Source organism: Schistocerca serialis, chromosome 1 (assembly GCF_023864345.2).
Source record: "Schistocerca serialis cubense isolate TAMUIC-IGC-003099 chromosome 1, iqSchSeri2.2, whole genome shotgun sequence".
Lineage (NCBI taxonomy): Eukaryota > Metazoa > Arthropoda > Insecta > Orthoptera > Acrididae > Schistocerca > Schistocerca serialis.
Window position 1 is genome coordinate 792,469,317 of NC_064638.1, and position 1,153,433 is coordinate 793,622,749.

The 1,153,433-nt window shown below is 42.8% G+C and overlaps 1 protein-coding gene and 1 non-coding gene across 2 annotated transcripts; both read right to left on the bottom strand.

Moving 5' to 3' along the window:
- Positions 1 to 120,899: 120,899 nt before the first annotated feature.
- LOC126483707 (probable 3',5'-cyclic phosphodiesterase pde-5) lies at positions 120,900 to 915,648 on the bottom strand. The gene is made up of 16 exons (XM_050106800.1): positions 915,577 to 915,648; positions 452,970 to 453,059; positions 412,187 to 412,342; positions 385,821 to 385,858; positions 377,784 to 377,980; positions 342,986 to 343,124; positions 259,312 to 259,544; positions 251,604 to 251,837; positions 248,840 to 249,053; positions 237,888 to 238,090; positions 216,099 to 216,336; positions 206,614 to 206,772; positions 203,253 to 203,422; positions 201,669 to 201,780; positions 193,981 to 194,061; positions 120,900 to 122,913 (listed from the first exon to the last, which is right to left on the bottom strand). The coding sequence occupies exons 1-16, from the start codon at positions 915,608 to 915,610 to the stop codon at positions 122,650 to 122,652; spliced, it is 2,562 nt and encodes an 853-aa protein (XP_049962757.1). The 5' UTR covers positions 915,611 to 915,648; the 3' UTR covers positions 120,900 to 122,649.
- Trnas-gga (transfer RNA serine (anticodon GGA)) lies at positions 430,997 to 431,080 on the bottom strand. Its single transcript is given in 2 exon segments — positions 430,997 to 431,031; positions 431,041 to 431,080. It is a non-coding gene; the product is annotated as a tRNA-Ser (tRNA).
- Positions 915,649 to 1,153,433: the final 237,785 nt, after the last annotated feature.

Genomic DNA, 1,153,433 nt, shown 5'->3' on the forward strand with positions numbered 1-1,153,433 from the left:
TAGCGTGGTACTGCAAGGTTTACTTGGTATCAATTAAAAAGGTCGCAAGCTGAACAGCAGCTGTGTCACAAAATGATCCAGTATCAGTGAGACCGCATATCATGTTCTGTGTTTTGATTTCATTAATTTTCATCTTGTTCACGATAAACCAGGTGTTAGCCTCAGGGAATAGGACTTCCGCTTGTTGAACAGTCTGAACAACATTTTCCCCTTTTGAAACAATAGTTGTATTATCTGCCACCTGCGAGGTGTGTCCATTGGAGTCTATATGATAAAAATTAAGAAATGAAGAACAACAGACGCCCCGTTGCGAAATCCCCGTGGCATCTCGTCTTTTAACTTCATTTCACCTGAGTCTGCTCCTTGCACTGATGCGATCTGTCGTCTTTTATTAATAAATGTATGTTCTTGATGGCAGAACTTTATTCAACCTTACGTTGCCTATTAATAAGAAACTTTTTTTCTTAATAATTTCCTTTTCTTCTCAGTTAGACGCTGAATGAAATGTGTAACGGGCATATAATTCGTCGGTATGTGCTCTCGGGTTGAATACGACTGCGCGTCTGATTGATTTCTTGTCCGATGAGCAAACGCTTTTCCGGAACCATGGCAACGTCCACGAACCGGCAGAAACGCTACAGTGGCACTTCTGCCGCAAGACAATACTGTGTAACGTATTAGAAGAGCAGCTCGTGTAGTTTAGCAAGACATTTGAATAAGTAGAGAGTGACATGGTAAGTACTCAAATGATGCATAAGAAAAGTAGCTATACCAAACGAACTCCTATACTGTTTCCAAATACAGCAGCAGTAACGTGTGGAATGCTGTTTACCCGATAATTAATCATGTTTTTGAACATGTAGCATTACTGTTTGTATGAAACTTTATTTGAAGAGCGTTTATCACTAACTTGAACACGTTAATAATCGGTTAATAAATTGTTCCAGTGGCCATTGTAACTAAATATCTGCTCAAGTGGTGCCAAAGCAAATCAAAGGATTAGTGTGAAAAAGTTACACATCTCCAGGAAAGATTTTAGAAAATCTCACAGCCGTCATACCAATCTGGAAATTTTTCTTACGTTAGTTACAGAACTGAACTGCTTGCATAATAGACTTATATGATACAACTAGACGTTTAATGGAGTTCAGTTCTGTTTTTTATTTTTATTTCCGAAAATAGAAGTGTTGACTTGGGTAGTAAGAACAGAGAATAAGGAATGCAGCGAAATGAAAATTGTAATTATGATTTTTAAGTCAAGGAAGAAATTTTAAGCAATGGAATAAAACGAGTAATTGTAATGGAAGTTAAGATATTGACATGAAGATAAGACAGCTATTTGAAAACTGAATATATATAGTGTAATATATTTGTGTGATGCGGCTGTAGCGAGTGAGAGCGAACTACAATTAGGAAATAGGGAGAAAGGAAAAGAAAAGGGTAGACTCTAAACTACGATGATAATTTAATGACGGATTTAAGACGTGCAAAGGAGCCTTGCGGATTTGCCTTTAAAGCGAACAGAAGACGAGATAAAGGAATAATGTTTATTTTATTTTTTATGTTTAACGTACTATCGATAACGTAGTCGTTGAGAACACTAAGGCGTTGCGAAAGTGTCTGTAAAAGTTGGTATATGGAAAACATAACATTGTGAACGAATCACTAGAAATGAATGGCATTCGTACTGCAATTAGTGCCCTTATGCCCGGTGATAATTTAGGCGCATGACTGTTAATTGACTAGTGCACAAGCAATGTTTAACACGAGATACGAGTAAGTAAACGTTTAACTTCCCATCACAGGTCATTGCTCGTTAAATTTAGTCATTGAGCTAAAAGCAACCACCCACGTCTGTGCCGCTGTCACAATAGCGAATACAGGTCCCTTCCCTGTAACCTAGTCATGCTACGTAAGTGTACAACCTTCAGAGAGTTTCAAAGCTGACACGCCGTCCTGTGCCGTGGAAGAGATCATACGTCACGTGATGTCAGAGCTCCTCGATAACTGTCCCTCACTGCAAATGTCATACACATAATTTTTGCATTTACTGTTCTGACGTCACCATCTTTCGGACACTCTGGAACAACATGATGGGAACTATACTGTAGCAGAGTCTTAAAGTTTTAAGGTAGATGCTAAAGTTTTAGAATGTTCGCATAAATACGACAGCGCATGCGCCTAATTAAAAGCAATTATGCATTTTTGGCTTGTAGCTTGAGTGAGAGGATTCGTTTCAGGCAAGTAAGATAATACGTCACTGAAATGAGAATGAAAATAATTGATGGTGATTAATGCTAATTGAATTATGTGGAAGACTGCGCCAGTGGTATAGAGTGCTTGGGAGAAAGATACGACAGGACTCAGTTAGTAGTATGTTATATAAGATATGAAAGCGAGAAACAAGGCGTTGAACGGATACGCTTTGTGTTTATGGACTGTGCAGAACAGAGGGTATTCGAAAATGGTTCCTGAAGGGATGGAGCCGTTGCAGAGGTAGAACACTAAGTTATTACCTTTGCTTTGGTTGTCTGGCAACGGTTTTTTGTAGTGTAGCATGTTCCGATAACCGATTAGCAGAAAGAAGCGACGTAGTCTGACGGGCTTAAGTAGACCCTCGTTTAACAGCATTCCAAGGGACCGAAAAATGGCCAGTTCGGTTTAACCAAGTTCGAATTAACGAGGTTTTTTGTAAAAATATACGACTGTTGAGTTTCACTTTTGCTCTTGTCATGGATATCAAGACTGAGGGTGGTCTTCTTTCAAGACCTCTGAGAAAAAATAACAACTGCACTGCATATGTACAATAGTATTTCTGGCATTCGTTTAATTAAGAAAGTATATTACATATCGTCAAATGCTTGTCGTCATTTTTTCTTCAAAAAATACAATTACTTACGTATTGTGGAACTATATTGTCCCCGTTCAGTAGTGCATCATGTAATACAACGAAAGATAGTCTTATGAAGCACTTTAATGTAGTACTCTTTAACACACTAAATCAGAAGACACGTTTTAGTTTACAACAATTATTACGCATTACGCATTTCACTTCTATGCATTAATTTGAATAAAAGTCTGTAATTGTTGTTTTCCTTCTACTGGTCGTAATATCATGGCACTGTCTGAAGGTAACACATCCAGAGCAGCCCGAAACGCCATGGAGACGTTGGAAGTGGCAGCAAATATGTCGAGAACAGCAACTGCAGCTGCAACTTGAGCGCGGGGTGTTGGTGTTATATTTTCCTCCTGAGTAGAGGAACACTTCATTCTCTTCTGTAACCTCAGCAGAAATGATGACTGGGACTTAGACAACACAGATGTTGTCGTCTGCCTGCCTCCATTCTACCACACTAACGATAGAAGAGGGCACCACCTGGAAGTAAGCCTGCAGAAGAGTAGTTTCAGAATCCAAGTTGTATCCGCATTATAAGATCAGATATTGGCTCATCGGTGTCCTCATCAGTTTCGGGGACGTTATCAGTTGCTGTGCAGGCCTTTTTAAAGCAGTTGGTTAAGGTGTCTGTTGTAACTTCATCCCAAGCAGCAGATATGTTGCGGATAGCTCGCAGTACATTCCAACGTGGAACTGTTTCTTGTAATTTGAATGCGTTGGTGGCAGCGTTAACAAGTCGGCTACTTCGTTGAGGCCATTATTCCTTGATCCAGTGGCTGCAAAAGTCTCGTGGTGTAAACTGGTATGAAGACAACCTCGATGTTCGGAAGTTTCAGGTAATCAAACTGGTGTGCGGAGCAGTGGTAAAAAGTTAGCGAAATATTTCTCTTCCTCGTAGCTATTTGTTGCTGAACCTTCAAGAGCCAGCTACAGAACAGTGACTTCATCATTCTAGCTTTATTGTTATTCTTTTAGTGGCATGTAAGATTGAATTATTTGACATTTTTAAAACAACTTGGTTTTTTGTGATTTCCAATTACTGATAGTTTGAGGTTCTCAGAGACATCTAGCCTCTCCTTGCTGCGTTTTCCTCCACGACATTTTTTGCCCTTGACATATAGTGCTTTTTCAGGATTCAAGCTATAGAAAACGTCGGCTTCATCCATGGTAAACATATCTTTTGGGTGCAGGACCGCACGCAGGGGCTGGGGGTGGAGGGGGGCGGGCATGGTGGCGCGTGCGCCCTCCACCCGAAATGTTTGGTCATATACTAAATACAATGGAAATTTTCTAGTATCATAATGCTTTCTTAATCTTATTCATTCATTATTAATTCATGATTATGACTGAAAGCCAAGTGAAAGGAATTTAAGCTGTAAAGAGGTTGATGAAACACAGCAGAGGAAGATTCACGAAACTATATGAGGCTTCAACTCTTGTACAGCAGAGGAGATGGTGAACAGTTTCATAACGTTGCTAAATACGTATTTGCCTAAAGATTTCCGTGTAGTTTAAAATAGATCACCCAAGGACTGGTTTGAGCTAAATAGCTGCTTCCTTTGTCTCCAGTCACAGTGCCGTACTTACGCAAGGAAAAATTTAGGTGGAACATGGCTGGGTCTAAGCTGCTTCGGAACAAAACAGAATAGACTCAAGGTTATTATGTTTGTTCGAGAACTTGTCTAAAGTAAATAGATGCCTTCACGTACAAAGAAAATACCGAATGATTTTGACTTTACTTTGTAACCTTCTGTTAGTTTCTTTGAATTTTTCGAGGTGTTTGCTCTTGTACTGCGTACTGTGTGAGACTGATACTCCAATAACATATCTGTATATTAAATAAATATTTATCTAGCAGTTTTGTGGAGATTTGATCCAATGACACGTTTATGGATCATTTTAGGCGAATGAAAACAGAAAATAAATTCTTGTCGACTTATCCGATGTATTAAAACGTTTATTTATTTATTTCATTCGTGTTCTGTAGACCCATTAGCGATAAATCTCTTGGGTGTAGAACGTGTCATTTACATATATTTGAGACATTTGTTTATAATAATAGGTTGTACAATGAATAATATATTACATAGAAAAAAATGTTTACAATAATTGTTTTTTGTAAAAAGTTACTAATTACATTGAACAGACTTACAATAGATCAAAATCAATTCACATATTCTCATACAAAAATTCGTCCAGTGAGTAAATGGTTTTACTTAGAAGATATTGTTTAAGTTGATCTTTAAAAGTAGGTGGATCAGTAACTGACATTTTTATTGCCTGAGGGAGAGCATTAAATATTTTTATGCAAGAGTAGTATACTCCTTTTTGTACCATCTTGTGTTCTTTTGTTCAAGATGTAGATCATTTTTTACCCTAGTTTCATAGTTATGATACATGCTGTTCATTTAAAAAAGGGAATGGTTTTTACACAAGAAACACATGAGAGAGAAAATTTACTGAGATACTGTTGTCAGTATTCTCAGCTCTTGGAAGAGTTTCCTGCAGGAATGTCTGTAATTCACACCACACAGAATCCTAATGTCTCTTTTCTGGGCTATGAGGATTTTGTTTGCCTTTGGCTGGTTTCCCCAGAATATAATTCCATAGGTCATCAGGGCATGAAAATAACCAAAATAGGCAGCTTTCAAAGTATTTAAGTCACTGAAGGAAGCAATCGCACGAATAGCGTAAATTGCCGAGCTTAGTTTTTTATGTAGGTAAGGAATGTGTAAGGACCAATTTAGATTGCTATCAACAAGTAAACCCAGGAACATTGTTGACTGCACTCTTGGTAAATACCCATCATTGTATTAACCGAACATATATTATAATTTAAAAGACACACTAGATAAAATTATCATTCCGATTTGTCCTCCTCCCCCCCCCCCCCCCCCGTCCCTCGTCCCCTAAAAATAATCCGGTGTGCCGACCTGCTCCCGTAATACAAATGAAAGCGCTTGTGTTGGAATTCCCACGTCCACTCATTGGCATCTTCTCCGTTTACTATATGTGATTCTCCATAGATACTGACAGCACTGATTTTATGCCTCTTCTGGAAACATCATAGCCAGTCTTCAGAACACACAAACCCACATATTCCCTTTTCTTGGTGATTTAAAAGCCTTTTTATGGTGCCGGACAACGGAATTCGCTGTGAGAGCGTGAGTAGAAACCATATATACAGCGAATCCTCCACTACTTCATGTTTGTTTGATGTCTTGTGCTTGCCACTAAATGAATAGCTTGCCTGTATTTTCTGTCTTGAACTCATTATCGATGAGAGAGCAGACTTTGGGATCTCAAAGTGCCCTGAAACCTGTGTTTCAGTCTTCTCTCCACTGTCGTCCATATGTAAGATATGGAGCTTTTGTTTTAGCGTCAGAGCATTATGAGCTCGTTTCTGTTTCACCAGCATACAGAGCGACAGGAAGAAAAACATATTCACAAAGAAACAGACAGAGGAAGCTTTATGTATAGTTGTGTGTCGCGCACTGTGTGTGGTCTACTGACCAATCCCTCTTTCGCCGCCGTTGCGTCGTACGATGTGGGAGGAACACGTGAGCGTCAAGCAAGTGATCTGGCCACTGCTGCGAAATTACAGTGCAATACATTGCTGTAAAACATTATGTGAGATGCATAACGGAAAATACCGTAGTACACAGCACTACGTAGGTACATACTTACTTGAGTTAGACGAAGAACAGGCTATGGCATATACAGGGTGGTTCATTGATCGTGACCGGGCCAAATATCTCACGAAATAAGCGTCAAACGATAAAACTACAAAGAATGAAACTTGTCTAGCTTGAAGGGGAAAACCAGATGGCGCTATGTTAGGCCCGCTAGATGGCGCTGCCGTACGTCAAACGGGTATCAACTGCGTTTTTAAAATAGGAACCCCCATTTTTTATTACATATTCGTGTATTACGCAAAGAAATATGAATGTTTTAGTTGGACCACTTTTTTCGCTTTATGATAGAAGACGCTGTAATAGTCAGAAATATATGGCTCACAATTTTAGACGAACAGTTGGTAACAGATAGGTTTTTTAAATTAAAATACAGAACGTAGGTTCGTTTGAACATTTTATTTCGATTGTTCCAATGCGATACATGTGCCTTTGTGAACTTATCATTTCTGAGAACGCATGCTGTTACAGCGTTATTACCTGTAAATACCACATTAACGCAAGAAATGCTAGAAAATGATGTCCGTCAACCTCAATGCATTTGGCAATACGTGTAACGACATTCCTCTCAGCAGTGAGTAGTTCGCCTTCCGTAATGTTCGCACATGCACTGACAATGCGCGGACGCATGTTGTCAGGCGTTGTCGGTGGCTCACGATAGCAAATATCCTTCAATTTTCCCCACAGAAAGAAATCCGGGGACGTCAGATCCGGTGAACGTGCGGGCAATAGTATGGTGCTTCGACGACCAATCCACCTGTCACGAAATATGCTATTCAATACCGCTTCAACCGCATGCGAGCTATGTGCCGGACATCCATCATGTTGGAAGTACATCGCCATTCTGTCATGCAGTGAAACATCTTGTAGTAACATCGGTAGAACATTACGCAGGAAATCAGCATACATTGCACCATTTAGATTGCCATAGATAAAATGGCGGCCAATTATCCTTCCTCCCATAACGCAGAACCATACGTTAACCTGGCAAGGTCGCTGATATTCCACTTGTCGCAGCCATCGTGGATTTTCCGTTGCCCAATAGTGCAAATTACGCCGGTTTACGTTACCGCTGTTGTTTAATGACGCTTCGTCGCTAAATAGAAAAGGTGCAAAAAATCTGTCATCGTCCCGTCATTTCTCTTGTGCCCAGTGACAGAACTGTACACGACGTTCAAAGTCGTAGCCATGCAATTCCTGGTGCATAGAAATATAGTATGGGTGCAGATTATGTTGATGTAGCATTCTCAGCACCGACGTTTTTGAGATTCCCGATTCTCGCGCAATTTGTCTGCTACTGATGTGCGGATTAGCCGCGAGAGCAGCTAAAACACCAACTTGGGCATCATCATTTCTTGCAGGTCGTGGTTGACGTTTCACATGTGACTGAACACTTCTTGTTTCCTTAAATAACGTAACTATCCGGCGAACGGTCCGGACACTTGGATGATGTCGTCCAGGATACCGAGCAGCATACATAGCACACGCCCGTTGTGCATTTTGATCACAATAGCCATACATCAACGCGATATCGACCTTTTCCGCAATTGGTAAACGGTCCACTTTAACAAGAGTAATGTATCACGAAGCAAATACCGTCAGCAATGGCGGAATGTTACGTGATACCACGTACTTCTACGTTTGTGACTATTAAAGCGCCATCTACCCCAAAGCGAAAAAAGTGGTCCAACTAAAACATTTATATTTCTTTATGTACTACACGGATATGTAATTATTAATGGGGGGGTTCCTATTTAAAAAAACGCAGTTGATATCCGTTTGACCTATGGCAAAGCCATTTAGCGGACCAACCATAGCGCCATCTGGTTTCCCCCTTCAAGCTGGACGAGTTTCGTCTTTGTAGTTTTTTCGTTTGATGCTTATTTCGTGAGATATTTGGCCTGGTCACTATCAATGGACCACCCTGTATAATGTGGGGACCAAATTCCAGTTTGAAGTACGAATTATCCGAAATTTGGAATAAGCGATAGAATTTTCGATGTATTTCGGCAGGGACCGAACATTTAGTAGGTTTAACCGAGCTTTCGGTTTTTTCCGATTTCGAAATAACAAGGGTACAAGGGTACAAGGTACAAGGTACACGGAGACGGAGGATGGGGAGGAGAAATCGTGGGCAAAGATTGGATCAAATGGTTCAAATGGCTCTGAGCACTATGGGACCTAACATCTGAGGTCATCAGTCCCCTAGAACTTAGAACTACTCGGTTAGACCGTCAGTGAGAGAGCACTTCGATTTCCTGCTGCTAATAAGGCGAGTACACCGTTCGCTTGTTACACATTTTTGCGAGCTTCAAACAGGTACAACTTATTTTCAGTTATCTGGGTAGTTACTATTTTATTTTTGTAATTTCTTGCGTGTTTGAGTGCCTACTAGACACAACCTTTTATTTTAATAACAGTGTAGTGTACAGTATCGCCGTTGCTACTGACCCTCGTATCGTACAGGCTTTTGTTTGTTTGGTTAGAACAGCTCAGTGTCGGTTAGACCGTCAGTGAGAGAGCACTTCGATTTCCTGCTGCTAATAAGGCGAGTACACCGTTCGCTTGTAGGGTAAACATAGTCATGTGTAGGGACTGTGGTTGTTGTGAGCGGACGCAAGGAGAATTGGCCACTCTTCGGGGGCAGGTGGAGGCTTTGTCTGTTAGGCTCATCGAGCTCGAGGCGCAGGCGTCGGCTCGTAGTGGCGTTGGGGCAACTGTGGTGAGACCTATGCCTACTTCGGTGGCCTTGGAATCGCATGGAACCCCTGATGTCGCTGCGTCTTCCGGCAGTGAGCATCTTACCGGTCAGCCATCACTCCAGGGTGAATGGCGGACAGTGGTGGGCTCGCGCGTGCCTGGCCGAAAGGCGAAGGTGGGATCTGGCCGCGTGGCAGCTGCCTTACCCCTTTCCAACAGGTACGGGGTGCTTCCTAGTGGTGATGACATCGTTTCCGAGCCACCACAGGATGCCTCGTCTGTTGGGCCAGTGGCCGATTCTCCGGCAAGGTCCCGACAGTCACAGAGGGCGGGCCTATTAGTTATAGGGAGCTCCAACGTTAGGCGGGTTATGGAGCCCCTTAGGAAAATAGCGGGTAGGTCGGGGAAGAATGCCAGTGTGCACTCGGTGTGCTTGCCGGGGGGTCTCGTCCGTAATGTGGAGGAGGCCCTTCCGGCAGCTATTGAACGCACTGGGTGTGACCGGCTGCAGATAGTAGCACATGTCGGAACGAATGACGCCTGCCGCTTGGGTTCTGAGGCCATCCTTGGTTCCTTCCGGCGGCTGGCTGATTTGGTGAAGACAACCAGCATCGCACGCGGAGTGCAAGCTGAGCTTAATATCTGCAGCATAGTGCCCAGAGTCGATCGCGGTCCTCTGGTTTGGAGCCGTGTGGAGGGTCTAAACCAGAGGTTCAGACGACTCTGCGACTATAATGGTTGCAAATTCATCGACCTCCGTTATTGGGTGGAGAACTGTAGGGCCCCCCTAGACAGGTCAGGCGTGCACTACACACCGGAAGCAGCTACTAGGGTAGCAGAGTACGTGTGGCGTGCACACGGGGGTTTTTTAGGTTAGAGGGACTCCCCCTTGGGCGAAACGATAAAATACCTGACGGCTTACCAGAGAGGACATTATCATCGTTGATAAAGAACGTCCGTCCTCAGAGACCAAAAACAGGAAAAGTCAACGTAATATTGGTAAACTGCAGGAGTATCCAGGGCAAGGTTCCTGAATTAGTATCTCTTATTGAAGGAAATAGTGCGCATATAGTATTAGGAACGGAAAGTTGGTTAAAACCGGAAGTGAACAGTAACGAAATCCTAGACACAGAATGGAATATATACCGCAAGGATAGGATAAACGCCAATGGTGGAGGAGTATTTATAGCAGTAAAGAATTCAATAATATCCAGTGAAGTTATTAGCGAATGCGAATGTGAAATAATCTGGGTTAAGTTAAGTATCAAAGGTGGGTCAGATATGATAGTCGGATGCTTCTATAGACCACCTGCATCAGCAACCGTAGTAGTTGAGCGCCTCAGAGAGAACCTGCAGAACGTCGTGAAGAAGTTTCGTGATCATACTATTGTAATAGGGGGAAACTTCAATCTACCAGGTATAGAATGGGATAGTCACACAATCAGAACTGGAGCCAGGGACAGAGACTCTTGTGACATTATCCTGACTGCCTTGTCCGAGAATTACTTCGAGCAGATAGTTAGAGAACCAACTCGTGAAGCTAACGTTTTAGACCTCATAGCAACAAATAGACCGGAACTTTTCGACTCCGTGAATGTAGAAGAGGGTATCAGTGATCATAAGTCAGTGGTTGCATCAATGACTACAAGTGTAATAAGAAATGCCAAGAAAGGAAGGAAAATATATTTGCTTAACAAGAGTGATAGGGCACAAATCGCAGAATATCTGAGTGACCACCATCAAACGTTCATTTCTGAGGAAGAGGATGTGGAACAAAAATGGAAAAAATTCAGAAACATCGTCCAGTACGCCTTAGATAAGTTCGTACCGACTAAGGTCCAAAGCGAGGGGAAAGATCCACCGTGGTATAACAATCATGTACGAAAGGTACTACGGAAACAAAGAAAGCTTCATCATAGGTTTAAGAGTAGTCGAATCATAGCTGATAAGGAAAAGCTGAACGAAGCGAAAAAGAGCGTAAAGAGAGCAATGAGAGAAGCATTCAACGAATTCGAACATAAAACATTGGCAAACAATCTAAACAAGAACCCTAAAAAGTTTTGGTCATATGTAAAATCGGTAAGCGGATCTAAATCCCCTATTCAGTCACTCGTTGACCACGATGGCACCGAAACAGAGGACGACCGAAGAAAGGCAGAAATACTGAATTCAGTGTTCCGAAACTGTTTCACTGCGGAAAATCGTAACACGGTCCCTGACTTCAGCCGTCGCACGGACGCCAAAATGGAAAATATTGAAATAAACGATATCGGAATTGAAAAACAACTGCTATCACTTAGTAGCGGAAAAGCATCCGGACCAGACGAGATACCCTTAAGATTCTACAGTGATTATGCTAAAGAACTTGCCCCCTTTCTATCAGCAATTTATCGTAGATCGCTGGAAGAACGTAAAGTACCTAGCGACTGGAAGAAAGCGCAGGTCGTTCCCATTTTCAAGAAGGGTCATAAATCAGATGCGAATAATTATAGGCCTATTTCGCTTACGTCAATCTGTTGTAGAATAATGGAACATGTTTTGTGTTCTCGTATTATGACGTTCTTAGATAATACAAATCTCCTTCATCATAACCAACATGGATTCCGCAAACAGAGATCATGTGAAACTCAGCTCGCCCTATTTGCCCAAGAAATTCACAGTGCCGTAGACACTGGCGAGCAGATTGATGCCGTATTCCTGGACTTCAGGAAGGCATTTGATACGGTTCCGCACTTACGTTTAGTGAAAAAAATACGAGCTTACGGAATATCGGACCAGGTTTGTGATTGGATTCAGGATTTCCTAGAAGAAAGAACACAACATGTCATTCTTAACGGTTCAAAATCTGCAGATGTAGAGGTAATTTCGGGAGTACCGCAGGGAAGCGTGATAGGACCTTTATTGTTTACAATATACATAAATGACTTAGTTGACAACATCGGTAGCTCCGTGAGGCTATTTGCAGATGACACGGTTGTCTACAAGAAAGTAGCAACATCAGAAGACTCGTACGTACTCCAGGAGGACCTGCAGAGGATTAATGCATGGTGCGACAGCTGGCAGCTTTCCCTAAACGTAGATAAATGTAATATAATGCGCATACATAGGGGCAGAAATCCATTCCAGTACGATTATGCCATAGGTGGTAAATCATTGGAAGCGGTAACGACCGTAAAATACTTAGGAGTTACTATCCGGAGCGATCTGAAGTGGAATGATCACATAAAACAAATAGTGGGAAAAGCAGGCGCCAGGTTGAGATTCATAGGAAGAATTCTAAGGAAATGTGACTCATCGACGAAAGAAGTAGCTTACAAAACGCTTGTTCGTCCGATTCTTGAGTATTGCTCATCAGTATGGGACCCTTACCAGGTTGGATTAATGGAAGAGATAGACATGATCCAGCGAAAAGCAGCGCGATTCGTCATGGGTACGTTTAGTCAGCGCTAGAGCGTTACGGAGATGCTGAACAAGCTCCAGTGGCGGACACTTCAAGAAAGGCGTTACGCAATACGGAGAGGTTTATTACCGAAATTACGAGAGAGCACATTCCGGGAAGAGATGGGCAACATATTACTACCGCCCACATATATCTCGCGTAATGATCACAACGAAAAGATCCGAGAAATTAGAGCAAATACGGAGACTTACAAGCAGTCGTTCTTCCCACGCACAATTCGTGAATGGAACAGGGAAGGGGGGATCAGATAGTGGTACATTAAGTACCCTCCGCCACACACCGTAAGGTGGCTCGCGGAGTATAGATGTAGATGATGTAGATGTAGATGTACTTAAACCTAACTAACCTAAGGACATCACACACATCCATGCCCGAGGCAGGATTCGAACCTGTGACCGTAGCGGTCGCGCGGTTCCGGACTGAGCGTCTAGAACCGCATGGCCACCGCGGCCGGCAATCAAAGATTGGGTTAGACAGTTTGTAGTATGGATGGATACGAGTTCAGAGATAGGGCACTGAAAGAGGTAAGCCGGAGGGTCTGGACACTAATGAAGTGTGTGATTAGTCTCCTGAAAATTTGCAGGATTTATTGAGGGTCTTAGTGCAAGCGTATCGTAGCGTGGAAAGACAGTAAGAACTGGTCTAAATCAGAACTTTTGTAGTGGTACTCCCAGTGGCTGGGCTATCGGGGCAGTAGTAACCCACACCAATGATAATACGGTGTGGACGCAACTGGTGGTATGACGAGATTATGGATGTTGATAAAATATCGATATATCGACAGCTCTTTCAAAAGATATTTATACATTTCGGCCATAGCTTCCCCCGATACATCGATATCAACATGACAGGATTGAGTACCGATATTTTTATTTTATATCACCTTTTTTTACAATTTTCTTTAAATATTTGAAGCTGTTCTTTTGAAATTGTAGTAGAATATAATTGTACTTTCACTGTGTGAAGGAGTGTTACTACTTTTTGAGCTTTCGTCAGGTCCAATCTACCACTTTAACTGTGTGAAGTAAGTATGTGTGGCACAAAAGAAGAAGTCCTATTGCACTGGGGGATGACGATGTGAATGGAATAAAAAGATTTCCTGTGTGAAGACTCAGCACACCAGGGAACTTGCGTGCTATTACTTCGCATCGGCATTCTTCAAAAACAGTTGCTGAAAATGATGAACAAAAATCTGAATGACAAGATTGGTCTTTACGGTGGACGGAGACGTGTGAGGGGAATTGCTGACGAGCGCCACCAACAGAAACGGCAACGTTTAGCTTAACTACGTAATTTTGACATTACGACTGCTAGGTCGCTGGCTTTGGCAGAAATGAAAAAAACAGGAAGTTGACATGAAGTGTTCTCGACAAATCCGATATATGATGAAACCGAATGAGGGACCCGTCAGACACCTTTTATTGTGCCACTTCCGTGTGATTACCATTGTTAGAATAGTGGTTAACGCCAAGCGTGAACGTGCATCGTTTCCCTTTCTATTTCAAATCTTGTTCTAAGGGGGATAGACAGGTTGCTAGCTTGTCGACGTACAGAATATCTGATAATACACTCCCGGAAATTGAAATAAGAACACCGTGAATTCATTGTCCCAGGAAGGGGAAACTTTATTGACACATTCCTGGGGTCAGATACATCACATGATCACACTGACAGAACCACAGGCACATAGACACAGGCAACAGAGCATGCACAATGTCGGCACTAGTACAGTGTATATCCACCTTTCGCAGCAATGCAGGCTGCTATTCTCCCATGGAGACGATCGTAGAGATGCTGGATGTAGTCCTGTGGAACGGCTTGCCATGCCATTTCCACCTGGCGCCTCAGTTGGACCAGCGTTCGTGCTGGACGTGCAGACCGCGTGAGACGACGCTTCATCCAGTCCCAAACATGCTCAATGGGGGACAGATCCGGAGATCTTGCTGGCCAGGGTAGTTGACGTACACCTTCTAGAGCACGTTGGGTGGCACGGGATACATGCGGACGTGCATTGTCCTGTTGGAACAGCAAGTTCCCTTGCCGGTCTAGGAATGGTAGAACGATGGGTTCGATGACGGTTTGGATGTACTGTGCACTATTCAGTGTCCCCTACGATCACCAGTGGTGTACGGCCAGTGTAGGAGATCGCTCCCCACACCATGATGCCGGGTGTTCGCCCTGTGTGCCTCGGTCGTATGCAGTCCTGATTTTGGCGCTCCCACCTGCACGGCGCCAAACACGCATACGACCATCATTGGCACCAAGGCAGAAGCGACTCTCATCGCTGAAGACGACACGTCTCCATTCGTCCCTCCATTCACGCCTGTCGCGACACCACTGGAGGCGGGCTGCACGATGTTGGGGCGTGAGCGGAAGACGGCCTAACGGTGTGCGGGACCGTAGCCCAGCTTCATGGAGACGGTTGCGAATGGTCCTCGCCGATACCCCAGGAGCAACAGTGTCCCTAATTTGCTGGGAAGTGGCGGTGCGGTCCCCTACGGCACTGCGTAGGATCCTACGGTCTTGGCGTGTATCCGTGCGTCGCTGCGGTCCGGTCCCAGGTCGACGGGCACGTGCACCTTCCGCCGACCACTGGCGACAACATCGATGTACTGTGGAGACCTCACGCCCCACGTGTTGAGCAATTCGGCGGTACGTCCACCTGGCCTCCCGCGTGCCCACTATACGCCCTCGCTCAAAGTCCGTCAACTGCACATACGGTTCACGTCCACGCTGTCGCGGCATGCTACCAGTGTTAAAGACTGCGATGGAGCTCCGTATGCCACGGCAAACTGGCTGACACTGACGGAGGCGGTGCACAAATACTGCGCAGCTAGCGCCATTCGACGGCCAACACCGCGGTTCCTGGTGTGTCCGCTGTGCCGTGCGTGTGATCATTGCTTGTACAGCCCTCTCGCAGTGTCCGGAGCAAGTATGGTGGGTCTGACACACCGGTGTCAATGTGTTCTTTTTTCCATTTCCAGGAGTGTAAATCAATACTTAAAAAATACAGCTCTAAAACCGCCAATATATTTAAATGTGCAGCCGACATTTTTGTGGGCAGATACGTTAATACTTTATCCGTCGATATATCGATACTTTTTCGATATGTCGGCATCATTTAATGATAGCTTTTAAATATCGACATATCAGATTCACGGTATTTTTAAAAATATCAGCAGTCCTCGTTGAGATCAGCGGCGATGGACTGATTATTTTCTAAACGAGTGAAGTTGTGGGATCGGATATGTACAGTGGGGTAAGTACCGGTTAGGATTATTAATAGGATTGTGGGGATAAGATACTGATTGGAGGAGTACCGCGATTATCCTGAGGGTTGTTCTTCAAGCGAACAATAACAACTATAGAGAGTGGAATTCGCTTGCATTGCTGTCTGTCCAGAGATGATCTGATAGAATAGTCGAGCTCTAGAAAGCTTTTATTGTGATCGAAGGCATGGATCCTCGGGTGGTTTCCACCTTAGAGTCTCGTGACAGCTTAAACGTATCGGAAGCATAACCGTAACTAGGAAGTAAAATGTTATGATCACTGAATTGATAATTCCCCGTCTCAATTCTGATCATTGGATCAGTCATCCGGTATCATACGCCGCCTGAAAACTCTCTACAATTAATTTACAGTCGCGTGCAATACACCTCTCTCACACACCTATCATTAGACGTGTTCTGAAATTTGTACGCTACAGTTAACTTTCCGTGATACGATGCTGTTGGCGTTCTGTGGAGGGTATTGAAACTGTGTATCATGACTGGAGTGTTGTGTTTACATGTGCCAGTGTATCGGCCAACATCTCGGCGGCGGAGCGCAGGGCGATACGCAGTCCCAGAGAAGATGAGGATACTGTCATTCTACCAGCAGACAAAGGGAACGCGACGGTGCTGCTAATAGCGGCTGACTACTGGGACAAGACTAATTGGCTGCTGCAAGACCAGGCCTACAGACAAGTGGAGAAGGACCCTAGCTGTGACTAGAAAGACCATCGATCTTCTCAACAACTCGGGTCTGAACCAGCACCTGATAAAAAGGCTTTACCCCAGAGCTCCAGTTCCACCACAGTTATACGGCTTCTCCAAGATACACCACTACGGCCGATAGTAGACACGATCAATTCTCCTACCTATGGTATAGCCAAACACCTGGCACAACAACTCAAGCCTCTCGTGGGTAATTGTCCCCACCACATCAAGAACTCCATGGAGTTTGTAAGACACTCATGGAGTGGCGTCTTGACAAAAATGATATTATGATCAGCTTTGACGTTACATCCCTCTCACGAGGGTACCGTTAGATGGCTCCTTTAAACTACTGGAGAATCATTTTGACGAAGACACAATGGAATTATTCCGCCATGCGCTCACGACCACGTATTTCCAGTGTGGGGACAAGTTTGACCAACAGGTGGATGGAGTCGCTATAGGACCCCACTGGCACCATGTATCACCACTCTGTACGTGGAATACTTCGGGGGTATCGCCTTGGAAAGAGTACGCGTTAAACCCAAGGTCTTTTATCGGTACGTGGATGATACTTTCGTGATCTGGCCGCACGGCGCGGACACTCTAACGGAATTTCTCAACCATCTGAACAGCATACACGAGAACATCAAGTTCACAAAGGAATTGGAAGAAAATGGGTGCCTACCCTTCCTCGATATCCTAATAAAAAAAAAAAAAAAAAACGGATGGCACTCTGGGGACAATCGGTCTACCGAAAGAAAACACACACAGACCTGTATATCAGAGCCAACAGCTGCCATCTCCCAGCACAACAGAAATCCGTGCTGAGTACCGTTGTTCACAGAGCTCATGACATATGTGACAAGGACAGTTTATCTACTGAGATTCAGCACCTGAAGGATACCTTCCAGAAGAATAGATACACCGAATCGCACATAGACGCGCTCTTAAGATGAACAACAGGAAGAAGAAGGAGAACCATTAGGAAGAAGAAAACAAAAAAGGTCTGGCGTTCCTCCCGCACACAGGGCCACCCACAGCCAACATTGCCAGGATACTGGAGAAGAACAAGATAAAAATCATCTTCCAGCCTCCATCAAAAATGAGAAATACGCTGGGCTCAATGAAGGACAACTTGGGTCTAAGAACACCGGGTGTCATAACATTTCCTGCGAATGTGGGAAACAATATATTGGACAGACGCAGCGTTGCGTAACACAACGCATCTCTGAACATGTGAGAAGCGTTCGCCTCGGACAAAAGTGAAGAACACACGTTTCAGTTTGAAGAAACCAAAAGACTGTGTAGAGCGAAAGGTTTCTGGGACTCTATTATTAAAGAGGCAGTGGAGATACGGGTCAGTGATAACCTGGTCAATCGGGATAGTGGTTTCCAACTCAGCATCACATGGAACACAACATTATCAAGAATAAGACGAGAGCGCACCGATGGAGGCAGGTCGACGGCGGCGGATGGAAGAAACTGACCGCACCGAGACGAGACGCCAGTACCCTCTCCTCTTTCACCTTTTACTTTCCCCACCTTGGGGAAGCGTATCGAGGAGTTTATAGCCTGTTGGCTTTTACTCCACAATGTATGTTGTGTGTGTGTGACTTTCTTGGATAGTTTTGACTCTCTGTGTATTGTGGTGGTGTTCTGATGGTGTCTTGTACTTGCCAGAGGTTGGCGAGATGTTGGATATTTTAAGAATTGGTATTAGGACGTTGAGATTTTGGGATTTTTCTCTTCGACTTAGTCGTCGAAGATTGCCATAGATGATTTGTGCTTGTCATGGAACAAGTAATACCAACCTAGGGAGTGGATGAGGTTATTTCCATATCTGGAAGAGCTCTCGTAGGAACCCTTGCTAGATCTTGGAATCTTTCTTTGAAGAAGAGGATTTCGGCAGCGGCGTGCAGATCGTCGATGGGAAATCCCATGAGTTGATGCAGTGCCCTCCTGAAGGCGCGGTTCTACAGTCTCTGGAGTTCGTCCAGATGCTGCTTCGCTGCATATCCCCAGACAGGGCACACATATTCCATAGCCGGGTGTATGAGTGCCTGGTAGACATTTACTCCTACAGAACAGGGAAGGGAGTTGGTTGTGTTGAGGATCGGGTATAGGATGAACATCCCGGCGCAGACCTTCCTGTGGACCTCGTCTATGTGGGATTTCCACATTAGTCTCGAGTCCAAGGTTACGCTGAGATACTTTGCGCATCTGTGCCAAGGGAGTCGGGATCCATGTACATGCAGCTGAAGGGGAGATGGCGTTGAGGGGGTCTGCATCTCCTGAGCCTCTGGGTGATCGCATAGCCTGTGTCTTTTCAGGGTTGATGGTGATGTGCCAGCGATGGGTTCAGGTTTCTGTGTTATCTAAAACCCTTTGTAGCCAACGAATGACCAGGTTCTTATTCGCATTTCGAATGTAAAAGGCTGTGTCGTCAGCGTACTGTACAGTGTGAACCAAGGGGGCCATGAGAGTGTCCGCAGTGTACAGACTGTACAAAACGGGCGCCATGACCGATCCCTGTGGTACCCTAGCACGAATACGCCGTTTGGCGGAGACGGCTGTTTCTACCTTGGCAGAGAAAGTTCTGTTCGTGAGATAGCTTTGGATTAGTCTGACTATGCTCCCGGGGAACCCCTGTGCGTATAACTTGTATAGTAGCCCTTTATGCCATACTGAGTCGAAGGCTTTGGCTACATCAAGTAGCACTATCCCGCAGTTGCCTCTGTGGTTGAAGCCCTCTGTGGCTGCTTTCACCAGTCCCTTGATCTGTTGTGAGGCAGAGTGCCTCTGTCGGAATCCGAATTGGAAATCTGGCAGAAGTCGCTTGTTGGTGATGTGATCTCGTATGCGTATTAGCAGGAGGCGCTCGCGCTCAAAGATCTTGCTGAGAGTTGGCAAGAGGCTAATCGGTCTGTAGTGCTGCGGGAATAAAGGATCTTTTCCTGGATTGTGTATTGCGACCACTTCCGTGTGTTTCCAGTAAGCTGAGAATTTGCGGTTACGAGTAATCTGGTGGAAGACGTTCGCGAGGTGCTCGATAGCCGAGGGCGGAAGGTTTTTAACTAGCTGGTTGGTGACACTGTCTTGTCCTGGCGCCTTTTTTGTAGGGAGTAACCTCATTACTTTTGCCACGTCTTCAGGGGCGAAAAGTGGGGTTTCGTCCTCTGGGTCCTCCTCAGCATTGAGGAAGACAGCCAGTTGACGACGGACTACCTCATCATGTTCGTCATCCTGGGGTTCTGCCGCTTGAAACTGCTTCTCAAAGGTGTCGGCGAGGGCCTTGGCCATTTCAGCATGGCTGTAGGCCAGTCCCTCTCGCCCTGCAGTGGCGGCAATCTAGCACGTTTTTTGGTAAATTGCTTGGTTGCTTGCCATAGTGTGTGATCGTCTACTTTGAGGGCTGTGAGGCGGTTTTGCCATTGCTGGTTTCTGTGCTCATTGAGCGCTACCTTCGGCTCTCTCTCCAGACTATTGAGCAACCTCCTGGTGGCCTGATTTCTGGTGATGTTCCACTCTTCTGGCACTCTGTTCTTGTGTCGGATTCGGGCTAGCAAATTTTCCGGGAGTTGTGCTTGTGGGGGCGGGCTATCCCTTTGTGGGGGAGTGGCATTTTCCGTTGCCTGCAAGATGGTTCCTGTTTGGTCTTGTAGCGCTTGTTCTACTGTTTTGGCAGTAGGTGGTGGAGCGCGAGCGATATCAGAGGCGACAGTTTCTCGGTATCGCTCCCAGTCTGTACGTTTGTAGGACGACTAGTACCATGGGAGTGCTACCCTTCTCCCACATCGACGTCTAGAATCACTGGGTTGTGGTCGGAGAAGATTCTGTTGATTGTCCTAACGACCAAAAACCCCGTGATCCTCCTAGTGAGGGCTATGTCTAACATGTTGGACCTACTTCCATTTTTTGGAAAATGGTTCAGCTCAACTGGGCCCCATGTTTCGAAGTGGTGGTTACACGCTAGTCGTTGCAGTTTGGCGCCTGCTCTGGAGGTTACTCTAGAGTTGCAATTGGGGTCTTTGGCATTGAAGTTGCCTCCTATTATGAGTTTGCGTTCCATTTTCCCGAGAGCAGCTATGTTCCCTCGTCTATCTCGTCTTGTGGGGGTCGGTAGATTGCAATAATTGTTAAGGGTCCAGTGCCAGTGGTTACTTCCACTACCACTGCTTCGATTTAGTTGGTAGCTGGTAAGAATATCTGGTGGTGGGGGATTCATCTTTTTATGTATATAGCCACTCCTCCACCTTGGGGTGGCCTGTCTTTACGGTAGCTAACGTAGTTGGGAACTGTTGCTTTTATTCCTGGTTTTAGGTGGATTCCCCCATCATGCATTTGTCGATGGAGAACTCCTCCATGAGTTCTCTAAACTCCACCTCTTGATTAACAATGCCATCTGCATTAAAGATGCACATTGTTAGGCCTTGGATATTTGGTCATCTATCCATGATGGGGTTTTAAAACTACTGAGGAAGTCACAGAGGGGAGCGACAGCTGGATTGATGCCTCAAGGGCAATGAGGATCTGAGTGTTCTGCTTCTGGGCCAACCTGAATTCCTTCATCCTTCATCATTTCCATGGTGAGGTTCATGGTCTGGAGCATAATGCCTAAAAACTGATCTGAGGGGGTGGACTGAGTGTGGGGTTCCATAGAGCTTCTTCTGTCTTGGTGGACCTGGTCATTGTTTTTGTGTCTTTCCTGGAGTTGTTCTTGTGACTGTGTTTGGTGTTGTGGTGACAGGGCTACGTTTTCATGGCTTCTTGAAGGAGAAACCACTTCTGTGTTTGTTGTCCTTGTTGTGTGTGTGGTCTTGGTTTTAGCCAAGTTTTGTCTGTGTTTGTTGGCCTACTATTTTGTCCCTTTGTGTGGTTTGATGGGGTGGTGGTGTCTTGTTTTCGTGTATTGGGGGGGGGGGGGGGGGGGGAGCGGCCTTTGCACCCTTTGTCTTTTGTGAGTGTTTTTTGTGGACCTCGCAGCCTTGGCACCCTGCTGTGTGGTTTTTCCTACAAGGCGCACACCTGGTCTGCGGGTCCAGGTGTTTCATTGTGCAAGTCCTAGTGTCGTGGTGTTCGTCACATTTTCTGCAGCACACAGCCATCTGGCAGTGGGCAGCTATGTTATCCGGTCCCTGACACCTGAAGCATTGCACCACCTTGTTCTTGCGGTGGAGTGGCTCCATGTTGACAGGGACTGCCAGAACAGCTTTGATCTCGCGCATGTTCTGGGGTGTGTCCAGAAGAATGACTTGAAATAATGGTTACTTACTCTCTGCCCCATTTTTGCCCATATGCTCGACAGTTTTAACAACAAATCTCTGTGCAGACAGATTTGTCTTAAATGCCTGGGCAGAGAGCCATCTGGGGAGATCCCTAATGACAAAGTTTTTGCTTCTTGTCATGGTGGTGGGGAATGTGTAGTGTGGTATATTTTTGTCTGTGAGGGCATTTTTTATGGTGTGGTAGTCTTCTATGTTGTGTAGTGTGATCTTTATTTTGTCCCTCCCCCCCCCCCCCCCCCCCCCCCTGTTGGTTTCGCTTTGAAATTGTCCCCCTTGAGTTGTGTTTTGATCATGTCGTGGAGTTCCTCGTTGTTGCGGGGAAACTTTGCGACGATCAGTGGGAGGCTATGTGATGTGTGATTCTGTGCTGTTGTTTCGTGTGGTTCGTGTGATGCATCGGCCACAGCCTGAAACCTGTTCAGGGTGGGTTCCACTCCCCGAGCAGGTGGAAGTCTCGGCTACTGAAAAGTTTTCCTCACCAGCACAAAGCCCTCCGAATCCTCTCCGGTTTTATGGTTCCCTTCCAGGGCAGCGGTTTCCTGGTTCTCTTCAAGGGCGACGATGGTAGCTCAGGAACCACAGGGTCCTCAGGGGTAGGGGGTAGGGGGCGATTTGGGTCGGGGGAGGGGTGGGATTCCTGCTCTTTTTATGTCTGTCCTTTTTGTCCTTCTTTGCCCGCCGCTGTGCACTAGAGTTGGTTCAAATGGCTCTAAACACTATGGGACTTAACATCTGAGGTCATCAATCCCCTAGACTAAGAACTACTTAAACCAAGCTAACCTAAGGACATCACACACATCCATCCCCAAGGCAGGATTCGAACCTGTGACCGTAGCAGCCGCGTGGTTCCGGATTGAAGCGCCTAGAACCGCTCGGCCATCGCGGCACTGCACTTGAGTGGAGGGGATTTGAGGAACTTGGATCAGGGGGGGGAGGGGTTGGGTAGCAGTTTCGGGTCTGGGGAGGATTTTAGTCTGTTGACGGGACTTCTGCTTGTCATTTAGGATTAGGATATGTTGGCCGAGTCGGTTTTGGGCGTTGGCAAGCAGGAACGGACTCAGGATGGGGAAGAGAGGGAGGGGATCGCAAATACTGACAATGTAATTATTTGCCTGTGTTTTACGTGAATTCTCATTTTGTGTAGACGTCGCAATGTCCGGAGCGGAAAGGGGGGTTTCCGCCCGGGGATTGCCAGTTACAACCTTTGTTGCCACCGTTGGGTTTCCTGGTTGTATTGGTGGCCCTAATAGAATGATGGCAGACGCGGAGTTCTGGACGGGGGCGGAGGAAAACCTGTCTTTGGTTCCGCGGCCTGCTTCCAGGTCCTGGCCTACTTTTTCCCTATTCTTGGGGAGAGCAGAGCCTAACTCTGCGGCAGCCGAAATGCGCGAAAAGGCAGGCGGCGGGGCCCGCGGCAAGAGAACGCTGGCCGGAGTGGCTATGCGGTTCTAGCCGCTACAGTCGCAGGTTTGAATCCTGCCTCGGGCATGGATGTGTGTGATGTCCATAGGTTAGTTTGATTTAATTAGTTCTAAGTTCTAGGCGACTGATGACCTCAGAAATTAAGTCGGATAGTGCTCAGAGCCATTTGAACCATTTGAAAAAGAGAACGCGCCTGGTGTCGTAGGCGGAAAGAGACCGCTGCGACCCCAAGGCACCATCCAAGATCGACATCCCAATTCAACGAGAAGATATGAAAATTCTGCTGTTGGGCGACGCTATGCAAAACTTCCCAAGTGCCGTTTTGGTATGCTGCGAGACCTCGGTGCAAGTGCCCGTCAATGTTTTAATAAAAACAAAGCTGGAATACACTCCTGGTTGTACACCCGTGCAACCGGCGGCCGCAGCTCCCTTCCCCCCTCCCCCCCCCCCTCCCCCTTGCCACCCGCCGCCGCGCCGATTCCGCTCGCGCCTGATTGGCCCTACTGGCGCCGAGGATGCAGAGAAAAAAATGGCTCTGAGCATTATGGGACTTAACATCTGTGGTCATCAGTCCCCTAGAACTTAGAATTACTTAAAAAATGGCTCTGAGCACTATGGGACTTAACTTCTAAGGTCATCAGTCTCCTTGAACTTAGAACTACTTAAACCTAACTAACCTAAGGACATCACACACATGCATGCTCGAGGCAGGATTCGAACCTGCGACCGTAGCGGTCACGCGGTTCCAGCCTGAAGCGCCTAGAACCGCACGGCCACACCGGCCGGCGGATGCAGAGAAGCTCGTGGTCCAGTAGCTATAAATATCCGGACGAGACATGAACCCGACACTTCACCTGAAAATGGCAAGTAAGAAACTTGCTGAAACGTTGCTGGAGAACAACGCATTGACTCGGCCGTCAACCCGAGAAGATTTTGTCATCGAGATTCGCCGAGAAAGCCTGCATTCTCAGATATTTTGCCTATCTCAAACAAATTGCAAACCAGGTGGAGTAGTTTCGTCATGGCTAGCTGTCTCAAGGATATCAGTAATTCTGATGGAATGTCGTCTACTCCAGGGACCTTGTTTCGACTTAAATCTTTCGGCGGTCTTTCCAATTCTTGTTGCATTCTCAAATCTCCCATCTCACCTTCATCCACTTCCTCTATCCATTCTATAAAAGTGTGTTTCACTTTTTTTTTCCTTTTAGCGTCCTTCATTCCTCCTTTCAGCTTTCCACTCTTTGCTTGATTCTGGCTTGCCGTTTGAGTTCGTGATATTTCTACAAATGCTTCTCTATTATTCAAAGTTCTCTTTAATTTTCCTAGAGGTCGTATCTCTCTTTCCTCTTTGTGCAGCCTTGCATTTGTCCTCTAGTCATTTCTGTTTAGCCATTTTGTTTAGAAAAGTAAAATTACATGTCACAAATTGCACGAAAAATAACTTTGCGCAAGTTTCCACTAATTTCAAAAAAATGGTTCAAATGGCTCTGAGCACTATGGGACTTAACATCTGAGGTCATCAGTCCCCTAGAACTTAGAACTACAGTACTTAAATCTAACTAACCTAAGTACATCACACACATCCATTCCAGAGGCAGGATTCGAACCTGCGAACGTAGCGGTCGCGCGATTCCAGACTGAAGCGCCTAGAACCGCTCGACCACAGCGCCACTTTTTCAGATCTACTTCTATTTCAATATCTGATATCCAAATAACAGTTGCAGCTGTAATTTCCAGCACATCACCACATTTCCCAGAGTATCTTCTCCTGGAGCACTTTTTGACACTGGGTTCCACGGTCTGCTCTGCTGCTCCGTAGCCACATGCAGGGCCCTCGACGACACCACATCGGTGTTGTGCAACCCTAATTCTGACGTGGCCTGTACTGATCTTGTTTAAGCGGCACCAAATCTTGTTTTGTTGCAGACACACTCCAGCAACCGGTGTGGCAAGAACACCTCAAGTGGACGGCGCGCCGTGGCGGAAGCACAGGTGCCAACCGTGTACAGGCCGTGCCGCAACCTCCAGTCGCCCGCTGCGGACTTCCTGGAGTCCTCTTCCAGTTCCAGCGGAGTCCTCATGCTCCCCCCTACGCTCAAGTAAGACCTACGAGGAGCGTCCAATAAGTAACGCAACACATTTTTTTCTGATAGCAGGTTGATTTTATTAAGGATTCCATTACTCCATATTATTCTCCACTCTTTTGGCTACTAATCCCTATTTTCCAACATAATCTCCGTTCAATGTGACGGCGTTACGCCAGCTTACTGGGAGGTGCTATACGCCCGCATGTTACCACTCTAACTGGTCGACGTCGGGGCCAACGCCTTGTTGCGATGATGACAGACGGCTTGCTCAACGACTCATCGTGTTTTTGTTCTCTGGCAGGTCCCCGTAGGCATTCCGTGTGCGCCTACGGATATCTGCGATGCTCTAGTTTCCCGCCGAAAGAAGCCCAATAACAGCTCTCTGCTTGGAACCGACCCCCGTTACAGACTTCATTTTGAAAGCCACGTATAGTGCCACTACCTATCGGAACTTCAAGAAACTATACGGCTTGAAGCGGGAATATTCCACGATGTCCCACAACGAATTCATAATTTTTTCAACATAAACTTGCCGAGGGACAAAAAAGGTGTGCGTTACTTATTGCACGCTCCTCGCAGATTATCCCGCGAGGCCATCGCGTTAAGATTTTCTGCAGCTGCTTTTGTGGTTTATAATATCTGTTCGTGTATTCTGCCCCTCAGGTACTTCATTCAGCCGCTACTTTGCAAGACAAAGAAATGGGGTTCCTTGTAAAATGTATCTACTATCTTTATAAGAGGAGAATACTCCTTCCTCGTTTTAGACAAGTTGGTTGGTTTGGGGGAAGAGACCAAACAGCGAGGTCATCGGTCTCATCGGGTTAGGGAAGGACGGAGAAGGAAGTCGGTCGTGCCCTTTCAAAGGAACCATCCCGGCATTTGCCTGGAGTGATTTAGGGAAATCGCGGAAAACCTGAATCAGGATGGCCGGACGCGGGATTGAACCGTCGTCCTCCCGAATGCGAGTCCAGTGTGCTAGCCACTGCGCCATCTCGCTCGGTTTTTAGACAAGTCTAGGGTATTGTAGGTATCTTTATTGCTTTCTAAAACAGTTTCGTCTAATGCTGAACTCGTTGCTGAATCTGATATGGTATACCTCCCTCTTACGCAAAGTGCCCTTCTCTAACCTCCTGTCTGATGAGTTTGTGTGTTACTGGCTGTACTACAGCTTTTATTCTACATATTACGATGCTATAATCAATTGCAGCTGGGGAAAGTTGTTTAGGACTGTCATATTTAGTGCAGTTTCGTTATCATTTGATAAAATATGGTCAATATCAAGTTTAATTTAATCGGTTCTAGCCAAGTCCATTTACTATTTGTTGTTTTGTGGAAGAATTTCTGTAGGACAAACATATTTTTCTCGGCAAATTGTGATGAAGTTTGACCTATGTCATTTCTGGTATCTTATCGAAAGTTACCCACTGAAGAATCGTTCTTTATTTTTTCCCATTTTCGCATTAAGATCCTCTTTCATCTTCTTGCAGCGGTACTTATACAGACGTTACCTACTACTAGGAGTGTGAGTAATTGTTGTATATGTTTGAATTATCTGCATGAAATATTTTTAATTTCGTAAGATAGCTTGTGCTATTCTATTTATACTCATATTGTTAATCTTACTATTTACAATAAAGGTGACGTTACAATTTCCTTCTGTATTGTTCTGCTGACATAAATCACTTGACTTAATTTGGGGGAAGGCTCGTCAGAGAGGTCCACCTCACGAGCGTCTATGGAAGTGATTCCAGTGGTGGTTTCCCGTTGCCTTCCACTGATGATGATGATGAAATGATAATGAGGACAACACAATACCCAGTCCCTGAGCGGAGAAAATCTCCGACCCAGCTGGGAATCCGAGCCCCTTGGCATCACAGACCGCCGCGCTGACCACTCAGCTATCGGGACGGAGAGGTTTTTTTTTTTTTTTTTTTTTTTTTTTTTTTTTTTTTTTTTTTTTTTTTTTTTTTTTTTTTTACGGAAACAGTTAATTTTTCGACGATATCTATTATGACAAAAAATGTTTCTAGTGAAATCCCGGGTAAACTGCCCTTATGCACGTTTTAAGCAAGGTCAGTTTTCGAGACATTCTATCTGGAATATTGAAAATCCATTAGCCTATGAGTTTGGCACAGTATTCAACTTCGATTTTGATTCAGTTAACTCTTCTCCACAGCTACTTTCCATATATATAGCACATAAAAGTTATTACTAAACCTGAAGATAAAGAGAGTAAGATTACTTTTAAAGCTGATATATATTTATTTATTGTTTCAATTTATTGGTTCTCTGTTGATGCCGAGGTAGCCATCTCGGTAGTGGAAAGTCGATACGACAATGTGTTTGAGGCGACTTTTGTGTCAGTAATTACGATACGACTGTAAGGAGAACACAGCACCCAGTCCCCGAGTGGAGAAAGTCTCTGACCCGGCAGGGAATCGACCCTAGTCCCTTTTGGTTAGCAATCTGACATTTATTGATTCAGAGCAATTCCTCTAAACAGTTTTGTGTTCAGTATTATGCATCTTAATATCGGAATCAAAATCATTTGTTATGAGAATTATGACTTACCATAGAATTAATCAATAATTACTGCCCTATAGTACATTCACAGTCAACATACGTACAACACATACACAACTAAAACACCACAATAAATCATTTATAATGAGAATTAATAATTACTGTAGGATTAATTAATAATTACGTAATGATGGAAGCTGAAGAAATGAATCAAAAGTTGTTTTACTGCCGGGACTCGAACGAACGAGTCCCGGCAGTAGCACAAATTTTGATTCATTTCTTCACCTTCCATCATTGTCGTAGATAAAGATGAGACTTAAATGTCTCGGCGAAAATTTAATTATAATAATTACAGTCTTTATAACACATTTACAATCACCGTATGTTCAACACGCACACAGCTAAAGTACCACAATATCTGTTGAACAGATAAGCTGTTTTACATAATTATTTACAGAAAACAATCCTCCAGATCTTCTTTCAAATCTCTGAGAGTCACTTTAGTGCAGTTTTGTCCTCGAAAGATTTTACACAGTGTTGTGCAACGTAATCCTTCATGCACTTGCATTTTCTTCCGAATCTTGAGTGCAGTCGCATGAAATTTATAGTAACGTTTTGTCTGAATCTGGTGGGTGTTTTCGTGCATTGGTGCGAAAATTGACATTCGCTGCATACTTCGAGGAAAGCAGTGTCAAAGTTTTTATCATGAGGGCAGCCTCTTTTTTCGAACAGCGGAGTGGCCTTTTCATGCGAATTGGAGTGAAAACTGATATTCGTTGCACGCTTCTTGGAAATAAGCATCAAAGATGCTTCTTTTTGCGAGCAGACGAAGGGTTTGACGGCAAGTCAGCATAGCAGTCGTCACTATAACGGTCTTCTGTAACTACTAAACACAAAGCACTGCTCATTCGTCTGGCAACGTTTCTGCCGAAATATTCGTCGCGTTTCTCTGCTTTATCAATTGGTGCTTCTAAGTTAAAGAACGAACTTCAAATATTTCACGTGTTTTTTTTTCCTTTCAGCCTCGAAGTCACATTTTTTACCACCTCTGAAATTTTTCTTTTTTTTCTAAACTGAACGGGTGAGAGGAAGACGATCTTAAACGTCTATCATCGACTTTTTTAATTAAAGTCTTTACATTACATTGCTTCAAATATTCACATCGCCATTGTGGAGAGTTGTCAGTACTGACAGACAAGCAACACTGAGTGAAATAAAAGCAGAAATCAGTGTGCAACGTATCAGTTAGGACAGTGCGGCGAAATTTGACGTTAATTGGCTGTGGCAGCAGACGACCGACGCGTGTGCCTTTGTTAACAGCGCGACATCGCCTGCTGCGCCTCTCCTGGGCTCGTGACCATATAAGTTGGACCCTAGGCGACTGGAAAATAGTGGCCTGATCAGATGAGTGCCGATTTCGGTTAGTAAGAGTTGGTGGTTGAGTCCGAGTATGGCGCAGACTCCACGAAGCCAGAGACCCCAGTTTTCACCAAGGAGCTTTGTAAGCAGATGGCGGGTACATAACGCTGTGGCTGTGTTTACGCGGAATGGACTGGGTCCTCTGATCCAACTAAACCCGTCACTGACTGGAAATGGTTATGTTCAGCTACTTGCAGCCATTCATGGACTTCACGTTCCCAAACAGTGATGGAATTTTTATGGATGACAACGTACCATGTCACTGGGTTAAGAGTTGTTCGTGATTGGTTTGAAGAATTTTCTGGACAGTTCGAGCAGATAATTTGGCCATCCACACCGCGTGATATGAACCCCATCGAGCATTTACGGAGCATAATCGAGAGGTCAGTTTGTGCACAAAATCCTGCACCGACAACACATTCACAATTATGGACAGCCTTAGAGGCACCATGGCTTAATATTTCTGCTGTGGACTTTCAACGACTTGTGGAGTCAATGACACGACGAATGTCTGCACTTCGCCGGGCAGCAGGAGGTCCGACATGATATTAGGAGGTTTCTCATGACTTTCGTGACGCCAGTGTACATTTACAGCAAATAAAACAGGTGGTAGGGTCCACCATCATTCTTCTCTCAGTCCATGGAAAAGAAAAATTCAAAAAGAAACACTGCATAACAGAACAGACTGAACTAGTGTTCGACACAGTCTCAGCTATACTGGACACGTGGAAGGAAATCACAATGACAGTGGCAGGGGAACGATTAGAAAATTGCAGTGAAATGCAGGAAGATCTGCAGCGGATAGGCACTTGGTGCAGGGAGTGGCAAATGACCCTTAACATAGACAAATGTAATCTATTGCGAATACATAGAAAGAAGGATCCTTTATTGTATGATCATATGATAGCGGAACAAACACTGGTAGCAGTTATTTCTGTAAAATATCTAAGAGTACGCGTACGGAACGATTTGAAGTGGAATGATCACATAAAATTAATTGTTGGTAAGGTGGGTGCCAGGTTGAGATTCATTGGGAGAGTCCTTAGAAAATGTAGCCCATCAACAAAGGAGGTGGCTTACAAAACACTCGTTCGACCTATACTTGAGTGTTGCTCATCAGTGTGGGATCCGTACCAGGTCGGGTTGACAGAGGAGATAGGGAAGAGCCAAAGAAGAGCTGCGCGTTTCGTCACAGGGTTGTTTGGTAAGCGTGATAGCGTTACGGAGATGTTTAGCAAACTCAAGTGGCAGACTCTGCAAGAGAGGCACTCTGCATCGCGGTGTAGCTTGCTGTCCAGGTTTCGAGAGGGTGCGTTTCTGGATGAGGTATCGAATATATTGCTTCCCCCTACTTATACCTCCTGAGGAGAACACGAATGTAAAATTAGAGAGATTCGAGCGCACATGGAGGCTTTCCGGCAGTCGTTCTTCCCATGAACCATACACGACTGGAACAGTAAAAGGAGGTAATGACGGTGGCACGTAAAGTGCCCTCCGCCACACACCGTTGGGTGGCTTGCGGAGTATAAATGTAGATGTAGATAGATGTAGATGTAGAAGGAGGACTTGACGGTTTCATGCTTGGGCACCTGACGTTGATTCCAACAATGCTGAACACACAAGAAATTTCATCACGTTGGAAGTATACGAAATATTTCCACGTACTTAATTACCCTTTTCATTTATATGAAGAAGCAACAAAAGCTGCAAAAATTATGCGTTAGCAGAAATCTATTCCAGTTCTCTTATCTGTAAAACTATTCGACTTGCTTAAAATATGCACAAGACCATTTTGTGTAGAATTTTACGAGACATATTTCTTGTAATTGAAGCACTCTTCCAAAAATGAACCATTTCGTGCAAAAATTTAAAAATGAAAGAAATTAACTGTTGGGACGTCGTGGTAGTGGTGATGGAGGCGGTCCGCGCCTTCTGTACAGGGGAAATTTGGGGTTTGTTACTACTACACCCCATATCAGTATTTTCCAGATGTTCGTAGACTTTATTAATTACAGTATATGCACATTTACGACCCTTTTTTATGACTAATTGTCTGGGGTATATGTCATAGTTTCGGAAATGTTCAAAAGCTTTTGGTGATGGTCTGTAATCATTGCAGGCGGGATGAGAACGTGGCGTTTTGGGTAGGAGAATTGCCTGAGTTGCCGCCGTCCACTGCCCCCTGGGCTTAATAGCGAGTTCCAAGGAAGTCGCACGCAGCAACAGGGCCTCCGAGAACCCTACACACGACACGGTCCACTACCGGCAGCACCCAAAGAGTTTGATGAGGCGTTGAGGCATGTGGACAACACTGAAGCACAGCAGAGCTTGCTCACGGCATTATCAGATCAGGCCTTGGTGCTCTGAATTTCAGAGTCTGGAATCAACAGGACTACTTCTCCAGTGAATAACGACATTTATACAGTATGACAGAAAGTCAATTATTCTTTGTTTCCTGCGACAGCAGCGTTATTGGCTAGTGACGTTATTCGTGGTAACCAGTTCCTATTTTTCTGTGGTGATATCTGGAATGGGGTGAACACAGCTTCGTGAGGTCCCACGAAAAACTACTAGTATAAAAAAAAGTAGTGAAACTGACGCGGAAGCCGCCCAAGTGGCGTCAAATAAAAAGGCCTGCAGCAAGCTGGGAACCACTGGCATTTATTTACTCCGTCTTTTGTATACTTTAGTTTGTAAAATACATGCAAAATGCTGAAAGTAACTCCTCTACATCATAGTCCTGCGTAAATATATGCAATAGCTAATCTTCACCTGCACGAATACGTCCTGACTGATATGTGTAAAACCGTTGGTCTTTCTCTGGTGATGGTCTGGAATCACTGCGAGTGGAGGGACTTCAGGGACATGGTTCCTCACGAATCCCAACAAAAGGTAATCGCACGGCTCTTAATCTAGTACACGTGAGATATAGCGTAGGAGCATATGAGCATATGGTAGGATTAATATAGTTTAGCATCCACTGATTCTGAAGTTTCCGGAAACGTGCGACAAAGGAGGCGGCATGAAGTCGGCCATGGCTTTCTGCAGAAACTCTCCGGTATTCATCTGAAAGGGATAAGAGTGAACCGAAAGATCAAACCGAGCGAGATTTCGGCATGGTAAATGCACTGGACTAGCATTCGGGAAGCGCGTGGTACACATCCCCAACTGGCTATTCAGATTCAGATTTAAGCTTTCCGTTATTTCCTGACACTTAAGGTGATGGGTTGTACTGAAACACCTAATGGTCGAGAGTCGTAACGAGGGCACCGCACCGCCAACAGCCGCGTCGACGTCCTGATAATGCTACCAGCAACCCACCGCCATGTGCCTGCTTCCGCGCCCAACATCTCCGTTGGGATCCACTGACGTAAACGCTTCCCATATCCGATAATCTCATTTTGCTCTAAGGGATGGACACCCACTGCTTTTCACTTTACAAAGAAATTTTGTCACCACAAAATGAGCACACTATCGTGTGTGGCTACCTTACAGAGCAGTAATACCCCCAATTTCCGAGATAGTATGATTATGGTGAACAGTAACAGGACTAGGTTGATGAAATTCAAGGTGACAAAACTCGCCCTCCCCATCACACGGCCGCCCGGTGTGGCTGAGCGGTTCTAGGCGCTACAGTCTGGAACCGCGCGACCGCTACGGTCGCAGGTTCGAAACCTGTCTCGGGCATGGATGTATGTGATGTCCTTAGGTTAGTTAGGTTTAAGTAGTTCTAAGTTCTAGGGGACTGATGTCCTTAGAAGTTAAGTCCCATAGTGCTCACAGCCATTTGAACCATTTTTGAACCCATCACACGGTCTCATGATCTCAATACTGAGAATTCCGCCATCTGTTGGGACGGGAGGAACTAGAGAACAGCAGACAGTACAGAATTAAGCTTCCAAAGTTTGACCATCGTTCAGTGCAGTGGTCTCGGTTGTATGACAAGGTATTGGTCGAATATAAGTCACTGTTAGCCGGGCTGCAGATCTGCGACTGGACTACAAGTGACCCTCTGCCCCTGCAGGAGCGGCGGGGCCCGGCGGCTGGGCGACAGTCCGTTCCAGCGGTTCCAGCGCGCGCAGGAGCGGCAGGCGGCGTGCTGGAGGCCGCAGCCCGTGCTCACCACGGCACAGGCCAAGGACCCCGCCCTCCCAGGCATCTCCATGCAGCGCCGCGCGCGCGTCATCGCCAACTCGGTGAGTGAGCGCAAAACACTTCTGCGTGTATAAACATTCCATATCCGGTCACTGGGGAAATAGTAGGTATTGGAACTCAGATATTTCTGTCAGTTTTACGAGGCTTGCCCAGAAAGTAATACAGCTCATTTTTTTCTTAAACATTTCTTTATTAAACATCATTATGTTTAATCACACACGAAAGCATGGTGTTTTATCTACACACCTTATTTTTCCACGTAATCTCCATCCCGTTCTATGGCCTTCCTCCAGCGCGGAACAAGAGCGTGTATGCCCTGTCGGTACCAGTACTTGTGCTGGTGGCGGAGCCGGTGCTTCACTGTGCGAACTTTCTTTGCTGGTTGACAGATGCAGCGCCAACTGCAGAGTCGTAATGCGTCTGTCCTCACGAACGACATCAGCTCGCTGCAACGTGTCAGGTGTGACAGCCGTGGATGGTCTTCCCGGCCACTGCAAATCGTGGAGCTCCGCTGAACCGCCCTCTGATGACCTCACCCTCCGCGCCCAGCGACTAACTGTACTTCTGTCGACAGCAGGTGCTTCATAGACTTTGCACTAGCGTTTGTGAATGTTCCCCACAGTTTCTTTCTCTGAAGTGAGGAATTCAAGGACGACACGTTGCTTGTAACGTACGTCACCTACAGACGCTATTTCGAAACTGTCCTGTGGCTACGTTGTCTGATGGACGTGACGGAAACTTGGCGCGATCACTCAGGAGCCTGCAAATACACTACTGGACATTAAAATTGCTACACCAAGAGGAAATGCAGATGACAAACGGGTATTCATTGGACAGATATATTATTCTAGAACTGGCATGTGATTACATTTTCACGCAATTTGGGTGTACAGATCTTGAGAAATCAATACCCAGAACAACCACCTCTGGCCGTAATAACGGCCTTGATACGCCTGGCCATTGAGTCAAACAGAGCTTGGATGGCGTGTACATGTACAGCTGCTCATGCAGCTTCAATACGATACCATAGTTCATCAAGAGTAGTGACTGGCGTATTGTTACCAGCCAGTTGCTCGGCCACCATTGACCAGACGTTTTAGATTGGTGGGAGATCTGAAGAATGTGCTGACCAGGGCAGCAGTCGAACATTTTCTGTATCTAGAAAGGCCCGTACAGGACCTGCAACATGCGGTCGTGCATTGTCCTGCTGAAATGTAGAGTTTCGCAGGAATCGAATGAAGGGTACAACCACGGGTCGTAACACATCTGAAAAGTAACGTCCATTGTTCAAAGTGCCGTCAATGCGAACAAGAGGTGACCGAGACGTGTAACCAATGGTACCCCATACCATCACGCCGCATGATACGCCAGTATGGCGTTGACGAATACACGCTTCCAGTGTGCGATCACCACGATGTCGCCATACACGGATGCGACCATCATGATGCAGTAAACAGGAACTGTATTCACCCGAAAAAATGACGTTTTGCCATTCGTGCACCCAGGTTCGTCGTTGAGCACACCATCGCAGGCGCTCCTGTCTGCGATGCAGCGTCAAGGGTAACTGCAGCCATGGTCTCTGAGCTGATAGACCATGCTGCTGCAAACGTCGTCGAACTGTTGGTGCAGATGGTTGTTGTCTTGCAAACGTCCCCATCTGTTGACTCAGGGATCGAGACGTGGCTGCACGATCCGTTACAGCCATGCGAGTAAGATGCTTGTCATCTCGACTGTTACTGATACGAGGCCTTTGGGATCCAGCACGGCGTTCCGTATTAACCTCCTGAATCCACCGATTCCATATTCTGCTAACAGTCATTGCATCTCGACCAACGCGAGCAGCAGTGTCGCGATACGATAAACCGCAATCGCGATAGGCTACAGTCTGACCTTTATCATAGTTGGAAACGTGATGGTATGCATTTCTCCTCCTTACACGAGGCATCACAAAGACGTTTCACCAGGCAACGCCGGTGAACTGCTGTTTGTGTATGAGAAATCGGTTGGAAACTTTCCTCGTGTCAGCACGTTGTAGGTGTCGCCACCGGCGCCGACCTTTTGTGAATGCTCTGAAAAGCCAATCATTTGCATATCACAGCATCTTCTTCCTGTCGGTTAAATTTCACGTCTGTAGCACGTCATCTTCGTCGTGCAGCAATTTTAATGGACAGTAGCGTAATACATACGCAACATTTTGCGCTCGTAGCATTGTTTACGGCTGAGAAAAAAAATGCTGTGCATTACTTTCTAGGCAACCCTCGTGATAAAACAATCATGAGAAATGAATCGTTACATACAACACACGACGAATAAGCCCTTAAAAATATTTACAGTTTTTGTTATTGTTGCGGTCTCCAGTCCGAAGCCCTCCAAACTACTCAGTTCCGTGCAAGCATTTTTATCGCAGCAGAACTACTGCAACAATTTTCATTCCCTCCTCCCATTTTCCTCTACTACCAAGTCGACGATTCCTAGGAGCTGCAAGTTGTTTCCTATGAACTGATCCGTTCTTTCCTTCACAGTGCGATTCAGTACTTCATCAGTCATTTGATGTACCTATTTGATTGTAAGCTTAAGAATTCTTCTGTAGCATCACACTTCGAAAGCTCCTATTGGCTTCTTGTCTAGACCGTTTATAGCCCACGTTTCGCTTCCGTACGAGGCTACACCCCAGATAAATATATTTGGAAAATACTTCCGAACACCTAGATTTATATTCGTCGTTAATAAATGTATCTTTTCCAGAGAAATGCTTTTTTAGTTGCCAGTCTATGATTTGTATTCTCTCATCTTCAGACGTCGTCAGTGTTTTTTAGCCCAAATAGCAAATTCATTTACATATTTCACTGTTTCATTTGACAATCTAATTCCTGAGCATGCTTGATTAAATTACGCAGGGCGTCCCAGGAGAAATGGTCGATATTCAGGAATAATGAACAAGTGCGCATAGCTCTTAAGGTATGCGTTTTGGAGCCCATGTTTACTGGATTTTTTTTCTTGTTTTGCTCCGTACTACTTCTTCTCAAAGTATGAAAAGCAAACAGCTTGCAGTAAAAGAGATTTGTTTCACAGTATCGAAGATGAAGAAGTGCTCGAAGCTCTTTTTAAGGTACGCGTTTTAGAGCCCATGTTTACTAGACGTTTTTGCTTCGAATGGTCGTTCCTGTCATGTCCCCGAATATTGGCCATTCCTCCAGGAACAGCCTGAACATCTAGATCTACGTACATACTCCGTAAGCCACCATATGGTGCATGGCGGGGGTACCTTGTACCACTGTTAACTATTTACTTTCCTGTTCCACTTGCATGTGCATCTGGACATGGTTGAAAGAACAGACACGACATATTCATATAATCGGTTCGTCTCAATGGGCAATGAATTCACAGCCGTCAGTGCGAGTGCACAGTCACGTTCGACCTCCAGCGGGAACATAAAATTAGCGAGCATGAAGGACATGGTTGGCTACTGCGGTTAGGTGGCGCTAGGTAGCAATGTGAGCCGGTCGGGAAGCGCGCCGGGATAGCCCGCGCATTTGCGATACCTTCTGTGCCTGGGTGGCGCTGTGGTTAACGCAACTAGCTAGTAAACAGGAGATCCAGGCTTCGAGTCCCGGGCCGGCACACATTTTCACTCGTCACCGCTGATTCTGCATAAAGTTCCGATGCAGTTTATATCATTAGTTTCTTCCGTTTCCATTCCTTTCTTCCCCCTCCACCCCTAGTGTACAGAATATATATTACAGGTATGGATTATACTTGTGTCTGTTCTTTCGGGCATGTCCGAAACTTTCACATAATTTCTCAACAGTGTTTCGCGGAAAGAACGCACTCTCCCTCCAGGATTCCTATTTGAGTTCGTAGAGAATTTCCGTGATACTCGTGCATTGATCACATCTGCCGGTACCAAATCTAGGAGTACGTCTCTGAATTCCTTCGATGACTTCCTTCAATCCGACGTAGTGGGGACCCCAAGCATTCGAGCAGTACTCAGGCATGCGTCGCTCAAGTGTTCCGTATGCAGTCTTATTTATGGATTAGCTAGTATGCTAGAATTTCCTATTAAACCAAACACAAACATTCGTCTTCCCTACAGCTGACCTTATGTGCTCATTCAATTTCATACCGCTTTGCAACGTTACTCCTGAATGTGTATTAGCGGCAAATGTGAGTTGGCGTTTAGAATCAAAATCGACCCTTACAATGCAAGAACATCATTGATAAATTTATGGGCTGACACAGCTGATGTGAATGCTATTAAATGACTGTTCAGTTAATTGGTCGGTGTTTGAAATGTTTTGAAATAGTATAGTTGGGTAACGTTCTATAATCTACGAGTCAGAAGTTCGAGCGTGGAGGGGAATCTAAAAATTCTGAAAAGAGAAGTGCAATGGCTCAATCTACTCTGATGAGCCAAAACATTATGACTCCCTGCTTAATAGCTTGTTTGTCTGTATTTGGAACGAAATACATCACTGATTCTGCGTATCAGGGATCCGATAATTTGTTGTTAAGTTTGTGGAGGCATATGGCAGTAGATGTCTTCGCATAGGTTATTTAATTCGTATATGCCGGCCGGTGTGGCCGTGCGGTTCGAGGCGCTTCAGTCTGGAACCGCGTGACCGCTACGGTCGCAGGTTCGAATCCTGCCTCGGGCATGGATGTGTGTGATGTCCTTAGGTTAGTTAGGTTTAAGTAGTTCTAAGTTCTAGGCGACTGATGACCAGAGATGTTAAGTCCCATAGTGCTCAGAGCCATTTGAACCAGCCATTTAATTCGTATAAATAACGAGCCGCCGATTTGTGTACGCGGTGATGGCGTGCGATAGTGACCCAGATGGGTTACATAGGATTTACACCAGGCGAATTTCTTTACCGAGACATCAACGTGACTTCACTTTAATGCTCCTCAAATCAATGTAGCACGGTTCTGGCCCCGACACACGGTCTATTAGACTACTGAAAGATGACGTCGTCCTCGGGAAAGGCATCAAGCAGATAGGATGCAAGTGGTTCGCAGCCGTTAGTATGTCTTCGATTACTACCTCAGGTCCCATGCAAGCGCAGCAGAATGTCTGCCACAGCATAACACTGCGCTCAACAGCCCGCACCTGTGGCGCGCTCCACGTTTCGAGCCGCCGTACTGACCGATGACGGCGTTTGTAGAGACAAACATCGACCTAGTGTAGCAAAAACGTGAATCACCGAGGGGAAGAGCCGACAGGTTTCCGTTGATCGACGGTCGAATCCCGAAGGTTCCGTGCCCGCTGCAATCGTAGCTGACAATGTCGTTGGGTCAACATGTGAGCACAATGCTGCGGAGCTCCATATTCAGTAAGGCACGATGAACAGTGTGCTCCGAATCGCTTGTGCGTCCGCCACAACTGTGCTCTTTCTGCAGAGATGCCACGGATCACCATCTATCCTACTTTACAGAGCAGATAAGCCTCCGAACCCCACGTTCTGTGAAGAGTCGTGGACGTCCAACCATTTAGCGCCTAGTGGTAGTTTCGCTGACCTTCTACCTCTTTCCGTAGACGCTCACGAGAGTAGCAAGTGAACATTCGACCAACTTCGCCATTTTCGAGATATTCGTTTACAGACCCTGCGTAATAATAACACAGGTCTGCAAAAAAGAATTTTTATGTCAGCTGCATAAGATATTTTTACTGAATTATATGTTTTTGAATGCGCTGATTTCAGAAGTGATCTTTTCCTATCACATAAGGTTTTTTTGCAAATTCAGACTTAAAAAATTGGTAAAAGCACTCGTTTATTCAAAATTATCAAACATAATACTTTTTTACAACCAATGAAACATTATTTTGAGACATATAATAACAATATTATACTTATTCATGTTTTTTTGAAACCCTTTCTTCTTTTCCTTGATACTTCGCCGAGTCCTTTTCCGATTTCCATCTTTAGTACCCTGCTTAAGCATCCAACAGCAGTCAGCAAGAATAGTGACAGCCCATCTTCCTTGGTACCATCTCTCGATATTGCGGACATCCTGGTGAAACCGCTCCTCCTGTTCTTAACTGTAAGCTCCCAGATTTTCAGGAAAACTTTCTATGTGGGAGTGTAAAAAATGGACCTTCAAGCTCATCTTGCAGCCTTGAGCTTCGTATGCTGCTAGCATCCGTTGAAAAAAGGTTTTGTAGTCAGGATCCTTAGTATTTCCCAAAAACTTTCGCACTACATCCTTGAACGATACCCAAGCTTCTTTTTCCTTCTCATTCATACTTTCAACAAAGAGGGCGTCGGTTAAAAGTTTACTTATGTCGGGGTCAGTGAAAACTCCCTCTTTCAGTTTTGCTTCTGACAACTTCGAGAATTTTGTACATAGATATTTAAAACAGTCCCCATCCTTTTGCAGCGATTTTACAAATTGTTTCATCAATCCCAATTTGATATGGAGAGGGGGCAACAAAACCTTTTGTGGTGTTACCAAAGTAGTATTGATAACATTTTTCTCTCCAGGTTTTTAAGTTTCTCGGGGTGGCCAATCACTTTTAGTCCAATGCTGTTCTGTGGCTCAACTGTCCTACATGCATAAGAGGCCTGCTGACCCAAAAGCATCGTGAGTATTTTGAAGTCCCCACAAACTATCCATTGATGGTCCTGATATTTGATTTTTTCCAGGATAATGGCCAAATCGTTATAGTTTTTGTCCATATGCACAGAATGTCTCATCGGAAGCGATGCAAATTTATTTCCATTGTGCAATAATACTACTTTAAGACTAGTTTTGGATGAATCAATAAATAGGCTCCATTCAGATGAATCATACTGCATATCAAAGCAATGCATGAGTCCTTCCAACTCATTGCATAAAACTAAATTTCCTTCTTTTGAGAAAAACTGGATGAAACGTCCCCTTTGAACAATTTATACATGACTGTGCTTAAACTGACACACAATATTTTGTTAGCGCAACGCAATCTGACTTTCAAAATTCCCTACAAAAGAATAGCCCTGACTAACATTAAGCTATACCTTTCACAAATCACTTACCTCACAAAAATCTTCGCTGCTCAAGCTACTGCAATACAGCGAGCGCCACTACTGCCAGCTAAATAAAAGATTCAAACTATGGAAGGCACTAACTACTGATAGGGATAGTTAGCAAAATGAAAGATATTAATAGAGAACAAACAATGTATTTACCTTAATATCATCAAAAGTCATAATATATATATAGCAGTTCATCACAAATTACAAAACTCCGCCATCTCTCTCCCCACATCCACCACTGCTGGCGGCTCACCTCCAACTGCGCAACGCTACGCGCTGTTCACATCCAGCTGCCGCTGCCCAACACTACAATAGCGAGTATTACAACAATGCAAAGCAGCCACGGACTGCACACAGCACAGCCAGTGATTTTCATACAGAGGTGGCGTTACCAATAAAAAAACCTAAACAGCCTACTTACATAGCCCCCATGCTCCCCACAAAAAATTTTACAAATTGGTTTGGGCAGTGGCCAATACAGATTTGAAAAAATTTTTCATAATTACAATAACAAAGATATCAAATGCACACACTTATTGATACAATGTTGGTCAAAAGCTAAAATTTTCTCACAGTCCATAAAGACAGTCCTGATCATTCATCATGGTGAAATAGTAGTGTTTTTCTCAAAGTCTGAGCAGTAGAAGAAAATGCACACGGAAGTAGTGGATTTTCATGCAGTCTTGAAGAAGTAGTGTTGTCCTTCCAACGGAAAGACAGCGCTGACTCTCGACATGCAGACAGGTAATGGGTCACAACAGAGCAAACCCACAACAGAGTCATTCGAAGTTTTGAAGAATATTGGTAGGTAGGTCATCACAGAGTAGACCCACTGTAGTCCTGGTAGAGAGTATGGTATTGGTGGGCCACCAGAGGTGCAAACCCACTGCAGTCCTTGTAGAAATAATGGTATTGGTGGGCCATCAAAGATGTATACCCACTGTAGTCCTTGTAGAGATTACGGTATTGGTGGGCCATCGAAGGTGCACACCCACTGTAGTCCATGTAGAGACGACCAGCAGCCATCTGTTGCGACTGTGCAGGTGTACAATCACCATCGAAGAGTCTTGCGGAGAATATAGCAAGTCCATAACCACCACTTGTGCACTCACAAAGTTTTTGGAATTGTCCTTAGAACCAGCAATGCTGTTATCCAGTCCCTTGCTGAATTAGTAACACATGTGCAAACACTAACAGTCCCTACTTCTCACATATTGTCCATATACTATGACCAACAGAAACGTGTGCAGTGAAATGTAACTTACAAGTTAATAATATCATGAACTGGTGACAATTACAATTTTATAACATAAGAATACAATAACAAAGGTACAAAATACATCATTAAAAACATAACAATACAGATAACATTTGTAGTACAGGCTTTACAAAGGAATCGAACTAATATATACATCAGTGGAATTATGACATGAGTACATACATAAAAGATCACAATAACTTTTGAAACATCAACTTCACACATGAGCATTAGACAGAACAGAATTAATAATGTCTAACATCTTTACAAAGTAAATAACATATTATTAATGCCAATTATATTCGAGGATAACAGTATTCCTCATCATAGTGAATGTAGCTCAATATTAAAAGAAGAAAAAATTCTATGAAACTACACAGAGACAGGAAGAAAACAAATACACAAGGGTACACAACCACATAGTGGGATAACACCAATAGGAAAGGACAGGGTTCGTTTTCAGTGTAACATTTGGTACTGCAGTCCAACCCAAAACTTCATATATCTTTCCTCTTATTTCATCCTTTGTTTCCACCAAAAAAAAATTCTATCTAAGCATTCTTTCTGTATTTATATGTTCACACATTTCTTACCTCAACATTCATTTCCAAGAAAATCCTACCTAAACCTGTTTTCTGTACTTTTTTTTGTATAACTTCTCAATGCATTTCTTCCAATTCATCGCAACTCATTCTCTTAGAGGCTACCCCCTCTTAAGCTAACTTAAATCTACTGAGCTCAAATGCTAAACTAAGGGACGAGGCAATGCAGCAGCACAAAATAAGCAACACAAACAGCAATGGCCAAAAAAATGGAAAATTGCAAAGCAAGCTACAGTAAATCTAAATTACCAAGCAATGCAACATTACAACTAATAGGAACCAATGTGCAGCAACAAGAAAAATAAATGAGTAGTAAAACTGGCTTAGCAGAGTAACACAAAGTCAAATTCAGTAACACTATGCCTGGCAAACAGCAGTAACTTATACCTAAACATGACATAGCTCAAGCAGAAAAAATATTACAGTAAAAACAACAATGCAGATAAGGGAAATGTATATTCATATCTTAATGTCTATGTAATTAAAGTGGTGCACCACAACAACTTATTGTAAAAGAAATATTACCATGTACTTGAAAAGAATATTATGTATGCAGTTACTGTTACTAGTCCCTTCTTATTGTTCTTTCCTTTCCAAGTTCTCCTTTTTGAAGAATGTGGATCACAAAATTATTATTTAATAGATCTGTTGACAGAAAGTGTTCACATTAGCTAATGCTTTTAATTTTATTTTATGAAACCAATGCTGCAACACAGCTGGAAAACAGATGTCAAATGAAATAAGCAATTACGCAAACCAAAGCATAAAAACATCATTCAATAGCTATGTGGCATTTTGTAAGTCAGTAGCTCTCAACTCTCATAGAAAGACACTTGTCATTATCAGGTTTGCAGATGTAAGAATATTTCCCATCAATTCATAAGCATTTCAGTAAATATCATAAATTAAGAGCTCCCAAGTTCGACCGCGTCGTTTTTGCGATGCTTTCTACAAAGGAACGTCAATAGCGAGGATAATGGCCTCCCCTTTTTTTTTTCTACCTGTGCCGCTGAAAGGCTAATGGCTTTTTTTCGGGCGGCTGTCGCCCAGGTGGGTGCCCGTGACGCATTACGTGCGGTGGTCACTTAACTTTCTTACGGAAATATTTACGACAGCAGTTTCCGCTACAGTGACAGTCTCATACACAAAATTTCACGGGTCGAGAATTTGCGTTGCAAATGTGTAGAAACAAAATCTTATCAATATAACAGTGTCATCTACCTCAAACATACTTTAAAAATCATGCTCCCTTACGAAATACGACATTCAACGCTCTCATAGTATCACAATGGTTCCGAAAAAATATGAACAATTCACACAGTGCAGACAAAATACAATTTCATAAGTGTGAAGTTATCCAACTGTGTAATTACGTAAACATGTGTCACTGACATAGTAAAAAGAATGTTTGTTTTTCTGTCAAATAATCAGATAGCTGTGTAATTCTGTGTTAGAGAAATATGGTACCGATGTGTCAAGTTGTATAAGCAAATACCATATTAGCTAGGGCTCCTTGTGCTTGCCAAACACATTTTACACAAAGTAAGCGTGTACCCCTCTGAGGATTAATGTAATTATACCCTCAGGTGTTACAGATTACACCAATGGAATGAAATATATCACGGAAAACTTTCTTTGTAATTCAAAAATCTTTAAAAATAAATGTTTTAAGTATAAAATTGATCACTCAAATACATGTACTGTAGTGCTAAACTGTGCTTCTTGTAACATAATCTCTGTGGAAGTGTCGTAGTTATCGTCCTCCGAAAGCTAAGTTCTGCAGAAGTCAAGTCAATGTACTTACCTCATGATAAACAAAAGTGAAATGCTTTGCGTATAGATATCGTAGTTATTATGCTTATTGGCGTGATGGAGAAAGTACTGTACAGTAACGTATTGTTGTGCCACGAAAAAGACTGTCTCATTGTTGCTATACCACAAAAGTTACTACTAAAACATGTTTTTCTTTCCAGAAGAATTCAGAAAACTGTGCAGATATAAAACAGATACACCGCAAAAGCAACATTGTAAATTGTCACTCATTAGTAGCGTCGTGATAAAAATCGTGTAGCTGTCACATAAACTAACCTCTGTGTCATCTGGTATCTCTCAGAAAGCACTTTAAATTCAGAATGTATTTTCAAATAAACCAAAATGTTGCATTAAAATCTCATTAGCAGTACTGGTAAATGTTCTAAGTATGTGAGCCTTATAGTCGTTACGTAATCGTGCAACAAACAAGCAAGAATGTACACACACAATAACACTGTGACGTCTGTTCACTATAACAATGCATTCGTCATTTCTGTTTAAATAAGTTATCTTGGTTCTTGATTGGATATTTAACTTCAAACATTGTTGTATGTTAACAGATTCTAAGTCTGACAAAGCATATTAGTAATGTGAAGCGAAAAATTTTATGACAAAGACTAAGTTAAAAAGCAGATTATCTTTCAATAAACGGTTTTACATGTGAAATGTGGTGTAAACCTTTACTCTTCCTAGTACGCAGAGTTTCAACTTCAACGCAATTATCATGTGGTATACGTCGGATTCTGTAAGGTCCATTGTAAACTAGAAAGAATTTGTGACTCAAGTGTTTCGTCTTATGTGACAATGAATGAGCTTTAATGAGAACTTTCTGACCAATATATAATTTCTTTGCATTTGCTTTACCGTGTAGTTCTCTCCTTTTGTCTGCTGCAGATTTTATATTTTTAAGAGCCAAATCAATTATGTCTTTGTGTCGAAGTTTACGTGTATTCGGGAAAGGTACAGGCTCTCTGATTCTGTTCGGTGGTTCTTCATTCTTCAGTACAAGAGTAGGTGGTAAGGCAGTGGAATCATGAGGCATTTCATTCAGCACATTTTGAAATAATTGTAGATATCTGTCCCAATGCTGATGCTTTCTGTGACAATAAAGTCTGCAAAGCTTATTGATTTCTTTCATAATCCGTTCAGACGGGTTGCAATGTGGTGAGTACAATGAAATAAAAACAGGTTTGATTTTATGATTCCGAAGCGTGCGTGACCAAACAGCAGATCTAAATTGCGGTCCGTTATCTGAAATGACTTTAGCAACGTGGCCAACTTCACGTAAGAAATTTTTAACAAAGGCGTTGGATACAGATCGTCCAGTGGCTTTACGTAACGGAGTGAAAGAAACAAATTTTGAAGTAAGTTCAACAGCGACTAGAACGTACGAAAATCCATTGGATGTTCTGACAAGCGGTCCCAAGAGATCAACAGCAGCAAATTCTTTTAATTTAGAAGGAATAATAGGAAACAACGGAGCACGATGTGAGACAGTAGATGGTTTCGCCTTTTGACAAAGTTTACAAATAGACAAGACTCTTCGAATTCGCTTTTCCATATTGTTAAAATAACAAGTCGTTCGAAGAATATGATAACATTTTCGTGGGCCAAAATGTGCGTAGCTGAAATGAATGTACCAAATGAGCTTATTAACAAAATCGTCTGGAATGCAAAGTACCCATAGCTTGTCATCAACAGTGCAGCGTTTGAACAGTATGTTGTTTCTAACCAGATAATAATGCCGAATCTGAGTGTGTGTCTTTTCATGCCATTTGCTCTTGATGTCTTTCCAAATCGGATCTTTATCTTGTTCATGAGCAATGTCCTTTAAAGATGTGGTGATGAAGTTTTCAAAGGCGACTTTCTGAATGTAAAGAATACTGAAATTTTTCTCGAGGCTGCCTTCTGTGGTACTTTTCTCAAGCCCAGCCGGTACGCGTGACAGTTAGAGTTGTGGCGATTCGTGAATGAGTCGTTCATTTGAACGACTCTAAATAAAGAATCGTAAGAATCGAATCGTGATACGGACGAATCGTCGTTCAAAAGAATCGTAAGAACGATTGCGTGTTTCCGAGTCGTGACGATTCCAAGTTCCAACGATTCATCGATTCTTAGCACGGTATGATTCGAAGGCAACTTCCGAATCATGCCGAGTCGTGCCGAATGATTACGACCGCCAGATGGCAGTCAAGTGGACGATGCGTCCAACAAAGGAACCTCGGAACGAACAAACGAAGTTCGTGGGCCGTAATATTACTCGTGAAAACCAAGCTGACACTTGGCGGTGGCTGACGGGAACAAGCGTAAAGGCATTTCCCATTTACTATCGCTACCATCAGCCACCGCGCCGACGTCAGCTTAGTTTGCGCGAGTAATACACGAGCTAGAGGTGACAGAAACGATATACAGCGAGTACACAGCTCCCAATACAAACGATTAAAATAAAAAAATCCAAGTATGATGAATAAATACGTACCTCTTATTTGTTGCAGATGCAATGCAAAACACACACACCTTCTTTACACACGAGTAATAGCACTTGGATTATGTATTATATTTCGCGTATCTCGAAAACGGCCCTAACGATTTGAATGAAATTTTGTATTTAGACTGGTTTTTGCTTTTTGAGTTCGCCTGCATAGTTCCATTCTTTCGTAAAAAGTCAATTTTACAATATATATATATCCCACATAGTTCCATTCGTAAAACTTTGTTAGTACGTATTGAATGTAGCTAAGGTTTTGGTTTTTATGTTTATCTATATATAGGTGTCTTTCCTTACAGCACGCGATATTACACAAAAGAATTTTTTTAACTAAAAACGCGAATTTAGTGATGGGAACGGCTTTAACAGTTTGGATAAAATTTTATATTTTGATATGGATTTTGATTTTTAAGTTTATCTATATTGGTGTGTTTCCCGAAAAAACTCGATTTTACACAAAAAGAAACAGAGCTAAGCTCGGTCTTCCACACATTATGGTAATAACAAGAGTTATATGCACATTACAGCATTGGATTACTGATTACTTGCATAACTGTATCTATGTTTCTTGCCTAAACACAGTTCAAAGCAAGTATTGTCACAAACATATACAGTTCAGGCTCAGTTCGCGTAAAAGTTCTACACACACGCAGTTTATAAATTATAGTTCAAAAACATTATCTTTCTTAATTTCCTCGAAGTTAGACGTCGTCGTAAGTCAGTGAGAGTATTTCCAGCCCTTGAAAAAACACGCTCACACGGAACAGAGCTTCCCACCACACACAAGCGTCTTAACATGAGCTGGTAGAGTCTCGGGTAGTATATCTTATGTTCACTCCACCATCTAAAAGGATCTGCCTTTCTTCCTAAAGGCTGAATTTCGATATACTTGTCGAATTGTATTATTGTAGACGTCATGGGTGTAATAGTTTGACTCGAAGAGCGTTGAACACTGGAGTCAAAATCTTCCCAAAATAAATCTTCCTCTGTGTCTGCTGATTGTTCCTGTTCCTCAGGCTGTTTTGCCTCATCATCGCTGGATATTCTTAATACTGCAGCTTTTTGTATAACAGACTGTTTTGCTTTATTGTACGAATTTGTTGACAGAAACGCTTGCTTTTTAAATCTGGGATCAAGCAAGGTAGCTTCGGCCAACATAGCTCTATCCTCAATATCTTTGAAACGTCTGTCAAGTTCGTCCTTGATTTTTCTAATAACAGATAATACCTGTCTAGGTTTGTTGGCAGTATCGTATTTCTCAAAATGTTTTCTCAAGCACCGAGAAAATAGAATTAGTTTAGATATTGTTACTTGTTTCTCAGAACTCACATCCTCAGTGATATGTAAAAAAGGCTTTAAAATTTTGCACATTTCTTCGAGCATTTCAAAGTCTTCCTTAGCAATTACTATTGCAGGATTCATTATTGCTAAAGTTGCAACAATAGCATCCCTGCTCTTCACTACACTTTCAAACATTGCCAGGGTTGAATTCCACCTTGTTGTTTTACAGTCTGCTCTGGAAGACCCATTTGTTTTTGTACTTCCTTTAATTTTGAAAGTGCATGGGGACTGCGTTTAAAATATTCCACTGCTGTTTTCACTTTTATTTGCAGCTCTTTTATTTCAGCTATTGCATTTTGCACAACCAGATTTAGGGTGTGAGCGAAACATGGAATACTTTGCCACTGCAAATATCTCGCAGCTGAAATCATATTAGTGGCATTGTCAGTAACAATTGCGACAATTTTATTGTCAATTTCCCACTCGTGACAAACCCTCCTTATTTCGTGGGAGATATTTTCGGCAGTGTGTTTTTCATTGAACGCAAAACAATCAAGTAACGCGCTGCATAATTTAGGGGTTTCATCTAAATAGTGCACAGTTATTGCGACATAATTTTCGCCAGCAGCCGAAGTCCAACTGTCTGTAGTAACACAACACGCAACAGCTTGAGACATGTTTGCTTTTACTTTCTCTTTCATGCTATTGTACATTGAATCCAACAGTGCGTTCGAGAGAGTCTTTCTCGAAGGTAATACATAATTTGGATTTAGATTGTGTATCAGTTCTCTAAATTCTGGCTGTTCAACTATTCTGAATGGGTGAAACTGCTTCACAATTAATTTCAGAACAATTCCGTCCAAAATTTTGACCTTCGACACTGGTAGGGGTCTCGTGACGAAATCACTGATTGTGCTCTGTCCTGTTCTCTGTTTTTTGGTTGGTGGCTGAATCGGTTCTTTGGTCGACGTCGAGGGTATAGAATACGATGTTGAGGGCACTATGGCAGACGTTGAAAATAATGATGTTCTTATTTCAGTAACACTCTCCACTTCGTCTTCAATAACCAACTGAGGACCTTCGGGTGTGAGAACAGCAGTAGGATGCTGTGTTCTCAAGTGTCTTGCTAAATTGGAAGTCGTTCCAGCTTTGAAGGAATAAATACTAGAACATATTTCGCATTTAGCACGACCAGGGTTAATTTCTAGAAAATATTTCCAGATAACACTTTTTTTTCGCTTATCACGATCCATTTTAGTGACAAACACTAACACTTTAACATGCACATATACAAAGAAGACGACAATCACTTCTGTTTACGACGACGCAAGTAACTCAAGAGATGATCAAAGTATATAAACATTCCTGTTTTCTGCCCTTTTCGGGAGAGCCAACAAACGAAGAAAAATAAAGAACATGTAACTTATATTCTTTCAGTTCTTACGCAATCATTTTCTTTTTCAACGAATTATAGTATGTTTACAGTAGTTTCCAATTATTTGCAGCACTTTTAAAATCATGTATAATTTATTTGATCCAACCCTAGGATAAATGTCGATTGTTATGAACTCAGTAAAGTTGTAACACCTTGCCACTAAATCATTACGCGTTTACAGCGTTACCAACCGTCCGGCTTTTTCCGAACATGTTCGACTTTTTTGTTCCTTTTTTAATGTTCGGCGGAGTTTTTGTTTTTTAGAAATATCCTCCTTTGTGGAAACAAAGATGTATTTAATCATGTAACGAAGTTCAGTATAGCGTAATTGAATTGAGGTATAGGTTGCAAACTCTTGGTTGCATGTTTTTCATGAGATTCGCTACCAATGGTGTGCCTGGATAAATCTTTCATTCATAGTCGAGGTTAAGATATCGCTGTTTGAGATATTGTAATATGTCTACCACTGTCTCTTTCGCGCTCTTAAGGCCGTATTGCACGTCGCACGATACGCCTATCGCGTTCACCTACGCATCAGCTCCCTAAACGTAAACATCGGAAACTGAATACCGGTTCACGTTGCCCGATCAGACGATGCACGGATGATAGTCCTCACGCGAATACGTGCATCCACACTAGATGACAACACCATGCGAAACTCTTAGGGAACCATCTGATTTCTTGTGAAACCGTTCATTTTAATTAAATTTTCTGAGAGCTTAAAGTTCATATTTATTAAGTAGTCGTTATATTTTTTTTTGTCATTTTTATTGAGTAATTGTTCTCTCATATAGCTATCACCGAATTATGCTACAGTATTAGTGTTCTGTCTTATGGTCTCAACTATTCGTTTTATTTTATGGCACTTAAGTTGCACAAGCTTATATTTATCGAAATTTACATTTATACAGCATTTCGCCCATGGAGGACGCATTGACAGTCGAGATCCTGGCCTGTAACCCTTAAGATTAGGGCAGGATGACGTCGACGAAAAGCCAGACGTTGTTGGGTTTAAACCATGACTGGGAAGAAGGGACAAAGGCAGACGTGATGTGACTCATATCATACTATCAATGAAGAAGTTAAGTCCACACAGTTTATTCATTCATTTCGTGATCGGACCATCTCACCGACTTCTGTCAGTTTCTCTTTCCTGGCGTACTAAAATAAAGCAAAATATGCAATCAAATCAGACGTGACCTTTCGTCAATTTTAACACATTACCCATACAAATCGAAAATGACACTTGTAAAGTCATATGCATGATTACTCAGAAATAAACGATTGGTGGCGTATCTTATCACGATACAGTGGGTCGTGGGAGGAATACAAACACCTTTCCTCGCAATATGCCTGAATTAAGACGATTAATGCTTGTTTGATCCATTCTATTTCTAGAATAAGAAGCAATCAAAGTACAAAGAATCTCTTTCGAAAATAGCTTGAGTAAAGAAAGTCTGCTGGAAAAAAAATTGTTTAGTTGTTATATTTATAAAAATTTGAAGAATGGACAAAATCTTCAATATAAAAACTTGAAGTTGGGATCTGGACACAGAGGTTAATAGCAACAGTAAACCATAAACAAATAAGCAGAAAGCTGACTGCAGTACCCCCTTGCGTGCATGCGCGAGTTATTCCTATATAGTGCACATGCGCGGATTCGTATCATCCTACGTTTTTCTGTGCTCTTTCCAATTCCACAGCACCTTATATTTCATAATAAAGCAGCTGTCATCCCTCACACACTGCAAATTTAGCTTAACTTTTGTTTCGTCGAAATACACAGCATAGGTATTTTGCTTTTAATTTGTCTGAGAACTTGCTTCTGCCACTACTATTTATGTGAGAAGACGACATACTTCTAAAGTGTAGGATACAATCGTATACAGCGACATTACTTCACTGCTAATTTGCTAATTCTGTTAGTTCAACCAGTGCTGCCACTAAATGGCTGTCGCACTAGACTATTACAGAGCCTATATAGAGAGAATATAGGCTCTCTATCCAATACCTTTCTTGGCGTATCGCCGTGTAATACCGTCTTTAAACAAAAGCTTTTTAATGAATAATTTCAAGTTCGAGTTTCGAATGTTATCCTGTTCAGATTCATATTAAATTTTAGTGAGGTAATGTTGTTGTATACGATTGAATCCTACTGTTTAGAAGTATGTCGTCTTCTCAGGTAAATAGTAATGACAGGCAAGTTCTCAGACAAATTAAAAGCAAAATAACTATGCTTTGTATTTAGAAGAAATGAAAGTTAACCTAAATTTGCTGTGTGGGAGGGCTGTCAGCTGCGTTATGAATTACAAGGGTGATGTGGACTTGGAAAGGCATCTTAGCACAGAAAAACTTAGGATGATATGAGCCAAACCACGTCTGCCTCACTGCTAGATTTTGTTGCTATAAAACAGACGTCTGTAGTTAGATACGTTCAAGCCACACAACCAAACTGGCATACCACGTAATTTTGCACCACCTTTCGCATAAAATCGATTCCTCTTTCCTGGCATACTGAAATAAAACAGTAGAGGCAATCAAATCAGACGTGACATTTCATCAATTAAGGCATTACACGTATAAATCGAGAATCACACTTGTAACGTCATATGCATGTTTACTCCGAAATAAACTATTTCTGGCATATGTTATCATGACACCGTCCGATTCTAACCTCATTGACAATTTCAGACATGTCCTGCCATCTGTGAGTAAGATGTAGAACTTTTTGCATTCCGTAAGAATCGTGCCATCGCAGACTAGAATGAATCGTGAAAGAATCGTGAACGAATCGTAGGAATCGATTCGCAATGTGAGATTGAATCGTACGAATCGAATCGGGAAAAAGAATCGTGATGCCCAACTCTAGTGACAGTGCGTCCGCAACAATGTTCTCCTTGCCGGGAATGTAGACTCTTGTGAAGCGGAATTCTTGCAGAAACAATGCCCAACGTTTTAACCTGTCATGATTTAATTTTGAAGACATAAGAAATTGTAATGCACGATGATCACTGTACACTTTTACGTGCTTACCAGAAAGAAAGAAACGGAATTTGTTAAATGCCCAAACGATAGCTAAAGCTTCTAATTCAGTAACGGAATAATTTTTTTCAGATTTTGTTAGCACTCGGCTAGCAAAAGCAATGGTTTTCTGAATGGTAGTGTCATTTTCTATGGCTTCTTGAAATAAATGGGCACCAAGACCGACTTTAGAAGAATCCGTGCTAAGGCAGAAATCTTGTGACAGATCTGGATGAGCTAAGATTGGCGCGTGAAGTAACGCTTTTTTCAAAGAATTGAATTCCAACTGTGCTTGTTCGTCCCAGTTCCAAATAGTATTTTTTCCAGTGAGAGAACAAAGTTTTGGTGTAACAAGAATTTGCATATTCAGAAAACGACGGTAAAAATTTACGAGACCTAGAAAACTGCGGACTTGTCTTTTTGTGGATGGAACTGGAATGGCTCTGATTGGTTCTAACTTTTCAGGATCCGGCTGAATGCCTTCAGAAGAAATAATATGTCCCAAAAACTACACCTTTGTCCTACCGAATTCAGACTTTTCCAAGTTAACTGTAATTCCAGATTCTGCAAAAATACGTAACAAACTGTTGAGGATGCGATTATGTAGTTCCCATGAAGCTTCTGCTATTAGAATATCGTCCACATATAAGGTGATGTGACGTTTTAAGAACTCAGGTAATATGGAATTTAGCCCGCGAATGAATGCTGCTGAAGAAATGTTCAAACCAAAGGGAAGTTTCCGAAACTGATAACAAACGCCGAAACAAAGGAAAGCTGTGTATTTTCTACATTCTGGATGAAGTTCGATCTGATAAAAGCTGGATCTGAGATCAATGGAAGACAACACTTTTACACCATTAAAATTTTGAAGAAGTTCTTCCAACGTTTGCGGCCTGTCTGTTTCAGGAATAATGATCGTATTGATTTGTCTCGAATCTAAGACAAGCCTGATCGATCCATTTTTCTTCTCAACAACATGTAATGGATTGTTGTATGAGCTTACTGCAGGCTCAATAATGCCCTCGTCGAGCATAGATTGTATTTCTGTTCTAACACGGTCCCTATAATGTGCTGGAATTACATATGGTCTAACACAAAATTTAGTATGCTCACGAACACGAAATTGGTATTGAAATACCCTTGATTGTTCTTGTTTTATGAGTAAAAACTGTGGAATGTGCTTGTAAAATCTCAAAAAGGTCCTGCCTATCAGTGTCATTACAATTCTCAATTGTTTGAATTTTATTCTGAATTAACTTATTAGTGTCAAATGCGCCGTCGATATCATCCCTGTCAGTACTTGCAGAGTGATTGTTAGTGTCTAGTTCCGTAGAAAAGTCCGAACTGTTGTCTAACAGAAGGTAAAGCCGATTAATTTCCTCGTCATGGTTTGAGAGCCAATCTTCAAATTTCAAAGCTATTGACTTACCTTCCTTCTCTAAACTTATTTTAGCATCGTGAAAGTTTAAGATTGCTTTGAATCCATTCAAAAAGTCTACTCCCAATATAATTTCCGTCGACAATAATGGAACAATAAGAAAGTTCGTAGAGAAGCTGTGGCTTTGACAAAAGAATTCTAAGTTGGTTTGTTGGCGTACATCTACACTTTTTCCAAAGATTGCACCTTGTAATTTAATCTTACGTAACGGAAGTGTGGGGCAATCGTTCGATTTGTTGCATTTGCTAAAGGCTGTTTCACTAATTACTGAGGTGGGACTGCCAGAGTCTAGTACTGCCGTAAATTTTACGTCATTTACTGTAATGTGAATCACAGAATATGCAATATTGTTATGTTTTATGTCGTGTTCCTGGAGTAAGATGTCCCTAATGTCTTCCATTTTTACGTAATTACTAGCTACGGCAGCTGCGTCGTTAGTGTCACAAGAACATTTTTTTTTGGCTGCCAGCGGTGTGAGTCATTGCCTATCGTCTCTTTGTTGGCGAGCATCGTTATTGGGATTTGGAGACCTAACTTCTACAAATTCACCGTGACGAGAGGGCCCTGCCCTGTTTAAATCCCGCCAGTTCTGATGCAATTCAGGTCTGTCGTTACGATCACATCATCTGTCGTCATGTCGGTAGTTCCTGTAGTTTCTTTCTTGTCGGTTAAGTGGTGGAGAATTTCTCCCTGAATCGTAACTGCGCGCTGGACCGTTGCGTCTAAAGTTATTCTGTCTCCCTTGATAATAATTATTTTGGTTCCCAAATTGTCTGTTTCTCTGATTGTCTCTGTGATAGTCATTACCGCGGAGAGGTGATCTTTCACTGTAATTATTACTACTCTGCCAACGGTTGTAATACGGGTGATGTCTGTTTCGGTCACGATTTGTGTTGTGAGAATAGCCTTGTCGCGTCCAGTTATTATTTCTTTCATCGCGGAATTGCGACTGATGTGATCTGTAATTGTTGTGCTCCTGCATTCCGCGATTGTCAGTGTCACTTTCCAGTTCTTGTAACAGTCCCTGAAAAGCTTCGATGTCGTCTTTGCAACGTCCTGCCAAAATATTATGTCGTAAATGTTCAGGTAATTTGATTAAGCAAATGCGGATGAGTTCTGAGGGGCTGTATGGGTTTGAAAGGTACTGATTCTTGTGCAACATGTCTTCAAAATATTTCACAAGACTGGAGAATTCAGATTGTTCGAAATGTTTCATCATTATGATACCATGGTTTACTCGGTCTTGTGTGGCTTGAGACCAATATGCTGAGAGGAAGGCATGGTAAAATTCTCCTTCACTGTGACAATCGTGAATGACCGATCGCATTCTTACAGCTGGTTCATTCTCTAAGTAGCCACACATAAATTCTAATCTGTGCTCCAATGACCAGTTGGGAGGAAAACAATGAGAGAATTGATGGAGCCACGCTTGTGGATGAATGTCGTTGCCGGAATTCTTAAATGTTTTGAATTTACGTGTAGTAATGAACAGCTTATAGTCAAAATCATCATGTCGGCGAGTCACATGTCGGTCATTGTTACGTCGTGTCGGCTGTTCAATCTCAAAATTCGGTGCACATTGCCAATTTCTTTCATAATTTCCGAAATGCCCTGTGTTATTATTTTGCGGCTTTTCCGTATTTCTAAGTCCCTCTTCCCGTGATGGAGCGCGAGTGTCCTCTGAAATACGTAATTCTTGTATTACCTGTGTCATCTGATCTTGTACTTCCCGGATTTCTCTTTGGTGTTGTGTATTATTTTGGTTCTGATTTTGTTTGAATTTCCAATTTGTTCGTACTCTTCTGTGTCATTAAAGACTACCGGTCTTGCGTCAATCAGATTATCATCTACCTTCATAGATAAATTAGTGAACTGATCCAAAAGTTCAGCTACTTTCTCCGATAGTGTACTTATTTCCTCAGTGTGTTTTTCTGAACCAAGTTTCAGATTATCTACTGTGTCCTTAAAGTTTTCCTGAGTTTTTGCAAGTTGCGTAACTGAATCGGTAGATGCAACTGAGTCAAATTTAGCTTGCAAGGTCTCATGATTTTCATGAACAATAATTTGCAGTTCTTTTATGGCTGCTTCGTGATTCTGTAATGCATTTTCATGCCGCGAAAAAATAGGTTGAAAATGCTCACAAATTTGAGTTTTTACATCATTACAGACTTTTTGACATTTCGATTCAATGTTATGTAACTCAGTAGTTAAATCTTCACGCGTTTGTTCAAGAGTTTGTTCCAATGAGTCTAACTTTTGAAGCTGTCGCTGTGTTTGTCTCTGATTTTGTTCCAGTGTGTCTAACTGTTGCTGTGTTTGTCTCTGATTTTGTTCCATTGTGTCTAACTTTTTGAGATTTTGTTCCACTGTGTCTAACTGTTGCTGTGTTTGTCTCTGGTGTTGTTCCATTGTGTCTAACTTTTTGAGATTTTGTTCCACTGTGCCTAACTGTTGCTGTGTTTGTCTCTGGTGTTGTTCCATTGTGTCTAACTTTTCAAGCTTTTGTCCCATTTGTTGCATTAATTGTAATAACAATGCACTGGTGTCTGAAACATGTTCCTCAGTGCTTTTTGGTAGTGAAGTTGCACTGGCAACATTCACATTTTGACAAGCGGAAAATGTGTCTTGACTCATTTGAGAAAACGGTGAGAACCCAAAACCTGAGTCTGCAGTATTTGCAATATTGTGTTCTGTCATTCCCGATTCCTGAGGCGAGCTGTTGCTGACCAATCGATCGATAACGTTTCCCTGTTCACTACCTGTTTCACTGTCTACACCATTGTTTGCCGCCCGCTCCATTTCCCTATGCACAATTACCAAATTACTGCTTTGAACATCAGTTAATTCACTACTCGGTGGCGCTAACACACTGCTTTCGTCTTCACTGTCATTTCTCAGCTTACTTTGGAGCCTAGTATTACGTTTTTCACACGCCATAATTGTCACAATATTTCACATGATAACACAGAAAAGCACAATTTGAAGAGCAAAATAAAATAACATAGCAATGGAAATAATGTCTACTTAATTGCCAGCGCAGCTGCAAAATACTTGGTGCAAATCTACATGCATGCCACAACTGTTTTACTGTACAACAATGAAAAACTACAACTACAAAGGAAATTCTCTCTATGATTACGCACTATCAATAAACAATAGCTACACCAATTACACAAACTACAAGAAAAAAATCAGAAGATTCCAGTGAGGTATCCTGGCAGGGTCGCCACATGAAACGTCCCCTTTGAACAATTTATACATGACTGTGCTTAAACTGACACACAATATTTTGTTGGCGCAACGCAATCTGACTTTCAAAATTCCCTACAAAAGAATGGCCCTGACTAACATTAAACTATACCTTTCACAAATCACTTACCTCACAAAAATCTTCGCTGCTCAAGCTACTGCAATACAGCGAGCGCCACTAGCCCTGACTAACATTAAACTATACCTTTCACAAATCACTTACCTCACAAAAATCTTCGCTGCTCAAGCTACTGCAATACAGCGAGCGCCACTACTGCCAGCTAAATAAAAGATTCAAACTGTGGAAGGCACTAACTACTGATAGGGATAGTTAGCAAAATGAAAGATATTAATAGAGAACAAACAATGTATTTACCTTAATATCATCAAAAGTCATAATATATATATAGCAGTTCATCACAAATTACAAAACTCCGCCATCTCTCTCCCCACATCCACCACTGCTGGCGGCTCACCTCCAACTGCGCAACGCTACGCGCTGTTCACATCCAGCTGCCGCTGCCCAACACTACAATGGCGAGTATTACAACAATGCAAAGCAGCCACGGACTGCACACAGCACAGCCAGTGATTTTCATACAGAGGTGGCGTTTCCAATAAAAAAAACTAAACAGCCTACTTACATGGGTACATTCTTTTTCTCGGTGTCTGTACCATGAAAATGAGGTGCCAGTTGCTAAAAGGTTTTTGTTTTTTAATCTGGAACCTAACAATTCGGCTGCATCTTTGAAAGACCTAAATCTCTTACTACATCTTTGAGCTCACTTTGAGAAAATAGTTGAGGCCTTTCATCTTCATCTGAAGAAAAATCTGAGCTTGATTCACCCTGAGGAGATAATGTAACTTCGTCCTCCAACCCACTCGGGTATTCATCCAAATTGGAAGGTGGCTGTGGGATAGGTATTTCAGAGCTATGGGGCACTGGACGTATAGCTGAGTCTAAGTTAGGATAACTTATGCTTCTTTTGTTTTTTGAATTGAATCTCTTTACGTCAACTGAACAGAAGTAACAATCAGTGATATGGCTGTTCTGCTCACGCCATATCATAGCAATTCCAAACCGAAATGCATTTTTCTTAGCCTTAAACCACAGACGAAGATGTTCTTCACATCTTCTACACGCTTTATGCGGGCCCATGGTTTATCCTGATCATCAAGTTTTAATTTAAAGTAAGCGAAATAAACTTTCCTCACTTATGTTTTTCTGTTGACTTTTAATAGTGTATTCACCACAGATATAACAAAAACTGTTTGGAGAAATAACACAACCTCTTGTAGCCATGACTAGACAGAAACAACAGCACTGTTCATTTGAATAGCAGTATGTCTACTGATAGTTTCTCCTCATTTTATGCGAGATACAAATCGTCATTTGACTTGTCGAGCGATAAAACTGAACAATAAGATTGTTTGCATTTGCTTCTGGCGCCCAGGAGTTCACGGTAGAATCTGCAAGTGGTAACAAAGAATAGTTAATATTGTAAATTTTTAAAATTTAAGTTTATTTTATCAATTATAATTGATATAATTTTTAAAAATTATTAAATTAAAAAAACACAAAGGTTTATTACTAATGGACATAAATACTGCAATATACATAAAAACCTATATGACAGAATTGTTTGAATATTTTTCCTGCTTTTGGGAGGTCAGATCTATAAGAAAAAGTTAAAAAATGCTATGCAGTTTTTTAGTCGCAGACCTGTGTAATCTGTCCCTTGTCACAGTTGCTTATCTCAATGGATTACCCCAATTGCAGCCCATATCTTCGCTAGGATTATCCCTCTCCCGTGTCTGCTCCGCTTACATACTTTTTTGTCGCCACATGTGTCCACACCGCCACCTGGCGGCATCGAACGTCGGGGTGGGCAGTGGTCATAATTTTTTGGATTATCAGAGTGCATATAGTGCCGGTCAGTGAAGTGGAAAGACGATGATCATTTGTGGTCAGAGGAATGTAGGGTATAACGAGAGTAGGATTCGTTGTGAGTGGGAAGGTAGGGCAGAGAGTGAGTGTAGTTATAGGATTGTTGTCATCAGAATCGATAGCAAACCAACGTCAATAAAAATATTACAGGTATACAGGCTGATACCACAAGCAGACGATGAAGAGATAGAGAAAGTTTCTAAGCATATTGAATTTGTAATTCAGTATGTAAAGGTAGATGATTAAGCAATAATTGTGGGAGATTGGAATGCGGCTGTAGAAGATGTAAGAGACAGAACTATGGGAGAATATGGGCTTCGTAATAAGACCGAGAGATGAGATAGACTAATTGAGCTGTGCAACAAATTTAATGTAGTAATTGCGAATACACTATTCAAATATCACAAGAGAAGGCAGTATACTTGGAAAAGACATTGAGGCACGGGAAGATTCCAGCTGGATTACGTTACGGTTCGCCATAGAGTTTAAAATCGGAATTGGATTGTAAGGCGTACCCAAGAGCAGATATAGTGTTAGAAAGATGATGAGGAGTAGACCGAAGTTTTATGTCTGGGATCCGTGCGGATAGGAACGATAGAGGAAATAAATGGTTCAAATGGCTCTGAGCACTATGGGACTTAACATCTATGGTCATCAGTCCCCTAGAACTACTTAAACCTAACTAACCTAAGGACATCACACAACACCCAGTCATCACGAGGCAGAGAAAATCCCTGACCCCGCCGGGAATCGAACCCGGGAACCCGGGCGTGGGAAGCGAGAACGCTACCGCACGACCACGAGCTGCGGACGATAGATGAAATAAAGACGATCCAAAGAAGAGCAGCACGTTTAGTTACAGGTTCGTTTATCAAGCGCGAAAGCATCAGTGAGATGCTCAGACAACTGCAGTGGCAGACGCTGCAAGAGTGGCGTTCTCCATCACCGTGGTTTACTGTTAAAGTTTCTACTTTTATCTCACGCGAAGACCATGAATATGAAAATTGATGGGATTCTAGCCCACAAAAAGGCTTACCAGTAAGCAGCCTTCCCACAAACCATTCGCGATTGGAACAGGAAATTAGGTAAGGGAAGTGACACTGGTGCACAAATTACCCTCCGCTTGCGGAGTGTAGATGTAGGTGTAGAATCGTTGCGAAGAATCGGTATGGAAAGAAGTGGGATACTAAAGTACTGAGGAATGGTGATGAGCGTTTGAAGTGCTCTAAGGCTCTAGATGCTGTGAATGGCTAACACAGTAGGCAGTTCGGTTAAACAGGAATAGTCATCCCTAAAAATAAAAGGAAAAAAAAAAAACGACGAAGAAGTCTTGGGCAACAAGAAAAATTTCAGTAGATCGACGAAAGAAGGAAGTAATGTTCAGCGAAAGACAGGACTACAGCAATATAAGTCATTTAGGAATAAAATAGTACATCTAGATCTACATGGATACTCTGCAAATAACACTTAAGCGCATGGCAAAGGGTTCATCGAACCATCTTCACAATAATTCTCAAGTATTCCACTCTCCAACAGCTCCCAGAAAAACGAACATCTATATCTTTTCGTATGAGCTCTGATTTCTTTTATTTTATTATGATGATCATTTCTCCCTAAGCAGGTCGGCATTAACAAAATATTTTCGCAATCGGAGAAGAAAGTTGGTGATTAAAATTTCGTGAGAAGAACACGCTGCAACGAGAAGCACCCTTTGTTTTAAAAATGTCCATTCCAAATCCCGTATCATGTCCGTGACACTCTCCCCTATTTGATAAGAGTACAAGACCTCCTGCTCTTCTTTGAACTTTCTCGATGTACCCCGTTAATCCTGTCTGGCAAGAATAGCACACGGCGCACGAGTACTCCAAAAGAGGACGGATAAGCGTAGTGCAGGTAGTATCTTTAGTAGATCTGTTGCATCTTTCTGTTGCAACTTCTAAGTGTTCTTCCAATAAATCACAGTCTTTGGTTCACCTTTCACACAACATTTTCTATGAGATTTTTCCAATTTAAGTTGTTCGTAATTGTAATTCCTAATGAATTTACGGTCTTTAGATTTGACTGATTTTTCATGTAACCGAAGATTAACGGATTCCGTTTAGCACTCATGTGGATAACCTCTCATTTTTCATTACATAGGGTCAACCGACAATTTTCTAAATCGTTTCGCAAATTGATCTGATCTTCTGATGACTTTACTAGGCGATAAACGACAGCGTCATCTGCAAATAACCCAAGTCGGCTGCTCAGATTGTTTCCTAAATCGTTTATATAGATATGGAACAGCAGAGGGCCTATGACACTGGGGAACGCCAGAAATCACTCCTGTTTTACTCGATGACTTTCCGTCAATTACGACGAACTGTGAACTCTCTGACAGGAAATCACGAATCCAGTCACACAACTGTAACGATATTCCATAAGACGCAATTTGATTATACGCCACTTGTAAGGTGCAGTGGGAAAAGCTTTTTCGAAAAATACTCGTAGAAATACGGAATAAAATTGACATTCGTTGTCAAGAGCACTCAACACTTCGTGTGAGTAAATGGCTAGCCGTGTGTCGCAAGGACGATGTTTTCTAAATCCGTGTTGACTGTGTGTCAATAGACCATTCTCTTGGAGGTAATTTATAATGTTCGAACACAACGATTCGTGATTTCCTGTCAAAAAGGTCACACTTCGTAGTAATAGACTGAAAGTCATCGAGTAAAACGGAAGTAATATCTGGCGTTCCCCAAGGAAGTGTTATAGGCCCTCTATTGTACCTGGTCTATATTAACGACATAGGAAACAATCTGAGTAGCCATCTTAGATTGTTTGCAGATGATGCTGTTATTTACCGTCTTGTAAAGTCATCAGATGATCACAACGAGTTGCAAAATGGTTTAGATAAGATATCTGTATGGTGCGAAAAGTGGCAGTTCACCCTGAATAAGGAAAAGTGTGAAGTTATTCACATGAGCAGTAAAAGAAATCAGCTAAATTTCGATTACGCGATAAGTCACACATATCTGAAGGCTGTAAATTCAACTAAATACTTAGGGATTACAATTACAAATAACGTAAATTGGAACCATCAAATAGATAATATTGCGGGTAGAGCAAACCAAAGACTTCGATTCTTTCGCAGAAATACTTAGAAGGTGCAACAGGTCTACTAAAGAGACTGCTTACAACACACTTATCCGCCCTATTCTGGAGTATTGCTGTGCGGTGTGGGATCCGCATCAGGTGGGACTTATGGATGACATCGAAAAAGTACAAATAAGGGCAGCTCGTTTTGTATTATCGTGAAATAGGGGAGATAGTGTCACAGACATGATACATGAATTGGAGTGGCAATCATTAAAACAAAGGCGTTTTTCTTTGCGACGGGATCTTCTCATGAAATTTAAATCACCAGTTTTCTCCTCCGAATGCAAAAACATTCTGTTGGCACCCACCTACATAGGGAGAAATGATCATCACGATAAAATAAGAGAAATCAGAGCTCACACAGAAAAATTTCAGTGCTCGTTTTTCCCGCGTGCCGTTAGAGAGACAGCTTGAAGGTGGTTCATTGAACCCTCTGCCAAGCACTTTATTGTAAATAGCAGAGTAATCACGTAGATGTAGATGTAGATGACGGGTCTTAATACGGTGCCTTCTACCTCTTCCCACTACATTTGGTGTCAGAATAGCGGACGTTGTCTGTACAGTATGACGTTAGAGCCCACCACCTGCATTAGTCACAAGATGTGGTGAGTTTTGAACAGTTTTCTTTTGAGCGTTGGACGTTTACTTTCTTTTTTGCGTTTTTGAGTGTGGCTCATGGCAGGCCATTGTAGATATTTTGCGAAGGCATATTAATTTTTTTGTCAGAATAAGTGCTAGTGTGTTTGGGGCAGTAAGATGTTGTTTTTCGTAGCATTTGATTAGTTTGATATTGGTTTGAGTATGATGTTACTTAGTATGATGATACTGAGGTGTAGGGAGTCGGGTAATTTCTGTACTTAATTGCTTTGTTTCGGGAATAACGGGGAACGAAAGTAACACAATGGCAGAGTCAGGGACGCATGGTGTGTCGGTACCAGAAGCGGTACGGATTTGGGTGGAAAAGGTAGCACAATTGCCAGCGGACAATACGCAGTTGAGAAGTGAATTAACATCTAGAAGTGAGCGGGAAACCGCATGGGATCAGTCATTTTTGCCTAGGGTGTCGCAGCTGGAGATTGATCCAGCTGCCGCGAGTTTAATTATTCCATATCCTAGCAAGGCATCTAAGGATGTGCGTTCGTTTGTGGAGGACTTGGAAACTGCAGCTGTGATGAATGGTTGGTCTGATGATCAGTTGTTGCATGTAGCCACGATTAGATTAACGCGTGAAGCGAAGACATATGTAAGGTGTTCTGAGGCCATATGGAAGGCAGAGCATTTCAAGCAATTGAAGGAGAGGCTTTTACAAAGGTACAAGAAACAGAATAGCGCTCGGTACTTTAGAAGGAGGTTGAGTACAATGAAGAAGAGATAGGGGGAGACGGTAGAGAAATTTGCGGACAGAATAAGAGAAATTAACGAGTAAACTTACGACTTGGGTCAAAGCGATGAAGCGAATGGTGCTCTGTTGCAGGAGGCCAAGCAAAGGGCACTTGTATTTTTGAGGGGGTTATCGGCGCATATGTCGCGGAAAGTGCGTGAAGGGACTCCGAAAGATTTGTATTTGGCCATTCAGCTGGCAATCCAATGTGAGGAAATAGACGTGGCAACGGGGGTATGTGGTAGACAAACAGTGTTTACAGCGGATATAAAATGTTACAAGTGTGGTCGTACGTGACACGTGCAGAGGCAATGGTACCCAGTCTCCGAGGAATAGAGGAAGGGGTGGAAACCAGCAGCATGGAGGATGGAGAAGTGGAGTTAGTAGAGGTGGACAATCGTTAAACGGCAGAGGGGGCCCAAGATCCACCTAAGCGAGCTCCCGTTTAATATCAATGCTACAAATACATACGCACAGGAGGAATGTTCAGTGGTAGGATCCATAGGAACTAAAACGTTTAATATTTTGTTGGACAGGGGAACAAGGGTCAAGAGCTACTAAGAGTTTAATGGGACGAAGGAAGTTAGACCCACCACATTATAGGTTGCGTGGAGTGGGGGATAAGGTGGTCACACCTTTGGGATTAGTGACAGTTGACTTTCGCATAGAGAAAATCCGATCTGATGCATGCATTAAGGAAGTACTATGGGTAAGCGAGGGCTGCGACATGATCCTAGGAGTAGATTTCTTGCATCAACATCATGCCAAAATTGATCTTGGGCAACGAACTGTGGAACTTGGTGGAATGTTATTTCAGCTAGGGGAAACTGTTGTCGATGCAGAGCTGTCGCGAGGGGTGTTCAACGTAATGAACAAAGGAATTGAACCGTGTACATTAGGATTAAGTCTTAATTCGCATGAGTGTGTGTCTGGTGGCACTATGAAGTCTCTTTGGGTAAGTGTAGAGTCAAATCTACCTATGGGTACAGTGTGTGTTATTGAACCGTTGGAGGATAATGAATTTTAGGGTCCATTGAGTTGTTTTGTGAAACGTGGTATTGTACGCGTACAGGGGGGGAACGACGGGCGAGTAGTTCCTGTGAACGTGGATAATTTTAGCGCTGTAGACGCGAATTTAAGAAAAGCTTTATCAGTAGTAAATTTGGATGTGCCAGATGATGAAGACTGGTGTTCTAGAGGTAGGTGAAGCGATCAACCACTAACTGCCAATAGAAATGGATTGCATGACAAAATTAAGCATTTGAAAGGAGGAGAAAGAGAGCATATGGAAGAATTATCGTGAGAATTTAAGGATTTGTTTTTTCCGCGAGGACCCTTGCCAGCAACTCTATTAGTTCAACATAGGATACCAACAGGGAACGAAGCACCTATTTACCTAAACCGTACAGAATACCGAGATATTTGCAGCTGATTGTAGAGGATTTCATTGATCAGCAGCTTGCGGACGGTTTTATAGAGCATAGTAATAGTTTCTGGGGAGCGGGCATTGTCGTTGTGCATAAAAAATCTATGGATGGAACTAAGAAATACAGGTTCTGTTGCGAATACTGATACCTCAATAATAAGACAGTAATGGACGCATACTCCATTTGGCCGGCCAGAGTGGCCGAGCAGTTCTAGGCGCTTCAGTCTAGAACCTCGCGACCGCTACGGTCGCAGGTTCGAATCCTGCCTCGGGCATGGATGTGTGTGACGTGCTTAGGTTAGTTAGGTTTAAGTAGTTCTAAGTTCTAGGGGACTGATGACCTCAGATGTTAAGTCCCATAGTGCTCAGAGCCATTTGAACCATACTCCATCCCAAACGTATCGGAGACTTTGGATCACTTAGGGCAGTGCCAGTGCTTTTCTACAATGGGTTTGACAAGTGGTTATCATTAGTTAGAGGTTTGAGGTCCAAAAATGCGTTTTCTACTCCTACAGGCCAGTCCCAGTACATCAGAATGCCATTCGTTTGAAAATAGCTTCTGAAACGTTTCAGAGGTTGCTAGACAGTGTTTTGAGGGGTTTGAAACCACGGTAGTGTCTTCTCTATTTGGATGAACGTATAGTGTTTTCAAGTAGTATGGAGCAACATAGACAGTGGTTAAGGAAAGTCGTTATGAGGTTAAGAGCAGCTCGTTTGATATTGAGCCTGGAGAAGAGTCATTTTGCAATGGAAGAAGTCAAGTATTTGGGTCATATTATCAGTAAGAACAGAGTGTGAACAGATCTGAGGTTGGTACAGGCTGTAAGGGATTTTTGGGAACCGAAATCAGTTAAGGAAGTGCAGTCATTCATCGGAATTTGCAATTTCTGTCGAAAATTCGTGAAGGGTTTTGCAGATTTAGCACAGCTGTTGACAGGATTGTTACGGAAGGGTGTGAAATTTGTGTGTGATTGAAGAGGGTCAGAATGCGTTTGACAAACTGAAAGTAGTGTTAACATCAAATCCGGTTCTTGTGTTTCCAGATTTTGGAAATGAGTTTATACTAGCATGCGATGCATCAAATCAAGCATTAGGGTGTGTTCTTAGTCAGTAAATTGATGGTAAAGAACATCCTGTAGCCTATGCATCTAGGCAGTTGAATGAAGCAGAGAGGAATTACTGAACAACGGAGAGGGAGATGCTTGGCGTAATCTATGGAATCACATATTTTAAATGTTATTTATATGGGAGAAGATTTCGGGTAGCGACAGATCATTCTGCGTTGAAGTGGTTGTTGGGGTTGAAGGATCCGTCCACTAGACTCGTTAGATGGGCTTTGAGGCTTAGTGAATTCGACTACGACATGATACACAAGCCTGGGAAGAACCACGGTAATGTGGATGCACTGAGTAGGAAGGTGGCAAAAGTAGAAGTCATAGGTTATGACCTAGCAGTATGGCAAGAATAACAGGATGTGGACAACGATTGTAAATTGTATAGGGCACAGCCACAATTTAATATGTACGACCGTCTTTTGTGCAGGGAAACGAAGTTAGGACCAAGGGTAGTAGTGCCAGCAAAACTGAGAGATGAGGTTTTAAAGGAAGTGCTTTATCATGTGTTATCTGGTCATGGAGGCTGTAGAGCGACGAATAAGAGAGTGGCGGAGAGGTATTGGTGGAGAGGTAGGAAAGTAGATGTGGATCAGTATGTCAAGAACTGTATACCATGTGCCCAGAGAGCAGATTTGAGTCGGAAACAGATACCGCTACAACGATTGCCGGAAGTGACATGTCCATTCTCTATGCTGGTGCTTGATGTCTTAGGACTTTACAGGCGAATACCATCAGCGAACAGATTCGTTCTGACAATAATAGACCATTTTTCGAGGTATGTGGAGATGGTGGCTATGCCAAATCAAGAGGCAGCAATGGCTGCACAAGTGTTAGTAAACAACTGGATTTTGAAGTTTGGTGTACCGGAGACAATAATTACTGACCAAGGGATCAACTTCATGTCGGATTTAATGAAGGAACTGTGTTAATTGTTGAACGTAAAGAAGTTGAGGACGAGCGCGTTGCATCCACAGGCCAGCGGATGGACAGAACGGGTACACAGAACAATCGGGAAGATGCTGAGTTTTTATGTGGATTCTCATAACCGTTAGTGGGACGAGTATTTGAAGTATATTATATGCGCATATAATGCAAAAATCCATATAAATACCTTTTTGTCTCCATATTAGGTAGTGTACTGGCGAAAAATGCCGTCATCGTTTGATTTGGTGAGGCTATGTATACAGGCTGTTGCATACAGGCTGTTATATAGAGATGAATTTTTCCTATTGTTTTTGGGAAGTATTTCTGAATTGAGTTTTTTGTTTTTGTGGTTGTATGTCATTGTGTTGCATTTTTTACTTTCTGTTTCTTTCACACTAATCTGAAGCAGAAATCGTGAATATACCAACTCAAATGCAATATATGTGATGAAAGGTACATAGGTCAGACCAGGAGGACATTTGACACTAGATGCAAAGAACATGCAAGAGCATAGAAGTATAGGACATATCATTCAATTTATCCAACACCAACATAAAATTACAACCAGAGACACAGACATGGAAATCATAAGGATAAACGACAACAGAAAACAAGTCCCTACCGTTCAAGAAAACTACCATATACAAAACACAATAGCAGAAAAGAAACAACTCATAAATGATCAGATCAGCTTGGCAAACTACACACTCTTTAAACTGATTCACTACTTAATATAACATTAAAAGTACACATACAACCACTGGCTCCATTTAGCACCACCATTTCCTCCCAGATCTGTCCCATAATCACCATCCAGGCCCTCCTTGTCTCTTCCCTCACTCCCCTCCATACCCCCCCCCCCCCCCCCCCGCTTGTAAAAAAAAGAACCGCTCCTCTCACGTCTCTACCTACATACAAGACAATTTCTAGCTAACTTTCTCTCTCTCATACACACACGCACACACACACACACACACACACACACACACACACACACACAAAATCGTTTCATAGGTTGGCAACACTCACAACGTGAACAAAAACAAACGAATAGGCATAAACACTGTGGCAGTGATGAATGGATGAATGAAAAAGAGTTAAGAAAGTCAATTGTAAATAGTGTAGCGCAGGAAATAACTCAAAATGTCAAAAACTGCCAAGTGCATATGTGAAAGGAAGCCTGTCGACACCAACCACTCCTAGCGAGAAGGGAAGGAGCATCCAAAGAAGAGCGGCGCGTTTCGTCACAGGATTATTTGGTAAGCGTGATAGTGTTACGGAGATGTTTAGCAAACTCAAGTGGCAGACTCTGCAAGAGAGGCGCTCTGCATCGCGGTGTAGCTTGCTGTCCAGGTTTCGAGAGGGTGCGTTTCTGGACGAGGTATCGAATATATTTGCTTCCCCCTACTAATACCTCCAGAGGAGATCACGAATGTAAAATCAGAGAGATTCGAGCGCGCACGGAGGCTTTCCGGCAGCCGTTCTTCCTGCGAACCATACGCGACTGGAACAGAAAAGGGAGGTAATGACAGTGGTACGTAAAGTGCCCTCCGGCACACACCGTTAGGTGGCTTGCGGAGTATAAATGTAAATGTAGATGTAGATGTAGATTATCTAAAGAAACACTGTAAGTAGCTTACAGACCAACTTTATAAAGAAAACGCTGTTTTTAACCTAAATAAAAAAAAATTACAAACGTGTGTGTCCAATTTACAGAATACCACAGAAGATGCTTTATAAATAAAAGCGAAAAGCGTTTGGTGTAATTCTTTTTAATTAGGTTGCAGTCAGCTCAAGACAGATAACCTATAATAACAGATGTTAACAGCTGCTGCGGAAGATGGCCACACACACAAAAGCTTATTTTATGTCGAAACGGTACATTTTCGGATATGAATCCCTTGTCAGGACTTTTTATAGTAAGTCCCCTGTACTACCTGTGGAGCCCTGTGACAATAATTGTGAAACAGAGCAAACCGTGGATATAGCTTTTGTGTGACCATACGTCCAGTGAGTGAATACACTGAAGTGACAAAAGTCACGTGACAGCGGAGTGCGTGCTCGTGCTGCTGTGGCCAGATCGCTAGCGAGTTCGTGGAGTGGATGCGCGGCCTGGGCTCGGAGGAGCGGCCGTCGCTGTCGCGGGAGGACGTGCTGGCGCTGTTCGCCGTGCAGCCGCTGCAGCCGCTGGCCGCCGGCGTCGCCGTCTCCCTGCGCGAGCTGCCCTCGCTGCCGCCGCCCGTCGCTGCCGACGCGGGCCAACAGCAGGTGAGACGCCCAACCTCTAGCTGGGTTTCCACACACAACTACGAGGGAATTTAATAAGTAAGTAACACATTTTTTTTCTCGGCCAAATTCTGACTAAAAAAAAAATGTGGAATTTGTTGTGGGACGTCGTAGATTATTCCCGCTTCAGCCCCTATAGTATCATGAAAACTCCGATAGGTGGCGCTTCTATACGTAGCCTTCAAAATTCTGTCTGTAACGGATGTACGTTCCTAGCAGAGAGGTGTCACTGAGTTTCTTTTGAACATCGCAGATATTCATGGGCTCTTGAAGAATGTGTACGGAGACTTCGCAGTGAACAAAGGCACGATGAGTCGTTGAGTGAGGGGTCTGTCATCATCGACCAAGGTCATACAAGTCTATCCGATCTCCTGCGTGCCGGCCGACCACATGTAGCGTTGACTCCTGCAATCTTGGAACGTGTAGACACTCTCATTTGAGGTGATAGACTGATCACAATCAAACACCTCGTTGCACAATTGGACGTCTCTGTTGGTAATGCTGAAATTCTCGTCCACCAGTTAGTATACTGAAAGGTTTGTGTCCGATATGTGCCTCGCTGTCTAACAGAAGACCATAAAGAGCAACGAAGGGCCATTTGCGCGGAATTTCTTGCGCGTTACGAGACTGATCGTGAAATTTTATTGTCGAACATCGTCACATGCGATGAAAGATGGATTCATCACTTCGAACCGAAAACAAACCGATAATCCATGGAGCAGTTACACGCCATCTCTCCTCCGAAGAAAAAGTTCAAAGCCGCACTTTCAGCCGGTAAAGTCATGGTGACAGTCTTCTGGGAGTCTGAAGGGTTTACTCTGTTTGATGTCATCCCTCAGGGTGCAACGATGAACTCGGAAATGTATTCTGCTAACCACAGGAAACAGAAGAAATGACTTCAGTTGTTTGTCACCACAAAAGTGGAAACGAACTTCTCTTTCTCAATCACAGCAAGGCTTGGCACAAGTCTGCGTACTCGAGTGGAGCGCACAAAACATCATTGGACCGTTCTTTTTCGTCCACCCTACAGCTCGGATGAAGAATGCCCTTCGCAGGCAGCAGTTCATGGATAATGGGGAGATTATTGACGCGTTGAGACATTGGCTCGGAAGTCGACTGGTAAAGTGGTACCATGCCGGCAAACAGACCCTCCTAGTAGGGTAGCGTACTGCTGTCGCACTGAACAGAGATTATTTTGAAGAATAGTATTTTGTAGTCGAGAAAGTGATGAACAGTATGGTCAGATTAGAGATGCAATACGCGCTCGAGTGAAACGTTAAGCGACATTTCGATATTTGACATGTGGCAATTACCTGTCTTCACCCCATTACTTATACCATGTCCTCAAAACTACAGTTTCAATGTTCTTGTGTGATCTGTTGAATGCTTTTTACAATACCCTGAAAACTCATGTGAAACTTAATATTTTCACTCTCATATTAGTTCCCGACATTCCCGCTAGGTGGCATGGGCAAATGAGTTATTCCAACAGTCATTATGAAGTCATGTGACGATGGAGAGAGTGCGCAGATTGTTTATGGTCTCATCGAATCCAAATCCGCTACTGCAGCTCAGAGACAATTCAGGACTAAATGTTGCAAGTCACTATTTCAAGGACAGACTGTTATTGATTGGTACAATCGTTTCATAGAGAGTGGCTGCATATTACTTAGGACGCTAGGTAAGGGTCAGCCAGCAGCTTCTGACGCAGTAATTGGAGAAGTTGGGCAGTCTTATATTCGTAGTTCGGGTAAACAAACGAGACGTGCCAGCTTAAAACTGAATATGCCTTGTGTTACAGTGTCCAAGGAACTACGGAAACGCACGGAAACGCCTTTCATTCAAACCTTGCAAACTGGAACTGTTGCAAGCTTCAAAAGAAAGTGACAAAGAAAAACGAGTTAAATTTTGTCTACAAATGTTTAACAAAATGCAATGAAGATGATTTTTTAATAAAACTGTGTTCAGTGACGAACCCACCTTCCGTACTTGCGATGAAGTGAATCGGCATAATGTTCGGTTATGAGGTGAGCAGAAACCAAGTCACGTAATCGAACATGTACTGGACTCGCCTAAGGTAAATGTTTTTGCGCTGTTAAGCTGTAACAAGACTTACGGGGCTCTTTTTTTTCTGAGTCAACGTCACTGACGCGCCGCGCGATCTCAGGCGCCTTGCTACGGTTCGCGTGGCTCTCCCCGTCGGAGGTTCGAGTCCTCCCTCGGGCATGGCTGTGTGTGTTGTCCTTAGCGTAAGTTAGTTTAAGTTAGATTAAATAGTGTGTAAGCCAAGGGACCGAGGATCTCAGCAGTTCGGTCCAATAGGAACTTGCCACAAATTTCAAAAAATGGTAACTGACATATTGTTCGTAAACATGCTTGGACATTATATAATGTCTCAATTGCAACACCATATGGTCACAGAATTTATATTCCAGCAAGATGGCGCGCCACCACGTCTTCATCGTGAAGTTATCGCGTATCTCTTTAGAAATGTGGCGACTTGGATTGGACGTGGTGGAACAATATACTGGCCACCACTATCACCTGATTTAACTCCAATGAACTTCTGTGTAAGGAATTTCATTAAAGACAGGGATTTTGTTCCTCCGGTTCGGGGAAACGTCGACGAGCCGCGACGACGGATAACACGAACAGTTGCGACCATACACCAAGGTTGGCTTCATAGGATTTGGTAGGAAACTGATTAGAGATCGGACATTGTCATGTTACAAAAGATAGCGACATTAAACTTTTGTCAAGAAAACTTGAAGACACACTTAATTTAGTGCTGCATCAAACATTCCCGTAATTTATTTAATTTTTTCACAATTAAAGGTTACTTTTGTATAACTAATTTATAAATACCCTGTATAGTTGATTTTCTTTATTAAGAGGTACATTCAATCTGAAATTATGCTGCTACCAGAAACCTTGTTAGTTCCTTTCTCAAATTCACTGGACGAGTTTTTAAGACTACTGAAGACGCCAGTATATTAAAATCTGAAAACATTCGAAGAATTAAATGAGCTGCTGTGTAACTACAAACCACTTTTCACTAATCACTCAGTAACAGGGGAGAACCATGCAGAATCGGCCGACTTACAGCACCGGCCGCTACTATGACTTCCCCTTTTGCCTCCAAACGGCAGAAGCGAACAGTAAGCAGAAGCAAGCTTGTGTATCCGCGTGCACTGGAGTAGGACATCTTCCTTTCTTCGGTGCTTTGTCTGCACTGAGTATTTGATGGTATCGCTGTAGCTCGTAGCACACGGTAGATATTTTGTGCCCTGTGGTATCCGCTTTTTTTTCTTTTTTAAGGGTGAAATGGTTAATTTGGTTGCTATATCTCCGCTACCTCTGCCATGTCAGGAATGACATCTACCAAACGTTCCATGAAAATTTCTATAAAAGAACGTGCAATATGACTGGATCCTACTGCACGTTTGTCGTGCAGTACCGGGCACCCGACTGTCTCTCAGTATCGGCCAGAAGTAGTTTCAGCTTTTAAATTATATTTCCTTCTTCTTACTTTTTTCAGACTGAAATGGCAGGAAAAAAGTATAAACTAAGAGGAAAATGGAATGAAGAGTGCATAGATATGGCTATGAGCAAGGTTATGTCTAACAAAATGGCCGCGAGGCAGCTGAAACATTTTCAACAATTAGAAAAGATCGCCACTGAAGAGAAGAGATTAAAAGCAGAAAAATAAAGCCTGAAAGACAGCTGAAGAATGCTGAACTTAAATCTGGTGTTTCAAAATAAAATAAACGCGCCAAGAGTGGCCATAGAAAGCAATTACAAAGCGACGAAGAATACAAGAATTTGCTGAAGTAATGGATCAACAGAATAGACTGAAACGTGCATTGTGTTTGGAGTCATTTGAAAAGACTCGGTGCTTTATACGAAGTATACAGGATGGGCACATATTGGATTGTGGATAAGGAGAATATTTTGTATGTCATTTGCGAGAGCTAAGCATTGGAGAACTGAACTGAAATTGTAACAATAAGTTCCCATGCTTACGTTTTCTAATATTATTCGATAAGTATGCAGTGAATCATCTACAACCCCTATTACCACAGGAAACACGACGATGTATACTGCAAGACACTTTATACAGCCCTTATATTAGTAGCTCTTTTACTTTTGATGTAGTGAGGTACTACAAGAAAAACATAAAAATCATTACACTGTGCTGTTCATGGAACATATACTGAGGAGAGAAAATGGGATATTAATTTTCCGGTTAACCACCGCAGTTACGCAGTAATGTCGAAAAACGTAACCCGGCCGATAGTGCGCGACATTCATCTACTTGCTTACTCACACACAAATCTTATCAATGTATCATATATTAACAACGCCATATATTTTCACCGTGTAAATTAACCATTGCGGCCGCCCAGCCCAATAACGTCTATACGTCGTTTGGAAATTTGTGGTAAGGTCTTATGAGGCCAATCTGCACCAAACTGCTAAGGTCATCGGTCCCTAAGTTTACACATACTTAATCTAACTTAAACTAACTTATGTTAATGACGACACATACACCCATTCCCGAGGGAGATCTTGAACCTCCGACGGGGGGAGCGGCGCGAACCGTCACAAGACTCCTAAGACCACGCGGCTACCGCTCGCGGCAGATATCGTTTCACCACATGTCGAAGACACTCACCACAGCCCTCCTCAAACACCTAACAAGTCGTACAGTTTCCGAAATGCTCGTGCCGAGCCTCCGGATCATCACAATCTGCCCTCGAGCAAACTCAGATAGTTCACACGCCTTCCCCATACTACACATGGACAGCATACTCAATCGTAATACATGCACGAAGCGTGTGTGGCTAGCAGTCATTTCTCGCCAGGTGACGCTACTATCACCTGGATGAGTTTATATCAATACTAGGTCGTTGGTAATAATGTTTGGCTGATCAGTGTACTCAACACGTATAAGTTGAGGCGGATTACTATGGAACAAATCACAAAATATACGGTGAAACTTAAGTCACAGAAAAACAGAACCTGAAAATAGGACTGGGACAATAAGAACACAGGTCACCATGTTAATAAATTATTATCTGAAACACAGTTCGCCATGTGTACTGTTTTGCCGGCCTGCCCAGCCTGTGACGTCCGACGTCTGTAATGAGAGATGGCCGCCCAATTCCACGATGTCTGGACGTGGTTTCACCTTTGTTTCGCCACGCGTTGAATACACTCACCACGGCATTCCTCGAACATCCGACAAGTCATTCAGTTCTCGAAATGCTCTTGCCGAGCCGCCGGGCCATCACAATCTGCCCTCGGCCAAACTCAAATAGATCTCGCGTCTTCCCCAATTCACACACGGACAGCACGCTCACTGACATTACTTGCACCGCGCGTGTGTCTGACTATCAGTGATTTCTCGCCAGTTGACACTGCTGTCGCCTGGACGGGTTTATATCGATAGCAGGTTGTTGGTCATAATGTTCTGGCTGATCAGTGTATATCTCAAAGTACAAATTTAGTTCCAATGTCATTCAAATCCCAAACAGTTCCTTAGATACCGGGTACATGAACTTGTATGCATTTGGATTTGGACAAGTGTCGATTTCAAATGTTCTATTATACAGCCATCAGTCTCGCTAGACGCCAGCGGTGGTGGACCTTATGGCCACCCGGTACGATTTGTACATAGTCTACAGCGCTCCAAAGCGACCAGTGTGCTCTTTTAAAGCGATAACCAATATTTTGTACGGAGAGTTTCCTTTTCTTGAGTAGTCAGTGAGTTACGCCGTTAGCGGTGTCGCACGACCTCTTTTTCCCGTTGTTCACGTTGCACGACCGGCTGGGGACACGTGTGTGCCCGCAGAAGTCGACGCGGAAGCAGCTGCGGCAGGCGGTGGTGTGTGACGCGAGGGCGCAGAGGCGGCCGGCACGGCTGGTGGCTTTCGGCCGCTGCCTGCCCGCCCCTCTCCGCTGGCGGCCACCTCACGACTCCCCGGCAGGTGGCGCAGGCGCGCGGCGCTGGCTGGCTGCCGGGCCGGCGCCCCCGCAGCTCGCCTCCATGGCCGTCGTCTGGGACGGCATCACGCATCTCAGGTCGGCTGCCCCAACTCTCAGTGCACAGTCGATGAACGTCACTGTCGCCACTTAGCTGTAGTGTTCGTGGCATACGCTGTCTGATCAAAAGTATCGAACAGGAAATTAACTACTAGATGTCACCAGCAGCGGGCTGGCCAATATAAAAGCAGGTCGGGAGTGTCGCGTTGACAGTAGAGAAGCGGTAACAGCAAAATGGATCGGTGAAGGGAGCTCAGTCGAACGTGGACCACTCATTGGATGTCATCTGAGTAACAAATGGTTCAAATGGCTCTGAGCACTATGGGACTTAACATCTGTGCTCATCAGTCCCCTAGACTTAGAACTATTTAAACCTAACTTAACCTAAGGATATCACACACATCCATGCCCGAGGCAGGATTCGAACTTGCGACCGTAGCAGCATTGCGGTTCCGGACTGAAGCGCATAGAACTGCTCGGCCACAGCGGCCGGCCATCTGAGTAACAAATACATCAGGAAGACTTCAACCCCTCCAAAGCTCCCCAAGTCGATTGCTGGTGATCTGACTATGAATTGGAAAACTGAGGCAACAGCCGTAGCTAAACAGAGACCAGATAGACCACATGAACTACATGAGCCGACAAAGTTGACCCTCGACACAATGGCTGATGGGAGCGACCGTACAGGCATTTCCCATTCACAGTCGCTTCTTTCAGCCGCCGCGCCAAGTGTCAACTTTGTCTGCACGAATATTACTGACGGATACGGACAGTCTAGCACTTCGGAGGGTGGTTGTAATCGCATGGAATCGGTGGAAGGAATCCATCGTGAATTCCAAATTGCTACCAACATCCCAGCTGGCGCAGTTACTGTGCGTAGGATGTTAAAAACTTCTCAAGTCACACATTTCTGTCGTCCACGCTGGGCGATGCTTGAAGTGGCGTAAAGTGTGAGGCCACTGGACAGTGGATGACTGGAAACGAGTGATTTGGAATGATGAATCACGCTATACACTGTGGCAATCAGATGGAAGGTCTGACTTTGGTAAATTCCTGGAGGCCCTTACCTACTGTCACGTGCAGTGCCAACAATGAAGTACGGAGGGAGTGGTATTACTGTACGGCGATGTTTTTCGTGGTTAGTATTGTGACCAGAAGAACCTGCTTTCTTCCTACTACAAAGGTGAGTCGTTTGTTTGGTTGGTGAGGTGGAACATCGAACTAGAAGACATCAAATATTAGTTCAGTTTATTACATAAATGAACAAAAGATTTACTTAACTTTGATACCCTTCTTTACCACAGGAGTACTTGATAATTTACAACTGTCACTGACTCGCAATGCATCATTTGATGCACTGATTAATAAACTGTTCTCTTGCAGTACAATGATTAACGTATCCGAAAGTTATTGTATCGCAATCTCATTAACTGTCTGTCCTATTACTGATGATGGTTCGTTCAGCTGAGGTCACAAACTGGGAAGAGCTCTTGCCAGCTCTGCTCTATACTGGTTCAAAATGGCTCTGAGCACTATGGGACTCAACTGCTGAGGTCATTAGTCCCCTAGAACTTAGAACTAGTTAAACCTAACTAACCTAAGGACATCACAAACATCCATGCCCGAGGCAGGATTCGAACCTGTGACCGTAGCGGTCTTGCGGTTCCAGACTGCAGCGCCTTTAACCGCACGGCCACTTCGGCCGGCCTGCTCTATACTGACCCCACTGCAATGTCGCTGCCGTGCTGGGGGAGAGGCGTGGTCTTGAGGAGCGCTTCACACACTTCGTTGCGAACTGCAGCGAGCCCTCGCGAACGGCTATGGTATCGATTCGCTTTGCGGACTTGATATGCGGCACCTCGATGTCTGGACGGTACCACAGTCAGGGTGTGGTCCCCTTTTGGCCCTTAAGTAAACACTACCTCTGGAAGGATATGAGCACATTTTCCCGCACTGTATACTGCTTATAACAGAGGAACAATTCTGAAACAATAATTATTTATATCAGCATGACAGTCCAGCCGGTCATAAAGCAGCATCTTTAAGGCAATGGTTTGTGGACAGTAACATTCATGAAATGCGTACACCTCCCCAGTTTCCTACCTGAACGCAATGTAACATCTTTGGCATGAGTTAGAACTTTGACTTCGCTCCAGACCGCAGCATCCAAACTCACTACGTTCTCTCGTTTCGGCTCTGGAGCAATAATGGGCTCAATTCTTCCATAGACATTAAGACACTCGCTGAAACTGCCTCCAGCACAGTTCAGTCTGTCACAAAGGCGAAGGGTGGGTACATCCCATACTAACGTCCACTAATAGGTGTCACATACTTTTGATCAGATAGTGTATGTTACGCTATATACAATGATTAAATAGACAAACGAACCGATTAACGTATAGTCTGTATGCATTTCGCTCAGAACTGTCATCAACAAAGTAAACAGTTTACCTCAGTTGCCAAAGTGCGTGTAAGCATCTTCCTATATTTCAGTCGATATTAGCGGTCGCAAATTTAATTAATTGCAGTCGTTAAAGATTTTATTGAGGGGGAGGGGGCGGGGGAGAGGGGGGGGGGGGGAACTCACATGCAGGTGGACAAGCGATGGTTAGGAGCTATGACCATGTGCCTGCTACCATGCCATGGCCCGGTTCGATCTAAGCACAACTTCAACGTTGTTCATTCGTTATACAAATAGGTAATAGAATGTGTGGGTTTATATACACTCCTGGAAATGGAAAAAAGAACACACTGACACCGGTGTGTCAGACCCACCATACTTGCTCCGGACACTGCGAGAGGGCTGTACAAGCAATGATCACACGCACGGCACAGCGGACACACCAGGAACCGCGGTGTTGGCCGTCGAATGGCGCTAGCTGCGCAGCATTTGTGCACCACCGCCGTCAGTGTCAGCCAGTTTGCCGTGGCATACGGAGCTCCATTGCAGTCTTTAACACTGGTAGCATGCCGCGACAGCGTGGACGTGAACCGTATGTGCAGTTGACGGACTTTGAGCGAGGGCGTATAGTGGGCATGCGGGAGGCCGGGTGGACGTACCGCCGAATTGCTCAACACGTGGGGCGTGAGGTCTTCACAGTACATCGATGTTGTCGCCAGTGGTCGGCGGAAGGTGCACGTGCCCGTCGACCTGGGACCGGACCGCAGCGACGCACGGATGCACGCCAAGACCGTAGGATCCTACGCAGTGCCGTAGGGGACCGCACCGCCACTTCCCAGCAAATTAGGGACACTGTTGCTCCTGGGGTATCGGCGAGGACCATTCGCAACCGTCTCCATGAAGCTGGGCTACGGTCCCGCACACCGTTAGGCCGTCTTCCGCTCACGCCCCAACATCGTGCAGCCCGCCTCCAGTGGTGTCGCGACAGGCGTGAATGGAGGGACGAATGGAGACGTGTCGTCTTCAGCGATGAGAGTCGCTTCTGTCTTGGTGCCAATGATGGTCGTATGCGTGTTTGGCGCCGTGCAGGTGAGCGCCACAATCAGGACTGCATACGACCGAGGCACACAGGGCCAACACCCGGCATCATGGTGTGGGGAGCGATCTCCTACACTGGCCGTACACCACTGGTGATCGTCGAGGGGACACTGAATAGTGCACGGTACATCCAAACCGTCATCGAACCCATCGTTCTACCATTCCTAGTCCGGCAAGGGAACTTGCTGTTCCAACAGGACAATGCACGTCCGCATGTATCCCGTGCCACCCAACGTGCTCTAGAAGGTGTAAGTCAACTACCCTGGCCAGCACGATCACCGGATCTGTCCCCCATCGAGCATGTTTGGGACTGGATGAAGCGTCGTCTCACGCGGTCTGCACGTTCAGCACGAACGCTGGTCCAACTGAGGCGCCAGGTGGAAATGGCATGGCAAGCCGTTCCACAGGACTACATCCAGCATCTCTACGATCGTCTCCATGGGAGAATAGCAGCCTGCATTGCTGCGAAAGGTGGATATACACTGTACTAGTGCCGACATTGTGCATGCTCTGTTGCCTGTGTCTGTGTGCCTGTGGTTCTGTCAGTGTGATCATGTGATGTATCTGACCCCAGGAATGTGTCAATAATGTTTCCCCTTCCTGGGACAATGAATTCACGGTGTTCTTATTTCAATTTCCAGGAGTGTAGGTAACTCAGTCGACACAATATAATGATGGTCACTAAATTTTTTGACAACTATTGTAACAATATCACCTTCAATTCGCACTCTCATTCCTCACAACTTTATACAAAATTTTTTTCATTCCGGATAGTGCAATTCTGGGATATTCCCCATTAAATTCACGACAATTTTAACTATAACAGTGTATAAGATATCTACTTTTTTCTCGTGATTACCTTGACACCTTATTACCATTTTCCCGTGCATGGCTACTTAATATGAGGGTTCAAATTTTTCAAATAGCTCTGAGCACTATGCGACTTAACTTCTGAGGTCATCAGTCGCCTAGAACTTAGAACTAATTAAACCTAACTAACCTAAGGACATCACACGCATCACGCCCGAGGCAGGATTCGAACCTGCGACCGGAGCGGTCGCTCGGTTCCAGACTATAGCGCCTAGAACCGCACGGCCACTTCGGCCGGCAATATGAGGGTTGCCCAGAAAGTAATGCACGGCATTTTTTCTCTCAGCCGAAAACAATGCTATGAATTCTAAACGATATGTATGTATTATTTGAAGTCTCCTGAGTGATCGCGCCAATTTTCCGTCACTTTCGACAGATAGCGTAGCTGCAGGACAGTTTCGAAATAGCGTCTGTAGGTGACGTACGTTACAAGCAACGTGGCGTCACTGAATTTCTCACTGTGGGGAACATTCACAAACGCTTGTGGAAAGTCTTTGGAGCATCTGTTGTCGACAGAAGCACAGTTTGTCGCTGGGCATGGAAGGTGAGGTCATCAGAAGGGGATTCAGCGAAGTTCCATGATTTGCAGCGGTCGGGGAGACCATCCACGGCTGTCATACCTGACATGTTGCAGCGAGATGATGTCATTCGCGAAAACAGACGCATTACGACTCGGCAGTTAGCGCCGCATCTGTCAATCAACAAAGGAAGTTCACACAGTGAAGCACCGGCTCCGCCACCAGGACAAGGACTGGTAGGGCATACATGCCCTTGTTTCGCGCTGGAGGAAGGCCATTGAACAGGATGGAGATTACGTGGAAAAATAGGGTATGTAGATAAAACACCTTTCTTTCGTGTGTGTAATCCATTATGTTCAGTAAAGAATTGTTGAAGAAAAAAACTTCGGTGCATTACTTTCTGGCCAACCCTCGTATTTTCTCTCTCATCACATTTCCAATACTTTCCTATAATCCTCATTAATTAAATATTTTAAAATGCACTAATATTCAACGTAATTCTGTTCCTCAACGTTCTGTCTGTCTCCAGTAGAATCCAGCGACTCACGCTTTCATCCAAAAGCACACGCATTCGAATCCAAAAACTTTGCCTTGGCAGCATACAATGCCCAATGAATTTTCGTCTACTGAAGAATTTTCATCGGTAGATAGGGTACGCTTGCACGCACCATCTTCTGCACAGAAGCGCCATTTACTTTCGCTAGTAGAATTGCCGGGTTTCTCAGAACGTTGGTGTCTGAAGTGAACGTTCAGCCGTCGGGCAACAGTAAAATGACTCATAATATAAACGAACCATTCATCCTCCTTCTAGTCCATCTAGTTTCTATCTCCTCCGCCTACTATCTTTCTTTCAAATCATACCTTGTCCTTTCTTTTCTTTTCTTCCGAAGTATTCTCCGCCCTCCACTTGTCCTCTTCCAGGAGGCTTGCATTACCATGTCTGTAATGACTATTTCCCACCCTCAGATTTTCTGAGATGTCCGTAAATGCACAGTCTTTTATGTTTAATACTAATCTGTAAGACCTTCACAATTCATTCTTTTGCTTTCATTAAGCGCCAATACTCAATAGTCACACAGAATTTTAATACTCGTCGTCTACCACATATTCCTTTTCAAATGACACTTTTCTAGCTTAGTTTTCAGGTAAACAATATTTAATTATAGCACTGAAATTAGTTTTTCATGAACTTCCTCTCCCTTACCCTTCTCACAACCACATACGTAAATTTCTCGTAGTACGTTGCATTTAACAATGCCTCTCCAACAAGCAAATACCGTTCCTTCTTTCTCGGAGACAACGATTATCCCGCAGTTCAACATGCTCTTAAAGAAGAAAACGAATGCAGAATAGAAATGGCAAAAACACTAAATGAACGATAATTGAAAGTAACTGTATTTTGTTTAACAATAAAGGAAAAACTAAATTTATTCATGTCGTATGGAATTTGTTGAGGTCAAAGACTGTTTCGTGAATTTAAGAATTTTTTTTCTTTGTACCAATATTTATTAGCATATTTCGGCAGGGTGCTGTCATCATCAGATGCTTTTACAGTAACATGTAACATTAATCTAAAATGTGATGAGTGCTATTCCTGGGTATGCCAGTGAGTTAATAAAGAAAAAAAACGCAGGATATAACAGTTTAAAGTAGTTTAGAATTGTGGTTGATAGCAGATTAAAAATGGAGACAAAGCTAGATGGTAACAGTTGTTTTGTATATTATAAGGATTTATTTAAGAATGTGGAGATATACTAGATTAATATAAACAACAAATCCATCGACTGGAAAAATGAAGTATATACAGAAATAGACGAAAAGTGCAATTATTACACAAAGATATTCATGCAAACTATAAAACTAATTGCAGGTATAATGAAAGCAAGAGAAAGAAATCTCATATGCAGTAAGGCAGCTGCTAAACTGAAGACAAGTGTTCCATGCAAACGATAGTAAGAAGATGACAGAACATGCTGCACTGAAGAAAACTATTCGGAAATGTTTTCAAGTGGAGCTAAGAAGCTGCAGTTAATGCGTGAAACAGGAAACAGTTCAGTACTACTAGTTTGCAGAAATTTGTGTTGGACAGGTACCACACTTCATCAGTTAAGATAGCAAATGAGAACGTAACTAAAACAGGGAAATAAATTTTACCAGTCTTTTGTAGTTCTTAAGATCAATCAGACACGGATAGTGAATAATAATAATAATAAAGACATTACGGAAGTAGTGTCGGATGAAGTGCATAAATCCATTCGAGGTTTGATGGAAGTCAAGACGACTGGATGTTTTAATAGCAGTGGTTAGGGGTGGAGAAAAAGTAATAGACATTGACTTTGTAAAATGGTTTATAAAATATATGCAGAACGAAGCAATTCCTCGAAACAGGAGTAATGCTACAATTATTGTTCTTCGCAAGAAATGACACAGATGAGTCATAAAAAGCTGTAGACCTGTCGGTCCCCTCTCCTTACTGCAAAAGATACACGCCAAAATTATCACCAGCCGATAAGAACACCTGACTTTAACCAGGCAAAGAAACAGTTGGTTTTCGAAACGTATATAGCGTAAAATGCCAGTTTCAAGTCACGAATAAAATGTTGTAGAACAAAGGAATGAATATGAATCAACATGCGTAGACTCCTAGGAACACCTCAGCGGACGCAAGTTTATGTGGTCATTTGTATGAATATCTCAAGAAAAAGATGGTCGATGATTTAAAACACATGTGCTTTGCTGTTGATGTGGCAGAATGTATGTTCCCTTAGAATTAAATGTGTAAGGAAAGGTGTTTCCTTCAGTAAATCATTACAAGAGTATTTTTAAGGGCATTTATTAACAAACAAAATTTCCTTAAATGATATTTTTTTATGGTTTTAGTGAGTCTTTCATCTGGAATACGGTCTACTTGTTCTTTCCATCTTAACTGACACTGTTTTATTTGTGTCAGTTGTATTTTGCATATTCAGTTCAACTCGGATGTCATCATTTCTCTTTTTACCCATCAAGGTATATCCAGCCACGTCCCCAAGGAAATTCCTTTCACATGCTTCTATTCTCTTTTCATCTCTCATCCTAAGAGTCCAGTTTTCGCATCCATAGAGCAGTACTGCTGTAGCCATACCCTTACAAAACTTTAGCAGAGGGTCTCCACGAATTCCCTTCCCAGCGTTCTTTATTAAGTTCCTGAGAGATATTTAAATAGGTCTGACTTATTTTGTATTTCATTGTTCGCCTGTGTGTAATACTGCGCTCTAAATATTTAAATGTAGTAAGTTGCTCTATTATCTGCTTGTCAATTTCAATCTTAACTCGCATGGATTGGTGTCCTAAAAATGCCACTGATTTTGTCTTTGTGATGGAGTTTTTCGGATTGTATTCTCTGGCTATTTTACTTAAATTAAAGACAGATTCTTGTAAGTCATTTTCATTCTTATTACTTGGTTCTCAGCAAAAAGTAGTGTGCTAACATCCACATTGCTATTCTTAAAATGTTTTATTGTCTGTACACAAGTTTTGTTTACATGACCGATATACATACTAAAAAAGTGGATGGTAGAGGACACCCTTTTCTAACTCTTTAGTTTATATCAGTATATTATGCCTGCTGACTGCTACTTGAATTTGTTTTTTGTTATTCATATACAGCTCATATAAGATGAGATAGAATCCCTCTGTTTCTTAAAATGTCCCATAGTTTGTTTCGATTTACTTTATGAAACGACTTTTCGTAGTCAATGAAGGCAAAAAAGTTGGTAGACTGAATTCATGGTGTTTTTCTATTAGCTGTGTCATATTTTTATTCGTGCAATAGATTTGATGTAAAACAACTGACAATACTGTGGATAAAAAATGTTGAGTTTTGAAATTAAGTTCACCCCTTCCAGCTTCCTGAATATTTATGGTCATAGGATATACAAGAACGATTTGGCCTTAAGGTTTCGAATGTATCACATTTATCCTAGTGCGGCTGAAAACCACAGTTTTGGAGAGAAAGGGCTGTGAGGATAGGTCGCGAACAGCCGGTATACATTACATGAAATCAGCGAGCAGCTTGCAGCTACGGGAGCAGGGGTATGATTTTTCATTAGGAGGTGAAATGGTAAAACATTTTTGAAGAGAGATGCATGTTTGAAAATTTACAGATGCTCATAAGTTAAAGAATCTTCGAACTCAACGAAAGAAACAATAGAAATACATTACGTGTCCAGGTCACTAGTCATACTGCATATTTCCGATAATCAGTCACATGGACAGCTTTGTCCTTTGCTACGAAAAGGTCTGCCACGGTGAAAATTTTGCCTATTTTTGGGCTTATCATTAAATGTTGATGACGTTTTATTGCACCACACTCACAGGAGTCGCTCTCTTTACATCCCCATTTCTCGGGTCGGTAGTACACCATGTGACGCCTGTTCTTAAGCGGTTAAGCGCACCCATATCGGAGACAGTAGATAATTGCCAGCATGCTGTTGTTCTTTAGGCTATTTTAGCGTCTGATCAATAAAGTGGTGCGATAAATTTTCTCTCCATATTTCAGGAAGCTCATCTAAAGAATTGCTCATCCACATAAAACTTGGCCAGGACTTCAGTCAGTTATGCTGTACTTGGTAGCCGCATAACGGGTGCCCGTGGTCATCATTTTCTACCTTTCGGACTCAGCTGCAGCTTGCTTTCTGATTGTGGTTGGAGCTATGCGGACAATGGCAAAATTTGTTGAACTAGCTCCGGTTTTAGGCAGCCAGACACCATGCTTACTGCCTCATTAACTGCCTCGGCGTGTGCAGCCTTGTACCAGACTGGTGCTGCAGACTCAGCTGCAGAGAAACTTAGTACGAGAGCCGATATTCTCATAATTTGAAGTTGAACTCCTCATTTCACGCTGGTGAGTTTTTCGGATGATGTTATTCCTCGCTTACACTTTTCCCTTACGTTTTTGACAATGGTTACGAAATGTCACGTCTCCTGTTATGTCGGATACCCAAATATTTCGGCTAATCGTCATGGTTCAATTCGTGACCCTATCAAACCACATTCGTGCGCCTTTATTTCTAAGGTGGAAGGCACGCACCCTAGTTTTACAAGGATTTGGCCTTAGGAAATATTCTCTGTAGCAGACAACTAAATCTTCGAGGGTCCGCAGTAGTTTCTTTCCACTTCCTCAAACGATTTTCCTTGTGTGACCACGGCAGTATCATCGGCATATATCAACTGTCTCGTCTCAGTGATGATAGATTGATCGTTCGTATAGAAATTATTCGAGGGTAATCCCAAAAGTAAGGTTCCTATTTTTTTTTATAAGTACAAAACTCTGTTTGCGTGACAGTTGCTCACACTGTTATGAAGAGAGCTTCACGCGTTGTTTGTAAACATGCGCACGCCGCGATGAGGCGCTGTCTTGGCGTGGCAGCCGTTGAGAATGTGAGAATAGAGCTCTCGTTGGATGTTACCGCCAAATGCAAATTACGCGCAGTTATTCGGTTTTTGAACGCAAAGGGCACTGCGCTAATTGAAATCCATCGCCAATTGACGGTAGTGTATGATGGGTCGTGTATGATGTTCGTAAGTGGTGTAGAGAGTTTGCAGCTGGTCGGACCGAAATCACGACGAACAAAGAAGCGCGGGAGACCGTCAATTTCTGAGGAGACAGTGTTGAACGTTGAGCAAAGCATGCGTGAAGATCGGCGGATCACCCTGGATTGTCTCTGCACGTTGGTTCCTGAGGTTTCCCGAAGCACCGCTCACAGAATTTTAACGGAAACATTGAACTACCGGTAGGTGTGCGCAAGATGGGTGCCACTCATGCTGACTGTGGACCACATGCGGCAACGAGTTGATGCTTCCCGCGCATTTCTTCACCACCATGCAGCCGACTCAATTGTCACGGGTGACGAAATCTGGGCATAACACTTTACACCGGAGACCAAGCAACAATCACACCAGTGGCGGCATCCTTCTTTGCCAAAGCCGGAGAAATTCAAAGAAAGTCATGACAACCGTTTTTTGGGATCGGAAAGGGGTATTGTTGGTCGACTTCATGCCCACTGGGACCACAATTAACGCTGACAGGTACTGTGAGACTCTGAAAAAACTCAAACGGGCAATTCAGAACCGGAGAAGAGGAATGTTGAGCAAGGGGTACACATTCTCCATGACAACGCTCGCCCACACATCGCTCGGCAAGCCGTTGCTCTCCTGCAACAGTTTCAGTGGAACATAATCGCCCACCCACCCTATAGTCCTGACTTGGCACCCAGTGACTATCACCTGTTCCCTAGGTTAAAAGAACATTTGGCCGGAAAGCGATTCAGCTCCGACGACGAGGTGAAAGAAGAGGTTCATAACTTTCTGAACAGAATGGCGGCGAGCTGGTATGGCAAGGGCATACAAAAACTGCCACAACGTCTACAAAAATGCATCGACAGGAATGGTGATTATGTCGAAAAACAGCTAAATGTTCAAACTGTAAACTGATGTAAACCATTGTAGAAACAAACAGGTCAATGTACTTATAAAAAAATAGGAGTCCTTACCTTTGGGATTACCCTCATATTATAACATTGGTGACGGGACACTGCCTTGGGGTAGGCCATTCTTTTACCAAGTCAGGCTGCTATTCCTCCCCTGTAGCGTCACATAAATACGTCTATCTTGAAAGAGTCATTACATTAATTTTGTCATTCGGAAGTTCTTAGACACGATACAAAATTTAAGGAGAAGCTGTTGGTGGTTGACAGTATCATAGGGAGCCGACAGACCTATAAAAGCTACTCCAGTTACTTATTTCTGTTCGAAGCCATTCACTATGCTCTATGTGAAACTGAGTATTTGGCCGCAACATGATTTACCAGACATAAATCCTGCTTTTTCTGGTATGATTTGGGTCTCTATTGTGTCAAAAATTATTCTGCCAAGAACCATTCTTTCAAGTCCCTCGTTGAGATGACACAGAAGTGACACGGGCCTGAAGTTATGTGGATCTGTAGGTTCTTTCCCTGGTTTTAGCAGTGCTACCATCTTGGATTTCCTCAGTGTTTCAGAATATGCATGGTAATGATACAACTATTTATTAACTGTACAATACGTTTTAGGGCTACAGGCCCAAAATGCTTTACCTGTTCAGTGGGAATATCATCCAAGCCAGCAGCTGTCTGTTACTTCATTTCATGGATCTTTCTTAACTCTTCAATACTGAATGGTTGGGATTTCACTCTTTTCAGTTTCAGACGGTATTTTCCCCTATAGCAGAAGACGGTGAGCTATCCTGTTAGGAGTTATTCCAATTAGATCAGATGCTGGAGTCTTACGACAGTTGCAGAGACATTTTACTCGCTTCCACGCTTGCCGTCTGTTTTGCTTCGTGTCGAGATTCATTACCAGTTTGAACCGTCTTTACGTTAGCGTTGTTGATAGTGCTTGTAGGACCTCTTATGCTGCTTGAAAAGTGTTTTCTGAGAAAGGATCGTCGTTGTACATCAATTGGTGTTGCTCTAAAAGTTCTTTAGATTCGCCTTTCAGGCTTGCAATGTCTCCAGTCCTACAGCCCGTCGGTATATACTTTCTATGTATTTTTTTCACCAGTAGAACAAAATTGGTATAAGAGATGGTACGTGGTTCCAACTACTTGATTCCTAGGGGCTAATTCTTCTGTAAAATCCTGAAATCCTGATTTTAAAAAATTAAAGCGTGTTTTAAAGGGATCTGCTTCCGATTTGACAGTCGTACTGACTATACAAATTACTGGTCTGTGTTGTGTCTGCGGTAGCGGGTATCCCACAGTTTTTAATGTCTGGCCACCCATTCCGTCACTAACAAAGATATTGTCCGTGTTGTATCCTCTGTGTCATCTCCCGGCCGGCCGGTGTGGCCGTGCGGTTGAAGGCGCTTCAGTCTGGAACCGCGTGACCGCTCCGGTCGCAGGTTCGAATCCTGCCTCGGGCATGGATGTGTGTGATGTCCTTAGGTTAGTTAGGTTTAAGTAGTTCTAAGTTCTAGGGGACTGATGACCACAGATGTTAAGTCCCATAGTGCTCAGAGCCATTTGAACCATTTTGTCATCTTCCACTGTTGAAGGACGCGGGCTGTTTCGCCTCTCTATTACTTTTAAATTCCCCACTTCTGCCCACTGTTGTAGTCTCTCACCATTTATATCTAATTCAGAGTACCCCCAGGCTGTTCTATGGCAGTTAAAGTCACCAATAACAGATTTTAGAGGCTATGGCTGAAAATTTTTGGCTCGTCAAAGACGAAATCTACAGGTTTCTAGAAGGAAGTTACCGTACACAAGCTGACTTCGACAGTGAGACTCTCGATGTCGTTTTTACAAGTTAACACTGCCGAAATTAGTTTAATGCACTTTTTAGACTTAACTTCCATACCGTTCAGGAGCTCTCTCTGGTATCAGTTTCGTCGCCAGAACCTGAGGTCTTCGGCTTTCTGTTACTTGGTGCGTTTTCTGGAGTTGGTGGAGATCACATTTTGTTTCTTTGCGCAGATTACATAGTGAGAATTCCTTATCTGCAGAAACGCTTTAGATATTTATCGAAGTCGTCACTAAAGCTGGCTTTGACAAAAGCCTTTTTAGTTGAACAGAATAGGTTTTTTTGATGCAGTTGTTGCTCCGTTGTTGAAAGGATTAGCCGACGTTGTCCTTACCGGGGGACGCCTCACTGTTTTCAAACAATCTGAAATGCGAAAATGCTCCTTCTTTGTCCGTTGAGAAAAACAATGAGACATAGCGACCTTTTCAGTAAATCCAGTGTGGATGACGAACTGCGACTGTGATTTAAATTGACGATTTATCTGGTAATAAATATGCAACCAGTCTCTGAAAAAGCGACTTCTTTGTACCAACGTGTGAAGAATCTGGATGGAGAAATGTTCCTTTGAAAGAATAAAAGTACACCATTTTACTTCATTTATTAATTTTGTAACTAACACATTCCCAAACAGTGCCTAGACATAGTCATGCTCGAATAAACAGTTAAATTATATTCCATTTTCACATTGTTATTTGCCGCTCCTGTAGTCATTTTCTAAATTAATCTTTCTCGCTACGGCAGTCCACGGTATTCTTTGTAGCTGTCCGATTAGTACTATGTTTCGCCAACTGATGCTACTGACTGAGAATGGCGATACTGATTTGCGCACTGATTTCCTTTGTAATTACGCGTACCCTCTGCGAACAAACCGAATAATTTACTCATTGCTATTATCCTACTAGTTGCTGTAAACTTACAGTCTTACACTCCTGGAAATGGAAAAAAGAACACATTGACACCGGTGTGTCAGACCCACCATACTTGCTCCGGACACTGCGAGAGGGCTGTACAAGCAATGATCACACGCACGGCACAGCGGACACACCAGGAACCGCAGTGTTGGCCGTCGAATGGCGCTAGCTGCGCAGCATTTGTGCACCGCCGCCGTCAGTGTCAGCCAGTTTGCCGTGGCATACGGAGCTCCATCGCAGTCTTTAACACTGGTAGCATGCCGCGACAGCGTGGACGTGAACCGTATGTGCAGTTGACGGACTTTGAGCGAGGGCGTATAGTGGGCATGCGGGAGGCCGGGTGGACGTACCGCCGAATTGCTCAACACGTGGGGCGTGAGGTCTCCACAGTACATCGATGTTGTCGCCAGTGGTCGGCGGAAGGTGCACGTACCCGTCGACCTGGGACCGGACCGCAGCGACGCACGGATGCACGCCAAGACCGTAGGATCCTACGCAGTGCCGTAGGGGACCGCACCGCCACTTCCCAGCAAATTAGGGACACTGTTGCTCCTGGGGTATCGGCGAGGACCATTCGCAACCGTCTCCATGAAGCTGGGCTACGGTCCCGCACACCGTTAGGCCGTCTTCCGCTCACGCCCCAACATCGTGCAGCCCGCCTCCAGTGGTGTCGCGACAGGCGTGAATGGAGGGACGAATGGAGACGTGTCGTCTTCAGCGATGAGAGTCGCTTCTGCCTTGGTGCCAATGATGGTCGTATGCGTGTTTGGCGCCGTGCAGGTGAGCGCCACAATCAGGACTGCATACGACCGAGGCACACAGGGCCAACACCCGGCATCATGGTGTGGGGAGCGATCTCCTACACTGGCCGTACACCACTGGTGATCGTCGAGGGGACACTGAATAGTGCACGGTACATCCAAACCGTCATCGAACCCATCGTTCTACCATTCCTAGACCGGCAAGGGAACTTGCTGTTCCAACAGGACAATGCACGTCCGCATGTATCCCGTGCCACCCAACGTGCTCTAGAAGGTGTGAGTCAACTACCCCGGCCAGCAAGATCTCCGGATCTGTCCCCCATTGAGCATGTTTGGGACTGGGTGAAGCGTCGTCTCACGCGGTCTGCACGTCCAGCACGAACGCTGGTCCAACTGAGGCGCCAGGTGGAAATGGCATGGCAAGCCGTTCCACAGGACTACATCCAGCATCTCTACGATCGTCTCCATGGGAGAATAGCAGCCTGCATTGCTGCGAAAGGTGGATATACACTGTACTAGTGCCGACATTGTGCATGCTCTGTTGCCTGTGTCTATGTGCCTGTGGTTCTGTCAGTGTGATCATGTGATGTATCTGACCCCAGGAATGTGTCAATAAAGTTTCCCCTTCCTGGGACAATGAATTCACGGTGTTCTTATTTCAATTTCCAGGAGTGTATATTTCATCATGTCAGCAAAGTGTATAGATAATGTTGGCGCGTCACAAACTATTATACGCGACTGTACAGCGCGAAACCTGAACAACGACCCCTTCCTCGCAAAAGCCTGTGACTGGTAGCACTTGGGTATTGTTGAACGTGTGGAGACTCAGCCGGCGACAGCGGCTGGCCCAGAGACAAAACTCTGACTTGCGACAGCGGCTGGCGTGGAATATCTGAGGACCTGCAGTCGTACTATCCTCCGTGTCCTCGGTGGCTCAGCTGGATAGAGCACCTGCCATATAATTAGGGGATCCCGGATTCGAGTGCCGCTCGGAGCACACGTTTTCAACTGTCCCCGTTGACTTATATCAACGCCTGTATGCAGCTGGGAGTATTCATTTCATTGTAATTTCACGTAACGTATTGTTGGTTGTTCTTGGATGTGTATTCTCTTTCGATTGTTTACTACCGTCTCTTTCTACTGGAACCGAACAACGGTTTTCACAAATTCATTTTTGTACTTAAAGTACGCTGTATTGAAATAAATAATTAAAAAACAATATTACTAGGGTCATTTCAAAAGTTCTGCACACTGTAAAATACAATTGAAGAAAATAATTTATTTTAGAAAATGCCCTTACAAGCCTTCCGTATAATCTCCATTCTTGCTTATGACAGCTTCCCAACATTTTGGAAATTTCTGTATTCTGGATAGAGCACCTTCGCTGTTAAACTGTCTGATTTCTCGGGTCACCTCACTGGAAAATTCATCAAGTGAACAAAATGTTGCTTTTACTTACATTTGTGAAACATGTCATGGACTCATATCAGGATTATATGGTGGGTGGGGAAATATTTCCCATCCATATCCGTCGAGCGTTTCTCTCACTGGTAGGTCAATATGTGGTCTTGCATTATCGTGCTAAATGAGGATAACATTGCATGTCAGGATTTCTTTGACGAAATTTCGGACGCAAAACGTTTTGCAGAAATGGCTTGTATTACATGCCTGTTACAGATGTACCCTGGAGCACTCTGTAGCTACGACCCCATTCACCTCATACACAAACATAATCATCGGTTTGACCTTTAATTGTTGGCGGCGGAATTTTTTCGAGCATGTGTAGTCGGAACTTTCCCACTGTGACGACTAAGACTTGATTTCTGGCACAAAATCTCGTATTAGGTTTTCAAGTGCACAATCATTTTCAGAAACTGTTCTCCTTCTATTCGATAATGTTGAAGCTATTATTGTAAGATTCTTTTGCAACCTGCTTCCTGTTCCTCACTCAGATCATGTGGAACCCATCTGACATGAACTTTTCTCATCTTTAACTTTTCTGCTATGTTTCTATAAACTAAAATGACAGACATTCTCTTCTCGTATGCAACTTCCTCATATATTTTTCGTTAATCCTCTCTCAAAATGTCATTAACAATAATTGTAGTCTATTGCTGTTGATGGCCATCCACTTCTTGGGTTGTCCTCAGTGCTTACCTAACCAACATTCACGGAAATGAGAGAGCCACCTCGATACAGCGCTACAATCCACTACACTATTCCCACGCGCCTCTCTCAAAGCGTTGTAAATTTCCGTTGTGTTCCTTCCACGTAGGGATTCGATTTTGATGTAGGAACGCTGGTCACTACGTGTAATACGACCTGACTCTGTTTCAGCTAGCACACTGGACTCGCATTCCCGAGGATGACGGTTCAAACCCGTGTCCGGCCATCAAGATTTAGGTTTTCCGTGGTCTCCCTAAATCGCTCCAGGCAAATTCCGAGATAGTTCCTTTGAAAGGGGCCGGCCGCTGTGACCGAGCGGTTCGAGGCGCTTCAGTCTGGAGCCGCGCGACCGCTGCGGTCGCAGGTTCGAATCCTGCCTCGGGCATGGATGTTTGTGATGCCCTTAGGTTAGTTAGGCTCAAGTAGTTCTAAGTTCTAGGGGACTGATGACCTCAGATGTTAAGACCCATAGTGCTCAGAGCCATTTGAACCATCTGAACCTTTGAAAGGGCACGGCCCATTTCCTTCAACATCCGTGACACCATCCGAGCTTGTGCTTCGTCTCTAATGACTTCTATGTCGACGGGACGTTAAAGCCAATCTTCCTTTGTTCCCCCTTTCGATTTCAACTTCCATTTAATCGCAACATAGCCGCACGAATAAGAAAAAAAAAAAAAAAAAAAAAAAAGCGATCGTCACGTCTAAAGTTTGGATTTCAACTTGATCACGCGACCGTAACGGTCGTGCATGCGCAATATGTAGGGCTTTTTGAAGTAAATCTCTTAGATTGTGATTAATTTGTATTTGCATTAATATGATCGCGTAAATTTCGCTGGAAACTGTTCTGTTAACTATCAAGAACGATTACGAAAACACTAGAGGATACTGTATTTTGATAACAATTTCTGATGAAAATAATGAAATTGTCTGGTTTTGGTTTAATTCAATAATTAAACTCTCCAAAACTGCCTCACCTGTGTTGCAACAGAAAATACCCATACGGTTCTTTTCCCTTTAAATTAGCGGAAGTAAGATATAAATTTGAGGTTGAACATTATACTCAAAATGCTTTTCTTTAGAAGTGCAGTAGATGACACGAAATCTCACATTGTGGACTCACGCACATTATGTGCGCAGCTGAGAACGTAGGGACACAGATAAAGCCCGCAGTCTGCGAGCCGAACTGACGCGCAGAAAAATGGCTCTGAGCACTATGGGACTTAACTTCTAAGGTCATCAGTCCCCTAGAACTTAGAACTACTTAGACCTAACTAACCTAAGGACATCACACACATCCATGCCCGAGGCAGGATTCGAACCTGCGACCGTAGCGGTCATGCGGTTCCAGACTGTAGCGCCTAGAACCGCACGGCCACCCCGGCCGGCAACTGACGCGCAGTCCAGCGCAGTTACAGGCGCCCCTGGTGCACACAGAGAACGTTTGTTAGGCCGCTAGTCAAGTTGCAGCAGTGCCAGTACCAGAAGAACGTCGCGCGCCTTCCGGCCTTGTCTGCAGTTTTTCTCACACGATTACAATAAAGTAATTGGTAAAAAAAAACTGGATTCTTTCGTATCTTACAGCGTTGTTCGTCAGCTTCGGGATGAACTACCTATCATTCAGTTAACAGTGATAGTTACGTAATGCTTAGGAAATACATACCTCACTTCACGAAAGTCGAATAGTGTGCAATGACGAATGGAAGTGGCGAATTTTGAGTAACGCGTACATTTCTCTTGTTGCCTTGTTAAAATTTGCTTCTTTGGCTGAAACAAACCACAGTTCTCACAATGTCACTTCACTAATATAACAATGCATTTACAACTGCGTAAGAATCACGATGCAGTGGTTTATTAAACGAGGAAGATAGAAAACGTCAGGTCAATAGCGTACAAAGAAGCACATTCTCGTAATAAAAATATAATTTCTTCAGTTATATTGTTGCAAAGTCACACTACGTCTTATTTCAGTAGCTATCGACGAACCTTAAAAATTATATTATTCACTGAAAAAATACTGCAGGTACCCGTATATTGCGGTCGATAAGAAAGTTCTGCGTGTTAACTATAGGACAGAATACTCTCGTCTTTGTGTGCTATCATTTGCGAAAATCTCGTTTCGATATCTCGACCTGTTTATGAGATATGAGGGGTATTATGAATATTTCATTCTGTGTAGTTAGCAAGTGTGAGCGGAGGTGGATGTGTTATGTACAGTCCATTTCCACGAGATTCCTGATAGCCATAAATCTCCTCCAAAATTTACGGAAACGTTCAATACGTTTGCTACATTTCACATGCAGCAGTGTATGCTGCAATACGTAACAAACGCAAATTCATAGCGATTCCTATTTTTCATTGTATACTTAATGAATTTCGTGCAGTGAGGTAAGTGAACCCTAAACACTAGCATCACGTAACTATTACCATTAACGAAAAGATAGGCAGTTCGTCATGAAGCTGATATACACTGAAGAGCCAAAGAAACTGGTACACCTACCTAATACCGTGTAGGGCCCCCGCGAGCACGCAGAAGTGCCGCAAAACGACGTGGCTTGGACTCGACTAATGTCTGAAGTAGTGATGGAGGGAACTGACACCATGAATCCTGCAGGACTGTCCATAGATCCGTAAGAGTACGAGAATGTGGAGATCTCTGCTGAACAGTACGTTGCAAGGCATCCCAGATATGCTCAATAATGTTCATGTCTAGGAAGTTCGGTGGCCAGCGGAAGTGTTTAAACTTAGTAGAGCGTTCCTGGAGCCACTCTGCGTTAAGTGTTGACGTGAGGGACATCGTATTGTCATGCTGAAATTCCCCAAGTCCGTCGGAATGCACAATGGACATGAGTGGATGCAGGTGATCAGACAGTGTGATATGTGTTACCTATCAGAGTCGTATATAGAGGTATCAGGTGTCCCATATCACTCCAACTGCATACTCCCCACACCACTACAGAGCCTCCACCGTCTTGAACAGTCCCCTGCTGACAGGAGGGGCCATGAGTTCATGAGTTTGTCTCCATGCCCGTACACGCCCATCCTCTAGATAAAATTTGAAGCGAGACTCGTCCGACCAGGTAGCATGTTTCCAGTCATCAAAAGTCCAATGTTGATGTCGACGAGTCCGGGCGAGGCGTAAAGCTATTTGTTGTGTAGTCACCAACGGTACACGACTGGGCCTTCGGCTCCGATAGCCCATACCGATAACGTTTCGTTGAATAGTTCGCACGCTGACACTTGATGATGCCCCGGCATTGAAATCTGCAGCAATCTGCGGAAAAGTTGCTCTTCCGTCACGTTGAACGATTCTCTTCAGTCGTCATTGGTCCCGGTCTTGCAGAATCTTTGCCCGGCCGCGGCGATGTCGGACATTTGATGTCTACCGGATTTCTGATATTCAGGGTACACTCGTGAAATGATCGTACGGGAAAAATCGCAACTTCATCATTACCTCGGAGATGCTGTGTCGCATCGCTCGTGCACCGACTGTAACACCACGATGAAAATCACTTAAATCTTGATAACCTGCCATTTTAGCACCAGTAACCAATCTAACAATGCGCAAGATAATTGTCTTATACAGGGCTATTACAAGTGATTGAAGCGATTTCATAAGTTCACTGTAGCTCCATTCACTGACATATGGTCGCGACACACTACAGATACGTAGAAAAACTCATAAAGTTTTGTTCGGCTGAAGCCGCACTTTAGGTTTCTGCCGCCAGAGCGCTCGAGAGCGCAGTGAGACAAAATGGCGACAGGAGCCGAGAAAGCGTATGTCGTGCTTGAAATACACTCACATCAGTCAGTCATAACAGTGCAACGACACTTCAGGACGAAGTTCAACAAAGATCCACCAACTGCTAACTCCATTCGGCGATGGTATGCGCAGTTTAAAGCTTCTGGATGCCTCTGTAAGAGGAAATCAACGGGTCGGCCTGCAGTGAGCGAAGAAACGGTTGAACGCGTGCGGGCAAGTTTCACGCGTAGCCCGCGGAAATCGACGAATAAAGCGAGCAGGGAGCTAAACGTACCACAGCCGACGGTTTGGAAAATCTTACGGAAAAGGCTAAAGCAGAAGCCTTACCGTTTACAATTGCTACAAGCCCTGACACCCGATGACAAAGTCAAACGCTTTGAATTTTCGGCGCGGTTGCAGCAGCTCATGGAAGAGGATGCGTTAGTGCGAAACTTGTTTTCAGTGATGAAGCAACATTTTTTCTTAATGGTGAAGTGAACAGACACAATGTGCCAGAACTGCGAGCTCGCATCAACGATGCTTTCGAACTCATTGATGGGGACATGCAGCGCCGAGTGTGGGAGGAACTTGATTATCGGCTTGATGTCTGCCGAATCACTAAAGGGGCACATATCGAACATTTGTGAATGCCTAAAAAAACTTTTTGAGTTTCTGTATACGTGTGCAAAGCATTGTGAAAATATCTCAAATAATAAAGTTATTGTAGAGCTGTGAAATCGCTTCAATCATTTGTAATAACCCTGTATAGGCGTTGCCGACCGCAGTGCCGTATTCTGCCTGGTTACATACCTCTGTGTTTGAATACGCATTCCTATACCAGTTTAATCATACAATGAAGGCTTTCACGACCGGCTGTTTCAGCAGCTGAGAATTTTTCCGAGTTTTATGGCCGTGGTCCATGGAACTCTTCAATCCCTGACGTTTCGTCTAAGGCTACGTTGAACATCTTTGGAGGTGCTCCTGGTTGTGCTGAGTCTTGCTGACTGACAAGTCGGACGTCGAAGAACGGCCTAAATACTGTGAAAAGTGTGCGTGGTATGGATGTCACGTGATAGCAGAGATAAACCTTGTCAAAGATAAAAAATTTTACTATCGATTACATCATAGTACGTCAAAGATAAAACTTCTCATCGATTATGCAGCGCCACAGTTGATATATCACATGAGTTTCATGGCTTCTTCTTTTCTGTTAAAATTATCCCCATGTTTATATATTTCGATGGCTTCTCTATATAGCCGTGGATAATAGTTCGTCATAGTACATAAAACTCAAGTTTCCGAACATTTCACTACGTGAGCACGTGATTGAAGAGCATGTTCCGCCACAGCTGATTTGTCTGTTTTCCCTAGTCGGCAAAGACTTTTATGTTCCTTTAACCGTGTATTCACACTTCTCTTTGTAATTCCAATGTAGACCTTGCCACACGTGCACGGAATCTTATATACAGCACTTGCAGAGGGAGGGGGGCGTTTATTCTTAACGGAACGAAGTGCTTGGCGTATTTTCTTAGTTGGTCTGAAAATCGGTCGAACGTCATGTTTCCTTAGAATCTTGCGCCTCCGAAGATGTCCAACGTAGCCTTGGCCGAAACGTCAGGGATTGAAGAGTTAAATGGACCACGGCCATACAACCCGGAAAAATTCTCAGCAGCTATACCAGTTTCTTTGGCGGTTCAGTGTATAAGGCTAAAAGTAACAAAGATTCAAAATAATTCACAAAATAGTTTTTGTAATATCGATTTATAAAGACTGCAGAGTAACCACCTTTCTGCCAGAGCAGCGCCTCAGCCACCGGCTCCGGCTGCGCCGCAGCGGGCAGTCTCGTTCATTCTGGGTAGCAAGCGGCGGCGTTTCCGTTGCCGTGAGCTCTGCTATCCTGCTGCTACTATGCTCTGCCGCATAACATAGGGATACTCTTCACGCAGGTTCAAGTCGTCTCGCTCTGACCTCCAGTAAGCTGGTCACCTGTTTTCTTTGTGTGGTACAACCGGCAGCGTGGCTAATGCTTTCGGTCCCTCCACCAGCTGATGTTTAAAAATTCTCGGGTCTCCTTTTCGTTTTCGTGACCAGTGTTGTCGATTGCTGGAAGTTATAGACGCTGCGAGTGACGGGCGCGGCCTGTGGCGGCAGCTCGTCGCGCCGCTTCTTGCAGTGGCTGGAGCGCCGGCGCCGGCAGGAGGAGGCGGGCCTGTGTGCGCACGCGCAGCCGCTGCCGCCGCCCGCGCCCTTCCTGGTGCAGCGCGGCCTGCAGCGCCCCGCGCCGCCCCCGGAGCCAGCCAGCCGGCCGCCGCCGCCGCTGTCTACCCGCCTCTCGCAGCGCAGGCACACGCTGGCCGCCGCCTTCGAGCTGCTGCCGCCCGCTCACGAGGGCGAAGGCGAACCCGATGTGGCCACGCTGCGGCACCGCTGCTCCGTCCAACACTGACGTCGCCTTCCAGCAAGTCGAGTGTGGCTATTCATTGTGGCAGCCAGACGGCGACCAGAGTGTTTGCGAGTTGGTTTCACGACATGAAGCTACAAACGAGTACATAGTCAGGCTCTACAGTTTCGAATATTAGCTAATTTTTACGGACGTTGTATACCACTATAACGCGTTATCTGTAAATGTAAAAGGCAATGCCCTGACTGACGGACTTATTATCGCTCAGGCCAAAGCGCTAAGGATAGAAAATTGAAATTTGGAAACGTTGTTGACCTTATTCTGTAGGTATCGTTTAAGGAGGGATTTTTGGAAATTACGACGCCTCTAAGGGGGTGAAAGAGTTTTTTTTTTTTTTTTTTTTTTTTTTAGTAAGGGTGATTCATAAAGCGTTTGCAAACTGACATGGCACATAGGCATAGGGCATAAAAATGGTTCAAACGGCTCTGAGCACTATGGGACTTAACTTCTGAGGTCATCAGTCCCCTACAACTTAGAACTACTTAAACCTAACTAACCTAAGGACATCACACACATCCATGCCCGAGGCAGGATTCGAACCTGCTACCGTAGCGCCTACAACCGATCGGCCATTCTGGCCGGCTAGGGCTTACAACAAGGATGAGTAATCACCGGGGATCGCAACCGCCCCGAGAGGGCGCTATGCTCACGAGAGGCTCTTGCTGTACAAACACGTGCGGAGCGCAGGAGATAGTTGTCTTTCATGCCCTGGAAGCGTTGGCATTAACATGGCCAGCTACTCGCACTGCGATTTAGCTGACATGCATTTGATTTATGTCACAGCCAACTACAATGAGCGAGAAGCTGTGCGTTAGGATCGCGATATATACCGACAGAAATGTGCCACACATTTTTTGCATCCAGTATCCCCGATTGTGCGAAACTGGCTCGTTCCATGCGAACAAGCCGGATGCTAGTCTCCAACGAACAACACGGAGGTTGCGACAGAAGAAAGCATTCTCGAAAGGGTGCAGTGTATGTCTTCAACAAGTACACGAGGTCTGTCCCTCGCCACTGATATCCCTCAACCCCCCGTCTGGCGCATTGTACACGACGAAAGACTGCATTCGTTTCATTTCCAGTGCATCCAGGAATTGCAACTGGGGAACTATAACAAGTGCATGGGATTTGCGCTGTGGTTTCTGCAGGAATCTGCTGCAGACCGAAGGTTCATACCGAGTGTCCTCTTCACCGATGAGGCTGCATTCTCACTCGATGGTGTGATGAAGGTTCACAACCTGCTTACGTGGACGGATGTGGACCTACATACTATACGTACGCAGGCCTCACAACGTGAATTTACTGCTAATGCATGGGCTGGCATCGGTGGAGACTGTTTTAATGGGCCGTACATTCTCCCGGACCGACTTGATGGTGGCACGTATCTCATAATTTCTGCAAGAGATACTGCCGGATATGGTGATTGATGTTCCCACGCGTATTCGTCTCGTATTCGATTTTAGCACGACGGGGTCACCACGCATTTCAGCAGACAAGTGAGGCACATCCATAGGTAACCATTCCCGGCCGTTGAATTGGTCGTGGTGGGCCAGTCGCATGGCCACCACGATTACCCGATCCGTCCCCAGCCGATTTTTTCTTGTGGGAGTATCCGAAGGGCCTTGTGTATGAAACACATGTTACGTCGCCGGAGGACCTAGTGTAAAACACTGTTGCCCATAAGGACGTCTTCGAGACACGTCAGGTATCTTTGAGAGTGTGATCCGTTCAATGCGACGTTGATGTCAGGCGTGTCTCGATGCATCTGGACAAAACTTAAGGCATCTCCTGTAATGGATTCCATTTGTAGCGTGTGACTAAATAACTGCAACGCCATTTAGTTGCTCCAGATGGCTTTTCCCATCCCCAGTTCCTATTTGGTTACTGATCTTTATTGTTTGCTTGATGTGCCACTTCATTTTGTAAACGATTTTTTTAATCACACAGTATAAAAGGCAATGTTCTGACTGACTGACTTATCATCGCCCTGCCCAAACCTCTAAGGATAGAAACCTGAACTGTGGAGAGATTCTTGATCTTATACTGCAGGCATTCTTTAAGGAGGGATTTTTCGAAATTCCACCCCTAAGGGGGTGAAATAGGGGATGAAATGTTTTTTGAAAATATGTCACTATAAATGCAATTTTGAAGCCAGAACTACGGAAATTGGTGTTTGGTTTCTGGGTCAGAGATAAAAAATACGTGCTTCAGGAGCTTTGGAAATTCAATCACTAAGTGCATCAGAGCTTTTCTTATTTTAAAAAGTAAGCCATTATTAAAGTACTAATAAAACATTTTTAAAGCTACCACTATGAAAACTGGTATTTGATTTGTTGATTAAAAATGAAAAAAAACAGTGTTTTCGGAAGTTCATCCTCCACGTGAGTGAAGCACTGGATGTAAATTATTGTGAAAATATATCATTATGAAAGCTTTTTTAAACTAAATCCAAGAAAATTTGTATTTGGCTTTTTAGTTAGAAAAAAGTGCATGTTTCAGTGTTTTTGGAAATTCAGCCCCTAGGGGTAAAATAAGGAATGAAAATTTTTATGAAAATATCTCATTACGAAAGAATTTCTAAGCTAAATTTGAGAAAACTTGTATTTGGCTTCACTGTTACAAACTAAAAAAATACGTGTTTCAGCATTTGTTGGAAATTGAAGCCTTAAGAGGGTGAAAGAGATGAAAATTTTTATGAAAATATTTCTTTGCATTAAACATGCTTAAAGCAAATCTATGGAAACTTTTATTTGACTTCCGAAGAAATGTGTTACAGTGGATGGAAGTTTCTATGAAAATATCACCAGAAGAACTGAAAAGGTCGGTTAACACAGATCTCCGACTCTATCTGCCAGAATCGCTTTTTGGTAAGAAATAAATTCAGAAAAGATCATGATTCTGTTGTCTGAATTAGCATGCAAAGTTTAGAAGCTGTTGCGAAGTTAGTCATTAATCAACTGCCTGTCTCTTTTTTTCCAAATAGCCTCATGTTGTGATACAATTGCCATCCAGTTATTACTACTAAGGACAAAAATATGATGCGAGAATCAGTGCAGTCAATTCTTTTTTCCATGTTAATATTAAGTCGCTTTCTTGTTTGTTTGTCTATTCAGTACAAAGTTTGCAATCGAGTTTGGGCTAACTTCCCGATGAGCTAGATTTTAAACATAGCTTACAACTGGATGTCAATGCAATATTAACTCACTTTTTTGTTGGTCTGTTCGATAGGAGTGGGGCTGGAGGTGAAAAAGGTTGGTAACGCCTTACATCTAGGCTAGCTTGCACGACCAGCAATTGCTTAGGTAGTCAGAATATGTTCCAGGTGGTATGCGAGTGGATGGGCATGTCTGAGCAGAGAGAGTGGGGGAGTGGAGGTCTTGTCTGTCTGCCTGTAAATTGTAATTTTGTAACTGATTTTAAACTAACTTCCCAAGGAGCTAGAGATTTCAAATTTTGAACATAACCCATAACAGTATGGCTATTGGAAGTTAGAGGCGATGGTGAAGCATTTTATAACTCTGAGATTTATTCCACCTGACTACCATTATAACTAAACCGAATGCTGGAATGTGATAATATTCATGTATCTGTGCCAGTGGTTAGTCGCTTGAGAGCCTCGGTACGACATAGATTGTATTAAATCGGGCTCACAGCGGGCCAGTGTCCACCTAAAGTTTGTTACATCTCGTAAACACCACAAACCACGACCTTTATATTTCTCGAAGATGTTTTTCTCTGAAAGAAAGTCCTGCTCTCGATGCTACTCACTGTAAGCAATCTTGGCAAGCAACATATCAACCAAGTAACATTGTAATGAAAAAGGGTTTTGCAGCAAATAAGAACACCGACCTACCATGATAAATGGCTCTGAGCACTATGGGACTTAACATCTATGGTCATCAGTCCCTTAGAACTACTTAAACCTAACTAACCTAAGGACATCACACAACACCCAGTCATCACGAGGCAGAGAAAATCCCGGACGCCACCGCGAATCGAACCCGGGAACCCGAGCGTGGGAAGCGAGAACGCTACCGCACGACCACGAGCTGCGGACCCATGATAAATAAAACATAATTCATAGGAGCAGTGTCGTTCAATAAAGCACATGTTACAACTGCAAGGGATTGCTATTACAATAATGTTTGGCACCTGTAGTTAATCCGAGAGCACACAAATGACAGAGTCCCGTTCAAATGACAGAGTCTTGCCTTACGCGCCTTATGATGACACTTCTCTCATTTATGTTCATAAATTACGTTCTCAATGAATCTGGCTCTATCCTTCAAAACAATGGAATATACGTTAGCCCCTTCTAGAACAATCTGTATTCTCTTTACGTACATAGAATTTAGATGTCGGTTTCACTCAGAGTTAAAGAATTAATTTTGCACTGCCATTCGGGACTTCTAATGATGCAACTACAACAAACACTCGCTCACCTGAACATTATCACATTACACAACTAATTTAGATTCGTTTAACTGCAAACGACTCTAAGGCCATCTTGCGTACAGTAAAACCTTGAAAACTTATAGGAAATTCACACCAGCGCCAAGCCATGCAAGAAATCACTTAACCCATGACGATGAGACTGTATCATGATTGCGATACGCGGTTCTACCGTTGTTCTAAAGTTCATCACAGTATGAGACTTCGTATCATTCAATCAAAATCACTGCCTCGCGTACAGTTTTACTGGCGTATTAAATTGCGGAATAACCTGTTGGTACTCAACAGTTGTTCCATACATTTGGAGCAGTGCCTGGAAAGCCATTTGTACTGTGAAAGTATTTACTGACCGCATAAAGTTAGCATTTCATCGGAGCGGACAGATACGGGTCTGTCCATCATGAAGGACCCAGAGCTATTCTCTATAGCGAAAGCGTCAACGCCAAAACTAGCGATCTGATCCACTCAATTCGTACCTCTGTGCCGATGAGTAATCACATCGTTAGTCGTTACTCGTTTTGTAAAGTAATAAAAGAAAAGAGGATGTAAGAGAGAGGATGGTTTTCTTAAGCCCTGTCCTCAATTACGTGCTTTAGATTACATTTAAAATGTATTTTTCTTAACCTGACGGATTAAGAACAAGTTGGACTGTTTTCTCTCGACGCCGATATATCTCAAAATCGTTATCGAAGTTCTACAGGGCGGTTCCCCCTCAGCATTCACAAGCCCGCGTGCTGTCTGATACCGGAACGGTACTACTACGCTGAAATTGTTCTAGAGGATAGTAGAAACCTATCGTTTTCCCGCGCAACTGGTACTCCCATCTACATCCAGCCACGTCAAACAGTGCTCCTTCCCACTTGAGATGACTCAGAGCCTTCTATATGATAGTCCGCTGCATGGATGCTCACTGCCTTCTGCATTCTCTCATTTACACTTACTTTGATTAATAACAACAATTTATTAATTCACGTTGTCTTATGGGTTGCGTGAATAAGTTTGGGTTAAATTTGGGTGTAACCCTTATGTTCTTATTAATAAAATTACTATTGATGCTTTTAAATGAAATACCGATTGTGCATTGTAGTTGCTACCACACAGTGCAATATTAACTCACATTATTGTCTTGGGTGTGTCGAGCGTAGTTTGCTTTCCATTGTAATTTCCTGATGAGCTAGAGACTTGAAAGTTTCAAAAAGCTGAGAATTGGATGACGATGCGATATTAACTCGCTTTTTTGTCTATTCTGTGGGGAGGGTATTCTGAGTACACTGCAAGTTCCCCATTTTCCTGTTCCAAGCGCGAATGACTCGTGGGAAGAATGATTGCTGGTAAGCCCCAATGTGAACTCGAATCTGTATAATTTGTACCTTCACGGAATTTTTGCGGTATATACGTAGGAAGAAGGAATATATTGGGTGCGTCCGGTGAAGAGAAACCGAAATAAACCTGAAATTTATCACATGTGTCTGTTCTAACCTCATCAAAACTTTTGTAATCGACTGAAAAATTTCACAGACACAAGACTAAAAAGCAGAAAATAATTATTTAAATAAAAATGAATGTTTAACACACCACTTTTCTAAATTTGACTAAAAAGTGTAAAATAGTTTCCCTAGCCCCATACAGGTTCCTAACTCCATACAAATAGTTCTGAAAATTTATGATTCTGAAATTTTAATAGCTTTGAAAATATGCATAAAAGTAAAAAAAAAAAAAGACTTGTGGCATATTCAATGTGTAATTAATGAACTAATATTAGATCTCCTTACTATTACACTACTTATTGGTTGATACATGAATAGTTCACATCCTTACTATTATCTACTGCATGCTCCCCACGTTGTTTTACTTTAAATCTTCCAAGTATTTTGACGGCTATTAAAAATTCACAGTCACTAATTTTCAGGCCTGCCTGTATGGGGTTAGGGATCTGTATGGCGCTAGAAGAAATTATTTTACACTTTTTAGTCAGATTTAAAAACGTGGTATATTAAAAATACGTTTCTATTTAAATAACTACCGTCTAATTGGCTTATTTCAAGATCCTACCTTATTTAATTTCGAAGTTTTCAGCTTATGACGAAAAGGATGGGATAAATTGCCAGAGCAGCACAGTTCTTTTCAGATCCACCAACTACAGAAACTTAAAAATGAAAAGCAAAATATGTTTCGTAGAATGAAATACTAGGGGGATTCAGATGAAAACCATAATTATTTATTATTAAACGAATGAAGTACTACAGAAAAATTACAGACATTTAATTGCTCAAAATATTCCCCATGATGTTTAAACCACGCATTCCATCGCTTCGGAAGTGCATGGATACATCGAGTGAAGAATGCTTTTGTTTGGAATGCAGTTACTCATGCATCGCGTTTTCACCTCTTCCATGCTTCTGAAATGCTTGCCTTTTAGAGCTTCCTTGAGCCGTCTGAAGACGTGAAAGTATCTCGAGGTAAGTTCAGTTAAAGAAGGTGTGTGTTATCTTCTTGCCGGCCGAAGTGGCCGTGCGGTTAAAGGTGCTGCAGTCTGGAACTGCAAGACCGCTACGGTCGCAGGTTCGAATCCTGCCTCGGGCATGGCTGTTTGTGATGTCCTTAGGTTAGTTAGGTTTAACTAGTTCTAAGTTCTAGGGGACTAATGACCTCAGCAGTTGCGTCCCATAGTGCTCAGAGCCATTTGAACCATTTTGTTATCTTCTTGCAACAAAACAACTGCAGCCAGAAACAATTATCGTTTATTCCTGATTGCAAGGTGAAGATGATTCGTACCAGATTCGAATATGAATGGTCACTGTTAATCCCCTTTCCATTTAATGCACCAAAATTATTCATTTTGCATTCCAACAGAGAATGAACATCGCTTTTCCTACTGAGAATGAAGTGTGCGATTCTTCCAATTTTGGCGAAGAGACATGACACCATTTTCTGCTCGATCTTTTCGTTTCAGTTTGGTGACAGTGCAACCAGGTTTCGTCTCTGGTAAAAATTATGTCCAGAAATACATTGCCTTCGATCTGGAAAGGGCGGAAAAAATCCTCACAGAAACAGACGCTAGGATCACTCAATTTAGCAGTCAACTGGCGTGATCCCCATGTTGCAGACACTTCATTGAATGGTTGTTCATCATGCGCAATAATATTCAATTTATAGCGACTAGTTCATTTACGGTATACACCCGTTTTCCTTCACAAGCTCTTCCATTGCAACGGGGATTACATTCATCACTACGCAGTATGCTCGGTCCGGGTGCGATGCGTCTTGCGCAGACGTTACGCCCCTGCACCGCTCGTACACTTGCTGTGGGAACATCCCCAAGTGACACTACTGTGCTTTCACACTGTGATGCATTTCCACAGCTTTAACAGCTTCAGTACTCGAAAAGCGTACCACAGATCGGTGCTCCAACGTAGTGCGAGTCGAAAACTGAACCGTCATGTTTGCACTGACACAACTTCCTTTTCTGTGATACAACAAGAGGCTAACTCCTATCGACTACCAAACGAATAGCACAACTTTTGGGAAGTTTATTACACTTTTAAGGCGTTAATATATATATATATATATATATATATATATATATATATATATATATATATATATATATATATATACACTCCTGGAAATTGAAATAAGAACACCGTGAATTCATTGTCCCAGGAAGGGGAAACTTTATTGACACATTCCTGGGGTCAGATACATCACATGATCACACTGACAGAACCACAGGCACATAGACACAGGCAACAGAGCATGCACAATGTCGGCACTAGTACAGTGTATATCCACCTTTCGCAGCAATGCAGGCTGCTATTCTCCCACGGAGACGATCGTAGAGATGCTGGATGTAGTCCTGTGGAACGGCTTGCCATGCCATTTCCACCTGGCGCCTCAGTTGGACCAGCGTTCGTGCTGGACGTGCAGACCGCGTGAGACGACACTTCATCCAGTCCCAAACATGCTCAATGGGGGACAGATCCGGAGATCTTGCTGGCCAGGGTAGTTGACTTACACCTTCTAGAGCACGTTGGGTGGCACGGGATACATGCGGACGTGCATTGTCCTGTTGGAACAGCAAGTTCCCTTGCCGGTCTAGGAATGGTAGAACGATGGGTTCGATGACGGTTTGGATGTACCGTGCACTATTCAGTGTCCCCTCGACGATCACCAGTGGTGTACGGCCAGTGTAGGAGATCGCTCCCCACACCATGATGCCGGGTGTTGGCCCTGTGTGCCTCGGTCGTATGCAGTCCTGATTGTGGCGCTCACCTGCACGGCACCAAACACGCATACGACCATCATTGGCACCAAGGCAGAAGCGACTCTCATCGCTGAAGACGACACGTCTCCATTCGTCCCTCCATTCACGCCTGTCGCGACACCACTGGAGGCGGGCTGCACGATGTTGGGGCGTGAGCGGAAGATGGCCTAACGGTGTGCGGGACCGTAGCCCAGCTTCAAGGAGACGGTTGCGAATGGTCCTCGCCGATACCACAGGAGCAACAGTGTCCCTAATTTGCTGGGAAGTGGCGGTGCGGTCCCCTACGGCACTGCGTAGGATCCTACGGTCTTGGCGTGCATCCGTGCATCGCTGCGGTCCGGTCCCAGGTCGACGGGCACGTGCACCTTCCGCCGACCACTGGCGACAACATCGATGTACTGTGGAGACCTCACGCCCCACGTGTCGAGCAATTCGGCGGTACGTCCACCCGGCCTCCCGCATGCCCACTATACGCCCTCGCTCAAAGTCCGTCAACTGCGCATACGGTTCACGTCCACGCTGTCGCGGTATGCTACCAGTGTTAAAGACTGCGATGGAGCTCCGTATGCCACGGCAAACTGGCTGACACTGACGGCGGCGGTGCACAAATGCTGCGCAGCTAGCGCCATTCGACGGCCAACACCGCGGTTCCTGGTGTGTCCGCTGTGCCGTGCGTGTGATCATTGCTTGTACAGCCCTCTCGCAGTGTCCGGAGCAAGTATGGTGGGTCTGACACATCGGTGTCAATGTGTTCTTTTTCCCATTCCCAGGAGTATATATATATATATATATATATATATATATACACTCCTGGAAATGGAAAAAAGAACACATTGACACCGGTGTGTCAGACCCACCATACTTGCTCCGGACACTGCGAGAGGGCTGTACAAGCAATGATCACACGCACGGCACAGCGGACACACCAGGAACCGCGGTGTTGGCCGTCGAATGGCGCTAGCTGCGCAGCATTTGTGCACCGCCGCCGTCAGTGTCAGCCAGTTTGCCGTGGCATACGGAGCTCCATCGCAGTCTTTAACACTGGTAGCATGCCGCGACAGCGTGGACGTGAACCGTATGTGCAGTTGACGGACTTTGAGCGAGGGCGTATAGTGGGCATGCGGGAGGCCGGGTGGACGTACCGCCGAATTGCTCAACACGTGGGGCGTGAGGTCTCCACAGTACATCGATGTTGTCGCCAGTGGTCGGCGGAAGGTGCACGTGCCCGTCGACCTGGGACCGGACCGCAGCGACGCACGGATGCACGCCAAGACCGTAGGATCCTATGCAGTGCCGTAGGGGACCGCACCGCCACTTCCCAGCAAATTAGGGACACTGTTGCTCCTGGGGTATCGGCGAGGACCATTCGCAACCGTCTCCATGAAGCTGGGCTACGGTCCCGCACACCGTTAGGCCGTCTTCCGCTCACGCCCCAACATCGTGCAGCCCGCCTCCAGTGGTGTCGCGACAGGCGTGAATGGAGGGACGAATGGAGACGTGTCATCTTCAGCGATGAGAGTCGCTTCTGCCTTGGTGCCAATGATGGTCGTATGCGTGTTTGGCGCCGTGCAGATGAGCGCCACAATCAGGACTGCATACGACCGAGGCACACAGGGCCAACACCCGGCATCATGGTGTGGGGAGCGATCTCCTACACTGGCCGTACACCACTGGTGATCGTCGAGGGGACACTGAATAGTGCACGGTACATCCAAACCGTCATCGAACCCATCGTTCTACCATTCCTAGACCTGCAAGGGAACTTGCTGTTCCAACAGGACAATGCACGTCCGCATGGATCCCGTGCCACCCAACGTGCTCTAGAAGGTGTAAGTCAACTACCCTGGCCAGCAAGATCTCCGGATCTGTCCCCCATTGAGCATGTTTGGGACTGGATGACGCGTCGTCTCACGCGGTCTGCACGTCCAGCACGAACGCTGATCCAACTGAGGCGCCAGGTGGAAATGGCATGGCAAGCCGTTCCACAGGACTACATCCAGCATCTCTACGATCGTCTCCATGGAAGAATAGCAGCCTGCATTGCTGCGAAAGGTGGATATACACTGTACTAGTGCCGACATTGTGCATGCTCTGTTGCCTGTGTCTATGTGCCTGTGGTTCTGTCAGTGTGATCATGTGATGTATCTGACCCCAGGAATGTGTCAATAAAGTTTCCCCTTCCTGGGACAATGAATTCACGGTGTTCTTATTTCAATTTCCAGGAGTGTATATATATATATATATATATGTGTGTGTGTGTACTTAGTTTTATATAATCAACAGTTTTCATTCTGGCGAGATATAGTGCCGAAAATTTGTGTCCTGATCCTGAATGGACGATCCCAGCTCGTCAGATCATCAAATGACCCAGCTGAAATTCTCGCGTAATTGAATACACTGCTTTATTTTCTCATATGATTGTACGAGGTGTGTTTCTTAACTAAGTACCGTTTTAAAATTTAAAAAAATACATGCTAAGATATCTTAATAATTTTATTTTTACATGAAAGCCTGTACCTTAATCTACTTTTCTACATAATTTCCGTCAATATTGAGGCACTTGTCATAACGTTGTACCAGTTTTTGAACACCCTCCTCATAGAAGCCTGCCGCGTGACTTGTTAACCACTGCATCACCACTGTTTTGACTTCGTCATCGTCTTGAAGACGCTGACCGCCCAGGTGTTTCTTCACGGGCAGGAACAGATAGTAGTCACTGGGTGCAAGATCGGGGCTGTACGGAGAATTATCTATAGTTTCACATCGAAAAGATGTGATGAGATCTTTGGTCTGATTCGCCACATGCGGACGGGCGTTGTCTTGCAGCAAAACGATGCCCTTGCTCAACTTCCATGGACTGTTGCTTTGATTCTGGTGAGACGTAGGCCATCCATGTTTCATCGCCCGTAACAATTTGGCTTAAGAAACCATCACAGCCGTTGTGGTACCGCTCAAAGAAAGTCAATGCACTGTCTAAACGTTTGGTTTTGTGCACATCCGTCAACATTTTCGGTGCCCAACGTGCGCACAATTTTCGGTAATCCAAGTGCTCGGTCACAATGCCATACAAAACACTACGAGCAACATTAGGAAAGTCATCCTGCAAGGAGGAAATCGTAAAGCGACTGTTATCTCTCACCTTATTGTCCACTTCCTGCACCAAACTTTCATTAACGACCGAAGGACGTCCACTCCGTTGTTCATCATGCACATTTGTGCGGCCATCTTTAAATGCTCTCACCCACTTTCTTACCATTCCATCACACATAATGTTTTCTCCGTAAACTGCACAGATCTCACGATGAATATCGACCGCTTTTAGGCCTTTAGCACTAAGAAATCTTATAAAAGCCCATACTTCACAGTCGGCGGGACTCACGATTATCGGTGGCATCTTAAACACTCAGTACAGGCCGCCCGGAGTGGCCGAGCGGTTCTAGGCGCTTCAGTCTGGAACCGCGCGACCGCTGCGGTCGCAGGTTCGAATCCTGCCTCGGACATGGATGTGTGTGATGTCCTTAAGTTAGTTAGGTTTAAATAGTTCTAAATTCTAGGGGACTGATGACCTCAGAAGTTAAGTCCCATAGTGCTCAGAGCCACTCAGTACACAACGTAAACAAGGAAGAATCAGACTGTAATGCCGTCAGTTCGTAGATTAAGGTACAGGCTTTCATGTAAAAATAAAATTCTTGAGATATCTTAGCACGTCTTTTTTAATATCAAAACGGTACTTACTTAAAAAACACGTCTCGTATAAAAACTGGCCTTTTCGTTCCGAGAAATCGCATGAATTACGACCTTGACCTCCGCAACAGTATCCTGCGCAACGAAAGAGAAGATCCGTGACCGGTCTCCGTCTTTTGGTTTCTGGCAACAATGGTTACCAGCGACCTGTAGACAGTGTCTACGAGCAAGGGGACTAACCAAAGACAACGTCATTAGAAATTGTCATCTGTTCTGTTTTCCTCACTGCAGGATAACGGATTACTCACGACAGTCTGCGACGGCAAAGTCCTGCATGTGAGTACGGGGGCGGGGAACTGGTGGACTATGTTTCTTAGATCATGAGTCCCCATTTAGGGCCGCGCACTATGCCCATAGTTTTCCCAGTAAGTACATTACATCGCTGAACTACGCTCGGGAAGATCTGCAATGGTGTTGTGACATCGGTGTAACACAATTTATTAAACAAAAGACAAAACACTTTTGAAGTACTGTGAAAAGTGTGATACACAGACAACCGCGTTATAGCCTAATAGTCAGGAGAATACATGAACAAGTCCAATCGATTTCAATGTCTACAGATTCCGTGGCAATTGTCATAGTAAGAATGACCTCCTGATGACATTCGAATAGTATCTCCCTGGAGTCATCGGACTGAATCTGTTGCCCAAAGCCGGCCGCGGTGGTCGAGCGCTTCTAGGCGCTTCAGTCCGGAACCGCGCGACTGATACGGTCGCAGGTTCGAATCCTGCCTCGGGCATGGATGTGAGTGACGTCCTTAGGTTAGTTAGGTTTAAGTAGTTCTAAGTTCTAGGGGACTGATGACCACAGATGTTATGTCCCACAGTGCTCAGAGCCATTCGAACCATTTTTGTTGCCCAAAGCAGCCGTCTCTATATAACACTCCAGTTCGGGCAGTGGTGCTGCTTGGTACTAAGATTTTAGAAAGGAATGCCTACAGAGGCTGTCGCAGCACCGCGCTACGACTACTGGAGCTCACTAACCACATTCAGATCAATACTGTCACACTGTCTGTACCAAAGGCGGAAGTTGGATTAGACAGGGCACAAAGGGCTCTAGATCTGTTGATCAGTGTAAACATTTCAAGAAATTTCGAATTCTTCAGTTTTCCCGTTGCCGAAACAGTCTTACATGCACTTACATTGCTCTGAGATTTTGTTTTAGCTTTGTGATCCGCTAAAATCCGTCACATAAAATGATTTTATCATGGTTCGGTACACCAGCAGTCTGCAGTGCGGTTTAGCAAGCAGATCATTCATAGGTTTTCCTCATCAGTTAAGGTTGTTACGTTACAGGAACAGAGAGATGTACGGCGTGAACGTCTGGACACAACATTGGGATCTAGCGTTGTCGGTTCCATTAATCCCTACTGACATGTAATTAAGAGCTCTCTCCCACAGTTCCAGATAGACCCATAGTTTGCATCGAGGTAAGTTTATCATTCATCTGTAACAGAGGCAGCAGTTTCCTATTACGTGAGGGTGAACCATCATCCTGTAGGTGAGGCCATTATTAGTTTTAAAACAACGTTGCGTTGTGCTCTAGGTAGGTGCATAATATCGTAGCGTTTTTGTTTTGCATGTTGGTCTTCCGCTTGCTATGGGTTTATTTATCGATAATCATCTTTATTTGTAGTTAACTGTTACTATTTGAGTTAGGTATTGTCATTTTGGTCAAAAAAATGGCTCTGAGCACTATGGGACTCAACTGCTGTGGTCGTAAGTCCTCTAGAACTTAGAACTACTTAAACCTAACTAACCTAAGGACAGCACACAACACCCAGCCATCACGAGGCAGAGAAAATCCCTGACCCCGCCGGGAATCGAACCCGGGAACCCGAGCGTGGGAAGCGAGAACGCTACCGCACGACCACGAGATGCGGGCTATTGTCATTTTGTCATTTGGAGATAGTGAGTGGAGCTGTGGACGCTAGAAAATGGGGCTCCAAGTGAAGTAATCGGAACATTTCCCACATATTCTTCTATTCGAGTTTAGTAGAGGGTTGACAGCAGCGGAGGCAACCATAAACATTTGCGCTCTTATGAGGAAAATGACACTGGACAGAGCACGGGAAGAAAATGGTTTTCTCGTTTTAAACAGGATCCTTTTGACATTGGTGACTCTTCACGTTCAGGAAGAGCTTCGGTGTTTGATGAAGATCGTTTGAACGCATTACTCCACAATTCTCGGTAACAATGTATTCGAGAACTGGCAAACATAATAAACTGTGATCATTCCACGAAAGTGTGATATTTTTATGCAGTGGGGAGGGTTCAGAAAGAAGGTGCATGGGTACTAGATGCTCTATGCCAAAATCATAAAAATCAACGCGTGGCGCTCGTCATCAATTGGCTCGTGAACAACACCGACCATTCCTGTCCTGTCTCGTTACTGGTGACAAGAAATGGTGTCTTTATGCTAACATAAGGAAAAGAAAGGAATAGTGACCCCGCACAAAGCAGCAAATCTCTGTACAGAGACCCGCTCGCATCCACAAACGATAATGTTACGCAGCTGGTGGAACAGCGACGGTATGGCGTGCTAGGAATGTAACTATCAGTGATAACGTTCCTTGTGAAAAGCTGAGACATCTTGCAGATGCAATCCAAGAATAATGACCGGGAAGATTGCGTGAAGCTACACTGCTTCACGTTGAGGCCCGCGCGCATTCTGCTAGACTGACGAAAAACGCTGTACAGGAGTTGTGTTGGGAAGTCATTCTGCACCGACCTTGTTCACCTGACCTTGCGCCCTCAGATTTCCCCCTTTCCGGGTCTCTATCGAACATCCTTCAAGAAAATCCTATCCGGATGGAAACGAGCTCCGAACATGACTCGACGAATTTTCCAGAAAAACACGTGATTCATATAGTCGCAGAATCAAAAGTTATCCCAGTGTTGGCAGACTTGTAAATAGTGAAGGAGACCAAAGTCTGTGTTATGTGTGTACATGGCACTCATCATGATTGACTGTCATCACTCATCAACAGCACTGTCACAATATCAGTAATGGCAATGCTTGTATTTTTCCATAGTTTTGTTTACTAACGGATCAGTTCTAAGAAAATCACCATATCAAAATCTATTTCATCTTCAGCAGATTGGAGTTTACGGCATTCTAATTTTCAGGTTGTTCTGCCTGTGTAAATGTACGTTATAGATGCCACACTGACTAGTGAACTGTATTACCCACCGCAGCTACATTATCTCACTCAGCGGTAGTCCTGTAAGCAGAGTGTCTGCTACTTATGTGTAATATAAGTCACCTGTGCCTTAACAGCTCCTAATAAGCATTGGAATTCTCACTTATTAAAGAGTAGCAAATTTAGTAGTTGTTTTTATAGTTTATATTAAGACCGCCACATACTAAAGTGGTGCATCCCCAAAAAGTGTAAATACATAATTATTATACCACATTACTTGCATAATACTTCACGTTGAAACTATTTCGATAATCACGTATGATCTCAAAGTTTTAAATCTTTGCTATACCAGATTAAGACGTTTACCACAGATTCAGTGAATATCCTATTGCAGAAAAATATGACTGCAAGAATGACAACTGGAATTCCCTCTCAGAAACAAAAAAAACTTGTTAATGAAAAATACTTGTGCTCGTATTGATTTGCAGTGGAGAAAATCGTATTCTACTCGTCTTTGGCAAGACAGTTAAACAGTTAGCACGTACATTGTGCTTGAAATTATGCTTATTATGATTATTTTATGTCTGCACAAAGGTGTATCTAGTTTAAAAACGTAAATAGGTAATTCCATCTATGAATGTTAACATAGTACAATATCACACAGGCCGGCCGAAGTGGCCGTGCGGTTAAAGGCGCTGCAGTCTGGAACCGCAAGACCGCTACGGTCGCAGGTTCGAATCCTGCCTCGGGCTTGGATGTTTGTGATGTCCTTAGGTTAGTTAGGTTTAACTAGTTCTAAGTTCTAAGGGACTAATGACCTCAGCAGTTGAGTCCCATAGTGCTCAGAGCCAATATCACACAGCATGGTTTATCCGTGCTCCACATTTTCAGTAAATAGCATGAGAACGAAATCTGTTTTGATTCAATTCTTCTTGGACTGCAACACACTTGCAGTAATCATGTTATTTAAATCTAAAATAACTTTGTGATTTATATATCAGTAATCACCTGGAGCAGTAAACCTCTCTGAACTGCATCAGTTGTAAGAATTTTTAATGTGTCAGTACATGGCTGAAAGAACGAGCGCTATCAACTTGACAAGCATACTAGCTGCTTCAGATGGTGCCTGCTGATGAAATTCATGGAATCCATGAAAATCAACGAGTGGAACCATTCCAAATCGCAGATCTTCTCAGTCCTCATTTTAATACATTTTAAGTCCACACAGACCTTGTAAATATAATATTAGGCAGAGTAGGTATCCCCTATTCAATTTACATAGTCGGCGTTAAACAACGCACGTCAAAGCGCGGTGCAGCTGTGAGTGCTGTACAAATGTTCTTATTTTGAATCACGAAGCGAACTCTGTTGCGGCTGCTCCTTGAGACATGATATGCTGTACTACCTTAATATACTACCTCCAAGTGTTTGCTTAGTTACAAGGAGTATGAATTACTGTTTACATGTCGAAAACACCTATGTCTAGATGTATTAGGACAACGATAAACAATATGTTGATAAAGACGGAAATCTTATTTTTATAAAACGTGATTTACTTTAAATTCTCTCCACTGCAATGTAGGCACGTTGCACACGTTATCACATGTTTGAAAAGAAAATATACATCGTGCGACACTTTCATGAAGAGTATTTTTATTTCTTGTACTATATCGTATCACATAGTGAAGCGCTCTTGCTACGTTCTGTGCACCCTGTTTGTGTGGATGTTTGATATACTGCCAAGATGAAAAGCGAAGATCTAATCATCCTTGCTATGTCACCTCCTCGTCCCTTTACTGTAGAATCGTTGAGCTAGCTGTCATGCCTTTTATGTGATGTAGTAAGCATAACACTACCTTGGTAGCATAATGTGTAGTATCTGAGAACAGTCCGCCTCCATAGCGTAGCGGTAGCGTTACCCCCTAGAACGCAAGGGGCCCTGGTTCGATTCCCGACAGGGGACTGTGTGTTGTGTATCCTTCATCAACATTGACTCGCAAGTGGCCGAAGTCGTGTCAGCTAAAAACGACTTGCAATACGGCGGTCGAACTCCCCCAAATGGGGCCTCCCTGCCAACAATGCCATGCGACCGTTTCATTTTTTATCTGAGAACAGATTTCTTTCAATCTTAAAACTGAAAAAAATTATATTCCACTATAAACACGCCTTTCAGGATTCATAAATACTATCCAAAACACTATGCTTGGGTATGTCTGAAATTATTTTCCACTGCTTTTATGGTCACAACATTAATTGTGTAGATGGCTGGTACTGGATAACTATTAAATCTCTGTTCAGTTTCTCAATGGGGCATTAGATAGTAATATTCATTTCTTCTGGCCTCTACATCAACACAATAAAGAAAACTCCAGATTATCTGGTTTAATGTGGACGCTAGATTGCACAGATAACTGTAAAACACACATAATCCAAACTACACATATTTTTACTGGATTCTGTTGTTTACTGCTACATGTCTCGTTTGAAATTCCACCGAAATATTTACACGTTCATCGCTTAAAACACACTGTATTTCGTTATTACTGGTTTTCAACTCAGTTTGTGGACATAACCTCCAGTTTTCTCTGTTTTTGTTTTCATTCAGCTGTTTTCTGAGGATTTTTCTAATTTTCATTGGTACAATAAAAAGAATTTTGTCGAGGATTCTCTAATAACAGGTCAACGCATTTCTATGTCTCCATATGTGACAATGGATTCTCCTACTACCTAGTATTTGCTCTTTTCCTTTACCAAACAGACATTGTTCACTGACCTGTCCAAATCTTAGTTCATACGCACAGCTACATAACCACTTGCAGATGTCTCCTTCATCAACGTCTTCACAATTAAAAAAATGATGTTTTAAACGAAAATATACTTTTTAAATATAACAGACTGTTTTTTCCTATTTTCAAAAATCCCACTAAGCATAGATACACCACAGATTGAACAATCCACACATGCATAATCCGGAACTTGCTGAATTTCTGTTTCACACTCATTGCTCATTACTGCAAAACTGATAAATACGAAAATACATATTGGTGGTGGTATGGGTTTAGGTGTTCAGGGGAGTTGTTGCTCCATGGAGTCACATCAAGCACTTGCTTATAACATTGTATGTGGCTGCTTAAGCATTATGATATTGGATCCATTGGCATCAGACTATAGAAAAATTAGTATAATTAATTGCCTGGAACCAAAACTTTCTTACTACATTAACTGCAATCTAAAGAACTCTAATATGCCACTAAAATATAAGCACCACATTTTACCCTGGAAAGTAGTCAACTAAGTTTAAAATGCATTTAATATTATTTCATTTAGGCCTATTAGTATCAACTGAAGCCTATGGGCCACTTTTTGAAGAAATGTTGTAATCATAAACATTTCAAAAAGATCAGAAGAAATTCATTCCTACGTCACTGAATCACTGAACACTTCCTTACCTTGTCACTAATACTTTTTGGGCCTTCTATTATATGCTAATACTTGAAAATAACAACTTCATTTTACCTGATTTCGAAAATAAGAATGAAAATATTTTATCCTGATTTTATTGTTCTGTGACATATTGGTCAAATGGCCTAAAATAAATACAGTAGTTGCCATATGATTACAAATTAGAGTAGAAGAATGTGGGTAAAATGTATTGAAATTTTTCTGATGTAAAAATTCAAAGATGAAATTAAGTGCTTTTATTATATCGATTATTGACTGTACAATGAATTTTGGTCTTGTTCAAAACTACTGCACATTTAAATAAGTTTTTGAACAGACATAATTATAATACTGCTGCTATACAAACTATAAGAAGAGGGGTTTTAATTTATTTAAAAATCATATATTCACAGCTCAGTGTTTCACAGGTACACAAATAATGCTCTTAAATGCTGAAAGATGAAATGATAAAGAGATTAAAAATATTTTTATATTCATTAATATATAAAAATAATATGTATGAGTCAACAAAAAATTTGTAAACATGCAACATGTGCTGATATAACTTGGATCTACATGGGGACTTCAGAAAAGTATGTTACAAATGCTAAGACCATTGCACAACAGGAGTGAAGGATTAGCAGAAGAGAGTTCATCATTTGAATTTCCCGCTGACACAGTTCCATTACAATACAGTTAACAGGCACACCACAGTGAAGGTGTGAAACAGCACAGCAACTAGAAATGTGCTCCAAAGGTGAAGTATGTGGGACAGTATGATCCTTGTGAACAAAATGTCTAAATTGCATGCAGACTGACTGAAATTCTGGCAGCTGTAATGAAATGCTGCCAACAGGTTCACCAAGGCCATACAGATGTAGATGATGCTGCTTAGGGAGGAATGCCATCGACATTGACCACGAACGCCAATATCCAGACAATCAACGAACTGATTCAAAGGAATCGCACATTTTCTGATGATGAGGACGTTCATACAGCATTTCTCGAATGGCTCCATGTCAATGGTGCAGATTTTTATCATTGGAGAACAGAACAATTGGTAGAACCTGCTGACTGTTGTTTTCAGAGACTTGATGACTATATTGGAAAATGGTATCATGTATTTGAGTCACTTTGAAGTGTAGTGCAGCGTTCAATAAAAGTTACCTGGTTTGCCACAATAATACATAACTCACTTTTTGAAGTCCCATCATATAATATAGATCTGTAGGAGAAAGAAGAATAATGTGGGTATGTTCTCATAATATTGACAGATGTAACAATAAATCTCTAATGTATGACTTACATATAACATAATTAAGATATAATTATTAAACAATCTTCTACCATTTTCCTGCAAGTACAGTTTCGTAGGAAAAGTGCATTGCACTCAACCTAAAAATTCAATCATCAGAATAAATGAAGCCTTACACACATATATATCCAGTACAGATGCAATGAATATTAACATAGATTAATATTATCTCTGATGTATATGATAAATTAAATTTTAAATTTACTTGTAGTGTACAGTAGACTTTGTAGAAACACTCTTTATATAGGAAATGTAAAAATGGAGGTACATTTTAATTAATGGAAAAAAACTAAGGAAAAATGCAAACCCTGCGCAACAAACATTTGGAAACAGTTCTTGGACCATGAATACAAATGGACATACAAAATTCTCAGGCTGAAAAAGAAACAATGCCGAAATAACTCACCATTCTCTTCAAAACAATTAAGTATGCACTGACACTGGTGTTAAACTGATGTTTCATTAGCTTTTTGAGAAGCTTATAGTGCATGAACAACAGGCTTATATTCCTGAGAGAGACAAAATTGTTTTGTTTAACAGATCAAAAGAATAAAATCACAAGAAAAGGATGGTAATAAGCCACATGCAATCATTTTAGGAAGTAAGACTTTAAAATTTGGAGATAATTTAAATCTCAAACATAATTAGAAATAGAAGTTATAAACATTTTAGAAAAGTAAAAAATAAAGAAATATAACTGCATTTGGAATAGTGAAGTTACAAACTCATCAGAGATCATTAGTACATGTTTCATGAAAATTACATCAGCACAAAAAGTGACAGTGTAATATAAAAATGTTTACAGGTTGTAATTGTGACAGACAATATACAGTTACTACATTCTGAACAAGGATATGGTACTGAATGACATCAACTCGTTAAAACTCTTCATTATAAACATACATTTTAAATAAGATAATTTAATTCTCACCGCGAAGCAGATATCATACTGCTGTGATGAAAAACTAAATTCATTTTAAATAAGATAATTTAATTCTCAGTGTGGAACAGATATCATACTGCTGTGATAAAAACTAAATTCAGAGAGAAATTTGTAAGCCTTGTTTGATTAGAATGACAACAACGTAAAGTATATGGAAACAGCCTAAAATTTATACCTGTAAGAGATGGTTACAGCAGTCAAATGATTAAAATCACTGGGTGGGCAACAAAGTGACATACAGGCACATGAGGCCTTATTTTCCTGAGGTAGATACTTTAGGAGGATAAAAACAAGTGTACCAGACACTGTGATATGTAGTTCCATTATACATTATAAAGTACATGTATGAAAATAGACAGATAGTACATTCTGGACCTTGTGAGTTCCCTTTAGAGATTATAGCTAGTATAAAATATAAGTACATAAAACTAGTACAAGTTATTCAACACAGAAATAGTTTGATTTAAATCAAAACAGATCTATTGGAAGGATTATCAATAGTTACATTTTAGATCACATACTACTCAAATCACCTGACTAGTGCTATATCAATATTTACAAACACATTTTCTGATGTTTGATGTTCTCATATGTACAGAAATGTATATTCACATATACTCACATCATGTATGTTTCCCAATTGAGGGGGAATTATTTTAATTGTTATAGCATCTATGATAGGAAAATTTATTTCTAATTGTTTCACAGCTGATTTTATATTATGTAAATATAACAACATATAACATTAATTTATTTACTGTATTTGGATATGACAGTTCTCATTGGTTATGATAATAACTGAAGTAAAACAGTTTTCCATTATTACAATTTTTCTTCGAATTTTATTATAAAAATCTCATAAGACATACACATTAGTTTAGTTTCAGATTCACTGAAGATATTCCAGGTAGTAGTTAAAACATATTTTAACTCAGATACTAACTGTTACTAGAAATGTGTGTGGCTTGAAATAGCAGTCTACATTCTGAAAAGACAAAGAAATCTTACCTAATGTCATATTTGAGCCTGTCAATAAACATAAGTTACAGGGGATACATAATTGTAAAAAATAAAGTAATATGTGGAATCGAAAAGTATATTATATTCTCTCTTTACAACTCAGATTTATGCATGGCATCAGGATGTGACAATATTTTACTCAAGGGTTACAAAACACAGTTGCACATATTGTGCAGTCTGTGGTATATAAATCTGCCATTTAATAATATCAATCCTCAGTCCAAAAAAAATTATAATATATACCATAATGTTACACAGTGGGTTGTAAACATTAGTAAAAGTAAAGAACTGAATATGTGAAAGAAATAGCAGGGCAGTTTCTTGTAATGTTAGACTGTGCGCACAAGGAGCCAACTCATTCGAGAAAGAGGAGTAGGTAAATATTAAAAAGAAATATTGTACTTGTTCATTATTGTAGATCACTAAAAGAAGAGATCTGCAAAAGAAATACATAAGAATACAACAGGCTCACTGATGAAAATTTATTTTTGATGAGTGAACTCAATATATTTTCAATAGAACTGCATTATGATAGGGGGAATGAAACAATAGTATTTTTTTCAAAATCAATCAAAAATTTCTGCCCCTAAAATTTGACTCAATTTATTTAGTCTTTTGTCTAACAAATGCAGATAATATATGAGTACTTATTTGAAATTTATGATTGAAAAGTAATCAAAATGAAATTCTGTAAGTGGTGTGTTGTTTGCAGAACCTGAAGTAACAAATAGTGAAAATATACCAAAAAGCTAATAAAATGAAAGAAAACCAAGGTACAATGTAAAGACAAGAAGGTTGGCTAAAAACTGAAACATGTGTGCCACTTCTGATCGACAAGAATAAAATTGTGGTATTACCACTGATGGAAACATTACTTTGCGGTTTGCAAGCAATGCAACCTGGAAAATGTCACTGAGGGATATAGTTTCCTTCTAGGATAAAACTATAGCAGTCCACATAAAATATGAAGATCCTATAACATGACACACTTGTTGATGAACAGCCATGAAGTGTAATTAGTGTTTTTAATATAAAGACTACTTAGATATGTAATAAATAACTGACATGAGAAATGAGGCCCGTTTCAGCAGATATTTGGCTGTTTACAAACAGGAACTTAACAAGTTTGATAGTCTGCATGTCTCGTACCTCAGAATGCAACATCATTCTCAATCAAGACAACATCATAGAATCTATTTGTGTAATTGGAAGATTATACTTCATATCATTTGGGTGGGTTAGCTGATTTAGCTATATATGACTAGAACAATGATTTAATAATATTAAATAAGTGTTTTTCCTTTTTGCAGAAATTTTAGGTTTTTAAATACATGTCGTACTCCACATTATTTTTAATGACAAACACTATATAGCACAGAACTTGAAAATTGTATAGAAGTTCAGTTATTTGAATGTGTTATACTTCTTTTCATATCCAAATACGTGAAGTCCAACATCACAAAAGAAAATTATAGATTCAAGCCCACATTCAGGACATCTTACAGTTTATTTACCATGGAAAGATGAAGATGTTTCTTTAGTATTTTTGTTTGTTGTTCATGAGTCATCTGATGGGGGTCATACAGTATTCCACTCATCATACACTTCAGGTATTGTTGGTAGTATCGCTATTTCTGCTCGTCATTTCGTCATTTGCAAGGGGTGGTGGTGCTGCCTGAGAAGCGAGCCCTTGAAGAATATCATTTACTGGCTGCAGAAGACCTTTCGCCCGACGTAATTTATCCTCTTCATCGATCTTTCGCCATCTTGCCAAATTGGCGTGACATTGGTCAAGTAAAGGTTTCGTCTCTGGTATCAGTTGGTGCAATAAGGAGTAGCATGGTATACAGATGCTGGTCAGGAATCCCACCTGCAAAGTAACAGTTGTTAGTGACCTCATGATTGTCTGCTGTTAGATGGACAGCGACAATGCAAATAAAATTATTTAAAATGAAACCAAAGAAGATCTATGAATTCTATCACATTTAAGAAATGAATTAACCAATAATTATACATTTTTAACGTTACTGTGTTGTGGGTGCAAAATTTATCTATGAAAATGAGAAGAAATGTAAGTAGCTGTTGTGATGGCTGTGTTTACACGGATTTATGAGTCTGATTTTGACATCAGTAGTCTGAGAGAGAGCTAACTTACTTGTTATTCAAGCAAGCAACTAAATTTCTTCTATTAACAAGGAATACGAGTCAATTGAAATTTCAAGAAATGATGAAAGCACTATATTCTTTAAGATAAGACTTATGCTATGACTGTAATAAGATATATTAATGTCATCAAAGTGTTCCACGTTGGCAAGTTTTATTTTAGGTGCTTCAATATGACATAAATGTCGAAACTGGCTGCTAGCGCAATTAGTAAATAATAATACAGCCTACTACGGTCCATGTTTTTATTCACAAAATTTCTAGAGGCAGTGCTCCACACAGATACAAAATTATTCTTTAAGATAAACCATTAAAGTGAATTGTTCTGCCAGTCATTCGAAGACGAAATATAACTGTCTTATTTCATTGCCAAAAAGTCACAGGTTGTAATCACAGTTACTTTTGGGGAGGCAATATTTTTATTTCTCTAACTTACAGGCGCCAGAAGCACTGCCATAAATTATATGATTATGAATGAGCAATTTTTGCGTTTTTCACTTTCTTCACCTGCTACTGAGGGATCTAGTTTATGTTTGGTCTGGAAATACGTAATTTATTGATAATGGAAGAAAATAGCCAGGCCTCTAATAATTTATTAAATTAACCTAGTAAATGCAACAGACCATTATGACGTTTGACACAGTAACAAAATACGGTATTTTTACATATTATTCTGGAGTATTTCGTGCTGATGATAACACAAACTGAACGAAGTAGGGTTCTTGGGTATGTTTTAAAAGTTTCTTAAGGTAAAATTACTAAATATTAGAGATGCGACATTACGGTTCCTACAACTTCGTTCATTAAAATATCGTAAAGCAGTAAAAATCGTTGGGAGATTTTGTATAATGATCCAATGTATACTACCCATTTTATTTGAAGTATTTCTTTCCCATCTCTTCATTATTTAAATCGTGCCCCATTTTTCCCAAGAATCTTCTGGCAGTTGTGCATATCCTTGTCCCATATTTCCAGTAGGCCTTCGAGCGAAACTGGGACAAGCCTAGATCAATAGAAATTGCTTTTTGGATATTTGAAACCGCTACAGAATTTTGACCAGCAGATAGGCAGGCTGCTGTATTTCGTGTCTTGATAGGAATAGAGCAATATTAAAGCCAGCTGTTATCAACAATAACAGTGCTCTTCACATAGCGAGAAGCGCCGGTATTTCTTGGCATCGCAAATATGATGTTATACCTGTTCCTTTGTCAAGGTGTGTGGTTTCCATAGATATAAAAGTAACTTCTCTATTAATATAATACTGCTGCGATTTCCTATGTCGGTTAACAGAACGCTGAAGGTTTCGTCGACTAATTTCCATACTAAAGTAGTAGTCTGTGATACATGTCTCCCGCAAGACAGCCATGAGAATATGTGGGCACGATATTTATAAATTAGCCAATTCCTTCTACACCTGCACATTTCCATGAGAGTCGTGACTCGTAGTACACCTCAGCTGCAACAACAGCGTTTTGTGCACCGGAAACAATGGGACCCACAGAATTCTTCTGTAGACAATTGAAGCCCAATCGGAACTCTGCGCAACATTTTCCTTGAGCAAGGCAGGTATAAAACCAATACCAGCTAGTGGGACTAAAGTTTCTTCAGTAATTACCAACTTCCACGACTTTCTGGAACCAAAGAGAGTCGTGACACAGGATTGATCCCATGGCCTCCAAAACTCCTTTTAATATAAGCAGATATCAGGATAACAGTGGTAAGGGACACCTGGTGGACAACTAAGGCCCAGCTCCCTGTTTCAGGATATACAGCTTGGTCAGAAACAGTCTGAAAAGTTTGTAAAGGTATTGCAGGGTCGATTGTGCTGAAAAATAATTGTTAAGAAAAAAAATTCGATACGTTGTTCTGTTTCCGAGTTAATTAGCATTTAAGTTAGCCAATCAGGCATTTGCGCATGAAAAATCAAGCGGCTTGCCAGATGCAATATTAGTGTCAATTGTTGTCCTAGCGTAGGTGATCGTCAGCCTTTCGCTCGGGTTCGATCCTTACTACCGTTCCACGAACAAATTTTTCTATCGTTCTCTTGTTCGATTTTAGGAAACCAAACGACGAACACGTTTGGTGACACCGATTCTGGACGGCCACTGGAATTTGCACGCAACAGCCTGATTGGCTAACTTCAATATTAATTAACATTAATTAACTCGAAAATGGGACAACGTATCGAATTTTTTTCTCGGGGAGCGAAAGGCTATTTACAATTTGTACAGAAACCAGATGGCAGTTATAAGAGTCGAGGGACATGAAAGGGAAGCAGTGGTTGGGAAGGGAGTGAGACAGGGTTGTAGCCTCTCCCTGATGTTATTCAATTTGTATATTGAGCAAGCAGTAAAGGAAACAAATGAAAAATTTGGAGTAGGTATTAAAATCCATGGAGAAGAAATAAAAACTTTGAGGTTCGCCGATAACATTGTAATTCTGTCAGAGACAGCAAAGGACTTGGATGAGCAGCTGAACGGAATGGACAGTGTCTTGAAAGGAGGGTGTAAGATGAACATCAACAAAAGCAAAACGAGGATAATGGAATGTAGTCGAATTAAGTCGGGCGATTCTGAGGGAATTAGATTAGGAAATGAGACACTTAAAGCAGTAAAGGAGTTTTACTATTTGGGGAGCAAAATAACTGATGATGGTCGAAGTCGAGAGGATATAAAATGTAGACTGGCAATGGCAAGGAAAGCGTTTCTGAAGAAGAGAAATTTGTTAACATCGAGTATAGATTTAGATGTCAGGAAGTCGTTTCTGAAAGTATTTGTATGGAGTGTAGCCATGTATGGAAGTGAAACATGGACGATAAATAGTTTAGACAGGAAGAGAATAGAAGCTTTTGAAATGTGGTGCTACAGAAGAATGCTAAAGATTACATGGGTAGATCACGTAACTAATGAGGAAGTATTGAATAGGATTGGGAAGAAGAGGAGTTTGTGGCACAACTTGACAAGAAGAAGGGACATGTTCTGACGCAGCAAGGGATCACCAATTTAGTATTGGAGGGCAGAGTGGAGGGTAAAAGTCGTAGAGGGAGACCAAGAGATGAATACACTAAGCAGATTCAAAAGGATGTAGGCTGCAGTACGTATTGGGAGATGAAGAAGCTTGCACAGGATAGAGTAGCATGGAGAGCTGCATCAAACCAGTCTCAGGACTGAAGACCACAACAACAACAATTATTTCCCAGCACAACCCTTCTCTGACTTTTCGGCAGTACGAAGAGTGTTGCGAAAGGCCTCACAAAGAATGTACATCGTCACATCCGATTTCTCCATCTCTTCCAACATGAAATACTATTTATGCTCGGAGTTGTTGGTACTAATGGATCGTTCAGTCATTGTAACACAGACCTGCAGAAGGCGTGCCATGAATCTGTAATTCGCAGCACGCCTTTCTTCTTGCTCCGTCCACACAGAGACGTCGGCGTGCTATCGCGCTGGTGCTTGGCTGCAGCGTTTGTGGCCAGTGGGGCGGCGCTATACGGAGAAGAGTCAGTCACCTGCTGTACTACCAGTGAGGACACATATTCCGGAGGCAAGTGCTATGAACGAAGAGGCAGCAGTCTGGGAGTCTGTGGCGTCGCCAGTGGGCAATGCAGGGGGTGCCCATGCTGGGGCGGGGGCGGCTCCGGCAACTGAGGCGGCCTACACTCGGAGGTACGGTCAGCGGAGCAGCAGATGCGGTGACAACAATACGGGCGAAAGTTGTCGTACCTGCATCCGATAAGTAAGGGTGAGAAGCCGGGCCAGTATTGCGGCATTGGGCCGACTCGTCTCAAATAAGCGTAGCAGGCCGAAGCTGTCATAGTGGCCACAATTACAGTCACGGGGTTAAGAGGTGCATGAGAGAAGTCAGTTGGTGTATGACCAAGAACGGGAAGTCTTCTCCAAGCCGGCACGCCAAGGATCTGTGTATGGTGCATCGCTAATGCTGAGTGAAGGGCGTGGCCACTGTGTAGACTCCAACAACCTACTGGAATGGTTGGTGTCTTTTCCCGAACCGGAAGACAGTGACGCCAGTCGAGGAGAAAAAAGGAGCTTCTGCATTTAAAGTGTAGCACTACTGCAGCTGACGGCTGCATCTTGGTGGTTAAGTGATCCTCTTTAGCGAATAGTTGCTGCGTACTAGCAACGCATTGAGTGTATTGGTTAACAAGTAATGTTACACGTGGGAAGTCCTTGGTTGTAGTCCGGAATGTTTTGTTTGTTGTGTGATGACATGCTTTCTCACGCAAACGTGTTCCCTAAAGAGGGCAGCCATTTGGTTTTGTTAATTACATGCCACTGACGCGATTGTTTAGAACGTTTTATGATAAAGAAAGTAATCTTGTCTTATTATGCTGTGAGCATGAGTGATTTGTTTTAGGCCATCTCTATAAAGGAGGATAGCTAGTTGTTATGCTATGTGAAAGTGATTCATTTATATGTTTTGCTGAAGAGAACACTGTATGCATAGATAGTCTGTAGATATTTGATATTAGCTTGTTGTTGTGAGTAGTTGATGATTGGCGTCACCATAGACCAATTTTTAGCTGCATGCTATGTGGGTGGTCTTAATTAAGTCTCTCTTGTTTCATATGGAAAACTGCAGAAGCTATTTTTTTACATTGTCTCTTCCTGTCTGTGGCCAAGGACCATATTTTGTAATTGTTATAGCTGTTGCCCGACAGTGTGTGCTAATTTTAATTCTATTTCATTGTGCTGAAGTCATTTTTTTTAAAGTCTCTAGTCTAAACTCTGTTGCCACGAGCTATATTCGACTGCAAATTAAGCTTTGTTTAATTATTATTGTACTGTTGCCTACAACATTTTATGTTTAATAAATTAGTTGCTAAATTGAGCCTACACCTATACAACACACAGCCTGAACTCCACTTCAACCAAATCCCACGCTACAATGGTACTGCTGAATATTCTCGACATTGAGACTGGGTCTCTTTTGTCCTTTGCCGATCTGAGACACTCTTTCATCTTCTTGATCGGTCTGCAAGTACATTTCCTAATAAAAAACTGAAGATCCCAGGAGCCATGGCCAGATAGCAGTGTACCTTCGCACATGTATAGTCCATCAGAATGCATCTAAATGATTAGAGATGTGGGAGCTCTTGATGGCACAACGTTACGCCACAGACATTCTGTGTCTTCATGTGTTACCTCTCATGTGACAGTATCGTGGTGCTGTTTTTCAACAGGACAATGCTTGTCCACACAAGGCATGGATCTCTATGAAATCTCTGCGTGATTTTGAAGCACTCCCATGACCAACAAGATCCACAGGTGTGTCCCTGATAGAACATGTGTAGAAACAGTTACAACAGTTGTGAGCGAGCTTGCCTCAGGAAGGGATAGAACGGATTCTTGACAACCTTTGTAACCGAATTAGTGAATGCAAGTAGATCAGAACAGGTAAATTGTCGTATTGATAAGTGGTCCCAAGTGCTTTGCAAATTGTATTCAATTTTGTAATCAGTGCTATTACTCCAGACACTCTCTTAACCTGTGAAGATTCATTTCGTTTCCTCTTCTTTTCTAGATGCTCCCCTCTTTTTTGGCAGGCAGTGTCCCCTTTATGCGCAATATACGTCTTATTCTATCAGCTTTGGAATGTATGGCAGAAAGGCCATAACTGACATTTCTTCTTCTGAAGTATCACTTTTCTGGGTGTTTGGATTCGCCATTTCTCATATGCCTGGTGGGGTACCCATTACTTCTCTTACTTCTCAGAATGCATTCCATGTGTTGGATTTCGCTTCCGAGTAGTTGTACCTCACATATTGGTCTTGTGCGCATTATCAAAATATTAATCATTCCTCTTTTTTTCTCAGGTGATAATCTGATAACTCTTTAAAGCATTTGTCCGCGCGTTTCGGTTTTCAACACACGCTGTGTCCCAGTTTCTCATTATTCCGCATAGCCACGACATCTAGAACATGTAACAGTTGGTCCTTTTCCACTTCACCGTGAAGTCACTCACCATGGCTCTACACAAACAAGGTGTTACCAAAGTATCTGTACCACATCTTAGGTTGAAAGCTGCCAAGTCCAGTGCCTGCCTTTCGAAATGTTCTATAAAGGAATGAACAACCACTTGAGTAAGTGAACTACCCATGGCGACGCCTTCCTGCTATTACTAGAAATCGCCATTCCAAATAAATTAGCTCGTTGGAAGATAGAGTTTGTAGCTTGGTGATGTTCTGCAGCAAAATGGAACTGATGCGATCCAGAGAACCACTAAGTGGCACTTTGATAAACAAAGGCTGTTGATCCAAGTTTTAGGTTCTGCAGCTTCTCAGTGAAATAAGCTGAGTCCATTATCTATGTGTCAGTCTTTCTCGTTTTCAGCTGAAGCAGAGGGGCCAAGTATTTATCCAGTTGATATGCTGGTGAGCCAGGAGTGCATAGGTCTTAATGGTACATCATCTTTATGGATTTTTGGCAATCCTTACAGCTGAGGTCTTAGGACTTCCGTGTTGCACAGGTTCCTCTGTATGTGCACCGAGAGACGAGATGCATTGATGAACCGATTCGTGTTCCACATGATCCGCTGCATTGGAACTGCACTTAACTGTCAGTATATCGTCGGATATAGTGAGTCACGTATCTTCTGCTCATAAACTTCGGTCTTCAATTCAATGGTCGCGTTTCCCCTGTCGGATGGCAGTATCAATGCGCTCTTATCAGTGTTACTGCTCTTTATAACATGGAATGCTTCTCTTTCAAGGCTGCAAAGGTGGTGATTTTGATCAAGACAATATCCGGGAGCTTTCTGTGCGTATTTCCTCGATTTTTTCACATGAAAGGGTCCGGATGACCACTTCAATGTTAGCAGTGACAGCCTTCGTAGATACAGTTCTGAGGATGATAGCGAAATTCCTTCCTTTTTGAAGAACAGTTAGTTCCTCTTAGGCCAGTGGTCGTTCATTTAAATTCACCACTGTGGGTGACATGTGAATCGACTTGTCGATCTGCTGTCTGTGTCTTTCACACTTTTGCTTTCGTCGCTCTGTGCAGTGGTCGAATTCAGTCTGCATGTTACCTGTAGACATGCTGTCGATCTTAACCCAGTCGTCTGAACGCATGGTTTAGTGAGTTGACAGAAAATGTCTACAAGTTGCTCACAGTTTTTGTCAAGTCTGTCCGCAATACATGAATTCGCTCATAATGATCAGATCGTTCCATCCTGTTGGAGTTACGACGGACCTAGGCAGAGGTGGTGTTTATATTTTATGAGCATAGGTGTCGTCCCTTTATCCCAGCACGGCGATAAAAAGGTGAGAGGGGACGGGTTCCCTTCCATTGGTCAAGACGTCGGTACCGTCTTAAAGTCCCCGTAGAGGTGTAATACAAAATTGTTGACGTGTTGCCCGTTGGCTTCTGTCTCGGGATCTTCGACGGACAATTGTTTAACAATTTTGCTGACATTGTTGAGTACGGCCTTCCTACAACACATCTGAAAGGTGACGGACAGAATAGACCGTATATTACGCAAACACGATGTAAAAATCGTTTACCGACTTACCAAACAGATCGTAAGTGCCTCAGATCGGCAAAGAACGAAAGGGACCCACTCGTAATGTAGGGAATGTACCGCATACCGTGTGCACGAGAAAAAACAATGTTGGAAGACGAAAACCCTCAAGGTAAAGGGATCCTGGATTCCTGTACTGCAGTGACCTACCGCTACGGATAACAAGTGGAGAGCCACTTGATCAGGGGAAAGTCTCCAGACAATGGCGCATAAGGTACATATGATCTTCGGCCACGGGCTCGACTCCAGTCCGCCACTAGCAATGGCGAACACCTGGCATTCTTGCTGACGAAACGTCAGGGAACTTATTCAAGAAAAGTCGGCTAAAGACCGCGAGACAAAAGCCAACAGATAATACGTCATTTTATTTTCCAGAAACTTCCTGCAACGAGCTACAGTTTTTAAATAGAACTTTTTTCCCATGGCGTGAATGCTGAAGGGCAGGTTCAGGTGCCTAAAGTTTTTCCCTATCCTTCACGCCCACAAGCACTTTTCCTTCACGAAGTACAGGGTGTTTCAAAAATGACCGGTATATTTGAAACGGCAATAAAAACTAAACGAGCAGCGATAGAAATACACCGTTTGTTGCAATATGCATGGGACAACAGTACATTTTCAGGCAGACAAACTTTCGAAATTACAGTAGTTACAATTTTCAACAAAAGATGGCGCTGCGGTCTGGGAAACTCTATAGTACGATATTTTCCACATATTCACCATGCGTAGCAATAATATGGCGTAGTCTCTGAATGAAATTACCCGAAACCTTTGACAACGTGTCTGGCGGAATGGCTTCACATGCAGTTGAGATGTACTGCTTCAGCTGTTCAATTGTTTCTGGATTCTGGCGGTACACCTGGTCTTTCAAGTGTCCCCACAGAAAGAAGTCACAGGGGTTCATGTCTGGCGAATAGGGAGGCCAAGGCACCATCTTGCATAAACCACGAGGTGTTCGCAATATCGTCTAAGGCAGTTTGTACCGCCACAAATTCACGAAGAATGTCCAGATAGCGTGATGCAGTAATCGTTTCGGATCTGAAAAATGGGCCAATGATTCCTTTGGAAGACATGGCGGCCCAGACCAGTACTTTTTGAGGATGCAGGGACGATGGGACTGCAACATGGGGCTTTTCGGTTCCCCATATGCGCCAGTTCTGTTTATTGACGAAGCCGTCCAGGTATAAATAAGCTTCGTCAGTAAACCAAATGCTGCCCACATGCATATCGCCGTCATCAATCCTGTGCACTATATCGTTAGCGAATGTCTCTCGTGCAGCAATGGTAGCGGCGCTGAGGGGTTGCCGCGTTTGAATTTTGTATGGATAGAGGTGTAAACTCTGGCGCATGAGACGATACGTGGACGTTGGCGTCATTTGGACCGCAGCTGCAACACGGCGAACGGAAACCCGAGGCCGCTGTTGGATCACCTGCTGCACTGGCTGCGCGTTGCCCTCTGTGGTTGCCGTACGCAGTCGCCCTACCTTTCCAGCACGTTCATCCGTCACGTTCCCAGTCCGTTGAAATTTTTCAAACAGATCCTTCATTGTATCGCTTTTCGGTCCTTTGGTTACATTAAACCTCCGTTGAAAACTTCGTCTTGTTGCAACAACACTGTGTTCTAGGCGGTGGAATTCCAACACCAGAAAAATCCTCTGTTCTAAGGAATAAACCATGTTGTCTACAGCACACTTGCACGTTGTGAACAGCACACGCTTACAGCAGAAAGACGACGTACAGAATGGCGCACCCACAGACTGCGTTGTCTTCTATATCTTTCACATCACTTGCAGCGCCATCTGTTGTTGAAAATTGTAACTACTGTAATTTCGAAAGTTTGTCCGCCTGAAAATGTACTGTTGTCCCAAGCATATTGCAACAAACGGTGTATTTCTATCGCTGCTCGTTTAGTTTTTATTGCCGTTTCAAATATACCGGTCATTTTTGAAACACCCTGTATGAGAGCTGTATGGGTAAATGTAAATGTCATTGTCGGTGACTGTAGTGGACGTGTATGCAGTGTAATGTCATGCTGATGTCGGAGATGATGAGGGGAGGGAGAGGGTGAAACGCGGTGCCGACACATAGCCTACTGCTCTCGAAGAGCACCAAGGGGATCGTAGAGCTGAACGGAACAATCCGACAAACGGATCGCCGTCAACACTGTCGCCTGCCCCCAATTCACGTGACACAGCAGAGAGATTTCAAATTTAATCCGTGACTTTGACGCAAGGACTGGTGATCAGGCACTATACGGCACCAGCCGTCATGGTCTCTCTGCCGTAAAGGGAAAAGGAACATTGTCAACAGCGTGCAGCGTGCCCAGGCGATCACCCAACCAAGCACTGGACATGCCCGACTGACTGGAACCTGTGCATCCACCTCTGCATGGCCGTTGATTTTTTCATAATGCATATCATGTACTTAAACCAACTGTGTACAATTCAACTTAAATCCAGTTTCTATAAATTTTACCTAGGAAGCTAAAGCCGTTCAAGTTTTAGGGGTGGTCGCAACACGCTGTAGGTAATTGCCTGTTGTCAGATGGATGTTCCGGTGGCGGAATGTTCATTTAAGTGAGTTGTTCAAACGGCTGGCCATTTTACTTAATGGAAAGCTCAATATGCTATGTAACCGAACTGCAAAGTTATTGGTGTCGTGAAGCGACGACATTCACTTATGTGTTGTTTGAAATCATCTGAAGTTGTATGTTAAGAGGCAAACGTAACTCATTAGATATTCCCAAAAAAAATGGCTCTGAGCACTATGGGACTTAACATCTATGGTCATCAGTCCCCTAGAACTTAGAACTACTTAAACCTAACTAACCGAAGGACATCACACAACACCCAGTCATCAGGTATTCCCACAAAAGTAAATCTGCTGGGGTTAAATCAGGCGACCAGGTGGAATGTCCTGAGAATCACTGCGTCCTAACCATCTTTCAGGAAATCTGTTGTTCAAGAAGTACAATAACACGTGCAGAATGGGCTGTGTGGCCATCATGCTACATTGCCATGCAGCCTCTAATGTCTAGACTAGCATTTTTAAGGGGAGAACCTAAACGGCCAGTGATATAAGTACGATACATCTCACCTGTCATAGTAACTGCTAAGTAATGTGGACCAATCTACAAAGCTTCCAACACACGTTGGAAGTTGCTTTGTCGCCAGTCACAATACCTAGTCTCAAAATTATACTTTCTTCCTCCTATTCTCAGTTGCAAGCATATTGGGAATATATTTTTTTACCAAGTCATCGGAAAGGTATTCTGAAGGTCTCACAGTCTTTGTCTAGCTGAGAGAGCATGTTTGGGAGTGGTAGTGCGAGCCAGTAGCAAGAAGTGCGGCCGCGCTGTCACAGCATGTGACCGCGTGAACGACAAAGAGGCTGGTGATAGATTTTATTGGAAAATTGTTGATTTGTAACGTGAAACAAAAGGACGTTGTGGCAAAAATAAAAGAGCAAGACAGGTTTACCGTGTAGCGCTAGGAAACGCAATTTCCTCAAAAAAATTAAAACTGAATAAACGGTAAAACAAAAACATACCAAACATCGCTTCAGCGCTTCGTCGAGTTTAAATAAACCATGTTTCTCTTATTCAGAAACAATTTTCGCACTTATCAATAATAATTGGAAACTCCTGCGTTTTCGATCATAATGAAGAAAGTTCCATTGAGTAGAAAATAACAACAATAACCGAGCGAGGTGGCACAGTAGTTAGCACACTGGATTCGCATTCGGGAGGACGACGGCTGAAACCCGCGTACCATCCTTATTTATGTTTTCAGTGATTTCCCTAAATAAATTCAGGCAAATTCTGGGATGGTTTCTTTGAAAGGGCACGGCCGATTTCCTTCCCCATCCTTCCCTAATCCGAAGGACCGATGACCCTGCTGTTTGATCCACTCCCCCCAAATCAGCCAACCAACCAACAACAATAATTATGTATATTTTTTACGTTTGTGCACGCGAAATCTACTTACATCAAAAGTAATTGCTTAGGTCCAGGATCAACAAATTTTTCTTACTCATAAAATGCAATTTGTGTTTTGTATGGATATAAAATACACACCGGACTAACACTGAACTATGCCCAGTTCTGATTGTATGAAAAACAAACTAACTAACTAACAAAAACCAAAGAAGTCGTTGGCTCCCAGTTTCTCTCGCTACGTTCATTTACATTTATTTCCCTACTACTGCTACCAATACTATAGGTAATCGTACCATTTACTACCGCATTGAAGTTTTGGTAGAGCGTGACACAAGGCTGATCTGTTGCTGCCTGTGTGTCTGGCTGATTTCTACCTGCTGCTTTGGCCGTTGCTTCCATATTTTTGCTATGGACGACTGATCTACTAGTTTGCTTTCAAGTTGTTTTCTGATACTCATTGTCATGAAATGAGTTACGAAAGTATGGTGAGATTCAGGGCTTGCATTTCGGCTGCTTGGCGTAATATTTGCTTGCAGCATTTTCAGGTCTTTAATGTGTGTTTACGTGTTTGACGGCCGTTGTTCGTACTTGGTACAAAATGGGGTTTTCATTAGTATATCCGAACAGCAGACATCTTCAATACATCACAGTCTCATTTGTTTAAACTATTCCAGGATTTTCAAATATATCTGAAATTCTTCTTTGTTCAGTTCTTTCTTATTCGGTAGCCCTGCATGCCACGTGGAGCATGTGCAGAAAGTTGTGCTCTTTTCATATAAGTGATTATGGTATGAGTCGAAATAATTACAACAAACAAACTGAAGACTCTATGATTTATTTATATTCCCATGTCACTGATAAATTTATGTTTAAAGATACGACTAACTACCTGGTATCGTTTACATTTTGCACTTTGCACTTAACTTCAATTATGAACTCTCATGCATATCCTATATTCAGCAGGCACGTTAGACAATGCGAAGGAATAATTACAATCGGTATAAATTTTTCCGAGAGGTGCAATTAGCAGTAAGATTTTCCTGTTCTTTGAATGCTTTACAAGTATGAAGATAAATGACGATGTGGAGAATCGCAAACTGCTTGCTAGTTATCATATTTTGTTCGATGTGATTTTTTCGGTCTTTATATTTCAGATTACGTACAGAAAGTTGTTAGGATATCGGATGGAGCCATACCTGCTTGTTGCATAGGATAAGTTTTCCGAAACAGGTTATGAAATTTCTAGAAGTAACTGTGATCATAAAATCAACTTAAATATTCACAATTCTTTTCGTTGCACAAAGTAAGCAATAACTACTGTCGAAAAGGTTTTTGCAATACGACCAGATTGCATTATAAATCATTTCTTGAGTGAAAACTTTGTGTAGAATGGGGTGCTTACTCAGGACATTCTATCTGAAGACATACTTTGGGCCGTCCGCTGTGGCCGAGCGGTTCTAGGTGCTTAAGTCCAGCACCGCGTGGCTGCTACGGTCGCAGGTTCGAATCCTGCCTCGGGCATGGATGTGTGTGATGTCCTCAGGTTAGTTAGGTTTAAGTAGTTCTAAGTCTAGGGGACTGATGACCTCAGATGTTAAGTCCCACAGTGCTTAGAGCCATTTGAACCATTTTTGAACATACTTTGGGTTCTCAGAAAAATACACAAAAGAGTAGTTGGCTTACAATATTAACGGACGACATACAGTACCCACCCAGGAGCTTCTGTGGCCCAGTAGTCTATATTAAGACGATTCACTTCACCGTAATTTTTGAACGTAGATTAATCAGAGAACACACCACTAATTGTAAGACGTCTGGGGTGAAATTATTCACGCGCATTGGCAGGAAGTAATTCTCTGACTAAAATAGTTCCTGTGTAGCTCATGTGTCAGGGACAGTTGGTACGGTGAAACTTGTGACCCTCTATTATTCGCCACATAGATTTAAGACCTATACTAGAGACCGCAACAACTTCTCGCAAACTGTCATGAGGATCGTCGTGTATTGTGGCTGAAATGAACACTTCCATATAATCACTTTTTGCTGGTCTCCGTCCATTACCGCAACGCCTCCTTAACTACTTGTTTCTCGGAGTCGTTTTCAGAACGTGAGAGATCGGTCGGCGTATCTCATGGTATAAGCCATGGCTCCTTCGCTGGTATCGTGCCGGCGTTCGTCGAGCATCAGCAACATCTCAACGTATTCGTTGGATGTGTACGCCATATTTACTCCACGTCAGTATCTGTGGCAGACAGAACCACGTTTGTTTGTGCATTCCGACTTGTTCTGTATGCGGCACTGTAAGGATGCTTTCTACAATCAAGGCGAACCTGACCTCAAACAGCACACTGAGGAAGCTTATTGTTCCGTGATACAAGCAATTTTGTTTGCAACATGTTTCACCCACCCCTAAAACTTTGAAAGTTTTAAGCTTCATAATTAAAATTGATAGAAACTTTAAACTGATTTGTAGACAGTTGCTTTAAATAAGTGAGACACATGATCAAAATAGCAGACATATTTAAAAATTATAGCAAATTGTTCTAACTTTCTGAAAAATAACAAAATAAACTCTATGCATAACGGCGCAGGAGAACTAACGTTTCTTACGTTTGCCTATCTACAGAAACATTCATTTCGCGTATTTTTTAAAGTTACAGAGAAAAATACGTTATCTGATACACCTCGTATAAGAAATAGAGCATTTTGCTGCCGAAGGACTTACAAGCCCAAGTTCTGTAGGAGGAAATATAACGTCTGGGAACAGATCGAAACCAAATAGAATAGTAAAATGTAACGAACTGTGGGAGCGAAATGGATCCCTGATAACGAGAAATAAAATAAGGAGCTTAAAGAGCAAAATAACAGCAACGACAATTAGTGGGAGCAAAGGGATTACCTTTGAACAGTGCCAGAGAACAGATGAACGCTGATGTTTTAGAAGGTACAAAGGGGAGAGCGAGAAATAAATGTGAACTTTACAGAGAAGGATGGAGCTTAATGACGCCCCTCGCTGATTTGTTGAGTTCCGTCGCATCCGACCGAGAGATGTGGAGATCTTTGCATGCATCTTCACACACTGATGGTCTTGGATGGCTGATCAACTGCAGCTATTCACCAGATGGGTGGGACAGGGACCGCCTGACAGACTTACGACGAGTCTAGCTCTCCAACCTTCACACCGACCCACTGCTGTTTTCTCGAATCAGGTGGGAGCACCACGGTCCCTATTTACTGGGACTGACAACTCATTGCTACATACTCGAAGAACTTCTGTAGTGTACCTATCGCTAAACACAAATGTAGGGGCGCGATAATTAATGTACAAATAATCTTCTACCGCGGGCAACCACTCTGAGATATAGTGGGAAACTGATTAAACTGCTTCTTTGATTAAAAATTCGAATTAACAATGCATTTGTTGTTTTAATGTATGAAATTCTCTATTAACCGCTTCATGTAATTTTTGATCATTTTCTAAAATTGATTGCTGTTAGTTCTGGATACTAGTAATGATTGCTGTTAGTTCTGGATACTAGTAATGATTGTGGATGCCTGATGTGACGGGAGAGGCAGTACTTAACATTTCCCTGCGCCAGGATAAGAGAAAGAGGGCTACTACATGACCGACGCCCAGCGTGGATCTAACAAAAACAGCGTACTACTGATTGGGAAGACGGTCAGTGGATGATGAAGACGATTCACTAAGGCGGGGATAAAGTTATGCTGCAAAACTGAATGTCACTGTCAAAAATGGTTCAAATGGCTCTGAGCACTATGGGACTTAATATCTATAGTCATGAGTCCCCTAGAACTTAGAACTACTTAAACCTAACTAACCTAAGGACATCACACAACACCCAGCCATCACGAGGCAGAGAAAATCCCTGACCCCCCCCCCCCAATGTCACTGTCGTTTGCTGCCCTGCTATGTGCCTTTATGTTAGCTGATTAAATTTCACACAACTGATAACGAGCACTAGAATTTTTGTCTATAATGACGCGTTCCCCACTCTAATTTCGTAATGAAACTATTGCTAATAATCTTTGAAGTATTTTCTTACACTTTCCCCATGAATCTTTTGCTGTTGGAAGCTCTTTATACTATGTGAAATGGCGCACAAAATATTGGAATTAATTACTTTTGATGTTTCGTTGCACGTAGACCTACATAAATACAATTTTGGGAACATGTAAACAAATTGACTGCAGGAAGAACAGTGGTGAAGGTTTAGGCGTCTACTGCCACGCGATCCTTCTAATTTGGCTCAAAGTACCTAATGCATTATGGAAACGATGGGTGCTGTGCAGTGTTTGCTGTATTGTAGCGAGTTGTACTTGGAATTCGTGGATGCAAGACTGGAGCAGCTGCATATGGCGAGGGAATCAAACAGCGAGCATAAAGGTATACAGCACTGAATCCTAACCACGCTACAACGAGTGAAGCGTATCTGAAGAAAGTTGTTGTTAAATGTTCATAACAAATTCGCATCATTAATATCAAGTGCCACGTGAGGCTAAAGTTACTATTTTTGTTGAACGGATACAGGTTACTTACACATAGTTAATACGTAAAATGAATGAAATATTGAAACATTTACCCCATTACGGATACAATCAAAACGGGGGGAATACGATAACATTCCACAACAATGGCGTACACGCTACTTGTAATTTAAAAACACTAGACGGATTCTCCCAACAACGTGAACAGTACTGCTGTAAAACAGTTTTCCAATCAGAATGCACTTACATTATTTACCAAATATAAAACTGCTTATAACGAGCGGTCCCCAATCAGTTACGCCAGTACCTGCAGGTGTTGATGAAGTTGCAGAGAACGATAGGAAGAGCATGGTTCAAATGGCTCTGAGCACTATGGGACTTAACTCCTGAGGTCATCAGTCCCCTAAAACTTAGAACTACTTAAACCTAACTGACCTAAGGACATCACACACATCCATGCCCGAGGCAGGATTCGAACCTGGGACCGTAGCGGTGGCGCGGTTCCAGACTGTAGCGCCTAGAACCGCTCGGCCACTCCGGCCGGCCAGGAAGAGCATGATAACACGCTAAACACACTGCATGGCCTCAAGTTAAGTGGAAGAATGCTTAAGCACGTGATTAAAGACTTCTAAATGAGTGCATGTGCATCATAGGCAGGCCACAACAAATTCAACCTCTAGTGGCACGAGAACTCTTTTAGCACGTTGACTGCCCGATGCTGTGGGAGGAGTTGCACAGCCCCAGGCCACAGACGATTTTAAGGAAAAATTTGGAAATTACACAAAACCTTACTTCATCCTTATTTACACATATTCCTTATAGGACAAAAATGTGAAAAAAACGCTCATGGGCGTAGATACGTAACATCTCAGTACAGCATGTAAACACTGCTGCACGCTAGTCGTTCCCCAATGAGAATTAGAAACTAATTGTACACATCACGTATACTATAACCAAAAATAAAAGAAAAGTAGGCGAGTAGAGTTGAGGATGGCTGTGCAGAGCAGTCATTGCGTCTGTGAACAAGAAGGTGGGAAAAGGTGTCACAGAGTGTGTCTGTCTTCATCTTTCGGTTCAAAGCTTCAGAAAAATTGACGCATCTGTTTCGTATTTTTTGTTGTCTTTTTCTTGTGTAACTGCCAGGTAGTGACCTTTCGTATTTCATGTTTTGCACCAAGAGGTTGTGGTAATCTTTGTTGGCTCCCCTAGAACATTGCACAAGATATTGTACCCGGTTTCCTGTACACCGACGTCAGCTCAATCAAGAAATGCAAATTAATGTACAGTGCTGCAAGAAATCTACAGTAGATCTGTAATAACTAACAACTGCGACCAAGGCTAAACTGATAAAACTTCTCCAATCCGAGATCACATTTACAGCCAGCGTTCATCCATAGTATATGTTCATTAACAAACCATGCGTTACTGTATCTCTATTGTACACACGCTATTCTAAGATATGGCGTGCTAAACGAAGTGGAGCGTGTATCGCCGGTGGGCAGATAGCGTCAGCCGTGAGGCTCTGCTGTTTCTGCCGGTCACCTTATGGTAGTCAGCGTTTTAATATGCTGGCCCGAGGATGTGCTGTTGTTTACGAAATGAAAACCAAATTAAGAATATTAACATGAAAACAAAATGCTAAGGAGAAATATTCCATTAGACGAAAAATTCGTTGTTTGCTTTCACGTCCAAGCGAGTGTGTAAAAATAAATTCTAGGTGGTGAAAATCGATAAAGCTGTAGAAACTTAAAATTAAATTGGAGAATCTTTGAATCCTTACTAGAATACGAACTCGATTTTCAAATATTATCAGCCAACAGTAATAAACAGTATAACGTATAGTATGGTTCAAATGGCTCTGAGCACTATGGGACTTAACAGCTGTGGTCATCAGTCCCGTAGAACTTAGAACTACTTAAACCTAACTAACCTAAGGACATCACACACATCCATGTCCGAGGTAGGATTTGAACCTGCGAGCGTAGCAGTCGCACGGTTCAACGTATAGTAATTTACGTCAAAGTTGTAATACTGTGTTTATAAGGAATGAATTGCAGACACATAAAGGGACTGGAGTACTGTACAACATATTCTAAATTAACATTTTCGTGGGACTTTACTTGAGGAAAATGGACTTTCTAGGAGTGAACTGGAAAACTAGAAAAATACTGATCGTGAAAGCGCAATTCTGTTCTTGCCAACCGTATACCAACGGCCACGATTCAAGGCTATCGGTCTTATTATGTGTTAGCCGATTTTACATCACAATAAAACACGTTTTCTGTGGATAGATGTAAATGATACAGAAACTCATGTAATCCCTGTAAGTCTTATATTATTTCTCGTCATTTGTTCAAGGTGTTGAAATTACTGCGTGTCTCAACCAATTTAACTACGTAATGTCCATGTGTATTCGCTCTCAAGTTTCTTTACTCGAAGCAAGACAGAAGTTAGTGACCTTGGTGGTTGTGGTCGCTAGATTCACCAACAACAGGAAATCTTTCGCATTTAGTTTCCTGGTACGTCCTTATAAAGTGAGCATAGCGTTATCACCTATGGTAACTTGAACTACAAAGAATTTATTGATTTCGACTCTCTCCGGATCAGATTTTCAGATTTAGTCCCTCTTCTTTTCATTTTTCGCGGATGACTGTTTCGAAAGGCAACTCTCAACACATTTACAGGTGGTCATTAAAATAGTAACACAAGTAAACACGAAAATAGTATTTATTATGCATGTACTGTATAGTACGAAGAATACTTGACTGAATTTGTAATTTGACGGTACAAATGGTGTGAAATTTAGCAGTCAGAGGTTCCTCCTCTGGCAGCAAGAATGACTAACCGAGGTGGACGTGACATATACTGGAACGTCATTCCATATTTCCTGAACTCCGTGCCAGAGTTCATCAACTGTAATGGTTGTCGAATGATGACATACCACTCTCTCAGCATATCAGGCCCAAATGTGTTCAGTAGGTGATATGTGGACAACATGGTGGCCAGGCAACAGCAAAACAGCCCCTGTGTCAATGTAGGCCAGGCATGCAAGGGCATTGTGCGGCCCGGAACGGTCTTGTTGAAAGATAACGTCATGAAGACCTCACAGACAGAGTACAGTCACCGACTTAGCACGTCAGAAATGTATCTGCAGCTGTCCAAATTACCGGCTATGCGCACTAGTGGTGATCGTGTTGTGTATCCTGTGGCGCCCTGTTCCATCACGTCAGGCACTGGGCTGTATGACGAAGCGTGCGATTGCTAAAGTTCGTTCCTCTCTGAGCCTCCACAAGCGGCTACATTCATCGTATTGCTGTATGCAGAACAGGAACTCGTCTGGAAAGACGACATGGCAACACTGCTGTGTCAGGGTTGTCACAGGGCGCATAACAATCAGCGCGCTTCTCTTGGCTAGAGAGTGAGGGAAAGCCGCAACTATTGTCGTCTCCGCAGACGTTGTCGCACTGTCCTTGAGGACACTTGATTGCTGCAAATAAGCCGAGTTCCTTACTCAAGCTACGTTACCTCTCTGAACGATCCTGAACAGCGGAGCGAACTGTCTCTGTCCTCTCGGGTACTAGTCACATGGGGCAAACACATTTTGCCTGACATTACGTACTGCTCTCTGAACTCATTGATTCTATATTCACATTACAGTTGTTGGATCCCAGTCACCGGGGGCAACGTTACCACGAAACGCTGAACTGCAGTCTCGTTATGCCGTGCTCCAGTAGTGACGTAGGTGTAGATCCTACCACTGTCGAATTCAGACATTTGAGAGTACATGTTTCTCCTTCTTAAATCAGACATAACAGATCTGCTCGAAACCAACCAACATTAGAATGTGATTTCTGAATGAGGGACCAGCAGCGTAATCTTTCCTTATATACAGAATGTAGTTGGCATTACCGCTACCTCCACTGTGCGGTTGTGCTGCAATGCTGATAATTTTCACTTCCAAGCCTGCAGCAGACTTCACGTCAATTTGACGTTTGTTGCGTAGCATGATGCTGAAATTATAATGGTCATCAGTACGTTCTGTAGAAATAGATTCTACCAAACGTGTGCGACGCCCTTGCTCGATTCCAGCAGTGACCTCACGCGGCGGCCATGCAGGCGTCTCTAGGGCCTGCTGACTCGGCGGATTTGGCCGCGATGGATGAAAGGTATCTGATGGCGCCGGCGGCGGGCCGCATACAAAGGAGAGCAAGAAGGGTCAGGTCGATGGGTGGCGCATTATCGCTTACGGAGCGGTTTGCTCACTATTACATCTTTCAGTCACATACGATACATTGCTAAGCTACGGACTTTACACATGTTTATAGGAAATCACAGAAATAAAATCTCACGTCGCAAAGTTCCACGTAAAAAAGTGCACATAAAGATTAAATACCTGTAGTTAACAGAATTAATACAATATTCTGTAACCCTGTCATCTGCTCTACATCTACATCTATACTCCGAAAGCCACGCGGTCCAAGGCGTCTTGTCGCGGTCCAAGCGGCTCCCCTCGTCGGAGGTTCGAGTCCTTCGGGCATGGATGTGTGTCGTCCTTAGCGTAAGTTAGTTTAAGTTAATTTAAATCGTGTGTAAGCTTAGAGACCGATGACCTCAGCAGTTTGCTCCCATAAATTTCAAATTTTTATACTCCGAAAGCGATAGAAAGTTTTCGAACAGACAGGTAGCAGTATGTCGTCCTGAACGGGGTGGCTTCAACAGAAACAAGCGTAACTTCAGGTGTGCCCCAGGGCAGCGTAATAGGTCCTCTGCTTTTTACAATTTACATAAACGACCTGGTTGATGGTATTGACAGCGGTCTTAGACTGTTTGCGATGATGCTGTAGTCTACAGGAAAGTAGTATCACACGAAAGTTGTGAACAAATCAGTGAGGATTTGCAGAAAAAAAATGCGTGGTGTAATGACTGGCGTTTATCTCTCAATATTAGTAAGTGTAACCTACTGCGTATAACAAGGCGAAAATCCCCATTAATGTACGAGCACAAAATAAATGCCCAGTCTTTGGAAGCGGTAACGTCTGTCAAGTATCTGGGTGTGACTATTCGAAATTATATCATATGGAATGATCAGATTAGACAAGTAACGGGCAAGGCGAACTCTAGATTGCGGTTTATTGGTAGAATCCTGAAGCGATGCAGGCCTTCAACAAAGGAAATAGCTTACAATACGTTAATTCGTCCAGTCTTGGAGTATTGTTCATCTGTATGGGACCCTTATCAGTTGGGTCTGATTCAAGAGATTGAGAAGGTCCAAAGAAGAGCGGCAAGATTCGTGACTGGCACATTTAGTCATCGCGAGAGCGTTACAAATCTCATAGAAAGTTTGAAGTGGGACACACTTACAGATAGACGGCGCGCTAAACAGAAGGGGCTGCTCACTAAATTCCGCTGTGCGGCTGGTCCCGGCAGAGGTTCGAGTTCTCCCTCGGGCATGGGTGTGTGTGTTTGTCCTTAGGATAATTTGGGTTAAGTAGTGTGTAAGCTTAGGAACTGATGACCTTAGCAGTTAAGTCCTAAAAGATTCCACACACATTTGGACATTTGAACTAAATTCCGAAATCTGACCTTCACCGAGGATGTAGAGCATATATTATTACCACCAACTTTCAAATCGTGCAATGATCACGATTCAAAGATAAGGGAAACAAGAGCTCGTACAGAGGCGTTCAGACAGTCTTTTTTCCCTCGCGCGATCCGCGAGTGGAACAGAGGGGAGGAAATATGACTGGCGCGAATTGTGCCCTCCACCACACACCGCTTGGTGGCTAGCGGAGTATATATGTAGAAGTAGATGTAGACCTGGGGCAGTGTGGCGGGGACTACTTCTGGTACTACTAAGCGATCCCCTCTCTCTCTTTCCATTCGCGAAGGGCGCGTGGGAAGAATGACTCGGTAAGTCTCCAAATTAGCTCTAATTTCTTAAATTTTCTCGTCGTGGTCAATTTGCGAGACGTATTTGGGATGAAGTTCAAATAGTTCAAATGGCTCTAAGCACTATCGGACTTAACTTCTGAGGTCATTAGTCCCCTAGAACTTAGAACTACTTAAACCTAACTGACCTAAGGACATCACACACATTCATGCCCTAGACAGGATTCGAACCTGCGACCGTAGCGGTCGCGCGGTTCCAGATTGTAGCGCCTAGAAGCGCTCGGCCATCTCGGCCGGCCATCCGCTTTTCCTACTGACTGTTTTATGTGATCATTTTATTTACAGTCACCCAGCGTAGATACTCCTAGATATTTTACGGTGGCAGTTATGTCGACATGCCAATAAAATATCCAAAAATTATATAAAATGCGTATCGCCACGAAGAAATTATTTATCTAAATATATGCTTCACCATTTTAAAATTTCTTATTTTGATCCATGTCGTCTATATAGCATCACACTAATAATTTACCGCGGGTCTGCGCATCTATTCCCTCGTACAAATAGTAATAAATCTTCAATGTGCACATCCTCTCTTTTTCTGTAGTCGAGTGTTTAACTACTCATCCCTACTGCAAATTTGGATGGCTCTTTAAATAAAAAAGAGCTTGTAATAAATCATCACTAGAGTGGTAATTAGAATAGGTAAATTTTACGTTTCCCCATCTTACCAGTTCAAGCGATGAGTACATTACGAGCTAATACAGAAATGCAGATACACTTGACACATTGGTAAAAAGACGTTAACCAAGAGAGCAAGACCACAGACAAAACCTTAGAACGAGGCTAAGGGACAGTAAAATCCTCACCAAACACAGCAGCTCAATCTCTCTCTCTCTTTTTTTTTTTTTTTTTTTTTTCAAAGAAGTATCGAGTATCGGAAGACGAGGGTGAGATATGACAAAAAAAATGTGTGGGAAATCTTATGGGACTTAACTGCTAAGGTCATCAGTCCCTAAGCTTACACACTACTTAACCTAAATTATCCTAAGGACAAACACACACACCCGTGCCCGAGGGAGGACTCGAACCTCCACCGGAACCAGCCGCAGAGTCCATGACTGCAGCGCCCTAGACCGCTCGGCTAAGATATGACAAATACATATTTTAGGAAGGTGGTGTCCGATATAGTTTAAGGCTTTTACCTGTTTCGGTCCACCTGATACTGATGACTGTCTGTGGAGCGAAGCTAACTGTATGGAAAGGAAGTTTCATCACGTGTCCTTGGGGGTGAATCAAGACTTTTTCAAATACAGCTGACAAGTAGCAAAAAAAAAGTTTATATCTACGAAATCAACCACAATAAAACCTTTCGCTTCTCAAAAAAACACTTTCGCGGGGCACTGAGTGACTCGTAAGTGCTGTATTAGTTGACTGCAGGGAATTTAATAAATTTTCAGATCAGAGAGTACGGTGTATGTATGGAGCAAAGCAAATGAATAATTGTAAAAGGAAACTTATCAGACCATACTAAAACAGTACAGTAAAATGGTGTCAGAATTTGTATCTGTTGCGGAGTATTGGGGGAGGGGGTGAGGGCGGGAGGCATTAACGTGTGTGTGTGTGTGTGTGTGTGTGTGTGTGTGTGTGTGTGTGTGTGTGTGTGGGTGGGTGGGTGGGTGGGTGGTGGATGCGTGGGTGTTTTTAGAGTTTATGGGTGCTCAACGGCGAGGTTAGCAGCGTCTTGGCATTTACTTGCATTTATTAACCATAACGTTCAAAGACAGTAACCTCGCATTTTTTTAGAGCGTTTATGAAGAAGAGCCGACAAATAGGGTGTCCTGTCGGTATTAAAATGATGCCGAGGTAACGGCCCTACGCCAAGTGAATCTGAACAAATGGGTAAAATAAAAATTTATTTTGGCGGAAAAAGATCCGAACTGGTAGCGAAAGAAAGCTTCATTATTCAGTCTAAATGAACCAGAAAAATTACTGTAATTATACTCGAACTTTTGAAAGAAATAATATAAAGAATAAATCAAAAGGTATTAAAAGCATTTTTGACCCTGTAAGATTTTGTTTCTTCACAGAAATGTGGACGAATGTTAAAGTGCAACAGATCTGTTGTTTCTCTGTTAGCTTTCGTTAACATTTACATATTTATTTACCTCGTATCATTTATTAACGGCATGTGAATAACAAATACCGTCAAATCGTAAAAACACTCAACTGCGGTTACAGTATTTTTTTCCACCAGGGTTGATTGTGTTTTGCGCGCAGTTTGTGGTCATCACCCTGCTCGTATTCTATAGCGGTCTCCTGTATGCGATCTGTCTGGTATCCTGCCGTAATGAGGTATTCTTGGTATCACGCCGTTATGTATAGCCGGCGCCCACTCTGCCCTTTGATGTGCATTTTTATCCATCCCACTGCGTGCGTGCCGTAATTCAATTTAACGAACAATGAACATCCTCTCTGTGTTTGCCGGCAGCGATGGATGTACAGATTGTTTCTGGATTATAACTCTAACATAAACCGAATTCCCCATTCCTATGATGACACCCTTTCTTCGACAGACTCCTTAATTTATTTCAGAAGCTTTGAGCCTACACGATTAACTCATTATACGTAAAGTAGAATCATAAAGTCGGTTAGAAACTCTAGAAAATTAAATCACGCTAGCACAGAAAGAAAGTATCCGAAATTACGATGTGTTTCCAGTGTTTACACGTGCGTAAATAATATAAAGAAATGTGAATTACGGCGATGGTTTTAGTGTAATTATCCAGAAAGTAAGTCTTAAGTGTGTAGGACCGCTCTTGTTCCCTAAATATACAAACGATCTGACGGGCAGGATGAGCAGCAATCTGCGACTGTTGTGCTGGTGGCGCTGTAGAGTACGGGAAAGTGTTGTTGGTGAGTGCCTGAAAGTGGATAGCGCCCGACTCAGACAGCATTTCTCTTTGGTCTGACGAATGTCAGCTTCCTCTAAACATCGAAAAAGGCAATATGGATGAGTAGAAAAACAGCCTCACAATGCCTGAATACAGTAGTAGTGGAGAGCTACTTGATACAGTCACGTCCAAGCGTAACGTTCCAATGCGATACACAATAGAGCAGGTCATAAAGTCGTTTACAGGGAAGGTGAAGGGTTATCTTTGGTTAATTGGGAGAATTATAGGAACGTGTACCTCATTTATAAAGGAAACCGCATATGGAGCACTTGTGTGACCTATTCCTGACTACTGCTCAACTGTTTGGGATCCCCAGCAGTTCGCATTAAAGGAAGACATTGAAGTAATTCAGAGACGTGCTGCTATATTCGTTTCCGGTACGTTTGATCAAGAAGTGAGTATTATGAAAATGTTCTGTGAACTCAAATGGGAATTTCTTAAGGCACCTAGCACCACTGTCATCTGGCAGACGTTGAAATTTAAAGTGCTATATACCAAATGTCCATTATTCCAAAATATATTACACGTATTTGTATAATACGTTCTGTACTTCTTGTACTTCAGGATACAACCTAAAGGTTGGACAATTATCTCCATCGTCTTCGTGAGGAGGAACTGATTGTCTAAACTGTTACTGTGGTGGCCTTATAAAGCCGATAGACGGCTTGTGATTGGTCGTTACTTACGTAATGCCGTTGCATATGGTGTCGAGCTAGTAGCGTAAACATTGCGACGAATATATCTGTCTCATCTCTGGATCGAAAGCTCGCCTCCAAGCACCGCTAAGATTCTATAAACTGTCACGGTTGAAGTTCTTTTCACACATTTTTATTTTTACAGCCTTTTTAATTACAGAATCCGAGGATGTAGGATCTTGGGACAAAACTTTTGTTTCATCAAACATTATTTTGTGTTTGTTTGTAAGGCTGAGCTAAGCAACTGCAGTTTTCTCCAGTTCTCGATTTTCAATATATCATTGATGTTCTGCACAGAAATCGGAAACGGCACGAATAGACTGACCGATGTAACTGCTTCCACACTCACGAGGGATGTTATAAATCCCAGTGATCCTCAGTCCGAGACTGCCCTTAACAGGGCGTAGCATTTCCTTTACATTGTTAGGATATCGGAAAGCAGGTCTTATTTCTCGTCTTCCCACTATTCCGCCTATTTTGCTGGATGTACCGCCGCAGAAACGATGGCGTACAATCGGTATCTCATTACGTGAATGTTCAATATTTTCACGTTTTCTTTTCTTCGAGAACGTTGAATTCATATCACACGAACCATAGCTGTTGTTTCGGAACACGTACTTCAGATAATAAATTTCGGAAGCAAAGTGGTCCTCGTCGTCATTCTAATACTTTACATACTTGTTAACGATGTGGAAGCAAGTAGCCCTTTGCTTTGCTCGACACAAGTTGGCAGCTGTTCATAAGCTGCAGGAAATCCCACTGACTGCTGTCAAGCTATTGTAAAGCTGCTGCTAATGGGAATGTTGGTAGTCCTACCAAGGGGAACATACCGCAGATACTAAAGGAACGCCAAGTATAATCCTCTCTCTCGTCCAGAGGAAGTATGGGATCTACCACCATTGCTCGTCTTAACTGTAAGTGATGTGTCAGTGGTCGATCCAGGGGCCGTGCATGGGGAGGCAAGGACCAGGCCTAACGCAGGGCTCTACACCCATCCCCATCACCAAAGTTTCATAAAACGCAAAGATTGTTGTCAAATGTAAAGACAGTCATGGATGACAGGGGAAGTGAGATTGAAGGCAGTAAATCGAAAGCTGAACTTCAGAATACTGTTCTCAAATGTTTGTTCATAAAGGAGAATCCTAGGGTACTGCACTTGTTTATGTCTTGCGCCAATGCCTAGATGTCTGAGGTAAATACAGTGTCAGTGGCGTTGAGAAACAGCTGAAGTCGCTCAAACTTAACAAAGCCCCACGGTCCGACGGAATCTCTATCAGATTCTGTACAGAATATTTAGCTGAGCTATACCGTCTTTTAACATGAATATAGCATGGCTATGTCAAACAGAAAACTGTGCCAAGAAATTTTAAGAGCACACAAGTCACACCCGTCTACAAGAGGGGTAGCGAAAGTGAATCACGAAACTAACGTTCACCATCTTTGGCGTCCATCTGTTCCATAATCTTAGAATATATTTTGAGCTTAAACGTAATGAGTATATCGAATAGGAGACCATCTCCAAGTCAACCAGCATGAATTCCTAAAAACATATTTCATAACGAAATCCAACCCGCGCTTTTGTTACGTGACATCCTGAAAGACGTGGCTCAAGGCAGCCATGAAGATGAACTATTTATTGATTTCGGAAAAGGATTAGACTCGGTACTACACCAACGTTTATTAGTTTCTCGATGTCTGGATAATGATGCTGCTGATTCCGCGACTCAAGTTCAATTAGCGAAAAACAGCTACAGTTCCTTTTTTAAAACATTTTTAAGTTCACACGACCGGTTTCGGCCTTTATATCATCCCGTTATCAAGTGCATCTGAAAAAAGCCAAGGAAAAGAGACTTGTTCAAATGCACTTGATAATGGCCTAATATGAAAGCTGAAGCCCGTTGTGTGGACTTAATAAAGTTCTAAAAAAGAAAAAAAAACCTGGAGTGGCTTTTCGTTAATCAAACACCAACGCTTGTGAACAAAAGTACGATCACATGAGGAATCAAATAAAATTTGTCAGTGGATTGAGGATATCTTGATGGAGAGAACGCAGCAAACGGGGGGCGTCAGTAAGTATTTCTATGGCACCGTCCAGACATTGTAGTGTCTCTCCAAACTTGTCAACGTGGATCGATACCCCAGGCATTAGTGAGGACTTGCAGCAATCCGCAACAGCCGTTGTGCCGGCCGCTGGTGGCCGAGCGGCTCTAGGCGCTGAAGTCTGGAACCGCGCGACCACTACGGTCGCAGGTTCGAATCCTGCCTCGGGCATGGATGTGTGTGATATCCTTAGGTTAGTTAGGTTTAAGTAGTTCTGAGTTCTAGGGGACTCATGACCTCAGAAGTTAAGTCCCACAGTGCTCAGAGACATTTGAACAGCCGTTGGGAGGCACTCCAGAAGACCACGCCTCCCTCTTAGCGTAGCAGCATCCTCACGTTGAGGTCGAGATACAGCTGAGCATGTAAGAACTTGGCCCAGTTCGTGACCTCATCTGAAGGACTCAACGTCATAGTGTTGGACCAATGAATTGTTAAAGTTTCTAATGAACTTGTACTGTGGTAAACGTTGAACATTGTACCTCAAGAGAACAGTTAGTTAAGTAGTGCATCAACTATTGCTTTATTAGCCAATGACACAGTTTGGTGACCTTCTCACAGAGAAATCAAAGAATCCACAGTTATGGACACAAGATTGTAATTTCGTCTGGTTGCAACAAATGGCGAAGATGATACACGTTTGACCGGCTCGTATTTCTCGCCAGCTGCCTGTCTGTTGCACACGTCTTTTTTCTAAATTTTTGTTGCTCTGCTTCTAGTCAGTCCTATCATTGTGCGTCCAACAACATTTCGCCACGTCTGAGCTGTCACAGGAAATGTCTCTAACCGAAATTGCACAGTTTCAGACGCAGCAGATTTTGCGCCTGCTGCTCAGTGTCAGCCAACAAACAAGCAACACTGCCGCCGGCTGCTGCTCAAAAATTTCGCCCAGCCAGGTCGAAGAATGGTCGGACTACAGAGCGTAACTAAACGCAGTCTCGTACTTCGCTAAGTACAAAATAACAGGTATGGAGCGCAATGCTTACTTTTTGTCCATTGTTCGTCCTGAAGTTTTCCAACTCTGTGTTAAACTGAGCACCTAGACTGTTTCCGAGGAAGTCACATACGACCGCCTTGTGAAATTACTAGGTGCTTATTTTGACAGTAAGATCCACGTAGCAGATGCACAGTTTAAAATTTTTGTCTTAAGCAGCTGCTTTCTCAGAAAGTCAAATAGTAGATATCCGATCTCAAAGGTCTCATCAGGCACTGGAAATTTAAATGTTCGTGTGGAATTAACTATCGCGAAATGCTAAACAAGCATCACTGGCAGACGTTACAAGAGAGGCGTTGTGAATCACGGAGAGATTTACTATTGAAATTTGAGGACAGTACTTTTCAGGAGGAGCCAGGCAACACATTACTTCCCCGCACACACATCTCGCGTATTGACCACGAGGAGAAAATTCGAGAAATTAGAGCCAATACAGAGGCTTACCGACAATCATTCTTCCCATGCACTATTCGTGAGTGAAACAAGGTTGGAGCGATCAGATAGTGGTACCGAAAGTACCCTCCGCCCCACACCATTCGGTGGCTTGCGAATTATGATGTAGATGTAGATGAAATAATGTTGCTTGATGGTATTACACAGAATATATCTGATGCAGGTATTTACACAGCAGTTCTAAAACTGCAATATCTTCTGTCCACAGCGTAATCTCAAACAATTGTGAACTGAAGAGAGGTTGATTCGAAGGCGTCTTGTGTTTCAGTTGCTCATAGTGCACCAGACTCTCGTTTTCATATATAGAACAGTATTCAAGTAATTGGTTGGTTGGTTGTTTGGGGAAGGAGACCAGACAGCGTGGTCATCGGTCTCATCGGATTAGGGAAGAATGGGGAAGGAAGACGGCCGTGCCCTTTCAGAGGAACCATCCCGGCATTTGCCTGGAGTGATTTAGGGAAATCACGGAAAACCTAAATCAGGATGGCCGGACCCGGGATTGAACCGTCGTCCTCCCGAATGCGAGTCCAGTGTCTAACCACTGCGCCACCTCGCTCGGTTTTCAAGTAATTAAAATAGTGCTCAGACAAACAGTAAGAACAGCAGAAGTAATAATTTTCAGTCTCGTAGCACAAGGCGTGCGTCACAAAACTCTGGGAGAAAATCGTGTTCTCAGACCTTTTCGAGATATGATCAGAAAGATTGTCCAAACTGCAATGCTAGTTGCTTTCAAAGTGGACTTGTGTTTACGCGGCAGGCAGGGCAAGGGCGACAGCCGCCGCCGTGATGGCACAACCAGTTACTTCCACATCGCAGAAAGCTTCCTCTGCAATACGTCGGCTTTTTGTTCACTTAAAAGTGGAACATAAGACAATAAAAGAGTTGCAGATGGAGACTGGTGCTTCTGTTTCCCTGATAAAGACATTGATGTCACAATCTATAGCCCACCACTACAGTATCCTACTTCTATTTTGTCTGCCTACAAAAGACCAGAAATTTCAGTTCTTGGGGTGTGCGGCTTACCAGCAACTTTTCAGGGAGTGACAAAGTGTGTTTCATTTTATGCACTCAATTCTAAAAGCAATGTAAACATCTGTAGGTTAGATTTATTTGGTTTATTCAGTTTTGCATTCACAACAATATGTTACAAATCAGTGTTTCTGGGCCTCACACCAACGTTTCTGACTTGTGTCGTAAGCATAAGGAACCATTTGAACTAAGGGCGAAAGACTTTGAAGCGCACGTTTCTGTGAAGGACAATATGCAGCCGCACATTTTTCATGCACGATCTGTCCCCCTTGCAATATATGAGCCAGTTGCTCAGGAATTTCAAAGATGACAAGAAAATGGGGTTATCAAACCAGTTTCTCCAATCCAATGGACATCACCTTTGACCATTCTGAAGAAGCCTCCATGTGGTTTACGTTTGTGTACTGACTTTAAGGCAACAGACAACCCATAACGTGTAGTGTATTCTTTTCCATGTCCGGAGGAGCTGTTGGGCAGACTGGGACAGGGCAAATAATTCTTGAATATAGATATGCTAGAGGCATATGTACAGTTACCTCTGGATGAACAGTACAAGCAATACTTTGAGATATACGCTCACTTAGATTTGTTTCAGTTTCAAGTTCTTTCTGCAGCTGGCTTGAAGGGCAGGGAAAAATGCTCCTTCATCTAGGAAGAATTGAACTATTTAGATCACGTAAGAAACGCACTGGGTGTACATCCAACCATATCACATATGGTTGCGATTGGAGATCTGCCGGCGTCCCCTAACATTAAGGAGCTTCAACAGTCATGGTGAAGCTCACCTATTATATAAAATGTATTCCACTTTGCGCAAATTGCTATTCCACTTTACTGGCTGTGGCAGAAGAACGTTCCTTTTGTGTGGCCCAAAGAATGTCAGAACACGTTTCAGCAACTGAAAGAGAAATTGTTAGGTCGTAGATGTTTCATTCACTTTGACCTCGACAAAAAAAGGCTCGAAAACTCTTAGAAAGCTTGAAAAAGAGGCGCTGGCCATTATTTATGGTGTTAAGAAATTCCACCGGTATTTGTACGGTCGGAAGTTCTATTTGCTGACAGATCATCAGACTTGTTCAACCCTGACAAGACTGTCTCACCTGAGACAGCGCAGAAATTGCAACGTTGGGGTTGATATTGTCTATTTACCAGTACCAGTTGCTGTACAGGCCCACTGCCTAACATTTGGACGCCGATGTGTTGTCTCAGCTACTGATCGGTAACGACACAGCATTTGATTCGTCTGAGGGATCAGGTTTTCCGATAGATTCTCACGATACTGAATGTCTTCAAAATTTGCCCTCGACTTCTGGCGTGTTAATGCAACAACTGCTTGTGTCGCCGCTCTTCCAGTTATTTTGCAATAAGCGTGCCATGGGTGGCCACGCAGTTAAAAAGAAATTCTCCATCCATTGGTGTGACGTCATTTTTCTCATCTTCAAGCGCTTTTTGTGTGATCAGGTGTTCTGCTATTGCCTACAGATAACGACGATGCGCAGGTTATGATTCCTACAGCGGGGAAGTTCCGTCTTTATTGCACCAAGCGCATCGCGGTCCAGTTCGCAGGAAGGAACTCGCCTGCCGTCGTTGTCTTTGGCAGGTCTCAGATTGAGCAAATGACCGCTCATTGCAAAGTTTGCGCAGAAAGTCTGTCAGCTCCGCCACTACACTTTTTTGAGAAGCCACGTCCTTTCGACTGTGGCAGCGCACTCATTTCGAAGGTCCTTTCTGGAAGACGCGTTGGTTTTTAGTGGTAGACGCTTACAGTAGTTTCTTTTTTTGCCACTACGACATCCACAACTACTGCAAGTTTGATATCGGTGTTTTCTTCTGCAGCAAACGGTGTGCAAACTTTTCAGCCCTCCTCTGTTGTGATTACGGAGTGTGGTGGCGGGAGGCAGGATAGGGGTGCGGCATTGACACATACATGGCAAAGGATCCCTCTCAGACCCCCTCCCCCCCCCCTCCCAAGTTCGAGAACACCCTAACACCACTGGTGCCCCCGCGCTACTTGGTTGATTAATACAGAGGTAGCCAGTGACTGATTCCTATGCGCCAGCGGGGCGGGCATCCCTTTCGACACCGCTTAGTTTTCGCGTGCAACCAGCAGGCGCTAGTCGAGCGACGTAGAGCCACGGGGCTGAGTGGTGCCAACATGGTTGGCTGTCACGCCGGCACCTAGGAATCAGGGACATTTTTAAAGCGACCAATGAAGGTGCGCGGGGGAACCGAGCGTGTTAGGATGCTGCTAAACTGGGGGTTCTTAGTGACACATTTTGCCACGCATATGCCAATATCGGGCCCCTAACCCGCCCCTCCCCCTCCCCCAACACACACACACACACACACACACACACACACACACACACACGCACACACACACACACACACACACACACACACATTTCGTAATCATAACGGAGCAGGGCTGAACAAGCTTATATACCGTTTGCTGCTTCGCATCACGTTCAAATTTCGTCGAATGCTTTAGAACGGTCTTTAGTGGTTTCACGTTGACCACCAGAACAAAAATTGCAGTCGCGCTACAGTCTTAGCGCGTGCGACCACGTTCAGAGGGACTGCAGGCCCACGATGCCCTTGGGGAGCAGTTGAAGCGTCTGGGGAGTGTCAGCAGTGTCAAAGGTCGTCAAGAACGTCCTCCTGTTGCTCACGGCACTGCGAACTGTCGCTTTCGTCCGCATAATGTGTGGGCGTCAACGCCCCAAGGGAAGGGATGGTTTCAGTGACGCCCTTTATGTCACCCCATGAAACCTTTCCGTCTCGATTTTGAACTGCAGTGTGTCTGAAACGCTTTCCTGGGTCACCCGTAAGAAAATCGTGTGATCACCGCGTTGGGCATCGCGATCGTAACCTCCATGGCAGAGGCGCCAGGAGGGTAAGAGGAGTGGTGACGACCATCCGATCATGTGACAGGCCCGTGATGGCGTTGGGAAGAATTGTGATGAAATTTAGCGCCAATGTGATGTCATTAGCGCACCTTACACCTCACACGAACTTCTGAGGTCTATCCTTTTTCTCACATGTGTCGACACCATGCTCTTTAAAGCGTCGCCGAGCCCGGAGGTAAAGTCTCAGGGGGCCACGCTTTTGCACCTTTGCAGAGGCATGTTGCAGTAACATTTGAGGCAAATTTCATACAGCCGAGTTGCAACGGGAGACAATTAAGGGGTTTCAAAAAAGTGACCCTTTCATTGTGCTTGGCACTGTAAGTTTCTTGACTTCTCCTGATTTACTTACAAGGGAACCTCCCCATCGCACCCCCCTCAGATTTAGTTATAAGTTGCCACAGTGGATAGGCCTTGAAAGATTGAACACAGATCAATCGAGAAAACAGGAAGAAGTTGCGTGGAACTATGAAAAAAATTAGCAAAATATACAAACTGAGTAATTCATGCGCAATATAGGCAGCATCCAGGACAATGTGGGTTCAGGAGCCCCGTGGTCCCGTGGTTAGCGTGAGCAGCTGCGGATCGAAAGGTCTTTGGTTCAATTCTTCCCTCGAGTAAAAAGTTTACTTTCTTTATTTTCGCAAGGTTATGATCTGTCCGTTCGTTCATTGACGTCTCTGTTCACTGTAATAAGTTTAGTGTCTGTGTTTTGCGATCGCACCGCAAAACCGTGCGATTAGTAGACGAAAGGACGTGCCTCTCCAAAATCGGAACCGAAAACATTTGATCGCAAGGTCATAGGTCAACCGATTCCTCCACAGGAAAACACGTCTGATATATTCTATACGGCATGTGCGTCACATGACAGGAATATGTTGTCGACCCACCTAACTTGCACACTTGGCGAATGGGTAAAAAGATTCTTCTACCTTGCCCGATTTAGGTTTTCTTGCAGATGTGATAATCACTCCCAAAAAAGTGATGAAAACATAAGAGTTTGTCACATAAAATGCAACAAATGACTTGTCTGAAAATAAAAAATTAAATTTTTCACCCGAGGGGAGACTTGAACCTAGGCCCTTCCGATCGGCAGTTGCTCACGCTAACCACGGGACCACGGCGCTCCTGAGCTCCCCTTGTCCATTATGCTGCCTATGTAGCGCATGGACTACTCAGTTTGTATATTTTGCTTGTTTTTTCATAGTTCCACGCAACTTCTTCCTGTTTTCTCGATTGATCTGTGTTCAGTTTTTCAAGGCCTATCCACTTTGCCAACTTATTTAGTTATAAGTTATCTGAGGGGAGTGCGATGGGGAGGTTCCCTTGTTAGACTACATTCCATTACACTTTTTCTACTTTTCTTGATATTCATCTTGTAACTTCTTCCAAGACGTCATCATTCCTATTCAACTGGTCTTCCAAGTCCTTTGCCGATTCTGACAGAACCGCAAAGTCATCGGCAGACATCGCGTTTCTGTTTGTTCTCCGTATAGCTTAATTCCCTTTGCAGATATCTTCTCGATATCCTTCACTGTTGCTCAATGGACAAACTAAATAAGGTATGTAATTTGACTTATCCATCACTACACTTAACTCTATACTGTTATTTTTATAAAAGCCCGTTTCATCCATTCTAAAGCTATTTTTTTGTACCGGAGACCCAAATGATGATGCTGTTAAAGCGAAACTCGTAATAAGGGATACAATGAAAGAATTACTGACCAACGCAGTAGTATGTTACTAACTCTTGCCTAATGGCCCAGTTAGTGCACTCAGCCTTTGTGAGACAAACTGAGGAGCTACTCGATCGAGACGTTGCGGCTCCGGTCTCGGAAACTGACATACGGCGAGGAGAGCAGTGCGCTGGCCATATGTCCCTCCGTATCCGCATCCAGTGACGCTCAAATGGTTCAAATGGCTCCAAGCACTATGGGACTTAGCTTATGAGGTCATCAGTCCCCTAGACTTAGAACTACTTAAACCTAAGGACATCACACACATCCATTCCCGAGGCAGGATTCGAACCTGCGACCGTAGCAGTCTGAAACGCCTAGAACCGCTCGACTGCAGCGGCTGGCATCCAGTGACGCCTGTGGCCTGAGGATGACACAGCGGCTGGTCGCTATCGTTGGGTCTTCATGACCTGTTCGGGCGGAATTTAGCTTTTTAATGCCCCGTTTGGGACTCCCAAAAACCCTCCAGTTCTTTCAAAGTGTCTTGGTTCTATATCTTTAAATTTCTATATTTCGGCAACTTCTTAGCTTTTAATATGCAATTCAACCAATAAATTAAGGTCAGCGCCCACATCACAGGCAAGACCGTGTAGAAAACAAGTACGACCTACAGATTCGCAAGAGTCATAAAGGAGGTAATATTTAGTAAAAAATTAAACGTTTGCTTGGAACAAAATGTGTTTGCACATCCGTGTCTTACAGAGTCGTGTTTCCTGAAAGAGGAGATGATGCTCTGTCGTACGTTCTTCCCTTTCGAAGTACAAATATGTCGTCCGAGTTAATTGATTAAAACATAGCTAAATGGAACAGCGTGCACACTTGACGAGGGCAACATATGGACTCGCTGTATAATTTCGAATGTGTCCGCAACGCTGTAGCCCAGTATCAGAAAACAGAGCGATCAGCGACAGTCAATGGCAGGTCATACATTGTGGCAGTCGAGTGCGCGGAGAGGGAAATGCAGGACGTCGTTGTGACGTGCGGCGGTTAACGTTTCACAGTCGCGCTCAGTAACGCCAAGTTGACGGCTCTCATACTTTCTCCTGTCGGGTACGAGTCTGTATATAACCTTTCACAGTCCATGCAAGGTGCGGGGGGGGGGGGGGGGGGGGAGGGAGGGAGGGAGGGAGGGAGGGAGGGAGGGAGAGAGAGAGAGAGAGGAAGAGAGAGAGAGAGAGAGAGATATTCCTCGTCAAAATTTTGCCACAGGCTATTCCATTCCACTGTTTTTAATCTCTTTATTTTCCATATGGCTAAGTCATAATTTTTAGGTTCGCGTCCAGTGTTTTGTACTCAGTTTCGTCGACGGTAATGTTAACACTCGATACACGTCATTAGTTGTGTTGCGATGGGACTAAGTTAATTGCTTTTACACGTCTTGTCCACTTTCTTCAAAGCCATTACGGCTTGACGAGCTCTATTTAATAGTATTCATCTTGCGCTTGATTTCCGGTACGGTACAATGAATGTTTACACAAATGCGGATATCACATACCCCAATTAAATGTACGGTTCAACATTCAGTAATAGCTGTTTTCGCTTTTGTTTAGTAGAATCGTAAGATGTAATTTCGCAGATATTAATTACAATGAAAGGTTACTGAAAACGCATACACTGCTTTGCGTACAAATTCGAAAGTTGTGGGGCAACTGGATACTCCTGCTGCAGGTGGGTGTGTCAATCAAACTACCAGGGGTAGCATAGTGAGATATGCAATGTGCAGCAGTACCTTTTCCCACCGACAGTGCATCTACCCTAGAAACGAATGGTCTGCTGTTTATCCGTCCTTTTGACGATGAGACGAAGTACTGCTGTCAGCTATAGTTCAACTGTGCAGAGGATTGCCACACCCTCACACATACCGAATAGTTTGAAACGCTGTCTGACAGTGAACGTGAGCTAGCTGGACATATTACTACTGCTAAACGACTTAAGAATTCTTTAGCAAGTTAACGCGGGTGAAGGAGTCACAACGTGCCGCCATTAAGTATATTTTCATTTTGTCCGATATGTCACAGGATTAGCTATCAGCCTACAGACTACAGCCACTCGCATGTGGTGGACCGTTTCGGAACGAACAGTAAGTGTAGACCGCATTTCGATGTCGTAACTGTGAGACACTGAAGTCTGGGATAAGAAGTTTTGCTCATGGTTTGTCAACGAAAATCCAAGTTTTCATCACTGTTCAAAGAACTAACATAGGACATTTGGCGACAGCGATAGTATGACAACCTCGTTTTTTGATTTCCTAGTGTTTCTCTACTATAATGCAGCGCCGTCTCAAATGTCCCTGATGTATCATACGATAGCGTCTTTTACAGTAAAACTGGCTGTGGAAGAAAGTACGAATTGTTTGTGGACATCCAGAATGAACGGTCAGAGTCATTCAAAACTCGGAGGATATGTACAACGGTGTACGACCAATCGCTAGTTATGACTCCAGATGGATGACGTCCATGTACGACCCAGAAAGTACGGTGTTAGGTCAAGAAGAGGAGTCGAGTCATCCAATAAAGTGAAAATGCGAAAGAAAGTGCTTGTATGGTTAAATATCTTTAAAGGGTGAAAATGTTGCATGTAAGTTTGTTTCAAACGTGGCAATGTGTTTGATATTCTGTGACATTTCAGCATCTAGTGGCAGCGTGCATTCCACTACCATCATGCGTGAGGGCAGGCAGTAGATTGACAAGGGTTATGTGCAACGACGAACAAATAAAGGAACAAATAACTTGGTAACATAGAAGGATTGTCTCCATCTTATCCGCAGACAGTACAGCATTGCCCACAATGCTTGTTTGTAACAACGGCTCGATATATCCTGGTGCGGGCTAGAGGGGTACAAAAACGTCACTGTGTTCAGTTTCATTGCCGAGAAAATGCAAACGCTTCAGAATGCAACGAGCACGTAAAAGCCATTGCTGACTTGTGGACTGGGAAAATAAGGTGTGTTTAGTCCCACTTTGGTCCACATTCAACCTGCCCTATTGTGATCGACGCATGTATAGCTAAACTGCTCTGCAAAATTTAAGGTCGAGGTAGGTAAACTAACTTTGAATGTTAACTACTCGATGGAAATGAATGGAACTACTGGAGGATGTTGACACACGTCCCCAGTTGGCGTACGTGGCGGTAGGTGGAAGGTACGTGGCGTGAGGTCAGCGTGAATTTAGCGCCAAATGGGGCTGACGCGCAACATGAGGCAGCTGAAGGAACTGGAAAAGACTGGGTGTGTCAATCAGCGAGCAGTTACGGTGCACTGTGGTGGTGTCCTTCATTACAACACGGCCCGGAGACTAAATTTCGATGACTTCACATAGAGAATAATCACGGGGAAGCAGGAAAAAAGACGAAGTATGGCCAGTGTAACCTAAGAGTTTGGTATTGTTCACAGCATTGTTTCACGTGCTGCGAAGCGTTCCTTAACACAGACACCCCAGCCTGAAGGAAGGAAGGAAGGCCGGTCACTGTCCAGTACAGCAGCAAATGACCACGACATTGTGTAACAGGCAAGAAGGAACTAATGCCAAACAGCAGGTGAAAATACTACGACGCTTAACTGAACTGCAAGGCACGCAATCTAACGCTCCAGAGTAGCACGGCGACTGCATGGAGGGAGGCTCTTTGCCCAACGACCAGGACGTTGTATTCCATTGAGACCCACACGCGATGGTACGAGGAGTATAGGGACCGGACCAATGAGGAGTGGAGTAGCGTGTTCTTCTCAGATGAGGGAAGAGTCAGTCTGGGTAGTGGTTCGGGACCTACGCTGTATGACGAGATGTGGGAACACGTAATGAACTCATGAACACACCCAGGAACACTATAGGACATGATCGTTTTGGTGGCCCAAGTATTTTAGTGTCGGGAGACATAATGTTGCATCGGCGTTCTGACTTCCAAATCTTTGAACACGGTACACTTCCTATTCAGCGTTATTGTGACACTGTGCTACGTCCTCATGTCCGTCTTTTCAGGGGTGCTTTCGGCCCTGACTTCGTTTCTGTAGATGACAATGCGCGACCACATCACACAGTGCAGGCGGACGAGCTCTTGGAAGGAGAGGATGTTCGCCGAATGGACTGGCCTGCTCGTTCCCCCGACTTAAATCCACTCGAGTAGTTGTGGGATGCTTTGGGGAGATCTACCGTGTCACATTAATGTGCGCAAACGACCTTTCGAAAACTGTCAACCGCGATGGAACGCCCTACCGCAAGAACTCCTTACCAACTTTGTGGCCAGCATGGGAGCGCGTTGCAGAGCAACCATTGCCGTCTGTGGTGATCACACACACATTTAAGGACAATTTTACGCCCTTTGTAACCCCCAGGGGACTATCAAAAGTCACGATGATTTCGATGTAATTATCGTCTTTCAGTAAAAGACTAATTTCTGTTCGCTTCAATCGTATTCCTTTCAGTTACCTTCTGTACTATACCGTACGAGTCCTTTCCATAAGTGGTGATCTAAAAGTTTCCGGTCGAAGCCTGTACGGCTCAGTACAGCTCTGTCAATCAGGCAAAATCGCCGTGAGCACTGAGGCAATCGTCCCACTGGTGTACCAGGCTGAAGATACCCGTTTGATAAAACATAGTGTCCTGCTGCGTGAAGAAAGCAGTAACTTACTGTTGCACATCCTCATCCCAAAGAAATAGTCGACTTTCGAGGTCAGTTTTTAGGGACCGTGGGCGTGATAATCGTATGAGGAGAGATCGGGCCTGTAGGACAGGTGCTCAAGTTTCTCCCACTTGGTGTAACATCAGGATTACGACATTTGCGAGAAGGCGACGTGCGTTGTCATGAAGCAGCAGCACAGGAAGCGGAACTTGGCGCACGTTTGACAACGGTGGTTTTCGACAGACATGTTGCCTCATATATTGTCTTCATTCTCCGATGAATGTCTACCGGTGCTTGTTCTTCGGCTGCCAAGAAAAGAATTACCGCACATTGGTTCCGTTTGGACGCATGTGGCAATAACGTCGCCATAGTTCACGTTGCCGCATTTACCGCATGCACATCGGAAAGACACGAATGCCGCACTACTTGTATACATGTCGGTGCTTATATACAAAAACCGGAGTCGCGTTACGTTGCATACACGCTACATGAACGTTCTCAAACGGAAACTTTTTGACCGCCCCTCACACCTGTATGTATTGTCGAAGTTTCATTGAGCTATGTTAGTTGGCAGCGATACATCACGCTGAAGTTACTTGTGTCCTTAAATTTTGCTCGCTGATGCGTTAGGCGGTATGGTTATGAGTTTGGTGCGCTGTTGAACAGCAAAATGAACAAACGGCAATTGCGATGGTTTGGAGTAACATTAGACAGCAACTAAAAACTCGACTTTTACGAACCGAACGCAGCCTCAAGATTTTCCACTGACTGAAGGTGGTCTTAAAAAACCCTAACTACTGCAACTCCTTCACATAATTAATTTCTCACACCGTACTTCAGCTAAACGGTTCCCAATTGCATGTGGCAAGCAATATGCAAACTTTCTTCTGCATGTTTGCGTTACGTTTCGCCCATCGAGCATGTCCGTGTACATAGCTGGTCGGAAGCATGCCGTCTTGCTCCTTTGGCAACCATTTCACTGCTGTGTGAACTTCCATGGAAACAGCATAGAGAAACATATCCAAGAGCTCAGTAATTAATTGCCACGACGTTTAGAGGCTGTCATTACAACATGGTGGACTTGCTATTCTACTGTCAAAGTTAGATGTCATTTCTAGTTCCCTAATTCTGATAATGTATCCATTGTAATGTACCTAATCTCCGAAGTAAATTTTATTTTAGTCTTGTGAATTTTCTCAGTGTTGTATTTGTCGCAAGCGGTAGTACTGTTGAATGCTCATCATGTTGGAAATGAATAACGTAGCTGCAGTGGGTTTCAAACTACTCTTACAAGTATAAGGCCGGAAGAAACCCTTTTATCTACTGAAACTAGAAATAAAACTTCATAAATGTTCACTAAGACGTACCAGAGATTGAAGCACTCAGTAGAATCATAATACTATTAAGTGAAAATTGATTGTAAACACAAATCGACCGCAATGACATTCTAGAAGCCAAAGTAACAGGTTACTCGGAAAGAACTTTAATATGCTTAGACTTTCGTTCCAAAATTTCTTGCTCAAGATTACACTGAGAATTATAGCTGGATTACTATATCCGCTCGAAATACAGAAGTAGGTGACAACCCTTTTCTCCAGTTATTTCGAAATAGGTGGATCATGCACTAATTACGAAACTGGCGTCAAATTGAAACTACGGGAGCCATATGACCTTTACTTACAAAGCTGGAGAAGATAAAAAGCCACTTACAGTAAACGATTTTTATGATCTCAGAAAAAAATTGCGAACTCCTAAAGTGTTATTTTATGTGAGGAACATTGTTTAAGTGTAATACGTCTGAGATATCAGTATGGTTCCGAGAATGAAAAGGATCATTTTATTAAAGGTACGCACGGATAAATTTACCTCAAGCACTGAAAGAGTCGATCATGAACCTCTTTACATGCTTGTTACCTGGGCAACCGAAAAGCAAAGGGCTCGATTTTGAAGTAAAATGCGTCGTTCGTTCGAACAATTAGCTCTGGTGGAAACTACAGTGATTATTCCCGAAATAAACAACTCATTCAGATTTAATCAAAGACGACAGTTAACTGATTTCGCATTTTTGTTTGATTCATCAGTGTAACTGGTTCAATGCGGCCTTCTACGAATTCCTCTCCTGTGCCAAACCCTTTATCTCAGAGTTTCAGTGTAGCACTTGTCACCCCCGTCCTCAATTATTTGCAGTAAGTAGTCCAATCTCTGTTTTCCTGTATAGTTTTTACCCTCTACAAAACCCTTCAGTACCAAGGAACAGATGTCCTACCATCCTGTCCCTTCTTCTCATCAGTGTTTTACATATATTCCTTGCCTCACCGAGAATGCGGAGAACCTCCTAGTTCCTTGCCTTATCATTCAACCTAATTTTCAACATTGTTCTGTAACTCAACATCTTAAACGTTTCGATTGTCTTCTGTTCCTGTTTTCCCACTGTCATGATTCACTACAGTATAATGCTGTGCTCCAAACGTATATTCTCGGAAAATTTTTCGTCAGATTAAGATCTATGTTTGACAGTCGTAGACTTCTTTTGGGCGTCTTTGCCTGTCTGTGCCAGTCTCCTTTTTATATTATCCTTGCTTCGTCCGTCATGCGTTATTTTGTTTCCAAGGTAGCGAAATTCCTTCACTTCGTTGTCATAAATTTTGACGTAAGCTAATATATTTTCTGCTATTTCCCATTACTTTCGTCTTTTTTCGATTTACTCTCAATCAATATTTTGTACTTATTAGATTGTTCGTTCCATTTAGCAGATCCTGTAATTCTTCTTCACTTTGTCTGAAGACAGCAATGTCACTAGCGAATCTTATCGCTGATATCCTTTCACCCTGAATTTTAATACTAGTGTTGAACCTTTCTTTATTTCCATCATTGCTTCTCCGATGTATAGATTGAATAGTAGAAGTGCAAGACTGCATCAATGTCTTCCACACTTTTTAATCCGAGCATTTCGTTCTTGATCTACAATTCTTATTGTTCCTCTTGGTTCCTGTACGTATTGTAGCTTATCCGTTTTCCCCCATAGGTTATTCCTATTTTTCTCTTAATTTCGAACATCTAGCACCATTTTATGTTGTCGAACGCTGTTTTAGGTCACAAATCCAATGAACGTGTCTTGATTTTTCTTAAGTCTTGCTTCCATTATCAAGTTCAGCTTCAGAACTGATTCTCTAATGCCTTTTCGAAAGCCAAACTGATAGTCATCTAACAGGTTCTCGATTTTCTTTTCTCGTCGGCAAGTTGGACGATAATTCTTGATCTTATCTACCCTTGCTATCTTATGGATTGTGTGAATGATAATTCTGTCAAATTTAGTAGTATGTCTGCCGTTTCATATATTCTACGCACCAATTTGAGTAATCGTTTGGTTAGACTTCCTCCAAACATTTTAGATATTCCGCAGGAATATTATGTACCCCTTCTGCCTTATTTTATTGCTAGTTTTCGAAGCTATGTTCAATTGACTGTAATAATGGATCCCATATGTATCACATATCGACTCCCGTTTCTTCCTCAGTCACATCGTCAGACAAGTGCAGCCTTCAATGTAATCTTTCTATCTACCCGCTCTCTTCTCCGAATTTAACAGTGAAATTGCCGTTACACTCTTAATGTCGATGATCTTGCTTTTAACTACGACGAAGGCTATTTTGACATTCCTACATGCTGACTCAATCTTCTGACGACCATTTCTTTTGCGATTTCAGCGCATTTTTCATGCAGCCCTTTCGTTTTGTCTTCCCAGCACTTTCTATATATTTCATTCCGTAGGGATATATAGATCTGTATTCCTTGAATATCCTTCTCACGTTGGTCAACTAAAGTATTTTTTGTGTTTGCCATCGTTTCTTCTCAGTTACCTACATTCTACCTATGTTTTTCCAATTTCTGTAATATCCCTTTATAGAGATGCCCATTCAAATTCAGCTGAGCTACCTACCGTGGTATTCATTTCTCAGTATCTACAGTCTTAGAAAACTTCAAACATACATACTCGTAATTATTCCTCAGTATTTAAGTATCCCTCTTCTATTCACACTGGTCCGCAGCTCGTGGTCGTGCGGTAGCATTCTCGCTTCCCACGCCCGGGTTCGATTCCCGGCGGGGTCAGGGATTTTCTCTGCCTCGTGATGACTGGGTGTTGTGTGCTGTCCTTAGGTTAGTTAGGTTTAAGTAGTTCTAAGTTCTAGGGGACTGATGACCATAGATGTTAAGTCCCATAGTGCTCAGAGCCATTTGAACTATTTCTATTCACACTGATTCTTCCGGACGATTCCTTTAAACTTTAGTGTGCTCTTCACTATTACTTGTTAATTGTGATACAGGTCTATATCTACCCCTAGATATGCTTTACAATCCGTTATCTGATTTCGGAATCTCTGCCTGTCAATGATGTAGACCTTCTGGAATCTTTCGGTGACTGGGCCTTTTCCAAGTATACCTTCTCTCCTTGCGATCTTTTTGAAGACTATTTCTATTGTTATCTGGAAGTTACTGCAGTACTCAAATTTTATCCTGTCTTATTCTTACGAAGTAGCAGTATTCACCTGTTCAGTGTCCTTATAAGTTTATCCGGCTTTTCATCGTCTGCTTGTGGCGTCGGCATGTATGCCTGAACTATTGTTGTAGGGGTGGTTCGTTGACGATTCTGATGAGAATAACCGTATCACTGAACTGTTCGCAGTAATTCACTCTTCTCCCTACTTTCTTATTCATAACGAATCCTACTCTTGCTATGCCATTTTCTGGCTCCTTCTGATATTACCGTATATTCATCTGGGCAGCAGTTCTTATCTTCTTTCCATTTCACTGCACTGACCCCCACTGTATCTAAGACTGAGTCTTTGCATTTCCGTTTTCGGATTTTCTATCTCGCCTACCACATTCAGGTTTCCGGCTTTCGACGCCCCTACTAGTAGAATGTTACTCTTTATCAATTATAGGCCACATGTCTTGTGGATTCACATTGTGCTCTTTTAATGCAGTGGTTTCCATTGCTTTCTGCCTCCTTATGCTGTTGATCATTGCTTCTTCTTCCGCCTTTTAGCGGCTGTTTCCCACCCCAGTGGCAAGAGGGTGCTAAGACACGCTGTCAGCTCTTTCGTTCTCCTTTGACAAGGCCATTGGGAAAATGAGGGTGACTCCCTATACCGGAAGCACTCGATCGCCATTGCTGATAATTTTTATGAAAAATTTAGACATTGGCTCGATTGGAACCCAGGACCCAGTAGTTTTGATTATCAGTCAAAGATGGTGCTCCGAGACCACTAACACCATATCAACTTCGAAATTTGCTATGGTGCATCCATGCTTGGACAAGATGTACAAGAACCGATACATTGTTCACCAGATCTGTACATAACACACAGAAACGGATGATAAGCTGCTCCAGTTAATTACTCTGGCAGTATAAATCCAGGAGATGATTACCATTATAGGTCATATGCTTTCGAAAAACTTTTGTTGAGGTCAAACTTCAACGCTTGAGGTTTCTCATAGTTCTAGATGTTGCTATTCTGACTGCAGAAATAATCGTCACGTACAACATGTGTGTGGAAGGTGGTATCATTTTGGTAGAGAAATCACTTCATAAATTCCATGCGAGGAGTGAAATTGGGAGCCCCAGTGCCTACCCTTTCTGAAGGTGGTACACCTACAGGTTTGTGCTTAGGCAATATTCTCTGGACGGTTACGTGATGTGTGGCAACTGCAGGGTCAGAAGTTCCTTTACCTATGCATTCTCGATATCCTTTGTTGTCATGTCACGCACTATTACACCAACATAATCAACACGAGGTCTCTATTTCTCCAGGACGTACAACAACGGTATTGTGGAATAGGTGTCTCATGGTAGGAAACCGAGTGTCCTAGATATGACGAGCAGATCTTCAAGCGTCACTCGCCTCACCGTATCACACAATCATGTGCAGAAGCTCAATCAGATCGTAAATCACGCGGTATATATAAATAAAAACAGGTAGGGTCAACTTTTGCCTTGGAAACACAGGGTGGCCTATAGATGTGGAAGTAATCTTTTAAAACAAAAAAGGCGAATGAACAAATATAAAATTAAGAAATGTTAGATGGGTCGGTGAGGAACGTGTAAGGCTACGCTACCAACATATCGACCAATTTGGAAGCCACCATATTGAAAGCATGATGTAATTTTCAATTTGAAACTGGGTCATTTCACGTACAGCTTTATTCACTCTCGTGTTATAGCTGGTGTTTCTTTCTTACAGTTGCCGTGAAAGCTGACGGTGTTAACACAACCTGAACGCTTTTAGATCATCCTGATATCTGGAGAGAGAAGCGAGCACTCATGTTACCGCAGAGGATTTCAGCCAACGTCAACCAGACAGAACAGCCATTACCCACAGTGCGGTTGTCGAACGTCTTGTGAAATGCCTTGAAATTCTCTCAGTCGCAGACAAACTGAAAGATGGACCCTCAGGAACGGCTACGGATGGGGCAACACGAACCGCTGTTCTGCCATCACTCTGTATGAGTGCAGAGCAGAGTATTCAGAGCACCTCACAAGGCAACGGTGTCAGTACTACGTCAATAATAAGAATTTTGACCATACGTTTATGCTACGCTCATAAAAAGCAAATGTCACGTCTCACCTAAAAAGATCCTGATGATCGGGTTCAGTTTGCGAAATGTGTGCCACGCAAACTGGACGGAAACCGTCGTTTCCACTATGTTGTATTGTTTATAGCTGTAGCTACTGTCTATATTAACAGGGAGGTAAATAAACAGAATGACACATGCTTGTGATGTCAGCCCACAGGAGTGGATTTATCGACGTTAGCTGATGCATCGAAAGAGATGATTTGGTGTGGTGTATGGGGTTCTTGTATTGTTGGGCCCTTCTTCATTCGGGGTTCACTAACAGCAGCCAGTCATCTGCAGTTGTTAACCGAAGATGTGATATCGTCGCTGTTATCATAAGATGGACATTTCCAACTTTCTTTCAGCAAAGTAGTATTCCACCTCATTACGGACTTGCTGTCCAGATATTTCTGCTTATCTAGTTTCCCCGGAGATGGATAAGATGGAGAAGCCGCCACTCTCGTGAATTTCTGTCTGTGACGACATGTGAAGCCAACTGTCCATGCGCTGTACTTTGCACACCCCAGAAGGAGGATTGTTGATGCTTGCGTTCGCATTCCGGTACATGCGTAAGTTAAAGCGAGAGAATCGGCCAATAAACACCTCCTTACAACGTGCTGGGCAACACGTTAAGCACATCCTGTAGTCTTTGTGTGTTATTGTCAGTATCTGCCTTGTCCTATACAAAATATGGCATAGCCAGAGAACAGATAAATCTATACTCAAATGAAAGACACAATTTATTTACCTATTTTATTTTTTCATCCATCAGGTTTCGTTGGAGCCAGAACTTCTTGGTCATGGGTCGCTTTGATATGTCACATTATCCCCTTTCCGCTTGAAAATTACGAGTCGCATTCAGAATGGCTATCATGATAGCATAGACGACAGATCTTCCCCCTCTTCCATGTCATGCTACTTGATTTTTAATTTCTATTTGCCAGATTTTGCTTCAGGAGGTCGATCACCCCGTAGAATAATTAAGATTTTCGCTGGTGCGTATTTCGGATTTTAGTCAACTTGGGTTCAAAGTATTGTACGGTTTGCTGCATTGAGAGGTACGTCTCATTGTGCCACATCATTGTAAACGTTCTTGAGATTTACACTTTTTTAAGAATCATCAGCCTTTTCGACTATTTTTATGTTTTTTACGTTCTCCATTTGTCCAACATTATTCCATACCATCACATTATATGTGCTTTCAGTTTCTTCTTCTCCAAATTTACCACTGTTCTCGTTTAAAATCCATACAAAACTGTCCTCCAAAGGTACAGTTTCTCAGTTCCATGGCAATGTACCATACCAGTAGCGTTCTTTTAGTGACGAGAGCTATCATTATCTGCTCGTGTGTATTCAGATACGTTTTTTGCAGCTGTCAAGCAGTGTAAGCTAATTTATTGTGCGACAGAATTCTGTTTCTTCTAATTCAACTTTTTTGACATTGACCATGTAACTTTTCTCCTTTGTAGTGCTCTACATCATCTTCGAATTAGCTATGTCTGTTCTTAAGCCATATTCTATAATAAGGTATCTTCTCCGTTACATTCAACAGGTCTTCTGATTTGAAACATCCCGTATGGATCATCAGAATATTTGAAAACTCAAAGGAGATGTGCAACAGTATAATGAGGCATACTTTGCATTCCTGCGTTGTTGGCAAATTTACTCCCTCCCTTGCCTCCTATTTCGTCGTACACTGTTGCCAGATTTCCCTTCCCACTCCAGCCCACCGTCTCTGGGAAACGTAACTTCCGTACGTATAAATTGGTGGGAAATAAAACTGGTGGGAAATTCAAAATTGAGTGAAAAATTCGAAATAGCCCCATCGGGCTGAAGTGTTTCCCCACACTTCTATGATGTCGTTGTTGGAAGTAGGGCAGTTGTCCAAAGCACAGACTGGCAGGAAATTCAGGATGGTGCGTTGTCCTCCTGGTGGAAGTAGTTTACTTGCGTTAACAAGGGGAATTCCTATGAGACGCCGACCGATTCAGCTCGTATTTGTCACGTCACTTCTGGACAACCTAAAATGAAAGACTCTAAGATATTTTGACGCAAGCTCCTCTCCTTAATAATGTAAGTAAATCGATAAGAAATAAGAACTAGGTAGGCAAATAAATTTTTCAAACGACTTGCATTAATGAAGAATTAAAAATTTAATCCTGCTCACTTTACAATTACTCTTACACTCACTCTATTACATGTCCTGTTTTCTTTGAACAACTACATGAATGGTATTTGTCACATAAACATTCGAAGCAAAAACACGGCAGCACCAACAACATGTAATGAATGCGTCTTTGCGCAACTACATCGTTTCTCCCAAAGATTCGGCGGAAAACAGATTTTGTTTAATTTAAAATATGCCTTTTCAAAAAATTAATTTTTATGCTTTTTACACACTCGATAAAATTGCCTGAAAAATCGGGAAGAAAGTTGATCATAAATTATGATGCGAATCGTTGTTGGGAACGTGGTGTTGTTTAGTTCCCACTGAGTTTCCAGAAGTAGACTGAAATTCTGAAGCTTCGGAATAAAGTTTTTATCTTGGCGATAAAAATAAACATCACACTGCTGGCACACAGGTGTGCAGTTTAGTGGTATTACTTCTACACTGCAAGTCGGTTAACCTTCACTTTGTCACTACAAGAATAAAACATCGAAAAACAATTGTTATCAGCAACGTATGAGTTTACAATATCCTCAAGATATGTTTTGTAAATTGAATTTGTCAGTATCCGTTATTAAGTCAGTTATACGACTGGGCCAGTCGGTGTGGCCGAGCGGTTTTAGGCGCTTCAGTTCGGAACCGCGCTGCTGCTACGGTCGCAGGTTAGAATCCTGCCTCGGGCATGGGTGTGTGTGATGTCCTTAGGTTAGTTAAGTTTAAGTAGTTCTAAGTCTAGGGGACTGATGACCTCAGATGTTAAGTCCCATAGTGCTCAGAGCCATTTGAACCATTTTTGTTATACGACTGACCTCCTCTATACGCCGAAAACTTAGTTAATCAGTATTTTCTCATAAGCACAGGATACCTTTAGGCAACAATTTTCCAGCCAGTGTGATAGAACACTGCGTCGTGTACGAATGCGATGTTTTATGTATACTCCCAACTGCGACAAGGTTTCTTTTTCTCCCTTGCCTGACAACGTGCATAGAATGCTCGTCTTCGGAGCGGTCTAAGTCAGACTTTAATTCATTACTAATACAAATTAGCTGAAAAATTTATTTGTCTACTTTGTTATTAATCTGTATTGATTTACTTACTTTATTAACCCTCTTATTAGTACCAATTTCGATGCGGAAAAAATACAAAGGAAAAAAAAAACCAGCTGATTACACCTGGGAATAGTCCTCTGCTCCCTGGCTAGATGCCTTGGATAAGTAAGCGACAGTCGTAAGAGTTTCTTTTCTCGATTTCTCGGAAAATATGCGGTAGTGGCCGCCATACGCTCGTATGACGATGAAAGATGCCTAGTTTTCAATTACCTATCGATTCCGTCAATTTTGAGTCGATTACGTGTCATGAACTTATTGTTACCAAAGAACAAAGGCGGTGTTGAACCAAAAAATCTTAGCCTTTCATTTTAGTTGGTGCACAAGCGAACTACCAAATATAAGTTGGATTGGTTCTCCCTGTCTGCGGCCTTCCTCATGTAAGTATAGATTCCAAGAGAACTGACCTGGGATACTGGCCCATCCCGCATTGTTGACAGAATTCATGAGTATTCCCCAGCGCCCATACCAGTCAGGGCCTACGTGGACCGCTATTCACAATCAGGAAAGAAATGGTGGTTGTTTTCCCTGCAAGTCTAAGACTGTCTGTCAGACAAAAGATGTTTTTCTCCTACCTCTTTGAGCGTGTTGGCTATTTTCAAGATACGTAAACATGTTTTTCACACAACATGTAAGACCAATCTGAACTTGCCTGCAGACTTATATAAACAACAGCCTGTTTGATGTTAAAGTTCAAACAATTCCGTCATCTATCTGACAGCATAGTTTAATCAATTGTCACCAAAAGTTTGGAGCTGACTTGACTTAAGTTTAAAACTGTGTGCTGTGTAGCAGGAATAGGATGGGAACGTTTATGTCTGTAGGTAAACAAACTCCGGACGAAGGAGAGCGCGCTTCCTGTGGTTGCAAAGTCCATGATCGCCGGACCAGTTGGGAAGCTGAGTTCGCGCTGCCACTCGTCCGCGTTCGGCGTGCTTAGCCTCAGCTGGCGCGCCGCCAGTGGGACACAAAGGGTCGGACACCCATCACCACCAGAGATTGGGAGCCGCAAGCACTATACTGTGTTCGTTGTACGAATAAACCAGATGTAAACATAACACCATTCCGCGTTTCAGGTGGAGCGGAAGCCAAGCTGTGTCCACTACAGTTAAGTACGATCACAAGGATGTGTTTTATGCTATGTTACACGCACATAGACTGAGCAACAATATGGGACAACAGTTTTACCGGCAGCATTTGTATGGTGTGCTCGATGCTGTGAAAATGATTGTTTATCATGTTTCTATGATACTTATCACTCGGCTTCGCGTGAGACTACATCTGTGGTATAAAACGATGGACATAGTCCAAATAAAGAGTATTCGATTTTTCATTGTTCTCCTAAGAAATTAAATTGCTATGTTTTCTCAATTTAAGCATAAAATATCGATAATTACGAATGCAAGTCTGACATGAAAACAGAAATTTTTCATGCAGATGTAATTAGAAACAAGAAGGCGTACATTATTCATAAAAAATGATGATGGATTTTACAATTGCGAGATGTAGGTATTTCAAATTGAACGAGAAAAAAGGATATCCAAGACGAGACTTGCACTAGCTATCCATGAAATAGCACCAAGTCATCAACCTACGAGGCTACCGATTCCGCTGTACATCCAGTGTGCATTTCTATCTCAGCTATATCAAATATAGTCCCTAGAAAAACTGCAAAGCCGATTTTCTTCTGCAAATTTATGAAAAACATGAAGAACAACCTATTTATCGGCACTTTTGTAACTGTGTTCCACACGCGTGTTTCGCTACAGAGCAGGAAGCAACCTCACCCATTTTCATACTGCGTATTAACAGCGCGAGAATCAGAGCACAACAGTACAAAAATGTTGAAATGTGTGTGAAATCTTATGGGACTTAACTGCTATGGTCATCAGTCCCTAAGCTTAAACTACTTAACCTAAATTATCCTAAGGACAAACACACACACCCATGCCCGAGGGAGTACTCGAACCTCCGCCGGGACCAGCCGCACAGTCCGTGACTGCAGCGCCTGAGACCGCTCGGCTAATCCCGCGCGGCACAACAGTACAGAGACTGTGACTGTACACGATTTTTGAATAAAAACTAAATAGCTAAAGCGTGATTACGAAAAGGTTGATGGTTGTTAATACATTAGAATATCTTAAAGTTTCATTTAACGTTACTTAGTAATAAGATATCTAATACATAAGTAGGACCTACATCCACAGCGTAACAACACCAGTGTAAGTGTGCTACGGCTTCTGAACAATAATCGCGTTTCTGTTTATTTACATTATGTTTATTCTAGTCCTACTAGCCGTGGAATCGTGCCACTATCTGTCCATGTCAGCTCTGGCGCAGAGACGCCGTACGCATACTGTCGATTGAACAGTCTAACGCAAACTGCAGAATCGTAGTTCTGATTTCCGCAACTAGTATACTGTTTATGATGGCGTTGCAGTCGTTACCAACGCGACGTAAGTTAAAACAATGTGTAAATTTTGAAGTACAGAAACACACATACTTCAACCTACACTGAAAAATGGTGGGGGATTCAAAATTCGTCAAAGTTAAAAAGACCTACAAACCACATATCCATTCTGCAGGGAAATTAAAAAAAAATCTAGAGATGCACATTCGTTCTACTTGGGCTAAAGACTTATGCAGTGGGACCAAAAGAAAAGTACATGTGGAATAGATAGTAGCTACTAAGCGACAATAACCTAGCGAGCCACCACACAGCCGACAAATAAATAAAGTTATATGCGCCAGGCGTGTAACAGAAAAACTTGAGAGCTAAACACATTTATATAACGTGACAAGGTCAATCGTAACCATCAAAAACGCGGTAAATACACATGACATGAAAAACGACATATTTTTGAGAGCAGCAGTCTGAAACATTTTCACGTGACACATTTCATGACGAGAAAATTCAGCTACGATGAGCAACGGAGTCCACTTACCACACAGTGCAGCCCCGTCTAGCGACTGAATGCTGAATAAAAAGGTCCAGCGACAGACAGCAGAGCCCAGCCTGTTTGTAAACATATTCAGGTACTCCTCAAACACGATATTATTGCACTGGGCCGTTGTAGGAAACACGCGGCGACGTTGCAATAAATATGCACAGTTCAGTAATTTCGATACCGTATATAAATGACGTAGTAAATAATAGGATTACCGATGATAATGGTAGCATTGATAAGGAAAGATACATAAATGAACATGGGAAAGAGAGACTGTGAGCCGACGACTTCTGTTTGTTTTTCGCTTGTTTGTTTTGCTAATAATTAGAACCGGATATTGTTCAGTATTAGCCTATCGAGCATTTTATGTCCTTAAAAATATCAATTGCATTTTATAGGTAACAAAAATTAGCTGCTCGCGTAATTTCTGAGCTTTTATGTAACCTAAGCAATAACTTCTGATGCAAGTACATTTTAATTGAGAAAACATAAAACAATCTATATTATTATTGTTGTTATTTTGTACTCAATAGAACGTTCTTCATCACGATCAAAGGTAAGACGTTCGTGCTATTATTGGGACGTGCGAAAGTTGTTTATGAACAAGAGAAACAAGTTTTATGTAAGCTCGACGAAGCATTGAAACAATGTTTGATATGGTCAATGAAATTTTTCTGGGTTTGAGGACGCATTGTCAATTATAGAATTTCGACGTTTCGGAGCTGTTGCCAGGCATCTTCCTCTGAGCGTATTGTTGACTGCAGTTAGCAATATACCCTGAGGAATGCGCCTTGCAACAGTCGCCGAAACGTCGGAATTTTATAGTTGACAATGCGGCCTCAACCCCAGAAGAATTTTATTGACTGTGACAACAGCCGCGGAAGCCTACATTTACAGATGTTTGATGTGTTTCTTTATTATTTTAGCTCTTTTTTTAGGAAGCTTCATTTTCTAGCGCTTTATGATAAATCTGTATTTTTTTCTTATTTATTTGTAGTAAACATCCCTCTGTTCCACATTACAAATCAATGGTTTTCGAATAAAACCAGAATTCAGCATTGACAGTTTCAATTCTGCTATAAAGACTATATTTTTAAGTAATAGACAGGAGGGTAACTGTATAGAACAAAAGTATTCTGTAAGTTACACGACCCTTTATATAGACTGATGACCTAGTAGTGTGGTCCCTTTAATCATCCAACCTTTGTATATCCTCAATCAATTTCTAAAAGGTTCACCCTTGCCGGTTTCTAGGGGAACATAGTAAGAGACGGATCACATATGCGAACAAGACGATCGAAATGAGGTAACGCCCAATAGGTATGCAACACACCTAACGTTCAGGTAACACGGTTATGTTTTTGCTGAGCAAAGCTACTAGGGAAACTACGGCAGTCTACGCTAACTTACGGCACTCTACGGTAGTCTTACAACTCTAGTGATGCCTAAGGAAAGAAAATCGCACTGTCAATGCTTTCAGGTCAATTGTGAAGATATTATCGACTCCTATTAGGCGCTAGCGCACGATAAACAGACGGAAGCGCTCTCACTCCCAGGTGCAATAATATTGTGGTTGACTAATAGATGGGCAGCTGCCGCCTGTCTCACTCCACAGGGCGATGGCCCCCAGGGCCAGACCGGCGCCACAGCCACTAGCCAGCTACCGCACCACCACCGCGTGCCTCTGCAAGCCAGTTTGCGGAAGGTTTTCGTGACCGTGACCGATCGATGGTGAGTGATAATTGCATCTGCTAGCAAGGTTTGATTTATGCAGTATAGCGTACAGACTAAATCATTCAATTTTCAAGTCGTTTTTGTGCTGAAATGAACGAGTATTGTACCGAAAATGAAATCTGCACAGAAATAAACGAATTTCGCATCATACCTGGTCTATACCGTTATACTTTCGTCTGCCCTGTCATAAATGTTACGGTTCTAGCGAGATGTCTCTGATTTAGTTCCACATCTGATGTCATGCATCTCTAGAATTGATAAAACTACCGTATTTTGTATCCTCTTCCTTTACAGTACGTGACATATCCCGAGAACTATTTTAAGTAATCTAAGTCTTCCATGCACTTCTACTGTGTTTCACAAAGTCAAAGAATTATTCCACAGTACGTGAGAAAGGTTTACATGATCTTAATCCTTACGGTTTGATATGATTCATGCAACTACACGTGTTTAGCGGTACTCCATCTCTCAAATATATTATATTTACGTATTAAACTGGTGATATACCTTTCAATTCTCTGGAAGTCATGAGAATGATACTTTACTTGGTTCATGTATTTGAAACATGCTTTTGAATTTAACCAATGCCTATGGTGCGCTACCATCTTGTCACTTGTCGCAGTTTGTTATTGGTTGTACTTACAAAAAACGACTATTATCAATACGCATCTCGCTGATAAATGCTGTGAGAGAGAACTCCTTCGCAGAAATAGACGTGGGCAGGACAGCAGCGTTTGAGGTTTGGACTTTTCAGTATGCTACTGATAATGTGCTAATATCACGAACAGAACAGAATAATATCTCACCCGAATCTGTCTCTCACAATTTGAACATGCTGATGATTTAACGCCATCCAACAGTACTTAGGACCATATGTTAAAGCAAAATCAACAGACCAGTGCTGGACTAGCTTACAAGATACAAACCTTCAAGTGCCGCATAGCCACCTGACGTTTTCCGCGAACCATAGATGAAGCTATGTGGTGGGAAACACGTAATGCTACTCCACATAAAAATGCTAACATTACGCTGTATAAAGGTTTTAGATGTTCTGAGTACAACAGTTTATCGCCAATGTCGAGTTCACTATATGTTGCAAGAGCACAGTTCTTTCTTGATACCATTGTGAAGGGTCATTTTATTCAACAAGAACGTTTGAGCGGTAGTTTCTTTCTGACTAAGGCTGCGAAAGCTTATGATAGCAAGGAGCTTGTATTGCGACTTGTACTAAACTCCACATATAGGCTTATGGCTGCCGGCAGATCGAGCAGGCAGACGAACCTCGTATACAGCGGCTTTAAAGTAAAATTATCAGAGCACAAGTGCATTGCTCTGCAGAACACATGCTTTTAACTGCTGTACAGCCACCTGACATCTCCCTCACAATATAGACGGAGCTACATGCCAGGGAATAGGCAGTTTAACTCAAGATAAAAACGTTCGCACTAGGCGGTATAAAGGTTCTGAAAGCTGTGGTTACAATTATTTACCACCAATTCCGAGTTTTCTTCACGTTTCTGCTAGGAACTACTGTGAAATGAGATCGTAAGAATAATAATCTGTAGGAATTACATTCACAGTCAGTGAAAATATATCCATTTGTATGCAAAAAATCGAAGCCATTGTATTAACCTGTTACACTGCACACTACGTGGATGTTTAGGACTGTCGATGGATCGCACATGCTACAATTGATTCTTTCAGGTTTCCGGACGTATCTGACATTGTATGTTTACACACAACTTCCGTAAGTTGCAGGTTTCGAGCTAACGTTCAGTTAACTCCAACATGTATTCTGATCAGGCGAATTTCAAGGCTAAGACATCGTCTGAGTGCTGCTCAAAACACTTAGCACAATTGAGTCTTATACCACACTCGCTTATAAGGGTATTTGTGCAGGAACATACGCTTAGTAGTATATTCACTTCATAGATTCATAAAGTAGGTCCCATGGTGAATTCAGTATGGTGGCAGCAGTACACTCATATTATAGATTCAAACATATGCTCAACTACACTACAAAGTTAGAGCACCAATCGGAAATTTTGCAAGGTTGCGTTTTTTTGCCACAAAACAGTGTAAACAGGTGAAAGTAGAGTAGAAACAATGTAAAAAATACAGAACATAAACAACTGAAACATTCCCCTATATGGTAGACAAAAATATTTTGCGTGTTTTTCAACTTATTGGATTTGTACACACAATCTGCCAACTGATTAATGTGCTCAGTATGGGGTGTGACCACCTCTGACAACAATACAGCCTGGCAACGACGGGGCATGCTGTGAATTATGTCATCAATGTCATGTTGAGGCAATAACGCCCATTCTTCCTTCTGATCTGCTCGCCAGTGTTGGAGAGCGGTTGGTGGGTGCCGACGTGATGAAGCCCGCCTCCCTAGTGCATCCCAGACGTCCTCTATCGGATTCAAATCGGGAGAGCGAGCAGGTCACGTCCTGCGTCCAAGAAAACATCAACTACATATGCGCTATGAGGTCGAGCATTATCGTCTATCAATAGGAAGTCTGAACCCACTGCACCTCCCAACAACCACACATGAGGCCCCAAGATCTCGTCACGTTACCTGACAGCAGCTAAATCTTGTCGATTCACCTGTACAATTTTATGAAGAGGTGTTCGAGTAGACAACATAATCCCTACCCACACCATTAGGAATCCATCTCGGTATCGGTCTCTTTCCACAATATTTGGGTCCAGAGATCGTGCTCCATGTTCCCTCCAGATGCGAATCCGTCAAGAATCACTCTCCAGACGAAACTGGGACTTCTTCTGTGGAAAGAGCATTGGCCCACCGTTCGACGAACCAGGTGACATGTTAAAGACTCCACTCTAGACGTTCCCTTCTGTGAAGACGCGTCAGAGATACTCATACAGCAGTTATCCGACAATAAAGACGACTCTACCGAAGCCTTCTGTACACCTTATAAAACGTCCAGTGGATTCTGTGAGGTCAGAAGGCAGTAGCCATGCAGTACTAAGGCTGTACCGATGTGTCCTTGCAGCCAAATAACGATCTTCTCTTTCTGATGTCACACGTTCTCAGCCCTGCTCTGGCCTTCAGGATACACTTTCAGTCTCTAGGAAACGTCGCCACATCCGAGAAACAACAGAACCATTCACATTAAGCCATTGGGCCACATCAGTTTGCGACTGTCTTGCTGCCATTGTTCCTAAGGCCCTTCACCACAGAGAGTCTGGTAGGCGTCTTCTCTGTGACATAATGCACCATCTCTGACTGTGTACACAGCGCCTGTTGATGTGGGACTACACGGCAAAAACTACCACGTTTCATAAGTGCCCTGACGTCATCGTTCGCGTGGTTGTCCGTTGACCGGAATTCCATCATCTGTGCTGAAAACGATGGTACGGACATCAGTTGACGGTTTGTATGATTATATGATGAATTAGACACAGTATGGGGAAGTAGCGGTTTGTTGCTTAAATTTTGGACACTAGCGTAGCTGCAGTAGCAAATTCATACCAGTGATTCTGAACTATCTCTACAACAACAACGACACACTTTTTGGCAAAGGTCAGTATTATTCTTTAACTAACGCTGATTTTTGCTGTAGGTATTCCTTGGTGTGATGGAAATTTGATATCGGAGTTGACGAAACAAACTGCAATTATCCTTCCTATAAACAGGACGTGATCTACTGTCGAGGCTAGCATAATATTTTTAAGTAATTTTTTGGTGATTCCTCGCATACATACAGTTTATGTTATGCACCAGACACTCTACGTTGCCAGCGAATTTAAAAATGGAGACAGTTGAGGAATCTAAAAACGCGAACTATATGTGAAACACTCTTGTAATCGACTGGCGGGATAGTGAGACTTCTATTAGCAAGCTTACAGCTTCCACAGGATTTCAAATTCATTTTCTGATTAATGACTGTGTGATTCCCCCAGAAAGTGCGCTTGTGCAGATTTTAATAACAGCTGCCAGGAAATATGCTGTGAAATGACCAAGCAAGTCATCTTGAGGATCCCTGCTGGATTGTAGGACATTCAAATTTGGTCGACGGTAATAAAACAGCTCCGACAATCGTCGAACTTAGAGTGTTTCAAGGTCATAAGGAGTATGAGGAGCATGTTATGAAGGCTACTCTGATATATTCTGGGCGAAGTTTGGACTCTGAGTATCCCCATCATGGACGAATACGGCGGGAAATTGAACAATTTGTCTACTGCACAGTTGAGACTACATAACACTTCACACCACACATCTACATGTTTCATCAAGAATTGTGAAAAGATGCCCCAACAAACTGCCCCAAAACTGCAACAACTTGTCACAAAACTATAAAGAGGTTGAGTGATCTTAGCGCAATCTGCGTGATGTGCAGCCCAAGATGGCGATCTGGCGCAGTCTGCATGGTTCTAAGTGTAGTTTCTCTCTACCTCTTTTTTTTCCTTTGTCTCTGGCAAAAGCACTATATCGTATGAAAAATTTAGCATTGGTTTCTGTCGTTCTTGCAGTTCTATTCTTCTTCCAAAGTATTCTGTCATTATATTAATTATTTCGTCGACATAAACTTAGCAGTTATGGAAGCTGTAGCGCTTCCTCATATCACTCTTATCAGGAACTTGTTTCCTCAGTCTCCCATTTCTATTGCTCCTGCTTTGTTTTTGTAGATTGCACATCCGTCTACGTACATTAGTTTCACTAGTCTCAGAATTGTTAATATCATATTACATTCTACTTTGTCGAAACCTATCTCTAGGTCCTCAAATGGCAAAAACGCATCCTGAATTTTGTTGTTACTTCTTTCAGTAATCAGCCACATATATCGGAGTAGTTTCTCTAGTACATTTTATTTTACTGAAACAAAATTGATCTTTGTGAGTAGCTCTTCGATTTCTCTGTCTGTTCTGCTGCATGAAATGCTGGTCAGCGACTTGCAATCATGAAATTCCACACTGTTGTCCGATTTTTTATTTAGATGTACTGCTCCTCTTTTCTTCATTAATGTGATAATGCCTTTCTAGAAGTCCAGTGACACCTCTACCGTTGCATTGATTTTTGTCACCATCTCGATTAGCTATTTTTTTTTTATGTAACTCCCATAGATTTTGGTTGCTCTGAGACTACATCATAACTCCCACTGACTCGTTCCGGCTCAGATGGTCCACTGCTCTGTCAATCTCTAGTCCAGAACATGTATTCTCTTCATTAACATCCTCCTTCTGTTATGCTCTGGGAGAGTTCTTCTCTTTTGCAAAGGGCTTCGATGTATTCCATCCATCTTGCTGCGGTCTTCCCCGTCTTGGATGTTTCCCACCGGCATCTTGGGGATTAAGCACTTTCTTCGAAGTAACATTAAATTTTGCAGTACCATGCATTGATTTTTTATATGATCATATATTTATGAAATTCTTCTGCATTTATTTTGATTTAAACTGCTTACATTTCCCTTTATTCGATTAAAAATTGTACTTCTGCCTTACTTTCCTGATCTTAGCAACCTCACATTTTATTTTGAACCAATAAGCTGCAGTTTTTCCCGAGTTATACAGCGCTGTTAAGCCTTTTATCCCTTTACTACCTAACTTGTTTCATCCATTAATCCAGTCCACTCATCTCTTCTACTGAAATACACTTGCCACTTTTACTTAAGCTATTTATTATTGTTTCACAACGTTTTTAAATTCATAATATTCTGTCATAAATTTTAATTTTCCTCTTTATCTCGGATTTTTCTCGAATTGAAGCATTTGTTCATCACTGCCAGTTTATGATCTAAGTATCTGACCCTAGCTGGATGCACTATGCAGTCCAGTATTTGAATTTTGAATCTTTATCCATCCCCAGTGAGCCCAGTCAAAATCACTTCATGTATCGCGGCCTTTCCCATATATGCATTATTTTCTTTTGATTTGTACGACAACCAGATAGCATCCATTGTAGAATTCTAAAAGCAGAAATGAAGAAATACGAAAGGAAGCAATGAAGAAGGAAATGTTAGGGTTTAACGTGCCATCGACAACGAAGTCACTGTATAAAGGGGGAAAAACTCACATTGGACGAACCCATGTCATTTCGTAATAAAGTTTCCCGACGCCCTCCTGACAGAGGAAAGCACGGAAAACCAAAACCGAATGACCAGGTGGGACTTTGAACCGTATCGTCTGAATACGGGTACGATGTTTTGAAGGATACTGAGCGAGGTGCTGAGGTGGTGAAACACAGGACTCACATTCAGACAGTTAGGAGCAAGGCTTGTGAAGGTATAGCTAAATACGATGGATAGATTTTTTTGTCTTACTTTTCTGTCCGTTAGTCTTTGATCGTTTAGAGTTTTTTTTATTATGTTCTGTAATGTGAAATGTTACCACTTTTTGCTTTATTTGTATCGCTACATGAATCTTCTTTTAACTGAGTGTGCAGAAGTGTCAATGCATGTTTCGATTTCTTTGTAATGCTCTCGTGAAGTACGCTGTGTGAAATCGTAAGTGGTACGCAACACTATCGTAAGAAATGTGATTAGAGAGCGATATCCATAGTTCCAATCGAACAAAGTGCTGCGTCGTGACGCGCGATTGTGTTGTGTAGTCGTGACAGACGGAAATACGCGAAAATGCATGACCGCGTCCTTATTCTGTGGTCACGGCTTAGACTAAAATCAACCTCTTTATTAGACTGTGTGGACACTGTGAGTTTCGGGGAGTGCTATACACAGCAGTGAACATGCTTGCGCGAATAGACTGTGATTGAACTGCTTGCAGCTAACCGAACTGCACAAACTAATGTGTTTTCGAGTTACTATCTTGTTTGCAACTTAATGAACTGCCACACACGTTAAAGCGTTAACAGGCGCCGTGATGGCTTGTAAACTGCCTATGACGTTTGGCACTATTTTCGTCAGAACTGTGATTTCGCGATCGTGATTGCTAGAAGTGGACGGACTGTAAATTCGCTATCAGCGAGTAAACGTACATTTTATACTGTTATAAAACAGTGTAAAGGCCGTTCATAAAGGTATAGTGCGTGTAAGGAACGTGTCGTAATCGCACACATACGAGATGGGATTTTATACAGCAACAACTACGTCCTACGGGTCTGCGGTTAAAGGATTGCAACGGAGGATAATATTATCGTCTGCATGAGCCAGTACCAATCAATTGGATGCATCCGTGGTAGTTTTATGACTGATGAAGTTATGTTCATTATGCCGCCAGCACCGACAAGCCGCTGCTGATATCACGACGCATTGGCTACAAAAAGATAAGCTGCAATGTCTAGCGGTTTCCCCTGTAAACACTCTGAGAATTTCGTGTTGTTTTAAATATAATTTCCTTTACTCTTGTGGCAAACTTTTCTTCATACTTGCTTTCTTTAAAATAAATGTAAGTTTAATAAAATGTATTACAGTCATTGTTGACCATTCTGCAAATTATTGCTTTTTTTGTCTCTATCTTTCTCCTTTATTTTATTGTAGCTGTTATTGCCCTTGTTTTTTTTGGTGTTCTTTGGAGGGGTGTGTTTTCACGCAGGTGTGTTCTGTTTTTATTGGGCGCATTTACGCATTGGTGTTGTATCTCACGTATGTTATGGAGTCCGGCACTAAATTCTGAGCACCCACCAATCACAGATGAGCTGCTCGATCCCTATTGGTGCAGCCGGCCGCGGTGGTCTAGCGGTTCTGGCGCTGCAGTCCGGAACCGCGGGACTGCTACGGTCGCAGGTTCGAATCCTGCCTCGGGCATGGGTGTGTGTGATGTCCTTAGGTTAGTTAGGTTTAAGTAGTTCTAAGTTCTAGGGGACTTATGACCTAAGATGTTGAGTCCCATAGTGCTCAGAGCCATTTGAACCTATTGGTGCAAGTCGCGGTACCGGCCGCAAGTTTGATTTTGACAGTTGTCAACTACGTAAAAAGTGTTTACATTCAGTGAGACATCATATTACAACATACTGATGACCAAGTGCGAGTTTACTTGGCTCTTACAGTTACAACTGAACAAATTATAACCATTTTCTAAATTATTTACGAATTTATTTTCGGGAGTTTTCGTGTTTCACGTTCTTTTATTGTTTGTTGCCAAACTCTGACGCGGTTACTTTCGTTAAGCTTTGAAGTAAAACTGGGACCTTATGAGTTTAAATAATCGAAATTCACAGTCAAAATTAAGTAAAGCGGGTCTCTGAGAACCGTTTAATTCACCTATGGCTTAGTTCGCGACAGAACTAGGTAACACAGCAGGTTATGGTTTAAGTTCGTTACACTACTGAGCCATTTCCTTCGAAGGAAGTTGTGCTCCACGTCTGGTCTCCCACATATACGTACCTCAGTGTTTCTCTAAATCAAAAAAATGGTTCAAATGGCTCTGAGCACTATGGGACTCAACTGCTGAGGTCATTAGTCCCCTAGAACTTAGAACTAGTTAAACCTAACTAACCTAAGGACATCACAAACATCCATGCCCGAGGCAAGATTCGAACCTGCGACCGTAGCGGTCTTGCGGTTCCAGACTGCAGCACCTTTAACCGCACGGCCTTCTCTAAATCACTTAAGACAAATTATGCGGTAGTTGCTTTCAAAAGAACTCGGCTCATTTCCATTCCCAATAGGAGCTTGTGCTCCGTCTATAATGACCTCACTGTCGATAAGACATTTAACCTCAATCTATGAATCTTCCTTTCTTTCTCAGCGTCTGTGTCAACCCGTCAGCACTATGCTCTAGTTTTAACTAATCTCATATTCTCCAGGCATTCTGCTTCCTGCTTTCTTCCCTACTGTGACGTTCTAGTCACTAAGAGCATTAAATTCTCTTTACATTTTACCTCTATTTCTTCATCTGTTACTCTTATTTCTTCACCATATTATTTTGATGTGGACGTGTAAACGACAACAGTGGTGGCTGATGTAGGCTTCGGTGCAGTTATGAGACGAATAATTGGGTCTCAACTTTGCTCATAACTTCTCACCCTGTCAGTTACCAGACTATTCAATATGATGACATCTCATACAACATCCACTGTCGCTGTTGTTATTGCTGTACAATAAAAGGATCAGAAATCTCAATTCTTTGTTCATTTCGCTTTACTAATACTCTCCTGATTCCACGTTTAATTTTGTCTCTAAGATACTGAAACTTATTAAATTCCACCACCAATCCGTACTACTTTGAAACTCAAAGTCTGTCTTATTGTTGCCCTATAACTAAAAGTCCCAGGAGGTTAATCGCCTATGTTACAACAGCAAATAGGTACGAGATGCGTTGTTACATGAACTCCACGAAACACGGAATGCATTCAGGAGGTGTTCAATACAAGATCGTAGTTTTATCGGAAAGTAAGCCGCGTGGATTTCACTCGATGGCTAGTATGACCGGGGCCTGCTGACAAGGAGACTCACACAGGCAAACTCATATTCATCGAATGTCATCAATGGAAGGCTTAAAGTCTGTTTCACTTTATAGTTGTAACGTTACTTTTAGACCTTCTTCTGACTTTTGCACAATTATGCGTTATTTACTTTGCAAGGCTAGTGACGCATACTGCATTTTAAATATTGAGTATAGGTTAGTGGGTATCCATATACCCTAGCATTAGTGCCATCAACTGGCCACGGTTATTTGTATAAGTGCTGTACTTATACAGGTAATCATCAGCACTTACTGCACCGATCAGCCAGAATATCATGACCACCGACCTACTATCTACATAAACACGTCCAGCTGATAGCAGCATCACCTGGCGAAGAATGACTGCTAGTCAGACACACGTACAGTGCATGTAGTATCAGTGAGTGTGCTGTCCGTGCATAGAATGGCGAAGGCAAGGATCTGTCTGAGTTAGACCGAGGACAGACTGTGATGGCCAGGAGGCTCGGCAAGAGCGTTGCGCAATCTGCGTGACTTGTCGGGTGTTCGAGGATCACTATGGTGAGTATCTTCAGCACGTGGCGAAACCAAGGTGAAACCACGTCCAGACGTCGTGGGATTGGGCGGCCACCCCTCATTACAGATGTCGGACGTTGTAAGCTGGGCAGACTGGTAAAACAGTACGGGTGTCGAACTGTGGCGAAACTAACATCAGGTTTTAATGCTGGGCAGAGTACAAGTGTGTCTAAACACGCAGTGCAGCAAACATTCCTAACGATAGACCTCTTCGGCCGACGATCCATGCATTTGGCAACATTAATACCAGGACATCAGCAACTACGACTGAACTGTGCTCGTGACCATCGGCACTGAATGTAGAGACAGTGGTAGATCGTTGCATTGTCTGATGAACCCCGGACCTGCTTCATCATGCCAATGGGAGGGCGCATAAACGTCGTCTTCCAGGAGAACAGCTCCTTGACACCTGTACTGCGAGACGGAGACAAACTGGCGTAGCTCTATTATAGTGTATGGAACATTTACGTGGGCATCCATGCGTCCAGTGGCACTCGAGCAAGGCATCATGACCGCCAAGGAGTACCATACACTTGTTGCAGACCACGTACACCCCTTCATAGCGATCATGTTTCCGACGGCAGTAGCTTTCAACAAAATAATGCGCCTTGTCACAAAGCCAGAAGTGTGATGGAGTGGTTCGAGGAGCACAGTGGCGAGTTCTGATTCATGTGTTGAGCCCCCAGCTCGCCAGATCTGAACACGATCGGACACATCTGGGATGCGATTGAACGTGGCGTCAGAGCTCATCGCCACCCTCCCTGGAATTTACGTGAATTGGGAGACTTGCGGGTGCAGATGTGGTGCAAACTCCCTCCAGCGACCTATCAAGGCCTCACTGCTTCCATGCCACGACGCATCGCCGCTGTTATTTGTGCCACAGATGGATATATCGGCTATTAGGTACGTGGGCATAATGTTCTGGCTGATCAATGTATGTAAGTAGATTATAGATTTTGACATAGATACTTACAATACTTTTATGTTATGTATGGCTGGTATGAATCACTGTTAATCATGTTAATAGTTTTACTTTTCTTATGTATAACTAGGCCTGTTGTGGATTTCGCTTTAGTTAATTGAACTTGGTTGGTTACAACACCGTTTGTCTATTTGTAACAGATCTGAAGATGACAATGTCCGAAACAGGTAATTTCGAATTGTACAATTTATGTGATCAATACGGACATGTATAACTAAACGTTCAATGTTTCTCATAGCATTCTGAAACAATACGGGAACGATGGGCAGTTGTTGAATATACAGGCCACCCATGTGGTGAGCTGTAGGCAAACAAACGGATGGACGTGATCGGACAAAGTTCAAACGTCTTCTCACAAGGACAAATGGTTCAAATGGCTCTAAGCACTATGGGACTTAACATCTGAGGTCATCAGTCCCCTAGACTTAGAACTACTTAAACCTAACTAACCTATGGACATCACGCACATCCATGCCTGAGGTAGGATTCGAACCTGCGACCGTAGCAGCAGCGCGGTCCCGGACTGAAGCGCCTAGAACCGCTCGGTCACATCGGCCGGCTCACAAGGACACCGCTGGCTTAATTTTCTACACCTCAGTCGCGCCTTCCTTCTACATGCTAAATATCCCTAACATTCATTTCTACAACACTCCTACAGAATACCAACAGCTGTGAAGTTAAGAGAATTGTGTCCTTTAAGTGCTACTGTGTCTACAAGGAGCAGGACCATTGCCTCCAGTTTCTTGTGAATATGAAGTGAGGACACCATCTTAAATGTCGCCTTTTCCCTCTTTGGAATTTTTGCAGTCTGTTATTAATGCTGCACCTAATCCTTTTAAATAATTCTTCGTAGCAATTAGTTTGGCTGATTCGCTCAGTAGGGTCACGACTGGAACTGTCTAGTGATCCGGCAAAAACGGTGTGACGTTTAGTAATTTGATTTTCTGATTCTCCTCTGTTCTGATGACAGCTCCACGGTAGCTACACGTGTGTTGGTGAAAATCGACAAATGAGGTGCCATAAGTGGACCGGAGGTTGACTACTGTCGATTACTTTACCTAACAGCCACAAAAGTGTAGGCGTGGAGCTCACCTTGCAGGCTGCAAGTAGCGGCTAGTCGTAGCTGCTGAAGCACGCAGGAAATTCACTGAAATAGAGCACTGCAACGCCAGTCGGTCCCCAGCGTGGGAATTCAAATTCGTGAAACACAAAAATCTGTGTTGCTGCGTTTCCTGAGATTCTTACAATTTAACAACCTTGATAGTCATGTATAATATATGCAACGCAACGCAATGAACATTCCATTTTATTAAAATTTCCAGGTGGTTCATAAGTTTCAAACTGTGAAGTTCTTGAAGTGCTAAACTGAAAAAGACATATTTCTACTCAAGGTCATAAATTAAGTAATTTATAAGTATCATGAATGTGGTAATTTTTATGGTATCCCAGTAGCTAACAAAATTCATGAAACTTGAGTCACACTAATGATATGAGTCATTATTAATACTTAACGTTAGTATTAAATGATATTGAGTACTCTGTCTGCTTTTCCCTTTTCATTTCTTTTTGTAGAGTCGCTGAAATAGGAGCAAAATTTCAGTTAATTCTTATTTCATTAATTTTGTAACCAATATTACCAAAAAACACAGGTGTGGGTATAATTCAAATACTTCTAATTTCTCAACAGTGCTGATAACTCCTAGTGAATAATTCATTAAGCTATTAATTACATCATTTAGTTCTACTTAACTGTTATCTAAACCACTTATGTGGTCTGCCTCAAATAGAACATTGCAAAGCTTTGGTGACAGGTTCTAGGAACACTTTCGCACAATCCGAGCTAGGAATCGTTTTTTATCACGTTTTAATTTAGATCGCTTTCTTGTCTGTCTGCTCGGTAGCTCAGGACTGGATGACAGAGCAATAACAATTCACTTTCTTGTATGGTGTGTGGGTGAGGTTACTTTGTGTACCACTGCCATTTCCCCCTTGCCCTATCGCAGTTGCGAATGATTTGCAGGAAGAACGATTGTTGAGTGAACTCGAATATCTGCAGTCTTTAGTTTCACTGTCTTTTCGCGAGATATACATAGGAAGAAGCAATATATTGGTTCAATCAGGTGAAGAGAAACTGAAATAAATATGGAATGAATCACGCGTCTCTGCTGTAGTTTCACCAAAATGCTTGAAATGGGTTGAAAAATTTCACACACAAGAGACTAAAATAAAGAAAATAATTATTTAAATAAAAATGAATTTTCAATATACCACGTTTTAAATCGGACTAAAAATAATAAAATATTTTCTCCTAGGCCATACAGATTCCTAACCACGTAAGTTAGTCCTAAAAATTTGAGTTTGTAAATTTTTAATAGCTACAAAAATGCTTGTCAGATTTAAAACGAAAGATGTGGAGTACGCACAATACGAAATTTATAAATGAATTGTTCACTTCATTGCTATTATATATTGCATGCGCACCACGTGTTTGAATCTTACAAGAATTTTCATAACTATTAAAAATTCACAATCACAAATTTTGAGGACTATCTGAATGGGGTAGGAATCTGTATGGGGTTAAGAAATATTATTTCATACTTTTTAATCTGATTTAAAGACGAGGTATATTAAAAATTCAGTTTTGTTTAAATGATCTTCAGTTAAATTCGTGTGAGCTTTGAAATCATCCTAAGCATTAAAAAATCCGTCGTCATTCACGTAAATGTTGAACAGTTCATGTAAAAAATTGGGTTTGCATTTCACAAGCATGTCCGAGCTTTCTATTATCATAAAAGACTTCTTTTGTGTTATGTAAATCAATTCAGGTCGTTAAGGATCTATCATGTTTTACATTTTTTAGAAATTATTGGCATGTGTGTTTATTTTATCCTGCATTTTCTTTAACGCATTATTTCTTCTCGTAGCATAGTGTTATTGCAATCTTTGCGCGTGCCAACTCAACTCAAATACGAAACTTTTCACAATACAATTTTTAATTGAGTAGTTTTACTGGTTTTATCTTTTTTAAGCCTTCCTGTTAACATCTAGGGTCTAGATTCTGTACACCCTTCACACGAAGACAGAGGGATGTGCTGATAGTGGTGCGCCCAATGACAGCATTGACACAGGAGCAGCACTACGTCTTCAAATAAGATGAGTCACGGTTCTGCGTAGAGCATTACGATGGATCTGTCCGTGAAGCACTTCTATCCCAGCACATGGCATGATGGTGTGGTTTGCGATTGCGTACACAACACGATCACATCTGGTTCGCAAATACGATAATTTGGACAGCGGATTTGTATTTCTAACATGTTGCGGTTGAGGTCTCTTGATATCTCCCAGCAACACAATCTAAGATCCTAAGATTACATGTTGCTCATGATTTCCTGTACTGATTGGGTACAGAAGGTCTTCACCTGTTGGCCATCAGCACTTACTTCAGGCCAGTCAGACATCGAAAACATCTTATCATGAGTTTCTGAGAGGCAGATATGCCACTACTCACCAACCAGTACTACTGATGGACTCTGAAGGAGAGTTGAGGCAACATGGAATGATATACTCGTATCTGTCATTCATTATCTGTTCGACTCGATGACCAATTGGATTAGAGCCGTTTCTGCAGCCAGACGTTGCAGCTCCGTGTACTAAATTTCGCATCCTATATGTCTCAAATTACGTACTAATTTAATCATTATTTCTCCTATTCTTTATATGCGGAATACGAAAAATATCTTTATTTCAGTCTTCCTAGTGTTGCAGTTTTAATGCCCACTAGAGTGGAAACACAAAACAGACTCTTTGCGTGATTTTAAATTCACTAATTGTATCAGACAGGAGTAATACCTTATCCATAGCATAAAATATATTTTTTGCTGTTTAAGCTCACTTGCTTTTCTTAAGCAATTTGTATCACTGAAATGTATCCAATAATTCCCTAGCATTAACGGTAGTTGTTTTGTGGTTTCCAAAATAGTTCTGGCCTATCCACACCCACAGAGATATTTCTAGTAGTATCATACGACTAAAGATTTACCTTACAGTATCACTTCGAGGGCAATCATAGTGCTACTGATAACAGGTTATGTATTTACAAGCAGAGAAACTACCACACTCATTAGTCTGGTTTGAAGCACATTCTGTGAGCGGAATGGTACGTATGTAATATCTTTCCTTCAGACAAGATTTCCAGAATGCAGTAACACAGGAAAACAAATGCTTTAAGAACTTTATCACTGACTGAAACTGTAAAGAATCAGAAAACATGACATTTTCTGTTTGTAAAGCAATCCTCATCTATGGAAATGAATTAATGGAAGAAATCATTATGTACATTTAAATTTGCTACATACTTACAACTAAACTTACATGGAACTATGACAGGCGTTCAGTAAGTAATGCAACACTTTTTTTCTCGCCCACTTCCGGTTGGAAAAGATGCGAAATTTGTTTTGAGAAATCGTGGAATATTTCCGCTTCAGCCCCTACAATTTCTCTGTAACGAAGTTGTGTTCTAAGAAGAGAGCTGTCATGGAGTTTCTTTTGACGAAAACCAGAGCACACAGATATTCATTGGCACTTGCAGAATTTCTACGGGGACCATGCAGTGGACAAAACCACGACGAGGTGTCTGTCATCATTGCAATAAGGTTCGGCAAACTAATCCGACCCCCGCGTGCCGGCCGACCGCATATTGCTGTGGCTACTACAATGTTGGGACGTGTGGACACTCTCATTCAAGGTGATCGACGGATCACAATGAAACACCTCGCTGGTCAAATGTACGTCTCTGTTGGTAGTACTGACACACTCGCCCACCAGTTAGGGAGCTCAAAGGTATGTGTCCGCTAGGTTCCTCGCTACCTAGCAGAAGATCATAAAGAGCAACGAAGGCCCATCTGTACGGAATTGCTTGCACGTTACGGGGATGATCGTGCCAACGTTTTGTGGAACATCGTCACAGGCGGTGAAACACAGGTTCATCACTTCGAACTGGAGTGGCACTACACTACCTCTCATCCGAAAAAAAGTTCAAAGCCGTACCTTCGTCCGATAAAGTCATGCTGAAGGTGTTCTGGAAGTCTGAAGGGGCTATTCTGTTTGATATCCTCCCTCATGGTGCAACGATGAACTCTGCAGTGTATTGTACTACCGTCAGGCAATAGAAGAAACGACTTGAGCTGTTCGTCGCCACAAAAATGCAAAGTTTCTTCTTCTCTGTGGCGACGCAGACGTCACACAAGTTACGCACCACAGAGGAGCTTACAAAACTTCAATGGACTGCTCTTCCTTATCCACCATAAAGCCTATATCTCGCACCTCCAGATGTCCATCTGTTTGGCCCAATGAAGGTTGCACGCCACGAGAAGCAGTACGTGGATGATGGGGAGGTTATTGATGCAGCAAGACGTTGGCTTCGACGTCATCCAGTAGAATGCGGGGATACAGGCCGTCTCAGTAATGTGGCGTAACGTCGCCGTGTTGAATGGAGATAATCTTGAAAATTATGATTTTGTGGCGAAAAGAGCAGCGAATAATATCGTATATTGGAATCATAAATAAAACTAACATGCTCTCAGAAAAAAATGCCTTGCGTTACATACTGAACGCCCCTCGCATAAGAAAAGTTTCAGGAATTTTCCAGAACTTAAAAGAACTCAGTATGTTAGTATGGAGAGTCATGGTATACGTAATAATCTATGGGGGCAAAATTTCATTTATTATTTTCTGCAAGTTACCAAAGAGAATATATTTCTTTTTTAAGACAAAGCGGGTGCTCTAAGCATGTGTTATGCTCTCATAAAACATTGACTGTTATGGTGCTGGGTGTTTATTAGTGCAGGATATTTTGAGAGACTAGCAAAGCAACTAAATGTAACTAAATTAACATCCCATCTATAAAACGTCCCAATTGAAAATATTAATTTGAGATGTGTTTCTTATTGTCACCTGAATTTCTGCAAGGTCACATTTCTTGTCGCGATCCATGAGAGGGGCGGGCATTTGGCCCGCCAACTTCTCAGCATCGCCCTGAAAAATTTGTATACTGCACATGAGAGCAACGTAACTGGATATCGGGTGCTTAGGCAGCAATTGGCAGCTCGTGGTAGCTTCAGCTCTTTCACTCAGGTAAGCACTTCTGTCAGAGTATCATCTGAATGTCCAGATTTTGCGAGTCTTTCTTACTGACTGGTTTCACAAATCTCGAAAGTAGAAAAAGAAGGAAAGAAAAAATAGCTGACACGCTGACAAGAAATGTTACTGTTGTGATGTAGTAAGCTTCTGGAGAGCTACATAGAAAAAGAAGGAAAAAGTTTTTCATGGTGAACGGTAATTAGAACTTCAAACAATTATCTTAAGCTCCAGAATTCTCAAATAAAATGTCGATGAAAAGATTAATACCAAGTGTTCTCCATAAGAGTTCTAGTGCTCAAGAAAATTGCCTGAAATACGACTGGCTCATCCAATTACAGAAAGTAGCAGGTGCGCGTTGTCCAGTGTACCATCTGCCCGGCTACTAATTCTGAAGAGCAATAATGCCTTCACAAAATTTATAAGAAGATTGCTGTTGCAATCTGGGAAGTTTTTGTGGCTTGAAATGCATTTGAAATAAGGGGAAGCGAACGTTCAACGACAAATTAAAGGCGTGCACACTTCATTATTACCGATTTAACTGACTATAACATTTAACAGAAGCAAAACGAGATAGATTGAACGACACGACCAACGTATCCACAACTGCATTACTGTGGCAGACCTACTCAGCCATATACAAATCCTGAACTAAACTGAAACTAAACTCCGTCCGAACAGGTCTTGGAAGGCCTGACGATACTGACATACCGCCGTGTCACCCACAGCCTATAGGCTTTGCTGAATGTGGATATGGATGGCATGGGGTCAGCGCACCGCTCTCCCGGCCGTTGTCAGTTTTCGTGACCCGAGCCGCTACCTCGCAGACAAGTAGCTCCTCAATTTGCCTCGCTAGGGCTGAGTGCACACCGCTCGCCAACAGCGCTCGGCAGACCGGACGGTCACCCGTCCAAGTGTTAGCCAAGCCCGACAGGGCTTAACGTCGGTGATCTGACGGGGACCGGTGTTATCAGTGCGGTAAGGCAGTTAGCCCATATACAAATAAAACCAAATTTAATTGATTTATAAGGAACATTTGTGGGAGAAGTAGTACGAGGGTAATCCCAAAAGAAAGGTCTCCTATTTTTTTATAAGTACATAGACCTGTTTATTTCTACAATGGTTTACATCAGTTTACAGCTTGAACATTTAGCTATTTTTCGACATAATCACCATTTCTGAAGATGCATTTTTGTAAACGCTGTGGCAGTTTTTCTATGCCCATGTCATACCAGCTCGCCGCCATGCTGTTCAAAAAGCTATGAACCTCTTCTTTCACCTCTTCGTCCTAGTTGAATCGCTGGGACCCCAATTAACGCTGACAGGTACTGTGACACTGTGAAAAAACTCAAACGGGCAATTCAGAGCCGGAGAAGAGGACTGTTGAGCAAGTGCGTACACATTCTCCATGACAACGCTCGCCCACACATCGCTCGGCAAACCGTTGCTCTCCTGCAACAGTTTCAGTGGAATATAATCACCCACATGGCGCCCATTGACTATCTATCACCTGTTCTCTATGTTAAAAGAATATTTGGCCGGAAAGCGATCCAACTCCGACGACGAGGTGAAAGAACAGGTTCATAACTTTCTGAACAGCATGGCGGCGAGCTGCTATGACATGGACGTACGAAAACTGCCACAGCGTCTACAAAAATGCATCGACAGAAATGGTGATTATGCCGAAAAATAGCTAAATGTTCAAGCTGTAAACTGATGTAAATCATTGTAGAAGTAAACAGGTCAATGTACGTATAAAAAAATAGGAGACCTTATTTTTGGGATTACCCTGGTAATTTATTCCTATTGGTAAAAGGAAAAATATGTTTAAATAGAATTTTTCTTTCTAATCCAGATCAGTTTTCGATTGGTCGACGGTGTGAGATTTGTCTTAAAAACGAAAGCATACATTTTATTGGGGAAGTTAAAAGAGAATCTTTGGAAGAAAAGCGATGGAGTTCTCGTGAAACCCTGTCATGTCAATTTAGAGAAACTATATTCGAAGACAACCGTACAACCGTTGTACTTCTCGCGTAGGGATTATGACAATACGATAAAAAAGGATTAGGGCGCGTACACAGCAGAGAGTCATTTCTCCTTCGCTCAATATGCGAATGCAATAGGAAAGTAAAACAAAAAAATCTGTACACCATATCTTCCAGAATGTGCTGTGGTTGTCGAGTATATGTGTACAGATGTAGATTTTTCGTACTACCGCGTCATTCTTGCCTTCTTGCTGCAGTCTTCTTCCAGGAACGGACAGCACACTGTGCGCAGTAAGAAGGCCGAAACGTCACATAGGAAGACACTGCAAGAATCACCAGATAACTGCCGTACCCAAGAACCTTTAACACAATCTACAACTGCCACGAAAGTGCGTAGGCACTTATCCGCTACACGGATTCAGTCCGGAACAGGCCAGCGTCCCCGAGTCCCGGAAGCGGCGCGTTAACGTGCTCGGCTATCTGAGAGGGTATTTCAAGGATGCAGTTTGCTCACTGGAAGAAGGTCGGACCTAGAGCATTGACCTAAATGGGGCCTACATGGAACAAAGGGCAAATTTTCTTTACGTCAAACACAATGTGTCTCAGTCAGCTCGAGGCATTTTCACCACCTTATTGCACAGCTAAAAGTCACTACAGGTGTGGAGTAACGAGACATAAGATGGAAGATGTGGACTGCAGGGGTGAAGCGCGCCGCGTGTAGCCGGGCAGACGGCAGCTGGAGAGCGCTCAGCTGCCACACACACACACACACACACACACACACACACACACGCACACACACACTCAGAAACAGAGAGGAGAGCCTGGCCTCCCACCTGTGAGGCGGCTTGCTGGTCCGGCTGCCGGCGGTCCATCATCGGGATCGGCGTCCTTCCGGCTGCTCTTTCTGCGTCACCCTACAAGCAACATCCATTTCCAAGCCTCTTCACCACTTCACTTAGCGCAGTCTTCTCCATAACAGTTTCTCTCGTCTACTGCCATTAGCTGATGCGGCTGCGCATGCAGGTAATGTACTAGAGGCGTCTCAATGCAAACAGTGACATTTATTTCTCCATAAGCTATCATATCGTGAAAACTTGTGTTTTGAAAGTACCCCGAAAGACTATTTCCAAAACAGTACAAAACTTAAAAAAATCTATGTCCTGTTGCGTCAAGGCAAATCAGTAGAGACGTTGATGTCAGGATTTTTATCGAGACTCCTCAGGTTTATCATACTACGAAGACTGTGCAGAAAGTAAGGTCCGATCGGTCGAGAAATGGAAACCACTGTCAATAACATAAACATTTTATTTGCAGTAGTCAGCTACACCTCCAAGCTACTTCTCTACATAGTTGCCGTAGCAGAGGGTAGACGCATGTGCTTTCCGCCAACTCCCTGCGCTGGTCTACAGCTCGTTGTCTCCGTGCCAAAATGTTATCTTCATAGCCAGCTCTTCGTTTCAGCAGAGATTGAACTCGGGGGAGGGGGGGGGGGAGCAATTAGGGCTGTATTATAGGTGATCAAACACTTCCCATCGAAACGCTGCAGGAGCATATTCATTGCCCCTGAAGAGTGCGGCTGAGAATTTTCATGACGAAGGAAATGCATGACAGTAATGTTATGTGGGCTGCATGACATCAGGCGAAATCTCTCACCAGGTCCTCATACTTAGCGGAAGACACTATGTCCTAGAATGTTTTACATGGTCACTGCGTTCAGAACTGCAAAGAGCTACGTGACGCGATGGACGGGCGTACTAGAGACACTGACCAACACATCTGTATAAAGCTTCATTGGAGTTTTACTGTAGTTTCCATTTCCCGTCCGATAGAAACTTACTTTCCGAACAGCCCTTGTATATATTTCCTCGTTATACACGCGAGATTCAGAAACAATAAACAAAGGAGTAAGCTCGCCGGACAAGAAAATGAAGGCGTGCTATGGGATGAGGAGAGCTGGCAAATTCTGCTCAGCAGTTCAGAACATCCAAGGAGCAGGAACAACGCGGAACGTGTCTTATATTAACCATGTGGCATTCTCTCGAGGCGGACGAGACGGGAGTGGCAGCATTCACTGCACTGGTGGATTTCGCTGATGCACTGATACGCATTATTCTACGGGTTCAACCGCGTTGGCAGACAAATCGGCGAACAAGGTATTCACTTCACAAACGCAGCCGAAGGACTATTACCGTGGACTAGGTCATTAGTATGTTTTAGCGGGACAAAAATGATTCAGGATGACGATACTCGTCCTCTCTTGGCCCGAGGAATATCCAAAGGGAACTACTCCTCTGCTCCTCTGCTTACTCACTTTTGTATGTAAAGTTATCCGGCTTTAGTCCGCAAATATACATCAATAGAGAACCATGACACTTAAAAAGTGTTATCAGATCAGATGAATCGTTTTCCTGCGCCTATGTAAATAAGGCTTCTTCGCAAGTTTCAAATATTTGAAAATAGGACTTACAGTTGACAGATGGTTTTGAGTAGCTTCGTAGACTTGAATGATATTCACATTTTGACGTTACCTCATCAGACCGGTAGCACTACCACCACTCTCCTTCAACTAAAATTGGGGCTGCTTGGGCATAATTACAAAGTACCATCGAGCAGCAGGGAGCAGTGCTTATAGTACGTGGCTCTCATTTCGACGTATCGAAAATCAAATCCTCGTTCGGCCATCTAAGTTTAAGTTTTCCGTGGTTTACCAAAATGTAAGAGGTGAATGCCAAGACGCGTAATTTGAAAAGCACACGTCCGATATTCCTTGTAACCTCAATTAGTATTCCTTCTTTAATAACATCTTAGTCCGTGGGTGGTTGAACTGTAAGTTTCCTTTGTTCCGTTGTTCTATTTTTAAAAAATGCCGCGGTTTGACTCTCGTTTAAAATCCTCGGGAACCTCTTGCAAAAACAAAAAACTTCAGATACAGCATCGACGCTATCTGTCGGAACTGACGAAGTTTTTGAAGTTTTTGTATCCGGAACCACGCTCAGGCCACGCTAGAATGAATCTCAGCTGTTGTTATCACTGGTGGTAGACGTTTTTAGGGCACAGTTGACTACATTTTCTTGTCCGGAGAACGTATCCAAGCAGTTAACATTCATCAATTGTAGTAATTTAAATTAACTGATATAAAACTGTGAACACAAAGATAAACAAATATAATAGCTCAAAGTGCAAAGCGTTATAAGCAATACAATATTAAAACATTAACACTAGTACCCTGTTCATTTTTCCTTTGTTTATCAGCTTTTGTGACTTATTTTTATGGATTAACTAAAGCTCTGATAAATGAAAGAGTTTATCTGATAGCATCCGTTATTAAATTATCTGGTTGAGCGGGTTGAGTGAATGTCCAGCAGCTCAGTTCACTCATTCGCGCATTTCTGCACTGTCAACTATTTTCATTATCTTCTCAAGAAGATGTCTCTTATTCTTATAAGAGCCTGAACATCTGCGTAGTCGGATCTTATTCAATAAGTCACAATTTCCGCTTCAGATATTTTTATTCACCTCTCACACCTAAATTTTTTTGGTATTCTCAAAATTTACGTTTTAATGTCGTTTAATGTGTGGCTAACTTCTTGCTCTTCTTGAGACACGAAATCTTTACTTACTGCAGTAGAACCAGCTCTGTGCAGAGAATAAATGAGAGTTCCAAGAAACGTGGCACACTATGTGGAAACTCTACGGTTCACTTCTGAGGTAAACGGAAATTCACTGTAGGAGTTTATCAGAATACCATAATGGAATAAGAAAGGAAATATTTATGGCCAGAGACATCGCCATACGTACAGGAAAGTCAGGGGCAGGCAAATAATAATTCGTGTAGTATCGCTGAGTAGCCAGAAGAATGCACAGCCGAGAGGTGAACGGATTTGGTGAGAAGACATCTTTATAGCTCGCCTAGAAATGAAATGAAAGCGCATTGCAAAGAAACTTAGTTAGAAAGAACTGCAGTTTCATATAAAGGAAATGAAGAAGACGAGTCTGTACTCAACAGTGATACAGTAATATATAAAAGTAATTTCAGTAAAGTGGAAAGTAAAAACGTGTTACCATACTAAACCTCTGTGAAGATGATAATTGAGGAAGAGGGACAGACAAATGAAGGGAGTGTAGCACATGTAAGTACGACTGAGAAGACCAGTCATTCAAGGAAAAGAATACGCTGGATGTTAACTATAGGAGAAATGCAACACTGCGTTCATAGCAGGACAAAAATTGAGTAATTCTGATTCAATGCCTGACAAGAAACTGAATAATTTGGACTAAGACAAGTTAGCAGGGCTATGAAATATCCCTGGAGTAACTAAAAACAGTTTTAGATAAACAGTGTTACGCATTTGAACATGCTGCCAACATTCATGAAAGAGAAGAGTTGTCATGAAAGAGAAAAGTATTGTCGCCATAGTACCAAAGAAACGACGAGTGGATAACCGCGAGAACTGTCGAATAATCAGTTTGGCTTTTACTGTTTGTAAAGTGTTTAGCAGAACAATATGATGAAAAACAGAAAGAAAATTTGCGGAAATACCCGAGATCAAAATTAGGGCGTGTGGAATAGAGGGATACTAAGTGTCCTATTGTTAGTAAATAAAATTGCAGTGGCGAATAGGGAAAAGACATGTAGAACTACACTAGTATAAGCGAGAAGCTCAAAGAAACTAAATACCTCTGCATTACTACCAAATTTAACTGTGATTACCAAACAAAGATGTGGTATTAGATACGTGACACGATGGGATAGGTTTTTGGAGAAGTAACGGGAGAAGAATGGACACGATAGTGACTAAAAATAATTGATATCTTCTTCATGAAATATTACGGTAAAATTCAGTGAAACAATGAAGACGAATCGCTCAATTACAGAGAATTGTCATTCAGTGTCTTAAAAGGCATGTTTACTTTCAGCGTTCAAAAATGAAGACTGGTTCTCTGGCACAGAAAGACTTTGTTAGACTGGTAAAGACTATATTTTACTTAGTCTGTAGCTTCTTTGTGCACAACAAGGAATATACGTGACATTCATTTCAGCTAAAATGACCGAGGCTTTATAGTAATTTTAGTGCAGTTAACTGGACCACTTGAGTACACTATCCACGAGTCCTATGGTAATACCGCTATCGTTGAGCACTTAAATACGACCTATGCAGCAGACGGCTATGAACGTAGAAACAACTCAATAAGCTTGAACATATCTGTTGGATTTGTAATACAATTCTATTGGTACTTGTGCTTTGTGCTGAAGTGCGATGGACCATAGTAAGTGAAAATAATCATTTGGAAACGCAAAGGAAATAAAAATTCACACGTCAGCTTTATTTTTCATACACGCTATTCAAAACCTTTTCTGACGCTAAACTACACTAGTTCGTAGTCAAAATTCTGCGCACTTTTTGTATTTGCCCCCTTTCGTACTGAGACATAACAGTTTCTTCTGTCAAACATAAATTCGCATTACATGCATGAAGCGGAAAAGCAATTACGAATATAGCTATCTGCGAACGATACCTGCTCATAAAACTCCTCGAAAATGACTTTAACAGTCTCCACTTGTAGATCCCACGGCTTCGCACTAGCTGAGAGGTCGCTAGCCGTCATAGCAATGGCCTGCAGTAGTAACCTGTTGAGAAGAAATGAGCTATGACTTGTCCGTACGTGACATAATTACATGAAGTAATTACTTGCAACAGTGCTAAAATGAAATACCTGTACACAACAGTTGCATAAAATAGTAACAACATCATAGTGTCAACATTTCTCAAAACAATTAAAAAATGGTATTGTGCTCTACGTTGTAGTTTCTACTTGCAACAATGCTTTGTATTATGATTCATAATTTCGAAGTTACCATTCAACTATATTTTTATTAACACTAAAAATTTTACGTTTAATAAATTACTTTTTTACGAATGTAATAAACAGCAGTGCAATTTATTAAAAATATGTTTCGGTAAACATTAATTTATGGTTCTATATATCGAGTTACATCAAAAAGAAATGGGCGACGAGGAATACCTTAAGGCTCCTTATGAATCCTATTTATTTAGTAATATCCTGTTGCATCTTGTCCACTTGCGAAAAAACAATTTTCCAGATTGGTACCTTCATTCTCTACTTTTATAAGTCCGTCCCGTCTTGGGAAAAATTTTTTATGTCGCATGTCACAGCTACATCGTTGTCAGATGTCTCAAAAGTATCTTACCTCTTTCTACAGGCTCAGTAACTAAGTGTTTAAGTAACATGCAAGTGCAACCAATCACAGTGTCTTGTAGTATGTTACGTCATTACAAATTTTTCAAATTATTCTCACAATAAAATGCTATGGCTAGTCCGATGTCACTCTCATTCCGATAAAATATCAGAGTATAAACTCATAAATTAACAGATGCTTCAATTGCTGTTTGGTAAAAAGAGTTTAAAACCCTTGCATGAAAGCAGAAACTGTGAGTGTTCGTAAGTATTCATTGGACCTGTTATCGATTTCGGCTTGCAAGAATGTCATCATATATCGTAATACTCTTCAGAACCACCCCACCGGACTCAATAAATCAAATTGTCATTTGATGATGGCATTTTAAGATGAAACTGATAAGTAAATAAATAGTTAAATATAATGTAACATTCGCAGTCTGAGTTTACCTCCACAAGTAAGTACTTAACATGTGATGGTTGCTTTCGATTGTAGTCTTAGTTATGTTTATTAGAATATAAGTGGTGTACTTTCCCAGTTGACAGATATGCCATGATGATATATTATGAAATGAAATTCGCTAGACTATCGTGGGATGGACACAGTCTTATACAGTTAATCAGATTAGTTGATTTATTTCTCATATCTGTCCTGCTACTATGGGTGGAGCAAACTGCTATTTCTATAGTGCTCGAGTTTTATCTGAGTATAGTGAAACACATTTGACACAGCTATTAATGATAAAAATATCTTACCGCTATTTCATTTAAAAGACTGCACACTCATACTTCGATCTTAGAACTTTGTACAGTTATCTTGTGTCTTTCACTTCAGCAACCATCTGCTTCAAGTAAACAACGTATTCATTATTTATATTGCCATTGAATTTCGGTGTGGCATACCTGTGCTCCATATTGGTCCAAGAAAATGTTTGGTCGGCTACAATTTCCGATAGCCTTGTTCTGTTAGGGAAGAAGACAGCGAGATCTGTTGCAAGTATGCAGTGCTTCATGAGGCTCAACACTTGCTTGTAATCACTGTTGGACAGCTTACAGAATATATTGTGGCCTTTCTGGAAAACCGAAGCATAAATTTATTAACACAATGAAATGTACACTAATAGATGTTTACAAAGTAGCTAGTGAAGTATGGAAGTAGAAAAAGGTCGCAGACTTAATTACGATATATGCTGAAACTTCCTGGCAGATTAAAACTGTGTCCCCGACCGAGACTCGAACTCGGGATCTTTGCCTTTCGCGGGCAAGTGCTTCGGTAGTTCAGATGGTAGAGCACTTGCCCGCGAAAAGCAAAGGTCCCGAGTTCGAGTCTGGTCGGGCACACAGTTTTAATCTGCCAGGAAGTTTCATATCAGCGCACACTCCACTGCAGAGTGAAAATCTCATTCTGGAAACATCCCGCAGGCTGTGGCTAAGCCATGTCTCCGCAGTATCCTTTCTTTCAGGAGTGCTAGTTCTGCAAGGTTCGTAGGAGAGCTTCTGTAAAGTTTGGAAGGTAGGAGACGAGATACTAGCAGAAGTAAAGCTGTGAGGACCGGGCGTGAGTCGTGCTTCGGTAGCTCAGATGGTAGAGCACTTGCCCGCGAAAGGCAAAGGTCCCGAGTTCGAGTCTTGGTCGGGCACACAGTTTTAATCTGCCAGGAAGTTTCATATCAGCGCACACTCTGCTGCAGAGTGAAAATCTCATTCTTGACGATATATGCTATTTAACAACAGGTACTTGATATTTCAGATGAAAATTAATCAACAGATTTAAAAATTTTAAAAACTTTCTTCTTAAATTAAGTTTTGATAATTTTACTAGAATGGGGTAAGCATAATTCGGAATTTGTCCAAGAAGATCAAGCAGTCCAACAGTCGGATTACGCAGGCTGAATTTGAATTTCACGGACTAATTGCAGGAATTGATACCCACTTTGCAATAGAAAGCAAGAGCTTCCATCAACAACTGTGAGAAAGTGCATGTTCTTCATGACTGGTTTTATTCAGTTTCTTTATAAAAGTATTCGTCTATTGCTCAGATTTGGTCTCTAGCTGACATTGTAAAGATGCCGGTTGAAAATAAGAAGTGATATATGGACAAATGTTCAGTAGGGTGCATGGATTTGCTGGAGTGTTGGCAGTGGACTTGACAAGAAACATGTAACGGAAATACCCTATCACCACACAGCAACCGCTGCGGGAGATATTGGGGCAAGTGATGTCCTCAGCAGCACTGCAATGGAAAATACACATTTCCTCTTGTTTATTGAATTAGACTTTTTTCCCGTCGCTGGTCATCAGTAAACATGCGAAGCTTGTTATATAAGCTAAAAATAAACAACCTGCACTTAGGACTGGTGAACGGAAAAGGTAGCAGAAAGCATTGGTGAGTGAAGTGTATGACCAGCAGCAGTAATTTGGGTAAGTTAAATTTCTGCTACTGCATTCTATTTCCTGCAAAATCGAAGCATGTGCATATAGATTAAGGGGACTGTCATCAATGAAAAAAACAAAAAACTATTTGTAGTAACTGCTATAAGTTTAAATTACATACTTTTTTGGAGTAGCTAGTAATCAAACATGTAGGCACACATGTGCATGAGTATGCACACGCACACACACACACACATACAGAGAGAGAGAGAGAGAGAGAGAGAGAGAGAGCGAGAGAGAGAGAGAGAGAGAAGACGGAAAACTGCAAATAGAAAATGTGAGAATTCTGTAAGATCGTCTATTCAACTTTCTTCATAATTCCTTTTACAGTATAAAAGTGCTCAACATTTGAAGCAAGCATAAAAAGTATAGGGTGTATGTAAAAATATGTATAATGGTTAGCAGCATAGGAAAAACCAATTTGAAGGGTTTAGTTTTAGCAGAATGAATACCTGCGATAAAAACAGTAGAGACAGAAAACAATCGATTTAGCAGTATTCCTGCCTTTTTCTAAGAAATAGGAACTATACACCATCAGCGGTGAAAATTTGAAGATGTGTTTGAAATGCCGTTTGTATGAAAAATCCAGTGAAGCATCAAGGGCATAATTTAATTGGTGAGCATCAGAGCATTGAATGTGAGATTATCAAGAATTTAAAGACGTATAAAAATGAGCGCTAAACGATTTGATTATATATCTGCACCGAAAAGTAAGTGTTAGAAAACTAATAACGCCATACAGAATGGCTAATTACTCAGTGAGTTGCGATTTATTTAATCTGTATCAGTAGACTGTACAGTATATGTTGCATCGTGATAGTGAGGGTGAGCGAACCTTGGAGAATACTGGTGTTTTTTTATATTTATCTGTGTGAAAATCCTACGCTGTAGTGCAATTTAGAATACTCTTGTAGAATATTTGACCTCTAGGAACCAATCTTGGAATATTCAGCACAGAAACTGTGCCAAAATATGTGTACTAAGATGTTAAGGTTGAATTGAAGACTGAAATTGGCCGAAGTCATAAAATCCTGATGATGCAGTATGTAGTGAGCAAGACCAGAGTAGTTATACACCAAGCCGGGCAGATACTTGCGGCGGAAAGGTAAGCCGACCTTTGAATATATTTTGCGGTGATACTTTAATCACATTACGTGCCAAAGTTTGGCAAACGAGCTACAGAAGTGCAGTGAGATAGGTAATATTGTAAGAGACAATTTCAAACTAGTTAAATGTTATCAACAAAGGGAACCAATTGGCCACAGAGTATCCCAGTAAAAATTTATTCACCTTATCGGATACAGCAGCACGCACGAGGCTTTCAAAGCATTCCCTGAGAAGCAAATAAAAGAAATTGGCCCATCTCTGCAGTTACGACTACGATTTTCTGGACGTTTCCCTTGGTTGTGTGGCGAATTCCTGAAATCATAATAGCCTCACAAATATTCCCAGTTGGGAATGAGATTGATAGGCCCAAAACGTGGAACTTAATTCTGTACTGAAGCGATTAGGAAACTAATAGTTTTTCAGACAGTCGTAACACGATGCATTCGTTCAGTACTCTTGATCTTTTTACACACTTCTTATCGGTTATGGGTTGTTCTAACTGCTTCGACAGCTGGAAGAATCAGAGGTTTCTTTATTGAAGATTTCCTGTGGTAGAGCAGTTTACTTCTTGATGTGTCACTTTAGAAAATATAACTACTTTACCATGTTTCGTGAATCTCGTCAATACGTGGTCCAATATAACTTACTTCTTCTTCATACTTTGTTGTTATACATTTATTTTAAAATGATAGTAAATCACACTACTGTTAGAAACATTTCTTACCTGCTGCAGAATGGTAACTGTTTGATTAAAATGATGATGTTCCATGGTGGACGTGCTGTAGATGGCAGCTAACGGCGATTCTGTGTCCAACATAAACTTGTTATTTTTCCCACGATGATCCAAGTCATGGCACAGCGAAGCAATGTACAAGGCGAGACACTGCAGACATATTCCCTTTTTACAAAATTTGAAAACAGATACAACTTTTAAGAAACATGTCATAAAAGCATTTACTTTTTTGCAATGGTTGCGGTGTCGGCTACCGAAGGAAGACGTACTCTGTGGGATAAATATTACATCTGACAGTAAAAATACAAGTGGAACAGAGTATAATGCAGTATTTTTGTCGCAGCTCTAAGTGACATTTCCAAATATTGAAAACTACACTGTAAATAAATTTGATAGATTTACAGATGAAAGAGAAAAACACGTACATGGAAAAAATGGTTACAAATTACGAACACTAGTATCTATGATTCTAATGTGAGACCCTAAAGCAGTTGTATTCGATGCGTATACACTTGCTTTTTCCTCTTTTGGATCTTGAAAATGACAAAATGAAGTAAGGAAACGTTTCTGCACATTAAAACGAGAACTGCTAAATTGCACTTCACTTTAGAACGATTAAGTATAACTTTTAGTTTCTGCAGCAATGGCAATTCCACTTGCATGTACGTTCATATGTGTACAGGGCGGGGCCTGAGAATCTGATGGAGTTTAATAACAGTAGACGTACAACTTCGCAATTTTTCACCATTGGTATGTACTAGAGGCTTGTAGACGGGACGCCATGTTAGTAGTGAAACACCAGTGGGACAATACAGGTCGTATGTTGAGGGTGGAAACTCTTTTTCCAAAAAATGATTTCACTCTGAAGATGCAATGACTGTTCTCACATAATCGTGGTCTTCCTGTCCGTATGATACACTTGTGCACTTCAAAAGAATAAACCATCTGGTTTCGTGGGAAGTGCACGGAGACGGTGAAGTACGCGCTGAAAATGAGTCCTCGGTCCTGCATTCGAAAGCAGGTTTTAGTAACCGTGAACCAATGTTTACAAAATGTCACATAAGTATTGGAACTTTGAATGAAATCTTCTCGTTTTTCAAACCCCAGGAATCCGAATATATTACTCAAGTTTTCAGTGGTTTTTACTCCTGGCGACGACGACGACGACGGAAACTGCCGTCGAAAGCTTGAGTATTTTATTAGAACTGAGGCGGCTTGAAAACCGAGAAAATATTATTCAAACATGCCGCCGCGAAAGACTTAGAGGACACATTTTGGTACTTTATTTCGTACAAAATACTTATGGCACAAAAAGTCAATGATCTTGACAAAAGCAACTCCACTGTGAATGAAACACACACAACACTGTTGTAATATTCTACAATATTTATTATTTGTTACAACAACTGATTCTCGGCTGTTACGCCATCATCAGGTACAAAGATAAGTATTGCTGCTGTGTAATATTGTTGCAGAATTACATAACTACGAGTCTTACAGGACGTAGCCACAAAGATGAAATCCAGGAAAGCAAAATCATCATTTGATATGCACAACATTACTAGACACATTTTTCCCTCATGGTAAAGACAGTACTCTAGCTTTGGAAAAGCGTGAAATATGTAAAGTTACTTGTAACTGTGGCAAATTCTAAATAGGTCAGCCAGGCAGGTCAGTAAATACCCCCTTGAAGAAACACCACTGAGTTGGAAACTTAGAAAAGGAAACTACTTTTATAGCCTACCTGCTTAAAGACGGCCATCACTACAAGATGAAACATGAAGTATTACATGATACCCATAAAGAAAGGAAGATGAACTACCTTGAAATAATGGAAATTAGTAAACAAATGTCCATGGACCCAGGGTTTGTACTGAACGGCATGACACAGTCCTCTTACCCGCCATTTGTAGCTGAAGATACGACTCATAATACCATCCAAATGTTGTAAATCATCTCTCTTACTCATTTGCCCCATTTTTTCCTTTATTCGGCTACCATACGTTCTCCTGCCATGGTAAAAAATTTTACTTTCACAGTTGCTTCACTCAGCTGCTTAGTATCACTATTATATTTTCGGCTACATTCCATTATCCTCATTTTGCTTTTGTTGATGTTCATCTTATATCCTCCTTTCGAGCCACTGTACATTCCGTTCAGCTACTTTTCCAGGTCCTTTGATGTCTCTGATAGAATTACAATGTCAACGGCGAACCTCAAAGCTTTTATTTCTTCTCCATGGATTTTAATTCCTACTACGAATTTTTCTTTTGTTTCCTTCACTGCTTGCTCAATATACAGATTGAATAACATCAGGGATAGGCTACAACCCTGTCTCACTCCCTTCCCAACCACTGCTTCCCCTTCATGTCCCTCGACTCTTACAACTGCCATCTGGTTTCTGTACAAATTGTAAACAGCCTTTCGCTTCCTGTATTTTACCTCTGCCACCTTCAGAATTTGAAAGAGAGTATTCCACTCAACATTGTCAAAAGCTTTCTCTAAATCTACAAATGCTAGAAACGTAGGTTTGCCTTTCCTTAATCCATTTTCTGAGATCAGGGATCGGTTGGTAGGACATGTTTTGAGGCATCAAGGGATCACAAATTTAGCATTGGAGGGCAGCGTGGAGGGTAAAAATCGTAGAGGGAGACCAAGAGATCAACACACTAAACAGATTCAGATGGATGTAGGTTGCAGTAAGTACTGGTAGATGAAGAAGCTTGCACAGGATAGAGTAGCATGGAGAGCTGCATCAAACCAGTCTCAGGACTGAAGACCACAACAACAACAACAAGATAAGTCGTAGGGTCAGTGTTGCCTCACGTGTACCAACATTTCTACGGAATCCAAACTGATCTTCCCCGAGGTCGGCTTCTACCAGTTCTTCCTTTCGTCTGTAAAGAATTCTTGGTAGTATTTTGCAGCCGTGGCTTATTAAACTGATAGTTCGGTAATTTTCACATCTGTCAGCACCTTCTTTCTTTGTGATTGGAGTTATTATATTCTTCTTGAAGTCTGAGGGTATTTCGCCTTTCTCATACATCTTGCTCACCAGATGGTAGAGTTTTGTTAGGCCGGCTCTCCCACGGCTGTCAGTAGTTGTAATGGAATGTTGTCTACTCCTGGGGCTTTGTTTCAACTTAGGTCTTTCAGTGCTCTGTCAAACTCTTCACGCAATATCATATCTCCTATTTCATCTTCGTCTATATTCTCTTCCACTTCAATAATATTGTCCTCAAGAACATCGCCCTTGTATAGACCCTCTACATACTCCTTCCACCTTACTACTTTTCCTTATTTGCTTAGAACTGGGTTACCGTCCGAGCTCTTGATATTCATGTAAGCGGTTGTCTTTTCTCCAAAGGTCTCCTAAATTTTCCTGTAGGCAGTATCTATCTTACCCCTAGTGATATGTGCCTCTACATCCTTACATTTTTCCTCTAGCCATCCCTGTTTAGCCATTTTGCACTTCCTGTCGATCTCATTTTTGAGACGTTTGTATTACTTTTTGCCTGCTTCATTTAGTGCATTTTTGTATTTTCTCCTTTCATCAATTAAATTCAATATCTCTTCTGTTACCCAAGGATTTCTATTAGCCCTCGTGTTTTTACCTACTTGATCCTCTGCTATCTTCACAATTTCATCTCTCAAAGTTACCCATTCTTCTTCTACTGTATTTCTCTCCCCCATTCTTGGCAATCGTTCCCTAATGCTCTCCCTGAAACTCTCTACAACATCTGGTTCTTTCAGTTTATCCAGGTCCCATCTCCTCAAATTCCCACCTTTTTGCATTTTATTCAGTTTTAGTCTACAGTTCATAACCAATAGATTGTGGTCAGAGTCCACATCTGCCCTTGTAAATGCCTTACAATTTAAAATATGGTTCCTATATCTCTGTCTTACCATTTCATAATCTATCTGAAACCTTCCAGTGTCCCCAGGCCTCTTCCACGTACACAACCTTCTTTCATGATTCTTAAACCAAGTGTTATCTATGATTAAGTTATGCTCTGTGTGAAATTCTACCAGGCGGCTTCCTCTTTCATTCCTTACTCCAATTCCATAATCACCTACTACGTTTTCTTCTCTTCCTTTTCCTCCTATCGAGTTCCAGTCACCCATGACTATTAAATTTTCGTTTCCCTTCACCATCTGAATGATTTCTTTTATCTCATCATACAGTTGATCAATCTCTTCGTCATCTGTGGAGCTAGTCGGCATATAAACTTGTACTACTGTGGTAGGCGTGGGCTTCGAATCTATCTTGGCCACAATATTGCATTCACTATGCTGTTTGTAGTAGCTTACTCTTATTCCTACCGAGCGAGGTGGCGCAGTAGTTAGACACTGGACTCGCATTCGGGAGGACGACGGCTCAATCCCGCGTCCGGCCATCTTGATTTAGGTTTTCCGTGGTTTCCCTAAATCGTTCCAGGCATATGCCGGGATGGTTCCTTTGAAAGGGCACGGCCGACTTCCTTCCCCATCCTTCCCTAATCCGATGAGACCGACGACCTCTCTGTCTGGTCTCCTCCCCAAACAACCCAACCCCCCCTTATTCCTATTTTCTTATTCATTATTAAACCTACTCCAGCATTACCCCTATTTTAGTTTGTGTTTATAACCCTGTATTCACCTGACCAAAAGTCTTGTTCCGCCTGCCACCGAACTTCACTAATTCCCAGTATATCTAACTTTAACCTATCCATTTCCCTTTTTAAATTTTCTAACCTACCTGCCCGATTAAGGGATCTGACATTCCACGCTCCGATCCGTAGAACGCCAGTTTTCTTTCTCCTGATAACCACGTCATCCTGAGTAGTCCCCGCCCGGAGATCCGAATGGGGGACTATTTTACCTCCGGAATATTTTACCCAAGAGGACGCCTTCATCCTCTAGCCATACAGTAAAGCTGCGTGCCGTCGGGAAAAATTACGGCTGTAGTGTCCCCCTGATTTCTTTCATAATGTATAAATACTCTACCAAGAACCGACGGAAGAGTCAGTCAATGCAACTACATTGTATTATAGGCGACATTCTTAATGTTATTTACTGGTGACACAGTCCTGATAGTTGATAATGAAGTGTATTTTTATGTTTCAGGTGCGGTGAAGAATCGAAATAAGCGTTACTGATCCGCAGTTGCTGCACGTTCACCCTCTTCGCGGGTCACACACCGCTGCTGGTGTGATTACGGTTTCACATTTCGTTGATGAAAAAAGGTATTAGTAATCCTTATGGCTTCAAACTAAAACTGGAAGCTTATATAGCCCACCTGGTAAATGAGGTCTTACAGATAAATTTGTGTGTATGAGTAAATACACTCCTGGAAATGGAAAAAAGAACACATTGACACCGGTGTATCAGACCCACCATACTTGCTCCGGACACTGCGAGAGGGCTGTACAAGCAATGATCACACGCACGGCACAGCGGACACACCAGGAACCGCGGTGTTGGCCGTCGAATGGCGCTAGCTGCGCAGCATTTGTGCACCACCGCCGTCAGTGTCAGCCAGTTTGCCGTGGCATACGGAGCTCCATCGCAGTCTTTAACACTGGTAGCATGCCGCGACAGCGTGGACGTGAACCGTATGTGCAGTTGACAGACTTTGAGCGAGGGCGTATAGTGAGCATGCGGGAGGCCGGGTGGATGTACCGCCGAATTGCTCAACACGTGGGGCGTGAGGTCTCCACAGTACATCGATGTTGTCGCCAGTGGTCGGCGGAAGGTGCACGTGTTCGTCGACCTGGGACCGGACCGCAGCGACGCACGGATGCACGCCAAGACCGTAGGATCCTACGCAGTGCCGTAGGGGACCGCACCGCCATTTCCCAGCAAATTAGGGACACTGTTGCTCCTGGGGTATCGGCGAGGACCATTCGCAACCGTCTCCATGAAGCTGGGCTACGGTCCGGCACACCGTTAGGCCGTCTTCCGCTCACGCCCCAACATCGTGCAGCCCGCCTCCAGTGGTGTCGCGACAGGCGTGAATGGAGGGACGAATGGAGACGTGTCGTCTTCAGCGATGAGAGTCGCTTCTGCCTTGGTGCCAATGATGGTCGTATGCGTGTTTGGCGCCGTGCAGGTGAGCGCCACAATCAGGACTGCATACGACCGAGGCACACAGGGCCAACACCCGGCATCATGGTGTGGGGAGCGATCTCCTACACTGGCCGTACACCACTGGTGATCGTCGAGAGGACACTGAATAGTGCAGGGTACATCCACACCGTCATCGAACCCATCGTTCTACCATTCCTAGACCGGCAAGGGAACTTGCTGTTCCAACAGGACAATGCACGTCCGCATGTATCCCGTGCCACCCAACGTGCTCTAGAAGGTGTAAGTCAACTACCCTGGCCAGCAAGATCTTCGGATCTGTCCCCCATTGAGCATGTTTGGGACTGGATGAAGCGTCGTCTCACGCGGTCTGCACGTCCAGCACGAACGCTGGTCCAACTGAGGCGCCAGGTGGAAATGGCATGGCAAGCCGTTCCATAGGACTACATCCAGCATCTCTACGATCGTCTCCATGGGAGAATAGCAGCCTGCATTGCTGCGAAAGGTGGATATACACTGTACTAGTGCCGACATTGTGCATGCTCTGTTGCCTGTGTCTATGTGCCTGTGGTTCTGTCAGTGTGATCATGTGATGTATCTGACCCCAGGAATGTGTCAATAAAGTTTCCCCTTCCTGGGACAATGAATTCACGGTGTTCTTATTTCAATTTCCAGGAGTGTATATATTGTACTGTTTGCGTGTGTTTTGAAGTTAGGAAAGGATAATAGAGAAAATGGTGTGAAGTGAGACCTTTTATAGATTGCAGATAACTGCTGTGAAAATTATAATATTTTGGAGTAAGTAAAAGATATAGAGGTGTTAATGAAATTCTGACACCAATGGGAGCTGGTACACACACATTCATAGCTGTTTTGCTTCTCCCCCCCTCACTCTCTCTCACCCATAAATTTATATTATTTAATTTAAGAGAAGCTCTACTACGAATTTGATTTGAGACACTGCAAACATCCTGCGCAGGATGATAGGCATTTGAGGCGCAGATGGCCACAGCTTGCTTTAATTTTAAGCGCTGCTATGGCCAGGGATGGATCCAGAGTTCGGTTCCGGACGGGGGTGTCACACTTTGCGACAGTCTCCACTCTTTCCCACCTCCTCCACCCAAAAAAATCTAACTTGCCATCACCACCACTGTTAACATGCCACGGATGCCTACGCTTACATTAATAGCAATAATTCGATATTTTATTACAACAATAATTTTCTTACTTCACTGAGTACTTTGCTTTTACATCATTTCCAAGGTTCAAAAATGGCTCTGAGCACTATGGGACTTAACATCTGTGGTCATCAGTCCCCTAGAACAAAGACCTACTTAAACCCAACTAACCTAAGGAAATCACACACATCCATGGGCGAGGCAGGATTCGAACCTGCGACCGTAGCGGTGGCGCGGTTCCAGACTGAAGCGCCTAGAACCGTAAGGCCACACCGGACGGCCCATTTCCAAGGAGTTCCATGTCAGAGAACTACGGCATTTGAAAAGGATTAGTCGACAAATTTGAGGAGCACATTTGTCACGTTAATATTAATGAACTATAACAGCAAAATCAAAATTTACTCAGTATAAAGTGCGCATTTATCATTGTAAATATTTCACTTAGCACTACGATTGTGAACATAGGTCTGCAGAATTTGACTATGCGTTCCTGTGAATGAGAGGAATGTTTTTTACTTTAGTCATTTACGCCTTGATTCTAGAATCGGTCTTACTTTTCTCTTTCTGTTTCGGCTTTCTGAACTTTCTGAAGTTCGTGCGTTCTACCAGTGGCCTCCCAAATAGTTATTCGAGTTATGTATGTAAATGGGTGCCCTCACCTGTCAGAACGCAAGCCCGTCACGTGGGCAACAAACTGAAAAGAGTCTTGTAATTTTCAAGAATCCCTTGCATTTTCGAGACTTAGCTTTTAGGCTGCTTTATTCTACGGAAGTTAGTTCACAAAGACGGAAATTTATATTTGTAAAAATGTAAACGCTTTTACTTAATTTTTTTTGTGTGAGTGTGGGGTGGGGGTGGGGGGTAGAAGGGGGTAGGACTGCCACCCTACCGTCACCAGCGATGTGCACCTGCCTACGGTCCACTTCCAGAAGACGCAAGCAATCACTTTATTTGTTCTGGGCGCCACGGAGTAGTTTGTTTTCTTCGCGAACGCCAGAGCTTTGTCTTTGTGACATGTATTTGTAGCAGTAACGACAGATACATTGCAGGCGTGATGACTGTGGACGAAGTGGACAGCAAAGGGCTTCCCTCTGAAGAGAAGTGATCAATATTTAAGTTTGTGTCACTGTCACAGATGCTGCCGGATGACAGGGATCCCAGCTGCACCGTGATGCGTATGTGAACCACCTGTCCCCAGGATCGAAACGATTTGTTTGTGGAATGGACATTCCTGGCCGATTCATCAGTGATTCACAATGGAAATCGTACCCCGATGATTACATACCGCGGCAACGGTCAAGCTGCAGTAAGGTCGACAGATAAGCCCCATCCGGAATGACACTTTTAATGTGTCAGAATACTGCAGTTTATCCTGTCTTCCAACGTATACGACATGACAATCAGAGTTCTACACTCGTATTTACTAAAAGACTGACGACCCGTTATGTTATACTGTCACTACTAAAGGAGAGAAATTAGATGTATATTCTATAATATTTTCGCGGGTCTGTCACCAGAGTGTTGTGTCTTCTTGCCACAATCTTTCGACGACGTAGTTCGTTATCATCAGTTACTCCCTGACGTTCTCAATTCTCAGGGGGACTGCTCTTTCTTTTATGCACCCAATTACCATCCTCCCTTCACGTTTTTCCGCTCCTGGAGTCGATGTTCCTTATTCCGTCAGCACCTGAAGTTTCCTCGTACGTCTCAGTTTGTCAGACATCAATAGAGAAGGACATGGTCACATATTTCCATCTTTGGACTGTTTGACGAAATCATAAATGAAGCGGAGCAATTCAGTACCATAACTTCAATTTTGTCTCATGTTATAGCACAAAGATAATGAAATAAGTTCAACTAAAGACAAAATAATTTCAGGAGGGCATCTCCGAAATAATTTAAACAACATCATTTGCTTTGATATCAAGCACACACTATTGAAGAAGAGAAAAAGTTGAGTTGAAAGGGGTGAAACACATTGATTGCAAACAGGACTGGCTGATGTAATAAAATCGATTTAATTTTTTAGCACTGACTGTTAAAACCATTACCATTTTTCCAACATTTTACAAACAGTATTTTTGATGTACAGATGTTGTTAGTGACGTTCCATAGGTAATTAATATTTCAATCTTGTCTTTCCACGTGACAAACAACTTGTAGCCTCACAGTCTTGTACTATCTGTCTGTCTTACCCCTGAGTTAATTAACAACAGGTGAGGAATTACGTACCTCGTTGTGCTTGAAGGCAGCCCTCGAGTGCTTCAGGATGGAGTACATTGAGTTTGCGACAGAGAAGCCGTGGGTCCAATTGTGGTAGGGCACACGGCGATAATTCTTCCGGACGGTCAACGTGAATCTGATGAGGCTATCACAATCGAACGAAGACAGCCCGAACAGGTCTTTGAACATGAATATAGCGTGGCGCGCCTTCTCGTAGTCATCCAGCTTGAACACGTTGAAATAATAACTGAAACAAGCAAAGCTACAGGTGAGGATATTTTTGATTTATCAATATTCTTATGATACGAATATGTCAATAGATATAGAACTGATTGTTACAATATGCCTTTGCCACAGGCAGCCAAGATCATTACATGGTAGACCATCGATTTCCATCCTGAGAGTAATTATGATTTTCTCACGAAATTAAGCTATTTTTAAACAAATAGTATTTAGTTGTACTAATGTTTATGTATAATTTTCATCACCAGTCACTTGACATTCAGTATTTAATAAAGCTCTCCTCCCAGCTTTCTCATGCACTGCGGTCTTAACCGATGCTATGAAAATAGACTGTGGCAATACAGAAATGTCAACATTTTGACTAAAGACTGGTGACGAGTATCCACCAATACTGTAAAAATCCAGAAGTGCATTGATTCAGTTCGGTACAATGAAGAGATTATCGACTACCGTTGCAATGACTACAAAACAGAGAAAGTGAATGAGCTTAGATCATCACTTACGATTTGCGGTACCTACAACAAAACTGAATATGAAAAAGTTTGTTAGAAATAAGTCGTACCAACCACCCCACTCACTGATTATTTATTGTTTTAATAAATCATCAGTAAAAAAGAGTAAGTATTATTTATTCAAGTGTTAAGTAAGTGTTATTTATCTTTTGTCATTTGAAAAATAGCCGGCCGCGGTGGTCTCGCGGTTAAGGCGCTCAGTCCGGAACCGCGCGACTGCTACGGTCGCAGGTTCGAATCTTGCCTCGGGCATGGATGTGTGTGATGTCCTTAGGTTAGTTAGGTTTAAGTAGTTTTAAGTTCTAGGGGACTGCTGACCACAGATGTTAAGTCCCATAGTGCTCAGAGCCATTTGAACCATTTTGTAAAATAGGCATTTTTCTATTCTTTTAAATTTTAAGTTAGGTGCTAAACTTTGTTGGAGTATCTGTTCTCGTCTGTTATCGTCTCACAAAGGCTAGGGACCACTGTGCCATACAGTTTAAATATTTTGGCTTTAAGGCGACAAGAAGAATGCAATTGTAATAGAAGCACCAGTATACACTTAGGAGCAAAAGCTTTTGTGTCGGAAATTGCCAGAGACTGTGGCACTTGCCATATCTCGCATCAATTTTCAAATAATCCGTACGTAATTTGTCTGGTAAAGCATGTAATTAGTTGCCAGCATAAACTTATATAATCTTGGACAGAGAAATATCGGCCAGTCACCATGTATACCAGGTTCTAACGGTGGCGGATATGTGACTGGCCGTGATGACTGTAGCTATTGTTCCGTCCAAGGATTTTGGACAGAACGGACAATGAATCCGAATCTTTCAGCACATATCTTGGAGGAGGACAGCCTCAGGCGGTGTGACATGTAGGAACGAAGAGCGAGCCTGTCTATTCGTGTGACGTCAGGTGAGAGCTGTGTACTGCAATGTTGCCTAGCAAACGGGGCCATGAATGTGGAGCTGGAGGGTTCAGCGACAACAATGACATGGCAAGCACAAGTAAAATAGAACAGCCAGTTTTTGTGTCTGTATGGGAAAATCTTTCGCTATTTGTGCGATGCAAAGTTGCAAAGTGTTTAGTACTGAACAAAGAAGGACAGAGTATTAAGAAATGTAATTTACAACGTCATTATTCTATGTGACACACAAAAGAGTATGAGAAATATCAAGGAGAAGAATGTGACGCAGTAATATCGGAGATAAAGGAATGTGCCTACGTGGACGACTCTCTAAGTAGGAAAGCGCCTAGGCGCTTCAGTCTGGAACCGCGTGACCGCTACAGTCGCAGGTTCGAATCCTGCCTCGGGCATGGATGTGTGTGATGTCCTTAGGTTAGTTAGGTTTAAGTAGTTGTAAGTTCTAGGGGATTGATGACCACAGATGTTAAGTCCCATAATGCTCAGAGCCATTTGAACCATTTTTAGGAAAGCGTCTGTCCGTCTGAGCCACAGGATACCTCTTCGTATAGCCATGAAAGTAAGCCCGTTTGCTTTCTTGCGAAAGAAATGATTGTGACGGCCGCTGAATAAATGTGTCCACATTTGATTGAAGACTTTGAAAGAGTACACTGAGATGACAAAAGTCGCGGGATAGCGATATGCACATATACGGATGGTGGTAATACCACGTACACAAGGTATAAAAGGGCAGTGTATTGTATTTGTACTTAGGTGATTCATGTGAATAGGTTTCAGACCTGATTTTATCCACGTGACAGGAATTAACAGACTCTGAACGCGGAATGATAGTCGTAGCTAAACCCATGGAACATTTGATTCCGGAAAACGTTAGGGAGTTCAGTATTCCAGGATTCACAGTGTCAAGAGTTGCCGAGGATACCAAATTTCAGGCATGCCTCTCACCACGGTCAACACAGTGGCCGACGGCCTTCGCTTAACAATTGAGAGCAGCGGCGTTTGCGTAGAGTTGTCAGCGCTAACAGATAAACAACTCTGTGCGAAGTAACAGCAGAAATCAATGTGTGACGTACGACGAACGTATCTATTAGGACAGTGCGGCGACATTTTCTGCTTATGGGCTATAGCAGCAGACGACCGACGCGAGTACCTTTGCTAACAGCAGAACGTAACCCACAGCGCCTCTCCTGGGCTAGTGCCCATATCGGTTGGATCCTAGGCGATTGGAAAACGTGGGCTGGCCAGATGAGGCCCTTTCAGTTGGTGAGAGTTGATGGTAGGGTTCGAATGTGGCGCAGACCTCATGAAGTCGTGGACCAAGTTATCAACAAGGCACTGTGTTAGCTAGTGGTGACTCCTTAATCGTGTGGACTGTTTTACATAGAATGGACTGGGTCCTCTGCTCCAACTAAAGCTGTCATTGACTGGAAATGGTTATTTTCGGCTACCTGGAGACCATTTGCAGCGTTTCATGTACATCATATTCCCAAACAAGTATGGAATTGTCACCAGGACACAATAGTTCGCACTTGGTTGAAGCACATTCTGGGTAATTCGAGCGAATGATTTAGCCAGCCAGGTCTCCCGACTTGGGTCCCATCGAATATACATGGGACATAATCGAGAGGTCAGTTCTTGCGCAAAATCCTGCACGGGCAACACTTTCGCAATTATGGCTGGCTATAGAGGCAGCATGGCTCAGTGTTTCTGCAGGGGTCCTCCATCAACTTGTTGAGCCCATGTCATGTCCAGCTGCTGCACTAAGCCGGGCAATAGGAAGTCCGACACGACATTAGGAGGTATCCCGTGATTTTCTGTCATCTCAGTGTAAGTTTGTCTCCTAAGACTATTGTGCGACTTGTTGAGGAAATGGGTACAGACGTCCAAGAGGCACTAGGTGTTATGGCACGTAATTTTGAACGAGGAGCATTCAATAAATTATGCAACACACTTTTTGGAAGCAGGCTGTTTCTGATCAGGACTCCAATACACCATATTAGTCCCCACTCTTTTGGCTACTAAACCCTATTTTTCAGTATAGACCGCCCTGGGAAGGCTTGTATGCCGGCATGGTACCACTCTACAGATCGACGTCGGAGACAATGTCTGGCTGCATCAACAATCTCCTCATCATCCACGTACTGCTTCCCGCGTAGTGAATCTTTCATTGGGGCAAACCGAAGTGAGAAGCTGCGGGATCCGGGCTGTAGGATGGATGAGGAAGTAGTCCAATCTAATTTTGTGAGCTCCTCTTGGGAGAGCAGACTTGTGTGAGGCCTTGGTTGTCAAGAAGAAGGGGAGTTGCGTTTACACTTTTGTGGTGGCGAACACATTGCAGGAGTCACAGCTGTGTGCGGCCGGCCAGCACGTGGGATGATCGGACAGGTTCGCGCTACCTTGTTGCGATGATGACAGACGCCTCGCCCAATGACTAACCATGCTTTTGTACACTGATGAGTTTCCGTAGACATTATGGACGCACCTATGAATATCTGTGATGATATGGTTTTCCGCCAAAAGAAACTCAATGACAGCTTTCCGCTTGGAAAGCACCTCTGTTACAGACGCCATTTCGAATGCTACATATAACGCTGCCCTCTATCAGAACTTCTTGGAATCTAAAGAGACTGAAGTGGGAATATTCCATGACAAATTCTGCCTTTTTTAAACCGTAATTGGCCGAGAAAGAAAGTGTTGCATTACAATTGAACGCCCCTCCTACATTATTCCTTAGCTGTCGATTAGAGTACTGATGTGTCAGATACTGCGAAATTAGCGATTTTCATTAGGGGCGCCGATCACAAGTTGAACATCAGAGGAAGTTTTCGATTTAGTTTCCCTTATGGGCACCAACACGGGTTTGGAGAAGTTCATATGTTTTGAAAGAGATGTTGAAAACGCGGGCCTGAGTTGGAACAAGCTTGTTTCTGTCGCAACAGATGACCTCTGTCTATGGTAGGACTAAATGTTGGATTCTTAACACGGATATAAGAACATATGAAACGTGTTACTGGTGAAACACACTATCTCATTGCAGTCCACAACATTCTTCATCAAGACACTCTTCGAGCTAAGTACATTAAATTCAAGAATTTCATAGATACCGTGGCGCGAGTTGCAAATTGTATCAAGCCAAGAGGCCTTAAACATAGACAGTCTAAAACTTTTCTTGAAGAATGTGGCCGTCAGTATGGTGACCGTCCTTATCACTATAACGTGCTGTGACCAGCGCTAAGACGTCAGAGTTTCTTTGAGTTAAAGGACGAAATAGCATTATTCGTGACTAATAAAAGAAGTCTGTACCTCACCTGAAAGAAAAGAAAACCTGGATTTTAGACTTAGCTTTCCTTGCTAATTTAAATGGTCATTTGGACGACTTAAAAGCCTGACTTCAAGACAAGAGCTGAATCATAACAAATATGTACTATAGAATCAAAGCCTCCAACCAAATGACATTGGATCTGTTGACGAATCAACTCCCAGTTGGGAACACTGTGCATTTTCCGAAGTTACTGCACGTTCGTTCTTCATATGTTAGTCTCGCTAAGGAGTACGTGCAAGTCTTACAAAATCTTCGTAATCAGTTTGCGTCGAGATTTCAAGAAGTAGAAGCTTTGTCTACTACGTCTCAGCTCTTTGCAACCCCGCATTCAGTGACTGTCAGCAATGTTCGTACCAGGTACCAAATGGAAATGTTAAATTTACAATGTGACGATTTGTTAAAGTACTGATATGACCACAAGAAAGAAAGACCTGGATGATTTCTACAACGGTGTTCTCCAATCCAGATTTCCGAGGTTGTACGCATTTGCTGCACGGACATTACGCATATGCGGTTCGACATAAGTGTGTCGTCAATTTCTTTCTGTTATGAAATTAGCAAAGTCGAAATCCCGGAGCGCTCTGTCAGATCACAACCTAACATGCAGTCTTCAATTAAAAATGTTCCAAAGATTACATTATAACATTTGTACACTAGTTAAAGAAATACTAAACAGGAAATGTCGGAAAACGTCAACGTAATTACTCTGTACGGCTCTCTTCTAAATCGTAATGAAAGTGGTATTATATTCTGTTCTATTAACGTTATAACATGGCTGTACTTCATATAAACTAGAACGTTTACGTATTTTCTCATAGGGTAGAGCCGAATGGAATCGTTTGTAATCCGTGACCGTGACCGTGCCCATCGAAACAGGAAGCGGCTACACAGGTAGCGGGAGCTGTGTGGAGGGGACTGGGCGGTTTTTTAGGATGGAGGGCCTCAGGGAACCGCAGAAAGGGCGTTCGTCTAAAAGGGGGCGGGTAGAACACAGTAAGTTAGTTGTAGAAACGATCGATATTGTAGTTGTAAATTGTCGTAGCTGTGTTGGGAAAGAACCAGAGCTCCAAGCCCTAACAGAAAGCACTGAAGCTCAAATACACTCCTGGAAATGGAAAAAAGAACACATTGACACCGGTGTGTCAGACCCACCATACTTGCTCCGGACACTGCGAGAGGGCTGTACAAGCAATGATCACACGCACGGCACAGCGGACACACCAGGAACCGCGGTGTTGGCCGTCGAATGGCGCTAGCTGCGCAGCGTTTGTGCACCGCCGCCGTCAGTGTCAGCCAGTTTGCCGTGGCATACGGAGCTCCATCGCAGTCTTTAACACTGGTAGCATGCCGCGACAGCGTGGACGTGAACCGTATGTGCAGTTGACGGACTTTGAGCGAGGGCGTGTAGTGGGCATGCGGGAGGCCGGGTGGACGTACCGCGGAATTGCTCAACACGTGGGGCGTGAGGTCTCCACAGTTCATCGATGTTGTCGCCAGTGGTCGGCGGAAGGTGCACGTGCCCGTCGACCTGGGACCGGACCGCAGCGACGCACGGATGCACGCCAAGACCGTAGGATCCTACGCAGTGCCGTAGGGGACCGCACCGCCACTCCCCGGCAAATTAGGGACACTGTTGCTCCTGGGGTATCGGCGAGGACCATTCGCAACCGTCTCCATGAAGCTGGGCTACGGTCCCGCACACCGTTAGGCCGTCTTCCGCTCACGCCCCAACATCGTGCAGCCCGCCTCCAGTGGTGTCGCGACAGGCGTGAATGGAGGGACGAACGGAGACGTGTCGTTTTCAGCGATGAGAGTCGCTTCTGCCTTGGTGCCAATGATGGCCGTATGCGTGTTTGGCGCTGTGCAGGTGAGCGCCACAATCAGGACTGCATACGACCGAGGCACACAGGGCCAACACCCGGCATCATGGTGTGGGGAGCGATCTCCTACACTGGCCGTACACCACTGGTGATCGTCGAGGGGACACTGAATAGTGCACGGTACATACAAACCGTCATCGAACCCATCGTTCTACCATTCCTAGACCGGCAAGGGAACTTGCTGTTCCAACAGGACAATGCACGTCCGCATGTATCCCGTGCCACCCAACGTGCTCTAGAAGGTGTAAGTCAACTACCCTGGCCAGCAAGATCTTCGGATCTGTCCCCCATTGAGCATGTTTGGGACTGGATGAAGCGTCGTCTCACGCGGTCTGCACGTCCAGCACGAACGCTGGTCCAACTGAGGCGCCAGGTGGAAATGGCATGGCAAGCCGTTCCACAGGACTACATCCAGCATCTCTACGATCGTCTCCATGGGAGAATAGCAGCCTGCATTGCTGCGAAAGGTGGATATACACTGTACTAGTGCCGACATTGTGCATGCTCTGTTGCCTGTGTCTATGTGCCTATGGTTCTGTCAGTGTGATCATGTGATGTATCTGACCCCAGGAATGTGTCAATAAAGTTTCCCCTTCCTGGGACAATGAATTCACGGTGTTCTTATTTCAATTTCCAGGAGTGTAGTTACAGGTAAAAAAAGCTAGCTAAATCCGGAAATAAGTTCAGCAGAAATTTTTTCTAACGATCTAACAGTGTTCAGAAAGAATAGATTAAATACTATTGGTGGTGGAGTATTTATTGTGTCAGAAGTAGTTTGCTTTATAGAGAAATTGAAGTAGATAGTTTCTGCGAAATAGTATGGGTAGAAGTTATACCTGACAATCGTACTAAACTATTAATTTGGTCGTTTTACCGACCCCCCGCCCCGACTCAGAAGATATAGTTGCTGAACAATTCAAAGAAAACTAGAGTCTCATTTCAAATAGGTACCCCACTCATACAATTATAGTCGGTGACGACTTTAATCTGCCCTCGGTATGCTGGAAAAATTATACGTTTAAAGCCGGCGGCAGGCATAAAGCGTCGTCCGAAATTGTAATGAACGCTTTCTCAGAAAATTATTTTGAACAATGAGTCCACTCGAAGCGTAAATGGTTGCGAAAGCATACTTGACCTGTTAGCAACAAATAATCCTGGACAAATAGTGAGTATCGTGATGAATACAGGGATTAGCGACCACTAGGCAGTAGCTGCTAGGCTGAATACCGTAACTCCTACAACCATCAAATAGAAACGCAAAGTATAACTATTTAAAAAGCTGATAAAAATGCTCTTAACGCCTTTTTAAGAGACAGTCTGCACTCCTTCCGATCTGATCATGTAAGCGTAGACAAGTTGTGGAAAGATTTCGAAGAGATAGTATCGACAGCAATTGAGAGGTATACACCACATAAATTAATAAGTGATGATACTGATCCCCCATGGTACACAAAACGGGTCAGATCGCTGTTGCAGAAGCAGCGAGAAAAGCAAGCCAAATTTAAAAGGACGCAAAATCTCCAAGAGTGGCAAAGTTTTGCAGAAGTTCGAAATATAGCGCGTACTTCAATGCGAGATGCTTTCAATAATTTCCACACCGATACTCTGCCTCGAAATCTGGCAAAAAACCCAAAGATATATTTTGGAACATATACTGTATTCGAATATTATGAAGTACCTCGAAGAAAAGAATTTATTGGCACGTAGTCAGCATGGATTCAGAAAATATCGTTCTTCAGAAACACAACTAGCTCTTTATACTCATGAAGTAATGAGTGCTATCGACAGGGGATGTCAAATTGATTCCATTTTTTTAGATTTCCAGAAGGCTTTCGACACCATTCCTCACAAACGTCTTCTAACCAAACTTCGTGCCTCTGGAATATCCCCTCAGTTGTGCGACTGGATTCGTGATTTCCTGTCAGAAAGGTCACATTTCGTAGTAATAGACGGAAAGTCATCGAGTAAAACAGAAATAATATCCGTCGTTCCCCAAGGAAGTGTTATAGGCCGTCTATTATTCCTGATCTATATTAACGACGTAGGAGACAATCTAAGTACGTAGCCGTCTTAGATTGTTTGCAGATGATGCTGTCCTTTACCGTCTTGTAAAGTCATCAGATGACCAAAACGAATTGCAAAATGATTTAGATATCTGTATTGCGCGAAAAGTGGCAATTGACCATGAATAAAGAAAAGTGTGAAGTTATTCACATGAGTACTAAAAGAAATCTGCTAAATTTCAATTACGCGATAAGTCACTCAAATCTGTAGGCTGTAAATTCAACTAAATACTTAGGGATTACAATTACAAATGCCCTAAATTGGATCGATCACATAGATAATGTTGTGGGTATAGCCAAGCAAAGACTGCGATACATTGGTAGAACACTTAGAAGGTGCGACAGGTCCACTAAAGAGACTACTTACACCACGCTTGTCCCCACTATTCTGGAATATTGCTGTGCGGTGTGGGATCCGCATCAGATGGGGCTGACGGATGACATCGAAAAAATACAAAGAAGGGCAGCTCGTCATGTTTTATCGCGAAGTAGGGGAGATGGTGCCACATACATGATACGTGAACTGGAGTGGCGTTTTTCGTTGCGACGGGATCATCTCACGAAATTTCAATCACCAGTTTTCTCCTCAGATTGCGAAAACATTCTGTTGGCACCCACCTACATAGGGAGAAATAATCATCACGATAAAATAAGAGAGATCATGGCTCGCACAGAAAAATTTAAGTGCTCGTTTTTCCCGCGCGCCGTTTGAAAGTGGAACGGTAGAGAGACAGCTTGAAGGTGGTTCATTGAACCCTCTGCAGGCACTTTATTGTGAATAGTAGAGTAATCACGTAGATGTAGATATAGATTATTTAGCTGTAACAGTCAGCATTAAAATTACGATACCCAAGTCGTAAGCTGTGTCAATAATACCAGATCTGTTTCCTGCTTTTCCTGAATTGCTGTAACCCGAACGCCTCTTCCTCGACAGCAACAGTGCAGGAGGCGGTCACGTCACTTGCTGAACCTTTCTTACTTGGCAGCATGCACAGCGATGTGGACGGACATCACACTGGTGCTACGTATCCACAACTGACATACCCTATTGTCGGTCGAATCACGGTTCAACAACAATGGAGCTATCAATCGACACACCATGCATGCGCAGTTCGGTTGTGTATGACACTACTGAGAATAGATTCCTCATGCACAGTGGGCTGTAATCGTATTGGATGATGTTGTGTGTAGCAAACTCATTTGCTACATTTCTTTGTTGGTATTCAGCTGCAGCTATTTTTTCGAAGATAAAATCCTATCTTACCGTTAGCTGGACAAGCGCTGTCGTTATACTGTTGCAGGAAGTTATTTCGACTTGACGGGGCTGCATCATGCTCCGTTGTGGTCGTCCGGAAACTACTCCGTGCTAAGAATCCTGGCAACTAAGGACCTGTCCTTTGCTGCAACCGTTTGTCAGACATTAACGGCAATATATTTTTTCCTGTCGGTTCAGTACAAAAAGAAAAGTTCATTCACAAGAGGCGCCGAAGGTTGACCACCGTCAACAGCTCTTCACTGACAAATATCATCGGCATACACGAGAGATCTAGATTAAAACTGAAGAAACTGCAAAAAGGTGGGAATTTAAGGAGATGGGACCTGGATAAACTGACTAAACGAGAGGTTGTACACTGTTTCAGGGAGAGCATAAGGGAACGATAGACAGGAATGGGGGGAAAGAAATACAGTAGAAGAAGAATGGGTAGCTTTGAGGGATGAAGTAGTGAAGGCAGCAGAGGACCTAGTAGGTAAAAATCGAGGGCTAGTAGAAATCCTTGGGTAACAGAGGAAATATTGCATTTAATTGATGAAAGGAGAAAATATAAAAATGCAGTAAATGAAGCAGGCAAAAACGAATACAAACGTCTCAAAAATGAGATCGACAGGAAATGCAAAATGGCTAAGCAGTGATGGCTAGAGGACAAATGTAAGGATGTAGAGGCTTATCTCACTAGGGGTAAGGTAGATACTGCCTACAGGAAAATTAAAGAGAACTTTGGAGATAAGAAAACCACTTGTATGAACATCAAGAGCTCAGATGGAAACCCAGTTCTAAGCAAAGAAGGGAAAGCAGAAAGGTGGAAGGAGTATATAGAGGGTCTATACAAGGGCGATGTACTTGAGGACTTGGAGTGCAAGATGGTTCCAAGATGGCCGCCGAGTAAGTGACGCCAGAAACCATTTCCAGAAAGTTAAGTGATTTAGACAGGAATATAATTTAGTTTAACGCCGACAACAAATTAAATACGTGCATTAGTGTATCGTTTTTGTCTTGCCGTTAAAGGTTTGACTTTTCTTTGCGTATTTTTTCAGAAAACACGAAAAGATCGTAACTTCGCGAAGTCGCGCTTAGGCTTAAATTTTGTAAACGTGTTTGTTTCTTGTTTCACGGTAATTTAACTAGTTTCTCGGTAACAAATAAGTAAACTACCGTAAATAGCGTATAAATTCATTGTTTTAATACAGATTTCAGAAAAACAACGTAACTTTATATCAGAAACTTGCCTATATACATTTGTTTATAGGCCTAATTCTCGTAACGTTTTTGGAGAATCAAAGTTAAAGTATCTCGTTTAATTGTCCTTTTTTTCGTTCCATCGAGTGAAATATATAATAAATAGCGTATACCTTCGTTGTTTTAATACAGGTCTCAGAAAAACAGCGGAATTTTAAATCAGAAACTTGCTTATATACATTTGTGAATAGGCTTAATTCTTGTAACGTCTTTTTTGATTTTCGGTAATTTAATTGATTTATTCTAGCTAAAGTATTATTTTTGCCATGAGTGAGAAGTGCCTGACTTGCCGTAGAATTGTTAGTTCCGGGGTTTGGTGTGATGGATGCAGTAGTTTTTTTCACTGGGGGGACTGCAGTGGCGTGGGTGTTGGGAAAGTGGATCAGGCTCATCAGTGGTTATGTAGGATTTGCAGCAGAGATAGGAAGATAGTGGAACAGGAGGGGAAAATTGCTGCCCTTCAGGCTGAGCTAGATCAGGCTAGGGAAGATCTGGACAGGTTAAGGAGGGAGAAGGGCAAAGAGAGGTGGGAAGTGGCAACAGGTAGCAGAAGGAATAGGCCTAGAACTAAGTCTGACAGTTTTGTGGTGAATGTCAAAAATAAGTTTGACCTGTTGCTTCAGTTAGAAACTGATGAGCCTCAAGCAGAGTTAGGTGTAGACAGGACACAACAAACTTTCAATAGGAAATTGAAAAAGAATGTAGGAAAGTCATCGAAAAGGAAGAAAGTTTTGTTGTTAGGCAGTTCTCATGCCAGAGGTGTAGGCCAACTTCTGCAGGAGGAATTAGGACCAGAATACCAGGTCACAAATTTTTTCAAACCAAGTGCTAGTCTGGATCAGGTGACAGAGGATTTAGGTTCACTCTGTAAAGGATTTACCAGGGAAGACACCGTGGTTATTGTGGGAGGGCCAGGGAACAGCATCGACAGAGATCCTGGGTACAGTATAGAGTGTGACCTGGTAAAGATTGCGTCAGCATCGAGACACACCAATGTTGAATTTGTATCTGTCCTGAGACGCCATGACCGGCCTCATTTGAACTCTTCTGTTGGGAGAGTTAATTTGGAGTTGGAACGGCTGCTTGGATCGGGTGTGGGGGCTCATATTGGTGTGGTTCCTGTTGATTATCTTAGTAGGTGGGACTATACCAGGCACGGCCTACATCTCAACAGGAAAGGGAAGGGGAGGTAATAGCAGGAAATTTAAGGGGGGGAGGCACTGCCATGAAATGTAAAATACCAGTGGTTACAGGTGTTGGCGCAGCACCTTTTTTAGGATAGGTAAGACAGAAAGATGTCAAGTTCTACGAGAGGTCAGGATTGAAACAAATCTTCAGTTTAGGAAAGAAATTAAACAGCACAATTCTAGCACATTGGATCACCAATCACAGCTATCAATTATAAATTTTCACCAATCACCAGAAATTTTATCTCCACCAAGTTGTATCTCAGTCCTAGGTAATTCCATTGATGAATTAAAGTCACCCAACCCAGCTGACATAATCTGCCTCTCTGAACACCATGTGACCACTGGTATAGGAACTAGGCCTAAGCACAATGAGAAACTCAGACAGGAGAGTACTGCAAATGTTAGAATAAGGGAAGGTTCTCATAAAAGTATAATTAAAAATAATGTAAGTATATTTCATCAAAATATTGGGAGTTTAAAGAATAAAGTAGATGAGCTTCTGGTTTGTTTAGAAGATTTAGAAGCTGAGAATGAAATAGATATACTATGCCTGTCTGAGCATCACATTGTTACTGATATGGATAAGGTAAATGTAAGTGGTTATAAGCTCTCTGCACATGTAATGAGAGAAAATATGGAGAAAGGAGGAGTTGCCATATATGTCAAAAGTTATCATTGTGCAAAAAGTATAGAAACAAAAAAGTTTTGTGTAGAGAAACATATAGAAGCATGTGCCTGTGAGCTTAAATTAAATAAAGGCACATTTATAATTGTAACTGTATATAGGTCCCCATCAGGAAATTTTCATCTATTTCTGAAAAATTTGGACTCCTTGTTGTGCTATCTGTCAGACAGGGGGAAGCAAATTATTATTTGTGGGGACTTCAATGTAGATTCTCTGAAAGAGGGTAATAGGAAAAATGACCTTGAAGTATTACTCGGTTCTTTCAATTTGACACCCGTTATTGATTTTCCTACTCGGGTGGTAAAGGATAGCAGCTCACTGATAGATAACTTCTTTATAGACCAAGATAAGTTTAACCAGATAAATGCTCAGCCTGTTGAGAATGGTCTTTCTGATCATGGTGCACAGCTAGTTACAATATATGACATAGCTCCATTCAGCAATACTAAACAGTCCTCCAAAGTAGTACGTTCAGTCAACGATTTAACAATTGCAAATTTCAGGGAAAGCCTACAACAGTTAGACTGGGATTAGGCGTACTGTGAACCTGATGCCAATTTAAAATATAATTTATTTCATGACATTTTTGTAAATGCATTTGAAAACTGCTTCCCCAAGAAAATAGTTAAATATACTCGTAACAAACCTTGTAACAAACCATGGCTTACTAAGGGTATAAAAATATCTTGTAACCGGAAAAGGGAAATGTATCTGACAGCAAGAAAGAGTAGTGACTCAGAAACTATCAAAAATTATAAAAACTACTGTGTTATATTAAGAAAAGTTATTAAAAAATCCAGGAGTATGTGTATCATGTCTGAAATCAGCAACTCTGATAGTAAAATTAAAACAATTTGGAATATTATTAAAAGAGAAACAGGTCAACCAAGAGCAGAGGAAGACAGTATTACCATCAAATTGAATGAAAACTTTACGAACAAAAAGTCAGAAGTTGAAAATATTTTTAATAATCATTTTCTAAATGTTGTGGATATAGTAGGATCCAGGTGTTCATTAGAAGATGCTAGGCTGTTAATGGAAGAGGCCATACCTATGCAATTTGATACAATTGAAATCTCACCCACTTCTCCCTCTGAAATTAGGAAAATAATAAACTTGCTTAAAAGCAAAAACTCACATGGAATTGATGGCATTTCCAGCAAAATACTAAAAGCTTGTTCTCAACAGATAAGTAAGATTCTCAGCCACCTGTGTAATAGCTCTCTGGAACAGGGCATTTTCCCTGATAGACTGACATATGCTATTGTTATACCTTTGCATAAAAAGGGGGATGGATCTGATGTCAACAATTACCGTCCAATCTCCCTTCTAACAGCTGTATCCAAAATTTTTGAGAAAGTAATGTATTCAAGAGTAGCTTCACATATCTGTAAAAATGAAGTACTAACAAAATGTCAGTTTGGTTTCCAGAAAGGTTTTTCAACAGAAAATGCCATATATGCTTTCACCAGTCAAATTTTGAATGATCTGAATAACCGAACACCTCCCATTGGGATTTTTTGTGATCTCTCAAAGGCTTTTGATTGTGTAAATCATGAAATTCTGCTAGACAAGCTCAAGTATTGTGGCATGAGTGGGACAGTGCACAAATGGTTTAATTCATACCTAACTGGAAGAGTGCAGAAAGTTGAAATAAGTAGTTCTCGTAACATGCAAAGATCAGCACATTCCTCAAACTGGGGAACTATCAAGAATGGGGTTCCACAAGGGTCAGTCTTGGGTCCTTTGTTGTTCTTATTATATATTAATGACTTGCCATTCTATATTCATGAAGAGGCAAAGTTAGTTCTCTTTGTTGATGATACAAGTATAGTAATCACACCTGAGAAACAAGAATTAACTGATGAAATTGTCAATACTGTCTTTCAGAAAATTACTAAGTGGTTCCTTGTAAACGGACTCTCACTGAATTTTGATAAGACACAGTACATACAGTTCCGTACAGTGAATGGTATGATGACATTAATAAATATAGACCTTAATCAGAAGCATATAGCTAAGGTAGAATATTCCAAATTTTTAGGTATGTCCATTGATGAGAGATTAAATTGGAAGAAACACATTGATGATCTGCTGAAACGTTTGAGTTCAGCTACTTATGCAATAAGGGTCATTGCAAATTTTGGTGATAAACATCTTAGTAAATTAGCTTACTACGCCTATTTTCACTCATTGCTTTCATATGGCATCATATTTTGGGGTAATTCATCACTGAGGAATAAAGTATTCATTGCACAGAAGCGTGTAATCAGAATAATAGCTGGAGTCCACCCAAGATCATCCTGCAGACATTTATTTAAGGATCTAGGGATATTCACAGTAGCTTCTCAGTATATATACTCTCTTATGAAATTTGTTATTAACAACCAAACCCAATTCAAAAGTAATAGCAGTGTGCATAACTACAATACTAGGAGAAAGGACGATCTTCACTATTCAAGATTAAATCTAACTTTGGCACAGAAAGGGGTGAATTATACTGGCACTAAAATCTTTGGTCACTTACCAAATAGTATCAAAAGTCTGACAGATAACCAACAAGTATTTAAGAAGAAATTAAAAGAATTTCTGAATGACAACTCCTTCTACTCCATAGACGAATTTTTAGATATAAATTAAGAAAAAAAATATTAAAAAAACTAAAAAAAAAAAATAAAAAAATAAAAATAAAAAAACACAAAGAAAATAAAGTTGTTATATTAACTTAAGTATGTTGTTAAATTAACCTAATTATAAAATTCGACTCGTTCCACATCATTACGAAATATCTTATTCATGATCCATGGAACTAGTATTAATCTAATCTAATCTAATCCAATATTATGGAAATGGAAGAGGGTGTAGATGAAGATGAAATAGGAGATACGATACTGCGTGAAGAGTTTGACAGAGCACTGAAAGACCTGACTCGAAACAAGGCCCCCGGAGTAGACAACATTCCATTGGAACTACTGACGGCCTTGGGAGAGCCAGTCCTGACAAAACTCTACCATCTTGTGAGCAAGATGTATGAAACAGGCGAAATACCCTCAGACTTCAAGAAGAATATAATAATCCCAATACCAAAGAAAGCAGGTGTTTTTTTTTTTGGTGATAAACATCTTAGTAAATTAGCTTACTACGCCTATTTTCACTCATTGCTTTCATATGGCATCATATTTTGGGGTAATTCATCACTGAGGAATAAAGTATTCATTGCACAGAAGCGTGTAAGTAAGTGGTTATAAGCTCTCTGCACATGTAATGAGAGAAAATATGGAGAAAGGAGGAGTTGCCATATATGTCAAAAGTTATCATTGTGCAAAAAGTATAGAAACAAAAAATTTTTGTGTAGAGAAACATATAGAAGCATGTGCCTGTGAGCTTAAATTAAATAAAGGCACATTTATAATTGTAACTGTATATAGGTCCCCATCAGGAAATTTTCATCTATTTCTGAAAAATTTGGACTCCTTGTTGTGCTATCTGTCAGACAGGGGGAAGCAAATTATTATTTGTGGGGACTTCAATGTAGATTCTCTGAAAGAGGGTAATAGGAAAAATGACCTTGAAGTATTACTCGGTTCTAGCATTTGTAGACTTAGAGAAAGCTTTTGACAATGTTGACTGGAATATTCTCTTCCAAATTCTAAAAGTGGCAGCGGTAAAATACAGGGAGCGAAGGGCTATTCACAATTTGTACAGAAACCAGATGGCAGTTATAAGAGTCGAGGGACATGAAAGGGAAGCAGTGGTTGGGAAGGGAGTGAGACAGGGTTGTAGCCTATCCCCGATGTTATTCAATTTGTATATTGAGCAAGCAGTAAAGGAAACAAAAGGAAAATTTGGAGTAGGTATTAAAATCCATGGAGAAGAAATAAAAACTTTGAGCTTCGCCGATGACATTGTAATTCTGTCAGAGACAGCAAAGGACTTGGAAGAGCAGTTGAATGGAATGGATAGCGTCTTGAAAGGAGGATATAAGATGAACATCAACAAAAGCAAAACGAGGATAATGGAATGTAGTCTAATTAAGTCGGGTGATGCTGAGGTAATTAGATTAGAAAATGGGACACTTAAGGTAGTAAAGGAGTTTTGCTATTTGGGAAGCAAAATAACCGATGATGGTCGAAGTAGGGAGGATATAAAATGTAGACTGGCAATGGCAAGGAAAGCGTTTCTGAAGAAGAGAAATTTGTTAACATCGAGTATAGATTTAAGTGTCAGGAAGTCATTTCTGAAAGCATTTGTATGGAGTGTAGCCATGTATGGAAGTGAAACATGGACGATAAATAGTTTGGACAAGAAGAGAATAGAAGCTTTTGAAATGTGGTGCTACAGAAGAATGCTGAAGATTAGATGGGTAGATCACATAACTAATGAGGAGGTGTTGAATAGGACTGGGGAGAAGAGAAGTTTGTGGCACAACTTGACCAGAAGTAGGGATCGGTTGGTAGGACATGTTCTGAGGCATCAAGGGATCACCAATTTAGTACTGGAAGGCAGCGTGGAGGGTAAAAAATCGTAGAGGGAGACCAAGAGATGAATACTCTAAGCAGATTCAGAAGGATGTAGGTTGCAGTAGGTACTGGGAGATGAAGAAGCTTGCACATGATAGAGTAGCATGGAGAGCTGCATCAAACCAGTCTCAGGACTGAAGACCACAACAACAACAATACACGAGAGATAATGTAGTGTGCTTCACCGCTCATAAAAACGTCCTGCGCGGCTCTGTCAGGCATGGAGCCTATGCGGAGAGAAATTCTCCCACCGCTTTTAGCTTTGTTTTACCCAAACATGCTGCAGCACTTTCTATGCCATCTTCAGTGATTTTTACTTAATTCCTTTCTTATATTACGCCATCGGTTATATATATTGACAGTTCAATGTTTACTATCTATTATTACAGTTTCTTGTGGTTCTTTTTATGCTGTGGCCTTGCTTCCCGTGTTTTCCTTGCTTCTTTTATTTACGACCCATCAAAAAATTAATTTCAGGCTGTAGAACGTATGGTACGTATAAAATTACCAATAAACACCTGAGTGACAATATCGTTTGAGAAAGAAAATAAATAAAACTACTGAAGATCGCACAGAATGTGTTGAAACGTGTCAGCAAAAGAAAGTAAAGCAAAGTTCCACGCTGTGGCCCAGAGCAACTAATCGGGAACGACCGACCGCCGTGTCATCCTCTGCCAATGCCATCATTTGGACGAGGTATGCAGCTACATGGGGTCAGCACACCGCTCTCCCGGTCGTTGCAGCCCTACTTGACCTCGGAGCCACTACGTTTTACTCAAGTAGCTCCTAGTCGGTACGATATGGCAACCCGAAACAGAACCCCCCCCCCCCCCTCCTCTAGAGAAAAAGATCTCTGGCATCACCGGGAATCAAATCGAGGTCATCTGCAGCGTAGGCAAACACGCTGACCACTGAAGTACGGAGGAGGCTGGTGAAACATGTTAGGCAAGAATAAAATAAATCCAATGTCGGAATTTCAGCGGAATTTTGATTAGAGAATACGGAAAGAAGAGCTACAACATCCAAAGTATGATGGAGGCTGTTATTTCGTGCAGGTACTTACATACGAGGTAATGACGATAATGGCAATAATAATAAAAAAAAATGGCGAGGTGTGAGTAGGACTAGCGCACTGAGAATTTTGTACAAACTTAAATACGTATTGACAGTTCATCTGTGCTGGGAATCGAGAATCCCGGCCATTTTTGCGTGTTATCAACATTGATACTGGTACGATATCGGTCGCAGGTATTCCACGGTTTTTGAGAATATTTTAATTTCAATAATATGGACCTTGTTGTCAATCCATGCCTCAACGATACAGATAGCGGTACCGTAGGTGCAACCGCAACGGAGGGATATCTGTTGAGAGTCCAGACAAACGTGTGGTTCCTGGAGAGGGGCAGCAGCCTTTCCAGTAGTTGCAGGGGCAGTATCATTGACTGATCTGGCCTTGTAACACAACCAAAATGGCCCTGCTGTGTTGGTACTGTGAACGGTTAAAAGCAAGCGGAAACTACAGCCGTAATTCCTCCCTTGGGCATGCAGCTCTACTGTATGGTTAAATGATGATGGTGTCCTATTGGGTAAAATATCCAGGGGTGAAATAAACTCCCATTCGAGAATGAGATTTTCACTCTGCAGTGGAGTGTGTGCTGATATGAAACTTCCTGGCAGATTAAAACTGTATGCCGGACCGAGACTCGAACTTGGGAGCTTTGCCTTTCGAGGGCAAGTAGGCCCGCGAAAGGCCAAGGTGTCGAGTTCGAGTCTCGGTCCGGCACACAGTTTTAATCTGCCAGGAAGTTTCAAACCCCCATTCGGATGTCGGACCGCGGACTACTCAGGGGGATGGTGTCAAACTGGCATTGTAGGATTGGAGCGTAGAGTATTAGATCTCTTAAACAGGCAGGTAGGTTAGGGAATCTAAAAAGGGAAATGGATAGGTTGAAGTTAGATTCAGATGAATACTGAGCTACAAAAATAAATTCAAACACGAGTAATGCCGAAGTGGGTTTAATAATGAATAAGAAAGTAGTAACGCGGGCAAATAAACTACTATGAACAGCGTAGTGAACGCATTATCGTAGAGAAGATAGACACGAAGCCCACACCTACCACAGTATTACAAGTTTATATGCCAACTATCTCCGCAGATGATGAAGTTCCTTCTCCAGATTGTCGCACAGATGACAAAATGGTAGATATCGAAATAGATGACAGAGGGATAGAAAAACAATTAAAATCGCTCAAAAGAGGAAAGTCCGCTGGGCCTGATGGGATACCAGTTCGATTTTACACAGAGTACGCGAAGGAACTTGCCCCCCTTCTTGCAGCTGTGTACCGTAGGTCTCTAGAAGAGCGTAGCGTTCCAAAGGATTGGAAAAGGGGACAGGTCATCCGCGTTTTCAAGAAGGGACGTCGAACAGATGTGCAGGACTATAGACCTATATCTCTAACGTCGATCATTTGTAGAATTTTGGAATACGTATTATGTTCGAGTATAATGACTTTTCTGGAGACTAGAAATCTACTCTGTAGGAATCAGCATGGGTTTAGAAAAAGACGATCGTGTGAAACACAGCTCGCGCTATTCGTGCACGAGACTCAGAGGGTTCCGAGGTAGATGCCGTGTTTCTTGACTTTCGCAAGACTCTTGACACAGTTCCCCACAGTCGTTTAATGAAGAAAGTAAGAGCGTGTGGACTGTCAGACCAATTGTGTGGTTGGATTGAAGAATTCCTAGATAACAGAACGCAGTATGTCATTCTCAATGGAGAGAAGTCTTCCGAAGTAAGAGTGATTTCAGGTGTGCCGCAGGGGAGTGTCGTAGGGCCGTTGCTATTCACAATATACATAAATGACCTTGTGGATAACATCGGAAGTTCACTGAGGCTTTTTGCGGATGATGCTGTAGTATATCGAGAGGTTGTAACAATGGGAAATTGTACTGAAATACAGGAGGATCTGGAACGAATTGACGCGTGGTGAAGGCAATGGCAATTGAATCTCAATGTAGACAAGTGTCATGTGCTGCGAATACATAGAAAGAAAGATCCTTTATCATTTAGCTACAATATAGCAGGTCAGCAACTGGAAGCAATTAATTCCATAAATTATCTGGGAGCAGACATTAGGAGTGATTTAAAATGGAATGACCATGTAAAGTTGATCGTCGGTAAAGCAGATGCCAGACTGAGATTCATTGGAAAAATCCTAAGGAAATGCAATTCGAAAACAAAGGAAGTAAGTTACAGTACAGTTGTTCGCTCACTGCTTGAATACTGCTCACTGGTGTGGGATCCGTACCGGATAGGGTTAACAGAGGAGATAGAGAAGATCCAACGGAGAGCAGCGCGCTTCGTTACAGGATCATTTAGTAATCACGAAAGCGTTGCGGATGTGATAGATAAACCCCAGTGGAAGACTCTGCAGGAGAGACGCTCAGTAGCTCGGTATGGGGTTGTTGAAGTTTTGGGAACATACCTTCACCGAGGAGTCAAGTAGTATATTGCTCCCTCCTATGTGTATCACGCGAAGAGACCATGAGGATAAAATCAGAGAGATTAGAGTCCACACAGAGGCATACCGACAATCTTTCTTTCCACGAACAATACAAGACTGGAAAAGAAGGGAGAACCGATAGAGGTACTCAAAGTACCGTCCGCCACATACCGTATGTGCGGAGTATGGATGTAGATATAGATGTAGAAGTGATTGAAGAAATAGATGATGAGATAAAATAAACTACCCAGCAATTAGGAATTGAGCAACTTGAAGTAGTAGATGTCTTTTACTATTTGAGCAGATGGGAGGTACGATACTGCACGATGATCGTAGTACACAGATAATGCGCAGGTTGCTTAAAACTAGTACTAAAGGAGCTGACGGGCGACTGTGGTGAAGTGTGAGCTGGGCTGGCCGGGCGGCTGCAGAGCGGCAGCGCTGCGGTACTCACTCGTCGACGCCGGGCATGGCGTCCGGGATGCCGCGCTCGCGCACCTGCTGCACCTCGGCCTCGCCGCACGTGTTGTGGTAGCTCAGCACCTCGAGCGCCACGCGGTACTTCTGCTCGGAGCGCGCGATCTTGTCGTACAGCTTGGCGTGGTGCAGCGCCAGCCCGCAGTACACGGCGAACATCTCGAACGCCTCCTCGTCCTCCTGCGCACCGCCACCACCACCCACTCAGTGCGGAACATGCTCCCTGCTCAGGGCTCAGCACTCGCTCACTCACCTGTCTTCCTGAAGCCTGCTCTTTCCGCTAACACATCATAAGACCAGAAGAAGCGGTGCAGATGACTGGGACGGACGATCACATAGATAATATTGTGGGTAGAGCAAACCAAAGACTGCGATTCATTGGCAGAACACTTAGAAGGTGCAACAGGTCTACCAAAGAGAGTGCTTACACTACGTCTGTCCCCCCTATTCTGGAGTACTGCTCTGCGGTGTGGGATCCGCATCAGGTGAGACTGACGAATGGCATCGAAAAAGTACAAAGAAGGGCAGCTCGTTTTGTATTATCGCGAAATAGGGGAGATAGTGTCACAGACATGATACGTGAATTGGAGTGGCAATCATTGAAACAAAGGCGTTTTTCGTTGTGGCGGGATCCTCTCATGAAATTTCAATCACCAGTTTTCTCCTCCGATTGCGAAAACGTTCTGTTGGCATCCACCTACATAGGGAGAAATGATCATCACGATAAAATAAGAGAAATCAGGACTCGCACGGAAAAATAGAAGTGTTCGTTTTTCCCGCGTGCCATTCGAGAGATGAACGGTAGAGGGACAGCATGAAGGTGGTTCATTGAACCCTCTGCCAAGCACTTTACTGTGGATAGCAGAGTAATCACGTAGATGTAAAGGGCCATAAGCTTTGACAGAAGACCGATCGGAACGGGTTTGTTCCTTTGTCACACTGGACTCTTGTGTGATGTCCATGTCCTAGTTACACCTGAGGAGAGTCATATAGCAAACAGCTGCTGAGAGAATGGGAGAGCTGACAATCGATGCCGTCCATCGCATCTAGAATTGCGCCACGTGTACCGCCGAGACTGAGATCCAGTCCGACAATAAACCTGCCGTCACTCCATAATAGAATGCGAAATGAATATGGAATCCAGCCAAACAGTTTCTCGCACACCATAATGATAAGGAACAGTATGCCACCACTTTTCTTTCGCTTCACATCCAGAGACTGGTAAACACAAATTTTCTTAACCCCTTTAACTCGTGTCTACAGCCTCTCTATAAATTCTGTAAATGAAATTATGTTCCGCTTTTGGCTGTAACTTTTTTATTGTGTTACTCAAATTTCGGCATATGTGGCATTGTCAGCCACATCACTTGATGTCATGTTGCGGCCTACAAATTTGTTGGGATCAGATCTTTGTAGGGCTGTGTCACCATGTAGTGTAACATGATATTTCGTTAGGAAATGCCATGGTACACTCATAGGCTCTTCGAGAAATGGAAGGTATTGGCCAGAGTGTAGAAGGGAAAACTATTATCTTAAGTTAACTGGAGTGGAGCAACACACTTTCGGTAGGCTTCTGTTTCTGCAGACGCAAGTATATACGCAGGAGCTGCACCTGCCGTGGGCATCAGAGGTGAAAGGAATTCGTCACTTGATGTGGTGGACGTGTTACTTCGTGCAGCCTCTGATGGAAATAAGGTAGAACACCAATGAATAACCAAAGAGCCTGCATTGGCATTGAACATTATGGAACCTGAAATCACCTACGCTATTGTATACGCACCAGAGAGAGGGGCGAGCCTGGAGCTCATTGTGAGGTACATTGTATTAATTGTTAATTTAAATAATGATTAACTGAAACTGTTACCGTCTTCGTATATATAGTTAATGGCTACCCAGCCACTGACTTTCGTCTGTGTGAATGCGCACAGGTTGCCCAAACTCTTAAGGGAATCGCCAAAGTGTGCGGAGTAATGAGTGGATGGGCAAATGTCTATGAGGTACATTGCATATGTAGAATTGTGGACAGTTGGGAATTTGAGTCTCACGGGAAGAGTGCAAGGGACAAGTCCCTGCAGTCGCGCTATTCATATGTGTCCTCCAAGGCTCAGATGGATAGAGCGTCTGCCATGTAAGCTGGAGATCCCGGGTTCGAGTCCCGGTTGGGGCACACATTTTTAGCTGTTCACATCGAGGTATATCAACAACACTTGTCGGCAGCTGAGGGTTTCAGTTAATCATCATTTATTCCAGGGAAAAGCTGCACGGTCATCAACAGTATCTCTTCTTTCGAGAACGGTTACTGGCTTCGTATATAATTGTTAATTTTACAATATATGGTTGAAATGATGGAACCCTGGTTGCGAATGCTTGAAGTTGTTTGAGGAGACAGATGCCCTGTTCTTCCAGCTAATTCACGAAATCTTCGGGGAAGAGAGTCCGAACACGGTGAAGAAGGTAATTAGATGGGACTGAATAAGGCGAGCTCTACAAGATGAAGTTATAGGCGACTGTAGTATCCAGGAGATATTCGCAAACAAATCGACTCCGAAAACAAAGGTCGTGTGCTATTCCAGGAGGACGTACGTAACTGGCCTGCATTAAATGTATTCGCAGCTGCGAATATGGACAACGATCATCTGATTAATGGAATGTTGACAGTAAAAATTGGTGCCGGACAGGGACTCAAAGCCGGATTTCCCTCTGATTGCAAGCAGTCCCATACCATTTGGCTATCCGTGCACGTCTTACGGTCAGATCCAATCGTCCATATGTCACCAACCACGTGTCTACAACCTGTAGTCGTACATACACTATGTATATTCCTCTACGGGGGAGACATTTTATTTAAAGATGCTGGCCCGGTGTTGGCGGATAAATACGACATTGAAGTGCCTGTGTTATTCCCGTTTATAATGCAAAATTTCTTCAGCAATGCTTGCATTTCCGAAGAAACCTTACGTCCTAAATCAGAATAACACAGGTACTGCAATATCGTATATGTAACTGGTAGTTTTGACGTCTCCCTGTGAGTACTGCGCACACGACAACCTTCATGGTAACAGTGTCAACGGCTGTTGTAAGGTAACGTATCACGTTATTCTTCTCATTGATAACAGACATTAACTCTGCAAGCATCAAGGGTTACACAGCCGTAAAATGACACCGTAATTTCTTAACTTATTTCTAAGCCGTAATATGACATCGAATTTTATCCTTTACGATGGCACATAAGCCGAAACTGAAATAACATGATAGAAACAGGTACAGCCAAAAGCTTAACCTTAAATAATTTAAACGAAATTTCTTTCACGCCATCTTAGGAACCGGCAACTTGTGGGTGACTTCCTATTAATGTTATGTAAGGAGGAGGATTGAAAGGTAGGTTCCTAGTTACTAAGTACGCATTTGTTGTTTTAAACGGCTCTTTCAGTTGGATACCGATGTAAATAGCGTGTTGTTCAAGGCATCAAATTAGAACGAGACCGAGGTGGGGTTCATACTGCGCCCGACTAATCTTAGGTCTTTCTTTGTATCCGACGCTATCACCGGATTAAGTTTTCACAAGGCCTCAAGTAATTTCCTCTAGCTTCCCTGTCCAAGTGAACCAGAATTTGATCTGTACCGAACATGCAGCTGATTGGAGGAAAAACTCCAACTTTTGCTACATAGGTTACAATATTGTCAGCAGCAGCTAGGCAATAACAGTTTGCACTAGGTAGCATGTCCTACTATTCTCGTCGAAACAACCAAGAAGTAAGTAACAAAGAATCTTTTAGATGTGTAATATTACCTTGTTTAACATTTATTATTTTCACTGCTACTTTAATTTTTACTTAAATACATAATAAAAACGTTTTATGACAAATAAAAGTAATATTTTGTTGTGAATTTCATTTCCATATAAAAATATTAGGTTCGCATTGTTAAGATACTACGTATACCCCTTCACATGCATTAGGAATTGCAGAATACATCGCACTAGCGAAAGTTATTACTTTGGAATGGCGGTGACCTTTGATTCAAAGTTGAACCGCAGTAGGTCATCCGCAGCATTAATCAAGGTTATTGGCCACATGCAAGGAATGTGAAGTTCGCCGCCAAAAATGCTACTCAATCTGGATAAGGAAGCGTTTTTTTTTTTTTTTTTTTTTTTTTTTTTTACAAACTGATTTAAAACTTAATGTCTTTTACGAATAACTGGAACCTGTGGTGAACGCTACGTCTGTGGTATCGATAGCTACGTTGCCACAGTGTAGGTAGCCGTCCTTAAGTTGGCACTACGAGAGCGGAAGACCTTCGCCGACGACAGCGCCCTCTAGCCGGCGCTGTGCAGCTCTACGAGAGCCGCTCCGGATTCAGCCCATTTCATCACGAGCGGACAACCAACCAACATTGTTTCATTTCCACAGTGGGTGAGCCACTACAAATTCTGCCTGTGTAACTTCTGTGAGCTTTGATACATCCGGCTTCGCATCTACGTGCTCCTCAGTGCACAGTTATGTATTAACGTTATTATTGTGTTGAGATATACTAAAACCACTTTTACTTTAATTGCAGTACCGAGAGTTCTACTTACCTGCTCCTCCTAGGTTCCTACATTCGGCCTACCCTTCAGTTTTCAGGAGCAGACCCACGCGCCGCCTTCCAGGTGGGATAAAAAACGTCGGCTACAGGGAACTTGTATGAGATTATGCTAGAAGACTGAGTTTGTTTGTTCAAGTACCTCGACCTTTGATTTGAGTGTGAGGGAGGCCTCAATTAGAAATTTGGTACGTCTCTGCCCATCACTTGATCTCCAAGGTGAGCCAAAAGGTTTGAGGGAATGGAATCATCGAATGAATGTAGAGGATGCCTATGGTGTTACTGCCCCACTTTAACCAAAATATGTTAAATTGTCTGAAGGTGAGCTTTTGTACTTAGAGGGAGACAGGAATCTGGAAAGCTAGTCGGTCGCCGAGGCCCACTGCCGAAGGTCCGTAATGGTCGGTCCTGAGGAGCAATACAGTTTACTGAAGCACCAACGTAGTGAATTACGAACAAGGGCGCTCCCGAGGAATGTGGCATTTAACTTTTTTTATTCGCTTCGAACCGTGCCCATGCAGCCATCTGCGCAGTGGAGTGTCATAAACATGTACTCGTAGAAGCAAACTGACTATTTAGTTATACTTTCTGTTTTTACTCTCTTGTGCAATATATAACACTACGTCCCTATAGGTCAGTCTTCAAGCAGAATCATAATTTTCGAGCCAGAATTTTTTCTTAATTAAAACTGATTTAATTATGTTATCACTCTACTTGCTATATGCATGGTCGCTTCACAAAAGTGATCATAGCTGAACGGAATAGTCAATTTTAATCTGAAATTAATTAAAAATGCAGTGCACTGAAGAGATTTGATAAACATATACGAAGCTTAAGCTTTGAGATTCTAAACTAATAACGGATCTGTTTGTGTAAATGACTAAACTAATAGTGACATTATATGGGTGTAGGCGGCTGGCGGTTGGAGTCTTTCCACAAATCGTTCTTCGTTATCGAACGCGTCATGTTACAAAACGAACCAATGTTTCGGGTGTTATTGTACGTGGCCTTCGTTAGGCTATATCATAAGCTTGGTTCTACGTAGGCAACAAACCGAAAGAATTTTGTATTAATTGTGATGAATTTTTATCACGTTCCTTTTAGTCAAGAAGAATACAAAGGCTATCCTATTCATCTTTACCACTCGAAAAACTTTTTGTCCAAAAGCAATATTAAAAAATATATCACGGAAATGTCGTTTAACTTCCAGGAAGCCATGATTGCTATTCTTGAAATTTTGACCATTACGACAATATGAATAGCGATAAGTGTTTTTCAAACTAAATGGAAATGCCGTGTGGCTAGGGCCTCCCGTCGTATAGACCGTTCGCCTGGTGAAAGTCTTTCGAATTGACGCCACTTCGGCGAGTTGCGTGTCGATGGGGGTGAAATGATGATGATAAGGACAACACAACACCCAGTCCCTGAGCGGAGAAAATATCCGACCCAGCCGGGAACGGAACCCGGGCCGTTAGGTATGACATGCCATCGTGCTGACCACTCAGCTACCAGGGGCAGTTTTCAAAATAGCAACCTACAGATTTTATTCGTCAGTCTACTCAGTTTACTTCGGACGTGTTCAAAACGTATCAAAATGTACTGTTCACAGCCGGCCGGAGTGGCCGTGCGGTTCTAGGTGCTACAGACTGGAACCGAGCGACTGCTAAGGTCGCAGGTTAGAATCCTGCCTCGGACATGAATGTGTGTGATGTCCTTAGGTTGGTGCCGGCCGCGGTGGTCTAGCGGTTCTAGGCGCTCAGTCCGGAGCCGCGCGACTGCTACGGTCGCAGGTTCGAATCCTGCCTCGGGCATGGATGTGTGTGATGTCCTTAGGTTAGTTAGGTTTAAGTAGTTCTAAGTTCTAGGGGACTGATGACCGTAGATGTTAAGTCCCCTAGTGCTCAGAGCCATTTGAACCATTTGAACCTTAGGTTGGTTAGGTTTAATTAGTTCTAAGTTCTAGGCGACTGATGACCTCAGAAGTTAAGTGCATAGTGCTCAGAGCCATCTGAACCATTTTTTGTACTGTTCACGTAAACATGACGTTATTAAAAACGTAATTAAAACTGACATTGATTCTCCTTTACTAACACACAGTGAATGTGCCCAGTGTAACATAACTCGTCCACTTGCTGGAGTTGATAATAAACAAACGGAAATACAAGGAAAATACATGACAGTCATTCAGTCAACCGTCTTCAACTAAAGGTCTGTTTGAGTGAGCGACATCCGTTTCACGAATGTCACACGCCGCCAGTAATTTTTTTATATCCTCCAGTAAAATTAATTGGAATTGACAAAAAGATAAAAAGTACCAAAATGTAAATTTAGCAGTCTGGTCATTATTTACATTCCATAAGAACGCCATATTATCCGTTCTCATATTACACATAACCAACTGTAATTATGAGCGTACTGGGTTTTGGTTTCTGGTAATCGAATATGTTTCTGAATAGTTGAAATATCTCAAGGGAGTGGAGCGTTTTTGGGAATTACACAACTTCATTAACTGTTAAATCCTTAAACTCAATCAGTCAAGTTGGTTAGGATTTTTCATTTCTCTAACTTTCCTGTGATGATTCATGACTTAGCATTTCTTTCTTTTCTTTTCTTAACGAAGCCACTGGGGATAATTGACTGAATTTCAGTTAAAGTAATTTTTTACCTTCATTTACAATTTTAATTTCAGGTATACTACTTACTAATGTAATAAACGGACTCTAAAGATCTTTTTGTTCAAATAAATTCACAAATTTTGAATTTTTATATACCTTTCGAGTCTTTCGTAGTTAGTGAATCAGTTACCCTATTATCACTTTCATTATCTGTGGGAGAGTAAAGTGAGAATTTAAAGAGAGAAAAGTTAACCATTCCGTCATTATATCTGTGATAAAATCTTCTGGTCATATCACGGCAGCATTACCTATCAATATTATCTTTTGGGTTCTTTTACTGCAACAGAAGTCCTTGACCGTCAGCTATAAAATGAACAATGATTAAGAATCCGATTGCCAGCCAAATTCATGCAACGATAATTTAATATCTGCTAACAAGGCAATCGTAATATTTAACAATTAGTTTTAGTTACGTTCGTTTTGACGCCTTCTATTGACCGCGATTACATCTACAGCAAAATCCTTCCCTCCTTTTCTGCCGGTAGTATCAAGTACAGCAATGAAAAGAAAGTAGAAATGTTATACATCTGTGTAGAATGTAACGTAGCAGAAGAGTAACTGCAATATTGTTTTCTCATATAGAATACAGAACTATTCAACTATATGTTATACACAGGGTGATCAGAAACAGTCTGAAAAGCTTGAAGAGTGTCGGAGGGTGGGTTCTGCAGAAAAATAATCATTCAGAAAAAGATTCCATAGGTTGCGCCGTTTCAGAGTTAATTAGCATTGAAGTTAGTCAGTTAGGCCGTTGCGCGCGCCATTTCAAGCGGCCCGCCAGAGACGGTGTCGCCAAAGATATATTTCGTTTGGTTTCCCAAAGCCGAACAAGAAATGATACAAAAATTGGAAATGGAACGGTAGTAAAGATAGAACCAGAGCCAAAGGCTGAGCGATCTCGCGCATTATCATCCACGCTATGACAACAAGAGATACTACGATCGCAGGTTCGAATCCTGCCTCGGGCATGGATGTGTGTGATGTCCTTAGGTTAGTTAGGTTTAAGTAGTTCTAAGTTCTAGGGGACTGATGACCTCAGATGTTAAGTCCCATACCGCTCAGAGCCATTTTAACCAACAAGTAATACTAATTGTATCCGGGGGACGGGGGGGGGGGGGGGGGGGGAGGGCGCTTGAATTGGCTCGTGAAACGGCCCGATTGGATAACTTAAATGCTAACTAACTCGTAAACGGCGCAAAGCATAGAATTTTTTTCTTAACAGTTATCATCACAATCTACCCTGAAACACTCCTGCAAACTTTTCAGACTGTTTCTGGACACCGTTTATAGTGAACCAGTTCTTGATTGTACTCACAAAAACCTGTTGAGTTCCCATTTGTTTGCTGTCAACTCCAGAAAGTGGACGGCTTAGGTATCCGGGGTACTTGTACTGTGTGCTAGTAAGGCAGAGTCAAAGACAGTTTTGTGTTACGTTTTTAATATCGTGAATCGTACATTGTGATACGTTTTTGAACAAATCTAGATGAGAGAAAGTGGTTCATCAAATATGAAATATAGGGAGGGGGGGGGGGCTATTTAATAAAGACTTATTGCTGTTCATATCTTCGTAACGAACAGAGTTGAAGGACAGACAGTCATGCTGATTAATGAAACTTCCTGGCAGATTAAAACTGTGTGCCGGACCGAGACTCGAACCCGGGACCTTTGCCTCTCGCGGGCAAGTGATCTACCGACTGAGCTACCCAAGCACGACTCAGTCCCCGTCCTCACAGTCTCAATTCCGCCAGTATCTCGTCTCCTACCTTCCAAACTTCACAGAAGCTCTCCTGCGAACCTTGCAGAACTAGCACTCCTGGAAGAAAGGATATTGCAGAGACATGGCTTAGTCACAGCCTGGGGGATGTTTCTAGAATGAAATTTTCACTCTACAGCGGAGTGTGCGCTGATATGAAACTTCCTGGCAGATTAAAACTGTGTGCCGGGCGGAGACTCGAACTAGGGTTAATGTCCCCCTGGTAGATAAACAACAACTGCTTGATGTATGTGTTTTTCTTTTGAACAAAATATTGCTTGAGGTGGTCAAGATAAATGGGGCACCTTGTATACAGGGTGTAACAAAAATGTACGGCACAAATTGCACGACACATTCGTCACACGTAGACGAAGAAATTATGTTGTATGGACATGCATCTCGAAACACTTTGTTTCCATGCTACAACTCGTTTTATCCAACTCATTAATCATGGGAAAGACAGGAGACGGAACGTGCACTCTTGATGAAGTCTATCTACGTAGTGCACGGCCACGTTTTGTTTTACATGTCTCTGTTGGCATACAACGTACATCATCGCTTGCTTACAGATAGCCGGCCGGTGTGGCCGTGCGGTTAAAGGCGCTTCAGTCTGGAACCGCGTGACCGCTACGGTCGCAGGTTCGAATCCTGCCTCGGGCATGGATGTGTGTGCTGTCCTTAGGTTAGTTAGGTTTAATTAGTTCTAAGTTCTAGGCGACTGATGACCTCAGAAGTTAAGTCGCATAGTGCTCAGAGCCATTTTTGCTTACAGATAGCATCATCTGTTCTAGTGATCAGTACGAACGTTGCAAGCACACGGGTCACTAAGTAGAGTTAATCACAGACTTGTCTCTTCGGCAATGTACACAAATGCAGAGATGGCAGATTCCCAGCTGATGTTTGGATTAGCTGACGGCAATGCCATTCGCGCTCAACGTTTGTGCAGGGAGAGATTTCCAGGGTGAAGGTGCCCCGACAGGAAAACTTTGAAGCCATTGATTGTTGACTTAGGGAACATGGGGCATTTAAGCCTGATAGTCGCGACCGGGGGAGGCCTAGAAGCACGAGGACATCGCAACGGGAGCCGGAAATTCTTCATTCACTTGACGACGACCCTAGTGTCAGTAAATGACACGAAACTGCAACACACGTGACTGTTCGGCGAGTGTTACACGAGCACAGGTTTATCCATACCATTTACAGCGTGTGCAGGCACGATCAGCAACTGATTTTGCTTGACGAGTACTCTTCTGCGAATGGTTTATTTAACAAAGTATCAATCCTGTTTTTAGTACAACGATGCTGTTTACAGAAGAGGCGTCGTTTCAACGAGACGAGATTGTAAATTTTCACAATCGGTATGTACGGGCAGACGTCAATCCTCTCACAGCTGATTAAGCAACTCATCAACAAAGATTTTTGTCTATGTTAGGGGCGGAATTGTTGGTGACTGTTTGGTAGGGCCTCACTTTCTTCCACCCAGGCTCAACGGACAAAGTTATGATAATTTCGTAAAGAGCGTTTACCTGTTCTCATAGCAGATGTGCCTTTAAATATGCGATAAAATATGTACTTCGTACACGATGGAACACCTTCTCATTTTAGTGTTAATGTCCGTCGGCTTCTAAAAAACAGATTCGGTGATAGATGGGTGGGTAGAGTTGGAATAATTGCGTGGCCTCCTCGCTCTCTGAACCTAAGGCCAGTGTACTTTTATTTGTGAGGGCACTTGAAAGCTCTATGCAATTAGTGAAACAACTAAAAGTGACGTAAGATAATAATTATGTGGAGAGAAACATGCTCCCTGTTGATTGTTCCTAAGTTGGCTAGGTTATGTAGCTGTATACGTGTTTAGCGGCATATTTATACACTTCAACACGGTGCCGCGTAAATGAGGTTGGCGCTGATGCGGGCACTGACCTTGGTGAAGGTTCCGGTGTGCTTGTTGACCATCTGGACGACGCCGATGATGTTGCCGCGGATGAAGATGGGCATGCAGAGGATGGAGCGCGTGTGGTAGCCGGTGATCTGGTCGACGGTGCGGTTGAAGCGCGGGTCCGAGTAGGCGTCGGCGATGTTGAGCACCTCCCCCGTGAGCGCCACCTGGCCGGCGATGCCCGTGCCCACGGGGAACCTGCCGCGGGAACACACACCACACCTCGCAGCTCTCAGTGGACTTCAAGGTTACGGTACTGGCCTGCATATTCCAGCCTTCGTCGCCGAAGAACAACAGTCTGCATGGGTGCAAGAACCAGGCGCCTGCTACGGACGCCCATACGCAGGAATGTTCGTTTAACGCTCATTGAGGAGATACAGTTGGTAATCCTTCGGTCCATCTGGGCGGTCAGTTGCTCAACAGTTGCGCGTCTATAGGCCTTTGACCATCTATGCAGCCGTCGTTCTCCCGTCATCTATGGCCCGTGGTGCACCACAGTTACCTCGGTGCTGGTTTCGGATAGCGCTATTTTGCCATGCTCGGTATATTTTAAAAGATTATAAACTTTGCCGTTTCGGAAATCCTTCCACCCTTGCCCCGAAATTCAATGATAATACCCTTTTAGACGTCCGATAAGTGGCTTCGTTTCTGCATTACGACGACTGCACTGTTGTCCGCCTGTCCCCGACACACTTTATATAGCCTCCACTGCTATTGCTGCCATCTACCATCTGTGAGTTGTTTTTATACGTTGAGATCGAGTATGGGTGGTGGTTATATTAACGTGACTGGATCGTGTACACATAAATTAAGCAGAAGGAGCGATTGTTGCTCTTTACAGCGTGAGTACAACTGAAGTTACTGTCAGGATTTACGTGGATTAAAGAACTATAGGACAATATAGTTAAACTTGAAACAGGTATCGTTGAAAGTATCACGATGAATTAAGCGGTAACTTGTTGGAAATGAGGAATTTTTTATCAGTGTGGATTACGGAAGTGTTGGTGTTGAGGACATAGAAACATTCATTGTTGTGAGCCAATAAACTTATGTTATACATACACAGGGTTGTCATCTGTACCAGATCCTGAACATGTGTAATTGCTAAGTGCGTGGCCATTAATTACAGAAACGTCACGAACAATAGGCTGACGGTTTATTTCTTTCGGGGACGTTCTTTTTTGTGAGTCGTCTCTTTTAACAGAGTGACTGCCGAACATCTAAATAAACAGTAATGTATCCAAAATTTCAAAAGGCAGAAGTTACAAACTATCCATTGCACAATATGAAAAGTTACTAGTGAAGTGGCGATATTGATATTTATATATTAAATCGGCTACAGTAATAAACAGAAAAACAGCTACAAACTTAAAGGTGTACTAGGACGAACCTCTGTTTGGTTTCACGAAAAGGTGAAAACACGGAACAAAAAATTCTAATGTGTTTATAATCGATGAAATTTTGGCATTTAATGGTATTTTAGGACTTTAAGAAACTATTCAATTATGTAATATGTATGGTACGATGTTCAATAGCTTTAAGAATACTGATAAAGGCACCAATCACTAAAACACGATATCCGCAAGATATCGGATATGGGTAACAGAAATGAACTGGTAACTTGAATCAACGAAAGAAGGAAGTAAGTACGTGATGAAAAACGGTCATTATGATGCAATCAGTTTGTGGCGTTTCTGAACAATAAGACGTGATGTTAAATTCTCTTTATATACGAAGCAGTTTCTGCGTATGAAGTAATAAAATTCTAAACACCTTATTTAGGACGTGGAAGATACGCCAATACTGAGAGTACAACTAACGCAGTGTCAATTTATGTAATATTCTTGTTGCACAAAGACTGGTTTGATGCAGCTCTCCACCCTAGTCTACCCTGTGCATACATCTTCACCTCTGCATAACTACAGCAACTTATATCCACTTGAACCCAGTTGCTGCAGCCAAGCCTTTGTCTCCATATTCAGGTTTAAGCCCCCGCGCTTTCCTCCATGACGTAAATTTCTTTTCTCCTCAATTAGATCTAGTAATACTTCATTAGTTATCAGATCTACCCACCCAATGTTCGGAATTTTAAATTTCAAAACATCTATCGTATTCTTGTCTGAACTGTTTATCGTCCATGTTTCATTTCCTTACAAGTGTACATTCCAGACAAATACCTTTAGGAAGACAAAACTCGAATTTGATTTCAGTGTAAGCACGTAAACGTAAACACCACACACGGATTAGGTGTTGGGCCCGTCCCGAGTGGCGTGCAAGGCAGTACGAGATCAGCATGTAGCCAATCGCTCCAGCCATTGCTGCCAGTGGGTGAATTCCGACGATGCCGCTGCTTCTTTATTCAAGCAGCTCCTCATGTGGCCCCATTAGTCTGTGTGGACCCCACTTCAGACCTCCCTAAATCAGAAAAATCTGAGGGCGCATTGAGAATCGAACCTCGGTCCTTCCGCACGGAAGGCAGCGACTCCAAGCCATTCGGCTGTATCAATGTGCAGGCTGTCTCAATGTGAACGAATATTTTTCAGAATCGCCTCTTTTGATGTTTCCGGTTTCCACTTCATCCTTTCAACCAAGGCCACAGTCCCTTATTTGGCTACGCAGATAACAAAATGCGTGTGCTATTTTGACTGTCCTATTTCCTAAACTAATTTCCTGAGCAGCGGCTGGTTTAATGCGACTTGATGCAACCTGAGATAGTGTAATAGGTGAGAGGGGAAGACTCGCGCTCACCTGATCTCCTTGGACGCCGGCGGTTTGAGCACGGAGTCGCCCGAATCGGAGAGGTTGCTGTCGCCGTCCTCGTCGCCGCTGGAGACGCCGACGTCGAAGATGCGCGCGTACAGCTCCTTGCTCTTGCTGTCCACCAGGAAGAGCGAGGCGCGGTCCGCGTCCACCAGGCGCTGCGCGAAGTTCATGATCTTCATCACCAGCGCGTCCATGCTCACCATGTCCTGGAAGATGGACCTGCACAACAGCGACACCAGTTAGTCTGAACCACTGACCTCGAGCAAAACTTCTATCAAGTACGGACACTTTTTGTTTCTCGAGGTAATTCTTTACTGATGCAAGTGATTAACCAACCAAATGAAGTTCGCTAATTTTGATGTGCATTCATAAGTTATCCCAGAGATTTTTCTTTCTTTACCAAATTCTTCAGTAGATAAATAATGAATTTTTCCTTCAAGTAGAGGGTACATTGTAAAGGCCTTTTTTTTTTTAAATTACCGCTACCAGTCACAAACTTTGTTAACTATTGTATTACTTATTTATTTAGCGACATGTTTCGAGGGTTAAATGCCGGCTGTGGTGGCCAAGCGGTTCTAGGCGCTACAGTCTGGAACCGCGTGACACTACAGTCACAGGTTCGAATCCGACCTCGGGTATGGATGTGTGTGGTGTCCTTAGGTTAGTTAGGTTTAAATAGTTCTAATTCCTAGGGGACTGATGACCTCAGAAGTTAAGTTCCATAGTGCTCAGAGCCATTTGAATCATTTCGAGGTTTTCAGGCTAAATGGCATTACAAAAACAACTTTACAATAAGGTCATACTGAAATTACATGGTCTTTTCGTAAATGCTATGGTCATCTATGTTCTTCTGGCGTGGCAGTCTCGTTGTGACGTGTTGTGGTGTACCCATATCCGTGGCTCTCTTGGTCGCTGTTCACTAATCGTCACTAATATAACAGTAACTTGGAAACACGATAACAAACAGTTCTGTAGTGTGAATCATGTTTCCAAGTTACTGCTACACTAGTGACAATTAGTGAACAGTGATCAAGAGAGCCACGGATATGGGTACACCACAACACGTCACAACGAGACTGCCACGCCAGAAGAACATAGATGACCACAGCATTTACGAAAAGACTATGTAATATCAGTATGACCTTATTGTAAAGTTGTTTTTGTAATGCCATTTCGCCTGAAGATAAGGTGTAACCCTCGAAAAATGTCGCTAAATAAATAAGTAATACAATAGTTAACAAAGTTTTTGACTGGTAGCGGTAATTTAAAAAAAAAACTATACATATTTCTTGAGACAGTCAGTGCCGAAAAGTAGTCAAAATGGCTTCAAATTATTTTATACCAACAAGAGGGTACATTGTTTCGCTACTGCTGCGCCTTGCTAGTACTGGTGCTCTTCCACATTGCTCAATATTTTGATGGGCGAGAGTTTGCCCCATTATATGGGAAAATACTCGTAATACAATTAGATCGTGGCTGTCTACAATTACAGATAGATTCTTATTGACAGTAAATACAGCATCCACTGTAAATAGTTTTCTTTACCAAAAAATAGCGCAGTTACCTATTGCAAAATGACGGATTCATCTTCAGATGCCCGTTGACATGACTTTTTGTCTAAATGAACCAGAGAAGACCTGCAATACGAGAACGTACGCGATTGCGGTCACTTCCATGTGCCTGTATCTGAAGGAGGAAGAAATCACTATCGAAACGAAGAAAGACAGTATTACCATGACGTGCATCACCTTGAGTAGTGTCTAAAACTATTCCAACATATAAGATGGAAGGGGAATACTCCGTTTTAATGGGTACATATGGCGTAATCTTGCGAATAATTCATGAGTAATTATACTTCTTGTTTCAACAGACTATCATATGACCTTTTCAAAAACTGTGAAATGGTACTAACATTAATATTGGGGCACGTATATTATTCTGCTTACGCAGGGTGTCAATCCTTAGACTCGTCAGTATCATTTTCTTCTATGTTTCGGCAGGTAGCTGGAGTCAGCCCGTAGAAATCCTGCCCACCAAGTCTTTCATGCGAAGCCCAGTGTCGATGGAAAGAGTCGGTTTGTTTCCCGTTGCAAACAAAATGATTTTGAAAGTGGAATTTTACGTGCCCACTCGATAGAGCGCTACCAGATCAGTCGTTTTACCGATATGTTTTAACAGGAACGGAAAAACAGGAAGAATAACCTGCACTCCAGCAGAGAATGGGCAGCGCCTTTTGTTTCTAGACGGGCCTTCTGGACTTGTTTAGGGTTTCACAATAAATGTCGGGTTTGTAGTGACTTTTTCCATAAAGTAAACGGTGATTTCTCCCCTTCTGGCCCAAAAAATAGTTGTCACCAAGTGTCGCGCAAAAAATGTTTGGCGGTACCTCAACGGCATACGTGGCGAACTAGCGTGTTCTCACTGCATTGATTGGATTTTTTTGCCATCACGCTGATGTATGAAATCTATAATGAGATTTTCACTCTGCAGCGGAGTGTGCGCTGATATGACACTTCCTGGCAGATTAAAACTGTGTGCCGAGCCGAGACTCGAACTCGGGGGAAGGTAGGAGACGAGGTGTTGGCAGAAGTAAAGCTGTGATGACGGTGCGTGAGTCGTGCTTGGGTAGCTCAGTTCGTAGAGCACTTGCCAGTGGAAAGCAAAGGTCCCGAGTTCGAGTCTCGGCCCGGCACACAGTTTTACTCTGCCAGGAAGTTTCTTATGAAATCTATGTTTCATCCCCTGTCAGAATATGATTGATGAATTCTTTTTCTTCATATCACCGCATCAGAAACGTTAATACATCTGGCAAGTTCTTCGTTTTTTGGACAACAGTTAGAAGCTTTGGGACCCACCGTGCACAAAATTTGCAATAACCAAGCTTATCAGTCACAAGTTCGTACAACACTGTCCCTGGTATCTGAGGAAAAGTTTTAATTCTGCAGTCTGGAACCGAAAATGTTCTATAATTCTGTCATTAACCTCATTAACCTTTGCATGAAGTCCATTTGCTTCAACAGATTGTCATCCAATTCTTTATTCCTCATAGACGTTCGGACGACCGTCCCGAAATAAACGTCATCATTTTATTACAGCACTATCGGTCATAATATTCTCCTCGTACGCTGCACAAAATTATCAGTGTATCTCGAGAGCTTGCATGGTTTTCGCACACAGAAAACGGATTACAACACGTTAATTGACAGGCGCGGTATTGTCCATGACAGCAGCCACTGTAATTTGCAGTTATAACGTAAAAAACAGATCGGTAACCTTTCCGTGGCGTTATCAGACTCTTACTGTGCCAGGCGACACGCCTACGCTGAAATCACGCCGTTACCTATGCTACTCCGCGCACTAGACATCATTAAAACTCTGTTTCCGAGCAGCCCTCATATTTAGGACCACAATAGAAGTAGGACTATTGTCAGCATCTCATTACAGCACTGTCGCTGACAAGTAAACCTACCCAAGGGATACACTTCGATTGTGATCAGCTCCGAATATGTTGTAGTGTAGAGCACAATAAAAAGACGCCAGTTTTTTTTGTACATGCTCATATCGCCGTTAAGAGGATGGAACACACTCTTAAAAAATATGAGTATCATGTTCCTGAGTGAGTACCGCTGAAACTGGAACGCTTGTGAAAAACGTTCTATGGTGTGCCGAAAAAATCACATTTTTTTCGAAATCCCCTCTCTCCCCCATTATTTCATTATTCATTTCGACCTTTGATTAACAGCAGAACGTATAGCAAATTTAATCATTTATGATGATGTGCTATTCCAAAGACGCATATTTCTCTAAATAAAAGTGTATTCAGCATTTTTTGAGCCGAACAATTCTGCAGCTTTCTCACTGTTGTATAGATTTACAATTATGTACATACAACTTCAAATATAATTAATTCTGGAATAGTCGAAACTCGAAAATAAAGAAATACACTAAATGTAAAAGAAAGCGCAGCTACAACGGAAGATCTCATATTTCACAAAACCGATAGAGGTGACGCAGTGGTTAGCACACTGGACTCGCATTCGGGAGGACGGCGGTTCAATCCCGCGTCCGCCCATCCTGATTTAGGTTTTTCGTGATTTCCCTAAATCGCTTCGGGCGAATACCGGGATGGTTCGTCTGAAAGGGCACGGCTGATTCCCTTCTCCGTCCTTCCCTGATCCGACGAGACCAATGACCTCGCAGTTTGGTCTCTTACGACAAATAGCCCAACCCAACCCATATTTCATGAATTTAAAAGAATACATATACGTGTCGTGGCAAGAATTAGTAACCAACCCAACATGAGAACTGGCATTGAAGCGGTCAGGTATCAGGTGAGCATATAGTGACACAGAAATTTCCAGCTTATTTCTGACAAAAGCGTCTCTGGAATACCACTTCATCATATACAATTCAATTTCATATCAACGATGATATACGTTTTGCTATTAGTCACATGTCAAACTGAGAAACAGAATAGTGGAGAGGTAGAAGGGGAATCAGAAAAAAATCTTTTTCGACAAATCTAGGTACACCGTTGTAGGGCGTTGTAAAATCCATAGACCTTTTGTTTCAACGTATTCAAATCCAATCAAATTGAAGTGTATCCCTTGACTAGGTTTACTTGTCCGTATAAGTGCTGCACAGATTGCTTGACGAGGAGCTAGACAGTTAGGGATATTATTCAGTGTTTCTGAATTACCTCTGTAGACGCTGAGAAGCTCATCTGCAGAAACGAGCACGGTTTTAGGAAACAGCAGTTAAGCGAGACACATCTGGCCCTTTTTGTGCAATATATAGAACAGGCTCTAGATACCGGCTCCCAGGTTGATGCCATATTTCTCGACTTTCGAAAGGCGTTCGACTCAGTTGCGCGCTTTTGCTTGCTCTAAAAAGATAAACGATCTGGTTGATGGTATTGGCAGTGGCATTAGATTGTTTGCAATGATGCTGTAGTCTACAGGAAAGTAGTATCACACGTAAGTTGTGAACAAATCAATGAGGATTTGCAGAAATTAAGTGCGTGGTGTAATGACTGGCAGTTATCTCTCAATATTAGTAAGTGTAGCCTACTGCGTAAGACTAGGCGAAACACCCCAGTAATGTACGAGTACAAAATAAATGATCAGTCTTTTGAAGCGGTAACATCCGTCAAGTATCCCGGTGTGACTATTCGAAATGATCTCAAATGGAATGATCAGATTATACAAGTAACGGGCACGGCGAACTAGAGATTGGGGTTTGTTGGTAGAATCCTGAAGCGATGCAGTTCTTCAACAAAGGAAATTGCTTACAATACGTTAGTTCGTCCAGTTTTAGAATATTGTTCGTCTATATGGGATCCTTACCAGTCGGGTCTCATTCAAGAGATCGAGAAGGTCCAAAGAAATGCAGCAAGATTCGTGACTGGTACATTTAGCCATCGCGAGAGCGTTACAAATCTCATAGAAAGTTAGAAGTGGAATACACTTGCAGATAGACGACGCGCATACCGGAAGGGGTTGTTCACTAAATTACGAAATCCGATCATCACCGAAGATGTGGTTGGGTTGTTTGGGGAATGAGACCAGACAGCGAGGTCATCGGTCTCATCGGATTAGGGAAGGAAATCGGCCGTGCCCTGTCAAAGGAACGATCCCGGCATTTGCCTAGAGCGATTTAGGGAAATCACGGAAAACCTAAATCAGGATGGCCGGACGCGGGATTGAACCGTCATCCTCCCGAATGCGAGTCCAGCGTCTAACCACTGTGCCACCTCGCTCGGTCACCGAGGATGTAGAGCATATATTATTACCATCAGCTTTCAAATCGCGCAATGGTCACCATTCAAAGATAAGGGAAATTAGAGCTCGTACTGAGGCGTTCAGACAGTCGTTTTTCCCTCGTGCGATCCGCAAATGGAACAGGAGGGGGGTGGGAGGAATATGACTTAGGCGCGAATTGCGCTCTCCGTCACACACCGCTTGGGGGCTAGCGGAGTATACAGGGTGAAAAGTATTTAAACCGACAAACTCTGGGAGGTTGTAGGGGACATCAAAACAAATATTTTACCCTAATGTAATTTTTTCCTAAGAGGATTATTTAAACCGGTGGAGGCCGTATTACGCTCTTGAGTTGTTGGAGGGCGTATTACGCTCTTCAGTTGTAGGCAACTACTGTCCACCAGTGTAGTAGTGCATTGTCTCTGTTTACTAATGGAGCGATACACCTGGAGTGAGTACACCGATATGGTTGGTGCGTACTATGTAGCGCACCACAATGGACGAGCTCAAAAATGGTTCAAATGGCTCTGAACACTATGGGACTTAACATGTTGTCATCAGTCCCCTAGAACTTAGAACTACTTAAACCTAACTAAGGACATCACACACATCCATGCGTGAGGCAGGATTCGAACCTGCGACCGTAGCAGTCGCGCAGTTGCTGACTGAGCGCCTAGAAATGGACGAGCTGCAGGGGGTTTATCAGCAACAATATCCTAATCGCCGTATCCCGCATCATACGACCTTTGCTGCTGTGTACCAACGTCTGCGTGAGACCGGATCATTTAAGAGATTACCTGGACAGGGACGCCGACGCACGGTAATAACGCTACAATTTGAGCAAGCTGTCTTGCAGCATGTGGAGTGGGATCCTTCAATCAGCACTCGTGAAATTGCATGTAACATGGGGATGAATCAGACGAATGTAAGAACAGTCCTTTGAGAGCAATTGTTACGTCCATTTCACTTACAGCGTGTCCACAACCTGGAACCAGCTGATTATCCACCCAGAGCACAGTTTCCACAGTGGTACCTAAAACAGTGTGAAATGCATCCTACATTTCCATCCTCTGTGTTGTTTACCGATGAAGCAACGTTCGGGCGTGATGGAGTCTTCAACATGCGCAGTTCGCATGTTTGAAGTGAGGATAACCCACATGCCACAGTTACTAGCGCTCATCAAGTGCTGTTCTTCGTTAATGTGTGGGTCGGTGTTGGGGACTGTTTAATTGGGCCGTATCTGCTACCTAGGCCATTAAATGGCAGGCGCTATTACAATTTTCTCGCCACAGCATTGCCAGAATTGCTGGAAGAACTTCCGCTCCCTACAAGACAACGGATGTGGTTCCAACATGACAGGGCGCCAGCACATTTCAGTCACCGTGTGCGTCGATTCCTGGATCAACGGTTCCCAGACACGTGGATTGGCAGAGACGGTCCTGAACCACGGCCTGCTCGATCCCCAGATATGTCCCCTCTGGACTTTTTTGTGTGGGGAGAGATGCGCAACCTTGTTTAGCAACTGCTGTTGCATCAGAAGAGGATCTGGTTGTCCGGATAGTAGCAGCAGCAGGAACAATTCAGGATATTCCCGGGGTTTTTGCCCGTGTCACAGAACATGATCCGACAGTGTAACCTTTGTTTATGTGTCAATGGAGGCATTTTTGAAAATCTACTGTAATTGAAATTGGGTTGTGTTAATATGTTGTCTCATGGTCATAAACAAATGGAAAAGTGTTTGTTGGTTTAATTAATTTGCCGGCAGAGAAATTTTCCTCTAAATACTCCTCATAGGAAAAAATGACATCAGGGAAAGATTTGTTTTGATGTCCCCTACAACCTCCAAGAGTTTGTCGGTTTAAATACTTTTCACCCTGTATATGAAGATGTAGATGTAGATGTAGATGAAAGCAAGAAGAGATGACAGTACTCACTTGACGACGGCGAGCAGGAAGTCGTTGAGCTTGCGCTGCTTGTTCATGGAGAGGTAGAGCTGTGCGTAGTGGAGCGCGATGCCGCCCCAGACCAGGTAGCTGGAGGCGATCTCCTCGTCCTCCTCGTGGAAGGCGAGCCCCGGCAGCGAGCGCCACATCTCCAGCACGGCCACCAGCTGCCCGTCCGGCTGCAGCACCGGCTGGTACAGCACGTGGCCCACGTCGTTCTGGCCCTGCACACCAAACAGCGCGTGCCGCAGTCAGTACAGGCTGCCGGAACATCAGGGTGGGCGCATATAGCGCTGTCGGCTGGGATCTACTAAGCAATGTGTGCAACCAGGTTTTCTTTCTTTTGGGTGTCATGGAACTCCTCAGTCATGATGCGTGTATCTGTTGAATTTAGGTGACTGTAGTGCACTCGTTTATATATTAGTATCGTGTTTATGTTGTATGGTGATGAGAGACGGGTGCAACGAGATAGACAAATTATTGACAAATGTTCTCTCTGTTGTTCCCCGGATGAGACCAATATATGCAACTTGAAGGTAAAATGATTAACGAATAGCGAATAGAGAAGCTACAACATGTCGCTTCCATCAAATAATATTTCATTCAGTGACTCGTGAACCCCCATGTGCGCCAGTACGAACACTAGATTGTGCACAACTGGCCATTAAAATTTGCTACACCAAGATGAAATGCAGATGATAAACGGGTATTCATTGGACATATATACACTCCTGAAAATGGAAAAAAGAACACATTGACACCGGTGTGTCAGACCCACCATACTTGCTCCGGACACTGCGAGAGGGCTGTACAAGCAATGATCACACGCACGGCACAGCGGACACACCAGGAACCGCGGTGTTGGCCGTCGAATGGCGCTAGCTGCGCAGCATTTGTGCACCGCCGCCGTCAGTGTCAGCCACTTTGCCGTGGCATACGGAGTTCCATCGCAGTCTTTAACACTGGTAGCATGCCGCGACAGCGTGGACCTGAACCGTATGTGCAGTTGACGGACTTTGAGCGAGGGCGTATAGTGCGCATGCGGGAGGCCGGGTGGACGTACCGCCGAATTGCTCAACACGTGGGGCGTGAGGTCTCCACAGTACATCGATGTTGTCGCCAGTGGTCGGCGGAAGGTGCACGTGCCCGTCGACCTGGGACCGGACCGCAGCGACGCACGGATGCACGCCAAGACCGTAGGATCCTACGCAGTGCCGTAGGGGACCGCACCGCCATTTCCCAGCAAATTAGGGACACTGTTGCTCCTGGGGTATCGGCGAGGACCATTCGCAACCGTCTCCATGAAGCTGGGCTACGGTCCGGCACACCGTTAGGCCGTCTGCCGCTCACGCCCCAACATCGTGCAGCCCGCCTCCAGTGGTGTCGCGACAGGCGTGAATGGAGGGACGAATGGAGACGTGTCGTCTTCAGCGATGAGAGTCGCTTCTGCCTTGGTGCCAATGATGGTCGTATGCGTGTTTGGCGCCGTGCAGGTGAGCGCCACAATCAGGACTGCATACGACCGAGGCACACAGGGCCAACAAAAAAAATGGCTCTGAGCACTATGGGACTTAACAGCTATGGTCATCAGTCCCCTAGAACTTAGAACTACTTAAACCTAACTAACCTAAGTACAGCACACAACACCCAGCCATCACGGGGTAGAGAAAATCCCTGACCCCGCCGGGAATCGAACCCGGGGACCCGGGCGTGGGAAGCGAGAACGCTACCGCACGACCACGAGATGCGGGCACAGGGCCAACACCCGGCATCATGGTGTGGGGAGCGATCTCCTACACTGGCCGTACACCACTGGTGATCGTCGAGGGGACACTGGATAGTGCACGGTACATCCAAACCGTCATCGAACCCATCGTTCTACCATTCCTAGACCGGCAAGGGAACTTGCTGTTCCAAAAGGACAATGCACGTCCGCATGTATCCCGTGCCACCCAACGTGCTGTAGAAGGTGTAAGTCAACTACCCTGGCCAGCAAGATATCCGGATCTGTCCCCCATTGAGCATGTTTGGGACTGGATGAAGCGTCGTCTCACGCGGTCTGCACGTCCAGCACGAACGCTGGTCCAACTGAGGCGCCAGGTGGAAATGAATGGCAAGCCGTTCCACAGGACTACATCCAGCATCTCTACGATCGTCTGCATGGGAGAATAGCAGCCTGCATTGCTGCGAAAGGTGGATATACACTGTACTAGTGCCGACATTGTGCATGCTCTGTTGCCTGTGTCTATGTGCCTGTGGTTCTGTCAGTGTGATCATGTGATGTATCTGACCCCAGGAATGTGTCAATAAAGTTTCCCCTTCCTGGGACAATGAATTCACGGTGTTCTTATTTCAATTTCCAGGAGTGTATTATACTACAACTGACATGTGATTACATTTTCACGCAATTTGGGTGCATAGATCCTGGGAAGTCAGTACCCAGAACAACCACTTCTGGCCGTAATAAAGGCCTTGATACGCCTGGGCATTGAGTCAAACAGAGCTTGGATGTCGTGTACAGGTACAGCTCCCCATGCATCTTCAACAAGATACCATACTTCATCGAGAGTAGTGAGTGACTGGCGTATTGTAACGAGTCAGCTGTCGGCCACCATTGACCAGACGTTTTGAATTGGTGAGATATCTGGAGAATGTGCTGGCCAGGGCAGCAGTCGAACATTTTCTGTATGCAGAAAGACCCGTACAGGACCTGCAACATGCGGTTGTGCATTAGCCTTCTAAAATGTACGGTTTCGCAGGGATCGAATGAAGGGTAGAGCCACGGGTAGTAACACATCTGAAATGTAACGTCCACTGTTCAATGTGCCGTCAATGCGAACAAAAGGTGACCGAGACGTGTAACCATTGGCACCCCATACCATCAAACCGGCTGATACGCTAGTATGGCGATGACGAATACACGCTTCCAATGCGCGTTCACCGCGATGTCGCCAAAAACGGATGCGACCATCATTATGCTGTAAACAGAACCTGGATTCATCCGAAAAAATGACGTTTTGCCATTCGTGCACCCAGGTTCCTCGTTGAGTACACCGTAACTGGCGCTCCGGTCTGTGATGCAGCGTCACGGGTAACCGCAGCCATGGTCTCAGAGCTGATAGTCCATGCTGCTACAAACGTCGTCGAACTGTTCGTGCGGATGGTTGCCGTCTTGCAAACGTCCCCATCTGTTGACTCAGGGATCGAGACGTGACTGCACGATCCGTTACACCCATGCGGATAAAATGCCTGTCATCTCGACTGCTAGTGATACGAGGCCCTTGCAATCCAGTACGGCGTTCCGTATTACCCTCCTGAACCCACCGATCCCATATTCTGCTAATAGTCATTAGATCTCGATCAACGCGAGCAGCAGTGTCGCGATACGATAAACTGCAATCGCGATAGGCTACAATCCGACCTTTATCAAAGTCGGAAACGTGATGGTATGCATTTCTTCTCCTTACACGAGGCATCACAACAATGTTCCTTCAGGCAACGCGGGTCAACTGCTGTTTCTGTATTGGAAATCGGTTGGAAACGTTCCTCATGTCAGCATGTTGTAGATGTCGCCACCAGCGCCAACCTTGAGTGAATTTTCTGAAAAGCTAATCATTTGAATGTCAGAGCATCTTCTTCCTGTCGGTTAAATTTCGCGTCTGTAACACGTCATCTTCGTGGTGTAGCAATTTTAATGGCCAGTCGTGTACATTAGTATCGTGTTTGCGTTGTATGGTGATGAGAGTTGGGAGCAATGAGAGGTATAAATTAATAACAAATATTCTCTCTGGTGCTCCCCGGACGAGACCAACAGATGCAACTTTAAGGTTAAATGGTTACCAAATAGCGAGGAGAGATGATACAACATGTCGCTTCCGTCAAATAATAGTTCATTCAGGACTCGTGAACCCCCACATCAGTACGAATACTACATTGTAAATTAAGAAAACCATTGGCGATAAGGCCTCCGTAATGCGTGGTTCGATTTCTTAACTGTTGGCTGTGTTACAGCCCACGGATCAACCAATGCACCTGTCTCATTGACCCTAAAGAAATACCGTCACAAGTTCAAAACATTTAGAAAATGGTTCAAATGGCTCTGAGCACTATGGGACTTAACTACTGAGGTCATCAGTCCCCTAGAACGTAGAACTACTTAAACCTAACCAACCTAAGGACATCACACACATCCATGCCCGAGGCAGGATTCGAACCTGCGACCGTAGCGGTCACGCGGTTCCAAACTGACGCGCTTCGAACCGCACGGCCACACCGGCCGGCCTCAAAAAATTTAGACAGGAATTTGCAGTGAAATAATGTTCACTACTCACAGCGATTCAAATTGTAACAAACTGTGTTCACTTCGAAAATAAAGTGTCAGTTATCACAATCAATAAACGTTCGATGCTACAATAGTAACGGTTTGGCTCTGAGCACTATGGGACTCAACTGCTGTGGTCATCAGTCCCCTAGAACTTAGAACTACTTAAACCTAACTAACCTAAGGACATCACACACCCATGCCCGAGGCAGGATTCGAACCTGCGACCGTAGCAGCAGCGCGGCTCCGGACTGGAGTGCCTAGAACCGCACGGCCACCGCGGCCGGCAGTAACGGTTTCTGCGAGGGATTAAATAAACTGAACACTATCACACGTTCGCATAAACTTCCGAAAATTCACAAAAAATGATTAGTTTCCTTAGCACAAGCCTAAAGTTCCCTAATTGCGAACTAACGAAATTCCGAGTGCAGATCACTCTCAAAATAACTGCCGAAAGGTTTTTTAAGTTCAGACTAGACCATCTAACCCGAGATAGTCAGAGTCCACATCTTGAAAATATTTTAGAGTATTCGCCATCGACACATGTGCATATCGAAAACCCACACTGCAACCGGTTCCTCTGACGCGAAAAGTCCCCAAATTGAAAACATTTCAGTGTGTTCACTGTCGACACACAGGAAAATCACAAGTCCTCGACCAAATACCTAGATGTATTCCGATTCAATCTTGAGACGACATACTGCCGCACCTACGTCCATGCTGTTCCATATGGCAACCCCATTCATGTGCGAATGTGAAAAGCACCTCCTTGAGCGAGCCCCGCGCGAAAGTGACCACCTCTGTTTAAACCCTCACATTGACGCGAGATAAGCAAGCACACTTTAGACTTCCGAAAGATACTTAAAACTATAAATTAAATGTTATACATATGTATTATGTATGAGTAATAAGTAACTTTTCCCAGCTTTCTAGTGCTGTTCCTAGCTTTCCCCCAACTTAAGGGGAGTTGGAACGCCCTATCCCGATAATGTTAAATTTAGTGAACTGGCTTCCCTGTATTTCAGGAACCACTGTAGCCACTGACATGAAACTTTTACAGATCATTAAACTGTATGTTCTGAGTCTACTGAACTACAATAATTGCATTTCAACTACTGCTTTCGGGAATACAATTTTTTAATTACACGGTTAAAATTTTGTGTACTTTTTTGCATTTCATCCTAAATAGTTTTTACGTACGTCATCCTAAATAATTTTAATTATACGTAACACTATGTTCTTTTAATTCAGTAGACTCATGATACGTATGTTGTTAATTCCTGAAAAATTGAATACTTTAATCGAAGTGGTTTCTGAGATTTAGGCAAAAATGTAACAGAAAATGTAAATTTTCAGAAACGGCTTCTAAAATTTCAGAAGACTGTAACTCATTTAATATATGCTTAATTTTTTATTTTTAGTCACTCCGAAGCACCTTACATCGTACTTTATATCATCCTCTTGATCTTTTTCGAAGTGTTCTCTTCTTTTCTTCTTTCTGGACTCCTTAGTGCTGCACACTTTGCTTTAGAAATCCAAACCTTGTCCATCTGTTCAAGTTCTCTGATGCAGTTTGCTCCAGGATTAATTCCCATATGCTGTAGCACTTTCACCCTACCATTGTTGCCATCATTAAAAGCAATAACAGCATCACTGACCCCCACTTTAGTGTCTTCATTCCAACAAAAACATTTTTTGGTAGGCGAGTTCATATAAGATTATTGAACGGCTCATTGGGATTTTCAGTCTGACCCTGTAGACACTTCTTCAGTAATTCTGGATTTGCCAAGTCTCTGTAAACAGGTTTTATGATATCCATGACTGCTGCTGGGATGGAATGTTTGTGGTTGTATGAACTGTTTGACTACTGGGCATTGCGGTAACTGCACCATGAATCAGGTCCAGGAGGGCAAAGGTGGTGTACTGGTTTTTCATCAGTTGACAGTCAGTGAAAGAAGGTAGTTCATCAATCATTTTGTCTGTCAGCCTGCCTCTTATGGTTTTGCCTTCAGAAAGTTTCTTGTCTTTCAAACTCCGTTTCAACTTCCTCAACTTGATGCCCATCCTCTTCTGGACATGACCAACACATTCCAGTTTTGTGATAATCTGAGTGGCTACTACGCTCTTAGAGGGTGTTTAAAAAATGACCGGTATATTTGAAACGGCAATAAAAACTAAACGAGCAGCGATAGAAATACACCGTTTGTTGCAATATGCTTGGGACAACAGTACATTTTCAGGCAGACAAACTTTCGAAATTACAGTAGTTACAATTTTCAACAACAGATGGCGCTGCGGTCTGGGAAACTCTATAGTACGATATTTTCCACATATCCACCATGCGTAGCAATAATATGGCGTAGTCTCTGAATGAAATTACCCGAAACCTTTGACAACGTGTCTGGTGGAATGGCTTCACATGCAGATGCGATGTACTGCTTCAGCTGTTCAATTGTTTCTGGATTCTGGCGGTACACCTGGTCTTTCAAGTGTCCCCACAGAAAGAAGTCACAGGGGTTCATGTCTGGCGAATAGGGAGGCCAATCCACGCCGCCTCCTGTATGTTTCGGATAGCCCAAAGCAATCACACGATCATCGAAATATTCATTCAGGAAATTAAAGACGTCGGCCGTGCGATGTGGCTGGGCAGCATCTTGCATAAACCACGAGGTGTTCGCAGTGTCGTCTAAGGCAGTTTGTACCGCCACAAATTCACGAAGAATGTCCAGATAGCGTGATGCAGTAATCGTTTCGGATCTGAAAAATGGGCCAATGATTCCTTTGGAAGAAATGGCGGCCCAGACCAGTACTTTTTGAGGATGCAGGGAGGATGGGACTGCAACATGGGACTTTTCGGTTCCCCATATGCGCCAGTTCTGTTTATTGACGAAGCCGTCCAGGTAAAAATATGCTTCGTCAGTAAACCAAATGCTGCCCACATGCATATCGCCGTCATCAATCCTGTGCACTATATCGTTAGCGAATGTCTCTCGTGCAGCAATGGTAGCGGCGCTGAGGGGTTGCTGCGTTTGAATTTTGTATGGATAGAGGTGTAAACTCTGGCGCATGAGACGATACGTGGACGTTGGCGTCATTTGGACCGCAGCTGCAACATGGCGAACGGAAACCCGAGGCCGCTGTTGGATCACCTGCTGCACTAGCTGCGCGTTGCCCTCTGTGGTTGCCGTACGCGGTCGCCCTACCTTTCCAGCACGTTCATCCGTCACGTTCCCAGTCCGTTGAAATTTTTCAAACAGGTCCTTTATTGTATCGCTTTTCGGTCCTTTGGTTACATTAAACCTCCGTTGAAAACTTCGTCTTGTTGCAACAACACTGTGTTCTAGGCGGTGGAATTCCAACACCAGAAAAATCCTCTGTTCTAAGGAATAAACCATGTTGTCTACAGCACACTTGCACGTTGTGAACAGCACACGCTTACAGCAGAAAGAAGACGTACAGAATGGCGCACCCACAGACTGCGTTGTCTTCTATATCTTTCACATCACTTGCAGCGCCATCTATTGTTGAAAATTGTAACTACTGTAATTTCGAAAGTTTGTCCGCCTGAAAATGTACTGTTGTCCCAAGCATATTGCAACAAACGGTGTATTTCTATCGCTGCTCGTTTAGTTTTTATTGCCGTTTCAAATATACCGGTCATTTTTGGAACACCCTGTATATGCTTTTGAGTCTCCATCACCTAAGACCTTAATGTAACCTACTCCCCTTTCGTTCACAGATCGACTAAAAACTTCAGTAGCTGCAGAAGCCTACATACCACCACTTTTTCCTTCATAATTTCTGTCACAGATATTCCCTTCTTCATTCCCTGATTTACACTTACAAGAATGTTTGGTTAACATCTGGAAATCTATTACCAGTATCCACACTGGTCACCGTAGCAAAATAATTCTTAGGACTGTAGCCGCGCTTCTGCCAAGTGCCATCAAAAGCTACTGGCATGTCAGTGATATCATCATTTATTTCAACAGCTTCGTTTGCAGTGCCCCTCATTGACTTACATGCAACAGATTCCACAACAGCTCCAACAAATACTGCATAGTTGTCGATTTTACGAGGTGGGCGTGGCATATTCATCACGGCACACATTGTTTGTACTGCAGTGTGTCCTTTGCCAGTAGCTCTCAATGCATAAAACCACCTGACATTTATTTCATAATAATTATCTTTACACTTATCAGAATTCCACAATGAATGAGTATATTTACAACTGGCACAATTAATGGTAATTTCCCTGGCTAGTCCGTTTGATACCGCACTGTCTTCAAGTAAACTAACTGGCTCTCCAAACATTTTACACCACACAAATTCATCTAAAACCCTTGTTAGGGTGTGTAAATCTATCATAATATAACCTAACATAATATTTACATCTTTTTAGTTTTGAGAAAACTGTGTATGACAACATTTTATTTTAACCTTCGAAGCACTAATGGCTGTATCTCCAGATACTGACGAGTTTGCCTGTATTTCATTGTTTGTAACTTCACACAAAACATGTTGAACACAATGTTTCTCTTTATTCAAAAAGCTATTACCATGAAACCCATGTTTCTTAAAAACACTTCGTTTTGGCGTCATACTTTACTTTTTGAGAGATTTACCAATTTATTCGTCACTTTTCCTCGGAAAAACGTTAGCACTTTGACATACAACTAGTGTTTATAATATGAAACGATAGAATACTGTTTTTGACAGTTCAAATGGTTCAAATGGCTCTGAGCACTATGGGACTTAACATCTGAAGTCATCAGTCCCCTAGAACTTAGAACAACTTAAACCTAACTAACCTAAGGACATCACACACATCCATGCCCGAGGCAGGATTCGAACCTGCGACCGTAGCGGTCACGCGGTTACAGACTGAAAGGACTAGAACCGTTTGGCCACACTGGCCGGCTTTTTGACAGTGCTACCAATACATTTTGAAGTAATGCACGTAAACATTTTAACATTTTCAACCGGTGTAGATTATATTTAAAGAAATAAATTAAAATAATTCCCATGTTGGTTTATAACTGATATATATATATATATATATATATATATATATATATATATATATATATATATATAATTTTATTCGGAAGATTACAAATTTTGTAATGAGATAAAAATCCGAAAATGTAAAAAAATTTTTTAATGCTCTAAATTCCCTTAAACAGTTCAATCACCAATGATAATTTTGTCCACGTAAACGCTACTTTGCGTTGTAATATTACCAATAAACATAAATAATTAAACTAATTACACTTATACATCCCTACTTATTTCTACTTGGTAATACTGCCGCTGCTTCCAATGTTTCAGAGGTTATTTGCGTGAAACTTTAAGTTTTTATTCACGGAATGTAGATTCCGGCCTGTAATTCAACGTAGGTAATATTTACAAAAAAATTGTTATGGCAGTTCAATAGCGATCAAAGAGACCTGCCCTTAGATATTTAGTTTGTAACATTCACTTACAGAGATATTAATTTTTAAATATCATTTATACATAAATATTAAATAACTTAAAAATTACATTTCGTATCGAATGTGCTTTTTCTCTCACGCAGTGATATTAATTTTGTCTTCGTAACCATGTTACTGGCTTACCTGTCACCAGTTGGATTTAGTTTCTGATACATTTAGTCTTATCTGATATTTATTCTGGCCAGTCAGGTCGGCTATGGCGGTTACCCTTCAATGTTTAATGCTTCCAATCACGCGGCCAGAACCGGCATCTACCTGACTTGCAGTCTAAAAAAATTCTCTCACCCTAAACGTCTGCCAGTGACTGCCTCGAAGGATGTCGTCATCTACTGATGACACCGAGTGACTAGTGCGGCTATTGTGTCCCGCATGGCTCGAATGGCCCGCCTCCTCAGCTGTCAAAACACGCGCCCAGCTCTGCCGGACCAGCTCCGAACGTCATAACAGGACGCGCACACATGGCCACGTCTGTTTCTCGTCACCATTTCCGGGATGTGCAGTCTCAAGGGGGAGAGCGTGAATCGTTCTCTGGCACATATCAAACCTCTTTCGAATAACACTAAGGGAGCCATCTGAAGGACCTAAAGTCAACACTCACGTATTGTCACATCACGAAACATTGAGGAGATGCTTCAATTTTAACTCAGAACGTTGGTGCGAGGCCTGCTTATTAGGAACTGTGCGCCCCCGCCTCTCTTCCGCTAGTTGGTCAAATACTGACGGTGAAAATTTCTTCTACGAGCAGGATTCGAACCAGCTGTTTCCAAGTCAGGCCACTGTATGTGCATGCGTTATGAACCTCATCTATGAACGCAGATTTTATCACGATAAGAATACAGTATTAGTTCCATACTTTTAAAAACTAATACATAAGATCCTTTCAGCCGTCTAAGGACGCACGTTTTCGTAAGTATTGTTTCCTTTGCATCCTTACTCATGAAATCTAACCTTGCAGACTGTGCAAACGGAAACAGGAGTATTTGAAAAACCTTAGCTGATGAGGTTCTCCAACAGAAAATTTTTTGAGTCATTGGAGGCGGATCACTAGCTTAGTTTGAACGTGTACTCGTGTTTTGGTGTTGGGGTCTTCAGTCCATAGACTCGTTTGATGCAGTTCTCCATGGTACCTTATCCTGTGCAAATTGCTTCATCTCCAAGTACCTACTGCAACCTACAACCTTTTGAATCTGCTTAGTGTATTCATCTCTTGGTCTCCCTCTACGATTTTTATCCTCCGCGCTGCCCTCCAATACTAAACTGGTGATCCCTTGATGCCTTAGAACATGTCCTACCAACCGATCCCTTCCTCTAGTCAAGTTGTGCCACAATCTTCTCTTCTCCCCAATCCTATCCAATACCTCCTCATTAGTTATGTGATCTACCCATCTAATCTTCAGCATTCTTCTGTAACACCACATTTCAAAAGCTTCTATTCTCTTCTTGTCCAAACTAGTTATCGTCCATGTTTCACTTCCATACATGGCTACGCCCCATACAAATACTTTCAGAAACGACTTCCGGACACTTAAATCTATACTCGATGTTAACAAATTTCTCTTCTTTAGAAACACTTTTTTTGCCATTGCCAGTCTATATTTTTTATCCTCTCTACTTCGACCATCATCAGTTAATTTTGCTCCCCAAACAGCAAAACTCGTTTACTGCTTTAAGAGTCTCATTTCCTAATCTAATTCCCCCAGCATCACCTGATTTAATTCGACTTCGTTCCATTATCCTAGTATTGCTTTTGTTGACGTTCATCTTATATCCTCCTTTCGAGACACTGTCCACTCCGCTCAACTGCTCTTGCAGGTCCCTTGCTGTGTCTGACAGAATTACAATGTTGGCAAACCTCATAGTTTTTATTTCTTCTCCATGGATTTTAATTCCTACTGCAAATTTTTCTTTTGTTTCCTTCTGTGCTTGCTCAATATACAGATTGAGTAACATCGGGGCCAGACTACAGCCCTGTCTCACTCCCTTCTCAACCACTGCTTCCCTTTCATGTCCCTCGACTCTTATAACTGCCATCTGATTTCTGTACAAATTGTAAATAGCCTTTCGTTCCCGGTATTTGACCCCTAATACCTTCAGAATTTGAAAGAGAGTATTCCAGTCAACATTGTCAAAAGATTTCTCTAAGTCTACAAATGTTGAAACGTAGGTTTGCGTTTCCTTAATCTATCTTGTAAGATACGTCAGTACTGCCTCTCGTGTTCCAACATTTCTACGGAATCCAAACTGGTCTTCCCCAAGGTCGGCTTCTACCAGTTTTTCCATTCGTCTCTAAAGAATTCGTGTTAGTATTTTGCAGCCGTGACTTATTAAGCTGATAGTTTGGTAATTTTCACACTTGTCAACACCAGCTTTCTTTGGGATTGGAATAATTATATTCTTCTTGAAGTCTGAGGGTATTTCTCATGTCTCACACATCTTGCTCACCAGATGGTACAGTTTTGCCAGGGCTGGCTCTCCCAAGGCTACCAGTAGTTCTAATACAATGTTGTCTACTCCCGGGGCCTTGTTTCGACTAGGGTCTTTCAGTGTTCTGTCAAACTCATCACGCAGTGAAACTTCCTGGCAGATTAAAACTGTGTGCCGGACCGAGACTCGAACTCGTGACCTTTGCCTTTCGCGGGCAAGTACTCTACTACCGGGCTACCCAAGCACGACTCACGCCCCGTCTTCACATCTTTCAATTCCGCCAGTACCTCGTCTCATCACCCAGTGTCATATCTCCCATTTCATATTCGTCGTCTTCCATTTCCGTAATATTGCCCTCTAGTACATCGCCCTTATAGACCCTCTACGTACTGCTTCCACCTTTATGCTTTCCTTTGTTTGATTAGAACTGGTTTTCCATCTGGGTACTTGATATTCATACATGTGGTTCTCTTATCTCCAAAGTTCTCTTTAATTTTCCTGTAGGCAGTATCTACCTCACCCCTAGTGATATATGCCTCTACATCCTTACATTTGATCTCTAGCCATCCCTGCTTAGCCATTTGGCACTTCCTGTCGATCTCATTTTTGAGACGTTTGTATTACTTTTTGCCTGCTTCATTTACTGCATTTTTGTATTTTCTTCTTTCGTCTATTAATTTCAATATATCTTGTGTTACGCAAGGATTTCTATTAGCCCTCGTCCTTTCACCTACTTGATCCTCTGCTGCCTTCTCTATTTCATCTCTCAAAGTTACTCATTCTTCTTCTACTCTATTTCTTTCCCCCGTTCTTGTCAATCGTTCCCTAATGCTCTCTCTGAAACTCTCTACAACCTCTGGCTCTTTCAGTTTATCCAGGTCCCATCTTCTCAAATTCCCACCTTTTTGCAGTTTCTTCAGTTTTAGTCTACAGTTCATAAACAAGAAATTGTGGTCAGATTCCACATCTGCCCCTGGAAATGTCTTACAATTTAAAACCTGGTTCCTAAATCCCTGTCTTACCATTATATAATCTATCTGAAACCTCCGGGTGTCTCCAGGCCTCTGTCACGTACACAACTTTCTTTCATGATCCTTAAACCAAGTGTTAGCTATGATTAAGTTATGCTCTGTGCAAAATTCTACCACGCGGCTTCCTCTTTCATTTGTTACCCCCAATTCCAAATTCACCTACTACTTTCCCTTCTCTTCCTTTTTCTAATATCGAAATTCAGTCCCCCATGACTACTAAATTTTCGTCTCCCCTCACTTTGTGAATGATTTCTTTTATTTGATCATACATTTCTTCAATCTCTTCGTCATCTGCGGAACTAGATGGCATATAAACTTGTACTATTGTGGTAGGCATGGGCTTATCTTGGCTACAATAGCGCGTTCACTATGCTGCTCGTAGTAGCTTACCCGCGATCCTATATTTTTTTCATTATTAAACCTACTCCTGCGTTAGCCCTATTTGATTTTGTTTCTATAACCCTGTATTCACCTGACCAAAAGTCTTGTTCCTCCTATTCGCACTATATCAAACTTTAACCTATCAATTTCCTTTTTTATATTTTCTAACCTACCTGCCAGATTAGAGGATCTGACATTCAACGCTCCGATCCATAGAACGCCAATTTTTGTTGCTCCTGATAAAGACGTCCTCCTGAGTAGTCCTCGCCCGCAGATCCGAATGCAGGACTGTTTTACCTCCGGAATATTTTACTCAAGAGGACGTCATCATCATGTAACCATACAGTAAAGCTGCATTCCCTCGGGAAAAATCACGGCTGTAGCTTCCCCTTGCTTTCAGCCATTCGCATTTTACCAAATATGCAGTAATCTCGACCCTGCAAATTAGCCATTTTCCCAAGAGCGCAATTTACAGTGGCACTGTGTTGTCCGACGAAAATCTTCTAACATCACCAAAACTGTCCTAGTTGTCGCCCGTCAGATACATTTAGGCTAAAGATTTTAATTTTATTTGAGGCTCTGTTCTTAAAATTTATCCACATCACTATCCGAGTGCTCCCAGCGTCTGACAGTCGTGTGGAGGACCCACCGTTTCAGATACCGCTAGCGATTTTTATTTGGTGGAAGGAACGGAATCGGGTGCACTCAGCATCTTGCGGTCAAGTGTAGATCTACGGATTGAGTACTAGAAGCCCCAAGGCCTGGAAAACCGACAATGGCAGGGAGAGCGGTATGCCGACCCTATGTCCTTCCATTACTCATCAAAATGACGCTGAAAAGCAGCAGACGACGCAGCGAGCGGTCAGTTTCTCGTAGTCCTCAGGTCTGATCACAGATTTATTCGCAAAATCTTCATCAGTGGCGTTACTTGACTTGGTTTCTTGAACGTATACTCGAGCTCAGTTTATAATTGTTGATGTACAGCGTTGATCGTGTTCCTTACTGCGTGTACCACAGGATGCAGACAAAGTTTTGTTAGCTGTGGATGACAACAGGTGTAGCAGGTACTGTCGAGTGTTCATCAACTTACTCTCAGACAGGGCAGTTGCTTCACGGAACTTGCCGCAGTGGTAAGCGAGGTTGATAGGGACTATGCAGTTTACTGTGATGTGGCAAGGCTTAGAAAGAAGATTCGGTGTTCTTATGTAGAACTATTCCAACAACTGGTCGTAGTGATTCCCTGAAACTGTGATACTGGACTCATCAGAATTCAACTGCATTCGTCCTGAATTCAAGAGCGCTACATTTCAGACGCGCCATCATAGAAAGACTGTAAGACATTGGTAGGAATGAGATGCACTGTAGACAGAGACAAAATTAGACGTACGAGAACGGAAACAGACCCAAATTATCTCATATTCTTTCCCCACCATCCGTTCAGTACATATGAATGGCAAGTTTCTAGATGGAAGACATGTTCTATCGACCTAGCTCATAGAACAATTGGCTGGATAAAACAACAATCGTTTATGTCAGCCTCATTCAGACTTATTACGATACCATGTAGCAGAGACAGGAGGGAATAAATGTAATATCAGACAGTATTTTACACTCAATGAAACTTCATTGCAATTCCGACAGAACTACCTACAGTGGATCTTTAATTGTACCCAAATATTTTGAAATCATTGTTGAGTGCAGATGTCACTGAGAAGAGGTTCATGACGCTTTGGGTGAAAAATCCTGCAAGGGAATCACAGACAGTTACATTACTTTCAACAGCTGGAGAAAAACTATCGCCAAACAGAATCTCATACGGAACGTTAAAGTGATGGGTAGGAAATGGCCATGCGATGACCAGGGGTAGCGGAAATGTATCTTCTTAAAGATTCAAGTACAGCCTTCTTTCTGTTTAGGGGATCGTTAGAGCTGGCACATTATCTCAAGGGAAGAAAAGGCTATGCCTGGAGTAATGGTACGGAGAAAGGAAGCGGTTAAGGGCAGAGCGAGAACTGATTCCTTGAAATGTGCTGAATGGTATTTGGTAGCCCGAAACAAGTACACGCACTATTGACTCACCTGCGGTACAAAGATAGATTTGAGATATTACACTGCGTGACAAGAAAAGTGAGGAACCCAGAAGTGGAGAACGCAACCAGATGTACCTTCACTGGTTGAGAGGGTGTATGATGTTAATTTCGGTTAAATTTATAAAGATCTTGATAGTAGGTTCTTACTTATCAGTGTGACGTTGAACCCCTTCTGGCCTGAATATATGCACTGATTCAATAAGGAAGAGTGTTCTAAGGCCGTTGCACCACCTCTTGAGGCAAGCAAGCCTACAGCTGTTGTCACTGATCCCTAATATCCTGGATAGTGGCAATAGGATGGAGCTGGCGTTGGAGTTGGTCCCATACAGGTTCTATCGGAGGCAGCAATGGGGATCTTGCTGGTCCTGGGAATACCTCAGCATCACACAGATAGTTCAGAGAGACCCATGCCATGTGTGCAGGAGAATTGTTCTTTTGAAAAATGGCAGCACGATACTGTCCTACGAGAGGCAGCACATGAAGAACCACTGCGCCGGGGACGTAGCGATGTACCATGAGATTTCCCTCAATCACTACTAACTCATACCCGATTGCTTCTCGCACCATTATGCCAGGAGTCACACCACTGTGCTTTTCCAAAATATTGGAAGAATGTGACCTGTCGATGACACGTCTCGCTCAGGCCGCCCAAGGTCTACTACTGCAGTGGATGGTCGCTACCTCCGGATTATGGCTCGGAGTAACCCTGACAACAACGCCAGCATGTTGAGTAATGCTTTTCCTGCCGTGTTACGACTCAAACTGTGCACAATCGGCTGCATGATGCGCAACGTCACTCCTCACGTCCATTGCGAGATCCATCTTTGCAACCACGAAACCATGCAGCATGGTACAGATGGGCCCAACATGCCGAATGGACCGCTCAGGATTGGCATCACGTCATCTTCACCGATGAGTGTCACATATGCCTTCATCCAGACATTCTTTGGAAATGTGAACGCCTTAGACACACTATCCAGCGAGTGTAGCAAGGTGGAGGTTTCCTGCTGTTTTCGGGTGGCATTATGTGGGGCCGACATACGCTGCTGGTGGTCATGGAAGGCGCCATAACGGCAGTACGATACGTGAATGTCATCCTCCGACCGATAACGCAACCATATTGTCGAGGCATTCGTCCTCATGGACGACAATTTGCGCCCCCATTGTGCACATCTTATGAATAATTTTCTTCAGGAGAACGACATCGCTCGACTAGAGTGGCCAGCAGGTTCTCCAGATATGAACCCTATCGAACATGCCTGGGATAGATTGAAAAGGGCTGTTTATGGATGATGTGACCAACCAACCACTCTGAGGGATCTACGCCGAATCACCGATGAGGAGTGGAACAATCTGGACCAAAAGTGTCTTGATGAACTTTTGGATAGTTGCCACGACGAATACAGGCATGCATCAATGCAAGAAGCTGCGCTACTGGGTATTAGAGGTACCGGTGTGTACAGCAATCTGGACCACCACCTGTGAAGGTCTCGCTGTATGGTGGTACAACATGCAATGTGTGCTTTCCATGAGCAATTGAAAGGGTGGAAATGATATTTATGTTGATCTCTCTTCCAATTTTCTGTACAGGTTCCGGAACTCTCGGAAACGAGGTGATGAAAAACTTTGTTGATGTGTCTATATTCAAGCTTTGTGTATGATAGATCACGCACAAGAGTCTTCCAGTTAGCTGAAATGACAATACATCTGCCCAAAAAAATTAACAATAATTACAGTTGATGGCGGAAATGTCATTTCAGAAATGCTGTGTGACTCTCGTACTTCACAGAAAGTCAGTGATCCTGTACAACTATATTACTAGGGGTCATAAAATGTGATTTGCATTCAGCAGTTTATCGGTGTACCAGGAACATTCATCAATGTACTTTATATCATTGACGCACATCCCACGCAGAAAGAGAAATATTAATCTCTGATTACTGGGTGAGGCACAGTTTGGAATTTTGATAGCTTTGTACGTATTGTTCTGCTGCCTGTACCGGTGTCACCACAGTCGTTTGTTTTTGTTTGAACAAAAATTTTAATTTAAGATACCTTAGTCAGCGGGCAGCTTCTGTATCTGCAGTACCACATTAGAATAGATCGTTCGTTCGTGAATTATTTTACCAGCTTCTAACTACAAGCGACCCATTTTCATTTGCCTGTGTGATTAGTAGTCGAAGCCTTATTTCATGTTTGTGTATTTGCTAGGCACAGTTCCACGTGTTAATAACTGTATAGTGTGTAGTTTCATTGTCTTTAGAACGGATAGGGACTGTGACTGCTATGTTCAGGAACGAGCGGAGTTGGTGACCCTTCGTTCACAGCTCCAGGTTGCGCTGCCTTGAGTCAAGCAGCTTGAGGCCGTTGCCAATGGACATAACCATGGGTGGCTAATCATGTGGATCCAATGTGCGTTCAGCACATCCCACGTGTCCCCTAACCCGTCCATTAATGTGGCCGCACCGCTTACTACCTGCACTGAGGTTGACTTCTCTGCCGTGGTCGGGTGGGAGATCATTTCGAGGTATGACAGGCAGTGAAAGACTTTCCGAGGGAACGGTCGAAAGCTCTTCCCGGTTCGTCTGGCAAACTGGTTTCAGGCACTACCTGTGTCTGATTAAGGTCCTGAGCCAGATGTGGTCGCTTGTTCTGTTTCATAGGTGGACTCAGCCTGTAAGATCCTGTCATTCACGGAGGGTCGGATTACTGGTAGCTGGGACCTCCAATGTTACGTGAGAAATGAATCCCTTTTTGGATATGGCTGCCAAGAATGAGAAGAAGTTCAATGAGCACTGCTTGTTCATGCTGGCAGAGTCATCCTAAGTGTGGAACTGGTTATGTCGATAACAATGGTGCGTGTCCCTTTGTATAAGAAGAGATTCGCTCTGGTTTCTGGCAGCTGTCTGAAATGATGAAGACTGCCAGTCTTTCTTGCGAGGTGAATATAGAGCTCAGAATCGTCGACAGATCTGATTGCTGAGCTTTGGTTCAGAGGCGAGTGGATGGTGTGAGTCACAGGTTCAAGCTGTTCTGCGACCGTGAAGGCTGCAGACTCCTTAACTTGAGCCATTGGATGGTGGGTTATTGGGGCCCGCTTAATAGATCAGATGTCCAATGATTTATCAAGATATCTATATGATGTGAAAAGTGTCAATTGACTCTAAAAAATAAATTGTGTTATGTCATTTGCACGAGTGATAAAAGGAATCCGTTAAATTTTGGTTACACGATAAATGACACAAATCTAAAGGCTGTCAATTCAACTATATAACTAGGAATTACACTCATGGACAGCTTAAATTGGAACGATTACATAGTTAATGTTGTAGGGAAGACAAACGAGACTGTGTTTTACTGGCATAATACTTAGAAGATAACAAGAGGTCTACTAAAGAGACTGCCTATACCAGGCTATCCGTCCTATGCTTGAGTATTGCGTGCGATATGAGATCCTTACCACATAAGACTGACGGACAGCATCGACAAAAGTTCATAGTAGGGCACCTCGTTTAGTATTATAGCGAAACAGAGGAGAGACTGGCATTGATATGATACGCGTGCTGGGGTGACGATCGTTAAAACAAATTTCATTTCGAAACTTCCTGGCAGATTAAAACTGTGTGCCGGACCGAGACTCGAACTCGGGACGTTTGTGTTTCGCGGGCAAGTGCTCTACCATCTGAGCTACCAAAGCACGACTCACCCCCGGTACTCACAGCTTTACTTCTGCCAGTACCTCGTTTCCTACCTTCCAAACTTAACAGAAGCTCTCTCTGTGAGGACGGGCGTGAGTCGTGCTAGGGTAGCTCAGATGGTAGAGCACTTGCCCGAGAAAGGCAAAGGTCCCGAGTTCGAGTCTCGGTCCGGCACACAGTTTTAATCTGCCAGGAAGTTTCATATCAGCGCGCACTCCGCTGCAGAGTGAAAATCTCATTCTGGAAATTTCATTTCATTTTCTCATTTTGAGGAGACATAAGGAGCGATCTGTTTACTTGCTAAAAGCTTTCTAAAATAAATATTTCTTTATTTAAAAAGACCGTTTTCAGCAGACTTTGCTGTCATCTTCAGATCTTGAAAAATATTTCTTGTGTGAAACATGCTCATTTTAAGTCGGACCTCACGCCAAATTGTCATATGGATAGTTACGACAAACCTTTTAGAATGTGCTGTCTTTTTGTCCACATTACAACTTGGCGTGAGGTCCAAATTAAAATGAACACGTTTCATTACAAAAAACATTTTTTGAGGTCTGAAGATGAGAGCAGAGTCTGTCGAAACTGGTTGTTTGAAATAAAGAAAGATTTATGCGAGCTTGCCTTTAGAAAGTTTTTAGCACGTTAAAACAAAGCCGCTTTTCGTTTCGGTGACACCTTTTCACGAGACTTCAACCACAAACTTTCTCACTCGAATGCAAAGTATTCTTTCGACACCAACCTACACAGGAACAAATTTTCATCGTAATAAAATAAATGAGAGCTCTCACGGAAAGATGTAAGTGGTTGTTTGTTTTTTTAGTGCGTTGTTCGAGAGTGGAACTGTAGAAAAATAGTGTGGAAGTGGTTCTATGAACCCTGTGCCAGGCACTTAAGTGTGAATTGCAGAACAATTGTGTAGATGTCGATGTCGAGAACCATGGGAAGCGGCTCATCCAAAAAAATTTTAATCATATTAGTGAAAACTAAATTCACAACACGGTACAGACTTTCTTTTTGCAAGTCGTACGGCTGGACAGATGCCGTTAGCTATGTAGCAAGGCCATGGCCAACACCTTTCTTACCCTTTTATAGCTGGACCAATGCTCCATCTGTGAAGATATCGACTTCAAAGAAACCTTTAACTTTTCTTTTCTTTACTCAAGGCCATAGTTAATTACTGTTCCAATCTTTTTTTTTTCTACTGAGGAAACAAAATAATGAGTATGGCGACAAGGCGAGACATGAGATCAGCCCTACGCAACGCTCAGAAAAGACGGCGGCGGGGTTAATTAGTGGGGTATGCGCATGACAGGCCGCAGATAAGGGGGCGTTGAACAGGGATGGGGAATTGGCTTTCTGCCGAAGCCGCAACCGAATGCAAAACTGAACAAACGGAGTGTAGGTCTGGACCAGTTGCCGCTCAGATACGGCAGAAGGTGACGGTGGCACCAAGCGGAAAAAGCTGTAAAAGAATGACACAGAGTTCATGAAAGGGAATCGAAAGAGTTTCGCGTTACCTCCAGTCATAAAACAATGAAGTGTGGTCTGCTGGCAGCTCTGCAACCGTATTTTTCACCTAAAGTGAAAAATAAACTGCAAACGAACAGAAAAACAAATATGTAACAGGTCATTATACAACACGTAGAAGAAATGCGGCTGAATAACCATCTTAAACATTTAAACACATATCGTCAAAGTCAACACATTTGTTGGAATTAAGTCTCTATTAGTGCAGAATTTATGCTCTTCATATGCATTTGGCCAACGTCATACACCAGACAGTGGATAATTTCAATTAGCCAAACTTTCAGTTTCTCTGATTCTCAAGTTCAACCAACTAAAGTTGCAGAAGTTGACATAACAATGGATATGAATGAAAGCGCTTCATGATACGACATTAGTTCAAGAACGAGTACGGTATCTTAGCGAACATCTCAAAAAGCAGTACTTCATACTATATTGTGCAGATCCTGCTTCGAGTTTTGCCACATTTTGTTACAGATCTGTAATGCATTTTGCCGGCCGGTGTGGCCGAGCGGTTCTAGGCGCTTAAGTCTGGAACCGCGCGACCGCTACGGTCGCAGGTTCGAATCCTGCCTCGGACATGGATGTGTGTGATGGCCTTAAGTTAGTTAGGTTTAAGAAGTTCTAAGTTATAGCGGATTGATGACCTCAGAAGTTAAGTCACATAGTGCTCAGAGCCATTTGAACCATTTTGTAATGCATTTTGTCGTCTGTGGGCTGTAGGAGCAAAACTCTGAGCAGCCAGAACACGTTAAAATTTTCAGTTTCTGGTTGAAGTCGCTCTACAAGACTGTTAAGAAAAGAACGATTTGAAGCATAATCGTGTTCGATACGGAGCGGGAAAGAGCCGAATAGTAGTATCGATTCTTACATCGAAATCCAGTCCTCCTGTGATTTAGAGTCATTCCATGCAAATGTTTGGATTATTCATGCATGTAAGGAAGTGATATGTTATTAAAGAGCTTGTTATTGATGTGATATTAAACCAGCAGTAGCCAAACATAAGCTGCTCAAGAAACAGGTTCAAATGGCTCTAAACACTATGGGGCTTAACATTTGAGGTCATCAGTCCCCTAGAACTTAGAACTACTTAAACCAAACTAACCTAAGGACGTCACACACATCCATGCCCGAGGCAGGATTCGAACTTGCGACCGTAGCAGTCGCGCGGTTCCGGACTGAAGCGCCTAGAACCGCTCGGCCACCGCGGCCGGCAAGAAACAGGTGTAAGTCGAGTTTATAAGTCATCGCTACTGATAATGATCTTGTGATAGGTCTGTAGATCCAAGCGTTTGGTTTAGTATGGGGCTGTAGGTTTATCGGGGGAAAATAAGATGCCCTCCCTGTCGTTTCCGTATCAGAAGAGACCGTATCAGAAGACACTGTAGAGACGTCAGCCTTCATCGCCTACATCACAGGATTTTGTTACCTACATAAATGACTTAATGAAGGGAGCGGGGGAAAATGCAGACCAGTACCAGACAGTGAATTGACGCTTAAATCAAATATATTGACTTTAAAAACATGTTAATTCCAGGAAATTCTCTCAGAAAGAATGGAATGTGGCAAACACATAATTGTGGGCTGTGTAACGAGCTTCATAGTTGATGTAGGGCGCATTAAATGTACTTAAAAAACAAAGTAAATCAAACGAGGAGCAACGACAATTCACACAACCCCTGAGATTGATAATCAGAAACCTGAGATAAATTTTGAGAACTGAGTACCACGAAAGAAAGTAGTAAACAATGAGGAGTCACATAATACGAACGCACAGATACGAACAATTTGCCGCTTTAGCATGATGGAATCGTAATGCTGGCTGCTGCGGAGCCACTAGGATATTTGTGTCGTAATCACGACCGAAATCGGCACGAGCGTTCTACAGCGAAACATCTCGACTGAGGCTGATCGAATCTACGCGCCCTTGCTTCCCAAGTAACAAAGTAATGAAAGCGACGTGTACAACAGAATGGCAACAACTTCAGCACTATTAAATGATGTGCAGCTGACGACGAACTACAATGAATTGGAATCGGGAAAGTGCCTGTCCATAGTTGCAGCACAGCAGTGTACCTGTTCCGGTAGAAATAGGTCCAAATACCCAACATGACTTGGCTGCAGGTGACAGTACAAACGAGTACCGCTGCTTTCGGCCGGAGGGACGGCTCATTGTACCGGCGCTCAGGGGTTGGCGACGCTGTGGTGGCGTCAGTACTCCCAACACTGGAGGGACTAGTGTCCTTATGCATTCGTGTGGCTGCAGTTTCAATCTGAAAGTAACGCCCCTGAACTTCTACAGATTTTCGCCGTCTTGTGAATGTTCCGAATTAATGGAATGATGAACAAGAAAACTGCTCCGTCAATAGTCCTCTACTCAAGCTAGTTATTGGTGGTTTCCACTGGCCACAGAAGACTGATTTTATGTATAAATTGATTAATTTAAACGTATTTTTAATTGATTTGTTGACCCATGACTACTATTTTTGAACTCATGATTACCTAAGCAATAAGAATCCGTGATTGGAAACGTTTCTAATTTAATTTAACTCTCTTCCTTTGTAAGGGGACTGGACTGGACAGCTGTTGAGGCTCTCCACGTGCTTCATGCGTCTCAGAGAAGTCTGCGGGCTACAGGTTGATGAAATAATAAAATAAAGAACGATATTCTAAGGCCAAGAATAAAAGTGCAATGGAAACATATACCAAAGCAGACTTTCTCATATGGTATAACCTCCCGTATGACAGAAAGAAGGACTTTGAACAACAGTAAAATGGACTGGAGAAGATGCTTAGCTTATAACTCAGACGGAGAGTAAACAAAAGAAAGACAATCTGATAAAAAAGGAAAATAGTCGACTTTTAAAAAAAAGTAACCCATGGAAGCCACCAAAAAACTGTAACAGGATAGTCGGTGGAGTTGTTAATCCGTTCATCTCGGGTAACTGAAATATCCACCAATTTGGAGAGAGAGGAAGTGGACGAGGCGAAAGAACCCTAGTGTATCGGAAGAGGGAGTTTTCAAGAGAAAAAAGGGAATAAGACAAAGTAAAAGTACAGGGTGAGCACAAAGTCTTGCCCTGATTATAACAGTTTATTACAGAATAACCGTTTGACATAATAATTTACATTTGATGCCGTTACATAGGTTAGTGTTACTAGGTTTTTTTTAAGACCACCTGCTTTAGTAAACGTCAATGTGTGCTCCCTTGGTAGCTCGGCGAATATCGAGGCGGTATTCCAGTTCCCGGCAGGTGTTTCGTAACATGTGTTCTGTCACAGTACCCACAGCAGCTTGAATCCTAGCCTTCAGTTCGTCGACGTCAGCAGCTGGTGTGACGAAGACTCTGTCCTTGACATAGCCCCAGAAAAAAAGTCAAAGGGTGTAATGTCTGGAGAGCGGGGTGGCCAGGCTGTTGGACCGTTACTTCCAATCCACCGATCCGGAAATGTTTCATCCAGGAAATCACGCACTATCAAGTCCCCACAGTTAGAAGAATATCAACCATGGATACTTTTCCAGCAAGATGGAGCACCTCCCCCCCCCCCCCCCTCCCCCACTGGGCATTGATAGTGCGTGATTTCCTGGATGAAACATTTCCGGATCGGTGGATTGGAAGGAACGGCCCAACCCCCTGGCCACCCCGCTCTCCAGACTTTACGCCCCTTGACTTTTTTCTGGGGCTATATCAAAGACAGTCACAGAGTCTTCTTCATGCCAGTTATTGACGTCGACGAACTGAATGCTAGGATACCAGCTACTGTGGGTACTGTGACAGAGCACATGTTACGAAACACCAGGCGCGAACTGGAATACCGCCGCGACATTCTCCGAGCTACCAAGGGAGCACACGTAGAGGTTTACTAACGTAAGTGGTCTTAAAAAAAAAAAAAAAAAAAAAAAACTAGTGAAACTAACCTATGTAACATCATCGAATGTAAATTATTATGTCAAACCGTTATTCTGTAATAAATTGTTATAATCAGGGCAAGACTTTGTGCTCACCGTGTATAAGAAGCAATGCACTGTCGCGTCTGGTAAACACACACACCTCAGACGACTCGACGCTCCTCTGTTGCAGCAGGCATCGCACACACGGGATGTGCCGCCAGTAGACTTCCCGCGCTACTCCATTACGTCTTGTCGACTGTCAGGTCAGACACTGACGAGGCTCACTTTGGCTCTTTATTGACGTGCCCTGTCTATGATACCACGGCCGCTAATCGACCAGCCCATCTTTTCTACAGACGTTTCTACAGGTACCATAACAGCCACTTGAGATAGCTCCGCGCAATTCTGACACCCCTATCTTTTAATTTTATCCTGTTTCGGCGCTACTTAAGTCGATAATGGTTGGCTATGTTGAATAAACGTAAGGTTCATGACAGTTTTCATTCAATTAAGTGAGTATTTTTACGCTGTCAAATACCGTGTCACGTCACTAGGTCATGGTAACATAAAAAGAGAATGATTTAAATTACGTCCCATTCGTCAAACGGATGTGGCAAACAGTATTATTTCTAGTTTAGAAGCAAATGTGTCAAACTAATAACTAACTTGGGTTTTAATGTTGTCATATCGTAATGTTACCAGTTTCAAAAATGACGTAAAAATAGCGTCATTTGCAAATATTTGTTTTAAACTATCTGACCGAAAATATCCAGACGCCTCTTAGTGATCATTAATATGAGCTTTGTCCACCATTCACCTTTAAGACGGCATGATCTCTGCTGGGCACATCTTCAACGAGGTGTCTGAATGTCTGTGGAGGAATGATAGCTCATTCTTCCTCAAGAGCCGAGACAAGAGAAAGCGTGATGTCGGACGCTGTGGTCTGGAGCGCAGTCGACGTCCTTACTCATCCCAGTGATGTTCCATTGGTTTGAGGTCGGAACTCTGTGCAGGCCACCCCATTTCAGGAACGCTACTGTTCATAAATCAATGCCTTGTCTGACAGACGCTGCTTAATGACAGGATGCACTGTCATGCTGATACAAACAATCGGTTCGCCTTCGAGCTGTTCCTCCACTGTACCCACTACACAACGCTGTAAAGTGTGTTCATGTCCTTCTGCATTTAGCGTTATCTTAAGCTTAATAACGGTACCACACCCTAACCACGGAAAACACTCACCGTAACACCACCTTCTTCGTACTTTGCTGTTGGATCCACACATGATGGCAGGTAATGTTACCCAGGCTTCCGCCAAACCGAATTCCTTCCGTCGGATTGCCACAGGATATAGAGTGATTCATCAACCAAATCACTCCTTTCCAGTCATCCATTCCCTAGTAGCGTTTCTCTTTCACCACCACAAAAGTCACTTAGCGCTGAACAGAGATATTTGAGGCTTGAAATGAGGTGCTCAACCATTCAACTCCATTTTTTTAACTTCCCACGCAGAGTCATTTGGAACTCCGTTTATTTCATGCAATTTTTCACAGTCCCGTCCGCAATGATCGAGAGTCCCTCATCGTCGGTACATGAGGTCTGCCTGGTCTTTGTTTATCTGCAATTGTTCCTTCGAGTTATAACTTCCCGAGCCCGTCAACAACAGTCAACTAGGGCAGCTCTAGAAAGGTAGAAATGTCCCAGATGGATTTGTTACTCAAGTGACATCCATTCACTAGTTAATTTTCCAAGTCACTGAGCTCTCCCGATCGATTGATTCCGTTGTTATGGCTTCTCTGCTGACAACACGGTATCCCCCGCCTCCTTTTATATTAGCGAGTCCGCCACTTGTGACATGTAGCGGTTAATACCGCATTACATCGGGATGTCTGCATACCTCTGCTCAGACAGTGTAGGTGTTTCCTCAGTATACATTATGTGAGGTCGGACGATCTGGCGTGAGGTCGGACGCTTGACGGCGCGTTCGGCGCGGTCCTGACCGTTGCCCGCGCGCCGTAAGGCACGGAGGCTCGCGCTGGGGCGTATCGCTTCTATTCGGAAGTGCCGCGGCCGTCCTCACGAGGGGAAGTGACGCTTTTCTCATAGCCTCTCCTTCCCGTGGTGCCAGACGTTAAGCTCGGCATTTTTGCCTTGCGACAAAAGGGAGAGCTGCGACCCAACCCGATACGAAAGCGAAGGTTGCGTGGCACAGGGGGAGCTGTGTCAAGGGTCGGAACATCAGTCCCTATGTTCGCAGGGCACAGACCAGCAGGTGCTCTGCATACCGGCGACCTCGTTTGTCGGCGTGGGATCGAGGCGCAAGTCGGCAAGGGTGCTTTGGTTCAAATGGCTCTGAGCACTATGGGACTTAACGTCTGTGGTCATCAGTCCCCTAGAACTTAGAACTACTTAAACCTAACTAACCTAAGGACATCACACACATCCATGCCCGAGGCAGGATTCGAACCCGCGACCGTAGCAGTCGCGCGGTTCCGGACTGAGCGCCTAGAACCGCGAGACCACCGCGGCCGGCAGGCAAGGGTGCTTTGCCGCGCCCCTGGGTAACCGGGGTGTGTTCTGCCAAACCCATCTAACCTGGGCCAGGTTAGATGGGTCCAGACCGCTGAACGACTGGATCATCGGCCCGCCACCTGAGTAGGAGTGGGTCCTTGGCCGAGCGGTAGAAGCTCGGGCTAGTAAGCGGCGAAGGGCGACAGGTGCATCCGCCTCTCCCGAGTGCGGGGTGCACTTGCCGAGGAGCGTCGGGTGAAATCGCCTATGACGGAGCCACCGACGGGGACCAGTGTGCTGGCGACGGCGCGCTGAACCCAGCAGTTCCAGAGTGCCCTTGGCCTTGGGGTGAGGCCGGTGGGCGAGCTGCAGCAGTCTCCCCCCCTCTCCCCCATGCCAGAGGAGCCGGTCTGGGGCAAGAGACGGGCTCCCAACCTTTTTTCACTCGTCAATCAATATGGCTGACCAAGAGACGAGTGATTCGAGTGCTATTTCGAAGGCGAGTGTGTCTACCGTCCCTACCTCGCAGGAGGAAGTGGAACACGATGATGAAAACGTTTACGACAGACACTGTAGAATAAGTCAAATCTTGGACTCTAGTGTAAAGAATGGCAAAATCAGCCAGGCTGCGGTCCTGGCAATAAAGAACGAGCTCGCTGCCTTGGCTATTGCCAATGCTAAGCTTGAGAGGCGTCTCGAAGAGCTTGAGAAAGAAAACGCCAGATTAAAACAACAGACAGCTAAAACATGGGCCGGAGTGGTAGCGCAAGCCGCCACTAAGGCCCTAACAACCAAAGAAACGATAGCCAAGATCTCAAAGAAACCAGAGATGGCAGTCTAAGACCCCTGCCTGGCCAGACCATTTAGAAAGTTCAAGAGATCTTTACTACCACTATTGACCTGGCAAGAGACAAAATTAAAATAAACAAGGTGAAAGCCACAAAGAATGCAGTAGTCGTAGATCTTGCTACTGAGGAAGACAGAGATAAAATATTGAACAACACCAAACTAAAAAAGCCATCAAATGTGAACCACCTAAGAAGCGAAATCCGCTGGTGATTTTATATGATGTACCTGTGGCACTAACAGAAAGTGATATCTACGAAACAATGTACAATCAGAACTTTGAGGATTTTGAATAGGAAACCTTCAAAAATAAATTGAAATTGGGCAAAATATACATAGGGTTTCATGCGATTAATGTCAGAGACTACCTAGTAGTCCCCTGATGCCATAACTGTGGCGATCTGGACCATGTCCATAAACACTGTGGCAGGACGCCGACGTGCTCCAGGTGTGGGGCAGATGACCACATAAGGAAAAATTGTAACAAGACTGCAACCTGCATCCCATGTACTTAAAGGGGAAGGAAACCCTGCAACGCCACTGGCAGGAACTGCCCGACGTACAGGATGTTGGAGCAAAGGTTAATCTCCCGAATCGACTATGGCTGAGGCCACACCTGAACTCAGGAGGCCAAAAAGGAAATCCCCAAGCAAGAGGCTGAGGGACGCTCTGAGGGCGAATAAATTCAGAGAATGTATTCAAAAGATTACTCAGTCACAACCTTGGACAATCACAATGAAAGATGTAAGCATGCGAACAACAAGACGCTCCCTCTCCTCCTAGCTGGGGACCCAGGTCGACCAAAGATCATTGTCGACCACAAAGGCATCCTGTACTAGGGAGTTTACTGAAATCTGATTGCACAGAAACAGTCTTAACCAAACAGGTCCAAAGTAGTGAAGTAAGCAGCACAAGGGATCCTCAGATTCACCATCTCAGAGAGGAATGGGAATTGATCCCTTACGAATATACCCCAACCTGCAGCATGCACTGCAATTATCTCGACTAGAGGAGCCGGCAGTCTTCGCCACCGCATTAAGACATGTGGTACGTGTCGGCCACGAATACGGGAGGGACGTCACCTTTCCAGTAATGGAGGCTGTCGACAGAATCCAGCTCAAGACAATGAATCTTCCCACCGACTTTGGGGCCCTGCGAGACCTAGTCAAAAAGGTATTCGGTAGCCGCAATGAAAAATTCGATATTGATGAATTATACAACCAATTAGTCATAACAAATGGCAGAGTAGCCCACGACTGGTCCAAAAACTGGCCAGAATCACATATTCACACCTACTTCCCACGTGAGCCAATTAAACGTGGGTCAGATCAACACTCATAATAGCAAACTAGTCTTGCAGGAACTCGGGAAGGAGGTGGAGGAGAAGAGTCTAGATGTACTCTGTTTGCAGGAACCGTACTCCCAAACTGGGCGGATCCCATTCATGGCTGCCAACTGGCAAGTGATACACTGCGGAGCAGAGCCAAAAGCTGCGGTCGTAATTACCAACAGAACACTCAGAGCCACAGTCCTTGCGCAGTTTTCTGACGAACACTGCAATGTCGTGGAGCTGCAAACGGCCACAGGAGTGCTATACATCACTAACATGTACTTCCAATACGGAAGACAGATAGACGAATTTCTGCAGAAACCTACACAAGTAGCCACGGCATTGCAGGGACGTAGGATACTCATGACTGCAGATATAAATGCAAAGTCCCCCCTATGGTTCAGTGGTTCAGTGGCATGCAAGACGATCGTGGACAAAAGGCTGAGGAAACAATCATGGCATTGCAACTGATGGTTGCCAACCGACAAGGAAACCCCCCCCTCCCCTCCCCCCCCCCTCCCCACCTATTCTGGCGGTGGGGGAGAAGGCACAAATATTGGTGTTACACTGGTAACACCAAATCTCACCACAAAAGTCGCCAACTGGAGAGAGTGGAACAGAACAACCACCAGTGATCACAACTTAATCACTTTCACTATAGGGGAAAGGATGTGCCACTGGGACATGGGGTGGGAACTACAGCTCAACTACAACAAGACCAACTGGGACCGCCTCGCGGAAGAGTGCGACATCCCGACGTTGCTAGAGGGTGACGAAAACGTGGAGGAGTACGCCGAAGAACTGGCACAAGCGATTACCAGGGCGGTACGAGCAGCTGTACCATCCAGGAGGAGAGCCGTTGCGGCCACCCTCACGCCATGGTCTGCTGAACTGGGATAGATGCACCAGGCTGTAACGAGGGCGAGGAGGTACTACCAGCGGAGTGTCGTCTGGGGAGAAAAACAAAGATGGTTGCAGATCTACAGAGAAAGTAAGGAGCAATTTCAGCAGGAGCTTAGGGCAGTGAGGATCAGAAGTTGGGAAAACTATGTGAAAAGCCAATTGGCTACAGGCCCCTGGGGAGTCCCGTACAAACTAGTACGGGAAAAAATAAGATCACCTATGGTGCTATTCACCGTCAGGGATGGGGACCAGATGACGGGCACATGGCAGGAAACTACCGAGGCCCTCCTTCGGGCCCTGTTACCTGATGATGTGGAGGAAAATGATACAGAAGAAAAGAATAGAATAAGAAGAGAAGACCTAAGGGAATATGAAAACAACACCGGAACTTACCCCTTCTCTGAAGAGGAAGTTGCTGCCCGGATCAATGCCCTAAAGAGGGGAAGGGCTCCTGGCCCAGATGGCATTACTGCGGAGGTGGTGCAATTCCTTGACCCCCCCCCCCCCAGCTGGTAGCTCCTCTAACTAAGTTACACAACGAGTGCCTGAGACTCAGGAAATTCCCAGCAATTTGGAAAAAGGCAGACATAATCATAATCAAAAAGGGTCCAGATAAAGATCCCACTGAAATCAAATCGTACAGACCCATCTGCTTATTAGACATACTGGGCAAACTTTTTGAGAGGCTACTGGCAAACAGACTGACAGCACACCGTATGCTGTGCGGGATGAGTGACAGACAATTCGGTTTTCGGCCTGGGCGTTCTGCGTCTGACGCAATCGCCCTGGCCGCCGAGGTCTGTGGCTCCGCCCCGCACAAGTATGTCGTCGGCATCGTGGTGGACATCAGTGGCGCCTTCGACAACCTGTGGTGGCCCTCACTCTTTTCCTGCTTGCGGGAGAAGAACTGTCCAGGGCTACTATACGGCTGTTTGAGGAGCTATTGTGCAGACAGGGTCTGGCTATCGGCCCCTAGCGGCAAAGTCAGTAAGACAGTGACCAAAGGATGTCCTCAAGGCTCTGTCCTAGGACCTCTCTTTTGGGATATCAACATGGAGCCGTTTTGGAAGACCTGAAGAGCAGTGACGATGTGCTAGAGGCCATAGCATACGCAGACGACCTCCTCCTGCTGGTCGGCGGCCGTAGCCGCGAGGACTTAGAGCCTAAAGTGGAGAGAGCCATAACCATACTTACATCATGGTGCCACAAAACAAAAATGACGATCGCACCCAGTAAATCAACGTACCTGTTACTCAAAGGCCAACTGGTCAGAAATCTCACTGTAAGAATCAATGGCTCGCCAGTTTTTCGGCGCCGCGAGGCCCGATATCTTGGTGTAGTCATCGACGAGAGGTGGAACATCGCATCACTTATTGATACCGTATCTCAAAAATCCTTAGTATTACTAAGCAACCTCATTGGAATAGGCCACAAACGTTTTCACCTTCCACACAATTTAATCAAACGATATCACAATAGTATCTTAACTTCAATAGTAGGATACGGATCAGGGGTCTGGACACGCAGACTCACGAGGGTCATGCCTGCTGTGGCCGTAAGAAGAGTGCAGCGGAACATGCTCCTACGTTCAGCAGGGGCATACAGGACAACACCTGGGAGCCGGCCGCGGTGGTCTCGCGGTTCTAGGCGCTCAGTCCGGAGCCGCGCGACTGCTATGGTCGCAGGTTCGAATCCTGCCTCGGGCATGGATGTGTGTGATGTCCTTAGGTTAGTTAGGTTTAAGTAGTTCTAAGTTCTAGGGGACTGATGACCACCCGATATTAAGTCCCATAGTGCTCAGAGCCATTTGAACCATTTTGAACAACACCTGGAGGGGCGCTTCTAGTGCTAATGGGGATCTGTCCACTGGATATTAAAATCAGTGAGCAGGCCGCCTGGTACTGGGCGAAGAAGGAGAATAGGGATAAGATTAGGGAGATACTAGGGGTTTACGCTGGGGATAAAAACGCGATTAAAAAGAGAGGGAGGGATCGAACTATGGCAGGAACAGTGGAACAACGAGGATACGGGACGCAGAACCTATGAGCTGCTACCGAACATAGAGGAACGGGCAAAACTTACATTTTTCGTGCCTACGGGAGGAATGCTGCACTTTCTTACTGGACATGGACCCTACCCAACATATCTATGTCGGTTTGGGAAGCAGGCTACACCCGCGTGTGACTGTGGTGCTGCGCAAGGCACCCCAGAACATGTGGTGTATGAGTGCCACCTCTTCGATGACGTAGCCAACGACCTACAACAGCTTCCGAATGACACGTACCACTTACTAAGGCATGACAACATCTTCAATGTCTGGAATAAGCTAACAGATGAAATCTCGAAAAAAGTCCTTGAGAACTTTCTAAGGGACAACCATTAATTAGCAAAATATTCACCATCTCAGACTCCGTGCACCTTTCCTGTTCCGCCGGGTCGGGACTTGGCCAGCCGCTTCACGGCTGGAATCCGCCTTGCTCTGGACTAGGGGAGAGAGTGTACAAAAACCGGACAGGACCACGCACCGATTATGACTCTATGTAGAACTAGGTTAGACGTAGAAGATAGGATAAGGCTTTAGGAGAGACTGCAGCGAAACCAAGTTAAGGGCCAGCCCAGTTCCCGGGGCATGCCCACCTTGATTAGCTCAGTGGGCCAGGCCAACATCTGTTAGGTTTATAAGAGCACTGGCACACCTGTAACGCTGTAGGTAGCATAAGTTTCTTCGTAGATTAAGTAGAATAAGAACCACATAGCGGTAAGAACACAATTAAGATTACCTGTAGTGTAGAATAGAGAGTTGCATTTTTTCTGAATGATAATAGGACCCACTAATGTAGTTAGGTAGTGGTTTAATATGTATAATGTAATGAATTAGAATTAGAATACACTACGTGATCAAAAGTATCCGGACACCTGGCTGAAAATAGTTTGCAAGTTAGTGGCGCCCTCCATCGGTAATGCTGGAATTCAGTATGGTGTTGACCCACCCTCAGCCTTCATGACAGATTCCACTCTCGTAGGCATAAATTCCATCAGGTGCGGGACGGTTTCTTGGGGAATGGCAACCCATTATTAACGGAGTGCTGCACTAAGGAGAGGTATCGATGTCGGTCGGCGAAGCCTGGCACGAAGTCGGCGTTCCAAAACATCCTAAAGGTGTTCAATAGGATTCAGGTCAGAACTCTGTGCAGGCCAGTCCATTACAGAGACGTTATTGTCATGTAACCACTCCGCCGCAGGACGTGCATTATGAACAGGTGCTCGATGTGTTGAAATATGCAATCGCTATCCCCGAATTGCTCCTGAACAGTGGGAAGCAAGAAGGTGTTCAAAGCATCAATGTAGGCTTGTGCTGTGTTAGTGCCACGCAAAACAACAAGGTACGCAACCCCCTACATAAAAACACGACCACATCATAACACCACCGCCTCCGAATTTTAATGTTGTCACTACACACGCTGGCAGATGAAGTTCACCGGGCATTCGCCATACCCACACCCTGCCATCGTTATGGCTTATTACCAGCCGCTCGACAATGGAATCCAAGTTTTCTCACCTCCCGCCTAACTGTCATAGTACTTGCAGTGGATACTGATGCAGTTTGGAATTCCTGCGAGATGTTCTTGATAGATGTCTGCCTATTACACATTGCGACCCTCTTCAAAAAATGGTTCAAATGGCTCTAAGCACTATGGTACTTAACATCTGAGGTCATCAGTCCCCTAGACTTATAACTACTTACACCCAACTAACGTAAGGACGTCACACACATCCATGCCCCAGGCAGGATTCGAACCTGCGACAGCAGCAGCAGCGCTGTCGCCTAGGACCGCTCGGCCACAGATGCCGGCGACCCTCTTCAACTGTCAGCGACCTCTGTCAGTCAACAGACAAGATCGGCCCGTACGCTTTTGTGCTGTACGTCTCCCTTCACTTTTCCACTTCACTATCACATCCAAAACAGTGGACCTAGGGATGTTTAGGAGTGTGAAAATATCGCGTACAGACGTATGACACAAGTGACATCCAATCACCTGACCACGTTCGAAGTCCGTGAGTTCCGCGGAGCGCTCCATTCTCCTCTCTCACCATGACTAATGACTACTGAAGTCGCTGATATGGAGTACCTGGCAGTAGGTGGCAGCACAGTGCACCTAATATGAAAAACGTATGTTTCTGGGGTGTCCGCATACTTTTGATATCATAGTGTATGCACTACAGTTGTATGCCTTGCAGCACCATTGCTACTTGACATAATGACCGTGCAAACCCAGACATTACCGTTCACTTGTTCCGGACTCTGATTTTTTATTCATGTTACTCCGGAAAGTATTGCTAGTACATAGGCTTACAACAAAGTACTTGTTGCTATTTACAATGTTTGTAATTAAGATTTGTCTCAACTAACTCATGAAGAACGTCTAGCAGTTGCCTTCAGCAACGTCCTGACGCCGTTGTCAATGCCCTTTCACAGCCTTTTTTAAAAGGATGCTTAAGATCTGCGTCCCGGTGACGACGAAGTCATTAAAGCTTGAAGTTGAGAAATACGAGGAAGAAAATTAGTCGTGTTTCTTTCTATGAAAACATCCCAGCTTTTGCCTTAAGCGATTTCACGAAATCACGGAATACCTATAGGGAGTATAGACAAAAACTAACGCTCCTTAGTATTTTGTGTGGATGTGAAGGAGGTCATTTTTCAAGAGATAACCCCAGTTTGGATTTACATGGTTTCGTCCCTGAGAGAGAAAATGGTGGCGTCAAAGTTTCTTTTGATTGTGTTTGATATTGTGATTAGTTATGCAAACCATTAGTCATCAGTGTAAGTTGGATGCACGGACTGCGTCTGATATAACTACTGTATACGCACTGCATAGCACTCTGAGTAGTCCTTTTAACTAGTCATGAGAGCGTAGCGGTGTTGTGCAACAGTGCAGTACCGTTGTTGACAAAATTGCTGCTTGTACCACTGCCAGAGCATCAAAAGACCGGTATGCTCCTTGCAGATGGGAAAATTGATCACCACAACAAGACCTGGTGCAAGGTTTCAAAAGTTTCCCCAACAGAAATACATTTTGCGTTCAGACCAAGCGAAGGCTAGGAGAGACTGGAAGGGTGGAACCGTATCCTCCGTCTGACCTATTTCCAAAACAGAAGTGTGTACGTACAGCGAAATATGTTTTCTGTGACTGTTGCATTTTACTCTACGTACAATAGTAATGAATGCTACAGCTTATCAGTTATATTGCATGTCTGTCTTGTTTTAGGTCTCATAAACGGATGCCGGTCGCCCACGTTAGATCGACACACCTTCCTCTGAGGGGAACGTGTTGAGACATTCGGAAGAGCAGGAACAAGCGTGGAGCACTTGTCTATGAACATAAATAGCAACACCATCTGCTGCGAGTCCAGGGGATAGTAGCGAAAGGCACCTCATGACGCATACAGTTTGCGCATCTATATTTTTAGCGCTGCATACTCCACCCACAATCAACGAATTTGGTTCTGTTCAGCAAAGAAAAATAATTCACTGGGCGCAGCACTGTGAACTCGCACAATGGTCAGAAGAAATCGGTGTTAAAGAGTGGTTAGAAGCAACTAGTACAGGTTCATTATGAGCGTATGGGCTGGGATAATTTGTGTGGTTGCAAACCAGCGGAGTTCCAGCTCGGTTTGGTGCAAGTACGTATGCGACATCACTTCGACGTTACATATCGAAATGAATGGATCAGTAGAGGGTGCTAGATTCATAGTCACCACGATCGCTATATCTTACAAGTCTTGGCAATTTTTTGGATATTTATTGATGACTATGCCGTATCATCAAATGACTGAAATGTCGATCGCATAGTTGCACTTGTTTAACTATATTCGTCAGTCTCTACACCATAAATTTTTGAGAACATCTCTTATGGAGGAACAGCAGTCTGACTAAAAGTACTTTAAAAATGAATTAAAAACGCTCTCAACTGCAATAAAACATTAATTTACATTGATTGCCTATTCTTCAGAGCATTTATACCATGATGGTTGGCGATGGCGGTGAACCGGTGTTAAGACACCTGCTACGTTAATCGCCACAGACTACTATCATGGACACATTCTGACTGAAACAGGTAAGCATTGTAATTAAATGTTTTATTGCGGTCGAGACTGTTTTTAATCCTTTTTTAAAGTACTCTACACCATACACATAAAAATTGTAATAAAGCTGCAGACAAAAAGTTAGAATACTTTTTGTAATTTACTGCACGATTTGATGCGTTCGTTCGGTATCTAATTGAAGTATTTAACATACACCCGTGGCAACATCCGAAACATTCTAGTCCCTTGGCGCCCACGGCGCCCAAACCACGATTTCTCAGACACGAATTCCTGTTTCAAAAATTGTCATTTCAACGTCGTGCACATGCAAACACTCTAGATTGTCGAACAGGGTTTATAAAATTCATCTTCTCAATTCTGAGTCCAGCACCTTAACCACTGTGCCATCAAGCTTGTTGCATTTACAAAATCAATGTCAGAGAGAGAGGCGTTATAAGATTACCCCAGTTACATTACTTACAATAACCGCGACGCCCAACAAATATTTTCGTCTTTCCCGTGCAATGGAGTAAAATGTTAATTATCTTGCTTCTGAAGACAGGATTTACACTTGGAAGTAACAACAAATAACGGGATACACCGTTAAGGAACGCCAGTAGCTTTCATAATATTCTGAGATCTCCTCTGAAATGTTAAATACTCCGGTGGCCATTAAATTCACAACAGCATTAAAGCAGCATGCAGCAAACGTCAGACGGAAACCAAGTGTGTTTAATGCTTGGATATGCATATGATTAGCATTTCAGAACAACCGGACAAAGTACTTACGGGTAACGCTGTCTATATTTTTTATATAAGGAAAGAATATGCAGCGGGTTTTTCATTCAGAAATCGCATTTAAGTATTGATTTACGTGAGTAGATCATTTTATATTTCGTGTAATCTTGAAGTACATACTATCAAGTGTGGAAAAGCGGCAGTGATACGATAGTTTCCTATGTAAACTACAGTTTATCGTGCAACGATATTGCCGCTCAAATTGACTGGGATCCCACGAGTGTCATGCGAATATGAAATCGATAGGAACAGCAGGACCATACTCTACGCCATGCAGGATTTTAACGGTCCCATGATACTACATCTACATCTACATCTATATTTACATTCACACTCCGCAAGCCACCGTACGCTGCGTGGCAGGGAGTTCCCCGTGCTACTACTAGTCGTTCTCTTTCTTTTTCTAATCACGGATAGAGCGAGAGGAAAAGAACTGTCTCTATGCCTCCATATGAGCCCTAATTTCTCGTTTCTTGTCCTCGGGATTCTTGAGGGAAATGTATGTTGGTGGCAGTAGGATCGCTCTATAGTCAGCTCCAAATGTCAGTTCTCCAAACTTTCTCAATAGTGTTCCTCGAAAAGAACTTCGTCTTCACTCCAGGGATTCCCATTTGAGTTCCCGAAGCATCTCCGTAACATCTGCGTGTTGTTCAAACCTATCGATAACAAATGTAGCAGACCGACTATGAATTGTTTCGAGCCTTTAATCCGATCTGGTGTGGATCCCAGTACTCAAGAATACGTCGCACTAGCGTCGTATAAGCGGTCTCATTTATACATGAACCACATTCTCCTAAAATTCTCCCAATACACCGAAGTCGACCATTCACATTCCCTACGACATTCCGTACATGTTCGTTCCATTTAATAATACTTTACGCCCAGATATTTAAACGACGTGATTGTGTGAAGCCAGACACTACTAATGCTGTATCTGAACATTACAGGTTTGTTTTTCCCACTCATTCCGCATTAATTTACATTTTTCTACATTTAGAGCCAGCTGCCATTCACCACACCGACTAGATATTTTGTCTAAGCCATTTTATGTCATGCCACAGTCACTCACGTTTCACACCTTCCCGTACAATACAGCATTATTAGCAAACAACCGCAGATTGCTGCCCACCCTGTACGCCAGATCATTTGCATAATAAGAACGGTGCTATCACACTTCCCTGGGACTCCTGACGATACTTTTGTCTCTGATGAACGTTCGCCGTCGAGGATGTACTGTGTTCTATTACTTAAGAAGTTTTCGAGCCACTCATATATCTGGAAATCTATTCCATATTCTCGTACCTTCTTTAACGTTAAACGTGTCAAATGCTTTCCACAACTCCAGGAATATGGATTCTGCCTGTTGCCCTTCATCCATATAGTTCGCAGTATATCTTGTGAGAAAATGGTGAGATTAGTTTCACACAAGCGATGCTTTCTAAAAGCATGCTGATTCGTCGACACAAGCTTTTCAGTTTGTATGAAATTTATTATATTTGAAGTCAGAATATGTTCTAAAATTCAGCAGCAAACCGATGATAACGATATTGCTCTGTAATTTTACGGGTCCGTTCTTTTGCTCTTCGCATATACAGGAGTCACTTGCACTTTTTCCGCTCTTTTGGGACGTGGCGCTGGGCGAGAGATTGGCGATAAAGGCAAGGTAAGTAAGGGGCCAATGCCGTACTCGTCGTAAAATCGAATTGGGATTCTATCCGGACCTACTACTTATTTGTTTTCAGTTATTTCAGGAGTTTCTCTACGACAGGGATGCCTATTACTTGTCGCCATAAGGGAGTCTGTCCGATGGTCAAACTAGCATATGTTTCTACGATTCTCCTGCGTGAAAGATTTCTTACACGCGAAATTTAAAATTTGGGCTTTCCTTTTGCTATTTTCTACTGCCACACCAGAGTGGTCAACGGGTGACTCTTAGTGATTTTACATATGACCAGTATTTTCTTGGGTTCTCGACCACATCTGTTGCTAAGTTATTATGCTGCCAGTTGTATGCTTCGAGAGCATATCTTCCTACAGGCGCACCGAATCTCTACTAACCTTTGCCTGTCGTCATTTGCGTGTTATCTTTTGAACCGAGAGTCCAAGAGCCCATGATTTCTCACAATTTTCCGGATTTCGTTGTTAAACCGCGATGGGTCTTCTCCGTCCTTAATTCAAGTACTAGCCACATACTTCTCCAGAGCACGACTTACAGTCCGTTTAAACTTTTCCCATAATTCCTCTATGCCTTTCATTCTGGAACTAAATGATGCCAATTCATTGTGTAAGTGAGGTGCTAACAACTGCCCATCAGTTACTTCTAGTAGAAATACTGTCCTAGCCTTCTTGACGGATTTATTAACTTTCGCAACCATAGTCGCTACATGACAACATGATCACTAATCCCCGTCTCTATACTGACGCTATCGATAAGGTCCGGCCTGTTTGTAGCTACAAGGTCTAAGATACTTCCATTGCGTGTGGGCTGCCGAACTAGCTGCTCAAAACAGCTTTCGGAAAATGTTCAAAGGTTCTTCGCAAGACTGTCTGTCTGCACCCCTTGCAGCCTGATAGGACAGACGTATGACTCTCTCGGCCAAGCAGGTTCATGAAGCCGCGTTACGGACCTTGCCTTGAACCAAGAAAGGGGACCATTTGTCAGCCGCTGTGATTGATAGACTCTGTCAGAGAGCTGAAGCAGCGTGGAGTCACATGCTTTTAATTGTCATCCTAGCTCAGTTCGATTCGATGCGCAACTGTGGCTGCCTGGCACGTTAGTTATGAACATTAAATTTCGCACCGCGTATATCACCAAATAACCCACAAATTTTACCTCTTCACTCCCGAGGTGAAAAAAAATAGCAGGGAATTTCCTTTTCAAATTTTTTAGCAAGCTAACAAACATGCATGACACAAATACAAATGTAATATTTTTCTGGTGACTCACTAAGGCATAAATGGAGGTCAAATATGTGTCCTCAAGTCCCACTTATGGTGAAATCGTACGTCATTGCTTTCTATTTTTTTGTCTTCCTTCACTAAAACCTATTTTATTTGAAACAGTAAACTGTTTATGCTAATACGTACAGAAAATAGGATTCTCAATGCTAATATTTCTGAAATATATGATTTACAAAACAATTTCATAAATGCGAGAAAATGATGATAATATTCTAATTTCTGGCGTAATAATCTGCTACGGCCAGTAAACCATTACGATATGTTTTACAATAAGCTTTAAAACAATTATTTTTTGCAGTACATAAACACATTCCACATTCGACGCACGTGTCTCTTATCTTGGTATTTCAACCAGGTTTCCTGCATTTTGATGCATTCCTTGCCTGGACAAGTTGTAGTAATTGGCAAACATTTTGAAATTTATTGCCACACAGTTCTTCATGTTTTTTTCATATTTTTTCATCATCTACATCTTCACTGTCTGAGGAATTCATTGTACAAGGACGTTTCTTCTCCTAGCTACTGGCACGACGGCTTCATCAAGATCAGCAGGACAATATTCGGTCAAAAACGAGAATTCGTCATCTATCCAAAGAGATAATTCCTCATTGCTATCATTAAAAAGAGCTTCTAATTGCTCATTAGTAACAGTTCGTGCACTTCTGTAAAGTGTAGAAATAAGTTATTCCATTACCGAAGACCCAATTGAAATTAGCAAATATCCATTATGACCTGAGGTGAACGTACGAGGACCTTCATAATAAGGGTTATTTCGTAGTAACGAACAAAATGTATACAAATCTGAACTAATTCTCAACATCTATATTAGGCAGCCAACGTTAATAAAAAAAAACCGCACACAGACTCAGTCTAGTATTTAGGCATTATGATTATTTCGATTTATAGAAGTAACCATTGTTTGCATACGACCACACAAACACATACTGTATACACACAATAAGTAAAATTTTGTTATTTGCTATCCCTCCTGGCGTTGTAGTTTTATTCACCAGCTGTACATTCCGTGATGGTCAACGGCGACCTTTGTCCTTAACACATTGTTGTCTATGGCAGCGGTATGCCGGAATCGATGTACTCATTTCGTTAAAGCGATGGCATATGAAACGCCCAGTGTCTGCTCCGCCTTGGAGGTGGAGCGGGCCAGACACGGGGTACTTGTGGTCTGGCAGTTGCCAGTGTACTGGTTTCACTCATTCTACCCAGCCAGCAGCATTTAGTTATCGTATCTACTGATAGTATAAGGTCTGCATAAAAGTAAACGTGTAATGTAGGAAGGAAAGGTCTACATAAACTATTTAGAAGAGAGTATCCACATGAGTAGTAAAAGGAATCGGCTAAATTTCAGTTACACGATAAATAACACAAATGTAAAGGCGAAAACCTTAGGGATTACAACTACGAATAACATGGATAGTATTGTAGGCAAAGAAAATCAAAGACTGCAATTTATTGGCAGGACTCTTAGAAAATGTAACAGGTTTGCTAAAGAGATTGCTTAGACTACGCTTATCCGTCCTCTTTTGGAGCACTGCTGCGCGGTGTGATATGGGCATCAGATAGGATTGACGAAACACATCGAAAAAGTTCAGAGGCAGGGAGGTCGTTTTATATTATCGCGATGTAACGGAGACAGTGCGACGGTTATGATACACGAGTTGTGGAGGCGACCATTAAAACAAACGCGTTTTTCGCTATGGCAGGACCTTCTCATGAAGTTTCAATCACCAACTTTCTCCTCAGAGCGTGAAAGTATTATGTTGGCGCATACCTACATACAGATAAATGATCGTTGTAATAAAGTAAGAGAAATCAGAGCTCGTTGTACCCGCTAGCTGTTCGAGAGTGGAACGGTAGAGAAGTAGATTAAAGGTGGTTCGATGAAACCTCTGCCAGGCACTTGATTGTGAATTGCAGACTAATCATATAGATGTAGAGGTGGATGGGCGGGAAGTCGTGACGGCTAGCCGCACAAAGCGTTGTGGTAAGTCGAAAATTTGCGCCGGACCGGGAGCCAACACGGATTTACCGCTTCTCATGAGCGGTTGCCTTTACTGCTCCGGCCATCCGGACACGCTCCCTCACTGACTCAAATTTCCAACCTATCACATGCTGCAATGCAGGATGCATCGTTCATTGAACTCACTGTTCCGGCGTAAAAGTCAAGCGCCAGCACGACAGTCAGGTCCTGCAGAGCAGAGAAGGCCGTGAAGAAGACATCAACCAATAGTACGCTGGCCGACCTCTCTCTAGGGCGACGCCGAGACAGCTGCGGCCTTTAGGTGAAGAGAACATAAGCGCCTCGCCGTCTGGCAGCAGCTCAGTTGAGAACTAGCCATTCTACATGCTCTACAGCAGCGACTTAGGAACTGTATTATTTCACTTGTATCAGGCATTGTCTATACTGAAGAGACATGTTATTTGTCTGTCGCCGTTTGCTTGCGACACACCACTGTAAATTCTCAAAGTTATGTATTGTCATTTATCTTACAGTAATAGAAATTCATTAATTCGATTTGCTTGAATTGTTGTCTAGCGAACCGAGATAGCAGGTTTCCAAGGCACCCCATGTTTGACGAGAAGGCGGGACGCAACACTCAATACTCGCAAATTCTGTTTCCAGAAGGAATTCAGGCGATATGTGTGCATAAGCACTGAAAGAAACATCGAGGAGCCGTTGCGCTCCCCTTCAGAAATGTATGTAGCCTATACGAGTGGTGTGTTCAAATGGTTCAAATGACTCTGAGCATTATGGGACGTAACATCTGAGGTCATCAATCCCCTAGAACTTAGAACTACTTAAACCTAACTAACCTAAGGACATCACACACATCCATGCCCGAGGCAGGATTGGAACCTGCGACAGTAGCGGTCGCGCGGTTCCAGACTGAAGCGCCTACAACCGTTCGGCCACACCGAGTGGTGTGTGTTCTGCCGGAAATGTCAGACGGAACAGATACAATTCCGATATACACACTATAATTTCTGACGATACCCCATCAACGTGCTACGTAATACCGTTCTGTTCACCGTGGTGACGGAAAATCCTTTCCAGCGCATCTACCGCTTATTCAGTTCGTCATGAGTGTATCTACAAGTATCAGTATTAAACACTGACATGTGGCAAGTTTCAATATTAAACACTGACATGCGCTGCGATATATTCTCTTGCTTGGATCTACTTTAGAAATGAACTTCCGCTTCAAACATTTCTGTCGGAAGGTAATAGCCGCTGACAAACAAACTTGTATATCCTCGAGTTTCCCGTGTCCCATTTCGAGGAGGCGCGGACTTGCCGGCAGCTGCACAGCTGGCGGCCGCCTGATAGATAAGACTAATTGCAGCGTCGCCGCTGACGTCAGGCGACACCGGGCCTTTATTAGATGGCGCGGAGGCTGAAAACACCGCAGAACGGGGGCGACCGCAGCGCGCGCTGCGACGGCCGTCTCCTGCGTCACAGGCGTCGTCTCGGAAAGGGGGCGGCGAAGAAACGAGAGAGCTACGGTGACAGGAGAGGCCAGCAAGTAATCAGCATGAAGGAGATGCTAACCAGCTTCAGAACTGCTGCGTCGCTGCTGCTTCCGCTCTGTTGCCTCGAGCATTATGATATTCTGCCACAATCGTCGCCAGTGAGGCAGGAAACCACACAAAACAAAATAATCCAAGCAAAGCGGATATTTATCAAGAAGAGAGAACTGTTAACTTGTGAAAACAGCTCGATGGCTACATAAAGAGTTACTTCTAGGATTTAACACTGAGCGTAGGAGCGTACGGCCCATAAACTGAAAATTAAAGTCGGCGGAAGACTCAACGCTTTCGAGACGTAGAGTACGAGAAAATTGTTCCAGGTACAGGGGTACGTAACAGGTAACCAATACGGATATTGAGAGAAGAGCTCTAATTGAAAGTATAGTCGCCTGTAGAAGCAGCACAGACACGTACTCATCACGCTACTTTGATCGTAGTAATGATGGAGCAAAGAAAGAAAAAGCACTCATCACGCTACTTTGATCGTAGTAATGATGGAGCAAAGAAAGAAAAAGCACTATCAACTTGCTGTGGAATAGTTTTCTTTATACACTCAAGAGGCAAAGAAACTGGTACACCTGCCTAATATCGTGTAGGGTCCCCGCGAGCACACAGAAGTGCCGCAACACGACGTGGCATGGATTCGGCTAAGGTCTGATGTCGCCCGCCCGGTTGGCCGCGCGGGAAGGAGCGCCTGGTCCCCGGCACGAATCCGCCCGGCGTATTTGTGTGGAGGTCCGGTGAGCCGGCCAGTCTGTGGGTGGTTTTTAGGCGGTTTTCCATCTGCCTCGGCAAATGCGGGCTGGTTGCCCTTATTCCGCCTCAGCTACACTATGTCGGCGATTGCTGCGCAAACAAGTTCTCCATGTACGCGTACACCACCATTACTCTATCACGCAAACGTAGGGGTTACACTCGTCTGGTGTGAGACGTTCCCTGGGGGGTCCACCGGGGGCCGAACCGCACAATAATTCTAGGTTCGATGTGGGGCGGTGGAGGGTTGAAGTGGGCTGCGGTAGTCATCGTGGGATTGCGGACCACTGCGGCTGCAGCGGGGACGGAGCCTCTCCGTCGTTTCTAGGCCCCCAGTTAACATAACATAAAGTCTGAAGTAGTGCTGGAGGAAATTGACACGATGAATCCTACATGGCTATCCATAAATCCGTAAGAGTACGAGGGGGTGGAGATCTCTTCTGAACAGCACGTTGCAAGGTATCCCAGATATGCTCAAAAATGTTATTGTCTGGGGAGTTTGGTGGCCAGCATAAATGTTTAAACTCAGGATAGCATTCTTGGAATCACACTGTAGCAATTCCGGACGTGTGGTGTGTCGCATTGTCCTGCTGGAATTTCCCAAGTCCGTCTGACTGCACAATGGTCATGAATGGACATAGGTGATCTGCAGGATGCTTGCCTACGCGTAACCTGTCGGAGTCGTATGTGGATGAATCAGGGGCCCATATCACTCCAGCTGAATGCGTCCCACAACATTATGGGCACTCCACCAGCTTGAACAGTCTCCTTCTGGCATGCAGGCTCCATGGATTCATGAGGATGTCCCACACCCGTACACGTCCATCCGCTCGATACAATTAGAAACGAGACTCGTCCGACCAGGCAACATGTTTCCAGTCATCAACAGTCCAATGTTGGCGTTGACGTAAAGCTTTGTGTCGTGCAGTCATCAACGGTACACGAGTGGTCCTTCGGCTCCGAAAGCCCATATCGATGATGTTTCGTTGAACGTATCACACGCTGACGCCTGTTGATGGCTCAACATTGAAATCTCCAGCAATTTCTGGAAGGGTTGCACTTCTGTCACGTTGAACGATTCTCTTCAGTCGTTGTTTGCCCCATTCCTGGAAGATATTTTACCGCGGTGATGTTGTAGATTTGATGTTACCGGTAAACTCGTGAAATGATTGTACGGCAAAATTCGCACTTCATCACTACCTTGCAGACGCTGTGTCCCATCGCTTGTGCGACGACTGTAACACCATCTTCAAACTCACTTAAATCTTGATAACCATCCATTGTAGCAGCAGTAATTGATCTAACAACTGCGCCAGACACTTGTTGTCTTATGTAGTCGTTGCCGACCGCAGCGCCGTATCCTGCCTGTTTACACATCTCTGTATTTGAATACGCATTCCTATATCAGTTTCTTTAGCACTTCAGTGTATGACTATTAAAAAGAATATATCTGATTTTGTGTGCCAATGTGCCAGTTTGCTACTGTGGATGAGAATTAGGTTCATGGGTAAAGATTTTCAAAGGATTCATTTCACAGATTACATTGCGAAGGCCATAAAAATTACTGTCGAATAGTACCAAAGTATTCTGGACCAACCGGATGAAAAATCTGCATGATAAGAGGTCTATATACGAAAGACAATGTTCCATCATGACAATACTTTGTAGGTACTCATTTCTACGTTCCCTCAAATCTAGTGAAGTTTATTGAGGAAGGTAGCGCAGTGGGTATTACACTGGACGCACAAGAGGGGGTATTGGTTCGCAGATCCCCATCCGACCCCTCAGGTCCGCTCAAGGTGCTTAAGGCTTAAGGCGAATGCCAGTGTGGTTCCCTTGAAAACGACGCCGTCGTCATCCTTATCATACAATGCTGGTGCTCCGTCTCTAATGACTTCTTTGTCGACGGAATCTTAAACATTAATCTTTCTTGCCTCTGTAATGGTTCTTTATTTACTTGACCATTATGGCACTCCAACCCCAGTTCTCGATACCAGTAATATCGTACTACTTTTCTGCGAAGTAACAGACATATTTTTGTGACAATATTCGCATTTGGTTTTATTAACGTATAGCTACTTAGATGTATCGATATATTACAGTATATGGTTCTTATGTGTATTCATTTCTGAGAGACTATCATAGTCTTTGACTTACTTGTAACCGTTTTGGCACGAATGCGCACAGAGCAGTCTTTGTTTCACTTTGCAGAAGTAAAGTTGTTATTTCGCTTTGTAAAAGAACAGTCAAGTCTTGTGTTTGGTTAAAGTGGAAATTAAATATATGAAGATGATACAAAACTGTTTTCTTTATGATGTGACAATTAAGAAGAAGTATATGTGAATTTTCAAGAAGTTTAATAAAAATGTGGATCGTGAACACCAAGTCAAAAATTATTTCTACCATACCATTGTTCTGATCTGGGATTGTTTGATCATTAAGAATTTCCTGAAAAAAGCATTTGTTAGGTCTCCAAATATTGCTAAAATACAGATCTGGATCTTCTAGCAGTCAAGGTGGAATCACCCTAGAATCAACAAGATGAGCCACAGCAACTTCGACGAAATCTACGTGGGAATCCATTCAAGATAAGTGCCAAAATTAATGACTTTTTTTACAGTGACTTCGTTATTTGCATTCTGACGATACCATTCACAGTCAATAACTTTGTTGTTGCCCGATAAAGCGAAAATATGCTGCATGAGCAACATTATTAGTCTGATTTCGAACCTACTTTGCAAGTGGTGGTACTGTTAGACCTCTTAAATAACTTTGAACTACAAGAGCTTTTGTGTCTTACGAAAAGGTTACGTAATGGGCTCAATAAATTTTCTTTTCAATACAGTGAACTGACCTAAAAGCGGACTATGTGAAGAAATACGTCCATTTTTAATGAAAAATATACCATTCTCCAGAGTGAAACTAAGAAATTATCTCTACCTCTTTGTTTGTATTTGGCTTTTTCTCCGTCTCACGCTACATACTAACGGCTCATACAATTAATAAGCACTGCACAGGCAAAACATTAAGATCACTTCCCATCGCGAGACAGAATGCCGCCTGGTGGTTTTTCTGGCGAATTGCGAGGGAAGAAAAGTATGTAAATGGAGCAAAATTCACTGGAGAATCACTTTGGTAACGGTACGTGTCGCAAATAGGGAAACCCACTGACATATGTGACTTTGAAAAAGGGCGTAGTGTTACAGCCGGATATCTGTGAACGGCGAAGCTAGTCGGACGTCTGCGTACGAATATAGAGAGCGTACACGGAAAGTGATTGGAAGACTGTAAAACATCGAGCAAATACACTATTCAGAAACCACAAGAGGAAGTGGTAAACTTTGAAAAGACATAGAGATTTGGAAAGATTCTAGCTGGATTACATCGTGGTCAGATAGTGATCCCGAAATAAGATAGTGAATTGTAAGGCGTACCAAGGAGCGGATATAGACTCAGATCACAGTTTACGAAGACCAAGAGCAAACTGAAGTCAAAGAGAACAGTTCATAAGAAGCAATTTGCAAGGAAGTGCGATACTGAAGTACTGAGGAATAGTGAGACGAGTTTGAAGTTCTGTGAGGTTACAGATATTGCGATGATAAATACCACCGTAGCCAGTTTAGATTGAGAAGCCTGGGAATCTGTAAAAAAACTATCACAGAAGTTGGACAGACAAACTTAGCCACATGGAAGATAACTGCGAAGAAACGTTGGGTAACAGAAGAAACACTTCAGTTGATCGACGAAAGGAACACGTTTATAAATGTTTAGGGAAATTAAGGAAAACGGAAATATAAGTTACTTAGGAATGAAATGAGTGAGGAGAGCTGGGAAGCCAAGGCGAAATGGTTTCAGGAAAAATGTGAAGAAATCTGAAAAGAAATGGTCGACGGAATAGCTGATTCAGAAACGTCAAGAACAACAACGTTAATAGTGCAATGAATATTTCACTGTTAAACGCGGAGGGGAGAGTGGGTAGGTGGAAAGAATACTTTGTAGGCCTCTAAGGAGGGGAGGACTTGTCGAATTAAGAAGAAATGGGAGTCGATATGGTCGACATAGGCGATCCAGAACTAGACGTCGATAGGCCTTCGGAAGACTTGAGATCAGATGGGGCAGAAACGATAGACAACATCCCTTCGCAATTTCTGATATCACTTGGGAAGTGGCATCCCAGTCAAAGTTCAAGATAGTGGATAGAAGCGATGAGTCTGCAGACATACTATCAGACTTTCGAAAAAGTATCATTTACACAAAGCAGAAGATAGCAAGGACAGATAAATGCGAGAACTATCGCATAATCGGCTTAGCGGTTTATGAGTCCAAGTTGCTGTCTATAATAATATACAGAAGAATAGAAATTAAAACTGAGGATCTGTTAGATGACGATCAGTTTCTCGTTCGAAAAGGTAAGGGCACCAGAGAGGCAGTTCTGACGTTGCGACTGATAATCGAGAAATGTTCATAGGGTTTGCCGATGTAGAAAAAGCGTTTGACGATGTAAAATGGTGCAGGAAGTTCTAAATTCTGAAAAAATAGCAGAAAGCTAGGCGGAAAGACCGATAACATAAAATCCGCACAAGAACCAAGAGGGAACAATGAGAATGGGAAACCAAGAACGAAGTGCTCGGATTAAAAAGGGTATAAAGGGGTGTAAGACAGAGATGTAGTCTTTCAGTCCTACTGTTCAATGTATACATCGAAGAAGCAATGACAGAAATAGATGAAAGGTTGAAGAACGGGATTAAAATTCGGGGTGTAATGATGTCAATGGTAAGATTCACTGGAGAGTTTTCTACCCTCAGTGAAAGTGCAGAAGAATTGCAGGACGTGTTGAATGGGATTAACATGCTAATGAGTACAGAATATGGATTCAGAGTAAACCGAAGAAAGACGACAGTACTGAGAAGAAGCAGAAGCGTTATTAGAAATAAACTTAAAAAAAAAAAATCTACGACCACGAAGCAGATCTAACAAAATAATGTGATGCACGAAGCAAGGACGTGAAAAGCGAATTAGCGCAAGTAAAGAAGGCATTCCTGGCCAAGAGAATTCTGCTATTATCTAACATCGGCATTAATCTGATGAGGAAATTGCTTAGAATGTACGCTTGGAGCACAGCATTGTACAGTAGTGAATCATGGACTTCGGAAAACCGGAATAGAAGAGAACCGAAGTGTTTGAAATGTAGTGCTGTAGACACGGACTGAAAATTAGGCAGACTCTAAAGTAGGGAATGAGGAGGTTCTCCGCAGAAACTGCGAAGAAAGGAACACATGAAAATGCTGACAAGATGGGACTTGATGATGCGACATGCGTGTTAAGACATCAGGGAAAAGCCTCATACCACTAGAGCAAGCTATAGAGGGTAGAAACTGTAGAGGAAGACAGAGATTTGAATACACGTAACAAATAACGGTGGACATACTTTGAGATGAAAGAATCCATGAGTAGCCGACAAAATGTTGAATGTGCAAGCATCATAGATTGTGGAGGTCAGAGGCTTGTCCGCTCTGTAATTCCGGATAGGCCGTTTTGACGACAGAGAGCAATGCTGATGCAGAAACAAGCGTTTCGAAGCACACAGTTCAAATGGTTCAAATGGCTCTGAGCACTATGGGACTCAACTGCTGAGGTCATTAGTCCCCTAGAACTTAGAACTAGTTAAACCTAACTAACCTAAGGACATCACAAACATCCATGCCCGAGGCAGGATTCGAACCTGCGACCGTAGCGGTCTTGCGGTTCTAGGCTGCAGCGCCTTTAACCGCACGGGAAGCACACAGTTCAGTACACACTGTTGAACATGGGTCTTCACAGCAGAAGGCTCCCATGATGTTTCCATCTTGAGACAAAGACATCAGCGGGTATGAGATCAACGAAAATGGTCCGTTGATCAACGGAAATGTGTCGCCTGTCGGTTGCATCACGGCCCTTGTAACAAGCTGTCGATGGTCGTGCCGGTATACGCCGAACGGTTGTTCGAAACATGCACCGCACCATGGACGCAGGACGGTGTGGGCAGTATTATGCTACAGGTGACACTCTCCTAGGTTTCCATAGGAACGGTGGTAGTAACTGAATGCTCCGTAACACAACATTTTTTTGGCGTAGCCTATATACGAGGGTTGGAACTTTAATAGTGGCAACTACTTATTTACAGCTCGTAAAAAATAGATACGTGTTTAAAAGTTTTACTGACCTTCAATGTAGGCACCAGCATTGTCTATGTGGAAGTAGTAGGATACTCTTAGAAGTGCCAGTCGTGTTAACAGTTCGAGCGGCGCGGTTTATTGCCCGGCGAATTTGTAGCAGTTCTGAAGCGAATGCCGTGAAGTGTTTCCTTTAGTTTAGAAATCGAGTTGAACTCACGAGGGCTAAGTCATGGGAGTGTGGTAGGTGGTATAGCACTTACTAGCCCCATCAGTCAAACAAATCAGTAACAGCTTGCACTGTACGTACTTGAGCATTGCCCTGCAAAATGATGGTCAGGTCCTACGGAAAGAGTCATCACTTCTTTTTCTATGCTGTTCATTTTTGGAACACAACCTACGACCAGCTTAGAGACAGAAGTGATGACACTTTCTGCAGGACCTGACCATCATTTTTCAGGACAATGCTCAAGCACGTACAGTGTCACTTCTCTTTGTCTCATTGTTTATCTCCTTCAGCTACCTTTTGTGCGGTACTGTAGCAGTTCTTTCTATATATGGTCCAAGTTTCGTCGACCTATGTTCTTTGCCAGTGACACATCATGGGAGGGTTACTTTCGTCGTTAAGTTGTGCACGTCACCGTACTGCTAACGGTCTTTTTGTCATAGAGTTCCTTCACACCCTCGCACGTCCTCGCTTTTGGCTCAAGGTTGTGATCAGATACATTGAAATCGGTCGTAAGAAACCGATCGTTCTGCATTTCGCGCTTTACGAAGAGTTGCATGTCTTGGTTGCTTTGACGTGAAGAAATGGAGAATACGTTGTCGTCCCTCCGTATTGCTGGGGTTTAAAGAGCTAACAGTACATTCATCGAGTCTGATAAGACCAAGAAATAGTTAAATCAAAGGAGCATGGCGAACAAGAGGTTGCATGCAGGCCACTGCATGCGGTAAACATTGACCTGATACAAGGGAGGGAATATGACCCTTATGCTTGGAAATCAGCTCAAAACAATGTGTACGACATACATTGTTGAGTAGTTACTTTCGACACGCACTCATTATTTCTAGCGCTTTCGTTCACTTCATCTTCAAGACTGTCGCGAGTGTGTTAGTTTTTGGCGTTTCACTTTTGGGAACAGACATGTGTATCACGATGAGAGTATCTGAGAAAAGTAATTCCGAAGTGCTGGTTCGATGGGTAAATTGAGTAGTAAGGAGCTTTCCTATTAAGTTCAGGTTACAGTTTAGCAATGCGCTTATTGTTTCAATAGAGACTTAACAATTAGTCTCAATAAACCCCAGCAGCTTTGTTAAATTCTGAAGAATTCGGCACTCAGATGTTTGGATTTTCCACAACAGAAATTTATCTGCCAGCGTTTGGCACCGAACATGAAGAGACATTTCCGCTGTCTCCGACAGCAGAACTTCGGTTGGTGTTGAAAGCGGCGCTCCAGTATTAATTCAAACTCAGCGGCGCAGTATTTTATCTAATTTGGAGTGTGCTAACTTCATACCATTGTGGCAGAAGACCACACCCTAATCGAATTGAGGTCGCTCTAGCAGTCGACACAGACCGAGCATTTTGGCGGTGTCCGTGCACAATCAAGTAGCGGCCAACGTACCCAGGGCGCCTATCGCGTGTTCCATCTCCGAAAGCGGATGTCTGTGATTACTGTACTACGCTACTAGTGAACCGCAGATTACTTCCAAAAATAATGCAGTCATTATTTGCTGTTATTTAATTTCATATAAGGAGCAAAATTCCGTACATGCTTCTCTAGTAAACTATACTATTTGTGTTTTGCGAAATGACAATACTAGCCCGATTTTTATCAGCAAACCGCGATGTAATATCACAGAATGAGCCAGTCACCGGTAGATATCCTGGAGAGACGTGGTCGTCAAATGTAGGAATATACCGAGTGCATGTTGCAATAGCTTAGCAATTGGTACAATCAGAAAAAAGTTTTGTATCGCCCCGGTTCCCAGAACTTCTGAAAATAGACGTTAACTGTGGATTTGTATTAGAGACACAGTCCCTTTGACTGCTCAGAGATGTCACTAAACCCTCCCGAAGATGTAAACAACCATGCATAAGCTGAGTGTATTAGAGGGAGGGGGTCCTACAGCCGATCAGTTCCAGTAATTCCATCAGGATGGAGGTACACGGCTCGTGCTGTCTTTAGTTTAACCATGCCTAGACGGTCAATACCTAGGTTCGATCGCGTCTTCATTGTTACTTTGTGCCAGGAAGGGCTCTCACCAAGGGAAGTGTCCAGGCGTCTCGGAGTGAATTAAAGCGATGTTGTTCTGACATGGCGGAGACACAGAGAGACAGAAACTGTCGATGACATGCCCCACTCAGGCCACCTAAGGGCTATTAGTGCAGTGGATGACCGCTACGTACGGATTATGGCTTGGAGGATCACTGACAGCAACGCCACCATATTGAATAATGCTTTCCGTGCAGCCACAGGACGTCGTGTTACGACCCAAACTGTGCGAAATAGGTTGCATGATGCGCAACTTCACTCCAGATAGAGCGATAGATTGAAAAGGTTTATGGACGACGTGCCCACCAATCAATCTGAGGGATCTACGCCGAATCGCCGTTGAGGAGTGGGACAATCTGGGCCAACAGTGCCTTGCTAAACTTGTGCATAGTATGCCACGACGAATACAGCCAGACAACATTATGGACTACCACCTGTGAAGGTCTCGGTGTATGATGGTACAACATGCAATGTGTGGTTTTCATGAGCAATAAGAAGAGCCGAAATGATGTGATTCTTGAGTTTCTCCCGGCGTATTTGATAGTCAAAATATCCACGGGTGTGCTGCCGGTCTATAGTGTCCAACGGGCACAATATTTCGGCGATCATACATGTCGCCATCATCAGGTGAACTGACGGACTGAGCTCCTGTGAACGTGCCGGCACGGAGATCCGTACGCTATGGCTGCTCAGAGGGAACTGGGTTCGGTCGCGGCGGCGGCCGATTTAAATACCCTCCGCCCGCGGCGCGCTCCCTCCGCCGTCCGCGCCCCGCGCCACGGTCGCGCGGTGGAACAGATTGCGACGGCGTCTGAGATGACGTCGGAGTGATGGCTCTGTTCGCCGTGGTCGTCACAACTATACGTTTGCTCGATTTACTCTTGATTAACCCGATCGCTGGTTCCCAAGCCTTGCTAAGATTATAGCCACAGTCACGGTTTATGAGGTCGTCATTGGTGCGAATTTCGATGGCCTCTCTAACAACGCTGTCCCAGTATCTCGACGTCTGTACCAGAATCCTCGTGCGGTCATATTCCATGGCGTGATTTTCCGACAAACAATGTTCAGCGACCGCCGACTTGCTCGGATACATCAGGCGAGTGTGCCTCTGGTGTTCACGGCATCGATCCTCGACGGTACGCATCGTCTGACCAATATACGACTTGCACTGGTGGGGAGCGCCAAAGATGACCTCGGTCTGAGGAAGGCCGGCGTGTACCAGATTCCGTGTCAATGTGGCAAGTCGTATATTGGTCAGACGATGCGTACCGTCGAGGATCGATGCCGTGAACACCAGAGGCACACTCGCCTGATGTATCCGAGCAAGTCGGCGGTCGCTGAACATTGTTTGTCGGAAAATCACGCCATGGAATATGACCGCACGAGGATTCTGGTACAGACGTCGAGATACTGGGACAGCGTTGTTAGAGAGGCCATCGAAATTCGCACCAACGACGACCTCATAAACCGTGACTGTGGCTATAATCTTAGCAAGGCTTGGGAACCAGCGATCGGGTTAATCAAGAGTAAATCGAGCAAACGTATAGTTGTGACGACCACGGCGAACAGAGCCATCACTCCGACGTCATCTCAGACGCCGTCGCAATCTGTTCCACCGCGCGACCGTGGCGCGGGGCGCGGACGGCGGAGGGAGCGCGCCGCGGGCGGAGGGTATTTAAATCGGCCGCCGCCGCGACCGAACCCAGTTCCCTCTGAGCAGCCATAGCGTACGGATCTCCGTGCCGGCACGTTCACAGGAGCTCAGTCCGTCAGTTCACCTGATGATGGCGACATGTATGATCGCCGAAATATTGTGCCCGTTGGACACTATAGACCGGCAGCACACCCGTGGATATTTTGACTAGCGGAAATGATGTTTATGTTGATCTCTATTCCGATTTTCTTTACAGGTTCCGGAACTCTCGGAACCGAGGTGGCGTAATATCCAAGGTTCAGTGTCACCCATATACGAGTATATGTTATATTCTAGGCGTATGTCAACTGCATATTGTAATAGTTTAACTACTGACGATACGCAAGTTCACTATCATCCGCATGCGAGTACACTGACAAGGCAAAACACTATGACCGGTGCCCACCGACACATCGGATGCCACCTGACGGCGTTGTGGGCACGTGACGCGGCAGCAAAAGTATGTAAGCGGAGCAGACACGGACTGGGGAATACCCTAGTGAAGATATGGGCTGCAAATGGGGAAATCCATTGAGATACGCGACTCTGACCAAGGCCAGATTATTGTTACGCAGAAAGCGACACTGACATAGGCCAGACTATTATGACGCACAGACTGCGAACGAGTATTTCGAAAACGGAGAAGCTGGTCGAATGTTCACGTGCCACTATCGTGAGCATCTACGGAAAGGGATAGAAGCACAGTGAAACTATCACTAGCCGCTAAATGGCTGGACGTCACGGCTCTTCACAGGTAAACTGTCGGGTTCCTGATACGCAGAATCAGTGATGTATTTCGTTCAAAAGACGGACAAACAAGCTATTAAGCAGGTGGTCATAATGTGCTGGCTCATCAGTGTTTGTGCTATGTTGGGCCGAGGACTGTAGCTCGAAAAAAGTCTTAAGGCACTGTGTGTGGGACCATCATCTCTTAGCTCTAGCTAATGTATGCCTATGGGCCTATGGAGTGTAAAGCTGCCTGTAGATATCTATGATGAAGCTATCTAGTGTTATAAGAGATCGAAACTTATGTTGTAGTCTAGGGGTTTGGTATTTATCATATGTAGCTGAGATAACGAAGAAGAACGCTATGAGGCAGCTATGCCAGACGAATCTGACAAGGCGACGGCTGTTAATATTTGATGTTCATCATATATCGTTTTTCCTTTTCTGTAATAACTTTAGGTATTTAGCAGTCAGTAAATGCATTCTATTCGCCATTCAGTTCCAAAATTTTGTTGAGTCGCAAGCTTGGCATTTGTGACCCACGTCGCAGGGAGAGACTCCGTAACCCATGGTCCATTGACGATACGTAAAAAATGTTGTAATGTATCTGATGAATAATGTGTGATCATCCGGTACTATTGTTGCAGGTTTGCTTGATCACCCGGCGAAGTTCTCTCATTACACTGAAACTGCACAGACAGTCTTCTTCCACTATGAGAACAAATTAATTTTAGTTTATGGTTGTCACTTTTTACGTGTTACTCCGTTTTGTAACTATTTTGCTGACAGTTCTGAAATTATAATAACAAACTTAATGGATTTAACGTTTTGCAAAGAGCATAATCGGGGTATCAGAAGTACATGATGTAGCTGGTTGCCTACTCATAATTTGTTTGGCTACACATGTTATAGCCAAATAACGATACTTCATGCTTATGTCCTGTAGAATAAAAATGAGTCGAAAGGAACCTGGAACCTTCAGTGCCTAACTGAGTGCTGATCAAGTCAGTCAAACCGAGTAGGCTTATATTTTAAAAAATCAGACATACCGGGTGGTTATAATTAAATTTTCCCTATTTAATACTTTACAACACGGAAACTAATTACCGTACGAGTACCAAAACTAGGTAGCATTATGTCCAGCGTATGAGGTACATGACATCCACGCGTCACAGCGCCACCGTCCAGTTCCGCCTATGCTCACCAGGGGCCATGATCAATTATCGTGATTCATAGTCTCACACACCTGACCACTCGCAGTGTACTCGTTGACGTGTCAGCATGAGCTTGGACGAAAGGAGCAGGGCGTTATTGGTGAAACTCTATTATCAAAACAACAGTAATGTTGCAGCTCCACTTCGAGAATATCGCCGGCTGAAAGGATTACGGAAGGGTCCTCTTTCTCCGCCTGCTATGCGGAGCATGACGAAAAAGTTCGAATCAGTTGGAGAACTGGGCATCGCTCCTGGAAGAGCCCGACGACCGGTTGCACCACGAGTGGTTGATGAAATCGTTGTTGCTACGGCAGGCAACGCTGCACGCAGTTCCCGATCGTCAGGCAGTGCGCGCGCTGTGTTACGACAGTTGAACATCCCTTGGTCGTTTGTACGGAAGGTGCTTCGAACCATTCTCAAATGGTATCCGTACAAGATCCATATCGTACAGCAGCTTTCATCATAAGCCGCACAACGATATGTTGATTTCGCTCTCTACTTTCTCGCAAGGATTTAAGCTGACGACGGCTGGCCCCTGGACCATCCTATGGACAGACGAAGCTCATTTTTCATTGAGGGGTGAAGTGAACACACAGAGTTGCCGAGTGTGGGGATCTTCACCTCCAGTCCTTGTGCATGAAGTTCCTCTGTATGGTGCACGTGTCACCGTGTGGTGGCTTCACCTCTAAGTTCGTCATTGGCCCATTCTTTTTTGAACAGGTTGGCCTGCAAGGGCCTTGGACGTGGAGTGTCACTGACCAGCGTTACTGCCATATGCTCCTCCAGCATGTGATACCAGCCCTGCAGCAGAGAGACGCATTGAACTCAACAGTTTCTCCGAAACACATTTGGAAACGATCGAATTGTCAACCGATCGTTTTCAAACGCTTGGCCGGCACGATCACCTGATCTCGCTCCCTGTGATTTCTGGTTGTGGGACTATCTGAAGGACAGGGTTTACCAGGGAAACACACATACGCTGACTGAAGTGCAGCATATCAAGAGAGGTAGCCAGCTTACCTGCGGACAAGCATCGTTCTGCTGTGCAGAATGCAATCCTGCGCTTTTAGACTCTTCTGGACACTGATGGGCGCCATATTTATCCCATTTTGTAAGAGTAATGGTACCAGTATGTAATGCTATGATGTACAGTAGCAGCACTTTAAAAGTGTTCCATTTGAACTGATTCTACATTATTTCTCTTCCCCATGTCCTTGACGTTAATGCTACCAAGTTTGGTCCTCGTACGGTAATTAAGGTCCGTGTTATAATGTGTTAAATAGGGAAAGTTTAATTTTAACCACCCGTTATGATAGTTACCCTATGAATATGGGTGCATTCGGGACATTCTTTGACGGCGTTCGCGTGATTGCAGTAAAATTTTTATGTACAGATACACGCGACGCAAAATGTCAGCATATCATCCGTAAGCGTTTGCGGTGGCACCGTGTTTAACACGCTGATGGCATTTGATAGTAGTGAGGTTTACTTTACCAATCGGTCATCGAGTTTTAAGTATTCTGCGGTACTCGCGAAAGACAAATATCGGAATTACTTCTTTTAAATGGCGTGGCTGATAACTTTCAATTTCTTCCAGTCTTCTGACTGGCTTGATGCGGTCGTCACGAATTTATCTCCTGTGCTAATCTCTTGATCTCGGAGTAGAACTTGCAGCCTACGTTTTCAATTATTTGTTGAATATATTCCAACCTCTGTTTTCCCCTACAGTTTGTCCACTCTATAGCCCGCGTTTGTACGATGGAGGTCATTCCATGATGTCGTAACACAACTCCTATCACCCTGTCCCTTCTGTTTGTAGGTGTTTTCCATTTATTTCTCTCTTCACCGATCGTACGGAGAACCTCCTCGTTCCTTATTTTATCAGTTTCTAATTTTCAACATTCTTCTGTGCCACCACATCTCAGACGTGTCTATTGCCTCACGTTCTGGTTCGTAATTCACTACCACACCATTTTGTGCTCCGAAATTTCCTTCTAAAGCTATGGCCTATGTTTGATACCAATAAACTTCTCCTGGTCAGGAAAATCCTATTTTCTTGTACTAGTCAGCTTTTTTTGTCCTCCTTGGTTCGTCCATCATGGGTTATTTTGCTTCTAAAATAGCAGAATTTCGTATGCAATTTATGAAGGGGAAAAGTTTTTAGAAAAGGTCTTGAAAAGCTCTTGACAGATTCACTTCAGATATTTACGCGATACTTTAACGAAAATTCTAAAGGCTTACGAACACACAAGATGAATTATGTCACTCACATAACAGATCACTGACCTATCTAATCTTCTGTTGAACTGCTTTCTGAAATAACTGCAAGCACTATTGTACACTAACGGTCTTTGTAAGCTGCGATTAATTTCATTCGTTCACTAGCAGACATATACCTCATTGAGATACCTTGCAGCCAGCAAGCCACAGCCTGACACATTTACAAGTCAGTGAGATTACGTCTCCAATCCTACAGACGACCGAGCGAGGTGGCGCAGTGGTTAGACACTGGACTCGCATTCGGGAGGACGACGGTTCAATCCCGCGTCCGGCCATCCTGACTTAGGTTTTCCGTGATTTCCCTAAATCGCTCCAGGCAAATGCCGGGATGGTTCCTTTCAAAGGGCTCGGCCGACTTCCTTCCCCGTCCTTCCCTAATCCGATGAGACCGATGACCTCGCTGTCTGGTCTCCTTCCCCAAACCAACCAACCTACAGACGATCTTTGTGACGGGTTACAATGCTGCCTCCCTTTTCACTCGAGGCAACTCTATTCAGCCACTTGCTTCTGGGACCACATGTAATAAATAACATAAATTAATTATCCATCGCGCCAAGTGCTTCGATATGTACTGAGCACTGATTATCACTTCATTCTTTCATTTAAAATACAAACTAGTATTTCCTGTATGTGCTTTAATGAACGTAGTTCACTGGTAAACACTCTTTAATTAATGTAATCTGTTCCTAGCTTCGTGAAGTTGATCATTGATGGTTTACCTTCAACAGTCTGGCCCCCATTCTGATAGGTCAGGACTTTCACTATGCACAATTGGCCTCCATCGTTGGGCTAACTGAGGTGGTAAGCCCCAGATTCCCATAGGTTTTGAACAGCACAGATGATCTATTTCAGGCCAGCCACGACGTGCCAAATATTTGATGTGGACCAGGTGCGTGGACCGCGTGGAGGCCAAGGTCAAACCTGTCTCAGTTTTGCTCGTTTCTTTCCTGAAACACTTGGTATAGTGCGACATTTCATTTAGCGCTGCGGTGAAGCATTTTTCGGTTGGCACAATTCTCCTCAGTTCGGCGTAATCGAGTTGTCAGCGTATTTTGCACTTTTCTATTTGTTCATGGTATGAAAGATGTTCACGGGTTCCAGTGGCTGTTTGCACAAAGAGGGGCAGTCTATCGTCACAAGCCTTTGAAAATGAATAGGAATGACAGAATGGAGGGATCAGAATTCTCAGTACATATTATGCAGTCGCATAAACGACAGATAGTGCAAGTTTGCTATGAAACAATATTACAATATCACACAGAAAGTATTTAAAGATTTAGTTGACAGTGAAAGAGGAAAATTACCACGTTCGATGACGGTATTCATTATTCTGCACGTCGGGGAATACTTTGTGCTAAATTGCAGGTATTCAGGAGGTGAAGCGATTGGCGGAATGAACAGTAAAATTTCTGAAATCGCGCGCATAATTTCACAGTCAATTGCAACCATTTTCGATGGAGCTAAACGATGAGTATTTAGACTATATACATATTTATAATATTACAAATTACGCTGGTTAAGTAAAGGGGCATGACTGGAACAATTTTTGGGTTTAAAACCTGCTATTGTTGAAATTATGAAGGAAAAATGAGGCAGGAACGAAAATTAGAACATCTGGAATAGATTGAAGACCTCGCATATTAAATAGGCTTGCTAGGTGAGAAACAACTTATTTCTCATTTGATAGGGGATCCATTCAAAATGGAAATTTCGTTGCCGGCCTGAGTGGCCGAGCGGTTCTAGGCACTACAGTCTGGAACCGAGCGACCGCTACCGTAGCAGGTTCGAATCCTGCCTCGGGCATGGATGTGTGCGATGTCCTTAGGTTAGTTAGGTTTAATTAGTTCTAAGTTCTAGGCGACTGATGACCTCAGAAGTTAAGTCGCATAGTGCTCAGAGCCGTTTTGAAATTTCGTTATGACAAATACAGTCCATTTCTCTAAGCTAACTGCCATGAAAGAAAATGAGACTTTTGAAGAATTCATTGTGACCTTGAAAGAATTACAAGGATAGTTTACTAAACGTGTTGAAGACACTGGCTGTCTTACATTTGTTTTAGAGACCGTTTGGCGTTTCAGTTGAGAGCACCCCTGTGCATGCGCAGATGTTAACTCATGAACCTATAATATAATTCCCGTTTTAATGACAAATCATTTTATCTTAAAAGTGCCTTCGACGTCTACGTTACTTTCCTCGGCTAGATTTTCGAAGTCTCCACAATGGTGTTGCAAAAAACGCTACAATATTTCAATCGACACATTTGTGTGAAAGAACTTTTCCTATTATGAAATTAAATCAGTCACGATTACGTGGAAACTTGAGAGCGGAAATCTGTGAAATGGTCTGCGTAAATGGTCTGCGTCTGTCCGTCTGCCGACAGTTTGTAACAGATCAGAAGTATATTATGTCTTTAGCGCGGCAAAAATAATTGAATAATGTTCAAAATTGGTTTTGTTTCTGATCCTTGTCTTTGCGAAGGGTGAAATATAAAATCAAGTGGTATGCAGTGCAGAGCTGTGGGGAGAATGTGCAGCAAGGCTGAGCGCTACGGAACTCGTCCAGGGCACGGTTTGTGAACCGAATCTTGGCGGCCCCTGATTTATTCTGTTAGCGGGATAAAGGCCTGTGGCGGTAACAGGTGAATTTACAGTCAAATGAGAACGGCAGCCATTAGGCGGCGTGAAGCGGCCACACGCTGCGCCGGGTCGTGCGCCCTTGTATGCAGAGTTGCCTCGATACAGGCGCCACGCCGCCAGATATCGAGCAGGGGAAATTTATGGCCCCGTGCGTCGTTGTTGTTGCGATAATATTGAAACGCGGACGCTAACGCTGTGGGTCACACGTTATAGGATGGCGCTGGGCGTACGAATTCTGAAAACTACACAGTATTGTTTCCGATTTCCAGCAACAACGTGTTAGTAATGCAGATAGTTTGCAACAACAAAATTAAATAGAAAGGACTACATTACGCAGATACTTCCATCACTCAATAGTCACGTTCGTTCTTTTTAATGACAAGTGAATTTGCTATAATCTAACGTTTATATTAAATGGGATCAATTCGACACCGTAAATTCCCAAATCCACAACTCCTGTATACTTTTTGTTGTCCACGGTTCCAGGTCTACGGCTTCATGTGTTGGCTGAGGTGTTCTTTAACTTTATAAATAACTAATAAAAAAGTTCAAATAATGTTTGTATTTTATCGTTCTAGACAAAAACGGTAGCACTAGATTGTTGCAATGAAATATCTCGCTGTGAAAAATCAGTATAGAGTCATCTAGAAAACATAAGCACACCTGTAGCCGTCTACACACAACGGTAATGTCTCAAGACTGCCACTATATCTGCTCAAATGCCCCACTCAGCTGAGGCTACTGTATCTATTCTAGTGGCTAGTGACGTCATTTCGTCAGGTTTACGACGTGTCTTACGAATTAAATTTAGTATCGCGTAAACTTAAGTTATAGTGATGGCTAATTTTACGGATAATTCAGTGACTCTAAACTACATTATTCATCATTCACAAACTGCCGGTTCTGATCGCATGAAAACCGTATTTATAATACATTGAGTCTTCCAGGTTGAAAAATGATAATAGGGTTAATACCACACATAAAAAATGCACTAGAAAAATATAAAAATAAAAATCAAACAAATGTTATCGTGGTGTATATCAGATGATTCTGTTTGATAAGAGCATTAGACACCGAAATCTTATTTTGTATAGCCAAAATATTGCGAAAGTTATTGACATAAATAAAACACCCACTTTCAAACCTCCTACACCAGGAATTTTATTTCACTGAGTACCACTGAGGTTAAATAACCCCATGTAATTTACACCGGGTATATTGTCAGTATTTTAATGAACTAACTTAAACACATACATTACAGCTGTTCAACCTAACAGTCACCATTCTGTTTTCATAAATGTATCATTCAAGAAACTATCAGAAATTTAGATTGAGGTAATATGGGACCCAGTGGTACTCAGCTGCAAAAAACCATCAATAAATTTTAATGGACTGTAAAATAAAGAAGAATAAAACATCACTGGATACAATTGACTCAGAGGGAGAGAGTCATATATTTTGAAAATAATAGCTTTCAAAAAAAGGGAGGTATATATTTCCAATGTACTTGTGGGGTTATATTGCCCCAGTGATACTAGGAGTTAAGTAGAATTAGTTATCACAGTTAGGTATTTTGGCCTCCGTCTTCGATTTAAATGCACCATATGCTTCAACAGACTTTTCTAAAAAAGTGTCAACATTAAAATGAGTACTGTTCTCAAATCAAAATTTGTGGTTTAGTTAGTGGAAGCTTCTCCCCATAAAATCTGACATACCTTTGCTAATAAGAGGTGGTAATGACTTTCAACACACATTGGTAAAGCTCGGCATAACTTGTAACAGACAAAGCAACCATGAAAACTTGAACCACTCGACGATACTGGATAAAGTGAATCTAAGCAAAAAGGTGCACATCGGAAGGAAAGGACAATTTCGAGTAATTCTATGTAGTGCTTGTTACTATGTACATTGTTACAGCAAAACAACTTCTGTTACGTAAAATTTAGGTTATGAAGAACAATACCGGTTTCATCCAAAGTAATCTATTTGAAATATATCGATTGACCGCTGTCAATCTCGGATTTGTGAAAAGAGCGGCATGTTGAATGAAATTATATCACAATGTCGGCTACCATGTAACTCTGAATGGAAATGGTTAAATTGCTAAATCTTTTGTTTCATTTTATAGATTTCTGAAAAACTGGCAGCATTCCACGAGGACATGTTTTTGTCAAGCTGTGAAACCTTGGATACCATGCTACAATTAGCTACTTTCTTATTTCGAAATTACTTACTCCATACTGTGCCAATTGCTCAACGTCAGTGAAGCATTTCAAGCGGTTTAGAGGAGTGTAAGGAAAATTATTATCCATGTCCTTTTGAAAGAAAAACTTCCGAAATTAAGCGAGCTAGTGAAACCACAAGAAGCTTAAACGTGGATGACCGGATGGGTAATTGAGTACTGCTTCTCTGATTGGGGATTCATTGTCTTAACCATTGTGGCACCGAATAGGTTATGGACGACATACATGCTTTCTGACATTTTTGCGTCCCTTGTCGATGTATTCAAAATTTTTTACTGAAATCACACCAAAAATGTAAAAAATTCATCATCGTTGAGGAATACCTCGAGTGAATTCGAAATCAGGGAGTAGCTATCAAATAATTACCTAACTAACTAATACAGGGTGTCCATAAAAGAACGTACCAGTTATAAATTTTAACAGAGTCAACTGTCAGTCTTGTAGAATGTTAGTTCAAGGTCGTAATTAAAGAGTAATTCAAACAGTTTTAGGTAAGCTCATGCACGAGACTGCTTCGTAGTTTCCTCGCCTGCAGCGGCCACATAAGCCAAATGGCGACAGCTGAGTTTAAAGCGTCTTTAATTATACAGTTTGCTATGAGTGAATGTGTAACTTCAATTCAGTGTACGTTTCGTTTAAAGTTTAATTGTGATCCCGTATGCCAAAAACGGGCACCAAATGTACAGTCAATTCGACGCGACCGGATGGGTCTGTAAAGGGAGAAGCACGGGATGACCAGAGGTGTCTGAAGAGGATGCTGACCATATCAGTTCATCTTACCTTCGTAGTCCTAAGAAACATTTCGGAAAACAAGTCTTCAGCTTCAATCGCCAAAGACAATAGTGTGGAAGGTTTCAAGATAACGTTTACACATGCGTCCATCTCGGTTACAGTTAGTCCATGCTTTAAAGCCAGATGATTATGGTGTCCTTTATAACTTCACAAATGAAATGTTGCAGCCGAAATATGACTTTATTATTGAGGCAACTTTTGAGTTAAGTGAGAATATAGATGTCCACAATGTATCAGAACACCCTCATCAACTTACGTAATGTCAAAGAGATTCCCAGATGTTAAACGTTTCCTGCACTGTGTCTCAACGTCAAGTGTACAGGCCATTTTTTTCGCTGAAGCAGCCGTAACATGGGAGGATTATCTTCGTATGTTGCAAGAATGTCTCTTTCCGCAAATAGAAAGTGAACCTGAAAACTGTATCTACCAACAAGGAGGAGTCCTACACCACTGGCATTTCCTCATACGAGAGTGGTTGAACGTCGGAGTCCCTGATTGTTCGATTGGTCGTAATGGTCAATACGACACAGCTCTTTTTCGCTGGCCTCCACGTTCACGTGGGGCTTTCTGAAGGACAGCACCTACGTTGCGCCACTTCCTAGCGATCTGCCAGATTTGAGAGACAGAACTGAGGAGACTATTGCTTCGATTGCTCCAGATTTTTTAACGTTATGTGATACGAATTGGATTTAGGTTAGATGTGTGCTGTATAACTAAAACAGAACGTATTTGACATTTGTAAGAAATTAAACTGTTATAATATACCACTGAAATTGGGACATTCTTTTATGGACAGCCGGCCGCGGTGGTCTAGCGGTTCTGGCGCTGCAGTCCGGAACCGCGGGACTGCTACGGTCGCAGGTTCGAATCCTGCCTCGGGCATGGGTGTGTGTGATGTCCTTAGGTTAGTTAGGTTTAAGTAGTTCTAAGTTCTAGGGGACTGATGACCTAAGATGTTAAGTCCCATAGTGCTCAGAGCCATTTGAACCATTTTTTTTTAATGGACACTATATATTACCGTTCTCTGTTTGCCTAATTTCGCCAGCCATCAGTGAGTCACTATAGGTTCGCTTCTGCAGAGCAGCAGCATGAAATATTGCTACTCAGCTGTCCACATCACTTCTACTTGTAGTAGCAGTACACGCTTTTTCTCTCACGATGTTCATTTACGGTACGTTTTTACAGCGGTTAGTAGAAGCTTCTGGCGTAAAGACCTTTCCCACTAATAAGGCTAAATGATCAAAAGAAGACACATCAAAGGAAAAGAAAAGTCATAATCACAATCTAATGGCCTTTGAATAAGCGGCGCTCTCTCGAGATCTGAGGGAGGAGTAATGACTAACACCAGTTCATATACTGGTGGTTGCATAGAAAAAAATTGGAGTGCTTACGGTGTATTAATGGAAGAATTATGCGGCAAAACCAGACGATTTATATTTTCCCTTTACTGCTATTACTTCATTTACATAACAAGAGCCGTGGTGTATTGTAAAAGGATTGGATAACATAAACATCAGCTTCGTCACGAAGAAGTGAGAATCGGAATATTGTAACGTACCGTACATAGCAAACGTCTAATAATCTGAGAAACATGAGATAAATAAATATGACATATTTAATAATCATTACCATTCCTTATCTGGAATTATATACCGTGTTCTCTACGGCTTGCAACACAACAAAGAATAAAAAGTAAAAGTTTTCCATACGATACAATCCGCGTTATAGTTGCACTAAACGCCTGCAATTTGGTGAAGTAGATGGTGACTCGAAAAAGCAATATGATGGTATTAGTCATCACGTTGTTTCGTAGTTTTCACGACGACCGAAATCGCGTGCATGATGCAGTTTCATAGTTAGACACTCTGTAACATGCACTGTATATTTGATGAATTAGTGCTATGCGTACTACATTTAGTACTGTTCAGTCTCGGCACCGTTCGTGTTCACGCCATATAAATGGGTCCTGTAACTTGAGCACTACAATGAATTTAGACCCCGACTTGGAGATGATGGATCACTAAAATTTCATTCCATTTCGTAATGACAGGCCTTTTTCAGCAATATCCCGCTCCAGGATAGAGTAGCGTGGAGAGCTGCATCAAACCAGTCTCAGGACTGAAGACGACAACAACAACAACATCCCGCTCCTCCTGGTAATATCTTTATCATTCGTAATTACATCGACCACCTCTTCTTTGTTGACAGACAGCCCACGCCGAACAATTACAGGGTACTCCAGGTTGTCCTCACTTAACGCTACGCACAATGGTTCCGAGATGACGGCGCACAGGGATATGTGTATCACTGCGAGGATAGGAACTCATGGCCGGCCGAAGTGGCCGTGCGGTTAAAGGCGCTGCAGTCTGGAACCGCAAGACCGCTACGGTCGCAGGTTCGAATCCTGCCTCGGGCATGGATGTTTGTGATGTCCTTAGGTTAGTTAGTTTTAACTAGTTCTAAGTTCTAGGGGACTAATGACCTCATCAGTTGAGTCCCATAGTGCTCAGAGCCATTTGAACCATTTTTTTTAGGAACTCATGCCTACAAAGGACTGAGTCCTGAGTTACGAATCCAAACGTTCTGTAGGGTAACTCTGTGAGTGAAATACGAGAACCTCTAGTCGTTGTCCACACGATGTAGTAAACGTATTTATTACGAATATCGTTGCTAACATTGTACAGTAATCAAACACGACCAACATGGAGGCACATTATTATGGGTAGGGACAGATGATTCCAATGATGTACTGGAAATGACATGATAATGTACATGGTAACATCCGTCTGGAGATAAAGGTGCATGGGTTCATAATACTTTAGTCTGTATTTGGAACTTGAAGTGCACAGTTGGCCATCCCTAGTGAGTTGGTGCTATAGCTGGTTGCAGAATGGCCAGAGAAGAGTTTCGTTAATGACAAGTAAATTCGGACCGTGGTCTAGGGGTAATCTCTTTCACTAGTAAACCATAATGAGTCATGGATTTGAACCAACCATTGCTAAATCTTCAATAAATTCGTTAGTAATGGCGGCCGAAGGTTTCTGGCGTAGAAGTCGTCCTCGTACTGTTAACGACCTTATTATAGAGGGCGGAGCAGCGCACAGAGATTCAGGGCATTCTCTTGTCCTTGAGGTGTAAACTGCCCCAAAAAGGCGGAAGAATCAGCAATGGTCAACGGCTTGGGTATGCAGAAGGCAATGGAAATGGCTCTGAGCACTATGGGACTCAACTGCTGAGGTCATTAGTCCCCTAGAACTTAGAACTAGTTAAACCTAACTAACCTAAGGACATCACAAACATCCATGCCCGAGGCAGGATTCGAACCTGCGACCGTAGCGGTCTTGCGGTTCCAGACTGCAGCGCCTTTAACCGCACGGCCACTTCGGCCGGCGAAGGCAATGGAAATCACTGCATTAAATACACATAATGTGTATCCACAGGACATGTGGCCTATATTTGAAAAACGTATCATGACAATCTCTCTAGTGCCAAAAGTTTCCGGACTAGTTCCCTGTTCCGATATTCTGAAGGGGAATGCAAAGGGGGAGTTTACAATGAGAAATAGATGCAATACCGAACAAAAGGGTAACATTCTACAAGCCGGTGCGTGGATAGTCAGAAGTTTGACAGTGGTAAGGAAGCTAGGAAATCTGAAAAGGGAAATGCAAAGGCTCAGTCTAGGTATAGTGGGGGGTCATTGAAGTTAAATGGAAAGAAGACAAGGGTTTGTGGTACGACCAGTATAAGGTAACGCAAAAACGAGCAGAGAATAGTGTAACATCAGACCAACGCTGACAACAATAGTTCAGGAATGCATTCAGATGTCGCAAGCAAAAGATAAAGATATAGATAAAGTATATGACGATACTGATCGGGTAATTCAGTATGCAAATGGAGATGAAAGTATAATAATCATGGGGATTGGAATACTAATATTATAGAGAAAGGAACAGAAGAAAGGGTTACGGTAGAACATGGGATTAGTAGTAGGAATGAAGGAGGAGAAAGACTAATTGCGTTCTGTCATTATCTTCAGCTAGTAATAGCGAATACTTTCTTCAAGAACCACAAGAAGAGGCGGTATACATAGAAAAGTTCCAGAGACACGAGATGATTCCAGCTGGAATACATTACGATTAGAAAGAAACTAATTCAGTATGCAAATGGAGATGAAAGTATAATAATCATGGGGATTGGAATACTAATATTATAGAGAAAGGAACAGAAGAAAGGGTTACGGTAGAACATGGGATTAGTAGTAGGAATGAAGGAGGAGAAAGACTAATTGCGTTCTGTCATTATCTTCAGCTAGTAATAGCGAATACTTTCTTCAAGAACCACAAGAAGAGGCGGTATACATAGAAAAGTTCCAGAGACACGAGATGATTCCAGCTGGAATACATTACGATTAGAAAGAAACTTAGAAATCACTTATTGGATTGTGTAACCAGGGGCAGATTCCAATTTAATGATGGTAATGAGTAGATTGAAATATAAGGAAATCGTAAGGAAGAATCAATGTGGAAGAGAATGGGATGCTGAAGTACTGAAGAAGAATAAGACGCGTTTCATGTTCCCTAAAGATGTGGATACTGCGATAAGTAATATCACAATAGGCAGTTCGGTTGAAGAGAAGTGGAGATCTCACACAATCACTGATATGTGAAAGACAAACACAGGTACAAAGAAAGTAACTGCGAACAACTCTTGGGTAACAGGAGAAATCAGTTGACCGACGAAAGAAGGAAGTTTACATAAATCACTTAGGAATGAAATAAATAGGAATTTCTGGGAAACTAAGGCGAAACAGGTGCAGGAAAAATGTGAAGAAATAGTAAAAGGAATGATCGTCGGAAGAACTGACTGAGCACTTAGAAAATTCAGAACAATATTCGGTGAAATTAAAAGTAAGGGTGGCCACATTAGGAGTACAATGGGAATTCCACTGTTAAAGGCGGAGAAGAGAGTAGATAAGTGGAAAGGGTGAACTGGAGGCCTGTGTGAAGAGGAGGAATTGTTTGACGACGTGATACATGAAAAAGTTAGAGTCGATATGGAAGAGATAGTGAAACCAGTATTAATGCCATAATTTAAACGAGCTTTGGAAGACTTAAGATCAAATAAGGCAGAAGGGATGGTTAACATTTCATTGGAATTACTAAAATCACTGGGGAAAGTGGCAACTAAACGACTATACAAATTGATGTACAGAATCTGTGTCACCGGGGACACACATCATGTAAACAATTCCGAGGACAACACCAGGTGATAAGTACGAGAACTACTGGACAATAAGCTTAACAGGTCATGCATCCAAGTTAGTGACAATAATAATATACTGACGAATGGAAAAAAAAGATTGAGGATTTGTTAGATGAAGACCATTTTGGCTTTAGGAACGATAAAGGCACCAGGAGGTAGTGTGACGTTGCGCTTGACATTGAAGGCAAGACTGCAGAAAATTCAGGACCGTTCATAGAGTTTTTCGACGTGGAATAAGCATTCGACAGTGTAAAATGGTGCAACACGTTCGGAAATCTGAGAAAAATAGAAGTTAACTATGAGGAAAGACGGATAATGCACAACATATTCAAAAATCAAGAGGAAATATAAGAGTGAAAGACGAAAGACAAAGTGCTAGGATTCGAAAGGGTGTAAGACAAGGATGAAGTCTTTCGCCCTTACTCTTCAACCTGAAAATCGAAGAAATAATGACGAAAATAAAAGGAAGGTTCAAGATTGACATTATAATTCGAGGCTAACATATATCAATGATAAGATTTTCAAATGATATTGCTATCCTCAGTGAAAGTGAAGAATTACAGAATCTGTTGAAAGGATTCCGCAGTTTAATGATAACAGAATATGGACAGAGAGTAAACCGAAGAAGGACGAAAGTAATGACAAGTAACTGAATGAGAATGAAGAGAAATTTAACATCAAAATTGACGATCATGAAGTCGACGAAGTCAAGTAATTCTGCTACCTTCGTGCAAAATAACCCATAACGAACGAAGCAAGCAGGACATAAAAACAGGGTAAAACATGCAAAAAGGGCATTCCTGAACAAGAGAAGTCTTCTGGTATCAAATATAGGCCTTAATTTGAGGAAGAGATTTCAGGTAATGTACGTTTGGAGCACAGCATTGTATCGTAACGAATCATAGACTGTGGGAAAACCGGAACAAAGAAACATCGAAGCGTTTGAGACGTGGTGCTACAGAAGAATGTCGAAAGTTTGGTGGACTGTTAAGGTAGAAATGAAGATGTTCTCCACAGACTCGGCGAAGAAGGGAACGTAAGGAAAATTCTGACAAGAAGAAGGGTCAGGATGGTAGCCCGGTTTTGAGACATAAGGGATGTTCTATGACACCAGAGGGAGCTGTGAATGGTAAAAACTGTAGAGGAATACAGCCAATAAATAACTAAAGACGTTGGTTGCAAGTGCTACTCCGAGACGAAGAGGTTGGAACGTGCGGTCCGCATCAAAATAGTCAAAATGCTCGTGACGCAAGAAGACAAAAAATGTTCAAACGCTAACGAAGATGAAAGATTGTCCTTAGCCAGCTATCGATGCAGAGTATTACGAGACGTACAACGTTCAAGTCTGTTCCAGGGGCTAAGAGAAGCAGGGAACGTGGTACCACGACAAAAATGCGAGATGGATTACGAACCGCACAAGCTCCCTCCTTGGAAGAGGCAGAACATGCTCGCGTTGAGTTTTCATCAGGACTTGATCAGCTGCACATGAAATGTGTGGCGCGCCCTGCTGTTATTGTGGTTTACTGTAAACATTCGCTCTTGGTAGCAAAGATAACGAGTCTTGTGGACTATAGTTAAGAGTTACCCTAACATCAAGAATTTTTCAACAGAGCAGGAGAGCGGCCAGACATAGTGAAGAAATCAAGACCCATGGAATAGTTAGAACATAAAAGTTACCATCATTACCCGTATGGACTAAACTTCTAATATTTATTTTCAAACAAATGCTTAAAAATGAGCAGCATTACGGATAACTGCGAATAAAACTATTACATTATGACACATTAACAATGGTAAGAAATGAGAAAATAAATGACAGTTACTATATAAATACAAGAAATATATCATCAATACTAATTAATCTTCCAGCGTCATTAAACGAAATTACTTTATAAAAACCAACCAGTTAAAATTTAAAAAAATACAAGAAAACGCGTTTTTTTTAGAATGCAACACTGATATTTTCAGTCTCTCGGTGTCCATACATTAATTTGCATCTACCACTTACACAAAAACTTTTGGGAGTAGTTGAACGTTGAAGGGAAGTTTGTTGCTATCAGTAAAGTTTATATCTACCCTAACTCGCGTAGCAAAACATTTGCACGTTAGACTGACAATCAGCACTGTCTCTTTACTAAACAAATATGGACGCAACTTTACGTATATAATCCTGAAGTTGCAGTTAACATATTCGAAGCGCGGAAACCAATTCTTACGCCATAATTGTGAAAATTGCGGACTAACTTTCCAAAAATGTATAGTTCTTTAATGAGGGTAAGTACCTATTTAGTTCTATAATTCCATATTTGGTCAAGGTTATTTCATCGTTCTGTTTTCGGTTCTCATACTAAGTTTCAGTTCGCAATTTCTAAGTGATACATCTCGTCTCTTCTTCATCAGCCCCGAAAGCTTCAAGCATGAAATAGGAATGAATGTGGAGCAGAAATGTTCGTGAGAAGAAAGATTTCAAGACAGAATATCGAGAGGAATATAACCTGTCTCCTGTGAAATGCGCATCCAAGTAATCAACAGTATAATTGCCTGCTGTTTTTTAAGTTTTTAGCGAAGAGTTAAAATCAGACTGCCGTTACAACTGACGATACATAATTACATCAGGAAGAAAATTGTCTACTGTTATCCTAAAACGATTTCTTTGAATTATATTTATCTGAACAGTTCAAACTGGGTCATAGCACTTCACCTAACAAAGAGTTAGCACAATGCGTGACAAAAAATGTGAAGCACCCAGAAGAAATTGTCCGATGTTAATGTAACTTCGTACGTGAGCACGTTGCCGGCGTGTACGTAAATGATTAGAGTTTCAGTTCTCTGTGACAGATAGAACGGGCAGCAGATTGCAGTAAACTTATTGGGTTTTAGAGTTGTTACCAGGCTTGATAGGGTATATAAGGGGCGTGAACAACGCCAGATGCTGAGTGACCCACGTGATGGGCACGGAGATGCCGCGTACTCCTGTGAGACAACGTTATTAATACCTGACAGAGTGTGAAAAGGGCCCCTTTGGGGGTCTCCATTTGGCCAGCTGGTCAAATCGCGCAATATACATATTTATGGAGCATTCGGAAGTGACAGTGGCCTGATGTGGGCTGCTTGGGAACGTGAGGACAGGCACGTTCATCGTCAAGGCTCCAGTCAGCCACGCCTGCCCACCACAAGCGACGATCGTCATATTGTGCACCAAGCGCATGGTATCGCCTTCGCATCTGCACCTGCCCTCCGAGAAGAAGTAATGACCTCTTGGTAACATTTTGTGTTGTCCCGCAACATTGACCGGAGACTAACAGCAGCCAGACTAGGGAATGAGCTTCGCGGGTTAGTCGTGCGGTCTAGGCGCCTTGTCACGGTCCGCGTGGCAACTCCCGTTGGAGGTTTGAGTCCTTCCTCGGGCATGGGTGAGTATGTTGTACCTAGCGTAAGTTAGTTGAAGTTAGATTAAGCAGTGCGTAAGCTTAGGGACCGATGACCTCAACAGTTTGGTCCCATAAGACCTTACCACAAATTTCCAAAAAACTAGGGAATTAGCGTCCTATGCGTCGGCTGCTGCTACCACAACACAAACGGCTGCGTGAGGAGTGGTGGTGTAGCCGGGAAGCATGGAGAGCTGATGGATGGCGCTGTATTGCGTTCAGCGATGACTGACGGTTCCGAACTACCGTGGATGATCATTGTCGGCAAGTATGGTAGTGTTATGGGGTGAGGCCCCTTTCTTCCAGTATTTTAAATAGGCACAGCGGTGTTACTCCCTGGGTGGTGGTGGGGAAGCCATCGGGTATGACATTCGGTCACTGCTGGTAGTGATACAGCGAACTCTGAGAACACCGTAGTACGTCACGGACCTTCTGCGTCCTCATCTGTTACTTGTAATACGTCAGTATCGTGGTGTCATTTTTCACGAGGACAATGCTCTTTCACACAGGACACGTGACTCTCTTAACTGTCTGAGTGGTGCTGAAGTACTCCCGTGGCTAGCAAGACCCCGGATCTGTCCCCGATAGAACGTGCATGAGACCAGCTCGGATGTCTATTCAGACCCAGTGCCAGTACCAGGGATACCAAGGACCGGTTACAACGCTTGTGGGCCAGACTGCCGCAAAAGGCGATATAACGGCTGCATGTCAATCAACCGGATCAGCGCATGCCAGAGTGTGCGATGTTATACTGATAATTGGGATTATACACTCCTGGAAATTGAAATAAGAACACCGTGAATTCATTGTCCTAGGAAGGGGACACTTTATTGGCACATTCCTGGGGTCAGATACATCACATGATCACACTGACAGAACCACAGGCACATAGACACAGGCAACAGAGCATGCACAATGTCGGCACTAGTACAGTGTATATCCACCTTCCGCAGCAATGCAGGCTGCTATTCTCCCATGGAGACGATCGTAGAGATGCTGGATGTAGTCCTGTGGAACGGCTTGCCATGCCATTTCCACCTGGCGCCTCAGTTGGACCAGCGTTCGTGCTGGACGTGCAGACCGCGTGAGACGACGCTTCATCCAGTCCCAAACATGCTCAATGGGGGACAGATCCGGAGTTCTTGCTGGCCAGGGTAGTTGACTTACACCTTCTAGAGCACGTTGGGTGGCACGGGATACATGCGGACGTGCATTGTCCTGTTGGAACAGCAAGTTCCCTTGCCGGTCTAGGAGTGGTAGAACGATGGGTTCGATGACGGTTTGGATGTACCGTGCACTATTCAGTGTCCCCTCGACGATCACCAGTGGTGTACGGCCAGTGTAGGAGATCGCTCCCCACGCCATGATGCCGGGTATTGGCCCTGTGTGCCTCGGTCGTATGCAGTCCTGACTGTGGCGCTCACCTGCACGGCGCCAAACACGCATACGAGCATCATTGGCACCAAGGCAGAAGCGACGCTCATCGCTGAAGACGACACGTCTCCATTCGTCCCTCCATTCACGCCTGTCGCGACACCACTGGAGGCGGGCTGCACGATGTTGGGGCGTGAGCGGAAGACGGCCTAACGGTGTGCGGGACCGTAGCCCAGCTTCATGGAGACGGTTGCGAATGGTCCTCGCCGATACCCCAGGAGCAACAGTGTCCCTAATTTGCTGGGAAGTGGCGGTGCGGTCCCCTACGGCACTGCGTAGGATCCTACGGTCTTGGCGTGCATCCGTGCGTCGCTGCGGTCCGGTCCCAGGTCGACGGGCACGTGCACCTTCCGCCGACCACTGGCGACAACATCGATGTACTGTGGAGACCTCACGCCCCACGTGTTGAGCAATTCGGCGGTACGTCCACCCGGCCTCCCGCATGCCCACTATACGCCCTCGCTCAAAGTCCGTCAACTGCACATACGGTTCACGTCCACGCTGTCGCGGCATGCTACCAGTGTTAAAGACTGCGATTGAGCTCCGTATGCCACGGCAAACTGGCTGACACTGACGGCGGCGGTGCACAAATGCTGCGCAGCTAGCGCCATTCGACGGCCAACACCGCGGTTCCTGATGTGTCGGCTGTGCCGTGCGTGTGATCATTGCTTGTACAGTCCTCTCGCAGTGTCCGGAGCAAGTATGGTGGGTCTGACACACCGGTGTCAATGTGTTCTTTTTTCCATTTCCAGGTGTGTAGTAACACGTTCTTTGTAAATTTGACTCGACTGTGTAATCACTTCAGTAACCTGAAATTCCCTTTTAAGTTTAATTTCGTTTTCTGCTTTTCTCCCACGTGCTTCATTTTTTTTGTCAGGCAGTGCATTTTGAAAACTATTTAGTATAGTAGCGTATATTATTGGTGACGGAAGCTTTGCTTGTTGTGACAACCAAAATAAAAACAAAGCTAAACCTTATACGTAGGTCGATGTAAAATTCGTGACTTCCTTCAGCAGATAAAAGGTCGGACGACCGTGGTTAGCAGTGCAATGATTAAACTTTGATATGCAACTACTGAGTGGACTCCAACCCTAATTGAATAGTTGTGAGTACTAAGTTTACTAACATCGCTATGAGGAGTCAACACAAGTTTTCGAAAAGTAAGAAGTTTATGAAGTTGGAGTAGTAGCAATGCGAGTATTAATAACGTTGATTGCACTAAAAAGATACTTGGGTTTCCTGAATCAGTCATGTAATTGAAACGGATAATGTATTAACGCAATGATATTAACAAAAAAGTGATTGCACAACATAAGTAAAGCATAAACTAGGAATGTAGAGCCTAGTTTATGCTTTACTTATATTGTGCAGTCACTTTTTTTGTTAATATCATTGCGTTACAATAACGAATAAGGTCTTGTATAATACGATGTAGATTTCAAATGAAACCTGCTGTCCATATACTCCACCACTCCAAAGGCCAACATTAACATTACTACGGAATTATATGCAGATGTATCTATTATAGGAGCAAAGTTAACAATGCCTGCATCAGCAATGAACAAGCAGATTTTTGTCCTTGAGTTTCAAACCAGTGTCTTTTCTATGTGGCAATAAGCGCTTCAGGGGTATCATAATGGCTTTCTGCACTGAATGTAAAATTATTGCTTGTATCACTTCATTTCCGCTGGTTCGTGACAATATAACAATATTAAATAGGGAAGACTTCGTGATATTCTGCAAAAAAAAAAAAAAAAAAAAAAAAAAATTGCAGGTAATCAGGAAAGTGTTTCGTACTTAATATTATTACTGTTATTATATCTTTATTAGTCTCTATGGCGATACGCTTTACACTTTTCAAACAAGTTACGCATTATTCTTCCTTAAATACAGAAATTTCCGATATACGTGGAAACAAGGCAGTAAATGACGTTTAATGCCATTTCCGTTACCTAGTGTCAAAAAATAAAATTGAAGTTAGTCGTACCAATGAAACAGCATTTGTGGACGGTTACGATGATAAACTGCTTCATTTAATCAGCAACGAGAGGTACTACATGACAAATCACACATTGCGGTTAATGATGTTGCTTCGTTAATATTAGATCGCCGCAGAGACTGTTTAATGTCTGAGTATCATGTTTCATTAACTGATTATCATAGCAGAGTAGTTACTATATTAGCGTGTCCGATTTGTTGTTTCGCTGTGAAATGTAATCAGTACAAATCAGCACGTTTGCAATCATGTTATAGTTTTAAGGACTAGAGCACGTGAATAACACTGCATAAATGTCTGCCGCTGGCGTTTTCCCCGTGTCAGAACTGAAAGCCAAGCGGTAATTCTATTGGAAAGTTGATGCTCGCCAGGAGGGAGATGAAAGCCAAAACGCAACTCTCGAATATCGCTGCTAAAGAGGTTGTGTAAGGGAGCTGCGCTTGTGTAAAGACTTCTCAAAGCAATTTCAACAACACGGTCGGAATTTCTCTTGGCAAAGCAAAGCCCAAAAGCTGACTCTTGCGGTACCCATGAAGCTCTAGGACGAGACGGCTGTGTGTTTCGCTTCTGCTTGCCGAGAAATTAACAAAAGACTGAGTTGTAGGGAGGGCTAAGAGATCTCGTAGCTGTTGATATTGCCAACGGCCTTATCTTTTACACCATTCTGTGTGTTCCTACCTACTGCACATCAAACTATGCACTTTGAAACGAAACCGCAGTTGATGAGCTCTCAAATAACAGTTTACATGAAATTAAGGTAGCGGCGGGCTGTTCACGTCGAGAAGCGAGCTGCAGAAGTATCTCATGAACGTAATTGGCCCTGGGAGACGAAAAGAGAATATTATGCGACACCGATTTTCTGCTAGGTTTGCTATTAACAGGGAAATGAGCGTTCTCGTTAGTTGGTATAAGCGTAATCACGCTTTTTTTTTTTAATAGCATCGCGATAGAATAACGAATAAGATTTTGTGTTACGCTATATAGATGTCAGATAATACCTACTGTCCATGTTCTCCACTATTTCGAAGCCCAAGATTAACAGTACTTTAGAAGTATAAGTACATATCGTAAATGTTAAAGGAGCAAACTCAAGCAGCAACCAACAAACAGATATTTAAGAGAAAGTAAAACCAGTCCAAGTCGCTGAATATTACTTTTTATTCATTCCATGACTACTTTCGGACCGAGACCCATTTTCAAACCATCATAATGTAGTCGAAAATGGTATTTCCGAAGATGTGAAAAATCTGCAATGAACATTTACAGTGCATAAGCATATTTCTATTTTATATGTGTGATTTAAGCTCAGATTAATTCAACGAAACATGTATTGGGTTAACAAAAGAAATTGATAGGTGAATCTAGGCTTGGATATAATCTACGTGCTTGGTGTACGATCATACATTATTTCACTGGTCACCTTAGATGCAATTTTTGTGGCAGTTAAATTTGTTGGGGTGTCAGATTCATCACGAGCAAAGAATTATTAAGTGCAGATCTTGTTATGAAACTGAGATGACAGCAGGAAAAAGAGACAAACGTAACTGTGGGCGAAAGAAATGTGAGGAATGTCTTTTAGATAACTGAAGCATAATTCATATATATATAGTGTTACTATATTCAGTTCATTTTCAAGATATGGTGAAAAGCAACTTACAGCTCCGAAATTTATCTTATAAACAAGGAAAATCCCTGGAACCAACTCAATGGAAATGGGAGATGTAGCCAATGAGATATTTTTTGATGCTGTATAGTTTCAGTTGGAATGTGTAGGATCAGTGTGTTTCTAAATATTGATTACCGTGTGCAAGAAAATAAATGGCTTGCCCAACAGGTAGTGGTCTTGAGCGTATTTCAGAGATGCAACAGGAATGGTTGCAGTTGATGTAAAATAATTATTTCAATGTGAATGGTAGACAGAGTGAAAGCTGAGATATCTTCTTTGTTTACATCTAGCAATATCTACTTATATACTACACTACAATGTATACTTATGTATTACATATGTTGAAATTGTGTAGAGTATTATCCACAAAGGTAATGTCCACATTTTCCATCATTCATTGAGAGCTGAACGATGATTTCTTAAATTACAGCCCTGTGTCAGTGATGATCAATGTTGTCTTAATGAGATAGGAACAAACAAATATGAGAAGGCACGAGGATCTTTTGTACAAGAAAGGTGATAGATGACTATAATAACTTACATATGTGATATTCACTAATATAATGAGAAAGGTTTACCAGTTTTAAAGTCTCATGGATGAATCCGAAAACATCAAGTGAGATCCTGACAACAGTGTACAGAATATAATTTAACATGTAGATTTAATTTCTATGATGAGAGTTAACATATTATGTCTGAATTCTATGATAGTGAATAAACACATTATCTAGGTAAATTAAACATTTATCGCTTTTATGAAACAATATAGCTCTTTAAGGTACAACAGATGTTCATGGTTGAAGATGTTTACAAAACTTACGAAACATCACAGTAAATAAAATTCATCTCTCACAGTCCCTGTTATTAAAAGATACTAGTTTCAAATACGTTATTCCCCAAGTTCATAAATTTGACCATCTTCCAGAACTAAGTAGTTTTTAAGAAGTGATATCAAAGTGTAAGAAATATTTTTTAAACTGATGACTGTCACAAATGGGTCACAAATAGATAAGTTTAATAAATATTGCCAGAAAAAACTGCTGAAGTTTGATTACAGAAAGGCTAACTGGAGTTTCAGTAATATTATGAACAAAGATAAAATTGATAAATAACATTCATTTTGCATTGTGGATTACACAAGAATGGAAACTCATTTTTCCTATCTAAATGAAATATTCATTGACTTGACTCTTACAGGAAATAGATGCAATCTATAAAGGAAATCAATTGACAACTTTATATTTTTCTTTATTTTGTACGAAAAAATGAAAATAATAAAAACAGTGTTGGAATAAGGATTTAAAAATATGTTTCTGTATATAGAAAGAAGATGAAATCAAGTAAGTTGTATGAATAGGTGAAAATTAAGGAGAATAAGAATATATAGGAAATATAAAGTATTACTGTAGGAAATGCGATAGCAAAAATTTCAGTGTTACTGTAAGCATAAAAAGTTAAGTACTGATTAAATAATAGAAGAGGTTCTAAGATATTTTAAATGTAAGATAGCTCTAAAAGTATGTTGGCATTTGGTATAATATTCTGTAAATAGAGATCTTCTTGCAAGTACAGATTTTAAAAATAGATACAAAGTAAAGAGAGGGACTGCTATTTATTATTCTGTATTCATAAAAAGAGAATCTTAAATAATTAGAGTGTACAGTATGAAGATGTTTGTAATTTTAGAAATGTAGATGATAGATTTTACATTTGTAATTTTATCAGAAAAGAAATTATAATAAAATAGGTATGGAATAAAATATTTCAGAAGGTACTTGAAAATAGAAAAACAGTTTATATGAAAATAACAGAAACATTGTTGACTTTATTTATTGATTATTACATGGGTATACTGTCACATATAAGTATTTAACAGGAACAATTGCAGATTATTAAAAAAATAATCGCAAATTTCCTGTAAAGGAATTCGAGTAATGTGGGAAATGTTCTTAAAAGTTTAAGATTTTGAAACATTACTAAAGGAATATGAATATAAACAGAAATGTTAAAAAAAATTCATATACCTACCGAAGCTATATAATTTTTTCCCGTATTTCCGGAGTTATGTTTACTTTTATTATACAAATTCAAATAATTTGGATTCAATACACGAACAAAATTTAAATAAAAGGAACACAACTTTTAATTTTTGTATTGTTAGTAATTTCCTTTATGTATAAATTTCTATAGGGTCTGAAAAGTAAAATTATGAGACCATTCCAGAATTTGGAGATTTATGTTTCCCAGTAACTTAAAAAGCGGTTCTATGTGAATGTCGATGAGTGTGCTAAATTAGCCAGAATGAAAAGCTGCAAAAATATTACTTCAGTAATGTATTTTTATATATTGTATAATTCTTTAGTTCAGCAGGTTCTTTGGCTTTTTAAGTGGATGATTATAAAACACTTACAGTTCTCAAAATGAAACTTAAACTTTTAAATGTTACCTTAAAAATACGCAGTTGTCTCATAACAGTAATTCGTATTCACTGTCAGTGTTTTATGTAGCTCATCTTATTGGTTAATTTGAAAAGAGTAAAACAAGGGTGGACCAAAAGTTTAGTAATTTGTTGACCTAATGGATAAATAACATACAAGAAAAGAGAGGAGTAATAAAAAAAGAAACGTAAATAATTTTCACATTATTGCGAGGAGGTTATGAATTACAGCTTTCATATTCTCTTACAAAATTTTGAAATATCACGGCAGTTGTGTGTCACTTGTTTATCCAGGCACTAAAAGACACTAACAACAAATTGTCCTCAGACATTTAGAATGACGTTAATTACAGGCTATACGTTCAAACCTGATAATTTCTCACTATTATCCATTTCCTGGTTCCAAATTATAAAATGTAGGAAAGGTAGTTCTGTTTAGCTCTGACACAATACTGCCTGACATTTAAATCCGTTACTTTGTCTCATTTTATGGAATTAGTAAAAACGGCTACATTAGGATGCATTATTTGTTGTTAACATCATGAAAAATGATAGTGTTTCTGTAGAAGAGTAATATACACGAATGGTGGAAAATCAGACTTGAAAGAAAATTGATCAGAAGATAGAATGACAATGAGAAAATAGTTTTATTTAACATACAGATTTTATGACCATTCACCTTACTTACTAGACTTGTCATCCAAAGGCGAAAAACCATAATCGTATATAAAATAATAAGTGGCTGGACAGTGCTTTGAGTGCAATACAGTGGTTGTTGTAGTCATATGCTTATAATTTGCAGATTATCTAGAGGGTTTTGGCACGGAATCTAGTTACCATAAAAACAAGGTTAAGAAAATGCTCAATAAATGTGTTTAAAATACAGTATTTTTCTTACAGGCTGTAAGGATATTTTTGTGAAGTTTGGTTGGGGTGAAAGTGGGGGTTGAATTACGCACACTCCGTAGCATATGGGCCGCGTTTGTGAGTCAGCCATTTTCGAAATATTACCAGGGGTGTAACGCAGCAGTTATAGAATGTTCGGTCCAAGTTGGGAAAAACCTTACTGCTATTATACTGCATTGTCACTGTTTCAACACGGCGATGGACAGAGATCTAAAAAGGAGCTACGCTGGAGCACTCGGGTTGTGCCGCATGCATTTGTTTATGTGAGGCAGATCTCACGTTGGATTTCGAAAGGAAATGATGGTTGTGAACTCTCTGATGGGGGAAAGTTAATTCTGTTAAATAAAAATAATGAGTCAATAGTCTGAGTGAGACAGTGTAGGGTATAACAAGAAAAAAGTTAAGAGTAAAGTAAAAGAAATGAAGAAATTTTGCTTTCTTCAGATCGCGAACTTTCCGTTACTTGGTGTCGCCCAGTTAAACGATACACTGCCGAGGACATCCTCTGTTGCCCTCGTATACAGTTGTGCCAGACAGTCGGATGTCTGCCCCCGTTCTGTGTCCTACAGGATGGCGCGCGAAATGTGTTACCAATTGTCTCTTTCACAATTTACGACGCACATTAGATATCCCCCTGGACAGCAGCATCAGTAGAGCTTGGAAAAACAAATGAATTACGAAATGACGTGCAAGTCACGATACTGCTGCTAGGAGACTATTAAGCAGCAATGGCTGACAATGGAAGACTGACGATACAGCAACGACCGGCAATTGTGTTACTTTTTCATGAAACGAAAAGCCTTGTTGTGACTCAGAGGCGTTTTCGACAACAGTTTAACACACGATGGGTCCCTTGAAAGAAGACCATCCACAGGTTGTACGATAAATTTGTACAGGAAGAAACAGTATTGGAAGCGGAGCGACCTCGGCCTAAGCCTGTTTGTTCGCCGGAGAATATGGAAGCGGTACGAGCTACTGTACAGAGAATTCCCGGGAAATCGTGTAGAAAGGCAGCAGTGCAACTGGGAATATCCAACGCATTCTTAAAAGTGACCTTCATATGTACCCATACAAGATGACCTGTGCACAGAAGCTCACTGAAGAACACAAGCAGCAGAGACTACTGTTAGCTCAGTGGGCGGAGGATAGGGAAGAAACTCTCTACAACGTTTGGTTTTCAGACGAGGCGCATTTTCATTTAGACAGTGCGGTTAACAAACGAAATGTACGCTTTTGGGCCACTGAAAACTAACAAGTGCTTCACGAACGACAACGTTATGCTCCGAGGATTACAGCGTGGGCAGCAATTTCCAGTCAAGGGCTTATTGGACCCTTTTTCTTTGAAGAAACTGCGAACAGCGAGCGTTATTTGAGCATGCTTCGCAATAGCTTCATTCCACAGCTTCTTGCTACTACCTTGCCCTTCAACACGCAGTGGTTCATGCAAGATGGAGCAAGGCCACATACTGCAAACACTGTGTTTACACGAGCATTTCGACATGCGGATCATTTCACTCAGGTTTCCAGGTCTCTTCAATGACGGACAAAAGTGGCCCCCCAATAGTCCAGACCTCAATCCGTGCGACTTTTTTCTTTGGGGGTACCTAAAGGAAAAAAATTTCCCGGAACGTCCATAGGATTTAATGGAGTTCAGAAGATTTATTCTTCAAGCTTGCAGTGAAATTACGGAAGACGTGTGCCGTAGGGTAATCATTAACTTCAGTGTTCGTTTGAAGGAAGTTAGGAAACGACATGGTGGACGTATTGAGCATGTGTTGAGTTAGAACAAATCTTCACGGACGGCTCTTCATTGTAGTATATGTTGCTTTCAGATTGTATTGACAATAAAGTTTATATTCAAAAACAAAATGGTAACACATTTGGTGCGCCACCCTGTAGTCGCGCGCACAGAGCTAGACGGGCCGTCGGCGCTCACCTTGAGGGGGAAGCCGTCGGGGAAGCGCGGGTCGTGCTCGCCGCGAGACAGCCGCAGCGGCTCCCTGGCCTTGGCCACGAACGTCGGCGCCGCGGGGCCCGCCGCCAGCCGCTGCACCTTGGGCTCGCCGCTCTCGCTCCTGCAACAGCACACGGCACGCCCTTCACCCACTCATTCGTTCAATCAACCAATCGGTCACTGACTTATTCAAGCATTCGAGTATGCATTCAAACATGGTATTCTGTTAATTCCATCGAAAAGAAGTGCCTTAACGGGTTTGTAACTTGTCGGTTTATACGTTAATGGTCCGAAGCAGGCAGTGATCGTATCTGCCGTAAAGTATACCAACAGCAAAGTATAAATGTTGTTGTTGTTGTGGTCTTCAGTCCTGAGACTGGTTTGATGCAGCTCTCCATGCTACTCTATCCTGTGCAAGCCGCTTCATCTCCCAGTGCTTACTGCAACCTACATCCTTTTGAATCAGCTTAGTGTATTCATCTCTTGGTCTCCCTCTACGATTTTTACCATTCACGCTGCCCTCCAATGCTAAATTTGTGATCCCTTGATGCCTCAGAACATGTCCTACCAACCGGTCCCTTCCTCTTGTCAAGTTGTGCCACAAACTCCTCTTCTCCCCAATTCTATTCAATACCTCCTCATTAGATATGTGAGCTACCCACCTAATCTTCATCATTCTTCTGTAGCACCACATGTCGAGAGCTTCTATTCTCTTCTTGTCCAAACTAGTTATTGTCCATGTTTCACTTCCATACATGGCTACACTCCATACAAATACTTTCAGAAACGACTTCCTGACACTTAAATCTATACTCGATGTTAACAAATTTCTCTTCTTCAGAAACGCTTTCCTTGCCATTGCCAGTCTACATTTTATATCCTCTCTACTTCGACCATAACCAGTTATTCTGCTCCCCAAATAGGAAAACTCCTTTACTACTTTAAATGTCTCATTTCCTAATCTAATCCCCTCAGCATCACCCGACTTAAATCGACTTCATTCCATTATCCTCGTTTTGCTTTTGTTGATGTTCATCTTATACCCTCCTTTCAAGACACTGTCCATTCCGTTCAACTGCTCTTCCAAGTCCTTTGCTGTCTCTGACAGAATTACAATGTCATCGGCGAACCTCAAAGTTTTTATTGCTTCTCCATGGATTTTAATACCTACTCCGAATTTTTCTTTTGTTTCCTTTACTGCTTGCTCAATATACAGATTGAATAACATCGGGCAGAGGCTACAACCCTGTCTCACTTCCTTCCCAACCGCTGCTTCCCTCGACTCTTATAACTACCATCTAGTTTCTGTACAAATTGTAAATAGCCTTTCGCTCCCTGTATTTTACCCCTGCTACCTTTACAATTTGAAAGAGAATATTCCAGTCAACATTGTCAAAAGCTTTTTCTAAGTCTACAAATGCTAGAAACGTAGGTTTGCCTTTCCTTAATCTTTCTTCTAAGATAAGTCGTAAGGTCAGTATTGCCTCACGTGTCCCAATATTCCTACGGAATCCAAACTGATCTTCCCAGAGGTCGGCTTCTACCAGTTTTTCCATTCGTCTGTGAACAATTCGCGTTAGTATTTTGCAGCTGTGACGTATTAAACTGGTAGTCCGGTAATTTTCACATCTGTCAACACCTGCTTTCTTTGGTATTGGAATTATTATATTCTTCTTGAAGTCTGAGGGTATTTCACCTGTCTCATACATCTTGCTCACCAGTTGGTAGAGTAAAGCAAAGTATAAATAGTGCTAATCAATTTGCACTGATTATTGCTGCATTATGGCAATTACTTCTACACTGAAGCGCCAAAGAAATTCAATTATTCAAAAACAGATTTAATCGCATTTATTATTATTATTATTATTATTATTATTATTATACCGCCAACCGGTTTCAACCCCACGTAAGGGTCATCTTCTGGGCGTTTACACTGTGAAATTATAGTTGTCCGTTAGAAAGACTCCATTATACAACAGCTAAAATTACTTAAGTTTAAAATATGTTACCCATTGGTCGACTGCTGGTGGTGTCATTCCTGTCTACATAACGGCAGGAAACTATGCGAGACTAACCCATCGTACGGGCTTAAATAGCGTGCTGAGATCACGTGAATAGACGGCAACACCCCCAACGGCGATCAACGGCATCTAATACAGTTTATTATATGTAATTAATAGTCACCTTGTTTTAACATAAATTTAAGTGACAGTAAATAACAGAAAACGGAACCATTTCATTTAAAAAGAGTTAGAATTATAGTGTTGATTATAAAATAGTAACAAATGTTCCGTAGTCAACTCGTAAAGTTCGTAAAAGTATATTACATTATGTGCCATAATATAAAGTAAAACTATTTGTGACACACAATGGCACATAATGTAATATACTTTTAAGAATTTTACGAGTTGACTACGGAACGTTTGTTACTATTTTATAATTAACACTATAATTGTAGCTCTTTTTAAATGAAATGGTTCCGATTTCTGTTATTTACTGTCACTTAAATTTATGTTAAACCAAGGTGACTATTAATTACATATAATAAACTGTATTAGATGCCGTTTATCGCCGCTGGGGGTGTTGCCGTCTATTCACGTGATCTCAGCACGCTATTTAAGCCCATACGAAGTGTTAGTCTCGCATAGTTTCCTGCCGTTATGTAGACAGGAGTAACATCACCGGCAGTCGACCAATGGATAACATATTTGAAATTTACGTAATTTTTGCTGTCATATAATTGAGTCTTTCTGACGGTGATCTATAATTTCACAGTGTAAACGCCCAGAAGATGACCCTTACGTGGGGTTGAAACCGGTTTGCGGTATAATAATAATAAATGCGATTAAGACTGTTTTTGAATCATTGATTAATCATAATAATCGCTGCTTCATCTCCACAACCATGTTGTCCAAAAAGCCAAAGAAACTTGTATAGACATACATATTGAAAGAGATACGCTGACGGGCAGAACACTACGCTGCGGTTGACAACTCCTACATAAGACAAGTCTCTGGTGCAGTTGTTACATCGGTTACTGCTGCTACAATCGCAGGTTATCAAGATTTCAGTGAATTTGAGTGTGATGTTATAGTCGACGCACGAGCTATGGGATACACCATCTCCGAGGTAGAGATGAAGGGGGGATTTCCACGTACGATCATTTAACGACATCGACTGTTGATGAGTGGAAACATGTTGCCTGGTAGAACGAGTCTCGTTTCAAATTGTATCGAGCGGATGGACATGTATAGGTGTGGAGACAACCTCATGAATTCATAGACCCTGCATGTCAGCAGGGGACTGTTCAAGCTGGTGGAGGCTCTGTAATGATGTGGGGCATGTGCAGTTGGAGTGATATATGACCACTGATACGTCTCGATACGACTCTGCCAAGTGATATGTACGTGAACATCTTGCCTGATCACCTGCATCCTTTCAAGTCCATTGTGCATTCCGACGGACTTGGGAAATTCCAGCAGGAGAATGCGACATACCACCGTCCAGAATTGCAACAGAGTGGCCCCAGGAACACCCTTGTGAGTTCAAACACTTCCGCTGGCGACCAAACTCCCCAGACATGAACATATCTGGGATGCGTCGCAACGTGCTGTTGAGGAGAGATCTCCACTACCTCGTACTCTTACGGATTTATGGACATCCCTGCAGAATTCATGGTGTCAGTTCCCTCCAGCACTACTTCAGACATTAGACGAGTCCATGCCACGTCGTGTTGCTTCACTTCCGCGTGCTAGGGGGGCCCTTCACGGTATTAGGCAGGTATACCAGTTTCTTTGGCTCTTCAGTGTATATCATTGTATACAGAGTGTGCTAAACCATTTGGGTAAAACTGAAGGAGGTGATAGTATATCCAGAACCGATTATTTGAGACAGGGAATCGACGCTCAAAAGTTCATATTTGTTGTGTTATGGGCATACTGCTTAAGCCACGTAGCAACAACGTAGCTCATAGTAACTCTTCAATGTGAAGAGCGCATGGGAGCGGGGCATAAATTCTGTCGCACCCCCTTCATAGATCTCTGGCGTCTATTGTACTAGGAGACGGGAGCTTGGACTCCAGTAAACATGTTTTCTGTGGTGTCACCGCCAGACACCACACTTGCTAGGTGGTAGCCTTTAAATCGGCCGCGGTCCATTAGTATACGTCGGACCCGCGTGTCGCCACTGTCAGTGATTGCAGACCGAGCGCCACCACACGGCAGGTCTAGTGAGACGTCCTAGCACTCGCCCCAGTTGTACAGCCGACTTTGCAAGGAAAGGTTCACTAACAAATACGCTCTCATTTGCAGAGACGATAGTTAGCATAGCCTTCAGCTACGTCATTTGCTATGACCTAGCAAGGCGCCATTATCAATAGATATTTAACTTGTGATGCCTGTACCATCAGACCGATGTTCTCCAATTATGGATTAAAGTTAAGTATTCTACCAGTTACCTCCTGTTTTGCTAGTCTTATTTCTCTGACCTGTTCCAGACCTCACGCCAGCCTGCGTGAGCATAAAAGCGTGCATTTCGGCCTCCTCTAGCAACACGGTGTTGGCTCTTCTGCCAACACTTCATTTTCAACCTTTACTACGGTGGTTAAATAGACCAACGTCTTGATGTAAACACAGAGGAAAGAGTCCAGGGGTGTGTGATCCGGCGGTTGCGCTGGCCATAGGATAGGACCTCCCGTTCCAATCCAGTGATGAGGTTACATGTTGTTCAGGAGCACGCGGATGTTGATATCGAAGAGGCCTGGTGCATCATCGTATTGAAACCACATACTTTCGCGGACAACAAAGGGTTCAGTCTCCAAGAACTATGGCAGCACGTCTCACAGGAACACCTAGTAACTTGGACCAGCCAAAATAAGGTCCCACTAGGTGATCTTTTACAATGCCTGCCCATACGTTGACAGAGAATCGTTGCTGGTGGCCATAGACGTGGGTGGCTTGGGGACTTTCCTCGCTCCTGCCATGGCTGTTGCGGCACCATCACGGATGAATGAGGCCTCATCCGTGAACAATAGCAACTCTATGAAGTTCGGCGCTTCATCACTGCGGTGGATAACCCATTGACAAAAGTGAACGCTGGGCTGCAAATACGTTAGTCTCACTGCTTGCACGCAGTCTTTACTATAAGGGTGTAGTACCTGTACAAACATGTTCCGGGAAAATCAGGAATACGGAAATATAAGTCGCTGAGGAATGAAATAAATAGGAAGTGCAGGGAAGCTAAGACGAAATGGCTGCAGGAAAAATGTGAAGACATCGAAAAAGATATGATTGTCGGAATGACAGACTCAGCATACAGGAAAGTCAAAACAACCTTTGGTGACATTAAAAGCAACGGTGGTAACATTAAGAGTGCAACGGGAATTCCACTGTTAAATGCAGAGGAGAGAGCAGATAGGTGGAAAGAATACACTGAAAGCCTCTATGAGGGTGAAGATTTGTCTGATGTGATAGAAGAAGAAACAGGAGTCGATTTAGAAGAGATAGGGGATCCAGTATTAGAATCGGAATTTAAAAGAGCTTTGGAGGACTTACGGTCAAATAAGGCAGAAGGGATAGATAATATTCCATCAGAATTTCTAAAATCATTGGAGGAAGTGGCAACAAAACGACTATTCACGTTGGTGTGTAGAATATATGAGTCTGGCTACATACCATCTGTCTTTCGGAAAAGCATCATCCACGCAATTCCGGAGACGGCAAGAGCTGACAAGTGCGAGAATTATCGCACAATCAGGTTAACAGCTCATGCATCGAAGCTGCTTACAAGAATAATAAACAGAAGAATGGAAAAGAAAATTGAGAATGCGCTAGGTGACGATCAGTTTGGCTTTAGGAAAAGTAAAGGGACAAGAGAGGCAATTCTGACGTTACGGCTAATAATGGAAGCAAGGCTAAAGAAAAATCAAGACACTTTTATAGGATTTGTTGACCTGGAAAAAGCGTTCGACAATATAAAATGGTGCAAGCTGTTCGAGATTCTGAAAAAAGTAGGGGTAAGCTATAGGGAGAGAAGGGTCATATACAATAGGTACAACAACCAAGAGGGAATAATAAGAGTGGACGATCAAGAACGAAGTGCTCGTATTAAGAAGGGTGTAAGACAAGGCTGTAGCCTTTCGCCCCTACTCTTCAATCTGTACATCGAGGAAGCAATGATGGAAATAAAAGAAAGGTTCAGGAGTGGAATTAAAATACAAGGTGAAAGGATATCAATGATACGATTCGCTGATGACATTGCTATCCTGAGTGAATGTGAAGAAGAATTAAATGATCTGCTGAACGGAATGAACAGTCTAATGAGTACACAGTATGGTTTGAGAGTAAATCGGAGAAAGACGAAGGTAATGAGAAGTAGTAGAAATGGTAACAGTGAGAAACTTAACATCAGGATTGATGGTCACGAAGTCAATGAAGTTAAGGAATTCTGCTACCTAGGCAGTAAAATAACCAATGACGGACGGAGCAAGGAGGACATCAAAAGCAGACTCGCTATGGCAAAAAAGGCATTTCTGGCCAAGAGAAGTCTACTAATATCAAATACCGGCCTTAATATGAGGAAGAAATTTCTGAGGATGTACGTCTGGAGTACAGCATTGTATGGTAGTGAAACATGGACTGTGGGAAAACCGGAACAGAAGAGAATCGAAGCATTTGAGATGTGGTGCTATAGACGAATGTTGAAAATTAGGTGGACTGATAAGGTAAGGAATGAGGAGGCTCTACGCAGAATCGGAGAGGAAAGGAATATGTGGAAAACACTGATAAGGAGAAGGGACAGGATGATAGGACATCTGCTAAGACATAAGGGAACGACTTACATGGCACTAGAGGGAGCTGTAGAGGGCAAAAACTGTAGAGGAAGACAGAGATTGGAATACGTCAAGCAAATAATTGAGGACGTAGGTTGCAAGTGCTACTCTGAGATGAAGAGGTTAGCACAGGAAAGGAATTCGTGGCGGGCCGCATCAAACCAGTCAGTAGACTGACGACCAAAAAAAAAATAAGTACCTGTCCCACCAGTAGTCTCCACTCTGTATCTTCCGAAGTGTGCGTTTCACGGGCAAGTTGACGGGTGCTTAATGATGGGTGGTCAGTAACACGATCCAACCCCACCTCCTCAAAGTGTGGTGTTCAGATATGTCTTTGGCGGGAACCTTGGCCGGCTCTCTGTGGCGTGAACGACCGCGTCTCACGTAAGTTGCTATCCACGGAGATAAACTTTTTCCAATCAGGATGATGTCTGTTCTGTGTATATTTGTGCTGCTGTATGGCGGTAGATCCTGCCGCACCGTACACTAAAGGTTGTCTGCCATCTCCCGTGACGAGTAACGGTCCATTTTTGACTATGCACTGTACACAGTAACACACCTCACCATGCACACATCAAAGCTATCTGATGCACTGGACAACCGAAACCAATGATAGTCCCGTGTGTACGCGCCGGTGCGATCGTCAAAGGACACACGGGCTATGAGCTAACGTTGTGTACAACATGTCCGTTTAGTTATCAGGGGTGTACGCTTTTTATCACCTGCTGCCTGTTCCAGTGTATGACAGACACTAGGGATCTTGTAGAGACTGCGGCAGAACTGCATGCGTCGTTACAACATATGTATTGAGACTGGCAGTCATCGCTTTGAACAATTACTATGACCTACAATGTTGTTAGGCGGTGTATGCTGTTATGCCCATATACAGTAAATACGCATTTCCGACTAGATCAGTATAATCGGTTGTGGACCCACTATCAATTGTTTCAGTTTTTTCCAAAAGGCTTGAGATACCCTGTCTAGCCCACATATTTAGAATCTACCACTGGTTCTGCAGCCAGAAAGGAAGCGCTTACCGTGCCACGTACTGAACTGACGGTATGCGCAGTCGGCATACGGGAGCAGTGAGCGCACATGGGCTGTGGTTTTTGTGTGTCAGTGTGTGTGAGGGAAGCAAGTGGCACTCCTCGTTGCAGTAACAAGTGTTCACGCTGCAGATGTTGAGAGTGGCCAGAAGTTAGAAACTTCTTTGGTCGTACTGCAGTGACTAGGTGATTCATTACATTTGGCGCCGGAGCAAGACAGTGTCGAGGCCGGTACTTACTGTGCCTGTTGTCTTAAGGAGCGTGAGGCACGTAGTATTCTCTGCGGCCACAAATTACAAGGTCATTAACTATGATTGTACTCTGCTCTCTTTAAGTAACAGCGGTGTCTCGAACCCTTTTCCGAATAACGAATGTTGACTGCAGTTATTTGATGTTCTGTGTATCTGTACTAGTGGTAGTGAGGAACTTTTGCTTTCCCTGAATGACGTATATTAAGGTTCAAATGGCTCTGAGCACTATGGGACTTAACATCTGCGGTCATCAGTCCCCTAGAACTTAGAACTACTTAAACCTAACTAACCTAAGGACATCACACACATCCATGCCCGAGGCAGGATTCGAACCTGCGACCGTAGCAGTCGTGCGGTTCCGGACTGCGCGCCTAGAACCACTAGACCACCGCGGCCGGCCGTATATTAAGGCACAGGAGTTATTTGTGCATAGTATGTTCTTACTGAACGGTTATTACAACGTCCCCAATTTACCGATTTCATTTGGCCTTGCACACGCTGTGAACTACATGTGCAGTTGTGTGGCATCACTTGCGTGTGGCCGTGCTGGTTATTGCATGAACTGTTTTTTTTTAATTTTAATGTTTTAAAGGAACCTCCTCGATATAGATTTAAGAAAAAGGGGTTTCTACTGTAGTTTGTAAGCTGTCATGTTAAGCGGGCTTCAGTTAATAATTTCTCTGTCGTTTAAATGTTAAACACGTCACATAGGCTGTGTAGGCTACAGGTCGCCTCTTCTGAGACTGAACAGAAATAAGAAATTCACATTACCACGGCATAGTATTAATACTTGGAGATTTTCAGACAGCAGTCTGAAAGTTAGGCTGCTTTACCTCTGTTAGAGATGAAGAAAGGAAAATTGATAATGAAGGTTCGACTAACGTCTTGGGCAGTACACCATATAAGGCACTGGGCACAATTTGTTCGTATTTATGTGGAGGCCACAATGGAAATGTTGGAGCATGTCACGCAGTTTTGAAATTGTTGGAAGTCCTACAAGAATTTTAGCTTTTAAAGATTTTAAAAAATGTATTCACCTATCGTTTTACAGAATTTTTGATTATTGTGCTACATGTCCAAATAATTACATTTTTACCAATATCATATTTAAAGTAGCTTGTATTTTGAGAACTGTTTCTTGATTGGAATTTGATGTTAACTGTACAGGCGTTGTTTAGCATTTTGCTTTCTCAAGTTAATAGAGGAAGAATTTATTAATCAAGATTATCTTCTGGTTCATTCCATTTGTGTATCTGAAAATAAATGAATATTGAAAACTGCAACTAGTATGTAAAGTAGTCCACCCTAGTACCCCATTTCTCCCTTCTAAGTTTAGGTGTTTTGATTTGTGTTTTGTCGTCCACTATAAGGGGAGACTCGATAGGTGTTAGGACAGGGACAGCTATCTTGAGAAAAGCCACTGCTCCTTCTCCCATAGCTCTAAGCTGCTGTTTCTATCTAGTGCTCCAAAGCGTTGAAGTAGTTTATAGAGGGTGATTCATCTAAAGTATAGACCTCAAAAATTTCGACAACTGTTTAAGATATCATAATTCTGTTTTCATCCAAATGAATTGTGAAAAACTCCTCATTAAATGACGTATAGTCTAGTTTCATAGTTGTATTAAATGCAGATATATCGGTATCAAATTCGCTGTTTTAAGCAGAATTATACTTTTTGCTGCTAGTATCGCAGTGGTAAAATCGATTAATTAAACGGCGTTTCACTCTCCAAAAAACGAATACTGTTTTCGAAGAAATTACAAAATAGAAGTTAGGAGTTACCTGGTTTGAGCTTGAATCCGATTGCTGTATTATGATGAAGTTCATGATTTCATACCAAAATAACAAAATACCTCATATACAATAAAGAGGAAACAGAACGTTGCACCGCCCCGGTAACGGTGTACAACGGGCACAGACGACATTCAGCGTTCACTCTGTTTGCTTCGTTCAGGTTTGTAGAGTGTTGGTTAGTTCGAAGAAATAGATGTCTTTCAATAACACCGGTGAAGTTCTCTCTATTGGAACTGCGCTACCAGAAGCAGGAACTGAAACAATTCCATTTGAAAAAGCGATGTAGATATCAACATCTCTTTAAATAATGTTCCTATTAAATGACGCCTTACTTCATTTAATGAGACCTTTTCCGCAATTCATTTCGCTGAAAACAGAATTACGATGCCTTAAATGGTTCAAGAAATATCTGAGGTGAACAGCTTAGTTGAAACATCCTGTATAGGGTGTATCATAATTATCTTGTAATTGCGAAAACTGACCTGCGTGAAACTATGATAGCAGAAGAAAAAAGCCAGCAGTAAACATGGGTGCACAAGTGAGCCGTTTGCGAGATAATTCCAAGTGTGGTTATTAGCCAACATTACGTTATTATTGTATTTTGTCACTGTTGTTGTTCTTGTCGTAGTTTTCATTCCAAAGACGTGTTTGATATAACTCTTCACGCTAGTAAAGCCTCATCCTCTCCGTATAACTACTGTAATTTACATCCACAAACCTGCTTATTGTATTCAGGTCCTTGTCTCCAAGTTAGACCAAATGTGTTTAAGCGGTCCAGTCATACTGATGTGACCTCCACCTAAGTTCGACGTCAACGTGCATTCACTACACACAGACAGCGGGTGGCAGGACTAGCAGTGGAGAGTATATAAAGCATTTCGGGGAACGCAGCAAAAGGGAAGTTCTTATAGTAACGCGGAAACGGAGAGATTCATCTGAAGTCCAAGAGAGCATGATCCTTGTCTTTCAGGCAAGGGTGGAAGCATTTCCGAAGCAGCTATGTCTGTAAACAGTTCGCGTGGTTAAAGTATACTACGCATGGCAAGATGGCGCTATCCACAAATGACGCCGAGGCAACGTTGGTGCATCCCCGGGCCTTAGATGACAGTGGTGAACAACGGCTGCGGAGACGTGTACGGCTGAATAAACGTGTAACTGTTGAGTAACAGGCCGTACAGATGAACCAAGGGGCTACCAAAACTGTCTTCTGAAAGACCGTTCACCAAACGTTGCTGCGTGTGGGCCTTCGCAACAGGCACCTGGTTCATAGACCTGTGCTGACTGATGTTTATCGGCAATGAAGGTTCGAATTTGCACGCCATATGGACGTCCATTGAATGGCGGCAGGTGCTCTTTTCAGATGAATAACTTTTTATGCTCCATCAGAAAGATGGCCATTGGCGTGTACAGTGTGCAACATCGGAAAGCGAACAGTCTGCAACAATCGTCGGAAGGATTATGGCCTGGGGAATGTTTTCGTGGCATTACCTGGATGATCTCGTGATTTGGCAGGCACGATAGACCAACACAAGTATGACCATGTCCACCCCTACAGACAGTTCGTTTTTCCTCGGCACGATGGCATCTACCAGCAGGGCAATGTAATGTGTCATACAACTTGCTGTGTACGTGCGTGGCTCGAAAGGCACTAGGATGAGTTCAGTACCACTTGGCTCGGTTTGTATGCACCACGGATACTCAACAGAGAAACCTAGCGCAGGACAGGACCGCGTGTGTCGCCTTACTTCAGCAGTACGATGTGGCTCCAACAAGGAGCCATAGTTGAAAGCTAAACCCAATAAGATGAGGATTTAATTCAAAAAGTTACATTTCAACAGTGGTGGCTCGTAATAATCGCATATTCACCATTATCTCGCAAATGGATCGTTTGCGAACGCACGTTTAGTGGAACTATTTTGCTTGTATTTTCATACGCTTCCAGTTATTAATTATGATACACACAGTATTAAGGAAAAGTCAGGATATATCTAATACAGACATTAAAATTACGAAGAATTGATATACCTAATTCCAAATATTGAAATAAATTGTAGGTGGGGCGGCTATACGTATTATTTTGTTTTGTTCTGGAATATTTGGGGATTTTCAATTTCCTGCCTGATGTCCACTGGCAACCTGTTCTAGACTTTAGCACCACATTACAAAATTCTATTCTGTTTCCTAATCATTGATGCACATCCTACACCAAAATTATTTTTAATTTTGGTATTGTGGGTGTGAGTTGCTGAGTTCCTTATTATTAATCACAGAAACCAACCAGAAGTAAATGTATTGGCCTGTAAAGCCTAAGGAATACCTAGGTCCCTAAAGAGATTTCTACAAGGCGTTCGGTTAGCAACTTTGCACAATATTCTTATTACGCACTTTTGTAGATGAATACTTTTTTCTCTCAGCTGGACTATCTCAGAATATTACGCCATAGGCCAGTGTTGATTCGACCTCTGCAACTACTTTCCTCCTGGAAAGGACGACAGTTGTACAAAATATCTGAAATGACATTTCGGTGTCCCTCTGGTTCTTTACCGTGCTGTCGAGTGGTGAGGTAAAGTCTCATCCGGCGCCAAGACTTCCTGTTATTTAAGCTTGCTCACCTTACTATTTCAGCACACTTGCCAACCTCTTCTGATCGCATTTCTTTTCTTGAACTACTGTTGTTACTGTTGGTAGTCATGAGTACAAATCTAACTTTCAGCTCTTGAAATAAATGAGAGGCTTCTTATTAACAACGTCTCTTATACTGTACTCCTGTTTTTAATAACTGTGCGTTAAAAAGCTGTTACATTATTCGGAACATCGCAAAAACATTGGGAAGGACACAGTCCAAAAACGTTTTCTCTGAATAAACAGATTCCAATTGAGTGTATCTATATAAGATGCTTCCTCTTGTCCTTGTGACGTCATAGATATTGTCACGGCAGCTCTTACTCTATGAAACGCACCATAACTCCGAGGAAGGAACCGAAGACATGGAATAAACCTCTCGACCAGAAGGTACCGAAACCAGGTAAGATTTTTATCGTCGTCTGCCTTGCAGATATGCTGCGTCCATCCATTTGATGATACATGTACTCGTTCACAAACCAAATATACATACAAACAGCAGATTATCTAATACATTACTTCTCCCCTTTTCTTCCCAGACCCATTCACGCGGAACATCATGGCTCATGGAAATTCTAGGTTTTTCGGTGGTATGTAGGATGGCTTGTATTCTGCTCGATGTTTGATTGAAGTATTGGGGAGAGTGAGGAGGGATGAGCCCTGGCCGGGGGAAAAGCGATGGGTTCTGCTACATCTGGTAACACGGGTACAGTAAGCTGTACAAAACGAGGGCCCAGCAGAAAAGCAAGGAAATCTGCATGAGCTACCTGAAGACGTATTTATAATAAACCCGAAAATGGTAATGGTTTTACTTAAATAAAAGGTTTTAGACTATAGCTTTGAGTGGTAGCTGCTAGCAGTGCGAAACGCTTACTCGGTTTGAAATGCGAAGCCTTTTCGATCTACCAAGGTGGCTAACGATTAACCTCAAAAAATTAAACACGTAACTTTATTTCTTGGAGGTGATATTTAGAACTGAACAAGACTTATAATTAACTAGCTCAGAAAACCAGCGCTGCCCGAGTATTTATTAGTTTATACCAACCTCCTACTGGTCTATCTCCCCCTCCTCCCTTTCACTGTCCATCTCCTCCTCCACACTGTCTGAGTCTTCCCCCTCTATTCATCCCACCTATCTCTGCCCATCTCCTCCTCCTCCTGCTCCTTCTCCTCCTCCTCCCTCCCCCCTCTCTCTGTGTCTCTCTCATTCAGCCCATCACCTTCTCTCTCTCTCTCTCTCTCTCTCTCTCTCTCTCTCTCCGTCTCTCTGACACTCAGCACATCATCTCCTCCGTCTCTCCATCTCCTCCTCCCTGCTCTTGTTCATATTCTCCCCAATCTCGTGCACCTCCTTCCCCTATAGTTCACCTCCTCCCCCTCTCTTTTATCTTCTCCCCCTCTCAGTCTTTTCCTCTGTTAATCACCTCGTGCCCCCTCCGCTGATCTCATATTCCCCGCTCCATTCATCTCCGCTTCCCCATCCTTCTCCTCTCTCCTTCCTCTCCCCGACACCCAGTGTCTCCCCTACTCTGACTTTAATAGGAGGTTAGTGTTCCCTCACAGTATGTATTTAGAGATAGTAAGGAATATGTGTCCAATTTGCTTTAAATTGATCCAGAGACTTAGGAGGGGATGTTTAACATTTGTGTATATGACACACGTATCTCTGATTGCTGTTTTACAACGTATGGCTCCAAAGAGGATGTTAAATTTATGTGTGTTATTCAGCCATGCGGCTTGATTTTAGGTTCCAAAATACGTTGACAAAATTATTAGCGCTCTGCAGTGCTTATTATCGCGAGCTAGTTGACACACTGATTAGCAGAAATAAGAGATAAATTGCACTCCATTCTTTTACAAGTATTCTAACTCAACTAAATAAAGGAAAGGAATGCCAGCAGGTCTCTTTCGAACATTTTACGTCATCCCTTATCATCCACCGCCCCGCCCTTGTGGAATTATTGTTCCTTGTTCCAGCAGTATTTCTGCGCAAGTAATAAGCGATGTATCTTACAAATTTGGCTGACATTGCTCCAAGTGTTCCTTAATCATGGTTCAGTCACACCACCTTTTCATTCCTACGTCCACGGGATGTAGGTTGTTACTAACCCCACAGTGCTTATTCCCAGCAACGAGTAAATCTCTGATTCTGTAAACAATATAATTGCCCTGTGTAAAACAGCATCAAACTTCTGAAGTCGCTAAGTGCTCTCATTCTAAAAATATTTGTTGAATATAGTGCGGGTATTTTCACTTGGTGTGTTACGCTTCTTCATCACCGCCATTTCCACCACTTTGAGAAATAGATGTTTCTTAACCTCACGTTTTTGTTTTCAGATAGCAATTGATATGTGGGTCATACGTACACACACAGGGAAGACTTGCCTATATTGTACCGACACCTAATTTGCACCACTGGTATAAAATTCGTACGTCTTGTAGTAATTAACATTTCGTAACATCGACGTGAATTATGTGCTTCTTGAAGCCATACCGGCACCTATAAACTCTATGTGTTGAGGAACAGATCGTCTGAAGACAATGTTGATTCTGTAGGATTTTTCATCTAACTTTTTGTGAATGTGGTGAAGATAACTACTATTATAAGGTAAGTGGCAGCATAATGTTTTATTTATGGGTGAATGTACATGAAATAATCTTAGTTTTCAGACAGTCGTTAATTTGTATTCGTTGTGGTTCTTTGTACCAAACTGACAAACAGAAAATGGCGACGTTCCCTATAATGTACCGATATATGTTCCTGATGCTGTACGAGTCCAATTTGAGAGACGTGCTCGTATAGTGAGCTTTAATATGCATTTAGCATTATTTGTACATTATAATGTTTGGAAATGATAGAAATTGTGCAGTGAATTTTGTAACGTGTTCTCTATCCTAAGTTATAAGTTAAATAATTATTTTGTATTTGTGTATGCCAACAGAAATGTGTTATGGAAAGTGAAGCACAGATGAAAAGCATTTAGCTGTAACAGTATATGTAAATGAGTAACGTGGATGAAATGAATTTGCACGGATGTAAAATGTGCCTAGGACAATAATTAAGAGGCACATTGTAAATAAAATCGAAAAGGCAAACTGGATTATAAAAACATTTGCCTGCAGTAAAATATTTTCCAGTTACATCTGAAGAAATAATTTTCGGTTTCAGCATGTCAGAAGAAAACGGATTGTGTTATAATTTTAATGCAGAAGGAGTCATGGCAGGAAAAAAAGTGTGCTGAAGCTGACCATCTAAGATATATCGCTGAATCCTCAAGATTCATCAATGAATCCACCGCAGAAACTGATTCACACACAGATTGTTACTGGTGAACGATAGCTGGCTGTGGTGTAGGGGTAGCGTATACAGTTCATAATTATCTGGATGGAAAAAGTCCTGGGTTCGGTTCCAGGCCGTTCTTATATTTTTACTCACTCAATTACGATTCTGTATGCTAAGTTTTATGTATACTGTTTACACTGCAACGCTAAGTATATTTTTAAGGTGCTGCCAAAGAACTTGATCTTCAGACCTATTGCAGTATATCACAAACATTTACTTCCTAGTAAATTACAATGAACCATGAAATTTTACAGATATTTCATGTTGCGAACGTAATTCATCAGCAGGCAGATTAAGGCAAAGCGTTTCAATTACTCTAAATAGTCTGTAAAAGTAAAGCTTCCAAAATTGTTTAAAAGAAAGCCAAACGTTTTGTGTAATGTTTTGTCTAAAAGAATGAAATAAAAAATATTAGGGAAACGTTTGGTGCACCTCATTTTCTATTCATGATTTCGAGCATCATTCAAAGGCACGTAGAACGCATCTCTGATCTACTTATTTCTTTTAAACAAATCATTTCATAAAATATTTGACTGATTTCTTCCATTTTTGGATTTCAAGTTTTATTCAGAAAGCCTGATCTTACTGACTCCTCGTTTGCCTTTCTAACGTACTTGATTCGAAGGAAGCCTTTTTTGACATTTAAATACCGCACCAATCTATCTTTTTACGTGAAAAATAGCCAGGTCTTGACCAGATGAAATTTTTGACACTTCATTTACATAGCTTGAGCATGGGTGTGTGTGTTTGTCCGTAGGTTAATTTAGGTTAAGTAGTATGTAAGCTTAGAGACTGATGACCTTAGCAGTTAAGTCCCATAAGATTTCACACACATTTGAACATTTTTTTGAATATTTTGATAATATAGTTTAAGAACGTTTGTTCTGTGTATAATAAATTCCGAGCAAATTATTATGTTGGAGATAAGCCTCTGTAATGAGGAAAATCTCAAAATAATAATAAATAAAGAGATGCTGGGATCGTTAAGCGGAGAGTGTACCGATAAGTACAACAAAGGCCAAAGACTGAGACGTCGAGTTCCTCTTTCGGACCACGTAGCGTCCAGTGTACCATCGTCGCCACGACAGAGACCGGACACAACGGCGAGGTGTAATGTAGCGAGAGCGATCGCCGGCCGATAGGGCGCTCAGCAAACTGGCCCAGCTGCGCCGCGCCGTGCCCTGACTGTCGTCTCTCCCGGCCGGACTGGTGTCAACGAGTGACCGCGCAATGTGCAGCCGGGTGTGGCTGGCAGGGCGCGACCGCTGACAGCCCGGCCAGCTCGAAGGCTATCCATGCGGCAGGCAGCGCGCTCTCCTCTGAGAGGCGCCCGCCGGTTTGCTATGGGACACCCGTCTGGGGCTCACCGTCGACGCGATACATTGTACTAGTAGAACGCTTGGAATCACCTGTCGTACATCACTAGAATTATGAGGACAGAATGCTTGTTCTTCCTGAAATTAGAGTTTAAAATTGAAAAAAATTCAAAACCATACAAGTTATGAGGCAGCGGCCTGTTTCAGGTGTTCTCCTGACATTCTCTCTTATTTCCAAATTGGACTTGCATACGAGATTCTTCTTACTTCGTTTACTTTCCGATTCGGTTTTCATTTTCTGCCATTACACTTTTATTATGCGCTGATTACATGAGTGATTAGGGCATAGCTTGTAGAAAGGCAGATGACTCATCTCTCTGTATCTAACTTAACATTTCATATTTATAGCAGTTTCTCTTTATTGCATATGGGTTTCGGGCCACGGGAACACCCTTCGCTTGGGACATGCCACAGATAAGGCTTTCGCACGCTCTTAAAGGTCCAGCCGTCACTCAAAGTGTCGTTTTAAAGTTAAGGGACTTCACAAGCACCCGACCGAGCCTTTCGTGCTAATCCTCGCACTACTCATGACAATGGACGTTGAAGAAACATTCAGCACCTTCAGTAGCAAAATGGGAAGCCGGTGGTGGTAGGAGTGAGAACTACGCATGTTAGAAAAATTTAAGTGGACTCTTCAGCTCAGATCTTGCCGATATCCCGCTGTGTTTGGTCTTAAGACGCCGCTCCACAATCTAAATACACTGAAGAGCCAAAGAAACTGGGGAACCTGCCTAATATCACGTAGGGCCCCCGCAAGCACGCAGAAGTGCCGCAATACGACGTAGCATGGACTCGATCAATGTCTGAAGTAGTTCTGTAGAGGAAGAAAATGGTTCAAATGCCTATGAGACTTAACATCTGAGGTCATCAGTCCTCTAGACTTAGAACTACTTAAATCTAACTAACCTAAGGACATCACATCATCACATACATCCATGCCCGAGGCAGGATTCGAACCTGCGACAGTAGCAGCATCGCGGTTCCGGACTGAAGCGCCTAGAACCGCTCGACCACAGCGGCTTCTGGAGGGAGCTGACACCACCAATCCTGCAGGGCTGTCCATAAACCCGTAAGGGTACGAGGGGGTGGAGATCCCTTCTGAACAGCACGTTGAAAGGCGTCCCATATATGCTCAATAATGTTCTTGTATAGGGAGTTTGGTGGCCAGCGAAATGTTTAAACTCAGAAGAGTGTTCCTGGAGCCACTCTGCAGAACTTCCTGACATGTGAGGAGTCGCATTGTCCTGCTGGAATTGCCCAAGTCAGACAGAATGCACAAAGGACATGAATGGAAGCAGGTAATCACAGTATGCTTACGTGCGTATCACATGTCAGAATAGTATTTAGACTTATCAAGGGTCCGATATAATTTCAACTACATACACCCCACACCAGCTTGAACAGTCCCCTGCTGACATGCAGGGTCCACGGATTCATGAGGTTGTCTCCATACCCGTACTCGTCCATCCGCTCGATACAATTTGAAACGAGACTCGTGCGATCAGGCAACATGTCTCCAGTCATCAACAGTCCAATGTCGGTGTTGACGGGCTCAAAGGAGGCCTAAACATCGTGTCTTGCAGTCATTAAGGGTACACGAGTGGGCCTTCGGCTCCGAAAGCCCATAACGATAATGTTTCGTTGGAAAGTTCGCACGCAGACACTTGTCGATGGCCCAGCATTGAAATCCGCAGCAATTTGCGGAAAGGCTCCTCTTCTGTAACTTTGAACGATTCTCTTTAGTCGTCGTTGCTCCCGTTCTTGCACGATCTTTTTCCGGCAGCAGCGATGTCGGAGATTTGATGTTTTAACCGTTTCCTGATATTCACGACACACTCGTGATCTGGCCTTACCGGAAAATCCTCACTTCATCGCTACCTCGGAGATGCAGTGTCCCGTCGCTCGTGCGCCGACAATAACACCAGGTTCAAGCTCAATTGAATCTTGATAACAGTAGTAATCGATCTCACAACTGTGCCAGAAAGTTGTTGTCTTATATAGACGTTGCCGACCGCAGCGCTATATTCTGCCTGTTCTGTATTTGAACACGCATGGCTACACCAGTTTCTTTGGCGCTTCAGTGTATATGGTCGCACGTGAGGTCACAAAGCCCTTTCCGAGGGAACAGGGCGCGGAGCTCACTCCAAAATTTCCAGGATTTACTGCAAACGAGTCCGGCCGTAGGAATGAGGAGACATTCTCTTCCAGTTTTCATAAAGACGAAGCTCATTGGTGGGTACTGTGGTGTCACTGCCAGACACCACACTTGCTAGGTGGTAGCCTTTAAATCGGCCGCGGTCCGGTAGTACACGTCGGACCCGCGTGTCGCCACTATCAGTGATTGCAGACCGAGCGCCGCCACACGGCAGGTCTAGAGAGATTTCCTAGCACTCGCCCCAGTTGTACAGCCGACTTTGCTAGCGATGGTTCACTGACAAGTTACGCTCTCATTTGCCGAGTCGATAGTTAGCATAGCCTTCAGCCACGTCATTTGCTACGACCTAGCAAGGCGCCATTATCAATTGCTATTTATATTGTGATGCATGTACAGTCAGACAGATGTTCACCAATTATGGATTAAAGTTAAGTATTCCAGCAGCTACGTACTTTTCTTGATAGTATAATTACTTTACCTGTTCCAGACCTCACGCCAGCCTGCGTGAGCTTAAACGCGTGCCTTTCGGCTTCCTCCAAAGCCCGTGAATTGGCTCCTGCCAATTCACAACAGGTACATTATTAACTTGCTACCCACTAGCGAACAGACTTCCAGATCCCTCTTTGGAGGAGCAGTTACACTCTTTCTAGGACTAGCTAGAAAGACTGTGCCAGATCCATTCTGAAGGTCTGAACGGCAGCTATTAAAATTCACAGTGGTATTCTCGGTTGGAGCTCGTGGTTTGGATGTGAGTGATGATTCCATGCTCGCACAAGTTTTTCTTGACTTTGGCCTTTTGCCAAGTGTTCGGAGTTTCACGCTGAACTTACTAGGGATTCAGAGATTTTGTTACATCCGTGATCGGTCATCAGGAAGCTGATGAGGTCTGTGGCTTGCAATCACAACACTCTGGCCCACACTATAGCCACAGGTAGCAGCCATTGCAGTACAGCGCGTGGCGAACAGTCAGCAGCCTTCTCAAACGCAGATACGGCAAGACCGCGCTTTTGCAGTGCGCACTTCCAACTTCGGAAATTACGGCAGGGTGAAGGAAGAGACGTTCGTTTCCGACTTCTGCTCCCAGCCTGTGCATAACATGATATATGAGCTTGAAGCTCTTGTATGCATGTATTCTACTGTTTAATTCTTCTTTCAAGGGGAACTTTTTCCGTATTCACTTAACTACTCAAGTTTCGTTCTGTTGCTGAGTTGATTCACAGGAGTTGATCTATCTAATTCTGTGATGATCTATCTAATTCTCGCTTTATTTCACAGTTTGTTGTGTACTCTATCCTGATTCTACAGCCTTTTTGTAACTTTTTTATATAACTGTGAAGTTTTATATCACGACTGAATACACAGATGGTGTCCTTTATGCACCTAGGCACCACTTCAACCGTAATTGTCCAACGTCATGCTGGTAGCGACCCTAATAATCATTCATCTTTTTATTACTGTTTTGTTCTGTTTATGTAAAATCGTTATAGAGTTCTTTTGTAATCTCTTCATTAATGTGTTTTGGTTAATTTTTGTGTTGTCTGAGTAAAGCAGATATTCGTCAGATCAAACTCTATGATTCTTATCTAATGAAGTAATTTATTCAATTAAATGCCCAGGTCCTCCAACCATACGCAATAGGCGAGTCCGCGGACGAGTTCAGGAACTTATTCCATGGCGATTGATTTTTACGTCGCCTACTAACTTCATGGGGGTAATCTACCATTTTATAAGATCTGAGATGCCAGAACTAGCATCAAATCTGATTTGTATACCGTAGGAGCGCATGTTGATGTTCACAGTAATACTGGCTTCTGGCATAATTGACATGTGTTTCATTTTAAGATCAATAGACGAGGAGAAGCAGTGGACATCTGAAACGACTGTACCGTCTAGAGGCAGATTGTTACTGGAGAAAGCAGCGTTCAGTAGTAACATCAGAATTCGCAATACTTCATTTCACGTCACAGAATAACAGTCACCCACTGCGCATCATTCACATTTAGGTGTCTTTTTCAGGTTTGGAAATACAAGTATAAAGTACGCAAACGAATTATGGTAAACACAAGAGGGGGAAAAAATGGAAACAGCGATTGACATTTATGCTTATCTGTTGCTCCTTATCAGTAAACTAGTATTTTTCATCCGAGTTCATAAAACACTAAAACACAATATAATCCTAAAAGTAGACTCTAATATTAATTATTGGGGGAATTTAAAGCTTTGTGAGTCCAATGTTCAGCAGTCACAACAGGTTACCATGTAAGATGGTTCGCTCAGATTACTGTATAGCATCAAGTAAACCTTGCTCCACATTTACAAAGTTCATCGCCGCTGATACCCAACTTCTTCAAATTAATTGAGCGACTCGTCACTCCCGTTATCAGTATGTTTAGGGTCTTCCACGTCCCTTACTGGGGATGGCAGCTTGACGGTAGCTTCTCGTCAGCTGTCCACAGTCCTCCATGGCACTTCGTCCTTCACAGCTCCGTTCTACGGGATTATGCTCGAGTTGGAATTCGTTAAGTTGTAAGGAGGGAGTTTTTTTTCTGGATTTCAGCCGTGATGTTCCAAACAGTGGATACCTTGAATCTGTTTCCTGCTCTTTCTTTTTCATCTCTGCTGCTACCTGTCTTCTTAAAATCTGCAGTTGCTATTCCCATGAATGGAGCTGTGACTGTGCAGCACGTCTCATGACGAGCCTCATCAGCGTGATTAGCGTGTGCGGGGTTTCTCCATAACGGTGTGGCCTACTCTACAGCAGAGAAACACAAAACAAGAGCGGATGTGCGGAGGATGCTGGGCTGCGCCTCACAGGTGGTGTTGGTCAGTTTAAGGTTCATGTAGACAGCTACTTCTGTCCGGTGCCAATACAGTGTGAGTTCAGGCATGACCCAGTTTTTGAACCTGGGTATTTTGCGTGAACAACATTCGAAAGGGCTGCCTAACGCAGCTACTGTAAAGACATTTACTTCTTTCTATCGACATCAGCTTTTGTCCATCAACAGAGGTTGCGTTTGGTACCACGTATAAAATTTTATGTACGAGTACTACTAACGAGCTGGTCGGTAGTGTAGTCGTGTTTCTCTGATGCCTTAATGCTGTCCACTAACGCGACTGTAGCAGCTACACAGGATTTTGCATCGACACAAGAATTTCTTTTTCCTTGACCGCCAGGACATCTACGATAATGATGATTCTTTTCGATGCCGCCTTGATGATTTCTCCAATCCCAAATCATCCACGAATCGAGAAAAAGGTAAATTTAGGAGACCCTCATTCTTATGGGGTGTGTTATGTATCTAAAAATACAATTACGTTTCAGCAAAAGAATGTTACCTCATGACAAAATGTTCAACTGATCATTGAACGGTGCACTCTGTGGAAAGTCCTGCCTTGGCTGGAATATTCCGATTTCATTCTTTGTAGAGGAAAAATTTTTAGTCATCATTGGTTTCTGAATTTACTCCCGAAAGGTTTGTGCACTGTCTGATCAAAAATAACGGACACCATTACCTAATGCCGAATTGACCGCTGGACGTCACGAGGAGAGGACCCACCGGTACAAAGGGGGCGACGGGGAGCACTGTGTTGTCAGTAGAGAATAAGTAACAGCAGAACTGGTCGGTCAGGAGAGCTCAGCAACTTCGAAATCGGACTAATCGTACGTTGCACCTGAGTAACAAACCCATCAGCGGAATTTACACCCTTTTAAAGCTGCCCAAGTCGACTGTTGGTAATGAGACTGTGAAGTGGAAACGCGAAGGAACAACCATACCTAAACCGAGGCCAGTCAGATCTCATGTAGCGACGGAGAGTCATCCTTGTGCACTGTGGAAGGTCGTGGTAAAAAATCTCATAAAATTTGCCGTAGGAATCACTCATGAGCTTCTCAGCCCAGCTAACACGATAGCACAATGACTCTGCGTACAGAGTTAAAAGGAATAGAGCACTATGGCCGAGGAGTTCCTCGTGAGCCACACAATTCTATCGGCAATACTCCAGCGCCTGAGGTGGTGTAAAGAGCGATGCCACTGGTCAGTGGATGACTGGAAACGAGTGATTTTGAGTGATGACTCGCGGTTTACGCTGTGGCAACCCCATGGAAGGTTTTGAGTTTAGCGAATGACCGGGGTATATGCCATCAAGGGCCCCAACAGTGAAGTACGGAAGAGATGGTGTTACGATATGGGGGTGTTTTTCGCGGTTAATGTGTGGTTTCCTTATTGCGTTTAAGAAAACACTAAATGCAAGAGGGTATGAATACGTTTTACAGAGTTGTATACTGCGTACAGTGGAGGAACAATCTGGAGATGATGACTTTGTATCAGCAAGACTACGGACCTTGCCCTAAAGCAGTATATGTGACGCAATGGTCTGTGGACAATAACATTTCTGAAACGGAGTGGCCTGTGCAGAGTCCTGACCTGAGTCCAAAGGAATGCCTTTGGGATGAATTGTAATGTCGACTTTGCTCCAGACCCCACCGTCTGACATCACTACTTTTTCTAGTGTCGGCTTTTGACGATGAATGGCCTGCGATTCCTTCACAGACTTTCAGATACCTCACTGAAATTGTCCTCAGCAGGGGTCAATCCGTCGTAAAGGCAAATGGTGGGCACAGTTCCTAATTAATTTCCATTAATAGGTGTCCTGATGCTTTTGACCAAATAATGCGTGTGAGAATCTCGTGAAATTTGGGAAGTATGGGAGAGTTACTGGCATAATAAAGCTATAAGGGCGGCTGGTGAGTCGTGACTGGATAGCTCTAGAGCGAAGATGAGGGACGGGTGGTGGTAGTGTTTGCAGTTGTAGTGGTGCTGGTGAACACATCTGCCCAACTTGTCTTGAAATCTTGTTGGGGCATACATACTATTCTATTCAAAAAATAGTGAGTAATATGAGTACATAATACCCTGACAGAAAAAACTCTTAACACCGAAAACTAATTAATGTAGAGTAATCAAATTTCGAGAATACATTTGTCTTGATAATATATTTAAGTGATTAACGTTGAAAGACGACAGATTAATGCAAGCGTGAGATACGCCATTGCAAATTTGAAATGCTGGTACGTGAATATCCAGTCCAACCTCCAGAATGATGAATGCAAACATGCAAACGCGTATGCATTGTTTTTACAGTTGCCGCATGTCCGTTTGCTGCAAGGAGTTCTACGACGGTTATCGGCCTATAAATAAAATGTCGTGTGACTAGGTAGACCGTTCGCTGGGTGCAAGTCTTTCGATTTGACGCCACTTCGGCGACATGCGCGTCGATGGGAATGAAATGATGATGATTTTTCTTTTGCATTTTGTTCGTTGTTGAACGTTTTGTTTGGTCGTTGCGGACGTCACATGACATCCGGTCAAATTCGTTTCGTTTATCCTTCCACTCAGTTTTTTAATTACAGAGGCCAACCCGCTCTCTGACCGAACACGGTGAGCTACCGTGCTGGCACCACTTAGCTACCGGGGGTGGACTATCCGTCTATACAAGGACTGTTAATACTGGCTGTGGATGACGCTGGTCTTGTCGTCCGATGATGTCCCATATGCACTCGATTAAAAACGGATCTGGTGATCGAGCAGGTCAAGGCAACATGTGGACACTCTTGTAGACTGTTGGGTTACAACATCGCTATTTGGGCGAGTGTTGTCCTGTTGCAAAACACCACTGGCAATACTGTTCATGGATGGCAGTACAGAAGGTCAGATCACCAGATTGACGTATAAATTTGCTGCCAGGATTCTTGGGGTAACCACGAGAGTGCTGCTGGTGTGATACGAAGTCGTACCTCAGACCATAACTCCAGGTGTAGGCCCACAGTGTCTAACAGGCAGAAAAGTTGGTTGCAGACCCTCAACTGGCCTTCCCCCATCAAACACACGACCATCACCAACACAGTGGCAGAACCACCTTTCATAGGAAAACACGACAAACTTTCATCCTGCCCCCCAATGAACTCTCGCTTCACATCACTAAAGTCGCAAATGGCGTTGTTTGGGGTCAGTGGAATGCACGCTACAGGCGTCTGGCTCGGAGCCGTCCTTGAAGTAACCGATTTGTAACAGTTCGTTGTGGCACTGTGATGCCAACTGCTGCTCAGATTGCTGTCCCCACGGTAGTGCCACATGGCCGTCTGGAGCCCGGTGTTCTTTTGAGCATACCTTCTCGTGACCACCGCTGCCAGAAACTATGTACAGTGGCTACGTTCCTGCCAAGTCTTTCTACATTATCAAGTAAGGAACATCGAGCTTCTCGTAGCCCTATTACTCGGCCTCGTTCAAATTCAGTAAGATGTTGATAATAGGGTCACCACGTACAATCTCAAACGTAACTAACGCTCACAACCGTTACAGCGTCTGACGCGAAATCTGAATAGACATCAACTTTCAAATGTAATAACACAGCTACTAACTTTTATGTCGCACATCTCCTTCTTGGTGTTGCGATTTTTTTCCGTCGGTGTATGTCAAGCTCGTCCATGTTATTTTAGCAATATTCTCGTATTATAAAAATGAATAAACCTAAGCAACTGAAGAATTATCGTGAAATGAAGTTAATGATTTTTGTATTACAAATTACTCATGCCAATTACGTTGAAGAATAGCGCATCTCCTATAAATGTAGTTTACTTCAACAATGTCAAATTTAAATCCAAAGAATATGGCGCGCACAACAGCGATGTTAATAACAGCGATACGCTATTTCTTTAATGAAATACTCATTTGTTTCGTTCATTTGCACTGTATTTTTGAATCGCAACATAAAAACGTTCCAAAGGAAAATAACTCTGGCAACAGCTCCGGGCGCAGATTGACACGATGAACAAAACTTGTGATTATCACAGCAGTATTTCACAGAGCTCTTACTCGCTCCATTGTGCAGTGCTTCACGCTCTGACATTAAGCGGCTGCAGTGGGGCGGAGCAAATGATAAACCGCCCGTGCGTGCGAAAGTTTGAAAGCTGTACTTTCGGAAGATCGTAACTGCGTACTGTCAGAATTATGGCCAAAGTTTTCGCGAGGGGCCGTCTGTGGGGCTGACATCGTCTAAGTGTGCTTTTTTCTCTTAAAATAAGAGGGCAAGCTGGTGACGTTTCCTAGTTAGAATGTTCGTAATCCTTTCTATAAAGTTCCAATAGTCATTGTTTCGTGACGACCAACTTGTTAGGCTGCTATAAAATGGTATGCCGTTGACGTTTTCGGCAATGATCTGAGACGTTACGCACGATCTGACTTATACATGTGATGTCGAATTGGCAGGATATCTGTTAGGCCCCATATTACGTAAGACCCAGGTCGTTCTTGACGCTACCAAGCAGTGCCAGTGTCTAAGCTCGTGGGCCGAAAGTTTTTCACTTGGTGTTTCGTCCGATCTTTCCGGATAATGCGCCACAAAATCGAATAAACTCAATGAAGGCATCCTTTTGAGATTCCTCTTCTGTTTCCGCCGGTTGTACAGTTGGTTTAAGACATAGATCTCTCAAAACTTGTCACTCCGCGTAGCCATTTTTCTAATTGAACCGCTGATCTATCGGGATAGTGACTATATTCTTTTATTTTGAACGCTTAATGTAGAAAACTATGTAATATTATTATAGATGTACGATAAATTTAGCCTCAAGATCGATATACAATGACCTATCAGAGAGTAACATACGCGAATTCTGCGAAACGTGGGGTTTTCAGTTATTGTAATTTGATACATGCACCTACTCGTATTCATGACATTATTCATGAGGCAATGTCAGTGTCTGGTCACTGGGGATGGCGTTCTCCTTCTTGACAGATTGCGCCCAGCGTCACTGATTGTGGCAGCTGTGTGTGTGTGTGTGTGTGTGTGTGTGTGTGTGTGTGTGTGTGTGTGTGTGTGTGCGTGTGCACGCGTGTGTGTGTGTGTGACACGTGGGTTTCCGAAAGCCGCTTGTCAGGCACCATACGTGGGAATAATTACATTCCACCACAGGGCAGCGCGCTCAGGAGAGCTGAAATTCCGCGCTAATTAATCACATTTGTGTCGTCTATCGCGTTTAATGATCACTAACCATGAGACCAGATGTGGCGTTATTATGGGCGAAATACTGTAAGTGAATAGCGGTATAAATACTTTCAGCGTTCTTGTATCTCAGTGAAGCATTTTAGATTTACTAATAAGTGTTTCATTCTATTCTAATTTATCTTGGCTCATATCTGGCTGTTAAATCAGCAGACCATGCAAACATATCTTACTCAACTGAAGTTATGAAAATTTTGTTCGAGCCTGTCCTGGGATGTAGTATAGTTAAATTGGTATCGCTTAAATGTAACATGAAAGAATAAGTCCGTCATGGCATTTTTATTAGACGGGCCTTGCACCTAAGACCAGACATGAATATTTTGGCTCTTCCTCTGTTACATTTTTATATTGGCATTTGTACCACGACGAATCAAGCATTTAGAACGAAAATTGTATATTATCTTGAAGACTGCCTGGTGAACAGTGTAATGCTTGAACCGACCCATCCACCACCATGCCGATTCTGCGTAGGATTGTCTCCCTATATTTCAGTCAACGTTCTGTGATAACTCAAGCTGTATGTGCGACTATATTGTAGGAAAGAAAATAAACTAAGTGTGTGTGCCGATTTGTTACTGCGGACGAGCAACGTGTCTCCCACTGTATTGCAGGAACGAAACAGCAACTGAACGAAGATTACTTAAGTTGTGGCCATGTAAAAGAAAAATTGATATTGTGATCAGGACAATACAGATTCCTACAGAGGTATGAAGCACGAATTATTGGTACACCCTCGCCTGCTCCCCCTCCCCATCCTTCCCCACGCCCAAGCCGTTAGATTAGGCGCCCTACGAATTCTGGTTACTTCCACACGTAAGATATTTGCTGCTGGAAATCTGTTTCTGTCCTAAGCCACTGAGGAGGTCATGGTAACTATAAATGGATATTCTACCGATCTTTCTGAATCGGACTGCATTTTTGTAAGAAACTAGTAAGAAAAATGTTGGACCGAATATTCTGAATTAGGAAAGTCGCAAGGCTTTGTTCACTGTCAGACCCCTAGGGGTACGTTCAGCGGCCTAATGGGAAATAATTCAAAAATGACTCTTAGCACTATGGGCTGAACATCGGAGTGAACATCGGAGGTCATCAGTCCCCTAGAACTTAGAACTACTTAAACCTAACTAACCTAAGGACATCACGCACATCCATGCCCGAGGCAGGATTCGAACCTGCGACCGTAGCAGTCGCGCGGTTCCGGACTGAAGCGTCTAGAGTCGCTCGGCCACCGCCGCCGGCGGGAAATAGATCGTTTTCACGTAGTGCATGAGCGTCGTGTCCCAAGTGTATGTTTTGCGTACTGTAAGGGCAGTGTCTAGTTTGTGTTGTATGATGAGACAATTGAGAGGACGAACTCGACGCCGGTATTCTACTCGACAAGACAAAACAAGCTGAAGTGCTCAGAAGTCATGGTCAAATGTTGATATAATTTCCCACACGTACACACCACAGGCGGGTACGTAAATGATTAGAGTTGCAATTCTCTACGACACGTTGGACGGTCACCAGAGTGTATTATTGCGGTTCGTGTTAGGTGATGTTACAAGGCCTGATGGGGTATGTTAGAGACGTGAAAAACATCAGATGCGTAGGCTTTCGTTACCCCCGAAACGCAGACGTTTGCTTTGTAGTGGTGCTGTTATCGGGAAGCATCAATTGGTGGTGAATGGCGTCACGTTGTGTTCAGCGATGAATCGCGGTTCTGCATAATCCCAGATGACCATAGTCGGCAAATTGGGCGGCGACGCCGGCCGCTGTGGGAGAGCGGTTCTATGCGCTTCAGTCTGGAACCGAGCGACCGCTACGGTCGCAGGTTCGAATCCTGCCTCGAGCATGGATGTATGTGATGTCCATAGGTTAGTTAGGTTCAAGTAGTTCTAAGTTCTAGGGGACTGATGACCTCAGATGTAAAGTCCCATAGTGCTCAGAGCCATTTGAACCATTTTTGGGCGGCGACCAGGGGAGAGGTCTCATTATTAAAACGTTTCGGAGAGGCACAGCGGTATTATTCTTGGCGTCATGGTCTGGGAAGCTAAAGGATATGACTTCAAGCCACAGTTGCTAGGGAACTCGGCACAACGATACATCATGGACATCCTGCATCTTCACGTGTTACGTCTCATGTGGCAGTACTGTGGTTCCATTTTCTCAACAGGATGACGTTCGTCAACACACAGGACGAGTCTCAATGGACTGTGTGCGTGATGCTGAAATATCCCCACGGGTCAGCAAGAGCCCCATATCTGTCCTAGGCAAAAGATGTTTGGGATCAGCTCAGACGTCAGGTTCATCCCAGTGACAGTATCCAGCATACCGAGGATCAGTTACAACAGTTGTGGGCTAGACTGCCTCAGTGGAGGGTACAACTGCCTTATGGCACCCGTCCTAATCGAATCAGTACATGCATCCATGGTAGAAGGGGTGCAACGTCATGCTGATAAGTGCGAAGTTGTTTGTAAATTTAACACGATATTGTAACTGCTGAAGTAATATGAAATATCCTCTCAACCCGTGAAGTTTCATTTCTTTTTCTCCCCCCCCCCCCTCCATCTTCTGAATGCTTCACTCTTTTTTCGTGTAGTGTAGTTTACTCCTCTATAATAGCAGGAAGGGGATGGCCGACTCCATCCGTCCCATTGTGATTACTATGAACAGTGTCGCAAGCCTTCTTATCACGAGGCACCATGAGAAGGATTAGAAGTCACTCCAGGAGACTGACGCAAAGTCTGGCGATCACGAACTTTACTCCAACACCTCTCCTCTCCTTGCCGGCCAAATAGTGATGCTAGTAATTTCTTCTACCAGCAGGACTCGAACCTTCTATCTCCGAGTCGAGCTCCACGGCACAGGAGTGCGTTAGCGATCTCAGCTACGGAGTTGGATACAGCGTAGGAATATTAGCTTATTAAGACCTATAAAACAGATCCAGAACGTTTTCGTTGACATTGCATTTCTATGCAATAAGCTCTAATTATTCTTTTGAGTAAAACAAAATGAAACATGCGATTTTGTCGAAGACTGACATTCTAAGCCCGTGGCTGTGTACTAAATATACGTTGACTCTTACAGAGAAGATAACAGCAACCGGCCACTTTTTATAGTGCTATTTACTTATTTAAAAGGCGCCATTATTGGTTTCGAACCGACAGGTTCATCATCAGACGGCTTGTTCACATTGAGATAGCATTTTACTTCAGCTTTCACTTTTTGTTCTCCCAAATGATGAATTCGTAGGGCACCACCATCCCAAGAGAATTTCATCATTTGCGAGAACAAATAGTGAAAGCTAATGTCAAATGTATCTTAACGAGAACAAGCCGTCTGATGATGAACCTGTCGGTTCGAAACCAATAATGGCGCTGTTTAAATAAGTAAATAGCACTATAAAAAGTGGCCGGTTGCTGTTATCTTCTTTGTAAGTCAACCTATACAATGTATCGTGTCTTACCGCGAATGAGCAGGTTATTGCTGGTATGTTATTCAATAGTCAGTAATATAATCTTTGAGTATACCGTACAAGGTAGTTTTCGGTTACACAATTCGGTCACACAATTAAAGTAGCATATCTATAAATGAACGATATTTAACAATCATTTAAAAATAGTACAGTCTCTGCCTCGCAGACTGAACATCTCTGTAAATTTTTTTTTTTATCTTAGGCCGCCATGAAAGCAATGTTAAATGATGAAGCATTTCTATTAACACTTACAAATGTTCTACATAAACTCGTAATGATTTTCCATAACTTTATAATCTGTTTCTTTCCACAGCTATTACCATTGCGGCAACCGCTTATTTGGTTACAGCATTATGCGTTGCTTTATTAGAGAAAGCTCAGTTCCGAGACATTTTTGCCAAAGCTTCTGCAGTTAAAATCTAGTATTGTATCAGTCTGAGTCTCGATGTATGAACAGCTTTATCTGGTTTTGATCCTGAGAAACGTGATGTCGCACAAGAATGTCGAGAGAATTACTGCAGTTAGTATTTCAGGATGATGAAACCGTCCATGGTACTTTGAAGTACAGTCTCTCTGGAATTCGAATGGCGCAGAGTGCTAAGTGGTGCACATCCCATTGAGCGACGGACAGTGACAAATAGTCGAGTAGGAAAAGAGCAAAGCGCGGTTTTAATCTGGTGCGGCTGAACACGATCGAACAGAATAATTTCTCTCACCAATGATACGTTCTCCATTTACCAGATTACAAAAGGATTCTCTGCTGAAAAAGGAGGAAAGAAACAGAGAGAGAGAGAGTGGTGAGAGAAAAATGAGAGAGAGGGCGGGGATGAGGGAAGCGGGTAGAGGGGAGAGCGGATGGGGGTAAGAACGGAAGCATGCAGGGGATGGTGGTCCGTAGAGCAAGGTTGAGTGGTGATAAAGATGCGTAGGAGGAGACAGACAACTAACGATAAGAGACGATTCACAGCAGCTGACTTGTTTGATTTAAATCTGTTTTGTAGCGGAAATATCGTGGTTTTATATAATTCGGCTGGAATAACAAAATAAAATGTATGTTCAGAGGTTGTCAGCATGTGTGAAGCATTTGTGCTGTAGTGCTATACGGATAATATTTTTTTGGTAGGACATTAAAAGATGCAAGCTCTACTAAAGGGTGTATCTACACTAATCCTGTACGTCTCTAGAGTACTGCTTCGTAGTACGGAATCCTTACCAGATAGGACTGATGGAGGACATCGAAAAGGTTGAAAGAAGGTCAGGTCGTTTTGTAACATCGCGAAATAGTTGAGAGAGTGTCACAGATATAACACCCGAGTTGGGGTGACAGTCAATAAAACAAATGCGTTTTCATTGTGGCGAGATCTTTTCACGAAATTTCAATCACCAAGTTTCTCTTCCAAATGCGAAAATATTTTTCTGACAGCCACCTACGTAAGGAGAAATGATCATTGTACTAAAATATGTGAAATTAGTGCTCTCAGGAAAAGATTTAGGCGTTCGTTTTTCCCGCGCACTTTTCGATGGTGGAGCGGTAGAGAAGTAGTCTCAAGGTGGTTTAATGAACCCACTACCAGGCACATAAGTGTGAACTGCGGAGAAATCATGTAGATGTAGGTGCAGGAACTTCGACTGGCGACTACGGTTTAGCCACCAGCCACGCAGCAGTGCATTGAGAGCTGCCACACTACAAGGTTGCCAGTAACTCAACTGCGGAGGATGATACCCCAGCATCGCTACGATACCAGGTGGCGGTAAGTTCGCTGTTTGCAGCGGTGTTATCGTCTATACTGTCTCTCTTCCGTGAGTCACTTGCAGTCCACAAGCTTTGCCGGTATTCTTCCGCCGGAGGGCTCTATAGAACGTCGCCGTCCGTTCTCCGGCAGTCGACATCGGGAATTCACAGTTCATGGTTATATCTAGGCTTAACGTCGAGCGCGACGCGGTCCATCAAACAGAGTTCCATTCGCCGAGCGTGCAGTACACTCCGGGCTTTATGCCGGCCACCATACGAGTCTAAGGGCCTCGTATACTGCGTCCGAAGCGCCGAGTCGTCGAGAGTGTCTCGACCACGGACATCATGGTACTTCATAGGACAGCCCAGTGACTTCGCTGGCATAGATGATACTACTCTTGCTAAGAGACTTTTACTGTGTACTGTATCATAAATTTTATCAGGACTGTCTTTTAATTGTGTTGCTTCTGAAGATGCTTTATGTTGAACTTGCTTGGTGTGTTGTGTTAATAAAGTTCCACTGTTCTTTGGCTGCATGAATACATCCATTCACTAATAGTGCACACAGCCCATGACAGGGGTTAAAAGTAGATGCAAATAAAAAATAACCGCCTGAATGCGAGCAAAGCAGTAGTGAACACAGAATGAGAAACATTTACAGACAGTAAGCGTACCCACATTATTATGAAATGCAAGTTGGCAGGAGAGAGTATTGGCTCTTACTTTCTTTTGTAACAATAAGTTATACAACTCTTTGGGAAAAGTACTAAATATTGGCGTAGCAAGTAAACTCAAAAAAAGGGCAGCTACATAAGCTCCCTGAAAATTTATAATGAAGTTATAAATCACAAGCCAGTTCCATGGTTGAAAAGTATATAAAGAAAACTTTAGAATATTCAGTATCTTTCATTTGGGCATTTCGTCCAACTGTCATTAAATTACGCACGTCCTGGATAAAATTCAAAAACAATTAGGGCTTGAAGTAGTCCGAAGTGGAAATATTCCAGCATATTCCTGTTCTGTTCAGCAGAATGTACGTTCAGTGTCCTAGTACTCGTAGAAAGTCCCCCTCCGTTGACACAACACTGTGACAATGGGCAATCGAGTGTCGACGACTCTTGTGAGCTCTACGAGCACAGTGGGAACTTGCAGGCCTGCTGCACCAGATGTGTCAGCGGCTCTTGTCCCACTGCACCTCGTGCGGACCTTTAGTGGTTACGAGTATTTGACAAGCCGGCGACTAGCTTAAGAGCGAATCTGAAGGCTGGGATGACCAGTTCTGGACGTTACAAATCAACCACTAACCACTAACCTGCAACACCTCCAGAAGACACTGGAAAAGTAGCTTCGTCCCAGCAGAAACCAACTTCGTATAAAATTAAAGTCGCAATTGTCTAACTGAATTAAAATGGGCGATCAAAGAGTTTCCACTTGGCGGTGTTGGTATAGCGTATATGCAACGTAGCCTGAGTCTGATGTGAGTATATAAGCACCGACATGTAGGCAAGAAATTCGTGTGACATTCGTGTCTTTCCGACATGCGTGCTGGAATGCGGAAACTTGAACTATGGTGATGTTTTTAACAAATGCGTCCAAAGAGGACCAACGTGTTGTTATTTTTTTCTTGGCGGCAGGACAAACACCGGTAGACATCGGAGAATGTGTGTGGGGCAGCATGTCTGCAGAAAACCACCTTTGTGAAATAGCGCGCCAAGGGTTGCTGCTGCTCCATAATACACGTCTCCACATCTCAAATGCAGCTCAAATGCAGTTACGACAACTTAAGTGGGAGACACTGGATCACACACCCGACAGTGCTGATCTCTCCATACTGTTATCATGCCTTTGAGTTCTTAAAAAAGGCCTTGAAGGGTTGACGATATCTGTCGGACGAAGATACGCGGGAGGCAGTTACAGACTTCTTCAAGCAGCAGGCCATGGTATTTTACCAAATGGATATCTTCAGACTGATGCGTCAACGGAATGACTGCCTGACTGTCATACCGATTCTAGACTGTACGGCCTTCGAACGGAAACTCTTTGATCGCCTCTTACTACAAGGCTCTGCTCGTAGTGGGCAGATATCAGGGCATTATAAGCTGGAATTGTGTGCAGACCTGTCGTCCTGTCCCAGGTAGAGGCCCAGCAGGTCGGGGTCGCCGCGGTCTGCCAGGTAGAGGCGGTAGCCGTCGGCGCCCACGGCGGAGCAGATGCAGCCGGCCAACTCCCACAGCACGTGGCCCTTGGTGGGCCGCTGCTGCAGCGACCGCGTCAGCTCCTGCAGCATCTGCCGCTTGTCCGCGTGGACGCAGAACTGCAAACAGCAGTCAGTCAACTCTCCTGTGTAGTAAGCCATCACAAGATCAGATCTTAAATTTTACAACTTAGGGCTATACTCCACCAATTCTGTTACAGTGGAGTCTACAAGGTCCAGTTACATAAACGTGACCACAGCCTATGTAGGACGTCAACTGCAATAACTACTTACAGACGGAAAGTGGCAGCACTAGCAGTGAAGGACATAAAAAATGTGTGGTCGGACGCGGAAAACAGTGCAGTCTTTGTCATGACGCGGAAGCGGAGCGATGTGTCTGTAGAGTACACTGAGGGGCGACAAAAGTCATGGGATACCTCGTAATAGCGTGCGGGATATTCTTTTGTCCGGCGTAGTGCAGCAACTCGACGTGATATGGACTCAACAACCTGCAAATATGCTGAGCCCTGCTGCCTCTACAACCGTTCATAACTGCGGAAGTATTGCTGGTGCAAGATTTTGTGCACGAAATGACCTCTCGAGTATGTCCCATAATTGTTCGACAGGATTCATATCAGGCGATGTGGCTGCCAATTCATTCGTTGGACTGTCCAGAATTTTCTTCAAACCAATTGCGAACAATTGTGGCCCAGTGACACAGCGCATTGTCATCCATGAAATTCACCATTGTTTGGGGACATGAAGTCCATCAATGGCTGCAAATGGTATCCAATTAACCGAACATCCAGAGAACCCAGTACATTCCATCCAAACACAGCTCACACCGTTATATAGCCACCACCAGCTTTGCACAGTGCCTTGTTGACAACTTGGGTACATGGCTTCGTGGGATCTGCGCCACACTCAAACCCCTCCATCAGTTCTTAACGACTGAATCGGGACTCATCTGACTAGACATCGGTTTTCCAGTCGCCTAGGATCCAACCGGTATGCTTACGAGCCTAGGAGAGGTGTTTTATGCGACATCGTGCTGTTAGCAAAAGCACTCGAGTCCGTCGTCTTCTGCCATAGCCCATTAATACCAAATTTCATTGCACTGTTCTAACGGGTAAGTTAGTCGTACGTACCACATTGATTTCTACGATTATTTCACGCAGTGTTGCTTTTCTGTTAGTACTGACAACTGTATGCAAATGCTGCTGCTCTCGGATGGTCAAGGCACGGCGTCGGCCACTTCATTGTCCATTATAAGAGGTAACGCCTGAGATTTAGTATTCCCGGAACACTCTTGACAATGTGAATCTCGGAATGTTGATTTCCGTAATGATTTCCAAAATGTAATGTCCCATCCGTATAGCTCCAGCTACCCCCTCCTCCTTCCCCCCCCCCCCCCCCCCTCCACTGCCTTCAACAAAGTCTGTTAATTCTCGTCGTGCTGCCGTAATCACGTCCGAAACATTTTCACATGAATCACGTGAATACAACCATCATCTGTATGCGTCCATATCGCTATCCCATGACTTTTGCCACCTCAAGTGAATACCTTGCATGCCAAACTGGCACTACCCAAAACTGACACCGAGACTACTGCGGTGCACCATGGCCCATAGATGACAGGGTTGAACGATGGTTGCGGAGTTGTGTACGGGCGAATAGACGTGCAACTGTTGAGCAACTGACCGCTCAGATGAAGAAAGGGGCTATTACCACTGTGCTCCCAGCGACCGTTCAGCGATCGTTGCTGTGCATGGGCCTTAGCAGCAGGTGCTTCGTTAACACACCCATACTGACTGCTGTTCATAGGCGACGAAGGCTCGAATTTTCACTCCAGTGCCGCAACTGGAAGTCCGCCGAGGGGCGGCAGTTTATCATTTTTTAGTGAGACGTTTCATGCGCTATTGGAGAGATCGCCGTTGGCGTGTACGGCGTAAAACGTCCCAAAGCAAAAATCTTGCAACACTCTCCGCTAGAATCCAAGCTGGAGGAGGGAGTGTTATAATCCACGGAATGTCTTCGTGACATTCCCTGGGTGATCTCGCCATCCTGTAAGGCGCAACAGATCAACGTAAGTATGCACCTATCCTTGGGAACCACGTCCACCCCAACATGCAGTTTGTTTTTCCTCGCCACGATGGCATCTCCCAGCAGGACAATCCAATGTATCACACAGCTAGCAGCGTACGTGCGTGTTTCGGAGAGCACCAGTACGAGTTTACCGTAACTCCGTGGCCACCACGATGTCCGCATTTAAACCTAATCGAGAATCTGTGGGACCACCTCGATTGGGCTGTTCTCGCCATGGAGCCTCAACCGAGAATGCAGAACGCCACGCCACTGGATGTGGCATGGCTCTCCATCCCTGTCGATATCTTCCAGGATCTCACTCATTTTATTCCTGCTCCTCTCGGAGCGATCCACGCTGAAAAATGTGGTTAATCTTGCTATTACCAGGAGGCCACATTAATGTGTCTGGACAGTGTATTATTTATGTATACCAGATGAACGCTATAGCTTATTTGATATATTGTGTATGACAGTTTAAACACAGCTCACAAAAATTTAATTAACATCCTGTAACACGGATAGTAACTTTGATAGTGGTCTCAGTTTGGCGAGGAAGTTTTTCATTTATGCCAATGCAGCTGAATGCTTTTTTAACGTAGACCTACTAAATTGTGATTATGTTGAAACTTACGTTTCAACCAACGCTGCACATTGTCTCAATCATTTACTGTGTGATTAAGGTCGGGTGATTTAGCGGGCCAGTCGACGTGCGACAATGTACGTGAGCATTCTGCCTTCTGAACAGAGCTGTTGTCATCTTGAAAGACGGGAGTGTCCACACCATACTGTAAAATAAAGCGCAACACTTGGTCGACCTGAATCGTGAAAGAAATGCGCATCTGAATGAGTGGACCCAAGTCATGGTACGAAGAACACCCCCAAACCAAAGCGTATCAGAACCATATCTGACCGAACTGCACCCTCCACGCAGTAAGAGATAAACGTCACATGGGCTGTTCGTTACTCGCCGCCTTGCGTGATTTGAAAAGAGCCAAAGCGTGACTCGTTGGCCCACAGTACACATCTCCACTTAATTACTGTCCAGTTGCTTGTTTGACTGGCCTATTTAAGACCAAGAGCTTTACGTGCCGCTGTGAACAAATGGCCTTTTATGAGGTGCTCGACATCAAATGTCTATTCCATGCAGTTCCCTTCGTACTTTTCACCAGGAAACTGGTTGAGATAGACATGCAGTCATTGAGAGTAGCAATTTCTGTTGTGTTTGAAGCTGAGTTTCGCTTACTATACGTGACTCCCGTCTCCGGTTCCCTTGGGATAGAATGATTTTACGACTTCTGTTCTTGCGCCATGTTCTATGGCTATGGGTAGTGCACCGTATCTTGCAGAGACAATGAACAATCTACACTAATAAATAAAAAAACGGCAGCTTCACTGGCACGTACATACATGGTACCTGCTTTCTTCCGCTCTGTCGCGTCTTCACGTCGACCCATAATACTGAGCTGATTGCAGACAACCTACAGGTACATACGTACCACTTCACTGACACGACTTACGTCAAGAGTGAAGGGTCATATGGTCACCCGGTTCCACTTCTACACTTTGTACAATGCTGCAAAGCAAGATTGTGCTCTTTTACGAGGCTGGCGCCTAGTTTGTCCAGTGGGCTAAGTTAATCACTACTGCAATGAAGATGATGAGTGTGAGCATATGTTTTGATACTACTACATCCTGGCCTGACTCAGGGGACCAAACCACAGCGTAGCACTAGGTAGTGGTACCGTATTACCCGAATGTGAACTGCTAGCAATACCTTCACCACGGACCGCGGGGTGAGCGTGCTAGAAGAGGCTGCTACAGTCTAATGTCGTGGAACACATTGCTGAAATCAAGGACATGTTGAGAGCAGCGAAATGCTTTCTGTATGTAACGCTTTTCGGTGTAAATGTTCCTACAGGTTGCGACTGTTACTCATCTTTGGATACTACATTTCCACTGCTTTGTATACTGAACTCAGACCAAAATTCGACAGGACCCTGCTGATCCTGTTTAGAGTACCGGTAGCAGTTAATTGAGCGGCGTGTATTGATAAGCGCATTTTCATACCGCAGACTGGTAAAATTTGTTTTCCTTTATCGTCGGGCTGTACGTTAACAATGAATTTATGGTTCAGTCGATTGTGAACAGAGCATCACGCTCAGTCGTTGTTAGAGTGTTAGGGCAACCAACACCAAAGAAACAAGATAAGTAATTACATTGTTCTGCATTAAATTTAATATGCGACCGCTATGAGTCCTCTCCATTTGCTGCCTAGTTCTGTTTAGTTAACAGTATGTCAGAACTTTAACCCTTAAATAAGAATTATACTTTTGAATATTCCTTCAGCTTATTCAGCAACGACTGAAACAGCTGAAATAGAGCAGTCAATGAGATGAAAACTATGGGCATATAATAAGGTGACAATTCCTTTTTGTGATGATTTAACAAGCTTGACATAAACGTCTCCCACTATTTTCAAAAATACATGTTACTTACTGTCACTGATTACGGGTAAGTATTGTTATTATTTCATTTTCCTTTATTGCTACAGTTGTAGATTTGAGTTTAAAAATGTTTGGTGCACACTGGACAAATAATTGATGTCTCGAGACTAATCAGATTCCTGGCACGAGAGATAGTGTCGTATATGATAATTTCAAGAAAGTATGTCAGTTCCGACCAAGTGGAATTGTCCGACATATTACTGCCTTGACTGATCTGGTGGACGATTTAGTCAATGTATAATTAGAAGCAAAAGTATTTATCGTTTTGTATTACAGTACAGATACCTGCGGAAATATTTTTCATATGTTGGTTCATTAATTTAGAGACGAAAGCAACGTGAAAATTGGCAGCTTGGCAGAAAGATGGCATCGACAACAAAGAAACTCAGTTTTTATTATGGCAGTACGTAAGTGAAATACAACTTCGAGAAGATAAAGAATTCTGTTCATGTGATTTTTGAAAGCAGTATGTGGTACGTTCAAATGGATAAACAGCAATTACTTGTTTTGAATACGTTATCGCTAAAGTGTATTCACCGAAATTTTGTGAAATTTTGGAGGGAAATTGCTTCTTTTTTTCAATAGTTAAGAAAGGGTAGTAGAATACAAGCGTGCTATACACCTGCAGAAGTTATTCCACTTGAGAAATTACGCACAACAACAACGTCAGAGGAAAACACAGAATTAGAGTCCAAAATAAAATCAAACAATCCTACAATTAAAGTGCTGTCTAACTGTGGATGCCGTAGGTATTAGATCAATCAGTACGGTATATACTATTATACGAGGAAGTGACTAAATCATAAATCTTTAAACGAAATGCGTGTCGCCATTGTTTCTGGCTACTAACATATTCAAATACTAGTTCTTTAATAATGATTGGTCTAGTGCAAGCATAATTTTAACATATGCTGCGCCGATTTACTAGTGTTACCGTCGATGAGATGTATGTCCACCACTTCACACCAAAAACAAAACGTAACGAAGTCGCTGGTAGGAAGTGGCTTTGCACTATGATTTTATCTGGAATGTTGTTGCTGCGGTTTTCTTGGTTGCAAAAGGGGTTATCCTAAGTGTTTACAAACTATAAAAAATAGATGGTGAATTTTTGTTCATATTACGACGAAAGTTGTGCAAAAATAGGTGATACGCAGATATTAATTCAATGGAAAGGAAAAATATCTTTCGTCAGGGTACTGCATTAGTCCACAAACGGTTCTTGGCATACAGAAACTGAGGTGTCCAAAGGAATAACTGTTGAGCAGCTGGCCTATTTACTTGATATGGGACCATTTAACTTCAATTTTGACTTCCATCTGTTCTAACACCTAAGGAAATGTGGTGGAGGAAGACTTTTAAGTTTACTGAGGAAGGAGCGACAAACTTTGTCGACGCGCGTCCGTCCCTGGCTGGAGAGGGAGTACGTGTGTGTGTGTGTGTGTGTGTGTGTGTGTGTGTGTGTGTGTGTGTGTCCCTCAAGGAGCTCCGCGACGCCAACAACGTTACATTTCGTCCGCAGGTCGTTTAGAAGGCGCATTGAGCTGTGAATTCAGACAACAGAAACTCGTTGCATGTTGCGCTCGCCTTAAAACTCCGAACGCTTTAGTTCCGTACTTAGAATTGATGGATATTTTATTTAAACTGATTTATAAACAGTTGGTTTTCATATACCAGATATAAGATAGAAAAAATATTCTGTTTATCAATGTTATTACTCTCTTTAAAATACTAAACCATGTCTATGTAGCTTCTTACGTTTACCTATTGAAATAAATATTCCTTTCACATATAATTTTGTAATTTACATAGCAAAGCACGTTATGTGAAACACCCTGCACATTTAATGTCCTGTTTCAGTCACATGAAATAGTGCAGTATATCACGTGGGTGGCAATGGTTGCACTGATTAGTGCTTATCGTGACTACAATGACAAGCTCTCTGATACTTTTTCTTTATTTACAGCTGTTCCTTTCGTAATAACGTAACTTTACGCTCCACTATTTCGTACCAGGCTAGTCATGTTTGAAAAAAATGTTGCTACAGTTTTTGTTCCATTTTTGGTAAGATTGTTATTAAAAAACGACGAAGGAACATTAAATATTGTGTATTGAAAGGTTACTTTTCATACTTTGGAGATAAACGTGATGATCAACGAGAAAACGATGTTTGATTTCAACTTTGTATCAGAAAATGACTGCGAGCGGGACGGAGGCTTGGACGTCATTCAAGGACGTTATTGCTGAGTTTTTAGGACTCACTTTATATTTCTGATGTAGCCATCATACTGGGAAAGTTTAAGATATTAGGCTCTTTGACGAGCCTCAAGGGTCTCTTTCTAAAGTGTCACCATCGTTCATTTCCACTTACAATTTGGGTGATATCAGTGAGTAACAAGGTGAGCGTCTTCATCAACACGCTAAAGCTACGGAAGGGAAGGTATCGGGATCGCTGGGATACCTGTGTAATTGGAGACATCAGTTAGTCATTTTACCGAGACATACATCTGGCAAATGTCAACGGAGAAAAAGTATATCAGAAGCCCTAACACGAATAAGGAAATGAAATATTAGCTAATGGACAGTTACTGCCAGTGTAATAAGGATTTGTATTCAGTTTTATACAGAAATACGATCTATATTCTTGTTGAAAAATATTATTTTCATTCCCAGTACATACATTTCACTAATTTTCTAGCTCATAATGATATCACATTGTGACAAATATGCACAAGATGGGAAAAGGCTGGGATCAAATATGGATTCAGTGCACAAAAAGACATGACAACATATTATGATTTAAAATAATTTTTTCCGTTGGGCTGTGTAATTAATGATTATGGCTCACAAAACTGACCCCTCTGTACCGGAAATGTAACGAATCTCGTTTTCAGATTGTTGTAATTCCTGGGTAAATGAACATTTTGTTTGTTGACAGACAAATTTTTACTCGTACTCACAATGATTTACCACTAACATAAGAGTCAATTTAATTAAAAGAGCTTCGTTGTTTTCGAGTAGATATTACGGAATATTGTGTGCTACAGAAATACTTTGATATAGAAGCATACAGAAGTCAATGGAAATTCAGGTCAAATTTTTCCACTGCGTATACACTGCTATTTGTGAAAGTCACATACAAGAAATGATGTTCTGTGTATGTAATTTATATGTGGAAATGTGACACTAATATTTCCGAAATACTATATTTGGAATTCCATTTCGCTTGCGGTTCAGTTTTGGCAGTCCAAAAAGTCCAAGTCCTTTATAAACAGTGAATACGAGAATATTTGAATTTTGTATATAATGTAACATATAAATGTTCATTATTGAACTAGATAGTATTATTTTTAGTTCATAATTTGTTTACATACCTTCCATCGTGAGAGACTGGTCTTCCTCCCGTTTTTACCTGAAAAAAATAATATTGTTAGTACAAGCAATAAATACTGATAAATGAATACATTTCGTATTACAGGTGTATTAATTTCTGTACGTTGGTGTACACATGTCTTGAATCTCCAGTAGCTGCAGCTTTAGGGCATTTTTATTTACGTTGAAATATGCATCAGACATACAAATAATCTGCATAGTTAACAGGTGTAATACTTTAATAAGAAATAGTGCAACCTTGTTACGCTCCCAACACACATATAATTAATTATTTGAAAGACCTAATACGTGACAATTTCACACATTATTACAGGAACGTGTTCAGAGTTTTAAACAAAAAGTTAATGTACAATAATAGTGGGAAGAAGTCACCTGGTAAGGAACAACAATCGTTAGATGCTGGTGTACAGATAAACCGCTGCATGCTACTTATTATTCGCATCATCACTAGTTTCTCTGTACAGAAAATGTCTTCAGATACTGGCTACCCTAAAGGAACACATTAAAGGTCGATGATCCTTTAACGTATTATTCTCTCTAGAGCAGTGGCTGCCAACCTTTCCGAGACCTTTAGCCCTGACTGCAATCAGATATTAATTAGTGTTCCCCCTCCCTCCACCAGCATCAACATCTTTAGCAACTAATTAAACCTTATTATGAAAAAGAATTTTCTTTAAACGCTTTCATTTTTGAAGTGACGAAATATTAATGATCTTTAGTTTTTGTAGATGTTTCATTAATACTCGAACGAATGAGTCTATGAGGCAATTGGTACGGCTTATTTCTAACAACGTGTTTTCATAGAATTATGAAACAATGCTCAGTGGATTGCGAGTATTACCTAAAACTACTTCTTAGAAAGAAAACTTAACTATTCACGTTGAGGATAGACACTTGTTACAGAACGTGTTTCCTCTGCACCAATCGTCTCCCTAGCGGAACTTGCTTCGGCCTTACGTTCCACCCCCATTTAAATCAACCAAATTAAAGTGTTTGCACTACATGCATGCCTACCATTTGTAAATCACTTGAGTGGTGGACTCCTTATTTCTGAATTGGCAGAAAATGGAAGACTTTTGGCTGCTAATGGTCTGTGTCTGAACACTGCTAATAATAACAGTAACGGTAATAATGGCAATAATACTATAGAGCAGGCCAGACTGCAGCTAGTAGCCATTATGTAGTTACTGCTGTGCTGTCAATTAGTTCGTTAACTGTTGCAAAGTAAATAATGAATCAATTTCTGGTCTACCTACAACTTGGACGAGGCATTTTCAAGAGATTTTTGAGCATACATGATTCATATTTCTCAAGTTTACTGTCATAAATGCATGGTACAAAGTTTGAAGGATGTATATAGTGAGTGGACTACGTGAGGGAAACGTCGATACATTTGTTTCAAATGCTGTAACTACTACAAAATTATGTCAAGCGTTAAAACTAGTATTTGGAAAAAATTCAAATTACTGCTAACTTACGTAACTGGTACTGCAGTCCCAAGAAATAGTGATAATAGTAATTATCTTTTAAAAGTAATTCAGTTTCGTGACAGAAACACAAGTGAACCCTTTTGCTTTCATCACTCAGAAAATTAGACTTTATCCTTAAGGGAGTAATTATCCCCAGGTAGGAAACCACTGCTGTAGAGTGAAGCTCATGATAAACCGTACAATGTTCATTAATGCTGCTACACCTCCGTTTTAATATTCTTCACCGTTGTTGGGGAATACCACAGACCACTTTGACTCAGCGTCGATAGGATGTCACACACAGATAGTTGTAATGTTGTAACTACGTCTCATAAATATCCTGCTAATTTCCGTGATACTACGGCAGTGGGACACAGCTTTTGCGAATAAAAAGGCCCCATAAGAGAACAAAATCAATTAATTACATTAATTGGAGACTAGCAATTACTCATCGACTAAACGCTTTAATCCCGTTTCCATGTCGGATGAGTGTATTCTGTGGACTCAAATATGTCTCCCTCTGCATGTCCTACCATTCATCTGCAGACGCAGCAGAAATGCGTCCAATGCGAGTCACAATATTCTTAGTAAGTATATTGAAAATTCGAATGAAAGTAGCGTAATTTCGCAAAGAAATCATCTCTAGCTTTCTTTATGAAGAGAAATGATATTTCCGTTGAAAGTTTCATTTTCCCTACGATGACACATTACTTTCATATAATCACGGAAGCTAAAATCGGACTAAAGAATTAGTTTACTAAATCCTAGCGATGAGTTGAAAATTTGTTTAAAACGAGAACTGCACGTGTTTAGTTCAGGCAACTATCGTCCGGCAAGTGTTGAAAACTGCAGAAGTAAGCGGACTGCGTGTTCCCAGCATCATTGACATGGGGCAGCCATGTCCGTTTTAAGTGGCCGCGTTGCGTGCTTTATGGAATGCACATGGGGTACTTCTTAATCTTTACCATTAATGAACGCTAAAATCAGGTGAAGAATTTTACGTACCTATCAATAATACGGACAAACCATATCTGGGGAGGTACGGCAATTGAAAAAAACATAGGTTTTCTAAGTCGATGAGAAACCTATGGAAATTGAAATTTGAATTGATCGACGATGCACAATATTTCCTCCCTTTCTCGTAACTAAAGATATTTCTTTCTTGATTTTTTTAAAAAAATTTAATGTCAGATGTTGTTAGGAATAGATGGCTAATTCGTAGATGTCTCAGAAAATTGCTTAAGGAGTGGAACGACTCAGCGCAAAAACCTTTGGACTATAAGCCTTCACTCAAAGGAGAACTAAGTATTCCTTCACTGCTAGGCCGAGATCGTTTTCTCATGTCGTCTCGGTTTTGTCTGTGTAAATGAAGAATGTTGGGACAAAGAAAAAACTACCCATTTTACTTTTTTTAAAAAAGAGAAGTAGAGTTTTACAATAACCAGTGTTTCATAATATGCTTATACTCGTGGTAAACAAAAATCGGACTAGCTCGGTATTCTACACTGGCGCGATACAACGCTGTCCAGCCTTATTAGAGAAATAAGTCATCTGTCACATTCCACAACTTCGCTCGTGCGTACGGAAAATATTCCAGCTCCCGAAGGAAAGGAAAGTTAGTACATAACATACAGTTGACGATAAGGGTGTTAGAGATGGAATATGAGTTACAAACAAACAAAAGGAGTAGCATTTGCAACCTATGTCCTCAGTTATTTGCTGGATGTATTCCAATCTCTGTATTCCTCCACAGTTTTTGCTTTCTACAGCTCCCTCTAGTACCACGGAAGTCATTCCCTGATGTCTCAGCAGATGTCCTACCATTCAACCCCTTCTCCTTGTCAGCTTCTTCCAAATATTCCTTTCCTCTCCAATATTGCGCAGAACCTCATAATTCCTTACCCTGTCAAGTCCACCTAATTTTCAACATTCGTCTGTAACACCACGTTGCAAATGCTTCGATTCTTTTCTGTTCCGGTTTTCCCACAGTCGATGTTTAACTACCACACAGTTCTATGCTCTAAACGTACATTATCAGAAATTTCTTTCTCAAATTAAGGTCTATTTGATATTAGTAGACTTCACTTGGCCAGGAATGCCTTTTCGTCAGCGGAAGTCTGCTTTTTTTGTCCTCCTTGCTCCGTCGGTCATGGATTATTTTTCTGTCTATGTAGCAGAATTTCTGAACTTCCGCTACTTCGTTACGATAAATCCTGATGTTAAGTTTCTCGCTCTTCTCATTTCTGTTACTTCTCGTTATTTTCGGATTTCTTTGATTTGCTCTCAGTCCGTATGCTGAACTCATTAGATTGTTCATTCCATTCAGCAGATCCTGTAATTCTTCACTTTCACTGAGGATACAAATGTAATCAGGTTATCTTATCCTTTCATCTTGAATTTCAGTGCCGCTCTTGAGCCTTTCTTTTATTTCCGTCATTGCTTCTTCGATGTATAGAATGAACAGCAGGGGCGAAATATTACAGTCCTGTCTTACATCCTTTTTAATCGGAGCACTTCGTTCTTGGGCTTTCATCTTATTGTTCCCTCTTGGTTCTTGTACACATTGTATGTCACTCATCTTTTCCTGTAGCTTACCCCTCTGTTCCTCAGAATTTCGAGTATCTTCCACCATTTTACATTGCCGAACGCTTTTCCCAGGTCGATAAATCCAATGAACGTGTCTTGATTTTTCTTTAGCCTTGCTTCCATTATCATCCGCAACGTCAGAATTGCCTCTCTGGTGCCTCTATCTTTCCAAAAGCCTAACTGATCGTCATATAACACATACTCAATTTTCTTTTGCATTCTTCTGTATATTATTCTTGTCAGCAACTGGTATGCATGAGCTGTTAAGCTGATTGTACGATAACTCTCGCACTTTTTAGCTCTTGCAATCTTGGAAACTGTGTGGATGATGTTTTTCCACAACTAGATAGTACGAATATATCTCCAAAATCATGCATTCTACACATCAACATGAATAGTCGTTTTATTGCCACTTCCCCCGACGACTTTAGGAATTCTGGTGGAATATTATCTATCCGTTCTGCCTATTCGCTCTTAAGACTTCCAAGGTTCTTTTGAATTCTGTTTCTAATACTGGATCTCCTATCTTCTCTATGTCGGCTGACTCTTGTTTTTTCTTCTATCACGTCATCAGACACATCTTCCCCCTCATACAAGCTTTCAATATACTGTTTTCACCTACCCACTCTTTCCTCTGCATTTAATCGTGGAATTCTTCTGGCACTCTTAATGTTATGAGCCTTGCTTTTAATTACACTGAAGATTCTTTTAACTTTTCTATAGGCTGAGTCAGTCCTTTCGACAATCATTTCTTTTGCGGTATCTTTACATGTTTTATGCAGCCATTTTGCCTTAGCTTCCCTGCGCTACCTATTTCTTTCGTTCCTGAGTGACTTTTATTTCTGTATTCCTGAATTTCTCTGAACATTTTTGTTCTTTCTTCTTTCATCGATCAACTGAAGTATTTCTTCGGTTACCTATAGTTTCTTCGCAGTTACCTTCATTGTACCTAAGTGTTTTCTTCCCAACTTCCCTGACTGCCCTTTTTAGAGAAGTGCGTTTCTCTTCACATGAACTGCCTACTGACCTATTTATCATCGAAGTACCTCTAGTCTCAGAGAACTTCAAGCGTGTCTCTTCATTCCTTAGTGTTTCCGTATCCCATTTCTTTGATCACTGATTCTTCCTGACTAGTCTCTTAAATTTCAGCCTACTCTTCCTACTACGAAATTGTGATCTAAGTCTATATCAGCTCCTGGGTACGCCATACAATCCAATATCTGATTTCGGAATCTCTGTCTGACCATGATGAAATGTAACTGAAATCTTCCCGAATCTCCCAGCTTTTTCCAAATACACCTCCTCCTATTGTGATTCTTGAACGGTGTATTCGCTGTTACTAGCTGAAATTCATTGCAGAACTCAGTCTTTCTCCTCCCTCACTTCCTAGTACCAAAAGCATATTCTCCCGCAACCGTTTCTGCTACTTCTCCCCCTATAACGGCATTTCAATCCCTGATGACTATTAGATTTTCATCCCCCTTTACGCACTTAATTACCCGTTCAGAATCGTCATATACCTTCTCTGCCTCTCCATCTACGTTTTGCGACATCGGCACGTATGTCTGAACTATCGTTTTCGGTCTTGATTTGCTGTCGATTATGATGAGAACAATCCCATCGCTGAACTATTCGCAGTAACTCACTCTCTGCCTTACCTTTCTATTCATGACAAATCCTACTCCCGTTATACCGTTTTATGCTCCTGTTGAAACATCCCTACATTCACATTAAGCTTTTAGGGAAACCACGTAAAAACTTAACACCGATGGCCGCAGGGAAACAGAACCAGCTACACTAGTCACCACCCACTTAGATCTGGACAGGTGCCTTATGTTACGATAGTGGACACATGGCGACAAACTTTTAAGCTTTAAAGTTTGCCAGATGACTACACAAACTGTTAAAACTAGCTGGAGCATACTGAAGTTTTTTAAATGTCTGATCAAAGCTGTAAAGCACAGCTTAAGACACATAGACAATTAGTGCGATTCTTTCTAGTACCTACATGAAAATTTCACGATTCCGCGCAATATTTAAGGCACTGATTTCACATTCAGGTGGAGTGTGTTTCAAATCGCGACTTGGTCACCCACATTTACGTGAATGCCGAGATGGTTTCTTTGAAGAGAACACAGCCTATTTCCTTTCATACCTTTATATTATTATTGGCAATACTCTTTGCCCAGTTAGGTTGTCTTCAATAAGGGTTTTATCCCTAAACATTATTTCTTACATACTTGCCTTCGTCAAAGTGAAGCTAATTACTTAACTGGATATTTGTGACTCATCATTTCGTTCACGAACAGAGGTAACACGATATGGGATGACAATACTCTTTTTTTTTAGAGAAGTAACTCCATTTGATTGTGTGTTACTCTACTTATCATCTGTACTATCTTAAAGGCATGTTTTAGTCTTGTTCGTCTGCTTTGTACTGTCGTAACAGATGTGACATGTTAAAGGTGTAAGAACTTTGTGCGCGATAATGGAATAAAAGCAGAAACCTAGATAGTACAGAAGATAGATACAGTAATACACAGCCAAATGACGGTTTATTCTCTCAAAGAATATTGCATGAGTGTGGCTCAACACCATGGAAAACGTCTCATGTTTACGACTGATTGATTACTTGGATAATTATTTGCCCCAGAACTTTATATTGTGTAGTAAGTGAACTGAAAAAAAAATTACACTCACAACTTGAAAGACTAAGTTTATTTCGTTTCATTGATAAGTACATACAGCTTGAAGCTGCATTTGAAACCACTGTCGTATTAGAAAACATTGCCTGCACCTGAGTAGAAGGGTGAAGGGTACGTCATCTGTGCTTCTTGCTGAAAGCATAAGGAGGACCACAAGTACACGCAAGATAATAACTCTCCGGTTACTGGAGTCAGAGGGACACATTTTTTAGGTTAGTCGGGTTATAGACAGTCTTTAAAGAAAATAGAACAGAACAGGATCGTTATACAGGGTGTTTCACTAAATGTGTTTGCCTCTGTAAGTTACGAAGTAATTGGCGACGGAAATATTTATTGCGGTAATTCACCATAAGAAACGTTACACTGTCTGTGGAGCTATGAACATAGTTTATTGCGTTATTATCGAAGGAGTTACAGCAAATAGCTACAATTTTTTAGGCAGATTAAAACTGTGTGCCCGCCCGAGACTCGAACTCGGGACCTTTGCCTTTCGCGGGCAAGAGCTCTACCATCTGAGCTACCGAAGCACGACTCACGCCCGGTATTCACAGCTTTACTTCTGCCAGTATCTCGACTCCTACCTTCCAAACTTTACAGAAGCTCTCCTGCGAGGCAAAGGTCCCAAGTTCGAGTCTCGGTCGGGCACACAGTTTTAATCTGCCAGGAAGTTTCATATCAGCGCACACTCCGCTGCAGAGTGAAAATCTCGTTCTGGAAACATCCCCCAGGCTGTGGCTAAGCCATTTCTCCGCTATATCCTTTCTTTCAGGAGTGCTAGTTCTGCAAGGTTCGCAGGAGAGCTTCTGTAAAGTTTGGAAGGTAGGAGTCGAGATACTGGCAGAAGTAAAGCTGTGAGTACCGGGCGTGAGTCGTGCTTCGGTAGCTCAGATGGTGGAGCACTTGCCCGCGAAAGGCAAAGTTCCCGAGTTCGAGTCTCGGTCGTGCACACAGTTTTAATCTGCCAGGAAGTTTCATATCAGCGCACACTCCGCTGCAGAGTGAAAATCTCATTCTACAATTCTTTAAATGGAACAGTAGTTGTTTCTATCATGCACTGGAATCAGTAACACCAGCTGTTTATACATCGATATAAATTGCATTCCTATCACTTTTAGTTTGGGAGCTGCATTTCAAAGTTTCAGGGGCAGATACCACACGCTGTACATAATACATGGCTGCGTGGTGGGTGATGGATGTTCTGGCGGTGGGAAGTTGATTTAAATGAGATGTTCATATGTGTGTCCATGTGCCTGAATACACAATGCAATGCGCCTTCTAAAGGATCTGCAGACGAGATGTAACATCGCCGGCGTCACGGAGTAACATGCGTACTCGATGCGCCGTTTTGGATCATCTGGGGATGTGGGCTCACTGATATAAACACGATCCTTAGATATACCCACATAAAGAAATCTAATGGTGTAAAATCGGGCGACCTTGCGGGCCATGAATGAGGACTATGGCGCTCCAACCACCTTCCTGCAAACCTATTGCTTAGTTCTTCCATGACAGCAAGCGCAGAATGGGCTAGGTGACCATCGTGCTGCATCATCATATGGTCTGTTGCGTGTAGACACACATGTTCAAGGAAACCACCCAAACTGTCGACCATAAACGCACGATATAACTCAGCTGTCAGTGTACCTGGGAAGTAGTGTGGACCGATGATTTCATCCCCAAGGATTCCACACCGTACATTTATATATATATATATATATATATATATATATATATATATATATATATATATATATATAAATATATATAAAAAGGTTCAAATGGCTCTGAGCACTATGGGACTTAACATCTGAGGTCATCAATCCCCTAGAGCTTAGAAGTGCTTAAACCTAACTAACCTAAGGACATCACTCACATCCATGCCCGAGGCAGGATTCAAACCTGCAACCGTAGCGGTCGCGCGGTTCCAGACTGAAGTACATTTATAGGCCACCTACGTTGACGTCGACAGGTCGTATCCATCGAGGATTGTCTGTGTCTCAGTAGTGCATTTTATGGCGATTCACTGCACCGTAATTTGTGAACGTGAACTCATCAGAGAACGTAACACATTGTAAAGACTCCACCGTTAAATTACGCATGGCCCATTCACAGAAAGCAACTCTCTCACGGAAATCGTTCCCCTGGGAGAGTGACAGACGGTACGGGTGAAACCTGTGGCCGCGTACTATACGCCACACATATGTGAGACTGACATCAGCGACTGCAGAAACGGCTCGTAAGCTGACATGAGGATGGTGGTGTACTGCAGCTAAAACGAACACCTCCGTCTCCTCACTTCTTGTAGTCCTTCGTCTGTTACTGCGGTGCGTTACCAAGCTGCCTGTTTCCCGAAGTCGTTGTTCGGCACGTAAGAACGTAATGGGTGCCGGGGCTCTTCGCCGAGGATATCTCAGGGCGTACGTCATGGTTGCTTCAGTGGCACCGTGTCGGCACTCGCCGAGCATCAGCAACATGTCAACGTACTCGTTGTTCGTGTATGCCATCTTCTTCCGATGTCAGTAGCTGTGGTAAATTGAGCCCCGTTTGTTTGTGTGGCTCGAACTGTCGGTTATACGGCCGTGAACGGCGACAGTCGGCAGTCTAACAGCGCATCGAGGAAGTTCTCGCTCCGTGACACCGGCGACGTTACAACTCGGCCGCATTACATTTAGAAGGCGCTTTGCGTTATGCGCAGCGTATGTGGTACGTGCCCCTGAAACTATGAAGGGTTGTAGCTCCCAAACTAAAAGTGATAGGAATGTAATTTAAATTGATGTATGCACACCGGTGTTACTGATTCCAGTGCATGATAGAAACAACTACTGTTCCATTTAAAAAATTGTATCTCTTTGTTGTAACTCTTTGGATAATAAAACGATAAACTATGTTCATAGCTCCGCAGATAGCGTTACGTTTCTTATGGTGACCTACCGCAATAAATATTTCCGTCGCCTATTACTTCGTAACTTACAGAGGCAAACAAATTTAGTGAAACACCCTGTATATGAAACAATTTACAGAAAACGGAAATTAATTTGTTTCATGAGAACATTAATGGTTCAAATGGCTCTGAGCACTATGCGACTTAACTTCTGAGGCCATTAGTCGCCTAGAACTTAGAACTAATTAAACCTAACTAACCTAGGGATATCACACACATCCGTGGCCGAGGCAGGATTCGAACCTGCGACCGTAGCGGTCGCTCGGTTCCAGACTATAGCGTCTAGAACCGCACGACCACTCCGGCCGGCTGAGAAAACAAGATAGATGAGTTTCTTGTATGACTAGATATGGGAAATTCTGAAGTGATAGATGTTTTGTGCCCCTCTGAACACCATGTAACCACAGGGATAGAGTTTTAAATACAAGAGATTACAGACTACCATCATTTTCATATATAACTAACATGGGAGGAGGAGGAATTGCAACACATTACGAGTTGGGAATTGAGTTAGAAACAATGAAATAAATGTTTCTGTGTTTATCAGAAGCTAGAGGAATGTGCTTGTGAACTGTAACTGTAAAATACTTCTCTACTAATTATAACAATCTACAGATCCCCTCTGGGAAACATTCAGCTGTTTATGCCATATGTAGACTCATTATTGGACTGTCAGAAAAGAATAAACAGTAGTTTGTGGAGACTCCAATGTAGATTTCTTAAAACATTCAGACAGGAAAAATGAACTGGAATAATTATTTGGGTGTTTCGATCTATTTTCACTAGTTAATTTTCCAACTTACTTGCATTGCTATAACAGGAACCTGATTGATAACACATTTATAGACAGTGCTCAGGCTGGAACAATTAATATGTACACAGTTGTTAATGGACTATCTGATCATGATCCACAATTAATGTAAGCAAACTGTATAGCACCTTGATGCCCTAACGCAGGTTGACACATAGCAGTGAAGGTTATTAATGAGAACAGGATACAGAGTTTTAAGATTAAGTTAAAAGAGGTGATTAAGTATATATAGATGGAGATGATAAGATGAAATTAAATTTATTCCATACTGAATTTATGCCAATATTTTAAATGAGGTTTCCTAAAAATTTATCCAGAAAATCAATTAAAAAAAAAAGCAGTAAGCACTGTATAACTAAGGGAATTAAAGTCTCATGTGAGAGGAAGAGGAAAATATATATGCCAGAATAAGTCGGGATCCAACTCTACTTGGACAGTAAGAAGAATATTGTAATACTTTAAAGAAAGTCATTAACATGGTCAGAAGTATGCACGTCCTGACAGAAATAAATAATGCAGAGAATAAGATTCAAACTAAATGGGATATTAAATGGGAGACAGGCAGCCAGTCAGTGTACAAGATACCATAACAGTTACATTAATTGACAATTCCGTGACTTAGTTCAGTTGAAGAATGAAGAGAATATACGAAATACGTCAATCCACAAAACTTTCAGCAGCTAGAAGTAGCACCAACATCTTTCACTCAAAGTAGTAGTTGTTTTGGTCTTCAGTCCGAAGACTGGTCTGATGCAGCTCTCCACGCTACTTTAAGCTGTGCAAGCCTCTTCATCTCGATATAACTACTGCAATCTAAATCCTTGTGAATCTGCTTACTGAATTCATCTCTTGGTCACCCTCTACGACTTTTACCTACACACTTCCCTCCATTACTATACTACTGATCCCTTGATGCCTCATAATGTGTCCAATCAACTGGTCCCTCCTTTTAGTCAAGTCGTGCCACAGATTTATTTAGTTACGTGATCTACCCATCTAATCTCCAGCATTCTTCTGTTGCTCCACATTTCAAAAGGTTCTGTTCTCTTCTTGTCCAAACTGTTTATTGTCCATGTTTCACCTCCATACATGGTTACACTCCAGACAAACACCTTCACAAAAAACGTCCTAACACTTAAGACTATATTTGATGTTAATAAATTTCTTGCCATTGTCAATCTACATTCCACATCCTATTTCCTTCGGCCATCATTAGTTATATTGCTGCCCAAATAGCAAACTACATTTAGTGCTTTAAGTATCTCATTTCCTAATCTAATTCCCTCAGCGTCACCTGATTTAAATAGACTACATTCCATTATCTTGGTCTTATATACTCCTTTACAGACACTTTCCTTTCCATTTAACTGGTCTTCCAAGTTCTCTGCTGTCTCTGAAATAATTACGATGTCATCGGGAAAGCTCAAAGTTATTGTTTCTTCTGCCTAAACTTCTACTCTTACTCCAAAATTTTTCTTTGGTTTCCTTTACTGTACAGGTTGAATAACATTGGCGAGAAGCTATAACCCTGTCTCACTCTCTTTTCAATCACTGCTTCTCTTTCATGTCGGCCAACTCTCGTAACAGCCGTCTGGTTTCTGTGTAAGTTGTAAATAGCCTTCCGCTCTCTGAATTTTAGCCCTGCAACCTTCAGAATTTCAAAGAGAGTGTTCTAGTCAATATTATCAAAAGAGTTCTCTGAATATATAAAAGTTATATACGTAGGTTTGCCTTTCCTCAAACTATCTTCTAAGATAAGTCGTAGGGTCAGTACTGACTCGCGTGTTCCTACATTTCTGTGAAATCCAAACTGATCTTCCCCGAGGCCGGCTTCTACCAGTTTTTCCATTCTTCTGTAAAGAATTTGTGTTGGTAATTTACTACCATTACTTATTAAACTGATAGTTCAGTAATATTCACACCAGTCAGCATCTGCTTTCTTTGGAATTAGAATTATTACATTCTTTTTGAAGTGTGAGGGTATTTCGCCTGACTGATATTTGTTGCACGTCATAAGGAAGAGTTTTGTCATGGCTGGCTCTCCGACGGCTATCAGCAATTCTGATGGAATGTCATCTACTCCTGGGGCCTTAGATCTACCAGTGCTCTGTCAAATGCTTCTCTTGGCATCGTATCTCCCATCTCATCTTTATCTAATTCCTCTTCCATTTCTGTAATATTAATTTCAAATTCATCTCCCTTGTATAGACCCTCCGCATATTCCTTCCACCTTCCAGGTTTCCCTACATTGTTTAGGATTGGTTTTCCATCTGAGATCTTGAAATACAGAGCTGCTTGTTCTTTCTTCAAATTCCTCTTTAATTTTCCTGTAGGCGCTATCTATCTTTCCCCTAGCGAAACATGCTTCTAAATCCTTACATTTTCCCTCCAGCCATCGATTCATCTTCTTCTGTATTACTTTCTTGTGGTCAAGTGAACCATTGCCTAGAGCTCCCTCTGACACTCTCAACAACCGCTGGTTTTTTTGTACTTATCCAGGTTTCGTCTCCTTAATTTCACAGTTTTTTTCAGTTCATTTAGTTTAACCTAAAGTTAATAACCAGTAAATTGTGGTCAGAGTACACATCTGCCCCTGGAAATGTCTTAAAATTTAAAATATTGTTCCGAAACATCTGTCTTATCATTATACAGGGTGATCATTAATAAAACCCACAAACTGCAAGGACCTCCTGATTTAATTAAGGTACTATATCTTCAACAAACAGCAAGGAGAGTGGTAGATCCATGATTAGACCCTACTGAGCGTCCCTTGTATTTTCTCCTTACACAGATGATATGACGTTCCCTCTGGAAAGCCAAATGTATCCCTGTGCCGCCCTGTCTACAAATGGAAACTGAACCGACTTACAAAATAATAAACGTAAATGTTTTTCATAGCCTAGACGAAACATTCAAAACGGTCAAAAAGAATAAATGTGACGTCCTGAACCATTACTTCAATTAGCTTCACAATCATGGAAAAAATGAGAGTTCGTCATTTTCATCTTGATTAAGGACCCAACTCTATCGACTCACGATGAGATGTAGAACCATATATTACAGCTAAAAAACAACAAAAAACCGCATGAACTTCGTTTAGCTGTCGAAAAACTCGATATTCGAAGCAAACTTGTGTCTTACCGGCCATTGTGACTACATAGGAGAAAAATTTATAAATTCAGATTGGAAAACTGCTTCGTAAGAAAGGTGATAAGAGAGGTCTAAACACTTACAGCGGTACTTCTTTCAGTCACCTATAAAGCAATCCTAACGTCTCTCCCTTATCATATTAGAGCTACAGGTGAAATAGAAAATATTTGAATTATGCAACAAATTGGCATGGAGTTGGGACATGTGAAATACATATGCATCTCGCAGCTTTTAGTCGATGCTGCAGCAACGTCACTCGATTCACACAGTGGTCAATTTAGCTGCTTACCTGTATGAGGTACTAACCGAATATCACTTGATCCAACAGGGACCCTCTAGAAGTTAATGACTAAAATTTCCAAATTATTTGAAATAAAAGCATGCATAGGGCAAGATGATGGGTTATGTCGTCTAGCTTTCAGTCCAAGATCATCAAAACATGGGGAAATGAATATGTAGAACAAGAAGTAAAAGAGTTAATATAATCTATCTCACCTAGATTGATGACGTGACAACAACAGTTCTAATTCTCTGACAATTACAAAGAATCTGTGTAGAAATGTTGCTTTAAGCCACCAGGATCGCCAGGAATATCCCCACCAAAATTTCACTATCATTCTATACCAGTTGTTTTGTCAGCAGCACACATCATTAACCATCAATGTCAATGCAAGTTCGAAAATAGGACGACAGCTATTGAGGAAAACACTCGGAACGAAGGCCCAAAATGTAATTTTGATTCGCAAAAGGACTGTGTTTCATGACAAAGCTTTAATTTCATTCTAGTCAGAATTTTACAGGTACCTAGGCCAAATCAACGTCTCACAGCTGACACATCATAAACTAGACTCAAAAAACCAAGCCATTACATCCAGTCTATATGCTAAATATCGCTGTTGACCTGCTGGCAACTATGTGGACTTAATATAGACAGAAAACCGGAATCCAGGCCCCAATAATTTGGTGGAATGAGTGTGTTGCTTGAAAAGTCATGGCTACTGCAAATCGACAGTCCCATAGGGAGAGAGGCTGAAGAAATCTTGAGAAGATAAGAACAACTTGAAGAGTAAAGCTGACTTGCAGTTCTACATGCACTTTAAAGGGCCAAATGGATAAAAGCCCTGAATAAACCCAAATGGTGGGCAGTGTATACTACGAATACGCTTCTGTAATAGCATGCTGAGACAGTCAGAATTAACAAGAGCTCAGATGGTGAATTTTAGCGTTCAAAATTTTCATTATGTGCTTGGACAATGTGTAAATCGCTCGCGCCATAGAACTGGCCTTTTAAAATTCAATCTGTGTTTAATGTAGTATCGTATTATGGCAAAGGTTGGTGACTACCATCATCTCAAAATTTTGGAACGTGTGAGAAATGAGTGACTGGCTAGCAGTTAATGCTATCAGTGCAGACATTCTTCCTGTAGAAAGGCTCAATAATGATATATTTTAATGTGTATAAGACAATATCCAAAATTAATGAAACATATAACTATTTACAGTATATATTATAGAACTAAAACTATTTTCTGTCGTACTCATAAAGTAATCAGACCTGAAAAAACTTTCATTTTCGAAGATATTAGCGATTTTTCTTATTTTTCATTTCACGTACAAATTGTTTGCATCAATTTCATAGTCTGGAGAGAACCGGTGTATCCACTGCGGCGAGGCCGTTGCCCCCTTCAGTGTTATCATTTTATGTATTATGAAGTGACTCAACACATACTGAGTGGCTTTAGCTCAGTTGCTTGCACGGACAGGAAGGGAAAGAAAACAAATAAAAAACGATGTAAAGGCTTGTCCCTTCGGAATTCCGCGCACCTCCAGTGTGCGGCTGCCAATATAAATGCAGATTCTGCTGCAGCCAATAGGCAGGTTGGCCAGGTCCGCACTCAGCCACAGTGCCCGGGAAGCCGCAAATGCGAAGCAGAAGGAGCGCCTGGCAGCACAAACCAGGTTTCCTGCGCTGCCCATTATCTCAAGTAGTTCCGATATCAGATACAAACTGTCGCGCACGGACTTATAGTCAGTTGGAAACTATGGTGTATCGGGTTCGTTATCAACTACATACATTATTTGACCAGATGTACTCAGACACCTATTAGCGGATATTAATATGAATTCTGTCCACCATTTGCCTCTATGAAGGCCTGAAGTATGCTGGGGGAACTTTCGATGAAGTGTCTGAATTTCTGTGGAGGAATGTCGGCTCATTCTTCCCCAAGAGCCGAAACCCGACAAGGTAATGGTTTATTTATTTATTCTTCACAATTACAGCCTGTTATCTGAAAAGCTAAAATAGGCCATACAAGTCACATATTTTTGGATAATAATAAATTTATACATCAACTATTTCTGAAAGTTAATTTTCTTAATACTGCAACTACTTACACTACTACAAAACTACAATAAAACCAATTACCTAATTACTAATGCTACTATAAGCACTACAGAGTCGTATTTATGTTTGTTCATTTATTTTGGTGCATTTAACCTGTAGACGGTTGTTTCCGCTGCTAGATCCGCTTATACTACGCCGATCATCAGCCATTGTCTGCTGGATTCCTTGGGCGTCGGGCAGCACGCCAGCAGCGTTTCCACCATAACAAGAAATTCCACCCATCACCGCTACATCTTAAAGCCCACACTTCTATGACCACACGCACCAACTCAATGTAAATTCCTCAGAAACTATTTTATTCGGTGTTCAGCGACCTCAGTTGTCTTCTCTCCATCCACAGAATATGTTGTCTAGCCGGAATGGCAGCATGCTGTCGTATGGTTGAGTGCCTCGTTAATTTTTCCTAGACCTTCCTGGATAACGCGGCTGCAGTATCGTCCAGGATGCGCCAGGTGGACTCGCTCCTTAGTCCCGCTTCGGGATCCAACATCTTTAATGCCTAACGGCCATTACCCGTCGCATCTTCGTGGAGCGCGTAGGCGCACAATGTGTGTTCTGGTGTGTCCCACATTCGAGGGTGCAGCTGTCGCTCATCTGTCTTTTAATTTCGTATAGATACATAGCATACAGGCAACAGACAGTCAAGTAATGACTCGACGAGTTAAGAAATCTCATTTTTAGTCTCTCCCTGATGTCAGGGAGAAATTATTATGTTCTCCTGCTTGTGCCTTAGGTGTCCCATTTAATTTGCTCCAGATGTAATATGCGATATTTTAGTAACTTTTCCGTATTGGCCTCAGTATCAAGCATTCTTCCTACTTCCATTTTATTGAATTTCTTTAAGCAGTAAAGGGCTGCGCTTTTCCTAATTTTCGAGTCCGTTAGGCAGATTCCTAGAATTATTCACAAAGCATCCTTTAGGGTACTGCAGACGGCGCCTGTTAATCTTAGTAGCACTCCTCGTTGAACGCTTCCTACTGATGAAGCTCGCTCCACCACCTGCAATCTATGAACCCAAACGCTCACACAATATCCTACGACTCATGCTAATATAGATTGATGGTATGCTCTAATTGTCTTCAAGAGAAACCGAAATTGCCCATTTGCAGTATTTATAATTTCATATAAAACGTTTTTACCTTCTTCTCTGACTGTTTCCCCTGAATGATGTTCAAAGTTACAAGGTAATGATGCTGGACACTGGAGCCTGGAGCGAAATCAAGGTTCTAGCGCATCCAAAAGGTCTCCCATTGGGTTCAGGTCGAGACTCTAGGAAGACCAGTCCGTTTCAAGAATGTTATTGTTCACAAATCATTGCCTCAGCAGTGCTGCTTTATGACAGGGGAACTGTAATGCTCTCCAGTCTGTTCCTCTACTATACGCACCACACAATACTGTAAAAGATATTTACATTATTCCACATGAAGGGATCACACTCTAACAACGATAAACACTACCATCCCGTAATACCACGTCCTCTCTGCTTCACTGTTGACGCTACACATGATAGCAGATAACGTTCTCCATGCATTCGCTAAACCCTTCTACCGGATTGCCACAGGGTATAGCGTAATTCATCACCCCAAATCACTCGTTTACAGTCGTCCACTGTTCACTGCCGTCGTTCCTTACACCACCTCAAGCATTAACGAGGAGTGTCAAGAAATTTCCACTATGTCAAAACTTTTTTTCTTGAGGCATACCTAGATATTGTTCTACAGAAGATACGCAAACGATTTTGGGAAGACTATGGCTAGCGCTCTCTTAATTTGAACTTCTCGCTCTATAGTTCTCACCGCTTGCATTGACATTTTATAGTGATGGCCGTATGTTTTATTGCACGTGTAAGTACCTAGCAGTACTCACAGAAGGAAGGATGGAATCCAGTATCCAATCGACGGGAAAGCCATTAGCTACGGGAATTAACCGGAAATGGGCGAGGTCGCAAAAGGAATTCAATCACTGTCTTGTTAAAAGAAACATCTACCAATTAGCCGGAAGTAACTTACAGAAACCACGAAAAACCTGAATCAGAATGATAGACAGCCGAGAACCTCGCTCTTGGCGAAAGGGGGTCCATTATGTTTACCACAGTGTTGCGCCGTACAGCAGTACTGATTTTTGAGGATGGCTGTGTTGCTATTTGTTATTGGGCACTACATGAACGTTTACGATACTATTGGCTTAAAGTAAGATATCAGGGCAGTTCATGAAAGAATTACTATTGTTGCAAAGGACCAGTTTAGTTGCTGTGAAAGCGCTAAGGAAGCGTTAGTTGAAAAACTCTACTTTCGAATGCTACAAGAACCCGCGGAGTTAATTTAGAGGTTTATATTTATTGTTCGAGAAAGAAAATTACAATGTTATGAAGGAAGAAAGAGAAAAGCATGGAATGTGTCTCACAGAGGCGTAGCGGTGAATCAAATAAATATCAATTAATGTGTGTGAAATCTTATGGGGCTTAACTGCTAAGGTCATCAGTCCCTAAGCTTACACACTACATAACCTAAATTGTCCTAAGGACAAACACAGGACTCGAACCTCTAACGGGACCAGCCGCACAGCCCATGACTGCAGCGCCACAGACCGCTCGGCTAATCGCGCGCGGCGTACTATACTAATATCTGTAACAGAGTTTTATGTTTCACTCTGAGTCCAAAGAGATCTTTTTTAGTTAACGTAACGTATATTAAAGATGTACAATGTTATTATGAGGCGTCTTCAACTACATGGTGCGACAATAAACTAATGAGACTGATGTGAAAAAAAATGTTGCTTACCGTTTTGATCAAGTTTAGTGTTGTCTCCTTAAAAGTAGTTCCATTCTGATCGCACACACTTTTTTCAATGCTTATGCCGTTGATGGTAACATTTCTGGAACTCATCTTCTGTAATATCCTCCAAGACCATCGTCACAGCTTTTTGGACATCTTGTGTTGTTTGAAAATGGTGTCCCTTGACCGCCGTTTTGACTCTCAGAAATAGAAAAAAGTCGCACGGAGCGGTATCTGGTGAATATGGTGGCTGTGATAGTACTGAAATTTGTTTTGAGGCTAAAAATTGCTGTACTGACAGAGCAGTATGGAATGGCGCATTATCGTGATGCAGAATCCCATTATCAGCAATGTTGTCACTATTTCACGTAGTCTTTCTAAAATTCATTTGTAATAATATTGGTTAACTATTTGTTCAGGAGGCACCCACACTTTATGAACAATTGCCTTGGAATCAAAGAAGCACACATGCATGCATTTCGCTTTTTGACTTTGACATGTGAGCTTTTTTTGGTCTGGGTGATCCCTTTGAGCACCATTGCGAACTTTGGCGTTTTGTCTCTTGATCGTACTGAAAAAACCAACTTTCATCACCAGTGATAACAAGGCTCAACAATTCTTGATTGATTTCCGTTTGCTCTAACAGATCGATTGCCACATTTTTCCGTGTTTCTCGCTGTTGTGGTGTGAGGTTGTTGGGGACCACTTTTGCACAAATATTCCTCATACCAAGATCTTCAGTTATTATTAGAAGAACCTTTTCTCGACTGATGTTCAGATTTTCTGCAATAATTTTCACGGATAATCTTCGATCAGATCGTACGAGTTCACGCACCCTGGCCAAGCTGACATCTGTCAGTGAGGTTGATGGTCGTCCACTGCGGTCTTCATCTTCAACATTCGTTCTGCCTTCACTAAACATTTTATACCAACGAAAAACTTAAGCTCTTGACATAACCTCCTCTCCAAAAGCTTTCTGAAGCTTACCATAAGTTGTTGTCCCGTTTTCACCAAATTTAACGCAAAAGAAATGGCATACCATTGCGCAATATTATGCGGTTCCACTTCCGTGACGAGAGACACAAACACGTGTTAACTATTACAGCACAACTCAAGACTGAGCAGTTGCATCGATGTGCCTTTGGACTAGAAGCAGCATATAGACCAAGATCAAAGATACTGCGCCTACGCAAGCCTGCAGGGTTCTCACATCTTGCAAAGAAAATCAGTCTCATTACTTTATTGTCGCAATTCGTACACAATTCCAGTCTAATCCGCAAAACAACAATACTGACTGCTGCAAAGGACTTTTAGGTCAAATGCTAAATGACTCTACGTAGCTCACTTCTAGTTGACAACATGGTAATCCAGTTCATTAAGCTGAGAAATGAAATGAGTTGCGTTATAGGGAATGAGTTGACTATCTACATAATATGCGACAAAGAGTTATCTTGATTGAAGAGTGCCAAACTAACGCTACCGTTTTGAACTGCAGCTCTCCAGACGTAGCAACTGCACGCTAGAATGTATATGAAACACATGCCGGTATTATAAAAGAGAAGGGCGAGTGGATATGGAAGACATAAGGTATGAAGTATTACAGTCAGAGGTTAGTAGAGCTTTGGCCGGCCGGAGTGGCCGTGCGGTTCTGGGCGCTACAGCCTCGAGCCGAGCGACCGCTACGGTCGCAGGTTCGAATCCTGCCTCGGGCATGGATGTGTGTGAGGTCCTTAGGTTAGTTAGGTTTAATTAGTTCTAAGTTCTAGGCGACTGATGACCTCAGAAATTAAGTCGCATGGTGCTCAGAGCCATTTGAACCATTTTTTTTAGTAGAGCTTTGTAAGACTTGTGATCAAATGAAGCAGAAGGAATACACAATATTTTCTTTTGGAATTTCTAAAACCATTAGGGGAAGTCTCAACCAAGTGAATACAAGAACCAAGAGGGAACAATAAGAATTGGAAGACCAAGAACGGTGTGCTCGGAATATAAAGGATATAAGACAGAGATGTTATCTCGCATCTGGTATTCAGTCTATGCATCGAAGAAGCCATTACACGAAAAAGGAAGGTTTAAGAGTAGGATTAAAATTCAAAGCAAAAGGTTATCAGTGATTAGAGGGACGAATTCGTGGCGGGCTGCATCGAACCAGTCAATAGACTCATGTCGTTCTATCCTAGTGAAAGTTAAGAATAATTACAAAACCAGGTGAATGGAATGTGCACTTTAGTGAATACAGAATTCTGATTGACAGTGAACAGAAAAAAGAAAAAAGTAATGGGGAGCAGCAGAAATAAGTTTAATAGTACACTTCACTACAAAACTGGGAACCACGAAAGATGAAATTAAGGAACAGTGCAACCTTGCAAGCAAAACAGTACATGACGGACGGAGCAATGTCATAAAAAGCAGACAAGCACAGGCAAAGAGGCATTGCTGGCCAAGAGAAGTCTACCAATATCAAACATCGGCCCGAATTTAAGAAAAAAATTCCGAAAATGATCGTTTGGAACACAATTGTATGATATTGAATCATGGTCTCTGGGAAACCCAGAAACAAAGAGAATCAAAGCGTTTGAGATATGGCACTGAGCAGGATGTTGAAAATTTTGTGGACGGGTAAGATGAGGAATCAGGACGTTCTCTCCAGAATCAGTGAAGAAAGAAACATATGGAAGACACTGATAAGAGAAAGGGACAGGATGGCAGAACATGTGTTGAATCTGAGAAATACTTTCATGGTGCTAGAGGGAGTTATAGAGGGTATAGAACTGTAGAGAAAGGCAGAGACTGGCAAATAAGCAACAAATAACAGAGTGCAAGAGCTACTCTAGATGAAGAGGTTGGGACGTAAGGGGAATTCGTGGCGGGTCCCATCGAACGAGTCAAAAGACATAAACGCACACGCAAATACGCACACATGCACACACGCACTCACGCACACACACACACACACACAAACACACACACACACACAATTTGTATCATAACGCCAACCATTTGTTAGGAATGACACTCTGAGTCCATTCCCCATTCACCCTAGTGACGTGTTCCACTAACCTAACGTCCCATATCTAGGCTGTATCTACTGTGCTAGAAGAGTAGCTAATCCCGTTGTGCAGCACACGCCTGACTTACTGATCTCAAACGAAGTTGAGCATCACAGTCATGTCTTGCGTAGCTTGCGTTTTGATCGGAAACCTCTTCTTTAATTGTCTTTGGGCACAGGAAGCCGTTACGTACAACCACAAGTACAAGTAAACCAGCATCCTCAGGGTAGCACTGCGTACCAGTCCTGAATGGGCTACCGTCGTTTGTGTACTCTACTGAGCCTGTCAAGATGCCTCGAGGGATCATTTCAAGCTTAGATCCTGTACGCATATCACTTTATGGCAAGAACGGTTGTCAACACGAGAAATTATCCGCCGAACTGGAGTATACCGTTGTGACGTCATCTGAACTTCAGTCGATAATGTGGGGGGAAAAAAAAGAAATGAAAAACATCGGCTGCCTATCTTGTAGTTGATAGTAATGTACGAATGACTATCCACATGTGTATCGAGAAGAACGATCCAGAAGAGTGTTCTGCCTTTTGGGAGGTAACTGAGAGGGCCGTGTTGTCGATTCCTGCATCTTCGGCTATAGCTGAATTAAGTGCAATATCGTAATGGAGCGATTCAAAACGGAAGTCGATCGTAAGTATACAGAGCGTCACACATTGCAGCTCTCACGACTGTATGGAGGTGCTAGTGCGCCTGACAGCAGGTGGTACTTCAAGGGGGATCTGAAATCTCCCCTCCAGTGAGGTCTGGCGTCACGCGCCAGCGAGATAACGCCAGTTCACGATAAACACTACTACTACTTCTTCTTCTTCTTCTTCTCCTTCTTCTTCTTTTTCTGCTCAGTCCTCTCCCTACTATTGCAGCACAAAAGCCACTGATTCCATATAAATGGCCTAAGACGACGTGGCAACTAGCCTATCAGTCTTCCACGGCAGTAAGTACCGGTGAACTGTGAACTTGGATCGATGAAGCTTGGCACGCAACACTTCGGAAATACAAGGCAGAATTAAATCGCTCACTAGAAGACATATTAACGCTAGGTTAAGTAAGAAAGCAACGCAGAGAAATTGTAAACCGCGGTATGCACGTACTTACAAATATTCAGTGTATCTGTGACTACACCCTTTTCTGTGCTATGCCGTTTGCACCATTTCTGCAGTTTTCTTACTATTAATAAAGTGTTTGATTAAACCAATCCTGAAGAAAGTGAGGGTATCAATATGCGAAGGCTGGGAGGGCCATCGGAAAGCTCCCATTCAGGCAGACCCAATCACTTAGAAATTCTTTACCCCGTAACTTTTATTTCTGTGGCGACTCTTTGAATTGTAAAATGGCTTTCAGCAGCATTTCTATTCATTAAACCAGTTGTAACAGTGTGTAAAACATTTGACTCGCATTCTGGGGAAATCCTCGCCCGGGCATTAAAATATAGATTTCGGTCGTTTCGTTGAAGATGAATGATGGGAGAGTTCTTCTAAAATGACTAAGGCCGATTTCGTTCCTATCCGTCTCCAACTGAAATTTACGTTCGTTGTCGATAGACTTTAACAGTCTAATCATCGCCCTTCTTGCCTTCCTTACATTTCAGCTAATTTGAAATATAATGCTGTTTACGCGCATGATCGGAACAGTGTGCCATGCTCGTGCCGTTATTATTAGTTATTGGTTAGTCATGTGAGTGAACTACTCCCTAATCACTAAATGTATGATACTCTTAAGTGCGTCTATATTGACGCAACAAGAAATGTGGTGACTTTTGTCACAGAGCAGCACAATAATAGTAAGGTAAACTATCAAAAGTGTCATGAAATGAGCAACAATATTTCCATATCTTTCTGTGCGTCCACATTTCTCTGAAGTCTCGTTACTAAACTCAGTTTGAAACAAACTATCTTCAATGTTTTTTTTTTTTTTTTTTTTTTTTTTTTTTTTTTTTTTTGCAGAAAAGGAACAGATTTTCAGTTAGGGAAAGAACGAGGCAGTAAGTCCATCGCTGTCACGGAGAAAGGCAAAGTAGATCAGAGACTACGAAGTGTGATGGTAACTACTCGTTGCCTCGTCAGTACGAAAGATAAGAAGTGCATCACAACTGTTCTTAAGTCCCACAACAAATGCAGATAAAATGATGCCAAAGCTTTGGTTTACAACATAATGAAATAACGAACGGTTAAGAAGCTTTTATATCGAGCAAGCACAGTGACCAGCATACTAACGCATGTTCTCTGGTACCAGAGAATTGTGGGTTCAGATTCTGGTTGTCCATGATTTCCCTAAGTATCTTCGGTGAATTTCTAGATGACCCGTTTACGGGCGCCACGGAAAATTCCTTCTCGTTTTTTGTCCAGCTGAGCTTCGTCCCCAATGAACTAGCTACTGGCAAGAAGTTGAAGAAATTGACGTCCTCTTTCCATTTACTTCCACAGCAACCACAGAATCAGTTCAACTCAGACGCTCAGCGGTAAGTTCCAGACTACAAGCGCGAAGCTCCAGGTGGACCTGGAATTCTTATCCGTTATCGCTTCTTTTAGCTCTGGCAATGATTTATTAAAGTAAAAAAAAAATTCGACAAGTGCAAGTAGGACTCTCGCTTTACAAATTTACTTATGTACATAGATAGCTCACCCATCCCGGGAGTGGAGAATTTTGACTATTTTGGCTGGTTATCGATGTCGATACTGGCAAGATATCGGACCCAGGACTTCCAAGACTTTCGCTACAATTTTCTTATTTTTTTCCTTCACTTGTACTATTGCTTCTTGCCAAATTTCATAATTCGAAGTCAACGAAATTTATCCTATAGGTTTTGTTGAGTGAGTTTGCGAGTATCAAAATAAGTGACATAAATGGCCGTATTTTTTGATTGCATTGACTTGTAAGGTTAAAATTTGACATCGCCAATCGACTATACACCTTAATATGTGATATAAATTTCAACTTGACACGTCTAACTGTTCCTCAGGAAAAGGGGTCTTAACAGACAGACAGTCTAAAAGAGCAAAAAAAAAAAAAAAAAACTGTTCTTGTGATGTAATGACAAATAAACGTTGTACTGTGAAACCTTCGTTCTTGCCAAATTATATGATTCTAGGTGAACGGCAAGTACCCTATACGTTTTGATGACTGAGTTTACGAATGTTAAAATGTGTGTTTGATTGCATACCGTTAGAAACTTAAATTTTGTACACCGCCAAGGTTCGTGCACCTTAGTGTGAGAGATAAGTTTCAACTACATACGTTACTCGTTCCTGAGAAAAAGGGTTTTTAACAGTCGGATGGACAGATAGAAAGGCAGACGGACAACAGTCTGATCCCGTTAGGGTTTCATTTTTACTGGTTGAGGCATGGAGGCCTAAAAATGAGTCGTTAAAATGTAAGTCAGCACAAAGGAAAACCACATATAATTGTTTCATACATATTATGTGTTCAAGCCATTCTTCGTTTTGATGACATGGGTTTGTGATGACAACACAAGCATCTGCAGTGAAAATGACTTCCAACTGATTGTCGCCTTCTGTGCCATATTTCGGGAGCAGATTTTGAGAGGCGTCGTCGCCGTTCCAGGATATCACGTAATTTGAGAGATTGTTTCAGCAGTATTCTAATCGACACTAAATGGATTACAAATTCACCTGAAAATCTGATGACTCACCAGGAACATATGGGTACATTTGAAGTACTTAGTTCTGTATCTTTTCATTGTTAAGAAGATTTTTTCTGAAAAATGTTAACTTCGTATTTCCGTTTACGACAAACAAAGAGTGTCGTGATCCTAAAATTCAAATACGTATGAGGTATATCATTTCATTGTTTCAGTAATTATGTCATACTTCATACTATCCGTTTTTTTCATATCTGTAGCTTGATAGATTTTGTTGCCGAATTTTGAAAAAAGAAAGGAGAAACTTGATTGAATGTCCCGTCGACGACGAGGTCATTAGAAGTGGTGCACAAGCTATTAGATGAGAAAGGAAATAGCTGCGCTGTTTTAAAGCAGCCATCCCGGTATTTGTCTTAAATGATTTGGGGAAATCACGGAAAAACTAAATCTGTGTGGCTGGACTTGGATTTTAACGGCCCTCCTGCCGAATACGAAACTTGGTGGAAACAACTCTGTGGTTACTCTGTCATTGCACTCGAAGAAAAGTGTTTGACAAAGACGATAATTTGCATGGACTCATAGATTCATTCCATCATGAACTATTTGTTATACATAACAATCAACTAAGATGTCACATTGGTTTTAATAATTTACGTGTAATTAAACATCAAATGACGAACACGATTTACTGCCTCGTTTTCATTTGTATTCGAATTTCTTTGTTATTAGGATTGTGTGAAATTGGATTCCCAGAACTAGGAACATGTGTCGGTTAGCGATCGAGTGTCATAGGCTAGTGTTAATAAAGCAGTGAGCAGGTAGCGATGACAGGAGGGGGAGTACTCACTGGCCTGGTTGGAGGGGTCGGCCCGCGCCTTGGCGCGCTGCGTGCTGCGGATCATCCAGCGTTCCAGCTGCTCCAGCTCCACCTCCTCCAGCACGTAGCGCTCCAGGAAGTCCGAGTGCGTCCGCAGGAAAGTCGACACCTGCTCGGCGCTGACCTCTGGAACACAAACCAGCGGGGGACCATGCTGAGAACGTATATAAAAGGCCAAGCTACAGACAAAATTTCGAATTTTAGCTTGCTTAAAATGAACAGAATGGAAGCGTCAGTTGAGCAGTACCGGTAATGAGCATTATTATCTCGAGCAGCAATACACCAAACTGCAAGGCTTTCGCAGTCAAGAGTCCATTCCAGTGTAATTCTTTTGGGTCCTGATCGCGTCACGATGTGATGAAGCTACCGATGCCTCTGCTACTACTGCAGGCAGCCTTCATTACATCATCATGCTGTCACAAGATAGTAAGTTTTCTTTTCAATGCAAGTTAATGAGTTTCTTCTAGGTGAGCCGTTCTGAATGCGTTATCACAAATACGCTCTGCTGTAGTCTGGTCGCGCAACACTGAGGACTGTAATATTTTCCACTGAAAATATTCATGCTCAAACGTTGTGTGCTCGTTCAGGTATCCATCGTTATAGAGATGTATAGTCAAATGTAACAATACGTTACGTTCGGCGTGTACTGCTACATGCAGGGAAAAGAAAGGTGCTTTTGTAAGTTACAAGGTTCTAGAGTATACTGAGAATTCGATCTTTTTTGGTCGCTGTTGATTGGGCTATTACGCCATCAGCATATTTTGTTATTTCGTTACCTTTACTAATTTAGACGTGCCCGTTACGGCAATGAAAGAAAAACGACTTCTGCAAAAGTTACGCTGAAATTAATTACGATGACAATTAGATGCAAACTGAACGATTACCAGCACTGTAGTTACGGAGTTAGAAGGTCTGGCGATTACAACGATGCGATTGTTTATTTTATGTTATTAAATTTCACAAAATTCTTACACAAAATTTAAACAATCGTCAATTTTACAATTTGTAAGTGCTAGACTAATCAGGTGGCTTAGTAAGGCCACTCAATGAAGACCAAAACAGGACGAATATCGGGAATAATTCGTATAGTCGGAAATTTTCGTTCAGTGGTAGGTGGAAGTGCCACGAACAATACACTAGAAATTCTGACAGGTGAGGGATGAGGCGGAGGAGCGTTTGAATACCAATTTTTTACGTTTTTCTTGAATAACTCGAAAACCATGTCCTCCATCGAAAACGCATCTCAGCACAAAATTTAACTATATCAAATTTACCACAAGAAAGGTTTAGTTCATTTTTCTGTAGGGCTAATAGTTGGCGCGTAGCAAGCGAGAGAACATCAAAATCTCGCGCGTGAACTTTGTATGCCAGATATGGTATTCCGGGTGGTTTAAAACGACAGTGGTAGGGACAGCTTAATCACATTATATATCTGAGGATTTCAAATATCAGGTCACACTTGTCGTCCCAGTATAAGGACCAAGCGAGGTGGCGCAGTGGTTAGGCACTGGACTCGCATTCGGGAGGACGACGGTTCAATCCCGCGTGCGGCCATCCTGATTTAGGTTTTCCGTGATTTCCCTAAATCACTGCAGGCAAATGCCGGGATGGTTCCTCTGAAAGGGCACGGCCGACTTCCTTCACCATCCTTCCCTAATCCGATGAGACCGATGACCACGCTGTCTGGTCTCCTTCCCCAAACCAACCAACCAGTATAAGGCCACTGCGCAACAAGACTGGCGCATTATCAGAAGAGAGCACTTGTCCCGAGTTTCCTGCGGACAGTTCTGTTGTGGTGTGGGTAACACGTGCATCACAGTGTGGGAATCAAATGGCGCGGCAGCTAGAAACGTACTCCAAAATTGAAGCATACGTGACAGTACGAATTTGGTGGGCAAAACGTCAAAATTTCACACAGATTTATCGTGAAATTCTGGCGGTATATGGACCAAATGTAATGTCGTGTCCAGCCGCAATGAAATGATGCCAACAGTTTAATCAAAGTCATAGAGATGGGGACGATGATGATCGGGATGGAAGGTCACCGGCATCGACTACAGCGACATACCTAGACAGTCGAAGAACTGATTTGCTGCGATCGCGAATTTTCCGCCGACGAGGACTTTCAAACGAATGGCTATCTGTTTAAGGAGTGGATTTCTACCATAGAGGTATTGAACAACGATTGATAGAATTTTCGACCGTTTGAAACGTGATTATTGGTCCATTTCATACAGACTGACGAAATGTGCAATCAATGGATCGTGCCAAAGGCGTAATACTAAATTATTGCCATGCTGATTTCTTGCCTTGGCGAGACTGCACTAAAGCCTTCTGGAAGCGAGACGGAACATCTAGGTGTTTTATTTCATTTAATTCCTTTATTCCTTACTCTATGTGTGACTATAGTTGGGTGGTAGTGTGGTTAAAAATCAGGTCACTTGTTAACTAACGCATCGTGTGGCACGGGAAGGAGAAGGTCCAGATGGGTGGGAACGTCCGTCTGGTTACCTCATATGTTTAAATTTTAACGAAAACATCTCATCACCTGAAAGAGAAAGTTACTTTGGAAAAGAGAAGGTGGTATCTGCGTGAGGGAGATGACAAAAATGTAGAACCGCAAACAAGAGAAACGTTGGTGTGTCCAAATTTTAACAAAAAATTCTCCTCAACACTCGACGGAGACTGTCAGTTTTGGACATGAGGGATACAGGTGGAGGACCAGAAAGAGGCAGAAAAACGCGTAGCCTCGAACGGCCCACGACTGGAGTGTTTCAAATCAACAGGACCGCTCCCCTCCCTCTACCTGAAACAGTGCGCTGTTTCGCAGGCGACGAAGACTGTCCAGTGGTCACAGAGACAGAGGGACTCAGAGTTGTGAGCTAGAGGATGACTTGACTTTAAAAAAAAATCTAACGAGCTTTTATCCCCTTCCGTTGGATACGAGAGTAGCAATCATGAGCGAATGGAGGCACAGACAACAGAGTAAGACATAGTTTCAGACGAGGGTGGAAAATTACGACAGGATGGAGAGAGTATGATTGGTCAGATTCAGATTTAACTCATTGTGCTTTCCCCCACTTCTACGGAGCGCGGAATGATCGCAACTGCGCAAGTTAAAATGGGTCTGAGCACTATGGGACTTAACATCTGAGGTCATCAGTACCCTAGAACTTAGAACTACTTAAACCTAACTAACCTAATGACATCACACACATAGATGCCCGAGGCGGTCGCGCTGTTCCAGACTGAAGCGGCTAGAACCGCTCGGCCATACCGGCCGGCCAACTGCTCAAGTGCTGTTGGGACATACATCGTCCATTCTCATTAAAGTGACCACTTGTCAAGAGCCTCAACAATCACCTTTTGCAGTGCCAACTGCTACGGCACGTGCAGGTAGAGAGTCAATGACGTTCTGGAACGTACCGACAGAGATGTGTAGCCTTGCCGACACCAGAGCAGTGGCCTGCTGCGCTTGGCAGATCTGCTACTGTTCATTGGAAGTCCAAATTTAGGCCATGTTAGGTCGTGTTCCTGTCGTTTCTGCTAATGATCACTTGATTCAGTCAATTGTGGATGACATTTGGGATCGTTCTCACAGCTCACAATGACTCTGGTTTCAAAAAAAGTTCCACCTGTTTCCCGTCACCAGTGACTGTAATAACGACCAACGGTTAGCAGAAAAGCATGTTTCTCAGACGTGTCCGCAAGGTATACGAAAGGATAATATTTTACCTGCTTATAAGCAACGATTTCCTTAATTTACTCTCTTCGTGGGTGTCTTCCCGATATCTGTGCAGAGTTATTGTGCTTAGGGGACCATTGAGCGCCGTCTAACGTTTTGATAGTCACTCACTGTTTGAGAAACTGTGTTGGTATACCACATGCATCTTCAGCTAATCAATCGTGTATTAAGAAATCGGTATAAATCTCCCATCGCTGATGCTAAAGCAGGCCATCAGGCTTCCCCAGGTTACCTTACACCACAAGCTCGCCAGAAGCCGTTTCCGTGGTACGATTTGATCGTTCGTCCTAATTATCAAAGCAGCAGGCCAGGAAGTCAAAGGCAGGGAATGCAGAGACACTCAACCAATTCTCATATTAATTTTCTGTTGTTTTGACCATGCAGTAACATTTAACTGAGCCTACCTCACTATCACCTCTCTTAATCATATTAGATAATGACAGGGTGTGTATCAAAGTCAAAACAGAAAGCTTTCACGTTGTTTACAGAGACTTGGTGAATATGTTGAAGGCCGGCCGGATTATCCAAGCGGTTCTAGTCGCTACAGTCTGGAACCGTGCGACCGCTACGGTCGCAGGTTCGAATCCTGCCTCGGGCATGGATGTGTGTGATGTCCTTAGGTTAGTTAGGTTTAAGTAGTTCTAGGTTCTAGGGGACTGATGACTTCAGCAGTTAAGTCCCATAGTGCTCAGAGCCATTTGAACCAATATGTTGAAAAACAGTGTCATGTATATGTGTCACATGTAAGTGCAGTTCAGCTTTCAATAAACGTTACTTTGCCTGCTACAATAATTTATACTTTGAGGTCCCCTCGAATATACAAAAGCTTTGGTCTTAACACTGAAGGCTAGAATTTAGTACATTAGAGGTCTCTGCGGCATTCATTCTTATATGAAACGTACCCTTCATCTCAAAACAATCAATATTTTCTGCGGGTTTTTGCTTCTGGAGGTTTATGTTTGAACTGTGGAAGAGGTGAGTGTTTAAAGAAATTGAAGGAACTATATTATTTCAGCATTCATTTTATCACCCGTATTAACCTTCTGCTGATTTTACTTGTGAATCACGAGAAACAGTTAAAAGAAGGATAAGAGACTCAAAGTCTTTTCACCTTTCTCGCTGAGGAACTGTTGCTGAATTTGAAGGCTGGCTTTCAAATGATGACATTGCAGAGCATTATTATCAAAGCTGCGAAAAGTTCGTAACGATTTTTTTCGTGAATAACTTGTTCTTGAGTTAAATAAGGAGTAATGTAGATAGCCACCGTATTTTCTTTGTTTCAGGTTTCTATAACTGGTGTTTGTTTGCTTTTCTCAGTGCAGTTTCTGTTTGATAAATAACTTATTAATGGTTTGTTCAGAAGCATGCCTCGGTGGATCAGTACTTAAGTTGCAGACTACAAAGCTGACAGATTGGGGTTTGACCCCCTTTGGTCCTCAGATTTTTTTTTTTTTTTTTGTTATTTATCGCTTCTCTGATCTGTAACAACGAGAAAAGTTTCGAGACAAGTAACGTCGCGTTTCAGTGTACATGTTGAACTGTTGGTCCCCCTCTAACTGGTTGTGTAAGTCGGTTCAGAGATGGATAAAAATCAAGGGCCCACCACCATTAAGCGTCCGCCCCGATAGCTGAGTGGGAAAAAAGTGATCAGAGCATTAAAAAAAATTTCCTTAGTACCCTGGCTACTGCGTTTAAGTCGCCAGTTCAAACCCAAATGCTGGCAATTACTTGTTCCTTAAAACAAAAACAAAATGAATAAATAAAAAAAATAAAAAAATAAAGTGGGAAGCGAGCGAGACTCCCGTCCATGAAAAAAAAGTTGGTGAGCACTTGCCCGCGAAAGGCAATTTAATGAAAAAGAAAAAGTGGTCAGCGCAACAGAATGTCAATCCTAAGGGCCCAGGTTCGATTCCCGGCTGGGTCGGAGATTTTCTCCGCTCAGAGACTGGGTGTTGTGTTGTTATAATCTTCATCATTCCCTCCCCATCGACATGCAAGTCGCCGAAGTGGCGGCAAATCGAAAGACTTCCACCGGGCGGACGGTCTAACCGACGGGAGGCCCTAGTCATACGAGATTTAGATTTAGCCTATCGATAACTACAATATTACGCTAGATATGTTGGAGATACGAAATGAAACACAGTGAAGTGGAATTATCGAACACTTCAAGAATAACATTTTCTAGAACTGCCCATTAAAAAAAAAATTGCCAGCGTGACGGATTGCCGGCCTACGCGGGCCCGGGTTCAGTCCCGGCTGGGTCGGGGATTTTCTCCGCTCATTTTCATCCCCATCCGGCACGCAGGCCGCCCAATGTGGCGTCGAATGTAATCAGACCTGCACCAAGGCGGCCGGACCTGCCCCGTAAGGGGCTTCCCGGCCAATTACGCCAAACGCTCATTTACATTTACCACCGTTAAGCAATGGAATGTTCAGACCAACGTACCGGTTGAGCATGGTTTTACTTCCTTTACAGTGTAACAAATGCAATGTAAAAATACTCTGTGGGCCAGGTCGTTAGCAGTTTTTCTACCTCCACGGTCCACTTTAACTAACTCTGCACTTGCCGGTATTTCCCCTTCCAAATGCTAACGTGCGCAAATACTCTACGTAAGCAGCCAAAGGTGAGAATGCAGCCAACATACACTCATAATAAGCAACACCTTCCCCAACTGTACTAAAACTGCTACCATTATCTAATATGGATGTCTTGTTGATATAATTATGCAATTAGTTCTTGTTTGCAGTGCTAAAAAATAAGTGGACAAAGGGAATACTCCGTGACTGCTAAGATTAACATCACCACCCTTCAAATCCAAAGTCTTCTAAAACGTTTGTGGAATACTGATGGACGTCAAAAGTTATCCGAAAGTGTTTAGGGCTAACTCTGAGTAAACGTTTCGTTAGAAGCCGGGTTTTTGATCCGATATGCGTCAATGCAACTACATAGAGCTCTAAGATTGAAAAGTTTCAGAAGAGACACTGGGTTTGAGTACAGAAAAAAGTTCATAATATTGCAGCACACTGGCAACTTCCTTATCAAGAAAATGTCAAGAGACAATTGGAAGACTTTTTCGCCTTTCTAAACCACCAGCAATTACTGTAGAAACGTCCATAATATTCTGAATGGAAATCTACGTCCGTAAAAGTACCGTTCTCCTACTGTTTCAGTTCCGACGTGCAACGCCTCCACGTCTTCTGAGGGGAAGAGGGAAGTCCCAGAGTTGCTTGTCCTAGTATGCAGAAACGTAGACAAGATGACATGCAATGTTTAAATTATGCAATGTTTAATTTATGAGACTCTTGTAGGCACAGAGGAAGCTACCTTGGCACGAGTTCCGGACACTGCACTAGGAACTGAAGAGACAGCAGGTAGAATGTCTGTAACAACGTTGGCGGCTCTTGTCATGCATGTGACTGTCTGCACGTACAATATGCTGGGTTCTTCTTCGCTTCGGAATAATGTAAATACGTGGTGTTTAAACGTTAATACAAACAAATGTGCTAGAGTGATAAATGGATGTTTCGTTACGTTTCCTTTAGAAATGATAGCTAATAACTGTACTGCGTCGCGTCTAATTAACTTCCTCAAGCAGAAGTTAATGAGTTAAACACGTGAATTGAAACCGTTGTAGAACGGAAACGGCACGTTTCTGGACAAGGGTTTCTATTCAGAATATTATGTACTCACCCCCTGAACAAGTCATAGAGGTATGTCACGGGAATTTCCGAACACAATGTATAATAGTCAAAGAAAAATTGAAGAAAACTTAAAAAATAAAATTTATTTTGAACCTATCTTGGCGGACGAATCTAACGTGCAATCACATAGAAATTATTTGCCACAACTAGAGTGTAATTTACGAATTCCCAATTTTTGCCGAAGAGCATTCTGATTTGAAATGAGCCTGAATAATCACCGTTTGCAGTGCGGACTGCTACGGCACGTGCAGGCAGAGCGTCAGTGAGGTTCTGGAAGGTACCGACAGGGAGGTGCAGCCTTGCCGGCCTCAGAGCCGCGGCCAGCTGCGCTGTACGTCTCACTCGAGAAACCACCGCGCGAACAGCCTGATCGACGTGGTCCTACAGATTGTCTATTGGGTTTAAACCCGGGAGTTTGGTGAGCAGAGCAGTACGGTAAATTCATCCTGGTGCTCTTCGAACCACGCACGTACACTGCGAGCTATGTGACATGTTGCATTATCCTGCTGGTAGACACTGAAGGAAAACAAACGCATGTAGGGGCGGACTTGGTTTCCAAAGATAGATGCATACTTTTGTAGACTGACTAGACCACCAAATACCATGAAAACCTTTCCGAGACCATAACGCTCCCATCTTGTTTGCTTTCAGACGTTTCACGCTGAACACATCAACGCCCATCCGTCCGACGGAGCATAAAAGATGATTAATCTGAAGCGGCCATCTGTCGCCTCTTAGTGGACGTCTGATACGGAATTGGCGTACAGATTCTAGCTTTCGTTTCTGATAAGCAGCAGTCAGCATGGGTGCATTAATCAGACACCTGCTGCGGAGGTCCATATGCAGCAACGTTCGCTGAACAGTCCTTGAGCAGATACTGTTAATGCCGGCCGGCGTGGCCGAGCGGTTCTAGGCGCTTCAGTCTGGAACCGCGCGACCGCTGCGGTCGCAGGTTCGAATCCTGCCTCGGGCATGGATGTGTGTGATGTCCTTAGGTTAGTTAGGTTTAAGTAGTTCTAAGCTCTAGAGGACTGATGACCTCAGCAGTTAAGTCCCATAGTGCTCAGAGCCATTTTTTTTTAGACACTGTTAATAACCCCTTGGCTCATCTGGGCGGTCGTTGCTCAGTAGGCGCACGTCTATTAGCCCGAACACGTCTGCCTCCATGGTTCATCTCTGTCATCTATGCCCCGTGGTAAACCATACCGCCTTGGCGATGGTTTTGGATAGCGCCATTTTTCTGTCCACGGGATACTTTAACCACAGCGGAATGCTGACAGCTTACAGTCTTTGCCGCTTCGGTAATGCTTCCCCCGTTGGCCCGAAAGCCAACGATCATGCCCTATTGAACGTCACACAAATCACTTCGTTTCCGTATTACGACAACGACTGCACTGTTTTCCACGTCCCCAAGACATGCGTTATATACTCTCCACCGCTTGTGCTGCCACCTGTGAGACGTTATTGCATGTTGACTTCGAACATGGGCGATCACATTAATGTGGCTGGAACGTGTAAATGCAGACGCTAGCAAGGACAGCAGGTAGGACTATTGTATTTGATCACGAACAGCACCTGCGGCATGTTGTCAATGCGTTGCAAGTGTCAGTCGCGGTCAGAGCAATGTTCTGTGTAGCTGTGAGCGTATTAAGTCAGAGCTAAACGAATTCGAAGGTAGGAAAAAGGTGGGTGCTCGTAAGTCAGGTGCTTCTATAATCAAAATAGCCGAAGTGTTCGGTGTTTCTAAGAGACAGTATATTAAAGATTTATACCGCATACAGCGGAAACGAAAGAACTTCATGTGCAAAGTCACTACGGGAACGGAAGTGTATGTTGAATGGTCGGTGGAGAGGATTGTGACGAAAAATAAGAAGTCGACTGCTGGTAAAGTTACTGCAGAACTGCACATTGGTCACGCGAATCCTGTCAGCGCCAAAACAACATGAATGAAGCTCCATAACTAGAGAATTGCAAGGTGGGATGGAATAGCAAAACCACTCATCAGTGATGCAAATGCCTGTGACAGAAAAACGTGACGCCGAAACCATAAAGCTTGGACTGCGGAGCATTTGAAGAATGGCGTTTGGTCAGATGAGTCTTGTTTCACACTGTTTCCAAGTTCTAGCGAAGCTTACATCTCAAGAGTGAAACATGACGGCCATTCGACGATGAATTGAGTGGCCATATCATGGTGTTAAATGAGTGGCCCCATGGCTACTATGCTAAGTCGCTTTACCGTCAAGCATTAAGTGACCATATTGACTGATCAGGTCCATTGCATGGCGCAATGATTGTGCCACAATGGTCATGCTGTGCCCCAACACGACAGAATGATAGCACGCATCATCCAGAACTGGTTCCGAGAACATGAGGATGAGTTTCCGCATCTGTCCTAGCCACGACGGTCCCCAGGTCTCAGTGTTATTGCGACATGATCGCTATCCATTGCCATCATCATTACCTGAAACTTTCACTATTTTGTCAGGTAAATGATATAAAATTCCCTCGAAAATAATATAGGATTAGTATTTAAGCATTCCAGGATGATTGGAACCTGTTTCATATAGCGTCGGGTTTCCTAGACCTTATCAGTCATGGTAATGTCTTCCGTTTTTGGTGTTACCATACTTTTGTCACCCCCCCCCCCCCCCCTGTATATTCTTTAGTGTGTCTCAATGGCAAAAGTTCGAAAATCAAACTTTCTGATGAGCTGTTTGAAAAAAGAGTTATTCTGAAAACGAATTTAAAAGCAACAAAACATATGTTTGTTTACCAAATGACAATGAACTGGAGCTACAAATGTCATTGTATTTCAAATTTAGCTTCTTCTCCTTCCCCTTCTCTGTCTGCCCATCTCCTCTTTCTCTCTTCTCTCCCCACAGTATCATCCGCACCCAGTGGTTCATACCCTCACATTATTTTTCCTCAGATCGTAACTAATTTGTATACCAAATTTCGCTGAAACCGTTCCAGGAATTTAGGGTGAGCTTTCTCCCTGTGGCTTTGCCTGCGTACACACATGTCAAATATGTTTTACATGTATTCATGTTTTCACACATATTTCATCTGTATCTCTAGAGAATTTCGCCCTGTTGTTTCATTATCACGCAGGTCAGTGTTTATGACGTCGTACAATGATATATCTATTTAGGTGTCCAGTGGTATATACGAATAATGTCTGCAAAATGTGTTGTGAAAACAGTTAATAGTACAGCAGTAATGAATTAAAATGTCATTATTCATATTGCAGTTTTACTACATGACAACGAAAATGTAATAAGTGATAAACTTTTTTCACTTTCATTGTGCTGTGGGAGTCTTCAGCGACAAAAAGTTTAATATGAAAAAGTTTAATATCTCATGTAAAATTTGTTGCAAGTTAACAACATGCTCTCATTCTCAAATACTGGATGGAAAAAGTATGGGTATTTACACGTTTTGGGCTACACTTTTTTCCACTCATAGCTCTTTGATAGGTGGGTTTATGTAATGTAGTCTTTGTCTTAATTCAGGGTTTAAATATCTTCAACATTTCGCAGCCATGTAAACAACTGTATTATCCCGAGTGAAACCTAGGTAAATGGTGAGGGAAGCACATTGCACATGCTCTCACTGAGAAGTCAGCCTGTAGACTATATGCAGAGTACGAGCACAGGATATCCGCGTGGTTGTGTGCAAGCGCGCGACATCTGCGTGGCCAATGGCCAGCGCTCACCCGCTCTGAAGCAGCATCGGTCATATTCGGCAACTTTCGCTGACATTTGCGAAGTGTATTGGCGCTCTCTCTTGCACACCGCAGGCGCGTGCAGGGCGTTGGGGTGAGGCAGCGGCAAGTTCGGCCGCAGGCGCATCCGCTGCCCGCGCTGCAAGGCGCACCGCAGTGGCGTGGTCCCACGCCGTGCAGAGCAGAGTGGCGTGGCCGCACCTTGGCTGCACGGGGCCCGGCACCGGCACACGTGTCCAGGGGTCGATAGCACGGGACGTGTGACCCCAAAACACAGCGAGAGTGCCACAGCTATCTCGCCGCTTTATTACCAGCTGTCCCGTTCACCCCGTGACGGCCTTATCCTCGAGAAATTTCCTGCCGCCCAAATTTATCACCCGCATACGGCAGGCCACACCTTTCGCTGGGATTGGGCTTCGGTATTGGAAGCAGCAAAATGTAGCATTGTTGTAAAGCTAGGGTGGAAGCTGTTTTTCTGTTCTGCACGTCACTGTGGCATAAAATGTTATTTTATTCCTTTTTTTGCAGTGAAATACCTGTCAGAGTGAAATACGCAGTCACAAAATGAAAACGACTTGATTGGCAGAATAAACTGCTGATTGAAAGAAAGAAATACATTTTCTGTTAAGACTGAATTTTGTTGTCTCTCTCTCATGTATGTATAGTTCTGGAAAAGGCATTACAGTGACTCTGACTGCAACAAAATGAATTGCCCTTAAGAGATGATGAGATACAACTCAAGAACAAATTGCTTTTCTTAAAACTTAAGTGCCTCCACTCTTCTGAAGATAATCTTTGCGTACATGTAATACCACATGAAATGACTGTGTTAATAAGTCACAAATAATATTTCTTGTTCTTTTTAAATGAAAATAACTATACCTGCTGACCTATACATTCATTTCTAGTGAACTACGTTATAATTCCAAAGAATGACGTTGCTGCAATCCTCACGATATTTCTGATTATCACCTCTAGTGCAGTCCTAAAGTTTCAAGGTAATAGCACTGAGACGGCCGGTGTCGCCGTGCGGTTCTAGGCGCTTGAGTTTGGAACCACGTGACCGCTACGGTCGTAAGTTCGAATCCTGCCTCGGGCATGGATGTGTGTGATGTCCTTAGCTTAGTTAGGTTTAAATAGTTCTAAGTTCTAGGGGAATGATGGCCACAGATGTTAAGTACTATAGTGCTCAGAGCCATTTGAACCAATAGCACTGAAAAAACAGGTAAACATCCTGACTCACGAAGGAACTATCTGGCCATATTCCTTCTGCGCCACTCTTCAAACTGTATAAAGGCTGAATCCTTAATCGAATCAATAACATAATCGATTCAAAGTTAATCCCTCAGCAAGATGGTTTCAGGCCAGGTAAATCTTGTACTGGCCAGATCTTGGGACTCACGGAGCAATACAGGAGGGATGTGAAAATAGATTACTAACAGGCTTGGCTCTGGTCGATCTAAGACTGCGATTCATCGGCAGAACACTTGGAAGGTGCAACAGGTCTACTAAAGAGACTGCTTACACCACGCTTGTCCGCCGTATTCTGGAGTATTGCTGTGCGGAGTGGTATACGCATCAGGTGGGACTGATGGATGACATCGAAATAGTACAAAGGAGGGCAGCTCGTTTTGTATTATCGCGAAATAGGGTAGATAGTGTCACAGACATGATACGTGAATTGGAGTGGCAATCATTAAAACAAAAGCGTTTTTCGTTGGGACAGGATCTTATCATGAAATTTTAGTCAGCAGTTTTCTCCTACGATTGCGAAAGCATTCTGTTGGCACACACCTACATACGAAGAAATGATCATCACGATAAAATAAGAGAAATCAGGGCTCGCACAGAAAAATTTAAGTTCTCGTTTTTCCTGCGTGCCGTTCGAAAGTGGAACGGTAGAGAGACAGCTTGAAAGTGGTTCATTGAAGCCTCTGCCAAGCACTTTACTGTGAATAGCAGAGTAATCACGTAGATGTAGATGTACGTGCCACAGACGATACAGTAAACCGCCAGAAACTATTACTCAAAATCTATAATATTACTAGGGACCATCAACTAGTAAGAATTATAGAATCCTTGCTGCAGAATCGACAATTCTACGTCGCCCTAAAAAAGAAAAAAAGTGGCTGGAGTAGGTAGAAAAACGGCCTAGCTCAGGGAAGGGTGCTGGCCACCATCCTGTTCAACATACGTACGAACTGTCAGTCAATATCCAAAGATACGATATATTTACTCTATGCTGACGATTTGGATATCACAGCGCAGGTTTTCACCCGCACACGCGTCTAGCAAATACTGTAGAAAGCTGCCCGTTAACTGGAATGGGTCTAGCTGCATCTTAACTGGAATGGCTCTGTCCTTGAGCACACAGACCAGCCGACATACCTCGGAGTGACGCTTCACTGGTTCTTCACATACAATCACAGTTGCGGAAAATCCCGAAATAAGGTAGCTGCAAGGAACAGTACCCTAGAAAGATAGCTGGCAGCAAATGGGGCGTCAACCCTACTGTACTTAGAACCACCGCTTTAGCACTTTGCTTTTCTGTATCTCAGCACACGTACCCTGTCTGGTGCAGATCGGCGTATGTAAAGAAGAACGACATAAGCTTTAACGAAACCTTTAAGCTAGTCACAGGATTCGTCTTGGGACGATAGACCATTACTCGGTGAATCTCTATCCCAAAGACACATTTTTGTATTCATAAAGCAGTCTTATGACGTGTGATGCAGCCCGCCAGGTATTTATCTTCTATGCTAACTTCTTCATCTCAGAGTTGCACTTGCGCCCTACGCCGTAAATTATTTGTTGGATTTATTCCAGTCTCTCTCTTCTCCCCCATGTTTTCCTTCCAACAGTTTCCTCTACTACCATGGAGGTTTCTTAATACATGTGCTATCGTCCTGTCCCTTCTCCTGTCCTCTCTTATTCGACGAAAAACTTCCACTTTTCTTACCTTATTAGCTCACTTAAAATTCAACGTCGTTCCATAGCACCACGTCTCAAAACCTCGGACTCACTTTTTTTCCAGTTTTCCCACTTCCACACAATGACATGCTCCAAACGTATACTCTCAGAAATTTCATTCTCAAATTGAGACCGACGATCGATATTGCTCAACTCATTCCGGCCAGGAATGCCCTGTTTGCCTGTGCTTGTCTGCTTTTTGCATCCTCTTCGCTTCGTCCATCAAGTGTTATTTTGCTTCCAAGGTAGCAGTATTTCTTCACTTCTTCTACTTCGCGGTCATCAATTCTGATGTGAAGTTTATCGCTAATCTCATTTCTGCTACTCTTCATTACTTTCATATTCCTTCAGTTTATCTTCAGTTCATATTTGTACTCACTAGACTGTTCATTCCATTTTGAACATCTTGCACCATTTTACATTCTCGAACGCTGGTTCTGCTTCCATATATCCTATGAACGTGTCTTGATTTTTCTTAAGTCTTGCTTCTATTATTAAGCGCTATGCCGGAACTGCCTCTCTCATGCCGTTAATTTTCTGAAAACCAAGCTGATCGTCATGTAATAGATCCCCAATGTTAATTTCCATTCTTCTGTGTAATATTCTTCTTAGCAACTTGTATGAGGAGATGTTAAAATGATAGTGATATAGTTTTCACAGTTTCTGACAGAGCTATCTTCTGGGTTATGACGGATGATATTTTTCCACAAGCCTGATGGTATGTCTCCATATCCATAGATTCTACGCACCAACTTGGTCGTTTGGTTGACATTCTCTCGAAGGAGTTTAGAAATTCTGAAGGAATGTTACGTTTGACTTCTGCCTTATTTGATCGCAAATCTTCTAAAACTCGGCCGCGCGTCATTAGCCGAGCGGTCCAAGGGGCTGCAGTCATAGACTGTGCGGCTGGTCCCGGCGGAGGTTCGAGTCCTCCCTCGGGCATGGGTGTGTGTGTGTGTCCTTAGGATAATTTAGATTGAGTAGTGTGTAAGCTTAGGGATTGATGACCTTAGCAGTTAAGTCCCATAAGATTTCTCACACATTTGAACATTTTTTCTAAAGCTCTGTTAAACTCTGTAATATTGAATCCCCAATGTCTTGCATACCGACTCCGCTTTCCTCTTCTATCAAGGTATCAGACAGTCAGTTCGCAACTCGTGTTCTAGTGGTTGGCGTTGCTGCCCCTGAATCACGGGGTCCTAGGTTCGATTCCCGGCCGGATCAGGAGTTTTCTCCGTCCGGTGACTGGGTGTTTATGTTGTCCTCATCACATCATCATCATTCGGGAAAGTGGCGAGACTGGACTGTGAGAAAGATTGGGACTTTGTACGGCCGCTGATAACCAAACACTTAAGCGCTCCGCAAACTGATCATGATAATCATCATCATTATCATCATCATCATTATCATCATCATCATCATAAGACATTCTTTTCTCCTCCACTTCCTGTGGGTGTTCTATGTACTGTTTGTTATTATCCGCACTATAAATGAAGGCACTTTTATTCAATCTACAAGAAGAAAATCTAGAGCAAGAAAACCTCGAATAGAAATCACCAGACTCTCCTGGGTGGAGTTTTGCTGTCAGTTGGAGAGGCAGATAATATTTGAGGGACTACATCATGCTTTACAGTGGAGTGATAAAAACAAAAAGAGCACGTCGTGGAATAGCAGTTTTAATAGATAGCGAATAGATGAATAAAATAACTGAGTATTCTTTCGTAAATGAATGACCCTTAATGGTAAGATTAGAATTCGATGAGAGACATCTAACAGTAGTAGGAACTTTTGCATCAGATGAAGGGAAGACGGAAGAAACAGACGCACATTATGAATAGCTTCAGAAACATTTAAATAAAACAAATAATAAGGACGATATAATTTTAGCAAGAGATTTAAATGCTAGACGTGGAAAACTGCCAACTTAATAGGTACTAACGGGGAAGGTACTATAAAAGAGAATAAAGAAAAACTAAGGGACACACAAAATCTAACGAACTGATGGTAACAAAGATCTTCCTTAAGAAGAAAACATTTACAAATCTTTCTCAGCTGAACGATGTTTCCGCTCAGTAAGAGACGATGTAGTAATAAATTAACCAAAAATTAGATCCACAGGTAATAGACGCTCGAGTATGTAGAGGCAGAAATACAAACGCAGACCACTATCTTGCAAAATAAAAGCTCTCTCTATAGTTAAGACTGAAAAACCAAAAAATAAAAATGAATATGAAGCCAATATAAAAAGATTTAAGATGCGTCTGTAACAACTGATCAACGAAATACTAACTAGTGACGACATAAACGAAGAATGGTTCAGTACAAAAAATGGCATAAAACAGCACATGAAATGCTAGGTGAAAAACACGGAACAAATCGGAAAACAGGTTTAAACATTTGCAACGAAGAGATGCAAAAAGCCATAAACGTTTAACAGAAAGCATATAATGAATACTTACAGCAGGAATCATTGGAAGGTAAAGAGCAATTCCAACGGGAAAGAAATGAAACAAAAGCGATAGTATGATCAGCACATAGGACAGCATGGAACCCGTTTATAAGCATAGTTGAACATGGTATCCATGACAGACAAGAAAGGTAAAAATTAATGAAACACCTAAGCAAAGAAGAGAGATCGTGCATCTAAACGTTATACAAAAATCTGACTGCATTACACGTTATAAGGACTGTGGTACAACACAGAAATCAAAGACGTAGATTATAAGGAATAACTGCAAGTAATAGAGTGTATAGATCTGATTGAATTGGAGATAGTTTAAGAAAATTAAAAAGTGATACTGATCAGGAGTAGATGGAATAAATTCCAAGTTGATTAAACATGGAGGAATTCTCCTAGAATTAAGAATGCGAAAGAAGTATTACGTATAATTATAGGGATATAAGTATTACGAATAATGGTTGAAAAATCTGGAGCAAAATAAGAAATGAATGGCTTGCAAAATCTTGATATCATTTTAATGGCAGAACAAGTGGGATTCCGAAAGGGAAGATCATTTGTAAACGATGTTTTAGCACTGAACAGATAATATAAACGACACGAGAATTCAATCTGAAAACTTGCTTAGCATTTGTGTACTATCAAGAATTCACAGAAATAAGCTATGGACAATAACGAAAAAAGCCTTATGTGAACAACGGAACAGTAATTGACATAGATAAAGAGATAACACCTGAAATACAAACAAATCAAGATGTAAAACATGGCAGTAACAAGTAACCGAGATTACGAGGTTATTAAATATCAATGTAGATGACACGATCAGAGAATGGAAAAGACGTAGAACATCATCAGGTTCAAATACCGGTTAAATAAACATATCTACACGGTGTTGTTTGCGATTGACCAAGTTGCCATACAAGACAGCGAAGATAAATTACAAATGGCACTACACGAACTAAATGAAATAAGTGCAAGATATATAATGACCTTTCTAAATATTTGCTGGAAATGAACAAAAATGTTCCTCAATATAAACCGCGGGGCAAGAGAATTGTGGGAAGAACGAGGAAGAGATGGTGAAACCCGAACAGGTGTTCGGCCTGACCTTGGCGTGGCAGAAGAAGAAGCTGTCAGCAAGCATATACAGGGTTATTACAAATGATTGAAGCGATTTCACAGCTCTTTCACGACGTCGTGTCCAAGTGCGCGTTGGTAACAAACATATAGCTGTCAGACAGCTTTTTTGGCTGTACCACACGAGAGCGCAGGTAGAAGGCACTAGATTATCGAGAATTGAGCTCTACGGCGAGAACAGGAGCGGAGGAAGGGTTCAGAATAAGTGGAAAGAGTGCGCACCGCACTTTCCCCTGCAGCTGCCAGTTTCGCTGTTAAGCAGCATCACGTCTATGCCACAAAAACAATAATTTGTAGCTGGTGCAGCTATTGCATAGCGCGCCCGTCCATCACAGCAACGGAAAAGTGTTCTAATATACATTGGTGACGCTGTTACCACGTCTTCCTGAACTCGGGTCTCTCTAAGTTAGACAGGAACAACAAAAAGCAACACTGTACCAGTTCACGCAAGCTATGTATCAAATCGCAGCTGCACTAGAATCTGCGCACACTTACTGTGTCAGGGACGTATTTCATGGAACAGTCCTCAAGTCCTATTTACGTTATTGGATTCACAATGGATGGACCAGAAAATTGTTTCGCAGTTTGCAGGTGTACTAAAAAATATAAAATTTCAATAATTTACATGATACACTAATCACTAGAGCGAGTTCTATTAAAATAAAAATTAAGGCATATTACTGAACATCAATTAATGACTATAAATACACTGAGGTGACAAAAGTGTCGGGATACCTCCTTATATCGTGTGAGACCTCCTTTTGCCCGGCGTAGTACAGTAGGTTGACGTGGCATAGACGCAACAAGCCGTTGAAAGTCTCTTGCAGAAATACTGAGCCATGGTGCCTCTATAGCTGTCCATAATTGCGATAGTGTTGCCGGTGCAGGATCTGTGCTCTAACTAAGCTCTCGATTATATCCCATAACTGTTCAAAATGGTTCAAATGGCTCTGAGCACTATGGCACTCAACTGCTGCGGTCATAAGTCCCCTAGAACTTAGAACTACTTAAACCTAACTAACCTAAGGACATCACACACATCCATGCCCGAGGCAGGATTCGAACCTGCGACCGCAGCGGTCGTGCGGTTCCAGGCTGTAGCGCCTTTAACCGCTCGGCCACTCCGGCCGGCCATAACTGTTCGATGGCATTCATGTCGGGCACTCTGGGTGGCCAAACCAATCTCTAGAACTGACCAGAATGTTCTTCAAACTAGTCGCGAACTGTTGTGGCCCATTGACATGGCGCAACGTTGTGTGGGAACATGAAGTCCATGAATAGCTGTAAATGGTCTCTAAGCAGCTGAAATAGTCATTTCCAGTCAATGATCGGTTCAGTTCGACCAAAGGATCCAGTCAATTTCGTATAAACACACTTGGGTCCATCGCTTCGTGCGGTCTGCACCACCCTCGAACCCCACCATCAGCTATTGGCGACTGAAATCTGCACTCATCTGACCAGGCCGTAGTTTTACTGACGTGTAGGGTCCAACCGATATGGCCACCAGCCCAGGAAGGGCCATGCAGGCGATGTCGTGCTGTTAGCAAAGGCACTCGCGTCTCTCGTCAGCTGCTATAGCTCATTAACACAAAATTTCGCAGCACTGTCCTGACAGACACATTCGTCGTACATCCTATATTCATTTCTGCTGTTTGTTTCACGTAGTGTTGCTTGCCTGTTAGCACGCAAACTCCGCTACTCTCCGACCTCACACGAAGGCTGTCGGCCACTGCGTTGTCCGTGACGAGAGGTAATGCCTCAAATTTGTATTCTCGGCACTTTCATGACTATATGTATCTCAGAATATTGATTTCCTGAATTATTTCCAAAATAAAAAGTCCATGCGTGTAGCACAACTATCATTCCGCATTCAAACTCTGTTAATTATCGCAGTGCGGCCATAACCACACCTAACATTTTTTCTCATGAATTACCTGAATACAAATGACAGCTCCGCTAATGAACTGTCATTTTATACTTTGTCTACGCATTATTACCGCCTATGTATATGAGCATATCCCACGACTTTTGTCTCCTCAGTATACAGGGTGGTCATTGATCGTGACCGGACCAAATATCTCACGAAATAAGCATCAAACAAAAAACTACAATGAACGAAACTTGGGTAGCTTGAAGGGGGAAACTAGATGGTGCTATGGTTGGCCCACTAGATGGCGCTGCCATAGGTCAAACGGATATCAACTGCGTTTTTTAAAATAAGAAATCCCATTTTTTTATTACATATTCGTGTAGTACGTAAAGAAATATGAATGTTTCAGTAGGACCACTTTTTTCCCTTTGTGATAGATGGCGCTGCAATAGTCACAAACGTATAAGTACGTGGTATCACGCAACATTCCGCCAGTGCGGCCGGTATTTGCTTCGTGATACATTACCCGTGATAAAATGGACCGTTTACCAATTGCGGTAAAGGTCGATATCGTATTGACGTATGGCTATTGTGATCAAAATGCCCAACGGGCGTGTGATATGCATGCTGCTCGGTATCCTGGACGACATCATCCAAGTGTCCGGACCGTTCCCGGAGACTTACGTTATTTAAGGAAACAGGAAGTGTTCAGGCACTTGTGAAACGTCAACAACGACCTGCAAGAAATGATGATGCCCAAGAAGGTGTTTTTGCTGCTGTCGCGGCTAATCCGCACATCAGTAGCAGACAAATTGCGCGAGAATCAGGAATTTCAAAAACGTAGGTGTTGAGAATGCTACATCAACATCGATTGCAACCGTACCATATTTCTATGCACCAGGAATTACATGGCGACGACGTTGAACGTCGCGTACAGTTCTGCCACTGGGCACAAGAGAAATTACGAGACGATAACAGATTTTTTGCACGCGTTCTATTTAACGACGAAGCGTCATTCACCAACAGCGGTAACGTAAGCCGGTATAATATGCACTATTGGCAACGGAAAATCCACGATGGCTGCGACAAGTGGAACATCAGCGACCTTGGCGGGTTAATGTATGGTGCGGCATTATGGGAGGGATGATAATTGGCCCCCCTTTTATCGATAGCAATCTAAATGGTGCATTGTATGCTGATTTCCAACATAATGTTCTACTGATGTTACTAGAAGATGTTTCACTGCATGACACAATGGCGATATACTTCCAACATGATGGATGTCCGGCACATAGCTGGCATGCGGTTGAAGCGGTATTGAATAGCATATTTCATGACAAGTGTATTGGTCGTCGAAACACCATACCATGGCCCGCACGTTCCCCGGATCTGACGTCCCCGGATTTCTTTCTGTGAGGAAAGTTGAAGGATATTTGCTATCGTGATCCTCCGACAACGCCTGACAACATGCGTCAGCGCATTGGTTGGCTCTGAGCACTATGGGACTTAACATCTAAGGTCATCAGTCCCCTAGAACTTAGAACTACTTAAACCTAACTAACCTAAGGACATCACACAACACCCAGCCATCACGAGGCAGAGAAAATCCCTGACCCCGCCGGGAATCGAACCCGGGAACCCGGGCGTGGGAAGCGAGAACGCTACCGCACGACCACGAGATGCGGGCGCGTCAGCGCATTGTCAGTGCATGTGCAAACATTACAGAAGGCGAACTACTCGCTGTTGAGAGGAATGTCGTTACACATATTGCCAAATGCATTGAGGTTGACAGACATCATTTTGAGCACTTATTGCATTGATGTGGTATTTACAGGTAATCACGCTGTAACAGTAAGCGTTCTCAGAAATGATAAGTTCACAACGGTACATGCATCACATTGGAACAACCTAAATAAAATGTTCAAACGTACCTACGTTCTGTATTTTAATTTTAAAAATCTATCTGTTATCAACTGTTCGTCTAAAATTGTGAGCCATATGTTTGTGACTATTACAGCGCCATCTATCACAAAGCGAAAAAAGTGGTCCAACTAAAACTTTCATATTTCCTTACGTGCTACACGAATATGTAATAAAAAATGGGGGTTCCTATTAAAAAAAAAAGTTGTTGATATCCGTTTGACCTATGGCAGCGCCACTAGCGGGCCAACCATAGCGCCATCTGGTTTCCCCCTTCAAGCTACACAAGTTTCGTTCATTGTAGTCTTTCCGTTTGACGCTTACTTCGTGAGATATTTGACCCGGTCACGGTCAATGGACCGCCCTGTATAGCTTATTTCTTAAATTTTCACATATGAATAAATAAAATTAAACTAAGATGTAATTTTCCCAAATTTAAAACATGTTACCATTATCTTTCTGTTTTCCATCTTTTTCACAACACTTATATTCTAAAAGTCCAGTTTTGTCCTAGAACAAAGCAACTGTTTGTCGAGTCCATCGTCATTCTGCGTAAAATAGAAAGTTCCATTTCTCAGATTTATCCTTCCCGGTTTAACTGCTGCTCTTCGCTGGCGGTTGATATTTTCTCCTCGCCTGCACGGTTTCATCACGCTGTTTATAGAGTGCGACTCTTTAGTCTAATAACAGCATCTTTCAACAGTCCATACCCAAACAGTATAAATCAAAGGAGAAACAGATTTAGAATCTTATCATTATTTACGATATTCATTCGTAAATAATTTCCATTGACGTACAAAATCGCTGGAGAAAAGAAAAAAATATATAAGAACGAAGTATGCACTGACAGTGGTATAACTATGCCTCACGGCTCATTAGATCTTTGTCAATCAAACTTAGTTTTACCGTAATACTGATACTAATGACTAATTATTTGAGATTATTAATGTAATTAATTAAGCCTTAAGGGCAAAAGTAGTTATCCAAGTTAATTCCAGTTGAAAATGATATATGGGTGTCTCAGTGTCACTTGTACGGTGTCACACTTTATTTGCAATTACGAGCTGGATTCTGTTTCAGAGTAACATTGAATCTTAATGTACTTTAAATGTTTTCTTAATAAGTACTATAATGATTACTTACGCGAATATACTGTCAGTATTTAATCGCTGAGGTGGAAACTACGACTTTTATTTTTGAAATTAAAAATATTCTTAATGTTGTACCCTCAAGACATAATAGACAGGGAACCAGAGAGCAGTCGATAAATGCATGTATTCAAAAAAATTTTCATCTGTTCCATAGCAAATCAAAGCAACGTAACTAACAATGAGCGTTCCACAGACTCACTTTAGGTCTGAAAGTGATTAGGGTTACACAGTTTAATGAACGAGATACAGTAAACAAAGGGGACACGCATATTGTTAATATTGTTACCGTGAACCGGCGTTTGAAGTGTTGTCATGCACATGCTCTCGTTAGTTCCTCCATAAATAAATTACGACCATAATGCCTTTGATGTTTCAGAGCAAAGCACTGCTGAATCTAAACGGAACTACTACAAGCGTGAAACCTAGAGTCTGGACAGACCTACGTCAGCTCTAGTGCTGACACACTCCGATGACTCCAGTCTAGTCACATGGGTTTCGCGTGAGAGTCCAACGGAACAATACACCATCATCGTTAGTGGTGTACTAAAGCACGGAAGCTTATAGAAGCTGACCTCAGGTATACTAGGGCATCACTACAAAGCAAGAGAACCGAAGTAGCGGCTATGTCTGGTTTTATTAAAAATTGCCTGTATGCGCTAATATATTCTTACTCACAGACGTCCAAATTACGATGATACTTATTCAACATGAATCTACATCTACATCTGCAGTACATACATGCTCCGCAAGCCACTGTGATGGAAGGTACCTAGTAACATTACCAGTCATTTTCTTTCGTTTTCCACTCGTAAACAGAGCTAAGGAAAAACGAATGTGTACAGTATATGCCTTCCTATGACTCCTAATTTCTTTAGTCTTCGTGAAAATTACGCGGCTGGCAGGATATTTGTTCTGCAGTCAAAAATTAATTTGTCTTAATTCACTACAGCTACTCCAATAAGATAGATTAAGGAAAGGCAAACCTACGTTTCTAGCATTAATAGACTTAAATAAAACTTTTGAAAATGTTGAATGGAACTCTCTCTTTCAAATTCAGAGGGTGGCAGGTGTAAAACACAGGGAGCGAAAGGCTATTTACAATTTGTACAGAAACCAGATGGCAGTTATAAGAGTCGGGGACATGAAAGGGAAGCAGTGGTTGGGAAGGGAGTGAGGCAGGTTTGTAGCCTATCCCCAATGTTATTCGGTCTGTATATTGAGCAGGCAGTAAAGGAAACAAAAGAAAAATTTGGAGTAGGACTTAAAATCCATGGAGAAGAAATAAAAACTTTGAGGTTCGCCGATGACATTGTAATTCTGTCAGAGACAGCAAAGGACTTGGAAGAGCAGTTGAACGGAATGGACAGTGTCTTGAAAGGAGGATATATGATGAACATCAACAAAAGCAAACCGAGGATAATGGAATGTAGTCGAATTAAGTCGGGTGACGCTGAGGGAATTACTTTAGGAAATGAGACACTTAAAGTAGTAAAAGAGTTTTGCTATTTGGAGAGCAAAATAACTTATGATGGTCGAAGTAGAGAGGATATAAAATGTAGACTGGCAATGGCAAGGAAAGCATTTCTGAAGAAGAGAAATTTGCTAACATCGAGTATATATTTATGTGTCAGGAAGTCGTTTCTGAAAGTGGTTGTGTGGAGTGTGGCCATGTATCGAAGTGAAACGTGGATGATGAATAGTTTGGACAAGAAGAGATTTCGAAATGTGGTGCTACCGAAGAATGCTGAAGATTAGATGGGTAGATCACATAACTAATGAGGAGGTATTGCATAGAATTGGGGAGAAGAGAAATTTGTGGCACAACTTGACTAGAAGAAGAGATCGGTTGGTAGGACATGTTCTGAGGCATCAAGGGATCACCAATTTAGTATTGGAGGACAGCGTGTAGGGTAAAAATCGTAGACCGAGACAGATGAAGACACTAAGCCGATTCATAAGGATGTAGGTTGCAGTAGGTACTGGGAGATGAAGAAGCTTGCACAGGATAGAGTAGCATGGACAGCTGCATCAAACCAGTCTCTGGACTGAAGACCACAACAACAACAACAAAAACAACAACTCCTATGGTGAAAAAGGGTTCCAATATTAAATTCACAGAAGATTCGCTTCCCACTTAGCATGTCACAATCACCGCAGCAAGGTTGTGTAAGTTTTATTGACCATTCAGGAGAGTTAATGCTACAGAAAAGGGTCTGCAGCATTGCTCTACTCTCCTGAACGGCCAATATATCTTATATAGCCGTTGCTGTGGTGGTGATAACATGGTAAGTAGGAAGCGTATCTTGTTGTCTCAATGTGTCTCTCACAGGCACTGCCACTAGGCCGATTGTTTGCTGGACCATGGTATTTTCTATCAAAACGTAGCTTGACTGGTGGTCGGATGAAGTTAATCAATGCCTGTGATAGACCTGTGTGTATGATGAATAATTTAGGCATGTGAAAGCCAGCGCTGGCCAGTGTGGCCGAGCGGTTCTAGGCGCTTCAGTCTGGAACCGCGCGACTGCTACGGTCGCAGGTTCGAATCCTGCCTCGGCATGGATGTGTGTGATGTCCTTAGGTTAGTTAGGTTTAAGTAGTTCTAAGTTCTAGGGGACTGATGACCTCAGATGTTAAGTCCCACAGTGCTCAGAGCCATTTGAACCATTTTTTGAAAACCAGCATCCCTCAACACGTTTTCACTGCGAAGATTAAGATATATAAAATTGTTTCTTACTGAATTATTTTTCTGAAGTTTGCATTTAACACATGCTGCGTTAGTAGACATCACGAATTGCTTTCAATAAAATTGAAAGGTCATGATTTTCATAGGTAGCTCTTCTTTGACAGAACAACTTTTTGTTCAGTATTTGCACAGCTGTTAGGCACAAGCGCGGAGGGGGATGACGAAGTGAAGGAGTCGCCTACCACTCGCAAAAGTGCTTTACTGGAAAACAAGCAATTTCTGATTTAAAAGTTATAAAAATGGTTCAAATGGCTATGAGCACTATGAGACTTAACTTCTAAGGTCATCCGTCCCCTAGAACTTAGAACTACTTAAACCTAACTAACCTAAGGACATCACACACATCCATGCCCGAGGCAGGATTCGAGCCTGCGACCGCAGCGGTCGCGCGGTTCCAGACTGTACGCCTAGAACCGCTTGGCCACACCTAAACGTTATAGCTAGCGTACATAATACATGGTGATTGTCTTCAGCATTTTGGCTGCAACACTTTACGTCAGTTTGTTGCCGTAGCATAGATTCCAGGAAGTCTCTCTCGTGATAAAACACCAGCGTATTAGCTCAGGTAGATGTGAGACCAGTTCCTAAAACTAAATTTATGCATTATACTACTTTAGTAAATGAGTGTGACCATTGGGATAGATTGACATGTGTTGTTGTAAAGATATATAGCACTAAAGTGCAAGTAAAGTGCTACGGTCGCAGGTTCGAATCGTGCCTCGGGCATGGATGTGTGTGATGTCCTTAGGTTAGTTAGGTTTAAGTATTTCTAAGTTCTAGGGGACTGTGAACCTCAGAAGTTAAGTCCCATAGTGCTCTGAGTCATTTGAACCATTTTTTGCAAGTAAAGATTACTGAAGTGAATAGCGGGGTCAATGAAGACAGTCTACCACCACATGGACGAGGATGAGAATAGAAGTTGGTTGCTATACTTGAAAGAGTCATGCTACCATCTCATCACCGGCGCGCATGTCGCCCAATGTGGCGTCGAATGAAGTAAGACTTGCACTTGGCGGCCGAACTTCCCCGAATGAGGCCTCCCGACCAACGATACCATACGCTCATTTCATTTTTTTACTGTTAACCGGAAACTTTTTGGATACCACATGAAATAAACGCAGAACGCAGGATGGGACTCAACGCTGCAGTTGAATGCAAGTCCAGTGTTTTGATCTCCATGGTTTCTTGCTGTATAATAGTGATGAAAGAGACTACAAAACTTGGCAGTTCAATCTGAGGGAACTGGTTCATCAATGCTCATTATAATGGTTTTGTGTTTGTTTTACGTTTGCTGTTGCAGCTCGTCTTTTTGGTTTATTTTTGATGAATATTACCTATCTTCTCGTGCTAAGTTTGACAAACAAATAGTCATAAACTATCATCCAATTTTTTACCCTCTCCGTTTGGAAATTTTAGCACAGGCAAAATAAAATAGTGGTTATACCGAAATATTTTTGTGTTTCGTATGAACTGCTGTAAGCGAAAAACGATTGGACTCATTCTAACTGAAAAATTTCTTTTCTTTAATCAAATGAAACTATGAGGCTCCAGAGGCATTATTCTACATATTTATAATTAAAAATTTTCTGGCAAATTAAAACAACGTGTCAGACCGGACTCGAACCTGGCTTCGGCTGTCGCGGGCCAGTGCTCCACCCAATGAGCCAGCCAAGCACGACACGCGATCCGTCCCCACGGCTTTACTGGCGAAATAAAAGGGAGAAGTGCCGGTTGTGAGTCCCATTTGGATGGTTGAGTCGGTAGACCACTGGCCCGCATAGGTCCCAGGTTCGAATCCTGGTACTGCACACATTTTAAATGTACCAGAAAGCTTTAAATCAGCGCACTCTCCTCTGCACAGTGAAAATTCAGTCTGGTATTCTAGCTAAATTTCTAGATGTCTGCTACTACTGACAGGTATAAAATGAAAGAAGCATGAAGCCTCATCTTCGTACTCTTTCAATTCTATTTATATACGCTCCAAATACAAGTTGCTATAATTATCAACATAGGAACTCAGCAAGTGATGAATTGCATTAGTGTACACAAAAAAAGTTGTAAACTTCCGTCATTTACTTTGATTGGGACTAATTAGCAGAGCACAGTAACAAGTGCCAGTGAAGTTGGCAATAGCCGGCCGCGGTGGTCTAGCGGTTCAGGCGCTCAGTCCGGAACCGCGCGACTACTACGGTCGCAGGTTCGAATCCTGCCTCGGGCATGGATGTGTGTGATGTCCTTGGGTTAGTTAGGTTTAAGTAGTTCTAAGTTCTAGGAGACTGATGACCACATATGTTAAGTCCCATAGTGCTCAGAGCCATTTGAACCATTTGAAGTTGGCAACAAACATGGGACGAACATTAAAGTGGTCTGATTAAATGCACTGAGTAATTTCACTCGACGAGCGAGCAAACGCTAAGGCGTGAATGAGGTAGTGTAAGTTAAACACCAGTGTTTATGCTTTACTTCAGTGTCAAATGAACAAGGCTCTCGTTATCTTTTACAGCTTACAGCCGGCTACATAGAGGTCCATGAGAAAAGGGCAAAACATGTTTCGAAAGCTAAATTTCACTCTTTGAGCATAAAATGATGCTAACGAGTATTTACATGTAGTGATGACTTCAAATTGAGAAACTAATTAATAACAGAATTTTTTCGTCGCAAGCATCGACCGTGTTTCGAGGATAACATTGTTCCGTATGATATTACGCTGAAGAACACAGAAGCTCCGGTTTTGAATCACATTTTGTAAAGCACAACATCATCCACAGCTCATTGTTTTAGAGACAGCAAAAGAATTAAAGGTAATGCTTCAATGCCACGCCGACGATGGCGTCATTTTTGCATCATTCAGTCTCGCCTGTTTCTACATTTCACATGATTAAATTCCTACTTTACTTAAAAGTTTTAATTTCAGTTTTCTTTATCGCATTACTGAGCCCATAACTGCCTTTAATAGGGGTAGAAAAAAGATCCTCCGCATACAGGCAAGTGCCTCGCGGTCAGTACGCTAACTGGGTCTCAGTCTGGCAGTATTCGCGCGGGCACTATTCGCAAGTGTGAAGCGGACTGCCTAAACTCTACGATTACAGGGCGAACCTCGCTGGGCCATCTCTGTCCTCCGACACTTGCCAGCGCCGAACTTTGCAGTGCAATTATTATGCGTGACAACAAAATTTAGCATCGAGCACATACGAGAAGTAATACATTATTTACTCGTACTGCAACATGGGTACTCGTAATCTGCCTTCCACAATGAATATCTTCCAGCGGTTCTCATATTTTATGTCGAGCGTTTCTGTCTCATTATCGCGCTGACTGATGAAACGCGTGACAAGCCTTGAACACCTCATTTAACCCGCTCCCACTGATCTAGGGCCCCAGACCAACGAACAACACCCAGGAAATGGGTGAACGAGGGTTCTGTGAGTGATTCCTTGCGCAGGTATCGCAGTCTGGTTTCTACCCTACGTAGGTATTTCACCTTAGAACGCTACGAGAAGATGTTGCTAGATACTGGCGGCTGTGACACACCAGTAACTGATTACGATCACGTCTTCATATTATATAGGATGATCTTAATCTGTTTACCTGTGCATGTCACGAATCGTTGTTCCCGTGTAATTTGTTTACTAGGCGACAGGGTTGATAGGCTCTCAGTAATTGAAGTTCCTCGACATAACCTTGGGGTAAACTTCCTATATGGTTAAGTAACTATACTGAAGAGCCAAATAAACCGGTACATATGCCTAATATCGTGCGGGACCCCCTTGACCACGCAGAAGTGCCGCAACACGACGTGACATGGACTCGACTAATGGCTGAAGTAGTACTAGAGGGAAGTGACACCATGAATCCTGCAAGGCTATCCATAAATCTGTAAGAGTACGAGCAGGTGGAGATCTCTTCTGATCAGCACGTTGCAGGGCATCCCTGATATTCTCAACAATGTTCATGTTTGGGAGTTTGGTGGCCAGTGAAATGTTCAAACTCAGAGGAGTGTTCCTGGAACCACTCTGTAGCAATTTTGGACGTATGGGGTGTCGCATTGTCCTGATGGAATTACCCAAGTCCGTCGGAATGGATGCAGGCGATCAGATAGGATTCTTATTGATTCATGAAGTTATCTCCATACCCGTACACGTCCATCTGCTAGATACAATTTGAAACGAGACTTGTCCGACCAGACAACATATTTCCAGTCATCAACAGTCCAATGTCGGTGTTGACGGGACCATGCGAGGCGTAAAGCTTTGTGTGGTGCACTCATCAAGGGTACACGAGTGAGCCTTCGGGTCTTAAAGCCCATATCGATTAAGTCTCGTTGAATGGCTTGCACACTGACACTTGCTGATGGCCCAGCATTGAAATCTGCAGCAATTTGCGGAAGGGTTGCACTTCTGTCACATTGAATGACTCTCGTCAGTAGTCGTTGGTCCCTTTCTTGCAGGGTCTTTTTGCAGCCACAGTGAAATGGTTCTGCGGGAAAAACCCCACTTGATCGCTGCCTTGGAAATGCTGTGTCTCATCTCTCATACGCGACTGTAACACCACGTTCAAACTCACTCGCATGTTGATAACCTGCCATTGCGGCAGCAGTAACCAATCTAACAACTGTGCCAGACACTTGTTTCCTTATATAGGCGTTGCCAGTCGCAGCGTCGTATTTTTCTTGTTTACATATCTCTGTATTTGAATATTCATGCCTGTACCAGTTTCTTTGGCGCTTTAGTGTAGACGTACGCGAGTTGCACAGGTCAGTTCCTGCGGAATTCTGCATGTTATTGATTCGGTCTTCAAATCGTCGTCATATGGGATAATAAATATAAATGGTTCCTACTTTACGGTAGGATGTTTCATGAAAAGAGTTATCCTGTCAGAAGTAATGAACCGACATTTAAATTTTAAGCAACGGATAACGCAATCAACATCTAAATTCAGTTGACGGATAATGCAATCAACATTCAGTTCATGAATTTAAATAAGGATGCGTTGGGGGTTTGTATGGTGAAAGATCTTAGTTTTATAAACATTCCACGAAATACATTTATTTACAAGCAAAGCAGACCTTGGTGGACACAAAGCGTATATTCTCAGACAGTAAAATGGTCCCCACTTGTGATTTAATATAAGAAGCTACATCCTTCCCAGTATGCATGAATGTGTACAATAGTGTATCATATTAGGAAGGTTTGGATTGAGAACGTGTTAACACGTGGGGAAAGCATACAAAGAGAAATAATCACACGTTCGCTCACTAAATAAGCATAGTAAATAATATTCTCCACTGTAAATGATATCTACAAGAATTACTGCATACTCAGCAGAGAAGTGGAACCTCAGTCCTGGACAGATGGCAGAACACGCAAAATACATGAAACTGAAAATTGTGAAAATGGGTAAAATTTTCCTACACACACACTGGATCGCTTTCGATGCCACGTGATCATTAATTAATGAGCCTATGAACTCACATGCTCCGTCTGTTTCACCATAAACGAAACATTGACTCATTAATTCACCAGTATACAAAACAGGTGCTGTTAGTGCAAACATTTATTACTGATCGAAAAGTACTACCGGCACAAGTAGCAGCAATTCAGGCTACCCACAAAGTAATTGCCGCAGTCACATTTATTCTCTCACACCTAAAATTACACACGAAATGACTACCATAATTTGCAAATAACATCCAAAAACTGAAACAAATTTATTAAATAGAATCATAGTACCCTTATAAAACGTTCCAATACTTGTAGCCTTACGTGACAGAGTATCTACACTCCTGGAAATGGAAAAAAGAACACATTGACACCGATGTGTCAGACCCACCATACTTGCTCCGGACACTGCGAGAGGGCTGTACAAGCAATGATCACACGCACGGCACAGCGGACACACCAGGAACCGCGGTGTTGGCCGTCGAATGGCGCTAGCTGCGCAGCATTTGTGCACCGCCGCCGTCAGTGTCAGCCAGTTTGCCGTGGCATACGGAGCACCATCGCAGTCTTTAACACTGGTAGCATGCCGCGACAGCGTGGACGTGAACCGTATGTGCAGTTGACGGACTTTGAGCGAGGGCGTATAGTGGGCATGCGGGAGGCCGGGTGGACGTACCGCCGAATTGCTCAACATGTGGGGCGTGAGGTCTCCACAGTACATCGATGTTGTCGCCAGTGGTCGGCGGAAGGTGCATGTGCCCGTCGACCTGGGACCGGACCGCAGCGACGCACGGATGCACACCAAGATCGTAGGATCCTACGCAGTGCCGTAGGGGACCGCACCGCCACTTCCCAGCAAATTAGGGACACTGTTGCTCCTGGGGTATCGGCGGGGACCATTCGCAACCGTCTCCATGAAGCTGGGCTACGGTCCCGCACACCGTTAGGCCGTCTTCCACTCACGCCCCAACATCGTGCAGCCCGCCTCCAGTGGTGTCGCGACAGGCGTGAATGGAGGGACGAATGGAGGCGTGTCGTCTTCAACGATGAGAGTCGCTTCTGCCTTGGTGCCAATGATGGTCGTATGCGTGTTTGGCGCCGTGCAGGTGAGCGCCACAATCAGGACTGCATACGACCGAGGCACACAGGGCCAACACCCGGCATCATGGTGTGGGGAGCGATCTCCTACACTGGCCCTACACCAGTGGTGATCGTCGAGGGGACACTGAATAGTGCACGGTACATCCAAACCGTCATCGAACCCATCGTTCTACCATTCCTAGACCGGCAAGGGAACTTGCTGTTCCAACAGGACAATGCACGTCCGCATGTATCCCGTGCCACCCAACGTGCTCTAAAAGGTGTAAGTCAACTACCCTGGCCAGCAAGATCTCCGGATCTGTCCCCCATTGAGCATGTTTGGGACTGGATGAAGCGTCGTCTCACGCGGTCTGCACGTCCAGCACGAACGCTGGTCCAACTGAGGCGCCAGGTGGAAATGGCACGGCAAGCCGTTCCACAGGACTACATCCAGCATCTCTACGATCGTCTCCATGGGAGAATAGCAGCCTGCATTGCTGCGAAAGGTGGATATACACTGTACTAATGCCGACATTGTGCATGCTCTGTTGCCTGTGTCTATGTGCCTGTGGTTCTGTCAGTGTGATCATGTGATGTATCTGACCCCAGGAATGTGTCAATAAAGTTTCCCCTTCCTGGGACAATGAATTCACGGTGTTCTTATTTCAGTTTCCAGGAGTGTATAAAACACTACTTGTTCTTATGCAGCCCCGATGGAAGAATGACGGACAACGGTCTCTGACCAGCGCTCTCGCTTTGAAACTGTAGTGGGGATGTTACCTTTCGCCAACCTAATGGAAAATTCCTGACCAACAACCTGCTCTGTCGAAATAGTCAAACCTCTCCGCCTTTCTGTCTACAGCCTCAAATTGACAAAATTGTTATAGCAAACTACAGATTTCCGTCACCCGTGAGAAATACGCAGTCAGATCAAGCAAAGCCATATATTCTGGGTTTAATTGGAGGATGAGAAAACACAAAAAATGCAGTTGCACGAAATATAAATGTAATAGCTTTGAACATCGATCATTTTCCTTTCTTGAAGCGTACTACCGTTGCATACAGGCATCTAGATGCAACGAAACACAGAAATATTTCAATATCCAGAATTAATTATATGGAATGGATCTGACGGATCCGCTTCAAACTGTTGTGCCTTTTTCCAATGTCGCGCGGTGTTTCAGTATTCCATCGACTTAAGGAAGACATAATTTTGAATTTCAGTACTTGCTGTCATCTTCTGTTCTGCTGTAATCTTCACCATCTTTTTAGCTCGACAGCTTAAGTTTGTTTTTTTGCCGGCCGGAGTGGCTGAGCGGCTCTAGGCGCTACAGTCTAGAACCGCGCGACCGCTACGGTCGCAGGTTCGAATCCTGCCTCGGGCATGGATGTGTGTGATGTACTTAGGTTAGTTAGGTTTAAGTAGTTCTACGTTCTAGGGGACTGATGACCTCAGCTGTTAAGTCCCATAGTGCTCAGAGCCATCTGAACCATTTTTTTAAAATTATTGGACATTTCCCCGCCTGTCTGTAGGTTTGTTTTCACTGACCTTTTGTTTGGCAGCAATAATTCAATTTAGTTTGAATGTGCTGTCTACGACTCTTGGCTTTCGTTGGAACTAATATCGTTGTTGAACAATGATGGGGATTTCCAGTCTCCCTTTGTTTTACGCAGCAAAAACGTATCTAGTACATGGCCTAAAATAAAACCACCATTTGTGCAAGACATTCCCTACCTTTCTTCCTCAGAGCTAAATGTTTGCTTCTTACGACCTAGGCAGTAACTATTTTGGTTGCCCTTGTTAATCAAAAATACTTGCCTATATTTTCTCAACTTTTCGTTCATTATTACTCTGCGCTCACTTCGATTCAGTAAACGTAGAAATAGTAATTAAAGGTTGGAGTTATTCTCTTGCCAGCAGTGTCTTCCGCGAACAAGCTGTCTAGGCACTTGTTTAAGGAAAATTCCGACAAACTGTATAACTAGAGTTCTATGTTGTAGAACATTGTCACTATGATGAGTATTTGGTACGAAGCTTCATAGCAGTCACTTCGTGGCAGGTGGGTTTGTCATTTTATCACTTAGCCAACGCGCCCTGCTTAGAACAGAGAAATCTAATAAATTGAAAATCGAATAAGGCATAATGTGAAACAATATCTAATTCAGCAACGCAAGACAAAACAAGAACGAACATGTAATTTCAATCAAATACGTTAAGTTTCAATATACATGTAAAAATGAAAGATGCTAATGAAACCACATTCTTGCCTTACTTAACAGACTTTTTCCTCTATTTTGTGTGTGGCAAATGGATGGCTCATTATTTCATAAAAATAAATTTGTTTTCAGTTTATCTGTAAGTTTAAAGGTGAACACCTTCATGTATACTCTACTGTAAGCAGTGTGATCGAGGACAATTTTTTATTTGAGCATGCATTAAATTCTTTTCCTGTTCCATTGGCGGATGGAGCGTGAGAAGAAAGAATGCTTCGGCGCCTTTGTGGGAGCTGCTATTTCCACTGTTTTCTCTGCTCGATCTCTACGGGATAGACACGTAGCAGCTGAGCGCTGGCTTTCGAAGTTTTCTAAGCACGTTCTCGAGAGAAATAGGGCGTATTGTTTTGAGCTCTTCCAGTTAAGATATTTCAACACTTCTGTTACACTCTGACGTCAGTCGAACAAACTTGATACCATTCGCGCCGAGTTTCTCCCTTTAATATAATTTCCAAACTGGCTAACCATTCCTGACTTATTGTAGAAGGCATTTCTTTAACTTTTTTTAGCTCGGAAAAGAAAAATCAGGTTTTGCAACAACCATACGTTCTGTTAAATACATTGATTTAAATATAGCTCTTATTAATATTATTTGTGCTCGAAATAGAAGAGAAATGTCATGAGAAAATGTCTCTGAAAAACCAAAGTGCTTCATCTTAAGATCTACGCCACAAGCGGTACGTATGAAAAAAGGTTGTTTCACTACGAATGCATCTACAGCATAATACATCATGCAGGGATAGTTCCTTCGAAAAGGACGCTACCAATTTCGCTACTCATCCTTCACATACCCCACTTTGCGCTCTGCCTGTAATGCCCTTTCGTCGAAGGGACGTTAAAACACTCTCATTCTTTCATTATTTGTTTCTGTCAATGCCATTCCTAAGAGTTGCTGGTGCAATGTGCAACTCTCGGAGTGCAGGACCATAAGTGGAACATTACTTCTTTCTCGTGGTTCACGATGAATCGTACGAATTATATTTATCAGAGCCTTAAAATAGTCAATGAATTTCTCTTTAAATGTATAGGTGGTTTCTTATCTGTCAGCCCAACGTGTTAAATTTTGTGTCTCTGCTGGTATCTTTAAAGATTCAAGGACAGGTTTTCAAATACTAACACAATATCTGGCCAAAAAGAATGGTATATGTTAAGATATACGGGGCTGTCTCTTGATTAGCATCTTAACCTCTACAGTACCTTTAAGAATTAACTCTAAATTGTTACTTGATTTTTTTGCATACCATTGTATACACGACTCATGCATTCGTGATGGATGCTCCATTGCAGCCTAGGTCGGAACACTCGTTCGCAACTAGTCATTTTTTTCTTATAGATTCAAGTAACTGATGTTCTAGTCCTAATGTAGAGTTACCTTTGACTGGGTGAAGGAGGTAAATGATCGGCATATTTTTACATCAGAATCACTACGAATACAATCTTTGATTATTTTAGTATAGCGAAAGATTTCCTTTGCTGATTTTACTTATTTTTCCACTTTTCCTACTCATTTTAATTTACCTTTATTTTTTGTAGGTTTTTTTCCAGGAGCATCTATCTTCGGGCCACTGCTTCGGTCGTCCCAGCTTAGTTACGCCCCTGTTATTATCGCTGGATAGTTTCCTTAATTGTGCAGCGATTATTTTCCGAATAGAGTAAACAACATAACGCGACGAGACGCAACTCTCAACAATGCACGCGTTTCCACAGCGGCCTTCGCGGTTGCTGAGCATCAGTTTGAGGCGAGGCGACAGGCGAGCAACATGAATGTGTCCATCCCGCGTGGGCAAAATCTTAGGAAAACAGCCAAATGCAGTAAGAGTCCGGAGCAACAACAGTAGTCAGAAGGTAAGCCTTCATAAAGCATCTGAGTTCAGCCAATCCATAGCACCCGAAGCACAAAGCGTCATATCGTAATATCGTATGCACCCTTCTACGGTTGCATAACATGAATTTTCATTGGCATGTTTAGTTAATAAATACGGAGATCATCGACGCTGCAGTTAGATTCACAGTAATTTGATTTCTGCAACGCAGTTATCCAGAGTGTTTGCCGAGGCTTGTATGTGGCAGTTCTTGTAGGAGAAGCATGAATTTTGTAAATCTTGAAATCAGGGAAAAATCGTAATTCTGCACATTGTACCTTCCCCTACAAAGTTTCCCTACCAAGTGATCTCTGGATTTTCTCGTGTAACATTGTTTGACAAATCGAGCGTGTCACAACTGTGTTTTGAAACACACACTTTCCATGCGTATATCATAGGAAAGCATAAAATTTTTATAAGAAATCCTAACTATTAGAAACGAAATTCGAATGTTAAGCTGTTTTTTCCAGAAATTTAATTTTACTTTTAAATAATACATGGGCCAGCTTTTATCTTCTTGCCACTGCAGTTGATATCCCAAGTTCCAGGACAGGGCGCCCGTATTTTCTTTTCTTCTCGCCTTTTTAGTACTGAATCGGTGGATACAGCTAGAGTCGGAGGGCTAAATCACCGATTCTCCTCGCTACTAATTTTGACAATCAAATGACACTGTCAGTAGCGGTGACACGATAGTTGTCACTGTTTCAAGCTGTAATTCATTTCGGAGATTTGTAGCAGTTAGTATCATTTGTACATGATCTCCTTACGCCTTTGTGTACGCCCTTATCCGAGGCAAGTACTAATCTTTGACTAGCGGCAGACGCTAGGAGCAGTGACTGACGAGAGTAGCTGTTTCGACAGACGCCGCAAGACTGTGTATGACTTCGGATTCATATTCACTTCTTTCCAGTCGCTACTAATGGCTCTGAGCACTATGGGACTTAACATCTATGGTCATCAGTCCCCTAGAACTTAAAACTACTTAAACCTAAATAACCTAAGGACATCACACAACACCCAGTCATCACGAGGCAGAGAAAATCCCTAACCCCGCCGGGAATCGAACCCGGGAACCCGGGCGCGGGAAGCGAGAACGCTACCGCACGACCATCACTACTAATCTTAGCTTTCAGCATTAACTGCAAAGAGTATCTTAATTCAACGTATGAAGAAATACATATTCATTTATATATAGCGCTTCTGTGATTTTAAATCTACAAGTTAGGTCTGCTTTCGTTCATGAGTACATGGACTCGCTGAACACAGCGTCATCTGCTAGCTACGGTTGACAAAATCATTCACGTCTCCTTACGTCAGAATGATTTTCAAAATCAACATTGATTATTTTAATACAGGACAAGATTTCACTTGATTGATCAAGTTTACTTAATTTTTCGATTTTTAATTTTATCATTTTCTTGCTTTAAGGTACTAGGGCCTCTCAATTCGGGGCCTCCGTTGCAAAGTCCCAATCGCCCCAGCCTAGTTACGCCGCTGCTTCACTCACTTTCCGTAGATATTCACGACAGCAATAGCCGACCAGCTTTGTCATTTCAGGGCCGCTCGTACCCATGCACCGGCTCATAACAGTCTGTTTCTTGTCAACGTCGCTTATGCGAGTGGATTTCCTGTTTGGCCGGTATTATTATTGGGATGATTTCTCATTCGTCTTTGCTCCGTTCACACGTTTTCTTTATCGCGATACGTGCCCACAACTCCATCACATGGCATTCTATCTCACGGTGAGTTGCGATCACATTGTTTTGTCTCATCAGTGCAGGATTTCCGCGTAAATGAGAATGAAGCGAATACGGCTGTCGTTGATAAGCTTAACAGACGAAAAATTATTCACCCCAATGCGCACTCATAGATCAATCGTTAAGCCTTTACAGATGGCACAGCGATCGAATGGTTTGCTCAACCGCGCGTGCCTCTAGTGAGCGTATGGCAGTAGCGACCAGCGAGACATCCCTGCTTCAAGCAGGAGTTGTACGTAAAAACAGGTAAATGTTAGGAAGTTGCAGAGTGGCAGAAAGGGAAAATCATGTTTGGCTGTGCCCATGACCATATGGTCCGTGAAGCTGCTGGTTTACTGGTGTTTCGTGGCGAACTGATCAACGTGATTACAAGCTGTGGCGTAATACACGTGACCACGAAACACGTCGTCAGAATTGTGGTCGTAAAAAATTCCTGACAGAGGGGCTGGAGGTGCATTTCACGGCTTGTGTATCAAAATCGCTTCCAGACCAGACAGGAATTGTTGCAGGGAACGAAGGCCCATCCACCCTGTTAGCGAGCGAACGTTTCGACAGGAACTGTATGCCATGAACATTTGGAGTCGGTCACCTCCCAAGACCGAGCGGACTAAGGCGCTGCAGTCGTGGACTGTGCGGCTTCTCCCGGCGGAAGTTCGAGTCCTCTTTCGGGCATGAGTGTGTGTGTTTGTCCTTAGGATAATTTAGTTTAAGTAGTGTGTCAGGGACTGATGACCTTAGCAGTTAAATCCCATAAGATTTCACACACACCTCGCAAGAGGCTATTGCCCACACAGGCACATAAAGACCACAACAGCAAAGTTCGTCAGGTTGAAGACTATGAGACTGGTTTTCTGGACACTACCCCAGCCTATTACATCTGGAATGGCCTACACAATCATATGAGTTGAGTCCCACAGAAAATCTGTGGGACACGTAGTGACAGCGTCTGAAAAAGTCACATTAGGATCACCTCAGTTTGGTGGAACTGCGCGTTCGAATCCTTAGCGAATGGCTTAATCAGGAAGCGATGTACCCGCACAAACCTTAGACTCACTAACCTAATCCTGGCGGCTCTCAAGTAACGGAATAAAATCATGCAAAGAACACATTTTCTATTTTTTTGTCGTGAGATTACTGTATCCAACTTTAGGCTGCGAAGCCTACGAATTACGCGACAATCTCGGTTAGATCTTCTGGTATTATTTTGATCCACCCATCACTACAGCCACTTTCTACTTTAAGCCAACACATGTACCTGAGTTCAAATACCCATCTGTCTACCAACATTTAAGTATTAGATGGTTTCCAGAACTTTCTTAAGGCAGATTCTGGAGTTGTTGGTTTGTAAAGAAGCAGTGTGGTGTCCTCACCCACCTTCCCCAACCGGAGCTTGAGCGCCGTCGCTAACGCCTAGTCGCCGACGTGATGTTCACCTTTAATCTTCATTTTTATTTTTCCACACATCTAAATAACTAGCACACACAGGTTTTTAGACACACAAAAGTAGCTGCAAACCTAATTGTATTCCACGTAATAGGAAAATGAACATTCTGTATTCGGTCTAATGACGTACTGAAAAACTATGCCCTCTTATGCTTCCTTTGGCCATCCTCCCAGCATTTCAGGTCGACCAATGACAGGAGCAGAGAGAACTGAAGATGGAAACCCACGTCCGAAACCTTCGACCGCCAACGCACCAGAGTATCGCGTTTATAGGAGACAAAGCCTGTCTACACAGCAGCTAGCTCTATCTTCTCCACTGGCGATGGTGGCAATCAGTCACCATATACATCTACATCTACATCCACACTCCGCAAGCCACCTGACGGTGTGTGGCGGAGGGTACCTGGAGTACCTCTATCGGTTCTCCCTTCTATTCAAGTCTCGTATTGTTCGTGGAAAGAAAGATTGTCGGTATGCCTCTGTGTGGGCTCTGGTCTCTCTGATTTTATCCTCATGGTCTCTTCGCGAGATATACGTAGGAGGGAGCAATATACTGCTTGACTCGTCGGTGAAGGTATATTCTAGAAACTTCAACAAAAGTCCATACCGAGCTACTGAGCGTCTGTCTTGCAGAGTCTTCAACTGGAGTTTATCTATCATCTCCGTAACGCTTTCGCGATTACTAAATGATCCTGTAACGAAGCGCGTTGCTCTCCGTTCCATCTTCTCTATCTCTTCTATCAACCCTATCTGGTACGGATCCCACACCGGGGAGCAGTACTCAAGCAGTGGGCCAACAAGTGTACTGTAACCTACTTCCTCTGCTTTACCGACTATAAATTATATATTGTCATTCCATTTTAAATCACTCCTAATGCCTACTCCCAGATAATTTATGGAAGTAACTGCTTCAAGTTGCTGGCCTACTATATTGTAGCTAAATGATAAAGGATCTTTCTTTCTATGTATTCGCAGCACATCACACTTGCCATCACTGAATAACAAACGACATTGCTAGACATTCTGCCTACAGGCCGGTCAGCGTAAAATGTCACGTTTCCTGCCGAAGGGGTGACCTAGAGGCAGGCTCCAGCACCTATAATTTTGATGCTTTGCAGCGTCATTGGATGATGTTTCTGGACACGGGTTTCTTTCTTCGATTCGTTCCTCAAGACACCCTTTGCAACCACTCTAAGTTTGTCACAATATTTCTTGAACACCCAGTAAATGTACGACGTAACAACATCTGCAATGCCGGCTGGAGTGGCCGATCGGTTCTAGGCACTACAGTCTGGAGCCGCGCGACCGCTACGGTCGCAGGTCCGAATGCTGCTTCGGGCATGGATGTGTGTGATGTCCTTAGGTTAGTTAGGTTTAAGTAGTTCTAAGTTCTAGGGGACTGATGACCACAGCAGTTAAGTCCCATAGTGCTCAGAGGCTTTTGAACCAACACCTGTAATGCTATCCGTCAGAGCTTACCTGTCGCCGCATGCTGTTCGCAGTTGAGAACGGAGCCATTGCCGTGAAGCGACGTCTGCGACTGCTGCTGTTGCTGCTGGCAGCTGCTGCCTGCAACACGAAACGACACAAACTCTCAGCCGAGGCGCCTTGTCAGCCTACAACAGCTTGCAGTGTACATTTTTGTGTAATATGCTGCTGGACGCATCAGTGTTAGTTTGTAAATTCTACACTCCTGAAAAATAAGGAACATCACTCGCGAGTTCTGTGCTCATCGCAAACTGATAGTGAGTATATTTACAACAAGTAAAACTAAACAAGTCTGTCACAGGACTCTGCAGCTGCACCAGCGATTTTAAAACTCGCTGTTGCTCTGGGCAGCTTACATCCTAGCTTTGTTCGCTTCAGTGTCATACAGATCAGCTGTACACCTGCGCTTTAAATCCCATGCATTTACTACAGAACTCGCCCTTATATCACTCTAACGTGGTAAGCAAGCCAGCGAAATAATTTTTACAAATAAGTAAACTGTTGGATAAATCCCGTAGGATTAATAACGTTGTCAAAACTAAATTATGATCGTTCAAATCCAATAAATTTTCATTGTAAATAATTCATACATTTGCGAATCTTGGCCTTTCACAATTGCTAATTCAAATGAAAACAAAGATAAATAATAATTAATGTAGTACAGCAGAGTAATACATGCGGAACACGTACGTGCAAATGTTTAACGGCGCATTATTCACGAATTTCAAAAACAAACACTCGAAGCCTGACAGCACAGTTCCTGATTACTAATTGCGACATAAAATTGCAGTTCAGTATACCAAATAATTACAGCTAAAACTAGCAAACAAGGCCATCACAGGCATTTCTCAATAATAATTGTAGCAAAATATTTAATGTTATCAGTTGCCTCAAGTTTCACAAATAAAGTTGGTACGGGCAGCCAAACTCAGTCACCGCTACCACCATCAAATATTCTGTCTAGTGAAAATTTAAAGTATGATTCTACGCTCGCCATAGTTACTCCAAGTCCAACAAAAAGTTTAGGTATAAGCCTGCACCAGGACAAAGTTACAGCGTTTTAATAAAACGGCTGCTTCGCCGTCCAGACCGAAAATTAGAGGCTACGTGCGCATTAGTGCTTGCATTAATTACTTTCTGTGACGTCACACAGTAATAACTCCCTGGTAAATATTGAAGGGAACAATACCATTCAAAACTAAGGCTATCTGCATATATACAGATAACTTCAACACAATCCCACAATTATTACGATCATTCCGCTACTCTCATTTCAAAAATAATGCAGCGTAACATAAATTACTAGCAACAATCCTAAACGCATTTATATCTGATTTTATAATATGAATTAGTTATGTTAAAATCATAAAATACATATGATCAGCTTGAAGAAAGTGCGCTCTTCTGTCTCCTAGATACACGTTATTTCAAGCAAATGTTTTACTACTTATTATTCACACTTCGATATCGATGTAGTGTAACTTTTATTAATGATTATTTAAGTAAATAATCAATTAAAATATATCTAATAGCTAATTGCAGGTATTCATTATCTGGAATGAATAGGCAAGGAGCTATGTAATTCTTGCCATCTTCATACTAAGTGTAGCTTTTGGAGGATTTATGACTGCGACTCATACGGATATCTACTTTTTTGTTTTAAACCGTCTGCAACATTTGATATAAATGCAGGATTTTATAATGTGTTGTTTGATGACATCGTCGGCTTTCATTTGATACTTCACATTAAGTGATTGCTACAATTGTTTAATTGATATTAATTTCTATTGTCTAGCGTTATATTCAAAATTAAAAATAGTTGTAAGTTCTTAATATTTATCGTAGAATCATGCTTAAAATTGCAATGTACTCATCTCATCGCTTATATTTGAACGACGTATTTGTTTTGATTGTGTCATATTTGCAAGGATTGTAACGCAGTTTCCCTGCAAATGCAATATCCATCTTACATTTCATTCACTGTAGTGGACACTGTGTCTTTTCCAACAGCCTCACCTTTGGCTGCGTTGACCCGTCTGGAAAATCTCGCGCCCACCGAACACTACTCTAATGAGCAGTCAGTCACGCACTGCCCTAGCGCATGTCACAGACCTGCACATCGATCATAGGGAAAGTCACTGCGGAAGAGAATGCTTGTGTTAACAGTCACGTCAGGGAACAATAAATCTCCCATGGCACTATGCTCTTCCATCACGGGTACAGATGTTTAAGTGCAATTGCATTGTGATCACGAATAAATTGGAATGAACTGTCGAAATATTGCTGCGCATGCTAGATGAAATACGAGGGTTGTCCATAAAGTAAGTTCCGATCGGTCGCGAAACGAAAACCACTGGGAAAATCCGGTAAAGCTTTGCACAGATGTGTTGGGCAGTATGCCCGTAATTTGCATCACGACGCTCTTTTCAGTTTTGAGTGAACAGTAACCACGCAAAGATGCGTAGGGAATAGCGTCTCCCGTCAAGTATGAGGGCCTGGTTAGAGATATCTCCTGTGTCCACGTAACACAACTGTCGAGCAGTTACTTCTTCATGTCAATTCTTTGCCGCACACTGCAGGGGCAATGAAGACGCTCCTGCAGAGTTCTAGATGAGAAGTGTTTGATCACCCCCAGTACAGTCCGTAATTGGCTCCCCCTGAGTCTCATCTCTGCTCACAAGAACCGCTGGCTATGAAGGCAAAATTTTTCCGCAGACAACGAGCTGCAGACCAGTGCAGATAACTGGTCGAAAGCACAGGCGGCTGCTTTCTATGACGAGGATATTGGAAAGTTCATACAACACTACGACAACACTAGATGTTGGAGCGGCGACTGTGTAGAGAAGTAGGTGAATGGTGTACCTGATTGCTCCAAATAAAATGTTTCTGGTTTCCAATGTGGTTTCCATTTCCCGACCGATCGGAACTCACTTTCTGGACAACCCTCGTATATGGATGAGGTGTCGCTGCTTCAGCTGTGGTCTGTAAACATATGTTAGTCAAGTTATGGACATCCTCTTACTACAGATGGATGTAAAAGGCCGGAACGACAATACGAGGAGATACAAGGGCACGTAGCACCTTACGTATCGGAATGAAACATTAAAAACCGTCTCACTGCTATAGGATCCAGTCATCTTCCAGCTGTCGTGATACACATTGCGAGGGAGAGCGGCTCCACGTTCGTCAATGATCAATGCAGATTATGTATGTTTTCAAGTGAATGTACCGAGCGAGGTGGCGCAGTGGTTAGACACTGGACTCGCATTCGGGAGGACGACGGTTCAATCCCGCGTCCGGCCATCCTGATTTAGGTTTTCCGTGATTTCCCTAAATCACTCCAGGCAAATGCCGGGATGGTTCCTCTGAAAGGGCACGGCCGACTTCCTTCCCCATCCTTCCCTAATCCGATGAGACCGATGATCACGCTGTCTGGTCTCCTTCCCCAAACAACCAACCAACCAAGTGAATATAAAAGTTCAAATCCGTCCTCCATGGTATGGGAGGCTTTAGGCTGGAAGTTTCGTTCGTCTTTAGTATATTGTAAGAGATGAGAAGCCAACGCCTGCTACATCTGTTGTGTTGTTTCTGCTGTGCTGCTATCAATCTGTTAGCAGGACACCGATGTATGGTTTCAGCAGGATAAAGACGGCCCACAATGATGGCCAGAAATATCCTCAGACGTTAAATGCTTTCAACACGAATGCCACATGGTGGGATAGCAATTGACTGTATCCAAGACAAACCACATGTAATAGTAATTTTAATTAATGCAAGATTTACGCTTCTTCTGCAACCTATATAGGTTTTCAAAGGTACTCAATAATATTTAAAGTGTAGAAAACTAAACAGGTCAACTAATAGTCCACGTCCAGCAGTTCTCTTCGAGGCAATGAGACCGCTGTCGCTCGAAGAGGACCGCTGAAGGCCGGTTTAAACGACGACGTTTTTATGTAGTTTTTCCTTTGTTGTATAGAATTGTGCGGCCTCAAGCACAAGGTATTTTATTACAGCGTGCTTCATCCGTTCTGAACTTTTTCATGTGGCGTTACAACCTCGTACAGCTTTTATAAGGAGTAATCAAATGACAAACGAGACAGATGGAAAAGTAAGTATTTTGTTTATTATTTCTAAAGTAATCATCATAACTATTAATATTGCGTTGGTGCATAATTTCGTAGCGTTTTTTCGTGAGTTACAACAGATACGCATAACAGAGATTTCAGTCATCAATAATATGTTCTCCCTCACTATTTACCACATTCTACCAACGCTGAGGTAACTTTTTGACTCTGGGACTACAGAAATCACTTGGTTTTGCCGGCCGGAGTAGCCGAGCGGTTCTAGGCGCTACAAATTGGAACAGCGCGACCGCTACGGTTGCAGGTTCGAATCCTGCCTCCGGCATGGATGTGTGTGGTGTCCTTAGGTTAGTTAGGTTTAAGTAGTTCTATGTTCTAGGGTACTGATGACCTCAGAAGTTAAGTCCCATGGTGCTCACAGCCATTTGAACCATCACTTGGTTTTGAAGTGAACTATTTCTCGAGCCATGTTTGGAGCTCTTTTTCAAAAAAATGTTTCAAATGGCTCTGAGCACTATGGGACTTAACATCTGTGGTCATCAGTCCCCTAGAACTTAGAACTGCTTAAACCTAACTAACCTAAGGACATCACACACATCCATGCCCGAGGCAGGATTCGAACCTGCGACCGTAGTAGTCGCGCGGTTCCGGACTGAGCGCCTGAACCGCTAGACCACCGCGGCCGGCAGCTCTTTTTCATCCGGAAAAGAAATTAATTGAAGGCTGCTCGATAGAGAGCGGAAAAAATGAAAATCTGAGGGCACAAGATCAGGTAAGTAAGGTGGGGGCGGAATGACTTCCCAGCCCAACGCCTGTGTAGTGTTTTTTGTCAGTCTAGCAGAATGCGGGCTGCAGTTATCCCGTAGTACCATCACTTCACGTAGTCTTCCTGATCCTTGTTCTTGGATTGTGACTGCAAGACGTCTCAGTTGTTAATAAATGTCAGCAGTGAAGGTTACATCTTGGGAAATCGGCTCGTAGAACACCACACCGTCGTGGTTCCACCAAATGCATAACATTATCTTTCAAGGATACGCGCAGGTCTTTGTGCAGGGAGAAGCTGCTTAGTTCAAGCTCAAACATTCGTTTGTTCTCCGTATGTTAGCATAAAGACGCTATTTCCCGTCATCAGTAACGATACATGAGAGGGATGGTGGTATCACCAGCTGATGAACAACCAGAAATGCACATATGGCTACGCGCTGATTTTTTGCGATTTTGGATTAGAGGATAAGGTACTCGTACATCCGATTTTCGAACCTTCCACAATGCATGCAAAAGTCGCACGAAAGTGGAATAATAACATTTTATCATATTTGCCAGTTCTCGAGCACACTGTTGCGCATCATTGCTTATTAACACATTTAAACGATCTTCATCAAACCCCGAAGGTCTTCCTGAACGTGATGAATTACTAACGTCAAACATGGAGAGTTACTTAATGTCAAAATGATCCTACTTAAAACGAGAAAACAATTTTCTTGATTTCCTTTGCCCAATAGCATCAACCCCATACACAGAACAAATCTTTCTGACTGCCTCCGCTGCTGTCACCCCTCCATCGAACTCAGAAAGAAGAATATTTCGGAAAAGTTCTTATTTCTCCACTTGGAACTCCACTTTATAGCGTTCACAGTACCACTTACTCTCTCTAAATGGCGAAACGACAATATGTAGGACTCAAATAGCAACAGTGAACTACAAATAAAAAATTACAGTCGATAGCCGGCCGCCGTGTCCGAGTGGCTCTAGGCGCTTCAGTCCGGAACCGCGCTGCTGTTACGGTCGCAGGTACGAATCCTGCTTCCTGCATGGGTGTGGGAGATGTCCTTGGGTTAGTTAGGTTTAAGTAGTTCTAAGTCTAGGGGACTGATGACCTCAAATGTTATGTATTATAGTGCTTAGAGCCATTTTTTTGACAATCGATAAATAAACCCATAGGATGCAAACGCAAAACAAAAACGCTATAAACTTACGCACCTAACTTATAGATTTATCCCACCGTGAGACAAGATGATCAATGCCATCATGGAAAAATGTTTGCGGTTGCCTATGAAACCATGATTATACCCAAGTGTGCATCTCTTGGTCCGAAGTGAGTCTACGCACACCAATCTCTCTGTTCACGTCTCCAAAATATGAAAATCCCGTGGAGGAGATCGGAAGACATTGCAAAAACTGAAGCGCGCCGTAGTCCAGACGCCCAGGAATGATGATGGACGGCATCATGCTATTGCAGGATTTTTCCCGCCCATATATTGCCAGTATTGTTTCTACTACGCTGCAGAAGTTTTGTTGTGAAGCCCTTTGACATCCTCCTTACAGTCCCTACCTCTCCCCATGCGATTTCCATGTTTTTACGGCCCTGAAGAAAGACACTGGTGGCCGTTGATCTGCTTCGGACGAGGAAGTGCACGCCTCGGTACAGTCAAGCTTAGTATGAAACCACAAATATGCGTCCATGATGGTACTGGTCGTCCTGTCTCACAGGTGGGATAAGTGTATTAACAGTTAAATTTTGAAATAGTGAACAGTTTACTTACTTTTTTCCCCATCTTTCTCGTCTTATTTTAAGTGCCCCATATAACTTCAATGTTCATAAAACTGAAATATTTGTTTTTCGCGCAACTTCTTTTCAGTGAGATAGCTGATAAAAAGACGGGGTGCATTTACCGTTTCATAAATCTGTTGGAATGCCTGTCTGAAGACACCTATGACGACTATCAAACGACACAGAATAACTGACTGTTCATCAGTTGATATTGTTACCTAGTTTGCTCAACAGTTACTACATTTTATATTAATTAATATCGTTGCATACACAGAGCAAATTTTCATTTTTGGCTCTTGCTCATCTAACATTCCGATACACAATTGTCTCGTACTGCATTTATGCAAACGTTGCAGCTCAGCAACCATGAAGTACTATTCAGGTTACATACTACTGTGCTTCCAAAGAGTATAGCGTCCCCAGTGCCAAATTTTTTATCATGTAGCCGTAAAATAATAGTTTCTCTGTGTAGGTTTAGATTGCAAAAAAATAATTTATGACAGAATGATCTAAAGAGACGACAAGATACGCTCTTTTGTTAATTTTTTAGTCGACCTTACTTCTTCGCTTGTCTTGAATGTGTCTAGAGGGACATCTTGCGTGTGCTGACAAATGTAAGCATATTTGTATGAGTTAAACATATAATATAACTATTTAATATTATTGTGCACTTTTAATTTGTAAGAGGTGATCCCGATTTCATGTCCGCCTTCCTTGAATTAACCTGCATTCAAGTAATTTACAGCTCAGCAATCGCAGCGGCCGATGCAGCCAACGACGCCATTACGTGGCGATATTAACTTATGAAAAATTAGCAGAAGCGGAAAACTCGCCCGCTATTAGCATAATATTAATTTTTCTCCACAGCCGCACGAAGTTGCAGAAATACTTAGCTTTAAGATTCTTATTTTCAGTAGCATAGCCGAGACCCAGAGCCAGGACTCTGACTACAATACAATGGTTAACGGAGGTAAGAAAAATACTCTCGCGCGTGTGTGGGTCGCAATTGTAATTAATAACTAAAGATCTTTTGCTTTAACGTCAACTGACTAGCCGAGGAAATTTATATGAAAAGTTTATTACATTGTTCAACTTAAATATCATTTTTATGAAGGCCCGCCACGTAAGTCGGCAACAATCAAAAAATAATAATAACAATAATAATATATTAAATTACGACGGCCGACGGATGCGAGATTGGCGCCGCAACTTTGGGGCCCGATTAAAGAAAATACGAAAGTTACGAAATCTGACTCTATCGTAATGAATGTAATTATGTATGTGTCTAATTGTGGTAAAATATTAATGCTTGTATGAATTCTTTTACATGTACAACAACAAAACCACACCCTGAGGAGATCTGGAGAGGAAAAAGTGTAGAAAAGAAAAAGGATTGCGAGAAAGAAAAATAAGTAAGGTAAGGCCTATTGTGCAAGCATCCTGTGTAGCTCTGCGCGGAATATCGAACCCATGTGCACATGAGATACCTTCGGTGTTTTGTGTATTTATGTGTTTATTTTTGGAGGGATAATTATTCGTTTTGTGTATTTATGTGTTTATTTTTGGAGGGGATAATTAATCGTGTGTGTATCAGTGTTAAAGATTCGTCAGTGGCTTAAAGTGAATTTAGTATGGGTAAGATAGGACAACCTAAAGCATCCGTACCAAAAGAACAAAATTCTGTTAATATGGAAAGTGAGGATCATTTGCAATACGTAAACGAATCCCAAGCCACCGCCTCGGATAACATAATTTCCGGAGCGGGGGGCGAGGATCTGTGGACGGTGAATGAGGCTCCACAGCAGAATGGGAATAGAGTAACAACTCCACTGCCTGGGCAGGGGGGCCAATCGAGTGCTAGATTAAGCGGGGCACCAGTATGCTCACCGATTGCAGACCCATTTGCAGAATTTCTGCGCAGGTCAGAAGAAAGAGATAGGGAAAGAGATCAGAAACTGGCTCAGATGCTCCATGAGCAAGAGCAACAAAGAGAACTGAAAGAAAGGGAAAAGGAAAGAATGTCAGAACAGAGGGAAAAACAAAGAGACGAAAAACTGGCTCAGATGTTGCATGAGCAGGAGAAAAAATTAACGAAAAAGGTCATTGATCAAGAGCAGCGCAGTGAAGCAAAACTCGACAGTATCCAAAGCGAACTAGCCGAGATGCGGGATGCGTGCAAAGAAATACCCGATCTTGCGCAAAGCTTAGCCGGCGAAATGCAAAAATTACAGATATCGCAGGCTAGGCTTGAAGATAATGTCCAGATTTTAACCAACCGCGTAGATAATGTGGAGATAGATGCACGGAAAAGTATTGACGCATATTTGGAAGTGCAAGCTCAAAAAGTAGAAAAAGAATTAAATGAATGGCTAGAAGTAAAGGATCGCGAGATATCTGCAAAGATTGAAAGCGACGTAAAAACAGCTGTAGAACAAGCGACTGCGGCCGCGAGTGTAAATATTGACGCCAGCGCTGCCGCACTACATGCCGAATTAACACAGATTAAGTCCCGTGTGACTGCGGAGTTGCCAAATTGGCAACAGGAGGTCGCGCGGAGACTGTCTGCGTTCGAAAGCAATGTAAACAGTGGCGGACAGATCATGAATCCGACTCCGCGTACTGATTACTGTAATAACGCTGACGGTAGGCAGGGTGCGAGTGCGCAACCGCAACCTAATGCGAATTATGAGCACGAACAACACGCGATTCCGTGCAGCGCACATCACGAAGTGATGAATGTCCCAGAATGTAGCAATCAGATGTGCAAAAAAGAGGACAATGTAATAAAACACAGGACATTCCAACCCTTCAATAGCGAAAAATGAAATGTCCACCCTGTTGTATTTATTAAGAGCTTCAGGAATGTGTTTCCCAGGACATGGACGGAAAGACAAAGAATACAGTTCGTGGTCTCCTTTATTCAAGGTGACGCGGCACTGTGGGCCACCGACGTGTCCGAAAAATGTCTAACGATGCAACAGTTTGAAGGTGCATTCTTGCAAAAATTCTGGTCCGATAGTGTCCAAGAAAGACTACGAAAGGAGTTGTACAGTCCAGAAATGTACAATCCTAAGATGGGAACGTTACGCAAATATTTCGAAAAGTATATAAACAAAACCAGGTACTGGGACGAGCCAATGTCCGATCGTGACATAATCAGATTAATAAAAATGAAGTTGCCCAGTGAAATTAAAAGATATTTCATCAATGTGCCGGAATACGATATAGAACAATTCATGGAAATAGTGGATTCTGTTGACCTATTGATCGAAGATATGAAAACCGAAAACAAGTGGAACCATGCAGGCTATAATCAACACAAAGCCGATTACAATAGCAGCCACAGTAATGGTAGTAACTTAGTACCAAATGGTAACGGGAATAGGCAAGAGCACCGGCAACAGAATCAAGGCACAAACAATGGCAATGGGTATAACGGCAACGGTTACAATCGTGAAAATCGAAAGAGACATCATGATGGACGCATGAGTAATGGATATAATGGTAACGGCAATCCGCAATGGCGGAACAACCGAAACCAGTGGCGTGGTCGTAACGAACCGACACCACAGTGGCAACAAAACACAGCGCCACAATGGAACGCCAACCCAGGTCCATCACAGAACATGTCAGGAAGTTACAACCGACCACCGCAAAACCAGAGCCATACACAATATCAAAATACACCATCGGGGAGGCAGGGTGGCCAACCCAACAGTAGCAACAACAACAACCAGAATCACAATGTGAGGTTAGTGGAAGTGACAGACAACTGTCAACCCACTAATGCTCATCCGTTAAACTAAAGACAGCCACAATACGCTCTCCGTTGTTGGCTGCAGGATGGTGTAGTGAGGGCACATTCACGGATGACAGCCATAAACTTTGTATGCTGAGATACAATGAAGGAACAAAAATAGAAAAGGAACTTGTAGACATACCGCAGACATGTAACCGAACCGACAAAAGTGTTGTGCAGGCTATATTGCAAGCAGATATGTATGGAGCACCAATACACATAATAGTCGATACCGGTGCGTCAACCAGTGTCATGAGCGCAAATTTTTACAAGTACTTGAGTCAAAATAATAGAATACCAGTATGGCCAGTGAAGAATTGTCGTGTTACAGGTGCAATAGGTGCACAATCTCATATCATAAAGCACCAGGTGCAAGTCGAGTTTACGGTAGGAAATGAAGCAATGAAAAGCTCGTTCCTAGTAGTTAAGGGATTAGGTGTTGCTTGCATCCTGGGGATGGAATTTTTACGCCAGAGGGACGCAAAAATCGACCTCTTGTGCGGGGAAGTAAGCCTTATGAATGAGGATAGACGTGTAATTTTGCCGTTGTTGAGGACACGGGAAGTGCACGGTAAATATTGCCGGAGCTTTCAAACGAGATTCGAAGGAATACAGGTAATGAATTTATATTCTGACTTAAGTACAAGACAAGCATGTTATAAGGAGTTTATTACTGAAGACAGAGAGGAAAAAAGGAAACTGATAGCCATGAAAGTTAGGGAGTCAGAACATTTGACTGAAGCACAACAAAACGAATTGACTCAGCTACTTACAGATTATGAGAATGTGTTTTCGGAAAAACCCGGTGTTATCGAGGGCTACACCTATAACATCGAAGTGGTACCTCACGATACTTTCTGTCACGCAAACTACACCATCCCGTGGTCAAAGAAGGAGGCAATTACGAAGGAAACAAGAAAAATACTTACAAAGACTTAAAGAAGTTCGCTCAGTAGAGTAACTTTTACATTTGTGTGTAGTAGGTTAAGTTTAGAGTGTATTTTTTTTCTGTGTGTAAATGTTAAGATTTTAGTGTAACATTTAAAGACAATGAGGCACACAAGATTAGTGCGATTCAATTTTGTAGATGTTAAGGAATAATAGTATTTTTAAACAATTGCATTTTGAAAAAAAAGTGAACGTAGATTTAAGAATATTTTAAAAATTTCATGTTGAAAAAAGCTAAAAAAAATATATTAAAAAAAATTTCAATAGCATTTAATGATGAAAGAATTTTTCATTAGTGTGTCATGAATATTTTTGAACTGTAGTAGTAACGCAACTTATGATATTTAATATTATAGTGTATATGTTGTTCTATGTATTTATGTCTATACCGATCTTGAAATATGCTCAATCATAATTTACTAAACAACATGAGTGCAGGGTGTACATCACCCAAGGTACCTCATGTGTTGTGGACAAGGTACAAAGCAAATCAGTAAACGCGACTACCGCTTAGCAGTGTTAAAATATATTGCCATCTGCTAAGGCAGAGATTTGCACGAATTTGTAGTGCAAACAAAAGTCACAAATCTAACATTAATCTAGGAACTTGCACGCTAGGCCTAGATTATAAAATGTGTACAATAATGCGAGAGGCAAAGTTTTGTAAAGTCGAGCCTGGCTCTGGAGGGCAAGTACGCAATGAGTGGGCAGACATGACATGGGGACTTACCTCAGATGAGACGGAAATACAATTGTATAGTCAAAAAATCTGAAGGCAAGTACGACTCTAAGTGGAAAATAAAAAGAGATAATTAGTGCGAGAGACTGGTAAAATCCAGCACTAGCCAAAATCCAGTTCAGACTGAATGAAATACATTAGTGTTTGTGAACTAATCGAAACAGTTACTTTAAGCAGTGTGAAAAACTGTGAAGGTGAAACTGTGATATGGACAGTGAGGTGCTAGTGAACGTTCAACAGCGGTGAGGACGCCAAACGCCAATATTACGCACGAAAAACTGTGAATTTGCTTATAAATGTGAACTGTTAACGTGAAGTGAACCCACAGTCAATATATTTGGGACAGACTGTAATTTCAGTGAGTACAACAATGCGAGATTGGAATGCGATGCGTGGTCTGTTGCAAAACAGCGACCGCAGAAACCGCGAACGTTTGTGCTAAGCTCGTATTGGGACACTCACCAGTGCCTGCGAGTGCGGCGAAAACATAAATAATTTTGTCAAGACAAAAACTGACGTATGATGGAAACAGTATTGCATCAAAACTGCATTCACGGGAGAAGGTCCATGTCATGTATTCTGCAAGACAGTGCTAGCTTGACACTCGGGAACTGGCGAAAACTTAACAACAACTGCCGCGCTAATAAATTCTTCTTTCCCACTAGCGTAACCATCTGCGGCGGGAAACAAATATTACGTTGGTTGTGTGTATGTTTCATGTACTACGTCGGAGATCCGTAGCAGAGCTGACTCCTGCCAACAAGAGCGGGGGGCGGATATCATCCCACTCCGCCACGCCCGGCCGAGACAGAAGCGCATCGCCAACGGTGCAGCCGATCAGCCGATTCTGACGTTCCGCGACGGCGAGACACACGCTGGCGTCGAGCGGGCGTTGACCTCTCCGCAGCCGCCGCGAACGCCGAGCACCGAACACACCAACCGACGCCGTCGCGAGCCAAACGTCGCGGCGTAGATCATCAACGACACCGCAATCAATTGTTTTAATGACCTCATTTTTTGCATAGTGCAACAAAAATATTTGTATGCACATCCTGTACTCCAATGACATTCCAGAAACAATTAAGTGAAAGTGACTAAAGCAGTTAGTCTGTCGCTCCGCCGAGGTTTTCCCCAGGTTTCCCTACGGCCGCGCCAAATGGGGAGCGAACAGTTGACACCCCTGGGACTTCAAATATTCCGGACTAACTCGTGGTTGTATACCTTGAACTTCATCTGTATTACACTTTGTGTGCAACGCACCTCAGTAATTACAACATACGATGTGACATGTAAACTGTGAAAGAAAAATCTGCGTGTGGACACTGTGGACATGAAAGTGGAAATATTTGTGTCAAAAAACACGAACATTTTTTATGACACAAACATTTCGGGGGGCAATATAGCGTCCCCAGTGCCAAATTTTTTATCATGTAGCCGTAAAATAATAGTTTCTCTGTGTAGGTTTAGATTGCAAAGAAATAATTTATGACAGAATGATCTAAAGAGACGACAAGATACGCTCTTTTGTTAATTTTTTAGTCGACCTTACTTCTTCGCTTGTCTTGAATGTGTCTAGAGGGACATCTTGGGTGTGCTGACAAATGTAAGCATATTTGTATGAGTTAAACATATAATATAACTATTTAATATTATTGTGCACTTTTAATTTGTAAGAGGTGATCCCGATTTCATGTCCGCCTTCCTTGAATTAACCTGCATTCAAGTAATTTACAGCTCAGCAATCGCAGCGGCCGATGCAGCCAACGACGCCATTACGTGGCGATATTAACTTATGAAAAATTAGCGGAAGCGGAAAACTCGCCCGCTATTAGCATAATATTAATTTTTCTCCACAGCCGCACGAAGTTGCAGAAATACTTAGCTTTAAGATTCTTATTTTCAGTAGCATAGCCGAGACCCAGAGCCAGGACTCTGACTACAATACAATGGTTAACGGAGGTAAGAAAAATACTCTCGCGCGTGTGTGGGTCGCAATTGTAATTAATAACTAAAGATCTTTTGCTTTAACGTCAACTGACTAGCCGAGGAAATTTATATGAAAAGTTTATTACATTGTTCAACTTAAATATCATTTTTATGAAGGCCCGCCACGTAAGTCGGCAACAATCAAAAAATAATAATAACAATAATAATATATTAAATTACGACGGCCGACGGATGCGAGAAGAGCCAGGGATTTGAAAGGCCGTTACTTTTCAATACATGAGGGAGCTCGATAAGACCACTATCATGCTGCACATCTTTTTCGTCCTGCTAGTATTAGCACTGTAATGCCGCTATTCCAGAAATTTAGATAAGCGGCGCTCGTATAAAACGACTGCAATGGCTCAATAGGATATTGCGCACGAGGACAATGAAAAGAACGTGATAGACTATTAGAACGGAATAGATGCAGGGTGTGACCAAAATATACCCCTTATCTTGCACCGTTATATGCACAATTTGCACGTGTAACGCACTTATTTAGGCTGGTTAGAAAGACCAAGCTTCTGATCCAGTCAATGAAAGAAACACTGTACAAGAGCGACGGGTAGACCGACAATTAAAACCTAAAATCTACTAAAATAGTTACAACGAAAGTCTATTTCACTTGCAATGAAACAGTTTATACACTGAGGCCATTTCATTTGTATGTATTATAATTTTCCCCTTCAGAACATTTTTCGAGCTAATTCCCACGAAATTCATAACTTATACGCACCGATGTAAGTAAATGAATTTCCCCCTTGTTATTCAGATACTGTTGATAATTTATCTTTAGTTGCCCCTCTCAAGGAAAAAAATGATAATTACAAAGAATGCAGAGAACACACATGATATTAACAGATCAATATTGTGCCCAGGACTGATGCATAAGCCACCGGCCGGGGTGGCCGAGCGGTTCTAGGCGCTACAGTCTGGAACCGCGCGACCGCTACAGCCGCAGGTTCGAATCCTGCCTCGGGCATGGATGTGTGTGATGTCCTTAGGTTAGTTAGGTTTAATTAGTTCTAAGTTCTAGGGGACTGATGACCTTAGAAGTTGAGTCCCATAGTGCTCAGAGCCATTTGACGCATAAGTGTCACTCAAAATTTGTACCTAATTAATTTAGAGACTATTCAGTACCCATGAATGTAAAATCACTAAAAAATTTAGCAAATACTTCGACAAACCAGTTAAACTGTACTTCAGAAGTTAGTGAATTATCAACAGTTCTCTTGAATCAAATGGAACTATGTGTTTCCAGAGACGTTATCAAGTCTCAAACATCTATGATGTATACATGCAGACTGAAGTGACACACGAAAATTTGTGCCAAGGCCAGGACTCGAACGGGGGTTTCCTGCTCACTAGGCAGATGCGCTCACCTCTACGCCACTCTGGCCCAGTGGCTTTCCGCAACTGCACGAACTCCCCTAGCGCGCCTCCAGCCTCAGTCCAAATTCCCATTCATGCCTAAGCCCACGTGGTATTCCCATAAACTCTAACAGCATTGCTAAGCCTCTCGAACTGTATTGGAATAGCACCTCAGCATCGAACGAAAAGGGGGTCCTGCCTCAAACCCAGGCATATGTGCTTTAATCATTCCCCATTTTGTTTTTGTTCGGTGCCGAAGTGCTATTCCAGTACAGTGGGCGAGCCTTTGCCTTGCTGTTCGTGTTTAGGGGGAAAACAAGTGGGCTGAAGTCCGTTCAGTTGTGCAAAGCCTCTGTGCCACCGTGGCATAGTGGTTGGCACATCTGCCTAATGAACAGGAGACCCGGATTCGAATCCCACCCTAGGTACAAATTTTCATTCGTTGCTTCAGTCTGAATACACAGTTCACTTGATCTTTAGGTGAAGGTCACAATTTAAATTCGTAGAATATCAATCAAGTTTTAAGTTCATTCACCTCATTATCTGATAAAAAGTTATTTTAACTGCCACACATACGAGGGGCGAACAGAAATACTTGCAATATTTAAATACCTTTTTGCCTTTTTTGCAAAACTTTATTTTCATAAAAGATAGTTTTATGGTTGTAAGCGCGTTTTCCAGTACACAACTTAATCAATTGGGCTTACAACCTGAACCGAAATGAAATGTGAAAAAAGTGTTCGCTTTACTTCATACAATACACAGTGTTTCATCAAGTACACATAGTTAAATAGCTTAAAATGATATAGGTTTAACAAAAGAAAATTACATAAGATTTTGTTTATTTGCATTTATGGGTCTGTAGTCTCTGTAAACAATGAAGTCCATACGCAACCTTAGTGTAGCACTATAGAAGCTTGCGAAACCAAAAGGGAATGGAGCAGCCCATATCCTGCGGTAATTTCTTCTCTGTATTTGAATGGGAACAAGTTGCATCAGTCCAGTCTACGGCAACAATCCACCAACATAGGCAAAGACACTTTCTGATTTTGGCGCTGCAGTGATGGACTGTGCGGCTGGTCCCGGCGGAGGTTCGAGTCCTCCTTCGGGCAAGGGTGTGTGTGTTTGTCCTTAGGATAATTTAAGTTAAGTAGTGTGTAAGCTTAGGGACTGATGATCTTAGCAGTTAAGTCCCATAAGATTTCACACACATTTGAACATTTTTTTGACTTTTCAAATAGGTCAAAATGAGAAGAACAATGTGGCAGACCACCTATGAAGAACCAAAAATCGCAAGAGGAGGGCCTGTTTGTCTAATACCGGTGTATCTCAATCGATGCTGTAGTCGAACGAGTGTGAATCAGTTTTCTACATGTTCCACCACATCCTGGGCATGAGAAAGGTCACTACCCGCTGGTTTCCGCTGCTCGGATGGATTCAGAACGCCTGTCAACTGAGACAGCAGGAGGCAGTCATGTCGAAGAGTCCATGGAAGCTGTCCAAGGGGCGTTTCTGCTCCAGGACAGCCGCCCAGCTGATTCTGCAGAGCAGGCGGCCACACATGTTGTTCTATGCGCTATCAAATTTTGTCTCACGCTCTCGTATTCTCCTGACATAGCGCATACTGACTTGTTTCTCTTTCTTCGGATAAAGAAGCCATTGGCAAGAATTTACAGAATGGCACTGAGGTGGTTTTCGAGGTTGAACGATTTTTAACCATCCGACAAAATCTTTTTCCCAGCTTAACAGTGAAATACATGTCAGTGTGTCCTCTTTGATAATAGCAAGGATTACACCTGCTCAATTTATTGCTTGTTTTGTACCTTTATGTGTAGGGTGGTAAATATTCACACAAAGTTATGAAAAAAACAGTTGTATTGTTGTTGTGGTATTCAGTCCAAAGACTGGATTCAAGCAGCTCTCCATGCTTCTCTATCCTCTGCATATCTCTTCATATCCGAATAACTACTGTAACCTACAACATCTTGAATCTGCTTATCCAATTAATCTCTTGGTGTCCGTCTACGATTTTTACCACTCAAACTTTCCTCCAATCCTAAATTGGTGATCCCTTGATGTCTCAGATTGAGTGTCCTGTCAACCGATCCCTACTTTTAGTCAAGTTGCGCTACAAATTTCATTTCTCCCCAGTCCTATTCAGTACCTCCTCATTATCTACCCATCAAATTTTCACTATTATTCTGTAGTACCACATTTCCTAAGCTATTTTTTTCTTGTCTAAACTGTTTATCGTCCATGGTTACGGCCAAGACAAATACCTTCAGAAGAGACAGCCTAACCCTTAAATCTATATTCCATGTTAACAAATTTCTTTTCTTCAGAAACGCTTTTCTTGCCATTTCCAGTCTACATTTTCTATCATCCCTACTTCTTCCATGGTCAGTTATTTTGCTCCGCAAATAGTGAAATTCATCTACTACTTTAAGTATCTCGTTTCCTAAGATAATTCCCTCAGATTCATGTGATTTACTTCGACTACATTTCCATTATCTTTGTTTCACTTTTGTTGAAGTGTCTTTCCAGACAAGTGTACATTCCGTTCAACTACTGCTCCAAGTCCTTTGCCGTATGTGACGGAATTGAAATCTCATCGACAACTCACTGTTTTCAGTTCTTATCCCTGAACTTTAATTCTTACTCAAAATTTTTCTTCGTTTCCCTTTACTCCTTACTCAATGTGCATATCGAATAACATCGAGGAAACGCTACAATCCTATCTCACTCCCTTCTCAACCAGTTCTTTCCTTCCACGCTCCTCGACTCATAAGTAAGTTATATATGGTAATTCTGTTTACCACCATATATACAGGGTGGTCCATTGATCGTAACCGGGCCAAATACCTGACAAAATAAGCGTTAAACGAAAAAACTACAAAGGACGAAACTTGTCTAGCTTGAAGGGGAAACCAGATGGCGCTATGGTTGGCCCGCTAGACAGCACTTTTTTCCCTTTGTAATAGATGGCGCTGTAACAGTCATAAACATATGGCTCACAATTTTAGACGAACAGTTGGTAACAGGTAGGATTTTCAATTAAAATACAGGATGTAGGTACGCTTGAACATTTTATTTCGTTTGTTCCAATGTAATACATGTACTTTGTGAACTTATTATTTCTGAGAACACATGCTGTTACAGTGTGATTACCTGTAAATACCACATTAACGCAATAATGCCCAAAATGATGTCCGTCAACCTCAATGCATTTAGCAATACGTGTAACGACATTCCTCTCTACAGCGAGTAGTTCGTAATGTTCGCACATGCACTGACAATGCGCTGACGCATGTTGTCAGGCGTTGTCGGTGGATCACGATAGCAGATATCCCTCAGCTTTCCCCACAGAAAGAAATCCGGGGACGTCAGATCCGGTGAGCGTGCTGCCCACAGTATGGTTTTCGACGACCAATCCACCTGTTATGAAATATGCTATTCAAACCGCTTCAACCGCACGCGAGCTATGTGCCGGACATCCATCATGTTGGAAGTACATCGCCATTCTGTCATGCAGTGAAACATCTTATAGTAATATCGGTAGAACATTACGTAGGAAATCAGCATACATTGCACCATTTAGATTGCCATCGATAAAATGGGGGAAAATTATCCTTCCTCCCATAATGCCGCACCATACATTAACCCGCGAAAATCGCTGATGTTCCACTTGTCGCAGCCATAGTGGATTTTACGATGCCCAATAGTGCATATTATACTGGTTTACGTTAACGCTGTTGGTGAATGACGCTTGGTCGCTAAATAGAACGCGTGCAAAAAATCTGTCATCGTCCCGTAATTTATTTTGTGCCCAGTGGCAGAACTGTACACGTCGCCATGCAATTCCTGGTGCATAGAAATATGGTACGGGTGCAATCGATGTTGATGTAGCATTCTCATCACCGACGTTTTTGAGATTCCCGGTTCTCGCGCAAATGGTCTGCTACTGATGTGCGGATTAGCCGCGACAGCAGCAAAAACACCTTCTTGGGCATCATCATTTCTTGCAGGTCGTTGTTGACGTTTCACGTGTGGCTGAACACTTCCTGTTTCCTTAAATAACGTAAATATCCGGTGAACGGTCCGGACACTTGGATGATGTCGTCCAGCATACCGAGCAGCATACATAGCACACGTCCGTTGGGCATTTTGATCACAATAGCCACACATCAACACAATGTCGACCTTTTCCGCAATTGGTAAACGGTCCATTTGAGCACGAGCAAATACCGTTCGCACTGGCGGAATGTTACGTGATACTACGTACTTACACGTTTGTGACTATTACAGCGTCATCTATCACAAACCGGAAAAAGTGGTCCAACTAGAAAATTCATATTTCTTTACGTACTACACGAATATGTAGTAAAAATGGGGGTTCCTATTTAAAAAAAACGCGGTTGATATCCGTTTGACCTATGGCAGCGCCATCTATGTTCCCCCTTCAAGCTAGACGAGTTTCGTTCTTTGTAGTTTTTTCGTTTGATGCTTAATTCGTGAGATATTTGGCCCGGTTACTATCAATGGACCACCCTGTATACACGCACCATTGTCACTTAAATGTTAATCTGTTCAACAGCCAAAACACAATCAAGGCATCGTATTCAACGGTAACATGTACAGTAGGACTAACATCACCGTCCGGTTTCATGGTCGCTACTTGATGATGACGATGTTATATAATTTTATGACTGATTCCCAATTCAAGCTATCCGAAAACCAAATCAAGCAGAGCTTTCCTGTACATCAAACGTCAGATACATTACTTCCTCACTCTTCTGTGCCACTAAGAAGCTTGGAGTCTGTCCTTCCTGTCACGCAGCGCCAGTGTCCCTAGTCTACTACTTACATCGGTACAGACGGAGCGGTAATTTGTCATGGGAGAGCCAGCGAGGAGCATCAGGTTGCTGGGTGCTCCACGTGATACTCTGGGGAACTGAACGCCGGCCACGTGCCGCCGTTACCACCTGTTGGGGAACCACATTCTGCTGATACCGTTCAGCGAAATATACACGCTGGGGCCTATTAGGCAATATTTCGTCAATGCAAATGAAAAAAATATTGTTCCCACCATTTACATCACAGACGAGAATGACAGAGACAGATACATGTTTTTCCTTCATGGTTAGATATTAACAGACTTACTTAGTCGATGACTCCCTCCGAAGCGTAGATGACAAGTCACATACGCAAAAGCATCATGTGACTGACTGCGATGAGCGCCTTTTAACCTTCATTAGTATTTGGTATCGCTAAAACACTAGTATATGGTACTCGAGAATTTCGCAGGCGGTTTGAATCATGGTGGCCTCAGAAATGGACAGCGATAGCAGGAGAGACGGTGACACATAACCTCGACTACTACTCTGTATGAAAATGTCTTACGTTAAACACCGCATATTTCCACAAATCTGCAGGGGAACGAAGCCATAGGCCACTGTCGACGCCGATTCGTCTATATTATCTCACAAATGTGTGTCAGCGATGGAAGAATCCTCTGTTTATCAACGCACGGAGCACACACAACTCTAGCTTGATCATAAATCTAACAGCTAGATGAAGCTACCCTCTCAACATAGCACCGATACCTTCAGTTTACTGCCCCATCAGGTTGTACTACGTGGAATACAGCTACGTACACAAGGTTAGGAACTCCACGAAACCGTTAACCAACAGTAAACTGTTCGAGTTCAGTAAAAGAAATCGCCTCGAAGAGAAGAAGCCATTGTTGAAGTGTAACATTATCTGGAGAAGCGTGCAGTGTGCAAACATACCATTCTCAGCAGAAATTCAACGATTATCAAAAACTGATTATTCAGTCTACACAACAGCATAAGCAGGAGTATGAACAGCAGTTATTTTAAAGATCGTGTCACAAGATTCCTTTCAGAGACATCAATGATGTAAGCAGGTATCTGTACTGGCATCCATACTCCGCAAACCACGTGAATTGCATCCCAGAGGTTACTTTCAATTATGGCAGTTAGTAGGACTTCTTACCATTTGGTTGATGTATAGACTGGGAGGAGAATGATGGCTTAATGGTCTCTGTGCGAGCTGTAATTAGTCTAATACTGTCGACACTGTCCCTAAGGGAGTGGTACGTAAAAGGTTGTATTATACACGTAGATTCAACACCTGAAGTTGGTTCTTGAAACTTGGTTAATAGGCCTTCATGGGATAGGTTTCGTCTACCTTCAGACGATTGCCAATTCCGTACTTTCAGCATCTCCGTGACTCTCTCGCATGGGTCAAACAAACCCGTAACGATTCGTGCTGCCCTTCTTTGTATACGTTCAATGTTCCATGTTAGTCCTATACGGTAGATGTCCCACACACTTGTGCAATATTGTAGGATTTTGTAAGCAATCTCCTCCGTAAATTTGAGGCGTAACTCTTCATATCGCGCCTGTGTTAACCAAGAGACAGTAGCGGACACAGCTCCAGACAATGAGTCATGGTTATCGGATGACAGATGCGCTCTGATCCAGAAGCTAGTAGCAAGTAGTTACGACTACTGTCGAAAGGTGTGAACTTATTGTGGACTATGAAATTATCTAGTAGTTGAAACATATTTTGGAACAAAACTGTAGTTACTATAATTACCGCGACTGTCATTAACTACTGTCTTCTTGTTTATGAAAGTGAACGATGGTGTTAATTCAAAATAAGATAGTGAATGAATATTGTTATGTCTATTAACCGAGTCCTCGTTAGCGTGAGATCTGTGATTGCTTTGTAAAGTCTGAAGAGTTTGTTCGAAGCTCAGGCATCATCATGTTCGGGTCCATACATAGGGGCTCTGAATGACAACTTTGTGGAATAATGATTACACCTTGACCTTGGGTGCCGCAGAGTGGATACGAACGTGTCAGAAAATCGAAGACGTGAAATTCCAATTTCAATATGCAAACTGCGACTTTTTAGTAACCAAAATCCGTGTGGCTTGTTTCATAAGTAAGGTACTGTTCAATGTGAGATGTGAAACACATCTCCTCTACTGAGCAAGTGTTCATAGCTGTTAAGGTACGCACTTTAGAGCCCACGTTTATTGGACATTTATCCTTGTTTTTGTCGACACTACCACCAATGAAAGTTACTAACCCTACACTTTTCGCAACACAAGAACCGGTACATGTATTCAACTGTCAGAGATATCAGAACGGTTTTCGTTTATAACTTTTGACTCGTTCGTTTCCGGTAGAGCGATCCTTACTTCAAATTAATACATTTATCGTTCTCCATTATCCTAGAAAGTCTGTAACATCATCACGAAATCACCCCGTGTGTACTTAAATTTGCAGACGTCCGTGCCTATAACTTTGAACAGGTTTCCCGAAATCTTACGGGAATCGTCACCTTAGTGTGTGCGAGTAATGAGTGGATGGGCAAATATCTAATAGGTACACTACGTATGTAGATTGTGGACAGTTGGGAATGTGGGTCTCACAGGAAGCGTGCAAGGGATATGTCCGTGCAGTCGTTCTATTCATCTGTGTCCTCGGTGGCTCAGATGGATGGAGCGTCTGCATGTAAGCAGGTTCAAATGGCTCTGAGCACTATGCGACTTAACTTCTGAGGTCATCAGTCGCCTAGAACTTAGAACTAATTAAACCTAACTAACCTAAGGACATCACACACATCCATGCCCGAGGCAGGATTCGAACCTGCGACCGTAGTGGTCACGCGGTTCCAGACTGAAGCGCCTTTAACCGCACGGCGACACCGGCCGGCATGTAAGCAGGAGATCCCGGGTTCGAGTTCCAGTCGGGGCACACATTTTCAGCTGTCCCCATCGAGGTATATCAACAACACCTGTCGGCGGCTGAGGGTTTCAATTAATTATCATTTATTCTAGAGAAGCTGCACGGTCATCAGTGGTATCTGTTCTTTCGAGAACAGTTACTATATATATATATGTGTGGATAGAATGAAAATACGGATTTGTTGCTGCCAGGTGCCATGTTGTTGCGTCATATCAAACGGAGATAATTCTTCTCAACTAATCAGAAATAACGTTAATACGTTTTGAAGTAATGAAACATCTTTTGTGGCACCCTGAACGACAGGCGTTGCTATTCGCGTAACATCCTCACGCAACGATCGACTGCACGAGAGGCGAGCGTGCTGGCGGCGATTCCGCAAGGTGCCGTCGCTTTGCCGCATTCTAAAGGCAGCCCGTGGCTACCTGCTGGCTGGCCGGCTGTTGTGACAGCCGCCACGACACGCGCCATGAATAATGCAGCCCTCTCGGCCATGCGGTGCTGGCGGACCGCCGCCAGGCGCCGCACCGGCGCCGCCCCGCCTATTAGCTGCCGTCCGACACTGGGGCTGGTTAGCCGCGCCGTGGGCGGCCGGCGCCTCCTGGCAGGGGTCGCTGCCTCATCACGACGCGACTCCCCTTCATTTCTCGTCAGTAGTGGCAAATTCACGCAGGGCCGCCAGCAAAGAAGGAAACGGAGCGTCTACAGCCTGAAGAGCGTAGTATGTTTTCATCTCGAAAGGTGACTTGATACCTTTATATATAAAAAGAAACATGCAAGTGTGTGTATGTAAATATATCATGAGTTCATACTTTCAGGATCTCCTTCTAAATCACTGGACCGATTCAATTAAACTTGGTGCACATACTGCTTGGTATATGGAATCAGCACAGTAGGCGTCAGAACCTCCTAGTTCTCACAGGAGTTCAGATAGCTCAGCCAGCTATTTGCATGATTCCCTTCGCCGATCTACGGAGTGTTTTATGTCGTCGTGTTGCTCTTTTATGGCACGCACATTGGTCGACACTTCCCAATAATAAATTGCGGGACGTGAAAGCTCTTCCCTGTGCTTGGACCTCTTCCTCCCGAACTCGTCGTCGGGAGGAGGTAATTTTAACTAGACTCCGGATAGGGCACTGTCTTTTTAGCCATCGACATCTTTTAAGCGGCGATCCTCCCCCACTCTGTCCCCACTGCTCTCAGCTGTGGACGGTGAGACACCTTTTACTTGAGTGCCCCTATTTTACTCCGATACGTGCCCGTCTACAGCTGTCGCCTGATATATCTTCCATTTTCGCAGATGACACGCACTCAGCCGATCGCGTTCTCAAGTTCATTAGTGCCAGTGAGATAACGTCAGTCATTTGACGCTCTTTTTGGGGGCAAACAACCCCACTTCTATAGTGGTTTTTTAAGCTTTCCTTCTGTTTTTGGTTTCCCTACTTTTTTGAGTTTCACTCCCATTACTGCTGGTTTTTTTACCTTTTCCTAAGTCACAGAGCGGGTGCTAATGACCGTAGCAGTGTTGCGCCCTAAAACCATAACATAAAAAAATATAGGGCAATACATACACTCCTGGAAATTGAAATAAGAACACCGTGAATTCATTGTCCCAGGAAGGGGAAACTTTATTGACACATTCCTGGGGTCAGATACATCACATGATCACACTGACAGAACCACAGGCACATAGACACAGGCAACAGAGCATGCACAATGTCGGCACTAGTACAGTGTATATCCACCTTTCGCAGCAATGCAGGCTGCTATTCTCCCATGGAGACGATCGTAGAGATGCTGGATGTAGTCCTGTGGAACGGCTTGCCATGCCATTTCCACCTGGCGCCTCAGTTGGACCAGCGTTCGTGCTGGACGTGCAGACCGCGTGAGACGACGCTTCATCCAGTCCCAAACATGCTCAATGGGGGACAGATCCGGAGATCTTGCTGGCCAGGGTAGTTGACTTACACCTTCTAGAGCACGTTGGGTGGCACGGGATACATGCGGACGTGCATTGTCCTGTTGGAACAGCAAGTTCCCTTGCCGGTCTAGGAATGGTAGAACGATGGGTTTGATGACGGTTTGGATGTACCGTGCACTATTCAGTGTCCCCTCGACGATCACCAGTGGTGTACGGCCAGTGTAGGAGATCGCTCCCCACACCATGATGCCGGGTGGTGGCCCTGTGTGCCTCGGTCGTATGCAGTCCTGATTGTGGCGCTCACCTGCACGGCGCCAAACACGCATACGACCATCATTGGCACCAAGGCAGAAGCGACTCTCATCGCTGAAGACGACACGTCTCCATTCGTCCCTCCATTCACGCCTGTCGCGACACCACTGGAGGCGGGCTGCACGATGTTGGGGCGTGAGCGGAAGACGGCCTAACGGTGTGCGGGACCGTAGCCCAGCTTCATGGAGACGGTTGCGAATGGTCCTCGCTGATACCCCAGGAGCAACAGTGTCCCTAATTTGCTGGGAAGTGGCGGTGCGGTCCCCTACGGCACTGCGTAGGATCCTACGGTCTTGGCGTGCATCCGTGCGTCGCTGCGGTCCGGTCCCAGGTCGACGGGCACGTGCACCTTCCGCCGACCACTGGCGACAACATCGATGTACTGTGGAGACCTCACGCCCCACGTGTTGAGCAATTCGGCGGTACGTCCACCCGGCCTCCCGCATGCCCACTATACGCCCTCACTCAAAGTCCGTCAACTGCACATACGGTTCACGTCCACGCTGTCGCGGCATGCTACCAGTGTTAAAGACGGCGATGGAGCTCCGTATGCCACGGCAAACTCGCTGACACTGACGGCGGCGGTGCACAAATGCTGCGCAGCTAGCGCCATTCGACGGCCAACACCGCGGTTCCTGGTGTGTCCGCTGTGCCGTGCGTGTGACCATTGCTTGTACAGCCCTCTCGCAGTGTCCGGAGCAAGTATGGTGGGTCTGACACACCGGTGTCAATGTGTTCTTTTTTCCATTTCCAGGAGTGTAGTTTTGTACGTCTTCGGCTGCCCGACACAGCAGGGTTGTAGTGCGGGTAGTATCGGCATGCCTTGCAAGGGCTACATGTGTGGATCGGCACAGCGGAACAAAGAGAGGAGGCTGAGCAGATGGATAGCGAGGAACGGGGGCAGAGTGAAGAGGGAGGAGGAAATGGACAGAAAGAGAGAGAGAGAGTAGGAGATGCATGAACAGAGAGGGAGATGATGGCATGGACAGAGAGAGCATGGAATAGGAAATGGCCAGAGAGAGGAGGAGAAAAAGGCAGACACAGAGAAAGGGAAGGAAGAGATGGACGTAGAGAGAGGGGAGGAGCAGTCGGCGAGACAGATTAGGGACGATGAGATGGACTGGGAAAGGCGATGAAGAGTTGGCCTGAAAGACTGGTGCGGAAGAGACTGGCTGCTATTGGCGAGGAGGAGATGGACAGGCAAAGGAGCAAAAGGGGATGGTCAGGGAGAGGGGCGGGAGGAGGTAGGCAGAGGGAAGGGGGGAGGAGAATGTGGATGGAGAAGGGGGAGAAGGAGTTAGACCCAGAGAGGTGGGAATTAGAGCGTAGAGTAGCGGTGGAGAGCGAGATGGACATATTCGAGCAAATAATATACATTCCTTGCACAGAGAGAGAGAGGGAGGAGGAGATGCGTGCAGTTTGTGAGCTGGACGAAGCTGCGGGGAAAAGGTTAATACGATGATAAACTTTCATCACTCTGCTCTTATTAAATCAGCAGGCGATGTGCTCGAAAACACATAAATGTTGCTATCCTATCGATAAACGTGAAGGAGGACAGTCTTTGAGCCCATCCAGAGCACTCATTATACATCTGGTTTTCTCTGTGGGTCAGCGAACGTGACGTCAACTTCTGTTGTGGAAAGTGTAGAAAGCGCTTTGTGTGACAGGCAGGTATTCATTCTCTTAGTAGCCGCGGTGGAGAAAACAGCTGTTCTGAGTGCATTAAATGGGCTGTGTTGCGAGTTGAGGGATTAGTAACAGAATCCTCCATCATACATAAGTTTAATGTGATGATGTAAATGTTGCATTTTAGTGCCATGCAAACGCGAAGACTTATTCTAGTCGCTTAACAGCGAGCACTTGGTGCTATACAGCTGAAATAATATTTGCTTCATTGGTCCAGTATCTACCTTAAGCATCTTCATTCTTTGTGATGATTATAGATAAAAACTTAACGCATAATTTGGTCATAGTATGATTGCGGGATAGCAATTAGTTGACGTTAGCGAGACCTGTATTTGAATTATAACTTGCTTAATGGTCGACTAAGAATTCAGTTTGGTTCAGGCCAATATGGACAACCTTGTGTCTCATCTACTTCCTCTACAACATCTTCTGCTTTCTCTCTATGTGGCTTCTCGGTACTTTTGTAACTTTGTGTGGTTTGAATCTCAGTAACACATACAAACGCTAAGCTGTTGGCTTTGTGTATTTATATCTGTAATTAGAACCTTCATTGAGTGATAATTTTAGTTACAATATAGCGATTCACACAAGATTTTTTTAGCAGTTTCTACAACCCAAGTAAATAACTTCCTCCATGTTTCCTCCCATGATACCACAAGCTCGTGATTACACACATTTTCAACAAGTAGTGCTATGAATACGGCAAGCAGCAATATAATTGTATTTTCTTTTAGCATCTAGGCATGTTCATCGCTGCAACAGTCCACGGGATGCAGGACAGGTGCATAGAGTATCCACGGCTCACAGTCGCAGATCATACTTAGAAGGTCTCAGTTTAAAAGTATAATTATCAGTCAGTAAAACCACGTTAAAGCTAGAGTTTAGTTTTTATCAAGAAACTTGCTCAGCACCCGCTGCTTCACTCATGTAGGCTGTATGGTCTTTTTCTTTTAACCGAATTGCTACACCTTCTAAATTCTCTTCTAAACTTTTCGCGTTAATTAAGGCCATAGGAACATGGTCTTCTCCGAATGTACTTTTGACCAAAAAGCAGTTCTGGTAGCAGGAATCCGAGGTTTTTGTTAGTCATTTAGTCGTGCGTTTTGCGTTCTTATAGTGATATTTCCATAGAAACTTCATCCCCAACAGGCATTTCATTGTATATAGCCGAGTAGTTTCATAGATTAAGTCTTAATATTTTTAAATAAAACGAAATATTTTCTTAAAAATTTTCATCCACAATTTCACCCTCTTAAGAGTTGAATTTCCAAAAAAGAAAATTGTGAATCTTTTTTCCAACAGAGAAGCCTAATACAAATTTTCATAGATCTGGATTTCAAAATACTTTCATAATGCAATAATGTAATAAAACTTTTCGCCCCCTATTTTTCATTCTCTTAGGGGGTTGAATTGTCAAAAACACTGAAACAGATACTTTTTTAATTTCTAAGTGAGAAGTGAAATACCAGTTTTCATAGATGTAGATTTAAAATGCTTCAGTTGTCCTTTAATAATGATTTAACTTCAAAGAAAATTGCACACACTCTTAGTGGTTGAATTTTCACAAATACTGAACCCGTATTATATTTCTAGTTCCGACTGAGAAATTTTCATAGTTTCAGCTTCAAAATTGCCTTAACAGCGACATATTTTCAAAAAGCTTTTACTTCCTTATTTCACCTCCCTTAGGAGTGGAATTTCGAAACTCCCTTTTTAGACGTTACCTATAGTATAAGATCCATAACCTCTTCAGATTTCAAGATTCTGTCCGTAGTGGTTTGGCCTGGGCGAAGATGAGTGAGTGACTCAGTCTGGCCCTATTTCACTCCCTCAGGAGTTGAATTTCAAGAAACTATGAAGCAGAAATAAAATACCAATTTTCAGACATTTAGCTTCAAAAGTGCTTGTATAATGAAACATTTCCACAGACACTTTCATCCCTTATTTCACATGCTCTGGCGTCGAATTTCCAAACAGACTGAAACAGGTATTTTTTATTTGTAACAGAGACTCAAATACCAATTTTCATAGATGTAGCTTTAAAAATACTTTATTAGTTCCTTAATAGTATTTTTTTAAAAAGTTTCACTCACTATTTTACCCTCATAGACGTTACATTTCCGAAAATACTGAAACACGTATTACTTTATTTGTGACTGATAAACCAAATGCCAATTGACGTAGGTCTAACTTCAAAATTGCCTTAATAGCGACACATTTTAAAAACCCCTTTCATCCCCTATATCACACCCTTGGGTGTGCAATATCGGAAAATCTCGTCTTCAACGACACCTGCATTATAAATCACCACCCTCTGCAGATTTCAAGTCTCTGCCGTTAGCGGTTTGGACTGGGCGATGATGAGTAAGAGAGTGGGTCAGTCATTCGGGACATTGACTTTTATATATAAAACCTCAGCGCATTTAGACAACGTCTAATTCAAGTCCTACTAGGTTGTAAAATTGCAAGCTGCTCTATCTTCCTGACCTTATCCCGTATTTCTCGGGGTTGGCGAGTTAATCTGGATTTGACAATGCTAGTTGTAGAGAGTGGCCACATGCTCTTCCTGTCGCCACGCTTATTTATTTAAGAAACAGATCACGGCCAACAAACAGCCAACGTGGTTACAGATCGGTTCATACACTGCCGGAAGAAATGAAACACGCCTCAAGGACGGCGTTCAGTGGCACCACGGAATAGTATGTATATACTGAGGGCTTGTAGCGTTAGCAATTCATTTTTTCATGGTCAGCGGCGATTAGATGGCGCTCAAGATGCCTGTTTGTGCCCCCTCTGTTTTGATGCTACGGCTAGGAGCTACGCTGAGTTTAGAGGTGAACAGTGTCTGCAACATTCACTCTAGGATACAAGCATAACCCACCAACGAGTATGTATTCCTCTTGAACTGCTTCAGCCATATGAATGGGGTCGCACTGAGGCTACAGGAAGCTGAATGGACCTACGGCCAGGTAGATGAACTTGGCGCGCCAAATTTATCGGTTGTGTGTCATTTACTTCAGCAGCGATCTTCGGAATATTCTCACACCTGCAGGTCATGTCCTGGACGTCTCCGTAGTATAGTCGCACGTCAAGATAGATGCACTGTGCGGACATTGGTAACCGACCGAACATGAACCAGGAACGAAGTCCGGGTACATGTTGCACCTTCCGTGTCATCAAGGTCTAATAGGAACCTCATGCCTGCAGCAGGATTAAGATCACGTGTACCTGTGTCCAGACTTCCACTGACACCATGACACTATCAAGCATGGCTACTTATTCTGGTGTGCATTCGCCGAAACACAAGTCCCATCCCACGCTTCATGGCTGGGGGCCGTCAGCTGCAATTCCCGGTCACATTTGGTGATTCTCAAGGTAAAAGTAAGCAATGCCCACTACACTGCACAGGCTGTTATTCCCGTCTTACTGCCATTTCTTCGACAGGAAGATGATGTGCATTTTCAGCAGGACAATGCACGTCTACATAACAGCTGCTGCGACGTAACGCGTTCTTCGTGGTACACAGGAACTGCCCTGGTCAGCAAGATCAACAAATCTCCTGCCAATCTAACACATATGGGACATGTTGAAGCGGCAACTTACTTGTTCTCCATAGCCTGGAAGAACCGTTGCTGAACTCCAACAAAAGGTGCAAGATGCTTTGGACACACTTTTATGATGGTTTGCATACGAGAATACAGGCCTGTGTAGCCGCCAGACTGGGGTACACTGTGTACTGATGCGACTGTTTGGGCACGTCTCTCCATGAGATGTGTGTTTCGTATCATTTTAATTTGTTATCATATATTCCTACAATGATGAACTACCTTACACCTGACTTGTAAGTAAACTGACTCTGTCCTTGACGGTGTTGCATTATCTTCCTTGCACTGTATTAACGAGACACCGCTTTAGTTTGTCTGGCTTGAGAATAACGTTAAGTTTGAGGAAGCATCCTAGATTTCTCATCGTATTTTGCTCATTTTCTTTCATCGTCAACTAATACTCATGGCTGAAGCAGATAGAAGTCCAGAACTGTAGGTCTTGAAGAAACGGACTAAGCTGTCGCAATTTTCCAAAAACGATAATCTAAATAAAGTGAGGATACAGCTGAAGATTTTTGCTCAGAATCTTACGACACAAAGCCGTAATAAATATTTACAAAAATCTTCAATAAAATTCTTCAGGGTATCAGACCGCATCGTCATAATTTTAAAATGCGCCAACGTTTCGGCCAGCGTTGCAGCTAGCCTTCATCAGGGCCTTACGCAGAATTAGATGTAAGACACAGTTTGAGGGGGAACTTGTCGAGCCTAGACGGAAGCTGCACTTAGTGTATAGGACAGAAACAAGTGACATGTTTATTCATAAGAACGGCAGACAAGAAGGCTGACGTGAGCAGGAAGATGCCTAAGTATGCAGGAACTGCACTCGACGCTATCTTCTTGTTGCTTACGACTGACAGGCTCACCGACATCCTCAGTTACGCATTCTGTTTGAAATGAGTCGCCGTAATGCATACGTATTCTCGTATGGAGAGTTCTGTAACTGCTTGTTAATAAATAAAGTAAAAGGCATTTTGCTTAGCACTCTAGGATACGTTCCGCATAATGCCGACAAACGGTGCATCCTTCTTAAAAAGTGACGAGTTTCTTCTTCGAAGTGATAAACGAATGAAACGTTCCCTGGCAAACGGTATCTCGTTAGTACCTGAAATCTTGCAGTTAAACTACTGTAGTCAGCCGTCCAATAGGGCTAATATTGAGTGTGACTGCTTCATACCTCTGTCCCTTATGAATTCCTCTCTGAATTCCACGTTCACATATTTATGCAAATTTTCGATGATATCGTGCCAGTAGACTGCATCCGGACGTACTGAAGAGGGATTCCTGCATTCAGTCACCAGGGCGCTGTGGGCAAAACTGAAATATCGTCATTCATTTTTCCACCAGACACGTCTTGCCACTTCATGAGACGATACCAAACTGAATGAGTTTCCTATTTAGCAATGAGGAGGAAGAGAAAAACGGAGGCTGTGGTTAAAATAATGTTGGAAAAACAACTCAAAGATAACGTGCTGAAGGCAGAATATGTGACAGCAGAAAAATGATGACACAATTAAAGCGAAGCCAGAACGATTTGCTAATAAATTAAGTACACAAGCAACCAGGTCGCACACAGATAAAAAGATAGGACAATGATAGGAAAAAACCGAAGAAATTTTTGAAGAGGAAAGATGAATTTATGTTTCAAGTTTTTAGAAGAGACTGGAATGCTGGTTTTGGAGAGGGAGGAAAAGCTGATACAGCTAGGAAATATAAATCTGGAAACAGAAATGAAAGAAGAGCAAGATTATTTGACTTCTGCAATGAAAATTGCTTAGTGACAGGAAACGAATTTTGTGACAGACGTGAAAGAAGACGTGATATTTGGACATCTAAGTCTGACGGAGAAAAAAATTTTAATATATTAGTACAAAAAATTAGAAATTATTCGAGGAAATCGAAACCACATCCAGGCGCGGACAGTAACTCAGCAACTTCACTGCTGAAGAAATGAAAATCAGTCAGAAAGCAAAGAAAGGGAATCCAAAGGGTACCTTACCATTCAATTTCTTCAGGTTGAAGGTAAGGGAAACGTGCTAGAAGAGAATTTCCAACCTGGTTGAATTGAGATAAGGAAGAGAAAGTGATTGAATATTAGAGAAAGGTGAGGGATAGTATAAGAGAAACAGCTACGAAGACCTTAGGTACCAGAAGAGGTAGGAAAATTAAGAAACGTTGAGTAACAACTAAGGACTTATTACTGTCAAATTACAAGGGAGGTGTCGAATAGTATAGTGAAGTATCCATCAACCCAGAAACTGGTTTTAACACCATAGTCGTTTACTACACATTGCTGTAGAGGATGTGTTATGCATTTGCCTTCCTCCGACTTGAGAGTAGAATGACACATGGGAAACCAGTTTTGTAAGAAAACCATACGACTGAGCTAACTAATATTTTTTGTCATATACGAATGTGGCGGAGAAAATAGCAAGATAGTAAAATCATTTAGCTAGTGTTTAGACCTCGTTCTGCATTATAAACTTGGCTTCAAATATGAACGTTGCTCACACAGCAACAAAAAAGTAGCTAATGTTCTTGTTCCCTCCATTTATTGTGGTCATTGTTGTTAGTGCTTCATATGCCCCGTTAGGTTATTTACAACCAGACTAGTTGAGTGACTGCCCCATGTTGTATCTATTTCACCGGCTATCAATGCGCAAGCTCCCCAGTACCATTTATCGGAGATTAAATACCTGTCTCCTCATCATAACCAAAACGAAAGTTCTCACTTATCCTAGCTGCGGCAAACCGTAAAACAAAAATATTCGCAAGCTCTTCCTCTATTGTTGCCGTCTGCCCTGGAACGAGCTACCCTGCACTGGGTACTCAATAAATAACATTTTCCTATTAGTGAGTAGCTGAAACAGGTCCTTCCGTCACCTTCATTATGTTTCTTCACGATGTATGGTATGTGGCCCATTTTTCGTCTTTCAAACAGTAATGCTAATCCTCCTAGCTATGCTATTTTCTCTTTATCTCTCCCACTATGAGACACTGCACTTTCTTCTGTCTTATCTTGGTTAACTGTCTTACCACTGTGCTCCCTCCCTCCCTCCCTCTCTCCCTCCCTCTCTCTCTCTCTCTCTCTCTCTCTCTCTCTCTCTCTCTCTCTGTGTGTGTGTGTGTGTGTGTGTGTGTGTGTGTTTCACCCCGGTCTCTCACGTCCATTGTTAATAGCACTCATTGTTTAAACCTGCCCTCCTGTAATTTTCAATAGTTGTTGCACTAATCATGATAAATGTTAAATATATTTTCATATGCACTACTGTTGTTATTAAAAATTGTACTCTATATTGGATGTAACTTACAACACGCTTCTCGTAATATACAGGTGTAAGACATGTGACATTCCTGGTCAGATGTAAGAGAGGGCCTGACAGCCTTTATGCCGTCACAGCCATATTTAAAGACAATTCCCCCTTCTCTCATTCAAGTCATCACTATCATAATTAAAATGAAGTTAAATAATAATTAATATGTGAAATATTTATCGTATGCACGAAAAGTAGCGACCACCAAATAATCTTACTACAGTCACTATAAAGTGAAAGGAAGGGAACAAAGATCCTCACGTGGATTCTGTTGTAAAAGAAACAAATTACGGCGTAATCAGCCACTGCAGTTTCATTCACATGGACCCACTGTATTTTGTAGATAGTTGCGTGAAACAATTAACGTGAAAGGGTTTAATTTTAATCTCATTTTATCCTTCAGAATTCAGAAGTTTCTTTACTATTATTTAATGATGAAAGTTCAGAACTATTACAAAATGTAAGATGATTAAACACGGAAGCTTCTCGTTTGGGTAGTGTTTAATTCCAGTTGCCAGTTATTATTTTAACTGTCTTAACTCTCATTTATTAAATACGATAGAACCTGTAATCACTTTCATTTGTTCAGAAGTCCGATCGTCTTTTCGAAATTTAAGATTCATAAGGTTAAAGCCAATATTATCACGGTCAGAGCATTAAACCAAACGAATTGTTTTCAAGCACACTGTGAACCGTTACTATTCTGAAAGTAATAGTAAAGAAGTGCTTGAGATTATTCAATAATTAAGAATTTTATTAGAGATAGAATTCAGTGAAAAAGTCAAAGCTAATTTTTGGGCCCCATTTCTTAGGTTTATCGTTGCCGCAAGATAAGTAAATGAGACGCTGTGGTATTTTATGTGCCATTTGAGATCTGAATTAATTAAATTACAAAATAAAACTCAAAAGTAGTGACGGTAAATCTTAATCTTTCCAGGCGGAATAAACTAGTGTAAATTTTTAAAAGATATCACTTTGCTACCTCTGATGCCTGTTACCACAATTAGTTGCGATTGACTTTCACGGCCAATAAAGTAATTCATGCGAATAGTACATTGAGTGCTGTGTTTTCGCAGTGTAGCCGTTTAATTTACGCAGCAGAATCGTTGAAACCAGTAGCGAAAGAGCGCAGCAAATTGATAAGGTCATTACGGTACGCTAAAGCAAACGTGATGTAAAGCTAACTCAATGCCGCGCGTTAACTGGGAGCGAGTGAATGTTTCCAATACGAAACCGCACAGTTGCTGCACACACCAGATAACGGCAAACCGGCCACATTGGTTTCATTTAAGATTAACTATCAAATTCTTATTCAGATCCAAGTATAGATATAATATTACTTTGTAATTCATTTTACTTCGCTTTTCTATTTGTTTATTTTTCATACATTTTATCAATTTTCGTTTACTGTTGCTACATACTTTGAGTTATGCTTTTATGTTCCCCTTCTTCACTCGTAATTTTATGCAAGACTCTGAAATAAATTTTCATTTATCACCCAGAAAAAATAAAGCTGTGACTACGACACTTGATGACCGTGTTAGTCTCCCATCCTTCAGTGCGAGACGTGTTTCGAAAGATGATTGAGATGGTGGAGACCTTGACTTTAGATATCTGCGTTTTGGCTGACCAGGAATCACTGCAACTGCAGAATCACGTCATCTTCATTCTGGAAACGCCTGCAACACAGCATTTTCTTCACCCTAGGAAAGAGGGTCAAATGGCTCTGAGCACTATGGGACTAAACGTATGACGTCATCAGTCCCCTAGAACTTAGAACTACATAAACCTAACTAACCTAAGGACATCACACACATCCATGCCCGAGGCAGGATTCGAATCTGCGCCCGTAGCGGACGCGCGGTTCCAGACTGAAGCGCCTAGAAGCGCTCGGCCACAACTGCCGGCTAGGAAAGAGGATGTTGAGGCAAAATTTGGTAGCCCCGTGCAGAGCTAGGATGTTGTCGTGGAGCAAAACCACTGTAGCAGCAAAGCTTAGCCTTGACGGCCATCCGTACCTTCGCCATATTTCGGTAGTATTCTGTTGTCAGTCCCATTACTGATTGATCCCTGCCAGCATTATTTGCTATCATCACAGCATGGCAGTTGGAAAAAACACTCAGCATCATCTTGCTCGATCATTATTGTGATTTTTTCGGAGAGGATGGACCCATATGTTTCCACTGCTTGCTCTGTTCATTTCTCTCGTAGCCGTAGTGGTACTGACAACACTCGTCCATGGTGATTAGGCGGCTAAAGAGTTACCTGGAATAGCCTGACACAACTGCAACATTTCTACAGCTGCTTCGTTTCGACGAGCTCTCTCAGTGAGTATAGCATTTGCGGATCCCACCGGGCAACATACTATATCATATTCAAAATGGCGTGGAAGATGTTGAAAACTGGTCCATGATCGACTTTTCCTTTTTAGGGTTCTGTACCCCAGTCGGTAAAAACAGAAACCTTATGGGCTCACCTTCTTGTCCACCTGTCTGTCTGTCTGGCCGTCCGACTCGTCAAAACCCTCTTCCTCAGAAATGGGTGGACGTATAAAGTAGAAATTTATGTCACACATTAAAGTCTACGATCCCTCGGCGATGGACTATACACTGAAGAGACAAAGAAACTGGTACACCTGCCTAATGTCGTGTAGGACCCTCGTGAGCACGCAGGAGTGCCGCAATACGACTTGGCATGCACTCGACTAATGTCTGAAGAACTGCTGGAGGGAACTGTCACCATGAATCCTGCAGGGCTGTCCATAAATCCGTAGGAGTACGAGGGGTGGAGACCTCTTCTGAACAGCACGTTGGAAGGCATCCCAGATATGCTCAATAATGTTCATGACTGGGGATTTTCGTGGCCAGCGGAAGTGTTTAAACTCAGTAGTGTGTTCCAAGAGCCACTCTGTGGCAATTCTGGACATGTGGGTGTCGCGTTTTCCTGCTGGAATTGGCCAAATCTCTCGGAACCTACAATGGACATGAATGGATGCAGGATGCTTACGTACGTGTCACTTGTCAGAGTCGTATCTAGACGTATCAGGGGTCCCACATCACTCCGACTGCACACGCCAAACGCCATTACAAAACCTCCATCAGCTTGACATGGAGAGCCCATGGATTCATGAGGTTGTCTCCATACCCGTGCACGTCCATCCGCTCGATACAGTGTGAAACGAGACTCGTCCGACCAGGCAACATGTTTCCAGTCATCAACAGTCCCATGTCGGTGTTGACGGGCCCAGGCGAGGCTAAAGCTTTATGTCGTGCAGTCATCAGGGCTCCGAAGGCCCACGTCGATAATGTTTCGTTGAATGTTTCGCGCACTGACACTTGTTGATGGTCCAGCATTGAAACCCGCAGAAATTTGCGAAAGGGTTGCACTTTTGTCATTTTAAACGATTTTCTTCAGTCGTCGTTGGTCCCGTTCTTGCAGGATCTTTTTCCTGACGCAGAGATGTCGGAGATTTGATATTTTACCAGATTCCTGATATCCACGGTACACTCACGAAATGGTAGTACCAGAAAATACCCACTACATCGCTACGTTGGAGATGCTGTGTCCCGTCGCTCGTGCGCCGACTATAACACCACGTTCGAACTCACTTAAATCTTGATAATCCGCCATTGCAGCAGGAGTAACTGCGCCAGACCCTTGTTGTCTTATATAGGCGTTGCCGACCAGAGCGCCGTCTTCTGCCTGTTTACATATCTCTGTGACCGAGCGAGGTGGCGCAGTGGTTAGACACTGGACTCGCATTCGGGAGGATGACGGTTCAATCCCGCGTCCGACCATCCTGATTTAGGTTTTCCGTGATTTCCCTAAATCGTTCCAGGCAAATGCTGGGATGGTTCCTTTGAAAGGGCACGGCCGACTTCCTTCCCCGTCCTTCCCTAATCCAATGAGACCGATGACCTCACTGTCTGGTCTCCTTCCCCAAACAACCCCAACCCCCACATATCTCTGTGTTTGAATAATCATGCCTATACCAGTTTCCTTGGCGCTTCAGTGTATATCCTGTTATCTTGGTGTGTATTTTACATTATATGTGGTTTTATGACTGATGGGTCACGTATGCAGCTACTTTTACACAATCTGATGATGCCCCAGAAGTGTGAAACGCGTCATCGACATTAAATAAATTCGCAACCGAGACTGTTTTTCCAGCATGGATTGTTGAAGCTTTGTTCCCCTTCAAATGCAGAAAACGAATTATCGTTCGATACCGCACTACATCAATGAGCTGCGGCCTTTTTCTTTTTGATCTTCTAGCTGAGTGCTACGTTGCTATGGCATGGTATTTTGTATGTGTACCAGGACTACAAACATTTACTTGTAAACAAACAAAAAATTAATTATGTTACTCTTCCTAAGGTGATAAACTTCATTACTGCACCTTGTACATTTATTACAGACAGTATCAATTTACACGTATGTGGACCCAACTGGTCCAGCTTCTTGTGATAGATGGAGGGTAAATTTCATTATTTACGCAGCCTGAATGACTTCATCCAGATATCTCATACATTCCTTTCCATTAACATTTCAAAAGTTGAAGCGTAAACCTGATCGATAAGCCTCCGTCAAGAGGACCTACAGTGGATTTCCATTAATGGCTGAGAGCTTTCTCCGGGGTAAAGACTGTGTTAATGGTGCACTGAGCCTCGTGAGAATAATTCTTAGGGAGCTAAGTGAAAAAGTAGTGGCTGTGATTGATCGTTTTCGGCTGGAAGAGGATGCGATGATGACTTCTTGCTCCTCCATACCGGTATCCAGCGACGCTTCTGGTGGAGAACGACGCAGCTGGTCCTGGGCCGGACCGCTAATTGTATTTACATTAACATCTAGAAATTAGTTTCTGATCTAGGCAAGTAAATGCCATAGATATACGACGAACACTAAAAATCAACGTTATGCTTATATTGTGCACAATGTATTGCACTCTTCGGAAAATATACTTGGCTTTGCGAATGTTAACTGTCGCCATATATCAGAAACTGAACCATTAAGAGATCGTGGAAGCTTCTTTTTAATTTAAAAAGCTCGGTAAAATCGTGAAGTAACTTCAGTACGTGGTTGCTACTTTTGTTGTGGGATTTGGTGCGAAGAATGATTTGGCGCAGCTCTCCACTCTATTCTGTTGTGTGCAAGCTGATTCATCTCTCATTAACCTGAAATATTCACTCAGTTGAAACTGGTACTGTAATAACTCATAGGCTCCGTCTACAATTTTACCAACCCCCCTAACCCCCCCCCCCCCCCACACACACACACTTTTCTTCATCGCCAGGTAGCCCTTGAAGCTTCAGCACGTCGTATTGGCCAATCCCTTATCACGCTGAGCCATGAATGTTGCTCTTCAAATCCATTCACTGTACCTTCATTATATATTCTATCTGTCATTACAGTCTTCTATATCACAACATTTCATAAGCATCTATTCTTCCCTGTACGAACAGATTATCGTCCACCTATCATTTTCATACGCGGGTATTCTCCTGACAAATACCTGCAAAAAAAGTCTTGCATTTGTACTCGAAATGGGAAGGATGCGTAGATTTCGTTATATGAGAGGCGTTCAGAAAGCAACCCAACACAATTTTTTCGGTTGAAAAATGCGCAATTTGTTATGGGACATCGTGGAATATTCCCGCTTAGAACCTTGTAGTTTCATGAAGTTCCGATAGGCGGCGGAGCTGTACGTAGCCTTAAAAATAGTGTCTGTATCGGAGGCGAGTTCCAAGTAGAGAGCTGTGACTGACTTCTTTTGCCGGAAAACGAGAGCATCACAAATATTCGTAGACGCATGCAGAATGTCTACGGAGATTTTGGCGTGAACAAAAGCACGTTGAGTCTGGGTGAGGAGTCTGTCGTCATCGCAACAACGTGACGCAAACCTGTTCGATCTCCCACGTGCCAGGCGGCCAGCTGCCTGCACGCAGCTGTGACTGCTGCAGTGTTGAAACATGTGGGCGCTCTCATTCGGGATGAACAGTCGATCACACTCAAGTACCTGGCTGCACAACTGGACGACTCTGATGGGGTTATTCTGTTTGGTGTCCTCCCTCATGGTGCAACGATCATCTCTGAAATGTATCGTGCTACCCTCAGAAAATTAAAGAAACGAGATCAGCGTGTTCGTCGCGAAAAAAATGAAAAAGAACTTCTCCGAAACAGCGCGACGCCTCACACATGTAGGCGCACCCGACAGGAGCTCATAAAACTTCATTGGGTTATTCTTCCCCATCCACGTTGAAAAATATTGCGTTGTAGCCAAAAGAGAGGGGAACAATATGGTTTATTGGAATCTGCATAAAACCAACCCGCTTTCAGAAAAAAAAAATGTTGCATCACTTATTGAACGAAGCTCGTTCATTTATTAATTATCTACATCTACATCTACATTTATACTCCGCAAGCCACCCAAGGGTGTGTGGTGGAGGGCACTTTACGTGCCACTGTCATTTCCTCCCTTTCCTGTTCCAGTCGCGTATGGTTCGCGGGAAGAACGACTGCCGGAAAGCCTCCGTGCGCGCCCGAATCTCTCTAATTTTACATTCGTGATCTCCTCGGAAGGTATAAGTAGGGGGAAGCAATATATTCGATACCTCATCCAGAAACGCACCCTCTCGAAACCTGGACAGTAAGCTACACCGCGATGCAGAGCGCCTCTCTTGCAAAGTCTGCCACTTGACTTTGCTAAACATCTCCGTAACGCTATCACGCTTACCAAATAACCCTGTGAGGAAACGCGCCGCTCTTCTCTATCTCCTCTGCCAACCCGACCTGGTACGGATCCCACACTGATGAGCAATACTCAAGTATAGGTGTCCCGTAAGCCACCTCCTTTGTTGATGGACTACATTTTCTAGGGACTCTCCCAATGAATCTCAACCTGGTGCCCGCCTTACCAACAATTAATTTTATATGATCATTCCACTTCAAATTGTTCCGCACGCATACTCCTAGATATTTTACAGAAGTATCTACTAACAGTGTTTGTTCCGCTATCATATAATCATACAATAAAGGATCCTTCTTTCTATGTATTCGTAATACATTACATTTGTCTATGTTAAGGGTCAGTTGCCACTCCCTGCACCAAGTGCCTATCCGCTGCAGATCTTCCTGCATTTGCTGCAATTTTCTAATGCTGCAACTTCTCTGTATACTACAGCATCATCCGCGAAAAGCCGCATGGAACTTCCGACACTATCTACTAGGTCATTTATATATATTGTGAAAAGCAATGGTCCCATAACACTCCCCTGTGGTACGCCAGGGGTTACTTTAACGTCTGTAGACGTCTCTCCATTGAGAACAACATGTTGTGTTCTGTTTGCTAAAAACGCTTCAATCCAGTCACACAGCTGGTCTGATATTCCGTAGGCTCTTACTTTGTTTATCAGACGACAATGTGGAACTGTATCGAACGCCTTCCGGAAGTCAAGGAAAATGGCATCTACCTGGGAGCCTGTATCTAATATTTTCTGGGTCTCATGAACAAATAAAGCGAGTTTGGATCTCACACGATCGCTGTTTCCGGAATCCATGTTGATTCCTACAGGGCAGATTCTAGGTTTCCAGAAACGACGTGATACGCGAGCAAAAAACATGTTCTAAAATTCTACAACAGATCGATGTCAGAGATATATGCCTATAGTTTTGCGCACCTGCTCGACGACCCTTCCTGAAAACTGGAACTACCTGTGCTCTTTTCCAATCATTTGGAACCTTCCGTTCCTCTAGAGACTTGGGGTACACGGCTGTTAGAAGGGGGGGGGGCAAGTTCTTTCGCGTACTCTGTGTAGAATCGAATTGGTATCCCACCAGGTCCAGTGGAATTTCCTCTGTTGAGTGATTTCAGTTGCTTTTCTGTTCCTTGGACACTTATTTCGACGTCAGTCATTTTTTCGTTCGTGCGAGGATTTAGAGAAGGAACTGCAGTGCGGCCTTCCTCTGTGAAACAGCTTTGGATAAAGGTGCTTAGTATTTCAGCTTTACGCGTGCCGTCCTCTGTTTCAGTGCCATCTAATCTTAGGGATTACACCATGTGCTAATGTTACTACGAAACATATTTTTTACGTTCAGTTCTGAGAAAGAACGGCAGGTGATGTCGTAGCGGTCTGACAGTAGCGCGAAACTTCGGTCTTTGCATGGGTCAGCAGTAATGTTTCCAGATCGCTAATGGCTTTTGTATAGGCCTGAGATTTGCAGTAATACTGCAAGAGCCCTACTTTACACTCGTTGCGCAGCCACGCTTCTGCTGAGCTCAGCGGCCGCCGCGCCACTCTGCAGCTTTTCAGCTGGCTGTATTGAGGCAGGAAACCCGCAGACAGCGGTGGGGCGCAGCCCGGCACACATTCGCGCTCTCTCTCGGGAAGAGTCTGGCGATGGAAGGCCGGCCAGGCGAGGCCCGGCCATTACGTGAACGAGGCGGGATGGTGGGGAGGGGACGGGGGTGGAGCCGCACCTACTGGGAACGCATGCTGTATGCTAGAGGCGCCCCCAACTTCGCTCTCGCCCTCTGTCGAATTCGCCATTACTTTACACGCGCTACAGTCCTCAGTTCCGCAGACATTACATCGATTTCAGTTCCCGTGCTACGTGCAGTCGGGTCTCTTGGGCAAATTAATATGAATAGACGAAAACCTTAATCCATGTATTAGATTGGTGCGTAAGTTCGTAGCGTTTTTGTTTTGCATGTTGTTATTGTGGTTCCTGTCGGTGTTTTATCAATTGTCTTTTTTTATTTGTCGTTCACTGTTATTATTTGTGTTCACATGCTGTCATTTTGCAACTGGTGATACTGAGTCGAAATGTGAACTCTAGAAAATGCCAAGTGGAGGACTCAGAACATTTCCGACATATTCTTCTGCTTTAGTACAATAGAGGAGTGGCAGCAGCGGAGCCAGCCAGAACCACTGGCCCCTTGTATGGGTATCATTTCACTGGGGAGAGCACAGCAAGATAGTGATTTTCTCGATTTAAAGAGGATTGTTTTGACATTAGTGACTCTCTACGTTCAGGAAGATCATTGGGGTTTGATGAAAATCGTTTAAACGCGTTAATCAACGGCGATCCATGTCAACGTACTCGAGAACTGGCAAATGTAATGAACTGTGATCATCGTACCACCGTGCAACATTTACTTGCAATGGAATAAGTTCAAAAATAAAGGTGTATGAGTGCCGCATGCTCGAAGCCAAAGTCACAAAAGTCAGTGGGTGACCACGTGTGTATCTCTGCTTGCTCTTCATCAATTGCCTCGTGAACAACATCGACCATTCCTATCCTGTATCACTACTGGTCACGATAAATGGTCTCTTTATGTTAATGTAAGGGAAGAAAAGGAATGGTTGAGCCCGAACAAAGCAGCAGCTTCCCGTACAAAGACCTGTTCGCTTCCAAAAAATACAATGTTACGCATCTGGTGGAACAGCGACGGTGTGGTGTACTATCAATCGCTTCCCCGAGATATAACATCATTGATGACATATATGTCGACAAGACAGCTGAGATATCTTGCAGGGCCGGCCGGTGTGGCCGAGCGGTTCTAGGCGCTTCAGTCTGGAACCGCGTAACCGCTACGGTCGCAGGTTCGAATCCTGTCTCGGGCATGGATGTGTGAGATGTCCTTAGGTTTAAGTAGTTCTAAGTTCTAGGGGACTGATGACCTCAAATGTTAAGTCCCATAGTGCTCAGAGCCATTTGAACCATTTTTTGCAACAGCGGACGACGGTATTCGACAACGGCCAATTTCGCTCGGATATTCAAAACATGTGACGTGACTCAATTGTCTGGAAGCAAAAATTATGATTGCATCAGACAGAAAATAAAATAAATTATGATCACTTCCAACTGAAAAAATTGTGACGTTACAGTTCTCGTTCAATTGTCTTCAGTCCCATTCGTCAGTCCACACTGTAAGGTAAAACAGCACGTAAGAGCCTTCAGCTCTTCCATAACGGCCAGGATAATTGCAGCGTTCGGACAGGGGCATCAGTGGACTTTCAGACGACCTATTCCGGTCGTTAATTTCATTGGGCACAAATCTCATTCGGCGTTCTTTAGAGGACGCCGATTTATACAAATATGAATAAAAAGATTGATTGACATTCATTGCTACAATAATGGTTCTTAATATCTTAATATTTCCATAAAATTATCTGTTCGATTCTAGGAGCCAATTTTCAGCTTCTAAATTGGTTTAACGCTACGATTCCTTTATCGATTGCTCACGAGCGATCAGATAAATGATATTACTGGAGGTAATCGTTTCGTTGCTTTGCTATGCATACTGCATCATGTTTCGGTTTGCATTCTAAGTTAAAAATTAATTATACGGTAAGCGCTTCAGCAGTGCGACGCTTTGTTAGTATGACATTCAACTGAAAGCTAATTGCGACTAAGTCTTCCATGTACTAAAATAATTTCCAGAATGCGTGCTGAGTAATAAAACGTTTCTCATGTTTACCTTATTTTATAATAACCAACGAGTCTTTCGTCTTCTCTGATGGCAAATAGGGAACTATGATAGTGGTTATGAATTTATTAAAATTTTTCTGTCTGCATTTGCATCGAGAGGTACGGTTCTTTTATAAGTTCCTCATACTCTCCTCTTGGAATGGGACGACTTTCACGTCATCGACATTCAGTCTCTTATATATAAGGGAGTTGTCACAGAGTGTCAGCGAATTTGAAATGGATAGTATAACACATCCTTACTCTGCCACCATTTATGGTTCAAGTATCGAGTATGGAACTTAAGTGCACGGATGGCTTATTATATTATAAGGACATGAAACATAATACGAACATGTTTGTGATGTTTACAGTGCCGTCACGTATTAGCGTAAAATGATATGAAAGTTGATTTTTGGAAGAATTCCGCCTGCGCTGAAATCGTGAATGGGAGAAATGTTTTAGAGATAGTAGTTGTATCGACGGTGGTCACATCGTGGTATAATGTTTAGCGTACACGACTCCTGCCACAGAATTCACGGTCGAATCATGTCCATGCAGTATCGATGTTCCACTGGGTTGCTGATTCAGCAAAAACGTAGAGAAAGTACAAAGAAACTTACCGAAATGGCGTCAAGACACATTATTAAGAATTCAAGAGCTCATTCAGCACTATTACCACACTGAATGTTAGAGTAATATAAACTTAAAGGTCTTTCAGGTCATACAAATATCACTACCTACATTTGTCTCAAAACACAGAAAGAAAGTGTCTAATGCATAAAGAGCAGTCTTTCACATCAGACTGCTTCACTACATTCTGACTTTCAGCTACAGTAAGGAGGTGAACGCCGAGAAGCTTTTCCAGTAGTGTAGAAAAGTCACATCTGAAAGCCGTTATTCGACTGTATAAAGTATTCATCGAGCGCAAGCCGCCTGCTACACCGGAAACTTGCCGAAAGATCTGAACTACGTAACGTCTTCCGTGAAAATGTCTACAACAACGAACAAATAGGGCAAAAAATTTCTGGAACACCGCTAAGGACGTGAATAAAATACTGGTGCTTTTTGTCATTCATTGACAAGGAAGAATTGCCGGCTCCTGAAGAGACAATAGCAAAACAGTTGTCAGGTCTCTAGTTTTACCGCCACCTCAAGAGCCTTGCAAAACAACCTCGGTTTCAGAACTGTCAAAGTGGGGTGTCACACGTTTATCACCAGATAAACTAAGAAAGAAATTAATTTAATTAAAACAGCTGCCTTTAATAACGGTTATGAACCCTCGTTAACGTAAAAAATTTCGAAGCGAAAGCTAATAACAGAATCACTAGTCTAGTAACTTTCTGAGTGGGGATGATGAAGGAAAATTATTTCAGTACCTTAATTATTTAATGTACAGTATAGGAGTCAGTGTCTGTTGGTTTAGAAATTTCGATGCAAGATTGTTTTCTCCGCAGATAACAGTTTAAAAAATTAATTAATAAATTACAAAGTTTAATTGAACCTCTGCATAGCTCAAGAGCTCACAAAATTGCCTGCGATTTTGTCCGGTGTTTTATGCGGGACAAATCGGTAGGGCTTTTAATATAAGGGCCTTTACCGTAGGGCTTTTAACATGAGGAACACTTGCTCCGAATGAAGGGTATCAATGTTCATGATTTTACTCCTGTGGAGCATTTATTAATATCGGGACACAATACAAAAGGAATAGACGAAATGACGATTCCACATACAGAGAGGAAAGGGTGGAAACTGGATGCCTTAGAAGAACTTGAGCTCTTTAGACATTTAGCCTGTAGCGGTGGCCTCAGCTTAAACGAACAACTTAGTTAAGAAACAAAAGATTCTTTAAGGCCCTTAAGCCATTCCTCGCAACTATATGATGTTTATTTTCCGTTTACTTCTATCCAGGAACCTTTGTTCCTCCCGTTCCTTTATAAACTCTGCATTTCCTTACTGACCGCACGCTAGAGGGCACTGTACACCACATTCTGTTTTGCAGATTTTATGTAAAGTCTATTCCCCCTTTTTTGCCTATTGTGACATCTCCATAAAACCCTGCTACGGTACGTTCTTTATTCTCAGCACGTATTAATAATTAAACAATTTTATTCATTTTATGCTACATACTGTCGTAGTCATTTTTATAAAAATTATGTTATTTCCTTTGTATCTTTTCTATGTCCCCCCTTTTATACTACAGAAAATTTACTCTGTTTTAAACATCTAACTATGTATCGCACCGATTTATTACTGTAATAGTTACGTATTTCATATGGTTGGGGGTTTCCAAAGCTACTAGCGCCCATTAAGCGACGCGCTCTACACAACATTTGCCTGGCGTCGCATTTAGTTGCTACACGTTCAATCCAATGTCTGCTCTTTTAACTAGCTGTACCTGTGTAGATTCCTGATCCGACCCATCCTCCGCCACGTAAATGTGGCTTAGACTTCCGCTCCTCCCTCCTTTTATCACGCCCTACAGGTCCTCGAACGCCATGCACTCCATTTACCCTCCCCCACGCACGTCCTCTACCAACTTAAAAAATTGCCCTCCCTTCTCATCCACCTCGAACACCTCCGAATATCCTACGTTACCAGTACATTCGACGCTAACCACCCCTAGTTTCCTCTAGCTCACTACTCCTGGTACTCTGCCGCGCCTCTATCACCACTTTCTCCCAACGCTAAACCTCCACACACTCCACATCCCCTCCCAATGAAATTTTCATCGCCTTCTCTTACCCAAACATGATATTCGTCCTGACAAATACCCATCCTACCAGATCTGAAAGAACCCACCGCACTTGACCCACTCGGGTCTTCATTCCTCTCCCCTCCTCTCCACCTACATCCCCGACACGCTAAGGTTTGGTCCAGAACAGCATCCCTCTTCACACACTCGAATTCCTCCTCCAGACATCTACCCACACAAACACCCTACTACGCGCTACTTCAACTGCCTCGTTCCCATTGTACCCCGCTTTGTGGCGTCTAGGCCCACTCATCACTTCACTAATCTGTTTATCTATTATAATTAATCAACCCACTGGATTTTTTACTTTTTTAACTTATGCAGTTGTCTCTCTATCCTTTATCTTTTGTGAAGCATTCATTTCCCATTTCATCTTTGTCAATATTTCAAGTAATCAACAAATCCGCCTTTTATATTTTAAATTATGCAATTGAATCTATGTCCTTTCATTATGTTAAACATTAATTTTGTCAACTGCTGTCCCCAATTATAAAAAGGTTTTAAATTTTGCTCTCTCGTATTGTTAAAGACGCCCGCCCGGTTAGCCGTGCGGTCTTACGGATTGGGAAGAAGGAGTGCCTGGTCCCTGGCACGAATCAGCCCGGCGGACTTGTGTCGAGGTCCGGTGAGCTGGTCAGTCTGTGGATGGTTTTTAGGCAGTTTTCCATATGCCTCGGCAATGCGGGCTGTTTCCCCTTATTCCGCCTCAGTTACACTAGGTCGGCGATTGCTGCGCAAGCAAGTTCTCCACGTACGCGTACACCACCATTACTCTACCACGCAAACATAGGGGTTACACTCGCCTGGTGTGAGACATTCCCTGTGGGAGTCCACAGGGGGCAGAACCGCAGAATAACCCTGAAAGAGTGGTTCGGTGTGGGGCGGCGGAGGGGTGAAGTCGACTGCGGTAGTCGTCGTGGGGTTGTGGACCACTGCGGCTGCGGCGGGGACGGAGCCTCTCCGTCGTTTCTAGGCCCCCGGTTAACATACAATACAATGGTTGATGAGTGGCGACTTGTATCTGATGACAAACCCCCCTCCCCCCCCCCCCCCCATCCCCCACACACACAATCCATATGGGGTGAGGGGAATCAAATGACAAAAAAAAAAATACGTTTAAAACATTATAGGTGACTTTTATTCTGACGAAGATATCATTAGTGATATTCAGACCTGGTCAAGGTTTTTGCTACAAACTTACGGGAGGAGTTTGCTGTGTACTTTACTTATTGAAAATTTATTTACAATTGCTGCTGTCAGGCATGTTTAAAATTATGATGTTGTAACTAACTGGTTCTATCAGTTCATCCCAAGCATCAAGGGTATCAGAAAATGAAATTTCTAGTATTGTTCTCTACAAGGTGGCAATATATACATAAGGTATCAATATCTGAACAGACACTGCAGGGCAGCGCTAGAAAACAAATATGGCAATACAATTTGAAAACATAAATATTGTTTATTGATACTGAATATTTACAATAAATGAAATTACCTTTCTTCATAGTCAAATGCCTGACATTAGAGATCTATACCTATCACTACTGAATCTAAGAAACTTTTCTGTCTCTTTGCAGTTAACGATTTAGTCATTATTACTTTGCAGATACTCATAGTTAACAGTACTTACTGCTTGTAAAGAACGATCGCTTTTTTGAACAGCAGCCACTGCAGAACGTCGTAGCTGTCTGTAGAAGAGACAGAACTGCACAAGCCTCGGAATGGAACTGTCGGAACTGTGCTCCATAGCACAATTGCAGGAACTGTGGCGGAACTGCATGAGTGTCGACAACACTATTGGCGGTGGGAGTGACGCACTGACGGAAGTGTTACGGAAGCAGAAGGCAGTCCCGGTTGCGAGCGCAATTTGGAGGCTGCTGTTCGGAACGGAGGAGGCACATGGCGAGTGATGTGGGTGTTCTCTCGTAGTACTCCTGTGTACCTCTTCAGCTATGTGCACAGCACCAAGTTTAGAAAATAGCAAATGAGGTAGGACAGTATTACCCTAACCAGGTGGTAGCACAAGAAAATCTGATGCAGCTTCTTTGGATGTGTCATTACTAAAGAAATAACATAACCGACGGGAAGACCACAACAGAAACGTTTGATAATGTTCCTCCTAAAAGTGTCCCGTTAGACGCTGATACTGGCACCGGCAGTGAGAACATATTCGGCAACTAGCGACAGCACTTCAGTACTAATCAGAGACGTTCTAAACTGTCAAGTTTTCACTACTTTCGGGAAGTTTCCAAGCAGTGTTGAGTTCAAAATTAATAAAATATTGCAGGCTTTCATGTCATTGTCGGATGGATTTTACATGAAAACCCAACGCTCTGTCCTCATCTGCAAGGATATTTTCAAGGGGGATTGTAGCATCTTTGAGTGTCCGATTCACACCCTGACTGCTGCAAAATTCAGTTCACGCGAGCTCCTGTGCAGTGCTGTGACGTCACATGCTTTGAACATCCAGGCGCAATTGGCCGTTGTCGGTTGCCGTCGCACGCTATCGTTATCACACCGTGGTGGAAGACTCGTACACATCTTCTTCAGCATTGGGATCGAGATGTCATTCAGTTTCATGCCTTCCTCGTTCATACTGAAATTTCTGAGACATTTAACAGTTTCTAAGGCCTCTGTGTATAGCTCTTCTTGTTATACAGTTATGGCTGTCAGTACTTGAGTCCTATCAAAATGAAAGTGGTGTTCTCCTGGCTGCAAAGCACGTTCTGCAACAGTTGATTTATCAGTCTCTCCCTTTCTACAGTGGCCCTTGTGCTCGTATAGTCGTTTTTTAATTGTCCTTTTTGTATTACCCACATTCACATCCCCATAACTACACAGGATCCTACAATTTCCTGCTTTCTCCAGCGGTTTCCGAGCATCCTTAACCAATTTTTGGTGATGCTGTATGTTATGAGTTGGTTTGCATATTACCGCAATTTTCCATTTTGTCAAGACTTTTCCTATGCAGTCAGTAACGTAAAGGGAAATATCGATTTGCCAGGTGCTTAGGCATCGCTATGATTTTTGCACGGCGGTCTTAACGCTCGGTTTGACTCAACGGACGAATAACTATTCTTGAGAAATGCATTTATAGTGATTATGTTAATAGGGGGTACTCAGTGATTGATGCATAAGATTACGCAATGCTGGGCAACATGTTGCCACTGGGTTGTGTGTGAGAGAGAGGGTAAATGAATTGGGAGACAGAGAGTGTTCCTGGTGACGTGGCATTACATCAGCCAAGTAAGATGACGGCCATTACTCGGACCCAGAAAGCAGCATATCTACAGGCAACAAAACGGAGCACTCTGATTAGTCGAAAACACAAAGAAGCATTTTTCTACCCTGCATCAAGGTAACAGAGCGGTAGTCGGGAAGGGATGGCGGAGGTGGGCGGTTGGGTGTCGGGCACAAATCCCGTTGAACACAGTAGAATATACATTATCAGCTAAGTTGTGACACTGTTAAGAGTTCATTAAATGTAATTGTCATTGTTTTGGCGCGATTCGCGAGTGTAAGACTGTTGTAATCTTGATAAGGCGGAAGTGTATGATAAGTGATTGTGTAAACGTGTTTTGTAAAGCACCAAAAAGGAAACTACTAGAATTAAAAATTGCGTCCCTTCAACAAACGCACGCGCCTTTATTCGATCACAAAGTCCTTCAAACTTCACATCATTCTACACCGTTACATCGATTCATACAGATCCTGAGTCAAGCGAATCGACGACCAGCGCGTCTACTGTGCAGAAGGGACATCATTACCTCAAAGACGCACGTCAGTGTGTTTCAGATATCTACAGAGAGGTACGACTAACGTGCGAGTCTCCACCAGCAGCATCGCCGGGTTCAGACGAGCTATCGCGAATAGTTTCTGTGACCGGTCTCGCTTACGCATGGGGAGTGTCGAACATTGGTGAGGTGTTTTAATTCCACATCAAGCAGCTCTGTTTCGAAAATTTTTCTTGCGCTGTCCGCCGATGTTTTTATGATGCCTCGCATTCGTTGTGGATGGAGGTTCGAACCTCGGTTTACGTAGCAGGTTTGCAGTCCCTGCTCCTCCATGATAAACTGAATCTTCGGATTAATCCCATTGAGATGCTTCTGAAAACTGTCTAGTTTCTCTTTGCCATGCCTCCATCAAACAAACGTATATCTACACAGCGGGACCAAATATTCGGTTTTTTGTTAGCGGTTTTCAGAGATCAGTTTTCCAAAGGGTGGCTAGAAAGCAACTACAAAAGCACAGGTGCAACTGTAGAAGGAGAGAGATTGACAGAACAGCTTTGCGGTACTTGCTTTGTAACAAGGAGACCAACACATTTATTTTGATTGGAATCTAACACTGGCAGTCCCAAGTGGATACCATAAAGGGCTATACGGAGAGGCCACATAGATTGTTAAACGCTCCAGGAATGTCAACAGGAAGTAGAAGGTCGTGAAACTGAATGACATCTGGATCCACCATGAGACGATAGCAACAGCAGACGACCGCGAGCGGCAACAACCAATAGCACCTGGTTAGTCAAAGCATGTGACGTCACGCCACTGCATGGGAACACACGTTTACGAAATTGTGTTGCAGTCAGTAGCGGGCCAGGATGTGAGTCTGACACTCAAAGAAGCTACGATCCCCCTTGAAAATGTCCTCCGCAGTTGGGGCAAAACGATGGGTCTTAATGTGAATTCAATCGACCACGGCATAATAGCCCAGGATATTTTATTAACTGTAACATTTTCGGCAGTGAAAGTTTATATTTTGCAAATGTTAAGTTCACCCTTCTATCAGCCCTTGTACAAGGTGGCAAATATTGAACGATATGAATTAAATCGTCATAACTTCTGAATGGTTTGTTTTATGACGTTCAAATTGCGTGGTTGGGCGCAGAGCATGATGGGAATTGGTATACGCATGCGCACGTGCTTTGTTGTCGTTGACCATTTGCACGTGAAAATGTCACGGGAGAGCGTGACTGAGCGCATAGCGCTTCTCAAGCCCTACTACGCGAACAATAACAGCCCAGCTGCGGCTCAAGGGAAGTTATGACCGAGTTCAAGATGAAGACAACTGATGCAAATGTGCTAACAATCAAGAATTTGATTCGCAAGCTTGAGAGAACGAGTAGTGTTCATGATGACAGTGTTGACAATGGCGATAGTCCAAAAAGGGTGAAAACGCCTGAAAACATCTAGAACACACGCGCTGTGTTTCAAACTAGCCCCAGGAAATCGGTCGGACGAGCTGCACAACAGGTGGGAATCAACCGGGAGACACTGCAAAAATTGATGTTGAAGAACTGCATCTCTTCCCATATAAAATTCAAACTCATCTGCCATTAAGACCCAGAGCCATGGAACAGTGGTTGTGTTTCGCCAGCACTATTGTCCACAGAATTTACGAAGAGAGCTTTGATGCAAATGTGGTTTGTTTTAGCGATGAAGCCCACTTTCATTTGGATGGGTTCACCAATAAGCAAAATTAGCGCATTTGGGGGACTGTGAATCCGCATTTCGCGATTGAGAAGTCTCTTCACCCTCAACAGCTGACTGTGTGGTGTGGAATGTCCAGTCACGAAATAACCAGTGCGATATTCCTTGATGGCACGGTGGCTATCGAACCGTATGTGAAGGTTTAGGAGGATTATTTCATCCTTATTATCCAAAGTGACCCTGACTTCGACAAGATGGGTTCATGCAAGACGGAGTTCGACTCTATCGATGCAAAAGAGTCGGCTGATGTTCTGGGGGAGCACTCTCGGGTACCCAGAGGCCACTGGCATGGGCTTCGATTGGCCGTCATATTATCTGGATCTGAACAATTCCGACTCCTTTTTGGTGGGTTATATTAAAGACAAGGTGTACAGCAATACCCCAAAACCATTGCTCAGCTGGAAACAGCCATTCAGGAGGTCATCGACAGCACCGACAATCCAACACTTCAGCAGCGAGTCATGCAAAATTTCGCTATTCGTCTGCGCTACATCATCACCAAGGATGGCAGGCATATCGAACATGTCAAACATAAATACGAATATCTGCAGTGATGTTTACACGTTGAATAAAGTGTGTGCAAGACGTAGTTTGCAACTAATTTACGTTTTTTTTCATATAGTTTAGTAATCGTCACCCTGTAATTTTACCTAAAATGCACTTAACCCGAAAAAGATATGGCACACAGTTACTCATTCTCATTACGTACACAAATATTTGCGTGTTTTGAAGGGCCTTATTTGGTGGAGCGGTACAGGTGGTGAAACTATCTGCCATACATGTCCACTTCATTCGGTTGCTTATGTACAACTTAACCGTCCTTGCGTAGCTTCCTTTCATTGACAACACTTGAATTGGCATTCTGCAAAAGTTCTAAACCTTACTAAGTATTAATACGTACTATAAATCATTTGAATAAAGAATTTTGTTTTGTTGTTGATATATTACGATGAAGTCTCACTAAGAATTAACACGTACGCTAGATCATTTGAACTAAGAACATTATTTTGTTGTTGGAGTATTAGGATGAAGTTGCTGCTGTGCATATTCATGAAACAAATTTACAGAGCTATTTACAAAAACACGAGTATTATACTCGTCGTGTACGAATTGCTTCGCCTACATTTTCATCTCCTGCAGTGACTACAAATGATTCCATATATATAGTTTCGTGATGTACTTTGGGATCGGACAAGGTGTATATCAAGTTACTAAAAAAACTCATTTCCACACGTATTGTTTGGTGATCTGGTTTAGAATCAGACAATGCCTGAGCCCAGATGAAGAACTACAATTTTGTCTGAAACATTCCGTTTTATACTTCACATAATTTGTATAAAATTTGTATGGAAGCACATCTTGACTATTATTGTGCGCCACAATTACACTCAGGAATTATCAGAAAGAAGGTTCCTGTACGGTAGATCTGAAGAGCCCACTTGATCAATCTGGTATTGTTTATTGTAGCAGATTAAAGTTTCTGTCGGCATTTATAGATACATGGTCTTGATTTTACTGACTGCAAGTGTTCTGTTGTTCCATCAAGCTGATTTACATAATTTAGGACCGAAATTACAACTTGAAACAACGACCTGCACAACAGTTAGCTTAAAATTCATATGATTATTAAAGCGTTTAAGATGAATAAAACATGAATCAATGAACACTGTAGAATTTCACAGTTCAATTTTCAAATTTATTTTGAAGCGTCGCTTGCAGCCTGGTACATCATACACTGAGAATTTGTTGCTCATTGTCATTAAGTCCACAAATTGTGAGCATTTCCAAAGAGCTTGTTTGGTCGAGTGGTTCAGGTAGTGGAACCACAACACCATGTAGACTGAGGTGACAGAAGTCATGGGATACCTCCTAATATCGTATGGGACCTCCTTCTGTGCGACGTAGTGCAGTAACTCGACGTGGCATGGACTCAACAAGTTGTTGGTAGTTCCCTGTACAAATATTGAGACATGCTGCCTCTATAGCAGTCCATAATTGCGAAAGTGTTGCCGCTGCAGGATTTTGTGCAGGAAATAACCTCTCGATGATGTTCCATAAATGTTCGACGAAATTCATTTCGGACGTTATGGTTAGCCAAATTATTTTCTCGAACTGCTCAGAATATTCTTCAAACAAACCGTGAGCACTTGTGGCCAGTAGGATGATGCATTGTCGTCCATAAAAATTCCGTCGTTTCTTGGGAACATGAAGTCCATAAATGGGTGAAAATAGTCTCCAAGTAGCCGAACATAACCACTCCCAGTCATTGATCGGTCCATTTGGACCATTCCATATAAACACAACCCACACCACTATGGAACCACCACCACCCCTTTTCAGAACTTGTGTTCCATGACTTCGTGGACTCTGCACCACACTCGAACCCTACCATCAGCTCTTACCAACTGAAAGCGGGACTCATCTGATCAGATCACGGTTTTCCAGTCGTCTAGAATACAACCGATACGGTCACGAGCCCAGGAGAGACGCTGCAGGTGACGTAGTTCAGTTAGCAAAGGCACTCGCATCGGTCGTCTGCTGCCACATCCCGTTAACGCCAAATTTCACCACACTGTCCTAATGGATACGTTCGGCGTACTGCCCACATTGATTTATGAGGTTTTTTTTCAGCAGTGTTGCTTGTCTGTTACCACTGACAGCTCAACGCACGCTCATTGTCCGTGGTCAGAGGTAATGCCTGAAATTTGGTATTCTCGCCACTTTCTTGACACTGTGGCTCTCGGAATATAGAATTCCCTAACGATTTCCGAAGTGGAATTTCTCATGCGTCTAGCACCAATTACCATTTCGCGTGGAATGTCGGAAACCTTTTCACATGTATCATGTGAGTTCAAATGACAGCATCACCAATGCACCCTCACTTTAACTGTTTGCATATGAGCCGCCATTTGCAGTTTTGTGAAGTCATCAGATGATTAAAACGAATTCCAAATTATTTAAACCAAATATCTGTATGGTGCAAAAAGTGACAACTGACTCTAAACAGTGAAAAGTGTGAAGTAATCCACATAAATACTAAAAGGAATCCGGCGAATTTCGGTCACACGATAAATCACACAACTCTAAAGACTGTGAATACAACTAAGTATTTAGGGATTACAGTTACGAATAACAAATTGGAACGATCACATAGACAATTTGTGGGGAAAGCAAATCAAAGATTGCGATTTAGTGGCAGAGTGTTGCAGGTCTACTGAAGAGACTGCCGACACTACGCTTGTTCGCCCTCTTCTGGATTATTGTAACTCGTAATGGGACCCGAGACAGAGCACTGAAAGATCTAAGTCAAAAGAAGGCCCCCGGAGTAGACAACAATCCATTAGAACTACTGACAGCCTTGGGAGAGCCAGGCCTAACGAAACTCTACCATCTAGTGAGCAAGATGTATGAGACAGGCGAAATACCCTCAGACCCCAAGAAGAATATAATAATTCCAATCCCAAAGAAAGCAGGTGTTGACAGATGTGAAAATTACCGAACTATCAATTTAATAAGCCACGGCTGCAAAATACTAACACGAATTATTTACAGACGAATGGAAAAACTGGTAGTAGCCGACCTCGGGGAATAGCAGTTTGGATCCGTAGAAATATTGGAACACGTGAGGCAATACTGACCCTACGTCTTACCTTAGAAGATAGATTAAGGAAAGAAAACCTAGGTTTCTAGCATTTGTAGACTTAGAGAAAGATTTTGACAATGTTGATTGGAATACTCTCTTTCAAATTCTGAAGGTGGCAGGGGTAAAATACAGGGAGCGAAAGGCTATTTACAATTTGTACAGAAAGCAGATGGCAGTTACAAGAGTTGAGGGGCATGAAACGGAAGCAGTGGTCTGGAAGGGAGTGAGACAGGATTGTAGCCACTCCCCGTCGTTATTCAATCTCTATATTGAGCAAGCAGCAAAGGAAACAAAAGAAAAATTCGGAGTAGGTATTAAAATCCATGGAGAAGAAATAAAAACTTTGAGGTTCGCCGATGACATTGTAATTCTGTCAGAGACAGCAAAGGACTTAGAAGAGCAGCTGAACGGAATGGCCAGTGTCTTGAAAGAAGGATGTCAGATGAACATCAACAAAAGCAAAACGAGGATAATGGAATGTAGTCGAATAAAATCGGGTGATGCTGATGGAATTAGCTTAGGGAATGAGATGATTAAAGTAGTAAATGAGTTTTGCTATTTGGGGAGCAAAATAACTGATGATGGTCGAAGTAGAGAGGATATAAAATGTAGGCTGGCAATGGCAAGGAAAGCGTTTCTGAAGAAGAGAAATTTGTTAACATCGAGTATAAATTTTAAATGTCAGGAAGTCGTTTCTGAAAGTATTTGTATGGAGTGTAGCCCTGTATGGAAGTGAAACGTGGACGATGAATAGTTTAGACAAGAAGAGAATAGAAGCTTTCGAAATGTGGTGCTACAGAATAAGCTGAAGATTAGATGAGTAGATCACATAACTAATGAGGAGGTATTGAATAGAATCGGAGAGAAGAGAAATTTGTGGCACAACTTGACTAGAAGAAGGGATCGGTTGGTAGGGCATATTCTCAGGCATCATGGGATCACCAATTTAGTATTGGAGGGCAGCGTGGAGGGTAAAAATCGTAGAGGGAGACCAAGAGATGAATACACTAAACCGATTGAGAAGGATGTAGGTTGCAGTAGGTACTGGGGGTTGAAGAAGCTTGCACAGGATAGAGTAGCATGGAGAGCTGCATCAAACCAGTCTCTGGACTGAAGAACACAACAACAACAACACATGGGACCCGCACCAGATAGAACTGACGGAGGACATAAAGAATTTACGAAGAGGGGCAGCTAGTTTTGTGTATCGCGAAACAGAGGAGAGTGTGCCACAGATATGATAAGGGAAATGGAGTGGTAATTATTAAAACATAGGCGTTTTTCGTTGAGGCGGGATCTTGTTATGAAATTTCAATCATCAACTTTCTCCACGGAGTTGTTGGCATCCACTTATTTTGGGAGAAATGATCATCATAATAAAATAAGAGAGATCGCAGCTCTCACGGAAAATTTTAAATATTCATTGTTCCCTCACGCTGTTCGAGGGTGAAAAGGTAGAGCAGTAATTTGGTGTTTCGATGACGATTCCGCCAGGGACTTAATGGTGAATTGCAGAGTAGATCGTTACGGATGCTGCCAAGTTAAGGAGAGCAGAGATTGTGGTAGAATCTGGAAATGCTATATCGTGAGGGGGAAGAATAACTTTATTCTCAGAGATTACCAGATTACTTGGTACGGCGTATACAGCCACATGAGAAATAATGGTCTAAGTTTTGTCGCAAATGGAGAGAAAGGGGTTTTCGGGCTACGAGAGTGGCGAGAGCGTAAGAAGTTGATTATACTGGCTGGAGGCGTAGCGGAGACGGGACGGGCCTGAGCACCAAGTTGCGCTAGCTGGGCGTTGCGTGCTGGGAGCGGCGCAAACGAAGAGCTACGGCGCCGTTAGGCAGATGGCGGGCCGCCGCTCGCCGCCTGCCGCCTGGCAGCTCCGCAACCCGCTGCGCTTCGCTTCCGCGCTCCAAAGCGAGGACCAGAATCCCTGCTAACACCCCTCATAGTGGTCTGGCCTCAGCGGCAGCAACTGGCGACGTTCTCCGCATAGTGTTCACGTAACATCAGCGCCACTGAGTGCTTCATTGCAGGATAAATGCTACACTGTCAGCGGCTGTAGTGACCTGTGATTTTTCGCATTAGAAATGTTAGCAGACAGAATAAAGGTGGAGTGCTAGATAGCATTCTGGTTCCGAATACCGTTACGTTAGTACATAAGTTCGTAGCGTTCTTGTTTTACATGTTGTTATTTCGGTTGTCATGGGTTATTTCATCGACTATCATCTTTTATTTGCAGTTCTCTGTTGCTATTTGGGTTTTCATATTGCTATTTCGTCATCAGGAGACAGTGAGCGAACCCGTGGACGTTAGAAAATGGGGTATCAAGTGGTGAAATCGCAACATTTCCCACATATTCTTCTGTTTGACTTCAATACAGGGAAGACGGCAGCGGAAGCACCCAGAAATATTTTCGCCGTATATGGGGATAATGTCACTGGACAGAGTACGTAAAAGGAAACATTTTGTTCATTTTAAGGAGTATCGTTTCGACATTAGTGACTCTCCACGTTCAAGAGGACCTTTGAGGTTTCAAGAAGACCGCTTAAACGCATTAATACAAAATGAGCCACGTCATTGTACTCGAGATGTGGAAATGCGATGAACTGTAATCATTCCACCATCGTGAGACATTTGCATGCAATGGGAAAGATTAAAAACCACGTGTATGGGTACCGCACGCTCTAAGCCAAATTCACTAAAACCACCGGTTGTGCATCTCTTCTTGCTCGTCAACAATTGCTTCGTGAACTACATCGATAATTCACGTACTGTATCGTTACTAGTGACGACAAATGGTGTCTTTATGCTGACATTAGGAAAATAAAGGAATGGGTGAGCCCAACCAGAGCAGCAACTCGAAAGGCATCCACAGAAGATGGAGTTTGGCATCTGGTGGAACAGTGACGGTGTGGTGTACTGCGAATTGCTTCCCCGAGGCGTAACTATCACTGCTGACATTTACTGTCAACAACTGAGACCCAATCCAAGAACAACGATCAGTAAGACTGCGTAAACTGATGCTACTCCATGGTAACGCCCACCTGCATTCTGCTAGAAACGTACAGGAATAGGCTTGGGAGGTCACTCGGCAACCACCTTATTAATTTTTTCCGCTGTCTATCGAAAAACGTTCAAGGAACTTTCTTTTCGAACGAAAATGCGCTCTGAACATGGCTCGACGAGTTATTTGTCTCGAAGACGCGTGATTTCTTCACTTGCGGAATCTAAAAATTACCCTAGTGGCGCAGAGTGTTGCAAATAATAAATGAGAATATATTATTGCTCTGTTGTTTTTATTAAACTTATGAAAAAGTGCTGCTAACTTAAGCAGCAACCCTGTAATTGTTCTGAGGTGGGAAAAAATCACAAAGGCTGCAGTGGGAGAGAAAATGATCCTATTTAGCTTTCGGTTATCATACGATTTGAACAACCTCCAACTCATACTGACTCTAGGCGTTTTATTGTTATTTTTCTCGTTGAGATGAAACCAGTTGCATAGATCGCTGTAGGAGAGTGATAAGGTGGGTGATGGTTGGCCATGTTAAAATGTGATGAAATATATCGCAGTGCACTGCTAAAATAATCGGATTTCGTATAACTAAATAGTTTTGACTGGAAGGAAAGGATACAAATCTGTATATGGTAACACGCTGGTGATCTGTAATCGTCACATCATCGAATCTGCGATTCCTAGCAGAATTACATTGCTGAAACATAAGAAACTTGCACACACAGTGAAATTTAAGGTACATATTCAGTAAACAGGTAGTCATTTCAACTCAGTAACAAGATTATTATCCATACTTAACTTAGAGACAAAAATATAGCGTTCTTACATGTATCTAAACAGGGGGAGGAGTTGGATGCAAGTAGAGCTCTAAGGAGCTCCGTCTGTTCCGTATAAAAGAAGAACGAAATTAGTCCATTGACTCTAATATATCAAGGTATTCAGTAAACAGGTAGTCATTTCAACTCAGTAACAAGATTATTATCCATACTTAACTTAGAGACAAAAATATAGCGTTCTTACATGTATCTAAACAGGGGGAGGAGTTGGATGCAAGTAGAGCTCTAAGGAGCTCCGTCTGTTCCATATAAAAGAAGAACAAAATTAGTCCATTGACTCTAATATATCAAGGTCAAGACTCTACGTATATCTCTGTATCGTACTTAACTGAAAGACAAAAATTAATTTATTGCAGACCGAAAATTAATAAAATGAAAACAAAAATGGGACAGCTGGAAATACGAGACGCATCCGTTGTACAGTAAACTAATTGTTGGAAACAACAACAAATCTTAACTATATACAGTATTTACATACTTTCCATCACTTTGTAGGTATTTGTTATACCGTGGCACAAGTTTTTGTACGCCTTCTTTATATAATATTGCCGCCGGTGTTATCTACCATGTGTTGACACTTTTTTTTGAGTTCATAACAGATGCTGAGTTTCTGACCATCGAGGAACATTGCAAGCTGCAGTAAGAGATGGAGGTCACCAGTGTCGAGCATAGGGCTGTGCAGACGGTAATTGAACTAGCTACAGCGAAAGTTCTGAGAGAGTTGTCGTAAGTCATATTCTGTCGTATATCTGAATCATTTACACTACCGTTATTGCGGTGTTCCAATTACCCTGAGATAAATGTGCGGTGTCGCCGAATATCGAGAGAGGTGCAAGAAGTATCGACCACCACAGAGATAAAGGAAAACGAAAGCGGTATCACGAGACGCCAGTGGGATGTTAGGAAGAAGCCGTGCCTCCCGCAGTTCCGAGGCACCAGCGCCTCACCTCTGTCGTGAAATAGCGTCGCCAGACGCCGGAAGAGCAGTTCGGTTCGAGGTCACATCCTGCCCACTTCCAGTAATTTCCTGCCGGAGTAACGTCGTTGTGTTTCCTATTCGCCGTGACACAGCCAGTGTCAATCATCGGGGAGTGAAGAGACTTCCTTCTCCTGCGAACTGTGCCTACGCGCCATCGCTATCAGAACTATCTCAACAAATATCTACGAACTTGCGTTTTATAGTGACTGTAGTCAAGCAACAGTACGGCCATTCTGAATTTGTATCAATTCGCCACTCTGTAATCACGGCTCATTTAGTGTGTTCTGAAACCCAAGTACACACGTGCAGTTTTATAACTACAGCTGAGCCTGGCGAGAAAAGTTAATTTTTTGCAATTAATAATGTGTTACTTACACAGAATGTCCTAATTAACTGTTTTATTACCAGCCACCCTGGTAACCAAGAAGTCGAACTCAACAAGTAAAGTGACGATGAGGATGTAGCTCGCAATTAACTTTCTGTGGCGTGTTATGTATCTAATCCTTTCTTGCAGCAGTGCTATTTTCATGTTTGTCTGTGTTGTTATATTGAGTGTTTCATGATGAAGCTTCCTGGCAGATTAAAACTGTGTGCCGGACCGAGACTCGAACTCGGGACCTTTGCCTTTCGCGGGCAAGTGCTCTACCATCTGAGCTACCCAAGCACGACTCACGCCCCGTCCTCACAGCTTTACTTCTGCTAGTACCTCGTCTCCTACCTTCCAAACTTTAAAGAAGCTCTCTACTCATTCTGAGTGTTTATGATGTCCCTTCCGGATGTGTCTTTAGTGTAAGTTGTATAATTGCAGAGACAAAGGATTGAACAATTAAATCGTAGCAGCATCACGACCGCCAGCCCATCCTGTTCTATTGGAAACAACGGTTCGAGCGCCTAAATTCAGAGAGTTTATGGGGCAAAGCGAAGACTCGACTGATTATGTTGAGCAGTTGACGGCACATTTCAACGCCTACAGGTAACCATTTTTCTCCACCGTTGGCTCGGATGTATTCTTATTGGTGGTAAAACTATTTCCAGATCGTCAACCTCATCAGGTCACTTACGACGATTCAGTTGACAAACTGTCAAATCATTTTAAATCAGAAGTGCATGTAGCGGCTGTTCATTATAAGTTTTTCAGACTAAAACAGCAGCCAGGACAGTCCTACAAACAGTGGGTAACAGAAATTCGTGTCCTTACTAGACAATGTCACTGGCAGCGTTCATGTGCGTTAAGCTACCGTGACGTTATGATGAGAGATGCTGTTACCCATAATGTGCCTGATTCTGTATTTGTTTTCTCATACTATAGCGAACAAACCCTCACCCCAGTACAGTATTGCCAATTATTGAGTCACAGGACATTATCGATGTAACTGAGCACCATTTTAAAGCACCCTCAATGTCTGTTGTCAAGAATAAGACAGTCTAGGGGGTCAACCCCCACCGCTCAGGTTAAACATCGCCCTACGTCTAGGTCATGTGCGAACCAGTCGCTTCTTCAGGCCGCGGAGCAGCCGGCATAATCGCAGAAGTCCTTCCCGCGTTGCTTTCAAACACATGATAGCGCACAGTGCCTCTGCTGGAAAGCCGAATGTTTTGCATGTGGAAAACGAGGTCACATACAGTCGGAATGTTTTAGGTGGTGTTAGGCAGCTTTCACATTTCATGTCAGACTGTGATTCTACTAAGGTGTTTGTTGTGTCTGCTGCGCAACGGTCCGCCGATCCTGTTCTTGTTTCGTCAAATTGTCAATCCACAGACTCTGAACTTATAAATCGGCAGTCCAGAAAGTTGTATATTCAGTTGTGTATTTTTAGCAAGTGTGTTAAGCTCCACTTAGTACTGACGCTGCTCAAGCACGCTACATATGAATGGGTAGGTAGCCCACAACTTCAGCAACCATGTTACTCGTTGTCAGCATACAATAGACAACCTATTCCTGTGCTTGGATTGTGCAGTTTAGCTAGCTACGTTTCATCGTACTGCTAAACCAGGGTTACTTCATGTGTTGTGTTCTCGCTAGTCTACAAACATTTTGGGCATGGATTGCTTTGACCATCTCTTGACATTTTCAGTTCATGGAAAGACGTTACAGCCGGCCGTTGTGGCCGGGTGGTTCTAGACGATTCAGTCAGGAACCGCGCTGCTGCTACGGTCGCAGGTTCGAATCCTGCCTCGGGCATGGATGTGTGTGATGTCCTTAGGTTAGTTAGGTTTAAGTAGTTCTACGTCTATGGGACTGATGACCTCAGAAGTTAAGTCCCATAGTGCTCAGAGCCATTTGAACCATTTGAAGATGTTACCAATTAATTCGTCTGGGTTTCTGTCTAATATTAATGCATTATGTGACAAGTACAGTTCTCTGATCCATTGTAGTTTGGGCAAGGACCAAGGATTTGAGGCCCATGTGACACTGAAAGAGGATGCGCAGCCCAAGGTTTTACATTCTTGTCATTCTTGTCCCGTCCCTCATGCATTACGGGGCCGAGTTGCTACAAAGCTACAATGGTTGAAGGACAGTGACTTAATCAGAACAGTGTCATCCAGCCAATGTGTGTCACCCCTGGCGGTCCTTACTACATCTTAAGGCAGGCTGAGACACTGTGCAGACTTTGACTCAACCATCAACCCACAAACTATTGTTGATTCTTTCCGTTGCCCTGAGGACTTGATGAAGAAATTAGGTCAGGGTCATTTCTTTTCAAAAATTGATCTCCATGAGGCCTACCTGCAACTGCCTTTAGATGAAGAGTCAAAGAAGAGTCAAGGGAGTATCCCAGTTCCATCCGATAGATGATGTAGTTCTCTCCGGTCGTAAGCAAGCAGAAATTCACGGAATTTATAGGCATTGTTTCAAGTGTTGCCCAAAGTGGGCTGGCATGTAACTATTCTCTGTGTGCCTTCTCTTTCACTGAAACTGAATATCTGCGCCATGTGAATAATGCTCATTGCACCCATCTGTCACAATTGGACTTAGTGACCATTAGCGACTTGCCTGCACCACACAATGTATCAGAATTGCAAGCTGTGATGGGGAAGCTAAACTATTACAACCGTTTTATTCCAAATGCTGTTCAGATCGCAGCGCCTCTACGTCAGTTGCGCCGAATCTCGAACTGCTTTCCAGAAGCTGAAAGACGCACTATTAAGTGATTGGTGTATAGTCCACTTCGACCCCATCAAGCCTGTCATTCTTGCAGTAGATGCCTCATCTTATGGCATGGGTGCAGTGTTGTCACTTCGAGTGGGCTCCAATAACAGTCCAATAGCGTTTGCTTCAAAGATATTGACCAAGACCAAATGCATCTTCAGCCAACATGAAACGGAGGCTAAGGCTATCATTTATGGAGTTACACACTTCCATCAGTAACTGTATGGCTGCCTTCTTTCTCCAATTACAGACCACAGACGATTGACGGCTCTGTTCGGATCCTCTCAGACTGTCTCAGCATTTACAGAGCAGAAGTTACAATGGTAGGCCCTTCGCTTGCCCAATTACCAGAACGAGCTGTCATATTCGCCCCTCACTAAAAAATAGAACACTCACCTCCTGTCGAGGCTCCCTATTGGTTCCGATGCTGCGTTTGATTTCCCGAAGTGCTCCTGTCATCATACTAAATCTGAAGAATTCTGCTTTTGGAAGATTTTCCGGTCACCTTCCACCATATAACGCAGGAGACGGCATCAGACCCGGCCTTGCAGATGGTGCTCGAGTTGTTCATTGTGGGTGGCCATGGAGTCTAAAGGAGATTCGCCACCCGGTGATTCAGCGCTACTTTGCTGCTCGGAGTACATCTCAGTACAGATGGGCATCCTCCTGATGCCCACCAAAAGTGGCGATGCAAGAGTCAAGGCCCCTCCAGTGGGAAGTTCTGCGATTGTTGCACCAAGGACATTGGTTTATTGTCCGCTCCAAGCAGTTGGCAAGATACCATTGTACCTGTCCAGGAATAGATGCACAAATGAAAGCCATGATTTCACAGTGTGCAACGTGTGGAAGCATCAGTGCGCTCTGCCACGACAGTGCTTTGAGGGGCCAAGTCCTAGCGGACCTTGGCAACGCCTGCACATAGATTTTGCTGCGTCATACTAGAACATACATTGGCTAGTGGTTATCAATGGGTACAGCAAGTTTCCCCTCTTCGTGTCAACGAAGTCTACCACATCAGTCTGTATAGTATCAGCACATACATCGATCTTCTCCATTGAAGGCTTACCTGAGGTGACAGTGTCGGATAAGGGCCGCAGTTCACGTCTCAATAGTTTGAACAGTTTTGTTCAGACAATGGTATTCAGCATGTCCTTTCATCCACAATCGAATGATAAAGCCGAATGCTTCTTACGGACATTCAAATGGCAGGTGGCAAGTTACGAGCCACCCACATATGGGACCGGGCTTTGAAAGTTTTTCTGTCGTCCTATTGCTCGCTGCCCAAAGATGAAAAGTCGCCAATGGAGCTCCTGCACGGTCGACGCCATAGGACTCTGCTCCACTTGCTGTGTCCGCCGCAGAGACCTGATGTCCGTCATTCCATTCACAGTTTCGGCCTCAGCAATCAGGGTCCTTTCGAGTGTTTGTCAGAGGTCGCAGATTGGAACGGCGTGTGGTGTATGAGGTGTTCTACCATTCCACCTACATCATCCACTATTCGATGAGGTTGCACAGGCGGCATCAGAACGAACTTCGGACAATGCACTTGGGAGATTCTCCAGCCCCCTTCTTGTTCACAGATTCAGCATGATCTGGGTGTGGGTGGGTGCTCGGCGCTGACTGAAGTATCGGCGCCTGCCTCCGCAATTGCGTCGGCGTTCTCTCCTCCCACCTCCCCCTCCGCCTCCGCCTCCACCGTCGTGTCTCATTCTGTACCTGACACCACGGCGGGATGTGGGGGAGTGGGGGTGGGCGCGGGAGGAATGCGGAGTCGTCGAGTATCAAGCATGGCGTAAGAAGTATCGACCACCACAGGGATACTGAACAGCAAAGTGGTATCACGAAATGAAAACGGGATGCTAGGAAGAAGCTGTTCCTCCCATAGTTCCGAGGCGCCACCGTTGCGCCTCTGCCATGAAACAGCATCACCAGGGGCCAGGAGAGAAGTTTGGTTCGAGGTCGCATCCTACACACTTCCAGGAAGTACCTGTCGGAATAACGTCCTCGTGTTGCTGCTCGCCGTGACACAGCCCATGTCAACGATCAGGGGGTGAAGAGACTTCTGTTTCCTGTGAACTGTGCTTACGCGCCAGTTTTCTAGTGACTACTGTAAAGCCACAGTAAGGCCATTCTGTCCGCCCGGTTGTCCGTGAGGTCTAACACACCGCTTTCCGGGCGGGAAGGTGCGCCGGTCCCCGGCACGAATCCGCCAGACGGATTTGTGTCGAGGTCCGGTGAGCCGGCCAGTCTGTGGATGGTTTTTAGGCGGTTTTCCATCTGCCTCGGCAAATGCGGGCTGGTTCCTCTCATTTCGCCTTAGCTACACTATGTCGGCGATTGCTGCGCAAACAAGTGCTCCACGTACGCGTACACCACCATTACTCTACCACGCAAACATAAGAGTTACACTTGTCTGGTGTGAGACGCTCCCTGGGAAGGGAGGAGGGGGGGGGGTCCACCCGGGGCCGAACCGCATAATAACCCCTGTGTTCGGTGTGGGGTGGCGGCGGGGTGAAGTTCCGTCGTCTCTAGGTCCCCGGTTAACATAACATAACATAACATAACATAAGGCCATTCTGAATTTATATCAATTCGCCACTCAGATAGTCTATGTGTGCAGTTTCATAGGTACAGCCGAGCCTAGCTAGCAAAGACACGTTTTGTTGCAATTAATAAAGTACTATTGATACAGTGTGTTCTAAGTAACTGTTTTATTACCAGCCGCGTCGATGTGCAAGAAGACGGACGCAATATAACGCACATTGATACAGATATTAAGTGATATCAGAAGCACTTTACGTATATGCTGGATGTTTCACAGCTCCTATTAACAATCTTCTAGGGGTTAGAGAGGGACTTACTAGGTACAGTTTTGATAACAAGGCTGCTTTTACAGTTTGGATGTAAACTAAATTTGAAGTTTGTACCACTGCAGATGACGGTGTCATTCCACAAGTGCATTTGGCCCTGACTTCATCTCTATGGATGAGAATGTACGATCGCTTCGAACTGCGCTGGTGAAGGAGCTCTTGAAAAGACAGGATATTTGGCGAATGGACGGTCCCACCCGTTCCCCCGGCTTAAATTCCATCGAGCACCTTTGAGTTGCGTTGTGGAGACGTATTGTGACATTCTACAGCAAGAACTCAAATGGTTCCAAGCACTATGACACTTAACATCTGAGGTCATCTGCCCCCTAGACTTAGAACTAATTAAACCTAAGGACATCACACACATTCATGCCCGAGGCAGGATTCGAACCTGCGACCGTAGCAGCAGCCAGTTCCAGACTGAAGCGCCTAGAACCGCTCGGTCACAACAGCCGGCCGTAAGAAATCCTTACCAATCTTGTGGTCAGCATGGGAACACGCCAGAGCATGCACTGCCGTCCGTGGAGATCAAACAGTTTATTAAGAACCATGTCCCACCTTTTGTAATGACCAGAAGAACATCATAAATCGCTATGACTTGTGTGTAATTAGTGTCTATCAATAAAAGTGTCATTTCTGTTCATCTCAGAGCGTATTTCTTTCAGTGAGATTCTGTACTAATCGGTAGCAGTTCTTTATATGTATGGTCCAAGTTCCATGTTATTTGCTTCGCATGATGTGTCCCAAAGTTACTTTCGTCCTGAAGTTTTCACATCAGTGATTTCAACAACACTTCAAATTCTACGGCGTCGAGCTGGTCGCTTAATGCATTAAGGACAGAATACCTCAAGGTATAATAATTGGTACACGTGAATTTCTAAGGACGCTGCTTTCTGCCGACGAGCATGCAATCATAGAGGACGGCGAAGACATTTTGTGGTGTCACCGCCAGACACCACACTTGCTAGGTGGTAGCCTTTAAATCGGCCGCGGTCCGTTAGTATACGTCGGACCCGCGTGTCGCCACTGTCAGTGATTGCAGACCGAGCGCCGCCACACGGCAGGTCTAGAGAGACGTCCTAGCACTCGCCCCAGTTGTACAGCCGACTTTGCTAGCGATGGTTCACTGACAAGTTACGCTCTCATTTGCCGAGACGATAGTTAGCATAGCCTTCAGCTACGTCCTTTGCTACGACCTAGCAATGCGCCATTATCATTTGCTATTTATCTTGTGCTGCATGTACCGTCAGACCGATGTTCACCAATTATGGATTAAAGTTAAGTATTCCAGCAGCTACGTACTTTTCTTGCTAGTATAACTCCTTTAACTGTTCCAGACCTCACGTCAGCCTGCGCGAGCTTAAACGCGTGCCTTTCGGCTACCCGACACTGTGGATTGGCTGTCTTGGCAGTCCACAACACATTATACAAATAGCAATACACACAATTAGCAGTATAACCCCAAATTATAATGTGAATATATCGTAAACAGAAAAATTGGCCTTTTTAGGAAAATACCCCGTACGGAATTCGATAATCATCAGTAACACATAATAGAACAGGTGTCCCACTTCCAGTATCTAGGATAAGGCATACATTTTAAAGAAGAGAAAGACATATATAAAAATTTAGCACCTATCGACGAATATGTGACACGATAAGAAGAACATTGAAGGGTAAAAAGAGAAGTGAAAGCCAACTGAAATTTTATAATGTCAGAGCACTTCCCGCAGTACTATATGGAGCACAAAGACAGACATTAAAATCAAAAGATCTAAGGCAACTTGAAAGATCAGAAATGAAGTTCGTTAGAGCGGTGAAGGGCCTCACAAGACAAGACAAAACAAAGAATGAAGAAATAAGGAAAGAACTGAGCGTACAGTTATCACCTGAAATTGTAATCCAAAGAAATCAGGAATGGAAACAGCATGTAGACTATGTCATCTCAGACAATCCCTCGACAAGCGATGGATTACACTCCTGATGGAAGAGGAATGTGGGACGGCCGAGAGTGAGATGGTGAGTTGGAGCCGGCCATAAGGCCAAATCCTGGACTGATAGACGCAAAAGAAGAATACATCCAAACGAAGAAGCAGAATGGCTGGTCACGTATTATGATATACATAAAACTGTAAAGAAAGGGATGGATAGTGGAAGGAATTAGTCCCAGTGGCAGTATGAGTATACCAGCTAGATGTTGAAACGCAGCAGTTATGCTGAAATGAGGACGGCAGCTAGTGAACGACAGGAATAAAGAACTGCATCACAGCGACCATATGGTTGATGACGTAAACAATAATACGCCTGCTTTGAGTAAGGGGAACCATAAGAAACCTGTGTCAAAGCGGCCATATGGCTATTTAAACTCAGATCGGTCAAGCCGGATCGAAAACACGCGAAAATTTATCTTATCGGCGGAGAGATAACGTGACGAATTAGTCCACCCAGGTCCTCGGCGGTCGCTTGACCGCACAACGGACAGGCGGACGTTGCTGCAGTGCCGCCTCCACTCCTGCTTAGCAGAGAGTAGATTACAGTTAGTGACGTCACAGGACCGATGACAGACGTCTGTAAGCACTCAAGCTCACGCTTCCCTTTCACATCACTGCCTGATGCTCTTCGTACTGAGGGCATGTTTGAAACGGATAGAGCAGTACTGAAGACGAGCGTATTGCCAGGATTGATTATGAGAGCTCGTTAAGGCAGTCTTTTGTGATCTAAATTGTTGAGGCTTTCGTGGCCATTTGTTCACATTCTGTCTGCTGACTTCTGTCGCCAGTTATTTGGCCGACGTTTAAGGAATTTCCTAGCACATTGCCAGCACGAGTCGCTAGCATTGTCAAAGTTTAACTCTCCATTCTTGGTTGCGGACAGTGTAGTCTGTGCTCTGTGATGACGTTACTCAACAGGACGGACCTATACAGCTAACTTCAAACACTGTCACTTTCGGAGCCAGAGTTATACGCAAATGCGAGTATCTCAGCACTCTTCGTGGACCTACGAAAGACATTAAGTTCTTTGGCGCTCTAGTCATGAAAAAAGCTGAAAGAAATATTCACTCTAGTGAAATATAACTCGTATCCACTCCACACGATAACATTTAAACGTTGATCGATATATACCAATCGAAGATACGCATGTAGAGCCTGCGTTTTAATATGTGGAAGAAATTCGACAATGTATCTGAATAAGCTAGCGGCGAGTATTCATTAATGGCAACAATAGTTTTGTTGAGTCAAAAAACAGTGATACTCAACAAACTTCCATTGTAGATTTGTATAGACGATAAATAAGATAATGTAAGAGGCATTGTGTAATAATATGACGAAAAGAATATTGCCTACTGAGAGGAGCAACACCTCGGTCATCAGCAGCGGCACAATTTGACATTGCAAGACAAACACTTCGATCAGATTTTCCACTAGTTCCGGGTTTCAGCTCTGCGCATTCCTATGTTTTTTAAGGTCATCTGCATACCTAACATTTGATTGTCGTTTCAGTCTTATCTCATGTAATCTAGCTAACGACTTCCTTGGTCCATCCATTAGCCTCGTTATCTTTTGTGAATACTTCACCGCAGGTCTTGTGATGAAATTGTATCACAACGAAGTATTTACCTGATTGCTGAAGATGTCTTATATTTCTACTTTGTGCCTCTACCCACTAGCGCAGTAATGTGGGGGCAGACGTAATGTGTATAGACACACACATCAAGTGACATATGCGATACGTTTGATTAATGGCTTCGGCTGTTAGGGGCCATTATAGATCTTTTCAGCTTAACTACAATGTAGCACGAAGCTATTCTTCGCTGTGAGTCCCCCCTTCTCTCTCTCTCTCTCTCTCTCTCTCTCTGACTGGTTTGATATGGCCTGCAATGAATGCCCCTCTTCTGCCAACTTCTTCGTCTCAGAGTTGCACTTGCATTCTGAGTCGTCAATTATCAGTAGGATGTTTTTCAATCTCTGTCTTCCCTGCAGTTTTCATCCTCAATAGCTTCTTCTAGCACCATTAAAGCTATCGTCTAATACGTCTTAAGCTTTGTCCTATCATGCAGTTCAGTCTTCTCGTCATTATCTTCAATATGGTTCTTTCTTTGTCGATTTCGCAGAGAACTTGCTCATTCCTTGTCTCATCAGCTCGCATAGTTTTCGACATTCTTCTGTAGTATCACTTCTCAAACGCCTCGATTCTCTTCTTTTCCAATCTGTTACAGCGTAATAACAGCTCGCTGGCAAAAGACCTCATTTCAAAGTAATTTGCTGAAATGTATCGTAATTGATGCCGATCATCTTTGCACTGTCGATCCAATGGCAAAGATTAAAGCAGTAATTACTAATTATTGTGAAACGATTGTACAAACGCAACAGTGTTATTGTCTATTTTATAATTTTCAAACACACCGAGAATTACAGTTTTTAGATTGTGCTGTTTCTGGTATTTTCAAGTTTTATGTAGTATTATTTTACATTGATGATCCAAAAGCTATTTCTTTAAGACGTGTGCTTACAACTCTGAATGGGCCACATACGACTAGGCCCACTAGCATTCTTGTGCATTATATGGTTTGGTTGACAAGCTAGAGGTGTAACGATATTGTATATCTCTGCACACTGCTAAGATGGATCTAATGTTTTATCTCATTGGTATATGTCGTCATTTTATTGCGATCCGTCTCTTACACAGGCGCCCACTATGATACAGACGTTATCTGTTAGCCTTATTTTACGAGCACACACTATCATGTTTTTGTAATCGGTATGTAATTGATCTTTTGCTTCTGTTGTTGTTGTTTGTGTAATTCCTTCTGATAGTCTACCTTAGTGCAATTATCTATTATAATTCCAGATCTGAAGGTGGCAGTATAATCTGTTGAAAATAGTCATTATTTAATATAATTCATTTGCGATCTTGACTGTTAAAATATGTTATTAAAATTTTTGAACTTGATGTAAAACCTTTAGATTGGTTGTCTTCATCCTTGCTATTTAGGAAATTAACATACATAGCATAGCTGAAAATAAAATTATTCAGAAAAGTTACTTGATTAATATGAAAGACCATGACTGTACATTTCTTGCTTACATAGACTGTTGCAAGATCATTCAAGATACTTAGATTTTAGAGGAGTACTTTTATTTCAAAAGTCGTGAAATACGTGTGTGTTAGCATTAAAATGGTGGGTAATATCTCCACTTTTAAACCTAAAATCTCGTTTGACTTTAGAGCAAGGTTTTGCTCATTCAAGACATAGCAACTGTACGTCTGTCATCTTAAGCGCCTATAGCGGTTTGTTAAGGTAATTGCGCAGCACTCTATATGCTAATAGAAACCGAAAGGAAAGAATTACAAAAAACAGGCTTCACACAAGATTCTTCTCTGAAAGACTTGTGTAAGAACTTCATTAGCATAAATGTAATTTGCGCATCGACTGGGATTATTATACAACCCGACACAAGTCTTCTCCGGTTAGAGAAGAAAATACAGAATGGTGTAACCCATTCCACTCTTATCAAAGTAAAATGTACACAGTTTAATGTTTTAGGAAGGTAATGCATCTTTCTTACAATATTTTATATTTTTTATTGAGACAATGTTGTTGCCGTGTGCCGCACAATCGTAGAAACGATGGTACAGATTGGTTACTCGCATCTCAACTATTGTAGGACTGCTCAACATATGTTTTCACCTGTTCAGCTTTCAGTTACGTTTATTTCTTCTTCAGCTGCACGATACAGTGACAAGTCCATCGGTGTGAGATTGGATGAATAGTGGTACTCCATTTACAACATAAAAGTGACAGATAACATTGAGAAAGTTCAGAGAAGGGCGGCCTGTAAGGTGAGGAGATGTGACCTACAATAAAGAAATCCATTTTCAGCCCCTATCAGCCTATTTCTTATATAGATCAGGAACAACAGAGAATCTACGAGTATAATACTTCCTTGGGAAACGCCTGATATCACTAGTCTCGTAATATTACATTGCTTCGCTAAGTAGCCGCCATAGCTCGTCATCAGAGTACAATTCGAAGCGATATTCATCACTGAACACAATTCTACTCCAGTCAATGAGATTCCAGGGCCCGGTGACCAGCGGAGACGTGTCTGGAGACGCTCTGGACAGGTTGGGACACCAACCTGACTGTCAGCCGCCACATGGGCCACACCCAGGAGTGGTTGTCTGGAGTGCCATTTCTTTTCGCAGCAGGTCACCTCTGGTTGTCATCCGTGCCAACCTTAAAGTACATCGGTACGTCGACGATATTCTACGCCCCATTTTGTTCCCCATCATGGCAAGTTGTACTGGGCCTACATTTCAGCAAGATAATACCCGCCTGCACATGGCGATACTTTCTACTTCTTGTCTTCGTGCCTGATAAACCCTACCTTGGCCAGCAAGGTCGCCAAATCTCCTCCCAGTTGAGAACATTCGGAGCTTTATGGGCAGGGTCCTCCAGCCAGCTCAGGATCTAACCCCCAGCTGGTCAAAATTGGGCACGATATCTCTCAGCAGGACATCTAACAACTCTATCAATCAATCCGAATAGCCGTTTGCATTGGGTCCAAAGGTGGACGGACGCGTTGTTGACTAAATTTCTGAAAACTCAATCTCTTGAATTAATCATCCAATTTTTCTGAAACTGTAATCATTAATCATTTATTTGTCTGTACATGTAGACATGTACTGATTTCGGTCCCATTTGGATAATTCCTTCATGGCGTGTCTTTTTTGTATTAGAATGTATTTTCATTACGTGTGTATGCTAAATTAATCTTGACGTCAGGAACAGTTCAATGTAATGTGACCCTATCTTATAATCAATGAATGTTTAACGAGTGGTTTATTATAGCTTCACTTCTTCTCACATGCCTGCATGTGTGCTAACGCTGGGACAAACTCTATTATTCATTCCCTACAGTGAACACGATTTGCTGTTCCTGCCTTTAGTAATGGAGCTATAACGTGTAATCGATCTCTGACGCGGACCTTCTGTTCAGTTCACCCTCTCTTCACACAACTTCAAGTATCTGGATTATTTTGAATAGTCACAGAAGAAAGTCCTCCTTTATTATTTTTAAGTTTTTGGCGTACAGTGCTCAAGTCATACAGTTAAAGAAAAATTACTCTTAATTCCAAGTCATTGCTTCAGAGCAGGAGGTATACGTACTACAATAATTTGTCTGACATGTCTGCCGTAATTCGACTACACAGTATGATCTTTGCTTCTGGATGTTACAACAGTTCTGCTAGAGCAACTATATTTTTCAAGGCGGTGAGATTCAAAGATAGCAAAATTAATTTTTATTGGGTGACATTAGTTTTGTCTTAAGCCGCGTACACACCTAGCAACAAAAGTCGCGGAACACGTGTCCCGAGACAGGTCTCAGTGTTGTTCCGGGACATTTTCTCGTGTTGCGAGACTCGCTATACAGAAGTCTCGAGTCTCAAGTTCCCCGTCAAAACGGGGAACATGATGTAATGTCGAGCGACATTTCGCAGTCTGTACGTGTACTTTGACGTGTGTGCGTCATTTTGTACCTGGCCACAATGGAGACAACAATGAAAGTAATTGAAGATTTTCAAGCTTACCCTTGTCTTTGGGATGTGACATATGGGGAATATAAAAACAGAAATATGAGGAGGGATGCTATGGAATCTCTAGCTAAAAAATACCTGATGTCACACCATGAAATGGAGAAAAAATCCACAATTTAGAATCACAGTTTAGGCGCGAACATAAAAAATTATCAGAGTAAAAAGAAAGTGGTTCGTCCCCCCCAAAAGCGCATCTGGTTTTGGTACAAACCATTACTGTTTTTGTTACAAGGAACGGAATCCAGAGGAAGCCGGGACACTGATTGTGATGCAGCGGAAGAAGAAACATATACCGTAGTAAGTGAACATTATTTAATTTAACAATTTACACAGTCATTTTTTACTCTTACCATAAGTATTTTGTGTATTTGTATCTTTTATAGTATTTTAAAAGTAATTTACCAAAGCTTTTAAATTTATTTTTAACTTTATTAACATCAGATAATTATTTTCATTGGCAGTGAAGGAAAAATAATTAAAAAATTAATTACCCAGCAAATACGCGCCATTGCCCTTATTGTTGATTGTTTTGCCAAGAAACCGCTCCTGCTGGAGATATAAAATAATCTCTGAATTAATCTCGAATTTTGTGCACATCGGTAGGTGCTCTTACAGGAATACTTTGCAATTTTATTAGACTATTTGGTGATTCAGATCTCCACTGTCCTTCTATCAAACTTCCATCAATGTCTTCTAAATCAAACGATCCCGGAGGAGTGTAAAACTTCATTGATTCAGAATTTCTTCTTAGGAAGTTGTGCAGATAAATACATGTCATAACCACAGATTCTACTTTATCAGGATTCAGTGCAAAAGGTTTTAAGAGCACTCTGAATTTGGAACCTAAAATTCCAAATATGTTTTCAATAATGTGTCGAGCTCTACAGAGCCTGTAATTGAAAATCCTTTCTCCTGACATTGAACACAATCGCTGGCCTGTATAAGGTTTCATCACATGGGTGGGTAATGCAAACGCATCATCTGCTACAAATACGTAAGAAACAGGGGTAGATCTGCCTGGCAATGATTTATATGGGGGGATATTTAGTTTCTTTTGCAGCATTTTCTTGTACAAAGATGTAAATTTTAAGACACCACCATCCGATATTCGGCCCTGACATCCCATATCTGCATATATAAAGTTATAATTGGCATCACCTTCTCCAAGAAGCACAATACTAAAGTTTCCTTTATAATTGAAATACATGCTGCCACTGTTTTCTGGGGCCACTATCTGTATGTGTTTGCCGTCTATACTACCTAGACACTGAGGAACGTTCCATCTCGTTGCGAATTGTTCTGCTATTGCTGTCCATTCGGAGTTAGATTTTGGCATTTGAAATATTAACAAAATACAATAACATTAAAGCAATAAATACAAGTAACAGCTGTTAAGCAAAATAACGACAACAGAGAATAACGACAACGGAACAGAAGAAGAGCGATATGATGAACGACAGTCCACTTTACCAAAAGAACAATTCAGATGGCCACCGATACCCAAAAGGAGGAAGAATGCCGATCACGATGTTGATTTTGCAAGGGATACAGTAAGCTGCATGAAATCTTTAACAGAGGTTGTTAGGAGCCGAGATAAATTTGCGGTTTACAGAGAGCATGTTGCTAATAAATTAAGAAACTGCTGTAGAAGTCGCATCGAAATTTCCTTAGCCTAACGTGAAATTGATGACATATTCTTAAAATTGGAAATGGGAATGTACAGTACCATAGGATATTCACCCCAGGTCAGTTCAAACCAGTTAAGCCCACTTCAAACAATTCCACCTCCATTCCATTCTTCACCATCAACATCCCATAGTACAGACGGCCAAAACTCATACTCTTCAGACTATTCCTTTACACCCTCACCATCTTCGCAACATCTGGAACCTCCTTCTCAGAATGAAGGGACCAGAGAAGACCGAGCATAGAGGGATTTTTTGAAAATTTCAAATCATTGTAATTTAAAAAATGACAAAATTGTATACCTGTAATTCTTAAAATAAAAAATGTAATAAATAAAAATTGAGTTACTTCTTACCTTTACAAACCCTTTCAGCGAAGTAATTATGGCTTCACAGACTTCTGGAACTATACTTGAAATTGATTGTTTTGGCACAATAAAGGTATACATCAAGCTGGAAAATGATTTCGCTGCTAGCAAGGAACTGGAGGGTGATTGCTAGCCTGACTGAGGCTGGAATGGTTTCCCTAAATACAGTGTTTTCTTTCGAAATCTTTTCTCCGACCATTTGCAGAAGGGTTTTGAAATCGGTAGGGCTCATTCTGACAAATTTTCTGAAACCAATGCCATCTTCTAGCTTCAGTTTATCAAGATGATTCAAAGCTGTAGTAACTCCACCAGAAAATTAATTCCTCGTCCAGTGCATTTTAGGTTTACGCTTTTTGCTTCTTGACAACATTAAATTATTTAAACAGAGATGAATAGCACAAACAGCTATTTCTTGTGACATCGCGTTCTGATTTCTGTATCGCAACTGGCTTGGTACATGTGGTCGCGTGACATTGTTTAGCTACAGTCTCGAGACATTGTATCACGACTGCACGACTGTCCCCAAACAAAGTTCAAATGGTTCAAATGGCTCTGAGCACTTTGGGACTTAACTTCTGAGGTCATCAGTCCCCTAGAACGTAGAAGTACTTAAAAACTAACTAACCTAAGGACATCACACACATCCATGCCCGAGGCTGGATTCGAACCTGCGAACGTAACGGTCACGCGGTTCCAGACTTCCAGACTGTAGCGCCTAGAACCGCTCGGCCACCCTGGCCGGCCCCCATACAAAGTCCCGCTACTTTGTTGCTATGTGTGTACGCGGTTTTATGTTTTTATCTTAAGGAAACATCGGAATTCATGTGCAGAATTTTATGATGTCGTAGTGTAAGTATGCTGTTTAGGTTTTTATGTTGGTAACGCTTTCTGTATGAAAATCACTGACTGTACTGTGTGCAGTCTGCGACTGGATGGACTCATTGTTGGAATATTCGCTTGTGTAGCGTTGGGTAGTTAGATGTAAACAACGCGTAGCGTTGGGCAGTTGGAGGTGAGCCGCCAGCAGTGGTGGATGTGGAGAGAGAGATTACAGAGTTTTGAGAACGGTCGATCTGGACGTGTGTTCGCCAGAAAAAGGAAATCTGTAAAGGTGGATTGAACATTATTAAGGTAAATACATTGTTTGTTCTCTATCAAAATCTCTCATTTGCTGACTATGCCTATCAGTAGTTAGTGCCTTCAATAGTTAGAATCTTTTATTTACGTGGCAATGTTGGCGCTCGCTGTATTTCAGTAGTTCGAGTAACCAAGATTTTTGTGAGGTAAGTGATTCATGAAAGGTCTAGGTTATTGTTAGTCAGGGCCATTCTTTTTTTAGGAATTATTGAAAGTCATATTGCGTTGCGCTAAAAAAATATTGTGATGATGAGAATAAGTAAAGAGAAAACTGTCTGAGTACGTTGCGTTTTGCTCAGCTGTTTCTGCATCAAATAACGTAGAGGTTTACTAGCACAGTCATTCAATATTTTTCTAAGGGGACATTTCACTAGCAGTATACATTTAATGTAGTGTTCTTAATTCAGGTTTTGTACGTGTCACTGCGTGCTTGCAGACTAGTAAACAGAAACGATACGGCATACATATTTTATTGTGTGGATGCTCTTATGACTTCACTGTGTGAGTTAGTTGATTAAAACACACACGGAGTTTCGAAAAATAATTAATCACTCGGAAAGTAAACCTCAGAATGAAATGCATTCACGTTTAAAACTGTCGTTGTAGTGGCCCAGTGCGGAAGCAGACCGAGATATTACAATTATTCAAAGCATTATCATTCGATTTTTGTTCGAGTTTCAAATGTCACAGCGATACGAATTTTCATTGCGTTAAATATAAAATAACATAAAAGTCACATCCGTGTGGTAAAGACCTGCAGATCGGCCCAGATGTTCTATTAACGTTCAAATTCTCAGTTGGAAAATCAGTAGCCTATATATACATTGTTACTGGCCAGGGAAAATAAAATAATAAAGTGCTGCCCTGAAAATTACACTCGACAACAAATTTCAACAGCAACATTTTCGGTGCCCGGCACGAGCTATAATTAGATCACCAAATATACTGTGAAGGGCGCTCCTGGTTCGGAATGTGCGGCGACAGTTCCTCAGTGCAAGTTACCCACTACAGTAGGGAAAAAACGAATATCTTATTGCCGGGAATTACTTCCAAAATTAGCGCAATGAGACCCTTTTCCTAACAAGTCTGAACAAGTTATAGGTCGACCAATTCTAGAGTAATGTGCCACCATTTGCAGTCCTTATCATTAAGACATAACACAACAGACATCAAAAGTAAATTAAAGACGTGCTGCTAGGATCGGTGTAGCTCGTCAGGAAGTGTAGCAGTGTCTACTGAGTGAACTTAGTAGAAACCTTTGGAAAAAAAGGTGGCGTTCCTTTCGCGAAACCCTGACGGTTAGCGGTAGAAGTCTGTATTTGAGGAAGACTGTCCGGCAATTCTGTTACCACCGTCGTGTAAATCGCATAGTGGTCATGAGATTAAGATAAAAGACTTTACAGCATACCGAGGCTTATACATATTGCTCTGTTCGTTCCATGAGCGAATGAAATTAGCACAAAGTACCGTCCACCCAGTTCCTATATATGTGCTTGGGAGAAAATGTGTAGACGAAGGCAGTATTGCCGAATGCAGTCAAACAGCACGAAAGTGAAACGACAATTTTCGGCCGAGAATTTAATTTTTTGTAACGTTGCCACATGCCCTACAGTAACTTAACTCGTCACAACTTTTCGGAATATATTCAACGCACAATAATTAAGACACCACAATTATTTTAGAATATTTGTATAGATGTACACTCCTGGAAATTGAAATAAGAACACCGTGAATTCATTGTCCCAGGAAGGGGAAACTTTATTGACACATTCCTGGGGTCAGATACATCACATGATCACACTGACAGAACCACAGGCACATAGACACAGGCAACAGAGCATGCACAATGTCGGCACTAGTACAGTGTATATCCACCTTTCGCAGCTATGCAGGCTGCTATTCTCCCATGGAGACGATCGTAGAGATGCTGGATGTAGTCCTGTGGAACGGCTTGCCATGCCATTTCCACCTGGCGCCTCAGTTGGACCAGCGTTCGTGCTGGACGTGCAGACCGCGTGAGACGACGCTTCATCCAGTCCCAAACATGCTCAATGGGGGACAGATCCGGAGATCTTGCTGGCCAGGGTAGTTGACTTACACCTTCTAGAGCACGTTGGGTGGCACGGGATACATGCGGACGTGCATTGTCCTGTTGGAACAGCAAGTTCCCTTGCCGGTCTAGGAATGGTAGAACGATGGGTTCGATGACGGTTTGGATGTACTGTGCACTATTCAGTGTCCTCTCGACGATCACCAGTGGTGTACGGCCAGTGTAGGAGATCGCTCCCCACACCATGATGCCGGGTGTTGGCCCTATGTGCCTCGGTCGTATGCAGTCCTGATTGTGGCGCTCACCTGCACGGCGCCAAACACGCATACGACCATCATTGGCACCAAGGCAGAAGCGACTCTCATCGCTGAAGACGACACGTCTCCATTCGTCCCTCCATTCACGCCTGTCGCGACACCACTGCAGGCGGGCTGCACGATGTTGGGGCGTGAGCGGAAGACGGCCTCACGGTGTGCGGGACCGTAGCCCAGCTTCATGGAGACGGTTGCGAATGGTCCTCGCCGATACCCCAGGAGCAACAGTGTCCCTAATTTGCTGGGAAGTGGCGGTGCGGTCCCCTACGGCACTGCGTAGGATCCTACGGTCTTGGCGTGCATCCGTGCGTCGCTGCGGTCCGGTCCCAGGTCGACGGGTACGTGTACCTTCCGCCGACCACTGGCGACAACATCGATGTACTGTGGAGACCTCACAACCCACGTGTTGAGCAATTCGGCGGTACGTCCACCCGGCCTCCCGCATGCCCACTATACGCCCTCGCTCAAAGTCCGTCAACTGCACATACGGTTCACGTCCACGCTGTCGCGGCATGCTACCAGTGTTAAAGACTGCGATGGAGTTCCGTATGCCACGGCAAACTGGCTGACACTGACGGCGGCGGTGCACAAATGCTGCGCAGCTAGCGCCATTCGACGGCCAACACCGCGGTTCCTGGTGTGTCCGCTGTGCCGTGCGTGTGATCATTGCTTGTACAGCCCTCTCGCAGTGTCAGGAGCAAGTATGGTGGGTCTGACACACCGGTGTCAATGTGTTCTTTTTTCCATTTCCAGGAGTGTATATCCGTGAGACACTGAACATAATACAGAATTTAATAACTACATTAAAACCTTCAGTTTTCAAACAAATTAGGTGAACTTCAGTGCCATCAGTTTTTAAATATGACGATAATATGGCACTAAGCTGCGAAGTATGCTAGCGGCCAGTTACAGAGAAGGACATTTACTTTGTCAAAAACAATTGATTGCTTCGCTATTATAACAAGCACAACGTAGCTTAGATTAACAATTGAAATGATTCTTGTAGTCATGCAGAACTTGCGCAGTATCACCGAGAACTTTGATGTTAACACAATGTACGGTACTGTACATAATTAATTTAATGATTTTTTTATTATAATATTTTGTTCAATGATAACTACAATGTGTTTTGCTTGATTTTTTTCTTTGTTACTTGTACGGCATGGAGATTTGGTGAGCGCTGAGTTTATCACATTGTCGGATTCAGTACTCACTTGGTCAGCGACCGTCCACCGGAACAAGAAATTCAAAGCTAAACCACACCTACTACGGTGTTTGTGATCATATAATGAAATGTCTGAATGAATAACTGACGTAACTAATTACTTCAGTACTCGTCTTCGCCACATAAGAATAAAGTTCAGTTCTTAATACATCAGTTAAGATTTTTGATATGTGGCTCCAATTACTAGAGGAACAGAATAGAAACAGAAAAAACTGACGAAACCGGTTCTCGATTGATATTTATTTTCTCGCCAAAGACTTTACTTAAAACCCGATTGCAATCCCAATTTCCGCACTCAGAGTGTTAAGTCATAAATAAATGTATATTCTATTAGTTGAACAGAAGGTGTCATTAATGCTGCAAAACAGAGACAATGAAAGCACACGACACGATCCATTTTGGTGGACTGTATTCAAATTGAAATTATTTACTGTCAAGAATTTACAGTCGTAAACATTCCTTGGAATCAGTGGAGACTGCGTCGCAGCTCTATCGATGTTATAGGGTCGGCGAAAATGGCCTTATTGGTGCAGGATTGACTGAGATTGTTAAACTATTATCTGTAATAGGATCGTATCGGTTAATTTTGCAGTGGCCAGTCTTTATTTCCATCTCCGAGTCTAGCCAGTGCTCGCGGCGAATAATATGGTAGCGAACCCAGAATTGCACGACTTCTAACTCTCGCGTTCTGTACCCACCTTTCTAATAATGACCTTATATACTGATTGTTTGTGTAAATTATGAATGGTTTGTGTCAATAAATAACACAAGATGCATCTTTTGTGGGTCAGTCGCACAATACTATGAAAGTTTCTAGCTGATGACTTTCTGTTTATCCACTAGCACAGCATTAAATTATTCATTAAAAGCTCTGACGGGCTTCAGCTTTAATGAATCATCTGAAGAACACAAAAATCAAAACAGAAAGCACTTTGTGTGATATCGTCCCATATGTCATCAAAAATAACTGTTTGACAAAATCTATGACAGAAAGCTGTTTGCCAGTTTCGGAAAAATACCATCATCAGAGTATCTGTATCAGTGAAAAGAAAAATAAGAACCAAAGAGAAAACCTACACAAAATCATGGGCAACCCAGAATAATGCTTACGAAAGAAGACTAATATTACTCACATATTTTTTCTCAAAGTGATAAGGAAATCCATATGAACTATACATTTATCATCATGGTCCATCTCTAGCACAATAATAAATGTTCTAACATAGAGTAAGCAGTAACCCATTAGATAACAATTGAAAAGTGATTGCGATGAAGTGAGCATACACTTAGAAACAGAAAGATGAATGATCATAAGGGTCGAATGTATAGAGATGTAACATTTGGTACTCTATACAGTTGATCTGCACGTATTCCTTGACAATAAAAATATAAAATCAGAGCTTCAAATATAATGGTTACAAGCTAAATATTATTAAACAATTTGCGAAGATAATAGATCGAAAACCTATTAAACAAGTACGATTGGAGAAAGAAAATTGAATATCGTTTAGTATTGTGACGCTACCAAGTGACTTGTAACGCAACAAAACAAAAGAGGGACATGTTCCCCCCACCCTCTGAGACTTGCGGATTGTAAGTGAACTGTAACACCCTACCGTCCGTCAGGTTGGTAACCTTGTGTATATATTTCAAATAAACAGACAAAATGTGACAGCTGAGTCAAAAATATCAAAGTTAGTCGGCTTTTACGTTTTCTTGCTACAGAAGATACTGTGATGATAGCATTTTACCGAAATCGGTTGTGATAACAAAGAAAGATTAATAGAGCTTTGTGTCATGCGTTTTCTCTAACATACAACGCTTGATTGAAGTTACCTGGGAAAAAAGGAGTACAAAAATGCCTGTCACCGTCTCATACGTAATTACTACTACATCCAAAAGTCAAGACAGTGGAAACTTAGCTATTCAAGAGAAGCGGAATTTCCCAACTTAACATACTATTCAGGTTTCCAGTGAAGCCTAAAAATGTGAGCAGGTGTTTCATCTAGGATGTGGTCCGTTCCCTTCTCACTCACTCCGCTTACAACAAATCCTATTTTTTATATTTTAATTCGGCCTTCGGGCACGTAATCCATTCAGCTACCAACACAGACACAAATATGTATCAATGTAAAACGATAAAAACAAATATTGTATTAAAAATTATTCTTCAGACCCAAAATACTCAACTACTCACATGTCTCTCTCTTAAAAATTCGAAAAAAAGTGGAAACGCAACTATGCCTTTTGTTGTAGTTAAGTCTTAACACTAAAGAGGGAGACAGCGGAGGATGGAAAGTGTTACACAACTTCCAGTAACAAATCCGTGGTTCTGTAGTGTGTTGTTAACGAAATGGGGCTAGAAGGAAAATGTGATCTACGGTTTCAGTCATGTGCTGCCTCAGTGGCTATTTCAGGTTGGACTACAATGAAGGCGGTAAAGTTGCTGGCAGAAGTTTCATGATCAAATTTTAGCCGTGTATTTGTCCGGCTGCTTGCCCTCACACCATGTGTGACTGAAGAGAGTAAGTGCAATATTAGCTTAGCTTGTCTCTTTAACCTACAATGAGAGTTTTGCAAGATGGTTCCACTTTTCATCTTAATGTGAGTTGCTGGAATTCGGTAATAATTTGTATTCACCGATATGGACACTATCGTTAGCCGAGGCTTCAACTTTTTCATTGAAGACGATTCTATAGCGGATTTTATTCCATGTCATAATCGTATTTTCGTTCTATTTTTCAAGCAGATGTATCACATCCAGCATCCTGTAAACCGCACGTTAAAGACTTTTTATTGCGTTCTTTCTTTGTGCGTAATCAAGCAGAAAGCGAATCTTAGAAGATAAATATTCTTCAAATACCATCTTCGCACGTATCAGTACTTCCAAATTCAAAGTAAGTTCCGGACTTATCATCTACGTGGAGCTTTTCGTCAGTTTTTGAGCCATTAGGCTATACTGCCAGCCGACACTTTCCTATTCATCTCCATACATAACCGTGTACAGAGTCGGTGGCAAGGTTGTACATAGATAGCAGAATTTTACATGGGAATAACTTCTGAAAGCAGTTTAAACTTTTGGAAACAATGGTCTGTTTATAAAAGTTGTCTATATCGCAGCACCTCTCTGATAACATAGTAAGCATCTTGAAGAGCCAATATCTTTTTACAAAACATCTCGCAACAAAAATTGTTGAGGTATGCGTTTCATTTAGAACTTGTATGCCATCTACAAGGGGTGGACAGAAATATGGGAAAACTACAAAACACAACACATTATCATGCCTAATACGGCGTAGGAAGACAGTTGGCATTTAAAAGAAGTTCCAGTCGTTTCGGATTGATAGATACGGCTCCCTCAAGGGAATCTTATACCATCCATTACGTGAAATGATGGCAATTTTAGACAACGACAGCGATGCTGTACAGCGATCACGCACTCTCCTCTCCGAAGTAGACCATAAAGCATCGATAATACTGATAACTAGTGCCTCTGGTGAAGAGGAGAGATGCGACATTCCATCCTCGTGCCCACAAAACCAGTCCGGATGATGTGAGCTGAGTGAAAGATGCCCTGTCGTCTTGAAACACAGCACCACCATTGGGGAACAAGCATTATATAATGGGATGGATCTGATGAGCTAAAATGCTCACATAATCCTTGGCAGTAAAGTGACCCTACAGAGCAACAATGGGCTCATGGAACATCGCGGTACGGCTGCCCGAATCATCAGAGAACCCCCATCATGTTTCACTTTTGGGTTGTAAGCTCGGCCAGAAATAGGAAACAGTGTGCAATAAGGGTAACACGACGAAACGACTTCCTTTCATTGCTCCATAGAACAGGTTTTATTGCTTCGATATTACGTTTTCCTGTTACGGGGATATGCATCACGGATGAGTAGTTTGGAATTGAAGCTCGCCCGGAAATTCGCTGTTTTCAGAGCTTCCTTCGTGTTGCGTTGGTGTTGACGTTGTTCGTGAGTGCGACATTCAGCTCTGCAGTGGAGGAGGAGGGTATTAGTGTTTAACGCCCCATCGACAATGAGGTCATTACAGACGGGTCACAGCTCGGATTAGGGAAGGATGGAGAAGGAAATCAGCTGTGCTCTTTCAAAGGAACCATCCCAGCCTTTCCCTAAAGCGATTTAGGGAAATAGCCGAAAACCAACATCGGACACGTGTTTGAGGGTTTGAACCGTCGTCGTACTGAATGCGAGTCCCGTGTGTTTAGCACTGTGCCACCTCGCTCGATACTCTAAAGTGATTTCTTAGAAAATGACCCTCTCTGATGGTCACTCAACATACACTGTCGTCCGCGGTGTGACTTAGTGGATTATGTTTTCCACTTTCCCTGTATGTGGCATAAATTTTCGATGTGGTGCCTCTTAAAACACCAAACACTTCGGCTGCCTTGGTTACGAGCACCAACAATTAATTTGTCCGTGTTCGAGTTTACAGAGCTGCGGCGGAATGCACTGACGACTACACAGGCCACTGTTCTGACCACGACTGATACTTACAATGTAATGGGTACATCGCACAGGTGCTGTTCGTGGTCAGAAACAACAGCGCAACGTGTAAGCTTGGCTGGCATCTGCATTTATGTTCAAGCATGCAGTTCCATATTATTGTCGAACTCCTGTACTTACCTCGCAATTCAAGCAGAAAAAGGAGTGTTGGTGGAACTGGATCTTGTGGTCCCCATTCAGATTCAGAAGGTATTACAGCAACATACATCAAGTGTTGTAAATGTGGTGCGAGAAGCTGAACCAGAACAAATGTAGGCACAGTCCTCGTATGGACATTCTAGAGAGTGACACAAGATAATCTATGCTGCAAGACCCATGATGTAACAGGAATAGCATGTAACACGTTATTTGCTCTCCCACATCTCTTTACAATCTATCAGATACGTGGTCCAAGCTATTTTACAACTTTCTTGAGGACAACAGAAAACGGTTGCAAAGTCGCATTCACTTGTTTCATTAGTCATAGTCCAACCTCATTCATAAGGTCATTTTAAACCCTTACCTTACCCGACTGCAAATGCTTTCACCATATTCTCTCCACTGTAAGCACAAACGACGTAAACACGGGGTGAAATAGAACAGCACCGACATAATATCAAAATACTTTGGTATAAGTGAACCGTGGCGTTCGGTGGTTATTTACAGATGACAAAGCCCCACTTGCAACGCTTCAAAACCGTTAGCATCGTCACATTCCATCATACACTATGGCGACAAAAGTCATGGCAGACCTCATTTTTCCCGGCTTGGTGCTTTAACTCGACGTAACATGGGCTCAACAAATGGTTGGAAGTCGCCTGCCGCCATACCGAGCCAAGCTGCCTCTACTGCCGTCCATAGCTGGGAAAGTGTTGCCGGTGCGGGGTTTTGTGAATGAACTGACTTCAAAATTATGTCCCATAAATATTCGATGAGATTCATTTCTGGCGGTCTGGGTGGCCAAATCATTTGCTTGAATTATCCAGAATGTTCTTCAAACTAAATGCGAACAATTGTGGCCCTGTGACTGACCGTTCTTGTTTGGGAACGTGAACTCCATGAATGGCTGATAATGGTCTCCAAGTATCCGAACATATCATGTAAACACAGCCTACACCATTACGGAGCCACCACTAGCTTGCACAGTGCCTTGTTGACCACTTGGGTCCGTGGCTTCGGAGGGTCTGCGGCACTACGGCACACTCGAACCCCACCATCAGCTCCCGTGGCTTCGGAGGGTCTGCGGTAGACTCGAACCCTACCATCAGCTCCTACCAACAGAAATCGGGACTCGTCTCATTCCAATCGTCTAGGGTCTAAACTATATGGTATTGAGCCCAGGAGAGGAGATGCAGGCAATGTCGTGTTGTCGGCAAAAGCACTCGCGTCGCGCGTTGATGATCTGCTGCCATAACCGATTAAAGCAAAATTTCACCGAAGTGTCCTGACAGATACGTTCGTCGTACGTCCCATATCATTTCTGCAGTTATTTAAAACAGTGTTGCTTGTCTGTTAGCACTGACAACTATACGCAAACGCCGCAGCTCTCGGTCCTTATATGAAGGCTGTCGACCACTGCGTTGTCCGTGGTGAGAGATAATGCCTGAAATTTGGTGTTCTCTGCACACTCTTTAACTGTGGATCTCGGAGTATTGAACTCCCTAACTATTTCCGAAATGGAATGTCCGATGCGTCTACCTCCAACTACCATTCGGCGTTCAAAGCCTGTTAATTCGCCGGCCTGGTGTGACCGAGCGGTTCTAGGCGCTTCAGTCCGGAACCGCGTTGTTGCTGCGATCGCAGGTTCAAATCATGCCTCGGGCGTGGATGAGTGTGATGTCCTTAGGTTAGTTACGTTTAAGCAGTTCTAAGTCTAGGGGACTGATGACCTCAGATGTTGTGTCCCATTGTGCTTAGAGCAATTTTTGAACCTGTTAATTCTCTTCATGCGGCCATAATCTGGTCGGAATCTTTTGCATATGAATCAACTGAGTACAAATGACAGCTTCGCTAATGCACTGAACCTTTATACCTTGTTTAGGCGGTAATACCACTATATGTATTTGTGCATATCGTTATCCCAGGACTTTTGTCATCTCAGTGTAATGTACTGAATCCCGAGGAGCCGAGCTTTCATTGAGCCCAACAGATGGGAGTCTGAAGGTGTGAGATCCGGGCTATAAGTGAATGGGGAAGAATGGTCAAATGAAGTTTTGTGAGATCCTCTCGGGTGAGTAAACTTCTGTAAGACCTTGCATTTGAAGGCGAAGGAGAATTTACACTACTGGCCATTAAAATTGATACACCAAGAGTAAATGCAGATGATAAACGGCTATTCATTGGACAAATATACACTCCTGGAAATGGAAAAAAGAACACATTGACACCGGTGTGTCAGAGCCACCATACTTGCTCCGGACACTGCGAGAGGGCTGTACAAGCAATGATCACACGCACGGCACAGCGGACACACCAGGAACCGCGGTGTTGGCCGTCGAATGGCGCTAGCTGCGCAGCATTTGTGCACCGCCGCCGTCAGTGTCAGCCAGTTTGCCGAGGCATACGGAGCTCCATCGCAGTCTTTAACACTGGTACATGCCGCGACAGCGTGGACGTGAACCGTATGTGCAGTTGACGGACTTTGAGCGAGGGCGTATAGTGGGCATGCGGGAGGCCGGGTGGACGTACCGCCGAATTGCTCAACACGTGGGGCGTGAGATCTCCACAGTACATCGATGTTGTCGCCAGTGGTCGGCGGAAGGTGCACGTGCCCGTCGACCTGGGACCGGACCGCAGCGACGCACGGATGCACGCCAAGACCGTAGGATCCTACGCAGTGCCGTAGGGGACCGCACCGCCACTTCCCAGCAAATTAGGGACACTGTTGCTCCTGGGGTATCGGCGAGGACCATTCGCAACCGTCTCCCTGAAGCTGGGCTATGGTCCCGCACACCGTTAGGCCGTCTTCCGCTCACGCCCCAACATCGTGCAGCCCGCCTCTAGTGGTGTCGCGACAGGCGTGAATGGAGGGACGAATGGAGACGTGTCGTCTTCAGCGATGAGAGTCGCTTCTGCCTTGGTGCCAATGATGGTCGTATGCGTGTTTGGCGCCGTGCAGGTGAGCGCCACAATCAGGACTGCATACGACCGAGGCACACAGGGCCAACACCCGGCATCATGGTGTGGGGAGCGATCTCCTACACTGGCCGTACACCACTGGTGATCGTCGAGGGGACACTGAATAGTGCACGGTACATCCAAACCGTCATCTAACCCATCGTTCTACCATTCCTAGACCGGCAAGGGAACTTGCTGTTCCAACAGGACAATGCACGTCCGCATGTATCCCGTGCCACCCAACGTGCTCTAGAAGGTGTAAGTCAACTACCCTGGCCAGCAAGGTCTCCGGATCTGTCCCCCATTGAGCATGTTTGGGACTGGATGAAGCGTCGTCTCACGCGGTCTGCACGTCCAGCACGAACGCTGGTCCAACTGAGGCGCCAGGTGGAAATGGCATGGCAAGCCGTTCCACAGGACTACATCCAGCATCTCTACGATCGTCTCCATGGGAGAATAGCAGCCTGCATTGCTGCGAAAGGTGGATATACACTGTACTAGTGCCGACATTGTGCATGCTCTGTTGCCTGTGTCTATGTGCCTGTGGTTCTGTCAGTGTGATCGTGTGATGTATCTGACCCTAGGAATGTGTCAATAAAGTTTCCCCTTCCTGGGACAATGAATTCACGGTGTTCTTATTTCAATTTCCTTGAGTGTATTATACTAAAACTGACATGTGATTACATTTTCACGCAATTTGGGTGCATAGATCCTGAGAAATCAGTACCCTGAACAACTACCTCTGGCCCTAATAACAGGCTTTGTGCGCCTTGGTATTGAGTCAAACAGAACTTGGATGGCGTGTACAGGTACAGCTGCCCATGCAGCTTCAACACGATACCACTGTTCATCACGAGTAGTGACTGACATATTGTCACGACCAGTTGCTCGGCCACCATTGACCAGACGTTTTCAGTTGGTCAGAGATCTTGAGAAGGTGCTGGCCAGGGCTGCAGTCGAACATTTTCTGTATCCAGAAAGGCCCGTACAGGACCTGCAACAATGCGGTCATGCATTATCCTGCTGAAATGTAGGGTTTCGGAGGGATCGAATGAAGGGTAGAGCCACGGGTCGTAACACATCTGAAATGTAACGTCCACTGTTCAAAGTGCCGTCAATGCCAACATGAGGTGACCGAGACGTGTAACCAATGGCACCCCATACCATCACGCCGGGTGATACGCCAGTATGGCGATGATGAATACACGCTTCCAATGTGCGTTCACCGCGATGTCGCCAAACACAGATTCATCCGAAAAAATGACGTTTTGCCATTCGTGCACCCAGGTTCGTCGTTGAGTACACCATCGCAGGCGCTCCTGTCTGTGATACAACGTCAAGTGTAACCGCCGCCATGGTCTTCGAGCTGATAGTCCATGCTGCTGCAAACGTCGTAGACCTGTTCGTGCAGATGGTTGTTGTCTTGCAAACGTCCCCATCTGTTGTTCAGGGATCGAGACGTGGCTGCACGATGCGTTACAGCCATGCTGATAAGATGCCTGTCATCTCGACTCCTAGTGATACGAGGCCGTTGGGATCCGGCACGGCGTTCCGTATTACTCCCCAGAACCCACCGATTCCATATTCTTCTAACAGTCATTGAATCTCGACCAACGCGAGCAGCAATGTCGCGATACGATAAACCGCAATCACGATAGGCTACAATCCGACCTTTATCAAAGTCGGAAACGTGATGGTAAGCATTTCTCTTCCTTACACGAGGCATCACAACAACGTTTCACCAGGCAACGCCGGTGAACTGCTGTTTGTGTATGAGAAATCGGTTGGAAACTTTCCTCATGTGAGCACGTTGTAGGTGGCGCCACCGGCGCCAACCTTGTGTAAATGCTCTGAAAAGCTAATCATTTGCATATCACAGCATCTTCGTCCTGTCGGTTAAATTTCGCATCTGTAGCACGTCATCTTCGTGGTGTAGCAAATTTAATGGCCAGTAGTGTATTTTTCTGGACTAACGGTACGAGGTCCTCTCACACGAAACAAAATGCATGACTGGGTGCCGTGTCTAGCTCTGACTGGTGATGGTGGGATGAGCCACAAAGGCGTGTAAAATAATCGGTTCCGTATACCACGCTGACTCGTGTTGCGATGTTGCAAATACCAACATTAGAAACAATTGTTACTGTAAACCCGTCGCTGTGCCTAACCTCACCTCACTTCTCTCACCGTCGCCCCTGCCCCCTCCCCTAACTGCTGCTGATGTGGTGGGGCCTGGCAACCTGCTGCTGCGTCCTGTTGTGTAATATAATCTGCGCCGCGAAGAAGAATCCCGTGAAAGGCCGGCCGAGCACTTTGTCGCTCTCCGGAAGGCGGCTGGGCCGGCCGCTTTGGCGCGTAATTACTGCGGCGGCCAACTCCGGCGTCTGCAGCCAATTAGAGGAGTTCCTGCCGCGCGGCCAGCCGGCAACCCGGCGGCTCCTGAGGGCACTCCCACCGCACCGCTTTTGATGAGTCCCGCTAAAAATATGGGCTTAACGTCCTCTGACGGAAGGCGTTATTAACGTTGCGACAAACGCATATGCGAGATGAATGCAGCAGAGGAGGCACAGTGCGCCGTAAAGGGTCCTCGCCCTCAGTGACATATCCCACACCGAGCAATTTCCTGCGCGCAGCACTGCTCTCAAAAGAGTGAAATTTGTGTCTTTTCCTTTCTTTCTCTGGGGGGGGGGGGGGGGGGGGCGAATGAATGAAATCTTCTGTCTGAAAATAATGGATTCCTTCCAGCTCACATTTTCATCATTTGTCACTATATCTGACTGGCGCTGTTTTTACACCTCTTTCAGAATATCAAACATGCAGCGATTGGAGAAACTACAGAAGTTGATACAGCTATGAATACGGCTGGCACCAGAGCGTCGCTTAAGTAATGATATCCGTCTCGTATGCAGCCAGCTAAAATCCTGGCAGAGAGAGAACCTTTAATAAGCACAATTTGGTCATCAATGGAATCGTGCCCACGTGATCACTATAAAATCAATAAAAAAAAACCAATTAAAGTTACTTGATATTTGACATTTCATGCGTTGGAGCTAGTTTTCTGCAATCAGATCCAAATCACTTGCCATTGCCAGCTGGCACAACAATTAGTTAGTACACTTCTGCCGGCCGCTGTGACCGAGCAGTTCTAGGCGCTTCAGTCTGGAACCGCGCTGCTGCTACGGTCGCAGGTTCGAATCCTGCCTCGGGTATGGATGTGTGTGATGTCCTTACGTTAGTAAGGTTTAAGTAGTTCTAAGTCTAGGGGACTGATGACCTCAGATGTTATGTCCCATAGTGCTTACAGCCATTTGAACCATTTTTAGTACACTTCCCATTCCTTGTCCAGATTTCTTTCTTGATGTGTCTGAATCGCCAATCCTGGATCTTACCATTTCATTTCATATTTCGTCACACATAATAATCACACCAAAAGGCACACACACACACACACACACACACACACACACACACACACACACGAAAGACTTCCAACGAAATATATTTCATACGTAGCACTAAGCAAACACTACTGGATCCTTCCGCATAAGACGCGATTCACCGGCTATTGTATTGCTATTATAATCACAGATTTTGGTTAACATTAGATAAGCTTCGCACGACATTGCGTGAAGCTGATTTTTTTATGGCTGGCCCGCCTGAGTAAGAACTATTGCAATTTACTGAAGTATGCTGCCGTTGCGCAATGGTTGGCGTATAAACCTGACATATATAAGATCGTCGCTTCGTATCTCATCAAATGCAGCGAATTATTGTTATTTCTACATCAAAAGATTTTGATTATAATTTTTGTTCGATCAGTTCGTTTAAAGCGAATTTCCAGTACTATCCCGCATCATTTTCATCATCGTATTGTCTTTCCTGGTCCATTTTTTTCCTCCTGCCATAGTTTTTTTCGTTTTAAATCTCCCTTTATCGCCTATAATGTGCAACAAGTGCCAACCGGGATTGCTCAGCGCTTGGTCACGCGGCAGCTCGTGTAGGCAGTGTGAGGATTATATCAGGTGATCAGTGAGAGCGACAAGCTACAGTTCGCTTTTAGTGCTGAAAGGGAAGTTTTTCTGTGTTGAGTTTGCTCGTAGAGGTTAGCTTTAACGACTGTGAACAAAGCGTTCGTCATTTTAGTTCTCCCGCGGATTACTGACCGCCGTTTTGTCGGATTTAATGCACATCTCGAGGCTGTGATTAGCTTACAACATGAGTTTAAATTCAGAGCTACAAAACAATTAATCTACCGCAGTTCAGTTGTTGGTCACTTAAGATCAGCTGACGACAGAGTATTTCCGCGTTACACATTCACAGCATTTGTGAAGTGAGCCGCCGTATTTGTGTGCCGCCTATAACCAAGCAGTAGCCGACAGCCAATGTGGCAACACCGTAGCGACAAGTGACTGGCGTCAGCAGTCAAGTAACTTTAATCGGATTGTCGACTGTTTTGCAACTCCCTGGGTAAATTTCGGGCTTATTTCTATTATCGCATAAATAAATCGAGCTTGAAGTTTCTATCGTTTACCCATTGCGCCGCATTTCAGAAGTATGCGTCTACGTAACCGTCCAGTCACCCTAATTTTGGTTTCCAATATTTTGCCAAAACAGCTTGCTGTGTCTCCGCAAGACGCGGTGCACAGCGTCAACTAGAGGGGACGCCACACACCAACTGCGTGGCGCCTCACACACAATAAGGGCAGTCGCCTTCAGATGACACTCATTCTAAGAACCACTTTGTGCTTTCGCTCCGAAACGTTCAAAAAGGCCATTCATCCGCCAATACTTACGTATGCCACCCTAGAGTGCGTTGAAACCCAAAACTATTTGATACAGCCCCCTAATAGTCCACAGGATGACATTCATGCGCCTAGCACACGATTGAAGTATCTCCACACAGACACCGTGACAGCTCTCATCTTTTCCAGTTGCCTCTGAGTTATTGCACAACAGTCAAAGCCACAGTTCCTCACAGTTACGCACAAGTTATCTGCAGTGGTAACCAGTCTACTCCTTGGACAGTTTACGGTAAGTGTCGAACTTTATCCAAGTGACAGTACAGCTATTACATGTTGAAAGACTGAAATTCAGCTCTATGAACTTCAATTACACAGAAATCATCTACTGTGTTTCGTTAGCTTAAATTTATCAGTGCCATGCCTTCTCACGAAACAAAAGCTGAATATATATTTTACGATGTACATCCTATGAATGGCCGCGCGGGGTAGCCGCGCGGTCTTAGGCGTCGTGTCACGGTCCCCGCTGTTCCCCCTGTCGGAGGTTCGAGTTCTCCCTAGAGCATGGATGTGTGACTGTTGTCCATAGCGTGTTAGTTTAAGTTAGATTAAGTAGCGTGTAAGCTTACGGACCGATGACCTAAGCGGTTTGGTCCCTTAAGATCTTACCACAAATTTACAAACTGCTATTAATGAATGTTTGTTCATTGCACTCATGTGCTGCCACAGTGATTCTGTTTCAGAGATATTGCCCTGCCAAGGTTGCGTAACTAGCTTGCCAGCAGACTAATTTCATTTAACTACATTGCTTACCTACCTTATTAGAACCAATACAGCTGAAGTGATTTCCACTCCACAACGCAAACATTCAGTCCTTTCACCCACCCTTATACAGCGCAGCTATTGCTGTATCTTTTACAGTTATGAATTCGAAGTATACCAACATTTGCCGCAACCAACGCCTAGCTACAAACTCCCATTTTAAAAACCGGTCATTACAAGAGTCACTAAAAATTCAGTGTTGTATGAAAGTCTCAACGCACCACGTTCCGTAATTAAGCCCCTATCCAAATGCTACAAAGATGCAAGGACCAGGCCGGCCGCTGTGACCGAGCGGTTCTAGGTGCTTCAGTCCGGAACCGCGCTGCTACTATGGTCGCAGGTTCAAATCCTGCCTCGGGCATGGATGTGTGTGATGTCCTTAGGTTAGTTAGGTTTAAGTAGCTCTAAGTCTAGGGGACTGATGATCTCAGATGTTAAGTCCCATAGTGCTTAGAGCCATTTCAACCAAGTTTTGCAGGGACCATCCGGCCATTACAATGTATTCTCGCCGGTCTGCTAGTCACTGGTCACAGCAGACGCGAATGCTTGCCTATTTCGCTGCGTTCCCGAGGCTGCACAAAGGCAACTGGTTGCCACGGAAACAAAATATATCACGGCCGTGAATCGGAATCCACCGCTGAACTTGCAGTGCGCAAGCGTCCAGTCCTTACCTCACAGCCACCAGCTGTGACCGAGCGGTTCTAGGCGCTTCAGTCTGGAACCATTCTGCTGCCCCGGTCGCAGGTTCGAATCCTGTCTCGGGCATGGATGTGTGTGATGTCCTTCGGTTAGTTAAGTTTAAGTAGTTCTATGTCTAGGGGACTGATGACCTCAGATGTTAAGTCCCATAGTGCTTAGAGCCACTTGAACCACTTTGAACCTTATCTTACAGCCTGAGCGGAGTAGCAAGAAAACTTAAAACTTTTAGAACTTCTGGTCAAACTCTTGATAGCTGATTATTTTCTAAACGCTAAAGGTTGTTCCTGGGGAGATGGGCGGGGGGAGGTGAGAGGTCCCGTTGTGATGTGATTCCGTGATTGGATGTGACATATCACCTGTTGCATATGAGATAAGAGTGACACTGCGTCTAATTACTTTGTTGATCGTGTTCCTAACTGATTTTATGAGAAGTGCAACATTAAGGCTGTCAATATTTGTATGAAAAGAAAGAAACTTATCAGCTGTTGCTTCGCAGCTTTGACGAAAATCTTGTTTATTGAGTAACTGATTATGACAGCGTTTTCTTATCTGCAATAAGCTTAAGACCGTATGGAATATTCATTAGCTGAAATTGCTTAAAGTTTGACATTAAAGAATTACTTTGTATCTTTGAACAGACACACATTTCTACGAAGCAAGCACATCATGCAAATCAGGGAACCAGTGATGATGTAAAGGGTTACTAAAAGGTGCCTGTGTTCCTACCCTTTCTAGATGCCTAATTTGTGCGCAACTGCTCATCTTCTGTTCCATCAAAGACCTCAAATTGATATCGTTCTCAGTAAATTAAGATACAAATACTGATGTAAAATGCATGTAGAATGCATTAAGATTAACTTCTTGCACAAAGTTCAGCAAAGAACAGCAAATGCAAGTAGAAATTATAAAGGTGAATTCCGGCTTAAGTCTTGACGCATGTGTTGCAGTGAAAGGATTATCTGTAAAAATATAAAGCTGTGTGTGTGTGTGTGTGTGTGTGTGTGTGTGTGTGTGTGTGCAGTGAAAGGATTATCTGTAAAAATATAAAGCTGTGTGTGTGTGTGTGTGTGTGTGTGTGTGTGTGTGTGTTTGTCGAGGATCTCTCCACAAACCACAGGATCGGTGTATCAACATATGTGGTTTATAGTCTCGTAGATCCAATAGGAATAGAGATAAAGGCAAAAAAATGTTTCTCCAGTCCCTGGTGTAAGGATCGTCCTGCATGACAGGCATGTTGTGTGGGAACAATATTGGCCTACCAAATGAACTTTCTTCGCAGGGCAGCCTACATGTCATAGGCAAGAAACGATTTTCTGGGCCCCAACATGTAGACCGACATACATAACAGACATTTTGTGTTGGAATAGTAAAGGCCTGCTTTATCGACGTGCTATGGATGGCGGCTTTTACGTGAGTGGCAAATAAATCATTTTCCAGTTCGTGATGTGTAACCTGCCCTGTATGATAGGCTCGTACTGGGAGTAATATCAGGCTACTTCATTGAACTGTATTGCAGAGACTACACGTGCCGATGAGCATGGCTGAGGGCAGGCTGCGATCTTTAGTCGATAGGGGGGGGGGGGTGTTTAGACAGAGGAAGGGGGAGGAGGAAGGAAGTGGACAGAGAGAAGGGAGGAGGGGGGAGATGCATGAGGTAAGTGAAAGCTATACTGGGGTGGAGGGCAGATGAACAGGTAGGGGGCAGGGGGAGGTGTGGATGGAAAGAGAAAGGGAAAGGCTAGATATAATAAGGGAAGTAACCAATAAGTACGTCGGAACTGAAATGTAGTGAAGTGCTCCAGTAATGGACAAAAAGTCAATATGCAGCACAAAAGAACATAATGTCTGTGTTGCAACCCTATGACCGGACTATTGTCCTGATTGCAGATACTATACAGTCATTCTGTTCGACGCGGCAGTACGAGAGGGATGGATGTTGGGCTCTTGTCCCAACTGCCACTTGTCGTCGGAAATGATCCCCTGTATTCATGTTGACAGCAGGCTGACGATGTGGGGCCCGTCTTGAAGATACTGGAACTAGAAATAAATCAACATCGAGGATTGAACTGAGGACCTCCAGGGCTGGAGTCACCAATGTGCGGCATAGCTCCGGAAAAGGATGATATTCCCATGAATGTTTCTTGGTTTATAATGTGTTATGGTTAGACAGCATTGACATCTTGTCATAGGAACGTAGTCGTTCGTTAATGTATTTGTGTCAGCTCAGAACAAGTATTAAAAACTTACATAAAGTGTTAAGGACACATTAGGGAAGATAACACGTAAATTACTGTACTTACAGACGGGAAAGCAAGTAACGAAAGCAAACTTCTTGCGGTCGTAGCATAAAATGTATTCATGTTGATGTCTGGCTTAACATATGGAGAGGAAAAAGTTAAAAACGTCACTTCACTTCAAATACATGGACCATTAACACTACACAAGAAACCAAAGACAATAAAACAGGGCTGTTAGAATATCACAGCATAAGCTGCAGAGGGGATTTGGACGGTGGGGCAATGTCGGGATCATAGTTTCCTTTTTTCTTGTTTTTAGTAGCAAACAATCTTGGTCTTTTGAAAATCAAATTTTTCAATCCATCAAGTCACAAGAGAAGTAACTGTGCATCCGAGATTTACCTGCACGAATCTTCAGTCAAGCATACAATTTTAATCTGCTAAGAGTAATCCAGTATCCTATAGAAACGATTGTGTTTCACATCTCACTTAAAGAAAGTTGGAGAAGCATTTGGAATTTAACAGGGAATTCAGGCGGAACTGTAGCGTCCTTGAAATACTGTTTCTGTTTATCTTCATCTTCACGGATAAACTGCGAAGTGGATATTTAATCACGATACTTGCTAAACATCTACTTTTCTCTTTAGTAAATTAGTATTTGATATACACCCAAAGACGGAAGACGACAAGAGAGTCTAAAATTACAGCGGAATCGGGAAAGCGTTTTGTTGTGTTCACGTCACATGGCTCGACCTTCACCTGTGTCGTACCCGCATTGTCACCAGTGTCGTAACTGTCGCTGCCGCCAAGCACTGCTTATCCAACCGCAGCGGCTTATCAGCTCGTATTCTGTTTTCACACTTGCGCTACTTACCCGTTGCCTCGAAAGAGGTTACCATAAGAGACAAACAATATACAGGGCGTTACAAAAAGGTACGGCCAAACTTTCAGGAAACATTCCTCACACACAAATAAAGAAAAATGTTATGTGGAAATGTATCCGGAAACGCTTAATTTCCATGTTAGAGCTCATTTTGGTTTCATCAGTATGTACTGTACTGCCTCGATTCACCGCCAGTTGGCCCAATTGAAGGCACTAGCATCAAGCACATCAGTACGTAGCATCAACAGGTTAGCGTTCATCACGAACGTGGTTTTGCAGTCAGTGCAATGTTTACAAATGCGGAGTTGGCAGATGCCCATTTGATGTATGGATTAGCACGGAGTAACAGCCGTGGCGCGGTATGTTTGTATCGAGACAGATTTACAGAACGACGGTGTCCCGACAGGAAGACGTTCGAAGCAATTGATCGGCGTCTTAGGGACCACGGAACATTCCAGCCTATGACTCGCGACTGGGGAAGACCTAGAATGACGAGGACACCGCAATGGACGAGGCAATTCTTCGTGCAGTTGACGATAACCCTAATGTCAGCGTCAGAGAAGTTGGTGCTGTACAAGGTAACGTTGACCACGTCACTGTATGGAGAGTGCTACGGGAGAGCCAGTTGTTGTCACTGTATGGAGAGTGCTACGGAAGAACCAGTTGTTTCTGTACCATGTACAGCGTGTGCAGGCACTATCAACGGCTGATTGGCCTCCACGGGTACACTTATGCGAATGGTTCATCCAACAATGTGTCAACCCTCATTTCAGTGCAAATGTTCTCTTTACGGATGAGGCTTCATTCCTACGTAATCGAATTGTAAATTTTCACAATCAACATGTGTGGGCTGACGAGAATCCCCACGCAGTTGCGCAATCACGTCACCAACACAGATTTTCTGTGAACGTTTGAGCAGGCATTGTTGGTGATGTCTTGATTGGGCCCCATGTTCTTCCATCCACGCTCAATGGAGCACGTTATCATGATTTCATACGGAATACTCTACCTGTGCTGCTACAACATGTGCCTTTACAAGTACGACACAACATGTGGTTCAAGCACGACGGAGCTCCTGCATATTTCAGTCGAAGTGTTCGTACGCTTCTCAACAACAGATTCGGTGACCGATGGATTGGTGGAGGCGGACCAATTCCATGGCCTCCACGCTCTCCTGGCCTCAACCCACTTGACTTTCATTTATGCGTGCATTTGAAAGCTCTTTTCTACGCAGTCCCGGTACCAAATGTAGAGACTCTTCGTGCTCGTATTGTGGACGGCTGTGATACAATACGCCATTCTCCAGGGCTGCATCAGCGCATCAGGGATTCCATGCGACGGAGGGTGGATGCATGTATCCTCGCTAACGGAGGACATTTTGAACATTTCTTGTAACAAAGTGTTTGAAGTCACGCTGGTACGTTCTGTTGCTGTGTGTTTCCATTCCATGATTAATGTGATCTGAAGAGAAGTAATAAAATGAGCTCTAACATGGAAAGTAAACGTTTCCGGACACATGTCCACATAACATATTTTCTTTCTTTGTCTGTGAGGAATGTATCCTGAAAGTTTGGCCGTACCTTTTTGTAGCACCCTGTAGCTGTAGTACACTACATTTAAATAACGATGTGGAAGAGAGAAGTTCTCATGCTAATGGGATAACATGAGTTCGCATAACGCCGAAGAATCGTTAATTCGAGACAGCAGCTTTCCGCATTAATCGTTGTCCATTATTCCTTCAGTCTATTAATTTTTTATCTTCATCACTATTTGCAATATTAGACAGACAGGTATCCCTCGGATATCTGAGTTTCAAGAAATGAAAGTGCCTTGTTTTCCTTTTCTCAAACGAATTTAAATAGCGACATCTCAGTCTTTACTGGCCGGGATTATTTTCCTATTCATCTCCGAGACTGTCACGAGCCGCTCATCCAATTGTATCAACTTCTTTCTCCTGTTTGGATTCCTGATATCTTTCTCTATATTTTTAACCCAGTGAGTAATGGTGTTCATGCACTCTTCTGACGATAGTCTGTCTATAGGACTTCGACAATAAGCGCGGTGTAAAAATTGTTTTCTTTTCCGCTGATCAAATTAATTCTAGTATGGCGTGACAAATTTCATAATGATACGTGATTTCAGCTCACGTCTCTTATCAAACGTTTGCTTGAAACTTGCTTTGTTAAAAAGAACTTCAGAAAATTATATTTCAATGTATGGAACGGCTGAAGGTAAGGAAAAATGTTTTAAATGTGTAATCAAGCACATGAACAGAGGTAAACTTAGTAGGAATGAGGTCGTAACCATTCCAAATGCAGGTAATTACGAAGGAAAACTCACCGAACTAAATATTTGTCAACGTCTTCAAAAAGCGCACCGGTCGCTTTTGTGCGGTTTGGATGGTATGATGAACTGGTACCAGGGGGTATGCCACAGTCGGTTGTATGGCAACAGAAAACTACGATTTTTCGACGTGGAGATGTGACAGACCGAATGTAAGAAGTTATCACGTTTGAACGTGGCCATGGCCACACCCTGAATGATTTTTCCCTATTTGTTTGGTTACCAACACGTATTCTCCAACGTGTTTATGAGGAATCGTGTACTACTCGTTGGCATGTAACACGGAATAAAAGCAGCGCTCGTAAAAAGGTCCTAATGCAGTGTTACACGGTTAACGTGATGCCTCATGGAAATGAATAATTTTTTTTGGCCAATTTTCTTATAAATACTTATGTTTGTAAATACAAAACAAAACTGAATTTTCAACTTATCGCGGCGTAATGATTAATTTATTAAATTTCGGATACGGATTCGCGTAAGTACTATTTCTTTCAGTTCACTCTGAGCATGGTCGGAAGAAACGCGGCCGAAATATCAATTGAAGTAGTAATATATGCGCGGCTGCTTGCCAGAAATTTAATGGATTACACGTCTAAACTGTTTCAACACTGTAAATAAGGAGGCAAAAGCACATCGGATATTGTTAGTATTTGTTTTTAGAAAATATCAAAATATTAAAAAATTAACAAAGAGACGAAACCTTTAACAAGGCCAATGAATCAGGCTGAGTTGATGCGCTGCCGATGTGATGTCACCAGTGTTCTCAATTTATTTTCATATGCGACATCCTTACGATTCACATGAGGAAATTAACAAAACGTCGAACAGTGACAGTTAAGAATTCGAGTGATTATCACGTATTATATCTTTCATGACTAAGATTAGCTATGTCTGTGTAATTCACAGTTTAAAGTTGCATTCCGTATTTGGCGCAGAAAGTTTTAACACGTCGCGTAGTTTCTCATCACTGTATACTGCCTCCATATGCTTCCCACGCCCGGGTTCCCGGGTTCGATTCCCGGCGGGGTCACAGATTTTCTCTGCCTCGTGATGACTGGGTGTTGTGTACTGTCCTTAGGTTAGTTAGGTTTAAGTAGTTCTATGTTCTAGGGGACTGATAACCATAGATGTTAAGTCCCATAGTGCTCAGAGCCATTTGAACTGCCTCCATACAAACAAGTGACACTAACAACTTTACTAGTGAATTATTTGTAGTTACGTCTCAATTCACTACAAATTTTCTACCTTGCACTGTATACTTAGGTTGTGCGACGTTTCATCAGAATCGACCAACTCGCTTTTTCTGCGGTAGTAGCTAGACATGTGACAGCGGAAATGTTCTTTCTGCCCTCCGGAAGACGTCAACGACATTTAGAACCGTTTTGAGAAGCAGAAAAAGCGAATGAAATTTGTGACTGGGCACGTAGTTACTTAGGAACGCGATCAGTACTGTCTTTCCTAACACAATTGACAATAAAAAATTTACAACCACATGTCAACTGTGCACTTTGTCCCTTAGTCGCCTTCTTCTTTCCAGATACTATTAACGCTGGACAGTAAAAATGGCTCTGAGCACTATGGGACTTAACATTTGAGGTCAGTAGTCCCCTATAACTTAGAACGAGTTACACCTAACTAACCTAAGGCCATCATACACGTCAATGCCTGAGGCAGGATTCGAACCTGCGACCGTAGCAGTCGCGCGGTTCCGGACTGAAGCGCCTAGAACCGCTTGGCCACCGAGGCCGGCTGCTGGACAGTATATGTACTTCTTAAATAGAAATGATTAATTTTCAGTATTTCTGCTTTGACATAGAACATGAAACATTAAAACGACAGTTGTGGCTTCAAAGCTACGTTTCAAAAAGACTGGTACCCACGAACAGAAATTTAATCTCTTAAATGTGATGACGTGTGATAAAATACATTTCCATTTGAAATGCTATGCTAATACGCAAAAGATAGCGGTAACAGTGACCGCAGTGTGCCATATCAAAACGCTGCGCAGATTTCTGCGCAGGTAGCTTGACTCACCACGCAAAATGCTAAACAAACGTGGATGAAACAACACGGAAAAAACAGCTTATAATGAAAAAATTGCTGTGGAAGTGGTCCAAAACGTGTTATCATATGCCAGCTCACCTTTAGCAAGTGCACTGTAGAATTTTGCAGAGACTTTATGCATTTTTATAAAACAAAGACATATACTATCTTAGCTAATGTATCTGGACACCCCTATGTAATGCAAAATGGGTAACTAGATGTGACGAAAGGCGAACCCGCCAGTATAAAAGAATGTGAGGAGTAATGTGCTGTCAGTAGAGAAGGAGTAACAGCAGAATGGTTCAGTCGAACGTGGATTAGCCTCTGGATGTCACCTGAGTAACTTCGCCATTAGGGACATTTAGACCCTTCTAAATCTACCCAAGTCGACTTTTGGTGATGTGACAGGATAAGGAACAAATCTGCTAAACCATTACCTGGGTGATCTCAATTCCCATAAGCCGCACAATTCTCAAATCAGAGTTAAGCGACACTTGAGATAGTGTAAACAGCGACGCCAGCTGACACGGATGACTCGAAACGAGTAATTTGGAGCGATGAATCTCGCTGTACAGAGTGGCAGTCCAATGGTAGGGTTTAGCGTCTGTAGAGTCAGTAATGAAGCACGGAGGAAGTGGTGTTATGGTACGGGGGTGTTTTCATGGTAAGGGAGTGGTCCCCTCACTGCGCTTAAGAGAATGGTAAGCGTTAAACGATATTCACACATTTTACACGATTCTACTGCGAACAGAGAGGAGCAGTTCGGAGGAGATGACTGTATCGGCATGACAATACACCCCATCACACAGAAGCATCTGTGAGACAATGATTTGCGGAAAATAAGTCATTGAATTGTACTCGCCTGCCCGGAGTCCCGAACTAAATCCAATGGAACACTTTTGGGATGCGTTAGAATGGCCATCGGCTTCGCTCCAATCTCCAGCGTCCATTATACACTACTGCCCATTAAAACTGACACACCAAGAAGAAATGCAGATGATAAATAGGTATTCATTGGAAAAATATATTATACTAGAAATGACATGTGATTACATTTTCACCCAATTTGCGTGTATAGTTCCTGAGAAATCAGTACCCAGAACAACCACCTCTGGCCGTAATAACGGCCTTGATACGCCTGGGCATTGGATGATGTGTACAGATATAGCTGCCCATGCAGCTTCAACACTATACCACAGTTCATCAAGAGTAGTTCAAAAATGGTTCAAATGGCTCTGAGCACTATGGGACTTAAAATCTGAGCTCATCAGTCCCCTAGAACTTAGAACTACTTAAACCTAACTAACCTAAGGACAACACACACATCCATGCCCGAGGGAGGATTCGAACCTGCGACCGTAGCTGTCGCGCGGTTCCAGACTGAAGCGAGTAGAACCGCATCATGAGTAGTGATTGGCGTATTGTGGCGAGCCAGTTGCTCGGCCACCATTGACCAGACGTTTTCAATTGGTGCCAGATCTGGAGAATGTGCTGGCCAGGGCAGCAGTCGAACATTTTCTGTATCCAGAAAGGCCCGTACAGAACCTGCAACATGAGGTCGTGCATTATCCTGCTGAAATGTAGGGTTTCGCAGGGATAGAATGAAGGGTAGAGCCACGGGCCGTAACGCATGTTCAAAGTGCCGTCAATGCGAATAAGAGGTGACCGAGACGTGTAACCAATGGCACCCCATACCATCACGCCGGGTGATACACCAGTATGGCGATGACGAATACGGCCGGCCGGAGTGGCCGAGGGGTTCTAGGCACTTCAGTCTGGAACCGCGCGACTGCTTCAGTCGAAGGTTCGAATCCTGACTCGGGCATGGATGTGTGTGATGTCCTTAGGCTAGTTAGGTTTAGGTAGTTCTAAGTTCCAGGGGACTGATGACCTCAGAAGTTAAGTCCATAGTACTCAGAGCCATTTGAACCACTTGATGAATAAACGCTTCCAATGTGCGTTCACCGCGATGTCGCCAAACACGGATGCGACCATCATGATACTGTAAACAGATCCTGGATTCATCCGAAAAACTGATGTTTTGCCATTCGTGCACCCAGGTTAGTCGTTGAGTACACCATCGCAGGCGCTCCCGTCTGTGATGCAGCGTCAAGTGTAACCGCAGCCATGGTCACCGAGCTGATAGTCCATGCTGCTGCAAACGTCGTCGAACTGTTCGTGCAGATGGTTGTTGTCTTGCAAACGTCCCCATCTGTTGACTCATGGATCGAGACGTGGCTGCACGGTCCGTTACAGCCATGCGGATAAGATGCCTGTCATCTCGACTGCTAGTGATACGAGGCCGTTGGGATCCAGCACGGCGCTCCGTATTACCCTCCTGAACCCACCGATTCTATATTCTGATAACAGTCATTGGATCTCGACCAACGCGATCAGCAATGTCGTGATACGATAAACCGCAATCGCGATAGGCTACAATCCGACCTTTATCAAAGTCGGAAACGTGATGGTACGCGTTTCTCCTCCTTACACGAGGCATCACAACAACCTTTCATCAGGCAACGCCGATCAACAGCTGTTTGTGTATGAGAAATCGGTTGGAAGCTTTGCTCATGTCAGCGCGTTGTAGGTGTCGCCACCAGCGCCAACCTTGTGTGAATGCTCTGAAAAGCTAATCATTTGCATATCAGAGCATCTTCTTCCTGTCGGTTAAATTTCGCGTCTGTAGCACGTCATCTTCGTGGTGTAGCAATTTTAATGGCCAGTTGTATAATTAGCATCGCCGGTTGTCTTGCGGAAGAGGCTGCCATTCCTCTATAGACAGTCAGATACGTTATTGAAAGTGTACCCGGAAGAGTTCACGCCATCAGAAAAGGCGAAGGGCGGAAACAACCTATATTAATGTCCTTTAAGCCGGCCGCTTTGGCCGAGCGGTTCTAGGCACTTCAGTCTGGAACTGCGTAACCGCTACGATCGCAGGTTCGAATCCTACCTCGGTCATGGATGTGTGTGATGTCCTTAGGTTAGCTTTAAGTAGTTCTAAGTCTATGGGACTGATGACCTCCGATGTTAAGTTCCATAGTAGTTACAGCCATTTGAACAATTTTTTGTCCACTAATAAGTGTCCGAATGCTTTTGATCAGCTGGTGGTGCCACTCATAATTTCTAGAGATATGGATTATATAATGTACAGGTTTCTTTAGGTGTGACTTAAAACCACAAACCTGACCCTCCGCAGACAAAGTTATTTTTACGAGATGTATATACCATTAAAATTATATCGCCAACGTACTTAAACAAGATGAAAACTCCGTTCCTCCTCTAATGCAGCGTCACGATATCACAGGATCAATGTCTCTCACTTTCGGATGCCTTTCATATTCGACAGTAATTTTCACTACGTATCAGTAGGCAAATCGCCCCACTTCTGCCACCTTTCAAAATTTCGTCCATGTTGTGTAGGAAAAGAATGGCCAGTAATCTAGCTACCTTTATTATGTTGCTGCAGTTTGTTTTTCATGTATCTTGAGTGCTCGGCCTAAAATATAAGAACTATAAGCAGCGGTAGCGCAAAGCTTTACAGAGAAGGGAGCAATTCATTTTTTTACGGTAGAATTAAATAGCACAGAGAGATTTTCCTCATTTTTGATATGCATAATTTTTGTTGATATGCGTGATTTCTCTTGAGACGTGAGTAGACGGTATTATACTGAACCATAATTACATATATCGTAGAAGTTCCTGAGTTGAGTATGGTGTAAATGGTAATAAATGGTCGAGGATGACTACTTCAGGCAGAACGTCATCTTTAATCAAAATGCGTGTGATCAAAGTCATCGCAAACTGACTATATTCGTACATCGACGTCGGGGACGCCATCTTAAAAAAAAACAATATGCAATCGTCTACTGTTCGCAGTATCCCAGGAGGAATGTTCAATATTCCGAGGTTTCACAGAAAAAATCGTTCGAAGCAAAACAGTCTAACAAACATGAACACTGCAGTGCATATATCAAGAGCTATTTGCACTACATCTTCGATACTGTGAAACAAATCTATTCTATTACAAGCTATTCGAGGCGGTAGTATGGACCAAAACAAGGAAAAAATGTCCAATAAACACCCGCTCTGAATTTCATACCGTACGAGCTATGGCCACTTTTTCATTTCCACTGCTATGAAATACATAACTTCTACTAAACAAGTGTTCATAGGTCTCAAGGTATATAGTTTAGAGCCCATGTTTACTAGACTTTTATGCCTCGAATGATCGTTCCTGATATATCGCTGAATACTGTCCATTCTCCTTGCACACCCTGTATGCGCACGGCGGATACTCCCCTATGAGGTTAGCCCCGGTCGTTGACGGATTAATCCTCAGCGTAAACTGGAGAGCAACTGGCTGATAGGGACCTAGCTCCCTGTGTCACTGTACAACATATAAAAACACACATAAAATGTTTATAATATTGAAGAAGCTACCTTTTACTTTTTCGTGCTGCGCGTTTAGCTGTCGTGAAATGTCCCAGATACTGATTAACAGCAAATTTCATCATTCGATTTAAACACTCTGGTAATCGTGTAAATTTTAAATAGTGCATTTCCTTCAACGATTAAGGTAAATGGCAGTACGATTTTTCCGTGAAGGGCAACACCGATTTCTTCTCTGTCTCTAAGGACGTCGTCGTTAATGCAGATTTATCCATTAGCCTACTTCCTTCTCCCTTGCGAGTCTCAAACTGGGTATAGCTTTTCATTCATGCAATGCTTCTCAAGAAAGACAACACGTCTCGAAGTACTTGCAGCAAGATCAGGTAAATCATTGAGAACTTTTAAACCACGCCATTCAGTCATTTAAGGTACATTTTCTCCTTCATAAGGTCTCTATTATTAAATTTTCATTACAATTCTGTTATATGTCGACAACTGAACTGTTTAATTTGCAGTACAGCTCACATCCGTTCGTCGTATTCGCTTCTAAAAGCGACCGTGTGTCATAACCAAGACGAAAACGGTTAACGTCATTATTACGGGTATGCACTGCTACTGCTGGGAAAATGTTCAGTAACAACATTTAAAGTCAAGTTCCACAACACTTTCGGAATTTATTTTCAGATATCAGCCACTAGGATTTCTGGCTCTATTCTTCATAAATCACTCGCGATATCCTTTCGTCTCTCCGTTGTTAAGGTCTGTTGTGTAGCTCATTTAATTGTTTAACGCGGCCACTCTCCTTGCGTCCGTACTTCCGCTGCAGACTCGACAGACTACCCACTGGTAACTCAAACACCGGTTACCGGCCGTACTAGCTGCACCGTAGCTCAAACAGAACCACCGACGGGAAAAAGGGTATTCCGCCCCCGACTAAGATGAGCATACGCTTACACCTTGTTGCTCTGGTTCGTCATCATTCTTTGTAAAGTTTTATTAACACATCTTACTCTTGTGTCTTTGTTCGGTATTGCCGCAGGGCCGTCACGATTATTAACGGATTTGACATAGGTACTTTAATTGGTGGCCAGATGCCCTTCCTGTTACCCCTTGGGAAGGAATATGTGTACCACAGCTGTCTGCGTGTCGTGTTATTCGTGTGAAAGTGAGTGGAAGTTTCCTAAATGTTTGCGAATTGCATAAATGAGGCAGGACTCGTGTACCGGCCGGGATACACCTTTTGGGATGTGAGAAACCGCATAAAAACCACATTCAGGCTGGCTGCGCACCGATCCTCGTCGTTAACCTAGTGGGTGGATCCGAGCCGAGGCTAGCGCATCTCCCCGTTCCCAAGGCGACGTTTTAACACGCACTGTTATCCGAGCGGGCAAATTCTTACTAACAAAGAAGCTGAGTGAATGACCTACACCTTTAAGTTTTAAAAACTGTTGGATTTCAAACTAAAAAACTCCAATTTGAAAAATAAATAATAATAAATTGCAGACGAACGTTCCCCATTGACTTCAGCACCCACCTTTACATTTCAGAACGGGATGATCAGATAGGCACCCCGTAGATAAAGCGGGTGGCAGAATTCGAGTCATTGGCAGGAGACTAGGAAAATTAAGTCATTCTATAGGAAAGACTGCTTACAAAAGCCTCATGTGTCCCATGTTAAAATATTGATGACGCACGTGCGACTAGTACGAAGTAGGACTAACAAGGGATGTTCAACGTATCCAAAGAAGGGCAGCAAGAATGGTCACAGGTTTGTGGGTTCACGCAGAGCCTCACGAAGGTGCTGCAAAAGCTGAAATGGCAGTATATGAAGGCAGGAGCCAACAACCCCGCATGTGCCCAATCACGAACTTTTAAGAAGCACCATAAGGTGAGGAATCTAGGTGTATGCTACAAACCGCTTTGTGTCTTACCCATAGGGACTGTAAAGACAAGATTAGACTGATCAATCGTACAACACGCATAGAGGCATTTAAGTAGTCCTCGCTCCATACGCGGTTGGACTTCACAGTGACTTCAATGGTATGTATGTACTGGGTTGTATCAAAGTTCACAGCGTTTTTCCATAAGTTTAATAAACGCAACAGATAAGCGTAACATACTTTAGTCATCAATAGTAAATTCTTCATCACTGTTTACAACCGTGTCTCAGAACTGGGGTAACTTTTAGATTCCGCGACTGTAGAAATCACTTGGTTTTGTGACGAAGAATCCGTCGATATATTCTCCTTCAAACTTTACAACAGTCTTCCAAACTTGGAGTAACTTTTCGCTTCCGATACTTTAAAAATCATGTGGTTTTGGGCGAAAAACTCGTAGAGTCGTGATCGGAGCACATTTTCACCCGGAAAGGAAGTTCCTTAAATTTTATTCGAGAGAGTGTGGAAAAGGCGAATAAGGTGAGTGCGGATGGCATCTCAAACCAACTCCTGCGTAGTATATTTTGACTGTCTATCAGAAAGCGGGCGGGTGTTGGCGTAGAGTAGCATCACTTTAAGCAGTCTTCCTGGTCGTTGCTCTTGGACTGAGTGTATAACACGTCTCAGTTGTTTACAATAAATGTCAGCAGTGACGGTTACAGCTCAGGAAAGCAATTCGTAGCACGGCACCAGGTGTTTGTTCGAGGAGTTGCCGCTTTGTTTCGGCTCAACCATTCCTTTCTTTTCCTTATGTTAGCATAAAGACAATTTTTCGTGACCAGTAGTAACAATACAAGGTAGGAATTCTCGGTGTTGTTCACGAATCAATTGGCGGCAATGCGGTATCCACACACCCGATTTCTGAAGCTTTCGATGACGAAATTATCGCAGTTCCTCAACTTTGCCAGCTCTCAAGTACACTGACGTGGATCATTGAGGATTAATGCGCTTAAGCGCTCTTCACCAAACCCTGAATGTCTTCCCGAACGCGGACTGTGACTAATGTCAAAACAATCCTCCTTAAAAACCGAGAAAATCACGCTCTTGCCCTGCTTTACCCCGTGGCATTATCCCCATACAGGACGCAGATGTTTCTGGCTGCCTCTGCTTCTGTCGCACCCGCACTGAACCCAAACAGAAGAATACGTCGGAAATGCTCCGATTTTTCCACATGGCACTCCATTTTCTAGCGTCCACGGTTCCACTCTATATCTCAAGAAGACAAAATCACAGTATGTAAACATAAATAGCAACAGTGAACTACAGATAAAAAATGACAATCATTAAGTTAACCCATAGCAACCGGAATTCCAACATGCAAAACGAAAAAGATACGAACTTATGCACCAACCTAATGGATGTAACAATAGATCTTAATACATAATACCCAAATACTGCATATTAAAAATACCGATAAGTTGAGCAGCTCCTCCCTTCGCGACACACAAATAATTTCAGAATACATCAGCCGCTCAATATATTTATAATAGAAAGTCATTTTTTCGTCATTGATTTCCGACTCCATACACTCCGGTTTATAACAGCATAGCCACTACCTATGGATAAGAGTGGTATGCCACAATACTCCACATGATAAATGCTTCTATTAAATCTCTGTATCCCTCTCTCTCTCTCTCTCTCTCTCTCTCTCCTCTCACTTGCTTTTGTCCAGCTAAGACTAATGACGACTAAAAACCATCATGCTACATCCCTGGGCTCTTGATATTGGATTAACAGTAACCTTCCATTGATTATGAGAGAATATTGGGACATTCTCTCTTATAAATGTTCCTCTAGATCCATCCAGTTAATATTATTCTTGGAACAATTGTGTGAAATAGTCTTCGCCAAAATTGTAAAGTCAAAAACATCTGTTTACAGCAATTTCTCGTTCATTTAACCAAATTTGAAGTTGATACGATCAAGCAATTGTGAAATAAACTTTTTCGTAACACGTATAAAATTGAAACCCTCTGCGTCGTTTGCTTCAGTTTCTTCGGTTACTGCACCTGTTTAAAATTCTTTGGTTACTGCTTCAGAACATATTCTTGCAGAAGTGATAATTGTTTCACACTTCTCGTACGTATAGTCTGATCCCTGTTTCACACTCATTTGATTCCTTTATATATTTGGGAATCTGTGAGGTACAGGTGGATGAAATTACCGAATGTACTTTCGGTGATTCCATGTCAAGTGGTCAATTTTTTAAGGGTGTTCCCCACTCGTCTATCACAGTTTGTGTTCAGAACAGCCACAAACTGCTAGGGCAATACGCTCAGTCCTTGGGTGGCTTCCTACTAATGACGTCTAAAAACCATCCTGGTACGTTCCTGGCCTTCGATTAACAGTAATCTTCCATTAATTGTGAGAGGATATTAAGACATTCTCTCTTATGCATGTTCTTCTACATCCATCCGTTTAATACTGTTCTTGAAACTATTCTGTGACACAGTCTCCAACACAATCGTAAGGAGAAACACTTCTGCTTATAGCAAAGTATAGTAATTGTGTTGACATATATGACTTACTAACAGAGCGCTGGTACAGTAGAACAAAAAATACGGACACATGGAAGAGCGGGTTTAAAGTCCCGTCGACGGCAACATCGTTAGAGACGATTTGATATCTCTAATTGGGGAAAGATGGACAATGGCAACAGAGTGCCCCATTTCAGTGACTATTCTCGAATTTTCTTTACTCTATTAGGGAAACCATTGAAAATCTGAATGACCAGACAGGGGACTGAATCCCAGTTCTATTCAATACCAGTCCAGTTAGGTGGTAACGGAATGCGCGTTCTGAGATCCAGTGAAGCGATGTGATCTCATATACTAATTAAACTAAAAAAACCTATAGTGGAAACAGAGCTCATCGCTGTCTTGGAAGCTACGTGAGGCCCAATTTTAACAGAGGTACATGTCCCCGTCTTGTCCCTCTCAAAATTTGCTAATATGTCTTTTAAACATTGAAGAAAGTGTTACTACTGAGCAATGTGTGTCGGTTGACTAGGAACGGATATTTCATTACTGTTTGCTGGATAAAAGCATATTTCAAACCACCAAGCATTTTAACAGCTAACACGCTAACGAATAAAGCTGTGTTCCGGGAAGCTAAATCCACGAGAAAAAAAGTATCATCTGAAAAGACTAGGTCAAAAAATGAAAAACAACGTCATGATAATACTGATGGTAGCAGTCAGAGTTAAGCATAATGTATTAACCTCCATATGGAAAATTTTAGTCGTTATATCTTGCTTCAGGTTTAAGCATCTACGGTTCAAATAGCACCTGAATCACAACAACACAGCATTTTTTATTGTGACTGCGATGAACAGCCGTAGACTACATTTTGTTTGAATTATGAATAGCAAGGGCAAGTTAGCAGTCTAACTAAAGAACATTTGACATCTGAAACATACAATTACCGCAGTGAGCTTCAAAGTATGTTTCAGTACGTATAATATTATGGTCTGTATCTTCTTTGGCTATGCGAATTTACTCATATGAGAAATTTGTGGAAAAGACAGCAATTACATTTGGAGTCTGACTGTAACCGCGATTTTTGCATACACTAAGCATTGATCTACTGCAACTATTTCATTATCTATTATGTACTGTTTTAATATTTATCACTGAGAGTTATTTTTAAGTATATTTCTGGAAGGGGTAACCATAGAGGCATGTAAAACAAAATAATAGATGTTATAGGCCAGTAAATGTTCCAGTCGTAATGAAACAAATACTGACTGAATTAACTGGTACCGAATTGTGCTCGTGCCCCCTCAATCATTGCTGAATACCCCGTGAGCACATGTTTTGCTTGCTATTTTGTTTTGGAATCAAACAAAGCAGTTTTTCAATAAGAACACTGATGAGTCCGCAATTGCCATTTTGGAATGCATTAGGAAAACAAATATGTGATTAATTCCAAACTCGAATGCCATACGATATTTTGTAAAATGTGCAAAGCGCGATATTACAAGAGCAGCAATCGCTCTAGAAAAACTTTATAGGTCATTAGCAATGCCGAACTCTGATAACTTGTGTGCGGACGTACCAGATGAAAAAATCAAGCGATACTGCAGCATTGTTGTACCAGTCACAAAACTGGCAAGGTAAGCAATATCGTCTTTTGTATTCGTATTTCAACAACTTTCTGATCCACAAATTGAAATATAAGCAGAAAATAATATTTCAGTCATTGCACAGATTGTTTTCTTTATCAAGCTTTTTTTCAGCTCTAGGCTATATTTTCATCTAAAATAACATACCAAATACAAGTGGCCATACTTTCTAAGAGAAGATAACCTAGTAGCACATTGTTGCCAAACAAGCCATAAATGAGCTCGTAAATGGTTGTAAAGCCCTAAATTCAACCAGAAAAAGTGATATCGAGTGATATATCGGGGAATAAACGTGTCTGAATAGCAAGCGTTTGACGGTAAACAGGACCCCAGCCTATGCAGTACGATGCCCATCGATCGATGTTGCGGCTTGCATGACCCTTGTTTGTTCATTGCTTACCAAACAATAAACCAGCCACTTGAATGGTTCTCCCAGTAGCTACATTTTGCGTGTCTGTAGACCTGGCCTTTAATTACCCAGCTTACTAAACCTTGTCAAAAATACTGGGGTCGTTGCTCTGAGGTAAAACGCCTTCGCACCACACACACATTGTACGCGAAGAGTAACTAATGGTTCGCTCAGTCTGCTATGGAGATTGAAAATTAGTAGTGAGTTATTTAAATGGATTCATTATGTTGGAATGTCCCATCTAGTGCGAGGTCTGGAAAATTGGAAAATGTTATTTTATTATCTAGCTTTACGGCTTGATGCCCTTCCTGAATTCACAATCGTCAAGGAAGGGACTTTCTGCGTGCTATATGTCTGCGAATCATGTTAACTTCGGTCTGCGTGATGTAACTTATTTCAACTGCTAGTGTGTCGTATTCTCTGATGCGGACTTTGGGGACCACCCCTTTATTTTCCTAAGAAAGCGTAGGAAATCGCCTAAAAGACACATTCAGGATGACCGTTAAACCAGTCAACTGTCGTTAATCCGCTGAGTGGATTCGGTCGGAGTCTCATTCGAGTACCTGTCACGCAATTTAGAGCGCTATGCATTACGCTATACGAGCAGGTCGCTACAGGATAATCCGTACAGCTGTTTCATTTATAATATTTAATTCACATGATCGAGTTCGAATATATACAATTTCACCTTCGAAATCAATGACATGAATTACATAAAACACATGAACGGATTACGCAGGAGTACAGTAATAAGAGATAAAATTATGGCAATATTGGCTGGTCGACCCCGTCTGTAGTAGTACAGTAGCTAGCTGGAACCCCCGGAAGTCCCTTCCATGAAGATCAATCACAGCAGAACAATTTGTATCTGATCTCATAAGTGATTACACTCAACGTAGTATGTATCGTTAACATCTCGCGGCAACTAGATGAAGTGTATAAAAAGTGAAACATCTCTTCTCGAGTTAAAGGCGCCAAAACACACAATGGATTCTATTTGCAGCTCTATATTATTGAGCACCTTGCGATATAGTTTCCTTTCTCCTGCATGTGCAGGAAAGGTGAGCGAAATACTATGGTTCTGAGTCATACTTTTTTGGCTTGATGGAAATGGAAATTGCATCCCAGTTCTGGATCATAGTCGAGGAACGTAACTGCAGTGCTCGTTATAAAACAAGTCCTTTATCGTGCAATACGAACGAGTGCAATGCTCGTTTCTTTTGTGAATTCTTAATATAAATGATCACTGAGTTTGGCCAATGTGCGCAACCATAACGCTGTCACAGTGAGAAGTACAAGCTAAGGTGTGCACTAGGTTGTGTTTATTATGAGCGGGTCGCCTAGCGATGGAAAATTTAGAGGCAAATAAACAATGTTCGAATCAAAGTCAAGACTGAGATTAACGTATATTTACTTGGTCTAATGACTGCCACAAAAACACAATAATAATTAACAGAGAATAAAGTTCTCTAAAACCCAAATCAAATTAGAAAATGGCACTAACACTGTGGGCGGTTACTAAAAATTGTGGAGGAAATGCAACAAGATCTAGTTATGTGGGCACTTCTCAATATAAAAAGTAACGTTACAAGAGGATGCCATAAATCATAAACAAATCAAGCAATATAAGTTGGGTGGCAAAGGAAGCAAGCAATTCTTTTTAGAATCAGGACCGTGCTACCAGAATGTGCCACAATCACGACAAAACGAAGAAGATAATGCAAACAGAACCTTAAATCTCAATTCACCAGCGAGTTGAAACTACCCATTGCTGTGGCGTAATGGTGTTGTTTGGAATCCCACGAGGAAGGCAGGCCGTGGCCCGTACGTCACAGAAACTGACACTGCAGGTCCTACCAGTGCCAGAAGCCGTCTCCGGAGGGAAGCGAGAAACTATTTCAGACGATTTTAATAATTCTTGACTGCGCGTTTCAGTGCGTGCAAGTTCTCGACAGCACACGACAAAGATAGGACGTTTATTGCGTATCTTTTCAATTACATATTGATTTCCCATGGACCCTGCACGCAGCAGTGTTTTCGCGGCTAGTATGACGTCACGCTTTCGTTGCGGAGGCCCGTAGCCGACGCAAGTGCGTTATACGTGCGCGAACAGAGAGAGACTAAGACAATAAAAATATTTATATTGTATCTATACAGTTCGTTTTCTTTTTTTGTTTAGGCTGCAGTGGCAGACTGATCTGTGGCGTAGAACTAGCTTTAGTGTAGGTTGAAATGTGACAATTTAATTGTGATTTGGCAAAGGCAAATAATAAGATGTGACGAGGATAACTATAGTTCGTATTCTAGAGTGTAATTCCTATTAGAAATCTAAGAGTGCTTTATGTCCGCCATTTCGATGATATCATGACTTAAAGTAGATAAGTGGTATCGACAGGTTTAATACTGTACTGGAAATCAGTATAAAGGCATGGATATTTGTAGGAAAATTAGCACTATCGGCTGAAATGGTTGTGCACAGTGTATATGCAATAACATGAGATCCAGTATGTCGACAAATGCAGTCGAATGGCATCGGGTTTGATGTCAGTAGTACAGTATATAACAAGACATAGCGATTCAAGCGGTAGAAAGTGGAACTCAGCATAAAGTCAGTCGGCTCCTTGTGGTGTTAGTGTGTGCCTCTTCGGCAGACACGAAACAGACATCAGTGACAATGTGTGTTGTGTAAAGTATGATGGTGACAATGTCACGCCGAGAAAAGTTATCATAAGATGAAAAAGCAAAAATAGGTGCATGCAAAGAAATGGGACTCTCCAATCGTCAAATCGGCAAGAAGTTAAATTATTCAAGTATAGTGATCGATGATTTCGTTGGATTCGTGCATGTTATGCACAGGATGTAAAACATTGGCTAAGTAGGAAATTATTTGATGATGGTCTTTGTTTGTGGGGTGCTCAATTGGGCGGTCATTAGCACCCGTACAAAGTACCAATTTTTACACAGTCCAATCCAGCCACCGTCATGAATGATGATGATGATGAAATAATGAGGACAACACAATCACCCAGTCCCCGGGCAGAGAAAAACCCCAACTCTGCTGGGAATCGAACCCGGGAGCCCTTGATCTACAGGCAGCAACGCCAGCCACCAGACCACGAGCTGCGGACGAAATTATTTGAGCCATCGAAGCGATTTTTTCAGCGCAAAACAGGATCACAAAACTTTATTCATCTCAACTTGCTGCTGATTTACAGTTGTCAGTAACTGCCAGACGCGTACGACAAATTTTGTTAGACCATAAACATCTTGCATTCAAGAAACGACTGCAGAAAGCTGCTCCAACACCCAAACATAAACAGGATAGATTAGGATTTGCTGAAAAATACATGTCATGGGCTTCATAATGGGATAAAATGTTCATCAGTGATGAGAAGAAATTTATTTTAGATGGACCAGATGGATTTCAATATTATTGACGTGACTGAGAACCGAGCAGTGGGTAAGAATGAGCAGAAATTTTGGTGGCGGATGTGTTATAGTCTGGGCAGCCTTCTGCACTGAAGGTAAATCATGCATTGCTTGTATGGACACTACAATGAGCTCTAATATGTACACTGAGATACTAGAGACAGGCTCAAATGGCTCTGATCACTATGGGACTTAATATCTGAGGTCATCAGTCCCCTAGAACTTAGAACTACTTAAACCTAAATAACCTAAGGACATCACATACATCCATGACCGAGGCAGGATTCGAACCTGCGACCGTAGCGGTCGGGCGGTTCCAGACTGAAGTGCCTAGAACCGCTCGGCCACAATCGCCGGCATACTAGAGATAGAATTGATTAGAATGTGGGAGAACGCATGGATTGAAAACATGATATTTCAGCAAGATAATGCATCTGTGCATGTTTGACCTAGATAAATAAGTGGTCTGAAGGTAAAGATATCGATGTCTTGCCCTGGTCTGCAGGTAGTCAGCTGTGAACCTCGTAGAAAATCTTTGGGAAATTCTTGCAAGGCGTGTTTGTCTCAAACGAAGGAAATTTGATGCTGTATGTGAGCTGAACTGTGCGATACGAGATGAGTGGCGACAATTTCACGCGAGAACTACAAACCATAACAAAATCAACGGTGAAGAGAATTTTTAAGATAATTGGGAAGAATTGAGGTTGGATAAAGCACTAACACTGCAATAATACAACAGAACAGTGAGCGTCTTTGTACTAAATCCAATCAGAAAATGTAAACGCCCTGTTTTGTTACTGGTGTTATGAAAGAAATCAGGCAATTCCGTCACGATTGTTTTTGTCTTGAATGTATCTACTTCTTTCATAACAAATTTGATACAGTATTGAATGTATCTACTTCTTTCGCAATATATTTGATACAGTATGCCACAGACATCGTACTACTGTCATATGAACAGTGCCTTTATACCGATTTCCACAGCTGTATTTCCCAATTAAAACTACTCTATGTGCGTGTCCCAAGAGTAAAATTGTTTTCCGAACACACGTTTCCCATGTACTGGCAGAAGAGCGACGCTAAAAGCGCAGTTTGATTACCTTCCTGCCGAAAGCCACGATTTCGATTTCCACAGATGAAGCAATTTTGCGCGGTGGTAAACGCATCGGGCTCGCCTTCCGGCTGCCCCATTTATCGATTGCGGGCATCCGAGGAGCCTCGCGCTCGCTCGCTCGCTCGTCTGCAGACGTCCGGCAGGCGCTGGCCGCTGTTTACTGGAGCCAGGATCTCATTACGGACGGCTGCCCCGCGTTACGGCGGCAGCTGCTTTTTGAACGCCGGACTTGGGGAAATAAACGGCCGTGGCGCCGTTGTCGGGATGTTTATTTGTTTGGGGCTCCGTTGCTGTGGAGTTGGCCACCTGTTGGAGGCAGTGGATGTCGAGCAGCGGAGGGCCGCACTACATAAATAAAACCAGATTCTCGCGTTACTGAGGCCCGCCCACTGCGACAGCCATGTTATAAACACGCAGTAGACAGTTTGTGACGCCACAGGTACACATGAGGAGAGCCCGTCACTGCAGCTCAGGACGAACATCACAACAAATATCTTCAGACACTACATAACATCAAACGCTTCTCATTCTACATTCATACACTACTGGCGATTAAAACTGCTACACCACGAATATGACGTGCTGCAGACGCGAAATTTAACCGACAGGAAGAAGATGCTCTGACATGCTAATGATTAGCTTTTCAGAGCATTCACACAAGGTTGGCGCCTGTGGCGACACCTACAACGTGCTGACATGGGGAAAATTTCCAACCGATTTCTCAAACACAAACATAAGTTAACCGGCGTTGCCTGGTGAAACGTTGTTGTGATGCCTCGTGTAAGGAAGAGAAATGCGTACCACCACGTTTCCGTCTTTGATAAAGGTCGGATTGTAGCCTACCGCGATTACGGTTTATCGTATCGCGACACTACTGCTTGCGTTGGTCGAGATCCAATGACTGTTAGCAGAATGTGGAATTGCTGGGTTCAGAAAGGTAGCACGGAAAGCCGTGCTGAGTCCCAACGGCCTCGTATCACTAGCAGTCGAGATGACAGGCAAGTTATCCTCATGGCTGTAACAGATCGTGCAGCCACGTCTCGATCCCTGAGTCAACAGTTGGGGACGTTTGTAAGACAACAACCATCTGCACGAACAGATCGACAACGTTTGCAGCAGCATGGACTATCACCTCGGAGACCATGACTGCGGTTACCCTTGCCGTTGCATCACAGACTGGAGCGCCTGCGATGGTGCACTCAACGACGAACCTGGATGCACGGATGGCAAAACGTCATTTTTGCAGATGAATCCTGGTTCTGTTTACAGCATCATGACGGTCGCATCCGTGTTTGGCGACATCTCGGTGAACGCACATTGGAAGCGTGTATTCGTCATCGCCTTACTGGCGTATCACCCGGCGTGATGGTATGGGGTGCCATTGGTTACACGTCTCGGTCCCCTCTTGTTCACATTGACGGCACTTTGAACAGTGGACTTTATATTTCAGATGAGTTACGATCCGTGGCTCTTCCCTTCATTCGATCCCTACGAAACCCTACATTTCAGCAGGATAATGCACGACCGCATGTTGGAGGTCCTGTACGGGCCTTTTTGGATACAGAAAATGTTCGACTGCTGCCCTGGCCAGCACATTCTCCAGATCTCTCACCAATTGAAAACGTCTGGTCAATGGTGGCCGAGCATCTGGCTCGTCACATTACGCCAGTCACTACTCTTGATGAACTGTGGTATCGTGTTGAAGCTGCATGGGCAGCTGTACCTGTACACACCATTCAAGCTCTGTTTGACTCTGCCCAGGCGTATCAAGGCAGTTGTTACGGCCAGAGGTGGTTGTTCTGGGTACTGATTTTTCAGGATCTATGAACCCAAATTGCGTGAAAATGCGATCACATGTCAGTTCTAGTAGAATATATTTGTCCAATGTATACCCGTTTATCATCTGCATTTCTTCTTGGTGTAGCAATTTTAATGGCCAGTAGTGTATATTACTTTATCATCAATTTCAGCAGAATATATCTTTTTCACTCTGTGACGGTACAAACCCCCGTTACTAGATGAGTATTTCTAGTATGCATGGATTGCTTTGTGGAGAGCGAGCGCGCTACATGGCGCGCGATTCGCGGAAGCGCGTGGCGCGCCATCGCGAGATTTGCAACGGTCGGTGGGATGGTCTCCGCCGCCGGGCGGCCACGTGGCCCGCAGCTTGGGGCATTGTTCGGTTTTTCGCGCATTACGCGAAAACTATGTAACTTAACGGTGAAGAGCGATGTGGCACTGGATTATTGTCAGCAATATGCACCTTCTGAAAGATCGATCTTTATTTCAAGTCACGAGACGCAAAAGTTATAGTAACCTCAAAATCGATTAATATCACGAATACTGAAAGATTAATAAAAATAGTAAATAACAACTTACAGGGATGAGCGAGCACGTCATAGAGGATATGGTGCCGTAGTCATATGTTAAGATTCATAAATAATTAAGCCCATAAAGAGCAATAAACAAAGTTTGGGGGAAAATTGTTTATAAAATTCAATAGAAAATTCATGACGTAAAGAACGGCACTATATAATATTTTGGGTGGCATCACACGTATTTTAAACTAATTCAGATATGAAGATTTTGAGCAGCGCAATGTGTAGATCGCTATAGATTAAATCTAAAAACGGTGCTATATGCAGTTCTATGTTAAAACTTTGCAGCACAGATGTAAACAAACAAATTTGCGCTAAGTGGCGAAACTTTGCAAAAACTAAAACTTAATTTACGGGCGATAGGATAGTCCTAGAAATTAATGTAACATAGTGAATAAGATGTACTTTTCAGCGCGGTTCCGATGGTGTACTTATTTCTGTCGAGGGATGTATGTATCAAAATTTATAACCTTAACTGGTGAGATTGGTACTTTAATAACCACCGGGGGGGGGGGGGGGGGGGGGGGAAGATCCGAGCCTAATCGCCTAATTTTTGTTCCCTAGCATAAACTGTACTCATGAATATTAATTCAAAAACTAGAACTAATATGCGGGTGTGGAACAGTGTACTAATGCATCAAGTGTGGAAATCATGCCCTGAGACTTACGTGAGAGCCAAAATTTGCAATAACATTTTTTAACCAACATTTGTATAGGCACATTCGTGTGAACTTTTCAACTGCACTTCTTATTTTTTCGCTCCGTCGCAACTTCGACTAAAATACTGCCTCATAGCACACGAAATCCTGTTAGAGCACATAATGGGCAGAAACGGAGCTCTCACACTGCCTGCAATCAAGAATTAGTGTGTGGCTAGATTGATCATCGCCCAGCATTGTCAAGCCGTACTTGTCCCCATGTATCCACATGCCATGTGGCTTGTAATTTAAAAAGTGTTAGGACGATTTTTCAATTGGCAAAAGATTTCGGGCTAGCCCCATTCGGATCGCTCAAAGGGGACTGCGAAGGAGGAGGCAACATGAGAAAAAGGGTCAACAAATAATGAACGTGTAGCGTAGTACGAGTCGGAGCATGGAATGTCTGAAGTTTGAACGTGTTAGAGAAGCTAGAAAATGTGACAAAGGAAATTCAATGGCGAAGTATAGATAAAACATGACTCATTGAAGTGAAATCAAATGACAAGTTAAGCAACCACCTCTTTGCTTGATGGATGAAAACCTGTGGCTGGACTAGCAGGGAAGGTCAGTATGGGCTGATCCAAGAAACCTAAGAGAGATGAAGCAAACGGAAGCAGGCAGAGTGTACTTCCACAAGAAACTACAACAGGAGCGGCCATGATTTTGCCTCGTGGGTCTTACCCGGGCACGAGTTCAATAGCGCATAGTGCATTTGAGTGGCAGCGCAGTAGTAGTGCATATGACTTGGTTAAAAAAAAAAAAAAGAAAAAAAGGTTAAAATGGCTCTGAGCGCTATGGGACTTAACTTCTGAGGTCATCAGTCCCCTAGAACTTAGAACTACTTAAACCTAACTAACCTAAAGACATCACACACATCCATGCCCGAGGCAGGATTCGAACCTGCGACCGTAGCAGCAGCGCGGTTCCAGACTGTAGCGCCTAGAACCACTCGGCCAGCCTTGGTTTCACATTTATCAATAAATACGTCATAAACAAAACAAATTTTGGTATCATTTAATTATTTTGAGGGCGCTGAAGACATGATATACTCGTAATTTTTAACTTGAACAACATGTCGGTACACGGGAAAACGTAGACAATTTCATAGAATTTCTCGGTCAAGTTGCCTCATAATAATGACTTATTTCGTTTCATTATAGGAAAATGGTCTTTCACACAAATGTATCCATCAAAATATTGTTGTAGACTCATACTGGACACTTGGAAACTCTTCCCGAGGAAAGCAATGTAGACGTCCTGCACAGCTTTAAAGTAAAAAGGTTAGTCGTTAAAATTGGAATTACCCTGCGAGTGAATTAGTTCGATCTGCACATGCACAGGGCGCTTCCAAGTGAAACGGTAAATCGCCTCGAAAGCAGATGTAAGATTGAAAGTGTTATTAAAAACCTATCCCTATAATTCTTTCAAGGACACAAAGAATTCCCGAAAACTTCGTTTTTCTTTAGTATCAGTGATCTTAGGGAACTGGACTGCTTTTACCAGAATGCGTCCCTCCTAAAACACGATTTTCTTTTTAAATCCATCTCCATCAAATCAGATAGGGGATACCTTGCAACGTCCTACTGTGGACAGTGTGCAGTCAAGTCCACTTAATAAATGACGTCTGCAATCTAATTTTCGTTCATGCACTCCTTTCTCCTTCATGAATTCAACATAGCGATATCGGAAAAGCGGTCCAGGGACGCCTCTTGACTTAACCAACGTATTTTGCACTAATACTCGTAGGTGAAGTCTCCATACTATCGATCACTTCCATTGAAAATCGTTGCACCTGACAATGGGACAGTGCGTACGACCACCGAAATTTTACTATTCATTATGACCAATTTCCTCACATGTTCCGTGCCTAGAAATTTAGGAGAAAGTGCTTATTGGTGTACAGAACAACGATCCCCGTCTGTCGATCACTATAATTTTTTTCTCTTTCATTTTCAACTACTCTTTAAATTCTTTCTGCATGGCACTGTAGTGTTGTTTCATAGCAAATTTGCAGTACCTGTCACTTATGCGAATTGAGAATTTTCATCCCTCTCTTCTTTCAGTTCCATTCATTTTAAAGGATTATGACGATAGATCGCTACACGCATCTTTTTGTACAAACAGCCATTGGATCTGTGAATGCCCTTCACATCGAGAACAAATAGCGAAGGGTAAACAGCGCTGACACCACGATCCTGCCGACCTCAGAGAGTTGTGCCAACCGAAAAAATGGTTCAAATGGCTCTGAGCACTATGGGACTTAACTGCTGTGGTCATCAGTCCCCTAGAACTTAGAACTACTTAAACCTAACTAACCTAAGGACATCACACACATCCATGCCCGAGACAGGATTCGAACGTGCGACCGTAGCGGTCGCGCGGTTCCAGACTGTAGCGCCTAGAACCGCTCGGCCACTCCGGCCGGCCACCGACCGAAAAATGCAGCACCAGAACGCTAAATGAACTGTCGCGCTGTTCCGGATACTTCCGAGAAAGACCGAGCATATCCGAGTGACAGGCGAAGCCTTGGCTCGTAAACGCAGCACACGTGAAGTTTGGCACGCCGTGGCCGGCCATGACATCGATTTGTTATAAAATCATGGAACATATTTATAAGCTCAGCTGCAGAAACCAACACTGTTTTAGGAAACAGCAGTCATCCGAGACACAGCTCTTTGTGCATGATCTACAACAGGCTCCCAGGTTGATGCCATATTCCTCGCTTGCTCCAAAAAGTGCTCGCTTACGGTCTATCCGATGACATATGCGGTTTGATAGAAAGTTTCGTAACAGACAGAGAGCAGTATGTCGTCCTGAATGGGGACCTCAGCAGACATAAGCGTAACATCAGGCGTGCCCCAAGGCAGTGTAGTAGGTCCAGCTGCTTCTCACGATTTACATAAACCATCTGGTTGATGGTATTGACAGCGGCATTAGACTATTTGCCGATGATGCTGTAGTCTACAGGAAAGTAGTATCATACGAAAGTTGTGAACAAATCAGTGAGCATTTTCAGAAAATAAACGCGTGGTGTAATGACTGGCAGTTATCGCTTAATATTAGTAAGTGTAACCTACTGCGTATAACAAAGTGAAAATCCCCATTACTGTACGAGTGAAAAATAAATGCCGAGTCTTTGGAAGCGGTAACATCCGTCAACTGTCGCGGTGTGACTATTCGAAATGATCTCAAATGGAACGATTAGATCACACAAGTAACGGGTAATGCGAACTCTAGATTGCTGCTTATTGGTAGAATCCTGAAGCGATGCAGTCCTTCAACAAAGGAAATTGCGTACAATACTTTAGTTCGTCCATCTTAGAGTATTGTTCGTCTGTATGGGACCCTTACCGGTAGGGTCTGATTCAAGAGACTGAGAAGGTCCGAAGAAGAGCGGCAAGATTTGGGGCTGGTACATTTAGTGATCGCGAAAGCGTTACAAATCCCATAGAAAGTTTGAAGTGGGACACACTTGCAGACAGATGACACGCTAAACGGAAGGGCTCCTGACTAAATTTCAAAATCCGATCTTCGCCTTGGATGTAGAGCATATATAATTACCACCACCTTTCATATCGCGCAATGATCACCATTCAAAGATAAGGGACATTAGAGCACGTTCTGAGGCATTCAGACAGTCGTTTTTCCCTGGCGCGATCCGCGACTGGAACAGAGAGGGGGAAATATGACTTTGGCGCGAATAGTGCTCTCCGCCACACACCGCTTGGTGGCTAGCGGAATGTATATGTAGGTGTAGGCTCTGCAGACACAGCAAGATATGCTGCCCAGGTCTCACTGTGGGACACTGATGACGGTTGTTAGGAATGTAATATGGCTGACACACCGGATGTCTGGAAGCAGTCTGTAGCAGTGCCACTGGATTACCACACGTCCAAGCTGAGCACCAGATCGCTTCCTTGGTTCATGTGAGGAACTTTGCGAAACAGTGTAGGGCAAACTGCCATAAATAATGCCTGTTGCAGCTTTTTAGTGTCTTTCGCCGGCTGTATCCAGGTGCAAGAGGTATTCCACGCCAGCATCGGCCTGAAATGGGTCATATAGCTGCTGCAACTAGAGCAATTAGATGGCGCCTTCGCTAGCTACGGAACTACTGGCTGCGCCTAGGCCTACTGACGCTGGGATTCGAGCTGGTGTCTTACAGCTGTGTAATCATCTGCTGGCCGACTTTTACCGACTGCAGGGTGCCTACCTGGGCTGGTTCGCACCTCTGACGGTCGACATGGCGCCTGCCCCATGTGGACCGCTCTGCCAGTGGGGGTTTGCCCCTGTAGGCCGTTGTCGATACATCCTGCGATGGTGTCCTTAGTTCAACTTCGCGTGCTCTAGTGCTTCCTGCACTGAGCCGCGCATCTGCACCAGCCATCGCTACAGATTTCTGCTAAGTTTGTTGTAGCTGCGTGCCGACTACTTGCTTCAGGGCCGACGCAGCGCTTCATCGCCGCAATGTTGAACATGTAACTTCACCTCAGCTGCCGCCCACTCGATGGGCCCACCCTGCATCTCAGAGCGGTGACCTCTATCAGGCAACACTATGACTGCTGTACTCGTTGGACGAAATAAATAAATCCACCTACTTGCTATTTCTATGACTTTTCGCCAGACATTCAGGTTTCGCTGAACCTGCAGACCTGCTAGCAGACACTCAGCGCCATCGCAACCTGCAGCAGGGTATCTAATGTCACCCAACGTCCTAAACCTGACTTCCCACTTCTGACGTCAGTTATACCGGGTGAAAGGCTAGTCTCTAGTCTAATGACGTGATAGAGGAAGAATTAGCAATCGATATGGAAGACGTAGGGGAACCAGTATTAGAGTTTAATAGAGCTTCCGAAGACTTACGACCAAATAATGAAAAAGGATGGATGTCATTCTATTGGAATTAATGAAGTCATTGAAGGAAGTGGCAACTAAATGGCTATTCAGATTCGTGTGTAGAAGCTATGACACTGACAACACATCATCAAATTATCGGAAAAATATCATTGTCTGAATCCCGAAGATAGCAACAGCAGGTAAGTACGAGAGTTATCGCAGAGTAGCTTAATGGATCGTACATCCAAAATGCGACAACAACAACACAGAAAAAAGCGGAAAATAAAATTGGGAACCTGTTAGATGGCGATCACTTTTTTGTCAGAGCTGTAAAGGTACCATGTTGCGACTGATGGTGGAAGCACTACTGAGCAATAATGCAGACACTTTCAATAAATTTATAAACCTGGAAAAACCGTTTGACAATATAAAATGGTCCAAGATGTTAGAAATCCTAAGAAAAATAGCACTAGGCTATAGAGAGAGATGGCTATCATACAATATCTACAGGACTAAGAACTAAATGCCTTTCTGCCCTACTGTTCAATCCATACAACGAAGAAGCAATGATGGAAATTTAAAAAAAAAATTCCGGGGAGAAAATAAAACTGTGTGTTAAAGGTTGTTGTTGTTGATGTTGTGGTCTTCAGTCCTGAGATTGGTTTGATGCAGCTCTCCATGCTACTCTATCCTGTGCAAGCTTCATCATCTCCCAGTACGTACTGCAGCCTACGTCCTTCTGAATCTGCTTAATGTATTCATCTCTACTGGTTTTACCCTCCACGCTGCCCTCCAATACTAAATTGGTGATCCCTTGATGCTTCAGAACATGTCCTACCAACCGATCCCTTCTTCTAGTCAAGTTGTGCCACAAACTCCTCTTCTCCCCAACCCTGTTCAATACCTCCTCATTAGTTATGTGGTCTACCCATCTAATCTTCAGCATTCTTCTGTAGCACTGCATTTCGAAAGCTTCTATTCTCTTCTTGTCAAAACTATTTATCGTCCATGTTTCACTTCCATACATGGCTACACTCCACACAAATACTTCCAGAAACGACTTCCTGACACTTAAATCTATACTCGATGTTAACAAATTTCTCTTCTTCTGAAACGGTTTCCATGCCATTGCCAGTCTAGATTTTATATCCTCTCTACTTCGACCATCATCACTTATTTTGCTCCGCAAATAGCAAAAATCCTTTACTACTTTAAGAGTCTGATTTCCTAATCTATTTCCATCAGCATCATCCGACTTAATTCGACTGCACTCCATTATCCTGGTTTTGCTTTTGTTGATGTTCATCTTATATCCTCCCTTCAAGACACTGTCCATTCCTTTCAACTGCTCTTCCAAGTCCTTTGCTGTCTCTAACAGAAACACAATGTCATCGGCGAACCTTAAAGTTTTTATTTCTTCTCCATGGATTTTAATACCTACTCCGAATTTATCTTTTGTTTCCTTTACTGCTTCCTCAATATACAGATTGAATAACATCGGGGAGAGGCTACAACCCTGTCTCACTCCCTTCCCAACCACTGCTTCCCTTTCATGACCCTCGACTCATGTAACTGCCATCTGGTTTCTGTACAAATTGTAAATAGCCTTTCGCTCCCTGTATTTTACCCCCGCCACCTCCAGAATTTGAAAGAGAGTATTCCAGTCAACATTGTCAAAAGCTTTCTCCAAGTATACAAATGCTATAAATGTAGGTTTGCCTTTTCTTAATCTAGCTTCTAAGATAAGTCGTAGGGTCAGTATTGCCTCACGTGTTCCAACATTTCTACGGAATCCAAACTGACCTTCCCTGAGGTCGGCTTCTACCAGTTTTTCCATTCGTCTGTATAGAACTCGCGTTAGTATTTTGCAGCCGTGCCTCATTCAACTGATAGTTCGGTAATTTTCACATCTGTCAACGCCTGCTTTCTTTGGGATTGGTATTATTATACTCTTCTTGAAGTCTGAGGATATTTCACCTGTCTATATTCATTTTGCTCACCACATGGTAGAGTTTTGTCAGGGCTCTCCTAAGGCTGTCAGTAGTTCTAATGGGATGTTGTCTACTCCCGGGGCCTAGTTTCGACTTAGGTCTTTCAGTGCTCTGTCAAACTCTTCACGCAGTATCGTATCTCCCATTTCATCTTCATCTACATTTTGTTCCCTTTCTATAACATTGCCCTCAAGTACATCGCCCTTGTATAGTCCCTCTATATACTCCTTCCACATTTCTGCTTTCCCTTATTTGCTTAGAACTTTGTTTCCCTCTGAGCTCTTGATATTCATGCAAGTGGTTCTCTTTTCTCCAAAGGTCTCTTTAATTTTCCTTTAGGCAGTATCTATCTTACCCCTCGTGAGATAAGCCTCTACATCCTTACATTTGTCCTCTAGCCATCCCTGCTTAGCCATTTTGCACTTCCTGTCGATCTCATTTTTGAGACGTTTGTATTTCTTTTTGCCTGCTTCATTTACTACATTTTTGTATTTTCTCCTTTCATCAATTAAATTCAGTATCTCTTCTGTTACCCAAGGATTTCTACTAGCCCTCGTCTTTTTACGTACTTGATCCTCTGCTGCCTTCACTACTTCATCCATCAGAGCTACCCATTCTTCTTCTACTGTATTTCTTTCCCCCATTCCTGTCATCCGTTACATAATGCTCTCCCTGAAACTCTGTACAAGCTCTGGTTCTTTCACTTTATCCAGGTCCCATCTCCTTAAATTCCCACCTTTTTACAGTTTCTTCAGTTTTAATCTACAGTTCATAACCAATAGATTGTGGTCAGAGCCCACATCTGCCCCTGGAAATGTCTTACAATTTAAAACCTGGTTCCTAAATCTCTGTCTTACCATTATATAATCTATCTGAAATCTGTCAGTATCTCCAGGCTTCTTCCATAATACAACCCCCTTTTATGATTCTTGAACCAAGTGTTAGCTATGATTAAGTTGTGCTCTGTGCAAAATTCTACCAGGCGGCTTCCTCTTTCATTTCTTACCCCCAATCCATATTCGCCTACTATGTTTCCTTCTCTTACTTTTCCTACTATCGAATTCCAGTCACCCATGACTATTAAATTTTCGTCTCCCTTCAGTATCTGAATCATTTCTTTTATCTCCTCATATATTTCTTCAATTTTTTCGTCATCTGCAGAGCTAGTTGTCATACAGACTTGTACTACTGTCGTAGGAGTGGGCTTCGTGTCTATCTTGGCCACAATAATGCGTTCACTATGCTGTTTGTAGTAGCTTACCCGAACTCCTATTTTTTTATTCATTATCAAACCTACTCCTGCATGTCCCCTATTTGATTTTGTATTTATAACCCTGTATTCACCTGACCAAAAGTCTTGTTCCTCCTGCCACCGAACGTCGGTAATTCCCACGATATCTAACTTTAACCTATCCATTTCCCTTTTTAAATTTTCTAATCTACTTGCCGATTAAGGGATCTGACATTCCACGCTCCGATCCGTAGAACGCCACTTTTCTTTCTCCTGATAACGACGTCCTCTTGAGTAGTCGATGCCCGGACATCCGAATGGGGGACTATTTTACCTCCGGAATATTTTACCCAAGAGGACGCCATCATCATTTATCCATACAGTAAAGCTACATGCCCTCGGGAAAAATTACGGCCGGAGTTTCCCCTTGCTTTCAGCCATTCGCAGTACCAGCACAGCAAGGCCGTTTTGGTTAGTGTTAGAAGGCCAGATCAGTCAATCATCCAGACTGTTGCCCCTGCAACTACTGAAAAGGCTGCTGCCCCTCTTCAGGAACCATACGTTTGTCTGGCCTCTCAACAGATACCCCTCCGTTGTGGTTGCACCTACGGTACGGCTATCTGTATCGCTGAGGCACACAAGCCTCCCCACCAACAACAAGGTCTATGGTTCATGATGGGGGGGGGAGGGGGGGGGTGTTCAAGGTTAACAATATAAAAATTGGCTGACGATATTGCTATTCTCAATGAAAGTAAATAAGAGCCGTAAGATGTGTTGAATGGACGAACAGTCTATTGAGTAAGATGAAAGTTATGAAGAGTATCAGAAATGAGATTAGTGAGAAACTTAACATCAAAACTGTTTACCACGAAGTAGAATAAACTATGATATTCTGCTTCCTAGAAGACAAAGTGTAGGTAGATTCAAACAGGATATTAAAGGGAGATTAATAAAGGCAAAGAGGGCATTCCTGGCCAAGACAAGACAAACCTACCAGTATCAAACATCAGCCTTAACTTCAGAAAGAAATTTCTGAGAATGAACATTTGGAGCACAGCAGTGTATGGTAATGAATCATGACTGCGGGAAACCAAAAAATAAGCGTTTGGCAGTCGGTGCTACATAAGAATGTTGAAAATTAGATGGACTGATAAGATAAGGAAAGAAGATGCTCTCTTCAGAATCAACGGCGAATGGACCATATTAAAACACCGACAAGAGGAAGGGACAGGATGATAGGATATGCGTTAATACATCGGCGAATAGTGTTCACAGTACTGGAGGAATGTATAAACCGTAAAAATTGTAGAATAAGAGAGAGATTGGAATACATCCAATAAATAATTGATAACGTAAGACACAAATACTACTTACTGCTCACAGGAGGTTGGCAGAAGGGAGGATTCGTGGCGGGTCGCATAGAAGCAGTTTAAAAGGCAGCTTCGTAAAAAAAAGCTTTTCAGACCAACACAGTATTTCACATAGTATCGTCTTTGTAAGTCGCCGTCTTTGTGTACAGTCAGCCGTGTGGTCATAAGACTCTTGAATATGAGTGGTACTTTACATTATTTCCGTGTTTAAAGTGCAGCATAATGACAAATCTTACCTGGAATTTAGTGGAATATGTATTTCTCCGAAAATAGTCGGCTGTGCAATAATAGGATACAGAAGCTACGATGTAACACAAAACTAATTCCTTACTTATCTTAGTATGTTGTTTACTATAATTCATTTTTATTTACATTTATGACAAAATACTTCCTTTCTTCTATTCTTTGCTATGGGACACCACCGCCCCCTTGAATCTCTGCCACAATCAGCAAACATCACAGGTATTGATAACGTAATTTGATACGAGAAAAGCCGTGTCAAGATCAAACTGTCGGTTCGAAAACATTAACGGCGCTATTCGTAATAAACAGTATTACAACAGTAGTTGGTTGCTACTTTTACTTCACTCTGAGAATCAACATGTAATTCTCCTTGTAAGTTCGTATTCCTTTGATCGATACTCAGTCATTTAGTATCAAAATAAAACACTGATTGATTTTTGGTAAATAACGGCTCCCATTACATTAAAAATCGACAATATATGAATAGCGTCCTGAAATTACGATAGGAAAAGGTGAAAGTGCATCTACTTGTTCTTCTTAATGTTTATGTAAGAGTAATTAATGGATAATATGTGAAACATTCAACACTGCAGAGATAATGCTGACCTACAAACTCCATCAAGGCTTCGAAAAAGGAAAGACAATTACGAACGGGGTAGCACGATGCAAAAACATGAGGAACACACACGTTTATTCGAAGATCTTTAGATGAGTTGCAACAACATTTGCTCGAGTCATTTCATCACAAAATAATCCGTTACACTCAAGATGCACATTTGACAGTCTTTCAAATGACATAATTTCTTTAAAATTTGCTTCTATCTAAACTACTTGCAGAAATATCGAAATCAACACTCACAGTTCACTGTATGGACCGCCCTGCATGGGCCGCCCACGAGGTCAGGAGACAGCGAAGGAATTCGCTGCAGTGAAGAGAGCTGAAGTGGAGGTTACAGACAGTGCAGAGCCTGGACAGAGGAAAACTGAACCGGATGAATGAATCATCAGTCAAGCTGCATCACTCAAAATTTGCTCCGCCCTCAGATCTGGCGAACGGTTGGTGCTCTGAGTACTAAACGCGTTCGTACACGCTTCTCAACCTAAACCTACTGTAACATTGCGGTCAATGATCTTGGTCGTTAATCTGCTTCTTCCTTATCTACATTTACGAGGTGCGACAATAAAGTTATGAGACTGTTGTGAAGAAAAAAATGTTGCTTACCGTTTTAGTCAAGTTTACTGTTGTCTCCTTCATAGTAGTTCCCTTCTGATTGCACACACTTTTTCCAGCGCTTCTGATTTTGATGGTAACATTTCTGGAACTCATCTTCTGTAATATCCTCCAAGACGCTCGTCACAGCTTTTTGGACATCTTGTGTTGTTTGAAAATGGTGTCCCTTGACCACCGTTTTGACTCTTGGAAATAGAAAAAAGTCACATGGAGCGATATCTGGTGAATAAGGTGGCTGTTGTAGTACTGAAATTTGTTTTGAGGTTAAAAATTGCTGTACTGACAGAGCAGTATGGAATGGCGCATTATTGTGATGCAAAAGCCAATTATCAGCAATGTTATTATTAGACGAACCGTTTCTCGATTGATGTTCAGTTCTTCTGCAATCACTTTCACGGATAATCTTCGATCAGATCGTACGAGTACACGCACCCTGGCCAAGTTGACATCTGTCCGTGAGGTTGATGGTCGTCCACTATGGTCTTCATCTTCAACATTCGTTCTGCCTTCATTAAACATTTTATGAAAACAAAAAACTTGAGCTCTTGACATAACTTCCTCTCCAAAAGCCTTCTGAAGCTTACCGTAAGTTGTCGTCGCGTTTTCACTCAATTTAACGCAAAAAGAAATGGCATACCGTTGAGCAATATTATGCAGTTCCATTTCCGTGACGAGAGACACAAACACGTGTTAACTTATTACAGCACAACTACCGACTGAGAAGTTGCATCCATGTGCCGCTTGGACTAGAAGCAGCTTATAGGCCAAGGTCAAAGATGTTGTGCCTACGCAAGCCTGCAGGGTTGCCACATCTTGCAAAGAAATTCGGTCTCATTACTTTATTGTCGCACCTCGTATAGGACTTGTAGGTCACTACCTAATGTTCAGTGCAGTAGAATGCGCTCCCAGCGCCGACGCAGTTACAGGGGACCGTTTTTCATTCCTCTTTTGTAGATTTTTATTAAATTTCACTCTTCACAAGTCTTGATCGCTGTATTCTTTGTATTGTAATCACAAAAAACCAGATATATATCAAGCAGAGGTTGACCACAAGCAAGAATTCAGGGTGGGAGGCGTCATACCACGTGACACTCTTTCAGTTCTCAAAGCTTTGAACTAACGACTGTTTGGCAGAGGGAGAAGGAAATGATTGTGTCGCTTCCCGTTCCCTCCCGGCCCTTACAGAGGCGGTCGACTGCCTTTATCTCAGACCGTCAGACAGCATGCGAAATTGCGTGCGGGTCCCACTTCTTTGAGTCTGCGTCACTGCATAATGCCTCTACGCTGCCCATCACGGAGGCGTCCGATATTACTGCTCTGCGAACGTGCAGATTGCTTTCCGTTACTCACAGGGAAATTAATTAAAAAGGTTAATTGATATCGGTGGAATGCAAATGATTCAGAGATTGGAATGGTTTGAAACCGATGACTCTTCCCTCCTGTTCATCCCTCCTTCACACGTTTTCCTGATGCTATTGTCCGCGCGTTCTCATACTGGATTTGGCATGTGTTAATTTAGCCATACGTTTCTTCCATCCATAACGTAGTAAGATGCACAGTTACAAAAATCTGTCCATTTTATTTCTTTTTCGGTGTAGGCAGCTTAAACAAACGAACACATGAATAAAAATTGTGTTCGAGAAGTTTAAAATAAGCGTAAACTGTATAACTGGAGATCACCCTGAAATTATGCGTAAAAAAGTTCGTAATAGTGCTATCATACGTATCCAATGGTTTAAGTAACTGAATGTCTCCAATTATAATAATTTAAATGAGCTAAATATGCACCATTCCAGGCTGTTAGGGGACTAAATGAGCTAAATGTGCGTCGTCGCTGCCCAGCCCTGCGGATCCCTCCACCTGGCTGCTGCTGTGTAGACTCTCCGACAATGCGCGCAACGTTCGCCGCTGATCGCACTCGGGAGCCTCAGGCCACCAGTGCTCCGCTGAAGCCAGAATGCCCTGTAGTTGAGATGAATTCGTCGCCGCTAGGCGCCCCAGTACGGCACGCCCACGGAGCCGCGTCGCCGTGAGGTCAGCTGCCGATGCCTGCTGCACTGGCGGCTGGGAAGCCGTCAGTCACGATGTCCGTGAGGTCCCGTCATGGACGGACCACGCGCCGTGGGGCCGGGTTGGTGTGAAGTCCGGGCGTCAGCCCTCGGCGGCGCCTGTGACCAAGACCGCGCTGCAGCCGGTCCTGCTGGAAGTTCTCGCTGTAGTTAGTCAGCCATGATGCCGACCGGACTCGGGCCGACCTCCAGAGCTGAAGTTGACATCTGGCGGCGAACGGATGACTCCTGCGAGCTGGAACAGACTTCCGGAATCGTCACCTACGAAGATTGAACATTCTGACATGGACCACGTCCGTCCTCAAATCCGAACTGCTTCCTAATGGCTTCTCCCCATTGCTGCCTGCGCTCCACTATTTATATTCTCCGGCAGGAGGACATCTTTTACCCTCTGTGGTAGCTTTTTGTTATTACTCCCACAGTATATTGCAGCGTAACTTAGCATGCTGGCCTCACTTTCCCTTACTCAGCACTCTCCAGGCTTCGCTCAGCGCTCGGTCTGTGTGCGTCCTTGCGTCAACCTGTTGGTAGACTGCTGCTGTCAGCAAGGCTATCTGTGCCTGCATACTTCGCAACGCCTCGGTCGCCGGCGTGCCTCTGTTTTGCCATTCTCCAATGTGTGAAGCAACGCTGACTACATGTGGCCGCAACGCGACGCTTGGGGTGGAGTAAAGAGCGCCGTCAGTTGACAGTGGATTACTGGGAACGAGTGATTTGGACTGAAGAATCACCCTATACCCTGCGACAATCCGATGTAAGGGGTTGGGTTTTGGGGAATGTCTAGAGAATGTGGATGGCCGGGGTGGCCGAGCTGTTCTAGGTGCTGCAGTCTGTAGCCGCGCCACCGCTATGGTGCAGGTTCGAATCCTGCCTCGGGCATGGATGTTTGTGATGTCCTTAGGTTGGTTAGGTTTAAGTAGTTCTGAGTTCTAGGGGACTGATGACCTTAAAAGTTGAGTCCCATAGTGCTCAGAGGCATTTGAACCATTTTTTAGAGAATGTGGGATGTGCTGACAGTGAGGTACGGAGGACGTGGTGTTACGGTATGAGGATGTTTATCGTGGTTAGGGTATGGCCTCTTAATTCCCTTATGCAAATGCTATACGTGGAAGGATATAAACACATTTTACAAAATTGTGTACTTCATACATAGAGAAAATGTTCGGAGACAATTACTGGATGAGCATGATAATGCTCCCCTCCATAAATCAGCATCTGAGAGACAATAGTTTGCGGATAGTGCAATCTGAAATGGGCTGGCCTGCACAAAATCTCGATATGAATCGAAAGAAATACCTTTTTGGAGATATATATATGTGTATGTGTGTGTGTGTGTGTGGTGCCTGTTGTTTCTTCTTTGGAATGAGTTAGAACGTCGACTTCGCTCCAGACCCGAGCCTCCAACATTACTTCCTTGTCTGGTTCCGTCTCTTGAGGAAGATTGGGAAACCTTTCCTCCACATCTTATTCAAAGTGTCCCCAGCAGAGTTCAAACCATTATAAAGGCAAAGGGTGGACACACCGCATAGTAATTCCCAGTAACAGATGTCTGGATACTTTCGATCACTTAGTGTAGATCTTAAAGAGAGAAATCATCTGATGTGGAAGCAGCTTCGGGCGGACCCAGGGGAATGTCCTAGGGTCGTTACTCTTCACGATAGACGTATGTAAATGAGCTAGTGGAACTCTGTGAGGCTGTTTGTGGGTGATGCAGTTGTATGTAGAGAAGTCACAATGCTACAAAAGTGTAGCGAACTGAAGACAGTTCCCAGCATAAAGTAATATAATATATTCATAAATGTTCATTTAAACGATACGTATCAATCACTGGAAACAGTCGCAACCAAAAATAATTAGATGTATGTGTCCAGAGCAATGTGAAACTTTATGTAGGAAGATAGATCCCACACAGATTTGTTGACCGAATCCCAAGGAAGCGTATCTTAACTTCGCTAGATCTTCTGTTGAGAACTGCTTGTCAGCTAAGATTAATTAGAGGAGACTCGAAGAAGGGCAGAGAGTTCCGTCACGGTTCCGGTCAGTAAGCACAAAAGCCTAGTGGAGATGTTCAAACTCCAGTGCCGGAGCAATAGCAGAGACGTTGTGTATCACGAAAAGTTTTATTGTAAGTATTTCTAAAGCATATACTGAAAGAGGAATCAAGTTAAGTTTTACTTGTTCCCACATCAATCCCACAAAACAACAACGACGTTAAAAGGAGAGCATTCAAACATACACGGAGTCTTACCGACAATCTTTCTTCTTCCGCGACTTTTGCAGATGGAACAGGAACGGCGGAAAGTGATAGTGGCAAGAGATGTACCATCCGCCACATTCAATAACGTGAACACTGTATTATCTTAGAAATTAGTGCAAATACATCCCGAAGTACTCGTAGTTACAGCAATAGTAAACGTTACATTTACACGAAAACGGCAGCTTAACTGTTACAGAAAAGTCAAGTAGTTGGAGTTTTGGGATATAAGCTTTAAGTGGTTGAAAATGATCTTTTCTTTCTTTTGTAAAGCAGAAAGTAAACAAAATTATGGTAAAGCATATTGAAAAGAATAATTAAAATTAAACCCCGTAAAAAGTTTGCGATTAATTTAATTACTTCACGTGTCAAAAAAGAAGGAAAATAAAAGTCTTAATGGTAAATGCGGTGGAGTCAATATATAAAAAAAAATTTTAAGGAAAAAAATTAAAGGAACTTTTTAAAATTTTTATAATTTTAGATTTCATTATAAAATTTGCTTCTTCTTTTCAACGGCAATATGTATTATGTAACAGCGTCTAGTACACATAAGTGAAACAATATTCAATTTTATTTTTCGTCAGTATCTGTGTAATTCCGCGACGCGTGCAACCCAAAGCGTATAACAAGATACAACTCTGCACAAAGATCTTATTATCATTGCATTGTAAATGCGTGGAGTGATCTGAGAAAAAAGAACACTGCTGGTGTATTTCTCTTGCTTTATCGATTGGAACTAGAATGTGAGTTTGAATGTTATATACCTGTCATTACAAAACCTCAAAAACATTTTCTTGAGTAAAGACGACACCATTTTGCAATCCCTTTATTCATAGTAATAATAAAATTGTTTATTTTTGATCAAGGCGTATTATTTAAATACGGAGGCTTTTCACTTGGTTCGCTATCATTTTTGCGCGAGATTGTAGTTCACTTATCTTAAGAGATAGAATCTGCAATCATTTTAATTTTACGAAATCCGATATTGTTGCTAAATATTGTTTTCCGAAGAGAAAATGGCCACCAGTTTGTCTTATGACGTTGCCGCCAAAGATAGAATTTTCTATAGTTGATTTACATAACTTATAGTTTGACGATTACAAGATTCAGAAACTGTGTTCAGTATTCCAAATTACATGGACAGTAACGTTATAGCAATCACTGACGAAATACTGACACACAGGCCTAGTAATTTGCTACGGCTGCCTGCGATTTCAAAGTGGAACATATTGAATACAAATAGACCTCCTCCTACGGACGACTGTATTCTTTTGGGAAATCTACGTAGCTACTTCGCTGTCGAAAACGCTTGTCGACCTAGTTAGGCCTTAGTGTATCTTAACAGAGGTCATTTCGAGGAGGTGTGAACTGTGTTAATGGTAAGCGTTAAATGATGGCACAGTGAAAGTTTGAATCTAGGATCGAAGCTTGGTTGGTTGGTTGTGGATTAAGGGGCTAAACAGCGAGGTCAACAGTCCCACTAGGATCAAGAGGTTCTCAGTTAGGGTAGTGATCAAAATAAGAAGTTGTTAAGGCGACTGTTCGCACTACGCAAGGAATCTGGGTTCGAATGCCAGGGTGACACAAATTTTCTGCTCTCTACAAATCAATTACATTGCAGGTACAACATACCCGAAAGGTTAGTACTGAAATAATTTCGTATCATTAATTTCATTCCCATCGATCCATTCATTATTATTTCAGTGCATTTAGTAACTAAAAACTTCAGAGAGCTGGTGATAACGATTTCACTTAACTTGTACGAATTATGTAGCAGACTGTCGCATCTGTTAATTACACAGTTCACATTACTAACTTAAAAAACGATAAGTAAACGTTAGTCAAATGTGATGGTCGATGTAATCGAAAAGAGGCAGTTAATTCTTATATTTCAATGCTGAATATCTCACACAAGAAGAGACATGATTTCGTTACTCCCAAAAAGGGTTTAACTGATATCTGTGTGTATCTGTATCAGAAAACGGCTAAAATGGTCAACCGGTCTCCATTGCAGATTGCCAAAAAACTTCCAGGTGTCAATAAAACTTTGCTTCATATAATTATTGACAGAATTTCAAAATTTAAAATGCTGTCAAAATCCAGTCATTAACAGATATAATCTTATGTTGAAGGCTTAACACAGTAGGTCAAGAGCTAAAGTTAGAAACTCTGTATCTGTCTTGAAGCAGCATAACTCACAGAGCGCAGATTATCCAATTAAATTATACAGTATTTGTGAAGTACTCACACGTTTGAAGCTATTTCATACATATGGGAGTTTACTCGTTTTACGTTAGTTAATTTGCTTTCTGAGACAGAGCGTGTGGTCAGCTGATATGGACGCCGACAGGTAGCCCAGGCAGTCTAACAATCTCCAATTTTCCATTAAAATATTTTCCTGTGGTGTTTAGCAGTAATTCAGTGTGGCCTACGTGCCAAATAAGATCAGCAATTTAGCAGAGGTGGTTTGTTTGTTCTCGTAAAACGTAAACTGTTGACAATCTGTCGTTAATGCACTCGTTGTGTGAAGCCAATAGGGTTCATGAGACAGCAATGACGTGATAACTGCTGACCACCATTGAAGGGCGTCGGGCAAAGCCGCAAGTTCTCTGTGACACCAGCATCCTGCTAGTAGGACGTGTGTCTTTCCTAACTCCATTGCGGACTTTACTCCCGAAATGACTGATTTCCAATTTATATTTTCGACGGATCACCTCTCTGGACGACCGAAATTGGCTGGCGCCTTGAAAATCGACCTGCGCATGTCTTACTTTTCTCCGTTTCAGGAATTAACTTCGTTTTCACTGAAGAAATCTACATTTTGTTGTTTAACACTCCCTGAAGATGCACACCTATTGCCTATTCTGACCAAGCTCGTTCTGTAACTCAACATCTTGCGATGTCTCGTCAGAAAGAGACCATTAATGCTAAACAGTTTGTGCCACTATCAGTAAACACACACACACACACACACACACACACACACACACACACACACACACACACAGGCGCGCGCGCGCTAACGCATGTGGTCTCACTCATTCACCACTCATTCCGACAAACCAAGTGGGTTCTATAAATCTAGAAATTAGTAAATCTATTGGTCAACAAAATAAAACAACAATACAGGGTGATTCAAAAAGAATACCACAACTTTAGGAATTTAAAACTCTGCAACGGCAAAAGGCAGAGCTAAGCACTATCTGTCGACGAATTAAGGGAGCTACAAAGTTTCATTTAGTTATACATTTGTTCGCTTGAGGCGCTGTTGACTAGGCGTCAGCGTCAGTTGATGCTAAGATGGCGACCGCTCAACAGAAAGCTTTTTGTGTTATTGAGTACGGCAGAAGTGAATCGACGACAGTTGTTCAGCGTGCATTTCGAACGAAGTATGGTGTTAAACCTCCTGATAGGTGGTGTATTAAACGTTGGTATAAACAGTTTACAGAGAATGGGTGTTTGTGCAAAGGGAAAAGTTCTGGACGGCCGAGAACGAGTGATGAAAATGTAGCACGCATCCAGCAAGCATTTGTTCGCAGCCCAGGAAAATCGACTAGCAGAGCTAGCAGAGAGCTGCAAATTCCACAATCAACTGTATGGAGAGTCCTACGAAAAAGGTTAGTTATGAAACCTGAACGTCAACTACCCGAGGCGATGGATCGGCCGCCAGGCAGCCCGTGACAGACCACTTCATCACTGGCCTCCAAGAAGCCCTGATCTTACCCCCTGCGATTTTTTCTTATGGGGGTATGTTAAGGATATGGTGTTTCGGCCACCTCTCTCAAACTGTTACGCCTGATATGCTACAGAGAGTGTGGAACGAGTTGATATTGCTCGAGTGTCTGGAGGGGGCCATATTGAACATCTCTGAACTTGTCTTTGAGTGGAAAAAAACCTTTTTAAATACTCTTTGTAATGATGTATAACAGAAGGTTGTATTATGTTTCTTTCATTAAATACACATTTTTAAAGTTGTCGTATTCTTTTTGAATCACCCTGTATATTTCGGGAATGTGTGAGTAGATTTTTATTTTCGTCAGTTCACTGTGCTATGTGTTATGTAATGGTATCATTGTGACTTCTTAATTTGATTTTTCACTTTCAAACTTTAGTAATGTAAGGAGCGTTCAATAAATAACGCCGCAAATTTTTTTCGCGGCCAGTTTCAGTTGAAAAAAAGCGGAATTCGTTGTCGAACATGATGGAATACACCCGCTTCAACTCTATAATTTAGCTGCGTGAAGTTCCGATAGGTGGCAGTACTATACGTAACCTTCAAAACGGCGTCTGTAACGAAGGTTCGTTCTAAGCAGAGAGCTGTCGTTGAATTTCTTCCGGCGGAAAACCAGAGCATCCTAGATGTTCATAGGTGCTTGAAGAATGTCTAAAACGACCTGGCAGTGAACAAAAGCACGGCGAGTGGTTGGACTAGGCTTATATCGTCATCGGAACAAGATCGTGCAAACCTGTCCGATCTCCCGCGTGCCAGCGTGCTGCACACATTTGTGACTCCTGTAATGTTGGAACGTGCGGACACTCTTATTCAAGGTGGTCGATGGGTGAGAATCACCTTACCGCACAAGTAGACATGTGTGTTGGTAGTGCTGACGCACCCGTCCACAGGTGGGGTACTGGAGAGTGTGTAGACTCTGGATTCCTAGTCACTTAACAGAAGACCAGAGAGAGCAATGAAGGACCATCTGTGCGGAATTGGTAGCACGTTACGAGGCTGATCTTGACATTGTCTTGTCAAACGTCATCACAGGCCATGAAACATAGATTCGTCACTTTGAATCGGAAGCGAAAAGGCAAACCATGGAGTGGCGTCAAACCACGTCTCCTCCAAAGAAAAAGTTCGAAACCGCATCCTCAGCGTTCAAAGTCATGGCGAAGGTCTTCTGAGACTCTGGAGGGGCTATTCTATTTGATGTTCTCCCTCATGTGCAACGATCAACACGGAAGTGTAATGTGCTACCTTCAGGAAACTGAATAAACGGCTTCAGGGTGTTCGTCGCCACAAAAATGGAAACTAAATTCTCCTTCGCCATGAAATTCAAGGCCTTACAGGACTTAACGCACCCGAGAGGACCTCACAAAACTTCATTGGACCATTCTTCCCAATTCACTTAACAGCCCGGATCTCACACCTTCCATCCGTTGGGCCAAATGAAAGCTGGACTCCTAGGGATTCAGTACGTGGATTATGGGGAGTTTATTAACGCAGCAAGACGTTGGCATACAAGCTCTCCCAGTGACATGCGTAAGACCGTCGCAATGAACAAAGATGATATTGAAAAAAAGGTTTTTGCTACCACAAGAGTGGGGGATGACGTGGTGTATTGGAATCGTGTATAAAAACAACCTGCTTTCAAAGAAAAGTGTTACATTACTTACTGAGTACCCCTTTTAGATAAATTGTATATGTAGTGATTTTTTATATGTGCTATTTTTAATCGAGAAGTTGACCATGTTATGTGGTTCTTTTTCCATCTACAGTTAATATGTAAACATTTGAAAGTCTTGTACACCACACCAGAGATTGTTGTACGTGGTCCGTCGTGCGTGCGTAGAGTCAGCCCAGCTGAAAACGCTCAGTGAGTGCACAGGAAGTGCGAGACGCGCTCGACAGTCAGCGTCTCGGAGGCGGCGGCTTACGGAGCAGGGCCACCGGCGTGTAGCTGGGAGTGTGGGAGGGCCGTTACCGGCTCGCGGAGTAACGCACGGCGGCGCGCCGCGCCGCGCCTCGCTGCAGCGCCCAGGTGAGGGGCGCGCCAGACACGGAAAGGCTCTCCGGGCCACTCGCCGCCTCAGACGGCGCGCTATCGCCCACTATGCCACGCCTGCGCGCTCCGCACTACAACACGATTTACGAGCGCTCTCTGTCTCCTCAGTGAAGCATTTGTTGAAAAAAGAAAGGTTACAAGCCAGTGTGCCCGCTATTATGTTATTCCATTACCTTTGGAAAACGGCCATCCTGATACTACACGGAAAGTGTTGTTACTGGAGATACTGCAGTTAAACGTAAATGTCGTGTGACTAGGCCTCCCATCGGGTAGACCGTTCGCCGCGTCCAAGTCTTTCGATTTGACGCCTCTTCATCGACTTGCACGTCGATGGGAATGAAATGATGATGATTAGGAAAACACAACACCCAATCCATGTGAGGAGAAAATGTCCGATCCCGCCGGGAATCGAACCCGGGCCCTGAGGATTGACATTCTGTCGCGCTGACCACTTTTTTTGTCTTCTTCCTTTTTTTTAATAATCTTTATTGAACAAACTAAAAGTACATATATATACACTATGCAAGAGTTCTTCAAGGTACCATTTAAACATATACAAATGACTTAGTTAAACAAAAAATATTAGAAAAACATTAAATACAACAAAATATAACATATTCTGTCTTATTATTTTTTTTTATTTGGTCTTTTGTCGATACATGAGAACGTGGATGAGGGTGTTGCATCATGTGACAGGTAGGCATGGCACACTCCAACTTTGAGGGGGGTCAAGGAAGACGCTGCGGAGATAGTCCACTCAGCTACCTGTGGTGGACCCTGCAGATAATATCCAAGATTAAAAACGACTGTATTCAGTAAGAAGTAAAGTGTGGCGGATGTTGAGCATCGCTAAAATGGCTGCTATTGTCCTCCAGTATTTGCACACGACACTCATATGGATGAATATTTTCGACCAAACGTTGACGAGTAAAAGATCGACTTCTTATTTTGTAGAACGACATTTTCACTCTGCAGCGGAGTGTGCACTGATACGAAACTTCCTGGAATATTAAAACTGTGTGCCAAACCGAGACTCGAACTCGGGACCTTTGCCTTTCGCGGGCAAGTGCTTTACCATCCATTTTTTTGCATTTTGTTCGTTATTGATCGTTGTGTTTGGTCGTTGCGGACGTCGAAAGACACCCTGTTCAAGTTCGGTGGTTGATCCTTCCTCTCAGTTTTTCTATTACAGAGGCCAACCGGCTCTTTGACCGAACACGCTGAGGTACCGTGCCGGCAGACATCTGAGCTACCCGAGCACGACTCACGACCGGTCCTCACAGCTTCAATTCTGCCAGTACCTCGTCTCCTACCTTCCAAACTTCACAGAAGCTGGTTCGCAGAGGAGCTTCTGTGAAGTTTGGAAGTTAGGAGACTAGGTTCTGGCAGAATTGAAGCTGTGAGGACCGGTCGTGAGTCGTGCTCGGGTAGCTCAGATGGTAGAGCACTTGCCCGCGAAAGGAAAAGGTCCCGAGATCGAGTCTCGGTCCAGCGCAGTTTAGTCTGCCAGGACGTTTCTTATTTTGTAATCAACGAAGAGGGTGGTTTCCTCTGTAAGTTTTGGCCACCTACAGAGACTTTTCTGTGTGACACGGATAAAACATTCTGTTGCTATCTTTGTAGTTGGTTCTCGGGCTAAGTTGAATCACATATCAATAACACCATTGTTCGAGGAGGAAGCGAGTTGACAAACACGCGAGATAATTTTAAGAAGAAATTATTCAGGCATTAGTAAAACTGAAGTTAGCAGTGATTAATATTATTAAGGAAGGATAATTAGTTTTAAGAAGGTAATATTAATACTTTTTATTATTATAAATTGCAAGATCCACGTAGTATATTGAAAGTATGAAGTCTGGGAAAGTCTGAAAGGACCGAACACAAGGCCAGGCAACAGCAGCACATGTTATAGCCAGCCGTGGAGACGTGCAGCAAAGGCAGCCAGTAGGTGATCCCGGAGTGTGTTTTAACAAGCTGACGAGGTATCAACATGTAAAGGCGATGTGGCATTCGAAAAGAAATCAGGCTTCGTGGAGGTATGCGAGGGCAGGAAAGTGGTAAAAATCGTTGGCAGCCGAGAATTACAAGATGAAACGTTAGTTTCGGTAGCAGCAGTCACTAGCTGTTACTATCTGCGAGGGCTATTCCTCCTTTTTTTTGTGTTCAATGTCCGATCAGTCGCATGATTAAAACCACACTGAAAACCAGACGAAGCTTTGTGCATATGTGTTTCACAGTATCTCAGTGCACGTTGATCGCATCACGTCGTTCTTCTCACATCGCAGATCACAGTGAGCACGCCTAAAACTGCCTATGATTGATCACCCTATATACAGCCCAGACCTGACAGTTCCGATTTTCATTCCTTTGTTTACATGAACCTCTGGCTATGAGGACAGCATTTTGGCACAGACAGCGAGCTGCAAACTTGCGTAGGGAATTGGCGGAAAGCACAGGCGGCTGCCTCCTATAACGAGGATACTGGGAAGCTGTTGCAACGCTACGACAAAATGTTACGTCCGAGAAGAGAGAAGTAGCTGGAAGATGTAGCTAAATGTTGCAAATAAGACATCTTGTAATTTTCGCTGTGGTTTTGATTTCGCGAGCCATCAAACACTGAAAAAAAGAAAAAGCCCTTCTACAGAGAAGGAACCGTATCGCCATATAACGCCACTTACAACGCCTTCTGGACACAAAGTATTAACGATTTCTCCGAAAGAGCTACCCATCTAATCAAGATTCTTCTGTCGCACTAAGTTCAAAAACTTTCTTATTTATTGATTTTATTTCTTCTGCTTCAGTTGTAATTCCCTTTCCAAATATCCCCATTTCCCTTTCTGTTAGCTCAGTAAAGAGGTCTTATAAGTTGATACAAGTCTGTCTCACTCCCTTTTCAACTGCCGCCTCCCTTCCATGACTCTCACATAACTGTAGCCTGATTTCCGTACAAGCTGTAGATATCGTTACGCTTCCTGAATTTTGTCTTTGCTATCTTTAGAATTTCAAAGAGAGTAGTGTAGTCAACATTGTCAAAACATTTCTCTAAATTTACAAATGTAGGTTTTCTTTTATTCAGTTTTCTTCTAAGTCGTCGATTCAGTATTTCCGCGCCTAATCCTTCATTTCTCTAGAATACAAACTGATCTTCTCTCAGATCTGCTTCTCCCAGTTGTTCCATTCTGCTGTAATTAATTTCTGCCAGGATTTTGCAACCATGATTCATTAACTTATAATTGGGTAACCTGTCAGCTTCGCCTTCTTTGATATTGAGTTTGTACATTCTCCTTGATGTTAGAGTATTTCGCCTCTCTCATACTTCTTACGTATAAGGTGGGACAGTTTTGTTGAGGTTGTTTCTTCCAAAGGCCTTAATATTTATGAAAGAATCTCTATGCCAGATTTCTTGTTCCGACTAACATTTTTCAACGCCTTGTCATATTATTGTGGCAGTGTTGCATCAAAGAAACGAAGGTAAAACAGTTTGTTAGCTATTTATAAATTCTTAAACAGACAGCAACTAAAACTGTACTTTTAGAAACAATGATAGCCTGTAATCACTGTAACAACTCGTTAACGGATGGGTTAGTTTTTCTGTGTGGCACTATTCCACAAAAAAAGTGAGACGTCTCAGAGTATTAACTGCAGAGAAAAGGAGGTTCGTGATAGTCATATCGATTTAAAGCACCATATTAAAGATGGGCGGTCCGGTAGCCGAGTCGGCTAAATCTGCTCGAAAACCGAAGGTTTAAATTTACCTAATTAAGAAGGAAAAGCTAACATGCAGAAATGACATTTATCTTCTTTTCACCAATCTATTTTATAAGATACAGGACTACGGCTGTATCTGCAGTTAAACTGGAGGTAAATAGCTTGAATCAATTTCTTTTTGTTTACTGCGTATTTATTGTCTCTGAAACGAAACAGGGACACATATTACCAAAAGAAGAAAAATAATCAATATCGAACTTAAAATCATAACGCGAACCAATATAGTACGATAATAAATCGACATTAGATCGACTGCGTTACATCGAAACCGAGTGGACTGAGATACAACGTGGTTTAAGATAAATGTGATTATTAGCAAATTTCCCAGTCACCTTCAGACATCGCCGTCTGACTTCCCGCCGGTAAGAAATGCAGCACTCAAACAGTTAAAATTAAATCCAGTCTATTTTATAAGATACAGGACTACGGCTGTATCTGCAGTTAAACTGGAAGTAAATAGCTTGAATCAATTTCTTTTTGTTTACTGCGTATTTATTGTCTCTGAAACGAAACAGGGACACAGATTACCAAAAGAAGAAAAATAATCAATATCGAACTTAAAATCAGCACGCAAACCAATTATCAGAAATATGACGTAAATGACATTCATCTTTCGATGAAGATGATTTTATGACATTAGGTAGTGCATCCTGTGGCAGGAATAGATAACAGACTCATAAGTCATAGGCACGAACCCTTTCATGAATTCTTCAGAATCCATTGAACTGAGCTGGTGTAATGGTGGAGACAATTACCTTCCATCGTCTTGCCCTCTCATATTTTTTCTTAGCCGAGTTTCATCCGTATAACATTAAACGTGCTGGAAGTAACTGTTTTGTCATCTACTGGTCATGTAATTAAATGTTATTTGGTTCAAGCATGCAAAATATGTCGAAAATATCTGCTTTTTAATAAGAGTAAAGCTAATGGTATAATAACCGAACGGATTCTAGCTTAACAAAATGCCCCACAAACACGAATTTATCGAAGTGAATTAAAAAGTGTCTTCATATAAAGCAGAGAGGCACAGACCGTGGCCAACAGACCGCGTATATTTGTTAAATCAAGTGAATATTTGTAAAACAAATGATGTGAACTAATTATGTTTATGTTACCATTGTTTTATTTTTTGTTTAATTGCATCCTTTACACGTGAGGAATTTGCAGTCCGCGTTACTGGCAAGTTTGTACACGCCTGACATAAAGGATGGTGTTTTGAGCTGAATAAGAAGTTCATCATTGGTTGCGTATTGCTTTAGAGCGTCAGTGTTGTAACGGGATATTTATTTATGTACTTCTTTCATTTGTTAAGGTTTGCGCCTTCAGGCCCTCTCCTACAACCAACCAAACATCCTTACATAGTTAACACTGCTGTGCGCTCAATGCATGAGCTGTACATAATATTAATACTACTATTTCTAGTAATAATAATAAGAGAAGTAATAGCAATGTAAATAATCTATTTCAGTAACATGGATCTAGTTACTATTGTGTTAAATAATTTTCTCATATTGTGATGACGTTCTTGTCATCAGGGAGCAATCACATAATGATAGAAATTGGTCCGCAGCTCGTAGTCGTGCGGTAGCGTTCTCGCTTCCCACGCCCGGGTTCCCGGGTTCGATTCCCGGCGGGGTCAGGGATTTTCTCTGCCTCGTGATGACTGGGTGTTGTGTGCTGTCCTTAGGTTAGTTAGGTTTAAGTGGTTCTAAGTTCTAGGGGACTGATGACCTAAGATGTTAAGTCCCATAGTGCTCAGAGCCATTTGAACCATTGACAGAAATTGCGTAATAGAAGCACAGAAGGAAAGCTGATTGGAGGTTATAAGAGCCTGAGAAAGCTAGGTTAATGTTAGCAGATGAGATGAAAGAAACTCAGATTACTGGGTAGTTTTTTCCGAAGTTGTATGGCTGAAATGGTGAAGGAAATAGAGAAAGAAGACAGTGATATACACAGATGTAGCCAAGATGCTGGACTTGTCAGATCTAGCACTATAGAATAATGATAGGTACCTGATATTTGAAGAGACGTGATGAGGGCAGCAGTTAATAAAAAAACCGATAACGGAACCAGAGCATGTGAAAATTGCGCCTATTGTGTCACATGAAATAGCCTATCGCTACATACGAATCGCACCCTGTCATTCATGGGTAGTTCGAGTCATCTGGAGTTTTCTCTGTTTGTGCCTCACATAACTACTTTACTGCAGAAAGTATTTAGCAGGACAGAGACTGGACTAATTTTTATTTTACTTTAGGTGGAAATATTTTTCTAATTGTTTAAATAGCTGTCGGGAAAGAAAAGGTTTCCTGCATGTTGTAATGGTTTGTTCTTCTTAGTTTAGATGCTCATTCAGGATTGTCCAAGAATCTGCCAAGGTCTTTCACTGTTTTTATAGCGTAACTGGATGGAAAAAGGAATATGGGGTGAACTATTCCGTTTTAATGTGTGACGATCAGCTCCATTGTGAGATGAGCACCATCTTCGACTTCTTAAGGTTCAGTTTCACACCTAGGTTAAACCCCATCGTGACATCTAACGAAAATCATCATTCCTAGTTGATGCGACAGAGGCAGTGTCCTTAGGATTGAAGCTTAGATACAGCTGGATGTCGCAAGGATGTATATAAACGGCTGCAATGTTTTCTTCGAACACCCATAAGAAAACCAACGCTGGACATAGCGGTTCTGACATCCATTATAGATGCGTGAAAAGGAGGGGTGAAATGTGAGTAAGAGGGGTATGACAACCTTCCCATCATGTGACACTTTCACGGTGGCGCTGGGAAGAGTTGGATGAAATTTGGTGCTAATGTGACATTATTAACTTCCCTTACACCTCACATGAATTTCTCATCACTGGCCTTTTTCCGCATGTGTCGAATCCCGGCTGTTTGTGGCGTCACCGAGCCGAAGCGTCGTGGTGCACGGAGCCACGCCTTTGCACCATCACAGAGAGAGGTAGTAGGCGCGTCTGCGTCGCAATGGGAGACAATTAAGGGGTTTCGAAAAACTGATCCTTTAACTGCGTTGCGCGGTGTATATATGATACCAATATAATGAAAAACAGTGTACTAGTCAATCAATGACGCAGTCATCTTGCTCTTTCTCAATGAATGGGAGTAGTCTCGTAGCAAATTTCATAGTGACATGCAGTATTATTCAGCGTAGAATCATCGGACGCTTTGAAGTCGGTCGCACAAAACGACAATCTCAGCAGCATTGAATAAATGTGCAAAGACATGCCATTTCAAGATTTCGTTCACAGTTCCGAAAAAGTTCGTCATATGAAGTGGATAAAGAGTTTCCACTACATTACCAATATCTAACAGTAGTTGCACGATGTCTTCAAAATTACAGAGCTCACAGCCGCCTCAGCCGTTGTAGTTTGCCATCAGACTGCATCAGAGACTGAGAGGAGTTGCCCTGTATGCGAAGTTAAGTAGTGTGTGTCCCTCCTGTTGCAGTGCAGAAACTATTCTAGAGATTGGGCGATGACTCGACAGGGAAATGTGCTCTGGAATTCAGTCTGAAGAACGAGTCTTGTCCTACATCTACCTAAAGGTATCTTGGCGTGGGAAAGTATCAGGTTGCATGGAGCTTTCTTAGTGGATGAATTTCTCGACTGGAAAGAAATTCGCTACAATATGGTCTTCTCAGGCTGCCGGGGGTAAATCCTGCGCAGCATGACTAGTATGGATGGGGTGTATGTTCTGTTTTAAATGTTTTAAAGTAGAAGAGATTCAATTTGGAATGCCTTTCGGAAATGGGTGTTCATACCAAGAATGTTCCAATTCGCTAAACTTTTGCGAAACTGGGTACAAATATGTATTCTCTCGCACCTAGAAAATACTTTAGTGGAATTACTGGTTATTCTTTTCTTCATATGCGACTTGTTATTATTCTGCTGAAATCCCGGTACGAATAGGTATAATATATAATAGGTATAATATTTTATTTCCTAACACATCAAAACTATGTGCCAGAGAACGTGGTAATCCAGATTTTAGTGAGCAGCACCATCCTTATTTTTCCGCTTTACCTACATCAGGTAGCCCATAAAAGTATATGATTCAGTTAGCAATTTTTTATATGATATATGTACTAAAATGTTGTGGTTTTTCTGCCTGTGTGATATCACACGAGAAAGATCCTGCAGGTGATTCTTCAGTGTTCCGCCCACGCAGCAGATCGGTAGTGCGGGTCACTAATCACATGAGCGCCGATGGTCCACGACGGCGAGAACATCGGGACATCATCGTCAGCATCCCCTCTGTGTTATTGTGAAGTTGATGTTTAAAACGAATTTATGTGAATGTGTAGTTTACAAATAGATGTCTTGTTGTTATGATCATTGTATGTCATATTGACATCTTGTAAAGAAAAATAGTGTTTTTGAAAACTGTGTTAACTGTATCTATTGAGCAGGATAGTAACTGTACAAATGAACTGTACAGAAGTTAAGGTAAAGGAACCGTATTTCGGATAGTTTCCCAATTTAGAATTGGAGGATTTCGCCTGTAATAAGATGCTGCTCTCTACCGGAAATCATTTCAATTAGCTTATAGCAGCGGTAGCACAGCACGCTGGGAGTTGTTCATTTATTCTTTGAAATAGCGTGAAGCGTGTTTTGTTCAGTTCCGAGTTTTTCTGTGGCGTTTCCAGAGCCAAGTTTTTACACGAAAGGTAAGGTTTTATGATATCTGATACGTCTAAGCAACGTATTCACTCAATATTAATGTGGCTAAATGAAATTACAACCGCATATCCGACACATTCGAATAGGCCGTGTTAAATGCAGGGTTGCAACATTTCTAATTTCGGGTATTGGCCTTGCTTATTTTCGGATATCCGAAATTAGGAACTATTTTGTGTAGTATTTAAAACATTGAGTTAGTTTCATAAAAAATCAGTTATTACTATGGAACGTACGGTTTAAATAAGGACTAATTTATAAGACTCGGAAATTAAAGCGTGTCGAAAATTATTATTTTAAGGGTGTTGCCAATATATTTTTATTCGTATCTTGTTTAATATGAACGTGTTAATAACATATTTAGTCTATAATACTTTCTAATGATTGAGTCTAGCCGATTTTTTTTTATCCTGAACATGACATGACTGCATATGGCACCCGGAGTTAGAAAAGTTGGTCACAAGAATCTGTGAGAAAAACTGTTGAAGCAGTGAAGAGTAAGCAAATGGGCTTCCCAAAAGCATCCAATTATCTTAACGTCCCAAAGTCTACACTAGAAAATTATGTGAACCACAAGAGAAAAGACATTGATTCTTTGATAAAGACAAAGATTGGCAGGAAGTATGCTCTGGGAGATAACTAGTTTCCTACTACAAAATTATGGATGAGCGTTACTACAGGTTTCGAATGAAGGATTTGAGACAGCTAGCTTTTCAGTTGGCGGTTGCTAACGACCTCGATCATCCTTTTCGTCTTGAAAAGTGCGTTGTCGACAAAAACTGGCACCGGAGCCTCATGATAAGACACCCAGAATTAGCTTAGCGAATTCCGTAGACGATATCCTTTGCGAGGGCACATGTTTCACAAAAGAAAACGTTGATTTGTTTCTCACTATTCTAAAACAGGAGCTTCAAAAAGTGAAGTTCGATCGATATAAAGTGTATAATGTAGATGAGACAGGGCTGATTGTAGTCCAGGTGTCACGCTCTCAAGTCATCAACATTCAAGTTGTCTTCTGCAGAGAGAGGTAAACTGATTACCCTGGTATCGTGTGTGAATGCTGCCTGAAACTTTGTCCTATGTTTGATAGTCTTTCCGAGAAATAATATGATGGCTGAGATGTTAGACAGTGCTCCATAGGCACGATCGCGCCTTACCAACATTCCGGTTGGATTCAGCTTCCATGATGCACACAATGGCTGCAGCAATTCATCGAGAGCGTTTGGCCATCAGTAGAGGACCCAGTCATCTTGGTACTCGAGGGTCACACCCGGAATATGGAAGTGATAAATCTTGCTAGACAGCATCGCGTGGTAATACTCTATCTTCAACCACATACGATACATTGACTCCAACCACTGGACACCGAATTCATGAAGCTATTCAAAGCTCACTATTGCAAGGAGATTGAATCTTAGCCACAAATCCTTTCAGGTCCCTGACTATGTATCAAGTACGTGAGCTTATAGCCCGCCCAGTTAGCCGTGTGCTGTACAACGCGCGGTTTTCCAGATTGGGAAGGAACGCCTGGTCCCCGGCACGAATCCGCCCAGCGGACTAGTGTCGAGGTCCGGTGAGCCGGCCAGTCTGTGGATGGTTTTTAGGTGGTTTTCCATCTGCCTCGGCGAATGCGGGCTGGTTCCCCTTATTCTGCCTCAGCTACACTGTGTCGCCGATTGCTGCGCAAGCAAGTTCTCCACGTACGCGTACGCCACCATTACTCTACCACGAAAACATGGGGGTTACACTCTTCTGGTTTGTGACGTTCACTCGGGGGGAGGGGGGGGGGTTCACCGGGGGCTGAACCGCACAATAACCCTGCAAGAGTGGTTCGGTGTGGGGCGGCGGGAAGGGTGAAGTGGACTGCGGTAGTCGTCGTGGGGTTGTGGACCTCTGCGACTGCGGCGGGGACGTTTCTAGACCCCTGGTCAACATACAATACAATACAATACAAGTGAGCTTATGGGGAGAGCATATATCAGAAGGGCAACCATGGAAATCGCTTTGAATGGATTCATAAAAAGTGGCATATCACCTTTCATCTCTGAAATCTTTGGATTCAACGACTTTCCCCAAGAAACACAACTTTCTTCAACCACTAGTGCAGCTGAAATACCTGCATCTTATGTCCAAAACCACAGATTCCCGTATCAGAACCATAAGTTCCATCATCCTCTGCTAAAAATTCACTAAATAGAAACTCCAAATTTGTTTCTCCTCTGAAAATCAGTCCCCCACCTGCCCTGTCCTGCCCAGCCCAGAAGTTCCAGTTCTAGGGGAGGAGGTAAAACTGCTGTGATTACGGCTTCGCCTTACGAATTGCAACCACAAGTTTCGTTGGAGAAGAATGAAGCTGAACGTTTCCCCTACCGTTCTAAAGAATGAACCTTAAAGAAAACACCTCCAACAGTGAATCTGACTTCTCAGTCGTCCGGAAAGAAGTAGACTCAGGAATTGTGAGCGGGAACGGAAAATCACGGGTTGAAACATATTTATCTGACAGATGTTTCTCTGAATAATGTAAGATGGCAGGAATGCTTTTCAGCTAAAGTTGGATATTGCAAAAAGCCACGTATTTTCATTAACTTTAACCATCCGAAATTACGGACACTAATATCCGAAACTGGGAACCCTTTCTCTGATGTTATAAAAGAAGCACTTTTTTAATTCCATTAAATTAGTTCATAAGGTTTTAAGAATACAAGAATTTTGAACACGGAGCTTCTAATGAAACAAAACTGAGAGTTCAAGAAAGAATTTTCATCTTCTGTGAAAAATTACTGATGAAAAATTTGATAAAACTGTTAATGGCATCCGAAATAGAGCTCCATTACCTTATATTACCTTATTGAAATTGGATTTACTTCGGGATAACATTTAAAGGTCAATTATTGGTGCGTTGATAGAACGATAGGTGTACTATTTTAAACTTTTGCTGAGCAATGAATACTGCTCTGAACTACTCAGTTAGTCAGAAAATTTTGAAATATGATGCATAGCGGAACCTAAGTTGAAAGTACTATCGCCATCAGAATTAAAGTCTTGGAAAATTAGGGAAATGAAATACTTAAGTTCTTTTAAGGTGACTAACTTTGAGCAACACAGCAAAATAGTTTCATTTTACTGCTTGATTGTAAATTTCATCTTGACTGTCACACAAAAGTAATCACGGAACAATATGACTGCGCGACCTTTACTTCTAGTTATAGCAGCTGTGACATTTACTTCAGATTAGAAGTGTGTTTGACAGGAAGGTGGGCGTAGGAATTTTAAAGTGTAGATTAGATTAGATTAATACTTGTTCCATAGATCATGAATACGACACTTCGTAATGATGTGGAACGTGTCAGGTCAATAAAAGATGTCTGTACAAGATATTACATTACACAAAATATTGCATGACACTAATGTTTAAGTTTTTTTTTTTCCCCTCCCTTAATATATAAGATCTTACCTTCGCATCCAAATATTAACTGATATTTCAGAACAAAGCTGTTTAGAGGTGATGTATTTCGATGATACGCACTGGGGCTGTTAAAGAGTATCTGTGGCCAATCGAATTTTAACGACGCGGTGAGTGTCAGTCTTTTAGCGAAACGGAAAAGATATTCTTACAGGACGACAACGTTTAATTTGAAATTTAAAAGTCAATCCCTTCTCAATTAGATAGACTAAGGGATCCAGATATACAGAAAGAAATTGAAATCCATTTTCCGTTACGGAAAATATAAATTAATTGTGAAGAAATTTTTGTGTGATGTGTGATGCCGCAGATTAAGAAGGTCATTTATATTAACGAAAGGAACCTTTCAAGAATACTATTAATTTTTAATACATCTTAAGAAAGGGCACAACGACTTATCCCGTCCAGAATACACCGGCTAGACTCCGTGGGTTATCAAAGACAGAGAGGCAATCAGTTATCCACGTTATGTCTAGCAAGAGAGTACGCAATAGATGGACAGCATCACGGCTAGCATACGGACGGGACTTCTCAGCCGCGATTGAGCATGGTCCCTTGCCAGTCCTACCCAGTGTAATTACTGATTACGAAACAACGACTCGTCCTCACAGATTCAGTCGAGCTCCGAGGTCTCACAGAAGCTCTCCAGCATACAATACTCGGTTGCGACTCCTGGACGAAACAACATGGAGGAACGTTGACTGGCCGCGCGGAGTGGCCGTGCGGTTAGAGGCGCCATGTCACTGACTGCGCGGCCCCTCCCGCCGGAGGTTCGAGTCCTCCTTCGGGCATGGGTGCGTGCGTGTTGTTATTAGCGTAGGTTAGTTTAAGGTAGTTTAAATAGTGTGTAAGTCTAGGGACCGATTACCTCTGCAGTTTGGTCCCTTAAGGACTCTTGCAAATTTGAACATTTGAACATTGACTGTGGGTCACTGGAACACAACTGTGTGAACACACATAAACGATATATTTAGTGTACTGTTTATTCGAGCATACCAAGTTTGGGAGTCAACCATTTGATTGTGGCAAGACGGGAAAAGAAGCGAGTCGAAGCGTTCCAGAGATGCTGCTATAGTAGGATTTTGAAAATCAGGTGAACTGGTAAGAGACGAGGAAATTTTGTTACTGAACAAGAAAATAAAGGTGCATGTGGAAAACACTGACAACAAAAACGAATAGGGTGATAGGACATGTGTTAAGACATCAGGGCATAACTTTCATGGTACTGGAGAGAGACGCAGAGGGCAAAATTTGTAGTAGAAAAGAGAGATTGGAACAAATAAATGAGGACGTCAGATGAAGGTCAACTGCCTTTCTGTAGTGGTAACTCCGGTTCCCATCAGATGACCGAAGTTAAGAGCTGTCGGGCTTGGCTAGCACTTAGAATAGTGAGAGTTTGCGTCTGCCGAGAGCTGTTAGTGAGCAGGGTGCACTCGGCCCTTGTGAGACCAAATGAGGAGCTACTTTGTTGAAGGGTAACGGCTCAGGTCACGAAAAGCTGACAGCGGCCGGGAGTCCGATGTGCTGACTACCAGCCCCTCACATCCAGTGACGCCTGGTTGTAAAGTAGTTTCATACACACTGTAAAAGAACAGTCTAATAATATAAATGTCGAAATTGATCGCTCTCTTATACATAGCCGGCCGTTGTGACCGAGCGGCTCTAGGCGCTTCAGTCCTGAACCGCGCTGCTGCTACGGTCGCAGGTATCGAATCCTGCCTCGGGCATGGATGTGTCTGATGTCAAAAATGGCTCTGAGCACTATGGGACTTAACTGCTGAGGTCATCAGTCCCCTAGAACTTAGAACAACTTAAACCTAACTAACCTAAGGACATGACACACATCCATGCCCGAGGGAGGATTCGAACCTGCGACCGTAGCGGTCGCGCGATTCCAGAGTGTAGCGCCTAGAACCGCTCGGCCACTCCGGCTGGCTGTATGATGTCCTTAGGTTTGTTAGGTTTAAGTAGTTCTAAGTCTAGGGAACTGATGACCTCAGATGTGCTCAGAGCCATCTTATACATATCTGCTATAATGGTGTCAGCTTGCACTTCACGGTTCATACTTGACATGATGAAATACTGCACTTTTCTTTACTTAGTTGAATGTCAGTTAATTTTCTTAGTCCAGTACAGTGCCACTTTCTACCAAATATGACTATCACCATTTTATTTTAATTGTTATCAATGAAAAGTAGGTTCTAAGGGAGTGATTATGAGAGAAGACCGTAATGTTTTCATGCGGTCTCTATTAAAATAAAAGCATACCTCATTACTTCTAATGCCGTTGTGTTCCTGTAGATTTTGGAAGTAAAGAAGATATGTACAGATAACAAGGGTAACGACAATCCTGCATTTTAAACAAACATTGTAGTGATACTTCACAAACGACAGAAAAGTGCGATATGAGGGGGCTCTGAAAGAAATAGGCCAACAGATTTTATTCATATGAGTAACATTCCATTGCTTGTTACCATTCAACCCTTAAAGCAGAATTTACCTCCTTTTTCTCCGTGTCCGACTTTTAGGTAAGAGTTTCAAGTAATTACGGAATTTTAGTGTTGAAAAATGAGCCCTGCTGTCAAAGGCTGGTCGTGCAGTCCCCCCTAGGTGACGTTGACACGCCGGCGACAAAAAAACTCAGGCGAGCTGAGCCGTATAGCCCGCGGCCGCGGCGCAGGCCGCGCCCCGGGCAAACTCTGCAGACGGCAGAAGCTTTGAGCCCGAGGCTGCGACACTGGCACACAGGCGAACTGCGCCCGCCGCCGCTCCGCAAACAGCGGCAGCCCGGCACTGGGCTGCGCGAGCGCGGCCCATGCCGAGGCAGAAAACCTCGGTCGCTCGGAGACAAAGCAGTCACAACTCCCACCCAAACTGTTGATCTGCCATAATTTTAATGGGCGCTGAAAGCCAAGAACCGCTGTGCAACATTCTGAAAAGCCTCTTACCTCCCACTTTGTTCTCTTCCAGCATTTACACGAGCACCTGTCGCACTGATATACCCAGAATTTCTTTAAAAACTTCCACGTATCAACTGCCACTATGGTAACCTTCTCGGTGACGGGACCTCGACTCTACGGCACAGACTACGGTTATGCGTAAGCTTAGCTGTCAATTTCTGTCATAACGAAAAATGTGTGGTCGTCAGAAGGACAGATTTAGCGTATAGAAAAATCAAAACAAACAAGGATATCAACATAAAGATAACAATTGGAGTTTCACAGTTAAACGCAGAGGAGGGAGCAAATAGGAGGAAAGAACACACTGAAGGCTTCTGCTAGAGGAAGGGCTAGTCTGTCGTCTTGATGGTTTGTTGGTTTCATGTTCCATGGGTCATTTTGCACGAAAGATCGTAATGATGTGAAAACAGTCGTTTTAAATTAACGTCGTAAAGTAACATGTACATATCGTTACACTCTGAACATTCCTAAGGTTTCTTCTCAGAAAGAAAAAGGTATATAGGGTATATAGATATTGTGAGGTTGTAGGTCCTACCCACCACCTTTTATACACTACAGTGGTAGAAATTCTTCTACAGAGTTGTAGTTATCAAGGAGAAACTTCCTAAGTTTGTTTTCAAATTTCACTTTACTGTCTGTTGGACATTTTATATCACTGGGTAAGTCATTAAAATTTTTTGTTGCAACATTGTGATCCCCTTTTGTGCTAAGGACAACCTTAATGTGGAGTAATGAATGTTATTTATCCTTCTGGTGTTGTAACTATGTACATTATTGGTCCTTTAGAACTTTAGTGGATTACTTACAACAAACTCCAGGAGGAAATAAATATACTGTGAAGCAGTAGTCAGACTGCCCAACTCCTTAAACAGATGTCTACAAGATGATCGTGGGTGAGGATTACACATTATTCTTACAGCACGTTTTTTCGCAATGGAGACTTTTTTTCTTACAGATGAGCTACCCCAGAACATTATTATTTATGACATTATTGAATGAAAATATGGAACTCCCCAAGAACTATAATGATTATAAGTGCACATGTGGCTGAACCAAGTTGTTTTATGAGTTTCAAAATGTGCTTTTCCCTATTTAAATTCTCATGAGTATGGACACTTAAGAACTCTGAAGTTTCCACCACGTTTATTATTTCCTCGGCATGTGGTGAACTTATGTTGGTGTAGTACCCTAGATGAGCAGAACTGAATACGTTGTGCCTTTTTAAAATTGTGTGTGATACTGTTCGCAGAAAACCAGTCAGTTACACTTTTAAGAACTTTGTTTACCTTGTCTTCCGTTTCTCTATGTATGCCTTGATTGATTACATTACTAGTGTCATCCGGAAAAAGAACTAATTCTACTTACTGTATATTAGATGGTAGATCGTTTACATACATGAGGAACAAACGTGGACCTGCGATTAAGCCTTGTGGAACACCGTACGTGATTTCTCCCCAGTAAGAAGACGAAATAGAAGTCAATATGAGAGTTATAGTGGATCCACTATTAGAGTCAGAGTTTAACAGCGTTTTGAGAGGCTTCCAAGAAATAGGCAAGAACATGTACGTAACATTCCGTTGGAATTTCTAAAATCACTAGGGGAAGTGGCAACCAAACGGCTATTCAGGATCGTGCGTAGAATCTAAGAGTCTGCAGACATGCCATCAGATATTTAGGAAAATTTTCATCCACCAAAACCGAAGACAGCAAGGCAGTGAAGTGCAAGAACATCGCACAATCAGCTTAAGAACTCTTGCATCCAGTTTCCTGACAATAATAATATACAGATGCATGGAGAAGAAAACTGAGGCTCTATTAGGTGACAATTAGTTTGTTTTGGAACAAGTAAAGGGACATCAGTGGCAGTTCTGACGAGGAGGTTGAGAATTGAAGTAAGACTTAAGATACGTTCATAGGAACTGTCGAACCAGCAAAAAGATTCTACATTGTAAAGTGAAACAAGATGTTCGAAATTCTGAAAAAATGATGTAAGCTATAGGGAAAGACGGGTAATATACAATATGTTTAAGAATCCCCCAAGAAGGAACATAGGAATGGAGGACCAAGATGAAGTGCTCGCATTAAAAAGGGTTAGGGCAAGATGTAATCTTTCTCCAGTACTGTTCAATCTCTATGTCGAAGAAGGAATGACAGAAACAAAAAAAGTTACTTGTACAATTCAGATTTAGGGCGAAAAGATATCAGTAACGAAATTCACTGATTACATTGCTAATCTCAGCGAAAGCGAGGAAGAACTACAGAACGTACTAAATGAAATGAATAGTCTCCTGAGAACAGAATATCGGTTGAGAGTAAACCGAAGAAAGACGAAACCAGTGAGGAGTTTCAGAAATGAGATTGACGATAAACGTATCATGAAAACAGAGGACCATCAAGCAGAAATAGTGAGGGAATTCTGTTACCTTGGCAGCACAAAAATTTATGACGGACGAAGCAAAGAGGGCACAAAAAGCAGCCTATCACAGGCGAAGAGGACAAAAGGAATCTGCTACCATCAAACATCGACCTCAGTCTGAGAATGAACATTGGAGGGGATCTTGTACGGTACTGAATCAGGGACTGTTGCAAAACGGGAAAAGAAGAGAATCGAAGCATTTGAGATTTGATGCTACATAAGGATGCTGAAAATTAGGAGGACTAATGAGAAATGAACAGGTTCCCGCAGAATCGGTGAAGAAAGGAACATCAGGAAAATGCTGATGGTAAGAAGACACGGGACGATAGGACAAGTGTTACGACATCGGGCAATAGCGTTATTTGTAATAGAGGGAGCTGTACTATAGGGGAAGGCAGAGAGTCGAATATATTCAACAGATAATTGAGGAGTAGGAAGGAGATTGGTGTTTAATGTCCCGTGGACAACGAGGTCATTAGAGACGGAGCACAATCTCGGATTATGGAAGAATGGGGAAGGAAATCGGCGTGCCCTTGGTCAAAGGAACCATTCCGGCATTTGCCTGAAGTCATTTAGGGAAATCAAGGAAAACCTAAATGAAAATGGATGGACACGGGTTTGAACCGCCGTCCTCCCGAATGCGAGTCCATTGTGCTGACCACTGCGCCACCCCTCTCGGTAGATAATTGAGGACGTACGGAGCAGATTTTTGAAAGGCAACAAAGGGTCTGATTCTAAAATATAGACTTTCACGGCCGGAAATGTCATGTCCATTATGATTATTCGGGCTGTTATGACGTGGTCGGTTGATGAATTTTGTCTCAATTCCCAATGTTTCGTCCCCGTCTGCGGGAGACATCTTCAAGGGGGTCTGTAGCTCGATGGAAGGTCCAACACACCCGCTGGCTCGCTACTGTAGCTACAGACCCCCTTGAAGATGTCTCCCGCAGACGGGGACGAAACGTTGGGAATTGAGACAAAATTCATAAGCCGACCACGGCATAACAGCCCGGATAATCATAATGGACATGACACAAAGGATCTGATTACTTAAATTGAACGCATTATGGTTGCGGTATTTCTTCAGGTAATTTAATCCACAGCCATGGTGCTCAGCCACCATTATCATGGATAAATTAAATTATCAGTATCGGAAAGTTATATCGGGACAGTTTCACCTTACTTTCTCCGGTAAATGAAGGGTGTCTTTGTCAGTCACAATGACTGTCTTGGGCAAACGCTCAATCATAAGTAACAGACCCAGAATATTGGAGAATGCCTATCTAATTAATAAATACTTATAAAGGTCGTTAGGATGCAGTATATGGACCAGATTGTTGTGCGATCGTTTGGATCGAGTCGGTTACTAAAAAATTACGTTGTTATGAGAACTCTAGTAAAAGATTTATAAACAAATATACATAATCAGTTTAAATCGTAGATGATCTGTTAGCCGATTAACCTTTATTGGCTGTAGTTGCTTCATACTGTAGTATCTTTCAGAAGATTCATTGTTCATCACAAGACTATATTTTCTACGTGAATGAAGACAGAAACTTACGGTGAACTTTAGCTTACGCACAATATTACAAAGTCTGTATTTTCAAAAGAACCAACTGATTTTATAAGCGTACGAGCGACCCACCCCTGTTTCACCCAATTAACACTAAGTACCTACGGTCGGACTACTTGGCTGCCGCAACAGTAATTTTATTTAAGGTGCACTGTCTACGGTTATGATTAAAAATCAGAGAATAACGTTAGGTAACTAAATATCATCAGTTTCAAACAAATTAAACGATGTAGCAGCACCACAGCATTTGCTGGCGTACTGCAGCGCCTAAAGGCGTGAGCGGAATGCCTGAGCGCAACCCACTTAACAATGCGAGCCTTGTATCGAAGATCCCCAGCCGCTTATTTGTCGACTGGATGGTCACATCCATGTGCGGCGAGTATCACAATCCGTACAGTAGTTCGTTAGTGTAACCGTCACCTACCGACAGAAAAAGGTGGTGGTGGTGGTGGTGGTGGTGGTGGTGATGATGATGATTGGGGTGGCTGAAATTCCTTTTAGTTTGGCCAGTTTAAACAAAATATTTATAAATTATATACACGAACCTTCGTAGTGGGAAAAACGTATCGAAATCGCTACAGTAATTCCTGGGATTATCCTTCCTACATAAACAGAAAAAAAGCGACGATGGACTCAAATTTATAAATCTTATATAAGGAGAATGTAAGTAGACACGTATAGAGAACCGACACCTACAGTTTAACCTGGAATCAGAACGACATTCCGCTTCTGGTGAGTGTCCTCATTATTGAGAGGTGAACGTTAGATTAAATACCAGTGAAGAATTCATACTCCATATGAGATTCGATTCCGTGACCTTTAGACTTTCAGGCACGTGCTTTACCAGTGGACCAACAGGCGTGACTCGCATTCTGCTCTAGCTCCACTGTTGTTTGGAGTTGCAGCGGCAGTACCGTTAGATGGCAGTGCCATCGTTTCCACAGTAATGGCGGATTATAATTCATCATTGCTTATCCAGTTTCAATGAAATATTTACAAAATAATAAGTATAATCTTCTTCTTGAATCACTCTGTCTATTAGTCAAAGCCAGATCAAAATCATTACAATATTTCCCGAGATAAGGCCAAACATACAAACAGAACGAGCAAGGAACTATATATACAGTGTCTCTCCTCAGAGTCGTGAGGTACATTGGCTTCGTGTTTCGGCAGATAATTGCAATTTCGTTTTTGCAGTGTGTAATTGACAGCCCAAATGTGGACTGATAGCCCAAAAAAATACTGCCTATCAAGTATTTCATGCGATGCCCTCTGCTGGCAGAAAGTGTCGGCTTGTTTCCCGCTATTAGTGAAACAATTTTTAAAGTGGAGTACACCAGCACCAGATACTCAGAAGCGTTGCTACATAGCGGTAGCAGTCAATGTGGGCCAGGACGGTTCCGTGTTTCACTGTCGCTGTTAATACATATAGATGAAACAAATATCGCACTAGACTAATCTGGGACTGATCAGTCGAATGTGCACGAAAAATTTCTCATTTTCATTTTTCTCGTAACGGGAAACAAACCGACGCTTTCTGTCGGCTCTGGGCGTCGCGTGAAAGACTTCGTGAGCAGTGTTTGTTTGGGCTTACTCCAGCTACCCATTATAGTAACAAAATTGTAAACATCTGCTGAAACATAAGATAAAATGTGCCTGACGAACCCCGAGAGTGAGAGAGAGAGAGACAGAGAGAGAGAGAGAGAGAGAGAGAGAGAGAGAGAGAGAGAGAGAGAGACACACAGTAAGAGAGAGAGGGAGAAGAAAGAGAGACAGATCTTTTTTATGCATATACCGGGTGATCGAAAAGTCAGTATAAAATTGAAAACTTAATAAACCACGGCACAATGTAGATAGACAGGTAAAAATTGACACACATGCGTGAAATGACATGGGATTTTATTAGAACAAAAAAAAAAAAAGTATTGCTAGACGCGTGGAACACATCTTGCGCTCGTCGTTTGGTGATGATCGTGTGCTCAGCCGCCACTTTCTTCATGCTTGGCCTCCCAGGTCCCCAGACCTCAGTCCGTGCGAATATTGGCTTTGGGGTTACCTGAAGTCGCAAGTGTATCGTGATCGGCCGACATCTCTAGGGATGCTGAAAGAAAACATCCTACGCCAATGCCTCACCATAACTCCGGACATGCTTTACAGTGCTGTTCGCAACATTATTCCTCGACTACAGCTATTGTTGAGGAATGATGGTGGACATATTGAGCATTTCCTGTAAAGAACATCATCTTTGCTTTGTCTTACTTTGTTATGCTAATTATTGCTATTCTGATCAGATGAAGCGCCATCTGTCGGACATTTTTTGAAAGTTTGTGTTTTTTTTGGTTCTGATAAAACCCCATGTCATTCCAAGCATGTGTGTCAATTTGTACCTCTCTATCTACCTTGTTCCGTGATTTATTGTTTTCAAAATTATACTGACTTTTTGATCACCCGGTACATACAGCCTTGGAATAGTTTTTACAGTTATGAATGGGATCGTCCATTTTCGATGTGCCCTCTAACGGACACACGAGAAGCACCCGGATGACAGTTACTCGTCTCATACTTTGGGAGCATGTCTGGAGTTGCTGTCCCCACTGCTACTGTCATGTTGTCTCACAATCACCCAGAGTTGTTTGAAACGGAAACACAGACACCGACAAAAGATCAGATTCCGTGTGACCGGTCGACGTCCCAGTGATGCAATGGTGGGTCCTTACACCCATTATGGCCAATCCTTCGTTGAGACGGCTCAGTGTAAAGAAATGCTCATACACGCAGGTGCCAGCGTGGCAGAGCTTCGTCCAGTTGAAAAATGAAATTTTGGGCATGTTATCTCCAACATAGTGATTTCTGTATTCATTATCTCCACGTAATCGTACAGGCCGCTAATTTACTCTCGGGAAACGACGCAAAATACATCTTTAGAGAGTGTCTGATATCCGAAATTGATATTTTGATTTTGTGTTGCCGATATTCTTACGTTGTGACGGTTTGCCTTCCATATCAACGGCCAGAATGAATTCATAAAACTCAAGGCGTTGTTTATCACCCTCGTCACTGGTTTATAGCAACCGAATGTTGCACGGTTTGAAACGTAAACGCCGCCGCAAAAGACGCCAAGTAGACACACGAGTAATGGCTAAGTCTCGCCTGCTGCGACGAGCAGAATTTTTTGTGGATTACGTGGAACACCTCGCTGCATGAGTTCCCCGCCTCTAACGAGCGCTGTGGAGTTCGTTATATAAACTTCCAGTATCTTGAAACTGCTAGTACCATCGTCGAACTCTTTGAGCTGGACAAGCTGCAGTGTCATACTCTCAATGAAAATCGCATGGCACAACTGTAATTTACGAAACGGAGAACTGAAAACGCCTTTTGATGCAGTGCTATCGCCATCACGACACAACGAACATAATTGTGGAACGAGCGAGCATGGCACCAAGCGTGACACCTACCAGCAATCACATGAAAATTCGCCCCTACTTACTGATTCTTATATACATGTAGTGGCCTGTTTTTTCGGACGTGTTCGAAAGGACAGGTATCATTCTGATCCAGCAGCCACTATGTATTAGGTCGCAAAGCAATTACAGACTTTGGCTGCTAGTGGGCATTGATTCATATCAATGGGAAGTTGAGAATTTGTGCCGGGAGGGGATTCGAACCCGGGTCTCCTGCTTACTAGGCAAATGCTCCGATAATAAGCCATCCAGACACAGTGGTCACAGCAACTGCACGGACTGCCCTAGCGCGCCTTCCCTCAGATCCAGACTCTCAGCTCGTCCACATGCTACGAATGTACTGCTCCTTCGCCATTAACCTCATTACTCGCGGCATTTCGCCGGTTCCCGTTAGAGTTTGGTGGACCAGCGAAATACCGAGAGTAAACAGACCGATGGGCAAGGGGCACTACGTTCGTAGTGTGTGGACAAGTTGAGAATATGGATCTGGGGGGAGGCGTGCGAGGGTAATCCTTGCAATTGCGGTGGCCGCTGTGTCCAGATCACGTAGTAATCAGAGCATCTGTCTAGTAAGCGGGAGACCCGAGTACGAATCCCGGCTCGGCAAAAATGTTAAACTTTCCCCTTAGATTTAAATCAGTGCCCACTCGCAGCCAATATATGTAATTATTTTGTGTCTTACTGATTCTTCTTCATATTGAAGAATACAGTACAGTGAAATTATGTGAACGGAGGGAGCGATTTATGTGATTTAATTAAAGAACATTATAAGCCATAAATTTGTTAATCCGGAAAGTAAGGTCCGATCAGTCGCGAAATAGACACCACTGTGAAAATAAAAAATGTTTAATTTAAGCACTTAGCTATACCTTCCAGCTACTTTTCTACATAATCGATGCTTCGATTTAAACAACTGTCGTAGCGTTGTACCAACTTGCCACGTCACAGAAGGCAGTGGCCTGTGCTTTCTGCTAGTTCGTTGTCTTTGTCAAAATGCTGTGTTCCTAGCGAGCGCGTCCTGTGACCAGAGATGATAATAAGAAGGGAGCCAAGTCTAGGCTACATGGTGGGTGCTCAAACACTGCTCATCGAAAACGCAGCAGGAGTGTCCTCATTGCCCCTGTAGTGTGAGAGTGAAAACTGTCACGTAGAAAAAAATGATTGAAATGGCTCTGAGCACTATGGGACTTAACATCTGAGGTCATCAGCCCCCTAGATCTTGTTGTTGTTGTTGTGGTCTTCAGTCCTGAGACTGGTTTGATGCAGCTCTCCATGCTACTCTATCCTGTGCAAGCTTTTTCATCTCCCAGTACCTACTGCAACCTACATCCTTCTGAATCTGCTTAGTGTATTCATCTCTTGGTCTCCCTCTACGATTTTTACCCTCCACGCTGCCCTCCAATACTAAATTGGTGATCCCTTGATGCCTCAGAACATGTCCTACCAACCGATCCCTTCTTCTAGTCAAGTTGTGCCACAAACTTCTCTTCTCCCCAATCCTATTCAATACTTCCTCATTAGTTATGTGATCTACCCATCTAATCTTCAGCATTCTTCTGTAGCACCACATTTCGAAAGCTTCTACTCTCTTCTTGTCCAAACTATTTATCGTCCATGTTTCACTTCCATACATGGCTACACTCCATACAAATACTTTCAGAAATGACTTCCTGACACTTAAATCAATACTGGATGTTAACAAATTTCTCTTCTTCAGAAACGCTTTCCTTGCCATTGCCAGCCTACATTTTACATCCTCTCTACTTCGACCATCATCAGTTATTTTGCTCCCCAAATAGCAAAACTCCTTTACTACTTTAAGTGCCTCATTTCCTAATCTAATTCCCTCAGCATCACCCGACTTAATTAGACTACATTCCATTATCCTTGTTTTGCTTTTGTTGATGTTCATCTTATATCCTCCTTTCAAGACACTGTCCATTCCATTCAACTGCTCTTCCAAGTCCTTTGCTGTCTCTGACAGAATTACAATGTCATCAGCGAACCTCAAAGTTTTTATTTCTTCTCCATGAATTTTAATACCTACTCCGAATTTTTCTTTTGTTTCCTTTACTGCTTGTTCAATATACAGATTGAAGAACATCGGGGAGAGGCTACAACCCTGTCTTACTCCCTTCCCAACCACTGCTTCCCTTTCATGTCCCTCGACTCTTATAACTGCCATCTGGTTTCTGTACAAATTGTAAATAGCCTTTCGCTCCCTGTATTTTACCCCTGCCACCTTTAGAATTTGAAAGAGAGTATTCCAGTCAACATTGTCAAAAGCTTTCTCCAAGTCTACAAATGCTAGAAATGTAGGTTTGCCTTTCCTTAATCTTTCTTCTAAGATAAGTCGTAAGGACAGTATTGCCTCACGTGTTCCAGTGTTTCTACGGAATCCAAACTGATCTTCCCCGAGGTTGGCTTCTACTAGTTTTTCCATTCGTCTGTAAAGAATTCGTGATAGTATTTTGCAGCTGTGACTTATTAAGCTGATAGTTCGGTAATTGTCCCATCTGTCAACACCTGCTTTCTTTGGGATTGGAATTATTATATTCTTCTTGAAGTCTGAGGGTATTTCGCCTGTTTCATACATCTTGCTCACCAGATGGTAGAGTTTTGTCAGGACTGGCTCTCCCACGGCCGTCAGTAGTTCCAATGGAATATTGTCTACTCCGGGGCCCTTGTTTCGACTCAGGTCTTTCAGTGCTCTGTCAAACTCTTCACGCAGTATCATATCTCCCATTTCATCTTCATCTACATCCTCTTCCATTTCCATAATATTGTCCTCAAGTACATCGCCCTTGTATAGACCCTCTATATACTCCTTCCACCTTTCTGCTTTCCCTTCTTTGCTTAGAACTGGGTTTCCATCTGAGCTCTTGATATTCATGCAAGTGGTTCTCTTATCTCCAAAGGTCTCTTTAATTTTCCTGTAGGCGGTATCTATCTTACCCCTAGTGAGATAGGCCTCTACATCCTTACATTTGTCCTCTAACCATCCCTGCTTAGCCATTTTGCGCTTCCTGTCGATCTCATTTTTGAGACGTTTGTATTCCTTTTTGCCTGTTTCACTTACTGCATTTTTATATTTTCTCCTTTCATCAATTAAATTCATTATTTCTTCTGTTACCCAAGGATTTCTACTAGCCCTCGTCTTTTTACCTACTTGATCCTCTGCTGCCTTCACTACTTCATCCCTCAAAGCTACCCATTCTTCTTCTACTGTATTTATTTCCCCCATTCCTGTCAATTGCTCCCTTATGCTCTCCCTGAATCTCTGTACAACCTCTGGTTCTTTTAGTTTATCCAGGTCCCATCTCCTTAAATTCCCACCTTTTTGCAGTGTCTTCAGTTTTAATCTACGGGTCATAACCAATAGATTGTGGTCAGAGTCCACATCTGCCCCTGGAAATGTCTTACAATTTAAAACCTGGTTCCTAAATCTCTGTCTTACCATTATATAATCTATCTGAAACCTTTTAGTATCTCCAGGATTCTTCCATGTATACAACCTTCTTTCGTGATTCTTAAACCAAGTGTTAGTTATGATTATGTTGTGCTCTGTGCAAAATTCGACCAGGCGGCTTCCTCTTTCATTTCTGTCCCCCAATCGATATTCACCTACTATGTTTCCTTCTCTCCCTTTTCCTACACTCGTATTCCAGTCACCCATGACTATTAAATTTTGTCTCCCTTCACAATCTGAATAATTTCTTTTATTTCATCATACATTTCTTCAATTTCTTCGTCATCTGCAGAGCTAGTTGGCATATAAACTTGTACTACTGTAGTAGGCGTGGGCTTCGTATCTATCTTGGCCACAATAATGCGTTCACTATGCTGTTTGTAGTAGCTTACCCGCATTCCTATTTTCCTATTCATTATTAAACCTACTCCTGCATTACCCCTATTTGATTTTGTGTTTATAACCCTGTAGTCAGCTGACCAGAAGTCTTGTTCCTCCTGCCACCGAACTTCACTAATTCCCACTATATCTAACTTCATCCTATCCATTTCCCTTTTTAAATTTTCTAATCTACCTGCCCGATTAAGGGATCTGACATTCCACGCTCCGATTCGTAGAACGCCAGTTTTCTTTCTCCTGATAACGACATCGTCTTGAGTAGTCCCCGCCCGGAGATCCGAATGGGGGACTATTTTACCTCCGGAATATTTTACCCAAGAGGACGCCATCATCATGTAATCATACAGTAGAACTTAGAACTACTTAAACCTAACTTACCTAAGGACATTACACACAGTCATGCCCGAGGCAGGATTCGAACCTGCGACCGCAGCGGTCGCGGGGTTCCAAACTGAAGCGCCTACAACCGCTCGGCCACAGCGGAACCTTCATGTAGAAGGATATGCATATGAGTTACGTCATACTGGCTGCATGAAATCAGGCAAAATCTCACGGCAGTCACCCATATTTGGCTGGAGACACTATTTTCTAGACATCTTTACATGCTCGCTCTGCACTTAGAACTAAAAAGAGCGACGTGACGCGATCGATGGGCATACTAAAGCCACTGGCCAACACATCTGTGCAAAGCTACATCGGAATTTTCACTGTGATTTCCATTTCGCTTGCGATCGGATCTTACTCTCCGAATAGATCTCGTAGTTAATTAAAATTATCTCATTACCAAAAATTACAAATGTTATCTCTCACTCCTATCTTTTGTTTTATTACTGAATGTCAAAGACCTCTGAATACTGATATTATGTGAAATCTTCCTCCACCATTCTGTAAATTGGCACAATGAACAATGCTGGAGTCAGTCAGAACTGAGGCCTAGTCATCTACAGTCACTTGTATAAAGTAAGCGTTCCGCAGTCAGCATCAGATATCAAGGTGAGTATTTTATTTTAAGAGCAGTTTAAACATTGGGATTTGCCGCAACTGTGTGGGATATGAGACTTCAAATGGACGTCATAAGCGACAGCCAAGAGAATAGTTCTTATCTAAGATAGCAAAATTTTCTCTCCTAGGAGGTGTCTAAAACTACAATTATCTCATCTCTCAACGTATGCTCTTGGTAGAGGAGAGAGAAGGGTAGCTACATGCTCTAATTTGTGCGGAATCCTTTGCAATCATTTCGGTACGATCATCCTTCCTGTTGGCAACTGCAACTGTTGCGCGGCTCTACGCCCTACTTTTTGACGTGTCCGTAGAAAACATTCAGGGGTTTTGTCTTATGTATCCTTTAGTTACACGTGGGTTTTCAGCGGACATCGACGTCCAACTCGCAGTCTACATGCCTACCGAATGGCACCAAGCTGGCCTGCGTAGCCTTGTATTTAAAACTGACGTCGCTGCATAGAGTTTCGGGCATTGGTGCTGGTTTTAAATATGCCACTGTGGTGTGCCAGTACGTGTTCTGTCTATAAGTGGCGATCAAATAGTTTACGTTTTAAGGCGGTACAGTCCAGAATTGGAATGTCAATGAGGCAAAATCCCCGTGAGCATTCAGGCAATCATCTCAGCGACGCCCCTGGTCAAAAATACCTGTGTGGTAAAACAGCGCGCCCTGCTGCATGAAGAAGTCCGTAACTGCCTGCTCCACATCCTCGTCCGACAGCAATCGTAGGCCCTTCAAGTCTTTTTTTACACGGGACCGAAGTCGTGACAATCGTATGGGGAGAGATCAGGACTATAGGACGGAGTCTCTTCCACTTGACGTAGCTTCTGCGCTGCAACAGTTGCGATATGGAGACTTGCGCCATCACGAAGCAGCATCACCCTTAGGCGCACTGCTTCACAACGGTCGTTTCCGACAGACATGCTTCCCGTGCACATTGTTCATTCTCCGACCGTTGCCTACCGGTGTTTGCCCTTCGGCAGCCAAGAAACGAATAACAGCAAACTGGTCCCGTTTGGACGCATTTAGTCTTAACGTGGCTGTAGTTCAGGTTTCCGCATTTAACAATCGCACGCCAGAAAGAAATGAATGTCATACTAATCCATTTCCTACGTGTCGCACAACTTTACCTATGCGCTGCGTCGTTGCCCTCAACTGCAAACTTTTTGATTGCCCCTTATATAAGTGGCAGTTAAATGAAAACTAGACAGATGAAAAAAAGAAAGTAAACTGTTTGCTATTTCAAAAGTAATTGTCATAGCCATTCACAGACTAATGTTCGCTGTTGCCCGCGGAGCCATGACTGTACCCAGGCGTGCATCTCTCCGCCCAAAGCAAATCGACGGTCGCCGATGCCTTTCTTCAGCGATGGAAAATTATGGAAACCGTATGGGGAGCATTTTAGGAGCTCTGAAGAAAGACGTTAGTAGCCGTTGATTTTTTTTTTCGGATAAAGAGGTGCACGCCAGGGTAAAATTACGGTTCCGTAGGCAACCGCAAACTTTTTCCAATGAGGGCATTGACCGTCTTAGTTTACAGTGCAGTAAATGTATTATCCTTGAAACAATAAACAGTTTACTTAATTTTTTTCATCTATCTCATTTTTATTTGACTGTCGCTCGTAATTAGAAATCGGCCTAATAAGAAAAATGATCCCGTATATGCGCATGATAACGTAAATGCAAATTTAGGCAGGAGTTGGCCGAATAGCTCTGTGGCCAAAAGACAAATAACCAAAACAAGTACTTTCTGCCCGTTATTACGCTCCATAAAACCCACCAAACATCGGGACAGTAGTAATATAAAAGGAACTGGTATAATGAAGAAGACAGCAACAACACCAGAGTGTATGATTCTTTAATAGTTCAAAATGGTTCAAATGGCTCTAAGCACTATGGGACTTAACATCTGAGGTCATCAGTCCCTTAGACTTAGAAACTACTTAAACGTAACTAACCTAAGGACATCACAAACATCCATGCCCGAGGCAGGATTCGATCCTGCGACCGTAGCAGACGCTCGGTTCCGGACTGAAGTGCCGAGAACCGCTCGGTCACAGAGGTCGGCCCTTTAACAGTTCGCAGAATCTATTTTCAGTTTCTCTGATAGAGAAATTCCAGGACTTCTGTAAAGGACGCATTCACCTGAGATGTCAACCAGGGAAAATGACAAGAACTTTCGTGGATCGGCGATTCACTTGTAGTTGACGCGGTATCTAATGTGGCTGCACTTGGATGTCATACGTCAAGGACACAGAGAAAGCCAATATTCTGTCATCACAGACTCTTGCCGATATCATGGGTGGTTACTACATACTGTGATCTTTTGTTACGTGATTGATTTGTTTATGTCTTACACTAAGTGACAAGTCTAGCATGGTCCGGATATTAATTTTGCCAATTTTTTGTCAGAATCGTACAGTTTCTGTATGGTGGGTACAGCTGCTTCAGTATGTACAACGCGATTTTGTAAACGTTTCTGCGGCAACGCCTCTTCATACACTATGTGATCAAAAGTATCCGGACACCTCCAAAGCAAACGTATTTCATATTAGGTGCATCGTGCTGCCACGTACTGCCATGTACGACCTCAGCAGTCATTACACATCGTGAGAGGGCAGAAAGGGGCGCTCCGCGGAACTCACGGACTTCGAACGTAGTCGGGTGATTTGGAGTCACTTGAGTCATATGTCTGTAAACGAGATTTCCACTCTCTCAAATATGCCTAGGTCCACTGTTTCCGATGTGATAGCCAAATGGAAACACGAAGGGACACGTACAGCTCAAAAGCGTACAGGCCGACCTCGTCTCTTGACTGACAGAGACCGCCGGCAGTTCTATAGGGTCGTAACCTATCCAGACCATCACACAGAAATTCGAAGCGGCATCAGGATCCCCTGCAAGTGCTATGAGAGTTTGGCGGCAAGTGAGAAAACTTGGATTTCATGGTCGAGCGGCTGCTCATAAGCCACACATCACGCCGTTAAATGCCAAAAGACGCCTCGCTCGGTGTAAGGAGCGTAAACATTGGACGACTGAGCAGTGTAAGAACGTTGTGTGGAGTGACGAATCACGGTACACACGGTACACAGGGTGTGGGTGTGGCGAATTCCCGGTAAACGTCATATCGAGCGGGTGTAGTGCCAATAGCAAGATTCGGAGCCGATGGTGTTACGGTGTGGTCGTATTTTTCATGGAGGGGCTTTCACGCCTTTGTTGCGCGGCTCTAACCACAGCACACGCCTTCATTGATATTTTAAGCACCTTCTTGCTTCCCACTGTTGAAGAGCAATTCGGGGATAGCGATTGCATCTTTCAACACGATCGAGCACCATCTCATAATGCACGGCCTGTCACGGAGCGGTTACACGACAATAACATTCCTGTAATGGATTGGCCTGCACAGTTTCCTGGCCTGGATCATTTAGAACACCTTTGGAATGTTTTGGAACGCTGAATGGGTGCCAGGCCTCACCGACCGACATCGATACCTCTTCCCAGGGCAGCACTCCGTTAAGAATGGGTTCCCATTCCCCAAGAAACCTTTCAGCGCCTGATTGAACGTATGCCTGCGAGAGTGGTAGCTGTCATCAAGGCTAAATGAGGGCTAACGCCATGTTGAATTTCAGCATTACCGATGGAGGGCGCCTTGAACTTGTAAGACATTTGCAGCCATGTGTCTGGATACTTTTGATCACACAGTGTATGTCTATCGTTTTCTACCACGGCCGTTTGCGCTTTGCAACTGAAGACTGTCAAAAGCGTTGGCAGGTGTCAGGAATTTTCTTAGGTTGACTCGACTGTAGCTGTGTTGCATGTTGAGGCATTTTTTTCGCGCATCCCGGTGTTTGTAACATCATTATCTCTTGAACAGTATGTAATACAATCATATAATTTTGCACGTACATCCAGCTGCAGATGTGAATACTGTCTGCAAAATGTGTTGCGACTACAGTTAGTAAGACAGTAGTATTAAATTTAATCATCATGCACAACACGGCAGTTTTTCACGCATCTCGACGTTTAATGTCGTCATATCTTGTGAACTATGTGTCGCATAGTTATACGATTTTGTAGGTGCAGTAAGTGATATACGTGGATACTGTCTGCAAAACTTATTGCGAACTGAGATAGTAGCACAAAAGTATTAAATTTAAATCTCATGCAGGACGCGTCTGTTTTTCACGCCTCTTATTGCTCATGTCGTCATATCTCCTGAACTGAACTATGATAGGTAAGTGGTTCTTATCCCCAAAGAGATTGTCGCCTGACAATAAGGGATATGTGTACCACGTTTGGTTGAAATCGGTCAAGTGGTTTAGAAGGAGATGTGATATATATATATTCTTATAATATTTTTGGGTTTAACTACCCATTCTTCAAATTGTATCATTACATTCATTACAGCAGGCTTAACACAGTAACTTTTATATTTAATGTGGAATCTGACATTTAGAAATAGGAATCACCGAAAGAATAAAAACAGTAGCGGCTAGCGGCTACTTTAAATAGGACGCGCCCACTTAAAGCCCCATCCTAACATAACTGAGGTACTGCAGAGACCGAAATGATCTGAATATGGACGAGAGGTTAAACTCTGACCTTCCTCTTTCCACATTACGACAGAACGGAAGGTTACCGCCGTGTGTGTTGAAGGTAAGCACTACTCAACAAAGAAAACAATGCGTCGTTATACCCACTGCCTTTGTGGCTTTCATTGCACCATTACTTACGTGCTCTATGATAAAGACATCAAATGAAAGTGCAAGATAAACGGACGCCCACTAACTGTTGTTAGCGAGATGAGATTTAAAATGGAAAGCAGAAACTACTTACTTCACAGTTCCATCAAACGAATACCGCTGAAACAGACAACTGTTATATGTATATATGTGATGAGAGAAAAAATACGTAAACAAAATTTTTAAGTGTTCGTAGGAGACAAAAAGAAACACTTTTTTGAGACAAAAATGATGCAGGTGTACCACTTCCCCACTAGACATTAATGAAAGTTTTGATGCTACCGGCATTGAGAAACGATGTCCAAACTGTCGTGTGTTGAATATTGTTTTACAGCTGTTCCCGACCTTCTATGGATTTCCTTTCGTGGGAGAGGGAACACTCCAGATACACACTCCTGAAGGCTGGTTCCACATTTGGCTGACGCTGCAGCCATTCATTCAACGTGTTGTTTTGAGAATGTTAGACAATCATTAACACGCAGATGGCTATCGTGCCATAATGCAAACGGACGACACATTCAGGAACATCTTTAGAACAATATTCATCACACAGTAGTTTGAACACCATCTCTGAACATCATTAGCGTCAAAAAGTTCACGAAACCCTTGCGGGGAAACGGTGCAACTGTGACATTTTGGTCGCGTAAAATGTCTTGTTCTTCTTTATGTGAGGTTTCTATACCATGTGGCGTCTCTCGCATCCAAGTTTCCATTTCTTTCTATCCTGCCACTCCTCTTCTTGCATGGCTGTGTCCTGCATCGCACGCCTCGCTCCAGCGTTCCATGTAGCCGGGGGTCTCGCTCTCTTTCTGTCCCATGTTTTAGGAGCCATTCTTCTGAGATGTCCATATCATTTTAGCCGTTTATTTTCAATTGTGTCATTGTGTCTACAATATATTTTGTATCTCCCACCTGTTCTTGTAGTACTTCATTTATTATTTTATCTCTTCTTCTTACTCCACAACTTCGTCTACAAAACTCAATTGGCATTACCTTTAATGTCTTCTTATTGTCGCTTGAGACTTCCCACAGTTCAGCATCATACAGAGCAATGCTTTCAACTATCGTTTCGTATATCCTCCTACTCAAATTTTTTGACGTCGTTTTATTCCAAATAATGGAGTGCAACTGCTTGCATCTTTGCCTTTCCTGTCCTGTGGTCTATTTCCTCGTTATTTCCACCTTTCTCCGGAATGTTGTTGTTGTTGTGGTCTTCAGTCGAAAGAATGATTGGATGCAGCTCTACATGCTACTCTATCCTGTGCGAGTTTCTTCATCTCCGAGCCGGCCGGATTGGTCGTGCGGTTCTAGGCGCTGCAGTCTGTAACCGAGCGACCGCTCCGGTCGCAGGTTCGAATCCTGCCTCGGACATGGATGTGTGTGATGTCCTTAGGTTAGTTAGGTTTAAGTAGTTCTAAGTTCTAGGGGACTGATGACCTCAGAAGTTAAGTCGCATAGTGCTCAGAGCCATTTGAACCATTCGTCTCCGAATAACTACTGAAACCTACATCATCCTGCATCTGTTTACTGTATTAGATATACTTTAAGGAAAATAATTGTTCTTTTAAGTTTCGATACACTTTCAGAAACAAACAACAGGAATAACAGTACATTAAATAATAATGTAATCAAACTTCAAACATCAATTTATGAGTATTTATCTACAAAGACAGCTTTGATATTGCATATTAGAAACTCCCGCTTAGTACACGTTGTATTCACCTTTTGACGCACAGGAATGGTCTTCAGTTTGCAATAGTCTGCAGTCATATCTTTCGTCCCCATTCAGGTACCATCATCTAACAAGATTGGTCTTACAGCTGAAAACTAAAGTCGTTAATTGATTGACGGTCTCCAAGGTCAGGTATGGAACACAAGAACCAGGAGAAGAGCCCCCTTAAGTACCAGTAACGTGTCAGGAATCTGCTCTCGCCACAATTTCTTTCTTCAGGTTTCTGCAGTACCAGAAATTAGTTTTCTAGTTTTTAAAATGCTCTTCCACCATCTAAGCCTGCTCGGTGACTTCCTGTGATCGTACAGCATACTATATAGGTCAGAATTTCCTTTTTCCCTCGATATCTTTATTTATACAATGTTGAGTCATTCAATAATAATATATGAAAGGAGACTCCCCAGAGATTGCAATAAGTAAGTGGGTGTAATATGGCCCACATTGGGTGAATCCCAAAGGTTAATCATTTTAAAACCGAGGTAATGAAATGTATTTTTTCTCATAGACACCACTGGCCATGACATGCTCTCTGTGGACGGGTTCAGAAAATCTGTAAGGAGGATAGCAAACAGCACAGTTTCTAAGACAATCGTATTTGCTGTTTATCGACGAGACAAGTATGTGGTTGACATCACATCGGGTAGGGCCATACATGAGCATCAGGGAGGCCACATACACAGTCCTATACAATTACAGTTTTACTAGAAAGTCATGGAGTGTGTACATTCACATTAACAAACAGATTAAAATGTGTTCCATATTGTTACAGGAGTCAGTGCATGTCAAAACTATGCAAAGGTCATATAGACACGTCCGGAAACCTTTACTGGCAGTCCCGCAATATCCATCTGTCTATTGATCCTAAAGAAGTGCTCAGTGTGACTGACACTCATTCTTAAGCATCTTTCATACCCCCCCTCCCCCCTCAAAGAACCGTGAACTAGTGAATGTGAACACCAGCTTGTCCTCATACTTGCTCGCATGCATGCATGCATGCATGGTAATGTGTGGATATTGTCAATGGCTGTGGACTATACAATGCCTTCAGTTGTCCCCATAGACAGAAATATTAGGTTGGTGGATAATTTGTAGCTTTTTGTTTCGCATGTTGATATTTCTGTTGATATGGGTTCATTTACCGATTGCTACTTTTTATTGTAGTTTACTGTTGCGATTTGAGTTTACATACCGTCATTTGTCATTTTAAGATAGTGACGCTAGAAAACGGAGTGCTAAGTGGCGAAATCGAAACACTTTTGAAGTGTTATTCTGTTTGAGTACGGTAGAGAGGTGACAGCACCAGAGGCAGCCACAAACATTTGCGGGGTGTGTGGCGGTAATTCCATTGGACAGAGCAAGGCAAGAAAATGGTTTTCTCGTTTTAAAGAGGATCTTTTGACATCAGTGACTTTCCACGCCAACTGCCGTTCCCAATGTACATAAACGGTTCAAAATGGTTCAAATGGCTCTGAGCACTATGCGACTTAACTTCTGAGGTCATCAGTCGCCTAGAACTTAGAACTACTTAAACCTAACTAACCTAAGGACATCACACACATCCATGCCCGGGGCAGGATTCGAACGTGCGACCGTAGCAGCAGCGCGGTTCCGGACTGAAGCGCCTAGAACCGCTCGACCACAGAGGCCGGCTAATTGAAAAATGATTTAGTATGGTACGAAAAGCTGCAAGTCTGTCAATAAGGAGAAATGTGATGTCATCCACATAATTACAAGAATAAATGCGTTAAAGTTCGATTATACGGTAAATCACACAAATTTGAATTCTGTACATTTGAATACATACCAGGAATGACAATTAGGAACAACTTAAGTTGACGCGATCACACAGATAATGTTGTGGGGGAGGTGAACAAAAGACTACGTTTTAAAGGTGAAACACTTAGAAGATGCAACAGCTCTACTAAAGAGACTGCCTACACTTGGTTTGTTCGTCCTCTGCTGGAGTATTTCTGTGCTGTATGGCATCTTTATAAGGGAGGCTAAGCAGAGGACATTAAAAAAATTCAAAGTAGGACAGCTCCTTTTGTATTATCGATAAACTGGCGAGAGGGTATCACGGATATAATAAGAGAGTTGGGATGGCAATAATTAAAACAACGTTTCGTTGCGGCTACATATTTTCACGAAATTTCAATCTCCGAATTCTTTCGTCTGAACGCAAAAATATTGCATTGTCGCGAACCTACATAGGGAGAAATGATCGTAATAATAAAACAAGAGAAATCAGAGCTCGCAGAGAAACATTTACGTGTTCATTTTACGCACGCGCTGTTAGGGAGTGGAACGACAGAAAAATAGTGTCAAACTGATTCGAAGAACCCTCTGCCGGACACTTAAGTGTGAACTGCAGAGCAGTCATGTAGATCTAGCCGTTCATTTCGTGAACTTCTCTGTCATCAACCACAGGGACTGAGTGTTTGTTCCACCGGTCTTTGCATTAGCGTCAGAGCTAGTGTCTTACTATCTACCAGAAGGGGGTATGCCAGTTGAAAACTTCAGCGCAGGTAACTGTTCTCTTTGAACTATTATTTACGTTCTAATTTTTTTAAGAATTCCTTTTCTCTCGCAACAGCTAGACAGTGGTGTTCATTAGTTGCACTTACATCACCCTTTTTCTGGGATGTCCATGTGAAATATATTCCATCAAACGAATGTTTTATTGAAATAACTTACAGGAATGTAGGCTGGTGACGTCTTCGATTTAATTTCAACTACTTCCTTAATAACACTAGCCCAATAGCTGGAAGTGCATGCCAGAATCTTCGTGTTGTCATATTCCGTAGGATGACCGATGCCAAGGCTATATTGTGCAGTAGCAGATTGGTCGGCCGTTGTAAAGGTGTATGACTTATGCTCAGTACACCAGTCCTCTACGGTCCTCATGGTCTGACCAGTACGAGGTGTGGCTAGAAAAAAACCGGACTAGTACTGGTGAAACAATAAAACGAATGCAATAAGGCTGAAAGTCGAGTGGCCTGTCACGTGACTCTCGCTCCGCCTACTGCTGGAGTTTCATCTGCCTCCTGCACTCAGTCTGCCCGTGGCGTCTGTTTTAAGTAGTTGACGTTTTGTCTGTGCGTCGGAAAATGTTGAGTGTACAGAAAGAACAGCGTGTTAACATCAAATTTTGTTTCAAACTAGGAAAATCTGCAAGTGAAACGTTTGTAATGTTACAACAAGCGTACGGCGATGATTGTTTATCGCGAACACAAGTGTTTGAGTGGTTTAAAAGATTTAAAGATGACCGCGAAGACACCAGTGATGACACTCGCACTGGCAGACCATTGTCAGCAAAAACTGATGCAAACATTGAAAAAATCGGTAAACTTGTTCGACAAGATCGCCGTTTAACAATCAGAGCAGTGTCTGAGTTAACAGGAGTTGACAAGGAAAGTGTTAGGCAGATTCTTCTTGAACGTTTCAACACGAACAAAGTGTGTTCAAAAATGGTTCCAAAGTGTCTCACAATTGAACAGAAGGAACGCCGAAGAATGATTTGTTCTGACATCCTGGAAAACATTGAAAGTGATCCCACATTCTTACAAAATGTTATTACTTGCGATGAATCGTGGTTTTTTACTTACGATCCCGAAACTAAACGCCAATCGATGCATTGGAAAACTCCTGGTTCTCCACGACAAAAAAAAGCACGAATGTCAAAATCGAAATTCAAGGCAATGATGATTGTTTTTTTTGACATCAAAGGGATTGTGCACATTGATTGGGTACCAGAGGGACAAACAGTGAATCAGCATTACTACATTAGCGTCCTGGCTACCCTACGTGAGCGAGTACGGAGAAAACGGAACGATTTGTGGAGAAAAAAGTCATGGATCCTTCACCAAGACGATGCCCCAGCGTTGTCAGTGAAGACGTTTTTGGCAAAACACAACATTCCCATCTTAGATCATCCACCCTACTCACCTGATTTGGCCCCCTGTGACTTTTTTCTTTTCCCTAAAGTCAAGTCAGCTTTGAAAGGAACTAGATTTGAGACTGTTGAAGCAGTAAAAGAAAAAGCGACGGAAGTAATGTATGGACTTACAGAAAATGATCTGCAGCATTGCTATGAACAGTGGAAAATTCGTATGGAGCGGTGTAGAGACCGAGGAGGAGAGTACATTGAAGGAGATAACATGAAATTGTAAATAATTGTAAATAAATGTTTTTTCCAGCAGCAGTCCGGTTTTTTTCTAGCCGCACCTCGTATATGACATGCCACAACGGCAAGGAATACAACAGACGGTCGTCTTACACAAACCAAGAGCATAAGCCGCACACCTGCTTACAACAGCCGATCAAATCATCTGTTGCAGGACGTGGTCTTGGCACCAGTCGTCCTATGGAATTTAAGAACATGCAGATTCTGGCATGCACTTCCGGATATTGGGACAGTGTTACCAAAGAAGCAGTTGAAATTAAATGAGGAAGCCGCCTTATAAATGGAGATGGCAGTTTTTGCTTAAACTCTACGTGGAATCCCACTAACGTCCTGGTCAATCAACAGGAGGACAGAATTAACGCTACTTCAACCGTTGGACATTAATTTTCACTATTATTAACCTCTGACGTTGGTCCTATTTGGTTGTGTGGTGGTGCTAGTGTTTCGTGTGTGTGTTATCTTTTCGGAAATGCTCTGCATACCGATGTTTTAAATTTACTTGCAAAGCTTCCTTGCTGCATTTGTGCTTTGAAGATGACAATGTATGCGCCTAGCTACATATAGGCGATTGTCGAAGACGTCACCAGCCTGTATCCCCGTAAGTTATTTGAACATTGTATACACTTGGAGAAACTCGGGTTTCATAATAATATTTTGTTGTTTACTTCTACAACTGCTGACCTTAAACATAACATGATATAGTTCGACGCATTTGTGACATCACAAGCTCAGGTTACTTTTACTGGTTCAGAGCGACGAAGTACCGCTCAACGGCCCATCAAATATGCCTATTTTGATAGTGGTTGGACCTGTATTAAAAGTCAGGTGAAGCACGATGTCCCATTAGTACCTTTCCGTTGTGAATTATGTTGCTATATTTTTATGTGGCTATTTCCTTTGTTTGATTAGTTCGTTTTTGCGAGTCTTACAATAGATAATACGTTTGCAATACAGAACCAAAAAGTAAGCAAATACGACATTTTCAGTAATCGTAAGCTACCGTTTTAAATTTAGACATTTTTACTTTGAGTTGGTCTAGCGACCGTGATCTGGATTCTTCCAGGCTAAGGAGTTTCGTTTAGAATCTCGAACAAACTGTCAATGAATGTTTCTTCCCCTTTAATCATTTCGCAAGCTCATATCCTTGGCTTCGATAAAGACTGATAATTTCAGGACAACGATTTGATTGCTTGTTTTTACTGGCATCGATATTTTTTGGACCTATCTAGCTCTTATGTTATTTCTGATTTGAAATATTTTTATGAACATTTGACTCTAAGAGTCTCATACCATTTATATGTTCTGGCGTCTTCTAAACGCTAATACGACGATGGCCCATTTCTGCGTATCGAAGGAAGGAAGATTAGAGTTTGACGTCTCATCGACGGCGAGGTCATCAGGGACTGAGCACAAGTTCGGATTAGTGAAGAGTAGGAAACAAGCAATCCTGTTGGAGGAACAACCGCAACTGAGCATTATACCAGAGGCTGAAAATACCGCTTCTGTTGTACAGTTCTTTTATTACCGCACGACCGATGTAGATCTCTTATGAACCCATCTTCAGATATCGTAACTTGGTGCTGTGGCTCCTGAGCACCGCGATGGACGTGTACTAGGCTCGGTGTGCTACCTATGAGCGCAGAACGGGGAGCGTGTTCGACAGAGGTACAGAATTAATATCAAATGCCTCACAGATTTACACACCACCGGAAAAGGTTTCCAGTTCACTCAACATTTATTGTTGCAACAGTGCGTATGGAGTACATGAAATGATTACGTTTACAGATCAACAGCACAAGGGGTCCTGAGGTATCAGGTGTAGCCATCGCTGAAACACAAATATCAATATGTGGTGTAGCGTCTACGGGCGGCATTGCAGGAGCTAACTCTGGAATCCAGTCGATCGTCCAGGTGGCGAATACTGTCCTGGGATACTTTATGTCAAACCTGCTCGAGCAGTTCACGTAGTTTCTGTAAGAGTTGTCGGGCATGGATGTATGTGATGTCCTTAGGTTAGTTAGGTTTAAGTAGTTCTAAGTTCTAGGGGACTGATGACCTTAGAAGTTAAGTCCCATAGTGCTCAGAGCCATTTGAACCATTTGTAAGAGTTGTTGGTTGATGAGTCGCACGAGCAATTTCTCGACTCATCATATCCCACATGTGCTCGATCGGAGACAAGTTCAGAGATCGAGCTGGCCAGGGAAGTTCTGTACGTGTTGCAGAGCGCGATGAGTTTCACGGGCAGCGTATGGGAGAGCATTATCCTGTTGGAACAATACATCAGCTTCCTGTTGCAAGAGCGGCAAAAGAAGGCATCTAACAACATCCTGCACGTAGCAAACGCTGCTTAGAGTACCCTCCAGAAACACCAAAGGTGAACGAGAGTTGTAGGTTTTGGCACCCTAGACAATATTGCCTGGGGTGGAGGCACTGTGACTTTGGCGAATCAGCTCAAAGAGATAGCGCGCAGCAGGTCCACGTCGTAAATTTGCTTTCATCGTTAAAGACGACGGTGAGCCATTCCGTCTTACAAGCTATACTCTGACGGCACCAGTCGAGCGGAGCACGTCGCTGTTGTGGCGTGAGTGGAAGACGGGCGACAAGTGTGCGTTCTCGTAGTGCCAATTGTAATAACCGGTTTGCAACAGTTCGTGTTTATACGCCTGGGCTCACAAGCCCTCTTATCAGTGGTTTGGTAGCTGTATGATCTGCCACTGATGCCCTTGCAATATGACGATCATGGCGGGCGTCTGTGCTGCTTGGGCATCCAGAACATCTTATACGGGCTGACGTGACACTGATAACAGCATCTTTGCACAACTGACGCAGCACATTCAGCTTGTGTGGCAGTTCTCCGGAAGGACCTACCCGCCTGTCGGAAGGCCATAATCTGACCCGTGTAAAAGTCGCTCACTTGGCTGTGGGAAGCACTAGTGCGTGGTTGCCTGCCTACTTCAGACGTTTGCACCACACTGAGCTTTCTGGCTCTGAGCATTCCCTATTAAAGGGTACACATAGACCGTTGGCGGATGACGTTTAAAGCATTATCAATATGTCCACTATCCGCCAGGAAACATACGCCGTCATCTAATCAAAATCAACGTCGTCTTCCTAGGTGTACTAATTTTTTTTTTTCGGCAGAGTATATCGTATAGGAAGACACATAATTCAGCAGTTCGTTTAGCTAGTGTCTTCGCCACCTTAGGCAACAGTTAGATAGACTGCTCAAGTATGATATTCGTACGACAGCCAAAAATAGCCAGTGATTTAGGCGAGCTGGGTTTCGACTGGTCGGTACATCTGCCTGTGGAACTCAGTGTCGTGAGAAGCTCGGCACACGCAGTGGATGATGGATGCTGATCGTGACTGCCAGCGTTGTTGGTTGGAATGTCGCCTCTCGCTGCCGCCAGAAGCTACATGGCGATAATCGACCAGGCCGCTTTTATCGAGTTGCCCATATCGAGGCGCCCCCTGCGCTGCGTAAATGTGTTAATGCGCAGCCCTTCTGTCCGCTGTCAGGCCGTGACAGGCTCGCGCACACTGGGTGTGTGTATATATATAGCTGAGAGGGGCCCCTGTTGCACGCTCGTAATCTACCCCGCCACCACTCGCTTATCGCTTCGTCCTGCCCTGCACAAGAAATCCACAAAGTGCACGGTTTACAAGAGACAACAAGTAGTTTTTACTGATATACTGCTGGTGACTACGAACACTCGCTGATCTAAATTCTACTCATATATTGTAAAACCAAAATTAACAAAACTCTAACGCCTGTGAGTATTCTTGAATCATAATTTGTATTATTTCGACACAGAGACGAATATGAACCACACCTTCAATGAAAATTCGTGCCGAAAGGAGTCTCTGACCAGAATTTCCCCCTTCACGTGAGCGGCCGCCTTAACCTCTTCGGCTATCCGTGTACTAATCACGACCAGACCTAAACTTCCACATGTTATCGTCCATGTTTCACAACCTACATTCGTAAGTTACTTATATTTCCGTCCAGAAATGACATATTTATTAAGAGTCGAGGGCCTGAGTTAAGACGTACGATGCATGGGTATGCGGTGGAACATTCTATCTAACCTCTTAATAACAGAGGCTCTGCTAATTCGTTAATATTATTTTTGTTTTAACACACAAAGCCCGTCGTTGGTCCTATGCGTTCCAGTTAACTATTTCATTTTTTTTCAATAGATCTAAGAATGTGAGACAGTGTCCTGACTGAAAGATCAACTCTAATGTGATAAGCAGCATCAGCTTAGCGACGCTTAAAGTAAATTTGAGTAGCTTAGACATTTAGGAATTATATTGTCGTCAAAATCCAGACGTGAAATTAGATTATACATATAATAACATAGCAAGAGCGATTACGAACTATGGAAACTGCTTGGTGTGTTACTGCAGGACAATCGACTTCACATTTCGCCTGATTGTGGGGCAGTGGCACCGAAACGTGTAGAAAAGTATACTGTGTCTGCTCTGACTTTTGTTCTAGTTAATGATTTATCTGTATTGAATTTTCGAGGAATTCGGTCACGGAGTGGTAGGTCCGAAACTGTTCAGTACTGAGGAAATTGGATAATTTTGTGTATTTCGTCTGTCTCAATTGCATTGATGCAAAATACAACCGTAGTGGTTACCAGCTTCGAGCTGACACGCCCATTCTCAAACTACTTAACTTGCTATTAATCGTAATTATTCATACAATATGGTGCCAAAAGACACGAACAGCTTATGTACAGCAAAGTATGAAATGGGAAACAAGTACCCGCTTTGATCCTAAATTGTATATATATGTGTGTGTGTGTGTGTGTGTGTGTGTGTGTGTGTGTGTGTGTGTGTTTGTGTGAAATCTTATGGGACTTAACTGCTAAGGTCATCAGTCCCTAAGCTTAGTCACTACATACCTAAATTATCCTATTTCACACACACACACCATGCCCGAGGGAGGACTCGAACCTCCGCCGGGATCAGCCGCACAGTCCATGACAAACTGTTTCTCTGTTCCAACTGACAAAACATGGTTGTGTCAGTCAATTGCAACCAAACTTAGTATATTTGGTATAATTTGCTGTACAGAAGCTGGTCGTGTCTTTCGGAACCGTATTGTATGAATAATTACGGTTAATAGCAAGCTAATTGGTTTGAGAACGGGCGCGTCAGCCCGAAACAAGTAACTACTACGTTTGAATTTTATATCAATGCAATGGGGATGAACGAAGAAAAAAGCAATTCAATTTCCTTATTTATCTTTACTTCAAAAGTCGTCGATCATAATTAATTTTCATGTTGTCTTTTCTGTTTTTCTGCCTCTTTTTTCGCAGCTGCACATACACTAGCTGTATAGGTTAATTGCGGTATTTAACAACTGCAACAAAAGTTTTATTAAGACTAGACGCGTTTCACTTTATTTTAAAGCATCTTCAGTGGTCGCTGTAACGATTTGGTTTTTCTCTCACACTTTTCTTTGTTATGATTATCTTTTCGTTACTCACGGTTGTTTGTTGTTTATTGCATTCTTCTTCATCATCTTCCACGTGAATGCCTTGCGTTTTTGCACACAGCACTATCACTGCACTTAACACATTTACATTTCTGTGTTGCGAAGCGTCATGTCCTCTCGCGATTTTGCGTGTTTTGTTTTGCTATTACGGAATGGCCCCGTCTTTTGTTTCTTTTGATAGTGGTGGTAGCGTCTGATATGGCTCTGTGAATGTTTATATTTTCTGACCAAGGAGAGAGAGAGAGAGAGAGAGAGAGAGAGAGAGATTACATTATTTTTATTATTCCTTATTTACTTCTGTAACTTTGGGTTATGTATCTTTATGAAGTAGTTTTTAATATAAAATATCATCTATGGAAAAGTAGAACATTGCCTTAGAATGTATCCCGTAGAGTAAGTGTATATTGTGTAATAAATATTTTAAATTTGAAGACGTGCTGTCATTGTAAAGGGAAATCTCATTTGTTTCAGTAGACAGTGGTATCTGCACTGCTGTTTCAATCAGATCTTTGTGAATTCGTGAAACTGACAAGGTAGTCAGGATGTCACTGACAATTCCAGATCGGGTTAAGTAATATTCTTAAAACAATCTAAGATATGTTTTCTGAGGGAATTGTTACCACTTGTAGTAATAATGAAGAAAAATCTCGTGTGCATCACTCGGTATCTTGTATTGCGATAACAGATTTCGAGCGTTCTCACACTTTACTTTCAGATCCATGCATTTAATAATACAGCACGAGAGAGGATTATGACAAAATAAAGCTTACCCTAATGTCAAGTAAGAAATGTAAACCATGCAGGTGTACAAATTAAAAAAAAATAGAAGTAAAACTTCATGCAGCAATTCATATGTAATTCTTGCAAAGTGTAGCTCGTATGGAGGGCAAAGATTCACTTAAAATGACCGATGCTGTGCAAATCGAGCTTTGTGGAAAGTTATGCATGTTTTGTCACGTGGCTAGTAAAGCACTCCAACGCTCTCACTTACTAATAATCACCAGTATTTTAAGTTAAGATTTTAAAATACAAGCATGACCAAAAAAAATTAAAAATGTAAATACTCATAATTTGTCAATTAATGTACATCATTTGTTACACAAGTACTTAACCGCAGCGGTAGCCGCGTTTGTTGGCACGCCGCTTCAGCGGTTCTGGCAGGTTCACCTGCCCCAGATCGAATACGTCCGGCAGATTAACGGTAAGTACTGCTGTACCGGACCGTCTGGATGTGATTTTTAGGCTGTTGTCCACTTCGGACTAGGTGAATACCAGGCTGGTACTCACGTTCCGCCTCAGTTATACTTTTCGTAAACGTATGGAAAACTTTAGCATGCTTTCATATTGATAACACTTGACACGGACAGCAGGGGTAGATAAATTCCGCTCTCGGTTGGTAACCGTCTGGCGACATGAAGGGCATCCGGCCACCGCACATCTACATGACCACTCAGCCTGGCAGAGGATTCATCGAACCACTTTCACACTACCTATCTCTACCGTTCGGCTTTCTAACAGCGCGCGAAAAAACGAACACTTGAATCCTTCCGTGTGAGCTCTGATTCCTCTAGTTTATTACAGTGTTCATTTCTCCCTACGTAGATGTGTGTCAAAAAATACTTTCGCATTCTGAGGAGAACGCATGGTACTGAAATTTCGTGAAAAGATCTCATCGCAACTAAAAACACCGTTGCTTTTAATAACGCCCCCATAACTCACGTATCATATTCGTGGCACTCTCGCCACTATTTCGCGATAATATAAAACGAGCTGTCTTTTGAACTTTTCCGATGTCCTCCGTCAACCCAGTACGGTAAGGACCTCATACTGCACAGAAATACTCTAGTAGAGGTCAGACAAGAGGAGTGTAGACAGTCTCTTTAGTAGACATTTTGCATCTTCTAAGTGTCCTGCCAATAAAACGAAGTCATTGGTTTTTCTCCCCCTCGACATTATCTACATGATCGTTCCAATTTCTGTTTTTCGTAATTGTAATTTATGGGTGTTTGGTTGAATTGACAGTCTAAGATGCGATTTATTGTGTAATCGAAATTTAACGGATTTCTTTTAGTATTGATGTCGATGGCCTCTCACTTTTCATTATTTGACGTTAACTGTCGCTTATCTCTCTATAAAGAATCTTGTCTGAATGATTTTGTCATTGGTTTCATCTTCTGACGACTATACTAGACAGTAAATGATGGCAACACTTGCAAACAATCTAGCATTAAGAATGCCAAAACGGAAACTTAATCTGTCGATCCCATGTTAATATGGGACAAAGACAAAAGAAAATGAAGATGAAAGAAAGAAAGAATTGTTACACAATCAGTTAGAAATGTACAAGTTCACGGAAGAACAAAAAAAAAGCTTGTCACGAGTGGTTGCCGCCCGGGGCAGACAGAGCGTCGTTCTGCCGTGTGTTTCAGCGTGCTGAAGCCAGCCGGTGGCGTGGACCGCGTATCAACGTCAAGCGACATAGCAAACAGTCCAGTGTTTGTGTTTCTTATGTTACGGTCCACTCTTTGTATTTAAGTTACAGTCGACTGTTTGTACTACCATACCTTGTCCTCTTCTTTTATGGACCTTAGGATGACCTCACACGAAGTTCTAAACCAGTTATTCCAGTAAAACACACCAACTGACCTAAGAGGTATTTTTCTTCATTATTAATTATTCATAATTTCGCTCGGATGATTGCGTGGCTTTCCCAGTGTAATCTACGCAGCAGGTAATACAAAGGTTCATTGTGAGATCGTCTTACCTTACGTTAATGTGGAATTTTCCGTTAGGGTCTCGTGTACTACACGAGTAGCTGATTGGATGCAAATGCCTTGTAACAATTCCCTTCGTTGGAAACTTTCTTACTTACTTATTTAAAAAGAAGAAGAATATTTGGCGTTATGAGCATTTATCAAGGGCTTTTTCGGAAGAATTTCTATATTATATCAGTATTTCAGTATCTAGACAAGGTTAATTGTCGATACGCAACTACGCGTTCTCTCTGTTTCTGTACCAGAGTTTGATGTGTACTTTATGACGTATGCTTTTACCAACAAGGAAAACTTCCCCTCGCACTCCCCTAAAGTTTCTGGGTATAAGACACATGTTATCTACTTAGGACAGAACCCTACATGTCATCTGTGTAACGAGCTGGGGCATCTTCGCGAAAATTGTCCACGGCGGGTGTTTGTTTTGAGGAAAAAAACCACAACAGCGTACTAGACAGCAACTATAGGATATGACACCTGCTGTTAATGTGCTTGATAGTAGTAACGCCATCCCAATGGAATGTACAGAACAACAGCTGATCTCATTTGATGACTACCCTCCTCTGATTACAGAAGCGAGAAAAGCATCACTGGATTAGCAGACATGTAGCGAGGTAAGCAGGAAGAGTACTCATTTCCAACCTGCAACTACTTCGCAAGGTAACAGCATAAATGCGGTTGACTTGGAGATTTATCGAACAGGTAATGCCTCCGAAACAAAAGTGGAGGATTATCTCACACCTAATGATCCTCAGAAGAACAAAAAGCGCCCACTGGAAAAGGAAACTTCAAACTCAGAATAAGAAGTTGGTGGGAAACCATCACAGACACTAAGATAGCAGAAGTCTGATAAAGCAATGATTTACTGACCGAATTTGAGATGGAAGCAGAAAATGAAGCGCAAGCAGTAGTACATCAGTCACATCCACTACATATAACATACCACCTGAGATTAAACCCACAAGAAAGTAAACAACAATTGATAGACGACGAAAAACAACAGGTTACAATGCAGCAACGATTGACTGAGACTTCAACAGTTTCAAATGAAAGTGCAAGAAAATAAGCAAAGAAGCAAAGTGAAACACGAGCTGAAAAACACTCTCACTGTCACTGACGAATCAGCTGAGCGCCCTGCTATGGAAACAGAGAAAATCACCGGAAATCATACGTCTCTCAAACACCAAACGTGGAACAAAATCGTCAAATTAATGTGAAGGTCAAACCGTACTTAACCGGGGTACACCATAAAATGAAGAATGAAGAGGAGAAAGTACGATACAAAAGCACGTAAAAGATTGATATGGAAAATGAACGAACAAAATCTGAATTCGAACAGAAAAATAAAACACATGAAGTTAGAAAATATTAACTGTCAACTGCATGGAATGTAGAAGAGTGCTCACGTTTGTAACGTTAAATATTTATGGGGTTAGAAACGAAGAAAGATGAAAATTTTGGAGAAATTTCTTAGAACAAAAGATACTGATATTGCATTCTTGCAAGAAGTTGCCGTCGAAGAGGTAGATTTCTTTCAGACATAATGTATATTACGATGTTGGCTGTGGTAGGAGAGATTACTGTATTTTAACCAGAAATGGATTAGAATTAAAGGATGTAGAAAAACAGCCGGCAGGACGCATTGTCAAAGGCGTTCTGAATGGAAACCCTTTTTAAACATCTACGCTCCCTCCGGATTAAACAACAGAGCTGCAAGGGAAAGGCTTTTCAGCGATGAAGTCCCGTATTTTCTGGCAGGCAAATGGTGACATCGTCATCGTAGGAGATTTTAATTACATTTTAAGGGTGGTAGACTCAAAAGGCACGACATCCTTCTGTGGTGCCTTGAAAAATATGACCGGAGGTCTGAACATGAAAGATTTAGTTGAGCGGCTTGCCATTCTGGAAAGTAAATTGTAACCTGCCCCAGATAACGTGAGTGAATATGGAGTTCACTGTTCATTTGAAACCATGAGTTAACCGGAAAATTTTTCCTCCGTAACGCGGTTGAGCGGTGGAAGAACCTATGAAAACCCGGTATTCGGAAATTATTTACAAATGTCGCCTACAGGATTATTAGTACCGGATCACTCGTGAACTGCAAGCGAAAGTAGAGAACGGGGATGTTCCAGCAAATGATTTACAAAGATTCAAAAAGAAAATTTTAGAACTGCAGGAAAGTGAAGTAGAAGGGAAAATTATCACCTGCAAGGATTATGAGCATATGCCACATGAGAAGTTGAGTATTTATCACCTCACACTAGAACGGAAAAGGTGCAAACAGAGATATATTAGCGCCCCTCTGCCTGTGGGTGGAAATGCAAATATTAGTAGGGAAGGGATGAAAGAATATTTCCAAGGACTGTACAGAGCACAACTATCTGATCCTCTAAAAGTAGCACAGGTACTACAAAATTGTTCGTCACATCTAACAAACGAAAGTATCACTATGTTGTCAGAACCAATATAACAAGAAGAAATTGCAGATATTGTCAAAAGGTTGCCAAAACATAGGAGAGCAGGAGGAGACGGTATTCCCACTAATTTTATAAAATCTTCTGGTCAGTTATGAAAAAGAATTCGTGGGAGTAGTAAGAGAGAAACAAGAATGCAGACACCTATATTCCAAAAAAGTACCCGGAATAATCGTACTCGTCCTAAGAAACAGATACCTCGAAGAATAACGGATTTCAGGTCGATAACGTTGTTGTGTGCAGACTCGAAAATAATTTCTCGTGCCACAGCGACGCTTCCAAACATCATTGGACCTGAACAGACGTGTAGCACACTAACAAAAGAATTATAGATGGAATCTGCTCCCTAGGAGATACGACCTTCTTCTCATGGAAGATCGGGAGGAACACTAGGGCTACTGAACGTCGAATTAAAGAAATCCTTCCATAAAGTCAGTCATCAATACCTAAGGCGTATTCTAGAGCACTTCAGATTTCCACAAGCAACAACAGATTTACTGCCAGCAAACCAGTATTAAATGTTTTCCGAGGTGCACATCAACGGATACTTCACGGAGGCATTCCCAGCCCAACGTTCTGTCCGACAGGGTTGTCTCTTACGAATGATACTGTTTGTCATCTCTTTAGAACCATTAATCCGTACAGCCAGCAACTCAGTACAAGATTACATGTTTCTGCACAACGATGTGCTGTAACCGCCTATGCTGATGATGTTACCCTTATAGTTACAGAATCCCAAGACACCGCAAAAGTGTCAGAAATAATGGATGATTATAAAGAAGCAACAGGGACAACGATAAAGAATGAAAAAACACAGCTATTTGGCTAAATGAAAGTGTTCACGCCATGCCACATCCCTTCTCAGAATGTGCTGAAATGGAAGTGCTGGCAATGAAATTAAGGAAAAGCTTAAACGAGTTAATTGACGCTAGTTCCAAAGGAATGGTATAAGAAGTAGCAGATGCCCTGATAAGGAACAGTACGAGGATGTGTAAACATGCTGGCCCTATCCAATGTGCGGTATGTTGCACAAATCATATCCATCAACAAAAAATGTATCACACAAATCAAAAAGTACATTGGCTGGTTTCTTTGGAAAGGTATGTTGTTTTGAGTAGCTAGGGATTAACTGATGAAACCATCTAACGAAGGCTGCCTGGCTTTAACAGATTCTGAGGACAAATGTTCTGCCCTTATAGTGAAAAACCTCATAAGCACCCTCAAATTACCAGCTAGTCAGTCGGTGTTGCTAAATGTGGAATGGGGCATCGTGACAGAAATTAGAAGGATGCCAGCAGATTTAATTCGTGCCTTGAAAACTGCAAAATATGTTTTAGAGAAGACTCCAGATGTGGGATTCTATGCGACACAGAAAATAATCGAAACTGTTGCGAAATAAACTCCATGTCTCCCAGCAAACCAAATGAAACATCAAGACTTAAGCTGTAAGACGTTTTGGTCAAACTATGCAGTCAAATCCATAAGTTCAACATTACGTTCAGCGGCTTACATATTTATAAATGATTTGTTTCCGACAGCTGCGCGACGCCATAGAATAAAAATAACTAGTCATCCGTACTGCCAGTTCTGTGGAATAGTTGACACTGCCATACACTGAACAGTAAGTTGCTCCAGAAATGCAGGTTTATGAAAGTGTATAAAGCTTAAATCAGCAAGTTTGCTGTCAACCACTGTTAACAAAACAAACACCAAGAAAATGACGTATATGGACGAAAAAGCGTTTCCAGCGTCCAAGACAATAACACTCACATGGTTCATATACTGGTTCATAAACTACATCTTCAACGATGGAGAAGAGTCTATATATGACCTGAAACAAAAGTTGAAGAACAAAAAACAAGAAATCCTAAACAATAAATGCAGAAGAGAGGAGTTCTTACCATTTATCAGCTAACTGAAAGTCAATGTAAAAGTTTTGTCATACCTGTTGATGAATAAATTTATTAAAAAAATTGGTTACGGTGGTATACTGTAAACGAGACGAGCGGTGTTCAAACTCTCATGTGCCATTTATATTTATTCATTTATGTTTTTCACAATATTATGAAATGTCCGTCCGGACACTGAAATGTTTATCTCTTTCTGTAGTCTTGGCAGTTGCAATACTAAATATTGGTTGTAGTTTATGAGTCATGTAGTAAGAATACATTACCGTCGCAGGTAAATGTGATTAATAGTGAGAGCAGGTGAGATATCATGTAGACGTCTCACAGAAATGAAGGTGACAAATAAACGGATGTGAATTATATTACAACAAAGAAATTCAAGAGTCAAAACATTCAGAACGGAACAAAACTTCAAAAACATTAAAAACATAGATTTTGTGTCATGAAACGTTTGCGGTTCCCATTCAAAAGTCACTTTCTTTCGGATGCTAACAGAGTAGTTCTGTAGAATCAACCGTTATTATTGTTCCCTTCCTTGCATCTCGCTGTTGCAAACGGACGTTACGTCTCAACACAGACACAAATTTGAATACAGCAAAGAGCGGAAAAAAAAGAAATTGGCACGCGTAAGGTCTGAACACGGTTCGCCCGCTTGGCAGTCCAACACCGTGACCACTTCACCACGACGTTGCCCTGTATTGGAGTTTTCGTCCTTGGAGCGTTCACTGTTTCTATTATGTTTTTTTTTTTCACAGTTCATTACACCCTCTTCCTATCTGTATGCTTGATTTGTGTTGAATTTTTGACAGGCTGTTCAATAGGCCCTCATACCACTAAATTTGTGGGAGTAGCGATGGGGAATTTTCCTCGAAAGGAGTGACTGAAGAGTTTTTCAAAGAATAACTTTATTAACAAAACGGAAATCGCTTATAATGTCCTTGGATGAATATCGACACAACTACATGCAACAGAAATGTCTCTTCTATGTTGGTGATGTGCCTTCACGGCGAGCCCTAGAATCGTAGTAGGCGGTGGCACGAAGACGTGGGACATCACTGCAAGGTGACGGCTGACGTGCTGCTGGTGCAAAATGGGCCAGGTATGCCGGTGTGGAACGGTTAGACGAAACTGCTGGTAGTGCCAACTAGCAGCGCAGGAACTGAACTACTGATGTGGGCGGAGGAACTACTGGTACTGCCCATGCGAGTCGTAGGACGGAACTGATTTCACACGGTGTGGCGGTGGCCTAAACGGTAGCTGTGGGTGGATGCTCGCTTGGCTTTGCGTGGGCGTGTGACAGCGCTCTCTGCTGCGACAGGCGTGCTCCCTGTCGGCGAAGTTGGCGCCCTCAGACACTGTAACTCCGCACTAAACAGCCCAGGCCATATAAGGAAGATACAGTATCTTGGTGATTATGAGAGCCGTTTACGCACGCACTCCTGGGGCGGCTGCCCGCACAGCCTGCCTCGTGTGCGGACGAATCGACGACCAGGAGGATTCAGCTCTTTAAATGCCGTCTGAAGATTGTCGTTTGGTCATAGCCAGTAGTAGAATATGACAGACGTTGTGTGGGACAGGAAGAATTTACACGTGTGAATGGAGAGTTGTAAACAGAATACTGCACAGGCACGAGACTACATGACCATTGAAATGAGGTGCTAGCCCTGCAAAAACTGATGAAAAGCATGCGCTTGAATGGAATGGATATGGACGGCGGTCTCTGATAACTGCTGCAGTTGACAGATGGCTGACATAAAATCCGGTTGTTCATATTTTCCTCTGGTACCTTATCATCACAAGCTCTCTCAATACAATTAAGTTTTATAACTATACAGCAAGTATATTTTATATTTTACATGACCATGCGTCTGAATGTTTATTAGTGCCTTATTTAAAATTAGAACTTTTTTGCTACATGATGCACAATCTTCATAACACTTGGCAGGTTTGCACTGACAATATCATATTGCTACGACTAAGCTACTGACAGCCTTGGGAGAGCCATTCCTGACAAAACTCTACCATCTGCTGAGCAAGATGTATCAGACAGGCGAAATACCCTCAGACATCAAGAAGAATATAATAATTCCAATCCCAAAGAAAGCAGGTGTTGACAGATGTGAAAATTACCGAACTATGAGTTTAATAAGTCACGGCTGCAAAATACTAACACGAATTCTTTACAGACGAATGGAAAAACTAGTAGAAGCCGACCTTGGGGAAGATCAGTTTGGATTCCGTAGAAATATTGGAACACGTGAGGCAATACTGACCCTACGACTTATCTTAGAAGCTAGATTAAGGAAAGGCGAACCTACGTTTTTAGCATTTGTAGATTAGAGAAAGCTTTTTACAATGTTGACTGGAATACTATCTTTCAAATTCTGAAGGTGGCAGGGGTAAAATACAGGGAACGAAAGGCTATTTACAATTTGTACAGAAAGCAGATGGCAGTTATAAGAGTCGAGGGGCATGAATGGGAAGCAGTGGTTGGGAAGGGAATGACAGGGTTGTAGCCTCTCCCCGATGTTATTCAATCTGTATATTGAGCAAGCAGTAAAGGAAACAAAAGAAAAATACGGAGTAGCTATTAAAATCCATGGAGAAGTAACAACTTTGAGGTTCGCCGATGACTTTGTAATTCTGTCAGAGACAGCAAAGGACTTGGAAGCGCAGTTGAACGGAATGGATAGTGTCTTCAAAGCAGGATATAAGATGAACACCAACAAAAGCAAAACGAGGATAATGGAATGTAGTCGAATTAAGTCGGGTGATGCTGTGGGAATTAGATTAAGAAATGAGACACTTAAAGTAGTAAAGGAGTTTTTTCTATTTGGGGAGCAAAATAACCGATGATGGTCGAAGTAGAGAGGATATAAAATGCAGACTGGCAATGGGAAGGAAAACGTTTCTGAAGAAGAGAAATTTGTTAACATCGAGTTTAGATTTAAATGTCAGGAAGTCGTTTCTGAAAGTATTTGTATGGAGTGTAGCCATGTATGGAAGTGAAACGTGGACGATAAATAGTTTGGACAAGAAGAGAATAGAAGCTTTTGAAATATGGTGCTACAGAAGAATGATGAAGATTAGATGGGTAGATCACATAACTAATGAGATGGTATTGAATAGGATTGGGGAGAAGAGAAGTTTGTGGCACAACTTGACTAGAAGAAGGGATTGGTTGGTAGGACATGTTCTGAGGCATCATGGGATCACCAATTTAGTACTGGAGGGCAGCGTGGAGGGTAAAAATCGTAGAGGGAGACCAAGAGATGAATACATTAAGCAGATTCAGAGGGATGTAGGTTGCAGTAGGTACTGGGAGATGAATAAGCTTGCACACGATAGAGTAGCATGGAGAGCTGCATCAAACCAGTCTCAGGACTGAAGACAACAACAACAACAATAACAAGAGAAATAAAGATTGAAGAAATGAATATACAGTAGTAACCAAAAAATACGTATTCTGTGTAGAGAAATAGTGAGTGTTATAGAAGTGAGACCATGACAGAACGTTGTTACAGCAAACTTTCTGCGTCAGAAGTTAGCTACAGGCAGACCGTTGTATCCATGAAGTTTCAGGATTCCAGCTGGAAGCATGTGGCGTTAAATGACTTGGTTGTGCCGTCAGAGTTTGTTCCAGGGTTTAATCTCTCATTCCGTAACATATTGTATGCTTAAATGTGTCTTTGCGACTTATTGAAGCTGTGTTGAGGAACGAATTACAACACGTGTCTTTATCTCACTGTGACCTTTTTCCTGTCACTGAACTATCCAAACACGCCTCCCGGAAGAGGAAAGGTCTGCAGTCTCAGTCATCCTGGATTCCAAAAGTATCGAAGGAGGAAATTCAGTTTACAAGTCTGTTTTTATTGTAGAATTAAAATGGTGGCACATATTTTTTAACTGGAGTAGTAAAATATTTTTGTGTAATAATCCCAACATATTCATTCAGTAGCTAATATCGTACTCGGAGGGTGAAGCTTTGACAATGCCAGCCACTTATGTTGGCGAAACGTCAGAAAAATTATCAAAAAAACGTCGGACCAAGAACCAGAGACAGAAGCTAACAGGCCACAGATTGTCTGCAAACCAGAAGTACATGCAAATAACAAAAATGTAGCCATACAAAGAACATACAAGAGCATGAAACTACAAGTGTCCTAAAAATGAATCATCTGAAACATACACCATGAACATCTTGGTGATCAGACACATAAAGTCAGTATGTAACAAACAAAGCATGTCACGGCTGACTAACTGGGTAGCAACAACGCAATAACCAGGAAGACAATGTAAGCCACCGGAGGGAGGTGATGAATACAGACGTAGTGCCACGTAGCGGCAGATGCTGATTTTTTTAATAAGTAATTTATTACACAAAATTAAATATTTACAAAATTTGATGAAGTGTGAATAACAAAATGGACGAAGAATAGATATTTACAGTTATATATAGAATATATCATCGACAAAAAGACATACAATTAAAATGACAGATAAACAGAAAAAATTCCCCAACAGTTACATAAATTCAAACCTTCTTCATAAGACACTAGAAATTAGTCCAGGACATTGGTGCAAAGTCCGATGATCATTATTTTTGTGCCGCCACCACTGCTTCCATTTCTGGTTGAAAACTCATTCAACTCCAATGATTCGAAATGGCGACTTGTGAGTCGAGCGCCATCGCACAGTCGTGCGTTAGGGACCTCAGCCGCAGATTTCTTCATTAAACTTCAGAGCGACCGTTTAAACCATTAATACAGTATAATCAACACTAATATTCTCTCTTATAGCACAAAAATACCTAACAGAGCTTCCTACAGGGGAATGAAGTATTGATTACGGTTTTTGCCAGACACCAATTGACAATAAAAAAATGGAATGAAATGATCGTTTGGCCTTGTTGGCCAGCCGGCCGTTGTGGCCGAGCGGTTCTAGGCGCTTCAGTCCGGAACCGCTCTGCTGCTACGGCCGCAGATTCGAATCCTGCCTCGGGCGTGGATGTGTGTGATGTCCTTAGCTTAGTTATATTTAGGTAGTTCTAAGTCTAGGGGACTGATGACCTCAGATGTTAAGTCCCGTAGCGCTTAGAGCCATTTGAACCGGGTTGGCCGAAAGGTTCCCACAGTGGAAGTTCCACGGCCGGTTTGCAAGTCTTATTTCAGGTAACGCCACAGTGGGTGACCTGCGTGTTGATGAGATGATGATGAGGACAACACAACACCCAGTTCATGGACGGAGAAAGTCTCCAACACGGCCGGGAATCGAACGCGGGCCCGCTACAAGGTAGGCAAACACGTTACCACTAAGCTACGCAAGCGGACTAATGGACAGTAAACTAACAGTCACGGTTAAAACTGAAATGTCTCAGCTGTTCAAACGAACGTCGTGCAGAGAAACAAACCACTTTACACATAGATGCGGAACAATTTGAGTGTGTGTGTGTGTGTGTGTGTGTGTGTGTGTGTGTGTGTGTGTGTGTGGGTGTGTGTGCCGTTTTAAATTAATGCAGTCTTACGACACAGGTATAGAATTAAAGAAAAAAAAACTAAATCTCTCCCATGTTGCTCTCTTCTCCAAGCTTGTATCTGATTCCTGAACTTTCACCGACATGTTATGAACTGTAATGTGCATACCTGAACACTTACGCACTATATTGCTGTCTCAGTGTTAGTACGGATGTTTAAGGGAATGAAAGGGAAGTAGCTGCTATTAGGTCACGGAATACAGTCCATTTCTCTCTACCGAGTGAGATGGAGCAATGACTCCGTGAATGTAGAAGAGGGTATCAGTGATCATAAGTCAGTGGTTGCATCAATGACTACAAGTGTAATAAGAAATGCCAAGAAAGGAAGGAAAATATATTTGCTTAACAAGAGTGATAGGGCACAAATCGCAGAATATCTGAGTGACCACCATCAAACGTTCATTTCTGAGGAAGAGGATGTGGAACAAAAATGGAAAAAATTCAGAATCATCGTCCAGTACGCCTTAGATAAGTTCGTACCGACTAAGGTCCAAAGCGAGGGGAAAGATCCACCGTGGTATAACAATCATGTACGAAAGGTACTACGGAAACAAAGAAAGCTTCATCATAGGTTTAAGAGTAGTCGAATCATAGCTGATAAGGAAAAGCTGAACGAAGCGAAAAAGAGCGTAAAGAGAGCAATGAGAGAAGCATTCAACGAATTCGAACATAAAACATTGGCAAACAATCTAAACAAGAACCCTAAAAAGTTTTGGTCATATGTAAAATCGGTAAGCGGATCTAAATCCCCTATTCAGTCACTTGTTGACCACGATGGCACCGAAACAGAGGACGACCGAAGAAAGGCAGAAATACTGAATTCAGTGTTCCGAAACTGTTTCACTGTGGAAAATCGTAACACGGTCCCTGACTTCAGCCGTCGCACGGACGCCAAAATGGAAAATATTGAAATAAACGATATCGGAATTGAAAAACAACTGCTATCACTTAGTAGCGGAAAAGCATCCGGACCAGACGAGATACCCTTAAGATTCTACAGTGATTATGCTAAAGAACTTGCCCCCTTTCTATCAGAAATTTATCGTAGATCGCTGGAAGAACGTAAAGTACCTAGCGACTGGAAGAAAGCGCAGGTCGTTCCCATTTTCAAGAAGGGTCATAAATCAGATGCGAATAATTATAGGCCTATTTCGCTTACGTCAATCTGATGTAGAATAATGGAACATGTTTTGTGTTCTCGTATTATGACGTTCTTAGATAATACAAATCTCCTTCATGATAACCAACATGGATTCCGCATACAGAGATCATGTGAAACTCAGCTCGCCCTATTTGCCCAAGAAATTCACAGTGCCGTAGACACTGGCGAGCAGATTGATGCCGTATTCCTGGACTTCAGGAAGGCATTTGATACGGTTCCGCACTTACGTTTAGTGAAAAAAATACGAGCTTACGGAATATCGGACCAGGTTTGTGATTGGATTCAGGATTTCCTAGAAGAAAGAACACAACATGTCATTCTTAACGGTTCAAAATCTGCAGATGTAGAGGTAATTTCGGGAGTACCGCAGGGAAGCGTGATAGGACCTTTATTGTTTACAATATACATAAATGACTTAGTTGACAACATCGGTAGCTCCGTGAGGCTATTTGCAGATGACACGGTTGTCTACAAGAAAGTAGCAACATCAGAAGACTCGTACGTACTCCAGGAGGACCTGCAGAGGATTAATGCATGGTGCGACAGCTGGCAGCTTTCCCTAAACGTAGATAAATGTAATATAATGCGCATACATAGGGGCAGAAATCCATTCCAGTACGATTATGCCATAGGTGGTAAATCATTGGAAGCGTTAACGACCGTAAAATACTTAGGAGTTACTATCCGGAGCGATCTGAAGTGGAATGATCACATAAAACAAATAGTGGGAAAAGCAGGCGCCAGGTTGAGATTCATAGGAAGAATTCTAAGAAAATGTGACTCATCGACGAAAGAAGTAGCTTACAAAACGCTTGTTCGTCCGATTCTTGAGTATTGGTCATCAGTATGGGACCCTTACCAGGTTGGATTAATAGAAGAGATAGACATGATCCAGCGAAAAGCAGCGCGATTCGTCATGGGGACATTTAGTCAGCGCGAGAGCGTTACGGAGATGCTGAACAAGCTCCAGTGGCGGACACTTCAAGAAAGGCGTTACGCAATACGGAGAGGTTTATTATCGAAATTACGAGAGAGCACATTCCGGGAAGAGATGGGCAACATATTACTACCGCCCACATACACTCCTGGAAATGGAAAAAAGAACACATTGACACCGGTGTGTCAGACCCACCATCCTTGCTCCGGACACTGCGAGAGGGCTGTACAAGCAATGATCACACGCACGGCACAGCGGACACACCAGGAACCGCGGTGTTGGCCGTCGAATGGCGCTAGCTGCGCAGCATTTGTGCACCGCCGCCGTCAGTGTCAGCCAGTTTGCCGTGGCATACGGAGCTCCATCGCAGTCTTTAACACTGGTAGCATGCCGCGACAGCGTGGACGTGAACCGTATGTGCAGTTGACGGACTTTGAGCGAGGGCGTATAGTGGGCATGCGGGAGGCCGGGTGGACGTACCGCCGAATTGCTCAACACGTGGGGCGTGAGGTCTCCACAGTACATCGATGTTGTCGCCAGTGGTCGGCGGAAGGTGCACGTGCCCGTCGACCTGGGACCGGACCGCAGCGACGCACGGATGCACGCCAAGACTGTAGGATCCTACGCAGTGCCGTAGGGGACCGCACCGCCACTTCCCAGCAAATTAGGGACACTGTTGCTCCTCGGGTATCGGCGAGGACCATTCGCAACCGTCTCCATGAAGCTGGGCTACGGTCCCGCACACCGTTAGGCCGTCTTCCGCTCACGCCCCAACATCGTGCAGCCCGCCTCCAGTGGTGTCGCGACAGGCGTGAATGGAGGGACGAATGGAGACGTGTCGTCTTCAGCGATGAGAGTCACTTCTGCCTTGGTGCCAATGATGGTCGTATGCGTGTTTGGCGCCGTGCAGGTGAGTGCCACAATCAGGACTGCATACGACCGAGGCACACAGGGCCAACACCCGGCATCATGGTGTGGGGAGCGATCTCCTACACTGGCCGTACACCACTGGTGATCGTCGAGGGGACACTGAATAGTGCACGGTACATCCAAACCGTCATCGAACCCATCGTTCTACCATTCCTAGACCGGCAAGGGAACTTGCTGTTCCAACAGGACAATGCACGTCCGCATGTATCCCGTGCCACCCAACGTGCTCTAGAAGGTGTAAGTCAACTACCCTGGCCAGCAAGATCTCCGGATCTGTCCCCCATTGAGCATGTTTGGGACTGGATGAAGCGTCGTCTCACGCGGTCTGCACGTCCAGCACGAACGCTGGTCCAACTGAGGCGCCAGGTGGAAATAGCATGGCAAGCCGTTCCACAGGACTACATCCAGCAACTCTACGATCGTCTCCATGGGAGAATAGCAGCCTGCATTGCTGCGGAAGGTGGGTATACACTGTACTAGTGCCGACATTGTGCATGCTCTGTAGCCTGTGTCTATGTGCCTGTGGTTCTGTCAGTGTGATCATGTGATGTATCTGACCCCAGGAATGTGTCAATAAAGTTTCCCCTTCCTGGGACAATGAATTCACGGTGTTCTTATTTCAATTTCCAGGAGTGTATATCTCGAGTAATGATCACAACGAAAAGATCCGAGAAATTAGAGCAAATACGGAGACTTACAAGCAGTCGTTCTTCCCACGCACAATTCGTGAATGGAACAGGGAAGGGGGGATCAGATAGTGGTACAATAAGTACCCTCCGCCACACACCGTAAGGTGGCTCGCGGAGTATAGATGTAGATGTAGATTACAAGCCACCCGGCCCTATCATTCGTCTGGCACTGAGTAAAGTTTAACTTGACATCAACTATGCTTTTTTTTGTACAACCCATAAATCAGTTCAACATTATACCGAGACGTTTCTTTTGATGAGATTACGACTCCCTTCTTTCGCTAGCTTCATACAATCCAAGCTCGTTATATCTCTAATGATATGGTCGTCGACCCGAGATTATTCAGTATCTCTTTTTTCGTATAATATTAAAGAGCTGTGCACGTACACAACCGATGTACGAAGCTCCATCAACACCGTCACATGCCCTCAAGCTGAGACACTAAGAAGTTAAGGCCTAAACGTAGTTCACTCTGTCACATTGTCTGATAATAAAATTTTAACATTTAAAGCTCTCCCCTCCCTTGTCGATTAGCACTGATAATGGAACTACTTTCCATGTAGATATTTCCAGCAGACTAGGTCTTGGTCTTTTTGCCACCACACTTGCACAGATTAGTGAGTCACATATGAACTGGGAAAGTATAAATGGCCCTAGCGTCATATCACTAAGAGTGCTGGCAATTAAATGGCCCGCTGTTGGGAAAGAGAAAGGATGATTCTGACACGTAGGAGATTTTCGGAACTAATTTCGCTGGCAGATGGAACGTTATTGTGCTTAAAAATGAAACGTGCATTGACGATCAGGAATGGAGGTTCATCTGATTGTCCTGTAACAGAGTGCCAGAACTGAGCGCACGCTGTGATTCACCGACGGTCGGTGGGAGGGGGGGGGGACGGGGGGGGGGGCCAGGGGGAGCAGGTGAAAGTGTGACTGCCGTGATTTCCGTGCATAACATTCTCGACACAAATTATGCGAAATCTGCAGGAATCAGATTAGAATTTGCATATGGCTGAATGCTGCCCTCTCATAGGCACATACTGAAAGCCATCTCAACACTAAATGGGACTCAGAGGCTCTCACGCATGCGCGCTGCCCTCCCCAATATACCCCTTCCCCCTCAAACGCACACTTACCCACCTATTACCACTTTTTTTGTAGTATTGAGAATAATTGGAATACATCAAAAGAATTGTACTTGATAGTAATTATATGTCAGAAGAAAGCTGGGAAACTATGGAGCTATGCAATTCACTTCAGGGTAGGCTACCAGAGGAGGATTTAGCGTCCCGACAACGACAGGGTCAATAGAGACGGACTACCAAGTCGATTGTGGTAAAAATAGGTAACGAATTCGGCCATGTCTTTTCAAACATATCTTTTCAGCTTTCGTCTTAAACGATTTAGGTAAATTGCGGAAAACCTACACACGGATGGCTGGACGAACGTCTCAACTGCCATCTTCCCGAACACGAATCCAGGGTCTGTCCACTACGTCGCCTTGCACGGCTACATTGAAAGAATTACGGGAGTACGTGAATAGTCTTCAATGGGAAAGAGTGTTAATGAAAACAATCAAACCATTTGATCATCTAATATGTGACACGTAAGCCATACATTGTGAAACCATTGTAGTACTAACAGATTCAGGTTCTTCCTTGATATATTACTGTTCGACAACCCATAGGGTGGAGTCTTTCGATCCGTTTTTGGAGTTACGAACCGCTCGGCTTTTTCTCAACAAGTCTGGCTTTTCGATGCTATTATTAATTTAATTTTACCCATTTCTGTCAGTGTTTCTTCAATGACTGTATTATTTTCATAAAATAAGAATAACCGCCTTCAGTCACAGTCGTGATTTTGTTTCAATGCTTTTCGAGCCATTCAGTTGCTTTGACTGCCTACATCAATTATTTTTCCAGAGTTAGGTTAAGACTGGTCCTGATGACATTAAAATAGTATATTACAAGGCGGGCACAATGTGAATGTAAATTTAAAAAAACTATTACAAGTCGAAATAATTTACTGTTTTCAGTGGTGGATACATAGTTTTTGAAACACAGTATTAGTAAACATGATTATGTACATACATACACTTTTCGTTCTACTGCACGTTTTGTAAACACAAGTCAAATCAAGTCATAGAACTTCAAATGAAAAGATACTTCATTTGCACAGATACAAAGGTGTTATTATTTCAAAGAAGATACAAAGCCATTATATGACTATTTATATAAGATACCATTTACAAAACAAATATTTATGAATATGTCAAATGTGGATTATGTTAGCAAATGGTTTCACTAGTAAATATTTGAAGAGCCAACAGGGAAATCGGGGTAACTCACATTTTGTACATTTCTCAGGAGAGAATATTTAAACTTTCAAGATTAGAAAAAATACATAAAACACTTCAATCGAGTGTATGTAACATAATTATGATGCTACATTTAATGATTGTCCAGGATGTACATTACAGAAAATGACAAATGAAATTAAACGTTTAAAAAGGCAGTAAATGCAAAGGAAGCACATCTTTACCACAGAAAGCTTGTGGTAAGTCCACGTCTTTTTAGTACGCTTTAGTCACTTCATTGTGTGTTTAGTACTAGAAGTTACTTTCCATTAATATTGTATTTTGGTTCATTATATGGCAACCTGAAATAGATATATGTTGCGCCTTGACCGCAAACCTGTTTAATTTCTTGAAAGTCTGCGTGTTTTCATAATGTATTGGCAGGAGCTCTGACAATACACCGATAGAATTAGTTATTTGCAGATCAGTCGTGATTTACCTTTCATAAAGTTTCATATTACGAAACACCGTCACATGCTCGTTGAGGCCCCGAGAATTTGTCAGGTCTCTACGGTTGATACACAGGCTTGACACGTACTTGTAGACCAACAGAATGTTCCAAACGTACTAGTGTTCAAGCTACGTTGTAAGTAATCCTGTATTTGAATAGCGTATCTTCCTTCACAACCAGAGCTTCTCTCAGCGGTCTTATCTTGAAAGAATACTCCTGTTTGTTACATGCTTTTAAAAAGCTCGTTCAACCTCGTATACTCTCGTGTTGGACAGCAATGACTTTGTAGGACCTTGGATTCATTCTTGCGGTTTCAAAAGCATTATTCTCCTTCTTTTGGAACTCTCCAATAACATTCTTATCGAGAGTCTCCTCATTATTGGAAATACTATTTTGACATTATCTAATCTCTTAATGGTACGAAGGAGGTAATGTATATGAACACTGCAAAATCCTTATTCTGTCCTGAGCACGAATCACTGACAATTACAAGAACCTTTACTTTTGGATCACGGATTTCAATCACGTAATTATGCAAAAATGTAATAATTTAATTCGCTTGGTTATTCCCAAATTCTTCATTGTGAGTATAAAATATTGCATTATGTTAGGCATTTGATGAATTCTGAAACACTGAAACGATAATTCCATACAAAGAAAAGAAGACCTTTTGGCAAACCGAAATTTCACTAGTGGCATCATTTCATTCGATTCTTACATTGAGTCGTAAAGAGCAATCTCTGGCACTAGAAATGTCATGCCTAGGCCTTTACGAGCAATTAATGTCATAAAAATGAACCTGGTCAAATAGGAAGATTTGTTGTTCCAGTAACCTAACAAATTAAACTTCTTGACAAGTTGTTCTCTTTAGTAGGCTTTGATCTGTCAAAGTAGGTAACTGTAACGGTATCAGTGTGTTCTTTGTATCATAAATGGAGAGTTGTTCCTGTATTGCCTATGTTAAACGCAGAACATATGTTACATTGTAATTTATATATTTCAGTATCTTCTGTCATTGCGGTATTTGACAAACCCACAATAGCCAACCAGATGTACATTAATAGACAGGTTCACTGACATCCATAACAGCCTGACTGTGCCCCGCACAGAAAACCACGGTAAAAAACTTGATCTATTTGAGCAATTCGAAATAATTATACAGAAAGTAAAATCTTCTGAAAACATGTTGAATGAACAAATAGAATTTAGCAACAATAGTTTTTTCAGTAATTTTAAAAGTTTATTTGTTCCTAAAGAAATAAATATTTAACAGTGCAATCACTTGATTACATAATCCACGTCTGACATATTTATAAATATTTGTTTTGTATATGATATTCTGTATAACTAGCAATATATTGATTTGGATCTCTTGCATTTGTAGAACTGCAGTATTTTTACATTTGAATTTCTTTGACCTTTTTTGACATGTGTTTACAAAAACTGCTGTTGAACGAAACGCGTATATATGTACATAAACATGTTTCCTCATACTGTGTTTCAAATACTATGTATCCATCACTGGAAACAGTAAGTTATTTTTCGATTTATAAACTTATATTCACAATGTGTCCGCTTTTTAATATACAATTGTAATTTCACGATGACAATAATTATCCTAAACCTGGAAAAGTAATCGATATAGATGTAAAAGCACCAGAAGATAAGCCCCCAGGGCTCGAAGTGCATCGTGCACTGTAATAAAATCACGATTGTGACTGAAAGCGGCTCTTTTTTGTTTTACGCGGTTATTAATTTCCGGCCGGCATTTTTTTTTTTTTTTTTTTTTTTTTTTAGAAAGTGACGATTTTCTGTTAACGAAGTCGCATTTCATCGTCTAACGATTTTCTGTGTAGCGTAATTGGACTGAATTATAAGCTGCACATACTCGGCCACATATTTTTCACGAGGTTCTTCACCAAAGGTATGGTTGTTTGTGATAACGTTGCATAAGCAGTCGTTGTAAACAATATCTCGACTCGAAATATTGTAATATGTCTTGCATTGTCGCGATATTTTCGCGCTCTGAAACACAAGTGTTTTTAGTTAGTCATCTGAAGTTGGAGTTTTCGTATGTTATCGTGTTTAGAAGTGGTGGTTCATTGAGAATTTTAGTGAAGTGCTGTGCACGATACAATTGCTTCCTACTAATTAGAAACATGTCAACTTCTCAGGTAAACACAAGTGACAGCAGAGAACGGCGGCAGAAGTTCTCAGACAAAGTACACTTCCGAAGCAAACACCACTGGAAAAGAATGAAAATTACTTCAAGGTAATTGCATTGTATTTGTTAAATATAATTGTTTAGCACCATATTACATTTTCAATGTATTATTTCGTGCTCATACTGAGACTAGAGTATATTTATTACCCAAATTAATAATTTGATTCTACAATAAATTTTCAGGCTTTTTAAAAAATGTCCTGCTTTTTGTGAAGCACTGCACTCAGTTGGCAACCCTCCCGGTTAAGTAATTTCACCAAAGACACGAATTTTGGGATTCTGTGAAAGTTATTTGTCTTACCTCTGACATTGTTTGTAGATGGTAAACACAGTTTTTTATGTGCGAGTTCATATTATATTTTGTATTCTGAAGTGACTGTACTACCTCTCAAACAATGGTGCAACTACATCCGTTTACTCCGGTTTTGTGAAGCAACTAATATAACAGGGTTTACTTTTCATCGCCTTACTTGGAACGTACTTGGTGCTTACAGGTGTACAGAGTGCAACAACCCAACGCACAGCTCCTCTGTCACTGTAGAATTCCAGCTGTAAGTTATCGTTTCGTTGCACAGGTTGAATGGGAATGACTGCTTATGAATAACAACTAACTGGAACCCTGTAAAGGCCCATTACCAGCGGAAATATCAATGCAGTGGGTACGTTACATTACACTTCTCTGCCACGGGCTGTTTTCCACCGTCAATACTGCAAATGTCTTCGCGTGGCTTTAGGCTGCACAAGTCGAAGGCACATCACATGTAGCGTGTTCTGAGTGAGCCTTCGAGCATCTGTACCACATTTCTGTAGTGCAAGTTTTAATTGAAGAATAGCGCTAACCAATCAGTGTAGATGCACTGCAAAATTTTCGCTGCGCAAGAGAAGACAACTGCGATTTATTTCGGAATGCGTTTTTGAAAGTGAAGAGTTTATAGAGAATCAAAAAAACTAAGAGGAAGATTCCCCCTGACATTTTTTTCACGAACAAGAAAGCGCTAATGTCATGACTTCCTACGGTGACTGAGATTCTAGAATGTTAAACTGCCTAATTAATAGTACAACTGACAAGAAAAGGTTTGAATCTTCGTAATGTGGGTAGTGGCTGATCAGCTAGGAAAAATTCAGCCGTTTATAAGTTGGATGGACATGAGCAATTCCCCTCCCCCTACCCCCCATCCCCACCCTTTCCAACTCCCGTTCAACCGTCCATTTTATGGATGTATAGCGAATGGGAGACAACGACCATATATGATAGAATAAGTGTCATCTGTATGAAGTAGATCATAAAATGATCTGCAGTATTCATTCATACTTTGTTTAAGATATACAATGTGATCTACTGACTTGCTTCTATTCGCTACCGCTACAATATTATTAGCTCACTTGGCACACATACACGTTCTTGTCGTACACGTGGTTGATTTCACCATTGTGTAGTAAGAATAACGCATTTAATAAGTGTACGAAAGGACAAGTTGGCCTGCAGCATCACGTCGTTATATTGCAACTTGTTGTAAGATGTTTATAATGCCATGGAAATGTGCCAAGCCTTTGTGAGATCACAGGCGCCAAGGCGCAAGTAGTTGGCTCCTCTTTTGACAGCGACAAAACCGTAGTGAACTCGGGCCAGTTTACTGCGAATGATTCAAATAATAAGATGCATTAATAGTATACCACTGTATCAGATGGATGTGTGTAATCTCGATGTGTGTAATCTTCTGACAAAGAGTTTTCTCCCAAATACCTGAAAAGAACGTGCGAGATTAACAAGAGGGCGAAGTGAAAAGTGCTAGAACCAGCAAAAATATAGCATTTTCTGTTACATTGGTACATCTCGCACTGTAATATGTCAAATATAACCTACTCTGCAAAATATTTTTTTTACTCCAGTTTTAACTGTAATTGCGTGCTTTGTTTAATTTAAAGAATTCCATACCGTGATCAAATTCTTTGTTTTGGACTAATTATCACCAACGAAAATTCATGAAATGTTGGTGAAGCTTTATAACGAGTTTGTTTCTTTATTTTTTACGCGTAATACACGGTCTGGTCACATTAATGTGACCACCACCTACGATCGACGTCAACGAGAAATTATCACTCACAGACGGGAAGTGGTTGCATTAGCAGTGGAGGGTTGTTGTTGTGGTCTTCAGTCCTGAGACTGGTTTGATGCAGCTCTCCATGCTACTCTATCCTGTGCAAGCTTCTTCATCTCCCAGTACCTACTGCAGCCTACATCCTTCTGAATCTGCTTAGTGTATTCATCTCTTGGTCTCCCTCTACGATTTTTACCCACCACGTGGCCCTCCAATACTACGAGGGCAGTTCAATAAGTAATGCAACACATTTTTTTTCTGAAACAGGGGTTGTTTTATTCAGCATTGAAATACACCAGGTTATTCCCCAATCTTTTAGCTACACAACACTATTTTCAACGTAATCTCCATTCAATGCTACGGCCTTACGCCATCTTGAAATGAGGGCCTGTATGCCTGCACGGTACCATTCCACTGGTCGATGTCGGAGCCAACGTCGTACCGCATCAATAACTTCTTCATCATCCGCGTAGTGCCTCCCACGGATTGCGTCCTTCATTGGGCCAAACGTATGGAAACCCGACGGTGCGAGATCGGGGCTGTAGGGTGCCTGAGGAAGAACAGTCCACTGAAGTTTTGTGAGCTCCTCTCGGGTGCGAAGACTTGTGTGAGGTCTTGCGTTGTCATGAAGAAGGAGAAGTTCGTTCAGATTTTTGTGCCTACGAACACGCTGAAGTCGTTTCTTCAATTTCTGAAGAGTAGCCCAATACACTTCAGAGTTGATCGTTTGACAATGGGGAAGGACATCGAACAGGATAACCCCTTCAGCATCCCAGAAGACTGTAACCATGACTTTACCGGCTGAGGGTATGGCTTTAAACTTTTTCTTGGTAGGGGAGTGGGTGTGGCGCCACTCCATTGATTGCCGTTTTGTTTCAGGTTCGAAGTGATGAACCCATGTTTCATCGCCTGTAACAATGTTTGACAAGAAATTGTCACCCTCAGCCACATGACGAGCAAGCAATTCCGCACAGATGGTTCTCCTTTGCTCTTTATGGTGTTCGGTTAGACAACGAGGGACCCAGCGGGAACAAACCTTTGAATATCCCAACTGGTGAACAATTGTGACAGCACTACCAACAGAGATGTCAAGTTGAGCACTGAGTTGTTTGATGGTGATCCGTCGATCATCTCGAACGAGTGTGTTCGCTCGCTCCGCCATTGCAGGAGTCACAGCTGTGCACGGCCGGTCTGCACGCGGGAGATCAGACAGTCTTGCTTGACCTTGCGGCGATGATGACACACGCTTTGCCCAACGACTCACCGTGCTTTTGTCCACTGCCAGATCACCGTAGACATTCTGCAAGCGCCTATGAATATCTGAGATGCCCTGGTTTTCCGCCAAAAGAAACTCGATCACTGCCCGTTGTTTGCAACGCACATCCGTTACAGACGCCATTTTAACAGCTCCTTACAGCGCTGCCACCTGTCGGAAGTCAATGAAACTATACGAGACGAAGCGGGAATGTTTGGAAATATTCCACAAGAAATTTCCGGTTTTTTTCAACCAAAATTGGCCGAGAAAAAAAATGTGTTGCATTACTTATTGAACTGCCCACGTAAATTGGTGATCCCGCGATGTCTCAGAACATGTCCTACCAAGCGATCCCTGGAGCAGTGGAGGGTATAGGCTATAAAATGTGTCGGAGGTAGACGGAAAACAGTGCAGCCGTTGTAGTAATCCGGAAACGGGGCGGTTTATCTGACGCCCAAAAGGACGTGATCATTGGCTTCCGGGACAAGGGTGGAAGCATTTTCGAAACGGCGAATTTTGTAAAATGTTCTTGTAGCGCCGTGGTAAAGTATACCTTTCATGACAAAATGGCCATATCAAAAACAGGCGCCGAGGCAACTGCGTTGCACGATATGCCGTCAGTGACAGGCGTAGATGGCGAACAGACGTGCAACTGTTGAGCAGCTGACCGCCCAAATGAACCAAAGACAGCAGTGTCTCCTGTGCGACCGTGCAGCAAACGTTGCAGCATATGAACCTCCGCAAAAGGAGCCTCGTTCATGCACTCATGACGACTGCTGTTCTTCGGCGACGAAGGCTGGAATTTGAACTGCAAATGGACGTCAACCGAGTACTGACATATGGCCTTTTGAGGCGAAACACATTTTATGCTCCGTCGGATAGATGGCCACTGGCGTGTATGGTGTGAAACATGTGAAAACAAGCACCCCACAACAATTGGCGGAAGGGTCCAGGCCGGATGAAGGACCGTTGTGGTCTTGGGAATGTTTCGTGGCATTTCCTGGGTGATCTCGCGATTCTGGATGGCGCAATGAATCAACACAAATGCTCATCTATCCTTGACCATGTCCTGCATGCAAATTGTTTCTCCTCGGCAAGATGGCATCTAGCGTGCCACACAGCTCACAGTGTACTTACGTGGTTCGAAGAGCACCAGGATGAGTTTACCGCACTCCTCCAGCCACCAAACTTCCCAGATTTAAACCAAAGCGAGAATCTTGGGACTAACTCGATGAGGCTGTTGGACCCACGGATCCTCAATCAAGAAACTTTGCGCAGCTGGGCACGGCTCTGGGGTCGACATGGCTCCATATAAACGTCGGTATCGCCCAGAACCTGAATGACTTCTTTCGTGCACGTCTTGTAGAGATCCGCGCTGCCAAATGTGATTATTCGGGCTTTTGTCAGGTGGCCACATTAAAGTGACTGGACAACGTAAATGGACGGCTGAATCCAAGCGCACCGTACATCTCTCGTAGACGTTCCACAGGAGAACATCCTATATTTCAACCGTAGATACAAACTTGAAGAAAATCCGCAATATGATATTCGATGATCGACAGTGATGATGATTAAAGATGACTGATTAAATTTACGTCACAGTCATACGCGAAGAAAGTGCAGAACACATCTAACGTGAGGAACTAATTATGAGAAAGCTTTGTGCATGAAGGGTTGCATATTTTGCGTAAGCAATAGTAAAATAAAATTGCTCAGAAATGCTTGGTTCGTTTGGAAGAGGCGTCGGTGGCCACTTCATGCCAGAATCTAAACAATAAAAACATTGGGTGGACGTCAATTATCTGCAACTAAATAGGCGAAATGGATTTAATCAACCACTGAGCACCCTGTTTTCTGGGACGAAGTAGAGATATCTCTTATCGATTATTCCCAATGTCTATTATTGAATTTTCAGTCTTTTGGAATGGTTGGACGAAGAAAGTCAGTTTTTAACAGAAAAGATAATTTGAGCAGGACAATGAAAAGTGCTGCGAGAATAGGAACAGTGAGGTATTTTAAATAGCGAAATCTTTCACCAAATTTCACGTCGTATGACATGGGCTTGTCAGCACATGTAAAGAAATGTGACTGAAAAACCTTTAGGAGGAATAATAAACTTACAGCATCTGAAGACGGGTATTTTGCAGAACCTTCGAGAATCATGCTTCAGGGATCCAGTCTACTCTGCACAAAGTACTCTGACGCATATGCTTCACCAAAATACAGTCTTTCACTGCCAAGCCCAGATATTTTCGCATTGCACTCGTAATTTAATGTCTTACGTTGTGTTTCAGTATGCTCTCATATCGACACATTTCGCTTGATATCGCCTCAGAGTCTTTTGTTTACTATTTGTGCGTCTATTATATAATTCCTTTGATTAACAACTATGCGTCAATAAATGGGGATCATTGTTATAAGCAAAAATTTTTCTAAGCATAATTGTTCTAAGCAAAAACTCTCTGTATTTATTATCATAAATTACCACAATACTCCAATTATTTTCGCTATAAAATTTTATGTCAAGTTTGTGCACTTCTACCTATCCCTAACTTGTCCTAGAAGTAGTGATAATACTCTGTTATTGGCTGATTGCATGTCCAAGCACGCTTGTAATCACAGTCCGTGAACTCGGATAAATGAAAACAGCAAAGGTGAAACACATCATTGCCACGTGAAATAGACGCATAAATAAATAAAAGTAATTCGTTGCTGGGATGGGCACCTTCTGTCAGTATTTTTTTGAACTAATTGAGCTAACATTCTGACTACCGTTATACTGAGCAGGGTAATATTTCTGCAGTCGATAAAGTAAATCAGTTACGAGGGAAACCAATAACAGAATAATTATCACAGTGGTGCGTGTCAACATGCCTGCGAATCTTGTCTCTTGTATGCAGCTATAGTGCACCCATTTTATACTTGCATCACTCATCCTAGGATTAAAAGAATTTGGAATAAGCATTGCACCACTTGATGCCAATTAGTGCTGTGTGTACGATGGAGAGTATAAAGTATACCACACAATACCTATTACACTGGACGCGAGTTTCGTTTTCTTTTAATTTCTGACACCACAATGAATACAAAAGAACCATGATCCGGAGTATGACACTCTTCGTTATCGCAATACAGTAATGTCACGTAAATAGTAAAGCTTACTGTCTGCTGGTTTTACTCCTATTACTCTGGACGCGAGTTCCGTTTTCTTTTAATTTCTAACGCCACAATGAATACAAAAGAACTATGATCTGGAGTATGACACTCTTCTTTATCGCAGTACAGTAATGCCACGTAAATAGTAAAGCTTACTGTCTGCTGGTTTTACTCCCCCTCCCACCAATAATAATATATAGTCTCTTCTTTATCGCAATGCAGTAATGTCACGTAAATACACTCCTGGAAATGGAAAAAAGAACACATTGACACCGGTGTGTCAGACCCATCATACTTGCTCCGGACACTGCGAGAGGGCTGTACAAGCAATGAACACACGCACGGCACAGCGGACACACCAGGAACCGCGGTGTTGGCCGTCGAATGGCGCTAGCTGCGCAGCATTTGTGCACCGCCGCCGTCAGTGTCAGCCAGATTGCCGTGGCATACGGAGCTCCATCGCAGTCATCAACACTGGTAGCATGCCGCGACAGCGTGGACGTGAACCGTATGTGCAGTTGACGGACTTTGAGCGAGGGCGTATAGTGGGCATGCGGGAGGCCGGGTGGACGTACCGCCGAATTGCTCAACACGTGGGGCGTGAGGTCTCCACAGTACATTGATATTGTCGCCAGTGGTCGGCGGAAGGTGCACGTGCCCGTCGACCTGGGACCGGACCGCAGCGATGCACGGAAGCACGCCAAGACCGTAGGATCCTACGCAGTGCCGTAGGGGACCGCACCGCCACTTCCCACCAAATTAGGGACACTGTTGCTCCTGGGGTATCGGCGAGGACCATTTGCAACCGTCTCCATGAAGCTGGGCTACGGTCCCGCACACCGTTACGCCACTGGTGATCGTCGAGGGGACACTGAATAGTGCACGGTGCATCCAAACCGTCATCGAACCCATCGTTCTACCATTCATAGACCGGCAAGGGAACTTGCTGTTCCAACAGGACAATGCACGTCCGCATGTATCCCGTGCCACCCAACGTGCTCTAGAATGTGTAAGTCAACTACCCTGGCCAGCAAGATCTCCGGATCTGTCCCCCATTGAGCATGTTTGGGACTGGATGAAGCGTCGTCTCACGCGGTCTGCACGTCCAGCACGAACGCTGGTCCATCTGAGGCGCCAGGTGGAAATGGCATGGCAAGCCGTTCCACAGGACTACATCCAGCATCTCTACGATCGTCTCCATGGGAGAATAGCAGCCTGCATTGCTGCGAAAGGTGGATATACACTGTACTAGTGCCGACATTGTGCATGCTCTGTTGCCTGTGTCTATGTGCCTGTGGTTCTGTCAGTGTGATCATGTGATGTATCTGACCCCAGGAATGTGTCAATAAAGTTTCCCCTTCCTGGGACAATGAATTCACGGTGTTCTTATTTCAATTTCCAGTAGTGTAGTAAAGCTTATTGTCTGCTGGTTTTACACCCCCTCCCACCAACATCAAGACACAGGAATTGTTGAGACAATAACTTATCCATGCAACTGATCTGTTTTTATTCTATAGAATTATTATGCAACATTCCAATGGCTAAGAGGTTGTTGGGCCTAGTTAAAGACTCTAAATACTCTCCTCCGGGGCAGATATCACGCACTATACTTTTTATCTAATAAACAGTCGGTTCATATTGAACAAAATCTATGTTCACCAACACTTGTTCCTGACACTGGTATGTTAAAAGCTGTTAAAAGCTGATAAAATACGTCGCAGAATATTCGCAGTGTTTCAAAATGATTCTGGAAATACCACGAATCAAGCCTGCAGCTCCATACATTTTGTTATGGCATTTACAGGATAAAGAAAACGTTATTGCCATTCTGAAATATCTCTCTTGCTACTTGCGTTAGAATGAGCAACACATACAGTAAAAATGGTTCAAATGGCTCTGAGAACTATGGGACTTAACATTATGGTCATCAGTCCCCTAGAACTTAGAACTATTTAAACCTAACTGGCCTAAGGACATCACACACATCCATGCCCGACGCAGGATTCGAACCTGCGGCCATAGCCGTTGCGCGGTTCCAGACTGTAGTGCCTAGAAGCGCCGGCATTTTTAAGTTTAATAATATTTTTAAAACATGAGAGAAACTTGTTTTGTTCAGTGACTACCTCAATTTTCAATAATAATTAATAACACAATATTCGTAATCAGAATTTACGAAATTACTGAGTTATGTCAAAATGTCGAAAAATACGCGTTGTTAACAATTTTCCGCGGAGCAGTTATTCATTTCCCACGGAACATCAGTGTTATACCTAGCCTACAAGAAGTGATGGCTGTCGTCTGAGCGAATTTGGTGATGTTATTTACTTCTGTACAACTACACTGGGCAGAGCGTCGCACGGTGTGTGGAGGAGGTTACTTCGCAAACCACTGTCACTTCCGTCCTTTCCTGTCCCACCCGCGAATGCTGAGGGGATCCACAGCTGTTGGTAAACCTCCGTAGAAGATACGAGGAGGAGTACTTAGTATGTTGGTTCGCTCTACTAGGAACATATGCTCTTGGAAATTAAACAATAGCGGCAGCCCGATGCACAAAGCCTCTCTCGTAGTACCTGACACATAAGTTGGATGATGACCAACGGGACGCTTTTACTGTTACTGCTCTTCTTTGATTCTTATCTATTTAATCAATCAGTCCTATTTCGTATCGATCCCAGACTGACGAGCAATATTCAAGTATCAGTCGAGCGAGGATTTTGTAAGCTACTTCTCTCATTAGTGACGACGCTTTCGAAGAATGTCAGTCTCGCACCTGCCTTCAATAAGATTTGTTTTACGTAGTCGTTCTCCTTTAAACCTCTCCGACTTATTTAATGGATCTGATCGTGTCCTGATATTGTTTGGCTGCCTTATAATAAAATAACAGGGATTTCCACCTATTTACAGGCAATAAGTTACATTTGTTTATACTGAGGTCAACTGCCAACCGCCACACAAAGGGTTGATCCTCAGCAAATCATCCTATATTTCGCTGCAATTTTCTAACGTCGCAACTTCTGGAAGACCAACAGCATAATTCTCGGATAGGTAGGTGGATGGTGGTTCAAATGGCTCTGAGCACTATGGGACTTAACATCTATGGTCATCAATCCCCTAGAACTTAGAACTACTTAAACCTAACTAACCTAAGGACAGCACACAACACCCAGCCATCACGAGGCAGAGAAAATCCCTGACCCCGCCGGGAATCGAACCCGGGAATCCGGGTGTGGGAAGCGAGAACGCTACCGCACGACCACGATAGGTAGGTGGAGTTTCCGACGTTATTCACTAGCAAATTTATGTATATTATGAACAATTATGGTCCCATTACTCAGCCCTGGTGCACGCTCAAAGCTACTTTTAGGTTTGAAGATTTCTGTCCGCTAAGAACTACATCCTGCGTCCTATTTGCCAGAAGCTCCTCAATCACTCACAAATTAGCTTTTACATTTCTTATGCTCGTATTTTGTTCATCGCGTGCCGTTGTCGAACAGTGCCTAACGCTTTCCGGAAGTCAGTAACACTGTATCATTAGCAGTCTAACTACGATTATTCCAGGGTGTGGTATAACAGAGAATTATTATTCTCTTTTCTTGAGCATTTGTCCCACATCTGCAAGGATCGGCATGGTTATTATTGGATTTGGCTTGGATAGTTTAATGGGAGGCCGGGTGGCCTTCGCCATCGCATGACTCTTCGTGATGGAATTTGCGTACCCAAACTGTCTGCATGTAAGTGAATCGTGTGAAAATCTACGACAACCGATGCTGAACTTGTGTACCAGCTGGTATTCACCTACTCGGATGTGGGAAACCGCCTGAAAATCTGCCCAACACATCGAACTGTTCTGTATTGTGCGCAGTAAAATGTGTTCATATCCTAACGCATTTAGCGCTTTCATTAGAACAAACCATGAAAACCAGACCCATATCATAACACCATTTCCTAGATACTTCACTGCTGGCAGTGCAGATAATGGCAGATAAGGTTCTCTTGGCCTTGACGATTTTATTTTTTTAAAAAAAGTCAGTTGACTAGAAGAAGTTGCTCGTACTGCGTCGACGACGAGATCGGAGAGTAAGTATATTTTCGGATTTGGAGGGGGGAGGGGGGATAGGAAAGGAGATTAGCAGTGCTCTTGCAGAGGAATCATTACGGACTGATCTTAAGTGGTGCACGGAAATCAAGGAAAAACTAAATCTGGACGACTCAACGCTGTTATCTCGTGCCTTACCGCTGCGACACCGTGGTGGGCCGTAGCAGGATGCGCCTGTCAGTACGGGAAAGAGGTCGACAGGTAGCTAAGTGAAATTAGGGACAGAATATAGATTCCTCTTTTACCAGAAACTTCTCTAAAACTGGGAAGACATTAACACAGTAATCGGAAATGCGATATTGCAGTTATGAGATTTCCCACTTTGTCCTCTGTCGTATTATTTGTGCAGCTCACATCGAGAGGATCCAACATCAGTTAACAACGTTCGTGTTTTGGATTTCTCGTAAACGTATTATGTTCGTATTGCTATACGTTCCTATGTTAATATCTAACAACATACTCTCTCTACGAACCTAAGAGAGCTATTTGGAAAGTAAGATCCGTTATGTCGCGAAATGCAAACGACAGCGAAAATCCGATGAAGTTTATCGACAGCGTCATGTCGCTCTATTCAGTTCCTAACACGCATTGAGTACGTAAAGATGCCTCAAAGAATAGTGCCTCCCGCCAAGTATGGGTGCCCGTTGTGAGTTTTTCTGCCTTATTTCATGGAAGCCCGCATAACATACCTGTCAGCCGGCCGGAGTGGCCGTGCGGTTCTAGGCGCTACAGTCTGGAGCCGGGCGACCGCTACGGTCGCAGGTTCGAATCCTGCCACGGGCATGGATGTGTGTGATGTCCTTAGGTTAGTTAGGTTTAATTAGTTCTAAGTTCTAGGCGACTGATGACCTCAGAAGTTAAGTCGCATAGTGCTCAGAGCCATTTGAACCATTTTGAACATACCTGTCATGCATTTCCTCCTTCATGGTAATTCTTGGTCGTACACTATAGAGGAAACGAAGACGTTTTTTCGGCGGAGGCAACGGCATTGCCGCAGTGGATACACCGGTCCCCGTGAGATCACCGAAGTTAAGCGCTGTCGGGCGTGGTCGGCACTTGGATGGGTGACCATCCAGGCCGCCATTCGCTGTTGCCATTTTTCGGGGTGCACTCTGGCTCGTGATGCCAATTGAGGAGCTACTCGACCGAATAGTAGCGACTTCGGTCAAGATTACCATCTTACGACCGGGAGAGCGGTGTGCTGACCCCATGCCCCTCCTATCCGCATCCTCCACTGAGTATGACACGGCGGTCGGATGGTCCCGGTAAGCCACCCGTGGCCTGAAGAGGGAGTGCATTTTCGGTGGGAAGTGATCACCCACTACACAGCCTGCACGTGGCTCTCTCTCATTTTCATCTCTGCTCACATGGACCGCTGGCTATGAAGACATTTTAGCACAGACAACGAGTTGCAGACCAGCGCAGAGAATTGGTAGAATGCACAGGCGGCTAGCTTCTGTGACGAAGGAATTGGAAAGTTGTCATAACGCTACGACAAATGTGTAAGTGGGAGAGGCGAAAAGGTAGAGAAGAAGCTGCAAGGCGTAGCTAACTGTTGAAAATAAAACATTTTTTGTTTTCACAGTGGTTGCCGTACCCTGACCGATCGGATCTTGCTTTCCGAATAACCCTCGGGTTAACCACCAGAACAAAAACTCTGTGTAAAGCTACCCACGAAATGAAAAAAATTTACATGAAGATGAAAGAGGTAGAAAAAATTGATTGTACTACTAAAATGTTTTGCTACAAAGTGAGACAGTAATACTGCTACGTTCAATTTTAACAGTGGTGACGAACCATTTAAGTCCTGGGGTCCAAGGTGCGAGAGTGGTCTTAATAGGTAAATTTAGACTGGGAAATGTTGCCACTATTAGTGATCTGTCGTAGCAGTTTGTACAGGAGTTTGCACTGTGCACCATACAATTACGCTTGGAGCTGGGGCGTCACGGCGCTTGGCGTGGCGCGTGTTGCTCGCGCCTTTCGGCGCGTTGCGTGTGCGGCAGGCGTGGCCGCCTTATTTATAGAGGGAGAGGCGCGGTCTGTGGTGGTGGCGGGGCAGAGGAGGGGGCGGAGGAAAGGAAAGGGACAGCTGGCGGCGTGCCACGGCCTTGCCGCTGGGACGCGCCCTCGAGCCCACAGTCTTCCTGCAGGAGTTTCAGCACGTCCCGACAAGTGATGTCCCCAACAATAGACTGAGACCAACTACTTGTTGGGAAAAACTGACGAAGTTGGAAAACACAACACAGTCACGCTGATCTAGTTTATTTTTTGTTGTCATAAGTGGGTATTCGGCCGGCTGCAGATAAATGCAAAACAAAAATAAGAGTAGCAATCTCTAGGCTATATTTCTGTTGTACAGGTATAGATACTTTCCTGGTTCGTCAACCAAATACATATTTGGAAAGGCTTAGTACAGCCGTCAAAACAAGGTATTGAACAAGATATCGAATTTTAAGTAATTATACCCTTTTAATTCAGTCTCGTAAATTTTTATTTGCACTCGACGCCATCCAGTTTTAAGGACCAAAAAATACGAAACAGTGCATCAAACTGAAATCCTCAGTGACAGCTACGACCATTACTACTACGACTACTACTACTACTACTACTACCACGCCCTACTACTACTACTACTACTACTACTACTACTGCCGGCCTATGTGGCCGAGCTGTTCTAGGCGCAACAGCCTGGAACCGCGGAAGCGCTACGGTCGCAGGTTCGAGTCCTGCCTCGGGCATGGATGTGTGTAATGTCCTTAGGTTAGTTAAGTTTAAGTAGTTCTAAGTTCTAGGGGACTGAAGACCTCAGAAGTTAAGTCCCATAGTGCTCAGAGCCATTTTTTTACTACTACTACTACTACTACTACCACCACCACCACCACCACCACAACTGGTACTTCTACTGTCACTACAGTTCTGTTGCAAGAAACTAAGGAAATTTCTAGGATAATTGATATCGTCTACAGCGCCAAGAATCGAAATATCCTTCTCCACGAACCTCCTTGTATTCACACTGGTTATCCTTTTTTTTATTGTTTCTGTAACTTATTTGCTTGCATAGAGGCGTATCAGGTGCACTGCTTACGACTCTACCCCACTCGGAGTTATTAATGCCATAGCTGTGTTTATGTCTCCGCTTTTCCAATGTTCTTCTACCACCGATAAGTCCCCCGTCGAACAAAAAAAAAAAAAAAAAAATGGTTGAGATGACTCTGAGCACTAAGTGACTTACCGAGCGAGGTGGCGCAGTGGTTAGCACACTGGACTTGCATTCGGGAGGACGACGGTTCAATCCCGCGTCCGGCGGTTTTCCGTGATTTCCCTAAATCGCTCCAGGCAAATGCCGGGATGGTTCCTCTCAAAGGGCACGGCCGAATTCCTTCCCCGTCCTTCCCTAATCCGATGAGACCGATGACGTCGTAGTTTGGTCTGTTCCCCCAAACCAACCAACCAACCACTATGGGACTTAACTTCTGAGGTCATCAGTCCCCTAGAACTTAGAACTACTTAAACCTTACTAACCTAAGGACATCAAACACATCCGGGCCCGAGGCAGGATTTGAACCTGCGAAGCCGTGCGGTTAAAGGCGCTGCAGTCTGGAACCGCAAGACCGCTACGGTCGCAGGTTCGAATCCTGCCTCGGGCATGGATGTTTGTGATGTCCTTAGGTTAGTTAGGTTTAACTAGTTCTAAGTTCTAGGGGACTAATGACCTCAGCAGTTGAGTCCCATAGTGCTCATAGTCATTTGAACCATTTTTGAACCTGCGACCGTAGCGGTCACGCGGTTCCAAACTGAAGCGCTTAGAACCGCACGGCCACACCGGCCAGCGTCGAACAAAAAATGTAGCTAATGTGTACAGCTGTATTTACACTTACACCTACATCTACATACACTGCCGGGAAAAAATAGTAACCTGTAAAGACGACGTAGATTTTTATCCGATGACGGCATATGCCACATGCAGAAGAGGTGTACTGATAATGGTTTCGACGTCAACCGCCAAAAGACAGCACAGTGTCAGAGCTACCAGACGCCATCTAACTTTAATAGAGAATGCTCACAGCCAGAAGGCTCAGTATGGAGCAAACGTTTGAAGCAAGCAGGCAATCATGCCTCAGAGACCCACTCGTGATTCTTAGAGCCAAATGAGCGAATTTCAAAGGGGTCAAAATGTGGCCTTCTGCGTGGCAGGATGGTGCTTTCGGAGAATTGTCACAGAAGTTGAAAGTGCCGCGTCAGCTGTGTAGTGATGTTGCTGTTAGTGGTCAGGTAGATGGGGTTCTGAACGTTCACGCAGCACAGTCGTCCACCAGGATCGTCGTATTGGAAGGGCACCAGTGACAGATCGTCCAGCTACCACAGCACAGATAAGAGAGCTCGTGCGACCAGACAACAGGAACCGTTGTGAATCGGTTATTACCACTGGGACTACGCGTTTGAACACGTGTAGCCTGTCTGCCACTCACGCCGCAGCATCAACGCGCACGGCTCGTCTGGTGCCTAAGAGGATCACTTAGAAGATGGAAAGACGCGTCATTCTCTTCAGCGACGAAAGCAGATTCTGAACGTAGACTTAGTGAGCGCTCTCTCGTAGAGCGCCTTCGTCAAAGACACACTGGCACCACCCCAGGCCGTATGGTCTGGAGTCGATAAGCTACAAGTCTCCTTTACCTTTGGAGGTTCTGGAGTGGACACTGGCCAGCGCTTGCTACTTGCAGAATGTTGTTACACCCATTCCTTTGACGTTCTTGCAACAGTAAGATGATATGTCGTTTCAACAGAATAATGCTCGCGCACTCACTGCGTGTGAAATTCAGCGTGTTCTGCAAGATGTGCAGAAACTTCCCTGGCCAGCACGATCTCTGGACTTGACTCCAACCAAGAAAGTGTCGGATATGATGGGACGAGAAGTGACTCGTGCCAATCGTCAACCAACAACTGTTACAGAATTACGTGAACAGGTCGAGCAGGGGTGGCTTAACGTATCCCAGGACAGTGCTCGTCATTTTTACTATCATCTGGATGCCGGAGTCGGCGCCTGGATTGCTGCCCAGGATGCTAGATCATGTATTGCTATCGGTGTTCAAGCATGGGCCGATACCTGGCACCTCAGAACCGCTTGTGCTATGGATATGCAAGAGTAATTATTTCATGTAACCCATATGCACTGTTGCAGCAATGAATCTTGAGTGAATTGGAAATCTCAAAGAGTGTACCAATTTTTTCCGAAACTCATCTTGCGCTGTTTGACAGTGAACAGTTCTCACAACACAATTAATTTCCCCATTTTCCCGTTCCATTTTCGAATACTGCGTAGGAAGATGGACCTTCGGCTAGACTTTGCATGAGCTCAAACTACTTTTCACATGAATCGCATGTGTACAAATGACAGCGCCGCCAACGCACTGCCATTGTGTACGCGATACTTCCATCATCTGTACATGTGCATATCACCATCTCCATGATTTTTGTCACCTAGTTTTTCGTATTATATTTCCTTAATTTTTGAAGATGCTGATAATCTGATTGCCTTGCAGGCATCGCCTGAACAGCACTCAAATAGAACGGATTTGTATACGTGTTGGTCGAAACACTCCACAATTCCTGTCCAACTTTTAGTCATAAAAAACATAAATGGAAGGTGTGGGAGATCCCTTACGTAATCGTGATAGACCTCACAGATTATCTTTCCACGCAACATTCCAATTTATGATTGTTCTGTAACCCTGAAAGCAGCCTCCGATAATCTAGGTGTATAGCACCGGATATGTATGTGGAGATTATTTAATTTTCTGTGGCATCCGTAGTTATTTAGATTTTCTGTGATTTACCTAAATTATTTTACGTGAATAGATACCCACGACAGGGCAAAATCCATTTCACTCTATCACTCTCCATTACGGAGTTTGCGCCCCTTCTTAAGGACCTCGCTTGACAAGCAATCACCGGTAATGGAAGTAGGACAAAAATACCTGTCCAACGATTTTCTAGTGCCGTCTGATTGAAGTACTGCGAGTACATCTGCAGCCGTTGATAAAGCTGGCTACTTGAGTTGTCGAAGTATTGTGTAGAATCGCTGTCGTCAAGTGATTGGGCTTCCAAAAGCACATGTTTAGTCAGGTCAGTGGTAAATTACCTCTTACAAGACTACCGTAGGAATTGTCATAAGTACCTTAAGGGTTTCAGAATATGGCTGCACGAAAACAAGACATACAGAAGATGACTCACATCAGTGAAAAGAGCATTTCTCCAACTTTCGATTTGTAATATGCATCGTGGCATGTTAGACAGCGCACCACTATGGGAACGGTGTGTCAGAACATGTAGACAAATCGTCCTTTCGGTATTGTCTCATCGAATATGTTCACGCCTGCAGATAGGCAACCCTAAGAATGAATTTCCCAAGGGGGCTGCTGCCGTTTTACCTTCCTGGCCAGCAGCAGCAGCAGCAGCAGCAGCGGTTTGAATGAACTCTGTGCACATGCCGACGTTTACCTCATCATAAATGGTGACCACGCTGATGATCTGTAATGAGAGTTAAGAGAATGGTGAGGTGATCTCTACATTGATGTGTGTCAGTTTTCTGTATTTCTTGTTTTTCTGATATCTTTCTAAACTCCAGAGGTACTTACAAATAACACTGTATGTGTTCGGATAAAGTTGAGGGACATCATTAGCATCAAAAGAAAAAAAAAACAGTTAAGCTCTGCTAGTATTCTTTTATGGGGTTGGAACTCAATGTAACGAGCATTTAATCATGTTATACGCGGAATCGCTGCAAGAGGCTTACACAGTTATTCCGTCTTCTTCATTCTTCGATATCAACATAGAGGTGCTCCCGCTCTGAGCATGTCCACAATCACTTTTCTCATACAAAGCAGTGCAGCACACAAAATGTTGTGGAAGTTATTAATTTGGTGTCACAGAACAAGAAACTGACATTTCAATTCACATTGTACCTCTAGTTTTCGAATTTTGCACTCTTTCTGTAATAATGAATTTTTTACTAAATATCTTGCCTACGTACAAGCGATTGGCACCACTGCCTGATCACGTCGTAATTCGTACAGTGTAGCACCATCACGCAATACGGTACATGCTCTGCAGATATTCATTACTTGATCATTAGTGTAATGGCCAGATAAGAATATTCATTTGTCGGGAAATGTTATAATGAAATGGTTGTACTTTGACGATTCTCCAAGTGGTTTCGTGAGAGTTTTATACAAAAGAAACATGTCCAAATATTAAAGACGTTCTAAGTGTCAATGTTCTGGACTACAAATTATTGTCATATTATTGGGAATGCAATCAGGCTACACCACGAATTCTTGTAGGAGGGGAGACCTGTGCTTGGTACAGTAGGTATTTGTTGCTGAAAAAGACAGTCATTAATGACTGAAAACTTTTGTGGCACGACCTATAAGAATTGTGGCGTTAGAAGAACGTATTTAAAAGCTTTAAAGGTAAATGTCTCTTCTTCCAGTTCCTTACGTCAATAATTTCTGTTTCGAAAAATTTAATGGAAGGTATATTTATCAGCTCATAGATAAGAACATATTAAAGAGAGTTAGTATGAACTAGCCCTAAACTGTAAAGTGAAAGCTTGAGGGCAACATGCAGAAATTTTACAACAGATTTTCTGGTTAATTGTAAAGCAAAATACTTCATTGAGTTTATAAATGAATAGCTTCAATGTAAAACACCACTAAAAATACCCTTTTTGCAATGATATTTAAATTTCTTCCAGCCAAATTTTGATGATGTGAACTATAAACATTGTGGGCGTGTCAACGAGATATAGAACAAAGGTACAAAGATAAGTGTTGTCAAGTAATTATTGTTGGAAAATGAAAGCGGATGCCACTAGCCAGTTAACATGTTTTAGCTTGAATTTATGGCATTGCCACGCAAAAGACAAAAAGATAATTTATTCTCCCCTGCATACATAAGTCTTCCAAAATTTGTAGAACAGCATGGCCACCAGCTGTTATGGGTTGTCCGTAATCATTACGTCCATCTTAATTGCCGACGAGAAATTAATAAAAATACACGGTAGCAGACATTTTACAATTTGACGTTAAAAAGAATCGAAAAAGGTGCTGGTTACATTTCGCGAATCATATGCTTCTGAAAAGCTTTACAGATTGTAATGATTTCCTTCCTGAGTACGCAGTAAACCTGTCTACCAATGATTTCGTTACCACGGGTTGTTAAACGCGCCCTTACATTGACTGTGAGTTTGAAAAATGTTCTGCACCATTATTCGCAACATTATTCGCGGCCAGACTACCTATGTCCGCAACACGTTGTCAACATCTTGGCAACACAAAACCAGTATTTCACGACTGTGTCGGTACAGACCGAAGCGACATTGTTCCTGGCCTGCTACTACATACCGCCTAGCAGCGCAGGTGTTTGTTTTTGCCGAGTCTGTAGTGTTGCGTGTTGTCTCTGCACGTGTACCTTTACGAAATGGAGCGGACAAGAAGCAAAATTTACCAACTTGACACACACTATGAAGCAGAGATATGCCACTGGAGTGTTCGAAGTCATAGTCATAAAAATATTAAACAGACGTATGTCTCCCTATAAAAAAGCGCTGCGTTGCTTCTCACCAGCTGCAGAGACGTAAATAAAATTTCTTAATACCGCAGCATCTAAATCAACAACGACAACTTTGGAAAAATTTGTCATCAGTGAGTTACGTGAGCTGCCTCGTACCAAAGAATGGTGGAAAAAAAGAGTTACGATGGATTTCTGTGGGCCAGAGATGATTCAGGAAGCTGCAGTCAGTAATAAACGTGAATGTGGCAGGGGGACCATGGTCTGTAGATTTCCCTGTCACATTCATCGGGAGTGTGCGGACATTGAGGCTGAAAAAGTTTTCTTTATTGAAAATGATAACTTGGATTACTTTTAGTGTAATAAAAATAAATATACGATCATTTATATAGATATTCATTACTTAGTACAGGAAAATGTCTTAAATATAGCTTTTAAAGGCTTTTAATTTTTAAGAGTTTTCGTGTGTGGAGGGATGGGGGGAGGGGTTAGGGAAGGGGCCTGGACCCTTCTCCATATTTTCCATGTAATTACTGACAGCTTCTTCTCAAGGTTGGCAGATATGGATCAGTGTAATGACTGATGAAGGGTCACGTTTATACAGAGCACAGGATCAGCAACCGTGGTCTAGTGGCTAGAGTTGCTGCTTCTGGATCACGGGGTACCGGGTTCCATTCCCGGCAGGGTCGGGGATTTTCTCCGGCCAGGGAGTTGTCCTCATCATCATTCGGGTAGTGGCGAGACTGGAAGTGGAAGACTGAAACTTGTACGGGCGCTGATGACCACGATGTTGAGCGCTCCACAAACCATCATCATCATCATCATCATCATCATGCAGCATCAAAAACGTAAAGCTAATGTATACTCAACTTATCCGAGAAACGGTAATCCACAGAAGAACCCTGGACTGCGATAGTGTCAGGAGAGTGGGTAGGCGTGGGAGAGCAATGACGGGAGCGTGCTGCCGGCTGTCAGGATTTCCCTCGAGTCTAAATCAAGGAGGGGAACCCTGAAGGGGGGACGGAGACGTTAAGCTGTCAGGCGGCGCTTAACAGCCAAGGCCTGCCCGGTCTGGAGCTGTCGGCGCCGCTGCGACTGCGGCCACAAATCCGCGAGCGTCTCTCCGTCTCCCAGCAGAAATAAAACGTCGGCCGCGATAGCGGTCGCTGTAACGGTAACGCAGCAACAGACAGATTCTCTTCCCTGGCGTTCATATCAGTGCTTCCACTTCCAGTACATTCTCTTCAAAAGCCATAGTGCGGCAGTAGCGCTCTCTCCCTCTCTCCCTCCCTTCCTCCCTCCCTCCCACTCTCTCTCTCTCTCTCTCTTTCTCTCTCTCTCTCTCTCTCTCTGTGTGTGTGTGTGTGTGTGTGTGTGTGTGTGTGTGTGTGTGTGTGTGTGTGTGTGTGTGTGGTGGGATGAGCAGCGGCAAAGAGTGCAGCGGGACATTCAATTCTGATATATTAACGCTACAAATGAATCATCACCTCGAGTGATAAAGCATTACAGACCACACTGGTCTATAAACAGTGGTGTATGTGGTGTAGAACTGGCATCAGTAGGTCATGCGACCCTCTGCCTCTGACAACTCGTGGCAGGCAAGTGATGACCATGCATCAGCTAGGTGTAAGGAATCAAAACACTAAGAAAATTCATACAAAAACGCATACATTAAAAAAATTGTATTCAAAGAACATGTAAAATAAGGCACTCCTAACACTATAATGAAGTGTTATTCCGTACTAATACAATGGCATAAAATCTTAATGTCTGTTTTTTCCTCATAGTTCCATATCAAACATTTTCTTCTGAGTACTTCCTTAAGACACTACCTGTGCAGCATCCACCAATTGTCAGCTATCACGCAGACATCGACTCGGCCATAGTACCTCCGTTCCCTTTATTTGGCGTTGAGAATTGCGTTTCTCGCTGCGGGGCAGCACGCGTGTTAATGCTTTCCTTTCTCTAGCGGCGCTCCTCCTCCTGTTTCTCTCTGTGAGGCGGGGGTCGTATTCAGACGCCATAGGCTACTATTTTAATGTATTCATCTTTTATTTTGAAACTGGCATAGTTCCATTGTTGTAAACCAACGAGTGAGCACATAAAATAATTTTATACTAAATTAATCGCAAATTATGTAATGTCTCATTTGTTCATAAAACTATCGCGTTGAAGGAACATACAAAATTGTATTCACAGCTGTTCGTTGCGCCTAGCTGATAGGTAAGACATCATACGTAAATGTACTGCTAGTAGCGTAATTTGTAGAGTCGACCGTGAGCCACCGGTGGTACACGCCGGCGTGTACATGTTAATGTCCTTGTTCCTCACTCATAGCACAGAGATTTCCTGGAAAACAGTTAACGTGGGAGACCAAATGTGCAGATTCAAGCTCATCGAGGAAACCAAAACTTTGAAGTTATCCAGCATGTTTCTTGCTATGTTCTAGTAATCACAGTCTTTGTACACTGCTGACCATTAAAATTGCTACACCGAGAAGAAATGCAGATGATGAACTGGTGTTCATTGGACAAACATATTATACTAGAACTGACATGTGATTTCATTTTCGCGCGATTTGGGAGCATAGATCCTGACAAATCAGTACCCAGAACAACCACCTCTGGCCGTAACAACTGCCTTGATACGGCTGGGCAATGAGTCAAACAAAGCTTGGATGTCGTGTACAGGTACAGCTGCCCATGCAGCTTCAACACGATACCACAGTTCATCAACAGAAGACACTGGCGTATTGTGACGAACCAGTTGCTCGGCCACCATTGACCAGACGTTTTCAATTGGTGAGAGATCTGGAGAATGTGCTGGCCAGGGCAGCAGTCGAACATTTTCTGTACCCAGAAAGGCCGTACAGGACCTGCAACATGCGGTCGTGCATTATCCTGCTGAAATGTAGGGTTTCGCAGGGATTTAATGAACGGTAGAGCCACGGGTCGTAACACATCTGAAATGTAACGTCCACTGTTCAAAGTACCGTCAATGCGAACAAGAGGTGACGGACACGTATAACCGATGGCACCTCATACCATCATACCGGGTGATACGCCAGTATGGCGATGACGAATACATGCTTCCAATGTGCGTTCACCGCGATGTCACCAAACACAGATGCGACCATGATGATACTGTGAACAGAACCTGGATTCATCCGAAAAAATGACGTTTTGCCATTTGTGCACCCAGGTTCGTCGTTGAGTACACCATTGCAGGCTCTCCTCTCTGTGATGCAGCGTCAAGCGTAACCGCAGCCATGGTCTCCGAGCTGATAGTCCATGTTGCTGCAAACATCGTCGAACTGTTCGTGCCGATGGTTGTTGTCTTGCAAACGTCCCCATCTGTTGTGTCAGGGATCGAGACGTGGCTGCACGATCCGTTACACCCATGCGGTTAAGATGCCTGTCATCTCGACTGCTAGTGATACGAGGCCGTCGAGATCCAGCACGGCGTTCCGCATTACCCTCCTGAATCCACCGATTCCATATTCTGCTAACAATCATTGGATCTCGACCATCGTGAGCAGCAATGTCGCGATACGATAAACCGCAATCGGGATAGGCTACAATCCGACCTTTATCAAAGTCGGAAACGTGATGGTACGCATTTCTCCTCCTTACACGAGGCATCACAACAACGTTTCACCAGGCAACGCCGGTCAACTGCCATTTGTGTATGAGATATCGGTCGGAAACCTTCCTCATGTTAGCACGTTGTAGGTGTTTCCACCGGCGCCAACCTTGAGTTTATGCTCTGAAAAGCTAATGATTTGCATATCACAGCATCTTCTTCCTGTCGGTTAAATTTCGCGACTGTAGCACGTCATCTTCGTGCAATTTCAATGGCCAGTAATGTAGTTGCCGAGTATCTTGTTGACAACTTCCCTGAAGCATGTCGAAGCTTACCTTTCAATTTCTTTCACTTTGTCTTCAAATGTTACTTCTCGAATGTCACAGCTGACGAAAACTACTTCGTTCAGCTTAGCTTTCGATAGCCACAGAGACTTACTTACCACGTACTTGAAAGTGTATATTCTTTTGTAGGGCTAATGAAATGTTTCACAACGCCAAATTTTATGTGAAGTGGCGACAGCAATATTTTTGGAGGGTGCACCAGAGAATCGCATGGAAAGTGTATATTCTTTTGTAGGGCTAATGAAATGTTTCATAACGCCAAATTTTATGTGAAGTGGCGACAGCAATATTTTTGGAGGGTGCACCAGAGAATCGCATGGAACGCTTTTTCCCTACAACTTTTGGCGTTCTAGTAGGCCACGTGTTCTGAAACTTGCCTTTTGCGCCACTGTCCCATTCGCAAAGCTACCAACGGTATTTAGTATAGCCTCGCCGTTGACGAAGATGATAGGGATTACTTTCAAGTTTCTGCAAATAGTCCATTGGTATTTTTTATTTTTTGGATCAAGAGACCATCATGGCTCAGAGAGCCCTAGTGTACAGTAGTTGTATTATGAACTATAAAACAGAAAACTATTTGTACCAGATTACATTGCAAATCGTCAAAAAAAAAACAATAATGGCGTTATTATAACGATTAGGGCGATTAAAATTTGAATGTCTCACATAAATGTTCAATTTGTATCAAAACTGCGTGTGACTGGCCATTTTAAGTACTTCACCTGAACGCCACACCCAAAAATACCTCAGAAAAACTTTCATTTTCAGACTGTGTTATGTATTTGATGTGCCCCGCGTTTTCCGTTATAAATCTCTCAGTATTTTTGTAGTTATTAAAAGTTCATAACACCAAATTTTTCAGAACCATCGGTATTGTGTTAGGAATCAGCGTGGGAATAGGAGAAACAGATATTTACTTTCGTCAGATTTAAAAATGCATTATATTAAAAATTTCTTTTTACTTAGATAGTTATTTCAGAATATTAGTCTTAAGTGTGTGAAAGTTTTCAACGGATTTTAAGACTACTGATGAGATTGTAAGAGAGGCATGTGTTAAAGTACAGATTAATTTCAATGTCATTCCACCTGAAAATATCTGATATAGGATAGTGATCTGCCTACCTTTTAATAATATATCAATTTTTAATTGTAATTTTCCTAAAACATATATAAAGACGCAAGTAAAATTAATTTTATATCATTTTTATAAGATCTTTATTTCAGTGCTACTTTTGTACCCACAGCTTCTTCCATGTATGATTATGACATATATACTGCCCATATCTCCTTCTCCCTCTCTCTCTCTGCTTGACTGTGCCCTTCTGCACGTATGCGCCCTTAAACTTATTCCCGTATTACCGACATAACACGCTAGTTTTGGAGCGCAGACTAGATGTCAGGGGTTACCAATCTTTTACACCCCACCTCCACCCCTAACGAACATACCGACAAGATAGCGTGTTTATACCGCATTGTAATCCACTTCTGAGCTGTCTATTAAATTTTAAGTCTCTAGATCATTGGGAAGTTAGTTCATAAGCAATTGCAAAATTTGTACTGTACAGAAAAGTGGACAAGAAAGTGACTTACTAAAAACGTGGTAAAAAGGTAACTGGATACTATAATTTCTTTTACCAAGGGCACCACTAGAGAAAATAATATTGTCATAGAGAAATAAAGAGACCTGTCCGCCGTAGATTCACACGTCATGACTCACGTAAATCTTATGCAGTCCTTGCTTAAAAGTGATTGGAACACAACTGAATGGAACAGTTTTCACACTGACTAGGGGATATGTTGCTATGCTCCGTCATTTTCATATATCGGCATTGCATTAATCTAATAGCAAAAGCCACAGTGATGAAATATACAGCGCTTCAATGAAACTTCATTTTTTCATTTCGATGATGAATGTGGAAAGAACATAAGACAACAAGCACTTTTATTTAGGGAATATGATTCTAGAAGTGCTGCATGTATTAGCATATATTATTTCGTGTAAACTTTTAGTTTTTTGTTAATATTAACTCATTTATGACTCTTGCACATCAATTCCCATAATTGCTTGTTATACTCTATTTCTTCATCAGATACTTGTGTTTCTGTACTCTTACATACGTTATAATCTTCAGATCATATATTATACACAGAATTTGAAAGAAAGGTGCCGCTGATGGGTGGTTTAGCCCATGTCACTACATATTTTAAAGTCAATTTTATTCCGTTCTAATCGTTAGACACGGTACTTCTCTTGTAACTGGTATATCAGGTTCAATGAACAAACTGCTGCACTCTTTCTAAGATGTGGCGTTCATAACTACAATCCCGTTTTAACGTGTTGGTCTTCATCCATGAAGCCGATGACCGCTTCCCAAATCAGTGTCACAGAGTGTCCCCAGTTTCCGTTTATATTATTCGTAAGGAAGAAATGTATTTACCAGTGGTATACACCCTCAGCAGCACACAAACACACTAAAACGATTGACCTTTAAGCCGACGCTGTTAACGCATGTGGCCCAGACGTGTAATATTTTGCGAGATTGGGTGCTTGTCCCTGAATAACGACCACGACAACGGAGGCAGCAGTATATCGGCTTTAGGGAGGATCATAATTTCTTTTACCAACCGGCGTGACAGCGCAGCAATACCCCCGTCACACCATCAGTTAGAGCTTCACACTGGATTGTGCCCGTCCTGTCCTCTAACAACGAGGGTAATCTGCTAGTAGATTCACTTCTGCTTCCGCGTCATTTACCATTTCTCATTTTAATGAAGACAATATAACAGAAAACTGTCAGTGAGGGTGAGTGATTTACATACTGCTTTCTAAAGAAGCTTAAGAGCATCGAAAGCTTTGTAATTACATGATACATGGAATTTAAAAAGTAATGTTCCTGAAATGTACCTGTAGATTTTTTTTTCTGTTTATCACGGCCGAAAAATTATGACATTGTTTTTAACCGACAGTACAAGAACCGTCCAGGAAAAACTGGATACTATTCCTGAATGAAATTTTCGCTTTGCAGCGGAGTGTGCGCTGATATTAAACATCCTGGCAGGTTAAAGCTACATGCTGAACTCGAGTTCGACTCTCTGTTCAAATTGCACACACTCCAATCTAATAAATTTCTAGAATTTTTTTTATTGTTACGCAATATTCACAGTCAAAAAAACCCTCTCAGGTCTCTCACTGGCGGATTAATTATAACGATGCCCGCAGCACTGTACCGAGAACAGTCAATGAATTTCGTTTTTTTTCATCTTATTTTACGATACAAGGTCGACATTTATGAATATTTTTCCCTGTTCTGAATATAAAAAAATTGTAAATAGCGTCAAGCCAGTATTTCATCGTTGTAGGTGAACGTATGAATAGCCAGCTGAGACTTTGAATATACAAGTAAACTAAACCAATCGCGAATACTATATATCCGTTTTTTTCAGTTTCTTGATAAATTTCGGAAAAAGATATGTTCCTTTTTTCTTCATACAGCTATTACCAAAAAGTTTACAAACGAAACTCAAATACTGAGACGGTACAAGTTAGTTAAACATCTCCATTTCATGGAGGAAAACAGCTTATGTACTTGCCTCCCGGAGCAGAGAACGAGTTGCAAATTAATTAGAGAAGATGTTACTACTAAATTTTATTTATTAATCATCGGAGTGCGTCAGTTATGTGGAACGCCCGTCGTTCAAATAATTTTAACACTTTATAATATTAAGACCATAGTATCTCAATTATATGTCAATTATGCAGTAAATAGATTAATGATTTACACATCTTCGTATTGTACACAGTGTCTCTATATTAGATTACAATGTAACGACAGGCACTATTTGCAAGCTATTGCAAATATTTCGAAATGGATGCACACATTGCGAATACTTATTGATGTCACTTGTACGTTTTAATGACTCATGAGAATTTGTGCTAGACCGGGACTCCAACAACCAGCACTTCCTGTTTATCCCGAGTGTTGCCGTAACCACTTTGGCTAGCTAGCCGTCCACGCCTCCTGGATGACGCAAACTTCCATTGTCATATGTTGTCCACGTCTCCTATGCTCGTATCTTGTAATATACTGGCGCGGCATCGCCAGAGTCCTGGTCTGTCCTGACAATTTCGACTCTTGCCTTCCTTAAGGGGATTTTATACGAGGTGATCAAAAAGTTTCCATTTGTTGGCTTTGTTACAGCGTATATGCAACATAGCGCGGCTCCGTTGTGATTATGTAAGCACCGACATGTTGGCATGGGATTAGTGTAGCATTCGTATCTTCCTGGCGCGCGTGCAGTAAATGTGGAGTGAAATATGGTGACCTTATTACCAAATGCGTTCAAATAGGATCAATATGCTGTTATTATTTTCATGCCTGCCGACGGACAAACACCCATAGACATCCACTGGAGTATGAACAATGTGTATGGGGCAGCATATCTGACGAAAACTACTGTTGTAGAACGGTGTGTCAAGTTCATGATAACGCACGTCTCCATATCGCAAATGCCGTTACGCAGAAGTTACGCCAACGCAAGTGGGAGGAACTCGAGCACCCTCGCTGTAGCGCTGATCTCTCCGCGTGCGATTATCATGCCTTCAGTACCTTAAAAGAGGCCTTGAAGGCTCAATGACTCCTGACTGAGGAGGATGTGCAGCAGGTAGTTACAGACTGCTTCACGCAGCAGGACACTGTGTTCCTCCAAATGGATATCTTCAACCTAGTGTGTCGGTGAGATTCTGTCTCGACGCTCACGCCAGTTTTAACTGATTGGCATACCGATTGTGGACTGCACGGCCTTTGAACGGGAAGTTTTTGATATGTCCATTATACTCGTATATGCACTGTATATACGAGGGCTATTCGAAACTATGTTCCCATCGGTCGCGAAATGGAAACCGCTGTGAAAATCAAAAATGCTTTATTTGCAATAGTAAGTTACACCTTGCAGCTATTTCTCTAAATATTCGTCGCTCCGACTTAAGACATTTGTCGTAGCGTTGTACCAACTTTCCAATACCCTCATCATAGAATGCAGCCACCTGTGCTTTCCGCCAATTCTCCGGGGTTGTCCACAAGTCGTTGTTGGTGCCAAAATGTTGTCTTCATAGCCAGCGGCTCATGTGAGCAGAGGTACAACTCAGGATGAGCCAATTACGGGCTGTGTTATGGGCGATAAAACACTTCCTATCGGAAATGCTGCAGGAGCATATTCGTTGCCCCTGCAGAGTGCGGCCAGGGGTTGTTATAAAGAACAAAACGCATGACAGTTACGTTATGTGGGCTGCAGGACATTAGGCGAAATCTCATAACAAACCTCATAATTGGCGGGAGACACGCCAGGGTACCCGAGAGCGCTGACGCGCTGCTTCCTGAAATTGGGTAGGCGCGCCAGCCCCGGTTCGAATCCGCCCGGCGGGCAAATGACGAGGTCCGATGTGCCGGCCAGCCTGGATGTGATTTTTAAGTGGTTTTCCACATCTTGCTAGGTGAATACCGGGCTGGTCCCCATGTTCCGCCTCAGTTCCACGGCTCACAGACATCTGAACACTTTTGACCTAATCCATGGATTATACTCGACGCAGACAGTTGGGGTACACTAATTCCATCCCGGGGGTACGGAGTGGCGGCGGGAAAGGCATCCGGCCACCCCTTAAACCTTAACATGCCAAATCCGATTAACGATGGCTGACCCTGCGTAACTGCGGGACAAGGCTCAAGCGATAGAATACTTGGCGGGAGACACTATTTTCTAGGCATATTTACGTGTCCACTGTGGCCTCAGACTTAAAAAGAACAAAGTGTCACGATCGACAGGCATACTAGAGACATTGCCCAGCACAACTGTTCAAAACGTCGTTGCATTTTCCCAGTTGTTTGCATTTCACGATCGATCAGAACTTACGTTCCGAATAGCCCTCGTATATTAAATTCCCATTCACAGGGCCCACATCCCTACGATACGGATGTGTCGTACACGTGGCAAATTCGCAACAGCAAGTTACACAGGCATCAGCTATGCATGGCTGAAGGTCATTGTTATGTAATACACAGACACTGCAGGAAACACAGGCATTGTATAAATCATTGACTTATATGCGTGAACGGGCTAAAACGACGGTAGATAAAATTGTTTCTTCGTATGCAGGAATCACAAACTGCGAGCATAGATGATATGGACAGTATATGACACACGGAAGTTTGGATCGGTGCGGGAGGCGCGCATGGATAGTGGAAATAGTTAAGGCGATCACTCGCGATAAGGAGGAAACACGGATTCGAATCCTGGTCCAGTACAAATGTTCATTTCTCATTAACAACATGTGCAGCTGACACCAATACATATTTTCAGTTTGCGAATCCATTCGTAGTAATTATATGAGATCAAATTTTACATATATTTCTAAAAACTGTTAACCGGTAAAAAATCAGACAGTAAAATAAATTATCAACCAGCTCAAGATAACCAAGAATCTGTCGTAGCTATATCCCGCAGAATCTGACCCACTGCGCGTGTCATTTAGGTCACTGTAGACGTTATGATACATTGTGATCAAATTTTCATAACGTACAAATTCCATGTAATCGATTTAGAGAGATCTGCTTCAGTTGTACTAGTATTTATTCAGACCACGAGCGGTTTCGAGATTTTAAAATCCCATCTCCAGTTGTATGAAATTGTAGTATTTGGTAAAACATACGGTAACTTGCGGTCGGGCCAGTTGGTGCAAGAATTCCAGTCATTACATGTTCGCGGAAACTAATAAAGCGAGGTGGCGCAGTGGTTAACACATTGGACTCGCATTCGGTAGGATGACGGTTCAAACCTGCGTCCGGCCATCCTGATTTAGGTTTTCTGTGATTTCCCTAAATTGCTTCAGGCAAATGCTGGAATGGTTCCTTTGAAAGAGTAAGGCAGATTTCCTTCCTCAACCTTCCCTAATCTGAGCTGCTCTGTCTCTAATGACCTCGTTGTCGACGGAACGTTAAACGCTAATCTCCTCCTCCGGAAACTAATAATAACTAAAAGTAATTTCATACACTTGAAGATGTGATTTTAAAATCTCTAAACCGGTCGTGGTTTTAATAAATATTTGTGCAATTGAAGTGGATCTCTCCCAATTAATCATCATGCCTCTCAGTTGCGGATATCCTGTGTACCGACTTTTGTGGAACAAACTCCAGTTCTTTATCTGTCACTCTGGGATAAGTAGTTAAGTTTATTTTTTTCGAAATGTAACATGGAAACTTATTTGAAATATCCTGAACGGAAAGAAACAAGAAAGGAAGGAACCTAAACGTCCCATTGACAGCGGGATCATCGGAGCAGAAGCTCGGATTACGAAACGACAGGATGTAAATCAGATGTGCTCTTTACAAAGGACCCTGGGTTGATTTAGGAAAATCCTAAATCTGGACGGCCGGCCGGTATTTGAAATGTCGTCTTCCCGAATGCGGGTCCAGTCTGCTAACCGCTGCATCACCTCGCTCAGTAAGGGAAGCAAGGGATGACGTCGACGACGAATAATTAGAAAGACGGGACTCAGCTCTTACAGGGTAAGTACGCAGAAATCAGCCATGTTCTCTCGAAAGGAACCACACCCCATTCGTCATAGGGGAACTAAGTTAAACTGAAATCAGAAATATGAAATGCTTTGAATCCTACAACACAGTGACGATGTGTGTAAAGCTCAAACGTTGTTTGTTGGCTTGTTTTAGTCGACAACACTGAAGTAGGTTTGCCGCAGCTCTCAACCCTGATCCTTTCCAGTTGCTCTCTCCATTTCAGCATAACTGTTGCACACCGCCGGCCGGAGTGGCCGAGCGGTTAAAGGCGCTACAGTCCGGAACCGCACGACCGCTACGGTCGCAGGTTCGAATCCTGCCTCGGGCATGGATGTGTGTGATGTCCTTCGGTTAGTTAGGTTTAAGTAGTTGTAAGTTCTAGGGGACTGATGACCACAGCAGTTGAGTCCCATAGTGCTCAGAGCCATTTGAACCATTTGTTGCACACCACACAGTGGACTATCCGATTAAGTTCTCATACCTTGCCTTGCCCCTGCGATTCTCCCCCTCTAACAAGCCTTCAGCTATGGTTTTCATCAGCTGTTCTTGTCGTAAATGTGTGTCTAGCCAAACTCTCTCCTTGTTTCGTTATGTTCTTTACAAGCTTTTCTCCTAGTTGACTCATTTGAGTACGTCTTCACTCCTGACTCAATCAATACATCTGATCTTCAACCAGTCCTTCTGTTTTGGAAGAGATATTCATAGTTAAAAATTGTTAAGAAACGACTAAGATTTTTATTGCTCGCTTTGAATTTTATCAACAGCAGACCTCAGGGACGCGGCTATCAGCTCTTCACCAAACAAAGGAGCCAGCTACACGCCGCTGGAGGCAGTTCTGCGTTTCGCCTAGGTCCCCAGATCTGGGGGAGCCAACCAACGACAGGGTGGATGTAGTCAATCTTCGCATTAACAAACTGATGACACAGCTCTCTTCAAATTCAGACGAGTCAATGGTCAACAGGTCTAGAAAACGTCACGCGACGTCCCGATCTGCTAAGTCCATCCTACCAATAGCGTTGCAATGAATTCGCTGTTTTTTCGTCACGCCGTTCCGCGTCGTCTGCTCTATCTATAGTGTCTTCGTCCATGCCGGTAGAATTCCGGTTGGTGCGGCCTACCAGCCGGAATGTTTGCAGTGACTGTCTTCAATAGAAGGCGAAGTACGCTTACTGCTACCTCCCCAGAGTTTGCCACAGTTTTACCACATGGTGCAATAAGCAATCCACAAACGGCACACTGATTATAAGACTACAAGAAAAATGTTCAAATGTGTGTGAAATCTTATGGGACTTAGCTGCTAAGGCCATCAGTCCCTAAGCTTACACACTACTAATTATCCTAAGGACAAAGACACACACCCACTCCCGCCGGGATCAGACTACAAGATAACGTGAAACTAGAAACAGGCAGGATATACCAGTTAGACTGTTCTGTACTTGACGCGGTTTTCTGTTATCTCTAATACACTGGATAGATTAGATTCGTCATTTTGCTCCAGTACATACAGTCATGAACTGGCATTTGAAGTCTATTGACCACAGTAGATTAATTAGGGCACAATTTTCGTTGAAGGTCTCACAGAAGAGAGTTTCAGATATTATAGTTGTTGATAGTTTCATATCCATAGTCAGTACATACCTTCACATTATACGCATTTAATATCTTGAATTCGCAACAAATAAATAGGTCTGTTTACTATCGAGACAAATACATTTTAAGCCCTAGATTACCTGTGCGACATAATGTCAATCTTTTCCCACCGGTATTATATCTGACAACGTTACTTGACTTTCACGTAACGATCAAACCACCGGCGCGCTACCCACCACCTGTATGATTAGAGATTATTCATAGCTAGAATTACACAATTTAGTTCCCTGAACTTATATAATCTAGTAGGTGAGTGGATGGTTTTGCATCATCCTCTGTATTATTGTGCGAGACACTGGGTGGTTATAGAGTCGTCGGACTGAAATGAAGGAGATGCAGAAAAATTTAGTGCTATACATGGATACAACCAAGATGCAGGACAGATCAGATCCTGCATTCTAGTTATGATATGATGATAGGAATCTGATAGACGAGTAGAGGTACTGAGGACGCCAGTGATTTATAAACTGATGATGAAACAACAACGCGTGAAAATCACGTCACCTATACGTTAACAGCGTTCTTAATTGCGCATAGGAAGGACTGGAATCATCGAATATATTACGAAAGCATGCATGACTCTCTCGAGTCGTCTGAAGTTATCACCATTTGTTCCATGCTGAACTACATCACTGATTCAGCCGGGGTGAAGACTCGACGGGTTTTCGTTTCGTTATCAATAGTATTAATTTTTCTAAACTTTTGGGTTGCAAGTTGTGCGGAGCTCTTTTATTGCATTTTGGTAATGTAATTGTACGCCATGAAGGAGTATGGGAAAAACAGCTTCGTGGAAATATTCACTGATAAATTTTTGGTAAGATATGCTGATAACCGGTGACGGGTTTTTGTGCCCATTATGATTTTGACCTAAGGTCGTTATTCATACCTCTCACGGTAGAGGCAACGTTCTTACGGCTGGAGTTTAGGTACTACAGAATGCCTACAGCGTACGTATAAACTGTAGTTCCAAGAATGTAACACGAATGAAACGTCGCTAATACACAGTGAGAAAAGTAATGAACCAAGGACTGAATACTGTGGGATTCCAGAGAGAATATATTTCCACGATAACTTAACGCCAATCACAGACGACTGGCTGACATTGAAGCACAGTATTACGCTGTTGATAAATCAATTTGTGTCATTTTCATAATATGTTGAAATCACCAATTCTAAAAGTCTTGATAGAATCTATCAGTTTTAAAATTATAGTTTCACGCCTATCCACGGCATTTGTCATGTCTTTAGGCACTTAATTTTTATCTATGATTAGTTTTATGTTGTAATTTCATGTACTGACATTTTCCATGACCTTCGATATTTGCTCCTCAATTTGGTCCTACGGAACTTGACGTGAAAATAAAACAAATAAAAAGAACTGCAAGTAGTGTTGTGTAACGTGCCGTGATGATAATTTTACAGCTTATCGTTAATGTCTTGGGTTGTTTTTCAGTCAGGAGCCTATTCATTCCACACACTTATACATCACTATGATAAATAACCCCCCAAAATCTCCAGTCGTTCTTGGCACTATAAACCATTCTGCACGATTCGTTTTCCATGCAACATAGTTTCGAATCAGTTCAACACACTGTGTAATTTAGCAGTTCAATGCAAGATGGTCATCCTAATGTGTCTGGGTAAAACTAACCAGAAACTTAGAATTCAGCTTCATCTGGCAACCTGCAATCCTGTCCCTAATGACCGACTCGTATCGCGATGACGTCAGTCGAGTACTTCCCGCATAGATAGAGACACGGAATGGAGCATCATACTGAATATCGATCCTAATCACTGTAGTGAGCGTAAACAATGCTTAGCTTCAAAAGTAAGTATTGGCCATAAATTGTGTGGTCCACAAAATTTACAACTTTCGGTACAGTACAAAATTTCACCTTGTGACAAACGACAATCCGATCTTGAAGACAGCATCAGTACTAGCAAGTTGGTTGTAATACTTAGATAAATAAAATTATGAAATGCAAGTAGATATACCAACAGGATAACAAGAGTTCCCTTTCCCAACGTGTCCTGATCCATATTTCTATGCGAAAGAGATGGTATACTTGGAACTAGAAGTGGCAGTGATGCATATATTTAAGGACTTTCTGACTACGGCTAAGAAGCACGGATCACTGTATAAGCCAACGACTCGCTCCTAGAGAAAGTCAAAAAATGCGTCAGTCGCGGGACGCCGAGTCGTGTCGTTATCCCAAGTGACTCGGCCCCGCGAAGCAATTTCTCACTCCGGCACTGGCTGTCACCGGTCGCCTGGGTCCTCCTCCTCGTCGCCAAACATACGGTGCAGCCCTCTGTCCTGTACAGCTGTTACTAGCGCTGCTCCATCTCAGCCACTGGGGAGTGACAAGAAGGAAATCACTGGCTAGGCAACACATTTGGTGGCTAGGGACTAGCACCCAACTCGAGAGCCTTGTCGGGGCATGTCCAGAGGGTGCAAGGGAATTTCTCATAGAGAGCTCGGGATAGCGTCGAAAGAAATGTTACTGCTCGCAGTTCCCCTCTCCAGATACTGTCGAGCTGAGATCAACTTCGCAAGATAAACAGCTTGAACTCCTTACACAGTCAACTGATGAGATCAGAGAACAGTAGTACGAATACCACTAAATGCTGTCATTTCGCTCGCCGTATGCGAAACTGACACATCCGTGTACATCTTAGACATGCTCTATGCTCGTTCAATTGATAGTTGCTCACAATCAAATACTGATATGTCTTGTGGCTTGCCATTCGTTCATAATCTGACTAAAATTTATCATATTCTAGCTGTCGTTCGTTATCTGTCTCACTTTTTTCTCCATTTTTTGAAATCTGTAACCTGCTTCTGTAATAAATATGATGAAACATCTCGTTTTACTAGCAAACAATGTCGATGTTTTTGTCTTCTTAATTTTTAATGTGGACCAAATGTAGAGGAGGTTTCAAAACATATCATCCAACTTCTCAAGACTGAATCTTCTACATGAATGGAAATGGAAAACAGGGTAAATTTTTAGAAGCGCTTACACCTATCAAGCTTTTATATTCAAAAGAGCCATCCTATTTTAGAACCGTGTAAAAGTACATGCATTCAACCTAGTTGTATCTTTAATATCACCGTTTTTACCTATCTTTGACAGGTCTTCAGTGTGTCCTCTAGCGTGTGGACTCTATATCGTTGCAATCAGCCGAGACCGGAAACGAGAACTTAGACCTCACGAGGGCGACCGGCGGTACGGAGAGAGAAGCCCACATCCTAGTACGGCTGGCAGCTTCAGCGAAAACAGAACTGGTCTATGGTTAAATGGATCGCCGATCCCTTCTGGTGTTGTGACCGTCGTACACGAACCCCACGGTAGACCAGGACTAGTCACTTCACTCATTTAAAAATAAGAAAATAAACAACGAGCGACGCAAAACACAAAAAGGAACAAGGTAGACAAAACAACTGGTAATCTCTACACCGCAATTGTTTGCTGTGATTGGCTGTGTCGCAGAAGTAGTAGCTCAGGCCCGGCCAGTATCGGTATCTTACACAATCTAACGAAACATGTCATCTAAAAAAAAAAAAAAAAAAAAATTATGGTTCAAATGGCTCTAAGCACTAAGGGAGTTAACATCTGAGGTCATCAGTCCCCTAGCCTTAGAACTACTTAAACCTAAGTAACCTAAGGACATCACACACATCCATGCCCGAGGCAGGATTCTAACCTGCGGCCGTAGCGGTCGCGTGGTTCCAGACTAAAGCGCCTAGAACCGCTCGGCCACACCGGATGGCTCACCTAAATCTGCCTCGTTAATAAGTCCGCATAATACCGGACGCACAACAGAGTTCTGCACGATAGTTTTGTCCTGTACTTTTGAGATTTGATATGTGACGTTGCAGTCCGCCAGGAGCTATTGGCAGGGGAGGCATGCAGTCTTTCGCAAAGTCGCTAGAAAAACAAAACCACATACCTCGGGTTAAGGCGACATTGTGACTAATGGTGCATTTTGACCCGGGCGATTCAAGTTAAGACACCTCATGTTAAGAAATGATCATATATGCAGGTGCCAATTCAGAGCTTCTCTGTCCTGTCGAAAAATGAAATTTTTTAGTTTGTTCCCGCATTTGTGGAAAAAGCCACATTTCCAACAAATCTAGGTACGTAATTCCTGTAACTAAAAATAAAAGTGGTCGTACATCGTTTTTCGAGAAACGGAGCAAAACACGCGAAGCTTTCGTCAGTCTCTCTCGATTTTGGTTATGAGAAATGGCTTTTTAACGCTGTGGCGGGTCACTTCTTTAGTTAAATTGAGCGTTATCTCGCCGCGCGTGGTAGACGAGCGGTCTGAGGCATCTTGGCACGGTCCGCGTGGCTTCCCCCGTCGGAGATTCGAGTCCTCCTTCGGGCATGGGTATGTGTGTCGTCCAAAACTCTACATGTTGATTTTTATCACCATTAGGGTTGGCAGTAACTGAACCGTGCATGGTTTGCATCGCAGACGCCCGACAGAAATACGGGGAATGGCAAATTTCTGCTGGCACCGCTAGCGGACTTCCGTGAACTGCGTGCAAAAATCTCTCAAATGCGATCAACGTCATGAACGAGCACGCGGGAGTGACTTCTGGATTTTCCCTTAAACAACCTGTGTTTTCAAACTTCCGGTGCCACCGTCGAATGCTGTAGGAGGTGTAGTGACATATTCTTGACGGAAATCATTCCCGAGTATTGCAACAGAATCTCACCTGTTAAAACGGAACTCTGAACGTCATTTATTGCAGTGTTATCATCTCGATAGGACAAGCAACATGGTACTTGCATCATGGGATCTCTTAGCGGCAACGGCACCAACCGATAGCTTACTATTGTCAGCAAGTTAAAATTTTAATTTCGGTGACTGAATTAAAAGTACCGCAAATTTCTATTTTTCGTCTTCTTGTTTCGTACAGGCTAACTAAGAACACGAAGAAGTATTACGTTTCGAGTGTGTTTTATTGTTCGCCAGTAGTTGGGCATTCTCTGGCTGTGCTGTCCCTACGTCTTCTTTCTTCAGAAGACAGGTGTTCTCTTTCTTTGTGGTTTCTCCGGGAACCTCACTTGCTTAAGAATTATTCTTCGAGAATACCTAGTTCTTGGAGGTCTTTTATCGGTTCCATCAAGCCTAGTGATTTGGCATAGCTCTTTTGCCAGGGTGAGAGAAGCTAAAAAAGTCAATGTGCTGGGGACATGTCCGTACAAGGCTATACCTAAGTTTATTGCTAGCCAGATCCGCCATTTTTCACAGTACTCGTACAGCTTCTAGTTCGGCCGTCATAGAGTCGTTGTCTTCCTTGACTGGTCTCAGGTATATTCCTCATTGTCTTTCTCTCCTGGATTTCATGTTTGTCTGTGAGACTCTTGCTGTTGAGTATTAGCGGCTCTGAAGCATATAAGGCTTCAGAGCGGATAACTGTCTGGTAATGCTGCGTTTTCGTGTTCCAAGACATTTGCCCTTGGGCAGTTTGTATGCTAGTTCTAGCATGTCAACGACAACTGATATTGATATTCTTTCGCAAAGATTAGATTCCAACCATTCTACCAGGTATTTAAACCTGTTGGTTTTACTGATTTCTTTTTCAGCTACAGCTGAAATATGTACGAGGAATCTCTGCTCCAGAATGAATTTTCACTCTGCAGCGTAGTGTGAGCTGATATGAAACTTTGTGGGAGCGTAAAAATGTGTGGCGAATTCGCTGCCTTTGCCTTTTGTAAACAAGTGGTCTACCACATGAGCTCCCCGAGCACGACTCAAGACCTGTTCTCACAGCTATTTTTCCGCCACTTCCTCATTCCATTCTGAAAACAACCCGCACGTTATGGCTAAGCCATGTCTCTGAATATTCTATCTTCCAGGAGTGTTTAGTCCCCTACGTTTCGCAGGAGAACGCCTGTGAAGTGAAGAAGATAGGAGGCGAGGAACTGGCGGAAGTAAAGCTGTGAGGGTGGATCGGGAGTCGTGATTGGGGAGCTCAGCTGGAAGAGCACTTACTAACAAAAGGCTAAGATCCCGAGTTAGATTCTCGATCCGGCATACAATTTTAATCTCCCAGGAAGTTTCTGAATCTCTGACGGACAAGAGGTACCGTGTTTCTTCAAGCGACACAATCAGCCATATTTTAGTGTTTGTTGTCCGAGAACATTGAGCTGATTCACTGAAGTTTCAATTGAATTAGATAAAGTGCCAGGTTGTTGGCAAATCCGAGGCAATCAACACGGAGTTCATACCGTTTGTTTGGCATACAGGTGTCATTTGGAAGTCCGTGTCTAGATAATTCTTTTCAGTATTCTCTTATTAGATTTTCGACTTCAAATTTACTCCTGTCTTGATTACTTGAACTTCTTGAAAGTGTTCCTCTATAATTTCCTCGTGGTCTGGAAGTTTTTTAAAGTGTTACGGATAATATTAGGGTCTTCCCGTCCAATCCTAGTTCCAGTAAGAATGTCAGTCCAGCCATACGCCTTTTTTAAAGTCAACAGAGACAATGACATACTTCTTACCTGCCATTTTCACTAGCTGCTGTACTGATTTCACGTCGAGTATCTGTCAAATGTCATTTCCCTAATCTACCTGGCATCGTCCTAGTTTTGTGTCTGTTTGAGATTAGGTTCTGTTTAGTAGGGAATACAGTATGTGACAGGTAACAGCGAGCCTTTATTCACGTAGAAGATATAGTCAACTGAAATTGGATGAACCTTTTTGTAACACCCTGTATTTTATCAATTATTTTACCTTTTGGTTTTAGCTGTGTCAAAGCTTGGTTAAACCATTCCACTTCTTCAGTTTTGCAGCTGGATAGCATAAAACTTCACGACTGACAGTATACGGTTGAGAGGAGGTAAATTAACGCGAGGCATTCAATAAATAATGCAATACTCTTTCTTTTCTTGGCCAGTTTCAGTTGAAAAAATTTGGAATTTTCTTCGGGACATAATGCACTATCCCAACTTCAGTCCTTATAGTTTCATGAAGTTCCAGTTGGTAGCGGCACTATAGGCAGCCTTCAAAATGGCATCTGTAACGGAGGTGCGATCCAGCACAGAGCTGTCATTGAGTTTCTTCTGGCAGAAAACCAGAGCATCGTCGATATCCACAGGCGCTTGCAGGATGTCTACGGAGACCTAGCGGTGAACAAAAGCACGGTGAGTCGTTGGGCGAGGCGTCTGTCATCATTGCAACAAGGTCGTGCAGACCTGTCCAATTTCCCGTGTGCAGGCCGGTCGTATAAGCTGTGATCATGAAACGTTGAAACGTGCGGACACTCTCGTTCAATGTGCTCGACGTATCACGGCCAAAGACCTCACTGAAGGATGAACTCCAGGGTAAGCATTGTGTGGATGATTGACAGCTTATTGGCGCAGGTACGACGTTGGCTCTCAAGTCGTCGACCAGTAGAGTGGTACCATGCAATCATACAGGCCTTCCCATTAAGGTGGGCAACGGCCTCTCCGCAGTGGATACACCGGTTCCCGTCAGATCACCAAAGTTAAGCTCTGTTGGGTGTGGCCAGCACTTGGATGTGTGACCATCCGGGCCGCCATGCGCTGTTGTCATATTTCGCGGTGCACTCAGCCTCGTGATGCCAATTGAGGAGCTACTCGGCCGAATAGTACCGGCTCTGGTCAAAGGAAACCATCATAACGACCGGGAGAGCGGTATGATGACCTCACGCCCCTCCTAAACGCATCCTCAGTGAGGATGACACGGCGGTCGGATGGTCCCGATGGGCTACTTGAGGCCTGATGACGGAGTGCTTTTCCCATTAAGGTGGAGTAAGACTGTCACACTGAACGCAGATTGTGTTGAAAAATATGGTTTTGTACCAAAAAGAGTCGGGAATAATATGGTGTATTGGATCGTGAATAAAACCACTCTGCTTTCAGACAAAAAATGTGCTGCATTGCCTATTGGACGCCCTTGTTTATTTGGTTAAACTGAGAACGCTTCATGCACAGCAACAGGTGCTTGCACGTTAACTGCAGTGAAGACGACAACATGAGTGCCACCGCCTGTGCTGCCATCGCAATCTTTCTGCAGGGCCATGGCCAGGCGAGCGCTTCCAGAAGCCCACGGACGAGACAGCGCCGCGCTTCGATTTCGGATCTGCCGCGCCCCGCCACGCTGCTTCGTTCCGTCTCATTTGTCGCGCATAAATAACGGCAGCGGCCCTATTATGGAACTGCAGCTCGCCGGCTACATTTAACGACCGCCCATTCTGGTGAACGCCGGATTGGCGGTGGATTTCCTCTCCATCTGCCCCCCGCCATTAGCGGTGCTCACTGCGCACGTGGAGCGTATCTTTTGTCAGCCCTTAGCATTTCCAGTGTGATGCAGCTGGTGCCGACTGACGATCCACCTGCGATACTTCGGTTACGAGCGCCGGGTTACACCACTCTTTCACACGTTAGCTACGACACCAATTACAGAAAGTTTTCTAATAAATGAAACGACATGTTTTTGAGTACATGAGGGGTGGTCAGCGCTAATTCACCCAGGAACGGAATGATTAGCAGTATTTCCGGTAGCAAGACGTACACTTCAGTAGATTATCATTGAGAGTTTACTCACTAACACAGAACTTTTGTCGTTGTGTTGCCTTTAATTTTTCTTTTTCAGAAAAAAAGGGCGAGTGCGTGCCGCACTCGCGCACAGAGGTCTCCGAACAAACTTAACTATGTACATATAAAGTTCATCCATTCTGGGAATCCAGAATCTCAACGACTTTTGCCTGTTATCGATATTGATACAGGCAAAATATTCGTCCTAGAAATTCCAAGGCCGCATCAAAATTTTTACATTAATTTCTCAGACTAGCTCGGACATATAAAAACAAGCGAGCAGGGGACGTCACTTCATACATGTAGAGAGAGAAGATTTAATAAAACAATTTTATTCATTTACTCAAACAGGACTTCAACTTACATTTTATGGTTGGATGCATTAATATGCATCTACGTACTATGTTTTTAATGGATGATGAAAACAATGTATGTTTAACTGGCAAAAATGTCTTTTTATATTATATAGTTACAACTCTGAAAGTTTCAGATTTTTTGCTTTAAAAACCTTGCTTCTACAGAATTTCATGATTCTAGATCAACGGGAGGTACACTATGGGTACTATGACAAGTGAAATCGCGTGTTTCAAAATACGCGACATAATTAGCCGAATATTTACATCTCATTTGCTTAGAAGCTTAAATTTTTTAATATATAAGAAACTATCAGCCTCGATTGCGGTAATGAAACCAAACTTTACCTAGGTTTCAGCCGAAATAATTGAGCCTTCTTCAGAATATATACCTCAATCTATAATTTGTCTAAGAGGGCATGGTCTAGAAATAAAACTAAAACAGCCTGAATAGGCGTAGTCACATTTTAAAAGTGCGGTACATAAGTATTAAGTCAACACCAAGACTTAAGCTCTGGCGGGCGCCTCGTCTCCATGGACGCCGTGCGGTGGGCCTCGGGAGCTCACGTGAAACTAAGTAGGACTAGACCATGCCCTCTTAGACAGATTATAGATTTAAGTATGTATTCTGAAGAAGGCTCAATTATTTGGGCTGAAACCTAGGTAAAGGTTGGATTCATTAATGCAATAGAGGCTGATAATTTCTTATAGTTTATATTATCACGATTGCTGACTGTGCTGTAATGTTGAAAGTACTTAAACTTTTTACACCGTCCCATAAATGCTCGTATCTTTTGACTACACTGACTTAGAAGCTTAAGACAAGGAACGATAGACTTTAATACGTGACGTAAATTTGAGCCTGATACCTGTGCCCACTTCTGAGGAAAGTGGTTCTTACCAATCAGACAGACAGATAGGCAACAAAGTGTTACTATAAGAGTTCCATTTCTACAGATTGAGACACTGAACCCTACGGGTAATACTGCCCAAACACGATGAGGTAAATCGCACACACAATATAGCGACTTATATTCATTACTTGTTTAGAAGCATGATATGTAAAGTTGCTGTATTGGAGTTCTAATACGCCTCCTGGGTCGTAGTTACGTATAAAGGAGATGGACATGGTTGTTAAGTTTGCAGTCACTGTAAAAAAGCTGTAAGCTGCTCCGTAAATAAGCAGTCTGCAGCCACTCGTACTGTTCGTTACACTTGAATATTTTAACTTGCAGCATAATTTTATTTATAGCGTACATTCCTAGGTGTGGTTTAGCGTCGTGACACTGAAAAATGTTTATTCTGAAGTTGTTAACAGCACACTTACACTACAGATTACAAAGGCAAAAATTTTATAGAAAGCTTAAATTTAATTTTCTTCGCCACGTGTTTCGGTTGCAGTGGTATTTTCTCCAGTCTGCAACTTGTACAGTTTGTGACAATATCGTCAGAGAACACTTTCTGGCTTTCTCTGCCTCGTGATGACTGGGTGTTGTGTGCTGTCCTTAGGTTAGTTAGGTTTAAGTAGTTCTAAGTTCTAGGGGACTGATGACCATAGATGTTAAGTCCCATAGTGCTCAGAGCCATTTTAAATACTTTCTGGTGCAGATTTGTTTAAGAAACATTCCCTTTATTTTGTTCATTTCGAAGTTAAATGTAGAAACACCTTAGATTAAGTAGACCGGCGTGTTTTGCGGTGGTAAATAAAATGTAAATGTTGCACCTGTGTACTTCATAGCGCAGGGATGCTTCAAAAACATTCGCTGCACCTAACTCAGTCCGGAAGGCAGTGCAGAAATGCCTTATATCAAACAGGATGTGGAATTTGATTTTGGTAAGAAAATACAAACAATTAAATGCCTTATTCCGCTGATACTAGTACTGAAGTCTGTATCGGATGATTATAATTTTTAAGTGCAGTTACTCACAGACGTCCAGCCCGCATCTCGTGGTCGTGCGGTAGCGTTCTCGCTTCCCACGCCCGGGTTACCGGGTTCGATTCCCGGCGGGGTCACGGATTTTCTCTGCCTCGTGATGGCTGGGTGTTGTGTGCTGTCCTTAGGTTAGTTAGGTTTAGGTAGTTCTAAGTTCTAGGGGACTTATGACCACAGCAGTTGAGTCCCATAGTGCTCAGAGCCATTTGAACCATTTTTTAGCTCACTCGGTGTTTGCAGGTGTGTTGGCTGACGGATCCCTTTGGTGGCTTTTCCGACGAATAATAGGAATTGCGTGTTGTAGATAACTCCATTAATGACGGCAGGTGAATGCGGTCAAAGCAGATACTTGGCGTTGCGAGTGATTTGACATTGCAAGAAAGAACGTAAAGCATAATTCCAGCAGATACACTGATGAGCCATAACTGTGAGATACAATGCTGTCCGCTGGCGTTGTGGGCACGTGGCGAGAAAGGAAAAATTTGCAAGTGGCATTGAGAGGAATGGAGAATCTTCTAGGGACGATAAGAGACGAACCTACAGACGTAAATGATTTTGACAAAGAAAAGATTGTTATGGTCCGGCGCCTGGGAACGATCAACGAAGAAGAGACGAAGTTGGACGGCTGCTGGCGTGAAATTATCGTGAGCATCTATGGAATGTGAATGTATGTGAAACGACGAGCAGGTGATAGGGTGTTGTTAACGTCTCGTTACAAAACACGGAGGGCGGAGCTTGCCGCTCTGCAAAGCCGTATAGGCGACGATTTGTGGCAGGTCTGATGACAGATTACATCTACATTTATGCTCTGTAAGCCACAGTTCGGTACATGGTTTTCTCAGCATGTATAGTCTTAGGTGGAGATTTCAATTTACCAGATGTTTAGGACGGGTGGTAGGGACAGAGCATCGAGTGACATTATACTGAGTGCACTATCCGAAAATTACCTCGAGCAATTAAACAGAGAACCGACTCGTGGAGATAACATCTTGGACCTACTGATAACAAACAGACCCGAACTTTTCGACTCTGTATGTACAGAACAGGGAATCAGTGATCATAAGGCCGTTGCAGCATCCCTGAATATGGAAGTTAATAGGAATATAAAAAAAGGGAGGAAGGTTTATCTGTTTAGCAAGAGTAACAGAAGGCAGATTTCAGACTACCTAACAGATCAAAACGAAAATTTCTGTTCCGACACTGACAATGTTGAGTGTTTATGGAAAAAGTTCAAGGCAATCGTAAAATGCGTTTTAGACAGGTACGTGCCGAGTAAAACTGTGAGGGACGGGAAAAACCCACCGTGGTACAACAACAAAGTTAGGAAACTACTGCGAAAGCAAAGAGAGCTCCACTCCAAGTTTAAACGCAGCCAAAACCTCTCAGACAAACAGAAGCTAAACGATGTCAAAGTTTGCGTAAGGAGGGCTATGCGTGAAGCGTTCATTGAATTCGAAAGTGAAATTCTATGTACCGACTTGACAGAAAATCCTAGGAAGTTCTGGTCTTACGTTAAATCAGTAAGTGGCTCGAAACAGCATATCCAGACACTACGGGATGATGATGGCATTGAAACAGAGGATGACACGCGTAAAGCTGAAATACTAAACACCTTTTTCCAAAGCTGTTTCACAGAGGAAGACCGCACTGCAGTTCCTTCTCTAAATCCTCGCACAAACGAAAAAATGGCTGACATCGAAATAAGTGTCCAAGGAATAGAAAAGCAACTGGAATCACTCAATAGAGGAAAGTCCACTGGACCTGACGGGATACCAATTCGATTCTACACAGAGTACGCGAAAGAACTTGCCCCCCTTCTAACAGCCGTGTACCGTAAGTCTCTAGAGGAACGGAGGGTTCCAAATGATTGGAAAAGAGCACAGATAGTCCCAGTCTTCAAGAAGGGTCGTCGAGCAGATGCGCAAAACTATAGACCTATATCTCTTACGTCGATCTCTTGTAGAATTTTAGAACATGTTTTTTGCTCGCGTATCATGTCATTTCTGGAAACCCAGAATCTACTATGTAGGAATCAACATGGATTCCGGAAACAGCGATCGTGTGAGACCCAACTCGCCTTATTTGTTCATGAGACCCAGAAAATATTAGATACAGGCTCCCGGGTAGATGCTATTTTTCTTGACTTCCGGAAGGCGTTCGATACAGTTCCGCACTGTCACCTGATAAACAAAGTAAGAGCCTACGGAATATCAGACCAGCTGTGTGGCTGGATTGAAGAGTTTTTAGCAAACAGAACACAGCATGTTGTTATCAATGGAGAGACGTCTACAGACGTTAAAGTAACCTCTGGCGTGCCACAGGGGAGTGTTATGGGACCATTGCTTTTCACAATATATATAAATGACTTAGTAGATAGTGTCGGAAGTTCCATGCGGCTTTTCGCGGATGATGCTGTAGTATACAGAGAAGTTGCTGCATTAGAAAATTGTAGCGAAATGCAGGAAGATCTACAGCGGATAGGCACTTGGTGCAGGGAGTGGCAACTGACCCTTAACATAGACAAATGTAATGTATTGCGAATACATAGAAAGAAGGATCCTTTATTGTATGATTATATGATAGCGGAACAAACACTGGTAGCAGTTACTTCTGTAAAATATCTGGGAGTATGCGTGCGGAACGATTTGAAGTGGAATGATCATATAAAATTAATTGTTGGTAAGGCGGGTACCAGGTTGAGATTCATTGGGAGAGTGCTTAGAAAATGTAGTCCATCAACAAAGGAGGTGGCTTACAAAACACTCGTTCGACCTATACTTGAGTATTGCTCATCAATGTGGGATCCGTACCAGATCGGTCTGACGGAGGAGATAGAGAAGATCCAAAGAAGAGCGGCGCGTTTCGTCACAGGGTTATTTGGTAACCGTGATAGCGTTACGGAGATGTTTAGTAAACTCAAGTGGCAGACTCTGCAAGAGAGGCGCTCTGCATCGCGGTGTAGCTTGCTCGCCAGGTTTCGAGAGGGTGCGTTTCTGGATGAGGTATCGAATATATTGCTTCCCCCTACTTATACCTCCCGAGGAGATCACGAATGTAAAATTAGAGAGATTAGAGCGCGCACGGAGGCTTTCAGACAGTCGTTCTTCCCGCGAACCATACGCGACTGGAACAGGAAAGGGAGGTAATGACAGTGGCACGTAAAGTGCCCTCCGCCACACACCGTGTACCCTGCACAGCTACTAGTCATTTCTTTCTGTTTCATTCGCAGATAGATCGAGGGAACAACGACTGTCCATATGCCTCCGTATGAACCCTAATTTCCCGTATCTTCGTGGTTCTTGCGCGGAATGTGTGTTGGCGGTATTAGGATCTTTCTACAGTCAGCTTCAAATGTCGGTTTTCTAAATTTTCTCCATAGCGTACCTTGGAAATTGCTTTTCCCCCAGGGATTCCCATTTGAGTTCTCTAATCATCTCTGTGACACTTGCGAGCAGTTCGAACCTACCGATGACAAATCTAGCAGCCCTCTCCGAACTGCTTCGATGTCTTCCTTTAATCCGACCTCGTGGAGATCCCAAACACTCGTGCAGTACCCAAGAACAGAGCACACTAGCATCCTGTATGCGGTCTTTTCTACAGATGAACCACACTTTTCGAAAATTCTCCCAATAAACCGAAGTCGGCCACTCGCCTTTCCTACCACAATCCTCAAATGCTTGTTCAGTTTCATATAGCTTTTCAACGTTACGCAAAGATACTAAACAATGTGACTGTGTCATGCAGGACACTAATAATGCTTCATCCGAACATTATGGGCTTGCTTTCCCTATTCATCCGAATTAACTTACATTTTTCTACATTAAGAGCCAGCTTCCATTCATCACACTGGCTAGAAATTCTATCTAAGTCATCTTGTACCATCCTACAGTCACTCAGCTTCGACTCTTGCCGTATGGGGCAGCACCATCAGCAAACAACTGCAGATTGTAAATAGTCTTCACGGGTGTGCCGCATGATGACGTTGTGCAAATCCCACAATATTTCTTCGGAGCAACTGTCCGACATCAGGTGGTTGAACCTCTCTGGTTGCTAGGTACGTCAGTTTAGTGCAAAAATTGTTATCTTTTCTCTTCGCTGCTGCAGCATTTAGAAAAGGTGAAATGGCGGTAATGTTAAACGTAATCAATAGATGAGAAGAGGAAACTAAATTCTAACTACGATCATATTCGTAAAATTTATGAGAAACCATAAAACCGTATCTTTTAGTTGTTAGGGTACATGCAGCCATTAGTATAGTAAAATAAAATTAACCAGAAAAATCAATAAATCAAAACATTAATAAGATTAAAGCTGCAGCGCTGCACAAAAACCTATTTAAAATTATATAAGGGGCGTTTAAAAAGAAATGAGCTGGAGTCTGAAATGCGTAAACCGGTGACAGGAGGGTAACATCGTGGCGTGTGTAACGAGGTGTGGTTCCGACGGGAGCGTGGTAGTTGACAGCTCGTCTCTAGAGGGCACTCGTGCACGTCACGTGACGATACAGAGCTAGCAGCAACATGCATCAATCGTCCAACGCTGCCAGTCGCATTGCAAACAGTGACATGGAGGCGTCAAAAGAAGAGCAAAGAGGTGTTGTTCATTTTCTGATAGCAGAAGGAGTAGGAAGAACGGACATTCATCGACATGTGTCACAAGTGTACGACGAACACTGCATGTCCTTTGCAAGGGTCAAGCCGTGGCACAAGCGCTTCGGGGAAGGACGTATGTCGTTAGCTGATGATGCACGGTCTGGAGCACCACACTGCATTACCGATGACATCGCCCAGCTGGTGGATGCGCTCATTACCCATTACCGCCGAGTGGCAGTGGTCGCATTGAGTGTCTTCACGCCATCACGAAGGAACGACTGGACATGAGAAAAATGTGTGCTCAATGGGTGCCCCACAGTCTTTAACCACACCAGGAAGCATGTCGAATGGCCCACTGTCTTGCTCTTCTGCAGCGCTATGCTGGGGAAGGGAATGCGCTCCTAGCACGAGTGGTGGCTGAAGATGAGTCATGGTGTCATCACTTCGACCTAGAATCAAAACGACAAAGTCTCCAGAGAAAGCATCCAGGCTCATTACCACCAAAAAAAGCCAAGGCCATCCACACGAGTGCAGTAAAGGTTATGCTGACGTTCTTCTTTGACCAAGATGGCCCCCTTCTGACTCACTTCCTGCAGCAAGGGACAACAGTGAAAGCCCAGTGTTACTCGCAAACCTTGATTACCCTTCACCAAGCGATCAAATCAAAACGACCAGGCAATCTCACCCGTGGGGTCATTCTGCTCCACGACAATGCAAAGCCTCATACGGCCAACACAGTCGCGGCAATTGCAAACGATTCACCTCGGATGCCGACGTCCAGCTATACGTGCGGAACTGGGAATTTCATGGGACAGCCATTCACCGCGTTGTGTCACAGCGGGACAAGTGTCTCAACAGCCAGAGTCAATACTTCTAATATACAGGTACCTGTAATTGTGCCTACGGCTCGTTTCTTTTTGAACGCCCCTTATAAAAACCAAAAATGAAATCGTTGGATAAAACAAACAATCTAATTGTTCATACCTAACTTCGAGTAAAGGCTGGAAGTGTGAATCAGAAGTTAACAGGTGCTCGACATTTTGGTCATGGTTGCTCAAACTACACTCCTGGAAATGGAAAAAAGAACACATTGACAACGGTGTGTTAGACCCACCATACTTGCTCCGGACACTGCGAGAGGGCTGTACAAGCAATGATCACACGCACGGCACAGCGGACACACCAGGAACCGCGGTGTTGGCCGTCGAATGGCGCTACCTGCGCAGCATTTGTGCACCGCCGCCGTCAGTGTCAGCCAGTTTGCCGTGGCATACGGAGCTCCATCGCAGTCTTTAACACTGGTAGCATGCCGCGACAGCGTGGACGTGAACCGTATGTGCAGTTGACGGACTTTGAGCGAGGGCGTATAGTGGGCATGCGGGAGGCCGGGTGGACGTACCGCCGAATTGCTCAACACGTGGGGCGTGAGGTCTCCACAGTACATCGATGTTGTCGCCAGTGGTCGGCGGAAGGTGTACGTGCCCGTCGACCTGGGACCAGACCGCAGCGACGCACGGATGCACGCCAAGACCGTAGGATCCTACGCAGTGCCGTAGGGGACCGCACCGCCACTTCCCAGCCAATTAGGGACACTGTTGCTCCTGGGGTATCGGCGAGGACCATTCGCAACCGTCTCCATGAAGCTGGGCTACGGTCCCGCACACCGTTAGGCCGTCTTCCGCTCACGCCCCAACATCGTGCAGCCCGCCTCCAGTGGTGTCGCGACAGGCGTGAATGGAGGGACGAATGGAGACGTGTCGTCTTCAGCGATGAGAGTCGCTTCTGCCTTGGTGCCAATGATGGTCGTATGCGTGTTTGGCGCCGTGCAGGTGAGCGCCACAATCAGGACTGCATACGACCGAGGCACACAGGGTCAACACCCAGCATCATGGTGTGGGGAGCGATCTCCTACACTGGCCGTACACCACTGGTGATCGTCGAGGGGACACTGAATAGTGCACGGTACATCCAAACCGTCATCGAACCCATCGTTCTACCATTCCTAGACCGGCAAGGGAACTTGCTGTTCCAACAGGACAATGCACGTCCGCATGTATCCCGTGCCACCCAACGTGCTCTAGAAGGTGTAAGTCAACTACCCTGGCCAGCAAGATCTCCGGATCTGTCCCCCATTGAGCATGTTTGGGACTGGATGAAGCGTCGTCTCACGTGGTCTGCACGTCCAGCACGAACACTGGTCCAACTGAGGCGCCAGGTGGAAATGGCATGGCAAGCCGTTCCACAGGACTACATCCAGCATCTCTACGATCGTCTCCATGGGAGAATAGCAGCCTGCATTGCTGCGAAAGGTGAATATACACTGTACTAGTGCCGACATTGTGCATGCTCTGTTGCCTGTGTCTATGTGCCTGTGGTTCTGTCAGTGTGATAATGTGATGTATCTGACCCCAGGAATGTGTCAATAAGTTTCCCCTTCCTGGGACAATGAATTCACGGTGTTCTTATTTCAATTTCCAGGAGTGTATATGGACTATACTCCAGAGTAAATTTTGAAAATAAGACTTACGCCTCACACCACAGACAGATGAGTTCTCTCGGAGATATCTAAGACAGTATAAACATTTTTAAAACAAATGGGCCAGTGGTTTAAGTGTATTGAATGTATTTTAACTCTATTGTCGTCATTTATGTATGTATTCTGTCATGTCACTATATGGTTGTTCAGGTATGTCAACTGATCCACGCGGACACTATTGTCCCATGTGTCTTGAGGCATTACACTATAGTACCCTCTGTCTCTTAGTCCTATTATATTAACGTTGTGTCTTGTGCCTTTACGATTTGTTAACCATGTTAAGGCTTTCAATGTTAGAAAGTTGTTCATATTTCACAAACATATATAATTATACTCATTTTCAAATATTCGTTATCATAAGGCTTCATAATACATTATTTCACTGTCATTTGGTCTTTTGATAATCTTTGCCGGCCGGAGTGGCCTGCGGTTCTAGGCGCTACAGTCTGGAACCGAGCGACCGCTATGGTCGCAGGCTCGAATCCTGCCTCGGGCGTGGATGTGTGTCATGTCCTTAGGTTAGTTAGGTTTAATTCGTTCTAAGTTGTAGGCGACTGATGACCTCAGAAGTTAAGTCACATAGTGCTCAGAGCCATTTGAACCATTTTTGATAATCTTTACGGTGTGTTGCTTCAACCCATCCCTGCTGTCTTCCCTTACCCACCAGTCCGCTTGGGTAGTTTACGTCGCCTAGTACTTTAGATGGTTTTATTACTTTACGTATTTTGGTTCTTTGTATGAATTTAGTATTGAGGCTGGCTTATTATTTCCCCAGAACACTGTTCCCCACCACCCTGTCCCTCACCTGTTATCCTTTTTTCCGTTTCCCTACAGGTCCCAAAATGAATGATGTGATCCAATATTGTACTGTTGTGTATATAGTTTTTAATTATAGTATTTATTTTTACATACTGGACTTTGTTTCTACTTCTGCACAGATTTCCAGCAGTTTTTGTTATCGAGTTGTTCATTTATTTTTGTGGACGCTAGAACGCCGCTTTAAGCCATACTGTCACGCCATCTGTTGCCATATTGTTAGTAGATATTATAAGGGCGACTGTCGATCAGGGTAGCACGGATGGTGAGGATGTATGCGTGAGATGCGGTACTTCGTACGGAAGCTACTATTTTTCTTATGTTTAATCTGATTCTGAATATTTTTTTGTAATATCTTCTTTATCTGCATTCTAAACAGCTCATGTTTGTTTTTATGACTTTGTGTTCCATTTGTCAGACGCTTTAGTAGTTCGGATGAATTTGTTGCTTTACGTATTTTGGTAAAAAGAGTAAATATAAGAATTTTTGACTCAAAGTGACCAGTTTATTTCAAGCGCCCTTTTAGCATTGACATAAGAAGTGCTCTCAATTTTACATCACGGTCGTAGGCCTCCGGATCAGCTTTATGTCGCAACCTAAGATAGCTGCTCTTGTATTTTTACCCTGCTCCTCCAATCGAACATTATCTCGGGCGCTGACAATCTAGTTATTTCCCCACGCAAGACGCTGACCACCGGACTACTGAGAAAAGCGTTACAGCCTCGATGCTCGATGAGACAGTCCGCACTCTTTGGTGACCGGAAACAGCACACTGTCAACATCTATTATTTTCTCTTCTAGCGGTGAAAACTATATATAGTGAATACAACCAACGTGAAGTGAATTTGATATTAGAGAAAAGAGAAATTTTCAAGAGCTGCCCAACTCTCATTTTTCTTCATCCTGGTCATATTTTGAGCACCGTGTGTGTGCTAAAGAACTGAAAATTCTGACCAACAATTGATTATGTTCCTGAAATGAATTTATTCCTGTTTCAATTCAGGCTTAATCATCCAGAATTAATTATTGTGTGCACATAGCTATGTAAAATTCACTTTTACGTATACTTTCATATGCAGCCACAATGTGTTGTAGAATTACATTAATTAGTGGTACAGAGATTTTATTTCTCATTCGCGCTTCTATATCTTACCCTCAAATTCCATTTTTTGCAAAAGAGGAAAAAAAAGACACCAATGTTCTCTTGAATTTTATCACAGTAAGATAGTAGTGCGGCAAGTGGATTATCGTTTCAGAACGAGAAAACGTTCCAACCTCTCGAAAACATTGGTCGAGACCTATTTCAGTTGTTGCGTGTGTGCGTAGGCGTGTCTGTTCGATACAACTGATGATAACTAGACAGGGGAAACTGCGCGGTTCCATGACATTTAAGCTGATACAATTCCATCAGTTCATAAAAAAAATTCCCGGCTGGTGGAACTTAGAGAAAAAAGCTAGAGAATTGTTGTTATAACAAATGTTCCACCGATGGTATTTAATGAAGAAAAATAAAACACTCGTTTTGTTGTTGGTGCATGTGGAATGCTCATAAAATCGTGCAGATGCATAAACCCAGTGAAATATTCATTTCCTCCCTCCACGGTGGTGCGAGTAAGCCCTCATTCCACCAAATACCTGTACGTGATGAAAAAAGAAATACCAGCGTGTTTTGTTTGCTAGCTCCCGTGTATGTCACGTGTTTAATAGCACAGAATGTGGGCTGCAAATAATGCTCGTTGGTTGAGTTCAAATTTCAGAAAACGAGAAGCTTTCAAGCCTCTGTATCCCGAAGTTATGTTCACGCAAAACAAAACGTGACAAAAGCTATTCTGACACTACATGAAAGTACTGCTAATCGTTTGCTGCTACAGACAACACGTGAATAAGCTGGCCCGAATGTACCACGTATGACGTAATAATCATGAATTCATTTACGTACTTGGAATAAGTCTCTATCGTTTTCAGTATTTAGTCTAATAGAGTTAATTACTTCAGAACACATGTGTTCAACGTACAGATGATAAAATAATGGTTCGTATTTATCTGTTTAAATTTTCTATCAGATAACGGTAGAACAGGAGTTAACGTTGGACGAAAGAAAGGAATATATCCGAGATGACAGGTCCTCCGTACGTCCAGAATTCGCTTTGAGCGATACGGGTAGCTTGAAAAGCATCGTAAAATCAGGAAAATGAATATGTTTGTATATTGGCGTACATATGTTGCCTGCACGGCCGGTGCTATTTTTTCAGGTACTTGCATCACAGGTCTACATGGCTATATACGTCTATATAAGTGACTCTTCTTTTTTCCTTTTAGAGACCAGAAACATATTTTTAAATTTATCGATATTGAATGAATAATTCCATGCAACATGAGTAAACGTAAGTGTAACATGCTGAATGTGCAATGGAGCCTAACACATAGTTACAAAAAATGTAACTGTAATGTATCTTATGCTACTGAAACGCGTAATAATAAATATTAGTACAAAGTTACTGTAGCGGTAGAAATTATATCATAGGAATGTATTGCCTGCCGCATCTGAGAGCCGCTGAACATGTACTGTACACCGATTTGTGCTGTTGTTATGGACGTCGTCTCACACATGTCAGTCCGACCTAGCGGTTATTGCCTCCTTACTTTCTGGATTAATGTCAGCAATATTTAAAAGCAGCAGTACGTCACATGACACCTAATGTTTTACTCGTTGTCAGTAACGAGGTCATTAAGGCATGGAGTACAATCTGTAATCGGATAATGTAGAGGAGGAAACCGGCCGTGTCATTTTCTAAGGAAATATCACAGAATTCACGGTTTCTGACTACGGAAAACCACGGAAAATTATGCCTGAATGGACGAACAGAGAGTTAAACTCACTCCTCTGGATAGTGAGTCCAATAGCCTAAGTGGAAAAGGAACTGAAGAACCATGGAGGATTTTCACGATGCAGAAGACATGTCTGTAATAGCAGGAGGAGAAAAATATTAATCTGGAATAAGCTGATCATTCAATAACGTGATTAGAGTTTAGGCACAAATTGTTCCATTTCTATCAACCAAATCAGTAGGAATCTGTGAGACAGTTTGGAAATTATTAATGTAAAAAACAAGGTTTTTTGTACTGATCTAAAAATCTTTATCTAGGAAACTTCTGACAAGGATAATATACGTATAAAAGATTAAGAAGTATAGGACAAAGATTAATCAGGTTTTAGAAAAAGCGAAAGAACTGCAAGAGAAGTTATAATCATCAGTTTCACAGGGGAAGGTAGGAGTAGAAATACCGAAGTACCTATATAAGATTTGGAGGACTTGATCACTTCTTCAGCAATGAAACTGGAATGACATGTTCCAAATCCTGCTAAGAAAGAGGAACAGAGAGAGACGAGTAATCTTTAACAGCCATAGAATCCAGGCTATAGTACAGTGCAATAATAAGAAAGACATTATGTTAAGAACGTTGCAATATACCACGGTTGGTGTGTGTCCTCTATTTCAAAGAAGAAATCTGATAGTGAAAAAACTCTCCGAAGTGAAACAAAAGTAAAAGGATGGCATCTGATACAGAAAGATCACTTCTGACCAAAATTAAGGACTTCTTGTTAGATGACGTGATTCATGGAACGCATAGCGTACTTAGGTCAAAGCTATGACAAAGCTCCTGAAGAATACTGAAAGCGATTAAGCTGGCGAGCACGAAATTTTTGGACCATAGAGCGAAAAAATTAAAAAAGTCTAGGACGATGGATTACATGATTTGGCTGCAAAAAAAGAAACACATATTGTGTGTCCAAAAAATTCCAAAAATCCACTACTGTTTATCCAAAGACATCAACTACGCAACTAATAGCGTGTGCACTTTCATTATGCTATTATTATAGCGATTAATATTCAATGTAATTATTTCCCAGTAAATATGAATACACTGAAGCCAGAATCCCAGTTCATCTTGAAACTGGACTTTTTTCTTTTCTTCTTCCTCTTTTACGAGCGCCTGTGAGCGCTTAGGCGCGTAATAGAGATCTCACTTGTCTGAAGTGAACATTCTGTAAAGGAAGATACCACCACCGTCAAGGGAACTGTGCCGAGATAACTTCTGGCAAGAGCTATCCATCTGTGCGAGCACTTTTCGATCTACTGGTACCTTAGAAGAGAGAGTATCTGTATGTCTTGCCAATGTGTGTCCTGCCCATGTGCTAAAATCTGTACAGTGTCACATACATTTATCTCCTCGTTCTTTCTTCTGCAGTGGATAAAATGTTGACATGAAAATATGAAGGCATTTTCATTGTTTCCCAGATATAGAATAAAAATAAATAACCTTCTATTGAGTTATAGAGCTTCGCTTGTATATTGTTGTTCTTCTGGCTTCCACAACGCGGAACCAAAGCTTGTGCATTTCGTCGTATTTTCTACCTCTCGGATACCGGAGTGGTATCAAACACTAAATAGCAGCAATTTAATGCGGTTACAAAACTGACACCAAATTTCCTTATTAAATTTATGAGTAAGAGATTATTGGCTTTTTATGACTGTTCATATTTACATATAACTAAGGCTAAAGGTCAATGCAATGAGGAAGTAGGTGGTCCAGAACACACTGAAGTGACAGTTAAATCGTGTTATAAAAATCTACTCTCGCATTCTAGACACTAAAAAATGCTACGCTGACTCTTCGTAACAAGCGACAGATGCGTCCTATCTCGTAACCACCGCTTTATCTCCTCTGACCTATATACGTGATCGCACGCTTATTTTGAATTCATCGATTAGAAGCAGACCTGAGTATGGGTCAAATACGTTGCAAGATAGATTACATATATCTCTTGCTTGGCGTAACAAACAGAGACGTCTTCTTCAAGTTACGTTCATCCAAACACACACGCACACACACACACACACACACACACACACACACACACACACACAAGCTTGTTGGGCACATATAAACCTTAATTCTATCTATAAAAGCACTCATTTCACAACCTGAGAAACAGTTCACGTTGTCAATTTTTAGAGTGAGTGGTTGGGGAAGGGGTAGGGGGAGGCGGAGGGGAGCTACACTTTTGTCAAGGCGTGCAGCCTGATTTGTAAATTTCTACACAAGTAAAGCATGTCGGTGGAGAAAGTCACTTTAATCGCCAGAAAATAAATTCTTGATCCGGGCGTGACTGAACCCTTCTTTGTACGTTTCTGTTAATAAAATATCCAATGCCACGCTGTAATTAGGTAGCATATGTCTTTTGGCGATAGAGGTAAATAATTATAAACTCAGATCGAGAGCAATAATTCAATGATATCGAATCCGCGCTTCGTGAACTCGACTGTTCCTACATATCGGGATAATGGATGCATTTGTGCACCACTGCTGGTCGTTTGAAAATTAACAAAGATTTCATCTGGCGAACGCTTGTGAGTCAGTTACCAATAGAAAATTTCCCAAGTAGTTTCTGTTGCAACATATCCTGAGGAAATGCTACACTCAAATACCGGAAAGAAACCGATTTATTTTGATGAGATAGAACGTCTCCATTAGAGGAAGGCATTAGGCAACGTGTGACCGTTTACTTCAGCAAGGAAAGAATGAAATCGATGCTGCTCTTAGTCGGAAAACAATTATGGCACAGCACCAGTACAGCTTCGTAGACATAGACTAAGACATCAGGAACTGGATTTGAAGCGTGATCTTTAAGGAAATTAGATCTGTATAAAACCAGTACCCGACGTGACTAGACAAGAAAAATTATTTACGTTGTGGTGCGAATAATAGTAGTATATTCTAAGACCGTTTATTGACGCTTTGTTCTGCTTACCTGTAAACTTCAGTTGTGTGCTAAGGGGTTTGTACCTTCTTCGTAGGGCTAGTTGCTTTAAGGTTGCAGCTGTTGTTGAATATAGTCCCAATTTAAGGTTTTTTAAGGTGCAACAGGACATAGAGAATGCTCCACTGAACAAGTTGACGTAGCGAACCTGGGGTCGGAGAAGCCAGCTTAAGAAACCATGGAAGTATATTTGTCTACCGCTTTGCCTAGCATTACTGTTTTCAAGCTTATTTATACCTACCATGTGTACAAGTTTACAAGCATGTGCTGTTTATTTATATGTACATTCCTGCAAGGAAAGAGGGAGGACAGGCCTGATTACTGGGAAGTCATGATGCAGGTTTTGTTTACTTTATTTGCTCATAAGTATTTCGAACAGCAAGAATAGCCATGTGTGTGATGGGGAAAACACTCCCGCTGTGTTAGAGGCACGCCATCAAATACGTGTTGCTGGGGACCGGCATTGTAGTCGACAATCTCATTGGGCCATATCTTCCACCTGGCCGTCTGAATGGCCACCTGTACTTCAGGTCCGTGCAAAGAGTTCTGTCTGAATTGTTGGAGAATGTATCCTTAGCTGTTCGTGAGAGGATGTGGATACAACGTGACGGTTCACTGCCTCGCTTCAGTGTGGATGTCCGCAACCATCTCACTTCTGTATTTCTTGGTCGCTGGACTGAAGGGGAGGTCCTATTCTATGGCCTGCGAGGTCACCTGACTTAAATCCCCTTGATTATTTCCTACGGAGGTATCTTAAGTCACTTGTTTATGAGACCCCCTTGGCATTAATTGCCAGAATTGTAGCTGTCTGTGACATAATTCGAAACACACCAGGGATATTTGTCAGGGTGCGTCAGAAACTTGTTCGCCGATCTCATGCTTGCCTGGGGGGTGATGGTCGCTAGTTTCAGCACAGTTTGTAAGATACAGTACAAATAGTATGTTCATTGCGTTAGTGATTGTATTTGCAGTTAACTGTTACTAATGTAAATAACAAAGTGCACAGTAATGTGGTTTTATTTCTATTATCTCCTTAAGCTGGTTTCTCCGACCCCAGATTCGCTACGTCAAATTGTTCAGTGGAGCATCCACTGTATCCTGTCAAATTTTTGCAGACTCTTACGGAAAGACCCTATATAACGTTCAAGGCTGTACGCAAAAGGGTATGATGGATAAATTATTCACTGCCGTCTTCACTTTAAACGCTCCAAACTCTACGCGTCAAAAAGGTAACTACAGCAAAATTTTGTGATATGTACGTGGTTGTTGTTGCTGTAGGTTTATTCAAAAAGCCTCGTTCGAATACGACGTATTACCAAACTGCACCTCATTCCCTTCATTACTCCAACTAGAGTAGCGTAATGTGTCCTTTCTTTGCGACATAAGATATCTTACGAGATGGAAAATAGGCGCCAATCGGCAGATGGTGGGATGTACAGCAGTTCCTATCGTTGTAATAACTTCTCGGAAGAGGCGACACTGGAGTGTAGACGAGGAGAATGCCACTACCACCTCCCTCCCGTCACATGTCGCGGTCCACTGGCTCGTCTCTGAGCCTGCAGTGCCTTTCCGTCCAGTTCTACCAAAAACGTGGAAAACTTATTGCATTACGACACTCCACTCTGACCTGTCTGTGTAGCAGCATGGTATTAGCATCCGTAATCTGCCTGGGGGACCTGTTCACTTACTTGATAATTACTTAGCTTTCCATGAGCAATAGTGACTCGTGTTTCTAAATTTCTGCCTCTCTGTTGACTAAAAGTTTCTTTTCTGTGTTGTCTACAGATCTCTGTTAACATAAAGTCCTTGAAAATGAAAAAAGAGCACCTCAGCAGAGGGAAATTTTATTGACACACTCTTGGGGACGTATACAACACACGATCACAAAGACAGAGCCATACCCACATAAGTCAACATAGTCAACAGAGCGTCCGCAATGTCGGCGCTAGTACTGTGTATACCCTCCTTTTACAGCAATGCAGGCTCCAATTCTCGCATGAAGACGATCGTAGAGGTGCCGAATGTAGTCCTGAGGAATGGTCTGCCATGCAGTGTCCACCTGGTGCCTCAGCTGGGCCGGATTCCGTGCCGGTCGTGCAGAGACCGCGCAAGATGACGTTTCATCCGGTCCCTAACATACTCAATGTGTGTGTGGGGGGGGGGGGGGGGCAGATCTGGGGCTCGTGCTGACCAGGGTAGTTGGCGTACACCTTGAAGAGAACGTTGGGTGACGCGGAAGACATGTGGACGTGCATTGTCCTGTTCGAAAAGCATGTCGCCTTGTTGGTGCATGAACGTTAGCAAGACCGGTTGAATAATGGTTTCAGTGTACCGTTCACTGTTCAATGTTCCCTCTATTATCACCAGTGGAGAATAGCCAGTGTAGGATATGGCTCCCCACACCATGGTTCCGGGTATTGGCCCTGTGTGCCTCTGTCGTACGTACTCCAGATTTTGGCGTTCCTCTGCACGACTGCGTTCGACCGTCATTGGCACCAACGCAGAAGCGGCTCTCATCACTGAAGACGACACGTCTCCATTCAAAAAAATGGTTCAAATGGCTCTGAGCACTATGGGACTTAACATCTATGGTCATCAGTCCCCTAGAACTTAGAACTACTTAAACCTAACTAACCTAAGGACACCACATAACACCCAGCCATCACGAGGCAGAGAAAATCCCTGACCCCGCCGGGAATCGAACCCGGGAACCCGGGCGTGGGAAGCGAGAACGCTACCGCACGACCACGAGCTGCGGGCGCCTCCATTCGTCCTCCCATAAATGCCTATCGTGACACCACTGGAGGCGATGTTGGGGCGTGAGCGGAAGACGCCCTAACGGCACGCGGGATCGTATGCCTAATTCACGGAGACGGTTGTGAATGGTTTTCGATTATACCCCGGAGCATCAGTGTCCCTAATATGTTGTGAAGTGACTGTGCGGTCCTGTACGGCTCTTCGTAAGATGTGGCGGTCTTGACGTGCATCTGTGCGTCGCCGATGTCCGGACCCAGGTCGACGGGCACGTGCAGCTTCTGCTGACCACTGGCGACAACATCGATGCATTGTGGAGACCTCTCGCCCCACGCTTTGCTCAATTTTGCGGTGTGTCCATCCGGCCTCCTTCAGGCTCACTGTACGCCCTCGCTCAAACTCCGTCGGTTGCACAAACGGTTCACGTACACGGTGTCGCGGCATGCTGACAATGTTGAAGACACACAATGAGCTCTGTACACCACGGCACACTGGTTGCCACTGACTCTGGCGGTGAACAACCGCTGACCGTCTTGCAACATTCCACGGCTGATAACGCAACCGGCCGCGGTGATCTAGCGGTTCTCGGCGCTCACTCTGGAACCGCGCGACTGCTACGGTCGCATTTTCGAATCCTGCCTCGGGCATGGATGTGTGTGATGTCCTTAGGTTAGTTAGGTTTAAGTAGTTCTAGGTTCTAGGGCACCCCCATGAACCATGGACCTTGCCGTTGGTGGGGAGGCTTGCGTGCCTCAGCGATACAGTAGCCGTACCGTAGGTGCAACCACAACGGAGGGGTATCTGTTGAGAGGCCAGACAAACATGTGGTTCCTGAAGAGGGGCAGCAGGCTTTTCAGTAGTTGCAAGGGCAACAGTCTGGATGATTGACTGATTTGGCCTTGTAACACTAACCAAAACGGCCTTGCTGTGCTGGTACTGCGAACGGCTGAAAGCAAGGGGAAACAACGGCCGTAATTTTTCCCGAGGGCATGCAGCTTTACTGTATGATTAAATGATGATGGCGTCCTCTTGGGTAAAATATTCCGGAGGTAAAATAGTCCCCCATTCGGATCTCCGGGCGGGGACTACTCAAGAGGATGTCGTTATCAGGAGAAAGAAACTGGCGTTTTACGGATCGGAGCGTGGAATGTCAGATCCCTTAATCGGGCAGGTAGGTTAGAAAATTTAAATAGGGAAATGGATAGGTTAAAGTTAGATATAGTGGGAATTAGTGAAGTTCGGTGGCAGGAGGAACACGACTTCTGGTCAGATGACTACAGGGTTATAAACACAAAGTCAAACAGGGGCAATGCAGGAGTAGGTTTAATAATGAATAGGAATGCGGGCAAGCTACTACAAACAGCATAGTGAACGCATTATTGTGGCCAAGATAGATACGAAGCCCACACCTACTACAGTAGTACAAGTTTATATGCCAACTAGCTCTGCAGATGACGAAGAAATTGAAGAAATGTATGATGAAATAAAAGAAATTATTCAGATAGTGAAGGGAGACGAAAATTTAATAGTCATGGGTGACTGGAATTCGAGTGTAGGAAAAGGGAGAGAAGGAAACATAGTAGGTGAATATGGATTGGGGCTAAGAAATGAAAGAGGAAGCCGCCTGGTAGAATTTTGCACAGAGCACAACTTAATCATAGCTAACACTTGGTTTAAGAATCATGATAGAAGGTTGTATACATGGAAGAACCCTGGAGATACTAAAAGGTATCAGATAGACTATATAATGGTAAGACAGAGATTTAGGAACCAGGTTTTAAATTGTAAGATATTTCCAGGGGCAGATGTGGACTCTGACCACAATGTATTGGTTATGACCTGTAGATTAAAACTGAAGAAACTGCAAAAAGGTGGGAATTTAAGGAGATGGGACCTGGATAAACTGAAAGAACCAGAGGTTGTACAGAGTTTCAGGGAGAGCGTAAGGGAACAATTGACAGGAACGGGGGAAAGAAATACATTAGAAGAAGAAGGGGTAGCTCTGAGGGATGAAATAGTGAAGGCAGCAGAGGATCAAGTAGGTAAAAAGACAAGGGCTAGTAGAAATCCTTGGGTAACAGAAGAAATATTGAATTTAATTGATGAAAGGAGAAAATATAAAAATGCAGTAAATGAAGCAGGCAAAAAGGAATACAAACGTCTCAAAAACGAGATCGACAGGAAGTGCAAAATGGCTAAGCAGGGATGGCTAGAGGACAAATGTAAGGATGTAGAGGCTTATCTCACTAGGGGTAAGATAGATACTGCCTACAGGAAAATTAAAGAGACCTTTGGAGAGAAGAGAACCACTTGTATGAATTGGCTCTGAGCACTATGGGACTCAACTGCTGAGGTCATTAGTCCCCTAGAACTTAGAACTAGTTAAACCTAACTAACCTAAGGACATCACAAACTTCCATGCCCGAGGCAGGATTCGAACCTGCGACCGTAGCGGTCTTGCGGTTCCAGACTGCAGCGCCTTTAACCGCACGGCTACTTCGGCCGGCACTTGTATGAATATCAAGAGCTCAGATGGCAACCCAGTTCTAAGCAAAGAAGGGAAGGCAGAAAGGTGGAAGGAGTATATAGAGCGTCTATACAAGGGCGATGTACTTGAGGACAATATTATGGACATGGAAGAGGATGTAGATGAAGATGAAATGGGAGATAAGATACTGCGTGAAGAGTTACACAGAGCACTGAAAGACCTGCGTCGAAACAAGGCCCCGGGAGTAGACAACATTCCATTAGAACTACTGACAGTCTTGGGAGAGCCAGTCCTGACAAAACTCTACCATCTGGTGAGCAAGATGTATGAAACAGGCGAAGTACCCTCAGACTTCAAGAAGAATATAATAATACCAATCCCAAAGAAAGCAGGTGTTGACAGATGTGAAAATTACCGAACAATCAGTTTAATAAGCCACAGGTGCAAAATACTAACACGAATTCTTTACAGACGAATGGAAAAACTAATAGAAGCCGACCTCGGGGAAGATCAGTTTGGATTCCGTAGAAATACTGGAACACGTGAGGCAATACTGACCTTCCGACTTATCTTAGAAGAAAGATTAAGGAAAGGCAAACCTACGTTTCTAGCATTTGTAGACTTAGAGAAAGCTTTTGACAATGTTGATTGGAATACTCTCTTTCAAATTCTAAAGGTGGCAGGGGTAAAATACAGGGAGCGAAAGGCTATTTACAATTTGTACAGAAACCAAATGGCAGTTATAAGAGTCGAGGGACATGAAAAGGAAGCAGTGGTTGGGAAAGGAGTAAGACAGGGTTGTAGCCTCTCCCCGGTGTTATTCAATCTGTATATTGAGCAAGCAGTAAAGGAAACAAAAGAAAAATTCGGAGTAGGTATTAAAATCCAGGGAGAAGAAATAAAAACTTTGAGGTTCGCCGATGACATTGCAATTCTGTCAGAGACAGCAAAGGACTTGGAAGAGCAGTTGAACGGAATGGACAGTGTCTTGAAGGGAGGATATAAGATGAACATCAACAAAAGCAAAACGAGTATAATGGAATGTAGTCGAATTAAGTCGGGTGATGTTGAGAATATTAGATTAGGAAATAAGACACTTAAAATAGTATAGGAGTTTTGCTATTTGGGGAGCAAAATAACTGATGATGGTCGAAGTAGAGAGGATATAAAATGTAGACTGGCAATGGCAAGGAAAGCGATTCTGAAGAAGAGAAATTTGTTAACTTCGAGTACAGATTTAAGTGTCAGGAAGTCATTTCTGAAAGTATTTGTATGGAGTGTAGCCATGTATGGAAGTGAAACATGGACGGTAAATAGTTTGGACAAGAAGAGAATAGAAGCTTTCGAAATGTGGTGCTACAGAAGAATGCTGAAGATTAGATGGGTAGATCACATAACTAATGAGGAAGTATTGAATAGGATTGGGGAGAAGAGAAATTTGTGGCACAACTTGACCAGTAGAAGGGATCGGTTGGTAGGACATGTTCTGAGGCATCAAGGGATCACCAATTTAGTATTGGAGGGCAGCGTGGAGGGTAAAAATCGTAGGGGGAGACCAAGAGATTAATACACTAAACAGATACAGAAGGATGTAGGTTCCAGTAGGTACTGGGAGATGAAGAAGCTTGCACAGGATACAGTAGCATGGAGAGCTGCATCAAACCAGTCTCAGGGCTGAAGACCACAACAACAACAACAAGTTCTAGGGGACTAATGACCACAGATGTTAAGTCCCATAGTGCTCAGAGCCATTTTAACCATTTTTGATAACGCAGTTCCTGGTGTGTCCGCAGTGTGACGCGTTTGATCATCGCGTGCACTGCCCTCTCATAGTGTTCTGTGCAAGTATAATAGATCTTATTCACTTGCATCAGTGTATTCTTGTTTCATTTTCCAAAAGTATAGATGACGCAGACGTGCAGAGTTTCCTGCGGGACGCATACGCGAAGACTCTTCTTGCGTTTGTTTGTTACTTTTATCGCTCAAATCTGACTTGCTTTGCTTTTCCCCCTGTAAGCATCTTTCTGTTCTAATGTTTCATGATTAATTGAATATAGCACGGTTTGAAAACAAAAATTCCCATATTGTAGCGCAACATTGAGAATCGTAGCATTATAGTCTAAATGAGACCATAAAATGGATGTGACCTTCGAGAAGAAGGATTCATGCGCGAACACACTTTTCTTCTTTTCGTTTCAGGTGCATTAATGAACACACTTTTCTGCTTTTCTTTTCAGCTGCATTTATGCTTATCTCCGTTGTGGTGGACCATATGATGTGGAATATTTCCTTCGATGAAGATTTGTCATGAAAACATGAAGTGAATGTTGCGATGGTCTGAATCTGTGCATACTTCATAAATATCAACACTTGTAATTGTGCCGCGCATGATTAATGGTAGGCTAGACGTAACAACACAGGGGTCACGGGCCTGTACTTACTCAAGTTCCACCTGGAAATCACATGATGTGTCAGGTACTTGTAAGCGGAAATTCAGCATATGTCAGCTAAAAACTGTATTAGAAGCTGCTTATCATGTAAAGACTCGACATAAAAAGACCCGTGCTTATTTGGGGAGATCTAAACCATCAGGATAACACGATACGATATTGCACTGCCTGTATTGTTCAGAATTGGCAACCCGGTGGCAACCTGGTCAGTTGAGGTCTCCAGGCAGTATGGTAATGGATCAGAGCAGTTGTATCTCACAGATTCTTTAGTCCTCTTAGGTATGTTTGTAACCACCTCCTTTCAGTCTTCCGTAACCTGACCAACTGATCTTAGTGCTATCGTACTTCATTCTCGTTCCCTCCCGTCATGTACAGGCCCTGATCGTGTCTGCAGTGGTGTCTGTTGGCTGTAATTCTGCCTTGCTTTTCCTGAGACAGGGTCAGCAATAAGATAATGCATCAAAGTCCTTTTCTACTCCAATTATGTCGTGAACAGGTTTACATCCTAAAGCTGTTTACCAGTCACTGTCACATCTCCAACTAAGGGACATTCCCATAGGATGTGATCTGATGTACCCATTTTGCCTTAGTGACAAGTATGCACTGCCTAATTTAATTATATCACTTTGCCGCTACTGCCGAAGTAATGTTAATGGGGCTTTGGCACAATCTCTGAATGAATCTATGCTCTTTAATTTCTGACGCCATTCGCGCGAGCCTTCGCTCTACGCCATTTATCCGTATTAACATCCCACGCGTGAAATAATACGCGCTCTGGCCCTGGGAGCGAGCAGATTACGAGCTCAAAGCGCTGATCGTGGTGTGGCCCGCGGCGGACGTCTGCGTCAAAGGTTCCCGTGGACTGCTGCTGTGACGTCAGAGCCACTGCTGATCGCGGAAAGCCCCGCGCTGTCTCGCCGCGCCAGTGATTGCAGTAAGCGTACTCACTGAACGCGCCCTCCCACTGCGGCCGCGGAATTAAATTTCTCGCGAGCTGCGACGTCCCTCCTTTTTTTCTGTGCGTCTCTTCCTCCTCATTCGTTCTCTTCAGTCCCGTCCTCTTCCCTGACCTCTGGGCCGCACTAATGGCGCAGCGTTACCGCTCCGGCGCAGACGACGCCTGACAGCGAGAGCTAAGGGCTTCCTCCGGCCGCCCATCTGCCCTTCAGTTCCGTCAGAGGTGCCTGCACGGAGGACAGGCGCGCGCAACCGCTAACCCGTCTGCAAAGAGGACCGCGGACCCCTCACGAAGCTCTGTGTTTGCTTGCTTGCGTGCGCGCATATATATATATATATATATATATATATATATATATATATATATATATATATGTGTGTGTGTGTGTGTGTGTGTGTGTGTGTGTCGAGGGTGTTTAACAACGCGCTTATTAGCAGTCGTAGAAAGACATCAAACATGAATGTGGTCTAAAAAAAAAGTTGAAACTATGTCATGACCTCTCCAATCTCTCCCACTCGCCTCATATTAACTCACCTTGTTAGTTCCGTTCAAACTGAAATATGCTATAAGAATTATGATAGATTCGTTGAATGAAGATAAAACTCAAATCACAGGAGTGCATGGTTGAACAGTTATCAAAAACGTGATCAGGTCAGCTGCTGTGGCTTTGATAACACGTTCAAAGCTCTTTGCCTAGTAATTAGGGTACAAAAATGGTTCAAATGGCTCTGAGCACTATGGGACTTAACTGCTGTGGTCATCAGTCCCCTAGAACTTAGAACTACTTAAACCTAACTAACCTAAGGACATCACACACATCCATGCAGGATTCGAACTTGCGACCGTAGCGGTCGTGCGGTTCCAGACTGTATCGCCTTTAACTGCTCGGCCACTCCGGCCGGCCAATGAGGGTACAAGCCGCAAATTTCACAAAACATCGTCCGACATTTTTATCTATGTTTGCTTTTATGAGTGAGTGGTGTGTGTTCTTCTGGATATGTCCGCAAGAGCAGACATGACGCTTTCACATAATTTATTTGCCTCGATGGTGAATGGATCCACAACATCCAGTGCGAATGCACAATTACGTCCGACCTGCTGGAGAAATCTCAAAGTAGCGAGCATGGAAGATATGGACAGAGACTGCGGATAGGTGGCCGAGAGGCGTGCCGAGATAGGCCGCGTAGTCACAATAAGCACTGTGTGTGGGTGGTGCAGTGGTTAATGCAACTGCCTAGAAAGCAGAAGATCCCGGGTTCGAATCCTCGTCCAGCACAAATTTTCACTCGGGGCCGCTGATGCTGTACGAAGTCCTTAAGCAGCTGATATCAATAATCCCTTCCCTTCCCTTTACTTTCTCCCCCCCCCTCCCACACACATACCCTGCTTCAATTTACATAATTTGTTTGCTTATCTGTAGGACACACAAGCTCGTGAACTATCTTCCACCTCACAGATAGTGTAACACAATCATCTTTAATTATTTATTTTATTTTTAGGCCTCACTGCCATAACTGTGGTTAGGGGCTTGTAGGACGTTCCAAAAGTGCAGCATTACTTTTTCAACTGATCAGCTGTTCTAAAAACTGTTTGCTTTTTTTTTCATACAAACTACCTAAGCTAGATCATTCCTAGATAAATCCTTACAAGCATCAATGAGTACCGTGTAATTTCGCTGCTGGACTTGATAACCGCCTGGATTCGGTTAGGACGTCAGTCCATAAGGTTGAGCAAGTACTCGCATTCAGGTTAAGGCATTCGCTGAGGCCGGCAGGTGTGGCCGTGCGGTTCTAGGCGCTTCAGTCTGGAACCGCGCGACTGCTACGGTCGCAGGTTCGAATCCTGCCTCGGGCATCGATGTGTGTGATGTCCTTAGGTTAGTTAGGTTTAAGTAGTTCTAAATTCTAGGGGACTGATGACCACAGATGTTAAGTCCCATAGTGCTCAGAGCCATTTGAACCATTTAAACCATTCGTTGAGGATCTGATTCCACAGTTCAGCCAAGCTTAGGGATGCTGGTGACTGTGCTTTACTCGCTGTTCCAACATGTCCCACAAATTTTCTGTGCGGTTCAAGTCACGCGATTCTGCAGGACAATCGAAATGTAATAGGATCGAGGGGTGTTCAGAAAACCAGTCCGATGAGCTCTGTCGTTGTCATCTTGAAAAATAGGAGTATCAATAGCGCATACATCATGCAGATGTTGACTAAAGGGCAACGCATGATCATTGAGAGTGTTGAAATGAAGATTGTGTTTCATATTATAGTTCTCCTCAACTCAGGATAAGAAAAATACACCCAAAACATCACAGAACCACTTATTTAATACTGTGCTTCTACGCCCGTACCACACAGCACTTAATTTTTATGACGCCATATATGTGTCGTAAAATGATGTAATATTGTAGGTACGTTCAGCGACATATCTGGATACTGTCTACGAAATTTATTGCGAATACAGTTAGTAGCAAAGAAGTATAAATTTAAACGTCATGCATGATGCCCCAGTTTTTCGCGTATCTCATTTTTTATGACCCCATATCTCCTGAACTACGGGATGAACAATGGTATAATTTTGCAGTTACATTGAGTGCTATATGTGCAGCCTGTCTGCACAATATGTCACGAATACATTTATCAGTAAAGAATTTATAAATTATGTCATGCCTCATGCGGCACTTCTATTGCATGAACAGCGGAAAACTAGTAAGCGGTAAACTTTTTTTCTTTCATTTTGCAAAGACTGTCAACGAGGAAAAATTTCGTAAAGATCTGAAATTTTGTGTATAGTATGTTGCACATCGCTTTTGACAGCCAGGTGGTTTTCACCTCCACAGCGATTGTTGCCTGACAGTAAGGTGTATGTGTACCAAGATCGGCTGAAATCGATCATGTGCTTTAGGAGATGTGGAGTACAAAAACACGTACATCCATTTTTATAACGTGTTGGGTTTGTGTGTGTGTGAGTGACCCTAAATATATAAATTAGTCATAAACTGATCATTTAACTGCAGATGATTAATACCGAACATTCGAGTGTAACTGATTAATATTTTTATTTTATATCTGGCAAATACTGAATATTGTATCTCACTTAGATCGAATATTTAACCGTACTACCGAACATTCGAGTGTAGCTGATTAATATTTTTATTTTATATCTGCCGCCCTGAGTGGCCGTGCGGTTCTAGGCGCTACAGTCTGGAACCGCGAGACCGCTACGGTCGCAGGTTCGAGTCCTGCCTCGGGCATGGATGTGTGTGATGTCCTTGGGTTAGTTAGGTTTAAGTAGTTCTAAGTTCTAGGGGACTGATGACCTCAGAAGTTGAGTCCCATAGCGCTCAGAGCCATTTGAACCATTTTATATCTGGCAAATACAGAATATTGTGTCTCACTTAGATCGAATATTTAACCGCGTCGGGAAATAATTTCATCTGCCAAAACGTTAAAAAGTAAGGCCAACTAAAAATGCACAAAAGACGTAACCATGACTCACAACGGAATTATTTTTCTACTCTTTTGGTTAACAAAAGCGCACACCGGGTAACGATTCGGACTCCCTATCGACTTCTGACAGTATCTATTCTATTATTCTGTACCTAAGCTAATCTAAAACGACCTCGAGGAAAATTTGCCATCTACCTGTTGACCTATTCGTTGACTGTTTTACGCGAGAACAGAGAGCTAGAAGAAAAATGACGCTGAGCTATTTCCTCAGAATTAAATTGTACACTGGGCTACTGACCACATAATTTCGAAATTTTTTTGCCTTTCAATTTAAATATTCTCTGTATACATACCTTGGAAAGAATTTTCGATGTTTCTGCCAAAATAATAAACTAATTTTCGGAACAGAACGTCCGTTTTAAATGAAAGTTCTGTGGACAAAGTCGGAAAGTGATGGACAAGTGCAAAAATGTTGGTTACAATATAGATTAACTAGATCAACTAGAAGGAAAATGCGAACATGTTATTTTCACACTTCAGATTTGGGCTAAAATTTGCATTTGGATAAATGCCCACATCGCTTATATGGCACACCAAACCAAAGCATTAAAACTCACGAATTCTACTTTCATTTAAAGGGCAACATATACTAAAAAAATCGAACAGAAAACATTAGGTACAATACGCCTGCTGGAACACAAGATAACAATAGTTCAGGTTACATGAGCCTCTACAAGCTCAGTCGACACAAAGCTTTAGCTTTTCCACAGTTAATCATATGAAAATTATATAGAGACTAACTGAAATAACAAAAAAATTTTACGGAGGTGGTGTTGTACAGTTTTAATGAATGTTAAGGATTACATTACGCGATACACAGGTGTAACGGCATGTTTTATTACAGGCGATCGATTTCAGTATGGGATCAGACAATCATCGGGTCAAAAATCGACTTAGCAATTTATATTCGAATAATTGGTGTAACAGTTATCAGATTTACATTGTTCCATCGCTTACAGCTAAAATCAATGATTGAACAATGTACATGTACATCTACATGGATACTCTGCAAATCACATTTAAGTGCCTGGCAGAGGGTTCATCGAACCACCTTCACAATTCTCTATTATTCGAATCTCGTATAGCGCGCGGGAAGAATGAACACCTATATCTTTCCGGCCGAGCTCTGATTTCCATTATTTTATCTTGGTGATCGTTCTTCCCTATGTAAGTCGGTGTCAACAAAATATTTTCGCATTCGCAGGAGAAAGTTGGTGATTGGAATTTCGTGAGAAGATTCCGTAGCAACGAAAAACGCCTTTCTTTTAATGATGTCCATCCCATATCCTGTATCATTTCTGTGACAGTCTCTCCCATATTTCGGGGTAATACAAAACGTGCTGCCTTTCTTTGAACTTTTTCGATGTACTCAGTCAGTCTTATCTGGTAAGGAGCCCACACCGCGCAACAGTATTCTAAAAGTGGACGGACAAGCGTAGTGTAGGCAGTCTCCTTAGTAGGTCTGTTACATTTGCTAAGTGTCCTGCCAATAAAACGCAGTCTTTGGTTAGCTTTCCCCACAACATTTTCTGTGTGTTGCTTCCAATTTAAATTGTTCGTATTTGTAATACCTAGGTATTTAGTTGAATTTACGGCTTCTAGATTAGACTGATTTATCGTGTAACCGAAGTTTAACTCGTTCCTTTTAGCACTCATGTGGATGACCTCACACTTTTCGTTATTTAAGGTCAACTGCCACTTTTCGCACGATTCCGATATTTCTTCTAAATCGTTTTGCAGTTTGTTTTGATCTTCTGATGACTTTATTAGTCGATAAACGACAGCGTAATCTGCAAACAACCGAAGACGGCTGCTCAAATTGTCTCCAAAATCGTTTATGTAGATAAGGAACAGCAAAGGGCCTATAACACTACCTTGGGGAAGGCCAGAAATAACTTCTGTTTTCTCGATGACTTTCCGTCAATTACTACGAACTGTGACCTCTCTGACAGGAAATCACAGATCCAGTCACATAACTGAGACGATATTCCATAAGCACGCAATTTCACTATGAGCCGCTTGTGTGGCACAGTGTGAAAAGCCTTCTGAAAATCCAAAAATACGGAATCGATCTGAAATCCTTTGTCAATAGCACTCAGCACTTCATGTGAATAAAGAGCTAGTTGTGTTTTCTAAACCCATGTTGACTGTGTGTCAATACATCGTTTTCTTCGAAGTAATTCACTATGTTCGAACACAATATGTGTTCTAAAATCCTGCTGCATATGGACGTTAACGTTATGTGTGCTCCCTGCTGCCGTTGGATAAGCAGCTGCAGCAGCAAGTCGTATACTCCTAGCTCACTCATTTGTTACATAGTTTAATTCTTAATTTCTTTGCGTGTTTTTGGTACTTGCATTGTTTAATTCATAAATTTCGGGCGTATTATAGTATTTGAGAGTTGTAGCATCGCGTTTTAGTACCTGAATAGTGTAAATTCGCGTAGTCGTTTTGTCTACTGTTTTTGTTTTGAACGGCCAGTGTCGGTTGGTCGCAGTCAGTGTGCTCCCTGCCGCCGTTGGATAAGCAGCTGAGCAGCAAGTCGTATACTCCTAGCTCACTCATTTGTTACATATTTTAATTCTTAATTTCTTTGCGTGTTTTTGGTACTTGCATTGTTTAATTCATAAATTTCGGGCGTATTATAGTATTTGAGAGTGTAGCATCGTGTTTTAGTACCTGAATAGTGTAATTTCGCTTAGTCTCCTTCCGCCGCCGAGCAGTGTCAGCAGTGCGCAAGTAGCAGCATTACTGCATTTACTAGGCAATCTTGTATTTTAATAACCGTTTAAATTTTGTCGATTTGTTTGCGTTCTCTGTAGATTAGTTCAGACGTTCTTTGCAAAACAGTTTTTAGCATGAATAGGGACTGCAACTGCTGTGTTCGGATGCAGGCTGAGTTGGCATCCCTTCGCTCCCAGCTTCAGGCAGTGTTGGCTTCGGTCACACAGCTTGAGGCTGTTGCCAATGGGCATCACTGTGGGGGTCCGGATGGGGGTTTGTCGGGGACGGCCAGCTCGTCCCACGCATCCCCTGATCGGACTAAGACTGTGGTTGCCCGGGATACTGCCCGCATTGAGGCTGATCCCTCACCTGTGGTAGAGTGGGAGGTCATTTCAAGGTGTGGCAGGGGGCGAAAGACATTCCGGAGGGCTGAACGGAAAGCCTCTCCAGTTTGTCTGACGAACCGGTTTCAGGCTCTGTCTCAGGCTGATACTGATCTTCGGCCTGACATGGCTGCTTGTCCTGTTCCAGAGGTTGCCCCTCAGTCTGCAAGATCCGGGCAGTCGCAGAGGGTGGGCTTACTGGTAGTTGGGAGCTCCAACGTCAGGCGCGTAATGGGGCCCCTTAGGGAAATGGCAGCAAGAGAGGGGAAGAAAACCAATGTGCACTCCGTGTGCATACCGGGGGGAGTCATTCCAGATGTGGAAAGGGTCCTTCCGGATGCCATGGAGGGTACAGGGTGCACCAGTCTGCAGGTGGTCGCTCATGTCGGCACCAATGATGTGTGTCGCTATGGATCGGAGGAAATCCTCTCTGGCTTCCGGCAGCTATCTGATTTGGTGAAGACTGCCAGTCTCGCTAGCGGGATGAAAGCAGAGCTCACCATCTGCAGCATCGTCGACAGGACTGACTGCGGACCTTTGGTACAGAGCCGAGTGGAGGGTCTGAATCAGAGGCTGAGACGGTTCTGCGACCGTGTGGGCTGCAGATTCCTCGACTTGCGCCATAGGGTGGTGGGGTTTCGGGTTCCGCTGGATAGGTCAGGAGTCCACTACACGCAACAAGCGGCTACACGGGTAGCAGGGGTTGTGTGGCGTGGGCTGGGCGGTTTTTTAGGTTAGATGGCCTTGGGCAAGTACAGAAAGGGCAACAGCCTCAACGGGTGTGGGGCAAAGTCAGGACATGCGGGGACCAAGCAGCAATCGGTATTGTAATTGTCAACTGTCGAAGCTGCGTTGGTAAAGTACCGGAACTTCAAGCGCTGATAGAAAGCACCGAAGCTGAAATCGTTATAGGTACAGAAAGCTGGCTTAAGCCAGAGATAAATTCTGCCGAAATTTTTACAAAGGTACAGACGGTGTTTAGAAAGGATAGATTGCATGCAACCGGTGGTGGAGTGTTCGTCGCTGTTAGTAGTAGTTTATCCTGTAGTGAAGTAGAAGTGGATAGTTCCTGTGAATTATTATGGGTGGAGGTTACACTAAACAACCGAACTAGGTTAATAATTGGCTCCTTTTACCGACCTCCCGACTCAGCAGCATTAGTGGCAGAACAACTGAGAGAAAATTTGGAATACATTTCACATAAATTTTCTCAGCATGTTATAGTCTTAGGTGGAGATTTCAATTTACCAGATATAGACTGGGACACTCAGATGTTTAGGACGGGTGGTAGGGACAGAGCATCGAGTGACATTATACTGAGTGCACTATCCGAAAATTACCTCGAGCAATTAAACAGAGAACCGACTCGTGGAGATAACATCTTGGACCTACTGATAACAAACAGACCTGAACTTTTCGACTCTGTATGTACAGAACAGGGAATAAGTGATCATAAGGCCGTTGCAGCATCCCTGAATATGGAAGTTAATAGGAATATAAAAAAAGGGAGGAAGGTTTATCTGTTTAGCAAGAGTAATAGAAGGCGGATTTCAGACTACCTAACAGATCAAAACGAAAATTTCTGTTCCGACACTGACAATGTTGAGTGTTTATGGAAAAAGTTCAAGGCAATCGTAAAATGCGTTTTAGACAGGTACGTGCCGAGTAAAACTGTGAGGGACGGGAAAAACCCACCGTGGTACAACAACAAAGTTAGGAAACTACTGCGAAAGCAAAGAGAGCTCCACTCCAAGTTTAAACGCAGCCAAAACCTCTCAGACAAACAGAAGCTAAACGATGTCAAAGTTTGCGTAAGGAGGGCTATGCGTGAAGCGTTCATTGAATTCGAAAGTAAAATTCTATGTACCGACTTGACAGAAAATCCTAGGAAGTTCTGGTCTTACGTTAAATCAGTAAGTGGCTCGAAACAGCATATCCAGACACTACGGGATGATGATGGCATTGAAACAGAGGATGACACGCGTAAAGCTGAAATACTAAACACCTTTTTCCAAAGCTGTTTCACAGAGGAAGACCGCACTGCAGTTCCTTCTCTAAATCCTCGCACAAACGAAAAAATGGCTGACATCGAAATAAGTGTCCAAGGAATAGAAAAGCAACTGGAATCACTCAATAGAGGAAAGTCCACTGGACCTGACGGGATACCAATTCGATTCTACACAGAGTACGCGAAAGAACTTGCCCCCCTTATAACAGCCGTGTACCGCAAGTCTCTAGAGGAACGGAGGGTTCCAAATGATTGGAAAAGAGCACAGATAGTCCCAGTCTTCAAGAAGGGTCGTCGAGCAGATACGCAAAACTATAGACCTATATCTCTTACGTCGATCTCTTGTAGAATTTTAGAACATGTTTTTTGCTCGCGTATCATGTCATTTCTGGAAACCCAGAATCTACTATGTAGGAATCAACATGGATTCCGGAAACAGCGATCGTGCGAGACCCAACTCGCCTTATTTGTTCATGAGACCCAGAAAATATTAGATACAGGCTCCCAGGTAGATGCTATTTTTCTTGACTTCCGGAAGGCGTTCGATACAGTTCCGCACTGTCGCCTGATAAACAAAGTAAGAGCCTACGGAATATCAGACCAGCTGTGTGGCTGGATTGAAGAGTTTTTAGCAAACAGAACACAGCATGTTGTTATCAATGGAGAGACGTCTACAGACGTTAAAGTAACCTCTGGCGTGCCACAGGGGAGTGTTATGGGACCATTGCTTTTCACAATATATATAAATGACTTAGTAGATAGTGTCGGAAGTTCCATGCGGCTTTTCGCGGATGATGCTGTAGTATACAGAGAAGTTGCTGCATTAGAAAATTGTAGCGAAATACAGGAAGATCTGCAGCGGATAGGCACTTGGTGCAGGGAGTGGCAACTGACCCTTAACATAGACAAATGTAATGTATTGCGAATACATAGAAAGAAGGATCCTTTATTGTATGATTATATGATAGCGGAACAAACACTGGTAGCAGTTACTTCTGTAAAATATCTGGGAGTATGCGTACGGAACGATTTGAAGTGGAATGATCATATAAAATTAATTGTTGGTAAGGCGGGTACCAGGTTGAGATTCATTGGGAGAGTGCTTAGAAAATGTAGTCCATCAACAAAGGAGGTGGCTTACAAAACACTCGTCGACCTATACTTGAGTATTGCTCATCAGTGTGGGATCCGTACCAGGTCGGGTTGACGGAGGAGATAGAAAAGATCCAAAGAAGAGCGGCGCGTTTCGTCACCGGGTTATTTGGTAACCCTGATAGCGTTACGGAGATGTTTAATAAACTCAAGTGGCAGACTCTGCAAGAGAGGCGCTCTGCATCGCGGTGTAGCTTGCTGTCCAGGTTTCGAGAGGGTGCGTTTCTGGATGAGGTATCGAATATATTGCTTCCCCCTACTTATACCTCCCGAGGAGATCACGAATGTAAAATTAGAGAGATTAGAGCGCGCACGGAGGCTTTCAGACAGTCGTTCTTCCCGCGAACCATACGCGACTGGAACAGGAAAGGGAGGTAATGACAGTGGCACGTAAAGTACCCTCCGCCACACACCGTTGGGTGGCTTGCGGAGTATCAATGTAGATGTAGATGTAGATGTAGATGTATGGGCTTGTAATTTAGTGGATTAATATACATCGGTGGACAATTATTCAAATTACGCAGATGCATAGATGAGATGGTTTTTAGGTCAGATGATGGTCTATCCTGGACCAAAATCTATCATCTCTAATAAAATACGCCATTACAGCTGTGTATTCCATAACGCGGCTCGTAACAAGAAATTTATGCACAGCATGAGAGAGCATTCCCTCTACGCAGAAATCGCACTGATCATGGCCTAAATAATTGTAAGGACAAAGGGCTTACTAGTCAATAGCAACGAAGTGCTATGGAAAATCTCAAATTTACTAAGAAAATTTACGCTCCAAAATGTTATGAGTGACCCACATTTTTAAGGGTGACATATTCCTACTCATTTACGTGGTATAAGATCGTAATTCGGCGATGTTGATGACTTCTGAATTCACACAAGATAACGAGATAAAAAGCTCAATCGTTTGATAGGTATGCTAGTTCCCAAAACATTATATAAAAAGAAATTATCTGTAATAAAAGGCAAATCAAGATAACGTGATAATTAACTAGTCGAATGAAGGTCACGTAGGTTGAAAAGAAGCACCAACAAAGAAAAGACTAAGTAAATAATTTCATGAGTCATTTCACATAATAAGACTCAAATAGTTTCTCAGAGGGAAGTAATGAAACTTAATTCTCCTCTCTTGAGAGATCGTTGTGAACATCTTCAGATTTCTGCGGCATAGCAGCAGTATGTCAGTTCAGCACGGTGTCCCCACCACAAGCGTCTGTGCTGGGGACCCCTTTTCGTTTCTATTTCGGCAGAAACTTCGTGCCTGTAGTAGTCGAGTTAATCGACCTCTTCAATCATAGATTTTGTCATTTCGACATCCTCTAGTCTTACTGGTACACGGTTAACGTGATACCTTTGACGAACACGACAACCATGGAGTGCTTGAGGAATGAAAAACTCTTTACACGACATTGGTAGCTCTCTCTCTCTCTATATCTCTCTCTCTCTCTCTCTCTCTCTCTCTCTCTCTCTCTCGCAGCACGAGGTGCCGAGTAGACAAGTAACATCAGATGCAGTGATCAGAATAGTTTTGAATATTAATGCCAAACATACAAATCTTTGATTATACAGATTATTGTGTCAGTCTTTCACTATAGGAAATTTCATAGTATACTAGAGGATCCTTCGAGAGAGCAGAAAGGCAGGCGTCACGGGACACAGGCGAACTAGAGCGCCTTTATCCCACGTGAATGTCTGAGAAAGGCTATGCCACGGTCCCAGCTTGTTACCTACATATCCACCCGCTCTCCATCCCATTGAGGAACGAAACTGCACATAGCCAGCGAAGAGATAACATGCGAGTGTATTTCATATTGAGCTACCGTATTTTCTGTAAACGTATGTATGCCTTATTTGCAATTACACTAAATTCACTTGCGTTCTCAAAACAGCAGAATGATCTCTTTCTCAAAACTTTTCAGAGATTTAAGGGTGTCAAATAACTAACTATATCTTCACAAGGTTCAAAGAGACTGTCCAAGCTGCACATTTTAAGATGTTGAGAGACTTTAGCAAATGTGAAATGAGATAAAAATATTGAATCATGAAGGATACTCTCTCACTGAATTAGATCTTTACACGTTTGTTTCAAATATCACTGGAAATTCAGTTCAATTTAAGCATGTAAATTTCGCTATCGATTTAAAAAAATCACATTATGAAGGATAATATGTCGGACATGGGATCCATCTCCAATTCGTCTGGTTAATATGGTATCCACATTTTTTGTGCTGCGTATTTTGTCCTTATATGTGCTACATCAGGTGCAGAGAGCCACATAGACGAACAAATGTAGAAGCTATACTAAGCAGAGCATCTGAAGAAGGGCCACAAGATAAGACTGTCATCGTACATTATTCAAGATATAGATATTATAGTGAAGGTAGGAATTTATCTACACATTCATTCAGATACAGTAAACACACTACCGGAAATAAAATCTCAACACCAAAAAATAATTAATGTAGTGTAATGAAATTACAGGAATACATTTTTTTTGTTTTTTTTTTTTTTTTGTTTGTGGTTTTAGGGCGCAAAACTTCTATGGTCATTAGCGCCCAAACAGGAATACATTTGTCTAGTTTAGATATTTAAATAATTAACATCAAAAGATCACAGATTAATGTAAGCGCAAGATACGTCACTGCAAATGCGAAATGCTGATACATTAGTAATCGATGTACCCACCAGAATACTGAATGCCACATGCATACATTGTGTTATACAGGTGCCGGATGTCAGTTTGTGGCATGGAATTCCATGTCTGTTGCCCTTGGTAGGTCAGTATGGGGACGGTTAATGCTGTTTGTGTATGACGCTGGAGTTGTCGTCCGATGAGGCCTCATATGTGCTCCATTGGAGACATATCTGGTGATCGAGAAGGCCATGCCAACATGTCGAGACTCCGTGGAGCAAGTTGGGTTGCAACAGTGGTATGTGGGCGAGCCTTATCCTGTTGGAAAACACCTCTGGAATTCTGTTCATGAATGGCAGCACAACAGGTCGAATCATCATATTGGCGTACAAATTTGCTGTCAGGATACGTGGGATAATCACGAGAGTGCTGCTGCTATCATATGAAATGGGACCCCATTCCATAACTCCAGCTGTAGGTCCAGTGTGTCTACAATGCAGACAGATTGGTTGCAGGCTCTCAGCTGGTCTCTTTCTAACCAACACACGGCCATCAGTGGCACCGAGGCAGAACCAGCTTTCATCAGAAAACACACAAACCTCCACCCTGCCCTCCAATGAGCTCTCGCTTGTCGCTCACAACCACTACAGCGTGCATTTAAAGCAAACTTGATATACATTCTCACAGTAGCGCTACTAGTGCCACTCTCATGTGACTGGTGCGAAATCTGAATAAACATCATCTTTGAGATTAGAAACACGCCTACCAACGTTCGTTCACGTTGCACAACTCATGCTTGATGCTGCGATTTTTTCTGTCAGTGTAATAACAAGGTTTTGCAAAATACTGAGTCTGGAAATAACAGCGAGGCACTGGATGAAGTAAGAAGGATGTGAATTTAGTGTCCTGTTGACGCAGAGATCGTTAGACACCGAGCACGAACTCTCTGCAAGTCATCGGCCGTGACATCTTAAGATTAACCATGCAGACATTCCTCCTAAATGAGATGGTCAAACGAAGTAAAAGCTACTAAGCAAAATATGACAGTGAATAAAGCAAGTAAATAAATATTCAGCAGAGTGAGTGTACCAAGAGATAATGGGTGCTGGATAGCAATTCAAATCTGAAAACCAGCAATTCTGGATTCCCGTTCGCTAGAAACGAGGTGTGCCCTGTATCAGTGTCCAGATTTAGATTTCCCCTCAATTATTTCGAGATAGTTAGCGGAATTAACGTTTCAAAGTAGCCACAGCTGAATTCTTGCCACGTCCGTATCCATCCCGAGTTGTTCTCGGTCTGTTACTGCCTTGATGTCGAGAGCACGTTCATATTTGTCCTTCCTTTCTTCCTTTTCCGTAGCGTTAACAAAAAAAGTGACAAGGTAAGTGAAATACAGACTGCGTAGCTGTGGGCACGGCAGAACTTTCAATTATATAGTTTGTGAATAATGCAGAGTTTATAGCTTTTAACACATCAGATGAAGACAAGGAAAGACCAAAATAAAGTTATTTTCTGCAATTTACAAATATAACAAGACAATGTTCTTAAAGAAATATCAGAAACACCAGAACGATAGAAAATTGTGGACTAAAGAGATATGGTGGTGGGGTACGAATAAAAGATAGTGATTACAAAACATTCACTTTCGAGAAGATAAAACGGAAGGAGATGCATATAGAACAGGGGGAAAGACATTAATATTCTTCACTGTCGGAAGCCTTAAATTCTAGCCTGCAAGATTAATGCACAGTTTAACAAAGAGTTCCCAAAGCGTCCTGCAGTGAAGATCTTGCTCTGCACACAAAGCGACCCGTCAGTGAACGTCGCGATTTCCGGAAGTCACTGCTCGATGGAGGCGCTTAACTACCCACGTCTGTCTTGCAGCAGTAACAGCAGCGACGTCCCACGGCACGAGAAGCACACACAGCCGAGTTCTACTGTACTACTAAAGCCGGCAATAGAAACTTGGAAGCGCGACACGCTCTGGATCTCTCATGCCGTGCGACGAAAGCTCTGACAACAGCGACCTCGATATAGACTAGACGCTGATCTCTGACCTTCCGTCTAACAGAACGTCTTCGCATCACGTAGGCGGAGTACCCAACCGAATATCCTCCAATCGTGCACAAACGTGCGTCTAAAAGAGGCGAACTCAACTCCGGTTCTGTGGCCCCGTATTCTCTTTAAGCTCATTACGATAAAGCGTCTGTTGCATTCAACGGCGTTTGTGGAATCAACTTCCTCCATTCTGAACTTTCCTGGGTAGACTACAAACATTTCGTCTTAGCAACATCCGAACAGCAACACCCGACAGCAGTAGTAAAACGAAACCATTACATTCGTCTAAAGGAACGGGACGTGCTGAGAAATAATAGGCAAATTTGTGACTATTCTGAGAGTGCTATGTAAACAGAGTTAAACAGTTTGAAAAACCAAATGATAACGTATGCCGTTTAAATATCTTCCACGCCTATCAAAACACGAACACCACAATCTTCTTGAGTAGTGTATTCTTATTCTCTATCACGAATGTCATCCACACTCAGTCATTATAACGAAAGTTAGAAGCCTCCCGCTATAATTAGGGCCTGTAAGAAATCCTACTCCCAGAGAGAGCACTTAAGCTTCCGTCACTGCTGTGTTTATCTTAAACTTGTCTTCACTTCTTTGCTCAGTAGCGCTCGATCTTCTTTTGTTGTCAAAGAGGAAAGTTCTGTGACACCCACTCTCTGGACTTTATATTGTGTTCCTGAACTAGATTTCCTTTCTGAGCTCTGATATTAAGAAAAAACGTTTGTTCAGTATTGTCACTGTTTCAGCTACTTATATATTTTTTATACGGCAGACAGTCTGGATGTGGCGTCTTAGTTTCATAGTCTTCGTAAGCTCATGATAAGCGGCGTTCCTAGGATACAGAACGCAAGAAAGAAGACGAAAATTTGTGTACACAGCATGCTTCGTTCATACGAACCTTTTTCATTTCCTTTATACCACTATGGTCTTCTCCACTCCACTGGATAAGAAAATGTCACATCGCCGTTACTCACCTGCAAAAGGAAAAAAACACCAGAATTACAACGATTTCATATTTTAAAAAAGAAGAAAGAAAAAAAGGCAAGAGGAAATGAAGTACAAAGTGTTCTACAAATATAACTCTGTAACTAATAACATAGTCTACTCGAATTATATCTCATGCATTCTAAGAGAAAAAGAACCAACGCATCACGAAGGAATTATCAGAATAGGACGGAAACTGACAGATGTAATGTACATATACTGACGAAAAATTGATTACAATTTCGGAAAAAAACTGGATGCCTTACTCAACAGAAAGAGCTTAACCCTTTGTGCGTCACATTTAGAAAAAAAATTGGAGAAATTTTTTTTGTGATGAATATTTACTGTATATGTTGCACAGTAGCGCTCGATCTTCTTTTGTTGTCAAAGAGGAAAGTTCTGTGACACCCACTCTCAGGACTTTATATTGTGTTCCTGAACTAGATTTCCTTTCTGAGCTCTGATATTAAGAAAAATCATCCATTGCAAAAGTTCTTTTGAAGCTATTGGTTAATAAATTAAATAATGAGTACAAATGACATCATTAGAAATTACATAATAATTACTCATAAAAATGCAAGCAAAGCTGTATTCTAAACTTACTGTACTTCTTTCCCTTGCCCTTGAGGAACTACGTAAAGTTGGTTCCATAACCAAGAATTTCAGTATACACAGAATAAAACTAAACACAACAGTTATTGTTCACTCACAAATGCAGTGGCGCAACTCACGACACTTCTCTGTTCTGCACTTCAAACAAACGGCGAGTCACGAAAGCAAACGCCACAGTGATCTATTAGCCAAACCTGGAACTACGTGACGCGATGCCAAACGGTATCATTGAAGCATTGGGAAGCTCAAAAAAGCCAGGAATGCTTAATGATGCCATTTGGAATCGCAGACGCAGAAAGGGTTAAGAAACTGAGGAAGTCAGTAACGCGCTGGTCCACCTTTGGCCCTTACGCAAGCAGTTATTCATTTTGGCATTTACTGATAGCGTTGTTGGATATCTTCCTGAGGGATACTGTGCCAAATTCTGTCTAACAGACGCGTCAAATAGTCAAATTCCCAAGCTGGTTGGAGGTTCCTCCCCATAATACTTCAAATTAGGGAGAGATCCGGCAACTTTGCTTGCCAAGGTAGTGTTTGGCACGGACGAAGACGGGGAGCAGAAACTCTCGTCGTGTACAGTGGAGAGTATCTTGCTCAAATGTAAAACCAGGATGGCTTGCCATGAAGGGCAACTAAACTGGATGTAGCATATCGCTGTACTATAAGAGTGCCGCGGATAACTACCAAAGGGATCCCGCTATGAAATGAATTGGCGCCCTACATCAACATTCTTGGTTGTCGGGTAGTACGGCGGGTGACAGTCATTTTGGTACCCCACCGCTGCCTGTGGTGTCTCCAGACGCGTCTTCGCTGGTCAGCAGGTCCCAGTTTGAAGCAGGACTCACCAATGAAACAATTCTACTCCCTTCAAATGAATTCCAAGGTCGAATGTGCAGGCACAACCACGAACGGGCTTGTTGGTGTACCGAGGTCAATGGTAGTCGGCGCAAAGGGCACCGTGAGCTCAGCGTCCCTTCTATGAGCAGCACATTAGTGGTCGTTGTGGTCACTTCAAATGTAGAGCGATTCTCCGACTACCCCAACCAGCTTCTTTGAGCCAAACTTTTTTTTTTTTGTCTTAGCAGATGTCCTATCATCCCGCCCCTTCTCCTTAACAGTGTTTTCCAAATATTCCTTTCGTCTCCGATTCTGCGTAGAACCTCCTCATTCCTTACCTTATCAGTCCACCTAATTTTCAACATTCGTCTACAGCATCACATCTCAAATGCATCGATTCTCTTCTGTTCCGGTTTTCCCACAGTCCATGTTTCACTACCATACAATGCTGTGCTCCAGACGTACATGCTCAGAAATTTCTTCCTCAAATTGAGGCCGGTATTTGATATTAGTAGACTTCTCTTGGCCAAAAATGCCTTCTTTGCCATAGCGAGTCTGCTTTTGATGTCCTCCTTGCTCCGTCCGTCATTGGTTATTTTACTGCCTAGGTAGCAGAATTCCTTAACTTCATTGACTTCGTGACCATCAATCCTGATGTTAAGTTTCTCGCTGTTCTCATTTCTACTACTTCTCATTACCTTCGTCTTTCTCCGATTTACTCTCAAACCATACTGTGTACTCATTAGACTGTTCATTCCGTTCAGCAGATCATTTAATTCTTCTTCACTTTCACTCAGGATAGCAATGTCATCAGCGAATCGTATCATTGATATCCTTTCATCTTGTATTTTAATTCCACTCCTGAACCTTTCTTTTATTTCCATCATTGCTTCCTCGATGTACAGATTGAAGAGTAGGGGTGAAAGGCTACAGCCTTGTCTTACACCCTTCTTAATACGAGCACTTCGTTCTCGATCGTCCACTCTTATTATTCCCTCTTGGTTGCTGTACTTATTGTATATGACCCGTCTCTCATCTACATCTACATCTACATTTATACTCCGCAAGCCACCCAACGGTGTGTGGCGGAGGGCACTTTACGTGCCACTGTCATTACCTCCCTTTCCTGTTCCAGTCACGTATGGTTCGCGGGAAGAACGACTGCCTGAGAGCCTCCGTGCGCGCTCTAATCTCTCTAATTTTACATTCGTGATCTCCTCGGGAGGTATAAGTAGGGGGAAGCAATATATTCGATACCTCATCCAGAAACGCACCCTCTCGAAACCTGGCGAGCAAGCTATACCGCGATGCAGAGCGCCTCTCTTGCAGAGTCTGCCACTTGAGTTTACTAAACATCTCCGTAACGCTATCACGGTTACCAAATAACCCTGTGACGAAACGCGTCGCTCTTCTTTGGATCTTCTCTATCTCCTCCGTCAGACCGATCTGGTACGGATCCCACACTGATGAGCAATACTCAAGTATAGGTCGAACGAGTGTTTTGTAAGCCACCTCCTTTGTTGATGGACTACATTTTCTAAGCACTCTCCCAATGAATCTCAACCCGGTACCCGCCTTACTAACAATTAATTTTATATGATCATTCCACTTCAAATCGTTCCGCACGCAATACTCCCAGATATTTTACAGAAGTAACTGCTACCAGTGTTTGTTCCGCTATCATATAATCATACAATAAAGGATCCTTCTTTCTATGTATTCGCAATACATTACATTTGTCTATGTTAAGGGTCAGTTGCCACTCCCTGCACCAAGTGCCTATCCGCTGCAGATCTTCCTGCATTTGCTGCAATTTTCTAATGCAGCAACTTCTCTGTATACTACAGCATCATCCGCGAAAAGCCGCATGGAACTTCCGACACTATCTACTAGGTCATTTATAAATATTGTGAAAAGCACTGGTCCCATAACACTCCCCTGTGGCACGCCAGAGGTTACTTTAACGTCTGTAGACGTCTATCCATTGATAACAACATGCTGTGTTCTGTTTGCTAAGAACTCTTCAATCCAGCCACACAGCTGGTCTGATATTCCGTAGGCTCTTACTTTGTTTATCAGGCGACAGTGCAGAACTGTATCGAACGCCTTCCGGAAGTCAAGAAAAATAGCATCTACCTGGGAGCCTGTATCTAATATTATCTGGGTCTCATGAACAAATAAAGCGAGTTGGGTCTCACACGATCGCTGTTTCCGGAATCCATGTTGATTCCTACATAGTAGATTCTGGGTTTCCAAAAACGACATGATACTCGAGCAAAAAACATGTTCTAAAATTCTACAACAGATCGACGTCAGAGATATAGGTCTATAGTTTTGCGCATCTGCTCGACGATCCTTCTTGAAGACTGGGACTATGTGTGCTCTTTTCCAATCATTTGGAACCCTCCGTTCCTCTAGAGACTTGCGGTACACGGCTGTTAGAAGGGGGGCAAGTTCTTTCGCGTACTCTGTGTAGAATCGAATTGGTATTCCGTCACGTCCAGTGGACTTTCCTCTATTGAGTGATTCCAGTTGCTTTTCTATTCCTTGGACACTTATTTCGATGTCAGCCATTTTTTCGTTTGCGCAAGGATTTAGAGAAGGAACTGGAGTGCGGTCTTCCTCTGTGAAACAGCTTTGGAAAAAGGTGTTTAGTATTTCAGCTTTACGCGTGTCATCCTCTGTTTCAATGCCATCATCATCTCGTAGTGTCTGGATATGCTGTTTCGAGCCACTTACTGATTTAACGTAAGACCAGAACTTCCTAGGATTTTCTGTCAAGTCGGTACATAGAATTTTACTTTCGAATTCACTGAACGCTTCGCGCATAGCCCTCCTTACGCTTACTTTGACATCGTTTAGCTTCTGTTTGTCTGAGAGGTTTTGGCCGCGTTTAAACTTGGAGTGGAGCTCTCTTTGCTTTCGCAGTAGTTTCCTAACTTTGTTGTTGTACCACGGTGGGTTTTTCCCGTCCCTCACAGTTTTACTCGGCACGTACCTGTCTAAAACGCATTTTACGATTGCCTTGAACTTTTTCCATAAACACTCAACATTGTCAGTGTCGGAACAGAAATTTTCGTTTTGATCTGTTAGGTAGTCTGAAATCCGCCTTCTATTACTCTTGCTAAACAGATAAACCTTCCTCCCTTTTTTTATATTCCTATTAACTTCCATATTCAGGGATGCTGCAACGGCCTTATGATCACTGATTCCCTGTAGCTTACCCCTACTTTTTTCAGAATCTCGAACAGCTTGCACCATTTTATATTGTCGAACGCTTTTTTCAGGTCGACAAATCCTATGAAAGTGTCTTGATTTTTCTTTAGCATTGCTTCCATTATTAGCCGTAACGTCAGAATTGCCTCTCTCGTCCCTTTACTTTTCCTAAAGCCAAACTGATCGTTACCTAGCGCATTCTCAATTTTCTTTTCCATTCTTTTGTATATTATTCTTGTAAGCAGATTCGATGCATGAGCTGATAAGCTGATTGTGCGATAATTCTCGCACTCGTCAGCTCTTGCCGTCTTCGGAATTGTGTGGATGATGCTTTTCCGAATGTCAATTGGCATATCGCCAGACTCATATATTCTACACACCAACGTGAATAGTCGTTTTGTTGCCACTTCCCCCAATGATTTTAGAAATTCTGATGGAATGTTATCTATCCCTTCTACCTTATTTGACCGTAAGTCCTCCAAAGCTCTTCTAAATTCCGGTTCTAATACTGGATTCCCTATCTCTTCTAAATCGACTCCTGTTTCTTCTTCTATCACATCAGACAAATCTTCACCCACATAGAGGCTTTCAATGTATTCTTTCCACCTACCTGCTCTCTCTCCTCTGCATTTAACAGTGGAATTCCCGTTACACTCTTAATGTTACCACCGTTGCTTTTAATGTCACCAAAGGTTGTTTTGATTTTCCTGTATGCTGAGTCTGTCCTTCCGACAATCATATCTTTTTCGATGTCTTCACATTTTTCCTGCAGCCATTTCCTCTTAGCTTCCCTGCACTTCCTATTTATTTCATTCCTCAGCGACTTGTATTTCTGTATTCCTGATTTTCCCGGAACATGTTTGTACTTCCTCCTTTCATCAATCAACTGAAATATTTCTTCTGTTACCCATGGTTTCTTCGCAGCTACCTTGTTTGTACCTATGTTTTCCTTCCCAACTTCTGTGATGGCCCTTTTTAGAGATGTCCATTCCCCTTCAACTGTACTGCCTACTGCGCTATTCCTTATTGCTGTATCTATAGCGTTGGAGAACTTCAAACGCATCTCGTCGTTCCTTAGTACTTCCGTATCCCACTTCTTTGCGTATTGATTCTTCCTGACTAATGTCTTGAACTTCAGCCTACTCTTCATCACTACTATATTGTTATCTGAGTCTATATCTGCTCCTGGGTAAGACTTACAATCCAGTATCTGATTTCGGAATCTCTGTCTGACCATGATGTAATCTAATTGAAATCTTTCCGTATCTCCCGGCCTTTTCCAAGTATACCTCCTCCTCTTGTGATTCTTGAACAGGGTATTCGCTATTACTAGCTGAAACTTGTTACAGAACTAAATTAGTCTTTCTCCTCTCTCATTCCTTGTCCCAAGCCCATATTCTCCTGTAACCTTTTCTTCTACTCCTTCCCCTACAACTGCATGCCAGTCGCCCATGACTATTAGATTTTCGTCCCCCTTTATATACTGCATTACCCTTTCAATATCCTCATACACTTTCTCTATCTGTTCATCTTCAGCTTGCGACGTCGGCATGTATACCTGAACTATCGTTGTCGGTGTTGGTCTGCTGTCGATTCTGATTGGAACAACCCGGTCACTGAACTGTTCGCAGTAACGCACCCTCTGCCCTACCTTCCTATTCATAACGAATCCTACACCTGTTATACCATTTTCTGCTGCTATTGATATTACCCGATACTCATCTGACCAGAAATCCTTGTCTTCCTTCCACTTCACTTCACTGACCCCTACTATATCTAGATGGAGCCTTTGCATTTCCATTTTCAGATTTTCTAGTTTCCCTACCACGTTCAATCTTCTGACATTCCACGCCCCGACTCGTAGAACGTTATCCTTTCGTTGATTATTCAATCTTTTTCTCATGGTAACCTCCCCCTTGGCAGTCCCCTCCCGGAGATCCGAATGGGGGACTATTCCGGAATCTTTTGCCAATGGATAGATCATCATGACACTTCTTCAATTACAGGCCACATGTCCTGTGGATACACGTTACGTGTCTTTAATGCAGTGGTTTCCATTGCCTTCTGCATCCTCATGTCGTTGATCATTGCTGATTCTTCCGCCTTTAGGGGCAATTTCCCACCCCTAGGACAAGAGAGTGCCCTGAACCTCTATCCGCTCCTCCGCCCTCTTTGACAAGGCCGTTGGCAGAATGAGGCTGACATCTAATGCCGGAAGTCTTCGGCCGCCAATGCTGATTATTTTATCAAAATTTAGGCAGTGGCGCGGATCGAACCCGGGACCGAAGACGTTTTGATTATGAATCAAAGACGCTACCCCTTTTTTTTTTTTTTTTTTTTTTTTTTTTTTTTTTTTTTTTTGAAACTTCCTGGCAAATTAAAACTGTGTGCCCGACCGAGACTCGAACTCGGGACCTTTGCCTTTCGCGGGCAAGTGCTCTACCAACTCTTCTTTTTTTTTTTTTTTTTTTTTTTTATCCAATGTCAGGCTTACCACCTTTGCTGACATACATGTGGTTGTACTATCGCATAAATAGTGTCTACAAAGTCCATATGTTGACAAATAGTGGCTAATTAGAAAATTAATTAATTAAGGAAATGAATAAAACTGAAAATTCCCAAATGAAAGACAGGAAGACATTGCGGATAGTACAAATACAAAAGAAACATGCTCCTGTAGCAATGAAATGAAATTCGTGTCGGGGGCGACACCTGCTCACGACCCGACGTTCGATAGAGCAAGAGAGCCATCTATCGACTCGTTCTCCAGACGTTGGTGTAAGACTGGGTCGTCTTCTCGAAATTAACTAAGGGTCCGTAAGTGTGATCGATGTCTGTCTCGGCTTCTTCGTCTATCTCATCTCTCACCCGTCACACCCCATCTGGCCGGCGGGTCGGTAAATGTAAGTCGCAAATAATTAGCGAAGTCTTGTCTATATTTCTGATGCTGTTGCAGCTTCGTATGTCCATCCAGGAGAAAATGCCAAAAATCAATTTTGTCCTTTTCCGATTCGTTATACACGTAGCCCACCACCATTCCCCGCACCCATGTCACTGCATTGGTTTTTTGGACCGGGAAATAATATTCTTGGGGGAAAAAAAGTGTGTCTGATGAAATTGTGTGAGGGGCGGAGCGTAACAGGAACGCCAATATCTGTTGTGCCAAGTGCCACACTGAGCCGTCCCACTACATGTTAAACGACCCCTAGACCACGGGTGTACCTTGGGCCAAACTACACGTCCTCAAATGTTCAAATGTGTGTGAATTCCTATGGGACCAGACTGCTGAGGTCATCAGTCCCTAGACTGACTTATGCTAAAAACAACACACACACCCATGCCAGAGGGAGGACTCGAACCTCCGGTGAGTAAGACCGCGCAGTCAGTGACATGACGCCTCTAACTAAGCGGCCACTCAACGTGGCTACACGTCCTCTCTCAAATGCTGAAATCTGCGCACAGTGTTTCAGAGCCTGTCTGTTAGAAATCGTTACTGTCCAACAGAGTACACGGAATGAAATTCTTGAAGCCTTTATGCCCTGGTATCGACATGTCCCCTGTTCACAGTCCTTGCCAGATGGGCGGTGAAATTGCGCTGCAGCGTCACACATTCATCCATTGGCCACCAAAATTTACAGTTTTCACTTTCCACCGATAACTGTATGAATATCAATTTGTGACCAATTTTTATTACTACTTCGTGGAGCGTCGTTTTTTTTTTTTTTATCATAGAGTGTAGTTCCCAAGAAATTTTCAAACTAGTGGTAATGTTCGACATCTTGTCGAACGAGAACAAAAAATAAGTTAGATGACTGACAGTTTAGAGAAATGAAATAGAAGTGAGAGCTAGACAGAAGAGATACGAAGTCTGTTTGAAGCAGGACTCAAGTTTATCTCTTCTTCGACCAATTACTGCAGAACTATTGGGGTTTGCTTTCTGTCCTTCAAAATATAAAACACTTGCAGAAAATCAATGAATTATATGCCTATGAATTTGCGTTTTCTACCTAACTTTTGTCACTTTGTACAGTGTTGCATGATGCGATGCGTTATCTCCACTAATTCAGTTTTCGCATATATAGATGCAGCACGTAAACTGTACAAATAACTATCTCATGCCTTTTTTCGATGCGCTTTCAACACATCCTTAGACAGAACTGCTCAAAAACGGTAGCTGGAAATCTATTTGGAAGTACGATACAGCGATCATTATTACTATTACGGAACACCTCTGCTTCTAACGTATTTATCCTGCCTCATTTTGAGTTCCATTTCAGTGAAACACGTAGTTCAAGCTTCCGAGAGACTTCACACATCCCTTAAGGTAGATAATTAACTTAGATTATTCTACTGGTGTGATTACCCATTAATTACTATTGAATACAAAATTATATGGATAAACTGAGTATGATTAAGACAATAAATTGACATAATTCATAACATTCACTGAAGTAGGTTTTATTTATTTTTTTGTAATGCATTAAGTCATTATGTGGTTAATAATTACTATGATGTTAACACACATTCCGAAACAATATCTGGCATCTAAAATTTTACACATGTCTTAATTTAGGAACATAGACCGTTTACTATCTTCCAAAGCTGTTTATACCTGCAATGTTGCTTTTAATATGCCCTAACAAGCTGATAAAATATGCTAAGAAAATTAAATAAAAGCACAAAAGAAATGTAAGTGAAGATATAACGTGGTTATACGACCAATGAACGGGAAGAATTCGTGTAACAGTGGGATTTCTAGCCAGAGAGAATAGATGTACTGTTTACGAAGGAAAAAGTCAATTATAATGGGAGCGAATACATAAAATTCGTATAACATCATTGAAAATGAGGCAGGATAAACTACACTGGAAGTGGGGTGTTCGATGAATGATGATGATGATGATGATGATAATCATCATTATGATTATGATGATTACATAGGCCAACAATGGAAAAACTTTTTTGCTGAAAATAACTTATTATTATGTTTTTTACTTCGGGAAATCCGAATATGGTACTTAAAAAACTGTATCACCCACCATTTCTTCATATTTTACAGTTAAATTTATTAAAGTAAGCCATATTTTGAAGAATTTAACAGCTTTTATATCGTTAAAATAGTTTAGAAAGGAGGTGTAATGAAAGTAGATGACGTTGGTAGCACTGCTGAAAAATATTTGCTGGCAAAAAAAGGTTGATATTATTTTTGTGTTTACAGATTGTGTTTTGTTTACTGTCAACCTAACCTCACTTTCCCGTTACCTGTACATGTTTAATCGTGATTGTAAAAACTCTGCTGACTGTTTTTGTTACATTTGTTGTGAATTTGTGATTAAAAAACACCAAAGAAACATTACAAACTTTGTGAAAAAGGTTTGTCTATCATACTTTGGATCTAAACTTGGTGATCAAGATAAATCTTGAGCCCCACATGTGGTATGTTATGTGTGTCTTGAAGATCTGAGAAAATGATTCAAAAAGGAGAAAAAAACCTTTAGATTTGCTGTTCCTATGATATGGAGGGAGCCAAGAAATCATTCTGATGATTGCTACTTTTGCAGTGTTGATATTACTGGTCACATTCGAAAAATAAGAAGATATTAAGCTACCCTAACCTTCCGTCCGCCATCCAACCAGTAGGGCATAGTGTACATTTGCTGGTTCCTGAACCACCAGATGATTTAAATTCTATTCCAACAGAATTATTTTCTGATGTACGATCTGATTTAGCTAAACCAGATGATGATGAATTCGATTGTAATGCAGGAAGTCCAGAGCCCAAATTGTTTGCTCAGACCGAGCATAACGATTTGGTTAGGGGTTTGGGCTTAACGAAAAAAAATCTGAATTGCCTGGCTCTAGATTAAAAGATAAGAACTTATTGGCAGTTGAACCAGCATATACATGTATAAAAAGAGAGAGCAGCAATTTTCCTAAGTTTTTTCAACAAGGAGGTGATTTAGTGTACTGTTCAGACATTCCCAGTCTGATGAATGAGTTTGGTATTGAATAAAAAAAAGGAAGACTGGAGGCTGTTTACTGATTCATCCAAAACTAGTTTAAAGGCTGTTTTATTATACAATGGTAATATATATGCATCTACACTTGTTGGACATTCTGCACATATGAAACGAAGCTATGAAAACCTAGAAATAGTGCTAAATAAAATAGGCTACATGCTCATGGTTGGATGATATGTGGCAATCTAAAAGTAACATGCATGCTCCTTGGTCAGCAAGGTGGCTTTACCAAATTTCCATGTTTCTTGTGTGAATGGGACATTAGGGATAGAGATCAACACTGGTGCAGAAAGAAATGGCCTGTGAGGGGGGTCTTTAAAACCTGATGAGAAGAATATTCTACGCAAAAACCTTGTAGACCCAAAAAATGTACGCCTACCACCTTTACATATAAAGTGAGGCCTAATGAAACAGTTTGTAAAGCCTTTGCCTTAAGATGGACCATGTTGAAAGTATCTCTGCCAAAAATTTCCACACCTTTCAGAAGCTAAACTAAAAGAAGGCACCTTTGTCGGACCTGACATTAGAAAATTGATGTTTGATATTAACTTTGAATACACAATGACCTTAAATGAGAGACAAGCATGGCTATCATTCAAGCAAGTCGTAACAAAGTTCTTAGGACATGAGAAAGGCCCAGAATATGTTTCTATTATAGTGATAATGTTAAAGAAGTTTAAAACTATAGGATGTTTAATAAGCTTGAAAGTTCACTTTTTGAACAGTTACCTTGATTACTTCCCAGACAATATGGGAGATGTTAATGAGGAGCAAGGAGAGCGTTTTTACCAGGACATTAAAGTGATGGAAAGACGCTACCAGGGCTGCTGGAAAACCAACATGATGGGGGGGGACTACTGTTGGTCACTTCACTGAGAAGTTCAGCAAGCGATTAATCGTAGAAAAAGCTACACAAGAAGCTTCAAAGAAAAGAGAGAAAGAAAATACAGACCAATTCCAGCTGACAAGTGAAACCTCTATTAACATATATCATTGTTTTAAGTAGCTTACTGTAAATACAAACCATGCTTATGTTGTATAAAAGCATTTCATTAATTTCCCCATTTAATGTATAGCATAGGATTTTTATACTATATAATAAAAAACATCTTGCTCGAAAATCATGTGTGATACAAAAAAACTAAGGCTAGATTTGGAATCAGCTCATAAAAATCTGTAAAGATCACCTGGTTCATGGTGTGGGTTCCTGTAGACATGTCCTAGTTCATGAACCACGGGCAACGTATGAGTGGCCAAGTAAGTGGTCCTGACAGTCGGGATATCAGTTACTTTGGAATAAGGCTGGGCATCTCAGATATATTCTGAGTCATGGTCACCTTTGTGCTCATACGGCAAAGACTACCAAATCCACCGGTTAGTCCCTCAACCATTAGGGGTAAAACTCAATGGGGCTCGGGGCAAGTAATGCTAGCAACCTGCTTCCCTGGTACTTTAAATATGATGCTGACAACAATCAGAGCAAAATGCCTCGGACCTTTGGAGGTGACGGAGTCCCACCTCTAACTGACAAACCAGGGACTCCTAACATACGACTTGGCAAGCAAATGGTAATGAGATGGGGAGCTATTAATATCAATGGGGGCTACTCTGGGAAGAAGGTAGAGCTGGCAGAGGCTGCAAGTAAGATGGGGCTGGACGTTTTAGTTACATTCGGGTATGGGGTGAGAAAGAAGAGGAAGTGGGAGAATACAAGGTCTACCTGTCAGGAGTCAAAGCAGGAATAGCACAATGGGGTGTAGGGCTTTACATCAGGAAAGAAATGGAACCCAGCGTAGTTGCAGTAAGGTATGTAAACGAACGACTGATGTGGATAGATTTGACAGTGTCTAGCAATAAAATTGGGACTGTGTCAGTATATTCGCATTGTGAAGGGACAGATCAAGATAAGATGGCTAGTTTTTATGAGGCACTCAGTGATGTAGTTGTAGAGTAAAGGACAAGGACAGTGTTCTGCTCATGGGTGATTTTAATGCCACGATTGGAAATCGAACAGAAAGGTATGAAAAGGTTATGGGTAAATTTGTAGAGGATATAGAGGCCAACAGGAACGGGAAACAACTATTGGATTTCTGTGCCAGTATGGGCTTAGTAATCACAAACTCCTTTTTTAACATAAGAACATTCAACGGTATTCTTGGGAAGGCAGGGGAACCAGATCTGTCACAGACTATATGATAACAGATCAGGAATTCAGGAAGGCTGTGAGGGACACACGTGTATTCAGGGGATTCTTTGATGACACTGTTCATTATTTAATCTGCAGTGAAATTGGGATTGTGAGGCCGAAAGTGCAGGAAGGCAGGTCCATATGTAGGAGGATAAGAGTGGAGAAACTTCAGGATAAGGAAATCAGGCACAAGTACATAACAGCGATCTCAGAAAGGTACCAGTTAGTTGAATGCAGTCAATTACAGTCATTGGAAAAGGAATGGACAAGGTACAGGGACACAGTGCTAGAAGTGGCTAAGGAATGTCTTGGAACAGTAGTGTGTAAAAGTAGGATGAAGCAAACAGCTTGGTGGAATGACACAGTCAAGGCAGCCTGTAAAAGGAAAAATGGCTACATACTAGAACTCAGGTAGACAGAGAAAGTTATGTTGAAGAAAGAAACAAAGCCAAACAGATAATTGCAGCATCCAAGAAGAAATCTTGGGAAGACTTTGGAAACAGGTTGGAGACTATGGGTCAAGCTGCTGGAAAACCATTCTGGAGTGTAATTAGCAGTCTTCGAAAGGGAGGTAATAAGGAAATGACAAGTATTTTGGACAGGTCAGGAAAACTGCTGGTGAATCCTGTGGATGCCTTGGGCATATGGAGGGAATATTTTGAAGAGTTGCTCAATGTAGGTGAAAATACGATCAGCAATGTTTCAGTTTTCGAGGTAGAATGGGATAGGAATGATGATGGAAATGATGATGGAAGTGGAGAAAATGGTCAATAGATTGCAGTGCAATAAAGCGGCTGGGGTGGATGAAATTAAGTCGGAACTCATCAAATACAGTGGAATGTCAGGTCTTAAATGGCTACACAGGATAATTGAAATGTCCTGGGAGTCGGGACAGGTTCCATCAGACTGGACAAAAGCAGTAATCACACCAATCTTTAAACATGGAAACAGAAAAGATTGTAACAACTACAGAGGTACCTCTTTAATCAGCGTTGTGGGTAAAATCTTCTCAGGTATTGTTGAAAGGAAAGTGCGAGTATTAGTTGAGGACCAATTGGATGAAAATCAATGTGGGTTTAGGCCTCTTAGAGCTTGTCAGGACCAGATCTTTAGCTTACGGCAAATAATGGAGAAGTGTTACGAGTGGGACAGGGAATTGTATCTATGCTTTATAGATCTAGAAAAGGCATATGACCGGGTTCCTAGGAGGAAGTTATTGTCTGTTCTAATAGATTATGGAATAGGAGGCAAACTTTTGCAAGCAATTAAAGGTCTTTACACAGATAGTCAGGCAGCAGTTAGAGTTGACAGTAAATTGAGCTCATGGTTCAGAGTAGTTTCAGGGGTAAGACAAGGCTGCAACCTGTCTCCACTGTTGTTCATATTATTTATGGATCATATGTTGAAAACAATAGACTGGCTGGGTGAGATCAAGATATGTGAACACAAAATAAGCAGTCTTGCATATGCGGATGACTTAGTTGTGATGGCAGATTCGATTGAAAGTTTTCAAAGTAATATTTCAGTGCTAGATCAGAAATGTAAGGACTATGGTATGAAGATTAGCATCTCCAAAACGAAGGTAATGTCGGTGGGAAAGAAATATAAACGGATTGAGTGCCAAATAGGAGGAACAAAGTTAGAACAGGTGGACGGTTTCAAGTACTTAGGATGCATATTCTCACAGGATGGCAACATAGTGAAAGAACTGGAAGCGAGGTGTAGCAAAGCTAATGCAGTGAGCGCTCAGCTACGATTTACTCTCTTCTGCAAGAAGGAAGTCAGTACCAAGACTAAGTTATCTGTGCACCGTTCAATCTTTCGACCAACTTTGTTGTATGGGAGCGAAAGCTGGGTGTATTCAGGTTACCTTATCAACAAGGTTGAGGTTACGGATATGAAAGTAGCTAGGATGATTGCAGGTACTAGTAGATGGGCACAATGGCAGGAGGGTGTCCACAATGAGGAAATCAAAGAAAAACTGGGAATGAACTCTATAGATGTAGCAGTCAGGGCGAACAGGCTTAGATGGTGGGGTCATGTTACACGCATGGGAGAAGCAAGGTTACCCAAGAGACTCATGGGTTCAGCAGTAGAGGGTAGGAGGAGTCGGGGCAGACCAAGAAGGTACCTTGATTCGGTTAAGAATGATTTTGAAGTAATAGGTTTAACATCAGAAGAGGCACCAATGTTAGCACTGAATAGGGGATCATGGAGGAATTTTATAAGGGGGCTATGCTGCAGACTGAACGCTGAAAGGCATAATCAGTCTTAAATGATTATGATAATGGTGCTGATGATGATGATGATGATGATGATGATGATGATGATCAGCTATCAAAGTAAAAAAAAAGTTATCAAAAAATTCTTCGTTGGCCTTGTTGTTATCGTCATCATCATCATAATGTATCACATATCACACAGCCAAGAAGACGTCAATGGCAGGTTTTGAGGGATAATAAATGAAAAGCACTATATTATATTTTAAGATTAATGTATTCATGTTAACAGACTTACAAGGCCATCATCAACCTTTGAGTTTGAGGGGATAACTAATACAGCTGGAAAATGCTCCCCTCAGAGAAAAAAAAAAAAAAAAGAATGCGAATAAGCTCCTCTTTAAAATCTTCTGTCATAAAATGGGGGAACCATTGCTTCAGTGCTCATGGCGCCTTCCTCAGCAAAAATTTTTCGATGTGAACCTGTGTCTCCCATTGGCAGTTTCTCCTGTCTGTCTCTCCCACCCTCAATGTCTTCATCCCTTCCTCCTCCCTTCCTACCACTATCTCCTTCTCTGCCACTTTCACTGTTCTGTCCCACTGTCATTGCCTCATCGTTTTTCTCTCCCGTTGCCACTGTCTCTTGCTTTCTCGCTTACCATCACTACCTCCTCTCTGGATAAGTCATAGGGGGTTGCTTTTGTGGGGTTTTGACTCCTAGATTGGGACACTTAAACACGTGATTATAGGGAATGGGTGAAAGCGGAAAATTTTTTCGTTTTAAAGTTCGGAGGCTCTGGGAAGGGGAGGCGAGAATTTTTGCAAACCCCCATGCCTATGTATGGTCTCATCTCTCTTTTTTTCATTTCCATTGTCTTTTCCCTCTTTTGCTGCCACTGCCACTACCTCAATCTATATCTCTCACTGAGATTCAACATCTCCTTTCTCTTTGGCCCCTCCTGCTATTATCTTCATCCACCTCTCTTTCCCTTTTGCTGCCACGTTCTCTCCCACCATCACTGTCGCCTCTCTCTTTCTCTCCCGTTGGCACTGTATCTTCTCTCTTACACCATCACTGTCTCTCTAGTACTCTCTTTCAGCACAATAGAGCGCGAATACGTTCGTACGCTAATTTCTTTGGCCAGGAAGGCTGAATGAGGATTGAGGCAGCTGGTTTCCCCCCTATTCTGTCAGAATTTTTTAATGAGGAGCATATCGCCTTTTTAGTGTTCCGACAGAAGCATTTTTCTTTATTTTCCCCGTTACAGCAGGATGCGCTGATGACGTGAAACGAGTTCTGCAGGTCAGTAAAATAGAAAGAATTTCGTACAGAAATTTTTTTTTTCTAAAGCGCTGATAACCTCGATAAAGTTCAAACATAGAATTTTTTGTGAGGTGCTTACGTCGCCAGCTGGCAGTGTCGAATAATTTTCGGGCCAAGGCAGAGCCTGTAAAGGAGTTAAGTGCCCATTATACAGACACAGTGTTTCATAAAATTTACTGGTGAAAAATGGCGACTAAAAACATTGTTTGATGACCTCAGAACCCTTGCGAAACCTCGAAACCCCTCAGTGTGTTCGCTACGTCAGTTGAAACTATATTTAAGCCTCAGACTGGATATTACACGCATATTTTAAGTGCACAAGTACTGTAACTTTGAACCTCCTGATCTCGGCAACGGATATTGTCATCCAAATAAGTTTCAAAGTTTTTTGGGAAAATCATCTTAAGAAGATATGGTCAAAATTTCGACTATTTTCCATGGAAAGGAATCATAGAAGTGGCCATTCCCACAATTTGTACCTACGGTGTCTAAAAAGTCATTCTTTTTCTAGGCTTTTTCAGAAACAGCCCATGAACTGCTGGTGCTTTTATAAGCCACCTAAGTTCCACCCTAGACCACACTTAATGCAAAAGAACCAACCGATTTACTCAATTTGCAGGGGCTGGAGGAAGTGCGCAATGCTTAAATTTTTGACCCTTTACTGTAGGATACGTACAATATGCCGATACAGGACATCACCGAGACCTTCAGCAAGTGATAGAAAAATTCTTAGAACATAATATTTTATATTTCTTATTATCCAGATTTAGCACATAACGTATCCCATATAGGAAAGTATCTGCGACTCTAAAGAGTGTTGATAAGACATTCGCTCCCTCATTGTCGAATACGGGAGACTACTCGGTTCTTACTATAGTATCAGTTAGAACATTCATGGTCCTCAGTCAGTTACCTTCAGTGAGCTACTGAGTTCTTTTATATATAAAATGAAGGATACAACAGAAATAGGCTCTGTTATGAAACAGCTTCTCAGACTGTGTCTAGTGATTAGCTTGAGTGATCATGAGCTCAATATAGAAAATACCTAGAACACCTTTAATCATGTGCAGAAGTTTATGGAGTTACATTTTCAGTCCGACTACTTCGACTTCTCAACGGACTGGCGACCTCAGTAAGCCTGGTGTATTTCCAATATTTATCGAGTTCCTTTCTTTTTCAAACCTTCTAATTTTTTAAAGTCTCCAACAGTCGTTTTCTAACATTTTAAATTTCAATTTATATTCTTATTTTTGTTTTTACCTCTAAATCAATATTTGGAATTCATCTGCAGAATATTTTAATTTCAGGCATTTTATCACAGATTAATAATTACAATCCTGTTTTATTTCTTTGATCACGAAAAAGACTTATTTGTGTTGTAGTTTGCCTTCTGTAAATACAAAGCGAACCTAAAAATTTATCGAAATTGGGCAGGAACGTCTCTGAGCGCTTATGAGCCAATTACTTGACGTTGGTCTATTTCATAAATTGATGGTCTGTACTACTTTTAGCAGCGTCCTCTGTTTGTTAAGGAATGTAGACTGCAGGAGACACTTCTTCCGCTTAAGAGATTATTTGCGACGACCTGCCATTAAGTAATTATTATCGATTTTATCGGCAAAGCTAGCTATCGCACCCGAAATAAGATGCCCTGTTGTCCTACAAAGCATTTGGCAGTAAAGTGTGTCGAGCGGATATCAACTCTATGTTTCTTCCGCCACTAAACTGACGCCTTTTTGTAGATATACACATTAAATAGTAACATTTCTTTGTTTAAGTTTTTATTTCAATTACTTTCAAACATCAGTATCTCCCCAGTAAGCTATAATAGCGAAATTAGTGGTTTTTTCAGATTTTTTTCTCCTGAGTATGTTAAGAATGATAGTGGTCTGCTCCATAGCGACTTGTTACTAAAGTGATTATTGTATATGTAAAGGAAGCGGCTATAATTCTTGGCGAACCATAACTGCAGAAGTCCTTTATAAGCATTTTATAGACGTTGACGAGGTGTTAATAGAGCACGTGACTCAAACCAGTCCTATTTGACAGCTATTAATTCTTTCTTTTATATTTCATTTTTTTGAAATTGAATAATTAACATGAACTTCGATTAGCACATCACGTAAGTTACTCGCTGTTAAAGAGAAGTTGGTGATTGCATCATTCTCCTCACGCGATTGTCCTAAGTACATCCATTATTTTGTTTGCGCAGGAAGGTAAGAACGTATAAATATTAACACACTTATTTACCGCATACATGTCTGAGATTGCACTGAAATTTAATCTCAAAGTTTGCATATAAAATTGTGATGCTCGAATGAACCGCGTATTTTTGTGTGTGTTGTGGAATCAGAATTCAAGTGCGGAGAATTTAAGAAGCTGAGAAATATTTTTTTTATGACGGTACTAACTTCGCATTTCTTTTTATCTTTTCTCAGACTTTGTCATAAGAATCAGTTAAGCTACGACGTACACAACAAAACTGATCCACACAGGGAAACATAAGCCGTTTGGTATGAGATGAGATGTTATTGAATACTGGCTTACTTATGTCATTCAACGCATTTGAATGAGTGGAAAAATCGATTGTCACGATTGTCAGCGTTCCAGTTTTATAGAGACAGTGTGTATATATTTACTGAAGTGAACAGATTTCACTCCACCCTTCACGCACGCCTGGCTGCTGACTGCAGGTGCTCTGTCAACGTCCTGAACGGAACGTGTCATTCATGCTCGCTCACTCACACTCCTTCATTCGGCGGCTCGATTCCTTCATTTCACACCTGTGAGCCACCTCACGAAGCTGGAGATAACATTGGCATGTGTCCCACTGGTAGTAAGCAGCGTACGAACGAACCACATCACCCTTCACTCACCGTCCTCTAAGAGAGGTACAGTCCAAATAAATATCTTCCCTCTTTTTCCTTCGCCGCCCACAAGCTGGAGGCTACAATCGATAAGCATCGATGGAAGCTTGTAGGTTATGAGCACCGTCTATTAAATACACACAGTACTCGTGTACAATAATGCAGGGGCTTGTGAATAATAATGTTAGACGCCTTAATGAGAGTACATTAAGTCATGAACAGTGTCCTGTCATTATCTACAGCAGCGGCACATTTTGGCCAGAAGTACGAACACCAACAGGCAGGAAAAAGTCACAATGTGAAAACTGACGCATCAGCTTCCAGTATTACGTCAAAAAGGAAGAATATTAGCATCTGAAAATTATAACTTATGAATTACGACGTACGAAAATTATTAGCTAATTTGATCAGCAACTCAGATCATTTTATCAGTTTATGTGCGCCTGTGTGCGTGTGTGTGTGTGGGGGGGGGGGGGCGGGGGGGGGGGGGGGAGAGAGAGAGAGAGGGAGAGAGAGAGAGAGAGAGAGAGAGAGAGAGAGAGAGCGCTTGCGTGCGTCATGTTTGAGTGTTTGGTTAACGACAGTTCTGGAGTGACATTTTACTGAAGGTCATTGAACTCACTGTTATAACATTTTTGCCATGGAGGAAGGACTGCAAGGTAATGCAACACAATTCAGAGGAATAGAAGTTTATGAACTAAGTGGGTACACAAAAAACGCTAGCTGGAATTGCCACGTTGGTTTTCTGTACATATATGGTTTATGATCGTAAGTCGAGAAAAAGTAAACACGTAGCAATATATATATACACAAGTCGTAGATTTACTCAACATTTCTGTACAATATTCTACTGGACGTTCATATATATATATATATATATATATATATATATATATATATATATATATATATGTGTGTGTGTGTGTGTGTGTGTGTGTGTGTGTGTGTGTGTGTGTCTGTGTGTGTGTGTGTGTGTGTGTGTGTGTGTGTGTGTGTCTGTGTGAATTTTATACTTCTAAATGACAAGTCGTAGTTTAACGTTGTACCAAAAATCTAGATTTACTCAAGATTTTTGTACGATATTCTACTAAACGTTCAGACGGACATATGCTGCATATTTTAATATAACCGGTCTATTAAAATACAGGATGTTTATAAATTAGTTATACAAAAGCAACCTTTATTTGTGGAAAAGGTAAATAACTTACAGAAATGTTTGATACAGCACTGAAGGCAGTATGTCTTTCGTAACTCGACAAATGTCACATTGTAATTAATTTCCTGCAAAATCCTATGAAGCAAATCTTGATGTACCGTAGTAACTGGTTAAGTTATCCGTTGTCGCAAGTCGTCGACTTTTCCCGGAAACGGAGGAACAAAAACGTTGTCTTTAATGTGGCCCCGAGTACAGAAATCCATTGGGGTTAAATAAGGTGAAGGTGGTGGCCACAATATTTTCGCACCACAATCAGTCCAAATTGGCACCGTCATACAGCGATACACGACTACATGACGATGATAGTCTGGTGGCGCGCCATCTTGCCGAAAAATAATTTAGTGTCCATGTTCCGTTGTAACTGAAGCATTGGATAATGTTCAAGCATGTCCAGCTGCGGTATGCCAGTTACAGCTGACACGGCAAAAGGGAAAGGACTGTAAATCTCGTTACAGCTAAAAGCACAGAGAAACATTTACCTTAGGCGAGTCCAGCACGTGTTCGAATACGTGACGTAACTTCGACTCATCCTATATAAGATTATTATGCCGGTTCATTTTACGACAGTTATGCATGTTGTAGTGGCATATATGGATTCATGAAGCCATAAACAACACAGTGCACACTCTGCAACGTTCTACTCCTCCATGATGGCTATTGGAATAACTCATTTGCGCATGCTGCCTAGCGTTAACGTCTGCAACTAAAAGTGTGACCCAGGAATGAAACCTGAAGATATACTGCATTCAGTGCTATATGAAACATTTTTGTGATCTTTTCACACTTTTTAGTCATAGGTTACTTTTCTATAACTAGTTAATAAACATCCTGTATGCCGGCCAGAGTGGCCGTGCGGTTCTAGGCGCTACGGTCTGGAACCGCGAGACCGCTACGGTCGCAGGTTCGAATCCTGCCTCGGGCATGGATGTGTGTGATGTCCTTAGGTTAGTTAGGTTTAAGTAGTTCTAAGTTCTAGGGGACTGATGACCTCAGCAGTTGAGTCCCATAGTGCTCAGAGCCATTTGAACCATTTGAACCAAACATCCTGTATAAATGAACTCCATACTTCTCAATAAAGATAAGTCGAAATTTAACGTTGTTACCAAAAATCTCCGTTCTGTTAACAGCAATGCAATTTCTTTATGGTTATCAATTTATGAACATTAATTTCAGATCGTAAAACTGTGTGATATCTACAATTTGCAGCCGAGTTTGATTTGAAGTACACAAGGTGCTCATCTATTTGCACTAGTTGGGACCGGATATGACCCGGATTACCGAAAATTCGGATAGTCCTGAAATAATCCATAAAACACAATCCCGTCGACAACGACGTCATTAGAGACGGAGCACAAGCTCGGATTAGGGAAGGATGGGGAAGGAAATCGGCCGTGCCCTTTCAAAGGAACCATCCCGGCATTTGCCTGAAGTGATCTAGGGAAATCACGGAAAACCTAAATCAGGATGGCCGGACGCGGGAGTGAATGCGAGGGTTTAGTCCAATAAAAACGAGGCACATGAAAAATAAATAAGTAAAACTATTTATCATTTCAAAATTAATCACCACAACTGTTAATGCAATTACCCCACTGTGAGACAAGATGGTTAAAGTCACTATGGAAAAATGTTTGCGGTTGCCTTCGGAGTCATGGTTGTACCTCTTCGTCCGAAGCAAATCTGCGGCCAGGGCCCAAAAACCGCGGAAATCGCATGGGGAGAGATGGGGACTAAATGGAAGATGTGTAAGTGCTTCCCATCGAAACCTCTGGAGCGAAAGTAGTGTGTGTGTGTGTGTGTGTGTGTGTGTGTTTGTTTGGAGCTTATGGGCCCTCGACGCTGAGGTTGTCAGCGCCCTTACATATATTATGCCACACAGTGACAGTGAAACAATCTGTTAACAAAATACGTTGCTAAGGTTGTTTCGAGTACTCTGCAGAAGTTTCGCTGGGAAGCCCTTATACATCCTCCATGCAGTCCCGTTCTCTCCTCACGCGATTACCAAGTTTTGTTGCCCTAAAGAAAACATCCGTGGCCTTTGCGTTGCTTTGGACTAAGAGGTGCACGCCTGGGTACAATCTTATTTCCGCAGTGAACTGCAAATCTTGTTCCACATAGAGGCATTGACCGTCTTGTCTCACAATGCGGTAAATATATTACAGTTGTGGCGATTACTTTTGAAGGAATAAACAGCTTACTTCCTTTTCTAATCCGTCCCGTGTTGATTTGACTCCCTTTATACAAACATTTAATTTTCGAACTAACGAGAAACTCCGGCACTTAAATTCCACAGTTACTGTAGTCTACTCATGTGTATTTGCTGAAATATTATATACGTTTCTTTTGTTTCAAACTTGTTGGCGCTTCAGAGCAGCACAATCGCGTAGACATTTAACTAACATCAATTGTTTCCAAATGATGTTCTAGGCAAACCATCAGTTTTTCCGTCTGTACCGTTGCCTCCACAGGAGGCGTTAATTTTTCCCCTGAAACTTCGCTTCCGTTGTCCACTTCAACATCGCTGTCGTTCGCTGTAGTCAAACAGGCGACAATAAAGATTTCGTCACCCGTCATCACTCTATAACCAGCATCACTGTCATTCTCCAGCCAACATTACATCCCTGAAAACAGCTACTTTATTTCGCTTCGACACCAACTCAAACATGCATGCTCAAAACACGGCATCACAAGAACAATGTCGGTACAGCTTCAGCCGGCCGGTGTGGCCTTGCGGTTAAAGGCGCTTCAGTCTGGAACCGCGTGACCGCTACGGTCGCAGGTTCGAATCCTGCCTCGGGCATGGATGTGTGTGATGTCCTTAGGTTAGTTAGGTTTAATTAGTTCTAAGTTCTAGGCGACTGATGACCTCAGAAGTTAAGTCGCATAGTGCTCAGAGCCATTTGGTACAGCTTCTTAACTTAGTAACGAACAGATCCACACAGTCCGTAGTAACGGTAGCTGGAAGCGTGGAATCGGGCGATCAGTATGCTACCTACAGTACCAACATAACAACTGTAGAAATACCGTACCGTAGAAACTGCATACCGCCCATTTTCGCGCTAAAAGAATGGAAAAGGAAACAAAAATTAATCCGGATAAACCGCAAATCTGGATTAATAAGACCGGATAAACGAGGTTCTTATGCACATGCTCAACATGGTGCCACAGTAGTTCGGAGAGTAGTTTCGTATTTCTGAGAAGCGGAGTTCAAATCACTGATGGATTTCCGCGATTCTGATTTTATATGACCTTTCTATGGCTTGATTTTATGTAGTAAAGTGCGTTCAATAATGATCACTATAGTGCTCCCTCTCCAACAGCCTGGATGATAACGCGACATACCCTAACCCACGTTCCTTCGAAGCTCCAAGGAAGCTACGGACCACTTTGGGACAAGTCTATTTGTCGTCTATGCGTTTTATAAAATAGTTCGGTAATAAATGCGAGTACCTGCGCTTATTGAGCGAGTTACTCAGATTTTTTGTAGCTGGGAAAGGACACACTGCAAACTGCGCCATGGAATACACCGTCATTGTGTTCTAATTCAGTGTGACTGAGAATACATAACACAGACAGGCCCTTGAACACGGAGAAATAACTCAATTTGTCAATAAAATATCGACAGTGCACCCATGTGAGAAACAGTTTGTGGAACCACATAACCACGCTTTGGAAGACAGAAATGCTACGACTGAAGAAGGATAATAAAACGAAATTCTCGGGTACTGGTGTGTAGTTTTAGTCTTCGACTCTTCTTGCAGTACTGCAGGAGCTGTGGACCCCTGCTGGAAGCTACATCGCAACATTCGGTCATTTTATATATTGTTCACATGTAAGCTTTTTGTTTACTCACATCGTAAATTAAAGGCTGAAGCTATTCTCTCAGAACGGTCAGAACATATAGACGAACATGTTAGTACTGAAGGCTACTACGACTTCGACGGCGCTCAGAATTTCGTCGTAAAACTTATGAAACGGATTCCTGTAAAACTTAGCAGAATATCTGGATTGCTTAAATCCCGCAGATGAACTTACCGATGTGACGAGTTGCTTACGAATTTGCCTCGCTTGACAACTGTTTTATGTAGGCAGTCACATACATAGCCCCCTCGATACTCGCCAAACTGACCATTAACAAGAATAAGATAAATGTCAAAATCCAATTGATGGTAAGTAAAATAGCCACAACAACTGCAGCATATTGAACAAATGAACTCAATTTTTGTGACACGTAATGATTCTAATTTTCATTGTAAGTATGAAGAATTCGTTGTACCCTTTCAATTCGGTGAAACACAGTAAATAACTTTAGATAGTGCAATTCTCTATTTATTGTACGTCGAGGAATAGACAGGCATAATCAGGATAAGTGAAACTTCTGTGTCGATTACATTTCTCAATACCACGACATTTCAGAGCAGCGTGGAATAGCCTGACAGTAACACGATGCATGGGAAGAAACAAAACTACATGAGCAAGGTGCGCTTCTGTATCAGTCTGTTTCAGTTCACTCGAGCTTACCACAAAGCGAACCAGCATTCGACTTAACACAAAATCGAAGCACTGGGAAAGACCATAATAAGCCATCGGAGATCATTCCGCAGTATGCCGTTCAGTCTAAGAGATGAAATAGATACCTTGGGAAGATGACGCTACTCCTGTCTGTTTTGTTGTGTGCCACTTAAGTTACCGTGCACGAATCTTCAGTCTGCCAGCAGCGTTCACATTCAACAGAGCAGGAGATCTCACAAGGAGCGTATCACAATGAGCAAACAGCTGAAACACTCCAGCATCGAAGCTGAAAAAGAAAGGGCATTTACCAGGCTGCCGTCTCAGAGGTCTACTTGCATGCACCTCCGTTCGTCGAAAAACGCCGTAATCAGCAGCTTTACAAAACAGTTTCAGACAAAAGGTTGCGAATGTCTAAGGCTCGAAAACTACAAATATTCTTGAACCATAGAAAACCTGAATAGGAGACTAGTAACAGCTCAAGGAAACGTGTACAGCCGTGAGAACAACGAGGAGAAACCTTAATAATTATGTATTACAATGGAAAGTAAGGTACTCAAGACACTTTACTAAGGTTCGCTGACCAAAGTATTATGTTTAGTTGTTTATGCCGCTTAAAACGTGAAACTGGCCTGTCAGTTTCACGCTTCCGATATTCCCTCGGGTTTCTTCTGTGCAGTGGAAATGAAACCAATTTGATCCTGCCATTTTTAATAGTATGAAAAACTCAGCAGACGTAGCTGGCTAACAATTTAAGTCCATGAGTTACAGAGCTATAGATTCCCACGATGCCTTGCGTCTGCAGTCACTACCCATGCAATCGCCGAGATAATTAACGGTAGTCTCTATTGCTGCTTTTTACATTTTACAAATCAGTCTACACGTAGGAGTAGCTACAAACACACGAAACTACGGATCTGTGAGTGACACATTTGAGACAGTGTAAAGCCAGCAGGATGGTTGAGACAGGACAATTCACTACCTTCATCGACGAAGAGGCCATTGCATATAGGGAAGGAGTTCAAATCGACACGAATATAGAAAGTAATGGACAGTGCTCCTTTCCGTTCGGACATTATATTGAAGATATTTAAAGAAGCCACTAGAGTAGCACAAACGAAGATAAGCGGGACTTAAAACTACGTTTTCGGAACACGAATCAGGGTTAATAAGATGACAGACGCAGATCTCAAGTTAAACTGCTTGGGAAATTCCTTTCCGCAGTAGCTACACTGGTTCCCGTCAGATCACCGAAATTAAGAGCTGTTGAGCTTGGCTAGCAATTGGATGGGTGACCATCTGAGGCTGCCGAGTGCTGTCGGCACGTTTCAAATGGTTCAAATGGCTCTAAGTACTATGGACTTAACATCTGAGGTCATCAGTCCCCTAGACTTAAACCTAACTGACCTAAGGACATCAGCCGGGCGGAGTGGCCGTGCGGTTCTAGGCGCTACAGTCAGGAGCCGAGCGACCGCTACGGTCGCAGGTTCGAATCCTGCCTCGGACATGGGTGTGTGTCATGTCCTTAGGTTAGTTAGGTTTAAGTAGTTCTAAGTTCTAGGCGACTGATGACCTCAGAAGGTAAGTCGCATAGTGCTCAGAGCCATTTGAACCTAAGGACATCACACACATCCATGCCCGAGGCAGGATTCGAACTTGCGACCGTAGCAGCAGCGCGGTTCCGGACTGAAGCGTCTAGAACCGCTCAGCCCGGCGCGTTTCCTTCGTCAGTCTGTGATAACAATAACATCGAGTCTTTGACGTAGTGTCAATACGACTTCACTAACTTGAACAGCCATTGCCGGCTAGTGTCACCACATAAGCAGAGGTTTGTTGAAACTGTAGCTCTCAGCAGTTATGTCCGTCGATTTTACTACGAGTCAAGCACCTCGGCAACTTCTCAGCTCTCCACGTGTATACGTGGAGCCGCTTTCTTTAAGCTTTCAGGTTAACGGCTGTCGAACTGAACTAAATCCTGACTTACTGCAGTGAACACGTCGTTACAGGAATATAAAACGTATGCTAAGCCGTTAATGCGACTGCAAACAACTTACTGCACGGCCGCGTTTGATCGCGGGCTGGCTGGACTGGTGCTAGGGGGCCGGCCAAAGACCCGGCTACCGTCCGGCCAGTTTCGTTTCAGTTTTCGGCAATACTGTTGTGTGCAGCAGCTTTTCGTTGCATCTCACGAGTTAAATTTCATAAAGTAAAGCAGTAATGAGAACAAAGTTAGGTTTTGAATAAGACTGCGTCATACTGCAAGTGATCGTATTGGGACTGTGCAACAAAGCAGTTGATACAGACAGTTGTACTGGAATTTACAGCTTGTCAGCGAACCTCAGTAACGATGTGACACGTTTTTCACATGATAGTTTTACTATCGGAAGTAGAATCTAGTTAAATGCCAGTAGGCGTCCTTCGATGAGCTATTGGTTAAAATGAGAAGTCTTTGCCTAATTCACTTAAGTTAACTTACAGAGCCATTGCTTATCTGTTAAGACATATGGCACTAAACACAGTTAACAGCGGCAATGCTTTCAATGCGAATACTTTAGCCCTTTTTTCAACACTTTACGGAATTTTGTTCTTACGCATTATCATACGTCGTGTAGCCACTGAGGTATCATATGAGCTTCATTCCTCAAATGAAAGCGATACAGATATAGCGAGGGAGAGTTGAGTGCGAATTACAACCCAATTCTGTCTTTCTTGTCATTGAGGGCGTTTATTTATTGTTTACATCTTCGACTGCTTCTACAGTATTTCAGATTTTCGTCTTGTGCCTTGGATTGGAGCCCATTCTGCACTTTATGCTCACCTCCGGACTGATTGATGTGATATTCGATATTTTTTTTTTTGTTACGGAAGGACTAAGTATACACAAGTAAACGAATTTTTTATTGCGTAACATAGTGTAAACATCAATATTTATTATTACGAGGTGCAGCCTAATTGTGGTACAGAGCTTTCTTTCCTATACAGATTTTAATGTAGGCAGACAATAATTTGGTACACAGTTATATCGACTGACAATTAATGAGACAATGAGCCACGAGCAGGACTGAGGTAACTATATTTTCTGGTGGAATGAGATACCATTGCAATCGGCATCACCCTTCGTTATGTTAACATTGCTTCGGAAAATAACAGCATAGATTGCGATACAATACTAACGAGGGCCTTCCAATTACGGTGCTGTGCTCATCGACAGTATCTGGTTAAGCTTTCCTCCTTAATTAATTAATTAATTAATTACCGATCTCATATGTCACCATTGCGTGTGGTATTGCATCGAAAATCAAATTTCAGGATGCTACCAGTATGGCATTGTGAAACAAGTAGGCATTTTATGAATAAATAAACGGTTAAAAAACTTTGTTAAGACGAGTCATAATTGAATAAGATGTTACTGCCTTTACCTACCTCTATGAATACTTCACCTTGAATGTATATGGAGCGCTAAGTACATCCAGTCTGTTTATTTACGTAGTCCTACGTAGTCCTAACAGTCACCTTCTGATCGATACTGGCGTCCGATGCTCGTGGTCGTGCGGTAGCGTTCTCGCTTCCCGCGCCAGAGTTCCCGGGTTCGATTCCCGGCGGGGTCAGGGATTTTCTCTGCCTCGTGATGACTTGGTGTTGTGTGATGTCCTTAGCTTGGTTAGGTTTAAGTAGTTCTAAGTTCTAGGGGACTGATGACCATAGATGTTAAGTCCCATAGTGCTCAGAGCCATTTGAACCATCGATACTGGTTACTGCAGCCATCTGCGAGCGCCTTGAGTGTATTCACTACGATGGCGCTGAGCAGAGAAACTCTAAACGGCTTGTTTCATCGATAGAGCAACACTCACAGGGGAAACTCCTCATCGCACCGCGCTCAGATTTAGTGGTAAACCGGCCAGCGGACAGACCATGAAAAACTGAACACTGTTCAAGCACGAAAACAGGAATTTGTACTGAACTGTGAAAAAAGAAGAAACATAAAAACAGTGAACGGTCCAAGCTCAAGAAGTGCAACGACGAGCATAGTTCCGTAGCTACGGCGTCGTGGTTAGTGGTCACGGTGCTGAACTGCGTTCAACGAGATCCGTGTTCAAACCTCGTTCAAGCACCAATATCTTTCTTTTTTTTTTACAAAATTATGAGCTTTCCGTCCGGTCTCTGACTTGTCTTTTCTCCCTCTGTAGTCTTGGCAGTTGCCATACTATACAATGGTTACAGAATACATCATGTCGTAACAATATATTACCGTCGCATGTGAATGTGGCAAGTAGTGAGAGCAGGTGAGATGCCGCATCGAAATTTCACAGAAATAAAAACAACAAGTAAGCGAGTGTGCATTATATTACAACTAAGGAATTAGGAGGTACGTACGCCTGAAAGTCTCATTCTTACACCTCGCTGTTGCAAACGGACGTACATCACGACACAGGCACAAATCTCAATTACATGACGCACAGTTCATCATTTGCGAAAAAAAAAAAATTGGGGTGCGAGCGAGGTTTGAACACAAATCTCTCTATTCGCAGTTCAACACCATGACCAAATAACCACGACGCCGTGACTACACTGCTATGCTCGTTGCTGCATGTCATGGGCATGCACCGTTCACTGTTTCCATTTTGCTTCTTTTCTCACAGTACAGTACACCTTCTCCATGTTTTCGTGCTTGATCTGGGTTCAACTTTTGCCAGGCTATCCACTGGACCATCTTACGACGAAATCTGAGGGGGGTGCGACGGGGAGTTCCTCTTGTCAGTGTAAAATACTTTCCGGCATTCGCTTTGCCCGAAAATGACTACGAAAGTCGTTGAAACGTTTCTTCAAAACGACGACGGCACTAGGCTGTTTATCTGACAAGACTTCGTTACTGACATAACGATACTGCTGAAACAGGGAATTAAAATATTCCACATGTGTGTCTACTACCGGCGATCAAATGGGCTTACGGGTTTCTGATCACGGAGTCAAAAATTAAGCGACAGTACTTCTAACGTCCGCATTAGTCTGAGTGGACTACAGAAAATATTGATATCGACAAGGCAGTGGAAGTATTATTTCTATATCCCCAAGTAGGGGAGCTAATGTGGCTTTCACTGTAAATATTATCATGGTAAACTGCGAAAACTTTATATCGTCTGGTTTCAAAAACAGTGCTCGATATTTGTCATCTACAGATTTATTTTAGGCCATTTTATATATATATATATATATATATATATATATATATATATATATATATATATATACTTTTTCGAAAAGACATCAGTTTATGTTTTCCTGCAGCTTGAAAATGGAGCATGCTTCCTGTTCGTAAGTTCAAACATGTTCATCAGCAGCACTACACTTCAAAAAAGCCGCCAAATAGGACTTAACACTGAAATAATCAGCAGTTTTGACTGCAATGTCCCCTGAATACTGATCTGCATAATGATGTTGTTAGAAGAATGAAGAACGCATGTTTTTAATGCTGTTAGTCTCAGTAAACGAGTTAGTGAACTCTCAAATTTATCTTACGGTTTGTACCTGTACTATAAATGTAGACACCTCTGCAAGCAGTTTTATTTATCCGAAGAAAGCCTATGTTTCTTCGCTACAAGACATTTTTCTGCACCTGGTAGGAGGTTGCTAGTGAGTATCCCACTCAGCCGAAGTGACACCTCTATGATTGTGGCTAAAACAGGATAATCATTTTTCGAGTGAAACTGTTTACAGACTAAAATTTGAAGGAACTAGTTTTTATTTTTTGAAAATAGGACACAGATGGCTACAGAAATGAGGCATTGTGTCTCCAGGAGAAACACGATCTTATATTATGATTTTCTACAGACAGAAACGTCTAGATCACGTATTAGATTGACGTGACTGGTTTCGGCGAAATTAGACATCCTTCACATTATAAAACTGCAGAGGAGGATAGTTACCACTGACATCAGCTGTTTAAATTCGTTGATACGAGTGCCTACACAGCATCCCAAACAGCTAAATTAATAGGTCCATTCGCGCCGTCATATGGGTGTCTTTGTGCCCAGATAATGATACTACGAAATTAGAGCTAGCGATTACGATAAGTGTGATTTGGATGGGAATGGTGGTCCACTGCATTCCGGGAACCTGTTGCTACACTAACATATTCTCTATGAGAATGCAAGTGAATCCGTCCTGTTATTCTTCCAAAACAGCAGTACGATTCTTATGATTGCAATACATGTCATGCCGCGTCACACGTTGATAGGGAAGCGAATTTGGAAATTTGTTATGCCAGTATTTTGTGGTTACCTTATTGTGGAACATAGGTTAAGGAAAAGCAAACCTACGTTTATAGCATCTGTAGAGAAAACTGTTGACATTGTTGACTGGAATATTCTCTTTCAAATTCTGAAGGTGGCAGGGGTAAAATACAGGGAGCGAAAGGCTATTTACAATTTGTACAGAAACCAGATCGCAGTTATAAGAGTCGAGGGGCACGAAAGAGAAGCAGTGGTTGTGAAGGGAGTGAGACAGGGTTGTAGCCTCTCCCCGATGTTATTCAATCTGTATATTGAGCAAGCCGTAAAGAAAACAAAAGAAAAATATGGAATAGTAATTAAAATCCATGGAGAAGAAATAAAAACTTTGAGGTTTGCCGACGACATTGTAATTCTGTCAGAGACAGCAAAGGATCTGGAAGACTAGCTGAACGGAATGAATTGTATCTTGAAAAAAGGATATAAGATGAACATCAACAAAAGCAAAACGAGCATAATGTAATGTTGTCGAATTAAATCAGGCGATACTGAGGGAATTTGATTAGAAAATGAGACATTTAAAGTAATAAATGAGTTTTCCTATTTGGGAAGGAAAATAACTGATGACTGTCGAAGTAGGGAGCATATAAAATGCAGACTGACTATGGCAAGGAAAGCGTTTCTGAAGAAGAGAAATTTGTTAACATCGAGTATAGATTTAAATGTTAGGAAGACTTTTCTGAAACTATTTGTATGGAGAGTAGCCATGAATGAAAGCGAAACATCGACGATAGCTAGTTTAGACAAGAAGAGATTGGGAGCTTTCGAAATGTGGTGCTGCAGAAGAATGCTGAAGATTAGACGGATAGGTCACGTAACTAATGAGGAGGTGCTGAATAGAATTGGGGAGAAGCGGAATTTGTAGTAGAACTTGACTAGTAGAAGGGATCGTTTGGTAGGACACGTTCTGAGGCATCAAGGTATCACCAATTTAGTACTGGAGGGAAACGTGGAGGATAAAACTCGTAGAGGTAGACCAAGAGATGAATACACTAAGCAGATTCAGAAGGATGTAGGTTGCAGTAGGTACTGGGAGATGAAGAAGCTTGCACAGGATAGAGTAGCATAGAGAGCTGCATCAAACCAGTCTCTGAACTGAAGACCACAACAACAACATGACTGGATGGTTATTACGTACGTCTCTGATTCCAATCGACGTAAATGTGGCTTTTTAAGTAGATCATGACGTATTTAACCATTGACAAGATTCAAGTTACACAACGCTCTCTGCAACGTGAAGATGTTTCACGTGCTGTTCAAAAATGTGTGCAGCAGTTCTCCACGTAATGCTTGCTAAATGCGGGTTCGTGGAACATCGAGATGCGCAAATAGTTATGACGTAGTTGTTGTAGGGGTGCGATGAACGATGGTGCTAAGTTAAAATCTAGGTTCCTCCCGGCTGTAAGCTTTCGGCAGAAATTAAATCTTATCTGAACATTACGACTGGACAGCTTCGACCTTACGGGTCATTGTAAAGTGATTCCAACATTGCTACCACATCTCTAGCCTTTGACAAATTCAGAGATGCTTGAATAATTTCTTGCTGTCCCTGCACATTTTGTTGAACAATACTCATTCATATCAAATAAGCACACTTATGGAATTGTCGAAGCCTTAGTGATACCCCAAATCTGCATGTTATGCGCTAGAGAAAACGTATGGTATGTTTGCCACTATTGCACAATTTGAACAATGGATCAGGACGTAAAGGTTGGTTCTGATGTATTCTCACTTATATAGGTGCATCAGTTAATTCAATGTCGGGGTTTCATAGCAACAGATATTCGTTCATATTAACTGATCTGTTTATAATAACAATTTCTGTTGTATCCTGGAACATTCATCTGGGCACTTGTGAGATCTGTGTAGACGAATTCCCGTGTTTCGCGCGTAACATGGGTTGAATAGGGTGATCAAACGTGGTTTAATGAATGTTGCATGTTCTGGTACTATCATACAGCTCGTTTAATGGTGTACAGCGTGCCCCATCTAAGCTTGACGACCCCAACTAACTTTTGTCCAAATGAAAAAAAAAAAATGTGTAAATCAAGTACTGTTCAGCTACTAGGGAGATATTAAGCAGCATGGTTGCCTATCTTGTAACTTGCTTCGTCTGGAAGATATGAACAGCACTACGTCTATTTCAAATAGCACGCTATGTTGTTTATTTGGTAACCCACTTCCTCTTCTCAGGACCTGTTCATAAACTATCACAGTCTATTATGTCCACCCCTGGTAACTGAGTGGTCAGCGTGACGGAATGTCATGCCTAACGGTCCGGGTTCAATTCCCGGCTGGGTCAGAGATTTTCTCCGCTCAGGGACTGGGTGTTGTGTTGTCCTTATCATCATCATTTCATCCCCATCGACACGCAAGTCGCCGAAGTGGCGTCAACTCGAAAGACTTGCATCAAGCGAACGATCTACCGGACGGGAGGCCCTACCCACACGGCTTTTACATTTACAGTTTACTATTCACGTAAACATTTCGTAATTAAAACCGTAACAACGAAATTAATTTTCTCCGCTGCACTGTAAACCTTGCAGGTACACGAGCTCAAGTAAATCGACGACTTACTGGAGTTAACGGTGAATAAATGGAAACTCAGAGGGAGGAAAAGCATGACTAAGAAGAGTTTAACGTCCCATCAACAGCGCGGTCAATTGATAAGGAGCATTAGCTCCTTCCTTTTCAAACTAACCATCCCGGCCGGCCGCGGTGGCCAAGTGGTTCTAGGCGCTACAGTCCGGAACCGCGCGACTGCTACGGTCGCAGGTTCGAATCCTGCCTCGGGCATGGATGTATGTGATGTCCTTAGGTTAGTTAGGTTTAAGTAGTTCCAAGTTCTAGGGGACCGATGACCTCAGATGTTAAGTCTTATAGTGCTCAGAGCCATTTGAACCATTTTTTGAACCATCCCGGCGTTTTCCTAGAACGATTTACGGAAATCACGAGAAACCTAAATCTGGATGGCCGGACAGGGATTTGAACCGTCGTTCTCCTGGATCCGAGTCCGGTGTGCTGACCACTGTGACGCCTCGCTCAGTGGAAAACTCTAGAAAAATGCACACTCGTCTATCAGACAACTGCGTTCGATTCACGGTTGATGTGAGTAATCAAGGTCTGCCATCGTCGTACAACTTATGTCGCCTAAAAGATCTACGGTACTATACTATATGCACGGCCTCCTCGCCAGGCCGAGAACGGCCAAGGGATATCTACCGGCCGCCGTGTCATCCTCTGCCTTGCGGCGTCATACGGATGCCGTATGGTGGGGTATGTGGTCAGTTCACCACTCCCCCGGCCATTTTGCAGACTTTCCAGACTGAGGAGCCGTTCCTCAATTGGCTTGACGAGGCTAAGTGCAACCGATGTGTACTACATATACGCGTATTGTAAATAAAAAAATATTATTGCAGTTACTGTTCAGCTAACTTCCGTTCTCCATAGACAACCTCCAACTGAAGACGATTGACTGAATGACAGGTGTGCATTGTCTTTGTGTTACCGTTTCTTTCCTGTCAGATCCAGCAAGTGGACGAGCTACTTTATCCCAGGTACCTGCGCTGTCCAAATCAATTTTTTTACGTTTTTAATAACGCCATGTTTACGTACATGGTACATTGTGATAAGCTTTTAAACAAGGGCTGAGGAGAAAAAGTCGATTACTCAATAAGAGATACAGGGTACTAAATAAAAAGCCGTACTGCTGTTCGCATTATCATTACAATAAAGTTAAAAGAAAGACAACCATAACGCACACTGGACTCGCATTCGGGAGGACGACGCTTCAATCCCGCGTCCGGCCATCCTGATTTAGGTTTTCCGTGATTTCCCTAAATCGCTCCAGGTAAATTCTGGGATGGTTCCTTTGAAATGGCACGGCCTACTTCCTTTCCTGTCCTTCCCTAATCCGACGAAACCGATGACCTCGCTGTCTGGTCTCCTCCCTCAAAACAACACAACCCAACAACCATAGCGGTTAGCTGCATAACATTTTCTTGATACAGTTTTTATTTCATTTCTGTACAAAAAGTTATTTATGGAGGTCGAGATAGAGGGGACGAGCTATCTACGATTACTTTTGATTTATAAGATTCTACACTTACACAAAAGAAAGTATGTGAGGTGCACGTGTCATCTTGGTCATTACACTATTGTTAATCTCTTACTTCCATACATCGATATGCAAACATCTGAGAGCAAGCCACGTTGATTCGCGATGTTTGGTTGTGTTGTAACACCGTCTCTGCCTAAAGCGCTTACACAGAGAGCTTTATTATTATTAGAGGTGTGCTGGGAAACAGACATGGATCTGAATTTTTATCTGGAACTGAGCTGCTAAATGATGAATACAGATTTGCTGGAAATGATTGAATAAGACTCTGATGAGAGTATTTATGAATTTTGAAGAGTTTTGTGAATAATTGTGATTCAAGGTATATAAGCAGCTTCGCGTACTTGCACGTACATAGCATTCTGTTGTGAAATTAATTGTCGATCCGAAATTTTCTTGAAACATATCTCATGAATTACTCACAGCTAGAAAACTTAATCCTCCTGCTCCACACATACATTTTTGTGAAAGAACACAGATCATGTTGGGCAGATTAATCTTTTGCGTAAAGTAAATTTTTCTAATAATCAACCTGTTAGAACTGTTTATAAAATCAGTAATTTTTGCATAAGGTCAATACTGTTCACGATCCTTACATTGAACTTATAAAGTAATTCTTTACTATAAAACTGTTAAGAACATACACTACTGGCCATTAAAATTGCTACACCACGAAGATGACGTCCTACAGACGCGAAATTTAACCGACAGGAAAAAGATGCTGTGATATGCAAATGATTAGCTTTTCAGGGCATTTACACAAGGTTGGCGCCGGTGACGACACCTACGACGTGTTGACATGAGGAACGTTTCCATCCCATTTCTCATACACAAACAGCAGTTGACCGGCGTTGCCTGGTGAAACGTTGTTGTAATGTCTCGTGTAAGGAGGAGAAATGCGTACCATCACGTTTCCGACTTTGATAAAGGTCGGATTGTAGCACATCACGATTGCGGTTTATCGTATCGCGACATTGCTGCTCGCGTTGGTCGAGATCCAATGACTGTTAGCAGAATATGGAATCGGTGGGTTCAGGAGGGCAATACTGAACGCCGTGCTGGATCCCAACGGCCTAGTATCACTAGCAGTCGAGATGACAGGCATCTTATCCGCATGGCTGTAACGGATCGTGCAGCCATGTCTCGATCCCTGAGTCAACAGATGGGGACGTTTGCAAGACAACAACCATCTGCACGAACAGTTCGACGACGTTTGCAGCAGCATGAACTATCAGCTCAAAGACCATGGCTGCGGTTACCCTTGACGCTGCATCACAGACAGGAGCGCCTGCGATGATGCACTCAACGACGAACGTGGGTGCACGAATGGCAAAACGTAATTTTTTCGGATGAATCCAGGTTCTGTTTACAGCATCATGATGATTGCATCCGTGTTTGGCAACATCGCAGTGAACGCACATTGAAAGCGTGTATTCGTCATCGCCATACTGGTGTATCACCCAGCGTGATGTTATGGGGTGCCATTGATTACACATCTTGGTCACCTCTTGTTCGCATGGACGGCACTTTGAACAGTGGACGTTACATTTCAGATGTGTTACGACCCGTGGCTCTACCCTTCATTCGATCCCTGCGAAACCCTATATTTCATCAAGATAATGCACAATCGCATGTTGCAGGTCCTGTACGGGCCTTTCTAGATGGCGACTGGAAGAAAGCGCAGGTCGTTCCCATTTTCAAGAAGGGTCATAAATCAGATGCGAATAATTATAGGCCTATTTCGCTTACGTCAATCTGTCGTAGAATAATGGAACATGTTTTGTGTTCTCGTATTATGACGTTCTTAGATAATACAAATCTCCTTCATCATAACCAACATGGATTCCGCAAACAGAGATCATGTGAAACTCAGCTCGCCCTATTTGCCCAAGAAATTCACAGTGCCGTAGACACTGGCGAGCAGATTGATGCCGTATTCCTGGACCTAGGAAGGCATTTGATACGGTTCCGCACTTACGTTTAGTGAAAAAAATACGAGCTTACGGAATATCGGACCAGGTTTGTGATTGGATTCAGGATTTCCTAGAAGAAAGAACACAACATGTCATTCTTAACGGTTCAAAATCTGCAGATGTAGAGGTAATTTCGGGAGTACCTCAGGGAAGCGTGATAGGACCTTTATTGTTTACAATATACATAAATGACTTAGTTGACAACATCGGTAGCTCCGTGAGGCTATTTGCAGATGACACGGTTGTCTACAAGAAAGTAGCAACATCAGAAGACTCGTACGTACTCCAGGAGGACCTGCAGAGGATTAATGCATGGTGCGACAGCTGGCAGCTTTCCCTAAACGTAGATAAATGTAATATAATGCGCATACATAGGGGCAGAAATCCATTCCAGTACGATTATGCCATAGGTGGTAAATCATTGGAAGCGGTAACGACCGTAAAATACTTAGGAGTTACTATCCGGAGCGATCTGAAGTGGAATGATCACATAAAACAAATAGTGGGAAAAGCAGGCGCCAGGTTGAGATTCATAGGAAGAATTCTAAGAAAATGTGACTCATCGACGAAAGAAGTAGCTTACAAAACGCTTGTTCGTCCGATTCTTGAGTATTGCTCATCAGTATGGGACCCTTACCAGGTTGGATTAATAGAAGAGATAGACATGATCCAGCGAAAAGCAGCGCGATTCGTCATGGGGACATTTAGTCAGCGCGAGAGCGTTACGGAGATGCTGAACAAGCTCCAGTGGCGGACACTTCAAGAAAGGCGTTACGCAATACGGAGAGGTTTATTATCGAAATTACGAGAGAGCACATTCCGGGAAGAGATGGGCAACATATTACTACCGCCCACATATATCTCGCGTAGTGATCACAACGAAAAGATCCGAGAAATTAGAGCAAATACGGAGACTTACAAGCAGTCGTTCTTCCCACGCACAATTCGTGAATGGAACAGGGAAGGGGGGATCAGATAGTGGTACAATAAGTACCCTCCGCCACACACCGTAAAGTGGCTCGCGGAGTATAGATGTAGATGTAGATGTAGATGCAGAAAATGTTCGACTGCTGCGCTGGCCAGCACATTCTCCAGATCTCTCACCAATTGAAAACGTCTGGTCAATGGTGGCCGAGCAACTGGCTCGTCACAATACGCCAGTCACTACACTTGATGAACTGTGGTATCGTGTTGAAGCTGCGTGGGCAGCTGTACTTGGACACGCCATCCGAGCTCTGTTTGACTGAATGCACAGGCGTATGAAGGCCGTTATTACGGCTAGAGGTGGTTGTTCTGGGTACTGATTTCTCAGGATCTATGCACCCAAACTGCGTGAAAATGTAATCTCATGTTAGTTCTACTATAATACATTTATGCAATGAATACCCGTTTCTCATCTGCATTTCTTTTTGGTGTAGCAATTTTAATGGCCAGTAGTGTATTTTTGTAAAGCATTAGGACCTAGCGTTATTCCCGTGCAAGAAACAGTATGTTCCGTGTGTCCGCATTGCAAGTGGCGGTACATGCGCTTGAATGTCAATTTTAGTTTACCATTTTAAATTTAGCTTTGGTGCAGCATTCATTGCTGTGCTGCACTTTCGAGAGAGCTGTTCTTGTACCGAGTTAAGTGTAAGGATACTTCAGGGCCACAGTCATATAGTTACACTATACATACAGGGCAATGTTATTACATAATTAATCAGTGATTAGGTCAGAGAGTTTACATTCAGATTGGAAGTTATTTGCTTTTCACATAAAGTACGTTGCTGTGAACAGTGATAAAGCTGTGTGTGAAACGTTTCTTGTGTTGAGAGTTTGTAAACCGGCGGTGAACTTTAACAAAATATGGTAAGTTAGTAGTTCATTTGAAGTTCAATTTTTATTGGTTTACTTTGGGGTATTTTAGAGATGTTGACTACTATCCACCGTGGCGTCAGGCAACACACCAATGTGCACACTACTGCGCAATGCAGGGCTTAAGTAATTTTTCAGTAATTAGTTTCGTGAACTTAACACTGTACAGTCACACACACTCACTCTCACTCTCTCTCTCTCTCTCTCTCTCTCTCTCACACACACACACACACACACACACACACACACACACACACACACACACACACACACACACACACACACCGCTACAAATAGCATTGCTATCCTTCATATTTTCAAAAATGTCAAAGCGCATATAATCTAGACCAGCAAATGCAGAATCCTATATATGATTTAAAGATTATGTATAATTCAAAAATCTTTCATTTCTCTGTCACATTTATCTCGACTGAAACTGCTATTGGTCACCGATGAACAGGCTACACGACTCGGACATAGCAGGCAGATGAGTTTAATAAAAAAGGCGGTGTAGTCGCGGCACACCCGTAGTATGTATAGACATGTTAACCCGATTTACTCCTGAACATTAAACCGTTCCACTAAGAACTCTGTGAAAGAACACGCGAAGTAAACCACAAAAACGACGCAGCGTCTCACAGTCGACTGAGCTTTGTAACTTCGCAACACTAGTGATAGTTGCGCAAACTCAATTGAGCGTCACACATTTTCTCATCTCATTGACTACGCAGTGCACTGACTATTAATTTTACACAATAAAGAACATGTTCATCTACATTATTAAATTAATCTTTAATATCAAATCCTTTTGTCTCTAGGTAAATTGACTGTACATCATGCTTTGATGCCTTTGACATGCATATTTAGTGTTGAAGGCCTCATAAATTTCATTTTAAATAAAAACTGTCACAGTTAGTAATAATCGAATCAGTTTCCGCAAGCGCTTTACATTGGCGCTTGACTGCTTACTCAAGTAATTTAAGTGGTGTAATAAAGGACTGCTTCCGAAACACGGCACGAAGAAAAAATTGCATATTACTTTGACAAACAACGGCTTTTTCTGTACCGTACTAGCGAAATGTCGCATTTATTTGCCGAGCTCCAATACATCTTTATAAGTAATTTTACCTTACTGTCGTCAAGAATATTTTTGACAACGTACTTTTAGCAATGATTTTCAACTGCATCGAATTTATATCATAATTTCTCACTATTTTTTGTTCTGTGTTTGCTTACATCTTTTTTCCGCTGTATGATTTTATATGATACACAGAGCATCTCAGAAAGATAGCAATAACGCAATATTTACATATTCTTTAGGGATATAACGCATGTATGTTATTAAGTGCCAAACTGGTTTGAATGATGGAATGAAATTTGTACATATTACTTTGTTTCTGGCTTAGACTGTTCTTCGACAGTCTCAGATACAATATCTGCTTCAATGAACTCAATAAGCCTCCGTAATAGTAATTTTTTCCTGTGGTTAAAAGTGAAGGGAGACAGCGAATTACTTAGACTGTTGAAGGGTTCGAACACCGCTGTTTGAAAGTCCTGAGAAGGCATTTGTAAGACATATAATACACTACTGGCCATTAAAATTGCTACATCACGAAGATGACGTGCTACACACTCGAAATTTAACCGACAGGAAGAAGATGCTGTGATATGCAAATGATTAGCTTTTCAGGGCATTTACACAAGGTGGTGACACCTTCATCTTGTTGACATGAAGAAAGTTTCCAGCCGATTTCTCATACACAAACAGCAGTTGACCGGCGTTGCCTGGTGAAATGTTTGCTGTGATGCCTCGTGTAAGGAGGAGAAATGCGTACCATCACGTTTCCGACTTTGATAAAGGTCAGATTGTAGCCTATCGCGATTGCGGTTTATCGTATCGCAACATTGCTGCTCGCGTTGGTAGAGATCCAATGACTGTTAGCAGAATATGGAATCAGTGGGTTCAGGAGGGTTATACGGAACGCCGTGCTGGATCCCAACGGCCTCGTATCACTAGCAGTCGAGATGACAGGCATCTTATCCGCATGGCTGTAACGCATCGTGCAGCCATGTCTCGATCCCTGAGTCAACAGATGGGGACGTTTGCAAGACAACAACCATCTGCACGAACAGTTCGACGACGTTTGCAGCAGCATGAACTATCAGCTCAAAGACCATGGCTGCGGTTACCCTTGACGCTGCATCACAGACAGGAGCGCCTGCGATGATGCACTCAACGACGAACGTGGGTGCACGAATGGCAAAACGTAATTTTTTCGGATGAATCCAGGTTCTGTTTACAGCATCATGATGATTGCATCCGTGTTTGGCAACATCGCAGTGAACGCACATTGAAAGCGTGTATTCGTCATCGCCATACTGGTGTATCACCCAGCGTGATGTTATGGGGTGCCATTGATTACACATCTTGGTCACCTCTTGTTCGCATGGACGGCACTTTGAACAGTGGACGTTACATTTCAGATGTGTTACGACCCGTGGCTCTACCCTTCATTCGATCCCTGCGAAACCCTATATTTCATCAAGATAATGCACAATCGCATGTTGCAGGTCCTGTACGGGCCTTTCTAGATGGCGACTGGAAGAAAGCGCAGGTCGTTCCCATTTTCAAGAAGGGTCATAAATCAGATGCGAATAATTATAGGCCTATTTCGCTTACGTCAATCTGTCGTAGAATAATGGAACATGTTTTGTGTTCTCGTATTATGACGTTCTTAGATAATACAAATCTCCTTCATCATAACCAACATGGATTCCGCAAACAGAGATCATGTGAAACTCAGCTCGCCCTATTTGCCCAAGAAATTCACAGTGCCGTAGACACTGGCGAGCAGATTGATGCCGTATTCCTGGACCTAGGAAGGCATTTGATACGGTTCCACACTTACGTTTAGTGAAAAAAATACGAGCTTACGGAATATCGGACCAGGTTTGTGATTGGATTCAGGATTTCCTAGAAGAAAGAACACAACATGTCATTCTTAACGGTTCAAAATCTGCAGATGTAGAGGTAATTTCGGGAGTACCTCAGGGAAGCGTGATAGGACCTTTATTGTTTACAATATACATAAATGACTTAGTTGACAACATCGGTAGCTCCGTGAGGCTATTTGCAGATGACACGGTTGTCTACAAGAAAGTAGCAACATCAGAAGACTCGTACGTACTCCAGGAGGACCTGCAGAGGATTAATGCATGGTGCGACAGCTGGCAGCTTTCCCTAAACGTAGATAAATGTAATATAATGCGCATACATAGGGGCAGAAATCCATTCCAGTACGATTATGCCATAGGTGGTAAATCATTGGAAGCGGTAACGACCGTAAAATACTTAGGAGTTACTATCCGGAGCGATCTGAAGTGGAATGATCACATAAAACAAATAGTGGGAAAAGCAGGCGCCAGGTTGAGATTCATAGGAAGAATTCTAAGAAAATGTGACTCATCGACGAAAGAAGTAGCTTACAAAACGCTTGTTCGTCCGATTCTTGAGTATTGCTCATCAGTATGGGACCCTTACCAGGTTGGATTAATAGAAGAGATAGACATGATCCAGCGAAAAGCAGCGCGATTCGTCATGGGGACATTTAGTCAGCGCGAGAGCGTTACGGAGATGCTGAACAAGCTCCAGTGGCGGACACTTCAAGAAAGGCGTTACGCAATACGGAGAGGTTTATTATCGAAATTACGAGAGAGCACATTCCGGGAAGAGATGGGCAACATATTACTACCGCCCACATATATCTCGCGTAGTGATCACAACGAAAAGATCCGAGAAATTAGAGCAAATACGGAGACTTACAAGCAGTCGTTCTTCCCACGCACAATTCGTGAATGGAACAGGGAAGGGGGGATCAGATAGTGGTACAATAAGTACCCTCCGCCACACACCGTAAAGTGGCTCGCGGAGTATAGATGTAGATGTAGATGTAGATGCAGAAAATGTTCGACTGCTGCGCTGGCCAGCACATTCTCCAGATCTCTCACCAATTGAAAACGTCTGGTCAATGGTGGCCGAGCAACTGGCTCGTCACAATACGCCAGTCACTACACTTGATGAACTGTGGTATCGTGTTGAAGCTGCGTGGGCAGCTGTACTTGGACACGCCATCCGAGCTCTGTTTGACTGAATGCACAGGCGTATGAAGGCCGTTATTACGGCTAGAGGTGGTTGTTCTGGGTACTGATTTCTCAGGATCTATGCACCCAAACTGCGTGAAAATGTAATCTCATGTTAGTTCTACTATAATACATTTATGCAATGAATACCCGTTTCTCATCTGCATTTCTTTTTGGTGTAGCAATTTTAATGGCCAGTAGTGTATTTTTGTAAAGCATTAGGACCTAGCGTTATTCCCGTGCAAGAAACAGTATGTTCCGTGTGTCCGCATTGCAAGTGGCGGTACATGCGCTTGAATGTCAATTTTAGTTTACCATTTTAAATTTAGCTTTGGTGCAGCATTCATTGCTGTGCTGCACTTTCGAGAGAGCTGTTCTTGTACCGAGTTAAGTGTAAGGATACTTCAGGGCCACAGTCATATAGTTACACTATACATACAGGGCAATGTTATTACATAATTAATCAGTGATTAGGTCAGAGAGTTTACATTCAGATTGGAAGTTATTTGCTTTTCACATAAAGTACGTTGCTGTGAACAGTGATAAAGCTGTGTGTGAAACGTTTCTTGTGTTGAGAGTTTGTAAACCGGCGGTGAACTTTAACAAAATATGGTAAGTTAGTAGTTCATTTGAAGTTCAATTTTTATTGGTTTACTTTGGGGTATTTTAGAGATGTTGACTACTATCCACCGTGGCGTCAGGCAACACACCAATGTGCACACTACTGCGCAATGCAGGGCTTAAGTAATTTTTCAGTAATTAGTTTCGTGAACTTAACACTGTACAGTCACACACACTCACTCTCACTCTCTCTCTCTCTCTCTCTCTCTCTCTCTCTCTCACACACACACACACACACACACACACACACACCGCTACAAATAGCATTGCTATCCTTCATATTTTCAAAAATGTCAAAGCGCATATAATCTAGACCAGCAAATGCAGAATCCTATATATGATTTAAAGATTATGTATAATTCAAAAATCTTTCATTTCTCTGTCACATTTATCTCGACTGAAACTGCTATTGGTCACCGATGAACAGGCTACCCGACTCGGACATAGCAGGCAGATGAGTTTAATAAAAAATGCGGTGTAGTCGCGGCACACCCGTAGTATGTATAGACATGTTAACCCGATTTACTCCTGAACATTAAACCGTTCCACTAAGAACTCTGTGAAAGAACACGCGAAGTAAACCACAAAAACGACGCAGCGTCTCACAGTCGACTGAGCTTTGTAACTTCGCAACACTAGTGATAGTTGCGCAAACTCAATTGAGCGTCACACATTTTCTCATCTCATTGACTACGCAGTGCACTGACTATTAATTTTACACAATAAAGAACATGTTCATCTACATTATTAAATTAATCTTTAATATCAAATCCTTTTGTCTCTAGGTAAATTGACTGTACATCATGCTTTGATGCCTTTGACATGCATATTTAGTGTTGAAGGCCTCATAAATTTCATTTTAAATAAAAACTGTCACAGTTAGTAATAATCGAATCAGTTTCCGCAAGCGCTTTACATTGGCGCTTGACTGCTTACTCAAGTAATTTAAGTGGTGTAATAAAGGACTGCTTCCGAAACACGGCACGAAGAAAAAATTGCATATTACTTTGACAAACAACGGCTTTTTCTGTACCGTACTAGCGAAATGTCGCATTTATTTGCCGAGCTCCAATACATCTTTATAAGTAATTTTACCTTACTGTCGTCAAGAATATTTTTGACAACGTACTTTTAGCAATGATTTTCAACTGCATCGAATTTATATCATAATTTCTCACTATTTTTTGTTCTGTGTTTGCTTACATCTTTTTTCCGCTGTATGATTTTATATGATACACAGAGCATCTCAGAAAGATAGCAATAACGCAATATTTACATATTCTTTAGGGATATAACGCATGTATGTTATTAAGTGCCAAACTGGTTTGAATGATGGAATGAAATTTGTACATATTACTTTGTTTCTGGCTTAGACTGTTCTTCGACAGTCTCAGATACAATATCTGCTTCAATGAACTCAATAAGCCTCCGTAATAGTAATTTTTTCCTGTGGTTAAAAGTGAAGGGAGACAGCGAATTACTTAGACTGTTGAAGGGTTCGAACACCGCTGTTTGAAAGTCCTGAGAAGGCATTTGTAAGACATATAATACACTACTGGCCATTAAAATTGCTACATCACGAAGATGACGTGCTACACACTCGAAATTTAACCGACAGGAAGAAGATGCTGTGATATGCAAATGATTAGCTTTTCAGGGCATTTACACAAGGTGGTGACACCTTCATCTTGTTGACATGAAGAAAGTTTCCAGCCGATTTCTCATACACAAACAGCAGTTGACCGGCGTTGCCTGGTGAAATGTTTGCTGTGATGCCTCGTGTAAGGAGGAGAAATGCGTACCATCACGTTTCCGACTTTGATAAAGGTCAGATTGTAGCCTATCGCGATTGCGGTTTATCGTATCGCAACATTGCTGCTCGCGTTGGTAGAGATCCAATGACTGTTAGCAGAATATGGAATCAGTGGGTTCAGGAGGGTTATACGGAACGCCGTGCTGGATCCCAACGGCCTCGTATCACTAGCAGTCGAGATGACAGGCATCTTATCCGCATGGCTGTAACGCATCGTGCAGCCATGTCTCGATCCCTGAGTCAACAGATGGGGACGTTTGCAAGACAACAACCATCTGCACGAACAGTTCGACGACGTTTGCAGCAGCATGAACTATCAGCTCAAAGACCATGGCTGCGGTTACCCTTGACGCTGCATCACAGACAGGAGCGCCTGCGATGATGCACTCAACGACGAACGTGGGTGCACGAATGGCAAAACGTAATTTTTTCGGATGAATCCAGGTTCTGTTTACAGCATCATGATGATTGCATCCGTGTTTGGCAACATCGCAGTGAACGCACATTGAAAGCGTGTATTCGTCATCGCCATACTGGTGTATCACCCAGCGTGATGTTATGGGGTGCCATTGATTACACATCTTGGTCACCTCTTGTTCGCATGGACGGCACTTTGAACAGTGGACGTTACATTTCAGATGTGTTACGACCCGTGGCTCTACCCTTCATTCGATCCCTGCGAAACCCTATATTTCATCAAGATAATGCACAATCGCATGTTGCAGGTCCTGTACGGGCCTTTCTAGATGGCGACTGGAAGAAAGCGCAGGTCGTTCCCATTTTCAAGAAGGGTCATAAATCAGATGCGAATAATTATAGGCCTATTTCGCTTACGTCAATCTGTCGTAGAATAATGGAACATGTTTTGTGTTCTCGTATTATGACGTTCTTAGATAATACAAATCTCCTTCATCATAACCAACATGGATTCCGCAAACAGAGATCATGTGAAACTCAGCTCGCCCTATTTGCCCAAGAAATTCACAGTGCCGTAGACACTGGCGAGCAGATTGATGCCGTATTCCTGGACCTAGGAAGGCATTTGATACGGTTCCACACTTACGTTTAGTGAAAAAAATACGAGCTTACGGAATATCGGACCAGGTTTGTGATTGGATTCAGGATTTCCTAGAAGAAAGAACACAACATGTCATTCTTAACGGTTCAAAATCTGCAGATGTAGAGGTAATTTCGGGAGTACCTCAGGGAAGCGTGATAGGACCTTTATTGTTTACAATATACATAAATGACTTAGTTGACAACATCGGTAGCTCCGTGAGGCTATTTGCAGATGACACGGTTGTCTACAAGAAAGTAGCAACATCAGAAGACTCGTACGTACTCCAGGAGGACCTGCAGAGGATTAATGCATGGTGCGACAGCTGGCAGCTTTCCCTAAACGTAGATAAATGTAATATAATGCGCATACATAGGGGCAGAAATCCATTCCAGTACGATTATGCCATAGGTGGTAAATCATTGGAAGCGGTAACGACCGTAAAATACTTAGGAGTTACTATCCGGAGCGATCTGAAGTGGAATGATCACATAAAACAAATAGTGGGAAAAGCAGGCGCCAGGTTGAGATTCATAGGAAGAATTCTAAGAAAATGTGACTCATCGACGAAAGAAGTAGCTTACAAAACGCTTGTTCGTCCGATTCTTGAGTATTGCTCATCAGTATGGGACCCTTACCAGGTTGGATTAATAGAAGAGATAGACATGATCCAGCGAAAAGCAGCGCGATTCGTCATGGGGACATTTAGTCAGCGCGAGAGCGTTACGGAGATGCTGAACAAGCTCCAGTGGCGGACACTTCAAGAAAGGCGTTACGCAATACGGAGAGGTTTATTATCGAAATTACGAGAGAGCACATTCCGGGAAGAGATGGGCAACATATTACTACCGCCCACATATATCTCGCGTAGTGATCACAACGAAAAGATCCGAGAAATTAGAGCAAATACGGAGACTTACAAGCAGTCGTTCTTCCCACGCACAATTCGTGAATGGAACAGGGAAGGGGGGATCAGATAGTGGTACAATAAGTACCCTCCGCCACACACCGTAAAGTGGCTCGCGGAGTATAGATGTAGATGTAGATGTAGATGCAGAAAATGTTCGACTGCTGCGCTGGCCAGCACATTCTCCAGATCTCTCACCAATTGAAAACGTCTGGTCAATGGTGGCCGAGCAACTGGCTCGTCACAATACGCCAGTCACTACACTTGATGAACTGTGGTATCGTGTTGAAGCTGCGTGGGCAGCTGTACTTGGACACGCCATCCGAGCTCTGTTTGACTGAATGCACAGGGGTATGAAGGCCGTTATTACGGCTAGAGGTGGTTGTTCTGGGTACTGATTTCTCAGGATCTATGCACCCAAACTGCGTGAAAATGTAATCTCATGTTAGTTCTACTATAATACATTTATGCAATGAATACCCGTTTCTCATCTGCATTTCTTTTTGGTGTAGCAATTTTAATGGCCAGTAGTGTATTTTTGTAAAGCATTAGGACCTAGCGTTATTCCCGTGCAAGAAACAGTATGTTCCGTGTGTCCGCATTGCAAGTGGCGGTACATGCGCTTGAATGTCAATTTTAGTTTACCATTTTAAATTTAGCTTTGGTGCAGCATTCATTGCTGTGCTGCACTTTCGAGAGAGCTGTTCTTGTACCGAGTTAAGTGTAAGGATACTTCAGGGCCACAGTCATATAGTTACACTATACATACAGGGCAATGTTATTACATAATTAATCAGTGATTAGGTCAGAGAGTTTACATTCAGATTGGAAGTTATTTGCTTTTCACATAAAGTACGTTGCTGTGAACAGTGATAAAGCTGTGTGTGAAACGTTTCTTGTGTTGAGAGTTTGTAAACCGGCGGTGAACTTTAACAAAATATGGTAAGTTAGTAGTTCATTTGAAGTTCAATTTTTATTGGTTTACTTTGGGGTATTTTAGAGATGTTGACTACTATCCACCGTGGCGTCAGGCAACACACCAATGTGCACACTACTGCGCAATGCAGGGCTTAAGTAATTTTTCAGTAATTAGTTTCGTGAACTTAACACTGTACAGTCACACACACTCACTCTCACTCTCTCTCTCTCTCTCTCTCTCTCTCTCTCACACACACACACACACACACACACACACACACACACCGCTACAAATAGCATTGCTATCCTTCATATTTTCAAAAATGTCAAAGCGCATATAATCTAGACCAGCAAATGCAGAATCCTATATATGATTTAAAGATTATGTATAATTCAAAAATCTTTCATTTCTCTGTCACATTTATCTCGACTGAAACTGCTATTGGTCACCGATGAACAGGCTACCCGACTCGGACATAGCAGGCAGATGAGTTTAATAAAAAATGCGGTGTAGTCGCGGCACACCCGTAGTATGTATAGACATGTTAACCCGATTTACTCCTGAACATTAAACCGTTCCACTAAGAACTCTGTGAAAGAACACGCGAAGTAAACCACAAAAACGACGCAGCGTCTCACAGTCGACTGAGCTTTGTAACTTCGCAACACTAGTGATAGTTGCGCAAACTCAATTGAGCGTCACACATTTTCTCATCTCATTGACTACGCAGTGCACTGACTATTAATTTTACACAATAAAGAACATGTTCATCTACATTATTAAATTAATCTTTAATATCAAATCCTTTTGTCTCTAGGTAAATTGACTGTACATCATGCTTTGATGCCTTTGACATGCATATTTAGTGTTGAAGGCCTCATAAATTTCATTTTAAATAAAAACTGTCACAGTTAGTAATAATCGAATCAGTTTCCGCAAGCGCTTTACATTGGCGCTTGACTGCTTACTCAAGTAATTTAAGTGGTGTAATAAAGGACTGCTTCCGAAACACGGCACGAAGAAAAAATTGCATATTACTTTGACAAACAACGGCTTTTTCTGTACCGTACTAGCGAAATGTCGCATTTATTTGCCGAGCTCCAATACATCTTTATAAGTAATTTTACCTTACTGTCGTCAAGAATATTTTTGACAACGTACTTTTAGCAATGATTTTCAACTGCATCGAATTTATATCATAATTTCTCACTATTTTTTGTTCTGTGTTTGCTTACATCTTTTTTCCGCTGTATGATTTTATATGATACACAGAGCATCTCAGAAAGATAGCAATAACGCAATATTTACATATTCTTTAGGGATATAACGCATGTATGTTATTAAGTGCCAAACTGGTTTGAATGATGGAATGAAATTTGTACATATTACTTTGTTTCTGGCTTAGACTGTTCTTCGACAGTCTCAGATACAATATCTGCTTCAATGAACTCAATAAGCCTCCGTAATAGTAATTTTTTCCTGTGGTTAAAAGTGAAGGGAGACAGCGAATTACTTAGACTGTTGAAGGGTTCGAACACCGCTGTTTGAAAGTCCTGAGAAGGCATTTGTAAGACATATAATACACTACTGGCCATTAAAATTGCTACATCACGAAGATGACGTGCTACACACTCGAAATTTAACCGACAGGAAGAAGATGCTGTGATATGCAAATGATTAGCTTTTCAGGGCATTTACACAAGGTGGTGACACCTTCATCTTGTTGACATGAAGAAAGTTTCCAGCCGATTTCTCATACACAAACAGCAGTTGACCGGCGTTGCCTGGTGAAATGTTTGCTGTGATGCCTCGTGTAAGGAGGAGAAATGCGTACCATCAAGTTTCCGACTTTGATAAAGGTCAGATTGTAGCCTATCGCGATTGCGGTTTATCGTATCGCAACATTGCTGCTCGCGTTGGTAGAGATCCAATGACTGTTAGCAGAATATGGAATCAGTGGGTTCAGGAGGGTTATACGGAACGCCGTGCTGGATCCCAACGGCCTCGTATCACTAGCAGTCGAGATGACAGGCATCTTATCCGCATGGCTGTAACGCATCGTGCAGCCATGTCTCCATCCCTGAGTCAACAGATGGGGACGTTTGCAAGACAACAACCATCTGCATGAACAGTTCGACGACGTTTGCAGCAGCATGGACTATCAGCTCGAAGACCATTGCTGCGGTTACCCTTGACGCTGCATCACAAAAAAATGGTTCAAATGGCTCTGAGCACTATGGGACTTAATAGCTGTGGTCATCAGTCCCCTAGAACGTAGAACTACTTAACCCTAACTAACCTAAGGACATCACACACATCCATGCCCGAGGCAGGATTCGAACCTGCGACCGTAGCAGTCGCACGGTTCCGGACTGCGCGCCTAGAACTGCGAGACCACCGCGGCCGGCGCTGCATCACAGACAGGAGCGCCTGCGATGGTGTTCAAATGGTTCAAATGGCTCTGAGCACTATGGGACTCAACTGCTGAGGTCATTAGTCCCCTAGAACTTAGAACTAGTTAAACCTAACTAACCTAAGGACATCACAAACATCCATGCCCGAGGCAGGATTCGAACCTGCGACCGTAGCGGTCTTGCGGTTCCAGACTGCAGTGCCTTTAACTGCACGGTCACTTCGGCCGGCTGCGATGGTGTATTCAACGACGAACGTGAGTGCACGAATGGCAAAACGTAATTTTTTCGGATGAATCCAGGTTCTGTTTACAGCATCATGATGATTGCATCCGTGTTTGGCGACATCGCGATGAACGCGTGTATTCGTCATCGCCATACTGGCGTATAACCCGGCGTGATGTTATGGGGTGCCATTGGTTACACATCTCGGTCACCTCTTGTTCGCATTGACGGCACATTGAACAGTGGACGTTACATTTCAGATGTGTTATGACCGGTGGCTCTACCCTTCATTCGATCCCTGCGAAACCCTACATTTCAGTAGGATAATGCACGACCGCATGTTGCAGGTCCTGTACGCGCCTTTCTGGATACAGAAAATGTTCGACTGCTGCGCTGGCCAGCACATTCTCTAGATCTCTCACCAATTGAAAACGTCTGGTCAATGGTGGCCGAGCAACTGGCTCGTCACAATACGCCAGTCACTACTCTTGATGAACTGTGGTATCGTGTTGAAGCTGCATGGGCAGCTGTACCATGATTGTTCCCAGGCGTCCATCTCTTCGTCCGAAGCAAATCGACGGCAACGACTGTCTTTCTTCAGAACTCCAAAAATATGGAAATCGCGTGAGAAGATGTAAGGACTGTATAGACGATGCGTACGGGCTTCCCACCGAAGCTTGTACAGGGGAGTCGAAACATCAGTTCCCGGAAAGTCGTGATGACCTTCTTTCATTGTTTGCAAGCGTCCGCTGCTCACTGACTATCTGGAGCACGGCGCCACTATTAATGGACAGTGATTCGCGGGTATTTTGCAAAAAATGAAGCTCATTATCAATTCGTAACGCCCAGGAATGCTGATAGACGGCATCAGTATGCGGCAAGATTATAACAGCCATAATGTTGCCGAGCCCTTACACATCCTAGATACAGTCCCCCTATCCGGTTTCCATATTTTTGGAGCCTTGAAGAAAAGCATTAGTGGCCGTCGATTTGCTTCGGGCGAAGAGGATCATGCATGGGTAAAATCAGGTTCCGTAGGCAACCGTAAACATATTTCCATGAAGGCACTAACTGTCTTGTTTCTCAGTGGGGTAAATGTAGTAACAGTTATGAAGATTATTTTCATAATAATGAAGTGTTTACTTATTCTTCTTCCATCTGTCTGTTATGGCATTATTGTTATTATTTCCTTCACTTTCTCAGACGTTAAGTCCGGTTAAAAATGGAGTGACGCGGACCTTGATCAAGCGTCACTTCCTTTTAACTGTACGGTATGTGTTATATTGCATTTAGGAACTTTCGGGTAATTGAACATGTATCAATAATTACGGATTTCTGTAGTTGTATATATATGTTTGGATGTAGCTGTATTGCATTGATGTACTGGTGGATATTGTGTGGTATGACTCCTGTAGTTGATAGTATAATTGGTATGATGTCAACTTTATCCTGATGGCACATGTCTTTGACTTCCTCAGCCAGTTGGATGTATTTTTCAATTTTTTCTCCTGTTTTCTTTTGTATATTTGTTGTATTGGGTATGGATATTTCGATTAGTTGTGTTAATTTCTTCTTTTTATTGGTGAGTATGATGTCAGGTTTGTTATGTGGCGTTGTTTTATCTGTTATAATGGTTCTGTTCCAGTATAATTTGTATTCATCATTCTCCAGTACATTTTATGGTGTATACTTGTATGTAGGAACGTGTTGTTTTAAAAGTTTATGTTGTAAGGCAAGCTGTTGATGTATTATTTTTGCGACATTGTCATGACTTCTGGGGTATTCTGTATTTGCTAGTATTGTACATCCGCTTGTGATGTGATCTACTGTTTCTATTTGTTGTTTACAAAGTCTGCATTTATCCGTTGTGGTATTGGGATCTTTAATAATATGCTTGCTGTAATACCTGGTGTTTATTGTTTGATCCTGTATTGCAATCATGAATCCTTCTGTCTCACTGTATATATTGCCTTTTCTTAGCCATGTGTTGGATGCGTCTTGATCGATGTGTGGCTGTGTTAGATGATATGGGTGCTTGCCATGAAGTGTTTTCATTTTCCAATTTACTTTCTTCGTATCTGTTGATGTTATGTGATCTAAAGGATTGTAGAAGTGGTTATGAAATTGCAGTGGTGTAGCCGATGTATTTACATGAGTGATTGCCTTGTGTATTTAGATAGTTTCTGCTCGTTATAGAAAGAATTTTCTTAAATTGTCTACCTGTCCATAATGTAGGTTTTTTATGTCGATAAATCCCCTTCCTCCTTCCTTTCTGCTTAATGTGAATCTTTCTGTTGCTGAATGTATGTGATGTATTCTATATTTGTGGCATTGTGATCGTGTAAGTGTATTGAGTGCTTCTAGGTCTGTGTTACTCCATTTCACTACTCCAAATGAGTAGGTCAATATTGGTATGGCATAAGTATTTATAGCTTTTGTCTTGTTTCTTGCTGTCAATTCTGTTTTCAGTATTTTTGTTAGTCTTTGTCTATATTTTTCTTTTAGTTCTTCTTTAATATTTGTATTATCTATTCCTATTTTTTGTCTGTATCCTAGATATTTATAGGCATCCGTTTTTTCCATCGCTTCTATGCAGTCGCTGTGGTTATCCAATATGTAATCTTCTTGTTTAGTGTGTTTTCCCTTGACTATGCTATTTTTCTTACATTTGTTTGTTCCAAAAGCCATACTTATATCATTGCTGAATCCTTGTGTTATCTTTAGTAATTGGTTGAGTTGTTGATTTGTTGCTGCCAGTAGTTTTAGATCATCCATGTATAGCAAATGTGTGATTTTGTGTGGGTATGTTCCAGTAATATTGTATCCATAATTTGTATTATTTAGCATGTTGGATAGTGGGTTCAGAGCAAGGCAGAACCAGAAAGGACTTACTGAGTCTCCTTGGTATATTCCACGCTTAATCTGTATTGGCTGTGATGTGATATTATTTGAATTTGTTTGGATATTAAGTGTGGTTTTCCAATTTTTCATTACTGTGTTTAGGAACTGTATCAATTTAGGATCTACTTTGTATATTTCCAATATTTGTAGTAACCATGAGTGGGGTACACTATCAAAAGCTTTTTGGTAATCAATATATGCATACACATTATTATTATTATTATTTATTTTTATTATTATTGCTATTATTGTACAGAGTATAGATCTCTGGCTCGCTCCTTTGTAGAGATTAAGGCTGTAGGAATCTTGTCTGCGGTGATGACTACCAGAATCTTCTCAGTAAATATATCTGTGCTGATAGCAAGAACATAGTTTTTTTTTCCTTCTTTGTTGCTCTGCACCGAAAGAGGGATACTTTAGTTATTACCAATGATTTTTTAAATCGCAGTGATCTGGAACTGTTGCACTTATCTTTTGCTACAAATTGCATATTTTTGTTTTGGCTACATTGGTTTCACTCGACATGATCCTTTATAATAACCGACATGTCCGGTCGCATAATCTGTCAGCATCGGTATCATCGGATACAGTACACTAACTAATAGGGGTTGGATGAAATAAACTTGATATCTGTCAGAAGCTGTTCACATGTGAACTAGGATGGTTAAATTACAGTCCAACCACATTCATCAATAATGTATTTCCATAGTACCACATCAAAATATCACGTCGGTTGCTTCTAATGCATTTGGAACACTTACCAGTTTTATACATCATAAACTTATTACGTAAAAATGAGTGTGTAGAACACGCTATGTAACGCAAGTTCAACAAATATTAGTGTTTCTAAAGTTCTGGAGAAACTGAACAAACAATTAAATTATCTACGTTACCAGCTACATTGAATTCTTCGAAGAGACGCAGAACGATATATCTCTAACAATACTTTAAAAGAAAGGTTTCAGAATTAGACTTGAGGACCATGTTATACTTGATGATAGAGGATGGGCCTGTGACAACTGGGTATTGCTCCCATTGATTAGTACAGACCACTCTCGTCAGGTAATGGACACGCAGACATTGAGATCAGTAGAATCCAGTTTACTGTGACAATGCATAAGCATTGTCGCCTGACTTTCGCATTCAGTGTCCCAAGCGGAGATGAGAAAGTTTTGCCTCATATAAGCCAATGCGTCCTATTCCGATGTCTACTGCTGCTCTTCTTTTAATACAGTGATGAGATCTTTATGCGAAAATTTTATTGCAGTTTGTAATATTTCTGGCTTAGTCAGCCATCATATTAGGCTCCCAGGAGATGTTCCCAGATCAGTGGAGATGCAAGAATTATATAGATGACGAAAAGTGGTGTGAGGTACCTGTGACAGATTTTAGATTCGGTACCTTTCCCGTGAGAAAGACCGCCTGCATAATGCTGCTGCTCTGTGATTGGCTGCTGTGTTCGGAGCAAGGGCGCCAAAACGTTTAAGTATAGTTGTTATTATTAGTTAAACTACTCATTGGAATGACTTCACTTTTTAATATAAATATATCTCAACAGCTGACAATCAATCAGTCATTTTACAATTATTAAAAACAATTAAAATCAAATACAAAAGACTGACGAAATTGCAGACTAAGCACATCGGAAGCGTTGGGGTCACGCCTTTTCTGGTATGGCACGCGAAGTGTTTCGGGCTGTTCGTCACTCTGGATTAGGCAGTCGAGAAGAACAGACATGTCTGTCGTAGGATGTGTTTCCAATTTTTATTTAAGTCGAGATGTACAGTCATGTTGTCTGTGGCAGGATGTGTTTGCCAGTATTCAGTATTAAAAGATTCACTCTGGTAGTCATGAGGCACAGACACGTGCCACAGACAGTGTAAAGATACGTATTCGTAAACATTGTATTTGATTATGTACTTTGCTGTATCAGAAGGTGTTGTATTAAGATCATGTAGTCTTCTCGTGTGGCTATATTAAAATACGCGAGTGGCATCCCAAAGACGCAGAACGATATATCTCTAACAACAGAACCTCGCTAAAAGTCAGTTTCAGCCTAAAGATACAGAACCTATCACCTGCGTGCTGTTTTCTGCGCTGGGGACATCAACTTGAAGACAGCAGGTTAGTGAACTATAACAGAACCTTTGTATTCCACACAGAGCAGTGGAAACAACTAGGCGCCTCACGTGTACTGCACGCACAGAACAAATGTGCTCAGTGACACGTCATCTGCAGTAATGCAGAGGAGGTAAAGGAGGATGATCGTTATTAACACCAACAATCAATTCATTCTTCCTTTCTTGCCGTAAGTTATTACCAAACGATATACAACAATATCGCAATACTCCTTTTTCAGTAAGTAGCCAACAGACGAAAAAAAGAACCAGTCATTTGGTTAAGAAAATCTCAGAAGGTCCATTTCCTCCATAAACCAAGCTATTTACTGTATCAGTTAATTAGAAGAAGACTCGTGCCCGTACGAAGTGTCTTTTATCGACTATTTCGCTTGAATAGCTAAGTCATTTTGAAATACTCGATGTCTCCACGAGATGTTGGTGTGAGATTAAGAAAATGATGAAATTCGGACGACAATATCAATACTTTTTGAGCACCTAGTGACAGTGAAGTATTGAAGTGTCTACAGTTATGGAAATTAAACCTAAATAAAGGTTTCAGTCGGCAATGTTCAAAAGGCAAATAAGCTGAGGACAGAGATGTTCACGGACCGGACTATCTGGGGCCGAATATTCTTGCTCCGGTTAGGCTGGGAGCGTATGACATTGAAACAGGTTTAAAAAGCCGTTATCTTCTGTTTTCGGCACGCATTATTGATACAACAGGATACAAAAAAATTCAGAAATACAGATAAGAATATTTTTTGAAGTAGTGTTATCTTTTAAAAGCATTTGAATATACCGCCTAATTTTTTATGTCTGGCTGCTAATGGTTTGTTTTTCTTTTCCATACCTGCCTTTACGAAATTATAACATTTGACAGAATCATAGCAGAAAAGAAATTGAATTTATAAATAGTTATGTGCATTGTAATACATATACACTTCAGTCGTCTGTACGGAAATTGTGAGATGACGCCTTCTACATATAGGCATTTCGTTTGCTTTGGGGTTGGTATCTATAAGTACTGTTTCTTCGTAGCATCTGTACGTTTTTCCTGTCGGGTGTGGATGTGGCTTCTTAGTAACAGATAGCGCGCACTCTTTTTCATCTTTTGGTTCAGTATCCTATCGGGAAGGAGCATAACTTCTGTGATTGTTATTTGAGGCACTGTCCACATTATAACAGCCACCGCTTCCCCAGTGTTTCGCAGCTTATTATTAGCAGATCTTTCTCTACTGCATCTTGAAACACGCGAACAGGGACACTGGAACAATACTATTTCCTAGTTTGATATCTGATTTCTCTATGCACCAATCTGTACCAACACCGAGCTGTTGTGTGTATTAAGCCAGGTATGTTTCCAGTTTCTTTTGTATGTGTATTTTGCGTGTTATATGTAGTCTAGCGTTGTACTGCATTGTACAACATCTTAGTTGTGATGCTTAGATTTATGGTTGCATGGAAACAGCTGTGTGTTCTGTAAAGAACGTTCGGATGTGTTTCGGGTGGAATATGTAGCCAGGTGGCATATATAGCGCGGTCCTCAATTTACGCCTCTTAGCTTTGCGATACTGTTTCCCTAATTAAGTTTTTCTTTTGCTTTCTTTAGCGTAGTTTGGGCCGAACGAGCAATGTATTTTGTCATAATTTATTAATTTTAAAACTTCATTTTCATATGTCATTTATATATTTTATGCGAAATTTTCATTATTTCGCCTTTTTGTGCATACCAGTGGATTATAATTGACTAATGTGGGTATGGGAAATATTTCGAATTAAATATATTTTTTGTTACAGGTGCATTGTGTTCACGTTTCGCTCTTGGCAATATCTTCAGACATGTGGGTGAAAACTTTTGCAGTCTTGCTCTCTCTGCTTCTAAATCTTTTGTATGATCTACGTCGAAGGCCTTTCGTTAACTGTTTGTGAATACAATGCCTAATTCAAACGCGTCAGTCAAGTGGTGGACTGGCACGACTCATGCATCATTGCTATTGATTCAAACTATCGTAATCCCCATCATACCTCTACGAATTGATGAATATCTGATGTTGATAATACAAGTGATATCGCCGACTGCAAAGATCGAGCCGCTAACTCATGTCTTACTGGGACGGTTCCTTTGAAAGGGTACAGACGACTTCCTTCCCCACCCTTCCCTAATCTGTTGGGACCGATGACATCGCTGTTTGGTCCCGTCCCCCGAATCAGCCAATCAACAATGTCTTACTTTCTATGTGTCTGTATAGTTAACTTCAAACAGAAGTATGTACCTGAGGAACAGAAATGCTCTACTGATGGGAACGCCTTTACAGCTTCATGCGATTTTCTTGTCAATTTTGTGGTGTGAGTCATTGTTGATGATGAGAGCTACACGTGAAGTAACAGTTGTTTTCTCAAATATCTCAGTGTCTTCCAAACTCATTCCCAGTTGCGGAAATTTTGTTGCTTATCTACTAGTCACTTATTTCCAAAACTGATACTTTTATTTCTGGTGAGTAGAACTAGATGCAGCTAATGGTCTTTCCTTTTAAACATTCTTTTAAGTTACAAGGTCTAGCAGCTTTTTAATATATTATACAAGTGGGAAAAATGGAGTACGTTCCATCTACGCCACGAAAATGAAGGCGAACCGAAGTATTAAAAGGGGATAATCCAAATTTTGAAGAGAAAGTTGCTAGGATGCAGGAAGAAGGAGAAAAAATGGACTTAGATGGTATATTTTTTGACGATTTCGATTCTGATCCTTCGTTTTCTCCTTAAAAGGCAGCCTTTAGGTCTTCCTCTCATGAACAAGGCTCTGTTGCAGATGTTGACTTTTCCTGTACAGGTGGCCGAGGAAATGACGATATTTCAGTTCCTTTTGTTTACAAAATGAAAATTGATTTTACTGGGAACCAAAACCAAATACTAAGGTTAGACTAAAGCCTCCTGATAACATAATCCGGGTAATACGGAGTATAAAAAATTTAATTCATAATCCTAACATGGAAGATATTTGGTCTTTAATGTTTGATGCTTAACTCATAAAAGTAATTGCTAACTAGACAATAGATAAACCGCGACAGTACAGAACAGGATTGAAGTAAATCAGCAAAGTAGCTACATATCTACTGAACGGTTTGAAATAAATGAGGAAATGCAGTGTTTTTCCTTACCAGAACAAAAGGTACACTGTACATAAATGTGTGAATTGTGATAACCTGTATGCTTGGAATGTTCCAGAAAAAGGTGTGAAGTATTTGATATATTAATTATTCCTGAAGTTAATTTTTTTCTTTACACAACTCATGTGTTTTAGTGGAATGCCCTTATACGAGTATTCATGAAAGTAATACGTATTGGAGCCCTTACTTGATGGCGATGTTTAGTAAATTATTGTTCAATTTCTTCATTATAGTAGCATATTAATGTACCTTTTTGCCATGATAGCAATATTTACTGCTTTTCTCCCCCACCGTGACTGTTAGACACATGTTTCCTGTTACGAAATAAAATCATTCTTCCCGTTAAGACTTAATTGCATTTTCCGTATTTGTCGTCTTGTACGAATGTGACGGAGTCTTGGGTGGGCAGCACGGTAAGAGGACACAATAACTGCTGGCGAGCACTCCCGGAACTCCCTGGGGAGACCAGCCGAGCTCTTAAAGTTTAGGCTGCGTGGAGCAGGGGACGGTGACCCAGGCGTTGATGTCCGGGTAGCAGTACTCGTATACCGACCGCATGTTATGCGCTGCGACGCCGGCAAGGCAGTTGCGGCCAAGAGTCCGCAAACGGCGGTCCTCGTTCTGTGTGGTCCAGGATGCTGGCTGTAATGTCAAGTATAATGAACCGTGTCGCGTGTCCGACCAGTGCAAAATAAATTATTTTTACAAGCCTGCCTCTGTTGGTGGAAAGTTGCTCTCTGCTTGGTGCAAAGTTGTTTTCGCCAGCAACGCTTTTCCCAGAAAACTGGAGGGTGCCAGGCTTTCTCGAGATATTCATCTCTGCTTTCTCGTGGGAATCTCAGCAGCTGTTTATTGTTAAATTTTTTTTCTCCTTCCCTTGTGGTGGCGCTGGTGCGACTGCTTGGCGCCGCTCCACGTGCAGTGAGAAATTCCTCTCTCTCGGAAGGCGGGAAGGTAGCTCACTGGGATATGTAAAATAATATCTCGGAGTCGACGTCGGAGTTTTCTAGAAATTTCAGACTTGTGGGACAACCGCTGGCGACATAAAAAAGATATCTGAGAACTGTTAGTTTGTAACTCGGCTTTATCAGAACTGTATAAGCGGGAAGAGACCGCATTCGTTAAGCCATAAATCATTTTGCTAGGTGTAATTTTGGACCAATGTAAAAAAAAAAAATCCTTGACCAATGTTTACCGGAGCCTTCTCATTGGTGACGTATCTTTTACGTGGGATTTTGTGTACAGCAGAGAGGAGAGATAGAATCTTTGGGACACTTTAGTTTTGGAGAGGTAGAGACTGCTGATATTTTTAAAAATACTGTAAATCCGATACATCGATATATCAAAAAGTATCATTATCGGTCCTCGATATATCGGAAAAATTACTGATATACCGAAAAAAATATGATGTACTAGTAAAAAAAAATCGGCTGCACATTGAAAATATAATGCCGGTTTTAGAGCTCCAAATTCAAGTACTGATTTACTATTAGATATGTACATCACAGCAGGAATTGAAAGGAAAACGAAGCACGTTCGCCCTTGGCGATAACCATTTTGCTGAAAGGTGTCCGATGGGTCCATCGTTCGGTTTTTTCACACATCGGATTTATATGGAACCCTTCATGTTAATTTCTCTGTTTTTCCATTTCTGCAAACGCCAGCGACCTAGCAGTTGTAGTGTCGAAACTGCGTGCTGAAGCTAAACGTTGTCGTTTCTGTTGGTAGCGCCGAGCGCCGATTACGTCAGCATTTCCCATCACACGTCTCCACCCACTGCAAAGATCAGTCTTGTCATTTAGATTCTTCTCCATCAATTTCAGCAACTGTTTTTGAAGCATGCCGATGTGAAGAAGTAGCACACTAGTTGCGTTAAAAAAATTGTTTTTTAACGCAACTAGTGTACTGTTTCTTCTCATCGTAAATCTTGTTATTCCATTCATACCGCCCCCGCCCCCGCCCCCGCCCCCCTCCCCCCCCCCCCCCCCAGTGCAACCGGTCTACTACCTTTGCCATCTATACTTGCTTCACACAGTCAAAGAGAAAGACTGGGCGTGATGAAAGCAGCGAAAGTAAAATTATCTTCTACAATAATTTCAAAAGAACAACTTCAAATATTTTCAGAAAATTGTGAAAAAAATATAATATAAAATAAAAATATCGATATTCCCATTTCGATACAGATATACAGCTTAAGAAATATGTTGTTATATATATAGATCTAGATATATTTTCGAAAAGTATCGATATATCGAGTTTTTATTTTCTGCCCTAATTTGGACAAACTGGATCGGGTCAAGGAAGAGGAGGCACTGAGTTTGGGGACGCGGCAGAGAGACAGACTTGCTTTGCTTGGGATCAGCCTACCACACAGTGGCTGATGAGCAGCGACTGGCAGCAGGCCCTGCCATACGCAGGACTCGTTTCTCCAACTCGTCATCTGTGGTGAGAATAAGTGGCAGCTTAGGCTACCCGGCGTGGTGGGCAGTTAGGCGTTTCTCGGCGCGTTGTTTTTAAACTTGATTAAGTGCCGTGACTTAACAGCCCTTCAAGAATTCGATGGCTTATCCATTACCAACTGGGTTCTTCATTTGCATTTGGCTATCATACGCGTTTCTGGCACGAACGCGGCAATCATTGCACACTCATCCGCGGTTACGCTTTTTCGAGAATGAGTTGCTGAGAGGAGGGTCACTCCCATCTCACTTCTTGTTTGCGGGCTATGAGAAATCTACCTAGCAGTGGTTTGTTTCTCAATTCACTACCGGCAGCTCCTTTCACTCTGTTTTATTAATCGCGTTAACGTCTATTATTTTCTTCCTTGTTTGTGTATGTGCTCGCAATGGTAATTGTAATAAACTAGAGTCAAACTGGGCCAAAATGTTTAATTCAGCAGTTAGATGAACCCCTCCAAATCATTAAATCTTTAACGCGTTTTGTAAGAGCCGGCACCCGTGAGTCATATACAACGACCGTACTATTCATAATGTGCAATCTGTTGCGTCACAGATTCTTTTCCGTATCTGAGTTCATGGGGAGTGATGTGTCTCTCGGTCAGTCCAACCGGTGCAGATCATTACAGCCGCCAGAAGGCCTGTTAGCTCGGCTGACGTCTTGCTCAGTGTTTTTAATTTGTCAGATGCTTCTGTCATTCGGTAGTACTGTGTCATGATGTAGCGCCTAGGTATATGTTTCGACTTGTGTTTATTTCGGAGGTAGACGCCTTTGAGTAACTTCTAACTAGTTCCCGGGTTTTACTTATGTCGTTGTCTTTAGTGCTTACTGTGGTGTCGTCCACATAACGAGGTCTCATGCAATAGTTGGTACCTCATGACGGCGCCACATGTAAAGAGAGCCTCTGTTAAAGGCAGCAACGAACCGGAGACGTCGGCTTAGCCAGGTCCTCATGTGTTACCTTACACCGTCGCAGCCGCAAAGTTATTTGTCCGAGCACAGAGTCGCTCTCCAATGTCTCCGTGAAATAAGCGGCGACTTGTAACTGTAACGACAGTATCGTCATAGCACAGATCCACAGATCCGGCTGTATGCAACACGAACAGTTATTCTTCTTTCTGAAGGCAATTATACCCTGATGCGAACAATCATTCGGCACTAACAAAATGTTAAATATTACAAGTGTCAATGACAGCATTAAAACATGTCATCTCTGTGGACACTATTTGTCTTCCACGCTCAAGTTTTAATAAATTACTAATAATTTGTGTGTGTGTGTGTGTGTGTGTATTGTAGTATCTACTCGACCTCCTCCTCAGGTACTTTAGATTGCCACAGAACAACACAGTTATGACATTCAAGTCGTCAAATCACCGAATCACATGGCTTTTGTCTAAACGTAAATTTCGTGATTAGAAACGCAGTCATATTCTGAGAGAAAACAGCACTCCACATGGCATGGTAAGTGTACCGCAACATCGTCTGAAAGTCCATTCGGTCTTTTTCGTGAAGTGAGTGACCATTTTTGCATTTGTCTACTGACGTCCTTTAGGAGCACACTGGTCGGCAACTCTGCATCCGCTAGCCGGCTCTGCTCCAGCCGGACTCCGGTTGCTGGTCACAAGCTATGGTGACGCCTCAGGTAACTGAAGGCAGCGCACCACTCGGCAACTACGAGTTACGCGGCGGTTAACCGGGTCCTCTGACCAGTTCTAGTTCAATATATCTGCTGACTCAAGAGGCGTCGCTGTCAGTGTACTTAGCTTTCTCATCAACAGGAATAGTTCTAATAACAAGAGGCTACACCTTTGTTAAATGGATTCAAAGTCAGTATAAAGCTTACTATAAAATCTATCGTTTAGAATGCTGTTGAGACACTGTACGTCTGTGGACGGCCAATGTATGGCCTAAGGCGGTAACGATTGGAAACATTTGCGTGTGTGTGTGTGTGTGTGTGTGTGTGTGTGTCTAAAATAAATAAAAAGAAGTACACAATTACTTTGAGTGATACAATGTTTTTTTCCAATCAGCTCCAGAAGGTTACCTAAAAGAATATTCATTAAGTGATAAATATCTTTTAATACTGAGACGTAAAGGTAAAGGTATATAAATATCCTAAGACCATCTGAAAGAAAAAATCCTGCGAAAAAATTTACGGATCCGAGAGACACGCAGAATGTTGTAGAACAAGGTGCAACCATGAAATACAACAGCTTATACAAAAGAAAGACATAATAAAATTTGTTATATCTCAAAGAATACGCTAGTGAGGGCGTATGGAAAGAATGGCAGATGCCAGGATGCACAAACGAATAATGAACGGCAGGCTGTATTACACCGGAAGGAAAGATCGACCAAGAGGTGGATGGCTGGACAATACGTTGGCTGCCCTTACCACGATGAACATCTGAGGCTCGAGAAGAAAGCAGAGAACAGAGATGTATGGAGGCGGATTGCTGAGGACCTCAAGGCCCATCAAGGTCTGTCATGACGAAGAAAACGAACAAGAAGAAGAACAGTGAGACTTTTATTGCCATGTGATACCAGATAGACAGACAGATATTCAAAACTGATGACGAAATCACTTGACGCTCTAGTTAGTAGCAACATTATTCCAGTGAATGGTTTTGTGACAGTCAGCGGAACTGTGAATGCAAAACTGTGTACGCTCTGAGCTTCAGTGTAAGTACTAAGGCGTTCCCTGTGCAAATACTTCAAAATACGTCTGTTACCAAATCCTAAATGTTTGGCCGAGGGTCACTGTTCGGAAGAATTATGCCGTTAAACAACGTTTGAGTATCGGCGTCGATCGTAAGTCATACCGCGTTCTGCTGTGTAACATTCGTGCTATCAGAGTAATGGTGGACATCGTTTTACTCTAGAGGACTGTGTAATACGTTGCGGCCAAAAGTTCTCCCACAAGCAGATGACTGATCGCTTTGTCTTCCTATTTCATGCATAGGCAGTTATTCTCAGTTTAAGAAATCTGCAGTGACACGTCTGGTAACCGAATCTGTTGAAAATCAGTTCCAGGTGCAGAGAAATTTTAGAAAAAGTTCCCTTTATCTGCATATGTAACAGTTTAGTAACGCAGAGACTACTTATACTTCACGGCTGTGATATAACTCTCTCCAAGAAATTTTCGCATGAAATTGTTAATAACATACGTATGACGAGAAACATTCATTCACCGGTTCCGCACATTTCACCTGTTAACTGGTCGTTAGCCAGACTATAATACGTTGTCAGGCCTTGGCTAACAGTTTATCATTGTCGTCCACTGTGAATATTGTTGCTGACACGCCATTAACATTAAACTAACTTCTACATTTAATGACTCAATACGCAACAGCAACTTTGTGAGAAAACATGTGGATTCACTGTACGTATGTAAACCTCTGTATGTAAATTCAGATCGAATCTTCCTGGACAGAGCTGCGTTGTGATCATTAGACTTAGGTTGTAAAAGTCTCGGGATACCTCCTAATATCTTGTAGGATCTCCTTTTCCTTGGCGTAGTGCAGCAACTCTGCGTGGCATGAACTCAACAAGCCGTTGAAAGTCTCCTACAGAAATTGAGCCATCACTGCGAAAGTGTGAACCTAAGACCTCTCGATTACGTCCCATAAATGCTCGATGGAATTCAAGTCGGGTGGTCTGAGTGGCCCAATCACTCGCTCCAACTGTCCAGAATGTCCGTCAAACCAATTTGGGAACACAAAGTCCACGAATGGCTGCAAATGACCTCCAAATAGTCGAACATAACCATTTCCAGTCAATGATAAGTTCAGTTGGATCAGAGGACCCAGTCCATTCCATGCAAACGCAGCACGCACCATCATGAAGCCACCACCGGCTTGCACAGTGCCCTACTGACTGGGTTTGTAGGGGCTGCGCCACACTCGAAACCCACCTTTTGATGTCACCAACTGTAATCGGGACTCATCTGACCCGATATGGTTACGAGCCCATGAGAGGCGCTGTTGGCGATGTCATGCTGTTAGCAAAGGCACTCGCGTCCGTTGTCTGCTGCCATAGCCTAATTAACGCCAAATATCGCCTCACTGTCCGAACGGGCACGTTCGTCGTACGTCCCACGTTGATTTAAGCGGTTATTTGATACAGTGTCGGCCGGAGTGGCCGAGCGGTTAAAGGCGCTACAGTCTGGAACCGCACGACCGCTACGGTCGCAGGTTCGAATCCTGCCTCGGGCATGGATGTGTGTGATTTCCTTAGGTTAGTTAGGTTTAAGTAGTTTTAAGTTCTAGGGGACTTATGACCACAGCAAAATGGCTCTGAGCACTATGGGACTCAACTGCTGAGGTCATAAGTCCCCTAGAACTTAGAACTACTTAAACCTAACTAACCTAAGGACAACACACACATCCATGCGCGAGGCAGGATTCGAACCTGCGACCGTAGCGGTCGCGCGGTTCCAGACTGTAGCGCCAGAACCGCTCGGCCACCAGCGGCCGGCTATGACCACAGCAGTCGAGTCCCATAGTGTTCAGAGCCATTTGAACCTCTTGATACAGTGTTGCTTGTCTGCTAACACTGACAACTCTTCTCAAAAGTGCCGGCCGGAGTGGCCGTGTGGTTCCAGGCGCTACAGTCTGGAGCCGAGCGACCGCTACGGTCGCAGGTTCGAATCCTGTCTCGGGCATGTATGTGTGTGGTGTCCTTAGTTCTAAGTTCTAGGGGACTGATGACCTCAGATGTTAAGTCCCGTAGTGCTCAGAGCCTTTTGAACCATTTGAAGCATTTGAACGAAATTGCTGAGGTATCTGAATAAATGTAAATATGGTTTCACCGACTTTCGAAGCACACTACGAATGTATAGCCACATGCTCAAACACAGCGTACTCTCAAGAGTTATCAAGGGACATTTCTCTGGTGCTCTGGCCTTTAGTGTGTATGTGGGGTAGTTCCAGGTGTTTCGTGCAACGCTTAGTCTTAAGCGAAAACTAAGTTTCGGTATTTGTTACTGGATAAATGTTGTTTAAAATGTAATGTTATTTGCTCATTCGGCAGTAGTTTGAAGTCAGTCTGGTTGGATATTCAGTTTCAGGATGTTTATTGGTGGCGATAGCAAAATACTAAGAAAAACCCATATTTCCGGCGGCGAATGAGAAAGTTCGGTTATCTCGAGGCGTGTACTGCGACGCGCTCTTTTCACAGTACCGTCACACGGAAGCCTTACTCATCTGTTGCTGGAAATCCTGTGAGTAACTTACCACACTTCCTGTAGAACAGGAACATATACGTATTGTATCACACAATTGTCGATCGCGAGAGTATGGAAAGGTATTTACACAGTAAATCTGGCAAATCTAAAGTAGTTGGTGGGGGATGGAAGGCGGGGAGGACGCCGCCACAAGCGGCTTACGCAGTCGGTGGCCGGTGGAACCAGGCGGCGGCTGTGGTCGGCAAGTGGTGGTGCGGCCCCGGGAGAGACATACGGCCGAGCTACGCAGCTAGCCAGAGCGAAGCCGAGCAGAGTCCCCAACTTCTGGTCTGTATCCAGGAGGAGTGACAATTGCTTTGTATGCTGCAATACATTTGCTGCCGTAAATCTTCCCACCTGCTGTATCTAAACAGCTTTTAGTAAGGTGCCAATGGCATGTTGTAACTTCGAAAAAGTACAGTTATCCTACGAAGATTTTGACGCAATATGCACTACTGGCCCTTAAAATTGCTGCACCAAGAAGAAATGCAGATGATAAACGGATATTCATTGGACACATATATTATAGTACCCAGAACAACCACCTCTGGCCGCAATAACGGTCTTGATACGCATGGGAATTCAGTCAAACAGAGCTTGGGTGGCGTGTACAGGTACAGCTGCCCAGGCAGCTTCAACACGATACCACAGCTCATCAAGAGTAGTGACTGGCGTATTGTGACGAGCCAGTTGCTCGGCCACCATTGAACAGACTTTTTCAACTGGTGAGAGATCTGTAGAATGTGCTGGCCAGCGCAGCAGTCGAACATTTTCTGTATCCAGAAAGGCCCGTACAGGACCTACAACATGAGGTCGTGCCTTATCCTGCTGAAATGTAAGATTTCCCAGGGATCGAATGAAGGGTAGAGCCACGGGTCGTAACAAATCTGAAATGTAACGTCCACTGTTCAAAGTGCCGTCCATGCGAAAAAGAAGTGACCGAGACGTGTAACCAATGGCATCCCCTACCATCACGCCGGGTTATACGCCAATATGGCAATGACGAATACACGCTTACAATGTGCGTTCAACGCGATGTCGCCAAACACGGATGCGACCATCATGATGCTGCAAACAGAACCTGGATGCATCCGAAAAAATGACGTTGTGTCATTCGTGCACCCACGTTCGTCGTTGAGTACACCATCGCAGGCGCTTCTGTCTGTTACGCAGCGTCACGGGTAACCGCAGCCATGGTCTCCGAGCTGATAGTCCACGCTGCTGAAAACGTCGTCGAACTGTTCGTGCAGATGGTTGTTATCTTGCAAACGTACCCATCTGTTGACTCAGGGATCGAGACGTGCCTGCACGATCCGTTACAGCCATGCGGATAAGATGCCTGTCATCTCGACTGGTAGCAATACGAGGCCGTTGGGATCCAGCACGGCGTTCCGTATTACCCTCCTGAACCCACCGATTCCATATTCTGCTAACAGTCATTGGATCTCGACCAACGTGAGCAGCAATGTCGCGATACGATAAACCGCAATCGCGATAGGCTACAATCCGACCTTTATCAAAGTTGGAAACGTGATGGTGCCCATTTCTCCTCCTTACACGAGGCATCATAACAACGTTTCACCAGGCAACGCCCGTCAACTGCTGTTTGTGTATGAGAAATCGGTTGGAAACTTTCCTCATGTCAGCACGTTGTAGGTGTCGCCACCGGTGCCAACCTTGTGTGAATGCTCTGAAAAGCTAATCATTGGCATATCACAGCATGTTCTTCCTGTCGGCTAAATTTCGCGTCTGTAGGACGTCATCTTCGTGGTGTAGCAATTTTAATGGCCAGTAGTGTATTTCGGCACAAACAAAAATAATCGTTTCATATTACCAAAAAGTGCATCTTGGAGTAATGAGTGACCTTACAGGAACTTTTCATTACGTTAGGCACAACGTACCAAAATCGAAATCCACAGGGCGGTCAGAAAGAGTCTTAAAAGATTGTAAGTGTGTTGAGAGTGTGTTGTTGTCAGGAATAGTTGTTAAGAAACAAATTCGATACTTGGTGGCGTTTCCGAGTTAATTAGCACTGATGTTAGCCAGTCAAGCCGTTGCGCGCAACTTCAAGCGACCCGCCAGAGACGGTGTTGCCAGACGCATTCTTCGATTGGTTTTCTAAAACCAAACAATAGAGCGATATAGAAATTGGAAACGGGACGCTAGTAAGGATAGAACCCTAGATCTCTGCATAACCTACCATGCAAAACCCTTAAAAGCTTTTCAGACTGTTTCTGACCGCCCTCTATACTTTTCCACAACAATTGATTTCGAAAATGACAAATACATAACTGGCGAGCCTCCTGTGAAACAGTCATAAAAACTTTCTCTAAAACGTATATGCCACCCACTTCGACATCCTGCCCTTCATAGGCAACAGACCCGACCTCTCCGCTAACGTTCACTTGAAGGCTGATATCACTAATGCAGTTGTAATAAATACGTACAAATGTACAAAAGAATAGAAAATAAAGCAGAAAAATCTATATTTTCAGTAAAGTGTGCAAGGAGGTTGGCATGTTACTCGTACAGGACTTCTAATTATTTATTTCTGACAATAAATACGCAGAAGACATGGGGCTCAACGGCAAGTGAACAATTTATCAACCTCCAGTAAAATACGTACTCTATCCAGCAGTATAATTAATGATCGTACCGAGCGAGGTGGCGCAGTGGTTAGCACACTGGACTCGCATTCGGGAGGACGACGGTTCAATCCCGTCTCCAGCCATCCTGATTTAGGTTTTCCGTGATTACCCTAAATCGTTTCAGGCGAATGCCGGGATGGTTCCTTTGAAAGGGCACGGCCGATTTCCTTCCCGATCCTTCCCTAACCCGAGCTTGCGCTCCGTCTCTAATGACCTCGTTGTCGACGGGACGTTAAACACTAACTACCTACCTACCTACCTACCTAAAGATCGTAGAGATTCCCGTTGGTATACGTAAAATATCAAGAAGTTTCTTAAGAAACAGCCTCTACAATAGAATAACTACATAAAAAGCATAGATCCCTATTTAGGCAGATGTACCTTCAAATGAATTTGCCCATCCGAAGGACCTTGCGTGAAGTCTTTAGAAAACTATCTTAAAGAAGTATTACCTCAAAGCCATAAGAAAGTTTGCTTGTATGTTAAGGCTGTCAGTGACACAAAAATTGGTCTTCCTTCAAAAAGAATTATCAATGAATGTTGCCATCATTCAACAACTATGTCACTGGTAGGTAAGGTGAGTTACGTAGTAATCTGCTCTGCTAGCGTTGAAAAGCTGCATAATTCATTAATCTTCAGTTAGGCCCCTGTGCCCTATCGAGAACCTCTCAGGTGGTATACAGCACTTCAAAGTGAATTAGCTCTTCACTTTGACCATAACTTACCGTAGATTCCTACATTGGAGATGTGTTCCACATGAGCGATAAAGAGCGCAAATGACAAGCATCAGAAAAAGAAGCAGAATTGAACCAATGAACTACCGTCCTGTTTAAATCACGTCTATTTTCATCAGAATCCTAGCACATGTTTTAGTACCTCCTTTATAATCTACATGGAATAATATAACTGGAATAAAATCAGCTTAATTTCAAAACACCTCCATCACGCAAACCTCAACTTGTACTCTTCACTTTAGTGGCACTGGTAAAGAAAAGCAGGGTGGTTCGAAGCTTCAAGAGTTTTGCAATGCTGTTGATTCAGCACCACATAGAAGCGTTATGTACAAGATATGTTCCTACCGGATATCTAGCCAGATTTACGACTCAATGGAAAAAATTTTGCAGGGCCGTCCGCAGACACTGAACCGATATCTGGTGTCCCCAAAGGGAGTATAACAGAACCGTTGCAATCATTACTGTAAATTACTAACATTTATGATAACAGTAATTGCAGTCTCGGGCATTCAGCAGGTGATACAGTTACTACGAAGAAATTATGTCCGTTAAAACTTGCGGTATGGTTGAGTAAGGCGTTGAAAATCATTAATCTGGCTAAAGGCTGCAATTCCCTATATATATAGAGGTAGGTACTAAATTTGCGCACTTCGCGAAACGTAAATGCATGATATCCTTGGAATAAAGGATTAATGAGTTATTATTGTAGTAAGTCGTGTCATGCAGATACCTGATAATAAGTGTGGAGACGAATACTATGGAACAACCATAAAGATTCGGTTGAAGGTAAAGCATGTGTCGATCTACGATTCACTGATACAAGGTAACTGCAAAAGGGATTGCACACAAAACTATTGCCCTGCCTACCCTCGAATACTGCTCCAGTGTATGGGACCTCCACGGTGTCGGACTACCAAAAGATATACGTAGAACAGATGGGGGATGGGTGGGGAAGGGGGTCGCGAATGGTCTCAAACATGATTAACAACCGACGGAGCGTAACATAAATGGTAAGTGTTAAACATCTGACACAGAAAGAAGCCACAGATCTAGCAAGAGCCTGTGTGGAAATATTTTAGACCTTTCGGGTCAGAGACTACGAATATTTTTCAGTCTCCTGCGTTCCTATCCTGTAAATATCGTGTAAATAAAGTTACACAAGTAACAGCGCGGGCAGGTGCGCGCAGGCAGTCATTCTTGCCACGTCTATCCCTGTACGAAATAGGAAGGAAATTTACTGTTTGGTTGGAATCAAAAGGCATTCTCTCCACGCATTTCACATTGGTGCGCAGAGTATAGGGCCTACACGTGAATTTGCAAAGACATTTGAAATCGCTAACTAATTCCGTTGTGTATTGGACGCACTGTTTTAAAAGGCGGATTAGAGACGTGACAATATACGCAGGATGGGAGACATTAGAAACAGTTTGCCTTGTGACTGAGTTTTAGGAGGTCCAACATTGGCAAGACAACCCATTCTTTAAAAACATGGATTTTAATAATTCTAATAGCAAAATATAGACCTAGAACTGTCAGACGAGAGAGGTACCAATTTGACACGAATTCAGGTGGAATCAAACAGAAAAGATCAGTAGTGGAGTACCGGTGTAAGTAAATTTGCTGAAGGTATAGTTGGGGATCCACTGAAAGTCTATGAAGATAATCCCTGATAAGGTACAAGAAACATAGGCAAGACGTGAGTCTCTCCAGCATTGGCGGTAAACAGCGGAAATATTTTGCTCTCCTCTTCAAATAACTTAACGCCAGTGAATTACTGTGCCACGAGTGAGGAGTTATGAACGTTTCCTATATTCGTGCAGAACACTCTCTTTTATTTTTGTTTACGTTATAGACCCCAAGAAGAACAATAAAAAGATTTCATCTATGTACATATACCACAGTCATTTTTAACATTCATCTAGATCAACAGAACGTGTCTGATTATACTGGAATGTAAGATATAAATTTTAAGCCTGTTATTTTAAATTGCAGGCAACCCCAGTCAAATGTCCACATTTTGTATGAAATGATCCCCACTGGCTGTAAAATACATTTTATTAAACGTCACGATCGGTTTCATATTAATTGAAGACGGATCCTCAGGTAACAAATTAATAAGGATTATTTTACAAAGAATTCTTAACAACAGTCTGAAGAACAGAGCGATACTAAAAAAGTAGTATACTGCAGCAATATTTGAATATTACTTACAGATTCCTTTTAACTAGTCATAGCGGTAAGGTACCTTAGAGGCACCCCTTATCATTCACGTCAGGTTCTAAACAAATAGACCCCGAAAAGCGGTAGTCCATAATTAAAACGAATGGGGTAGCGGAACCTATAGAAATAAAACCTGGATAAAAGTTAAACGTGCCAAATAAAGCTATAGACTAATGACGCACCTGGACAATCTCATTTACGAACCTAAAACAAGTACAGCCTTACCGCGCCTCGAGCAGAAAGATGGTGAAGCGGCAGCAGGGAAATCAGTACTGACCGCTCTGCAATATGGAAGATGTATACAGGAGCCATAGGAGGCGACGGAAACAGAACAGTCGCTATAGAAGGTGCGGGCGGCTGTACGTGTAATAAACTACAAAAGACATGTAACAGAGTATAGAAAAAATCGAGTCACGTTTATAAAAATACTGAAACTGGAAAGTTAAAATTTAAAATGTTAATAAAGCCTGAGTGGTAATACAAATTGTCCCCTTCACAAATCCATTTTATAAAAATAGTGAAAGTGGCTACTTAAAATGTGGTACGGTAAGGCTTTCCTCGTTTATTTGGTTCACACATTGAAACTGTCTATGCACGTCACTAATCCACAGTTTTGTTTGGGCCGTTTGGTCCTTATCCAGGTTTTATTTCTATATGTTCCACTATATCTTTCATTCTAACTATTGATTACCGCTTTTAGCGTGCTATTTGTTTATAAACTCACGCTAATGATGGGGAATGGCTGTGAGGCAGTTACCTTTCTGCAACGACTAGTTAAAAACAATCTGTGAGTACTCTTCAAGTACTGCTGTAGAATATTAGTTTTTAGTGTCTCTCAGTTCTCCAGCCCTTTGTTAAGAATGCTTGTAAAAGAAAAACATTCGTTATTAATTATGTGCAGTTTAGCTGAGAATGTGTCTACAATTCACGCGAAACCGGTCGTGACTTTTAATATAAAGTATTGTACAGCCAGTGTGGATCATTTCATACAAAGTACATAAATTTCAAACTAAACCGAAGAAAGATTTATTTCTACAGAAATATCCGCCATCTGCAATTTCATATTGCAGCATTGAAATAGCTCTAAATTTGATAATCTGTAACTAGCAACGCCACTGGAGATACAATTTGTGTCCCATATTGCAATGAAGTTATGCATACTGTCATTGTAACTGTAACCGGAGCTAGTGTTACTAACTGCTCAGGCTTTAAGTAAACGAGAGAGTTATCTATGACTTCGAGTCTCGGTCCGGCACACAGTTTTAATCTGCCAGCAAGTTTCGACAAAGTTACGACTGACAGCGTTTAATCACTACTCTGTGCTCTCATTTTAGTTGTTTCCTACAACGGAGCCAACATAGAGAGAAATCGAATGCTCTCGGAACTCCAGAGCTCTACCTGCGTCTCAGCTCTCCGATTCAAAATTTGATTTCCGTGCCGCCACAGTCGCGACTTCGGGCGGACTCTCATCCTGTAAAAGCGACATCGGCGACTTCCGCGACAGTCCGACCCCTGCTCTCAGCCTGAGCTCTGTCAGTCACGTGACCTGCTGGGAGTCGCCTTCCGCTGGTATCAGCCGGCACTGACAGCTAGCTATTCAGTATCGGAACGGCTACGTACAACGCTACATGTAACACTGACAGACATGGGCGCTGTTGGTGTTGTAGCTCTTTTGTCGTTAATACCGGACAAACTACAGGAGAGGGTCAAACTGTTGCGGACGTCAACTTAGTATACTGTAGAACCACCTCTTACACCGAAACCAGCCTGAATCGGCCGGGGTAAAGAAGCACTTAAATAATGAATGATGGTTTGTGAGATTTTACAACAGACAATTCGATGACTCGATAGTACTCAAATCCTGGAATACAATGAATATGTTCGATTTAATTACATAGTGTAAGACAACGAAAAACGACGCATCACGAAGGAATTATTCGAATGGAATGGAAATCGGTAGATATGATGTACATGCTCAGACAAACAAATGATTACAGTTTTTGAAAAATTGGATGAATTATTCAAGAGAAAGAGTTCCACTAACTGAGAAAGTTAATGACGCGTTGGTCCCCCTCTGCCCCTAACGCAAGCAGTTTGGCGGCTTGGCACGATATCCCTTAGTAGGACATCCAACGAAACTATTAATCAATGCCAAGTCGATTGGTTGCTTGAATACGGTCCACAGGCGGACTTGCTCAATTCCTGAAGATCTTTCTCTTGAACAAATCATGCAATTTTTATGAAATGGTAATCATTCGTTTGTCTGTGCATGTACATCGCATCTACCGATTTCCCTCCCATTCGGATAATTCCTTCGTCGCGCGCCAGTTTCTTCTTCTTCTTCGCCTTGGAATGTAATTTTAATTGAATTTTGCGCATTGTCAACCGTTTCGGAGGAGTCATTATCATTTTAGAAAATGTAAGGCCCTCGTCATTTCTTAAATCATTGGAGGAAAGTCAGTAAATGTAGTCTAAAGATCTTAGCAATTACGAGTACCTTCTACTGCACTGCTATCACATGATACGACAAGAACCACTGTATAATCGTCCGAACAACCGCAGAATGTCTACCACTCTTGACCATTAGAAGAAGACAAACTGCAATGTACGGTTTCCCTCGCGTTCTCTATCGGTAAATGCATCATGATGTAGCAAACGGAGTAAAAATAGACCACATCGAGCCAGATAAAATAATTCATTGTTGAAGTCCAGTTTTATGCTTCTCATTCCAGTGAAACCTTTTTGCGTTCATAAGCACTGCATGAACATTCGCAATAGGAGGTCTGCAATAAAAATTTCATTTGTACACTTAACAGTGGTTTCGTCGCTGAATTTTGTTCTCTGCAAACTCTAATATCAGGTGCGACTATAATGGCAGGGAGGGTATTGTCAGAGTTATCACAGCTTTGAAGCGTCTTTTCGAAGCCGGTAGGGACGAACTGTAGACTTTCAACCCGGATTGCAATTTTGCGTTGCGAGATACAGGAGTAATCATCAGCATCAAATGCAGTTTCAGATGTACTGAGCCAAATCGGAACTGGTCTAGTCCCTATATTGGCATCCTTAAATCGACCACAATGGTTTCACCAGACACGAGAACAGTGTGCCATTAGGAACAGCTTAAATCGAGGGCAAAGATTCTGCTGGAGTTTCGGAGCTAGCCCTTGAGTCTGGTGAATAATCAGAGGGGTACGGATGAATCATGAGATTTTTGCTCGCCATAATTTTGGTAAATTTGGTTACAAGAAGTTCTGCCAGGTGGCAGCACCGGATAGGTGGTCTCTATCTGTGGAGGACGTGAAACCACCGCGAATGCCCATGGTCGACTGACACGTCTTTCATTGTGCATTCATAATAGTAATTGGCTAAACAACCTGAAATGCTCTGCAAATGTCGGGAAATGCACTGAACTCACTAAATCGCAGTGGCGGTTTTTCGACCTTGGAGGGAAGGCTTTGCTGGCGGGTTCAGGACATGAAGTGTTATCAGCAATCCTAATTCTCACTTTGGCGTGGGAGTTTGTGTGTTTTTACGCTGTTGCCTTTGCTCCAGCTACAGGTGATAGGCAACTGCGGCTTCCAAACTCGGGTGTCGATGATTTACCCCAAACGCATGTGATAATTCACTTTAAGCTTGTCAGTACATCAGCGAGCTAAACTCCATTGTCAAGAGCCTGCTGGAGGCCCAAGGACGATCATGTTAGTGGTAGCATCTTTAGAATTTTTTTTCTGCAATCAGATTGCTATAAGATTTCATTTATTACTTTCTAACCTCGCCTCGAGCGCTAGAGCGAGGCTGACAACAATTTTCGAAAATTATTTAATATAGTAGTATAGAGTGTTTGTTCGGACCCGTAAACATTCCATCGCCAACAGTAGGGTAATGTTTGCAGCGAGTTAGATCGCGTGAGGCGAAGAAACTGGAGCGTTTGGACTGTAGGACGGACGTATTTTTATAACTTTGTGCAGTGATTAAAAAAAAGGTGATGCAGACTCTTACACAGTCCTCTTTTAAAGATTTCCTGTGGTGCGTTTACTAGTAAACAGTCAAGGCACTATGAACACTAAATCAAGGTAGTTCAAGTGTAAAAATAAAATACTGTGACATTTGTTTTTATTTATCCATACTCTCATAATAATATGTACACCCATCCAAGCGTCAGAGAAACAGAAAATAGACGATTCAGTAATAGTAAAAAGAAAAGGTTGCAAGCCATCACTTACTTTAATCATAAATATATATCTGAGTGATGCTAAAGGCTATTAATTTTAGACAAACAAAAAACTTATCTTCTCACTAACATTCAAATCGTGAGTACAACCTTAATTTTTATGTATGAATTAGTGAATTTATTCACGAAATTTTTGTTGCCTATACCTATGGTCACTTTTAGAACTCAAATTAATAATCAAATGAAATAATTCAATAAGATTGAACCTTAAATTGCTCGAGTACCCATGTACCACCAAATGAAATAAAAACAGTGAATAGCTGAGGGAGTGTGAATGAGAGCAGTGGCGTAATTATGTTTACGCAATAATGACAAGTTTTATTAATCCTGTTGTAACTACAACTACCTGATAAATCTTTCACAAAAACGACGAACACAAATTCCCTGAATTAATCCCTTTTACAATGCAATGTGGCCCAACTCCATTCAAATGGAATCAACTACGGCCAAGTATACCTCAAACTGTGGTTCATCTGATAACATGGAGCTATGAATATCATTAACAATCCTACGCTGGCGCAACAGTATTTTACCCTTTAATCTTGATTCAGACGGCAGCAGGAAACTGCGCGCTCTGGACGAGGAGCGATGCGCTGCGGCAGCTGTAACGTTCTGAAGTGTCCAGGAAAATTTGTGAACTACGCGGTCTGGCGTTCTGATTATCAGACCGCGGGAAACTTTCCTACCAGAGCCCTGAAATCCTGGCAGATTCCAGCGTGAGGTGCACCCGTTCGCTGGTCTGGCCAAACCAATTTGACTGACAGGCACGTTGGTGCTGCCTGGAGTTGTCAAACGTCAGACGGCCAACTCAGGACGAGTAAGTTCACCTTCGTGGCACTTGATGTCTGAGATGATATGCAGTTCCAGTGTCAGTATAGTTGGAAACTGGCACTGGCTCTTAGTCCACCACAAGATACAGACCACAGGTCTCATCCACTAGGGAAAGATCTGAAGTTTTCCACCACGAGAGGACCAGAAGACGAAGAAGGCAAAGAATCACAACCACTTCCCACCAAGCCTCGGTATGGGAGCCTAATTAGCAAAAACTAAACCACTCCCACATTGCACAAACCAATCGAACTATCTCTACTCATTGAATATCCACTCTTGAATGTTCTGCTGGCCTGGTAGCCAATCCAGAATCAGCACCGGTGTTCCCAGACTGGGAGAGATAGCCTCCACTTTGCATATCCTGAGAGGATCCAGTAAGTGACTCCAGATCTCTCTTGTCTGAAAAAAAAAAACAAGATTCTAGTCTAGGGAGATGTCGTTCTCACGGTAATTATGGCCACGTTTTGGCAAAAAACATCTACCTTGAGGGGACACAAGGCCCTCTTATACAGAGAGACCTAATCTTTCTGACCCGCCCATTCTAAGTTTCTGAAAGGAGACTTAAGCTTCCAAGACAGTCGTGCCCACGAAGTATAAGTTTTTGCCGCTCGCTAACAGAGCCTGGCGACTTCCTGGCGTCGGGGGTAGAGGGAGTTACAGACTTGCCTCCACTAAACACGCACACCAGCCACTCTTTCCATATCGCCCCTCTTCTAACATGAGAATGGACAGAGTTTTATGACCTTATCACCATTTGCAAAAAATCTCAGTTTACAGCAGTCTCTCTTAAATAGTTTTCCTTCAACTGGCTAGCTTTGCGACAGACTGCTGCCTGACCCAGGTAAAATGTTTTGCGAACCGGCAGCCTTCTGTCTGTCCCGAAGCGGACAGGTTACACTGCAATTACGTGAACATTCTGACCACAATTTTGTCATGTGGAAAGTCATTAACCACATATAGCAAATGTAGTACCGGGGAACACCGAGAACATGACCTGAGATATAAACGTTAATTTGACTGACAATGTTGTTGAAGTGGGAGAGTGGTGTGCCAACTCCCAATTTGTCGATTTATGAAAAAACTGTCGGTTGCTAAGCAGCAGAAATTTCAGAACGAGATTTCCACTCTGCAGCGTAGTGTGCGCTGATACGAAACTTCCTGGGAGACTAAAAGTGCGTGCCGGACAGAGACTCGAACTCGGGACCTTTGCCTTTCGCGGGAAAGTGTTCTGTGATCTGAGCTACCCAAGCACGACTCACGCCCCGTCCTCACAGCTTTACTTCTGCCAGTATCTCGTCTCCTACCTTCCAGACTTTCGCAGGAGAGCTTCTGTAAAGTTTGGAAGGTAGGAGATGAGGTACTGGAAGAAGTACAGCTGTGAGGACGGGTCGTGAGACGTGCTTGGATAGCTCAGATGGTAGAGCACTTGCCCGCGAAAGGCAAAGGTCCCGAGTTCGAGTCTCGGTCCGGCACACAGTCTTAATCTGCCAGAAAGCTTCAGTAGAAATTTGTTGATGGTAGAAGCACCTTCCCGTTTATCACTCTCGTTTGTCCGTCCTCACAAAGCAAACGTAGGTATAACTGGCAAATCTTGAACTTCATATTGTTCTGAATAATAGCTTGGCATGTTTATCAAAAGTATCTACCATTAATGTGGTCACCTACAGATCCCTCATACATGCTTTTATGTGGGGTATTTTCTGTTTTAGAGATGGTATGTCACGAAGGGCAACATATATTGCTTGATACCAACCAGACAGATCACGGATCGCGTCTTGCTATTGGAGCACTGTATTTCGAATAGAACCTGCATCTTCAAATATAAAGATCGATTCAGTTTTTTAACACTATTTACGGCAGAAATCAAAGTAAGGTTTTCCGCTGTCAATCTGCTTATCGAACAATGGTACGTTAATCAGCATCCACGGCCTGATGCACTCACCAGTCCGTAAGCGACAGCGACTCAGTTTGTTTCTTACAGGAATTCACATTAATACTCAGCGAGATAATTACTATGTTTAGATGTAAATCCAATACGTCGTGCAATCGCTTGTGTGATGCGTCCTTCCGATGACAAACCTTTAAGTCATGCACTGCGTACTTTTGAGCAGATTCAGTTAACTTTATCATTTTCATAATTACTCACTGCTGCCCAACGAAGGATGCATTACATAGCTCCAGAAGACATGTGAGTGCTAATGCGTAAGAAGTAACTAGAACGGCACAACTTGGCGTAATTTGCAATCTGTGACGTTTGAAATGAGCTAAGATTAACAACATACCACAACGAACACAGCTAATCTGGAGACGCAATACACATCCAGGGACAATGTACTGGAAGGAAAACGAAAAGGTGAAATAACGCCTACAAATTACAGATAGAACAGGAGACAAACTTTATAAAGAGAAGCTTATATCAGTATATCCATATTATTCTGTCCATTTACGCCTCCTTCTCGGCATCTCCGCGAAATTTATCAACACGCAATACATAAAGTTTCTGAGAATACTGCGAGATCTTTGCCTCACCATATTGACTGTTTTATTTTGAAGGAATACATACTGACGCCGTGACTGTATGGGGACTGCGAGTTAATACTGAAGTGAGAGGAACAGAAGTGTGAGACGCACAAACCGCCACACAAAGTTGAAAAGTGAGACAATACTGTTATAATGTATTGCGCAATCGTTGTGTCCAGTAGTGTATGGGAAACAAATATTCGTAACTGATGTAAGAGTTTTATTAACCTGTTTCTAGTTAACAATAGCGAACAATCAGTAACGTCGATCGGTAGCCACGTGGACAAGAAAGTTGCAGATGTAGGGGAGCGGCCGCTGGTATGGCCCACATACGCTTAAGCCAAAATTGGTATAAAACTTTTGTTGTTGTTGCTTGAAAATTTGTTTTGGTGTATTTTTAACCATAATGATACACAGCAAGAAAAGTTTTTCCAAGTTCTACAGTTGTTAAGAAAAACGTCAGCTATTAAGGGTCATACAACAAAATATATATTTTTAAATAAAAAGGCGTTTCTGTGGTTCACAAACAAATTAATCTGTTTGGATTCCAAAAGATCAAAATACTTATAAGAGTATAAGACGGCTGTGGGTGTTTCTTCATACAGGTCTCGTAATAATCTTTACCGACCATTTTCTTTTCTCTTTTAAATCAGTGAGATAGTTTTAAATTTTCTGCCAAACCATATGCCAAATTTTGAAACTCAACCTCACCTAGCGGTATTAACCTGGAATATGAATCTCTCATGTGCGCTACAAGCAATTCTTCCGTAACTTTCTTGAAATATTCGTTTTAAAAATCTACAAGGGAGGTGCCATAAATGTCTGCTAATTCACTGCAGTTATTTTTAGTTCTCCGAACATTAAAGCCCTCGGCAGAAGTATTTTCGGTCATTTCTCCTTCCTAAACACTTGGAACCGCATGCTCCACTGGAGTCTCGGACAACTCCCCTCGACTCTCACCGATAGCCTGCCACTTCAACGTTGACATCTAGCCCTAAAAACGAAATAAAAAATTACTTATATTGCCAACATCAGAGGACCTTGGTATAGCCCGTACTACACGACTGACAGCGCTCATTAAGACATGGTGTGAACAGAAACTGAGTTGAATGAATGTAATTTCATTACTACGATACAATCCACAAAAGCCTGCATAAATGTTAATACTAGTATGAACATATTACTACTTGCCTTTAAAAATATAAATAAACGCTGAAAATTGCACTGTTCACTAGCTTCGCTACTCAGAAATTAACAAAATTTACCTGTGACAAAAACTCAGCAGCTACATCACTCAAGTTCTAGCAAGTGCCAGAGTGATATCTGTGCTTTATTCCAAGCGCTGCATACGTCCGCTGTTTTCCGGCCACCCCGAAAAGCAGTATGTGGCACATACTAACCCCCGTCCCCTTCTGATGAAGGTGGAAACAGAATTTAATCTTGTAGATGGCAACCATTAAACTTGTCGATTCTGAAGTTAGAGTATGAAGAAAATGGCGAATGTTTATTGTGAATACATCCCATCCTGCTTGTTTCTTAAGCAACTGCAGGTACTGAGAGTAACGGTTGGAGTGGACAATGAGAGGGGCAGGCAAACACACTGTGTCGCTAAAACCGGTACGTTCACAATTCTTAGGCGTAGTTGTGTAAGTGTACTGTCATATCACTGGTTTGGTTGCGGAGTATCTTTGCGGACAGCCGCGTGTGCAGAGTCGAGCATAGTACACGGAACTGTTACATTGTGTTGTGGGTAGCTCCGCATGTAAGAGGCATTGTTACTATGGAAGTTGAAGTGTTGCTGCAAGTGCTGTTACAGTAAAGTGATGAATATGGAAGTGATTCAGAGGAAAGTGCCTAATGATGTAATTAAAAACGAGCAGTGCTGCCGATAACGTATTTGTGTATTCTCTCGTTGCGTGTCGCACCGTTCGTCAATCATCCGCGCCGTGTTCGGTCTCCCAGAATGAACTAATGTGAATCAGTAATATTATTTATCACAAAAGAGAGCATTTAAGTGCCAGTGTCTTGTAGCGAGCGTGAGAACGTGCGTTCGGTCATCGCGTTCCGCATCATCAAGAATCAACCGCGCCGCGACGGTTACGCGCACGCTCGTACAATTGAGAACTGTGAACTGTAAATTTAACTTTGTGAACAGTGTTAAAATTTATTACTAGTTTTAAGGAGGACAGGTACCAAATATCTGTGTATGCGTGACGACCGTAAGAACTTTCGTGCGATCATTGGGCTTCCGCATCATCAACAATCACCCGCGTCGAGTAGGTTACGCGTACGCTCGTCTGAGTGATATTGTGGACTGGTAATCATCCATTAATTGAGACAACACTTCTGAATTAGGATGTAAACAGTGCACCCTGCGATTCCCTTTTATCGTCTCGCAATATAGTTGTTCATACCAGACGTTGAACAGTGTTGTGTTTTAACGTTGAGTGGCTCCCCTAAACCCGCTTGCATATTTCAATAGATAATTTCAGACAATCCAGCATCAGTGTGGAGCAGAACAGTACGACCGCCGCGGGATTATCAGATACGTGGTGTGGACAGGGCGCACGGTCGAAACGACAACCAGTTGAATGATACCCCACCCATTTGTACCCCCGGGCGTGTTACACTTGTTGCTGCCCGTCATGTGAATCATTACAGATTGAGGCCCGTAATTGTGGCCATTAAGAACTAAGGCGATGAGATCGTTTACATACGACGGGTGTCCCATAAGTAATGCAACATATTCTTTCCGAAACCAGGTGGTTTTATTCAGGATTCCAGTACACTATATTATCCCCCATTCTTTTAAGTACAAAACCCTATTTTCAACCTAACCTACGTCCAATGCGGCAGACTTACGCCAGTGTACTGGGAGGTCCTGCATACCGCCGTCGTACCATTCTACCGGCCGACGTCACCGCGAGCATCTTGTTACAGCCATAACCTCTCGATCATCCACATACTGCGTCTCGTGGAGTGCATCCTTCATTGGGCAAACAGGGGTATATTAACCGGCAAGGAACGCAGCGGGCACACACCTAAGAGCACCGCAGGTAGTGGACGAGTGTGTCAGCACTACCAACACAGACGTCCAGTTGTGTAGTGAGGTGCTTGTGGTCCGTCATTACTTCCAATCAGAATGTCCGTAAGCACCAACAGTGGAGTCACAGCTGTGTGCGGCCGGCCGGCACGCGGGATATCGGACAGGTTTGCACGACCTTGTTGCGATGATGATAGACGCGCCGCCAAAGACTCACCATGCTTTTGTTCATTTCCAGGTCTCCGTGGACGTTCTGTAAGATCTGCGATGCTCTGGTTTTCCGCCAAATGACAACTCTCTGCTTGAAACGCACCCCATTTACAGACGCCATTTTCAAGGCTTCGTATAGCGCCGCCGTCTATTGGAACCTCGTGAAACTATAGGGGCAGAAACGGGAAAATTCCACGACGTCCGACAACAAGTTCGGAATTTTTCAACCGAAATTGGCCGAGAAAAAATTAATTGTTCCGATATTTATTGAACGCCCCTCGTATAATGCCTAACGCTGGCATCCATGTAGCTAGTGACGTACTTTACATCAGGATTTGGTCACTATTTTACGTAAAGTAGGCCGCGACATCGCGACCGGGAAGCGTCCGCTACGGTCACCGCTCCTCCAAGGACACACAGGAAAGCGAAACGTGAGCCGGTCGCCTCTTCTTTCAGGGAGGCTCTGCCGCAGACGCTGCCGTTGCCGCTGCCGGTACAGAGATAATTGGGCGGAGCAAGGTGGACGCCTCTGCAGCAACAATTTCACGTCTGGTCGCACCGTGGCCCTTTCCCCCAACTATCTACGAAAGGTCCAGTGGAGAAACTTAGGAACACTCAAGTCTTTCCTCGTATTCTGACTGTTGCTATCACTGCAGTGCTGTGGATCGCATGCCCCCTTCTTCAGTTTATTTCTGACCAACGTTGTTCACCTCATGTTGGCGATGACACTTGCAGGCAGTTAAACAGTCCTTCTGATTTTTTAGATAGTTCAGAAATTTCACTGTACGATAGAAATGCGTAGGCTTTTGCGGCCAGAGTCAGTTAACATAAAATTTCCTCGGTATGGCACCGCGCCATACCGGAAAATAGCTGTTACTAGATAAAACCGACGTTTTGGCCCAGTTTACAGTCAACTGTAATTTTGTAACTGTGAGTGTGGCTGGTACGTGGGTTTCATCCAGTCATCGTTACTTTACAGTACGACTCGGTACAATTCCCAGAAAATGTTTATGTTACTTCACCGCACGAGTTCTGTATAGTGTAAGAAGCACTCAAATGAAACCAAGTCATATGGAGAAAAGTAAGTTAACTGTTCATTATTTTCAGAAGTAATTGCCACAACTGTTAATACAGTTATTACTGTGTGACGCAAGACGATCAATCCATTCATGAAAAGTGTTTGCGGTTGGTAAAGGAACCATGATTGTACCCCAAGCTTACAGCTCTTCGTCCGAAACAGATCGATGGGCACGAATGTCTTTCTTAATGGTTCCAAAATTACGGAGTTCGCACTGGGAGAGATAGGCACTCTATCGGCTTACCAGCGAAACTTCTGAAGCTTAGCCGAAGCAGCATTGGCAGCATATGGGAGGAAATGAAATCCACAAGAGTCCGCAATCATTTATGTAACGTTTACTCCAACTGGCAGTTACATCGCGTCTTTGGCTTATTTCGTTCGAATAATATAACATGCACTGGCAGAAAAAGATCGCAATACCAAAAACTGATTAATGTAGAGTAATGAAATTTCGAGAACACATTTGTCTTGGTAATATATTTAAGTGATTATCATAGCAAGATCACAGGTTAATGTAAGAGTGAGATAGGCCACTTCAGTCTACTGGTACATTAGTAGACTGTGTAGCCGCCAAAATTTTCAATGCAGACAAGCAAACGTGACTGCATTGTGTTATACAGGTGCTGGATGTTAGTTTGCGGATTGGAGTTCCATGTCTGGTGCACTTGATCGGTCGATACAGGGACGGTTAATTCTGTTTGTGGATGACACTGGAGTTTCCGTCCAATGATGTCCCATATGTGCTCGATTGGAAACAGATCTAGGCAGTCCAAGGCAACATGTGGACACACTGTAGATCATTATTAGCTACAACAGTGGTATGTGGGCGAGCATTATCCTGTTGGAAGACACCACCTGGAATGCCGCTCATGAATGCCAGCGCAAATGGTCAAATCACGAGGCTGACATACAAACTTGCAGCCAGAATTCTTGAGATAACCACCGTGGGGCCTCTGCTGTCTTACGAAATCACATCCCAGATCACAACTGCAGGTGCAGGCCCAGTGTGTCTCGCACGCACACAGGTTGGCTGCAGGCCGTCACCTGGCCTCCTTGCCAACGCACGGCCACCACTGGCATCGAGGCAGAACCAGCTTCCATCAGAAAACACAACAGATTTACACCCTGCTCTTCAATGGCCCGTCGCTTGACACCATCAAATTCGCAAATTTCGGTGCTTTGGGGGCGGTGGAATGCACGCTGCAGGGAGTCCGAGACGGAGCTGTCCTTGAAGTAACCGATTTGTTACAGTTCTTTGAGTCACTGTGGTGCCAAAAGTTGCTCAAATTGCAGCTGCAGATGCAGTACGACGCGCCAGATCCATACACCGAACGCGATGGTCTTTTCTCTCGGAAGTGCCTCATGATCGTCCGGAGCCCGGTCATTTTGCGACTGTACATTCACGTGGCCGACGCCGGCAGCAATCATGTGCAGTGGAATTCCTGAGAAATATGTTTGCAATATCGCTGAACGATCGTATAGCTACTCGGAGACCTCTTACACGACCTCATTAAAACTCAGTGATAATGATGCCTTTGTCACTTTAAAGACATTCGCGGTTGACATCAACTAAGCACGTTCAGTCTCAACGTAACTAACCCTCACGACCGTTTTAGCGTGTACTTGAAGCAAACCTGATTTTTATCCTCAAAGTGGTGCTACTGGTGCCACTCCCATGCGACTGGCGCAAAATGGAATACACATGATCTTTCAGATATAGTAACACCACTACCAACTTCCGTTTATCTCGGACAACTCCTTCTTTGTACTGCGATTTTTTCCGTTAGTGTATTTCAGCGTGCCGTGCTCATAAGACGTGCAGAATGATATGGATAGTTGCGAGATTGATGGTACCGTTTTGGCTTGAGAGTACGTATCTAAAACTGTATTCCCCTTTGCACCTAATCGTGAATTATTCTGAAACATGTTAATTGGAATTAAGAAGGTAATTGTGCGATCGAGACCAAAATTGTTACACATAGGGAAAGAAAGGATCCAGGGTGCTCGACATCACGGTCTTTAGCACCAATACTAAAACACTTTAAGACGCATAACAGTAAGAATGGTAATATGATAAAATTTGTAATAAAATACGTTTAAAATGCAAACTGTAAACTTGCAGATACACACACACACACACACACACACACACACACACACACACACACACACACACAAATCATTGTCAAGATCCGTGAGTGTAACTGAATTCTATCTTTATGACAAAATAAACAACACAACGGCCAGATTATTGCTGTCACCATCCGCAGCTTACTGTCACTGACCTAAAGTAGCTCTTCCTCCCTCTGGTACATTACGTCTGTTTCAACGGTGAGGCTTCAGGTCGTCATTTGCAGCTAATGTGTGCATGGAGCCATATTGGAGGACTGTGTAAAAACTGAATAGCGCTTCTTATTGAGGACATATTGTCATGAATATGATGGTGGTGGTGGTGGTGGTGGTGGTGATGGTGGTCCTGATGATGATATCCGTAGTTACTGTAAATATTGTCAAACTTAAACTTTCGCACCGTAGCACACGTCAACAAATTTCACTATGACCTGATGAAGGCTGCCTGCAATACAGACAGAAAGCTCTGTTGCTTTATCGGATATGAAGCGGTCTCTCACTCGAAGAGTTTAGTTGAAATTAAAAACTCAAAATTTACCTTCAGAGAGACGGTTCTCTTCTGCAAAGTGATCACTTGGGACACTTCCGACTCTATGACTAAAGCAACACGGGTGGGTGGGGTGGGGGGAGGAATTAAAGACGATAACAGAAGAGGAAGGTATACACAGCAGTTTCATGCTCTCCCGTCTGGAGATATTACTTCCGAACTGTAGTAGTATCGTAGCCCTTCTCAAAGTGGAAGAATGCACCCGTAAGGCATAGTATTCCTTCTACCAAAATCATGCACATTCTGAAGATTAAGGAATATAATCATTAGGAAAAGCTATTGTAGTACAACTTATTGGACAACCACCCCTAGTAAAGTCAAACTATCAACAATGAAATTCTATCTTCTGAACCCGACTGAAAGCAGCTAAGGTGATATCTAGCTTCAAACGCAATGGCTGATCATCAGCTAGAAGGTCTTTCCTACGCAACTATCTGCAGTAACCCCATGATAGCTGGTGGTGGTGAGCAAAGTACGTCATCATATTCTGAGAAATGTCTCCTTCGCTGGTCTCTCTCCAACGTAATTAGGACATCTTCTATTTCTTTCTGAAGTTCGCATGATGGTTTTCCGTGTGCTTGTTGGTTTGGTGCAAAGGTTTATTGAAGTGTAGAACTGTTCCCATCATCCTTTCTTTCTATGCTTCCGACTACGACGGCATTTTAATGTCGCTGTCCGAAATATTTCAAATTTTTCATCATATGCTCTGTATTCTAACTTCAGCAGAGCCACATTTTTGTTCGTCAATAAATTGCGACACTCGTCATTCCAACAAGAGGCAGGTTAAAATGCCTCATGTATTTGGTAAAGACGCGGCAGCCTCGTGATGGACTGTGCTGGTGATGTAACAAGTTAACCTGTGTTCCAATTGTGTTATTATGCACCCATCAGCAGTGGATGAAGACGATGTCCAAAGCAAGCTGCACTGTTCTCAGATTTCCCCCTCACCCTCAAGGTTACACTTCAAGGTCACGATCTCCCCTCTCAAGGTCGCTCTGCCCCCATGTTGCAGTGTCATGTGTCTAACAGATCAGAAAGGCGTGCACTATTCTGCTGCATCCATTTTCAGTAAGCTGCCACAAGAATTCAAAGATCTTAGCAGATATCTACGCACGTTCAAACCTAAACTGAAGAGTTTCCTCATGACTTACTCGTTATACTTTGTCGAGGAACTCTTGGAAAAATAAAAAAATGAGGTTAATTCCCGTGTTAAGTTGTTGATTATGTTTATTTAAACTTGTAGCTTATCATCCTCATAGGATTCATGTACGTTTCATTTTATCTGTTATTACACTTCTGTTATGATTTCATGTACTGACTCTTTCCATGGCTGGCTCTGAGCACTATGGGACTTAACATCTATGGTCATCAGTCCCCTATAACTTAGAACTACTTAAACCTAACTAACCTAAGGACAGCACACAACACCCAGCCATCACGAGGCAGAGAAAATCCCTGACCCCGCCGGGAATCGAACCCGGGAACCCGGGCGTGGGAAGCGAGAACGCTACCGCGCGACCACGAGATGCGGGCACTCTTTCCATGGTCATGGAGACGTTTCATTTTATCTATTATTACAGTTCTGTTATAATTTCATGTACTGACTCATTCCATGATCATGGAGACTTTCCCCTCAGTTTAGTTCCATAGAACATGATATATAAAATAAAAATAAAATTAAAAAGACACCGCCCATATTTTGAAACGTAGTACATAGAAGATTGTTTAATTTTCCAGAGGAACACTTGTGGCGCAGTTTATTTTTTTGTTTTAAATGTCGCCTAACTGACAGACATTATTGCTACAATTTTCAATCTTATTCCTCCCATCGACTGTTCAGTTGCTTTTAAGTGACGTCTGTATATTTTGCACTTAAGATACTCCTGCCGGCAAGAAAAGTGTAATAGGCCATATCTTATTACCATAGGTAGGGTAAGATTAGAGGAGAGCAGTGACTTTACTATATTAAGAGATTTGGGAAGTATTTATCTCGAATGTGGTAGCAAACAGCGACAAACGTTGGCTGTGACTTTTTTCAAATAACACACCTATTTACAGCCATTCAGTTATCGTGGCTACCATATGTCTTTCCTAGAAATAGTATTAAATCACAAGCGCTAGGTCGATTACTGTGCAGCAGCAGTTGCGCAGGGGATAAGAAACAAACATTTGGAAATCAGTGTAATTTTACAGTGCCACATAAGTTAAAGGCTTAATTGCTAGATAACACAAGATCCATACAGAGAACATCAGTGCAGTTTTCAGACAAAAAGTTGAGCTGGTCCACTTGCATCTCCAAGTTAATTACTTGGTTAATATTATCTTGTAAACTGAGGTGACATAAGTCATCGGATACATCGTAATATCGTGTCGGGCCTTCTTTTCCTCGGCGTAGTCCCGCAGCTCGACGTAGCATGGACTCAACAAAACGTTGGTCGCCCCCTGCATCTACAGCCGTCCATAATTGCGGAAGTGTTGGCAGTGCAAGTCCCTGTGCACCAACTGAGCTCTCGATTATGTCCTATAAATTTTCGATGGAATTCATGTCGGCTGATCTAGGTGGCCAAGCCATTCGCTCGAACTGGCCTGATTGTTTTTCAATCCTATCGGAACAATTGTGGCACGCTGACATGGCGCATTGTCATCTTTAAAAATTCCATTGCTGTTTGCGAACATGAAGTCTATGAATGGCTGCAAATAGTCTCAAAGTAACAGAACGTCCAGAGGATACAAATCCATTTCATGTAAACGCAGTCCACACGATCACGGACCCAGTACCAGCTTGCATAGTGCCTTGTTGACATCTTGAGTCCATGGCTTTGTGGGCTCTGCGCCCCAAGCGAAAGCTACCATCAGCTGCTACCAACTGAAATCGGGATTCATTTGACGAGGCCACGGTTTTTCAGTCGTCTAGGGTCCGACCGATATTGTCACGAGACCGGAGAGACTCTGCAGGCAATTTCGTGCTGTTAGCAAAGGCACTCGCGTCTGTTCTCTGCTGCCATAGCCCATTAACACATGATTTCACCGCACTGTCCTCACGGACACGTTCATCGTACGTCTCACATTGATTCCCATGGCTGTTTCACGCAATGTTGCTTGTCTGTTAGCACTGACAACCCTACTCTATCACCGCTGCTCGAGGTCCTTAAGTGAAGGCCGTCAGCCGCTGCAGTGTCCCTGGTGAGAGGTAGTGCCTGAAATATGGTATTCTCGGCATACACTTAACACTGTGGATCACGGAATAGTGAATTTCCTAATTATTTCCGAAATGGAATGCTCCATGCCTTTAGCTTCAACCACCATTCTGCGTTCAGAGTCTGTTAATCCCCATCGTGCTGCCATAATCACGCGGGAGACTTTTTCACATGAATCGCCCGAGTACAAATGACTGCACCTCCAAAACATTGCCTTTTTATACCTTGTGTGTGCGATACTTCCACCATCTGTACATGTGGATATGGCTACCCTATCACTTTTGTCACTTCATCGTATAGATGTAGCTGAAAGGTATGATCATCTCACTCTTCGATCGATTTAGATGTGTGTGACGATAGTAACACAGTAAAATTGGTAAATAATTTCCTGGTTTGAAGCTAAGAAGACGTAGCCTTCGTAAATACAAAAAAAACCTTCAAGGTCATTAATCACCACCGAAGAGCACAAATTTGAAAAAAAAAAAAACGATTCACTTTATAAAACTGCAATGCTTCCAATCGAAAACACGTTAGGTTAATAGATTTTGAGTCGTGTGTTCTGAAGGTGGTTTACATTTCAACTATGAGTTCTAAACTGAAAAATTCTACGTCAGAGAACTTTCTGATTACCTAATCGACTGCAGATTTTGACGAGTCATCCTGCACTGTGTATGGCGTCCACAGGCTGAAGCTCTCACATGACAGAAACTTCGAGGGACTGTTAGTGATTCGATTGTAACTGATCAATCAGTGTAGGCATAAAAATTTCCTACGTATATTGCACTAAACAAGACCTGAGTCGAAACAAGGCTCCGGGAGTAGACAACATTCCATTACAACTACTGACAGCCTTGGGAGAGCCAGTCAAAAAATGATTCAAATGGCTATGAGCACTATGGGACTTAACATCTGTGGTCATCAGTCCCCTAGAACTTAGAACTAATGAAACCTAACTAACCTAAGGACATCACACACATCCATGCCCGAGGCAGGGTTTGAACCTGCTACCGTAGCGGTCACGCGGTTCCAAACTGAACCGCCTTTAACCGCACGGCCACACCGGCCGGCGAGAGCCAGTCCTGACAAATCTCTACCATCTGGTGAGCAAGATGTATGAGACAGGCGAAATTCCCTCAGACTTCAAGAAGAATATAATAATTCCAATCCCAAAGAAAGCAGATGCTGACAGGTGTGAAAATTACCGAACTATCAGTTTAATAAGTCACAGCTGCAAAATACTAACGAGGATTCATTACAGATGAATGGAAAAAATGATAGAAGCCGACCTTGGGGAAGATCAGTTTGGATTCCGTAGAAATGTTGGAACACGTGAGGCAATACTGACCCTACGACTTATCTTGGAAGAAAGATTAAGGAAAGGCAAACCTACGTTTCTAGCATTTGTAGACTTAGAGAAAGCTTTTGACAATGTTGATTGGAGTACTCTCTTCCAAATTCTGAAGGTGGCAGGGGTAAAATACAGGGAGCGAAAGGCTATTTACAGTTTGTACAGAAACCAGATGGCAGTTATAAGAGTCGAGGGGTATGAAAGGGAAGCAGTGGTTGGGACGGGAGTGAGACAGGGTTGTAGCCTCTCCCCGATGATATTCAATCTGTACATTGAGCAAGCAATAAAGGAAACAAAAGAAAAGTTCGGAGTAGGTTTTAAAATCCATAGAGATGAAATAAAAGCTTTGAGGTTTGCCGATGACATTGTAATTCTGTCAGAGACAGCAAAGGACTTGGAAGAGCAATTGAATGGAATGGACAGTGTCTTGAAACGAGGATATAAGATGAACATCAACAAAAGCAAAACGAGGATAATGCAATGTAGTCGAATTAAGTCGAGTGATGCTGAGGGAATTAGATAAGGAAATGAGACGCTTAAAGTAGTAAAGGAGTTTTGCTATTTGGGGAGCAAAATAACTGATGATGGTCGAAGTAGAGAGGATATAAAATGTAGACTGGCTATGGCAAGGAAAGCGTTTCTGAAGAAGAAAAATTTGTTAACATCAGGTACAGATTTAAATGTCAGGAAGTTGTTTCTGAAAGTATTTGTACGGAGTGTAGCCATGTATGGAAGTTAAACGTGGACGATAATTAGTTTGGACAAGAAGAGAATAGAAGTTTTCGAAATGTGGTGCTACAGAAGAATGCTGAAGATTAGATGGGTAGATCACATAACTAATTAGGAGGTATTGAATAGAATTGGGGAGGAGTTCGTGGCACAACTTCACTAGAAGAAGGGATCGGTTGGTAGAACATGTTCTGAGACATCGAGGGATCACCAATTTAGTATTGTGGGGCAGCATGGAGGGTAAAAATCGTAGAGGGAGACCAAGAGATGAATACACTAAGCAGATTCAGAAGGATGTAGACTACAGTAGGTACTGGGAGATGAAGAAGCTCGCACAGGATAAGGTAGCATGGAGAGCTGCATCAAACCAGTCTCAGGACTGAAGACCACAACAACAACAACAATAACAACAACCAAGTCCTTAAGAAAAAAATGATTGGCTCTGAGCACTATGGGACTCAACTGCTGAGGTCGTTAGTCCCCTAGAACTTAGAACTAGTTGAACCTAACTAACCTAAGGACATCACAAACATCCATGCCCGAGGCAGGATTCGAGCCTGCGACCGTAGCGGTCATGCGGTTCCAGACTGCAGCGCCTTTAACCGCACGGCCACTTCGGCCGGCCAAGTCCTTAAGAGTTAGCTCTTTGATTGTTGAGATATTAGCCTAAAAGTTACCTCGTAACGTTACGAGAAGTGCGGACATAGAATCCTTTCTACTACATCATTATAAACTTAATGATTTTCGTTGTGTGTATGTTCTTTACGTCAGAAAAGTATAAAATGAAAAGTTTCGCGTCAAATGTGAAACTGACAACGCGCATGCCGTCGTCCTGCACCTCTTCTCCGCTGAAATATACTTGGCTGCACTGCCAGTGTTTGCTTTGCTATGCATCGTAGAGCTCTGAACAACCGCTGAGCACGCTCTTCTATTTTAAGCGCCTAGTGGTGGCGGGTCACACGCTGGCGGGGCTATTGCAGCTAGCACTCGCGTCATCGCGGCCTTGTTTGCATACACTTGATAACGTTTCTAGTTCATCCGCGGCCGCTCTTTGTTTACATCCCACACAGTGCTGTACTTTATAACTTCGACAGATCGCCCTGGTATCATCCCTGTCCAAATGCAAAGGCCGGTCTGTTCTCAGATACGTGAGCAATGACTATGGATCGTGCCTTTGGATTGACAGCAAGTGAATTTGCCCTCTCAGAAATGAGTCTCCAAACTCTACAACTGATCAGTCCGTCATGATCTGCACTTCTTGTAAGTCGTCTATTCATTCCAAGTGTAAGGTACAATGATTGCTCACAGAAGCTATTTATTCAGCTTTCATCACAAACCAAACGATCATTTTACTGTCTATACTCCATTTTTAACCTAGAACCTTATTTACAGGAAATTGAAAAAATCATGCTTTGATATTACTTACTCTGCACCAAAGTAAAAGACTTAGTTTGCTTCACGATTCCTGCATTACTGTAGTCTTTTATACTTATTACATCTTTTATAGTGGAACCCATAGCCCTTCCCTTTGCTAACTGTTTAAGGTGTGCTTCAAAATTCCAGTTGCAAATATTATACAGTATCTGGTGAATGACACGTTTTATAAGTGTGAGACGGGGAACTCCTCTCTCTTCGCAGTTCGTATAGGTTGTGAATTGTAATGTTCATCGGATAGATGGTTCAAATGGCTGTGAGCACTATGAGACTTAACATCTGAGGTCATCAGTCCCCGAGAACTTAGAACTACTTAAACCTAACCAACCTAAGGACATCACACACATCCATGCCCGAGGCAGGATTCGAACCTGCGACCGTAGTGGTGGCGCGGTTCCAGACTGAAGCGCCTAGAACCGCTCGGCCACACCGGCCGGCGTTCGGATAGAGCCGTCATATTTTTTTTTCCTTTTTCATACTATGCAACATTTTGGGTGTTTTATTATGTAATTCTTCATAAACTCAAATTTGAGGACAAACATCAACGCAAGTACTTCGCCATAAAATTCTTCGTGCCTGTTGATGGCGTTGTGTTAACTGATGTACCTACAATAATAGTGGCCTTTATAAGAGTATGTACTACTGGAGCCATGCAATTGTAGTATGCACTATTAAAACTATCCAGACTCGTATTGTTGGGCATTAATATGGGATATGGCTATCTTTCGCCTTTATGACGGCTTGACCTTGCTACGGACAGTTTCACTTAGGCGTCCGTATTTCTGTGTAGGAATGAGACGGATCCAGAGAAGGCTGTGATGTCGGATGCTGGGGTCTGCAGCGATGTCGAAGTTCTAACTCTTCTAAGAGGTGTTCCAGTGGGATCACGGTGGGAGTCTGAGCAGACCACTCCTTTTCAGGAATATTATTGTCCACAGACCATTGCCTCACGGAGGCTGCTTTATGACAGGTTTACAGTCATCGTCTCAGAGCTATTCCTCTAATGTACGCAGTACACAACGCTGTAAACGCATTTAGCGTTTCCTCAAGCGCAGTAAGGGAACCATGGCATAGCCACGAGAAACACCCTCACATTATAATACTGCCTCCTTTGTACTTCACTGTTGGCACTACACGTTATGGCAACAACGATCTTCAAGTATTTGTCAAACCCAGACCGTTCCATCGTATTCCCGCATTGAACAGAGTGATTCGTCGCTCCAAATTACTCTTTTCCAGTCATCCACTGTCCAGTGGTACAGCTCTTTACACCACGAGGAGCTGCATGGCCATTTTACCAGAGTCGTTTTAACTCCCAATGCACAGTCGTGGTAGCTGGGTTGCTAGTAGGACTTTTGAAGTCATGAGTGAATCCTTCTGCTAATTTATTGTGGTTTTTACTGTCGCTCTCCACAACGCTCCAAGGTCTCTTGTCAGTGCCTTAGGTCTACCTCGTCTTCGTTCAGCTGTCGTTGCTCCTTCGCGTTTCCACTTCACAGTCTCTTCACTAACAGTCCACTAGTACATTTTCTATGCGTCGCGCAATGTGTTTCAAGAGTTTATTCCCTTTTTCAAATTGAGTAAGAGTTTACATTAGTATTAATGAAAATTTGAGTTGATTCCCTTTTTTCAAATTCAGTGAGAGTTTACATTAGTATTAATGAAAATTGGATAAACTTCTGAAACACATTGTGCTACTCTTGAAAAAAGATATCTGGTGTGCCACATTATTATTAAATCACTTGAGTTGTGCTCTCCGAATTTTCTCTTTCTTTGCATTTGTGTTCATATACAATATAATGGAATACACTGATTTAGTCTCTTTGCTGAACATGCCGGCATCAATTAGGAAACGATTAGACAGCATTTGCATCGGTGGAGTGACTTATAAAGTAACTGTAATTTATGTTCCATATTGTGATACGTTGCTACCATGAACGTCATATTGACTTTGGGCGTAGGTTGTTACTTCTTTCGTCGTTGTCTGGATGAACAATGTTATACTTACGACTGAAAACACAAGCAATGCGTATTGTTTGGTACTAGACTTTCTCCATTTTTTGCTTACAAAGCCATCATAGAACAACTATTATCTGTCACTGCTGCAGGTAATAGTACACTGTTAAATAACTTTGAAAAACTAATTACAGTTGAGAGGTGAGTTGCAGAACTCTCCAGGTTAAAGTCCTCTTTGATAATGAAGCAATGTACATAGCAAGAAAGTCGACAATTAGCAGACAATTATTACATGTCATTTTAAACGACTTACGCACAGTGCTTTTCCAGCACCTGCTAGCACACCATAACATGTCCTACTCAGTCCTTTTGAGTTCTTGGTGCGAACACATACATGTGATTAACCACTGATAGTTTTGAGTATGTTTAGATTAATGGTGACACTTATTAGTTTACTCGCACCAATTTTGGCTAATGCCATTATCACATTGCTTTGAAACTTCCTAGCAGATTAAAACTGTCTGATCGAGATTCAAACATGGGGCCTTTGTCTTCACAAAAGCTCTCTGATGAGTCTAACACACCATTTTAATCTACCGGGAAGTTTCAACACTAAATCTGTTTAAACATTGAAACACACAGAACAGAATTAACACCATTTGCAGACAGATGGTATACATGTGATTTTCATAATGGTGACCATAAAGGCATTTAGCTACAAAGATAAAATGTTGCAGCACATCACCGCAATTTTGAACCTCTTTCGTATATAAAGCAGAATGTAAGTGCATGTGTACAACTAGATCTCCTCCCAAATGACCTGAATCTATTTCAATTAAATTTGACACAGGAACAGCAGGCCCTATGAGTATCAGCACTGTACAGTTTATAAACCCCTAGCCTCAATAGGAGCATACGTATGAGCAAAAACATGATTTTTCCAGCCCCTGGCATGTAGGTTGCCTGTATGAGACTCATACAGTGTAGGACGAGTATCAGTTGCCTAATCGACTTGCTTCACAGGGGCAAGATACCGTTTTCCAGCTCCCAGTATATAGATTGCTCTGCACAACAGGCATGCTGTGTTGGAGCAGTATTGGCCTGCCTTACCGACCTACTTTACATGGCAGTCTATATGTCAGGGGCCAGAAATGGTTTTCCAGCCCCCAAGTAGAAGGCTTATCCCACATGACAGATGTGTTGTGTTGGAGCAGTATCAACTTGGATAGAGGGATAGATAGGGAGAGAGGGAGACAAGTGAGGATGGATAGAGGGAAGGGGGAAGGAGGTGAAGAACATAATTGGGTGGGAAGGAGGAGGATAGAGAGTGGGGTATGTTGTGTCTAGACAAGACAGCCTAGACACAATGAGAGGAAGCCGAAAGGCACGCGCTAAGTTAAAGCAGGATGGCGTGAGGTCTGAAACAGGATACGTAATGAATGCTATAAAGAAAAGTACGTAGCTTCTTGAATACTTAACTTTAATCCATCCTCTTGGTACATCTGGAGATTGTGGCGATACAAGTGAGACTCTTTAGATACATGCAATGTTACTAATGGCGCCTTGCTAGGTCGTAGCCATTGACTTAGCTGAAGGATATTCTAACTATCTGCTCTGCAAATGAGCGAGGCTTCGTCAGTGTAGTCGCTAGCAAAGTCGTCCGTACAACTGGGGCGGGTGCTAGTCCGTATCTCGAGACCTGCCTTGTGGTGGCGCTCGGTCTGCGATCACACAGTGGCAACACGCGGGTCCGACATGTACTAATGGACCGCGGCCGATTTAAAGCTACCACCTAGCAAGTGTGGTGTCTGGCGGTGACACCACAGGGTAGGAGGAAACAGACAGAATACAGAGGAGGATAATATGGATCCATGAGAGAGGGGGCAGTTGGACAGAGAAAGGGGTGAGAAGGGGATGGTCAGAGAGATGGAAGGAGGAGGCAGTCAGAGGGAGTGGAAGGAGGTCATAGCCTGATATGGGAGGATGAGGTGGAAAGAGTGATGGAGAAAGAAGTGGAAGCAGAGAAGAGAGAGCTTATGAGGGCAATATTGTGTCCAACACATATGCAGGTGAAGCTGCAGAGAAAATACTAATTAGAGAACAATTAGAAATGGTTGATCAACCTGATTATAGCTCATGCCTTTTCATTAGAGAGATTCTGACATAACATCATTGGTTCCATGCCAACGTTTGAATTCGCATTCGAATTCAAAAGTGAAGATTGTTCATTCTTGGACCTCACTATCCCCATGCAACTGACTTACAGTATTTCTCCTCTTGCAGTATCAATTTTGAACAACAGAACAGCATACAGTCCTAGATACAGGTCCCTGGGAAAGTCTCAGGATATCTTCATTCACCCTTTTACTTTTTTAGTAATGCAGTTACTTTATCCTTCGACGGACTGCATAAGTTCTTTTAAAACGTATGTCCTTATTTGTGTTTTATTCCACATTCATCATTTTGATATCCTACTTGCTTGTATGTATTTATCCATGCATCTTCTACTTTAACTACCAGTGCATGTATATGACTGGTATCTCCTCCCAAGCGCCCTGAATCTATTTCAATCAAATTTGACCCTTTCTTTGTGCTTCTCCGCTGCTGAATATGCAGCATCTGTATGGCAGAATTCCAGCCATGCCAAGCAGGTAAATATTGCCCTAAATGAAACATGACGAGTCGTAAATTGCTGCTTGCGGCAACCTCTGTTCACAAAATCTACTACCTTATGGGCGTAGCATCTCCAGACAGCCGAAGGAGAACAGCAGTTGAAACAGAAAGAAAGAAGTAGGAGATGGACAAAAGACACCTCCTGTTTGGAAGAGAACATCAACCACCAAGACTCAAATCGAGAAAAAGTTTCCTCCACATAACTTAACCAATCCAGACAACACCTGCAAACCGTAGGATACAACCCTGGCATAGCTCATCATCAGAGAAATATTGGGACATGCCCAAAGAAGAACTTGCTGCAGGCAATCCCCTTCCATAAGGGACATGGAAGATCCTCAGTAGATTGAGTACTGGACTATCTTGGTGTAAGGTGAACATGAGGAAATGGGGACGAGCTGTGTGAGTGCGGCGAACTTCAAGATCACCAGCACCTCCTCAACTGCAGCAAACTATCAGAAACTGTTTCCATGGACGATCTGGTTGTCGCCAATGATAAAGCAGTCTGTTCTGGACTAATAAAAATAATAAATAAATAATAAATAAATAAACAAAGAACCAGTGCAACTTCATTCATATTGTTGTTGAAATCATGAAACCTTCTAGTTTTCTCTTCTTGTTTTTTCTAGCCGTCACTATGCAGCTTCCAGCGTGGCATCCGACGCTGGGCGAGTCGCTGGGGTGTTAAATACACCGGACTTTATTCCCTATCCAAATTCCAAATTTGTTTCCTCAGGTTTCACTAAATGAATGACGGCAGCGGTTCCTTTAAAAAGCACACGACCTACTTCCTTTCTCATCCTTGTCTTATTCAGACTCGCGTTTCGTCTCTAATAATCTCGTCAGCAACGGAATGTTTAACCATAATTTTGCTTCTAAATTGCTTGTTGTGAGAAAATACTGGCGTGAGTTTTAATACTTTGTTATCTTTTTGTAAGAGCTTCGGAGTTGCCGAGACTGTAATCAGAGACTGCTTTTCCTGGTCCTGATAACATTGCTGTCTTACCGATAAACACTGTAGGTCTGCTAAGGTTATCGCACATGTATGTATGCTGATAGTGGATATGAGACATGTGTCGAGCCGCCTGGAGACTATAAATACGTCACTGTTTCACTACACTCCAGATAAAACGCTACTCAAATATCTGCGCTTAAACCGTATAATATGATGATCATACCTCTCTATCCCAGTGGTTACAGATTCCTGCTCGTTGTCTGATCGTCTAAGGGTACAACAGAAATGTTTGAATTGGTTAGAAACAGAGAGCTCTCTGAAGGAAAAACTATTAGTAATTGGTTGTCATATTTCAGATCGTACGCCATGGTTGCACCAATATTGTATGCGTCTCCCATTCATGAGGCACTTCAGATTAGATTACACGAAAAATTTAACCTGACAATACATTAAGTCTTAGAGCGTGATCACTTTAAAGTCAATAAAGACATTTATTCTCATCAAATAACTTGTTTTTCGATACATGGTTTTTATATGTTCAGCAAGTCGTTTTAGTATCTTTCTCTACAAATGTAGTATATAAAAATACCATAACCGCACTCACTCAATGACAAGGCAGTGCTAGTTTAGCATAGCATGTCACGGAATGTGCTTATGCTATTTGATTTACGGCATTTGTAGTGAAAGGTCTGAAGATAATTTGTGGAACAAGTCGAAATCGGATATCTCGATAGCTCTTCGTTACTTTAACGAATTCTTCAGAAACACATGACATTGTACAGATTTTTATTAAACTGTACAAATGTATGTGGAGACAAAGTATGAAATTGTCTCTCTGCAGCGTTGTGTGTGCTGATATGAAACTTCCTGGCTGATTATAAGTGTGTGCCAGACCGAGACTCGAACTCGGGACCTTTGCCTTCCGCAACCAAGTGCTCTACCAACTGAGCTACCCAAGCACGACTCACGACCCCTATCGCAGCTATACTTCCGCCAGTACCTCGTCTCCTACCTTCGAAACTTTCACAGAAGCTCTTCTGCGAAACTTGCAGAACTAGTACTCCTGGAAGAAAGGATATTTCGGAGACATAGCTTCGCCACAACTGGAGGATGTATCCAGAATGAAATTTTCACTCTGCAGCGGAGTGTGCGCTTATATGAAACTTCCTGGCAGATTAAAACTGTGTTCTAGACCGAGAGTCGAATCGGGACCTTTGCCTTTAGCAGACAAGTGCTCTACCAACTGACCTACCCAAGCAGCCTGGTCCGACACGCAGTTTTATTCTGCCAGGAAGGGAAGCAAAGTATTTTCTCGTACTATATATATTCTGTTGCCTTGAAATCGAGTGATAATTGATATTTATAAGTGATTCACTACAGTTTAGCAGAGATGAACTTTGGCATTTAATATTATATCGACTTAGAGTTAAACAGAACGGCGCAAAGAATTTAACTGCAGAGAAACAGATCGCAGCGTTTTCTCGACCACTCATCGCGTCATTCACCTGAAGTGTTATTCTTAAACGGAGTAAAACCGAAATCAAGAGGGCGAACAGATACTTGACTCTTTACTTCTGGCGGATACGGGTCCAGCGCCCTTACCACTATGCCAACTCGATCGCTTGTTATGCACGTGTTTCCGCCTACAGCATAGGGCTGCATTCCCGGAGAAAGAGGCCAAAATGACACAAATAGATGTAGTGAGACAGAGCCACCAACGCCACAGCGAATATTAACAACGTCAGATTGCGCTGAAAATACCACAAGTACGCCATCTTATGCAATCTCAGCTGTCGGCGGAATTACCATATTGAGCAGAAAATGCTCCCGTAACTTCAGGGGGAAGAGAGAGAGAGAGAGAGAGAGAGAGAGAGAGAGAGAGATTTGTTACTGTTAGCATTTGAAGTCTGCACTAATGACTGATAGCGCAGCTTCGAACACTTAAGATTCCACCCGCTGTCGATTTATGAAATGAAAATTTGAAAGCTCGAGGCTGTAGACGGATTCAGAATAAACAAAATACTGGTTATTTTATAAATATTTTCAGACGTGCTTGGGAAAGCTACGCCTTTACCGTGGGGGACAAAATTCTACCGTCTTACTTTTTGTTAGACCACAACAACTGTCTGATTTTAAAATACAACCAGAGTTCTAACTTATTGAAACCAGAAAGTTACATTTTGATTCGTCTGACTTTACGAAGTATCCCAGATATTTATGATCAAAATTGTATGGATAATGAATGATCCGAAATTCAGCACTTTGACGCAATAAACTAATGCTCTGAATTGAATATTAAGTTTTTTCTATCGAGAAAACAAATCACACCAAAAAAAAAACAACTTAGCTCATAATGTCTGTTCGAAGTGAAGGAAATTAATATCACAGTGAGATGCTGCACCTTGTTAATACACACTTCAATAAAAGTTTTGCATCACCTCGGTTCAGAGTGTTCCAGAACCTGTTCAGAAAATTGGAATAGAGATAAACATAAACATCATTTCCGCCCTTTTTATTGCTCATGAAAACCGCACATTCCATGGTGTGCCACCATACAGCGAAACCTTTGGATGTGGTGGTCCATATTGCTGTAAACAGCGATACCTCTAATACCCAATAGCACGTCCTCTTGCATTGATGCATGCCTGTATTCGTTGTGGCATACTATCCAAAAGTTCATCAAGGCACTGTTGGTCCAGATTGTCCCACTCCTCAAAGGCGATTCGGCGTAGATCCCTCAGAGTGGATGATGGGTCATGTCGTCCATAAACAGCCCTTTTCAATCTATCCCAGGCATGTTCGATAGGGTTCATGTCTGGAGAAAATGGTGAACACTCTAGTCGAGCGATGTTGTTATCCTGAGGGAAGTCATTCCAATATGCGCATGATGGGGGCGCGAATTGACATCCACGAAGACGAACGCGTCGCCAGTATGCTGCCAATAAGGTTGCACTATCGGTCGGAGGATGGCATTCACGTATCGTACAGCCATTACGGCGCCTTCCATGACTACCAGTGGCGTACGTCGGCCTCACATAACGCCACCCCAAACAGCAAGGAACCTCCACCTTGCTGCACTCGCTGGACAGTGTGTCTAAGGCGTTCAGCCTGACCAGGTTGCCTCCAAACACGTCTCCGACGATTGTCTGGTTGAAGGCATATTCGACACTCATCGGTGAAGAGAACGTGATGCCAATCCTGAACGGTCCATTCGGCATGTTGTTGGGCCCATCTGTACCGCGGTGCATGGTGTCGTCGTTGCAAAGATGGACGTCGCCATGGACATCGGGAGTGAAGAAGCGCATCATGCAGCCTATTGCATACAGTTTGAGTCGTAACACGACGTCCTGTGGCTGCACGAAAAGCATTATTCAACATGGTTGCGTTGCTGTCAGGGTACCTCCGAGCCATAATCCATAGCTAGCGGTCATCTGCTGCAGTAGTAGCCCTTGGGCGGCTTCAGCGAGGAATGTCATGGACAGTTCCTATCTCTCTGTATCTCCTCCATGTCCGAACAACATTGCTTTGGTTCACACCGAGATGCCTGGACACTTCGTTTGTTCAGACCCTTTCTGGCACGTAGTAACAATGTGGACGCGATCGAACCGCGGTATGGACCGTCTAGGCATGGTTGAACTACAGACAACACGAGCCATGTACCTCCTTCCTAGTGGAATAACTGGAACAGATAGGCTGTCGGACCCCCTCCGTATAATAGGAGCTACTGATGCATGGTTGTTTACATTTTTGTGCGAGTTTAGTGACATCTCTGAACAGTCAAAGGGACTGTGTCCATGTTGCAATATCCACAGTCGACGTCTATCTTCAGGAGTTCTGGGAATCGGGTGGACGTAAAACTTCTTTTGATGTGTGTATTTGTCGGAAATCATGTTGTCTCACACCGAGCTGCTATGTAAACGTTTATTGTTGGTACGTGTTTCACTCATTACCAGCTACAGGCAGTTTGTCAACTAAACTACTTCTGTGGATGGATACATGATGTTCCATCACACCCTACCAATGCCGAAAAGACAAAGTTGTGAGCTTTTTTGTCAATTTTATGTATCTGACGTGGAGTGCTGTAACTGACCGAATTATTATGCCTGATGATGCGACAACATTAAATAAGCCCCTCCTTTGCTGGAATCTCAGCAACTGTACGAATGCAGGACGTGGACACACGGTGACATATGTTGGTTTGGGTTTGTCCAGGAGGAGTTCTCTGATATCCGATGGGGTGAAAGCAACTGCTTCCGTTAAGTGGGAAATCCGGGTTCGAGTCCCGATCCAGCATAAATTTTCACATCCCAAAAATACATTGTGCAGCTGAAGTCTAATCGTATTCCAAGTGCGAGTCCATTTCTTCAAATAAAGGTTTTACTAGAAGTTTTAAAGGTGTAATACGTTTCTGTATTTAAAAAAAATACTAAATATTCGTTTCCAGTTCTTCTTCTGTAGTGCGTTAGGCCTTGCGTGGCACGTTGCACACCTGGTCCATCCATCCTCTTGTTCGAATCTTACGGAATGTATCGCCAAAAATGCAATGGTAATATTCACTCCTCAATTCGCAACAGATAGGATATCCATTTTTGCCTATTTTCTTCAACATCGCCTATTATATCAAATATTTTCAGTTCCTTCTTGATACCTATATTTATCTTGTAATCTAACTTTGTGTACCCTGCTGTGTTCGCGAGAGATTTCGTTTCATTGGCTTGTAATCTCGTTTTATCTTTCTTACATTACCCAAGATTCACTCAGACGAAGCAGTCTTAATGATACCGTTTAAGTAATTGAAATTCTCAATTTTGTCTCTCAAATATAGGTCTCCTTCGTATATTAATATGGTTCCTAATAATTTAAATCCATCTACTTGCTTTGTGATCTTGTTTTCTATTACTGTTGTCCTTACAAGATTTGTTTCCACCGAAACCCATGACTTATGTTTCTTGCATTGATTTGACATGTTATATAGCTAACAAGTTCCAGGTGGTTGATAGGCGGCTTTCTGTTGTGCATCTTCACTGTTCTAGATTAAAACTTTATCATTTTCAGATAGCATCGCCATTATTTAACCTTCGTTGTCAAAACCCTATGTATAATTCTATAGTTTCATTTTCCACTGCCGCACAATTTCATCAGTGGGTATATTAAAGAGCTGCGGCGAAAGGTCGTGGGCTTGTCCAACTCCCAATCTAATATCCTCTGTTTTTTTCACAGTAACCTAGTTATTTGGATTCTTGAATTATTGCAAATCTTATGAACTATCTTCGTAAGATGTATTTGTACGCCTCTTCTTCTTAATATCTGCCATAACTATTGTCTGTCTACTTTATCGAAATTCTTTATAATATCTATGAGAAGAATGTGCGTTTCTTTATTGCATTCCTTATGTTCATGTATAATATTTTGTAGCGCAAATGAATTGTCTGTATAACTTCTTTTTCTGAATCCATTTTTTTTCCTCTGATAGAATGCACTCCATTAAGGGCTTCTGTCTTTCGGTTATTATTGTAGCATATATTCTATACGCCGAGTTCAGTAACGATATCCCTCTACAATTTTCGGGCCTTCCCTCTTGAATGTTGTTTTTTTAAGCGATGTTTTCCATTCCTATGGTATTTAATGGCTTATCTCGCAAAGATTTATACATCTAAGAAATTTTGTTGTATGTCCTGTTGAACAGAATTTTATCAGGTCACTGTTTACACCGTTACTTCCTGCTGCTCTTCGGTGTTTGGTACATCTGAGATAATGCTCTAATTCTTGGTGTTTAATCTGATAGGATTTTAATTCCACAGCTTCCACATTTTATGTATTCATTCCACCAGTCAATATTTTTGTATCAATGGAGCCATTCCCTTTTTTATTGCATTAATGTCCGTCATACTATTTTACACATTAGTCAGGAGCCTTACTACTTTATACGCAAGTGTTCGTCACCCGTGAACATCACTTTTAGTCCTGGCTACGAAGTTATGCCACCCATCTTGATATACCTTTCTGTCCAACTTTTTTCACCTCTGCTGTTTGCTTGTTGTACTTTTGCTTCTTCTACTGACACGTGAGTTGCCGTATTTGATATATACTTTTTCCTGTATTTCAACTTTCACCTCCCTTTCTTTCGTCCACAATACTCACTGGCTGCAGTTCCTATTATGTGCTTAATTTGTTCCCATTCTTAACTGGTACCTCGTTTCAAAATACTCAATCATCTGTTGAATCTTCACCCTGTCCGTTTGGAAACCGCTGTATAAATAAAATTTCCGAAATGAACATAATCGCACAATAAGTGTCGCTGGAGATAAAAATGCAGCTTGTCGAAATTCGTTTGGAAATAAATCACTTTAAAAATGAGTGACAGCTCGTTTATGGCGAAATACTGGGCGTGTCCGTACATCCTGTTAGATAAAACGTTAAGTATCGCAATCTATCAACGCTAAATTAGATTCCTCTTCCATTTCATGAACCGAAATAGCTGCACAATATGACAGATTTCCCAATGGTTTTTACCGTACACACAGATTTATTTATTACTAAGCAGCTTGAATAAAGCACGGACGAAAAACAGACAGCGGAATATGCCGCAGTATCATACAATAATTGTGTCCCGTAGTTGCGAGAAACCATTCTCTAATAAGATACAGGTCTGTTATTTCGATTACAATGTTCAGTGGAAGTAGTAGCTATTACTTGCATTTCCAGGAAGCTTGTGATGACTGCATGGTTCATCTGAAGAACAGTTTGCTACGACGGAGCTCGGAGAAGTGCTTTCGACTTGGGCGCGTCAACAGAGCTGTCGTTATTCTCAACAAAGCAAGCTGTCGGCTCAGCCGTAGTGCAAACGTTTGTGTGACAACGCAGAGTAACTTTCCTGTTCGTATAGCGTGAGTTACAATTCACACAGGAAAGTGTTACAAAATTTCTTCGCTGGCACATTTGACATCCTAATTTATCATCGATAAACGCACTGATGATGAAAAGAGGAAAAGAGTGACAAGCGTACGCAAAAGAACATTCTCACTTAATGTTTAAGTTGACGACGTGACTTGTGAAAGGAGGGAAATGGCGACAAGAGGAAAGGGATTCGAGTGTGTCTCTGAAGAAGAACAATAGATTTACGGAGGTAACGAGTTTCTGAAAACTGCACACCTTTCGTCATACGGAGCTGGAAGAACTCTTATACAATACTGTTGCAAGAGATTTGACTTTAAAATGTACCAGTTTAAATGAGTGACTCTGTACTGAACATATCATAAAGTTGCGAAGAGGGCATTCTGTGCTAGAGTAGTGCGGTAAAAAATGCGTTTGATTCAGATGGGTAGTGGTTTATTTAGACCAGATTCGCACATATACGCCGTGAATAAATTTTTGGAAAAACTATGTGTGAGCAGTATTGTCGCAGGAGAGTACTGGTTAGCTTTTAATTGCTGTTACACGTTAAGCGCACGATAACGCTCTTTCACGCACTACAGGGGACACTTATACTGCCTCCGTTTCATTCTCATTCGCAGAAAAGACAACGGGATCGGCTCTTAAGTTCCGTCAGTCAAAGTCAGACAAAGATGCGACCAATTCCGAGGCAAGCGACACAGAATACAGAGTTTCGGAAATATTTGTGATCATATACGAATACTGAGCCGTCAGTCTGCCTGTAAACAAAGCAATCGGAACAGCACAATTGTAATACGTCCGATGGAAGATAACGAATGCAACGTCAGGTCCCTGCGGCCTGTGTTAGTACTGCATCCGATAATGACGAATAAACTTATTAACAGAATCTTCCGGCGGTTCTTGGTAGAACAACATTATAATAATAAATGAAAAGCACCAGTTTGCTTTTGTTCTACAATATATTGTAGAACAAAAGCAAACTGGTGCTTTTCATTTATTATTACGAATAAACTTGTTTTACAAATACTTTTTATGGGCCTCATACCAAGGTGCCATTAAAAAGTTACCTAGTAACCACTACACAGTGTATAACTTAGTCTCCAACTAATAGCTAGCACTCAAGATTTGCCCATCACAGCACGAGAAAAGTTACATAATTTGAACAGAACTAAGTAATCACAGAAATAGTCAGTTCGTGTAAACATCTGTGTGCAATAGAGACGTCGATATGATATACAAAGATCAAGTAGGCTCAGTCATCTGTAAATCAAGTGGTTGGCTTCTGTTAACTGGGATAGTAATAGAATACTACTGTCAGTCTACGAGAAAGATAGTGCAGAAAATACTATGCCATGCGCTGTACATTAATCTGCACAGTGTACACGTAGTTCCGACTTTACACGAAACAGAAGTAAACTGTGGTAAAAACCTTCCTCAGGGTATCCGTATCTTCTTATGGGGATTGTTTCAGTTGAAATAAAGCAACGAAACTGATAAACAGTTTTGCAGTAGCACTGTATCTTGTCCGTAGCAGCCGCAAGACACGTAGGAAGAAATACGCAGGAAAGTTTTTAATTAATGAAACGAGAACATTGGTGAGATGTCGCTAATAACAGCACAGTAAGTATAATTTCTTTAAGCTGTTCGATCTCCAGAGAAACGTAAGTAGCTTAAAATGTGATTAAAGTTAAGTTCATTGTTCTGAGTTCGGGATTCTGAAAAGCTTCTTTTCACTGAAAGCACTGTCTTTCTTGTAGAAAGTAAAATATTTAAGAGGATGTCTTGTCTAAGTTCTTTGACCAAAGCCTACATGTCTGTATGTAAACACAGTGTACATCACGAGTCCACGATACAGTAGTGAAATATGCAGTTAAATTTTAAAAAACTGAATCATGGACGTGAAAATGATAACAAATGTTCAACTGAGTGGAAAAACAGTCACCACAGCATAATTGTAACAAGGATGTTTCATCTTTATATTGATCTCCAGTAATATAAACATGTACATGAATCTATAAACACCTGAGGATGGGCGAAAGCCCGAAACCGGTCGTGTGACGAATAAATAATCTTTTATTGTGAGTGGTAGCGGAAATTTTCCTACACAATATAAAGGAACAGTCACGGAGTTCAACAGCATCTACTATGGATAAAATTCATTTAAGAGGATATCTTCGGATCGGGAAAATGAGAGAAAACGAACATTTCACGCAAACATATCAGAGACCGTGTACTCTAGATCATCATTGTATGTAGACGTGGGAACGAATTGCCAACGATAGAAAAAGCAAGTGAGTAGATAAAACCGTCTTAACGACGATGTACCTTGCACTAGCCTTATGTAAGTCATCTAAAGTGCCTGTCTCTTCTAATTCACGTTCAAATGAGTCGTTCGATAACTATGAAGATTTTCTATTCTGGGAACAGTCGCAATAACATTCGATATTTTTGAACTTACTGGTTGCGCCATTGATACAACGCAACATGTACTACAGATTTACCACTGGCAGTAAAAATGACCATAACATGAAGACTGAAGGAAATTTTAACTAAAGGCTGCCCTTGTTCCGACACTGCATAGAGAATTCGTTTCTTACTTTTTTGTAAAAATCAAATTGTTCACTCCCAACTGGCAGTGGACCATTTTCAAAATAATTCCATCCTACCCAAAACAGAACACTACAAGGAATAATTGTTTATAAACGTGAAACAACTGTGTTTCAAAACACAAACTTGTTCACTGTCGCTCATTTCAAGCTCATTGCGAAAGTTCCATCAGTTGTGTGGAGGAAAACAAAGAACAGCAAAAACCAATCATTTTTACTGGATGTTAATCGAAGCAATTCCTAAAGAAAAACCCCACCTTTATTGAGCGTGACTCTCACGTTAATACGAAGGTGATTTATACTATCGGAATTATAATATCGTAAAATACTAATGTGCGGCTGAAACATTACTCGTGTTCCCTCGTTCAGAGTCTTATCATGACATCTTGCGGTGTTCGCACAAATGAGAGATGAAAGATCCCGGTATCTTTGACCACGGTCATACAATCAAAATAGATAACTTCTTTTGTCACAGAAGTAATTTATTCCGGCGGAGGTTCGAGTCCTCCCTCGGGCATCGGTGTGTGTGTGTTTGTCCTTAGGATAATTTAGGTTAAGTAGTGTGTAAGCTTAGGGACTGACGACCTTAGCAGTTAAGTCCCATAAGATTTCACACCCATTTTTGAGAAGTAATTTAAAAGTTGCAAGCCAATGTTATCGGGCAAGCTGAGAACCATACATAGTAATTGTTGGTTAGCAATAGCAGTGTGGTCGTGTTGAAAATTTATAAGAAATATTCGTTTTGAAATGAAAGATCGCGATGAAAATATGTGTAATAACCTGGAAATTAATGTTGCTAAACATATATTAAACGAAAACACAAAACATCACTAGTAAAAAAGAAAGAAGGACAGGCTTTGGCGCAACGTCGACAATGAAGTCATTAGGGGCGTAACACAAGCTCGAATTGCGTAGGAAAAAAGTGTTCAAACGAGTGTGAATAGCAGTAAGTGCCAACCCTCTGTAAAACTACGGGTGCGGTCGCTACGACCATCTTGAAGGTCAGTGTGCCGGCCTCGCTGCGTCGTGGCTGTACACTGCATACAAGAGACTTGCTGTGTTCGGAACTGAAGTGCACGCAATAATGGCAGACATGTTAAGAGTGAAGCTAATTAATCCCGTGCGCGTTGTTAGGCTGCTGCGCGAAAAAGTGTGTAGAATTTACACCTCGGATAATGAAGATGTAATTGGGGCGGAGAATGCGCCATTTGCATGCATGTTACATGATATCCCAGTGCAAAAGTACTATAACGACTTAACAAAAATATCTTACCGACACACTGGAGTGGAATGGTGACCGCGAGTCTTACGGCACCGAAGAAAGAACACACGCGTGAGAATGTTCTAACATTTTGAAATGTGACACCTAGCAACTGAAGAAATTCAGTTTCAAAGTAATGTTGCATTATGTGGCGAGCAAAAGGAAATACCCAGGTCACATTAATGGAAACAAAACATCAGGATTCAAGACCGTAAAACAATCTGTGAGAGTACTGTTTTCAGTGCTTGAGACAGCAGATAGATCAGTAGCCTACAAGAGTGGGTTCTGGAAGCTGATGGAGCGATAGCTCTGGTCGGTTATTAGCAGTGTGTCCATCTCATCAGCTCCTTCAAAGAATAGTATAAAATTTCGTCCGGGTACATCACAATGGTCATTGCATATAGAGAGACTGAAGAAGACCATATTATTATACAAACAACAGAAAAAATTGTGTGTATGTAAAGACGATCATTAAGGATTGCGAACAACCTTTACATTAGGTAGCAGGAAAGAATGGGGAGTCTTTATTCGCATGTTATGAAGAAAGTAGCAGCAATTTACCCATGGAACATCCACGATGAAGCAAGCAGAATAATAACCAAAGAACACATGAAATATTGTTTTTATTCGGCATTCGGTGTATAGACTGTTATTTTGCGATTCCCGATTACAAAGAACGTTATGTTAAGTACAAGATACCGCCCCCAAACATAACCAAATATTGCATAACTCCAGATGTATAGTTTTCAATACAGTAAAAACTCTACGCTCGACATATTGTTGATTTTGTAGGACCGTAAATTAACAAACCACAGGTCAAGTTACATGATCGAAATTTCACGTCAGTCCTCATTCTGATACACTGAAAGCGGGCTGTCCATGTCCACTTCCGTTTTTTCCCGTATGGGATTGCTTGGTAATCCCATTCATTTGTTTCACGGATAGTTTATGTGTGTTTTGAAGTTCCTTGGAAAGAAAATACGCATGGTGCAACAATATTTTCTTTGTATAGTAACAAGCATCCTAGTCCCGACCACTCCATGTCCAAAAATAATCTCAGCAAGTATATATGATATTCAAATCTGCCGGTAAGGGCACTTTGTGCTCACCCAACTCACTCTATTCTCACACGACATACGGAAAGCTTTGGATCAAGACAGTCAGAAAGATGCAGCATTTCTAGATTTCCGGAAAGCATTTGACTCAGTACCACATCTAAGTATATTGCCAAAAGTACGATCATATGGGGTGGCAAACGAAATTTGTGAATGGATTGCAGATTTTTCCGTAGAGAGGGTGCAGTAATTTTGCATGGAGAGCCATCGTCGAACGTAGAAGTAAATTTGTGTGTGCCCCAGGGATGTGTGTTCGGACCCTTGCTGTTCATGCCGTATATTAATGACCTTGCGGATAAAATTAATAGCAACCTCAGACTTTTTGCAGGTGATGCAGTTATATATAATGAAATACTATTACAAATAAGCTGTATAAATATTCAGCTAGATCTTTATAAGATTTCAAAGTGGTGCAAAAATTGGCAACTTGGTTTAAATGTTCAGAAACGTGAAATTGTGCACTTCACAAATCGGAAAACGTAGTGTTTTATTATCGTAATATCAATGAGTCGCTAACGGAACCAATCAAATCGTACTAGGGCGTAACACTGAGCACATTGTAGGGATACGAAATGAAATGAACACACAGGCTCAGTTTTGGTTAAAGTAGGTCGCACACTTCGGTTTATTGGAAGAATACTGAGAAAATGTAATCAGTCTACAAAGGAAATTGCTTACAAATCACTCGTGCGACCCATCCTAGAATACCGCTCAAGTGTATGTGTGACCTATAACATTTAAGACTAGCAGGGAATATTGAACGTACGCAGAAAGTTTGTTTGATTCATGGGAGATTGTCACAGAGATGCTGAAGAATCTGAACCAGGAGACTCTTGAAAACAGATGTAAGTGATTCCAAGACAGCCTACTTACGAAGTTTCAAGAACCAGCCTTAAATGACGACTCTGGGAATATACTACAATCCCTTATGTATTGTTGACATAAGGATGGTGAGGACTAGGTTAGATTAATTACAGCACGCACAGAGGCATTTTTCGCGCGCTCCATGCGTGAATGGAGCGGGAAGAAACCTTAATAACTGGTACAATGGGACGTACCCTCTGCCGCGAGCTTCACAGTGGTTTTCAGAGTATAGATTTAGATGTAAATGTAGGTGTAGATGCTCACTGCTGGTGTACTGCCAACCTTAGTTATGTTTTCAGATGCAGCTGACATCAGTAATCCCTTCCCATTCCTTTCCTTTCTCCCCCCTCCACCTGCAATTTACATATGCTCTATCACAGCTGCTGATTCGGCGTGGTGTCTGTTCTTACGGGCATGTCCGAAAGAAGAGACACCAAGCATTCATATAATTCTCCATAGAAGTGTGGCAAAGTTGCTTCTTTGTGAGTCAGAGCGTTCCCTGCTTTTTCTCAGAACTACTGGCACTACGAGATCCTACCCTCAATCCCTGAAGAAAGTTCGTCTACGTGGCAGCCACTGCTGGCTGGCTTTTTTGGACTGCACTCTGGATTCCGTCACTCAGATGGTAACTATGAATCTTGGACCATGTTCTGTCACGATATCTGTCTCTGATAGTAAAGGATGGATACTTGTCTTGTGTTAGGAAATTGCTCCACTAATTTCACTAAATGCTCCGGAGTGTTTCTTACTTCGAATCGTGGAGTTATTCTATTACGCTTCGCAAGTTATGTTTGAGCTTGAGTCCTTTCTTTGTTCATGTGAATACAGACCATGTGCCGCTAGCATTGGTGTTTCTTTATTTGAGACTCTTTCCGCATTTATTAGAAAGTTTTCTGTAATCTGTGAGCGTAACGATGGTGATATACATTAATTTCTTGAAACATTAGCAGATTACTGATTTTGTGAGCTGAACCTCGTATAGAAAAAAGGTAAAGTTAAGAACTACTTAGTCGAAGTTATCGCCTTCAGAAATCACCACATGGTTTTTAAGTGTATTTACGTGAATTTGATTAGGAGATTTGAAGCTGTTTCTCTGTTGCTGGAGCAAGAACCTCTATGCATTTCGATTTTTGTAAAAACATTAAGGATATTGTGAGCACAGGCTTTCCTACTGACAGGGGATCGCCCCTAGTCTTCATCACCGATTTCATCCAAATTTATGATATATGCAGGGCTTGGCTGGAAATGAAAGCGACAAAAATGGGCGTTTCAGATGGCCAAGCGTTTCGAACAAACAGAAATTTCGGCGCGCATCAGGCGAGGCATCAGTCATTTATGTTAGTGTGGTGTCCAGGCAGCTGTCGGCATATCGGAAAGCATAGTCTGCGTTAGGCAGTGGTGCGGCTCGGACTTGTTTTGCCCCGGCCCTGGGCCAGCGTGGAAGAGGAAGTTTATACGCGCGTCTTTTTATCTGAATAGATTGCCATGGCACATAATTTTAAAAAGTCTATGATACGATTTACGATTGACAGTGGCTATGCCAGACGAAGGCTTTTGAAATTGAGCGTTTTTTGAGGGAAGAAGTCCTTTTAGCTGCAACATATCTAGCTCTGATACACCTGTCCATTGTAAGCAGCACAATGTATGTCAAGACAACGAAGAAGCTGCATGTGAAAGAACTACCCTGCTGCTCAAAGGGGGTTTAGATCTCGACACTCTCATGGCCATATCAGCGATATAACAGTAACTCCTTCAGGTTTGGGAGCGAGAGTCATTCGGTTCTTCGAACTGCCGTGTGAGGTACCAGAATCGAAGGTTATCGAATCGCTGCGACCATATGGAATGGCACTTAGATATACGCCAGAACTTTGGGCGAGTTTTAGCGCCTATCTCGTGTTAACCGGCGTCCAACAGGTGCCGTTCGACCTTAAAAAACATATCTCATCATATTTATATAGAGAGGGATGTCGAGCTATTGTGATTCACGATGGCCAGCCGCGACTTGTTCTGGCTGTGGTGGATCAGGACATATCCGCTCGGAGTGCATACAACACCGCGTCATGCGACTGCCACGTGGAGAAGAGTCACGGCGAGAATTTCCCACGCAAATGCCGTGACGTATGTGTCGGTGGCCCGCCGAGAGGTGTTGCCGAGTTCGGAGCGTGACAGGAATGTGTTGATGCAAGAACAGATCAATTTAGGGAAGCAAGGAGGTGACGCGGAGAACGTCCGTACACCCACCTCACAAGTAACACGCGGCGTAGAAGTGGAGATTGTGGCGGCAGCAACCAATCAACGAGCGCCCGATGAAGAATGTGAGGCGTCGCGTACGGCGGCAGAGGGCGAGGCGCGCGAACAACGATTGCCGAAGCGTCGCAAATAGCGCCGCCGTAGTTCCGGTGACACGTCCGCCCGTATCCAAGGGGACACGGGTTACTCGAACAGAAGAGACGTCTGAAGTGGAACATGTGTCCTTAGAGGACGTTCAAAGGAATCCTTTGGAAGGTGACCGGATGTCATACCTTCTCGACGGTCCCTCTTCATCGACACAAACTGACACAGTACTGCGGAGGAGTCAGCGGCAGTGTCCCGGCGGCCACATCGAAATGCAGCAGAGGGTGTTTCTGGGGCTGAAGACCAGCGTGTCTGGGCAGAACAGGTCACAGGGACACCGGAATTAGCACATTAACACCCCCCCCCCCCCTTGTTGACGGCTCACTTACAAGATGCACACCACAGAAAGAAAACAACGGAGGAAAGCCCTTTAGCGGGCAGCGCTCTGAGCACGAACAGTGAACCAAAGGCTTTGGAGTTTACAATGACATGACACGAGCATGACGACGACAACAAACCGAGCATATAAGGTGGGAACAGTGAACGTTAACGCCGTGCGATCGCTTGTAAAGTTGCAACTTTTTCAGGGCATGATTTACGCCGCGGGCGTGGATATTCCGCTGGTGCAGGAAACCAGTAATGTTGCCTTTCCAGACGTGCGTGGTTACTACACTTAGCTCGACTCCAGACGTAGGACGTGGCACGGTGATATTAGTGTGGGAAGGTATTCCGGTGTATGACCTCGATTATCTCCCTTCGATCCGTGGTTTGTCGGTGACCGTGAACGGCATTCGTATTATTAACATCTATACCCCTCGGATCGACCTGACAATCGACGGGCTCGTGTGCAATTCTACTCGGAGTAGATTACGCCCCTATTCCATGGCATCTTGGTAGGAGGGGACTTTAATTGTCTTCTCACACTGAGGGATCAAACTCCGAATTTTAGCTCCTGCAACGCATTGCGCTCAATCTGCCGAGACGTGACACTAATGGACATGCAGGAAAAGATGCATGGGTGGCGTGAGGGTTACACGTCTTTTACTAGCCACTCGGCGAGCATGCTGAATCAGATTTATGTTTCTGACGGATTAAAAGATCACGTTTTGATTGCTGAACGACGGCCCATAGCTTTTACGGATCGCCTTGCATATTTATGCACGTTAACCCCCCCTCCCCCTCTCCCCACGGCAGCGGGATTGGAGGAGCCGTGGTTCGTGAAAACTTAATTCATCCTTATTGTTGGATCCCGAATGTCGCCAGCGGATAGAAGAAGCGTGGCAGACATGAATTTGCCGTCTCCCGATGTAACGTATGGATCTTTCATGGTGGTTAAAAGGTGCAAAACCGTCGATACGAAAAGCTCTCATAAAGTATGGAAGTATGGCAAGGAAAAAGCGAGATGGCTCCGAAGATACACTTGAATATTACTACGCGGAGCTTCGTGGCCTGTCCTCCAGGGTTCCATCACCCGAGCGTCAAGCGGAAGTCCATCGCATCCAGGCGTGGCCTTTATCGATCACGAGCCATAGTTTTAAGAGACTTTAGGTCCGAGCTTGGTGCTTGGACAACCTCGATGAAGAACGTATTTCCATGCATCATGTGTCCATGGACCTTGCACGTAATCACCAGTCCTTGATCACAGCGCTCCATGATGGGGATGATCAGCCCCTAGCGCCACAACAGGACATTGCTGCTGGGTTTGTGGAGTATTACCGCCACTAGTTCACCAGGAGCCGACGGACGATCGGATAGGAGAAGACATTTTACGACACATGCACACGGGGATGGATGGTACGGATCGAGAGGCGTTACTGCATCCCGTAAAGGAAGATGACATTGTAATGGCACTCACGAACGGTGCGGTGCATAAATCCTCTGGGGCAGGTGGGTCGACACTCGAATTTTATCGCAAATTTGCATATCTCATGACGTTCCAATGGATGAATGGATGTTGATGTATAATGAGTTATTGCGCCCTGTCATGGACGTTCCGTCGCAGTTCACGGCGGGACTGCTTATATCAATACCGAAATCGGCAGGGAGTGACAGCACCCATCAATTTCGATCGCTCACGATGCTCAGTACTTAATACAAGATCTGTGCGTGAATGTTGGCAGCAAGGCAAAAGACTGTAATATCCAAGACATTACCATCAGACCAGACTTGACTAGGGGTTCGGAACAACATCCATTCCATCCTAGGCGAATATCGGGACATCGTTACCTCTGAAATCAGCCAACCTTGTTTTTCCTGTAATTTTTAAAACATGGTTGCCATGTATGTAAGGGACTAAATAATTTTGTCATTGGTTTGACATCACTTCATACGTTGCAAGTGAGTTGTTGATCATTATAAAAAAATCCATTAATTTTAATCAGAGCTGCTTTCCAAATAATCGCTCTCGGCAGTAGTCTCACGTCTTATAGTTAATACGCCTAAAGATAACATCAAATCATTTTAGGTTCAGAATAAAATTTAATCGGATTGCATGTATACTACGTCTCCGTGCAATGGAACCGTATCATAGGGACTCATCTGCTGCGCAATAAAATATCAGGGTTTTGATGAATTTTATAAATTGTCCCTCACGGTCGACAATGCACGCACGGTGGATATGAGTGAGACAAAATTTGCGTAAACTTTTCTCTTCCCCCATTCACTTCTCTAGAGAAAGTGCCGATGTCTGTGGCTGTGTGGAAGATGATGTAGCTGCTCGAGTATAATAGGCTTTAAAGCAATGTCAGAGTTAAACAAAAGTAGTTACCTTAGACTGTGTGGTTTAAACAGATCTAAACAGAAGTAGTAATACAGTTGCAACCTACAACCAACTTTCTGCACAGAGGTACAGAGCTATGTTAACTTATGTATGACATAAATGTGGTTGCCCGCCCGGTTGGCAGTGCGGTCTAACGCACGGCTTTCCGGGCGGGAAGGAGCGCCGGTCCCTGGCACGAATCTTCCCGACGGACTTGTGTCGAGGTCCGGTGAGCCGGCCAGTCTGTGGACGGTTTTTATGCGGTTTTCCATCTGCCTCGGCAAATGCGGGCTGATTCCCCTTATTCCGCCTCAGCTACACTATGTCGGGGATTGCTGGGCAAACAAGTTCTCTACGTACGCGTACACCACCATTACTCTACCACGCAAACATAGGGGTTACACTCGTCTGGTGTGAGACGTTCCCTGGGGGGTCCACCGGGTGCCAAACTGCACAATAACCCTGGGTTCGGTGTGGGGTGGCGGAGGGGTGAAGTGGACTGCGGTAGTCGTCGTGGGGTTGCGGACCACTGCGTCTGCGGCGGGGACGGAGCCTCTCCGTCGTTTCTAGGTCCCCGGTTAACATAACATAACATAAGATGTGGTTAATAATTGGATAGTCCTGTTGCATCATTTGATAAAATGCTCGTTGTGGCTTTCATACTGGACACTGCAGCGTCAAATATGAGCAGTGCAGGCGACCTTGCTGACCAAGGTAGGGTTTGGCAAGCCCGAAGACAAGCCGTAGAAATTCTGACCGTGTGTGGAAGGGCATTATCGTGCTGAAAAGTAATCCCAGGATGACTTGTCACGAAGGGCAACACAACTGGGCGCAGAATACCGTCGACGTACCGCTACGCTGTAAGGACGCCACGGATAACAAATAAATGGGGCCTGCTATGAAATGAAATGACACCCCAGACCATCACTCGGGCCGTATGGAGTGTGACTGTCACTTTCGTATCTCACCATCGTTCAAGGCGTCTCCAGAAATGTCTTCGGCCTGGAATCTTATTGACTGGATTATGAGCTACCTTCAGTGACGAGTCCCGCTTCTAACTGAGCCCCGATGACCTGCAGGGCGTGTCTCGAGACGCCACAGACAGTGGTGCGATACCAACCTGAATGTCACCTGCTATACGGATCGACAACCACGAGTAACGGTCTGAGGTGCCATTTTGTTTCACACCAGTCCCCTTTGTTTATTATCCGTGGCATCCTTACAGCACAGCGGCCGACGATAATGTTATAAGCCTCGTTTTGTTGTCCTTCATTGCAAGCCATCCTTGGCTTATATTTCAGCAAGATAATGCCCGCCCACTCAGGGTGAGAGTTTCTACTGCTTGTCTTCCTGCTTGCCAAACCCAATCTTGGCCAGCTAGGTATCTATACCTCTCCCCAGTCGAGAAAGTTTGAGGCATGATGGCCAGGGCCCTCCGACCAGCTCGGGATCCTGATGATCTAAAACTGGCAGTCGAACAGAATCTGGTGAGATGTCCCTCAGGAGGACATGCAGCAATTCTATAAATCAATGCGAAGCCGAATAACTTTTTACTTAAGGATGTCACGTGGACCAACTTGCTCAGTTGTGAAGCTCTCTCTCTTGAATAAATCATGAATGTTTCTGAAATTGTAACCGTTAGTTTCTCTGCGTCTTGCCTTTTTCTGCCTTAGAATGAATACAAATAAAGGCGTTGAGCGATCCTCCAAGCTCTGATACTATTTTCCGGGCCCAAAATGTTAGTATTCTTAAAAGACAATGACTGTCTGCGACTGCCTTTCTGGAGTAAAAGTTTTATAGCAGCCAGGGGTGATAAGTTTAAGTGCTGTTAGGAGTATAAGCGCTATTTATCCAGTGCTATTATTATCGCGCCACTTCCAGGCACTCTTCAGTTTTATGAGACTGCGGCTCAGCCAGCACTTTCCACTCGCCTGCAGTTTCTCGCCCAGGGAGCGACGTGGGAAGGTGCCACACCGCAGCAGGCTCCGGCCCTGCACCCCGCGCCAGTGATCAGTCTGGACACCTGCTGCTACTGGTGGTCGTCTCTTGTTTCCAACTCGCAAGGGGATCACACGGTGATCAGATTTTTTTAAACTTTTTATATTCATGGTACCTTAAGTTCGGAAAGAAATAGACCTCTCTCAAAGCAGTTCGATTTCGCGAGAAAATCCACTTTTAAGTTTTCGATCATGTTTAACGTGCTAAAATATAGCAGATATTTTTTGACAAGTAATGCGGCTCCGTGGCAGAGCGCTTTTCGCTGTGTTGGGTGCATGGGTTCGCTTCCAAGTGGCGGTGGTGATGGCAAGTCCCTAAGGGACCAAACTGCTGAGGTCATCGATCCCTAGGCTTTTACACTACTTAATCTAACTTAAACTAACTTACGCTAAGGACAACACAGACCCATGCCCGAGGGAGGACTCGAACCTCCGACGGGGGGAGCCGCGCGAAACGTGGCGAGGCTCTCTAGATCGCGCGGCTACCACAAGCGGCCAATTCCAGCCGTAATCAAAGTTTTAAATAAAGGCGCATTTCTGCGAGCATTTCCGTGACGTGTGGAATACTTAAGGCAGAAGAGACTGATAAGCTCGGGTCTAGATACTGTCATTAATTTTTCCGTTCAGTTCGAATACCTATTTAATTTAAACATAAAATTCATGCTGACTAACACGCCTAGTAGAATTTTTTATGAAAAATTCCCGTCTTCTTTTTATAACTGTGTACTGCACACAAAAATCCAGTTTCAATTATAAAAAAAAATTCTTAAGTACCGATCCAGTATAAAAGATTGTATAGTTTAAAAAATTACTAGTTACTTTTATTCTATCTTTTTGTGTTTTACATTTGATGCAAATGCTCATAGAAATTGGATTCCGCCAAGATCCGAATCTTTTGCTTTTGTTGATGTTCGTGCTATATCCTCCTTTCAAGACACTGTCCTTGCCGGCCCGCTGGTCTAGCGGTTCTAGGCGCGCAGTCGGGAACCGCGCGGCTGCTACGGTCGCAGGTTCGAATCCTGCCTCGGGCATGGATGTGTGTGATGTCCTTCGGTTAGTTAGGTTTAAGTAGTTCTAAGTTCTAGGGGACTGATGACCACAGATGTTAAGTCCCATAGTGCTCAGAGCCAGAGCCAAGACACTGTCCATTCCGTTCAACTGCTCTTACAATAAAAGATGTATTTGCTGCAATTCTTGTCCCAAACGCCAACGACTGGAATGTTTCCCCAGAGGCCAGAAATCTTGACGTGACTGCCATTCTATGGTATATCAGAAGGTAAGCAAAGGTTACACAGTAGAAGTTTTTGCTATTATGAAACTATATATATCTTGGTTTATGTACTGCCTAATGTTTGTCCCTTGCCGGAAAATATCATTTTCGATGATGGTGAGCAACTTCGAAAAAGTCTCCTCTTCCATTTGAATGAAATTACAAAACGAGTCTCGATCTTGAAATCTATGTGACGAAGTAGATTGCCCCAGAGTAATGGTAGTCAGTGCAACATCTAGGGTATGGGTATTATGCGTGCCAAAACATTAGACACTATACTTTAACTATACTCAATTTAATACCGAAAATGGGATGAAGATTCACTTGAATTAAGGAATAACTTCTGCTAATATGTATCTCACTTCGTTGTACAGAATTCTGTATTGTTCCTCTATCAGCAGTTCGCTGTTCAAACCGTCGACGGGTCCAGAATCTTCTTCACGAATTTCCCCGCTCATCTTCGACAATCACAGATAGAATTAACGCAGCTATTTTACGCGCTCCCATTTTCGCAAAGAAACTGTGATTTCCGAGCTAAATAAAACCGACAACGGCCGCTGGAAGGCGCTGAGCGCGCAAATCGCGTTAACCAGCTCGTCGTGTGTGACAACGCCACTCTCTCTCGTGAGCTCGGATGTCCCGTTTTCGTCCGCGCTAACGTTAGCTGCTTCGTCCAGTCTGAGGACGACTTTCGGCAGGCACAACCGACAGAAAACCATGCAATCGCGATAAATATCACGCGGCTTAACCCGCGCAGCGCTCGTGACGCGGCTGCGGAATTGTAAAATTATTGGAAAACTCAAAAGCAGCCTCCTATACAACACTGGGTCAACTGCTAACAACCGGAAAATCTTAAACGACAGACGTTTTGACATTACAGATCACACGTCTCGTCTGTCTTTGGCAGCATGGAACGTTCAGAGACTGACCAACAAAGAGAGAGAGAGAGAAAGTTAAGTCGAATGCTCAAAGAAAGCAATTAGCCATTGCAAAAATAACAGAAACGTAGAAAGAACTAAAAGGAACAAAATATTTGACAGACTACTGAATTGCTTGTAGTTGAGTCCAACAAAGTAAACGAGCTAGCGCTGAAGCAACAATTTATTCAACGATAAATGGAGAGGAATGATTCGAGAAAGCAGTTCCGTAAATTAAAGAACGATGGGGTTATTCCAAGAGGTGCTCTAACTATTATAAGTATATACAGCCCAGAGGAAAGAAGGAAGGATGTCACTGACACTTTTTATGATGAGGTTGAGAAAGAACTGATAAAATTAACAACCTTTTTACATGAATCACGTGAGTACAAATGACAGTTCCGCCAATGCACTGCCATTTTATACCTTGAACGCGATACTACCGCCATCTGTATATGTGCATATCGATATCCCCTCATTACGGTCGTACGACGGGAATTAACAGACACTTTGAACGCGGAATGGAAGTTGGAGCTACGCGCATGGGACATTCCATTTTGGAAATCGTTAGGGAATTCAATATTCAGATCCACAGTGTCAGGAGAGCGCCGAGAATACCATATTTCAGGCATTACTTCTCAACACGGAAACGCAATGGCCGACGGCTTCACTTAACGGCCGAGAGCAGCGGCTTCTGCATAGTTGTCGATACTAACAAACAAGCAACACTGCCTGAAATAACTTCAGAAGTCAATTTGGGAATTACGACGAACGTATCCGCCAGGGCAGTGCGTCGAAATTTGGCGTTAACTGGCTGTGACAGCAGACGACGGACACAAGTGCCTTTGTTAACAGCACGACATCACCTGACCTAGTCAAATGAGTCTAGATTTAAATTGGTGAGAGTTGATGGTCGCATTCGAGTGTGACGCAGACCTCACGAAGCCATGGACCCAAGTTGTCAACAAGGCGCTGTGGAAGCTGGTAGTGGCTCCATAGCGGTGTGGGCTGTGTTTACACGGAGTGGAATGGCTCCCCTGATCCAATTGAGTCGATGATTGGTTGTAAATGGTTATGTTCCGCTACTTGAATGCCATTTGGAGACATTCGTGGACTCCACGTACCAAAATAACTATGGAATTTTTATGGATGAGAATGCGCCATGTCACTGGATCACAACTGTTCGCGTGTGGTTTGAAGAACATTGTGGATCATTCGAGCGAATGATATGGCCACCCAGATCGCTCGACGTGAACATTTGTGGGACATAATCGAGAGGTCAGTGAGTGCACAAAATCCTGCACCAGCAACATTTTCAGAATTGTGGACGGCTATAGAGGCGACATGGCTCAATATTGCTGCAGGGAACTTCCAAAGTCTTGTCGAGTCCATGCCATGTGGTGTTTCTGAACTACTCCGGCACGATATTAGGAGGTAAACCATGACCTTTGTCATCTCAGCGTAATTAAATTTCGAACTTATCAATAGATAAAAGACTTTTGCAACTAATAGGAGAATGTTGGTGGAATTACTAGGTTCCAGACTATTGCTAGGCACCAAAAGAATCTCTCTCTTCATGAAAGGGGAAAGCAGTAACTGTGGAAACTATCATCGTATCAGTCTTCTAAACACTGGCTGTAAGTTTTTGAAAATGAATTTAGGTCAGGTATTTTGTGCACAGATACAGTGTTTCTCACTAAGAACATTACTGAAAATGACAGACAATTTAATCTTGAAACTCATATGGCCTTTACCGACCTTGGAAACGCTTTCGATTGTGGGAGTCGTGATAGATTATGGAAGATAGCGTCTGAATGTATCTTTATCAGCTAACAGCGACGCGGGAAAGCCTTTAGGAAAAAAGCATGCATTGTAATAAACACAGGTAGAAATCAGCCAAAGGAAGTGGTTACTAACCAAGGTGTGATACGAGGAGTGGACTATTGCTTACTCTTTTTAATACTTATATTGACTTCAGTACGAAACCTTCGCATTCAGCGACTATGTATTGACGTCAGCTGTTTGCGATACACGAAATTTTGTGCCCGACCGGGACTCGAACCCCGATTTCCCGCTTATCGCGGACTGTGGCTACCAGATCACGCCTTGTGGACCGATCCAAACTTCCATGTGTCACGCAGTCACAACATTTATGCTCGTACAATGCGTGATTCCCGCTCAGAGAGAGAAATATTATATAGTCGTTCTAGTCCGTCGCGGCAAGGATACATCATTGATGAATACAATTTCTATATGCATGTCCGAAGGACATTGTATTGTGCAGATATAGACACCGTATAAACGCAGACATTGTATCCATCGATGATGTTTTGACTTTATTCTTCGTAAATGGAAAGTAAAGTAAACAAAGGAATTAAGATAAGGAATGACGAGTATCTCAATGTGCTTCCTTCTGCAGATACGTAGTTATTTTTCAAAAGAATGAAGATTACCTCCAGAGATTGGTATGCACGACATGGAAGAAGATAATTCCTCAAAACTGAAGCAGTTCTGTAATCGATCTATTTCTTAAGCAAGGAGACGGACAAGACACGGAAACCGTTATAAACATGATTAAAATTACCAAAAAATACAAAAGAATAAAAAGGATGTAAACAAGCCAGGGAACAAATATGTTTTGACGGTTAATGTAGCACAGTGGATCTCACGCAGTTTACGAATGTAATTGTAGTACGTAGCAATGCGTACGAATTACGACTGCAAATACGCTTTGATAGTTGATACACACACAGTGGATCTCATGCAGTTTACGAATGGTTTTTTAGAACGTAACAATGCGTACGAATTACGACTTTTCCTGAGATTCTTAGTTTATGAGAATGCTCGTAACCCAACGGCTCTGTACTAACAAACGACTGATTGAATCTACCTTGCAATACAAAAGAATATGTACATCAGCGCTATGTCTTTCATTAGACTTTATCAGGATGATGAGAATTAAGAATTAAAATATAAGTTTGGTAACGATATTTCATATCAGTAAGACTGTTCTCAGTAGGAAGTTTTCAGATCCTTATACTGGAAAAATGACGGTGGAATAGTGGTTAATTGAACATATTTGAACCATCTAATGACTGAACGGTTTGCCTGTAGTACAGGTAAATTTCCTCAATTAATGAAAGAACTTAATAGAGTAAGTTTGCAACTAGGCCTTCTAAGCAATTAATATAGGCTAAAATACTGTACTATGAACACATCAAAAAGAAAAAGCGTTCATATTAACAATGCAGTCATAGGGACATTTTGTTATCTCTTTTTAGGATGGTTGAAGACGTCACGCGAATGGATGGGAAAAAATTACACAGCTGTAAGAATTTAACGCGAAAATCATTCAGAAAATAGAGCAGACTCAAGGAACAACGGATAGATATGGGTTAGGAATAACCATGTGAGACAGGGAAACACCCAAGTGGATCGGAGAACAGACAGGAGCGTAAACCATGAGCACTACTGGAATGAATATTAAATGACAGCGCTAAGATCAGGCGAATGGATGATCCCTGGACCGAGGAAATACTTTGCTGGATTCTTCCAATGGAAGGCAAGCAGACAACACAAGAAAACATCCAGGATCAACATGGATGCCTACAAAAGAAGAACATAATACAGGTACAGTGCTCCGTCAAGACGCTGGTTTACATTAAGTGGATGAATGAGTCTGTAATAAACGATAGATTACCGCATCGTAAGTGCGAATAGCGCTGAATTTATTGTCCACAAGAGTGTTGAGAGTTTTAGCCACTCACGTGTACGAGTCTTTTGTTGATTCCGTTGCGGGTAACCGTTTATTATTCAGTACATTATATGTGGAACTGATTCGTCGCTGGAAAGTATCCGGTAGCGTAAGTCATAGCGTGTGGAGTTGTTTTCGTTGTCAACGAGTGGCGCTACATGCGATGCTCATGGTTAGGATGCTGATACTACGCCGGCCGGTGTGGCCGAGCCGTTCTAGATGCTTCAGTCTGGAACCGTGCGACCGCTACGTCGCAGGTTCGAATCCTGCCTCGGGCATTGATGTGTGTGATAGGTTAGTTAGGTTTAAGTAGTTCTAAGTTCTAGGGAACACTTGACCTCAGATGTTAAGTCCCATAGTGCTCAGAGCCATTTGAACCATTTTGAACTAATACTACTCACATTTGTTTTTCTTTTCCTTTTCATCGGTATTATGACTGGTTTGATACCGAGCGCCACATTGTCCTGTCTTCCAACGTTTGAGAGTATCACCTACATCCAAGGTCCTCAGTTTCTTGCTGGATATACTCGTACAGTGCTCGACAAAGAAAGTGAAGCAATCCCAAATGACCATCGTCGGTACGGCGGCGACCTGGGGACAGGTCCGATTCTTCCAATGTTTTGGAGGCATATGCAGGTTACTCCGGCGTCGTGGTGTGGCCAGCACTCGGGTACCACTTCACATGATGGCTGGTAGTGATTGAGCGAATTCTGACGGCACAACGATTCGTCACGAACATCCTGCATGCTATGTGTTGTCTCTCTTGCGGCTGTATCGCGGAGGCATTTTTCAAACTGCCAATGCTCGTCAACAAGCGGTACGTATCTCTAATATATATCTGGCTGATTTCGAGGTACTCCCTTGTCTATAAACAGTCCCCTAACTGTCTCCAACAGAATCTTTCTTATATGAATGCGTGTTGTCTGTTTTTTCGGACTTGTCCGAAAGCACTGACACCACGCATTCATATAACTGATTCGCTTGGACGGGCAATAGATCCAGCTTCTTTAGTACGGACGCAAAAGTACGTCCGACGTCCTGCGGGAATCTCTAAGTACCGAGCATGGAGGAAATGGACAGGGACTGCGCATAGGAATGTGGGTCGGTCGGGAGGCGTGCTCAGATAGTCCGCGAAGTTGCGCTAACATTGTTTCCCGGATGGCGCAGTGGTTTACGCTTCTTCCTAGTAAGCAGCTGACCCGATGTCGAATCCCAGTCAGATACACTTTTTCACTTTTCGTCGCTGACTCAGCGTAATATGCCGATGCAGCTGACATCAGAAATCCTTTTCTTTTCTCGCCTCCTACACCTTCAATTTGCATACAAAGAACATTCTTTTTGCGACCAGCTGGTACGTCAACTTCGTCCCAGCGCCAGTATACAGGATATCAAGCAGCAGTTTGCCTCAAAGAGGATACAATGGATTTGTGAGATCCTTCCTAACCGAATTCATCCAGGTCAGACGCAATGCAACGTCATATTGATAACGGGGATAATATTGCCAAGTTCTTCGTAAATTTGACCCGATTTTGTAATCACTGAAAGAAAAATACCATTCTCTCTCAACCCATGAAGTTTCATTTCTTTTCCTCCCCACTTTTGGATGCTACGCTCTCCTTGTCATGCAGTATGTTTCAACCACTGTATTCGCCTACAGTTTCTGGCCCTTAAGACTCACTGTAGTTCCAAGGAAGTTCTTCCCTGTTATCTTAACACGTGTCCTATCACTTAGTCTCTTATAGATTCTGCAGAGAGTCTCCTCACTTCGTATCTTATCAGTACACTTAATACCGAACTTCCTTCTGTAACGTCGAATCTCAGACACGTTGTTTCTTTGCTTTTCCAGTTCCCAATCCCACGATTCACATGATAACAGTCCACTCTATATTTTAGTACCATTGTAGTATCTTTCTATTATCTGCGTCATTGCGTCTTCGATGTACAGATTGAAAAGTAGGGGATACAGACTGCATCATTGCCTTAAGTTCTTTTTAAGCCGAGCACTACTACCTTGGTTCTCCATTCTCACTCTTCCGTCTTCCTTACTGCACATATTTATTATTCTTCTTTCTCTGTAGGTTATATTTATTTACTTCAGAATTTCAAACATGTCGCACCACTTTATATTGTCGAACGCTTTTTCTAAGTCGACGAATCCTATAAAAGAGTTTATTTTTCTTAAGTATTGCCTCCGTCAACAGGCGCAACCTCAGAACTGCTTCAATGGTGCCTTTACCTTTCCTAAAGTGAAAGTAATAGTCGTTTTATAGATTCGCGATTTCTGTTTTCCTGTAAGTTGTTCTTGTAATCAACTTGGAAGCGTCTGTTGCTAAGCAGAGTATGCGATAGTTGTTGCATTCATCTGTCTCTTCTGTCTTTGGTACTTTATGATAGATTGTACACGTTAATTTGTTTATTCGTTTGACTGATACTTCCCCAATGATTTTGGAAGTTGAGGAGTAGTGTTATCTATCCCATATTCCTCGTTTGATCGACGGTCTTCCATTGCTCTGTCAGCCTCTAATACTAGACCTCCTACGTCTTCAACATCGACTCCCGTTTCTAGTTGTATCACGTTAGCAGACAGTTGGTTCATCACATACAGTACTTCTATGTACTCTTGTAATTATTACGCTCTCTCCTCCGCGTTAAACACGTGGATTTTCATTAAAATATTATTTCTGATGCCTTTGCTGTTAATTTCACCGACTATGATTTTGACTTCTCTGTACGCCGAATACGTCCTTCCAACTAACATTTCGTTTTAGATTTCTTCAGATTTTATCTGTATCTCTGCTTACTTTCCTGCCCCTACTACAGCATTCTAATTCCCCATGATTAGCAGCGCGGGGTCGCCACGCGGTCTGAAGGCGCCTTGACACGGTTCGCGCGGCTCCCCCCGTCGGAGGTTCGAGTCGTCCCACCGACATGTGTGTGTGTGTGTGTGTGTGTGTGTGTGTGTGTGTGTGTGTGTGTGTGTGTGTTGCCCTTAGCGTAAGTTAGTTTAGGTTAGACTAAGTAGTGTGTATACCTAGGGACCGACGACCTCAGCAGTTTGGTCCCATAGCAACTTACAACAAATTTCCAAAAAAATTCCCCATGATTTTTAGATTTTCATCTCACTTAACATGCTGTATCAACCGTTTAATATCCTCATATACACTTTTATAAGAGTCGAGGGGCATGAAAGGCAAGCAGTGGTTAGGAAGGTAGCGAGACAGGGTTGTAACCTATCCCTGATGTTATTCAATCTGTATATTGAGCAAGCAGTAAAGGAAACAAAAGAAAAATTCGGAGTAGGAATTAAAATCCATGGAGAAGAAATTAAAACTTTGAAGTTGGCCGATGACATTGTAATTCTGTCAGAGACAGCAAAGGGCCTGGAAGAGCAGCTGAACGGAATGGACAGTGTCTTGAAAGGTGGATATAAGATGAACATCAACAAAAGCAAAACGAGGATAATGGAATGCAGTCGAATTAAATAGGGTGATGCTGCGGGAATTAGATTAGGAAATGAGACGCTTAAAGTAGTAAAGGAGTTTTGCTATTTGGGGAGCAAAATAACTGATGATGTTCGAAGTAGAGAGGATATAAAATGTAGACTGGCAATGGCGAGGAAAGCGTTTGTGAAGAAGAGAAATTTGCTAACATCGAGTATAGATTTAAGTGGCAGGAAGTCTTTTCTGAAAGTATTTGTATGGAGTGTAGCCATGTTAAAAGTAAAATGAGGACAATAAATAGTTCATACCAAAAGAGAACAGAAGCTTTCGAAATGTGGTGCTACAGAAGAATGCTGAAGATTAGATGGGTAGATCACATAACTAGTGAGGAGGTATTGAACAGAATTGGGGAGAAGAGGAACTTGTGACACAACTTGACTAGAAGAAGGGATCGGTTGGTAGGACATGAGATCATGGATCAAGAGATGAGTACACTAAACAGATTCAAAAGGATGTAGGTTGCAGTAGGGACTGGGAGATGAAGAGGCGTACACAGGATGGAGTAGCATGGAGAGCTGGATCAAACCAGTCTGCGGATTGAAGACTACAACAACAACATACTCTATCTACCTTATGCTTGTCGGAATATGTGCTTGAACGAATATTGTTTGCGTTGGTTTGCTGTCAATATTATTGAGAAGAATGCCATCACAGTAATCCGCTATTTATCAGTCTTCCTGTTCATTGTTAATTCTAGCCTCCTCATAGTATTTCCTGCTGGCCATGTATAGTGTGTCAAAAGCAGCAAGTTTCTAGCTTTTTCATGTCAAAAGCAATTGGAAATAAAGCGCATGATGTTATAGCTTCACGGTCCTCCAGACTGACCCATCCTACTGTCTGTCTGTTTTCTACTGCCACACAGCGTGTAGGGGGGAACAAATATAATAATTACTGACCGACAGTTAATGCATTCACTTCCTCGTCAGCTGCAAAACGACTAGAGGTAGCGGAGTTCCAGTGGCCAGTGCGTCCATGTGATGGCACAGCACAAGCTTTATATTTAGCTTCGGCGATATCCGTACTCGTGAGGGAGCCCGGGCAGGCGGACGCGGCGGATCCCGGCTTTCCTGCCATGAGGTTGCGGCCTCTCTGTCGCAGACTGGCCACAGGAAGCCTTGTTCCGTTCCCATTGCTTAACTTGTTTCGTCGTACTTTGTTGCTTTATCTGCTTGCTCGTCATCTGCGCAGCTGTCCTGAGCTCAACCTGCTCTTTAAGTTTCGTCCACCTACATAATTTCTGTACATACACTGCCGCAAAAAATTAGTACACTTGGAAAGACGACGTTGATTTTGATCCGATGACGGCATATGCTACCTGGCGGATATTAGATGTATAGATAAAGTTTTCAACGTCCTCCACCAACAAGTAGCGTAGTGGCATAGCTACCAGTGCGCCATCTATCTCTAGCATTTAGCAGGGAATGCTTACAGCCACAAGGCTCAGTGTAGTGCAGATATTTGAAGCAAGTAGGTAACCATGCCACGGAGACCCACTCGCGTTTCCTACAGCCAAGACAGTGAGTTTGAAAGGGGTTCAATTGCGAGTGGCGGGATGGTTCTTTCGGAGAAATGTCACACAAGTTGGAAGTGCTGCGTCAGTTGTCTAACGATGCTGGCTTCAGTGGTCACGGTAACATTCTCACACCCGTAGACGAGGTTCTGGGCGTTCAAATAGCACAGAGGCCCACCGGCATGATCGTATCGAAAGGGCAGCAGTGGCATATCGTACAGCTACCACAGATGAAGACGGCTTGTGAACCGCCGGCTGCGGTGGCCGAGCGGTTGTAGGCACTTCAGTCCGGAACCGCGCGACTGCCGCGGTCGCAGGTTCGAATCCTGTCTCGGGCGTGGATGTGTGTGATGTCCTTAGGTTAGTTAGGTTTAAGTAGTTCTAAGTTCTAGGGGACTGATGACCTCAGAGGTTGAGTCCCATAGTGCTCTGAGCCATTTGAACCATTTGAGCTTGTGAACCCAGAAATGTCAACACGAACTTTTGCGAACTGGTTATTAGCAGTGAAACTATCGACACGCACAACTCTAACCCGTCTTCCACTCGGGCCACAGCATCGATTTGGACGGCTCGATTCTTCCCGTCAGAGGATCACTCACTTTGGAAGATGCAATGGTACGTGAGGTCTTCGGTGATAAAAGCAGACTCCGCCTCCACGCAGGTGTTGCTCGTTTGCACGTACGACATAGACCTAGTGAGTGAGCACTCTCTCGTAGAGTGCGTTAGTCCAAGACACACTGGCCGCACCCCAGGCCTTGTGGTCTGGGATCCTATAAGTTACAACTCCTGTTCAAGTTTGGTGTTTCTGGACGGGACGCTAACCAGTGCCCGGTACGTGCAGAGTGATGTTAGACTCATTCTTCTGCTGTTCTTGCAACAGTAAGGTGTGTGTTTTTCCACCAGGCTAACACTCACCCACACGCTGCCATGAAACTCAACGTGTTGTGCAAGACGTGCAGCATCTTAGCTGGCCATCACAACCTCCGGACTTATCTGCAATTGACCACGTGTGGTATATGAAGCGACGAGGAGTGCCTCGCGCGACTCGTCAACCAACAACTCTCATAGAACTCCGTGAACAGGTCGAGCAGACGTGGCGTAACATATCCCAGGACAGTATTCGCCAACTCTATGATCGACTTGATGCTAAAGTCAGCGCCTGTATTGCCGCCTGGGGAGGCAGATCAGTACTAATACGTGTGTTCAAGCATGGGTCGATACCTGGTACCTCAGACCCGCTTGTGGTATTTATTGATCTGTAAATATAATCATTTCATGTAATCCATATGCACTGTAGCAACAATAAACCTTTAGTGAAATGGTAACATCTAAAATTGTGTACTTTTTTCCATCAGTGTATATGTATATGTTATGACCAGCGAAAACATTATGAAAATGCCTCTACTGTGCTAATAACTGTGAAAATGATTAGGTGACTGCTGGGGTGGAACGGAAATGAATGTCTGCACGGTACGCGGTACAAAATGTGCTAGTAACTAAGTGATTTTCGATACCCAGTCGACTCCGATTGTAAGGAATGACGGAAGCTGTGGAATTATATTACTTCTGCAAGTGGCAGAAGGCGATGTAGGAATGAAATACTCCGGAAATGGCATAGCTTATTTGATATTCATGCGTTGCCGTCATCAGTATCTGTGATAGTGCACTTACCGTGTTTAAACCAGTAGCCGGCCGGAGTGGCCGAGCGGTTCTAGGCGCTACAGTCTGGAACCGCGCGACCGCTACGGTCGCAGGTTCGAATCCTGCCTCGGGCACGGATGTGTGTGATGTCCTTAGGTTAGTTAGGTTTAAGTAGTTCTAGGTTCTAGGGGACTAATGACCTCAGAAGTTAAGTCCCATAGTGCTCAGAGCCATTTCAACCATTTTAAACTAGTATGTTATGAAATGTCATTGATGATCTGTGTCGCATCCAACAGCTTGAACGCCTGATGTTTACCTGGTCCGTCAATCAGAAGAGCTTATCATTTGTGGAGTAATTGACGAATGGTGCACAGTTTTGAGAAGGGTAATGTTTTTTTCATATTTACTGTTCGTTGTACACAAGAGCATGCGTCCAATATATGTTTCTAGCCGTCCTTATCGTCACATCCGATCGTGTAAAGCCTGGAACGTCATTGTAGGATAGTAGTAATACAAAAGTAATGCTTTGTAAATAGCATCAAATTATATTACTAAGCCAAAAATAACTAGATATGTAGTCGTATAGACCCTTTACGAGCTGCAGAGCCCTGCATCTTATCCCTGAAGGAAAGTCAACAACAGAGATAAGCTCTTCGAACCTTTTCTGGCTCATAAAGTGTGCAGATGTTGCAGTTAGTGCGAGAAGAATTTCATTATTAAAAAACTTCACAGTTCCTCATGTGGCTGTGCTAGAAATGAGTATTAAATTGAAAACTGCATGCACGTACAAGTTGGGGACGTTGGCACGTAAATCCTAACCGACGCAAGTTGGGCATATGGAAGACTGTAGGTAGGACTGCAGTATTCTCATGGCAGGCAGAAGATTTTTCTCATTGTTGTAATTTCTACTCTTTTGTCATATCGTTAGAGAGAAGAATGCTGCTATTTGAGAAGAATTTCATTATTAAAAAACTTCACAGTTCCTCATGTGGCTGTGCTAGAAATGAGTATTAAATTGAAAACTGCATGCACGTACAAGTTGGGGACGTTGGCACGTAAATCCTAACCGACGCAAGTTGGGCATATGGAAGACTGTAGGTAGGACTGCAGTATTCTCATGGCAGGCAGAAGATTTTTCTCATTGTTGTAATTTCTACTCTTTTGTCATATCGTTAGAGAGAAGAATGCTGCTATTTGATTTCGACATGCTGCTCTGAGGGGTAAAAGGTGTAATGTCACCTGGAATAGGAAGACGAGAAAGATGTAAATACGTAAGTAAACTGTTTATGATTCCATAACTGTTAATATATTCATCTCTGAGACAGGACGGTGAATGCTTTCGAGGGAAAGTGTTTTCGATTGCCTAAGGAATCATGATTGTACACAGACGTGCACTCCTCCTTCCGAAAGAAATCGATGATCCTGAATGTCTTTCTTCAGGACTCCACAAGTATGGAAATCGCGTGAAGAGATATGGGAACTGTTTGAAGGGCTTCTCAGAGAAACTTCTGCACTGAAGTCGAAACAACTTTGGCAAGATTTGAGCAGCTTCACTGAAAAGGCGCGAAACTGGAGGACTGAAATAGCATAAACACATTTTGCTACTTCGGATCACATTCAGATTTCGTCGAATTCGGCCCGTAGTGGTTCTATCTTGTATACCAGAGTCAACACTGCGGTCGCGCAACACTCCTAACCATTCACATCACTTTGAGTGCGGGTGCAGCCGCACGATATTCTTAGAGGAGGGTTGAATCGTCCGGGAGGTGTCAATAGTGTCGAACGTTGTCGAGAACGTCGTCCTGTTGCTCATGGCACTGCGAACTGTCGTTTCGACCGCGAAATGTGTGGGAATCAACGTCCAAAGGTAAGGAGTGGTTTTCATTTATTCCCTTTATGCCACCACGTGAGATCTTACCCCATCGGTTGTGAGCAGCGGTTTGTCTGAAACGTTTTCCTCCGCTGTACTTAAGATAAGTGCACGATTACACCACTGGGCGTCGCGGTTCTGACCTTTACCACAGAGGCGTCAAAACATGGGGTGAAATACTGGTAAGAGGAAATGTGACGATTGCGCTGGGCAGAATTGTGGTGCAATGCGATATCATTATCTCACTTTACGTCTCACGTGAACTTCTGAGCTGTGGACTTCTTTTCGCATGTGTCGACGCCACGCTCTTTGAAGCCTCGCAGGGCCCCACGCTTTTACTTCGCTACAGAGGGTATTCCAAACTACTCCTTCGCTTTGGGAGACAATTACAGGGTATCATAAACGTGATCTTTTAACTGTGTTCTGCAGAGTACTTTCCCCTTTGTGTTTTACTGTAGAACCCCGTTTTCTGTACGAACTTTGAATACTTTTTATACCCTAGTGAGTCACAGCGATATTCTCATGGTTATCTGTAAAGCATAAGCCTCACTTCATTATAGTCTCCAAGGACTATGCTCAAGTACCGCACTGCCGTTCGACGATTGTGTTACATAGATGTTATTCCAAAGTGTTTCCACACGTTCTACATTGAAGCTAAACGCTGTACCCCACATGGGGTAGAGCAAGGCTACACCTTTTCTGAAAACCTGAACGCCCAATACCAGTATTTCATAATGTACGGTGTAATGGAAGGAATCATCATCTCTCCGGTTTAGTTTATGCGTATATAGTTTCAGTTGGATTATAGCTTGTAACTTTGTGATATCTCAGAAGCCAGGACGAAAATAAGAGTTTCAAGTTGATGTCGCGGCTATTACATGTAAAGCAAGAGCTTATATGTACGTGAATGGGGAAGAAACCATAGTGTATAATCCTGTAAATGGTATGTCGGACACAAATAATTTTACATGACGTCATTTCCCAGCGCAGTGGAGCTGTCCGAAGGACTTTAGTTTGCAAACTGTGATAGTATGCAAGCATTGGAACAGGAATCTGTGAACAGAATAAAAAGAAGAGACTTATCTTGCCTGTATCGCAAGTAATACACAAATGGAGCAAGTCAGCAACGCTTTCGTCCACCTCTGGCCCTTATGCAAGCAGTTGTTCGGCTTGGAATTGATCGATGAAGTTGTTGGATGTCGTGTAGAGAGATATCGTGCCAAATTCTGTCCAGTTGCACTTTCGATAGTCAAAATCCCGAGCTGTTTGGGCGGCCGTACCCATAACTCTCCAAACGTTCTCATTTGAGGAGAGGCCCGGTGACGTCGCTTACCAAAGTAGCGTTTGGCAATCACGAAGAAAAGCAGTAGAAACTCTCGCCATGCGTGCACCCGCATTATCTTGCTGAAGTGCACACCTAGTATGGTTTGCCATGAATGGCAATGAAACGGGCCGTCGAATACCGTCTACGTACCGCTATACTGTAAGGGTGCCGCGATGACAACCAAAGGGGTGTTGTTATGAAAAGAAATGGCACCCCAGACCATTACTTCTGGCGGGCGACAGTCAGATTGGTACCCCACCGCTGTCTGGGGATATCGAGACATGTCTTGGGCCTGCAGTTTCACTGACTGGAGTAGAATTTTCTTCAGTGATGAGTCCCGCTTCAAAATGCGTTCCGTCGACCAGCGATAAAGCATATGTACAGGCCACTGAGAATACACGGTCCGTTTCTCAACAGAATGATTCAATCCGACAAACACCTGGTTTAAAATTTTTATTCACCCATATAAATACAATTTCTCTTGCTAAAACTCAATGCGAGAGTTTCTGAAACGTAGTGGGTTTCAAAAAAATTTATCGGAGTTCACAAGACTATTTTCCAAATGAATGAAGACAGAAACTTGTGAAAAAATTTTACTTATGTACAGAACTAAAGAGTTTTATTTTCAGAAGAACAATAAGATTTTACAAGGAAGTACTTTTAGATTAGTGTGCCTGTAAACTCAAAATACGTTTTACAGTTACGTTTAAGACAATGGTTTTATTTATCAATCACAAATGTTTAGTGTTCACTCCACAGGTACGCAGTATGGTTTAAAACACAAACACGCAAGGCAGACACGTGGGGAATCTGGTGTCATTGCCCACCGCACACGATGCGTCGCGCGCTTCTCAAGTCTGCGTTAACTGGCCGCCTTGAGCCACTGCTAGAGAGGGTTCGCCATAACCTAAAGGTGGCGCTACACACGCCGTCGAATGCGCACCACCTCACTGCCTGCCACTGGGATTGGACCGCGCGACTTTTTAAGTCACGGCACACAGATCTCCGCCTCAGATAATCTGCAGGTTGCTCTCGGATCGTGCCGAGTTTACGGAAGATATGCAGTGGGACATTACGAATCCAGCACGATGCTGTCGCTTTTCCGACTGCTAGTGAATATTACAATCCACTACTATCGGAACAGAGAGAGACTGTAGAGAGACTCAAGGATACGATGTTATGTGGGCTTAATGTTGTCAGTGTCATAAAGATGATTGTAGTCTGCAAGAGCTACTACTATTTTCATCTATAGCAATGTTTACTCCCTGTTCTAAAATGTTATTTCATTGATTTAACGATCTGTTCTGTAATTTTAAATTTTATATACATTTCACCTAAATGTTAATAGTAAATTTGACATATTTTAGGCTTTTGAAAAATAAAGGCTCTCTTACAGAGGACGTGCGCTTCTAGCGCAAAGAGGGCGAACAAAATCTAACTAATTTTTGTATCTATATAAGACCGGTGTTTTACATTTTATAGCTAGTTTGACAACGCATGAACCTGTGTTCAGTTTATGCCACCTATAGTATCAAAAAGTCAGTATAAATTTGAAAACTTAATAAACCACGGAATAATGTAGATAGAAAGGTAAAAATTGACACACATGCTTGGAACGACATAGGGTTTTATTAGAACAAAAAAAAAAAAAAAAAAAAACAAAGTTCACAAAATGTCCGACAGATGGCGCTGGACAGCAAAACGTCAGTGACTGCGCATGACAATCGTGTATAAAAGGAGCTGTAATGAGAGTGAGAATCAGATGCGCCAGCAGTTGCAGCATGTTGACGTTACTTGAAAAGGCACTTTTACTGAAGCTGTATTATCAGAATGCGGAATGTGCTAGTTCAGCGTTACGATCCTATCGACATAGGAAGGGGATTCGAACGGGTTCGATTCTGCAGTTGTGGGCGTTGACAGACCCTCGGAGCGTGAAATGAGCTTCCTCGGTCCACAACACGTTACTCAACCAATCGTCTTCTTCCGCCATCATGCGACGGGTCCGTTGACAAATGCAGCTGTGGCGTGAATGATTTCGAAGCCACGGGTTGTTAAGACGATAGACACCGTAGTGGCCGACTGAGTACAAGGCGTAATGCTGCTGAGGCAGTTCAGGAAGAAATGGAGACTGTAGCGGGTTCGTCTATGCACTGGGAAGTCAGCGCTCGTGCAGTCGCACGTCGCACCGGCATTCCATACACTTTGGTTGGCACTGAGGCGTACCCTCCGATGCAACCCGTACAAAATCCATCGGCATCATGAACTGTTACCTGGCGATTTAGCGAAGCGGAGGACATTTGCGGTGTGGGCGTTTCAAAAGATGGCGGAAGATGACGATTGGTTGAGTAACGTGTTGTGGACCGAGGAAGCTCATTTCACGCTCCGAGGGTCTGTCAACGCCCACAACTGCAGAATTTGGGCTACCGAAAATCCAAGAACTGTCGTTTAAACTCCATTGCACGACGAGAAAGTCACGGTATGGTTTGGATTTACCACATCTACCGTTATCGGGCCTTTTTTTCTTCGAAGAAATGCGTGATTCTGCTTTTGTAACTGCTACCGTGACGGGTGAGAGGTACGCTGATATGTTACAGAACAGCATCATCCCCAGCCTGGCTGATAAACACCTGCTGGAACATACGATGTTTATGCAGGATGGCGCTCCACCCTATATTGCTAGACGCGTGAAAGATCTTTTGCGCGCGTCGTTTGGGGATGATCGTGTGCTCAGCCGCCCCTTTCGTCATGCTTGGCCTCCTAGGTCCACAGACCTCAGTCCGTGCGATTATTGACTTTGGGGTTACCTGAAGTCGCAAGTGTATCATGATCGACCGACAACTCTAGCGATGCTGAAAGACAACATCCGACGCCAAAGACTCACTATAACTCCGGACATGCTTTACAGTGCTGTTCACAACATTTACAGCTATTGTTGATGAATGATGGTGGACATATTGAGCACTTCCTGTAAAGAACATCTTACTTTGTTATGCTAATTATTGCTATTCTGATCAGATGAAGCGCCATATGTAGGACATTTTTTGAACTTTTGTATTTATTTGGTTCTAATAAAAACCCATGTCATACCAAGCATGTGTGTCAATTTGTACCTCTCTATCTACATTATTCCGAGATGTATTCAGTTTTCAAATTTGTACTGACTTCTGGTGACCCGGTATTTCGCATGACTTCAGTTAGATTACTAATAAACCTGGTTAAATATTTCACTTATATTTGGGTTTTAATGTAAATTTTCTTTTGTATTTTTATAGAATCTGAAGATTGTCATTGTATGGCCGAAACCGGTTATGACTGTGTCATAAGAATGTGATTGCGTCTATGAATAAAGAAAAAAAATTCACTTGTTAATTTTTGATATCTGTTTGCATTTACATATGTCAAGACAACTACAATAATTTGCTCATAATTATCACTGATATTATTCGAAAGTAATGCATTAATTATCAATGGAAACTTTTCTGTATTTTTCTTGAAATAAATTTCGTATTATTTTCTAATGTGCAATAATGTGTTATTTCTAGAATCTTATCTACGTTAAAGAAGCTTGGAAACTGATGACGATTATTTCATCGCGATTCCGGGACATCCCTAACGGAACACTGTCACGTACAATTCTAAATCTTCCGACTAGTCTTCCATTCGGACACTCTTAAGTTACGAAATAGCAGTGAAGTACAATACCATAGTCCCTCGGACATGAATGCAATTTTCACTGTCGTCATTTCAATATAAGGCTGATGCTGGTTCATAATCATATTTGCGAATACGTTTCCTGTATTTCCGAAGTTACTTTCTGATGTATATTTTACTCTGGTCAAATCAAATTTTCAGTTTTTTTATAACGATGAAAGTTCTTCCCGTGTGCAGATACTTCAATTCTCGGAGGGAATATGCTTACAGACCCTGAAACAACTTTCCGTCATAGACTAGCAATTTACAGACTTGTCATTTTTTTATTTCTTTCGGTATTCACAGAGTTTCTGTAGAAAATGGCGATATCAATCGTTTGGATGTCCCTGAAATTATTCATAAAATTATCCGTCTGTATCTGGTCAGGTGAGTTAATATGATCTAGCTTGCCACGTATTTTATACGCACTTTTTGTAAGGTCATGTAATTAACAAGTGAGCTGACACGTAGTTCATGATCGTAGAAGTGTGTGATAACAATGTCAGAACAAATGAAACGCACGTCACAGTATACAGTGCCCTAACAGTCGCCCCCTCTGGCGGCAACGCGGGCGCATATCCTCGCGTGCAAGCAATCATAAAGGCGCTTAATGACATCCTGCGATAGACTGTGCCGAGCATATTGCCCCTTTTGTTGCAATTTCGCAATGGTTCTTGCAGACCCTGAAGAACGAGTAAGTTTGCGCTTCACCATGACCCATCGTATTGAATTAGCGAGAGATCTGGTCATCTTGAGCAGTAGCTGTACACCATGAAGACCACGTTGCGTCGCAACTGCCGTATGTGGACGTGCACTGTCCTGCTGAGAAACCACATCACTTTTCCGTAGAAGAGACATCATTACCACGGCTTTAACAGCCTATGCAATGTAGCGGTTACTGGTTACTTCAACGTGCAGAAACATAAAATATGGCCGCAAATGGTAACTGATGGCCCCTCACACCATGAAACTTGCGGTAGCAATTGTGTATCGTGGGAGGATGAATTCGGAATATGCCGCTCAACCGGTCTAAGCCGTACACGCACACGTCCATCACTCGCATACAGACAGAACCTACCCTCATCGCCGGCCGCTGTGGCCGAGCTGTTCTAGGCGCTTCAGTCCGGAACCGCACTGCTACTACGGTCGCAGGTTCGAATACTTCCTCGGGCATGGATGTGTGTGATGTCCTTAGGTTGGTTAGGTTTAAGTAGTTCTAAGTCTAGGGGACTGATGACCTCAGATGTTGAGTCCCATAGTGCTCAGAGCCATTTGAATCTACTCTCAGCATGGAAGACAACAGAGCGCCATTCCACTCTCCAGTCACCTTCTTCACGGTACGGTGTAGTGGTGTCAGTGGCAGCTTGGCCAGACGCACAAGTGATCTTAATCCTTCTGCAAGCAGACGTTTCCCAGCGGTCCCTGACGACATAGCTAGTACAGCGTGCGTCCGAATTTCGTTTCTTGATAACGTTCGGCCGGCCATAGCATGCTCACATAAAGCGTGGATCTCGACGTACGTCTGTACGAGCGGACTTACGGAACCTGATATGTGGGTGTGGAAATTTCCTCAGACCACAGTTGAAAGCAGCGACACACCGCCGACACACTGTGCCCAACACGTGCAGCATTCCTTGTACGTGTCTATCCAGCTTCCCGCGAGCCCGTTCAAATTTCTGAAACTGTCCAACAGGAGTATGTACACGTCGGTGATACATGGTTGTATCCTAGAATGAATGTTTCGATACACTGTTCACCTATAAATTCAGCACAGTTACTAGCTGCAGAGTCAAAACACATAAAACACACGGCGCACAGACAGCCTTCTGAGCGCCCTCTGATAGCCGATGACCGTTGTAAGTGGGCTACTTCTGTGCTGGCAGCGCTGTGTAGCGCTTTGCATTGGATCGCTGACTGCGCTTTCTCTGTGAGAGACTCGGTGGCTGCTTGGAGCCGTTGTTGCAAGTTAATCGCCAGTAGTGTTGGGCAGTTGAAAGTTAGTCTCCAGCAGTGATGGAAGTACTGTTGGGCAGTTGGAGGTGAATAGCCAGCAGTGATGGATGTTTGATGTGAGAAGTTAGCATTGATGGAGGATAGAGGTCTGAAGTGTTAGTGCAGGCTAACGATCTGTAAATGTTCGACTTAGAGACTGAATATTATTCATGATTATATACCTTTGTACTGGATGTCAATGACGATCTATATTCGTGTTTGAACTGGATGTCGCATTATTAAGGTAAAAAAAGTACATTATTTGGTTTGTAACAAAATCTTTCCTTTGCTAACCACATGCCTATTAGTAGTTAGTGGCTTTAGTAATTAGAATATTTTATTTAGCTGGCAGTATTGACGCTGTATTGCCGCAGTTCGCGTAATGAAGATTTTTGTGAGGTACGTGCTTAGTGAAATGTATAGATTATTGTTAAGATTTCTTTTTAATCAGGACCATTCTTTTAAATTAATTATTTGAAGTCAGGTTTTAATTTTTTTGAGCAGTCAGATTGCGTTGCGATGGAAAATTGTGGGTCAGCGTTGACACGATAAGAAAAAGTAAAGAGAAAGTAGGCTCAGTACGTTCAGTTTTACTCAGCTGTTTCAGAATCAAATAACGTAGAAGTTTCATCTTCTCAGTCATTCTGCAATTTAAGTACAGACACACTCATTTAAATAAAGAAGTTTCACCCTGACAAATGAAGCACTAACACAATGACCCGTCAATATAAACATATTACACCCTGGTGCCACGGAACACAACTCTTCAATTTTTTCCGGCGCCGTAGAATGGAAACTATACTTAGTTCTGGAACGGCAGTTATAAGCGAATTCGGGCGAAATGTTACGATGACCAGTACCGTCTTGAAATTACAGCGAAAAACTGGAGGCTATTCAAAATGAAATGAAGTTCTACTCGTTAGCTTACTATACATTGACATCAACATTTGTGGCAAACTAAAACTCAGTGCAGAGCCGGGCTAGAAATATCAATTCCTCCCTTTTTCACTTACGTACCGACAGACTCACAGATTATTAAGCTGAAGCTTTTTAATCGGTCCGTGAGTGTTCGGTGGCCCAGTTGGTGACAACCGCACAGCAGTTGAAATTCGGCATCCGTACAGCTAATTCGTCAGATTTCAGTGTATTTGTGAAGTGTAGTCACTGTACTGATGTAGCGGGAGCCAAAACTGTGCGTCGGTGTTGTTGCATATGCTAGGCTCCCTCCCACTCTGCATGGAACAGGCAATCTGCACGCTCCGTCTTTAGTTATTGTGTTTCAGTCGTTAATTGATACTGGATTTTATTGGGTACCTTCTTGTTGTGCAAAATCTTTATCTACATCTATACGCCACAAGCCACCTTATGTTGTGTGAGGAGAGAATATTGTATGCAGCATTGTCACTTTGTCCCTCCCCTGTTCCACTCACGAATGTCCGCGGGACGATTGCTGGTAAGTCTTCGTGTAAGTTCCATTTTCTATGATCGTACTTTCATGTCCTTGAGAGAGATATACGCGGGGACATGATGGGTTCGCTGTAGCATTTTCCTCCTTAGTCCGGCCGGCACGTTCCCCCCCACTTCTTAATCAGCCGTGCAGTGGTTGATTCGCTTCCTGCTTCCGAGTTCTCAAACTACCGAACTGCGTCACGGCTACTCCGTGATTTGCGTCTATCCAGTGTATTTCATTCATGAACTTCAGAAGAGAAACAACTATATAGTTCTGCCAGTAATAAAAACCCTGTACATTCTAGTTCTGATAGAGTAGGGCATATGAGTTGTTCAGCTGATTCATTACATTTACGTGTAACGCAGCAGCTACCACCATTTTTTTGTTATTAATAATTCGTTGACAATATATGATCCTTAGTATATCTCCGGTGTTTGAGAGCTGGATTGGTGTGTCGTTCAAATACAAGATTTCGTTTCCTGCTGAGACGCGAAATCATTTTACCGTCATCACCGACATAGATTCTCAGTTCTTCGTTTCATGACAAACAGTCTTGTTTTTGTTTACTTGAATTCCTCCGTAAGGAAATTTGTCAGTCTTCAGGGTAGCTTTTACATATTGACAAATATGCAGCACATTCACTAGTAGTTTGCTCGTCGTGGCATTTGGAACTGCATCTCCTTCCTCTCTGTGTTATTCTCTTTTGTGGTACTGCGGCAGCTAATCGCTTGAGAGAGATATCCATCGTGGTGCAAGGGTCGTGTGGTCCACGAAGGTACTCGTTGGAGGTAGAATAGTACTGTGGAAGGAGGTAGAGCGGGGTATCATTTCTTTGCTCTCGATACAGCATGACACAGAGATCCGAACTAAATGCAACACACTGGACACGTGTTATAGTTTGCGTGATCGCTTCTTCTCACTCGCCTTATTTTTATTCTGTGGGATTACAGAAAGCGAAAGTGTAGAAAACTTCGGTCAACACCGATGGAAACGTGCTTTTTGATGTATTAAAGGCTGGTATCGTTGGTTCTTTTGAGGGAGGGGACCAAGGCCGGTGTTCAAAAAAAAAAAATGGCTCTGAGCACTATGGGACTCAACTGCTGTGGTCATTAGTCCCCTAGAACTTAGAACTAGTTAAGCCTAACTAACCTAAGGACATCACAAACATCCATGCCCGAGGCAGGATTCGAACCTGCGACCGTAGCGGTATTGCGGTTCCAGACTGCAGCGCCGTTAACCGCACGGCCACTTCGGCCGGCTAAGGCTCTGAGCACTATGGGACTCAACTGCTGAGGTCATTAGTCCCCTAGAACTTAGAACTAGTTAAACCTAACTAACCTAAGGACATCACAAACATCCATGCCCGAGGCAGGATTCGAACCTGCGACCGTAGCGGCCTTGCGGTTCCAGACTGCAGCGCCTTTAACCGCACGGCCACTTCGGCCGGCGGCTGGCTAAGGCCGGTGTGTTTGTGCAACAGGCACCAGGATCTTTGAGAGACCAAGGAAAACTTTCATGTCTTGTTGGAAGTTATCATTTTGAACAATTCATTAGGTTCTCCGCGTTCTGCATTATATGTGAAACTGTGCCTGTATTTGATTTAAAAACGGTGTGATGTGTTGTTTTTATACTAAAATTATCAAACTGTCTGAGAAATGTTTTGCAACTTTATGTGGTACGTCTATCGTTGTCCAGTTAGGAAAGACTACATTAATTCGTACGTTTGATTCAAATCCCATTTTATTCAAATGTTTATCGTTCGTAGGCAAATCCGATATGAATATGGAACTTTGAATTCCATGTGTTAATACAGGCCTGTGTACGGCAGTACCTCCTTCTTGTTAGGCAAAATTAAGCAATGGTTTTGCTTATTATGCAAGGAGCAGAAACGATCATTTTAGCTTATTACAATGAAGAGGGCGTATCAGCACGATGTCTACAGTCGTTCTGTTCTGGTGCTTGCTTCTTATTCACGAGTTCGTCGCATACAAACTGCCAGTATTTGGTATTGCATCTCGTAAGTACACTCTTTGAACCTGTATATCACCTGCCTCGATTTGATCTAAAAAGTAGAGACCCCCTGGTTGCGGGACGAGTCGCAACTCTCACCCATATTTTTCAGATGTTGGTCAGTACTTTGCCGGATGTTTGGATTGAAGGGACTCTTTATCTAATGTTCATCAAGGTATTTCGCACGGTCTGTATTCTACACCCTAACACAGAATTATTCGTTATCTTGTAGTTGCCTAAGTAGAGATGTCAAAGTATTAAGATTAGGTTGTCGTCAATGGAAGGCAATACTTCCTAGCGTAGTTGAAGTGCTGTTCCACAGCATCCAGAGTAAACAAGCCCAAAGTACGTATTAGGCAACTACAAGACATCCTTACTGTAACACTGCTTACTTACAACTTACACTACCGATAGCAGAACCTGACGTGGGACTGAGAAGCACACAATATAAGAGATTGTCGTGTATACAGGGTGAAAAGTATTTAAACAGACAAACTCTGGGAGGTTGTAGGGTACATCAAAACAAATATTTTTCCCTAATGTCATTTTTTCCTATGAGTATTATTTTAACCGGTGGAGGCCGTATTGCGCTCTTCAGTTGTTAGAGGGCGTATTACACTCTTCAGTTGTAGGGAACTGCAGTCCACCAGTATAGTAGTGCATTGTCTCTGTTTACTAGTGGAGCGATACACCTGGAGTGAGTACACTCAAAAAATGGTTCAAATGGCTCTGAGCACTATGGGACTTAACATCTATGGTCATCAGTCCCCTAGAACTTAGAACTACTTAAACCTAACTAACCTAAGGACAGCACACAACACCCAGTCATCACGAGGCAGAGAAAATCCCTGACCCCGCCGGGAATCGAACCCGGTAACCCGGGAGTGGGAAGCGAGAACGCTACCGCACGACCACGAGCTGCGGACAGTGAGTATACTCAAATGGTTGGTGCGTACTACGTAGCGCACCACAACGGACGAGCTGCACAGCGGGTTTATCAATAACAATATCCTAATCGCCGTATCCCGCATCATACGGCGTTTGCTACTGTGTACCAACGTCTGCGTGAGACCGGGTCATTTAGCAGATTACCTGTACGGGGACGCCGTCGCACGGTAAGAACGCTGCAATTTGAGGAAGCTGTCTTGCAGCATGTGGAACGGCACCCTTCAATCAGCACTCGTGCAATTGCACGTAACATTGGGACGAATCAGACGAATGTAAGAACAGTCCTTCGAGAGCAATTGTTACGTCCATTTCAATTACATCGTATCCTCAACCTGGAACCAATTAATTATCCACCCAGAGCACAGTTTTCGCAGTGGTACCTGGAATAATGTGAAATGCATCCTACATTTCCATCCTCTGTGTTGTTTACCTATGAAGCAACGTTCGGGCGTGATGTAGTCTTCAACATGCACAATTTGCATGTTTGGAGTAAGGATAGCCCACATGCCACAGTAACTAGCGCTCATCAAATGCGGTTCTTCGTTAATGCGTGGGTCGGTGTTGTTGGGGACTATTTAATTGGGCCGTATCTGCTACCTAGGCCATTAAATGGCAGGCACTATAACAATTTTCTAGCCAGAGCATTGCCAGAATTGCTGGAAGACGTCCCGCTCCCTACCAGACAACGCATGTGGTTCCAACATGACGGGGCGCCGGCACATTTCAGTCGTCGTGTGCGTCGATTCCTGGACCGACGGTTACCAGAAACGTGGATTGGCAGAGGTGGTCCTGTACCATGGTCTGCTCGATCCCCAGATATGTCCCTTCTGGACTTTTTTGTGTAGGGAGAGATGCGCAACCTTGTTAACGCAACTCCTGTTGCATCAGAAGAGGATCTGGTTGCACGGATAGTAGCAGCAGCAGGAACAATTCAGGATGCTCCTGGGGTTTTTGCCCGTGTCAGACAGAACATGATCCGAAGGTGTAACCTTTGTTTACGTGTCAATGGAGGCATTTTTGAAAAACTACTCTAACTGAAACTGGGTTGTGTTAATGCGCTGTCTCTTGGCCAAAAAAAAAAAAAAATGGAAAAGTGTTTGTTTGTTTAATTAATTTGCCTCCAGAGAAATCTTCCTCTACCGGTTTAAATACACCTCATAGGAAAAAATGACATTAGGGAAAAACATTTGTTTTGATGTTCCCTACAACCTCCCAGAGTTTGTCGGTTTAAATACTTTTCACCGTGTATAAGTATGTCGTTACCAACAGGTACCTTATGGCAACTGAAAAGTTTCTTTACAAACACCAACCGAAATATGTATCTACGAATCCGATGGGTGAGCAGTTAAATCATAACTGTAACTGAAGCAACATTAGCGAAATAAATAGTTACTGGGTTCAGTTACAGGCGACAAGGAAGTCTTTACACCAAAGCTATCAGCAGGCAACACTGATTAATCTCAAAAGGCGTGTCTATAGAATTCGGATTTACCATGTAATTGTGTATATGTAATTTTTTTTCTGTAGTCGTCCATAGTTTTAAAAATTGTTCTTTTTTATCCTTGTATTTCTTATTTTCACTTGAGTACGTTATATAATTACACCATTTGATTACGTGTACACAATCAAGTGTGACTGCCACATATTGGTACAGTATTTAACACATTAGAAGGTCCACAATACATTGTGGATACAGCCGTTACGATCGTATAGCTCGTTGGTGTGCATGTCGGACATGTTTAAAAAGTGTGCATTCCGCGAAGCTAGCGATACAGCTATAAATTTTAAGGTGAGTTAGCTAAGCTGATGTGTCATTTCAACAGGAATAGTACAGTGGTTTACACTGAAAGATCTGTTTTGACTGTGAACTGCAGTAATTGCGGCTAGCAACAGACACTGCGAACTCATGCAATTAAAAGTTGGACTACGAACCACATTGCTGGAAGCCGCGTAGCGAAAGGTACTGTGCGGCGGCTACGTAAACTCCCGTTGCACCACTCGTTCCCTGTTTGCTCGCAACTGGCGTGTGTGCAGCTGGCCACTCTCCCTTATTGCATTTACATTTTAGTTTCCTGGTACTCAGCCAGGGAGGTTCTTTCTTCTAGGATTTTCAGTTCACATCTGTTCACTGATGTCCACGTAGATCTTCCTGTTGACGTTTGTTCACATCACTTTTTATCACATTATATCACTTACGTATCGACAATGTAGGGAAGTTGTTCAGAGACAAACGTGTGCATACAACTTCGTGGGTTTGTATCCGTTACGACCATTGCCGTAAAGCTCGTCAGTTTCCGTGAACAGTATTAGATGTACTGACAGTTCTTTCGTAACAAATAGCTCGTTACTTTCTCGACCACGGTTTCCATTTCACTATTTCTTGTTGCTTTTAGAGCACCAGGAGAGTGTCTGAAACCAGGACTTACCACCAACTTGCCGTCTTCTCAGCAATATCAAGCTGTCTCGGACCTTACTTCGTAACGAGGTTGAAGCGGCTTCACCAGTAAAATCTGAGGAACCCACAACGTTCATCTTGCGAGGGGTCGTATAACACCTACGATACTACCAATAGGCGGCTGCTTCCTCCACCTCGTTCCATGTGCCGTAAAAATTCCGAAACACAGTATTTAACTACGGATTTTATTCCGACAAACTTATGTCTCTCCTAACACTAATATACATCAATGATATCATATACATCAATGATATCGACAGCTTACCGGCCAGGTAAAATTATGTCTTCGTCGTTCTGTTTTTTATACTAGTACTTGTAAATGTCTCTGCATTTAGTTACCCGATGACATATAACGGGCCGGCCGTGGTGGCCGAGCGGTTCTAGGCGTTTCAGTCCGGAACCGCGCTGCTGCTATGGTCGCAGGTTCGAATCCTGCCTCGGGCATTGATGTGGGTGATGTCCTTAGGTTAGTTATGCTGTAAGTAGGCTGTTTAGGTTTTGTTATTGGTAACGCCACGTAGCGCTCTGTATGAAAATCACTGGCTGTGCTGTGTGCAGTCTGTGGCTAGTTTGCATTGTTGTCTGCCATTGTAGTGTTGGGCAGCTGGATGTTAACAGTGCATAGCGTTCGGCAGCTGGAGGTGAGCCGCCAGCAGTGGTGAATGTGGGGAGAGAAATGGCGGAGTTTTGAAATTTGTGAGCCTGGATGTCATGAACTGCTATGTGCATTATGACTTTTGAACACTATTGAGGTAAATACATTGTTTGTTCTCTATCAAAATCTTTCATTTGCTAACTATGCCTATTACTAGTTAGTGCCTTCCGTAGTTTGAATCTTTTATTTAGCTGGCAGTAGTGGCGCTCGCTGTATTGCAGTAGTTCGAGTAACGAAGATTTTTGTGTGGTAAGTGATTTGTGAAACGTTTAGGTTAATGTTAGTCAGAGCCATACTTGCGTAGGAATTTTTGAAAGTCAGATTGCGTTGCGCTAAAAAATATTGTGTGTCAGTTTAAGCACAGTCTTGTATAATTGTTCTAAGGGGACGTTTCTTATGTCGACCCTTAGCCCAGGATACCTCAGTGGAATCTTCTGATTTTTTCTTGTAGTTTGTGTATATAGTGTAGCTTTTGTTTATTGCTAGTGCGTAATTATAGAGAGAATTTCCTTTGTAGTTGTAGTTTTTCATTGTTGTACAGTAAAACAGTTGTGGCATGCATGTAGATTTGCACCAATTATTTCGCAGCTGCGCTTGCAATTAACGAGATAATATTTTCAGTTCTACGTGAATGTGTTCTCTTATTTTTGCTCTTCAAATTGTGCTTTTCTGTGTTATCGTGTGAAATATTGTGACAATAATGGCATGTGACAAACGTAATACTAGGCTCCAAAGTAAACTGAGAAATGACAGTGAAGACGAAAGCAGTGTGTTAGCGCCACCGAGTAATGAATTAGCTAATGTTCAAAGTAGTAATTTGGTAATTGTGCATAGGGAAATGGAGCGGGCTGCAAACAATGATGTAGACAGTGAAACAATTAGTGAACAGGGAAGCGTTATCGATCGATCGGTCGGCAACAGCTTGCCTCAGGAATCCGAAATGACAGGAGACAATCTTGCAAATACTGTAGATTCAGGTTTTGCGTCCTCACCGTTTTCTCAAATAAGTCAAGACACATTTTCTGCTTTTCAAACTGCGAATATTGCCAGTTCAAATGCATTGCCGAATAGCACTGAGGAACATGTTTCAGACACCAGTGCATTGTTATTACAATTAATGCAAAAAATGGGACAAAAGCTTCAAAAGTTAGACATAATGGAACAAAATCTTCAAAAGTTAGACACAATGGAACAAAATCAGAGACAAACACAGCAAAAGCTTCAAAAGTTAGACACAATGGAACAAAATCAGAAACAAACACAGCAACAGCTTCAAAAGTTAGACACCACACTTGAACAAACACGTGAAGATTTAACTACTGAGTTACATAACATTGAATCGAAATGTCAAAAAGTCTGTAATGACGTAAAAACACAGATTTGTGGACATTTTCAACCTATTTTTTCGCGGCATGAAAATGCATTACAGAATCACGAAGCAGTCATAAAAGAACTGCAAACTATTGTTCATGAAACTCATGAGACCTTGCAAGCTAAAATTGACTCAGTTGCATCTACCGATTCGGTTACGCAACTTGCAAAAACTCAAGAAAACTTAAAGGACACAGTAGATACTCAGAAAATTGGTTCAGAAAGACACATGGAGGAAATTAGTTCATTATCAGAGAAAGTAGTTGAACTTTCGGATCAGCTAAATAATTTATCTTTGAAGGTAGATGATAATCTGAATGACACAAAACCGGTAGTCTTCTATGACACAGAGGAGTGCGAACAAATTAGGAAATTCAAACAAAATCAGAATCAAATTAATACGCAACACCAAAGAGAAATCCGGGAAGTACAAGATCAGCTGACACAGGTAATACAAGAATTACATATTTCAGAGGACACTCGCGCTCCAATACGGGAAGAGGGACATAGAAATATGGAACAGCCACAAAATAGTAACACAGGGCACTTCGGAAATTATGAAAGAAATTGGCAAGGTACACCGAATTTTGAGATGGAACCGCCGAAACGACGTAATCATGACCGACATGCGACTCGCCGACATGATGATTTTGACTATAAGCTGTTCATTACTACACGTAAATTCAAAACATTTAAGAATTCTGGCTACGACATTCATCCACAAGCGTGACTTCATCAATTCTCTCATTGTTTTCCTCCCAACTGGTCATTAGAACACAGATTAGAATTTATGTGTGGCTACTTAGAGAATGAACCAGCTGTAAGACTGCTATCGGTCATTCACGATTGCCTCAGTGAAGGAGAGTTTTACCATGCCTTCCTCTCAGCATATTGGTCTCAAGCCACACAAGACCGAGTAAAACATGGCATCATAATGATGAAACATTTCGAACAATCTGAATTTTCCAGTCTTTTGAAATATTTTGAAGACATGTTGCACAAGAATCAGTACCTGTCAAACCCATACAGCCCCTCAGAACGCAACCGCATTTGCTTAATCAAATTACCTGAACATTTACGACATATTATTTTGGCAGGACGTTGCAAAGACGACATTGAAGCTTTTCAGGGACTCTTACAAGAATTAGAAATTGACACTGACAATCGCGGAACGCAGAAACAGGAACACAAGAATTACAGGTCACATCCGTCGCAATTCTGCGATGAAAGAAATAATAACTGGACGCGACAAGGCTATTCTCACAACACAAATCGTGACCAAAACAGACACCACCCGTATGACAACCGTTGGCAGAGTAGTAATAATTACAGGGAAAGATCACCTCTCCACGGTTATGACTATCATAGAGACAATCAGAGAAACAGACAATATGGGGACCAAAATAAATATTATCAGGGGAGACAGAATACCTTTAGATGCAACGGTCCAGCGCGCAGTTACGATTCAGGGAGAAATTCTCCACCACGTGACCGACAAGAAAGAAACTATGGAATCTACCGACATGACGACAGACGATATGATCGTAACGACAGACCTGAATTGCATCAGAACTGGCGGGATTCAAACAGAGCAGGGCCCTTTCGACAAGGTGAATTTGTAGAAGTTAGGTCTCCAAATCCCAATTACGACTCGCGCCAACAAAGAGACAATAGGCAATGACTCATACCGCTGGCAGCCACAAAACGTACGTATGAAACTGACGACGCAGCTGCCGTAGCTAGTAATTACGTAAAAATGGAAGACATTAGGGACATCTTACTCCAGGAACACGATGTAAAACATAACAATATTGCATAGCCTGTGATTCACATTACAGTAAATGACGTAAAATTTACTGCAGTAATTGGCTCTAGCAGTTCCATTTCAGTAATTAGTGAAACAGCCTTTAGCAAATGCAACAAATCGAACGATTGCCCCACACTTCCATTACGTAAGACTAAATTACAAGGTGCAATCGTTGGAAAAAGTGTACGCCAACAAACCAACTTAGAATTCTTTTGTCAAAGCCACAGTTTATCTATGAACTGTCTTATTGTTGCATTATTGTCGACGAAAATTATATTGGGAGTAGACTTTTTGAATGAATACAAAGCAATCTTAAACTTTCACGATGCTGAAATAAGTTTAGAGAAAGAAGGTAAGTCAATAGCTTTGAAATTTGAAGATTGGCTCTCAAACCATGACGAGGAAATTAATCGACTTTACCTTCTGTTTGACAACAGTTCGGAATTTTCTACGGAACTAGACACTAACAATCACTCTGCAAGTACTGACATGGATGATATCGACCACATATTTGATACTAATGAGTTAATTCAGAATAAAATTCAAACAATTGAGAATTGTAATGACACTGATAGGCAAGACGTTTTTGAGATTTTACAAGCAGATTCCACAGTTTTTACTCACAAAACAGGAACAATCAAGGGATTTCAATACCGATTTCGTGTTCGTGAGCATACTAAATTTTGTGTTAGACCGTACGTAATTTCGGCGCATTATAGGGACCATGTTAGAACAGAAATACAATCTATGCTTAATGAGGGCATTATTGAGCATGCAGTAAGCTCATACAACAATCCATTACATGTTGTTGAGAAGAAAAATGGATCGATCAGGCTTGTCTTAGATTCGAGACAAATCAATACTATCATCATTCCTGAAACAGACAGGCCACAGACGATGGAAGAACTTTTTCAAAATTTTAATGGTGTAAAAGTGTGGTCTTCTATTGATCTCAGACCCCAGCTTTTATCAGATCGAACTTCATCCAGAATGTAGAAAATACACAGCTTTTCCTTGTTTCGGCGTTTGTTATCGATTTCGGAAACTTCCTTTTGGTTTGAACATTTCTTCGGCAGCATTCATTTACGGGCTAAATTCCATATTACCTGAGTTCTTAAAACGTCACATCACCTTATATGTGGATGATATTCTAATAGCAGAAGCCTCATGGGAACAACATAATCGCATCCTCAACAGTTTGTTACGAATTTTTGCAGAATCTGGAATTACAGTTAACTTGGAAAAGTCTGAATTCGGTAGGTCAAAGGTGAGGTTTTTGGGACATATTATTTCTTCTGAAGGCATTCAGCCGGATCCTGAAAAGTTAGAAGCAATCAGAGCCATTCCAGGTCCATCCACAAAAAGACAAGTCCGCAGTTTTCTAGGTCTCGTAAATTTTTACCGTCGTTTTCTGAATATGCAAATTCTAGTTACACAAAAACTTTGTTCTCTCACTGGAAAAAATACTATTTGGAACTGGGACGAACAAGCACAGTTGGAATTCAATTCTTTGAAAGAATCGCTACTTAACGCGCCAATACTAGCTCATCCAGATCTCTCACAAGATTTTTGACTTAGCACGGATTCTTCTAAAGTCGGTCTTGGTGCCCACTTATTTCAAGAAGCCATAGAAAATGACACTACTGTTCAGAAAACCATTGCTTTTGCTAGCCGAGTGCTAACAAAATCTGAAAAAAATTATTCCGTTACTGAATTAGAAGCTTCAGCTATCGTTTGGGCATTTAACAAATTCCGTTTCTTTCTTTCTGGTAAGCATGTAAAAGTATACAGTGATCATCGTGCATTACAATTTCTTATGTCTTCAAAATTAAATCATGACAGGTTAAAACGTTGGGCATTGTTCCTGCAAGAATTCCACTTCACAATAGTCTACATTCCCGGCAAGGAGAACATTGTTGCGGATGCACTGTCACACGCACCGGCTGGGCTTGAGAAAAGTAACACAGAAGGCAACCTCGAGAAAATTTCAGTATTCTTTACATTCAGAAAGTCGCCTTTGAAAACTTCATCACCACATCTTTAAAGGACATTGCTCATGAACAAGATAAAGATCCGATTTGGAAAGACATCAAAAGTAAATGGCATGAAAAGACACACACTCAGATTCGGCATTATTACCTGGTTAGAAACAACATACTCTTCAAACGCTGCACTGTTGATGACAAGCTATGGGTACTTTGCATTCCAGACGATTTTGTTAATAAGCTCATTTGGTACATTCATTTCAGCTACGCACATTTTGGTCCACGAAAATGTTATCATATTCTTCGAACGACTTGTTATTTTAACAATATGGAAAAGAGAATTCGAAGAGTCTTGTCTATTTGTAAACTTTGTCAAAAGGCGAAACCATCTACTATCTCACATCGTGCTCCGTTGTTTCCTATTATTCCTTCTAAATTAAAAGAATTTGTTGCTGTTGATCTCTTGGGACCGCCTGTCAGAACATCTAATGGATTTTCGTACGTTATAGTCGCTGTTGAACTTACTTCAAAATTTGTTTCTTTCACGCTGTTACGTAAAGCCACTGGACGGTCTGTATCCAACGGCTTTGTTAAAAATTTCTAACGTGAAGTTGGACACGTTAGTAAGGTCATTTCAGATAACGGACCGTAATTCAGATCTGCTGTTTGGTCACGCATGCTTCGGAATCATAAAATCAAACCTGTTTTTATTTCATTGTACTCAACACATTGTAACCCGTCTGAACGGATTATGAAAGAAATCAATAAGCTTTGCAGACTTTATTGTCACAGAAAGCATCAGCATTGGGACAGATATTTACACTTCTTTCAAAATGTGCTGAATGAAGTGCCTCATGACTCCACTGCTTTACCACCTACTCTTGTACTGAAGAATGAAGAACCACTGAACAGAATCAGAGAGCTTGTACCTTTCCCGAATACACGTAAACTTCGACACAAGGACATAATTGATTTGGATATTAAAAAAATAAAATCTGCAGCAGACAAAAGGAGGAAACTACACGATAAAGCAAATGCAAAGAAATTATACATTGATCAGAAAGTTCTCATTAAAGCTCATTCATTGTCACATAAGAAGAAACACTTGAGTCACAAATTCTTTCTAGTTTACAATGGACCTTACAGAATCCGACGTATACCACGTGATAATTGTGTTGAAGTTGAAACTCTGCGTACTAGGAAGAGTAAAGGATTGCACCACATTTCACATGTAAAACCGTTTATTGAAAGATAATCTGATTTTTAACTTAGTGTTTGCCATAAAATTTTTCGCTTTGTTAACATGCAACAATGTTTGAAGTTAAATATCCAGTCAAGGACCAAGAGAACATATTTAAACAGAAATTACGAATGCATTGTTATGGTGAACAGACGACAAAGTGTTATTGTATTTGTACATTCCTGCTTGTTAGTTGCACGATTACGTAGCGACTATCAGGCTTACATACTTAGGATATATACTGGTACTGCTAATGAGATTTTAACGCAACATTTTGGTTTACTTGAAAATACATTCTGGATTTAAAGTACTTTCTGAGAGATACCAGATGACACAGTGGTTAGTTTATGTGACAGCTACACGATTTTATCACGACGCTACTAATGAGTGACAATTTACAATGTTGCTTTTGCAGTGTTTCTGTTTTATGTCTGCACAGTTTTATGTATTATTCTGGAAAGTAAAACATGTTTTAGTAGTAACTTTTGTGGTATAGCTACAAGGAGACAGCCTTTTCCATACCACAACAATACGTCACAGCACAGTACTTTCTTCATCACAACAATAGGCGTAATAACTAAGATATCTATACGCAAAGCATTTCACGTTTGTTTATCATGAGGTAAGTACATTGACTTCTGCAGAACTTAGCTTTCGGAGGACGATAACTACGAGACTTCCACAGAGATTATCTTACAGCATGACGCACAGTTTAGCGCTACAGTCACGTATTTGAGTGATTAATTTTGTACTTAAAACATTTATTTTTAAAGATATTTGAAGTACAATGATACAAAGGTTTTCCGTGATACATTTCATTCCATTGCTGAGGGTATAATTACTTTAATCCTCAGGGGGGTACACGCTTACTTTGTGTACCATTTGTTTGGCAAGCACAAGGAGCCCTAGCTAATATGGTATTTGCTTATACAACTTTACACATCGGTACCATATTTCTCTAACACATAAATTACACAACTAGCTGATCATTTAACTGAGAGAGACAAACATTTTTTTACTATGTCAGTGACAGATGTTTACGCAAGTACACTGCTGGATAATTTCATACTTACGAAATTGTATTTTGTCTGTACTTTGTGAACTGTGCATATTTTTTTCGGAACCATTGTGATACTATGAGAGCTTTGAATAATATATTCGATATGGGATCATGATTTTTATAGTATGTTTGAGTTAGATGACACTATTTAAATGAGCAGAGAATTTTCTTTAGGTTTTGAAATTATTGCAGAAAGCTACAACGTTTTCAAGATTTGAATGAGGTGTTATGATGTTATTATTACGATGACTATGTGTATTATGCTGTTGCGGTATGTTTATGATCAATAAGCTGATGCTATATGAGTTATTTGAGTATGCTATGTATCTGTTATGATGAAATATTGAAGAAGTGTCGACGAATAAGGTAAGGAATAATGCGTAGTGGTTAGGGATTCTGGTTTGTGAAAAAGGTTGTTGGAAACCAAGAATCGTACTTTAAGAGTTATGAAATGTATGTAAATGCGTGAATGTATTACAATGCCGCCGAAAATTTTTTGGACTCTGTTATATCAATAGGATTTTGTTTCTACAGATTTGTAACGCAAATTCTTGACCTGTGAAATATTTTTATATGAGACTGTCACTGTAGCGGAAACTGCTGTCGTAAATATTTTGGTAAGAAAGTTAAGTGACCACCTTCATGTAATGCGTCTTGTGCACCCAGCTGCGTGACAGATGCCTGGAAAAAAGCCATTAGTGTGTGCCTTTCAAGAAAAAAAAAGAGGCCATTATCCTCGCTATTGACATTCCTTTGTAGAAAACATCGTAAATACGACACCCTCAAACTTGGAAACATGATTACACTGTAGAGTTCTTAATTTGATGAGAAACATTTCATGTCTATTGTCTTGCTAGTTGAAAGATTGTTTACTGCATTATGAAATGCCTATTTTGTTTAATATCTAGTTCCTAGCTGCACTGCAGCATTGGTTGAAATAAAATTTTATAGATGTACTAATATAAATATTTTATACCTACAGATCCAGTAAAAAATAACTTTATGATGGATGTACTCCAAAAAAAAAATGAGGGAGCACAAAAAGACATTTCCACTTCACAGGAATTGCATACATAATATTTGTCAATGACTGGTAACTTTTTAGTGATGCATCACTCTAGTGTTAAGATGTGACATAGGTATTAAACATGGCCATTTTTACTGTAATATTTTTTCTGCTTGAGCTTTCTTATGTTTAGATATAAGTTATTGCATTTGCTGCGGCTGTTTGCCAGGCATAGTGCTACTAAATTTCACTTTGTATTACTCTGTTAAGCTAGTTTTACTACTGATTTATTTTTCTTGTTGCTGCACATTGGCTCATATTAGTTGTAATGTTGCATTGCTTGGTAATTTAGATTTACTGTAGCTTGCTTTGCAATTTTCCATTTTTTTGTCATTGCTGTTTGTGTTAATTGTTTTGTGCTGCTTTAGCATCTGAGCTCAGTAGATTTAAGTTAGCTTAAGATGGGGTAGGCAATATAAGAGAACAAGTTGCGATGAATTGGAAGAAATGCATTGAGAAGCTATAAGAAAATGGTTTGGTCAAAAAAAGTATTTTGAAAGAGGATATGAACCAAAAAAGTAGGGTTTAGGGACAACAGGTTTCGGTAGGATTTTCTTGGAAATAAATGATGAGGTAAGATAATGGAAAATAAATAATGAGGTAAGAAATATGTGAACATATAAATACAGAAAGCATGCGTGGATAGAATTTTTTTGGCGGAAACAAATGTTGAAATAAGAGGAAAGATATATGGAATGAAGTTTTGGGGTGGACTGCAGTACCAAATGTCACACTGAAAACAAACCCTGTCCTGTATTTTTGTGTTATTACACTATGTGAATTTGTGTTTTTCCTGTCTTAATGTGTTTAGCTAATAAGAGTTATGTTGTAGAATTTTTCTGATAATATGTTATTTTCTTTGTAAAGATGTTTAGACATTATTTAGTCTGTTCTGTTTTAATGCTCATGTGTGAAGTTGATGTTTCAAAAGTTATTCTGATCTTTTATGTATTTCCTTATGTCATTATTTTTGTAACACTGATGTATATGTTTATTTCTATTCTTTTGTAAAGCCTGTGTTACTACAAATGTTATCTGTATTGTTATGTTCTTTAATGATGTATTTTGTACCTTTGTTATTGTATTTTTATGTTATCAAATTGTAATTGTTACCAGTTCTTCAAATTAAGTATCATTTCACTGCACACGTTTCTGTTGGCATAATATATGCGCAGTATGTGAAAAGCTGGGACTGTTAGTGCTTGCACGTGTATTGATAATTGAGCAAGGGACTGGATAACAGCATTGCTGGTTCTAAATACATTTCAAAAGAAATTTTTGTGAGTGCGCAAGTGGTGGTTTATGGACTTGCTATATTGTCCACAAGACTCTTCGATGGTGATTGTGTACCTGCACAGTCGCAACAGATGGTTGCTGGCCGTCTCTACAAGGACTACAGTGGGTCTACACCTTTGATGACTCACCAACACCAAGGACTGCAGTGGGTCTGCACCTCTGGTGGCCCACCAATACCGTAATCTCGAACAAGACTACAGTGGTCTGCTCTGTGATGACCTACCTACCAATATTCTTCAAAACTTCGACTGACTCTGCTGTGGGTTTCCTCTGTTGTGGCCCATTACCTGTCTGCATGTCGAGAGTCAGCACTGTCTTTCCGTTGGAAGGACACCGCTACTTCTTCAAGACTGCATGGAAATCCACTACTCCCATGTGCATTTTCTTTTACTGCCGAGACTTTGAGAAAAACACTGCAATTTTACTGTGATGAACGATCAGGACTGTCTTTATGGACTTTGACCAACATTGTATCAATAAGTGTGTGCATTTGATTTCTTTGTTATTGTAATTATGAAAATTTTTTTTCAAATCTGTATTGGACACTGCCCAAAACAATTTGTAAAATTTTTTTGTGGGAAGCATGGGGGCTATTTAAGTAGGCTGTTTAGGTTTTATTATTGGTAACGCCACGTAGCGCTCTGTATGAAAATCACTGGCTGTGCTGTGTGCAGTCTGTGGCTAGTTTGCATTGTTGTCTGCCATTGTAGTGTTGGGCAGCTGGATGTTAACAGTGCATAGCGTTCGGCAGTTGGAGGTGAGCCGCCAGCAGTGGTGGATGTGGGGAGAGAAATGGCGGAGTTTTGAAATTTGTGAGCCTGGATGTCATGAACTGCTATGTGCATTATGACTTTTGAACACTATTGAGGTAAATACATTGTTTGTTCTCTATCAAAATCTTTCATTTGCTAACTATGCCTATTACTAGTTAGTGCCTTCCGTAGTTTGAATCTTTTATTTAGCTGGCAGTAGTGGCGCTCGCTGTATTGCAGTAGTTCGAGTAACGAAGATTTTTGTGTGGTAAGTGATTTGTGAAACGTATAGGTTAATGTTAGTCAGGGCCATACTTGCGTAGGGATTTTTGAAAGTCAGATTGCGTTGCGCTAAAAAATATTGTGTGTCAGTTTAAGCACAGTGATGAAAAATTGTTCAAAGGGGACGTTTCAATGCTTAAGTAGTTCTATGTGTAGGATACTGATGACCTCAGATGTTAGGACCCATAGTGCTTAGAGCCATTTGAACCATTTGTTCGGCTTGTGAAACACAGCGAGATATAGCAGCAGCGAAATCAAACACTGAGAAATCTTTAATTACTGAAGACATATTAATGGCCTAGAGTGTACGGCAAATAAGAAAGAATCAAAAAGAGTTAAACTAGGATTCCACGAACAAAATATAAACAGGAAAAGCAAAAAGAAGAAACTGTTCAGATAGTGAAATGCATCGAAAGTAAATACTTGCGCTCCTCGCGGCTGCGATGTATGACTGTACAAGAGCGTACTGAAAAGTAATGCCTCCTAACTTCTTATGTGTAAACTCTTAAGGCTTTTTAAATAAAACAAACGTGGCTCTGTTACGTTGTGGTAAAGTGGAGACTGTATCATGGCTGGAGGCTTTTAACAAATGGTTCAAATGACTCTAAACACTATGGGACTTAACGTCTGAGGTCATCAGTCCCCTAGATTTAGAATTACTTAAACCTAACTGACCTAAGAACATCACCCACATCCATGCCCAAGGCAGGATTCGAACCTGCGACCGTAGCAGCAGCGCGGTTCCGGACTGAAGGGCTTAGAATCTCTCGGTCACAGCGGCCGGCCAGACTTTTAACAGCCGAGAAGTAATTGCTTATCGTAGATTTCAGACATGAGGTGTATAACAGAGATCGTGTTTCATCTCACTATATATCTACAATGCCGTTGGTTCTTAGGACAAGGAATCGTCGTAAAGTAAATTGATCAAAATCTGTGTCCGTATTGTTTAAACGTGCACTGAATTGTGCAAAGATGAAAGTTGTTGGTGATGTCGCGCATTATTAGAGAAACTGAAATAAAGCACCTGTCCTTTCCTTATTTGACCTTGAGAAATTAATTAACATGTCTACATATGCCGCTAGATGTCTCCGAATTGTAGCGTGTAACATGACGGTGAGTGAGGAACAAGGTGCTGTACTCTAGCTTCGAATTCGAAGAGTTCGTCCACACATGGAGCACCCTCTCTTTCAGCACGACAACGCCAAGTCACGCACAAGCGCTACGACATTGCAACAAGTTGACGTATTGCACGCATTTTCGTCGATTATCTTCTATACAATCCCGACTCGCTCCCTTCCGATTTTCATCTGTTTTTAAAACTTAAATAACATCTTCAGGACTTCACTTGGTAGTGACGAAGCGGTGCAAGCAGAGATGAGGTTGTAGCTCCGGCAACAAAGTCAAACGTTCTACAGTGATGGTATCAACATACTGGTCTGTCTTGGGAGAAATGTTTTCGTCACCAGGGTGACTATGTCAAGAAACAAATGTGTAGACGTGAAAATTTAGGCAGCATAACATTAAAATGTTTGTTCTATGTTAATAGCTGTAAGAGGGTTCACTTAAATTGCAAGGCATTACTTTCTAGCACGCCCTCGTAGTTAACAACTACACAAACGAACTGGCTGATGCATCATTTTCTACACCTGTTAGCAGTCATCAGGCGTCGTTGTAGAAACTGTGATACCACTGTATTTCCGACATTGAAAACAATTACCAACTTTGTTTATAAATATCTTCCAGTTTTCCTTTCTCACTCGTGGTGATTAACATATTTACGTCAAAGAGGTGAATGACTACGCGCTTAAGTAATACCTGCCGATCCCGCAAAAAAGCACATCTTAAAAGATAAGGAAGCCCAAAAAGCATATCGCAACCACTGTTACCAGTTTCAGTATTTCTCGTACTTCATAATATGGCTAATATTTAAAACACTACCATTAAAGAGCTTCGATATACGTAACGAATAAAGCACAGAACCACTTTCAGATTAACTAACGACGCTGAACCATCTGCTGTCTTCAGTTTCTGTCACCTTTAATTTTGTTTTACATGAGAAAGACCAAAAGAAAGCTCTTGTCAGTCTTAAAAATGATAACCTTCAAATCGCAGGAGGAATGTATCCGAGATAATAAAGTCGCTATTAGCTTCTGACATATTTCAATAACTGACATATTTCAATAACTGATATGCACGTAACATTCAAGCTAGTAACACAATCTTACTCTGAATACAAGCTCGTTATAAGGAGACAAAGCTCAATACAATCCTGAACCTGAATCCCTACCTAAAATACGAGAAGTTTCTTCAATAGGCAAAAAATGAAGGAGAAATCAAAATACATTTGAAGGGTGAACAGGAAAAAGAATGTCATTGAGGAAATCTTCGAAAGCGTTTAGCTTGTTACTGGTCTCCATGATTCTCTAATAACATCTTTGAGACACGTCAGTTTCATAAGATTGACTTTAGGACAACAGACTGTTAATTTTTTTCCTTTGTTACTTTGAACAGGGTATTTTCAACCTATTGTCTCCCCATACGACTTTGTTGTACATCCACCCGGTTAATTGTGGAACATTTCATTTGAGTAATGACTTTCGCTTCGCTAGTTGTACTCCCCAATTTCTTCGTTATGATGTTCTCGCAGCTCTTATTTCAATTAAATTTTACATTTATTCAGTAATTATCAATGAAGTATAGAACGGTTTTGCTAGATTGTTTTCATGAATAGCACTGCACTTATATACCATCTTCTTACAACCAGTGAAACATCTTTTAACTGATTTCAACCACATTCTAATTTATAGTAGAGTGAATTATAAAATGATCTAAACGAACCGATGTGCTGTTGCATATACTATCTCTTAAGTTCTATGCGAGCGTTAAATGGTATGTTAGTAGCATTGAAACCTTTGTTAAACTATGATTACGTTAGTAAATCTACTCTGTCTCTGTTACATCCTCTTTCCATTTTCTTTTCATAGGAGCATCGGGTAAAGAAGCGTAGAGCACTTATGCTTCTGAAAATGTGTTTTTTTTTTATTTTCCTTCGTATTCAGTGAAAACAGCTATATTAGATGCCCTACGTTTCTTACAGTTTTACTTCATTGATTTCTTACGTCCGTGATCTATGATCTATACGTGATCTCAACGGAGATAGTTTACGCATCTGAAACGTCTGCAGAGGAGCTGCGGTAAGTAACTCATTGAGTGATTCTTGAGTTTCTCCCGGCGTATTTGATAATCAAAATATCCACGGGTGTACTGCCGGTCTACAGTGTCCAACGGGCACAATATTTCGGCGATCATACATGTCGCCATCATCAGGTGAACTGACAGACTGAGCTCCTGTGAACGTGCCGGCACGGAGATCCGTACGCTATGGCTGCTCAGAGGGAACTGGGATCGGTCGCGGCGGCGGCCGATTTAAATACCCTCCGCCCGCGGCGTGCTCCCTCCGCTGTCCGCGCCCCGCGCCACGGTCGCGCGGTGGAACAGATTGCGATGGCGTCTGAGATGACGTCGATGTGAATACTACGAACAAATGGAGGGAGTCGCCATGGGTAGCCCACTCTCACCGGTGGTAGCGAATTTGTACATGGAGAACTTCGAGGAGGAAGCCCTGTCGTCATCCGAATGGAAACCTACTTGCTTTTTCCGTTACATGGACGACACGTTCGTTATCTGGCCACATGGTATGGATAAACCCCTTGACTTCCTTACACATCTAAACTCCATACACCCCAACATCAAATTCACTATGGAGACTGCAACGGAGGGTACATTACCATTCCTTGACGTCTTGGTCAAGAGAAGGGCTGACGGCACCCTAGGTTATGGGGTGTATCGGAAGACAAGGCACACTCATCTGTATTTGCACGCAGACAGCTGTCACCACCCTTCACAGAGAAATGGGGTACTTAAAACTCTAGTACATAGGGCGCGCACTATCTCTGACGCAGAGAGTCTACCCCAGGAATTGGAACATCTGAGACCTCTATTTCGAAATAATTGGTACTCAGTGTGACAGATTCAACGTGCTCTCCGCCCAATCACTACATCACAACCTGTGGAGATGGATGAAATCACGAGGGAGGAGGTAGGCGTTTATTCCATATACAGGCGCACTCTCGGGGAAAATCGCCCGCATTTTGAAGAAACACCGGGTCGGAACTGTGTTTTGTCCTCCGACTAAAACTCGTGCACTGGTGGGGAGCGTCAAAGATGACCTCGGTTTGAGGAAGGCCGGCGTGTACCAGATTCCGTGTCAATGTGGCAAGTCGTATATTGGTCAGACGATGCGTACCACCGAGGATCGATGCCGTGAACACCAGAGGCACACTCGACTGATGTATCCGAGCAAGTCGGCGGTCGCTGAACATTGTTTGTCGGAAAATCACGCTATGGAGTATGAACGCACGAGGATTCCGGTACAGACGTCGAGATACTGGGACAGCATTGTTAGAGAGGCCATCGAAATTCGCACCAATGACGACCTCATAAACCGTGACTGTGGCTATAATCTTAGCAAGGCTTGGGAACCAGCGATTGGGTTAATCAAGAGTAAATCGAGCAAACGTTTGGTTGTGACGACCACGGCGGACAGAGCCATCACACCGACGTCAACTCAGACGCCGTCGCAATCTGTTCAACCGCGCGGCCGTGGCGCGGGGCGCGGACGGCGGAGGGAGCGCGCCGCGGGCGGAGGGTATTTAAATCGGCCGCCGCCGCGACCGAACCCAGTTTCCTCTGAGCAGCCATAGCGTACGGATCTCCGTGCCGGCACGTTCACAGGAGCTCAGTGCGTCAGTTCATCTGATGATCGCGACATGTATGATCGCCGAAATATTGTGCCCGTTGGACACTATAGACCGGCAGCACACCCGTGGATATTTTGATTAAATATTTGAGTGTTTGAATGTATGATGCGTGTGGCTGGCTGCGAACTCACTATCGTTTACACTTGTCATTACTGAACATCGTAGTAAAGAACTATGACCTTGTAGTCTGTTAACTGTAGCATCAATTTTAGAAAATCTCGAGTTTGTAAAGATACATTTATGTTACTACAGTATTACAACCACTACACGATGCATGGAGCAATAGAGCATATTCCACTGTTATCAGCACGTATGTTTCACGTATTTAGTAGACTGGGAAAGGATACAATACTGACTGGTGTCCAGTAAACGTCAAAATTTTCCTCGGCACATGTATGTTCACATGTTCTTAAATTGTACATACGGTTTACAAATTTTGTAGCTGAATGTCTTTTCCATGGTCAAACTGGTCCGCACATTGTCTTCGTTGTGGTTTAGTAGGCGTCTATGTAATCAATATCTCTAACTATGCTTTCATGAACTACCAGGATAGATGTTTTTCGACAGACTTTAAAAAGTTCGCGCTTCAAAATATATTTGTATGGATAAAGATATGGAAAACCTAGTATGATAGTTTTATGTTTCCTTTGTTTGTCTGCGTTCCATATTGTCGCTGGTGTTTTGGGTCTAAAATACTGGTCTCTGTCGGCATCAATAGCTGTTAACGAGTAGAGTCGCACATTCGTACTTACTCCATAAGCAGGATATTGCAACCACATGGAGGAGACCACTGTTGCAGTCTAACTTAAACATTGGCACATTACCTCTCACAACAGCAAACAAGTATTCCGCTAGTTTCTAAGGAGAAGGACCAAGGGTTTCGTCGATCTTAAAGGGGTTCGTTTCAGAGCAACTATAACAACATTCCAGCAGATGTAGAAAAAGAACTGGCAAACGCGTAAGTCATTTCGACTGTGAAGTGCTTCGCACCCATTTTCAGAAGAGGAAGATTAATATTGCATCACGTAACACTTTGCTGTCCCGCGACATCACAGTGGTGTCGTGTGCATAATATCGCTCAGCGGCCGGCGACACCACAGAGGTGTCGTGAGCATAGTACCGCGCAGTGGCCGGTGACAGCACTTTAGTATCTTTTTCATTCTGTTGGTGTTGTTTTCTGTCTTTATAAGTACTTGTGCACTTTCATCATCGCAGACGAAAGAGACGATACGGTTATTTACGATGAATGCGCGGACGTCTTGTCTGGCGTTCCGGACGACTTGGCCGATTGGGAAGAAGAAATTGGACATACATATAAAAAAAAAATGAAGCAGAATCGTCGGAAGATAGCGAAATACGTCCAAGAAGAATTCGGCGAACGCTACGATTCCCAACTGATTCGGATGAATCAGACGAAGATAACAGACTATGGTTTACTGAGGACCAATAATAAATTTGAAGAACCTCCGGGTCCACACATATTTCCCAAAGATACACAGAGCGTCGTGGATATCGTATGATTATATATTGGGAACGATCTATTTGAATATATTTGCAACGAAACCAACAAGTATTACAGTCAAAATTGCAATAGAAGGAAACTGGATAAAAAAATGACAGATTTGTCTACTTTTTGGGACACGAGATTAGAAAATTATTTGGGCTTGCTATCCTTACGGGAATTGTAAAAAGAAGCAAGGATCGATGCTTACTGGTCAATGAATCCGTTGATAGATACAACGATATTTTGTAAAACGATGTACCGCAACCGATTCAGACAAATATTGTCATTTTTACATTTTTCCGACAACAACAATAAGCCGGATAACGCCGACCGGCTTTTCAAAGTGCTATTCGTAATTGATTATTTTTCCAAAAAGTTTAAAGAAACATTTAATCTAAGTCAAAACATCTCAATTGATGAAGGAATGATACCTTGGCATGGACAGTTAAATTTTAATGTTTATAACCTGTCGAAAATTACGAAATATGGCATACTCATTCGGATGCTGTGTGATTCGAGTACGGGATACATTTCCTCATTCAATACATATTCCGCCGCTGGACAACCTTTGGTAAAAACAGTGATAGAACTATTGACATCTTATGGAAAGTGGTATCACGTCGGCAAGGATAATTATCATAACAGTGTAGAACTTGCAAAGAAGTTACTTGAAAAGAAAATTCGATTTTGTGGAACGATACGGCAAATTAGAGGATTGCTGGAAAAATTAAATCGCGCAAAGGTCAATGTGATTGAAGCCTGTCATCAACGGAAAGGTGACAAGCGGCCAGCGACAAGCCAAGTAATCCGAATTAGCGCTGTCAAGCGAGTAAATTTGTACGAGACGTGCGGACGGCAAAGTGTTTGACACAAGTCTAGAACACAGCCGTTCTTGTAAATTAGAAGTATTAATACAAGCAGTTTAGTTGACTTTTTTACTGCCTCTTTCTCGTATGTAGCCGTATATGTGGGGAAGTGAATACGAGAAGGATAATAAAAAATAAATTGTTTGTTGTTTCAAAAGTAATCAGCAAAACTGTTAATACATTTATCTGACTGTGAGACAAGATGGTCAATGCCTTCATGGTGAAATGTTTGCGGTCGCCTGCGGAACCTTGATTATACACAGGCTGCACCTCCTCCCTAGAAGCAGATCGACGGCCACAAATGTCTTCCTTCAGTGCTCCAAAAACACTGAAACCACTTGGGGGCGAGATCGGAACTGTATGTAGGATGTGTAAGGGCTTCCCAGCGAAACTACTGCAGCGTAGTCCAAACAACCCTGGCAACACGATGGCGGACATTATCCTGCAACTGAATGATGCTATCCGTCAACATTCCTGGCCGTTTCGACTTTATGGCGTTCTTGAATTAATGCAAGCGGTACATTGACACTTTCCAAAAGTTGAGGTGCTGTGTCATCAAGTCCAAACGCCCAGGAATGCAGACGGATGGCATTAGTGACTTGCAGGACAACGTCTGCCCACATGTTGTAAACGTTGTTTCGACTACGCTATAGAATTTACGGTTTTAAGACCTCACACATCGTCAATGCAGTCCCGGTCGTTCCCCATGCGATTTCCGTATTTTTGGAGCCCTGAATACTGTTTGCCGATTTGCGTCGAACAAAGAGATACACGCCAGGGTACAATCATGGTTCCGTAGGCAATTGCAAGGATTTGTCCATGAAGGCGCTGACCGTCTTGTCTCACAGTGAAATAAGTGCTGACGGTTATCGCGATTACTTTTGAAATCATAAACAGTTTACTTGTTTTCTTTCCATTTGTCTCGTATTCGCTTGATTCCCCTCATAATTATGAACCGATCCTGCAGTTCCACCATCTCTGTAATTGTCTTTTACAGAGGACTTACTGTTACATTATCGAGAGATGATTCGGACTTGCTGGTACGTCCTTTTATCAAGTTTTTGTTAGCTCTTTGTCCTTTTATATCATTTTTGTAGCTAATGAAATAGAACAGTATAATTTGCTTTCCACCTAAATTCTTCGCTCAATCTCCTACCGTACTCTGACTTCCCTGTTAGTGCTAGCTTTAACACTAAAATGCACAAATCACCCACTTCCTTGAGGAAAACTTTTGCTGCATGTGGTCTACGTAAAATAGAGAGTCGTACTGCATAGTTGGCTGGGAGGCGCGGAGTGGTTTTTGAGCCGCATTTTCAGGAAGAGATATCATTCTGGGCGCACAATGCGCTGTTCCTACGCGGTGTATGAGAGTCGTGTCTCAAGTATTCCTCTTGACTGTACGTGACTAAAATGGGAGTGTATACTGTGTGTCATGTTTATGTTGTACGATGGGCTGAAACCTGGTGGCGGCACATACCCTATTCCTATCCGAAAGCACTAATGCCTCGTGATGACTGGGTGTTGTGTGATGTCCTTAGGTTAGTTAGGTTTAAGTAGTTCTACGTTCTAGGGGACTGATGACCATAGATGTTAAGTCCCATAGTGCTCAGAGCCATTTGAACCATTTTTTTGAAGTACTAACTGGGTCGCCGAGCTTAACGGGCCCATCTTTAGAACGGATCCCCACCAAAAGTATCACATGCTCTCACTTGATGAGACATTGGACGGGGTTTCCTGATTTAATACAGAACATTGGCGCAAAGGCTGCTGATCATATGAACTTCACACCATCACCTTTCCCACCCAAGTTGGCCAAATACTGGAGGTGAAAATTTCTTCAATCAGCAGAATTCGAACCGGTTACTTCGGAATCGAGTGCCGACGCAGAACTATGAATTAACTAGCTCGGTCATGTAAAGCATGTCTCAGTTGACTATCAGTAAAATGAAGCAGACTAAGTCAGTTAATATACATTAATTCTTTTTCCAATGTATTCCCGTGAGAAACACACTGATAAGCTAATTTAATTCTTCGCTGGCGTTTTCCTATCTATTGACTGTTTAGTTATTCCCGTGGAGCCTCAATGATTTGTGATCGAGCGCGAATTAGTAGGAGACGTCCAACCAATAAGACGTCGAAGTATTGTCAGCTGTACGCACGACAGCAATGTGAAAAATTATGTCCTTAACAGAGGAAGGATTGAGTACTGAGGAAAGGCGACCACTAATTTTTCATCGCTGTATCCAAATGGTTCAAATGGCTCTGAGCACTATGGGACTCAACTTCTGTGGTCGTAAGTCCCCTAGAACTTAGAACTACTTAAACCTAACTAACCTAAGGACATCACACACATCCATGCCCGAGGCAGGATTCGAACCTGCGACCGTAGCGGTCGTGCGGTTCCAGACTGTAGCGCCTTTAACCGCTCGGCCACTCCGGCCGGCTCGCTATATCCATTCAGATAAAATTTCTCGGTCCAAGTTTGTCTTCTAAGTAGATTACACCAACAACTCGTATTTCTGTACGGCCTGCAAAATACACAGCTACAGTTGGCATAACTTCCTCCTGACACAAAAGATTACCAACCACAAAATTTTGGGGAAGTTGAAGTCAGAATGTGCCAAATCTGGTGAGGAGGGTGGGTGTACCAAGAAACTGTACTTCATATTACTGAGTTTAGCTATTATCATAGCTCCTCTGTGGACAGATTCAATATACTGATAACTGTTTTTTTTCTTCAATGTAGCGTGCTTCTCAAGTTCTCTTTCATGCAATTCGTCCAGCAGCCCTGCATAGTATTTTCCAGTTATTTTTTAACCCTTTGAAAGGAAATATGAAGAACCCCTTAAGCATTCCAGGAAAAACTGTCTTAACGTTCCGGCAGTTAAAATTTTATTCGCGGTCAGCGCGGCGGACTGCTAACCGAAGGTGCCCGGGTTCGACGGGCCGGAGATTTTCGCCGCTCGTGGACTGGATGTCTGGACCATCCCAACGGCCTTGCCGCAGTGGTAACACCGGTTCCCATCAGATCACCGAAGTTAAGCGCTGTCGCGCTGGGCTAGCACTTGGATGGCTGACCGTTCGGTTTGCCGAGCGCTGTTGGCAAACTGATGAGCTACTTGATTAAGAAGTAGCGGCTCCGGTCACGAAAACTGACAACGGCCGGGAGAGCCGTGTGCTGACTACATGTCCCTCCGTACCCGCATCCAGTGACGCCCCTTGGCTGAGAGGATGACACGGCGGCCGGTCGGTGACGTTCGGCCTTCCAAGGCCTGTCCCGACGAAGAGAGGAGTTTTAATCGACCATCGTTCCTAACCATTTCGCATATTTTCGCAGTACTTTCGTCTGTAATTGTTCACGCGGAAACTAAGGAGCAGTCTCCAAAGAAACCTGTAGCGATATATTATTCAAAACAAACAATTTTAAGACGGCTCAGAATCAGTTTATCCATTTGAATGATACATACAACATAAACCACCTAAAAAAAAAGTAAAGCAGCGTTTAACACTGTTTATTTTCTGCCACTACATTCATTCCCTCCCCCCCCCCTCCACCCCCCCCACGATCTTGAAGGGGTGAGGGGCACGTGTTATTGTGAACGCTAGATTCTCAGAGTTAAATCTGGCCCATCTACAGCAGGTAAAAGAAGTAAATGACATTATGAGAAGCATGGTTGACGTCAAATAAGCTTGGATCTGGCCTCAAGTCGGATAAGGCGACCGCTCGCGATAAGAGAGAAATCTGAGTTCGGACCCAGGTCCGGCACAAATTTTCATTGTCGTCGTTGCATTCTACCGCTGAAAGTTGTCCATATTCGCAACTGCGACTACATTTAATGAATTTAGTATGGGACTGTTTATATAAATGTAATCTAGCGAACTGATTCAGTCTTAAAGGTTCTCTTTAGCTCCACAAATTTCGCTTATTGCAGTGTCTCCTGTTCGTAGTATTGTCGTCTAACGTAAACAACCGCGATTAAGGCGTATAGAGCGTAATGTCATGTACCTGATGAAGAAAGGGCGATGGGAGGGGGAAAATCACCATACAGATGGCTGCCTTCGAATAGAATCAAGGCGTACTCGTAACTACGTCCCCTCTCTGCTGACGAATCATCAGCAGTGACACGCGTTCCACAGTGAAACTCTGTGGAGATGTTTGGGACTCAAGACAACGGCACACAGTCTGGTGGTCAGGAAGTCTGTGACGCAACCGTTTCTTCCGTCGTCGGCCAGGAACTGATGATGTACATTTCTTCGAACACCACGAGTATAGCCAGCTACCTGTGGCTAAAACCGCCATTGCACTAGCATGCACCGTCGTCGCCCGTGGGCGTGAAACGCTAACTTGGATACTTGATGATTTCTCTTCCTACTCGTCGTGGTATGCAACAGTGGACACTCATTCTGGAGAACAACGCCTGGGAATCCAGATTTAGGTTTGCCGTGATTTTTCTGAATCGCTCCAGGCAAATGCAGGGATGGTTCCTTTGAATCGGGCACGGCCGATTTCCTTCCCCACCCTTTCGTAATGCGAGCTTATACCCTGTCTCTAATGACTGCGTTTTCAACGAACGTTAATCTCTAATCTTGCTTCCTTCCTTCCTTCGTTCTTTCTTTCTTCTTGCTCCATCTTTACTGTGTAACAGTACGTGATAGCACGGATCAGTATCACGGGAAAACTAAAAAATATGGGCTGGACGTGTAGTATTACATACCAAAATTAGCAGCGTATCGTCGGTAATAAGTCTTGAGTATTCATTTTCGTAGAAGTATGGTCAAGAGAAACATCACATTTTCCTGATAGAAGGACGGAATTTTCTGCTACCAGGAAGGACTATACTCACAATAAACGTCTACGGTACCTTAGTACTGTTCTGATACGGCAGTGTCAAAGATGATTGTTACATTACCAGTGATGGAGTTCCGATTTTTCAATAAACAGTCAAAGAAGAAAATGTACTCTAAGCTAGTATATAGTTCCCGGGGAGTACGAGTAACGTAGAAACAAAAGCTTTAGTTACAAAAACATAATATGTTTTGGAGCAGAATGATCTATGGTGGTGGTAAGTTCCTATGGGACCTAACTGCTGAGGTCATCGGTCCCTAAACGTTCACAATACTTAAACTAACTTAAGCTAAGGACAACACACACACACCCATGCCCGAGGGAGGACTCGAACCTCCGACGGGGGAGCCGCGCGAACCGTGGCAAGGCGCATCCACCCCGCTTGTCGTCATAATCCCGACGAAGTATGATTTCTAGGTTCGATTGGTTTCGAATCGGCAGCAGTGTATTAAAACTGAGTGTCCATTAAAGTTTTACGGTACTGAATTAACCGCGAAGCGCACATTTTAAAGCGAGGTAAAATTAAACAGACAGATTGCGTGTATGCAAATACATATTAAAGAAAATGTCAGTACTTCGGGACTGCTACAAACTTGAAGCTCGTTTGTGTATAGATGCTAAGAAAATAACATAGGCAAAACATCAGTAAATTTATGCTGTTTGGCCAGTCTCCAGGTATTCTCAAAAGTCTTCTTTTAAGAATTATGTTCCTTCGGTATTAGAATTTTGCTGCCTTTGTGTGTTCAGATACCGAGAGGGTGATATGTTAGCTTTTCTACTTCCTTCCTACTAATTCTTTCTTCGAATTCCTTGATTCAAGTTTAAAAAAAAAAAACATGTGTATATTCGTTTCAATTCACTGTAATCGAGAATGCGGTGTCCTGCCTAAAATATAGAATAAAAATTGACATCACAACGCAGCATAACAAACGCCTGTTGAATGATAATCATACGTATCAAGTAATTTTATTATTATTTTCTGATAATTATGCCGCGCAACATATATTTTAAATCATTGACACTAAGCTGTTTAAATTCCTAATTTAGAATTACATTTAGTCTAAATTTTCATAATATTCTCTAAGAATGGATGTTGCATTCAGTTTCTGGCGTTTTATTGAAACATGAAGTAAATCATGAACTCTAGAAGACGTGCGCATTACGCACACGCACAAGCATACACGCACGCGCACACACACAGTATAACAGGTTTCTAATACTACGGGACGTAACATTCGAACTTCTTAACAAGCCCGGAAGTTCCTGAAAAGTCTTGTAGGAATTCTTGTAACGTGGCGAGAACGAGCAACGTTAACATCAGGCTTCTTCAAAAGAAATATAAGTGCACATATAGGCAATCGATAAGGCACTGACTTTTTCATTGTGCATACGTTAACTAAAAAATTATTTTATCATCATGAATACCTGCGTTAGTTTTTAGTATTGTAAGAATGACAAAAGGAACGTGACAACCAATCAATATTTCGTTTTATAAATAAAATCAATGTCCGTAAATTTATTGGGGAGAAGCATAGTTTTGAAAGCAGTGTACACTTATCGTGTAAAAACTTTGTTTTTTCCTTATTATAAACAAATAAAAGTGTTTCATATTACAGACAAATATAAACCAAATTACACGTGAGTACCACAACATTTCAATAAATTTGTCTTGGACACATTTATTTGTTCAAAATTAAAGAGGATAACATGTAATTTAAATTACATGAAATGAACGCTACCTAACTGCTCAATATTATTGATTTTGCCGAACATTTTGATATCTCATTCTCACATGAACAGCATTGTTTACGTTATCTATTGTTAGGCACAGTGAACTTCATAGTTTTCTGTAATATTCTATGAACTCTAACAATTTGGGAAAAAGGTATACGTATCACAAAATATACTGTGGTAGCTTATGAAAGAATGTATGTGTTTAATATGATACGGGATTCTTTTCGTGTAATATGTCTGACAACATATAAAACAGGTTCAACATTTCACAAAAACACCATGAACTCCACACATCCGAAACCTCTTTGAAGTATTTACATCATCAAAACATCATGGATAAAATAAATAACGTTGTTGATTTTGCCTATAGGCAGGAACTGAGTCTACCTCTTTTAACAAAACACGACTCTGTCTTGACTGTGTTATCCACGCATGTTGCTCATACGAAAATGAAGTTGAACGAAAGCTGTACATGTGTTTACATGGGTGGTACTCAGTGTGCTCGAGGAGTAGAAAGCCTTATGAAAAGTTTTAAATATGTCCACAAAGTTCTCATACAGCAAACTCAGTATGGAAACGTAGATGACATTCTACTCTGCTAAATGAGTAAGATGTTTCACAGTTAGGAAAAAAACCGTTAAGGTATAAAAAAAGACGACAGTAACAGAAGTGTACGATAAATTTTGCGTCAAATTATAATCGTTCCAAAATATTTGCACTTTTCGGATATGAAACGAAGACGGAGTGTGGCACAATTATGTTGAAATATGTTTAAGTAAGTCAAGAAGAAATTGTGTTCTGCAGAAACCGGCGAGATCTTTGAAGCTGCCGTCCCCGCGAATAGAGTTACTGATGAGTTTCGTTGACCGTGTATGAGCAATGTGTTCTGTGTTTGAAACAACACGGAGATTACGTAGATAGTGCACGATGCATGGATACGGAGTTAAGCCTGAGCCGAATTAACGCCCGTGTACGTCGCCAACTGCACGAAACATTGACTGGTTGTGGCGTCTCGCTGGGTGCGGCGGCTACGTACCGCGCCAGATGCGGGCGACGAGCGCGCTCCACATGTCTGCCGCCTGCCGGCTGGGCCGTCGCGTGCGCTGCCGGCGCCGGGCCACCACTGTGCGCCTGGCCGCGCCGCGCGGACGGCTATCAGCCGCGCGGCCTCTGCGCATGCGCGCGTACCGCGTTTACAAACACCCGCGACGCTTATCTGGAGAGGCAACACCACGCCGCACCGCGCCGGGCTGTCTCGCAACGCCTCAAGCAAATCAGTCCCTTTGTGGCCACTGCTTCACGTTTGCCATTTTGATCCATGGCGCGTTTGCATGCCTGCAAGTGATCCCGCCATACAATGGGAGTCATGGATTTTGCTCACCTTTCGCACGACTGCAGAACATATTCCTCAACCACAATATCGTTGTACCTGGTAGAAGCCGACCTCGGGGAAGATCAGTTTGGATTCCGTAGAAATATTGGAACACGTCAGGCAATGCTGTCCTTACGACTCATCTTAGAAGAAAGATTAAGAAAAGGCAAACCTACGTTCCTAGCATCGGTAGGCTGCATCGACCACGGGAGGCGATTTAAACTGCATCCACACACCCAAAGACCAACTACCACGTCACCCTCCGTGCGGGGCGCTAGCGACAATTCTCCAGCATCTCAGCAGTGTGGAGTCTTGGGGACATGTTGTGGCGATCGTCCGAGGGTTAAGCATTTCACTAGTCATTCTTCCAGCCGCCTCGATCGTGTTTACATCTCCCGCGATATTATCAGTGGGGTCCAGGCTGTTGAAGTCTGTCCTATTGCGTTCTCTACCCATGACGCATATATCTGCGCCATCAACTTCTGCCGCCAAAGGTGTGGCGCGGCCATGGACCATGGAAACTGAACACAATCCACCTTAGTCCACCCGACTGCCGGCAACTCATCAAGACCACTGGCTAGCTTGTCGTCAACGCCGTGAGCCTGTCAGTCTGCGCTGTGTTGGTGGGCGCCCTGTGCAAAGCCTGCCCTCCGCGAAGCCACGGTTGGTTACAGAAGGGTGCCTGCAACGTGGCGGCAACAAATTCAGGAATTATATTTCACCATTTTCTGGAAATATACTATGATGTCGTATTCGCCAGAGCACTGGGAGTTGGTGAGTCGTGCCAAGGCACAGCTCACATCCCTCTCTCGCCTCCACCTTGAAGGAGCTATGGTCAGATTACACACACACGACGGGTTAGAGGTGCAGGACCGTCCATCTACGTATGTGATAGCGGAACGACACCACCGTCGGAGGACTTTGATTAATGTTCTTACGACCGATGATGGCCGGCGTTTTGATACCAAACGGAATATAGGGTCTGCCCTCCATGCACATTTTGTTATGCTGTACTCTGTACAACGTCATCACCCTGCCATCGTTACGACGGTCTCCAGACTCTCCTTTCGCTCGGTTCCCGTGGACAGTCGATCTGGTTACTAACGTCACGAAGGACGAAGTCTATGATGCTATCCGGCCAGGTTCTATGAACACGTTGCCTGGCCCTGACGGCTTCCCACTACAGTTTTATCGTACATTTCGTCCCCTTCTGGCGCCAGTTAGGACGGAAATTTGTCAGGGCCTTATGTCACCTATCGTGCTGATTCCAGACGGTTTTCTGGATGGTTTCCTCACTCCCATCCACAAGCCAAGCGGTACCTCACGGATATGCGATTACCGCCCCTCGACGTTACTCAACAGCGACACAAAGACCTTTACCCGGCTGTTGGCTGCGCGGCTTAAACGGATGGCTCGGTACATGGTTTCCCCCGATTAAATTGCTTTCGGAGGTGCTAATAACACCCGCACTGCCATCTGCCACTATCGGGAAATAACCTCTCTTGTTGAAGCCCGTCGTATGCCTGTAGTTTTGGCACCTTTTGACTTCAACCAGGCGTTCGAGCGGGCCGCTCACGACTACCTGGGAGGGATGCTCTGCAATATGGGGCACCCTGCTACTACCGTCAACGTCGTAATGCCTCTCCTTCGTGGAGTTACGTCTTGTGCACTCAACAATGGCCGTCTGACTCCTCCCGTCTCAATACGTCGATCAGTGCGTCGAGGCTGCTCGCGCTCTGCCCTGTTGTATGTTTTCGTCATGGAACCGTTGCTCTGCAGCCTCCGACAGCGTCTCTCTAGGATGTCTCTTTGTGACCATATATTCAGCTACACTGCTTATATAGACGATGTCGTCATCTTTTTCGTGACGGTGCTGAGATGAGGAAGCCATAGCCATGAGTGACCACCTACGGCGTAGCTTCTAGTAAGTGCCTTAACGTCTGCAAATCGAGCGCCATGGCTATAGGTGCGAAGCTTGCTGCAGACAGCGCTGCTGCTTTGCGTGTGGCTGATACTATACGATGCTTAGGACTCGATTTCCCAAGTGATCTGCGCCGCACGATTGCCCTCAACTGCTGGCGTCTATTTTCCCCACTACGAGCTTGATTCTCAGATCACCGTTTACGAGCAGTCGATCCTCTGCAACGGACAAAATACGTAAATGTGTATTTGGCGTCACGTATCCCCTACGTGGCACAGCCACTTCTTATTCCGCCATCCGAGGCCTGCCATATACTAGCGGCATTGTGTTCATTTGTTTGTCACGGCTTGCTGTTCAAGATAAGGCACGAGACCCTCAGGGGCGGTTTAGGTCTGTATCGTGTGCCTGACAGAGCGATAGCCCTTTTCATTGGATCTCACATGGTATTGTGACGCCTTTGTCTTACGTGCCTTACCAGTCTGATGCTGGAGGCCCTTGCACCACACTCTCTCTCTCAGCATCCATCCAGTATTCGGACGTTCCCCTGCCCTTCTTTTACTTCCACCACTTTTTCCTCGGCCTGAGCTACATCCGTACTGTGATAATGCCAGCGCACTTGTCATCCACGGAGGCGATCTATGGCTTTCTTCAGCAGCAACGTCACCGAATGTGGCTGAGAGGAAGCGTCCCCACGTCGACTGGTGAGCTGTTTGGCGACCTGTGTGCGCTCCTTATCTTCACACTGACGTCCAGTGTGCATGGTACCTTACTATCAATGGGAAGCAAGTATGCCGGTCACGCCTTCACGGAATTCACCTTGCAGACACCAAGTTGTGTGTCATCTGCGATGTTTTTGACACAATCATCGCCTGGTGTGCAGATCGACAAGAGATATCTCGTTATTGGTGCGATAGATGATATCCTAATTACCCGTACTATTCCTCATCAGATACCTACTCAACTGCTCCTCATTCCGGACACGGGATATTTCCCGCAAGCGAAGACGAAGTCTGTGAAAAGAATTTGTGGACTCGCAGCTCACTACCTGTTTGCTGATGGCGAGAAAAGTATTCTAGATTTTTGACGGTTGCTTAATGGACGCCGTTGTGCAGTTGTCCACAATCCAAAATACAATGTTTCTCAAATTTTCTTTGCGGTTTCTTCCTTAACCCGTCCCAGAGTTTGGGTGTTCCTGTCATCAAGAGTTGATCTCTACCTCTTCCACGCTTTGAACCGTATATGCTCTGGTCATCGGCATGTTCTTCTCGGAAAAACTGTACATCGGTAGTCACAATGAGTCTGACGGTTTGCTGCGCCCTCCTCCTCGCAACGCCGGTTTTATGCTTATCTCGGTGATTTTAACGTTAATTTTTTTTAAAAAAAAGGAAAATAAATAAATTTTTTATGTTCATTGTACCTCTGCTCCACGTTCCCTACGCTTTTCTTCGTCATTCCAGTATACAGTGTGTGCTTGTCCATATTCGTAATTGCGAATGCATTGATGTATTTTGTAACGGCTGTAGTCGCCACACTGTCTGTTCCGTTGGACATAAATGCGCGTCGAAAAGAACATTGCATCTTAATTCGGAATACCACAGAAACTGCAGTACCGTATCGCTCCTATTCTCTTCAAAGTCGTCTTAGAGAAAGTTATGGAAGAATCTGAGAAAGAACTCAAGAAAGGTGCGTTTTAGAAGCCAATCCTACGGGGTTTTCCGAAAACAATCCCTACATACCGCACATCGCGTTTGTGGACGCCATGGCGGTTATTGCAGAGAACGAACAGACTGCCGTCAAACAGCTCGACGTACTTAAAAAAGTGCAGAAAAGGTAGGATTACAAATCTCTTTCAAGAACACTAATTTTTATGTTCTAAAAAAGAAATCGCTATATTTAAAACAAAATATGGTAAAATCAACAGTGTCCCATAGTTTAAATGTCTCGGAGAACTGATCGAAATGGAAAGAAATCGACTAATCTAAGATCTCTACAACAAAAAATCCATATCAAGACAGAAAAAAATTCTGCACTACAACACTTTTCTACATCTACATCTACATGGATACTCTGCAAATCACATTTAAGTGCCTGCCAGAGGGTTCATCGAACCACCTTCACAATTGTCTATTATTCCAATCTCGTATACCGCGCGGAAAGAACGAACACCTATATCTTTGCGTATGAGCTGTGATTTCCCTTATTTTATCATGGTGATCGTTTCTCCCTATGTACGTCCGTGTCAACAAAATATTTTCACATTCGGAGGAGAAAGTTGTTGATTGTAAAATAATTACAATATATACACTCCTGGAAATTGAAATAAGAACATCGTGAATTCATTGTCCCAGGAAGGGGAAACTTTATTGACACATTCCTGGGGTCAGATACATCACATGATCACACTGACAGAACCACAGGCACATAGACACAGACAACAGAGCATGCACAATGTCGGCACTAGTACAGTGTATATCCACCTTTCGCAGCAATGCAGGCTGCTATTCTCCCATGGAGACGATCGTAGAGATGCTGGATGTAGTCCTGTGGAACGGCTTGCCATGCCATTTCCACCTGGCGCCTCAGTTGGACCAGCGTTCGTGCTGGACGTGCAGACCGCGTGAGACGACGCTTCATCCAGTCCCAAACATGCTCAATGGGGGACAGATCCGGAGATCTTGCTGGCCAGGGTAGTTGACGTACACTTCTAGAGCACGTTGGGTGGCACGGGATACATGCGGACGTGCATTGTCCTGTTGGAACAGCAAGTTCCCTTGCCGGTCTAGGAATGGTAGAACGATGGGTTCGATGACGGTTTGGATGTACCGTGCACTATTCAGTGTCCCCTCGACGATCACCAGTGGTGTACGGCCAGTGTAGGAGATCGCTCCCCACACCATGATGCCGGGTGTTGGCCCCGTGTGCCTCGGTCGTATGCAGTCCTTATTGTGGCGCTCACCTGCACGGCGCCAAACACGCATACGACCATCATTGACACCAAGGCAGAAGCGACTCTCATCGCTGAAGACGACACGTCTCCATTCGTCCCTCCATTCACGCCTGTCGCGACACCACTGGAGGCGGGCTGCACGATGTTGGGGCGTGAGCGGAAGACGGCCTAACGGTGTGCGGGACCGTAGCCCAGCTTCATGGAGACGGTTGCGAATGGTCCTCGCCGATACCCCAGGAGCAACAGTGTCCCTAATTTGCTGGGAAGTGGCGGTGCGGTCCCCTACGGCACTGCGTAGGATCCTACGGTCTTGGCGTGCATCCGTGCGTCGCTGCGGTCCGGTCCCAGGTCGACGGGCACGTGCACCTTCCGCCGACCACTGGCGACAACATCGATGTACTGTGGAGACCTCACGCCCCACGTGTTGAGCAATTCGGCGGTACGTCCACCCGGCCTCCCGCATGCCCACTACACGCCCTCGCTCAAAGTCCGTCAACTGCACATACGGTTCACGTCCACGCTGTCGCGGCATGCTACCAGTGTTAAAGACTGCGATGGAGCTCCGTATGCCACGGCAAACTGGCTGACACTGACGGTGGCGGTGCACAAATGCTGCGCAGCTAGCGCCATTCGACGGCCAACACCGCGGTTCCAGGTGTGTCCGCTGTGCCGTGCGTGTGATCATTGCTTGTACAGCCCTCTCGCAGTGTCCGGAACAAGTATGGTGGGTCTGACACACCGGTGTCAATGTGTTCTTTTTTCCATTTCCAGGAGTGTATATATATATATATATATATATATATGTCGATGTATAATTGGTTTGTTTTGTAAATATTATTTGTATTTTTACGCTGGGTCTTGTCTAGGGAAAACTATGCTATCGAACGATTACATCGATAGGTAGTGTGGAGAACCAAAGTGTTTAGGATCTTTGGTAGTGTTAACTCTGCCACGTGGAGCGCTGGCAGAGCGGAGTCTGGCTGGAGTAGGGCGGTGGAGCAGGTGTGTTGTGTGACGCTCCCGCGAGTTGCCGCGCTTTCGGGGTTTGGCAGCATGTAATTGCGCTCGACTTGCTATGATACTTTCTGACACGGTGTCGCGGACGGGAAGCATTAGCTGGCGCAAATCAAGAGCCCGTTTCGCCTGGTGACCGTGTCGAGATGAAGGTGCGCTAACATCCACCTTCTGCAACAGCGACGGCCGACAATAAGTGATTGTCGCCACCTCCTCGATCGACGACTTCAGACCATCAATCAACCAACAAGGAAGACTGAAAGCATGTAAATTTTTAGAGCTGTATGGCAGACCTCAGCTTTTCAAACTGCTCCATTTGCATCACAAAAATACAACAATTTAGCATGAACCTTTGTTGCTCATTGTCCCAATTGCATTACCAAGCAGGGTCCCTTCCTTTTCCGGAATGAACCCGAGTGTCGTTGAAATTCAAACGCCAGCATTAAAGTAATATCATTCCGTTTCACTGCTTTAATTTCAAAGTTCAGTTAAAGTATTCATAGCTGGCTACAATATTTAGATTACACAAGCACAAATTAAGAGTGCGAATTTTGTTACCATGTTTTAGCTTACCTGTGACTGCAGCTCAGCTTTGTACGTACTGAATTTTAGTATTGTTAATTGTTAAAAATCAGTAAATTCAAGTGCAAAGTTAAATCTCTTATTTCTAAATTGCGTAGATTCAAGCAGCTTTTGAGATGATTGTTGAGGTAGCCCAAGACTAACCTTATTTAATTTAATTTCGTAGTGCTTCGGAAGCAAAGTTCACTATTAATATCAGTCACTAAATTAACATTCAGTTTTCCGGTTTTATTAATTATTTTGCTAAATTAAGTCAGAGTATAGCGAAATTTATTACTTCTGACAAACATTCAGTTTTCACATGACACGTGACAACCTTCAGTTGCCACGCTTTTAGTGCTAATTATATATGCATTAACCTTTCTTTTTCAGTTATGATAGTAGTTGTCCATAGGACTGGCGACTGTAATTTTCCCCAAGTCTCAAATATCTAATTAACACCAGTTAATTGTTAAAGTAACGACTGCACATTTACTTTCTTCATTAACTTTACCCTTTTTCAAAATTAATTTCCACCAATTTCATTTACATTTTTCCTTTCCCTCTTAAAAGACAGATTAACTTCAGTGACGATTGATTTTCCCAAATTTCCGTTAGGTACACGCGATTTAATTTTTCACTGTCATTAAGGTCGATAAGTGAGGGGGAGGTTACACGTGGCGACCTGGTGACCGGACAATCTTTGGATTTGAGGTTGTTCTGGACACGAATTTTATATTGTGTAAATCTCGTAACAAAGTACTGGTTACGAACAGGTCGTTACGTCAGCGAGAATAAGTAGTGGGAGGAATCCTAATTAGATTTGAGATTTGGCATTTATATTGAAAATCAGTAAAATGAGTGAAGGCAACAATTACCAAAGTTTGGTAGACTTATAAACAACCTAAGACGGCTGCTCGGATTGTCTCCCAAATCGTTTATATAGATAAGGTACAGCAGAGGGCCTATAACAATACCTTGGGTAACATCAGAAATCATTCCTGCTTTACTCGATTACTTTCCGTCAGTTACTACGAAATGTGACCGCTCTGACAGGAAATAACGAATCCAGTCACATAACTGAAACGATATTCCATAAGTACGCCATTTCACTACATGCCGCTTGTGAGGTACAGTGTCAAAAGCCTTCCGGAAATCCAGAATCACGGAATCAATCTGAAATCCCTTGTCAGTATTACTCAACACTTCATACAAGTAAAGAGCTAGTTGTGTTTCAAAAGAACGATGTTTTCTAAATCCATTTTGACTGTGTGTCAATAGACCGTTTTCTTTGAGGCAATTCATAATGTTCGAACACAATATATGTTCTAAAATCTTGCTGCATATCGACGTTAATGATATGGTCCTGTAATTTAGTGGATTTCTCCTACTACCTTACATGAATATTGGTGTGAGCTGTGCAACTTTCCAGTCTTTTGGTACGGATCTTTCGTCGAGCGAACGGTTGTATATGGTTGTTAAGTATGGAGCTATTACATCAGTATACTCTGAAAGGAACCAAATGGTATAAAGTCTGGACCAGAAGACTTGTTTTTATTTAGTGATTTAGGTTGCTTCACTACTCTGAGGATATTTACTTCTACGTTACTCATGTTGGCAGTTGTTCTTTATTCGAATTCTGGAATATTTACTTCGTCTTCTTTTGTGAAGGCATTTAGGAAGGCTGTATTTAGTAACTCTGCTTTGGCAGCGCTGTAGTCGATAAATCTCCATTGCTATCGCGCAGAGAAGGCACTGACTGTGTGTTGCTGCTAGCATACTTCACATACGACCAGACGTTCATGAAACCATCAGTTCTCTGCATATGCGAAACACTGACGCTTAACAGAAAACAAGTACTTCAAGAAATCAAAAAAGAAAAGAGGAAGATCATTAGGTAAATTTTAGGAGCAAGACATACCCAAAACGATTACAGGATACAATGAATCAAAACAATTTTTCAAACATCGAATCTGATATTAACGAAAGCAGAATGATATTCCTAGGTGATCGCAACAGACTGCGAGAAAAGCAATTGACAAAAAGGATAAAAGACTTTGTAACATCGCTTAAGAACTCATCACCGTGTCTGAACGAAATTTGAGAAGTCGGTGAAGTCACCATTGGACCTATAACCCAGTAATTACGACAAGTAAATCACTTGCACACCATGTTCCTATACTATGATCCTCGATCAATAGCCGAACGGCCTCAAAAACGCAAACAAGACCAACCGACATTTTAAAAAGAGACACCTTCAGGCACAAAGTACGTAAATGGAGAGTTATATCAGCTACCAAAACAAAAACAGTACAGACCAAAGTCGTCGAAATAAAGAACACAAGACTTCGCGGGGAGATTTGGGACAATAACAAGAACCCAAGGAAAAGTTGTCAGTTATTTGATTAACATCTTCCATTTATTGGGAGAATTCGCTAGTAATAATAAAAACAACAACAATAAAAATGGAAATCGTAATGGTAAATTCGTGTCGTGATATAACCGACGCTCAATTAGAAATAGGGATGAAACGAAGATTTGTTTATCGATACATTCATATGAATATCGCAGTGGTCATACTAGGCTCCGAAAAATGTACACTGTGATTCCATTCCCTTTGGAGCACCAATAAAAAGCAACTGTATGGCATATTTGTGGAGGGTATAGTTGTCCATTTCCCCACCTTCTGAGTTGCACACTATTTTCTTCTGACACTAGAATTGAGCGAGTTGTTATCCAACAGTTTATAACCGCTCGGTGCAATCGTTCGCCACTGCTCCTAAATGACTATCATTGTTTTTAATTGGTTACGTGAAGTAACTCATGTCTGTACTCTAATTTCATTCTTTTCAGTAATTTTTCGTCTTTACTAATGTTCTCTTCTTTCTTCTGTCTATACTGCGCTTGTCGTTTTCTTTTGGAAGAATTTTTTTTTTATCTTTGCTTTGAACTTTTCCCTTTATCCTATTTCGTCCTGTGTTATTTTCATTTGACTCAGACCCATTTTAAATTATTTGAGCCATGTTTTTGATGTGTTTGGGTTTCCATCAAAAAAGTTAAAATTTCTTTTTGTTATTATACTCTCATCTAGCTTTTTAGTTGACCATAGAAAACAAATCTTGCTCATTGCATATAACATTCATTCTATTCTTTTGCAAACTTCTTTATCGCTTCCTCTTTATTTAAATGCTTGTATGTAACGAAAGGCTTTCTGAAGCACAAAGGCATTCCAGTCTACTGGAAGTGTTATACTGCTGAAGTTTTGCATTTATCGATAAAGATTTCTTGTTATATAAGTCTTTTGTTAATTGAATAGTCACTTGCATTTTCCTGCACCTTGCTAAGTATCTTCTTTATCCATTGCATTTGGTTGTATTATTTCTACCAGATATTCAAATTTACTCCTTCACGTCCATCATATACTCTGTTTTCCCAAAAGATATACGTAGTCCTGTTTCTTATTCTGTCTCTTGTAGGACATTTGCATCTTCTACAGATACAGCTAAAATGGGAGGAACTAAAATAATCAATCTTCTTTCCTCGCAGTGATGGTTTTTTGAAGTCCTGCTTCTTCTGTTCTATTTGTCTATTCCCTGATTACCATCTCAAGCATACAGCTATACAACAGTATGGACAATAAAATTCTTATACCAGTTTCTATCTCAAATGTTTGGAGATTTAATCCAAAGATTATATTTTGCGTTTTGTATTTGTTTACGTGACTTTAATGATCGCAACTAACTTCTTGTCAGCTGCAAACACTTTTAAGTTGTTGAATAAAGTTTCTCTGTCAATCGAATCATACAAGTTTTTTAAGTCTACAAATGTTCTATAAATTTTTTCGCTCTCATTCTTCTAAACCTAATTATAAACTTCATACTGCATTTACAGTTTATTCCAGGTAGGATTGTCCTTTTCAAAATTCTCCTTAGCACTCTTCTAATTCCTTGTCCAACTAGCTTTCCGCGCTGTTATGTAATACTTTCGAGAGAATTTTGTACGTAAGTGGTAGAATGGAAATTCCGCTATTGTTGTTGGCGTCAATTTTATCTCATTCTTGGTGGATTTGGTAAATTAATGCTGTTTTTCAATCGTCTGGTACAACCAGACTTTTTAAACACTTCATATGGCTTTCTGATAATTCTAGAATCTGCAGTTTTCTACATTTCAGTAGTTACTGACTCTTCCCCGGGGTCATTATCATTCTTTAGGTTTTTAATGAGGTTTGAATTTCAGTGATGCTGCGAGGTTTGTTTAAGTGTATCCCGAATTTTGTTCTCGAAATTTTTTTTCTTGGGTCTTCACAATTTAACAACTTCTTGAAGTAGCTTGCTGGTATTTCATAGTTTTCTTGGTTGTATAGACCTAAATTTCCATCTTCATTGCCGGGGTACATTCGTCTTCGCCCATTCATCTTCGGCTAATGATCGACATCATTCATTCATTTATCAACAAAAGAGTATGGATGTAGATCTCCACAAATTGACAGACTTCACACAGGATTCGCCTGTTGGTATAGCCACCAGCTAACCCCCAATCACGATAACCAGTGTATAGAGGCAGACAGCTATGAGTCCGCGCTAGGGACCACACTAGTTTTCCCACAGCCACAGACATGACGATGTTACGGCCGAAAGGACATGGACAGATAGGTGCAAGATACGCTGCGCTACACAATCAGACAAAAAGTGTGAAGCATCCAGAGGGAGAAGAAGTAACGACATGTAACTTCATGGGTTGAGAATGTATGTGATGTTATTCCAGTGATTACAAGTCAAACTGACTGACAACTTGGCAGTATGATTACATTTATCAGTCTCACGTGGCATCCTCTCTGACCTGGACGGATGAATGTCATGAAGCTTATGTATCCTCATCTGCGGCAAGCTATAGCTGATCCTTGATATCCTGGACACTGGAACCGGAATGGATTTGACGTCCGAGGGAGTCCAGACATGTTCCACAGGTGAATGGTCTGGGGATCATGCTGGCCATGGGAGTACCTCAACATTACGTAGACAGTTCACAGAGGACGAGCATTGTCCTGTTGGAAAACGTCACCACGATGCTGTCGCATGAGAAGTATACACGTGGATGAGCGATGTGCCGTCGGAGACCACTGAATCACTACCAGCCGTGACCAGTAGCCATATCCGATGGATCTCCACACCAGGACACCAGAAGTAACTCCACTATGCCTCTCCGAAACATTGGGAAGAATGAGCGCTGTGATATTCGCCGACGATGTTTATACGAGGTTGTGCAGAACGGCGATTCATCGCTGAACATAATGCGACACCATTCAGTCACTGATTTCCGGTCACGGCTTCTTAATTGTATTCTACGCATGGGGCGGCTACTCGCTAGTCCGGCTGCTGTTAGTCTCCGATTAATTGGTGCGGGATGACACAGAATGTAGTAGACAGTCCATTAATTGTTCTCTCATTGCAGGCGGAGATGTGAATGGCTATAATCCAGTGGGTGCGCAATACGGTGAGCCTCCATTGTGGAGTCTAGACATGGGAATCGAAACCTTAACGATGAGTATGCCTGCTCCCACGCTCCCCCTCAGTACAATATCGGGACACTGTTACATCCGAATGCCCCACAAATCAGCACACTGAATGATTCGTTCATTTGGCCAAACGCAAACACACAATGAGGCACTTTTTAGACTCCATCTGGTGCTGATAACGCTATATCACACGAGTAGGTGGCACCTCCGTGTCTTTCATAGTGATCAGCCAACATCTGACGGTGTTCACGCTCTTTATACTGTATATCGTACCAGGCCTCGTAACAACACTAAACATGAACACCAATAATGCACACAGTCCCCGTTCCGCCCATTACAGAGAATTTCAGCTCTAATCATTTACATATGAGAGGTGGCATGGGCCCCCTCTCATATTTCTATTTTACGATTTTCGTCTCTAAATGCATGCGGTGAAAAGTTGCTATTCCTTCACATGCGGACTTCCCACGCAGCGTCTCTCGTCACCCAGGTGGTCCGGGGACAGGCGGACTCTGCGGATCTCGAGAGGGTTAAGCCGACGAGTGTGAGGCAGTCGAGTGAATGCTTTCCAGACGCCGACATTGTCAAGAGACACGCCCGCAGGGGCCTGAAGTAGCGGCTGGGCTAGAGGTTCGGTTACTTTGCAGAAACTTATCGAAAACACTTTCTGGCGGGCTACCAGCGGGGCGTGGGAATGACTTGTGTACCCAGGCAGTTGTGGCGGGAAAATTCCCGCGCTTTCTGCAAAATAGTAACTGTGATTGGCTTGCTCAGGGCATAGCTCCGTGACGTAGCAAAATCAGCGTAGAAATTGGCGCCAAGAATCTCCATTGGTGGAATGGTAGTGCTCCAGCAATGGAGTGGAATTTTCGCCAGTTTTCGAGTTGCTGATTGGAACGTTTAACCACGGCCACTGTCGTGGGGGCGGGAATGTTCTGTGTTCAGCCTGTACGGGTGCTCAGGGGTAGTCGTCTCTCGCCTTTCAGTGGAAGTAGGTTACAAGACTGAGCTCTCGCTGCTCGGGTCAGCCTGCCTTCCGTGGGCTGCCTAATAAACTTTTATTTAATTGTAACTTCGACTTCAACGTAACTTTTCGTGTACAGTTGGCAATTGAGCGTTCTGTGTACAAGAGGCCTATGTTGTCTGTCTTGAGCAGTTTTGGCTAATGTTGACTGTATCAGAGTTACTGGGTGACTTCGCTTGTTAAAATCAATCACTGTACCATCAGTGTTTGTGTGGCGAGCTTTCTTCGTCTCCCTCAAAGGCGCATTTGTATTGCTAGGAAGTCTTTAGTCTGGAACAAGCAGGCCAGGATAATTTGTTTCGGCTATACTCGCAACGTTATCATCACCACGACGGGCCGTCGAAGCAACCAGCCATCGCCTCCGGTACGCCACATCGTGTTCTTGCAGTTAAGAAGACAGATTGGTAATGTATGTCCGCAGCACCGGCAGATAGGGATTTTCCTAGGTGATAATCAGAGCTCAGCAGAGCGCGCCTGTTCGTCTTTTTCTTTGTTCTGTCTTGGGTAGCAGCAATTAATGTTGGGTTGGCTATGTGTTTTCTCTTAAGATTTGAGTTGCAAGGAATTGGCTCCACATACCACTTCGTCATAATCCTCACAATCTAGTTTAGGCACAACTTTACATTCACAGCGTTTGTTTGAGTATCCAATTTGAGCCAATTTGATGTATTGTAAATGTTTCATGTGTTTTTGTTTATTATTTTGTGTTTAGTCTTAATAAATCATATTGTTATTTTGGATAGAACTTTCATTCTGTTAATCGGTAGAGCAACCCTATCATTCCTCACTATGTTAATGAAACCTTCATTTATTTAACTTATTTATCAAATTAAATTATTGCAGGTGCCAAACTCTCTTCTACTCCACTGGCAGGGTTGATTAGAGTCAGTTCGCGTATTTTTTTTAATCCTTGTGCAACAGCAAAAGTCGGAGTTAGAATAGGGGGCGCTTAGAGCATTATTTACATATGTAGATTCTAGAAGAATTTAGTGTTAAATACACTGCTAGCCCCGGCACCTCGCACATATTGTCGATGGTGTGTACGTGTACGAAATTACATTGACAACTGGCCGTGTGTTCCTGTTGCTTCACTTTTTTTGTTGGGCAGTGTGTATTAAAAGACACACTGGAAACACGGACGTCATATCACTTATACATGTGAAACGCAGAATTGTTTAAATTTTTCAGTCTGTTTTGGGACAATTGTGACGAGCAAATCTAGAATGAAATATAACGTGAAATTTGTTGCGACCGTATTCCAGATCCATACTATTAAGACGTAAAACATGCCCTCCAAATGGTATGTGTTGTCGTTCTCGACACATTGTGAATCAATAAGGAAACGTGCATTGCTGGTCTCCGCAGTCGAATCGACATCGAACGTTTCGGTCGAAAGGTCGCATGTGCGACTCCAGATTTTAGCTGTTTGTTTTTCTTCCATGTGAGACACATTATTAAGGGAGGAAATCGCATGTCTACGCTGGGTTCCATTCGCTACATGAATCACATTCGTTGCACAAGGCACAGTGTAGTTCGCTTCCCAGACAAGAGGTGATGGTGAGTTATCTATATATAATAAACAGTGGCTTCTGTCCACAGGTATGATACATCTAACGGCAACCTACAAATCCATTGGCAGCAAATTCTGTTAGGTTGCGAGTGTCAAATGGCTCTGACATCTTAATAAAATAATAATTATAGCAACATATTAATAACGATAAAATTTTATCAGAACCAAGTATAAAAAGCTTACGCAAAAACAACAATCGGAACACAAATGATTACATACGATTTCGTTACTCACATTCGCTCTGGCCAATCAGAGTTGGCCTGAAGAAAAAGATACATAATTTTAAAGTCCTGTGTAAGTAACTTTTGCGACACGAACACTGTGTACCACTCTGCTGTTTGAACACTCACTAATTGCTCTGCTGGTCGTAATGGCAGCCAGCCATCTTAGAGCACAAAAGATAAAGCACCTGTAATGTATCTGCGGAACGACTTCCGAAAGTGAAGAAATTAAATTTACAAAGTTAATGGCACTTTTTTCTCCTTTCTTTTACGAATCATTAAAAATATTTTCTCTGTCAAATAAGAGAATGTCAGTTTTAGTCAGAGAATTCAGTATCACAGTAGGTAACAACATAGGTGCCAGACGTTGACGTAATACTGTTAAGTCTCAACAGAACTTACAGCAGGAAGGATTCGTTTCCCTAACTGGTCTGTTTCTTGAGCGGATCCCAACTCCCCACGTTGTTAAGCACAGCCCTGACTGCCACACGCTGCTGCCGTTTGAGTGAAGCAACATTTAAGGTCTTGGCAAGGAGAGTTGGAACAGGTCGTGACCTCTCAGTAACGTACAATAATCAACAATTCAAAGGGGAGCAAAGAGACACGGTTCCGGCAGGATTCGGTATCTTGGAACCAAGTCAGTCGCCGGCCAGCAAATACTGGAAATCGTGAGGCAACGAGGAAAACAAATACTTCGTGAAGAAGTGTTTCAGGTCGGTGATCGTGAATAAATAAATTCCGTAATTGAGTCTCCGACATGTGAAAAAGTAGAAGGGAGGACAGAATTAGTTTTAGATTCTGGCAGTTCATTAATTTTATTTGATAAGAATATGAAGACTCATACAACATAAATGAGGTAGTGCAGAACGGCGGTTCATCGCTGTACATAATGAGACGCCATTCATTGGCAGTCTGTGCTTTCTGGTCACGGCTTCTTAATTCTGATACACGCCGTTCGAGTTACTAGATATCGGATCAAACACATCAAAGAAGGAATTATGTTTACTTTTCGGGTCATTAGAGCTGTTTATGTACGTTCTTTGTACCATCACAAGCCAATCCGCCAATGATACAAAACAGAATTAGCCAGGATTAGTATTCGACTTAATATATAGGTTATTCGTGTATAGGAAGGACAGTATGTAATGGGAACTTTGTGTGCAGTGGTACAGGAAAAGAATAATCTTAAAGGAAAATCCTGTTCTTGTTGACGCAACATCTGCCACGTGCAAAGTATGAACGTGAACGTAGAAGGCAAAGAAGACAAAATAAACTTCCGTAACTAAGAGAAACGAGAACAAAGGACTAAATTCGTAAATACTGTTACAGTAATTCCTCTTCAGTTCGGGTAATACGAATTTTAAGAATGGTGATGTGGGGCATTGATGTTCTAGATCTTCCTTTTCGGTGGTGTACTTTGTTCAAATCTTGACTGAATTATTGTTTCTGTATTTCAGTTTTGTCGATTTGACCCTTCATGTAATTAAAGGCCGGGCGCAGCTCAGAGCTCCCTATTAATGCTTTAGCTACGTGCACATTCCCCGACTTTGTGAAAATGCCTTCCTCGGCAGCTGGAATTTACCAGACATATTTCTCCTGCGGCCTCCATAAATTCCCTGTTAATGCGCCTCAGACGTAGCGCCCGTGGCATAGGGCATGGCGGAAGCGCTCTGCGGGGACGAGCTACTCGCGGTGTCAGAAGTGGGGCGGCTGTTACCTCCCCTTTTCCTGTCAGGCAGACGGCAGCCGTCCTCAGGCATTACACCGAGCTTCCGCTGGCGCCTGCGAACGCGGGGACGAGCTACTCGCGGTGTCAGAAGTGGGGCGGCTGTTACCTCCCCTTTTCCTGTCAGGCAGACGGCAGCCGTCCTCAGGCATTACACCGAGCTTCCGCTGGCGCCTGCGAACGCGGCTTCGCTTCGGGCCCCTCAGCCGCCGAGGCTCGTGATTCTGGATGAGCGTCTCTGCAGATGGCCCACATTAACATTAACACCCAGATAGCGCCGCTCTGCAGACTCCCGGCGCCGTTGTGGAAAAATGAGCTGATAAGCCGTCACTCAGATGGAGGCTTGACTGTGTAGCCAGCACAGTTTCGGGACTGACGTCCGTTTCTGTGTTCCCTCGCACACGAATATTTTTATATCCATACTAATATTATAAACGTGAAAGTAACTTTGTCTTATCACGACCAAACCGGTGAACCTAATTTGATGAAACTTCGTATAAAGATAATTTTAACCCCGAAGCAAAAGAATACGCTGCTTACGGAAAGGGAATAATAACAGTAATCGAGTCCTAAGAGGATTAAGTAGGGCAGCATTGGGGAGCATTCCAATTACTATCGATGTCAAAGATTGCATCGAATAGTAATACCAGCACTTACCGAATTAAGCACACTGTTATTTGTTGCTGGTTAAGGGATACTTAACCTAAATTGCTTTTGATGTAGGTTTCTCCGCTAGGAAACAGAATCCTTGGTCTTCTTGCAGCTGGTCTTCTTATATGCGTATGTTGCAATAATAAACTGCAGAATTATTGAGTCATCGACGTTATTCACGAAAAATACAAAACATTTTCATTGTCCAACCGTTTCATCCACACCAGCTACGTGCATTCGACTGCCGTTCCAACTTCCCTCCCGAACGCATCTCCCCCCAAATAACAAACAATTGACAAAACATTAACATCTGTGGAAATGGAAGAATAATGATTTAATCACTAAAATTAATGTCAATAATTCTGTCCCACTAGAAAATTCATAATTAAGATTTGATTAAGAATTGGCATAAAACCGAAAGTAGACACTAATGTCTGCACATAGTAAAATGCGTAATTAAGATCTGCACATAATTTGCATAAAAACGGAAGTAGACAGTAAGATCTGCACATAGTAATGGGAAGGATAGAAAAGGGAAGGTGGTTCCACTTCAGAGGACACGAGCAATGAGAGTTCTGTGATATGTACTTCATCCAACCTGAGAATCGAGAATCTCAACGATTTTTGTCTGTTTTCAATACAGAAGTGGCAAGGGAATTCCAAGAACGTACCAGAATCTCTACGGTAGTTCCTCAAACTGCTCGGACATACAAAAAGAAGGGAGCAGGGGACTTCAGTTTAGACATCTACATTAGAAGATTTAGTTACAATACTATTTATTTACTTACTAAAACTTGACTACAACTTACTTGTTACGTTTGCATGCAATAATCTTCGTCTAGTGCGCTTTAGAAAGACCATGAATGAGATGTATGTTTTAATGGTAAAACGATATTTTTTAAGATATTTTTTATGTGATATAATCACAAATTAACATTTTCAGATTTGTTTTACTTTACTTGTACCGATACCGTGAAAGCTTTGTTCTTGCCACATTTCGTGACTCTACATCAAGAGGAAGTACCCTATACGTTTTGATGAGTGAGTTTTCTAGTATCAAAATATGTGACATAACGAGCCGAATCTTTTGACAGTATTGACTAGGAAACTTAAATTTTTTTACGCCACCAAGGGATCATAGACCTTAGTATGTGACATAAATTTGAATTTCACACGCCAAAAGAGAAAAAGGAGTCTTAACAGACGGACAGGCAAACAAGAAAATCTTATGACAAATGACAACAAAAAGAAAGTTTTCTCATGTGATATAATTAGACATTAACAGTTTTCGTATTTTTCCTTTTGTTGCGCTGTGAAATCTTGCTTCGTGCCAAATTTAATGATTCTAGTCCAACGGAAAGTACCCTGTAAGTTTTGATGATTGAGTTTACGAACGCACGTGACATAAATAGCCGTATCTATTGATTTCATTGACGTAGATGCTTCACTTTCTCGCATCGCCAAAGGACTGTAGACATGAATATTTGACATAAATTTCAACTTGATACATCCACCCGCACCTAAGAAATGGGGTATTGAACAGTCGGACAGACAGACGGAGAACAGATTCTTTACGTTTTCCGTTTCTACCGTATACATTGTATAATGTATAGCTACTTGAATAGCGCAACGTATAAATGCTTGCTCCTGGCCACATCCCTCCGTACGCACTGCTCAGCAGTGGAGCTGCTTATCTGGACAGAGACGTGAGGCTGGCTGATGTTATTTCACATACCATAGCTTTCCCAGACAGAGACGGAATAGTAGCTGATGTTCATGAACATGCAATAGCTTACTTACCATCAGTCAGCGTAAGAAAAATACTGGTATGCGAGCAGCACTGTATGTAACAGTTAGTGCATTTATATGTTTACGTCAACATTGAGAAACTGTAAACGCTGCTATAACGGGTGCGCTGTTATTTAATTTGTCTTGACTAGTATAACGAGCCCTAGCCTTGTATCACTGTTGAATCTGATAATCCAAGTATAATATCCTTAGTGTTATCTTCCTAATATTCTTCATTTTAACCCTTTGTTGCCTGACGGTACTTAAAAGTACCAGTAAGTTTTGACTCTCATTATTTTCTCGTGGTGCAGTTTCGTGATCTGAGAGCCCGTCGGTACGTAACAGTAACTTTGCTCTACTGTTTCATAGATGTTATTGTGCAATACATAGACCTCTCTGGCGCTCAGAGCTTGACATTGTTTTTTGCGCGCTGCTGTGAAAACAGAAGATTGTATGTGCTTGTTTCAATGGTGTTACCTGAGTTTGTGTGCAATTTATTGAAACTTCCGTTGAGTTTTTCATTGTACGTTCTTACCTTCTTTGTTTTTTTATAATAGTTTGAAGCATTACGTTACAAGTGAATGAGATAAAGTGGAAAATATAAGGCGGACTTATTAGTACCGTCAGGTTGTGCGAACACTTTATTGTAGCAACAATGCGTTACCTCTCACTAGTTGTTCTGTTCACTTTTTCTCACACAGAAACAATTAGAACAAACAGGAAAGGTTTTCCAGGGAATTTACCTAAAGAAAAATGTCTAAACCGTGGGGAATCAAATCACAGAGAGTCATCTTTAGACCTAACAGTATATCAATGGAGGGAAAATAAAGTAGTGTATTTGGGGTCAAACTTCCATGGCACTGAACAGAGCGTAGTGACAAGAAAACAGAAAGATGGAACTAGTATGACTATACCACGACCAGTTATTGTATGTGATTACAATAAACACATGGGTGGTGTGGATCATGCAGACAGATTACGTTCAACTTATGGTCTTGACAGGCGATCAAAGAAATGGTGGCATCGTCTCTTCTGGGGAGCAATAGAAATTGCTTTTGTCAATGCTTACGTCATTTTCAGTGATCTACATGGGGCACTGCCACTGCTGGAATTCAGGAGTTCTGTGGCACTAGGGCCAATGAATGAACAGCAAGTGCCAAATCTCAAAAAGAGAAACTCTGGTAAAGATGAAATAACTCCCCCAAAGAGAAGGAAGGATAACTTTTCTGTTCCGAAGAATGTACATGTTGGCAACCGAGAAAACCATTTTGCAGTGTTCAGTTGTAAAAGAGGACGATGCGAAATGTGTGCGAAAAACAAAATTCAGTCGAGACCACATTCACAATGTAGTACATGTAAAGTGTATTTGTGCTCCAATGAGAAAAAGAACTGTTTCCTACAATTTCATGAGGTATCACTAACACGAAATATGTGATATGTATAGCTAAGTTACTATGTATTGTGAAGTTGCTCTAGAATAAATTTATGCGAAATTTTTAAAAAAAATGCAGAAATATCATATCATATTTCTGTTAATTAATTTTCTAATGTAAAAATATTTAATGTTTATGTGGAATAAAGTACTAGTTATAAAAATTGGATCATTTTTCTGCACATATTGTGATTCTGTCCACGGAGTCTGACGGTACTTCTGAGTACCAGGAGAGAAAATAGTTGTGAAAAATCAGATAAAATTTTACAAAAAATCCTACCGTCATTTGAGGCCACAATAGCATAAATTCTGCAAAGAAAATGTTAAAAAGTTAATTTTTTCTTATGTCAGGAAACAAAGAGTTAAACCAATCGCATAATCTGCCTTCGGTCCCTGTCAGAAAATTATCAGTGTCTGCACATAACGAAAATTTTGTAACAGTTTATGTTACTTACTCTGACTGCTATTTAGATTAAAAAACTCACTGCGTTTCGAATCTGACATGAACTGCCTATGAAAATTACTTATTGTTCCTGCACCATGCAAACAACTTGAATATAATTGAAGTACCGTGAAGCGTCGTCCTTTCCGTTTGGAGAAGTTTGTGGCAGCTTCTGTACAGTAATTAGTCTGACCTTTTGTCGCCTTGTGATGGTGTGTGAGGACTTGTGTCGTTTCTGTCTGTAGTCTAGGTTGAAAAATAATCAGTAATATCTATAATTACTTCCTATTATTGTTCTTATTTGGATTTCACTTTATTTTTGACACAAACTACTACCAGACTTTTTTTTATCAGATTGTGCCATATTTATCCTCTCAGTCAAAATAAACTTGCACATACCACTACCACCATACGTCACTTCTCTCTTAGAATTTTCTCATATTGTCTTCCTTCTGTTCACTAACCCATTCGTTCAAATAAAAGTAACAGCTCCTGTCCGCCCACGGTGTCTGAGTGGTCAGGGCGACAGTTTGTCAATCCTAAGGGCCCGGTTTCGATTCCCGGCTGGGTAGGAATTTTCTCCGCTCAGGGATAGAATGTTGTGTTGTCATCATAATCATTTCATCCCCATCGACGCGTAAGTCGCCGAAGTCGCGTCAAATCGAAAGACTTGCACCCAGCGAACGGTCTACCCGACGGGAGGCCGTCGTCACACGACAACAGCTCCTAATCCGCCGTACCTGCCGACGTCAACCCTCTTTCCGAGTCAGCTCGGATCTGCTGTCTCCCTGTGTCTGCTATACTTGGCCTCGCCTCTGAAATACATATCTATCGCTTGATGGTTCTGGTAGCGTTCTGATGCTATCCAAATTCTTATCACTGGCTTGAGAATGTGTGTCCATCTAATCCAACGATATATTCACGGCTTATTATTGGCAATTGTCTTTCCGGATTGCTGCATTATTCTAGGTCAACCTCTACCTCACGTGGAGTTTGAGTTCATGTTTATTTTGTATTATACTTTGCATACACGAAGTTCTATTGTTTTTTCTATGAATCAAGCATAACGTAACGAGATATCCAAGTTTATCGTAGATACCGACACGCTACAATGGGTTAATGTACTCATTTCTCAAGTTCCACAGTAAAAATTATCGGACCTTCAGCTGTAACAATCTTACAATAACTGCATAAGTATGCATGAAATCAGGTGTCCAGAAAAATACACTGACGGATAAAAAAAATCGAAACACCGAGAAGGAGTTGTGCGACATAAAGGAAAGTTGGTAGAAGTGTCTCTCTACCTGAAATATGATGTATATTCAAACTTCGTGTCAGGTGCTAGTAGCGGGACTCTCTCTCTATTCGTTTAGTCGGTTCCGACTATCCGTCACCCCATGAACCAAAGCACGCCAATTTCTTCTGTTCTGTACTTTCTCCCGTGGGCTTTCCAGATCTGAACGTATCAATTCTGTGATGCCATCGACCCATCTCACCCCCTGACGCCCTCTTCTTCTAGTGCCTTCGATCTTCCCCAGCTTTAGAGTTTTTTTTCCAGTGAAAGATGTCTTCTCATGATGTGTTCAATGTAGGTCAGCTTTCGTTTTAGTTTCCATGGGACTCTAAGAAGTTTCCTCCAACACCATCATTCAAAGGAGTCTATTCTTCGCTGTTTCGCCTTTCTAATGGTCCAAGTCTCACACTTATACATTAGAACTGGTAGGACCATAGCCCTTACAATGCGGATCTTTGCTACTAAAATTATAACTCTACTTCTTAAAACCTTCTGAGGGTGTGACACTGCCTTTCTAACAAGCAGCAAGCGTCTCCTGATTTCGTAGCTGCAATTACCATCAGCATAAATCTGGGAACCGAGATAACTGAAAGTAGACACTACCTCCACTGTTTCTCGTCCTATACATTTAGCCTAAGACCAGCTTTTTCACTTTCTTCTTTAAGCTTCAGTAAGACAGTCTTTAACTCTTCTTCGCTTTCTGCCAATAGTATAGAAACATCTGTGTATATAAGATTGTTTATATTTATCCCAGTTACTTTGTATACCCGAAGATCTATTGTTTTTCTATGAATCAAGCACAATGTAACGAGACATCCCAGTTTCTCGTAGGTATCGTCACGCTACAACGCGTTAATGTACTCATTTCTCAATTCCCACAGTAAAAATTATCGGGCCTTCAGCTGTAACACTCTTACAATAACTGCATAAGTATGTATGCAATCAGGTGTCCATCCAACAATTATCTCAGTTACTATCATTCCTTTTTCTTCTTCATGTAGCCCGGCATTCCTCATAACATGATCTGCATACAGACTGAATAAGGAAGGTGATAATATGCAGCCTTGCCGTACCCCTTTCTGAATCTTTTGGTTCAAATGGCTCTGAGCACTATGGGACTCAACTTCTGAGGTCATTAGTCCCCTAGAACTTAGAACTAGTTAAACCTAACTAACCTAAGGACATCACAAACATCCATGCCCGAGGCAGGATTCGAACCTGCGACCGTAGCGGTCTTGCGGTTCCAGACTGCAGCGCCTTTAACCGCACGGCCACTTCGGCCGGCTCCTCTGAATCTTTTTTCATTTAGTTGTTCCATGCATAATTCTCACCGTAGCTCCTTCGACAGAGTATTAACTCCGTATGAGATTAATGAGGTGATCTGGTACGCCCATATTTTTGAGTATTTTCCATAATTTATAGTGATCAACGCAGTCAAAGGCTTTTGAATAATCAATAAAGCAGAGATATGTCTTTCTGTCATTCTCTTGCCTTTTCCATAATTTGATCTCAGGTTCATCTCCCTTTACGAAATCCAGCTTGTTCTTCCGGTAGTAACGCCACTACGAGGATGCAAATCACGTTTTCTTTAAATACACGCTGTCACGGTCGTGAGCGTAGCTCACCTTTAAAATTGGACGTGGTGAGTTAATGTTAGCCAAGAACACTTTCAGGGAGACAAAGACTCCACTATCAAAACCTCACTAAGTCTGAACGAAGTCTTGCAATAGGGCTACGAGAAGCTGGATGTTTCTTCTGCCATCTTGCGTTATCAAAAATGTAGCCACAGTACACGCCTGCTGACATCGGTGGCCACGAGAATAATTGGTCGCAAGAAGACCGGAACCCGGACGGCTACGTGGCACCACCGAGAGAGAACACCAGCATATGGTTGTGGCGCATTTTAGCAGCAGTTGGCACCACAGTAACACAACAAACAGTTACAAGTCGGTTACTCCAAGGACAGCTCCGAGATAGATGCCCTGCAGCGTGCATTCCACCGACCCCAAACCACCGCCATTAGCGACTTCAGTGGTGTCACGCGAGAGCTCATTGGAGGACTGTGTGGGGGTGTCTTGCGTTTTCTGATGAAAGCTGTTTCTGTCTCGGCGCCAGAGATGGTCGTGTGTTGGTTAGAAGGAAGCCAGATGAGAGCCCGCAGCCTACCTTTCAGCGTGTTAGACACACTGGACGTACAGCTGGAGTTCTGATCTGGAATGCGATTTCGTATGACAGCAGGAGCACTCTTTTGATTATCCCACGCACCCTGATCCCAAATTTGTGCGTCTGTCTGGTGATTCTATCAGCTGAGTTGCCATTCCTGAACAGTATTTGGAAAGTTTGGAAATTTTTGGTAAGTTCCTATAGGACCAAACTGCTGAGGTCATCGGTCCCTAGGTTTACACACTACTTAATCTAACTTAGATTAACCTTACGCTAAGGACAACACACACACCCATTCCCGAGGGAGGACTCGAACCTCCTACGGGAGGAGCTGTGCGAACCGTGGCACGGCGCCCTAGACCGTGCGGCTACCCTGCACGGCTGAACAGTATTTAATGCGGTGCTTTACAACAGGATAACGCACGCCCATAAAACACTGTTGCAACCGGCCAAGCTCTACAGAGTGTCTACATGTTGCCTTGGCCTGCTCGATCACCAGATCTGCCTGCAATCGAGCACGAATGGGACATCATCAAATAGCAACTCCAGCAACATTCACAACCAACATTAACCGTCCCTGTATTGACCGGTCAAGAGCTACAGGAATGGAACTCCATCCCACAAACTGACATCCGCCACCTGTACAACACAATTCATGGACTTACTGATTTCCAACACGCTATGATATTGAAGGGTCAGCAACTCGTGATATTATTTGAATATGACAAACAGACAAAGTTGCAAAATAGCTCTTTTTATTACTTGATCATCACTAGTTTCGTATTTTTATTTATAACCGATACTCAAATCAGTCTATGAAACTATAGGCTAAAATTAAAATTTGTAACACAACTTACCAAGCAGCCAATGCGTGTCCAATGTGCAATGTCTAACTTACCGAAATACATACCATCCAATCAAAATAAATATTCATCACTTAAATAATGAAAACTGCAACAATTTCTTACGTTTTGATGCTCAGCACAAACGATTTCCAGAATTTATTCCCATTTATAAGAGCATTTGTGAATTTCAGATTCTCGAAACGCATTATGCTAAGCATTAAAAGATAAGTAAATGGTGCAATTTTTATTATTTAAATCATGAATGACACAGATGCAGACTTTTCTGTATCATCTAATACGGCTGAGCCGTGCCGGCTCGAGTCGAATCTTTGGCTCGTTTAATTGTCGAATTTACTGGCATGTCTACAGGTGGCAGGATTTTCGTGTAGTATCTCTGGAAATATCGTTTCCGTGGCGACGTGAAAAACAAGCCCTGAGAGCCCGCCGGGAGCTACAGCCACTGTGTGGTTTGTAGGAATCATCGCTGATGTTGCGAGTCGTCACCGGTTGCACTGGATTACCATAATTGCGGATTTGGCCTCTCGTTCGTTGACTGAATTTTAAGTGTTTGTACTGGACAGTACTTCTTGTACGACGGTCGGTTTCATTTACCTGTCTGCTTATCCTGTTGCTGCCTTGCATGGCTCTGAGATTTTTTGCTATTTAATTTGATGAAACACTTACCACAAGGTTTATTCAGAGGGCGTTGCTATATTTAGTCCACCATATGAGATTTTGGGAATTATGACGTTTTATGTGCCAAGTTGTGACGTAAAATTGAAAGATTAATTAGTACTTAGGGATAGTTTTAAAATTTATTGCATCTCATTTATTATTTTATAGAGATATATGTTTTCTTAAAATTAAAGTTGGTCATTTTTGAGGCCACTCTTGATATGTGTTTGAATTGTTTTAGACACTAATGTGCTAGCTTAAGACTTTGATGTATTTCTTGACGGCTAAGACGTTACGGTAAATACCATCCATTATAGTAGTAAGGCATAAGAATCCTTCAAGACACTAACTGCATTAACGGCCCTTTGCCAGATCTGTTTTGGTAAGATCTTACATTTAAAGTATGTTTTCTTGACTTTAATTTGTTCACTTCGTCTTGTCTCGTTCGAGTTAGCTTTCGTCTCTGAGATACAATGGCGAATGATGTAAATTTTTCTTGTTTTTAACTCCCTTGCTATGTTAAAACGTGTACAGGTAAATGCGTAGATGACTGAATTATTTTCTGGGTTGTTAGCATTAGCTTCTAAAGGGGCCTTTTGTCGAGTAACGTTAGAAGAGGCTTGAGTTATCTTGGCTTAATTTATTTGTGCTTAGGCTACGGTATTCTGGTCGACAGTTTTTGCTAAGTGTACTCCTGAAGTTCGGATCCTCGCGTGATTGTGGCGTACTTGCCGTGAGCGGAAGGCCTGTTGGTGTGAGAACGCGGTGTTTGCGGTAGCGGCCGGTAACTGGGGTGACGCCGCACCGTGGAGCGCAAGTTTGTTTATGTCGGCTGTCTACAGATTAAGTTGAGTTTGATCAGCTTTTCTCTTTCTCGCCTAAAGGTTATTCAAATGGTTCAAATGGCTCTGAGCGCTATGGGACTTAACATCTGTGGTCATCAGTCCCCTAGAACTTAGAACTACTTAAACCTAACTAACCTAAGGACATCACACACAACCATGCCCGAGACAGGATTCGAACCTGCGACCGTAGCGGTCACGCGGTTCCAGACTGAAGCGCCTAGAACCGCACGGCCACACCGGCCGGCCTAAAGGTTATTGTTTTAAGACGTACCTGTATATGTAGATGTCATGTTTTCAGCTTGTGAGCATTAAATTCAGTCAGTCATACTTATTTAACTCTGATTGGTAGTGAGACTTAGTGTTAAAGTCCTGATTTTTAATAATTAATGTTTTAACATAACATCACCCTGTGTCATGTAAATACTTTCAGTTTTGAAGAAAATTTGTCTATTGTTCCTCTTGTCCAGATTTAGATCGTCTGTTAAGGCTAATTGTGTCTACCTACCTTAATGTCAAGATCGTCTGTTGATGGCATGGGGAATATGTTTTAGAGGAATCTTTAATTTAGCTGCCATTAAATATTAACTGTAAAGTTACAGCCTAAAGGGCTAAGTTAGTTTGATATTTTTTTTAATTATAAAAGAAATCTCTTATGTTCTGTTATGGGTCTACTGATTTTAATTATTGATTAATCTAAAGTGGTATATTCCAGATCATATTTAAATTGGCATGTGTTGTTAATGCAGTTTGTTGAAGTATTATGTTTATTAAAAAATAAATATAATTTTGTAAATGACAAATGATGACAATTGTGGGCCTGCCCTTCCAAGTCCTGTTTGCCCATCCCGTCCTGTGCTCGGGGATATCAATGATGAACGAAATTAAGAGTAAATATTACTTCTCATAGCAAAAAATCAAGACAATCTTTTCCAAAGGCGTACAGTGCAGCTGATCATGGAAGTGGATACAAACAGATACTGTCAACATACCCTCAGCCAGAAAGAGGAAATTTTTCTGCACGTGACGCCCCTATCGGACGTCTTTATTGTATGCCATAATCATCACTAATACAACAAAAAAATGGTTCAAATGGCTCTCAGCACTATGGGACTCAACTTCTGACGTCATTAGTCCCCTAGAACTTAGAACTAGTTAAACCTAACTAACCTAAGGACATCACAAACATCCATGCCCGAGGCAGGATTCGAACCTGCGATCGTAGCGGTCTCGCGGTTCCAGACTGCAGCGCCTAGAACCGCACGGCCACTTCGGCCGGCTACAACAAAATAGTGAATAAAGTAGTGTGTAAGTCACACCGCTAAGAAATTATACATCTATTTTATTTTTATGCAGAGTTTTGTAAATCGAAACAGGACGTCTTTTTATAAATAAGACAACACATACAGAGCCATTCAAGGCGCACAGAAGCATGACGTGAGGCATCGTTTACAAACAAGCATAGGTCAGAACAAACAAATAGTCTAAAACAAAACTTTATAATAAAACCAATTCTGTCTTTTATTAATGAAAAGTTTCTGTCTGTATGTGATTTCATGGTCACTTGTATTGTACTCCTTTGGATAACGAATGTCATGATCTTTTTCAACGTGCTTTAATACCTAATATAGCAAATCGTAATGATTTGTAAATAAAAACTCGAAACTAGCCATCATAAAATAATAAAAAGAGCTGTTTCGCAACTTTGGCTGTTTGTCATATTGAAACAATGCATACACGTATGCATGTTTGCATTCAACATTTTGGCAGATACACCGCTTATTAATGTACCAGCAGTGTCTGAGAATGAATGATACCAAGCTTAACTAATTAATCAAAGATTATAATGTCAGTAGAGCAGTCTTTACAGAAACCAAAATGGAGTTGAAAGGCGTTAAATATCCAGAAGTTTACCTTATGTTATATAACGAAGTAGCACTTGAGCGAAGAGCATGTAGTGGAGTGATAGCATTGATAGGAAATGAGAAGATATCCTGTGGCAGTATATACTAGTAAATGAAAAATCTTCACAGTGAGACTGCGTGTGGTAGAGGACAGACGTCAGACCCTTCACACCCTTCAGCGTTTGGAAGCGTCCTGCGAGGTCATACGATGCCACGGTACAGCTGTTCTCGGAGCTGCGCGAGCAAGTGATATACAGCGCTAATCACAAACACGGAGGGCCCCTGTGTTTGCCCGTCGCTTGCATCAGCCAGCTACCTGCGAGATTACGCGGACGTGGCGCTGACGGCATTCCTCACCAACGCCCGTCTGAGTAAATCGCTCAGGGATTAATCACCTGTCTCAAATCTGTCTCACCGTATGTAGCTAATTAACACTGCCTTAGCAAGAGGCTGTGAAAAAGGATACGTTATTATCCAAGTTAATCATAATGTTCATATATATGCCCCATGGCATGTCTTTCACTGAGACTTAATGTCATAGCATTGATGAACGAAAATCATGAATATGCAATGGGATGTACAACGACTATCTAATAAATATGGTGCTTGAATATAAGAAGCACTCTCCCTCCTCTAGTATAGTTTTCAATTATCAGAGGACAGACATTTACGTAACACCGCTTTTGTATCAAGATACATTTTTCTTAAGTATTGCATTCTTAAATATGTCAAAACGAAACGAGCTGAAGTTCTGTTAATAAAGTATCTGTATGTATAACACTTTCTGGAATATGTTTGAAGTGTATATATAGAAAACTGATTACAATCACATCAAAATGAGATGAAAGTTAGCCTTATTGTAGAATACATAAATAAGCAAAAATGAAAAGTGAGAACATAATGTTTGGAATGTACGAAATGAGTTCTTCCGTACAACAGAAAGTAAGAAATGTCAATGTGGAATGTGGGGGACGTGTGCAGCAACATAGTAAACAAAGCGACGTGTGATGTTGAACCACAGTCCTGTCAGAACCGACTGGCAATCTTCTTTGCAAAATTACTTGCACCACGTTCGAGTTTCAAGGACGGGAAAAGGGGCAGATAGAATAATAGGGATTTCTCCTTCGTTATCCAAATATGTCCTGCAGGATTCAAATCAGAAGATCAAGCTGGCCATTGTTAGATATTTCATGGTTGTTGAGGAAATTATTCCACGTGTCAAGCCCTGGATGACCGAGCAAATGATTCAAATGGCTCTGAGCACCATGGGACTTAACTTCTGAGGTCATCAGTCCCCTAGAACTTAGAACTACTTAAACCTAACTAACCTAAGGACATCACACACATCCATGCCCGAGGCAGGATTCGAACCTGCGACCGTAGCGGTCGCGCGGTGCCAATGACCGAGCAATGTCGTCCTGTAGCAACAAATCAGCAGATGCTGCACCGGAGCAACGACTGCATCAAGGACGTCGTCCTATAGATCTGTGCATCAATCGAAGGTTAATGTAAAATAATGAACATCTGAAAGATTATCTGAGGAAATGTTCAAGTTAACTGGTGGAACGTCATCTGCATTTACCAGTTATTATACACTGAAGAGCCAAGGAAACTGGTACACCTGCTTAATATCATGTAGGGCCCCTGCGAGCACGCTGAAGTGCCGCAACACGACGGGGCATGGATTCGACTAATGTCTGAAGTAGTGCTGGAGGGAAATGACACCATTAATCGTGCAGGGCTGTCCGTAAATCTGTAAGAGTACGAGGGGGTGGAGATCGCTTCTGAACAGCACGTTGCAAGGCATCCCAGAGATGCTCAATAATGTTCATGTCTGGGCCGTTTGGAGGCCAGCGGAAGTGTTTAAACTCAGAAGAGTGTCGCTAGAGCCACACTGTACCAATTCTGGACGTGTGCGGTGTCGCATTGCCCAAGTCCGTCGGAACACACAATGGACATGAATAGATGCAGGTGATCAGACAGGATGCTTACGTATGTGTCACCTGTCAGAATCGTATCTAGACGTATCAGGGGTCCCATTTCACTCCAACTGCACACGCCCCACAAAATTACAGACCCTCCACCAGGTTGAACAGTCCCTTGCTGACATGCTGGGTCCATGGATTCATTATGATGTCTCCATAGCTCTCCATCCTCTCGATACAATTTGAAACGAGATTCGTCCGACCAGGCAACATGTTTCCAGTCATCAAAAGTCCAATACCGGTGTTGACGGGCCCAGGCGAGGAGTAAAACTTTGTGTCGTGCAGTCATTAAGGGCACACGAGTGGGCCCTCGACTCCGAAAGCCCTTATTGATGATGTTTTGTTGAATGGTTCGCACGCTGGCACTTGTTCATGGCCCAGCATTGAAATTTGCGGCAGTTTGTGGAAGGGCTGCACTTCTGTCACGTAGAACGATTCTCATCAGTCGTTTTGCAGGATCTTTTTCCAGCCGCAGCGATGTCGGGGATTTGATGTTTTAGCGTATTCTTGATATTCACGGTACACTCGTGAAATGGTCGTACGGGAAAATCCCCACGTCATCGCTACCTCGGAGGTGCTGTGTGGCATCACTTGTGCGCCGGCTATAGCACCACCTACAAACTTACTTAAATCTTGATAACCTGCCATTGTAGCAGCATGCCTAGTCTAGTTTCATCGGCCCTTCAGTGTAAATCAGTTTCGATTTCAGTCAGTGCAAACTTTTACAACTTTGGCTGATTTCGACGTTTAAGTCATCAGCCAATCATATTCGTGTGGCACATCATCTTCACTGATATTCTACAACAGCACTTGCAACTTGATCACTACCTGCAGAAGATCAGCGAAGACGATGTCCCGAAACGGATTAAGAGGAAAAATAGGATTGGGTATCTAAAGAGGCATAATTTCCACCCGCCAAAGATATTACTCCCACAGATATTTGATGATGATGCAGAATTTTGACTTGTCGCTGGCACTAAACAATTCCATTTCCACTTCAGAAACAGGATGATGATGATGATGATCTTTGGTTTGTGAGGCGCTCAACTGCGCGGTCATCAGCGCCCGTATAAAGTCCCAATTTTTACACAGTCCAGTCTTGCCACTGTCACGAAAGATGATGATGATGATGATGAAATGATGAGGACAACACAAACACCCAGTCCCCAGGCAGAGTTCAGAAACTGGAGACTCGTTAGTGAAGATTGCGATCCCTCTATGTTTCGCCTTCTAGTTTACGTGCTGCCGTGCTCACAGCAGGCACTCGATCCTGTAATGACCAGTGAAGGCCCTCATCTGCCTTACGCTTCGTATACGTACCTACTTCTCGAAGCCTTCTGTACAGAGCTGTCAACGATATCTCACTAACTGTGGCTATAGCTAAGGTGGCTAGAAATTTTTTCTATTTCCTCGCGCTACGGCGGTATGTACCAAACACTGTTCTTTTTTAGGCGTCTTCCGCCAAATCTCCAATATCCGAAACCGAGTCATCTCTGCCACAGTTCGAACTGCTTCCAGTTTTCCAATGGCTCTATGTACCATTTTATTCTGAGAACAGCGATCGACCAGGATGAATTTTCAGCGCATTTTTCGCTGATTTGAAACTTCTTGGCAGATGAAAATGTGTGCCACACCGGTACTCGAACCCGGGACCTTTGCCTATCACGAGCAAGTACTCTATCGAGTGAGATAACCAAACACAGTTCACAATCCGGCCTCACATCTTTACGGCCGTTTACCTTATGAAGTTCACATTAGTTCGCCTGCACACCCTGAGCAACTAGCACTTCGCTGCAAAGTTAAAACTCATTGTAGATATAACTCTGTGTCTAAGCCATATCTCCGCAACAGCCGTTCTTTATGAAGTGCTAGCCTAGCCAGGTATGAGGAGAAGTTCTGTGAACGCTGGCCGAAGTGGCCGTGCGGTTAAAGGCGCTGCAGTCTGGAACCGCAAGACCGCTACGGTCGCAGGTTCGAATCCTGCCTCGGGCATGGATGTTTGTGATGTCCTTAGGTTAGTTAGGTTTAACTAGTTCTAAGTTCTAGGGGACTAATGACCTCAGCAGTTGAGTCCCATAGTGCTCAGAGCCATTTGAAGTTCTGTGAACTTCGAAAGGTAGGACGTGACGTACCGGTGGAAGTACAACTGTGACAATGGATTTTGAGTCATGCTGTGATAGCTAAATCAGTATGGAGGAAATTTGCTCGCGAAAGACAAAGGTCCAACGTTCTAGTCCTGGTCCGGCACACTGTTTAATCTGCCAGAAAATTTCAGTGTTTCGATCAGTCTGTCTGTACCAACTGACTTACTTCAGTATCAAAGTATGAAACACAGTCCTATCACCATACGCTTAGTTATTGTGCCGGACAATCAAAATAAAACTGATCAGGGTACTGTTTCTAAGGCTGGCACGAAATAAATGACCCTGTTTAAGAAACAGGAGCACTTATATTTACAGAAGATGATGAAAATACCCATCGATGACGTTGATGCAACTGTGTGATACACCGAAGTGTGACACGTGCGAACCAACTTTGTCTTAGGATTTCCAGCAGCATTTAAAGTGGTCATTTGTAGCTCTTCCAGGGTGTGGATATTATCTACAGTACACGAGTACATATGACCCTTCAATTTACCCCACAGGTAAAAATCACAGAGAAACCGAGCTATCTTTGAGGCCAACAAATTTCACTGTGCTTTGCTGATCGTCCTGTCTGTACCCAACACCTTATGAACTCGTACCACGGTTGCACGTTCAGCTCCTCCATCTTACCGGATTTTGCTTCTAATGATTTTTTTCTTGTTTAGATTACGTTTCCATGAAGCGCCAAAAATAAAATTCGGCTTAGTTTTATTTTGACCAGTTTGTATGTACTGGCGACTCAAGCAGCTTTTACCGCCAGCAGTTTTCATACGATAGTTTTGTACAATATGACTACGATAACAACTTTCTCTACGTTCGTGAGGATTATTTCTTGTTCTCTCGCTTTATTGCTTATCTATGAAAACCATAGCGGTAGCCACACTTGGTTTTGTGTAAAGTTAATGAAAGGAAATATAAGAATTTGAAACAGTTGCACCGTTTTATACTTTTCTTCGATACTTTGGCTTGTGGCTAAGTGCTGAGTGTCACACTGCAAAAATATAGGTTCGTAGAACTACTCTCACTGTCATTTATTGTCTCTTACGCCTGTGACAGCATTTATTCACTTGAAATTCCTTACTACACGGTGCTTATGAACTAACGTTAAGGTCTTATTCTCTCTTTAATTGGCTAGATAAGTCATATCGAACGCTGGTGGAAGGTATGAACGTACCAACTCCAATGGGACCATACCTAATAAAGCACTATGGTGACCAAAACAGCCTTCGCTTTGAGAACAGCTTTAGTTACGAAACGTTTCATGTACTAAGCTTTGTGCTGCTGCCTGTGGCATACAAAAGCATTCTGCTACATCAGATTTCCATGTTGTATCACAACTTAAATACTTTTCATACATGCTTTAAAATTCGGCAATGAAAAGTTTGAGAAGGACTGTTTGAGAAAATTGAGAGCAATTTCGAAATGTATGGAGCGTAATTGTAGACCTTTTGTGTGCGGGTGTAGGAATCATTACAGAAAAAGTTTGCAAAAGAAGGCTCTGTCTGTACGAGACACCTTTCTACGCGTTATTTGACTTCTCTAAAAACGCAGTGAAGCCAATAGAATAAATCGCTTTGTTGTAGCGTTTGATCAGTGAACATTATGAGATCTCACAGAGGAAGGAAGAAGAGTTACTATAACGTGACATAAAATGCAAGCTTCTTTTTATTTTTACTGGAGACAGGTTTAAGCTAAATAACCATTTTGAGACCAATTTTTAAAAAAATGGAATAATATTGATCATGGAAATATAAATAGCTTACACTACGAGGTAGAATGAAAAAAGAATATGCGAATCTTTCAGTGTATGGTGGTGTTGTCAGTGTTGGTGAAGTAGCACCTTGTACTAGGTGTCAGATAATGTGTAAAATAGATCCTTTAAACTTTGGGCATCCATAGTCTGAAGAAGATCGAAAGGTACGAGGCCATGGTACTAGTAAAAGAAGCAGGATTTATACTGCTACAAGTCCGAAATGTCATGGATCAGTTATTATGCCGCGAAAACATGAAGATGCAATTAAAAAGCTTCTGACTGAACGGCAACAAAGCTGGAGGCTGCATATTCGGTTAAGTTTCGCCATCCTTACTTCATGTGGAGCAAATACATTCCTGGAAATTGAAATAAGAACACCGTGAATTCATTGTCCCAGGAAGGGGAAACTTTATTGACACATTCCTGGGGTCAGATACATCACATGATCACACTGACAGAACCACAGGCACATAGACACAAGCAACAGAGCATGCACAATGTCGGCACTAGTACAGTGTATATCCACCTTTCGCAGCAATGCAGGCTGCTATTCTCCCATGGAGACATCGTAGAGATGCTGGATGTAGTCCTGTGGAACGGCTTGCCATGCCATTTCCACCTGGCGCCTCAGTTGGACCAGCGTTCGTGCTGGACGTGCAGACCGCGTGAGACGACGCTTCATCCAGTCACAAACATGCTCAATGGGGGACAGATCCGGAGATCTTGCTGGCCAGGGTAGTTGACTTACACCTTCTAGAGCACGTTGGGTGGCACGGGATACATGCGGACGTGCATTGTCCTGTTGGAACAGCAAGTTCCCTTGCCGGTCTAGGAATGGTAGAACGATGGGTTCGATGACGGTTTGGATGTACCGTGCACTATTCAGTGTCCCCTCGACGATCACCAGTGGTGTACGGCCAGTGTAGGAGATCGCTCCCCACACCATGATGCCGGGTGTTGGCCCTGTGTGCCTCGGTCGTATGCAGTCCTGATTGTGGCGCTCACCTGCACGGCGCCAAACACGCATACGACCATCATTGGCACCAAGGCAGAAGCGACTCTCATCGCTGAAGACGACACGTCTCCATTCGTCCCTCCATTCACGCCTGTCGCGACACCACTGGAGGCGGGCTGCACGATGTTGAGGCGTGAGCGGAAGACGGCCTAACGGTGTGCGGGACAGTAGCCCAGCTTCATGGAGACGGTTGCGAATGGTCCTCGCCGATACCCCAGGAGCAACAGTCTCCCTAATTTGCTGGGAAGTGGCGGTGCGGTCCCCTACGGCACTGCGTAGGATCCTACGGTCTTGGCGTGCATCCGTGCGTCGCTGTGGTCCGGTCCCAGGTCGACGGGCACGTGCACCTTCCGCCGACCACTGGCGACAACATCGATGTACTGTGGAGACCTCAAGCCCCACGTGTTGAGCAATTCGGCGGTACGTCCACCCGGCCTCCCGCATGCCCACTATACACCCTCGCTCAAAGTCCGTCAACTGCACATACGGTTCACGTCCACGCTGTCGCGGCATGCTACCAGTGTTAAAGACTGCGATGGAGCTCCGTATGCCACGGCAAACTGGCTGACACTGACGGCGGCGGTGCACAAATGCTGCGCAGCTAGCGCCATTCGACGGCCAACACCGCGGTTCCTGGTGTGTCCGCTGTGCCGTGCGTGTGATCATTGCTTGTACAGCCCTCTCGCAGTGTCCGGAGCAAGTATGGTGGGTCTGACACACCGGTGTCAATGTGTTCTTTTTTCCATTTCCAGGAGTGTATATATTAAAGAAGGCTTGCACAGTACAAATGAAATACAAAAACAGTTCACTGGACACTTATAAGATTTGTAAACAAAATTAAAAAGTAATCAAAGAATGTTTATAACTGACAAAGAATTCAGAGGAAAATTAGAATGGAAAGACGTCAAAGATGTGTGAATGTTGTTATTTGCTCATTATTATGATGAAAATCTGTAGCAGCCAGAGCAATGATGATTGCTGGTCGGCAATACAGTGTGTCGCTACTTTTCCTAACTGGTACTCCATATATGTCAAGTCCAGAATTATTGGATTACTTTTAGTTTCCCACTATGATGTGTCTATGGTGATAGTGGACGAAGAAATGTTATCAATGCTTGGAAATGACTGTCCACATTGATACACCACATACACATGCTACAGATGATTTTCAGTTCCCATTCTCATCCAAATTCGTCACTGATGTTGAAGAAAACACCACTGCAGTAAACAAAACATTGTGTGAAGGTCAGCGTGTCCCATATATTCACATAAGTATTAGAATTTTGGACTGAAATCTAATTTCTAAAATCAGTTTTTTCCTAAAATTGTGTATTTCATATTGTACCTACACCCTGCCATGTTTTCTAGTCTTTAGTTACGTTTCATAACATTCGACAAATAATTTTTATTTGCATCTCTAGTTTTACGAATTACGCTTGATTTGTAAAAGCCAGGGTATTCATGTGGTAAACACAACTGCTGCTGACCGGTGGCTGTAGTGTATTGTTTGAAGTAGTTTTTCCGCTACTTAGGATTTTATATTTCTTGGTCCCTGTGCCAGAATTTATTATGTAGAATAATTTTATCTGTGTCTCGGTTGCACGAATGAATAACTATTGACTTCTGAAATTAGCATTTGTGATTCGTTCTCTATGATTTCCGTCATTAAGAAATGTAGAAATGCCACACAGCATTCATAAATTTAGTACAATGAGAATGCCGCAAAAAATTACGTTATTCAGTAATGTGTCAGAACAGATGGCGTTAATTCTATTGCATGACGCAGCACACTTATGAGAACAGAGAATTCGCATCCGGGAGCAGTAGGGATGATATCCCGGTTCGGTCCCCGCACATTATGTTTTCAGTGCTCTCGTTAAGCCAGATCAAGCAGACATAACTCATGTCTGTCTCACCCAACCACGCCCGTATTCTTCCCTCATCCATGTCTCAGATGACGTCAACGGACGCAGAGCAGTATATTTTAAGCTCCTGCCTCTGCTCGCACTCAGATGTCAGTCGCACTTGATGTACTCAGTAAATAATGATTATAAAGAATCCGCCTCGATTGCAAATAGAAACCGGATGTTGACCTAGGTTTCGGCGCGGATAACCAGGCCATCTTCGGAATACACTAAAACTATAAACTGCCTAAAGAGGCATAGTCCATTCTTAATACAGAACGCCCAAAAGGGCAAAAGACTCGCATAAAATGTAAAATAAACGGTACGTGTGTACCACGTCAGTAGCTGTACTTAGCTCAAACGTCAGAAGCGTGCTTCCTCTCCACCAGCCAACGTTCGGTGGGCTGCGGGCTCTCATGTAAACCGAGGTGGCGCCGGCAGCTAGGCTGTGAGAATGTCAGAAAGAAACGCTCATGCGCAAATTGAGAAATCGGCTTCTTCCATGTGACTGGCATAAATGTGTTACGAAAGTCATCCGATGACCATGTCAAAGGCGCAGGACGTTATTGGTCGAGTATCATCAGCTATCCCGATTCAGTTGACACCATTGATATGAAGTTCGTCCAACAACTTACACTCGAATACTTCATCATTTACTAAACACTCTCTGGAAACGCACTTGTTTTTTCGTCTATAAATAAACTTAATCGTAAGTAACTGGACTGAAGTACTATTATATATTTTTCTAGTCGTTCCATTATCTTCCATACTGGTGTGTCACACATATTTCGATTGTAGATGGCTTTGGCTTCGATGGCCAAGTAATCCACTGCAAAAAACCAGAAATATTTTTTGGAGACTGACACGTGTCAGAAAAACATTTAACTGAAAAATGAGTTACTCTTAAATCTGAAGGAAAATATTATATTTGACTTTTGGTCTAGAACTTGGAAACTAGTAAGACAATCTATTATTCATAAAAAGAACGGTACAATAATATCCCTTCCTCGTCGAAACTGATTTGATCACCTATCGCGAACTCTTCTGCGAGGGACAGCCGAGTGCAAACTGATCTGCGCTGCTTTTCTCTCTTTTGAGAGGATCAAAAGGTGGCGTTACCGACCAGAAAATATAAATTTCGCTCCTCCGGAGGACAAACTGTTGCAATAATGTACTGGCTTTGCCTTGTAGACTGCCAGGTTCACAATACAGTATACTGACGTCCGCCGGTCGTGAGGCCGGTTAATACAGTCCGAAGATTTGTGACTGCAGGATAGGAAAAAGATTAACGTCGGTGGCTGCCGTTGCTTACTTGTAACAGGTGATTCAATAAAGTGATCTCAAAGGAAAACCAAACGCCGCTCCCACGTTCTGGTCTTTTTACACACCAGCGAGTTACAGGACAATTACAAAAGAACTGAGCTGGTAGTTCGTATAAAACTTCTCCTACAGCCGAGCACGACAGCTGGGATACGCGGCTTTCTCGGAAGCTCCGCGCATGCGAAATGAGTGTAATCGTCCCCGTACTTAACGGCCGACACCGCGTCGTAGCTTTCTCGAACATCCTCATTCAATTCCGCACGCGGTATCCCACCGCGGAGACCCTTTTTCGCCGCTTGGTATTCAGGAATTCATATGGAAAGAATAGGCAAGAGTCTCCGTAAAAACATCATACGGCCAAAATACGGCACAAAAATCTGTAATTCAAAGCGAGTGCGCGGGATTTTCTTTTTGGAGGGTTTATCCGGCCGCGGCACAATGTGGGCGCGTGACGCGCCGACACGAGCCCCCTACTTAATGACGCCCTCCCGGGATAAAGGTTGGCCGCCCTGCGCGCCCGGCCCCGCCATTTGCATGCGCCGTGCGCGGCGGGTATTCCCAGCGGCCGCCATGGCCGCAGTTCTCGTCCTCCCGTGTCGCGAAGCAGCAGCGGCTCAAGAAACGCGCTCAACGTAACTGTTGTATGTATTATTCATTGCAGTTTCATTTATTTCGCCTTACATAATTAAGGTCATACCGTCATATGCAAACTACGGCTATGACATTCTTCACAAATTCTTCTAACATGGAAATTCGGCACTAGATATTGGTTAGCAAAATTGATCAATATACCTCAGACCAGAAACATCTGGAAGTCTTCAAGGTCACTATTTATTTTCAGATAAACTTAACAACAAGTAGATAGAGGTGACAAAAGTCATGGGAAGGAGATATACCAATACACAAATGGTGGTAGTGTCACGTACACAAGGTATTAAAGGGCAGTGCATTGGCAGATTTGTCATTTGTACTTAGGTGTTGTTTTTGTTGTGGTCTGCAGTCCTGAGACTGGTTTGATGCAGCTCTCCACGCTACTCTATCCTGTGCAAGCTTCTTCATCTCCCAGTACCTACTACAGCCTATATCCTTCTGAATCTCTTGGTCTCCCTCTACGAGTTTTATCCTCCACGCTGCCCTCCAGTACTAAATTGCTGATCCCTTGATGCCTCAGAACATGTCCTACCAACCGGTCCCTTCTTCTAGTCAAGTTGTGCCACAAACTCCTCTTCTCCCCAATTCTATTCAATACTTCCTCATTAGTTATGTGATCTACCCATCCAATCTTCAGCATTCTTCTGTAGCACCACATTTCGAAAGCTTCTATTCTCTTTTTGTCTAAACTATTTATCGTCCACGTTTCACTTCCATACACGGCTACACTCCATAAAGACACTTTCAGAAACGACTTCCTAACACTGAAATGAATACTCGATGTTAACATGTTTCTCTTCTTCAGAAACGCTTTCCTTGCCATTGCCAGTCTACATTTTATATCCTCTCTACTTCGACCACCATTAGTTATTTTGCTCCCCAAATAGGTGATTCATCGGAAAAGATTTCTGACTTGATCATGGCTGAACGATGAGAATTAAAGAATGTGGAACGGTAGTTGGAGCTAGACACATGGGACATTCCATTTCGAACATCGTTTAGGAATTCACAGTGACAAGAGTGTGCCACGAATTACAGGCATTACCTGTCACCACGGTCATCGCAGTGGCCAACGGCCTTCACTTAACGACCGAAAGCAGCGACGTTTGTGTAGGTCTGTCAGTGCTAACAGACAAGGAACCACGCCTGAAATAACCGCAGAAATAAGTGTGGGATGGAAGGGGAATCGTCCGTTAGAACAGTAGGATGAATTTCGGCGTTAATGGGCTTTGGCAGCAGACGACCGACGCGAGTGTCTTTGCTAACAGCACGACGTCAGCTCGAGCGCCTCTCCTGGTCTCGTGACCACATCGGTTGGAACCTAAACGACTGGGAAACCGTGACCAGTTCAGATGAGCACAGATTCAATTGGTAAGAGCTATTTATTTAATCGTGTCAGAAGCATCATACATAAAATCAGAATGATTAACACATACATATCAAGTATATAACAAATACAAAAAGGGTATAAAAGTATACAGATATATAAGCAGGGTCAAGTAGTGTTTTTATTTTTTATTTTATGAAGTCTTGGACCAGAACCTGGCCACGTCCAGCGCTTCTGGGGTGGCATTCATCAAATCCTTCATGGTGCAGGTGCTTGGGCACAGCACACACTGCGTGAGGTGGATGGTGGTTTGAGTGTGTCCACAGTCACACAGCGCCGGTTCATTTGAGACGCTCCATTTGCGCATATTTTCTTTGGATCGTGTGACACCAGAGCGCAGCCTATTAAGAGATTTCCATGTCGTCCATCCTTCCATATGGCCGGGAGGGAGTTCTTCGTTTGGGATGAACCATTCTCCAAGGTGCGCGTTTTCTTCTCGCCACATTGCCAGCCTCACTTGCTGCGGTGTACCGACGATGTTTTCTACCGTGTGCAGGAAGCTTTTTCTAGATTTCAGTCGACGGCGGGCTGGCTGGTGTTTGTACAGCGGGTGGGCAGGTGAGGTCAACGCCTTTGTCTTTTCCTTCCTGGCCGCTACTTTCCTTCTAATATTTGGTGGGGCCACGCCTGCCAGGCAGTACAGTTTATCAGTCGGGGTTGGTCTCAGACAGCCTGTGATGATGCGGCAGGATTCATTAAGCGGTATGTCCACTTGCTTGGCGTGGCTAGAGTTGTACCACACTGGGCACCCGTACTCCGCTGTTGAATAGCACAAAGCGAGAGCTGTGGTTCTCACTATCCCAGGCTGTGCCTCCCATGTAGTGCCCGTTAGTTTGCGCACAATGTTATTTCTCGCGACTACTTTGTGTTTAGTGTTCATGCAGTGCTTTTTATAGGTGAGTGCTCTATTCAAGATGACGCCTAAGTATTTTGGTGTTTCGCGATGTTCCAGGGGCACTCTTTCCCAGTTAAGTTGTAGTCTTCTTCTAGATTGTCTGTTCTTTAGGTGGAAGGCGCAGGTTTGGGTTTTCCCTGGGTTGGGTTTGAGATGGTTCCCCTTATAGTAGGTGGTAAGCTGTTTGAGGGCTTCTGACGGATTCTGTTCAACAGTTTCAAAGCTGTCTGCTTGAGCGGTAATGGCGCAATACCTGCACATATAAAGTTTTCGGTGCCTTGGGGGAAGGGCTGATCATTAGTATATATATTAAAAAGTGTTGGGGCCAGTACGCTTCCGTGGAGGAGGCCATTTTTCTGTATCCGCCACCGGCTTGTCTGTCCCTGTAAATCCATGAAGAATATTCGATTCTGGAGTAGGTTTCCAATCAGTAAGGTTAGTCTGTAGTCCCTACTCATTGCGTATATTTTCCCCAGGAGCAGTCGGTGGTTGACTGTGTCGTAGGCTGCTGATAGGTCTAGGAAGACAGCCCCGGTGATCTTCCTGTTCTCGAACCCATTCTCTATGTGTTGCGTTAATTTTAGCACCTGTGACGTGCAGCATCTGCCCTGTCTGAAGCCTGCTTGTAGTGGGATCAGGAGGGGCTCGATGGCGTCCGTGATTCTGTGGAGTATCATCCTTTCATAAACCTTGTACATATGGTATAGCAGAGAGATCGGCCTGTAGTTTTTGGGATTGTCATGTTCTTTGCCTGGTTTTAGGATGGCAATGACTCGCGATTTTCTCCAGATTTTTGGAATTTTGCAGGATGTCATGCAGTTGTTTATCATATCGACTAGTCATTTGCTTGTTACAGGTCCAAAATGCTTTATTTGCTCGACGCATATATCATCAAGGCCGACTGCTCTCCGCATTTTGCACTTACTGATTGCCTTCTCCAGTTGCGCCAAGGTAAATGGCTTGGATAGTTCTTCAGTCTCCTGAGGGGGGTTTCGTTCTATGCCCCTCTTTTTTGTCTTTAGGTTGTCGTATCTTGGTGTTTTCCCATTTGTGAGACGCTGGTGTGCAATTTGGTCTGCTGTGACGTTCGCATGTAGATTTGGTTTGGTGGGGTCATTGGCTAGGCGTTTTATGAGTTTCCAGGCCTTTTGACTATCTCAGCCAAAATTAGTTTCCTCCATCAGTTTGGTCCATTGCTCCCTTCTCACTTCTGATATCCGGGAGGTAATAACTCTTACTTTGGTGATGGTTTCTTCACTGAAGGGGTTTCTTTCGAAGAGCATTTGATACTCTTCCAGTAGGGCTACTGTTTCCTGGGTGTGTCCGGTGTGTAAGAGCTGATGGTAGGGTTCGAATGTGACGCAGACCCCACGAAACCATGTGCCCAAGTTGTCAACAGGGCATTGTGCAAGTTTTTGATGGCTCCGTAATGGTGTAGACTGTGTGTACATGGAATGGACTGTGTCTTCTGGTCAAACTGAACCGATTATTAACCAGAAATGCTTATGTTTGGCTACTTAGACACCATTTGTAGCTATTCATGGACTCCAAGTTCCCAAACAACGATAGATTTTTTTATGGATGACAACACACCATGTCACCGAGCCATGTCTGTTCACGACTGGTTTGGAGAACATTCTTGACAATTCGAATGAATGATCTGGCCACCCAGATCACCCAACATGAATCCCATTGAACGTTCATGGAACATTATCGAGAGTTCAATTCGTGCACAAAATCCTGCATCGGCAACACTTATGCCGAGCTGCTGCACTGCGGAGGGCAAAAGGAGGTCTGACACCATATTAGTAGGTACTAAATGACTTTTTCACCTCAGTGTGTTTTGTGGATACCATATTCAACTTTTTTTTTTACTTTTTGCAAAATATTTCCGGGTAATGTTCCGTCATTATCAGAAGTGACTGCTGACAAAGAAGATACCTCAAAAGTGGAGCAGAACGCTGCATATCTATTGCATGTTTACAGCCTACGTCCTTGATAGCTGGGTGCCAAGAAGAGCTTCCAACGATCGTCTTAAGAACCTCACAGTATCTCCTACACAGGCCTAACTGCAACTGTTGGAAGAGAGAACTCCACAGTTCCGCAAATGGCCGAGCAACTACAGCCTGGACGAAGCGGAAGGTGGTAAATTTGGAAATCACCGAAGAAATCACGTTCCGACATTTTAAGATCCAAGCGCAATATGAAGAAATGGGAGTTGAATGATGTGAGTGCGAACATGAGCGAACCACAAGATAGGTTTTATTTCTTCCGTGCCAAACATTTCGCAGGCTAATATCTTTCATGCTGCTCCAACTGCTTTGGGGGGGGGGGGGGGGGGGGGGGGTTGCGCAGTTCCGGCCAAATGTAAAATTAAGACAGTTCACCAGAAGTGTTGCATTTCTTCAGGCTAACATTTATCCATATCATGGCTTGACTGTTAGCCTGTGTATCTGTATGTTTCTGATTCGAGGATGGTAATTATCAGCTGCTTTGTGTTATCTTGAGAAAAACTGGAAAACAGTTAAGGTCATTATTTCCACTGTAAATTTTTAAAACATATATTATAACAGCACATTTAACGTTGTCTACGTGGCTGTCTGTCTGGGTTGGCCCATCCAATTTTCTTTCCACTTGGCTGCATTATTTCTATCTGATGGTTCTTTTGTTTAAACGCATTTCCCTTACCAAAATTTGTTTTAATGTATGAAACTCCTCGAAATTGTTTGTTTCAGCTCCTTCGCAAAGTGATTGTTATCTTTTATTACTTTCTTGCTCCAAGAGCTGCTGTAGAAATATTGCGCAGTTTCACTCAGACTTGTAAATTATGTCTTAGTTTTTGCGACGAGTTTCGCAAAATTTCTGCTGTATCTTGAAAGGCACATCATTTCGGTCTTAGGTTTGTGAAATTCGAGACGTTTAGTAAAAATGATCGCTAAAAGTAATTTGCAAAGCGGAACACCAATGGATAAAATTTCCACAACAGCTGGAAGAAACTCTAGGAGCGGCTGGTCCCGGCGGAGGTTCGAGTGCTCCCTCGGGCATGGGTGTGTGTTTGTCCTTAGGATAATTTAGGTCAAGTAGTGTGTAAGCTTAGGGACTGATGACCTTAGCAGTTAAGTCCCATAAGATTTCATACACATTTGAACATTTGAACGAACTCTAGGAAATAAATCGCAGCATACAGAGTGAAGAGGAACTCAAATAATCAAGTTCAAGTAATTTCATTTTAGGCTCAACCTCTTGTCATGAAAGAAACGTTAAAGTAAATGCATTATTAACTGTGATGACATGTTTCAAGAGAGGACGCTCCTCTACGCCACAAGGACCATAGTGAAATGAGCAGGTCAGATAATAACTTCAAACATTAAAAGATATGTCTTACACCACTAACCCAAAGGTACTGACTCGCAGGTTCAATCCCAGCCGCTACTTAGATTTTGAATGAAATTCGCATGCTGTGGCGACTGATGACTTCTGACATGACTCACCTTCTTTATTGCGAGAAACGAAGTTTACTGCTTTTTCTAGACAAGCAGCTTTTGCTTCGCTAGCAGCACGCTTCTGCAGTCGTAATGTAACAGAAGTGAAACTCAGTTACGTGCAGAATATTTCTGAGTCTGAGGATGCAGTAGTCTTAAAAAGGGATCAGTTTGTAATACCGCACGCATGAACTGGCTAAAAGATATTTTGTTTGTCAGTTAAAGTGGCGGGTGCGGGTCCAATTTACATAGCCGGAAAACAATGCAACACCCACAAGACAGTGTTCAGTGGCAACAGGGAATAGTATGTACATGGTCAGGGGCTGTAGTGTTAGTGATTCCTTTGCCACGGTCATCGGCTATCAGATGGCCCCCAGGAGGCTGTCTGTGTGCCCTCTGTTTTGATTGTGAATGCAGCAACTGTGTTGACTTTAGAGGTGTACAGTGATTACAACACTCATTCTTCAGTGCATCCAGCCCCTCGACGAATACGTGATCCTGTTGAACAACTGCAACCATTTCAATGGGGATGCATTTTGGGTTCAAATGGCTCTGAGCACTATGGGACTTAACATCTATGGTCATCAGTCCCCTAGAACTTAGAACTACTTAAACCTAACTAACCTAAGGACAGAACACAACACCCAGTCATCACGAGGCAGAGAAAATCCCTGACCCCGCCGGGAATCGAACCCGGGAACCCGGGCGCGGGAAGCGAGAACGCTACCGCACTACCACGAGCTTTGGACACCATGCATTTTGGGCCTGCGGGAAGCTGGATGAGCGTATCGACGCACTGCTGCCCATGTTACGTGCTACGTGCTGTGTTGCTGCTTTCAACAGTGGCCTGCGGAACATTACCACAGCTGTAGACCAGGTTCTGGACGTCCGCGTAGGACAATGCATGTCAACGTCAACGCATTGTGTGAGCAGCGACGGCCGTCCGACATCATCCAGGGAAGAAATTCAGGCACACGTTGCGTCTGCTGTGTCACTAAACACGATTGGAAACTGCCTACTTGCAGCAGGGCTAGGATCACATGGACCTCTGCACAGGCTACAACTCACTGCCAAGCGTGGGTACTCTGGTTTCGTTGACGAATCGACTTGAGAGTGGAATGGTGCTCTGTTGTCTTCAGTGATGAGAGTAGGTTCTGTCTGTATGTGAGTGATGTTCGTACACGTATACCGCGTAGACTTTTTGAGGTGCCTACTCTGGAGTTTATTCGCCCACGACCCACAGGTCCCACCCCAAGCCTCATAGTGTGGGAAGCCAACACTGAGCGCTCACTTTTGGTGTTTCTGCAGGGCAACGAAACCAGTGGCTGCTTTTATGCGATTGCAGTCTTTCTCGGGGTATTTCACTGATAAGTGGTGGCGTCGTCGTGTCGCAACGTTTCGGTGATGGGTACGAAACTCATCAAAATGTTGCGACAAGACGACGCGACGCCACCAACCGGCTGATAACCCGAGAAGAATTCATCAGTGACTGCTTCATTGCACATGTTATTATCCTTGTGTTAGTGCCATTTCTTCGATAGGAAAGTGAGGTGGTCCTTCAGTAAGACAGTGCACGTCCACGAACAGCTGTTGCTACGCAAGGTGCTCTTGGTGATGCATAAAAACTGCCCTGGCCAGCAAGATCACCAAATCTCACACGTATGGGACATGTTAAATTGGGAACTTACTCGTTCTTCAGAGCATGCAAGAGCCATAGCCGAATTGCAACAAAAGGTGCAAATACATGGGACAAACTATTGCAGGGCGCCATTCGGCACCTTTATGATCGTCTGCATACGAGAAAACACTCCAGCGTTTCAGCCACATCCGGGAACACTGCATATCGGGGCGACTGTTTTGGCGACCTTTAGTGTGAGATGCGTGTTTTTTATTGGTCTCAATTTGTTATCATAATAGTCCTGCAATCATGAACTTCGTGTCTTTCCGAAGTTCCACATTGTTTAGAGGTGATGAATAAACACACAAAAAAAAAAAAAAAATCCGCAGTCCGACCGATATTCGACCTTTCGGCTTCCAGAGAAGCAGTTTCCCACCCTTTTTTTTGTCGTCCTTCTTAAAGCAGATCGGTTCTGTGCTCACGTCATAGGACGTCTGTTAAAGTCTGCTACTGAAAAGTTTACTGAGTTTTTTTTTTTTTTTTTTTTTTTTAACACAGAGGGTAAATAGTCCTCCGATGGCCGTGGTGAACTACCGCACCATTAACACTGGGCCACCAGGTGCAACGCTTAATTTGGAAACAGACAGCGATAACTTTGTAGCATAACGCACTTAACAGATCAACATCTCACAAAGAAATTTACCACTTTTGTCTTTTAATAGTGGCCTTACTTTGAAAGAATCAGGGATTAAATTATTCTGGAGGAGGCACGTACTGTCAACCTTAAAAAGCGACAATATTTAAGGACTCTCTCGGGAAAAGGAAGGTGACAAAAATTCGATATTTATAAACTTCAAACGCAGTGAAGTACATTAATATGTTTTACTATTAAATTATTTCTGTTGCGCAAGCATTCAACGAAAACCGTAGTGTACACGTCTAGGTTAAGTCAAGAATTTTTGTGATACGAAAAAATAAGATGACGCTACGATATCAGTTACTTTCAGTGATGTACTGTTTTCAAGAAATTAATTCTGCGTTTGCAAGAAGATTAGTTTATGTTACATAAATGAAACCAGACTCTTGTATTGAGACCATAAAATTTGTAAATACAATCCATCAGGACAAAGAACATAATGCCTGTGCATACAATATAGCTGGTTTTTACGTAGATCAGAAGCTCAATTTTCGTCCGTACATTTTGTTTCACTGTTGGAGTACTTGAACTTAACGACATCACTGAGTTTGATACTAGTTTTTAGAACAACAAATACGCAGCAGACATGGTCGGATGTCAAAGTATAACTCCGTGCACGTACATACCGTCGGCGGTATGACAAGCACTGCAATGCTTTGTGACTGGAGCACTAAGCATATCATAATTCATTCACGTCTCTGCTTGCATCCTAGAACTAGTAATGGAACATCGCGTGTCATCCCACACCATTGGTCACAGACGAGCAGCAACCGGTCCAGGGAATCACCGCCCATGCGTAGGCCATTAACACTGCAACACAGCAGATGAATTCTCTGTATGTCCATTTTTCCACAGACGATTGAGAGACCTCGGCTCTTCATAATATCAAATCAAACACCTTTCAGCCGCCTAAACTACCAAATTGTTATTTTATTGGGCTACCAGTTTCGGCGATATATTACACCATCTTCAGGGCCCCTGACCGACGTGTATGAAGATTTCCACCTTTTGGCACAGTCAAAATACGGGCCAGCATTCAAAGACTGGTATCCGTAGATTATTGAGACAGCGATCACTTCAGACAGAGAGGTGATGTTTGAAGTGATCGCTGTGTCAGTAATCTACGGATACCAGTCTTTCAGGTGGAAATCTTCACACACGTCGGTCAGGGGGCCTGAAGATAACACAATATATCGCCGAAAGTGGTAGCCTGATAAATTAACAATCTGGAAATTTAGACTGCTGATGATGTTTGATTTGACATTCTGCAACAGATGAGTTGGTTGGAGTGGTGTTTTGACCTGGAAGCATGGATTACTGATCGATGGTGTCACATTGTGTTCGGCAGTGAATCGTTGTTCTGCAGTATACTGGATGACCGTCGTCAACGAATATGGCGGCGGCGATCTGAGTGGGGGTGGGGAAGGGAGGGCCGTGAGGGGGGGGGGGGCGGCTCCTTCTTCCAATGTTTTGGAGAGGAAAAGCGATGTTACTCCTGGTGTCATGGCGTGGGGAGCCATCAGTTCATACGACAGCAAGCCATTTTTCAACAGAACAATGCTCGTCCACCTACGGAACTTGTCTCTATAAAATGTCTGCGTGATACTGAGGTACTGCCGTGGTCAGCACAACCGCATATCCGTCCCCGATGGAACATACGTGGGACCACCGCAGAAATGGAAATTACCCTTTGGCGTCATTGGCTGGGAGGCCCCTTATGGGGCAGGTCCGGCCACCTGTGTGCAGGTCTTATTACATTCGACGCCACATTGGGCGACCCGTTCGCCGGATGGGGATGAAATGATGATGAAGACAACACATCACCCAGTCCCTGAGCGGAGAAAATCCCCGACCCAGCCGGGAATCTAACCCGGGCCCGTAGGACGGCAATCCGTCACGCTGACTACTCAGCTATCGGGGCGGACACCAGCGCAGACATCATCTCCGTCTGAGCAGCAGTATTCAGGATATGAAGGACCAGTTCCAACAATTGTGGGACGGCTTGGCTCAGGAGAGGATACATCCTTCCTAACTGAATCAGAGCATGCATCCAGGCATGAAAGGGTTCAACGTCATACTGACAAGTGGGATCGTACTGCCAAGTTCTTTGTAGATCTGATTTGATACTATACATCACTGAAATAACATCACGTAGCATCTCAACCTGTGAAGTTTGCTGGCTCCTCCCTTTTTGGATGCTACACTTTTTTGTCTGGTATTGGACGTTGGCCTGACGTAACATAGCTCACGTAATTATCAAAGTCTCTTCACGGGCCTGTTAAAGAAAGCAGGTGCGTTGTTACAGATTATAAATAGGTCTTTTATCGAACAGTACATATGTAGCCCTCGTTCTCGATTCGGTGGCTGCTAGAGTACGGGGAATATGCGATTCTCTTTGTAAGATCAAAGAAATGTTTTCTCTCAGTCTTGGATTTACGGACTGGAAAGAGAAATTAGTGTGCAGTCTTCAAACGATCGAAAGAAGCATTCATAGTGAATTCACAAAAGTGACGTGCACGGCTGGACGCACCTGGAGTGTGGTGTTGGGCGCGATTAAGTGCAGCAGAAAGGGCACCAGTGTCTGAGGGCAAGGCGCCTCTTTGTGAGTCTGACAGTTAAAAAAACAAATAACAGAAAAAGCGTCCTGTCAGTAGTAAGGGTGGCGACAGTCGTAATGGCCGCGCAGATTACGCGGAAGTACGGCGCGGCCGACGCGTATCTCAGCGGAACAGGCTGGCGGGCCCTGCGTGGCGCCCTAATGGTCCACTGCGACCGCGATACCAGCGACCGGGCGCTCAGAGGACGTGTCAGTTGCATGTCGCTCGCCACGCTATCGCTCCACTGGCCAGTCAACGGCAGGCGCCATGCGTCGGTAGGCGCCATTCTAACGTTACGTAACTAATGCTGACGTGTCGGCGGGGACTCAGGTTATACAGCACCGCAGGGCTGTTCGGGAGGGCAGTCACGCGTTTATGTAACAGTAGGGGGCGAGGGCACCGGCTGATATCCCAGTGAAAATTGTCGGGTCAGTACCTTAGAAGAGTACGCCTCGTTTTCCGGGCTGTGTCTAACCAGAAGCGATAAGTATCTGCAGTGAAATACCTTGGAAAAACTGTCCGAGGTGGCCTGAACTATAAGGGCCGGATAAAACTAGTTGTAGGTAAAGCAGATGCCACGCTGGGATTCACTGGGAGAATCTTCAGGAAATGTAATTCACCCACGAATAAAGTGATGTACATTCATTCCACCTCGGGCACTATTCATTTTGGATCACTAGCTGCCGTAAGATCCAATAGGCAGCGGAGAGATTCCTCGCCGGATCTTTTAGTAAACGCGAGTGTGTTACCGAGATACTCAAGAATCTCCAAAGGCTGACGCTACAAGAGATGCGTTGTGCATAACAGAGTTTTTCTGTTGAAATTCGAAGAGTGTACATTTCAGGAACAGTCAGCCAACCTATTACTGCCTCTGACGTCCGTGTCGCGAAAAGAGCAGGACGAGAAACTTTCAGTAATAAGACGTCAAACAGAGGCCTAGGCAGTACTCTGCTCCACACACAATACGTGAATTAAAATGGGAAGGGGGGAAATGATACAGGTACGAGAAATATTCTCCACCACATATCGTGAAAGAGGTTTGAAAAGCATAGATATAGATGAAAATTAAAAAGTCAAGATTATCCTCGGAATGTGAATAAAAAAATGGCACTGAGCACCATGGGACTTAACTTATGAACTCATCAGTCCCCTAGAACTTAGAACTACTTAAACCTAGCTAACATAAGGACATCACACGCATCCATGCCCGAGGCAGGATGTGAATCTGCGACCGTAGCGGTCGCGCGGTTCCAGACTGTAGCGCCTAGAACCGCTCGGCCTGTGAATAAAAGAACAAAGTAATAGTATAGTGGAAATAAGTATTGTTGATCCTCACCGTAAACTACACTGAAGAGCCAAAGAATCTGCTATATCTGCCTAATGTGTAGCGTCACCGCGAGCTCGCAGAAGTGCCTCAACACGACGTGGCATGGACTCGACTAATGTCTGAAGTAGTGCTGGAGGGAAATGACACCATTAATCCGTCAGGGCTGTCCATAAATCTGTAAGAGTACGAGGAGGTGGAGATATCTTCTGAACAGCACGCTGAAAGGCAACCCAGAGATGCTCAATAATGTTCATGTCTGGGCCGTTTGGAGGCCAGCGGAAGTGTTTAAACTCAGAAGAGTGTCGCTAGAGCCACACTGTAGCAATTCTGGACGTGTGCGGTGTCGCATTGCCCAAGTCCGTCGGAACACACAATGGACATGAATAGATGCAGGTGATCAGACAGGATGCTTACGTATGTGTCACCTGTCAGAATCGTATCTAGACGTATCAGGGGTCCCATTTCACTCCAACTGCACATGCCCCACAAAATTACAGACCCTCCACCAGGTTGAACAGTCCCTTGCTGACATGCTGGGTCCATGGATTCATGAGGTCGTCTCCATACCCGTACATGCCCATCCACTCGGTACAATTTGAAACGAGGCTCGTCCAACCAGGCTACATGTTTCCAGTCATCAAAAGTCCAATACCGGTGTTGACGAGCCCAGGCGAGGTGTAAAGCTTTGTGTCGTGCAGTCACCAAGGGTACACGAGTGGTCCTTCGGCTCCGAAAGCCCATGTCGATGTCGTTTAGTTGAATGGTTCACACGCTGACACTCGTTGATGGCCGAGCATTGAAATCTGCAGAAGTTTGCGGAAGGGTTGCACTTCAGTCACGTTGAACGACTCTCTTCAGTCGTCGATGCTACCGTTCTTGCAGGACCATTTTCCGGTCGCATCGATTTCGGAGATTTGATGTTTTACGAAATTCCTGACATTCACGGTACACCAAGAGAAATGGTCGTATAGGAAAATCCCCACTTCATCGCTACATCGGAGATGCTGCCCCATGCTCGTTCGCCGGCTATAACACCACGTTCAAACGCTCTTAAATCTTGATGACCTGCCATTGTAGCAGCAGTAACGGATCTAACAACTGCGGCATACTCGTGTTGTCTTATATAGGCGATGCCGACCACAGCGCAGTATTCTTCCTGTTTACATATCTGTATATGAATGTGCACGCCTATACAATTTTCTTTGGCACTTCAGTGTACGTTCACTAAGAAAATTAATTTCACTACGTTATTAAAAAAGCAATAGTGCCCTTTTTCTGTTTTTGATCTCCTGTAATTTCTTTAAAACAAATTTGGCTTTCGACAACGAGTCAGTCATGCAGCTACTTGACAATTCTTCAGGTGGCTTGCTGTCACAAGGACGCTCAGTGCACGCCACGAGGGGCTTAAGTGGTTCTTGGTATCTGCGCTCATCTTCTGTTCCCTATTTGCCGAAGTACAATTTAAACCAGGGGATTCTTGCGAAACTTCCGCTCGTTTATACTTTTAAATAATAATAGTACTTGGAATAAGTGTAGTCGTTGGGATAAGGGGCGAGCCAGAGTGGCCGAGCGGTTCTAGGCGCTACAGTCTGGAGCCGCGCAACCGCTCCGGTCGCAGGTTCGAATCCTGCCTCGGGCATGGAGGTGTGTCCTGCCCTTAGATTAGTTAGGTTTAAGTAGTTGTAAGTTCTAGGGGACTGATGACCACAGAAGTTAAGTCCCATAGTGCTCAGAGCCATTTGAACCATTTGGGATAAGGGTTGTTGTGGAAATGAAGAGAAAACATCGTAAAAACTTAATCAATAACGTGAAATAATAATCATGAATTTATGATACATCCTTGTATAGATATTTACACCTGTCGAAAAAAGTGTTTTGCATTCGGAATATTTGTCCCGACTTGTACGACGGGCAGAATTCAGAGATTCTCAGTAGAACCCCATAATCTATAATTTTAGCACGGGAAACGTTCTCAGTTAGAGTAGATATTATTTCAGTGATGTGCAGTATCAAGTCAAATCTACAAAGAACCTGTCAGTATGATCCCTCTTGTCAGTATCACGTCGCACTCTCTTATGCCTGGATGCATGCTCTGATTCACTTGGGAAGTATGTATCCTCTCCTGAGGCAAGCTGGCCCACAATTGCTACAACTGGTCCTTCATATCCTGGATACTGCCGCTCAGATGGAGATGATGTCTGCGCTGGTACCACGTTAGGTCGTAGTAGCAATAGGTAAATCACAATTCAAGACTACGATGACCAATATGTTTGTCGTTTCGGAAAGTATATTCGTTACAAAAGTCAGCTTCTATGACAGGCAGAGATAATGGATTACCGCAGCGCCCATGGTGTTATCTATGTCAATGATCTATACAAATTATGGAATTAATAATTACGTTAAAACCAATAAAACGGTATTTGTAATGTGAAGTGAAAAGGGAGTCTCTTATTCGTGATTAATAAGTTAATACAAGGAATAGAATAGATTGCTACTCACCACAAAGACCACCCATTGAGTTGCAGGTAGACACAACGAAAAGACTGATCCACGTGCTGCTATCGGCCAAACCCTTCTCATCAAAGAAATCATACACCCATTCACACAAGCGGGCACACCTCACACACACTCGGCCGCCACCGCCGGCAACTCTGTCCGGTCAGAGCTAGCGGTGGTGGTGGCCGAGTGGTGCGTGAGGTGTGAGGGGCTTGTATAAACTTGTGAATGTTTCCTTTGCCTTGAGGAAGGCTTTGCCCGATAGCTGCATGGGCATCAGTCTTTTTGTTGTGTCTATCTGCAACTCAACGGGTGGTTCTTTATGGTGAGCAGCAGTGTATCCTTTTCCTTATATCGTTGTTATTCCGACGTCGAGTTTCCATTGTTTGATTAATTAGTTAGCTTCGTAATGTATACGAGGTATGAAGCTGGGCCCTTTTAGTTAAAAATCTATTTTATGTTAAAATTTTCCACGAATAATAAGTTTTAGTGCAAAATCGGGATGCAGTCTCAGAAATAAGTTAAAAAACCCTTCTAACGATAACTCATTCATCCCTGCACGATTAGTATGTGTTGAAAACAAGTGATACTGACTTGAGAAATAATATATATGACACTCACGACAATCTTCTTAAGATATCCAATGTAAAAAATTAAAGTTGTTAAGATGTTTCCTTCATTTGAAAATTATTCGAATAATCCAGACATCAGTGTAAAAGAAATAGGAATATACACTGCTGGTAGAAAATAGAACACCCTTAAGGATTGTGTTCAGTGGCACCAGGATACAATATGTGCATACTGAGGGATTGTAATGTTAGGGATTTGAATTACAGTAGTCGGCGATCAGATGGCGCTTAGGAGACCTGACAGTGCACTCTCTGTTTTGACTCTGCAGGCACTAACTGTGGTGAGTTTAGGGGTGAACAGTGTTCGTAACATTCATTGTAGGGTACAACCTCGCACCACCAATGTGTATGTACTCCCACTAAACAGCTTCAGTCATTTGAACGGGGCCGCATTGTAGGCCAGCGGGAAGCTGGGTGGAACTATCGAGGGACTGCTCCACATGTTGGACTCATAATATCAGTCGTGTGTTGCTGCCCGTGGATCAGCTTCTTGACGTCCGCGTATTACAGTCGCACGTTAAGATCGAAGCGTTCTGCACGAAACGGTAGCGCAGCGACATCATCCAGGGAAAAAATTCGAGCACCTTCCGTGCCGTAAGGTGCCATTGGCAACGGTCTCATTTCGGGAGGGCTAAGATCACGTATGGCGCTAGCTAAGCTACCACTGAAATCTTAGCGCCAGTCACGGATACTCGGGTGTCGTAGAAGAGTTGAATGGAAAATGGAATGGCCCTCTTTTGTCCTCAGTGATCAGAGAAGGATCTGTCTGTATGTGAGTGATGGACCTTTACCAGTATAGTGTAGACCTGGTGAGCAGCCTATTCCGGAGTCCATACGCACACACTACACAGGTCCCCACCCCTGGTGTTGCTGCAGCGTAAAATAGCTGGTGACCGCTACATTTCACAGACTTTTGTAAGCCCGTCCGCCAACCAAAGGACCTTCTGACCTGTGTCAGAGATGACAGCCCTGTACCACAGGTGGTGGAAACAATTTCTGATCTTCCATATAAGCAACACATAACACGCCTCCAAGGTGAAGTCGGCCATTACCTTGCCGATTGGAAGACGGAAGTTCGTCTCTCCCCTCCAACATAAATCAGATTGAGCTGTTGTCCGAACCTTAAGCCGCTCCGTCACGACCAACAACTCCAAGCACACAGTGGATGGCCCAACTTAACAATGAGCTCCGAGTGGTGGAAATTCTGACCGATGCATTTGAGGCCCATAATCAACTGCTTGTCCAGCACCTTATGCCTAATGAACTCCAAGATGAACGCTCTTTCAATGAAAGACCACTTCTTACTGCCCCCCACCATTTACGTCCCCGGCAGTTCAGCGGATCCTCTGGCGCAAGCAAGGACACTCGGCTCCCGGTCTGGACGGCATCTTAAATTAATACCTCCGTCGGCTCACGCACAAGCCGGTATTTACCGGCGTGATGTGTGGCTTATGAGCAGTCGCTCGACCATGAAATCCAAGTTTTCTCACTTCCCGCCTGACTGACATAGTGCTTGCAGTGGATCCTGATGCAGTATGGAATTCCTGTGTGATGTTCTGGATAGATGTCTGCCTATTACACCTTACGACCCTCTTCAACTGTCGGCGGTCTCTGTCACTCAACAAACGAGGTCGGCCTGTACGCCTTTGTGCTGTACATGTCCCTTCACGTTTGCACTTCACTATCACGTCAGAAACAGTGGATCTAGGGATGTTTAGGAGTGTGGAAATCTCGCGTATAGACGTATGACACAAGTGACATCCAATCACCTGACCTCGTTGGAAGTCCGTGAGTTCTGCGGAGAGCCGCATTCTGCTCTCTCACGATGTCTAATGACTAATGAAGTCGCTGGTATGGAGTACCTGGAAATATGTGGCAGCACAATGCACCTAATATGGAAAACGTATGTTTTTGGGGGTGTTCGGATACTTTTGATCACATAGTGTACTTGTGCCTGCACTGCGTTGTAATCTGTCATCAGATGTGCAACAAATGGCCGCCTATACTACTTTACGGAGTGGCAAGCCTGCGACCTCCGTGTTCTGTACTGAGGCGTGAACAACACCTTGTCGCCTACTGATGGCTTCACCGTCCTTCGCTTTCCATAGACGCCCACGACAGTAGCACGCGAGCAGAAGACCAACTTCGCCGTTATTAGTTACTCAGTCCCAGTCGCTGGGCCACAGAAATCTGCCCGTTGTTAAAAATTGCTTATGTCCGTGGATTTCCCCATTTGTGGCCTCTCAACTCTGCTTGTAAATTTTTCTTATCTCGCCACGTGCTCGCAACCCCAAAGAACGGCGCTAACTGTCACGGTGGGCAGTGATCATAAGTTTTGGGTCATCAGTGCATCTGCTGGAACTGCGCTACATCCTCTCGCTTGTAATGTTAAATCATGCGCAGCACAAAGCACTCTACTGTGACCGCATTCACCTGCCATGTTTAATGGAGTTATCTCCAACAAGCAATACTTATTATTCGCGGGAAAAGCCACCAAAGGGAGTAAATGAACTTATCCTCGGGGTGCGCCGTGCAACGGGTATAGCTCGTGCAATTATAGCAGTGTCATCTACTAACACCGAACGAGGTGGCGCGGCGGTAGACTCGCATCCGGGTGGAAACGCGGTTCAAACCCAGTAACTGTTCCTCCAGATTTAGATTTATCACGGGTTCTCTAAATCGAGAAGGGTAAATTCCGAGAAGCGTTCCTTAAAAAAAAGTAAAGCAATTTCCTTTTCCCTCCTAATCTAGATGTATCATTTGTCCTATATCTAATGACATTATCGTCATTAAATCCTTATTTTCCCTCCTTTTTCCATCTACAGACTTTCGTATTTCAGCAGAATGAGGTATTCAATTGTTTACATTTGTTGTACCAAAACCTAACTCGATACAAAGCTTCTCTATACGGTGGAGTCACATTAATGTGACCAGCGCCTATGGTCGACGTTGACGTACAATAATTTTCACAGACGGCAGGATTTAGCACCAGCACTGGAGCGTATAAAGCGTGTCGTCGGAATGCGGAAAACAGTGCAGTCATTGTCGTAGTGCGGAAACGGAGCCATTTACGTGATGTCCAAAAGGGTATGATCATTGACTTTCGGGCCAAGGGTGGAAGCATTTCCGAAACGGCTAACTACATAAACCGTTCGGGTGCTCGTATGAAAAGCACACATTGCAGGCAAAATGGCGTCATGCAAAACCAGCGCAGAAGCAACTGTGGTGCACCACGTGCCACATATGGCAGAGATGAACAAAGGCTGCACACATGTGTACGAGCGAATAGACGTGCAACTGTTGAGCATATAACAGCCCAGATGAACCAAGGGCCTACCAACAATCAGTCCTCACCGACCGCTCAGCGACGTTGCTGCCTTGGCTCTCTGAGCTGGTGCCTGTTTCATGCACCCACGCTGACTGCTGTCCGTCGGCGACGAAGACTGGATTTCGCACGCCAATACCGCAACTGGACATCCACAAAGTGGTGACAGGTGGTCTTTTTCAGATGAATAACGTTTTCTGCTCCATCGTCTGAAAGGATACAACCTGCAATAATAGACGGACTGATCAAAGCCGGTGCAGATAGCGTTATGGTCTGTGGATGGCATTCCCTGGGTGATCTCGTCATTCTGGAAAGCTCACTGGATCAACACAAGTACGCATCTATCCATGGGGACCATGTACATCCTTACATGCAGTCCGATTGTCCTTGGTACAATAGCATCTGCAAGCAGGACAGTGCAACGTGTCGCACAGCTCGCAGTGAACACGCGTGGGTCACAGTGCACCAAGGTGAGTTTACCGTACTCCCCTGACCACCAACCTTCCCGGATTTAAACCCAATCGAGAACCCCTGGGACCATCTCGACCGGGCTGCTCACGCCATGGATCCTCAACCCAGAAATCTTGCGCAGATGGCCACGGCATCGGAGTCTGTATAGCTCCGCATCCCAGTCAGTATCTCCCACAACCTCACTTTTCCGACGCCGGTCGGAGTGGCCGTGCGGCTCTAGGCGCTACAGTCTGGAGCCGAGCGACCGCTACGGTCGCAGGTTCGAATCCTGCCTCGGGCATTGATGTGCGTGATGTCCTTAGGTTAGTTAGGTTTAATTAGTTCTAAGTTCTAGGCGACTGATGACCTCAGAAGTTACGTCGCATAGTGCTCAGATACATTTGAACCATTTGAACTTTTCCGACTTTGATAAAGGTCGGATTGTTGCCCATCGCGATTTCGGTTTATCATCTGCATTTCTTCTTGATGTGGCAATTTTAATGGCCAGCAATGTAGTTACATGTTCCCGAATCGTTTGAATGATTCCTTTGTCGAAATGATGTCTAACGAGTCAGTTTACAGGATAACTAAGGTGTTCAGTGTTAACGTTAATAAACATATTTTTTTAGTCTTATTCATGCAGCTACACAAATAAACTAGGTGTTCTCTCTTTACAGTTTTTAAATAAAAATTCGCCCATGGAATAGAAGGAGTTGTACAGGACAATGATTTTAGGGTAGATTTAAAACATGCTTTGCTAAGTGTTTGGAATTGTGTGTTATTACGGAAATAATTAAAAATTTTTTTTGCTTCATATTGACCTCCTTTCTGGGCCACAGACAGGTTTAATTATATGTTATGAAGGTAATTTTTCTCTCAAGTTTTGTATATATGGACATCACTGTTTTTTCTCAAATTATGATGGTTTATTTATGACTAATTTCATTATAGCGTATTTGTATTGTGATTATGTAGTTCCAAAACCTAACACCTTGAAGAGGTGCCTACATGACCACCTAGGGTGAACACAACATATTATTCTGACTGCTCAGTTTTGTAGAATCAAAAATTTCCTTCTAAGTGCTAAGTTACCCCAAAAAATAGTCCGTAAGACATGATTCACTGGAAATACATAAAATATGTTACGAGGTTGGTACGTTTGGCTCCAAGAAAGATGAATAGTAGCTGAACTTAATTGTTTGTGCAACTCTGTAACACGTTACTTTCAGTTCAAGTTGTTATCAATATGTATACCTATAAATTTGGAGAAGTCTTCTCTGTTTATCGCTCCTCTTTATGTGCTACATCAATTGATGGTACAGCTCTACTTGTTGTACAGAACTGAACATAGCATATTTTCTCATAATTAAGAGAACATCCATTTATAGAGAAACACTTCAATAATTCTTTGAAAAATGTTATTAACATAACAGTCTCTTTTGTTGCTTTCTTTATAATGTGAGTTATTATAACAATAGTATTGTCCTCAGAGAGAACCAATTCTGTTTGATGACTGTTAAGTGTAAGGTCATTTACATATATAAGGAATAAGAGTGGACCCAAAATTAAATCTTTTGGTACTCACTTCGAAAATCCTCCCAAGCCACTAAAATTTTCTCTGCTTCCAATATTGTTTGAATTATGCAGCACAATTTTTTGCATTGTGTTTATTAAGTATGATTCAGACTAGTTGTGTGTGAAGCATCAGTTCCATAAAACTAAGTTTTTCTAGCAGAGTAACATGATCTATCCGACCAAACGCCTTGCAAGGATTCCAATTTGCGATATTTTATTATTTAACGCTTGTAATATTTGGAGAGCGAATGTATAAATGACATTCTCAATCAAGCAATCCGTTAGGAATTCTACCCTTGTTGTGCTGAGGAAGTTGTGAGACTACTCTTGCATAAATTAGTTTTTAGAATATTTTGGAAAAAAGATGTCACTAAGGAAATTGGATGATAATTATTTAAGTCTTCCTTGTTATCTTTCTTAAAATGAGATTTAACATTGGCATATTTTAATCTGTCTGCAAAAATTCGCTGTGCCAGTGATGCACTACATATATTACTAATAAACATAAATGTTAGAAAAACTTTCGGAATTTAATCAGTTTTTAGAATTTTTATAGGTTGTCAGTTTCAGTGAAGGATGTTGGTGCTATTTCCAGTTTCTTAAAGTTTCTTGGAATGGCGTATTTAATAAGATCTCTTCTTTATGAAACTGAATCATTCAATCTTATTTTTGTACCTACATTTAAAGAGTGATACTTTCAGCTTTTGAATTATCAGTCACAAAATTGTCATTCAGTTAAATTATTGTGGGGCCTTGTATACTGACTGATTATCCTGTCACCCATTTGATAATATCCCCTTTAGTTTTACACTTACTGTCCGCATCATTCATTTCTATCAGGAGTTCAACATTTCTGTACAGCCGTGCGGGGTAGCCTCGCGGTCTAGGGCTTCTTGCCGCCGTTCGCGCGGCTCCCCCCGTCGGAGGTTCGAGTCCTCCCTCGGGCATGGGTGTGTGTGTGTGTTGTACTTAGCGTAAGTCAGTTTAAGTTAAATTAAATATGTGTAAGCCTGCGGACCGATGACCTCAGGTTTGGTCTCATAGAAACTTACCACAAATTTCCAAAGTTTCTGTACGTTTTAATGACTTGTCTTAAACAGTACAATATTTCTTGTAGAAAGCTGGTAACATAAGATCTTGACCTATAATGGCGTCTATATAAAGTTCCCTTTTTCTATTAAATGAAATTTTTATCCCTTCAATTGTCTATATCTGACCTTTTTTTTTCAATTAACCCTCTGGACAACTTTTCAAGAAAGCTACTTTCAAATATCGACAAAAATTTACTATTGAATATACTGAATTTCATATTAGCAACTCTCTATGTATGCCTCATCCCATACCACATCTTTTATCTTATTCTTAAAGCTTTGTACTCTGTTCTCATTAATAAGCCTTCCTGCTTTGTATGAACATGCCTCTTAGCTGTACAGTGCCACATCGCTTATTTCCATTAATTGTGCGTCATGAGCAGATAGACCATTAGGAACTCGGCACATATTAATTGTTTCAACTTGAGAATTGTCCATAAAAATGTTATTAATAAGGGTCCTGTTATCTTGCTGCACACGAGTTAGAAAATGTACCACAGAAGTCACATTGAAACATAAAAATAATGAGTACAGTTCATTTTTCCTGTATATATCTTTTAAGAAGTCTGCACTAACTTTTTCTTCTTTCCTGACAGGGTGCTCAGTGTCTCCACATTTCTCATAAGTAACTGAAAGTTTCCTAGTGTGGTTCTGTAGATTGTTACAGTTAGAGGATAAGAATGCTGCTCTTGATTTTGGTCTACACAAAAACTGTTCATTTCAATAATTTTTACTTTGTGTCCAGCTTTTATATATGTTGCATCTCCTCTATATTTCACGTGTACTCTACAGGAAAATGATGGTAGTCTATAATCCACCATCTTTAACTTTTCTATCCCTGTGATTACGTGATGTTCAGGAGGCATAGAATATTCATCGCTCCAGAATTTTCCATATCTTCTAGACATACAGTAAGCTCATTTACCTTATGTTTTAGCCCCCAAATGTTCTGAGGAGACAAACTAGTTTGCTTTTCTGGAAACTATTACATATATTGGATTCCGCTCTGTTCTTATTCCACTCAAGACTGTCTATAACCTGACTCTAACCTGAGAAATGCGCCCCTCTGACTCCAGTAATCACACTGCCGCCATACGTAAACCCCCCCACCTGTCCATCCCCTCCAGTATGCCGACGATACCGTGTTTCTAAGCCTACCCTCTAGAAACCCTAGCGATCCCTTCGCTTCACCCAGTTTACCTCCTAGAACAACCAGTTGCGTGGCAAATCATCCTTTTCCCTACACAGGCAATAATCATAGGACGAACCACTCGATACATCAACCCGTATGATTCTGTCTCATTATTTACGCCGTCTTGTCCGACTAACCGACACATTAAAATTCCTCGGACTAGTCATTGACAGTAAACTAACATGAAATCCTCACCCGCTAACTATACAATAAGTAGCCCACAACAGACTAAATCTACTAACCGGCCGAACATGCCTCCACCACACTCCACACCTACTTAGCCTTAATCCGACAATCCACATCATCAAAATTTAACCACTCCCTCGAAATCTTTGAACGCCACGCACGCTGCCTCGCCTTCCGTGCCCGTCTACCAACCCCAACTCGTTTATTTCCCTCTCTTCTCTCCCACACTGAACACACTCAGATATCTTCCCGCAAACTCGACACCAACCATCCTGTAGTTTCATTCCTAATCGTGAACCCTCGTACTTTGCCGCGCCTGTACAAACACATCCCCCACACTCACAACTCTCCACGTCCCACCTCAACGATAGTTGCGCGGCCTTCACCTACATGACCAAGAAATCCGTTCGAGATCCACCCATACATACAGTTACAATAAAACACTCCCTCTCCACGTCAGGGACCTGTTCAAATCACCCCTTCCTTCTCCCACCTGCCACCCACAATTGTCTCACATTTTCCGAACGTTTTACTGGGATTCTCCTCTCCATTCATGTTCTTTCAGAAACATTCTTCTCCCAAAAACCGTCTTCATCCTGGTCTTATACCATCTGTAAAGTGAATTGCTTCATTTTTATAAAGACTGTCGTCAATGACTGAATTTTAAAGAAGACAACACTATTTTGCTTAAAATCTTAAAAGTAAATCCATGAGTTTCAACTTTGTTAACGAAATGTTTTGTATATTCTCTAATGAACTATGTATATTTTAGTTTCTCCTCTCGGTCTAAGAGCGTCATAGTATCGATGCCAGCCCACTGAAATCTCACTCGGAAGATGACCGACAGAGAAACGAAATACCAGTTGAAGAAATGGAATATCTCCAGCCGCGCGCCCGGAACTCATTGGATTTGTGGAATATCACTTGCAATATCGAGGTATATTTGGCGATGGAAGGAGCACAACAAGGGGAAGCTTTTAGGGACAAAGATTAGCATATTGACGTTAGAGAATGGAAAAAAAATCACTTCATGACATGGAGAGAAATAGGTATAAAGACAGGGAACTGGATTTCGAGAATGAATTATCTACGGAAAATGGAGACCCATAACTACAGCAGAATGAGGGAGGTCTGTGAAAGAATTGGAGAATAGAAAATTTCCCGGATCATTAAACATTCCAAAAGAATTATTAAGATATGGGCGGTGTGTATGTGTGTATTATGGGAATGTCTGAATAAGTTGTTTAATACATACATGTTAGTGGGCATACGAAGGGCCCAGTGAATGGAATTCGGCGTATCTAAGTTCAGTTTATAAGAAAGGTAGAAAGGATAATGTGCCCAAATTATCGCGGAGTCAGTTTTACAAAGTCTATTGATAGGTTGTATGGTGAAGTCCTAATTTACAGGATGGACGTTGAAGAGCAAAGTCAATTCCAGAAGGAGAGATCCTGTAATGACAACATCTTTATCTTAAAACAATTAATGATAAAGCGATTGGAAAGAAATCTAGGTACCATTTTATGTCCATAGATCTCGGTAAATCACCTATTTTCATACATCTCGGGGTATGACCTAGTGCCGCATGAAGAAACTGAAGTCCTGAGGGCGAGTAGGTTTGAAAAGATCTGTGTTAGAAGTATGTGGTTTGCAGACTGTGTAATCAAAGTGGTGTATAAAATTTCGTCACAGCCTTTCAAAATTACAAAAGGATTGAAACAGAGATACTGCTTCTCTCGTAGTGTGTTAAAAATATACATTCAGAAAGCATTATACTTATTAAGTGGGAAACATTCATGAACAGGTATCGACGTAAGAGAAGATCAGTGTATGAACACCTTGTTCTTCGCAGATAGTCGGGCAGTGGTGGCTAGTAAAGAGGATAATACGGTCTTTATGCTAAGAAAATTATTAGAAGTCTGTGATAAACGGGACTGAAAGCGAATTTTCTAAAGACTGAATACGCATGCAATGGAGTAAATATAAGAATAATAATAGCAGATGGCCAGCAGCTGAAGCATATAAAAATTTTAATATTTGGATAGCATCCTATCAGAAGAGAGGACACATAGTTGAAAAATACAGTTACGAGTAGCCCTTGGGAAATCAGCAAGCTAAATTCTATGTTACGGTCATCTACATAAATTGGGAAGCAAAGAAGATGCTCTATAGAAATAACGTAGAGCATATAAGAACTTATGGATACGAGTACTAGGAGCCTACTAGAAAACGCAAAAACGAACCGAGTGTTGTATAAATGAACCAACTCAGAAGATCGTGTAGAATATCTCGAGGAGACCACGTAATAAATTCAAAGATTAGGGAAATGAACGACAATCAGGAACGCATCACAGAATAGAAAAACGGCAGTGTGCCTGGTATGAACAAATATTGCACATGACAGATGGCAAAGAAGGCCTTGAACCACCACCCTCAGGGACGAAAGAGAAGAGGAAAATCGAAGGTTGCCTGGTTAGGTGGGATAAGTGAGCCCGCAAAGAAAGGAAGGTAGAATAAGACGAGTAAGCAGGGGAAGACACTAACGGATGATGACAGTTATGTGAAATGCGGCGACATCTGTAGGAACCCCATAGTAAAAGAAGATTTAGCATATGCAACTTTAGACACCAATCAAAGTACGTAAACAAATTATGTAGTGTAATTTTTTGAAATGGGTACGTTAATAAGTCAGCAGAGAGGATTACATTACAGACCCCTTCTTGCGTACTGTTCGAGTGTTTAGGATCTCCACCAGGTCGGATTAAAGGAAGACATCGATGCAGTTCAGAGGCGGGCTACTAGATTTCTATATCTACATCTATATGGATACTCTGCAAATCACATTTAAGTGTCTGGCAGAGGGTTCATCGGACCACCTTCACAGTTCTCTAGTACTCCAATCTCGTATAGCGTGTGGAAAAAATCAACACCTATACCTTTCCGAGCTAGCTCTGATTTCCCTTATTTTATTATGGTGATCGTTTCTCCCTATGTAGTTCGGCGTCAACAAAATATTTAGGCATTAGGAGGAGAAAGCTGGTGACTGAAATTTCGTAAGAAGATTCCGCCCCAAGGAAAAACGGATGTATAACCCAAATCCCGTATCCTTGGAGTAATACTTTCTCCTCTCTCTCGCGATAACAAAAAACGTGCTGCATTTGTTTGAACTTTCTCTATGCACTCCGTCAATCCTATCTGGTAAGGATCCCACACAGAGCAGCAGTATTCTAAAAGAGGACGGACAAGCGTAGTGCAGGCAGTCTCTGTAGTAGGTCTGTTAAATTTTCTAAGTGTCCTGCCAAAAAACGCAGTCTTTGGTTGGGGTTCGCCACAACATTTTCTGTCTGTTCCTTCCAATTTAAGTTGTTCGTAATTGTAATTCCTTGGTATGTAGTTGAATTTATGGCCTTTAGATTTGACTGATTTATCGTGTAACCGAAGTTTAACGGATTCCTTTTAGCACTTATGTTGATGACCTCACACTTACCATTATTTAGTGTCAACTGACAATTTTCGCACCATTCAATCTTTTCTAAACCGTTTTGCAATTACTTTTTACCTTCTGATGAGTTCACTAGTTGATAAACCACAGCGTCACCTGCAAAAAACCTAAGATGGCTGCTCAGATTGTCTCCCACAACGTTTATATAGATAAGGAACAGCAAAGGGCCTGCAACACTACCTCGGGAACGCCAGAAATCACGTCTGTTTTACTCAATGACTTTCCGTCAATTACTACGAACTGTGACCTCTCTGACAGGAAATCAGGAATCAAGTCACATAACTGAAACGACATTTCATAAGCACGCAATTTCACTACAAGCCACTTGTGTACCGAGCGAGGTGGCGCAGTTGCTAGCACACTGGACTCGCATTCGGGAGGATGACGGTTCAATCCTGCGTTCGGCCATCCTGATTTAGGTTTTCCGTGATTTCCCTAAAACGCTCCAGGGAAATGCCGGAATGGTTCCTTTGAAAGGGCACGGCCGACTTCCTTCCCCGTCCTTCCCTAATACGATGAGACCGATGACCTCGCTGTCTGGGCTCATCCCCCAAAAACAACCCAACCCACTTGTCTGGTACAGTGTCAAAAGCCATCTGGAAATCCAGAAATACGGAATCCATTTGAAATCCCTTGTCAATAGCACTCAATACTTGGTGCGAGTAAAGAGCTAATTGTGTTTCACAAGAACGATATTTTCTAAATCCGTGTCGACTGTGTCTAAATAGACCGTTTTCTTCGAGGTAATTCATAATGTTCGTACACAACATATGTTAAAAAAACCTGCTGCATATCGACATTAATGATATGGGCCTGTAATTTAGTGGATTACTCCTAATACCTTTCTTGAATATTGGTGTGGCCTGCGGAACTTTCCAGTCTTTGGGTACGGATCTTTCGTAGAGCGTGTAGTTGTATATGATCGTTAAGTATGGAGCTGTTGTATCACCATACTCGCAAAGGAACCTATCTGGTGTACAGTCTGGACCGGAAGACTTGCCTTTGTTAAGTGATTTAAATAGCTTCATTAATCCTAGGATATTTGTTAATGGTGGGTTCAAAAATGGTTCAAATGGCTCTGAGCAGTATGGGACTTAACTGCTGTGGTCATCAGTCCCCTAGAACTTAGAACTACTTAAACCTAACTAACCTAAGGACATCACACACATCCATGCTCGAGGCAGGATTCTAACCTGCGACCGTAGCGGTCGCGCGGTTCCACTCTGTAGCGCCTAGAACCGCTCGGCCACTCCGGCCGGCTAATAGTGGGTTCGATCAGCACGCGAGTATTACGGAGATGCTTCGTGAACTCAAATGGGAATGCCTGGAGGGAAGACGAGGCTCTTTCCTCAAAGCAGTTTTGGGCAAATTTAAGTAACCGGTATCTGAGGCCTACTGCAGAACGATTGTGAAACCACCAACGTTGCCTTTCACCTAAAGACCATGAAGATACGATGCTAGAAATTAGGTCTCGTAAGGAGACTTTTAGACAGTCATTTTTCGTTCGCTGTATTTACGAGTGGAACAGGAGAGAAAATGACTAATAGTGGTACAACGTACCGTCCGCCAGAGACCGTACGGTGTGGTTCGCGGAGTTTGTATGTAGATGTAGACGGCATCAAGTCAGTAGCAACACACTCTCAGACTGGTAGATGATGGCGAAACCTTTGTGGGTGGGCTTCGTAAACATGGCGTGAATCACACGAGAACGTTTTGCCGCCTGCCGCGTCGGCCGTGAGAGCGCATCGCCGTGGCCAGCTGCCCTGCCGCGGTGACTTGTGGACGCGCCGCGGCGCGCCGTGGGACACGGGCGGCCCGGCGCGCGTGTGGCGCCGCCTCCGCTCCCCATCTGCGCAGCCGCGACCCGCACCAAAGGTCACACACAGCAAATGTCGACCCGCCGTTATTTGCTTACGGGAAAGAACAGTAATTTACAACTGGCCACCACTGTGTGCGCCTGTCTGGACCTACATTCCCTATGTTTATGGTATCTATATCTCTTTCCGACGACCTTCCCGCGCGCACCGAACGAAAGAGGCAATATACCAGTCCCGCGAGTGCAGTAAAGCGTGTGGGAACGTCAAAGAGTACGGTCGTAGCGATGCGCTCTCACGTGGGAGGAAAAACGTCGCTTAGTACCAGTAAATATTCGATCGCCATATAGACGCGCCGCGGAATTTCGCTGGGGATAACAGCGTCTGTTACCATAGGCACATTATACTTGCATCGAACAAAGAAAAGCATTGTGAAAATATCTCAAATAATAAAGTTATTGTAGAGCTGTGAAATCGCTTCAATCATTTGTAATAACCCTGTATATACAGGACCAGGGGGAGTGGGGAACAATATCACCAATACTAGACAAAGCACCGCGTTTGACTTAGGTTAGAACTAGTTAGTAGGTCTTAGATTAGGAAATTAGTTATTAGGAACCTGCAGCGAATAACATCTTGGCCTGCCCACTCTCAGGGCACGCGCATCGGGATTAGCTCGATGGGCAAGGCAATAAAGTAGGTTTATATATCTCTGACACAACTGTGACGCTGCAGGCAGTAGAGTTTCTAGTTAAGAGATTATACACTAAATACTAATAATAATACTCGTAGGAATTTAGCTTCCCACTGTCATTAGTCATAGTTGTAGCTGTATCTCACAAATTAACTAAATTATGATTAGCTGCATTTGATCTTTACAGAAATTAGGACCCACTAACCATATAAGGAAGTGGGTTATGTTGTATAATTATTATTGTTATTGAAATAAAGAATTAAAAAAAACACTCATAACTGTACATCAGAAACTACTACACTTGTTAAATAAACACTAATATTATACAGATGGGAGGGTGAAAGCCTCAATGTTTGGCTTTTGGCATCGCTAGTCCCCATTTAGCTATTATCTCGAATTGACTGGTAGCAGCAGCCCGAGGGCCTCAGACGCCAAATTATTACACCAGTGACGAACTGAAGTCCTGGCCAGTGCCAACGGAGTACTCTGCGGTTTCTTACAAGTGGAGTTTTGTTACGTGTTAACCCTCGCATCCCGACGCGCGCCACCTGCCATTGTTTACATTTTCAGTACCTTCCCACTCTTCACAGCAGTAAGCCACCAGTGCGTTTCCATCGTCCTGCCAGTTACCATCTAGTTATTGTGAGCGTCGAAACACATTTCTGACCCCACGTACCTACCTAAGAGTTAAGCATATACACCATGTTATCAAAAGTCTCCGGCCACACCCAAAAACATACGTTTTTCATATTAGGTGCATTGTACTGCCACCTAATCCCAGGTACTCCATATCAGCGACCTCAGTAGTCATCAGACATCGTGAAAGAGCAGAATGGGGCGCCCCGCGGAACTCACGGACTTCGCACGTGGTCAGGTGATTGGGTGTCACTTGTGTCATACGTCTGTATGCGAGATTTCCACAGTCCTAAACATCCCTAGGTCCAAAATGAGATTTTCACTCTGCAGCGGAATGTGCGCTGATATGAAACTTCCTGGCAGATTAAAACTGTGTGCCGGACCGAGACAAAGGCTTGAAGTTGCCTCACAGTTTTCTTCATTTTGCTGTATAAACTGTGTCTAAGAGAACATTCTTCAGAAACCAAAATCCTATCTCCGTAAGCATTCGCATAACATGTATTTACACAATTCCGACAATTTTTATTCGCATTCCTTTACTTTCTCCATTAGCACTGTCCTTTTTATGAATGAAGTTAATAGTTAGCTGTCAATACTAACATTTTCCACGCTTCCTTCTATGTTGGTGCTGCAAGTAACAACTTATTGCGCTGTGAACTGGAATGGATTTGCAGTTAATAATGTGTCTACGTAACTTTGCAGGTTGCCTATTCAGTAAAATCACATTCAAAGAAACAGTTCTGAACAGTAACAGAAAATATATTGAACAACATGTTAACAAAGGTGTAAGCTGTTTATCCGTACCTTCTTAGTGTATTAGGTCCAACGCATCGACTAGATAGCATAATCACGAAGAAATTAACTGCAAACATAACCATATAGACGGTGTAATATGTATGGTAGATCAATCAGCAGAGAAAACAGACTTACTGCATGAATACATAAACTAGGCACATGAAAACACTTACCGGCAGTTCTGATGAGAAACGTAAGCACAAAAACAAATAGAAATCCTGAACATAACAGAGACAACAGTAACCGAAGGAATTACACACAGAACATCAAATAACCCTCAGAACTATATACTAGCAGTTCTCCAATATGCGGGAAATTCTTCTATGGATTAGGAATTGTCCAGGAGAAATGATTGTAGATTAGATTTAATGCTTGCTTTGCTACCTGTCAGACATTTTATGCTATTGGGCAAACGATTAAAAATTTTTGTTGCTGCGTATTGAACTGCTTCCTTAGCCACTGGCAGCATTAATAATGGACAATAAAGGTCATTTTTCCTCTAGTATTGTAGATGTGGAAATTACTATTCTTGTCAAACGTTGATGGATTAGTTATGAAGAATTTCATCAGCAACCATACACATTCTCATGGTGCAGTTAAAATGCCTAACTCCTTGAACACCACGTATTACTTTTACTGCTCACAATTGTGCAATCATTATTTTCTTTCTAATTCTTGAGTTACCCCTTTTCCATAAGAAATTTTGAGTTAAAATATGCTAAATATGTAAGGAGACTGATTCATTGTTTCCAAAACTAGCAACTGTACGAGGAGAAAAAGTTGCTGAACTTAATTGAGATACACTGTAATGTGCTTCTTTCAGTTCAGATTTTCTTCAATATTACACCAAAATTCCACACTTTTTGCTGACTCTTGTTCAGTTGTTGGTATGACTGACAAAACTGAATGTAGTGTATTTTCTCAAAATTAAGGGAGAGTCCATTATCTGAACCACTTAATAATTCTCTAAGAAACATTATTTACCATCTCTTCTGTTGCTTTCTCTCTAAAGGTATCTATCATAACACCAGTATCGTCCGCAAAACTTACCAATTCTACTTGTTGAATGTTAAGTGGAAGGTCATTCACATATGCAGGGTGTTACAAAAAGGTACGGCCGAACTTCCACGAAACATTCCTCACACACAAATAAAGAAAAGATATTATGTGTACATGTGTCCGGAAACGCTTAATTTCCATGTTAGAGCTCATTTTAGTTTCGTCAGTATGTACTGTACTTCCTCGATTCACCGCCAGTTGGCCCAATTGAAGGAAGGTAATGTTGACTTCGGTGCTTGTGTTGACATGCGACTCATTGCTCTACAGTACTACCATCAAGCACATCAGTACGTAGCATCAACAGGTTAGTGTTCATCACGAACGTGGTTTTGCAGTCAGTGCAATGTTTACAAATGCGGAGTTGGCAGATGCCCATTTGATGTATGGCTTAGCACGGGGCAATAGCCGCGGCGCGGTACGTTTGTATCGAGACAGATTTCCAGAACGATGGTGTCCCGACAGGAAGACGTTCGAAGAAATTGATCGGCGTCTTAGGGAGCACGGAACATTCCAGCCTATGACTCACGACTGGGGTAGACCTAGAACGACGAGGACACCTGCAATGGACGAGGCAATTCTTCGTGCAGTTGACGATAACCCTAATGTCAGCGTCAGAGGAGTTGCTGCTGTACAAGGTAACGTTGACGACATCACTGTATGGATAGTGCTACGGGAGAACCTGTTGTTTTCGTACCATGTACAGCGTGTGCAGGCACTATCAGCAGCTGATTGGCATCCACGGGTACACTTCTGCGAATGGTTCATCCAACAATGTGTCAATCCTCATTTTAGTACAAATGTTCTCTTTACGGATGAGGCTTCATTCCAACGTGATCAAATTGTAAATTTTCACAATCAACATGTGTGGGCTGACGAGAATCCGCACGCAATAGTGCAATTACGTCATCAACACAGATTTTCTGTGAACGTTTGGGCAGGCATTGTTGGTGATGTCTTGATTGCGCCCCATGTTCTTCCACCTACGCTCAATGGAGCACGTTATCATGATTTCATACGGGATACTCTACCTGTGCTGCTAGAACATGTGCCTTTACAAGTACGACACAACATGTGGTTCATGCGCGATGGAGCTCCTGCACATTTCAGTCGAAGTATTCGTACGCTTCTCAACAACAGATTCGGTGACCGATGGATTGGTAGAGGCGGACCAATTCCATGGCCTCCACGCTCTCCTGACCTCAACCCTCTTGACTTTCATTTATTGGGGCATTTGAAAGCTCTTGTCTACGCAACCCCGGTACCAAATATAGAGACTCTTCGTGCTCGTATTGTGGACGGCTGTGATACAATACGCCATTCTCCAGGGCTGCATCAGCGCATCAGGGATTCCATGCGACGGAGGGTGGATGCATGTATCCTCGCTAACGGAGGACATTTTGAACATAAGTAATAAAATGAGCTCTAACATGGAAAGTAAGCGTTTCCGGACACATGTCCACATAACATATTTTCTTTCTTTGTGTGTGAGGAATGTTTCCTGAAAGTTTGGCCGTACCTTTTTGTAACATCCTGTATAAGGCATAGGAGCGGACTCACATTGGAACCCTGTAGGACGCCTCCCCCCCGTTTATTGGTTCATTGTGATATCCCCCCAGTCTGGCCTTCCTCTTTGTGGCGGACTTCTATTGTAAAGCTGCAAGAAAAGTGACAACATTGGTGCTGGGGGGGCAACATGTGTTTCGTACCCTTGCAGACGGCAGTCCCGCACAGCACGACTGTAGCTGGCGCAGTAACAGAGACAGCGCCGGCGAGAGCGGCGGGTTCCGAGTGCCGGCGGCGCAGATGGCAGATACGGCGGCGGCGGCGGCGGCGGCGGCTCTACACGCCGTGTCAGCGGCCGGCGCGCCGTCGCACCTCGTGACGCAGCGGGAGAAAACAGCCGACACAGACAGCGGCTCTCCTCTCTTTCTTTTCTCAGGACTCGGCTGACAGGGACCAAGCGAAAGCCTTCCCGATGGAGGTAGATAATGGCCAGCCGTTCATGGAGTATGCCAAGTTCTTTTCAGAGTCTTAATTGTTGTATGAAGCATATGCAGAAGAACAGAACTACTGAACAAGTCAATTCGTTTCGTTAGAGACCAGCTGCCTTAGCGCACAACACTACAGCTGTGGTGGTCTGCCTATCGGGAGGTCAGTATTATCGCCGATGTTAGTAACTCAGTTCACTTTCCCACCTTCCCGAAATTGTACTTGCAAAGATTCTAAAAACTGAGTCAGGTGCAGCGCTAACTACAGGCGTCTAAAATAAATTTCCTGAGAATGCCCTATGGTTAATAGTTACTATATTATCTAACAGTTTGAAGTTTCAGGTAAAGAATACCCTGTCTGCTCGCGACTGATTAACCCTAGTAATACGAACGCATTTTCCATAATGTACATTACCATAGTGGGGTGAGGGGGGTTACTTCATGCTCACCAAAAGAAATATAAAGAAGTTAATTCGTTAATTGTTGTTTACTATATGAACAACATCTTTTTAAAGAAGTACTGACGTATAAGAAGGGTTCATAACGTGGAAATATCTTTCACCACACTCTTAGTAACATCAATACAATTTTCAATAAGGTGTACTATCAAGCTGAGAGTACTTTATGACCACCATAAAAAAATTTAAAATGGCAAATTTCGCTGATTTTTGTTGACTTCTACTAACAACATACTTTAAAAGAGATTTTGATGTGCGAGGTCCTAAACCTGAAAATGCTGAATAACATTCGTTGTGGAAAGTAAGATCTGGTAATAAAATTCATTGAAACAAAAATTTTGTACAGAATTTTAAAATATGAAGTAACTGACTGGATTACAATATTTTCAAAAGGTGGACATAAAGCTCTCCACCCTCCCCCCTCCCCTTACGTCCCGGTATTGCAGTTGAGGGATGAAGTCCAACACACATGGAGATTCTTGTTTCAAAGGAATAACTAACTAGTACTTCTTCGTAATTATTTCTTCACTCTGAATGAAGTAAACTGTTCAAAACCATACATAGTTAAATAACCTCTCCAAAAGGCAATCGATTCGACAACACCAGACTAAGAAGTTAGAAGAGCACAAACAGAGTCACGAATTATCGTATATTCTGAAAATATTATTTACATGTACTGTGTTAATATTCTCAAACTAGCCTAAGTCAAATCAAATTACACTCAATATTAAGTTTAATACTGGGCTGTCGCATCAAGGTCTCCAGAAAACAATCCAAACAAGAACTGCACATTCATATGAACCAAATCCTATTTCATTTTCTTCATCTGGGCGTCTTTGCTGCCAGTAGATTGTATTCTCCCTGTCACAGCTCACGATGTTCTGTGCCAGCTACTTTTCTCTTCCCCAGTACTATCAAAAACTCCGCTAGCCGTTACAAATACAAAACTTCTGCAACATATTAATCGAACGGTGAGCGAAAATATATTCTCCTCACTTGCAGAAAGCTTGTCCACTCAATACTGATGATAAATGAAAAACTTCAATACTTACAACATGTATCTCAGGGTTAGAATCTTATTATTGACGGTCGCACTACGTAGGTAATCCGTCAGTTAGCTCAGCTGTACAAGGTGCGCTCAAAATTTCGGTGGCTGAACAGATACGTAAGTGAAAAAACCTGTTAAAAATGCTTTCGCGATAATGCGCTATAGATGCATTTCGAGAAGTATAGAAGTGTCAAGGTGTGAAAAACACGACAGTGAAACAGATTTGTCAGCTGCTGTCACACAAGCATAGTGTCGTACTGTGAGAGCAAAGTATAAAAAAGAAGTTTTGTTAAAATAAAAACCAGTAGGAATACCAAGTTGGTAAGGTGCACAGAACTGAATCCACGAGGAGAATATGTGGTTGGTTGAAACTTTTCGCGACGAAAAGGAAATTTTGATTATAGTCACGTGTGAGTCACCGTCAACGTCGAGCTAGTGGGCCAGATACAGCAATAAAATCGTTGAGTGCCTGACGGTGCGAAACCTGATAACTGACCCTCAACGCAAATAAATGTAACGTAATGCACGTAAATAGGCGAAAACAACTGAAACCGTTTGCACGCACGATATTCGTCCAGTAAACGGACCCACACGCAAACCTCATATAATGCAGGACTGTCCACAGTTACCGTATCTAGCGGTACCGTTTTTGGCAAGCAGTATTAACGTGCTGGGTCCCACGCTCGATGGCAGAATTAAAATTAGGAGCAATGACAACCGAAGGCTTTCAATGGAAGAAGTCATCATCTTTCTGTCAATGGTCTCGTGAAAGAAGGTGGAGCATGGAAAGAGCTTTCTGGCCACACTTTTGACATTGTGATTGGAAATTTCCCATAACGGCAGAAGTGTCAGAAACTATTAACGGCATAAGGCTGCAGAATGCAATGGAAGCTAATGCATTAAACACACAATGTGTACCTACAGCACATGTGGCGTGTAATTGAAAAAGTGGCAAAATATTCCGAATTAGTCCCCCGTTCCGATTTCCGGCAGAGGAAGTTTATGGGATTTGTCGACCTACAAAGAGCTTTCGACTATGTTAAATGGTTCAAGATATTCGAAATTCTCAGCATAATACGTGCAAGCTGTAGGAAAAGTAGGCAGATAGCAATATATACAAGAAGAAAGAGGGAAAAATAATAGCAAAAGATGAATAATGTGGAGCTCGGAATAGATAGATCATAAGTAGTCTTTTGTCCCTCCTATTTAGTCTGTACGTCGAAGAAACAATGGCGGAAATAAAAGATTGGTTCGGGAGTGGGATTAAAATTTAGAGTGGGACGATATCTATTATACGATTCTCTGATGATATTGCTGTCATCAGTGACAGTGAAGATGAATTACATGTACTTTTGAATAGAATGAACTGTCTGACAAACACACAATATGGAGTGAGAGTAAACCGAAGAAACGGGAAAGTAATGAGGAGTAGCAGCAATGAGCTAAGCGTTAAAGTTGACATTAAAATTGGGGACCATGAAGTAAACTAAACGAAGGAATTTAGCCACCTTGGAAAGAAAAAACTTACGACGAATAAAGTAAGGAGGACATAAAAAGCAAACTAGTGCGGGCAAAGATGGCATTCCTGGCTATAAGAAGTGTAGTAGTATCAAATATCGGCCTTAATTTGAGGAAGAAAAGTCTGAGAATGTATCTCTAAAGTTCAGGATTGTAGGGAAAGAATCGTGGACTATGGGAAGACCGGAGAAAAAGGGAATCGAAACGTTCTTGTAGAAAGTTACTGAAAATTAGATGGGCTGATAAATGTGGAGGTACTTTGTAGAATCGACGAGGAAAGAAACACTGAGAATACCGACAAGCAGAAGGGAGATGATGCTAGGACATGCGTTGACATCGAGGAATACTCGTACATCCCACAGTTACTGAAGGAGATGTGGGGGGAGGGGGGGTAGTAACCGTAGAGGAAGACAGAGATTCAAAATTTCCGACAAATAATTGCCGACCTACGGTGCAAGTGCCACTCTTAAATGAAGAGGTTAACACAGGAGGGGAATGCGTGGCGGATAGCACGAAGTCAGGAGACTGATGATCCATGAGATGCAACCAGCACCTACTGTAGCCGTGAGGAGAGTGTAGACAGTACATGACGGACAGATTTAGGAAAAAATGTTGAGGAATTGCAATTTACTGACGGAGTAGGTGCATTATGTAACACTCTACAAATTCTTAAGTTCTAGTCAGTGGTCTTGGATCTGTACCAAGTTGGATTAACGGAAGAGACAGTAAATATTCAAAGATGAAAATGGAAAACTGTGCTAACTGTCGCGGGTGTCAACAGTCAGAGGGTGAGCGTCACAGAACATGAAAGATGCTACAAGAAAAGCGTTGTCCATCGCAGAGAGCATTAACTTCAAACTTTAAGTCAACTATCCAACAGGGATTTAGAAACATACTGTTCCCTCAAACCTACATCTCAGATAACGTTAAAGAGAGCAAAGTAAGAGGATTTAAAAATGGGAAGTGACAAGCTTCCTTACTGTCTACCATACGCGGTGGACAAATGATGCCGTTACACGGTAAACTGCCCTCCAAATATACCATTTCTAACAGATTCTATCTTTCTAACTGTAGTGACTTGGCAAGATAGCCAAGCCACTAGGAGGTAGCCGAAAGGCACGCGTTTAAGCTCACGCAGGATGGCGTGAGGTCTGGAAAATGACAAGGTCTTTATAGTAGCAAAAATAGTACGTGGCTTCTGGAATACTTAACTGTAATCCATAATTGGTGAACATCGGTCTGACGGTACATACATCACAAGATAAATAGCAGTTGATAATGGCGCCTTGCTAGGTCGTAGCAAATGACGTAGCTGAAGGCTATGCTAACTATCGTCTCGGCAAATGAGAGCGTAATTTGTCAGTGAACCATCGCTAGCAAAGTCGGCTGTACAACTGGGGCGAGAGCTAGGAAGTCTCTCTAGACCTGCCGTGTGGCGGCGCTCGGTCTGCAATCACTGACAGTGGCGACACGCGGGTCCGACGTATACTAGCGGACCGCGGCCGATTTAAAGGCTTACCACCTAGCAAGTGTGGTGTCTGGCGGTGACACCACACTAACGAAAGAAAATATTGTCATATAGGTCGTCTGTCGGAATCCACAATTTTTAACGATGATCACAGCATCGTTCACTCTATTTTTATGAGGACTATAACAATTGCATCATCTGAAAAACAGAGTTCACATCGTGTCAACTGTGTGTACTATAGCGTAACTGCAAGCATCAGAAATGCGAATTGTCGCTACTGCAGACCGTAGATCCTACGATAGCCGTGTAGACGTCACCACTGCAGTACCGGTACCAGGTAATCGCGGGTAACGCAGATCGAGCACTTAGAACGACTGCTCCGCTGCAGCACTCAGCTTAATGACGTAGCTTAACTCTGTAGCCTCCGATTATCCACCAAAGATGTGCAGGTACTCGGCATCCCAGCTAATACCAGGAGCTTCTGTGACACGCAGTACTCACATTACCCAATGCCGGACGCTGTGGGACCATTGTTAACTCTCGTACTCTCATTCCCTAAGTGGAGTATGAACACCTCACTGAAACAGAATGTTAGACACCAAACATAGCCCGTATCTCCTAAGGACAGATTCGTTTAAATCCAGCAAACGTTTTTTCACGGGATTCCTTGCAATGAAGTCACTCCAGTTTCTTGACAAAAATTGTAGAGAACTGATAATAATGTAACAAAGGATAAAATCGGTATAAGAGCGTAGGCTTTCGCAGCTTGAGCCTATTTGATAAAACTAGCGACGTTTCGGCTAAGACAAAAGTCAGCTAGTGTAGTTTCATTGTCTACTAGTTGAGAAATCCGGCGTTGCCCGAGAATCTATTTATGGCTGTGCTCAAGACTTCATATGCGTGGAGTTAATTTGGACTTATAACGCTTCCCTGTGTACAACGTCTGAAGCAGTACGATTGGGGACGTGAACGAAGAGCTTGTTTGCTTCACTAACACGCGAGAGCAACTGACACTATGGTCCATGACCGCAACATGCAGAGGCCGGCCTTCTGCTCTGTTTCTGAACATAAGCTCGTCTGGAATCACACACATTGAAAGCGAAATGGTAAACTGTTAGAATAATAGGGATTCGGGGTGTAAAAACTCGCTCGCCTGCACCACTTCGCGTCAAAATTTCCGCTTCTATATGTAGTGTAGGAGAATGGCTGGCTCTGAGCACTATGGGACTCAACTTCTAAGTTCATCAATCCCCTAGAACTTAGAACTACTTAAACCTAACTAACCTAAGAACATCACACACATCCATGCCCGAGGCAGGATTCGAACCTGCGACCGTAGCGGTCCCACGGTTCCAGACTGTAGCGCCTAGAGCCGCACGGCCACTCCGGCCGGCGTAGTGTAGGAGAGAAGAAACTTTAAGCCACTATGGGTGAAAGGCTTTAAGGAACGAGATAATGCACGAAGCTCTCCATCAGAGTTACGTCACACCTCGTTTTCGGAAGGAGTTTCCAAAGAGCGAGTTAAAGCCCAGTGTTATTGAACTGCTACAAGTCTCACCTCAGGATCTTAATCGGATTCTTCAGACTGCGTAGATCTCAGTCTTTTTGCGGTTCTTGTCGTATTCATAAAGACTCAACTATTTTCTAGGCATTTCATTTGTACACAAAATGGAATCAAAATGTGATGAGTAGGCACCCAAACCATAAAGAAGATTTAATAAATTGTTTTTCCTAGTAAAACATATAAATAAAACGTGTCGAAAGAAGCAAAGCAATGTCGTTAAGTTTTTAATACACAAAGCGAAACCAGTAAATTCATATATCGATATCATTCTGTAAGAAAATTCGTGTTATGTTTTAGTAATAAATCAGGGAAACAATGGACCAATCCCTCATTTTAGTAGAGAGATAAAAACTCATTTTTATTTATTTTTGAAAAAAAAAAAAACAATACCCAGAACTTGCGGGGAAGCGAGCCAGCTCTAGTGAGGCGAGTAGAGTATTGACTTTTTCAAACGAATTCGCATTTGCGGATAAGAACTACCATCAGCTGTAGAATGGGATGACGACAATGAAAATTTGTGCCGGACCAGGACTCTACAGCTGATGGTAGTCCTCATTCGCAATGCATGCATGTCCAAATCACCTTTGCATCGTAATCAGAATAACACAGTTACTGCAGTATTGTATTAACTTTTTTTCCCCTATCTCTCGCCCAAGGCGCGACTGAGGTATGCTGTGAGCCGTTGACGAAGAGATTGCAGCACATACTTACATAAAATTAGATGTGTAAATATTGTTACAAAACTGGTTCCCATTATGTAAAACTAAGAAAAGGTTAAATATTGAGAACCTCAACATGGTTCACTGATTCGTTACTTCAAAAATCCACTTTTTGAGGTAAAGTTCTAGAAGAGCCGCGTAATATTAATGCTAGAAAGTTCTACTTTTGGAATTAGAGGTAGTTTATGAGGAAAAAATATGGTAGATGTTTTCAGAAAGCTACATGTTCCTCTTTTTAAACTGTTTCCTTTTTTCGAAATATTAGAAGCGCGTAATATTTAAGTTACAGAGTTCACCTTCAGGAATTAGGTTCAGTTTCTCATAAAAACGTAAGTTAGAAGTTTCCATGAAGCTACCTCTTCTACTTTTTGAATTATTAAGAAAAAGCAAATTTTCAAAACTAAATTTTGTAGAACGAGTTCGATTAACCAATCTTTTTATTATTAAGCTGCAAAACTAACATGACAACACTATATTCAATATATGTGTAATGAAATTGTACCATGTTTTAAGATAATATTGTAGATTTTAAAATGGACAGAATTAAAACAGAGACAGTTCAGAGACCTCCATCTACCGTCAAATCCGCTTTGAAAATTGCGGAGTTCAGAATTTAAGAGTTATCGGGCTAAGAATTTTTCTGAAAACAAAGTAAAGATTTAATCATAGAAAAACTGGGATCGTTGTTAATCTTCAGCTGACAATGATACAAATAATTTTGAAATCATAGAGGGTGCTGGTTGGGCGTTGCTGCCAATGCTGGAAGCAATTTTGGAGCAAGCGTTCCCTTCGCCATCCGCACTGAGCATATGTAAGTAACGAGATGTCTGCATATTAGAAGTTATTCGATCGTTGTTAGTCATACGGGAATATGCTATGAACGTCGGTGATCCTGTTAGTCTCTGCTTAAGCGTCGGATGGCATTAATAATGGCCGACGTTATCGTGTTTCGGTCGAACGATATAACTCCCACATATTGTGAAACTCTGTAAAAGGTTTTATCTGGAAAGCCCATATTTCGTTCTCGGTGTTCTGTTTTGTTCAAATGGTTCAGATGGCTCTGAGCACTATGGGACTTAACTTCTGAGGTCATCAGTCCCCAAGAACTTAGAACTACTTAAACGTAACTAACCTACGGACATCACACACATCCATGCCCGAGGCAGGATTCGAACCTGCAACCGTAACGGTTGCGCGGTTCCAGACTGAAGCGCCTAGAACCGCTCGGCCACTGCGGTCGGCTTCTGTTTTGTGTGCCGCTCGCTATGTTATATAAAACCGCATGCCAAAGTGTCCGACATTATTGTTCACATTTAAGGTGGGCCACTATTTTTTCGAAAATGGTGACAAAAAGTAGAAATCGTCTCTGAATTGTTTCGAATTCTGAGAACAATAAGACAATTTGTGATGATTTTCGTACTTATTGTTGAGCATATGAACAATGATCACATTTTTTACATTCTTCGTTGCGTGACAGTAGACTTTTATTTATCGTCGTGGTTCCTGACTTCTTTACATTCTACTTGGTAAGTAGTAACGTTTCATTTCAGTTTAGGCGAGCAGAGAAGCAGAAGTATGGAATGAAGAAAGGTGTGTGTACATAATTTTATAGGTAATTTACCTGTTTTTGGATGTCTTACGACGGGCATGTAATATTTGTATCGTTTAGAGACGCTGCTCGTCCGGGGACTAGTTACGTCATTTTTTATCTCCGAAGAGGCGCGGGTGTTAAGTGTTGATCTGGAGGAGAAGAGATAAGGGAGTTGTGGCGGGGTGTCGCGACAGTGAGCCTGTACAGGAAGGACGCAGAACAAGGTACTCTTGTGATTTATTTGTTGATCTGATGGAAGATATTATTATTACAAATGGAATATTATCATAAACGTAGAATGAGATGGATTTACTAAGACAGAAACTGTTCTGAGAAGATTGGGTTTTAAGGTAATGAATGAACATATCTTACTTATTGCGGCAGAATTTGGTTAGGCATTCTTGATTCAACACAGACATCTGAATCAGAAATTTCTTGCTATTTTTATGTTTTGTGGCAGTGAGTGTTTACTGACTTGAAAATTACGAAAAGAATTTAATCATTAGTATGAGTACTTTTATATTAGAATAAATTTTCATGTTGAGTTACATTATTTACTTCTCCAGTGTTAATCATACTTAACTGCAATATGTAATGAAATTTTTTCTGATTATTTTGTAAGCCTTCAATGGTGAAATTTTGAAAATATGATAGTGCTAGCAAATTGTTTTTGACATGAATTTTTTTAATACACTTTCTTGAGAAAACTTTTTGTCTAGAGAGTAACTCAGATTATCCTACATCACTATCCAGCTCCCATTACCTAATGAAGATTCTTTTTTATGAGAGATAAATTTTATGTGAACCATGTCTGCATTGCATGTATTTAACAGATTGCATCGCACAACCGCGATTCACTGTAGCTAGTAGCACGATAGAAATTGAGATGGCCCTTTTCTTCATTTTCCAGGAGAGCAGCTTCACGGCGTTTTCCAGTGCCACACAGGTAAGCCAGAATCAGGAGACACGAGTTTTCAATTTCGCAGGGTCAAGTAACGGTGTTGAGTGTGATTATTCTCATTAAAGTTCAGAGTCAATTTTTTTTCTCGCAGGCAGTGTTGGTTCAATCAGACATATTTCATTTACATTGTCGCAGTCCGATTTGCTTCTCACTCTGACAAATAGTTTTAATTCTCAACGGTAACTTACGGACATATTTCTATTCTTCGAACAGAATTATTTGGTATGCGACAGCTTACATACATTAAGACATATATACTTTCAGAAAAGACAATTTAGAATTAAAGAAAACAGGTGTACGTTTACACAGTCTTCCTTTTTCATTCATTAACAACTTTCAACAGTACATTTTCATCGCTTTCTGGCAGTCTGCATAAATAGTTTTGAGGCACATGTAATGGGGTATGTAAAAATCGCGCAAAACTACCAAACACTTCATCTTATAAAATTATAGAATAAGCACTATATTTTTGCCCGTCATGCCACAAACTGATTTGTCAGGGCCATCACGTTATTCCACTGCGCGAGTGTTTTCATTATCACATCTGAGTTGATGGGAATGATCTGTCCCTCGGAAGGTCCAACCGATGCGGATCACTGTGGCTGCCAGAAGGCGTGTCCAGCTCTGTTGGCGTCTGTCAGCAGTTATTCTTTGGTTCACATATATTATTATCATATTCACCGCATCGCATTGTCTTTACTTTTCATTTTTACCCACGAGACGGTTTCTCTGTTAAATTACTTGTCAGTTTCATTCAATATTTCTTCCAAATCCTTCTTAGCGTCAGCAATGAGAACAACTGGCCCGCCATTATCCTTCATATAATCCTTTCGGACACACTTGTATTTTGCTCCCCTCCTAACTATATTTCCTCTTTTTTCTCTGTTAGACAGTTCAGCAGTATATGTGATCAACTGCGGCTATGTGTTACACCGTTTCCTGCACCTGCTGGTCTTTCGTCTCCCTAATGACGTCACATTCGGCAACACGTTTAACGGTAATTATATGCTTTAACTGAGGCTCCGTGTTCTCGCCGCAGACGACACAGTTCGGTATGGTATAGCTTTTGGGTTTCTAGCGCAGGTCTGAGTGCTAAACTCTCATCCCACTACACCTCGTTGCCGCTACAGCATATAACCTTCTGCTCCCTCGCAGGCTCTGCAGCCCGCACGGCGTTTTAATACCAAGCTCTCATCGTACAGAGGCGCTCTGAAGGTACCAGCGGTGCTAACTGCAGGAGTAACAGGGTACAAAGACGGCGTTCTATGTGCTCACAGCTTCGGAGTCAGAGTGAATACTCTGGTGCATAAGACTTTGGATACGAAGACTAGACTCCATGCATTACGTGGCCGAGGACCCTAAAACTGGTAAAGGTGCTGGCTTTAAATCTGACGCTTGGTCTTACCTAAATAAGACTGTTGCTCGAGCTTCAGAGCCTTTCCTTGAAAAAAATAGAAAATAGGACTTTTTAAGCTGTACCTAGATATTCCAACACACTTGCCTAACACGGCGTATTATGTTACCGTTCATACTAAAACAGAATTGAAAAATGCATTTAGTTACGATGGTAGATGACAGCTGTAACATGCACTTAGACTGTTACATATAAAAAGATGAGATGTAATGGGAGCCATAGCTCCCCTTGAGAATTTCTCGAGGTAAAAAGGAAAAGAGTCGATAGAGATTCGAGATAGCGTCCACTTTCCACGCAGAAAATGCCCGTAAATTCGATTGCGTATCTGAGTTTATGTATTTCAGTAAACACCAGACTTTATAAATCAGGTAGAAATCGTGAGAGTAAATGTAAAAGTAGTTAGTCGAACGTAATGAGACATAATTAAAGCAAAGAACGCGTTACACGATATAAAGGCACTATCGATAAACAATTGTGGACGTACAACTCATGTTCCACTTTCAAATTTGGTCTAAAAAGTACAAAAAATTGTGTTAGCATGTTACAGAGCAAGTTACATCTACATGGATTGATGATTACACCCAGAAAAACTACTAGACATGCTCTGAATGATGGTGCTTTTTTTTCTCTTCAGTCTTCTGCCTGGTTAGGTGAGACATGCCACAACTTCGTCTTCACGTCAGAGTATCACCTGCGCCGTACCTTTTCAACTATTTGTTGTATACATCCCAACCTCTGCCTGACCATAAAGTTTTATCCTCTACGACTACCTCTAGTGTCATGGAAAATATTCCCTAATGTCTCAACACAAGTCCCAGCCTTGATTCCCCTTAGTTCTGTCATTGTTTTCTACATATTCCCTTCTTCGCCGATTCTGTGGAAAACCTATCCATTTCATATCTCACCATTACACCTAATTTTCAACGTCCTTCTACAGCATCACACCCCAAACTTTTCGATTCTCTTCTTTTCCTGTTTTCCGACAGACCATTATTCATTTCCATACAATTCTGTGCTCCAAAAGTACATTCTCAGAAATTTATTCCTGAAATTAAGGCGGATATTTGATGCTAGTAGACTACTTTTAGCCAGAAATTCCCTTTCCACTTATAGTCGTCTACATTTCATGCGCTCTTTCCTTAGTTGGTCACGATTTATTTTGCTTCAAAGGTAGCAGAATTCCTTTGCTTCCTGTACTTTATGGTCACCATTTCTGCTGTTGAGTTTTTCTATAAGCTCATTTCTGATACTCCTTATTAAGTTAGCCTTTCTTCGTTCACTTTCACCGAGGATAGTACGCTCATCAGCGAATCTTATCATTGATACCCTTTCACCCTAAACTTTCAAACCCAACTCCTGAGCCTTTCTTCCACCATTTTTAATCCGAGCACTCCTTTGTAATAGTTACCGCTGGGTTTTTGTAGATAATGCGCATGTCTTTCACTATAGCTTACACGAACATTATTGCATCATTTTTTTGTTCTCCAACGATTTCCCGAGGTCGACAAGTCCTATAAAAGTGTCATCATTTTTCTTGTGTGAGAACTGCTTCTGTGGTGTCTTTACCTTTCCAGAGGTCAAACTGAACGAGATCTAACAGATCTTCAGTTTTATTTTCCATTCTTCTGTATATTAATCCATAGCAGCAAATTTGATGCAAACACTGTTAAGCTGCTTGTGTAAGAGTTTCTACAGTTATCTGCTATAGTTGTCTTCGGGATTGTATGGACGATGTTTCGATGGAAGTCTGATTGTGTTAAAAGATGGCTGTTTTTCAGCACTTTCATTTCCTCAGAGTATATTTCACCTTTTAGAGAAACGCTTTACGTATTTAGCTGTAATGTATGAGATATTGCACTAACTAGTTTTAATATAGCGATACAAGCTCTTTCGCGACTCATTCGCTCAGTCGCTGTGTCAATATTAAGTCGTTAGTGACTCGCTTTACTCTTCTACAGAGCCGGCCGGGGTGGCCGAGCGGTTCTAGGCGCTACAGTCTGGAACCTCGCGACCGCTACGGTCGCAGGTTTGAATTCTGCCTCGGGCATGGATGTGTGTGATGTCCTTAGGTTAGTTAGGTTTAAGCAGTTCTAAGTTCTAGGGGACTGATGACCTCAGTAGTTAAGTTCCATAGTGCTCAGAGCCATTTCAACCATTTGAACTCTCCTACATTAGTAATCGTTCAAGGGTTGGAGGTCATATGACTTCCACGTTTTAGGAGAATTGGCCATACTACTATTAGTCCGGTTCCACTTCTAAGTTGGAGAGCTACGTTCGCAGCTGTGCAGTGTTGAGACGGAAGTCGCCACCGTCTAGCGAAAATCCACGCTGTTCAACAGATATGTACAATGGCTCTGCTGAGATCAATCCAATTGATATTCATTCACAAAGTTTAGTTCTACGCGTTAGATTAGCTGCCAGTGATTATTGGCTTCAGTAAGCTTGTAATTATTTGATCGCACGTTTCCACGCAGTGCAACTGCTAATCCAGAACTGCGACGATGCTGGTTATAGCATACATACAACTTTATCCACTTCTTGGGCGATGTGGCGCTGTGGTCAGCATACTACACTCGCATTCGGAAGGACGAGCGTTCAAATCCCCCTCCGGCCATCCATATTTAGGTTTTCCGTGCTTTCCCTAAATTGCTCCAGGCAAATGCCTGGATGGTTCCTCTCGAAGTGCTCGGTCTATATCCTACCCCATTCTTCCATACCCTAAGCTTGTGCTCCGTCTCTAATGACGTTGCTATCTTCAAAAATGGTTCAAATGGCTCTAAGCACTATGGGACTTAACATCTGAGGTCATCAGTCCCCTAGACTTAGAACTACTTAAACCTAACTAACCTAAGGACATCACCCACATCCATGCCCGAGGCAGGATTCGATACTGCGACCGTAGCAGCAGCGCGGTTCCGGACTGAAGCGCCTAGAACCGCTCGGCCACAAGCGGCCGGCGTTGCTATCTTCCTTCTATTTTTATATTACGTCTCCTGAAGTGTAAAGATTTGTAACTAGATATTTTGTGAATGAAGTCACATCTGCTTGTGAACCCAATAATTATAGTTGTAGGTGGAAATATCCCTACGAGGTTGTAAAACTTGATTTTATATGCCTTTCAAAATATGTTGTTGTTGTGGTCTTCAGTCCAGAGACTGGTTTAATGCAGCTCTTCGTGCTACTATATCATGTGCAAGCTTCTTCATCTCCCAGTACCTACTGCAGCCTGCATCCTTCTGAATCTGTTTATTCATTTCTTGGTCTCCCTCTACGATTTTTACCCTCCACGCTCCCCTCCAACACTAAATTGGTGATTCCTTGATGCCTCAGAATATGCCCTACCAACCGATCCCTTTTTCTAGTAAGTTGTGCTACAAACTTCTCTTCTCTCCAGTTATATTCAATACCTCCTTATTAGTTATGTGATCTACCCACCTAATCTTCAGCATTCTTCTGTAGCGCCACATTTCGAAAGCTTCTATTCTCTTCTTGTCCAAATATTTATCGTCCATGTTTCACTTCCATACATGACTGCACTACGTACAAACATTTTCAGGGACGACTTCCTGACACTTAAATCTATACTCGATGTTAACAAATTTCTCTTCTTCAGAAACGCTTTCTTTGCCATTGCCACTCTACATTATATATCCTCTCTACTTCGACCATCTTTAGTTATTTTGCTCCCCAAATTGCAAAACTCATGTACTACTTTAGGCGTCTCATTTCCAAATCTAATTCCCGCAGCATCACCAGATTTAATTCGACTATATTCCATTATCCTCGTTTTGCTTCTGTTGATGTTCATCTTATATCCTCCTTTCAAGAAACTGTCCATTCCGTTCAGCTGCTCTTCCAGGTCCTTTGCTGTCTGACAGAATTAGAATGTCATCGGCGAACCTCAAAGTTTTTATTTCTTCTCCATGGATTTTAATTCCTACTTCGAATTTTTCTTTTGTTTCCTTTACTGCTTGCTCAATATACAGATTGAATAACATCGGGGAGAGGCTCCAAACCTGTCTCACTAACTTCCCAACCACTGCTTCCCTTTCATGCCTCTCGACTCTTATAACTGCCATTTGGTTTCTGTACAAATTGTAAATAGCCTTTCGCTCCCTGTATTTTACCCATGCCACCTTCAGAATTTGAAAGAGAGTATTCCAGTCAACATTGTCAAAAGCTTTCTCTAAGTCTACAAATGCTAGAAACGTAGGTTTGCATTTCCTTAATCTTTCTTCTAAGATAAGTCGTAGGGTCATATTGCCTCACGCGTTCCAACATTTCTACGGAATCCAAACTGATCTTCCCCGAGGTCGGCTTCTACCAGTTTTTCCATTTGTCTCTAAAGAATTCGTGTTAGTATTTTGCAGCCGTGGCTTATTACACTGATAGTTCGGTAATTTTCACACCTGTCAACACCTTTTTTCTTTAGGATTGGAATTATTATATTCTTCTTGAAGTATGAGGGTATTTCGCCTGTCTCGTATGAGATGGTAGGGATTTTGTCAGGACTGGCTCTCCCAAGGCTGTCATTAGTTCTAATGGGATGTTGCCTACACTCAGGGCCTTGTTTCGACTTAGGTCTTTCAGTGGTCTGTCAAACTCTTCAAGCAGTATCATATCTCCTATTTCACCTTCATCTGCATTCTCTTCCATTTCTGTAATATTGTCCTCAAGAACATCGCCCTTGTATAGACCCTCTACATGCTCTTTCCACCTCTCTGCTTTCCCTTCTTTGTTTATTACTGGATTTCCATCTAAGCTCTTGATAATCATGCAAGTCGTTCTCTTTTCTCCAAAGATCTCTGTAATTTTCCTGTAGGCAGTATCTATCTTACCCCTAGTGATATGCGCCTCTACATCCTTGCATTTGTCCTCTAGCCATCCCTGCTTAGCCATTTTGCACTTCCTGTCGATCTCATTTTTGAGACGTTTGTATTCCTTTTTGCCTGCTTCATTTAATGCATTTTTGTATTTTCTTCTTATATCACTTCAATTCAACATTTCTTCTGTTACGCGAGGATTTCTATTAGCCTTCTTCTCTTTACCTACTTGATCCTCTGCTACCTTCCCTGTTTCCTCTCTCAAACCTACCCATTCTTCTTCTACTGTATTTCTTTCCCCCCATTCTTGTCAATCGTTCCATAATGCTCTCCCAGAAGCTCTCTACAACCTCTGGCTCTTTCAGTTTATCCAGGTCCCGTCTCCTCAATTTCCCAACTTTTTCCAGTTTCTTCAGTTTTAATCTACAGTTCATAACCAATAGATTGTGGTCAGAGTCCACATCTGCCCCTGGAAATGTCTTAGAATTTAAAACCTGGTTTCTGAAACTCTGTCTTACCATTATATAATCTATCTGATGCCTTTTAGCATCTCCAGGCTTCTTCCATGTATACAACCTTCTTTTATGATTCTTGAACCAAGAGATAGCTATGATTAAGTTACGCTCTGTTCAAAATTCTTCCAGGCGGCTTCCTCTTTCATTTCTTCCTCCCAATCCATATTCACCTACTAAGTTTCCTTCTCTTCCTCTTCCTACTGTCGAGTTCAAGTCACCCATGACTATTAAATTTTCGTCTCCCTTCACTATCTGAACAATGTCTTTTATCTCATCATACATTTTATCAATCATTTCGTCATCTGCGGAGCTAGTAGGCATCTGAACTTGTACTACAATGGTAGGCTTGGGCTTCGTATCTATCTTGGCCACAATAATGCGTTCACTATGCTGTTTGTAGTAGCTTACCCACATTTCAACTTTTTTATTCATTATTTAACCTACTCCTGCGTTGCCCCTATTTGATTTTGTATTTATAACCCTGTATTCACCTGACCAAAAGTCTTGTTCCTCCTGCCACCGAACTTCACTAATTCTCGCTATATCTAACTTTAACCTATCTAGTTCCCTTTTTAAATTTCCTAATCTACCTCATCATACATTTCATCAATCATTTCGTCATCTGCGTAACTAGTAGGCATATGAACTTGTACTACAGTGGTAGGCTTGGGCTTCGTATCTATCGTGGCCACAATAATGCGTTCACTATGCTGTTTGTAGTAGCTTACCCGCATTTCTATTTTTTTATTCATTATTTAACCTACTCCTGCATTACCCCTATTTGATTTTGTATTTATAACCCTGTATTCACCTAACCAAAAGTCTTTTTCCTCCTGCCACCGAACTTCACTAATTCTCGCTGTATCTAACTTTAACCTATCCAGTTCCCTTTTTAAATTTCCTAATCTACCTGCCCAATTAATGGATCTGACATTCCACGCTCCGATCCGTAGAACGCGTTTTCTTTCTCCTGATAATAACGTTAACCTGAGTAGTACCCGCCCAGAGATCCGAATGGGGGACTATTTTACCTCCGGAATATTTATCTCAAGAGGACGGCATCATCATTTATCCATACAGTAAAGCTGCATGCCCTCGAGGAAAATTAAGGCCGTTGTTTCCCCTTGCTTTCAGCCGTTCGCAGTCCCAGCACAGCAAGGCCGTTTTGGTTGGTGTTACAAGGCCAGATCAGTCAATCATCCAGACTGTTGCCCCTGCAACTACTGAAAAGGCTGCTGCCCCTCTTCAGGAACCACATGTTTGTCTGGCCTCTCAACAGATACCCCTCCGTTGTGGTTGCACCTACGGTACGGCTATCTGTATCGCTGAGGCACGCAAGCCTCCCCACCAACGGCAAGGCCCATGGTTCGTGGGTGGTTTGACAATATAGCGTTCGTTAAACTCAGTTCTTACGACTTCACTTTTACCAAGAACCCTCTCATTCTGGTTGGCAGCCATCTTGGTCTGTCTCAGGTAAACTAACTGCTAGAATCGTTGTCTCTCTGGTAATTAAATCTGCGGTTACTAAGCAATGCCTAATGCACGGTATTAATAAACAGAAATACTATGCATGATATTTAGGTAACAATAACTGAGAATTGAGAAAGGGGAAGCTACAGATGCTGTGTTGCTGAATTCCGTTGCGAAACTTCTTCCTGCGCTTCGTCAAATGATCATTATGTTAGTTAATTACACACATCAAAAAAAGTTTTGCATCACCTCTGTTCCGAGAGTTACGGAACCTGTACAGAAAACTGGAATAACGATCAACATAAACATCAGTTCCGCCCTTTTTATTGCTCATGAAAACCACACATTGTACCACCATACAGCGAGACCTTCAGAGGTGGTGGTCCAGATTGCTGTACACACCGGTACTTCTAATACCCAGTAGCACGTCCTCTTCCATTGATGTGTGCCTGTATACGTCGTAGCATACTATCCACATGTTCATCAAAGCACTGTTGGTCCAGATTGTCCCAATCCTCAACGACGACTCGGCGTAGATCGTTCAGAGTGATTGGTGGGTCACGTCGTCCATAAACAGCCCTTTTCAATCTATGCCAAGCATGTTCGATAGGGTTCATGTCTGGAGAACATGCTGGCCGCTCTAGTCGAGCGATGTCGTTACCCTCAAGGAAGTCATACACAAGATATGCACGATGGAGGCGCGAATTGTCGTCCATCAAGACTTATGTCTCGCCAATATGCTGCCGATATGGTTGCACTATTGGTCGGAGAATGGCATTCACGTATTGTACACCCGTTTCGGCGCCTTCCATGACCTTCAGAGGCGTTCGTCGGTCCCACATAATGCCACCCAAAAACAGCAGGGAACCTCCACATTGCTGCACTCGCTGAAAAGTGTGTCTAAGACGTTCAGCCTGACCGGGTTGCCTCCAAACACGTCTCCGACGATTGTCTGGTTGAAGGTATATTCGACACTCATCGGTGAAGAGAACTTGATGCCAATTCTGAGCGATCCATTAGGCATGTTGTTGGGCCCATCTGTACCGCGCTGCATGGTGTCGTGGTTGCAAAGATGGATCTCGCCATGGTCGTCGGTAGTGAAGTTGCGCATCATGCAGCCTATTGCACACAGTTTGAGCCGTAACACGACCTCCTGTGGCTACACGAAAAGTATTTTTCTACATGGTGGCATTGCTGTTAGGGTTCGTCCTAGACATAATCCGTAGGTAGCTGTCATCCACTGCAGTAGTAGCCCTTGGGCGACCTGAGTGAGGCATGTCATCGACAGTTCCTGTCTCTCTGTATCTCCTCCATGTCCGAACAACATCGCTTTGGTTCACTCCGAGATGCCTGGACACTTTCCTTGTTGGGAGCTCTTCCTGGCACAATGTAACAATGCAGATGCGATCGAACCGTGGTATTGACCATCTAGGCATTGTTGAACTACAGACAACACGACTGTGTACCTCCTTCCTGATGGAATGACTGGAACTGGTCGGCTGTCGGACGCCCTCCGTCTAATAGGCGCTGCTCGTACATGGTTATTTACATCATTTGGCGGGTTTACTGACATCTGTGAACAGTCACAGACACTGTGTCTGTGATACAATATCCACATTCAACGTCTATCTTCAGGAGTTCTGGGAACTTGGGTGATGCAAAACTTTTTTTGGTGTGTGTATTTTCTGCGCTTCCTATTTAAGTGCACAGACCTGGGAAGACAGCCCAATTGCACTGCTGTTTGCTACAAGCGAAAAGCTAACACGTCTTCAGTGTCTTCAATACAAGTTGCAAAGTAATTCATTATGTACAACCTGCAATATTAAGATATTAAGATACCCAGGCCCTCAATTCTATCCATTGCCATGCTTTCAGGAAAACGTGTACTGTGTGAGGATATTCACTTGGGGATTACGTATTTGTCTGGACAATTTAATAGGTGCAGGACTCCTTCGTCACTATCTATTGGTGTAATCTATGTTTCTTTTCAAACACCACACACACACACACACACACACACACACACACACACACACACACACACACACACACACACACACACACAATCAATCCTTTCTGTGTGTCTTCAGTCTCACAAATTCTACAAGCAAACTTTAAAAATTTTAATACTCGTTTGGTTGCCATTTTCCCAGGTATTTCTGAAATTCAGCAGCAATGTTATCTGCGTCTTCCCCCTTGTTTGATGTCAAGTCTTCCAAAACTATGTTAAAATCTAAGAGTAACTCTATATCCTCCGTATCTTCCACATCAGCTCCCATTTCCTGTTCTATCACATCATCAGACAGTTTCTCCTGCACGTTTTTCCTTGCACTGTTTCCACTTATCCACCCTTTCCTCCGGATTTAATAGCTGAATTCCTCTCGCGTGGATGTCAGCATCTTACAGGCCAATGTCCTAAATAGTCTGAATTAGTATTTTGAAAACTAAACTTTATCTTTTATGACTTTTACGACTTTTATTAATTATTTCTGATAAAATAGTTTTGTTAGGAATGTGAATGAAGGTGTGAACGCGAATTAATGTCATAAATGAACATCGTTAGGTCTATTAACTGAGTATATGCTAGCGTGAGAACTGTGGTTTCACAGAGAGAATCATACTCTCCGGGGAAATTTGTAAAGTCCAACTAGCCAGTCTAGGGACTGGGAAAACCAGAAACACTTTACTATAATTCAGGGGGAGTTATTTTGATATTTGTGGGCGTTATAAATTTGTTGATTTAATAATTTGTTCATAAAAGTCATTGTGTTGTGACTGGTTAGTAATAAAAGACGCGAGGTAGCGTGAGTTAATTCTGGTATCGGATTGGCTATAATGCTCCTCAGCCAGAGACAGTAAGTCTGTAATAATTATTTTGTCATTTTGTGGACCAAAGAATTGCTTTCTGAAGGCAAAGTTAAGTTAGGAGCTAAGGCATCATTATGTTAGGACTTAAGTATAAGGAGATGTGATGATTTAGCGAAATAACGAGTTAAACTTGATTGTGGAGTGCCTCAAAGTGAACGTGAACTAGAACGGGGGAGGAAGAGGAACTCTTGAAATTCCGATTTTTAAGGCAAACTATGAGTTTTGAATAACCAAAATCAATGTGGCGTATTGTGCAAATCAAGACCGATAACTGAACGTTCAAAGGGTTCCAGTTGTCGAGTATTTGAGCCAGCATTCTGTCACAGACACTCTGTTCTGTAATATTTTTAGTAACAGGGTCGGTTCAGTACTATAACCTGACTATTACGAGTGACCGTTTTTGCGAGCGCCCGCGCGTCTGTTTATGCGTGTGTGTGTGTGTGTGTAAACTGTAAGTTGAAATTAGCACGGGCTTATCGATGTTTTTGTATCAAAGAAGTAACAATATACAGAATTCTTCACCCATAAGCTGTCTACCCTTTAGAAGTTCAGTAATCGTGAAACTATAAAAAAACTGTTGCAGCGTCTAGACACGGATAGTGCGACTGATTCCACTACAGCGTTTCTAGTCAAAAGATACATTGTTCGTTTTTTAACAGGGCAGGCGTGTGGAGAGGACTGCAGGAGAACAGATCACCGCAAGCTCAGTGCACATTTTCTGTAGGAGAAACATTTAACCGCGCTGTTTCAGACATCTTATATAAGTCAGCACCACAGAAGAGCCAACAGAACTTCGAAGCTATGTGTACGCCAGTTACCACGTGTACTCAGTGTAAATAAATTTATTAATTCGTTACCTTTTTGTGGATGTATGACAGTCTTCATTAGCCACATCTACTACCGACACACCAGTTTTATCGTTTTCGAGACACTTTGTTGTTTTGTGCGTTTTAGATAAATGGATACAATCCCGATAGTCTAACATATCTTATGAAAAACAGTGGATGCCAACCTGTTCTTTCGTTGCCACCATAGCAAACGATCTCCCATCGAATCATACAACTATTTTCCATTCACCAGAGCTCGTGTTTCACAGCCTCGGAACAACTTGTGTGGTGATAACGTTTCTTGAAACAACATTTCTTCAGAGAAGCAGAGAAGTCAATACTTCAGGCCAGAGGGTAGTGTGTGAAACCTCTCCAGACGAAATACTATACGCACATGACATACTCTGAGAGCTTTTTGTATACCGCTATCGCCATCTCCTGTTTATCTAATTAATAGATAGAGTAGCACAGAAATGCATAAAACAGATAGTTGGATTTGCAAATAACTTTCAACGAAGCTACAACTTTTTTGTCCGTACCACAGCAGTTTTCACAATAGTGCTATAAAGCCCTAGTCTTACAGAGGCAGCGGTTTCCTTCGCGCTGTCGTTTACCTTTTTCCCCGTCCACTCATTAAGTGATGGGACTAATGGCGTCGGATTACGCAGCATTAACTGGCTTAATTGTCGATGTTCAGAATCACTCTAATCCCAGTAAAGCACCGCGTGCGCCATGAGCATTATTCATTATTTCCATCTGACGAACACAAATAACATCACGATGACGTCATTTACACACACTTCACAGAAGCTGAATATTCACTCCTCTCACATCGCTTTCTCGCGTTGCGTCAGCAATCGTAATCTCAAAGCCGGATATTGTATCAGATTGGCTGTCGCTATTTCAGGCCCACGTGATGTGCGAGAATTTACTGCTAGTTTTGACAGTCCACCTGGTAAGCTTTTTAGTAGCTCGTCAGAAAAGGAAATAAAAGCGTTTCACCAAAAGTTGTTTTCACGCCCATATCCACGAAGCGCATTCCAACAGTATTTTAAAATGCGTAGCATTAGTTTTATTTTGTTTCGTATCTTTTTTATTTGAAGATACTCTCCATGTTTCATTTATTTCTCGAAACCTTAATTAGTGTTTCCGATAAGTCCTGCAAACGCTTTGAAACATACTAGTCAGCTGCATGGCTCACGGCTTTAATGGTTCAGGTATTTCTATTTGAGACTTATATTTCAACTTAATTACGAATCACATCTGCACAATGTGTTATCACGTATTTCAATACTACTTGCCCATCAACGTCGGAAATTGAGTATGCCATCGAATAATTCGTTACCAATAATGGGTAGACCAGTGTATAGCGCAGCTACTCATTACAGGACCAATCGGAGGATGGTTAAGACAGACGACTCTAGTTGGACGATAGTGACGGAGAAGGAGCGGATGCAATGGTCAATTCGGTTGGGAGACCTGCGGCAAAGCTAGAAGGAGTGCTGCAAAGTAATGTCTGCGAATTTTTACGTGAAAACTCTTAAATTTATATTAACATTCTACAACTTTATTCTTCTTGTCTACATACTTGCAGCTCTCTACCGCTACAGGGCTCCGAATTTTATTGTGTAACATAGCGGTGTGTAACGTAACTATGTCGTCGCGTGAGAAACAGTGTGCTGCAATCGAATTTCGAATTCGAAGAGTTCATCCACACATGCAACAACCTCTGTTTCAGCATGACAAACGCCAAACCACACACGAGTGCTGCGACATCTACAACAATCCTACGCCTTAGGTTCATTGATCATGCTCCATACTGTCCCGCCTTGGCCCCATCCAATTTTTCACCACTTTCCAAAAGGTAAAGAAAACGTTGAAGGTCTTCAAACTGATAGTGATAAAGCGGAGGTGAGGCTATGGCTTTATAAACAAAGTCAAACATTCCACAGTGACGGTATCAACAACCTGATCTCTCGTTGAGAGAAATGTGTTCGTCGCTACGGTGACTATGTTGAGAAATAAATATGTAGACACGAATAATTTCGAATGTTACTAAGGTTTGCTTTATGTAAAAAGCTTTAAGGGTTCTCATATAAAAATTACGGAGACATTAGTTTTCAGCACGCCATCGTACATCCGGTGCCGCATGAACGGAAACGTTATTGCTGCGGCCTTCTACCCTTAGCGCAGTGACAACCACGGAGCAGGCATTCTTTCTCATTTTGTGAAACGAATCGGTAAACACAGTACACAAGAATGTATTGTTCGTCTTACAAATTGATGGCAAATTCATGTACACGAAATTTTCTGAAGTTTAGTTACTTCTCGTGTACACTTACGTAATTAGACACATCGGGATTACTAAATAAAAAACGATGTTGATCACTCTCAGTGTATTACACACATAAGTTCCGCAGTCTTATTCAGTTTGGTCCTTCAGCTTAACAAATTCAGAATCGTGGAGCGAAACCGAATTTGTTTCCTGACGCATCATCTTTAGCAAGTTACAGTGTTCGTTATTTTGTTTATTCTGATTCCGTTCTCGGGGCCTATCCGATGCCCGTTTAAGTTCAAATACGAAAGACAATAATAAAAAGTGTTAAAATATGCGCTATACGTAATGAGTTATTTATCAAATTGAGGATGTCACAGACGTTCGTAACAAACTCCACTTGGAACTTACGAAAAACGTTGTAGTTCACGAGACTAGCTGATGTTAAAATTCCAAGATAATCTTATCCGGAAGAGTTAAGGAACCTATTACTACCTCTCATTCACATATCACACAACTGAGTGGCTGAGAGTGCAAGTGGTTCATGTGATATTTCAAAAGGAAATGATCTAAAAGCACATTTAGAAAGCTAAAGTGTAAATCTTTTCTGTGTAAAAGAAGTACAAGTGATTTACTCGTAATTACGCATCTGTGACGATAAAGTTTAAGCTCCAAACATTGTGTGGACTGCATTTAGAATACAACTACTACAAGCAAAATGGAGAGCAGAAGGAGAATTGCTGTTAAGTTTAATGAAAGTCTAGGAATGTATTTTTTTAAAATACAGCAAAAGGTTAATGTGTATGCTTGTAAGAGTGGTTAAAGTAATGCTTAAATAAGCCATATTTTGAAATACCTCTACTACATCTTCAGGAAAAATATGGAAGCTGTTAAGCAGGTCAGCAAAATTTTTTCGTAGTGGAAATGAAAACAGAAAACTGTATTTCAATTAAAGTCATGGATGCCACAGCAAAGGATAAAGTTGCGAAAGGAATACCATATGGGTCTACATCAGCAAAGAAAATCCTTTGATTTTTCTCTGCCTCGTGATGACTGGGTGTTGTGTGATGTCCTTAGGTTAGTTAGGTTTAAGTAGTTCTAAGTTCTAGGGGACTGATGACCGTAGATGTTACGTACCATAGTGCTCAGAGCCATCTGAAAATCCTTTGAAATGTAGTCCAGGTAATCACTAAACCGCCATCTTGAGGTTATAGAAGCGGATTTTAGGAGGCCCAATACTGGACCCACAACAGTGCCTTTTCTGCAGCCTTTGCAGGAAGATGAGTTAAAAAAAAATTTAATAATGGGAAAATCTTCACGAGATGATGAACTACTTCCCTCCTCTTTATCTTGTCTTCTACTACAGTATATCCCATTCCCACACAGCAGTTACCATGTCTGTAAGAGGAGGGTTGCAGAAAGAGAACGTGTACAAGAATGGGGCAGGGAAGACTAAAAAATGTACAACACAATGACACAGAGTAAAGAGTGTTGTTGAGGAAGGACATTCTTCAAGAGACAGGACGGAAGGAAATGATTATGATTCTATAGAAACTGACTGTGAGGGAACTATAAACAGTGACCATGAATAACCTCTCGTATGTAGACACCACACCAATATATTTTCGTTTAGGTATTTTAATTTTATTTTCTACTTACGTATAATTTTTGAGCTTTTTATATTAATTTCGCTTTAATTATTCACCTATCCTTCTTTATAACGAACTTGTAATGTAGTATGTATATCATGTGTTTTGTACCAAAAAATCTTCAAAATATAGCATAGCGAATAAAACTTTTTTTCACTTACATCTGTTTCACGCTACAACGTTTTAAGAGGCAAGGATTATAAATACTTTTAGTATATTATAAAAATGCAGGGGCAAGACAATCTCCAACCATACCTACAGTACATAGACTAATGACGATTAGGGAGAAATATCTGATCTTTCGATAATAACTGAGACAGTTTATAAATAGCCATCTAACTTTGGTAGTGGATTACTCAGTTTGATTCAGCAAGCACCTGTAGTTTCAGCACCTCAGTTACAGAAACATCAGCTCGTACAGAGGCACAGGAGCACTCTTCGGCATTCCGACCGCGAGTGGAATACGGAGGAGGACTGGCTCTGCAAGTATAGAGCCCACTTGGTCGCATAGCTAAACGCTAAATTGATTCGAGTGGAATCCGCACTACAGATCAACGGCCGTTGGTCTAGGACACCGGCCAGCCTGAGTGTGATTCTTGCGGTTTCTCACGCTCGTTTAAGCAAATGCTAGGCTGGTCTCCAATCTCTCAATCTCTGCCACGGAAAATACGATACACAAATAGAGGATGTTTCAAAAAGCACCTTAAAACTTTAAAAATTCACATATATATATATATAACCTTGAACTAAAGTAGTTGTACGGGATGTCCGAAAAGTCTTTCCCTGATTACAGGCAAGAAGTAAGATACAAATATGAAACTTCTGTCGAATTGTTTACATCTATCAAAGTCTTTTTTCTGTTTTAGGTTCGCAGTACATAAGTAGTGGATGAGGTGCAGTGCCCAAGAAGCCATGTTAACCAATCAGGAGAAGGCACAGTGTGTCCTGTGGTACCATGAGACACGATCACCAACCACAGTGCAGAGACACTTCCAGACAACATTTGGAAGGAATTCACCTGATGTCAAGAGCATTAAAGCCTGGTATGAGAAGTTGAAGAACACAGGATCGGTTGCTGATCTTCCGAGGTCTGGTCGACCAAGAACCTCAGCAAACAGGGTGGAAGCTGTAAGGTAGTCTTTTCTGCGAAGTCAGAAGAAATCGGCGCGCAGGGCCCCACGTGAATTACAGATGCCAAAAAGCTCTCTCCATGACATTTTACACAAACTTTTATTGTTTCGTGCATACAAAGTGTAAATCGTTCAGGTCTTGTTGCCCAATGATTGTACACGTCGATATGACTCTGCGGTCGAAATGCTATCATGTATTGAGGACGATGATGGTTATCTCAGACGAATTGCCTTTTCCGACGAAGCGACCTTTTTTGTCAGTGGAGTAGTGAATCGCCGTAATGTGCGCATTTGGGGTTTGCAAACCCCTGGCGAGGTCATGGAGTGCACCAGAGGCAGTCCAAAGGTGAATGTTTGGTGCGCGCTATTGCACGATCGAATTATCGGGCCATTCTTCTTCGCTGAGGCTACCATCACATCTGCAGTGTATCTGGACGTGTTGCAACTGTATGCTGTTCATCAGTTGCTTCAGTATCACCCCGATGTCTTGTTTCAGCAAGACGGTTCACCGCTTCATTGGAGTTTGGACGTCCGTGCCTTTCTCGATATGATCTTTCCTGGGCGATGGATTGGTCGTGATAGGCCAACGGTTTGGCCTCCACGCTCTCCTGACATAACCCCATTAGACTTCTTTTTATGGGGTTATGTCAGGGACGACGTCTACCGAACACGTGTACCAGATTTTGAAATCCTGCTGCAACGGATAACCACAGTCGTTGAATCGATCCCTCCAGTGATGTTGGCTAATGTGTGGACGGAAATTGAATATCGCCTAGATGTGCTACGTGCTACCAGGGGTGCTCATGTGGAAGTTTACTGATGCGTGAAAAAAACTTTGATAGTTTGTAAGCAATTAGACACCAGTTTCATATTTGTATCTTACTTCTATCCTGAGTTCTCAATTTATGTAATCAGGGAAAGACTTTTCGGACACCCTGTATATTACTTCCGTTGGTTATCCTGAGCACACATCCCACCAGAAGTCAATTTCTTTTCAAACTCGCTGTAGCGTTGCAGGTGTAACTCGCTCAGTGGCGGCGTAAATTCTTGCTCTAAGTTCAGGTAGAGAAGCTGGCACAGAAGGAACAAACACGATATCCTTGATGAATCCCCGTAACAAAAAATTGAGTGGTGTCGGGTCTGGGGAACGTGAGGCCATGCAATTGGCCTATCACGGCCAAACCATTTTCCTGGAAATCGGTCATTGATAAAATCACGGACGTCACCCAGGTAGTGGGGTGGTACACTATCTTGCATGAAGTAAACATTTAGTTCTTGGTCATCCTCGTCGAGCTGTGGTATCAAAAATTGTTGTAACATATCCAGGTACACCACTCAGTTGATGGTTCTCTCACGGAAAAAGAGCGGCCGTACACTTTGTTCTTGCTCAATGCACAAAAAAGTTCATTTTAGGGTTATCACGAGATTGTTGGGATGTTTGATGTGCATTTTCATTGCTCCAAATCCTACAGTTATGTGTTTTATCATTACCACTTACGTGAAAAGTTGTCTCGTCGTAAAAGATGATTTTGTCCAAGAAATGTTCATCCTCATGTAATCGATTTAATATATCCGCACAGAAGTTCTTGCGACCAACTTTATCAGTGTCTTTTATTGAATGTGTGATCGTCAATCTGTACGGTTTCAAAAGCAAACGGTTTCTCAATACACGCCAAGCAGTCGTACGTGGTATTTGCAGTTCTCGAGATGCAAGCCAGGTCGATTTCGTAAGGCTGTGTACAAAACGTTGTCTCGCCCGCTCACTCAACGATGTCGTCAAATGTGTTGGAACGACCTGACGATTTCCCATATCTTAACGGGCACCCTGTTTCTACAAAACATTTATATGAATTTTCAAAGTTGTGAAGTCCTTCTTGAAACACCCCGTAGTTTGTACGGTTAACTCACAGAACAAAACTTTACACATTCACACGACTTCCTTCTTTCGGTTAACTTACGACTGTGGCTCCAGAAAAGGCATCCGGACACTAAAACCTAAATAAATTTGCCAAAACAGGTCTTCAGGTACCTACAGAAAACGAAAATAATAACAAGCTGGATCTGAGAAGTCATAATAAACTTTAAAACACAAAACAAAACTGGAAAAGAAAAACAGCAGGAAGAGGTATTTTTAGAAGGAAAAAGTAGTGCAGTGTGAGATTTCGAGTGAAACCAGTGAGCCTCCGATCCTGCAAATAATCGAAGTCCTTTGTAAGTAAATAGCTTCAGACTTCTTATTACTTTACACACGTGTTGATGTGTTTAATTGTTGAAATCAATCGTGAAAGCCAGAAAAAATTTACGAAACGTTTGGCATTATCTTCAACGTTCGTTGGAAAAAACTAAATGCTGTTATTATCAATCACTGGGTGAGCATAGTCTGAGACAGTGGTTCCCAAACTTTTTTTAACGCGACCCACTATTTTTCTGAAAACATTTTCGCGACCTAATGTATACATATGTGTACTCTACCCCTACACTCACTACGCCTTATTTAATAGTAATATAAAAATTATATATAATATGAAACCGAAACTAGTATTGTATGAAGAAATGCTTTGCTCAGTAATATCTTGGCCCATAAGAATTTTATTTTATGCAAATTAAATGGTTACATAACGAGATTTGTGGTATTGTTCAGTAATGGTGTTAATGACACTTTCTATATCTGAATTGGAGCTTGTTAGATTTAGTAGTAAATTGTTAACCACGCAAAGTGAGTTTCTATATATAAAAAAAACAACAAGCTAGAAGAAGCACGTTCACATAAGTAAGTACACTGTGTGATCAAAAGTATCCGGACACCTGTCTGAAAATGACTTACAAGTTAGTGGCGCCCTCCATCGGTAATGCTGGAATTCAGTATGGTGTTGGCCCACCCTTAGCCTTGATGACAGTTTCCACTGTCGCAGGTATACGTTCAGTCACGTACTGGAAGTTTTCTTGGGGAATGGCAGTCCATTCTTGACGCAGTGCTGCACTGAGGAGAGGTATTGATGTCTGTCGGTGAGGCCTGGCACGAATTCGGCGTTCCAAAAGAACTCAAATGTGTTCTATAGCAATCAGGTCAGGACTCTGTGCAGGCTAGTCCATTACAGCGATGTTATTGTCGTGTGACCACTCCGCCACAGGCCGAGCATTATGAAGAGGTGCTCGATCGTGTTGAAAGATGCAATCGCCGTCCTCTAATTGCTAAACAAGAGTGGCAAGCAAGACGGTGCTTGAAACATCAATGAAGACCTGTGCTGTGATAGTGCTAAGCAAAACAACAAGGGGTGCAAGCCCCCTCCGTGAAAAACACGATCACATCATAACACCACCGCCTCCGAATTTTACTCTTGACACTACACACGCTGGCAGAGACACTCAATGGGCATTCGCCATACCCACATCCTGCCATCGGATCGCCACATTGTGAACCGTGATTCGTCACTCCACGCAACGTTTTTCCACTGTTCAGTCGTCGAATGTTTTCACTCATTACACCAAGCGAGGCGTCGTTTGGCATTTACCGGTGTGATGTGTGGCTTATGAGCAGCAGCTCGACCATGAAATCAAAGTTTTCTCACCTCCTGCGTAACTTTCATAGTTCTTTCAGTGGATCCTGATGCAGTTTGGAATTTCTGTGTGATAGTCTGTATAGATGTCTGTCTATTACACATTACGACCCTCTTCAACTGTCGGCGGTCTCTTGTCAGTCAACAGACGATCGGCCTGTACGCTTTTGTGCTGTACGCGTCGCTTCATGTTTCCACTTCACTAGCACATCGGAAAGAGTGGTCCTAGGCATGTTTAGGAGTGTGGAAATCTCGTGTGCAGACTTATGACACAACTAACAACCAGTCACCTGACCAGGTCCGAAGTCCGTGAATTCCGCGGAGCGCCCCATTCTACTCTCTCACGATGTCTAATGACTACTGAGGTCGCTGATATGGAGTACCTGGCAGTGGGTGGAAGCACGTGGCACCTAATATGAAAAACGTATGTTTTTGGGGGTGTCCGGATACTTTTGACCACATATTGCAGTTGTGAATCCCATTAGTTCCTTCAATGCTATGTTTGCAAGTACTCGATACTCTCCCTTTAATTTGATCCAAAATGTGATTAGGCTTAATTCTTGATATAAAGTTTTCAAAGAAGAATCACATGATCGTTCTACCAGGGAGTCTTCTGGAGATGCCGACAGTTTTAACTTTTTAAGGTTGTTGTCTTGAAACGGATTTCTTTTCCATCGGAGTTCATCAGGGATTCTTGGAAAGTAATACTTACAACAAGAAATCAATATTAAATAACACTCTTGAATATGCAAATAACTGTAAGTGGGATTAACGTGAAACTATCACATTCTTTTGAGTTCACTCTGTGGGGACGGCCTAACTATCATTTTGAAAATGGAGGTGGCTGAACTTAATTTTTACTTTTCTTTACTGGGGAAAAACAATAACAAGAAAATTATAAACATGTTTAATAAGAAGTATTTCAAATCTGATTACTAGTGAAATCATTTCAGAATACGTACCTGAAACTAGAGGCCATTGCTTCGAGAGTTGCTTCATGGCAACTGCTTTTTCCTTGTTAAATTTGATTCCATAAGTTCCTGAGAAATCATTGAGAAGTGGTTTTTATCTTGAACGTAGAACTTGTGGAGATCCTTCCCTTGCAGCGATAAATTGTGGCTATTAAGAGCACTGAATATGTCACGCAAATATGAAAGACGTATTAGCCAATTTTCGCTATTGAACATGTCCAAGAAACTGATCACAGATTTCTAATCACTTCTGTTCTCCAACAGGAAGTTTCTCAGCTCATCTCGAAGCTCAAATAATCTTGATAGCACTTCCCTCTTGGCAACCAGCGTACTTCACAGTGCAGGAGAAGTGTTTTGTGCTCACTGCCCATCTCATCGCACAGTACGGCAAACAATCTTGAATTTTTAGGTCTAGATTTAATGAAATTCACAATTTTCACTGCGTCAGTAATGATCTTCTTTAGGCTTTCAGACAGACCTTTACACAATAGGGCCTCCGGTGCAGGCTACAGTGGGTCCACTGAACAGAAGGGCCAACTACCCTAACTTTAGCAGTCAAACCTGAGTAAACGTCAGACAGCACGAGCACCGTCAGTCGTCAGTGCAACACATTTTGTCCACTCTATTTCATTTTCTACCATAAAGCCTTCAAGACATTTAAAAATTTCTTCCCGTGTTGTTATCATTGGAAAACATGTACAAAAGAGAATTTCTTCTTCTATACTCCCATCAAATTCAAACCTAACAAAAGCTAGAAGCATAGCCTCGCCAGCTATATCTGTGCTTCCATCAAGATGAAGTGAAAGGTAGCCACTTTGTTGAAGGTGTTGAGACAGCAACCAGCCACAAATTTGTTTTCAGTTCCTTTATTCAAAGCGTAACGTTACCGGTTTCGCATCGTTATGATTCATCTTCAGACGGTTTTCATGCTTTCATTACAACCTGTGGTGCGTTTTTTTTACAGATTAACTGCATGAAACGTCGGTTTGGAGTGTTTCTTTTCATTACATTCGTCTAACTGCATGAAACGTCGGTTTGGAGTGTTTCTTTTCATTACATTCGTCCAACAGTTGTGAATACATTCGCACTGCATTCTTATCGTTGCACACGTAAATTTTTCTCACTGAACCCTTCAGATTCGTCACAGAAAAGATTTCTAGCACACACCACATGTTTCGATACAATACAAAGTGCTGTCTCAACACCACCAACATTTGTCTTCAAATAACAGCCACAGTCTCCAACCATGTCATCATATGACAAAATTGCAGTAGTCACTTTGCTTGAAAACTGTGATCATGGACTGTTTATAAACTCTGACATTTCATCGATCCTTCTCTTTACCGTTGTGTTTAATAGGGGTATTTTGTAAATTAATGCCGGCCGAAGTGGCCGAGCGGTTAAAGGCGCTACAGTCTGGAACCGCACGACCGCGACGATCGCAGGTTCGAACCCTGCCTCGGGCATGGATGTGTGATGTCCTTAGGTTAGTTAGGTTTAAGTAGTTCTAAGTTCTAGGGGACTTATGACCACAGCAGTTGAGTCCCATAGTGCTCAGAGCCATTTGAACCATTTTTTTGTAAATTAATCTTGTGTGCTTTTCGCTAAATAAAGCATCAGATATTCTTTGGCCGCTGGCAAAATGTTATCCTTTCCTATGGTGTGAGCTACCCGCTGTTTGGATATCAATAATGATAGTCGATATGAAGCGATTGTAGCTTGCTTATTTTGTTCCCCAGAAGTCGATTTGTCATCACTGGTTTTGACTTTAAAAATTCTCTTTTTTGTTTTGGTAAAAATCAGTTGACTTACTCACGTATTCTGGTTGCTTCTTTGATAAATGGCTTTTCAGTTTTGAGGGTTTCATCCTCTCGTCAGCAAGCACTTCAAAGCACACAACACCTGAGGAAGCGGCTCTTGATCTGTGCCAGAAAACACAAACCCATATTTCAAATAATCATCATTGTATTTACGAAAGCAAAATTTCGCATAATTCTGGAAGGAGTTCAGTTCACTAACTTCACAAATACAGTGAGCTTTAGGTGTATTACATGATGCACTGGTACCGGATGTGGAAGGTTCGTCGTGATTACATGAAGTCTGTCTTTTACGGCATGATCCTGTTATAATCCACGCGTCCATAGTGAAATGAAATGAAACAAGCCACCACAATAAACACGCATGCGCACACTATACCAACAAACAAACAAACAAAGAACGCTCTCACAGTCATAAGTCACACTGTCGCAAGTGGAAGCGAAAACGGTGTGGCATTATCGCAATTACCGATGAGTCCTGTGCTTGTGCTGTTCTCGTTTTGCCCAGAACTACAATAGTTCCTTGCTTAGAATGATTTTGTTTACAATTGTTGAGATTGTAAATCTTTCCTCTTGAAATAAGATTTCATATTTTCGGTCTGTAAGTTGTTCCCATCGTATAAGATATTACGGAACGAGTTAAGACTCTAAAATGGCAATGGGCAGGACATATTGTACGAACAAAGGATGGAAGATGGACAAAATCATTTTTAGAGTGGAGTTCCAGAGAAAAACGAAGACCACCACGGAGACCATTTGCTCGCTGGGATAAGGAACTCAGGAAAGTTCTCAAATAGTTGAATTACGTAATCTGGGTATGTGCGTGCTGTGAGCTGCGCTACATCAAGACATACAGCGTGGTCCATCTGAGGTTTCGGATGAGAGTATCTCGAAAACTATACATCGGGTAAAAATAGTGGGTAAGACAAGTTCGTAAGCTCAAAGGAGGACAGCATATGATACGACACGTGACCTCCAGCCCCCACCCCTTTGGGTGCAGATTCGGATTATCCATAAAAAAGTAATCAAGTTTTGCCTGAAACATGTTTTTAAACCATTGACAGATGGCGCTGAAACATAACATAACATGATTGTATGAAATAATGAAAATAATTTTTTTTGCCCCTGGCAGTAATCGATTGGGGTCATGAACCATGACTAATGAACCGGGGTAGCCGTTTAGCAGTATAGAAGGTGTGAAGAAAGAGGAACGAGATATTGTGGAACGAAAGAAACGAGAAAATCGGAAAAATTTAAATTTTCACACGGTGGACAGGAAAATAATTTGAAAAATCTTGAAAATCAGCAGCCCACAGGACAAGCTCATGAAAAGACTACACAAGTATACTAGGGACCCTCCGTCACAAACACACGCTGGCTGAGAAGCGCAGTCGTAGAAGTACAGTCGACAAAATAAAACTATTCGCACGTACAATGGCTACGTCCCACATCGGCATTCTCGGCGTGTACAGCCAAACAGATTGATGCAACGCTTCCGCCCTGTTGATGCCTATTTTTAGATAACAGTGACAAAACGTTATCGTACCAGCGAGACGTACTACATACGGTACTGGAAATTAAAACTAATTACACATTATATGCGGAACATAGGCTGTCAACAGTGGTCACGAACTACGTAGTGATTTGAGGGCCAGCGCTAGAGGCGGTACGAAGGAGGCGTTGCTGTCACTGTGCAAGCAGCTCAAGGTCGCAGTGCCTGATCGCCATTCGTTGTATCAGACTTCGGATCCGCCATATGACCAATATTTTTTATGTCCCCCATTTTGTAGGTTCAAACGGCCTTCACGTAGTAGCTTATCTTGACTTGACTATAGTTCTAGTGCATATTATTTCTAGTCTTTAAGACAATTATTTTAGTACAAGTTAACAAAGATAGTATCACAAAACTCACAAAACTTTAATCAAAATTCATCGAAGTTATTTTAAGGAGATTCCTTTTGTAGCATTTTGAGGAGGAAGTGATTTTAGGTCAGACAGACATCTAGAGAGAAATCTTTCACAGATCTCGTACGTATTTCAAATGCAGGGGACAGTAACTAATCGAATAATTACTCTGTTCTGTGGCACAAATGAAACTGGTAATGAGAAACTTTTTTTTTTTTTTCAAAATACGCTTTCAAATCAAGCGCCAATACAACAGCATTCCCTCTGCTGTTTTATTAGTGAACACTATCATTCTCAGTTTTGAAAACAATCAGGCCCAAATTAAATTGCCGGACAGAAAGTCTTGTCCGTATGCATAAAACTATTCACGGAAGTACCATACAGAACTGGAAGGCAGATGCAGCGGAAAAAAATCAGCAAATTGAAATTGAGTAAGAGAGGATAAATATTTAACGATGAGGTCACAAATTTTGGTCTCGAAGTACAATTACAAGTATATTGAGAAAAATAAATTCAACTATTCAGCATGATCGATGTGAATAAGGCATTTGAATTCTGTCAGACAATTTTATTAAAATGCGTTTGGATGCGCATTATAATCAGAAAGCGGTAAGCACATACGAAACTACACGACTCTCCAGTTAACAGGACAAGAGCACAGTATGATATTCCAAGGGAAATTATGGTTCGTTTCTCCCTAATATTCAAGGGAAATAGAACTCATTAATTTTAGTGGTCTATAAACCCCAAATGACGGAATGCACTAAGCTTTGCCTCGCTGCAATCAGAATTTCATTTGAGGAAATGGCTATTTATGTTCCGATTTGTTACTGTTTTTAATTTACTCACAATATACTACCACTACAGAAAATGATTTTGAATATAAAGGGAGGTGCCTATCATAGCAAAATTCGCTGATGTCAAATTCTGGCTAAGGCTTAAGAGCTCACCTCTGTTTGGAAGTGCCTGAACTTAGTAGGGGCGTAGAGCAGTGAAAAGGAGACAATTACGGAGCCAAAGACAGTCGGGAATCATTGCTTTAAGAGTGTTGAATTTCAGGTTGTGTGAGAATATATGCTTGTAATGCTTTGAGATCTGAAGTTGAGTGGCTGTTGCAACAATATTCATATCGTTATATTCTTCACGAAGTACTCTTTCATTCACTGTAATGAATTGGCCTCTAAACCGAGCAGCAAAACTATCGTGCTAGTTTATAGCGCAAGATGCCTTATTCTCAATATTTGATATCATAGGTATTCTAATACACGAGAGTGTCACATATTAGGACATGCTGTCTCATATTAGAACAACTTCAGGTTGCCACCCTAATAACTGGTTTTAGAATCATATTTTCACTAATGGTTTGACAATTTTGCGAATTTTTAAAGCCTTCTGGTAATTACCCTGTTATTCTCATACTTGATGGGCATCATATCACATTTGTGTGACAGAAAACGCAAGAAAAAACTGTGTCAACACCATCCGTTTAGCACTGCATTCCATGCATAAAATACAGCATGAGGTCGTTTAAAACGCATTATCTCCAAGAAATAGAAATCTGGTGGACAAATGATTCAGATGAAGTATTAACCTCATTTTTGACTACGAGGCTATTTTGAGTGGCCTACCCGGAAACAGTAGCAATGGAAAATACTATAAATGGCAAATCGAAATATTTCCCCTGTAACAGGCATATACTTAGAGACAATGACTTTGCAATATACCAGGAGTTTGAAATACAAGATGCAAACAATGGAGTAAATGTGAATCCAAATGGTATCAGGCCAAGTCCCAAAAGCAGCAATCCACATCAAGAGCCACAAACTCTAATAAAATCGGTACGTTCTGAATGTTCAGCAGCTAACATCGTCTCTATACAGGGAATGTTTGGTTTGAAACGATTCGAAGAGAAGAAAGGTGTATTTATTTTTTGAAAAAAAAGGAGGGAGAGAGAGAGAGAGAGAAAGACACGTGAAACAATCTACCAGACAATCGGAGTCTGATATAATGCTTCATATGTATAGTATGGAGAAGAAGAGACAGAATGCATATTCTGCAGTGGTCATTCCTTTGAAGACTAACACAGAGAACGGGCACAGTGCATAGAATGCTATCTCTGGGCTCCCAAAGAATGTTAACTTGAAAAAGAGCTTTTGTACGTCTTTACTACACTTGTTTTGCGCAATAAACGCCTACCTGTTCATATATTGGTCGATATTAAGTGTTTTATCTGACAGTCTCCAATTAGAACACCATGTCTTTTTTGATTCAAATTGACTTCTTTGCGCTTTTTTTTAAAATTTACATTTACTATTTGTTAACTAGCACTAATTCAATAAATAAAATTTAAACTACAATCATTTCACATAGATTTACAATTAATAAACATACAGTTATATCAGATGTTGAAATATAAAGTGGAGTAATGTGAGATGAGGACCGTTTCACATCAGTGATAATGCTAATAGGAGATCCACTCACCATTGGCAGCAATTACCAGCCTTATTCGACGAGGCATGGAGATGGCCTCCCTATGGAAATATGTCTCATCGTCCGCGAGACTATGCCATGTATCCAACGCTAGGTCCCACGGCTAGTCAAGTGTGTGTGGGTCCCGTGTCGGCCAGTGGAAGTTCAAGTGACTCTTCACTTTGGCCAACATATCTCCAATGGGACTCAAATTCTGTACTCATACAGACCAGTCAGTCAGGTCGGCGTTAGCCTGTTTCAGAAATTATTGCCGAACGATTCGACTTCTGTGAACCTGTAATTGGTCCTGCTGGGACAGCGCGTCCTCACACTCACCACCACAGTATGTTTCGTGCCGTGCACGCACTCATCCGTGGCGAGATGACAGTCAATTCGACAAAGTTTTCCTGCCCACCTCCAGCAGGAGACTGTGATGCGGTCAACACGTGAATGTTGAACACCATACTGTGGATCATAATGTGCTCCCCGTAGCCTGCAGACCATCATCGGACCCTCATTCACTGAGCTAAATACTGACTCATCTGAAAAGGTGACGTGGTGCCAGTCACGTTCGACATTCAATTTAGGGAACGCAAGCCTACAAAGTTCGTCATCATGGGAGAGGGCCTCTTTATTAGCAAATGGTCTCTAACGCCAGCATCCCTACAGCGGCTTTGAACTGTTTACGATCAGGAAAATTGGTCTCATTCTGAAGTTGGACGGCGTTAAAAATGGACGTTCCATATAGATATCAACTAACAGTGTCTTGCTTAACGGTCGACGCCTCTCCTAAGACCGATCATTGAGGGCTGCCTGGCATTACTTACTTCTGGGCACATCGAGGTTGTACGCCGCTTCACGCACACTGAAACCATCATACTGGGCAAGTGCCAAGACGCTATCTCACGTGGCCTGCGTGTGGCGAGACATCCTGGCAGCAAATGACTGTTCGTCATATATCCAATCGTAGCACAGTGTATTATCATGTTTGGCATACTTCGTCTGGTGTTACGCTTCAACACATCAGTAAACAATAAATTGTAAAAAAAAATCTGGTACGCGAACTTTAATTACTTCACAGTCTCAAACACAGCCACGTGGCTGTCACGTAACGGACAGATTTGCTCTTATTTGTGAATTCTAAGAAGAATAAAATGGTTCAAATGGCTCTGAGCACTATGGGACTTAACTTCTGTCGTCATCAGCCCCCTAGAACTTAGAACTACTTAAACCTAACTAACCTAAGGACATCACACACGTCCATGCCCGAGGCCGTATTCGAACCTGCGACCGTAGCGGTCGCGCGGCTCCAGACTGAAGGGCCTAGAACCGCTCGGCCACTCCGGCCGGCTCTAAGAAGAAGATCTCGGGGTTTCAAACAGATAAAAGCAAGAGCTATAATCTATGTATAAAACAATATGCAGCAAATTATATACAATCGCAGAAAATCAGGACGGTGTATAAGCGAAATATTTACAATAAGCAGGAAACAAATACACTACTAAAAGTGTGTTACATGTGGTAGTGCCTCCGGTGCCGGTGCGTGTTGAGTTATCCATGGTGGGAGCTATGCACAGCCGAAGGTACCAGAGCTTATCACAAGATGCGAAGAGTATTGTTTTCTCGACTGCAGATGTACACTAAACTTGCTGGCAGTGGACAGCGCTATGGCTGAAAATAAATGGACCCACGTTCTGCAACTGAGACTGCTGCGAGACGTGCAGGAAGAGAGTTAATGACGTTTTGGAAGCTACCAGCAAGGATCTAGAGCCATAGTGACTCCAGTGCCAGCTGGGTTTCACGGTTGAGGATCCATGGTGCGGACAGCCCGATCGAGATGGTCCCACAGATTCTCTACTGGCGTTAAATCCGAGGGGTTTGTGGCGAGAGAAGTACGATAAACTCACGCTGTTGCTCTTCAAAGCAGGCACGTACACTGCGATCAGTCTGTCCTGCTGGCAGATGCCATCGTACTGAGGAGAAACAGACTGCATTTAGGGGTGCGCACAGTACCCAAGGATAGTCGCGTACTTGTGTTGACCCATTGTGGCTTCCAGAGCGACGAGATCGCCCAGGGAATGCTATGAAAACATTCCTCGGACAATAGTGCATGCAGGGTGTTCGCTTCCAGACATTTCACGGCCTTCACGTAATTTGAAAACGCAACCTGACGTCATCCGGTGGACGTCCAGTTGCGGTATTGGCGTGCAATTTGCAGCCCTCGTCACAGATGAACAGCAGTCAGCATGGGTGCACGGACCAGCCTCTTGCTGCGGTGGCCCACTCGCAACAACGTTCGCTGAGCGGTCGTTTAGGACACACGTCCAGCAGCTCCTTGGTCCATCTGGGCGTTCAATTGTTCAACTATTGCTCGTCCATTCCACTGTACACAACACCGCAGCTGTCGTTCACGCCTGTCATCTATGGGCCATTGTGCACCACTTGCTTCTCTGCCGGATTTGCATAGCGCCATTTTGCCATGGACGGTATACTTTAACAACGCCAGCACGGAAACAATTTATGAACTGATCTTTTTCGCAAATGTTTCGACCTTTTGTCCAGAAGCCTATGATTATGCCCTTTTGGACATGTGATAAATCGCTCCGTTTTCGCATTACGGCAATGACTTTATGAATTTTCTACATGCCTCCAGCAAGTTTTATATGATCTCCACTGCTGCCACTCGTCGCCTGTGGGTGGTTATTGCCCGTTGACATCCAACACCGGTGGTGGTCACATTAATGCGACTGGACCGTGTGTTAAAGGTTTTGCGAATAGTATACTTCTCTCTTCGTCTTTGCTGTGTATCTGCTTGCTTTTACTTACTTTTAAGATTGCATCTCGAGACTTATTTACAGAACGTATTCAGAGTACTTACGTATATATCAGAACTCGCATCACTAGAACACCAGCATCAGCTTCCTCGAATTTCCGTGAGGGGCAGGGTTCGTCCTGCCACGCTGTTTTTGGTAAGTGGATCGAGACCGTCAAAGGTTGCGGAGAGGCGTTAAGGGTGTCGTCAGCTGCAGTTCGCAGCTTTGCTGCCGCCGGGGATCAAGTAGGCCAGTGGGCGCCTTGCCTCGTCGTGCCTCGCCGCGTGCTTTTGATCTGGCGGGCTTAACTGTGCACCCCCTCGCGGCCGCTTCTCGGGCTTCACAGACGGGGCTGCAGGAGCGCAGCCAGCCTAAACATCCGAAATACGATTATCGCCGTCTTTAAGAGCACAGCTCTCTCGAAAAACGAAACGGAAGAAGGATCTGGAAAAGAACTGCTTCATTTTCCTCTCTTGTGCCGTTACGCCTCACGTAGCAGTAACCAACAATCTGTACCACACTTTATCCGAGAAACGCGATGACAGTTTAAAACAACGAACATGTTAAACAGTAGCAGCTGTTCCCGTTGTTGGAGAAAGCATTGTGCGAGAAAAGTATGAAAAATGTACATTACTACCGTTAAAACTGGTGCACCAGGAAAGCAGCGTGCAATAAACGTTAAAGACAGGCCGGGTTACACAAATGATTAGCATTCATGCCGCAAAGTAAGTAGGAGTCATGCTGTCTACCTTTTATTTGTATAAATAAAGAAAGATTACGGAATAGATTTCTCATTCAAAAAAGTCATTTGAATACTGGTTAGTTTGTGAAAGAAACTTCTACCAGCATGTGTCTGAATTCGATAGTGTTACGACTGTAGCCTTCTGAGACTGCCTTTTATCTTTCTGCGATTATTCTGCTGATGATCGGAACATCACAATCGGGAATGTGGGATCAATACTCAACGACATTCTGGGACCTCAAAGTCGCTACTCGACCAGCGCCCAGTGGGACACACATACCATCAACTGTGCGAGATCGTACAGCCACGTCACATCACGTCCCGTTGATCTGAAAATTGTTCTATTTGCAACATCCACACGTACAATGCGACAGTTAGTGCAGCACCATGGACTGTCATCACGGGTACCATTGTTGCGGCTTCCCCTGACGCGGAAACAGACGGAGCCGCCCCTACAGTATTGAGGCCAATGACAACGCTGGACAGAGGAGTGACACCATGTTGCCTTCTCAGACGAGTCCTGGTCCTGTGTGCAGCATCATGATGGATGTATCCGCGTATGGAGGCTACGAGGCGAACGATCGTTATCAGACTGCATTCGTCATACGCGCCAGCATGTGGCTTGATTATATGGGCTGCCACTGTGTACACAACACGATTATCAGTAGGTAGCATAACCTGTAATTTGGTTAGGGGGCGTTATATTCCTAACTTTTTAAGGTCGGTTTGTGTTCTGTCTTTGAGATCTCTGAGACACCATGTTTCAAAAAGACAGACAAGACCGCTTATTGTCCGTACTGACCCGACCTTCGTCGGTACAGATGTTAATCCAGTGTTGCTCTGGCCAGCAAGTTACCTAGATCTCTCACGTACTAAAAACCACTAGTGATTTATTGCTGAGAAACGTCATGCTACCACCTGCCAACCACTCCGGTTCATGAACACTTGCGTAGAGTTGATGGAGCGTCGAATGGTGTAGTCGTACCTGTAACCCAAACTAATTTCGATTAGATGATCAGCCAGAGCAAGGTTAGAGCCATTGTTGCTAACAGAGGTGCCAGCTCTGTATACTAATTTTCGCGACATGTATACGCCCTAATCACCTTATTTAATAACATGTTAAGCCTACTGAACTGTCGACGTGTCATGTTAACATTTCTCGTGAGGCAATTTTAATGGTCAGTTGCGTACATCATTGCGACATTGCATTGGTAAAAATTAGTTCACGCCAAGGAAATCACACGCGGAATTTTCTTTATCATAATAACTTTATTTAGTGCTTCTTCTTCTTAACCTTTTTAGTCGGTACATTTCCCCTTACTTAAGACGTTTTCCAGTCGTTCACACAAGCACGGGAATGCAAAAGATGCACAAACAGTGGGAGTCAAACTACCACTACGACATCAGATCTGAAGAATGAAAGGAATGCGTCAATACAATGTCCAGTAAATCGATCTTCAACGAAAATAAATGAGATAAATAAAACATGAATTGTTGTTAACAGCAACAGACTTTCAAGAATGTTTATGCTAGACAATCACAGATATACCGTTTAGGCAAATTTGCTCCGCCGTTCTATCGTCAGAGGACCCATCGCGTCATTTAGTTGCGGTATGGTGGGGTAAACACATCTCTCTCCTGGCCGTTGTCGGTTTCGCAGATCTTGGAGCAGCTACTTCTCTATCAAGTGGCTTCTCAGTTGACATCACCACGCTGACTGGCCCCCGTTCCGGGCCTGCCACCAAGAAAAAATCCCTGGCAATACCGGGAATTGAACCCAGTTTCTCCACAAAGTCAGCCACGCTGACCGGTCAGCTACGGAGGCGGAATTTAGGTACATTTAATTGAACGTAATTCGTTGTCATTTTATTCAACAATCGTACACAGCAATTAGTGGCAAAAAATTCTATTAATCATAGTTATTGTACCATACGGATATGTAAATACAAGTCCACAAGTAACAAGTTCTGAAGTTAGTAATTAACTTTTAACTGTGACATCTGTTATTTTCAGTGCTTTAAACGAAAAAATTTAAGGCTTTGCCAGATGCATATTCATAAATTAATTGGGAATTATGTAAATAACTGGAAATAACGCCATGGGAACAGGGAAAAATCCAGCATTTTCTTTTTCAGATTGCAGTATTTTCTGTCGAATCAGATTTTATCACATGCAGTGAAAAGTACAAATACAAGTCTCTCGCTTGAAAATATGCCCTCTATTTGAAGGTACAATTTTGGTTTCAGTTTGCTATGGTTTACAACTTCAGCTGATACAATATTTGCAAAAAACTTGTTTCACATTTCTTTTATTTCTGAGACTTTTACGTATTCCTCATGCTCCTTTCCTTCTATTTGTGTAAGAGACTTGCTCTAAGGTGAACTATTATCACAGGTTTCTTATTGCCGAATATGCTTCACGATAAACAATGAAATATGACAGGAAAGACCTAGGAACCTGTAATACAACTTTTTTATGTCTGATGACGAACTACAGTTTCAAATACTGAAATTTTTTCCTGAAATAGGTACAGATGTGCTACACAAAACTCGTCATAAATTAATAGTGCTTTAGAAGAAATAGGTACGTGTGTGACATACGGAAGTTTGGGTCGGTCCGGAGAGAGTGCTCGGATAGCCTAAGTGGTTAGGCGACCGCTGGCGATAACCGGGAAATTCGGGTTCAAGTCCCGGTGCGGCACAAATTTTCATATGTTGTTTAGGTGGAGCGTACATCTGTACCTATTAGAGCCTTGATACCAAATGTTACTTTACAGAATCATAAATTATACAGGGTGTTCGGAAATTCCCGTTACAAACTTCTAGGACTTGATAGAAGGGAGTGAGTACATAACATTTTGAAGAGAAATCCATGTCCGGCAACGTACCGTTTCCGTTCTACGACGGTTTCAATTCAGATGTGTAACACGTCCACGTCTGCTGAGGGAGGGAGAAAAGTTTCAGAGTTGCTTGTCCTGGTATGCAATGGGGTAGACAGGATGACGTGTACTGCTTCTTGTGAACTCGTATGCAAAGTTTAATTTACGAGACACCTATGTAGAGACGTAGGAAGATCTGCTGGCACGAGTTCTGCCCGCTGCACTAGAAACTGAAGAGACACCACGTGGGATAGACAGTGTATAACAGAAGATGCTTCTTAGGTACGATGTCTGTAACAACGTTTGGTGGTCGCCACATGGAGCCTCTGTTGCAGTGAATCGGTACTGTTCTATACGTCCAGTATTCTGGGTTCTTTTTCGTTCTGGAATGATGTAAACACGCAATGTCTAAGTGGTTATAGAAACAAATGTGCTTAAGTGATAAACGGCTGTTTCGTTCTCCTTCCTTTCAAATCGTTATTTGATAATTGTATTGTGTCACGTAAAATTCAATTCCTCAAGCAGAAGAGGATTATTTAAACTTCTGAAATGAAACGATGTTTCCGGACATGAGTTCCTATTCAAAATATTGTGTACTCACTTCCCTCTTACCCGAAAGAGGTGGCACAGTGGTTAGCTCACTGGACTCGCATTCGGGAAAATGACAGCTCAAATTCGCGTCTGGCCATTCAGATTTAGGCTTTCCATAGTTTCCCTAAATCGCTCCAGGCATGTGCCGGTATGGTTCCTTTGAAAGAGCACGGCCGAATTCTTTACGCATTTTTGACACGATCCGAGCACGTGCTCCGTCTCTAACGATCTCGTTGTCGACGGAACGTTAAACCCAGTCCTACTTCCTTCCTTCCTTCGCTCCCCTCTACAAGCCCTAGAAGTCTGTAACGGGAATTTCCAAACACCATGTAGAAGTACTGTACGTTTCTAATGTGCATTTGGATCTACAAGTACCTGAGCCGTTCTCCACCGTTTATTAACACTGAACGACGGTTTCACTATATAGCCGCACTATTAACTACCTGTGAAAAGCCCATAAATGAAGACGTGTAGGGTACTCGGTCGTATCTTAGCGTGATTTGTTTTCTTAGTAAATGAATATTACTTCCACGCAAGTTCATCGCGAAACAAGAGTGACATATTATCGAAAGAGAGTACGTTTTGAGCTCCCTGCAGAATTTTTTTTTTTTTTTTTTGTTGTGGTGCAGATAATAGATGCATCACAGTGCCGGAGTGAAATGGGAAGACAACTGGAAACGTACTCGAAAGTTGAAGCGTCCAGGACAGTACGATTCTTATGGACAGTACGTCGAAATTGCATAGATACTCACAGTGAAATTTTGGAGGTATATGGACCAAATACGATGTCACGTTCAGCATTTGTGAAATGGTGCCAACAGTTTGACTTAAGCCGCACAGACGCGTGCTGTTGATGATCGGGAAGGAAGGCCATCGACAGCGACCACAGACGACAATGTGCACACAATCGAGGAACTGATTCGCGTCAAAAGCAGATATTCCAACGATGCGGACGTTCACACATCGCTTCGCAAATGGCTCTTTTAGCAGGAGCAGAGAAACTGAACTATTGGTAGGCGTTCGGATCATTGTTTTCAGAGAATTGGCGACAATGTTGAAAAATAGTGGCATGTATCAGTGTTACTTTGAAGTGAATTTCACCATCCAATACAAGTTACTTGGTCGGCCATAATAACGTGCAATTTGCTTTTTGAGGTCTGGTCTTATAAAGATATTCATGACAGACACAGTTTCTGTAAAGATTTATTTAAAATATAAGCTGTTTAATTACAGTTTGAGTTAAAATAATTTTACTTTCTAATGAATGGACAAATAACCACTACCTATAATGCCTTCAATGGCACCACATCATAATCCTTTTTCGAGGTATATGTCATAAGTCGCTCGAAACAACTTATGAACAGTTTGAATTATCCACAACAACATGTCTGTGCTAGGTAGCACCATCAGTACAGAAATTATTTCTGCAATTTATAATTCCACTTATTAACTATAAAAATGAACTGTGGCTCATTATTACCATTGCATTGACTCCTTCCTAGTCCTTACGCAGACGACGAAACTCTTCAAAAACCCTAGTTACTGATAGCGTTATCATTATAGTTCTCACTGTATTTGGGATGAATATGGATAAATATTTGAAACTGTAGTCAAGTTCAGAAAAAAACAGAGCACCTTGAGCAACTAGAGACAGCACGTTCCTATTCACAGGACATGTACATTCGTATGTTCTGAAGAAACAACTAGCATTTGAACCATGTCGGCTGGCGGTTTCGAGATCAACATCGATATCGCGGTGCAACTCCACCTACCGGTAACACGTGCCTGCGGCTCTCGTTGTAGCTATAAACCGAAGGTAATCGATCACTGCCGGCTGCTGTGGCAGAGCGGTTCTAGGCACTTCAGGCTGGAACCGCGCTGCTTCTAAGGTCGCAGGTTCGAATCCTGCCTCGGGCATGGATGTTTGTGATGTCCTTAGGTTAGTTAGGTTTAATTAGTTCTAAGTCTAGGGGACTGATTACCTCAGATGTTAAGTCCCATAGTGCTCAGAGCCATTTGAACCATTTTTGAATCGATCAGTATGGCTTGAGCAGACGTGCAGGATGGCTTGCAGACGTGTGCGAGAACTGTACCGTCAAATCAGTGAGTTTGAAAGAGGGCGCATTATCGACATTAGAGAATGTGATGCATCTCTACGGGAAATTGCTGCTCGTTTGGGACGAAGTGTTTCTGCAGTACAATGAGTGTGTGCGAATGGTTCACGGAAGGCCGTAGAACACGACTAGATGGGTCAGATCTCACTACCAACACCAACCCCTTACAAGACCGATAACCTCATCCGAATGGTATTGTAGGACAGATATTCATTCTCTTCGGCTCTGGCGCAACAGTGGAACAGTGTAACACAGCGTACACTATCAGGGGTGACAGTCCGTTGCTGTTTATTACGGCATAGGTTACGTGGGCGTCGTCCATCTCTCCGCCTACCTTTGACGAACGTGCAAAAGAATGCTAGAGAGCAGTGGTGTGTGAAACGACGTCACTGGGGTAGGAATGGCATCAGGTAGAATTTTGGATAAATCTAGGTTCTGTTTGTTTCAAAATGATGACCGCATTGTGGATCTCCGCATACAGGAGGAGCGGCATCACAGAGACTGCATTCGCGCGAGGCATACAGTGTCAACTCAAGGTCTTATGGTGTGGAATGCTATTGGGTACAATTACAAATCACAGCAGATGCCTGTCCAGGGCAATACGACCAGTGTGGCGTATGTGAATGACATCCTGCGACCAGTAGCCATGTTCTTTCTGCACAACATCCCAAATACCATTTTTTTAGCAAGACACTGCACGATCACATGTTGCTACACGAACACGTGCCTTCTTGGAGTCACAGGATGTCAGCCTTTTGCCCTGGCCCACCAGATCACCAGACTTGTCGCCAATCGAAAATGTGAGAGATCTGGTGAAACTATGGGTGCAGCGCTGTGGCCCAATGTCAACCACCACAGATGAACTTTGGAACCAGGTGAATGCAGCGTGGATGCCATTCGTGCCTTATAGGTGTCGATGCCCTTATGCACGGAACACGTTATCAGGGCCCATGACGGACACTTTGCCTACTAGGCAACAGGACACATACTGAACTAAGCTGACTGAAATGCTAATCATTTCTGCAGAACATACTAATGAACATGTCCTGTGAATATGGAAGTTCTGTCTCTAATTGTTCATTTTTGAACGTGAGTGTAGAAACTGGAATTCCATATTACCTTAGTCCCATTCTCGCTCGCAGTCTCTCACTTTTTCACACACAAACAAACAATATGTAGTGGCTTCATGGACAGTATATGGAATTCGTTCGTAAAATACAAGAAAAGCAGTTCAACACAAGTAAAACATTTTAAAGATACTGTGGTTGGCTGATCACTGGGAAAACAGCTACAAGCCAGCTGTTCTGTGAACACGCTAAAATCTTCTACCTATTAAATTATGCAAGAGGTCATAACACAAAATGCTAACGCGTGTGTCATTGTCCCAGTTTCAGGTGAAACAGAGAGCAAATCTCGTGGTAGTCCGGTTCCTATTCTCGTGCCATTACATGAAATATATATTGTTAGAACTGGTCGTCCATAAATCTGCATGCTCACTGGGGGCTGCCTCGCAAGAAGAGTGTGGGAAGCAAACTGTGCGAGTGGTGCACGGCCAGCATTATCTCCGAAGGGATCGAGGGCCACCCCCTTCCCTCCTCTCCAGCTTACTGGAGCCTACCTGTGCATGTCATTCAGGGTCGGCGGTTAACTATTGTACAACACACCATCATTAAAATTATTTGTCGCTACTATTTATAGCAAGAGAAGTATCATACGTTCATGTGTGCAAAAATGTAAAATATTCGACGTTTGAAGCTAAATGAGAAAATCAATTTTTTTCATAATTTTGAATTGCCTCAAAACACAGAAGCTATAAATAGTAAATTTTGACGGTTTATATAGCTATTTGTGCAAGGAAGTCAGCCTTAAAATCATGTTTTGAGTACTTTCCAAGTTAATACGTATGTGTTTGTAGTATACAAACAGAAAAACGTTTTTGTTTGTCAACTGTTTTGGCTCAACGTATAGATTAGGAAATTTCAGTAACGTATTTATTGCATAATAAAACTTTATCAGTTTTCATGTTTGTAATTGTCATAGTTACACGTACAAATGGTTTTGAATCGATACTTTCGGAAGTAAAAGTCTGCAACGGTCTCGCTCGAAAACGTATCGCTTACATCTTATAGGAATACAAGATTATAATTACATACATCGTATCAAGGAAACCTTATTCTACGACGAAAAAAATTCACATTAACGTAGATTCCCAACTGCAAGTAATATTTTGATTTTCGTATGACGTGAGGGGCCTTTCTTAGCCTCACGCAGAAATTCGCTGACAGAAAGCTGAGTGCTCTCTCAGACATTCGCGCCCGCGGACGATATTCAAATCGTCCTGGAGCAGTCGGTCAGTCCGTGCCAAGCAGCCTGAAGAGTCTACGCCAGAAGGTCGATTAAATCTGTCCGTCCTACTCTGCGTAAAGGTATCGCAATAAAAGTTATCACCACGTACCGGACCTTAGATGACTGACGTTTGGCAAACGTATTGTGGAAAATCGGAAAAGGGAAATACAAATGCTCAATCTAGTGATATGTAGTGGAGTCAGTAAAGTGTAATGGGAAGAATATAATCATTTCTGCTCAGACAAATAAAGGATAATGTAAACAGCAGCAGAAAATGGTGTAACTTGAGTAGGATTTCTGTATGAATAGGAAAGTAGGGCAGAGAGTGAGCTACTGTGAATAGTTCAATGACAGGGTTGCTCTCTTCAGATTCGGCAGCAAACTAACGCTGGCAATACTTCAGGCATACGTGCCGACGCTGCAAGCAGAATTTGAATAATAAAGAAGCTATATGAAGACACCGAACGAGTAACTCAGAATTTAAACGGATATGAAAATCTAATAATCATGGGGAACGCGGTTGTAGGGGAAAGAACAGGAGAATATGGGTTTGGCAGTAGGAATCAGAGGAATCAGAGAGGAAAAAGACTAATTGCAGTCTGCTACAAACCACAGTTGCTAAAAGCGAATACTCTTTTCAAGAGCCACAGTAGGGTATAAGATATAGTCCAATGTGAGGCCATCTAGTGTATAAAATAATTATACATAACGTAAATCCGTTATTCTGTCTTCATTGTTTATAAAAGACATTCAAACTGGGGAAAAGCGTAATGTTAATTCTCCTATATAAAATGTACTATATTATTAATTTTTACAATATTCCATGTAATCTAACACTCACTAATGTATTTACTTAATAACCACATAGAGTACACGGCACATTCATGTTAAATAATTTCAGTTCTTTTTAGTCTTACAGAAACGGTAAGCAAAATACAATCTTTGACCATAGAATTATTTAGGAGGATACTGGGCTGTTTTTGTACTAAAAAGAAAAAAAAATTGTGCCACATCCATAAACACAAAAATAGGAATAACAAGAAGCTGATTAGAAATTATTTTTCCCAAAAGAGGAATATATCGTAAATATACAACTCGCGTAGAGTAAGAATTAAACAAAATTGTTACTTTGCACAGCATAGCTGCAGCATTCGATCTGTCGTCGATATACTAACTATGTACTGACTAAAGACTCAAATATGTATTACGCTAATTGAAGATGGGTGAAGCCCCGAGACCCGTATTAGCTTAAATAAAAATACACAACGCAGTGGCTGGTTGCTGTATTTACTAAAATAATATCAGGTTAGCTATTCGAGTTATCAGCATGCTTGTGTTGCGTGGATGAAGAATAAATTGAGCAAATAAACATTTTAAATAATGTGAATGAATACTGAGTAGATCTAATTGCGTAAAGGAAACAGGCCGTGGTAAGGTTATTCTTTGCAGAATTGCCCATTTCCCGTTGTAAAACATCGAACTACCGATGTCAAACTAGAAGGTCGCCGGCCTATAGCGTACTAACCCATCTGGAGGCGCACTGAAATCACTCCACCTCGCCTTATATAAGGAACGCCAATCGTTGGCCTGGGCGATCGCAGGTAGTTGTTCTTCAACCGCAGACACTCTTCCTCCAATTGTAGCACCGTCTTGTGTCCCAGGAAGGCAGCACATCGAACACCACTGCTTCCCATCAGGCATCCTTTGCTCGTTCACTTGCAGCCTCATTTCCCTCATTATCACGTGCGTAGCTAACCTGCAAAATATCAGCCCCTATGTAGGCAGAGAATGATGTCTCGTATAATGAAGAATTACGTATCAGTTGAGTACATGACGCAGATCTCGTGAAAGACATTTGTGGAGGCACAACAGATGAAGGCTTTAGTAATGTAATCGTGTCAGCAGTGTGGACATCAGTATTAGCCAGGAAGTCCGCTGCTGATCCCGAACTGTGTGTGCGATAACTATGAGTTGCCTTCTACCAGTAACAAGGCGAGCCTTCTTTTTTCTCTCACTGGTTTGGTGCGGCCCGCCACGAATTCCTCTTCATCTCAGAGAACACTAGCGCGCCATGTCCTCATCAGTTTGCTGGATGTATTCCAATCTCTGTTTGCCTCTACACCTTTTGCCCTCTACAGCTCCCTCTTATTCCCTGGTATGTCAGCACATGTCCTACCATCTTGTCCCTCCTCTTTTTCGGTCATTTCCACATGTTCCTTTCTCCGCGACTCTGTGGAGAAACCTCTCATCCCTTATTTTATCAGTCCATCTACATTTCAACATCCTCCTGTTTTCCGACACTCAGTGATTCACTTCCATACAATGTTGTGCTCCAAACGTACTTTCTCAGAAATTTTTTCCTCAAATTAAGGCTCGTGTTTGATACTGATAGGCTTCTTTCGTTCATGAATGCCCTCTTTGCCTGCGCTATTCTGCTTTCACGCCCTCTTTCCTTCGTCTGTCACGGGTTATTTTGCTTCCAAGGTAGCAGAATTCCTTAACGTCTTCTATTGCGTGATCACCAATTTTGACGTTAAGCTTCTCGACAGTCCCATTTCTTTTGTTTCTCATTACTTTCGCTTTTCTTCCGTTTGCTGTCAATTAGTATACTATACTCATTACACTATCCATTCCACACAGAAGATCGTGTAATTCTCCTTGACTGAAGAGGATAGCATGTAATCAGCGAATCTTATCACTGATATCATCCCACCCTCAATTTTAATCCCGCTGTTGCGCTTTTCTTTTATCTCTGTTATTGTTTTTACGACGTATAAATTGAACTGATGAATTCTGCATCCCTATCTTATTTTCTTTTTAAGCACTTAGTTTTTGGTCCTCCAGTCTTATTGTTACCTCTTGATTCTTGTACATGTTGTCTATTACCCGCCTTTCCTTACAGCTTGCTCCTACTTTTTCTCAGAATTTCGAGCGTCTTGCACTATTTTATATGGTCTAAGGCCTTGTCGAGGTCGACAGATATTATGTACGTGTTTTGATTTTTCTTTCGTCTGGATTCCGTTATCAAACGGAATGTCAGGGCTGCCTCTCTGGTGCCTTTACCTTTCCTAAAGCCAAACTGGTCGTCATCTAACAAAACCTCAATTATCTTTTCCATTCTTCTGTATATTATTCTGATAAGGAATTTGGATGCATGACATGTTAAGATAATTGTTTGATAATTCACGGACTTAACTGCCCTTGCTATCTTCGGAATGGTGTAGATGATATTTTCCCAAAAGTCTGGTAGTATATCGCCATTCTCATAGATTCGACACACTATTTGAACAGTCGTTTGGTTGCCACTTCCACTTAAGATTTTGTAAATTTCGATGGACTGTTGTCTACCTCTTCTGCTTTATTTCATCATAAATCTTCCAGAGCCACTTTAAATTCTGATTGCGATTTTGGCTCCGCTATGTCTTCCATATGGGCTGCAGTTTCTCTACAGTGGGTCCTACTGCGTTGTAGTAGCCATTAAATATTAAAGTTACCTTGTGCTGTCAATTAGCTCGTTTATCTGTTTCGAAGTGCATTATGAAGCAATTTCTAGGTCACTGTGGGTTTCGAGTCTAGTGGGGAAATATCGGTAGGTGGTCATGGTTCAAATGGCTCTGAGCGCTATGCGACTTAACTTCTGAGGTCATCAGTCGCCTAGAACTTAGAACTACTTAAACCTAACTAACCTAAGGACATCACACACATCCATTCCCGAGGCAGGATTCGAACCTGCGACCGTAGCGGTCGCGCGGTTCCAGACTGCAGCGCCCAGAACCGCACGGCCACTGCGGCCGGCCAGGTGGTCATGGAAGGATCGTTCTCCCATTAGTTATCTTACAACAATTCCACAATCTTCTCGTGCTGATTAAACAAATAGTTGATGAATCGTGCAGAATTGTTTGAATATTCTTCCCTTCTTCCGTTAGTTGTTTTACAATGATAATTCTTAGGCGTTAAGAGAATCCCCGTCTCAGCAAAGGCAACACCCATCCCTACTGCGAGCGAAGTGAGTGGTGGAACTAAACAGGTCGCCATGAACATAAGCGATCGCAAACTAACCAAGTTAAAATGAAAGTTTCATTTCTATTATCTTACTTTACATCTGATGCTGCATTAGTCACTCAGCTTTTCTGATAATCTGTATCTTCCCCGCAGGAAAAAATAAATCCTATCCACTTTTAGTTCTCGTCCGAATCTTGAATTTTTCCCTACATTTATGTTTGCGCATTCCGCTCTGAAAACATTCGGTGGTCAAAATCAGATAAAGTGAGTAATTGTGAGTACCGAATATGTGGCCTGGAATGGCTCACAACAAGTTTTCGTACATGTGGCGGTCGTTGCCAGAGAAAAACAATAAACCGGAGAGGAAAGTACGACATTGTTACAGACTGCGCTCTGCCGCATGCCTTGTACGGCGCTACTGTACTCCAACACTTTATGCCGAGATCTGATGGTATCGCGGGTATCCAGCGCTGCCACTGGTTCCTCCGCATTGGTAGGGACAGCTACAGCTGGCGCCCAGTATTTTCCGCTTATCGCGTCGTAAAGCAGCAAACGGTAGCCGAGCGTTACTTGTACAGCTGTGAAAGACGCCCTGGTATCGTGCCAGGCATGCAACAAGAAACACAATCCTCTTGACCGACGACGAATTCTCCAGCCTTTGTCCTGTGGAAATGTGTTTTACAAATCTCTAGAGAACACGTTGATATACATGAACCCATTCTGAGTGTCTCAAATGTTACTGAAAAAAAGTATTTCACATTCTGTTATTTACAGATTGCAATGCTATCGCAACGAACTGTGGCTTCCGTCTTGCGAGGCAAATTCCTCGGATTGTATCATTAATCAGCAGTGTTTTTTAGGACATCAACTTCCGAAAGTCTAACCCTTCAATACAAATTTTATTAATCCGAGCGGTTGTGGCTGACTTCTGTTTATCAATTGTTAGTTCAAACTATTAGGCTGACGCGACTAATTAAACTGTACATACACGTTTATTTATTTATTTTTATTGATTTGGATAGCTTTTCTGAGTCATTAACGTCTCGACTTGTTATTTTATTACATCTCTTCCTATCTTGCACTAATACTTTCATCTATGCACAGTAAGTCTGAATGAAATTTACGTCGGTGCTTGACAGACCATGGCAACAATATTAAACGGGAATCTCTTTTCTGATTTTCTGCAAAACATCAGGAAAGTATTTTACATGATTAATATTGAATAGTATTTCAGTATGAACGATTATGAAAGTGTATAAACATTAGCTAAACTCGCGTCTTAATGAGGCATTATCAAATGATGTAGTTCCCATCGATCCACACCACTACATTTAAAGTTATTTCGACTTGAATAAAACGGTGTGAATTTCAATTTGTCACTAGCCCCAAAAATTTCATTTATTTCAACCATTGCAAATTTAGATATTAACATTTTAATTTTACGGGCAAAATATTACACGCATGTGTGGTTTATCGTTAAGACAAGAGGGCGGGTCAAAGTTTTCATAGTACACCACAGATTGTCCCGACGAGCACTACAAGAAATAACTGAATGCCTTACGTGTACGAAGAAACAAAGAGATTGACATACGAGAGGAATTAGTGATGGGCTGCTTCAAAAACTTAGAATACTGCTGATCAAAAATAAAATAAAAACTCAGTCTAATCTTTACTCTTGACAGTGAACAGTAAGATGGTCAACGTGTCTCGAAGTCTGAGGCAACCGCTCCCTTGCGAACTCGCAACTCAGTATCTCCCCCAAGTCGCAAACTTCTGAAACATTAGTAACGTGCACGTTATTGGATTTTTACTGCGCCGCAGGGAACTTTCCTGAATGGCGTTTCCGAGCGCAAACACTGTGGCAGAAGTCACGGAGTGCCCAAGAAAATGCCACTGTGCACGCACATGGCGAACTGAAAACCCGCGCCACGTGGCATGCAAAGTGCAACTTGCGCTACATTTCCCTTACGCAAGCTGGGATAACTTGTCTAAATATTCGTCATTTTTATCTGTCGACAATTTATTTCCTATAGCATCAGATGTGCAGAAGAATTTTTGAGACACTTCTGAGCCTACACGAAACAGAAATCAAGAGAATAAAACACTCTAATATCAGGATGTTTCCTTTTTTTAGTCTCTGGCTTAAACAACAATGATCCATACTTTTCTGTAGCATCACAAATGCGCAAAGGACCAGATGTCGTTCTTAAAATTTAAGGAATATAACTGATGTTTACAAATGCTATAAACTAGTTAACAACACACGAAAAGCCATGAATAAATATAAAGAACTGGTATCTATCGATATTCTTGAGTCCATTGCATACCGCTACCTTAGAGTGACGATATAATTAGACTGATAACTGACTAATAACTATACGAGCAGATGTAGAACAATCAACCCATATTCCAAACAGTCGTACAAGGCAAAACGGAATACACTCTCTCCAATGCTTCATTCACTTGTGTGAATGTGAATGAACCAAGTGAGTAAAAGAACAAAAGGAAACTACAGGGAGAAAATACGGGTCCAATTGTGCTTCGCAAATGACAGAAACGTTTGAATGTATCACCAACATTAATTCCCTCTGCACTTCATATTTGGGTGGAGACTAAGGACAATGACTGGTTGTATGCTTATGCAACAATCAACATTTCATAATAACACGAAGTGTAATGCAGACCTCATCACTTTTTCGGAAGGTGGATTTTCGTAGTTTGTATTAATTTTCCTGGTAGACAAAGTCATTGTTTGTATTTATTCCGCTGCATTTTGCTGAGTATATTTTAACTGTACGAACGTAGTAACCACATAGCACTTCTTCACTCTCTTTCTGATAAAAGGAATCAATTCCAGCAACAAGAGCAATACTTACGAAACGGGTTCCACAGTATCAGACTATCAGTAGCAGAAATTACTTGAAGCCAGGTTACAGAAAACTAAGTAACGTACAATAGATCCAATTAACCAGTGGTGTAGTAAGGGATACCAGCAGACTAGCGTGCTTATAACACCAAGTCCGCCATAATTTGTAACGTATAGGACACTCACCGATCATAATAGTAAAAATCAGACGGTTCTTCACAAATCTATATAGGATCAGAATCGCGACCCCAACGCTCGTTTTCATAGTGATCGCTACTTCACAATCCTTTGCATATGTGCTTCACTTCTTCATGTCGCTCTAAATTCAAATGAATCAAATCGAACAGAAATAGTGTCCACAAGTAAAAAATTATTTGTTGCTATCTTCCAACAAATGTTGTATTGCATCTCCGAAATTGGACATATGATGAATAATACTTTGGTATGTGTTAGCACAAGAAATTAGGAAATGGTGATCTTTCAGATCGTCTCTTTATTTTCTTCGTGGTGCGAGAAACGTCGAGTGTGGTAAGTTGGTAGGGAGGTGTGGCTTCTTAAATACTTGTTAACTTCAGTACTATTTATCAATAATATAACCCAGCTAATCAGAGCTCACGAGCTTCACAAAACAAGAAAATATTACGTGCACTCAACTCCAAAAAACAATACATAAACACTAAGTCTCACAATAAACAACAATTTGACAAAAGTATTATTGCTTTAAACGAGTTTTGCTTCAACAAATGAAAGGAGAGAACGAGGTAAATCAACAATGCCAATGCTAATTAACAACACAAACTCAGAAAGAATAATAATGAAACAAGGTTGCTGGGCACAAGCTCAGGACATTATTCCTTAAATAAAATAAAAATGAGAGATTCTTTAAACACCAATGTGAGGCTCTGGCCTGGACTTCACATCAGACTGCCCTACTGCTGGTCGTGCCCACTTGCAGCTCTATCCCTACTGTCCACACTGCCGTCTCTGTTGCTCCCTTGTTGATTCTCGACAGACTGACTCACTCTTCCAGTCCCAGATAACAACCGTCATCCCTTCTTCATACATACGGGGCCGCTATCACAGGCTGCCAACAGCCAACTGCCACTCGTCCTGCAGATACATACAGTGCTACCACACTGCGGGGCAGTTGTCACAGGCTGCCAGCAGCCAACTGCCATTCATCTACATCTACATCTACGTGGATACTCTGCAAATCACATTTATGTGCCTGGCACGGGGTTCATCGAACCACCATCACAATTCTCTATTACTCCAGTCTTGTAATATCGCGCGGTAAGAATGGACACCTATATCTTCCCGTACGAGCTCTGATTTCCCTTATTTTATCGTGGTGATCGTTCCTCCCTATGTAGGTCGGCGTCAAGAAAATATTTTCGCATTCGGAGGAGAAAGTAGGTGATTGGAATTTCGTGAGAAAATTCCGACGCAATGAGAAACGCCTTTCTTTTAATGATTTCGAGCCCAAATCCTGTATCATTTATGTGACACTGTCTCCCACATTTCGCGATAATACAAAACGTGCTGCCTTTCTTTGAACTTTTTCGATGTACTCCGTCAGTCCTATCTGGTACGGATCCCACACCGCGCAGAAGTATTCTAAAAGAGGACGGCGAAGCGTAGTGTAGGCAGTCTCCTTAGTAGGTCTGTTACATTTGCTAAGTGTCCTGCCAATAAAACGCAGTCACTGACGCTACAGATCAGTTTGCATACAGATCACTTTATTTATGAAAATACAAGGTACAGTCACCAATAAACTTTACATATTCACATACTCCTTTATCTTTAACCCAAATGAATACAGACTCATTTACAGATATTTTTCTCTTATTACGAGTATACAACGACAATACCGAAGGCGACATATAAGCTGATTTACCAAAGTCTTTATTTGCAAGTTCTGCCATATGGTAGGTACGACAGGCAATAATGTCTCTATCAACGAAACTTTCAAGTCCAGGTACATTAGGAACTCCCGTACCTTCACGTACAATGGCTACAGTGAGCCAACCATTACCATGGTCAAAAGTATCATTAATGTGAACATCGAGTTCGCCACAACAGCTGGGGACAAGAAGAACCGTATACCAGTTAAGAGTTTTGCTGCTACTGCACTTGTCGACGGACCTTGTGTTTTCTGTGGTTGTAGACTTAATTTTAGTATTGACATTAATGATAATTTTGATCATGGTAATGGTTGGCTCACTGTAGCCATTGTACCTGGAGGTACGGGAGTTCCTAATGTACCTAGACTATGTTTTCTATGTGTTCCTTCCAATTTAAGTTGTTCGTAATTGTAATACCTAGGAATTTAGTTGAATTTACGGCTTTTAGATTAGACTGATTTATTGTGTAACCGAAGTTTTACGAGTTCCTTTTAGCACTGATGCCGATGACCTCACACTTATTTAGGGTCAACTACCACTTTTCGCACCATTCCGATATTTCTTCTAAGTCGTTTTGCAGTTTGTTTTGATCTTCTGATGACTTTATTAGTCGATGAACGACAGCGTCATCTGCAAACAACCAAAGACGGATGCTCAGATTGTCTCCCAAATCGTTTATATAGATAAGGAACAGCATAGGGACTGTAACACTACCTTGGGGAACGCCAGAAAGCACTTCTGTTTTACTCGATGACTTTCCGTCAGTTACTACGAACTGTGACCTCTGTGGCAGGAAATCACAAATCCAGTCACATAACTGAGACGATATTTCGTAAGCACCCAATTTCAATACGAGCCGCTTGTGTGGTACAGTGTCAAAAGCCTTCCGGAAATCCAGATATACGGAATCGATCTGAAACCCTTTGTCAATAGCACTCAACACTTCGTGTGAATAAAGAGCTAGTTGTGTTTCACAGGAACGATGTTTTCTAAACCCATGCTGACTGTGTGTCAATCGACCATTTTGTTTGAGGTAATTCAAAATGTTCGAATACAATATATATGTTCCAAAATCCTGCTGCATATCCACGTTAACGATATGGGCCTGTAATTAAGTGGATTACTCCTACTACCTTTATTGAATATTGCTGTGACCTGTGCAACTTTCTAGTTTTTGGGTACTGATCTTTCGTCGTGCGAACGGTTGTATATGATTGTTAAGTGTGGAGCCTGCAGGTACGTACAGTACTGCCACATTGCGCAGCTCTGTGGCTGCCCGATCGACTGCCGGACCGCCAGACAGCACCGGCCCTGTGAGGCTCCTTGCACTTGGGGCCACTCTCTCGGTTTCCCAGCTTGCTGATCACGACATGCTTCATCAGGCACGCACTCCGAAACCAGGTGGTGCCGCCGCTCGCCGGCCAGCTACAGGTTCAAGCCCCTCTGGGAGCACACCGCACACGCCTTCACGGAACGACGCTGCTCTTGTTGTGTGGTCGTCGCCTCGCACTGGTGCTGCGGTTGGCTCAACTGGTGTTTCGCGCACTCTCTGCAGCGGCAGGAACTCATCCCCAGCCCTAGCACCAACTGCCGTGCGGGGCGGGACTTTCAGAGGCGACTTCCACATAGGGCACTGCGTTCCGACTGTTCTCCTACTGTGCTCCTGACGAGTCAAATGGCTCTGAGCACTATGCGACTCAACTGCTGTGGTCATAAGTCCCCTAGAACTTAGAACTACTTAAACCTAACTAACCTAAGGACATCACACACACCCATGCCCGAGGCAAGATTCGAACCTGCGACCGTAGCGGTCGTGCGGTTCCAGATTGTAGCGCCTTTAACCGCTCGGCCACTCCGGCCGGCTCCTGACGAGTCGCTCTGCGTGCATTCCCACATATACGAAAGTGTGCCAGCTGCGTTCAGACACCGATGGAGCAGATAGACGAGGCTGTTGTTGTGGCTCTCGGGACTGACTTAGTTTTGTTGAGGGGGAAACAAGAGTGGGAAAGCAAGAAACATCGCTACTGGGATCAACCTGTATTAAGAGGTAGAGAAAAAGAGGCAGAATTCCACATGATTTTTAATAGGCTCGCTGGTGATCATGTGAAATCCGCAAAGCATTTTAGAATGACTTTCACTTACTTCGAAAATTTACTACAATCCCTTCTTTCTGAGCTTCGGAAAAACCACACAAAATGGAGAAAGCGCATTTCAGCTGAGTAAAGTCTTACTAGGGTAAAAACTTCCAACTGCACTTACCATTAACTTTGTACATAATTACGTATTATTTATTTACACATTTATCATGCATTCTTATTGTTTTTTCACCCTATTATTTCGTTTCAATTTATTTTTGTTTTTGGGTATCCTGCTTGTGGAGATTCTCTAGTTTCTATCAGCTTCAGTTACAGAATAGCGCTTCCATGAGTTCATCTTTTCATCATTTCTACCTGTAATCTCATGTGGAAGTTTCTGTCGGCTGTTGAAATGCCTCAGCCAAATGAGGCAGCGGGGAAGAAGATTGCTGAGGGCTTTGGCGAGATGCAGTACTTTTCTAACTGCATAGGTGCTATAGACAGAAAACATGGTTTCATACAAGCCCCGCAAAACACTGAAAGTCTCTGCTATAATTCCGAAGGGTAATTTGCTACAGTCCTATTGAAACGTCCCCTTTGAAAAATTAATGAATTACCTCTTACATTATTTGATTTTCAAACAGCTGAGCAGAACTGAATGTACTCAGACATTACGCTCCTTACCTATTCTGATCAAAACTAAACTGACACACAATATTTTTTAGCGCAACGCAATCTGACTTTCAAAAATCCTTACAATAGAATGGCCCTGAATAACAATAACCTATACCTTTCATGAATCACTTACCTCACAAAAACCTTCGTTACTCGAACTACTGCAATACAGCGAGCGCCACTACTGCCAGCTAAATAAAAGATTCAACTACTGAAGGGACTAACTACTGATAGGCATAGTTAGCAAATGAAAGATTTTGATAAAGAACAAACAATGTACACTCCTGGAAATGGAAAAAAGAACACATTGACATCGGTGTGTCAGACCCACCATACTTGCTCCGGACACTGCGAGAGGGCTGTACAAGCAATGATCACACGCACGGCACAGCGGACACACCAGGAACCGCGGTGTTGGCCGTCGAATGGCGCTAGCTGCGCAGCATTTGTGCACCGCCGCCGTCAGTGTCAGCCAGTTTGCCGTGGCATACGGAGCTCCATCGCAGTCTCTAACACTGGTAGCATGCCGCGACAGCGTGGACGTGAACCGTATGTGCAGTTGACGGACTTTGAGCGAGGGCGTATAGTGGGCATGCGGGAGGCCGGGTGGACGTACCGCCGAATTGCTCAACACGTGGGGCGTGAGGTCTCCACAGTACATCGATGTTGTCGCCAGTGGTCGGCGGAAGGTGCACGTGCCCGTCGACCTGGGACCGGACCGCAGCGACTCACGGATGCACGCCAAGACCGTAGGATCCTACGCAGTGCCGTGTGGGACCTCACCGCCACTTCCCAGCAAATTAGGGACACTGTTGCTCCTGGGGTATCGGCGAGGACCATTCGCAACCGTCTCCATGAAGCTGGGCTACGGTCCCGCACACCGTTAGGCCGTCTTCCGCTCACGCCCCAACATCGTGCAGCCCGCCTCCAGTGGTGTCGCGACAGGCGTGAATGGAGGGACGAATGGAGACGTGTCGTCTTCAGCGATGAGAGTCGCTTCTGCCTTGGTGCCAATGATGGTCGTATGCGTGTTTGGCGCCGTGCAGGTGAGCGCCACAATCAGGACTGCATACGACTGAGGCACACAGGGCCAACACCCGGCATCATGGTGTGGGGAGCGATCTCCCACACTGGCCGTACACCACTGGTGATCGTCGAGGGGACACTGAATAGTGCACGGTACATCCAAACCGTCATCGAACCCATCGTTCTACCATTCCTAGACCGGCAAGGGAACTTGCTGTTCCAACAGGACAATGCACGTCCGCATGTATCCCGTGCCACCCAACGTGCTCTAGAAGGTGTAAGTCAACTACCCTGGCCAACAAGATCTCCGGATCTGTCCCCCATTGAGCATGTTTGGGACTGGATGAAGCGTCGTCTCACGCGGTCTGCACGTCCAGCACGAACGCTGGTCCAACTGAGGCGCCAGGTGGAAATGGCATGGCAAGCCGTTCCACAGGACTACATCCAGCATCTCTACGATCGTCTCCATGGGAGAATAGCAGCCTGCATTGCTGCGAAAGGTGGATATACACTGTATTAGTGCCGACATTGTGCATGCTCTGTTGCCTGTGTCTATGTGCCTGTGGTTCTGTCAGTGTGATCATGTGATGTATCTGACCCCAGGAATGTGTCAATAAAGTTTCCCCTTCCTGGGACAATGAATTCACGGTGTTCTTATTTCAATTTCCAGGAGTGTATTTAGCTTAATTGTGTTCAAAAGTCATTTTATATATATATATATATATATATATATATATATATATATATATATATATATATATATATATATATATATACATATCAGTTCATGACATCCAGTCTTACAAATTTACTGTCTCTGATGGACACACGTCCAGATCATCCGCTCTCAAAACTCCGCCATCTCTCTCCCCATATCCACCACTGTTGGCGGCTCACCTCCAACTGCGCAACGCTACGCGCTGTTAACAGCCAACTGCCCAACACTACAATGGCGACTATTCCAACAATGCAAACCAACCACAGCCTTCACACAGCACAGTCAGTTATTTTCATATAGAGCGCTACGTGGCGTTACCAACATAAAAACCTAAACAGCCTACTTACACTATTAGCATTGGTGTATGCGAACTGCAAATTTATTTTCGTTGATGTTGGAGGATCTGGGAAAGTCAGCGATGGTGTACTGTTTGACAACTGCCGGCCGGAGTGGCCTAGCGGTTCTAGGCGCTACAGTCTGGAACCGCGCGACCGCTACGGTCGCAGGTTCGTATCCTACCTCGGGCATGGATGTGTGTGATGTTCTTAGGTTAGTCAGGTTTAAGTAGTTCTAAGTTCTAGGGGACTGATGACCTCAGAAGTTCAGTCCCATAGTGCTCAGAGCCATTTGAACCACTTTTTTTTCTGTTTGACAACTCTGCAATGGGAATAGTGTTTGACTGTAACCAAATGTACATATCAGATGTAGCATTACCTCCTAAGAACAACGAGGAACTACCGTTTCTTATAACTGGAGATGCGGCGTTTCCCCTGAAAAAATATTTAACGAGACCGTAAGCTCGAAATATAGTTCCTCGAAACGGATCGGTGGCTATATTTAATTATCGCCTCTCATGTGCAAAATAAGTTGTGAGAATAACTTTGGAATCTTGGTTCAGATATGTGAAAAATATTATCACTGTTACCTTTAGCAAATACAACAAAAAGTAATACGGACAGGAAAACAAAACTTATGCTTAATGGATTTGTTAAGCTTCTCACCGATGTCCATCCATACATTGTCTTTAACAAGAGTACTGTCCTAATATTTATGCAAGAAATCGTAGAGTTCTGCATGGTGCTGAACAAGTATTACAATCTCTTCGTCCGTGTTCACGAAAAACACGCAGAGCCTAGTGTGAGGTCAGACAGGTCATGTGCGTTTGAAAGAGATTCGTAGGAGTTTGGGCAAAGCCGGAAAGATCCGAACGCGGAACGACCGCCAGCAGGCGACGGTGTAGTTTCCACATGAGGTACTGTGTTTCTGCTGCGCACCTGTCATCTGTGGTGGAATCGCTCTCCCGATGTGTAGCCTACAGCACGACAGGCGCATGACACGGACACAGCAGCGACACAGCAGACTATGTGGAAGCGCGGTACTTGACGCCTATGCAGAGTGAATAGGACGAGGTCAGTCGCGATCCCATGCTTCATGACGCAGTCACAGCACAGTCGCAACACAGTCTGAACACGGTACCCTACGTGGAAACCGGCCCTAACTGTGCTGTGCGCCGCTAAATTACGGTACACCTTCAGAAAGAAAAAAGGTACTAACGACATCACTTCCTGTAGGCACCAACGAAAGTTACAACTTAGCATTTTGGCTTTCATTAACTGGCTCTGCATATTACAACTAACCGAGAAGCCTTCAAGTAGTTTATGATTAATATGAGACAACTATAGTGGCTTTGCTGGTACCTTTGCTGCTGTTCTACCCGGAAAAACTAGAAAAGTAAATGGGTATACTTATCACCGTGAGAACTTCTAGCACCAAGGTTCACGAATTGAAATCCATCGTCCTCACTATCGCTCTTTCTACGTACAGTTGTTATAGCGAGCGCTCACAGAAAGTTTAGCTCTACGGCTACTTCTGAGCCACAGTTACGAACTAAAATTGAGGCACAATTGTCGTCAGAATATAAACCAGAACACAAGACATTTACACACAATTGTGATGTGCTGCACAATATTGCTATACTTAAGTAACTGCCGAAGTGTATGATGATCATCATTGGATCACTACTTGAGTCGTGTCTTTATTGACACAAGTGTGGCACATAACGCTCAATAATTTGCAATACGCCCTCCTGTCAGGCTTAGAGTACAACCAGTCCAATTTTTCTGAGTTCAGTAGTAAATTTTATGAGATTTTCGAGTCGGAACGATTCTGAATATCTATCCTCTTCGTCTAGCAGCGAAATTTCAATTTGGTAAGGAATTAAACTTCATTACAAATGTAAAAAAAATATTTGTGTGAGGCAACGGCAGTCATGCTTTCTACCAAAACAGTGATACAATCGAGTAACATGTTGTCAGCGTTTTCTAGCCATTGCTAGTCTTTATTTACGTCAGCCTGTAGAGTATCTCCGAGCACGTCGCTTGACATGTTACCAACGATAAGGAAATGTAATTCCGCTAGGTAAACGATTATCTGTGTAGTGAGAAGTTTACTGGTCACTTTTCTCAGCGAAAAATATAATTCCCACTTACAGAAAGTCTACAAGGGAATTGCTGACATGCAGAATATTGCTTGATACTGTGACAGGATCACCGAATAGAGACAGGAACAGTTTTTCCCGCCACAGCCTCACAGTATCATTCAATTTCAGTTAAACAATAAAGCTAAAAACTAATTGGTTCTGACGTATTTGGCACACAAGCAGAATTGCAGAATTCTTGAGAGACGTACTGATGAAGCGTTAGCCGCCATGTGTGGGATCACTGAAGTGCTTAATTGCTTAATGTCACAGTGTGTATGATGGCGTTCCTAATGAAAACAAAATGATGGTGAGAAATGCTACGTACATCTCCATAGGTGCTCCATATTATACCGAACTGCTGTATTCAGCAAAGAAGACTTTTAGCCAGCTAAGATATCTGGCTCTGATCCTTGGAGCAGAGAACGAATTGTCAAAAAATATGAGGTGGGAATGAATAATAATAATAATGACATGACAACAGTCGTCACAGCATAAATACACACACATGTGAAGCCAGTAATCGACTTTACTGAGTACACACATAAATAAATAGTTCTACACTTAAACATAAATTATGCTTTCACGTATTTTGCCTGGGGCAGTAGTTCGCCCCTACCGGTTTTGTCCGAGGTTTTCAGGTTGTTTCCTCGGTTGTAAGGCAAATATTGAAACTGGAAATCTACTCCCAAATTTTCCGCTTTGGGGCTCCTTTTGCCCTGGTACCAGAACGTCTGCTATTTGGCGGGAAAGTCCCTGCCATCCAAGGACTCATTAAATGGTTCAAATGGCTCTGAGCACTATGGGACTTAACTACTGTGGTTATCAGTCCCCTAGAACTTAGAACTACTTAAACCTAACTAACCTAAGGACATCACACACATCCATGCCCGAGGCAGGATTCGAACTTGCGACCGTAGCGGTCACGCGGTTCCAGACTGTAGCGCCTATAACCGCACGGCCACTCCGGCCGGCAAGGACTCATTACTCAAATTTCCATTCTACCGTTGGGGATATGGAATGAAAAGTATTTAAAAAAGTGTCACTGACGGTCTTGGCTCAGACAAATACTAGTTAAATTACATTTAATTAATTTGAATTACTTTCCATGGCTCGGTTCTGACCAAAGTTTTTGGGAGGTTTCGTTTGGTTGCAAGGAAAAAGCCTGGGTTGAAAATCCCATGTCAAGTATTTGCAATTTAGTCACACTATCCATGTCCAAAAACTATGTTTCTAAGAAAAATCCCTGACTATATGGGTCATTAACCGAGCAGCTCGTTCAAACTAGGGAATGAAAAGTGTTAAAAAATGAGAAAAACAAACTCCTCAATAAAGGGGCAGATCTCATCGTGTCCACTTTGCTGCTCAGCTCAAAGAACGAAAAATGTAGAAAAGAAATAAGGAGTCTACAGGACAAAAGTGGAAGACATGTATTACTGCATACCATTCAATCATTATGGGCACTTCATACTGACATAAAATTAAAACAAAAATTTAATTTAATATTTTTTTAAAAACTGTCTGTTAAATTATATCGTCCATGTCTGTCTACTGTGCCCTTGCTCGTCTTTTTGAAGTTAAACACTGACTTTTCATTGTTGCTTCAGGCTGTGAGGTTTAAAACGTACAAGGGTTGTACTGAACGTAATGCCTCGTATTTTTATTCATGGAAACTGGAGGAGATATATAAATCACAGTACAGATAAATAGAGCAATATTTCAGCTACAGAGGGTTATTTTTCCAAAAAGTCACCACCATTCGTTATTCACTTTTGCCAACGATGAACCAGAGCCTGCATGCCGCGCTTGTAAAAGTCGGAACCAGATGAGGATAACCACTTGACAACAGTATCCGAGCCTTGAAAATGTTCGCCACGTAGTCCATCTTTCACAGGCCCAAAGAGATAGAAGTCTGAAGGTGATAATACAGTCCAACCGAATTTTGCAATGAGTTGCGTGGTGTGGGGTCTGGCATTATATTTATGCAGGTGAAAGCTGGTCTTTTTCCCTGGCCTTACCCTGGAAATTCGGACTTTCATGTTAGTCAGTACGCCTTGCAGCGTGCTGAATTGACAGTTTCTCCAGGCTCCCGGACATCCAAAAGAACCACACCCTGGCTATTCCATAAGACCGTGCACGTCACTTTGCCTGCTGATGGCTGTGTCTCGAATTTCTTGCTTGACGGAGAATTCGCATGCCGCCATTGCATGGACTGTCTTCTGGATTTCAGTTGTAATGGTGACGCCACGTCTCATCTCCGGTTACGATGCTATTAAGAAATTGTCACCTTCAGCTTCGTATTGGTCCAGCAGCTCCTGACAAATTTCCGTTCGATGAGTTTTTTGTTCTTCTCTAAGCGCCCACGCGACTCATCTCACACAGACTTTGCGACAGCCAAGACATTCCAACCTTGTTTCCAAGGGATTACAGCCGACATTCAGCTTTGCGCACAGTCTGGTTCAAATGGTTCAAATGGCTCTGAGCACTATGGGACTTAACTGCTGCGGTCATCAGTCCCCTAGAACTTAGAACTATTTAAACCTAACTAACCTAAGGACATCACACACAGCCATGGCCGAGGAAGGATTCGAACCTGCGACCGTAGCGGTCACGCGGTTCCGGACTGTAGCGCCTTTAACCGCACGGCCACTCCGGCCGGTGCGCACAGTTCTCTGATCGTTATCCGCAGATCAGCACGGATGAGTTCATTGCGAGAGATGACAGCTGTGCAGGGTCGACCGGGCCATGGCTTGCCATGCACACCCTTATCACCAACTTGAAAATGCCGCACCCATTGCCTCACATTGCCCACATCTGTTGTATCGTTTCCATACACCTTTAGCAAGCGTCGATGGATTTCAATCGGCGCAGTTTCTTCTTCAGTGAGGGATTCAATCACACATAGCTGTTTTATATATATCACACTAAAGTTTGGAACACTTTTATGCTGTGCCAATGGAGTCACCTGCAAATCAAAGAGGAAGGTTCGAGCATTAGCACGATACCAACATCTGGTGCGGAAAACGGAACGACCCTCGTATGTGCTGTTGAAGGTGGTTTTAGATTGTTTCCTATGAGAAGCAGCGAAATAGTCTTTCACGAACATTTTGATTTTGTTACATCCTACTATCACACCTGTATAAATGTTCCCATACTCTTCGTAGCTCTTAGTCTGGTGATTAGTGTAGCTTCCTCTCGATCGTGGGATCCCAGGTTCGATTCCTGGCCAAGCTGGAGATTTTCTTCGCTCGGTACTGGCCCTTTGGATTGTCCTAATAATTTCAACTCATCTTCATCGACGCCAGTGGGGCGTCAAACACAAACATTTGCAGCAGGCAGACGAGCAGCCCCCGACGTGGTCTCCAGGCCCGCATTGCAATACCATCATTCCACATTTTGACATATTGTCAGTGGAACAGGCAACTATGGTATAAAACAGGAGGCATTTAAAAATCTAGAGCTACGACGGTCAATTTTATTAAATCGACTACTGCGTCTCTATGAGAGCTCGGTTTACTACTTCGGCATAGCAACAAAAAATTGTGGCATCTGCTTGCTCACGCTAAAGCCTACTGGCCACATGAAATCTGTTCACTCAAAATGCATCTTAGCTATCGTTTTCTAACTCTTAAGAGAATATCATCTGACACAGAGTAATGTATAGGTTTATTTTATTTACAATTATGTATAATCAACGTTTTGAAATCGCGGTATTTGGTAACTTTTGCGACAGTAGTCTGTGTAGTGCAATGAGTCTACCACCACTCTCTACATCAAATAGCCAACGGTACCTGAACAGACGTTTTTCATTTTTTTTCTCGTTGAGCCCCTACATGTGGCGATGACATATACTACAAGAAATAAGGAAGGTTTAGCGTTCAGCGTCTCTTCGACCTCGTACCATTTGCACAGTTGGAGAATAAAGGGTAAATGGAAAGAATACAGATGATTAGCAAATATTCCAGTGATTGCCATTATTAGTTTACAGGAACCATGGAATCCATCGTCTCGGCGGGGGAACGGAGATGTTGATACGAAGCTTATAAAGGAGGGGCAATGACCAATAATTTGCTTTAATTCGAGTCCTCTGAATCAACTGTGGGAGTTTCAACACAAGTCATATTTCTTTTCGCGCTTCGACTCCTCATTTAGCAGCCTTGGAAAAATTGTGAAACATCATAGCCATTCTCTATGCAAGTAAGTTATGCGTAGTTCTCTGGGATACAATGGCTCTCTTGGACAGTCATTTGGAGATAATGGTACTTCATGGAAAGTTTAAATAACCATGGCAGGTGACAACGCATAAAATGTGTATCACAGCAGACTGTAAGCGGTAGGCAACTGCACACGAAACGTAGAAACTTAATGTTGATGGGCCACCATGGAGCTACTTGACGCAGAACTGTAAAACGACTAGTCCTCACGAAGCCTAACGTAGTTCGAAAAACTAAAGGAATATTGGTCAGAAAAGTGGAAAGTTTGTCTGTGGTTGTATTCGATGTCCTACTGCAGTCTTGGATGATGGTGCTGTTCGATTGTGAGGTGTTGCCACAACAGTGGATCGGGATCTCTTAGGTCCGCTTGCAGCAGGTGTGATCCTTTATTGCTAACCTAGCAACTCAGAGAGACAATAATGACCTGGCGTCAGAGCTGCTTGCTCAGTTTTGCCGTACTGAACTCCTGCGTCACGTTATCGTTTTGCAAAATCCTCTAATCACCGCAGATTTCAATTCAACGTGTCAAATCGTCCATCCTTTAAACGCGGATATCCAGGCATTTGCACCGCAATTACTGTACTAAATTCTAACTCTGTCAGTTGTTTCCCGCCATTAGGCAGAATGTAATGAACAAAGCTCGCTTTCGATTAAAACGATCACTGCTGACAGCAATTCCGGCGTGTTGCTTTATGCGGTACCAGCGCCCCGACCTGGTTTCGCATGGGTAGCATTAATATCTGCAGCCACACGCCTTTGTGGTGTAGTGTATTTTGTTTGTGGGCCACTGCACAGAGTTATGAATAAATTTCTGAGAACAACGTTACGTAATTTAATATCGTCATTTTCATGTAAACAGTGCAAGACAGGAATGTTGCATGGAGGTATGAATGTTATGCGTTCCATATTGAATTGCCGTTTGGTATGACATCTCATGGCAATAATGGAAGCACATCGTGATGCAAATAATATGTTCACAACCTATGTAAATACTGCATTTGAATTACGGGTGTAAGGGTATGCGAATGATCCAGTATGTGTCGAAGGCTGGCTGAGGCACCAGAAATAAAAGAAAATGTGAGGAAAAAACAGGCAAGATTGAGATGTTTAGCAGGTGTTAAGACAGTCCTGTTTAGTACGCAGTGTGATGAACTGTTGAGATTCACTGCCGCAATTCTTTGTTGTAGACTCTTTATGGCAAACTTCTTCCCCATGCCTCTCAGAGAATCGTGTCCACATCTCGGTTTGATTCAAAGAGGACAGAAAGCTGAAAGCTGAGTCATCTCTTGCGCTCCTGCAAGAACTCACTGTCTATAAACGAAGCAAAGTTACTCAAGTAGTTTTTCAAAAAACGTGTTACTTGTAGCATAAAAAATAAAGCACCACATATTTTTGATTCGCGTGTTTTTGGCTATGCAACTGTTCTCAAACGATTGCAGGGAAACCACTGGTTAAAATATTTGATTGTTTCAAATTGCATGTCTCACATCACAGCCTGATGATGAGATGGTTATTTTTCGTTATTGATTATATTTTTGATGATACTTCAAACCTGAATAACTGACTGCGCATTGTTCGAAGAATTTACAGTGAACGAACCCTTGATTACTAAATCCTCGTAAAATTTACGACTGAAGTAGGCTATAAAAAAGAACATTTTGTGTTTAATTTGGTGTATAAACTGGAGATCTAATAATGGTAATTAAAAATCAGTAATATATAAATTATGAAATACGTTAAATGTAGTCCCAGAATATGGACCACCATCAGTTATTTAATGAAATGACGATAATGAAAACATGTGCCGGACGATCACTTGAGCCCGGATTTCGCAGTTACGCCAGTCAGTCGTCTTGCCATTTGGCTATCGGAGCACGGCCCAAGGTCCTACCGAAACTTCAATATGTCGTCATGTGGAACCCTGCATCGTAAATCGGAATAACGCAGGCACTGCAGCATCGTATTTAATCACCGACAGCGGGCAAGCGACCCTCGACCAAAATGTCTGCCCCGTACGGGAATATACATAATGGATGCTCGAGTACAGGTTGCAGACACGCGGTTGACGACACATGGAAGTTTGCTTCTCGCCGTGAGTCATGTTCGCCACATAGTAAGGCTAAGATTAGCCATAGGCGGGAAATCAGAATTCGAGTCCAAGTCCGGAAGAGCTTTTCATTGTCGTCATTCCATTCTTCAGCTGACGGTTGTTCGCATCCGCAGCTGTGAATACACTCCTGGAAATTGAAATAAGAACATCGTGAATTCATTGTCCCAGGAAGGGGAAACTTTATTGACACATTCCTGGGGTCAGATACATCACATGATCACACTGACAGAACCACAGGCACATAGACACAGGCAACAGAGCATGCACAATGTCGGCACTAGTACAGTGTATATCCACCTTTCGCAGCAATGCAGGCTGCTATTCTCCCATGGAGACGATCGTAGAGATGCTGGATGTAGTCCTGTGGAACGGCTTGCCATGCCATTTCCACCTGGCGCCTCAGTTGGACCAGCGTTCGTGCTGGACGTGCAGACCGCGTGAGACGACGCTTCATCCAGTCCCAAACATGCTCAATGGGGGACAGATCCGGAGATCTTGCTCGCCAGGGTAATTGACGTACACCTTCTAGAGCACGTTGGGTGGGACGGGATACATGCGGACGTGCATTGTCCTGTTGGAACAGCAAGTTCCCTTGCCGGTCTAGGAATGGTAAAACGATGGGTTCGATGACGGTTTGGATGTACCGTGCACTATTCAGTGTCCCCTCGACGATCACCAGTGGTGTACGGCCAGTGTAGGAGATCGCTCCCCACACCATGATGCCGGGTGTTGGCCCTGTGTGCCTCGGTCGTATGCAGTCCTGATTGTGGCGCTCACCTGCACGGCACCAAACACGCATGCGACCATCATTGGCACCAAGGCAGAAGCGACTCTCATCGCTGAAGACGACACGTCTCCATTCGTCCCTCCATTCACGCCTGTCGCGAAACCACTGGAGGCGGGCTGCACGATGTTGGGGCGTGAGCGGAAGACGGCCTAACGGTGTGCGGGACCGTAGCCCAGCTTCATGGAGACGGTTGCGAATGGTCCTCGCCGATACCCCAGGAGCAACAGTGTCCCTAATTTGCTGGGAAGTGGCGGTGCGGTCCCCTACGGCACTGCGTAGGATCCTACGGTCTTGGCGTGCATCCGTGCGTCGCTGCGGTCCGGTCGCAGGTCGACGGGCACGTGCACCTTCCGCCGACCACTGGCGACAACATCGATGTACTGTGGAGACCTCACGCCCCACGTGTTGAGCAATTCGGCGGTACGTCCACCCGGCCTCCCACATGCCCACTATACGCCCTCGCTCAAAGTCCGTCAACTGCACATACGGTTCACGTCCACGCTGTCGCGGCATGCTACCAGTGTTAAAGACTGCAATGGAGCTCCGTATGCCACGGCAAACTGGCTGACACTGACGGCGGCGGTGCACAAATGCTGCGCAGCTAGCGCCATTCGACGGCCAACACCGCGGTTCCCGGTGTGTCCGCTGTGCCGTGCGTGTGATCATTGCTTGTACAGCCCTCTCGCAGTGTCCGGAGCAAGTATGGTGGGTCTGACACACCGGTGTCAATGTGTTCTTTTTTCCATTTCCAGGAGTGTATATTTAATGTATTTCACAACGGCTGTAGTCGCCACAACGCCGGTTCCTTCGGACATGTATGCTTGTTATGACAGTACAGGCACTCCCTATTGCAAAAACTATTTTATAGATCAATGAAAACGTTAGTATTCGCACTCATCCGAAAATGTACTCGGATGTGTCGCTTGCTGGGTGTTTGCATTTGCTACTATCACTGGGGGTAACAAAAACGAGACGGAGTGTCACGACTGTTACGTTAAACTGCGGTTGCGCTGTTATTGAGTTAAACAGCAGATGCCCCGCGCCTTGCCATAACAACTTTGATCGTTATCGACAACTCGTCCGCGGTGATAGGCAACCGGCGGCGTCCTGCAGCCCATCTTTAGCGTATGCAAAGTCCACTAGTGTTAACTGATGCCACTGGCTGGTCAATTATACTTTCTTTTACATTATTTTATGTAAATTTTAACCGTAGAATATATAAATTGTTATTTAGATATAACATAATACTACACAGCATACTATTTTTATGTTCGTGCTGCGTGACATATGTCGCACACGTCGTGTCCTGTTGACTAAGAAGACGTAGGGCGACAGAAAAGGAGGGAGACCTCTGCTATTTAACTCCATGACAGCGTCAACATAGCCAGCAGTTGACATCAGTTGGTGGGATACACAGTTCCTGCTAAGTGCCATCGTCTCCACACGTCATCATTTGGTATAACAACGCACAATTTATTTTTTACTTCGTGCTTATTATGTTCTACTTTCCCTCTATACTGTTGTATTCAGTATTACAGAGTATTGAGCAAAGCTGATCGACATCGGGTAGAAACCTTTCACCACTTATGAATAAAAGTCTTTTTTTGCGACCAAGACTTTTCCATATAATATTTAAGACTGTTCCTTGTGATTGCTGCTATACCCAATAAGTGTACAAAGGAACTATGTAAAATTATGAGTCATTAACTAAAACTGTAAATTAAACATGCAAAAAATGGTTCAAATGGGTCTGAGCACTATGGGACCTAACTTCTGAGGTCATCAGTCCCCTAGAACGTTGAACTACTTAAACCCAACTAACCTAAGGACATCACACACATCCATGCCCGAGGCAGGATTCGAACCTGCGACCGTAACGGTCACGCGGTTCCAGACTGTAGCGCCTAGAACCGTTCGGCCACTGCGGCCGGCAAACATACAAAACTTATAATCTAAATGCTCTCCGCGAAGCGTGTGCACATTTGCCAACACGTATTGCCACGCTAATTTCGTATTTTTTATTTATTAATTAAGCTGACATTAATTAAGTCTGATCAAAGTGCCCCTCAGTGGTTAATTGCGTAGTTAATCAAACATGTATATAGCTCAATCGATGTATATCAATGAGGGTTTTAATTTGATGAATAGATTTCTTTTGTGCATTCATAATTACAATTTTCTTTAAATATTTAGTGAAAACCCGTTACAGACATTTTCTCGGCTCTATAACTAATAACGTATATTATTTTCATAGTGTAGCTATATACCAGCTGAATTATCTCTCTTCGCTGTTTAAGATGGTGCATCGCCCTTCTCAGAATACTATGGTTTGTGATGCATGTTCGAAAATGTAGATGAAGCTATGCTATGTGATCAAAAGTATCCGGACACCCCCAAAAACACGTTTTTCATGTTAGGTGCATTGATCTGTCACCTACTGCCAGGTACTCCATATCAGCGACCTTAGTAGTCATTAGACATCGTCAGAGAGCAGACTGGGGCGCTCCACGGAACTCACGGTCTTTGAACGTGGTCAGCTGATTGGGTGTCACTTGTGTCATACGTCTGCACGCTAGATTTCCACATTTCTAAGCATGCCTAGGGTCACTGTTTCCGATGTGATAGTGAAGTGGAAATGTGAAGGGACAAGTACAGCACAAAAATGTGCAGGCCGATCTCGTCTGTTGACTGACAAGAGACCGCCGACAGTTGAAGAGGTCGTAATGTGTAATTGACAGACATCTATACAGACCATCACACAGGAATTCCGAACTGCATCAGGATCCAATGCAAGTGCTATGACAGTTAGACGAGAGGTGAGAAAACTTTCATGGAAAAATTTCATGGTCAAGCGGCTGATCATAAGCCACACATCACGCTGGTAAATGACAAACGACTCCTCGCTTGATGTAAGGAGCGGAAACATTGGAAGACTGAACAGTGGGAAAATGTTGTGTGGAGTGGCGAATCACAGTACACAATGTGGTGAACCGATGGCAGGTTGTGGGTATGGCGAATGCCTGGTGAACGTCATCTGCCAGCGTTTGTAGTGACAACTGTAAAATTCGGAGGAGGTGGTGTTATGATGTGGTCATGTTTTTCATGGAGGGGGCTTGCACCCCTTGTTGTTTTGCGTGGCACTATCACAGCACAGGCCTCCATTGATGTTTTCTTGGTTCCCGTTGTTGAAGAGCAATTCGGGGATGGCGATTGCATCTTTCAACCCGATCGAACACGTGTTCATAATGCACGGCCTGTGGTGGAGTGGTTACACGACAATAACATCCATGTAATGGACTGGCCTGCACAGAGTACTGACCTGACTTCTATAGATCACCTCTAGGATGTTTTGGAACGCCGACTTCGTGCCAGGCCTCACCGACCGACATCGATACCTCTCCTCAGAGCAGCGCTCCGTGAAGAATGGGCTGCCATTCCCCAAGAAACCTTCCAGCACCTGATTGAATGTGTGCCTGCAAGAGTGGAAGCTCTCATCAAGTCTAAGGGTGTGCCAACACCATATTGAATTCCATCATTACCGATGGAGGGCGCCACGAACTTGTAAGCAATTTTCAGTCAGCTGTCCGGATACTTTTGATTACGTAATGTATATCGTGCCTTCTGCACTATGGTACCCGTGAACTAAATGCCATGCACAACCAAATGCAATCACCTCTGGTCTGTTTATAGTACATCACGTCGCAACTTGTGGGTGGGCTTCCGAGATTAACGATCCATGTGACGGAGAGATCAACGTCACCAGTATTATATATCTTCACGCTGCAAGAGACCTTCCAGTAAAATTTGCGATTTAACATAGGAGACTGGTCCACAGTTCGGTGGGCAACAGTTGTTCGCCACCATCTCTGCCCTTGCTAAATTAGTCCCAAGGGTGAGAAATTCTTCTTCCAATGGTATAGAAACGCTTTCTAGTGATCCATCGATATTGCGTGAAAATACCTCTGCGAACTCTGTATAGGCATCGTAAAACAAGGCATGCATGGTCACAAAATGGTTCAAACGGCTCTGAGCACTATGGGACTTAACATCGGAGGTCAGCAGTCCCCTAGAACTTAGAACTACCTAAACCTAACTAACCTAAGGACATGACACATATGCATGCCCGAGGCAGGATTCGAACCTGCGGCCGCAGTGATCACGCGGTTGCAGGCTGAAGCGCCTAGGACCGCTCGGCCATCCCGGCCGGCGCATGGTCACATCCCAAATCTAAGAGTTTAGCGTGTAAACTGATAACTGATTTCCCAAGATTTTATGTGACAATAAAACAATTCTGTGAATCTGAACCTTAATTCAGTGCTCCTACATTACAGTGACTCATTAACACCATTTTTTTTAAATTTATGGTGATCTTAGGAAGATTTAGCACTAACATGATCGATAAAAGAATCAGTGTGGAAATAGTAAAATTCAGCCCTCTATGCGTATATATAACGTGGTCCAAAGATGGCCGAAATCGAAAGAAGAAGAAGAAGAGTGCTTACAGGTCTGAGAATAACTGAAAAGGACAAATATTGTTGGACCTCTAGTGGACAGTAGTGAGTCCTTCCACAGAATTTTAAAGGGAAAGTACTTCGTCAGATATTTGTGAGTCTGTAATTCACGAAGAAATGGTACGTCATACATTAGCTACTGTGGGGAGCAATATGTAGCCATCAAAAGGAGAAAACGTTACATAATGCCTACGAACCTTCAGCCGAAGTATTGTCACTCTATTGTAATGCTTCACCATAATGGACAACTGTTGATAGACGCACGTCGTGAACTGAGTAGACTTCAAACACAGAGTGTTTCAAGAAGATTCGTCCCATTCCATAATGGTGTCATCCACTTGACGTGGATGACACACTATATATATATATATATATATATATATATATATATATATATATATAACTTGAGGTGAATTTTAACTTACACACAGGACAACAGTGTTTTTATTTGATTTTCAAAAGTATCATGTGATTATACGATGGTATGTAAACTGCGAAACACAATTAAAGAATCATTTCTTCGAAATCTCGTAAGTATCTCTGATTGCGACGCAGAGGTTTGATGTTTGGCTCAAAGGTGCCTACACACTTCCACTGTAATGGTGCAGAAGCTTGGTGTCCTGCAACGCCACCCAGGAGCTCGGCGACGCTTCAAACAGTATGATGTCGACACGCGCGAAGAAAAGGGCAACGTTCAGAAGTTCATGTGAGCTGAAAGATGGACACCAAAGTTCAGCACAATTCTGTCCAACACCACCGTCTTATCCACATTTCACCCCTTCTGCGTCACAACACCACTCAGTATCGCCACGGAAAGGCTTCATTGGGTGGCCTAAAGGGCCCTTCCCTTGTGGCGACGATTCCCACACGTTTGGCAGTCTCAGACGACAGGTTGCAGAGTTATGAGCAACAGGACGACGTTCTTGACCACCTGTGGCACTGCCTGCAAACCCCCGGACTCTTTTCTACGGATATCATGGGCCTTCGACCCCATTGAACGTGATAGCAACCCTTGGGAGTGTAGCACGACAGAATTTTTGCACCACTAGGGATCGTGCAAAAAGGTTCGACGAAGTTTCAGAGTGATCCAAAGCAGCAGAGGGTATTATGCTGTTTCAGCCCTCCTGTGGAGTGATCACGGTTTGTTAGGCACTTTAAAAATGTACCTGTACAGAGAGAGCCAGTCATTGGCTCCTGGGCTCTAGTGTGAGAGGCAGGCATTTCGGCACTCCTGAGCTGAGCGGTCCTATGTCACACCCCAGCTGACCGCATGCGAAATCTAACGGGTGTTGATATGGATGCCTTTCACGCCGGCGCCTAGAAATCAATCACTGTCTCTGTATGGAAAGTTATAAAGCGTCTGATAAAGGTGCGCGGGTGGCACCGACGGTGTTTCCGAATTGGGCGGTCTTAGAGGACCTTTTGCCGTATTATTCACGCCTTTCAGATTTCGTTAAATGGTTTTGAGCGGTCCCTAGTGGTTACACCATGTACACCAGAGCGAAAAGCTGCACTCGCACTACACTCCAAAGGGCTGCGAACACGTGCGTGGAGTCGAAGACCCATAATGTTCTTGGAAAAGGGTGATAATGTCCGGGGATTTGCCATCGGTGTTGAAGGTGGTCAAGAACGTCGTCCTGTTGCTCGTAACAGGGCGACCTGTCGTCTGCGGCTGCAAAATGTGTGGGAGTCGACGGCCCAAGTGAAGGGCTGGTTACATTGACGCCCTTTATGTCACCCAGTGAGGCCGTTCCGTGTCAGTACTGAGCGGCGTTGCGTCTGAAATGTTTTCGCCGACCAGCTACAAAAAACCCGTGTGATTTTAACATCTGTCGTCGCTGTTCTGATCTCAATGACAGACGCAGATGGGGTGAAATGTGCGTAAGACGGGGTGTGACGACCTTCCCATGGTGTGACACGCCTACGGTGATGTTGGACAGAATTGTGGTGAACTCTGCTGTCAGTCTGATGTCATCAACCCACCTTACAGGTTCCGGACTTCGGCCTTCTTTTCGCACGTTTCGATACCCTGCGGTTTGAGGCGTCGCCGATCTCGTGGGCGACACCGCAGAGTGCCATGCTTTTGCACCATTACAGAGAAAGGTTGTACGCATCTTTGTGCTACATTTGAAAGTTCTGCGTCTAATGGAAAACACGTACGATGTCCGAAAACGTTATCGTTTAATTGCCTTGCGCAGAGCATTTTACGAGAGTGCACTTACAGGCCTGTGGTATTTACATTTACAGACAAACTTTACATTTACCGTCCCTTTCTTCAATCTCAAAAATTACTCTCCACTGGACGGAAGTCAAACATGTCGAGCCGGGCGCTCTGACCGAGCGGTTCTAGGCGCTTTAGTTCAAAAATGGTTCAAATGGCTCTGAGCACTATGGGACTCAACTGCTGTGGTCATAAGTCCCCTAGAACTTAGAACTACTTAAACCTAACTAACCTAAGGACAGCACACAACACCCAGCCATCACGAGGCAGAGAAAATCCCTGACCCCGCCGGGAATCGAAGCCGGGAACCCGGGCGTGGGAAGCGAGAACGCTACCGCACGACCACGAGATGCGGGCGCTTTAGTCCGGAACTGCGCTGCTGGTACTGTCGCAGATTCGAATCCTGCCTCGGGCATGCATGTTAGTTTTGTTTAAGAGTTTTAAGTGTAGCGGACTGATGACCTCAGATGATAAGTCGCATAGTGCTTAGAGCCATTTGAACCATCAAACATGTTGACGCAGGTCAAGCTAGTCCTATACTTTTTGAGTATACTTGGAGTTATTGCTGAAAGGGAAAGCGCACAGACGACGTCTTTCGCGAACCCCACAGGAACAGGTCACATGCCATGAGACCTGGTCATCTTGAAAGTCGATGGCGCAATGCGAGCTACGTGCGCCCCTTACAGCTGGAGATGGACTACCGTGCTCTCGACGATACCCAACGACACGGTTTAAGCTGGATTGGCCCTGTTTGAAACGGAGAACGAAGAACACCTCTGGTTGTCGTGTTATCGCCTACTCGACGCGACGTACAGTGGGTGATAAACGAGCAACGGAGTGAGTTAGCTGCGCCGTGGAGACCCCTACCGGCAACCATGTGAACCAACAACTTCAGACTGGTGTCAAAGTAACTTTTAGTTTTGATGCGTAACTTAACATTCATTTATAGTTGCTGCCTCCATTCTTGTAGAGGGTGTACGAGGTGTGGCTAGAAAAAAACCGGACTAGTACTGGTGAAACAATAAAACGAATACAATAAGACTGAAAGTCGCGTGGCCTGTCACGTGACTCTCGCTCCGCCTACTGCTCGAGTTTCATCTGCCTCCTGCACTCAGTCTGCCCGTGGCGTCTGTTTTAAGTAGTTGACGTTTTGTCTGTGCGTCGGAAAATGTTGAGTGTACAGAAAGAACAGCGTGTTAACATCAAATTTTGTTTCAAACTATGAAAATCTGCAAGTGAAACGTTTGTAATGTTACAACAAGTGTACGGCGATGATTGTTTATCGCGAACACAAGTGTTTGAGTGGTTTAAACGATTTAAAGATGGCCGCGAAGACACCAGTGATGACACTCGCACTGGCAGACCATTGTCAGCAAAAACTGATGCAAACATTGAAAAAATCGGTAAACTTGTTCGACTAGACAACAAGTCAACTCCTGTTAACTCAGACACTGCTCTGATTGTTAAACGGCGATCTTGTCGAACAAGTTTACCGATTTTTTCAATGTTTGCATCAGTGTAAGTTCTTTACTGACATTGTACACTAGTGTACCTGCATAATCAAAATCCTTGGTTGTGTAAATATGTAATAATTATGTTAATTATTTTGGAGTTTTAAGAAATTATGTTGTAAATGTACCTCTGGTAAATTTGTAAAAACTATGTGTATCTTACTCGTTCATGAGTAGAGAAGCCAAATGTAAAACATGTAATAAGGCCTCACCACTACGGAATTAATTGGCGGTACTGGAATAGGTGGACTTGGCGCGCAGGGCGAATGGATATTCGACTTCTAACTGTGATACTGGTAAGATATTTTGGTTTATTTGGATGTATAAATTGAGGCAAGAAGAGCTTGCGAGCATTTAAGTTAGCCGCGGATGGAGTGTAAAGTGGTCTATCGACCATGGTATCGTTATCGGCTCTGTTTGGTTAAATTTACGACGCCGAGAAGAATTATATCAGGTCGTGGCTGACATCAAGAACCGTGGTTGCTTTGCCTCCAGTTTTAAAGCTACTGTAATTTGCCACAAGCGCTACCACCTTCAGCAGAGTTGTTACTTAAATACGTACTTCCAAGGGACCAGGTATTATTTATTGAATAATAGCTTTCTGTGTAACTCATAACTTACATGTGCACACCAGTGATTATGCCCAGCCACATTCCTAGGTAGGGTATTTCCTTGAGTTAATTCCGAGTATCCTGTTTTTTATTAAACTGACAATTTTGACAGTAAAAGATTTTGCAGTTTTTATTAACTTTATGGAGTATGAAGTTAGATTATTTTTCTGTATAGCAGTAAATGATTTACTCCACATAATTTTTGATCTTAAAGTTTTCTTTTCTTTAAATAAAAAGCTGTCATTAAAATAATCAATGTCAAAAAAATAAAGTGTTTATAGCTAGCTGTAAGTAAAAATTATAAAAAGACAGCAGTATTATTTTACTTTGAACAGGTTTGTATACTTGTAATTGTTTGTTTCTTTGTAGAGGTTGTTCTAAATTAGTTTTTCAAATTGTGTAGTCATTTACAAAGCCATTTTAAATTTGAGTCCAATGAGAGAATAGTTGCTAGGTCGACTTGGTAACTGTTGAACTAATTTTGCGTTATTCATTATACTTAAATTTGTTACTAAAAGTATTTGCCATGTTCTTAAAGTTGTGTGTTTCCATTTACTATTGATGGTGGTTCTTCAAACCATATCAGTTTCACAGACCCCATAACGGGGAAATGAAACTAAAGGCTCTTTCTACGCAAGTACAACAACCATACAATCATTTATTCTGCACCAAAACTTTTCTTATAAATCATAATTGATAATTGTATTGCCCATTTTTATAGTAAGTTCATGTGCAAATTTTTGAAGCCCAAAGTAATCAGTACTGTTTCAAAATTATGATCTTTTTTATGATGGTTAATTAAAATAATACTATTTCATGCTATTTCCAGTCAGACTTTGTCAGTGGATTCATATGTCCTTCATTTGTTCATGATACAGCATAGTACTTTCTACCAACAGCAAGTGTTATTGTGAAAGAGTCTATATTGTTGCATTTATTGGCGATTGTATGTTCTGCGTATTAGTTAGGCTGTCAAGTGAGATTAGTTTCTAAGGTGAAGTTTATTTCCGCTTTGCCATAAAATTTGATACCGCATTGCCTAATTAGGTAGGCGAGCCCATCTATATATAATTACAGTTTGCTTTCATATTAGTAGAACACAAGTTCAAAACTCATTTGCTTTTCTGCTGCTACTGTTACACTTACTTCGTGATTATGAAATTATAGTACGTTTCTTTGTCATTAGGTACTGTCACGGTCAGGCTACAGGTTAACAGTATCGACCATTGCCAATTTGATTCAAATGGCTCTAAGCACTATGGTACTTAACATCTGTGGTCATCAGTCTCCTATAACGTAGAACTAACCTAACCTAAGGACATCACACACATCCATGCCCGAGGCAGGATTCGAACCTGCGAACGTAGCGGTCGCGCGGTTCCAGACTGAAACGCCTAGAACCACACGGCCACACCGGCCGGCTGCCAATTTGGTAAGTGGCTGTAGTGTTACATGTTTTGAATTCCCTCAAGGTTTACCGAGCGAGGTGGCGCAGTGGCTAGCACACTGGACTCGCATTGGGGAGGACGACGGTTCAATCCCACGTCCGGCCATCCTGATGTAGGTTTCCCGTGATTTCCCCAAATCACTCCAGGCAAATGCCGGGATGGTTCCTTTGAAAGGGCACGGCCGTCTTCCTTCCCCGTCCTTCCCTAATCCGATGAGACCGATGACCTCGCTGTCTGGTCTTCCCCAAACAACCCAACCCCACTCAAGATTTATTGTTGCATCAGTGTAGATGGAGTACATGAAATGATTAGAAGTTATTACATTTACAGATGAGTAGCACAAGCGATTCTGAGGTACCGGGTATCGACCCATCCTGAATCACCCGTATTAGTATGTGGTGCAGCCTCTAGAGGCGGCAATGCAGGCGCTGGCTCTGGCAACCAGTTGATGTCGATCGTACAGATGGCGAATACTGTCTTAGGATACGTTATGCCTGCTCGACCTGTTCACGCAGTTCTGTAATAGTTGTTGGTTGACGAGGCGGACGAGTCACTTCTCCTCCAATCATATCTCAAACGTGCTTAATTGGAGACAAGTCCGGAGATCGTACTGGCCAGCGAAGTTGCCGCACGTCTTGCAGAGCTCGTAGAGTTTCACGGGCAGTGTGTGGGCGAGCATTTTCCTGCTGGAACATCACATCATCACCTTTCTGTTGCAACAATGGCAAACGAACAGGTCTAACAGCATTCTGCACTTACTGTGCGCTTGTTAGTATCCTCTCCAGAAACACCAAAGGTGAACGAAAGTTGTAGCTTATCGCATCCCAGATCATAAGGGCTGGGGTGGAGCCAATATGTCTTGGGCGAATGCACTCTACGAGACAGCGTTCATCAGGTCTACGTCGTACGCGCAGACGACCATCAGTTGCGTGCTGGCGGAATTTGCTTTCATCGCTGAAGACCAAAGCGCGCCATTCCATCTTCCAGGTGATCCTCCGACGGCACCAGTCGAGCCGTTCACTGCGGTGCTGCGCCGTAAGTGGAAAACGGGCTGAAGGTGTGCATGCCCAGAGTCCCACTGCTAATAACCGGTTCGCAACAGCTAGTGTTGACACGCCTGGGATCACAAGCCCTCTTATCTGTGCTGTTCAAATGGCTCTGAGCACTATGGGACTTAACTTCTGAGGTCATCAGTCCCCTAGAACTTAGAACTACTTAAACCTAACTAACATAAGGACATCACACACATCCATTCCCGAGGCAGGATTCGAACCTGCGACCGTAGCAGTCGTGCGGCTCCACACTGTAGCGCCTAGAACCGCTCGGCCAATCCGGCCAGTTGCCATACAAAGCAGTTCGATGAATCATGGATCAAACATATAAAGATCTTCTACAGTGTAGTACAAAAGGTAACTGAAAGAAATAGGCAATGACACGAACAGAAATGACATCTTATTCAAAGACAATAATTACACCGAGTAACCGCGATTTATGATGGTTCCCTGCACATTAAATGACGCGGGACATGGTTCTTAATACGGTATATGATGACCACGGCTGGAAGAACATGCCCTGCAACGTGCTCCCTTGCTGGCTACAAGGGTGGTCGTAGGATATCCCACTCCAGCGTCAGTGCGCTGGACAACTGCTGGATGGTCGTTGCTGCACGTATACGTGCTGCAGTATGTCTCCTCAACGAAACCTACACGTTCTCGTTGGGATTTAGATCGAGGGAACACGATCGTGTTCGATAACGTTCCTGGGCTCATTAGGTGTTCCCACCTCTTACGATATGAGAGTCTGTCCAGCAATGTCTAACATGATCGTTTTCGTGACCCAGGTGTTACGGTGTGGAGAGGCATAATGTTGCATCGACCTACTGACCTCCAAATGTTTGGACTCGGTGCTCTCACTGGTCGACGTTACTGTGACGCTGTACTCCTTCTCCATGTTCTGCTTTACAGGGGTTCATTCGGCCTTGATTTCCCGTTCCTCAGGCATAAATCTCATCGAGCACATGTGGGATGAGGGATGGTGTGAGGTTGGATGGTTGTGGTTGTAGTATGCATACCTCTGAGATGCAAAATTAAAGGTCCCGCCGTCGGAAAGCGGACTGAGGTCCCTATGCAATCAAGCGAATTTATTCCTACGAAGGTATCGAAGCAATCGCGCAGCGGATAACGTCTTATTGAGTCAGAGTTTTATAGGGGTAGGCTCACCTTTAAAAGTTAACGGTCATGCATGAAATACACAGGTCAATCACCACGGGACAGTAACTTTCAGTTAAGATAGGTATCTAATTATTAAATGGAAATCCACTATTATAAAAGACGCTATTTGTTGCCCTGTCCGCCCCCGGTAGTTGAGTGGTCAGCTCGACAGACTGTCAATCCTAAGGGTCCGGGTTCGATTCCCGGCTGGGTAGGAGATTTTCTCCGCTCAGGGAGTGGGTGTTGTGTTGTCCTAATCATCATCATTTCATCACCATCGACGCGCAAGTCGCCGAAGTGGCGTCAAATCGAAAGACCTGCACCAGACGAGCGGTCTACCCGACGGGAGGCTCTCGTCACACGACATTATATATTATTGCCCTTAATGTCCGCCCCCGGTAGCTGAGTGGACGAGATGACTCGGTGTTTGTGTTGTCCTCAATATGCCAGCACGGTAACTCAGCGTGTCCGCTCAGAGGGTTAGCTGCCCTCTGTAAAAAAATTAATAAATAAAAAAACAACGATCAATTTGAACGGGTGTCTTGTGACGTCCGCCCAGACGAAGCGCAACGAACTATATCGAACAAAATGGTAAAAAAAAAGTGGTCAGCGCGACAGGCTGTCAATCCTAAGGGCCCGGGATCGATTCACGACTGAGTCGGAGATTTTCCCGGTCAGGGACTGGGTGTTGTGTTGTGCTAATCATCATCATTTCATCCCTATCGACGCGCAAGTCGCTTAAGTGGCATCAAATCGAAAGACTTGCACCCGGCGAACAGTTTACCCGACAGGAGGCCTTAGTCACACGACCTTTTTTTTTTTTTACCCTTAACGAGCATTCAAGTAGGAAAACCTTGAACAAGATAGCAATAAATGCAAAGATGGAGAACAGTTATGTTTAATTCCGATCTTGATATCAATTTCAGGATTGCATAATGAATATTGTTAATGGTCAAGCGAAGAGCATGTCAAAAGAGTGCTAATGAAAAGTGATCTCGGAAGAGCAAAAAGCGTTCACAGATGCAAAGTGCCTCCTGCAAATCAAACAACTAAGTGTGGTTATCAGTTACCAAAAGGACCGACCCAGAGAAGTTAAATACCGCCCGCCCTGAACTGTTACACGGAAAAGCATCTCACCAAACAAACTTCCAGCGTTCGGCTGCGTGCGCGCCAGCTGTGAGCGCCAGTTAATAGCGTACTGGCCCCATCTTCGCGAGTACGGCCCGCGAGGAAGCCAGAAAGGTCGTCGTCGTTCATGGATGCCGGAGACAGACAGTACAAAAGCAGAAATTCTAACTTCTCTCTCAAGTTTTGGTTAAATTCCAAGTCATCCACGAATTATGGTAATGATTCCGAGTGCTAGCCAATTTCAGCCAAGATTGCGATCTTCGCCCCAATGAAATTTCGAGATTTCCACAGAGCGCCAGAAAGACTGAGATTTTTTTCTTTATTTCGTGGGCGAGGCCACGGGCAAAGCTATCCGTCTCTCTAGCCACGTTCTAGAGTAGCCGTTGACACACTGTGTCTTGCTGTTCCCACGGAAAACGTCCAACCGCTACTTTCTTCATGTAAACGTTCCTTCATGTAGGAATCGCACCTTTGCACAAACGCTTCCTAGCTGTCCATCTCATTACTTCCAGTTGCGTTACCGTGGCCAGCCCTGAGGTGGGGGGAACCAGCGAGGGTGAAGGCTGCATCGTCGCTTGAACCTCACTTAAAGCTACGCATGTATGGCCGTGGCAAAGGTCGGATGCTTGCGTCCCTCCTCTGTCTCTCACTGCTAGGCTGCTGTGAGGAATAAACGGAGAAATACAGCTTCACACAAGCCGAAATGAACATTTAATTCAGTTCCCAGCTTGACAGTAGGATTTTGCAATAGTAAATCGAATTAATAAAACATCATCTGAGTTTCGCATTAATTGTGATAATACACTTGGAGAGTACTACTAGAGCATAAAAATATGAATAAAATATGTAGAATGGCGCTATATGAACAAGTAAGCCATCTTTCAATGGGTTGAGGAGACATATCGCAGCATATCCATATGCACCAACGACCATCCAGTACTTTCAATCGTGCTGGTGAAGGTATGCTACGCCCTGCCCCAAGAACTCCTTTCCAACCTGTGTATAAGCATGCCTTGCTGTTCATGGTGATCACAGATCCTATTAACAACCATGCCGCACCTTTTGTAATGTCCAGGGGACCATCAAAAATCTCTGTGGCAGTGGTGTGTCATTGCGTATTTCTTTCAGTTACCTTTTGTATTATACTGTAGCGGTTCTCTCTATGCGTGGTCCAAGTTTCATCGAGCTATGATACTTTGCAGAGGCACATCATGGGAAATCTACTCTCACGATTAAGTGTTGCACACCAGTATAACAGCACATTGAAGTAGGAGACACTACCCACAGAATAGTAGAGTAGTTTATGTGACCGCAGCTCGATCTACACCTACATCTACATGCACATGATTACTCTGCTATTCAAAATTAAGTGCCTGGTTGGTTTGTGGGGGTTGAGGGGACCAGACTACAAAGGCCATCGGTCGCCTGGTAAAGGGTACAGCAAACCACCTTCAAGTTATTTCTCTACCGTTCGACTCTCGAACAGCATGCGGCAAAAGCGAACTCTAAAATCTTTCCGTGCGAGTTCTGACTTCTCTTATTTTATTATGACAGTCATTCTAGTCATTCGTCCCTATGTAGATGGACGGCAACAAAATATTTTCGCACTCTGAGGAGAAAGTTGGTGATTGAAATTTCGTGAGAAGATCCTGCAGCAACATGAAACACCTTTCTATGATTGCCACCCCAATTCGCATATCATATCCGCTCTCCCCTACTTCGCGAAAATGCAAAACAAGCTCCCCATTCTTGAACATTTTTGATGTCCTCCGTCAGCCCTATCTGGTACTGCAATACTGCGAAAAGTGGGACAAGCGTAGCGAAACTAGTCTTTTTAGTAGAACTGTTGCATTTTTAAGTGTTTTTCCAACAAATCACAGTCGTTGGTTTGCTTTCTCCCACGACATTATGTATGTGTTCGTTCCAATTTAAGTTATTCGTAATTGTAATCCCCTATGTATTTAGTTGAATTTAAAGCCTTCAGATTTCTGTGTATTATTCTGTAACCGATATTTAGCGGATTCCTTTAGAAGTCATATGGGCGACTTCACACTTTTCATTATTTAAAATCAATTTGCACTTTTTACACCATAAGGACATGTTGTTTACATCGTTTTTCAGTTTGTTTTGAACATATGATGACCTTACAAGACAATAAATAACGGAAACATCTCCAAACAATCCAAGAGGGCTGCTTAGATTGTCTCCTAAATCGTTTATGTAGATCACGAACAGCAGAAGGCTTGTAACACTTCCATGGGGAAGGCCTATTTTTCTGACAGTAAATCACGAATCTATTCGTACAACTAAAGCGATACTCCAAACGCATGCAGTTTAATTAGGAGTCGCTTGTGACGAACAGTGTCAAAAGCCTTCTGGAAAATTAAAAATATTTAATTAATTTGACATCCCCTGGTCGCCTGTGGAAAGCAGTCGTTACTTCTTGAGAATAAGAGCTAGATGTGTTTCGCAAGAACGATATTTTCTAAATCAGTGTTGGCTGTTTATCAACAAACTGTTTTCTTCGAGGTAATTCGTAATCTTCGAACACAGCATTTGTTCCGAAATCCTACTGCAAATCGAAGTTAGCAATATAGGTCATAATTCAGTGGATTACTCCTGTTTCCATTGTTGAGTATTGGTGTGACTTTCACAACTTTCCAGTCTTTAGGTACGGATCTTTCAGGAGCGAGCGTTTGTTGTATGTGATTGCTACGTATGGAGCTATTGTATCAGAAAACTCAGAAAGGAACTTGACAAGTATACAATCTGTACTAGAGGCATTGCCATTAGCTAACTGAAACTACTGCGCTACGAGGACATCTGTTTCGAAGCTACTCATGTTGTCAGCTGTTCTTGATTCGAATTCTGGAATATTTTCTTCGTCTTCTTTGATGAAGGAATTTGGGAAAACTGTATTTAGTAACTTTGCTTTAGAGGCACTTCACCAGTGATATCAGCATTGTTAACACGCAGTGGAGTTATTGACTGCGTCGTTCCGCTGGTAAATTTTGCATACGATGTCGTTAGGGAACAGGCAGCAGAGTGGCTCTGGCGTGACGTCATGTGGGCAGCGTCCAGCAGGCAGCCGCCGCCGGCCACGCCTTTACGACGCAGCTACGCCGCCCCTGGGTGGCGGAGGCGGGCGGCCGGCCCGCTGCCATCTCGGGCATTTACGCCCGCAGCCGGCGGCTTTCATCAGGGCGGCTCTTTACGGCACCGCCTGCAGGCGACCAGATTCTTCTGCCCGGCGGAGCTCTGATCCTGCTGGCTTCCGCGGTTTGCACAGGGCTAGAACTCTTGTCCGCCGGACCCGTGTTCAAACACACAGCAAGGGCGGAAGGTGTCTGCAGTTACTTCTCGGACGGAAACTGAGAGCAGGTCGCCGAATGATGGCTTATTCTCGGTTAAATAGCTCTGCATGCAAACCTTCTGGCAGTTCCACTGAAATTTCTGTTTAGACTAAAGACGAATAATGCAGTTCTCATGTTGTTGTTGTTGTGGTCTTCAGTCCTGAGACTGGTTTGATGCAGCTCTCCATGCTACTCTATCCTGTGCAAGCTTCTTCATCTCCCAGTACTTACTGCAACCTACATCCTTCTGAATCTGCTTAGTGTATTCATCTTTTGGTCTCCCTTTACGATTTTTAGCCTCCACGCTGCCCTCCAAAGCTAAATTGGTGATCCCTTGATGCCTCAGAACATGTCCTACCAACCGATCCTTTCTTCTAGTCAAGTTGTGCCACAACTTCTCTTCTCCCCAATACTAATCAATACCTCCTCATTAGTTATGTGATCTACCCATCTAATCTACAGCATTCTTCTGTAGCACCACATTTCGAAAGCTTCTATTCCCTTCTTGGCCAAACTATTTATCGTCCATGTTTCACTTCCATACATGGCTACACTCCATACAAATACTTTCAGAAACGACTTCCTGACACTTAAATCTATACTCAATGTTAACAAATTTCTCTTCTACAGAAACACTTTCCTTGCCATTGCCAGTCTACATTTTATATTCTCTCTACTTCGACCATCATCAGTTATTTTACTTCCCAAATAGCAAAACTCCTTTACTACTTTAAGTGCCTCATTTCCTAATCTAATTTCCTCAGCATCACCCGACCTAATTCGACTACATTCCATTATCCTCGTTTTGCTTTTGTTGATGTTCATCTTATATCCTTCTTTCAAGACACTGTCCATTCCGTTCAACTGCTCTTCCAAGTCCTTTGCTGTCTCTGACAGAATTACAATGTAATCGGCGAACCTCAAAGTTTTTATTTCTTCTCCGTGGATTTTAATACCTACTCCGAAATTTTCTTTTGTTTCCTTTACTGCTTGCTCAATATACAGATTGAATAACATCGGGGAGAGGCTTCAACCCTGTCTCACTCCTTTCCCAACCACTGCTTCCCTTTCATGCCCCTCGACTCTTATAACTGCCATCTGGTTTCTGTACAAATTGTAAATAGCCTTTCGCTCCCTGTATTTTACCCTTGCCACCTTCATTATTTGAAAGAGAGTATTCCAGTCAACAGTGTCGAAAGCTTTCTCTACAAAAACTAGAAACGTAGATTTGGCTTTCCTTGAACTAGCTTCTAAGGTAAGTCGTAGGGTCAGTATTGCCGCACGTGTTCCAATATTTCGAAGGAATCCAAACTGATCTTCCCCAAGGTCGGCTTCTACTAGTTTTTCCATTCGTCTGTAAAGAATTCGCCTTAGTATTTTGCAGCCGTCACGTATTAAACTGATAGTTCGGTAATTTTCGCATCTGGCAACATCTGCTTTTTTTGGGCTTGGAATTATTATATTCTTCTTGAAGTCTGAGGATATTTCGCCAGTCTCTTATATCTTGCTCACCAGATGGTAGAGTTTTGTCGGGACTGGCAGTTCTCATACAAAAAAAAAAAGGGTAGTTTTGTAACCCGGGTCCTCAGAACCAGAGTAAAGAGTTTCCTACGTAACAGGTTGAAAGTTAATTGTTGTCTATGTCTCCATCTTAAGGTATAAGTGTTTGGTACATTACGTGATTAGAAGTATCCGGACACCTGGCTGAAAATGACTTACAAGTTCGTGGTGCCCTCCATCGGTATTGTTGGAATTCAGTATGGTGTTGGCCCACCCGTAGCCTTGACGACAGCTTCCATTCTCGCAGACATACGTTCAATCAGGTGCTGGAAGGTTTCTTGGGGAATGGCAGCCCATTCTTGTTTCAAATGGTTCAAATGGCTCTGAGCACTATGGGACTTAACGTCCGAGGTCATCAAGCCCCTAGAACTTAGAACTACTAAAACCTAACTAACCTAAGGACATCACACACATCCATGCAGGAGGCAGGATTCGAACCTGCGACCGTAGCGGTCGCGCGGTTCCTGATTGAAGCGCCTAGAACCGCTCATTTTTGACGGAGTGCTGCACTGAGAAGAGGTATTGATGGCGATCGGTGAGGCCTGGCACGAAGTCGGCGTTCTAAAGAATCCCAAAGGAGTTCTATAAGTTTGAGGCCAGGACTCTGTGCAGGCTAGTCCATTAAAGGGATGTTCTTGTCGTGTAACCACTCCGCCACAGGCCGTGCATTACGAACAAATGCTCGATCGTGTTGAAAGATGCAATCGCCATCCCCGAATAGCTCTTCAACAGTGGGAAGCAAGAAGGTGCTTAAGACATCTACCGCCACCGAATTTTACTGTTGGCACTGCACACACTGGCAGATGACCTTCACCGGCCATTCGCCATACCCACACCCTGCCATCGGATCGCCACATTATGTACCGTGATTCGTCACTCCACACAATGTTTTTCCACTGTTCAATCGTCCCATGTTTACTATCCTTACACCAAACGAGGCTTCGTTTGTCATTTACCGGCGTGATGTGTGTCTTTCGAGCAGCCGCTCGACCACGAAATCCAAGTTTTCTCACCTCACGCCTAAGTGTCATAGTACTTGCAGTGGATCCTGATGCAGTTTGGAATTCCTGTGTGATGGGCTGGATAGATGTCTGCCTATTACATATTACAACCCTCTTCAACTGTCGGCGGTCTCTGTCACTCAACACACGATCGGCCTGTACGCTTTTGTGCTGTACGTGTCCCTTCGTGTTTCCGCTCCACTATCATATCGGAAACAGTGGACCTAGGACCTAGTTCTGAGGCGGGCAGCCGGGAAGGAGCTTTCGTTCAGTAGAGAGGATGTGGCCCGTGGCCCGAGCTGACGGGGGAGGGGGGGGGCGGGGTGGCGGCAACAATGGCCACAGGGAGCAAATGTGCTAGGCGTATTGTCCATTCAGCCAGAGGAAGAAAAACGGTTATCACAACCTCTTTCGCAGAGTTGCGTAGGCATGTGAGAGTGACAATTGTTCCCAGACGAGGTGGAGCATAGCCCAGTGTTTCAGCAGGGGGCCTCATATTGTTTCCTGCTTGTGCTAGCATCAGTATCACCTTAAATGGCGAAAACATTTCATGGAAACACTGCTGGTGGCCGGACACTGGGAGGCCGAGAATCCTATGGCGCTCTTTCCAGGTCACGTCGACACTACGGATAGAACGGTTTCCACTGCACGCAAAATAACAGTGTATTGATTGGACCGCGGTCCGTGAAGTTAGAAATGGGCACAGTGGGCACTAGGATTGGAGGAATAGTTTTTCTTGTGTCTAACGGAGGAAGGCTGTATGGTTGGTGAAGCGATGCACAACTGGTGCAGGAATGTTTTCCGAGTTTTTAGCTGGGTTTTTGTTGGTGAAAACGCAAAGCTTTCCGTGGTCTGGCGGATAGTGTGAGGAGCAAGAGATTCGTGGAGGAGTGTGGACGACATTCGGTGGCATTTGTGTTTTTGAACTGGGCGCAAACATGTATCCGAATGAGAAGAGGTGACGAAGGTCCACCGTCCGACTTGATGCTGAGGCACACTGAGCACTGCATCTCGACTTTTCTACATGCGTGTGGCCAGCATTTCACAGCACCGCGCTGGGAATCTTTAGAGTGAATTCTCTTATTTGACTGCACGCCCACAGCAGCTGCAGTTCTTGTCTGATACAAGTGCACATTGTTTCTGGTTTCAGTTCACAATCAATGTCACTCGCATCAATTACAGTCAGATCGCCATATCCATTTAAACTACAATTAAAGTCGAGTCATCATCCTTGGTTCAACATTGTCAACTACTAATCACACCACTTTACTTTAGGAGTACGACACAGATTATAATCAATGTTTTACGTAGACATATATGCCTATTCCATTTAACTCATGTTTTTATGACTATATCTGTCGAGATATATATTCTATATATCATTAAAGTTCCCAGGATCTTGTTATTTTATTTACTTATGTGGAAGATATAGGAGTAGTCCTGCAGTAAGAAATACGATGTTGTCTTCAGTTTCACAGCACAAGACCACATTTTACAGTCATTCGCATTAAAATCCGTAGCGTTTAATTTTCATGGTCATGTCACTGAAATGCTGGCTCTGTGTGTGAATGTTAATGAGAGATAGAATTGCACTAGACATACACACATGCTTGCCCACCGGGGAGACACGTTGTAAAATTAATAAATATTTGATAACAGACGATTTGCAGCGAGTGTTGACTGTGCTGCTGCATGTTGACACAGGTGTTTGCTGCATGACGACTCACTTTTAGCTTCTGAAAATTACAACGGAGAAAGGACCAGCACTGCGGAATGTACGATATATTTTTAGGGACTGTGGGGAAACGGAGAATAGCATTAGCCGTTGCAGGATGAGAGCAAACTTAAACATGTGAGGGATGAAAAATGAAGGAGATCCCTGAACAAAGCGATTATATACGAGGGTCACTCCAAGAGAAATGCACACTATTTTTGTAAAAACACAGTTTTCATTCTGCATGTGTGGAAGTTTTACAGTGTGTAGATACATCTTTCCGTTTTTTTCAAACTTAGTTCAACCTGTTCCCGTGAGTGGCGCTGTCACAGCATGTCTTCAAGATGGCTGCTACACTTTACGTTCGTCAGAAGCAACGTGCTGTCATAGAATTCCTTTTCTGTAAAAAGAAGACAGTGGGAAACATCCACAAGAGGTTGAAAAAAGTGTATGGAGATGCTGCTGTCGATCGCGGTACAGTTAGTCGGTGGGCAAGCAGGTTACTTGATGAAAGTGGGCACAGCAATATTGACGATTGTTCTCGGAGCGGCAGGCCTAGTACTGCACACTCTCCAGACAATGTGCAGAGAGTTAACGAATTGGTGACTGGTGACAGACGCATCACAGTGAATGAATTGTCACGCTACGTTGGGATAGGGGAAGGGAGTGTTTGCAGAGTACTGAAAGTGTTGGCGTTGAAAAGGTTTGTGTCAGGTGGGTTCCCAGGATGTTGACAGTGGGTCACAAAGAAACAAGAAAAACGGTTTGCAGCAAACTTTTGGAACAGTACGAGAATGGTGGAGAATGGTGGAGATGAACTTCTTGGACGAATTGTGACAGGTGATGAAACATGGCTCCACCATTTGTCACCAGAGACGAAGAGGCAATCAGTGGAGTGGCATCATGGAAATTCACCCAAGGGAAAAAAAACGCCTTCTGCTGGAAAAGTTATGGCTATGGTGTTTTTCGACTCCGAAGGACTCTTGCTTGTGGACATCCTGCCAAGTGGAACCACCATAAATTCTGATGCAGATGTGACGACACTGAAGAAACTTCAAGCTCGACAGAGTCGTGTTCGACCATATCGGCAAAAGCAGGATTTTTTGCTGTTGCACGACAATGCACGGCCACATGTCAGTCAAAAAACCATGGAAGCGATCGCAAAACTCTGATAGACAACACTGAATCACCCGCCTTACAGTCCTGACCTGGCTCCATGTGACTTCTTCTCTTTGGGAAACTGAAAGACTCTCTTCGTGGAACAAGGTTTGAAGATGATGACTCCCTTGTGCACGCTGCCAAACAGTGGCTCCAACAGGTTGGTCCAGAATTTTACCGTGCGGGTATACAGGCGCTGGTTCCAAGATGGCGTAGGGAAGTTAGAAGGGATGGAAATCATGTGGAGAAATGAAAATATTGTTCATAAAGGATGTACCTACACACTGTAAAACTTTCAAACATGTAGAATAAAAGATGGATTTTAAAAGAATAGTGTGTATTTCTTTTGGAGTGACCTTCGTACAACCAGGTACGTTAGAAATTCACTCTATTGATGAAAATATCTTTTACATGATACACAGGTGAAAATTATGGTTTATTGAATACTTGTCTTTGCTTGCTTATGTTGACGTACTTCCATAAGTTTAGTTAGTAGTGAGAAAAATTTTTCCTTTTTCTGAACATTTTGACGGTTAGATTGTGGCATCCATTTGCTGTTTCCACGGAATTTCAGTCATCATGGCACCTCGATTTAATACAATTTCTAGCCTCTTCAACGTGAGGTAATGCCGCTTCCCAGAAGCAGATTAGGGCACGCTGCGGTTAGAAATCGCCTGGCCCCTCCTTCAGCTTACGCCTTCCCGGGCCACCGCGACTTCCCCCGGAGGCCCATAAGCGCGCGCGCCGCCTCCGGCTGCGCCATTAGCATTTCCCTTCTTCCCACCAGTCTAGTTACGTCGTGCGGAAGACGGCCGCTGTGGGCTCCGCCAGAATATAACCACGCATCTGCATTCTCTCCCTGTAATTGCTCATCATTATTTCTTAATGGTAGCAGTCGCAGAGAGAGCTTCTCCAGATACCTTCACACACCCACTCCTGTAAAAGGGTACGCTTCCCTCGGAAAGGTCGAAGCCGATTTTCTCCTCACTCTTGTCTGCCTGAGCTTATGCCCCATTGTAAAGATCTAATCACGAACGATACATTAATAGCCGTGCGCACACTGTGTATGTGTGTGTCTGTGTGTGTCTGTGTGTGTGTGTGGGACGGCATAGATATAACTTGTTATCGCCCCCACACTTGACATGCTATAGACGATCACGATTTTGATAATAATGTCAATAATTTTGTCAGGCTGCAAATAACACATGTACGCTGTTGATCTACAGTTGTATCTAAGTGCAAAATCAAGAAAGCTGAAGATGGCTATCGAGAGTCTCAGTGCCAAACTGTGTGCACTATCAAAATGGGCGCAGGATATAATGTTAAAGCTCAACCATTCCAAAACCCAAGCGGTACTGGTAGCTCATTCTAGACTAACTAGCCCGAAACATCGGGAATCCCTTTCCTCTTTAACCATAAATGGGACAAAGATCAACTTCTCTCCTTCAGCAAAGAGTTCAGGAGTAACAATAGAGGAATATCTAAACTGGACTGAGCACGTAAGTGTAATGTCCAAGAAGAGATCAGCATCTATCCATGCCCAAAAAAATATAAAAAATATAAATAGGTATTTCCTTTCGACGAAAAAGAAACTTGTAGAAAAACTTGTCCTTCCAGTTACTGATTACAGCTGTATTATCCTGCAATACCCTCCTTAGGAAAGCTCACGGAGCCTGAAACTAGTTATGATTGCCTGTATTCGACTCTTTGATTATATTTCGCCATCATATCCACATCTATCATGGCTGCGCGAAAATACGCAAAAAGATTCCCATATTCTCTGTCTTCTCTACTCTCTTACCAAGGTACACTTTCACCCATATCTCTCCCTTAAAGATCTTGTCTGAACAACAAGGCAGAAATAAACGTTCCCATCAGATCAAAATCCTTTATGCCCCACTTCATAGTTTAGCCATTTTCTCGAAGTCCCTCTCAATAGCAGGAACCCGACTATGGAGTAACCTCCCGCATTATATTAGAGAACTGAATAAAATCTCCAGCTTCAGAAGACAGTTAATGACATATCTACTAATAAGAACTACCATTGTCCCCTCCTTACCCACGTACATCGCTCTTCCCAATCTAATCTTCCTCATTTCCCAGTATCCTTAGCTGATGCCGTCTGCTTAAATTTTCTATCCCCAGAATTCGCTATACCAGAAAACATTTGTTTTGTGCACCTATAAATTCTGCTTATATCTGCCATTATCATTATTGTTATTGGTTCAAATGGCTCTGAGCACTATGGGACTTAACATCTGAGGTCATCAGTCCCCTAGAACTTAGAGCTACTTAAACCTTAACTAACTTAAGGACATCACACACATCCACGCCCGAAGCAGGATTCGAACCTGCCACCGTAGCGGTCTCGCGGTTCCAGACTGAAACGCCTAGAACCGCTCGGTCACAGCGGCCGGCTCATTACTGTTATTATCGTCACCATTATTGTCATTATTATTATGATTATTATTATTATTATTATTACTGTTGTTGTTGTTGCTATTTTCACTGTAAGTGGCAGCAGCTGCAGTAATACAAGTCCTGCCAGTATTAATTTTATTATTTCATAGTCAATATAATTTACTCACACTGCCACTACAGTCATATCATCTTAATATTAGCGGCCACATTACAATTGTTATTCCTTAGGTTAACTATGACGTAAAAAACGTATTACGTGTGTGAAACCTGATCCGATGTAACAGTGGGCGTGATGGTCCTAATAATATAAGGTTAAATAAAAGTCATAAAACGCTTTAGCAGAACTTACAACAAATTGCAGGTTAATAGGTTACGTCGTTTCGAAAACATCCACCCGAAAATATGAAAACTACATGTCATGCAGTTGATTTAAGAACTACAATTTCAACAACCATAACTTTGAAAACGCGGTGTCGGTAATTTACACGATGTAACATCGAGCTGCGCTCTCACCATTATCAGTATTTCGCTTAGCACTTTAATTCAGAAAACAGGTGTACAGGCTACAACGCTGGGAGCGTGTAAATGAGTAGAAGGGGGAGGAATACTGCTTCTTTCCGCCTGCGTTCCGAAAAATCAGCCTCTCTCTTTCTTCCTTTTTTGTGGTGGCTACTTCTCTTTCTTTTTCGCTTTGTGCAATTTCTGCAGCTTACCGATTCCAATTGGACAGTCAGATACAATGTTCCTAGATTTCTGGAAAACTGTTGACACAGTGCACCACTGCAGGCAGTTAACAAAGGCCTGAGCATACTGGATAGTTGCACAGATACACGAGTGCCGTAAACACTTTTTAAATAACAGAACCCAGTACATTGTCCTCAGCGGGCCGTATGGCGGTTAACAAAGAGGTTGGTGTCCCACCGCTGTCTGGGTGTCTCCAGACACGTCTTCGCTGGTCATCGCGGCTCAGTTCGAAGCGAGACCCATCACTGTAGACAATTCTACTCCAGTCCACGTGATTCCCTACGGAAGACGTGTCTGGAGACGCCCCGGACAGTGTTGGGCCAACGGCCCAGCAACCAGTAGTGATGGGCTTGAGTGCCTTTTGTTTTAATACGAAGACCATTTCACTTCAATTCAGTTCACCGTGACAAAGATGGCACGCCTGTGTGACAAGCACAGGGTTACAGTGGAAGTGAAGGACGCGCAGACCAAGTGGGTTGCAGTAAGCAAATGCATGCAGTATTCCCCATCGTACCTTATGTAGATAAATTCAGGAGTGTCACTGTATATGGGCGAGGTGCGTGTCTCCTTGTGCCAACAGCGCCAGTGCAAAATCCTTTCTGTGCCACACTAGGCAAACTGACGAACGAGGTGAGATACTAGAGGACACAACAGGAATTTATCTCATTATTTTAAATCTAGAAGGCTAGATGAGTGCATTCGAGGGACGAACAGATGTACCACTAAGATAGATGTCACTTTAGCAAATCCCATGGCAGCAGCTAAGATTCAGAGTTGGCAAGTGCTCCAGTACCTAACAGTCAGTGACCATAACGCAATTGTCATCGAAGGGAGAAATGACAATAACACAAGGAGACAAGCAGAGAAAAGAAAGATTGAGTTGTACATCAGGAATACGGATTGGAATGACTTAGTTGCCTACCTTGCAGCATTTGCTGTGGTATCGCTTCCTGTACATATAGACTCGGGTGCGCAGCTATTAACAGAACTCTTGCCAGGGTCACAGGACATTAATAATCCTAAAAAGAAGGTAAACAGTCAGGCTACAATCCCTTGGAGCCCAGAATTTTCCACACTGAGGCGAAAGCTAAGATCTAGAAGAAGAGCTTATCAAAGTGCTCTGGGAAAATCAGAGCCCACTGCTAGGCCCCATGAATATAAGGCAATTAAGATGCGCTACAAAACATTGCATTAGGAAACTAAAAGAACACACTGGGAGAAATCTCTACAAAGGCAGCTGCAGTTTGACATGTGGAGAAGACAGTATAAATTATTTACTGAAAGGGTTAAGGGACCTACTATCATATTCACTACTCATATATTCAGAGAGGATGGTTCAATGACGGCAGGATGGAGGGAGTCAGCAGAATAGCTGCTAACCGCCCTACTTCCTGATGATAACAGACACAGATACTGATATACACGCACAACTTAGAATTGAATCACATAACGAATACGATAATCAGACGTTGATGATACCTTTCGATTAAGAAGTTTCTGTCGCTGTTTTCAAGTTCAAAACTGGAAAGGCACCTGGTGCAAAAGGCGTCTACCCAGAGGTCGGGTGGATGGTAGCTGCACTGATAGTGTCATATTTGACAGTATTACTAAACGAGGTGTTGCGAATAGCTATGATCCCCGCGATATGGAAAGCAGCTAGAGCAGAAGTGATTAAAAAGAGAAAGGATAAATACGTGGCATCACCGAAAAGCTATAGATCTGTTTACTTATTAAATATCTTGGGCAAAGTTCAAGAACGTCTGCTCTGTGAACTGTTGCAGGCACACAAGAAGCTCTTGAGTCTAAACCAGTGTCAATATGGATTCAGAAAAGGGAAGTCTACAGATGACGCGGTTAATGGAGCTCAGATTGCAGAAAATTCGACAACGGACTATGCAGTAGCGCTCAAGATTTACTCAATAACGCATATGACAATCTTTGGTTGCCTGCGATGTTCCCACGCCTTCGAAATCTCAGGTTCCGCAGATATCTGTATGACGGCTTTGTAGATTACTGTAGTGGACATATCGCCCAAGGGCTGGCGGGGCAGAGCAAGGTAATCAAAAAGGTTACCAAGGGCTGTCTTCAAGGCTCCATATGTGGTCCACTGTTCTGGTATCTTAGTAGTGAACCTCTATTACATCTGTTATACGGCGTAGATGCTACTGAAGTGCTGTAGTTGTACCTGCAGACACCAAGGCGTAACTTGAGGAAAAGGCAAATGATAAATGATGTGCTTGCTCAGACGCTGGGTTGCTGCAAGAGCAGCAAAATGGTTATAGCTGTTCATAAAACCACATGCATACTTCTGAAGGGAAGACATTCTCTTGCCAGAAATCTTTCCTTGAGGCTTGACGGAATATCTGTAAAACACTAGGCAGCTAGAAAACAATAATGCGACGAATTCAGCGGAGCGTACTTCTGAGGCCCATCGGTGCCTTTCGCAGTACACCTTGGAAGGTTTACTGGTAATCCTCGGGATATGTCCGATGGATATCGTCGTACGTTTCAGGGCATCGCTGTATTGGTTGGGGCGTGAGCAATATGAACGTTTCTACGACATCACAGGAACGCATATTACTGATAAAGACTTTGGGAGCCTGGAAGTTAGATAAATGGTAGTCTGACTGCGGCACTAGGACCACTGCAAGGTGTGTTTACAGAACATCCAAAAGCATGAGGAACAGGATCAAACTGCGCGGCATTGCCCCTAGTCGTGATATGGTGCGCCTATTAACAGGTCACGGTTCGTATTACCAAACATCTGCAACGAGTTGGATGTAGTAACACACCAAATCGTGAATGTCGAGAGAAAGGTTCCGCTTATCATATGTTTCTGAGCTGCCCCCTTTTTCAGGCAGAGGGAGACTGCAGACAGTCACGACCAGTAATCAGGTTGGCATCACGTTTCTCACGGAAGGCTTGTCAACCAGAGAAATTGCTCTACGTATGCACCGGAGTATAAGTGAAGTTGTGCGGACAAGGAATCGGTTCCAATTGGTAGGTAGTGTCGAGGACTTACACCGTACAGACCGTCCACGTTCGAAAGGCGCACTTTTGGGTCAAAGGAGCCATGAGCTGAGTGCTCCAGAAATGAATTTGGCGTTCGAAAAAGCTACAGGACATCATGCATTGCATTATTCTGTTAGGAGTCGATTGCATGATGCGAATATCCAATTAGACGACCATGGAGACCACCACGTAGTACAACACCCCGTTACAGATGGACAAGAAATCATGCAGAATGGACGCCTCAGTATTGGCGCCGGTTATTGCTTAAGGATGAAACTCTGATCTGTTCCTAATCTGATATCACAGACAACGTGTTTGGGGACAAACACATATGGGGGAGTAATGTTCTCGGGTGGCACTACATGGGGCCACTGTTCACCTCCCGTGGTTTCTGAGAGTAATTTCATAGCTCTACGATACGGGGACCAGATTGTGTAACTAATAAGGGACCGAATCGCCAACATTTTGGTAAAATTTCATTTGAATGGATGATAACTCGGTGTTCATCATATTCTTCTCGTGAACTCTTTCTTTCATCATGCTGGGATCACCAGAATAGAGTGGCCTATCTGCTCTTCGGACATGAATTAAATCGAACATGTGTGGTATCGATTGAGCTGACAGGTTTTAGGACGTCGTTAGCGACCACACATCGTGTGCGACTGAGAGAAAACCACACTGAAGAATTGAAAAAATTGGCTAAGGGGCTGCTTCATGAACTCATAGACCGTATGCCACAACGGATTCAAGCCTGCAACCGAGCAAACGGACGATCCACCAGGTATTGGCGTTACTCGGGGAAACTATGAAGAAGAAAAAAACACGGGAAAAAATCGATTTATTCGTTACACAGATGTTTTTTCTTCGTGTGGGGACTGCACAGTCCGCAAATGAATATGTATCCATGCCTCAGAACCAATTTTTATTTTCTGTGCCATGAGTTCCAAAAAAAGGTGTGATGTAAACCTTTTGATAATATGTGTACATAAACGATTCGACAGATAGGGTGAGCAGCAATCTTCTACTGTTTAGTGATGACTGATGACTTTGCAGTGTACTGGAAAGTATCGTCGTTGAGTGACTGTAGAAGGACGCGTGATTACACGTCGAAATTTGTTTTTTGCGATGGATGACATCATGCTCTAAATGTGTAAAAAGTAAGTTAACGTTTGTAGTTTGGCAAACAATCCTGAAGTGTTGTAACACGTTATCTGTGGTGTTCTGCTTGACACGGTCACGCAACGTTGCAGAGCAACATGAAATGGAACGAGTACTAAGTTCTGTTGTAAGGAATGCAAATGGTTCAAATGGTTCTGAGCACTATGGGACTCAACTTCTGAGGTCATTAGTCCCCTAGAACTTAGAACTAGTTAAACCTAACTAACCTAAGAACATCACAAACATCCATGCCCGAGGCAGGATTCGAACCTGTGACCGTAGCGGTCTTGCGGTTCCAGACTGCAGCGCCTTTAACCGCACGGCCACTTCGGCGGCGGAATGCAAATGCTCGACGTTGTTTTATTGAGAGAATTCTAGGAAAGTGTACCTCATTTATAAAGCAGAATGCGTAAATAATACCTATGGGACCCATTCTTGCATACCGTTCGAGTATTTTGGACCCCCAGCAGGTCAGATTACAGAAAAACATCGATGTAATTCGAAGGTGTCCTACTAGATTCGTTACCGGTAGGTTCGACCAACGCGCGAATATTGCGGAAATGCTCTGTGAACTCAAATGGGAATCTCTGGAGGGAGGAGTGCGTTCTTTCCGCGAAATACTACTGAGAAAGTTTAGAAAACAGACATTTGTGACATCTAGCAGAGAGGTTCTACTACCACCAACGTACCTCTCACGCAAGGACTACGAAATAAGATAAATTAGTGCTCGTACAGAAGCAAATAGACTGTCGTGTTTCCCTCGTCACATTTGCAAAAGTAACTGGAAAGACAGTGAGTAGCCATGGTATAAGGTACCCTCCACCGTGCACAGTTTGGTGGCTTGGGGAGTATGTATAGAGTAGAAGATGTAGAGTCATGAGCCGTGACAGAGTTGTTGTTGGCGGCAGATACGATCAGCTTGTTAACGGCTTCGTTTTGAATGGAATATTTTCTGCAGCCAGTAAGGCGGGAATTCTACGCAAGCTCTCACCCTTGTAACTGAAAAGTATCCAGTGCTAAAGATTTTATTTTTCTAGAATTCCTTTCGAGGCTTATTTTTCATGTTGCTCTATTGTGTAGGACACTGGTAAAGAGATATAAGTGATACATGTACGAAAAACCTCATTTAGTGACATGTTTTTCCAGGGGGATGCTGCATGACCTTCATAACTCCCCCCTTGGATCTGAGTTAGGACATTATACCCCGATCTTGTTTTCGTTTGGTCACTATCGTCATTTTTCACTCACGGGTTATCTGTTTCACACTATTGCTAAGGACGTTCCATGCCCGACTGCAGCGATTGTCGCGTCATCATAGTGACCTTCCCTACCTATAAGTTAATCTTTAGAATCTTATTACCTCGCTTTATGCTTACAGTCCCATCCCCACTGTTCACTTCTATCTTATTTACTACTAGCTGCAGTGCCCGACGTTGCGCGGCATGTTTAAGTGATTGGCCTGTGCCTTTTGACATTCACAGCGCATGCAAGCAGCATGGAAAACTGCAATCGCTTTAAATCGAAGAGCATATTGAATCACTGGGTGCCAAAGGAATGCGACGAATGAATACACCTTCACCTGTATGAAAAGGTCGTTAGTTGCGCCAGTTGTTGTTAGTTTTAGCGGTAAGTGTCTCAATGTGTTTTTGGAGAATTCGTCTTGTAATGTTTTAGCTCAGTTTTTACTATTTCAAGTAGAACTGAGTTTGAGCACGGCTCGAACTGTTCGTACAGTTTACGTTAATGTTCAGGAAATCTTGAGTTCTGTTCCATCTTTTGATTGGACCGTGTTCTAGTGACTTTTGCTGCTACTTTATTCACGAAGCGATATTCGCGCATTCGGGATTCGAAGCGCGAATACTAACATCAAAAAACTGAACTCCTCCCGAACAGGCCATGAAGGCCCAACGATACCGACCGGCGTGCGGTAGCGTTCTCGCTTCCCACGCCCGGGTTCCCGGGTTCGATTCCCGGCGGGGTCAGGGATTTTCTCTGCCTCGTGATGGCTGGGTGTTGTGTGATGTCCTTAGGTTAGTTAGGGTTAAGTAGTTCTAAGTTCTAGGGGACTGATGACCAAAGATGTTAAGTCCCGTAGTGCTCAGAGCCATTTAAACCATTTTTGATACCGACCGGCCACCGTGTCATCCTCAGCCCATAGGCGTAACTGGATGCGGATATAGAGGAGCATGTGGTCAGCACACCGCTCTCCCGGTCGTATATCAGTTTCCTAGACCGGAGCCGCTACTTCTCCTCAGTTTGCCTCATAATGGCTGTAACTCCTCACATGCCAGCGATAAAAAAATGTCTGTCACATAATATCGCCCGGAGAGTACAGAAAAAGGACGTTAAGGAGTGGCAATCTGGCAACACGTATATGGTAACTATCTCTGTCAGCACGTAGTAGTCATGTTGTACAGTTGGTGCAGGGTATAGAGTTTTGGGTTAGCTTGCAGGAGGTCGATGGTTCGATCCTGGGTTGAGACATATGTTTCTTATTTGGTAAATGTGGCCCAGGTGGTACGGTATCTGGCATCTTAATCACCAACAGCGATCGCAGTGGGTCCTCTACAATGCATTTGCACTTACACACTACAATCGTAGAAATGGAAGATTGGTCAGCTTTGAAAGAAGCCCCTTCCACGTCATGACCGTGAATTTATTCGCACCACTTCATCTACTAGTTGCAAAACCTGTTTTCTTTGTACCCTACTCCAATGGTCCCATAAGTTAGAACCAACTATTATTCTTGCCTCGTTCAGGTCCATTACATTTCATTGTCCGACCCCAGCAGCTGAGTGGTCAGAACGACAGAATGTCAAAACTAAGGGCCTGGTTTCCATTCTCGGCTGGGTCGGAGATTATCTTGGCTCAGGGACTGGGTATTGTGTGTCCTAAGCATCATTATTTTATCCCCATCGACGCGCAGGTCGCTGAAGTGGCGTCAAATCGAAAGACTTGCACCTGGCGAACGGTCAATCCGACGGGAGGCCCTAGTCACGCGACATTTACATTTTTACATTTCGTTAGGACCTTACGTTACCAGTAGGACTACCAACGTGCTTTGCGAATAATGTCCAAACTCGGTTACTTTTTTTATGTGTTATCACCATGGTCCCTCTAATTATGCCTTTCAACATTGAGTCTGGTAACCGCATGCTATTTGGTACGTATCTCAATGTACTCGTATTATTATTATTATTATTATTATTATTATTATTATTACTATTATTATTCTATCGATGGAATTGTGGAAACATCACGTCTATTACTGTTAGGGAAACAGTGTAATTCGAAACCGAACATTTCACGATTAGCGGTGTCGGGATGAATCACGCAGAACAATATCTGTCAGATGGGTAATGCACATTAGGTGGAACAATGCACAGGACTGACGGCGTGTTTATACTGTATGCGCTGTCCACCAGACAGGGACCAGTTGCGAGCGGACTGTCGTGCCTGTAACAGACTCCAATGTACATGCGTACACGTATCGAATTTTCTCATTGTAAATCTCTAAACCAGTGTGGTAGACATATGGCATACACTAACGATAAATATGTGGATGTGCTTCTGGTCTTTGGCGCATCTGATAACCGGGCTGGTGTTGCCACTCGTGAATATGCTGCTAGATATCCTCGTCGAGGCCATCCAGATAAAAATGTCATTCGTGATCTGGAGCTGCACCTTCGTGGGTCAGCTTCTCTCCTTCCACCATAGCATAACAGAGGTTATCCACGGACTCGCCGTACTCCAGATAGTGAGGAAACTATTCTGTAGGTCATACTACAAGAACCTCAGAAAAGTATACGTAAAGTAGCAAGGCAGCTACATGTCTGCGTGTATCGCAACGTATGGTCGTTAACGTGCTGCACGAGCTTTATGCTTTCACACAACATCTGCATCTTGCAGATCGCCATTAGCGGATGCAATTCTGTGAATGGTTCCAACAACAACAGGAAGCCAACGATGACTTTGTGAACACCGTAATATGGTCTGATGAAGCATCATTCACTTGTGACGGTGTCTTCAATATACACAATGAACACCTTTGGTGTGAAGTTAACCCGCACGTCTCCCACGACCGTGGGTGTCACGTTCGCTTTGGTATAAATATCTGGGCTGTAATATTCGGCGACAGGTGTTTGGGCCCCTACACGTTGCCTGACCAGTTGACTGCACGAAGATATCATGTATTCCTCTCAAACTATCTGCCTGATGCGCTAAAAGATGTTACACTTCATATTCGGCAGAGGATATGGTTCCAACATGGGAATGGAAATGAGCGTTTGGCGTCATTGGCCGAGAGGCCCCTTACGGGGCAGGTCCGACCGCATTGGTGCAGGTCTTATTACATTCGACGCCACATTGGGCGACCTGCGCACCGGATGGGGATCAAATGATAATTCAGACAACACAACGTCCAGTCCGTGAGAGGAGAAAATCCCCGACCTAGCCGGGAATAGAACCCGGGCTTCTTAGGGGACGGCAGTCTGTCACGCTGACCATTCGGCTATCGGGGCGAACTGTTCCAACATGATGGTACACCGCCACACTCTGGAATTAATGTGCGACAGTATTTGGACATAACACTTCCAGGGAAATGGCTCGGATGTGGAGGTCCAGTTGTATGGCCACCGCATTCACCTGACCTGGATCACTTGGATTTCTTCCTGTGGGAACTTCTGAAGGAGCAAGTGTACTCTACTCCGCCGACGAATGTGGAATGTTCATGCTGATCTTGTTACTGTGGACGCAGCTTTGCTGCGAAGGGTCCAGAGCCGTATGATCCAGCGGGTTGCGCATTGTTTGGACGTGCAAGGAAGTCGCTTTTAGCATCTGTTGTTCTGAAGACAACGTATTCTGTTGTGAAGGTCAAGCGGTCATTAATATGGACATTATTATTGTCACTGGTTGCTAATGTGCGACATCAGAGCGCTCATATTACTTGTAGTATAAATGACAAGTAGATGTTGTTTTATTATACTGTGCTATCCTCTTCAGCATCTCGAAATTCATGTTGTTTTTGTAGTGATTCTGTCCTATGACAGGTCATTTGCTTCAGCTGTCTATTTCTTATTTGTCTAACCACGTGTTTGTTATGTTCAGCGTTACAAAATGTTGTAAATTTAGATACATATGACCTAAGAAACTGTGTATATTACAGTATGAAATGTCAGAATAAAATTAACAAATAAACCTCCTGCATGCTAACCCAAAATTCTGTCCACTGCATCAACTGTACAGCAGTACCATGTTGTGCTGACACAGGTAGTTACCATACATCTGGTTACAGTGTTGCCAGATTGCCACTCTTCAACGTCCTTTTTCTGGAGGATGTACTCGCCGGACGAAATTTCGTTACAGATATTTTTTTATCGCTGACATGTGAGGAATTGCGCTGGGAAGCCCGGGTACTCGAATTTCAGTTCACCCTATATATATAATAAACATATATTCATTTTTGGTAACAACCTTTCCCCTTTATTTATCACCTACATATATGTTTCTAGTCAGATTTTGAACTCTTACGTAGACAGAGATCTTCCTTTTGTCTAGAAGGTAAAGTGCGTAAAATTCCATCAATATTGGTATAAAACTGTAGATCTGTATGAATAGAAAAGTGGCTCTTCTTTATATATACAAATTTTTTCATGCTCATCTAAAGTATTTTACTGACAATCTTGGTGATTTTACGGAACGATATGGCGAACCTTTCCGTGAAACTATTAAAAAGATGGAAGAAGGAGGCGAAGGATAGTGGGCTGCACATTGACGATTGACTATTGCTGGATGTTGAGAAGAGGCTGTACGGCCGAACAATCCAAGTAGAGGAGAGACAGCCAAATGGTGTGCTTGCTATTACAAACGTATTTATTTATTACTTATAATTTCCTTCCGCCCATTCAGAGAATATTCTCAGAAAATAACATCACTGCCACGCGCCAGCGTCATTCAATAAATATTTCTTTTTAAATTGTCATATTTTAGTGATTTCCTACAAAACGTGACGTGATATCAAATTCTGAATCGAAATATGTTAAAAAATCATTCTGGCACACTCCTTCATTTTAAAATAATAACACAAGGCACATTCCTGTTATATATTGTTGTTTTTTGACCGGAAATCACAAAGATTTTGTTATGCTTGAGCAGTATCGCCCCGATACATTACGTGATACTGCATCAGAAGATAAAAAGAGAGCAACAAAACAAATTTCAGAAAACCACTGGTATTATGCCGTAACAAAATTCGTTTAACAAAAGTAGACTGTATGCAGCTCCTGCAAGAATCGTGGATATGCGCCTTCGGCGATCAGTGTTTTCGCCTTAGGATAGCTATAAGAACTCTCAGCATGCCTGTCGACTGCGCGAGTTGTGTTGTAACTTGCGGGAGACAGAGGACCGCGTGCTCGCAGCTCGTCACCACTGAGCAAACTGTGGAGGCGCGAGGTACGGCCCAGTGGAACAGGCGTGGGTGGGCGGCGAGGCGACCCTCTGGGAAATTCGCTCGGGGCGGTAATTGCTGCTAGTGACGAGGCGAGGGGGGTTTCGGCCGAGATGTCTCGCGCAGCAGGAGAGAGCACGCCACGTGCCTAGACATTAATTGAAAGGATCCGACGCGGCAAATGAAGTCAGTCCCTCCACATTGTCCTGGCATCCTACACAGACAAATGGAGCTGTCTGCTGCCAGAGCACAGCACCAGACAGGGTTTGTGAAATGCTGCGTTCAAACTAGTTATACAAAATGCTGTTTGCTTCTGCACTAATTAAAAGAAATCTGCTAAACGTGATGCGAAAGAGCTACAAAGTTGAGGAAGAATACGATATATTTAGCGGGTGAAACTCGTCAGAGAAACTTAAAGCCTTGGGCGACGCAGGAGGTGAATTTACGGACAGAGAATTTCCCAGAGAGAGGGAATGTGGTCTAAAGTTGGCTCCTTTACTCTGAACATAGTTCTACTTTAGCCGGCCGCTGCGGCAGGGCGGTTCTACGCGCTTCAGTCCGGAACTGCGCTGCTGCTGGGGTCGCAGGTTCGAATCCTGCCTCGGGCATGGATGTGTGTGATGTCCTTAAGTTGGCTAGGTTTAAGTAGTTCTAGGTCTAGGGGACTGATGACCTTAGATGTTAAGTCCCTTAGCGCTCAGAGCCATAATTCTACCTTAATTAGTTGTCCATTTACATGCAAACTATCAAACTGACATTCGTATTTTACTAACCGATTTCTCCTCTACAACTGAAGTAGATATGATACTTTAGCACCCGTATGACTTCTGCGTTCTTATAAAGCTGCTAGCGTCACTAGCTGAAACATCAATTAAATTCCGCAAAGGTTTACGACTTGGCTATACCATGTCACTGTATTAACCGGCTGTTAGGCGCGTTAATGTGGGGCTGGGGAGGGCACTGATGGCGGAGGGCATGGATCACATCTCAGTGGTGCCAGTTGGGTCTATCTGTAGATGGGGTTTCACTAGGCATGGCCTGCACCTCAATAGGTATGGGAAGGGAAGGCTGGCTAAGCTTATAGGTGACAGTGTAGTGGGTGGTGGTGGTGGTAGTGGTATCACTCATGGAAAAATTCCTATAGTAGTTGGTATTAGAGCTGCACCTTTCTTAGACTGAAGTCAGCTGATAGGTATACCTGCTTAAAGGAAGTGCCTCTAACTAAGGGCTCACCTCCAGAGGATGTAATGTTTCCAAGTAGAGAGGGAATTAGCATATTTCATCAAAATATAAGAGGTATTAGAGATAAAGTTAGTGGACTGCTAATAGATGCTAACTCTGAAATTACTGGTATATCTGAGCACCACTTAAATAATTTGATAATTCAGAGGTTTCCTTTACCAGGCTACAGATTAGCTGGCTGTTTCTCAAGGAGTTCCTTGCGGGGTGGGCGAGTGGCCCTGTACGTAAAAAACAGTACTTCGTTTGAGTCCATAGACGTATCGCGACACAGCACTGAACAGATATTTGAAAGTTGTGCAGCATTAGTTGAATTTAGTGAAACTAAAATTTTAACTGCTGTTGTTTATAGGTCCCCTAACTCCGACTTCAGAGCATTTTTGCTTAAGCTAGAGAGGGTTCTTGATTCACTTTGTAGGAAGTACCAGAAATTAGTTCTATGTGGTGACTTCAATATTAATTTTGTAGATGATTGTGCAAGAAAAAGGATGTTGGTAGATCTCCTAAATTCATATGATCTGATGAAAACTGTGTTTTTTCCAACGAGGGTGCAGGGGAACAGTAGCACAGTCATAGACAATATTATTATTCATTCCTCATTACTAGATGGGCATTCTGTTAGTAAAAGGGTGAAAGGCCTTTCAGAACATGATGCACAAATTTGAACACTAAAAGGTTTTTGTACTCTAACCAATGTCGTATTTAATTACAAACTACGGAGGAAAGTTAATCCAACAGCAATAGAGAGTTTTTCAAAACTTGTCAAGGAACAAGAGTGGCAAGATGTTTGTAGTGCCGATAATATAGATGATAAATACAATGCTTTCCATAACACATTTCTCATGCTCTTTGAGAGTTGCTTTCCATTAGAACATTCTAAACGGGGTACTAGCAGTAATGGACAGCCCGGTTGGCTGACTAGTGGGATATCATGTAGAACAAAGCGGGAATTATATCAAAATGTTAGAAGTAGTGACAATCAAGCTACAGTAGCCCATTACAAACAGTATTGTAAGGTGCTTAAAAATGTTATTAGCAAGGCAAAAAGTATGTGGTATGCAAATATAATAGCTAATTCACAGGATAAAATTAAAGCCATATGCTCAGTTGTGAAGGAAGTGTCTGGTCAGCAGCACAAGGTTGACGATATAAAGTCAGTTTGCAGTAATAATATTTCTGTTACTGATAAATCAGATATATGTACAGTATTTAACAACCATTTTCTCAGCATTGCTTGTGAATTAAATAAAATTTTAGTATCTACAGGAAATCATATAAATTTCTTAGCAAATGCCTTTCCGAGATTGACGTCTGAAATACTCCTCTGTGATACAGACAAGAGGGAGATTGAGACAATAATCAAATCACTGAAGACTAAGGACTCTCATGGTTATGATGGAGTGTCTAGTAGAATATTAAAGTACTGTGCTGCACATGTTAGCCCTGTATTTAGACATATTTGTAATTTTTCCTTTAGGAATGGTCAGTTTCCTGAGCGATTAAAGTACTCAGTAGTAAAGCCGTTTCATAAAAAGGGAGAAAGGGATAATGTAGATAATTTTAGACCTATTTCAATGCCATCAGTGTTTGCAAAAGTAATCGAAAAGGCTGTGTATGTAAGGTTAATTGATCATTTTATATCACACGGTTTGCTATCAAATGGTACAGTTCGGCTTTAGAAGTCGTTTCACAACTGAAAATGCTATATTCTCTTTTCTCTGTGAGGTACTGGATGGGCTAAACAAAAAGTTTCGAACGCTTGGCGTATTTTTTGATTTAACAAAGGCATTTGACTGTGTTGATCACACAATATTGCTCCAGAAGTTGGACCATTACGGAATAAGGGGAGTAGCTCACAATTGGTTCACCTCTTACTTTAGCAACAGGGAGCAAAAGGTCATTATTCACAATGTTGATAACGGCTGTGATGTGGGATCTGAGTGGGGTACTGTCAAGTGGGGGGTGCCCCAGGAATCAGTGTTGGGGCCGCTCCTGTTACTTATTTATATAAATGATATGCCCTCTAGTATTATGGGTAACTCTAAAATATTTCTGTTTGCTGATGACACTAGCTTGGTAGTAAAGGATGTTGTGTGCAACATTGACTCGGTTTCAAGTAGAGCAGTACATAACCTCAGTTCATGGCTTGTAGAAAATAAACTAACGTTAAATCACAGTAAGACTCAGTTTTTACAGTTCCTAACACACAATTCAACAAAACCTGACGTTTTAATCTCACAGAACGGGCATATGATTAGTGAAACTGAACAGTTCAAGTTCCTAGCTGTTCAGATAGATAGTAAGCTGTCGTGGAAAGCCCACGTTCAGGATCTTGTTCAAGGACTTAATACTACCATTTTCACTATTCGAACGGTATCGAAAGTGAGTGAGATTTCGACACGTAAATTAGTCTACTTTGCTTATTTTCATTCACTTATGTCGTATGGTATTATTTTTTGGGGTAACTCTTCCCATTCTAGAAGGATATTTTTGGCTCAGAAACGGGCGGTTCGGGCAATAAGTGGTGTGAGTTCACGAATCTCTTGTCGACTTCTTTTCGCGAGTCTGGGTATTTTGACATTGGCCTCTCAATATGTATATTCCTTATTGTCGTTTCTTGTTACCAATATTAGTTTATTTCCAAGAATAAGCAGCTCTCACTCGGTTTAATACTCGGAAGAAATCAAACCTCCATTTGGATCGGACTTCCTTAACTCTTGTGCAAAAAGGTGTGCAGTATACTGCTGCATCCATTTTCAATAAGCTTCCACTCGAATTCAAAAATCTTAGCAGTAATCCACGCGCTTTCAAATCGAAACTGAAGAGTTTCCTCATGGGTCACTTCTTCTATTCTGTCGAGGAGTTCCTTGAAAAATTAAGATGATTCTTGTTGTATTGTTTATTGCGTGTACTTAAACATTTATTTTTATCTGTTATTACTCTTTATGTTGTAAGTTCATGTACTGACACGTTCCATGACATTGGAGATTTGTTCCTCAATTTGGTCCTACAGAACTTGGCATTTAAATAAATAAATAAAAAAATCACCAATTTCAACCCCCCCCCCCTCTCTCTCTCTCTGATGAAAATATGCATACAGCTGTTTTGACAGTCATTAGGTAGAAAACAGCTTGGAATGAGACCAAGCTAGAGTAAAGCTAGCACCAAATCAGGACTTTAGTTGAAAGACAAGCTGTCGGAAAGATGCCAGGACACATTAGTTTTTCTCAAGTCTCTTGATGAAGCTTCTGCAGGTACGAGAAGTGAAGCAGCTGAGGTAATCCACGTTTTCGCCGGTTCATTTTGGTGGAACTCGGACGTTTCGTGTAATAGTCAAACCGTTGATAGACAAGAGTCTGCACTAACGAATCGTCTCAATGGTTATGTGGTAGCATTATAGCACGTGGTACAGATTCAGTAGACACTCATCCTACAATCTGTTCGGCGACAAAAAGGATGCAGTTTTGTGTGAAAAGAATTCAAGCATGTCTCACAATAGTCGTGGACGGGTAGAGGAGTGAGGGGTGAAAGAGTTTCTCATGAGACGTTATTAAATACATCGATATGTGGCTTTAAGCAAAATCTGTGCAGTCACTTTGAAACACAGAATGTGTCTAAAGTGCGTGCTAGAAACAGATGTCGAGTGTTTTTTTATCTGAGCCTATCCAGTTGCCTGAAAAAATTGCCATAATGGAAGATGTTCTCAGTACTGCAGGTACAGCTGCTGTGAAAATTTACTTGAACGAAAGCTCTTTATTCATTCACTGATAAATATATGATACTTGTTCTTATACATATTCCTCCTCAACAGTACAGCTCCTACACCTATTAACCATTGGTAACTGATTGTGAACACACTGAAATTTTCACTCTGCAGCGGAGTGTGCGCTGATATGAAACTTCCTGGCGGATTAAAACTATATGCAGGACCGAGACTCGAACTCGGGTCCTTTGCCTTTCGCGGGCAAGTGCTTTACCATCTGAGCTACCCAAGCACGACTCATACCCCCTCATCACAGCTCTATGTCCGCCAGTACCTCGTCTCCTACCTTCCCTTTCCTTCTGGGAACATTCCCCCGGCTGTGGCTTAGCCATGTCTCCGCAATATCCTTTCTTCCAGAAGTGTTAGTATTGCAAGGATCGAAGGAGAGCTTCTGTGAAGTTTGGAAGGTAGGAGACGAGGTACTGGAGGAAGTAGAGGTGGGAGGACGCGGCGTGAATCGTGCTTAGGGAACTCAGATGGTAGAGCGCTTGCCCGCCAAAGACAAAGGTCCTGAGTTTGAGTCTCAGTCCGGCACTCAGTTTTAATCTACCAGGAAATATCGACTGTAAACATATTTTTCAGTCATAACATCTATCTTTTACAAGTACAATGAAGGCTCCTGCAGTCATTAAACATTCCATAAAGGTTGAACGACAGGCTAATATCTATTAATATTAAACTGAAGAATATTTCGGTATTTCTGTTAAAAATCATGGTATATCTTCTTTGCTGTAGTGGCTGTGTTAGATCCTAATACGAATGGTGCGACTATTGAAACGTGTCGTTTGGTGATTCACCTCTCCCACTATTCTTCAACATTGTAAAATTTGTGCGTTGCATTCACGTAGAATATTTTTATATAGATTTTATTGAAACCTAGTATTATATAACTTAATGAGTTTTATACCAGCTAAGAGAACGTATTTATAGTATGTGGCATTTATCAAAAATGGTTCAAATGGCTCTGAGCACTATGGGACTTAACTGCTGAGGTCATCAGTTCCCTAGAACTTAGAACTACTTAAACCTAACAAACCTAAGGACATCACACACATCCGGCATTTATCAATTTGTTACTTGTAGCCTCTCCAAATGATGTACAAGCTACCGCCATGTAAGTGATTATATTCTATTGTAAGCAAAGTAGAAGACACGGAGGACTGCCTCATAACAGCATTGAATATACTATCGACACAGTACTCTGACGCCTCTGTTGCGAGCGGTGTCTATAAGGGGCACGTGGCAGTAGAAATTATGTCCAGGTCATCCTAGTCACTGATTGACGACACTTTCCTGTACACTACAGAGTCATGAGTTAGCAGTCGTTGAGTGCTGCTCACCGTATCCGCCAAATTGTTTCAAAAATGGTTCTAAGCACTATGGAACTTAACATCTGAGGTCATCAGTCCCCTAGACTTAGAACTACTTAAATCTAACTAACCTAAGTGCATCACACACATACTTCCCCGAGGCAGGATTCGAACATGCGACCGTAGCAGCCGCTCGCGGTTCCAGACTGAAGTGCCTAGAACCGCTCGGTCACAACGGCCGGCGCCAAATTGTTTACATAGGTACAGAATATGTGCCGTGGTATCACACTTCCCTGGGGCGCTCGTGACGATAGCTTTGTATCTGATCAACACTCGCCGTCTAGGACAACGTACTGGGTTCTTTTACTTAAACATTCTTTGAGTCACTCCTTTTCTTTTTTGTACCGTACGGCTTCCATCAATTTACTTTCCAGAGGGGTCTGACTTGTATGAATTACCAAGAAAACTCGCACATCTTGTTTTCTTCTTGTTGTTTGAATATCGTATGTTGGAAATGTCTACTGGACAAAAGCTTTCGCTTGATAGTCAAGTATACATATGTGTTCTTTGGAGATTTTCAAATTTTGTGCGGTACACAACAGCTCTACGCCAGCAGTTCTTCATATCATTCCCTGTTTATCTGCAATGAATAAAAGACAGACAGACGAATGGTCCCAACCGTTAATCGAATTAAACAGTTCCTAGAGATTCGCTACGTTAGAGAGATGGTGTACAAGTGTTCTAAAGCACTTTTTAAAGCGTGCGTGCTGTTCTAGGCGCTCCACATATCATGCCAAGACACTTCAGTTCTGTTCATAGACAATAATGTGTATTACAGTATTGCCCATTTCTGACTAACAACGAAAAGCATTCTAAAGGATCGATGTAGCTCTGTCATGCCCGATGCCTAAAAATAACGGGAATAGAGATAACGAGACGTACTGAGTAACAGTGAACTGGGACTGATTTTGATATGTGAAACGGCGTTTTGTCTTTTATCGACACTAATAGCGGCAGAGGCGCCGTAGAATTGTATCATCACTGTATTCAACGTTGGTGTGAGATAGCTACCTCGATAAAACTCTAAATACATTTCTAATGCAATGTAGGGCATCAGCAGAACAATACGGTTCATTAGCATTTTCATATGCAAACCGTTGAAATTGATAATGACGTAAATTACATCGAAATATAAATTCTGAGTGAATAGACATTTCTTATTATTTCAGTATTTATTTTCAGCTAATCGTGTGATTTTTAAAATCACTCTAAATTAGCGTTGTTTAGTTGTATTGCCAGAAAATATATTCGATGTCGCTCGTACCATTATGTCGTATCTTATTTGAAATAAGCTTCGTTTACTTAGATGCTCCTGAAAGTTCTTAATTGTAAACATAACTATTTTACATGCACGTAACACTGCAATTGGTTTCGGGTTGGGTTGGATTGTTTGGGGGAGGAGACGAAACAGCGAGGTCATCGGTCTCATCTGATTAGGGAAGGATCGGGAAGGAAGTCGGCCGTGCCCTTTCAGAGGAACCGTACCGGCATTTGCTTGGAGTGATTTAGGGAAATCACGGAAAATCTAAATCAGGATGGCCGGACGCGGGATTGAACCGTCGTCCTCCCGAATGCGAGTCCAGTGTGCTAACCACTGCGCCATCTCGCCCGGTCCACACTACATTTCTACTAGTTACTGTGAAATAGGAGAAAACTGCAAATGAAATACATTGCATATTTACTTGAGAGGAAACCGCCACTAGCACGACAGCTAATATGGCAAACTGCTGAAAGTGAAAAGGGAGGAGATGAAACGTAGCAGGTTGGCCAGTGCAGCCCCCTCCTCCCTGTACTAATTTATGTACTATGATTAGCACCAGTAAGAAATGATATTCTTTCAGTTTATCACTATATTTCTTCTATAATATACCTATGCTCTTCTATAATATACCTATGCTTAAATGATAGATAATTGACATTTTGTACAATACTTTGTATTACATCTGTATCAATTTCCTGCCATCTGTTAAAATGTGGCCGTTTCCCACGTTGGCGTCAGCCCTAGTGCCATTGTAACGCTGCCGTCCGTCGTGAATCACCTACCCAGAGTCCAGCAACTCTATTACTGATGTGAGGAGAGTCTGCATGACTTGTTTTTGTTTTATTGTTGATTATCTAAGTATCTTTCGCCAGCAGGGTGAATGTGTAATACTGTCTCTTGTGAACCATTAAAGCTAACGATGTCTGTTTTGCATTTCATTCAAACTATTTCCAGCCACTTACTTTATTAAAGTATCGCAAGTAGTGTCTATGTTTATATAGTAAGAGCAGTTGAAATCACATGCAGACGAACAATAACGAGGGACAACGATCACTGTAATGTATTTAGCGGTTACACTCTGATCATCGAAGCAGAAAAGCTCCGTATTCTGGTAAGCCGTACCCCGATACTGAACGTAGTTAAAAAAAGATAAAGGCTGTCTTGCATTGAAAAATGAGAACTAGATGCGCCGCCATGACAGTGATAGGCTTTGTTCGTTAGGTCAAGTTCGCTATAATTTTTCGGTGCAGTCTCTGTTTAGTTCAATCCAACCTCTGAAGTGTAACTCCCGAAAGTACTCATCTACGACTGTCATACCCTTTAGATGGGACTCGAAACATTTTCAAGCCGTAAGTTTCGTTAGATATTCGCAAACTTGGAAATCACACGATCTGAAATCTGAAGAATAGAGTACATTTTCTAACACTTGGTGCTTCGTATCCTTCAATTTAACCACTGTGTTATGATCTTAGCCCTTAGATACATTGTCCAGGTATACTTTGACTCCTTTTCAACACAGCTATTTTATCATTTTTCTTTTTCCCAGTCAGTGCATAACACTATCGCAGTATTCGTATGTGATTGTTAACGCTCTGCAAGATAATCAATAATAAGATTCCATCCCCCGACCACCACAAATAAAGCACTTCTCTTGAGGTTACATCTCAGCTGCATGTCTTTTCCCACTGCGCCACAGCCATTCATACTGAGCAATGCATTCGCCGTTTAAAAGGTCGTTTCTAGCGAGAAGTGTTGGGTTCAAATGGTTCAAATGGCTCTGAGCACTATGGGACTCAACTTCTGAGGTCATTAGTCCCCTAGAACTTAGAACTACTTAAACCTAACTAACCTAAGGACATCACACACATCCATGCCCGAGACAGGATTCGAACCTGCGACCGTAGCGGTCTCGCGGTTCCAGACTGTAGCGCCTAGAACCGCACGGCCACTCCGGCCAGCAGAAGTGTTGGGCCCACGTCTCATTCAAAAGGATGAACTGTCCGAGAAAGTCACTTGGAATTGTTTTAAGACTGGACTATTAATGCTCATAAATTTGATTTTGAGTTTTCCTTTGGTGAGCGTTTAGGAGTACGGCTTCCATCGAGCACAAAAAATTTATACAATTTGCTCTTCATGCAAAATGTACCGCACGCTTCTTTTTCTGATATTCCTGTAGTGTGAGCTCGTTCAGCCATTTTGGACTGCCGACTGAGCAGTACCACACTGTGCATTTTTTCAGTAATTTCTGTTCGTGTAATTCTTCCCATGAAATAATTTCAAGAGTAGTACAGCTGTGTCAGGGCATAGCTTCTCAAATTTAACTTGTCGAAAATCGATAAGTATAGGACAAGTATGACGAAGGAAAACGCCAATGTTCTTCTCAGGCGTACCATGCAAGCATTCTTTTAACTGTGGGAAGTCGATTAAAATCCAAACCCTGACTGCCGGACTAATATTTTACTCTTCTTTTCTAGAACACTTACTATTTGTAAATTTCTGATAATACTAACCATATAAATCAAAGAATTTTTTTGCCGACACGGATACTAACCTGTCTATTTTAATGAAAGACATCAACTTAAACAAGGCACCTAAATACAGCTACTCGCTAGATCAAATTGACACTTGACTGATAGTTTTGCGCAACATGCACAAATACAAACTGAACCAAAAGAGCAGCGATATAAGATATTTAAGAATAATACGCCACTAGTACAATACGTGGTGAAGAATTTAAAGAGCAAGTACGAAAAAGAGCTAAGGCGAAATTACGCAACAAGGGTAAGGGGTGGTCTAAAACTACACACTCCTAGGGCAAGAACGGCATGTAGAGCGAACTGATAATTGTTAGTAGAGACGCCGACGTCTTCCATCAAGGAGTGGTGTATCTTGTTACAAGCGGCGCCTAACAGCATTATGGTGCGTTAACGGGGGAGAGGAGGGGGTTAAGGTTGGCTACTTCACCAGGTCTTGCGTCCTCCCTTCCTCCCCCGCCCTTTCCCATCCCCAGGGCATCCACCCAGCGAATCTTCGGCGGGTCTCTCGCCAGAGGCGATCTGCGCGCTGCAGTGGCTACGTTCTCAACTCAACAGCCAATGTGCAAAGCAGCCCACGGCAGCCTGCCTAGTCACTGAAGTCTGCAGACGAGTCACCCTCGACAATAAATGTGAACATTTACTGATGAAATCAAAAACCGTAATTCGCAATAAATTCGACGAGTTCACGAAAATATTTTTACTTCTAGGAGCAGGAGAAACAAGAAGAATCTGGATGACATTTACTTCAATAGAACGACTCTACCAGCATCATATAATGACACGATTTTGTAGAAGAATTGCTGACGTTGTAAGTGTGAAGCACAGTGGATATGGAAATAGTAGAGACATTGAAATAAGATCTACTTCAAATTTATGCTACATAAAATTAATGAAGTGATCAAGTATGAAGTTAATCGATAAGAAAAGAAACCTATAGAAACTGTGGAAAATGACAGAGCTAGTGTTTCGTGGTGTAAAGAAGAGCAGAAACTAGACCGCAATCTTCTCTGTCCTACGAAACGAATAGACAGTAGACTGTCCATAGTATCATATACTCAGTCAAGCAAAATTAATAATACCAATAATGACACAGAGGAGCAACATATAGGGATTATCAGACCAATTGTGTGATTCGATTGAAGAGTTCCTAGATAATAGAAAGCAGCATGTCATTCTCAATGGAGAGAAGTCTTCCGAAGTAAGGGTGATTTCAGGTGTGCCGCAGGGGAGTGTCGTAGGAACGTTGCTATTCACAATATATATAAATGACTTTGTGGATAACATCGGAAGTTCACTGTGGCTATTTGCGGATGATGCTGTAGTATATAGAGAGGTTGTAACAATGGAAAATTGTAGTAAAACGCAGGAGGATCTGCAACGAATTGACACATGGTGCAGGAAATGGCAATTTAATCTCAATGTAGACAAGTGTAATGTGCTGCGAATATATAGAAAGAAAGATCCTTTATCATTTAGCTACAATATCGCAGGTCAGCAACTGGAAGCAGTTAATTCCATAAATTATCTGGGAGTAGGCATTAGGAGTGATTTAAAATGGAATGATCATATAAAGTTGATCGTCGGTAAGGCAGATGCCAGACTGAGATTCATTGGAAGAATCCTAAGGAAATGCAATCCGAAAACAAAGGAAGTAAGTTACAGTACACTTGTTCGCCCACTGCTTGAGTATTGCTCACCGTTGTGGGATCCCTACCAGATAGGGTTGATAGAAGAGATAGAAGAGATACAACGTAGAGCAGCGCACTTCGTTACAGGATCATTTAGTAATCGCGAAAGCGTTAAGGAGATGATAGATAAACTCCAATTGAAGACTCTTGCAAGAGAGACGCTCAGTAGCTCGGTACGGGCTTTTGTTGAAATTTCGAGAACATACCTTCATCGGGGAGTAAATCAGTATATTGCTCCCTCCTACGTATATGTCGCGAAGAGACCATGAGGATACTTTGAGTAAATCAAAAAGAAGGAACATCCTTTAAGAATAATGAATATAAGATGGACAGTGGAATGAAAGAGAAACAATAAGAAGTAAGAAGAGTCAGCAATTGTAGGTTAATGGCGACAACCATGATTAGTGCCGATCTGGATGGAGGAAACAACTGAATGTTATGAAACACTGGAGTGTCACTGACGTTAGACGGCTTAGCGTAATTCGTTGAAGAGGAGACGCTACACACAGTGGCGAAGAAAGCAATTCATGGTGTTAAAGAAGAGCACAAACTAATACTATCGGGATGCTTTACCCAAAAAGCAATGCAGCTCGTCAGAAAAGACTAGGAGAAAGAGTGGAGGCGACAAGGCGAAGACACTATCTGATGATAACATCAGTGGTACTACCAATACCATGGTATATTCGGTTCAGTTGCGAACGGGAATTCTTGCAGTGATATCTTGCATTATGTTTAATCACGGTCGATAGAGACAACACCTCCACCGCATCAACATCATACCATCTCTATGAGACTGTGGTGAAGAGGGAGACCTAAATATCTTTTTCTTTGGATGTGCATAGACCATATAAACAGTTCTATCAAGAAACATCAGCCGTCTCAAGTTTCCAACCACATTCCCTGTATTATTTGCACCAAAAGACATTTGAGTACGTAGAACACTCTTCGCTGAAGCAAAATTAGCTGTATAAGAGACAATCATAAAGCAATTATTTTAATGTTACACTCTGACTATAACCATATTTTTAATTTTGTGCTTACTATAAAGTTAATGCAGCTATGTATTTACCTGTTATTTATCATCTTAAAATACGGCCTTCAGATCTATTATGTATATAGGTGGCTGAATGGGCTCACATGAAAGCCAATAAACTAATCTAAGAACCACTCTCAAAATAAGATCTACTAATCTCTTGGCTACAGACCAATTGTAAATAAACTGCAGTCGAGTGCATGTAGGATGTAAATACATTGGATGAAAAAGTCGCAAAAACAAAAAATAATTAATATAGAGTAATGAAATTTTGGAAATATGTTTGTCTAGGTAACAAATGTAAATAATTAACATTGCAAGATCACAGGTTAACGTAAGGAGGAGATAAGCCATTGCAAATGTGAAATGCTGGTACGTTAACAACCGTCGTAATCGCCAGAATACTGAATGCAGGCACGTGAACATGCATGCATTTTGTTGTACTAGTTCCCGATGTCAGTTTTTGTGGAGTTCCATGCCCATTGTACTTAGTCGGTTTAGATTAGATTAGATTTACTTTCATTCCAACTGATCCGCAGTGAGGAGGTCCTCCAGGATATAGAACATGCCAGAAAAACAATAATACGTGCCAACTATCTACAACTAAAACAAATAAGCTAATGCATCTTCCACAGGTCCCAAATGGAATGCTCGTCATTTTTTAAAAAATTAAGACTATATGAAAGGATCATTTTTCAACACTCATTACTAAGCTCGCAGTAATGCACTGAATTTAAATTTATTTTATTTATATGGTAATAAACATATAACAGAACTACTACAATACTTATTTATAAGGAAAACATTAATGCACTGAAATGGTGCAGAAGTTAGATTGTCCTTTACACACACACACACACACACACACACACACACACACACAAAATCAGTTGGTTCTACTGAGAAGTTCGTCACTAGAGTAGAAGGAGTTGGCCACCAATTAATCCTTTAGTCTTCTCTTAAACTGAATTTAATTGGTTTCTAAGCTTTTTATGGCTGCTGGCAAGTTATTGATAATCTGTGTTCCTGAATAATGCACACCTTTCTGTACAAGAGTAAGTGACTTCAAATCCTTGTGAAGATTATTCTTATTTCTGGTATTGATTCCATGAACTGAGCTCTTGGTTTGAAAAAGTGATATATTTTTAATGACAAATTTCATTAATGAATAAATATATTGGGAAGCAGTAGTTAGTATCCCTAGTTCCCTAAATAGGCCTCTGCAGGATGTTCTTTAGTTCATACCACATACAACTCTTATTGCACGTTTTTGCGCCCAGCTTGGCTTGATGAATTACCCCAAAAAATAATCCCATATGACATTATAGAGTAAAAGTAAGCATAGTATGCCAACGTCTGACAGAATTCGAGTTGCAAATAGAGATTTGTTTAGACGCTTCAGCAGTTCTGTAGTGTGCTCCTCCCAGTTGAATTTGTTATCAAGCTGTAATCCCAAGAATTTAACACTGTTCACTTCTTCTATCTGCTTGTCATTATATGTTAGGCATGTACTCGGGGGACACCCCTTACAAGTTGTCAACTGCATGTAGTCTGTTTTTTCAAAGTTTAGTGGCAAAAAATTGGCTAGGAACCAGTGATTAATGTCCAAAAACATTTTATTAGCCGATCTTTCTAAGACTACACTTGATTGCTATTTATTGCAATGTTTGCATCATAGGCTAACCAAAACACTTTCGCATATGGTAATGTTACTGATGAAAGGCCATTGATATACACAAGAAAAAGTAAGGGCCCTAAGATGGAATCTTGTGGGACCCCACATGTAATTAGTTCCCAGTTGGATGATGTCTGATAGCTTAATACATCTCCCTTTCCTAATAACACCCTTTGTTTCCTGCTAGAGATATAAGATTTGAACAATTTCCTGTTATACCATAATACTCTAATTTATTTAAAAGGATATTGTGACTTACACAGTCAAATGCCTTTGACTGATCACAAAATATACCAGTTGCCTGCCATTTTTGTCTAATGAATTAAGTACATTTTCATTGCAATTGTAGATAGCTTTCTCAATATCAGAACCCTTTAGAAATCCAAACTGCGACTTTGGCAGTATGTTATTTGTGATACGATAGCTATAAAGCCGATTGTACATGACCTTTCCTAAAATTTCTGAGAATGCTGGCAAAAGTGAAATTTGACGGAAATTTGATGCTATTTCTTTATCTCTCATCTTAAACAGTGGCTTAACTTCAGCATATTTCAACCATTCAGGAAATACTCCACTGATAAACGACTGGTTACACAGACAGCTTAATATGTTACTTAACTCAGAATCACATTCTTCAATTAACTTTATTGATATTTCATCATACCCACTAAATGTTTTTGATTTTAAAGATTTTGTGATGGAGATTACTTTTGCTGGGGTAGTGAGGCTCAAATTCATATTACGGAAGTTGCTTGAAATGTCTGGTCTGAGGCATCCCATGGCAGCATCTATAGAAACTGACAACCTCATCTTTTCAGTAACAGTTATGAACTGTTTGTTAAAAAGTTATGCAACACTATACACATCTGTCACCAATGTATCATTTACCCATAATGCTATTTGCCCCTTTTCATGTCTGGTTCTACTGGTCTCCTCTGTCACTATATCCCATATTGTCTTTATTTTGTTATCTGATATAACTGTCTTTTCCTTGTAATATATTTGGTTTGGTGTCCATATTACAGTCTTTAATATTTTGCAGTATTTCTTGTGATGTGCTATAGCATCAACATCAGAACTGTTTCGGATTGACAAATACAGTTTTCTTTTTGTTTTACAAGATACTTCTATTCCTTGAGAAATCCACGGCTTCTTCGTATACTTTGCTCTAACATAGGTTAGTTTTGGGGGAAAACAGTGTTCAAATAAGGGAAGCACTTTATTAGCAAAAGTGTTATATTTTTCATTCATGCCATGAGCACTGTAAACATCACTCCAGGGAATGTCTCTGAGGAGTGTCCTAAAATAATAAACTTTTGGCTTATTGATTACCCTCTTGAGTTCAGATTTAACAGATTTTATATCTTGTTCAGTATTAACATTCAACAGAAGGAACATTGACTATTGGTTTTGTAGTATAAATTTGTTCATTGGACTTTTCTATAAAGATATTATCAATGGCTGTTTATGAGCAATTGGATACCCTAGTTGGGAACTTCACAGTGGGAATTAAGGTGAATGATAGTGTTACTAACTTAAGTACGTTCTTATTGGGAGAGTCTTCAAGGAAATCTACATTTCAGTCACTAGCAACCACTATTTCATTGTTTTTCGCTGTTAAATGGGCCAGTACAACTTCAAGTTGGCTTATGAACAGATTAAAATTACCTTCAGTTGCTCGATATCCACTTAATACACTACTGGCCATTAAAACTGCTACATCAAGAAGACATGCAGATGATAAACGGGTATTCATTGGACAAATATATTATACTAGAACTGACATGTGATTACATTTTCACGCAATTTGGGTGCATAGATCCTGAGAAATCAGTACCCAGAACAAACACCTCTGGCCGTAATAACGGCCTTGATACGCCTGAGCATTGAGTCAAACAGAACTTGGATGGCGTGTACAGGTACAGCTGTCCATGCAACTTCAACACGATACCACAGTTCATCAAGAGTAGTGACTGGCGTACTGTGACGAGCCATTTGCTCGGCCACCATTGACCAGACGTTTTCAATAGGTGAGAGAGCTGGAGAATGTGCTGGCCAGGGCAGCAGTCGAACATTTTCTGTTTCCAGAAAGGCCCGTACAGGACCTGCAACACGCGGTCGTACATTATCCTGCTGAAATGTAGGGTTTCGAAGGGATCGAATGAAGGGTAGAGCCACGGGTCATAACACATCTGAAATGTAACGTCCACTGTTCAAAGTGCCGTCAATGCGAACAAGAGGTGACCGAGATGTGTAACCAATGGCACACCATACCATCACGCTGGGTGATACGCCAGTATGGCGATGACGAATACACGCTTCCAATTTGTGTTCACCGCGATGTCGCCAAACACGGATGCGACCATCATGATACTGTAAACAGAAATTGGATTCATCCGAAAAAATGACGTTTGCCATTCGTGCACCCAGGTTCGTCTTGAGAACACCATCGCAGACGTCCTGTCTGTGATGCAGAGTCAAGGGTAACCGCAGCGATACTCTCCGAACTGATAGTCCATGCTGCTGCAAACGTCGTCGAACTGTTCGTGCAGATCGTTGTTGTCTTGCAAACGTCCCCATCTGTTGACTCAGGGATCGAGAAGTGGCTGCACGATCCGTTAGAGCCATGTGTATAAGATGCTTGTTATCTCGACTGCTAGTGATACGAGGCCGTTGGGATCCTGCACGGCGTTCCGTATTAGCCTCCTGAACCCACCGATTCCATATTCTGCTAACAGTCATCAGATCTCGACCAACGCGACCAGCAATGTCGCGATACGGTAAACCACAATCGCGATAGGCTACAATCCGACCTTTATCAAAGTCGGAAACGTGATGGTACGCATTTCTCCTCCTTACACGAGGCGTAACAACAGCGTTTCACCAGGCAACGCCGGTCAACTGCTGTTTGTGTATGAGAAATCGGTTGGAAACTTTCCTCATGTCAGCGCGTTGTAGGTGTCGCCACCGGCGCCAATCTTGTGTGAATGCTCTGAAAAGCTAATCATTTGCATATCACAGCATCTTCTTCCTGTCGGTTAAATTTCGCGTCTGTAGCACGTCATGTTCGTGGTGTGGCAATTTTCATGGCCAGTAGTGTATTACGAAGGATTTTTTATGAAATTCTACGTCTGTTGCACTTGCTTCCATATGCTCTTCTAGGCAAAATTTGTGAATATCTATGTTCTTAAATTTATGACAGTTCCTGATGAATGTGTCAACTCCTCCTTTCTCCATTTCTGCTCTACAAAAGTGAGATGCTAACTTAAATCCTGTAACGCTTAAAAGTTCTATACCAGTGGTCACATGATGTTCAGAGAGGCAAATTATGTCATCTGGTTTTGAGAATTCTAATTTATCTATGTAGATAATTAATTCATTAATTTTATTTCTCAGTCCTCGAGTATTTTGATGCAATAAAGATAGCTGACATTTCACATTGACTGATTTAGAACTGGGAAGAGCTGAAATTCCTGCTGATTGTTGAAAATTCTTAACCATTAGCTGTTTATGCTGATGTAACAAGCTAGAATTATGTTTTCTGGTTTCGTTCTGAAACTGAAGGTTTGTCGCTATCCTAACCTCTCTTAAAACTGTTTACTTCTGTCCTTCCTATCCTAAAAAGGGTCTTTTCTAAACACTATAACCACTGGTATTTTCTCACTCATGACAGTACCTCTCCCCTTTAACTTTCCTGCCGGCCGAGGTGGCCGAGCGGTTCTAGGCGCTACAGTCTGGAGCCGCGCGACCGCTACGGTCGCAGGTTCGAATCCTGCCTCGGGTATGGATGTGTGTGATGTCCTTAGGTTAATTAGGTTTAAGTAGTTCTAAGTTCTAGAGGACTGATGACCTCAGAAGTTAAGTCCCATAGTGCTCAGAGCCATTTGAACCATTTTTTAACTTTCCTGCTGTTTTCTCAGCCAGTTTACCCTTTCCTTTCTTGTTGAGGTGAAGGCCATGCCTAGTATAATCCCACTTATTCAGAGAATCAACAGGAACCACACCAACGTGTGACCCTCCACCTGACACAAGCAACCATTCCAATTCCAAATACACTCTCCTGATAAGAGTTCAAACGAGGTCGGTCATGGGGCCCAAGAATAGATACAAACTCAACAGTAGTGTGCTTCGATGCTGATGCAATCTTTGCCAGGTCACACTCTTCCTTAGTGAAATCGCAGTCAACAAGGATGATTAATGCTGGAGTCGTGGTCCGATCATGCTCGTTTGGAGCATGCCAAGGCAACATCTCGACACGCTGTAGAACATGTTTGGTTACAACAACGATTATGTGGGCGAGAGTTATCCTGTTGGAAAACACCCTTTGGACTGCCTTTCATGAATGGCAGCACAACAGGATGAACCACCAGACTGGGATAATATTTTGCAGTCAGGGTGTGTGGAACACACGAAATCACACCCCAGACCATAACTTGTCCACGAAGACAGGTTGGGTGCAGGTCCTTCTAACCAACACACGGCCACCCTTGACACCGAGGCAGAACCAGCTTTCATCAGGAAACCCTGTCCTTCAATGAGCTCTCGCTATACACCACTGAAGCCGTAAATTGCAGTGGTTTGGGGTCTGTGGAATGCTCGCTACAGGGCTCTCGCTCGGGATTGTCCTTGGAAACACCGATTTCCAGAAGTTCGTTGTGTCACAGCTGCTCAGATTGCTGCTGCAGATGCACTGTGTTGTGCCAGAGCCATACACCAAACACGATTGCCAACCTTCTCTGTAGTGCCACGTGGCTGTCCGGAGCCTGGTCTTCTTAGGGCCGTTCATTCTCGTGACCACCGCTACCAGCAATCATGTACAGTGGCAACATTGCTGTCAACTCTTTCTGCAATATCGCAAAAGAGACACCAGCTCCACGTAGTCCTATTACACCTCATCGTTCAAACTCAGTGAGATGTTGATAATTATGTTGTGGCAACACTTTGACATTCCTTACCACGTGAGTTTAGCGCGATCGTATCGCTGACTTATTAGAACATAATCTTTGCCGCTGTTGGCATAGTGATTTAGAGTTGTTTACGTTTATCGTTGTTTTTTCGAGTGTTAAAGTAATAAAAGTTATTCTGAACAACTGTGTATTATTCTATAGTTCGGGCACACTAGAAGGATCGCCGACCGGTGTGGTCGTGCGGTCTAGGCGCTTCAGTCTGAAACCACATGACCGCTCCGGTCGCAGGTTCGAATCCTGCCTCGGGCATCGATGTGTGTGAAGTCCTTAGGTTAGTTAGGTTTAAGTAGTTCTAAGTTCTAGGGGACTGATGACCTCAGAAGTTAAGTCCCATAGTGCTCAGAGCCATTTGAACACTAGAAGGATCCCACAGTGCTGACCCCGAATGCCGCGATTGGGCACGCGCATGCTTAACATGTCAACGCAATAAAATCGGCAGGCATGTTTTTGAACCAGTAGCTCAATTTCCAATACCGTCAGCTAGATTTATGCACATTCATGTCGACGTTGTGGGACCACTTCCACATGCAGAGGCCACCAGTATTTACTTACGGTCATCGACCGTTTCACTAGATGGCCAGAGGCCTACATCATAAGAGACATCTCAGCAGAGTTAGTAGCAAAAGCACCGATATGCTCCTGGTTCTCTCGATTCAGTGTACCACACGACATTACCACGGATCGGGGCAGACAGTTCGAGAGCCAGTTTTTAAAGGAACTTTTGCGGTTATGCGGCTGCAACCATTTTCGTACAACTAGTTATCATCCAGCTAGCAACGGGATGGTGGAGCGGTTTCACCGCACTCTCAAAACTGCTCTGAGGTGTAGTACGTCTGACTGGCCCGAAGCACTGCCTCCGGTCCTCCTCGGATTACGAACAATCGTGAAAGAAGATTTACAGTGCTCGCCCGCGCAGATAGTTTATGGCGAAGAGTTGAGAGTCCCAGGGGAATTAATCTCGCCACCATCCTCTCGATTGGCCATTTCAGAGCTTTACACGCAGTTTGCACAACAACTTAGCAGCAGAATGCGGAAACTCCAGCCTACCAACCCTATCAGGCATGGGTAACGAAAGGTGTTTGTGCATAAAGACTCGATGCAAACATCTCATGTGTGGCTCAGAGACGATGCAGTACGCCCACCACTCGTTTCTCCATACTGTTGTCCCTACCGAGTGATAGAGAGAGATGAACATTGGTTCATCTACATCTACATCTACATCTATACTCCGCGAGCCACCTTACGGTGTGTGGCGGAGGGTACTTATTGTACCACTATCTGATCCCCCCTTCCCTGTTCCATTCACGAATTGTGCGTGGAAAGAACGACTGCTTGTAAGTCTCCGTATTTGCTCTAATTTCTCGGATCTTTTCGTTGTGATCATTACGCGAGATATATGTGGGCGGTAGTAATATGTTGCCCATCTCTTCCCGGAATGTGCTCTCTCGTAATTTCGATAATAAACCTCTCCGTATTGCGTAACGCCTTTCTTGAAGTGTCCGCCACTGGAGCTTGTTCAGCATCTCCGTAACGCTCTCGCGCTGACTAAATGACCCCATGACGAATCGCGCTGCTTTTCGCTGGATCATGTCTATCTCTTCTATTAATCCAACCTGGTAAGGGTCCCATACTGATGAGCAATACTCAAGAATCGGACGAACAAGCGTTTTGTAAGCTACTTCTTTCGTCGATGAGTCACATTTTCTTAGAATTCTTCCTATGAATCTCAACCTGGCGCCTGCTTTTCCCACTATTTGTTTTATGTGATCATTCCACTTCAGATCGCTCCGGATAGTAACTCCTAAGTATTTTACGGTCGTTACCGCTTCCAATGATTTACCACCTATGGCATAATCGTACTGGAATGGATTTCTGCCCCTATGTATGCGCATTATATTACATTTATCTACGTTTAGGGAAAGCTGCCAGCTGTCGCACCATGCATTAATCCTCTGCAAGTCCTCCTGGAGTGCGTACGAGTCTTCTGATGTTGCTACTTTCTTGTAGACAACCGTGTCATCTGCAAATAGCCTCACGGAGCTACCGATGTTGTCAACTAAGTCATTTATGTATATTGTAAACAATAAAGGTCCTATCATGCTTCCCTGCGGTACTCCCGAAATTACCTCTACATCTGCAGATTTTGAACCGTTAAGAATGACATGTTGTGTTCTTTCTTCTAGGAAATCCTGAATCCAATCACAAACCTGGTCCGATATTCCGTAAGCTCGTATTTTTTTCACTAAACGTAAGTGCGGAACCGTATCAAATGCCTTCCTGAAGTCCAGGAATACGGCATCAATCTGCTCGCCAGTGTCTACGGCACTGTGAATTTCTTGGGCAAATAGGGCGAGCTGAGTTTCACATGATCTCTGTTTGCGGAATCCATGTTGGTTATGATGAAGGAGATTTGTATTATCTAAGAACGTCATAATACGAGAACACAAAACATGTTCCATTATTCTACAACAGATTGACGTAAGCGAAATAGGCCTATAATTATTCGCATCTGATTTATGACCCTTCTTGAAAATGGGAACGACCTGCGCTTTCTTCCAGTCGCTAGGTACTTTACGTTCTTCCAGCGATCTACGATAAATTACTGATAGAAAGGGGGCAAGTTCTTTAGCATAATCACTGTAGAATCTTAAGGGTATCTCGTCTGGTCCGGATGCTTTTCCGCTACTAAGTGATAGCAGTTGTTTTTCAATTCCGATATCGTTTATTTCAATATTTTCCATTTTGGCGTCCGTGCGACGGCTGAAGTCAGGGACCGTGTTACGATTTTCCGCAGTGAAACAGTTTCGGAACACTGAATTCAGTATTTCTGCCTTTCTTCGGTCGTCCTCTGTTTCGGTTCCATCGTGGTCAACGAGTGACTGAATAGGGGATTTAGATCCGCTTACCGATTTTACATATGACCAAAACTTTTTAGGGTTCTTGTTTAGATTGTTTGCCAATGTTTTATGTTCGAATTCGTTGAATGCTTCTCTCATTGCTCTCTTTACGCTCTTTTTCGCTTCGTTCAGCTTTTCCTTATCAGCTATGATTCGACTACTCTTAAACCTATGATGAAGCTTTCTTTGTTTCCGTAGTACCTTTCGTACATGATTGTTATACCACGGTGGATCTTTCCCCTCGCTTTGGACCTTAGTCGGTACGAACTTATCTAAGGCGTACTGGACGATGTTTCTGAATTTTTTCCATTTTTGTTCCACATCCTCTTCCTCAGAAATGAACGTTTGATGGTGGTCACTCAGATATTCTGCGATTTGTGCCCTATCACTCTTGTTAAGCAAATATATTTTCCTTCCTTTCTTGGCATTTCTTATTACACTTGTAGTCATTGATGCAACCACTGACTTATGATCACTGATACCCTCTTCTACATTCACGGAGTCGAAAAGTTCCGGTCTATTTGTTGCTATGAGGTCTAAAACGTTAGCTTCACGAGTTGGTTCTCTAACTATCTGCTCGAAGTAATTCTCGGACAAGGCAGTCAGGATAATGTCACAAGAGTCTCTGTCCCTGGCTCCTGTTCTGATTGTGTGACTATCCCATTCTATACCTGGTAGATTGAAGTCTCCCCCTATTACAATAGTATGATCACGAAACTTCTTCACGACGTTCTGCAGGTTCTCTCTGAGGCGCTCAACTACTACGGTTGCTGATGCAGGTGGTCTATAGAAGCATCCGACTATCATATCTGACCCACCTTTGATACTTAACTTAACCCAGATTATTTCACATTCGCATTCGCTAATAACTTCACTGGATATTATTGAATTCTTTACTGCTATAAATACTCCTCCACCATTGGCGTTTATCCTATCCTTGCGGTATATATTCCATTCTGTGTCTAGGATTTCGTTACTGTTCACTTCCGGTTTTAACCAACTTTCCGTTCCTAATACTATATGCGCACTATTTCCTTCAATAAGAGATACTAATTCAGGAACCTTGCCCTGGATACTCCTGCAGTTTACCAATATTACGTTAACTTTTCCTGTTTTTGGTCTCTGAGGACGGACATTCTTTATCAACGATGATAATGTCCTCTCTGGTAAGCCGTCAGGTATTTTATCGTTTCGCCCAAGGGGGGGTCCCTCTAACCTAAAAAACCCCCGTGTGCACGCCACACGTACTCTGCTACCCTAGTAGCTGCTTCCGGTGTGTAGTGCACGCCTGACCTGTCTAGGGGGGCCCTACAGTTCTCCACCCAATAACGGAGGTCCATGAATTTGCAACCATTATAGTCGCAGAGTCGTCTGAGCCTCTGGTTTAGACCCTCCACACGGCTCCAAACCAGAGGACCGCGATCGACTCTGGGCACTATGCTGCAGATATTAAGCTCAGCTTGAACTCCGCGTGCGATGCTGGTTGTCTTCACCAAATCAGCCAGCCGCCGGAAGGAACCAAGGATGGCCTCAGAACCCAAGCGGCAGGCGTCATTCGTTCCGACATGTGCTACTATCTGCAGCCGGTCACACACAGTGCGTTCAATAGCTGCCGGAAGGGCCTCCTCCACATTACGGACGAGACCCCCCGGCAAGCACACCGAGTGCACACTGGCATTCTTCCCCGACCTACCCGCTATTTTCCTGAGGGGCTCCATAACCCGCCTAACGTTGGAGCTCCCTATAACTAATAGGCCCGCCCTCTGTGACTGTCGGGACCTTGCCGGAGAATCGGCCACTGGCCCAACAGGCGAGGCACCCTGTGGTGGCTCGGAAACGATGTCATCACCACTAGGAAGCACCCCGTACCTGTTGGAAAGGGGTAAGGCAGCTGCCACGCGGCCAGATCCCACCTTCGCCTTTCGGCCAGGCACGCGCGAGCCCACCACTGTCCGCCATTCACCCTGGAGTGATGGCTGACCGGTAAGATGCTCACTGTCGGAAGACGCAGCGACATCAGGGGTTCCATGTGATTCCAAGGCCACCGAAGTAGGCATAGGTCTCACCACAGTTGCCCCAACGCCACTACGAGCCGACGCCTGCGCCTCGAGCTCGATGAGCCTAACAGACAAAGCCTCCACCTGCCCCCGAAGAGTGGCCAATTTTCCTTGCGTCCGCTCACAACAACCACAGCCCCTACACATGACTATGTTTACCCTACTCTATACGGTGACAAATTCCCAAGATAATCTTCTGATGAGCTACTCTGATAATCAAGAAACACTCACTGAAATACGAGACGCGAAAACTACGCTAGGTTTTCCCAGAAAAACTATTTAAAAGCTAAGCGCAGCAAATAAGTACAAAAACACTTTATACAAACAGTACTCGCTGCTGCTGGTGCTGTCGCTCTGGCTGTCACAAGACAACTGCCGATTCAAGTGACTAGTGGCTAACGGCCGCGAAACAAACAAAAGACGGTTTTAGGGCGCTTTCTGTTCTAAACGATCAAGAAAACACTAAGAAATCTAACACGAAAACTACGTAAAGTTTTATCAAGGACTGTTAGTTACTATGCAGAGCAGATAAACACAAATAGAACCCCTTCCTTAGTGGAAGGTCGTAAACAAAATGCAAAATAAACGCTTTATACAAACAGTACTCGCTGCTGCTGGTGCTGTCGCTCTGGCTGTCACAAGACAACTCTTCAGAATCGAGAAGAACGGCAATCAAGAAAAAGTGTCCATTGAGCTCCTCAAACCTGCGTACATCGACGCGGTCACTCCCAGCACTCAACCCATGGTGTCAAGTTCACCCAACAAGGAACCCATCATGGTGATGCCAGAGAACATGGACGAAAACACAGAAACACACACAGAGGAACAGGAAGAACAGGATCGAGTTCCAACAGTGGTTACAAGAGCAAGTAGACAAGTAACGTGTAAATTCCCTGGCATACCGGGAGCACCAGGTTTTTAAAAAAAGGGGGGCTGATGTGGCAACACTTTGACATTCTTTGTCACGTGAGTTTAGCGCGATCGTATCGTTGACATATTTGAGCATAATCTTTGCCGCTGTTGGCATAGTGACTTAGAGTTGCTTATGTTAATCGTTGTTTTTCCAAGTGTTCAAATGGCTCAAATGGTTCTGAGCACTATGCGACTTAACTTCTGAGGTGATCAGTCGCCTAGAACTTAGAACTAATTAAACCTAACTAACCTAAGGACATCACACACATCCATGCCCGAGGCAGGATTCGAACCTGCGACTGTAGCGGTCGCTCGGTTCCAGACTGTAGCGCCAAGAACCGCACGGCCATTCAGAGTGTTAAAGTAATAAAAGTTATTCTGAACAACTGCGTATTATTCTATAGTTCGAGCATGCTAGAAAGACCCCACAATGTCTTTCGTGACTGAAAGGCATTCTTGACTAACCTCAACTCTCCACAACTAATCTCAAAGCTAATTAACGCTCACGACCGTTACAGCGTATAAACCGGATTTGATCCTCATGGTGACACTATTAGTGCCATTCTTACGCGACTGGCTCGAAATTTTAATAGACATCGTCTTTCAGATGTAGAAACACAAGAAACACATCTACCTACTTCCGATTATGTCGCACAACTCCTGTTGCGATTTTTTTCTGGCAGTGTAATACGAATTTGTTCTTGCCCTTTTGATGCAAGACTTACAGACGCAAATTTTATCATTATTTCTAGCTCAGGAGTAAGATAAATGCATACCTGTAAACGCTAGACAAGGATTGAAGTTATTGACACACACTCGTTTTAACATACATTTTTGTGATTTGAGCGTATTGGTCGACGATGCTGAAAATTAATACTCTTGCGCAAAGTACTCTCTACATTTTCCTTGATGCAAGAGCAACATACAGTGCCTCATGGTACTGTGGGGCCATAAACTACAAATACGTTTAACTCATCTTCTGCATTGTGTACATCTCCGTTTTACGTCTGCAGAGCAGTTATGACCACTCCTCTTTACGAGCAGTTAAGCTGATTGCCTTTAAACTCGGAGCGTTGTATTCTCCGCCAACAATTTTTCCATTGTCAGAAAGTCTTCCTAAATAACAACAGCTGTTGTTTGGTATCACACTGTTGTTAATTGCCTCCGTTTATGCCAACTGCTATTTTTTATGAAGCACGATATCAAGTATCATTAGTCTGCTACGACAAAAGACCTGTCAAATTATTAATGTAAAGTACATTCTTGCACTTTGTTATTTTATATGGCGAAACTACTGAAGTTATCCAGTACGACTAGTCTCACATTCGTGAAGCAAGTTCATGTTCGGTCAAATGCTGTATATAGTGAGTGAAGTAAATTTAGTTATTGTGGTTTCTGAAATGATAATGCATCTGTTATAGCCTGAGAGTCTCAGCATTATGCCAAGGATGACGCCAAAAGATTTTCTACTTTTCTCCTCATCAGATTGATGCTGTGTGGAATCATTTACTCTTAGCAGCAAACAATCGCTATTTTGCTGAAAGATTGGCACTGCATGTCAATACATCGCAATCTCAAAGGTGTATCTAATATGTATGACGTAATTTCAGTTCACTGGTGCCAGTGTGAGGTGTAGGTACTTTTCCGACTAACAACACGCCAGTGAAACTATGATTTCCTGATGGTTAGTAAACCTGTCATTCATCAAAATCCACATAGAAGAAGAATGTTTTGGTGGTTAAGTCTTCTTACTGGTCTGATACGGTCCGCCACAACTTCCAGTCGCCGGCCGCGGTGGTCTAGCGGTTCTACGCGCTCAGTCCGGAACCGCGCGACCGCTACGGTCGCAGGTTCGAATCCTGCCTCGGGCATGGATGTGTGTGATGCCTTTAGGTTAGTTAGGTTTAAGTAGTTCTAAGTTCTAGGGGACTTATGACCACAGATGTTGAGTCCCATAGTGCTCAGAGCCATTTGAACCATTTGAACAACTTCCAGTCCTGTGTCATCGTATTCATTTCAGAGTAGCACATTCACCCAATGTCCTCAATTTATTTCTTGGTTATATTTCCATCTCTCTTCTCAAACAGCTTTTATCGCCTCAAACCCCCTTTTGTCCTATCGTTCTGTCCATTCTTCTTGTCAGCGTTATCCAGGTGCTCCTTGCGAAAACCCTCACTTCTTACGTAATCAGTATATCCTCTTTTCAGTATCCTTTTGTAACACCACATTTTAATAGATCAGAGTCTACCGTTTACTACAGTTCAAGATTCACTTCCAGAGAATGCTATGCTCCAAATGTTCAATCTCAGAAATTACTTCCTCAAGTTAAGGTCGAGGTTTGATAATAATAGACTTATCTTGGTCACCAAGCAAGGTGGCGCAGTGGTTAGCGCACTGGACTCGCATTCGGGAGAACGAAGGTTCAGTCCCTCGTCTTGCCATCCTGATTTAGGTTTTCCGTGATTTTCCTGAATCGCTCCAGGTAAATGCCGGGATGGTTCCTTTGATAGGGCACGGCCGACTTCTTTCCCCGTCCTTCCCTAATCCGATGAGACCAATGATCTCGCTGTCTGGTCTCCTCTCCCAAACAACCCAACTTATCTTGGTCAGAAACGGCCCCTTTGTATGTGCTAGCCGGCCTTCTATGGCCCTCTTGTTCCATTCGTCATGTGTTGTTCTTCTTCCAAGGTTGCAGAATTCCTTTACGTCGGCTGGTTCTTGGTTCACAATTTTAATGGCAAGTTTTGTCGAACCTCATTTTTGTTACTTCTCATTACTTCCGTCTTTCTTCGGTTTATTTTCCTTCCTCATATCAGCCAGTATACAACATTGATATCCTTTCACCCTGTATTTTAATCCCACTGCTGAACATTTCTTATATTTACGTCGTTGCTTCTTCAATGAATGCGCTGAACATTAGAGGTGAAGTCTTCATCCTTAACTTAGACCCCTTCTAATTCTTGGTCTCACATTCTTATTCTTCACTCATGGTCCTTGAACATATTGTATGCTAGCCATCTCACCCTACAGCTTAAACCTGTTTCTCTGGGAATTTCTAACGTCATGCATCGTTTTACATCGTCGAATGATTTTTTTAAGTCCACAAATCCTATACTTGTCCATGTTTTTATTAAGTCTTGCTTCCATTATCAAGTGCAACGTCCGAGTTCAGAACTGCATATCTTGTAACCTTACCTTACCGAAAGACAAACTGATAATCATCTGACAGTTTCTCTGCTTTCCTTTCCATTGTTCTGTATGAGTGGAGTTCAGTAAGTATTGCAACATACTCCTTTTCTCGGACAGTTTTTGTTGAAAAAATGCAGAATTTGTTGTGAGAGATCGTGTAGTATTCCTACTTCAACACCTACAGTTTCATGAAGCTTCGACAGGTGGCGGAGCTATACGTAGCTTTCAAAATGGTCGCTGTAACGGAGGTGCGTTCCAAGCAGAGAACTGTTACTGCGTTTCTTTTGCCAGAAAGCCAGAGCTTCACAGATATTCATAGGGGCTTGCAGAATGTCTATGGAGGCCTGACAGTGAACAAAAGCACGTTGAGTCGTTGGACGAGGCGTCTGTCATGAATGCTAAAAGGTTGCGGAGAACTGTTCGATCTACCGCGTACCGGTCGCTCGCACACAGCTGTGACTTCTGCAATGTTGGAACTTGTGGACGCTTTCATTCGAGGTGATCAGCGGATCTTAGTCAAACGCCTCATTGCACCTCGGGGCGTCTGTGTTGTTAGGATTAACACACTCGTCCACTAGTTGGGGTACTCAGAAGTGTGAGCTTGCTGGGTTCCTCGCCGCCTAGCAGCATACCATAAGCAGCAACGAAGGACCACCTGTGCGGGATTGTTTGCGCGTTATGAGGCAGAAGCGATGAAACATCGCTTGATCACATCGAACCGGAAACAAAACTGCAATTTGCCCCATTCTCCTACGAAGGAAAAGTTCCAAGATGAACCCTCAGCCGGTATAGTCCTCACATCGACCGTCTGGGACTCTGACGGGTTTATTTCGTTTGACGTCCTCCCTCACGATGCAACAATCGCCTTTGCAGTGCATTGCGCTACCATCAGGAAACTGAAGAAACGACTTTAGCGTGTTCGTCGCCACAAAAATGGAAACGAATCTTTCCTTCTCCATGACAATGTAACGCCTTACACAAGTCTGCGCACCCAAGAGGAGCTCACAGAACTTCATTAGACTGAATTTTGTCATCCACCCTACAGCTCAGATCTCGCAGCTTCTGATTTAGATCTTTTGGCCCAGTGAAGGATGCAATCCGCGAGAAGCAGTAGGCGGATGATGGGGAGGTTACTGACGTACCAAGACAATGGTTCCGACGTCTACCAGTGAAGTGGTGGGATACGGGTAAACAGGTCCGCCCTGTGAGTCAGAGTAAGACTGTCGCATTGAGCGAAGATTATGTTGAAAAATAGTATACTGTAGCGAAAAGAATGGGGAATAAATGTGGTGTGTTGGAATCCTGAATAAAACCAAACTGATTCCAGAAAGAAAGCGTTGCATCACTTATTGAAACCTCCTTGTATTCGTGTCAGCAACTTCGATGTATGAGGTGCTAAGCTGGTTGTGCGAGAGGTCTCGCACTTATCTGCCCTTGCTATCACAAAGGTTGTGTGGATGATGTTTTCCAAACGGCTGGCATGTCTACAGTCTCGCAGATTCTACATACGAACTTGAGTAACTGTTCTATTGGCCCGCTCGGTTGGCCGTGCGGTCTAACGCACGGCTTTCCGGTCAGGAAGGAGCGCCTGGTCCCCTGCACGAATCCGCCCGGCGGATTTGTGTCGAGGTCCGGTGAGCCGGCCAGTCTGTGGATGGTTTTTAGGCGGTTTTCCATCTGCCTCGGCGAATGCAGGCTGGTTCCCCTTATTCCGCCTCAGCTACACTTCGTCGGCGATTGCTGCGCAAAAAAGTTCTCCACGTACGCGTACACCACCATTACTCTACCACGCAAACATAAGGGTTACACTCGTCTGGTGTGAGACGTTCCCTGGTGCGTCCACCGGGCGCCTAACCGCATAATAACCCTGGGTTCGGTGTGGGGCGGCGGAGGGGTGAAGTGGACTGCGGTAGTCGTCGTAGGGTAGCGGACCTCTGCAGCTGCGGCGAGGACGGAGCCTCTCCGTCGTTTCTAGGTCCCCGGTTAACATAACATAACATAACATAGCTGTTCTATTGCCTCTTCGCCAATTATTTTATAAAGGCAGAAGAAGTGTTATCTAGACTTTCTGCCATTCTCCAAAGCTCTGTTTAAGTTTAATAGTAGATACAGTATATCTTGCAAATCGACTGTCATTTTCCCTTCACGTCATCAGACAGTTCTACCCCCTCGTAGATGTCACCCTTACGCCTTCTCATATGCGTTTAACTGTTTAGTTCCCTTCACATTCTTCATGTTTACGTCTTGCAGTTTCACCGAAGGTTGTTTATTTCTTCACTACTGTCCTGCAGCCATTTCGCTTTAACTTTCTCTCGCTTCCAATTTATTTCATTCCGAAGTAAAAGTTACCTACATGCTCCACAGATCATTTGCAAGATTCTTTTATCGAACTGGAGCGGAACGAATCAGTTTACAGGATTTGTACAATAAAAGTGTTATCATTAATGAACAAATTATTTTCAGTCCTACGCACGAAACACTTTAAGCAGAACTAGAAAAATACTTCTAATGATACTTAAGTTTTTAATAAGGTTGTTATACTCCTATGTTGTTTAAAAATGCTTATAGGTTACTGTAACTTATTCGGATTAAGATACCCTTAGCTGGTATCTAAATAAGGTCAATGCAATAAAATTTTTGCAGTCGGTCGTCTGTGTTCATCCTTCATTGAAACTTAAATACGGTTGCTGAACGTCAGACATATTCAAGACTTTATTATGTCATCATATACGTTCTCTAATCCTTCTTGTGAAGTCAGTAGGTATACCTGAACTATTATTGTTGGTAATAGTTTGCTATCGAACCCTATCACGGAACAGCACACGTCGACTATCACGAAAACAAAAATTCTGGAGTTTACTTCACGTAAGAGAAATACATTCAATGAAAAGATAGCGATCCTCAGCTGAAACATACCTTTGTCGTAACATGGAACAAGTTGAAACTAAAAACTCTTTTCCGTATTACTTATTTTAAAAATTCTGTTCATAGCTTTCAGAGAGATACAAATTATATTATACGAGCAGTGAACGTTACATGTATAGTACTGAATTAATTAGTATTCAGTTATTTACTTTTATGTCTCACAATCCAGTCCTTGATTCAGATTCTTAATAGACATATATATACATTGCTATTGCAGTAATAATTATGGAGAGGAACTCAATCGGGTTAATCAGGGCCGTTTCACGAACCTCGCATTTATGACACCTCTTGCGTCCCTATAGTGGCGATTTCATGATGCACGTTACTCTGTCCAGTTAATAACAAGCCTCTGGAGAAGGGGTTAGGCAATCCGTCCATTTATTTTGCTCATGCAAGTCATTACACTTCAATACTACTTTAAATGCTGATCTTTTCTATGTGACCTTAGCGCGCTTACTCGTTAACCCTCAAATGTTTTCGACTTCATAGTTTTCAGTTACCGTCGACCCGCATCCCACTAAGGGAGAAATTCTGACCCCACGAATAACCCCATGTACAGAGAATTATTATTCTTTATCCATTTTTCGTTTTGAACAAAATGTCTGTGACCACATTGCTTTAAGCAAAACCGTTCACTGTCCTTTCTCTTCACCTTTTCTTGCATTGATGGAATTAGGTCGAAACATTAACTGTTGCCTGCAATCAAATTGCTTGAATGCGTGTTAATGGCTCTAAGCACTATGGGACTTAACTTCTGAGGTCATCAGTCCCCTAGAACTTAGAACTACTTAAACCTAACTAACCTAAGAACATCACACACATCCATGCCCGATGCAGGATTCGAACCTGCGCCCGTAGCTGTCGCGCGGTTCCAGACTGTAGCGCCCAGAACCGCTCGGCCACCCCAGCTGGCTGCGTGTTAATTTCAAAGACCTTTGTCCCATGGTCTGGAAGTTAAATGACTCGAAAACGAGATTGGTTCTAGTCACAATGATCAACGTATCCTTTCTAATTAATACGGAGCTGCGAATTGAAAACTTAAGTCAGATTGTGAACAGAAAATTTGCACTTTCAAAGCCTTGTTTAATAAATGTGTTATCAATCGCAATTCTATGTTTTGCTTCAATAAAACTTCGCCATTCATGATAAAAGAATATCGCCGTCTCTGTAAACAATTTTGTTATCTGGCGTAGAGGAATATTAGTGTGCCTTTAAAAGAAAATAATAATCCAATTAAGAGATGTGCTACGAGACACAGCCTGGTGCAAAACCCCTAATGTTACTTCTGCAATCTGCTTATGTAGGTTCCAATTATTCGTCGCACGAAATCATTATTGATTTGTCTGATGAGCCATATTCGAGGATATGAATTAATTATGAAATGCAAGCATGACAGACAGTGAATGTGATGTAGGTGGAAACGCAAGCTTCTCATCAATACATGTGCAAATTTAAATCAAACACTCGCACTTTTTTTTGGAGGTGATGGAGGGGGGTACAACATAAAGCATAAACATTTGAAAGGAACACAACTAACAACTATCCATATTGCCAAGTACTGATAACCTAATGTTACAATAGTAGTTTATATTCACTTGTATCACTGAGATGAACTGAAATATACAGTTCACTCATACGAAATTTCTCCACGCACTTAATTTTGATGGAGTTAACGCTTTCACTGGGTCTACACATAACATGTCAGAAATTTCTGTTTTTCAGTCATGATTCACAGAATGTATTTCAAGGTGAAATGAGGATTCCATTCTTCAGTGTAATGCATCGGCGTCTAAGATATGTTCCTTTCTCAGTTGCTGGTCTTAGACGTGTTAGCCACGTGGAGTCTGTGTTTGTTTAATGGTACCCGCATTAGCTTTCACTAAAATCTACTCTTCTTCGGTATTTTTGAACGTAATTTATAAGTGGCCTAAAACGTGTTATGAAATTAAGGGCCACATCCCAACCTTTTCAGTTCAAATAAATTTCGTACCCTTTTAAAGGAGCCAGGTACGCCTGGAAATCTTCGGTTGCAGTTGATTTGCTTGATTATTTCAATCAGGTGCAGTGCTTATGTCCCACGTAACTCTCGTTGATTGTTCAACTGTCTAACCTCAATACTTCAAGACATACAGACTCTCAGTACCATACTCTCGAAGTCAGTGACCTGCATTGTGTTTAATCTCACAGAGCAAATCATTTACCCTTGATTATGTCGATGACATACATTAGATTCTAGGGACCAACATGAACCCACTGACTTATCAGGAAATTAGATGAGGATACCACAGGTAGACGGTGCTCGATTTTTCTTTCTATAATTCTTTAGAAACAAAATATTCATCTCCCATAAATGTGCAGTTAGGATAAAAACTGGTGTACATCCCCGACTCTTGTGTAGGCAAATGTATATGAAACTACAGATACATATAACAATCTTGCAATACATTTAGTCTCATATGGAGTTTGTTATTTAGAAGTGATGTTCATTTGAAAATAATAGTAACATTCTTAAATTTAACTGCCTCAGTTATTCAGAAATTAAACTTACTCTTGCACTGAAGTGAGCTGTGTACATCCAAACAACGAAAATAGTTTTAAAAGCAAATTTAAGTAATTTTGCTTGAGAATTCTTTCTATCCTATATACGAATTTCTTAATTGGCTGAGTAGCTAAGCTGTAACCGTATTTTCAACGATGGAATCTGGTGTATTAGCGAACCGACAGATAAGTTGAGAAATATTACAAATACAATCTATGAACCATGTCACCAATTAGCAAACATACCTCTGTTGGTCAGCATCTCTTTGACAGGAATTGCAGTATTTTCTTCTATTGTAAGCTCGATTCATCACTATGAAGAGTGATTCATATAAAAAAAACTATTAGTAGCCATTAAAGAACACGAACGTACAGAGTGATTATAATTAAACTTTCAGAACGCTTTATAAATATCGTCAAATTGCAACGGAATAGTATTTGAGAAGGGGGAAAACGGACGACAGAAGAAAAAAAATTGTGTGAAAATTGGTCAATAGATGGCGCTGTATGTGACAGAATACGTAAATGAAAACACACCTGTCACACGCACGACCCATTGAAGTTCGCATAAACACGCCGGGTACACGGTTTCTCCTCCTTTCGCGTCTGCGACGTTCGCCATGCCTGTCTCAATGCAGGATCGCGCTCTGCTTGGAAAGCTGTATTACAAGTATGGTAACTGGGCACTCGTTGCTCTGCAGAAGTTGCAGACGCTGAGGGGTTGGAAAAAAGGTGTTGGTCCGATGACTAGCGTGGGTCTGTAGAAAATGATTCGGAAATTCGAAAGACGAATTCTTTTGGGGTGCAACCTAGTAGAGGGAGGAAACGAAATGATTCGACGTCAGTGGAAGCAGTGGCCACAGGAATGCAGGAGGAGGCGAGTGGTGGTGTGCAAACGCGTAGTGCACGGAGAATTACTAGACCATTGGACATACCCGTGAGCACGGTGCGTAAAATCCTTCGAAACTTCCTTCTTTGCTTTCCATTCAAAATTACCCATGTGCACGAGTTGCTTCCTGTTTACTTGCCAGCAAGAGAGACCTTTGCTTTAGAATTTCTTGTTCGCATTGAAGTGGACAACGTGGTAGTGGAAAATTTTGTGGACAGACAAATCCCACTTCCATCTGACAGGATACATCAATATACAGAATTTTCGAATACGAGCAACGGAAAATCAACACGCAAATCAACCAGTACCACTTTATCCTGAAAAGGTCACTGTGTGGTGCGGGTTCAGGGCATCATTTACCATAGGCATTTTTTTTTTTTTTTTTTTTTTTTGCGAAGAGACAGGTGCTTCCGGTCCTGTTACGTGTACCGTCATTGGTAAGCCCTACGAGTGTCTTTTGCGCAACCACGTCAGCATGGGTGTGTGGATGGGTAATTTTTAGGAAAGATGGCACTCCTCCGCACATTGCAAATCCAGTTAAGCAGCTGCTGAAGCACCGTTTCAAAAATGCTAGAATTATCAGCCGCCATTTCCCTACACCTTATCTTAAGCCATGTGACTTCTGGTTGTGTTCAGTGTCCGATTGCACGCATTGCGCAACGTATTCTGAACGTGATCCAGGAAACACTTCGATCAGTTGTGGAACATGCTGTTTCTCGATTTCAACTTGTTGAAGAAAACGGCGGACGGCATATTGAACATGTTTGGCGCCAGACACAAGGAAGTTAATCATCTGATTTGATTTTGATTGATGTTATTTATGCGGTTTTTGGCCTCAGGACAACTAAAAACCGATTTTTCCCATCCGATGTGATATGACCTTACCGTGGCGGATGGGCTTACATAACTAACAGCGTCACACCTGTACACCCGTGTACACTGAATAGTACAGTTTGCTTAACATCAAAACGTACATTTTAGGCATTGTTGTGTGATTCATGTGTCATTTGTAGTCGACCATTATTAAATTATGATGTTTACAGCGCCATCCATTGCTACATTTTGTAACTACTTATTTTTCTTCTGCCATACGTTCCCCCCATTCTCCGTTCATATTCCAATGCAATTTGACGTCATTCCGACCAGTGATCTTATTTCTACGGCGGTTTGAAAGTTTAACTGTAATTATAATCACCCTGTGTATTTCTCTGTTGCAAATTTAAGATTAGAATTGGAAAATGTTCTAAGTTCCTAATATAATTTTGATATCGGTTTTAGTAGTTTAGAGGATTAGAATGTTTGGGAATTGCAGTAAGTGATCTTGGACCACAGTGTCTGATAGTACGGTGTCCTATGAATTTCCTTTCTTTAACATGGTGGAGGACTCGCTGACTTCTGAAAGCTTTTGCGTGTGTGGGAAGATGTAACGTGTTGGAGCTGAGATGGGCGAACGGAAAATGTTACGGAGAGCAGCACTTTGCGCGGCGTCCGGGGGAACAGGCACCGACCTCGCTGAACTGGGACTGCCGCTACGTCCCAGGGGGCTGCTAAGCATTGTTCAGTTCACAGCCTCGAGCAGCCGAGTGGGCCGCTAGGGAGTGGAGAGGCCCCACCAGCTGCAGCTGAAGGGCTTTATTTCTCATGTTTTGCAGACCAACTTTGTAAATAGCCATCGGCCGCTTTGGGAAACACGAGCTGCACAAATCATTATTTTGTGCAGCTGGCCTCAAGAGTAGCATCTCCTAATTCCAGAGGCACTCTGACACAATGGGCGCGAAGACACATGACTGGTTTGTTAGCGTGTGACGTCGCAAGCACACGACTGGAAAAGACTTTTTTTAGTAGTAGGGGAGAGCTTTATGATATGATTGGCGTCAGAAGGTGATGAGCTGTTTTGATGGGACTCACTACGTTGGAGGGAAACCTCGCTACTGGGCCGCAAGTGGTTTCTAATTTTTACATTGGACATGGTCAGTGTTTGGTGGAAATAAAGAGCGTATAGGGTAAAGGAAAGCCAAATTTTAACATTCATAGACGGATTTCGGCCGGTGGCGGTCCATGCGCAATTCGTGTTTGGACTTCTGTCGAGGACAGTCTGTGGAGAGTTCATGGGGGGCTTTGCTCAGTGGCAGAATGTTCTTGGGCTGCATTGACATACTTCGGACAAAGTGGAGAGGAGTGCAGACATCACGACAAGCCCTCATTTTCTCCGGAGAGCCACTTCCACCACAGCAGCGTTCATCTGGGTGCACGAGAAATTTACGGTAAGCATGAAAAGTGGAACTGGTGAGCTAGGTGATTCTGTCCCACATTCGTCGAATTTCATACGATTACTCGTCTCAGGTTCGATGTTCATGTGTTGAATGTATGATCGATTTACTCAGTCACCAAGTTTCTAGGTACTGTGTTTCACGGTAGGAATTTTCAGAGTTAGTTTTTGGGTCTCAGATCGGGTTTCGAGTAAATCAAATTCAGATGATTCAAATGGCTCTAAGCACTATGGGAGTTAATATCTGAGGTCATCAGTCCCGTAGAACTTAGAACTAATTAAACCTAACTAACCTAAGGACATCACACACATCTGTGCCCGAGGTAGGATTCGAACCTGCGACCGTAGCGGTTGCGCGGTTCCCGACTGAAGCGCCTAGAACGGCTCGGCCACAACGGCCGGCTTCGAGTAAATCCGGTCCAGTTTTTTCAGCACTGCTATCGGTAATAATCTACAATCAGAAAGTTCATGCAGACAGAATATATCAAGTGTTTCACTGTCTCTTCCTCTGAGTATGATGACCAGTGTTTTAATGAAACAAATTAGACTGTGTAAACGAAAGATTGTTTTTGTCAAATACTCTCCTGTCACATTAATTATTACGCAGATGTCTGACTTTAGGGCCTATACTTGGTGCCTAGCATTGTGCTATCCATCTAAAATCTTGCACATGTAAATATATAGGCTAGATCTTAGAGAAGTGGTTTGCCCACAATTAGATTTTCTGGGTTGGGGAGATTAGAAACACGAAACAGGGCAACTTATTTAGAACGTTATAAATGCTGTGCCAGGAATCTGACTGGTTAAAGTCTCATTAAAAAGATTTTTTTACGATATGATTCTTGAAATGTTGGAATGTGCAGACACTTTCATTCGAGGTCATCGGAGGATCGCAATGAAAAATCCCATCTCCATGACAACGCAAGGACTCACACAAGTCTGCACACCCGAGAGGAAATCACAAAATTCATTGGACTGTTCTTCCTCATCCACCCTGATCTCGCACGCTCGGACTTCCATATGTTTGCCCCAATGAAGGATACTCTCTAGAGGGAAGAATACTTGGATGATTTGGGGGGGAGGGGGGGGGGGTTATTGATGCAACAAGATGTTAGTATCATGTGGGCAAACAGGCCTACCAGTAAGGTGGCTGTCGCACTGAACGGAGATTATGTTGGAAAGTATGGTTTTGTAGCCAAAAGAGTGGAGCATAATACAGCGTATTGGAATCCTGAATAAAACCAACCCTCTTTCATTATCTGCTAAACGCCCCTCGTACAGTGTTTGAATTGCTAGGTAGCACAGCTAATTTAAAGAAAAAAAGAGTCATACAAATTTAGCGAAATAAACGCTAACACGTCGTATTGATGGATTTACGGAAACCACAGCGTAACCCGGTCTTGGCGTTCTCGATGTATGTCGCCGAAGCTCTAAGCCGTTCTCGCAGACATCTGCCTACGGTGAGAAGAGGACAGTTAATGTACACGCAATCCGCTTTCCACTGGGCAGAGACAACCGCAGGTGAGGCTAATGAGAAGGAGGTGGCGTGGGCGTGTGCGGCCCGTGTATCGGGGCCGCGCACAAAGCGCTTGTTCACGTCGGCCCGTATTTGTTTCTCTGCGCTGCCTGCGGCCCATGATTAATGGGCAGCGCGGGCTGCCGCTACCGAATCCGGCCGCCTTATGCTAACGACGTGCCCAAACTCTTCATCTCCGCCTCTGTTCGACTCACACCTGCCGCACCACAACCTGCATCTCCACTTTTCTGTTCTGACCTAAACTGCTGGTTACAGTAATATTCGTCTGACCGCACCCACATTTATTATGTAGTACTCTCTCATCAGAATCCAAAACTGAAACTGCCGTTATTCACTATGCTTTAAACAGTCTAGGCCTTCCATCAGTCTGGTGCAACTGTAAACAGCTTTCATTGTTACCAACACTACATCTTTGCCTGGCTGAGCTCTTCCACACTGCCCTAGTACGTAAAGCAGATCTTTAAGGTCATTAGGTGTAATAAGCATGATGATATTAAAATACAGGAGGAACTTAGAACAGTATCAAAAACTTATAGAAATGCTGATAAATAAACAAAACAAGCCAGTTACGAATAAGACTCGTACACTTAGGGTTCTGTGCGGAGTTAAATATGAGTACAGACAGTTCATCCATTCCAGAAAACGAGATTTCAACGATTTTTGCCTGTTATCGACATTGACAATGGGAATATATTGGTTCGAGAGATTCCAAGACTTCAGAGAATTTTTTAATTTCAGTTCTGATGTCTGATAACAAATGACTAAAGAAATATTTTTTTCATGCGATATAATTACAAACTATCAATTTTCTGATTTTTCTCCTTTACTAGTAGTGTGAGACACTGGGTCTTGGCCAATTACATAATCCTAGGTCACCGGGAAGTACTCTACAGGATTTAATGAATTAATGCGAACATCAAAATATGTGACACAAATGGCCGTATATTTCGATTACACTGACTTAAAAGCTTAATTTTTCTATACCCCCAAGGAATCATAATCCTCAGTTGTTGTTGTGGTCTTCAGTCCTGAGACTGGTTTGATGCAGCTCTCCAGCTACTCTATCCTGTGCAAGCTTCTTCATCTCCCAGTACTTACTGCAACCTACATCCTTCTGAATCTGCTTAGTATATTCATCTCTTGGTCTCCCTCTACGATTTTTACCCTCCACGCTGCCCTCCAATGCTAAATTTGTGATCCCCTGATGCCTCAGAACATGTCCTACCAACCGGTCCCTTCTTCTAGTCAAGTTGTGCCACAAACTCCTCTTCTCCCCAATTCTATTCAATACCTCCTCATTAGTTATGTGATCTACCCATCTAATCTTCAGCATTCTTCTGTAGCACCACATTTCGAAAGCTTCTATTCTCTTCTTGTCCAAACTATTTATCGTCCACGTTTCATTTCAATACATGACTACACTCCATACAAATACTTTCAGAAACGACTTCCTGACACTTAAATCTATACTCGATGTTAACAAATTTCTCTTCTTCAAAAACGCTTTCCTTGCCATTGCCAGTCTACATTTCATATTCTCTCTACTTCAACCATCATCAGTTATTTTACTTCCCAAATACCAAAACTCCTTTACTACTTTAAGTGTCTCATTTCCTAATCTAATTCCCTCAGCATCAGCTGACTTAATTCGACTACATTCCATTATCCTCGTTTTGCTTTTGTTCATGTTCTTCTTATACCCTCCTTTCAAGACACTGTCCATTCCGTTCAACTGCTCTTCCAAGTCCTTTGCTGTCTCTGACAGAATTACAATGTCATCGGCGAACCTCAAAGTTTTTATTTCTTCTCCGTGTATTTTAATACTACTCGAAATTTTTCTTTTGTTTCTGTGGTGTCACCGCCAGACACCACACTTGCTAGGTGGTAGCCTTTAAATCGGCCGCAGTCCATTAGTATACGTCGGACCCGCGTGTTGCCACTATCAGTGATTGCAGACCGAGCGCCGCCACACGGCAGGTCTAGAGAGACTTCCTAGCACTCGCCCCAGTTGTACAACGAACTTCGCTAGCGATGGTTCACTGACAAAATACGCTCTAATTTGCCGAGACGATAGTTAGCATAGCCATCAGCTACGTCATTTGCTACGACCTAGCAAGGCGCCATTACCAGTTACTATTGATACTGTAATCATGTACCGTCGAGAGCGACGCTCATCATTAATGGATTAAAGTTAAGTATACCACCAGATACGTCCGTTTTTCTAAAGTCTAAATTCCTTGTCCTGTTCCAAACCTCACGCCGGCCTGCGTGAGCTAAAACGCGTGCCTTTCGACTTCCTCTAGTACCCGGTGTTGGCTCTCCTGCCAACCCAGAACAGATTCCTTTACTGCTTGCTCACTATAAGGATTGAATAACATCGGGGACAGGCTACAACCCTGTCTCACTCCCTTCCCAACCGCTGCTTCCCTTTCATGTCCCTCGACTCTTATAACTGCCATCTGGTTTCTGTACAAATTGTAAATAGCCTTTCGCTCCCTGTATTTTACCCCTGCCACGTTTAGAATTTGAAAGAGAGTATTCCAGTCAACATTGTCAAAAGCTTTCTCTAAGTCTACAAATGCTAGAAACGTAGGTTTGTCTTTTCTCAATCTTTCTTCTAAGATAATTCGTAGGGTCAGTATTGCCTCACGTGTTCCAACTCTTCTACGGAATCCAAACTGATCTTCCCCGAGGTCGGCTTATACCAGATTTTCCATTCGTCTGTAAAGAATTCGTGTTAGTATTTTGCAGCTGTGACTTATTAAACTGATAGTTCGGTAATTTTCACATCTGTCAACGCCTGCTTTCTTTGGGATTGGAATTATTATATTCTTCTTGAAGTCTGAGGGTATTTCACCTGTCTCATACATCTTGCTCACCAGATGGTAGAGTTTTGTCAGGACTGGCTCTCCCAAGGCCGTCAGTAGTTCTAATGGAATGTTGTCTACTCCCGGGGCCTTGTTTCGACTCAGGTCTTTCAGTGCTCTGTCAAACTCTTCACGCAGTATCATATCTCCCATTTCATCTTCATCTACATCCTCTTTCATTTCTATAATATTGTCCTCAAGTACATCGCCCTTGTATAGAACCTCTATATACTCCTTCCACCTTCTGCTTTCCCTTCTTTGCTTGCAACTGGGTTTCCATCTGAGCTCTTGATATTCATACAAGTGGCTCTCTTTTCTCCAAAGGTGTCTTTAATTTTCCTGTAGGCAGTATCTATCTTGCCCCTAGTTTGATAAGCCGCTACATCCTTACATTTGTCCTCTAGCCATGCCTGCTTAGCCATTTTGCACTTCCTGTCGATCTCATTTTTGAGACGTTTGTATTCCTTTTCGCCTGTTTCATTTACTGCATTTTTATATTTTCTCCTTTCATCAATTAAATTTAATATTTCTTCTGTTACCCAAGGATTTCTACTAGCCCTTGTCTTTTTACCTACTTGATCCTCTGCTGCCTCCACAACTTCATCCCTCAAAGCTACCCATTCTTCTTCTACTGTATTTCTTTCCCCCATTCCTGACAATTGTTCCCTTATGCTCTCCCTGAAACTCTGTACAACCTCTGGTATAGTCAGTTTATCCAGGTCTCATCTCCTTAAATTCCCACCTTTTTGCAGTTTCTTCAGTTTTAATCTAAAGTTCATAACCAATAGATTGTGGCCAGAGTTCACATCTGCCGCTGGAAATGTCTTACAATTTAAAACCTGGTTCCTAAATCTCTGTCTTACCATTATATAATCTGTCTGATACCTACTAGTATCTCCAGGATTCTTCCATGTATACAACCTTCTTTCATGATTCTTGAACCAAGTGTTAGCTATGATTAAGTTATGCTCTGTGCAAAATTCTACCAGGCGGCTTCCTCTTTCATTTCTTAACCCCAATCCATATTCACCTACCATGTTTCCTTCTCTCCCTTTTCCTACTCTTGAATTCCCTTCAGCACCTGAATTACTACCTCAGTACGTGACATAGATTTCAACGTGATACGTCAACTGTTTCTGAGAAGAAGGGGTCTTAACTCACGGACGGATGAACAGTTGGATATATATGACCAAAAGGATTTCGTTCGTGAGATATAATTATAACAACAGTTTCGGATTTCTCCATTTACTTGTATTGTGAAACGGTTCTTCCTGTCAAATTTAATGGTTCTAAACCAAAGGGAAGTTCTCTATAATTTTTGATGAGTGCGTTTGCGATCATCAAAATATGTGACATAAATGGCCGTATCTTTCGACTGTATTGACTTAGAAGTTAACGTTTCTTATGCCGCCAAGCGACTATAAACTTGATTGTGTGACATAAATTTCATTTTAGTACGTCTACACGTTCCTGGACAAAGGGGTCTTAACAGTCTTACGGACAGTCACACGGTCTGATAACTAATCACAAAAACATTTTTGAGCGATATAATTATAGATTAACAATTTTCAGTTTTTTCCTGTGGTTGCACAGTGAAACCAAGCTTCTTGCTAAATTTCATAATTCTAAAGCAACGGAAATGTTTTGATAAGAGAGTTTTCAAGAATTAAACAATCAAAATATGTGGCATAAATAGGCGAATCTTTTAGTTGCATCGTCTTAGAAACCTACACTTATAACTTTGCCAAGGGGTCGTAGATCTTAGTAAGTGGCATAAATTTCAACTTGATACGTCAACCCATTCCTGAGCGGAAGGGTTTTTAATAGTCGTACGAAAGACAGACGGACAATAAAGTGATCCTGCAAGGGTTTTGTTTTCACCTACTGAGGTACGGAACCCCAAAAACGGACGAGTAGAGTGAAATTAGTAGGTTTAATTAGAATACTCAGGTACTTGGGATTTAGGGATATGAAGAGATGGTGAAATTTTGTATTTGTCACCTTGATACAGTAATAACATAAATCACGTGCGGGGCTGGTTCGAGAACAATTTCCTCACAAACGACACAACACATCAGTTATTTTTCCTTGATCTCTCAGTAAGAACTAAAAAATAAATCTAAATATGGTGTCCATGGAAACCAGTTTTTGTGTCTTTCAAAATAAGAATTACATAGTCATTCCTCTGTAACTGAAATAAATTTCTTATTCCACTTTCCATCGGAAAATATTTTGTTCTTACTGGTTTATTAAAGTACTATTTAACTGTATAAGCTGTATGTTACATGTGAAGAAAACTCACCAGCATTTCCTTTTTAATGAGACTCCATCAGGAGTTACGTACACCATGACCAAGGGGTCGTAGATCTTAGTATGTATCAAAAACAGGAGGAGGGTCAGCTTTAGTCGTTGAAGTAAAAATCTTTATTTCTTTTGCAAATCGATTTCAGTCACTACATGACCGTAATTAGTGCTAGTGTTGAAGCCCTTTGGACTTATAAATACAAGCAGTAAAACTGCAATACCTGCACACATCAAGGAACAGTACTTGCCAGACGAAGGGGCACGCACACCTCTAGCCAGTCTTCCAGCATTGGCGTGCACCTCTCTACAGCTGCCGTCAGAGGGTCACTTAGAAGGTGAAATGACGCGTCGCGATCTTCAACAATGATAGCAGATTCCTTCTGCCTGCACGAAAATGACGGTCGTCTGCGCGTACGAAGTAGACCTGGTGAGTGCTGTCTCTCAGAGTACATTCTTCCATGACACACTGCCCTTACGGACTAGGGTGTGATAAGCTACAGCTCTCTTTCACTTTTGGTGTTTTTGGAGGAGAAGCTAACCAGCGCACAATACGAGCAAGATGTTGTTAGACCCCTTCTTTTGCCGTTATTGCAACAGGAAGATGTGTTGTTACAATGGGATAATGCTCCCCCACACACTGGCCGTGAAACTAACTGTGCTCTGCAAGACGTGCATCAACTTTCCTAGCAAGAACTATCTCCAAACTTGTCTCCAATCAAGCATGTGTGGTATATGATGGGACGAGAAGTGACTAGTGTGACTCGTCAACCAAAAACTGTTACAGAACTGCGTGAACAGGCACAACGTGTCTCAGGACAGTATTCGCCATCTGTACAATCGATTGGACGCCAGAGTTAGCGCCTGCAATGCTGCACTTGGAGGCTGTACCACGTACAGATACGGACGTTTCAGTATTGGTCGATACCTGGTAACTCAGAGCCACCTGTGTTATCGCTCTGTAAATGTAATCATTTCATCTACTCCGTATGCACTGTTGCATCAGTAAATCTTGAGTGAATTAGAAAGCTCTAAAAGAGTGTACTAATTTTTTTTCCTGCAGTGTATTGATTCTGCACTCCTGTGATGGCTTAGGGACACAATAATGTGTCTCACTGGACAGTTCCGACGTAACACAATCGTACATATGAAAGAGGAAATAAAAACTGATTCGATAGGTTACTACTCGTCAAAATGTGTCATCACTGTTCTGATTGCAGAACTATACTTTTTTGCGTTGTATATTTAATAGTGCTATTTAGCCTCCTCAAATGGCGCCGACGGAGCCTTGTATTTCACGGCAGTTCTGTCTAAACAACCAGTACACGAACTAGCAAAACTTTCTCATTTATGGAACGTTAAAGTTGTGTGCTGGACCGGGCAGCTGATTTTCATGGGAAATGCTTTACCAATTTGAGCCACACAACTCCAAACTTACAACTGTCTTCAATCATTTCGTTCCAAACGAAGTGGCACACGACGCTATGGGACAGTTGGAAAAGCAGAGGATATGACATAAGCACACCAAATAAATATAACTGAAAAAGAAATAATTTTATCCGTTACAGAGCTGAACTAGTCATTACTTGCACAGTTTTCCCGGTCCAATGACCTGAGCTCACCACACGAGTCGACTCAGCGTTGCTCCGCTCAGCTCCGTTGCTGTGAAACGCCGCAACAAGATCAGTGCCTTGAAAGACGAAAGTCTGAACTCGGGCCCAGGTCTAGTACACAGATTTAACTTGCCACAAATTATTTGACAATGAGTACGCTCCACCAAGAGTGAAAGAATTTCTTCCGTGAGCAATACATGTTTCATAATGGTCTAATATTCCTCAATATCAAATTTTTAAGATTGTGTAAATTGTTTGCAGTATTAACTAACGCCATTAATGGCACAGATTCAAATGAGAGTGAGATGAGACTAATTTTCTCCCGGCATATTATTCTGTCGTTCCAGTTATCCAATGGCAAATGAAAGAAATGGAACTGATCCGGTGATATTTACCCAGACGTGCTTACTTGCTTCTTTCAGTAGTGTGACAAGAACGCTATTCTGAAAGTCTGACGGTAAGTCTGTTGTGTCATATTCTGGAAACAAAATTATTAGCCTAGTTCGAAACTTTCTTCTAGTTTCGGTATTTCGGTAAAACCACATCGAGCTTGAATGTTATTTTGTTTTCTGTGAAACTTTGAGAGTAATATCGGACCAGCCATTACTTATACGTTAATTCCTGTTGCGTTTTACGACAGCCTAGAATCTTAAAGATTTTTGTTAGCTCTCATAAAGCTAAGACGCAACAAAAGCAAAATTTTAAAACGGAAATTGAAACGCTTCTGTACTTACTCATCGAAGGCCAAGGAACAGATATCGGCTCTTACCTGTAAAGAAAGCATAATGTAACCACCTTCAATGTAAAAGCAATAGGCAAGTTTAACCTGTAAGAGAGTATCTTTACTTCCCGTAGGATGCAGCAGCTTGGAGATAAAATGAGCAAATGATAGTAACGTCAATCAAGAAAAGAATGGAACGTAACTGGAATATTTCCTTTTCCACTTACAATGGTCAGTAGAGTAGGTATAAATATAATTTCAAGTCGATACTCCATCAACACGAAATAATTTGAGAAATTGTTGGGGCTGATAAATGTAACATTTACACGGAGATAGATGTTCACAAACGGCATGAAAAGTGGCACATCACCATCAGGCAATTAAAATATGGATTAAAGCAAAATAAAAAGCTTTCATAAATAGTTAATTCTCACAACATCGTAATTGTCTACTTCGTAATAACTCCCTTTTTACGTAACACTTATAGTACGAAATATGAAAAGTTTGAGGTTTTTATTTTCCGCCTGCGTCGACCACACATAGTTTGAAAAAAAAAACCATAAATTTTTTAGAGAAAATAATCGATTAAATATCTAGTTGTTCACTTGATTATTCGTCAAGGTAGGAACAATGGTATTCAACACTTAACCAACTGTTAAGTAAATCTCTTCAAATTTTTGGAGTTTTAATAGCGGTCTTTCCAATCAACGCTAAAGGAATAGATGGTACTCATTGGTATTCTCGTTACTACGTACGTTTAACAAGCGAATTTTTTTCTGGAAACACCCCGCAAGTGGCAGTTAACAAGTTCTTCCGCAAACGGCGGTTTTGTTCGCTTTCTTTCTTCGACCCTATCTGGGAATCCAATAAAAACTTTGCTGAGCTTAGAAAAGTGCACTTGTTAATGGGACCCGTGTCATAGCCGTCCAAGGGCCATCAAACTTGTGCTTCCCGTCCTCTGGAAGAAGTTTTTCTATTAAAAACGCTCGTCGTTGAGGAAGAATGAAATTCTTCGAATCGTGGTAACATGGAGGAGTACATTAGAAAACAAAAACGTATAATACGTATAGAAAATGGCGTGTCATATTCAATATGGAGAAATTACGAAATGATGGCAAATAATGTTCACTGCTGCCAAATACTTGGATAATGGCTCAAAAAATTAAGAGACGCAAAAAACTGTGTGTGACATCATATTTTTAAAAAGCAAATTAGGAGGTAAACTATACTAATACGAGAAATAATTTTGGCGAAACTTGGCAATGACGTTGTTTGGTAACGTACTTAGTGATTATTTTCCAACTGCATCTGACACGAAGAGCAGTTGAAGCAAATCGTTAAACAAATTCCGATGCCTGACGCATACTTCATTATCGAGATGTTGAATTAAACTACAAATACCATAATTTAATTACATTTTATTTTAAAGTAATATTAACAATGTCATTATTTTGAACTCATAGAAATGAAATTTTGGGAACTGTAAGTGGGTGATTGTATAAGTACGAGTGTCAGAAGACAGAAATTGTTGCGAACGCAAGTAAGCAACAGCTGTGTTTTGGAGCCGAAAGTCTGTTTTGTAATTGGATTAATACATTTGCAAAACCCGCTAACTGCGTTAATCGGAAGTAAAAACCGCTAAGTCAAGATTACACTCAAAATTTCAACAAATATAACATAAATCACAGATTTCAGCCGCTAATACTCACTTTTAGAAAAAAATGAAGTTTTTAATAGTTTGGATGTGACGAATTTTTCGCGATTATCTTAGTTTTGCTTACAATGCAGTTAACGGCTTTTGTGTCTGGCCTACTCAGTTGTTATACGACACAAAAGCAAAAATGACACTGATTTACAGACCACAATGGCTATTCGGACAGTAAGGTCCGATCAATCGATTACAGTGAAAATCAAAAATGTTTTTTTTGCAACAGTACATTCCAGATACTCCTCTACATAGTCGCCGCTTCGACATAGACATTTGTCGTGGCGCTGTACTAACTTTCTAGTACACTTGTCAAGGAAGGCAGCGCCTCTGCTTTCCGCAACTTCTCTACGCTGGTCTGCAGTTCGTTGTTTGTCCCAAAATAAGAGGCGTGTTTTTTAAGTAAGTACCATTTTGAAATTTTAAAAAAAGACTGCTAAGATATCTCAATAATTTTATTTTTACATGAAAGCCTGTACCTTACTCTACTTTTCTACTCAATGCTCTCAATATTGAGGCACTTGTCATAACGTTGTACCAGTTTTTGAATACCCTTCTCATAGAAGTCTGCCGCCTGATTTGTTAACCACTGCATCACCACTGTTTCGACTTCATCATCGCCTTGAAGCCGCTGACCGCCAAGGTGTTTCTTCAAGTGCGGGAACAGGTGGTAGTCACTGGGCGCAAGACCGGGGCTGTACGGAGGATGATCTAGAGTTTCCCATCGAAAAGATGTGATGAGATCTTTGGTCTGATTCACCACATGTGGAAGGGCATTGACTTGCAGCAAAACGATGCCCTTGCTCAGGTTCCATGGACTATTGCTTTGATGCTGATGTGACGTAGGCCACCCATGTTTCATCGCCCGCAACGATTTGGCTTAAGAAATCATCACCGTCGTTGTGGTACCGCTCAAGGAAAGGCTATGTACTGTCTAAACGTTTGGTTTTGTGCACATTCGTTAACTTTTTCGGTACCCAACGTGCGCACAATTTTCGGTAATTCAAGTGCTCGGTCACAATTCCATACAAAACACTACGAGAAACATTAGGAAAGTCATCCCGCAAGAAGGAAATCGTAAAGCATCTGTTTTCTCTCACCTTATTGTCCAATTCCTTCACCAAACTTTCATTAACGACCGAAGGACGCCCACTCCGTTGTTCATTGTTTGCGGCCATCTTTAAATGCTCTCACCCACTTTCTTACCATTCCATCACTCATAATGTTTTCTCCGTAAACTGCAAAGATCTCACGGTGAATATCGATCGCTTTGGGCCTTTAGCACTAAGAAATCTTATAACAGCCCGTACTTCACAGTCAGCGGGACTCACGATTTTCGGAGGCATCTTAAACACTCAGTACACAACGTAAACAAGGAAGAATCAGACTGCAATGGGGCCAGTGCGTAGATTAAGGTAAAGACTTTCATGTAAAACTAAAATTATTGACATATCTTAGCACGTCTTTTTTTAATTTCAAATCGGTGCATACTTACAAAACACGCCTCGTATTGTCTTCATAGCCAGCGGTTCATGTGGGCAGTGATGAACATCAGAGGGAGCGAAGCCTGGGCTGTGTGGTGGGTGATAGAGCTCTTTCCGTCGAAAATGTTGCAGCGGTGTACTCCTTGGCCCTGCACTGTGTGACCGAGAACTGCCATGGAAAAAGAAATGCTTGACAATCGGATTACGAGGGGTTGCATGAAATGCCTCCCAGTAGGCACACATACTTGGTGGGAGACACTAATTTCTAGGCATATTTACGTGCTCAGTGTGTGCTCAGAACTGGAAACGACAACGTTATGCGATCGACCGGCCTGCTAGAGACACTGCCCAACATATATATGCCAAGCTTCATCGGATTTTCACCGATATTTTCATTTCGTGACCCATCTGACCTTACTTTCCCAAAACCCCTCGTAGTTTGCATACATTTTAGTAAATTTTACTCCGTGCTATTCACAGAGAACCGGCCGAGGTGGCCACGCAGTTCTAAGCGCTACAGTCTGGAACCGCGTGACCGCTGCGGTCGTAGGTTCGAATACTGCCTCGGGCATGGATGTGTGTGATGTCCTTAGGTTAGTTAGGTTTAAGTAGTTCTAAGTTCTAGGGGACTGATGACCTCAGAAAGTAAGTCCCATAGTGCTCAGAGCCATTTGAAACATTTATCACAGAGATGGAAAATGTGCAGTATCGATCACTTTTTGCTTCTCGATGAAAAAACTTATGTCTGGATAAGAATGATGGTGACCTTTCACAGTCAGTGACAACACTCAGATACTCGTATTAGTGCAAGGTATGTAAACGTCACCAAAAATCCGTTTTCAGTTAGGGGCGCTCAGGATGCCTGGCCACCGCAGTTGTCAGAAAAACATTGAAAAAGGTACGTAGGAGACGAGATACTGGCAGAATTGAAGCTGTGAGGACGGGGCGTGAGTCGTGCTTGGGTAGCTCGGATGGTAGAGCACTTGCCCGCGAAAGGCAAAGGTCCCGAGTTCGTGTCTCGGTCCGGCACACAGTTTTAATCTGCCAGAAAGTTTCATATCAGCGTATACTCAGCCGCTGTCCAGAATGAAAATTTCATTCGGGATTGAAAAAAATGCATTATTTGGTTTTCGTTGATCGGCAAAATAAAGTGCATGAAGTGGTGGAGATCATAAGTGGAATGAGAGTGACTGTCTTGCTTAATAAGTTGGCGATGAAAATACTGTTGGCGTCATCGATGTCCATATGGGCATCAAGCTGGGGCGGCCTTCAGATCTGAAGCTATGTCTGGAGCAAATTAAAATACATGTGTCTGACCGTTGCGTCATCTATCTACACTCAAACGCCAAAGAAACTGGTCCAGGCATAGGTATTCAAATAAAGAGACACGTAAACAAGCAGAATACGGCGCTGCGATCGGCAACGCCTACATGAAACCACATGTGTCTGGCGCAGTAGTTATATCCGTTATTACTGCTACAATGGCAGGTTATCAAGATTTAAGTGAGTTTGAACGTAGTGTTAGTCGGCGCGCGAGCAATGGGACGCAGCGTCTCCGAGGTAGGGATGCAGTGGAGATATCCCGTACGATCATGTCACGAGTGTACGGTGAACATCACGAATACGGTAAGACATCAAATCTCCGTCATCGCTGCGGCCGGAAAAGGATCCTGCAAAAGACGAATCAACGGTGACTGAAGAGAATCGTTCAGCGTGACAGAAGTGCAACCCTTCTGCAGACAGCTGCAGATTTCAATGCTGCACCATCAACAAGTGTCATAGTGCTAACCATTAAACGAAACATCATCGATATGGGCTTTCAGAGACAACTCGTATACCCTTTATGACAGCACAACACAAAGCTTGACGCCTCGCTTGGGCCCGTCAACACCGCCAATGGACTGTTGATGACTGGAAACATGTTGTCTGGTCGGACGAGTCTCGTTTCAAATTGTATCGAGCGGATGGACGTGTACAGGTATGGAGACAACCTCATGCATCCATGGAGCCTGCATGTCAGCAGGGGTCTGTTCAAGCTTGTGGAGACTCTGTAATTGTGTGGTTCGTGTGCAGTGGGAGTGATACGGGACCCCTGATACGTCTCGATACGACTCACAGGTGACACGTGCGTAAGCATCCTGTTTGGTCACCTGTGTCCATTCATGTCCTTTGTGCATTCCGACGAACTTGGGCAATTCCAGCAGGACAATGGGACACCCCACACGTTCAGAGCTGCTACAGAGCGGCTTCTGCGTTTAAACACTTGCGCTGGCCACCATGCTCCCCAGACATGAACATCATTGAGCATATCTAGGATGCCTTTCAGCGTGCTGTTAAGGAGAGATCTACACCTTCTCGTACTCTTACGAATTTATGGACTGCCCTGCAGGATTCATGGTGTCAAATAGCTCTAGCGCTACTTCAGACGTTAGTCGAGTCCATGCCATGTCGTGTTGCGGCACTTCTGCGCGCTCGCGGAAGCCCTACACGATTTTAGGTAGGTGTACCAGTTTCTTTAGCTCTTCAGTGTACAACGATTCTCATTTAGTTTACCCTCTCACTTAACCCTGTAGAGTAAATCCCATCCTTCTGTTGTCTATCGTGTCCATAGTTAACAATTATAATATTTTAACGAAGATTTCACAACGATGCACGGAAACACACTCTTACGTCAAACGAAGTTGCAGAGTGCAGTGCTGCCAGTCAAAAATTATACGATGCAACTTCAGTGGAATTGCTACACCTGTTTGTGGGGCCTCTTAGGAGAGGGACATCCTGTATTCTCATGATGCCTAAGGGCGGCATACCTGCCGCACTTTTTCTTTGAATACAGGTTGTCTAAATCCACTCAACAGAATTTCATGTAAAGGTGGTTGTTCTCATTCCAGTATACTGACCTATACAGCGCTGTTACGATCCTAGCCGCACGTCTCGAAATTCGTACGATGTCTGTTGTCATGCCTAGTTAGTAATGACTCCATACAACAGAAACATTATGCTAAAATTGGTCACTGCGGACTCATGTACGTTACAAGCTTTACAGATTCATTGCATTTACCGAGAAACCTTCCAAAAAATTTAAAACTTCCATTTTTCTCCAATAGTGATAATATCGATACATTTCCTATCGCCTGTTGGTAATATCCCTAAACATACTAGGGGTGTTCAATAAGTAATGCAACATTTTTTCTTTGGAAGTACGTTGGTTTTATCCAGAATTCGAGTACACCAAATAATTCCCTACTATTCTGGCTACAAAACCCTATTTTTCAAGTTAATCTTTGCTCGATTCGACGGCCTTACACCACCTTACTGGGAGGGCCGGTGTGCCCACATGGTACCACTCTACTGTCGAGACCAGAGTCAATATTTTGCTGGACCTGTAAGTTCCCCGTCATCCACACACTGCTTCCAGCGGAGAGATCCTTCATTGGGCCAAACAAGTGGGGTGCACCGAGCGAGGTGGCGCACTGAGGAGGACAACTGTTCGGACCCGCGTCCGGCCGGCCTGATTTAGCTTTTCCGTGATTTCCCCAAATTGCTTCACGCAAATGCTGGGATGATTCCTTTGAAAGGACACGGCAGGCTTCCTTCCCCATCATTCCGCAATCCGATGGGATCGATGTCCTCGCTGATTGGTCCCCTCCATCAACCATCGGAAGGTGCGAGTTCCCAGCTGTAAGAGAGGATGAAGAAGGTTTGCGCGACCTTGTTACGATTATGACAGACACTTCTCCCAGTGACTCACCGTGCTTTTGTTCTCTGTCAGGTTTCCGTAGACACTCTACAAGCGCCTATGAATATCGGCGATGCACTGGTTTTGCGATAAAAGAAATCAGTGACAGCTCTCTTCTTCGAACGCACGTGCGTTACAACACCACTTTCAAGGCTTCGTGAAGCGCTCCCACCAACAGGAACTTCATGAAACCTTAGGGGCTGAAGAGGGAATATTCCACCATGCCCCATAACAAATCCGCATTTTTTTCCAGCGAAACTGGCCGAGAAAAAATCTGTTGCGCAGTACTTACTGAACGCACCTCGTTCAGTTTACAGCAACACACCAGCACATTCAACTCGAGTGTTCGAATTGAATTATGATTTTCTGCTGCCAAGCAATGGTTACTTCTTCTCAAACACAAAGAAAAGGGTCGTGGATAAAAAATTCTGCTCAAATATGTGACTGGGAAAATATTTTGTTTTTCAATCAGAATAGTATTTTCTTCCTGAGGCGAGTATTTCTGAAGTGCCCTCGTGTTGCGTATACCGTAGAGCAAGTTATCAAAACACAATATCATAATATCAGAGGCTCAGAGGATTGATTTCAATGAGGAAATGAATTTAGGTGTTGACAGTTGACTTTAACGACACGTACATATGTCTGAATAAGTATGACTTTGTCATCAACTATGGATGATATTTTCTTTTCAAAACATAATTATAGGTAAAGAGAATAAATGTATGTTGACAGTAGATCGGTAGAGATATTAGCAATCTTTTATGCTGAGTGCAGCGTGATGCAGCAGCTCTGCACGTGTGTTCTGTTTGTAATTTCTCTGATCTCTGTTGCAAGAATCGGTTTTCACTGGAAATGAAATGCAACACAGAATGTGAGGAAAGAGTACACCGAGAAGGGAGAGTGACCAGTTCGATTGCTTTTGTAATCTAAGATATTTCAACAAATGGCTCGAAAGAGCACGCTGTTATTTCGTAAGTACTAATTATCAGATCAATCGAGAAAGTATAGTCCAACATCGTGTAATTTTGAAATAATTCCTGAGAATACCGAGCATGCCGCTTCGTGACAGTTAGAAAAAAATTGAAATCGTTAGAATCTGTCACTTTATATCACCATTCCGGTAAACTTCATTTCATCGAGGAAAATACGTCAGTTTGAAGCAACAAACCACTCTGATGACCGTCTTTGGAATGAAAATTTTCATATTTGTACTTAACACTTTCTGAAAAAGTTCATTTCATCTTTTATTTATTTTGCTGGAGTTATGTAAGTGTATCATCTAGTAACCAAAGTTTGATCACCAGTGTTGCGTAATCAGTATGAATTTACCAGACTGAAGACAATATTCGCAAACGAATTTACTATAAGACTATTAGCCATGTCACTGTCCAGCAAGATCCACACAAACAGTTTCTTGTGGGTACTGGAAAGACATAAGACTTATTCAGAATCTTAGCAGCTCCGGTGGGACTAGTTATTGTTCTGAAATTATTTTTTAGGTATGTATTTCTTTGATGTGATTTTCATAATTGTGAATTCCAGTTATTTGCACAACGGCTATTTCTTGCAATGAATCGTGCACTATTAAATTAATTGCTTCTTATTAGAGTGCTGGACAAAAATCAGTTTGTTTTCAATATTCTTCGCGATCATCAGACTGCATTTTACCGTAGCTGTAATCATAGTCAATGGATGTTGCCGTGGTAGGCGTCAGAGACAGTGTAGCAAAACCGGTTTGACCTATGTAACCTTCTCTGACGCAACCTCCATCGAATACACAGGACTAACGTCATTATTACACACATCGTTGGTACAGTAACTATTATCACCATGTCTTGTCGCAATCATACTAGCGCATAATCTAAGATCTACTACCAAATCGGAAGAAGTGCATTAGCGAAGAAACACAACCTGTATACTGTACATACGCTACGAATACACCGGATGTATCACCTGTGGATCGCCAGGCGCATTTTATCTGGAATTTCAGCAGAGATCTGATATTTAGTTTTTGCAACTTGTAGCTTGCGTTATCCCAAACAAATCCCGCTTATAATGTCTCATATATGACGCCCAGCAGCGACGAAAAGCGTCGTATGTTTTCGATTACACACAAAATTATTATTAAATCTTAAATTCACGTGCCCATTCGATAGAGCGGCCTCACATTACTCCAGTGCGTTATTATTTTTATCGATATGTATTGAAAGGAACAGTTGAAAACAAACAACTCTTCTACATTGCAGTAGTAGTCAGCGTGGGCCAGGGTTGTGCTGTCACTGTTGGAGTACTGTTCATTCTGCGTGATTTACTGACCCTATTAACACACAACAATGAAGCTGATAACGCAGTAGACTATTCTAGGACCGCTCTGTCTAGCGGGCAAGTAAAATTCCACTTCCAAAATCATTTTATTTGTAACGAGAAGCAAGCCCGACGTTTTCTATCGGCGCTCGGTGTCGCATGAAAGACGTAATGCGGAGTATTTGTCTGGACTGACTCCAGCTACAAGTTGGAAAAACGAAATTGCAAATACCTGCCGAAGCACCAGAGAAAATGTGCCTGACGACTCTTAGGAGAGACACACTTATATCCTCTTCAGTGCTGTTGTCGCACTAAAAGACGAAGAGCGACTTAGAGGGAAAGTTTTTCAGCTACTTCTTTCTGGAGTGAATACTTGGGTATCATCAGTCGTGACAGTTCTCAGCTGTTGAAGAGAGAGCTCAGTGGATTTGTTTCCGTTATAATCTGTTTCGTACTTTCAGAACAGGCTTTTTCTGTAAATCAGTTCGAGCATACTGTATGTCACAATGGTTCCTTTAACAATACCACATGAATTACTTTCCATTATTTTTGTTTCTAATAAGGTCGCGTTTTACAGAATTTCAAACCTTAGCGTAAGAGAACATCGTACCTTCCGGACTGTCATATGTAGGCCCAGCGGTTAAGACACGATCATCCTACTAACTCAGGGTCGTTACATACTTCCGGAGAATTACGGAATGGTGCTTTCAACAAACTGGACTGTGAGAAAACCAGGAAAGAAAAGAGACTAAGTGTTTGAGATTGGTGCCATAGAAGGATGCCGTGTCCGTTCTACGACGGTCTCAACTCAGATGTTTAACTTATCCACTTCTGTCCGAGGAACTGAATTGGGCATGATGCGGTACAGTTATTTGGTAACAGTTCGAAAGGAAACATAACGAAACATCCATTTATCTTCTTCATTTGTTTGGCCATAGTGTCCGTGGTTGCTTTATAATTCTTGAGGGTATTTTTGTTCTGTCGTTGCAACTACAAAAATTGTGATTTTTTTCACCAGATGCGTTTTGCTTTATTGAGGTAAAAAAAAAACAACACGATTTTTGTAGTTGGCACGACAGAACAAAAATACCCTCAAGAATCCATTTATCACTTAAGCACATTTGTTTGTATCAACACTTAGACATTACCTTCTGTATGTACAATATGTTGGATTCTTTTTTGCTTGGGAATAATGAGAAAAACGTAATGTTTAAGTGTTAGTGCAAACAAATGTGCTTCAGTGATAAATAGGTGTTTCTTCATGTTTCCTTTCGAATTGTTGCCTAATTGTTGCACTGCGTCACACCTAATTCAATTCCATAAACAAAAGTGGATGAGATAGACATCCGGACTTGGTTACCTAAGTTCAAAATATTACGTTCTTACGCCTCTCTACAAGTCCTAGAAGTTTATAAGGGGAATTTCCGAACACCCAGTGTATAAATAGATATATGAGGAAATAGGATTAAGTGATCTTAGTCTATGATGAAGAGGTTAGCACAGGAGAGGAATTCGTGGTCGGCCGCATCAGACCAGTCACAACACTGAAGACAAACTGCCTATTTCTTGCCTTATCCTAATTCGACTGAGCTAGTGCTATTTCCCTGACCCTTTTGTCAACGAACGATAACCTCCGACCTTTTTTTTTCTCTATCTAAATCTGGCGGCCACATCAAACCAAACTGAAGCGCCAAAGAAACTGGTATAGGCTTGCGTATTCAAATACAGAGATATGTAAACAG

Bases quoted from the DNA above. Each gene is read 5' to 3' on its own strand.
- LOC126483707 (XM_050106800.1), bottom strand. From the start codon at position 915,610: ATGTGGAGCGCGCTCGTCGCCCGCATCTGGCGCG. The intron at 249,054-251,603 runs GTGAGCGCGAGT...TTCCCGCGGCAG, and splicing joins CCGGCGTCCAAGGAGATCAG to GTTCCCCGTGGGCACGGGCA. The intron at 206,773-216,098 runs GTACGTAATTCC...ATATGTCTGCAG, and splicing joins CTGCCTTCAAGCACAACGAG to TGTCTCGCCTTGTACATTGC.